Source organism: Hemicordylus capensis, chromosome 2, assembly GCF_027244095.1.
Source record: "Hemicordylus capensis ecotype Gifberg chromosome 2, rHemCap1.1.pri, whole genome shotgun sequence".
Classification (NCBI taxonomy): domain Eukaryota; kingdom Metazoa; phylum Chordata; class Lepidosauria; order Squamata; family Cordylidae; genus Hemicordylus; species Hemicordylus capensis.
This window is the reverse complement of record NC_069658.1, coordinates 291,486,148-292,639,580: the sequence shown is the minus strand read 5'-3', so window position 1 is coordinate 292,639,580 and position 1,153,433 is coordinate 291,486,148. Positions and strand designations below refer to the sequence as shown.

General features: G+C 43.6%; 2 protein-coding genes, 6 long non-coding RNA genes and 1 pseudogene across 15 annotated transcripts; 5 read left to right on the top strand and 4 right to left on the bottom strand.

Moving 5' to 3' along the window:
- Positions 1–78,752: 78,752 nt before the first annotated feature.
- LOC128342108 (uncharacterized) lies at positions 78,753–88,145 on the bottom strand. Its single transcript, XR_008314781.1, has 4 exons — positions 88,103–88,145; positions 82,401–82,544; positions 79,630–79,670; positions 78,753–79,069 (listed from the first exon to the last, which is right to left on the bottom strand). It is a non-coding gene; the product is annotated as an uncharacterized LOC128342108 (long non-coding RNA).
- A 50,565-nt stretch (positions 88,146–138,710) lies between these two features.
- LOC128342107 (uncharacterized) lies at positions 138,711–164,217 on the bottom strand. Its single transcript, XR_008314780.1, has 3 exons — positions 164,035–164,217; positions 143,137–143,209; positions 138,711–138,978 (listed from the first exon to the last, which is right to left on the bottom strand). It is a non-coding gene; the product is annotated as an uncharacterized LOC128342107 (long non-coding RNA).
- A 114,660-nt stretch (positions 164,218–278,877) lies between these two features.
- On the top strand, positions 278,878–326,573 carry LOC128341890 (uncharacterized). Of its 4 annotated transcripts, none has more exons than XR_008314638.1 (5): positions 278,878–278,977; positions 289,742–289,803; positions 302,557–302,639; positions 302,787–302,827; positions 326,165–326,573. It is a non-coding gene; the product is annotated as an uncharacterized LOC128341890 (long non-coding RNA). The 4 variants fall into 4 exon arrangements; XR_008314637.1 differs by having other exon boundaries at positions 278,914–278,977; positions 289,687–289,803; XR_008314636.1 differs by lacking the exons at positions 302,557–302,639; positions 302,787–302,827.
- Positions 326,574–346,262: 19,689 nt separating this feature from the next.
- Positions 346,263–358,886, top strand: LOC128341891 (uncharacterized). Its single transcript, XR_008314639.1, has 4 exons — positions 346,263–348,914; positions 349,636–349,749; positions 351,602–351,740; positions 358,694–358,886. It is a non-coding gene; the product is annotated as an uncharacterized LOC128341891 (long non-coding RNA).
- A 33,080-nt stretch (positions 358,887–391,966) lies between these two features.
- GRM7 (glutamate metabotropic receptor 7) lies at positions 391,967–1,107,141 on the bottom strand. Of its 4 annotated transcripts, none has more exons than XM_053296401.1 (11): positions 1,106,173–1,107,139; positions 870,607–870,823; positions 780,406–780,481; positions 731,644–731,798; positions 653,717–653,857; positions 608,299–608,499; positions 604,596–604,735; positions 550,847–551,782; positions 455,649–455,895; positions 444,961–445,053; positions 391,967–393,192 (listed from the first exon to the last, which is right to left on the bottom strand). In XM_053296401.1, exons 1-10 carry the CDS (start codon positions 1,106,710–1,106,712, stop codon positions 444,983–444,985), a joined length of 2,724 nt encoding a protein of 907 aa, XP_053152376.1. In that variant the 5' UTR covers positions 1,106,713–1,107,139; the 3' UTR covers positions 391,967–393,192; positions 444,961–444,982. The 4 variants fall into 4 exon arrangements, with proteins under 4 accessions (XP_053152376.1, XP_053152373.1, XP_053152377.1 ...); XM_053296398.1 differs by lacking the exon at positions 780,406–780,481 and adding an exon at positions 750,123–750,267 and having other exon boundaries at positions 1,106,173–1,107,137; XM_053296402.1 differs by lacking the exons at positions 550,847–551,782; positions 780,406–780,481 and adding an exon at positions 750,123–750,267 and having other exon boundaries at positions 1,106,173–1,107,141.
- Positions 443,486–449,792, top strand: LOC128345062 (uncharacterized). Its single transcript, XR_008316242.1, has 4 exons — positions 443,486–443,576; positions 445,042–445,076; positions 448,247–448,306; positions 449,447–449,792. It is a non-coding gene; the product is annotated as an uncharacterized LOC128345062 (long non-coding RNA).
- Positions 636,825–638,084, top strand: LOC128345061 (uncharacterized). Of its 2 annotated transcripts, none has more exons than XR_008316241.1 (2): positions 636,825–636,970; positions 637,692–638,084. It is a non-coding gene; the product is annotated as an uncharacterized LOC128345061 (long non-coding RNA). The 2 variants fall into 2 exon arrangements; XR_008316240.1 differs by having other exon boundaries at positions 636,825–636,977.
- Positions 912,248–912,366, top strand: LOC128348508 (uncharacterized; annotated as a pseudogene).
- Positions 1,107,142–1,123,958: 16,817 nt separating the features above from the next.
- LOC128346609 (metabotropic glutamate receptor 7-like) lies at positions 1,123,959–1,125,711 on the bottom strand. The gene is made up of 2 exons (XM_053300077.1): positions 1,124,759–1,125,711; positions 1,123,959–1,124,181 (listed from the first exon to the last, which is right to left on the bottom strand). The coding sequence occupies exons 1-2, from the start codon at positions 1,125,296–1,125,298 to the stop codon at positions 1,124,110–1,124,112; spliced, it is 612 nt and encodes a 203-aa protein (XP_053156052.1). The 5' UTR covers positions 1,125,299–1,125,711; the 3' UTR covers positions 1,123,959–1,124,109.
- Positions 1,125,712–1,153,433: the final 27,722 nt, after the last annotated feature.

The following is a 1,153,433-nucleotide window of genomic DNA, read 5'->3' as shown; positions in this document are numbered from 1 at the left end:
ATTTTTTCAGAGGAATTTGGCAAAGGGCTGATTTTTAAAGAATTAATGAAGTTATGCATCTTTCAGATTTTCCTCGTAGGGTATAATGGAGGTTCCTGCAGTCCAGTAACTCCACTTGAGGGGCACTGGGGTGGCCCAGAGCAAGTGGCAGTGTAGTGTACATAGGGTGCCAACCACCCACATGGATTGCCAACCCATGAAGTAAAGGGTTTTGTTGTTCTAGAGGTATTCCGAGAGTAGATTCTCTAGTAGCATATGAGAGTGGATTCATGGTTTTTTAAATTAAAAATCTCATTTGCTACCAGAGAATCTAAACGCAACACCTCAAAACAACAAAGCCCAGTACCCCAATGGATTAGCAATCCAGGGGAGTGGTTGGCACCTTCTGTGCACTACACCACCACTCGCTTCGGGCCATCCCAGTGCCCCCCAGGTGGAGTTATGGGGCTGCTGAAACCTCCATTATTCCCTATGAGGAAAGATCTTAAAGACGCGTAAAACTCAAAAATTCCTGAGAAATCAGCCCTTTGCCCTATTTGGAATCTGGGTGCACCCCCCTTGGGGCACTGCCACCCAACCCACTGTTTTGCCCCTGAAGCCCCACCTAAACAAGTTGAAAGAGTGAAGAGAATGATGAACAACAACATTTAATTTTTTGGCACAGTGATTCGAGAATTTTGTAGTGGGCATGAGCCTGTCCCTGTGGCACTAGCACAGCAGCACAACCCATTTGTGGATTCAAGCAATCTTTCAATTAAAAAAACTCCCTCCCCATGGAACAGTGACCACAGGTCATTTGAGATAGCAAGATAGACCAATGAACTGCCTTGCTACTATGGAACAACTTCAAATGTTCATTTAACTGAAGTGGAGTGAGCCGTAGCCCAAACAAATCAACCTACTGTTCAGAATTGTTGAGATTTATCATCACTGCATTTAAGAAGTACAAAACTATGGATCATGGTTACAAGAAAGAGAGAAGCAATTAAGATTCCTAGGGATGTCAATACATTGACAGGGGTATTCTTACTCCCCTCCTTTTGTCTCCTTTAGTCCCATGTGGATGACCTGTCCCTGCAATGGCAACAGTTGTGAACCACTGACTTAGACAGCATGTCCCACCAAATTACATTGTGGCCTAAATTACATTAGACTGCTCAACTTGGGCATCAAAACTTAGACACCACTATAACTCATAAAGATCAGAAGAAAAACAAAATAGCTCTTCAAAAGAGCCCTGAACAAGTCAAGAGATTCTTTCTAAACCTTTGGAAAGAAACACCTGTGTAATTTCAGAACTTTCCTAACCAGCTTCTCGAAAAGCTTCTCCATACAATTTATACCATGGCTTTTAGCAAGAGCTTTGGAATTGCATTGAGCTCCCAAAGATATTTGGGTATTTCTGTTTCAAAATGCTGTCTTCCAAATCCCTTCGCAAGGTCAGTTTGCATTTCAATCACACTGAATACAACACAGACTTAACTAAACCATTCATGCTTAACAGCTTTTTGCATATCTTATCTTCTGCTAATCACTCAGTGCCTCAGCTGGAGAGGAGAGAGTCAGAGAAGTCAATTTGAATTGCAATGCTTTTCTTAAGAACAAAGCATTCTGTCTGAAACACAGTCATTTTGATTTGGAAACAAAAATCTCTGTTTTTTAATTCTTGATTTTGTTTTGGTTACAAAACCTCCAAAATTGCCATTTTTGGGCACAAAACATTTTGTACCCAAATCAAAATGCACAAGCCTACTGCAGACTCCATTGACATTCATGCTTTTAAGTCAGGATGCAAGCCAGTGAAATGTATTGTTAAGGAAACCTGCTCAGGGTCAGGCTGCAAATCTGTTTCCCCTCCCTTGAAAATGAGATTCCTGTGTCCCATGTCAAAGTCCTTCTGAAACAGAGGGTTTTTCCCCATCTCAAGTTGATGATATGTACCATTCCAAGAAAAATTACTCAACAATTTCTACTGGGACTAACCTAAGTATAGACCTAAGAACTTTGGATCAGTGCCCTTAAATATCCCTGAGAAACATCTATTCATCTTTTTGCTGAATAACTCCTTGTAAAGGCCTATGGAGCTCTATGGATCATGACTTCTCTCCCTAAAGTATCTCTGACAAATACAAGCCATATCCAGATGTTATGCTAAACACTTGTCAATACTAAACATTTGTACAACACTAGGGATGTGCCGAAAAGTGCTTCGGCATCCAAATCACGGGCACATCCCTTTAAAACTAAGTGCTTAACAAGTTCCATTAACATGGAGGGGAGCTGGTCCATACCTGCTCTTCCTCACCGCCATTGCCATAATCCCGGCGCTTCCCCAAGCTATGACCACACACCAACTGGGCTTCTCCCAGCTGTCCCTGTGTGACACTGGCACACACATGGCCTCCGCACATTTGCAGCGGCTGTGTACATGCTGGCATCATGCAGGGGCAGCTTGAAGTCATCTTGCCAATGCCATGGTCATAGCTGGAGAGAGCACTGGGTTTATGGCAATGGCTGCAATCAGAGGAGGAGCAGGTACGGACCTGCTCCCCTCCATGTTAAAGGTATAAGTGCTCAGTTTTAAAGGGATGTGCCCATTATTCAGATGTCAAATCACATTTGGGGCACATCCCTGTTGAACACAGGTACAGCAGAACACTTCCAATCTGTACCATGCATTTGAGATACCTGTACCCAGGTTCACTTTTAAAATGAACACAAGTATGGTCATTCACACAAAAACATGTACAAGTGTACAGACTTCTGTACATAATGTCTCAATAGGACTATACATTCTCTTGGAAATTCCCAAGGAAGGAGATTCCATAGACTCACTGGGAAAACTTATATAATCTATCTCAAGACACAAAAACTATTACTGTTAGCGATAAGATAAAAAACCAGAGTCTCCCTATTCAAATGAGGTATCTAATTCAAAATGTTGCTGAGCTGGGGCTTCTCTCACAGCATAGCTGTTCAAAAAAGCAATACATGCCACCCTACCAATATAAGCAGCATCAAGAGAGTCTATAAAATGTTCAAATGAAATGCCATGCTCTGTATTGTAATGTAATATATGCTGCATTGGCCATCTGCAAACGTGAGATAACTGGACGTGCCTGCATATTTTTGTACTCTCTCTGTTCCAGTTCATTTAGTAATAGATGGTTTAGGGCATCTAGAAGCAGTCACTGGCCTCTATCATTGGGTGCTTGTTAAAGAAACTGAGCACCAAGGAAGATTCAAGCCAAATCACTCCATTCTATATGCCTTTGCCATATAATTAAACTACAGGAATAAATAGGAAATATAACTTGTAAAGAATGCTATCAGACAACATTGGCTTTCAATTGGATAGAGTTAGGGCTTTATCTTAACAACTCATAGGCCACTTTTGGACATAGTGAAATGTCAGGCTGACGAACCTGAGGTCAGTTCTTGAACTGGGAATTGTCCCGCAGATGATCACCCAACCTGGGTCGGGCAATCTCAGATTTCAGAGCAGAGGAGTCCCTCCCACTTCCTGGTCTGCCGAGGCCACAAGCTCCATACTATAGCACTCAACAGCACCAGACTGCAGGCAAAGTGTTAGCACATCAGAGTGATGACAGCCATTGGCCATGATCTTCAAGGGGGCCTGTCCAGTATGATTGTGCCTTTTCTGCATGGACCACCCATACGGCAGCTCTGGTTCAGCCCGTCACCAGCAGCCCCCCTGGCCATGGCCCGTGCATCTGACATTAGAGGCAGAGTCACAGCTCCATTTTTCATAAACTTAGCCAGTGTCGGATTCCCAGCCTGGCCAGGAATCTCCCTGCCTGGCCAGGAATCTCCCTGCCTTTTCAAGCAGGGAGAGCTGCTCCTGGCCACACGGCAAATGCAGCGCTGGCCAGAAGTTGCTTGCAAACAGGGCCATGCACCTGCATCTGATGTCAGATGTCCCCATGTCCCCTGTATCTGATGAAACCATGTCCCCTGCATCTGACATCAGATGCAGGCGGCATGGCTGGGGCACAAAGCGTAGCCCCTGAGCACGGCAGCCCAGGTTCTTTGAGCCCCTTTGCGCAAAGGTGGCTCTGCCCCCACCCACCATCAGCAAGGAAAGAGCATTTATACCCTTTCCCTCACACCACTTGCATCACCCCCGCTTGCAAAAGCCTTACAGACTAACAATCTCACACAAGCACAATTACTGATAACAGAGGGGCACTATTTTTGTCTTACTCTGGGAAGGGATCGTGATTACTTCCTAGGAGGGAATATGTATATGAGGGCAAACAAACGATCATGTGATCTGGGCCACTGTGATAAAGGATGCTCTTGGGATGGCAGACCCAGTCAAAGAAGTTCAGGAACCCCCAACACACTCCTGACCCCGTGTCAACTTGCCGGTTGGGGATTAGCCCTCTCATGAGAGAACCAGTTCACTGGTGAGAACCAGAGGCTCCATGAGCTTCAGCTCTCCATTGGACAGCACCCTCAGGAGTTAAGTCATCCAACTATAAGGGTCCATTATAGAGACCATTATAGAGACCCTATAGAGAGTTAGATCATCCACTACTGTGGGTCCCCTGCTATATCTATTTAAAAATAAAACTCATACTTCTTGCCTTCCTTTCTACACTCAACCCCTATATACTACCCAGGAGTCTGGGCCGCTCCATGTGTCCAGCCATTTCCACTTGGGCTCAGGCTCTCAAGATTGGTGATGGCTCCTATTACACATTCCTAATTATCAGGCTGGTACTGGTGTTGCAGCATATGCAGATTGGCCACTTCAGGGAATCATGGGTGAGGGGAGCCCGTATTTTCAGCAGTCCCTGCCAAGCCAGGTGGCTGTACTGGGCAAAAATCAACATGCATCTGTGCCAAGTCACGACCAGACTGCCCGAGTGAACACTTTCACTCCTGCTGTCCACTAGTCACTGCGACCTGGAAAGCTGTTGGTGTGGCACCTTTCCCCAGGGCCTACATGGATCTAGCAATGGGGCTTGGCTGCAAAAGTTCTCTGGCCTGCATGCACGTATCTATGGCCTGACACTCTCAAGAGAGAGTGATCCTTGGGAGATGGGGCATTGTCACTCATTATTAGCAATTCAGCCCCCAAAACTTCATCCTGGCGTAAGGAGGTTGGGCTGGGTCCCCCTTCCCCTTCTAATTTGTACAAAAGATAGAGCAGAGCGACTCCAGTATTCTACAGAGATGTGTTCTCTTTGTTGGGAAACAACCAGGCTGCCCGGTTCTCAGTGCCACAGGGATTCAACGTGCTTGTGCAAATACTTCTTTATAGGGATGTGCGTTTCGTTTCAGATACAAAATGTTTTGTGCACAAAACAGGCCATTTCGGCTATTTTGTAGCCAAAACAAAACACCTAATGCTCAAAACAGAAAATTTTGTAGCCAAAACAAAACGTCCCTGTTTCGGATACAAAATGTTTTGTTGTTTCGGCTGTTTTGGAACACCATTTTGCAATCGCAAAAAGTCTTTCTCCTTCAGTCTCTATTTTGAGTTTTGACATCTGTTTGAATTTTCAGCCCTTCCAGCCCGCAGATTGGCCAGCAAAAGCATGGGCTGATCTGCTGGCAATTGCCTCCTTATTCCTTTTAAGGAAATTTAAGGGTAAAATTTACCCTCATTGGCTAGTGAGGCGGTATGCATTTACCCTCATTGCCCAGTGGGGCAGTGTGCATTTCATTGTTGTTGTTTCACACTGTTGTGTGTAGATCAATTGCATTTTGGGTGGGGGGGATGTGCATGTGCATGACCTTTGGAAATCTGCCTGATTTTTTCCAAAGCTCTACTGTTGTTGATGTGTGATGTTGATGTTATTTGGGGTGGATTCAGGGCAGAAAAAGAGGGCTTTGGGGGCAGAAGAGTGGTTCAGGTAGTAGTGCCCCAATGGGTGCCAGCTGCCACCCAGATTCCAAAAGAATTGGGAAAAGGGCTGATTTTTAAAGAATTTCTGAAGTTGACATCAGAAATGTCTTTGGGGCAGATTTGGGGCAGAAAGGGGGCCTGAGGGGCAAAACAGTGGGTTGGGTGGCAGTGCCCCAAGGGGTGCCTGCCACTTGCCCTATTCCAAAGGAATAGGGCAAAGGGCTGATTTCTTAGGAATTGTTGAAGTTTATGCTTCTTTAAGGTCCCCCCCAGGGAATAAAGGAGGTTTCAGAAGACCCATAACTCCACCTGGGGGGCATTGGGGTAGCCGGGAGTGAGTGGTGGTGTAGAGCACACAGGGTGCCAACCACCCCCATGGGTTGCTAACCCATGGGGTGCTGGGTTCTGTTGTTTCTGAGGTGTTCTGAGTATAGATTCAGATTCTCTGGTAGCATATGAGATTTTCAATGACAAACCATGAATCCACTCTCATATGCTACCAGAGAATCTGAATCTACACTCAAACATCTCAGAAACAACAGAGCCCAGTACCCCATGGGTAAGCAACCCATAGGGGTGGTTTGCACCCTATGTGCTCTACACCACCACTCGCTGTGGGCCACCCTGGTGCCCCCCAAGTGCAGTTATGGGGCAGGAATTATGTAGGTCCATCATTTCCTATGGGGAAGAACTTTACAGACGCTCAAACTCCATTACATCTTTAAAAATCAGCCCTCTGTCCAATTCCTTTGAAATAATTCTGGCAGCTTCCTTGCCCCCACTTCCTTGCCCCCACCACCCACCCTACTCTGCTCTGGGCCACCCCGTCCCCCCCAATATGAAGCTATACTTTTGCTGAAACCTCCATTCTTCCCTATGGGAAAAATCCTATACTTCAAAAATTCATCAAAAATCAGCCCTTTGCCCAATTCCTCTGAAATCTGGGTGGTAGTTTTCACCCATTGGGCACTACCACCCCCACCCACTAGTTTTCCCCCAGGGCCATTTTTTAAAATCCAAAACATTTCAGATTTGGATTTTGCAATTTCGAACAAAGAACAAAATTGGGGTGTTTTGGATTGGCTGATTTCAAACAAAGAACAAAACGGGAGTGTTTCGGATTCGGGCCAAAAACAAAACAGAAAATAAAACAAAACAAAACGCACAACCCTACTTCTTTATCACTTGATTTGTGGAGACTTCTCCAAAAAGTGCCCATCTTGTCATCCTGTACCCCTTTTCTTCCAAACGGGGGACATGAGACACAGTAAAAAGTGGGTATCGCCCAATATGGGTTTTCCCTTTTATGTTTTGAAGCTTGGGATGTGGCAAAGCAGCTTCCCTGTTGCCAGCCAATGGCTGGAAGAGTGCAGTGATAGTGGAGGGCAGGGCAAATGCTCAGAGAGGTGGCCAGCAAGACGTACAACAGGCATAGAAGTACAGCAGGCATTGTCTGAGCTACCTTCTCTACAGCAGCCACAGCACAAAACACATGTTATGGTGGCGGCAGAATTCAGATGACTTGATGCCACCTCCAGACCTCACATTTGAGTAGTGAAATTCACTACAAACCGAAGGTTCAGATTATGCTTTCAGCTTGAAAACCAGGTCATTTTTATGAAAAATCTTCGTTCATGCATTCTGATGACCATGAAATGGAACCTCCGGTTCATTCATCTCCGGTTTGTCATTATGTGCAAAGGCAGCCATACTAGTATGAACAGAACATGCTAATAGTAGCTTAACTGACTCTCTCTCTCTCTCTCTCACTTGACTTTGGGTCTGGCTATAACTAAATGTAACCCATTTATGCAGCGTACAAAAATACATTATTTAAGTGGTGGAAACACCACTCACTTTCATTTTCAGTAAGCATTCCTATTCCTTTCAAGTACAAACTTGGAGAAATTTTTTTTAAAAGTTCTGCCAATTTGCAGAAGAAGCTGGCAGTACATATTTGTTTGTTTGTTTGTTTGTTTACATTTATAAACTGCCCCATCCAAAGGCTCTGGGTAAATTTGTACAACAAATTTAAATAGACATAAAAAGTCACACCATTTAAGATACCGTGCTTAAAAACAATGTAAAACAATTAAAAACCAATTTAAAACCATTTAAAACTAATTAAAATACTTTTTAAATTTTTTTTTACAAACCTTGGAAGGCCAGGCCATACCCAGTGCTGATTGACTGGTGGCTGTGACATAATGATCCCTCTCTCCTTCCTTATCTCCTCCTCCATCAGTTGTGCCATTGGCCCTTTTCCCATATGTAATGAGAACACTTGATGCATTCTCTCCAAGTATTTGGCAGGGAAGCCAAACCCGAGTGTCCAAGAAGGCAAGAGGCTCCCCCAGATTCAGGCAGTCCCATTGAATTCAATGGAGCTTACTCCCAAGGTATAGGATTGCAGCCTTTTTTTCCCCTCCTGGAAAAGGTCCTGTGGGTGCACATGCTGGCTTGCTCCACTGCCTGACCTTCATGCACGGTGAGAATTATATTTGCACACAGAAGCCTAATTCTCAATGTACAAATTTCAATGTACAAAGATTGGGAGTGGCCATTGGAGGAGAAGGAGGGCAGGGGTGAGACCAGCTGGCATGAACAAACTCCTCCTCCACACAAAGAACAAAGCTGCGGAACATTAAGGAGAAGAGGGTTAATTATTTTCCTTTTTAAAAAGTAAGTGGATCAGATAATGTTTAATTGATTAAACATATATATGACATTTAAAATAATAATTTAAAAAAAACCAGACAGTCCACTTGAAGCACAAGACCCAATTATCAACAGAATCAGCTGACATCCTAATGCTGTGTGCATGCAACCAAAGGAGACAACCAAAGCAGCAGCACCACTCTGCTTCTGAAGCGTGGATGATGGTGCACGTTCTGGAGGTTCTAATTTTCACCAATCTCCCATCCCCCTGAAATGCTCTGGCTAATGCACAATTATCTATGTCCTTGAGGGCTGCCCTTGGGGGGGGGAGGGAGAGAGTGGTCCATGGGTAGGAGCACAATGTTGCCTTCAAAACCTCGTGCCTAGACTTGGAGCACACTAACAGATTTCTTCCCTTGCCCCCCAAACATGCATGGTGTTTTAACCAGCGAAAACCTTAAGCAAGTCATCTACTGTTGTTCAAAAATGTCAGCTTGAGCAAACACAGAGGTTTTACTTTTGTAACTGGAACATAAAGAATTTGCTTTCTGCAGCTAGGCAAGCCTGCTTGATTTGCATTTCTAAAGAGCTATATCTGCATTCCTAAAGAGTGTTTCCCTCTTATCATGTTAATGATTCTACATCAGTGCCTCTTAAAACCTGGAAATAAATTGAGATATGCTAGAAATGGGAAGACAAAGCCCGATTTGTGTGTGAAGTGCTTCCAAGGATCTCAAATGGACTTTGGGGTGTGTTTGGCTGGTGTGTGAACTCACTCTCTTCCAAAGCAGATTCGTGGTAGCAGCCCTGTGTGGAAACACTCCAACTGAAGACCAGAGTCACAGACTGTGAACTGGGGCTGAAACAGAATGCAGAACCCTTTTCTTTCCTCTCCCTCTTCTGTCTTACTTACCCATTTGTTCAGTCTGGTGCTGCACATCTAATTCTCCTGTAATCTTCCAATGAGTGCTGACTTTTTGACTTCTCTCTAAAGCATTCTGTGCCCTGCTGGCAAAAACGTCTGCAGCACTAATAATAACAATCCTGACAATACAAAGAAGTTCCATAGAACACCTTGAACCCAATGGGATATCTTGCATAAGAAAGGCAAGCGAGTTTGTCTCCAAGATTTTGCCCTGCATAAAATAAATGGATTTTGTTCTTCTGAATAAAGGATTAGTATTGCTTGCATAGCTTCAGCTTTCGTGGAGGGAGAGATTTGCTGAGCAGTTAATCAAATGAAGCTGGCAAAAACTTTCATGCTTTGCATTTTGATCTGTAGATGCAATGTAGCTCATGATGTTAGCTTGTAATTTTGGTGGCTGGATCAGATTCATCAAGAGAATAGCTTGTCGGAATTTGCTGTTGTGCTGTCCATCCTCCCCCCACATTGTAAATCTCTTTTGTGACTGATGTAGGTCTTCACACTAAAAAATGCCAATTAAAATAGAGAGGTACACAACTGTTGTTTGCTCAAAAAATGATTAAAAGGATTACTGCAAATATGAATCAAGGTTCTATTGCCTAATGTTTATTTTTGCTTGTGTTTGGGTTTTTAAAATACAACTCTTCATAAAAGAGTACCTTAGGGAATAGAGATTCAGCTGGCACAAGTCTTCTCTTGTAGATACACTTTATTTACACTCTGTTTGTATTGGATTTTTTAGAGTGCGATATTATAAAAATATACCGGTGGTAAAATCCCCATTAAAGGAGAGACAGATGCAGCTGATACAGCATGTGATTGCAAAATTGCACAATTATTATGCATACTGCCTTTTTAGACTGCACTTTATGCTTTTTTGTAACATTCAAAAGAATAAGGAAAGAAGCAAACTTCAAGCTGACAAATGTAATCATGTTTCTCAAGTGATTTGTAGCCTGTGCTTCTGGCTTAAACATCCCCCTTTCCTTTTATTTAAGACAGGATTCTGATCTTTGTAACCAGAGAGTTACTTAAATAGCTCCTGATATGAGCTGTCAGGAAGGTTCAATCAACCACTGTTTGTGTTAAATCCAACCTAGCATTCTTAGTCCCAGGACACAGATATGTCTTGGGTGGACCATGTGTGGGGACCTCAAGTAACCCCAGGGACAGTTGTCCCCCTTGTTCTATTGTAGCTACACTCCTGAATAAAAGATGTTCTCCCTCTGCATCATTCCATTTATGCTGCCAGGATGCTGCCAACTGAGATGCAATGTGAGAGTCTCTGAGAGTAGTTTTCTCCTCCCTAGTCAGCACAGGAGGAATTCTTGTGGAAGATGGATGAAATCTGTGAAATGTTAGTTGGTCCTTCCTGTAAAAAGTTAAAACTGAGTGTCACATGTAACGTCTTCAGCCAATGACAATGCTGCTGTGAAGTAAAGCAATATTAAGTATTTACTAACATTTCATAGTAAAGGCGTCAGCTAACCGTGCAAATTCTGTGAGGGCATTTAAAGGTAATGTTGGGTGAGAGAAACAAAGGGAATGAAAGTGCTAACATAATAGGAAGTAGGAAGAAACTCAGGAAGAGGGAGCTCCAAAGCATCATGGGTGGGGTGCAGAGTAAGGATTGAGCTAAGAAACATAATGGAAGGATGGAAGGAAGCAGCAACAGCACCTCGAGAGAAAGTAGGTGGGAGGGACATGGAGTTGAAAAGAGAAGCCAAAAAAAGAAAAGAATCCCCCTCCCCTTGGCCTCGTGCAGAGGGGAGGGAGTTTGTCCCAGTCCTGCTCTGCACGAGGCCCAATAGCGGGCCGATTGGCCCTTTGGGTTTGGGGGCGGGGTTTCAGCCGTGATCGGCCGATCCCCACCCCATTCTCTGCAGTTTGGGCTGGGCATTCCCCTCCCTCCCTTCCCTGGTGCAGAGCGGGTCTAGTGATTGGTCGCCCGAGGGGGCCGAGAGGGAATTTTTTGCTCCCAACGCATTAGCCACTGTTGGGGTTTTTTTCGCCTACTCCGTTCTGTGTTCCAGGTGTTTAGTTAGAGTTAGGCTGGTCACAATGGCAGTAACAGTGCGGGCGGGGTGGTAATTTGAGGGATAGAACATCGGTGAGCACCCTTGGATATTTAAACGGGTGATTGGTCAATTGCTCCTTTGTGGCCTGTGCGGCACGGGGAGAATGGATTGCCATGAAACCTGCTTCAGGACTTCACCAACCTTTGGACTGTGCGGTCCGGGGTGGGTGAAGACCTTGAAGTATCCAGATCCTCTCTTCTAAAGGGGGGGGTTGGCTTTGAAGGAATTGGGCGGGCCCATTTCCTGAGCCAGGGTGTGTTGCCCAGTAAGGCGCTGGGTAGGATGGCAGATTCATAACCCGGGCCTAGTGGCCCGCACTGTTCTCTAAGGGTGATTAATCACCTGGTGTTCCAGTCCGCCATGTCTTTTGTTCCTGTTAATAAAGTTGTGGCCCTTTCACCCACAATAAGTCTACGTGTCTTCTTGGGCTGGGGGCTGGGGACAAAAAGAGGGAGCTGGTAAAAACACACACCATACAATAATATGCTTAGCATTTGTACAGAACTTTGAAGTGTTCAAAGCACTCCACATATATCATCTTGTTATCCTGTCAACAATGCTGTCAAGTAAGCAAGTATTACTATTCTGGCAGCCGGGGCCAAGAGTAGTGACTTGCATAAAGGACACCTAGTGAATTCACAGCAGAGGAGAGATGCAAACTGTGGAAGTCCTGATCCAGAGTACATTCTCTTAGCCTCTAGGCTGCAACAGTCAGTTTAAACATTCGGTGGGGGGCACAAAAAGGGGTGCAGACTTGTGGCAGCTGGAGCACTTATATTTATCTGTAAAAAAATTAGGGGGGCAGAGAAAAAAGTAGGTGAGACGGGCTTGCTCTACACCCCCATCTATGGACCTGGGCCTTGAATCAGGAAGGTGTATGGAACTGGCAATAATGGAGTGGGCAAGGGCTCTTTGGAGACTGGAGGAGGGTTGTTAGGAAGGCAATGTATCAGCAAAGGCAGTGGGGAATGAATTAGCATATATGTTTGATAACATACCAGAAATATTTATAGAGTGCTCAGGCCTTGCTATGCTTCCTAATTACATGGGATGACAGAACCATACACATTTATTACAGCTTATTCTTAAAAATGTGCCTGAGATTGAAATTTAGCATACAGAGCTGCAATTCAGAAGTTAATTTTTGCTTATGTTTAGGATGACTAAGACATCCCTTTTCAGTTAAGGTTAGGGAACAAACTAAGTATACTGGCTAAACCCCCTTTTTGCTGTTACCATAGCTCAAAACAAGATGGTTTCTCAGTGAGAGCCATAATAGGCTGAGCTGTTCTATATTGAAGGCTAAATTGTGCCCTTTAGGCCGCTGTATTGACCTAGGAATGCAGCCTTAAAGGCAGGGAGAGCAGTTCCAACCATGTTGCCAATGCAGCACAGGCTGATCTCTCTCCTAAATGGGACCACACAGCCCTGTTTGAAAGGGAGATTGATCGGCCCCACTGCATTGGTAGCAAGACCAGGAGTGGCTCTCCCTGCCTTTAAGGAAGGGAGAGTCACTCCAGCTGAGCTGCCAATGCAGTGTGGGCTGATTTTGGCTCCAAACAGGGCCACACAGCCCCGTTTGGGACCAAAATAACACCCCTAGCGGCTGACATCAGATGTGGGGGGCGTCTGGGGCCTCACTTGCAGCCCCTGATTGGTGGTGGCCCAGGTTCTTTGAACTCATTTGCCCAATGGTGGCACTGCCCCTGGAAAGAAGCAAGCTGCAGCTGCCGGGCCCACCTCTCTGTGTTCCTGCATCATGTGGCTCTGCAACCTGCCCCTGAAGCAGAACCTCCACTCGGGCTTTCCCATTGGATAGATGGTCAGTAGCATTCTGGCAGGGGAAGGAGACCAAGGAAGAGAAGCTGCTCATGAGAGCAAAGTGTTCTGAGTGAACAAGATGTCCCAGCTGCTCCCTAGAACTTTGCACAACACAACAAATGCAACGGTTGTTTGGTCCCCCCAATAGTTGCATGTCCTCTATAATAGTTCCTAGTTGGATGCCAACCCTAGCCCTAACCCTAGCATGGTCTGAAGGGACAGAATGTAGCAGCCTTCCAGAAGCTAAGTGAATCCAGGTCTGGGCAGTGCCAGGATGAGAGACTGCTGACGAATCCTATGTATGCTGCCTTGGATTGCAACATAAAAGAGAGGCAGGATATAAATGTAATAAATCAATCAAACCTGTGTGGTGGTGTGATATTGTGCCTGTCTCTTGCTAATCTGGTACATATCTTTCCTGGACCTCACAATGTGAGCTGGAATTCTCTGTTGAGGAAAGAGCTCACCACATTCCCCTGCAAGCACATTGTTGTGCAATCATGCATTCTATTGGGAAACGATAGTAAAATAGCATAGGTAATCCAACAAATACCCAGAAATCCAGGGGAGATGGCAATTTTAGGATAACATCACTTTGTTTCCCACCACCTTGTTTTGCCTATGGAAAACAGCAGCAAAATTCCATTAATTTTAACAGTTGTGAATTATATCCTGAATAGCAATAGCATGCATTTACAGTATTATCCGGTAATCTACAGATTAGTGGTGTGGAGGTGGGACCAATTCAAAAGGAACAGATTGTAGAAGTTCTTGATAAATACCAAGCTAATCTCAAAGAATTTATGGAATGGTTAATTAATTACTTCCACTTTAATTACTTTTTAAATTGTGAAATGGCCTCAGACCAACCATAGTGAGGCTGTACAAATGGGCTGGACCTGGGTTTGCACAGCCTTACCAGGTTAGTTCTTCTTGTGTGAAGCACTGGGATTGTAGCGAACCACAGCGCTGCCTTGCCTGGGTAGAAGGGCTTTTACCTGGGTAAAAGGGTGCAAGTGCACCCTTTGACACAGGTCCATGGTCATGTGTCTGCTTGGGATGCAGGCAGCCTGAGCAGACGCAGAGCTGGGCGCCTAGAAAGCCCGGCTCACAGGGGAATCTCAATGCACCACACTCATTGCATGGTGCATTGTCGGATTTATGGAGGCTGGGCACCATTTCCCTGGTCTTAGAATGCCTTAGAATGCCATGCAGCTCGCAACAGTGCTGGTCATGTGTAGGGGTGTGCATGGAACTGATTCCAGTTGTTCAGTTTGAATTTGAGCCACATTCGAACTGGTCCACTGGCCTGTGAGCCAGTATGAGTCGAACCAGCCCTTGGTTGGGTCCAAGGGTTGAACTGAGATGAACCAGTTAGGAACTGGTTCAACTTGGCTTGAGGGGGCATGCTTGTAAAAGGGAATGTGGTGAGGATTCCCCTCTACAAGCAAAGGGGAGAATCCTACCTGCCTTTAAAAAAACCTCTTAATGGGTGTGACAAGAGGACACATCATCATCATCTGCTCCTCCAAATTGCGGACCCTCCAGCACAGCCCGGTTATGGTCTTGGTGCATTCACAGAGCTGGAACTGGGCCACGCTGGAGTGCTTGACCCAGTCGTCAGTTTGGCAGAGCTGTGCCACCTCCTCCTCCACCGCCACCAACAATGAGTTGCCCTCTCCCTGCCTCCTTTAGGAGGTGTTTTATTTGTTTGTTTTTTAATGCAGGCAGGGTTCCCCTTTGCTTATAAAGGGGAATCCTCACCGGATTCCAGGGTCGTGGTGGACAGATCATTGAAAGTGTCGACTCAATGAGTGGCAGCTTTGAAAAAGGCCAATTCCATGCTTGGAATCATTAAGAAGGGGATTGAAAATAAAGCTGCTAATATTATAATGCCCTTATACAAATCTATGGTGCGGCCACATTTGGAGTACAGCGTTCAGTTCTGGTCACCATACTTTAAAGAAAGACATTGTAGAACTAGAAAGGGTGAAGAAGAGGGCAACCAAGAAGGGGCCTGGAGCACCTTCCTTATGAGGCAAGTCTATAACACCTGGGGCTTTTGAGTTTAGAAAAAAGATGACTGATGGGAGACATGATAGAGATCTAGAAAATCATGCACGGTGTGGGGAAAGTTGTTAGAGAGAGATTTTTCTCCCTCTCACATAACACTAAAACCATGGGGGGTCATCCTGTGAAACTGATTGCCAAGAAATTTAGGCCTGACAAATGGAAGTACTTTTTCACACAATGCATAATTAACTTATGGAATTCTCTACCACAAGACGTGGTGACAGCCAACAGCCTGGGTGGCTTTAAGAGGGACTTAGATAAATTCATGGAGGAGAGATGTATCAACAGCTATTCGTCTGAGGGCTATAGGCCACCTCCAGCCTCAGAGGCAACCTGCCTCTAAATACCAGTTGCAGGGCAGTAACAGCATGCCTCAGCTCTTGTCTGTGGGCTTCTCAGAAGCATCTGATAGGCCTCTGGGTGAATCCGGATTCTGGACAAGATGGGCCTTGGGCCTGATACAGCAGGGCTGTTCTTATAGAACTGAGCTGCGCAGGACTGCTGGACCTGGTCTGCAGTTTGGAGGAGCCACACTGCCACCACCTCCACCTCTGACAATGATGTGCCCTCTCGCTGGAGGAGGTTATTTTTTAAGGCAGGCAGGTTTCCCCTCTGCTTGTAAAGGGGAATCTTCATCGGATTCCCTTTTGCAAGCATCTCCCTGGAACCACCAAACTGGTTTCCAACCGGTTCAATTAGAACTGGGGCCATTTCTATCTATCTATCTATCTGACACATTTGTATATCACCCCAAACGCAAGTCTCTGGGTGGTTTACAACAAAACATTTTGTTGTACTTTTTGTACAACAAATTTTTTTGGCTCAAACTTGAACTGGCGCTGCTTTCTGGGGGCCTGGCCTTGTTCAAGTCTGTACTGGTCACTCCGGGCTGGTTCTATTCAAACCAGGTTTGAATAGAACTGGTTCCGCACACCCTTAGTCATATGAGTGTGCAAGCCACATGGCCACAGGACCATGCTGGATTGTCTGGGGTGGGCGAATAGGTGCTATCCTGCTTTCCCCCTCCTACTCTCCCTGGAGCATGTTCTCTTGTTGTGTATAAACATGTGTCAACCTCAGTCAAACAGGATGTGGTGGTCCTGACCAATACCAACAGCTCAATAGAAAAAGTTTTTCTAAGATAATGACAAGGACCAAGAAAGTCACACTTCCTCTGTCCATTCCCAGTTGGAGATCATCCATCAGACCAAGGCAGTCTCCAACCCATAGCCAGCCCGGAAGCCAGTTTGAAATGGGTCTAGATAATCAGTTTTCTCCAAGACTGTCTGGATCAGTGAGGTGGAGTTGTGTTGTTCGGCTACATAAATGGCAGAAGAGAAGAGAAGAATGGCTTTATTACTAACAAAATCAATCAACGCTTTTATTTCCCTTAAGAGATATTTCACTGCACAAGAGCATGGATGGAGATATCAGATGGAGGGAGTGAACAAGGACTGGAGATGAGATGGGTGTAGTTCATCTGGAAGGTTGGCAAATCTATCAAGAGTTGAGCAGAGAGATGGATTGAAGGTCAAAACTGCAGAGTCTAGGCCCATTCACACATTATGTCCAACACTTGTACAATGTGTGTACAGTGTACACATGTACACATCTGTACACAGGTACCGTCATTCACATGTTATGTTGAATACAGGTACAGAAGTACATTTCCTATCCATACCATGCATGTGAAGGGTCTGTATCCGGATCACTTTTTAAATGAAATCAGGTACATTCATTCACGCAAACAAATGTAAGAGTATTCAGACATCTGTACTCTCACGCAGCATAATGTCTGAATCAGGCTAAAGAAGCAGGCAGAAATCATGAAGACAGAGGAGATGATAGTGCTTCAGAGAAAGAACTGGATCAATGGAGGCTAAAAGGGGGAGGGTGGACTGGAAGCAATGCTGAAGGAGACAAAGTGAGGGAATTCCACAGTAGAGCAAACAGACACATAGCAGTTGATGAAGACAAGATCAAGAGCATGGCCAAGGCTGCACAAGGGAGAGTCAGTCCAAAGATGGATATCAAAGAAGGAGATAAAGGAGAGAAAGAGGGAGGCAGCTGGGTCTGAGGGTTATCAACATGAATTTAGAAATTCCCAAGGAGCAAAATGGGTGTGATCAGAAAATAAGAATGTGGGCCACACATCATGGTGAAAAATGAAGGCTGAGAGGGAGCCAAGGGTGATACAGAACTGGTATGCAGAGATCCCAAGGGGAGGAGAATCTAATGAAGCTAGGCTGAGATGCAGGGGCTAGAACTTGCACAATCTAGAGAAAAGAAAGCCAACACCTCCACATCAACCTGTGGGGTGAGCTAGATGGGGAAATGATAATGCAGCAGCTGTAGTGTCAGAAGAGTGAGGGTACATTTCAATGAGGACAAGTAGCTGGAAAACCTACAGAGGACAAAATCATGGATGGTAACTTTTTTTCTGAGTGAGGGAATGGCAATGCCAAAGAGAAGCACTGGAATGAGTTTGGCAGGAGGTGGCAAATGGGTACCATAATTTTAGGGGCAGGGAAGTACTGGAGAGCTGAACATTAATATCTAAGAGGAAATAGTGATTTGGATTTCATCTTTAAACCCCTATCTGGAGATGTCTTACAATTGCTCCAACTCCACGGGATGACCCCAGCATCAGTGGTGTTTCCAGGTAATATCTTTTACAGGATGTGCTTCACAAGCCACAGGCTGGGCAGTGGCAACTTTAATTTTAAAAAAAACACACACCACTGAAATAAAACAATAAAACAAAGTAAGATATGATGCTGTTGCAGACTGAGAATTGTACTTTTACCTTTTATTGCCATATTATATTTTGTACTTTTAACTTTTATTAAAAGTACAATAATAAAAGGTAAAAGTACAAAAAATACAAAAGGTAAAAGCTATATAATTATTTGCAATACACTCTCAGATAGGAAGTTGTGGGAATGGAATATAAGGCAATTAATTTAAAGTGGTTGTGTAAAAATCTTAAGAGCAAAAGAACATTATCAGAATAACCAATTTTCCCCAAGTAACTTGTCTGATATCTTACACTTGCTTGGTGTGAGAATTTGTCCTGCCAAACTGAATAGTCTTTCTACAGCTGCACTTGTACTTGACAAATTGTACTTGACAAAACATTGTTTGATGCATAGATTGTTGTTCAGACTTGAAGGAGCACTGGAATGTAGGAACCTTTCAGGCACTCCCACAGAGTAATCAAAGGAAGCCTGTAAACAGAAAACTCCATGCAGGTTTTTCTCCCTTTCTGGTGCAGCTGTTCTCTTCCTGGGCTAGGCTGATCTCCTAGAATATTCTGAGGGCAGCCAGCCTTCTTAGACAAGTGCTACACACTGAGACCACCTTTACACATAACACCAAACCTCAGGTTGATGTACCTGAGGTTAAACCTTGAAACCGGGAATCGTCCCACAGCCAATCTTACAAACTGAGTTGGGCAACCTCCGGTTTTAGGGCAGAGGAGCCACTCCTCTCCCTGGTCTGCTGCAGCTTCATGCCAGTAAGCTCCGTAATGCTCATGTCACCAGACGGCAGGCAAGGCTTCAGTATGTCAATGGGGAGGTGGCCACTAGCTGCTATCTTTAAGGGAGTGGGCCCAGCATGATCGTGCCTTTTCAGCATGGACCGACTGGGGATTAGCCTTCTCATGAGAGGGCCAGTCCATGGGGCGGACCAGAGGCCCCATGAGCTTCAAGTCTCCATCAGATTGTGCCCTCATGAGCTAGAGCATCCAACTATAGGGGGCTCCGCTGATGTGGGGCCCCAAGTAGATATGTTTTAAAAAGAATATGCCTCACCTTCCCAACAACCCTCAACCCCTACAAACTCCCAAGGAGTTCGGGCCGCTCCATGTGTTAGACCATTTCCCTGTGGGCTCGATCTGGCAAGATCGGTGATGGCTTCTAGTACACATTCAAAATCCCCAGGCTGGGACCGGCATTGCAGCATATGCAGATTGACCACTGTGGGGAATTGCAGGTGATCTGGCCATACTGGGCAAAAATCAACATGCATATGTGCCCAGGGATGACCGGACTGCTGGAGTGAGTGCTTGCACTCCTGCTGTCTGCCAGTCGCTGTAATCTGGAAAGCTGTTGGTGTGGTACCCTTCCCTGGGGCTTGTGTGGATATAGCAACTGAGTGTGGGGGCAAAAGCCCTCTGTCCCACATGCACGTATCTATGGCCTGCCACTCTCATGAGAGAGCAGGCCTTGGGAGAAGGGGCATCATCACATGTTATTAACAATTCAGCCCTTGAATATCATCCCAGTATACCTCAAGGTGGTTCCTCTCATGAGAAATAATATAGTGTCTGCGCTTGCACCCAAATAGAAGGGACTGGGCCCCCTTCCCCTACTAATTTGTACCAGAAATGGAGGGAAGACACTCAAGAATCCCAGGGGCTGCCTTTCAACTCACACCCCACATATCACTCCCCTGGCATGTGTTATCTTTGTCAGGAAACAACCGGGTTGCCCAGTACATGGTGCCACCAAAACTCAATGTACTTGTGCAAATACTTTTGATCCCTTGATTTGTGGAGACCTCTCCACAAAGTGTCCATCCTGTCATCTCATCCCTCCCCCATTGCATATTGCCAAAGGAGGAAACATGGCACATAGTGGAAAGTGGGCATCCCCCAATGCGGCTTTCCCCCTTTACATGCTTTGAAGCTTGGGACACAGGAATGTGGTGTCCCTGTTGCCAGGCAATGGCTGGAGGAGTGTGGTGGGTGGCAGGGCAAGTGCTTAGAGTGGGTGGGTGGCAGCCAGTGAGAAGCACAGCAGGCATATTGCTGCTGTGTTTCTGGGCTGATCTGAGCCACCTTCTCTATGGTGTTAGCAGTAGTCACAACACAAAATCCAAGTTATGGTGGCAGCAGAATTAGGATGCCACGATGCCACCTTCAGACCTCAGGTTGGAGCAGTGAAACTCACTACAAACTGAAGGTTCAAATTATGGTTTGCGGAGAGAAACCTTGAGTAGGGATGTTCACAAAACACGATTCAGATGCTGAATCATAGCACATTGCTTTAACATGGAGGGATTATACATTTCCTTTAGCATGGAGGAGAGCAGGTCCATATCTGCTCCTCTGCTGCTCACTGCCACTTCTTTAATTATGGTGCCTCCTCCGAGCTATCATCGTGTGCTGCTGCCACTCTCCCCCAGCTGCCCCTGTGCGACACTGGCAGTCACATGGTTGCTGCACATGTGCAGGGGCCATGTGCATGCCAGGGCAGTGGGGGGAAAGTGCTGCTGGCATGCAGTGGTAGTTGGGGTGTGTGTGTCATAATTAAGGAAGTGGCAGTGAGCGGTTACAGAGCAGATATAGACCTGCTATTCTCCATGTTAAAGGGGATGTGTAATCCCCTCCATGTTAAAGGGATGTGCTGTGATTCAGCATACGAATCACATTTCATGCAAATCCCTAACCTCAGGTAGCTTTTGTAACTAAACTGCGGTTTCACGCATTCTAATGAATATGAAATGGAACCTCTGACTCACTCACTCCAGTTTGGCATTATGTGTGAAGGCATCCTGAGGATGCTTCTGGCAACAAGCTATAAGAAGGGGGGGGGGGCTGTTGCTACAACCTCTACTGGTAATTGCAGGCATGCCTTCATTCTCCTTAATGTCTTAGTACTTGGCATTTCCATTGGTATTTCTATGGAGCTTTCAGTATGATAACTAATCATGAATTATTTAAATAAATAAAAATTCCTAATGGGTGAAAGTAATTATTATTGTTATTAGTTAAGCTCCAGTAGTTAACTGCCAACAATGTAATTGAAATAATTTGAACTGCTTTTAATAAAATAGTTATAATTACTTTTCAACTACATGGGAAATAGTTCAAATAGCAGTATAACTACTTGCAGTTTAGCTGCCACCCACCAGTAAATGAAGTTAGCACTTGAGCAACTGAAAGGACAAAGTATAAGACCCGGTGCCAACATTACATTTATGAAGATCTTCCATTTCTTTATTGGTGTTTCAATTAACCTCTGAAGTTGGGAATTGTGAAAGATTGCAATGTCTACTTTTGTGTTAGTAAAACTACATTTTATAATTTTACTATCATGGAAGTAGCGATTGCTACTTTTGTATCTTTTTGGTGCTGTAATAATTTCAGAGGATTTTTCCAAATATTTAAGACCCTGTGGGTGCCGAAAAGCTCTACTTACTTAGGGATTTGTTCAGCTGGAAGCCCCTTTGCCCTGTGAACATACAAAATTATGATAATCCTATCCAGTTGTTTAATGAAGCACAGACTTTTTGCAAAATCAATAGTTGCTGTCAACATTTCCTGCATCAAGTGGCATGCACCTTGAGGTTACATTCTTTCCTGTTGATTTGTAAGCACAGTTGACAGGTCGCTGTACTACAATGGAAAATATAAATCACTTGAGGCAACAGGATTAAAACCTTACTGAAAAACAGGTCACCGTTACAAAACGAAACCTCCCGCTTTGTAAAATATTCAAATGGGGATTATAAACAGAAAGAAATTACATGCCACTAGCAACAGATATGCAGTTGTAGAGAACGCACTTTGTATAAATATTATGCAAGATTCATTTCCCCTTTTTTGTTTGAAATATAGTTCTTTTTGGAGAAGCTTTTGTACCAAATCAAAGACACAATGAACAAGGCTAAACTAGAATTTGTGCTTGTGTAGATGCCATTTCTGTCATACACAGAAGCTGACAGAACAATAATTAGTAAACACTACAGAAAACTTAAAACATTTTCAGGATGAGACTTAAACCAGTTCCTACTTTAATAAGGTTAGTATTGTGAGTGTAAAATCTACATTTAGCCACAAATCCAGAATGCTCACTTGTATTACAAATAGTTTCCTTCTTTTTCTCTTCTGCATGAACATTGAACTAGGCATTCATGAAAGACTTAAAAGACAACTTAGGCCTCACATGTGGAAAATGGCCCTCCATATTTACTTAAGGGAGCTTCCTATGTGAAGAGAATTTGCATCATCTTCAAGGACAGAATGGATCGGTTATAGGACATTTGAAGAAACATACATTTGCAGTTATTGTTAAGGCACTGTGGGATTACCCTATGGGCAAAGAGGCTCCTTTGAAAGCGCTGTCTGTCTTATCTTTAGCAGGGCAAGAGCAACTGCCCCTATTCAGCCCAGGAAAGTATCTCCCCATTGCTGGGCTGAATAGGTGTTGCTTGTGTCTCCTTTGTGTGTGCATGCACACATCCATTTTAGAATGGGAGACCTGTTGGAATAGTGAACATACCTATCACTATGTAAAGCACTTTAAGAACTCTTATTGAATATAGTAGTGATTATTCTTATTTTTATTAATGTCATTTTATAGGGCTCTTCACTTGTCCCCTTGCCACCATGTGCTCATTGAATGGGTGGGGAAAATGGGACTGCTGGCCACTCTAATGTCAAGGCACGCATGCATTCAGTGTTTGTATGCAAGGGACTCTGGGTGCATACAGTTACATGTACAATAGCTCCTGCTTGCAACTGGTTACCCAGGTTTCAGTTTCTATGTGCTGTAATCTCTGTACAGACCCTATACAGCGATAATTGTTGCATCACAGTGAATACCATTAGGCATTCGTGGTCAAGATAATCTGCTGTTTATAATAAAATCAAATTATTTAAATGTAATACAATCTACAGGATCCATCATATGGAGCATCTCTTTCCTTTCTCAACATCCTTTAATTTCATTCCCCCCCTTTTCTACATTCTCTTCAAGGTTCTCCAAATTATCAAAATCCCTGGTGGCTAGGGTGGGTAGGTGGTGCGGGGGAGGCAGGGTTGGTCCTACCTTCCCCCAGATAATCGTTGCTGTGTTCTTTGGCATGCCGCTGCACGCCCACACAATCCCGCTGCTCTCGGAAGTGTGGATCATTGGAGGCCAGGAAAACAAGTCCTGGTCTCCAGGAATCCCATAATGCACCACACAATGAATGCACACTGCATTGGGGGATTCCCCTGAGAGTGAGGTGCTCTAGGTGCCCAACTCTGTGTGTGCTCAGGCTGTGTACAGCCTGAGCACACACATGACAATTGAGCTGGGTAGAAGGGCCCACTCGCATCCTTCTACTCAGGTAAAACGCCATGTAAAAAACCTGGGCTACCTGGAAGGGTGGAGTCAGGATCAAGGCCAATTCTGGTGCTCCACATGAGCAGCCCAACCGTAGTCTGGATCGGGCTCCTTGTGTGCATAACCTTAACCTGTGGTTCAGCTTAATACTTATCTGTGGCAAAAATTCTAGCATATGACCCTGCCCGCCCCATCCCCTTTGTTTGCCTTTTGATTGTATTGGAACCAGTTGACCATGATCTGGACACTTGTTCATTCATAAATAGTGGCTGGATACTGGGAAGTTCAAGCAAAAGAGATCTTGTACAAGAGAACTTCCCCCATCTTTTCCTGCTCAAAGTGCCCCTTCCATCCTCTATATATTATACTAAGGACTGGGGGACTTTTCAGAATGATGTGGGATGTGGCATGTGCAGGAGGAGGGTGAATCACACAAGGCTCCTCCATATAATTTTGGTTGGTTCTCTCTCCTACTGCAGATCCCTACAACATGACATCTTGGGGGGGCCCTGACTCTCAGGAGCAGCTTCTGAGGAGGTGCCAAGTGCTGAAATGAGAAAAAGACAACTGCAGCTTCCCCTTGTGCAAACCTCCTTCAAATGATGATCTAACCTACTTAATGATCAATGATAGCCTACTTAATGATTAATTGTTTTAAACTGTTTTAAATTGTTGCCCTGATTTTCAGGGCTTTTAGCTGTTTTATTGGTTTTATTGTGTTTTAATAGTTTGATTTTAATTGTTAATTTGTTTTAAATTGTTTTTATCATGTTGTGAACTGCCCTGAGCCGTTTTGGAAGGGTGGTATATAAATCTAAGAAACAAACAAAACAAACAAACCTACTTTGATTATAAGTCATCATAATCTTTAAATAAAATATCATTTTGTATCTATCTATCTATCTATCTATCTATCTATCTATCTATCTATCTATCTATTAAAGGTGTATGCTGCCCCAAACTTCCATCTCTGGGCGGTTCACAACAAAATAGTAATTGAGTATTAGTAATTGAAATGGTAAGAAAAAGTGTAGTAGGGATGGATGGATCTGTTTCATTCTGTCTGAACCTAGTACAGATCCTTTCTCTCTGTCCTCCACCCACCCCCATCACTGGGAAAAACGTTATTGATTTTTTAAAAAATATATTACATTTTTATACCGCCACATCCAAAGGCTATGGTGGTGCACAACATGTAAAATACAAAAAACAAACACCATTTAAAACCAACAAATTAAAACAATTTAAAAAAACATTTAAAACAGTTCAGAAGTATTTAAAACCAATTTTAAATGATTAAAAACAATTTAAAAACCTTGGAAAGCCAGGCCAAACAAGTAAATCTTTAGGGCTCTCTTGAAGGCCAACAATGAGTCCAAACTATGGAAACATAGGAAACTGCCATATATTGAGTCAGACCATTGGTCTATCTAGCTCAGTATTGTCTTCACAGACTGGCGGCAGTTTCTCCAAGGTTGCAGGCAGGAATCTCTATCAGCCCTATCTTGGAGAAGCCAGGGAGGGAACTTGAAACCTTCTGCTCTTCCCAGAACAACTTCATCCCCTGAGGGGAATATCTTGCAGTACTCACACATCAAGGCTCCCATTCAGAAGCAACCAGGGCAGACCCTGCTTAGCTATGGGGACAAGTCATGCTTGCTACCACAAGACCAGCTCTCCTCTCCATATGGATATCTGCTGGGAGTGCATTCCACAAGCCAGGAGCTGCTACAGAGAAGGCCTAGTTCTGGATCGCCACCAGATGTGCCAGTGATAACTGGAGACAGACCTCTTTGCTCCGGACAACCTCAACTGCATTTATATACTCATTTTTCTAGTATTTTCACATTTCCCCTGCCCAAACAGCTGGTATGAAGATATGTTGCAAAGTTCAAATTTAAATACACATTTCGCACAAATGTTCAGAATGCATGGACCATATTTCTATCTTATAAAATATGTATGAAAAGCAGAGCTCTCATGACTCAAGGCAGTCATATGGGATACCTCACTTCAGTGTATATGTTCTGCTTTCCTCCTCCTTCTACCTGTCTCTTCCAATTCCTGTATCTCGGAAACTCATCCTTTATTCCTTACTTGAGACATGTGAAATTCAGAACTCTTAGTTGGTTCTAAGAGATGAATGAAAAAGATAGTGGGTGGGAGAGGTGGATTAATTGAGAGAGAAAAACACAAACACAAAGGGATGTTGTTGTTCTTTGTTGTTTAATGGAGCATAGAGCCACCCAAATATTTCCAAATCTAAACTAAACATGAAGTCTTGTTGCCCAGGCCTTAGATACCTATCTGCAAGTGGCAATTCATATGGAATATGTTGAGAAGGTGTTCCTCCTCTTTTTGCCTACCCTTTCCTCTTCTTTTTCTTCCCCTCCTGCTTCCCTTCCAAATTTTTCCCTTTCGGTGAATTGTACCTCTCCTCATTTCCCCATCCTTCTCAGGTCAGGATCCTCTGTCCATTCATTCTTAAAGCTGCACAAAAAAGATGTTTATTTCTGTATTCAGCATTGCAGCCTCATTTGCATTATCATTCATTTGTTCAAATTTTTTTAGGCTCATTATTCAATCTATCCAGTTCTTTCATTCTTTTGGTTCCATTGATTTCAACGGGAAAACTAGGTGCAATTCTCTTGCTTCTACCTTTTCTGTTTTCCAGCTATTTGTTGTATCCTGGGGATTGAGACTGCTTTAGGGAAGTGTCACCTTGTCCAGGTTTCTCATCCTCTAAAATCAATTTATGTAGGATATTCTGTGCTGTCATTTTGTACCAACCAGCAGGAGGCAGAAGTAGGATTCCACTTCCTTTGGGAAAGAAGATGAGGCTATTCTCATGATTGCTCAAAAGCGGGCTAAGGGAGACAGCCTGCTTTGGGGCAATCGTGTGCCGCAACTAGGGGTGTGCACAAAACTGGCTGGCCCATTTGGGTTCGAGGCTGAACCAGCCTCAAACCCAACTGGGCCAGTTTGGTCCAGCACCCCCTCGGAACCCCCCGCCCTTTGGTTCAGGTTCGGGGGGTTCGCAGACCAAAAAATGTCTTAATTTTTTGTTATCTTCTACTCCCCCCAGAGGAGGTCCTGGAGGGGGGGTCTGAGGAGGTTTCCCCTCCCCCCACTGGCCTTCTAAATCACCCCCTCACCCCGTTCACACTCTTCATTCACCCCCTCGCCCCGTTTGGGCGCTCTTTGTCCTTCACACGGTGGCAGGGCAGCAGGGCGGCCATGTTGGGGGCTGGGTGTCTGAGCACATGGCTTCTGCATAGCCCGGGCCATGCAGAGGCCATTTGCACAGGCACCCAGCCCACAACATAGCCGCTGGGCTGCTGGGTGAAGGCCAAAAACTGGCCGAACAGCACTCCAATGGGGAGAGGGGGGTGAACAAAGAGCACTCAAATGGGGTGAGGGGGTGATTTAGAAGGCCAGCGGTGGGAGGGGGAACCTCCGCAGACAGCCCCGCCACCTCCAGGAACTCCCCTGAGGGGAGTAGAAAGTAATTTTTAAAAAACAAATTTCAGTCTGCGAACCCCCAAAGTTTGGGGGAGGTTTGGTCCAGGTACGGACCAAACCGGGGGGGGAGGGGGTTGGTTCGACCCTCGAACCATTGAATCCCAGAACCAAAACCACAAACTGAAAACCGCAAACCCCCAGACCTGTTTACACATCCCTAGCTGCAAAGGGAGCTGCGCAGCTTCCGGCAGCAAACCTCGCTATTTACCTCTCCCCTTAGATAACGTTAATGGAGCAAGTGCTCCATTAACCTCATCTTTTTGCTCGTGTGTTGCTTGCAAGCAGCCGCCTGGGCTTGGGAGTCATTCCAGAATGCCCCATGTGCTTGTCTGGGCATCCTGGAACTTCTGGGGGCTGCACAGCCCCTGATCCCCACAGTCCCCACTGGCTCTGTGATGGAGCTTGACGGCCTTGATAGGCTCTGGCCAGCCTGAGAAGTGAGTCATTGATGTTAGAGGAGGCTGATGAAGCTATGGCGAAATGGCTTGTTTGAATATCCGGAAAGAGCCATATACCCAATTGGATATACATATCGCAACATATGAAGTTGGATTTATCTACAATGGCATGTGGAGGCTGAGGCTGAGATTTATGGAACTTACATTCTACTGAAGCAACGCTCATAGCTGGACTTCGCTTTGGAACCTGCACTTCTTAACTCCTGCATGGACGTTACTGAGACTACGCTACTGACAGTATCTATATCATCCGGCAGCTGTGCTCAGACATTATTTTCTTTTTGTCCCTCAGTACCGGCTGTTATTGGTTACTAATTGTTATTTGTAATTCTGTTTTTGCTTTTTCTTGGTTACTGGTCATTGTTTTATGTTCAGGTTTTTCATCTTTTCATGTTTTTTTGTTTTTTGAGGTTTATAGATGTTCACAGGTTAGAGGCTATACCCCTGTTTTTGACTCTATGAATTTTTGGGGTTTTCCCCCAGCCAATTTTTGATGGTAGCCAGATAGGGACAGTCAGCTTAGAGCCCTGCCTGCCTCATTCAGTTCTTTAGCAGCCCCACATTTGCCTTGTTTAGGAGTACCTCCACTAGATGACTCTGACCATTATCATTCATGTTTCATTATGTGATGTTATTTATGGTTCAGTCATTGATGTTCTTATCATTGTCTCATTGGTCATTAGCACATATTTTCAGTTGTTTTATTGTAATATATGATCTCTTAACACATTTTTGTCTTAGTCACATGTGGGGTCTTTTCCCTCTGTTTTTGCTCAGTTGTATCCTCGTGACTGCCCTTGCTTTTGTCTGTGATGGAGCCAGCAGTCATATGGGCAGCTGATTCAGCCACCCAGGGCTGCCTTTGGATCATCTGTGAAGAGAGCGGGCTAAGCCTGCTCTTTCCTCAAACCCCCTTATGGCTCTGCACACTAACTGTGTGAAGAGCCTCGATATGAAGTAACAAGAAGATAATGCTGAGATGAAGATATGAAAAATTGGAAGTAGCTATAGTGTGTTTATAACTACTGGGACAATTCCAGCAGCATATTGTTGATGTTACATAGGCACTAAAGCCTACATAATGGCTCAATTCACATGTAATGGGGAACCACGGGCCCAATGGACCTGCGATTCTGCACCCCTGCTCTCTGTCTGTATTTCGGCGTTCAGGAGAGCATCTTCTCTGCAATCAGAAAGACTGCAGAGAGGTGGGGGAGCTGGTTGTGCTGGCTTTCTTCTTGCTTGAAGGGCAGTTCACACAGCCAATCAGAGTGTGGGGGAAGAGTTTCCTTCCTCAACTCTAGTCTGGTTGAATGTAGCCTCCAGTGCTGCATTCAGATGGCAGAGAGGCTCCCTTGATCCTTGGTTTGGAGCAGCTAAACCTCTCTACAAACTGAGGGTTCAAATTGGAGTCTTGTCAGCATGACCTCGGGTTGCACTTTGGATGGGACCCAAGTTGGTTGGGTTCAGACATAATGATAAGGAAACCGTCAGTCCCTCCAACTCCAGTCCGCTGTTACATGCAAGTGTGGCCACTGTGTCTTCTCATGGTTTTATCCTATGAGAAAGTACAACAGTGCCAAACCTAAACTAATAAACTCCTCTGTCCCTGAGCTTCCTCTCTAGCCCAGTTCAATGAAGTGATTCAGGAGGAGAAGGCAAACAGATGGACTTACAAATGTGGAACATTTATCTACAGGGATATTATCTACCTAAACTTCTTAACAGAATGAGAAATTGAAATGTTGAGGTACTGACTGAGTTAACGAACCAATAGCTTTCTCAGACAGGATAGGAGGAAAACTTTTAAACAGTTCATTTTCCTGGTACTGTTCACTAGCTTGGGAATGTAATGGTTTTCTTGGAAACCAAGTATTTCCAAACTATTACTTTTAGAAGTAAAGGCGGGGAAAAATAGATCTATTTAAGCAGCAATTTGGGGACCATCAGTGCATGACACTTTGTTGAATTGAGAGCATGCGCCTGTGAAAAAGATGCAATGCAAATAAGTATCTCGTTAGTACGTGAAATCCTCCAAAATAAAGATGTCACTCTGGTAGATCACCCACTGAAAAATGATTACTATGACAGAACATTCATTTGAAAGCATTCCGTGCTCTCCAGCATACCTCATATCTTTGCAGGTTTTTCTTGTTTGCTCATGCACACATTTGGAGTGAAGCTGTCAAAATTGTCAAACTGTGAGAGCTGTGTGGAGGGTAAGCCTTTTTAGTGCTTGGCGAAGCGTACAATCGGAATTATACAATGTGAACACATTCGTTTGGGGGGATGTGTAAATAGATGTGAAAAGAAGAAAAAATTCTATGTAATTCAGTCATTCCTAATAAAACTTGTTTGTAGGGAAGATAATAAAATGTAATGATTATTAAGCACATAAACGGTGCTAATCCCATGATATCTGTCATAAATATGGAAAGCTTTTAAACCCAAAGACTGTTGGCACAATTAGGTGGTCTTGCCTGAATATGTAAGTTAGCAATTATTCTAGGCTGGAGTGAGTAGTTAGGGTCAATCCTGATTAAAAAGAAGTCCTTAAAGCTGCAAAATAAATCTAAAACAGATGTAGCATTGACTTAAAATGGAATTCTTAACCCAGCTTCTGTGGCCTAGACATTGGGTTCAATTGAGAGAATGTTAGTCATGCTTACGTCCTGCTGAAGTCAATGAGACAAGTTAGTGCTAATATAAGTCTGACTGATTCCACTGGGAATTAATTGCAGCAAAGACCTATATCACATTGAGTTGGTACACCGGCACCTGTGTTGTGTGACTAAATGCTCCCTTGGGGGCCGGTGCGGGGGGAAGGGAATCATACACATAGAAAACAAGCATGCCAGGCAAAAAGCTAGGCTAGGATTTTTTTTCTTCTGGATATGCTTATTTTCTATTGGCCAGTTCACATGATGACTCTAATACCAGTTTGACAAGAACTGGAGATCCCCACCATGTGCACACTCTCTTGAAGTATGTTGTGTAAATTTAGAGGTTGTTGGGTTTTTTTGTAATCTTCAGTTGACAATTCACCAACCTGACATGGAGCTGACATGGGCACAACTTCAGATCCTGATTATGGATCTTGGCTTCATGTTGGTTCAATGTTGGCACATTGCCAGGATTTTTTGGAGATCATGAAAAAATCCTGAGTTCACATGGCACACTCTGTGGGTGTTCACACACGGAGTGAGCTTTGATTCCTGTCCAACTGATATTAGTTTCATCATGTGAACATTGTGTGGGTGTGAGATATTTGTAGGAGGAATATTTAGTCATGTGACTCCCCACCTGTAGTCTGAAGTGGTGCAGCCAAGACCTAGGTTTACCAGCTCAGGGAGAATAAGGCTTCACTTTTTATTTTATTTTTCTGATTCAATGACCAGCTTGCCATAGGGTGCCACAACTCTGATCCACTGAAGTATTCTCCAGCTTCTAAAATAATCATCCTGATCAACTTGCAATCATACAAGATGACTGAGCTGAAACAAACTTTTGAAATGTCTTTTTAATTGAAATTTGGATTTTGAACCTGTTCTCATGACCACAGATTCCTGGGTAGGACAGGGTTAACCGAGGAAACCATGGTCATCTGGGTAACTGGGAGACCTCTTGATTCAGCAGCTCCAAAAGTGAGTATCCCAGACTCTTTTTGGTCGACTGCACTGCCATTCTGCTTTAAACTGTTCCTGGGCCATGTTTACCATAGATTCCTTTGGCTTGTGGGGCCAGGGAGAGGAGAACTGCTGTGTTACTGAGGGCTGCCTATCTGCTGTTTGCAAAATGCATTGTGGTGTACCCACCTTGGGTTTTTCTTCCTCCATAGAGTTTGCAGCAGTCTGATCAGGTGGACACTCAGACACATGGACACAGACACAGACACAGACACACACACACACGGAGTGCCAGATGATCTCATAAGCCTACTGGAAAGTAGGCTTAAAAACAGTACTGTGCTGCTGTGGAGGCAGGTCTGTTCCATCTCTACTGGTTCTTGCACAATTGTACTATCCCTACAGGTCCTTTATAGCTGAGGCCAACACTTCCATTATTCCCAATAGCATTTCCTCCATAGATACTGCAGCACAAATGGCTTATTACATTTTAATTGCACCTTCCAAAATGTAAACCATTTCCTGACAGAAAAGGAGGCATGGCAGTTGCCTACACCATCTCACAGTGTAAACAGTTACACAAGGAGAACTGAAGAAGGAGGTATAAATCACTGAATCTGAGTTGAAAGAAATAGGGCTTGTCATATCAAAATAATTTCTCAAAATTGAAAGTTACCCCTTCAAGAATGTGTGTTTCTTTTAATGCATTAAATTGATTTGTTTGAAAGACTTGGGCTTTGATTAATTCATTGAAAATATAAATGGAAGTTTGACTTCATTAAGAAGTCAAAGAGCAACACCAAGTCAAAGCAGATATTTTTAACCTAGTAGCAGTTCTAGTACAAATGTCTAATCCAGACAACAGCTGGAGTTAAGGCCTGCTTTCTAAGCTCAAACAAGAGTCAACAAGTTTGTTTAAATGAGCTCAAAGAGGTCGAGTTCAATAATAATAATTTAGAAGTTATTTAATCCCTAAAAAGAGAGTTTAGTAAGTTAAATCTGCCTGTAAGTCATGCCCTCTTACTGCTAGGTATGTGAGGGCTAGTGTTTTTTTATGTGGTGAGGAAGATGCACTTTTTAATATGTGCATTTTATGATTGTTTCTGATGATCTAGGCTTAAGTCTTTGTAATGGAAAACAGATTCTAGTGCTGAGTTTGTTCAAATTAAACCACACTGCATACACAAACAAGGAACTCTAGGATGGACAGGCAATAGGCACATTCACATAACCATTTGGGGTGGGTGGGTAAGAGGGGAGGGAGGCTCCTACCCCATCTGTAGCATGCAAGCAGAACCTCCATTCAAGTTCTTAAACCCAGGAATCACACAAGCCAGCCAGCCAGCCAAGGCATCCATTAATTAAAATGGCAGCTGCAAGCCCTAAGAAGGAAGGTCCTGCAAGAATGCCTCTGCCTTTCCAGCATGCTTTGGAATTCCAGTCAAATGGAAAATCTTTCAGGACATCAATGACTGCCCTCCCATTGGACATAAAGGAGCAGGAGGTGGACCTAACCCTGCCAAAGCTGCTTGGGCTTCAGGATCATGAAGTGTGTGTCCAGTAAGGCTGGTTGTCCTTACTTCTGAAGACAGAGTGGTAAGATGGCCCAAGGTGACAGGGATGGGTGGCAGCCAGGGAGAGACAGAGAAAAGACTGCCAATGGGCAGGGACTCAGCTCCAGTGAAGGAGGAGCTAAGCCCTGATAAGGCCAAAGGGGAGGCATGTGAGGATAACATCAGCAGCATGCCTCCTGAAGGGAGGGGGTCTGAGCAGGAGGAGGGAGAAGGGGGAGAGGCATTGGCAACAGGTGTAGCCAATTACATGTAATAAAGAGCAGTGTTGGCCCTGTAATTGGGGGCTGGTGAAGCATAGCCTATGCAGATTTCTCAGTTATATTTTCCTTCAGGAATAACTCATTTGAAGAACAACATGGAATTTCTGGCTGATATGGGGCGGGGGGGAGGTCAATAGCATCTCAACAAAAGAGGATAATAAGAGTCCAGAGCATCCTCTTTAGATTCTTTGAATGAGTAAACCACAGAGATTTCTTGCACAGTTCTCATGTGATAATATAGTGGGGAAGGACGAAGATAAAAGCATGAATTATTGTTTCTCAATATGGTGGACTCTATATCAAGGGTGATTTTGCAGTCTTATACTCTAGAACTGGGAAAGCAGCAAGGCTGCATAGAAAGGTATGTGGCTTCTTTAAACTCCCTCCTTCTGGAGCGACCATGCATAGACCTCTATATCACCTCCAGCTGATAGATGTATATCCCATCTGGTGATGTATATGCCCAGTACAGGGATGTCACCAAGTTTTGTAATCCCTTGGCTCAGAACACAAACCTCAGCAACATATAATGGTCACCTTGTGGGTGAGGTAAGCATTATGAGCCCTGTGGGCTTTATCTGATTCACATTTTAATCCTAACAAGAGCTGGTCTTGTGGTAGCAAGCATAAATTTCCCCCTTTACTAAGCAAGGTCTGCCCTGGTTTGCATTTGAATGGAAGACATGTGTAAGCACTGTAATATATTCCCCTCAGGGGATGGGGCTGCTCTGGGAAGGCAATGCTTGCATGCAGAAGGTTCCCGGTTCCTTCTCTGGCTTCTCCAAGATAGGGCTGAGAGCTGCCTGTAACCCTGGGGTGGCAGTCTGTGTAGACAATAGTAAGCTAGATGGAGCAACGGTCTGACTTGGTACAAGGTAGTGTCCGGCGAGTGGAGGAAAGATTGCCAGCGGAGGAGGAGCAGAGCCCTGAAAGGGCCGACCGGGAGACACGCGCGGATAACATCAGCAGCATGTCTCCCGAAGGGAGGGGGTCTGAGCAGGAGGAGGGAGAAGCGGGAGAGGCATTGGCAGCAGCTGTAAAGAGTAGACAATTGCAAGGAATAAAGAGGGGCATTGGACCCATAATTGGGGGCAGGTGATGCATAGTCTGTGAGGAGGCATATAAGGAGCCAGCCAGGGATGAGAAGCTGGCTGGTGGTGAGTGTCAGGGGCCCCTGGAGAGGGGCAGGCACAAGGACCAAGCAGCCTAGGATGGAGGAGGCACAGGGTGACACTCAACCCCCTCCCTGTCCCTGCTCTTAGTCTGGACCTGATAAGCCTAGCCAGAATGGGTAAAGGAGACAGGGACATGTAGCCAGACAGTGTGCTTTGCAGGGGAATGTGTCCTTCACTGATGGCTGTTCTGGCTACAGAACTCTATGGTTGCTGTGCAGAGGAGTGTGGGCAGGATGCTGTCCATCTGCTAAGAAAAGCTATGTGAGTTCTCACAACCAGAGAATCAAGGTAGGAGGCATTTCCTCCTCCACCCTTAGTTAAAAGCTGGGTAGAAAATCTGGGTTATCCTGCTATGAGCAACGTAGGCAAGAGGGATTTGCATTGATTCTGACAATCATGCAAATGTGGGTAGAACAGCTCCTACCCTAATTTCATGTGAACCAGCCTATCAGGTACCTCAGCTATAAAGGACCTGTAGGGATAGTGCTAAGGAATGCTTGTGTTCAGTGTGTATAGTAAAAAACAAACAAACCTTTGAAAATGTTGAAGGCGCTTTTAAAAAGAGGTGCTGAAGGAACAGTGATGGTGGTTCTCCATGAAGGGGTTCCCAAAAGAATAAATCAGTGGAGTTAATGGGATTAGTACCTGTATTGCTGAAAGCAAACATGAGTCATACAAAGTATAATTTCAGTAGCAACCAAGAACTGGGAAGCAACACTTGAGAGATAATACCTTGGGAAAGGTGAATTAATAAACCTTGCTAGTGAAGTTTAATAAACAGTAAATCCTATTTGACAAAATCTGGTAGAGATGGTATGGAGAGGATGAAATTAGCAAACTCCCTGCACAGGGAATTTTTAGTTCATTCAAGACGTATTGTCTGGTGCTGCAAAAGTGTATATTTGTGCTGAACAGAGGACATATAAAAGATAAATACATTGCACTGTTTTGTTCTGTCGTTTTCTTGGGAGTTACACCTGATCAGAAATTCCATTCCCATCTTGCCTGCTTCTTAAGCTGGCCTGAGTGTAAACTGATATGCTTTTTTTAGAAAAGCAAAGAAGTGAGTGGGTGATGTCCTTTATTTTTTATTTTTTAATGCTTGTACACAATTCAGCCTTGTTGCCAGATCAGAAACATACTTTTTGGCTCTTTTATTCAATGTGACTGAGGAGCAAACTTCATATTACTTCATAGCTCTTTTGAAAAGGGGGAAATCACTTCTAGAGGTGTTGCTTAGGAGTAAAGAAGCAGTGGGTAGGGATGTAGTGCTTAACCCTATCTATGTCTGCTGTTTTCCCTTTCCAGATTACCACCACCACCCCGCCACCACCAAAGCAATTTATCCTCTTCAGAAGTGGGGCATTGGAATTCCAATACATGATGAGAAAGAGGGGCATTGGAATTCCAATACATAATGTGCAAGCCCAGCCCTACGTGGGCTTGCACAGCCCTACTGGGGTAGGGCTGCTCCTATGAAGTGCCAGGAATGGGGCCAATCCCAGCACTGCTGCTCTGAGTAGCCCAGGGTTTTTACCCAGACTTTTACCCAGGTAGAAGGCTGCAAGCACTCTTTTCCCTGGGTCCCTGGCCATGTGTGTGCTCGGGCTGCAAGCAGAGCCAGGTGGCAAAAGTGCCAGGCTGATGGGGAATCCCTCAATGTACTGCGTTCCTCTATACAGTGGCAGATTAGCAGAGGAGGCATCTTCCTATGGAGGCAAAATTTGAGGAGCAACTCCTTAAATCTTGCCACACCTCTCTGCCTCTCAGGGCAGTGGCAGGGGGCAAGAGGAAAGTCTCCCCCCCCTTACTTCAATTTTTTTTAAAGCCACAGCAGTGGTGGCAGTAGCTGCTGAGGAGAGGGGAGGTGACCAGGCAAGGGGAAAGTCCCCCCTTTTGCCGCCTAAAAGATTGCCACTGCCAGCGGCTGGATGGGGCATGGTGGTGTCTGGCTGCAGGGAGGGCGGGGAGTGAGGAGGAAAGAATGCCCCCCTTTTTACCTCTATAAGCCCGCCACTGACTGCGGAGAGCTCAGCTCCTTCCTCCGCCCCGCCTCCTCCCAAGTGAATGCACTCAGGCTGAGGCTCTGCTATAGAATGCAGCCTGTTCCCGGCTGCACTGTCTATAGTCTATAGCAGAGCTATAGCAGAGCTAAGTTCAGATAATGTAAAAGTATCTTCCTCCTTTAAGACAGATTAGATAACAAAATAACTCAGTACAAATAATCTTTAAAAATTAATCTCCAGTCTATCTAAATTTATCACCCATATAATATGTCAACAACCTGGATGTTGTTGGATGTTGGCCTGGGTGTTGGCCAACAACCTGGATGGCTTTAAGAGGGGTTTGGATGACTTCATGGAGGAGAGGTCTATCAATGGCTACTAGTCAGAGGGCTGTGGGCCACCTCCAGCCTCAAGGGTGTGCCTCTGAGTACCAGTTGCAGGGGAGCAATGGCAGGAGAGAGGGCACGCCCTCAACTCCTGCCTGTGGCTTCCAGCGGCATCTGGTGGGCCACTGTGCGAAACAGGATGCTGGACTAGATGGGCCTTGAGCCTGATCCAGCAGGGCTGTTCTTATGTTCTTATGTCCACTTTTGAAACAGACACAAGGTTAGACTTTTTAAGAGGGGGTGAAATCAAAGCAAGATCATGATGCTCAAGACCTTTGAAAACCAAACCTTTTGATTAGTATTATAGGTTAGCACTAACGCTAACATGCTTTACTATTAGCTTTACAGTCTCAAAATTTGCTTGTTAGAAGGAGCTTTGCAGAGAACACAGGAGATCATCTTTGAAGTACTACACTTTTTGACAGGCTTCTCTTGGAAGATTCTATCACGTTAACTGCTCAATGTCTAGCAGTCTATGGCAGTCAATAGCAGAGCCTCAGCGGTCCTATAATTCATTTATTGTGCATTCACTTGGGAGGTGAGGGGGAGGTGGAAGGAGCTGAGTTTGCCACAGTCAGAGGAGGGCATTTAGAGGTAAAAAGAGGGACACTCTCCCTTCCTCACCCCCTCCCTGCATCCAGCCACCACCAGCAGTGGCGATATTTTGGGGGGCAAAAGGAGGACCTTTCCCCTCCCCTGGTCATTCCCCTCCCCACAGCAGCTACTGCTGGTGCTGCTGTAAGGGGGGGGGGCTTTCCTCTTGCCCCACCCTCACCCTACAGATACTGCCACTGCCATGGCTTTAAGAAAAAATTGAAATAAAGGGGGGGGAATTTCCTCTTGCCCTCCTCCCCACAGTACCTATAGGCAGCAAAAAGGTTAATCTGCCCCTGCCTCCATAGATATGCATCTATGGTGTGTCCACAGTTGGAGTACTGCATGCAGTTCTGGTCACCATATCTTAAGAAGGACATTGTGCAAAAGAGGACAGCCAAGATGATCAAGGGCAAGGAGCACCTTCCTTATGAGGCAAGAGTATAGCATCTGGGGTTAAAAAGCCCCAGATGCTGTAGCCTTGCCTTAAAAGGAAGGAGATGAATACAGGGGGACATAATCAAGGTTTACAAAATTATTCATGGAGTAAAGAGAGTGGAAAGAAAGAAATTTTTCTCCTTCTTTCACAGTACTAGAACCAGGGGTCATCCTATGAAACTGAAGGTCGGAAATTTAGGACCGACAAAAGGAAATACTTCTTCACACTGGTGGTCATGCCAGGCCACGCAGAGGCCCATTGCATAGGTGCGGCAGCCTTCAAAATAGCCACCACGTCGGAGGGGAAGGCCCAAAAATGGGCTGAAGAATTTTGGAACTAATGGATGCCGGAAGGGGGAAGGGAAAACTTTGAAGAACCACCACCCCCGCCGCCTTGGATAACTCCCCCAGAGCGGATAAGTTTGACATTTTCATGAATCCCCTGAACTGGCTGGGGTGGGGGTGGGGGTTTGGTCCAGGGTCAGACCGAACTGGGGGTGGTTTGATTCGACCCTGAACAGTTGAACCAAACCAGTTTGATGAACACATTCAACATCAAACTTGTTTGCACATTCCTACTTCACACAATGCATAATTAATATATGGAATTATCTGCCACAAGATGTAGTCTGGATGGCTTTAAGAGGGGTTTAGACAAATTCATGGAGGACAAGTCTATCAAAGGCTATAGGCCATTGTCTGGTGGCTATAGGCCACCTCCAGCCTCAGAGGCAAGATGCCTCTAAATACCAGTTGCAGGAGAGCAACAGCAGGAGAGAGGGCGTGCCCTCACATCTTTCCTGTGGGCTTCACAGAGGCATCTGCTGGACCACTGTTGGAAACAGGATGCTGGACTTTATAGGCCTTGGGTCTGATCCAGCAGGGCTGTTCTTATGTTCTCATGTACTATACATTATGGAAAGGTAAGGGGAGCCAAATACATGGTTCTAGTTTTCTGTGACATCATGATTTTAGCATAACATTCAAGCCTTATTAACATGTTAGGTTCTAAACATGTAAAATTTAAGTATCATGTACACATGTGCCAGTCTGTATGCTGTACAGTTATTCACAGATTATTTATTTATTTATTTATTATTTATTTATTTATCAATCAATCATATTTTTATACCAATTGATATGTATATCTCTAGGTGGTGTACAAAATTTAAAATATTTAAAAGTCACAAATTAAAATACATGAAAATAAAAACAATAGAATAAAATTATTAAAACAAGTTTTTTAAATTATTAAAATTAATTATAATTAAAAGCCTTAGAGAACAGGAGGGTCTTGAGGTTCTTCCTGAAAACAAAGAGAGAAGGAGATGCTCTTAATTCAGTAGGGAGCATATTCCAAAGCCCTGGGGCAACCACAGAGAAAGTCCAGTTCTGGATCACCACCAGAGAAGCTGGTGACAACTGCAACTGGACCTCTCCAGAAGATCGTAACAGGTGGCAGGGATTGTGACAAAGGAGGCCCTCTCTCAAATAGCCTGGACCCAAGCCATTAAGGCCTTTATAGGTAATAACCAGGACTTTGTATTTCACCTGGAAACATATCAGCAGTCAGTGCAGTTCTTTTAGAACCTGTGTTATGTAGTCCCTTTGAGACCAATCCCAGAGACCAATCTGGCTGCTGCATTCTGTACCAATTGTCGTTTCCATACTACATACAAAGGCAACCCCACATAGAGTGCATTACAGTAGTCAAGCCTGGAGGTTACCAGCATATGTCCCACTGTTTTAAGGTCATTCACCTCTACAAATGGATGTAACTGACATATCAGCCAAAACTGATAAAAAGCGCTCCTGGCCACTGCCGCAACCTGAGAAACCAGGGAGAGCTTTGGGTCCTGGAGCACTCCCAAGCTACATACCTGATCTTTCAGGGGGAGTGTAACCCCATCCAGAACAGGCAGATCTAAACCATCTCTCAAGTCCTGGCCCCACAACAGTCAGTACCTCCGTCTTATTTGGATTCAACTTCAGTTTGTAATCCCTCATCTAGCCCATTACTGCCTCCAGGCAGGCATTCAGGGGAGATATGCCATTTCCTAATGAGGTCAGCATGGAGAAGTAAAACTGGGTGTCATCAGCATATTGATAACACCTTGCACCAAACCTCCTGATGATTTCTCCCAGCAGTTTCATGTAGATGTTAAAGAGCATTGGAGACAGTATGAAGCCTTATGGGACTCCACACTTCAGTTCTCGCTTAACCGAACAGTCTCCAAGTGACAGCATCTGGAATCTGCCAGAGAGGTATGAGTGGAACCACTGTAAAACAGTGCCACCCAATCCCACCTCTCTCAGGCGGTCCAGAAGGATACCATGGTTGATAGTATCGAAAGCCACAGAGAGATCCAAAAGGATCAGCAGAGTCACACCCCTTCTGTCGATAACTAGTTTGAGATAATCCATCAGGCTGACCAAGGCAGTCTCAACCCCATAGCCCACATGCAAGCCAGTTTGAAATGAGTCTAGATAATCTGCATCATCCAAAACTGCCTAGAGCTGAGTGGCCACCACCCTCCACACCAGACTCTGCAGTAACTGTGGAATCCAGCTCAGCCCGAATCAGAGAGATTTTATCCACAAAAAAGTCGTTAAAGACATCACAGCATGTGACCAATGGTTACAAGTCTAAATTCATGGAGGATGGGGTGCATACTAGCCCCCTTACAACAGCTAGATGTAAATTTGTGGAAGCAATGTGGGCAGAAAAGTACTGCTTCTTTGCTGCCTGTACTGCCAGAGCATAGGTCTTCAAATGTGCTCTGTGTTGTGCCCAATCAGACTCACACCGAGTCTTCTTCCACTTGTGCTCTAATCATCTTCCTCGCCGCTTCTGCTCCCGTAACTCATCCGGATACCACAGGACTGTATTTAAAGCAAGTTGGAGAGGACACTTAGGAACTATTGTGTCTAATGCTCTAGTAAGTTCATTATTCCATCTTTGTATCAGAGCATCGACAGAATCATTAGCAGAGCCAACCCCAAACCCCTCTAAAGCTTCTTGGAATCCTATTGGATCCAATAACCACCTCAGACAGACCAATCTAATAGGTCCTTCACCCCTGCAGAGGTGGGTCATGGCTGTAAGTTCTACCTTAACCAGATGGTGATCCGTCCATGACAATGGGGAGATGACAGGAGTCCCCACCCATGGAACAACTCCCTGATCAGAGCAAAAGACCAAATCAAGTGTGTGACCAGCATCATGTATTGGACCAGAGACCAAATGAGATAGTCGTCATGCTGACTATTGTCATGTTTGCTATGGACTCTTGAAGCACCCCGACAACCTGCTCCCCAAATGAACATTAAAGTCCCCCACCACCAACAACCTGGGTGACTCCAATGCCAACTCAGCAACCAGATCTGTTAGCTCAGTTAGGGACTCCACTGGACAGTGGGGTAATTGGTGCACCAGCAGAAGTCCCAGTCTATCCTTGGTCCCTAGGCTCCAGTTCCTATACATTCAGTATAGGCCAAATCCCTGACAGGGATCCTGGTAAGATAGATGGTTTTCTTATAGACCACAGCCACACCACCTCCCCGCCCACATCCTCTCACCTCCACTACCATGGAGTAACTCTCTGGGAGAAGCAGGGACCAAACTGGACCACTATCCCCTCCCAACCAGGTCTCTGTAATACATACCAGGTCAGCTCCTTCATCCTTAATCAAGTCATGGACTACCTCAGATTTATTTTAAACTGACCTAGCATTACAGAATAATAAGGTGAGGTTCTGCAGGTGGGTGGCATTGCTCTCCAGAATCAAAGCAGTGGTAGGCCTGCTGGAAAGGGAAACAGCAATTAAATTTCTGAATTCCCTTTCCCTATAATGGCCCGTTGGCCTACCAACGCCATATCTTCGTCAATTCCCCACCACCACTGGTATAGCTGCACCAGGGGTATTCCCCACCTCTCCATCTCTGTTCAGCCCAAAACACATACCTATTATACTCAGCACATGTACAGTAGAACATTTCCTATCTATACCCTGCATTAAAGGACTTGTACTCAGGTTCCTGTGTACATGCCACTATATTTGAGCAATAGTTTAGGCACAGAAATGAGTTTTAATGATAAACTCATTAAAACCTCACATCTGGAGTATTTGCAGTAACAGTAAATAGTAACACTTGCTAACTGTGCAAAGTACCTTTTAAAGTAGTGGTTTTCTATAAAAGGACAGGAGAGCAACTGTCCCTACACTAACCTGCATAACATTCCTCTGGTATCTCCTCTGTGAGGCAGTTCCCATGATCAGTGGCTTAGCCCGCTCTCCCCGCAGATGACCCAGCAGTCTACTCCAGGCAGCTGAACCGGCCACCCACATGACCGCCGGCTCCGTTATGGAGCCAGTGGGGGCTGGGGGGATCGAGGCCGCGTGGCCCCCAGAAGCTCCAGCATGCCCTGCGTGAGTGCACTGGGCATGCTGGAGAGATCCCTGAGCCGGGAGGCTGCTTTTAAGCCTCTCAGTTGGGGGTCTACTCATGAGTAGCCGCAGCGTGGAGCCACACCGCAGCAACTCACAATCGTAGAGCCCAAGTTAGCGGAGCAATGAGCAGCCGGGCCCGGTGGTTCTCACGATGGGAGAAAATCAAGCTAGCCTCCACCAGCCTGATTTTCTCCCATCGTGTGAATGACCTCTGTGTTTCATTTTCGATTGTGACCCCTTAAGAATAGGGAACTACTTTCTTATTACTTTCGTTACAAAAAGTGCTTTGAAAACTTCTTTGTTGTTGAAAAGAGTTATATAAAATAGTTATCATCAACAACAACATCAATAAAGTAGCATGCTTTTCCATAGTACTGAGCAAATTCTGCTTTCCCCCCACACTGCTGGGTTGTGGTTAGGGGGTGGTGCTGTACTTCAACGGAAGAGAGAGTATCTGTTTTATATATAGAATGTCCCAGCTTCCATCTCTGGTATCTCCAAGTAGGACTGGGGAAGACCCCATCTGAAACACTGAAGAGGCCCTGCCAATCAGAGTAGACAATAGAGAGCTAAATGGACCAATAGTTTGACTCAGTAGAAGTCAACTTCCTATCTGGGTGGTGGGTAGGAATGGCTGCTGAAGTCAAGGGCAGACAAAATCTCTGGTTTTTTTCACAAAGCATAGTGTCAGGGAACAGTGGTTGTGAGGTGGGAGAAAGCAGAGGAACTTACCCTGATGATGGGAAAAACCAAACTATCGTGCTGTGTGCCCCACCCGCCACCTCGACTTGAAGGTGACATTGAGCATGAGTTTAGCCCAGGATGGCCCCAACAGGGAGAAGCACCCAGGCATGATGACAGGGTTGAGTTCTCATGTGGTCTGCAGTGGATCTCATGAGATTTTGGGACGAGATCTCGTTCAGGTCCAAGGTCTCACAAGATTTGCTGAGACTTCTGGGAACTACATAAGACTGGAATAGCCAAGGATGAGAAGCCAGTAACCAATGATGGCCTGTCCTGGGGGGAGCCCTGTGAGTTGGATTGAGAGCACCATCAAAGGCAGGTTGTCTGAACATAACCAGCCCTGCTATAGGTGGTGCTCTGAAAACCTCTGGGGTCTGTCCTGACAACAAAGGGAGCCCTTCTGTGTTATTTCAAGCTTGGGTGCTTTAAATGTCCACACATAGCTTGGGTGCAAAGGGCATGATACAGATCTGGAGGTGTGTTTCATCACCATTGTGTCTGTGCATGTGAATATTTAGGCCAAATGCTAAGTTGAAAACATGCTAACATAGGGCTGAAGCTCTATCCATATTAGTGTTGAATCTCTATGAACTATTAATTATTATTGAGGTGCTCCAAGTATTGCAGCTCCCTAGCTCATGTACTCACTCAGCTTTCTCAGAGAAATTCATGCAAGACTCATGAACTTGCCTAAGGAAGCTCTTCATCATCTTGATTGACACTAATGTTGGCAACTCATCTCCACAGTTGTTCCCCCCCACCACCACATGAACACCAGCCTCCTAAGAAAAGGAGTTAGGCATTTGAGCACTAGGGCCCATTGAGTTATAGAAACTATTACTCTTTTAATCAGCTTATTGCCTTAGATTACTCTGTGGTTGCTTGTGAATTCTACTAGGGAAGCACAACCGAAAAGAATCAATTTCATACAGCCAAGGAAATGTGAGGTTGAAAGGAGGGTTTCTTTCCAGAAGGAGGTAAGTCAGTAGAATTCCATTTAAAAATGTGTCATACACTTTAACATCCTCAAACTGAATTGCTAGAGGAGGTTATTCATAAGGCCAAATGAAACTTAAACTGTGGCAAGAATATGCAGATAATAAGGGGATCATTCAGAATAAATTTAACTGTCAGTGAAAATGACAGGACTGGCTTCCTGTTTAAAAATAAAATGGAAACAGAATGCTCGGGTAATTAAGGGTGCTTCCACAAAACCAAAATCAGCCCCTCTAAATATCTTGTTTATCATAAGAACACTTTGTGTCATCTGAAATGACCCAATAGAGGTGCCAACTTTATTGCTTATCTACATATATTGGCAGGAGCCCGCCAATCTTGTTTTGGCTTACCAGTCATTAGCCAGCCATTATTTATGCTCACAGCTGACCCCTTCTCTCTCAGCATGAAGGCAGAACAACGAACCCTCCTTCTTCTGAGTTTTCTGCAATTTGGGAAAGAGAAGGAGTGATTCCTCTGCCTTCACATTGTGCTTTTGCAGAAGCAGCGGGGAAAGAAAGAAAACACCCCTTCTGTCTCCTTAATTTGTGGTGTCTGTAGAGAACTCAAAATAAAAAAAGGTGTTTTCTTTCCCTCCTGCTGGACACATGCAGACAGCAAAAACAGCAATGGACTGCCCCAGTGGTTCCCAACCAGGGTTTCTCCAGATGTTGCTGAACTACAAAATCATAATAAATTGTAGATGGGGATGCTGGGAGTTGTAGTTTAGCAGCATCTGGAGGAACCCTGGTTGCTTTAGACTTTCTGCAAAAGCTCACTGGGAAGGAAGAGAACTACTGTACCCTTCCCCTATGCACAGAAAATGCGACTTACTCCTCCCCCAGAGTGCTCTAGTGGTACTGGAGAACTTGGCAGGGAGAGTTTTGTGCTGGGCAGATTCAATGTGGCAGAGGCCTTCACTAGATGGGGGAGGGAGATTGTCATGGGTAATCAAGTGAGTGGTTATGTGGGAACCAGGAAACGGGGTAGAGCTGCCATGCCTGCATAGCTGATGACCCACCAAACTGAGCACACCAACCATTATGCTGTGGTCTGCCAAGTATTTGTCACCATCTTCCAATCCTCCAATTTTTCCATCCCACACAGGCAGGGGAAAAGAAAAAAAAGATCAGAGAGGAGATTCTCAAGCAACTGGCAAACCATAAGACCATTATGAACTTTTGAAGTGACACTAGTCACTTGTGGGGGCGGGGAGAGCACAAGTTGTCTTGCACTAGTTTATTAATGGCCTGCTATCATGCAATGTGCCCCACTCACTGCCCTGATTTGAGAATGAAAATGAGGGGGGTGAGTTTAGCCCAGGATGGCCCCAAGAGGGAGAAGCACCTGTGCATGCCAACGGGGCTGAGTTCTCGTGCCTCTGATGTTGTTTTCATTTCAGATTTGGAGATCTTTGCCTCCAAGTGTGTGATATTCACTATGTGGGCAATTGTAGTAAATTAATCAGGTTATCCTAGATTAATCTAGAATAATTGGCAAAGGAAAAGGAATCTTGAGGAGCCTTGCTAAAAAGGGGGGCATATCCCCCCCGGTTCTAAAGTCGTGTATCTGAAAATTGTATCTTGACAGCCAAGCTGTGGACCATGGAATACGAATGACTTGTTGAACCCCGAAAGTTAAAAATACCATAATTTTTGGCAGAAATGCCACATTGGTGTAAAAGGTGCACTAATGAAAAAGGCTGATTAAAATAAATAAATAAATAAAAATAAAGAAGCAGCAGAAATGCCACATTGCCATAAATGCTGCAGCTCAACAGAACTTCATGAGCGCTTCAGTACAGGGACTCCAATTCTTATATATAGTTTCTTACTATATATAAGAGATTACCTGCCAATAGGCTTCTGGGCAAAATACAAAGTGCTAGTTATAACTTAAAAAGCCCTAAATGGCTTAGGCCCTGGGTATCTAAGAGAACGTCTTCTTCATTATGAGCCCCACTGCCCATTGAGGTCGTCCGGAGAGATCTGTCTCCAGTTGCTGCCAGCTCGGCTGGTGGCCACCTGGGGACGGGCTTTCTCAGTTGCTGCCCCGAGACTGTGGAATGCGCTTCCAACTGAGATACGATCCTCCCCATCTCTGACAATTTTTAGAAAGCATTTGAAAACTCACCTCTTCCCCCAAGCTTTTTCAGTTCTTTAAAATGTTAAAGTTTTAATCTGCAGGTGATTTTTAAATAGTTAAACAAAATTTTAAGTTTTTGTATATGATTTAACTTGTTTTATGCTATTGTTAACTGCCCAGCGATCAAAGTTTGGGGCAGTGTACAAATTTGAGAAATAAATAAATAAATATACACCTATGAATGTGAATTCCATGAGAGGAGGGGGGGAAACCCGTATGTAAGTGCCACATCACCATAAGCGCTGCAGACATTAAAAAAACAACTTTTGGACATGTATGTGCTGTGGCATTTCTGCTGAAAATTATGGTAGTTATACTAACCACTCAGTTCTTGCATAACTTATACACACTTTCGAAAAGGTCTGGCCATGGCACCCAGCTAAGAAACAGATGCCATTATATTGACATAAAGTCCCATAGTGACAAATATAAGTGCATGAGCCAAATCCGTAACAAATGCCATTAATAATGGGGGTAGTTCTTTTGACACAATTGCATAAAAGGGAGGATATAACATAATGTTGGCTACAACCCAGATAGCTATGTGTTCACAGCTGGAGGTGCCTTTAAAGGTGAACCTGGCTGCTCACAGAACTTAAAGAATAAGACATTTGTTTTTTTTTTAAGCAGCTTGACTGTGCATATATGCAAGGAGTTGTATTATTTTATTTATTTATTTAGCACATTTTTATATCGCCCCAACCCAAGATAGTGCGGTTCACAACAAACAAAAACAACATTAAAATCAATGAAATACTAAAAACAGTTTAAAACAAATAATAAACAATCCAAAGTTTTAGAAGTTACAAAGTTAAAAAGCTAAAAGGCCTGGGTAAAAAGATAAGTCTTTAGACACTTTTAAAAAGCTGCTAGAGATGGGGAGACTCTTATTCCCACGGGAAGCATGTTCCAAAGTCTCGGGGCGACAACAGAGAAGGCCTGTCCCTGGGTGGCCACCAGACGACATGAAGTTAGCCACAGACGAGCCTCCCCTCATGTATGCAGTGGACAATGGGGATCATGCAGAAGAAGACACTCTCTTAAGTACCGTGGGCCTAATTAGAATAGAAGTAACCAGGCACCACTCAGCCGTGGAGCCAGCTGAACAGGGCCTGGGTCCGCCTCCACTTGGAGGCCCCCTCCACATATGCCCGTGCGTGTGCTGTCACTCACACGGGGGCATGGCTCGGGTTTTGGAGGAGCCCAGAATGAACTCCCCCCTTCCACTCCCAGTCTGCCGAGAGCCCGGGCAAACTCTCCACCCTTGCTCTGGGGCACCCCCCAAGTGCAGTTATGGGGCTGCTGAAACCTCCATTCTTCCCTATGGAGAAAAACCTTAAAGCCACTTGTGGGGTGCTGGGATGGCCCAGAGTTAGTGGTGGTCTAGTGCAAAGAGGGTGCCAACCACCCCCATGGGTTGCTAACCCATGGAGTACTGGGTTTTGTTGTTTCTGAAGTGTTCTGAGTATAGATTCTTTGGTAGCATATTAGATATTCAATGACAAACCATGAATCCACTCTCATCTGCTAACCTTGAAGACACATAAACTTCAAAAATCACTTAAAAATCAGCCCTTTGCCCAATTCCTTTCAAATAATTCTGATAGCTTCCTGGGCCCCCTTGGTCACTACCACCCACCACACTCTGCTCTAGGTCACCCCTTTGTCACTGATGTGAAGTTATGCATTTGCTGACACCTCCATGCTTCTTTATGGAGAAAAACCTTAAAGACGCATAAACTTCAAAAATCACTAAAAAACCAGTCTTTTGCCCAATTCCTTTCAAATAATTCTGATAGCTTCCTTGCCCACCTTGGGAACTACCACCCACCACACTCTGCTCTAGGACACCCCTTTCCCCCGACGTGAAGCTATACATTTGCTGCAATCCTCATTATTTGCTGAGGAATTCAAAAATATTTTTAAAATTCGCCAATAATTGGGGGAGTGTCCGATTGCCTTGGGTTTTTTGGGGTGGCAGGCACCCCTGAGTGCCTACCACCCACACCAATTTTGTGCCCCTAGGTGCTCCACAATAGGGAATAATATGCCAGTTTGGGTCCCATTAAATCCTATGAGAAAAATAATTAAAAATATTTCAAATATTCATAAAAAATCGTAGGAGTGTCTGATTGCTTTGGGGTTTGGGTGGTTGTTGGCACCCATGGGTGCTCCACAATAGGGAATAATGGTCTGGTTCAAGTACTATTATACACTATGAGGAAAAAATAAAAATAAATTTCAAAAATTCATTTTAAAAATCGTATGAATGTCCGATTGCTGTGGGGTTTGGGTGGTAGGTACTCACAGGTGCCAGCTACCACCCCACCCACTTTTGGAGGTTTGAACCAGTTCAAACCAGTTCAAATTGAACCACCCCATGTTTGGTTTGAATTCGAACCTGCAACTTGAACCTGATGGTTGGACTGGTTTGAATTCGAACCTTAGAACCATCCTGGTTTGAATTCAAACCAGTTCGCACATCCCTACCAGAGACCAACCTGGCTGCCGCATTTTGTACTAATTGTAGTTTCCAGACTACATACAAAGGCAGCCCCACATAGAGCGCATTGCATTAATCACGTCTGGAGGTGACAAGTGTACTACTGTTTTGAGATGATGAACCTCAAGAAACAGACGCAGCTGGCGTATCAACTGAAGCTGATAGAAAGCGCTTGTGGCCACTGCCTCAACCTGGGGAACAAGGGAAAGGTGTGGATCCAGAAGCACTCCCAGACTGCGTACCTGTTCCTTCTGAGGAAGTGTGACCCCATCTAGAACAGGTAGATCAATATCACTTCCCGAGTGACGACCCCACACAATAAGTACCTCCGTCTTGTCTGGATTCAGTCTCAGTTTGTTATCCCTCATCCAGCGCATTACTGATTCCAAGGATCCGGATGAACTCTCCCAATGGTTTCATGTAGATATTAAAAAGCATTGGAGACAGTAAGGAGCCCTGAGGGACCCCATACAAAAGCTCAGATTTTGAAAAGCAATGATTTCCAAGCGACACCATCTGGAATCTTCCAGAAAGGTAGGAGCGGAACCACTGCAAAGCAGTGCCTCCCACCCCCAACACTCTCAGACGTTCCAGAAGGATACTATGGTAGATAGTATCAAAAACCGCCGAGAGATCCAAAAGGACCAACAGAGTCACACTTCCTCTGTCAAGTCCCAATTGGAGATCATCCACTAGGCCGACCAAGGCAGTCTCCACCCCATAGCCCATCCGAAAACCAGTGTGAAATGGGTCTAGATAGTCAGTTTACTCCAAGACTGCCTGGAGCTGGGAGGACACCTCCCTCTCAATCACTTTGCCCAACCATAGGAGGTTGGAGACAGGCCTGTAGCTATTAAACTCTGAGGGGTCCAAGGCAGGCTTCTTAAGAATAGGTCTAATAATTGCCTCATTTAAACAAGGAGGCATCCTGCCCTCCCTCAGAGAGGTATTTATAATTGCCACCAGGCTCTCCACAACAACCCCCTTGCCAAATAGTATATGCCACGTCGGGCAAGGATCAAGCAGACAGGTGGTAGGACGCACCGTTCCGAGCAGCTTATCCACATCCTCAGGAGACACAAACTGAAATTGATCCAGTCTAACCACACAAGAGGCGTTGCTGGAAAGCTCTGCATCTGACACTGTGATAACTGTGGAGTCTAAATCTAGATCTAGATCAACCCGAATACGAGAGACTTAACCATAAAAAACTCATTAAAAGCATCACAGCGGGCAACTGATGGTTCCAAATTCAGATTCAGGGGGGTAGGGGGCCCTACTAGCCCCCTCACAACCCTGAATAGCTCCGCTGGACAAGAGCCTGTGGAAGCAATACGGGCAGAAAAGAAGCACTTCTTTGCTGCACATATAGCCAGAGCATAGATCTTTAAATGTTCCCCTGCTAACTGGGCAAAGAGGCACCTTTTACCTTGGTGATTCTCTTTATTTAGCAGGGGGAGAGTAACTGGCCCTATCCACCCCCAGCACAGAACCTCCAGTAACTGTTGCTGATGTCTATCTTGTGTTTCTTTTTAGAATGTGAGCCCTTTGGGGACAGAGAGCCATCTTATTTATTTATTATTTCTCTGTGTAAACTGCCCTGAGCCATTTTTGGAAGGGTGGTATAGAAATTGAATTGATGATGATGATGATGATGATGATGATGATGATGATGATGGCTTTTGGCTTAAACACCTAACAAGCCTTCATAAACAACTATCAAAACAGTTCAATCACATTTTGCAAGGAGGTGATATTGAACAATGGCTAACAACTGGGAAAACTCATCTCATCATGAAAGACCCAGCAAAAGGTGCAGTTCCAAGTAATTATAGACCGATAACCTGTCTGCCAACCATGTTCAAATTATTAACTGGAATAATAGCAGATGAAGTGATGCAACACTTATTAACTAACAAACAGCTTCCAGTTGAACAGAAAGGAAGTTGCCCGAACACCAGAGGCAGAAAAGACCAGCTGCTGATTGACAAAATGATTTTAGAAAATTGCAAGAGAAGAAAAACCAATCTAAGTGTTGCATGGATTGACTATAAGAAAGCCTTCAATTCATTGCCTCACACATGGATACTAAAATGTTTAGAAACAACTGGTGTCAGCAAAAACATTCAGATATTTATTTAAAAAGCAATGAGCAGGTGGAGTACACAGTTAACAATCAATGGCGAGACACTTGGACAGGTTAGCATTAGAAGAGGCATTTTCCAAGGGGACTCACTATCCCTTCTGTTGTTTGCAATCGCCATGACCCCACTTTCACAAATACTAAACAAAACAGGCCTCGGATACCAAATAGCTAAAACATCAAGTAAAATCAACCATCTGCTGTACATGGACGATCTGAAGTTGTATGGAAAGTCCCAGTCAGAAATCAAATCACTGCTAAACACTGTCCGTATATTCAGTAGCGAAATAGCAATGGAGTTTGGACTAGACAAGTGTGCTGCATTAATAATGAACAGAGGGAAAATAACAAAAACAGAAGGAATCGAACTGCGCAATGGAAGCAAGATCAAGAACCTGGAAGAGAAAGAACATTACAAATACTGGGGCATTTTCCAGGCTGATAACATTGCACACACTGAAGTTAAAAGAAAAATTGGAAGTGAATACATCAGGAGAGTTAGAAAAATCCTCAAGTCCAAACTCAATGGCGGGAACACCATACAAGCCATAAACACCTGGGCTATACCTGTTATCAGATACACTGCAGGAATAATACACTGGACCCAGGCAGAGCTAGAGATGCTAGATCGTAAGACCAGGAAAATCATGACGATCAATCATGCTCTGCACCCCCGCAGTGATGTAGATAGGCTATATCTCCCTCACAGCTCAGGTGGAAGAGGAATGCCGCAAGTCCATCAAACAGTAGAGGAGGAGAAAAGAGGCCTTGAAGAATATATCAAGGACAGTGAAGAAGATGCACTTCAAATGGTCAATAATGCGAAACTATTCAAAACCAATGAAACAAAGCAGAAAAAGAAAACAAGAAAAAACAAGTCAGGAACCGAGCAGAAAAATGGAGAAATAAGCCCCTGCATGGTCAATATTTGCCCAATATAAGTGGAAAATCAGACATCACCAAGACCTGGCAATGGCTTAAGAATGGCAACTTGAAGAAAGAAACAGAGGGTTTAATACTGGCTGCACAAGAACAGGCACTAAGAACAAATGCAATAAGAGCAAAAGTCGAAAAATCCACCACAAACAGCAAGTGCCGCCTTTGTAAAGAAGCAGATGAAACCGTGGACCACCTAATCAGCTGTTGTAAAAAGATGGCACAGACTGACTACAAACAAAGGCATGACAAAGTAGCAGGGATGACACACTGGAACATCTGCAAAAAATACAAGCTACCTGTAGCCAAAAATTGTTGGGACCATAAAACTGAAAAAGTTGAAGAAAATGAAGATGTAAAAATATTATGGGACTTCCGACTACAAACAGACAAACATCTGCCACACAATACACCAGATATAACTGTAGTCAAGAAGAAAGAAAAACAAGTGAAAATAATCAACATAGCAATACCAGGGGATAGCAGAATAGAAGAAAAAGAAATAGAAAAAATCACCAAATACAAAGATCTACAAATGGAAATTGAAAGGCTGTGGCAGAAAAAGACCAAAATAACCCCAGTGGTAATTGGCACCCTGGGTGCAGTTCCAAAAGACCATGAAGAGCACCTCAACACCATAGGGGCCACAGAAATCACCATCAGCCAATTACAAAAAGCAGCTTTACTGGGAACAGCCTATATTCTGCGACGATATCTATAACAACAGCAACAACATTGACAATAAAATTCTGGCATCCCAGGTCCTTGGGAAGGACTCGATGTCTGGATAAAACAAACCAGTCAATAACACCTGTCTGACTGTGTAAAATAATAATAATAATAATAAGAAATAAATAATGTGCTCTATCGAGCACATCTGTTGGATTCGAGTCGAGTCTCCCTCCACTAGCGCTCCAGTTGTCTACCTTGCCGCTTCAGCTCCTGCAGCAATTCTGTGTACCAAGGAGCCATTGTTGAAGCGGGTTGGAAAGGATGCTTAGGAGCGATCATGTCTACTGCCCTGGTGAGCTGATTGTTCCAATTCTCCACCAGGGCATCAACCAGATCGCCAGCAGGGCCAACATTAAATCCTTCCAAGGCTTCTTGGAATCCTATTGGATCCAATAATCTTTTTGGATGGACCATTCTAATAGTCCCTAACCCCTGCAGAGGTGGGATGCAACTGTGAGTCCGACCTTAACCAGATGGTGGTCCGTCCATGACAATGGGGAGATCACTGTAGTCCCCACCCATGGAACACCACCCTGAACAGAATGAAAGATCAGATCAAGAGTATGACCAGCAACATATGTCGGTCCAGAGACCACTTGGGATAGTCCCATAGTTGTCATGGCCGCTATGAAGCACTGAGCTGCACCAGACAACCCGGTAGTAGACCTTCCATGAGATCTCCAGCAGCCTGAAAGCTCTCCTCATATAAATGCATAGTTACATAGATTTCTAGACAAAATGATTTGCCTAGGATTTAAGGTCAAATGACATTTTCACCTAAATACATTTTGAAAAGAAAGCACCTCTCCTTCACAAAAAGCAGTGGTGGGAAGCCCAATCCTGATCAAGAGGGGAAGGTCAACTCTTTTCATGCTGAATGATTGACCTCTGAAGTCATTTGCCCCCAAAGTGACTATTTGCTACCAATTGCTGCTTTGTGGATAAATAACAGCCTTATAGGGAGGATTTTCAAGGGGGCAATGTTTTGAAGGGTGATGGAAAACCATTGTCTCCCATAAGCTGCAGTCCTGATCTGGATTGTGTAAGAATGTGCACAAAACCGGAAAAGCTGGTTCAGCTCGAATCCTGGCCAAACCTGGTTCCATGCACACTTGAACTGGACCCGGTTCAAGTTTGAATTGAGAAGATGTGAAAGGCTCAGAGACCTGCTGGTAAAGGGGAATCAGGTAAGGATTCCCCTTTACCAGTAAAGAGCAAGGAGGGCAGGAGTGCTTCCATAAAAGTAGAGTGGATGGGAGGGGAGTAAAAAGGTACATTAGAAGTGCCATCTGTTGTGGCTGCAGCAGTGGACACAGGGGGGTAATTGTGGGGGCATCAGCAGCTCCCCACTCCTGCCATTCCCCCCATGAGTAGCCTGGACCAGTTCAGGCCTGGTTCAGGCCTGGTTTGGGCCTCTGCGCAGGTATGAAGGTCACTAAAACCACCTCCACCACGCATATGCAGAGGCCCTTTGCATGGTCAATGGCAGCACTTCTAAGATACCTTTTTGCTCCCATCCCACATGCTCTACTTTTATGAAAGCCATCCCATCCCCACCCCTTTTACCGGTAAAGGGGAATCTTCACCAGATTCCCTGTTACTAGTAGATTTCCGAGCTGGCTTAGTTCAAACCCGGCCCAGTTTGGTTTGGACTTGGACTTATCCAGGCCTGGTTCGGGTCGACCCGAACCCTTCGAACTGAGCTGGTTTGAACTTAAGCCTGGCTTGATCCAAGTCAGCTTGCACACGCCTAGCCAGCTCATACATGCTTAGGATTGTTAGTGTTTGTTAATTCATGAATGCCTGAAGACTGGAGAAGGGAAGAGAGCAAGAGACATTATGACAGTAACAGATGAATGACTTACAACAGTCACAGGATGTTAACTTGACACTCAGCAAAGACGGATGGGGACAATAGAACTGTGCAAGACAACTTGTGCTCTTCCCCACCTCACTTATGTAAGTACTATATGTGGCTTAAATCAAAGCTTTATTGACTGGTGTCACTTCAAAAGTTCACAGTGGTCTCATCTAGACTTTTGAATGTGCTGCACTTTAAATAGGCTGCACATGTTGACCAGTGAATTGTGAAACATGAGGAAGGATCAGCAAACAGCAGAGACAGGGTGAATTTACTTTTCACAATGAACATTTCTGCATCAACTTGGGTCAACCTTTTGGTGGAACTGAGTCATGGCAAGGTTCAAAATGTAATGGGAGCAAAGGGGGCATGGCTCAGTGATGGGGGGTGGAGTTTTGGATTGCACAGTGATGCGGGGAGGTGAGTTTTGGATTGCATCTGCGTGGGGAGAGGGCTTTTACTCCTGTACCAGGGTCCAGTATCCACTGAATTTAAGTGCTTGAACAGGACTGACATGGATCATCAAGGCAATTACAAACAGCCATTTGGCAGTTTGAAAAACAATTGTATAAATCCAGGCATAGTAGGAATGAGAGGATTTGTACAGGGGCAAAACTATAATAGGGCAAGGGGAGACAATTGTCTGGGGGCCCACTGCCTTGGGGGGCCCCCCTGGATTTGTACTCCTCACCCTCAATTTAGTACAGCAGAACACAGAACAGCATGCAGTTCGTGGATGAAAGCCTGTCCTTACCACTCGCAGTTAGAAGAACATTATGGCACAGGAGGACAATATGAATGGCCCAGCCCTTCTCTGTTGCTTCAGATCCAGATGTCTGCTGCTGTGACCACTAGAGCAGTGACTGGGTGGAGAAGTGCAATTCTCCAGTTCCGACAGTTTTCCACCTAAGCTTAACAGGCTGATCTAATACTAGAAAATGAAACATGAGACATCACTTTCTACACTTCCTATCTTGCTGTTAATTGAAAGTAACTGACAGATTAAGAGAGTGAGTCTGGCCTTTAAACCCTAGTGTGTCTTTATGGCACATTTAGTATTGGCAGTGTCCCCATGGGTACTGAAGAACTGAAATGGGACTCTGAAGCTAGACTGATTTCCCCACAAGCTAGCTACAGATATTCATTTCATATGACAAATTCAGAGCCAGGTTTTGGCAGACACAGAAGCCCACCCCCCTCCCCCCAATATTGAGGTCCATCCACATCAAAGACTGTAGATACTAGAGATATGTAAACTGAATCGGGTTGAATCAATTCAAGCTCAAATTGGGGTGATCTCAGTGATTAAAACTCAAATAGAATTGCCCTTAGAATAAAGGGTCTGATTTGAGTTCGAATCAAATTGACCCGGAATCAATTCAAGTGATTCAAGCGCCATTTTGTCCCAGTGTTTTCCCCTTGCTAATTGGTTTTCTGGCACTGGCTTCTGATTGGCTTGAGATTTCCTTGCTTCTTGGTTGCTTATTATTATACAAATAAAATGATTTCATGGACACACACACACACCCATTGGCTGGGTGGGGGCAAGAGGGAGTGCGGAGCCAAATGAGGGATTTTCAATATATATTTAAGGGATTACTTGGAGTCAGTGAGACAGAGAGCCATTTTGCGCCTCAGGAGAGAAGGATCAGAGAGAGAATGCAGAAGCTCAGCACTGGTGGTGGCCTGTGCTGGCTTATCTGTTTGTTTGTTTGTTTGGTCTGTGGCTTTAATTTTTTTTTCTTTCCTTAACCCAACTGCTTATTTTATTTATTTATTTATTTTAATTGCACCAGCAGCAGCCCCAATGGCTTCAACTGGGTGTTGCTGCTTTGTTTTTTGGGGGTTGGTTTTTTTTGGGGGGGTCTTATTTGGATTTCTTTTTGTTGCTGTTTGTAGTCAGCCCTCAGTGGCTTTAATAACGGGCACTGTGCTGTTTTTTGTTTTTTGTTTTTAAATATTTTGAATCCTGCCCCCCCCCAGCTGCACCTCTGCTACTTCTGTGTGCCTACCTATATTCATTTTTTTGTTTTTGTAAGCTGGTGTGATGAGTTCTGTCTGGTGCCCTACCTACTAGGCTCTCTCTGTTTCCCTTTTTTCTGGGTATTTTTTGTTTCAATTTTTGGGGTGGGTGGGTACCTGACTGATGCCCATCTGCCCTCCCTCCAGCTGTTGAGTCCTGGTGTCTGCTCAGCCCAAGAATGCCTCCAAGAGAAACACCTGGTAGACTTCAGCCAAAGACACCAGAAGCTCCAAGCTAAAGAAGATGCCAAAAGGTGAGCCCCCACAACCCCCGGTCTGGTTATATAACTTAGAGTTCTTTAAACAGGGCCTAGTTCAGGAAAGGGAGGGATTAGGTACAAGTAGGACTGTAGGACAGGAGAGGTGGGTTTGGGTTAGAGAGACCACAGTAATCCCCTGCACTTTGCTTTCCCTTCCCTTTGCCTTGCCCCATTGTTACTTGTAGTTGCTCCCCTCCAAACCCTCACCAATAAAGGGGGATTTAATTTTTCTAGCTTTTTTATGTGCAATGAAGTTCTATAGATAGCTCTGTATGTGGTACTCTACAGCATAAATAGACTTCCCCAGTCCCCGTGCCCCATTTTTAAATACTCCATGCATTCTGGAGCAAAGTGACGCTCCTGATTTTCTCTTTCAGTTTTCTTTCTATTGATTTTCTTTTCACCACACTCCTCATTTTAGAGATGTTTCCTCTTCTGAAATTCATAGTGTCTGTGTTAGACTTCCTTGGCATGTATGCTGAATTCGATCAAATTATGGTCACTGTTCCCCAATGGTTCTACAACTCTGACATCTCTCACGAGGTTCTGGGCACCACTCATGATTAAGTGCAAGGTCACCTTCTCTCTGGTTGGTTCCATGACCAACTGTTCTAGGGCGCAGTCATTCAGCGTATCTAGAAATCTAGCCTCTGTCATTATCTGACTGTGAATTTACCCAGTCTATGTTAATTGAAGTCACCCATTGTTATAGCTCTGTCTCTCTTTGACACCTCCCTGGTTTCCTTCTGCAACTTCCAGTCACTGTCAGAATTTTGATTTGGAGGATGACAGCACATCTCCAGTACCCCACTTCTTTTCAGGTCTTGTATTGTCACCCACAGTATATTGTCACCCACAGTATATCTGTGGGCATAATACTGTGTGTTCCTAGGTCTTCTAGCTTGTTAGATTCTATCCCTTCTTTAACATACTCCACCCCCAAACCTCCCCTCCCTGTCCTTTCTATAGAGTGAATAACAGTGTCCCACTGGTTCTCACCATCCCACCAGGTTTCTGTTACACCCACTATATTTATGTTTTCATTAGCAACCAAGCACTCCAGCTTACCCATCTTGGCTCAGAGGCTTCTGGCATTGGCAGAATCTCTTACCTGTTGTGTGTTCCTACTTCACAAGAGCATTTTATAGAAACAGCAGAAGAGGTGGTACAATATTGAGTATTTCTTCAGCTCAAGTCTCTTTGAGACAAGAATGTTTCTACTACTTTTGGCAATATAACCAGTCTATTAAGATCAAGAAATCTGAGTATATTGATTTATGTCAGCTCACAAGATCCATGTCCATCAGCACTTGATAAAGAGCCATTTTGAAATTGAAGTTACTGGGTCACTGTAGTATGTGGACATCTTTACCATCAATTTCATCATAGACTCTATTGCTCTGTTTTGATATATAGTCTGTGGTCTCTATTGTTCATATGGTCCTTTCTACTGTGGATTCTCTTCTTTGTTGTTATAGATATCATTCTTCCATTTACATCCAATTGATCCATATTGAATATACTTTACAATATAGTAATTTTCCATCATATGGTGGTTATTTGTTTCTTTCTATTGGCTAGTTTGATGGGGGATCTTTTTGGTTCTTTTTGTGGTACATGTATAGAGAGTCTAGTACACTCTATATTTTTGCTTTTTGCTGTAGCCTACGATGTCTTTACTATTAAGACATCCCATCTCTTTACTATTCATGTTTATTAAAGTGTACAGTGGTGTTACTGCATTAACCTGGTATAAAAGTGTTTTGATATGTGTGATATACAGTAGGAGCTGAATAGTGCAGTAGAACTTAATGGTGCAGCAGGGAAGCCTAGGGAGCAAGAGGTTGCTGGTTTGAGTCCCCACTGGTATGTTTCCCAGACTATGGGAAACACCTATATTGGGCACATACCTCATACTGTGTGGTATATGGCAATGGTAAACCTATCCCTTCTGTATTCTACCAAATAAAACCACATGACTCTGTGGTTACCAGGAATCAACACCAACTCAATGACACAACTTTACTTTAGCTAAACACAGATTAATAATAGACATCTAGCATGTTGATCATCTTTACTGTAGAGGAAAGGGAGACTTTTTCATAAATTTACAACCCAATAGTCTGTAAATTTGTTATCTTGGTAGAAGCCATAAAATATTTTAGTGTGTTTCTTATCTATGATGTGAAACATAAAGTATATTCATCTGAGAACAATTTATTAATCATTAGCATACTAGAAGGGATGTTTAATTTTGCTCAGCAGCATTTCCTCCCACTGCTCATTTACCCCTTTTATCTCTAATGCTACAGTGTGAGACCTCTTTCTATAGTTTTCATGAAAAATAAAGTTAAATCCCTTTCTCCTCAATCTAGGAAGGAAGGTAGAATGTTGGTAACCTGGAAACCTAGAAGCCATGAAATATTTCTACTGGTAGAAGGACATGAATCATGAGCCTAGCTATTCAGAATCTGGTTGCATTTCCCCAAACATACCTTTTGGTGGTCCAAGGGGTGTTGTCTTGATGAGTCACATGGAAAATATTGGGGCCGGGCAGCGATTGCAATTGAGCTGGGGGTTGGGGGGAGATAAAACAATCTGCAGGTGTGTTGTTTGTTCACCCTTCCTGCCCTGTCCGGGCTGCCTTTCTCTACCTCTCTGCTTACCTCGCCCTAAATGGCACAAACTGTCCTTTGTCTAGTTTCAATAGAAATCCCATGGGTGTTTTTCACACAGGGCTTTTAGCTTGCATCTCCTCCGGGTATGCATTCACATATCGGCCAGATTTACCCTAAAGTCCCTGAGAACTACTTTACACACGATTTGCCCCGTCCTGCAGCCTCTTGCTGGGGATGGGTCTTTACCCTACCCTCTCAGCAACAGCTGCAGGGAGAGCCCTGATTGGTCAGGACTGGAGGGGAGGTGGGGCTTACATGCCATTGAGGCTGTCCCTCCCCTCCCCTCTTCAGTTTGTTTTTACTGGCTTCAGGAAGGGAGCTATTTTCGCAGCTCCTTCCCAGCCATGTGGCCTTTTGGGCCAATGATGAACTACAGAGATGGGTGAGGGAGCATGCTGTGGGGGCTGTGTGAGGCCAGGATCCCAGTGGCTTTCACTATGATGGGGCAGTGGCTTAGGTCAGTGGTGGTGCAGTGGCTTGGGGCAGTGATGGGCAGTGGCTTGGGGCAGTGATGGGGCAGTGGCACACAGGAGCACGTTTGGGCCCATTGGGGTGGGTGGGGAGCAGCCAGGAGGCCGCCCCGGTTGGGGGCGGCCAGGCTCTCAGCAGTCCATGCTGCAGTGGCTCAGTTGTGTGGGGCTCCTGCCCCTGCATTGAGCGGCAGTGTTTTCAGCCTGTTTTTGGCCTCTGCTTCTGCTGCAGCGAATTTGCCTCCTCACCTTGAGTGGGGGGCAGCTCCATCTGAAGCTCTGGTGAGCTGCTGCTCCTGGACATTCTGCCTGGGAAGCCAGAAGTTGTGATTTTGATCCCCCATCGGGGAACTTGAAATAAATTAATTTTAGGAGAGGGGGCAGTTGTAATTACACTGAATCTCTAGATGTTTTAATATGCTTTGATTAAGCCTTAGGTGGTGCTACTGAGCTCAAGTTCAATTCTGCAATAGTGTCTTACGGGAAAAGTCATTTACCAAAGTTCTCTTTTTATATCTATTTATTAAAGGCAAAAGGGCACCTTTGGACTCTTCAGAGACAAAGGAGAAGTGAAATTTCATTGTGAACTGTGAAAATGTATTGCATTCATTTGACATTGATTCAGAAGACTGCAATTTCTGTTGACTTCTGCACTACTTTGATATAAGTCCACCAGGTGGCAAATTGTTTTTAAAAGGTCATACAATGTGCCCCCCGACTTTTATGATCCCCCCCAAGACTTCTAGGTGGGCTATGAGCCTAGACAGCCCCATAGGCCCTCTTTGTTACTCTCTCCCCTGCTTCAGGGGTTGGGGCCATGGCTCTGTGGTAGAGTGTCTGCTTTGAAGGCAAAAGGTCCCAGGTCTTAATCCCTGGCAGCATTCCAGGTGGAGCTGAGGAGAGAATCCTGCCTGGACCCTTGGAAAGTCTCTACCAGTCTTTGTAGGCAATGCTAAGCTAATAATGGTGGGCTGGCTGGCTATATAAGTTACTGAGACTCTTGCCTGAATCCTTGCGGGAGCTGCTGCCGGTCAGCAGTATTGAGCTGGATGGTCCAATAGTCTGACTCTGTATAAGGCAGCTTCCTATATGCAGAGATGTGATCTGTGTAAAGAAAGGTAACTTCTATGATAAAGGCAGATAATACTAGCAGCGCTTTTTTTTTTTTTTGTATGGGGCTGTAGCTCAGTGGTAGAACATCTTACTACTATATTCATAGTAGTAGCTACTCTTGTAGCACATCTGCCTTATATGTGGAAGGTCCTAGGTTCGGGTGCAGAGCCAGCCAAGCAGTGGCCTCAGTCTAGCCCCGCCCAGTGGCCCCTCCAACAATGTCCCGTGCATGTGACATCACCGGCACGGGGTGTGCCTGAGCCACGAGGAAATCCCCTCACCGCCCACGAGCAAGCAGTTGCCCATCTTTTCACATCACATGCAAGGGAGGCATGACCTCGAGCTCTGAAGAGCCTGAGTGAGCCTTTCCCTGTAATTTCAGGCAGTGCTTGCTGCATGAAAACATCTATTCTCCCTTTCTCTCCCTGCCTGGCAAATGCTCCCTGAAAAGGATGGGTAAGCGCTCACTCGAGATTCCCAGTAGGCTGGGAATGGGTGGGGTGTGTGTTCATTTGGGGCTCTTCTGGAGCCCGAGCCACGCCCCCCTGGGGCTTCAGCAACCCCTACCATTGGCGGCCCGGGTTCTTTGAACCCGTTTGCACAACAGTGGCTACGCCCCTGCCCAGGTTCAATCCTTGGCATCTCTGAGAGAGATTCATGTTGTTAACTTTGGAGACCTGTTCCCAGGGTGGACAATAGTGAGCTGGATGAACCTTGGGTTTGATTCAGTATCAGGTAGCTTCCTCTGTTTTGAGGAGAGCTGGTCTTGTGGTAGCAAGGGTGGATTGCCCACTTTGCTGAGCAGAGTCTGCCCTTGCTTGCATTGGAATGGGAGACTACTGTTAGTGAAACTGCTCCAGGGTGTTGGTGAACACCCCAAGAAAAACTACCTTTTGTGCGTTGTTTCTCACCTTAGCTTTGCAGAGGGGTCTGGGCATATTGTAACACATGCCTTCTTCAGGTCCACCCAGATCATTGGCAGGACCCATAGCTCAGTGGCCAGGCATCAGCTTTGCATGCAGAAGGTCCCAAGTTCTGTCCCTGGTTCCCAGTTTAAAAGGGGAAATGCCATGTGATGGCTGGTGAGGAGAAACGTGCGAAGCAGCTGCTGGTCAGAGAGAACAATTGTATTGGGGCCCCTTTGGGCTGGGTTACCCGGCCATCTGTTTTTATGGTTGCCAATTTGTTTACATTTGGGCCCTGGAGAAGCTTGGTGTTGATAGCTACATCATCGGGATTAGATTCTGGGCTCTTGCCATGCCTCCTAAAAAAGCCTTAGGTGGAGGGGGGTCACCCCATTAGAAACCTCACTAGGCCCCTCCAACCGCCCTGAGCCATTTTTGGAAGGGTGGTATAGAAATTGAATATAAATAAATAAATAACTCCAAAGAGTACTGCGGGGAATGAGGGTTTAGCTTACCTTCCCCACAGAAGATTGTCTCTTAGTCCCTGGGTGGGCAAATTGCCCACCCAGACGAGCAGCATCTCCCATTGCAGCTCCCGGGGTCAGGGTGCCAGGATGCACTGCCACGTGTCGCTCCACCCACCAAAGCCACAATAATGCACCACGCAATTCCCCCTCCACCCTGTGTGCCAGCCATGCCTGCAAGCAACCGCGGCTGACACACGATCAGAAAAATGAGGGTAAGGGAGCATTCCCTCCCTTAACCTCATTTAACTGGGAGGCTAAGGTGGGTTTGCTGTTGTTTAGCTGCCGGGATCAGGCCCAATCATGGCAATTCACATGAGCATGCAAAACCAGGCTGGGCTCCCTTAGCCCAGTTTTGCATGCTTGTGTGAAAAGCCTCTGTGGATCCTTCCATTCAAGGTAGGGGCCAAATATTAAAGATGAATATACACATACAATAAGACTGAATAGAAGTTCCACAGGACTGCAACAGAAGTGTACACAGTATCACAGTCTTATCCAGTCAAATGAACTGGATAATATACAGTCACCATTGCCAATGTATCTTGTTTCAAAAAGGTGTCAACAAGATTATCAGAAATAATTTGATGTTCAGGTCTTTAAAAACTCTTGAGAACAAAGCTAGAATGAGAATACACAATGCTGTTTGCTATGGATCTTGAAAAAAGAGTGCTTCCCGGATAAACATGCAGACAGTGAATTTGATTAAAGTAATATTGATTATGATAAGCGCCAATAACTTCAGAGTACTGGTCTATTCGGACTAAATCACACATTTCAATTCAACTTCCGTTTTTAACAAATTTTTGGCAGGAGTTCTGTTATTTCCCACTTACATATATATTTTCCTGTACTTGAAAATATTTTTTTTAACTACCATTTTATTGTAAAATCACTCAATTTCATGAGATCCTTCCATAATTTGTCACAGTCACTTCTCAGCTGGAGAGTATTGCTTTCTCTTTAAAGCAATAACAGTAAGTACTGGGGAGCACTACATCCTACTCTTATAAAAGCCAGAAACATTTTACCTGGAGAAGAAAATCCATACTGCAAATAGTTCAGTAGACAGACTTATGGAGAGAGATCTTTCTGAGTTACATTAATTCTTCTGGGAAGGTCTTTCAAGATCGACTTTCTATTTCTTAGCTGAACTACAAACAAATATTCTGAACCTAGACATCTGCTTTTGAATCGAGTACAATACACTGAGGCTGGACCACTACTAATAAATTGGCATCTTATGTTTATTAATTTGCAAGAGATTGACAACTCTGTTTCTTCAATTCCAAACCATTCCTCTCCCTCAGCAGTTCTTGGAATGCTAGCTATCAAGCATTCAAAAGGGCTATAGGATGTTATACAAAGGGATACTGGTGATTTCCAGAGCCCTCTTCAAGTGCTCAAAAAAGAAGAAGACACTGAACCCAAGTGGAGCATCCAAAGTGGGTCCAGGAGCCCTGCCCTGGTATGCCACTCAGCTCCTCTCCATGCTGCTCATGGCTATGGTGGTGTTTGTAGCACCCTTCAGATGTTTTAGGAAGGATGCTGTGCTTGCCTGCAGTACCTAAAACAGAGCTGGAAGACACAACCACCAGAACACCACTCACGGTCAGAGTGACATTCATTTGAACAGGCCAATGCCACATCTGTGATTGCAGGCCCTTCCAAAACTGGGAAGTACCTGTCCAGTCGAACTGTGCTCTAATCATGAGTGGCGTGCTGCCGGGGATGACTGATGGAGCCCAGATTCCAGCCCCATTTACTAAAACCTCTGAATGGGGTTTCTCTGAAGAGGTGAATGTTGTTTCTGTGATCCACACACTGGGGCTCCTTAATAAGTGTAAAGTAATGCACCCTGGGGTGAAAATAAATAAATCCCAACTTCACATATATGCTGATAGGGATTTTTGCTGTCCAATTTTTGCTGACTAACCAGGAAAGAGGACTTGGGTGTATGGTAGACAGATCAATGAAAATGTCAACTCCATGTGTGGCAGCTGTGGGAAAGGCAAATTCCACACAAAGAGTAATTAAGGAGGGGATTGAAAAGTAAACTGCTAATATTTTAATGCTATTATACAATTCTATGGCACGGGTAGGAGAGAGGACATCTCCTACTTGTAGCCTTCCCAAAGGTATCTGATAGGTCACGGTGGGAAATAAGGTGCTGGGATATGTAGGACTTGGGCCTGATCTGGGGTGGGTGTGAGGTTTAACACTCCCTCCACACCAGCCCTACTGATCCAATATAAATATTTCTGTATCTGTTTTAAAGTTTTAAAAAATGGGAAATACAATCATTGAGCTGCCACATCCTGTCTATTTTGACTATAATTCACAGATATTCCTGTTGAACCTGTGCTTAAGTTTCAATATACCTCTGAGATTGTACAATCTTTCTGGGTCTTAGGTAATAATTTCCAGAGCCAGGTTATGTCTTCCAACTTAATTAAACCTGATTCAAAGCTTGAGGCTCACTGTGGAATAGTACTCTCTCATGTTAATGAACTACTTCTGAATGCAAATGTGAGATCTGAAAGTGATTCCACATCTCTCTCTCCACATATAATGCTGACACATCATTGAGAACCAAGCTATCTTTTTGCCCATGTCAAGGGGCTTCCTGATCATGAGTATGTGCCCTGCCTAGAAACGTGCATATATGTGCCCTAGAGATCCTAGCAGTGTTCACCAGAGTCAGGCCCCAGAAGCGAGCTTCATAACCTTTGTAGGGGTGTGCATGGAACAGCCTACGGCCTCGCAGAGGGCATTTGCGCATGCGTGGCAGGGGCCAAAATGGCAGCTACTCGCCTTTACGGAGGCCTGAAAGGGCCAAAAAGGCTACATTGACCCAGCTGTGGCGGTGATTAGGGAGGCCAGCGGGGGGAGAGGGAACCCACGCGGACCCCCCCCCCAGCTACAAAAAGCCCCCCGAAGTGGCTACAGGTACTTACTTTTAATTTAATTTTTTTAAAAAAAGTTCACAGACCTGCCAGACCGGACCGGCGGTTCGGTTCTGGTCTGGACGGAACTGGGGTGTGTGTGTGTGTGTGTGTCAGTTCAATCACAAACCCACAAACCCCCGGACCGAACCGTTGGACCACGGACCGCTGGACCGGTTCCGCACATCCCTTGAACTGAAGAAGCCTAAGACCTCTTCAGGTGTTCAAAGATAGGACAGCAGTGGGAGGATAGGCATGTGGGGGCAGAGACAGAAAGCCAACCCCGCCACCCATGCTAGCATGGTTTGTGGTCGTGCCCACTCCTTTTCCTGTCTTCCGACCTTGTCTGCAAAGGCAAGCACTCCTCAGCTGGACTTCTGAATGGTCAAGGGTCCAGCTTAGGAGGGGGGGAATTCTCCATGTTCAGTGTTTGCCTCTGAAGATAAACACTGACTGCAGGGACTCCTGGGAAAGAACGGGTAGCCTGCATGTCAGTGTAGAGGTGTGTCTTGCTGGTGTGGTTCCATGGTCCCCTCATGTGATTGTTGTCCCCAGATCTTTGTTTTCCACATTTGAAGAGGGCTCTAGTGCTCAGCAGAGGGAAGGGAGACTGGGGTTGGGCACATGTAATGGTCTTACACAAGGGCAGCATTCAAGCCACATCATGCAAAAAATGTGGTCCACCAAACTGTCATCTTTGAAATCAACAGAATATTTGACAGCTCAGTTCAGTTCTGCATTTGTCAGTGGAAAGGGGACACATGACACCAGGAGCAGCAGCTATACAGCACACATGGCTGTCCAACAGGTCAGTGTAGGATGGGTTTGGCACAGCCAACAAATCCATTGCCTTCATTTTCCACAAATATGTTTTCAAGCACATAGTTTCTAGCATTTAAGGCTCACTATAAAAAGATGATCCTGTGTGTGTTTGTGTGTGTGTGCGTGCGCGCACACACACACTTTATGCTGCACATTTAAACGAAAAATATCTTGAACTCCTATACAGTTCCCTGAAGGAGTATTGAACTGTGAGACTGAACAAACAAACCAGGATGTTTACTGTCACAGCCATCGGCATGTAGCACCAATTATAACTATGTCATGTAACTAAGGAGAAATGTAGGCATGGAATAAAGAGTGCATGGACTAAACCTACAAGGTAATATCCAATGCACAGACATTCCTGAATAGAAGGGTGGTCTCATTTTAACTTGGAGGTTCAGGAGGAAAAATTTGCCGCTAAAAATGTAGCCCGCATTTTCACCTTCAGAGTGGGCAGTGGAAATGAAGGGCCATTTTCACACCAGCATTTAACAGAATAGCACCATGTGGGTCCCATTGTGCAGTGCTCAAAAACCAGGGCATTTTTTAAAGTTAAAAATGGTAGCTGACAGGAGCAGGTCACTGGCAACACCTTCAGAGATCCAGTGCTGCTGACAGGCACTGCATTGAAGGAAAAATGTGGCACCCATGTTGCCATCACTGACAAGCCCACCCCAAAAGTTTTAAATGAAGACTGGCATAATATGCTCTGTTTCACCCATTCCCATGCCCCCCTCCCACTAAACACTTTTACTGAAATGAACATCAGCAAAAATGTTAGCCCCATTCTTCTCAGCCCAGGCTAGATCAATCAATCTACCTACCTACCTATCTAGAGCTGTTTTGAAGATCATTCCCACAAACACTCTTTAAAAGAATGGTGGGATACAAGATGATTATTAGAATAAATTTTGTTGTAAAGCATATGACTTACATTTAAAAGTCTACCTAAGCCATAGCCAAACATGTTTATGCCACATCTGCCCTAATGAAAGAGCAGTGTCCTGATTCTGTGGCTCCAATGGAATGTCCCATTATGCACATGTCTTAAAACTGAAGTGCACAAATTCACCATTATGCACTGTTAATGGAACTGTTCTGGAATGCTGGTGGAACATCCCGAGAGTACTTTTGGGCTTGTGAGGGTAATTAGCAAGGTTAGAGCAAACAGTCCATTACAGTATCCATTTTGCAAGGCTTTGGTCTGGAAATAAAGATGAGATAGGGATATATTACAATCAGATTTATTTGAGGAGTATTGGTGTACAGGAAATGAAAAACAGGTAGTTGGTAAAAGGCAATAAAAACCTGACTAGCAATATCAATTAGAGACACACGTTGTAGCTTAAAGTTCTGAATTGTAATTAAATTAGCTTAAGGGGACATGGAGTACAGATTTAGACTTAGGAGGAAGAGGAGAGGGGGGAAGGAGATAGGGAGAGGGAGAGAGGAGAGGGAGAGGGAGAGAGGAGAGGGAGAGAGATATATATATCTCCCATCCTTAACTGATGCATCTCTTGGTGTGCATCTCTTAACTGTTTTCCCCCCATTCCCAAACCCTTGGTGTAAGTTGTTCTAGTAAGAACTTACTAGTTGTTCTAGTACTTACTAGTTGTTCTAGTAAGAAGAACTAATCAGCCTACTTTCCTTTCACTGTCTCTACATCTGGACTACATTTGGTGCAAATCGAGGTCCACAAGTTAGATCTCTTGCACTTCAAATGTTCATGTGTCTGCCATCTTGGATTGGGGTGAATGTCATCATTACAGACTGCACCATTGAGGTGTCCCTGTCCTTAGGTTATTGCACTTGCACCTCAAAAGTTTATGCATCCACCATCTTGGATGGGGGTGTGTGACATTACAAACTACACCATTGAAGTATCCCTATGTGTCCATTCAGCTGCAGCATTTGGTTCAAATTGGTTAAGTGGTTAACCAATCTGGCTGAACCAGACTTGAACCAGACTGAGCCAGTTCAGTCTGGCACCCCTTCGAAACCCCACCCCCAGTTCAGTTAGGTCCAAGGGGGTTCACAGCCTTTCCCCCTTTTTTTCTTTTTTTTTAATAAGGCCATGCAGAGGCCAATTGTGCAGGTGCAGCAGCCTCCCAAATGGCCACTGTGCTGGAGGGGGAAGGCCCAAACAGGCTGAAAAGCTGACCAAATGGTCCTGTTTGGGTTGCAAGGGAAGCCGGAGGGGGGACCTCCGTGGACACACACACACCCCACCGCCTCCATCGACTCCCCTGAAGGGGGTAAGGTAAGGTTAAAAAATGTTTTTTAAAGTCTACGAACCTCCGAACAGTCGGGGGTGTTTGGTCCGGGGTTGGACCGAACAGGGGATGGCTAGGTTCGACCCCAAACCTTTGAACCAAACAGATTTGACGTTGAACACGTTGAACATGTCGAACATCTAACCTGCTTGCACATCCTGAGCCCACATGCACCTCAAAAGTTTACACATCCACCATCTTGAATGGGTGTGGATGACATCATCCCAAACTATGCCATTGAGGTGTCCCTGTGTGTCACTCACTGCAGCTGTACCCAATTTGGTTCAAATCGTTTAAAGCGGCCACAAATAGCCCACTTGCTCCTCATAAGTTCCCATGTCTGCCATCTTTAATTGAAGTGGATGACATCATCTCACACCACACCATTTGGGAATCCCTATGTAGTCAAGATTGACTTGGCACACTTTACTTTACCTTTATGTGTCTCTACAGCTGTAACAAATTTGGTTCAAATCAGTTAGGCAGTTTACAAGTTAGCCCACTCTCACCTCACAAGTTTATGCATTCACCATCTTGGTTTGGGATGGATGATATCATCACAAACTACACCGTTGAGGTGTCCCTACAACTGTACCCAATTTGGTTCGTATTGGTCCAGGCATTACAAAGTTGATCGGCCGGGGGGGGGGGGGGGGGAGAGACACACACAGGGACATGCACACAGAATGCCAGGTGATCTCATAAGCCGAGATTTCATTTCATTTAAAATGATTTAAAATGATTGGGTTCTTCCCAATAAGTCCTGATGCATGTGATCTTCCCCTCAGAACTTCCAATGTGTTGTTTTCCTGTATGGGATAGGGTAAATGGGCGAGCTCAAAGCTTATCTCATGGATCAGAAAGATTTTGCAGGTGTGGAGATTGGCATTCTTTTTACATTAATGATCCTCTTCCTCTGGTCTGTTCCAGGCCATTAATACTTTGATAGTGAGGTGGGAGTGTTACAGCCTTATCTGAGCTCCTGTTGAATTGATTAGTAAGACTAATCCTTTGTGCCGACAAAAAGAAGCATTTTACTGTTCTCTTGAGAAATTGTTCTCCTTAACTCATGTCTGCTCTGCCAGCATCCTTCTCTGTGTTGTGAATAGAGAGGAGCAGGGGGGGAATTACCTTGCAGTCATATGTCATGCTTGACCGGGGGTACCTGCTCCATGTGGCTTGTGCTAAGCAACTAACTTGAGAGTTTGCCAAATATGGGCATGTGGAGGGCTCACGATCCTGTGAGTCCAGGTAGTCAAGATGGAGACTGCAAGCCTACAGTTCCAAACCATATAGAGGGGTGCTGCATGTAGCCTCCAAACAGGCTGTTCTCATAACAGTTCATATCTTAAAACTGAAGTGAATGGGGAAGCCTGCATGTGGGATCTCTGTATGTTCAATGCAACTTCTACAGATCCTTGCATTAAAGTTAGACTGTGGGCCTGTTAAAAAATAGTGTGAAACATTGGGTAGACAAACCTGTGGTTAATCCGTGAAGCCAGGAATCATCCAGCAGATTATCATTCAACCATGGTTTTCAAATCCCTGGCTTCTGGGCAGAGAGAGCCGTCCGTCTTCCTGGTCCACCAAGGTTGTGTCCCAGCAAGCTCTGTACCGCTCGACTTGTGTGGATGGACAATGGATGGACAAGGGGGGTCCAGGAGATTCAGTGGAAAGTGAGCATTCTCCAGTGTGGTTATTTCCCCTTTAAAGAATAAACTCCAGGGATGTGGCATCTCTGTTCCCAGCACCAGTGAGAGGAGTGCGGAGACAGCATAGAGTAGGGCAACAATTACGAGAGTCGGCCATCAAGAAGGGCAGCCAGCATTGAGCTGACCCATTTCTGGGCTGCTCTGAGCCACCCTCTCTATGGTTTCGGGAGGAGCTACAGCACAAAACCTAGATTTCAGTGGTGGCAGAATTCAGACAAAACAATGGCCCCTTGGAGCCTGAGGTTGCAGTGGAAAAACTCACTAAAAAACTAAAGGAGCTGTGGTTGGGTTCTGAAAGCATGGCTTTACACATTCAGACACCACAAACTCAAACCTTTGCCACATTTAACTCTGGTTTCATGTTATGTCTGAAGGAAGCCAATGTTTTAACTGTTAAATTGGAAGCAGTTTCTAAATTTCTCAACTTCATATTGAGGATAAATAATCATGGATAAGAAATAACTTTTTTCCTACCATTAGCCCTTTAAAAAATAAAACAAATACTTCACTAGCAAATCCATGTGGAATTTGATCATAATGTGGGTCCAACACATGGGTTCATCATCCTGAGTACAACTAATTTATCAAGTTCTGCAAAACTGCACTGGGGTTGGATTTCCATGTGGCCATAATCCATCTAGTTTCCATCAAATGACTGACTCCATGTTGGGGCACAATTTAAAGACTGCATCCCAGCTATCTCTCTCTGTTCACTGTCTTATTTTATTGTCCATGATACTGTCTGAGGCTCCTTTTTATTTGTAAATATTGGAAGTTCTGGAAATGCTGTTTATATCGAGATGTAGCAGGTCTGCACTAACTGTGAGCTATGAAGCCAAATGCAGGTTACCTGTCCTGTATTATTCTCTGAGATGCTTGATGTCCCCCATCCCATTTTGGCAGTCCCAGGTAAGCAGAGGAAACAGGATGTTTATCAAGGCTCTGGAATGTCAGAACACATGGCTGTGTTTGGTTCAGTGGGTCAGCGGAGCATACTTGAGACAATTAATTATCCTATCACTCCCCCCCCCCCAGTAGTTAAAAATGGTTCACTCCCCATGGTCCAGGTATGAGTGTAACCAGCTGACAGAACAAAGAGATGACGAATCTTCCTGGTTGGGTTGATTGTAGCTAGAGACAAATCTTTCAAGCAGCACAATGAGTTAAAAAATTATTGTTATCTGTGGATGAGAGTGAGGCTAATGCCTGTGTTTATGGGAAATGGGTTGGATGTTTCCATTCTCCAAAATGCTGCAATCACAATTAAAGTAACTATTTTTTTCTGATGCATCCATTTGCTAGAGCTTTAAGTAGCAAATACCTAAATAAATGGCATGATTAGTGATGATCAATATTGTATTATTACAGTTTCAGTGTAAGTACCAAGTAGATTGCAGAGCGATTACCCAGTGCCCTTTCAATCAAATTTAAAAGACCAGAAGGAGAGTGCCAATGATTTGGGATGCAGTTGTAACCAGGCTGCCTGCAGAGCCTGGGGCTCCTAGTTTGCCACTAGAGGGCCTCATGGCCCAGCAAATAATAGACAACTTTATTTTGATACATCAGTACAATACAATCTGTATTAGTAGGATTTGTGGCTTTACAGAGTAAATAGAAAACTCGGCTTCATTTAGAACGGAGGGAAATTTATTTGCCAGCATTTCACAAATGAAAATACACTCTTGAGTAGATGGAACACCCCTGTTCCTAGACCAAGATTCACTGCCTGACACCAACCTGCTATTATACATCATTAAAGGTTATTTTCTGCCGGCTATATCCTATATTCATTCACTATTATGTAGCTTTCACTGCACTAATCTAAAAGCAAAGAGAGGGTTTGTTTGTTTTCCATTAAGGATGTGCTCCAGAAATATAAATGCCCTGTAATATGTTACAGACATGATGCTACTGTTGCAATTTCTAGAGACTTTGGGAATGAAACTGGAACCTGAAATATGGCAACTCTAGCAACTTACACTAATGTCATTTTAATGAAATAAAATGAAAGATGGTTCCATCAAGTCAGTGTAGATTCCTGGCAACCACAGAGCCATGTGGTTTTCTTGGTAGAGTACAGGAGGGGTTTAGCGTTGCCTTCTTCCATGCAGTATGAGATTATGGACCGGGTCTCACGATGCATGAGACCCGGTTTGTTGCAGTGAGTGGGAAGAGCAGGCTAAGCCCGCTCTCCCCGCTCATGATTGGGGAGGGAGCCCTCCCCAATTGCTGGCTCCGAGACGGAGCTGGCGGGGGCTGGGGAGCTTGGGGGCCGTGAGCCCCCCAGAAGCCCCATTATGCCCTGTGCGAGCATGCAGGGCATACTGGGGACACCCCCGGAGTCGGGAGGCAGCTTTTCACCTCCCCTCCTGGGGTCTACTCATGAGTAGGCATGGCACGAAGCCGCACCGCGGCTACTCACGATTTTGAAAACCAGGTTAGCTCTGCCCCTGCATCCTCACATTCAGTGTTTTCAGAGGCAGAGCTCGTCCCGATGACTGGGAACCTGGGAAGTCCATCATCATGGGGCGTGGCTAGCTTGTCCAGATGCCTCTGTGTACTGAGGCTAAAGAGGGCTAATATTAGAAGCTCTATAAGTCTGGAGTTCAAGTCAGGCTTTGATAACTTTCAACAGTATTTAAAAGAATTCCTCCCTACACTTTGTAACCAAAACAGGGCAGATTTCATTCCTATCCACAGCAAAGACGTTGTTAAAGCATATTGAATAAAAACAAATCCTGACTTTGATTTACCATGTCTCCTTTCTTGGATTATATTTAAGTCATAAAAACAGACTAACTTGCATTCCCATTTGGAATTTTTTCATGCTATTCAAATTTCCTAATAAAAAGCAACATGTTACCATGAGATGAATTGTATTCTATGTGAGATGACTCAGGTATGTTGGCATGTGCTCTGTGAAGAAACCTTGCATCCCAGTTTGATTCACGCAGAAGTTTCTCATTGAAAGCATGGTAATTTGTTGTGATGGACTTGGTTTTGCAAGGTCTGGGGGTTGACTGTAGAGTGCCAACAGCCCATATCTAAAGAATGGCCCATGGCAGTTGGTTTGCTGTAGAGTGCTGTTGTAATGGACAACAGAGAACCCTGCATGCAGAGGGGTCTGGATACCCAAAATCTTAGTTAGAGCTGTGAACTAGAACAGGCTTCTCTATTGGCTTTATGTATACAATATTGACACATGGAGCAGAATGAGGTGATAGAATGCTAAGAATGGACTGTACCACTTCCTACTACAGGTGAGGGATGCCACTATCAGACATTCCACTATGACATAAGCTCTCTGCAGACAAACAACTGGCGCATCACAGAGAAAGGTTCAAGCTCAATCCTTTGCTTGTTGTGCTGGGTCCCCCCTCCCCTCCATTAAGGTTTTAACATAGGAGAACAATGACAAATGGTAAAGCCCACCTGCATTCTTAAGTGGTGCAGCCCACTCTACCACCCAGGACGACAACATTTTGCTGTGCGCATAGACTCCAGTGTACTGCTAGAATTACTGGGATGGTATTATGTAACACACTAAACACTCTGGCTGACATCCTGACTAATGAAGCATGGGTAATCAGCGCCCACACAGCTATAGCCCCCATGTTAGTCTCCATGTTTTCTGAAGCACAGGTGCTTTTGCCTCTCAGTTTCCACTGTAATAGAGCAGTCTGGGAGTGCAGGCAAGCTCCAAAAATATTTGCACTTTTGTACAGGATTGCAAGACTACCTGCACTGCAGATCCTATGGAGACCAGTGAGGGACTAGCGCTGCATGCATGCTGTTAGCCAGTAAAGATGTGTGGAACCAGTTCTATCAGAACTGGTCCAGTTTGACTGGTTCAAACTCGAACCAGACCAGGATCCCAAAAAGGGGTGCTGGTCTAAGTTCAAACTGAACTGACAAATAGAGCAAGTTTGGAACCACGAGGATCCCCCTTAACAAGCAAAGGAGAACCCTGCCTTTAAAATACTTCTAATGGCAACTGGGGTAGGGCAGTGAGAGAGAACCTTACTACTGGCGGCAGTGGCAATGGTGCCTCCTTAAAACTCAGGACCGTGTCCGGTGCTCCCAACAGTATGGCCCGGTTCTGGCCTCCGCACATCCGTAAAGGCCATTTGTGTTACCTCTGTGCATGCATGGAGGCCATTTTCATGGAGCACTGGACTCAGCGTGGAGTCAGGCCATTTGCGTGGGGGTCATTTGCCTCCACACATAGGTGGAGGCTGGAACTGGGCCATGCTTCTGGAAGTCCCAGACCTGGTCCAAAATTTAGAGCCGCCACCATTTCCACCAATGTTAAGGTGCCCTCTCACCACCACCCCGGCCCTCATTAAAGTATTTTAAAGTCAGGGCTTTAAATATATCCCATTTGCTTCTAAATGGGAATCCTCACCAGATTCCCCTTTACAAGCATACCCTTCAAACAGAATCAAACCAGTTCTGAAATGGTTCAACCTTCAAATGAAACTGGGGGCCAGTTTGACTCGAACTGGTTAGGATTCAGTTCCAATTCGAACCCAACCACCGGAATCGGTTGCATGCACACCCCATTAGCCAGGATATCAACCTCTGAGGCTGCAGTTCTATACATCCTAACTAATGCTGCACACATGCTTCAAGCAACAGCACACATGGAGCACCAGTCCCTGGACTAGTTCCCACACTTCTGAAGCATCCTTGCACAAGAGCACTATTGCTTAAGAGCTCTTTTGGCGCTCCAGAAGCACTATTTTAGAACAGAAACCCATAGTACAGCATAGCACAGGGGCTAGTGCTGCATACACACTGTTGTTTGAAGCACACACACATTATGTTAGAATGCTAGTCAGTGGGATTTACACTTGAGAAAACATATATAGGACTGGGCTAACAATCTGATAAGGTGTTACATGAATACCAATTATTATTATTTCATGTCTTCCTGCGCTTCCCTTTGTGTTCCTTGTCCTCTACAGTACATGCCTTCAGAATGAGTGTTTTTAAGCCTGTGCGTGTTTACGAAAATTTGATTTCGGATTAGACCGATCGAACTTCGACAATGTCAGATTTGGATTCTATGGACTCTGGCAATGTCAAATATTGGATCAGATTAGAAATACGAATTCTGACTTAAATTCAGATCCTCCCCATAGTGTTCAATGGGGAAGTTGGGAAGGGTGGAAATCACCAAAAATCAGGGTATCCCTAGGGATGATATATTGGGTACACATGTGGCAAATTAGATTTTGGCCACACAGGAGGGAAAGTATGCAATTTGAAACAGGCTGGGCTATCCTGTAATTTTTTGTGAATTTTTAATTTTTAAAAAAATCCAAAAACTGCCAGAACTGGTTTGTTTCAAGGCAGAGAATTACAAAACCTCTCTCTTTAGATTTTTTTTAAAGAACAAGCTAAAAGCATTTAATTTTTAAACTTTTGCATTTTTCTCAAGCACCCCCCCCCAAAAAAAACCCACATGAAAAATACACTAGAGAACATGATTTTAACCACTTTATTAAATCCTGGGTGACAATACCACCAAAATGCGTCACAGGCATCATTTTGCCAATTCCCAAATTTGGATGTATTTCTGAAATTAATCTTGATATTTTGAAATTAATTCCAACTTTACTGATCTGATTTTTTAAAAAGAAAATCGGATTTGATTTTACCGGTTTTTACTGATTTTGTGCAATTTTGGATAAAATTCAAATTTTTGAATCTGAATTTGCTCAGGCCTAAGTGTTTTTTATCTTGCCTGAACCCTTAGAATAGATACAGGTTGTGGTCCAACTATATGGTCCTGTGCATTGTACAAAGCTATGGCAAGGGAGCACAGCAAACTCTCCTGAGCTCTATCATCTGTTATCTCTGGCAATGGAAGGACCATGAATTGAGAGGGCTCTGGATGCCAGTCCTAAATCACAAAAGTAATATAAATACATACAATTCCATTTAGGAAAGAAAAAAAATGGAGGTAAGTATTCACTTACCATGTATATGACCAGTAATTAGGTGGTTAACAATGTTGGATGTTTAACAACACACCCATAATTAGATGATTAACAACAAACACCCAACAATTAGTTCAAGACAACATTTTCCTATTTGCCTCCTGCTTTATGTGTGTATATATGTATGTGTGTGTCTCCATTCTCTCTCTCTCTAATGTATCCCCACAACTGGTTTATGATGCTCTTAAGGGTTCCTGTATATGAAGAGCCAAAATATTACTTAGCTGCCCATTTATACCAATTTTTAAATTCTATTTTATTGAACAGCGTGCAGACACAACATCATAGACAGACTGTGGTAATGATTTTTTAAAAAAAAAAATCTTCAGAGAAGTGTACTATTTAATCCTTCCCAGGGAGAAAAAAAAATTATCTTAGCCTATCAGCTGTATTTCATGTTTAGCCGCTGAAATGCTTGCAAATAAATCCACAGGAGTATTTATGAATGTTTTTGTTTCAGTTATGTCAAAGGCACCAGTCATTGTGGCACCAGACCATGCAGACAGACCACATGAAAGAAACATTACAGTGGAGCTTGGGAGGGGGAGAGAATGGAGAAAAGTAGGTATTAGATATGATGAGCTCCCCTTTTCTCTCCATGCGCTGTCTATGTGATTTGCAGGTCTCTCTTGGTCGGGAGCTTGGATATTTTCCATGGCAAAAATACAGGGCTGTTCCAGAACTAATTTCATGCCACACATATTTTGAAGTCATGCAGAAATACAGTAATCAGGTAGTAGATGGTCGAGAGCTATCATTTCACTGTGACCTGCCTTTGCCAGCATGGCTATGTCTCTTGATCCTTTCTGCAAAACTTTGATGATGAATTTCTGTCCTCAGGTAAAAATGAAACTTGGACTATTTGAAAAAGATAAGAACAGAATACACCTATCTCCAATCCAATGTAGTGAGGTTTTGAGTTTGTGCTGCTGCTGCTATTTAAGCCTTTCCCCCTCATGATGCTTGCTAATTGCATTTGTGCAAGATATCAGTTGGAAGTAAGGCATCATATCATTTTACTGTCAGAATCTGGGAAAGGGAATAGGCCTTTGACCTCATTTACTGTTTAAACCTGGATCACTCGATCTGTATTAACTGTGATACATAGTGAGAGCTGGGCAAGGGGGCAGAGCTGGGCATTTGTTACAGCCTTTTTGGACTGGAGCGGAAAGATAAAAGAAAAGCATGCTGTTTAGATGATAAAAGTCAGAAATTCTGACTGGCGTTTCATTTTGGATGGAGCTATAATGTTTGCATATCTAATATCCTGATCTCTTTTAAAAAGGGAAGCTGCAAATCATTAGCAAGACTGATCTACTGGAGAGATTTACTCAACCATTCTCATGGGTTGCATTGTCACAGTCTAATTTTGGGCACAGAACAATCTTATGAGCTATTACTTCAAAACCTGCCTTTATTGGTTAGCCTCAGCTTTCAGGTGAACGATTGGAGACCTTTATACATCTAATCAATGAATGCACTATAGTGAATTAGAGGTTGTGATTATGTAAGCTAAGTGGCCAACTCTCACTTACATCCTAATTATTGAGGCACTGGTGCTCCACATGTTGTGTTGGTTTTGTAGATGAGTTTCAGACTAACGCAGCTCCAGTGCTCGCATGGGGGAAGGGAAGAATTACAGAGACCTTTACCTCCCTTGAAAGTCCTCTGTAGCCCTCGAAAATCTGTCCAGAGGGCTGTGAAACCATTAGAGACATATCTTCATGTGACAGAGGGAGAGTCTGGGGAGAAGGGAAGGTCATCAAAGTTTGCCTCCCATGCAAGTGTTGGAGACAAGTTAGCTGATCCTGCCTGCAGTACCAATGCATCTCACAGAGCACTGGTGCTTTGTTAATTAGGATGTTGGCCTGCGTTCTTAGGCAGATCACTGGCTAATAGTCAAGGAAGCCAGAGGATGTTTCTGCATGCAGTATTAATGGCTGTTAAGTACTTTGAAGGTGGAAGACATCAAGAGTCATGTAATCTGGCAAGTATCATTTAACTGATGGGAGGGGTTGGTACAGGAGTGTAAGGTACCTAATCCTCTTCCCCCTCAACACCACAGCCAGATGTGCTTGAGTGTTCAGTGAAAAGAAACAGTAGTTCCAGATAGGGATGTGCAAATAGGTTCAACGTCAAACGTGTTTGACGTTGAACCAGTTCCGTTCGACCGTTCGAGGTCAAATCGAACCATACCCTGTTTGGTCCGACCCTGGACCGAACACCCCCCAAATATTCAGGGGGTTCGCGGACATTTGTTTTTTAAAAATAATATTTTAACTTATCCCTCCAGGGGAGTTGTTGGAGGTGGTGGTGGGGTCCACGGAGGTTCCTCCTCCCCTGCCAGCCTCTCTTGATGCTCATACCAGTCGGCCAGCTGACTCTTTGGCCATTCACACCTTTCCTCCTCTGGTGAGGTGGCCATTTTGGAGGCTGCCGCACCTGCGCAATTTTAAAAATAAAAAAAATGTTCGCAACCCCCCCTGCCCCAGACCAAACCAAACCGGAGGTGGGGGATAAGGGGGTGCCAGACCGAACTGGTCCAGTCCAGCCCATGTCCGATCCAGTCTCGAACCAAACCAGCCGGTTCTGTGCACACACCTAGTTCCAGGCAGCTTCTGGATGAAACTGTGTCTGCTATGGAGAGGCTGGGATGGAGAAGCTGGGCAGGGACGTGATGCATCTTTGGGTGCAGGATTTGCTTTCTGGGAACTGATGTAATCTGTTGCTTATTTGTAGGAGTGCGCTGCTATTTCAGTTCCCCCTAATACTCAACTTGTATATTTGCAAATAAGCCAAAGACGCCACACGCCTCCAATGACGGTCAGAATCTGAATAGTCCTGAACCTTTCCAGAGCAGTGAGAAGCTCCAGAGGTCCCTGGTTGTTCTGCATTGAAATCATAAAGGTCAAGACAATATATGGCAATATGTTTTATTAAAAGCAATATAGGGTATAATCTGGTTTTATTATTTCAAATAGTTGGTACTGTCATGACTTATACCAGAACATGTTAATATCATTCTGGTTGATAAATATACAAGAACGGGAGGTAACTAAGAATTTCTTCTCAATAACGGAGACAATAGACTATGACTTAGAAGTGATTTTCCACTTCACAATATAAAGGATGGCATCTAGGGTCACATCTGAAGCAGAATGAATACTTGAATTCACTGGCGGCAGGTCAATACCTGTTCCTTTCCCATAAGTGTAGCTTCCAAGTATGGCTATACCCTAGCAAATAATAACATGGATAAGAATGAACCTTTGGCAACTCTCAAAGACAAAAATTTGACCTGATTTTGCTTGTATAACCCCCCCACACACTCCATTGTTGCTGAATCCAGTTGAAATAACTGGGACCTAAGCATTTAAGTGTGTGTTTCAGTTCCATTGATTTCAATGGCACTTAGTCACAATGACTAACTTTTGCTGTATTACACTCATTCTATATTTGCTTGGGGACATGAGACCAATATTGTCCTGCAACTGTATATATACTTAACTCCAGTTCAATGTGTAATTCCATCAAACTCCTTAGGATTTACTTTCAAATAAACATGCATTAGACTGGGCTAAAAGAGAGGAAAAGGAGCCTGAATTGGATATCAGCCTTTATCAATAGTTGACAAGAATATAGAAGACACTGGGCCACACTAGTTTCAACAGATGACTTCTACAAAGTCTGCAGGAGGCATGCCAGCTACCACCTTCCATGATTATGTTTTGGCTCAAATGGGGGGAAATAGCAGCAAATGGTCACCGGCAGACTCATGAACAGCAATTAAAAATACCTTAAGAGTTGTGCAGGAGAGGCAGCCATGATGTGGACACACTAGAAAGAAAGAGGGTGGAAATGTGAGTTTTAAAACAGGGGGGCTATTCCTATGATCAGCAAAAACTGGGCTGATGGAGGCTAGCCTGATTTTTGCTGACAGTGAGAACCACCAGGCTCGGCTGCGAACCCGGTGGTTCTTGAGCAGCTAACTCGCTCAAGTACCTCTCCCCTTAGCCTGGGTTTGTGGAGCAAGTGCTCTGCAAACCCAGGCTACCTGATTGTGAGTAGCTGCGGTGCAGCTACTCACGAGTAGACCCCCGGAGGGGAAGCGAAAAGCCATCTCCCAGCTCCAGGGGTCTCCCCAGTATGCCCTGCGTGCTCGTGTAGGGCATACTGGGGCTTCCGGGGGCCGCATGGCTCCCCAGCTCCCCAGCTCTGCTGGCTCCATCACAGAGCTGGCAATCGTGTGGGTGGCCGATCCGGCCACCCAGGGCTCTCTCCCCACTCACCGCCCCAAATCAGGTCTCACGGATCATGAGACCCAGCTCAAAGAGTTAATTTATTGAGGGATAATAAGGGTACAAGGAATGAAAGTGGTTGGTTAGGCACGTCACCAAGTTGCTATACTAGGAAGGGAGGTAGAGGTTTGAGAGAGAGAGAGAGAGAGAGAGAGAGAGAGAGAGAGAGAGAGAGCGCCATCTTTCATTGCTACTGATTGATTGATTGATTGAATTTCTATACCACCTCATCCAAAGGCTGAAGTAACCAAAATTAACAAGATATTATGGAGACCGGGGGGGAAAAATCCCATACGTGAGACAGGTTGAGCCTTTCTGTTTGATTGGGCCTCCCACTTTTCTCTTGGTAACATGGAATGGAATTACGCAGGCCTGAAGGCAGGGGGAAAGGCCTAGAGCTCACTGGTGGGAATCCTTCTCGCCTGGTTGCTCAAGCACAGAGCAAGCTCATGGGACTACCTGGACAGCATGCAATGGCAAGGTGCTTGCAGGTGTACAGGTAGCAAGTGTGGCGGATGTGATGGCAGCAGCAAAATTGTGATCCCAAAAGCAAAAGTGTGATCCCATATTCTTATAAGCACAAAACATATCTGGAGGATAGGGGGAGACTGACTGATTGTCTCCTTTGGCAGTTTTCTGATGACTTCAAGAATTACTGCTCCTGCTAAGGCGTGAATATTAGTTATGATTAGTTTATGTCTGTGTGGTGCTTTCCTGTATGCTCCATGTCAAAGAATCACCTGGACAAAAGAGGAGGGAAAATCACACGGACACGTTCAATTCTAATAATTATGGGGAGGAAGGGTTGAGTAGAGCTTGGCTCAACCTTGGGAATTCATACCAAAGTACAGAGGGAAGAGAGCTGGCATTCCTTTCTCTTTTGCTCCTTAGCGTTCAAGCAGCTCTGTTCTGTATTTCACCTGCTTATGCCATGATGCAATCAGCGAGGGTATTTCCTTGGGTTTGTGGCAGGTCTTTTGCAAATGGTCTCGAGATTTGCCTTTTTAGGAAAACCCCTTGTCAGAATTACTGTTTACCTGGAATGCAGTCAGTGAAGTGATCCTCACGATCGCTGCAGGAGGCTCTTGCCATCTGCGGGGAAACCCGTAAGCACTTACCTCCCCGCAGACAATCGCTGCCTCTTCGGTGGACTGGCTGCCCACATGATTGCCGGCTTGGTCATGGATCCGGCAGGGAAGGTGGGGATCGGGGGCTGCACAGCCCCCAGAAGTCCCAGGATGCCCTGCGTGAGTGTGCAGGGCATCCTGGAGAGACCCCCAAGCCTGGGAGGCGGGGGTCTCCTCGTGTGTTGCCAAGGTGTGGAGCCGCACCACGGCAGCACACAATCCACCAAATGGGGTTAGCAGAAAGTTTGCTCCGCTAACCTCGTTTAAGGGGAGGGGTGGTTTTGCAGGTTTGCTGCCAAGAGCCGCGCAGCTCCCATGGCAGCAGACGATCAGGGGAAATTGGGCTAGGCTCCCTTAGCCTCATTTCCCCTGGTTGTGAGAACAGCTTCAGTGTTTCTCTACCAAACAATCATGGAGACAGAAGATGGGTCTGATAAGACTGATAAGAAGAGTGGGTCTGGTAAGATCACCCTCAAATGTGTAAACATTAGAAGCCTCCTAAATCAGCACTTACAATTCTGCCTTTGAATAATAGGGTGCACACATTTCTCTCTCTTAAAAAAATATAAAAGCTTATGGATAGACATTCTATGCATCTATAGCATTCTATGTATCCAGCACATCTTTACCAGCCCATTTCCTTAAGATGTAAATGAAGGGCCCAGAGTTTATCCTCAAGTGATAAGATTGCTGAGCCCAATAATGCAGCATCCTTATTTGCCATTAGAATGATACTCTATCATAAGATAGGCTTCAGACCCTTAAATATGTGCTGAGCAAGATGGGTCATTAGGTCTCTTTGAATAAGGGTACTTGTGGAAGGGATGTGCAAGCTGGTCTGAGTTTGAACTAGACTTCAGGGTTTGAACTGGACCATCCCTGGTTCTAAGAACCCCCTTGCAGACCAGCTCGGGGGTCATAAAGGGGAATCTCCCTAGCCTGATCCTGGTGGGCAGCGAAAAGGAAATCTTTACTGTTAGTTTCCTGATGGTGGGGAAGGCAGCAGTGATGACACTGGAGGTGGTGATGGCTCCTCCAAGTCCCCTGCTGGCCTCCCAAATCACAGGCCGGGCCAACTGAGGCCCAGTTTGGGCCTCTGCGCCATACAGCTGGCGCACACACCCCTAATTTGTAGCACTCACATTTTATCTTGTTCTGCAATTCCCTTTTCTTCTCCTTTCCTTTCCTCTTTTAGGTGGTTGTTTGTTATTATTATTATTATTGCTTTGAATGTGGTATATATGCTTTTCAAGATCAAACGAATGGTGTCCTCTCCATGAAGCTTACTATTTAGAAGCCAGACAAAGGAAGAATAATGAGACGGAAGAGAAATGACAAAGAGAAGACATGATGAAAGCTGCAAAACCTAATTCACAGAATACAGCCTATAATAATCCCAATTTGCAGTTTGTTGGAAACAGATGGAAGGGTGCATTACAGAAGGTTAAAGGCAGATATTTCCGGACAATATATGTAGCTCCAGGCCCTGTCACACATTGGAAAGGGGGGGACGGGACCCAATTCCAATTAATGAGTGCTATTTCATCATTTAAAACTTGATATGACTTCCAGAATTCTCTGCTGAGTTTCTGTGTCTAGTGATAGGTAACACTGCCCTGTAAGTAGATCCATCTTTCAGAACATTCCTGGAAAACTTATTGAGAAAGCTCAGATAGGTTCCCAAAATTCTCTAAGAGCTCGCACTGACTAGGCCCAGGGGATCTTCTCACTGGCCATCATTAGCCTTCACTAGCCATCTATCTTCAATTCCTTCCACCCCTTGTAAGGGAAGCAAACCAGTGGCAATGAGGAATAGCAATGGTAAATGCATAAATTCTCAGGATTCCCAGCAGCAATGGAGTCTCCTGATCATGCTCAGAAGCAGAGGCAGTGCTGAGATGGTGTCAAGAAGTACCTTTAAAAGACATTACTGATGATACTGATGACACCTGGAGCAGTGGCATCCTCACTGGAATCCCACATGCCGCCACACATGTGCAGAGGCCAGATGAGTATAGTAGACAGGGCAGCCACCCATCAGGATGCTGGGCAGGGCTCTGCAGCACCCAGCGACTTCCAGGTGCTGCTGTTTATATCAACAGTAATGTCTTTTAAAGGTACCTCTCACCGCCCTTCCCCCACCCCAGCACTGCCTTCACTGGCCACCTCTACTCAGAAGTATCTATTGCTAGTGGAAAATCTGTTTCCAGTTCCCTAATTTCCAATTCCCCAGGAGGAATTGAAACCTATGGTCCACAGATTTCTGTCTGCAATGCCTTCCTTTTGCTGCCCCCACCGCCCTGGCCAAGGGCAAGTTGGGTTAATGCCAATATGAGCCCATAATGAACCAAGTCAAAGCCATCCTTGCCCTCCATGCCACAATCTCAATAAATGTCAGCCATCTCCCCTACAGCTACCATTTAGTCAGTAAAAAACAGCCTGACATTCCTAGAAATGGCTGACATATCACATGGTCTGCATTGTATAAACATCACTGTATAAACACCATCTGTATGAACAATACTAACCATACTGCAAAATAGGAATGTTCCGTTTCATCGTAAAGTTGCACCAAGAGAACAGCACATGAAGCCCACTATTTTCAATGAGTGTTGCATCCTGCAACTACGTAAGAACATAAGAACAGCCCTGCTGGGTCAGGCTCAAGGCCCATCTAGTCCAGCACCCTGTTTCACACATTGGCCCACCAGATGCCGCTGGAAGCCTACAGGCAGGAGTTAAGGGCATGCCCTCTCTCCTGCTGTTACTCCCCTGCAACTGGTACTCAGAGGCATCCTGCCTCTGAAGCTGGAAGTGGCAACTACATTTCTGCAACTTTACAATGGAGAAGAATAGTCCCATTCCACAACACCATCAGCAGTAATTACACAGCAGTGTGGGTAGTGTTGCAACCTCTTGTGTTTCCTTCTGCGGTATGTCAGCCAAGATCCTTAAAATAATATATACTTTGGACACGAGAGACCAAATGTAGATAAATTATTTGTAGGCCTCTTGAATAATAACACCACCATGGTAGGAGCCTCCCTAGGGCATTTTCTAATTCAACATTTGTTGGATGAGTCTTTGTTGATATATTAGTACTTTCTGCTTTCTTTTCTTCCTCATTATTTTGTCTCTTTTTCTTAATTCCTTATCTTCTCTGTCTGTAAAGGGAAAGGGATATAGGAGGCTATGTCCTGGCATGTTGGCATAGCCTCCACATAGCCAGGAGTGCTCACTCATCTACTGGAGAGGTGCCAGCAAGGTTGTGTGGCTGAGGCTGCTGGGATAGGTCACCGGCCTGGGCTGAGTGGCGGCTCAGTCAGAAACCCCAAAGGAAGCAGCAGCAAAGTCTGGAGAGCAGCATTCAGTGGAGTCAACAGTGGGGCTGCAGGAGATGACAGGGAGCCCGAGCTTGGGGGCTTGGAGTTTGTGGATACTGTCTGGGTTCAATCACAAGGAGACAAAGAGGCTATTCACATGTGTGTGCAAAACCAGGCTAAGGAAGCCTAGCCCCATTTTGCATGCACATGTGTACTGCCAGGATCGGGCCCAATCCTGGTGGCACCTCAGTGGCAAATCACTGGATGTGGAGCATCCCTCTAACATGAGGTCAAGGGAGCAAGCACTCCCTTAACCTCATTTTTTCAATCATCTGGCAGCCGCAGCTGCAAGCACTCGTGCGGTACATTATTGGAGCTCTGAGTGGCGACGCATCCCAGCACCCCAACCTTTGGAGCTACCGGCAACAGCTGGCACTCATCTGGACAGGTGATCAACCCACCCAAGGAAAGGGAACTGCTCGTGTGCATGAAGGGAAGCTCTTCAGGGCTCCCTCCCTGCTAACCCTATTGCCCTTTCTCACTGGCCATGAGAAAGGGCTCAAAGGCAGTGAGAGCTGTTTCCACAACAAGCCGGCTGGATGGAGCAGCTTATAAAGTGAGGCTTGGAGAGCAGAGCCTCAACGAGTCATGGGTTGACTCTTCCTCACAAGGAATCCTTTTTTCTTACTCATGAGTAGCCCTTGACTCAAGTTCCTCTCTTGCAGCTAAGTGGGCACATCACCTGTATTCACCGAGGGCTTCACAGGCCTCCAGTGCTGTTCAATTGGAGAGGGAGGTTGCTCTTGATCAGAGTCCACAGGGGGTCTCTGGTGGCTCCCTCTCCAGCAGCTGCCAGGGGCTCTCTCCCCCAGCTGCCCCTGCACAACACCAGCATGCGCATGGCCACTGCACGTGCACAGTGGCACATGTGTGGAGGCCAAATGCATTCCAGAGTCACTCAGGGGCAGCTGGGGGAGAGTGCCGTGGCTCTGTCCCCAAGCTGCCCCTGCATGATGCCAGCATGCACATGGCCACTGCGCATGCACAGGAGCCATTTGCATGGTCAGCATGGTTGCTGATCAAGCAAATAGCCTCCGCACATGCACAGAAGCTGTGTGTGTTCCAGAGTCACTCAGGGCAGCTTGGGGAGAGCGCCGCTGACACACAATGATAGCTGGGGCACACCACAATTAACAAGTGCTGGTGAGTGGTGGAGGTGCAGGTACAGACCTGCTCTTCTCCATATTAAAGGGGATGTGTAATCCCCCCTCCCCCCATGTTAAAGCGATGTGCTGGGATTTTGCATCCAAACTGTGTTTCGTGCACATCCTTATTGCTGAAATATAAGTTTGCTCTGTTTCCTGTATTAGGGATATTAGCAAAAAGACTGCATCACAGCAATTACATCACTGCTCCTACATCACTGATCCTCCTTCAGTATGTTCCAAAGTTTGAGAGCAGCTACATGGAAGGCTTTATCACATGTTGAAGCCAACCAAACTTTAGGTGGCAGCAGGACACACGAAGAGGCCTCTTCAGATGATCTCATGGCAGTCAGCTTCTTTAGCTGTCCTGATCCTGAGCAGTCAGCTACAGCTGGCTTCACTCCATCGTATCTAGTCTGTTGCTAATTTCCTTTCAGACCCTTACGCTCAAGAATGACCCAGGGTAGGAGAAACATGTCGTTGCTATTTTGTATTGATCTAAAAACTTTCAATAAAATGGTTAACCCCAACAATAACAAATAAACAGGTCACTACCTGAAGTTTAACAATCTAAATAGAACCATGAAAACAGACAGGCTGCTTAGAGGCAAAGAGAAACTGTCTAGATTAAGTTAAAAAGAACATAGAAATGAAATAAAAGAAAGAAAAATCTGTATAAAAGTTGAAGGTAAAGAAAGAAAAAAAGAAAGGATAAGAAAAGAGCAACATTTTGGAGAATACATGTCCTGGGGCTTTGCATATCCTGAACTCATGTGAATGAAGCAGGGTATAAGCAGTGGTAGTAACAATAATATGGTGTTTTATTCCCACGCTACAGAGAAATTATGCCCAGTTGGTTCCTTCAAAGGGTTACAAGGTATTTGATATGGTATTGCCTCTTGTATCTTTCTGCTGATTAGCCGGTAATGTTGTTTCATAATAATAAACCAAGCTGAGCCAGACAATCTGAGGTGATTATTATTAATAACCGAAGAACCTAATTACCAGCCAAACTCTCCTGGGGGAAAATTCCTTTTAAACCCATAATATGGCAATCAATTATACCCTGAGCATCCAAGAAAAATCTGGCAGCTGACTCAGTGAGAAATATTAGCATTTCTGTGTTGCATTTAGTGCTCAGACCATCTCTTTCAACTGAGGCCACTTTGCAGGGCCAAACTGTTGCACACAGAGTTCTGTGTAGCTTCCCCCTGCTGTAATGAAAAGCAGCCTCCCGAGAGTGCAGTTGGGAGAAAGGGAACAGTATTTGGGGAGTACTTAACCCTTTTCCTGCTAGTTTCCTTTTTTTAAAGTCAAAACTGACCCCCGGTTGCATTTTTCCTTTCATGAAATAAGATACAGGGAGGGACCCATATCCTTCCCCTGAGAGGAGAAAAGCAGGTTAGGGGGTCAATTGATTGCAACAGGAAAAGAGCTCTCTCTAAGCACCCTCTCTTCACCTGTTCTTGCCCCCACACACCCCAGCCCTGGTGCTAGGAAATACAAGACAAGTTCTTTGGGTGAAAAGGGTCACAACTTCATTAATGATTACAATAACTGGATGGTGGCAATAAGCAAAGCTCCACCCCCCAGCAATGCAGGCCTAAAACTGGAGTCAGACTCTCATCTTTCTCGAACCTTTTGGGCAGCGCATCCTGGCTCAGAGCCTAGAATCAGTTCAAACTGATTCCTGCTCATCTTTACCAACCCAATGGATCTGGGCCTTTCGTGGACATCACCCCAAACAAGCCACATCATGCAGCCCCATGTAGAGCGCATTGCAATAGTCAAACCAGGAGGTTACCAGCTGCTGCACCACTGTTTTGAGGTCATCTTCTCCAAGGAATGGACGCAGCTGTCGAATCAGCCGAAGCTGATAGAAAGCACTCCTGGCCGTGGCCTCCACCTGAGATACCAGGGTGAGGCCTGGGTCCAGGAGTACTCCCAAGCTGCGCACCTGCTCCTTCCGGGGGAGTGTAACCCCATCCAGCACAGAAAGATCTAAGTCACACCTCAGATTCTGAGCCTGATGTTCTGAGCCATATTGTTATGTGAACAATGCCCACTGTTGTTGGATTCCCAATGTATAAGATAGGGTTGAACTACTACTACTGATATTTATATACCACACTTCAACCAGAGTTCACAAAGCATTAGGGGTGTGCAAATTGATTCGGTTACGAAATGATTTGTACCCAAATCTACCTGTTTTGAGTGATTTGTGGACAAAACAAATTGCCCCTGTACTAGCTGGCCAGACTGGGGCCCTAAACAAATCACCCAGATTTTGGACCTGAAAAATTTGTAGATTCAGACCTCCATTTTGTGGCAATCTCTCTTCTTGTCTCCATTTTGTTTCAGGATTTTTTAAAAAATTTTTAAATCCCGCCCTCTCAGGCTTCAGATTGGTGATTTATGGTGTGCAACGATTGGCTGGTGATTCCCCCCTGGTTCCAGATTGGCTCATTTCCATTCAAATCTTGTGTTGCCAGGGTTGACTGACCTTGCATTGGCTAGGAGAAGGGTCAAAGAAGGGACAAGGGTGGGGGGAGTTTGAAGGAGAGATTTTCAAATGTACTTAAGGAGGCAGACAGCCACCGTTCTGCCTTTCTGACTAGTGGGAGGAGAGAGCGAGAGAGCCAGAGGAGCTTTGCTTTGCCTGCTGCCTGGTCCTGCTTTCTTGACTGAGGAAAAGAAAAGAGAATTTTTTTGCACCCCATTCCTGCTGCTGAGAGAACCACTGCCTGCACCTGCTCTCTGTCCAAGTCGATTTGAGTACAAAACAAATCTACCTGTTTCAGGAGATTTGTGGACAAAACAAACCACCCCTGTGCTAGCTGGCCAGATTCTAGCCCAAAGCAAATCGGGGGGTGATTCGATTTGGGTACAAATCGAATTGGGGAAAAACCAATTCATGCACATTCATGTGAACCTACAAAGTGGTTTACCTAGAAACATAAATAATACATAAATAAGATGGGTCACACATGTCCAGAAGAAGAGAGGGACTGCACAAAGAAGGAGGACATGCACACTGGCCATTTGCATGACCTGGGTCATACAAATGGCTATTGTGCATGCGTGGTGCCCCTCAAACGGCTGCCACATATGCGCAGATGGTTGAAACAGCCCTAAAATGGTCCAAATTAGTTCAAGGAGACTTGGGGGGAGGTCGATGGGGGAGCTGCTGGAAAGCCCCTCTTGCAGCCGCCGCCGCAGCACCCCCCAAGGCTGCCAGAGCCCTCGGCAGTAGCAAGTCATAACTGTTTAAACCCAGTTATATTGCCCCCAGCCACCTTCAAACTGGGCCCAAACTGGCTCAGCTGGTTCAGCTCGACCTTGAACCAGGCTCACCTTGGCTCGACATTGAGATTTTGAGCTGAGCTGGTTCAAACGAGCAGGCTCAATTGTGAGCCGGCTCGCACACCCCTACCCTCTGGCCCAGACCTGTGGGTTTGTGGTGAAATGTATATATATGGAGAAGATGCTTATTAATCATATAATTTTGAACAAATCATTGTTCTTTTAATGCAAATTCTAACTGACTTTGTAGAAAGGGTGTGGTTTAGTGGTATGTAATGCCTGACATACAGAATGTCTCAGGCCCAAACTCTGACACCCCCAGAAAGACCCTGCCTGAAACATGGAAAACCCTGTAGACAATACTGGACTATATGGACCAATAGTCGGAATCAGTATATAAGCTTCCTGTGTCTATGACAGTGCTGTAAAGGACATTTTTTGATGACACTCCTAGCTGACTTACTGTTGCTGCAAAAGACAGTTCATCTCAGCCTTCTTTTAACGGTGACATTTGGTGCAGAAACAAAGTCTTTTTTTAAAAAGTCACCTTTGCAAATGCAAGCACTAAGAACTTAATTTTGAAATGCAAACAAGATAAGCTGCCAAGTTGCCAACATAGTCATTTAATTTGTTGACTCAGAGATTGCAGGCAAAATTCTTATTTAGTCCCATACACTTGCACTTGTTTGCCATCTGATCAAAACTCTCAGTACAGCAACTGCACTAGCAGAGAAGATTGCTTTGTATCCTTCCAAAGTTGGTACTGATAATTTGGAGCATTACAGTGCTTAGGTTTTTGGATGCCTCAGACTCTTGGTCGTCAAGCATCATTTCCCCATCTCTCAGATCTCTTAACCCACCCACTCCCTCCTTCAGCTATACAGGTATTCTTTCCATGTCAAAAGGAACAGTTTCCAGATAGAAATGTCAGGAAAAGGATCTTGGGTGCATTTCTCATGTTATTTACTCCACTGAGAAAACAGCATTGATTTACTAAGAAACAAACCTGTATGTTTTCAACAGTTAAGAAGAGACTTTTGCCTTGTGTGTTCCCCCAGGTATTCAACAGAATGACTATGGTGGTAGGCTAGGTATCCTTTCTCCTTGGGCATCCAGTGTGTCTTGCACCAGATTTTTTTTAGAAATTCCCCAGAAAGGCAGTCATTTTTCCTACTGTAACACAAGTCTGGACTCATTCATTATTTTTCCTAAATACCATCAATTTATCATCCCTTCATTTTTAGATAAATACACCTTAAAAGCATTTCCAAATTAAATGTCAAATAAAAATTGCCGCAGAGACTATTTGGTAGTAAAGCAAATTGCAAACATAAATGCATATCTGAGGGAGCACTTCTGTACTGAAAGGTATTAATTTGCTGTAGAGAGTCCAAGTTTTCTTGTTTTCTAGGGGCAGGATGCTCAGTTTGAATGGTTTCCTAGCATTATATTATCTCTGCCCTGTGGCAGAGTTCCAAATTTCAATAGAATGCATGGCATATTTTTCTGCTATGAAGAGAGGCTTCATTCTAATGTACAAATAGAAAAAATATAGGTTTGAAAGCATTTGGAAAGCATCTTGGAATTAAGAAAAGATGGAGAGAGCATAGGGCTTAGTGCTATTATACTGAGTGAACAGTATACTCGAGAACACAGAATCAAATGATGAAAATCAGGCTCAAAGGGCCAGGTTGCCTTGATTACCCCATACCTAGACCTAGACCTAAAACCCCACAGCTGACAGCAGGACACCCAGGGGTGTAGCAAGGTTGGAGTAGGCCCAGAGACAAGATTTTAAAATGTACCCCCTTACTGAAGCTCAAATCATGAAGTAAAGAAATCTTAAATGAGGCTGAATAGTGTTAACAAAAAGCATAGTTTATATATATATACACACACACACACACCTATGTGCCACCTAAATTGTTTTTTTTAAAGGTTTTGTAAACTGTGGACGAAGCAAGTCATTGAATACTACTAGAAAATGACATGCTGTTCTGGTAGCTCCAGGTCTTAACACTCACATCAATTTCGGAGGATGAATACAACTGAAGGAAGCCCGGGCAGGTGTGCGGCTGGGGGAGTCAGTCATGTGACTTGCCTCTGGGGGGGGCCCAAGGCAGTGGGCCCCCAGGCAACTGTCTCCCCTTGCCCTATTATAGATACGCCCCTTATGTACCCCAGTTCATAACACATCCCACAAGTAGAAAATCAGCTGCTCCTTGTAGAAAGGTAGTCCTACAGCCAAAGGTAGGACTGATAATTGTCAGAAGATAATTCTCAGAAGATAATTCTCAGAAGACAGCCAAGATAATTCTCAGAAGACAGCCAAGTCACACAGAGCATGGAATGTTCCTTTTTTTGTTCCTATTTAATTAATTAATTCATTAATTCATTCAATTTATATACCACCCTTCCAAAAAAGACTCAGGGTGGTTTGCATCAAAATAAAACAATTAAAATCAATTAACAATTAAAAGCAGAACTATAAAACTAGAATAAAACTAATTAACAATTAACACATCTAAACAGTTAAAAACCCTGGAGAACTAGGCTGAACATTTACAGTAGTTAAAAACAATTTACAACAAATTAAAAACCCTGGAAGACCAGGCCAAACAGATAGGTTCTAAGGGCTCTCCTGAAGGCCAGCAATGAATTCAGGTTACAGATTTCTACTGGGAGTGCAATTTCACAGCCCTGGGGCAGCTACAGAGAAGGCCCACCTCTGAGTTGCCACTAGACAAAACGGTGGTAACTGGAGACGGACCTTGGTGGGGATCATGTAGAAGAAAGTGCTCCTTTTCTATATTTTTAAAAAAACCTTCTGCCATTTTTTTCATCTCCAGGAACCTAACCTTCCAGTTCCCATTACCTCAATGCCTCATTATGCATGGTTTTGCTATCCACACTTTCAGCCAAGAACAGAACCCCTGCAGATAACGAGATCCGCCTGTATGCATATGTTTGTATAGGTTTATATTTATTTATTATGTTTGTTTTGTAGTTTATGTGGATGCAATTAATTTGATGTCTGAGCTGGAGGTGCCCAACGACTCCTCTTATGTGATTCGACTGGATTGGTTTCAGTTTGTGACTCCTGAGGATGTGAATAAGCTGCTTGGAGCGGTGAGGCCTACCACTTGTTCTCTTGACCCTTGTCCAACATGGCTTGTTCGATCTAGCAGGGAGGTGGTTGTAAACAGCCTGGTGGGAATCATAAATGCTTCTCTGAGGGAGGGCAGGCTGCCTCCTTGTCTTAAGCAGGCAATCATTAGACCTCTTCTAAAGAAGCCTGCATTAGATCCCTCAGAGTTGAGCAATTATAGGCCAGTTTCCAACCTCCCATGGCTGGGCAAGGTAATTGAGAGGGTGGTAGCCTTCCAGCTCCAGGCGGTCTTGGAGGAAACTGATTATCTAGACCCATTTCAAACTGGTTTTCGGGCGGGCTATGGGGTGGAGACTGCTTTGGTCGGCCTGATGGATGATCTCCAACTGGCAATTGACAGAGGAAGTGTGACTGTTGGTCATTCTGGATCTGTCAGCAGCTTTCGATACTATCGACCATAGTATACTTCTGGAATGTCTGAGGGGGTTGGGAGTGGGAGGTACAGTTTTACAGTGGTTCCGCTCCTATCTCTCAGATAGATTCCAGATGGTATTGACTGGAGATTGTTGCTCTTCAAAATCTGAGCTTAAGTATGGTGTCCCTCAAGGCTCCGTACTTTCTCCAATGCTTTTTAACATCTACATGAAACCGCTGGGAGAGATCATCAGGGGATTTGGAGCTGGGTGTTACCAGTACGCTGATGACACCCAGATCTACTTCTCCATGTCAACTTCTTCAGGAGCTGGCATATCCTCCCTAAATACCTGCCTGGAAGCGTAATGGGCTGGATGAGGGAGAATAAACTAAAGTTGAATCCAGATAAGACGGAGGTACTTATTGTGCGGGGTCAGAACTCTAGAGACTATTTTGATCTGCCTGTTCTAGATGGGGTCACACTTCCCCAAAAGGAATAGGTTCGCAGTCTGGGAGTACTTCTGGATTCACACCTCTCCCTGGTTTCTCAGGTTGAGGCGGTGGCCAGGGGTGCTTTCTATCAGCTTCGGCTGATATGCCAGCTGCGCCCGTTTCTCGAGATCAATGACCTCAAAACAGTGGTACATCTGTTGGTAACCTCCAGACTTGACTTCTGTAATGCGCTCTACATGGGGGTGCCTTTGTACATCATCTGGAAACTTCAGTTGGTTCAGAACGCGGCGGCCAGGTTGGTCTCTGGGTCATCTCAGAGAGACCATGTTACTCCTTTACTGATGGAGTTACACTGGCTGCCAATAGGTTTCCAGACAAAATACAAAGTGCTAGTTATAAATTAGGAAGCCCAGATGGCTTAGGCCCCGGGTATCTAAGAGAGCGTCTTCTTCATTATGAGCCCCACCACCCACTGAGGTCATCTGAGGAAGTCCGTCTCCAGTTACCGCCAACTCGTTTGGTGGCTACACAGAGATGGGCCTTCTCGGCTGCTGCCCCAAGATTGTGGAATGTGCACAAAATCACAAAATACAAAGATCTACAAATTGAAATTGAAAGGCTGTGGCAGAAAAAGACCCAAATAATCCCAGTGGTAATTGGCACCCTGGGTCCAGTTCCCAAAGACCTTGAAGAGCACCTCAACACTATAGGGGCCACAGAAATCACCATCAGCCAATTACAAAAAGCAACTTTACTGGGAACAGCTTATATTCTGCGACGATATCTATAACAGCAACAACATTGACAATAAAATTCAGCCATCCCAGGTCCTTGGGAAGGACTCGATGTCTAGATAAAACAAACCAGTCAATATCACCTGTCTGACTGTGTAAATAAATAATAATAATTGTATTAATGTTATACAGTAATATTTATTTTGCTTGTATTGGAAAATAAAATAGTTTTTTTTAAAATAAAAATAAAATGAACAAGAAGTTGCAATCTACAGTCAATTTATCCCAAATAACCCACTAAAGTTAGCTAAATTTGCTCCACAGTATGTGGGCCACAGCTTCTGTGACTGATATCTAGCCATATAAAATCTAAATTCATGTTTTATGTTTCTCACATCCATGGAATCCCTTGAAGTAAATAATTTTCATAAGCACAGTAAAGTTGTTTAGCTAACCCTAAATACATTGTTTTCATGTCTTTTGAAGTGAGTTTTGCAATATATGGAACCCTAAGGCAACCTTGCATCAACAAGGAAAAGTATGCTGTTGAAAAATAGAAATAAAAATTCCTGTGAATTGAAGTTGATGAAAGTAAGCTATTTTGCTTACCTCTGTTGCCAAGTTACTAAACAGATTCATTATATTAACTATCACTTACATTGATAGTACTGATTAATCTGAGTAATTTTCATCAATAAAATACAACCAATGTCTTGACTGAAGCTGCATATATATGTGTATGTAGCAAAAAATATGATAAATAAGAAAAAGGATGCACAGTCACAGCAGTAGTGTCTCCCCTTTTGAAGCACAGATGTATGTATGGGGGGGAAATATTCACTTATCTCCCCTTCCCCCAAAAGCACTCTGAGCAGCGGAGTACCTATAATGGAACATGGAGGGACAAATGTCCATGGCATTTTTGTTGATATTTTTGTTGACAATCCCCTGAGAGAGTAGGGACCAGTGTTCTCTCTAATTGTTTTCAACTGTGTGAATGTTGTTTTGGGAAGCAGTATCAGGGCAGTGAGCACGTACATGCATTCAGAGTGAGACCTTCATGGTTAAACCTGAGAAAGATCTAAAATTAACTGAGTGGACATCAAAAACTGTGTGAGTGCACTCACATGTGCATGCTTTAGAGGGAACATTGTCGGGGACTCTGCCAGCTAAGCAACAGCATGCTCTTCATTATCTCACTCTTGCCTCTCCAAAGAATCTTCATTTTCATCTTCATTTTTTGTCCCAGTAGAACACTCCAACCTTGCTATACCCCTCAATCTGAACAAAGAGCAACATCCCTAATCATGTCTTGCTCAGAGTGCTTTTAGGGGAGGACCTGATTAGCAGAAATCTCCCCTACATGCTCAAGCACCCACACTTCAAAAATGGAGATGCTACCATAGCGGCCATGAATCTTTTTGCTGCATGCATGCAGCTTTAGTTAAGATGTCAGACACTAACCCCTGCTAATTTGGCAAAGAGGCACCTTTTAATGTGGTGATTCTCTTTATTTAGCAGGGGGAGAGTAACTGGCCCTATTCACCCCCAGCACAGTACCTCCAGTGACTGTTGCTGGTGTCTATCTTATGTTTCTTTTAGATGGTGAACCCTTTGGGAACAGGGATCCATCTTATTTATTTGTTATTTCTCTGTGTAAAACGCCCTGAGCCATTTTTGGAAGGGCGGTATAGAAATTGAATAAATAAATAAACAACAACAATATTAATAACAACAACAATAGAAGGCAGACTAATTGGTATGCTTAACTGGTCAGGAAAATGAAATTGATGTAGCAAACTTTCAGGTGTCACACAATTCTACTTCAGGTCTAGAAAACAGAAAGCCACCTAAGCCCACTTTAACATCTGGTTATTATTATCCTTACCTAGTTATTCAAAACACTTGCCTGTCTTTCATTAACTCTGTTCATGAGACTGTCTGTTGCTTAATAAAACAGTGCTGCCACATTGTTTGTGATACAAAGATGGTGCTCATGGTAGAGGCTATAATTCAATGAGGCTATTCACACGATGCGGCAAAATCAGGCTAGTGGAGGCTAGCCCAATTTTGCCCCATCATGTGAACCACCGGGCTCGGCTGCGAGCCCGGTGGTTTCTAGGCAGGTAACCCACCTAAGTACTCCTCCCCTTAGCCCGGGTTTGCAGAGCGAGTGCTCCGCAAAACCAGGCTATCTGGTTGTGAGTAGCCGCGGTGCAGCTCCGCACTGTGACTACTCATGAGTAGACCCCCAGAGGGGAGGCGAAAAGCCGGCCCCCGGCTCCAGGGGTCTCCCCAGTATGCCCTGCACGCTCACGCAGGGCATACTGGGGCTTCCGGGAGCTGCGTGGCCCCCACTCCCCCCAGCCCCCGCCGGCTCCGTCACGGAGCCGGCAATCGTGTGAGCGGCCAATCTGGCCGCCCAGGGCTCCCTCCCCGCTTGTGAGCGGGGAGAGCAGGCTTAGCCCACTCTCCCTGCTCACCGCCCCAAACTGGGTCTCACGGATCGTGAGACCTGGCTCTATGTTGATTTAGAGCCAGTTCAGTCAAGATACCAGCTTGCCAAGATGCCATGCAATAATGTTGCATATTGCATAATGTTGCATATTGCCAAGATGCCATGCAATAATGATGGAGTTCCACCAGGAGTATCTTTAAACAGGTATGGAAGAATGTGTAGAGGGACAATTCAGATGATCAGACTATTAACAGATGCTATGTAAACATGTCATGATGTCCTCCAGTGACATCAGTGTAGGTGCACTCAGGGATGTAGTTGCAAACTCAAGTGCAGGTGCTCTCCATGACAGCTCCCATGGCCATGCCCACCACAACAGCCAGAAAAGCTGAGAAGTACCAGAGCTCCGTCCCTGCGCGTTCGCCCTCCACTACACCCCTGGGTGTGCTCTTAGCACGGCTCTGTCTCTAATATGTCTGCAGACTGTGTCTTGTCCAACTGGCTGCCTGCCATTCCCAGGATGGTCGCTAGAAACAGCAAGGAAAATGAAATGAAATAATAAACCCCACTTCAAAAGAATTAAAAAGTAGAGCGATAAAAAAGCAGTAGTATTGTAAAAACCAGTTCAAGCAATACTGAAAAAGGTCTGTATAGGAAGGTCTTCACTGATGCCAGAGATATGAGAGTGCCCCACCACCGCCCTCAAACAAGCAAGTTTCCATGGGAAGAGAATTCCATAAGCCACGACTGAAAAGACCATTCCTCCGGATGCTTCCTATCTATCTATCTATCTATCTATCTATCTATCTATCTATCTATCTATCTATCTATCTATCTATCTATGGCACCTTTCTCCAATCCAAAGCAGCTTATCTGTTCATTTTTAAAAAATCAACTCACAAAGCACTAAAACAAAATTTAAAATGAATAATTGGGCAATACAACAGAAGAAACAAAACCACACCAACCAGTCGAAAACAACCCACAACAGCCTCTTCTGTGTTGGAGACACCACTCTAGTTGCATCATCTGTTTCCAACTTCTAGCCTAGTGACTACTAGGGGTATTAGGAGTAGAGATGGTGAGACAGGGTCTTCTTCATTATTCCACATACTGTCATCTCTCACTCTGATCCGGCTTTCCATGACTCAGGGTCTATCACTCCACCTTCTTGCTCTCAGACTGCTCTTGAGGATCTCTGCTACAGACTTCTTAAAGGATTCCCCTTTACAAGCAAAGGGGGGTCCCCTACATAAAAAGGGGTTTGAGGTGAGCTACCATCTGTGGTGGCAGCTGTAGCAGCAGCTCCACGGTGCCAGTGGGCAGAACTATGGTGGCAGCCTCACCGGTGTTCCCCCCCTGCACCGTGGGTTGGCTGGCAGCTCACTTCTGGCCTCCGTGCATGCCTGTCGCCACACACATTTATTTTATTTTATTTTATTTTATTTTTTATTTATTTAACTAACTAACTAACTAACTAACTAACTAACTAACTAACATATTTTTATACTGCCCAAAAGTACGTCTCTTGGCGGTTTACAAGATTTAAAAAGTAAAACATTAATTAAAAACAAAAACAAAAAATTTAAAGCAAGAAATTTAAAACATAATTTAAAATTTTAAAACAATATTCTAAAAACAACATTAAAACAATCAAAACAATATCAGTTAATAGCTTGGGTGAACAGATGTGTCTTTAAAGACTTTTTAAAAGTTGTCAGAGATGGGGAGGCTCATTTCACTAGGGAGCGCATTCCAAAGCCTCAGGGCAGCAACAGAGAAGGTCTGTCCCTGAGTGGCCGCCAGACGAGCCGGTAGCAAACGCAGACGGACCTCTCCAGATGATCTCAATGGGCGGTGGGGTTCATGACGAAGAAGACGTTCTCTTAAATACCCAGGGCCCAAGCTGTTTAGGGCTTTATAGGTTATAACCAACACCTTGTATTTTACCCAGAAACATATCGGCAGCCTGTGTAACTCCTTCAATACAGGAGTAATATGGTCTCTCCTAGATGACCCAGAGACCACCGTGGCTGCTGCATTCTGGATCAACTGTAGTTTCCGGACTACATACAAGGGCAGCCCCACATAGAGCACATTGCACTAATTCAGTCTGGAGGTTACTAGCAGATGTACCACTGTTTTGAGGTCGTCTTTCTCAAGAAACGGACACAGCTGGCATATCAGCTGAAGCTGATAGAAGGCACTTTTGGCCACTGCCTCAACCTGGGACACCAAGGATCCAAGGAGACTTGGATCCAGAAGCATCCCTAGACTGCATACCTGTTCTTTCTGGGGAAGTGTGACCCCATCCAGAACAGACAGATCAAAATCGTCTCTTGAGTTCCGACCCCGCACAATGAGTACCTCCGTCTTATCTGGATTCCGTCTCACTTTGTTATCCCATCATCCAGCCCCGGGCAGGCATTTAGGGAGGTTATGCCCTCTCCTGATGATGCTGACATGGAGAAATAGATTTAGGTGTCATCAGCATACTGATAGCACCCTGCACCAAATCTCCTGATGATCTCTCCCAGCAGTTTCATGTAGATGTTAAACAACATCAGAAACAATACAGAGCCCTGAGGGACACCATACAAGAGTTCAGATTTTGAAGAATAACAGTCTCCAAGGGACACCATCTGGAACCTGCCCAAGAGGTAGGAGCGGAACCACTGCAGAGCAGTGCCTCCCACCCGCAACCCCCTCAGACTCTCTAGAAGGATACTATGGTCAATAGTTTCAAAAGCTGTCAAGAGGTCCAAAAGGACCAACAGAGTCACACTTCCTGTGTCAATTCCCAGTTGGAGCTCATCCATCAGGCCGACCAAGGCAGTCTCCACCCCATAGCCAGGCTGAAAGCCAGTTTGAAATGGGTCAAGATAATCAGTTTCCTCCAAGACTGTCTGGAGCTGGAAGGCTACCACCCTCTCAATTACCTTGCTCAGCCACGGAAGGTTGGAGACAGGCCAGTAGTTACTCAGCTCTGAGGGATCCAAGGTAGGCTTCTTTAGAAGCGGTCTAATAATTGCCTCCTTAAGACTAGGAGGCATCCTACCTTCCCTCACAGATGCATTTATGATCTCTACCAGGCCTTCTACAACCCCCCGCCGCCGCCAGATAGTATAAGCCATGTTGGCCAAGGGTCAAGAGAACAGGTGGTAGGCTGCACCATTCCAATCAGCTTGTCCACATCCTCAGGAGTCCCAAACTAGAACTGATCCAACCTAACCATGTAAGAGGAGTCGCTGGATACCTCCACATCAGAGACTGAAGTAAGTGTGGAGATGAAATCCAAGTTGGCCCGAATACGAGTGATTTTCCCCACAAAGAATTCATTAATCACATCACAGTGGGTAATCGATGGTTCCAGATTCTGATTCAAGGGAGGAGGGGCACTCACTAGCCCTCTCACAGCCCTGAACAACTCCACTGGACGTGAACTTGCGGATGCAATACAGGCAGAAAAGAATCACTTCTTTGCTGCACGTATTGTCTGAGCATAGGTCTTCAAATGAGCTCTATGTTGCAATCTGTCGGATTTAAGCCAAGTCTTTCTCCACCTGTGCTCCAATAATCTACCTCACCACTTCAGCCCCCGTAGTTCTTCCATATACCAAGGGGCCAGTTTTCAAGAAGGTCGGACAGGACACTTAGGAGCGATCATGTCTACTGCCCCAGTGAGTTTGCTGTTCCAATTCTCCACCAGGACATCAACAGGATTGCCAGCAGAGCCAACACTGAATCCCTCCAAGGCTTCTTGAAATCCTATGGGATCCAATAACCTTATTGGGCGGACCATCCTAATAGGTCCCTCGCTCCTGCACACATGCGTGGAGGCTGGAACTGGGCCACCCACTGGCCTGCAGAGCACCAGCGGGGGCCAAGAGGTGCCACCACTGTGGGGCCAAGTGGGGCCTCTGCTGGGGGGCAAGAGAGGGGTCACCATTAGGGTGCCGAGAGAGGATGCCGCTACAGGACTGAGAGGGGAGGTTGATGGAGAGCCTCCTTTGCCACAGCCACAGCCAGTAAGGTACCCTCTCGCCCACCCGCCAAACCCTTTTTATGTAGGGAATCCCCCTTTGCTTGTAAAGGGGAATCCTTACTGGATTCTCCTTTACAAGCAAGGCACTCAAACTGGGCCAAACCAAATCAAGCTGGTTCAGCCTGGTTTGATAGCATGAACTGAACTCTTGGCCAGTTTATTTGATTCATTCATTTATTCATCAAATTTGTACACCACCCCAAACTGTCATCTATGGGCGGTTAACAAAGTTAACAATCTTTTGTCTCTGGGTGACCAGTGCAAATAAACTGGTTCATGAACCAGCAGGTTTGGTTCGAATTCAGTTCCAATTCAAACCAAACCACCGCAGTTAGTTCCATACACACCCCTACCAAGTTCTAACCATAAAAACTGTACCTTAATCTGGTGCCTAACCTCCAGCAGCACCTGGAGGAGTACCTCAGTAGAAGACCTCAGAAGATGGGCAGTCTTTGGGAGTTAGCTGTCTTCCAGATACCTGAGACTCAAGCCATATAGGGCTTTACAGATAAGCACCAGCACTTTGAGTTTTGCTCAGGAACAGAACAGTTCGTGAAGCTGTTAACCACTGGAATGATATGCTTCCTTCAGCCAATCCCAATCAATAGTCTAGCAGCAGTGTTTTTGACAAACATAGACATTTCTAAGTCATTTTCAAAGGCAGCCCCATGTCAACTCATTGAAGTAGTCTAATCTGGATTTTATCAGAACATGCCTAACAGTGGCTTAGCTCTCTGTCCAGGAGGAGTTGCAGCTGGTGCACCAATCTACTGGAATGTGCTTCATGCCACATATGCTGTTTGAGGTCAGGATATTGGGCTGGATCTAAAGCATCCAGAAGTTGCAAAGTTTTAGTGTAAGTACAGCCCAATCATACATGGTGATCATGCAGTCTTCATTCAAATAGATAAATTGCACCAGAAGGAGTGATTATATGAGTGGTGTATAGCACTTTAAGTGTTTCATATATGAAATATCATTTTCAGCAGCATCACCACCACACCACCATCAGTGCCGCCAGGAACAATCACCCCACAGTTGGAACTTTGAAAAATAGTCTTGAGGAATAATTGCTGAAAAAAGAGAAGCTAATTGTTGTATAAACTATAAGATCATCTCCCTCAGCTTTGGTAATACAAACCACTATTCAGGTTTCATGATCTGTCCTTTATACAGGAACATGCATGTTTATTTATATGCATTTATTGTTCAGTTTCTATACTGCTTTTCATTAAAATCATCTCTAAGCAGTTTACAATATAAGTAAAACAATGCACAATTAAAATACAAAAAGTATAGAAATTAAGTAAATATAAGTAATCTCTATTTAAAAGTTCAAAAACCTATATAAAACAGTAATACACAAAACACAGAGAAGCAGCAGTAAAAACTATATTCTCATTTAAAAGCATGGGTGAAGAGCCACTTCTTTACTTGCTGGAGTAAAGATGCAAAACAATGATGGAGACTGAGGAGTAGATGCCTTTATGCTAATCCAAACTGAGTGGAACATAGGAACATAGGAAACTGCCATATACTGAGTCAGACCATTGGTCAGTATTGTCTTCACAGACTGGCAGCGGCTTCTCCAGTGTTGCAGACAGGAATCTCTCTCAGCCCTATCTTGGAGAAGCCAGAGAGGGAACTTGAAACCTTCCGCTCTTCCCAGAGCGGTTTCATCCCCTAAGGGGAATATCTTACAGTGCTCACACATCAAGTCTCCCATTCATATGCAACCAGGGCAGACCCTGCTTAGCTATGGGGACAAATCATGCTTGCTACCACAAGACCAGCTCTCCTCTCCCAAGGAGAGAAGAGTGAGTAGTATGTCTGCTAAGGTGGACTTCAGAATAGATTAAAATGATTTGTGTAGTTTCTTGGCCATTTAAATAAATAATCACTGGTCAACACCCAGAGTAGTGCTGCATTTGTGCAATGAACAAAGTTGTGCTAGTGCAAGAAAATCACATAGCTGCACAAAATTGCAGCTGATTGATGATTATTAATCATAATGATTGATGTTGTGCTCTTGCAGAAAAGTCCCCCGATGCTTCACAGCACACCTTGTTGCACAAGCAGAACCATGTCTATGCTAGTGCACTATGCTAGCCAGGCATTCAAGTTCCTGACTAGGCACAACTGGCTAGCACAACATCCTTGTGCCAGCACAACATTAGCCTGGATGTCAGCCACAGTAATCCAATTTGGCATTGTGGAGAATCTGTTTTAGCTGGGGATGTGGTGCTTATTTGTGGCTTATTCGAGTTACTAGTTAACCTAGGAACTCTTGCTAAGGGAGTCACTGGGGGTGTGGCTTTGTGGGAGGAGAGCTGGTTTTGTGGTAGCAAGCATGAATGGCCTCCCTTGCTAAGCAGGGTCCACCCTGGTTTGCATTTGAATGGGAGACTACGTGTGAGCACTGTAAGATATTCCCCTTTGGAGATGGGAGGGGGCTACTCTGAGAAGAGCACCGGCATGCCTGTGTGCAGAAGGTTCCAAGTTCCCTCTCTGGCATTTCCAAGATAGGACTGAGAGAGACTCCTGCCTGTAACTTCAGAAAAGCTGCTGTCAGTCTATGTTGACAATGAGGTAGTTCCCACAATCAGTGGGAGCTGCCTGGGGAGAGTTTGCGGGGAGAGCGGGCTCAGCCCACTCTCCCCACAGATGAGCAGTCAGTCAGCTCCAGGCGGCCCGCACGACTGCCGTAAAACAGGGCTGGACTGGGGGCAATGAGAGGGCGGTGGAATGTATGTGGGGAGGGCGCTGGGTTTTGAGCAGAATGGGTACTTAAGGGTGGGAGTATTCATTGCTGCAGAGTGCGGCAGGGCGCAAGGGCTCCCCATGGGTGGGGCGCACCGGGAACATGCCCTGTTGCCCTGTGGGCCAGTCCAAGCCTGCCGTAAAAACGCGACTTTCTACCATCCTATGAATAGCCTCAGTGTTGAGCTAGATGGACCAAAGGTCTCTAACTCGGTAGAAGGCAGCTTCCTATGTTCCTATGACAGAGATAGAGCTGGTTGGATTGCTGAGGGGACGGAATCCTGAAAGGGGAAAAATGGATGTTCAAGTCACCAAGAGGAAAGCCCAGATAATGGAGAGAGATAACTCCCAAGACAACATCAGTAGGAGCTTTCTGAGGTGAGAGCATGATATCTTGCTGATATAGCAATAGTTTGAGAAGTCACAGTCCAACTTCCTGCTGTCAGAAAAAATGAAAATGAACAAACCAAATTGGGCACTAATGACAGAGAGTTGTTAAGGGAAGGAATTCTGAATTAAAAGGGAAATTTGGCAGTTGAATTATGACAAGGGGAGTGAGTGACTGAAGCCACAGTCTTAACAATTCACCAAGAAGCCAGCTGGAGCACCATGCAAATTTATTTTTATTATTCAGCAACTAAGTGGGGGGACTTCAATTCTGCTTTGTTGAAATAAAAGAAAAAGTAGTGACTTTTTTTTAAAGAGCAGTGACATCTTTTGTGGTTCTATCTCATGCCCAAAGTTCAAATCAGCCATGGTGGAAGAAGTTTTATTTTTAAAGAAGAAATTTTAGGTCATGAGTATTTCGGTAGCAGCAAAGATCAGGTGAATTCATCATGGGTGTAATGGGGCATTTTAATGATTGTTTTAGATATTTCCATCTCACCTTTCCATCATGAATCATCATGCCCAAGGTGGTAATTTTTGACTTGTTATATCACCTAAAACAACACAGTTTACATGGCTTTTTTCAGCAATTTGTTTCTCACCCAGGTTGTTCATACAACCATTTCTGGGGTGGGTAGTGGGGTGGGCAGAGGCCTGAAGCCTGTGCAGACACATAAACCTGGACCTGGGTAAAATTGCACACTCTGACCCTTTTACCCAAGTAAAAGCTTCAGTAAAAAACTTGGTCTACCCAGGGAGGCAGTGCTGGGATTGGCCCCAATCCCAGTGCTTCACATGAGCAGCTCTACCCAGGTAGGGCTGCCGAAGCCTAGGTAAGGCTGCTCATGTGAACAGCCTCACAGTCTCTTTCAGTAATATGTCACTTTGGAGTCTATAGATAAACAATAAAAGTTGCTCGGCCTGTAGGTAATTGCTACTAATTTGTGATCAAAATAATTGGTGCTGTTTCCTTTCCTGGAAAGAGAGTGGCAGGAAGAAACTTTCAAATTACATATTTTTAAGCAAAAGGAATTAGAAAATCAAGGTTCAAAGAGCCTCTGTAAACACACACACACACACACACACACACACACACCCCAAACCTCATGGCTCATTCAATTTCTGTATATTTTCTTTTCCATTACTCTTGATTAGCAAGATACTTGGGAATAAATAGAAGAGCTCTCATTTATAATTAGCCTGCCTGTCCTGTCTGATTAGTTCATTCATCTAGAATGGCACTGAATCTTGATATCCTGGAGGGGGGCGGGGGAAAGTGGTAATTGTTACACTAGCAGAAAAGAAAACACACTTGAGAAAGGAAAAGTTTTTACAGAGCTCAAAACCATTGTAACAAAGGGTACTTCTTTGATCTTAGTGCTGCTAGATGAAGCCATGAAGGAAAATTGCTTGATTATTACCTGTGAATGCACGCAAATCCTTACTGGAAGGAGAACAGTCTCTAAGCTGAAAATCGGAGTATGCAGTGCAGGTGTTATAACTCCTCCCTTCTCCCCAGTTGCTCTGGTTCAGGCACAGGAGCTGGGATGAGCAGACTTCACTTGTACCATTCTGTTGTTGTTCTGTGGGTTCCCTGTGTCTTGCAACCTCCTCACGGGCCTTCTACTTTAACCTAGAGCAGGGGTAGGCAACCTTGGCTCTCCAGCTCTAGTTGAAACACCACTCCCATCTTTCCCAGCCACAATTTTGTGGCTGGGGGTGATGGGAGTTGTAGTTCAACAATAGCTGGAGAGCCAAGGTTGCCAACCCCTGACTGAATCTCCAGAATTAATTTAAGAATTGGCAGACTCACAGAGCCCATTCTCACAATCATTTGAGAGGGCTTGAGGGTGGGCAGTGGGGAATGCAGCAGAAGTTCACCTTCCCCACAGACGATCCGGCTGCTGGATGGTGTGTGTGTGTGTGGGGGGGTGGTCAAGGTTGCCAACCCCTGACTGAATCTCCAGAATTAATTTAAGAATTGGCAGACTCACAGAGCCCATTCTCACAATCATTTGAGAGGGCTTGAGGGTGGGCAGCGGGGAATGCAACAGGAGCTCACCTTCCCCACAGACGATCCGGCTGCTGGATGGTGTGTGTGTGTGTGGGGGGTCAAGGCCTGCAGCTTGTGCACCCAGATGTTCCATTGCTGCTGCAGGCAGCATGGAGGTGTGGGGGTCAGGACATGTGGTCCCAGCTCCCGGAAATCCCACAATGCACCATGCAAGTGCATGGTGCATTGTGGGCATCCCCCTGGTGATGTCCGGGAGCCGGGAGCAGCCGGTACTCACAACAAGCAGTTAACCTCAGTTAAGGTTGTATTTGCACCCTTAACCTCGGCTAACTGCTGGGCTCTGAACGGAGGTTTGCCGCTGTGGCACTGGTGGGAGCTAGGGATGTGCATAAAACCGGTTCTCCCGGTTCGGTTCGGGTCCGAACCGGGTCCGGACCGGACCGGGGTGGTTCGGTTTTGGTTTTGCCAGACCACCCCCCCGGTCCGGTTCGGTTCCGAACCGGTTCGGATCCGAACCGAACCGGTTCGGATCACAAAAAGTGGCTGGTTTTGAAGGGGACATTGTGTTCTACCTGCCACCCAAATTTCAAGTCGATTGGACCTTCCTCTGATTTTTTACAAATTTTTTTCAAAAAATAAATTTTTGCCCATAACTCACAATGTGGAGCCCTTAGGGGCAAAAAAGCTGGGGTGGGTGGTAGCCACCCATGGGTGTCCTCCACCCCAAAAATCCCAAGGCAATTGGTGGCTCCTAGTATTATTGGTGAATTTCTGAAGAAAATTTTTTTTCCCATTGGCTAGAATGGGGGTTCGGGGCTGCCCCAGACCCACCTCTGTGGGGTGGCAGCACCCCCAAAGTGGGTCCGGGGCCATGGCAAAAATGCCCTCAGTCCCTCCCAGCAATCCCCGTAGAGATAGGAGTGATGGTTCTGTTGTTTTTCTGAGGTATTCTGAGTGTAGATTCTATGATAGCTTATGAGATTTCCAATGAGACACCATGAATCCACTCTCATTTGCTATCACAGAATCCACACTCACTCAGAACACCTCAGAAAAACAACAGAACCATCACTCCTATCTCTACGGGGATTGCTGGGAGGGACTGAGGGCATTTTTGCCATGGCCCCGGACCCACTTTGGCGGTGCTGCCACCCCACAGAGGCGGGTCTGGGGCAGCCCCGAACCCCCATTCTAGCCAATGGAAAAAAATTTTTTCTTCAGAAATTCACCAATAATACTAGGAGCAACCCAACAATTGCCACCCCATCTTTTTGGCCCCTCTCTCTGGGCGCCCTAACACGTAACACCTAGTCAGTCCATCTTAATGCCTACCTACTACCACCACTCCTATCCAAGCAAGTAAGAGGAGGACACTCAGAGAGACAACACCCACTCTCTGATCTAACAAAAAGGCCACTGCTGTGCTGCCTGCCAGCACAGCAGCAGCAGCGGAGCAGCACACTAAGCACAAGAGCAGCACACACAGAGAAGAAGCAGGAGGCGGAGCAGCAGAGCAGCAGACCTGCCGCTCTGCATGATGGGTGACGTGATGCCCAAAGGAACCACCGCCTCACTCAGTGCCTGCCACTGACTAGGCCCGACAGACAGAAGCCAGCCAACCTGCTCTGCTCTGCTCTGATGCTCCCCATGGATGATGCACACACACCCTACATCTGCATCCCAATGACCAGACCAGACCAGACCAAGTGCGCAGAGTCAGCACAGGCCAGCAGCCACCAGCCCAGCAACAACAACAGCTACTACTGCTACCACCACAACCAGTGTTGCCGCTACAATAACATTCCCAGTCCAGTCACGCGCGCCACAGCCTGAGCCTAGCACACAGCCAACAGCTGCTGCCAGCCAGTGCCTGGCAAGCCCAGCCAACATGAGGAGGAGAGAGCTAACAAGTAGACGGCGCACGCACATCACCAACCCATCACGACGGCGCAACTGCAAGGGGAGAGGGCACAATTACAGGCAGGAGGAGGAGGAGGAGGAGGAGGAGGAGGCGGCGGGCGAGGCAATCCTAGCACAGATTTGAAAGTTTAAAATCCACCAGGACATCTTCTAGAATCTAGACTTCTGTTTTTTCTACCACCAGCTGTAGTGTCTAGTTAGTCAGTGTGCTGTGCAGCTGAGCTGAGCTGAGCTGAGCTGCATGTGAGGAAGGGTGATTGTAGCTAGTTCTTTAGTTTCAGCAGACTGAGCATTGAGCATGGGCAGTGGCCTTGGGAAGCAACACAATTACACGACACTCACCTGCTGCTGCTGGTTCTAGAAGTTGCCTCTTCTCGTCTTCACCTCTTCGTGTGTGTGTGTGTGTGTGTGCAGTGAGTGCATGCCTTTTGCCTTGCTGGAAAGAAATGCTTCTCTGGTCCACCACCACATATCTGCTCAAGGACACAGAGGCCCAAGGCAGAGGTGGTGGCACCAGTGTGAGTGCATGTGTGCTGGTGGTGTTTGCCACCACAGGTGTTTTGTGTGTGTATGTGTGCGCTGCTAGCTAGGAGGGGGGAGGGAGGCAGGGAGGGAGGCTGGGAGGCAGGGGGGAGGAAAGGGGAGGGGGAGAGGGATGTAGAGGGGATTGAAGGGGGGAGGGTCCGGCTCAGAGTTGGTCAGCCACATATTTGTGCACACACGTGCTCACGTGTGTGCTTCGGTGGGAGAGACCAGACTCTCATCATCTGCCAGACCGGGGTTGGGGGCAGGTGAGGCGGTGGTGGGCTGGAAGGGAGGGAGGATGGAAGGTGGTGAAGAGGAAGGGGAGAGGATGAGAGGGGAAGGATGGAGGGAGGCATGGGGGGGAGGAAAAAAAACATGTAGACAGACACACACCACACTACACACAGAAAGCATCCACACACAGAGACAGTGCTAGGCATCCATTCACACAGACAGACAGACAGACAGACACACAACAGGAAGAGACAGACTGAGCCTGCACCACACACACACACACAGACCCAATTCCCCCCCTGCACAGTTATCAATCAATATGTTGTGTTGGCAGCCAGTTCATTGCTATTCTGATGGTTTTGGGTTTTTTGCCATCAGCCAACATCAACAGTGACCACAATCAAGATGAACATAAGATGATAATAATTCATTCGTTTCATTTCAAAAAATCACCCAATCATCTTCTCCATGTAAACCAAGCCCCCCACACATGATTTCTGGTGACATTTTCAATAAAATCAATTCATTTGGCATTCATCATTTTGTTCTCCCTTTGTCACCTTTTTTTCTTTCTTTTGCATAATTTTGAGGCTTGATTTTGACATGGGGTTTTTAAAGAAAAAATTATTTACATGTTTATTTACATACAGTATTTACATATCTACACTGCATTTTTGAACGTATACCCGCCGCTGCCGCTAAGTCTAGTACTCCGTGGGCTGTGCTACTTTGGGGGGGTGTGCCGTGCCCACGCCAGGTCCCCAAATGCTGACAGGTGGATAGATAAAGGGCCTGTGCTGGTCAGCATTGGGTTTCTTTTTAGGTGGGCGTGGGCATTGTAAACATCTGGCCAGTCGCAGCACTACAACTACTACTACAACTGCATCTCTGTGTGGGCACACTACACGCTGCGACTGGCTGGCACGGCTCAGCATCTGTCACGTCAGCTCAGCTAGAGGTGGAAGGGGGGAGGGTAGGGATAAGCACAGAGTTCGAGCCAGGCAGGTGACCAACCATGGGGCAACCCACGGTAATCACTCGCCCGTCTCAAACTGCAGCTTGGGGTAGCCCAACAGGGGGAGGTTCACCTTAAGGAAGACCAGCTGCTCCACCAGACCAGGGTCCAAGCGGGAGCGAGAGGGTGTCACCACGTCCCCGGCACGTGAAAACACCCACTCGCTCTGGACACTGGTTGGGGGGCAGGAGAGGAGGCGCACAGCCACCACCGCCAGGTCCGGCCAGACTTGGCGGCGGCTCGCCCAGAACTGTGCGCAGTCCACGCCGTCTCCCTCCACAGGCTCCTCCAAGTACTGCGCAACGCATTGCTCAGCACTGGAGGGGGGCCTGGCAGGTCGAGCCTCCCGCATACCAGGCATGGCGCCATAGCAGAACCGCTGAAACCACTGGGCGGATCTCGAGTCGGTAGCAAATGGCTGCTGCGATGGCGCCGCCTGGGATGCCGCGCTGCTGGACTGGGAAGAGGGAGGGGAAGGGGAAGCTGACGCCGGCTGGCCGCCCATGCTGCTGCTGGGTGCGGGTTGGGCCGCGAGGGCTGCCCCCGCACCACTACCAACACCCTGGTCTCTGCGGGCCCTAGCGGCCTCCTCCTCCCTAACCTTCTCGACCAGGATGCCCTTCCACCTGGGCAAGTCGTCGGCACTCACGGCATTGCCCTTGAGGGCTGGGTGACAGAGACAAGCGAGGACATACTCCTCCCTGTCTCCCAGCACATCAACGAGCCGCTTGTCAACCCCAGACCTCAGCCTCCCAGCCAGAGCACGACCCTCTGGCGTGGTCAGAGAGATATGGAGTCCACCCATCAGCTTCTCGAGACCAACAGCTGTGGGCAGCGCCTGGCTCAAGGGAGTGGTGTCGCCACACAAGCCCTTCGTGGCAAGCTGGAAGGGCTCGAGTGCCGACACCGCCTCGGACATCTGCTTCCACTCTGCGTTCGAGAAGTCGCAGACATCCAAGGACTCGTCCCTCGCCAGGGCGACAAGGGCTCTCTCCTGCTCCAACAGGCGCTGGAACAGGAGGAAGGTGGAGTTCCACCGCGTCTCCACATCCGTAGGGATGAGATGGCGAGGAAGGCCAAGGTCATCCTGCTTCTGGCGAAGCAGTCTCCTGGACTTCTCGCTGCGGTGGAAGTGGGCGGCCAGCTTGCGGGACTTATCCACAAGCGTAGCCGTGGCAGCAACAGCACCTGCGATGGGGCAGGCCCCCTTCTCCTGGGACGCCCTCAGCTCCTTAAGGCCAAGGGCGTCCCTGACGGTCAGATGGAGCGTGTGTGCCATACACCGTATGTTCACACAGTCCATGACTGTCTCGACAGCGGCGGTAACGTTGGCTCCATTGTCGGTGACAATGAAGCCGCGGGAGAGGTGTGGACACCCGCCAATCCACTCCTCTATCTGGCGGTCGAGTACGGCCGCCACCTCCTCCGCGGTGTGCCTCGTGTCCATCGTCTCCACGTGCAGGACGGCCCACCTGTGCCGTAGTGCATCGGGAGCCGCGCCGGACCCGGAAGCATCGCCCGCGGAGGTCCCCTCACTCTCCGGTCCCCACCAGTGGGCAGTGAGGGCCAGGAAAGAAGCGTGCATCCCACTGACACTGGTCCAGAGGTCAGTCGTGAAATGCACGCTTGTCCCGGCCGGAGCTGCACGCAGCTCGGCCGACACGAGCTCCCTGCACCGGCGGTACAGGGAGGGGACCACGTTCCGGCTGAACGTCGTCCTTGAGGGGATGACGTATTCGGGAGCCAGGTATTGGAGAATACGGCGGAAGCCGTTGTTCTCGACCACCTGAAACAGCTGGTCATCGGTGGAAATCATCTCCCCTATGAGGCGGGTGAGGTGATGATGGTCCACGCGAACAATACGCTGGCTGCCCGAGGACTGCGTCCACCGCTGGACGGGCAGTGTAGCCTGCCTGCTGGCTGGCACACTGCCGCTGCCCGCCCTAGTGGCAGATGCACAAGGCGCACTAGCGCTGCCAGCCTGTCCCCTGAGACCTGGGTGGTGACGCTCTAGGTGTCTCCACATAGGCGTCGTACCCAGGTGCGCAGGGTCCCTTCCACGGCTGACAAGCATCCTGCAGTGGACACAGCGGGCGTGGAATGGGGCATCTTGAGGGACCTCAAAATGCACCCATGCACCACTGCCCTTGGCCTCCTGCGCCCTGGGCGCCGTCCTAGGCCGTTTCTCGCAGGGTGGCTGCAGTCCTGGGGGGGGGCGGCCGCCGCTGCCTGCCCACTGCTGCCACCCAACCCGCCCCTTCCGCCCTCCACAGCAGAGGAAGGGCCCGGCTCAACTGGCATCGGAGAGGCAGGCCTCTCCTCCACCACCTCGCCAGACCGCTCCCCACCAGAGTGTCGGGCTTCACGAGGGGGGGCCCCACTGAGCGGCGAAAGGATAGGGGGAAGGGGCCCCAGAGGGAGGGAGAACCTGGCTGCATCGCTGCCAGCCGCATGGTCCTCACCGCCCTCTACCTGCTCTTCCAACTCCACAGTCTCCTCCACCTCAACAACTGGCGGTAGCTCAGCAGCACCTGGTGCCGCCGGCGAGGAGGGACCCGCCACAGCCCTAACAGTGCCTCTGCCTCTGCCGCGATTGGCGGCAGCAGGCGTGGGGAACTGAATCCTGCGCACCAAAGATGGGGCCGGAGCAAAGAATTCTCCAATGGGGAGAACTGGGGTGTCCTCAGGCTCCCCGCGTCCTCTCCCTCCCCGTGCCGCAGGCGCACCCCGCACCTGGCCTCTCCCACCTCTGCCTGCCAGCCTTGAGCGAGCCCTGCCCGCCACACGGCGCTCAGACATGCTGCTAGGTCAGAAGGAGGGAGACTTTAGGAGGAAGGCCAGACAGGGTCAAAAAAATAATTTGGAGGGGCTTAGGGGCCAAAAAAAAGGCAGCTGATTTGGAGGCGGCGGGGGGGAAGTTTGTTTTCAAAAAAGGAAGCCAATTGGGGGGAAAGGAAGACTTTTTGATATGGGGGGGGAAGCCAATCGAAGTGAGGGGGAGGGTGTCCTTTTTGAATTTGGGAGTCAACCACCAAGCCAATTGGGGAGATGGGTCTGGGAGGGTTTTTTTTTAGAAAAATAGGGGGTTAAAGGGTGGAACCCCGGTGTGGGAGGGTGGCACGGGCAGTTGGGTGGAGTAGTTGTGGTGTGGGTGGCAAGTTTTTAGCTTTTTGGGGGGGGGAGAGTGGATGGGGGGAGGGCACAGCACCTACCGGGGGTGGGGGAGGGATGCAGTCAACGCTTGGGAACCTGCAGATCAAAGGAGGAAACCCTTATTTAGTGAACTGGAACACAAAGTGTGGGTTCTGGGGGGTGGTTCTCAAGTAATGCTCCTGTGGGGGGAGCATCAAACTCAATGCAGCCTATTTAGTGACTCTAAATTGCACACAACCAAAACCAGAACCCAGTCACACCAACACAGAGGTTGAACCCACCCACTCTGTGACTCTGCCTGCCCAATGCCATGGCAAGCAAGCAGCAGCAAACACTTGATGGCAGCCTCATGGATTGAACATCATGATCATCATCATACGTGTGTATTGGCCCAGCATGTAGTGGCAGCATCAGAGCCCAGCCAGGACCCCACTCAGACTGCCCCAGAGGCAAGGAAGCACTCTGGCATGGCATGGGCCCAGCATGTAGTGGCAGCATCAGAGCCCAGCCAGGACCCCACTCAGACTGCCCCAGAGGCAAGGAAGCACTCTGGCATGGCATGGGCCCAGCATGTAGTGGCAGCATCGCATCAGAACCCTGGACCCCACTCAGACTGCCCCAGAGGCAAGGAAGCACTCTGGAAGGCACCTGTTCAAAAACCACCTGCAAGACGCATGCAATGCAACGCAACACACAGCAGCAATTTCTTTACTGGGCATGGGCATGAAGACACAAGTTTTACAACAGTACATCTCCTCTCCAAGGTTCCCTCCCTCCTCCCCACACCCAAATGCATTTCAGAATAGGGGTGTCCCTATTTAAAACCGCCAGCTAGGGAGAGAAAGGGGCAACAAAAGGTGCACAATCGCACACGCACTAACCCCTCTTCTTCCGGTCCTTCTCCTGCCACTCACTGCTGGTCACGGATTCGCCGCCGCCAGCCAGCCACCCTGGGCTGAGACACAGCAGGGCGGCCGCACGAGGCACACAGGCAACCGGGGTAGTTCAACAACGATGGAGGGGCAGAAGTGAGGAGACAACACTATTTGTGTCGCTCAACTCACCCCCAAGCAGAGACAAAATCAACCAAAAACTATAAAAAGAAAAAAAAAAACCGATGGCAGCCGCCAGGTGGGTAGGCTACTGTGTGCGGCTGCAGCTGTGGGAGAGGAGGTGGAAAGTGAAGGGGAGCAGAGAGAGAAAAGACTAAGAGAGAGAGAAAAGAGAGGGGGGGCAGGGACAAAGAGAAAGAGAGGAGAGAGAGAGAAAAGAAAGAGAGAGAGAGGAGAAAGAGAGATGATAGAGAGAAAGAGGAGAGAGGAGAAGCGCAGCGCAGCAGGGAGGGGGGATTCAGGTGTGGGGGGAGGACACAGCAGTAGCAGCGGTCCAAAGAGGTGGGGGGAGCAGAGAGGGTGTGTGTGGTTGGGGGCTAGTGTGTGGCAGGGGGCCTGGGGTAAGTGGAGAGAGTCGGGGGCAAGGAGGAAAAGAGGTGGGGTGGGGGGAGCAGAGAGGGTGTGTGTGGTTGGGGGCTAGTGTGTGGCAGGGGGCCTGGGGTAAGTGGAGAGAGTCGGGGGCAAGGAGAAAAAGAGGTGGGGTGGGGGGAGCAGAGAGGGTGTGTGTGGTTGGGGGCTAGTGTGTGGCAGGGGGCCTGGGGTAAGTGGAGAGAGTCGGGGGCAAGGAGAAAAAGAGGTGGGGTGGGGGGAGCAGAGAGGGTGTGTGTGGTTGGGGCTAGTGTGTGGCAGGGGGCCTGGGGTAAGTGGAGAGAGTCGGGGGCAAGGAGGAAAAGAGGTGGGGTGGGGGGAGCAGAGAGGCTGTGTGTGGTTGGGGGCTAGTGTGTGGCAGGGGGCCTGGGGTAAGTGGAGAGAGTCGGGGGCAAGGAGAAAAAGAGGTGGGGTGGGGGGAGCAGAGAGGGTGTGTGTGGTTGGGGGCTAGTGTGTGGCAGGGGGCCTGGGGTAAGTGGAGAGAGTCGGGGGCAAGGAGAAAAAGAGGTGGGGTGGGGGGAGCAGAGAGGGTGTGTGTGGTTGGGGCTAGTGTGTGGCAGGGGGCCTGGGGTAAGTGGAGAGAGTCGGGGGCAAGGAGGAAAAGAGGTGGGGTGGGGGGAGCAGAGAGGCTGTGTGTGGTTGGGGGCTAGTGTGTGGCAGGGGGCCTGGGGTAAGTGGAGAGAGTCGGGGGCAAGGAGAAAAAGAGGTGGGGTGGGGGGAGCAGAGAGGGTGTGTGTGGTTGGGGCTAGTGTGTGGCAGGGGGCCTGGGGTAAGTGGAGAGAGTCAGGGGCAAGGAGGAAAAGAGGTGGGGTGGGGGGAGCAGAGAGGGTGTGTGTGGTTGGGGGCTAGTGTGTGGCAGGGGGCCTGGGGTGAGTGGAGAGAGTCAGGGGCAAGGAGAAAAAGAGGTGGGGTGGGGGGAGCAGAGAGGGTGTGTGTGGTTGGGGGCTAGTGTGTGGCAGAGGGGTGTTGGGGGGAAGGGGAGGGGGCAACAACAAACAGCAAAGGAGAAACTGGAACAACTCGGGCAGCAGCAGCGATTAGGCTGGATGGGGTGGTTGGGGGAGGAGCTGGGCCTGGGCTAGGGTAGGGTCTGGGAGGAGGGAGGGGGGGGCAGGCAGGGGGGGGAGGAGGAGGAGGAGGGTAGCAAAATATATAAAGCAATATATATCAAGAGAACACAAGCCAGAAGTTTAAAAAAAAAATTAAAAGAAAGACTATAACCAGCAGAAAAAACTTGGGGGTGGGGGTGTGGGGAGGGGGAACCAAACACAGACTCTGAGGGGGGCCACTAAGTGAACAGAGACAATGAAACCACAATTGCTGCAAATTAATAATAGCAAATGAATAAGTGGAACCAAGCAAAGAAAACTGGACTCGGTTTGGCAGCAGCAAACTTGGGAGAAGGCTGGATGGGGTGGGGTTGGGGTGGGGTGTGGTTGGACTTGGAGGGGCAAGTTTGGAGCAGGGAACCAAAACTGATTATATGGGACAACAAGAAACAACAACAGAATCCTCTGGGGGTGGGGGGGAGGGATTCAGGGAACCAACTCGCAGGGCAGCAGCAGTCAGCAGAAACAAACAAAATGGTACAATTTAAGCAAAACCAGCAAGCAATATATAACTGAAACCAATGGAATGCAATGTGAAAATCAAAAAGTTGGACAACAACAAGGCAGGACAAAGAGCAATAATTAATGGAAGAAGATTTAAAGCAATGAGGATGCAGTGGGTGGGAGTGGGGGAGGGGGAGGGTAGGCCCAAAGGATGAGAAGGGAAAGGGGGGGGGGAGGGGGGGGAGAAAAGCAGACAGACAAGGAACAGGGAAAATTGGGGGAAATTAAGAAGAAAGTAAAGTGAAGTAACACACAGTATACAGACAAGAGACAGACAGAGAGAGGAGACACACAGAGAGTCACAAAGGGCAGGTGGACAAAGGATTAGACAGAGCACACACAGAGAGACACAGGACACAGTCAGGACTCACAGAGACACCAGAGCAGCCAGCAAAGGGCAAGCAGGTCTCAGAGATGATCCCACAACTGCAGCCAAGAGAAGTTTCCAGAGAAGAGGCTTGGGTTTATATAGGTTTGAAATTCCCTCCTTTGGGAGCCCCCACCTTTGCACTCCCCCCACGGCCAACAGGGTGCCAGCTCTCAACAGTGCAACAGCCAAGCAGCCTACCAGACCAAAGGACTCATTCTGGCCAATCAAGGATCAATAGCGCAGCCAATACAATGCCTGGAAATAGCATCACAAAATGGATGCAAGGAGGAGCAAAAGTTTCGGGAAGGAGACACAAAATGGAGGACACACTTTAAAGAGACACTGAGTGAGACTCAATTTCATTCCCGAACCGGTTCGGGAAACCCGAGCCGGTTCGGTACCGAACCGGCTCGAATTCGGTCCGGCTCGGTCCCCGGGAGGGCCCGATTCGGTCCGGGATCGAGCCGCCGGATCCGGACCGGTTCGGACGAACCGGTCCGGATCCGAACCGAACCGCACATCCCTAGTGGGAGCTGCTTGGGTCCCGCTGGTTCACACAGGCAGCCAAGCCTGGGCTTAGCTGACCTAGTCCAGTCTTAGATGCTCGTGAGAAAAGCCGCCCAGTTTGCTATATTTTCCAGGTTATGGTCCTTAAATCAGTCCATAATATGTCTTCATAGAATGATAGCCATAGAATGATAGCTCATTTCATGATCAGTGAGAAAAGCTTCTGGCGGATCTGCAGGGGAGCGAGTTTAACCAAGCCTGGTGGAGGCTTCAGAAATTGGGGGCCACCCGGTCCCCAGAAGTTCCAGGATGCCCCACACGAGCGCGTGCGACATTCTGGAGAGACCTCCGAGGCTGGGAGGCTGGTTGCAGCCTCCCGGTCAGGGTTCTACTCATGTGTCTGTGCGATGAGCAAAAAAATGAGGTTAACGGAGCGCTTGCTCCATTAACCTCAGTAAAGGGAGGGGGAATTAGGCGGGCTAGCCACCTTGGAACCACCGAGCTCATCCACAAGCCCAGTGGTTCCAACGATCAGTAGAAAGCACGCTAAGTTCCCTTAGTCCACTTTCTACTGATCGTGGGAATAGCTTCATAGTCTTCATAGAAGGCTGCAGCCTCAGGCTGCATCCTACCAATCCCATACGTTTTTGCATCACTTAAGAACCTAGAAGAGCCACATCCGAGATTTGGATTTCCTCTGTAAATAAGGCCACAAGTTTTATATTTTTAATTTTGATGTTTGTATGGATGAGTAGATATGTTATTCAGCTGTCATTGGGTTACAACGAAATGATAGGAGGAGACAAGATGGGGGAGTAGAATCCATGTTGATGTATTAGATAACCATGAGATGTCATATGTTTGGGTTTTTTTTTAACTCTTTCTTTTTTGTTCTTGTTTCTGGCTGTTCTTTAATATTATTTTAAATAATTTTTTTTAAAGAACCTAGAAGGACAGTTTTAAAAGATTGCTTTTAAACTCAAGCTGTGGATTAGATCCATTTTAATCTCAAGCTGTGGAATAGATGTGTGTGTGTGTGTATGTGTGTGTGTTTTCCTTCTGGAGTGAAGATCAAGCAATGTCCAGCCCGCCCACCCACTGCTTCTGTCCAGTCAAAACTAAGGTGGGGGGGGGGACAAGTGTGGGTTCCTACAGACATGTTGGCTCTCCAATGAAGTTCTATGATGCCAGCAGGGAGCCTCCAGATAGTTTTGACTGTTGGAGCCTCCCTGCTTTCATGGCAGAACTCTCTCCAACAGTTCCTGACTTAGGGCATGTTGGGTCTGATGTGTCTTTTGGACAGGTGTATGCCGCTGAACTATTTCTGTGAGCAGACAGTTGAAAGCAATTTGCAGTGGGTTGGGAAGGAAAGACTCTGCGAAGAATAAGCCATTATTAATTATTTTATTATGATTTATAAAGCACCATGCAAAAATAAACTCTTAGAATATTATGCTTTATGTATGTAAATGTTTAATTAAAAATACAAAAGCTTTAATTAACATGTAAAATGTTATGCTGAGATCAGACAGAAGCTTCCAAATGTTTCATGGAAAAAAATTACATTGCTTTCATTACCCTAAAACCATATGCATCAGGGTTTTTTATTTTAACACGAATAGTCAATTCATTGCCTGATTTTATCCACAGCCTTAATTAATATATCTCTACTACTAATTACTGTAAACAAGAGCTGACACACACTCTCCAACCATTTAAACAAGGAACAGGATTTCTAATTTAAGATTACCCAAAGAATATTTTATGCTGTTCTGAGTTTAAAGAGTTCAGGGAAATATATACAACATACCATCCAGTGAACAAAATCGACATGCAAAACCCACTAGCTTTGCACTTGCAAATCCTGCTTTAAATAGATGGAAAGTGTTCTTTATGACCAGACATCTCACTACTCCCATCAGTACAATGATGAAGTCAGGAGAAGCACATTTTCCAGAAATGCTTTGGAAATCCCCCCAAAGTATCAATTAATTCCAGACTAAAATTGGTTTTCTGATTTCAGGTCCAGATTATCTCGACCAGAATGGCCGACGTTGAGCACTTCCAGAATTCCAGACTCAGTATTGCACAGCCATAGTAAGTATTCTGGAGGGCAGACTACGATTGAGGATTGATGTTCTGTGAGCATACTCAGACATGGCTACAACCTACTTTCCTGCTGAAGAATTGAATGTAGGCACTTTTTGACATACACATTCTCTCTAAATGCAATAAAATGTTTTCTTGGAAGAGAAAACAAGTATTCCTTACAAGAACTCTGTGGAATAGAATCATCCTCACTAGGAGCAAGCATGAGCATTCCTTTTAGTATAGGACTTAAACTGGGCCAGGCTGATACATCATTTTTGCCATGGTTACATAGTGGTAGTTGCTTAGTTTGAAACAGTTTTAAGGGCTTCACAGTTGTCAAGACTATTCCAGATTTACTGATTACAAAAATCAGACTTTGACATTCTTACTAAGATATTCACGAACAAGCATCTTCTATGAGTAGGAAATTGAGTCTAGCAGTACTTAAGCCAAGCAGCCTTGGGAAATTATGATTAGAAGTGAAATACTGGAAACTAGAAAGTGGGGGGGGATCCCCATAGCAACCTAAGAAGGAGGAATTTGTAAGAAAGTTTAAAGGGATTTTTAAAAAGTGTGATAGTAGATCAGTGAAGACGTTAGCCATTCTGTTTTCAGAAGGCAGAATTTTAAAGTGAAAATATGAAAGTGAAAATAGTTTCCCCTGAAATTGGGATGGATGTCCTAAATGTACACTGGGGAGAAAAGACTGAAAGTATAATGACAATTCACAAAACTGGTGTTTATGTACAGCCAAATATTTTGGAAACCTGAACTATCACTGATCCTTTCCCTACAAACCAAGCTTGCACCCCCCCCCCCCCGGCATGTATGCACACAGAACATACATGCACACTGTATGCTCCAGAAAGAGCTTCTTATACATTGTTTTGCCCCATTCCTTGAATGCCCATGGCATGGCCTGGAATTTTTCAGCCTGAGTAGCTACTGTTGCTATTATTATTGCTTTTCAACAAAATGTTGGGGAAAAATGTTGAATGTTTTCAAAGCGGTATACATAGCAAAAAGAATGAGATTCTGAGTTGGAAGCTTGGGTTGGAAAGTAAGTCTTGAGAAGAAAACGGGAAACTCACTAGCTACACTTTCCGTGTAATGCCTGGCATGCTGCAGTGCACACTAGGGCTGTGCATGAAACTGGTATGTCCAGTTTGGTTTGGGTCCAAACTGGACTCAAATGGAACTGGGCATGTTTGGTTTTGCCCCTCCCCGCCAAAAAAACAACATACCCCCTGTTTCGGCTTTAGTTTGAACCAGTCCGGGGGTTCTAACAAAAAGATTTTTTTAAGAAGGACTCACCACCTCTGGGGGTGCTGCCATGGCCATGGGAGTGGGGGCAGGGTGGTCCTCTTGGGGTCCCCCTCCTCCTGCTGCACTTCCCTCATGTCTTGATCCAGCCTGGTTTGGGTGGTTTATGGGCCATTTTCAGCCGTTTTCAGTCTGTTCTGGGCTGAAAAGCATTCAAAAACAAATACAAATCAAACCACTGTTGTTTAATGCTAGACTGACTCTAGATATTTGCAGATAGATCCTGGGCACAAGAAACCTCTGATCAAATTTCTTTGGAGAGACCTCTTGGATTTATTTCATCCCTCTGATCCCTCCACAGGCCTATCTGCTTTTTATGCCTTTGTTAGCGCGGTCCCCCTTAACAAGTGCTTGTGTGTGCAGTCCTCCTCCACTGGCATTCTCAAATAGTAAAGAGTCTCTTTGAAATTCAAAGCCACATCGTATTCTTTGAAGATAAAATCCTGGGTGTGACAAATGCTCATTAGTATAAAGATAAAATATCTATTTCCCCACCAGTTGGCCTCAACAGACTATCAACATGTAAATTAGCATGCCACAGTCATTATTCCATATGATTCTTCAGAGAGAGATACACAGCACTGGCTAAAAACTTCTTCAGGCACACCACTCCTTAATGACAAAGTATAGCCTGTCTAAAAAGCACCACCATATACCTATAATTTACAAAGTATATAACTTGGCAAAATCTTTAACAGTTTAATGCAGCATTTTGTTCTATAAAGGATTATCATCCATGCATTTTGCCAGTACAACTCATGAAATTATTGACTCTTTAAAAAAACAAAAAACCTAATCTTTTAATTAGGAAGAAGGAAACCAATATGGGACACTCCTTTGTAATAGCAATCCATAGATGTTACTACATTGGTATCTTAGGGCCAGTTCGGACAATAGCTTGATCAGCCCCTTTTAAATCCACAGGTATATACTTCTTACTCCCCCAAGCTCAGTGCCCGAGATGCCAACATGATCTTATGGTCTCAGGACATCATATATGGACTGGGTCTGCCACCTGCAATCTGCTGGCAAGACGTATATATGCTTATGTGTCCATATCCATATAACATATTTACATATATTATGTCCATACATGGAATCGCTGGGAGAGATTGTCAGGAAGTTTGGTCTAGCATGTTATCAATATGCTGATGGCACCAGGTTTATTTCTCCATACCAACTTCATCAGGAAATGGCATAACCCCTGGACTGTCTGGAGGCGATATTGGGCTGGATGAGGGGTAACAGGCTGAATTTGAATCTAAACAAGATGGAGGTACTGACTATAGGGGGCTAGGATCCGAGAGATGGTTTAGGTCTGTCTGTGCTGGATGAGGTTCCACTCCCCCTAAAATATCAGGTTTGTAGACTGGGAGTGCTCCTGGATCCCAAACTCTCCCTGGTTTCTCAGGTTCAGGCTGTGGCCAGGAGTGTCGTGTCCCCCCCCCCCCGCTTTGGCTGATATGCCAGATACATCCATTTCTGGAGACAAATGACCTTAAAGCGGTGGTACATATGCTGGTAACCTCTAGGCTTGACTACTGTAATGCGCTCTACATATGGCTGCCTTTGTAGGTAATTCAAAGCCCTAAACCTCTTGGGCCCCGGGTATTTAAGAGAACGTCTTCTTTGCTATGAACCACACCACCCACTGAGATAATCTGGAGAGGTTTGTCTGCAGTTGCCTGACTACTTAAGGACGGTCCTTCTCCTTTGCTGCCCCAAGGCTTTGGAACACACTTCCTGCTGAAATAAGAGCCTCCCCATCTCTTACAACTTTTAAAAAGGCAGACAAGATGCATTTGTTCACCCAGGCTTTTAATTAAATATTGTTTTAATTGTGTTTGTAATAGTTCTAACATTGTTTTAAATTTTAAATTGTTATGTTTTAACCTTTTTATTTGTTGTTATTGTTTTGTTGTAAACCGCCCAGACTTGCATTTTGGGCAGTATACAAATGTGTTAAAAATGAATGAATGAATGAATGAATGAATGAATGAATGAATAGTTCGGAAACTACAGTTGGTACAGAATGCAGCAAGCAGGTTGGTCTCTGGGTCTACCCAAAGGGACCATATAACACCGCTTCTAAAATAACTGCACGGGCTGCCGATATGTTTCTGAACGAAATACAAAGTACTGGTTATTACCTATAAAGCCCTTAATGGCTTAGGTCCAGGGTAGTTAAGAGAGTGCCTTCTCTGTCGTGGATCCTGTCACATATTAAGTTCATCTGGAGAGGTCCAGTAACGGTTGCCGCTAACTTGTTTGGTGGCAACTCGGGACTGAGCCTTCTCTGTGGCTGCCCCAGGGCTTTGGAACCACCCCCTGATGAAATAAGAGCATCTCTTTCTCTGTTTGGTTTTAGGAGGACCCTGAAGACATACCTATTTCCCCAGTCTTTTAACTGAAACCAATATTTTTAAATTTTAATGTGTTTTTATCTATTTTTATCTTTTTATGAATTTTAACTGTTTTATGTTTTAATTCTGTACAGCGCCTAGAGATTTCTATATTATACATTATTCAATAAATAAATAAATAAATCATAGTTGTTGAACTGCAAATTACCAGTATGGATGAGGGGAAGTGTGCATGCATGTGCATTCACACACATAGTCCTCGGTCTGGTATGAGTAGCTCCTGGCTGGTTGCTAAGCACAGAGCCTGTGGTCCAGCACTAGCTCCAGGGAAAAGGAGTTGTCACTTCACATTGTTCCAACATTCTCAGTCTGTTCTTTAGCATGTTTAATTTAGTTAGCTTTGACCAGTTCACCAACTGTGGCCCTACCTAGAGATGGTGAGATTAGTCTCAGCAAGCCATATTACTATAATGATTTTGATGTGTGGCTGTCTTTAAAGATCATTTCTAAGTACAGTTTGTTAGAGATGTGCAATCAGGTTTGAAGGTGAACAGGTGTGACATTGAACCAGTTCAGTTTGCTGAATGGATATCGAACCGAAATCCTCCCCCCCCCCCCCCAAGTTCAGTTCACTATTGGACTGATCCCCCTTAGCTGTTCAGGGGGTTCTCGATGTATGTATGTATGTATTTTTAAAAACCTTATAAATATAAGTAAAACTTACAGCCACCCTAGATTTGGCCGGGGAGGGGGTGCTGTCTAAAGAAGTTCCCCTTCCTCCCACCAGCCTTCATTTATGTCCAAATAGACTGGTTCGGGTGGTCTCCATTGCGGCAGCCATTTTGGAGGCTGCTGAGCATGCCCAATGGGTCTCTGTGTGACCCAGGAAGAACAGGTCTTACCTGTTCTCCAAAGCAACAGAACTCATTTGGGTGGCCTCCTCCTGGCAGTCGCCACTGGGTGTCCAGCTGCGGTCCTCCAACTGTTGTTGGTCTACAAGTCCCATCATCCCTGGCTATTGGCCAGGGATGATGGGAGTTGCAGGCTAATAGCTGGAGATTTGGAATTTGACACCCCTGCAGTTGGACATCCACCAGCAGTTGGACAGCCAGTGCTAGTGCATTCACCAAAACCCAGCAGCCATCATTAGGGATGCCATTTTTTTAAGATGGCCACTCTTTTACCTGGAATGTCCAAGGAAAATGCATTATTCAGGCCATTCTGGATTCAAAAAATGCAGCTGCCAGGACCTGGCTGCCAGAAAAATGAACATGAGTTGAAGTAACAAAAACAAAAGAAATATTGCTTAAAACAAATGTAAGTGCACAAATGAATAACTAAACAAAGTCCTCTTTTAATAAATGGAATTGCAAAATGAACATTGCTTCTTGGGTTTTGGGAGAAAATACAATAGTGGTGGCCATTTATTCTCTGCAATGCCACAGAACCTGATCATGTCTGGAGACTTCTACTGACCACCAGACAAGATAAGCACTCCACCTCCAATGATGGTACTGAATGGGTAAAAAGTGCGGTTTCAAAAATGAACCCCATGTGTATCAATTCATTGCATATTACTTTATTTCAGACTGAATAAAAAACAAATCTAATGAGCAATATTAATTTGTTTTCCATTCATTCTAAAAAAGAATGATCACCCCAAATACATACCAGCAATCAAATCTTTTGATACTTTAAGTTGCCAGTAATATGCAGAGAAGGCCTGTTTTTCAGAAACATATTACTGCAAAGTTATTTATGGATGGAATGCTGAATGCTGTTTTTAAATTCAGCAGGGGGAAATGCTTTAATGGTGCTGACACTGGTGGTGAAAATGTGGCAATACTAGATTTCCAAAGTAGGTTATATTCACCTAGTAATGCTGCATATTTCCAAATAACTAAACCTAAGGGACTTCATAAGCTGCATTTTCATAAATAATTGAGTTCATTAATATAACCAGAAATATACAGTACCTTCTTTGGTTCTGTTTAGTAGTTCGATTTGTTTGATACTGGAGGAGGAACGAATTAAGGGTAATTTTTTAACATCAGTATTAGGATTCATGCAAGATTTTGGTTTTGCTCATTCTGGTTATCATCTGTCCTCCTTTGTGAGCAATAGGACAATCACTTACATCTATCTCTGAACATGTTGCACATGCTTCATGTTGAACATGTTGCACATACATATATTTATACGATGTATTAGAAGAATAGTGTAATACACTGTGCATGTTTACTTTGCTAAATTTCTGTATGGCTTCATTCTAGAAACACATTCAGCAACCATTATTTAAAAACTAGTTAAAGCCAGACCAATCACACTAATTAAAACTCAGTAAAAATCTTTCCTCAAGAAATTTATTTTACATTTAAAAATAACCTTGATAGAAAATCATGGTCCAAGTATCTAGCCCAGTTTGAGCACTTTAAAACTCTGTTAATGATTTCAATAGGAGGGATATGGGGTGTGCTTAACTTTCCAGTTTATATAAATAAAACTTAAATATCCTAAACTTTGGCTAGATACTGAGGAGATTCTCATGATCGGGCAAAAGCGGGCTAAGGAAGCCTAGCCCGCTTTTACACGATCATCTGCTGCCATGGGAGCTGCACGGCTCCCATCAGCAAACCCTCCTAATTCCCCCTCCCCTTAGACGAGGTTAGTGGATCGAGCGCTCAACTAACCCCATCTTTTTTATCGTGTGTTGCCGTGGCGCCGCTCTGCGCCATGGAAAAACACGAAGAGACCCCCACCAGGAGGCTGAAACAAGCCTCCCCGCCCTGGGGGTCTCTCCAGGATGCCCCACATGCTTGTGCGGGGCATCCTGGAACTTCCGGGGGTCTCGTGGCCCCCGATCCCCACAGCCCCCGCCGGCTCCGTGACGGAGCTGGCAGTCGTGTGGGCGGTCGATCCGGCCACCCAGGGCTGCTTTCCTGCTCATCTGCAGGGAGAGCAGACTCCCTTCCCGGCGAGTCTCACTGATCGTGAGACTCGCCTCACTATCTCAGGATTTTAAAAAACCATTAGCTTTAAGGTGAGTTTCCATCAAGCTCTGATCTAGCATTGCTGTAAGGCGAGATCTTAATGATAGACCCATTGAAATGCATAACAATGAGCCTTTTCTCATGAGCAGTGAGAGAAGGGTTCATGGGGAGGAAGCCCTAAAGAGGTGGAAGCCCCTGCAGGCGATCATGCTGCCCTGGGTGGTCTGATCACCTGCCCAGACTAGCACCAGCTGGGTTAACTGTGTTGTGGTGCTCCACCCCCTGGAGCTCCAATAATGCACTATGCGAATGTGTGGTGCATTATGGGGACTCCCTCGAGTCTGATAGCTATGGCTGCTTTCAGCCATGGCTGACAGATGATTCAGAAAACGGGGCTAAGGAGGCGCTCGGTCCCTTAATCTCATTTTCAAGGGAGGCTCTGTAAGTGGATTTGCCACCGTACAAAAACGGGCTGGACTCCCTTAGCCTGGTTTGGCATGCACGTGTGAATAGCCTCAATATGTTTTCAGAGGATACAGGTTATAACACAGAAACAGATGTAATCCCAAACATTGCTACTAACAGATATCTATATAATCTCTAGATATTATTGAGATAGATATAGGAGCTATTCACACGATTAGCAAAAATTGGGCTAGGAGAGCCTAGCCCGATTTTTGCTAATCGTAAGAAGCACCAGGCTCGGCTGCAAGCCCAGTGGTCCTTGAGCGGCTAACCCACTCAAGTAGCCCACCCCTTAGCCAGAGTTTGTGGAGCGAGCACTCCGCAAACCCGGGCTATTGGATTGTGAGTAGCTGCGGTGCAGCTCCGCACCGCGGCTACTCATGAGGAGACCCCCGGAGGGGAGGCAAAAAGCTGCCTCTGAGCTCCTGGGTCTCGCTAGCATGTCCTGCGCGATTGCGAAGAGCATGTTGGAGCTTGCGGGGGACGGTTGGCCCCCACGCCCCAAGACCCCACCTGCTCCATCATGGAGCCGGCAATCATGTGGGTGGCCGATCCAGCCACCCAGGGCTGCCGGCCTGATAGTGTGCGAGGAAAGCGGGCTTGGCCCGCTTTCCCCGCAGTTTGGGAAAAAGCTGGTCTCACGGATCATGAGACCTGCCTCATAATATATCTCAATCTGTTTGTTAGGCAGGTAGATGCTTCCTAATTAAAGAGAATCCCAAAATACACAGAGAAAATATTAATGAACTGAAACAAAGAGATGTTTGATTGATAGTGGCATCAACTCAATCTCAGAAGGCAGCATAAATAATCATGAAACATTTTGAAGGAATGTATGTCACTCAAACATTGTTGCTTCTTACAAAACTAATTTACCTTGTACATAAAGCCACAGAAGAAACATGAAGTAGGACTGAGTTAGTTGGAGTTTTGTGATTAATTGTTTTTAAATTAGAATAAATGCATCTGGTAGGCTTGTACAAGGGTATACAGTGGCCATTAGGTGATACTCAGATGCATGTGGGTAGGATCCCAGTTTGATTCTCGAAACCAGGGAAAGCTCAGTTTACATAAAATTTTTGACTCCCCTGTTCCCATTAGTAATGCATTGTAATATGCTTTCCTGAAATTCTAACTTTATAAGCAATTAGAAGACATCTATAATATCCAATAGCAATATTCCAAATGGTTGTAGTAGACAACATGATGTTTTATGAAATGAATGCCTGTGATGAATAAATCTCATAGTGCTCATGCAATATAAAACATGTATTGTTTGGTATTGTTATAGACCTATGTTCTGTTTTTCATAGACTTTTTTGTGTTGGCGTGGCTTGATCTCTAAGAGTGAATGCTAATTATGGACAATCAGGACAGCAAACCATCTGGACCATTTGGTAGTTTATAGCCACATACAGGATGGGAAGAAGCAGTGAAACTGGTTTGGCCGGTCTAAGTATGTGTGGGGGAGGGGCGATTCTAACAAACCTGGAAAGGGGACAGTTTAAATTTGGCCAGAGAATGGGCAAATTTATATTTTTATGTTTTTAAGGGCTACCTGTCAGAAGGTAGAGAGGTTCTGCTAATACTTCGGAGTTTATGCTGCTGTATATCTGGTACTATCAATTGCTTTCTTCCACACTTGGATACTTATTCAATTCACATCTGTAAGTCAAATGTGACATTAGAAAACAAGTTCTGTTTCTAGAATGAAGCTAATCCTGTGTGTAGAGTGAGCCCCTCACCCCCCAAACAGATATGGAATAGTGTTTCAGAATGACCCCCTCCCAAAAAAGCATCTCAGAAAATAGCTATTTTCCACTCAAACTGCATTCTAAGCCTATTTTGGTATCATTGGTTGTTAGTTTGGCTCAGTTTCTTCAGAGGCCAGGGTGAAGACAAGAATCTTGGGAGGCAAATGGACCTCATATAGCTCTGAGAGAGCAGAAGTCAGGCAAGAAGCTAAGAATTTTGGGCAGCAGGATAGCTTGAACTGGAGAAGGCAATAGATTAGGTTACATTATGGCTGCCTTCACACATAACATGAAACTGCAGTTAAACAGGGCAGAGGTTGGAACTTCATTACATCCGAATGTGTGCAATGGCAGTTTTGTTGCAGAAGCACCTGGAGGTTTTCCTCACCAAATTCCAGTTTGAACCTTTGGTTTATAGTGAGTTTTGCGGCCATAACCTAAGGTTTTTCGGTGGCAGCGTTACATCCGAATGTGGACCACATGACCACAGTTTTGTTGTTTCTGGAACTGTAATCATAGAGACAGTGGTGGTGCAGACCCACCTGGTATTTCACCTGCTCCATGCCTGCAATACTTCTTGCTGGCCGCCTCTCTAAGCACTCGCCCACCCCGTCTCCAATCCAACAAAGCAGTTGCTCAGCACCAGGGATGCCACGACGTCCCATCCTAAGCTTGTCCCAAGCTGCTGCTGTTTCTTCTTCTTCTTCTTCTTCCAATTCTTCCTCCTCCTCCACCACCACCATTATTATTTAGAGTGTGAGCCCTTTGGGGACAGGGGACCCTATTTATATATTACTATTTTTATGTAAGCTACTTTGAGACCTTTGGTTGAAGAGTGATATATAAATATTTGTGGCAGTAATTTCATTGATTAGATTTTTCTTTAAGTAGAGTGTAGGGAAATTTCAATTTTACCTCTTTTTGATCCAATGGCCATAATACACCTTTTTTTGTTTTTACTGTTCATCATAATTCTCAGTTCAAAGCACTGATCAGCTATTTCCTCATCACTTCCCTATTTAAAACACAGATAGACCCAGCTGGTTACTGCTTATCACTTTCCTATAAGGAGAGGAGACCTGGTCTTGTGTAGCAAGTATGACTTGTCCCCTTAGCTAAGCAGGGTCCGCCCTGGTTGCATATGAATAGGAGACTAGAAGTGTAAGCATTGTAAGATATTCCTCTCAGGGGATGGAGCCGCTCTGGGAAGAGCAGAAGGTTTCAAGTTCCCTCCCTGGCTTCTCCAACATAGGGCTGAGAGAGATTCTTGCCTGCAACTTTGGGGAAGCCACTGTCAGTCTGTGTAGATGATACTGAGCCAGATAGACCAATGGTCTGACTCAGTATATGGCAACTTTCTATGTTCAGGAACATAGGAAGGAACAGGACAGGAACAGTTTGCTATTTCACAAGATGATGTGACATTTTTCATAATTTTTTCTTGTAGATATTATAATATTTTTGCAAATCTCTTTGTTTTGGTACTTATTTAAGATAATGAATATGCCATTTTGCCCAAGGATATGGAAAATTACAAATATTAAAGGCATCTTCATGAAGACTTTATCCTTATACATTAATTGCTTATTCACACATGTGCACATGTAAAGGCACAGTGCTTATGTTTTTAAAATTAAAAAGGCTGACAAAAGAATCTAATTTTGCTTTGTGTAACAAAGCAATAAGCAATAATGTATGTATGTATGTATGTATGTATGTATGTATGTATGTATCAGTGGCGGCCCGTGAACGCGCCTCGGGGGGGGGGGACAGTGGGAGGCACCTTTAAGAGTAAATTAATTCAGTGCTCAACTCCACGGCGGTGGCACCTGAATGCTGTTCGGAGCCGCAACATGCCCCCCAGCAACCCCTATGGCATGGAAGCACCTCCACCACTCACCTGGCTTCCACAGAGCCGAGCCCCCGCCGGCGGCCAGGTGAGTGGAGGAGGGGCTTCCCCACCATAGGGGCTGGTGGGCAGCACATTGCGGCTCCGAACAGTGTCCAGGTGCTGTCATGGTAGAGGTGAGCACCAAATTAATTTACTCTTAAAAGTTCCTCCCGCCATCACGGGCCACCACTTGTGAGCCCTTCAGGGATAGGGATCCATCTTATTTATTTGTCATTTCTCTGTGTGAACTGCCGTGTGCCATTTTTGGAAGGGCGGTATAGAAATTGAATAAATAAACAAATAATAATATAAATGTATGTATGTGTATGTGTACACACACACACCAGCCACATTAAAGTTTGAGCAGGAAAACCTAGGTAGAGATCATGTAAAGCCTTAGGATCTATCCTGCTGCATCTAGCTTGCTGCTTCAGAGCAGGGCTACCCTGATCTTTTTCCTTGATTTTTACCAAGGTAAGAGTGATCAGGGCTGTCTGCAGCAGCTCCTGGCAGCCTGGTTCACTTTCAGCAATAGAGAGACACTAATAGAGCAGCCAGGAAGCCAAAAGATGCTGCATTGATCCAGCCAGCCTCTCCACTACCTGTGCAATGCATTGTGGGACACTGGAGGACTTCTTCCTCCAGATCCCTGTAAAGAGATTTCCGTTGCACCCATTGTGTGGGTGCATGGTGTGGCAGAACACTTGCAAGTCCGTAGTCATGTGGGCGAAGGTAGGTATAATCCTGCATTCCCCCCAGCCCTCCCTAGCCTCAGGGATTTTAGTCATAAGAACATAAGAAAAGCCCTGCTGGATCAGGCCCAAGGCCTATCTAGTCCAGCATCCTGTTTCACACAGTGGCCCACCAAATGCCTCTGGGGAGCCCACAGACAAGAGGTTAGGGCATCCCCTCTCTCCGCTGTTATTCCTCTGCAACTGGCATTTAGAGGCATCTTGCCTATGAGGCTGGAGGTGGCCTATAGCCCTCAGGCTCAGATAGACCTGTCCTCCATGAATGTATCTAAACCTCTCTTAAAGCCATCCCGGCTGTTGCTTGTGGCAGGGAATTCCATAGGTTGATTATGCGTTGTGTGAAAAAGTACTTCCTTTTGTCGGTCCTAAAGTTCTGGGCAATCAGTTTCACGGGATGACCCCAGTTGTGCTATGGGGGGGGGGATTCTTTCATCAACTTTCTCCACACCATGCATGATTTTATAAACCTCTTATCATATTTCCCCTCATTCATCTTTTTACTAAACTAAAAAGCCCCAGGTGTTGTAGCCTTGCCTTGTAAGGAAGGAGCTCTAGGCCCCTGATCATCTTGGTTGCCCTCTTCTGCACCTTTTCTAGTTCTACAATGTCCTTAAGACATGATGACCAGAACTGTATGCAGTGTTTCAAACATGGCCGCACCAAAGTGACCAATTACAGACCGAGGTGCTTGTCCGTACCTGTCTCCTCAGTGAAACTGGGGATGAGCCCTTTGAGTACAAGAACTAAGTGGCCTTTGTCCCACAGACACCCTCTCTCCTTTCCCTGCTGTATTTTTCTCTTTTTAGATGTTAATTCTGAGGGCATGAGATACCATGTTTGTGCCCCCTCCCTCTGAACTCACCCTCTTTTCTTGTGGGAAAGGAAAGTTTAGTCTTTGTGTGTGTGTGTTTATTCTGTAATTTGAGGGGCAAGGAAGAGGAGGAGTGCTCATTAGAGGAAAACAAAATTAACCACTGATCCCAGTACAGATTCCTGGGGGACCAGACTTGCCTCCATTGTGAATACTGTAAATTTATTCCTACCCTCTGTTTCCTGTCCTTCAATCAATTACCAATCAACAACTGAACCTGTCCCCTTATCACATGACTGCTAAGTTTTCTCAAGAGTCTTTGATGAGAAACTTTGTCAAAAGCTTTTTGGAAGTTCCGTTATACTATTCTGTGAACTGGATCACCTATATCCACACACCTGCTGATATGTCATGAGAACAACCCTACAGAATAAAATAGCAAAACACATATACTGTGGCAGATTAAACACACAGCAAAACATAGCCAATTTAAAAGCTATGGGGAAAAAATAATTAACAGTCTGGTCTGGCAAAGAGCCTGCTGGAATACAGGAATTCTCATTAGGTATCTAAACACAATTAAGGGAGCATTGAGATAGCTTTCTCAGAACAATGCCCCACAGCCAGCTGCTTCAATGGAAAAGGTTGTCTCCCATTCTTCCCACTGACCAGGTATCTGATGTTATAGAAGCAGAATCTCTTCTGTTGATCTGAATAGGTCCGACTCAAATGGAAATGTATGGTTATTTAAACTGGACCCTAGATTTTTGGTAAGATTTGGAAGTTACCAGAGTATATATTTACTATATATGTGTAGGCATGTATGTATGTTTGTTTATTTGACGTATTTTTATACCGCTTGAAACTCACGTCTCTGGTTTGCAAGGCATTACCTGGAAGATTACATTCTTCCTGGTAATTAATTGCCTGATGGACTAATCACAGCTGAAGTAATTTTGGAGTTTGAAGTAGATCAGTGCTGAAGCTGATATATTATTATCATTATTATTTCTTGTTTAACCAGTCAAACAGGTGTTATTGACTGGTTTGTTTTATCCAGACATCGAGTCCTTCCCAAGGACCTGGGATGCCAGAATTTTATTGTGAATTGTTATAGATATTGTTGCAGAATATAGGCTGTTCCCAGTAAAGCTGCTTTTTGTAATTGGCTAATGGTGATTTCTGTGGCCCCTATGGTGTTGAGGTGCTCTTCAAGGTCTTTTGGAACTGCACCCAGGGCGCCAATTACCATTGGGGTTATTTTGGTCCTTTACTGCCACAGCCATTCAATTTCAATTTGTAGATCTTTGTATTTTGTGATTTTTTCTATTTCTTTTTCTTCTATTCTGCTATCCCCTGGTATTGCTATGTCGATTATTTTGACTTGTTTTTCTTTCTTCTCGACTACAGTTATATCTGGTGTATTGTGTGGCAGATGTTTGTCTGTTTGTAGTCGGAAGTCCCATAATATTTTTACATCTTCATTTTCTTCAACTTTTTCAGTTTTATGGTCCCACCAATTCTTGGCTACAGGTAGCTCGTATTTTTTGCAGATGTTCCAGTGTATCATCCCTGCTATGTTGTCATGCCTTTGTTTGTAGTCAGTCTGTGCGATCTTTTCTCAACAGCTGATTAGGTGGTCCATGGTTTCATCTGCTTCCTTACAAAGGCGGCACTTGCTGTTTGTGGTGGATTTTTCGACTTTGGCTCTTATTGCATTTGTTCTTAGTGCCTGTTCTTGTGCAGCCAGTATTAAACCCTCTGTTTCTTTCTTCAAGTTGCCATTCTTAAGCCATTGCCAGGTCTTGGTGATGTCTGGTTTTCCACTTATATTGTGCAAATATTGACCATGCAGTGGCTTATTTTTCCATTTTTCTGCTCGGTTCTTGACTTGTTCTTTCTTGTAGGCCTGTTTTGTTTCATTGGTGTTGAATAGTTTCACGTTATTGACCATTTGAAGTGCATCTTCTTCACTGTCCTTGATATATTCTTCAAGGCCTCTTTTCTCCTCCTCTACTGTTTGATGGACTTGCAGCATTCCTCTTCCACCTGAGCTGCGAGGGAGGTAGAGCCTATCTACATCACTGCGGGGGTGCAGAGCATGATTGATGGTCATGATTTTCCTGGTCTTACAATCCAGCGTCTCTAGCTCTGCCTGGGTCCAGTCTATTATTCCTGCAGTGTATCTAATAACAGGTATAGCCCAGGTATTTATGGCTTGTATGATGTTCCCGCCATTGAGTTTGGACTTGAGGATTTTTCTAACTCTCCTGATGTATTCACTTCCCATTTTTCTTTTAACTTCAGTGTGTGAGATGTTATCAGCCTGGAGAATGCCCAAGTATTTGTAATGTTTTTTCTCTGACAGGTTCTTGATGTTGCTTCCATTGGGCAGTTCTATTCCTTCTGTTTTTCTTATTTTCCCTCCGTTCATTATTAATGCAGCACACTTGTCTAGTCCAAACTCCATTGCTATATCGCTACTGAATATACAGACAGTGTTTAGCAGTGATTCGATTTCTGACTGGGACTTTCCATACAACTTCAGATCGTCCATGTACAGCAGATGGTTGATTTGACTTGATGTTTTAGATGTTTGGTATCCGAGGCCTGTTTTGTTTAGTATTTGTGAAAGTGGGGTCATGGCGATTACAAACAACAGAGGGGATAGTGAGTCCCCTTGGAAAATGCCTCTTCTAATGCTAAACTGTCCAATTGTCTCGCCATTGATTGTTAACTGTGTACTCCACATGCTCATTGCTTTTTAAATAAATATCTGAATGTTCTTGCTGACACCAGTTGTTTCTAAACATTTTAGTATCCATGTGTGAGGCAATGAATCGAAGGCTTTTTTGTAGTCAATCCATGCAACACTTAGATTGGTTTTTCTTCTCTTGCAGTTTTCTAAAATCATTTTGTCAATCAGCAGCTGGTCTTTTGTGCCTCTGGTGTTCGGGCAATTTCCTTTCTGTTCAACTGGAAGCTATTTGTTAGTTAATAAGTGTTGCATCACTTCATCTGCTATTATTCCAGTTAATAATTTGAACATGGTTGGCAGACAGGTTATCGGTCTATAATTACTTGGGACTGCACCTTTTGCTGGGTCTTTCATGATGAGATGAGTTTTCCCAGTTGTTAGCCATTGTTCAATATCACCTCCTTGCAAAATGTGATTGAACTGTTTTGATAGTTGTTTATGAAGGCTTGTTAGGTGTTTAAGCCAAAAGCCATGCAGTTCATCGTCACCTGGAGCAGTCCAATTTTTAATTTTCTTTGCTCTTTCACTTATTAATTCTGGAGTTATTATTAGATCTTGCATTTGTTGGTTATATTTTTTGACCTCTTTCATCCAGCCTGCTTTTTTATTATAATCTATTGGATTGTCCCATAATTTCCCCCAGAATTGCACTGTTTCTTCTTTATTTGGTGTTTCTATGTTTCTTACAGTTTCTCCTTCTATGCTTTGGTAGAAACGTTTCTGATTCAACTGGAAATGGAGATTCTGCCTGTGTTGTGTAATTCTGGCTTTGTATCTGCTAATCTTCTTTGACACTGCTGTTATTTGCTGCTTTATTATTTCCAGGACTTCTCTAATTTTCCTTGAATCTAGATGGTATTTTTGGATCAGATACTGTTTGGTGTTTTCATTCCTCAGCTTCTTGTCTTTCATATCTTTCAATTTACTAGCATCTGATCTAAGCCTGGAGATTTTATTTTCTAATCTAATCTTCCATTTAGGTGATGTATAGGGGTGTGCAATTCAGGTTTTCGGTGATTCGGTTCTGGACCCGAACCTAATCACCCCCGTTCTGTTCTGTGCCCGAATCTGGGCTACCCGAATCACCCCTGATTCGGTTCGGATTTGGATTAAATCTGAATCCGAATCGATTCGGGTATGAAAAAACGGGTCCCAGGGGCAAAATAGTGGGGTGGGTGGTAGTGCCCAATGGTTGGAGGCTACCACCCAAATTTCAGGGGGATTGGGCTAAGGGCTGATTTTTGGGGAATTTTTGAAGTTTTAGTGTCTTTGGGGCAGATCGGGGGCATAGCGTGGGATCTGGGCCAAAAGAGTGGGGTGGGGTGGTAGTGCCTAATGGGTGGAGGCTACCACCCCAATTTCAGAGTGATTGAGCAGAGCGCTAATTTTGGGGGAATTGTTGAAGTTTACGCGTCTTTAAGGTTTTTCCCCATAGAGAAGCATTGAGGTGTCAGCAAATGTATAGCTTCACGCGGGGGGCAAAGGGGTGGCCTAGAGCAGTGTGGGGTTGGTGGTAGTGCCAGGTAGGGTCAAGGAAGCGACCTGAATTTTTTCAAAGGATTTGGGCAGAGGGCTGATTTTGGGGGAATTGTTAAAGTTTACACGTCTTTAAGGTTTTTCCTCATAGAGTATGCATGGAGCTTTCAGCAGCCCCATAAGTGCACTTGGGGGGTGCTGGGGTGGCCCAGAGCGAGTGGTAGTGTAGTGCACATAGGGTGCCAACCACCCCCATGGGTTTCTAACCCATGAGGTACAGGGTTCTGTTGTTTCAGAGGTATTCAGAAGTACCCAGGATGTTGGGGGCAATATGCTAAAATCATTGTAAACCGCTTAGAGAGCTCCGGCTATAGAGCAGTATATAAATGTAAGTGCTATTGCTATTGCTATTCTGAGTGTGGATTCTATGATAGCTAATGAGATTTTCAATGAAACACCATGAATCCACTCTAATTTGCTTTCATAGAATCCACACTCAGAATACCTCTGAAACAACAGCACCCTGTACCCCATGCGTTAGAAACCCATGGGGGTGGTTGGCACCCTATGTGCACTACACTACCACTCGCTCTGGGCCACCCCAGCACCCCCCAAGTGCACTTATGGGGCTGCTGAAAGCTCCATGCATACCCTATTTGGAAAAACCTTAAAGACGCGTAAACTTTAACAATTCCCCAAAAATCAGTCCTCTGCCCAAATCCTTTGAAAAAATTCAGTTAGCTTCCTTGACCCTACCTGGCACTACCACCAACCCCACACTGCTCTAGGCCACCCCTTTTCCCACCGCGTGAAGCTATACATTTGCTGACACCTCAATGCTTCTCTATGGGGGAAACCTTAAAGACACGTAAACTTCAACAATTCCCCAAAAATCAGCCCTCTGCCCAATCACTCTGAAATTGGGGTGGTAGCCTCCACCCATTAGGCACTACCACCCCACCCCACTCTTTTGGCCCAGATCCCACGCTATGCCCCCGAACTGCCCCACAGACACTAAAATTCAAAAATTCCCCAAAAATCAGCCCTTATTTTAATTCCCCTGAAATTTGGGTGATAGCCTCCATCCATTAGGCACTACCACCCCACCCCACTATTTTGCCCCTGGGACCCAAAATTCGAGCTGACATCACATCAGACCTTTTTGCATTCAAATCAATGGAGGCAAAAAGGCGGGAAATTTAAAGAGATGTCAGCCCGAATCACCCGAATTTTTCATGCCCGAATCAGGGGTCAGCCACGCTCGGCCCCGAAAAATATCGGGGGACATCGGGGGTGATTCAGTTCAGACCCGAATCACCCGAAATTGCTCGTTTCAGGCACAGATCGATCTGTGCCCGAAATTTTTTGCACATCCCTAGTGATGTACTACTTTCTTTTTTTACAGATCCATTGATCTTATATCCGAGCTCTTGTGTTGTTATTGTTGCTGCACTGCACATTAGTTGGTTTGTTTCTTGCAAATTATTGGTTGTTATTTCTGCAAGTGCAGCACTGACATCTTTTAATACCTGAGCAAGTTGTCTTTTGGCAACTGTTTTTAGAGCTGGAAGTCGAACCCTGGTGGTTGTTTGGTTCATGTGCTCAGTTATTTTTTGCTTTAGTTCTTGTTGCTTTTCTGTTAAATGGCATTCGGGTTTTTGAGGTGAAGGCAAAGGGGCGGTTGCCTGGTTTTGATTTTGAAACAGTTCAGTAACAGTGGCATCCTCTATTTCCAACACCTCCTCCACCTGCGCCAGAGCAACTGCTTCAGTTGGTGGTAGTTCTTCTTCCATGTCTTGAGCCTGTGTTGCTCTTTGCAGTTATTAATTAATAATTAATTAATAATTAATAATTAATTATTATTATTTAAAACATGTCTATACCACCCAAAACTTGCATTTCTGTGTGGTTTACAATTAAAATCATTTAAAACATCAAATCAATTAATAATTGAAATCATTTAAAACATTAAAAACAAATAAAACCCAGTATTAAGATTTTTTTAAACTATAAATCTAATTAAAAGCCTGGGTGAATAAATGTGTCTTCAGTGTCTTTTTAAAAGTTGCCAGAGATGAGGAGGTTCTTATTTCAACAGAGAGCACATCCCAAAGTCCAGGGGCATCAACGGAGAAGGATATGCCCCCTTCTCCCATCTAATATGGTTTTAGATGATGCTACTGAGATGTGATACTACTGAGAACAAAGTGGGTACTGAAGCCCTTTGTATAGCCCCCTTACCATCTGTCACAATGTCTGCCTAGCATTGATATCAAATAGAAAATTTTCCCTTTAACATATTTCAGCCCTTTGCCACTGTAGCAGAGTTTTGATTATCTGCATTCAGTGAAGTAAATTATCTCTGAACACTTCTAACTGTGCTAAAACTACAGGAACCAACATGCCTCATTAGACTCCCATTGAGCAGAAACGTTAAAGTGGCTTTTCTTTTAATTTTAATTAAAATAAATTGGACAGACTTTTATTTTAAAAAATCAAAATTGCTTAAAGCTCACATGCTTTGAAGTGGGACCCAAAGTAATTATTGTAAATTAGGGGTGTGGATACCTTTTTACCATTTTTGGCCTAAGCTGTACACGTGGCCATGAAGCACTTCTGGACTATGGCTTCTCAAGCAGGAAGCATCCTTCTATAGTTTCCTTGGCACTCCTTTTCAGAGCTGCATTCTCCCTCCATGCTCCCAGCCACTTCCTCCAACCCCATTATCTCGAATGCATGGGGCTCCTAATAATCTGTGTTCCCAAGTCCCATCCCTGCTTCCAGCTACCTGCCTCTTTCTCTCAATTGGTTTTTCCTTCTATAAGCAGAATTATTTCTATTCCACGAGTTGTATTTCTGTCTCCTTGTTAAGTTTCACTAGGTTTCCCCTTGTGTACACATTTATTGGAGCAGAGGGAAACTTTTGCAATGAGGAAGTCAAAGTGGCAGGGCAGGTATCCTTTTCACAATAGACATTTGCATTGCAAGGCCAGCTCAGAACTTCAAGGGACCCATGGCAAGTTTTCCACCTGAATGGAGCCCAAGGGAATTGCCCTACAACCACCACGTGAAGGCTATTTACACAGAGTCGGTCTCAAGAATCAGCCCTTGGAAGCTACTCAATAATTCCTGATGCTGACTCTGTTCATGGGGCACAAAAGTAGCACATTTTAGCCTCACTAATTTCACTGGGATATGTGCTTAATTCTCTACGATTATGCATGTGCTTATCGCTTTCAAACTTTATATCAATGGAACTTAAGCACACATTTCTTTGATTGGCTTGTGACCTTAAATTTTTGTATCAGTACCTCATTGAGATTATGCATATATCAATGTGGGGAAACCCAGAGTTGCACTTGTAAGAGATAAATTCACTGAGATTCACATTACTTTCAGCAATCTTTCTGATAAATTCATTTTCTGAATTGTATCTTTAGGATCTGTAGGAACCTCACAAGGAAGTATTAAATAGGAGGCAGCTGGGTAAATCATAATGAGATTGTTTGGAACATTTGAGCATAATGAGCCAGGTGTGAGCCTAAAGGGCAAACACATGGATAATCATGCATTTTCCATGGAAGGCATCTGCAAGGATGTCCTTGCAAGAGTACAAAACCCTGGGAATTGGCTCATGAAAACCCTATGAGACAAGCACTGTCACAATCAAAAGAGACTACATAAATGTTTCCATTAGCCATCTTTCTCTGACTTCCAGCTGCCTTTGTGTTTGGCTGTTTGCAGGTACTGCTCTCCAGAGGTGGACAACAAATAAGCAGTAATGGTCATGTTTTGTTTTCCCCCTCACGTCTAGTTAAATAAGACATTCTCGCTTAACTAATAAGGACTTATTTATGTGCACCTGGCTGAGATTCTGCTTCTTAATAATAGCAACATAAAGGTTGTCATGTAGCATGCACTAATTGACAAGCCAAAATGCTTCTGTAGTAAGTTCAGATTTGGCCAATAGCCATGGCCAACAGATGTCTCTCTGTATCACTTGTAATCCATGAGGAATAATGCCTGGAGGAAAAGAACAGATTGGGGTTTTTTAGATAGAGTAGATGTGGTGCATTTCAGTCACTTGAGGCATTTAAACAATCTAGTCTCCAACTGGTATATCTCCATACCAGTCTCCAACTGGTATAAGAGCCCCTGGTGGCGCAGTGGTAAAACTGCTGCCCTGTAACCAGAAGGTTACAAGTTCGATCCTGACCAGGGGCTCAAGGTTGACTCAGCCTTCCATCCTTCCGAGGTCAGTAAAATGAGTACCCAGAATGTTGGGGGCAATATGCTAAATCATTGTAAACCGCTTAGAGAGCTTCCAGCTATAGAGCGGTATATAAATGTAAGTGCTATTGCTATTGCTATTGCTATCTCAGCTGAGTACCAGTTCACAACAATTCTGTCTGTATTTCACCCACATCCTCTCCCCCCGCCCAAATAAAATAGTATACAAGTACTTAGGACCTTGGATTTATGAACTGGAAGACAGCCTCTGCCCATTTCCACAAGCACTGAGTCACAATTCATTAGGTTTAAACCACATCCCTAACAAATGCTTATCTAATCTTTTCAAAGGTTCCAGTAATGGGAAATTATCTTGTCAGTCTTACTTCTTCTAATATGCTTAAGAGATACAATTATATATTTCCTTGAGCCAGCATCTTCTGCCAAGAAAAGTATTTAGGCTTTTCTGTTAGCAGTATGCAAGGCATTCTCTAGTAAACTCTTGAGCAAAACTTAACCCCAGGCTCACACTCACTAGCCCCAATAACTCCTCAAAACCAAAACAATATTGCCTCTCCAAAGCAAACCCCAGTTACATCCAGGCATAATAACAAAATCCAGCAAGACCCTGCTCCTTAACAGCTGAACACTGTCTGCTCCCAGTCCCCAGGCAAGCATGCTTAACCTGCACTTGGAGGTTAAGCAATGCCAACAGGCACTGCCACTCAGGCAATGCCAACAAGCCCAAAATAGTCCAGCTGGGGAGCCTAAAGCTTCCATCATTCAACAAACTGCCCATCATGCCAGAAGAGAATCTTAGACAATTCAGCATTTATCTTCTTGTGAATCTTATTAACAGCCCACACATCTCATGCCCACGGTAGTGGTTAGAGTGCTGGACTAGGACCGGGGAGACCCGAGTTCAAATCCCCATTCAGCCATGATACTTGCTGGGTGACTCTGGGCCAGTCACTTCTCTCTCAGCCTAACCTACTTCACAGGGTTGTTGTGAAAGAGAAACTCAAGTATGTAGTACACCGCTCTGGGCTCCTTGGAGGAAGAGCGGGATATAAATGTAATAAATAAATAAATAAATAAATAGATAAATAAATAAAATAAGGGGCAAAAGCTCCACAAGCCTAATGATGGTCTTAGGGCAGAGCTGCAGAAATATGTTCAAGTCCCTCGCAACTTTGGACAGGAACTGCAAGCTGGGAACATGTACAAGATCATTTCCCATGAGCTAGATTATAAGGAAGATGGTTTCCTCTTTCCATGATAACAGGGCCTCTAATACCAAGAGCAGGTCATGCCATTTCACCCGCTGCCTGACATGCCCAGTGGATATTGGCTCCCGGACAAAGGTTGACGCATGTGCTGACTCAATTTACGTGCCGACACCATGCAAGGGATGCCGGGGAAACATCCCGTCACCGTGGTGTGGCGGCATTTTAAAGGGGAAAGTGGCACAAGCTGCTGCTTTCACGCAGGTATTTCGGTTTGAACAGTGCCATGGAGGCGGGGATTTGGAGGGTGGGCAGGTAGGACCTGCCCACCTCCTCTTAAGGGAACCCCTCATCCTGCAGGGTTCTCTCCCTTAGTGTTTATTTTAAAAACCCAATTAAATTACAAGAGACTTTTAAATGTTTTATCAGAGACTTATATCTGGTAGGGTTTTTTTTTTTTTAGTTTTTTAGCTCTCAGTTTTTTATCTTTTTATTAATAACTTTTAATCTGAATATTTTAAAATTCATAGTTTTATTTATTTATTCATTTTTTCGATTTATATACCACCCTTTCAAAACGGCTCAGGGTGGCTCACAACATGATAAAAACAATTAAAAACAAATTAACAATTAAAATCAAACTATTAAAACACAATAAAACCAATAAAACAGCTAAAAGCCCTGAAAATCACGGCAACAATTTAAAACAGTTTAAAACAACTAATCATTTAAAACTCTGGAAGGCCAGGCCAAATAAGTACGTTTTAAGGGCTCTCTTGAAGGAGGTTCTGAATGTGGTTTATCCTGGTCTTTAACTTTATTAGTCTTTTACTTTACATTGCATCTGTTTTGTGGATTTTGAGAGCTGCCTCAAGCAGTAGTGTACTGTATGGTGGAGTATAAATATTTTAAATACATACATGTTGAAAAGGGATGCTTATCAAATATTGTTAGTGACTGCAAGTATATTTAGGATTAGTTGATATTAATTAATTAATATTCAGGGTTAATTAATCTCAAATAAAAAGAAAGATTAACAGATTCTTAGAGCATACTGTTCACATGAACCAAAGGGTGGATAATGTGTTAAAAGGTTACTCATTTGCAACAGCTTGATATAGTCCATTTGTCTCTTTTTGAAACTGCTTGCTGAACAGCTTGAAGCCACATTAACATGCCTATTAATCATTTTCACAAGAATTGGGCAGGTGCCACAACTCTTATTGCTTAGTAATGAAGTAAGTGGAGTGCAAAATAGGGCAAGTATTGTAATTTATTGATGATTTAGCTTAATTTTATTGATTATTTCTCTTAATTTGTGCATGGGATATTGGTAGAAAATTGGTTTTGTACATATCACTTTGCCCAGAACCACCACCATTCAGAGGATGTTTCAGCTTCAAAATGGTAGCCAAAGAAAACCATCACCAGATAGTGTTGTGCTTAGAATGTTAGGTCTGGATATGGTAGACTATCCTCTGTTCAGCAGAGAGCTTCATCCTAGAGTTTAATGGAATTGCTCTCCCATAAGTTTGTGTAGAATTGCAACCTTTGTTTCTTACTCAGTTCTTCCAAGTATCTCACGCAATCTTGCCAAAACCGCCCTGAGCCATTTTGAAAGGGCGGTATACAAATCAAATAAATAAATAATAATAATAAAATAAATAAATTGGGTTACTATGAAACAAACTACAGTGAGGTGAGGATTATTGTTGCTTGTGCCAAGCATTGGAATAAGGCCGAAAAGATTTCTCATTGAACAGTGCAGAAAAAGAAAGCTGTATGCGTAATAACAAAATGTTTGGAATGCAGATATTATTAAAGCAACCTACTGAAATATACTTGATTAACTAAAAAAAGAACAAAGAATAAATGTGTGGATGAACACGGCATCGGGGTTTAGCTATAATTGAATAAAGGAGGACAAATGTTCCTGGTTACCTGAAGGAGGGTGGAACCAGCTGGGTGTCAGCTTGCTCTTCTACTCCCACTTCCCCAATTCATGGGCATACAGCTGGCTTTTGACCAGGGCACTCATCCCAACTTCAAGCAAGAGAAGTCCTCTCCAGTGGTGGGGGCCGGAAAATGTCAGGTAGAGTACCCTTCCACTTTAACTCCTTACTGGTTGTCTAGTGCTCAGTCCATTTCTCCCCCAGCCTGATTGGCAGGTTCAACAGTAAGGAAAATGTTGCTAGGGAATCAGCGAGACAGTCACAAGTAGAAGAGGAGGGACGGATGCTGCCTGACATTCTTCCCCCTCCCCTCCTGAAGCTGAGATATTGCTGAAAAGATCTTCACTGAAAAAAAATCTTAGGGACCCTTTAAAAAACCAATCCTGCTATCATTAAAAAGAACAGAGTAAAACCATAATCCTTTTTTCTCTGCTCCCCCTGCCCTGTCACAAACATTCCTTAGCAACTGGGTTCAGTAAAGTTCACCATTAAATCCTGGGGTGGAATCAGTATTCAGTTTCCAGTGGAAAACTGGCTGGTGTGTGTGTGTGTGTGTGTGTGTGTGTGTGTGTGTGTGTGTGTGTGAGAGTGAGAGAGAGAGAGAGAGAGAGAGAGAGAGAGAGAGAGAGAGAGAGAGAGAGAGAGAGAATGTATATCTGCAAGTGTGGGGAATATGTGATATGATTTGCATGGAATGAAAAAACAGGTCTGCCAAGAATACCCATTTAACTTCCTCAAAACATGTTTCACATCCACCATTATTGTCAACATACCTGTACTTTAGTGGGCTGGTGAGGATGAAGCAGAGCAGCTTGCTTAACTTCACCTGATGAGTTCATTGTTGAGCTGAGATTTTAAGAAAAGACTTCAAGCTCAAGGCTTACACTCTCTGCATGACAAGCTACAGGCTTAAAAGTAAGTAACACTACAGACAACATTACAAACATTGCATTCCTTCCCCTACGCACAATAACAATTTTTATCAAGTTTCTGTCTGTTCTACAAGCTACCAATGGAAACCTATCAATATAGATATCACATTTTGGTTTTACCCATTTATCTTCTCCGGAGTGTTCCTTTGATAAATTACATGAAAATCTGTTCCGCAGCATTTTACCAAATGATTGTTTTCCCCCTCATGAACTTCTAGGTCACAAGACAAATGTTTTTTAAGCACACACTTATGGGTTTAATATAGTTTTCTTACTTTTCAGGGGGAAATGCTGTATCTTCTTGGAACAAGAGAGGATCATACATTCATCTTCAAGAAATGCATTTCAGAAACTTATTTCTTTAAATTTCCCTTGTGCAAAAATATTTATGATGTTCAATATCAGAGCAATGTCACCCCTTTTCAAGATCACTAACAGTTAAGCCCTGGAGTGCAACAACAGTTGCATAAAATTGGTTCTGCTGCCCATGTAGACCCAATGAAGGGGGATATAATTCATTGTCCACAGGTCTCAAAGAGTGCTTTATTAACTCACCCTCTGAGACTTCTTAATGGGGATAATCATTTAGCAACCTTAATTTACAATAGATCTCTGTCTTTTGCTTGGGGCAACAGCAGTCTAAAACATCTCCTGAAAAGTGAACTGCAAGAAACTGTGTTAGTTTAATCAGGGGGGTACCAAGGAAGTTTGCTTTGTTGTAGGATTCTGGATTCAAACCTTCTGTGAATTGTGGATAAGTAATATGGACTACTTCTTAAATCCCTCTTGAAACAGTAGTCCTCAGACTGCTTTAATCCCCACTGTTAGAAGTGAAATACAAATTCAGATTGATGCTCTCTATTTTGCTGATTGTCATCACTGCTTTGTGACCATGACATAAGCGAAGTGGTAATCATAGGGCTGTAAACTGGCCTGAGACAAATGAAAATGAAACTCAGGCTTATGGGATAACTCAGTTCAGGTGCAGGAAGAGGTTGGAAGCTGCAATCAGTAACTGATTGTTGATAAATGGAGATCATTACAAAAAACTGAGGCTGAAATGTCAACCATGAAATGGATGCTAGCTTTTTCCCTAGTTGCCGTTAATTCAGCAGGATCACTGGGTAACAAAGAGCAATTGCTCTGCCAGGAAATAAATAAAGTATCATTATCTCACCTAAGGGCAGAGAGCTAAGCATTAATACTTGCTTTCTTGAAAGCAGAAAATCTTAGCAGTGTGGATGCTTCCTTCGACTCTGTCTCAACAACAGCTTAGTAACCCAAAGCTCACAGACTAGCCAGATATAACTAGAGATGTGAAAGCGGGTCCGGAACTGAGCCAGATCAAAGTCAAACCAGTTCGGTTTGAAGGCTCGGGGCAGAGCTGAACCACCCCTGTTTGAGTGTTCTTTGGCCCATTTGGGCCTTTCCCCCAGCACAGTGTCCATTTTGGAGGCTGCCACGCCTGCGCAATGGGCCTCTGCATGGCCTGGGTCAACCCAGAATCCAGAACAGAACCAAGAGGGTGCTTGTGACAACATGATGGAGAATGAAGATCCAGAGGATGAGGAGCTAGACGAAGATGAAGTGCAAAAAACAACAACACACAAAATTAATTATGAGTATTTTTCATATGCTGTAATATTAATTAGGCTTAAGGTAGTTCATTTTGGTCAAAATACTTATGCAAAACTTATAGTAAAAGTCATTTATGCAAAACTTTTATTATCTATTGTTTAATTATTCATTAACAACTTTCACAGATCAGCGCGACAGATGCCAGCATGTTTCTTCTTATTCTTGGAGGTATTTGAAGAGAACTGTGTAGGTGGTTTGTTTTCATGGCAAAAATCCGAGCTTGCCTAGTTGATATGATTAATATCTCACTTAGGGAGGGCTGGATGCCACCTTGTTTGATAGAGGCAGTGGTAAGACCCCTTCTTAAGAAGCCCACTCTGGATGCCCTGGTGATGGATAATTATAGCTCCATCTCCAACCTCCTATGGTTGGGAAAGATGACTGAGAAAGTGGTGGCTGACCAGCTCCAAGCAGTCTTGGGGGGAAATAATTATATAGATCCATTTCAAACTGGCTTTAGGGCGGGCTATGGGGCTGAGACAGTCTTGGTTGGCCTGATAGATGACCTTCACCATGGAAACGAGAGAAGGAGTTTGACTCTGCTGATTCTTTTGGATCTGTCAGTGGCTTTGATCCCATCAACCATGGCATCCTTCTGGATCACCTGAGGGATTTGTGGATAAAAGGCACAGTTTTACAGTGGTTCCTCTCCTATGTCTCAGGTAGATTTCAGATGGTAGCCAAATGAGTGAAACCGTGCAAAAATAATGATAATAGTAGCAATTGGAATTGATAACTCTTCTAGAACTTACATTACTTTCAAAGCTCTTGTTCATGAGAAGAACCCAACATATACATTGTTGTGACAAAATCAAAACACTTCCAATGTTGTGAACATATCCATTATTATTTTTTTGAATATATGCGGAAAAAAAGACCACAAAGGGTTTTTGATATACAGATCACTTAAACTTTAACTGCATAAATGCAATAAGTGTAAATAGTACATGGTAAACGTAGGTCCTGAACATCCAGATGATCAATTGGTACAGGAAAGTCTTGTTATTCATGAAAAAAAACTGCAAGAGTTCCAATTGCAGAAGTACTAGTGCAATAGCTAGTCAGCAAGTCTGTACACAATTGTCTGTCTGAAGCAGAGCTGTCTTGTTATTCATGAAAATAATCTGCAAAAGTTCCAATTGCAGAAATAACAATCACAATAGCTAGTCAGCAAATCTGTACACAATTGTCTATCTGAGGCAGAGCTAGCAGAGCTGATGGGCGAACCCGGGAAATTCTCCAGCCCATTTCAAACATTCTTCATCAGAGCTGCAAAGCTTCTGGAAGTGTGAGCACAAGAACAGTTCTGCAACTGATTACATCATCCAACAAACATCATAATGTCATCCAAAACCTCCCCTCTATATGCCCATTAGCACATACACATTTCCTCCAAAAGTATTTTTTTGGAGAGCTCTATCCTCCTACATCTCACTTCGGGAAGACAAATCATTCAATGGCTAATCAGCTCATGGGGCTCTATATTATCTCTGTATCTGCTATAGCCCACTAATTAAAGGTGTGGTGATTAGCATTATATAGCCCGCTACTTGAAGGTGTGGTGATTAGCATTTCCCTGCTAATCACCACACCTTCAAGTAGCGGGCTATATAAAACGAGCCCCATGAGCTGATTAGCCATTGAATGATATGTCTTCCCGAAGTGAGATGTAGGAGGATAGAGCTCTCCAAAAAAATACTTTCAGAGGAAATGGGTATGTGCTAATGGGCATATAGAGGGGAGGTTTTGGATGACATTATGATGTTTGCTGGATGATGTAATCAGCTGCGGAACTGTTCTTGTGCTCACACTTCCAGAAGCTTTGCAGCTCTGATGAAGAATGTTTGAAATGGGCTGGAGAATTTCCCGGGTTCGCCCATCAGCTCTGCCTCAGATAGACAATTGTGTACAGATTTGCTGACTAGCTATTGTGATTGTTATTTCTGCAATTGGAACTTTTGCAGATTATTTTCATGAATAACAAGACAGCTCTGCTTCAGACAGACAATTGTGTACAGACTTGCTGACTAGTTATTGCACTAGTATTTCTGCAATTGGAACTCTTGCAGTTTTTTTTCATGAATAACAAGACTTTCCTGTACCAATTGATCATCTGGATGTTCAGGACCTACGTTTACCATGTACTATTTACACTTATTGCATTTATGCAGTTAAAGTTTAAGTGATCTGTATATCAAAAACCCTTTGTGGTCTTTTTTTCCGCATATATTCAAAAAAATAATAATGGATATGTTCACAACACTGGAAGTGTTTTGATTTTGTCACAACAATGTATATGTTGGGTTCTTCTCATGAACAAGAGCTTTGAAAGTAATGTAAGTTCTAGAAGAGTTATCAATTCCAATTGCTACTATTATCATTATTTTTGCACGGTTTCACTCATTTGGCTGCTGTCTTGTCGTGCAATCCCTTAGATTTCAGATGATGGCACTTTGTGACAGTTTGCTTTTCTAAATGGGAGCTGCTGTATGGAGTCTCTCAGGGCTCCATTCTGTCACCAATGCTTTGTAACATCTACATGAAATCATCAGGGGATTTGGAGCTGGGTGTTATCAATATGCCGATGACACCCAAATCTATTTATCCTTGTCATCAACATCAGGAAATGGCATTAGCCCCTTAAATGCCTGCCTACACGCAATAATGGGCTGGGTGAAGGATAATAAACTGAAGCTGAATCCAAGCAGGACAGAGGTGCTCATTGTTGGGGATTGTAATCTGTATGATGGGTTAGAACTCCCTGTTCTGTAAGAGATTACACTCCCCCAGGTTACACTACTGCTGATATGTTTCCGGACAACATACAAAGTGCTCTTTATTACCTTTAAAGTCCTGAATGGCTTAGGTCCAGGTTACCTAAAAGAGCGCCTTTCTCAACAAGATCCCCACCACTCATTCAAGTAATCAGGAAGAGTCCGTCTTCGGGTGCCACAAGTTTATCTGCTGGCAACCTGGGATCAGGCCTTCTCAGTTGTTGTTGTTGTATGGTTATAAGAGGATTGTCTTCCTTGGAGGCCTTCAGGAGAGTCTTAAAGACCCATCTTTTTAGTCTGTCTTTTAATGATATCCAGTTTTAATTTTAATCTGGTTTAAATGGTTTTTTTTAAAACCAACTAATTGTTTTATTGTGTGCTTTTGATTCTAATGTATTTTTATGTATGTAGGTATTTATTTATTTAAAATATTTCTATACTGCCCAAAACTTGCCATCTCTGGATATGTAAATTACCCTGTCACTTTACCAAGGGTGGTGTATCAATCAAACAAACATATTAAAAAGTGGGTCCACTGTCAGATGGTAAAGTCACCACAGGACATTATTGTTCAGGCTTCTAGGGAATGAGAAAGGGGGTCATTGTTGGCAGGCATAATAACATGTCAAACATGCAACCCAGCACTGAATAATATCAATATCTTTGGCCATGAGCCCTGTCAATTTGAGGTCCCCCTCCCCTAATCTGCATGGTGGTTGATTAATTCTGTACTGCAGCTGTAAAACCAAGCTGGATACAGCATGCCCAACAGGGGTACTTACGCTGCAGCATAGACTTTCTGAAAAATATGTGCTGACACATGGTAACCTGCTTTGGGATTAAACAACTTTGGGATTACTTTAATGAATAGCAGTACTGAAATCAAACAATAAATAAACTCACCATCCCTTTCTGCCACACGCAATGCCAAACTGTCAGTTGTTGAGTTCACACTGTCTTTTCAAAATATGCAACACTGCCCTTTAGAGCAAATTAGCCCAGGCTGTATATCCCACCCTCCATAAATATAAAAAAAGATTAGTTGCCAAGTCCTGCTACAAATGCAATGCAAATAAAGATAAAGTAAAGCCCAGTGAAAATGATTAACATTTGAAAAGGGCAGCAGTTCTCCGATCCAAATGAATCCCCAAAGTCCAGAAAAATTACAGTCTTATACAAAATGAATTGTTATGTCCTGAAAATAAATACATGCCAAAGAATTATGTTAACAAACACAACATTTACTAGAAGTTAGTTCTTGAATGCCAGTATCAGCAGATGCTTCTATGTCTTTGACCAGCTTCCTAATATATTTTAGATCCTAGCATCATAATAAGAGTCCAGAACCAGGAAAGAAAGAGCAAGAGCTGAAAGCCATTCTATACCCAACAGTGGTGGGTGGGGTTCATCAAGAAGCAAACAAAAGGAACACTAGCTGTTACTCACCAAACCTGACAAACAGCTAGAGTTAAGATAATTTGTAGAGTATATATTACTAATATAAACACTGTCAAAGCAATTTGGTTGTAACTTAAGAATCTTTTCCATTTGCAAATGGGAGAAGGGATGATCTCTCTTAATGAACACTGACCTTTCCCGCCTTGTGTGAATGGGAAAAATTCTTAAGAAACATGACAACCCCTTGAGGACAGCAACTTGCCCAATACTGTTCTAGTATATATATTTAACACTTTTTTTTTTTTTAAAGATAGCTTCTGCAACTACCCTATTCACTGCCTGCACATTTTTGAACTTGCTCTTCAGTGAGCCCTTTCTCACAATCGGACAAAGGGCCCTAAAGGGGCGATGGGAGGAAGCCATGAAATGGTTACCTCCTAGCAGGTGATCAGTTCCTTCTGGCTGGGTGAATGGAGCGCTTGCCCAGATAGTCACTGGCTGCTACTGGCAGCTGGGAGGTTTGGGATGTCGGGAGGCTCCTAGAACTCCTGTAATTCACTGCATGATTATGCATTATGGGGAGCCTCCCAACACAGGCCAGGAGGCTACTTGTGTGTAGGTGCTGCATGAAGCCACCTGTCACTGACACTTGATCACTTAGCCCACTTTCTGGGTGCCCTGACACCCAAAACAGAGGCGAATCATCTGGCTCCCTATGTAGGTTTGCCGCCATGTCACCACCACTGGGAGCCATGTGGTTCCTGATGGTACACATTGTTGGAAATTCTCTGTGGTGAGAGAATCCCTTTCTCATTATAGCAGAGTGCACAGAGGCACAACACAGCGGATTAGTTAAGCATGCGTGTGTGCTGAGAGTAAAGTAACTTGGAGCCAATTCATAGTTTCAAATCAATATATAAGGCATTTATTAAGGAACTCCATTCTAGATAGGAAAGTGAGGAGTTAGGATCTCTAATCTATCTATCTAGCTGGATGCAGATGGATTCTGCATCCTCTCTGCACACATGGTGCAGGGAGAGGAGCTTGCCATGTTGCAAGGTAGAAGGACAGGTAGGGAAGAGAGAGAGGAAGGAGGAAGTTGAATCCCCTAAGATTAGCAATCTACATATCAAAAGGGATAGCATCAGAGCAGTGGAGAAGGGATGACCAATGTCTTGACCCTCTAGCCCTCTGACTTACTAGTCTGTCCTCCACTGTCTGAGGCAAAGAGACAGCGCAAAGTCCTTTAACTTCCAACACACATGAGCAACCAAAATCAGGCTGGGCTTCCTCAGCATGTTTTTGGTTGCACATGTGAATAGGTTCAGTGACTCATACAGCATACAGTGCCAATCTTGCTTAGCAAGTAAAAATGTTCTGTTACTCTAAAGTCTCCAGAAAATTTCTGTCACTATAGTGGCAGCATCCTCCTCCTGTATAATTCTTTTTTTTAAAGAGTGTATTCTTTTGGGGAGGGAAATGTGCAGCATCCAGACCAGTTACCACTGACTAAGTGTTAGACACCCTTGGAGGTCTGCCCCCTTCTAGGCATGCTCAAGGTCTATGGACCAGTATAGGGAAGACAATCAGGGCTGTATCATGTTCCCTGCATTAACCGTGGAGCATAAACAGACCAGACCGGAGAGAGAGAAAGAGTAAACCTCCAAAGCGATAGATATTAGATAACTATAAACTTTATAAAAGGAAAACACAATTGAAATGGGAGTGTCTAAGTAATACAGTCATATCCTAGGCAAAATCGTTCTAATCTAATGTTGCGTGTATGTGAGTGTTTCCTAGCCTAACAAATCTTGAAATCCTTAATGTCAACAGCTGGCTCAAACAGACCAACTGAAAACTGAAGGAATGGAAGGTGGTGGGGAGGGGGCAATGGAACACAGAAGGAGAGAGCTGGTGGGAGGGAGTGAAGATTAAGCCACTCAAGGAACATGGCATCTGCCAGCAACTGGCAATTCAGAAAAGGGAGGGGACGAGGGGGAAAGTAGAGAGAAATAGTGAGCAGAAGTGCTAGAATAAGCAGGTTCAGTCACACAGTGACTGTCTGCCAGTTTAAGGTTGGGGGGAGTGTGAGTGGGGGGCGGATGAGAAGTTAGCAAAGTCAGAGCTGGACTCCAGAAGACAAAAGAGTGCATAATTACCCCATCGAAGTGCATGGAGGCAGACATGAAACGTCCTCGTAGGCAGACCTATGAGTCCGACTGGCAAACAGTCATTTCGGATCCTGTTTGGATCAAGGTGCCATAGGGATCTTGTTTTGTATGCCTGACTACACAGTAGCATTCACTAACAAGCATCTCCTATGTAACTGACCTCTGCACAAGGCTCAGGAGCTAGGCAGTCTGTCAGGTGGAACAGAATTTGCTTGCTTTTTCCTAGCCTGTGGCCCACTTCTTCGAGAGTTTGATTCATGGATTTGCCCCTATACCTCTTTGGTGGAATTTTCCATGCCTGCTCATCCCTGCAGCATAAACATCTTCTCTAGACCCAATACATGCACTCTTCAGTCAACCTGTCCCTTATATATGTAGATCTCATATCATTCTCTCAGAAAACACATAACCTGCGTAAGCAACTTCAGTCTGGGTCAGAACAGGAGGAGTATCACAGACAAAGTCAGGGGAAGGGTGAGGAACACAGATGGGTTCATGATCACAGTTATTTTAAAAATTCAGTACATTTTCTCTATTTTGGATTACATATTATCTTGGCAAACTTCCTACTAGCATGGTATAATTCAGACTGCTCCCAGACAGACTGAAAACAATTAGTACTCTCAGCAGTACATTTGAATTACAAACATTTGGCACGAAAGTGCAAAAACAAACAACGTTCAAGGCCACTTAGCAGTTCTCTAAAGAAGAGCTCAGCTGCTCCCTTTATCCTACATATTGGATCACCTTGCTAGCAACATAATTCTGAACAAAGTATTGTCTTCCCAAAAAAGCTTTGAGATTGACACAGGCTGTGATAGAGCCACTTGGACCATTCGGGTCAGTTCCAAATTGGACAAACTGCTCCCAATATAAGCAGCACTGAAATCAATGAGCCAAGTTAGTCATGACCTTGTCCCATTAATTTCAATGGGACTTAGTCATTACTAACTTAGTTTAGACGTTGCCCAGTTTCTTTAAATATAGGTACAGGACTGGTAATGTTCTGTCCATTTTGAGTTAATACTAAAGGTATTACATGTAATGAGAAGCAGGTGCTTAGTAATTCTATATTTTATTTTTTTTAAATGTAGATAACAGCTACAGGTGAAGGCAGGGCCATCTCACCCACTAGGCCAATTAGGCATCTGCCTAGGGTGGCAGCCTGTTGGGAGGGTGCCGTTTCACCCACCCTCATGGTTGGGTGTCCCATGCCACATTCCTCACCACCCCATCCCCATTACCACTGCACCACCCCATCTTCATTCCCATCCCCATCCCCATCACTACCACTGTGCCCGCCACTCCATCTCCTCTCAGCACATGCACTCACCACTGTGCTGGGTGCTGCTTCCTCTTCTGACTGAAAGAGGCCTCGAATCGCCAGTGTTGTAGCAACCTCACTACAGTGTGATGTGGCAATTCAAGACCTCTTCCACCACCCCATCCCCATCATGCCCCATTCCCAGCAGCAACATCTGTTGCACCACCATCACAACCCCAATGTACCCACCAATCTCCATTCTCCCCATTGCAGTGTCCATGCATTCCTGCACCATGTTATGGTGATGTCACTACAATGTACTGCGGGAATTCGAGACCTCTTCCTGAGCCATTTTGGGAGGGTGGTATATAAATCAAATTAATGATAATAATAATAATAATTAATAAATAAGAAGAGGAGGAGGCATCCGGTGTGGTGAGTGTGGGTGCTGGGATGGGGAGCATGGGGATGTGTGGATGCCATGGGGATGGGGGGGTGGGCACAACAGCATGTGACGTCCTGGCAGGAGTGGTGATGATGGGGATGGGGCAGTGAGCGCAGCAGTGGTCAGGTGAGTGGGGTGAGGGCAGCAGACAAAGACCTTGAGCTGGCTCTGGTTGTGGGACTGTGGAAGAAGGATGTCTGGAGCATGCATGCAAGGCCTTAGCTTTCTAGCCTGGACTCCAAGAACACACAAGGGATGGTCCAGCATGTTAATACAGGAATTCCCCTTGCAACCAAAAAGGGGGAAACCCTACAAAATCCCAGAACCTTTCAGTAGCAAAATGACCAAAGCAGGCATAGGTAGGGCTGACCATAGTTTTAAACTCAGCACAGAGCAGAGTTATAGTAAGAACAAATAAAGAAAAATATTGTGTATTAAATAAAAATTAAAGGAACCATTTACAGGCAATCAAAATAGAAATAAAATGTTCAAAAGCCAAAAGCACTATTACCGTATTTTACGGACTATAGGACGCTACAGACTATAAGACGCACCTTAATTTTAATCCAGTTTTTCAGAGTTTTAACATATTAAACTGTTAAAACATATAAGACGCTCCTGAATTTTGGCAGATATTTTTCGAGGAAAAAAGTGAGTCTTATAGTCCATAAAATACGGTATATCCTAGACTTAGATCAAATAATCTAGGAGGTGATTTGCCTTAGTTACAGCATGTTGTGATTTAGTGTCTTAGACTTCAAGCATGGTTGAAAGCAGTCCTTTGTCTCAGCCAGAACAAATAGAACAACTCTGCACCATCTCTGGAAGACATCGGAGCCCTCCACTGAAACACATTCTATTTCTTGCCTCTTACTTTTATAGGCAAATATTTTAAAAAGGAGCCCTGTCTCCAGTTGTTTGCCACAGGGGCTCAGAGATATAGGTGCTAATTAAAGTTTAAGTCCTCAAACTATGCAGCCATCAATTTACACAAAAGGTGTGTGATTGTTTTCTTATTGCATTACATTACACAGGATGAGCAACCGGTGACAAACAGGAGTGTGCATGGAACAGGCTGGTCCAGTCCAGTTTGAGTCTGAACTGCACCGAGCTGAACTGCAGCAGGCTGAATTGCACCCTCGAACCTCACCCCCACCGGTTCAGTCTCGTCTAAGAGGGGTTATGGATTTTTAAAAAATATATATTTTTTTTTACACTTACCCTACCTACCCCCCCCCCCCGTGTGAGTTGCACGAGGTGACGTGGGGGGTGTCCACGGAGGTTCCCCCTCCCCTCTCTGGCCTCCCTTATTCCATTAATAATGGAAGGCCATGCAGAGGCCTATTGCACAGGTGCGGCAGCCTCCAAAATGGCCACTGCACTGAGGAAGGAAGGCCAAAAACTGGCCAAAGAGCAGCCGAATGGCTGATTAATGGAATAAGGGAGGTTGGTGAGGGGAGGGCCTCCATGGACACACACCCCTGCCACCTTGGGCAACTCCCCCAGAGGGGATAAGTATATTTTAAAAAAATTAAATTAAAATCTGCAAACCCCCAGGGGCATTCAGTCTGCAGTCAGACCGAATAGGGGGTGATTCGGTTCAACTACAAACAGTCGAACTGAACCGGTTTGACGTTGAACACGTTCAACGTCAAACCTGTTTGCACATCCCTAGTGACAAACAGGAAAACACACATATCTGGCTTTTCAGAACCAGGATGGAGATTTTACTGTCAGGTTAAATAGGGAACATTTCTGTTGAGTGAGGGAGGTTTACATTATTTGCCCCACCACAGTACTGATTCTGGATTGGGTCTCTGCATGGCTGCTGTTTTCCCTGGAAGCAAAGTTCCTGTTGTTACCAACAGGAGCTTCATTTCTGAGGTAATTGCAACTGCTAGGAGTGTGATCTGGATTGGGATTGTAGCATGGAAAAAGGCCCCCTCCCCTCATACCATGTTATCAATCCAGATCTCCCTCACCATTGGTAGCTGCTATTTATAGAGCTGGTTGTCATTATCAGGATGCTATGAGTTGAAGAAGGCATCTGGGAGCAGTGAGGTGCATGAACCCCAGCAGCCCATGTCATGAGAACCTAGAGTTTTACTGTAGGGATGTGCACAAAACTGGTTTTCCTGGCTCAGTTTTGCCCCCCTCCAAACTGGGACCCAGTTTGGTTTGAATTCAAACTGGTTCAGGCCTGGTTCGGAGCCATGCCAGGTGAATCCGGTGAGGATTCACCTTTGCCAGTAAAGGAGCAGTGGGAGCAGGAGGGCTTCTAAAAGTGTATTTAAAGTAGAAAAAGTTAACGGAGATTACTCACCAAGCATGCCGGCAGTGCCAGTGGTGGTGGCTCCTCCGACCCCCACTGGCCTCCACCTAGTTTCTAGGGCCAGTTTGGGGTCCAGTTCAAGCCTCTGCATGTATGTAGAGGCCATTTCTTTGACCTCCGTGCATGTGCACTGGCCATTTTCATGACCTTGTTCACACAAATGGCCAGTGTGCATGCACGGTCAAAGAAATGACCCCCATGCATGCACAGAAGGTCTGAATCAGGCCCAAGCTGGCCCTCGACTTTGGTGGGGGGAGGCTGGTGGGGGTTGGGAGAGTCACCGCTGGTGCCTCTGGCATGCTTAGTGTGTAATTTCTGTTGGGCTTTTTAAAACTTTTAAAACACTTTTAGAAGCCCCCCTGCTCCTGCTTCCCCTTTAACGGTAAAGGGAAATCCTTGCTGGATTCCCCTTTGCTGGTAGGGCTCTGAACTGGGCCCAAACTGGCCTGATAGATTCAAATTTGAGCTGGTTCAGACATCCATACCTTAGTGGGAATCCAGATCTGCCACTGTGGTGAACCTGGACTGATCCTGGAATGGTAAACTAGGATCTCCTGATCTGAGGTGGCTGATCCAGGCTCAGTCTGGGTTCCCATGGCAGTGGATTCAGATTCCCAGTAAAACTCCAGGTTCTCATGACATGGGTTCTCATGACATGCACCATGGAAGCACATGTGGTTTCGGGATCCCAGATTCCCGCTTTGACTCACATAATCCTAATTGTGAGGACTGGCCCACAGTAACAAACAAACATGGAGGAGTTAAGCACACCTTTCTTCTGATGTGTAATTTGATCCTGAGATCTGGAAGCTATAGGAGAAACCTGAATTTTCCAATGCTGTGTTTGCCTTGGAAAAGTAATATAAGTGTAAGATATTTTCAGCACAAAATGGGAGGTTAAGAAAACATTTCTCAGCTCTTGTTGAGAAATCAACCCTCCTGTAAATCCCTAAGCCAGTTGTTTCAAAATGTTTTGTTTTCCCCAAGCTGGGCTCCAAAACCAGAAGTAAACCAGATGTAGGAAAACAGATTGGAGAGACATTTGCAGGGAAGATTCAGCTAGAATGGGGAGACTGAAAACACCCTTCCATCCATGGATCTTCCCTTGCAAGTGAGTTCTTCAAGTGGGTTTGAGACCATGAGCTGGGTCTCACGATCAGTGAGACCTGGTTTGGGGTGGTGAGCAGGGAGAGCGGGCCAAGCCCATTCTCCCTGCACACGAGCAGGGAGGGAGCCCTGGGCGGCTGGATTGGCCGCCCACATGATTGCTGGCTCCATGATGGAGCCGGTGGGGGCTGGGGGGAGCAGGGGCCGATAGGTGGCTTTTTGCCTCCCCTCCGGGGGTCTCCTCATGAGTAGCCGCAGCACAGAGCCATGCTGCAGCTACTCACGATCAGAAAGCCTGGTTTGCAGAGCGCTCACTCCGCAAACCCGGGCTTTAGCGAGGGCTACCAAAGCAGGTGACCCGCTTGTAAGCTACCGGGCTCACCTGCCAGCCCGGTGGTTTACACAATCAACAAAAATCGGGCTAGGCTCTCCTAGCCCAATTTTTGTTGATCGTTAGAAAAGCCCCCATGTGTCTGCCCATATAGTACAGTAATTATGTTCCCCCCCCCCCCCCGCCCAAGCATTCTTAGAAAAATGTCATGGTCTATCTGGTTTGTCCAAGAAAGCCTGGGAACGCTTGCCTTCAGCCCTCCCTGTTGGTCTTCCCCCTCTTGCAAATGTACCCTGATGGAGAGGAGTGAGAGAGCTTAAGTGGAGGGTTTCAGCAACTGCATCTTTAAAGCCTAATGCATAGCCCTAATATATATGAAGCATCAAGTAGTCAGTGTTCCCTCTAAGGTGTGCACACATTTGTGCACTCACAAGATTTTTGACATCCACTCAATTAATTTTAGATCCTGCTCAGGTTGAATCAGGAAGACCTCATTCTGAATGCATGTGCGCACACACTGCCTTAATACTGATGCCCAGAACAAAACTCATTCTGCACACTGTTAGTAAGGACTACCTGCTGCAGAGTAATTACTTATCTCGTATAAGTGATTATACAGGAAGCTTACTTTAACTGAAAAACAAGAGTTTTAGATTTCTTACTAATTAAACAGAGGCAAGGAAAAGAATAAACTAACTGTTTAAGCAGTGAGAAAGGGCAAGAGGGTTAGTGGGGAGGAAGCCTCAAAAGCTTACCTCCCCACAGACAAGCAGGTCCTTCCCTGCCCACCCAGACAGTTACTGGCTGCTGCCAGTTGCTCCAAGTTTCGGGGTGCTAGACTCTTCGCCCTATGTTTCCCCCCCCCCCAGGAGCTCCCATAATGAGCCACATGGGTGCATGGTGCATTATGGGGATTCCCCCTCCCCAGAGCTGACCAGGAGTCCTGCAGTCGGCCCGCCATGGCTAGAAGCAGCCACGGCTGGCAGACAAATGGAAAAACGGGGTTAGGAGAGTGCTCACTCTCCTAACCTCGTTTCAGAGGGAGGTTTCATAGGTGGGCTTGCTGCTGTGGTGCTGCCAGGATTGGGCCCAATCCCGGTGGTACACGTGTGCGTGCAAAGCCCAGCTGGGCTTCCTTAGCCCAGTTTTGCATACACATGTGAATATCTTCAGAATATATGGGAAAATCCCAACACTACTTACTAGGTAAGAATTGGACAAGAATATTCAAAAATTTGATTTCCCCTTCCTAAATATTCTTCATGTACAGCAGAGGAGAATTGTTAAGAGAATATATCTGTCATTACGTAACTCTCACCTGTCAAATTTTTGACCATCAGGAAAAATTCACATTTGTATTCCTTCAGGGCTCAAAGCTGGTTCTGTTCTGTACCTATATGAACTTCATTTGCAATTTTAAAAGATTATCCTTCTCCTGCCAGCTCAATTTGCAAAGCAATATAAGGTTGGTTAGCACCTATTAGCACTTACATTATCATTATCATGCCCTCAGCATTAGCACCTATTAGCACCTGCATAGCACCTAATAGTACCTCAGCAGCAACAGAGAAAGAAGTATGTTCTTTCCTCAGTGACAGCCCCCCAGACAGTTGTAGCACTGATAGTCTGGGCTATTGATTGGGTATATTACTTATACCTCCTATGTTTTTGAAGAAAAATTAAAAAGTTGCTCAAACACCATGAAATAGAGAACAGGTTGTTTTTTGTTTGTTTGTTTTTTAAATGTTTTGTTATGGGGAAGATAACTAGGCATCATGGAAATGTTCTCTTCCCCCAATCCCTAAAAAAAAGCACTCACCTTTTTCTATTTAATGTGTACCATTAAACTGGCAGATAGAGAGGGGGGCATATTGAGAGAGGGAGAGGGAGGGAGGAACAGAGGGAGAGAGAGAACGATACATTCCAATAGCTCTGTATTTTCTGTTCCACAATAGTTGTGTTGCTGTTTACTTACAAAAGATGAACCTCTCTTCCTAATAATAATGTATTTGTATATGTGGCCTTACTAGGTAAGACTTGGACAAGAATATTCAAAAATGTGATTTCCCCTCCCCAAATAGTCTTCATGTACAGCAGGGGAGAATTGTTAAGAGAATATATCTGTCATTATCATTCGTCTGCCAGCCATGCCCTCTGAAACATATCTCTCATTTGGGAAATTATTCCTAATGTCTAGCAAGCATTATAGGCACTCAGGACTAGAGCCACAGGGCTGCAAGAGTCTAGGGAGAGCCTAGCCCAATTTTTGCTGCTTGTGTAAGCCACTGGGCTCGCAGGTGAGCACAGTGGCTCACAAGCGGCTAGCCCACTTAGGTAACCCGCCCCTTAAACCCGTTTATTAAAATTGTGAATAGCCATGCCACGGCTCCGCACCATGGCTACTCATGAGTAGACCCCCGACCAGGAGGCTGAAAAGCAGCCTCCTGGCTCGGGGGTCTCTCTAGCATGCCCTGCGCGCTTGTGCAGAGCATGCTGGAGCTTCTGGGGGCCATGTGGCCCCCAATCCCCCCAGCCAGCTCCATAATGGAGCCAACAGTCGTGTGGGCAGCCGATCTGGCCGCCCAGGGCTGCCACCCTGTTCGTCTGCAGGGACTAAGCCCGCTCTCCCCGCTAACCCCCTCATGGCTCTTCTCACTAATCGTGTGAAGAGCCTCGTAGGCTAGAGAATAGGAATAATTTCCCAAATTCATTTATTTAATAAATGAGAGAGGTGTTGCAGAGTGGCAGTGTACTCTGCACATCATGGAGTAATGGGCTCTCCTTTGCTGATGATTTTCAGACAGAGGCCAGATGACTACCTGTCAGGAATGCTGGGTTCAGCTAGATGGTCTTCCAATAGTAAAATTCTATGATTCCATTTTGATCCTCACAATGACCCTGCAAAGGGTCAGTGAAGAATTCATATTGTTGCCATAACTGAATATTACCCCAAGGATATTTACTTTCAAGCTCCTTATTATAACAGAAAACAGAGGGGATAGTCCTGGACTAAACTCAACTCTATCACATAGGTAGGAAAGGCAATGCTAAATAACTCCTAAAGACCTATTGAAGCTATTCTCATGATCACCCAAAAGCAGGCTAAGGGAGCCTAGCCCACTTTGGGGTGATCATGTACTGCAATGGGAGCCATGTGGCTCCCGACAGCTAACCTGCATAAATACCCCTCCCCTTAGACAAGGTTAATGGAGTGAGTGCGCCGTTAACCTCAACTTTTTGCTCATGTGTTGCTGCGGCGCGTAGCGACACACAAATAGACCCCTGACCGGGAGGCTGCAAACAGCCTCCTGGGCTAAGGGGTCTCTCCAGGATGCCCCGCGCACTTGCACGAGGCATCCTGGAACTTCTGGGGGCTGCATGGCCCCCAATCCCCGCAGCCCCTGCTGGCGCTGTGACGGAGCCGGCAGTTGTGTGGGTGGCTGATCCAGCCACCCAAGGCTGCCTTTGGATCGTCTGCAGGGAGAACGGGCTAAGCCCACTCTCCCCACAAACCCCTTACAGCTCTTCACACTAATAGCGTGTGTTTTGCTAAAAGCAAAATTGAGCAGCTGTTAGCTGGCTGCTTGGCACACCATTGAAATGTAAGTTAACGCATTACAGGTGAAACTCGGAAAATTAGAATATCGTGCAAAAGTCCATTAATTTCAGTAATGCAAATTAAAAGGTGAAACTGATATATGAGACAGACACATTATATGCAAAGCGAGATAAGTCAAGCCTTAATTTGTTATAATTGTGATCATCATGGCGTACAGCTCATGAAAACCCCAAATCCACAATCTCAGAAAATTCGAATATTACATGGAACCAAGAAGTCAAGGATTGAAGAATAGAACAATATCGGACCTCTGAAAAGTATAAGCATGCATATGTATTCAGTACTTGGTTTGGGCCCCTTTTGCAGCAATTAGTGCCTCAGTGCGGTGTGGCATGGATGCTATCAGCCTGTGGCACTGATGAGGTATTATGGAAGACCAGGATGCTTCATTAGCGGCCTTCAGCAATTCTGCATTGTTTGGTCTCATGTCTCTCATCCTTCTCTTGGCAATGCCCCATAGATTCTCTATGGGGTCAGGTCAGGCGGGTTTGCTGACCAATCAAGCACAGTACACTGTATACTTTTCGGAGGTCCGATATTGTTCTATTCTTCAATCCTTGTCTTCTTGGTTCCATGTAATATTCTAATTTTCTGAGATTGTGGATTTGGGGTTTTCATGAGCTGTACGCCATGATCATCACAATTATAACAAATTAAGGCTTGACTTATCTCGCTTTGCATGTAATGCGTCTGTCTCATATCAGTTTCACCTTTTAATTTGCATTACTGAAATTAATGGACTTTTGCACGATATTCTAATTTTCTGAGTTTCACCTGTACATAACATATTACTGTCTGGGCTTCTAGACTCTGAAACTGCAGACTTTTTGCTTTTCACAAAATGTTATTTTGTTCATAAACTTGATTATATCATTAAATTCAATATATCAGCCACTTGCTCTTTTATAGAAAGAAAACCCCAAAGTCTCGTTTATTTATTTCTTTGTCACTTATTTTTCAGTGGTGAATATTTTTCATTTTCTTCTGCTGAATGTGGATGGTGCTGGGTGTGTGTGGATAATTTCTGGAAATGATGGTATGAGCACATTTAGAAGAATATTTGAAATCTCAGAAGAATTGTCTCAGAATCCACCCCCCTCATATTCTCCCCCTGAGAAATTTTGGAGACTATTTTGAGGGCATATTCACCTCAGATCTAGTAGACAGAGGGCCAGGAACTCTTAGGAACAATGAAGTGGGATGCAGAATAGGTATAACACATGCAGGGTTCAGTGCTCCAATTCTATATAGCAACAAACAGTCTGCTATTCTTCCTTCTAGAACTTTCCTTGCCCTTCCCATCCAGTTTATATCTTTGGTTGGATTAGCTTGGATAACCTAAGGCATTCTAAAATACGGCTTTATACTCTACCAAGAAATTGATTAATCACAGGCTGATAGTAGTGTAAGCTATGCTGTCTTTGATTCTTGGCAGAAAACCAACATATTAAAATTAAGGAATAATGATACCAATCAGAGGCATATCTAGGGAAAATAGCGCCTAGGGCAAGCACTGAAATTGCGCCCCTGTCCAAACAGAGATGATGGGACTTGTAGTCAACAAAATCTGGAAATCCCTGTTAAAAGGAACACTGTACCATCTAGACATGGTTGTTGATCAAAACCTGAAAACATGAGCCATTTCTATTAAAGACTTAGAACAACAGTCAGGAATTATGTGAGGATTCCAGTGTAATTTTCTGTCTCATCTCATGCTTTTTAAAAAACATGACTTTGTCCTAGAGGATCACCTGCCCAAATTCCTGACAGCCTTTATCTTGTGATGTCTGTTGGCTCATGATGGGGTATATGTGCATTCACCACACTAGTGCTTACTTTGACACCAAGAGGGAGGAGGATACATTAGTTTGCAACACTAGACCAAGGAATTTGCAACAGGAGCAGACAGCCAAGTTCTGCCAGGGCCAAAACCAGCCCTTGCCAGACTAAGAAATCATTGTAATTTGCCCCTTCCTGTCACAAGCAGTGTGCTGTTCTTTTATTATTGACTCTAACCTCAGATATCCCAGTCATGGATGGAAAATATAGGGTCAATTTACAAGAGACACATTTTCTACATTGAAGTTTCTTCTGTGCAGGTGTTGTGCAGAAACCCATGTGTAGTGATCAATATATATGTAACTATTCCGCACAGTTGTTTCTTACAAAAATGACATTCCCACAGGAAATTTTGCTTCACATTAACTAGTTCTGAGTGATAGGCAGTGGACAAGAATTTGGCAAAAGAATATGGGCGGTATAAAAATATGTTAAATAAATAAAATATTTGTTTTTATCTTCTTGTAAACCTCCCAGAGACATAAGTTTTGGGTTGTATAAAATATGTTAAATAAATAAAATAAAATGATGTTCCATTTACCAAGAAACGCAGACCATGTAAGCATAAAGCTGGATACAACAAAGCAGGAAGTACATCAGAGACCCTGGGCAACAGCACGGTCTTTTATATGTTGTTCTATATGCAAGGAACTGTCATATATGCAAGGAAATTCCTGTCTCTAAAAGTCATTTCACTTTATGATATACACATATGTTTAATTAAAGGATAAGCAAAGTACAGAAGAGCCCCATACACTCAGTTCTTTTCCCTATGACCAGAATAGGGTCATGTTCTACTGGAATATCTTCTGTGTTTATGGATAACTTTCTGCTGAACTTTACTCTTAGTGGAAGCAAGCTAGGTGTGTTATTTATGTTTGAAAATCTAAATCTAGATCAGTTTGCTTGGATTAATATTGAACACACCAAATTTGAATCTAGATTAATTTTAACTCGCTCCTTTGAAATGAAATTACATTAATATAAATGTAAAGCTGGCTTTATTTAATTGAATGACTATTTACATTTCAATTATTTTTTAAATCATATGAAGTTCAGAATAATATCTAATTCAGCAAAGGAAATTAGTTAATTTTAATTCTGTTTCACTGAATATAAATTTTTGGCAGTTTGAGGGAAGCAAATGTTTACATCAATTGCAAACATCTTGTATTTTTAAGATTTAGTACAATGTGTTGGATGCAAAGAATTTTGAATTCATAAAGATGAAAATGTAAATCAGCTTTCTCAGTTTAAAAGCTGCACCTACCAAAATTCCCTTCTTCCATATACAACTAAAAGGAAGGCTCCCTCTCCTCCTTTGCAGCTGAGCACTCCATCTGCAGCCCTGTTCCTTCCTTTTCCCCAGCAATGGGTTTTCCCTTCTTCTATACAGTCAAGGCTTCTCTTCTCTTCTCTTCCTTGAACTCACCCTCTTCTTGCAGGCTTTTCATTGAAAAACCTCCTGCCTTGCAAACTGCAAGCCACAACTGCTGGCAGGTTGGAAAATGCAAACACAAGGGTTTTTTTTAACGAGGAGGAGGCGGGACAGGAACCTGGAGAGCATTCACATTTCTGGACCTCTCTAGGCACGAACTCTCTGTTCATTTAACCCTTTCAGCCTCTCCTGAAAAACTAGTTTGTTGTTACAGTTCCCTTTCAAATTATTTCTTTCATTGTATACATTTTAAAAAAGAAACAAATATCCTCGGTGGGAGCAGGGAGGGCAGGGGGGAAGCATCCGACTGAGAAAGCACCAGTCAGAAATAATTTCTTTGAGACTTCACTTGAGAGCAGGCGGGGCACAGGCAATTTACTTACTTTGGACTCTGGGGTGAGTCGGGACTTGCAGCAACAACAGGAGATGAGCCAGCAGGGCAGGCAGCCACAGTGGTTGCAAATGCAAACACCACCCCGCCCAGGCTACTAGGATTCCCCACCCCCAACGAGCACTTGCCAGTGCTTGCTGCCTGAAAGCAAACCCTGAAACGACTCTGGAGAGGAGCTTGCATGTTGCAAGGTAGGAGGAAGGGAAGAAGAGGGGAAGAGGAAGTGGCAGGAAGGAAGGAAGTTCCTGAGGTTAGCAATCTACATATCAAAGGGATAGTGTCAGAGCAGTAGAGAAGGGAAGACCAATGTCTTGACCCTCTAGCCCTCTGACTCACTAGTCTGTCCTCTGATGTCATTGAGACAAGAGACAGCGCATAGTCCTTCACTTCCAACAATATGACCACCTGGAACAGGACTAATCAAATGAAATTATTTTCCATATAAATTTATTTATTTTATTTATTGTTGAATTTATATACCGCCTTTCATTAGAAAGAACCCCAAGGCGGTTTACAAAAGTTAAAAAACATACAATAAAAATGACAATTAAAATATTAAGCTAAAAATATAAAACAAATCTAGTTTAAAAACTATAAAATACAAGCATAAAAACTATAAATGGGTAAAAACACATAGAAGCAGCAATAGAAATAGTCATGTAAAAACCTGGGTAAAAAGCCAAGATTTAAGAAGCTTTCTAAAAATTGTGATGGAGTCCGAGGAGCGAATGGCCACTGGGAGAGCATTCCAAAGTCCAGGGGCAGAAACAGAGAAGGCCCTGTCCCGAGTGCATGACAGCTGAGCCTCCTTAATTGTAGGCACCCGGAGCAGAGCCCCCTCAGATGACCTTGTCAAGCGGGCAGCAACCCTTGGGAGCAGAAGGTCCCTCAGATACACTGGGCCCAAACTGTTAAAGGCTTTAAAGGTCAAAACCAGCACCTTGAATTGGACCCGGAAACAAACTGGCAGCCAGTGCAGCTCTTTCAGGATGGGTGTGATGTGCTCCCACCCAGCAGCTCTGGATAAAACCCTGGCTGCCGCCTTTTGCACTAGCTGCAGTTTCTGGATCATTTCATTTCTGGATATTCTTCAAGGGCAGCCCCACATAGAGCATGTTACAGTAATCCAGCCGCGACATGACTAAGGCATGGATAACCGTGGCCAGATCTGCCTTCTCGAGAAAGGTAGAAAACTAGCTGAAGGAGAAAGGAGAAAAACTAGCTGAAGCCGTGCAAAGGCACCCATGTCCACCGCCTCCACCTGAGCTTCCAAAAGCAGAGCCGGGTTCAGTAGTACCCCCAAGCTGCGTACTTGCTCCTTCAAGGGGATTGCAACCCCATCCAGAACCAGTAAAATCTCCTCATCCCGATTGGCTCTCCTACTGACCAACAGTACCTCTGTCTTGTCTGGATTCAATTTCAGTTTATTAGCCCACATCCAACCCATCACGGCCTCCAGCCCCCGATTCAGGACATCCACCGCCTCCCTAGGATCAGATGACAAGGAGAGATAGAGCTGAGTGTCATCCGCATATTGCTGACAACTCAGTCCAAGTCCCCGGATGACCTCTCCCAGTGGTTTCATGTAGATGTTAAACAGCATGGGGGACAAGACCGATCCCTGCGGGACCCCACAGGCCAATGGCCATGGAGCCAAGCAGTAGTTCCCCAGAACCACCTTCTGGACCCTCCCCCCCAAGAAAGGACCAGAACCACTGCAACACAGTACCTCCGATTCCCATACTCGAGAGGCGGCCCAGAAGAATACCATGGTTGATGGTATCGAAAGCCGCCGAGAGGTCCAGCAGAACCAACAGGGACGCACTACCCCGTCTAGTTCCCGGCGTAGGTCATCCACCAGAGTGACCAAGGCAGTCTCAGTCCCATATCCAGGGCAGAAGCCAGATTGAAAAGGGCCCAGATAATCAGTATAATCCAAGACCCTCTGCAGCTGGGACGCCACCACACACTCTATCACTTTGCCCAAAAAGGGTAGGTTAGAGACTGGTCTATAGTTGTCCAGGTTGGAGGGATCAAGGGAGGGCTTTTTTAATAGTGGTCTTAGCACCGCCTCCTTAAGGCCCTCCCTTAATGAGGCATTAATAGTCACCTCCAATCATCTACCTGCACCCTCCCTGGCAGCTTTTATTAGCCATGAAGGGCAAGGGTCAAAAGCACACGATGTCACTCGCACATTGCCCAGGATCTTATCCACATCCTCAGGCCATAAAGAGGCCGTCCACATGACTAGTACTGTGTAGGGGATGGCGGGCGGTGGAGGGAAGGCAGAATTCAACCTAACTTCCCCCAGATGATCAGTCATTGTGTCTTTGGCATGTGAGCCATGCCTCTACAGGATCCACGCTGCCGGCAGAAGCACAGATCAACAAGAGTCCGGGACCCATTTTCCCAGCCTCTGGATATCCCACAAGGTACCATGTAACAAGCACAGAGCTGCAGGAGATTCTCCTGTCAGACAGGCACTCTAGGCAACCATCTCTGTGTCTTCTTGGGTTATGTGTAGCCCCAGCAGCTGGGTTAAAGAGCGCTTGCTCCCTTAAACTTAGCTAAGACCCCTGCTGACCAAAGAGACACTTTTAAAAGTGGTGATGCTCTTATATTTAGCATTTGCTGCTCAAATGACCGTAACAATAAAGATTTGGTTTATGTTTAGCAGGGGGAGAGCAACTGGCTCTATCCAACCCCAGCACAGCATCCCTTCAGTGGCTGTTGCTGACATCTGCCTTATGTTTCTTTTTAGATTGTGAGCCCTTTGGGAACATGAGACCATATTATTCAAATGTTTATTTATTTTTGAGAACTTTGGTTTAAGAGTGGTACATGAATACTAATAGTAATAGCAGTAGTAGTAGTAGTAGTGAGCTGAGTTAGGCTGGGTGAGAGTGCCAGGATCCACGCGAAAGCTGGATCTCTACACTAGGAGCTTAGCTAGGCTTCTCGTGAGAACAGCCTCAGAGAATTGAATAAAATTGGATTAATTAAAGAAGGATTCTACTTCACAAACATTACAGACTTTTGAACACTGACAAATTTTATTGTTTGTGTTTTGCTTTGTATAAAATTGTTTTCCCCCAGAAAAAGGATATAATGAAAAATCCATTAAGCACTTGACAATGTTAGCAAATTATATATCCTTTTTGTTGTTGTTTTACTCATTTTTAAACTAGTAATGCCATTTTTAAAAGACAAACATAGAGTGGAATATAAAATGGATATATTTTAATTAGCAAGTTAGCCACACCTTATAGAACTAGGGATATGCACGGAACTGGCTGGCCCGGTTTGGTTCGAGTCCGGACCAGACCAGGCCAGTTCGGTCTGGCACACCCTCAAACCCCACCCACCCTGGTTCGGTTTGGTCTGGGGGGGGGTTGCGGACTTTTTTTAAATTAAAAAATATTTTTATGTCACTTACCACCTCTGGGGGAGTTATTGGTGTGTGTGGGGGGGGGGGGGGTAGTGGAGGTTCCCCTCCCCCCACTGGCCTTCCTTGCAGCAAAAAACTGGCTGTTAGATCAGCTCTTCAGCCTGTTTGGGCCTTCCCCCTCCAACGTAGTGGCCATTTTGGAGGCTGTTGCAGCTGCAATAGGCCTCTGTGTGACCTAGGCCACAGAGAGGCCAGTTGCGCAGGCGTGGTGGCCTCCAACATGGCCGCCAAGCCAGAGGGGGGAGGCTCAAACAGGCCAAAGAGCCAGCCGAACGGCGGTTTGGGCTGCAAAGAAGGCTGGCAGGGGGAGGGGGAACCCACACTGAAACCCCCCTGCCTCCAACAACTCCCCCGGAGGGGGTAAGTGACATTAAAATATTTTTTTAAATTTTAAAAATGTCCATGAACCCCCCCCCAAAGCCAGAGGGTGTTCAGTCCGGGGTCCGACCAAACCAGGGGTGGTTCAGTTTGACCCCAGACCGTCAAACCAAACCGGCTCAATGAACTGGCTTGATGTTGAGCTGGTTTGCACATCCCTATCTAGAATCAGACACATTTGACCAGATAAATATCCCACCATTTTTGGCCTAGAACCAGCTTGCCAATTTGATTTTGATTCAATAAAAATGAGTAAAACAACAACAAAAAAGATATATGATTAGCTAATATTGTCAAGTGCTTAATGGATTTTTCATTCCATAGTTTCTCTGGGGAGGGAACCATTTTATTCAAAGCAAAACACAAACAATAAAATGTGTCAGTTTTCAAAAGTACACAATATTTGTGAAGCAAAGCCCTACCTCTATCTGTATAACACTTTCAGCTTTAATCATTTTTCTCCCATACCAAGTGTTGAGAGTCTTTCGAATTCGTAAGGCCAGACATGACTATGTTTTTGCCAAGGTATAAAATTTAATTTTCACTTGTCAAAGAGGTGTTAGGTGACTTTGGACAGTGTTTTCCAATGACATATTTACTGGACCACTTGTGTTTCTATACATTTCTTTCTACAGCTAATGAAAAGCCTCATTTGTTGTCCCTGCAATGACTTGTTCTTGAATTATACATTTGTACCCAGAGACCCAAAGAAAGATGACGACACAAATGACTGGTTGAAATAGGGCCACTTAACTCCATCATAATTGCAACAAGGCAACAAATTAATACCCCTAACTAAGTGCAGGCAACTCCTCCCTGTGAAATCAATCTTCCAAGTGACAGCTGTAGTCCCACCAGAGGGCAAAACAGCCAGGCTCAATGATTGCCAGCAGCCCTCCAGCCACTGACTTCCACCTTACTGCACACGTATTGTGTTGAGGGAGGATTGTCCGAGTCACCACCACATAAGCCACAAAGCTCTGAGTGAGTGAGGCAAGCAAATCCCCAAAGAGGATCCATTCCCAGTGTCCCCGAGCCACAACACCCTGAGGGGCTGTTCCGTGGAGTCACCCTTCACCACAAAGTGCCTCCAGCTGTACACCAATATACAGAACACTACCTACCCTAGCCTGCACTTCCTTGTCATATAGTGACCAACTATAACTTAAATGGCAACCTGCCTAAAACATGCTCCAATCAAGCTACCAGGAGAAAGTAGGCAAAACAAACAAACAAACAAACAAACAAACAAAAACCCACCAAAAAACCAAACTCCCCACTTAGAGCCAATCAAGTGGGAAGTAAATAATTCCTGCTCTCCTCCCCTGGGCAAGGGGAGGTGGGTGGGTGCAGTGCTGCCATGAATGATCAGAGCACAGGCAGGGAAGCGCTTATAAGGCAGCTCCCTGCCCAATCCTAATTGGCCACAAAACACATAGAAGCTCCAAGAGACAGCATGACTGCCCATGCCTCGTCCTTCTTGGGCCATGGGCGCAACCCTGCCCACCACCAACCATTCATCATCCTGTGTTCACTGAGCTGCAATTCAGGTTCAGTCCAGCTACAGTCCAAGCCTGCTCCTTCTTAGGCAGGCCACTCCTAATTCAGGAAGGATTACTGCACCTCCCAAAGGGTTGCCCAAGGAGGACTTCAGAAAGAAGAAGTCCCAGATAAACCCATATTTGGGATGAGCTGGATTCCACAGTTACTGCTGTGTCTACTGTGGAGGTGTCCAGCAACTCCTCTTATGGGATTAGATTCCGGACCTGGACCAGTCAGCAAACCCTTTTTAAAAAACAATTTTAAATTAAAAGTGAGTACTTGTAGCCCCTTTGGGGCACTTGTTGTAGCCACGGGTGAGGGCGGTGTCCGCGAGTGTTCCCTCTCCCCCTGCCGGCCTCCCTCATCACCGCCGTGGCCGGGTCAATGTAGCCTTTTTAGCCCTTCTGGGCCTCCATAAAGGCGAGCGGCCGCCATTTTGGCTGCCGCTGCCACACATGCGCAAATGCCCTATGCGAGAAGGGTTCAATCATGAACCCACGAACCCCCGGACTGAGCCGTCAGACCGCGGACCACCAGACCAGTTCTGCACATCCCTACTTCAGACTGTGCGCCCTATATCCTGCTCTCTTGAACCTTGCCCAACTTGGCTTATCTCATCTGATAATTATATTATCAGAGAGGGTCTGGTAAATATTATAAATGCTTCTCTGAGGGAGAGCAGGATGCCTCCTTGTCTTAAGGAGGCTATTATTAGACCACTTTTGAAGAAAGCTGTACTGGATCCCTCAGAGTTAGCTAACAGCAGACCTGTTCCATGCTCTAGGCAGTTTTGGATGATGCAGATTATCTAGACCTATTTCAAACTGGCTTTTGTGTGGGCTATGGGGTCGAGACTGTCTTGGTCATCCTAATGGATGATCTCCAACAGGCTATTGACAGAGAGAGTGTGACACTGCTGATCCTTTTGGATCTCTCTGTGGCTGCCTGAGGGAGGTGGGATTGGGTGGCTCTGTTTGACAGTGGTTCTGCTCCTACCTCTCTGGTAGATTCCAGATGGTGTCACTTGGAGACTATTCTGCAAAGCGAGAACTAAAGTGTGGAGTTCCACAAGGCTCCATTCTGTCTCCAGTGCTCTTTAACATCTACATGAAACTGCTGGGAGAGATCATCAAGACGTTGGTGCAGGGTGTTATCAATATGCTGATGACACCCAGATCTACTTCTACATGTCGTAGGGATGTGCACAGAACTGGCTGGCCCGATTTGGTTTGAGTCTGGACTGGACTCAGACCTGATTGAACCAGTTCGGTCCTTCACCCCTTACCCCCACCCCCGGTTCAGTTCAGTCCTGGGGGGTTTGTTAATTTTAAAAAAACAAAACATTTTTTTAAACCTTTGGTCTCTTTGGGGGGCTTCCTCTAGGCCGTGGGGGGGAGGTCCATGAATCTTCCCCCTCCCCACAGCAGCCTCAGTCATCACTGCTTCAGTCCATTCAGCCGCTTTATTCAGCCTGTTCAGGCCTCCATATTTTTGCGCGCTGGCCATTTTGCCTGCTGCCGCATATGTGCAAATGGCCTCTGCGAGGCCTGGCATGGCCCAGGGCCTCGCAGAGACCATTTGCACATGCACAGTGGCCTTATAAAAAAAATGGCCACTGCGCATGTGCAAATGTCCTCTGTGAAGGGACCATATAACACCGATTTTGAAAGAACAGCATTGGCTGCTGATATGTTTCTTGGTAAAATACAAAGTATTGGTTATTACCTATAAATCCCTTAATTGCTTGGGTCCAGGCTATTTAAGAGAGTGCTTCCTTTGTCATAAACCCTGCCACCTGTTACTATCTTCTAGAGAGATCTGCTTACAGTTGACTACAGCTCGTTTGGTGGCAACCCAGGACCGAGCTTTCTCTTTGGCTGCCCCAGGGCTTTGGAATATGCTCCCTGCTGAAATAAGAGCACCATCTTCTCCATCTTCTCTGTCATCCCCCCCCCCGCCCGCCAGGAAGACTCTCAAGACTCCTCAGTTCTGGCAAGCTTTTAATTAGAATTGATCTTAATAATTTGTGTTAATTACTGTTTTATACTATTGTTTTTATTGTGTCTCGTGTTTTAATCTGTGTTGACTTTTAAATATTTTTTAAAAATTTTGTACACTGCCTAGTGATGTACATATCAGGTGGTATAAAAATATGAAAAGAAAAAAGACAGAGGTGAGCATCAAAAAGTACCCCTCTCCACTCACACAATAGCCACTGTGGCACCACTACAGTGCTAGTCTTAATATCACCATTGACTCCAGTTAACATATATGCTGCTTTGATGTAAGACAGATATGCACATAAGCAGAAAATATGTAGAGTGAATTGTTCATTTGTAATAATAATTTGTTCTCTATGGGAAACACCCTTGCTGATAATCAGAATTTTCTCTGAAAAGAAGAGGGCTTTTCTCTTGTTTTCTGGCCTATTTTTCATAAATTACCAGTGGTGTCAGACCTAGGAAGTCTTGTTATATTTGATTCATTTTTTGTTACGGGATCAAGCTTTCAATTAAAGCCACAGGACACTTATATATTTATTCCTACTCAGCATAATTATTTAATTCTGAGTACCACCATAAAGTTCTGAAGCAAAGCTTAAATTAAAAAGAATGCAATCTCTGTATTCCAAATTAATCAGGGAGAGAGAGCATTAGGCTAGGCAGGAATGCATATTGACCATATATATTAATGCAGTGAAGACCTCCGAGGAATGACTTTGCTCCTATATCTGTTTATAGGAAGAAGCAGAATAATGCAAACAACATAAATAATTTAGAGATATTCACTGCATGCTGTGGCAATAATTAGAAGTCTCTGCCACTAATATATCCCACCATGTTCTCAGAACTGAGTATGGAGCTTAACTACACAAATCAGACACTTTGTAATCCCATTAACATTTTATATAGTGCAGATATAAAGTCTTCCCTGGTGGTGAAATGTATATTATCTGTATGTTATCTTCCAGTTGTCATGGGCAGAGACATGTTGTAAAGATTACTTTATTAACTTGTGGCTTATGAGTGCCTTATTCTACACAGATCGCTGCTCTCTGTTAGGCCTTCTCTTTCCTCTTCCAGTGTGAAAGGCTGCCTGAAGAAGTATAGTTGTGTGTTTATTTAGATTTTGCCATAAGGTTCAAACTGATAATTCAGTCAAACTAATGGTTAATTCATAATTCAGTCAAACTCATGGTTACATCTGTGTATCTCTGGGTGGGACTGTGTATGAGTATGAGACCAAATAAATGTTCATGCACTGCAAAGCCCATGATACAGTTTAACAAAAAGTTAAGGACACTTAAGCAAATTGAAATCAATAGGCTTATGTGCAGTGTTGGACTGTGGCCTACATGTTCAAACAGCTTCAGAAATAGAAATCCCATGACACATTGCGCCTATTAAGAAAAATACATATGTAGAAACCTGTGGTTCTTGAATCAAAGTGGATAATTAATAAACAACAATATATAATTTAATTAAGTATTTAAAATATAATTAATAAAGTATTAAAATTATGGAATGTCATCTAGCACTGGCAGAAATTGGCTTGTCCAGTAGTCTTAGTTCTTCCTGATTTCTTAGAGAATAATTCAGATCATTCCCAGATTAATCCAAGGTGAGCTCTTAGGAGTTTGCCCATCTCTATCCACAGAATCTATAATATCTGTGTATCTCAGTTACCAACCACTATGCTAAACCTGCATGAGTCCCCTAGCAATTATTCAGGGAAAGTGCAAATTGGCATTCATTAGCATCACACATGCATGGATGTCAAAACGTAACCAATTCTCCTTTCCCACATCTTAAGGACATGCAAGAACTATGTTGCCTAGTCTTAAGTAGTAACTGTGATACTAGGGTATGTTATCTATCTGTGATACTATTGTGTGGTATCTGATTTTATTTATTTATTTATTTTGAAATATTTCTGTACCACCCAAAACTTGCATCTCTGGGCGGTTTACATTGAAAATCAATTAAAAACTTCAAATCAATTAACAATCAACAATATATAAACTTGGGTAATGGATTTAATGACTTCATCAGGAAACTCATTAATGTGGCTGACATCCTAATGAACACTGCATGTGTACTTCACTAACAACAACAGTGTGTGCACAACTCTGGACTCCGAGCTAGTCCTTGAACTTCTCAAACATGGCTGCTCTTGCTCAAGTGTGTGACTATTTTCAGAGTTCTCCCTGGCACTCCGGAAAGCACTCCGGAAGCACTGCAGGAACATATCCCCGAGGGTTCGGGGAGTGTTTTCACTGTAACAGAGTGCTTCTAGAGCATGGGGAAAGCATTGGAAATAGTTGCCCTTTTGCATAAGAGCACTCATGCTTTGGAAGCATGGGGGCTTGCACACTGTTAGAAATATGCACTCAGAGCTGGTTAGGATAGCAGCCTATATTGTTAATGAAACTGCTCTGGAGTGTTGGCTATACAGCCCCAACTAAACTTTTGGGTTTGTGTGAGGAATCAGTGGCTCTAGAGTGAACAGCTCATTACAACAGAATAAATGTGTGCAAAGTTTCAGTCTTGGGGATTATTGACAGAGAGCTGAAGTCTAATATCAGGTTTATTTTGGGTTTTAGGGGTACCGAAAGGAAATCTTGGTTAATAAGCAACACAACATTAACTAATAAAACTGACAAAACTAATAATACCATACTGATAATAATACTAAACTGAAGCTCACAAAGAGGTGTTTTAGCTTGAGGTCCAAATTAAAATCCACTTAAAGCTGGCCAGAGGAACGGGTTTAGCAAACAGCTTTAGATATTAAAGGGATCAAGGAGGGAATAGAAGAGTTAGTATACCTGGATCCTTTCTGATAGTGTGCCAGACACTTGTTGTTCAGCTGGTCCTGAGGGACGTCTCTCTCCAGGAACAAACAGCAAAACAGGATGCAAGAGTGGGGATCTGTGTGCCACTTGTGGGTCTGGAAGCCAGTAAAAGTCCAAAGGTGGTCTGATCTGATCCCAAGGGTGCTGCACAGATTTGGCCTGTAGACAGGGCCAACCTGGAGGCAGAAAGCATGAAGGGCATGAGGGCCAAGGCACAGCCGGATGGTATAGCTTGTGCCCAGATCAATGAGACACACTGCTTGGTGGTCTCTCTGACAGAAATAGGCAGAAGTCTGCCCTGGGGCCAAATGCTGATCACACCTGTCTGCTGAAAACGGGACATCCATGATGGACAAAAGAATACATTTTGACCTGTTCAGTTCTAGGTGGGTGTGCTCTGGAGAACAATGAAGTGAAAAGGTTTGGTCAACCTGTATGTAAAAATACTGAATAGGTGGACTCAGAGCTTATCTTGGATCATGATGACCTTTGGGGTGGGGGGGAAGAAAACTGATTTCTTTACCATAATGAGCATGCTTCCCATACTTTATGCCAGCCATTAACACTTGCATCAAAGAGATGAGCCTGTTGCAATCTTATTGGTTCCTTCCTGGGAAGGTGATTAGCACAGAAGGCTAATCTTTTGTGCCAATGTAGAGGGGAGTTTTCGGCTACTCCTTTTAGAGGAATAACTTCTACACTGGCTACCAATAGGACAAAATACAAAGTGCTAGCTAAAGCCCTAAATGGCTTAGGCCCTGGGTATTTAAGAGAGCGTCTTCTTCACTATGAGCCCCACCCCCATTGAGGTCATCTGAGGAGGTCTGTCTCCAGTTACCACCAAGTCGTTTAATGGCTACACAGAGATGGGCCTTCTCGGTCGCTGCCCCGAGATTGTGGAATGCGCTCCCTGCTGAGATATAATCCTCCCCATCTCTGAAAATTTTTTAAAAACCCATCTTTACGCCCAAGCTTTCTCAGCTTCCTAAATTTTTAGGTTTTAATTTCTGGTTTATTTTTAAATGGTTAAATTGTTTTAAGTTTTTGTATATGTTTTTAACTTGTTTTATGCTATTGTTAACCGCCCAGAGACGAAGGTTTGAGCGGTGTAGAAATTTCATAAATAAACAAACAAAAAATAAAATAAAATAAAATAAAACTTCTAGTTAACTCATGTCTACTTCAGCATCCTCATTTGTGCTTAACAGAGAGGAGAGCACAAGGAATAGCCTCTTTCAGTCCCAGGTTAGGTTTGACCTGTAGTTACTTTCCCCTGCTATCTGCTAAGTGACTTACCCTAGTGAGTTAGCCCATGTAAGCAGAAGATGCGCCCGTGGTCCTGTGAGGCAAAATGGAAACTACAAGCCTGTAGTTCTAAGTCACATGTAGGGGTAATTCTGGGAGCCCCAAACAGGCTATTCTCTTAACAATATTTACTTTAAAAGTTAACATTCTGTTCTGAAAACTCTCCGACCACCCTTGCATAATTTGGGAATAACTTTATATCATTTCCTTTTTAAAGGAAAAAAAATATTGTCTGCTGTAAAGAAACAGATATTTAATAAGCCATTTTTGACTGACCTTGACAGAAACTATAAATATATCAATTCCAAATATTCAAAAATATGCACATCCTAGTTTTAGATGGGTAAGATATCCTGAATCAATTAATTTACATTTAGGGCTTTGACAATTTTCATTGTTAGTTATTTTTATTTTTACAAATGCATATTACCGTACTTATCTGTACAGATGTATCTCCTGCTGAGAACAATGCTACACCTAATTTGCTCCAGTAAATTAGACCAATTAAAAATAACTCAACAAAACTAATACAGAATCCTCAATTACATCTGTATCTGAAAGATGGAGCACAGTGCATGCAGAAATTGACCCGTTCATTGATTTTGTCCTCCAAAACTCTGTTAGCTGTGGGTTCGTTCTTAAACTGTTTACAGGGGTGGGTTGTTATTTGTTAGTTGCACAGTGTGACAGACCTTATGAATCACATATTACTGTTTCATATCCTCTTGGAGGGTGACACACTTTATATTCAGGCACAATCTGTTATTCTTGTCACACATTGCCCACAGGCATTGCAGAAAAACATAGGTGAATACAAGAACCATTTTCAGATACTATCGACTGTTGTATCCTTCTGGAGGGTCTGAGGAGTTTGGGAGTGGGAGGCACAGCTTTGCGGTGGTTCTGCTCCTAACTCTTGGGCAGGTTCCAGATGGTGTCCCTTGGAGACTGTTGTTCTTCCAAATCTGAACTTATGTATGGTGTCCCTCAGGGCTCTGTATTGTCTCCGATGTTGTTTAATATCTACGTGAAACCACTGGGAGAAATCATCAGGAGATTTGGTGTAGGGTGCTATCAGTATGATGATGGCCCTGGGTGTTTAAGAGAATGTCTTCTTCATTATGAACCCCACTGCCCATTGAGATAATCAGGAGAGGTCCGTCTGCAGTGCCATCAGCTTGTCTGGTGGCTACTCGGGGACAGGCCTTCTCTGCTGCTGCCCCAAAGCTTTGGAATGCACTCCTTGCTGAAATAAGAGCCTCCCCATCTCTGACAACTTTTAAAAAGTCTTTAAAGACACACCTATTCACCCAGGCTTTTAATTAAATATTGTTTTAACAGCTTTAACAGATTTAAAATGTTTTGAAATTTAAATTGTTGTAATGTTTTAACTTTTACTATATCATTTATTTTGTTCTGACTAATGTTTTAAGTTTTCTGTTGTCATTTACTCATGTACTATGAGTTAGGGAATGCTCTCCATGCAAGATCTCTACATTTCGTGCATAGGACATTCCCTGATGCATATGACAAGCCATGGCAGTTGTGTGTAAATATGGAGCCATTTGATTGTGGTACTAGTGTACAATGCAATAAAGTCCGCACTCAGTAATCTAAATACAATGAGACATCAGCTAAGTGTGTAACGACCAAAGTAACAGAATTGCTACAAGAACACAAAAGTGTATTAATGGAAACCCCATCCAAGAGTCAGTTCTATTGTCTAGGAAAAAAGGCATCGACTTATAAAATAATTGTGGGACAGGGAGGCGGAATGGGTGTAGTCTGTAGGAATAATATCTGCCTTACCAGGGTCCCTGTCAAAACATCGGCCTATACTAAATGTATGTACTTATGTTTTGGGATTAGGGATAGCCTGGACTTCTGTTGGTTGTAAACGAGATAGCTTGTTCGGAGGCTCTGAGGAACACTCCTACACCTGGATTGCAGCTACAGTCCTGTAGTTTCCATTTTTGCCTCTCAGAATTCATGGGAATGTGGGCTCATCATTTGATTTGAATGATCTAACTCATGGGGTATGTAACTTTGCATGTAGCCTGGGGAAAGGTGGCTCTAGGTCCAAGTTAACCTGAGACTGCTGGAGGACTATTCCTGTGCTTGCCTCCCTGATTGCTTTTCAGGTGGGAAACTAGAGTTGAAATGAGTTAATTAAGCATTATTCTTCTACAGAACTAGTCATATACTCTCCACCTAAGTTGGCACACCAGACCTGTTCGACAATCACCTTCACAGGAAGGGACAAATAAGAGGTAACAAGCTCATCTCCTTCTCTAACAAAGTGTTAATGATGGGCTCCGCATGGGAAGCTAGCTTGTTACAACATTCCTAATCACTCCCAAGGTTTTCTAAAAGCACGAGATAAGCTCTGATGTGCACATTTCACTTCACCCTACACAGGTTTCTCAAACCTAATCATCTATTGTGCTGAAAGAGCACACCAACAAAGTTGTACCAGACAAAGATAGGCTTCCTTGTCTATCCCTATTTGTCAACAGAAAGGTTTGGTCAGCATTCCGCCTCAAGGCAAGATGCTGTCTATTTCTAGTCATGACACAGTCATGTCTTTTCCTCAGAACCTAGTCATGTCTTTTTCTCAGATTCACCAGTTGCGTGTTCATGCATTTGGGCACTGGGCACTCCATCTCGCCTTGCCTGGGATTTTGCTCCTATCCCGCTTGTTGCCTTGCCTCCAGATCTCCCCTTTCCCCAAGCCCAACCCACACAGCACACTTGGCTGTGAGATACTGGTCTCCTGAGATCAGATCCCCTTTGGATTTTGCCTAGTTCCTGGACCCTTGCTTGACTCTGGGGTCCCCATTCCTTCCTTCTGCCTTCTTGCCTGCCCTGGAGAAGAGAGGTCCCTCAGCATTGGCTGAGCTACAAGGGTCCAAAGACCCCACCAGACAGAATCAGGTAGTATAAATCATCTCTGTCCTCAAGCCTCTCACTCCCCTCTTCTCTATCTCCCCCTATAATCCAAAGTTGTTCTCGAAGACTGTTTCTCTAATCAGCCTTGAGTGAATTCAATTTGAATCTCAAGCCAAATTGCCCCTTCATGAGCCATAACTTAGTACTATTGATTTGTTAGTCATTCTCTGTCAGTTCTTTCCATGACCGAAGCTTTGCACAAATATATTATGAGGTGGACTTCTCCATTCATGCTTGCTAGTTCCCCACATTAGCCCAAAAAGTAGTCAGAGGTGTTTGCCTTTCCCCCAGGAGCAGTACCATTAACATGGTATAATGATCACCCTGCTTTCCAACAGAGTTCTTAACTGAGCTTACATGGCATTGGTGTTGGAGCCATCCAAGTTAATGCTTGTGGGAGAACTCAGTGTTTCCTTTCGGACAAAGTTGTACAGGGTAGCTCAGGAATTCATAGCGGTCATGACAGTTATGGACTTATCCCAAATGATCTTGGGGCCAATGCATGTTGCCAGTCACATGCTTGATTTTGTCTTTTGCTATTATAATTATTTATTTACACAGTCAGACAGGTGTTATTGACTGGTTTGTTTTATCCAGACACCGAGTCCTTCCCAAGGACCTAGGATGGCTGAATTTTATTGTCAATGTTGTTGCTGTTGTTATAGATATCGTCGCAGAATATATGCTGTTCCCAGTAAAGCTGCTTTTTGTAATTGGCTGATGGTGATTTCTGTGGCCCCTATGGTGTTGAGGAGCTCTTCAAGGTCTTTTGGAACTGCACCCAGGGCGCCAATTACCACTGGGATTATTTGGGTCTTTTTCTGCCACAGCCTTTCAATTTCAATTTGTAGATCTTTGTATTTGGTGATTTTTTCTATTTCTTTTTCTTCTATTCTGCTATCCCCTGGTATTGCTATGTCGATTATTTTGACTTGTTTTTCTTTCTTCTGACTACAGTTATATCTGGTGTATTGTGTGGCAGATGTTTGTCTGTTTGTAGTCGGAAGTCCCATAATATTTTTACATCTTCATTTTCTTCAACTTTTTCAATTTGATGGTCCCACCAAAGTTTGGCTACAGGTAGCTTGTATTTTTTGCAGATGTTCCAGTGTATCATCCCTGCTACCTTGTCATGCCTTTGTTTGTAGTCAGTCTGTGCGATCTTTTTGCAACAGCTGATTAGGTGGTCCACTGTTTCATCTGCTTCTTTAGAAAGGCGGCACTTGCTGTTTGTTGTGGATTTTTTGACTTTGGCTCTTATTGCATTTGTTCTTAGTGCCTGTTCTTGTGCAGCCAGTATTAAACCCTCTGTTTCTTTCTTCAAATAACCATTCTTAAGCCATTGCCAGGTCTTGGTGATGTCTGGTTTTCCACTTATATTGTGCAAATATTGACCATGCAGGGGCTTCTTTTTCCATTTTGCTGCTCGGTTCTTGACTTGTTCTTTCTTGTAGGCCTGCTTTGTTTCATTGGTGTTGAATAGTCTCGCATTATTGACCATTTGAAGTGCATCTTCTTCACTGTCCTTGATATATTCTTCAAGGCCTCTTTTCTCCTCCTCTACTGTTTGATGAACTTGCAGCAATCCTCTTCCACCTGAGCTGCGAGGGAGGTATAGCCTATCTACATCACTGCGGGGATGCAGAGCATGATTGATGGTCATGATTTTCCTGGTCTTACGATCTAGCATCTCTAGCTCTGCCTGGGTCCAGTCTATTATTCCTGCACAGTATCTGATAACAGGTATAGCCCAGGTGTTGATGGCTTGTATGGTGTTCCTGACATTGAGTTTGGACTTGAGGATTTTTCTAACTCTCCTGATGTATTCACTTCCCATTTTTCTTTTAACTTCAGTGTGTGCGATGTTATCAGCCTGGAGAATGCCCAAGTATTTGTAATGTTCTTTCTCTTCCAGGTTCTTGATGTTGCTTCCATTGGGTAGTTCTATTCCTTCTGTTTTTGTTATTTTCCCTCTGTTCATTATTAATGCAGCACACTTGTCTAGTCCAAACTCCATTGCTATATCGCTACTGAATCTACAGACAGTGTTTAGCAGTGATTCAATTTCTGACTGGGACTTTCCATATAACTTCAGATCGTCCATGTACAGCAGATGGTTGATTTGACTTGATGTTTTAGATGTTTGGTATCAGAGGCTTGTTTTGTTTAGTATATGTGAAAGTGGTGTGATGGCGATTACAAACAACAGAGGGGATAGTGAGTCCCCTTGGAAAATGCCTCTTCTAATGCTAACCTGTCCAAGTGTCTCACCATTGATTGTTAACTGTGTACTCCACATGCTCATTGCTTTTTAAAGAAATATCTGAATGTTCTTGCTGACACCAGTTGTTTCTAAACATTTTAGTATCCATGTGTGAGGCAATGAGTCGAAGGCTTTTTTGTAGTCAATCCATGCAACACCTAGATTTGTTTTTCTTCTCTTGCAATTTTCTAAAATCATTTTGTCAATCAGCAGCTGGTCTTTTGTGCCTCTGGTGTTCAGGCAATTTCCTTTCTGTTCAACTGGAAGCTGTTTGTTAGTTAATAAGTGTTGCATCACTTCATCTGCTATTATTCCAGTTAATAATTTGAACATGGTTGGCAGGTAGGTTATCGGTCTATAATTACTTGGAACTGCACCTTTTGCTGGTTCTTTCATGATGAGATGAGTTTTCCCAGTTGTTAGCCATTGTTCAATATCACCTCCTTGCAAAATGTGATTGAACTGTTTTGATAGTTGTTTATGAAGGCTTGTTAGGTGTTTAAGCCAAAAGCCATGCAATTCATTGTCACCTGGAGCAGTCCAATTTTAATTTTCTTTGCTCTTTCACTTATTAATTCTGGTGTTATTATTAGATCTTGCATTTGTTGCTTACATTTTTTGACCTCTTTCATCCAGCCTGCTTTTCTATTATAATCTACTGCTGTTATTTGCTGCTTTACTATTTCCAGGACTTCTCTAATTTTCCTTGAGTCTAGGTGGTATTTTTGAATCAGATACTGCTTGGTGTTTTCATTCTTCAGCTTCTTGTCTTTCATATCTTTCAGTTTACTAGCAACTGATCTAAGCCTGGAGATTTTATTTTCTAATCTAATCTTCCATTTAGGTGATGTACTACTTTCTTTTTTTACAGGTCCATTGATCTTATATCCGAGCTCTTGTGTTGTTATTGTTGCTGCACTGTACATTAGTTGGTTTGTTTCTTGCAAATTATTGGTTGTTATTTCTGCAAGTGCAGCATTGACATCTTTTAATACCTGAGCAAGTTGTTTTTTGGCAACTGTTTTTAGAGCTGGATGTCGAACCCTGGTGGTTGTTTGGTTCATGTGCTCAGTTATTTTTTGCTTTAGTTCTTGTTGCTTTTCTGTTAAACGGCATTTGGGTTTTTGAGGTGAAGGCAAAGGGGAGGTTGCCTGGTTTTGAATTTGAAACAGTTCAGCAACAGTGGTATCCTCGATTTCCAACACCTTCTCCACCTGCGCCTGAGCAACTGCTTCAGTTGGTGGTAATTCTTCTTCCATATCTTGAGCCTGTTTTGCTTTTTGCAGTTCTTCCAGCTCAACTCCTGTGAATACTTTATTTCTTATTATGAATCGTCTCTGGTCTGCTAGCCTTTGTTCTGTTATTTCTGTATCTGGATGCTTCTCTTTCCAAATTTGGTACATTCTTTTTAAATAACCTCTTCTAGTTGGACTAGACTTGTAATAGCAGATCATTATTTCCTTGTTGGCATTTTTCGTATATTTTTTTCGGTTAAGCAATGTTTCTTCCAGTAACTTTGCTGTCTTCAGCCCTGGTTGCTCAACTGAAAATCCTGAGTCCTGTTGCCCACTTGCCACCAGATGTCCAGGGACTCCAGCACCTGGCGCGGTCCTGGTTGACCCGGGTGACGACCAATCTGGTATAGATTTATTAAAGTTACGTCTCACCATATTGTTGATGGGAGAGGCACTCTTTGTCTGGCTCCTCGGTGAGACCTGTCCAGTATGGTTGGACCTCTGGCATAGCTCTCACCTGCCTCAGAGCACGCAAGCCCCACAACCATGCCAAGGTAGTGCCTCAGTGGGGGATTATTATTATTACTATTATTATTTATTCAGTTTCTATATTGCCCTTCCAAAAATGGCTCAGGGCAGTTTACATAGAGGAATAATAAATAAATAAGATGGCTCCCTGTCCCCAAAGGGCTCACAATCTAAAAAGAAACATAAGACAGACACCAGCAACAGTCACTGGAAGTACTGTGCTGGGGGTGGATAGGGCCAGTTACTCTCCCCCTGCTAAACAAAGAGAATCAGCACGGTAAAAGGTGCCTCTTTGCCAAGTTAGCATTATGGAAGTGTTCCATGGGCAGGGAATCCTTAGATTTTCCAGTTGTGCTGGATGGATCACCAGCTATTTAATGTTTGATTCCCCAGTCACAACCTACCTCTACAGGGGTGAAGAACATGTTAGGATAGTCTGCCTGAGAAGACTATTGAATTCAATAAGATTCCTTGGAAGGTTTTGCTGGTGATTCTGTCGATTCCTAGCAGAGGCGTGGAGAAACAAACTCATAAGTATATAATAACAGCCCTGCTGGATCAGGCCCAAGGCCTATCAAGTCCAAGAACTTGTATCACACAGTGAGGCTCTTCTCACAATCAGTAAGCCTGCTCTCCCAACAGATGAGCAGTCAGTCTGCTCTGGGCAGCCACAGCAGCCGCCCACATGACTGCCAGCTCAGCCCCCGGAAGCTCCAATATTCCCTGCACGAGCTCACAGGGCATGCTGGAGAGACCCCCAAGCTGGGAGGCTGTTTTTCAGTCTCCCGGTCAGGGGTCTCCTCATGACTTGCGGAGTGGCAGAGCCACGCCCTGGCAACTCACAATCAAAAACAGTTTAAGGCGAGGGGTAGTTTGGTGGGTTAAACGCCTGGAGGACACCGGGCTCACCTTCGAGTCTGGTGGTTCTCACGGTCAACCAAAATCGGGCTAAGCTCCCCTAGCCCAATTTCGGTGGACCGTATGAATAGCCTCAGTGTATCACACAATGGTCCACTCTGGGACGCCCATAGGCAAGAGAACGTAACCTCCTCTCTTTCTGTTGCTTCCCTGAAAATGGTATTTAGAGGCATCTTGCCTCTTAGGCTAGAGGTGGTCTATAGCCCTCAGACTAGTAGTCATTGATAAATCTGTCCTCCAACTCACTAGGGCAGTATAAATGATTGCTCATTAGCATCCTCTTCTTTTTGTATTGAGACTTCTATTCCAAGCATATGATGATGTATAAATCTTCCCCCAACACCAGAACTGCATGACTTCCCAGGGACTATTATGAGAAGGAGAAAACAAAAACCTGATTTTATAAAAATGGATTTAAGATCCTGAAGCACACTTTCATTTTATCGATTTAAGAGTGCATTCCTATACACACTGAAGCACCAATGCATTGAAAGGATAAGCTTAACAGCACTTCCCAACTAATTGCATCAGTGCAGCAGGGAAGTAGCAATTCCCCACCTGAATATTTGCGCAGTTCTGGGACATCTTTTTGAGAGGCACAAAGATTTCCCTTGGTATTGGGAAGTGCTTCCCAGCAGTGGTGTAGTTGAGCTGGGTTTCGCCAGGTTGATCACTTGGCAACTTCTCACAGGGCTGGGATGCTGCTGGGTCGCACCCCCTCCACACCCGATGCTACACCCTCCAAGCCTTCCCCGGCTTCCCTACAGTCTGCTGCTCCCGGCCAGCTGGCATTTCCTGCTGACTGCCCCACCCACAGGGCTCGGGTGGCCTCCATGAATCTGTGAACTCTGCACATGCGCGGAGGTCATCTGAGCTTTGGGAGCGGAGCAGCGAGCAGGGAATGCCGGCTGGCTAGGAGCATTGGCAGACATCAGGGAAGTTGGGCACCACACTACATGGTAGGGAGATGAAGAACTGCAACTGCGGCGGTGTCTGCTCTGCAAAAGTTTACCTTCCTCCCCTCCCCCAGCCTGGCCAACCTGTATAGCTCAATTTGCTGAGCCAGTCTTGCCTGCAACTACAGCTCTGTCTTGGCGGACTCTCAGCTATTCCAGAGGCCTTTCTTCCAGAACAGGCCTCCCTGAAGCTCTGCCCAGTTCTCTGAAGCTCTCTCCATTCCCTAATCCTGAGCTCTCCAGGAGCCAGAGTGGCTAGAGCTGACCGCTCACCAAAGCTCGGTGGACCCCTTCTGCTCTCCCTGCCTTGCAGCCCTGGGCTGTAACACCTTGCTTCTCAGAGAGCAATGGAAGGTATGGGATTTCCCTTTTTTCATTATCCTCCCATTTATGGAATGGCTTGCTATAGGGCATTGATATTGGGCACAGATGTAGGGCAGGGTTGAAGGACTCAACATATAATTTGAAACGGATTGGACAAATATTTCATTATTAATAATTTTTTTCTGAAAACATAAAAAAAAGTCATATCAGTGGCTTGTTTCATGTTAGAAAATTACAAAAATGCCTGGAACTGAAGCCCACCCCGCCCCACAGACTATCATGCAAGTCTCATGTGGAGGAATCTGCCCTTTGCCTTCATAAAAAAGGGTATAGCACCCCATTTTTTTGCCCCAGCCTTTAGATCACCTGGAATGACTTCACATAGGGCTTCAATATTGAGCACAGATGTAGGGCAGAATGGGAGGGCTCTGTATCTCTAATTTGAAGTGGTCAATCTCCTGTTTGTTTAAATATATTTAATTTTTAAAAAATCAAACAAGTCCTATAAGTGGCTGTACGGAATAGCAAGGTCCATACTAAATGAACATGTTCCACACCATCTTGCAATTCCATCCATCTTGGGTACATTTTAGTTTTCTATTTTGATAAATGTGCCATCCATAAATAAGAACAGTGAGGGAAATCCATTGAGGAGCCAATTACACACCAGGGTTGTTGTTTTTTAATGCTGCCATGTTGTTGCTCTTCCACTGACTGCTAGAATCACAATTATAATTGTGATCCACAGAGCACATAATATAACGCTTTAACAGTGCCCATGAGCCAATGGGGTTTCCACCAGTGATCCCTCTAATTTTTTTTCCAGCTGTGCACAGAATGAATTTTGTTCTGGGTGGCAGTATCAAGGCAGTGTGTGCGGATGTGCATTCAGAGTGAGGCCTTCCTGATTCAACCTGAGCAGGATCTAAAATTAATTGAGGGGATATTTAAAAACTTGAGAGCGCACACACCTTAGAGGGCACACTGGTCCCCCCTCCCGCCGCCCAGCCATCTCAGTGGAGGACCTTTTAATGGGTGGAACCACCACACATGTACCTGAGCTCCAGCAGTATGATGAAAGTCAAAGAGGTGGCTGCTAACAGCAATGTGCTTCTTCCACCTAATCATCTGGCCGTGGCCGCTTAGCCTGGTTCCCATTTCCTTTGCATGACATGGCATAGTTTCTGTTGCGGTGCTATTCATTACTGTTACTTGAAGGGAAATAGTATGGTTGCATATGTTTACCATCCTGCCCAGCTTATTCAGTTTGTTTGTTTTAAAAGATTTATACCCTACACTTTCACAAAAAGTCCCATCGTAGCTCAGAAAAGTTAACACTAACAATAAAACCACCAATATATCTATATAAAAGCCTGCTTGAATAAAATGGTCTTCACCAGCCATTTAAAACAAGGGAAAGAGGGAGCCAACTGAGTCTCCTTTGGGAAAGCATTCCAGAGGAAGGGGCCCACAGCAGAGAAAGCCATACCCAGTGTGGCCGCTAAACAAACCTCAACTGAAGATGGCACATGCAGGAGGCCTTCTCTGTCAGATTTTATAACACAGAAGATTCACATGGGATGAATCCATGGTACCCTGGTTCCAAACCAGGGGCGGTTGGTGCTATTTGAGACTGGGAGGGGAGTGCTCAGCAGGGCAGGTGATGGACAAAACCAAAAATAGTTGTAGACAGAGCCAAGTGTGGGATGGTACATTCCTGACTCAATAGAAGGCAACTTCCTATGTACTCAGGAGTAAAATTAAGGTAAGATTGTGCTGTCGAGTCGGTGTCAACTCCTGGCAACCACATAGCCCTGTGGTTTTCTTTAGTAGAATACAGGAGAGGTTTACCATTGCCATCTGCTGCACAGTATGAGATTATGCCTTTCAGCATTTTCCTATATTGCTGCTGCCTGATATAGGTGTTTCCTGTGGTCTGGGAAACATGAGGGGGGATTCAAACCAGCAACCTCTGGCTCCCTAGGCAAGTTACTTCCCCGCTGTTCGGTGGAAGTGGTAGTGCTATTGAAACTAGTTGGTAGTGCTATTGACATTAGTCCAAGTTTACTTGTCCTATTAATTTCAATGGATTTGACAGACTTAGAGCCCATTTTCATGATCTGAGAATAGGCTTGGAAGGAGTGAGGGGAGGAAGCCACGAAAAGCTTACCTTCCCTGTAGACGATCCCATCCATGTTGCTGGGTGGCTGCATCGGCCACCCAGACAATTGCCAGCTTCTGCTGGTAGCAGGGAGGGAGGAGGGAGGTTTGGGGGCCAGGAGGCCCACAGAGCTTCCATAGAGTGTGTGGTGCATTATGGGGAGCCTCACGGCGCCGGTTGGGAGGTTACTTGTGTGTTGATGCTGCGCGAAGCCATGTGACACTGAAATGCAAGCATTTAAACCACTGTTGGGGGTGCCCTCGCACCCCAAACCTGGACTAAGCAGTGGGCTCCATAAGTGGGCTTGCCACCATGCCACCACCAGGAGCTGCATGGCTTCTGGAGGTACACACAGATACTGAAAACCTGGCTGGGCTTCCTTAGCCCAGTTTTTGGTGCATGTGTGAAGAGCTTCTTAGAGTCATTAAGTCATTTTCATAAAACTGAAAATCTAAGAATGCAGCATGGTTTAGTGGTTAGACTATTGGACTAGGACTGAGGACACCTTAGTTCAAATCCCCATTCAGCCATGAAACTCACTGGGTTATTCTGGACCAGTGACTTATCCCTCAGCCTAACTTACCTCACAGGTTGTTGTTGTAAACATAACCATGTATACTGCTCTGGACACCTTGTAGGAAGAATAGGATATAAATGTATAAATAAATAAACAAACAAATAAAAAAAAATGCAATTCTTAATCTAAAACCACTAGCTAATGAGAAGGAAGCAAGCAATGATGCAAGGACCACCATGCACACCACCACACTCGACCTACCCACCCTATCCCTTCCTCTGCCCCCTTTTCAACTGCATAGGGCCAAAACCTGAGGGTCCCATACACTAAGACTTAAAAGGGAAGCAAGGAATGAAACAAAGATCGCCATATGGAGCATCCCACTGCTCACTAGGAGCAATAGTTGAGCACTGGCTGTAATATGCTGGTGAACAATTCATACCACAAAACTCCAGTACACAGCACCAAAGTGAGGGGGATAATTCAAGAGTCAATGAAGGAGAACGAAACTAAGGATGGAAAGAAAGGAAAAAGTGATACTTTGGCTTTCTGCTGTTAAAAAGAATTTGACACACATAGTTTTCTCTCTCTTAAAATAACACAAAACAAAAATAATCTCACAATATACATGCAATTCTTCCTTTTGAACCGCTAGCAATGCTACAGCTGATATTTGTGGCATATTTTGACCAAGACTGATTTGTTCTCCAAAATTCCAATAGCGAAACATGTAGTACCCTTTCTAAACTTAAAAGTGGGGGAAGCAAGATAGGATACAGAGAACAACTCAAACATTACCCCACTCCACCTTCCCAGTCCCACCCCAATACCCTCCCCTGGGAGTGGGAGTCTGTTACAAGGATAGTCTCCTTATCATAGAGAGCTTGACTATTATGCCATTCCTAAACCATAAGAGGAATATCAATTTTCCAAAATCCTACACCCCTCCCCAATCACCCATGCATTTCTTCCTCCACCCTTTGTCATGGCAAGCCTCACTCCACAGCCTCAAACCACAGCCCAGTGGGGCTGCAGGATCTAGGAAGTGCCCAATCTACCACTGAGCAGCCCAGCAGGTTATGGCTGCACCTTCATACCCAGACAGGCAAAGTTCCTCTTGCAAGTGGTGTGGTGGCAACAGTTCCTCTACGTCTTGTGGTGGGGCTGGGCAGTTAAATCCTTCATGTTATCTTGCAGCTGCCTGAGAAGCTATTGATCAGCCACAGGCAGAGATAACTGCTGTGATACTCTCTTTCTCAAGACTCAGTTGATGCAGTGGAAAATGGGGAGATATCACTTCAGGGGAGTTTTAAACAAGGAAGCAATCTCAGCCTATGACAGCTTAACAAACTCAGTTCCTCTCTGCTCTGTGCTCTACCACTGTAGCTTCCACACACATTCCAGTGGGATGCGAGCCCATTGAAAAAAAACAACCTAGCAACACCACTTACCTGGCCACCAAGCTAAACTCCCAGACATCCTACTGGGATAGGCATTACCGTGGCATTCAGACCTTTGTAGTTCAGGGCTTTTTTGTTTCATGCGTGATTGCATGAATCTCATTACCACAGTTTCATCCATTCTTCTTGTAGGAGTACGGCAACCTGTTCACTTGTCAATCATGAGAAAATCTAAAAGAGAGTTTTGGGGAATAATAGAGATAACTCTATGGTGAGTGAACATATACCTATGTACACACAGATGATGTAATATATCAATATGGGGAATGTATGCAATTTATTGAAATATCTAAAAATAAAGTGCCATGACCCACTTCTCAAAAATACCTGCATTTTCCATGTAATTAAACCTCTAGATCAAATCTGCCAATTCTCTCTGCTGAATTCATTTCTGCCAATTAAATTAGTAACCCTCATGTCACTAATTACCAGGATTTTACAGAGGATGCACATTTCTAATTAGTTCTGTATAGCACATGCTACATATTCAGAGTCAAATTCTTTGTGATGAATAGTGAACAGCTGTTAGTGTTAATACCAGGATATTGATCTTCTTCCTTTTAATTTCAGGAGACATTTTTAGTTGGGTTGCTGATGGGTTTCTGCATTAAGATGGAAGTAGGCAGTCATCAACTGGTCAGAGACACTCTACCAGGAATTATTTAGGCATTTTATTTTTATCTATCTATCTTACATTCAGAGTATGGAATGGAAAACTCTACCCATTTAGAAGAGTAGAATGCAACCCAAAGAACAGGAGATTAGGAGTTAGTTATCCTATGCTGTATTTTTAACTGTTCAAGGGGTATGTATACCATTGAGCTATTTATTAATTTAGAGAAACCACAATAAATAATGAAGTCAAGCATGAATATGGCAACAATATTGAGCAATGAATTGTTCTGTGAACAATGAGGAGAAGGTGAAAGTGGTGGTGGTGGTATGTTCCTCATTTTCTGCTGGAACTCTTGTTTAAGCAGCAAAATAAAGAGGAGATATACTTATTAGGATGTATAAACAGGTTTGAATTTGAACCGGTTCAAAGGTTCAAACTCAGACCAAACAGGGCATTGAATTGGCAATGCCAGTCTGAATTCGAACCAAACAGAGCCTGTTTCTGTTTGAAACGTTTCGAAAAGGCTTGAAGGCTCGAGCCTCCATTTTAGGTTCTGCTGGCCATTTTGTGACACTTGAATTACTTGCTGTGATTTGCCGAGTTCCTGCTTCCCTGATTGGCCAGATGTGTCTGACTCTCTGGCAGGCTTTTAAGTGCTGCCAGTCCTGGAGAATTGGCATCCTATTGCTGCCATGGCTACACTTGTGGACAAGACCCACAAGATTGCAGCTCACTTCCACCGGAGTGAGAAGTCCAGGTGCTTGCTCTGTGGGTTGCAGCGTGAGCATGGTCCTCCTCACTATCTAATCCCCACAGATGTAGATACCTGGTAGAACTCCATCTTCCTCTTGTTCCAGTGCCTGTTGGAGCAGGAGCTGGCCCAGGACGACCTGGCAAGGAATGAGGCCTGGGCATTTGCAACATATCCAACTCTGAGTGGAAGCTTATGTCCGAGATGGTGTCGACACTCGAGCCCTTCCTGTTTGTCACGAAGAGCTTGTGTGCTGATGCCACTCCTCTGAGCCAGGTCCTGCCCACAGCTATTCTCCTGAAAAAGCTGATGGGTGAACTCCAGACCTCTCTGACCATGCCACAGGGCCATGCTGTGGCCAGATGGCTGAGGACCGGGGTTGTAAACAGGCTGATTGGTGTGTTGGGTGACAGAGAGGAGTACGTCCTGGCTTGTCTCTGTGACCTGCCCATCAAGGGCAATGTTGTTTGCGCGGATGATGTGCCCAGGTGGAGAGACCTCTTGATCGATAGAGTTAGAAGAGGAGGTCAGGAGGACCAGAGACTGGAAGGGAGGTGATAGTGTGTGCCCTGAGCATGCACGACCCATACCCAGCAGCAGTATGGGCAGCCCTTCATCTCCCACCCCTTCCTCTTCGCAGTCAAGCAGTGCAGCATCCCAGGCAGTGGCGCTAATGCAGCAGGCAGTTCCTCCTGCTAAATCAGCCCAGTGGTTTAAGTGAGTATGCCTTGGTGTCTTGCACAGTATGCAGGAGGCTTGGCCTACCAGGCCCCCCTCAGGTGCTGCGCGATGCGTTGCCCAGTACTTGGAGGAGCCTGTGGAGGATGACCCACATAGATGGACTGCACACAGTTCTGGCAACCCACCGCCAAGTCTGGCTGCACCTGGCAGTGGTTGCTGTGCATGTCCTCTCCTGCCTGTCAACCAGCATCCAGAGGCAGCAAGTGTTTTCATGTATTAGCGATGTGGTAACACCTGCTTGGTCCTGTTTGGACCCTGGCTTAGTTGAGCAGCTGGTTTTCCTCAAGGTTAACTTCCCCCTGCTGGGCTACCCAGAGCTGGAAGTTGAGCTGGATGAGTGATTGGACCATGGTGCTGGTTACCTGCCCGGCAGCTACTTCCGCTCATCCCTACCCTCCCCCCTTGCTCCTTCAGCCATGCCAAGTCGCAGTGTGCCCGCAAGTGCTGTGACTTGGCAACTAGATACACACCCCCACTGGCACAGCACTCAGGGGGCCGTGGGCACACATACAATCACTAGGCAGGGGGTTGAGTCGGTGGGGCACTGTGTATATTTGTAAATGTGTAGATTGGTAAATATATAAATTTGCAAATATGTAATTTTTTGAATGTGTGCATAGGTGACCGGTGAGGCAGGGAGAGGCAGTGGGGACTGTAAAAATATGGATTTGTGAAAGTGTGGATTTGTGAAAATGCCAAACTGCAAATGTATAAAAGTATAAATATGTGAATATGTGCTGTAAATGTGTGGAAGTGTGGTGTGTGTGCGTGTGCATGTTTCCGTGCACATTTGTGAAGGGTTTTGTTGTGTGGGTGGGTGTGGTGAAGATTAGAGGTTTCAGTGAATGTCCTATTGAGAAAAAGCAAGCATCCACATACAATTCAATGGTCACAGCAAGTTCACAGTGTGTAGATTTTCTCTCAATGGGACATTCATTGAGAGACCTCAAACAGGCTAAAAACTTTAAAAATTCCTTTTAAAAACAACCCCATGAACCCCAGCAGCTTGAGTTGTGGCCTTCCGGTCGGAGTTGTGGCCCAACATTCCTTGTCCCAAACCCACTGTGGGGTGCCCAGGCATCCCCCACAGAGGGTACAGATGGAGCATCTTCAAATCTCCAATATTCCTTATGGGAGAAAGCAAAAAATTGAAAAATCTTCCCAAAAAAATCATTAAATATCGCAGGAGTGTCTGACTGCTTTGGGGGTTGGCTGGTAGTTGGCACTCATGGGTTCCTACCACCCACCCGGGCTTTGTGACCCTAGCTGCTCTGCATTGGGAATAATGGGCTGGTTTGAGTCCCCATTATACCCTATGCAGAACCTTTTAGAACTGTTTCAATTTGGGTTCAAATTCAAACTGAACCAGGGGGGGGGGCGGGTTGAGCATAAACAAAACTGAGAACACCCACACTGTTTTGAGGCTTGTTCAAATTTGAACCAAACCATCCATACTGGTTTTGTGCACCCCTACTATTTACATTGTGAGTAGTAGTCTTTTGTACAGTACCCATGCATGGAGGTTCTCACAACAGAATAGACTCAACAGAGCCTTATGCAAATTATCTGTGCATGGGTGTTGCTCCTGTGGTATGAGTGGATCATACTGCAATATATTCATGAAGATTATACAGTTGGGCAATAAATTATAAGGTAATATAATTTATTGCTAATAAATTAATTGGATTGCTAATAATGTAGACACATTTTCTTTGGATTTAGAAGCCTGCCCTCAAATTTAGGAGCTCGACAATGGAAACTTGACAAAATCACTGGATTTATTGACAGACCTTTTGAGGGGAGGGTAAATTAGCTTTTCTTTGCCCCCCTTACATGTCTTTAGCTTTTCTTTGTCCCCTTTACTTTGTAAACCGCCCTGAGCCATTTTTGGAAGGGCGGTATAGAAATCGAATTATGATGATGATGATGATGATGATGATGATGTAACACCTGCAGGAGAGACAAGAGGAGAGACAACATCTGCTCCCAGGTAGACCCCAGGGTGTGAGACTGGGTGCCTGCCTGTTTGCTTGTCCTGCTGCCCTCCTGTCTGTTATCTGCCCCCCAGGACTGGCTGCTGTGCTGAGGTGAGGCCTTGCAGGATTGGGGCCGGGGAGGAGGGTGACTTGGCAGTTTCCTGCATTCCAGCTGCCTAGAGCTGCCTGCTCAGGGCTTTATAGGCTTCTGCCAGTGGCAGTGGGGTCGCCACTGAAGGGGGTCGCCCCTTTGGGGGAGCCACTTTGGGGGATAGCAAGGGCGAGGGCCAGGTCTCTTGGCCTAGGTATTTGTATGGGGGGGCATTTAATAGTGGAGCTTCTGTTTTAATTTGTCCTGGGTGAGACATTCTTAGAATGTGTCTGGGCTTAACTGGAGATGGAGAGACAGGGGGCATGTCCACTGACTGTGGGGCGGCCATTCCGGTCATGGTGGGGAACAGAAGAAGTAACGTTGGCACGTCAGTGGGCCATTACAGGGGAAGGGGACTAGGAAATCTAATAGCTGTTTCCCCTTCCGGCTCTCCTGCCAGCTCTTTGACCTTGGGGAGCAGTGCAGGTCATCCTTGGAACCTCACCTTGCTCCTCTACAATGCCAGGTCGGCCCAGAATAAATCAGAAACCATCCATGATTTGATTCTGGATGAAGGTGCCGACCTGGTATGTATTACAGATACCTGGCTGGGGGAGGCTGGGGGCCCAGTGTGGTCCCGGCTTTTTCCTCCCGGCTACTCTGTTGAGGAGTGGGTGAGGGACCATGGGCGGGGAGGTGGAGTGGCTGTGGTCTATAAGCATAACCTTTCCCTTACCAGGATCCCTGTTAGAGTGTCGGACCATATCGAATGTGTGTACTTAAGTCTGGGGACCAGGGATAGACTGGGACTTCTGTTGGTGTACCGATCGCCCCGCTGCTCAACAGAGTCCCTAACCGAGCTGACGGACCTGGTCTCAGACTTGGTGTTGGAGTCCCCCAGGCTTGTGGTGCTGGGTGACTTCAATGTTCACTTTGGGACCAATTTGTCCGGGGCTGCTCGGGAGTTCATAGCAGCCATGACGACTATGGACCTATCCCAAGTGGTCTCAGGGCCGATGCACATTGCTGGTCACACGCTTGATTTGGTCTTTCACTCTGATCAGGGTGGTGTTCCGTGGGTGGGGAATCCTGTGATTTCCCCATTGCCATAGACAGACTGCCATCTGGTTAAGGTCAGACTCACAATCACTTCCCACCTTCACAGGGGCGAGGGTCCTATTAGGATGATCCGCTCGAGAAGGTTATTGGATCCAATAGGATTTCAAGAAGCCTTGGAGGGATTTAGTGTTGGCTCTGCTGGTGATCCTGTTGATGCCCTAGTGGAGAACTGGAACAGCAAACTCACTGGGGAAGTAGACATGATTGCTCCTAAGCGTCCTCTCCGACCTGTTTAAAATTGGTCCCTTGGTATACAGAAGAACTATGAGGGCTGAAGCGGCAAGTTAGACGACTGGAGCGCAAGTGGAGAAAGACTCTGCTTGAATCTGACAGATTGTAACATAGAGCTCATTTGAAGACCTATGCTCAGGCCATACATGCGGCAAAGAAGCAATTCTTTTCTGCCCGTATTGCATCCGCAAGTTCACGTCCGGCGGAGTTGTTCAGGGTTGTGAGAGGGCTAGTGAGTGCCCCTCCTCCCTTGAATCAGAATCTGGAACCATCGATTACCCGCTGTGATGTGATTAATGAATTCTTTGTGGAAAAAATCACTCGTATTCGGGCCGACTTAGACTCCGGCTCCACAATTACCTCAGTGTCTGATGAGGAGGTGTCCAGAGACTCCTCTTGTGTGATTAGGTTGGATCAATTCCAGTTTGGGACTCCTGAGGATGTGGACAAGCTGATTGGAATGGTGCAGCCTACCACCTGTTCTCTTGACCCTTGTCCAGCATGGCTTATATTATCTGGCAGGAGGGTTGTTGTAGAAGGCCTGGTAGAGATTATAAATGCATCTCTGAGGGAAGGTAGGATGCCTCCTTGTCTTATGGAGGCAATTATTAGACCGCTTCTGAAGAAGCCTACCCTGGATCCCTCGGACTTGAACAACTACAGGCCTGTCTCCAACCTTCCGTGGCTCGGCAAAGTAATTGAGAGGGTGGTGGCCTCCCAGCTTCAGACAGTCTTGGAGGAAACTGATTATCTTGACCCATTTCAAACTGGCTTCTGGGTTGGCTATGGGGAGGAGACTGCCTTGGTCAGCCTGATAGATGATCTCCAATTGGCAATTGACAGAGGAAGTGTGACTCTGTTGGTCCTTCTGGACCTCTTGGTGGCTTTCGATACTATTGACCATAGTATCTTTCTGGAGCGTCTGAGGAGGCTGGGAGTTGGAGGCACTGCTTTGCAGTGGTTCCGCTCCTACCTCTCGGGCAGGTTCCAGATGGTGTCTCTTGGAGACTGCTGTTCTTCAAAATCTAACCTTTTGTATGATGTTCCCCAGGGCTCCATATTGTCTCCAGTGTTGCTTAATATCTACATGAAACCGCTGGGAGAGATCATCAGGAGATTGGTGCAGGGTGCTATCAGTATGCTGATGACACCCAAATCTATTTCTCCATGTCAGCATCATCGGGAGAGGGCATAACTTCCCTAATTGCCTGTCTGGAGTTTGTGATGGGCTGGACGAGGGATAACAAACTGAGACTGAATCCGGCTAAGATGGAGGTACTCATTGTGCGGGGTCGGAACTCGAGAGATGATTTTGATCTGCCTGTTCTGGATGGGGTCACACTTCCCCAGAAGGAACAGGTACGCAGTCTTGGGGTGCTTCTGGATCCGAGCCTCTCCCTGGTGTCCCAGGTTGAGGTGGTGGCCAAAAGTGCCTTCTATCAGCTTTGGCTGATACGCCGCGTCCGTTTCTTGAGGTGAACGACCTCAAAACAGTGGTACATCTGCTGGTAACCTCCAGACTAGATTACTGTAATGCGCTCTATGTGGGGCTGCCCTTGTACACAGTCCGGAAATGACAGCTGGTCCAGAATGCGGCAGCCAGACTGGTCTCTGGGTAATCTCAGAGAGACCATATAACTCCTGTATTGAAGGAGCAACACTGGCTGCCAACACATTTCCAGGCAAAATACAAGGTGCTGGTTATAACCTATAAAGCCCTAAACAGTTTGTGCCCTGGGTATTTAAGGGAATGCCTTCTTTGCTATGAACCCCACCGCCCACTGAGATCTGCTGAAGAGGTCCATCTGCAGCTGCCACTGGCTTGTCTGGTGGCCACTCAGGGACAGGTCTTCTCCGCTGCTGCCCCGAGGCTTTGGAATGCGCTCCCTAGTGAAATAAGAGCCTCTCCATCTCTGAGAGCTTTTAAAAAGTCTTTAAAAACACATCTCTTCACCCAGGCTTTTAATTAATGTTGTTTTAATTGGTTTTAATACTGTTTTAAAATATTATTGTAAAAAAATTTAAATTGTTGTAATGTGTGTGTTTCCCCCTCCCCACTTTTTTCTTAACGAATGTTTTACTTTGTTTTTATCCTGTTGTAAAACGCCCAGAGACGCAAGTTTTGGGCGGTAAAAAATGTTTTAATAAATAAATAAATAAACAAACAAACACGGAAGAGTAACAGGGCTGCCTGCGATAAATAAAGATTTTATTAAGTAGTTCTGCCTCTGAATATCCTAGTCTAGGCAACACAGTTACATTTCCAGGTGTCATGGCTCCCTGGAACATGGGATTTTTCAAGTCCTGTGATAATATATCTTGTGACTATGTATGGCAGATAATGGAAAACCCAAATGCAACCATTTGATATGATCATGTTAATCATCCTGAGAGTTTCAGACTAGGACAAGCCAAAACATGTTGGATAGTGTTTACCTGTTGACTACTACAATTATGGTCATCAAAATGTGAGGAGGCTCTTATATTCTTGTTTGCTGAGTAGGGATGTGCTAATTGGTTTGGGTACAAATCAATTTGTACCCGAATCAAGCTGATTCAGTTGATTTGGAAACAAAACAAATCACCCCTGTGGTACATTGGCTAGATTCGGATACAAATTGAATCACGCCTGATTCAATTCAAATCTATTTGATATTCAGATCCCTCCTATTAATTCCCCCAGATTCCCAGCTTTCATTTAAAAAAAAAAGCTAAGCATTAGCCCTTGTAGAAGTGGAGTTATGGAGCAAAATGTACTAAAGTAAACTTTAGCGAGCGGGCAGCGGGAGAACTCCCTGCTGTCCGCTCGCTTCCCCGGCTGCACTGCAAATGGCTTCTAGGAAGCCTTTTGCGCAGGCGCACAAAAGGCTTCCTAGAAGCCATTTGCAGCCCAGCCGGCGAAGGGGACGGGGTTGGCAGGGGAGTTCTCCTGCCGACCCCTTGAAATGGGAAGGGAAGGGGCGGCAGGGGTCTTGGGGGTGCACAGGGGGAAGCCGAGCGGGGGCATTGATGAAGAGCCGGGCGGCAGGGACTGGAAGATACCCTGCCACCCGATGAATTTAAAGGAGAAGAGCCGCGCTAGAGGGGGAATGAAGCGGGCGGCAGGGAGGTATGCCGCCCGCTTACTCAAAAGAATTCGGTCACGTTCTTTGGGGGGTAAATAAAGCCCCCCCGTACTTTGTTAGAACCTCCCACCCCAGTGCCGGACCGCAGCTCCGCGGTTCCGTGCACACCTCTAATTCATTATGAGAAAATGTCATTATACACCAAAGAATCTAAACACTTGAGAAATAATGACTGCACATTTTGCTCCATAACTCCACTTGTACAAGGGCTGGAGCTGCCTGCTCTCTCATTGCCAGAGCAAAGATATAGGAAAGCAGTCTGTCTGCTGCCCTTGCCTTGTCCTTTAAGCACTTCTTGAGAGGAGAGGCTGAAAGATTTGTTCCAGTATGTTTTGGTTCAGCACCAGTACAGTCCAAATCAGAGAACGGTGCAGATTGAATCAAAGCAGGCTGAAACTGAATAGGTCCTGGAAGCTTTGCACAGCCCTAGTGGCCAGGATGTGAGCAATCTAGAGCACGTTATTAATATATATTTTCTCGCAAAACATGCAAAAATACAAATGCACTCAATATAAAAATATAAACAATATCACTACCTGATAGCAAGTTTTGAGCACATTAGTTTGGACGATGAGTTGAGGTTGTGGGACCCAATAATTGTTCTGCTTCTCTAAGCCACTCCCTTATTGAAGTTAGAACACATTATGGGCCATATACCCTTGATGCCTGCCTTTTCTTTTGGTCTGCTGACTCCCAGATCTAAGCAGTCAAGCAAGAGCCAGTTGATCTCTCCGTATTTCCATTGTCCTGTTGACCTTGGGAAGGATCAAACTATTTTTGCTTCAGCTGATATTTCTTTGCAGTGTAAAACTTGATAACCCTAGGGATGTAGTTTCCTTATACTCTCTTAGAAGAAGCTCCAAGTCATTGAAATCACCAAAGCCTTTAAACTCATTCATCTATTACTACATTTATAAAATGATGGTAGTATTGCATGCCTGATTCCCTAGCATAACTTAGATCTTTTTGGAATGCTGAAAGGCAAATAACTTTAAAAAAAACAAAAACGTAATTCTCACATTAGAAAAGCTAATTTTCGAAGAGCCACATTAGTAGGCATGAATGAATTGAAGCAAAATAGAATGTTTTCCTAAATAATGGATGACTTGTTATTGACAAGGATCTTGAGTTTGAGAAAGAGCTTAATGCGTTATCTGGACTGGTTGTGCTCAAACCTCAGAGTCCTATAGGGACAGGGCTGCCAAAGTAGCCCCTCTGATTGGCAAGTAGCATGAATCATCTGGATTAGTTTAGCCTTCTTGCTGGGTCAGTTTCAAAGTACCTGCAGGATCCACACCCTCCAGGTCAAGAATTGAATATAGCTGCCTCTGGCTTTGGTTAGGTCTTAATTAGTATTGTGTCACCCTACATTGAAGTCTTATGTCTTGAACATCTCCACCAGGGGCTTAACAATATGAGTACACATCTATATAGAAAGTGGGACATACATTATAACAATAACGCATTCAGAAATATTTTGTTTTACATGTGTGATCTCCTGACTTAGAAGTCACAATGTTCACATAATACCCAAGCACTCTCGTTTGTGTGAGATGCATACTATACACACATTTAACAAATCATATTCCATTCTTGTTCTCATTCTGTCTCTTCTAACACCAACTGTGAGATTTTCCATCTGTAAAATATTGTATGACTTAAAATACAACTTGGGTATTTTTAAAACTTTTTGTAGAAGAGAAATGTCTGGAGTTCAAATACTTTTTATCAAGGGCAGAGCCACTTAAAAGAAGAAAGGGGATCTTTAAACAATCATATTGCCGGGGGAAGATTTTTTTTTTTAAACAAACCTGTGGCTCTGGTTGGAATTAATAAATTGTTGCAGCTAGTTCATTTCCAGTCTCCCCAGCAGATTAGCTGCTTGTCTGAGCTTCTGAAATGGGAATGATGAGGCTCTGAAGAGAATAAGGTACTTCCTGATTAGCTCATTTTTTCTAGTCTACTATGGCTTAATGAGAACTTACTACTCAGATCAGAGAGGCAATGTTTCTTTGTAGGTAACACTGCCCCTGCACTTTCACACTAGATGCCAAGCGGGATAGAAGAAGTCTGTTGACATATACATATACACATACCATATTAGACACTGTGTGTACACTACTATAATTGATGTGACAGAAAAATTCCTTATGGAAAGGCAGACACCCCCATAACATTTTGGCCAGAGACTTGTGAAATGGAAGACTGGAGCATGGAAAGCTATATTTGAATTAAAACAAGCTGGCAGTTTTATCACTTTATAAGCAAGAAGTTATATAGTCAGAATCAGGATTGGGAGAAATTGTAATGATGAATGTACATACTCACAGTTGACAGGAAACAAGTCACAGTGGGCCAATCCTTCCATGACAATCTCCCACCAAATTTTCTTGGGACACTTTCCTCCTTAGTCCTTAGATTTATACTTAAATATTGAACTATATTCAGCATTCACAGTTGTTTGAACATGAGCATACAAATATGCACCGCATCCAGGGCAAGTTTTGCTTTAGAATTAATTGAAATTAATCCAGACTCTTTGTGTGCAAGGATTCCAGTCCTTAATTCTTAAAAAAAATTTAATAAAGCAAAATTAATCTTTTTGTTAAAAACATCTTGCTGACTATGGCCCCAATCCAATTAAAGTTAGTTGTGTTTAAGTTCAGCTCCACCACTCCAGATTCATAGAACACTCAGAGAAATATACATGCATGCCAACTCACAGTATACCGCATGGGCATGATTCTACCAAGCACCTATACATCCCATCAGTTTAAATGGAAGGGATTTAAGCACATGTTTAACAATTCAGTTAAAATGAACGGGAATGTTGGCTAGATCATGGTCCATGTATTTAAGCAAGATTATTTTGTCCTACTTATCGCCCTCCAACTGAGAATAACACCTTGTGACTGATAGGGGCACATCTAATTTACAATTGAACTCCCCTTGAAGGAACAAGTACGCAGCTTGGGGGTACTACTGGACCCGGCTCTGCTCTTGGAAGCTCAGGTGGAGGCGGTGGCCAGGGGTGCCTTTGCACGGCTTCGGCTGGTGCGCCAGCTGCGTCCCTTTCTCGAGAAGGCAGATCTGGCCACGGTTACCCACGCCTTAGTCACGTTGCGGCTGGATTACTGTAACGCGCTCTACGTGGGGCTGCCCTTGAAGAATATCCGGAAACTGCAGCTAGTGCAAAACGCGGCAGCGAGGGTGTTATCCAGAGCTGCCCGTTGGGAACATATCACCCCCATTTTGAAAGAGCTGCACTGGCTACCGGTTCGTTTCCGGGTCCAATTCAAGGTGCTGGTTTTGACCTTTAAAGCCCTAAACGGTTTGGGCCCAGGGTATTTGAGGGACCGCCTGCTCCCAAGGGTTGCTGCCCGCTTGACGAGGACATCTGAGGGGACCCTGCTCCGGGTGCCGACAATGAGAGAGGCCCGGCTGTCGTGCACTTGGGACAGGGCCTTCTCTGTTGCTGCCCCCAGACTCTGGAATGCTCTCCCAGTGGTCATTCGCTCCTCGGACTCCATCATGGCTTTTAGAAAGCTTGTAAAGACTTGGCTTTTTACCCAGGCTTTTACATAATCGTTTTTACTGCTGCTTCTGGGTGTTTTTATTTCTTGTATTGTTTTATGCCTGTTTTTATATGTTTTTATACTCTTGCGTGTTATTTTATTGTGTTTTTATTGTATGTTTTTAACTTTTGTAAACCGCCTTGGGGCTATATTTTAACGAAAGGCGGTATAAAAATGCATAAATAAATAAATAAATAAATAAATAAATAAATAAATAAAGGTTTAAGCCACAATGAATCTGTTAAGTCTGTCAGGTGCTGCAAGATTCTCTGCCCCTGCACTTCATAATAAAGATACAAAACACAAGTATGGTGGAAACTAAGGCCACAACTTGTATTTATAACAGATCCATGACATACACCATCTTTCACTGAAAATCCTGTTCATCCCTATCTCCTGCTACCTCATCCTAGTTTAGGTCAAGGCCAGCCAAAACTGCTATCTTGGCTCTTGTCTGTACACATAAAGGTATGCCAAGGGGAGCCTGGCGTTTTGTGAGCTAGTGTAGACACCAGATGTATTCCCTATTTAAAGTCTCCTCATGAGGAGGTGGTTTGAGGAAGATCTTTAAATTCTCAATGTCTTGGGATACTCACTAAAAACAATTTTTTGTTTCCATACTGGGTCCACCAAGTGTAGCCCAAGTTAGGGCCAAATCATCCAGAGCCAGTGTGGTGTAGTGGTTAGAGTGCTGGACCAGGACTGGAGAGTCTGGAGTTCAAATCCCCATTCAGCCATGAAGCTCACTGGGTGACTCTGGGCCAGTCATGTCTCTCTCAGCCTCACCTACTTCACAGGGTGGTTGTGAGGATAAACATAACCATGTACACCGCTCTGGGCTCCTTGGAGGAAGTTCAGGATATAAATATTGGTCAACTTGAGAGGGGGGGAAAAACCCTTTATTCCAGACAGTGCAGCATAGACACAAAATCTCCCCTGTGCCCAAGCCAATCCATAAATGTGTATCTCAAAATGTCCTATCAGCCCCTGAAGCTCTTCCCACAATCTGTGTGAAGAGCTTCAGGTGGGTCTGCCGGGAGAGCAAGTTAACTTACCCCTCCCCGCATATGATCAGCCATCCAGACCATTACTGGCTCCATCTCAGAGCTGGTTGGGAGCCAGGAGGTTTTGGGGCCTTCCCAGAAGCTCCTGGGAGCAAGTGCATGGTGCATTATGGGAAGCCTCCCAATGCTGGTTGGGAAGCTACTTGTGTGTCGGTGCTGCACGAAACCGCACGATCAGTTAGCCTGCTTTTGGGGTGCACTCATGCCCAAAACCCTGGCTAAGCAGTGGGCTAAGTAAGAGGGCTTGCTGCTGCGCTGCCGCCTGGAGCCTGGTGGCTCCTGGCAGTACACACATGCAACACAAATGGGGCTGGGCTCCCTTAGCCTGGTTTGTGCTGCGCATGTGAATAGCCTCCCTGTATAGCAATAGCAATAACACTTACATTTATATACCGCTTTCAAGCCGGAGCTCTCTAAGCGGTTTACAATGATTTAGCATATTGCCCCCAACATTCTGGGTACTCATTTTACCGACCTCGGAAGGATGGAAGGCTGAGTCAACCTTGAGCCCCTGGTCAGGATCGAACTTGTAACCTTCTGGTTACAGGGCGACAGTTTTACCACTGCGCCACCAGGGTATAGAGACCTTTCATAGAGGGACAAAGGTTGGGGTACCCATGGCTTCAACTGCTGCCAGGAACCATACCTCTTTTGAAGAAAGCGTTGCTGCTCCCTCTTTATTGACCAGACCACAGAGAGTCCCTGAAAGCACTCCTCCATCTCCTCCTCCTTGTGGTTTTCTCAAAGGAGAGGACAGAGGCAAATATATTCACAACCAAATGTTGCAGATGGGAAACTGCTGTTGTTACCTACAAAGGGAAAACTCTTGGGTCTGATGCTGGTATAATGCCTTCGCAATACTTTGCCTTCGCAGAGGAAGCTCACACAACTGTTTTACCCAACCGAATTCAGCAACTAACACAAAGCATTTCCAACTCACTTGCTAAGCAGTCACCCCTTCAACAATATTCATATATTTGTAAATCACTCCTGTTTGTCTGCTGTGTCGCAACAATGTTTCAGGAGAATCAAGCATTTTTCACATGTTATTTTTATATCTGCTGTGTGAACTATTTCCCGTACTTGCCATCTTATTCTATGTCCCCCAGTGATTGTTAATGAGGTATACTAGCACTATGAGCCGCAGGCAGAAATAGCTTAACACTCATGTGTTAACAGCAATTAATTTATTGCAAATTGTTGCTGGCTAGAGAAAGGGTGAGCTTCTTTGCCTGACAAGTAGCAATTTGGTTCATAAGTGTAAAAATGGACCCAATGAAATGTGAACAATACTGAAGGCAGCATTTCCTACAGTCTCACCTGGGAGTAATGACTTTTTCTTGCCCTGTAGGCCCCTCAGCAATAGTTCATCTTACTTCCTCCTGCTCCCTCCTTCCAGCAAAATACCCTTGGGCTGTATTTTTCTGTTGCACAGGCTACAGCCTAATAATATAGGAGTATTTGGATAAAAAGAATTTCTGTTTGAGTGTAGGGGGTTGAAGGAGCTCACCTTGATATAACTTCTAGCCCTAACATTCTGTAATTCTCTTTAGCCCTCATCTGGATTTCGTTGCAGAGAAATTACATGTCCTCTATAAGTAATTGAACAGGAAGCGCCTTTGACTGAGAAACAAGAGTTTGATATGTACTACTAACAAAATATAGGGGCGATTCTCACGACCAACAAAAATCGGGCTAGGAGAGCCTAGCCTGATTTTTGTTGGTTGTAAGAACTACCGGGCTCGCAGCCGAGCCCAGTAGTTCTCGAGCTGGTAACCCGCTCTAGAACCCCTGCTAAAAAGCAGGTTTGCTGAGTGAGCACTCTAGCAAACCTGCTTTTTAGGCTCGTGAGTAGCTGTGGCGCAGCTTTGCGTCGTGCCTACTCATGAGTAGACCCCCAGTTGGGAGGCAAAAAGCCGCCTCCTGGCTCCAGGGGTCTCCCCAGTATGCCCTGCGTGCTCGCGGGGGGTGCGCGGCCCCCACTCCCCCCACCCCCCACCGGCTCCGTCACGGAGCCGGACATCATGTGGGTGGTCAATCTGGCCACCCAGGGCTCCCTGCCCACTCACCAATAAAAACCAGGTCTCACTGATCGTGAGACCTGGTGCATAGGCTAAGAAAACACTAAACCAATTAACCATGCAGAGAGAGGGAGAACCTCTCAGTTTGAATTCAAGACAAGAAGTGAAGGAGCAGACAAAAAAACCATGACTCCACCCCCAAGCCAGTACATAGAGACAGTCCCATAGAGAACCATGCCCCATGCAAAGAACTGAGACAATATCTATGGCAACTTCCCAACATACTTTGGGGTAGATTCCCACCCCCAGTTGCGTAAAGCTGCATAAACAAGCACATTACTGCACTCCCAGCTATGCTCCGGTTGTCAAACTCTAACCTGCACTCTTGTACATGATATACCAACAAGTATGGCCCCCACCAGTTATGATATTTATGTTATTAATAAAAATATACCACGGGGTAGTAAGCACCCCAGAAATGAATGGAATACCTATAGTAGAATGGTTTCTATCCCATGGAAGAAAAACCACCCCAGAAATGAATGGAATCCCTATGGTGGGGTGGTTTCTATCCCATGCCCATGTTAAGCAATTTTGGATGGGGGAAGAACAGCCCAGTTCGCTGTTGTGTGCTGCAACGGGAGCCGTGCAGCTCCTGGCAGCTAGGCGTGTAAAATCCCCCTGCCTTTAAATGAGGTTACTGGAGCGATCACGAGGCAACACACGGGAGCCGGGTGGGGGGCTGATCTGGCCGCAGAGCTATGAGTGGCTGCTCATCTGTGTAGAGAGTGGGCTAAGCCCACTCTTCCCACAGAACCCCATCAGGCACTTAGTGTCTCGAAACCATCTCAGTGTTTCCCCTAATGATGATAGTGTCTCTGAGGCACTGCATAGTTCTGTGCTCCCAAGTTAGGGCAGATGAAACCAGCCCCTCCCACAATGTCAGACCTGGAGGCTATTCACATGCTCTGCAAAAATCAGGCTAAGGGAGCCTAGACCGATTTTTGCAGACCATGTGAACCACCAGGCTCAGCTGCAAGCCCGGTGGTTCCTGAGTGGGTAACCTGCTCAAGTAACCCTCCCCTTAAACCGGAGCGAGCGCTCCACAAACCTTTTTTTTTTTTTGCTTGTGAGTTGCTGTGGCATGGCTCCGCACTGCAGCTACTCTGGAGTAGACCCCCTGCCGGGAGGCTCAAAACCAGCCTCCCAAATTGAGGGCCTCTCCTGCATGCCCTGCGCACTCGCTCAGGGCATGCTGGAGCTTCCGGGGGCCGCGCAGCCCCTGATCCCCTCAGCCTCCGTCAACTCCATAACGGAGCCGGCAGCCGTGTGGGCAGCTGCTTCGGCCACCCAGAGCAGACTGCCTGCTCGTGTGTGGGGAGAGCGGACTAAGCTAAGCCCACTCTCCCCGCTAACCCTCCCTAGGCTCTGCTCACGGATCGTGAGAAGAGCCTCCTAGTGTTTTGAACAATTAAAGCATTCAGAAGCATCTGACCTCGCTGAAGCAGGGATTTTAGCTAGCAAAACAAAGCCAAAATGATCACAACAGTAGCAATCACAACATGCCAGCTTCAGTAAGCCTGGCATTAATGGGTTGTTCTGGGGGCATGGTTCTTTCCTTGGGTCCAAATGGAGAGAGAGAGACACACACAGGTGAATATATGTCATTTTAATCTGAAAAAGATAAAGGGGTAAAAGGATTACATCCCTCAAAATTGCAGTATGGGATGTAGCTGATTGCAGTGCTCCGAGGCACTTGTGTGCTAGCCCCTTGGTGAGATCCAATTAGCACTCTAAAGGGTCAAATAAGCTTTACTTGCTGGCAAATAGACACTCACAAGCAAAGCATGGTGAACACAGGTACACAGAGAGACAGTATTATGAGCAAGGTTCTCACACAGAACACTGATAAGGCAGTGCAGTTAATTATATCACAGATCACACAAGGGACGCAACAGAGATGGAGAGTGCTTTATACAAACCACTAACACTGAAGCAAAATGTCTGTCCTGTGCCTTTACAGGGACTGGCACATGCGTTACACTACATTTCACGGCTGAGGTCCTGACACAGACAATGGTCTTGCATAAGGAGATCTTTCCCTACCATGTCACTACAACTATCTGCAGAACATCTCTGGTCTATTTCCATTTCTCTCATTGGGCTATAGCCCAGAAATAGGGTGAGTTGGAGCTTGTTTGCAGGTGAAGACAGCAAGAAGATGTAGAGGTGGGAAGTGTGGCACTGAACAGTCTGTTATACCTCACTCAACTGCCACTGGAGGTACTGAGAAATGGCAAAAGGTGGTCTTCAACCAGTCTATCACTTGCCCAATGCACAGTGCTGAGGTGGGGTCTGGGTTCTCCAGTGAGAGGCCAGACCAAGGTAAGTTAAAGTGAATCTCCCCGCCCCATGCGATCAAAGAGAGAGGGGGGCGACCATTATGAGACCTGAGGGAGGAATCCAAATACAGACTGTAGCAGTGGTGTAGGGAGGGCATAGGTGGCCTGTGTTCGGGCTGCCCCTCCCACCCAGTGGTAGCCCCCCCTGCACCTTTTCTTCTCCCCTCCCGTACCATCAGGGCCACCACTTCTCTCCCCACCATGCTATTAGCAGCAGTGGTAGCTGAGCAGAGAGATCAGGAGAAAAGGGGCACCCTGCAGGTGGTGGAGAGAAAAGGGGCACCAGGAGGGCCACCACTGGGTGCCTGTCACAGCAAGCATGGTGGCCCTGACGGCAGTTGCACAAGGGTCTTTTGAGCCTATCCACACAATTACAGCTCCGCCCCTGGACTGAAGTCCTGGAATCTTGAGAGTCTCTGCCAATCAAAGTAGACAATGCTGTTCTAGGTGGACCAATGGCCTGACTCAGTAAGCAGCAGCTTCCTACCTTGACCTAGCAGAACTGAAAGCATATCTTGGCCTGTTAGTCCTTTCTAGTGTATTTCATGCCAGTCATGAAGGGACTCTGGGCAATATATTTGGGACCTTCTTACTTCTGTGCCATGATTCAAGGGAGTTGGTTTGACTTGAGAGGACATCACAAGTAATTTAAGGCTCAATGACAAAGTCACAGTTCATGACAAATTCAGACAACTGGAGAGATCAGTGATTGTCAAGCTGGCAACCATTAGAAGTATCTGGACCTTGTTTGTGCAGCAGCTGCAGCACAGATACGTTCCTAGGTCTGATCTAGCAGTTGAAGAGCAGCTGTTAGGTTTGCTTTGGAGAAGGAAGCCCTACTCATGTGTAAAAAATCATGACTCTCAAACAGCAAAAAAAACCATTGGTTTAAGATGAGAGCAAAAGTGCTCACAATGATATCTCATGCTCTAAAAAGCAGGGAGATTACAAGTTAAGGGGGTCGCCTTAAGTTGCGTGCCATACAAGCAGCACCAAAGGCACTCATATAATACGCTAGCTAAGAAAAAATTTGGCTTCATGTTCCCTTGGCCTTGCAGTTCAATGTTGAGCAGGGGAAGGATGCATTTAGAGACAGAAGGCCACTCTCCCCAACTATTGGCCAATATTCTGCACATGCTGGGGCTGCTGCACATGTAAAAGCAGACCCCTGGGGCTGTTTTGGGGGCCGGCTCTTGTGAAACTCCTTGAAATGGTGCAAGGGCACCTCTGCAGCATTACTTCCAAGTAACACTGGAGAAATGCCCCTGCACAGTTTCAAGGAGTTTTGCAACAGTCCCAGGCTGCCTTTTATGTGCCGGGCAGCCCCAGGAGCTTGCTAGCACCATGGTTTCCTTGCACAGATTGTCAGCCACTGTTTAGCGATGCATCGGATGCTTTTCTGTCTGATGCATCACTAAAAACACAAATGCTTCCCTAAAATGCCACCTACTATAGTTAACCTACAGGCAGAAATTCAACAGGTGCAGCAGCATCACCCACCACTCCTCCATTATCCTCTTCTCATTTTTTTTTAAAAAAGGTTTCCCCATTATTCCCTCCCCCGCACCCCGCATTTTACAGCAATCTTCCCAATAACCAAGATACAACAATTGGGAAATGGACCTGTATCAATCAGATTTTCATATGGAAGCAACCTGTGTTTGACCAAAAGCATTCTTTCTTTCTCTTTCTCTCTTTCTCATGTTTTTAAATGTATCCAAAAATTCAGGTCTGTAGGTTAGTATCCACTTTTATTGTTTGGTGGGGGGGAGTTAAGGATTAAGTGATTTATCAGGCCTTTAAAGGTCCTATTATAACAGGGTAAGGAAGCCTTGACACACATCACAGAGCATGTCATGTCCTTCTGTCCTGTGGGGCAGGGATGGAGGCAGGGGCGTAACTATAATAGGGCAAGGGGAGACAGTTGTCTGGGGGCCCACTGCCTTGGGGGGCCCCCAGAGGCAAGTCACATGACTGACTCCCCCAGCCACGCACCCGCCCAGGCTTCCTTCAGTTGTATTCATCCTCCAAAATTTATGTGAGTGTTAAGACCTGGAGCTACCAGAACAGCATGTCTTTCTCTGGTACCATTAAATGACTTGCATCATCCACAATTTACAAAACCTTTTAAAAATTAATTTAGGATGATGTTCTATTGTGGCACATAGTTTATATATATATTTAAAAATACTATTTTTTTTTTTGTTACTACTATTCAGCCTCATTTAAGATTTCTTTACTTCATGTGCTGAGCTTCAGTGAGGGGGTCCCATTTTAAAATCTTGTCTCTGGGCCCACTCCAACCTTGCTACGCCCCTGGATGGAGGATATATGACATGCCCACATAGACAATCAGTGGCATACTGTTATATTATTTTCCCTTTGTGGGCAAAGCAAGCCTTCAGCACTGCAAACACGCTATTTGTGGAACCAGTGATTAACCTTATTCTTTAAGCCTGAATTTCTGCTAGTATTATTTCCCAAAATTCCACTTGCCCCCTACACAGCACTGAAGTGTGTGTTCCATTAGCCTGTTAAATAGATCCCCATCCCCAAATTAAAACCACTGGCTGGGGGTACTCCACTCCAAAGTTTACCTCCTTTACACAAACCTATCTGCTGTACTTCAGCGATTTCAGTCTGTGAGCAACTCTGCTTGTTTGACAAGTTAGTTCATGTCCATAAGGATGCAGCTTTGTCTTTGCAACTGCTTTCCCAGGTAAACAGTGAAGCAGATAAAACATTGGCTGCCTCCACACATAATAGGGAACAGTGGGTCCAGCAGACCTGTGGCTTGCCCCCATTCCTCTTGCTGTGCTCCCAGATAATCCAATCTGGAGTCTGGGGGACTGGGCGGGGAGGTGGACTGACTGAGCAGTTATCATGAAGGACAACTGCTGCAGCCAACTGGAGATGGAGAGAGAGAGGAGCTTCCTACCCTCAACTCTGGTTAGAAACAGCAACAGCCTTTGGATGACATGACACCAGTTTTTTTACTAGAGTTATCGCCTGCAACACTGAAAAGGAACTGAAGGTGGCAATTAAGGTATCGGCAGGAACCTTGGGTTGCTATTCATATGGAACCAAGGTTTCCTGCCTTCAGCTTACCACAAAGCCAAACCTCTGGCATGGTTACCTACGGTTTGGCATCATGTCCGAAGGTGGCCATTGTCATCATACTTACATGATGGCTTTTTGTTTTATGAAAACAATGTGTCACATTTTCTTTGGGGAAATGAATGCAGTCTTTATTACTTGGAAATTTTTATCTATCACAGTAGTTGAGTTAAGATTTAGGACATCAATATGTCTCTTTTCCACTACACTAAAATATTCTGGAAGTGCTAAAGTAATTAATGCAAAAACATAATTAATACTTGACAATTGTCAGTGGGGTTTTATATACTTCTTATACCTCATGGGATTTCTGACTTTAATTCCTTTTGTACAATGTTCAAAATAAAAACTAAATTACTAAATGTTTTCATACTCATAGGATAAACATTCTTCATTTTTATTCTACCATTTTATTGCTACCATTAAATCATCTGACTTTCTTTCTATAAAAGCCAGCTTGTTGTGATCTCTGCCTCTTCCTTCCTGTTAAATGAAAGGTATAACTGGCAGTTGCACTTCTTACAACCTTTTGTTTTGTTGAGGATATGAACATTATGTTGCTATAAGTAACATAATAAGGACTGAGCTGCTTTCAGTTCATTTCATGGCATTTCACTAAAACTTATGGCCTCCACAGTCCTGCTGTGTGGAAAATGTGAGTGTGTGTATGCGCACATGTTCCTGGGTTTTTAGTAGTGGACTGGGAGTGAAAAGACCTGTGTTCGAATCTATGAAGTTTACTGAATCACCTTGAGCCAGTCACATCTCTCAGGCTGACCTATGTCACAGGGTTATCCTCATCCTATGTGAGGATAATATGAAGGTGAAGGACCTGATAAACTGATCTCAGCTTCTTGGAACAGAAATGTAAATGCTGCTGCTGCTGCTGCTGCTACTACTACTCACTTGAAAAAATGAAAGATTTAGGGGGAGAAGAAATATAGCACACAAATACATTTCTGTTCTGATCAGAAACATTTCTAAACTGATTATTATGGGAAAATCTTTTCTAGCTTGACACATATCTGACCTAGACTCTTCAATGACACTTAAAGCTGTTTGGTTTTCATAGCATAGTTCATTCCTTAGCATAACTTATAAGGGAAAAAGTACTAATGAACTAAAGTACTAATGTACTTTAGTACTTTAGTACTAATTAGTACTAATTAGTACTAAAGTACTAATGCAATGACAACTGATCAACTAAGACCACGTCCACACAACCATGTTAATCCTGGTTAAATGGGGTTGACCTGTGATTGTGTGAACACCCACATGTAGCATCACAGCAAAGTTCTGTGGAGTTAACCAGGATATTTAATCTAGGATAAGATCTGGAATAGTCATCTGCCTGGATGCCCTGGGTGGGATGAGAACTCTCACTGGTCATGTGATTTTCACCAATCCTGGTTCATCAATCTATGCACCACCTATAGATGCTTGCACCCAGTGTGGAGCATGCTCACTAACAGTTCTCTGCTCACACTCCATGGCCACACATCAGAACATCTTCGACTGCACTCTGCCTGGGGAACACACCACATCAACCATACCCACATGCCCCACCTACACCTACTCAACTCCACCACCATCTCTTAAAGGGACACCAACATAACACAGACACCCAACACATGAATTGAGAGCACACCTCTGTTTGGGCCACCTTTGCTCCTTGTGCTCTTCTGCCTATCTGTCTATCTATCTATCATGTGTATGTACTGCCTGATATGTGCATATCTAGATGGTATACACAGTTTAAAACAACAAATAGAAAACAGAGTAAAAATAATTAAAGCAATTCACAAAATAAAAATTTAAAACAATTTAATGGGATAAAAACTATTATGTAGTTTGAAATTAATTTCAGTTAAAAGCCTGAGAAAACAGGTGTGTCTTGAGGGTCTTTGTCAGCGATCGAAATGCTCTTATGGAGATGCTCTTATTTTGACAGGGAGCATATTCCAAAACCCCAGGGCAGTTACAGAGAAGGCCTAGTCTTGAGTTGCCACCAAATGAGCTGGTGGCAACCATGCAGCACTTACTGCACACCTGCAATATTTATTTATTTATTTATTTATTTATTTATTTATTTATTTATTTATTTATTATAAAGTCTTGAGGGAAAGTCTTGCCTCACTAACCTTTTGGAGTTCTTTGAGAGTGTTAACAGGCATATGGACAAAACTGACATAGTATACTTGGACTTCCAAAAAGCTTTTGACAAAGTTCCCCACCAAAGGCTCTTCAGTAAACTTAGTAGTCGTGGAATAAGGGGACAGGTTCATGTGTGGATCAGTATCTGGTTGAAGGACAGGAAATAGAGAGTAGGAATAAATGGACAGTTTTCATGGAGGGATGTAGGAAGTGGGGTCCCCCACGGATTGGTACAGGGACCAGTGCTCTTTAACTTGTTCATAAAGTTGGGGTGACCAGCAAAGTGGCCAAATTTGCAGATGACACTAAACTAATAAGGGAAGTGAAATCCACATCAGATTGTGAAGAACTCCAAATAGATCTCTCCAAACCGGGGGACCAAATAGATCTCTCCAAACCGGGGGACTGGGCGACAAAATGGAAAATGCTGCTCAATGTACGCAAGTGTAAAGTGATGCACATTGAGGCAAAAAACACCAACTTCACATATACACTGATGGAATCTGAGCTGTCGGTGACCGACCAGGAGACAGATCTTGGGGTTATGGTGGACAGCTCACTGAAGGTGTCATCTCAGTGCACAGCAGCTGTGAAAAAAGCTAATTCCATGCTAGGAATCATTAGGAGGGGAAATTGAAAATAACAATGCTAATATTATAATGCCCTTATACAAATCTATGGTGCGGCCACATCTGGAGTACTGTGTACAGCTTTGGTCACTGTATCTTAAGAAGGATACTGTAGAACTGGAAAAGGTGCAGAAGAGGGCAACCAAAATGATCAGTGGCCTAGAACATCTTCCTTATGAGGCTAGGCTACAGCATCTGAGGCTCTTTACCTTGGAAAAGAGGTGAATAAGGGGAGACATGATCAAGGTGTATAAAACTATGGAGAGTGGAGTGGAGAGGGTAGACAGAGACTCTCTCACAACACTAGAACCAGGGGTCATGCCATGAAACTGAAGGTTGGGAAATTTAGGACCAACAAGCTGAAGTACTTTTTTACACAGCACATAATTAATCTATGGAATTCCTTGCCATGGGATGTGGTGATGGGCACCAGCTTGGAAAGCTTTAAAGGGGGTTTAGACAGATTCATGGAGAACAGGTCTAACAATGGCTGATAGTCTGGTGGCTTTGGGCCATCTCCAGCCTCAGAGGCAGGATGCCTCTCAATACCAGTTGCAGGGGAGCAACAGCCGGAGAGACAGCATACCCTAACCTCTTGCCTGTGGGCTCCCCAGGGGCATCTGGTGGCTCACTGTGTGAAACAGGATGCTGGACTAGATGGGCCTTGGGCCTGATCCAGCAGGGCTGTTCTTATGTTCTTATGCAACTAGATTGGTGAACACTGTGACATTGGTCCAGAATAAGAGTGGGGATTAATAGTCCCCATATCTTGACACAAGTGCATTCCAGATTTTTATCTTACATCCTATGTGCTGTCAACAGTAAATGTATTTGACTTATGCTATCACAAAATTGCCACCAGACTAAGAAAACATTGGAAGACGTGTAAAAAATTCATGACATTATTCAAAGTAGGTACAGTGGCATACAACTATCTCTGGTCCCTATACAGGCACACCCCTTAACCACACCCTAGCTCTCCCTTCATACAACATTTGTGCACAAGGGCTAACACTGTGCCCAGTGAGAGTTTCTCTTTGTGATCTGGAATACAGGGAAACACTCGGTGACATGCTAGCAGCACTCTACTGGATGCATGCAGGGGAGTGCTGTCACAGGGCAATGTTTGCCAATCTCTCCTGCCCACATAAGTGCCCCTTTCAACCTGAAAGTGGGTCCCTGAGGGCTGTGTAGCTCACAAGGATCCACTTCTGGGTCACAGGGACTGCTTCCATGTGTTCTCGCTGCCTTAGACTGGAAGTTAGTAGCAGTGCAGTCCCAATCTCTACCAAACAGAACATAGAGATTTGCCCCAAGAAGAAAAATGTTTGGTATGATTATCAGGGTGTGCGAGCTTGTCACAAAACAGCAGTTTGGGCAGGAAGGAACTACATGCCACCTGGCTTCTTAGCAATGGAGACAGTCAAGCCCATGCAGACCCAATCCTTACTGAGAATTAAGTTCAGACATAGATTACTTAATACAGTGAAGCTATTCCCACAATCAGTAAAAAACAGGCTATGGGAGCCTAGTCTCCTTTCTACTGATCGTGGTAACCACTGTGCGGCATGCAGTGACACACAATTAGACCCCTGACCAGCTGCAGCCAGTCTCCCGGTCTTGGGGGGTCCCCCCAGAATGCGCTGCGCACTTGTGCAGGGCATCTTGGGACTTCCAGGGACTCTGCGGCCCCCAGTCCCCGCAGCCCACACCAGCTCCGTGACGGAGCCGGTAGTCATGTGGGCGGCCCCCCAGGGTTGCAGGCATGGTCATCTGTGGGAAGAGTGGGCTAAGCCTGCTCTCCCCACAGACCCGCCAAAAGCTCTTCTCATTGTTCATGAGAAGAGCTTCAGTGTTTTGCTCTTAACATGGTACCTGACTTCGGAAATTAGGAGATGTTATCCTCCCTATTCTTCCATGGTACTATTTATACCTAGACTTGCTACCTGTCCATAGATCCTACCACTGAGAGTCTCAAGACAAAAGGCCCAGATCTCAATGATCAAGATCTGACAATAATATTGGCAATGACTAGTTCTTTCATGACTAGTTCTTTCTTTCTTTCTTTCTTTCTTTCTTTCTTTCTTTCTTTCTTTCTTTCTTTCTTTCTTTCTTTCTTTCTTTCTTCCTGTTCGGGTTACCTTAAAATTCAGAGCAATCCGATATTTATTTATTTTATTTGACATATTTCTATACCGCCCAAAATTTGCATCTCTGGGAGGTTTACAATTAAAACCATTTAAAGAAACATAAAAATAGTTTTAAACCCAACATTAAAAGTATTAAAACTATAAACTTAATTAAAAGCCTGGGTGAACAAATATGTCTTCAGTGCATTTTTAAAAGTTGTCAGAGATGGGGTGGCTCTTATTTCAACAGGGAGTGCTTTCCAAACCCCAGGGGCAGCAACAGAGACAAGAAGGTGGCAACCACAGACAAACCTCTCCAGATTATCTTAAGGGACGATGGGGCTCATGGTGAAGAAGATGTTTTCTTAAATACCCAGTGCCTAAGCAATTTATTTATTTATTACATTTATATCCCGCTCTTCCTCCAAGGAACTCAGAGTTCATGTGTACATGCTTATTTTTATCCTAACAACAACCCTGTGAGGTACGTTACCAGCTGAGCTTATTCTTCTTGCTCCCAGAAGCCTCCCTGGTTGCAACTGCATCTCCAGGCTTGCACTTTTGCTATGCTCGGGAGCTGCACCACAATGTGAACTCCCAGTCTCTGTTATACATGGGGACAAGTCGCTTAGTTGGCAGTGGATTGGTCACCCCTAGATTTGACTAGAAGCCTCACAAATTGGAAAGGGGATTAGCTTCACACTCTCTATGAGGGGTGCCCAGCTAAGCAGACTCCCAGGATTAGCTACTGCAAGTGTCTGGCATCTAAGATCATTTCAGCCTTGGAATGAAATCTAAACTCCCTCTTCCTCTTGCAAGAGAGATAACACCTGTTAATGAAGCACTCAGGCCAGGAAGGCAAGGAAGATAAGACAACACACTCCATTAAAATAGAGATGAGTTGGTGATGTAACTTTGAAGAGCTGCCCATTGAAACTCTTGATAGAATTATTGGGAAGCCTTTCCCAGCACAGGATATTCTTTAAACACACCTGCACACTCCAATTGTCCTCATAATCAGCCTTGAATGTCATAGGCGATTCACACACATTCCTATCCAGGAAGGACTAAGACACAATGCATTTTTTTTAAAAAGGGGTTGTCTGGGCTCCCCTATTCAGCAGAGCAGGACAAAAGACAAGTGCCCCCAGGGCACATTTTGGGATATAAGTATCCCTAATTCCATGACCCAGTATGCTTCCTCGCATATATTACACCTGGGACTTCCACTGTGAAACATCTCACTGCCCCATCAGACTGCAACAAGAAACTCCAGCAGACCACCTTGGTGTCCCTCACCATATAGCCTCTTGCCCAGCTTCTTCAGGAGTCCAGGGTGGCCAGAACCTCAGGGGTATACTCGTGAGTCAAATGGGCCGCAACTCAAAATTTGGCTTTAAAAAAGCCAAATCTGGCAGCAGAGTTCAGAACTGAACCTATCCCTTTCTCTTATTTCTGAAATATTGCCCTTCTGTCTTAATGTACCTCTCTAGCCGCCTGGGAATTTATAACTTTAAGCTAAATGTGCCTTAATATAGTCTGTTTCTTAGCATATTTGTAGTGCCTTTAAACTAGGGCCACGTAGTAATTTAGTGTGATTTTATTTTTTAATAAACTCCTTTTTGATTTAATTAAAACCTCTCTCAAGTCATTTTTTTTTTTTAGTTCATATGCTTGCATAAATTAAGGCTGGTTGGAACTATCTCTGCTTTTGAGCTAAATCCCCCACATTTGCCCAAACTAGGGTGTGCAGGCCAATCACCCTCAAGGCAGTTTCATTAACAGGTAGGTTAGGCTGAGAGATACATGACTGGCCCAGAGTCACCCGGAATGAGGTGACACGAGGAAGTTTCATGGTTGAATGGGGATTCAAACTCGGGTCTTCCCGGTCCTAGTCCAACACTCTAACCACTATGCTATGCCAGCTCTTTAGGGCTTTATAGGTAACAAGTGAATTTTAGCCCGTTGAAAAATGGGCGCTAGTAATGCTTTCGGCCCCCGCCGCCGAACCACCCTCCCAGCTGCCCGATCCCACCATTTTTACAGGAAAGAGGAGCTCGCCAGCAGAGCTCCTCTTTCTGCAAAGGCTCTTCTCAAACTGGCGCTTTGAGCGGAAAGGACGCCCTTTCCGCTCAAAGCGCCAGTTTGAGAAGAGCCTTTGCAGAAAGAGGAGCTCTGCTAGCGAGCTCCTCTTTCCTGTACAAATGGTGGGATCGGGCAGCTGGGAGGGCGGTTCGGCGGCGGCATTTTTCAGGGCCAATTTGGCCCTTAGTAATTTGGCGGGGGGACGGGAATGGTGGGATCGGGCCCCAAGGTTCCCCCCCCCGCCCGGCTTTACTGGCGGCGCCAGGCCTCGGCGGCGGCTCTGCCGCCACCTCGGCCAGCTTCCCCGCCGCCTCTTCCCCCGGCGCCTCTCTCCTTTATTTGCGGCGGCCGCTTCTGGCCCCGCCGCCGCCTCACCCGCACTCCCGCCGCCAGTTGCCCCGTCACGGCCACCGCCACCTCTGGCCGTGGCCACGGCTGCGCCGCTGCCTCTCCCGCACTCTCCTCCTGGCGTAGGCGGCGGCCACTTCTCCTTCTCCCGGCCCCAACATGGCCGCCGGGTCCTGCCGTTCGTGCCTCCCTTGCCCTGTTCTGGGCATGCCCAGAACAGGCCAGGCACGAACGCACGCTTGGTGTCCGTCCACGGACGGACACCAAGCGTTTTATTAGAGAGGATAATTAGCATCTTGTATTTTGTCCGGCAACTCATCAGATGCACCTGTTGATCTTGGATACCCTCTGGAGGCAGATAAGTGATAGAACACAGTCTAAGAAATTCCCTAGTGGGAGAGGGCTTATAGCAGATGGAGTTTTCTGTTAGATATGTTACAGGTATCACATCTGCAGCCTTTAGATAACCTTGCCAACTTATTTCTTTTGTCAAGCCTACATTTTATGCAAGTAGATAATCGGAGCCATTTTTTAATAATGCCCAGTGCCCGATTGTAGAAATGAACATAATCTATATTCATTTCCTACTTGCAGCTTTTTTAGGGTTATTAGGTTGCTAAGAGATAGGAAAATAAGGGGGCATTGAGATTCTTTCAGATACCTATGGATGTCCAATTATTTAATCATTTCCTTCCAAGTACAGTTCTTATGAATCTCTAATTGAAATTGGAATAAACACGACAGAAAGAAATAAAAGGATAGATGGTGAGAGTGAATGATTGCCCTTCATCAGCCTCTAGGAGCTAGATTAAAGAGTTGGAAGTTTTAAAATTGGCATCAGTTACATGGGATCCAGTCTAGATTTTTCAAAGAAAGATGATCCCATCATACTATATGGAGATTGAAGGTATAGAATGAAAGATTGTAATAAACATTTTATGATCTTGTAAAAAAACTTATTAACTTTTGGGAACAACCAGCTGAAGTCTGGACTAATCAGAAGTAGCTGTGGTAGGCAGGTGCTACTGCAAAGTAATGCTATTAATTTACCCCCAAAGCTTGACACTTTGTTTACAACAAAGCAAACAAAAAGAAAAGGTTAAAACATTCATTAAAATAAATGACAACAAAAATTAAAACATTAGTTAAATCAAAATAAATGATACAGTAAAAGTTAAAATAGTACAACAGTTTAAAATTTAAAACAATGTTTTAAAGCCATGTTAAAACTATTAAAACATATTTAATTAAAAGCCTGGGTGAATAGATCCTTCTTTAAAGACTTTTTAAAAGTTGTCAGAGATCGTAGTGAGTTTCTAGGCGGGGTGGAGAAACAATCCCCATTTGTTGCTTGTTTAATAAAAAGGTGGTCCTTTTCTCCACTTATGCCTTGTGTCTTTATTGGTGCAAATTCTCATGCTTCTTTAGGTCAGCCTTTTAAACATTTAATTTTGAATACATTCCTTTTTATATTCTTTTTCCTCCCTTAAATATGGCACACCTACCAAAACTCTTTCTTTATTGTATTTATCTGAGTCTTCTCTAGTTTGCTGGTATGTTTATAATGTATTGATCCAAATTGATCATGATATGATAGCAAAAGTCTAACCATTGCTGAATAAAGTTGTGCTCTTTCATTTCATATTTTTTGCAATCATTTTCTTAATATTAATGCAATTGAAGCTAGGCTTAAATTCATTTGTATTAACAATGGTCCATAATGTGAACATAAAACCTATTTTGGCTAAAATCTGGAATGTGAAAAATACCTGTAAGAAATTGAGCTAGTCTTATCAAAATTCATAGGAACATAGGAAGCTGCTATATACTGCATCAGACCATTGGCCCATCTAGCTCAGTATTGTCTACACAGACTGGCAGCGGCTTCTCCAAGGTTTCAGGCAGGAATCTCTCTCAGAATATCTCTCAGAATCTCGCGAATATCTGTGCATAGTAGCACTACATACAGACCCCATAACGAGGACAATACAGCACCTTCCAAAATATTTATTCCTGGGCTCTGACAGAGCAAGCCTCCGTTACAGCAGACAACTGCCAGCATGCTACCACTGCAGGGCCTATGATCACATTCGCAGGGAATGCAACACATCACTCTGCTCCAAATGTGGAATGAGAGGTCATAGTATTATGAGTTTCTATAAAAGCATTCGCTGCAACCTATGCATGGAAGTAGGTCACACATACTTCTGGTGCCCCAAAGCACATTATAATAAAAGTAATAGAGAAAGGGCAACGAAAGCGGCGAAAGTAGCTGAATCAGGGAAACGGAGAGCACAAAAACAAACAGAAGGACCACCTGAAAGATAAGAAAGACAACAACAACAACAACAACAACAACAGGATCGCCCTGGGGCGGGAGAGAAGATGGACATGCATCCTCCCCCACTGGCTGATCACACAAGCTTGGAGGGTGCAGCTAGGGAGATGCAAGATCAACTTTCATCCCCATGGATGCAGGCATCTTCTAAGAAAACCAAATAAAAAAAGCAATGGGAGGATGAAATAAACAGATTGACCAATCTAAATAGACACCCCAAGGACACGGGGATGGGTCTAACACAACAAAATAGATTCAAGGTGCTAGCAACCATGGCAGAGTTTCCAGATGCCAATGATGAATTGATCCCTCCTTCAGACTCGGCAGCTGTCCAACAGGCAGATGATTTGATCAAAGAACAGAGACAACTCAGAAAGCCCACAAAAAACAAATGGATATCCTTGAAGCACTCAAGGGCCCCAAAGAAAACTGGACTAAACACACCCAAAACCGTAACTGACCTGGAGGAAGAGTTGAGGGTAGAACAAAACAAAGCAGCAGAAATATGGAACCTAAAGAAAGAATACAAGAGCATTCTAAAACAACATGAAGAGGAAAAGTCAGCCCTATGCCAAGCCATACAAACAAAAGACCCATCAATCCAAACTTCAGGGGAGAAAGACCCTGATGTGGAAAAACTGGACCGAGTCCAAGCCCAGATTAGAGAAGATACTGCAGAACTTAAGTCCATAGACTCGAGTTACAGTTATCAGTTTGCAAAGATAAGAAACATACAGGAGGAAATGGAAGAAATTAAAAGCACCCTAGAGGACTCCCAACAGGGACACAAAGTAACTACCTTGGCCAAAAATGGTGTTACTGATTATTGTATCATGACAGAAGAGAATATGTTAGTGGAAGAAGGGACAGATCCTTAAAAGAGCTGGGACGATAATGTAGAAAAAGAAGAGGCCTCCCAGGAACCTGGGAGCAAAAATGCATCTATTCTCATCCCAAACCACCCCACCTACCTTACCTCCCATCTCTGAACCCAGAACCCCCTCCTCCTTACCAACCCTCCACGGGGCCCATTGCCTCAAAGTAGGTCTACACTTTCACGTGAAGTAAACGTGGAAGGGGTAGGAGGTAATACTGTAATCATGGAAGACATGGAGGTAAGGGTTGAATTAACCCAATAAGCCCCTTTGAACAATACTTGACACGATCTGAGATCTGAGGAACAAATGCCTACCACTCTATTGCCTCGCTTCTACGTGAACAGTGACTCTTTGTCTGAATGGGTCCTTGCCTTATACATAACACCCTCCTATCATGGGTTGTATGGCCAATTCCTATAATATACTTACATGGGATGTTAATGGATTAAGGTCACCAAATCTAGGCAAGAGATCCTACACTATTTTAACAAAATGGAACTATCACATCTATGTTCTGCAAGAGACCCATTTCGAAAATGAGAGACACCGCTTTTCGGCACAACAGCAATGGACAGTGGGCCCATCCTTCTGGTCCTACAATGGGAGCAGCAATGCAGGGGTAGCGATATTGTTTAAAGACAGACCTGATCTCAAAATCGAGAGGGTATTAGAAATTGATCAGGGCAGACTAATGTATGTAGATTTTACTGTCAGGGGTGACCCAAGCTCGGCAACCGCTCAAAGGCTTGACCGAGCCTTCAGACACTGCGCCATATACGCCCCGGTACAATCACACCTTAGGAAGGCTCTTTGGGCTAAACTAAAAGATATATGTGACACTAAGCGCCACCTCCTGATCGCGGGGGATTTTAATAACAGAGCCCAACTGAGTGACAGGAAAGCCTTTTCGGGAGGCCTCCCAGTCTCTCCCTCAAATCCCTCTCTAACGAATGAGGGAAAAGCTCTCCAACGTTTTCTGAGTGAGACTCTGTGTTTAGATAATAAGGCCTTGGGGGTATATAATGATTTTGATTTTTTTCCAATCTGTCATGAAGAGAATTTTAAATCGCAGTATAGACATAAATTTAAATCTGGAGTCAAATTTACATATTACCACCCGAGATCAGCTAGCCGGCTAGATAGACTCTGGGCTCCCCCTTCTTTTGAAGTCTACAGGTGTAAACTAGTACTTACCCCATGGTCAGACCATGCGGCTGTGGGATTTATTTGTAATCTCTCTGAGGTAATTCCACATGGTAAGCCCTTGTGGCGATTACACCCCAAAATTTTAAGTGATGAATATCTCAAAGGTATCCTTTTATCAGAACTGAGGCGACATATCCCTCAGCTATTAGAGGCAGAAGGTGATCTTTTGGGAGCCTGGGAGACATTTAAAAAGAGGGTGGGCTGCAGTACTAGGGCAGTGACCAGCCGGACATATAAGATAGGGGTCAAAAATGATCAGAAAGCGATCACGCAACACCTGAGGATTGTCGATAGGATGAACAGGGGAGACGTCTTCGACGTGGAATCATACCACTGCTACAAAGAGACAATCAGGACATTTCAAAATGAGCTGCGGCACAGGCATTTAGAAAATAAGCTGTATCACTTCAAAGGGTCTGTAGTTGAAAAAGGGGAGAGGGCAAAGGACAAGATGCATGCATCTAGTTTGACATTCCAAGGCCTGCGATCGGATGGAAGTAGCCCACTAAAGGCCGACCCCCACGATATGTTAAAGATCATGGCCCAGTTTTGTACAAACTTGTATGCATTGTAGGATATTTCTGTAAAGGACATTCAATCTTATCTAGATAGGTTCTGCAGTCTGAATGAATATGGTCTTGGCTATTCCCTCACTGAGGTGGTGGGGGAAGCTCTTTGACCCATCCTGTAACGTTAGAAGAGGTCAGAGCAGTTATCTCAGTGGGAAAGAACACATCGGCCTCGGGGCCTGATGTTCTGACATGGCCTTTCTATGAGTTTTATGCAGACCAGCTACTACCAGTCTTAGTAAATTTAATTTTGTCCTAGACAATGGGAGTTTAAACAGGTCTTTTGGGAACGGCCTCTTAATCCCCCCCCCCAAGAAAGGTGACACCACTGATAACTTTCACAAATATCGATTACAGAATCTTTGCCAAAATCCTAAATCATAGATTGGCAAAAGTGGCCCCTAAATTGGCCCACAGCTTGCAGACAAGCGCCATCTCGGGAAGAAAGATGACAGACTCATTGTGTCTGCTGAGAGAACTTTTTTACTCTATACAGAATGAAAGTTGGAAAGGTCACCTCCTCTTATTGGATCAAATTAAGGCCTTTGACAAAGTAAACCACAATTACCTATAGACATTGTTGAAAGCTAAAGGAATACCACCCCTCTTCGTTACTTGGATACAGCTGCTCTATGCAAATGCAAAGGTGACACCACAGATTAATGGATGGCGAGGCGACCCGATCACTTTGCATTCAGGTGTCTGCCAAGGATGCCCACTGAGCCCATTACTTTATGTTTTTGCCCTGGATCCGATCCTGATCAGGATTCAGAGAGAACCCCATCTGCAAGGACTCTCGGTCTCTATCCCTCCGCCCTGCGAGATCTTCCCGGGAGGGAGGAGGAGGGAGAGAGATGGGATAGCCGAACCACCTGTCCACTCAGAACCGCATTCTGAGTTTAGGGTAAAATTTGTAGCTCATACTGATGATGTTACATTACTGCTATCGGATGAAAATGAAATCTCTGTAATATTAGACCTCTTCTGGGAATATGGCAAGATCTCGGGCTCAGAATTAAATGCTCACAAAAGTGTATTTGTTAAAATGGATCCCGGACGCCAGCAACTCTCGTGCCTACCCATCTCTGAATGTAAAAGCGAAGGGGCCCCAGAGTCCAAACTGAAGTGGGTAGATACAGTAAACATTTTGGGGATCGAATATGGGATTAAGGAAAAAGTCTGGGGGGGAAATTGGACAGATTGGGAAGAAAAAGTAATGCTTAACATCACCATGTGGAAAAAATGGAGCCTTGCCATGTACTAGAAAGCGGTTTACATCCAGCCTTACCTGATACCCCCGGTGCATAACCTGGCAGTATTCTATCCTCCCCTGCTCGATCTCCTTTGGAGAGTTGAAAGCCAGATCTTCCATCTAGTATGGCACACAGTGTCCTTCCCTTTGGTCCGTGCGGTAGCATTTAAGGAGGTTGAGCGGGGAGGCCTAGCCCTACCTGCCCTGCAATCCTATTTTGTAACTGAATTCATGTCCTACAATTTTGGAAACTGGATTTTCGTGAATGTCCATAATGTGTCCAACCTCCTGCAAAAAACCTGGGTCTCGCTTTTCGCTCTGCGTTGGCGCAAGTCAGCATGGGGCATAGCATGGTGGGGGAAAGGATCTTTCAACGGTAATATCACACAAGTATTAAAAAGAGAACACCCGGACTACTTGAGAGATTTGTTATTCACACTTTAAAAATGGAAGGTTGAACCGGATCTATTTAAAGGATCCTCCTCAGTTAAGCAGCTAAGGAAAACAATTTATGGAGAGATTCTAGAAGTGGGTTTCTTAAAACCTGATTTAGAATGTAAATGCTACAAACACTGCACTTCATAGTACTTGTTGCAACCCGATCACCCTATCGCTCTCTTTAAGGAGAAAAGGGTCCCTTTCCATTTATGGGAAATGAGGTGGTGTTAATACCACCAAGTACTACCGCTTAATGTGGCTAAGCCATGGCTCCCAGAGGACCAGCAGGAGTGTCCTAAAATTACCTGCAAACAGAAAGCTAGTGAGCTAGGCAAAAAATTCAGGGAAACCCATTCACATTTCTTAAAAGAGTGTGTGGTAGCCAAAAGAGTATGGCAGGGAGTAAGCAAGTTGTTAGGGTGGCCTGATTTGGAAAAACAGACTTGGGAAGAACTAACCTTGGGTTTGAGTAATAGAACCTCTTTTTGAGGTCCCAGAAAGAAACCTTCAAGGAAACAGGACGCAACAGGTGCCCTCATACTAGGGAATTGGAACGTTCCCCTTGTAATCAGGTTAGTAAACCTGTATGTCATTTATGCAATGCTCCTGCATAGGAATAGGGAGGGAAGACGTGACCAAGAGGTTCACGTGGATGAGACAGTAAATCTCTTCTGGGAAGGATTATATGGTTATGTGCAAAAAGACAAGAGTATCTCTTCTAAACAGCAATGGGACAAATTATGGAAATGGACGTTGGACATAACGCCCCCCCCCCCCCCCCGATTACCTGATGTGCCTTGTAATTCACCATCCCCGAGTTACAGTACTGCCTGCATATACTCTATAACCCTGTGGGTTTCCAAATCCTAGTGTGTAAATCTTTGTAGATATATGATGTACAAACAACCACTTTGTATATAATTGTGCTTTGGCAACGTACTGTATGCTTTGGTAGTTTGTTGGTTCAATAAAAAAATCTTGTCCTATTAAAAAAAAAAAATCTTGTCCTATCTTGGAGATGCCAGGGAGGGAAATTAGAACCTAGATGCTCTTCCCAAAGTGGCTCCATCCCCTGAGGGAAATATCTTACAGTGCTCACACATGTAGTCTCCCATTCATATGCAACCAGGGTGGACCCTGCTTAGCTAAGGGGGCAAGTCATACTTGCTACTACAAGACCAGATCTCCTCCCTTTTCTCCTTTTCTCTCTCTCCTGTAGTCTATACCTCGTTTACTGCATTCACACTCAACATACCATGTGGTTTAAAGTCATGTGTGACAGATAATGTCTTGGATTAACTAAATTCAAGATGTGATTCCACACATTTAGATTAGAAAATACTCTCAAATATAATTTTTATTCTTAGAAGAAACTGGACGCTTTCCACAATGATATGTGAAAACAAACAAAAATGTGGGAATCTGACCCTGGTATTTGTAGCTTCAGGTAGATAGATTGTTTCCTTCCCATATGTCTTAAAAAGTCAGCAGAACCTTTCTATCTAAATACCAGTCTTGACAAGGTGATTCAAAAGCAGAAAGATTGTTCAATTGGTAATAAAAAGGAATAATATTATCTGTTTACTGAAAGCAAACAACCGTAATCTGAGCTAGATTATTAGCTTCCCAGAGAATGCTACACAAATTTATATCAAAAAGGAAACAAAAAACTGAAAGCAGTTCTACAGATGATAACCTGAAGAGTATTCAAGGGCTCATCAAGTTCCTCAATTTTTACCACAAGTCTAAGCATTTTTAAAAGTATAAAAAGCAGGAAGCTTCAGGTGCTACCATTTACTCTACTGTAATCTCACACAAGACAGCAAAATTATAAGGCATATGGAACCCCCCCCAAAATGTCTAGGAGAAGTGAACCAGAAGACTTTAATACTTAGCCTTGAACCCTGGAGAACTGTCACATCCTAAAGGAGAAAGATAAAATTTTAATTGACCACAGATTCCAGATAACAGTTGTGGTATCTTGCCAGCACTTGTCTATGTGACTATTTGCAAATAGGCTAGCATTTGACAAGTTTGACAGTATCAATATGTCATTTAGGGGAAGCTGTCAACCTGTCTTTCTTTTATGGTATTTCAGATAATCTGAAGCATCAACAGGGTCTATAATTTCTTGTCTTTTTGACAAGTCTAGAGAGCTGGGAGTCCAGTCCATAGATAAAAATTCTTTCTAACTATAGATTCTCAGGTAAATGAACTGTTTGAAATTCACCAAGGTAACTGGTGTGGGCAAGCTCCTCAGTTTGTTTAAATGAGTATACCTCTACCAACGGCATAAAGTCAAAAGAACCACCACTGCTAAAAAATATTGCTCCACATTTTTAGATAAATGAGCAAGTTCTACTGGTAAGGAGCATAAGTGTTGGAAGTGAAGGACTTTGCGCTGTCTCTTGTCTCAAAGACAGTGGAGGACAGACTAGTGAGTCAGAGTGCTAGAGGGTCAAGACATTGGTCATCCCTTCTCTACTGCTCTGACACTGTCCCTTTGGAATGTAGATTGCTATTCTCAAGGACTAACTTACTTTCTTCCTGCTTTGCACTTCCTCTCCCCCTTCTCTTCCTTTTCCTTCTACCTTGCAACATGCAAGCTCCTCTCCCCTGCACCATGTGTGCAGAGATGCAGAATCCATGCATCTGCATCCAGATAGATAGGTAGATTAGAGAGCCTAACTCCTCACTTTCCTTTCTAGAATGGAGTTCTCTAATAAATACAATTTTATTGATTTGAAACTATGAACTGGCTCCAAGTTACTTAACTCTTACCATACATGCATGGCTAACCAAATTCCGCTGTGTTGTGCCTCTGTGCACTCTGCTATAATGAAAAAGGGGTTTTCCTCCCAGAGAGAATTCCCAACAATAAGATTATTTTTTTCATATTAAATGGAGCACTGGTGCCTCTGAATGGTTCAACTAACTCAGCTGCTAGCTCAGCTGTGGAACAAATTGCAGTGGCTTCTCCTTCCCCAGGAAAAGCTCAGTGCCACCTTAAAATATGTCTCAGAGGGTCACACAGCCCTCAAGGCTTTATTTTCAAGTGACACAGAAAGCTTTTGGGGGAAGGGGAGGTATCTCCGGAACCCTGGTTATGAGCAGCAAAATTCACTACAAACTGAGGGTTCAAATTGGAGGCTGTTGAGGAAAACCTTGGGTCGCTGAAGGAATACAACTGGAGTTGTACGCATTTAGATGAAATGATAGGTGAATGTGGCTACTCATTTACGAGAGTCATCATGGTGCAGTGGTTAGAGTGCCGGACTAGGACCGGGGAGACCCGAGTTCAAATCCCCATTCAGCCATGATACTAGCTGAGTGACTCTGGGCCAGTCACTTCTCTCTCAGCCCAACCTACTTCACAGGGTTGTTGTGAAAGAGAAACTCAAGTATGTAGTACACCGCTCTGGGCTCCTTGGAGGAAGAGCGGGATATAAATGTAATAATAATAATTTATGGTGGAGATAGGAAACTTTGCATTTATGCTGAATTGTAATTTTGTCATAAAGTCAAAGCTGACTAATGCTGTGGCATATAATAATAGATCATATCTCCAACAGGAATCAAGAGGCTTTGGAAAATTTATCTATCTATCTATCTATCTATTTATTATTTTTAATACTGCCCAAAACTTAAGTCTCTGGGCGGTTTACAACAAAATAAAAACAGAAAAAGTAAAACATTAGTTAAAACAAAAAGAAAAAGTTTAAAACATTACAATTGAAAAAAATTTAATACGATATTTTAAAGATGGTTCTGATGATACCAAACCAGCAGCTGCGATGGGAGCCACATTGATGTGGAAAAATAATGAAAAAGGTGATTATTTGGGGACAAACTGTGGAACATTTTGCCCTCTCCCATTTCCCTTTTACACTGAAAATGTTCCCTAGCAAAACATGAGCCAAGCAATAGTTATCTGCTTTTCAAAGAAATAAAACCAAAGCATGTTACAGACCCATGAATCTCATCAGCTACTAAACAGAATATACTTCCATTTTAGCTGAAGACTGGTTAGGTTTATAGATATGGAGTATTCTTGAAAAGAACCTGATTAGTGCTGGTTGGAATTAATTTCTTTTTATTATAAAATTCAACATAACTGGTATTTAACATTTACCAGCTTAAAACATATTTAAAACCTGCAACTTTAACTGTGTTGGGAATGTCATAGCCCATGCGCCAAAATCCTCCACATTTTTTTTTTGGACATGTAATTATGCTTCTAGCTTTTGGAATCAAAGATGACATAATGCTATAAGAGTACTTTTGGGATTAACTGGAAACCACCCCTCCTGTTTTAGATGAAGACCTTTAACTGATTATCAGCTTTCTGACCACAGCTACAATCAATATTGCCTCTAAGTGGAGATCACCATGCTTTCTGCCAATAAATAAGTAATATATAAGCCCATATGGATATTCCCCCCCCCTAATTAAACAGGTGTATTGCAGGAGATGAAAATAAAGACTCAGGATAATTTTGTTAGAAGTTGGTATTTATTTATTACTCACTGGAATTATACATTCTGAACCAGGATATAACCTTATGCTTTGTTCCCACACTTGTAGACTCCAGTTCATTGATCTTGTAAAATTTGTATTTTATAGCAATTTTTCTTAAAAGTATTCTTAAAGGAGTATAGTTTCCTTTAAAAGATATATTTTCAGTTAAAAGCACTGATTTATGTTCCAAACATTTCCATTTCAAGAGCAAGAACAAAATTTTTCAAGGCAAATACAGCATAGCATGCTGTGATACATTTGCACAGCACTTTGAGGGTAAAGTCTCTCACATTCCCCATGAGTTGGACTCTACAGGTGATGGAGGGTGATTGGGAGAGGCGTCCAGAGTAACACTTGGTTCAGTTTTGCTGGAGGGGTTTCAACTGCTAACTTGGCAAAGAGGCACCTTTTTAACGTGGTGATTCTCTTTATTTAGCAGGTTGAGAGTAACTGGCCCTATCCACCCCCAGCACAGTACCTCCAGTGACTGTTGCTGGTGTCTATTTTGTTTCTTTTTAGATTGTGAGCCCTTTGGGGACAGGGAGCCATCTTATTTATTTATTATTTCACTGTATAAACCGGCCTGAGCTATTTTTGGAAGGGCGGTATAGAAATCGAATAAATAAATCAATACATTATTGATCCCCAAGGATAGGGACAATGTGTTTAGTCAAGTTCAGCCAACCATGTGCTTGCTTGACCCTTGCTGGACCCAGCTGAAAATTCCCTCCCTACTAGATTTAATAAACTATGGAAGCATTAAGTCTAGTAGGGAGGGAATTTTCAGCTGGATCCAGCAGGTTCTAAATGCCTCAGTGAGAGAGGGTGGACCCAGCTCTACTGAAGGAAGCCATTATTCAACCACTCCTAAAGAAACCCAGTCTGGACTCAGAGGATGTAAACAACTATAGGCCTGTGGCCAATATTCCCTTCTTGAGCAAGGTGTTTGAGCATGTAGTGGCTGACCAGCTTCATACACTCTTAGAGGAAATGAATTATCTAGAGCCATTTCAATCAGGCTTCAGGCCTGGCTTTGGTACAGAAACAGAAACAAGCCCTGTGGGATGACTTGTTGGGTGGCTGGAGAAACTAGGGAGACTAGGACCTGTTAATTCTCTTAGATCTTTCAGCAACTTTAAGTACCATTGACCATGTTATCCTTTTGAATAAGCTGGCTGAGTTGGGTGTGTGGGAGGTACTGTCTGGAGGTGGTTCCACTCCTACCTCAAGGCCCATTTTCAAAAGGTTGTGCTGGGGGATTACTGCTCAATCCCTTGGCAGTTATACCTTGAGGTTTTGCAGGGTTCAATTCTTTCATGGAAGTCTTTCCGTAACAATAGTGCTGCAGCGGGCCAGTGGGGGCTTAGGGGATGGGCAGGTAGGACCTGCCCGCCTCCTCTTAAGAGAACCTCACACCTAAACATTTCGGCACCAGGGAGCCAAAGTGTTTTGGCGCCTCTCCAAAGAGGCGCCAGAACCCTTCGGGCTCTTCCCTACTGTTTAACATCTGCATGAAACCACGGGGAGAGGTCATCTGGAGATTTGGCCAGAGGTGTCATCAGTATGTGGATGACGCTCAATCGTATCTTTCTTTTTTGCATCAAATGCAGGTGAGGCGGTGACTGTCCTTAATCAGTGCTTGAATGCAGTATTGGCCTGGATGAGAACTGAGATTCAATCCAGACAAGACAGAAAGTGGTTCCTCTGCCTGGATATATGACACTCAGCCTGTTTTAGATGGGGCTGCAATCCCCCTGAAGGACCAGATTCACCGACTGGGTGATGCTCATCAATCCAGCACTGTCACTAGAGGCTCAAGTAGCCTTAGAGCACCTTTTATCAGCTTTGGCTGATATGACATCTGTGACTTTACCTGGATAGAGATAGCTTGACCACAGTTATTCACACTATGGTAAACACTTGCTTAGATTACTGCAATGTATTGTATGTGGTGCTACCTTTGAAAAGGTCCAGAAACTGCAGCTGGTACAGAATAGGGCTGCAGATGATGATGATGATGATGATGATGATGATGATGATTAAGATTTTAAAACTGGGACTGGATGTTTTGTGCCTATTACACCAGTACTTCATCAGCGGCGCTGGCTCTCAGTAGGTTTCCGGGCCCAATTCAAAGTGCTGGTTTTAACCTTTGGAGCTCTAATATCTTGGGACCGGGTTACCTGAGAGAGCACCTTGCCCCATATGTCCCAACCTGGACCTTAAGATCTTCTTCGCAGCCCTTCTTCAGAGTGCCCCCGCCAAAGGAGATGAGGCAAAGGGCTAGCAGGGAGAGGGCTTTTTCAGTGGTTGCAGCACGTTATGGACTAGCCTCCCCGGTGAGGTTCACCTGGCTTCATCATACTGTTCTTTTAGACATCAGGTAAAGAGCTTTTTGTTCACTCAGGCCTTTAAAATGTTGATTTTAAAATATGATTTTAAATTGATTTTTAAAGAGTTTTAAAATTGTTGTATTTTGTATTTGGTCCCTTATGATTTTATGTGTTGTGTGTTTTTATTTCATGTTTTAATGATATATTGTGAATAAGCCACCCAGAGAACAATGTTATGTGGCAGTTAACAAATAAAGATGGTGATGGTTCCCGTATTTCCTTTTTTAATGCCAATGTGAAGGTGGGGGGATTGGGGAATTCTCAGAGAACTGGCAATCAGAAAAAAAGAGAGCACCACCATTCCACCACCCATTGATTCTCCTGTGCAGGTGTACATTCCAAGTCATATAAAACACTTCTTCCCTGGATGGTCTTCAAAACCAAAGTAAACCCAACTGGTGAGAATACAGACTGTGAACATTTGCAAGTGATAGTTAAGCAGCCCTCCTTCTCACTAACTGGTTCTCCTTTGCAAATGCTTCTGTTCCTTCATTATTTTGAAAACGCAGATTTGGTAACAAGTATGTGCCAAGAAAACAGAGGTTGATCTCACAACCAAAATGGGAAGGGTGGATGGAGAGTTAGGCTCCTGCCTGCCTCCCCACACACCATCAGCTCTCCTCATTAGGCTCTGCTGCTTGCACTCGCATACTTCTACCTCAGTAAAAGTCCAGGGATAAAACTCAGGCTACCCAGAGGAGCAGTACTGGGATAGGGCCTGATCCCAGTACTGCACATGAGCAGCCTTACCCGGGTATGGCTGTGCAGGCTTAGGTTGGGCTGCTTCTGTGAACAGCCCCATTTAGTTCTATCTTTAGGGTACCACTTGCACAGTACTAATTGATAGTGTACCCATTAGCCTAAGTACAATTAAGTGCATGCATTACCAATCATGGTGTTTAAGCTTTGCTCCTAACTTTATATTTAATTTATCAACTTCACTTTTACACTTTGTTTAGTCTTCTTATTAAACTCCAATACTCCTGAAATTCTGAAATAAATTCTGCATAGAAGAAGGGAATTCCAAGGCTGGGTGCAACAATGGAGAAGACCCTTTCTCAAGTTCCTACTGAGCACCTTTTTGGTTGCACAAATGTCTGAGAGGAAGTTGGTAGGGGTTTTTTCAAGATAAGGTGTTCAGGCTCTAGATTGCCTTCCCTGGTCAGCCCAATTGGCTCCTTCACCGCCGTTTTTTTTAGGAAGCTTGCAAAAACTGTGCTATTCTGGTTGATCTTTAATATAAAATGTTTGCTTCCTTAAGTGGATTATTTCATTGCTGCTGCTATTTAATTTTAATAGAATTGCATTGTATTGTTTGCACTCAGCAAACAATATATATGTTTTGTTTTTATTTCTTGAATTTGTAGACTGCCCCAGACTTCTGTCTCTGGGCAGTTTACCACATAAAACAAATGGGAAATGGGGGGGGGAGAGACACACCTTTAAACCATTTTAAACCACAGTCAAGTTAAAAAGCTTGGGTGAAAAAATAAGTCTTTAGGAATGTTTAAAAAGTTGTCAGAGCTGCTCCCCTCCCCCATTTCAGCAGAGAATGCATTCCAGAGTATCGAGGCAGCAACAGAGAAGGCCCATCCCTGCGTGGCCATCAGAAGAGCTTTATGTCAAAAAGTCACCAAATACAGTACATATTAAATAAAACAAACATTAAAAACCTAGTGGATTGTGCTTTTATTTCCCAGAATGCATTTCACAAGGACTCAAAATGTAAACATACTATATTAGCCCTAAGCAATAGAAAGAAGATGAAAATTTGAACAATATCAAAACTTGGCAAGAATTCAGAGTTTGATTTTTGAATTTCAAACATGATCACATTTTACTTTAATATACAAGAAGGTATAAAAGAGGCATCATTCATCCAGAAAATATAAATTAGACATTTTTGAATCAAGCTGAAATCAGGAAACTTGTTTAAGAATCCTGCTGCTTCCCATAATATAATTAATGTTTTTAAAGAACAAGACATATCAGTATGGCATGTTAATATTGGCGAAGAGCAGACATATCAGCCTATAAACCTAATCAACAAAAGAAGTAGTTTCTAATCTGTGCCTTATCGTATTATAGCATTTTTAAGTAATAATATTCTCCTTAAGGCTGGCACTGGGATAGGCTGGCACACAGACTCTATCATTTTTGAGACTGCCACTGAACTGAAAAGGAGAGAAAATAGCTTTTGATTTTTACCCCTGCTTTTTCTTTAGAATTCCTACATAAGAATCAGGTTATGGATTCCTTGTATCTCTCATCTGCCCTCTAAACTGAATCTTACCAACAAAGAGTGATTTTAGAAACATTTCCAGTCAGACATTTCCTGAGCCTTTACTAGCTGAAAAATTACTTTGCCAAGTCCATTGCTACTACAGATTCATTTAATTAAGTGGAACCCTCCTAGTTTACACCAACATGTCTTTGAAGTTTTTCTTAACGGAATGTTCAATACCAAACCAGCATTTTATTTTTCTGTTTATTTGCTGTTCCATCTCTTCAATTTTTGAATACAAATATTTACAAATGGATAAATCTATATTTGAAGTGATAGCAGTGAGCTATTTCAAAGCTTTCACTTAATTTATCAGCTCAGGGCAATTTATTCTCCCTATATAATCATTTTGTGGATATCAAAAAAATGGTTTTAGGTCTGAGCACATGCATGCACACATATCTTTATACTATAGCTTGATTCAGATGTTATCCCAAAGCCGCTACCATGGTACATGTACAGTGGGGCAAAGGGAGAGGAAGTCCCACCCCTGCCCTGTCACCACTCTCCACCTCTCAGGGTTATGACAGGGCTTATCTGAAGAGGGAAAAGCCCTCCCAGAGATGACAGGCACATCCATGATTGTGAAGGTGGATCAATCCACCCTCACAATCATGGATGTGCCTGCCATCATGGGGAGGGCTCTTCCCTCTTCAGATAAGCCCCATCATAGCCATGAACGGTGGGCCGCACAGGTGAGTGACATGGCAGAACCGTGACTTCTTCCCTCGGCCTCAGCTACAGCAGGGCATTTTAATAACATCTGAAGGAGGCTCAAATCTTGGTCACATTCTAGTGCAGCTACAGTCCAGGGCTATGCAGACTGGCGAGGCCAGCAGGCTCTCCAGACCTGCTGCTGTCACTGCAATAAAACTGCCTGCCTCCTTGTTCAGCAGAATGACTAGCTCTATCTGCAGTAGTCTTGGGTAAATAGCAGACAAATTGCTTTATGTGATACAGTGGTCCCTCTACTTACGAAATTAATCCGTTCCGAATGCACATTTGTAAGTCGAAAAATTCGTAAGTCGAAAAGCGGTTTCCCATAGGAATGCATTGGGAACGGATTAATGCGTTCCGGAGCCTAGAAAAAAGACCCAGACCCCCAGTAAGGCTTGCAAACTGCACAGGAACATTTCTTTTCAAGAATAAACAGGCAGTAAACAGGCAGGCAAGTCAAGGAAACCGCATGTAAAATTTGTAAGTCGAGGAAACCCCATCTAAAAATTTGTAAGTCGAGGAAACCCCATCTAAAAATTTGTAAGTCGAAAAAAACGCATCTAAAACCGGATCTAAAACTGCCATTTGTAACTCGAAAAATACTTATGTCGAGTAGTTTGTAAGTCGAGGGACCACTGTACAGGGAGTTCTGGCGACTGCTGGCTTGAGTCACACCCCTTCTCCACAACAAGAGCAGTCCCTGTATGCTACTTCCATGAAGGCAGAGAGGTGAGCAGAAGTAGTGATTGCACTGATCTTTAAAATTGGAGGCTCACAGTGGCAAACTTAAGAGATCCCCCCTCCACCCTGATGGCCTCCTCCAGAGTGGTTTGGGTCTTCTCCAGCCCATTCTAGTGACCACCACACATGCACGTAGGTCACCAGAATGGGCAAGTGAAGGCCCAAACTGGGCCTCTGGCTACTCTGGGGGAGGCAGGCAAGGGTGGGGAGAGCCGTCCACACTGTCACCCCTGCTCCTGCCGCTGAAAATTAAGTTAAGTACCCTTGACTCCCCTCACACCCCCTCTCTAGCATCAGGGAAGTCCCCCTTCCACTTACTGGTAAAGGAAAATCATCTCTTGATTCCCCTTTACCAGTAGAGCCCCGAACCGGTCTGAACCAGTCTGGTTCAAACTGGGGTCAATCCAGTTGGAACTCAGACTGCCCAAACTCAGCAGGTTCAGTTCAAACTGTGATTTGAAATGAGCTGATTTGCACATCCCTCGTCAGGAGCAAGGAAATGTCATTTTTCAAAATATCAGAGAACATCCAGTGGATGTCATGCACTGTGTGAACTACATATTCCAAGACCCCCTGTGATGCTGTCAGTGTCAGACTCAAGGAATTTGGGATATTCCCCCCCCCAAATTGGAACCTGGGATATTTGGTTTTCTAGGGTTCCTGATGCCTAGGGTGGTGCTATTTTGGTATCAGAGATGATGTCAGACAAGGATTAATGAAGGCCTCATATAAAGGCTTCCCACAGTGCCCTTTGATAGGGGTGTTCATGGAACCAGCTGGTCCAGTTCAGTTTGAGCCTGAACAGGACCGAAACTGGACCAGACCAGTTCAGTCCAGCACCCCCTTGAACCCGCCCCCCAGTTTGGTTTGGAGAGTCACAAATTATTATTTTTAAAAATATTTTTTTATATACTTAACCCCTCTGAGGAAGTTGTCTGAAGTGGGGGGGGGGCATGGAGGATCCCCCACCCCCTGCTGGCCTCCCTTATTTCAGAAATCTTTGGCTGGTTTTTGGCCTCCCCCCCCCTTAGCATGGTAGCCATTTTGGAGGCTGCCGCACCTGCACAATGGGCCTCTGCATTACCTCCAAAATGGCCACCGTACAGATTTCTAAAATAAGGGAGGCATGTGTGTGTGTGTGGGATCCTCCGCAGAGCCCCTACCCTGCCGCCTCAGACAACTCCCCCAGAGGGAATAAGTGTAAAAAACCCCGAACAACTTGCGAACCTCCAGCGGGGAGGGGGTCAGTCCAGGGTCTAACCAAACAGCGAGCTGGTTTGATTCAACCCCAAACAGTCAAACCTGATATCCTTTGTTGCCATCTTTGTTAAGCACATTTTGTTAACTCTAGATAAATGTAAATTTTTATACCTCTCTTGATTGCTCTTGCATTTCCTGAGACTTTTGGAATATCCACCTACCCTAATTTTGCCTATTTTAGAATAAGAATATGAATCGCAGATTAATGCTAGGCAGCCAGGGATCATATAGCAGATTGCAAAGCATAGTTTCCCCTTATCAGCTCTTTTTATCACTCTCCAGTTTGGTGTTCATGCCGTCTTTTTATATATGGGTGGTTGACATAGGCATGAATGGTGGTTCTGTCTTATGATATGTTAGGATGTCCTTAATACAGAAAAAGAAAAACCTAGATTTTCCCCCAGCTATGACTGTGCACTGGCAGGGCATTTCCCAGCTACTCCTGCATGATCAGCCAGAGCATGGTCACAGCTGGGGGAGCGCTGCCATTAGGGAGGTGGTGGCAAACAGAGGAGGAGCAGGTATGGACCTTCTCTCCTCCATGTTAAAGGGGATGTGTAAGCTCTCAGTTTTAAAGGGATATGCCCACAATTCAGATATTGAATTATGTTTCGAGCACATCCCTAATAATCTAATCTGGGATTATATAAAGAGTAGAATATGAGCAAAATAGATAAAAGCAAGACAAAATAGCTGATGCAGGCATTAGGAGTTAGATATATAATACTGAGGCCTGGTTCTGTTCATATAATATACTGCTGAAACCTGTACTCCACATCCTGTGAACTGTCACAGTAGTCGTTAGGGTCATGAAGGTTAGTACAAATGTGCAATGATCAACTGAACTCATACTAACATAGAGAGAGGCTGTGTTGGCTCAAGCTGAATGATGGACAGCTGACCAGTTCTGCTGTCGAGAAGTCTGATTATCATGCCACTAAAGCCAATCCATAAGATCAGACTGCTGGGCCCATAAGTACCAACAGAGGAAAAAAAGGATTTTTACATTGTTTAAAAATAGCTCAGGTCTCTAGATACATTAATGCTGAAATCCATGTTATATTTAAAGCATAATTAGCCCTAATTGTTTTAGTTTTTCTTTTGTAAATAGCAGCTGGACCAGGGCCCCTGATGGATCAGGACTATGGTAGGGGAGTAGGAGAATTTTAACCCCACCAAGTCCTGATCTGCAGAAACCCCAATCTGGCTGCGATTTACCTAGAAAACAACTGGCATTGCTGCAAAAGGGAGCATTTTTCCCAGGGTGATGGCCAGATTGGTGCCTCCATTAATCAGCATCATGGTGGGGGGAGTAGCATTAAAAGCCCCTATTACTCCATTGCTCTTCTGATCTATGGAAACCCTGATCCATTCGCTATTAACTAGCCTCTCCCCCTCCCCCAATATCCATCAGGGCTAAAACTGCTTTAAGTATCACATGGGGTTTGATTCTGCTGTGTGTGTATAGGAAGATATCTGCATAGTCTTCACTATTCTGTTGTATTCTCTCTGGTAATCTTTTGTGTTTTACTGTTTGACAGTTTGTCCCAGTGGGAATTCTGTAGCAAGTGTGTGGGGTTGTGTCAGAAATGAAAGGGAGGGAAAGCAGAAGGAATAAGATGGAGTTGTTTCTGAATAAAGCTTAGTTAAACATACATAAGTTTGCTTTGTGTTTATGAGAGAAGCAGCTGTAAAACATATCCTAAATATATTTGTGTTGCCAGAACCTTCTGAATAGAAGAGCCCACTCAGAGGGGAAGACCATGCTGGCAGCTGTGATCAAGGCTGTTCAGCGTCACTTGGGAGAGGATTGTCTTGTTGTCAAATGCTGTTGCGGGACACCACATGCCCATCACTATAGCATGGGCAATTATTTCAGCACAGTGTGGAGGGATAGCCCTTCCCTTTCCACTCTTTGTACACTGTCATAGCTCCTACCAGAGCCAGGAGGATGATGGGGGAGTTCACTGGGGTGAATCCTTGACTGTTACTATCTACTTGACTGCCACTATCTACTTTATTTTAATGTGGGACAAACCACTCTTTCCACATAAGACAGACTCTCTCTCTCTCTCTCTCTCTCTCTCTTTCTCTGTAGCAAAACTCTCCCTAGAAGGACTGGGAAATCCTAGGTCTCGAAAGGCATGTGGCTGACAGACCCCAAATGAAGAGTAGCACACCTCACCAACAAGAATTTATTATTATTAGATTAAAAAGAAAAGGTATGCAAGAGAAACAATCACCTTTTCATAAAGCAGATTGTAAGATAGAGTTTTACATTAAACTAAAAAACCCACCCTGAGCCACCTTTCGAAGGGCGCTACATAAAACAAACATTCACTGAATAATTCTTACATTGTCATTTCCAGAAATGTTTTCTGGAATAAGAAATAAGCCCCAAACAGGCTTAATTTCAAGTTCATTAGAAAAAAGGAAAATAGAAGACAGGTAGAAGGGATAGTCCAGGACTAATTGGATCTAAACATTTCAATCAATTAAACTAGAAAGCCTTAGATTAGCCTTGATAATTTATAAATCTTTCTCTGTATACTACCAAAGCATATCCTTCGAACAAGTTCAAAGATCCAGCTGCTCTAATAATATGTCTGTCTCCACAGCACCAGCACAGAAGCTCCCAAGGACCCCTTTTCTTTTGCTATAAGCAGGCATTATAGGTGCTTGGGAGGAAAAAATTGGATTTACAAACTAACCAAGTCCTGAGTCTAGGCCTCTAGACTCAGGCAGTCCAGACTTTCTCTGCTATTCCCAAAATGTTATTTCCTTCATTAAGCAGAAACTATCAACTGCTTATGCAGCTTTTATTACTATTTTACAAAAATAAGTATCTGTTCCCCCCAAGTCTTGCTATAGTGCCTCATCATGGAATGGGGGGTATTCCTGGAAGGGATGAGCAAATTACGCCAGGAGGTATACTCCTGGTAGGTTCACCCAAAGTGCAAAGGTCATCAACAGTGATATAGGAAGGTGCTGGAGGTGGACAATCACTTCAGTGACAATGACAAAGGCATCATTTCATATTGTGCAGGAAGAGGCAATGGTAAACTTCTCCTGTATTATGCCAAGAAAACCACATGGATCGACAAAATAGAATGTAGTGCAGGATGATGGGCCCCTCAGTCAGAGCTGAGGATCTCTCAGAGTACCAATGGTGCTTATGATGCGGTTAGATTAAAGCCTTTGGGACGTCTAGCAGCTGATTTTGCCGTGCGGGGAAAGAAAATCCAAAGCTGCAAAGACAAAATTACAATGGGAACATGGAACATAAATAGCATGAATATGGGAAAGCTCAACACAGTGTAAGATGAGATGAATCGACTACAGATTGAAATCTTGGGCATCAGTGAATTAAAATGGACTGGAATAGGACAAATTCAATCAGAAAATCATACCGTTTATTACTCAGGACACAAAATACAAAAAAGGAATGGTGTTGCTTTCATAGTCAGGAAGGATATAGCAATGGCAGTACTTGGGTACAATGCAGTCAGTAACCGACTAATATCAATTAGAATTTCATGGACAACCCTTTAACAAGACAGTTTTTCAAGTTTATACCCCAACGACTGATGCAGAAGAGGAAGCTGATCAGTTTTATGCTCAAGTTCAGTCTGAAATTGACAGAACATGCAAGCAAGATGTGATGCTGGTGGTTGGAGAATGGAATGGCAAAGTTGGAAAAGGAAAGGAGGAAAACACAGTTAGACTGTATGGCCTAGGGAACAGAAATGAGGCAGGGGAACAACTTATTACTTTCTGCCAAGCCAATGATCTCTTCATTGCTAACACATTCTTCAAACAACCAAAGCGGTGCCTATACACATGGACATCACCAGATGGAGTACACAGAAATCAGATTGATTACATTATTGGTGCAAGGAGGTAAAAGAGCTCAGTTATAACAGCAGAAACATGGTCAGGAGCTAATTGTGGAACAGATCATGACCTGCTCATGTAAAAGTTCCAAGTCAAGCTAAAGCAGAAAAGCAAAGTAATCCAGTTTCCATGATATGATCTAGAGAGCCAGCGTGGTGTAGTGGTTAGAGTGCTGGACTAGGACCGGGGAGACTCAAGTTCAAATCCCCATTCAGCCATGATACTAGCTGAGTGACTCTGGACCATTCACTTCTCTCTCAGCCCAACCTACTTCACAGGGTTGTTGTGAGAGAAACTCAAGTATGTAGTACACCGCTCTGGGCTCCTTGGAGGAAGAGCGGGATATAAATGTAATAATAATAATAATGTTCCCACCATTTTCAAGGAGAACATCAGGAACCACTTTGAAGTTCTGAACCTCATTGATAGGGAACCAGAGGAACTGTGGAATGAAATCAAAGAAGTTAAGGATGAATGTGAAAAGAGACTGCCAAAGACCAAGAAACAGAAGAAAGCAAAATGGATGTCAGAACGGATGGTGGAGAATGCCAAGAAGAAGAGAGAAGCCAAAGTCAAGAAAGATAAAGAACTCAGGAAGGAACTTAATAGGGAATTTTAGAAGGCTGTTAGAAGAGGCAAGGAGCAGTACTACAATGACAGCTGTAAAGACCTTGAGGATGGAAATAGACATGCAATAACAAGTAAAGTTTTCCAAAAGATCTCTGAACAAAGAAGGAGGTTCCAACCTTGAATTGGTATGTTTAGGGATGCCCAAGGACAGATAGTAACTGATTCAAAGAAGATCAAACAGAGATGGATGGAGTATACTGAAAATCTGTACAACAGGGATGTCAATATCCAAGATACTCTAGAAGATATCTCCTACTTGCAAGAACCTCTAGTACGGGAAGATGAAGTTAGATCAACACTCTGGTCATTGCCAAGTTGGAAGGCTACAAGAATTTATTGAATAGCTACAGAAATATGGCAGGCAACAGAAGAAGAATCAGTCAAGGTTCTAATCCAAACTGTGCCAACAAATGTGGAGAATGACACAGTAGCCAACAGACTGGAAGAAGTCAGTCTACATACCCATACCAAAGAAGAGAGACATAACAGATTGCACAAACCATCACACAGTATTTTTAATTTCACATGCTAACAAAATAATGCTCAGGATCATCCAACGCAGATTAGAGCCCTATGTGGAAAGGGAAATGCTGGATGTTCAAGCTGGTTTCAGAAAATTGTGAAGAATAAGAGACATCATTGCTGATGCACGCTGGATAATTGAGAAAGCCAAAGAATACCAAAAAAGAAGTCAATATGTGCTTTATTGACTACAGAAAAGCCTTCGATTGCATCGACCATGTCAAGTTGTGGAATATCCTTAGGAAAATGGGTGTCCTAGAACATCTCATTGTTTTTGTGAGAAACCTACACACAGGACAGGAAGCCACTGTCCAGACAGAACATGGTGAAGCACACTGGTTCCAGTTCGGCAAAGGAGTAAGACAAGGTTGTATACTTTCTCCTTATTTATTCCACTTTTTGCTGAACATATCCTGAGAGAAGCTAGATTGGAAGAATATGTGCATGGTTTTAAAGTTGGAGGAAGAAACATCAATAACCTGTGCTACCCTGATGACACCACTCTGAAAGTTGAGAATGCAGATGATCTGCAATATCTAATAATGAAAGTCAAGGAGCACAGTGAAAAAACAGGACTACAACTAAATGTAAAGATGACTAAACTAATGACAACGGGTACAGAAACCAGCTTCAGAACTGTTAATGAAGACACTCAGGTGGTGGATAGTTTCTGCCTTTTAGGATCAACAATCAACAGTAAAGGATCCAGCAGTCAAGAAATACATTGCAGACTAGCACTTGGTAGGGTTGCAGTGAAAGCCTTGGAAAGGATATTTAGATGCAGTGACGTGTCTATACCTACAAAGATTAGAGTCGTTTCGACAATGGTTTTTTCCAGTGACACTCTATGGATGCAAAAGCTGGACTTTGAAGAAGTAAGATAGAAAAAGCATTGATGCTTTTGAACTTTGGTGCTGGAGAAGACTTTTGAGGATACCATGGACAGCCAGGAAAACAAACCAATGTATCATAGAACAAAGCAATCCAGAATTTGCACTCCAGGCACAAATGACCAGGCTCAAACTATCATACGTGGATCATCCACTATGCGAAGACCTAGCTCCTTTCAGAAGTCCATAATGCTGGGAAAGGTTTAAGGAGAGAAGGAGAGGATGGCCAGCAGCAAGGTGGATGGAACTGATTATGACAGCAATGAATGCACCACTGAGATACCTTAAAGGCCGAGTTGAGGATAGATCATCCTGGAGAGAATCTATCTATGTAGTCGCTAAGAGTCGACACTGACTTCACAGCATTTAATCTAGTCTTGTGGTAGCAAGCATGACTTGTCCCCTTAGCTAAGCAGGGTCCGCCCTGGTTGTATATGAAAGGGAGACTAGAAGTGTGAGCACTGTAAGATATTCCTCTCAGGGGATGGAGCTGCTCTGGGAAGAGCAAAAGGTTTCAAGTTCCTTCCCTGGCTTCTCCAAGACAGAGCTGAGAGAGCCTACAACCTTGGAGAAGCCGCTGTCAATCTGTGAAGACAATACTGAGCTAGATAGACCAATGGTCTGACTCAGTATATGGCAGCTTCCTATGTTCTATGTAATCAAGTATCTGCTGATTGTGCAACTCCCGCCCCTCAAGGTATGCTCTTTAAATATTCTGGAGCTCTGAATTCTTTAGCGAGGTCCTCCATGCTCCCATCCACTACCTGCCTTTGTTGCAAAGGAAACAGTACTCACCATATGCTCAGAGAGACATGTTACCAAATTCTTCTTAAACATTACTGTGACACTAATCCACAAATTTTTCTGTTGCCATCAGCCTACACAGGTAGTGGATTGGAGCATGGAGGACCTAGACAAAGGGGTTTGCATGGTTATGATTTTGTAAACCGGTACATAGACTGGACATCAAGTCTCATTGCCCCAAAGAACAGACATCAGGGGACATTGACTCATCTCATTTTTAGAGCTCCTTTGAAGCTGCCACACTCATAATTATACTGTAAGCCAAAGGTTTTTTGCTTTAATTGAATAAATCATACTGCAATTTTTAATCTTTTAGTGGGCCACAAGTGCTTCTTTTAGCTGTCTCTAAGTTTTTAGTTTCAAGCAGTCCTCCAACACCCTTTCTCTTTTCCCAGATGGAAAATGGCAATTATGCACAATAGATAGTGAAACAATCCTTTCATTTTCATTTTCTTTTTGCAGAGAGGGGCTGTTTACATGACTGCATATGCGGCCAGGCAGCCGGGTGCAGGGAGTCAGGGTTCAACCTACCTTGCCCCAGACGACTGCTCATGTCTGGGGGAAGCCACACTTGCAATCTACACACCCAACTTGCGCAAGCCACACAGAGCAGCGCAGATGAATTGCTCCTGGCAACGCAGGTAAAAGCTCATCCCGGCATCTGGGAATCCCACAATATACTGCGTGACATGTGTGTTGCATTGGGGTGTTCTCCCAAGAGATGGATGTTCTAGGCACCCGTCTCTGTGTATGGCCGGGCTGGAAGCAGGTTCACACATGAGCAAGTAGCCCAGATTAAGGGAGCACTTGCTCCCTTAGCCTTGGCTAGCAGCTGGGATAAGCAGCACTGGTCCACCACTGATCCTGTTGGTTCTCATGCACAGCCTAACCCAGGCTAGGCATGCCTAGACTGTGTTAGTCTGCACATGAGAAAAGCTGCAGCAATTATCCCAAAGTGCTTCACATTCTGTTCTTTAAACTGGGGAGGATTGTATCCGTATGTGCAACCCAGTCTGTATCACAATAGTTATCCATTGAACTGCAAAGTTGCATCAGAAACATTCATTGCTCTTGAGCAGTTGCCCATGACTGAAGTTGGACTGGAGCCGTTATCTGTGGGCTGCTCTGCCTCAGGTCTCAGCCCTCTGCAGCCAGGTGAAATGGCTGCTCACCGAGAGAAATTGCATGGAGAATACTGCAAGGTAGAGTGCAGGACAGATTTTAGGAAAAGGGATCTATGACATCTCTGGGACCTTGGCAAAGTAAAGCAATGATTAAATATATTATGTGGGGAAATAAATGCCACCACCAGTAACTGCAGTCTCCCTAGTTTTCTGAGATTCACTGGTGCTTCTTTAGCCACTGGTAAGATATTAGTTTCAGGCCTACTACCCCCTTCCTCTTTCTCTCAGTGGCAGACCATGAACACAACCATAACAAGCACATTGTTATTGCTCTTTTATGAGTGAGCAAAATTCCCTGCAAAGAACAGTTTCCCCATCATTTGTACTTGCTCTTTATGAGCACCCAGAACCAGCTAATAGAACTGCGGTGATAGATATATTCTTTCCCTATGCTAGCTCTTGCATGCACCGTTCCTCTTCATTACTGAAGGGTGTAGTAAACCCATCACTTCTTTCATGGCTGCTGTGTTTCAGAGCAAGCAATTCTTCTCATTAAACAGGGCACTAAGGCAGTGTACACATACATGTTGCCCAGTCTGCTCAATGGCAAAAGTGCTAACAAGATGGAGAGATGCCTCCTATCAAAGTAATGTAGCTGCAGCAGGCAAATCAATCAATGGCACTGTTGCTGTTATTTATAATTTATACAGAATTGGCAGGGTGCTAGGCAGTTTCCAGGCAAGCCAGAAGACAAGGTCTCTGACCCAGAGAACATAGGAAATAAATCAAATATTTTCCAAGCTCTTTATTGTTCCAGGCATATTGCTGATTGTTTCAAAGGCTTTGGGTATGTATGCTGAAACAGGGAAATATGTTACATATTCCCTCTAATAGTGAAATGGAATTGCCAAGTGCCCATCAGCATGGGGGGAAAAATAGGCCACACAAAAATAGGGGAGTGGTTTATGCTAGGACTCTGTATCATATCACATCCAAAAGACTTGTTGAATATGCCCTGCGCTGTGTCGGGAAGTGTCAATGTTTCACCACAACAGCACAAAGCCTCCAACAGTCACACTGGCATGCTGGCATGACAGAACTTTGTTTGAGTCCCAGCAGCCCTGTTGGAACCTCCTCTCCACTGCTTCCCCCTTCTTCTGTCTCTCCTTCATTCTGGAAGGAGCATACTCTTGCAGGGAGTTACACACATCCTTCTGCACCTTGGGCTTTAAAATAATTTTCCTCCTTTTAATTTCTAGGTCCTGTGAGTGGAAAAGGTGCTTCTGGGAAACTGAGTCTTTTTGAGGCTGCAACCATGACTGCAGTGTTGGGGAGAGGTGTTGGAAACAGAGTCCTCTCTAACAGGGATTCCCAGATATTGTTGACTACAACACTCATAATCCCCAAGCAAAAGCCACTGCAGCTAGAGATTCTGGGCACTGTAGTCAACAACATCTGGAAATCCCTGTTAGAGGGAACACTGGTTGGAAACTACCAGTCCCAGAAGTTCCTTTGCCACTCACAGGCAAATCCCCACGGCACCATGGAGTTCACTCTCCCAATGAACTTCATAGCAAAGTGGGGATTGGCAGCTGGCTTTTCCCTTCCAATAGCCACTTAAAAGTGCAGTGGGGAAGTAATCTGCCTAGAGAACAGCAGGCTGTTGGTTTGAATCCACGCTGGTGTGTTTTCCAGAATATGGGAAACTACTATATCAGGCAGCAGTGATATAGGAAGGTGCTGAAAGGCATCATCTCATACTCCATGGGAGATGGCAATGGTAACCCTCTCCTGTATTTTACCAAGAAAACCACATGGTTCTGTGGTCGCCAGGAGTCAACACCGTTGGCACAACCTTTCCCTTCCCAATCCAACACACCAATGCACCACATTGTCTCTATATGACTACAATGGGAATTCCTTAATTTACAAATGCATTTCAATTCAAGAATTTCCCAGCTTGATCACCACTAATTTGTGGCTTACTTAAATAATCTATATCAGTAATGAATGCATTTTCACCATGCTAAATCTACTTCTTATGGTACAATGTATTGAAATAATGCAAATTAGTGCTGCCTTGATTTGCAAACAAGAAGTGATGCATAGTCAAATTCCATTGAGGATTATGAGAATGCTCTTCAAGAAGTGATTATGATTCAGTGTGAGTGATTTGACACAGTGCTGAGCTAGTATCCCAGCAGGTGACAAGAAACTGCCAGAGATGTCAACAAAACACTAAGTCCTGACAACATCTTATAATCAGTTTCTTAGCATACTTCATATAACTAAATAAGTTGTTCATCTTGATATCCTGGCTAAATTACAAGCCAGTGAAACATATTCCACCTGATTAAATGTCCAGAAATTCTGTTCAGAGTGGGAAGGAGAAAATAGCACTTTGTGTGTATTTTTGGTGCCCCTTTTGTGGAGTTGCCATATGGCTGGCTTAGCCAGTTTGAAGTCATTCCACAGAAGCCTCATTGCTACACTGTCAGGGCTGCCCCAGGGGGTTCTTACCATCAATGGAGGGCTGCCTGTCATATTGGCCACTGTTTGATTTGGTAGCAGGGTTAAAACCTATACATTCCTTGCTGGCAGCCAGCTAGGCACAATCCTCACATCCAGGAGTCCTATCGATTGAGGAACTGACCTTATCTTAATACACTTTTTAGATTCATCTCATTTCAAGACAAAATAAAAAGAGAGATATAATTAAAGGTAATTATAGATTTTGTTTTGTGTGAATAAGATTATTGTACTTCAATGGAAAATAACATTTTTTGACCACAAATGGATGATTAACATATTTAGAAAGGGTAATGATTTCACAAAATGAGTAACTGCTGAAAGATTAGTGAAACATTGCTCATAAGACCTATTGCCACATTATTTAATAGATCAATGTGAAGTATTTTTCAGATCCAAGCATTCAAAAACCTTGCAGAAGGTCAGAAAATAATTGGTTTAATGAAAATGCATTTCTAAAACAACAAATAAGCCCTGTGTAACTTAAAATAATGAGATTTAAGCAGCTTGCTTGCAGGATTCTAGCTAAAATTAATACATGTCTTTGATTTATATAGTAATTGTGTTATCATTCTTGATTTTTCTCATACCTATATATGATTTATATCATATACAGGGCACCAATACAGTACATACAGATCCACACATGGCCATTTTGGATGTATGTCAGCCTTTGCGCACATGATAAGGTTGTGCATGCACCATGAGCATGCAGGTCCTTCCCCCTTATCAATATGTTGGGGTGTCTGTCCCTAACCCCACTCCCACTTCTGTACATGTGCTACAAGTATTTGTAGGGTGTGCAGAGAGACTATTTGGAAAGCACCCCTATGTGCTGGGTGTGGGGAGGAAGTGTGTGCTCATTGTACACACACATATCTTTATCATGTGTGCAAAGGCTTGCAGACAAAGTATTGTCCGAGCCAGCCCAAAGATTACTCACAAATATAGCTAAAATTGGCTATGTTTTTAAAAAGACATTAAACAGATCTAAGGAGTATCCTTCAGTTCTTCATTCTTGGTTTTAGTAATACAAGAATTCCTATTTACAGCTCCATTTGTTTCCACAAAGAAGTGACATGCAAAAGCCCGCCTGAGAATTTTTGCTAATCTGTAGTATCAAAACTCTTCTTACTTTCTTTAAATTTCCTGCAATAGTTTGCCCAAGCACTGACTCCTTCCTCTCCTTCTACTCTATATCTTTACACTTCTTCCCCTCAGCTTCTCCAAGAACTGGGATTATTTCCAGTCTTCAGTCTGTGACTAAAAAACTGGCCTTTCTGTAGTTATCTAGACCAGAGATTCTCAAAGTTGGGTCCCCAGATGTTATTGGACTTCAGCTCCCATAATCCCCAGCCACAGTGGCCTTTGGTTGTGGGCTGTGGGATTTGAAGTCCAATAACACCTGGGGACCCAACGTTGAGAATCCCTGATCTATTCTAGACCATCTAGAATACAACTCTAATGGTAAAGGATAACTATTCTCTATCATCTTCTCTCAGGTCAAACTAACTTTGCTAGCTTTAGTTTTTGATACCATAACTTGTTAGTATTCTGCTTCTCCCAGGCATAATACTCTTTAAAAAATTATGTTCAGCCATTGATCTTTAAGACTGTGTGACACGCAACTGAAAAATGTGGTGGCCAGGGAAGGCTGGGGGGTGGGGAGCAGGAGTATATCTACCTCCCCCCACATGATCTTCTTACTCCCATTGCTGTGCTGCCACACACACAATGACTGCTGTGCCAAGCAGTGTGGCATTCTAAAGGCTGGGGAGAAACCCTGCCAGCCTCCAGAAACCCCGCACCACACCACATCACCACACAAGGAGTGTGGTGCATTGGGGGGATTCCTCCAAGAGTCAGTCGCTCTAGGAGCCTGGCTCTGTGTCTGCTCAGGCTGTGTGCCTCCCAAGAATTCACACTACCTTGTACTTGGGTAGAAGGGTGTGCTTTCACCCTTCTACCCAAGTGAGCAGTCAGGTTAAAAAAACCCAGGCTACCAGGGAGGATCGAGACCAATCCCAGGTTTGGGATCAAGACCAATCCCAGGGCTTGGGATTGGGATCAAGACCAATCCCAGGGCTATGTAGGGCTGCTTATGTGAACAGCCTTTTTGTCTTCTGTGAGACCTTTGGGCAATACAAGGATCATATCAAGTGTAGGATTAGGGCCTTCCAACTAGTAGCCATTGATAGATCCCTCCTCCAGCTTAACTCTCCCAGTGATTTTTCAGCTCTAAGTTCAGCAGCTCTTCTCAGCTCTTCTCTCCTGGCTCTCCCAGATTCCAACTTGAACTGACTTCAACTCTTCAGCTCTCTCACTTCTCAGCTTACTTTCTAATGCAAGCAAGCTGCTTTTTATTCTCCCTCGCCCCACGTTTCTCTAAAGCAGCCAATTAGGGAGTAAGGAAATACATAGGCAGTATTGAAATAGGGGCAAGATGCCTCTAAATACCAGTCTCTGATGTCTCATAACTTTCTCATGCAACATAAAAGAGTCTAAACCCAGAGTAGATTCTTTGTTGCTACATAACTTCTTCATTTGATTATCTGATGTTAACTAAGTTTTTCTCACAATGAATCCAACATCAGAGAGTCCCAACAGTGTGTGAATTATTGGTAACTTCATAAGTTTGTCATAATAATTACCCATAGTAAGAACCAAGAATCCACAAAGTAAGAACCAAGACCTTCATGACACAGCCAGCAGGCATGCAGCAGCTCTCTCCAGTCTCAGCTCAGAGTGATTCTCTAGACCAGGGATCCTCAACGTTGGGCCCCCAGATGTTCTTGGACTTCAACTCCCATAATCCCCAGCCAAAGGCCACTGGGCCTGGGGATTATGGGAGTTGAAGTCCAAGAACATCTGGGAGCCCCAACGTTGAGGATACCTGCTCTAGACCACAGAGTGGCCTTTTAATACCAGTTGCAGGAGAGCAACAACAGGAGAGAGGGCATGCCCTCACCTCTTGCCTGTGGGCTTCTCAGAGGCATCTGGTGGACCACTGTGTGAAACAGGGTGCTGGACTGGATGGGCCTTGGACCTGATCCAATATGCCATTTCCATACACAGATATGCACCACCTGTTGGAGATGCAGCTCCTGATGATATCAACTCTTAGCACCACCAACCCTATTGACCACTAGGGGCATTAGGGGTAGACTTAGCCAGTAAGGACATTCCCTCTCTGACTGCACTTTGATAGTCTCAGGTTTCATTCTCTCATAGGAGAGAGAGAGAGAGAGAGAGAGAGAGAGAGAGAGAGAGAGAGAGAGAGAGAGAGATATCCTTCTTCTCCCTTCCCCACTTCCTGTATGAAGCTAGCTAGCAAGTAAGCATCTCTCCCTGATGGATTTCCTAAATAAACTATTTTATTTGGAATCCAGAAAACATTAATTAGCAGGGAGAACCTCTCAGTTTGAATCCAGGACATCAAGAGAAGAGTATTACTCTGCCTCCAAGCCAGTACATAGATACATTTTAATAGAGAAGCATGCCCCATACAAATAACTGAGACAATGCCCCTCCCCTTGGCCTCGTGCAGAGGGGAGGGCGATTTGTGCCAGCTGCCCCTGCACGAGGCCAAAAAAGCGGCCTCATTGGCTGGGCCGATTTGGGGGCGAGGCTTGCGCTGCTTTTCGGTGGAGCCCGCCCCAAACAATCAGTTCGGGCCAGGCTTTCCCCACCCTCCCTATCCCTGGGGCAGAATGGGTCTAGCGACCGGTCGCCTTGTGGGACGAGCAGGAATTTTTTACCCTTAACGCATTGGCCACTGTTGGGGTTTTTTTCGCCTACTCCATTCTGTCTGCAGGTATATAGCTTAGTTAGGCAGGTCACGACAGGGCAGGAACAGTGCGGGTTGGGGAGTAATTTGAGGAATTAATCTTTGGTGAGCACCTCTGAATAGTTAACGGGTCGATTGGTCAATCACTCCCTTGTGGTTTGTGCGGCCCAGGGAGATTGATTCACCATGACACCAGCTTCAGGAATTCACCGGCCCTTGGGCTGCATGGTCCGGGACTGGTGAAGGCCTAGAAGTATTCAGGCCCCCTCAGGTGACCTTGAAAGCAGAAGGTAGGTTGTACCTGCTTCTTGCCTGAGCCTAGGTGTGTCGCCCATAAAGGTTTAGGGAAAGGATGATGGAATCCTAACCCGACCTTAGCAGACGCGCACTGTTAATTTTGGGTGATTAATCACCTTTTCGATTGTCAGTCCGCTATGCTGTGCATCAGCTAATTAAAGTCGTGGCCCTTTACCCAAACAAAATGGTGTCTATGTCTTTTTTGGGCTGGGGTCTTGGCACAATGTCTCCCTGTTTCTCAGTTAAGGTTGCTTCCTGTACAATTACTTATAGAGGATAAGTCATTTATCTGCAACACAACATGCTAGATTACCAACATTCAACCACCCACTGCAACTCTCATTCCAGATGATGCTTTTTCTCACCCTTGTATTTCAGCATTTTGTCAAATGTTGACAAAAATATGCTTTCCAAAGTGCCAAGAGCAAAAGAGAGAGATTGAGGAAGGGTGGAGAGAGGGAAAGAGAAAGAGGCAGGGGTGGGTGGAGAATGCAGCTTCTATAAGGCATTTATTTATGAGAAAGCCTCTTTATCTCTTAAAAGAAAGCTCACAAACAGAGCATTATTTCATCTTTGAAGAAGCCTGTGATTTTTTGCTTCATGCATCAACACCTCCCATGGCAAGTTAAAAATAGAAGAGCCTCTTAAATAGAAAATATGCATTCAGCCCCTCCTGAAATATGCAGGTTCCTTTGTTTCCCTTTCTGTTCTGCAAATGCTAACATAAACAGTTTTTAACAAAGCAGCTAAGCATCAGCCATAATTGCAGTCATTTCAGTTCCATCAAAGGGATGCATCTTTATTATTTTATAGGTAGGTGATGAATCTGTGACAAAGATTAAAGAGTGCATCTCAGCAGGTAGGCCTATTATATGTTCTGTCATTTGCCTGATTACAAATGCATACAAATGACATAAACAGAAGAAATGATTTTCTTTTATGCTAATACTGGCCTGGCCACCTGCACATTTACTAATGTTGGATTAATTGCTCAGAGATGGATTATGACAAGCTACAGAAAGTGAATGTCTGCCATTATTTTATGCCACTCTACTTGATCTAGCCATTTATTGCAGATATGGGGGCACCTGAGAACTCCCCTGTCCATTAGGGCTGTCCCATTTCCTTCTGTGCAAGAGGTAGCTATGCACACATAACTGGACCCCCGTTAATGCAAGAGATGATCCTTTTTCAGACATCACTAGAGTGTACAACAAATGTGGAGTGTAGCAATGTGGGCAGGTCTGCACCCCAACCTACAACAGAACTTCCCTGTAAGTTCTGAAAAGACCCTGCACTGTACTTGCAGAGACCTCTCTCTATGCTTTTGATAATTCTGGAAAAGCTGGATAACTCATTTCATTGAAAACAGCTTTGAAAACATATCCTGTTTTATGTACAGATTGCCCACAATTTTGATTAAACAGAGATCTTGTGGAAAGGCAACAAAAAATCAAAATCAAAACCTATTCTCATCAGTCTTACAACGAATACAAAAAAAACCACAACCATGTTATGTCAGAAAAAACAGAGGACAGGTTGGACTTTAGGCCTGTGCATGCTGAAAAATGTCAGATCCAATCTAATCTGACCTGACAGGAAAATTGTCAAGAGGGGCTGACATGGCCTCCCCAAACTGTTGGGTCGGATCAGATTGGGTTGGAGGTCCCTGAGAATTTTTTGAACATTCTGTCAGACTCCCTCTCCCACCTTAAAAGCAAACTGCTTGACAGCTTGCTCTTGTGCTTCAGGAGCAAAGAGGACCATTTGCTTACCATATCCGTTCTTCTATATGATCCTAGGTAATGGAGGGGAATGATCAGGAGACAAGTGGGTGGTCCCCACCTGCTGGCATGTTGGAAGTCCAGCAGAGTTCCAAAACATCAGGAGAGAATCTCGTTGGATTGCCAGCAGTTAGTTGTCCTTCTTGTCATTGTAGGACTCATTCCAATAATATCCTATAGAAGGCATATGAGCTCCAACATGCCTGTTGGACGCAACATGTCACAGAGCCCTATTAGACGCAGACCTCTACTTTTAATTGCAGTGGTGTACAAAAACATCCTTCCACTTTGGTTATACATACTCACTATGGGCAAAGGCTGATAATAGTCTGGGACATGTAGAGATATGTAGGATTGTTATTTCAACTGCATATTTGCACTTTGATTCATTATGCATTTCCATTTTTTATTAAAATGGCTTTCATAAATGTCAACTAAGAAACCTTCCCATCCAGTGACTTTAGAGCAAGAGGTTAGATAAGTTAAATAATACATTCATGTTACTGTTGTATTAGTTAGGGGAAGTTTACAAATGTATTGCACTATTATAAGACCTGAACCTTCATTTAGTCATAAAATCCAAACCATCCGACGGCTCCACTTGAAATTTGGTGGCAGCTAGGTGACACTTGCCACCACCTCTCCAAATTTCATGCAGGTCCATTGAGAAATTATTGAGAGATAGCAGTTTGAAAATTGACCCCTTAAACACCAATTTCACACATGCTGGAGTTTTATATTCAGCCAGAGTTAACCTAACATTCATTTCCTTTTCCTTTTAAATGTATCCAAAAATCCAGTTTCGTGAGGGAATGCATCCTTTTTTCATTGAGGATTTCCACTGATGATTTCAGGACATATGAGCTTTACTGTCCTCACTGTTACAGGGTAATCAATGGAAGTACACATCACAGCACATGTCAAAGGTCCTGATGAATTCTTCCCAGGTGCAATCTTTTCCCTCATTGAAGATGACTGCTGCTTGTCTGTCTCCTTAGCTATGAGGACCAAATGAGCCATCATAGCAAGCTGACCTGTGTGTCTAACTTTACCCATATTCAGAGCAGAGACTGCTGCTTGCTGAGCCTCTGTGTGTCTGCAACAACTGCCTAACAATACTGTCCTTTGCATGTTTAGTCCAAAGTCCTATTGGCTGACATGATGAGGAAAATTACTCAAAGAAGTCCTACTGAAATTAAAAGGATATGTTCACCATTGCCTAACATTAATTTCAAAGGGACGGGTATATATAGTCTGCGGGCTATAAGCCACCTCCAACCTAAGAGGCAAGATGCCTCTAAACTTCAGTTGCAGGAGAGCAACATCAGGAGAAAGGGCATGCCCTCACCACTTGCTTGTGAGCTTCCCAGAGGCATCTGGTGGGCCACGAAAACAGGATGCTGGACTAGAAAGGCCTGTGGCTTAGTTTTGCTACTGTTTTCCTTAATAGCTTTCATGTCTGTGTTGTTTTATTTTATATGTTTTATGATTGTAAGCTACTTTGGGAGTCATGTTCTTGTCCAGGAGGCAAGCTATCACTGCAAATAATGAATAAATGAATAAGATAAAGAGGAAACATAAAATGCAGCCTCACCACAAAACTTTTATTGCTTTTAAGATGATTGTAAAAAGACAGAAGTTGTTTGTGGTGGCCAAATGCCTGCTGGATTCCTGTCAGCACCTTAAAGCACACAGTCTGAAAAATGATCCCAGATATCCACTTGACTAGCAAGCCAGAGGTTGCCGGTTCAAATCCCCGCTGGTATGTTTCCAAGAAGATGCTGAAAGGCATCATCTCATACTGCATGGGAGATGGCAATGGTAAACCCCTCCTGTATTCTACCAAAGACAACCACAGGGCTCTGTGGTCGCCAGGAGTCAACACCAACTCAACAACATACTTTACCTTAACCCAGAGTAACTTCACCCACAACACAAGAAAACATGAACCCTCTTCAGTCAGTCCAGAAAAAGGTTGCACTTAGGGTAGGGGTAAGTTCATATGAGGAGGTATTTGCAGCACCTTCAGTTTGGTGCTGCACATGTAGCCAGTGGTATTATGCAGAGAAGGAGGCTGGAGGAAAAGGGCAGAGGAGAAACAGAATTAAAGGAAGAAGGAACTGATTAGGGAGCGGGCTCTGAGGAAACTTCACAGTGCTTAAAATGAGGAGTGGCTCTGTGGCTGGATGGCATGAGAATGTTGCATGAGGAACAGCACTGCTGTGGTCTCCAATATGTTTTGTAATGGTTTGTATATTTTATTGTTTTTACTTATGTGTAAGCTAAGCTGGGAGCCCTTTGGCTAATGTAAGGTAAAGTGTACCGTCAATCTGATTCCAACTCCTGGCGCCCACAGAGCCCTGTGGTTTTCTTTGGTAGAACACAGGAGGGGTTTGTTTAATAATTAATCTATCTATCTATCATATTTTTATACCGCCTGATATGTATATGTTTACCATTGCCTCCTCCTGCATAGTATGAGATGATGCCTTTCAGCATCTTCCTATATTTCTGCTGCCCGATATAGTACCAGTGGGATTCAAACCGGCAACCTTCTGCTTGTTAGTCAAGCATTTATCTGCTGTGCCACTTAAAGTGGCTTTGGCTGATATAGCAGGACATATATGTCAAAAACCAGGCAGTCAATGAAACACAGGGGACCATTGAGGGCCAACAAGTATCCAGGAAGGCCTGAATCTCCAATATTGATTTGAATCCAGCCAGTTCTTTGGTTATAAGCATCTCACCCAAGTTAATTAGGACCTAAATGGATTATCTTCTTTTTTTAAAAAATGCAATTAATCCCTGTCTATGATGGTTCTGTAATCTTCATTTTCTGAGCATGGGATGGATGAATTTAAGATGTTTGGTTTTTTATGGATAACTGAGGAATACTCAAAGATCCTTCGCTTCTTAGACTCTTTGAGGGATAGTGGGAATGACACTGACATCAGTTCCAAAAGAGGCTGATCCTCTGCATGCCCAGGCAGAACAGAAGCCATTCACTTGTACATTTCCAAAGCTGAATCGGCTTCCATATAGAAGAAGAGAAAGGCAAGAAAGAGCACAATTTGGTCACATAGTATCTCGCCTGAACTTGCCCCTGAAAAACTAAGCACAGCTGCAGAGAAAATGTTCATAAAGAAAGCACCCCCCTAGAGTCTGAACAAATTGATTCAACAAGGTAGTTTCAAATTCTTTCTTCACCCAAGAGACATGCTTCCAATAAGCACTGAATCCTGGGCAGATTTTTCATTTTGTATCACCAATAAATATGTCCTCTCTAGGTTACTGTACCAATAATCTATGAAATGTTTTTTCTCCCATTGCAATGAGCTTTTCAAGAAAGTTGTGTGCCCTTTAACATTTGCATTCCTTTCTTACAAGACCTCCAAACTATAACACAATAAACATATTGTGTTTATTGCATATATTGCATATAAACAGAATATAAGCATATTGGAATTGACGTTCCAATATTTCTTGAAATCCTTTGACATTGTGCCTTTTTTCAGCTAATGCTTAACAGATAAAAATGCATGAGCACATTCCACTGATTTCTTACTTGATTTGTACAGCCACTCCTGCAGGAACAGTCTCTTCTTTTACCTGAATACTCAGTAGAAACTCAAAGTAGAATCATCAGCCCTTAAAGTTTGACTGCTACAGTCTGCTCTGCACAGAATGTCCCCTAGATTGGGGACCAACTTAACCCATCACGGTGTGACACAAAGAACAATCCAGGAAATGAAGCAGTCATGCTTGCTTCGACTGGATTAAAAGCTTCTAAAGTTTTGAAACCACCTTAAGTGGCACAGTGGGGAAGTGCTTGACTAACAAGCAGAAGGTTACCGGTTCGAATCCCCACTGGTATGTTTCCCAGACTGTGGGAAACACCTATATTGGGCAGTAGTGATATAGGAAGATGCTGAAAGGCATCATCTCATACTGCGTGGGAGATTGCAATGGTAAACCACTCCTGTATTCTACCAAAGAAAACCACAGGGCTCCGTGGGCACCAGGAGTCAAAATCAACTTGATGGCACACTTAACCTTTACCTTTAAAGTTTTAAAAGCCATCTTTTCCCTCACAACGGCCTGTACAGTTGGTCACATTGAGACAGAATAAATTCTGCAGAAAAAAGCCTGCAGAGAATGGATAAACACAACAAACATAGCAAAAAGAAACAGGGTATTATGATATTTTGGAATTATTGATCTGATTGAGTGTTTTAAAAGCTGTAAATACTCCAGTTTTTGCATAACAAATCCACACACATTAGTATGTCAGATGGATATCCCATTGTCCGATTGGCTTTTTTTTTTTTAAGCAGTATATAAATAGTTGTTCTTGTTGGTGGTGGAAAGACATATACACATCAGAGGTATTCAAAGTATTGCATATTTTAGCATCTCTTGCTCCATCAAACCTCAGCACATTCTGATGGGTATGCTCAGGGTGAGGCAATGTGTTTGCTTTAGCAAAAACAGGCGTTTTTCATCCTACTGTGGACTCCATTTTGATGGAGCGTCTCTTTATGACACTTGTCTGCCCTGCAAATGAGTGAGAGAAGATGGAAAGAAAATACCTCAGGATGCAATTGAAATGAAAAATGCTACTTTGAGTTCTGTATTACTGCCTCATTCCAAATCCCAGGCTGAAAAGGGGGGGAAGCATTTACCAGAAATACAGAGAACCTGGGCTAACCATCCTTCATTAATATTTGATTTTTCTGCTTCTCCTATCGATTAAGGGAAGAGTGCTGTCACCAAACTGAATCTCACAACTGCCATGGGAAGCTATTTTCTTTCAGAGCTGTATTCCAGCAAAGGTTAACATCTTAGAGTTGGCCTGTCAGGCTGTTCACATATAATAGCCTACTGATCGTAACTGCTCAATAATTAAATTTTAAGGTACAGACCAAAATTGTGCAATGTACTGTTTTCAGTTTTTTAAAACAATATTTTGCCATGAGTGCCCAAAGGAAGATAAATCACAGCAATTTAATATATTTTATTTGCAGAAAAACTAAGTATAGATTCATCAGAGTACTTGGGTGATTGCTATACCTTCATAGGTATAGGAGTTGACTTATATTGAGTGTGTCTTTCTGAGGCTGATGATTAGATATAGATTGGGGATTCTGTTGGTGTACCAACCACCCCGCTGCCCAACTGACTCCCTAACTGAGCTGACGGAGCTGGTCTCGGAGTTGGTGTTGGAGTCGCCCAGACTTTTAGTTCTGGGGGACTTCAATATCCATTGTGAGGCTGACTTGTCTGGTGCGGCTCAGGAGTTCATAGAGGCCATGGCAAATATGGGCCTATCTCAACTAGTTTCAAGACCAACTCATATTGTTGGCCACACACTCAATTTGGTCTTTTATTCAGATCAGGGGATGTTCCGTGGGTGCGGGATCCTTTGGTTCCCTGATTGTCATGGATAGACCACTGCCTGGTTAAGGTTGGTTTTACAGCCACAACCCAGCCCTGCTGTCATGCCCTTACATTCGGATAGTGAAGAGGAGGAGGAAGTTGGCAACCCTCCAACAGAGCAACAGGAGGAGAGTTCATCTGTCGGGCCACAGGGAGAAACTGAGGCAGGCCAAGTTGAGCCTGCAGCTCCCAGGGGGCTGTCAGAGCTGCACAGGAGAAGCGGCATGCAGAGCCAAGCCCAGACCCAGGGAGCGTGCAAACAATAACACCCCAACAACGAAGATATAAGCATCGCTGGCGACAGCTGGAAACACTCAAACGGAGCAAGCAGCTGCTTAACAAACAAGATAAATGCTGAATCATTGGCAGCTGATCGGAGGAGGAACCCAATTACTCAAAGCACTATAAATCAAGGCCAGCGGGCAGTGAATGCTGCTGGAAGCAACAAGTCTCTTTGAGCCTGCTACAGCCGAGCCTCCGACAGAGACCGGGGAGGACTTCAAGGAGCTGCCTCTGACCTTGACAGCGACATTGATTTGGACACCAGATGGACAGGCTTCTGACACTTGCAGGAGTGGAGGACCTATTAAGATGGTCTGCCCAAGATGGCTGCTGGACCCAGTAGAATTCCAAAAAACCTTGGAGGGTTTTAATGTTGGTCCTGCCAGTGATTCTGTCGATGCCCTGGTGTGAACCTGGAATAGGGAACTCACCAGGGCAGTAGACACTATCGCTCCTGAGCGCCCCTTCCGACCTGCTTTAAAAGTGACCCTGTAGTATATAGAGGAGTTGTGGGGTCTGAAGAAGCAAGGCAGGTGACAGAAGCACAAGTGAAGGAGAACTTGGCTTGAATGTGACAGGACACCACAGCACAGGAATAAAAACCCCCCAATAATTTAAAACCAATTACTTTAAAAGCACCCAGCACCAATGTGTGGTCAGGTAGAGACCCCAATCACAGAGAGAGGTGCCTATGCACATACAAGCATAAGCATGTGGACAGCTTCCGGATATGTCAATAAAAATGCTTACTCTGGGGTGATTATAGCAGAGCCCATTGTTTTCCTCCAGACATTCCTTGACAAGGACAAGCCTGAATTTCTGCAGATGGTTCTGGAGTAGCTACAAAAGTTTCCACTGGGATTCTGTCAGTTTTTCAAACCTCACTTGTTAGAATCTCAGAAAGTTCTCTTCATGGGACTGGATGGTGGAGATTAGCATCTACCACTCAAGGTAGTCTGGCTGTCAGACAGACTACATTATTCCTGAGCAGTCCTATTGAAATTAAGTGGTCATTTAGAGTAACTCTGGAATAGTACTATTAAGTTAGTCTGGATGTCAGCCACTGACTTTCATGCACCACGTTAAACTATTTTATATTTCTGGGCATTTGCTTCTCCTTGCTGTTACTTTACACTTAAATTGAATTTTATATTAGATTTTTAGTAATGATGGAGAGGAAATTCATATTGAGGAAGTTGGGAATAGGAACTCTCCCTATTTCTAAATGCCTTACTCCAGAGAGGAGATTAGCCCAAGCCTTTCCAACATTGGATTTGGACTAGTCCGCTGCCACCACAGCTGCCTTCCCTTTCTAGCCACCCTTTCCCCCCCTCCCAAACTTAGCTGGCAGTGGGGTAAAGTTGACACAGATCGAGCAAAGTCTCCCTGTCCCTCCCTTCCTTCTGGAAAGATCTGCTTCCCTCCCTCCCCTTCTCTTTCCTTCTGTCTGGCACCTAGAATACTGCAACACCAGTATCGCAGGCACAAGGAACACTGAGGAACATCATTCTCAAAAAAGTAAAGGAGGTACAATGGCGATGATATAACCCATTCTCCCCTTTTCCAGCCAAGATTTTAAGACCTCTTTAATGCATAGGTAAAACAAATAAAAACAAAGATCTTACAACCTTGAGCAAACATATTTCCATTGTTAAAACACCATTGTCAATGCTTTATCTTGAACAGCTGGAAACTCAAGGGTTTGCAAGGGGGGCAAATAGGTGGAGGTAAGATGAGCAAAGAATAGTTCACTAATCACCATTTCTGCTCAGTACAGCTCATTCAAACTTTATTGTTAATTGGTTTTTAACGTTGCCAGAAATGCTTGGTAGCAGGAAGGTGTGATATATATTCTTAAATGTAAGCAAACTCATGTAAAGGTCATTCAAATGACTGAAGCCATTGGACATAACCTGCCTTCCCCTACATGAGTGATGGCTCTCACCTGGGCTCCACTGTGCTGCATGCCCACATGATCAGCATGGCAGAGATGTCCTCAGCAGGGATCAGGAGGAGAAAATCCTCCAGTTTCTCATAATGCATTGCATGGACAGTGGAAAGGCTGCCTGCATCAATTCAGCAGCTCCCAGCTTCATGGCTACTCTATAGGCAGTACTCACGGGTGGAGAGTGAGCCAGACTGCTGGGAGTTGCTGCAAACAGCCCAAATCATGCACATGATCAGGGCTGTGAGGTAGGATGGGGCTTTCCCTGTTAGGGGTGGGTCTGGACCGGTCCGGAGGCCATTGTAAAGGCCTCCGGACCGTCCGGACCGGTTCAGACCTGGCCGGTCCGGTCTGGGTGGAGGGGGAGACCGCCGGAGGCCCGGTCTACCCGCCGGGATGAGGCCGGGTAGACCGGGCCTCCGATCGCCGGAGGCCCGGTCTACCTGGCCTCGTCCTGGTGGGTAGACCGGGCCTCCGATCGCCGGAGGCCCGGTCTACCCAGCCTCGTCCCAGCGGGAAGACCGGGCCTCCGGCGGTCGGAGGCCCGGTCTACCCGTCGCATCGGGTAGATGTGAAGCTTTTGTGCCGCGCTGCGTGCACGTGCGCAGAAGGCTTCTTTCAGCCTTTGCATTGCAGAGCAAGAAGGGGCGGCGGGGAGGTATCCTGCCGCCCCAATTCCTACAAGAACTACGGGCGCTGGAGGGGGCAAAGTGGCGGGAGGGGTAAGTAAACCCTCCCCACCCTTAAAGGGACCCCCTCCACAGTGCCGGACCGCAGCTGTGCAGTTCCGTGCACACCCCTATTCCCTGTAACGTGGTAAAGACTAAGGTAAAACAATCAGGTAGCCCTGGTCTTCAGCAGCAGGGAAGATGTGAATGCTTAGATAAATTCATGGAGGACAGGTCTATCAATGGCTACTCATCTCATGGCTATAGGCCACCTTGAGCCTCAAAGGCAAGATGCCTCTAAGTACCAGTTGCAGGGGAGCAACAACAGGAGGGAGGGCATGCCCTTACCTCTTGCCTTTGAGCTTCTCAGAGGCATCTGGTAGGCCACTGTGTGAAACAGGGTGTTTGACTGGATGGGCCTTGGGCCTGATAACAGCAGGGCTGTTCTTATGAGCATGTCCTGTGGCTCCACATGAGCCTTTCTACCCTGTTTTGAGTGATAAAAGTCAACTGGATGAGTTGTGGCACTTCAACCAACCAGCATTATCTCTGGGAGTGCGATTGGAGACCTCTATGCATTCTGAATATATGAGTTCTTAACACCATAATTTAGAATTTAAATCAGTACAAGTCAGATACATGCCAGAAGGATGATATGAAGCACACTTTAAAAATAGCACAAGCTCATTCAACATATTGACTTATTGCATGTCTTCTGGGTCTCCTCTGCTTACCTTAATAGTGACTAAAATAGACTCAGTGAACAAGATTCCTTTCAGACTTGTTCATTATCAACAGAATTTGATAATTAAATTATTGACCTTGAATCTTTAGAGATGGTTAGTGAGAGAATAAACTAGGAACTGAACAGAGAAGCAAAAAAGTCCTTTCAGGTTTTAAGCTGCCTACAGTGCTATAATTCATGTACCAATCTCCCGTTTCAGACTTTGGGCTCTTCAACTAAATGTCTTGACTCTGGTGATAAATGTAACATCCTATTAAGCTATATCTGTTATTAAGACCTGTGCTGAATCTGGACAATTAGTACATTTGAAAACTCTGGACCTATTTAGAGAATATATTTGGAGCCACCTGTATTGAACTGTGGTGGTGCAGTTTCCAAGACAATGAACTGTGAGCTCAATCATGAACTCATTCTGGAAGACTTGGGGGTGTCGCTAGCTATCAGCCTAAGCTCTTTTTATAGTACTGGGATAAATAATAGTGGCCAACTTTCCAATGCTGTTCTAAGGAATCCTGAGGAATTAATATGCAGCGAAAGTTGTGCATACTTTTGAAACAGAGATTCTGTGGTGAATTTGCAGTCAGCTGTCTGGCTTATGCCCCTGTTAATCAGATTCTGGTGAATGGTTCTGAGGGCCAATTTGATGTCAAGGGATATCAAAGTCTCATGTCAAGAGACATCAAAGAACCATCAAAGTGGTTCCTTGATTAGTCTTGAGTATCTTGAATGGGACAAGCCATGAATCATCCATGTATCTTCCATCTGATGAGGAGGGATGATGTTTGATTCACCATCCTTTCCCCTCCCCTCAGAGGGGTGTTTGTGTGGTTAGTGTAAAGAAACAGCACTTTCGGGATTGGTGTTAGACAGAGAAAAACATTATTTTTGGAGAGAATGCATAAGCTAGCTGGAAAAAAGTAGTAGAATATGCTGTCTGGGAATTGATGTAATCTGTTGTGATGGTTTGTAGGAGTCTTCTGCTACTTTCAGAGGTGGCATGAGACCTCTAAGCACAGACTGCCTCTCCCAAGCTCTACGTCCATGCTTGGATAGGAGAGAGATTTAAAGGGGCAGTCCTATGACCTGGAGCCTAGCACTTGTCTGCTTCATCAAGTCCTTCCTGACCCATTTTAGAACTCTTGTGCAGACTCTGGGGGGAGCCAAAGGTACTTGTCCCATTGATGGTAGGCTTTCCTTTGCTGATGCGCATGGTGATGCACCAGTCTGGGGTACCCGCAAGGGGCCAAGGCTGAATATTTTCACACACACACACACACACACGGTTTGGTTCACGTCCAAACAGGACCAGGCCAATTTTGTTTTGCCCCCCATCAAACCCCCCAGTTTGGTTTAGTTCAGGGGGTTCACAAGTCATTTTTATTATTATTATTATTATTATTATTTTATTTTATTTTTACATTTATATCCCGCTCTTCCTCCAAGGAGCCCAGAGCGGTTTACTACATACTTGAGTTTCTCTTTCACAACAACCCTGTGAAGTAGGTTAGGCTGAGAGAGAAGTGACTGGCCCAGAGTCACCCAGCTAGTTTTATGGCTGAATGGGGATTTGAACTCGGGTCTCCCCGGTCCTAGAGAGGGGGGTTAACCCCTCCAGGAAGCTTCTCCAAGGCCGTGGGAAGGGGAGGTCTGCGGAGCTTCCCCTCCCCCCGCCAGCATTCCTCATGTCAAAATTTGCCCGATTCGGGCATTCTTCAGCCCTTTCTGGGCTTTCTCCCTTCATGGTGGCTATTTTGGAGGCTGCCCCACATGCACAATGTGACTCTATGTGGCCTGGGTCATGACCCAGCCAAAGAGCAACTGAACCAGGTGATTTTTGGCATAAGGAAGGCCGGCAGGGGGAGAGGGAATATCTGCTGATACTTCCAACCATCTCCAACTGCATAGATAGGTGCTGTGTGTGTGTGTGTGTGTGTGTGTGTGTGTGTGTGTGTGTGAGCGACGTGGTGTCACTCCCCTGGCATGTGTGCCCTTTGTTGGGAAACAACAAAATTTCCATATTTCTGGTAGGTTTGGTACTGAACCGGTTCAGTCTGGAGGCTCAGGGTCAAGCCGAACCACCCCCGGTTGGCCTCAACCCCAGACCAAACCCCTTCCCCAGACTGCCCATGGGGGTTGCAAATGTTTTATTTTAAAATTTAATTTTTTAACTAACCCCTTCTGGTGGGTTCTCTGAGGTGGTGGTGGGTCCACGGAGGTTCCCCCTCCTCCCGCCAGCCTTCTATCTTTCAAAAATCGGGCCCCTGGTTCATTTGTCAGCTTATTGGGGCCTTTCCCCCTGATGGGGTAGCCATTTGGGGGGGTGCTGTGCCTGCGCAATGGGCCTCTGAGTGGCCTGGCATGACCTGGAGGGGGTAAGTTAAAACTTTTTTAAAAAGTAAGATATTTGTGAAACACACACACACCTGGACCAGACCAAACTGAACGGTGGGGGGCGGGGCATTGAGAGGGTGCTGTTGGGGACGCCTGGCCCATACCCCAACATTAGACCCAGAGGTACCAACCTAGAAGTATATGGAACCCAGCCCTGTGTCTGATTCCATTTTCTTATGAATTAATGCCTGGATTCAAATAACCTAACCAGTACCTGGCACCCAGATCTCATGACTACCTGGTAAATGATTTGTGAATGAAGAGGCAATCCAGCATTGTATTGTGAAATGGGTACTCAAAGAAGCACAAAAGCCAGGCCAGAACAATCCAAATGTTAAAATCTAACCCATTATCAGACAATGGAATCAAACCCATTATCAGACAATGGCTCTAGGAAGATTTAACACACACACATATGTTAGAAACACTGGGTGAATGTTGTTGCTGGCTAGGGTTGAAATATTGTTAGTAATACTGATAGATTGTTCTGCTTTCTGCTCAGTTAGATTGATGTTGTTATTCTTTTATACTCAATAAAGCCCATTTAATCATTTAGGATTGCTTTGATCTCCTTTCTTCCTTGTGCCCAGATCCTACATGGTCACTATATAAAAGAACTGGTCACTTGGTGACACTGATGAAACAGGCCTAATTTTGTATGCTGGCTAATGAGCATATTTAGTATACAAATCAGGCCGGGTTCACAACAGTGCTGGACCAAACTGGCCTGGTCCATTTCGGGTCTGGTTCAGACTTGAACTCTACCGGACCACCCGGTCCCATGCACACCCCTAATTTCTGGTGTCACCAGGGCTCCATGTTTTTGTGCACATATTTCTGCAGTCCTGAATTGCTGCAGACCTCTCTTGCTGTGCCCATCTTATCATCTCATCCCTTTTGTGCGGATTGATGGGGTGGGGGGCATAAGACATAGTGGAAAGTGGGCTTTCTCCAATGTGGTTCTCTCTCTTTCAATGCATTGAAGCCAGGGATGCAATGTCTCTGTTTCCAGGCAATGGCAGGAGGAGTGCAGAGACAGCAGAAGGCGAGGCATTAGTTCTGAGAGGTTGCCAGCAAGAACCATGGCTGACCAGAACTGGCACATTTCTGGGCTGCTCTGAGCCAGCCTCTTGATGGTAGCAGGAGGAGCTGGTTACAGCAGCAGCAGAATTCGGATGACACAATGCTGCCTTCAAACCTGAGATTTCCGCAGTGGAACTCATTACAAACCAAAGTTTCAGATTCAGGTTTGGTCAAAAAACAACCCATGGTTTGGTGAGGAAACCATGGTTTCATGCATTCAGACAACCACAAAATCGAACCTCTAACACATTTGCCTCCAGTTTGGCATTATATCTGAAGGCTGCCCTGGTATTATCCAACTCCAAGGCTCAAGATCCAGCCTGGTTTCAGGGATTCGGGATAGTCCTGTGGCCTGATGGCTTCCCCCTGCTCAGGAGGATCCCTCTGCACGACTCTCTCTGCACTACTACACAGGGCCATGACAAACTGCAGTTCTCAATCCTAGAACATGGAAGTGTATGCCTGTGTGAATCATGTTAGCAATTGCACTGACAAGACAATGAGGGACATCTAGAAATAATGGTCTTAGCAAACAACACTGATACAGTCATATCCTTAAAGTGACAAAAATCAGATGTAGCAGAATATAACTTTTATTTTTGTACATTTAAAAATGTGTATTTGTGCATTCACAGGTTTATCTGAAAAGAATGAATGGATTTGCACTGTCTTCTTGTCTTTGGTTAAGCACATCCAATGACATTATTTAGGTCTCTTCAAATAATAAAACAATAAAAAGAGAACAATAGAAGTGAAAGTCTTTTTAAATATTGTCACTCCTGTTCTCAGCAATAACTTTTATGAGACAAAAGAGTTACAATAGTACATGACAACGAAGATAGGGGGAATTCTATTTATAAAGTGGGTGTGGGAAATAGCTGCTTTAATCAGATAGAGTAAAAGTACATTTTGGGAAGGCAGTCTCTAATCTGTGTGCATGGTATTTAAGGATTTTTGTTGATCAGACAAGATGTAAGTATAGTTTTTTTTCCTGTTGCATTTGCATAATCAGAATTATATTAGCAATGAAACATAAACTAAGAGTGTCCCTCAGGTACGTCATTCTATAACAGCATGTGTATTTGTTTGTAACTATTGAGTGTTGTTTCAGAAGCATGCTGACAGAAGATAACCATTTGTATTGTCTCCTTCCAAGTCTTAAAATCATAAGTAACTACACACAGATTGCAAAGACCTAGAAAGCCTTTCCAGGCCCTTAAGGGAGCATCAAGCCATGTATAAACATTGTTTTAAAGATCACAGCTCATTTTCATTACATTATGTGGGCCTCAGGAGAGAGGTAGATTTTTATGAAGTTCAAATGGCCTTGCCAACATCCACATATGCTCATTCTATTGCTAGAGTTCCTTTGGATTTTGCATTTATATGTGTGGCATTCTCCTTTTTTATTACACAAACCCCACAATTACTTCCGTTAAATAATCCGCAGATCTTTATCTGGAGCAAGTGGAATGAATATCTGACATTGAGATGTGACAGTTATCAGAAAATGAATATGCTTTGCTGTGCATAGAGTATACTGAGTAGGAACGAGAGAGCTAGGGCTCACAAGTATGTAAAGTCAACTGATAAGATGATATTTTTCAGACCATTTGCGAAAGACTAATCACATATTTTCTGATACAGCTTGTCAGAATTAGATGTGCACACAAAACCAGTTTTGCCAGATCCAGACCAGATCCAAATTGACCCACCCTGGCTCAGTTTTGGCTACGGTCAAACTGGATGCAGTCAAACTGGTCATGCAGATGGTCTCTGTGCATGTGTGGAGGTCATTAAAATGGCCTCCATGCATGTGCAGAGGCCTGAACCTGGACAGAGAAGTCTTAAACCAGCTGGCCCGGGCTACTCTGTGGGAAACAGGGTGTGGGGTGGGGGAGCGGCCCCCATCAGCCTCCGCTGCCACTGCCGCTAGTACTTGTAAGTACTAAATGACTCCCCTCCAGCCCCCTCTTGGTTTAGATAACCACCCTGCCCCTTTTACTGGTAAAAGGGAATCCTCGATGGATTCCCCTTACTGGATTCTCCTTTACCAGTAGAACTCCGAACTGGCTCAGTTCAAACCGGGCCTGGTTGGGTTTGAACTCAGGCTGGCTAAGGCTGGTCCAGTTTGATCCTGAACCTGTCAAGCTGAGCCAGTATGACACGGAGCTCAGCTCAAACCCCTGTAGTCTGAATGCCTCTCAGAACTAATGTAAAGGACCAGAGGAAAGAGGATGTTGATGGCCTGAAGGAACAGTCTTCATGTGCATTGATGGTGGGTTCTTTAGATATGTATGATTGTGCTTATCTTGAAATATTGTCCCTCAGAAACTAATGTTATATAACAAAATTATAAATTAATGCTGTCATAAGCAGGTTAGTATATTTTCTTTACCAGTATCCATCTCTAAGAATAGGATTCCAAGGCCAAACCACAATAGATAGAAACATGCCATTTTGCTGGTAGGTTCCAGATCTCAATCACACTAACAGAAAATTCCCCATAATATGTGAAAAAAAACTCTCCCATTGGAAAATTATGGGAAATGATGCCTTCCAACAAACTTGGGCCATTCTCCCAAAAACTTTTGCAGACAGGAAGCCTGGACTTTCATAGAATGAAGAAGAAACAAACAAACTGTATTGTTTTAGTTCAATGGGTTTTATCCCTTTCTGATTTTCATGAAGCTCACTGAAAAAAATTGAAAAACATGAAAAAGTGCAAGTGCTGGAGATATAAATACATTTTATGAGTGTGCGCGCGTATCTATATCTATATCTATAGGCTTTTCAACCTATAAAGGCCTTCAAAGTGCCTTATGTTACAAATATAACAATAACATCCTGACTAACAATGTGCTTGTGGAAGGAAATTGTGCAAGCAAGTTCTGCTATGATGAGAGCTTGTTTTCCAGAATAGTCCTGCACTAGGATAATGCTGCTGTGCTAGCCTAATGAAATAGCTCAAGATTGTTGTTCAAAGAAAGGAAATTATGTTCAAGACTAGTCCTTGAAGTAGCAGAAGATGCTGACAAGTTGCACAACACCCATTGCACTACACTGTTGTGGTGAACAACTGTTCCACAATCAGGGGCGTAGCTATAATTGAGTGAAAGGGCTCAAAGAACACGGGCCCCCAGCTCCTGAGGGCCCTCCAGCTCCATCCCTCCCTATTTTCTTCATTATCTCCCTCACTCTGGGGGGCCGCCAGAGAGGGATGAACATGGGCCCCCTCTCCCCTAGCTACGCCCCTGTCCACAATGTTATTGCACAAATGACTGTTGGACAACACTACTACCACTACTACTACTACTACTATTTATATACCATGTTTCAACCAAACTTCTCAAAGCAGTTTACACAGAATACTGTAATAATAATAGTCCTCAGAGACTTCAGTCTAAGCAACAGCCACTGGATGGATGCTGTGCTGTAGGGGTTTGCAAACAGGTTCGAAACCGAACCAGTTCAATGTCGAGCCGGTTCAGTTCAAAGGACAGTGGTCGAGCTGACCCCCCACAGTTCATCTCAACCCCGAACCGAACAGTTTGGGGGTTCAATGAACAACAGATCCCCTCCCGGGCCCCTGGAGCTTTAAAAATAATAATTGTTCATTGAACCCCCACCCCCGGACCAAACCAAACAGGGGTGGGGTCAAAGGGGGCCAAAACCGAACTGGCCAAGTTTGGTTCGAACTCAAACTGAACCGGGCCAGCTGGTTTTGTGCACATCCCAACTGTGCTGGAGCCTAAGAGGGCTAACTAATATCTCCTTGCTAAATATAAGAGAATCACCACTTTGAAAGGTGCCTTTTTGCTTATTTAGCACTCATTGCACAACACTGTAGTGCAGCCTTGTATATGTCCTGAAGAAGGTCTTCCATGAGTGGCTGTGCAACATCATGGAGCACCACAACTTTGTGCATTTCCGCAGCCTTCTTGCATAAGCACAACTTTGTCCATTGCATAAGTGCTGACTAATTCTAACATTAGTCAGAATATCAACCATAAAAAGAAATACAGTAACTAAAAAGAAAAAAACAAACAGAAGAACAGAAAAACATAGTTTACACACTTGCTTTTTCTTGGCTGCATTTTTCTATCAACTTCCTCTCCGCCACCCTGCAATACATTTTAATAATCATTTTATTCATTCATTCATTCATTCAGTTTCTATACTGCCCTTCAAAAAATGGCTCAGAGTGGTTTACACAGAGAAATAACAAACAAATAAGATGGAACACTGTCCCCAAAGGGCTCACATTCTAAAGAGAAACATAAGACAGACACCTGCAACAGTCACTGGAGGTACTGTACTGGGGGTGGATAGGGCCAGTTACTCTCCCCCTGCTAAATAAAAGAGAATCACCACGTTAAAAGGTGCCTCTTTGCCAAGTTAGCAGGGGTTAATGAAAGGCTTCTTTTCACGCAAACTTCCCAGATTTAAAACTGGAGAGAAACCACAAGCCCTATGATCTTGTGTTGAAATTATGATCCAAGAAGAAGCCCCAGAAAAGTGTCTCCTGGCTGGTCATAATGAGCTATCCCCATTATGCCCACGAGGCTTTCTTTGCTAGGAAAAGGGGGGATTTGCAGGGAGGGACTCGTAGTGGCATGGGTGGGTTGCAAAGTGCATTTTGGGTTGGACCCAGCTTGAAGGAGTCTAGGCCTGACTTTAAATGGGGCCAAACCTTTTGAAAGAAAGAGATGAGTTTACATTTCATCTCCCTCCATTCAAAGTCTTGCACCATTACTAGTTTTTGAGTTTTCTTAAAGGACAACCCACACACTGTGCATTACAACAGTCAAACAGCGAAGTCACTAAACCATGTACAACAGCTACTGTAGGTGGTCCTTTCTCTCCCCAAAGGGACACAGCTGATAGATCAACCGACACACTCCTGACCATGACAGTCACCTGGATGTTTAAAAGCAGTGCGGGAACCAGGCACATTTCCACAATGCAAGCCTGCACCTACTCTTTTCTAACTGGAGCAAACTGGGAAAGAGACAAATAGAGAAGAAAAGAGGATGCATCATATGATATTAAGGGCAAAAATATGTACAACTGAGGTTGTGTGGACTGGTGAACAAGAGGAAGGACAAATAGTTTTGTAGAGTGCAGCCATAATCATTGAAAGCCCTCAGAACTATTCAGCTGCTTCCATTCATGTAAGCTTTCCCTCACAGCCATTAGGCTAGAACATGGTCTTTCTCTGAATAAAATAAAATAAAATAAAATAAAATAAAATAAATGCTGAGATTTTCACTCGGTCGTCGGGTGGATGCAAATATTCCACAGCATATAGTCATGAGGCAAATCATTAAGCTGTTATTGGCTTACATCGGTTCTGAAAAATAATTTATCTAGCAAAATATGTTATATTAAACTGCATTGGCATCTGAAGAACATACCATAGCAACATGTAAAAAGAACTTTATATATACAACGTTGTGGAAATAATCACTGCTGTAAAACTATCATTTTACTCTCAGTCAGGTTTCTCTTTTCATTGAAATATATATAACCTCAGGAAGGTGGACCATTCAGCCCATACAAAACTATTTCATTTACAGTCTGTCATTGCCCATCTAGACTTGTGTTATTCAAAGGGGTAGAATATGACCAGAGGGTTAAATCTAAAAGTAAAAACAGGGGAGCACAGGTAATTTTGGAACCTGGAGATGAAGGCTTATGGGGAGGGGGTGTGTGCAAAGAGCCCCGAAATGGACCAAAAATGGCCCGAACTCTCATTTGGGAAGCAGGCGGGCTCAAGGAAGGAGCTCTTGCTGCTGCCTCCCCCGTCTTGGTCTCCCCTCAAGCAAGTACCCGCACAACCTGCCGGCTGCCATCATCCCTGCTGTGCAGTGGCAGATGAAAAAAGAAAAGAAGAAAAATTTTACTTGCGTGGCAGGGCAGCAGGTGCAGGGCAGCGGTGGGGCGGGCACGAGTCCCCCCAGAACATTTGGAGGCCCCCCGGAGACAGGAGGCCATGGACCAAATCCCCAAGGTCTGTGGCTAAGTCCACCTCTGAGTAAAAGGTACATCCATGAGAGGAGGCTGTCTTACCCGGCTACATATTTCTCTCCAGGAGAGAATCCAGTGGTGATATCAAAATGGATTATATTTTTTTACACATTAGCTCCGGTCTTTCAGCCACAGTCCATCAAATGCAATCATGCAATAAGGTGATAATGGCCCAGATGTGACTAAAAGGGGACTCTAATACATTCTTAATGTGATTTTTTTTTCTGTCTTGAAAGAAGTGTAGTAATAGCTGCTTTCATAGCTTTAAGCAAATTATTGTTCTTGGTATTTCTTGCAAAATCTTGCAAAGGAACACTTTGTGCCTGAGAATGATGCCTCATCATTGATCTTTGATATTTAAGATGTCCTATAACTGAATTCTAACCTAGCCTTGGCAAATAAGGAAGGCATTTAACAGGACACTTTGCTCCTTGGCATTTGAATCCAGTGGTACTATGTAATGCAGACTGACTTCTTTCTTGAAACTCCTTAGTGGGATTCTATTAGTCAATGCTAAACAGGAGAGAAAACATAAAGTGCTATCATATGCCCTGATATTTATTTTTTTTAGAAAGCTTAGTATGCTGAGAAAGAGGCGGGGAGGGGGGAGAAAACGAACAGATAAACTGTTACATCACAAAACTGTACAGGAGAACCTTATTCATTACATCCATGGTTTTGCATATCCGTGGCAGGAAATTGCCACCTAACCTAATACATGGAAGAAGAAAAAAGGCATTTAAGGAGAAGACTCACATATCTACAGGTCGGGGATGGCCAGAAATCACCTCTGAGGCCCACTATTTTGAGGGCAGGAACCATTTTGTGGCTCCTTTTTGTAAAACAAAAAAGGTGAAAAACATGATGGGGGGGCATTGCTGAACAGCTGGGGACACACAGAGCATGGTAGGGCACTTCCCCCTGAATTTCTCCCATTTTCTCCCATTTTCTTCCTGTTTTCACCAGCCCCTTTGCATCTTTTCCACCAGCCCTTTTGCACAGCTTTTGGCCTTTTGCCCCACTGCCTCAGGAACCTTGCACCCAAATTCCCATTGCCATAATGCCCCATTATCCACAGTTTCACTATCCACCTGCCCCCTGGGGAACAGAACCCCTGCAGATAACGGGTTCTCCCTATGAGGATTCATTGCACAGAGTCTTAACACTTTGAAAATTCCTAAAATATAAAGTGAGTACCCAGTGGCTTGCGGGTTGCGGGGTAGTTGGCACATGGAATGCTACTAATTCCCTACCCCCCACCCACAAAGCAATAGGGTCAGAAGAATGAACAGAAGAAATGAAGGTGTGTAATGAAGACACCAAAGAATCTAAACACTTCAGAAATTCCTAAAAAATAGACTGAGTACCCGTGTGTGTGTGTGTCTGCGTGCGCGCTATAGTTGGCACATGGGAGTTGACAGTTGGCACTGTCCAATGACAGGCAAAATGAACAGAAGAAATGAAGATGTGCAAAGAATCCTCATAAGAAAAAAGGAAAGGTTGTGCTGTTGAGTCGGTGTCAACTCCTGGCGACCACAGAGCCATGTGGTTTTAGTGGTAAAATTCAGGAGGGGTTTACCATTGCCTTCTCCAATGCAGTATGAGATTATGCCTTTCAGCACCTTCATTATGAGGAAAGGTTATTATACACCAAAGAATCCAAACACTTGAAAATTATTGACTGCACATTTTGCTCCGTAATTCCACTTCTACAAGGGCTAGAGCTTAGCTTTTTAAACAAACAAACAAACAAACAAACAAACAAACAAACAAACAAACAACTCATGTTAGGGTTAGCATAGGGCAACTTCGAATCCTCATTATTTCCTATAGTGGAAATATACAAAAGCAGTAAAAACCTTTTAAAAAAATTAAAAATCAACCAATCACCCCACTGCCTTGAAATTTGAGTGGTAGGTGGCACCCATGGGGACCTACCCACCACCCAAATTAGGTGCCCCTAGGGCCTTTAAAAGTGGTCAGAATCAATCCAAAGCCAAATCAAATCTGGTGTGATTCGGGGGGACAGATTGAAGCACAAAATAAATCAGGGGTGATTTGACTCAGGCACAAATCAAATTAAAAAATCTATTCATGCCCATCCCTAGTTGGAACACCAGCAGCATCTGGCAGGCAAAGTTCAGCCTAGAAAGGCAGAGGCTCCCTCTATTGTGCAGTTAACTCTTCTGTGAGGAGGGTCATCCTCTGTCCTCCCTGGAAACTGCCTCACAGTGACATCCTATGCATGTTTACTTGGAAATATGTCCCAGGATATACTCAGTAAAGCTTTCTGCCAAGTAAGTGTGCCTAGGATTACAGCGTGAAAACAACAGCAGTTTGGGCAGAAGAGAGGACTTGGCATTTGTTTATGGCTGGCATGTACTCCAGATGCCCCACTGACTGAGCAGGACAGGCCTATTTTCTGACAACTGCTTTTGGTAAAATTGTGGGTCCCCTCATGGGGAGGACAATATCCATAAGTAGCTAATAATTGCATCATTACTATTATTAATTTTAATGTAATAATTATGTGCTAAAAATTGACCTTGGCCCCCGCATGCCAAGTTATGTTTGGTTCCAGCCCACCGGGACACTTGAGTTGTGCACTCTTGTTCTATGGCCTGAATATCTGATTGGTCCTTAAATCCATCCCTCTAACCAAGCCCATTGAACTCATGCCCCTAAATGTGACTGAACTCCTCTTTGCAAAGTGAGGAGAGTCTGTTGTAATATCTAGTATAATAAAATTGATGGAAATGTTCTGCTCCCACTCATCAGTGACTCTGTGTGTCATTTTTGACCTTAAACCTAGTCTGAGGCCCTCATTGCAACGTTGTGAGAACAGAGTGGAGTACGTTGCAGAGTTATTGTAACATTTTCTGAATTGTTTCTCCCCAGAATCTGGTAATGAGAGGCATGCTACATCTGAATATGGAGGGCTGGTTTGGACAATACACCCAATCAGTCTTGCCTTCCATTGACAAGAGAAGTGAATGTGCACTTCCTGATCCCCATCTTACAGCCACATAATCATGTAAAATAATATACTTAATAGTGTATATAAGTAGTATTTAAAGTGTGTGAGAAGAGAAGGTTCAGATGATCTTAAAGGTTGTGCAAAGTGGAACAGCACCCCCAAGAGGCAGCAGGATGTGTGCATTTATGCTCATCATAATGTAGTGGCTGGACCAGTTGGACATGTCTTCCAAACTGGAACAGAGTAAGAGAACATGTAATATGTGTCTACCCAAAGCTTGATTGAGTTAAATACATTGGGAAGAAGGGGAAGGGTAGGGGTCTTAGTAGTAGTCATGCTGAATCTAGAACCTAGCATGTCTAAGGATGTTCTTTAGCAAACAACAAAATCATGCCCTCCACCTCCACTTCTGTTTTTATATTTCCTTTCCTTTATACTTCACTTAATTATCATTGTGTAAATGATGCCAAAATATGATGCCACAGACATCCAGAAACTGCCTGCTTAGATAAATGCTACTGCATTGTTTGGGAGATAGGATGTTTGTGAATTATTTTAACAGATGCCCAAAGTAAATATTTAGCCATGATCAATTATGTATCTAATATTTGCAGAGCTTTCACTAGCCTTAGTGAGTGGGTGTTTATATGAAATCCAGATTTAGTATGAATCAGGAAACATCTCACAAACTGATTTCCAGCACCATGTGTGAGACACCCCCCTCCCCAGCTAGTTTGATAAGGGGAACTGTTGAGAAAAGAATGGGCAGTCCACCGATAGAACCTCAGTCCTGTCCTCAGCTCCCACCCTCAAGAGCACATAAATGAAACTGGACAAGTGCTGGGTGAAGCACCTAGTTGGGGGTGGGGGTGGAGTTATGATAGACTACCATGAGATTCTGCCCCAAATCTAGCTTCCTGGTTTTTGGAGAACCCTGGTAGACAAAGTTGAGAAATGTCCACACCACCCACATCAACCAGCTCTTGATAATACTGCTATGTATTCATGAGTTCAGCGTGCTCATCCAGGCTGAGGAGTTGTCTTCCCATTAATCAACTTGGTATTCAGCAGTATTTTAAATCCCAGGGGGTTGCTGCAAATGCAGCTGGAACCTTCCAGGCAGACTATCTATCTATCTATCTATCTATCTATCTATCTATCTATCTATCTATCTAATTTATTGATCACATTTATATAATGCCCAAACTATCATCTCTGGACGGTTAACATAAAACAATTAAAACATATATAAAAAGTTAAAACAATTCAACAATTTAAGATCAATCACAAAATTAAAACCAACACATTTTAAAAGGCTGAGAAAGCTTGTTTGAAAAGATGGGTCTTCAATTTTTTTTAAAAAAATTGCCAGAGATGTGGAGGATTGTATCTTAGTAGGGAGTGCATTCCACAATCTCGGGGCAGCAACCGAGAAGGCCCATCCCTGGGTAGCCATCAGACAAGTGGGCGGGAACTGGAGACGGACCTCCTCAAAGGACCTCAATGGGCGGTGGGGCTCATAGTGAAGAAGACGCTCTCCTAAATACCCAGGGCCTAAGCTGTTTAGGGCTTTATAAGTTATAACTAGCACTTTGTATTTTGCCTAGAAACCTATTGGCAGCCGGTGTAGCTCCATCAGCAAAGGAGTAATGTGGTCTCTCCGAGATGACCCAGAGAACAACCTGGCTGCCGCATTCTGAACCAACTGAAGTTTCCAGACTACGTACAAAGGCAGCCCCATGTAGAGCGCATTACAGAAGTCAATTCTGGAGGTTAGCAACAAATGTACCACTATTTTAAGGTCATTGATCTCGAGAAACAGGTGCACCTGGCATCTCAGCCAGAGCTGATAGAAAGCACCCCTGGCCACTGCCTCAACCTGAGAAACCAGGGAGAGGTGTGGATCCAAAAGTACTCCCAGACTGCGATCCTGTTCCTTTCAGGGAAGTGTGACCCCATCTAGAACAGGGAGATCAAAATCATATCTGGAGTTCTAACCCCGCACAATAAGTACCTCCATCTTATCTGGCTTCAGTTTTTAGCTTCAGTTTATTCTGAGCTTCTTCTTAGCTTCAGTTTATTCTCCCTCATCCAGCCCGTTACTGCTTCCAGGCAGGCATTTAGGGAGGATAAGCCATCTCCTGAAGAAGTTGACATGGAGAAGTAGATCTGGGTGTCATCAGTGTACTGGTAACACCTGGCTCCAAATCCCCCAATGATCTCTCCCTGTGGTTTCATATAGATGTTAAAGAGCATTGGAGAGAGTATGGAGCCTTGAGGGACACCATACTTAAGCTCAGATTTTGAAGAGCAACAATCTCCAGTCAATACCATCTGGAATCTGTCCGAGAGGTAGGCACGGAACCACTGTAAAACTGTGCCTCCCCCCCCCCAACACCCTCAGATGTTCCAGAAGGATACTATGGTCAATAGTATTGAAAGCCACCGAGAGATCCAAATAGACCAACAGAGTCACACTTCCTCTGTCAATTCCCAATTGGAGATCATCCATCAGGCCGACCAAGGCAGTCTCCACCCCATAGCCTGCCCGAAAACCAGTTTGAAATGGGTCTAGATAATCAGTTTCCTCCAAGACTGCCTGGAGATGAGAGGCCACCACCCTCTCAATCACCTTGCCCAGCCACGGGAGATTGGAAACCACGGGAAATTGGAAACACAGTCAACAAAGTGCCCCCTGTCTCCCCATCTCCAGACAAACCCAGACACATTTCAAATTAACTTCAGCCAAGTCTCAATAACAAGTGGGCAAACCAGTTTCACCACCAGCTGTGCCGCTGGCATTCCCTCCGTCTTTATAAGCTCCCCCCAAAAAACTCCAAGTCGCCTCTCTCACAGGGGCACTCCAAGCTGGGGCAGATGAAAATTAGTGCTCACAGTTGGAAATAGTCGCCAGCACACAGGAAGACAAAAGGGCAAAGCGCAACTACACAGACCGGCCTCCAAGTTGTCCACGCCGAGCTGAGGGGAGGTGGGTGGCCAGGAGGCTATGAAATATCTCCAGACCAAGGTCAGGAGACAAGCTGACACAATCCAAGCCCCCGTATCTTCTTTGCCTCCCCTACACCATCCCTAGATGGTACAATGATCATAACATAGTCAGATTTTGAAAGACATGATAGTTAGGCCCTTGCTTAAGAAACCATCGCTGGACCCAGACACCCTAAACCACAACCAACTGCTCTCCAATCTGCTATATCCAGGCAAGATACTGGAGTACATGGTGGTATCTCAGCTTTACATGGTTCAAGATTATGTTGATTATTTAGAATGCTGTTTCTAGTGATGTGCACAAAACCAGTTTGCCCGGTTCAGTTCAAGTCTGAACCAGACTTGAGCCAGACTGGGCATGTTTTGGCACCCCAAACTAGAACCCCAGCTCAGCTTGAATTTGAGCCGGTTTGGGATTCTAAAGTGGGGTGCCGACGCAGTGGGCATCTCAGGCAGTTTCTCCTCCACCTGTCAGCCTTCCCTCAGTCTTCTATGGGCCAGTTCAGCCCATTTTCGGGCCATTTCGGCCCTCTCCATGGTCATGGCATCCATTTTGGAGGTTGCCATGTATGCACCATGCTCATTATCCACCCTGGTGGTAAGTGTATCTATATCTATATCTATATCTATATCTATATCTATATCTTCCTTCGTTCCTCTCTCTTCCTCTCCCTCTCCCTCTCCCTCCTGGGGTGATGGTTGTGTTCGGCTTAACCTTGAGCCAGACCGGGCCTGGTTCGGCTTGAGGGCAAGTCAAGCGAGTTCACACATCCCTACCTGTTTCCAACCTGAATTTGGGATTTCCTTGGTCACCTGGATGCATGATCTTTACTGGGAGAGAGACCTGTAGGGCCATTCCCAGAAGGTGGTGCTGGGGCCTTCAGTTGAGCTCCATAGTCATTGGTTTATGGGGTACCAGAAGCTCCCATTCTATTTAGAGCTATAGGAAACTTGGCAGCAGTGTCACCAATATGCAGATGACACACAGCTCTGTTTGCCACTTAAAGCAGATAATATCAGGGAGGCAATGGAAGTTCTGAACTGGTATTTAAAAGAAGTTCTGGTCTGGGTGAGAGCAAACAAGCTGACAAGTGATCTGGGATGGGGAAAGCACTGATCAGGCTTAGTGATGTGTAGCTTGTTCTAGAGGAGGTCACAATCTGCATGAAAGGCCATGTTTGCAGCCTGGAGGTTCTCCTGGATCCAATTCTGTTCCTGGATGCCCAGGTGACATCCATAGCCAGAATCATCTTTTACCAGCTTCAGCTGGTGTTCCCTGTTGTGACTCCCTGGAGAAAGCAGAGCTGACCGCAGGCACTTATATATTGGTTATATCAAGGTTAGATCACTGCAATGCAAACAGCTTGGAAGCTACAACTAGTGCAGACCGCTCCTGCCAGAATTCTTGTGGGCGCTCAGTGATCTTCAAGTATAACACCTATTAGACACCACTTTCACTGGTTACAACTGGTGCACTTCCAAAACCAATCCACTCTGCTGTTTGTTTTTAAGTGTAGTGTCATTTAAGTTTAAAACAGGAGGAGAAGAAACAGAACAGCTCCTGCTTGCTGATCCCACTTGCCCTGGGTGGTGCTGTAAATAGGACGGAGGGTTGCGATAGTTCAAGCATGTGGGGGCTGGCACAGATTTTTGGGGGTGGGGGGGAGGGTAATTTCCCAGAATTTCTTAAGAAATCATCCAATTTTTCTCTGATGTTGAGGGGAAGAAACTGGATGATTTCCAAGAATTCTGAGATGAGATCAGCGATGTTCACCCATCACATGTTTAACTGGGTTCCTAACTTACTATATTTGTGGGAATACTGTACGTGTAATTTATCTTTGCAGAGTTCCTCATGAAATTTTGGTTAGCAAATTGGCCAAATTCTCAACAATGGCTTCTTATAAAATTGAAGGAGGTGTCAAGTGGGGTGTCACAGGAATTGCAGTAATGGACTTAATTCACAGGAGGAGCATCATTAAAGAAGGACTCTCTGGCAGCCAGTTCCCTCTCCTCTCTGCAGTGAGCATGACTGCAGAAAGGCAGGTCTCCATTTTGTCCAAATGTGGATGGGAGAGTGAGGGGAGCGGCATGGAACTGCAGGTCCATGGGACCCACGGTTTGGTGTTACCAGGCGCGTAACAACGATAGGGCAGGGGGAGACAGTTGTCTGGGGGCCCCACTGCCTTGGGGGGCCCCCCAGAGGCACCTCACGTGACTCCCCATTGCCCCCTGCCCAGCCCCAAGGCCCCTCAGCCACTTGCCCTGTTCCCCGTCTCTCCAGCTTGTTCTCCTGGCCTGCAATGGAGCAGCAGACAAGCTGCAAAGAGCTGCTTTTCTCCCGCCTCTCAGCTGATCGGTGGGTGGGCGGGGCTTCCAGGGAGGCCTGGTGTAGGCCGCTGTGAAGCCTGAACTGCAGTAGGGCCCGAGCCAGCCAGGAAGGAGGAGGCAGCCAGACTGGCCACCACTGTTCTCTGCAGCAGAAGACCCCTTGCTGCCAGGTAGAGTGTGAACTCCTTTTTGTGGTTACCTTCCTCCCCCCCCCCCATATATAGGCATCTGCTTGCCACAGGGCTTTGATATGGGGGGGTGGGAGGGACTGAGAAGTCTCTGAATATTTATTTTTAAACAGCTTGGAAAATTTGTTGGCTTTAAAAAAACTATCTAAAAAGTCCTATAAGTGGCTTGTTTCATGGCAAAAAATTACAAAAACTTCTGGAAGAAACAGTATTATATTTATTTTATTCATTCATTCATTCATAAATGCACTTATGTTCAAGTTGTTTTGCAACCCAGAAGGTCTGAGTGAGAACTGTGAAGCATGTCTTGTGCTTTTATTTTATTTTATTTTTCTTGTGTGTGAACTGCTCCCCAATAACTTGCAGGGACTTCAGGGTAAATCTCGCCAACATGTGAATGCAGCACCTCCATTCCAGAGGAGATGTGTCTTAAAGGGCTTTAAAAGCCTTGTGTGAAAAACCTCCCGGAATCGAACTTGACTGAATTTGTTCAGAATTCTGAGAAAACAAACATAGGTTCACCCTGCATGGTTGAAAGTCTCCTTGGCTAATCTGCAGCAAGGGGCCCATTTTAATCATTCATCTTTCTAGTGTGTTCTAGGCATTAAAAGTAAAACAAATGTATAGTACTCAATGTATATCACTATATATTGTGATGTGTGCGTGTGTGTATTCAGTGAAATGTATTTCCAGGCAGCATACTTATTTTGGAATATCAGACTTAAATCCTTGGGGGCCTGGGGTGTGCGGAGGCCCTGGACTTTGAGTGGGGGGGGCCATTTTAAAATCTCGTCTCTGGGCCCACTCCAACCTTGCTACGCCCCTGGGTGTTACCCTTGCTAACTGCTAACTGGGCAAAGAGGCACCTTATTAATATGGTGATACTCTTTATTTAGCAGGTGGAGAGTAACTGGCTCTATCGATCCCCAGCACAGTACCTCCAGTGACTGTTGATGGTGTCTATCATGTTTCTTTGTAGATTGCGAGCCCTTTGGGAACAGGGATCCATCTTATTTATTTATTTATTTCTCTATGTGAACTGCTTTGGAACCTTTTGTTGAAAAATGGTATATAAGTTATAACCATTGACTTGGAAAAATGGGAAAAACTTTGGATAAAAGATATAAAATTTACTGCTTGCTCTAATTTAAAGGAAAATATTTTGAAAATGATGTACAGATGGCATCTTACGCCCAAAAAGCTGGCCGTAATCTATAAGAATATGTCAAATAAATGTTGGAAATGTAAGAAAGAAGAGGGTTCCTATATTCATTTATGGTGGACATGCAATAAATCGAGAGGTTATTGGGACAATGTAGAATGAGCTTTAAAAAAAAATTCAAAACAACTTTCCCCAAGAGTCCAGAATCAATACTATTAGGTATTGATAACAATGCTCTTCCGAGGAAATATTGGACCCTCTTCATGTACTTAACAGTGGCAGCAAGACTGACATTTGCGCGCAAATGGAAAGATGGTCAATGCCCGTCTAAAGAGGATTGGATTCCTAAAGTACTAGAATTGGCAGAAATGGCGAAATTAACATCACTACTAAGAAATAAAATTGAAGACTTTAGAAAAGAATGGGACCCTCTTCTTGTCTATTTAAAAATACATCACAAAATGGATTTTTGTCAGGCTTTTGAGGGCTAACAACAAATGTTTTAAAAACACTCCAAAGTTGTTTTCTATATGAACTACTGGGGAGAGAATATTTAATCTATAGGCAAGATCCGGTTATTGTTAACAACACTTGTTCCAACGATGAGATGGAATTCTTTATTCTGTATGTTTGTGAGTGTCTGTATCATTTGTGTTTGTCCTTTTGTGTTGTGAAAATTGAATAAAAAGTATATTAAAAGAAAAAGAAAAAAAAGAAAAAAGAAGAATGGTATCTAAGTTGTTGTTGTTGTTGTTGTTGTTGTTACGTCCAAAGACAGAGGCTATAAGAGCTCAGTTTGCAGTAAGCAGTTGATGGAGCAACCTTGTTGTCAAAGTGCCTGTCTGTTTTCCCTTCTTAATCTTGAATCATGGTTCCTGATCCTTGGTTGCCCTCTTTCTGCTCCTGTGTGCTGCTCCATATAGACTTCTGGCTTTTGACCCTTGGCTTCCCTCGACCATGCTCTCATCTTCTCCTATGGGCTTCTCCTGGCTTATGACCCTTTGCTTCCTTGACCACACTCTTTGATTGCACCTGTGTGCTCCCTTGTATAGACTCCTGGCTTCTGAAATACAGCTACCATGGACTACTCCTCATGTATCCTCCTGAGTAGCTCGCTTGGCTCCAGTCCATTACCTCAGTGTAGAACATTATACATTTACTTGAAAGAAAGAGAACTCTGAATTTAAGACAACCTCCTGATTTTGAATATCAAAGTACTGGGGCGGGGGGAACTACTCTTGGATTCAGTTAAATAAAGTAATCCTTAAAAAAAAAAAAAAGACCATGGGTTTTCTGAGAATGTTTAAAAAATACTAGTTAATTTTCCCCCTTCATTTCCAGTTAAGCAGCAAGTGAGCCCTCGCTGATATTCATTCAAATCATACCACGGTTTGAATCAAACTGGCACGGTTTGGGTGATCTGAGTTTGAACTGGATCAGGCCCTGCTCTGGTTTGAAGGCTGGTTTGGGACTATACTTGTAAAGTCCCAGGGGCTCTTCCAGCTGTTGGAAGTAAAGAACTTTGCGCTGTCTCTTGTCTCAATGACATAGGAGGACACACTAGTGAGTCAGAGGGCTAGAGGGTCAAGACATTGGTCATCCCTTCTCTACTGCTCTGACACTATCCCTTTGGAATGTAGATTGCTACGCTTAGGGACTAACTTCCTTCCTTCCTGCTTTGCACTTCCTCTCTCCATTCTCTTCCTGTTCCTTCTACCTTGCAACATGCAAGCTCCTCTCCCTGCACCATGTGTGCAGAGATGCAGAATCCATCTGCATGCAGCTAGCTAGATAGATCAGAGATCCTAACTCCTCACTTTCCTATCTAGAATGTTCTCTAATAAATACCATTTATATTGATTTGAAACTATGAACTGGCTCCAAGTTACTTTACTCTCAGCATACACTCATGCCTAACTAAATTCCGCTGTGTTGTGCCTCTGTGCACTCTGCTATAATGAAAAAGGGTTTCTCCTACCAGAGAGAATTCCCAATACCAACCTCCCTGCCAGCCTCCCAAATGACACCCCAGATTGGCTACAGCCCGGTTTGAGCCTCTGCACATGTGGAGGCCATTTTTGTGACTGAGCATGTGCAAAGGTTATTTGCATCACCACACATATCATGTGGTGATGCAAATGGCCTCTGCACATGCTCAGTCACAAAAATGGCCTCTGCACATGCACAGAGGCCTGAACCTGGCTACAGCCAGCCCAGGTTGTCATTTAGGAGGCTGACAGGGGTGTTGGAGGAGCCCCTGCCACCACTGCCAATGTCTCCGCCATCCCTGCCACTTGGAAATTAAAGATAGAAGGTACCTTTTCATTTCCCCCACCCCACATTACTATATGGAGTCCCCCTTAACTTGTAAATGGGGATCTTCACACAATTCCCCTTGACCAAGACCGGATCAAGCTGGGTCAGTTCAAATGCAGTCTGGATTTGAACTGAACTGGCATGACCAGTTCCATGCACATCCTTAGTAGGGGAACTGGCAATGATGGCTTGCTTGCAAGAGCAACAAATCCCATTATGAACCAGGCCTGAACTAACAGGACTTGGACGCAGTTTGAAATTGGATATGGTTATCTGAACTAAAAGAGTTTGCATTCTGAATTCATCCAGTGCCAAACTTGTCCTTATCATTAGGTGTGGAGTGTGAAAGTCTACCAAAGATTCACCTTTCACGTAATGCACCCAGCACACTTGACTGGAGTTCAGTATAAGCTGAGTTTTAATTTGGAGACTTTTCAAGTAGCCTCCTATACTTATCTATAAAAAAACATGGTGGTTTGCAAAAAACATGCCAACCAGAACAACAGTAATCAATATGCACATTTTCAAGTTTAAGGGTTGTTCATATTGTTCTTTCAGACTCATAGCCACTTTAGCCTGTTGCAAAAGACTGTTGCTTTTCCAAGTTATGATTGTATCCATACTCTGTTTTTGTTTTGTTTTGTTTTTTAAAAAAGAATGGTTTTATAGCATGGTATTGAACATGCTTTACTGTTTGAAATACATCTAAGGAAGAATAGAACCTTTCTGGATTCATGTTCCTGTGTAATTTAGATGCAGAGTTTGGGTAAAATATAATTTCAAGTTTCTGAAGCGTGTTCAGTTACACATTAGGAAAAAAGCAGAAATTATTACATTGCGTTTGAGTGGTCTTGGATGATGTGTTTAATACATTACATTTCTGGACCTACATTTTTCTTTTGTAAAAGCCTCTGCTTCCTCAGAGTGATATAGTCTCTGTCAGAGTTCCCATGATGAATGTGTTTCCACAGTCCATAAAATAAATGCATCCATCAGTAGTACAGGATATTGCCTACTTCAAGAAAACCTCCCACCTATGTGCTCAAAACCTGGTAATTTTTTTTATTTACTGTAGTAATGGCAATAAGCAAACATAATTTAATGCTGAAAGCCCCCTTTTTTGTCAAATGAGAGGTGAGGTGTACTCGTTGTGTAAGGTATTTATTAGACGTAATTTAATTGGCTTTTAGCTTTCCTAGATATTTGCTGAAATACAGGGCAAAAGTCCTTACTAACTTCTAGTTGGTTACTATGGTAACACTGAAGTCTGAGCTCATTAGAATTTTTCTCATGAGGCTCACAAGGGCTTGTAAAACTCAACTGCTACTTTAGGGAAAATACTAAACAAATGGCAAAGACATACATCCTTTGTGAAAGAGCTGTTCATGAGTCCTAAACTCAAATATTTGATATTCTGGAAACTGGAAAGGATACTATTCTGCCACAGTTGTACTGTGGAAAAAAACACTCCTTCCCTTTAAAAATGTGCTTGTGTTGTATTCAGGCAGAGTCAATTATAACTGTGCACTATCACCATACGTAGAGCCTTACCTCCAAATTCAGCCCTTCCTGTCTTCCCTTGGAAGAAATCCTGATGCAAGCTTGTGCTTGTTAAAGTTATTCCAGACATCTGTAAAACCTTGTTTACAGGGTTTACAAGCACTTGTGTAGAGCCTGCATTCAGTGGTTAAGATTCAACAGACAATGGAGTAAGAACCTGGGGAGGGACTATAGCTCAGTGGTAGAAACAGTGGCAGAATATGATCGGAGACTGACGGGGCCTGTGCGCAAGAAATGAACATGGGTCCCATCAGATAATTTCCCCATAGGGGTCAATGGGAGACTCAAAAAGATTAATAACTCTGAGAATCATCAGCAATCCCTTCAAACTGGAACTCCTAGAATAGGGCTGGAATAAAAGACATATAAGTTTGTAGTGTAGATAGTTGCCAACCAGCTACATCTCTCCACAGTACTGAAGAGCGACCCTTTGCCCCACCTCTGCAGGTGGCAATTACAACATCGCCAGTGGTTTCTTGGTTATGCACTCATTGTCTCCTTTGAGATGTCTAAAGCGTCAAGCTTTAGCCATCAAGCTGTGGAGGATGCAGGAGAAGAAGAAGCATCTCACAGAGGCAGCTTGGTTCTCCTTCTCCTATCCCAAGAATAGATGGGATAATCATGGCAAAGCAGTTATGCTCCATTGAAATAAACAAATGAGTGGTAAGGCATCCTCCCTGATGGAGGTGGCCTACAGCCCTCAGACTAGTAGCTGTTGATAAACAGCTCCTCCATGAAGTTATCCATACCCCTCTTAACACCATCCAGGATGTTGGCTGTCACCATACCTTGTGGCAGAGAATTCCACAAGTTGATTGTGTCTTGTGTGAAAAAGTACTTCCCTTTGTTGGTCCTAAATGTCCTGGGAATCAATTTCATGGGATGACCCCTGGTTCTCTTGTTATGCGAGAGGGATAAAATTTTATCTCCATACACTTTCTCCACACCATACATGATTTTATAGATCTCTATCGTGTCTCCCCTTTTTTCTAAACTAAATAGCCCCAGGTGTTGTAGCCTTGCCTCATAAGAAAGGTGTTCTAGGCCCCTGATCATCTTGGTTGCTCTCTTCTGCACCTTTTCCAGTTTTACAAAGTCCTTCTTTAGATGTGGTGACCAGAACTGTATGCAGTACTCCAAGAATGACCGCACCATAGTTTTGTATAAGGGCATTATAATATTAGCAGTTTTATTTCCAATCCCCTTCCTAATGATCCCGAGCATGGAATTGGCCTTTTTCATAGCTGCCACACATTGAGTCGACACTTTCAATGAGCTGTCCACCATGAACCCAAGATCCCGCTCTTGGTCAGTCACTCAGATCCCATCAGCGTATACCTGAAGTTGGGGGGGGGGCGGTTTGTCCCAATGTGCATCACTTTACACTTGCCAGCACTGAACCACATCTGCCATTTTGTTGCCCACTCACCCAGTTTGGAGAGATCCTTTTGGAGCATCTCACAAACCATTTCAGATTTCACTAATTGAAACAGTTGGTGTCATCTACAAATTTGCCCACCTCGCAGCATACCCCTGCTTCTAGATCATGTATGAATAAATTAAAAAGCATTGGTCCGAGTACTGATCCCTAGGGGACTCCAACTCCCTCCATTGTGAAAAATCTCCATTTTTACCTAACCTCTGTTTCCTATCCTTCAACCAGTTCGCAATCCACACATGTACTTGTCCCATTAACCCAGTTTTTTCAAGAGTCTTTGATGAGGAACTTTGTTGAAAGCTTTTTGGAAGTCCAGGTATACTATGTCAATTGGGTCACCTTTATCCATACACCTGTTAGTACTCTCAAAGAACTCCAAAATGTTCATAAGGCAAGATTTACCTTTGCAGAAGCCATGCTGGTTCTCCCCAAGCAGGGCCTCTTCTTCTGCGTGCTTAACAACTTTATCCTTGAGAAAGCTTTCCATCAATTCGCCTGGATGGTGAATTAAACTAACCAGCCTGTAATTTCCCGGATCGCCCCTGGATCCTTTTTTCAAAATCAGTGTTACATTGGCTACTTTCCAGTCCTCCAGCACAGAGCCTGATTGCAGGGATAAGTTATATATTTGAGCAAGGAGGTTGGCAATTTCACATTTGAGTTCTTTAAGGACTCTTGGATAGATGCCGTCTGGCCCTGGCAATTTGCTAGTCAGTTTTTTCAGACAGTTTAGAACATCTATCTGATTCAGTTATTTAGCCTCCATCCCCCAAAAGCCTGGTTCAGGAACAGGTTTATGCTCAGTATCCTCTGCCATGAAGACAGATGCAAAGAACTCATATAGCTTCACTGCAACTTCCATATCCACCTTAATAATCCCTTTCACTCCCTCATTGTCTAATGGTCCAACTGCCTCCCTGTCAGGTTTCCTGCATCTGATGTATTTAAAGAAGTTTTTGTTATTCCCCTTGATGCTTTTAGCTAAATGTTTCTCAAACTCTCTTTTCACCTCCCTTATTGTCACCTTGCATTTCTTTTGCCTGAGTTTGAGGCTATTCACACGATTGCTCAAAAGAAGGCTAGAGGAGGCCAGCCTGTTTTCAAGCAGTCATGAGAAATGCTGGGATCTGTGCGGCTCCCGGCTGTTAGCTTTCTTAATTGCCCCCCCTTCAAATGAGGTTAGTGGAGCAAGTGCTCCACTAACCCTGTTTTGGCGATCGTGAGTTGCTGAGGCGCAGCTCCATGCCATGATGACTCATGAGAAGACCCATGACTAGGAGCCCTCAACAAGCCTCCTGGCCTTGAGGGTTGCCCCAGGATGCTCCTCGCACTCGCAATGTCATCCGAATCACATGGACATAACCGGTTCCTTAGTGGTATCCCCTTAAATCTGTGATCCAAAACAGCAGAAGGTGTTGGAAGTGAAGGACTCTGCGCTGCCTCATGCCTCAATGACAGAGGGGACAGATTAGTAAATCAGAGGGCTAGGGGGTCAAGACATTGGTCATCCCTTCTCTCTACTGCTCTGACACTATCCCTTTGATATGTAGATTGCTACTTTCAGGGACTTCCTTCCTTCCTGCCTCTATCACTCTCTTCCTTCTTCTCCCAATCAAACACGCTCGCCTCCCTCTCTGCACCATGTGTGCAGAGATGCAGACAGTATCTCTCTGCGTCCAGCTAGCTAGCTATATTAGAAATTCTCTCTCCACTTTCCTATCTAGAATGGAGTTCTCCAATAAAGACTCCTTATATTGATTTGAAACTATGAACTGGCTCCAAGTTCCTTTTGCTCTCAGCAAACACACATGCCTGGGCAGACTCTGCTGTGTTTTGCCTCTGTGCACTCTGCTGTAATAGAAGGGTATCTCTTACCAGAGAGAATTCCTAACAGAAGGCAAGGCATTAAACTGAGCCAGCGAAAAAGCTCTCCTCTGATTAAAGGTGGTCAAGTGGGTGAGGTATGCAGCTGGCCGGGCGTAGTTTGAAAAACCACCTAAAGTACTGCTGGTGATAACCAGACTTAAATCCAATTGCTTTTCCATATTTGCCACATGCTGTTTAATAATTTCTTTGGCAGCATTATGACCCAAAGCCAATAAATATTGTGGCGAGAAGCCATATCTACCCAAATTGTCAGAGAGGCTCTTGCACCAGGATGAATGAAACTCATCTTTCAGAACCAAGGGGGCAAGGCCCTGGGCCAGGCATATAATTTAAGCCAGTAGTTAAATGTACAAAGCCAAGCCTGTGCCTCAACTCTGGTCAACCCTGTTTCTTAACACAATATAGCATTTGATACACATCTTGGGACCTGAAAAATGGCATGCAGAAATCCAGATTGAACCACTTCGAAGGGCTTAAAATTACAGGTGGGACAAATCTGGACCCCATACAACATTTATGCCAGTATTTTAGCCTGATACACCCTAACCGCCACAGGAATGTAATGTCCCCCATTAGTGTGAAAGAATTTGAGTACAGCAGATGCACTCCTCTGCGCACTTGCTGCTGCGTATTAACATTGAGGGCCTCACGAACCTTTTGCATGAAAAATTAGACCCAGGTACTTATAAGTCTTAACCTGTTCAACCCTTCACCCATTAATTTGCCATTTATGTTCTTTTGGTCTCTTGGCAAATACCATGACCTTGGTCTTTTGTGTATTCATAACTAGCAACTCATCTTCACAGAACTGTGTGAGTTTTCAAAGCATCCTCCTCATATCAACTAGCATTCTTGATAGTATGGCCACGTCATTGGCATAAAGTAAAATCGAGATGGGTCTACCAGCTAGCTTAGGCTGATGGGTGTCTAAGAGGGGGATGCTTCTAGTATTGTGGTTCTGAGTAAACTCCATGCAGTCTGGAGTGAAGTGACTCTCCTGATTTTTTCTTTCAGTTTTATTTTATTTATTTATTATTGTTGTTGTTGTTGTTTACACAGTCAGACAGGTGTTATTGACTGGTTTGTTTTATCCAGATTAATAATAATAATGATGATGATGATTTATTTATTTATTTATTTATTTATTTGATTTCTATACTGCCCTTCCAAAAATGGCTCAGGGCAGTTTACGCAGAAAAATAATACATAAATAAGATGGTATCCTGTCCCCAATGGGCTCACAATCTAAAAGAAACATAAGATAGACACCACCAACAGTCACTGGAGGTACAGTGCTGGGGGTGGATAGAGCCAGTTACTCTCCCCCTACTAAATAAAGAGAATCACCACATTAAAAAGTGCCTCTTTCAACTTCCTTGGTGATTGTCTCCCCACATGTATGCTGAATTTGATCGCACTATGGTCAATAAAAGGTCCATGACACTGACATCATGCACCAGGTCCTGGGTGCCACTCAGGATTAAGTCCAAGGTTGCCTTCTCTCTGGTTGGTTCCATGACCAACTGTTCTAGGACAAAGTCATTCAGTGTATCTAGAAATTTTACCTCTTTGTCATTACCTGACTGTGAATTTACCCAGTCTATGTGTGGGTAATTGAAATCACCCATTATTACAGACCTGCCTATCCTTGCTGTCTCCCTGATGTCCTTCTGCAACTCCCAGTCAGTGTTTTGATCTGGAGGGCGATAGCACGTCCCCAGTAGCACGTTCCCTTTCAGGCCTTGTATTCTCACCCACAGGGTTTCTGTGGAGGACTCCGGTCCTCCTAGGTTTTCCAGCTTGTTAGATTCTATTCCTTCTGTAACATACCGTGCTACTCCACCTCCAAGGCACCCCTCCCTGTCTTTTCTCTAGAGTTTATATCCAGGGATAACACTGGTTCTCACTGTTCCACCTTGTTTCTGTTATGCCAACTATATCTATGTCTTCATTAGCAAACAAGCACTCCAGCTTGCCCGTCTTGGCTCGGCAGCTTCTGGCATCGGCATATAAGCACCTACATGCTGAATCTCTTACCTGGTGTATGCTATCTTTCTTTTGACTCTTCGATCTCTTTGACCAGCTAGCACAGCCTTCTTTCTTCTTTTTATGTGGTTCTGCTCTGTCCCCTTCTGTTTTATGTGAATCTTTTACACCCTCGCACCTTAAGGGATGGCATTTGCCGAACCAGATACTGTCCAGCTCCCGTCGGCTATTCCCCAGGGATCATTTTAAAAGCTGCTCTGTGACCTTTTTGATTTTAAGCACCAGCAACACCATCACAATGGTTTTTTTTAACAGCCAGTGACATTGGCTTTTACAATGCAGGGTGTTCTAACTCACAACAAAAAGTCCGATGATACATACTGCTGCATTGTTTCAGGAAGGAGGGAGTGCACAAGATCACAGGTGGTCACCAGCAACATGGAAGTAAGTCCTTAAGAGGTAAGTCCATTTTTGCCAAAGCAAATGGCTACTTGGCTTTTTGTGTGTCCCACTGGCCTCTTCACACTAATAACATTCATCTGACCATTTTGATTATTGTTTTGCAGACTGAAAGGTAATTTTATATTTTACAAGAAACTACAATCTGTTCTCTCAAGAGAAAAACACACACATACAGGAATAGGAATTTGCCATATACTGGTCTATCTAGCTCAGTGTTGTCTTCACAGAAGCATAAAGCAATTCATGGTTTCCCACAAGTGATAAAAGAAATAAACTCATAACAAAAAGTCTAATGTGAAGAATGGAACATCAGAATTGTTGCTTTGCTTCAACACAGGACGTGAAATATTACCAACGTAGAAAGAGATCCTTAAGAAGCAAGTCAGTTATTGCTAATGAAAGCAGAGGCGTATCTAGGGAAAATAGCACCTAGGGCAAGCACTGAAATTGCGCCCCTTGTCCAAACATCCAACACCCATCTTTCAGATAACTTTACCATAATATCAGCTGAAAAATACAAGTCAAACTCGTTAATCTTTTAATTTTTCAAAAACAATTTAGAAAACTACAAAATTCAGTATGCTGGGGCTCATGAAATACCCCAATACTATGTGGAGGTATACTTGGAAAACTAATGTCTAATTCTCTACTATGCATTGTAGCATCACTATTACATAAGTTTTTAAAAGAAATGGAGAATTTGACTTTTCCCTATTTTCTCTGAAAATAATTAAAAGATATGCAGAGTAAACTGTGTCACTGCTTGGAATATATTTTAGTATTTCAGAAAGACAGTTAAAATGAGAGAAAGAGAGCAAGAAACTCCCAGTGGGCCTTAATACTAAGGCTAATCAATACTAATTTCACACTGATTGAAAGACAAACTCACCATTAATAACCATATTATTAAGACATCAAATTTAACTCACTTATAACAAGAAGCAAAGAGCAAATGAATACAATCCTAGCTCATAAGCTTCAGCTCATTATTCACAAGCCCTGATTCTCTGTACATAGTGCCAAACTGAATATGTGTACAGTGACTTATATTATATTAATTTTTTTAAAAAAAAAACCTGTAGCCCCTAAAGGCTGTGCCGTGAGTCTGCAAAGGTTCCTGCTCCCCTCGCTGGCCTCTAGGGCTTTGCAGGGACCATTTGAGCATGTGTGGTGGCCATCTCTCTCTCTCTCTCTCTCTCTTTCTCTCTCTGCTGAAAACAAAATGGCTGCCACACATGCTCAAATGGCCTCTGCGAGGCCTGGCATGGGGGCCTCACAGAGGCCATTTGAGCATACACAGTGGCCATTTTGTTTTCAGTGGCCATTTTTAAAAATGGCGCCCCCCTTCAAGTGGTGCCCGGGGCACGTGCCCTGCCTGCTCTACCCCTAGATATGCCCCTGAATGAAAGTGGCTGCTTGGTTCCATTTCTAGCCCACTGAATTTTTCTGACCAATCACTGAATACTAACTGTGCAGACTTTCAATGATATTGGTTTACTCATTGACTTTACTGATTTTTTGAAAAGATTCTAAAACTATTTAAAAATGTCATTACTGATTTGTTTCATGGCAGAAAGTTACAAAAAGTTCTGTAATTGAACCACACACACTCTGTCAATCAACCCTTATTTGCAGGAAGCTGCTCCTTTATATAAAAGGAGTAGTACCCTCCATTTTTGCACTCCATATTATAACTCCAGAATGGATGGACAGAAAATTCTGAAAATCCATATAGGAGAAGCACATGATGGTAGCGCTAAATATTCAATACAACATTTTCTTCACTTTGAGCCCCATCATCCATTGAGACCATCTGGAGAGGTCCATCTGCAGTTGCCACTTTTTTGTCAGGTGGAGACTCAGAGGGGGGCCTTCTCTGTTGTTGCCTGAGGCTTTGGAATGTACTGCCTGTTGAAATAAGAACCTCATCATCTCTGACAGAATTTAATAGATGCATTTATTCACCCAAGCTTTTTAATTAAAATTGTGTTTTTGAATTGTTTTAATGTTTTAAACTTTGTTTTGTTTTATGTTATTGTAAACTGTCCAGAGACATAATTTTAGGGCGGTATACAAATATAATAAATTAAAAATGTCAGTGTTCAAGGAGATCAGATCACTTGTTGTTTAAACCCTTTGTTGTTTAGCCCCCTTTTAAGGGTTTAAAAATCATCAGGTGGACTGATCAAACATTTAAATGAACACCAGCTTCTACCCAGCTATTGGGGAGCTATTAATATTATAATAATAATAATATAATAATATTAAAACAGCTATTAATATTTTTGACTTTCCCATTGATTCCTATGGGGAAAATGTGATAGAAGTCAGAAATTCAGACACAGCTGCCCCTAGTGGCAGCCCATGTTTATTGCATACATTAGCTCAGTTGTATATCCAATCTTGGGTAGAACACATCTTTTGGCTGCAGGAGGTCTGCAGAGCTTGAGAGTTGCTACCATGCTGTGTGCAGAGGGGTGGAGCTATAATTGAGGAGACATGTGCAAAGAACACCAGCCACTCATCACCAGGGCCTGCCTATCATGCTGCCTCTCCCCTGCCCATGGCCCTCTGGGCTGCCTTGCCCACTTTGGTCTCTCCCACCCATTCTTCATCATCATCATCATCATCATCTTATTATTATCATTATCATTATTTCGATTTCTATACTGCCCTTCCAAAAAATCGGTGTACTCTGCAAACAAGGGCATAGCTCTAACTGAACAAGGAGGAGGACAAATGTCCCTGGGCCTCTGAAGAAGGGGCCCTTCAGCTAGGCAGCAGTTTGCTTTCCCCCACCTGCCCCTCTAAAGAAGGGGATTAAGGGCCTATCTTCACATTTTGTCCCAGTGCCCAATCCAACCTCACTATACCCCTGACTGTACAAATCTAAAGTTATTCATATGTTAAGCACACATATGGCAATACACTTTCTCTCGGTAGCCTGCATTTGAGAGGGCCTGTACCCAGGTTCACTTTTTAAATGAATGCATGTATAGTCATCTACACAGAAAAATCTACAGGAGTGCAGACACCTGAGCACACATACAGCATAATGTCTGTATAGGACTCCAGTGTTTGCCAGGATCTGGATAATTATTATCGGATTTTCTATAAATCCCCTTCTGCTGGCTCAGTGAAGCTATTCACTACATTGTGCTCACTCAGCTACAGAGAAGCAGTCACCAGCCAGCGCAAGACATTTATGCCATGCTTTAAAGATTGCACCCCTACTTCTTTATTTTAGCTTGAGGCAGGCCTGGGTTTAAAGAGAGGAAGTCTGCTTCTGCTGACTCCAGATCAAGCCATCCAGTTTGATCCTCCTCAGGCAGCAACAAAAGCCACAGAATCCTCTTCCGGGAAAAGTTCTGGCAATTCTCTGTATTGAAGAAAGAATTATGGTTCCTAACAAAATCCTGGTTGCTCATATGTACCACTCCAATTACTTATGCTTTCAATTAATTATCACAAGTTATAGAAAGGAGCTAGATTTATTTGGGGAGGGGTTATAGCTCAATGGGAAAGCACATCCTTGGCATCCAAAGTTCAAGATAGGGCTGGGAAAGACCCCTGTCTGAAACCATGGAGAGTTGCTGCTAGTCAGTGCAGACAGTTCTGAGCGAGATGGATCGGCCCTTAATACAAGACAAAGAATACTAACTTCCCCTTTACCTAAAAACTAAGCTTCCTTTAAGATACTCTTAGTTCCTGCTACCAATATTCATAATTCTACTCCCTGAGAAGCATAAAATTAGTGCAGTCCAACTCTTTGTCTTATTCTGCATAAGCACTATGAGCTGCCTTTTGATAAGAAAATGTTCAGCAGTAAGGACAACATGTAACCCGTACCACTCAGCTGTCATACTTGGGATTTGAAAGGTGGCCTCCACGAACGTCAAAGTATTGACTGTGGCCAGGTGCTGACTTAGAGATGCCAGTTCATATTCCATTATGCTCTGTGGTAAACAACACAGGACTCTAGTTATTCATATATAATACCCCTATAAGGAAGAGATTATTTAGGGATCTTTGTGCCAAATCTACAAGGAATCAGAGTCTTGATGCTGCCATAACTGTGGACTTGAGTGGCTTCTACATTCAGATACTAAAAACGGCATATTGGAATTGGCTGAAAATCATCATGTTGTTTTTACGTTGTCATAATTGTGACCTCAAACTGGGATTGCCCTCAAATTTCCTTGCAGTCCTGTGATTAAAATAATAATAATAACAACCTTAATTTGTTAGCTGTCCCATAACAAATTGTTCTCTGGGCAGCTCATAACACAGCATTAAAACATCAAGTAAAGACACATAACACATGAAATCACAATACACCAAACACACACACACACACACACAGCAATACAAAACAATTAAAAAAACTTTTAAGGTCAGTTTTAAAAATCAAATTTACAAATCAAAATTTAAAAGGTCTGAGTAAACAAGAAGATCTTTACCTGACATCTAAAAGAACAGAGTGATGAAGCTAGCTAAACCTCACTGAGGAGGCTATTACATAAATGGAGTGCAACCACCAAAAGGGCCCTCTCCCTAGTTGCCACCCACCTACCCTTGTTTGGCAGGGGCACTTGGAGCAGGGGCTTGAAGAAGATCTCAAGGTCCAAAGCCAGGAAGATCTCAAGGTCCAAGATGCTCTCTCAGGTAACCCGGGTGGTTCCAAGCCATTTAGGGCTTTAAAGGTTAAAACCAGCACTTTGAATTGGGCCCGGAAATGGACTGGGAGCCAGTGCAGCTGATGACGCACTGGCATAATATGATCAAAACATCTAGTCCCAGTTAATAATCTTGCAGCCGTATTTTGAACCAGCTGCAGTTCTCTGACTGTTTTCAAAGGCAGCCGTACATATAACACAGTGCAATAATCTAAGTGAGAGGTTACCAGAGTTTGAGCAACTGTGGCCAAGCTACCTCTGTCCAGGTACGGCCGCAGTTGGCATATCAGATGAAGCTGATAAAAGGCACTCCGAGCCACAGAGGCCACTAGATCCTCTCGTGACAGTGCTGGATTGATGAGCATCCCCAGACTGCGAACTTGGCCCTTCAGAGGGAGTGCAACCCAGGTGAAGGCAACATCATTCACCCGGGCAGAAGAACCACTGACCACCAGTACTTCTGTCTTGTCTGGACTGAGTATATGAATCATGTGATTCACATATGATTTTCCTTTTACCTAAAAAAGAAAGAAAAGAAACTTCATTTAAACACTTTCATTTCCTGCTATAAATATTCTTAACCCTAATCCTTGAGATGCATAGAAAGAATTGACCATTCTTAAGGCACTATACAAATGGCCATCATTATTCGTGGGGGTTCCGTTCTAACCTATAGGTGCAAATACACAAACCTCAAATAAAGAAACCGTTATTTCTTTATGGGAACCTTTATTTCTTTATGGCATTCCTATGGGAATCTAGGGGTTAAGTGAAAAAAGAGGGGGGGGGAGCAGAAATAAAAGGAATAAAGCACAGTACCTTACTCTCCAGGCCTCCAGCAAGGCCCCCCAAACCCGCGAATCCTCCATATGTTTGTGAATTTTGGCAAATATTCTTGGGAGATAGATAGATAGATTAATATTAGACCAACAAAATGGCTCCTTGCTGCAAAATGGTGGCCAGAAATGACATCGGAAGTCATTTCTGGCCACCCAGGAACCATAGATAGGTGGATGTTGCCTGTTTCAAAATCTGTGAATAAAGAAACTGGGTCTCTAAGACCCAATCGTGGATACACTAAACCACAATCGAAGAGACCGCAGATAGAGAGGGCCTCCTATACATTGTTAGGGAGAAAAGATAGCTTCATTGTAGAGAATGTACTTGGCGTTCTGATGGTTCCAGTTTCAGTCTCTGGTATCTTCACGTAGGGATATGAAAGATCCCTATCTAAAAACCTGAAAAGCTGCCCTCAGTCAATGCAGACAATAAATACTGAGCTAGCTGGACTGATGGTTTGATTCGGGATAAGGTAACTTCCTATGCTCCTATTGTTGCGTAAAGCAATTAAGCTTAAGGGAATTAATTCATCTTGAAATAGCACTCATATCTTGTGAAATACAGATTGCAGAGCTTTGATCAATGGGTGTGCTATAATTGAAAATGTGTTTTTATTGTCAAAAAGCATTGTGTGCTTCTAATTCTCAGATACTTTAGTGGTTTTGATTGATGCAGAATAAAAGAAAACCAATGAACTACCATCTGCATTCAGCTATTTGATCTATGGCATTGTTTATTTACGTCCCAAAGCATCTCTCTTTAAAAACTGTTAACTCTTTATATAGATACAGAGATAGAGATAACATGTATGAAGGTGCCATATGCTGAGTGAGGCCACACTTGTAATTAGAGACATATTTCCAAATCAAATTGAAGGCAGTTTCCCACACATTAAATATCAGATGCTAGATATAGTTAAGAGGGGATGGAATCATCCCCATCACTCGTCTTGCAAGATTCATCCAATGGGCTACCTCTGCCATGAAACATCCTGAAGCAGTTCACTTAGGATGGTGACGTTTTGGGGAGTGGCACAATAGCTTGCTCACCTGCATCCCATTGCCTGCATAGATGGCCTGCAGTTGCCTGTGAGCTGAGTGAGGAATGGACTCCAACTTGCATGCAAGTTGCACTGCACCAGCTCCTGGTTTCAGGAGCTGGTGCAGTGGCCCAGGCAGAACCTCCTGCGCACACATGTCCAGAATTATGGAACAGGGCATAGGAACATAGGAAGCTGCCTTATACCATCAGTTATATAAGTTATACCTGCCTTATACCCTTGGTCCATCTAGCTCAGTGCTGTCTACACAGATGGGCAGTGGCTTCTCCAAGGCTGCAAGCAGGAGTCTCTCTCAGCCCTATCTTGGAGATGCCAGGGAGGGATCTTGGAATCTTCTGCATGCAAGCATGCAGATGGTCTTCCCAGAGTAGCCCCATCCCCTAAGGGGAATATCTTAAAGTGCTCCTACATGTCTCCCATTCATATGTAAACCAGGGCTTAGCCAAGGGCACAAGCTTCAAATGTGAGGAGGAGGAGGAGGAGGAGGAGGAGGAGGAGGAGGTGGCAGCTGCAGTGTGTGGATGTGACAAATAAATCGTGGGATGGGAAAACAGGACTACTGAGCCCCCTGCACCTGCAGTGTGACTGGATCATGCCCTTTGGGGTTTATCACAGTGTTGTTGTTTTTAAAGAAAAGCAATGCCTCTAATTTTCCCTTTAAGGAACTCTAGGATTTACACGTGTGAAAATACATCACAGTATTCAAAGTTACTGCACCCCTTATTGTGAGAAAGCTATAGGTACTTGAGTGTTGTATCCAAGGTTGCATCCTTTCCACTCTCTCTCTTCATATGAGCTACCTTTATTTTTAATCTATGGTGACAATTATTATATTTCTGTATTGTGTTGCACCTGCCTGCTTCTGTGTTTTCACAGCTAAATTCTGCTGTTCTGTCCAAAACCAGATCAGCATCTTTGGCATGTCTGTCTTTAAGGGTGTAATTTGTTCCAAGCATACCTTGACATTTTGGAATCAAATAATATTTTCAAACCTTTTTTTTGGTAGACACTGACTTAATTACATTTGAACTGCTTTTAAATGACATTTACAAATTCAGCTATCTTTTCTGATGGGGACATGCTTTTTAGATGAGCACTGAAAACTTTTAGCTGGCTGATTGTAGGTCAGAAAAACCTCAGGAAATAGAAAGATGTTTTATAAGGGCAAGATGAGTGCAAGATGAGACCGAAGAAAACATCAAAGCCAAAAAGAGAATGCAAAGCCTTACAAAATGCACCAAACAAAGCTACAGGAAATGCATTCACTAAAAAAAGTAAAAAGCTGAAAGGAATATAATAGAGGTAGGCTTGTAAAGATTTGAGCTTTTTGCAGTGCTGTGGTCAGCGCTGTAACTTTGGATACCTCCAAGGCCTATCGCCCACTTGCCACTGACCAGCCCTACTGCCGCTGGCCCCACCACTTCTCAGCACCACCCAGAGAAACAGAGTCAGAAAGCAAAGAGCAATGAGGGCAAGAAGAGCAGGCGCATCAGCCTCCACCACTGGCTTCCTTACTTGTCTGCCCTCTCCATTTGGATGAGAGGCAGTACAGATGGAGTGCATTGTCTAAAGTTGTCCAGAAGGACATAGTGAGATGAGCAGGTATACCGTGACAACTACTATTGCTTCTCCTGCTTCCTTCCACTGCAGCTTGCCCACCCACTCATTTACTCAGGAGATAGTGGGCAAGTGAGTGAGCAGTGGTGAGAGGTAGGAGGAAAAGCAGCAGTAGGCACTTGCTTCTTCACCTACCAGCTTTCTTAGTCTGGCCAGATGCTGCTAGGTCATAGTAGAGACTAGGGATGTACAAACCGGTTCAAATTCAAACTGGTTTGAAGGTTCAAACTCAGACCATTGGCAATGCCAGTCCGAGTTTGAACCGATTAAGCCAGGTTTGGTTTGAGCCAGTTCAAAGGTTCTAGATGCCATTTTAGATGTTGCCCTCCATTTTGTGTGAATTGTGTTGCTTGATTTAATTGGCTGAGTTCTTGCTTCCCTGATTGGCCAGCTGAGTCAGGCTCTCTGGTAGGCTCTGCACTGTGCCAGTCCTTGAGAACTGGCACCCTATTGGCCAGTGGGGAGGGCAAAGGTGGGGGCTCCCAAAGGAAGGAGTTTTAAATACTATTTAAAGCCAAGCTTCTAGCCTAACAAAATCACTCTTACTGCAGTGTTCCTTGACTTCCTTCTGGCCTGCTGGTGTGGTGAGAGTCTGCTTGGCAGACTGCTGTGTTGTTGTTCTCAATCTTCCTTTCTGCCTGTTTCTATCTGCCCTGCCTTCTCTTCCCTGCTTTAAACCATTTTTCCCCTGTTGTGACTTTGTATGTGTGTGTGTTCTGCTGGTTTATTTTTTTTCTGTGAGTGAGTGTCTATCTCTCTCTCTCTCCCCTCTCCTCTGGGCCAGTGGGGCCCAGGCCCTTTAGCCTGAGGCCTCTTTCTGGCCCATTTCCCTAACCCACTCCCCACTTCCCCCACCTTTTTTGCTTTTGTGGTGGCTGCTGCTTTTAAATCTGTTGGCTGATTTGAGATAGAGAGACTCCTCCTCAGCTCAGCAGCCACTGCCAGTTGTTTTTATTTTATTCTGGGTTCTTGGGCGGGGGGTTCCTTGTTTTTGCTGGAGCAGGTGCTTTTCTTTGTTAGCCCTTTTCTTGCTGTGCTTAGCATATTGCCTGCTCCAGAGTCCAGCACCTCTGCCCTCCCCTTTCCTTCCCCCCTCCCCCACCCACACCCCCATAGCCTCCCCCCCCACCAGCCTTTTTATTTATTTAATCAGTGTGTTTACTTTGTTAGTTTTGGGTGGGTGAAATAGCTGGAAAGCTTTTCATTTTGCCTTCCCCCTCCCCAACTGCCCCAGCTGTACCTGCCCGCCCATTCTGCCAGCTTGCCACTGGTCTGGAATTCTTTCTTTTTTCTCCTGACCAGTGTGTGGGGCAGAAGATCTCCAGGACAACAAAGGGATAAGTGATTACTTTTTGTTGTCCCCTCTGTCCCCTTTAGTGTTCCTTAAATAGGGTGTCCTTTCGTGTTTGGGTGTGGGGAGGTATATTTTCTGTGTTTTTTCTTTACAGGTTGTTTCTTATTTTCACAGGTTCCTCCTTAGTTGCCCCCTCCCCATTGTGTACTCTATTGCATTGTTTTGTATTGTATTGTTGTGGGTGGGTAGGCTTCTTTTTAAAATGGTTTTCTTTAAATAGGAGTGTTTTAAAGGTCCCCGCCCATTTTTAAAATCCCCCTGCTTTTTTTTTTACACTTTCCCTCAATTTTTTTAAGCCAGCAGGGTATTTAGGAATGTCTGAGTGCCATGTGGCAAGCAGAGCTTGCAGCAGGATGGCAGGCAGAGATGGGAGGGGTCCCTAAACTGGTGTGGGAGGCTGGGTTGGGGGGCAGAGAATATACCAGCCTGGGGTCCCCATCGGTGAATTCTTTGTCCCAGGTGAGGCAGTGGTGCAAAGGCTCTCTTATCCAAAGGAGCCTGCTGCTGCTGAGCCAGTTCCTAGACCAGTGGCAGGTCCATCGGGTGGTGTGCCACCACTGTTGCCACCCCAAGTAGAGCCTGGCAGTGCAGGGGGCTCTCCAGCCAGGAAAGCTTCTTCTGTGGAGGGCAGGGGCTTGAGTGCTGGCAGTGCAGCCAGATTTCCACCTCCCCCTTGCAGCTCCTCCAACAGTCCTCTTGCCACTCAGTGGGGGGCACCCTGATGATGCCCAGGTCATGGTGGAGTCCAGCGCTGGGTCCTCCCAGTCTGACTCTGAGGGGGAAGGGTCTGCTGCTGAGGTGGAGGGGTGGTCTCTCCTCCGGTGAAGCTGGGCCCTTCTTCTTCCATGCAAGGTGGAAAGGGGGAGGGTGACAGCGGTGGGTGAGCACCAGAAGCCCCCCCTAGGTCTGCCTTCACCCAAGAGGCCCAAGCTCTCCCAGCCCCTGCAAACTCTGGAGCCAGCCTTAGCTTTTTGTGAAGTTTCCTTTTCAGAGGGGAAGGAATGTTTTGAAGATGAAAGTCAGGTGTACTTAGTACTATCAAAATTCTGGAAATAATTATTCATAAGAATCAGCTAAAACCATTACTATACAGAGAGCTACTCTTAAGCATGTGTACAGTACTTAAAACCTGTGGGAGGCTCACCAAATAGTTGGAATGTGTACTAAAGCGTGACCACAAGGATAGGCTACAGCTGAGTGAGTGCCAGTCTTTATATGATTCCAGCTGGCTTAGGTCTCCCTTCTTTCCCTGGTTCCACCTTCCTCCATTTGTTGACCAGCTTCTAGTATCCTCCTATTACAAACGTACATAAGGGAAGCAAGGATCAAGCCAGAGATGGTGCTCCTTGATTTGGTTTCTGCGTTAAGCCTCCTGTCACAGATGTAGGCTAATTTTCATGTCAGGATGACTTTCATGTCTTCAACAGACCTGAAAGAGTCCTGGCAAAAGAGGACTTGAGCAGGCAGCAACGGGTTTATTGGCTGCTGATGCAAAAAAAGACAGCCTGTTTTTATTCACTGTATTGCAGTTCCAAGGGAAAGGCCTTCTCTGAAAATAAAGGGAAGCCTCTGCTTTTGGGAGGGGGGTCATTTTACTTCCCCCCTCCTCTCTCTTGGAAGCCTTGAACACTGGGACTTGTCAATCCAGTAAGAAGGTTTTTACCACCTTCTTACTGGATCAAAGATTTTCCATCATGGAATGCAGAGCAGCCTCCACATCCCATGATGCAACATTTCCAATACAGTGAGGACTCACTTAAACATTTCCAATACAGTGAGGACTCATTTTATTGTACACCTCCCAGAGCCTCTGGATGGGGCAGTTTATAAATGTAATAAATATTATTAAATGTAATATAATCTTATTAATATTATTAATATTATTATAAATGTAATAAATATTATTAATTATATTATATTATAAAAAATATAATAATATTTTTTTAAGATGGTGACATCTTCATAGGTGGATTACAGGAGAGGCAGTGGAAGCGGCTGTCTAACGGCAGCAAATTTTCCCCCAGCAGCATTTTTTAAAAGAAATAAATATATTTACATTTGTGAGTTTTTTGGTCTTGACTCTCACTTATGGCAGCACAGTGGCGGCTACGTGTTTCAGGCCTTTCACGGCCCGAAATAGAGCGATCACTGTCATTTGGGAGGTAGGTGGGCTTGAGATATGGGCTATCACCGCCCTCTCAGCTACATTGGCTATCGCTGCCTCTCTGCCTGCCTGCTCTCTCCACTGCCTGTATTGCCCCTTTACATCCTGTATGGCATGTACCCACCATAACTTGGGAGACAGGCGGGCGAGTGGACAAGGAGCTTATGCTGCTGCACCCCTGCACTGCAGCAGTTTTAAACATTAAAAAAATAGATTTAATTGAACTCCCCCCCCCCTTTCCTTCCTTGCCTCTGGGGCAGCAAATCTTTGGCCACCTATAGGTGGCAAAGAGCTTAATCCGCCCCTGGACATCCTTGGGCATATGACGTGAGGCTTAGTAATGCTAGGCCTTTTTGTATAGACCCATAGTGAATTGCATAAGTCATTCTGACTGCTGGAATTCTCCCTGGAGTTTGGCAGATCAGAAATAGTTGCATTCCATTTTCAGTTAAAACTCTGTAGAGTAGAACTGGGCAATGCCAGCCACCTCTATGTATAATAAATAAATGTGTTTAAAAATAAAACCACTGAATATGTTTCAACTGTTCTCTTGACTTATTTCTCCCAAAGCAGTATCCTTCAACAAAATTTTTGAAGAAATGACTTGTGAGATTTTAATACTCAAATGAATTATCACTGTAACTCTTTGGCATTATATTTCTCTCCAGTGTCAGACATTCAGAACTTAAGTTCAGTTTGTTGGCCCACCAAAAGGGGATCCAATTGTTTTGAAGGATTCTCCCCCCGCCCTCCTTTTTTCTTTTTTTCTTTTCAGTTACAGTTGCTGCTGAGTGCTCTAGGTAGAACTCTCTGGAGTCTAGAACTGCAAACTCAATAGATGTGATGGCTATAGATTAGATGTTAAATGCCCATTCTAAATTGGAAGCGTCCATCTAACCAAGGGTACTGAAATGTTCTTAAAGCTTATTTTCAGTTATATGTTGTTTACTTTGTTCATCAAGATTATTCTGAAAAACAAAGAACAGTATTTATTCAATAAAATGTGCATGAAAAATGTGTTTCACTCAAAACTCATTAGATTACCATCTGATGCTTGGACAATGACATCTTTTGATTTGAATACAGAATGACATTTCTCAGCTTCACAAAAGTCTTCTGCAGGTGCGCTTTTATTCCTAACTATGGGAGGAAAGATGCTAAATTATTACAGAAAATTTCAGTATTTGTATGCAAACTACATTAAAAATGCCTAAGGTGAAATAAATTGATATTCACTAATAGTAACATTATATCTCATTACTATTACAGTGTGAAAACTTTCCTGCAGCCACAGGATTTAGATAATTTAGGTACATCTCTATCTGAAATTTTATTTCACCAATATAGATAATGTCTTGAATTTTTTGCTATCATAATGAGCCCCTTTGAAAGTTCATCCAATACTGTCTTAAAGGTCCTTCATATGGGCCTACCTCATGGATAGGTGATGCAGCAATCTTGTTTAAGTTAAACAAGTACAGATTTGCTCAGTGTTTGAATGGGAAATCACCTGGAAACCCTGTATACACCATTTTGAGACTGATGATGGAAGCAAGGAAGGATAAAAGTGTACGACATTTATGTAGTGTAATATAGTTCCCACTGTGATGTCCCACCATGGGGCATTGTGAAGTTCTTAGCTGTTAACCAGCCCACTGCCACTACATGAGGATATTTGTAGCCCTTATTCTGATAGATATCTTTATGTCACTCATTTACCAGCAATAATAAACAGACAACTACCAACAGTAATCAGATGGTGAGTTCTTTGCGAATTTTACAAACTATATAACCAAACTTGGCCACATTCCAAGATACTGAGTCTTTAAAATTTGACAACAAATAATCTAAATAAAACTCATCGGTGTGTCCAGGAAATTCCATTAAAAAAAGAAAAATTAATTCAAATATCCTTGTAAAATGTACAATAGAGTAATACATGTGCAGTTGTTTCTATATCTCCCGAACCACAAGGACATAAGTGGGCTGAGTAGGGTAATTTCTTAAACTTCCCCTCTAAAACTGCAGTGGGAAGTGCATTTAGCCAAGCAAGGGTCATAGCTATTCTAAATTTTGCTGTTAGGTTGATTAGGTATTCAGCAGGTTTTACATTTGAAAACTGATTACCTATATAAATCCCTCCAGGCAGCTTGGCTGACTCTTCCTGCATTTCCATATCAAATGCACACTGTTTGATGACCCGTATTGCTTGGTCATACCCCATCCTAATAAGCTCCTCCTGGGAAAAGCCATAAGATTGTAGCTTCTGTCTGAACGTCACTTTCCACCTCGAAGTGTAACTATCTATAAAGTTTAGGAGAGCCAAGCCCACTTGGGAAAATAACAACTTCAAACAAAATACAAACATACTCAGCCCGAGTCTTACTTCTAATCTAAAAACCCCTGCCTCACGTTGGAGAGCTGTATTGGAAACACAGCATGGCACTTGAAATATTGCTCTTAAAAATTTGGTTTGGACTACTTCCAGGGGGGTAAAATTCTTGTAGGGGCCAAGTTGGGCACCATACAAGAGCTGCGGGCAAACTTTAGCTGCAAAAAGCTTTATGGCAGCTGGAATGAAGAGAGCTCCCCTGGTGAAATAATAAGACCTAATACCATTGGCTGATCGCTGGGCATTTTGTGGCAGGTAGTTAAGCTGCGCTCTTTGCCCTGCTGCGGAGTGGAAGACTACTCCCAGGTATTTAAAGGTTCTAAGTTGTTCAATTGCATGGCCATTCATAGACCATGAGTGGGACTTAGGTCGTTTAGTGAAGACCAGCACCTTTGTTTTGGAGTAGTTAACTTCCAGCGCTGCTTCAGCACTATACAAACTCAGTGAAGCAAGTGCCCACTTCAACCCAATTGGGGTCTGTGCTAACAGGACCATATCATCTGCATATGGCAGATGGTGGCGCAGTGGTAAAACTGCCGCCCTGTAACCAGAAGGTTACAAGTTCGATCCTGACCAGGGGCTCAAGGTTGACTCAGCCTTCCATCCTTCTGAGGTCGGTAAAATGAGTACCCAGAATGTTGGGGGCAATATGCTAAATCATTGTAAACCGCTTAGAGAGCTCCGGCTATAAAGCGGTATATAAATGTAAGTGCTATTGCTATTGCTATAAAGCAGGATTGGCAGATGTTTATTTGGCATTTGGGGTGGGTGAATGTCTGGTTTATTCAGGTGGGACACCAAGGGATTTATATAGAAATTAAACAATCAGGGCCAGGATATGTCCCTGCCTAACACCCCTTTGAGTTGGAATTTCTGCTGATAAATGTCCTCTAGTGCTGCAGCGCACCCTCCGATATAATTTATAAATAAGTAACAATAATTGTTTATCTATGGTAGAGTCACTGAGTTTTGACCACAATTTCTCTCTCGAAATTAGATCAAAAGCTGCTTTAAGATCTATAAAAGCCTCATACAAAGCAGCTTTTGGGCCGCTAGTGTGCTTCTCTACTAGATGTTGCAAAATGTGAGCCGGGTCAATAGGAGAGTGCCCTTCTCGGAAACCAGCCTGCTCAGCCACCAGGATATTATTAGTTTCAAGCCAGTCCAGGAGTTTCCCGTTTCGGTGTTTGGCATATAATTTACTGATGACATTCATAAGACTTATTGGGTGATAATTGCCAGGTGCATCCCTTTCCCCTTTTTATATATAAGGACTATGATAGCAACTCCGCAGTCTTTGGATACTTTAGCAGTGCAATCTATATAAGTAAAAAGAGAGGCTAATCCTGGGGCCCACCATTCCAAATTATTACATATTACCTCAGTCGTTATAAAATCATTCCCTGGGGCTTTATCAGGCTTAAATTGCTTCACCAGCCCCTCAATTTCAGAGCAGATGACAGGAGCCCATTGTGGCAGAAGTTCAACATCTTGTTCTAGTCTAAACACGCTAGGTCCTTCCCATGTATACAATGTGTAGAAGTGATGTTCCCATATCCCAGCTGGTATAACTGAAGATGAACTGATGGGTACCCTCCCCATAGGTTGTGATACAAGGAGCACAAACACTGCTGTGTTCTTCATTTTGGTAGCAGTGATCAACTGAGCCCAGGTCTCCCTAGGCCCTCATTCTGATTCATCAAGTGTATCAGGGTGTCTGTGTTATCTCTGCTTGTCCATCACTTCCCATTTTGTGAGAACTGACAGTTATGGAGTCACACAGGATTTCCAACAACAAGGATTTATTTTTGTTTAAAATAAATGTAACACTTCCCACCCCCCAGTAATTTGAGCTAAATAAAACACAACTTCCACCAAGATGTCTCACTCTAACTTTGTCATTGATTCTGCATATTTAATCCCCTGCTGCTCAATCAACACAGTGCTTCTGACTTTACAACATTCAACACAAAAACATCCAGGATATCTTTATATCTGTATCCACAAACAAATATTTTCTAATTGAAATTATAGAACAAAACTGTCGCCTGCCTTTCACCACACCCATTTCCATGAGCACAGCAATATGCTACGTGGTTTAGTTTCCTTTGTAATTTGTCCAGTGCTCTCTTTCTCAGCCAAAGATGCTGTAAGTCTTCAGTTACATTTGCTTATTTACAAATATAAAATCAGAGCACCTTGGGGAAAAAACAGTTAATGGCCAATAATTTCAGATCCCCATAGCAACAGCGTGGACCCCCTGTAGCCTCCATGGCTGCATTCATAATCTTGATCATCTATCTCACAGCTCTCTGGGACAAATTCAAACTTCAGTTGCAATTTCTCTTTCCCACTCACTAGCTGAAAGCTGAGAAAAGGCTTGAGAATGATCTTCTGGCCACCCATCAGTTCTCAGATGTTCAGACCACTGACATTAATCAAAACAGCCCCAATTTGTAATCACATGGTTTGTAGCAAAGGAAACATAGGCAGCATTTGCAGAGCAGGTTCCATTGACCAACCTAATGCCTCCTAACTGGGAAACAGGAACCAGGAGATTCATGAGCCATACATGCTTCTGGTTTCTGCTCATCAGAAATTTTCAGCCATGTTGGATTGGCACTATGCAAACCAGGCATTTAACTGGGATTGGCAACCTTAGATCGAATACTGGATTATTGATCCTGGTTACATGTTGGGTTGGTGCAATGCTTCAAAATTTCCAAGTCCTTAAGACTAGCAATTGGGAGTAGGGGTGTGCATGAATCGGATTTTGCTTATACCTTGGTATAATCAAATCTGATTTGATTATAACTCAAATCAAATCACAAAATCTCGAATTGTCAAATCAGTTCTTTTTCCCTACAGGGAGCTGCTCTACCCATGCAACCCAATCGTTAGATCAGCTCTCCCCAGAAAAAGAGGACAATTTGAGGTCTGTTTTATCTTGGGAGAGCTGGTCTACCAATTGGATATCAAAGGGTAGACCAGTCCTCTGAGAAAGGCAATTGGTAGACCAGATCTCCCTAGAATGAACTAGCTCAGCTCCATCTCCTGGCCTGATACTGGCTCCTGCAGGTACTACAGAATGCACTGCTCAGCACCACTGCAGGGCTCAGTGGGCTCCTCCCATATGCCTGGCAAGGTGTCAAAGAAGCATTCCACCCATAAACCTCTTGGTGGAATGCAGAGGTGGAACTGCTGGTTCCATTTGTGGCACTGCCAGTAAAGCCACACCACTGGATAAAGCCACACCACTGGATCGGGAAGTGGTGGTGATGGTGCTGCTGGGAGTGGACTGTGCACTTCAAGGTGCTCCATCCCCCTCCTCCTGGTTGCGACCCAGCCTCTTCTGCCCAGCTCATCTAATGTGTTCAGCCCGGAGATCCCTCCACCTGGGCAGCTAGACAGGACTGACAGCTTTGCCCTTCTTCCTTAGGTCAAATAGGCATGTCAGAACATGCCATGCTGATGCACCTAAGGGGTTGTGGAGCTGATCTAGCACTCCAGTCTTCAGCCGACCTGCCAGGGAGTTTGGAGCTCACCCATTGTCTTCTGGAGGAGAAGAGAAGTGGGCAATGCCTGGCTCAGCATCCCTGTCTCCGTGCACAAGCTGTTCATAGCAACAAAGAACTAGTGTCTCAAGTGTTGTGAAATGAGCTCCCAGTCCTGGTTGGACAAGTCACAAATATTCAAGCCAGGCCGTGGAAGGCCACCTCTTGCTCCTGCAGGCACTGGAGAAAGAGAAAGGTGGAATTCCACTGGGTAGGAACATCCTAGGGGATCAGGTGTTCAGGTAAGCCCAGCTCAAGCTGCCTATCCTTGAGCATATGCCTAGCCTTTTCACTCCAGTAGAATGGCCAGCTATCTTGTGGCACTTCTCCTGTATATGGGAGCCCCATTGTGGGAGCTGCAGGACCTTTGTGTGGGAGCCTCATTGAGGCCAAGTGCATCCTGCACAACCAGGTTCAAAGTGTGCTCAGCATAGCAGCTGTGAACAAATTGACTCTGACTCTGTCTTAGGTGCATTGTCAGTGACTAGAGGTGTGAACAAAACCGGAAAATCATGTTCAATACAAGTAGAACTGGACTTGAACCGGACTGGGACCAGTCTGGATCTGTGCACACTAGAACCAGACCCATTCTGGCTTGTGTCCGAACTGGTTCAGGCCCGGGTCGGGAGGGAGGGGGAACAATTTTTTTTTAAAAATGGTAGACTTGCCACCATTGCAGGGCTTCAGACAAGAGGAGTGCTTCTGGGGACAGTGCAAGCCCCCAGTCCGAGGCTGAGGAGCAGGATGAAGTAAACATGCTTCCCATTCCTGGACCGCCTCAGCCCTGGACTGGTGGTGGTGGTGCCCCCCAGAAAGATCCAGCAACCCTACCACCACCAAAGTGGCCCAGGGCCAGCAAGCATGCTGGCAGCGTGGTGTGGGATCACATCAAGCTCTGACTTGCTGCAGGGCACAGGTCAGCAGGGGAAATGAGGACCCTAAGCATCTTGGGATGATGGTGATGCTGTTGTACCTGCAACAGCATCACCTGGTGGTCTTCACTCCTGCTGACAGCAATAGGCCAAGTGTACCCTTGACTAGCACCAGCAAGGCAGCTGCTCCTGTTCCCAAGCAGGGAAAGCTGACTGTGTGGTGAGTGCAGTCACTGGGCAAGCGGTCAGATAACCTGAACCCAAATCTGGTAACCTGGGCCATTGGGGAGATGATGGCTTTAGACCAGGGATTCTCAAACTTGGGTCCTCAGGAGTTATTGGACTTCAACTCCCATAATCCCCAGCCTCAGTGGCCTTTGGTTGGGGATTATGGGAGCTGAAGTCCAATAACACCTGAGGACCCAAGTTTGAGAATCACTGCTTTAGACAAACAGCCATTTCAGATAGTTGAGAATGCCATCTTCCACCGGCTGCTTGCCCCCAATGGAACCCCCAAACTATGGAATCCTATGGTGATTTGATTAATGTTCAAATAATTGGAAACAACTCGATTGAATAGAAACCATTTGTACATCCCTTATTGTGAGCATGCACAGCTAGCAAATCTCCCAATTCTCAGTCGGGGCATTGGATGGGTCTGCTCATATGGACTGCTACTACTCTGAAAAGAGAGGTGGAGTGAACAGGCAGTGGTAACAGTTATGGCACAGAGGTAAATTTAACCCTCCACACACTCATTGAACATGTGGAGAGAGGAATGGGGTTGCTGACCCTGGTCCCAGCTTTAGCACACCTTTCTGGCCATGTCCCCCAGGATCTGGACATTCACTTGAATGTAGACACTGGAGTCCACATGCATACAGCTGTGAGGGCACAAGATCCTCCATGCCATTAGGTGCCTCGGCTGTGCAGGGATCCTGATCTTGGGTAGGAGCCTATATTCTTACAGTTGTATGTGCACAGACTTGCCTTTCACACACTCAACTGAACACACAGATGTCCTGCAGGATGGCCAGAAGGGTGTATTGATATGGTTGAGAGCTGACGTTGGAAGTGTGGTGAGCAGTTGTGGCCCTTCTCCCCACTCCACATGTTCTGAATATGTAGAGGGATACTCAATGTAGGGCTAATGCTCACCTCTTCCTCACAACTGTCAGGGCTGTGGTTGGAAGGGTGTGCCAACTTTAGGGGTATTGCCAGCAATCATGGCCAACACACACTGAGGCTCTTCACACAATTAGTGTGAAAAGCCTCTAGGGGGTTTGCTGGGAGACGAGCAGACAGTCTGCTCTGGGTGGCCGCAGCGGCTGCCCACACGACTGCCGGCTCTGTCATGGAGCCAGCCGGGGCTGGGGAGTTCAGGGGCCACATGGCCCCCGGAAGCTCCAGCATGCCGTGCGCAAGCATGCAGGGCATGCTGGAGAGACCCCCGAGCCGGGAGGCTGCTTTTCAGCCTCCCGGTCGGGGGTCTACTTGTGAGTAGCCATGGCACTCAGCTGCGCCGCAGCAACTCACAAGGAAAAAAAACAGGTTTGCAGAGTGCTCGCTCTGCAAACCCAGTTTAAGGGGAGAGTTACTTTGGCGAGTTAACTGCCTGGAGGCCACCGGGCTCGCCTGTGAGCCCGGTGGTTCCCATGATCAGGCAAAATCAGGCTAGGCTCTCATAGCCCGATTTCGCCTGATCATCGGAATAGCTTCACTGTCTTCACACATTCACTGAATGCATGAAGGAGATCATCTGGATAGAAGTTATATTGAGGAAAGGAAGCCCATTGAGTCCATCCTGTCCAAGCTCTCCCTGCCCCCCTTCTGGCAAACTCTGGAGCCAGCCTTAGCTTTTTGTTACATGAACACAGAGGGGAAGGAATGTTTGAAGGAACTTATCAAAAGGAGTGGATGGGTCAAGGGACCTCTTTGCAGACTGAGCACAATCCTTCTGATATGTCTTTGTATGGCCTGTTGATCACATAGACTGGGACAACTACCACTGTAGCCATAGCCAGATCTGATGGGGGACAGGGAATATTTTGCTAGTGAGACATTCTCCATCCTGCCACAGACAGCTCCTGGTTTTATTCCTTTTCTGTTCTTGTGGGTAATTTTTCTCAATCCACAAATAATGCTTGCTCTTTTTCTTCCTTTTTGGATGTCCTCAAATGACCCTAACCAAAGCTGGAAGCATGTGAGTGCTTTGCCTTTTCATTCTGACTCAAATGAGTTCTCAGGTATAGTTTTCCTAAAAGGCGGTTTCCCCGTTTCTTTTGTGTCTGCCTGCTACTACATCATTGCTAGTTTCACCCTGCACTTCTGCATGTTCTAACAGATTTTGCCCATATCACTTGCAAATGTACTGCTCACTCCACTGGCCTTCTTAAGTTATTTTAGGGGCCCTTTCTTTTGTGTCTGCATGTTGGAGAAGTCTTGATATTGCTTTGTCATGCAATCCCCACTTTGGCGTGCAGTCTCTCTTCCCGAGGTTCCCCCTATCATTCCTTTTTCTTTGGCAAGAGAATATTCCATCTAAATACTATTATCAAAACCTTAACAGAGCTGCCTTTCTCTTCAAATTCTTTCACAGCTCTGCAGTTGGTTGTACTTCAGCAGTAACAATGTGAAGCATTGAGCTTCCCTTGAGAGCGTTCTCTCATTTTGTATATGTGTATTCTCGCCCCCCCCTTACAGTTCTGACCAGAAAGCAAAAGGTCCTATGGTGGTGCAATCTTGGTTCAAAAGCCTTCTGGAGAAATTGGGCTTTTGAAGTGCTCATTCCTACAGTCCACTTTACAAAAGGACAGGCAGTGTAGTGTAATATTGGCTTTATCATGGGTTCAGTTCTCTACACAGCCATCAAGTCTGCCTTCCTTTCTTAAGGTATGTACTGATGAAATGAGATGAAGAAAAGATGGCCTGAGCACTTGTGAAAATGTAATCTCTCTTATTAGCAGGTATGTGAGAAATCATAGATTCTTTTCCAGTTTTTTTCATATTTTTTATTTCAATGTATTGGGAAGATGGATGAACACCCTTTCTGTTCTCAATTTCTTACAGCCTATATGTGAGCTGTAAGGGATGTTACTTCTGCTCTATCAGTCTTTTCTCTCATCATTCAGTTGCACAGAGGAAGCTTCCACATTATTATATTACAAGATTACTATTGCTAAATGGACTGGCATTCTATATAGGAGAAGTACATTATTTAAGTGAAAATGGGTGCTTTGTATTTTTCTGTGCACAAACCAGTGGAGAATCTGCACTGGGAGCCATAATGAATTGAAATGCACAAAGATGAAAGAAATAATTTGCATTGGCCTTGAATCTTCTCCTGTTCCTCAAAATGCTGACAGATTCAGCTTCTGCACATTATTATACAACAGCATTGAACAAAGTGCCTTTTTAGAGGCACTTTGAGGATCACTGTATCTTTGGCTTGTGGCCCAATGCTTTCCTCAATTTATAGAGGCATGATTTCTTTTATTCGTTTTTTAAGGTCATTGTGCACTGCCCTCAAAAAGATTATTGGACTTTGAAGTTTCAGCTCTGGAATGCAAAGCGCTTCATTCATTCACAAGAGAAGGCTTTGCCACCTGCTGCTCCCTCAGTTACAGTGACTCCAAGCAGAAAAGGCCTGTCCTCTTATCACCCACTGGAATAATTTCATTTTGAATGGTTCTGTTACCATCATACCAAGGCAGCTTCTGTTGTTGTCTCAGGAAGTCACATGATGGTGAGAAACTTAACAAATAGCAGGTGCATCCCCCCCCCCCGCCCCCGAAGCATAAGGCTCTCAGATGCAAGAGAGCAAAACTTCACATTGCTGGAAAGTGGGCCATGTTTGTTCCATGTTAGTATTCTGCATCCAGCTTCAGCACTAGAGATATGCAGATTTGAGTGATTTGACCTCAAATCAGATCACCCTTGAAATAAAAGGCCTTATCTGAGGTTGAATGGAATCACTCCCAATCCAACTTAAATAGATTTGAGTGATTCAAATAGATTCAAGTGATTTGAGTGCCATTTTGAGGCTCATTTTCCCAGAGAGATCTGGGAAAATGGGCCTCAAAATGGTTCTGTTTTTCCAGGAAAAGCTGTCTACTAATTGGGGGTGCCAGGTAGACCAACCCTCAGAGACTTAATGAATTTTCCTGCCTCAGAAGACTGGTCTACCTGCTAAAACAGAGGAAGGAAATATACTGAATGTTATTACCTGTCCTCTGGAAAACAGAGTGCTCCTTGAATTATGCGGAAGTTGGCAATCTTTGCCCTAGGCTAGTGACAAGAAGGTAGATTGGGAACTATTGGTAATTTGAGTAGATTGGCAAGGTTTTCTGGTTCCCAGTAGTCGAACAATAGCAGTTAGAATGGCAAGTTAACAAATAAATAAGCAATCTGTCCTGGCTCACTTAACTCTCAGACTCAGTATATTGTGAAACAAGAGAATGAATTCATTTGATCAGGACATTTTGCAGCTCTACTAGTCAGTTTTAAAATTTTGTATTAGAACACCTGGTCTATAGTAACTCATACCTATGTACTCATAACACATGAATCCCAGTGAATGGTTCATGGAGTGTACTAGTCCAGTGACTTCACTCCCACGGGTGGAGATACCATTGGGCAAACGGGTTCAAAGAACCTGGGCCGCCACCAATCGGGGGCCACAAGCGTGGAACCAGACACGCCCCCCGTGCCTGATGTCAGACATGGGGGGTGTTATTTTGGTCCCAAATGGGGCCGCACAGCCCCGTTTGGAGCCAAAATTAGCCTGTGCTGTGTTGGCAGTGCAGCAGGAGTCACCCTCCCTGCCTTAAAGGCAGGGAGAGCCACTTCTGGTCTCACTGCCAACGCAGTGAGGCAGGTCGATCTCCCTCCCAAACGGGATCTCCATTTAGGAGAGAGATCGGCCCACGCTGCATTGGCTGTGTGGCTGGAACAGCTCTGCCTGCCATTAAGGCAGGGAGAGTTGCTCTGGCTCACACAGCCCAATGCAGTGTGGGCCAATCTCCTTTCCAAATGGGGCCATGTGGTCCCATTTGGAAGGGACACCACACCCCCACATCTGACGTCAGATGCGGGGCGTGGCTAGCCAGGCCCCCCATGCCTGATGTCAGATGTGGGGGGCAGGGGCAGGGTACTGCAGCACAGCCGCACATGGGCCGCTGCCAACCTTGCTCCTGTTCACTCCATCATTATGCATCTGGCTCCAGCCCTCAGTTACTATTTTGCTCCCAATCTGGTTCATAGATATGAACATAAGAACAACACTGCTGCATCAGGTCCAAGGCCCATCCAGTCCAGCACCCTGTTTCTCACAGTGGCCCACCAGATGCCTCTGAGAAACCCACAGACAAGAGGTGAGGGCATGCCCTCTCTACTGTTGTTGCTTTCCTGCAACTGGTATTGAGAGGCATTTTTCCTCTGAGGCTCTAGGTGGCCTATAGCCACGGGACTAGTAGTCACTGATAGATCTGTCCTCTCTGCATTTGTCTAAGCCCCTTTTAAAGCCATCCAAGCTGGTGGCCATCACCACATCCCATAGCAGAAAAGTCCATAGATTAACTACATGCTGCGTGAAAAAGTACTTCATTTGCTTGCTGAATGAGATACCAGCCAGTTCCTGTCGGCAGTCCTCCAGGCATTATTTTAAGAGCCAGCAGTCTGGTTCCATCTTGGTTCCAGTGGAACCTATCCCTTTTGTATAGGCCTTAGTTGTCCCAAAATGTATCCCAGTGCCTAACAAATCTAAGTCCCTCCTCTTGCAACATCATCTCATCCATGCATTAAGATCCCTCAGCTCTGCCTGCTTCACTGGCCCTGAGCATGGAACAGGTAGCACTTCAGAGAATGCTACCTGTGGGGTCCTCGACTTCAATATGCTACCTAGCAGCCCAAATTTGGTTTCCAGGAGCTTCCAACTGCATTTCTCAACATTGTTGGTGCCAACGTACACCATGAGAGCTGACTCCTCTCCAGCACTGCCTAAGCCTATATAGATGTCCCATAATGTCTGCAATCTTTGCACCAGGTAGGCAGGTCACCATGAGGTCTACATGTGGGTCACAAACCCATCTCTGTATGCCACTACCAATCAAATCACCCACAACTGGGAGATTCCCAACCCTCAGAGGAGTGTCCTCTGTGCAAAAGGATATGAGCACATTACCCAATGAAGGGATCCCTTCTAAGGTAGCATACCCCTCTTCCTTAGACTGATGTCCTCCTTCCCTGGGACCCTCATTCTCCATGACAGCAGAGCTGCTGTCTAGGGATGAGCCCGGACCAGTCCGGAGGCCATTCTGAAGGCCTCAGAACCGGTCCGGACATGAGGGTGATCCGGCAGTCCAGCACTAGTGTGCGCGGGGCTCTTTAAGGGCAGGGGAGGGTGTACTTACCCCCCCCCCCCCGCTGTGTTTCCCCCGCCGGCACGTTCATTTTGTAAAGCTTTTGGGGTGGCAGGATACCTCCCTGCCGCCCCTTCCCCCAGTCATTGGCAAAAGGCTTCAAAAAGCCTTTTGTGCGTGTGCATGTCGCGCACGCACATCACGTCTCCATGTCATGTGCACACGCGCAAAAGGCTTTTTGAAGCCTTTTGCCGACGACTGGGGGAAGGGGCGGCAGGGAGGTATCCTGCCGCCCCAAAAGCTTTACAAAATGAATGTGCCAGCAGGGGAAACGTGGGGGGGGGGTAAGTACACCCTCCTCCGCCCTTAAAGAGCCCCACACACCAGTGCCAGACCGCAGCTCTGCGGTTCCTACTTCCCTACTGCTGTCAGCCTGGGAGTAGGATACTTCTATCACATCCCTGAGGGTCTCACAGACATACATCCCTGCTTCCTTGAGCTTCTCCAGGGAGTTATTCGCATATGGCTTCATGCTTTGGGGTAAATGGTTGAGCGAAGCCACTTTGAACTACACTCACGGCATTAAGGGAAGCAGCCCCTCCCCTCTGCTCTCAGGTTTTGTTTTGAAACAAGTTCACATGGCAGGTGTCTGTGTTTTCCTTCCGGCCAATGGAGGGGCTAGAGAGAGCTTCCTAACAAACGATATCTGCATTTCTAAAGTTAGCATCCCCTTTATCATGCTAATGATTCCACGTCAGTGCCTCCCACTATTTGCTCTGGTGTTTTCAGAAAAAAAGTAGCTTAAAACCAGCATATAAAAAATCTGGAAATAGGTTGGGATAAGCTAGAATTTGCATCACAAAGCCTGATTTGTGTGTGGAGTGGATCCAAGAATCTTGAAGGGAATTTGGGGTAAGAAGAGAGACACACACTCTCTCTTCTGAAGGAGATTCAGGGTAGAAGCCCTGTGTGTAAAGCCTCCAGGTCAGCCATCTTTGTTTTGAGAGAACAAACTTGTTCCCTGAGAACCAGGAGCTGTTTGCACTGAGCACACCAGCTGTCCCTCATGCAGATAGCCATACATGCAACACTCTTTGTAATATATTGGGAAGCACCCCCTCCACTGCTGGCATTTTACCTTCACAACTGGCTTCATTGGCTCTTGAGCATATATATATAGCTTGCTTAGTTGAAAGCTAGGCCTTAATTGCAGTTGTCAGCAAATTAAAAGTTATAAGCAACGTCTTCCAAGCAAAACAGAAAGGTGGGTAGTACTCACCTTCTCCTCACGCTGAGTGTCTCCTTTGTGATAAATGGAGATCACTTGTGTGCCTGCCCACAAATTTCCCCACTAACCGGCATGCCAAACTCCTTCAACAAAGCTATTCACACGATTGTAGAAAATCGGGCTAGCCTCCACTAGCCCAATTTTCTACAATCGTGAGAACCACTGGGCTCAGCTACCCACTCAAGAACCACCAGGTTTGCAGCCGAGCCCAGTGGTTCTGAGCGGTAACCCGCTCAAGTAGCCTGCCCCTTCAACCAGGTTTGCGGAGTGAGCACTCCACAAACCCAGTTTTTGGGATCGTGAGTAGCCGAGGCATGGCTCCATGCTGCAGCTACTCATGAGTAGACCCCCGGCGGGAGGCTGGAAAGCAGCCTCCCAGCTTGGGGGTCTCCCCAGTATGCCCTGCGTGCTCACGCAGGCCATACTGGAGATTCCAGGGGGCACACGACCCCCGAACTCCCTAGCCCCCGCCGGCTCCGTCATGAAGCCGGCAGTCATGTGGGTGGCCAATCCAGCTGCCTAGGGCTCCCACCCTGCTCGTCTGTGCTGACCTTCCCAAACCAGGTCTCACTGAGCGTGAGACCCGGCTCACCATCTGTTTGCAAACCCCTTTTTCCAAAGTTCCTGACAGCAAACTTCCTCTGGTCTTACCCTTGTCTTGAAGCACTTCTTTCCAAAATGAGTCACTTCAGGAATGTGGCCCCTCTCACAAGCTGTGTGACTCAGCTGGTGCTAATCCCCCACCCAAAGAAACTGCCCTATCAAATAGATAAACCTCTACCCATCCAGAAATCAAACCCTAGAAAAGTCTAACTCTAACAAACGTAGCTTGTCCTTTCCTCCTTGTTTTCTTGTTGGTTTATTTATATATTTCCTTGCTGTCTTTTAAGATAGAGAATCAAAGGTTTGCAGCCTCGCCTGCTCTGAGCCTTGATTTCAAGAGCTTCCTTGCTCTACAGCCCTTTCTTCAGAAGGTGCTCCTTGGATTCCCATTATCTGCCCAAAATTTATGAGCACACCAGGGCAATGGGAGGGTTCTGTTTACAACTTTCCAAAATTTGTGTGTGTTGGGGTGGGGACACACCCTAGGTTCCTAACTTCAGAGGTTTATAGGGTCAGATTTGTGTGCTTGCTGCTGTGCCAAGTAGTAGAAATCCATCTCCTGCCACCCTCAAGCTGAACAAAGAGCATAATGCAGCTCCTTGTGGGGACACGCTGTGGGAACACACTGTGGGGACACGGCCTCTTCTCATCTGTTATTCAAGAACTTCACAGAGCACACACTCCAACCCCCACTCCTCTATAGCATGCGAGGCAACAGACAGCAGACACGCACACTCTAATGTGTCCAAAGTGGTGATGGGCAAAACCAATTTCCATTTTGCCCTGTGAAGAAGCTTTCAGCAATAGTGGGCAGAGCACCCAACATGAGAGTGCCCATCGCCATGAAAATGGCCCTGGAAACCATGGAGGAAGAGGCCAGAATGAGACTGAAGCAGAGGGGACAATACTGCAGATTTTCAGAAGCTTTGGGAGCACAGCGGCAGCTGCTGCCCATGAGAAAGCTGCGAGGTTCAGTGCTGCCATCATCAGATGGAAGAAATTGCTTGCATGCGCATGAGCTGCTATTGCAAATGTGCAAACAAGTGCAGGAGCTATCTCATCCTTGGCATAAGTTCTACAGGAGGATGTGTCCGTAGACAGGAGGTTGGCACTGCCAAGACATGACAACACCTGGCAGTCCATGGAAGATGTGTCACAGCGGGATGACCAGCAGTTCATGGGCAAAAAAAAAAAAAAAAAAAATCCAGGCAGACCTTTGAGTTTGAGGCTGGTGATGGCCAGCCACCAAGGTGAAAACAGCGACCCAGCGAACAGCCGACCACGGGGGGGGGGGGGGACGGGATGGCGGACCGGCAAACAGCTGGCTGCTGGTGGTGGGGGGGGAGGAGAAATGGCAGCCTGGCAAACGGCCAGCTGCCGGGGCGGGAGGAAGAGAAGCGGTGGCCCGGCAAACGGCCACCCACCTGACAAGGAATAGGGATGCAGATGCTCTGCACCAGGTCAGCTAGTTATGTGTTAAAGCACATTCTACTAGGTCTCTGGGCACTTTGGCAGCATGTCTAGCAGGAATACCTATAGAGGACATTTGTAAAACTGCAACATGGTCTATGGAGATGCCATTTGTGAAACACTATGCATTAGACATTAGAACAGCACAGGATGTAACTTTTAGATTGCCAGTCCTGAAGCAAGTCTTAGCATGGCACACTAACACCCACCCCACGTTGGTAAGCTAGCTCTTCTCCAATAAGTATGAATGAACAGAGGATCACAACAAGGATAAACAGGTTACTCGCCTGTAACTAATTATCCTTGAGAGATCCTCTGGGATTCATACGGCCCACCCAACCAGCCTCAACTAGTATTTAAATGGTTGCTTTAATGTTTGTCTCCCACTTACCTTTAGCAGAACGGCTGGTACGTCATTGTCTGGATGATCCTCTGGCTCTTGGCGGTCTTCCAGGAAATGGGCATCTGTTGCTCTAACCACCCAGGAAAATTGATGCACTGCCCATTTTCTTGTGATGCAGAGCATCACAAGAAGTTAGTCCTGAGAATCTTAAAGGCTCAAGTGCACTCTGGTGGTCTCTATAGGGCGTTTCATGGATGTATACTCTGGGGTGTCTGGAAGAAGCTACAACACAGCAATCTTCTGGGTGCCCCCTCTTGCAGCTAAACTGTTTTCATTTTTGCTTCATTTCTACACCCCCAATCATAGGCAGTGGCATTCCAGTCAAGCCTGTGATATTAGGGGACCAAGGATACAACCTTCAGAAGTGGCTCATTACCCCCTACCATGCAACGCCATGGAGAGGAATGTCAAATTCCAACACAGCAGTGCAAGAATGGTTGTGGAGTGGGCTTTGGGGAGGCTGAAGTCCCATTGGTGTTCCCTCTACACATTGCTGGATGTGGAATAGGAGCTGATTCACCTGCAATTCATTGCCTGATTCATCTGCAAGTGCCCCTTGTCCTCCTGGGATATAACTAATTACGCTTGTGCATGCCTGTATAGCTTGGGAGTTCCTAGAAAGTCAGTGGTGCAGGTTGTGTGAGGAAAGGGTTAAAATGTCTTTGCCCTCTTCTGCTGAGAAGAACCGATTGCATTGAGCCTGCCACCTCTTACATCGTCGACAATAGTGGTCACTACTGACATGCTGATGCCTTGCCCATAGTCTGGCGACGTGAGTGGAATGCAGCTTGCTGGGATGCAGCCTGGGTGGCCTAGGAAGAGGGAGGGGTTCCTCTGCCCAGAAGCTGGAGGCTGCCAAACTGCAGTTGCTTGATTGTTTGTGGCATGATTCTCTACTTCGCAGATTAACCACAGGTTTGTCTACCTGCGGTTTGATGCTATGTCCGAACAGGGCCAAGGTAGATACTCCAGGACTGAAGTATGCCCAAGACTACTGGTTCAGTTTTAGAACTGCGATATTAGATGCCTCTCAGAGGGCTGACAGATTTCCTCAGATTCTTTCATCCTTGTCATATCCCCCCCGCCCCGCACCCTGTATTAAGACTGGTTTAAGGTTTGCTTCAGGTAGGAAAAACCACGACCCTTATCGGGGAAGACAATGTAGCAAATGTCATTACTCACTCTTTGGAAAACAGAGTGCCCCTCAGTTAGACAGAAGTCGGGACATCCTGACTTTGTGAATAGGTCTGTTTCCTGACAAGGGATGCAGGTGGGACATCCTAGTATGATTTATATAGAAGTCTCATATCTTTGAACCTAGCCCTACAAGCACCTTGAAGATTTTCTTACAAGATCTTATGAGTCAAAGACTATATAACCCCAATATGTCAAATGAAAGAAAACAACACTTACTCAATGTACATATTCAGGATGCAACAGGTTCAGAAAGTAAGCAGCTGCAGTAGGCATTTAGCGGAGATGGAATAATATTGGCCTAAGTGTGCTCAACATATCCACAAGCAAACAAGAGGGAGACTGTTTCTTGTAATCTTTTCTGTGTGAAACTCTGCTTTTTGCAATGTATTCCTAGATAGATGCACAGCCATGTTTTTCTTCATACCACTGAGTTTCTTCCACTAACAGTTTCTTAGCATGTGCATCTCTAACACACTCTATACTTGATCTTTGATCATATCTTGCATGTGCAAAAATATGGATGTGGAAAAAGTAATGTTATAAAATAAAATACTGCTCATGAACTTATGCAGGGCGATCAGCCTACTACTATAAAAATAAACTTCTTTTCACATAATTCTTGCCAAGATCCTTGGCACCAGAAAGTGCTTATAAACTGCCCTGTGTGGGTGTAGCATTTTCTTCGTTATTTGTAGCTGATGCAAATGTGTAGTTGGAGATCTCTGTATATTTACATGTAAAATGGGTTAGTTACATAAAGAGGTGCTGGAATATACAACAGTAAGCCTGCAAAAAGAGAAATGCTAGGTGTTCAAAAACTACTTAGCTGAAATACACCTCTATACATCAAGCACAATTAAGAGCAATTCCAAATAAAAGACTGGAAATTTGCATGGTGCACAGAGATATTATTAGCTAAGTATGCAAAGGTGAGTTCCGTTGGCCAAAATGTCCCTTAGCCCGAAAGCTGTTTTGATTAATTACATTGTAAATGAAAGTAGCAAAAAAGAGCAATGCATATTATTAACTGTGTATGCAGTATGTGTTCCTTAATCCTGTGGCCCAACAGGATTGTTAAGGGCCCAACCCTTTCCATCTCCATCATGTCTCTAGCAGCCCAGTGCTATGCTTCAGCTTTCGGGAGCACATAGGAATAGACGAAACACTTTGGCTTCACTGCTACACCACTGTTTGTGATATAGTGAGCCTCTTCTCACAGTCAGTGAGAAGGGCTCCAGAGTGGACTGCAGGGAAGGTGGGTTATACTTACCTTCCCTGCAGACGATCCTACTTGCGTTGCTGGGCGTTCTCCCAGCGCACCCACACGCCTACCTGTGCGGCCAGACAGTGGGGAGGGTCAGGGGCTGGGATGTGTTGTCCCAGACCCCGGAACTACCAGGGTGCACAGTGCATCATGGGGATTCCCCCTCCCTTCTCCGGGCTCCCTGCAGTGTGGCAGCCAGAGTTGCAAGCAGCCGCAGCTGCCACACGATTCACAAAATGAGGTAAAGGGAGCACTCGCTCCCCTAACCTCATTCTACAGGGTGGCTATTTAGGCAGGTTTAACCAATGAAGCCACCGGGATCAGCCCAATCCTGGCAGCTCACAAGCATGTGCAAAACTGGGCCTCACTGCTTTAGCATACACATGTGAATAGCCTCAGTAAATAGCAGGGCTGTGCAGTTGTGTCGGCCCAACAGCCATGTTGGATCAGATATTCCCTCTAGAGGGCACTATTGGAATGATTTCAGACATGACAGGAGGGAGTCCCAACATACAGAACCGCTGACAGAGCTCCCCATTGTTGTTTCTGAACTCTGTTGGAGTCCTGACATTCCTGTGGGTCTTGACAGGAGCTGCCTGTCCTCCACCCTCTTCCCTTCTCTCTCTTTTACTTGGGGCTGTATGTAAACTGGAACCACTTGCTGCAGCTGCTTACCTGTTTGCTGCAGCTTCCGTTTTAAAATGCCATCCCCCTCCCCACACCTTTAAGCTGTTATCATCTCTTTATGGGCTTAGAAGAACTTCACTGCCTGCTTGCCAGAGTCCTAAACAACTTAAAGGGGGAAAATGGGCATTGAAAAACTGAAGCTGCAGCCAAAGGAAATCGTGGCCAGGCAGCTCCAGTCTGCTGAAGAGGACATTGTGCTGCTCTTTTCATGTCAAGCTAAGAGAGGGTGATCTGGAGAAAGCTGGAGAAGGTAGGAAAAGGGAGGGAGGGAGGTGGGGACAGGGCAGTGGAGTAAGAGGAAGGGTCAGACTAAATACCAGAGAAATGTTGGGTCTAATCCAACCAGACTCTGACAGTATTTTGGTGGTGTGGGGTGGGGCATCAACCTTTCCAACAATTTTTCTGTCTGGATAAGTTGGATCAGATTGGACCTGACATTTTGGGGGGTGCACATGCCTAGAAAATAGCAGCTGGAACAACCCAGGCCAATTGCTGATACAACAGTTGACATTGGGGCATTGCTAGCATTGCTTCCTCTCTTGCTAGGTACAGTTCTGCTATATGATAGCCATTGATCCATATGTAATTGTAATTTGGAAATGGATCAGAACATCCTACCAATAGGGTTGTGATTGAGCTGCAGCAACACAAGTCACAGTTGCAACCCCTTCAGCTTGAGGTGTTGGAGATGAACTTCCAGTGCATCGACCTTTTGCACTAACTGTCCTAATGACCACTAGGGGCATTGGGAGTAGAGACAGTCAGTCAGGGTCTCCCTCTCTGTCCCTACTCTATGACCCCTGAACTGACTCTGCAGCACTTCCTGTGCTGAGTCACAATCCTTCCTTTCCTCCTAGAGAGCAGATGGAAACATCTCTCTCCCTATCCACTATGTAGTCCTTTAGATTAGATATAGGTCTTTCCTATCTAAGTGTATTTAACCAATACATATTTAGCGTTTAGTCATACAAGGATCTCCATGTGTTTTCTCTAAATAGCTGCAATACCCAAACCATCTGCTGCTACCTACTCTGTAAGTGGAGTGTGTGCTCATTCCTTAGTGCTCTGCTGTTTTACCTATTGTGGGTAAAAATCAACAACCTCTAACATGAGGTTGGGAAGTAGAGAAATCATCTGAGGAAAAAATTCTCTTTTTTCTCCTTGAGAAGAACCCTGCCATTCCTCTCTGAATTACAGTTTCTCCTTGGGAAGAACCCTGATTTTTCTTATGAACTTCATGCTGGACAAATGTTGGTTACAATCCTCAGTCCTCAAATGACATTAGAGCAGTTCATGTAAATATAGTGTGCCACATGCTGCCAATATATTTCACATTAAGCTCAATTATGAGTAAATATGGAAGTCTCTCAGAGGACATTTGCAGAATTATATTATACTAGCTGAACCTGCACAGCTCGTCTGTGCACTAGGACTTGCCGCCCGCCACATCCCCCACTTTATTGCTCATTGGAGTGGATTAGCCACCCACTCTCAGCTGCGCCCTTCCCACCACTCACTCGCTCCAGTCACCCCTCCCTGCTGCATGCTTGCTCACTCCCTGCTCACTTGCCCTTCCCCTGCTCACTTGCCCCTCCCCGCCTCTCGCTCACTCACTTGCCCCTCCCCACTGCTCTCTGTCTCTCTCTCCCTCCCTGCTTGCTTGCTCACTCACCTCCTCCTCACCACGCTTTTCCACACTGTGCCGTTAGTTGACACCCCCCTTTCCCCTAAAAACTGGTACATAAAGTAGAACAGAACCACTTAAAAAAGCTAGGGTCTATAACCCTAAGTTTGGGTTATCCCATTGATGGTAAACTTTCCTTTGCAGGTACCAGTCTGGGGTACCTGCAAGCTGAGGGGGCAAAGGCTGAACACACACACATACACACACACACACGCTCACATGCTCACGTGCACACACACAGAGTTGAGGGCACTCATCTATGCAATTGGAGGGAGTAGCACCATCCAAGGTGAACCTTAAACATTTCCAGGGAAATCTATGCCCTGCAGCCCAACCACACAGCATACACAACACCTTTGAAAGGATGCCTTGCTGGGCAGTCGCACCTGGTCAGGTGTGATTAATGAAAGGATTCCTTATGTGTGTGCCCCTTCTCCTTCCCTGGATGGAAGCTGTTAGAACATTTTGTATGGTAATTCTAAGTGGAGGTTCTACATGCCTGGCAATGCACCAAGATGTGTGTTAAAGGTTGCTCAAGAAATCCAATCTAATCCAGTCAGACACCAGATTTGTAGCGCTACATGTTGTCTTTTTATATGACTGGACTGCAGGAAGGTTGCCATGCCTGGCATTTCTACAGGTTTATTCCAGATGCAGCATTGATGGGAGTTCTGTTGTGCATGGGGTCAGCACACTGGTGTTGCTTTGAAGCACCATGGTATCACTCCCCCTATGGCCTGGCATGTGTGCCCTTTCTGGGTAAACAAAGTAGTTGTGCAATTTCTGGTGTTAAAGGGGCTTCATGTGTTTGTGTGCATATCTCTGCTGTCCTGAATTGCTGGAGACCTCTTTTGCTGTCCCCATCTTGTCATCTCATCCTTCTTGTGCGGATGAACAAAGCAGGGCCAGGAGACTCAGGGGAATGTGGGTTTTCTCCAGTGTGTCTCTTTTCTTTTAAATATATGAATGCTAGGGACACAGCATCTCTGTTGCTAAGCAACGGCAGGACCATGGAGATTGTTTGGCTATGCAACAGCTGCAGCCTGACTTGCCGTGTCGTTTATATGTAATCTACTGTGATGCCAGAGGGGGCACTATAGTTTTCTCTGTATGGGTTGGGCTAGCTGGGGGTTTCTACTCTCCTTCCTGTTCGTGTGTGTCTGTGTGTCAGCAAGTTCTGTACTGACACCTAAGCGTTTGTCTCACAAGTAAAGCTGTTTTAAACTTTGCACTGGTGTGTGTTCTGAAAGCCACAAAGACAGCTCACATTCTGCAACAGAAATGATGTAAAGTGGGACAACAGCTCTGAGGTGGCCAGCAAGAATTACAGCCAGCATAGAGATGACCCATTTCTGGCTTGCTCTGAGCCACACTCTCTATGGTTTTGGGTGAAGCCACAGCATAAAATCCAAAGAGCAGCAGAATTCGGATGTAACAATGGCTCTCTGGAATCTGAGGTTTCAGCAGCAAAACTCACTACAAACTGAAGGTTCAAATTCAGGTTTGGGGTAATAAACTGAGCCAAGGTTGAGTGGTGAAGCCACAGTTTCATGCATTTGGACGACCACAAATATGACACCACAGATATGACGACCATAAATCTGGCACGTTTGCCTCCAGTTTGGAATCACGTCAGAACACGGCCTTAGGTTTGGGATACCCTCAGGAACATAGTTTCGAGTGGCACAGGCAGCTACTGCAAAAAGAGGAGATCATTAAATCTGTCCCTCCCCCCCATGCTATAAAAAACCCTGGCATGTTGATGCAATGCTAGTCCAGATGTCAACCTCTGTAGTTCAGCAGATTTTTTGGGGTGTGTGTGTGTGATATAACCTATTGGCCTATCCCCCCACCCCATTTAGCCAGATAATATCGCAATTATAGCCATTAGTGCATAATCCATGCCAAATACAGAGGAGGAAGCTGGCATTCAACAAGAAAATAAATTGATTATGGCCTTTCTTTGCAGGCAATAAAATAAAGTGATTAACATTATTGATTTTTAATTTGGCATGCTTATTTTCATATTCTAAACTGTTTCCAATAATGTCATATGTAACCAGGAGAAGAAACTCCAAGCAATGTATTGTTATGCACTTGGAATAATGAGAGGAAAGCAATCTCATTATGTCTTAAGTATTTCAGTTTGTTTTATTCGATGCAGCCAAAACAACTACCCAGTATAGTCATTTTGTGGTTGGAATGAAGAGCTGAAAAATACTAAAGGTACATAAGCTTTGCAAAAATATGACCACACACATACAACCCTAAACAGTTATCTTTATTCTTGTGATATCTTCAGTCATTGTAGGAGTCTGGAGAACTTTTTATTCTATTGTATTGTACACAATATTGTGTTTTAGTACTTGGAATTGAGAGCTTTGAAAATAACAATGAACTTATGGCATCCTGGAGGACAGCAAACACTGCTTTTTACAGGAATATGGGGTGATTGTAAGAATCATTGACATAATAAAGCATGTGAAGCATTTTGAGAGCTCCAGGAAAGCATTGTCTAAATGCAAACTCTATTAGCTGCACACAGGTTTTCATGGGTGGAGAATTAGGCAAGCCTCTGGAGCAGCACTGTCTCTTTTGTGAGTTTTCTGTTTGCAAAACACCTTGAAATTTAATAATTGGTGTTAGATTTATGTATTTATCATATTTTTATACCTCCTGATATGTAAATCTCTAGGCGGTATATATAACTGTAATAAATGAATAAAATAAAACAAACTCTGCTGTAAATTGGAGAAGCAATCAAATTGTGGACTGGTTAAAGGCATGCTGTAATTGTTCTTATAACAGAGGTGTACAAGATTATGAATGGTGTTGAAAGTATAACTTGGTAACATTTTTTCACTCTCTCACCAGGTACTAGAAAGAGGAAGACCAATGGATTGAATCAGGTCTGGCTATAAAGATTAATATATGTCGAGCTGTTGGAAGCTTATTTGTAAGTCTGTGGTGACCTGTCATATCATGTGCTAAACATGGACATTAGAAAACAATTACTTTGCATTTTGTTTCTTTTTTGACTTAAAAACTACTTTTTATCAGTTTTAAAAACTCATCAGCTTTGGGTTGTTTGTTTGCTATCTGGTGCATATTTATATTAGGAGCTTGTGATTTGCATGTATATACATCTCTTTATTGTTGGCTTAAAATATATATATTAGCCAACATCCAGACTAACAAAGTGCCCATGTTGCTAACAGTGGGCTGGTGCAATGGGGAAGGGACAATTTTAAACGCACCAGGCAATATTGAATAAATCAATTAATGAAAATTTTCCCTTTCTTCTGTCTTGATTTATTACTGCTGAGTCACATTCCTCTTTCTTGGCAATTTTAATCAATCTTCTCTCTGAATCCTCAAAATATGTCTCTAGTGGTCGCACAATCATTAAGGAGATATTATCAAGGGTCTCAGTGGGAAGTGGAGATTGATGGAAATAAGCCCCTCTCTTCGAGCAGCAGCACAGCATTATCAGCATGAACATTTCATTAGCCTGGATGGCCATTGTATCTATTTTTTTGAAATCTTGGCATTATTACCTTAATTTTGCTCATTGGTTTTTGTTAAGGTTGCTAAAGGAAAGATTGTTAGGAGAGTTATTAAGGAATGGGTAGGCAGCCACCACTCTCTCAATAACCTTGTGCACCTAAGGGAGGTTGGAGACTGGCCTATAATTATCCATCACCAAGGGCTTTAGGGCAGGCTGCTTAACTAAAGTTCTCACAATTTCCTCCTTCAAACATGGAGACATCCTGCCCTTCCTCAGCGAAGCATTTATGATGTCAGCTTGGCCATCTCTAACAACCTCCCTGTTAGATGTTATAAGCCATGTTTGGCATGGATCCAAAGGACATTTGGTAGGCCATACATATTGAAGGAGTTTGCCCACATCCTCAGGAGTCACATATTGAAAGAGATCCGTTCTTGAACCAGAGAGGAGTTACTGGATACCTCTGTGATTGAACACACACACACACACACACACCCGCAATAACCATGCAAAATATTTTATCCACAAAAAAGTTGTTAAAAGCATGACAGTGAGATGATGAAAAATTCAAATCTAAGTTCAGAGAGGAGGGAACCTGAGTCAGTCTCAGGACAGGGCCTTCTCTGTTGCTGCCCCCAGACTTTGGAATGCTCTCCCAGTGGCCATTCGCTCCTCGGACTCCATCACAGTTTTTAGAAAGCTTCTTAAATCTTGACTTTTTACTCAGGCGTTTACATGACTGTTTCTATTGCTGCTTCTATGTGTTTTTATTCATTTATAGGTTTTATGTTTGTATTTAATAGTTTTTAAATTAGATTTGTTTTATATTTTTAGCTTAATATTTTAATTCTCATTTTTATTGTATGTTTTTTAACTTTTGTAAACCACCTTGGGGTTGTTTTTAATGAACAGTGGTAAATAAATCCAACAAATATAAATCAATCAATCAATCAATCAATCAATCTGAACTCTGAGTCAACCACAACTCTGAGCAAGTCCACTGGATGTGAACTTGCAGAATCAATACATGCAGAATAGTATTGCTTCTTCATTGCATGTATTGTCACAGAATTAGGCTTCAAATGGGCTTTATGCCATGTCATCAAGTCGAGTCTTCCTCCACTTATGCTCTAGTTTTCTCCCTTGCTATTTCAACTCCCATACCTTTTCAGTATATCATGGAGCCAGTTTTGAAAAAGAATGGAGAAGGTGCTTAGGGGCGATAGTGTCTACTGCCCTGGTAAGCTCCCTATTCCAAGTCTCCACAAGGGCATCAACAGAATCACTGGCAGAACCAATGTTCTGGAATCCTTGGATTCCAGCAGCCTACTTGGGTGGACCATCCTAATATGTCCTGCACCCCTGAAGAGGTGGATTGTGGCCATAAAACCAATGCTTATCAGATGGTGGTCCGTCCATGACAATGAAGACACTCTACTCCCAATGCCTCTAGTGGTCAATAGGATAGTCGATGCATTGGAACTCCATCTCCAACAAAATGAGGGCCTGTGATGGCACCCCTTAGGGTCTCAGCACATCCTCAAAGGTCTCAGAGCCGCAATGGGATTGTGTTCACTGACCACATTGGAAAGAGCTGGATTAGTGTGGATGTGGAACTCGATTTCAGGTGAGAAACGTACGGCTCTATCACAGCCAGTGTTTCAGAGTCTATTGAAGACTACCCTTTTCACTCAGGTCTTTGACTAGTAAGTAGTTGTCCTCTGACTTCTTTTTAAATTAGTATTTTGGCTGGATCTGCTGCCTTTAATTGTGTTTTTAATTACTTGTTTTAATTTGTTGGGGTGTTGATATTGAAAAATTAACTTTCCTGTGCATTCCCATTCAGCCTGCTGCTGATCAGGATTCATGTCTGACACCTGTTCCGATACCTCAGCTTCAGAGTCTGGTCTCCCTGCCAAATCCTGTTGCTGTGCCTCTGAGCCCTCACTAGCAGGCTAATCCTCCCATTCCTCCTCTGACTCTTCTGAGTCAGAAGTCTGAGCCATGACAACATCTGGACCCAAACCTCTCCCTGATCTCTCAGGTTGAGGCAATGGCCAGGAGTGCTTTTTTTTCAGCTTTGGCTGATATGCCAGCTACTACACCCATTTCTCAAGACAAAGGACCTTAAAACAGTGGTAACTTCCAGGCTTGACTATTGCAATGTACTCTATGTTGGGCTGCCTTTCTACGTAGTTCAGAAACTGCAACTGGTGTAGAATGTGGCAGCCAGGTTGGTCTCTTGGGCCACCTGTAGAGAACACATTACTCCTATTTTAAAAGAACTACACTGGCTGCAAACTAGTTTCCTGGCAAAATACAAAGTGCTGGTTATTACCTATAAAGCCCTGAAAGGCTTGGGCCCAGGGTATTTAAGATAGTCCCTTTTTCTTCATGAACCCTGTGGCCTATTAAGATAATCAGGGGAGGTCCCGTTGTGGTTGCCACTGGCTCACTTGGTGGTAACCCAAACCTGGGCCTTCTTGAGAGTTGACCTCTGTAACACACTCCCAAATGAAATTAGAAACTCCCCATCTCTGGATGTTTTTAAACATCTTTAAAAGACTCACCCGTTTCATCAGGCTTTTAAATTATGACGTTGTAAAGTTTTATTTACAGTAATTCTAACCTGTTTTATATTATTTTGAGGGGTTAGCTGCTGTTTGTTTAGATTATAAACTGCTCTGAGATGTTATATGGGGTGGTATATAAGTGCATTTAAATAAATAAATAAATAAATAAATAAATATGAAATAAAATAAAATAAAACTAATAACCGAACTCAAAGTAGGATCAAGGTATCCAGCATTCAGTAACTATTGGGAAGTCTGGACTAGAGCAGTAATATTTTATTTTAACATTAGAGAAAAATATTTTCTGCACACCTCAATACTATTTACAAATATTGGAAAATAAACTCTGTTGACTTCCTGTATATGTCCATCTTGTTGGAACTGAAGGACTATATGCTGTCTCTTGTCTTAATGACATAGGAGGACAGACTAGTGAGTCAGAGGGCTAGAGGAGCAAGACACTGGTCATCCCTTCTATACTGCTCTGATGCTATCCCTTTGGAATGTGGATTGCTACTGTCAGGGACACTTCCTTCCTTCCAGCCACTTCCTTCCTCTCCCTTCTCTTCCTGTTCTTTCTACCTGGCAACATGCAAGCTCCTCTTCCCTGCACCATGTGCATAGAGATGCAGAATCCATCTGCATCCAGCTAGCTAGCTAGATTAAAGATCCCATCTCCTCACTTTCATTTCTAGAATGGAGTTCTCTAATAAATACCACTTATATTGATTTGAAACTATGAACTGGCTCTAAGTTACTTTACTCTCAGCATATACACATGCCTACTAAATTCCGCTGTGTTGTGCCTCTGTGCACTCTGCTATAATGAAAAAGGGTTTCTCTTACCAGAGATAATTCCCAACACATCTGGCATCCAGTGTTCCCTCTAACAGGGAATCCCAGATGTTGTTGATGAAAACTCCCATAATTCTCAGCCAAAAGCCATCACAGCTGTGGATGCTGCAAGTTGTAGTCAACAACTTCTGGAATTCCCTGTTAAAGGGAATGGTGCTGGCATCTCAACTTGAGAGTGAGAGGTTTATACATCAAGGTAAAAGGAGAGAAATGCTAATTGCTAAGTAATCACAAATGTGCAGCATTATATCTCCTAACAAGCAAGTAAAAAACTCTGCAGAAATTAAAATAATTGGTTGCATTAGTGTAGCCAGTGATACAGGTTGCACTCTAAATAACATTAACTTTTTTATAAAAAGAGACTGATTTAGATTCAAAGAAGATTGATTGTGCCCCTTTAAGATGTGTGGGCCACATATTTTAAGTGCCTGCCAAGATTATTTCACTGAAAAGAGTTCTTTGCTGCTGCATGGCAGGAACAGACACAACTATCATCTGGTCTCTATTCCTAGTAGACACAAATACTTTAAAAACATGCGTATTTTTATTTTTTATGTTTTAAAGAAACTATTTGCCATACAAGTCGGGGCTCAAATAAGAGCTGGGTAGAGATCCTTCAGGGAAACACCCACTGATGGCTTCTTTGACCTGAAATCTGTTGAGGGCAGGGAACTAAAGGGGAAGCTACTACTGTGCAGAAGTACAATGTTCATAGAGCGGTGGTCCAACTCACCTGGTTGTGACAGGCCAGTCAGCCAACACTCTGAGGCTCTTCTCATGATTAGTGAGAAGAGCCTGGATGGGGTTTGCTGGAAGAGAGGGCTAAGCCCACTCTCCCAACAGACGAGCAGTCAGTCTGCTCAGGGCAGCTGAACCAGCCGACTGCCAGCTCTGTTACGGAGCCGGTGGGGGCTGGGGGGATCGGGGGTCACGCGCCCCCCAGAAACTCCAGCATGCCTTGCGCAAGCACTCAGGGCATACTGGAGAAACCCCCGAGCTGGGAGGCTGCTTTTCAGCTTCTCAGTCGGGAGTCTACTCGTGAGTTGCCGCGGTGCCATGCCACACCGTGCCACCTCACGATCGGAAAGCCCAGGTTAGTGGAACACTCGCTCCACTAACCTGGGCTTAGAGGAGGGCTACTTAAGTGGGTGACCCGCTTAAGAACCACCAGGCTCACAGCCGAACCCGGTGGTTCTCACGATGGTAGAAAATTGGGCTAGCAGAGGCTAGCCCGATTTTCTACCATTGTGTGAATGGCCTCACTGTCTCACGAAAACAAGGATCAGTTGTGAAGCCTGCATGTGGTTGTTTCACAGAGCAGAGTGGACCTAAGGAGAAGAGAGATGTGGCCAAAGTGAGAGGCATTGCTTCAGAAGAGGAGCAAGGCTGAAGGAAAGAGGCCAAGAAGGAGAATGGCTCTCCTCCTCCTCTATGAACTGGTCTTGTGGTAGCACACATGAATTGCCCCCTTTGCTAAGCAGGGCATGCCCTGGTTTGCATTTGAATGGAATACTGCATGTGAGCACTAGGGGAAGATATTCCCCTCAGGGGATGGGGGCATTCTGGGAATATCACCTGCATGATTGCATGCAGAAGGTTCCAGGTTCCCTCCCTGGCATCTCCAGATAGGGCTGAGAGAGACTCCTGCTTGCAATCTTGGAGAAGCCAATGCCAGTCTGTGTAGACAATACTGAGCTAGACGGACCAATAGTCTGACTCAGTAGAAGGCAGCTTCCTATGTTTCTATGAGGATGCTTGGAGTGACTTTAAACTCTCTCCCTTTCATTCTGAGGTGCTTGGGAATGGGAGGAAATAGACAGCTGGCCAACATCCCAAACCATGTCACTCAGAAAAATGTGGTCAACCTTTGGATCTGGTTTGTCTAGTTCAGTTATGTTAGTACAATCACCTCTCTTGTTCCCTTCAAATTTAAAGCATAATAAAACACATAAAACAGCACTGATTTGGTGACAGAAACTATGAATAAACATGGTGTGGTTGAATTTATTAATTTATTTGACATATTTTTATACGGACCTATACACAAGTCCCTGGGCAGTTCACAATCTAAAAACACAAAAATTAAAACATTAACATGATTGAAACATTTTAAAATACAGATTAAAAGCTCTAAACCTGACTTAAACCTTTAAAACTGTACACTAAAATCCTGACTCAACAGGTATGTTTTGAGGTTGTTTTTAAAAACATCCTGAGAATGCAGGTTCTAATTTGGTTAAGAGGCTGACAGAAAACCCTCCTGGCCACTGCCTCAACCTGAGAGACCAGGGAGTGGTTTGGGTCCAGAAGTACTCCTCGAGTATGTACCTGCTCTTTCAGGGGGAGTGTAACCCCATCCAGAACATGAATCGGTAGTTGAATGTCACACACATATTTTTAAAAGTGAGTGTGAGGAGTGGAGGAGGGGTTCAGAAAAGTTTATGAAATAGAGAAGGAAGAATGCATTTATCTTAGAGTAAAAGGATTGTATCATTGCAAGATTCAAATGTGATAACAAATAAGACAGTAAGGTCATTCACACAAACAAAAGAACTGTTCTACCAGGTTTGGGAGCTGTCTGTGCTCCCATTTTTTGGCTATGTGGGTGCAAAGAACTAGGTAGGAGGAGGGACAAGTGATTGTGTGGGAGGAGGAAAAGCTACACAGGTTTTCCTCCTCCCTTGCTTCCACACAATCACTTCTTCCTCCTCCTACCTATTTGTTTGCACCCACAGAACCAAAAAGTGGGAGCACACACAGCACCCAAACCTGGGTAGAATACAGTTTCTGTTTGTGTGAATGACCTCCTTATGACACATAGAGGCGATTTTCATGAGCAAGCAAAACCAGGTTGGGCTCCCTTAGCCTGGTTTTGCTCACTTGTGAGAAGCACCGGGCTTGCGGGTGAGCCCAGTGTCTCCATGGCAGCAAGCCCACCTAAACCCTCCCCCTTAAATGACGTTAATGGAGCGAGTGCTCTGCTACCCCCATTTTAACAATCGTGTGTCAGCCATGGCTGTCCACAGCCGCAGCAAGCACTCTTGGGTGGGTGGGGGGAATCCCAGGAATGCACCACACACTTGCTCAGTGCATTTCTGGGGGGAGGGGTTCCGCTTGGCAGTGCTTCCCTTTGCCTGACCCCCAGAGCTGCCGGGCGAGCCGTGGCTGGGCGCAGGAGCACTGGAGCCAAGCTGCCACCTGTTTGGCTGGGTGATCCACCCACCTGAGGAGGGGTGCGTGATTATCTGTGGAGAGAGTGGGTCAAGCCCACTCTCCCCGCCAAACCCCTTTCGGCTCCGCACACTGATCGTGTGTAGAGCCTTAAAGATTCATTTAGGGATCTATTCAGAGGAGGAACATTGCTTCAGGTATGTCGCTGTTAAAAATCATTGCATGGTTTTCCAGGGAAACATGGCTGTCATATTTCTATTAGTTGCTCCTTCAACAAAGAAGAAAGGAGGAATGGAAAGAAGGTAAAGATGAGACATGCATGTTCACTGCAACTCTTTGGAGTACACTGTGAGGCTATTCACACAAGCAGCCCAATCCAGGCGAGGGCAGCCCTTGGGTTGGGCTGCTCGAGTGGAGTTCTGGGATTGTCCCAATCCCTCGCTGTCTCTGCTGCAAGCCCAACTTTTTAACCCGGCATTTAGCCAAGCTTAAAGGAACCTGAGGTTTGTTTAAACTCGGCAGGCGATTCAAAAACCACCCTAAGAAAGGCATACCTTTTTGCTGCTTTTGCTAGATTTAGGCATTCTGATTCCATATGAGAACAAGGGATGAGCAGAATTCCCCTGAGAAATTTCACTTGTCTTATAGACTTGCTTTTTGTCCTTGAAAATTCTCAGATGTTGTGCCTCAGGAGAAACCCTGGAGTTTGCTCCGAGTTTACACTTTTGAAATTTTAGTGCCAACCCTTATTAGAAAAAAAAGAAATGATTACAAATTAGAGCTAGTTCACATGGTCAGTCCTCCTGTGTCACCAGCCACAGCCCATCTTTGGACTGCAGCTTGCATGAAGGGAATACTAATGTGAGCAGAATATAGGACTGCATAATGTTACAGTCCCATTTGCAAAACCATTTGGCAATATCTGACTGGGCATCATTTGGATAAGAATTCCTCACAGTTGGCGGCCATTTAAGGCATACAAGTATAATTTTTCATATAAAAAGAAGGGAGCTCTGGATATGTTCTTAATGTACCTGCACTTGAAAATTGTGTTTTCATGCTCTATAGAATAATAGCTATTGTATCGTAAACCACTACAGTATTAGCTAGTGAAATTTCTTTCGTATTAGCTGCCAGCAATGGTAAAAGCATCGTACTGTAGTCAATGTTATTAGTCCCAGATATTGATGGATAGTGCACACTTAAAGTAAAGCCCACTTTAGCAAATCTATTGCCGCTTTTATTATTGCACCGAGTACAACTTGAAATTAGGTGGCTGAAGATAAAGGCCTGGGTTGTGTATATTTCTGCATGAAAGTGTGAGCTTATTGTTCACTTTGCACTGCGCTGAAAATATGATTTTACCTTCATTTTATGTTTTGACTATATAACCAGGGGATGTAATTGCATTTTTCTTTCTTTATGGTGAGCAGACCAATCAATATGAACATAAAACAGCCAGACAACAAAATGCCCATAGCTGTGAGAGCAGTTTGCTTCTCTGGTAAAATGCTTTGGTTTCTCCAAAGGTTGCCTTATATAGTGTCAGCCCATTCAGCCTTAAGTGATAGTTTGCTCGTCACAGGTACACCACATTAGGAACATAGGAAGCTGCTATCTACTGAGTCGGACAGTTGATCCAGAGTATTGTCTACTCAGACTTGCAAAGACTCTCCAGGGCTTCAGGCAAGAATTTCTCTCAGTCTTACCTGGAGATGCCAGGGATAGAACTTCAGACATTGTACAGGCTAAGCAGATACTCTAGTGATGAGCTACACCCCTGTCCCATTGTATCAGGAACAAATTGATTCTTCATGATGGCATTATCATACTTACGGGCATAAAGCACAGGAAATATGGGTGGTTGAATGCAGTGCCTGTGCCCACAATGTCTGTAGTGCGGCCACACTAGGAGTACTGAATACAATTCCGTTCACCACATCTAAAGAAGGACATTGTAGAACTGGAAAAGGTGCAGAAGAGGGCAACCAAGATGATCAGGGGCCTAGAGCACCTTCCTTATGAGGCAAGGCTACAACACCTGAGGCTATTTAGTTTAGAAAAAAGATGACTACGGGGAGACATGATAGAGGTCTATAAAACTATGCATGTGTGGAGAAAGTGGATAGAGAGAAATTCTCCCCCCTCTTGCATAACACTAGAACCAGAGGTCATCCCATGAAACTGATTGCCAGGAAATTTAGGACCAGCAAACGGAAGTACTTTTTCACACAACACATAATCCACTTGTGGAATTCTCTGCCACAAGATGTGGTGACAGCCAACAACCTAGATGGCTTTAAGAGGGTTTTGGATAACTTAATGGAGGAGAGGTCTATCAACAGCTACTAGTCAAAGGGTTATATTGCACCTCCAGCCTCAAGGGCATGATGCCTCTGAATACCAGTTGCAGGGGAGTAACAGCAGGAGAGCGGGCATGCCCTCAACTCCTGCCTGTAGGCTCCCAGTGGCATCTGGTGAGCTACTGTGTGAAACAGGATGCTGGACTAGATGGGCCTTGGGCCTGATCCAGCAGGGCTTTTCTTATGTTCTTAATACCATCTACACTGTTGCAGAGCAGCCCGATTCCCCTGTGGCCTTTAACTGCAAACACAGTTCCATAAAACTGCCTCAATTGGAAATACCTCAACTGCACTTGCGCAATTCAAAGTCACAGTGGAATAGAACTGTTCTGGAACAGTGCTGGTGGTGTTGTAGGCACACACAGCAATGCGGGCAGTACTCAACCGCCTTTTGCTGCACTGAATGTCAGCAACTGATAATGGGCTGGATTGGATGATACTACTGCCCCAGTCCGGCCCATTGCATGTAGGTGGGGGGGATTAGTGTCCACGATCCCTTCCTGTTCACCTGGCATGCATTCTCACATCTGCTGTCCCTCACCTCTACACAGGGACAGAATATGTAAATGAAATCTAACATTGGAAATAGTGGGCTTACTCATGTGTAATGTTCACTGCATGCTTTTTGCAACTAGCATCCTTGCCCACCCCCACCCCCGGACCAAGATGCCAGCATCTACCACTGCTTAGGCTTTAATTTGCTACAGCACTCTTTATCAATGTGCTTTATTATTTATTTTAGTTAATGTGCTTAATCAATCATGTTTATGATTTATCTAAATTGACACTTGAACAGAAGGGGAGGGGGAAGTTATAGTAATAGAAAATGGTACAAGTGAGGTTTCAAACATTAATGGTAGAAATTCTCTGTTAAATCAGAGAAGTGGAGAGAAATGTGAGCAGGGCCAAACTATGGAAGAATTATGCATTGGACTGGGAAAAATCTAGTTACAATAGTTAGGGTTCAGGCACATAACCAGAAATTATATTCAACATAAATTATATAAAGAAAGGAGTTTGGTGCAGCATCATAGAAATCCCTCAAAACCTTTACACATAATATCACTAAATGTGATATTAAATATGCACAACAGGGTGTGATGAAGCATAAGAACAATAGACAATTCAGAATCATAGAGCTGGAAGGGACTGAGCCATCATTGTAGCCACTTTACGCTGAACCAGCACACCACAATTCGACACATATCATCCAGACAACAGTTCGCCACAAAAACAAAGCAGTTTTGTCTCAAATCACATATTACTTAAAGTGAAGATTCCAGAACTCCTTTGTGCTTCTCTCAGTTCTCTTATCCCCTCTTCTGACAGCTAGGGGAAATACCTGAGTGCTAGGAGAACCCTTTCCCTACTGCAGCCAACCCTGCTGAGCCGAGGAAGCAGTCAGTTATCCAACATCCAGAAGCATGAGCCCAAATTGGCTGGCACCAAACCAGGAGGTGTGAACCACACCTCCTGGATTGCTCAGTATCACCAGAGAGTGCCCAAGGAGTCAGGAGGCAAGGATTTTTATTTTATTTTCCCAAAGAAAGAAATTGGTTTTATTCAAAGAGCACAACACAATAACTGGCTATTGAGTAAGTATAGGTTGCAATAGCAGGATTGAAGGCTACTGCAAAAAGGAGGTGGAGGTGGGGAAGGGGTAGTCAAACCACTTGCAGGTAATATGAAAGAACAAGGTAGCATGGAGGAGAGAAGAAGAACAATCTTAGACCTCTTGTGTTCTGCTGTATTTGAGGTGTATGGGGTGGAGATCTGGAGTCCATGCTTCAGTAAGACCTTCTTTGTGGGGGAGAAGGAGGCATCTAAGAATGTTAAGGGACTTCTTTCAGGGGTCGAATGTCTGGATACCAGACTGGCACTGCATTCCAATCTAGTCTTTGCACTGTGTGTTCCACCAACCAAATCTGGTAGCAGGGTTGAGTGCACAAGCAGGAACACAGCTGGGAGTACTGGACAGACATTCTCCAGAAATTCCACATCTGATCTGTAATCAAACTGGTGTCTTGGTGATTGGGCAATGGGGTTTCTTGAGAGAGGAACTTGCAGTGTGTCCCATGGTATGAAGGCACATCTGTTAATAGCTTTCTATTGAGAGTCAGGGAAACTGCATGGGTGGTTCTCTATTATCCAGAGGAAGCAAAAGGGCAGCAGGATTGTAGCTATGCCAGTATAGTCAGTGGCTAGGAGTTGCCTTGACTGCATTAAGTTGTGATTGGATGGTCTGTTGTGATTGGATGCTCCCATGAAAGTGAAGGTGAGGAAATATTGGACTGACAAAAGGAAGTACTTTTTCGCACAGCACATAATTAATATATGGAATTCTCTGCCATGGAATGTGGTGATGGCCACTAGCTTGGATGGCTTTTAAAGGAGCTTGGTCAAATTCATGGAGGACACGTTTATCAATGGCTACTAGTCTGGTGGCTATAGGCCACCTCCAGCCTCAGGCACAATGCCTCTAAATACTACTTGCAGGCGAGCAACAGCATGAGAGAGGGCATGCCCTCTCCTCTTGTCTGTGGGTTTTCCAAAAGCATCTGGTGGGCCACTGTGTGAAACAGGATGCTGGACCTGAGAGGCTTGGGCCGGATCCAGCAGGGCTGTTCTTAACCTTGCATGCAAACACATAGACCATTCCCTCTCCCACATCATCATCAATTTTCTAGCAAAGCTCTGCATTAGGGGTGTCCCCAAATGGTTTGTTCTGAACCAGTAAAACCTGAACCTGGACCAAACTGGGGGTAGTTTGGTCAATGATCAAACTGAATCGGGCCCCGTTCTGGCAAACCGGTTGAGGACAGTAAGGGGCATTCCCAAAGTGGTGGCAGCGAGAAAGGGGGAAAAACTGCCTACTGCTGCTGCTCGCCATTCTGGTGTGGCAAGCACACTACCTCCTCCTTTACTGGCCAGTGGCTCAGTAAAGGAAGGAATAGTGTGTTTGCTGTGCTGGGACAGCAAGTGGCAGTGAGTGGCCAGGGTAAGCAGCTTTCCCCCCTCTCGCCATCACCTTGGGAATGCCCCTCTACTTGTAAAGGGGAATCCTCACTGGATTCCCCTTTACAAGTATATCCCCCAAACTAGTTCGGCCCAGTTCGGAGGTTGAACCAGATCAGACCCGATTCAGCTGGACACGGAACCAGCCAAACCAGTTCCATGCACACCCCTACTCTGCGTGTGCAGCCCCAGCAGTTCAACTGCCAGGAGGAATTTGTGCATGTTCTTCATCCAGCTAGAGATACGTGCATGGATGGCCTCTTGCTCAAGTGGGACTAATATGTTTTGGGCACCAGCATATTCTGAGACTTGTATTCTCTTATTTTGAAGTGTCTGTATTCTAGTTCAGTGATGGTAAAAGATGTGATCGACTTTTCATAACCTTCAAAAAGATGACAGAAGCTGTGGTCTTCATGTCTTAGCATTAACAGATGAGCAGATGTATTGTAACCAAGGCAGCAAACTGGGAAAGGAGCATGAAATGAAAAATACAGGAATTAATCCCCAGAGACAAAAGAGATAAGACAATTCTTAAGGTGATAGATACTCAGGTTCTCCTTCCTGATATGTGGTTAAAAAAACCAAAACCACCTCCAGACTATTATAATAATGCCATTCACAGCTGAGATGTTATATCTCAAACTACAGAACAATCTTTTTACTGAGTTGTAATTTCATGTAGTAGGATTTCCTATAGAGGCAAAAGAGGGGGAGCCCTGATTTTAAATTAAATAGAGGTAGGCAGGCTAATAAGATGGGGCAGACTAGTAATGGACCCTCCCACCATTTAATTTGTAGTTGGGTCAACAAAGGAAACTGTTTTCCAAGGCAATTGCACAATCAAGCAGTTTACAAATCAACACCAGATCTCCATCATCTTCCTTTCTAACACCACTGGAGCAGCTGCCAGGTGAATGGGTCAATAGGAAGGATGACCTCTTCTCTGGCTCAGATTAACTAATGGAAAAGTCCAGATAATATATAAACCCTATTCAAACATTACACTGTTCATGCAAAGAGGTATTTGTATATATGTACAAGTTTTTGTGTGGATGTCTGTATGTGCATTTATTTTAAAAGTGAGCCTGGGTATATACCTCCTTGAATGCAGGGTACAGAGAGAAAGTGTACTACTGTACAGATTTTGGCCATAACAGGTAAAAAAACTGTAGATGCATACAGATCTGTACATGTGTACACTGTACATAGAAAAGCCCTGTTCGGAGGTTATGTTATATGTGCATACAAGTGTCTGCACTCATATATGTGTTTCGTGTGCATGACTGTGCCTGTGTTCATTTTAAAAGTGAATCTGGGTACAGGTTCCCTCAAATGCAATACACGAATAGAAAATGTACTATAGTACTGTGCCTTTTATTTTATTATTATTTACATTTTATATCCCGCTCTTCCTCCAAGGAGCCCAGAGCAGTGTACTACATACTTAAGTTTCTCCTCACAACAACCCTGTGAAGTAGGTTAGGCTGAGAGAGAAGTGAATGGCCCAGAGTCACCCAGCAAGTCTCATGGCTGAATGGGGATTTGAACTTGGGTCTCCTCGGTCCTAGTCCAGCACTCTAACCACTACACCATGCTGTAGTGTATAATGTGTGAAGAACTGTATATGTGTACAGATTTGAACATGTATGTACAACTGTAACCTATCCTATGCTGAAGATTGGAAGGTACTGAGCAAAAATTCAGTAGTAGTATCCTGATTGCTGGTCAGGATAGATTATGCCATGAAATATGAAGATGACTGTGCACATCATACATCCTGGTCCAAATTACAAAAGACATCCAGATGGCATGAGCATATCCTGAAGAGAGACTAGGGAGCTAGAGAGCTAAGGGCACCCACTGCCCCCATGCAGGTATATGGACTGTGGAACAGCCACATAATAAGTGTACAGATATTCTGATTATCCAAATACGGTGCTTGTCAAAAAGGCTACTTAGGAGATTGCATTGAAAATGAAAGGAGGAAGGTACAAGTTTTCTGTCTAGAATAGGTTAACAGATGTATGTTGGATTTTTTTTTATAGGATAGAAGATTTCATGACTGGTCAATGTAAGCCTCTAAGGCTGATGTATTTTCAAAGCAGCTTAGAAACAGGCAGTTGGCATTTGTCACCTGAAGTTCACGCTGAGCATAGTGGATTTCCATGATAACATTTACCATTTTCAAATCCCTGCTGATCTGATTATGCACTTTGCTTGTTTGCGATATCTGTATGGCAGCTATGTTTTCATTTTTGAATCCCAGGCTAATTTGAGATATCTGTTCCTTTTTGCCAAGGGTGAGTAGGTGGAGTAGTATTGACAAATCAAAGGAATCTTCCTCCATTAGTGATATATTTGGAAGAGAAGTTCCAGTTTCAGCTCCAATGCAACTAACATCTAATGAATATCATCTTCTTGAGATGATTTTCTAAAACTTCAAATGCTGTTTGAATGTTTCAAATGAATACAGATGTTGAATCACGCTGAATACGATTTAGGGAATTAAGTCATAGTTATATGGGAAATAATTATATCACTATCATGGATCATACGTAGCTCTATGAATAATTACAATTATTCCATCAGTTGTTGTTCATCAAAGTCTGTTAGATAAGGGGAAAGTTTTAATATTCTGCAGACAATTTATTGATACTTTCTTTTTCTAAGCTATCTGTGATGTATCTCTCCATACAACTAAAAGCCTTGGCAAAATTGTGCATAGTTTGAAATATATGGCACAGCCCTTATCCATTCAAAAGGTTTTTCACAAACCAGTCAAATTACAAGCCAACCTACAGTATTTCAGTAACTGCCTAGGAAGTTGTTTTAAAAATGCTGCTCAGACTATAGCTGAATTAGTTTTCAGTCAGTCAACTTTATATAATACCATTTAATTCTATGGAAGAGTTTGAGACTGGATTGGTTGTGGGTTGAAGCCCAACCACCCCTACAATGCTATGTATGTTGGACTTGTCTGTGGAAATGGCCTTAAATGATGTGTTCAGCAAGTATTTCCTCCAAATGGCTATGGGATTCATTCTATAGTGGAAGAGAAACCTTTGTCCATGACTACAATTCATATGAACCATAGAAGTTATAAGCAGTTAATCAGACAAATCAGGATAACTACATTATTTCCAAGACAATAAAAATGTCTTCTTTCAATGATTTGTTTTCATGAATAGAGATGGCCATTAAAAAGTAGTATATCACTGTGCTGTTCATGTAATGACTTGGTGGGCTGGTCATCTGTACCACATGAGCAAGTAGTTAGGAGAATACTATCCCTGGAGAAGTGTGGGGAAATGTTCCTCACTAATTGGAAGGATGATACAGCCCACTAAGTTGTTACATCTCCACTTGAAAATAATTGTCTATGGTGTTCTCCCATTCTTTCATTTCCATTCTGTGATTTGTTGCAAAGGCTTCCTAAGTGCTATCCTACTCACATCAATGGAGGGCAGGGTGGAGACAGAGGGGAAGCTTGAAGAGCAACTCCTCACTTCTTTTTTGGAGCGAGGAGAAGAAAGACGCTTTTGGGAGGATATGGACTCTTAGGCTTAGTGGGGAGAGTTCAGTAAAATGAGGGGGAAGCTTCTCAAATGCCAAAGGAAGATCTCCATCCCTAATGGTAGGGGCTGGTTTGCATGCCCTTTCACTTCAAAATGTAGTAATGCCATCTTCAGTGAAGTGGATGGGACAATGCAAGCCCATGTGTTCTGTGTCCATCAGAACAGAAAGGGTGTGTATTCTAGCTGGGATGTTCAATTGCTGTAATTTTATCTTCTCTTGTTACAATTTAGTAGAGATGTCAGTGAAATACTCCAAGCTCAGGGCAGGAAAATGAGTTTGTGGGGTTCAGAATCAGCCCCCCTCAAGGAGTGAGCTCTGAAAGCATTCTTCCTAGCCTAAACTCCTAAGGTCCCTCCTGTCCCACAATGCTCCCTGCCAAGCAAAGACCCACAAACTTCCTTTTACTTAACAGAGTTCCTTTTACTTACTCCCAGGTTGCTCTGGTCTGTGGAATGAAATAATAAAATGTGAGGTTCACAGAGTGCTTTCCCCTCCTCGCATTCCTCTCTTGCTGTGGTGACTGGGGTGGGGGTGGGGAAGGGTGTTGCTGGAACTGATGGGAGTTGTAGTATTTGCAAGGGTTACCGCAACAGCAACAGCAAGTGTTACTGCAACAGTAACTTTTCTGTCAACACAGCAACAGGTGTGGAGAAGGAATGAAGAGAGGATAAAGAAAGCTGTCTTGCAGCCAACACTTTACACTTGGGGCAGCACATGCTAGGGGACGGGGGGAAAGGAGCCTCCCCATCTTCATTGTTAATAAAGAGTGTTTGGAGAATTGGAAGGCTGGCAGAGAGATGGTGGGGAGGACATTTGCCAAACCTTATTTTGGTTTAGAAAATCATTTGATTTCTCACCACCACCACCACCACACATACACACACTTTTTGGGGGGAAGAATTAGAATCCTATCCACACCCATATAAGGAGAGCAATAGTTGTTTCACTCACCATCAAACATTTCAGTTTTCTAGAATGAGTTAGTTTAACAGAAATATGAAGATTTTATCATCTTCTTAATAAATATTAACATTGTCAAGCTTGTTTGTCTTTGCAAAGATAATTCAGTGGAAGGGACATTTTTTGTTTAGGCTTAGAATGTACAGTTTTTTTCTGTTACAAAAATGTCTAGTTCTGATAAAGTTGAAAATATCCCAACTAACACTTCAGCACTGCTTGGATTCAAGTAATCATTTCCCAAACATGTTGGATTTGACATAACTTCGCCAGTGATTCTCGGATGTTACATCACTTTTCCATGTGATTCTTGGATGTGAGTACAATTTCTGAGTTACATTTAAAAATTCATTAAAAAGCAACAGATGGACAGATTTAATTTAGACTAAATACACAGAGTCCTGCCATTGTTACCTGCTTGTGTGCAAAATGTCAGAGCTATCTGCCTAGCCTTTTAGAAATGTATTATTTGGTAATTTTCCCCTTCCCCCCTAAACATCTATGGGTATTTTTACACACACACACCCCAAAAAAATTGGATTTCCAAAAGGAAATCTGATAATGAAAATTATACCAAAATGTAAAAGAGTCCAAAGGACCTGAAACTGAAAAATATGGTTTTGAATTGGATTCAAATCCAATCCAAAATTTGAGATCATGCAGAGGCTTACCAGTCACTATAATGATCCAGACTAAACTGAATAGCCCCTTTGAAATTAATGGGACGAGTTAGTTTAATGACTAACTCATCCTATTAATTTCAGTGGGAAGACTCATGGGTACTTTACTCTGGTTGTTAGCTGATACTGTTGAAGAATACATTGTGTATGAAATGGCAGATGTTAAATGGGATTTTTTTTTAAAAAAAAAAATCTTTTTATTCCTTTAGAGTCTGTTTTGATCCCATGAGTGTAGAAAGATTAAGAGGTGTTTGATCTTGCTCACTACTTAAGAAATACTGTTGTTGTTTAGTCCCATGAGTGATTACAAAATGACAAGGAAATGCATTGAAACATGGCAAAATTTGCTGTAAAAAGATTTCCTTTGTATTGAAAGAATCACAGTGCACTGATCTTTCCTATATGATAGACTTAAAGACAAAAGATGAAAGTAATTTATAGGAAAGGCCATTTGTCTTGTGGGTGGGGAGTTAAAGAAAATGCATTTCTTAATGGCCTCAGGTACAGGGTATTCTAAACCATGGGCAGCATCCCAACTAGTACTTCCACAAACAGAAGTTCTGCTCAGACAAGGGGTGGGTGGGTGGGTAACCTTTTCCAATCCCTCCATCCCTTTGCAGCCTTCTGTGTATCATAAACAAAATGTCCCTGAAGGTTGTGAGAGCCCAGGTGCAGGTTTTATCAGGGTTGCAGGAGACAACAGGTGGAGGATGAGTCTGGTGAAAAGCATCATTTTCTCTTTGCAGAAGCAGAACATCTTCTGTTAATGGAATTGCTAGCAGAATGCGGCCCAATTATTGAAATGTGTCCCTAAGTCAATTTTTTTAGTATGTTAATTTTTCTTAAAAAACAGAATATTCCCAGATAGCCCAAATGATCACATACCTAGCAGACAAAGATTGAATTAAGGAATAATACAAAATGCACTTCAGCTTCCTTCATGGTGTTTCACCAAATTATGTAGTGTTGTTTTTTCTTCCAAAAAATGTATACCCTTTTTAAAATGTGTTTCCCTCTTTTTTAGGCAATTGAAGAAGCCAGATACTGTATATGTTTAAAATGCATGGTTTTTATATGAAGCATGTTCTCTATATTGATCATCAGACCCATGATGAAAACTATCAAGGAATTCACCTCACAAAAATGGAACAATGTCACAGTTGCTGCTGGACCATGATTTAAGCTGACAAGCTTTTTTTTTTTAAGGTTCATGCTGTGAAATAGCCTTCACACTACAATTCTGAGTCATGAAGGAGAGCTTGGTCCAGCAATCCTCTTCTCTATGACACAGGGGTGTAGCAAGAATAAAACAGCTGTACTAGGCTCATAGCTCTGTACAGCTGACTAGAAATAGGAAAACAAGAGCTGTTCCACTACTCTGCTTTCTGTGTGGATGGGAAACAAAAGGGATCACAATGAAGGCAGTGTACTTATAGATGAATTGTTGTCTGTACAATATATTTCATATGGAGAAACAGGCACAATGGTAATGCAGTGTGTATAGTCAGTCTCCTCGTCTAGGCTGGCTATTCATATATTACTGCAGATATATGAATGAGGATTAGATCAAAGTGCCATATGATGAGGTACTAGTAAAGCACAGGCAAGGGTCTATTTGTGAACAGGTATTATTGAATCAAGAATGTAGTATTTCCCTTACTGCTTTATATCTCAGTGGTGAATGAAAATACGAGCAAGGAATGGGGCTGGAAACATTAACAAAAACACATGACAAAAGTTCCAGCGGTTTCCAGTTACTGAAATGCTCATCTGGGCGAACATGCCATTTTTGTGAATATATGGCTTTTCCCTGGAATAAAATCGTATTTTATTTTATTTTTGATATATTTTCAAGCTATTGGCCAAGATGTTCCTATGGTAACAGATACAATTTCATTTCCCTGATGTACTGCAGAAGAAAAATGGATTGGATTTCATCTGACATGGAGCCTGGCAGCCCATATCACTGGTTATGAAGCACTTCCACTCAAATTATCCTGTGATAGGAGCTACAGATTATTTAAGGAAACCCAGCCTTCTGATTCTTTTAATTTTTATTCATGTTGCTTATTTCCCCCCCCCCTCTGGAATGTTATGGGAAGCATTAAGAAACATTTTAGACTGTCTTAAAGCTGCAGTTTGAAACACACTGGCGAACATCCTGACTAATGGAGTGAGGCTGCAGCAGAAGTGTCCTGAAAATATGTCCTTAAGGGCTTTGCAACCCTCAGGGATGTATTTTTGAAAGGCACAGACATTTCTGGAGGTAGAAAATATCAGCAAGAATTGCACATGCATGTGCTGTGCAAGTGGAGAAATCCCAGGAGTGGAGAAGCCTTCAATTGAGAGGACACAGCCTCTTCTTTAGTCAGGATGTCAGCCATGTACTAAAGAGCAATTCCCACTAAATTCAGAGAGACTTCTGAGTATATAAGTGTAGGCTTGCTCTGTTAATCATACTGTTATGCTCTGCCCACTTGCCCAACAGGTAAAAAGTTCCAGAGGTAGTGCTACCAAGGTTTGGAATCTTTGGGAGGAGAGATTACTGGAGCCATATGGAGTTGTCATGGTTGTTGTTTTGTAATATTGGCTCACATAATGAGGAAAATTACTCATCATCCCATCACCTAACTTGTCCTTTTAATTTCCATGGAACTGCATTGAATAATTTTCCTCAGTGTGTCAGCCATTTTGTTTCTTTACAAATATACAAGATGAGCACCAGGAAGAGGCAAAGAGCATGCACACCCCTACAAGGCAGCAGATCTACTGCCTCACATCAGGTCTCCAGAGAGAGGCCCTGTGTCTTCCAAGCTGTGGCAGCTTTCCATATTCTATACATTCCAGAATAATCTCTGTATCCCAAGACTATCCTTAAGATGTATCTCCTGACCAGGCATGAACTAGGCATTTCTGGATGATGAGCCAGTCATCTGCCTTACAAAAGAAATACCCAGCCATTGGCCACAATGATACATACAGTATAGCTCCCCACAAGGTTTCAGTGGAGCAATAAGATCTAGGTAACACATGCCTTTGTGTATGTAGAATGTCTGTTGAAATGAACCGGTCAACAAATGTTTTAACACAAAAGCACCATGTACTGATCCTCTACATAAAACTTTTGTGTGAGATGGCTTGGTAAGAAAGTTTAAATGTAAACATATGTGTCACACACATTTACTCCATAACAGCACAATCTTATGCCTATTTACTCACAAGTAAATCCCACTGTATCCAGTGGCATTTACTTCCTGTACATGTGTGTAGAAATTTAGATTCAAGTCTTAAAACTTTCTAAAACTGATGGTTAATTCAGACGTACAAGTTTGTAATATACTCCTCATGTGAGGACGGTGCCACCTCAAATTCAAACTATACAATATGTTGGGATATCTGTGATCAATATGTGCTATGTTTTCTGAAATGCAGACTAAGGACTAGTCTGCAAATTTGATTACAGGAGCAGTGTTGGGACTGATTATTTTCATGGATATCGTTTTTGTAATCAAAATTGCCTACTCCCACCTCTTTTCTCACCAGTGGGAGAAAAACTACAGGAAGGCGCAAATGTTCCTGTCACACACAGTGTATGAGAGGCCTCATTTGCTCTTAACCCTCTTGAAAATGGGTTTGTGAGTGTTGCTCAGATTTGAATATGTCAGACTTACTGACTGACATTCAGACTAATGCTGCACTTGTGCAAAGAAGTTACACAATTGCAAAGATGCTGTGTTAGCAGATGCATTAAGTCAGGATGTGCATTCCAGACTATTGTTGCACTAGTGCACTAGGGTGCCCTTGCACAAAAAGTAGATTCCCACATCCTGTTCTGCTATTGTTGAGCAAGTGCAGCTTTAAGATCCCCACAACTTCATGCAGCTCTGCTTCTTGTGAATGCCCAACTTTGCTCATTGTGCTACTGCAGTGTTAGTCCAAATGTCATCCACTGTATTCAGAGAATGAATTGCAGCTTTTGTTCTGATACCTCCGTCTTCAAGAAAGACATCTCACTGCATTGTGCTTTACATAGTGGCTGGCCTCTTTCAAAATGGGTGTTAGGTTGACTTTGGATTCATCATTGCCACACAGAATGTTGGCTTGAAACATTAAGGGCAGTAGTGAAACACTGAAATAATGGCTGGTGTGGCAAATTCAGGACAACATTGTACAGGTGGACCTCACTATACGTGGTATTGCTATTTGTAGTTCCGCATATCCGTGGGTCCCTAATTAATACCCAAACTTGTTATCCATGGACAGAAGAGTGTTAAAAACCACATATCCGTGGTCCCTAGGTAGCCAGTAATGATGTTGGAGGTAATTTCTGGCCACAATTTTGTAAAAATGAGCCATTTTTGTGGCTCATTTGTTTAAAACAAAGCCTTTTTTCAGTGATTTTTTCATGGAAAAATGGACTTGGGGGAATTTCTGGTCAGCTGGAGAACTGTGGAACATGGTAGGACATATTTCCCACATTTTCCCCACACAAATCCATTTTCACCCATTTTCCAGCCTACAGGAATCTAACCCCCCACCAATCCCATTGACTTTAATGCCCCATTATCCACAGTTCTGTTATCCACGGGTCCCCCATAGAAAGGAATCCCCATGGATAATGGGCTTCACCTGTATTTTACATCTCTCCCCCACTTTAATACAGATATGAAACCTAAGCTGGTATTTGTATTTGAAATGCAGAAGGTTGAGCTGGATTTGCATCCTAACTTTGATTTGGATATCTTATTTCTCAAGGTGGATATCCTGAAGTGTTGTATTTTAAATCCTTCCTTGTTCCCTTGAAAACAGATATGGGGGTCAAGCAGGGGGTCACCTAACAAATATGGTGATGTACGATTGTCCATACAAATATTACCAGAATAGCATGAGACCTAGTCATACAGAACAGTCTCCCATGGAACTTAGGTAGGTACAATGAATTGTCCCTAGTGGCCTTCTATGGTTGGTGGGTGATCAGCAAAGCTGAACTGCAACTATTAATCTTAGTTTCATCGTTGCAAAACTGAAACTATTAATCTTAGTTTCATTGTTGTGATTGTCAAAAACATTTCCATATTTTGATGTATCTCTCAGCATTCCCTTGAAATTTGCTCTATTTTTCATCTAAGATCTAGCCAGCATTTCTCAGAGGTAGCTATGCAAGGGAGGACCCTAAGAGAAACACAGTTCCTTTAGTTAATAATAATAATAATAATAATTATTATTATTATTATTACATTTATATCCCACTCTTCCTCCAAGGAGCCCAGAGCAATATACTACATACTTGAGTTAATCTTTCACAACAACCCTGTGAAGTAGGTTAGGCGACTGGCCTAGAGTCACCCAGCTAGTTTCATGGCTGAATGGGGATTTGAACTCAGGTCTCCTCAGTCTTAGTCCAGCACTCTAACCACTACACCACGCTGGCTCCTGCAGTCATAATCTGCAGTCATGAGAATACCACAGTCATGCATAACCAAGAGCTTTGCACATAAAGTGTTCAGTCAGTCATACAGAAACCCAGACCTTCATATCACAGAACTGAAAGCAAGGAAATGTCTCTGTCAAGAAGATATTTTAAAAGTGATGTTTCCAAGCTGACATGCTGTAAATAACTAATTAAGCTCTTTTAATTTTAAAATAGCTTGTCATTGGATGTCATTTTTATCGGAAGAAATTAGTTCCTTGGAAGGAACAAAGGTCAAGGCTGAACTTAGAGAAATGGATTATTTACTTCTTGATATCACAGATAAATGAGGTAGACAATCTCCTTAAGAACAGATGCCTCTAATTAAAATGCTGTATTGTCTCTAACATTTAACCTTATGAAAGGGAAACTGTCTCCATTCTTCCCCCCGCCCCCTTCTTACACTCAGAGGAAGCCAAGTACTGATATTTAGCAGACAGTTCATTTGTAGTATGTTTAGCACAAGTCAAAACAATACACAAGGGCTGTTCTCACGAACAGCCAAGCCTAGGCTTGGCTGCCCATGAGAACTGCCAGGATCCACGCAGATCCTCCACTACCTTGACGCCAAAGCTGGCTCCATACCCTGGCTGTTAGCCAGGGTTAAGGGCATGAGTGCACCCTTAACCTGGCTGCCAGGATCGTGTGTCTGCTCAGGCTGCTTGCAGATGCCTAGAATGCCCAAGTCCTGGGAAACTCCCACTGAACTGCACTCATTGCACAGTGTACTGAGGGATATTAGAGACCTGGTTGCATCATCCTGGCCTCCAGAGATCCATGCTGCTTGGTGGTCTGCACTCCCAGCAACATTTACATCTTCATCTGGGGGGAAGGTGAGTTGGACCCAGCCTCCTCCCCCCCGCCCATCTGGTCATGTGAAAGGCCTCACATTCTCCCTGAATTCAAGAACGATGTGAATTTGGACTGGGTTCAAATTAATTTTAATAACAGAAGCTTATTGGTGGTCACTATAGCTCTATTCAGGTATTCAAAATTACGCTGCTGAACTTGATTACAGCTGCCTAAAGCGTGTCAGAAGCCCCATCCCTACATGTCAATTATCTCCTTCCTGTCACTGCACATGGGGGGAAAAACTGGTTCTGTGAAGAGAGATGTACCTTAACCATGATGGCAGAGGCTTCTGTGATCAGCAGCCTAGGGTGATCCTATGAGAGGGAAAAGACTTGGGTGCGGGGAAGGGAGAAGGATGAGAATCTGCCTTGCTTCTCTGCTGAGTTCCTACTTCCCACTGTGGATTTATATTGCCAATAGCATCAACCGATGACCTTTTTTAAAAAGCCCAGTTGGATAGCTGCATTCAGGAGAAGCAGGGAGAATCATATTAGCTTTAGTGGAAGAGTGGATTTGTAGTTGCCATTCTGAATGCCTGTGTGTGTGTGTGTGTGTGTTTAAAATCAGAGAGGGAATAGATTGCATCTTGGGAATTGTAGTCATTTCAGGGGCTGCTCCATGATAGGACTAATGAACTAATGTGATATGGCAAAAAGTCAGGTAGTGCACCCCACTTGCCCACATTGCCATCTCTGTTGGTATACCAGCTCTCAGGGAACTTGCAGACCTGGAGCTGAACCTGGTACAATTCTCATAGCTGAGAACCTGGTACAATTCTTGATTGTTAAGACTGTAGCATGGGGTCAGACTCAGAAGGTTGTTAGAATTGAAGTTGGGAATCAAGATGACTAGTTGAATTGGAAATAAGTACAGCTGACAAACAGTGAACATGATTAGCATCTGCTTGGCTCAATGGTAGTACAGATGAGCACAGAAATTGCTTACTATCTATGATTCACCATATTTGAAGAAAGTTCTACAGTCATCTGTTGAGGCTGGTATAATTATTCAAGTTAATATGAAGACTATACAAGAAACAATTCATTGGAAGAACATTTAAATCTCTGCTTGTGGATTGTGGTTATTTCCCTTTCAGGTGTAAATACAAAGCACTGATAAAAAATGGTAATTTTCTTTTCCCTGAAGGGATCAATATTTCCCAGCAGGAGAAACATGTCCATTTTGACTATGACTTTTTAAAATAACTTATGATTATTTTTCATTATCACAACAGCTTGATTTATCTCCTTTGTCAATATTTGTCTCCATCTTGCTGCTGCTTATCTCCCAGTTGCAGAATCTGCCATCCTGATCACAGGCAAAAGTATGTGCTTATCATGAGGCCAGAATTGATTTACAATTGAGACTTGAGGCTCCATCCCAAAGTGTTAATAAGGATTCAGATCTAAAATGTGACGAGTTTGTATAAGGTAACTGGTGTAAGCTGTCAAGCATATTTTATAGTGTCTTATAGCCTGGGAATGGGAAACAAAGACATGTAGATCAAAACAAAGCTGATATAAACCCCCCCAAACCACTTATTTTTTAATTGTACCTGAATCAGTCTTGTGTATCATTATGGAATTCATCTGCTTCTTAAAATAGCCTGCCAGCAATACCATGCTTTCTGGTTTGACTAAACCAATGATGGCCAACCATCAGCCTGCAGACCACATCTGAGGCCCCCTGCAAGCTGTTGTTCCAGCCCCTGGCACCATTTTTTCCCCTGGCCTTCTACTAGGGATGTGTGAATTTGGGCGATTTGTAGACAGAACAAATCGCCCCTGTGTTTAATTGCCCAGATTCGGGCACAAAACAAATCACCCTGATTTGGAACTGAAAAAAATAAATCAGATATTTGGACCTCCATTTTGGGGCCAAAGTGGGCTGAGTAGTAGTGCCCAATGGGTGGAAGCTGCCACCCAAATTTCAAAGAAATTGGGGAAAGGGGTGATTTTTTTTAAATTGAAGTTTGTGCACCTAAGCTTTTCCCCATAGGGAATAATGGGGATTTCAGCAGCCCCATAACTCCATGTGGGGGGCACCAGGGTGCTCCAGAATGGGTTGTTGTGTAGTGCTAAAGGGGTGCCAGCCACCCCCAAAACCACAAGCCCATGGGGTACTGGGTTAGTTGTTACAAAATCCACGATCTTGTTGATGTTCAATGAAATGACAAAGATATTCATTCATCTGTGGTGCAAAATGATGAATGAACCAAGAATCCACTATCATTGTTCATCTTTGTTTATTCATCAGCTTTGGTACAAAATGATAAATAAACAGAGACTCTGCTATCAATGAAATGGTGGATTTTGTAACAACAAAACCCATTACCCCATGGTCATGCCCATGCCACGCAGAGGCCCATCCCACAGGTGTGGAAGCCTCCCAAATGGCTGCTGCGTCGGTGGGGGGGAAGGCCCAAATGCGCCAAAGAATGGCCGAATTGGGACTTTTTTTAAGGCGCAGCCTTCAGAACAATTTGTGACCTTAATTTAACAGTTTGTGAGTGCACAGAGAATTCACAGCAATTAAGGTCAGGTCACACACTGTTCTTTTTCTGAATGAGGCAGGGATTCCTATTCATTGCATTGAAACAGGCTAAAATCTTTTTAAAAATATAAAAAATAAACTATGAACCCCACTAGCTTGGGGCTCCCATGGGGAGTTGTGGTTATATCTAGCTTGCACCCAAATCCACTTTGGTGCCCGGGGGGTGCAGTTGGGGCATTCTCATATCCCCATTATACCCTATGGGGAAAATGCAAAAAAATGGGGGGGGGGCTTTTAAAAAATCATGTAATATCACAGGAGTGTCCAATTGCTTTGGGCTTTGGTGGGTGATAGGCACCCACAGGTGCCTACCACATACCCCAGTTTTGTGCCCCTAGGTGCTCTACATAGGTAATAATGGACCAGTCCAAGTCCCCATTATACCCTATGTAGAACCTTTTAGAACTGGTTCGAGTTGGATTCAAATTCAAACTGAACCAAGGGTGGTTCAAGCAAAACCAAAACTGAACCTACCCATCCTGGTTTGAATTGGGTTCAAATTCAAACCAAACAGGCCAAACCGGTTTCATGCACGTCCCTATTGTTTGGTCCAGCCACTCAGAGCTTCAGGGCTCAGGGCGTGGTGACTCAGACTTCTCCTTCAACACAGTATACTGTGCAGTGAAGAGGATGCTAAAATGATTGACTGACTGACTGCTGGGAGAATCCAAGCTTTTTTAATATGGTTTCAACAGACCATAAATGGTTTCAACAGACCTCTCTTTGTTCCCTTGGTGGGAGGAGTTGCCCACACGTGAGTTAGATATCGCATTGTTGCAGTTCCTTATTAATAATTACTAAAGTGTGGCCCCAGTTTAATTCCATCATGTGTGTCCTGTCTTTATTGGAGTATGGACGCAAATCACACCCACTTACCTTTATTATTCCGCTCTTGGCTTTGAAAACAATTTCTGAATATTCTCTTCTCATTTGTGAAGTACAATTGAAGACTACAGAAGGGATCCAAAGAGCTACTTTAGACTCACCCAATAGCTTGTAGGCATCCAATAAAAAATACAGATGATCTCAAAAATTAAAACAATGCATAATTAAAATACAAAAGTACAGATAATATAGATATAAGAATAATCTCTATTTAAAAATTTAATGACCCATAAAAAACAAATAATAATACTACATAAAACACAAAGTAGCAACAGTGAAAACAACACTTTCATTCAAAAGCCTGGGTGAAGAGCTATGTCTTTACTTTTGTCCTAAAATTTGTCAAGAAGACTAAGAAACGGATACCAGCCGGAAAGTTATGGGCAGGGGATTGGTCTAAAGCAGTGGTTCCCAACATGGGCCGATCCAGATGTTGCTGAACTACAACTCCCAGCTCTCCCAGTGGCTGAGGATGCTGGGAGTTGTATTTCAGCAACATCTGGAGGAGCCTGGGTTGGGAACCACTGGTCTAAAGTCAACAATGCTAAAGCCCTGAAAGCTCATGGAGCTAGTTGTTGTTTGCTCACAGTCTAAAGAACCAATCTTCTGAGCTGACATATTAGGTCTATGCAATACTAAATGGTTGAATCTGAAAAGTCTGCCTATCCTCCATGCTGCCACATGAAAGCAGCTGTTCCCATCTCATCTCTACACAAAGTAGTGCTGTGTACAACACCAGGGAGGACCCTTAAAAGGAACTGCAACTGTGGTGAGTCATGGCAAGCCACGAGAAGTCGCAGCAGTGTTTATGGGAAAACTGCTAGGAAGGCCTTTTTCTTCCTTGCAGGTAACTGATGCCCACCAGCACATATGCACATTGGTTAAATCACAGCATAAAAAGTGGTGCTGATGTGATCACTAGATCACATCAAGATTCCTTTTTATTGTTAAATCATAATACAGAAAAGCAATCTTGATGCATTAGAGCGATCATATCAAGATTTCGTTTCATGCTTCGATTTAATACATATCTGCATGGGTGTGCATCAGTAAACTCCAATGAACAAGATAAAAGTTCAGGGATAAAAGAGTGGAAGAAGAGCGGCAGATTGTGAACATATTGATGCTGCTCCATAAACAAGATCAGGCAATTAAAAACCAGATCAGGTGCCCCAGCCATGTGCTGACAATTGCATTGCAGGTGACCTTTTATTTTATGTACTGCTTTTGCATGTTGAGAAAGTTACCATGGAGAAAACAGAAAATTATCTGAAATTTTAGATTAAGCTTGTTGGTTAATAACTGCCTGTTAATCCACCACCTATGGTGCCAAATGAATGGTTTGTACACTTAGATCTTCACCTGCTCAATCATTACTATTGATCTAGAATATAATTTAACTAGCCAGATATGCAATCATGGATAGATACTTTGTTGTAGGAGATATATCGGCAGATTGAAGTGAAATAATTTTATGGAGAGAAAGCATTACTCCCACCTTGAAGATGGAAATGAGGGGTCACATTTGGAGAATGCTGTTATTGCACAAGTAAAGAAAACTGCTTTGTTACTCATGGATACATCAGTTACTTTAACCATATACATGGAGAAAGCTATGTGTGGTATTTCAGGTGTATATAATTCTTCTTGAACTCCACATTATGCTTTTGACAGTGCAAATGCACTTATTATATTCCACAGACTGCAGCAATAGCTATGCCCACAAAATTGCATATAATGTTTGCAATGCCTGATGTAACAGGGAGATAATTATAGTGCTCCCAGAATGTGACAGGTGTCAGGAATGGAAATGTTCTTTCTCACTGACTTAAATCTATGGGAGATAACATATGCAGTGAAATGTGGGCACGTTCTGCCACAACCATAGTCTCAATCAGTTAAAAATTACTTTCAATTAAATTTCCTTGTTTTACCAAACACCATAACACGATCAGTCTCTATAACCTTGGGGCACGTAGATGTCTGTCTATTAAATTTATAGCAAGAACACTGAAAGTGTCTCTTCTATTAATAGACTTCTGTTTCTCTGTTTAGAACCTCTCTGTTTTCAAAGGTCCAGTATGTACCTGTTAAGCATCTCTGGCACCAAAGCATCACCATACCATTCCTACCCCATGGCTCTGGACCAGTGTCAGGGGTTATCATCATTGGACAGCTACCAAGAGCCCACCGCTGTTTCCTTAAAACACTTCTGGGCCTGTAGCCTCTTGGTGGCTGTGAATCTCTCGGGTCCACCCAGTTTGGAGATGCTCAAGGAGCACAGTTTGTCGCCAGCCCTAGTTGTTTTTATTATTAATTTATTCGATTTCTATACCGCCCTTCCACAAATGGCTCAGGGCGGTTTACGCAGAGAAATAATAAATAAATAAGATGGATCCCTGTCCCCAGATGGCTCAGAATCTAAAAAGAAACATAAGCTAGACCCCAGCAACAGTCACTGGAGTTCTTCACTCCCAATCATCCTGTCTACAAATTTGTGCTCCATGTCACATGTCTCCATGTCTAATGCCCAGCTCCACTTCTGAGCATAGCTGTGTACCACACTTCTGCCTCAAACTATCCCTAATATTAACCCATATTAAAGTGGCAATACCTTTCAGTGGTGTCAAAATAGAGTTGCCAGGTCCAGATGATTAAAAAGATATCCATCATCGAAAAAGTGGAAATAGAGGACGCTTTTCTCACACACACACACACACACACACACACACACACACACACACACACACGTCTCTAAAAAGTCTCCACTTTGCATGACGTTTGCATATGTTTAGTGGTATTTTATGTGCATATTTTGATTTAAAAATTGGATAATTCGAGAATAAATGCAGCCCACCACTGTGAAGCTGATAACCAGGTGAGCTGTATGTCTGCTTAGTCTGCTTTTTAACAGCAAATTCATGTCCTTGTTAGGTTTACCACACACTGGACCGGGTCTCACGATCCGTGAGACCTGGTTTGGGGCGGTGAGTGGGAAGAGTGGGCTAAGCCCACTCTCCCCGCTCACGAGCAGGGAGGGAGTCCTAGGTGGCCGGATTGGCTGCCCACACGATTGCAAGCTCTGAGATGGAGCCGGCGGGGTCTGGGAAGCTCGGGGGCCGCGCAGCTCCTGGAAGCCCCAGTATGCCCTGCGCAAGTGCACAGGGCATACAGGGGAGACCCCCGTAGCTAGGAGGTGGCTTTTTGCCTCCCCTCCAGGGGTCTACTCGTGAGTAGGCAAGGCACGAAGCCACGCCACAGCTACTCACGATTCTAAAAACCAGGTTTGTGGCGCTCTCTCTCCGCAAACCTGGTTTTGGGGCAGGGGTTCTTGAGTGGGTTACCCACTCCAGAACCACCGGGCTCGCAGCCGAGCCCGGTGGTTCTGACGAGCAGCAAAAATTGGGCTAGTGGAGGCTAGCCCGATTTTTGCTGATCGTCAAAATAGCCCCAGTACTAGTAGCAGATGCGCCCCCATGCATGCGTACGTTGCATGCACATGCCTGACATGCACGCTCACAAGCACGACATGTGCACGCTTGCGCATCCGCTACTTCTGGGTACTTCCGGTAAATGTAGCGAAGGGGGTGGCAGGGAGGTATGTTGCCACCCCAGGGGATGTTTAAGGAAGCGAGCACCAGTGGGGGAAATGTGGTGGGGTGGCTAGGGGGGTAAGTGCATTCTCTCCTGCCCTTAAAGCTGCACACACACACCCGCCATTGAACTGGCCCCCACCGGTTCTGTGCACACGCCCATTTGAGACACCTATTAGATAACTCTGTGACAGTAATTCAGATTCAATAATAATTATCCGTGCAGGGGTTAATTCTTATAATTTAAAAATTAACACCAGTCAGTAAATCAGTCCATTTTGTAACCGGAATTACCTATTTTTAAGTCATCAAATTCATTTACAAAAAATATAATAATTTTTAAATGTGCAGATTACCACATAGAAGGCTGCCAACCCTAACATCCCATGGTTCTAAGCCTTGCAGCTCCTAGAAATATAAGAATATAGAAATCAGCTGGGAGCAGCAGGTGTTAGTGTTGACCCCTGAGCCACTGGTATCAGTTCTTCCAACACAATTCCACCCCTCACATACATTTATTGTTTTCTCACATTAGCATGGTATGGAGCTATGGGACTTCTCAGCTACAGATATGGCCAACTTTGGGATATAAAGCTTACCTGTTTGGTTTTCCTTATGTCTCCTACCTGTGCCTCCTAAAATATGACCCAGAAGGTCCCAAAATCCCAAGGAACTACATTTGGAAGACGTGGAAGGTTGCAGAAGGAAGGAGGGGATAGGCAAATATAATCCCTTCCCCCCTCTGTGACTGCATGTCCTCTTCTGCCAGTATGACGTTAGTCTGGATGTTGATCACAAATTTTAATATTTACATTTATTCTTAAGAAAAGAGCCAACAGTATGTGTAAAACTGAACTGAACAATAGCTCTGAGACTGATTTAAGATCACCTAATCCTCTGGCAATAGTGATGGTGTAGAATTCAACAGTGTTCGAATGGGAGGCTGCTGGGACATCCACATTAGCAATCCTATGTTCCACAGGAAAAAATGGTATATGGGTATAATAAATAAATGACACTCTTTCCCATATAGTAGGAAATTGTATCCAGCCTCCTGTAAGCTATTCAGCATATTATACTTCCAGGGGGTGGGAGATCTCTCTCACACACACAATCTTTATTTTTTTTTTCTTTTTAGTTCCAACATGACTTTTCAGAAACACTTTTCAGACATTCCCATTCCTCTGTAGTTGCTATCAGCACATGCCAGATAACATATTCATCAATTTCACTTACCTCATCCTTCTAGAGCAAAAGCTCTTTTATTGGTAGATTTATATTTTATCTCTCTTCTGTCCATCTTGTATGCACAGCAGTCTCTTTGATCTCTCTGATTTCGTTTTCTGATGCAGGTATGTGAAAAGAAACACCATCTGTGAAAATGAGTCTCCTTCAGATCTGTTGACTACAAGGCTCTGTATTTCTTGATGCCTCTGCCTTCTAAGACACAGCATTTTGCTGGTGTCTGACTGTGTGTAATGTACTGCAATTCATATACAGATTAATCTAATAACTTTTTGACTTTCAGTAAAGTAGCACACATTCTATCTTCTTAAAGAAGTTTGTTTTTAAAAAAAATTCTCAAATGACTTTAGAAGAGATGAATGTGATGTTTTATTCTCAGAAATGCTACCTGTTCCACGCGCAAGTACAGTGAGACAGGCAGAGCTGAGGGGTTTCAATGCGTGGATGAGACGTTGGTGCCGGGAGGAGGGCTTTAGATTTGTTAGGCACTGGGACACATTTTGGGGCAAGCAAGGCCTGTACAAAAGGGACGGGCTGCACTTGAACCAAGATGGAACCAGACTGCTGGCGCTTAAAATCAAAAAGGTTGCAGAGCAGCTTTTAAAATGACACCTGGGGAACAGCCGATGGGAGCTGGACAGTATCCCGTTTGGCAAAAGCCATCCTTTAAAGTGTGAGGCTGCAAAGAATTCAAATAAAACAGATGGGGACGGAGCAGAACTGCATAAAGAGCAGACGAGAGGCTGTGCCAGCAGGTCAATGAGTCAAAGGAATACCATACATCAGGGGAAAGATTCAGTGTATAGGTGCTTGTATGCCAATGCCAGAAGCCTCCGAGCCAAGATGGGTGAGCTGGAGTGCTTGGTTGCTAATGCAGAAATAGACATATTGGGCATAACAGAAATATGGTGGAACAGTGAGAACCGGTGGGACACTGTTATCCCTGGGTATAAACTCTATAGAAAGGACAGGGAGGGGTGCCTTGGAGAAGGGGTAGCACTGTATGTTAAAGAAGGGATAGAATCTAACAAGCTAGAAAACCTAGGTGGACTGGAGTCCTCCACAGAAACCCTGTTGGTGACTATACAAGGCCGGAAACGAATCGTGCTACTAGGGACATGCTATCGCCCTCCGGATCAAAATGCCGACAGTGACTGGGAGTTGCAGGAGAAAATCAGGGAGGCATCAAGGAGAGGCAGGGCTGTAATTATGGGTGATTTCAACTACCCACACATAGACTGGGTAAATTCACATTCAAGTCAGGACAAAGAGGTCAAATTTCTAGATACGCTAAATGACTGTGCCTTAGAACAGTTGGTCATGGAACCGACCAGAGAGAAGGTGACCTTGGATCTAATTCTGAGTGACACCCAGGATCTGGTGCATGATGTCAGTGTCATCGACCCTTTAGGGAACAGTGACCTCAGTGCCATCAAATTCAGCATACATGTGGGGAGAGAATCACCAAGGATGTCAAACACAGACATTTTAAATTTCAAAAGAGGAAACTTCTCCAAAATGAGGAGTATGGTGAAAAGAAAGCTGAGGGGGGAAATCAGGAGAGTCACTTTGCTCCAGAGTGCATGGGGTTTACTCAAAACCACAATACTAAAAGCCCAGTTAGATTGTATACCCAAAAGGAGGAAAGGTACCACTAAGCCCAGGAGGATGCCAGCATGGCTAACAGGTACCGTCAAGGAAGCCATAAAAGGGAAGAAGACTTCCTTCCGAAATTGGAAGGCCTGTCCAAACGAAAAGAACAGAAAGGAACACAAACTCTGGCAAAATAAATGCAAGGTGACAATAAGGGAGGCAAAAAGAGAGTTTGAGGAACATTGAGCCAAAAGTATCAAGGGGAATAACAAAAACTTCTTTAAGTACATCAGAAGCAGGAAACCTGCCAGGGAGGCGGTTGGGCCATTAGACAATGAGGGAGTGAAAGGGATTATTAAGGAGGATATGGAGGTTGCAGAGAAACTGAATGAGTTCTTTGCATCTGTCTTCACGGCAGAGGATACTGAGCACATACCTGTTCCTGAACCAGGCTTTTTAGGGATGGAGGCTAGAGAGCTGAGTCTGATAGAAGTGACAAGGGATGATGTTCTAAATTGTCTGGAAAAACTGAAAGCTAACAAATCACCAGGGCCAGATGGCATCCATCCAAGAGTCCTCAAAGAACTCAAATGTGAAATTGCCGACCTCCTTGCTAAAATATTTAACTTATCCCTGAAATCGGGCTCTGTACCAGAGGACTGGAGAGTAGCAAATGTAACACCGATTTTCAAAAAGGGATCCAGGGGCGATCCGGGAAATTACAGGCCGGTTAGCCTAACGTCCGTTCCAGGCAAATTGATGGAAAGCATCCTCAAGGATAAAATTGTAAAGCACCTAGAAGAACAGGCCCTCCTGGGAGTGAACCAGCATGGGTTCCGCAAAGGTAAATCTTGCCTCACCAACCTTTTGGACTTCTTTGAGAGTGTCAACAAGTATGTGGATCAAGGTGATCCAGTTGACATAGTCTACCTGGACTTCCAAAAAGCTTTTGACAAAGTTCCTTATCAAAGACTCCTGAGGAAACTTAGCTGTCATGGAATAAAGGGACAAGTACATGTGTGGATTGCTAACTGGTTGAAAGACAGAAAACAGAGGGTAGGTATCAATGGAGAGTTTTCACAATGGAGGGAAGTAAGAAGTGGGGTCCCCCAGGGATCTGTACTGGGACCGGTGCTTTTTAATTTATTCATAAATGATCTAGAAGCAGGGGTAAGCAGCGATGTGGCCAAATTTGCAGATGATACCAAACTCTTCCGGGTAGTGAAATCCAAAACAGATTGTGAGCAGCTCCAAAAGGATCTCTCCAAACTGGGGGAGTGGGTGACAAAATGGCAAATGCGGTTCAGTGTTAGCAAGTGTAAAGTGATGCACATTGGGACGAAAAACCCCAACTTCAAGTATATGCTGATGGGATCTGAGCTGTTGGTGACGGACCAGGAAAGGGATCTTGGGGTTGTGGTTGACAGCTCGTTGAAAGTGTCTATTCAATGTGCGGCAGCTGTGAAAAAGGCAAATTCCATGCTAGGGATCATTAGGAAGGGGATTGAAAATAAAACGGCTAACATTATAATGCCCTTATACAAAACTATGGTGCGACCACACTTGGAGTACTGCGTACAATTCTGGTCACCGCATCTTTAAAAGGACATTGTTGAACTGGAGAAGGTATAGAAGAGGGCAACCAAGATGATCAGGGGCCTAGAGCACCTTTCTTACAAGGCAAGACTACAACACCTGGGGCTTTTTAGTTTAGAAAAAAGACGACTGCGGGGAGACATGATAGAGGTCTATAAAATCATGCATGGCGTGGAGAAAGTGGAGAGAGAGAGATTCTTTTCCCTCTCACACAACACTAGAACCAGGGGTCACTCCATGAAATTGATTGCCAGGAGGTCTAGGACCAACAAACGGAAGTACTTTTTCACACAACGCGTGATCCACTTGTGGAACTCTCTGCCACAGGATGTGGTGACGGCCAACAACCTGGATGGCTTTAAGAGGGGTTTGGATGACTTCATGGAGGAGAGGTCTATCAATGGCTACTAGTCAGAGGGCTGTGGGCCACCTCCAGCCTCAAGGGTGTGCCTCTGAGTACCAGTTGCAGGGGAGCAATGGCAGGAGAGACGGCACGCCCTCAACTCCTGCCTGTGGCTTCCAGCGGCATCTGGTGGGCCACTGTGTGAAACAGGATGCTGGACTAGATGGGCCTTGAGCCTGATCCAGCAGGGCTGTTCTTATGTTCTTATGTTCTTATTAGGAAAATCATTTGCAATCTGATGATATTTGGATGCCTCTGAGTACCAGTTGCAGGAGAGTGACAGCAGAAGAGAGGGCATGCCCTCAACTCCTGCCTGTAGGCTTCCAGCAGCATCTGGTGGGCCACTGTGTGAAACAGGATGCTGGATTAGATGGGCCTTGGGCCTGATCCAGCAGGGTTGTTCTTATGTTCTTAACCTGAAATCTGTGTTGTCTCAGGCCTTTCATGGCTGCCATTACATCCCTGAGCTGGTTTAAAATAACAGTGGGTCCTAAATGTGGGGTAGAACATACCCTTGATCTGGAGTTTTGTTTTCTGGTAGCTATGGAACATCAGTAGTAAAGAAGAAGGTTTAGACACCTTTGTCATGGATGGATCACAATGTCCATCTCCCATCTTTGGACATAACAGCAAACCCACAGTTTGCCTCCATTCCCCCAGCGACACTCCCAGATAACCCTGATCTGCAGTCTGGGAGACTGCAAAGTGGGAAGCACAGGCTGTGTGTGCTTCCTTCAACAAATGAAGGAAAGCTGTGGCAACCAATCAAATAAAAGAGAGGGAGGAGCTTCCTACCCTCAACTCCAGTTTGTGCAGCTTGCACAAACTGGAAAACAAGGCGGCAGGCTTCAGATGACTCAATGACGTTTTTTTGACCTGAGGTATCAGCAGTGAGACTGAAATGCAATCTGAGGTACAAATTCAGGTTTGTGGGCTAAATCCGACCGGGGTTTGGTGACAAAATACGATTTCATGCATTCAGACAGCCAAAATCTGCAGTCTTGCCTCCTGTTTAGTGTTTCTGATAACACTTATTTACTATATAGTAAAGCTTAGATTTCAGGCTTGCTGAGATGACCTTAGCAGGGGTGGGGAGCCACCCCTACAAGCTTGTGGATTCTGTTGGATTTCTGGCATCTCCGAGATTTCCCTGCTAGAATGGCAAGAAGCTCTGTTGGGCCATTGACACAGTCACTCCCAGACATCCTTTCAGGACCCCCTGAGCTCAGGCAGCACCTTGCTATCTTGTAAAACTTGGGTCAATGAACTGAGTAGGGAGATGACTAGAGCATAGATTATGAAAGATGCATGCATGCAAGCACAACCAGTTAGAGCTTATATTAGGACCTACTTTTTGATGAAGGTGGTGGCAAAAATGGCGTGATTTTCCATGGCCATTGTGGCTGCTCAGTTTTATCCAGTAGATGTTCCATTGTCTAGCAGCTCTTACAATTGGAAAATCTCTCCTAATATTTAGCCTGAATCTGCTTCCTTGTAATTTCAACCCATTTGTTCTAGACACCTGCCCTCAGGAGCAATAGAAATCAAATCTACTCCTTCTATGATGTGACAGCTCTTAGATATTTGAAGTCAGCTATCATAATTCCCCTTACTCTTCTTTTCTCCAGGCTAAACATATCCATACCCTTTAAACATTCTTTGTAGGATTTGGTACCCAGACCTCTCCTCATCTTTGTTGCCTTCCTCTGAACATCTTCCAGTTTGTCTATGTCCGTCTTAAAGTGTGGCATCTGAGAACTTAACACAGTACTCCCGATGCTGTGGAGGTAGTTGCATCTCACTACTGATACATCTCCAGCATTTGATTGATTGCAGTCCCAATATATAATTGTCAAGCCAGGTATCTTGCTGAAAAACCTCGTTATATAACATATAAACATAGGGCAGCATGCAGACTAGTTAAGCAATCAATGAGACAAATTAGTCTTGAGTAACTTAAATCAATGGGATGTAATGACTAACTTGGGATATTGCAAGATAGCACTAGTGCAAGTCAAAGGACATGGTGGATCAACAGATCTTAATGGAAGATTGAGATCTGTTGATCCATGATTTAAGGGAATGTTAATCAATAGCAATATCAGTTGATGTAGGTACAGGAGAACCTTGTTGTTCGTGGAACTGCTATCCAAGGGGTGTCTAATAGACTCCTGTTTTCAGAATCCATGGATACTAATGGGTTATAGTATAGTAAACCCATGCACCCATGGTTCCTAGAGGGCCAGAAGTGTCTGCAGAGGTCACTTCCAACCGCCATTTTGTCTGGAGGAGCCTAGGATGAGCCATTTTGTGGCTCATTTCTTGGTGTGTGTGTGGGTGGGTGTGTGTGACTTTCTTCATGATTTTTCAGTTTGGGGGGCATTTTGTCCTTGGGGAGGCAATCTTGGGCACATGGGGGACCCACGGAGCACACCACAGTAAGTGCTGGGCCATTTGGGGGCTTTTAAATTTTTCCCCTTCCACTCTGGAACCCAACCCAAATAGCCCTAATGCCTCATTACTTGTGGTTCCATTACTCATGTTAGTAGGTGAGGAATGGAATCCCCACGAGTAATGAGGTTCTCCTGCATATGAGCAATGCTGAGAAACACTGACATCTTCAACAAACACAGTGAACAATGTCATCTATAGAGTAATCATGATAGCCTATATATTTCAGTCACGTATACAGAAAAAATGACTTGTTCCAAAAAAAAACACAAAAAATCATTTTCTGTTCTGTTATTTTCCAGAACCAGGGAAGCAACACCAGTCTCTCTCTACCATACTTAGATGGGGCCAGCACATGCTGTTCTTGTTATTATAAAATGAATCTCAGATCCTCCAGGTATCTTTTAGACAGCTGCAAGGTCTATCTCTGCATCCTATCTATAAATGTATCTCTGCAGATATAGAAAGACAGCCTGACACATATAAATGTGTCGCCATTCCTGTCTGATATGCTTTTATAAGTGCTGAACATAGGCTTGCATTTGCTTTCAAGTTTCCTGAGCTATCTGCCATCTTTCAAAAAAAAAAAAAGCAAGTGAAATGGGTCTAGGCTTTGTTCTCCGTGTCCATTCACAATTGTAAAGAAGGGCAATAGGACAGAGAATGATAAGTGAAGAATTCCTCATTTTTTCATGCTTATTTGAATCATATTCATTAGCTATCACCTGGGGAACTCATGTAGTTCACCTTCAACATTGCTAGAGCCCACAGTAGCAGCCTGGTCTGCTTTCTTGGCTCTAACATGGTCCTAAATCCTACTAATTTCAGTGGAATTTGGGCTCAGTTCATACACTCACAAGGTAATGTAGCGATTGAAAAATTGCTCTCTTGTGGCATGGTACAACATAGGCCCTTGTAACACCTCCAGGATCACATTGGTTAGGCTAGTGAAATATTTCCTTCCCAGATGAATGGGGTTGGCAGTCTTGGAATGATGTCGTCAGAACAATGGAATGATGCCGTCAGAACAATCTCCTATGGCAAATGTTCCACATGATTGAGCCACATGAAGCAGTCTGGGGCAACCAGCTACCATACCAATTTGGCAGTGTGTGAATTAGGCCTAATTTTCTCATAAAGTATTTGAAGCCAAGGTTGTTTCTACACCAATTTTTATACTAGATTTGTTTTTATGTGTTTATTTCCAACAGTAGAAAGTTTTTTAATGCAACAACCTGAGCCAATTATATCACAGATGCTATAGCAATGACTCTAATGCCAAACTATAAAATAAGATATTTTCCAGTAACAGCAGCATCTGTCTGCTTAGCAGCTCAGGTAGTAGTTCAGCAGCATGCTCTGCTTGTGTGATTAAGTTGGCTCGCTCTCTGCTGCTGTCTCTCTTACTTCATGGCTCCACATGGATTTACTATCTTAATGAAGTGAGGAAATGCACTTTGGTAGAAACACTGCATTATCGAAACCCTACTTCAGGTCCCCCATGTTGCCTGTGACATTGTAACTCATCATAAGAATACCACCTGCTCATCTGATTGCTCAAATATTGTGCATGGCCCTGAAACTATTATGAGAAAGGATGTCTGATTGCTAAAACCAAACAAAGCAAAAGCAACAAAAATCCTCTATTCTTACATTACTCCTTTGCTGGGTACTTACTTTCTGATTTTGCCCTGGCATCTACAACTAGCACTAACAAATGCAGATATTATGCAAAAATAGTTTTTTGCATAGTTGGTGCATAGAAAATAAAGGCAAAGAAAAGCCAGTGTGGAGAGCCAGAGTGGTGTAGTGGTTAGAGTGCTGGACTAGGACCAGGGAGACCCGAGCTCAAATCCCCATGCAGCCATGAAACTAGCTGGGTGACTCTGGGCCAGTCATGTCTCTCTCAGCCAAACCTACTTCACAGGGATGTTGTGAAAGAGAAACTCAAGTATGTAGTACACCGCTCTGGGCTCTTTGGAGGAAGAGCGGGATATAAATGTAATAATAATAATAATAATAATAATAATAATAATAATAGAAGTTCCAGGAGGATGTATTGCAAAATGAAAAACCTGCAACACAAATGCTGCGTTTACCTTTGAAGGCACAGGCTGGCCCTTCCTTCCTACTAACTACTCCTCCTGCTTTATGCCTATTTAGATTACATATCCCAACGAGTAATACTACATGAGCTATTGATTCCAAGCCATGCCATGTTTTAGAACAGCACAGTAGACCTAAGAACAGCCCTGCTGGATGAGGCTCAAGGCCTATCTAGTCCAGTATCCTGTTTCACACAGTGGCCCACCAGATGCCTCTGGGAAGCCCACTGGCAAGTTTGATACTGCTACTCCCCTGCAACTAGCAGTAGACTGCTAGTAGTTCTTTGACTCAGAGGAAGATTAGCTGTCTTTGTGTTTTTAAGCTTCTAGACAAGGTGCAGGGACTGGTGTTCACATGTGCCTTGTGAACACAAGCTGCCACACCTCCAGGAGTGACCACTGCCTGCCATTGCTTCACCTCCTTCCTCCTCCACCTCTTGTTGCCACTGTCTCATTCTTCATTCTCCGCTGTCACCATTACTTCCTGCTGTTTTGGGGTGAGCAGGGATGACATGTGTCCTCTTTCATTGACTCCCCACTCCAAAAGCTTGGTGGGCACATGACTCCTAGTCAGCTCTTGGAAGGAAGAGTAAGGGGGTGAGATGTGTCCTCTCTTGTGCCAGATTGCCTTGAAACAGTGGGAAGCATTTAGATTTTAGGTTTTTTTAAAATAACTTTTAATTTGAAATTTTAAAATCTGTAATTCTGATGGTGGCTTTAGCTTGGCTTTTTAACTTGTTTAGCTTAATTTGATTAATTTTATTTGTCTGGTTTTACATTGTAACTATTTTATAAATGTTTTATAAAAATTGTGAGCTGTCCTGAGCAGTAGTGTCCTGGAGGGGCAGGTATAACTATTTCAAATAAATAAATAAATAAATAAATAAATAAATAAATAAATAAATAAATAAATAAATGTTATTATTATTTATCAAATTTGTACACCACCCCAAACTTTCATCTCTGGGCGGTTTACCATAACATAAAACGAGTTAAAAACATATACAAAAACTTAAGAACGATTTAACAATTTAAAATTAAACCAGAGATTAAAACCCAAAAATATTAGGAAGCTGAGAAAGCTTGGGCGAAAAGATGGGTTTTCATGTGTTTTTTGAAAATCGCCATGGGAATTTATTATTATAATAAATAATAAGCATAATGGTGGCAGTGGCAGTGAGAGGAGGAAGGAGGCAGAAGGCAGTATGGCAAGAAAAGGCAGGGTGAGGTGTGAAAGGGCTAGTACTAGCCTCCGCGAACAAATGGGGGGGGCTGGCGATGGGGGGGGGACACAGACCACTACGTGCTTGCTATACTCCTGCTTCTACCCCTCATACTCGAAGACCTTAGCAATGTTAAGCCTGCACATGCTCAAGTTTTTCATAGTTGCCTACGGAAATGGCAAGCTCTGTCCATTCACAGAAAATGGATTGATGACTTCCTTCTCCATAGCTACAGGGGAATCCAAGCTGGATTTCAAGCAGTGCAATTGAGCCAGAACTTCAGGCATGTATTAGTAAGAGAAGTTCAATGTTGCCTGCTTGCTGGCAGGAGAACTGGAGAGCCTGTTAACTCCTGCAAACCCCAAAGTAGATGGGTGGTCCTTTCTTCCTTATTTTAGGGAGAGCACATCCCTAATAATGAAGCATGGGACTCCACTCTATCTTGGAATGGGATGTTGTGCTAAAAAATATCCTAATTTCCTGCAGCATGAAAATTCTAGGTGTATTGCTTGTGAACAGTGTTTTAAAGTCAGACTTTCTGAATACTCTGTTAGATGACAAGTGTTCAGGCTGAGTCAGAATTTTTTCTCTGGTAAAAATTAATTACTCCTTCTACATAATTAAGTACTGTTCGGAGATTCCATCTAGAGTATCTAGGCACCCATGCATGTACTGATCAAATGTATTTATTAATTGCAGTTTTAATTTCTTATCTTGGTTCCTTCCATATCATTCTTAGTTTTAAGGGCCTTTATGATAGAACCACATATAAATTATTTGCTAATTGCTATTCACACTGTGCATGACATAAAAAAGTTACTTAGTGAAAAAATGTGACGGTGGGGTGTTGCTCAGTCTACCAAATTCAAAGCAATACTGCCTCAAACTGTTGAGTCTTCAACTGAGAAAAATAGTTGCTGCCATTAGCAGCATATATGGGTGTGTTACTGTTTTAGCACATGAATGCTGTGTACTGCAGTGACAGAATGCAGCCTCACCCTTTCTGTGAGTCCTCCACACCTGGAACGCTGCAGCAGTAGTGTCTCGGGTACCACAGATTCTGATAGGCATAGGCGTCCAGGATGGCTATACCTAACATGGTTACAGCTACCCTGGCAAACGACATTCCCCTGGGATTCCAGCATTCTAGGTACCACGAAAGGAGAGCAGTTTCTGCCAGAGGACTGCAGACAAACTTAGGCCACCTTCGGACATTATGCCACATCAGAGGCAAACATGCAAGAGGTTTGGGTTTATGGTTGTCCAAAGGTGGGAACCCTTGATTACAAGACCAAAGTGTCCCAAGGTTCACAGCTACAAACCTCAAAGTGAACCCTTGGTTCCTCCTCACTTTCGTGGGTGATAACTCCAGTTAGAAAGCGGCATCATGTCACCTGAAGGCTGCCACTGTTTCTAGCAGGAGTTGAAAGTAGGAAGCTCCTCCCTCTCAATGAGGCTATTCTCGCGATTGGCTAAAATTGGGCTAGGGGAGCTTAGCCCAATTTTAGCAGACTGTGAGAACCACCGGGCTCGCAGGAGAGCACAGTTGCCTCAAAACACCCACTTCATAACCCTAAGCCCTCCCCTTAGCCCAGGTTATTTATTTATTTATTTATTTAACATATTTCTATACCGCCCAAAACTTAGGTCTCTGGGCAGTTTACAACAAGACAGTCTCTGGGCAGTTTACAACAAGCTTAGCGGAGCGAGCACTCTGCTAACCCGGGTTTTTTTGTCATGTGTTTCTGTGGCACAGCTCCACGCCGCAGCAACACATGAGTAGACCCCCGCAATCAGCCTCCTGGGCTCAGGGGTTGCTCCAGGATGCCCTGTGTGCTTGAGCAGGGCATCCTGGAACTTCTGGGGGCCACAAGGCTCCTGATCCCTGCAGCCTGGGGATCTGTGAGAAAGCGGGCTAAGTCCCTTTCTCCTCACTAACCCCCTCCAGCGAGTCTCACCAATTGTGAGACTCACCTGTCTCTGGTTGGTTGCCACAGCTGTCCAACAGTAGATGGAGGAAGCCCACACAGTCAGTCCACCCCAAACCCACTGCCAGTCCCCCAGAGTGCAGATCATATTGTCTGGGAGTGCAGCAGGGAGAATGGGGGTAAACCTTTTGGTTTCCCATTATGTCTGGAGGCGGCCACTGTCCTTCACACATGCAGTTGCATGTGGAGGGGAAAAGGGCACTGAAGAGAGGCAGCATGGTGGTGGTAGCTGAGATCAGGGCTGGCACCTGAAACAACCCACAGTGCAGCCTCTCCTTGCACTGCACCTTGACATGCCAAATGCCTTATCTTCCTCTCTTTCTGGCAGTGTGTACTGTACACATGCCCGCCTTCCCTTCCCCAGGAGTGCAGGAGTGCTGCCACTTCTCAGCCTCAAGCTTCTTGATCTTTAAAAGGGCAGTGAAGAATGAATGGAGTGGGAAAGGAAATGTGACAGAGTGTAGAGTAGGGATGTTGGTGAACTTTGCCAAACCCGGCTTGGAGAAGAAGTCTTGGAGCTCAGAAATGCTCCTGTCTGAAAGGAAGGACAAACTTCTTGAGCTCCTAGAATAATTCTGGGCTTGGAAATGCTACACTTCTTGCAAGCTCTCCAACCCCTCTATGCCAGCCCTTCATTCTTTTCTTACCACTGTCAGCAGTAGTGGAGCAATTGAAAGACCATCAGAAGTAGAATTGTTTATTTAAGGCTCAGTTGGGAAGCAGGTCTTAAGAAGTCAAGGCTCAGACCAGAGGAAAGACATCTGTGTTCTTTCCTAAAGAAGCAAGCAAACAAACAATTAAGTAAGTAAATATATCATTAAGAAAGCAAGGTGGGAAAGCAAGATGAGTTTGTAAGGGCTAGTCTTTCCTAGGGTTTAATTTCTGGATGACAAGGGTTTTGTTTTTTTCCCCTGGACAGGACAGGTTCAATCTTGGTTTCAGCTGTGCCTAGAGAGAAAGTGAGTGGTAATTAGGGATGTGCACAAAACCATCTGGCCGGATTCAGTTTGAGTTTGAACTTGACTCAGACCGGGCCAGTTCAGTCCCCCCCCCCACCTTGAACCCCCCCCCCCCGATTCGGGTGTGGGGGGGTTGCAAGCATTTTTTGTGTTTTAGTTTTAGTACTTATCCTCTCTGGGGCCACACGGGGTTATCTCAGAGTTTTCCCCTCCCCCCCGCCTCCACTTTGTCAAAAACCACCCTTGGGCATTTTTTGGCCTGTTCCAGGCCTTTCCCCCCATTGTGGTGGCCATTTTGGAGGCTGCCATGCATGTGTAATCGGCCCCTGTATGGCCATGTCACCCAGCCAAAAGTACCCCACTTTTGTAATTTTCTTGGAAGGCAGAGCTTAAAACATTTGATTAGATGGCAACTGCAGCTAAGAGTAGGGATGGGCCCAGACCGGTCCAGAGGCCATTCTAAAGGCCTCCGGACTGGTCCGGACCTGGCCGGTTAGGTTCGGGTGGGGGGGTTCCTTTAAGGGTGGGGGAGGGTTTACTTACCTCTCCTGCCACTTTCCCCCCTCCAGCACCCGTATTCTATGTAGTAATTGGGGCGGCAGGATACCTCCCTGGCGCCCCTTCTCCTGCTTAAGTGCAAAAGGCTGCACTTAAAGGAACCCCCCACACAGTGCCGGACCGCAGCTCTGCAGTTCCATGCACACCCCTAGCTAAGAGCTAGCTTTCAAGTAAACAAGCTCTATATATTCTAAATAGCGAATAAAACTAGTTATGAAGATGAAGTTATGAATGCCAGCAGTGGAGGGGGTGCTTCCCACTGTATTGCATGAAGTGTTGCATTTATTAATTATTTATCCATCATATTTTTATACCACCTGATATGTACATCTTTAGGTGGTGTACAAAATTTAAAAAACTATATAAAAAGTCACAGATTAAAATCCATGAAACACGATAAAAACAATCATGTAAAACAATTATTAAAACAAATTAATAAAAGTAATTCTAACTAAAAGCCTGCAAAAACAGGTGAGTCATGAGGGTCTTCCTGAAAACAAACAGAGAAGTTGCTCTTATTTCAGCGGGGAGCATATTACAAAGGCCTGGGGCAGCCACAGAGAAAGCCCAGTCTCGGGTCACCACCAGACAAGCCGGTGGAAACTGTAACCGGACCTCTCCAGAAGATCGTAACACGCAGCTCCATTCATAAGAAAGAAGGCACTCTGTTAAAAACCCTGGGCCCAAGCCATTAAGTGCTTTATAGGTAATAACCAACACTTTGTATTCCATCAGGAAACATATTGGTAGCCAGTGCAGTTCTTTTAAAATTGGTGTTAAGTGGCCCCTTCGTGTTGTCCCAGAGACCAGTCTGACTGCTGCATTCTGTAACCAACTGTAGTTTCTGGACTACGTACAAAAGCAGCCCCACGTAGAGTGCATTGCAGTAATCAAGTCTGGAAGTTACCAGCATATGTACCAGTGTTTTAACAACATTTACCTCCAGAAATGGACGTAGCTGATGTATCAGCTGAAGATGATAAGAAGTGCTCCTGGCCACTGCCTCAACCTGAGAAACCAGGGAAAGCTATCGGTCGAGGGGCACTCCCAAGCTACATACCCGATCTTTCAGGGGGAGTGTAACTCCATCCATAACAGGCAGATCTAAACCATCTCTCAGGTTCCAACTCCCCACAGTCAGTACCTCCATCTTATTTGGATTCAATTTCAGTTTGTTATCCCTCATTCAGCCCATTACTGCCTCCAGGCAGGCATTTAGGGAAGATATGCCATTTCCTGATGAGGTCAGCATGGAAAAATAGATCTGGGTGTCATCAGGATATTGATAACACCCTGCACCAAACTTCCTGATGATCTCTCTCAGAGGTTTCATTTAGATGTTAGAGCATTGGAGACTGTATGGAGCCTTGTGGAACTCCACACTTTAGTTCTTGCTTTGCAGATCTCCAAGCAACACCATCTGGAATCTACCAGAGAGGTAGGAGCGGAGCCACTGTAAAACAGAGCCACCCAATCCCACCTCCTCTAGGCTGTAGGTTGTAGGACTCACAGTCTAAAGCCATTTGTCCATTTCCTCAGGAGTCACAAACTGAAAATGATCCAATCGAATCTCATAAGAGGATTTGCTGGATACCTCCACAGTAGACTCTGTAGTAACTGTGGAATACAGCTCAGCCCAGATTGTATTGGCAAAAAAGTTGTCAAAAACATCACAACGAGTGACCAATGGTTCCAAGTTTAAATTCAAGGGGGAAGGGTATTACCCCAATCACAACCCTAGACAACTCAGCTGGAGGTGAATTTGTGGAAGCAATGCGGGCACAAAAGAACCGCTTCTTTGCCACCCACTGCCAGAGCATAGATCTTCAAATGTGCTCTATGTTGTGTCTTATGAGATTCATGCCGAGTCTTCCTCCACTTGCGCTCTAGTCATTATATTTACTTACTTAACTTACATTTATATCCCGCTCTTCCTTCAAGGAGCCCAGAGCGGTGTACTATATACTTGAGTTTCTCCTCACAACAACCCTGTGAAGTAGGTTAGGCTGAGAGAGAAGTCATCTACCTCGCTGCTTCAGCTCCCGTAGTTCATGTATGACTACCTGCCTGAGGGGAAGAAGTCATGGTTGTGCACTCGGTGCCAAGAGCTCCTCACTCTCAGGAAACAGGTTTGTTCTCTCAGAGCCAAGATGGCTAACCTGGAGAAGCTCAGGGAGGCAGAGAGGTATGTGGACCCTCATGGATGTGATAGATGCATCCTGACCTACTCCCAGGCTGACTGTTCCTCTGCTGTCGTGTAGAATGAAGGTCTCAGAGAAGGAGGACATCAGTCTGAGGAAGAGGGGAATGCTCCCTTAGAATGGACCCCTTCCTGGGTGATGCACCCATATCCTCTTGGATATGGACAGAGGATACACCTCCAGGGGTTGGGAACCTCCTAGTAGAGGGTGATACAATCATTAGGGACTTAGAGAGATGGTTTTCTGGCTCACATGTAGGCCTCACAATGACTTGCCTGCCTGGTGCAAAAGTTGCAATGTCACTCAGCATCTAAATAGGCTGTTCAGCAGTGCTGGAGAGGAATCAGTTGTCGTGGTGCATGTCGGCACCAACAAGTTTCAGAAATGTATTTGGGAGGTCCTGGAATCCAAATTTAGGCTGCTAGGTAGCATACTGAAGTCCAGGACCCACAGGGTAGCATTCTCTGAAATGCTACCTGTTCCATGTGCAGGACCAGTGAGACAGGCAGAGCTGAGGGGGTCTCAATGTGCGGATGAGCAGCATTGTTCTTGTGTTCTTAGGAAGACGCAGGCTTTTCTCATTTTCTGCCTCCCTCCCTGCTCATCCCTTTAGCACCATGGCCACACCTTATAGCAACAGGAGAAGAGTCGCTTTGGCATAGGTAGACTAAACAGGTTTTTCTCCTCCTTTGGGAAGACTTCAAATTCCTTTGGGAAGACTTCAAATTCCAAATGCCACTTTGCAGCGCAGCTCATCAGAGCAACAAGATCGGAGAGAGCAGGAAGGGGGAAAGGCTGCCTTAGGCAGTATTGTTGCTATACTTCCCTTGACATGTTGGAGCATGCTGTGGCAGCAGTTGCAATTCTACTCCCATTGGGAATGATGAGAATAGTGCTGCAAGTGCAAGGACACACTCCTAAGTATTCATGGAGTAGCCCCACTTTTGGAAACAACATAGGCAGGCTGTGTTGTTGCTCACAAGCAGAGCACAGAGCTGGTCTTGCAAGCATGACATGTCCCCTTAGCTAAACAGGGTCCACTCTGGTTGCATATGAATGGGAGACTTGATAAGAACATAAGAACAGCCTGCTGGATCAGGCCCAAGGCCCATCTAGTCCAGCATCCTGTTTCGCACAGTGGCCCACCAGATGCTGCTGGAAGCCACAGGCAGGAGTTGAAAGGGGCATGCCCTCTCTCCTGCTGCTGTTACTCCCCTGCAACTGGTACCCAGAGGCACTCCGCCCCTGAGGCTGGAGGTGGCCTACAGCCCTCCAACTAGTAGCCGTCAATAGACCTCTCCTCCATGAAGTTATCCAAAACCCTCTTAAAGCCATCCAGGTTGTTGGCTGTCACCACATCTCTTGGCAGAGAATTCCACAAGTTGATTATGCATTGTGTGAAAAAATACTTCCGTTTGCTGGTCCTAAATTTCCCGGCAATCAATTTCATGGGATGACCGCTGGTTCTAGTGTTATGGGAGAGGGAGAAGAATTTCTCTCTATCCACTTTCTCCACACCATGCATGATTTTATACACCTCTATCATGTCTCCCCGCAGTCATCTTTTTTTCTAAACTAAATAGCCCCAGGTGTTGTAGCCTAGCCTCATGAGGCAGGTGCTCCAAGCCCCTTGGATCATCTTGGTTGCCCTCTTCTGCACCTTTTCCAGTTCTACAATGTCCTTTTTTAGATGTGGTGACCAGAATTGTCACCAATTGATGTGTGAGCACTGTAAGATACTTCCCTTAGGGGATGGAGGCGCTCTGGGTAGAGCATTTGAGGTTCCAAGTTCCCTCGCTGGCAGCATCTCTAAGATAGGGCTGAGAGAGATTCCTGCCTGCAACCTTGGAGAAGTCATTGCCAGTCTGTGTAGGCAATACTGAGCTAGATGGACCTATGGTCTGACTCAGTATATGGCAGCTTCCTATGTTCCTATGTTCTATTAAATGGATGGATATCTGCATGTTATATGAGCCAATATCTTTATTGCAAGCCATGGGATCTCACTCTGAACAACTGTCGTGGATGCTTTACTTTATTGCAGAATACTGGGGTGCATTACAGAATTGTTGGGAGGTTAGTCTCTTCTCTACAGAGTTAAATATTTTAGGGCAAAAAACTAGGGCAATCTGATTAGTCCAATACTTCTACCATCCTACATCTCAACTATTTTTAAAAACTGCTTCAGGGTTAGAGTTCAGAAAGGCAACAAGTAGACATGGCCCCTTTCCACCCATATCGGATCAGAGGAGGTATCAATCTGCATGCCAGAATCCTAGCTACTGTGCTATCATTTAACAAGACATGGGTCACACTTGTCACCTCACACTTTGTGCCTTTTTTCAAATGGAAGTTTTACAGCAGTTTCCGGGACTGTGGGATTCCCTTGTGCTACAGCCAAGGGCAAAGCCCCAGGCCTATAGTGTCAATGCAGGTGTTTCTTTTTTAAAAAAAAAAACATGCGTCTGTTGCAAAGTACACTTGAGAATTTAGTTCTAAAGACTTCAGCTTTTACATTTTACTGGCCTAAATTCTGGTGATGAAATATAAAGGAATTTTCAATGCTTAGAGTAGGGTTTTTTTAGCCTACTTTCCAGTAGGCTTGTGATATCACCTGCAGAGACAAGAAGCTATTCCATCTGCCTGCAGGGACTTACCAACTGGCAACTTACCTCTGACTCCTGTGGAGCTTCCAGCCCAGACAGGGAGCAGCCTGCTTTTCTGCTGCCAAGTTCTAGCTGGCTGGTTGCCAGCCCCCAGACTGTTGAGGAGAACCACCTGCTGCTTGTTCTGTGAGCTACATGTGAGAGGTGTGGATTTCAGGGCTTGTTGGCTTAAAAGCAGGGAGGCTCGCCAAAGGTGAAGCCATAGGGCTGCCTGTAGGCAGCCGCCAAAGAGGGCTGGGGGGTTGGGTTGGGCCTGGCCTTTTTCAGATATGTGTTTGGGCTCTCTTGAGCGGGATGGTGCTGGGAGTGCACCCAGCGTTTCTGGGGCAGCTATTACTGTTGTGGTAGGGAATAGAATAATTGGCACTGGCAGAGCAGCTGGCCATTACAGGGGAAGGGAAATTAGTAATTTAGTAACTGTTTCCACTTCTAACTGCTCTGTCAACTCTCAGGCCTCAGGGAGCCGCCCCAACAACCCGCAGAGTCTGGCCTTGTTCCGCTGTAATGCCAGGTCAGTTCAGAATAAGACCGAAATTGTCCACAATTTGATCGTGGATGAGGGAGCTGACCTGGCATGAATAACCAAGACCTGGTTGGGGGAGGCGAGTGGTCCTGTGTGGGCTCAGCTTCTCCCACCAGGTTATTCTGTTGTGGAGCAGGCTAGAGAATGTGGGCGGGTGTGTGTGTGTGGAGTGGCTGTGGTCCATAAGAATACCATTTCCCTTACCAGGGCCCCTGTGAGACAGCTGACTTCTTTCGAGTGCATATTTTTGTGGCTGGGAACTAGAAATAGATTGGGAATTCTGTTGGTGTACCATCCACCCGAATGCCCAACTGAATGCCTAACTGAGCTGACAGAGCTGGTCGCGGAGTTGGTGTTGTAGTCTCCTAGACTTTTAGTGCTGGGGGACTTCAATATCCACTTTGGGACTGGCTTGTCTGGTGCAGCTCAGGAGTTCATAGTGGCCATGACAACTATGGGCCTATCCCAATTAGTTTCTGAACCAACTCATGTTGCCAGCCACACACTTGATTTGGTCTTTTGTTCGGATCAGGGGGGTGTTCTGTGGGTGGGGGATCCAGTGGTTTCCCCATTGTCATGGACGGACCACTACCTGGTTAAGGTTGGTCTCACAGCCGAAATCCACCCTGCGGGGGGGGGGGGGGTGGACCTATAAGGATGGTCCATCCAAAAAGGCTGCTGGACCCAGTGGGATTTCAAAAGGCCTTTAGAGGATTTTGACGTTGGTGCAGCCGGTGATTCTGTCGATGCTCTGGTGGGAACCTGGAACAGGGAACTCATCAGGGCAGTAGACATGATTGCTCCTAAGTGTCTCTTCCGACCTGCTTCAAAAATGCCCCCTTGGTATACTGAGGAGCTGTGGGGGCTGAAGCGGTTGGGTAGGCAACTAGCGTGCAAGTGGAGGAGAACTTGGTTCGAGTCTGACAGGATACAGCATGTGACCCATTTGAAGAGTTATGCAGTCGTGGTGGGTGCGGCAAAAAAGAGCTTTTGGTCTGCACGCATTGCAGCTGCAGGTTCGTGCTCAGCGGAATTATCCCGGGTTGTGAGGAGTTTGATTTCTGTTCCTTCTACTTCAAATCAGTCCTCTGGGTCGTTCTGCTCTGATGCCTTTAATGGTCGGCCGGATGGATGACCTTTACCGGGGAATCAACAGAGGGAGTGTGACTCTGCTGGTTCTTCTGGATCTCTTGGTGGCGTTCGATATCATTGACCATGGGATCCTCCTGAATCCCCTGGGGGATTTGCGGACAGGGGGCACTGCTTTGCAGTGGTTCCGCTCCTATCTCTCGAGTAGATTCCAGATGGTGGAGCTTGGTGACAGTTGCTTCTCAAAACGGGAGCTGCTATATGGAGTCCCATTCTGTCACCAATGCTTTTTAATATCCACATGAAACCGCTGGGTGAGGTCATCAGGAGATTTGGTGCTGGGTGTTATCAGTATGCTGATGACACCCATATACTTTTCATCTTCAGGAAATGGCACTCATTCTCTAAATGCCTGCCTACAGGCCATAATGGGCTGGATGAGGGAGAACAAATTGAAGCTGAATCCAAGCAAGATGGAGGTGCTCATTGTGGGGGCTCAGAATCTGAGGGATGAGTTCGATCTCCCTGTGCTGGATGGGGTTACCCTCCCCCAGAAGGAGCAGGTGCGCAGCTTGGGAGTACTCCTGGACCCAGGCCTCACCCTGGTATCTCAGGTGGAGGCCATGGCCAGGAGTGCTTTCTATTAGCTTCAGCTGATTCGACAGCTGCGTCCATTCCTTGGAGAGGATGACCTCAAAACAGTGGTGCATCAGCTGGTAACCTCCTGGTTCGACTACTGCAATGTGCTCTATGTGGGGCTGCTTTAGTATGTAGTTTGGAAACTTCAGTTAGTGCAGCATGCGGCAGCCAGATTGGTCTCTGGGGCAACCCGGAGAGACCATATTATGCCTGTTTTGAAACAGCTACACTGGCTGCCCATATGTTTCTGGGCAAAATACAAAGTGCTGGTTATTACCTTTAAAGCCCTGAACAGCTTAGGTCTGAGTTATCTAAGAGAGCGCCTTCTTTTCATGATCCCCACTGCACGTTAAGATCATCTGAGGAGCTCCGTCTCCAGTTGCCACCGGTTCGTCTGGCGGCGATGCACAGGCAGGCCTTCTTTGTAGCTGCTTGTGGGCTGTGCAATGCATTCCGGGCAGAAATTTGTAATTTGAGATCATTGTTCTCCTTCAGGAGAGCCCTTAAAACCTACCTATTTGGCCTGGCCTCCCAGGGTTTTAAATGATTAACGGCTTTAAATTGTTTTAAATTGTTGCCCTGATTTTCAGGGCTTTTAGCTGTTTTATTGGTTTTATTGTGTTTTAATAGTTTGATTTTAATTGTTAATTTGTTTTAATTATCATGCTGTGAACCACCCTGAGCCATTTTGGAGGGGCGGTATATAAATCTAATAGATAAATAAATAATAAATCACCTGGCATTTCATGTGTCCATGTGTGTGTTTCACCACCCCCCATTAACTTCGCAACACCTGGACCAATATGAACCAAATTTGGTAGTTGTGGGGACACATAGGGACACCTCAACCGCATAGTTTGTGATTATGTCATCCACCCCCATTCAAGATGGTGGATGTGTAAACATTTGATGCTGAAGTGGGCTAAGCTGTGAACCACCTAACTGATTTGAATCAAATTTGCTATAGTTCTAGGGACACATAGGGCTGCCCCTAATGGCATAGTTTTTGATGATATCCACCCTAATTCACGATGGCAAACACGTAAACATTTGAGGCATAAATGGGTTAACTTGTGGAACGTCTAACAGATTTGAACCAAATTAGGTACAGTTTTAGTGAGTCACACACAGGAACACATCAATGGCATGGTTTATGTTGATGTCATCCACCCCGATTCAAGATGGTGGACACCTGCACTTTGGGAGCATGATTTACATCATAATATGCAGCATCTTGGTGAAGCTCCAAACTGTGCTGGGGCTGCTGTGGATGTATAAGGCAGCCCTGGTGCTGTGGAGGATTAGCGGTTGCACAATGGGAGCAACTGCACAATCTCTCATCCTGCCTGTTGTGTGCCTCCTAAATATATATATATATATTTTTAAAAAATTAATGCTAGTTACTGTAATCTTTTTGGGCTGTGAGCCCTATTGGGACAGGGAACCATGATTTCATTTTATTTGCTATGTAAGCTGTTATGAGAACTTTGGTGTTGAAAAGTGTTATATAAATATTTGTCGTGGTGGTGGTGGTGGTAGTAATAGTAGTACTATTTAGCTGTCAAACCAGGATATGATATTCTGGTTTGTTAATAATCTATAGCCTTCTTCAGATGTTATGAAAACAGATGTTGTGCATGAGTACAAGCATCCCGAACAGCTGCAGAAATCCCACCGTGGTGCACCTCTCACCTTCCCCTTTGAACTGCTCATGGTTATAGCATCATTCATCTGAAAAGGTGAATGCCATAACCGTGATAGTGGAAGTATCTATGATCCCAGCCTGCCAATCATGAAAATGCCTGAAATTACATGTTCAACTCTTCTTTGCCACCATAACCATGAACAAAGCAGGTATAGGAGGCGTATGTCATTCAGGGATGTTTGTACTCATATGCAGTATCTTTTTTATAATGTCTGAAGAAGGATTATTAATAATAATAATAATAATAATAATTTATTTTTACATTTATATCCCGCTCTTCCTCCAAGGAGCCCAGAGCAATGTGCTACATACTTGTGTTTCTCTTTCACAACAACCCTGTGAAGTAGGTGAGGCTGAGAGAGAAGTGACTGGCCCAGAGGCACCCAGCTAGTTTCATGGCTGAATTGGGATTTGAACTTGGGTCTCCCCAGTCCTAGTCCAGCACGCTGGCTCTCATCTACACCACGCTGGCTCTTATGACTTGAACAAATCACAGTTTCCCATATTTGGATAAATGGGCAAATATGATTTGTTTAAAACTGCAAACAAAAGTGCCTGTGCACAAAGGATAAGGGAGATGGAAGGGAAGCATCTGCCTCAAGCTCATCAGTGTATTTTCTTGTACCGCTAAACTATAGGTTAATGGTACATCTAAACCAGGCCAATGTGTAACTTCCCATAGCTTCTACATATAACAGAGAATTTATGTTATGTTATGAGGGGGGTGAGGGGTGGGATCAATTAACCCTTGGCATTTCAATGCTGTAAATGGATATATTCTGTAAAACATAACATTTTTTTTTTAACCAATCACAGTGTATCTGTACCTGAGTGCATGTCGTTTAATTTTTACAAAAGTTGTAGCAACTCTGCTAGTTTTGCAACAAGGTACCCCCTCCCATATATTTACATATAAAGTATACTGTATTTCTGTCTGTGTTGTTCGCTTAGTCTAAAATGAAATCCTTTCTAAATGCAAATGATGGTTTGCTTTTGTATTGTGCATACTGATAACATATCAATTGAGGGTCAGGGAATCTTTCTGGTTTGTTTGTTTGGCTGGAAGTGAAAGCCAGGGAGAAGTGGAGAGAATCTCTATTGTGAGTCACCTAAGCATCCTTTTATGGGGCGTGCTCTTTTCTTTAAGAATGCTTTGGGCTGGAATTTCCTTGGTGTTCTTAAGTTAACTAAAACAAACTCTGTAGTGACTTCAAAGTCAAAGCTAAGGAACCAGAAGAAAAAAGTTGGTGACATTCCTTCCTTAACAGATATGATTCTTTTGTAGTTCCACCTATGGCACTAGAGGAGCTTACTAGAGGAATGTAAGAGTCATTCTTAGGGAGTTCTGGAGACTATAGCTCTCTGAGGAAGGAAGCCAAACAGAATTCTCAGCACCCTTCCTAAACTACAGTTCCCAGACTTCTTTGAAGAAACCATGTCAGTTAAACTTGCATAAAATCAATATATATTTGCAATGCAGATAAGATTCTAGATAACTTGCTCAGCCTAATTTGGGCAAGTGGAAAAGAAAATAAGTGGCAATTTTTTGCAGATGAAATTAAATTGCTAGAATGTTGGTTCTAATATCAATAGAGCTTGAATTCAAAGTGGGGCTGAAGTTTATGATCTGCTCTCTAGTCTTGGTCTTGGAAACGGGAGAAAAGAGGAGGGAGATGGTAGACGACTTCCAAGGTTGCTTTCATCTCTAAAATTCTGCTCTGGAGAGCAGCCTAACAGAATTTTCAAACGAACTGCATTGGGGCATCAGGGAAGTGGCTTCCTCTTCTCCTGGAAGCCCTCTGTGGGACCTGAAAACAATTCCCTGAGCGTATGCAGTCCTGGGGAACCTATTTTGCACTTGGCTGGTTTCAGTAGTTGCAGATCCACAACCCTCCTTCCATTGCTGAAGGGCTGTGAATCAGTCACTGCCACTCGGATTCTGGCTTCCTCTGAAGGGAAAAACACTGGAAGTTTGGGTATGTGTAATATTTTCTTTACACCTATACACATTGAGCATTAGATGGATTTGCAATAGCAGAGCACTCCCAAAAGGTCAGCAACAGGTTATATCAAGTCCCAAGGAGTGGCCCAGCACTCATTCCAAAATGACTTATCTCTGCTCAGCTTCTCCATTCCAGCCTCTCTGAAACTCTGGCTGAATTCAGACATAACACAAAACCAGAGGTTGGTGAACCAGTGGCTTCAATTCTAAGCTGTAAATCACACCACAGACGTTCATCCAACAGCAGTCCTCCAACCGCCAGTTCCAGGAGAAGAGAGCCACTCCCTGGTGCTCAGCCAATCCCAGAAAGCTCCATGGCCAGACTGTGGGCAAAGCGTCAGCATACCAGCAATGGCTATGATTGGCCACAATCTTGAAGTGGGCATGCCAAGTGTGATGTTGCATTTTCAGAGGACTCTGTCCACCCTCAACATGAAAAGGGCATTTAAATCCCTGTAAATACCATGCCAGTGCTTCTTCTGATATTGATGGCAACCCTGCACCCACAAAGAGCCCTGCACCCAAACAGTCCTGCACAAGCATGATTGGGGTGAGGGTGGGGGTCTAGAGGGGCACTATTTCCCTGTTACTCAGGAGAGGGAAGGAAACATGACTTCCTAGGAGGCAATATGTATATAAGGGAGAGCAAATGATCCTGGAGAAATGTCCCAACATGACCTAGGATGGTGTTGTGAGGGATCACCCCGTCAAAGCAGACCATTCTGATCAAACCAAACTCCTGCTCCTCTGGCAGCTTGCTTCCGGTGGGCTCTCCTTCTCATGAGAGGGCCCTACTTGGGAGGGTCTACTGGAGAGGACCAAGGGATGTGAGTGGTAGATCTCCCTTCTGACTGCAGACTGACAAGTTGAGCTAACCCTAAGGGTTAGGGGCCCCCAAGGAGTAGGGGCTCCCTTGTGTAGGACCCCCAATTATCCGTGGTAAAAATCTATTATATTAATTCTCATAGACGTGCCTCTGTGGGGATGCGACCCGGCAACCCAGCGGATTGGCTGGGTGGTGGAGACGCCAGATTGGCTGGCCGCTTCAGAAGATGCTCGCTAGAGGGAGGGCCATGCAGGAAAGAGGTGGCTGAATGCTTGGCAGCCCGAGTCCAACACTGGGGACTGGAGGAAGGAGGAGGCAGCAACGGCCAGCGGGGAAAACATCAGCAGGCTAAAAAGCATGGGGGGGGGGAGCACGAATGAGAGAGAGAAAAAGAGAGAAAGAAAGGGGGAAACGGAGGAGGGAGCAAGCTGGGGCAGAAGGCTTGGGGGGGAGGGGACTGGGGTAGAAGGCTTGGGGGGAGGAGAGTAGGGCAGAAGGTGGGGGGAGTGTACAGAGTGAGCGAGAGAGGCGCTGTGGGAGGGGACAGAGTGAGCAAGAGAGTCGCGTAGGGGGGAGAGCGAGCGAGCGAGAGAAACACGTGGGGGGGAGACAGAGTGAGCGAGAGAGGCGCAGGGGGAGAGACAAAGCGATCGAGAGAGGCATGTGTGGGAGAGACAGAGTGAGCGAGAGAGGCGCTGTGGGGGGGACAGCGATCGAGAGAGTCACGTAGGGGGGAGAGACAGAGCGAGCGAGAGAGGCATGGGGGGAGAGACAGAGCTAGCGAGAGAGGTGTGCGGGGGAGAGACAGAGCGAGCGAGATAGGCGTGCGGGGGGAGAGACAGAGCGAGCGAGAGAGGCGTGCGGGGGGAGAGACAGAGCGAGCGAGAGAGGCGTGCGGGGGGAGAGACAGAGCGAGCGAGAGAGGCGTGCGGGGAGAGACAGAGCGAGCGAGAGAGGCGTGCGGGGAGAGACAGAGCGAGCGAGAGAGGCGCGCGGGGGAGAGACAGAGCGAGCGAGAGAGGCGCGCGGGGGAGAGACAGAGCGAGCGAGAGAGTCGCAGCGGGGGGAGACAGAGCAAGTGAGAGAGTCGCAGAGGGGGAGAGACAGAGCGAGAGAGTCGTGGAGGGGGGAGAGACAGAGCGAGTGAAAGAGACGCTGTGGGGGGGGGACAGAGTGAGCGAGAGAGCTGTTGTGTGTGTGGGGGGGGGGGACAGAGCGAGTGGGAGAGCCGTGGGAGGACCAGCCAAACGAATTCTCCCAACTAAACCCCAAAAGGAAGTGAACTACCGCACCGATGCTCTGTGCGGGTTCAGCTAGTAGAATAGAATTGCTACAACCCACCCTCCCCTTCCCTGTTAAGCCTTGCACGCATCCAAAAGGAGATTTTGGCACTCCATGTGTCAGAGCCTGGCCATGTGCATGGATGGGGGCAACAACGGGTGTGTGGCTGGATCTTTCAACCCATTCCAAATTCCCAGGTCTGCCCCAGCATTGCATTGTACACAAATATGCCTGTGCAGAGAATCATGGGAGAGGGAAGCCCTGAATTACAGTGACCCCGGGAGAGTGGGGTTGCCATTTCAGGGCACAAGCAATGGTGGCAGGGGGCACACTTTGACACCTACTTTGCAGCAATCACCAAGATGGTGTCCCCATGGCCTGGCACTCTCGTGAGCGAGCAGGGTCTGCCCTGAGTCTGCATACACCTCCATAGCTGCCATCTGTCTCCTTTGACTGGAGCACTGCTGACCCTGGTGACTGGCTCTGCTGATGAGTAAGCCTAGGGACCATGAACCTCCAAAGGGGAAAGGGGCTGGTCTCCCCTTCCCCAACTTTTTTGTGAAAAAATAGACCTTGGCTGCTTGATAATCCCTAGTTGGGGCTGGTTTTTAATCCTGGACCCCCCACACACAAGAAAATGCCCCCCCCCGTGCTGTGATGGGATACCTAACCCTAAGCCTTCTTGGAGATCAAAGCACTTAGTGCCCTCCCTGTCATTCTGTCCCCTTTCCCTCCTACTTGCTGGGTGGGGGGAGTGACAGAGTGGGAAGAGGGAATGCCCGTGTGTGACTGTGCCGCTTGAGAAGTTGAAAAGTCTGGTTTGGGACACTGGGGCATTGCTGTTGCTGGATAGGTGACAGGAAGGCTAGGGCTGGTGGTCAGAGGCAGCCAGTAAGAATGACCGCCACCATGGAGCAGCTGCGATCTCAGGCATGTCTGCGCTGACGCCTCTATGATTACAGTTTGAAAATCAGCACAAAACCATGGTTGTGGTGGCAGCAGGGATCGGACATAATGCTTTGGTGGCCAAATCGGAAGTCTCGGCAGTGAACCTTAGTGCAAACCAAAGATTCAGTTTGGAGTTTGGCAAGGTCACTTTTGTCACAAAACCACAGCTTAATGAATTGCATGTACTGGAGTTCCAACCTCTGCCACGTTTAACCTCTGCCATGTTTAAGAGATTTCTATACTAGGGGGTATATATATTCAACAAACAAACAAACAAATCCGATTTCATGTTGTGTCTAAATTTGGCCTCTGTGTCTCTCTTAAACCGAACCTTCAACGGTTCCTGGAAGTTCGGTTAGACTGCTCATTTGCGATGCTGGCACTTTCTTGCTCTGTATATCAGCCACTGATTCTAAGAGATGAGGCAGCATATTAGAAGAATAATCAACAACAATGAAGCTGTATATTAGCAGACAAGTATGAGTGCTTTCCTTCATAAGGACAGAAACATATAAGGATGCAGGGCAGATAATGATGCTGCTGGTTCTGCCTTATTTGAGACCCACCACTGGTGTAGGAAATGGCATAATGGACTACATTTCACACTCCCAGAAAAGAAGCATTTGTTGAGGCTCCTGTTCACCCAAAGCTTGCTTTTTCCTGTTGTTTCTCTTCATGTAAATATTTAAATGGCTACGGCAGGTTGTTGAGTGCATGCAATTTGAGAAGAAAATAATGAATTCTTTGGGGAATATGTGGGTAGTGTTTACTGAGGCATGACTTTATGGGGAAGAATCACCTATGGAAAAGCATAAATTTGCCAGGGGAGAAATTACTCAGTAGCTGTAGTAGCTTCTTTGACTTTTTAAAAATGTTTTCAGAGCTTTATTTAATATCCAATAATAGATTATGAAATGGAGAAAATTGGCTATAGGTCATGCAGTTTAAACATGCACGAACTGGTGGAACTGACAGACAATACTGTAATGAATTTGGGCTCATGGCTATGGATGCTAGCTGGCGATGTCTTAGGCAGATCACTGGCTAATAGTCCAGGAGGCAAGAAAGGTTAATTTCTGAAGATGGCATTAATGGCTATGAAGTAGCCTTGGAGGCAAGCCATTACATCTTGTAAGAAGCACATATCCTACCTGATGGCAGAGGCTGATGTGACGGTGTAAGATGGCTCACCACCACCCCTACTCAACCAGGATGGTGTGTATTTGGTCAGTGAACAGGAACCGTTGAAGGTTATGTGTGAGTGTGACACAGACAGTGTTTTGGAGAGGCTGGAAGGGAGGAGCTGAGCAGAGACATGTGTCATTTTAGGATGAGTGCAGGACCACTCTTTGGGACCTTATATAACCTGTTGCTGACCTTTTGGGAGTGCTCTCTGCTAGTGCAACTCCATCTAATGCTCAATGTGTATAGTTGTAAATAAAATATTACAAAGACACCCTAAACCTCCAGTGTTCTCACCTTCAGAGGAAGCCAGAATCTGAGCGGCAGTGACTGAGATTCTCCACAGCCCTCCAGCCATGGAAGGAGGGCTGCGGATCTGCAAGGAGCCTTCAGCATCCTTGGGCTGAAGGCTTCTTTGCACCACAGAACATGCAAGGAAGGGAAGAGGGGAAGCATTTTCACATCTCTCCTTCCTGAAGCCCTGTCCACATGCATAAACCACACAGCTCTCAGGGACATATTTATACAAGTGGAAATGACTTTGGGAAGGAGGGAACAGATGCAACAATTGCACTACCCTCACCCTTTCTGCCCAGTCCAATGCACAGAGAAGCCTTCAGTGTGGGGACAGAGAAGGTTCCTTGCAGACTTGCAGCCCCTCATTCCATCACTGAGGGCTGTGGAAAATGTCAGCCAATACATTTCTGCAATTGCCCATTGCTTGGAGGAGTGGAGTGGAGTGGAGTGGAGGCATGCAGCAATACATTACACACTCACAGTGAGCCACCAATCCAAGCAAGAGGCTTGCTTACTGCTTTTGAGCAGCTCTACACCCCAGACCCCCACCCATGCTCTTTGCAAAGATGCCGCTGCATCATCACACTTCCGAAGTTATTATCATTGGGAATGATAGCCACAGAGCAGCACAACCTTCTTAAAGAGTGCAGAGTGGTTCAGAAGCAGTGAGCTTTCACTTGGATCAGCAGCTCCAAATAGGGTAAAAATACTTCAGCCAGAAAAGCACATTTCCATTGAAGTTGGAAGCTAGTACAGAAGTGAACACTGTAATGGTTTTTGGTTTTTTTAAAGTTTGATTTAAATGTTCACCATGCAGGAATAATTTCATTGCACCCACCCTAATAAATGTTGAGATTGTCCCGTTTAGGTACCTGCATAGTATCTTTACCGTAATCCAGTCATCTTTGCTGGGTATGCTTACTTTCCTGCTCAGGATTCCCACATATGCAGCTATATCTGCACTTTTTATCATAGCTACATATAAAGGTTTCCCAATCGCTGTCCTGTACTCACTTTTGTCTGGCAGAAGTTCACTCTCCTCCTTCTGTTTTAGGTAACCTTTTTCCATAGGTGTACTAGGGATGTCCAAACAGGTTCAACGGTTTGGAGTTGAACCCAACCATCCCCTGTTTGGTCCAACCCCAGACTGAACACCCCGTGACTGTTTGGGGGTTCATGAACCTTTTTAAAAAACAACAACAAAACCTTACCCCCTTCAGGGGAGTTGTTGGAAGCGGTGGGTGTCCACGGAGATTCCCCCTCCCCCTGCCGGCCTCCCTTATAACCCAAACTGGCCTGTTTGGCCAGCTCTTTGGATCATTCCGGCCTTCCCCCTCTGGCATGACAGCCATTTTGGAGGCTGCCGTGCCTGCACAATTGGCCTATGCGTGGTCTGGGCTTGCAGAGCCTCCGTGGCTCCTAAGAACTGCACAATCATTTCAGCAGCAAGCCTCCCTTTATTCCCAATGGGAGGCTCATTGCTGCAGGAATTGTGCAATTCTTAGCCACAGAGGCTCTGCAAGTTTGCTAGATGTGAGGCAACGATTTGGGGATTAACAGAGATAATGTGCTGTGTTGTATGTGAGTTATAATCTTATATACACTTTGTATCTTGCTCTGTGGGACTAGTTTGGTATGAAATTAAGGTCATTGAGCTCTACTGCTATAAATGTGGTTATAGCCTTCTTCTGAATATACTAAGTCTGAATACTTCCCTTATTGCTTACAACTGCTGATATGATGAGGGATATTGCACAAAGTAGTCCCACTGAAATTAAAAGGACTGAAATTAAAGCTTCCATGCACCCTCTCGGATGAAGCGAATGGTGAACCCACTGGGCATGTTGTGTTGTGCATTATTTTCAGAGACACAGTTCCATCCATTCCTTTCCTTCTCCTTCCAATCAATCAATCAATCAATCAATATCTATATCTATATCTATATCTATATCTATATCTATATCTATATCTATATCTATATCTATACATCTTCTTCACTATGAGCCCCATTGCCCATTGAGATCATCTGAAGAGGTTCATCTGCACAGGGATGGGCCTTCTCTGTTATGACGAATACAGCAAATATTTATATACTGCTTTTCAACAAAGGTTCCCAAAGTGTTTCACATAGATAAAAACAAACAAACAAACAAACAAGATGGCTCCCTGTCCCCAAAGGGCTCACAATCAAAAAAGAAACATCAGACACTAGCAACAGCCACTGGAGGGATGCTGCGCTGGGGATGGATAAGGCCAGTTGCTCTCCCCCTGCTCAATAAAGAGAATCACCACTTTAAAAAGATGCCTCTTTGCTCAAATAGCTCCGTTGCCACCCCGAGACTCTGGAATGTGCTCCCTGATGAAACAGGAGCTGCCCCTTCTCTGACAACTTTTAAGACCTCTCTAAAGAATCATTTATTCATCCAAGCTTTTTAACTTGACTTGTGGTTTTAAATTACTTTAATTTCTGTTGGTTGTTTTTTTTTTAATGTTGCTATAAACCATCCAGAGATGGAAGTTTGGGGTGGTTAACAAATATAGTAAGTAAGTAAAATGAAGATCTGTTCCCACTCAGGTATGGTTTTTGCAAAGTACTCAAATGGCCTCTCTCCCCACTCAGGCCCTTCAAATAACAGTATCAAGAGTGAGTCAAATTTGGCATGCGGAGGCTTTCACGCATGACTCTCTGTTGTGGGCAAATGCCTCCGGGCTGTCACATTTTCTTTTGATGCTGATTACCTTCATCAGTATAATTTATCAAGTTGTCTAGACAAAATGGGATGATAAATACTTTGGAATCTAATCGTCCAATTACCTGCAAAAATCTCACTGCATTGCCTGAAGGCAGCCTGCAGGTGCACTTGTTCATCTGGTGGGAGAGGCAATCCAAATGAATTGCTGCCTTTGCCCGATACCACTTCTCCCATTCTTTTTCTTTCATACTCTAGGTGACCTGTTTGACTTTTGAGGGTTTTTTTTAAAAAAATCAGCCTCTGCTTGTTTCCCTGCAGTTGTACTGTACAGTTATTCAGATGGAACACTACATTAACAAAGAGCCAACCAGTGGTATCTTCATGGCGCACTGCCTGGACATAGGAAGCAAACTCATGAAAAAAGTAACCAATACGTGGTTTGGACATTGCCAGTTATTTTCAAAGAATTTTTAATGATATTCAGGACTACCAGGAATCCCAGGAAAGGGAAAAGCTTTTGGCAGTATAATTGGTTTAAATATATGGAATCATTAATGCTTTGTGTTGCCATGCAGAAGAGATCCTGTAACATTTGCTGTGGGAACAGGCATCAGTGTGAACCCTAAAGAAAGAAGACTCTATCTGCATACCTTTGGAGCATTTCTTCATTGTTTCACTCATTCAGCATGGATCTGCAATTATTATTTAGATAAAATTCTCACCAACTCCTTAAAGTACTACATAATACTAACCATTATTTGAACAGTAACATTCCAAAAGCTTATTCATACAACTGTGTTTTGTATGTTGAAGTCAATGTTTTGTGGGTTTTCTGTGGTTAATGCATAGCCCTAGGCTATTGCACAGCTGAAATCTTCATCTAACTAGTTCTCCATGGAACTGTCACTACTTGGATATCACCTTTGGAAACATTGTCAATATTTGGAATATTTGCGAGCAGCGACGATACTGGAAAATGGCTTTACCTTTGTTATGTATATAATCTTATGAAAGTTGCCAGTTACTAGTGTCATGTATCTGTAAATCTTCCCTTGACCACCAACAGCTCCTAATCCAGCAAGCATTTTTAAAAATGGCCACTGCGCATGCGCAAATGACCTCTGTGAGGCCATTTGCACATGTGCAGCGGCGGACAAAATGGCCACCACACCAAAATAAGGAGGCCAGAACGAGCCAGAAAAAGCAGCCGAACGGGCCGCGGCGATGATGAGCGAAGCTGGCGGGGGAGGGGAACCTTTGTGGACCCCCCTGCAGCCTAGAGGAAGCCTCCTGAAGGGGCTAAAGGTTTTTTTTTAAAAAAAAGAGAGAGAAACTTTTGAAAAATAATGAACCCCCCTGAACCATCAGGGAAGTTCGGTCTGAAGTTGGACCAAATGGGGGGGTGGGGTGTCAGTTCAACCCTGGAACCATCAAACCGGACCAGTTCGACGTAGAACCAAACCCCCAACAAACAGTTCGCACATCCCTAATTGGAGAAGCTTCATATCCTATTGTAGGAGCTGGATGCACTCCCAATTTTAGATTGTGTGTTAGATAAAGACAAGGTCAAAGGCTGGTTGCCTGACAATCAGTCAAGTCTCATCTGAGTAGGATGAGTGTGACCTACCCAGATTCCATCCCCAGCTTTTGAACAAGGTAGGTAGGAAAACTGTCCTACCTAGCCGGGGCTTGAATGATGATCAGGCTGCCTGCCTCCAACCTTGTTTTTATCTAACACATGATTGGAAATGGCGAGCATGCCCAGCCCCCTTATGAGGGTAGGAGGCTTCTCCTATCCTAATGCTGATCATGAGGACAGCCCTACTGTCTGTCTCTTCAGAACTGTGATATAAGTTAATGGAGAAGTACTTTTTTCACACAGTACATAATTAATCTATGGAATTCTTTGCCATGGGATGTGGTGATGGCCACCAGCTTGGATGGCTTTAGAAGGGGCTTAGACAGATTCATGGAGGACAAGTCTATCAATGGCTACTAGTGTGGCAGCTGTGCGCCACCTCCAGCCTCAAAGGCACGATGCCCCTCAATAACAGTTGCAGGGGAGCAACATCAGGAAAGAGGGCATGCACATACATTTTGCCTGTGGGCTTCCCAGAGGCATCTGGTGGACCACTTTGTGAAACAGGATGCTGGACTAGATGGGCCTTGTGATAGTCCTTGGACCTGATCCAGCAGGGCTGTCCTTATGTTCTTTGCATGTGGAAGGCAAAGAACATAAGGTTTAATCCCTAGCATCTCCAGGTAGGTCTAATAAATTCTAGTGCCTGAATCCTTGGAGAACTACTGTCTGTCAGGGTTGAAGTACTGAACTGAATGAAGCCACAGTTTGACTCACTATCAGGCAGCTTCATGTGTTCAGAAACTTGTCATCTTGATGCAAGGACCACAGAGGTAGAATACCAACTTTTTAAAAAAACATGGTTACAATAAATAAAGAAAAGTTAACCAAAATGTTTTATTGATACATTCTTGGACAATATCACAGGATTGAGAGTATGGAAAGAGGGGAGTTCTGCGGCAAAGATTGTTCTCACTAAATTGGCACATAAGCAGCAAGATTAACGAAATTACTTATTACAAACAGTATAAAACATACATGCTTTCCCCCCCTTTAAAAGTCTTTTTTTTTTTTTAATCACACTGGTCATTCAATAGTGGGGCATCAACAAAAAAAAAAGTTTCAAGACATGTAAAAGCCATTTTCTTTCTTCCAAATACCATAAGAATTATTGAAATTATTGCAAAATAGTTATATACCTTAATGAAAAGAACAAAATAGAAATACAAATACAAATATCCAACATAAATTGTTAACATGTACTGTAAAATACATTACTGGCATGCATTCCAAATATCAAGACAACCTCGATCAAAATTCAGCAATCCGTTCTGCTTTCTCTGTTGCCATCAGAAATATGAAAGGCAGAGAATGGAGGTGGTGGGTGAGGGGACAGAGTGAGGGGCTTGCTTCATCAGCACAGTTTTTGGTCTTAAGTATCTTTTTTCTCCCTTTTGTTTTAATTAAAAAAATAACATATATGAATTGCAGTGGTACAGTAATCATTATACAAGTCATCTACATAAATTCTTTTAAATCTCAGGGATCTTTTTTAATGTGCTAAAGTTGGAAGGAACAGGGCTTGCATGACACTGTGCATTCAAAACCAATGGTGAACCTCAGAAACAACATGGATGGCCATATGCAAAAATCCCTCACAAACTGTACAGAAAGTTCAAAAACTTGCAGTTTGGAAGTACATATAAAGACAAAATAGCCCCTTGAAAGTCACCATTGCCAATTGCAGTTCACCCAGGAGAAGCTGGGTCTACTCACGGGTCGGAGCTCATAGATCATACCGCCCATACAAAGGAAAAGGTCCAATATCACAGCCTAATGGCAGTGCCAGTGACTTATTAAGCCAAGAATAATTTAAGGATATTTTCATAGAGCAGCTGTTCAGAATACTTGGATCCTCCTTAATAACTGCCTGGCCTTCAACGCCTCCAGCAGTGCATATGCTGCAGTTTCAGGAACAGGCCTACACGAGGTTAGGTGACTGAATGGATGAAAATCTCCATCCTCCATGACTCCGTCTGATGCAGAGGACTAGATAACCAGGTTGTTATAACTGACATACTTCTTTTTTGCAGCAGGGCCTGAAAGAAAGGGGCAAAAGAAGAACTGTCACCAACACAATAATCTCTTGGACATTCTTCTATGGCTTCCTATTTTGAGCTGGGAACATATGTTGCATGATACTGAAGTCTATATAGCACTGCCATGCAAACATGACCAGAAAAACTAATCTTAGGAGAGGAGAGTCTTAGGAGAGAAGAGCTGGTCTTGTGGTAGCAAGCATGACTTGTCCCCTTAGCTAAGCAGGGTCCACCCTGGTTGTATATGAAAGGGAGACTAGAAGTGTGAGCACTGTAAGATATTCCCCTCAGGGGATGGAGCCGCTCTGGGAAGAGCAGAAGATTTCAAGTTCCCTCCCTGGCTTCTCCAAGATAGGGCTGAGAGAGATTCCTACCTGCAACCTTGGAGAAGCCGCTGCCAGTCTGTGTAGTAGACAATACTGATCTAGATGGACCAATGGCCTGACTCAGTACATGGCAGCTTCCTATGTTCCTAGTAGCCCACAAAGATGTTTACTAGTCCACTGCTCATGCATACAAATGTAAGTCATATGAAGCACATCAATATCAAGATCTAATCTGATCCAGTTTACAAAAAGCTTTCATATTTCATATTCATTTCATAAAGTTTCATATTCATACTAGATATGAAACAAATGATTGTTTACATGCCTGCTTGCAAGATTTTTTTAAGTTGTTATTGGAATCCAACAGACAGCTGACTACATCAACCGAAGTGGTGCCTCCAATCTAGACTCCAGTAGAAATTGATCAGTCTTAGTGTTTCGGTGACACACAATTATTGCAATATTCATTAAGATCCTTAGACCAGGCTAAAATATTTCACACTTCTACACTTATTTAGATAAATACCTGCTCTGCATATAATAATTTATGAACCTTTCATATTTTAGATTGTGAATCACCCAGGGACTTGCATATGGGGTATTATAAAAATGTGTTAAATAAATAGACATATAGATAAATAAATACATAAATAAGTTGTCAAAGCACATGATCCACTAGTTATATTCTTTGGCCTGACATGACACTCCTGCCTCGAGACTGATAAGAATGAGCAATTGCACAAGCAGTACTACTGCCGTTCTTCCCATTTACTCAATGGGAATATTTTCTATAGCATTGCTTGTGCAGCCACTCATTCTTAACAGCATTGGGGCTGCCCGCACATCCACAGCAATAGTGGCATGGAGCATTCCAGCACCGGAATGTTGTACGTCATGTCAGCCATTATCTTCTGGCAATTTATTGCCTTGTATCTCAGATTTCTGCACCCCCAACATGCAGAACCATTAAATAGTTTCAAGATTTGCAGCCTTGCATATAGTGCAAATACATTACATGTTCATTCTTTCAAACTGCCTTTTACTACATCTTTTAGAGAAAGATCACAAGATATTGATTGGACAAATTCAACCTGTGCTTTAATTAAATTATAACACCTACAGAAGTATTTGGAAACAAAGGCAAAAGTGCACACACACACTATGCAGCACAATCCTATGCATGTTTATACAGAATTAAGCTCCATAGTCTTCAGTGGGACTTAGACTCTAGTAAGTATGTTTAGGACTGCATCCTTAAGGTGTTACATGTGGAAATAACACCCCCCCATGAATGGGATATACATAGCTATGTGAAAAATAATGGTGATATACTAATATGTTATATTATTGAACCATTGTCTGAAAGTTGTTTAACTATTTAAATACATTAAAGCTTCCAAGTCAAGTAGATAAATGAATACAGGTGTGTGTGTGTGTGTGTGTGTGTGTTTGAAAATCAATCTTGTGGAAAACTGGAGGGTGTTTCTTTTGTATGAAGATAAAAAGGTTCCAGTCCAGTTGTGGATATATGCATATGGAAGCAAGTTAGTGCGCACATATCATTCTTGTACATGGGTGCTAGGGGTGGGTGCTGCATGTGTGATTTTTCCCTTCCCACTCCCCCTTCTCCATAAAACAGCTGATTATCAGTATTTAGCTTTTTCAATGAGTTGCACATTAATATCCCAGCTTTTCTATGAATGCTATATTGGATCAGAGCCTGTGTGCATACTCCTTTTGCAGATTACCTTGCTCAATCAAAGAGAATAGGTAAACCCTGAATTCTGTTGGACTCACTGGATCATAATACATGCTTGGTCATCAAATGGCAAATATCAGGTAGATGTTTGGAAAAATTGGAACTCATCAAAAAACCATGGTGACCAGGATCCAGGAAATAGCCAGGATCCAGGAATCTAAATTCATTCAAAAATCCAAAGTCATTCTATAAATATGCAAGGGGGTGCAGAATTATGAAAAAAGGAGAATCCCATACCTTTCATTGCTAGCTCTGAGGAGGAGGAGGAAGGCACAAGCTCTCAGCACAGCCCTGGATTGTAGGGCAGGGAGGGCAGAGGGTGTGTCCAATGCTGTGGTGGGCAGCCAGCGCTGGCCACTCTGCCTCCTGGCGGGAGAGCTTCAGAGACTGGGGAGAGTTTCAGGAAATGGAGAGGCCTTCAGGGAGGCCTGCTCGGGCAGAGAAGCCCTTGGAAGCCCTGCCCACCCACTGAACAGCTGAGAGTCAGTCGGAGGAAGGGAGCTGTAGCAGCATCTCCTCTTGTGCAGAGAGCCTTTGGATAACAGGCTAGCCTGCGTGCAGCTCCTGCAAGCTGCACCTATACAGGCTGGCTGAGCTGGGAGAGGGGAGAAAGGTCAATTTTTGCAGGGCAGGCTGCTCCCCTGTGGGGCCTGTCCCAGTGTGGGGCCTGGGGTGATCACCCTGGTCACCCCACTTTAAGGATAGCCGTTTGTGTGTGTGTGTGTATTTGAATATTACATATTGTATTGGTTATTAATATAACATTGTCACCTGGTCTCCTTCAGAATTTGCCTGTGTTTATGTGTTGCTGTGGATATGTCCTAAAGAACAAGGGATACAGACCTCACTAGATTAGCATCTATTATGAATTTTCCAAGATTATTAACACTTTGGATGCAATCCATTAAGAAAGTTTCCTTTACAGCCACATGGAAGCAAACGGATGTTCTACAAAACCGAAGATGTGTGCTCTTGCCTGAGTTATATTCATTCACTGTGTTTGTGTAGGGACAAATGCCAGTGGATTGTGTCTGCTGTTGTGGGGGCGGGGGTAGGAATCAGCTGTTACTTTCTAGGCATCTGCTGTAGCTAAATGCCATAAATCTAATCAGATAAGAACACCTGGTAAACAAGATTCAGAAAGTAATAACAGAAATGGTGTTAGATGGCATTGGATGCACACATAAAGTGTGCCAGAATGGATTGCACAGTGACTTTGGGTTTTAGAGCTTTAATGACTGATCTGAAATGAAACATACTGGTTCAAAGAATATCAGTTCTATGGCACGCACATTTTGTTGCGATTGTGCTGGGAAGCAGCTGCCCTAAACACTGCCGTGAAAAGGATGAAAGCAAAAATGATTCTTCTTAAGGAGATTAGCTGTGACATGGTCAAGTATGATCTGTGATGGAAACTTCTGATGTCTTTTTCTTTTTCAAAAAGCAGCTAAAAGGGGGCAATATGCCCTAATTTTGTGCTCCTAAGTTGCTATCCTGTGGGCTCGTGCACACGATCAAATGGGGGTGAAATGGAGGAGGGGCACATTCCTATCCTGTGACTCCCAGATGACCCCAACCCCCAGTTGGCTTACCTTCCCACGACTTCCAAAATGGCCACCGTGATGGGCGTGAGGGCCAGAACAGGCCGAAGACTGCCCAAACAGGGCAATTTACAACATAATGGAGCCGGTGAGGGCAGCGGGAACCACCAAAGAGACTCACCTGCGGCCTTGGAGAAGCCAGCCCCCAGAGGGGGTAAATTTAAAAAAATGTTTTTTAAAATATTGCAATCCAACCCCCAACCCCAACCCCGTCTGGGGTCTGGTCCAGTACCAAACCGAACCAGGGAGTTCAGTTTGATACAGGACATCAAACTGAACAGTTCAGTGTCGAACCTATTTGACATTGAACCTGTTTGCACATTCCTAGAAGGCAGTCCTCAGAAGTGTAGCAGCTCCACTCTGCCTAGCTTTTTTAGGGCTCTATGAAAAGCGTGGCCCCTGGCTCCTTGGAACAGTTTAAAATGGCATGGGAGCCCAGACGACCAAAAGAAAAGGTAGGTCAGGCTCTGCTAGCGTCTTCCTTCACTTTTACTTTAGGTAAATGATCTTGGCTACCCAGGGTCTGAGCTGCTGTGCTGGGAGGGCTCTTGCTGCTACAGATGATCAGCGCTACCTAGGTGAACTGTCTCCTACCCAGGTAGCTCTGCTCATGAGAAAGAACAGCCTCTGTGACTAATAGCAACTTTGAGAAGCTATCTAGATCAGGGCTATGGTACAGAGAGATAAAGGGTTAACCCTCACCCAGCGTCCCCATGCATCATGGCCCTGCTCCAATTTGTCTCCCCTGCCCCAGGCTGGTTTAGCATCCCCCGCTTCCTACAGTTGATAGCAGGCCTGAAATCAATGGTGTTCCATCAAGGCAAACAGCCCACTGGCCATGTATTGTGGCCTGCTAAGTGCTTGACAAAGCCCTGTATTGGTTGCCCCAAACAGCAGAAACATGACGTTTACTGAACCTCTGGCAGGCCACAGTTAGTGCAAGGCTGGTGAGCTGCATTTGGCTTGGTGGGTCACAAGCTGTGCTGGGACGGTTTACAAAGACTACTTCCTAATAACCTTGTACATTAGGCAAGTTAGTCATTTGCTCCCAAAACTTTCATTGAGAAAAACACCACACTAACCTAGACTGTACTAATAATTTCATGCTGAGCCTAGACCTGGTTGGAAATAGAGCCCAACTGCCCAGTATGTATGGGGATGTCTATTCGATGAATATAAAGACAAATGTAAAGTATTCTCATTATTTTGAAAGTTAAATTGCTAATTAAATTTAAATTTAAATTTAAATTTAATTTCAAAAGTTAAATTGCTAGTTATATCTCTAACAATGTTAATGAGTTATAATTCTCAGGTCTCCACTGGTTTGACCTCAGCCTGCAAAAGCAAACAGAAAGGCCTTGGCTCTCATAACTTCTTACTAGATTTACCACACTTCATACTTTACAGTTTTGTCTAGTACAGCCCTCAGGAACACATTCCTGTACGAGGAAAGTGCAAGACGATGACTGTTCTATTAAGATACTTTTTTCATTCATAAATATCACCACATTCAAGATATGTTATCATTATGTTTTTCTTCTTCTTTTCATGTTATGTAAGTTGCACAAAAGACATTAATTTAAAAAATGGTTTCAAGGAATGCTTTTTGCATTTTGTTTGATTATTTCATTATACCTTGTTAAATTAGATACTGTTTGATACAATTTAATTTAATTTTTCATTCTAAGACAAAAATTAGCTTTCATTTCCTTTAACATGGAGGAGAGCAGGTCCATCCCTGCTCCTCCTCTGATCACTACCATTGCCTTACTGGTGGTGCTCTCTGCCAGCTGCTCCCATGTGGCACAATGGCCATATGTGTGGTCAGCATGCACAGAGGTCATGTGCAAGCTGGCACCGCACAGGGGCAGTTGGGGGAGAGTCCCGCTGGTGTTTGGGGATAACGGGGGGGGGGGAGAACCACCACTTTGGTAATGGTGGTGAGCAGAGTATGATGGACCTGCTCTCCTCCATATTAAAGGGGCAGGATAAGCCCTTTATTTTAAAGAGATAGTGCCATGATTCGGCTTCTGGATTGCATTTTGGCATTTCCCTAGTCTAGGGGTCTTTCCCAGTTCTGCCTGGACAAGTGCTGGAAGTGGGGATGTGGTAAGGGAGTGCAGCAGCACAGGGATTAGCAGCTCCCTTTCTTCCTCTTCTTGCATTTAGTGAACATCAGAATTCTCACCATGTCAGAATAGGGTTCTAGCCTTCCATCCTTTAGTGCTTCTTCTAACACAAAAGTAGTGGCCACATTCACATATAATGTGAAACCTGAGATTGGCAAACTTGTGGTTTGGATTTTAAACTGTAAATTGCATCGCAGATGGTCATCCAACTGTGGTCCTCCAACCTTTGCATACAGGAGAGTGGAACCCCTCCCTGGGTCTTGGCCACTGGGGCTGATCCTAGCAAGTTCTATGGCCAGACTGTGGGCAAAGTGTCAGCACATCAGCAAAGTGGCCGTGATTGGCCATGATCTTGAAGTGCTGAGCATGATCGTGCATTTTTGGAGCAGTCCAACCATCCTCAGCATGGAATGGGCATTTAAATCCCTTTTAAAACCATGCCATGCCAGTGCTTCTTCTGACAGTGATGGCACCTCTGCCCTCCTAAAAGCCCTGCACCAAAATAGTTCAGCTCAAGCAAGATTTCATTGGTTGTGGGTGTGGGGGCACTATTTCCCTGTTACTCAGGAAAGGGAAGGGCAAATGATGAGTTTCTAGGAGGGGGTATGTATATGAGGAAGGGCAAAGGATCCTGGGGGGGGGGGTCTGTGCTGCCGTAACCTAGGATGCTCTTGTGAGGACTCCCCCGGCAAAGCAGTGCATGTGGACTAAACCACACTCCTGCTCCCCTGGCAGCTTGCTGCCAGTGGGCTATTCCTCCCATGAGAGGTCCAGTCTACTGAGGAGGACCATAGGGTTGCAAATTCTAGGTCTTCCAAGGACTGCTTGCTTATGGGTTGATCTAACCCAATAAAGGGGGTCCGCTTGTGTGGGGCCCCCTTTCTCTCTGGTAAAATATAAAACTTTTTGCACTGCAGCCCTCTACTCCCCTGGTGTCCCTGTTGCCGGGCTGCTGCATGGCTGAAGAGGTGACAGGAGGGGTGAGGCTGGTGCTCAGAGAGGCAACCTGCGAGAAGCTCTGAAGGATGGAGTGGGTGTGATCCCGGAAAGGTTGTTTCTATGGCCGCAGTTATGGTGGCGTCCGGGTTCAGTTGTATCACTTCGGTGGCCAAACCAGAGGTTTTGGTGGCAAACCTTAGAGCAAACCTAAGGTTCAGACTGGAGTTTGGTAAGTTAAACCACAGGTTGCTTTTGGCTTGAAACTGCAGTTGCATTAATTTGGACATAATGGTGTTCTAACCTTTTTCCCGTTTAACTCTGGTTTTGTGTTATGTATGAATTCGGCCAGAGAGTGAGCAATAACAAGAGAAGCCACAAATTGCTCAAAATCTGCTTTTATTTCTGTACACTGAACACCGCCTGTGCTTCAACGAAAACCTAATTTGTGCTACAAGATGTAATACTTCACATGGCTGTTGACGCGACTTTAAAAAGATTCATTTACAGCTTGTCTGGAACTCAGGCAAATAAAGAAACAGGAGGCCCTGCTATGGAACAAGAAGAAAATGGTCTACAAGAAGATTTGCAGTTAACTTTGGGGTAATTTGATTCCTGGTGCATTTGTTTATTGGACTGTTCCACTGCTTCCATACAGAGAAAGCTTGTAAATTACAACATCAAGGCTGCTTAATGTCGTAGTATTTATTCATTTTGCAGAGGCAGTTGTAGGACTCTTCTAATCAGATTGTTTTAAAGTGTATATTAAGTTCAGACATTTTCAAGCTCCTCTAAGGAACTCCAGGCATACCAAGTAGTCACACTAGCAAGATGATAAATATTTTGTGTTTCTGGGTAAATGACCACCAGAATAAAAGCATGTTTAATGGCGATGTTTTATAAAGAATGTATACCAGCACTGTTGATTAACAGAATGCAAGTCACAGCACAATCAAGTGCCCAAGAGAACACTGCTCTTCAGAAGCATGTCAATAAAGGATGGAATTATTAATATTTTTAGAGGCATGCTGCTGTGCAATCTTAAGATAAAATAAAAAGGCCATTACAGAGGCAATATTTCTTAATAATTCCTAAACACATACAAATACAATGCAAAAAGTGCTTCACTTTCACAGCATGGGAAATGATAACATTTTTCTAGGACAGCAGGAGAAATAGGAGTTATGTATTTGCTGTAAATGACCATTTGTCTAGTGGATGGTGCTGGAAAGAATTTTAGAAGTGATTCAGTCTGGCACACTAGTAGGGAAACACTGCTCTGAGACATAGTTTCTCAGTAGCATGTTACTAAAACAAAACGATAGAAACAAACCATAGATGGGGGTATTCATAGGAATTTGAGTGAATTCTATGTTTAGAATTCACATTACAATCTAGAACCCATTACCATTTATAGTTTCTACAGATTTAGAACCCATAACAATCTATATATTGTAATCAGTGAAAAAACAGAGTTACCCACAATGGGGCTATTCTCACGATCAGCCAAAATCGGGCTAGGAGAGCCTAGCCCGATATTGGCTGATCATGTAAACCACCAGGCTCACAGGCGAGCCTGGTGGCTTATAAGTGGCTAGCCTGCTTTTTTTTAGCCCTCTCCTTAGCCCGGGTTTGCAGAGCGAGTGCTCCGCAAACCCGGGCTTTCCAATTGTGAGTAGCTGTGCTGCGGCTCCGCGCCACGGGTACTCATGAGGAGACCCCTGGAGGGGAGGTGAAAAGCCGCCTCCCAGCCCCAGGGGTCTCCCCAGTCTGCCCTGCGCGCCCATGCAGGGCATACTGGAGCTTACGGGGGCCACGCGGCCCCCAAGTTCCCCAGCCCCCGCTGGCTCCGTCACGGAGCGGGCAATCTTGTGGGCAGCCAATCCAGCTGCCCAGGGCTTCCTCCGGGATTGTGTGCGGGGAGAGCGGGCTTAGCCCGATCTCCCCGCAAAAGCAGCAAAAGTGGGTCTCACTGATTGTGAGACCCGCCTCTATGTCTTCTTAACTAAGATTGACCTGACAGTTCTTTTAGTTCATTCTAGCGGTGATGCTCCCCAACAACTCAGTGACTGGTGGCCACTTTTTCCCCCTCCAGGGTGATGTTGCATCATCCTAAAAACAATACTTTCTGCTATCATTCTGGGAATCATGAGAGAAAAATGGTATCTACTAGCTGCCAAGAAGTTGAGGAACTGCACAGATCCTCCCAAACAGCTGTGCTGACCCATTTTGCAGCCTGCAAATGGCGGGCAGGTGAAATTGGGAGACATTTGGCTCAGGCCTACTTTTTACAACAGTATTAGAAAAGCTGTTATTCTATGCAATTGTTCATGAAACATAATCCCATTCCCAGGTTTCAGTACTCATCTTATGCATAATGCATGCAAAGACTCTGAGGTAACTGAGTGGTCATTTTTAAAATGCATATGTTAGTGTTTGGAAGGAAAATCAATTGCTTTATTTCAAACACATTCAGCTCTATATTCATGCTTCTGCTGCTTAGTGTCTCCTCTGCCTGCCTACCCCGACAAATGTTTACAGGTCATATACACTAAATGATCACATGTATTATCATGATCACATTATCTATCATGATGTCACACCAGATTGTACAATTGAAGATATTTTTACACCTATGCTACTTTGTAATGTGGCAATCCTGTTACTAGCCATGCTCGCTACACAGTTCTTGGGGGTGCTGCAGTTAACCTCTAAACCTTAGCCTTTCCACCATTTCCTGTCCTCAGCCTGTTTGGAAGAGAAACACTGGCTGCATTCCAGTCAAAAAGTCATTCTGGCAAGGAGTTTTCCTAAAAGACATTGTTTGCAAAGGACTGCAACAAGCCAGAGGAAATGCTCCTCTGATTGCATTGATGCATAGGCAGAGAGACATGGGACATACCCAATCAGAGTTGAAAAGAGACAAAAGGAAAAGGAATTCAAGCCATTTTGACATGCTCAAGGTTACATGAACTTTCCACCTTGTTACCTCCCTCCTGTTATCAAAATTAAGCAAGCATATTCCAAAATGTGTGATGTGGCCTTCTCCAAATGTCTATTCAGGTGATTGCCCAGAGCAATCACTCTTTTATAAAACTTCCTTTTGTCTAAAGGAGCATACAGGGGAGCCACCTGACACAACCCAGCCAATAACCAATAGTCATGCCTTATCAGGAGCAGGAACTCCTAAAGTCATCAGGAAATTCCTGAGGGAGACCATCTACTAGTCTGTACTAACAACACCTCAAACATGGAATAATGCTTTTGCTAGAGCTTCCCCCGCCTCCCCCCCGCTACTGCCATCACACCTTTGATGCCTACATTTGCCACTTTTACAGCTTCCCACCAGATGCTGCAACCCATGTCATCTGGGTTCATCCAGTGGGCTCACTTTGTGCTTGAGCTCTCCAGAGAGAACATAGGAACAAATAAAGCTACCGTCTACCAAGTCAGACCATTGGACCATCTAGTTCAGTATTGTCTACCCAGACTGGTAGTGGCTTCTCCAAGGCTGAAGGCAGTAGTCTCTCTTAGTCCTAACTTGGAAAGGCCAGGGAGGGAACTTGGAACCTTCTGCACATGAGCATGCAAGCAAGAATAATTCCTAAATCTATATGCAGGTAGCTATGACAAACCATTTTTCTCTTTGGCCCAGTTCATACGTAATATGGAACCATGGCTTCAAAGAACCCATCGTTTTGCAGCCCCACCCCCACTCTCACATCCATGTTCAGATGTTGAGGAGAAGAGCCTCTATGCAGTAAGTGAGACTGTAGAGAGGCAGTGGAGCTGGCTGTGCAGCTTCCTTTTTTCCTGAAAGACACCCCACTCAGCCAAAAGCAGCTGGAGCACTGGAGGAGATTCCTCCCTCAACTCTGACTTGGGAGAACGCTAACGAGGGATGTGCATGGAACCATCTGGCATGGTTCGGTTCAAGGCCAGACCGGCATTGAACCCAACTGGGCCAGTTCGGTCCGGCACCCCCTCGAACCCCCCCCCCCCGTTTGGTATGAAGGGTTCACGATCTTTAAATTCTTTTTTAAAAAAGAAAGTTCCTGGAGGTGTTTGGGGCGGGGGGTCCCGTGGAAGTTCCCCCTCCCCCAGCCAGCCTTCTAAATCACCACCTTGCCTGGTTCGGGTGCTCTTCGGCCAGTTTTTGGCCTTCACCTGGTGGCTATGTTTGGGGCTGGGTGGGGGAGGGAGAACTGCCACAGACCCCACCACCATCTCCAGGAACTCCCCTGAGGGGAGTAAAAGGTAAAATAAAATAAAAATAGTTTTTAAAAAAAGAATTTAAAGATCGTGAACCTCCCAAATTTGGAGGTGGGGTGTTCGGTCAGGATCTGGACCAAACCAGGGGGGTGTTCGGTTCGATCCTAAACCACTGAACCCCCGAACTGAACCCCCGAACTGGTTCACACATCCCTAAGGCTAATATCAGTGCCACATTCAAATGTACTGGTGCCACAGGCAAACCAGAGGTTGAGACAATGAAACCTAAAGATAACCAAAGGTGACAATTTTATTTTATTTATTTATTTAACATATTTCTATACTGCCCAAAACTTGCATCTCTGGGCGGTTTACAAGTAAAATCATTTAAACATTAAAATAATTAACATTAAAATCATTTAAACCCAACATTAAAAATATTAAAACTATTGATTGATTGATTAAGTGCCGTCAAGTCGGTGTCGACTCTTAGTGGCCACATAGATAGATTGTCTCCAGAATGATCTGTCTTCAACTTGGCCTTTAAGGTCTCTCAGTGGTGCATTCATTGCTGTCGTGATTGAGTCCATCCACCTTGCTGCTGGTCGTCCTCTTCTTCTTTTGGCTTCAATTTTTCCCAGCATTATGGATTTCTCAAGGGAGCTGGATCTTCGCATAATGTGTCCAAAGTATGATAGTTTGAGCCTGGTCATTTGCGCCTCGCGTGAAAATTCTGGATTGATTTGTTCTATGATCCATTTGTTTGCTTTCTTGGCTATTCATGGTATCCTCAAGTACCTTCTCTAGTACCAAAGTTCAAAAGCGTCAATACTTTTTCTATCTTGCTTCTTCAAAGTCCAATTAGATGTATAAAATATAATTAGATGTATAAAAGTATACATCTAATTAAAAGCCTAGGTGAATAAATGTGTCTTCAGTGCTTTTTAAAAAGTTGCCAGAGATGGGGAAGCTCTTATTTCAACAGGGAGCGTATCCCAAAGTCCAGGGGCAGCAACAGAGAAGGCCTGTTCCGCAGTAGCTGCCAGACGAGTTGGCGGCAACCACAGACAAACCTCTTCAGATGATCTTAACAGGCAATGGGGCTCATGGTGAAGAAGGCATTCTCTTAAATACCCAGTACCTAAGCTGTTAAAGGCTTTATAGGTAGTAACTAGCACCTTGTATTTTGCCTGGAAATTTATCGGCAGCCAGTGTAGTTCTTTCAACAAAGGAGTAATATGGTCTCTCCTAGATGATCCAGAGACCAACCTGGCTGCCGCATTCTGTACCAACTGCAGTAGTCCAGCCTAGCGGTTACCAGCATATGTACAATCATTTTTGTACATCAATCGTTCATCTCAAGAGGTCAATGCAGTGGGCATATCATTTAAAGCTTATACAAAGCACCTCTGGTCACCACCTCAACCTGGGACACCAGGGAGAGGTTTGGATCCAGAAGCACCCCCAGACTGTGTACCTGTTCCTTCCAGGTAAGCATGACCCCATCCAGAACTGGCAGATCAAAATCATCTCCTGAGTTCTGACCCTACGCAATAAGTACCTCCATCTTATCTGGGTTCAGCCTCAGTTTGTTATCCCTCATACAGCCCATTACTGCCTCCAGGCAGGCATTTAGGGAAGTTATGCCTTCTTCCGATGATGTTGACATGGAAAAATAGATTTTGGTGTCATCAGCATATTGGTAACACCCTGCACCAAATCTCCTGATGATCTCTCCCAGCGGTTTCATGTAGATATTCAATAACATCGGAGACAATATGGAGCCCTGAGGGACACTGTACAAAAATTAAGATTTGAACAGTCTCCAAGCGACACCATCTGGAATCTGCCTGTGAGGTAGGAGAGGAACCACTGAAAAACAGTTCCTCCCATCCCCAATCCCCTCGGATGTTCCAGAAGGATACTATGGTCAACAGTACTGGAAGCCGCTGAGAGATCCAAAAGGACCAACAGAGTCACACTCCCTCTATAAATTCCCAGTTGAAGATCATCCATCAGGTTGACCAAGGCATTCACCTCATAGCCCGCCTGAAAGCCAGTCTAAAATGGGTCTAGGTAATCAGTTTCCTCCAAGACTACTTGGAGCTGGGTCCAAAACATAGTTTGGGGAGGGAAATCACAGGTCCATTTTTTCCTTTAACTATACGTCCCTGGGTTCAGAAGTTCAGTTAGCAAAACCGGAGGTGAAAGGACCTCCAGTTTCATATGTCATATGAATTTTGACTTTCTCTCTCTTTTCACCCTCAAGCCTCTATCCCCTTTCCCAGTACTGTAACTTGGTAAACATGCTGCTAGATTAACCACCCACCTTTTCATTTCCTGTACCCCCATTAGCCCTCAATAAAATAACTTTTTGTTTTCAAAGTCACACCTCCTTCCTCTGTATTCCTGTTCCACTGCATCAATGCCATGGCCATAATCCCATAGGACTTTGAGTATGTTCTTGCTGTTCATGAGTCTGCACCCATTTGATGCTAATTCCACCCCCCACTTTAAGCAAAGCATAGAAATGGACCATGGCAGCAGACAAGTGTCCAGCAGACCCTGATAACAATCCAACAAGCATGTATGTTGCACAATATGCAATGTATTTGAGGAGGCCCCAGGCCCAGGTTAATCACTGGCATCTCTAGGCAGGGTGAATAAAGACCCCTATCTGAAACCCTGGAACACTGCTAGTGGTTATACTAGAATAAGGGTTCCCTACCAATGGTACTCCAGATGTTGCTGAACTACAACTCTCATCATCCTCAGCCACAATAAATTGTAGCTGGGGATGATGGGAGTTGTAGTTTAGCAACATCTGGACTACCACTCATTGGGAACCCCTGTACAATACTGAGCTAGATAGACCTATGGTCTGGTGAAGCAGATAGGCCAATGGTCTGATGAAGGCAGCTTCATATGTATACCTACTTGCATGCATGTGAGACATCATCACCCATTACAATCCATACAGCACGTTCACTCAAATTACTATGAAGACCACATGATATCTATCTATCTATCTGGTAACTGCCACTGAAAAGCAATGCCTCAAATAACTGTGGGTGCTGGGACTCAGCTTCATCATTTCTCTGGGAAATGTGTTGTCAACTTTTTCTTCTGCCTATTGGCTACAACTAAGGCAGGAGTTAAGGAATTAATTACATAGGAACTATATCTATTGAGTCAAAGCAACTTAAAAATGTAGTCTGTTTCACCTGGGATTATTTTGGAGAACCCTTACTGAATATTTTTGCCCACTTCCCTTGTGAGTTGGAATCAGAGGCAATGGTCAGGGTTTTGTTCTAGTGTTATATGCCCAGCCTGAACACTTTGTCAGTAGATTCTACTAAAGTGCAAGGGAGTGCATGCATCATAATAGCTATATAAATGCTTTTAGAAAGTGTTGCAAGAAAGGAACAAATTGGTTCAAAACAAGTATATTAAATTGTCCTGAGGGACTTCAAGGGAACAAAAAGACATCTTTCTTATCCCAATCTCACAAGGTACAACCCCAAAATGTGGCATAACTCTCGATATATATCTGAAGAATAGAAACCTGAGGTATAAGGGCCTAAATTGTCACTGCAAATAGGATCAAATTAAGCAGCTCTAGACACAGCCTGAAAAGCTAAAAGGAGATAAAATGGCATGAAGGGAGGAAGAGCTTCAGGTTGCTTAGCAACTATTACCATGTCTGTGCATTAGATGAAGGCAGTTCAAACTTTAAGATAGTTAATATTTGTTTCTTGGGATGTAGGAGGAGCTTTTCAATTTCACTATATCACAAAATAAGACCTCTGTCATTGTTAGGGACTAGGCTTCTGGAACTGCCAAGCAAAACGTGTTCTTTATGGCAAGTAGTATAGAAGAGAAATTAAGGGTTTCAGGACCTATCTATTAATAAGTATACAACTTTACTTTTCCCAGGGTGGCAGATCTGGTACTTTCAGGGATGAGAGTAGTCCTATTCACTCTTCCTGTCCAATACACTACTGTGTACACACATGCAGATCTGTACCAACACAGTTATTTTCATGTAATTTTGAATGTATGTAGAGCAGTATTTCATCATGTAAAGGGAGGAAGTTTTCTCCCTGCGGCTATCAAATTATTTACAGCTAAGCCACTGGTGCAGCTACTTAATGGAGTACAATCAGGTCCTTGTCCTAACTTTGAGCTCCTTGAAAGAGTCCAATCTGGCTTTTTAAGAGCACTCTTCCTTTACACCAAGATGTGTCTCCAATGTGGTATTGAGACGGAAGGCTGGGATGATCACCATCGAAGCCAAAGTGTGGATGACCACAATTATTTATTGGTTGAATGTTAACACAGCTCCTTTATGACTTATTGATAATTTCCACTCAGAACGGACAAAGAATGTCGGCAGAAAATTATCTGGCTTCTAATTAGTCTTCTCATATGGCTTATCATCAGTCTTTTTTGACATCCTTGGATTTTGAGAGGGCCAAATACATTCTTAAACAAAGAATGCTAGATGTAGAATTTCAGCGTGATTTAAGTAAGTTGCCCAGAGCCTATAGGACCCTCAGGCAGACCTTCAGTCTTCAGCCAGCACCATATCTAGTTTCATTGACTGCACCTAAATATTACTGGGCCTTTTTTCTAGGGCCACTAACACCCTCCCATTATTTATTTGATTTTTATACCGCCCTTCCAAAATGGCTCAGGGCGGTTAGAAGGCATATATAAAAATATATCTGTTTTTCAATGTCTTTGCCCTTGCGGATCAGGAGAGCTTGAATCAGTTAACCACATTCTTTTTATAGTGTTTTTTATTATCATCATTTGTGCAATAAATTAATTCCACCCATATTAAAGAATCTTCCAGGACGATCGGACAGATTTTATATTTGAGTTCTTTTTGCAGACAAAGATAGTAATATTTCATAGAATGTAGCAAAATTATGTACTTTAGTCTCTAGATAATATCAAGCAATCATAGTGTTTCCTTAAAAGGGAAGCTTTCTGGACAATTGTTAATTTATAATCGTTAATTTATTGGACTGCTGTTATCTATTGTAGGGGAGTGTACAAAAGAGGTTTTGTGTTTCTTTTTGAGCTCGAAACGAAATACAAAACGCTTGAAACGTTCAGTCAAAACAGTGGTCAAGCCAGCTGTTCTGATTAAACATTTAAAACCTTTCAAGTGTTTTTCTAATGTTTTGAGTTCCATTTTGGATGTCTGTTTTTCCGGAAAGAGCTGGTCTACCAGTTGGGGTCGGCGGGTAGACCTGCCTCATGTGGCATAGACCGGGCCTCCACTCCAGACTGAGCACATCGGCCTGCCTCAGAGGACTGGTCTACCTGCCGACCTCAATCAGTAGACCAGGTCTCCCTGGGAGAACAGCTCTCCAAAATGGCACTCAAAAAAACTCAAAACAATTCAAGCTCAAAACAGAGAAGCTTTGTTTTGTGCTCAAAACAGGCCCTTTATTTTAAGGGCATTTCGTTTTGAGCTCAAAACACTCGAAATGGCTGTTTTGAGCTTGAACCATTTCGAGCTCGAATAATTTGGCACATCTCTAATCTATTGTAGTTTCATTATTTTACTTGTTTAATATTATTTTCCTTTTTCTTTCTCCCCCCACCTAGTCTTTGATCATAATAAAGATGATGATGTTTTCATTGAGCAGTACAGTTCCTACAACTCTGAGGGACTTGTACTCAGGTTAACTTTTAAAATGAATGCATATACAGTCAATTCACACAAAATCATGTGCAAGTGTACAGACACCTGAATGCATGTATAACTGATGTTGCGACTGATGGTTTGTTCAGTGCTCATACTAGAATCAGCTAGCATGTTAGAGATCTATCTATGGCTTAAAAACTATTGTTGCATGTTTTCAAGTATATGTATGTACATATACATACAGCTGAACCCAGAACTTCTGTTTTGATTCCCTGAAGCAGTAGTAGAAGGGTTCAAAAAATTTTGTCATTTGGATGGAAAACAACACCATTACAGGCATCAGAAGAATGTCTGGGTCTCCCATTGAAATAAATGGTAAATGAAAATTAAACAATAAAAATGTAAATGAATACAATTAATAATGAACCAAATAATGTATGCAAACACAATAAACAAACATGGGTAAAACAAACAAACCAAAAACATTTTTCCTCATGTGGCACAGCAGGGAAATGCTTGACTAACAAGCAGAAGGTTGCCGGTTCGAATCCCCCTGGTACTATATCAGGCAGCAGCGATATAGGTAGATGCTGGGAGGCATCATCTCACACTGCGCAGGAGGAGGCAATGGTAAACCCCTCCTGAATTCTACCAAAGAAAACCACAGGGCTTTTGACTCTGTGGGTGCCAGGAGTCAAAATCGACTTGACGGCACACTTTGCTTTACTTTACAGACACCTAATAGGTGCTATTGCTGAAGGTGGTAAAACACACCTAACTGGATTTCCTTTTGTAAAGCAAACCACCTTGTCTGGAGCAACAACAGCACTAGAGAGAAAACCCATTCCTTCTCCAGTCATTCACATTATTGTCTGACCATATATACATAAAAGGGGTGCAGAATGCTTTGCAAATCATATGGGGATTCTTGTACCTTTGGTCACTTTGAGCTGAGCTTCTGTGATGCTGCAGAATAGTTATAAACATTCCAACTTCAAAGAAGGAATAATCAGCCATGGAAAGCTGAAAAAAGGGATAGTTGGGAGGAAAGTGGGAGATCATTTTGACTGGAAAAAATTCACAGGACCTAAAGTTGATAGGCTATGAATTGCAAAGAACTGTCCAAGCAAGAGCCTTGGGTGAAAGAGTTGAGAGCTGCGGCACCAAAGATAAAAGGGAGAGCAAGGGAGCTGAAAGATGAGGAGAAACTTCAAACATGTTTGAAAAAAAGAAGTTTTTTGACAGGAGTCGAAAAGGGATGCATGCTCATGGTGAAGAGGGAAAAAGAGTGGTGAGAAGAGCTACATTTTACAGTTTGAATGAAAAATAGACAGCCAAATCTCTAATTTCCAGCCCACAGTTTGATTGTGGCTGCTGAAAAGACGATAGCTGCTGGGGGAAAATTCACTCTGTTTGCAAATAACCTATCACCCATATCAAGGGGTAATATAGCCCTCCATTTTGGTTATCGGTTTGCTGTGAACAGAACTGCAAATCCGAGAGAAATGTTAACAGACATGACAAGTGGTGTATTGATACAAACAAGGCTTGAATTCTAAATAGAGGGCCAGTTCAAACAACATTGATAGCAGCACACATTAAGAAAGAGGGGGTGGACTGACAGTATGCCCATTGCGACATCCCCCAGAGATGTCCCAACACCCTCCAGAAACATCTCTTTTGCATGTGGGGACTGTTCATCCAAATGCTGCCTAAACACACACTCCTAATACTGGTTTAAACATTTGTATTGGTGTAGGGGACATTTGGATAGATAAAAAGAGAGCTATATTTCTTCTTGATTGGGCTTATGAAACAATTTAGATTTTTGTAGAAATCATCTGCAATATTAGTGGACAAATGTTCACATTGAGTTTTGCCTTCCAACACTAAGAGCTGCAGTGTTCATTTAGATGACAGCATTATGATAGATGGTGCTTCACACCAGCATTTTTGTGGGTGTAATACATCACTGCCATACTGGAAACTGAAACATGCTGAACTGGAGAAACCTCAACATCACTTTAAGTTGTTTACAACTCTCATGTGCTTAGGCATTAGGGTTTCTCATTGCTTTGTGATTGTACATCAAGAATCAGGGAGTTTTAGGCACATTGATTTGAAATGCTACTGCAGAAATAAAATTAAAATCTATGTATATGCTTCTGATCTTTGCCTTCTCCAGCCTAAGCTTCTCCTAGAAAATTCTAGTCTATAAGTTTGTCTCTGTGCTTCCTCAGCACTAACTGATTGTCCCTGAAGGCATGGTCCCTGCTTTATAATTCAGAATAGAATACATTTCCCTCTTTTAAAAAATCACTGAATCTTTTGTTCTGGGGATCACAAATCACATCTTCACAACCATGAATAAATGTATGGCATATGGACAGAGCTTGTTTGAAACACCTCACTGCCATTTTTGCAATCTGTTGTTTGGATGATTTAGCGGGGGCGGGGGGTGTACTGTATTCTGCCTGGCCTCTATTGGCTGTGGGGATTCCCTTTTGGCTTAGAATTACCAAGAACAATGCTAAATCACAACTATGGACATTCTGGGGAACAAATGGTAGCAGCAAGCCAAAAGGGGACAGGAGGGCTACTATTGAGTTTCACCCACACTGTCTAGCCTTCCTTTTGGAGAACTCTTGACCCAGTCCTAAAAGTAGGAGTTGTATGAAAAGTTATCATGGATCCAAGAAAAATAAAAGTATCAACTTCTTGCGCAGGATTTTGTATAACTTGTAGAATAGAAGCTGACCAATGTTTTGAATAAGGGACAAAGAGCAGCAATTGTACTTGCAGCAGAATAACAAGGCAGTATATATGTTTTTAGCACAAAAAGGATATACAGTACAGAAAAATAAAATAAATAGTGCTAGATGATCCACAAACTGCAGAAAAGGAACACAGTTAAAACAGACAGTATCTGTGCTTGGCAGTCGAGAATCGTGCTCAATTTAAACCAAGTATATGTGCCTTTAAATGGGGGGAAATACACAATAATGCTAGAATTTTGCATGCAAATAAAAATGCAAAATAATGATTTGGGAAAGTTGACTCTTGCAAAAGTTGCATACCTGCTTTTGTGCCCTGAGTATGCAGAGGTGCACCTAGGAAATTTTGGAGCCTGGACCTAAAGGCCACCCCCTGCAAATTAAGTATCATCATCATGCTCAGCTAGGTGACCACATCACTCTGGCCAGACTAAAGAAGATTTGGGGGCTCCCAGGGGTTGTGGAGACCCTGGCCTTTGGCCCGGAAGTCCAGGGGTAAGAGCATACTCAGTGAGTATGCAGTGTCACTTTTTGACAAGGTAGAAACATTTCTGGCTGTTACAGGCAAAGTGGTTCACATCCTTGTTTCTTAAGATTAGTATAATCATTGCTTTTGCCATGGTATATTAAAATGAATCATCATGTACCCATTTACCTGCCCCAGAAAAAAACACACCAGTCAGATAAATCTAAAAAAAAATGTGATTGCAAAATCCTTGCAGAGGCCTCCTCTGTTGCCAGATTTGGCTTTTTTAAAGCCAAATTTTGGGTTATGGCCCATTTGACTCATGAATATACCCCTTAGGTTCTGGCCACACTGGCCTTCTTAATATTGTCCTAAATATATCTAGTCATTTAGAATCTATATTTTAGTTTAGAATCTATATTTTAGTTTATTTATACACACTTATATGCCAGTTTGCATTTATGTGCTTCCTTCTTAGGAATATTTCTTGACTGAGCCATGGTAGTTACTCCTGAGGCTCTCTCGTTATTAGCCTTTTTAGAAATGCATATTTACCATGTCTACCATTGCACAAATCTCGAAGCAAACTCAGACTGCATAACCATGGAAGTAAATTATTGAAGAACTGTTGAGCCTTTTACCCAGGGGACTAGGAAAATAGTACCATATAAAACAGTCGCAGAACCATAAGTAACAATTACAAATTTTCAACATGACAGTTTCCTTTAACTGGGATTGCTTTGAAGTTCCCAGAGGGCTATAATATGCAGCAAAAGGATGACCTTGGCTGTTTGCCAGAGGACCTAGCCACTTGAAGTAAGAGTTTCATTTTAAACAAAGTAGCATTTCCCCAATTTATGCACTTCATGGAAGTAGATGATCATGGTGTTCAGTGTTGATTGCTGTAGGAAATTACTGCACTTTTTAATGCAATTATATAATACAGATACCACACCATTTTACTGCACTTACTGTACCATTTTAATGCAATGATAGAGGCCCTATCTAAATTTAGAATTGATAGTGGCTGCTTCAGTGATAACAACACTCTTCAGAAGCCAGAAGATAGCACTGAACAGCCATAACTATGGAGATATGAATGGTATAATGTCAGCTTATTACTGCTGTTTACTGTATTTCCCCGAATCAAAGATGACTTAAAAAGTATAACTTAAATACAGGTTACACCTACATTTAGTTGAAAGGAACAGGACTCTGAATTTAAGATGATCTCTTGATTTAAAGTCTCCAAGTGGCTCACAACACATGTATAAAACAGGTTAAAATAGTCAGCACATTAAAAATGGATAGTAGCAGGCCAAGAACACAGGAGAAGATGAAAACATTTCAAAAAGCAACATCAAAAGCCTTCTGAAGGAGGAGGGTCTTTAGCACTCATCCAAAAGTTGAGAGTGAGAGGGGGGATGCCTAGTTTCTTTAGGGAAGGAGTCTCTCTTTAGTGCCTTCCAAGCAAAACTCTCTTTATTGCCTGCCAATCAATATTGTGGCTGACCCCATGGCTGATCTCAAAGCTAAGGAAGGCTGAAATAGGCTCATATAGATACATCACTTATACACTTAATGAGTTTATTATATGCACCCAAGGAGTTCCACATCTTCAAGAAGGCTTCTGTGCATATAGTACAGCACTTGTTGATCAGGAACTGCAAGAATAATCAGATACACATCCAAACGCACAACAGAATGTACATCAGGGTATAGATTCCATATTGTCTTGCTTCCAGTCAGATGTTTTCTGGCGCAACTTGTGAAGTGTAAGTATATTTCTGTTAAATGTGCTAGAACAGCTAGATCAAGATGAGGGGAAATAGGGAGTCTGAGTTAGGGACATGCAAACTTGTGTAGAATCTGTGTTTGTTACAGACACTGGAACGGTAGAATAGCTTGCATCTGTTACTGGTCACACTGGGTTTCTGCAGTGTCTTTCCTTTGGTGGGTATGAAGGCACACACTAGAACCTTGGTATGACAGAGACACAGATACTTGCAATATAGAGACACATATTGCTTCAAAAGCAGGGTCCCAACAAGCCCACTAAAGGGACTCCATTCCCTTTAATCTCGCTTCTCTATTCACCTTGGTCATCTTATTGTACTTGGCCAAGAGTAGTCTGACCATACATCCCATCAAACCTATGATCATGTTACTAGCTTCAGGATACTGAACAATATGTGTATTTGGAACCACTTGAAATATACTTGTCATTGTGTTGAGCCCTGACCCCCAATGCAAAGAACCCCAATGCAAAGAAACTGACTGATTTATGTCACTTCAAACCTCTTAGGCAGCCTCTCTATGAAAGGGGTGCTTTAGCTGCAATGTCACAAGCATAATCATTTTATGTAAACTGTTTTGAGAACATTTTTGTTGGGAAATGATATATGAATGAAATAATGATTAAAGCTATTGATGATGATGATGATGATGATGATGTTTTGCCACATCTAGCATCTTAAGCAGAACATAGTTGCTCTATTCTTCTCTAGTTACCATTTCAAAGCCCTAAAGCACCAGTACAGTATACTGATGTATGGTATCACTGTTCTTTACCAAATGTGCCACAATAGATCCCAAATGCACGAAGATGTGCTGTGCAGGTGTGCTGACTGAAAATGTGCCCATAACTGAAAGCATGTCTTCCAGTAAGACAATGATTAGATACCGGTTTGTGTGCAAGAGGAACATTTCCCTTTGCCAATGTTGAGATCTCTGTATAAGATTCAATGAGTAACTATGGTTGTATAGCAGCCCTAAGATCAGCTAATAATTCTTAGCATTATGTGTTGTTATCAAGGAGGAATTTTACTCTAATTAGGGCTATTTGTACATTTATACCAGGGCTGCTTACCTTTGCCCCCCCCCATTTTTGGACTACAACTCCCATAATCCCCAGCCACAGTGGCCCATAGACAGGGATTTATGGGAGTTAGGAACATAGGAAGCTGCCATACACTAAGTCAGACCATAGGTGCATCTTGCTTAGTATTGACTACACAGACTGGCAGTGGCTTCTCCAAGGTTGCAGACAGGATTCTCCCTCAGCCCTATCCTGGAGATGCCAGGGAGGGAATTTGGAACTTCCTGCTCTTCCCAGAGTGGCTCCATCCCCTAAGGGGAATATCTTACAGTGCTCCCACATCAAGTTTCCCATTCATATGCGACCAGGGTAGACCCTGCTTAGCTAAGGGGACATGTCATGCTTGCCACCACAAGACCAGCTCTCCTTGTAGGCTAACATCTGCAGGAGGGCCAAAGTTGAGCAGCCCTGATTACACATACAACTTTCACTGCAAGTCTTTTAGCTCAGTTCGAGTATGTTAAGGTCATTTTAGGGTTCCCCCCTTCAGTTACCCTACTATTGACATTCCTGAGCTTAGAGGATCTCTGGAATCCTGTATTTATAATGCTGAGTTAAATGGCAAAGGCTGAGAGACCACAACCACAATAATAACTAAGTGTTCATTCACTAGAAATGGATTTGAAATGAGACATTTTAAGGACTGGGAAATATATGCTAATATAAAATGTCAGCCTGGAATGATAACTCAAAAACATCATGGAGGGCAAGCTCCTTACAGAAGAATTGTTATTCTTGAAGTAGGTACTATCTGATCTCTGAATATCACACAAAACCTCTCAAATACTGGTTCAAACAGGACAGGGAAAACAAGGAGAAAAAACAAAAATGCAACAAGTTGACAGCAACCTGCATCGCAGGAAATAATGTTCCAAAGAAAGAAAATTAGCCTTTCTAATGCAATTAACAGTAAATAAGAGATGTTAGGGTTATGAGTATTTTGACAGATCACAATCAGCAAACATTTACAGATGACTGTCTTTTCTGAAATAATAACCACTTGGCTGTTGATGCCCCTTTGATACTCTAAGCAGATTGTGTATCATTTGCAGAAAATATATACTTTTCAGCACACCATCTGGAGCATGGTAATATCTGATTGACTGTATAGACAGCTAAACAATGCAGTATAGAGAATCAGCAGGAGATCAGCATCCTCCAGATGGCATCATTAATATAGACAATTTCTAAAAATAATTTATAATATCAGATCAATTTGTACCATGAAGGAATGTACTTCAACCCAAGGATCCATCACCACATTATAGTTGGCTTAAATGTGTTTGGATTAATATTTATAATTAAACAGACAGCCACTAAAATAAGTGCACTTACAGTCATGTCAAATAGTTTAATAAATCAAATGTAGGTATAAGCCTCTGGACATGGACTCTGATCAATTGTCTCATGAAAATTCAACACGGTCCTAATTTCTAATAGCATTCCTTGCACATAATTTAAATACCTAATAATTGTAGTATTATGGGTTAATAGTATAAGTGGCCTGAAAAGTCATTACAACAAGTTATTGCCTTTGGCTTGCATACCTAATATTATATAATTGTTAAACAATAGTAACTCAGGCCACAATGCCATGCATATTTACTTGGGAGTAAGTCTCAGTGAACTCAGTGGGTGGAACTTACTTGCAAAGTTGGTAACCAACTTGTCCATGAACATTTGAACACCAAGGCAGGATCTAGAGGTGCACTTGAGGTGTCAAACTGAGATGTATAACCAGGAGTTGACGTTGGCTTGCCATATCAAGTGCTGCTTGCCCTGAAGTGTGTGCTGTGCCTGAACCCATGCTGTTCATGAACCTCTACTTCATTCCAGCTGTGCCAGCTGCCTTTGCAATAGCTGTGAAGCATAGGAAAGGCTGGTGTCGAGTGACAGGACAAGGCAGGCTGAGGTAGCATTCAGGGCTTCACTGGGAGGCCCAGACGGGGGAGTACCTCTGGCTCAATTGGGCTTTTTTCAACACGATATAATCAAGATATGAGCTCATCTGCCATGCCAGCTTCAAGTTCCCTCCATATCTCAGGCTGGGGGAATGTGATCACCAGATGCCACCAGGGCACTGGTTGTTGGGGTGGGGGGCAGGCGAGACAGATGGGAGCAAATAAAGGGAGGTTGGGAAACAGCAGACTGGGGGTAATTCTGAATAATTCTTTTATTCAAAACTAGGTTGTTGTAGCCTTGCCCTAGTATAGTTTATTTGTGATTCCCATATTAGAGTCAGTGTCTCCTTTAACAGGGATTCCCTAATGTTGCTGACTACAACTCCCAGCATCCTCAGCTGCAATGGCCTTTGGCTAGGGATTATGGAAGTTGTAGTCAACAACATCTGGGAATCCCTGTTATAGAGAACACTGATTAGGGTACAGGCTATATAGCTCAATGGTAGAGCACATGCCTTACAACATGTAGAAAGTCAATTCTTGACATCTCTGGGTAAGACTAGGAAAGACTCCTGTCTGAAATGCTGGAGAGCCGCTGCCAGTCAACTTAGACATTATTGACCAGATGTACCAATGACATGGCTCAATATAAGTCATTGGTAGCTCCATATATTCACATCTGCATTAATATTTTTCTTTCAACCATGACAAATAGAATCATCTTATTTGAAAGCTATCAAGACCCCTGAATTTTTTTGTTTAAATGAACATTATAAAGTTTTTCATTTAGGCGTGAATGCCATGGCCTAGTCATTACTGGGTTAGATTTCCAAAAGTTAAATCTTGATTATATATATTTGCACAAACTATTGCAGATACACAGAATTACAGAATATTCAAAACATTATGATAAATGCTTAATTGCATTATACATATGGCTGAGTGTGTGTGTGTGTGTGTGTGTGTGTGTGTGTGTATGATGGATCAAACTTCTCCCTGTATTTACCAATAGATTCCACTGAAAAATAATCAGTCTTGTAATTCAGTATGGAAGAACATTTAGATTTGATGAATATATTGGCTGACATTCAGACTAATGCTGAACTTGGAGAGGAGTGATTTTTGCCACTCTCCCTGTCCCTTTGAAGTCTCCCAAAAATACGTCCCTTGCAAAACTCTCAGGAACATCTTTTCAGATGTTCTGAAGATGTTCACTTTCTGAAAAATGTTCATTCTGAAAGATGTTCACTTTCTGAAGCAAAGTGGGCTTCAGAGGTAAAGGGAAACCATTTAAAATCACTTCTTAACTGTGGTGCCAATACAGCATTAGTCTGCGTGTCAACCATTATTTCTGTAGATAGTTTGGTCAACTCCATTCTTTGGCTGCAAAGGACCCAAGATCTGGCAAAATGTTTTAGGCAATGTGTAAGTGCACTGTTTAGTTGTAACAACAATGCATTATTCAGAGACAAATCCAGTTCACATAATTTACATTAAACCTTAAGTGCCTTTAATTAAAAACATAAATCACAGAGATCAATTTCATGATAAAGGCAAAGTAAAGATTCCTGAATATGTCTATTCTCATTTCTATTGACTTCAACAATAACAGAAGAATGGAAATTACTTTCACACATTTAAACACTGGCCCTGTTCAGAAATAGCTGTGGGTTGGAAGAAGCTGGGGTTAATCTGTGAAGTCAGGAATCATGCTGTGGACGACTGACTAACTGCAGTTTGGCAACTTCTGGCTTCTGGACAGAGGAACCCCCCGACCCCCTTCCTAGTCCGCCAGCTGCATCCCAGCATGCTGCGTTCCGCTTGCATCACCAGACTGTGGGCCAGGCATCAGCAGACTCATGAAGCTGGAACCACTGGCCACAATGCTAGAGGGGGCATGCTAAGTGTGATTTTTTTCAGCAGTGTTCACCCATTTCAGCAGGGCAAAGACATTTTAACCCTTTCCTTACACTGTTTGCATCACTTTCTTCTGCCGTTGGAGAGGAAAGGTCTTGTGGCTCCCCGTTTTCCCACTTATTTATTTATTTATATTTATTTTCAATATTTATACCCCACCCCTCCAGTGTACTACTGCTCGGGGTGTCTTACAACAATAAGATAGACACAAGGTACAATAAAAGTAATAAAATTAACTAAATTAAACAAACAAACCAAAACGTTGTCAGATTAAAAACCACAATCATTATTAGGTTCAAATTAAAGGTTATTTTAAAAGCTAAAAACTGAAAATTACAAGAAGCTAAAGAACCTACCAGATATAACAAGAAAAATGGAGCATTAAAAAGCCTCCTTAAAAAGGTGCATTTTAAGATTTTTAAAAAAAACAAACACTGAGGGAGAGAGCATAGTGAAGCTCTTCACGGAGGGCGTTCCAAAGCCGAGAGGCCACAACCAAAAAGGCCCTGTCTCTAGTCCCTGCCAACCGGATCTCTGTTAGTGGCGGCTCTGGTTAATGATAGACTACACAAGCAGTCCCTCTGCTTTTTCTCATATGTTCACAGAATGAGTTTGTTACTGGCAATGGCCACATGTGACACACCCACACCAGCTCATTCTGCAGCAGATACGTCAGGACACACATAGTCCCCCTCCCTCATGTCTCCAGTGGTCTTTATTATTTTCCTCCCCCAAGACCCTTTTCCCTATCCGATGCAAGAGTGGTGATATATGGATGTATAGGATTAGATGGCTAGGAATAAGTTAGGATTATAATTTGCCTTTTGGGGTTTTGGTGATTTTGATCTATTTTTGTACCAGTTGGTAGGGGAAGAGGAGCCCAGCCCCTTCCCCATGGTGAGAGCATGCTCAGTCCCAGCCAAACTTCATGAGCAGAACTGCCCATCTAGAGCAGGATTTGATCGCATGAGAGATGCTCCCAGTGTGGTGAAGATGGATCCTGCTTCTGAGTGGACCACTCTCTCATGAGAGTGCCTGGCCATAGAGACACACAAGTGAGCTGGAGGGCTTTTACATCCTAGCCCAGTTGACAATTCCACCACAGCCCAGGGACGGGTCCCTCATCAACATCCCTCCCAGTCCCAGAGACTGCCGGGAACTAAGAAGTGCTCTTTAAAAGAGCCTGGTCTCCCCCAACACATCTCCCTGCTCCATTTAGCTTTTCATTGACACTAGGGGTGTACGTTTCATTTTGGATACAAAACGTTTTGTGCCCCAAACTGGCCATTTCAGCTGCCTTGTAGCTGAAACAAACCCAGTGCTCAAAATCGAAAATTTTGTAGCCAAAACAAAACGTCCCTGTTTCGGATACAAAATGTTTTGTTGTTTCGGCTGTTTTGGAACTCCATTTTGAAATAACAAAGAGTCATTCTTCTTCAGTCTACATTTTGAGTTTTGACATCTGTTTGAATTTCCGGCCCTTCCAGCCTGCAGATTGGCCAGTGAAAGCATGGGCTGATCTCTGACCTCCTTATTCCTTTTAAGGAAATTTAAGGGTGAAATTTACCCTCATTGGCCAGTGAAGCAGTAAGCACACTGCGTGGGAGAGTGTGCATTTCATTGTTGTTGTTTCACACTGTTGTGTGTAGATCAATTGCATTTCTGGGGGGGATGTGGATGTGCATGACCTTTGGAAATCTGCCTGGTTCTTTGCAAAGCTCTGCTGCTGTTGTTGATGTGTGATGTTGATGTTATTTGGGGTGGATTTGAGGCAGAAAGGGGGCTTTGGGGGCAGAAGAGTGGGTCAGGTGGTAGAGCCTGAATGGGTGCTTGCTGCCACCCAGATTTCAAAGGAATTGGGGAAAGGGCTGATTTTATAAAAATTTCTGAAGTTTACATGTCTTTAGGGCAGATTCGGGGCAGAAAGGGGGCCTTAGGGGGGGGAAAGTGGGTCGGGGGGAAGTGCCCCAAGGGGTGCATGCCACAACCCAGATTCCATAAAAATAGGGCAAAGGGCTGATTTCTTAGGAATGGTTGAATTTTACATGTCTTTAAGGTTTTCCCTCCTAGGGAATAATGGAGGTTTTAGCAGACTCATAACTCCACCTGGGGGGCACTGGGGTGTCCAGGAGTGAGTAGTGGTGTAGTGCAAATAGGGTGCCAACCACGCCCATGGGTTGCTAACACCTCTGTTGTTTCTGAGGTGTTCTGAGTGTAGATTCTCTGGTAGCATATGTGATTTTCAACAACAAACCATGAATCCACTCCTATATGCTACCAGAGAATCTACACTCAAAACATCTCAGAAGCAACAGAACCCAGTACCCCATGGGTTAGCAACCCATGGGGGTGGTTGGCACCCTGTGTGCTCTACATCACCACTTGCTTGGGGCCACCCCAGTGCCCCCCAAATGCAGGAAATGTCCATCATTCCCTATGGGGAAGAACTTTAAAGACATGTAAACATTAAATCTTTAAAAATCAGCCCTCTGGCCAATTCCTTTGAAATTATTCTGGCAGCTTCCTTGCCCCCACTGGGAACTACCACCCACCCTACTCTCCTCTGGGCCCCTTCCCCCCATGTGGAGCTATACTTTTGCTGAAACCTCCATTATTCCCTGTGGGAAAAATCTTAAACTCCAAAAATTCACCAAAAATCAGCCCTTTGCCCAATTCCTCTGAAATTTGGGTGGTAGCTTCCACCCATTGGGCACTACCACCCCCACCCATTAGTTTTGCCCCCAGGGCCATTTTTAAAATCCAAAACATTTCAGATTTGGATTTTGCAATTTTGAACAAAGAACAAAATTGGGGTGTTTCGGATTGGCTGATTTTGAACAAAGAACACAATTGGGGTGTTTGGGCCAAAATCAAAACAGATAAAAAACAAAATGCACAACCCTAATTGACACCTGGATAGCCAGGACCATTCTAATCAATAGATGTCCCATCCCAGAGAGCCCTGTGGTGGTTGGTTTGCATTTGCCATAGTGTCAGGCCCAGCCAGTAATAATTAGCCTGAGATGTAGGATTCATCCCCGGTCTCTCCTTGTCTGCCCACCCAACCCGAAATCACTCGAACAGCCAAAACAGCAATGACTACTGTGAAGTCTGGAAGGGTTGAGTGGAAGGGGGAAGGTGCGGAATATGAGTTCTTTTGCAAACCAGTGACACTGGGAGCCCCACTATTGCAGGGTAGGCACTCTAGTTAGAACGTTTACCTCATGAGAGTGCAGTCAAATGGACTGCATGTGAGGGAGGCACCATTTTCATTGATTCCCTTCTTCAACCTGCAGTTCCCACTGCCTCCCTAAAATACATACCTGAGGGTTGTGGGACATATTTTCAGGAGGCACAAGCAGCTGCAGAGGGAAGAGGGGGGTCACCAAAAATCACTCTCCTCTCCTCACCTAATGGAAAACACTATTCTGCTGACACATCACTAGTCTGGATTTTGGCCAACAGGTTTCTTGTGAGAGGGCAGGTAGTCTTACGATTAGCCAAGGTGTCAAAGCTCAGAGATCTGACCGAAGGTTGAGAAAATAGTGCACAGTGTCATTTGTTCTATCACTTGATCTGAGTTTCCTGGTATACTGGGCAGACCCTGTAATGGACAAGCTCAACTGGATATGTGTCAAGGAGAAGGGGCAGGTGAAGTAAAATCCCAAGTTCTTGCAAGACTTTGTATTGGTGCAATGGATTGCAGGGAGACTTCCTTCAGCTTTGTTCTGCTGTATCTCTGCCCACCGCCCTAGTGATCACGAGAAGTATTTTCTAGCTATTAGAAGCTTGAGATTGCATGCATTGTCCCTACACTCCTTCCCATGCAATAGCTCACTATTAAATATGCTGGATCATGAAGCAAATCTATGGCATTAACACACTATGAAGTCATGCACATGACCAAAATCCACACGAGCAGATGGCTGCTAGAGCTCTGGCACACCATGTGCCCATATGACTAGCATTGGGGAGTAGGAAATCCTCCAGTAGTAGGAAATCCTCCAGTATCGCACAATGCATTGCACAGGAGGCTGAGAGGCTGCCTGCAGCAATGCTGCAGCTCCCCAGCTTCCTGGCCACTCTTTGCACAGCACCATGCGACCTTCAGGAAGCTGGGCTTCAGGGAGCTGGAGCACACAGCTCTGATCACACATATGATCAGGGCCTTAACAGTAGGATGGGGCTTTGCCCCTTTAACCTTGGTTACAGGGTGGGTTAATTCCCAGAGTAGCTCTGCTCATGGCTGGGCAACTTTGACCCTCCTTGCAGATGTTGCACTACAACTCCCATAATCCCTGACTATTGGTCACTGTGGTTGGGATGATGGGAGTTGCAGTTTAAAAAAACAGACTGGAGGGCCAAGGTTGTGCAGCCCTCCCAGCCATAAATCATGGCCTGCCAAATGTTTTAACACCTCTCTTTTTGCAGTCCCAGGCAGGCAACAAAACCAGAAGGCATACTGAGACTCTGATGGACCACCACACATGAGAGCATAAAGCTTGGTGAATCTTACTTTGGGTAGGGTGGAGATGGATACACGGCAAGAGGTAGTGCGATGAGAGATTGAATGTTTTGTGTTCCGGTCTATCCTTTTTGTGTGTGGCATTGTTTCCATGTCTTTTTCTTCACTACCTCTTTGCCTTCACAGCAAACCCTTTAATTTACACTAGCCAGAATCCTTTCATACTAGACAGTATATTTTCCTTGCCCTACAAAATTAATAACTTTCTTCTTCAACAAAGGCACTTTTTCTTGTATTGATGGGTGAATTCTCCTCTAGATAATATAACGAGGATGCCTATAGGGCCTGAATACCTTCCCCACCCCACGTCCTGGGGGGCCCCTGGGTATGTACTATTAAGGGTACCTAAAAGCCACCTAATGGTGCAGCGGGGAAATGACTTGACTAGCAAGCCAGAGGTTGCCGGTTCAAATCCCCGCTGGTATATTTCCCAGACTATGGGAAACACCTATATTGGGCAGCAGTGATATAGGAACATGCTGAAAGGCATCATCTCATACTCTGCGGGAGATCGCAATGGTAAATCCCTCCTGTTTTCTACCAATCACCACCACAGGGCTCTGTGGTCGCCAGGAGTTGACACCGACTCGACGGCACACTTTACCTTTAATATCTACCAAGGAGGCAAGTGCTTTAGTAGTATAACTGCATTTACCAGGAATCTTGGTGACTGGGATGGTACCAGTGCAGTGCTCAAGGTACCAAGGAGGGAGGAAAGCACAGGATCTTTGTTTCAGACTAGAAAAGAACTGTTGGGGGAAACGCCACCCACTTCATAATGCATTCAAGCAGGAAAAGTTCACATTCCAAGACAGGTAATTACAAACTTCAGTGACATCACTAATTTCCTGTCTCCTGTGAACTTGAGTATTCACATTTTCATGCTCTGTTTAGAATTTCTCATTCCACTTGCTGAGTATACAGCTTAGTTGAAACGTAGCAAGAGCCATCACTGAGACCCAATGTCATGTAGTTGTTGAGAGTACTGGCTTGAGTGGGAAGAGCTGGGATTAAAATATCTTTTCAGCCATGAAATTCATTGGGAAAGTCATTATCTCTGTCTGACCTTAACCCTCTTCACAGGAACGTCAAGGAAAAATAGGAAGATCCCAGAATGATGCCCTTAGCAACTTGAACATAGGTGTGTAATACTAATGTGATAAATAATTGTATCAGCATTAGTCCATCTCAAAACATGCAGCTTCTCTACATCCATCTATCTATTTATTTCTCCAAGACGGGCCATGCATGAGGATGTGGCAGAAAGGAGGCAATTGGCTGACAGAGGAGGTGATTGGCTGACAAAGTTCACAAGCAGAAGCACCTGACTGGGCAGTGAGGATTCCATATGCAGATAGGAAGAATGAGCCTGTGAGAGCAGAAGCACTATGGTGATTGGGCAGTGGGGATTCCATATGCAGACAGGGAGGAGGAGCCTGTGGCACCGTGGTGATTGGGCAGTGGGGATTCCATACGCAGATGAGGAGGAGCCTGTGATGGTTAAGGTCAGTTGGAATGCAACTCTTACTGGTTGGAAGGTGTTCTTGACTGTAGAAGGGGAAGGAGGCTGCCGATGTGTGAATTAGATGAGGGCACAAGATGAACAAGATCTGTTAACTCAGGGAGGGAGGGAGAGAAAGAGAGAAAAGATGAAGGGAGGGAGAAGAGGGAGTGGGGAAGAGCGAGTGGAGGAGAGAGAAAGAGAGAAAAAGAAAGGAAGGGAAGAGAGACAGAAGGAAAGCTTGTTGGCAGCCTGAGGGGAATGAGCGGCCATGACAGCAAGGAAGGGCCCAGTCAACCACTGTTGCTGCTTGCGGCTACCAAGGCCATTGGCAGAGGGAAGCAGGCAGGCAAGGGATGGCCCTGGGCCTGTCAGCTGCCTGAGGGGAACGAGCGACCATGGTGGTGGCAACAGCAAGGAATGGCCCGGTCAACCACTGCTGCTGCTTCTGTGGGGAGGAGCGGGGCTTGGGTGAGGGTGGGAAGGTCTCTGGGGATAGGGGGCTTTTGGCCAATAGGTGGCAGCAATGCTGCAGCCACAACCAAGAGGGGTGAGGGGGACTGAAGCAACCAGATGGAGGAGGAGAAGCAGGAGTGCAGCTCAGGTGAGGGTGGGAAGATCTCTGAGGTGAGGGGGGCTGTGGCAGGGGGTGAGGGGAGCCACCCTAGCCTGACGGGGGGCCAGCCTAGCCCGGGGAGACAGAGGCAGGGGGGAGCAGCCAGTTGGCCAGCCAGAAAGTCGAGCATGCCGGAGTGGGGGGGGGGAATGGCTGGGCCCAACTAGAGGCGCAGATGCTCTGCGCCCGGGCCCACTAGTATAATATTATAATCATTGTGCTAATAACTATTGCTATATGTTTTATATAAACAGAGCTGACATCCAGAGCAACAGAGTGATAATGGGAGCTGATTCCTTGCAGCCAGAGGCTTCCCTGGCTGCTGCACCCATCCACACATGAGTGGGGGTGATTTAGGGCCATTTTCTCTGTCTTTGGAAGTGCCGTATATCTTCCAAAGCTATGGAAGTTGGAAGTACCCTATGGAAGTGCCCTATGTCTTCCAGAACTATGCCTCTGAGGGATGTGCACCTTTCTGAATGTACATTTGGAAGTCAAAGGACACATCCGAAGAAAGATCACCCACACAATCATTAACAGTCATTAACAATCATTAACAATAATTCCCACTCTGTGTGCGTAGGCTCAATAGCAGTAGGGAAGCCTCTGGTAGGTTCTGGTGACTGGGGGGAGTTGTGGCTTGGGGCACACCTCATGGGAGGAGAGCTGATCTTGTGGTAGCAAGCATGACTTGTCCCATTAGCTAAGCAGGGTCTGCCCTGGTTATTTATTCATTCATTCATTCATTCATTCAGGTTTTATACCACCGTTAACAATTAAAACAAAAATTATAAAACAGTATAAAACAATTAACAATTAAAACATCATAAAACAGTAATTAAACAATCACAACAATTAAAAAAAACCCTGAAAAACAGGTTACAACATTAAAACCAATTGCAATTATTTAAAAACCCTGGAAGGCCAGGTCAAGCAGATAGGTTTTAAGGCCTATCTCCTGAAAGCCAGTAAAGAATTCAAATTATGGATTTTTGCCGGGAGTGCATTCCACAGCCCACGAGCAGCTACAGAGAACGCCCGCCTCTGAGTCACCACCAGACAAACTGGTGGTAACTGGAGATGGACCTCTTCAGATGACCTTAATGTGCAGTGGGGATCATGTAGAAGAAGGTGCTCTCTAAAATAACTCAGACCTAAGCCGTTCAGGGCTTTAAAGGTAATGACCAGCACTTTGTATTTTATTATTTATTTATTTATTTATTTGATTTATATACCGCCCTTCCAAAATGGCTCAAATTTGCCCGGAAACATATCGGCAGCCCATGTAACTGTTTCAAGACAGGCATAATATGGTCTCTCGAGGTTGCCCCAGAGACCAATCTGGCTGCCGCAATCTGAACTAACTGAAGTTTTTGAACTACGTACAAAGGCAGCCCAATGTAGAGCGCATTGCAATAGTCAAGCTGGGAGGTTACCAGCTAATGCACCACTGTTTTGAGGTCATCCTTTTCAAGGAATGGGCGCAGCTGTCGAATCAGCTGGAGCTGTTAAAAAGCACTCCTGGTCATGGCCTCCACCTGAGATACCAGTGTGAGGCCTGGGTTCAGGAGTACTCCCATGAGTACTCCCAGGAGTACTCCCAGCTGTGCACCTGCTCCTTCTGGGGGAGTGTAACCCCATCCAGCACAGGAAGACCTAACTCACCCCTCAGATTCTGAGCCCCCACAATGAGCACCTCCATCTTGCTTGGATTCAACTTCAATCTGTTCTCCCTCATCCAGTCCATTACTGCCTGTAGGCAGGCATTTAGAGAATGGGTGTGATTTCCTGAAAATGAAAAGGAGAAGTATATTTGGGTGTCATCAGCATACTGATAACACCCAGGACTAAAACTCCTGATGACCTTACCCAACGGTTTCATGTAGATATTGAAAAGCATTGGTGACATGGTTGCATGTGAATGGGAGGCTAGATGTGTGAGCACTGTAAAATATTCCCCTTAGGGGACTGAGCTGCTCTGGGAAGAGCATCTAGGTTCCAAGTTCCCTCCCTAGCATCTCCAAGATAGGGCTGAGATAGATTCCTGCCTGCAACCTTGGAGAAGCCGCTGCCAGTCTGTGTAGACAATACTGAGCAAGATGGACCTATGGTCTGACTCAGTATATGGCAGCTTCCTATGTTCCTATGTTCCTCCATTGGCTAGGATGCAGCTCCCATTGTGTCCTTTCTCTGTTGCTCTGGATGTCAGTCACTGTGTTCAGACTTCGGACAGAGTGGGACATAAGCAGCGGGGTGGGACATAAACAGTATACACACACACACACACCACATTTCAGTAAAGCTTTTGCAAGAGAACTTGCTGGGTTATCCTATTAGCTCTTTATGCATAACTGTAGTAGTATGGCCAGTGCCCAAATTCAATAAATATAGGTGTTGTGGTTCTAGCTGATTTTCTCTCTCTAGCTCATTTATCTCTTAACGAATTTAGCTGCTTAAAAACAAGAAACATACAAATTAGTAGATGTTTTTATTCTAATAACTTGTTCAAGATTCCTTTTTAATGGTGTAGGACATGGTATCATGCAATGTTGGACACAGTAGCAGTTCAGCCATTCATTTGTGCTGATGAGTGCTTTACATTGTCCCAGAGGACACATGCTTATGAACCTGTATTTAACTGTACAAATATTTTTATGGTTCCACTTGTAGTAATGGAGAATACCTTGGGATGTTTTTAGTGTTGTTTTGTGTGCTTTTACAACCTTTTTAATTGGGTGAAGGCCATAAATAAACACGTATCTGTGATTCTCTGATGCATTATAAGCACAAAGAACCATACACAACTGAGTTAGGGCTGCCAGCTTTCCCTCTTGATACAGCCTCTGTTCCTTTAACAGCTTTTAAGACAGAAATTTAACTGATGCAGCTTTCGTACTCACTACATTTCAATGGCTTGTGAAACTGCACTTAGTAAGACTATGAAAAACAAAGGCCACAGCCCTATACGTAGTGCTGTCAAAAGGAGAGCATAACCTTTAACAAAATACTGCTAAAGCCATAAATATCTACACAGATCTTACTGATTCACATTGCATATTGGCATAAGCCAGCATACAGACATAGGTAATTATTTATTAACCTGCTTGAGATGCACTGGGTGTTGTACTAAAACAGAAAAACACATGTGTGCAGGCTCAGACTCTTTAAAAAGGCATGAGACAAAAGAAGAGAGGATTTGAGGAAAAGGGGAAATTATTGCGTGAGTTAGGAAAGGGGGAGATAAAGAAGGAAAAAAGAGAATAATAGCCTATGAGAATATAGATTTTAAAAATCAGATAGAAAATCAAGAGGGGGAAACCGGGTTGTTTCAAGGTGAGAGGAAGAGGTGGCCAGCTGTATATTATTTAGAGGATGAGAGTTTCATGCATAAAAGAACATAAGAGAGAAGACACATAGATGAGACTACAGTGCAGGGTAGTGGAGTAAGCTTAATTTTTGGTGAACAGATGGAAAGAACAGATAAGAGAACGGAAAGAAAGAAAGCAATGATGGTCAACAGAACTGTGACCTTTGTAAATTTCAGATTTGATGTACTCATCTTTCTAATATGTAAGTATTGCTGTTTCCCTTATATCACTTGTGTGAATATAAGGGGCATAGCAAGTAGGGATGTGCGAAACGTTTCGGATACAAAACGTTTTGTACCCAAAACAGCCTGTTTCGGGTGTTTTGTAGACAAAACAAAACACCCATTTTCCAGATCCAAAAGTTTTGTATACAAAACAAAAGTCCCTGTTTTGGCTACAAAACGTTTTGTTGTTTCGGACCTCCATTTTGTAGTGATCTCTGAGTCAGTCTCCATTTTGTGTTTGACATCTCTTTGAATTTCCCACCCTTCTGATCAGTGACCTAAATCATGGGCTGACCTGCTGACAATTCCCTCCTTGTTCCCCACTGGCTCTTTTGCTTCTCGCCTCTCTTTACTGACTCCACATTGGCCAGGGAAAGGGTTGCTAACCCATGGGGTGCTGGGTTCTGCTGTTTCTGTCGTGTTCTTAGTGTAGATTCTCTGGTAGCATATGAGAGTGGATTCTTGTTTTTCACTGAAAATCTCATATGCTACCAGAGAATCTACAATGAACACCTCAGAAACACAAAACCCAGTACCCCAAGGGCCTGTGTGTATGGAGGTGGTTGGCACCCTATGTGCACTACACAACCCCTCACTCTGGGAAACCCCAGTGCCCCCCAAGTGGAATTATGTGGCTGCTGAAACCTCCATTATTCCCTATGGGAGAAATTTTAAAAGGCACGTAAACTTCAACAATTCACAAAAGCGCCTGGTGGCGCAGTGGTAAAACTGCCGCCCTGTAACCAGAAGGTTACAAGTTTGATCCTGACCAGGGGCTCAAGGTTGACTCAGCCTTCCATCCTTCCGAGGTCGGTAAAATGAGTACCCAGAATGTTGGGGGCAATATGCTAAATCATTGTAAACCGCTTAGAGAGCTCCGGCTATAAAGCGGTATATAAATGTAAATGCTATTGCTATTGCTAAAAAATCAGCCCTTTGCCCAATGGAGAGGAGAACTGGTCTTGTGGCTGAGCATGACTTGTCTCCCTAGCTAAGCAGGATCTGCCCTGGTTGCATATGAATGGGAGACTTGATGTGTGAGCACTGCAAGATATTCCCCTCAGGGGATGAAGCCACTCTGGGAATAGCAGAAGGTTTCAAGTTCTCTCCCTGGCTTCTCCAAGATAGGGCTGAGAGAGATTCCTGCCTGAAACCTTGGAGAAGCCGCTGCCAGTCTGTGAAGACAATACTGAGCTAGATAGACCAATGGTCTGACTCAGTATATGGCAGTTTCCTATGTTCCTAATTCTTTTGAGATAATTCTGGAAGTTTCCTTGCCCCCATTGGGCATTGGGCACCCACCATACTCCACTCTTGGTCATCCCTTTCCCCTTGATTTGAAGCGATACATTTGCTGGAATCCCCATTATTCCCATTGGGAAAATTCTTAAAGATGTGTAAACTTAAAACATTCACAAAAAATCAGCCCTTTGCCTAATTCCTTTGAAATTTGGGTGGTAGCTTCCACCCATTGGACACTACCACCACCACCCACTCTTTTTGCCCTGGGACCCTTTTAAAAAATCCAAATCGATTCAGATTTGGAAAATTTGGCTACAAAACAAAACAGGGCTGATTTGGATTCAGAAAATTTGAGTACAAAACAAAACGGGGGTGTTCCGATTCAGATACAAATCGAAACAAGAAAATTCCAAAATGCACACCCCCAATAGCAAGGTTGGAGTGGGCCCTGGGTCAGGAAGTGAAGATGACCCTCAGGCCCCCACCTTCTCTCCCTCCTCCCCTGCTCCATGTCTTTGCTGCAGAAGAACTGTAAGGTAATGGTGAAAAACAAAACATCAACATGCCCTTTCTCTCTATACAATGCAAATAATTTCATGCATTCCCCCCGATGCAGACATTTTCACTCAGACATATGTGTGTGTATACATTCTCTAAGTTCCGAAACATTTCTTAATGTACATCTCTACTACAGTCACCTCATCTATCCATACAATTTCACGAGTGAAAACTGAGCTGTCACCAGCTAGCAGCACCACTTCCCAGGGGCTCAAGGACATTTGCCCCCTCCTTGTTCAATTATAACTCCCGGGCAAAAGCCAGGTTCAAATTTAAATTCTGTATATAGCTCCCCCCCCCCACCAGTTGTGTTCATCGAAAGCACATCCATTCATAAAAAGCAGAACTGAAGAACTTTCAAGAACCTAAGAGTGGCCACTGTGAGGTTTTAAGAAGAAAACTCAATTAGTTGCTGGTTCTGAGTCCAATGGATTCCTAGGACTGGGTGTACTAGTAGGATTTAATCTGTTATGTATTCACAGGGCACTTCCACTGCACGTGGGACGGGGGAGAAGAAAGACCCAGCACCCTTACCAGAGGGCACTGTGTGAGTAGCAGTGATAAGTGCAGGCTGCTGACATAACAAACCATACCAGTGCTGGGTAGTACTGCTGTATATCATTCTCCTTCATCCAATGGTGCTCTGTGGGGGATGCTTGGGATTTTTTTTTAAAAAAACTCAAATTTTGTGCACTCAAATTTTGTGCAGAAGACACCCTCCCACACAAAAAGGAAAAAAAATCTCAAATTAATCACAATACAAATTAAATCAACAGTCTGTTAGGTTAATAGTTATTTTTAAAGAAAGTAAATATAAATTTTATTTTATTTATTAATTATTTATATTAAAAAAATAATTGTACCACCTGATATGTACATCACTAGGAGGTGTACAAAATTTAAAATATTTAAAAGTCAACTCAGATTAAAATACATGACCCAATAAAAACAATAGCATAAAATAATTATTAAAACAAATTATTTAAATTATTTAAATTAATTCCAGTTAAAAGCCTGAGAGAACAGGAGAGTCTTGAGGGTCTTCCTGAAACAAACAGAGAAGGAGATGCTCTTAGTTTAGCAGGGAACATATTCCAAAGTCCTGGCGCAGCCACAGAGAAAGCCCGGTCCTGGGTTGCCACCAAACTAGCTGGTGGCAACTGTAACTGGACCTCTCCAGAAGATCGTCAACAGGCGGCAGGGTTTATGATGAAGGAGGTGCTATCTTAAATAGCCTGGACCCAAGCCATTATGAAAAACAAATGAAAATGAAAAAAATGAAAAACAAACAAACAAAAAACTCAAAATCATTTTCCTAACAAACAATGTGTTCAATAAAAAGTATCAATTTCAGTTTCCTGCAACTAAAATACTAGAAATATTCCTTGGGATTCTGGACTAGAGGCCAGATTCTGACTTTTATCTGGAAACAAGCTTGGGAATATGGAGCCACAATACAGGGGCATGGCAAGCTTGGAGGGGGCCTTGGGACAGAAAGTGAAGATGGTCCTCCTTGCCTCCCACCGCCACCTTCTTCAGAGAGAAGAAAAGGGGGAAAGCGAAGAGCAAGCTGTCACCCAGCTGGCAGGCCTCTTCTTTCAGAGGCCCAGAGACATTTGTTCTCCCATTGTTGGATTGTAGCTATGGCTCTGGGCCTCTACAGGATTCTGTAAGCATCCCGAGAATGGGCTTCATTACCTCTGGGAATGTGAATAATTTTAGCCAATCAATCCAGCAGCTGTAGTGGAGAGAGAAACACCAATAAGCTGGATGCAATTTTTATCCCTGCTTAAATGCTGGAATGTTGTAACAGCAAAATTTGAATCTGGTATTGTTGAATGTCTTGTTTCCAGCTTTCTCTTGAAGGCCTGCATGATCTTAAAGGCATGATGACTTAACATGAGCCTTTTTATCCAAGAGATATGATAGGCATTATATCAACTGGCAGTAACTATAGCAACTATTCATTTGTGTCCTTATTCAAAAGCAAGTGAAAATAGTACACTTAGAAATGAGGTCTCTCACGTATGGACTGTGCTTCATTCTGGATTTCAATTAGTTTTTGGGGGGCAAAAGAAAGCAGAATTTCAGCCAGGTAATTGACTTGTGCTTTTCTGCTTAGTGTATTCTCTTCACAGAGCATTTAAAATAAAGATGTGGGTTGCACACAATTCAGTCACTGTATCTCACCCTCCATCACTTTCTTCTTATATTTTCAGTCCTGCCTTCCCCCACATCACATCCCAGCTATATTCATGTACCTTACCATTCTTATGGACCTGGGCTACCATTTATATAATTGAATGTGTCTTAGTGAATCTGCAGTTATGCTCCTCTCTGCATCTGGTTATGATGAATCTGCTGTGCTGTCATACTGACTACTCAGTTGCAAAATAGAAGTATTTAATAACGACACCAAATTTCCATGTGCCTAGGGCTTTTGGGGGTGGGGGCTTGTTTGTAACCAGGAAATACATTACAACTACCATTGTAACTTAAGTGATAATATAATATGACAATTATGCTTAAATAGCTTCTAGGGCTATAGTGAGTTTGATGTGGGCATGATGTTTCAATTCACATTTTTGCACAGATATTTGGGTTCCAAATTACCTGCTTTTGTTTCCAAAGTAATACGGATTGGGGATTCAGCAGTCTTCAATTTTTTATTTCTGGATTTTGTTAAGACTGATGCTTTTCAGTTTGTGTCTTTGGAACCCCAACAAGTTTGGATTCCTGGATTTTGTTAAGACTGCTGCTTTTCAGTTTATGTCATGTTTCCAAAGTAATACTTATGCATCAGGGATTCAGGAGTCTTCAGTTTTTGATTTCTGGATTTTGTTAAGACTGCCACTTTTCAGTCTGTGTCTTTTGTGTTGTACAGGTTTCTGATATGCACCAATGCTTAGAGACAGTAGTTAAATTGCAGAGCAAAAATTGTTACTGTGATTGCACAATAGAATGATTACAATAAGATTTCTTTCTGCACTGCGATTTAACCAATGCCCATAAGCACTGGTGTGCATCATATTTTTTTTAAAAGACATTAACTGAAAACTTCAATGAACTGTATTCCCAAATAATTTTATACTCCAGCTCCATACGTTCAAAACTGAACTCATCTTTCCTCCCAAGTGTTCAGATATCTCCAGACTTTCTCCTTTGAGGCATTTATTACTTGGAATTTCCTCCTGGAACACCTGTGTGATGCCTGTAGGGCTGTGTCAAAACTCACCCCCTTTTCACCAATATTTTCATGAGCTGCAAAGGGATGGGGATTCCAACACTTTTGTGGGGAAATCGATAAATGTTCTGTAAAATCCAAAGAGGTGGTGGGGGCTTACCTAAGCTGGGGGCATCAGTGCTTCTTGCTTTTTTAACACTGAAAAAAACTGAAAATACCACCAGCAGCACGCAAAGCAGCTGGTCCCCTGGCTGGCTCAATTTTTCTCCCTGAAATGCACCAGGGAAGGACGTAATATCAAAATGTTATGTCCTTCCCTTGTGCACTCCAAGAAGGAAGATGAATGTGGCCAGGAGGCAAATGGTGCTTCTTGCCCAGCTGTCAGCCCATATCAGTGGCAGTGTTAAAAGCAAGAAAACACATTAATAAAATAAATGAACAATACACACACAGACACACAATGTAAATTATATTAAAAAAAGAGAAATAATAGAAGGGGGGTAACAGTAATGAATGGGGAACAAGAAATGAACATTACATTTACGGATACTTAAATTTCACGCTTTGTTATAGACAGTTATGATCAGTTAAACAATTAGAATTGTTGTCTTAGTTGCACTTTAACATATTACATATGCTGTTGTCACCCTTGCTCCTTGTAGAAATAATAACATGGTGATTAGGGGTGTGCACGCAACTGGTTTATGTGGTTCGGTCCAAATTTGGACTGAATTTGGACCAGACCATGGTCCACAAACTGGTTCAGTCGAACTGACTGGCGGGTCCTGTTTATCTGACTGAACTGACTCGAACCGGTGCACTGTGAGCGCCTGTAAAGGGGAATCCAGTGAGGATTCCCCTTTGCTTTCAATGGTAATAAAAGGTGGTGGAGGAGCAGGGAAAGAGAGGTGCCTTTAAAACTGAAAGAGAAAGTACTTATTGGTAGGCCTGTGAGGCATTGCCCTCACCTATCAGTGGTGGTGGCATACTAATGACCTCTGTGCATGTGTGGAGACCATTTCCATGCTGCCCCCAGTGCTGAGAGGGTGGGCAGAGTGCCGCACAGGCCTGCTGAGAAGCGCCTGCTCTTTCAGTTTTAAAGGAACCCCCCTCTTGCTGCTGCCCCGCCACCATTTATTACCTTTGGAAGCAAAGGGGAATCCTCACCGGATTCCCCTTTACAGGAGTTCAAACTGGTGAACCAGTCCACTGAAGATCTGGGTTCGGTCTGGCTGGATCATGGACTGGACCCCTTTCGCCAGGGCCAGTCATGTCTGCGATCAAACCAGTTGAACTGGCCCAGCTCACTGCATATCAGTTTGGCACACCCCTAATTATGAGGCTACTCACACGAGAAGCCCAACCCACCAGAACACCTGACTTTTGGGCCACATTCACACATAATGTGAAACTGGAGGTTGCCAAACCCGTGATTTATTTTTCTAACTGAAAATGCATCACAGACATTTGTCCAGCCGCAGCCCAGCAAGCTCCATTTTCAGGGAAGGGGAGCCCCTACCTCTTCCTGGTCCACTGAGGCTGCATACCAGCAAGCTCTGTAGCGCTCTCAGTGGCAGACTGTGGGCTAGGCATCAGCATATCTCCAGGGCAGCAGCCATTGTCACTGATCCTCAAGGGGCCATGCCAAGCACAATTGTGCTTTTTCGGAATGGTCCACTCACCCTTGGCAGGGAAAGGGTGGAGCACAGGCTCACCAAACTTCAGTCTTCCATCAGACTGTGCGCTCGTAAACTGAGCTAACATTCAAGCCCTTCTTCTGACACTACTGCCCTCATAAGAGCCCCCAAACAAAACGGTCTCTCGCAAGCACAATTGCTGGTGGTGGGAGGATCTCGGAGAGCACTATTTTACTGTTAGGAAAAGAAAGGGAACATGATTACTTTCTAGGAGGTGATGTGTATATGAGGGAGGGCAAAGAATCCTGGTGTCTGGCCTGCTGTGACCAAGGATGATCTTGTGATGGCTCAGCTTGGCAAAGCAGTCCATGGAGACCAAAGCACTGCCAGGGGACTAGTCCTCTCATGAGATGGCTAATCTACTGGGGAGTAGGGATGTGCAAAACCAGTCCAGCAGTTTGGTCCAGAGGTTCGAGAGTTCAGGATCGAACTGAACCGCTCCCCGCCCCTGGGGGTTCCGTCCGGACCGGAACCAAACTGCCAGACTGGTCCGTGTATTTGGTCCGTGAATTCTTTTTTAAAGATTTAAAATTAATGATAAATACCTGTAGCCCCTTCGGGGGGCTTGCTATAGGCCATGGGTGTGTGTGTGTCTGTGAGGGTTCCCCTATCCCCCCACCAGCCTCCCTGATCACCATTTTGGCCACCACCGCGCATGCGCAGATGCCCTCTGTGAGGCCATAGGCTATGCCAGGCCTCGCAGAGGGCATTTGCGCATGCACGGCAGTGGCCAAAAGGGCAGCGACTCGCCTTTACGGAGGCCCGAAAGGGACAAAAATACTACATTTCCCCAGCCATGGTGGTGATGAGAGAGGCTGGCAGGGGGAGGGGGAACCCTCGTGGACACTCCCCCCCCCCCGTGCGGCCTATAGCAAGCCCCCCCGAAGGGGCTACAGGTATTTATCATTAATTTTATTTAAAAAAAAAAAAAAAAATTCACGGAGCCCCACTGGACCGGACCAGACTGGGGGCGGTTCGATGGGGGCCAGACCCTAACCCTATTGGGGAGGAGCACAGGCTCACCAAACTTCAGTCTTCCATCAGACTGTGCACTCATAAGCTGAGCTAACAACAAGATGGGGTCCCTGCTTGCTTGGGGCCCTCATTCCCCCCTCCACTCCAGGGAAGCCTTTCATGCACCCAAAGGAGATTTTGATGCTCCATGTGTCTGGGCATAGCTGCTGGGCTCCACTTCTCCAACATAATTGTACAGAAATAAAAGCTTAGCTATTTAAGAATGCCTGGTTGGCCTTTTTAACCTGACCCAGGGTTTTTCCGCTCTGCCATATGTTGCCATCCCAGTGCTCTAATGGGGTTGGCCTGCTTATGTCGCCTCCTCATGTGCATGTGCTTGTGAACAACATACATCTTTGTCACTTCATTTTTGGAGAGCAAAGCACATACTGTCCATTTTGCCATCTGTCCCCTTTCTCTACTGATTGTCAAGAGGCGAGAGCAAGGGAGAGAGTGGGAAGAGGCCATACCCCTGTGTGACTTTGCTGTTTGACTGGGATGAGATGTGGTGGTGCCCTTGTTGCTGGGCAAGTGCTTTGTTGGGTCAAAGATGGGGAAGGGGCAAGTGCTCGGAGAGGTGGCTACTGAGAAGCACCACAGGCATGGAGCGGGCATGATTCTGCGTGGGTCTGCACCACTGTCTCTATGATTATGATTCCAGAAAGTGAATGAAACTGCAGTTATGGCACTATCCACATTCAGAAGTAATGCAGCCACTGAAAAACCTCAGGTTACAGTGGCAAAACTCACTAGAAACTGAAGGTTCAAATTGGAGTTTGGTGAAGAAAACCACAGGTTGCTTTTGCCGCAAAACTGCAGTTTCACACTTTCAGATGCAACAGAGTTCAAACCTCTGCCCCGTTTAACCACAGTTATGTGCAGTAATAAACAACGTTATGTGCATTATATTAGTAAGCCAAGTCAAAAATATTCTTCAACAAAAAGCCCAGTTTTAAGGAAGCTGTCTGTGATGAAGTCACTTGGAAAGCCTAAGGTCCACAAGGATTTCCATAATACTTTCTAGCATTGGGAACCATTGGGAACACAAATGGTATAATGAATGGAAAAAACCTTTAGATATTCAGAGGGCTGAAATTTTCATTGGCAGCTAAATCAACAAACTACCTAATGTGAGAGGATAAGAGAGCCTGGCCTCTTAGAAACACCTTACAGATGGTAGAGGATGATGCTGTAATCAATAATTATATGGATTGTTAATGCAGGGAATGAACAGCTTTCTAACTGCCCAGATGGAGAGGCATTCCGCAGCAATGTATTAGGAAATGGTTACTGATCCTTAAAATTCTTTGCTGAAACAAGGTCTATTCACTCTGATACAGCATAATACCTGGAGGGTCATGAGCTCAGGTCCAGCCGTACAAAGACATATGCACCAGTTTCCCGATGCACTGTCAGCAGTCTTGTCAAAATCAATTGACTTATTTAGTGTACCTGAAACCAAGTATCTGTACAGAATATATATCTATGCATGCACATATGTGCGCGCACAAACACACCCCCCCCCCCAGAGATGTGAATCTTTTTCTCAATCAGGAAAGCACAAACAAAAAGCAGAGAATCCTCCCCAAGCAGCAAGCAGGCAAGGCAAAGCAAAGCTCCTCTGGCTCTCTCTCTATCTCTCCTCCCACAAGGCAGAAAGGCAGAATGGTGGCTGCCTGCCTCCTTAAGTACATTTGAAAATCCCTCCTTCAAACTCCTCTCACCCTTGTCCCTTCTTTGACTCTTCCCCTAGCCCAGGATTTCTTAACCTTTGGCCGCCAGATGTTGTTGGACTACAACTCCCAGAATCCCCAGACACGGCCTTTGTGGCTGGGGATTCTGGGAGTTGTAGTCCAACAACATCTCACGGCCAAAGGTTAAGAAACCCTGCCCTAGCCAATTCAGGGTCAGTCACCCCTGGCAACACAAGATTTGAATGGAAACGAGCCAATCTGGATTGAGGGGGGAATTGCCAGCCAATCATTGCACACTACAAGTCATCAATCCAAAGCTTGGGAGGGCAGGTGTTCTTTTAAAAAAAAAAATCCTAACACAAAATGGAGATATCAAGAGAGATCACCACAAAATGGAGGTCTGAATCTACAAATTTTACAGGTCCAGAATCTGGGTGATTTGTTGTGGACCTGAATCTGGCCAGCTAGTACAGGGGTGATTTGTTTTGTTCACAAATCGCCCAAAACAGGTAGATTTGGGTACAAATCATTTTGTACACGAATCAATTTGCACATCCCTAGTTCATAAGTGATTTGTGGTTTATATCAGCTGAATAACTTGTCATCAGTTGCATAAACAATGACTGATTTATTGCCATCAATTGCATTAACAAATTCAGATTGTGATAGCCTACGAAAGAGCCAAAAGGTTTTTAGCAAATATTTCTGCTAAAGAAATTTCAATGCCAAAAGACCCTAGGTAAAGTCGTGCTATGAATATTTGTCCTATTTTAAAAGTAGGGCAAATCATATGTGAGGCAAAGGAGAGTTTGAAATAGCTGCTGGCTTGAAACTCAAGAAACTGATGCCTTTGTGGTACAACACTTCAGAGATACAAGCATAGCATAAGGCATTTTCAGTTCTATTTCACTTATAATAATGAGATGCATTCAGAAATAAGTGTGGGTGTTTATGGTCCAGCTTTTGTTCAACTAACTCAAATAATATGGCTTCAGCATTTGAGGGAAAATTATATTGTCTGATCTTACACAGCAAAATGCTGTTTTGTAGGAATGCTTCTAATGCCAGCAATTAGTATTAGCATACAGTACTGTTTAATGAGGTAGTTTTGGAGCCAGCAAATCCCTTTCCAACAAAACCTTGGGAAGGCACCTTAGAGACCAGGAGAGAAATGTTAAACTTAGGCAGCATTTGCATGATATGCAGAACCATGGGTCCAATGAACCCACGGCACCGCTCCCCTCCCTCCCATCTGAATTCAGTCCAAATTCACAAAGAGCTCCCTCTCTACAGTCAGCGAGACTGAAGAGAGGAAGGCAAAGAGGCTTCTGGAGCTTCCATCTTGATTGAACGACAGTCCCAGCAGCCAATAGCAGCAAGAGCAAGGGAGGAGCCTCTCCCTCAACTCTGGTTGTTAGAAAAGACTGCGGTATGACATTCAAACATAACACTGGAACCACAGAAGGGGAGGTCTAGGAGTCAAACCTCACTACAAACTGAAGGTAGAAATCAGCATCTGGGGAGGAAAACCCTGGGTCCCCTTTGTGTCTAAAATGTAGTCTGCATTAGGAGAAACACAAATTGAAACAGGAGGCACCTTTATATCTGGTTTTGTGTTATGTGCGAATTCGGCCTTAGGGTTGTGCAATTGTTTCAGTCTGACAGGCATGTTGGATCCAATATGCCCCCTCTCAGGCATTATCAGAATGAGTTCAGGCATGACAACAAGCAGCCCTGACATTTGGAACCTTTGATTGAGCTCCCTGCTGTCCTGTAGGGATGTGCATGGAACTAGCTGGCCTGGTTCGGTTTGAGTCCGGACTGGACTCAAACCTGACTGGGCCAGTTCGGTCTGGCACCCCCTCGACCCCCCTGGTTCAGTTTGGTCCAGGGGCATTGCTCTCAGAGGCCAATTGCACAGGTACGGCAGCCTCCAAAATGGCCACGACGCTGATGGGGAAGGAGCTGGCCAAACGGGCCAGTTCGGGCTGCATTGAGGCTGGTGGGGGGAGGGGGGACCTCCACGGACCCCCCTCCTACCGCCTCCAACAACTCCCCTGAAGGGGGCAAGTGACATTTTAAATTTTTATAAGTAAAAAATAAAATTGTTCGTGAACCCCCAAACAGTCGGGGGGGGGGTTCATTCCGGGGTTGGAGCAGACAGGGGGTGGTTCAGTTCAACCCCAGACCATCAAACTGAACTGGCTCGATGTTGAACCTGTTCGACATTGAGCCAGTTTGCACATCCCTACCGTCTTGTCTGAACTCTGGAGTTCCAGTGTTCCTGTCATCTAACCCAAATTAAATGGCCAGCAAACTGCCTGTCAGCTAAGACACGCTGGACAAGCCATTTAACAATTAATTTTATTTGTTTATTATTTATCAAATTTCTGTACTGTATTATTTAGAAATCTAGTTCATGTTTTTGTTGCTGTTGTAACTAGTTTGTGTATGAAGCTAATCTTGGCTAAGTTTCGCAAGAAGTCCAGAGAGGAAAACTAGGCCTCTCTAGCCTGGCTATGTGTAAATGTGAATAAAGGTGTTTCTGCAAACTATTTTTAGTACTTTCTTCAGACAACAGGAAAAATCTTGATATCTCACATACAGAATCTGACCCAGATGGCCCTGATAGTGTATGTTAGTTAGTTTGCTAGTTAATTAACTTACACTATCCCAGAATGACTTTAAGAAAGTCAGGGAGACCATCACTCAACTACTAGGAGAGAACTGAGGACTGTCCCCCAAACAGTCATTGTTTTCTTTCTGGAATGAATGCATTGAATTGATACTATTTTTCACATCACAGAACAGCTTTGCTTAGAAATTCAGGAGCAGTGAAAAATCAACAAATGGAGAGGGAAGCAGAATCATGCCTGCTTTCCAAGTTCAATGCATTCAGTCAAATGTGTAAATAAAGCCTACACCCATATCTCATTCATGAACTAGTGAATAGGACTTAGTATCAAAATAGTTTTAGGAACCCCTTTCTCCTGCCACTTTTATAATCCTACTATGGAAGCTTTCCACTATTCTTCTCTTAACTGAAAGGGGGAAAACCACCCTTCTACAACTAGGATAAATGTGCAGCTTTGGCACAGTGGTAAAAAAACTGCCGCCCTGTAACCAGAAGGTTACAGGTTCGATCCTGACCAGGGGCTCAAGGTTGACTCAGCCTTCCATCCTTCCGAGGTCGGTAAAATGAGTACCCAGAATGTTTGGGGCAATATGCTAAATCATTGTAAACCGCTTAGAGAGCTCCGGCTATAGAGCGGTATATAAATGTAAGTGCTATTGCTATTGCTATTGCTAAGACCTAAATTAGATCAATTCAGATCTCAGATCTGGATCCCTGGCCTACTTCCCCAAAATGTTTCAAAATTTGGATTCTCATGCTCACTCAAATTTTGGAATTCCACATAACTATAATAATATAATTATATTATTCCAATATAATATAATATAATATAATATAATATAATATAATATAATATAATATAATATGAAAAGAATAAAAATAAACAAACTATGGCCACTATGCCATGCTCTTCCTTCTGTCTGCACTCACTGAAAAGCACAGAAGTTCTCATTATTCATATTCAGTTCTGATACAGTAAGATGTGAAGACATGCTTTTCAGTCAAATGGAATTTTAAGTTTCTACACACAACTGAGAGTATGTGATATGCTCTCATGTGTTTAGAAAGCAAACATTGCATTCTGAGCATCAGTATCTATTACAAGAAGTACAGCAACAGAGCAGTACAAGCACAGCATCCACATAGAGGGTCTTCTTCAAAAACAATGTCCACCTTTGGATATAACAGGCAATCTGAGGTGAACTCACCTCAGGTTCATCATCCAAATGATCAGAACTGTGGTTCCCAGACCCAACCATGGTTCTGATTTGGCCCCAAACTTTGAAATAAACCCTTGATCTGTGGTGATTTCCATCCTCCTCTGCATCCAGATTCTGTCTAAACTCCAAACTGAAGTTAATGGAGGAAGCTCCTCCCCCAGGCTGCAATGCTATTGGCTGCCGCAAGCTGTCCTTCCAGGGTTTGAGGAAGCCCGCACAGCCAGTCCCACCTCTTCAGCTCCCAGACGGAGACTGTGATCATCTGGGAGCATGTGAGGGTGTGTGTGGCTATTTGAGGCCCAAGAATGAGGAAAATACTACCATAAGAAAGCAATAACAGTTTAAGTAGGTGATTATCATGTAGAGAAGCTCTACTTTCCGTTTCTGACATTCCAAACTGGTATCTAACCCCAGCACAGCATCTTTTCAGTGGCTGTTGCTTGTATCTACCATATGTTTCTTTATAATGTGAGCTATTTGGGGACAAGGAATCATCTTATTTATTTATTTTTCTATGTAAACCGCTTTGAGAACTTTGGTTGGAAAGTGGTATATAAATATTTATTATGTAGTATGAACTCCAACTCTGTCCAAATTACATATTTTTTTTAAAAAAAAAACTAACAAACTCAAAATATAAAAATAATTAGCAAAGCACTTACAAATTAACTAATTGATAATTATTATTTTGTATCTTATATCATTCTTGCGACAAAAATGATTTACTCAATGTTCCCTTCAATGATTACCAAAATTTATTATAATGTCATATATATTATATATAAGGTCATTCTTCTGTACATCAACAAAAAGTTAAAGATATTTAACGATTGTTTAGGTGCTTCAAATTTTCAAAAACTGAAATTAAAAATGGTTAGTTGGGGCTTATTATTGTTTTTAAAACAAAAACAATGCATACATTTTATAACAATGCAATAATTATTTTGATAGAAACCACGCAAGAAAAATGCACAACGCTCTTTTCCAATGTGAATTATCTTCTATGAAGGAATATCTATGAACTACATATGCTAAACATTTATTTAATTAGTACCAAGATGCCTAGCAACATAGTACTTTGATATTTTTCTTTCAAAATCTTTACTAACATCCAGTTGATTAAAGGTAATATGTCATTTTACGAGAAACATTTTTTTCTGACAGAATGATCGAAGAAAACTTGGGTTTCCCTATCATTGTACCTAGGCTTGCTGTAGTTATGGGATTCTGGAATTTATCCAAGCTCTTTAAGGGGCATAAGCCCTAATTACTTTTGGAAGACTGCCACTCCATCCCAATTCTACTTCCCTAATATTTTCAAGCCTATTCACATAACTGTTCAACAGTTGTACAAGTGTATGGTGTACACAGGTACATGTCTGTACACCGAACATCAGGTCAGGCATTCTCAAAAATTTTCAAACTATATATACAGATATACAGATAAAAGAGATTTGAATCTGGAGATGGGGTGCAGAAGTTGCAATTAAATAGATCCACAGACCACTACATTCTTATGTTGTTTACATTAGTTTAACATTTCTTTCTAGCTTTCTCATTTGCATAACATTTCCTTGATTAACAAATGTTGATTAACAAAGTGTGAACAACTTCTGGTTCTTTTACTGCCTTGCTACATTAAAGTCAATGAACATTCTTAACATTTAACTCACTATGTAAATATGTAGATATTTAAAATGAAGCAGTATAAGTTAGATCATTGTCTTACCTTCTAAGAAAGCAGGCAAGAACTATACTGTAGGTGGAATAGTGTACCAAGTAACAGATTTTTGTACACTCTTTCTTACAGGTGGTATGCAGTCTATAGGAAAAGTAAATATATTGGTAGGTATAATGCACATATTATTATTTATTTGACTGTAGAGCTAGCTTTAGTCATATTATAGAGCATGTGAGATTGCCAAAGTTAAAATTATTGTGTGAATTGACAATGAACTGACAATCACAAAAGGTTCAGGTACCTCTGAACATAAGAGAAGATGTTCCATATACCAGAGGAAACACCAGATGCATTCCACACTGACCTAGAACTGTTTGCTCTAGCTAAATATTACGTCCAGAATCCAGCCTCACCTATACAGTCACTGCATGGCCTTCATTGTCTGGTCACAGTTGTTACTTTGGGGGCTTTATAAGTTATTTCTCACTGTCTTAAGGGATGAAATAGGCAACAACATGCCAAAGATGTTAGAAACCAATACAAATGAACAAACAAAGGTTATAGCACAGCACAGTAGCGTTTGTACAGCAGTGTCCACTTCATTATCTGAAGTAGAATATGGGATGTTTTCATTCCATGCATATATCACTCACAGCCCACTGATGGGATTCCACAGCCAATGTTCCACAGCCAACGCCCATATCTTAAATGAAGGGTTACAGGCTTTCCTTGCTATAAATATGCTGTCTTGAATGAGAGAGAGGGAGGCTGCATTAGCATGGAACTGTGGGTCCAATGGACTGGTGGGTTCCACTACCCTCTCCCCCGCTCTCCTGTCTGTATTCAGATGTTCAGGAGAGCATCCTCTCTGCAGTCAGTGGGACTGCAGACAGATGGGGGAGCTGACTGTGCAGGCTTCCTTCTAGCTTGAAGGATAGCCCACACAGCCAATCAGGGAGGGAGAGAGGATGGAGCTTCCTCCCTCAACTCCGGTTTGGCCAAATGCAACCACCAGTGCTGTATCTGGATGAAAAGGAGGCTGCCTGGAACCTAGGTTTGGAGCACTTAAACCCGCTACAAACAAAAGTCTCATCAGTGCAACCTCGGGTCGGACTGGAGTTAGTTGGGTTAAGACATAATGGTAAGGAAACTGTGGATCCCTCCAACACTGGTCCCCCATTATATGCTAAAGTGGCTAGAGACAATCACACACAGAGGTGTACTAAGGATTTCAGTTTTGTTCAATGATGCTTCAAAAGTCAGGTTTCCTTATGCTGATAGTGTCAGGTTTCCTCGTGACTCACAGTAAAGAAACATAAAAAAGAAAACCCTATGCATATCAAGTTTTAACTAAACACATGAGACACCAATTTCCTTTTACTATTGGAATACAAGCTATGGTGGCCAAGGAGACAGCTCCTCAAGATGACAATAAGAGCTGGGAACTTGTTGACTTACGTTTCACACTATATTTTCTACCAAGTATTATTAATAAGTATGACAGTCATACATAATTGTGTGTGTGTGTGTGTGTGTGAATTTTTAGTAACTCATGAACATGGAAAACAAAGTCAGTTGATCAGGAGTGGAGTGAAAATCTTACATTTATGCTCATTTATGAATAGGGGTGTATAGGAATCCTACATGGATAGGAAACTTCTATTTCAAATAGTTTTCATCTGGCCTATACTTGTACACACAGCTTTTACTATGAAAAGCATATGGCTTTTCAAAAATATTAGATTAACAAAATCAGAATACGTTTATGTTGATCCACTATGGCATTATAGCTGTCTAACTGTTAAATCAAATGCTGGCAGTTCACAGCATGGGGTGGATATTGACATCATCCCCAGCTTATGATCCTCCAGGGCATCTAGTTCATTGTGGCTGGAAGTATTTTATGTATTTTGAATACATAATTGAACACATTACAAAATATGTATTTCGAATACATATTTTAAATGCCAAGTTAAATGGACCATTGGTGTCATTCAGCATGGATATACATCATAAGTCACAAAGAATCTATTTTGAATACATATTTCATTTCAGTATTTAAAAAGAATCACCCTTATAAAAAGGAATTTAGAAAGGTAAGATAATATTTAAATAGCCCTTAATATTACCCCATTTTTGTCCAATATTGATAACAGACTGAAGGAAACACCTTTGCAGTAGTGTAGATCTATGGGATGGTTTTATGTTCCCATAAAAGCAAAGAAGAGACGGTTGCCCTACACAGCCCTACATTTCAATGACTGAGTGGACTGTCGTGCAACCTCCTAGTTCATTCATGACTCACACAAACCTGAAATGAGAGACGTCAGGGATGAAATTATGCTTCCTTTGGGAAATTCACCTGACACTTAGAGAACTTATGATTTTGCACCTTACGTTATAACCTGGCACCATATTTTAAGTGCTACTTGTTTGATCCTCTGATGCTTTAACCATGATCTTCCAATAGAAATAGTTCTATTTATTTATTTTTCCAAATTGATGTATTTGCGTGCACTTTGAAAGGGGTGTCTTAATATGATCATACTATGGGGGGAAATCTTTGGCTTCTCAATCGTTCTTAAGATAGTTGAGAAGTAGCTGTTCTGAAATGAGGCCTTCCAAACCTTTAAGAAAATTAAGCCTCTTATTATGAAACAATTGATATCTTGATTTCCTGTTGCTGCTGCATTTTAAAATGATATTTATCCATCTAAGCAACTAAACAAAATAAGCACGACCCTCTAAATTAAGCAGAGTATAGCTTGGAGTTGTTTGCTTTGATTGAATTTTGACCCGTGCTATCAAGAACATCAAGGAGGAGAACAGGCACTCTGCTCAGATACAAACATTATGAGATATTTAGCCAGGTACTGTGAAATCCAACCAGAGAAAAACATGACAAGACTGAACAACTTCAAGGAAGAAAGTGGCTCCACCCCTTCATTTCTGTTCATTATCATCTGCTAGAAAATATTTTTTAAATGTAAACACATATGGAAAATACTTTTAATGCAAACATGTAACAGCAAAGCAAAGCTGTTCAATGAAGAAAGCATGCACATATCAGATGATAACCACAATCGTGATAGCAGAAGTATTAGCACTAAAGACTTGCAAAGCTTTATTTTAATGCACTCCAAATCAGCCTGCACTAAAGCCTCCTTCTTTCCAGTGATAGGGTGCTCAGTTCATGCCATATATGAAGACTTGCAGAACCCATAAACATCACTCTCTGTTGTACTTGGAGAACTGCATTTGGATTGTAATTTTAACTGTCTACTTACATTACTTAATAATACTTATTAAACCTCTGTACTTGGTTTCCTAATAGTGTTGAATTGAATTGATTCCCCTGTCTCTGGAGGGTGTTCAACAGCAGGCAGAATCAAAGGTTTGGCATAATATTATTTAGGGAGCATATTATTCACAACAATCTAACCATGTTCATAATAATGATTTTTTAAAATAACAAAATAATTAATTTCTTCCTTCTTGTCCCTCTCATTTTAATGCATGATTATGAATTAATGCAGATTCAATCCATGTTAGGGTACGCTTGCACCGTCACTCTCAATCAGCTTTGCTCCAATAGTTTACTCCAGCGGTGAAGTACTTTACTGTTCAGACTGCCAACACTGAGTTGCCAGTGCAAGCAAGCAATGAGAGTTAACTCTGCAAGGTCTGTGAGGAGAGGTTGCAGGGCTCCGGGAAAGAGACAACCTATTTCAGCCTCACTTAGTGAGGCTTTGGGCCTGGATCATGTGAAGTCTCACAAGAGCTGGGACTTAGCTCCATGGTCTTGCCAGACTTTGGGCAAAAGGTGGGGAAAGGATTTAAATGACGCTTTCAAACCATGAAGCTGTTCTCATGAGCAGCCAAGCCTGGGCTTGGCTGCCTATGAGAACCACCAGGATCCACGTAAATCCCAGCATTGCTGCAGTGCCAAACCTGGCTTTCAAGCCTGGCTTTTAGCAGGGGTTAACGGAGCAAGTACTCCATTAGCCCAGGCTCAGGGATCGTGTGTCAGCATGGGTTGCTTGCAACCCACACTGACACAGAGGCAGGCGCCTAGATTACCTCTCCCCCAGCGGAATTCCCCTATGCACTGCACTCATCGCACAGTTCATTGTGGGATTCCCCGTCTCTGGAACACCACAACAATCACAGCTGCGGCAATCATGACGTGGCAGCATGGCACAGCTGGGGCATGTCCGAGATCATCTGTGGGGAAGGTAGGCTTAACCTTGCCTTCCTCCTGCCTGCATGATCGTGTGAAAGGCCCCACTGTCTAATTTTCAGTCAGGGCAACCCACCCCCCTGTTCTCTGGCTCGTTGTCCTTTATGGAGGAATTTTTTTAATGCTACCCCTGATTGGCCCTTAGACTTGTAAGGGTTGTTTTGTTTTGTTTTGTTTTTGCCTTGCTTGGGATGCTCTTTCTTCTAGATGAAGCGTCTCTTTTTTGGTCTTAATTTGGTTCAATTTGGCTTTTGCTCTTTCTTTTCCATCCCCCCCCCCATTCCTTTTCAACAGAACAACCAGTGTTGACATGGAGAAAGGCCCTAATATGGTGAGACTAGGAAAGAGAGCCACATCAATTGAGATGGGGACAGAAGCATATTCATAAAGCCTGGAGTATGGAGCTGCTGTCCAGGGTTGTGAGGGTATGGTAGATTGAGCTCATATTGAGAATCTTTTTCTGCAACAGGAATGGGTTATGACCCATTTGGTGCAGCTCAGGCTTTAGTTTATTGGTGCCAGGTGTGTGGCTGGCTATATATGTCAGTCTCTCTGAGCATCTTATTAAGAACAAAACTACCCCCTCCATGCTGGGCTTAGCTGATGAATGTATGCCATGCTCTTTTAGTAAAGCTGTGAACAATTTAATCTAGGGACATGCAGACATCTCATTAAAAATGTCAGTTTGTCTTTGCTTGGCTTTCTTTGACAACCCTCTGGCATTTATTTTTGGGTGAAACACTGAAATTTGCTTTGTTCCATATGAAACTTTGGTACCAACCCTAGGGATGTGCAGAAACACCCTGATAAATTTCACTTGTCTTATACAGTTTGACTTCTTTTGAAAATATTCCAATATTTCTCCTTGTGAAGACCCACATTTTTTTCAAAAATGTGCCAAGTCAAGTCTAATCACAGCTATTAGCGCACACCTCTTTCTTCCCCTTCCATTCAGTACTCTCTACTGAAGATGGTATGACTAAAGTAAAATATTGCTGTTTGAGGATATAAGGTTGAAATTACCAACTTAACAATGAATAGTAGAGAAGGGTGTGATCCTGAGTAGGTTTCATTGAAATCACAGCTGCTCCATTATCAGTGTTCTACTGGAAGCCTAAATATTTAAGTAAAAGAGGTTGCTGCTGTTTTTCAATGTAATGCAAGCAACAGTGAGATTTGCATGCAGCATTGATACTTTTTTAAAATCTAAAGTTGTATCAGCACAGCATAGCTGACTTGCTTTATTTTACAGTTGGAGGTACATGAATCTCCTGCTGGCAGTTCAGCATACATGTATTCCTTTATGGAAAACAGTTCCACTGTTAAATTTAAAATCTATTTTTGTGTGTGGAATGCTAGAATAAATTGCAAAATACCATCGTCCCACAAAACATTTGACAGTAATTTCTGTCAACCAAATAGGGCTCTCAAAGAAGAGACCATGTCTAAAATAAGAAGACAAATAATCAATCTTTGGTCTCATGTAAGACACATTGAGCCAGTTCAGATGTCACACAGAAACACAGTCAGAATTTTTCCAAGGAATCCTACTTCTGATTTAGCTTAGAAGCCAACCAAGATTGGTTGTGATGTCCTTATTCTGGCTTATTAAAACCAACTTCCTTGACATTAGCTAAAATATGAAAACTGCTTCAAACTGTGGTTCCATATGACATCTGAACTGGCCCATAGAAATTATTATGGCAGAGTAATTCCATATTATGGAAAATTGGTATGCTCCACCAAGGGCTTTTCCACAGGCTGCAACTAGCTTAAGGTGAGTCAACTGACCCTCAGTAAACATGCTTTGTGTTAATCATTGGATATAATAAGTTGTTAACTACTGAAATGATATGCAGACTCAAAGTCATAATTTCCAAGGAAATAAAGTCAATCAAGATAAAAGAAATTTAACCAACTCCCTACTTTTATCTTGCAACATAATAATTCATAACATTTGGTACATTTCCAACTTTATTCCATCTAAAGACACTGTAAAACAAGAATAACCTTTACTAGTAAAGTAGAAAGATCTGCCCGTGGGGAGAAATTAAGAAGTACTGTATGTTTTGAATTAAAGTTTGCATAGGTGTGACACATATTTTTTCAACACAGTGTATGTAAAGTTTCATTAATTTTGAAATTTACAATAGCAATTGATTACAACATGTATATTCAAATTGGCTCCTGGAAATTTCCTAGTGAATTAGACTCCATTAAAAAAGGGAAGAGCTGAAATGCAAAGTTGCATGTCAATCATGGTTCACCTATAAATTGGAAAATAGCAATGTAGCCTTCAGGCATCATGAGAGAGAACTCTCATTGCATTACCAGCAGTAACACAGGCAACCATAGTGATGTGTTAGCAGTGATATACAGTTGGACAGTCACCTCTTTTCCTATTTTTAATTTGGGTCTGCATTAGTCTAAAGGGGACAATGTATTAAGTAGCTCCTGAAGGAATGTATTATGGGAACTTTTCACATTAGATTTGTTCTACCAAGTATATATATAAAAATTAGAGACCCCATGGTTACACAAAAACTGTGACATAAGAGTAGTGTCCACTCAAGAGGAATATTTAAGAATTTCACAATTAAGCCTAGCTGATACGGCCACTTTACTATTTTCATCATTTTAATCAACATTGCTATTATTTTTGGTCTCTAAAGCTGTTAAAGTGGTGAGGAGACTCCATTGGTCACAACTCAAAAGGTTCAGGATTTGGCACCTTCAGCAAAAGGACACTAACCCCCAGAACTTGGGGACCCGGTCCGGTCCTCCAAGGTCTGGGGGGGCCTCCAAATGGCCAGGGCCGGGAGCCTCCAGCAGCCACCCTGCACCCACCCTGCCAAACCTACACTGTTTTCTTTAAAAATATATTCTTACCATGGCCGAGGGGTGGCTACAGGGAGGAGCAGAGCAGTCCTTCTCCTTTCTCCCCCCTCTCCCTGCCACGGAGAGACCGGAGCAATGCTGGTCCCATCCGTTTGGGCCAGCATCTTTAACAAACTGCAAGGTGTGCCTGCACAGTTTAGAGAGCGTCGTAAGCCCGTGACGTCATGGGCTTGCAACAATCTCAGCTGGGCAGGTGCGCCTTGCAGTTTGTTAAAGACGCTGGCCCAAACGGAAGGGACCAGCATCGCTCCGGTCTCTCCACGGCAGGGGGAGGGGGGAGAAGGGAGAAGGACTGCTCCACTCCCCCCAGCCACCCCTCAGCTGTGGTGGTAATAATAATAATAATAATAATAATAATAATAATAATAATAATAAAGAAAACAGCAGAGGTTTGGTGGGGTGGGCCCTCCAAAGTTGGTTTCGGGGGCTGTGCACACAGGAGGGGGGGTGCCTTGTGGCTTGGCAGTCCGGGTGCCCAAATTTCCTTGGTGTGCCCCTGACCTCCAGCCTCAGAGACAGGATGCCTCTGAATACCAGTTGCCAGGGAGTAACAGCAGGAGGAAGGGCATGCCCTCAACTCCTGCCTGTAGGCTTCCAGCATGTCATGGCTCAGTCTTCTGACTCAGAAGAGTCAGAGCAGGAGGATTCGCCTGCTAGTGAGGGCTCAGAGGCACAGCAACAGGATTTGGCAGGGAGGCCAGACTCTGGAGCTGAGGATTCGGAACAGCTGCCAGACATGATTTCTGATGTGGAGGAGCCTGGGATTTCACCTGTCTTGAGAAGACGTCTCAAGAGACAAGCTCAGTGGGAGTCATGCAGGTGCAGGAGATAACAAGAGAGGAAGCAGAAGTGCTGACTCAGGGAAGCTGGATTGGCTGCTGGTTCTCTTAAACCATATATATTTAGCAGTCTGTCAGTTGCTCAGATGCTGTTAGCAACATCACTGACCGCAGTCCGCGTGCTATTCTGAATTCCTGACTTTTCTGAATTCCAGTTTGCCCTTGTTTATGCTTTCCTGCTTTGTTCCGTTAATTCCTTGTTTCTGGTGTCCTTCGCTCTTTCATTTTTCACTCTGTGTTTTCTTTTCAGTTATTACTCAGTTATTGTTAGAGGGGGGTACCCAGTTCATTTCAGGGAGACTTAATTCATTTACTGTTTTCTTTGTGAGCCTTTTATTTTCCTTCGTGTAGCTTCACTGCTGCTTTCTGTTAACTCACAGGGGGAGTGCTGAAGGGGGTTGTAAATCCTGTTGGGTGAGCTGCGCTAACAGATTTACAACACAGCGACATCTGGTAAGCCACTGTGTGAAACAGGATGCTGGACTACATGGGCCTTGGGCCTGATCCAGCAAGACTGTTCTTATGTCACAAACCACCAATGATTGATATCTGAAATCAACACTCTAAGTGGTATTTTTTAAACTAGGTTGTCATGAGCACTCGAAACTGGTTGCCCATATGAGCAAACACATTCTTCACACTAACCATGTGTGAAAAATATCAAGTGATTTGGTTCAGGTGCGATATTGTCCATGAGTGGTTCCTTCTTACAAGTGACTTGACTACTTCACTTGAGCCCACACTTCTTCCCCTTTGTCCACCTCAAGACCAGAAATTTCTTGTGGGGGGGTTGGGCAGGAAAAGTAGGCTGTCAGTAGGGCTGCTTACTTTTCCGATCAGAGCATGGAACACTGGGATGCACATCCACCCCTAATGTTGACAATCAATGGAATATGTGAGGAAACAGTAGGTGGAGTTCAAAGGTTCTACTCTAATAAAATAAGCATCATAATCTATTATACCTTTTTCTAACATAATTTGCATCAAATCTACACATTTGCATAATATTCAAGTTAGCATGAACCTTCTGGCTTATGATTAGGGCTGTCAATCAATTTTTGTCAATCATCTGACTTTTATTCAATTAATTTAAATACATTTGAAATTTAATTTATTTTTGAGAATACTTTAGGAAGAGTATTGCTTCTCTTGAGTGCAAGTTATCTTACTGTTTTATAAAGAGATATTATATCCCATGAAGGAATAAACATATATTTAGAAGTTTGGGAATCAAATAGATAGAACACCACTGCAGAGCCAGAAAATGGCTTCAAAACAAAAAAAAATACACATTCCATCAGTATTCTATTGATACTGATTTCAAATAATGTCAGTTAATATTGATGACATGGTGATGGAAAACCAAAGATTTAACCCTAAAATGTAACATATTGAGGCTGTTCATATGAGGAGCTCTACCAAGGCTTGGGCAGCCCTACTTGGGTAGGGCTGCTCATGTGAAGTACTGGGATTGTGGCCAATCCCAGCGCTGCCTCTCTGGATAGCCCAGGAATTCCCCGCAGGGTTTTAACTGGGTGCAAAGGCATGAGCACACCCTGGCCGTGTGTCTACTCAGCTGCAGGCAGCCTGAGCAGACACAGAGATGGGCACCTAGAGTGGCCAGCTTCAGGGGAAATCCCTCAAACGTACTGAGCTCCTTCCAGGCTGCTTTTTCCCAGCCTCCAGAACACAGTGTTGCAGAGAGCTGTGTGCAAGCTGAGAAATGAAGACTGTTTGAGAGGGGGAGGTAGGAGCACTCCTGCCCCGCTCCCAGCCTTCCCCACCCAGCACAAAAAGGTCATGTGAAAGACCTTAATGAGTGCTTTGGGGTTCTAATCAAAAGAAAACATCCTTAAGGTTGTCTTTCCTAAAAGTTGGCACAGGAAGCCAGCAGCGTTGTGAGGGATGTGCAGCAGCATAGCTTCAAGTTTTGCTCCACAGATTAATCCAGTGGAAAATGTTTAATTTGTGACTACAGCTTCAGTTGGTTTAATCATCTGATTACCTTAAAAAGCTTGCATTTCTATTTATACTTTCCCAGAGCATAGGTTTGGAAACTGGAAGACTGTCCCAGTTGTGAACAGAAGTTGGTTAGAAACAGAGAGGCTATCCAGTGGGTGTCCTGCCTCTCTGTTTAATACCATATATATATATATAAAATTTACCCCTGCTAACGTGGCAGAAAGGCACCTTTTAATGTGGTGGTTCTCTTTATTTAGCAGGGGGAGAGTAACTGGCCCTATTCACCCACAGCACAGTACCTCCAGTGACTGTTGCTGGTGTCTATCTTATGCTTCTTTTTAGATTGTGAGCCCTTTGGGGACCGGGATCCAGCTTGTTTGTTTGTTTGTTTGTTTTTGTTTGTTTGTTTTCTCTCTGTGTAAACTGCCCCGAGCCATTTTTGGAAGGGCGGTATAGAAATTGGATAAACAAACAAACAAATAAAATAATATAGGGCAAATGTGTGAGAACCTGGGTCAATACTGAAGTATGCAGCTGTTTCTAAAAAAACAAGGGAAGGGAAGAAGCAGGGATTGTTCAAGAGGAGCCTGAAGGTTTGTTCCCAGTAGGAAAGAGCCAAAGAGCAGTAGAGAAAGAAAATTTGTCATTAAAATGGCCTGCCACAGAGATAAAATATCCTTAGAAATCTGAATATAAGCTTCAATACAGGAATTATGAGAGCTTAAAATATAAGGCTCTTTTCAGCCCAACCCATGCAAAGAACCAGCAGAGAAAGCAACAAGTTCAGGGCTACTTACTGTTTGGGTCTACGTTTTCACAAAGTTCTGTTTTTGCTTCCCCATTGGGTCTGTCACTAGTTTTGTGTGAAAGTCGTGATGACATGGTTGCTGCTGTCACTACTGCCTTGAAGCTACGTTTCCGCTTCTGGACATTTAGCTCAGGGTGGAAGATGATGATGTATACTTTCGGCATGTAAAGCATCCCCAGGGCTACTGAAGCACTTAAGTTCATGGATATAGTAAGTGTCGTTGTTTGTACATAGACCTATGAGACACAACAAATAAGGACACTATTACAGATAAAATAATTGAGAAGTAGGCAATAGAACATAGGATATGCCTGTTATGTTATTTGAGACAGGCTAGATAGGATGTCTTCTCAGTTTTGTGTTTTGAAGCTATATTTAAGAAGACATTGTGAATTTTACAAATATTTTATAAGAGCAAAGCAAAACAAAAATTTCTAGGCCAGACTAAAAACCCCTAAAGCAATCTGTTGTATGCTTACTCAGTACATCCTACTGAGTTCAGTGGGGCTTACTCCAAAATAGGGATTCATAGGATTGCAACCTTAATTGATTTTAAAATATATATATCCTAAGGATTTATCATGGATTGCTCCCTCGACCAAACAAATGGTTAGTGTGTAAGTTTTGAAAGTGCATATCATCTCTTGGGATGGAGGTCAGGTGTCTGATCTGGATCTGTCAGGTGCTGTGTGTGATGTCAGTCAAATAAAGAGATCTGTACACTCAACCCAAGATGCTAGATAATGATAAGTGAACTTCTCTCAGTTCAGTACAGTTCAATTCTGGTCTCTTTCCAGCAATACAAAGTAGACAGATAAAATACTTTAAACATTAATAATAATTCATCCTAAAGTATAACAATTGGATTAGGTATTAGAGTCTGTCTGATTCTGTTGGTCACCACGCAAAATTTGGCTACATTATGAGCCGGGTCTCACGATCCGTGAGACCCAGTTTGGTGGGGTGAGCTGGGAGGCAGCCCTGGGCAGCCGGATCAGCTGCCCACATACATGATTGCCAGCTCCGTGATGGAGCCGCAGGGGACTGGGGAGCTCGGGGGCGTGCAGCCCCCGGAAGCCCTAGTATGCCTTGCGCGAGCGCGCAGGGCATACTAGGGTGACCCCCGGAGCTGGGAAGTGGCTTTTCGCCTCCCCTCGGGGGGTCTACTCATGAGTAGGCATGGCGCGAAGCCGCACCGTGGCTACTCACTATCCAGAAAACCAGGTTTGCGGAGCACTCGCTCCGCAAACCTGGTTTTGGGGCAGGGGTTCTTGAGCGGGTTACCTGCTCTAGAACCACTGGGCTTGCAGCTGAGCCCAGTGGTTATGGCAATTCGGAAAAATCGGGCTAGGCTTTCCTAGCCCGATTTTTCTCAATCGTCAGAATAGCCCCTATATGTAACATCAGAGTAACAGTCAGTAAGAAAAAGACAAACAAAAAACTCATCTAAGTAGCCTGAAAATTTTCTTAGTCAAGGAGCTATTAAAAAAACAAAAAACAAGAATCTCAATAAAAAGTACAGTATAATAAAATATTGGCTTATAGATTCAACGGCTCCATCTCCATCTCACCCTCAAATGGGCATACTCATAAGGAATCTGCTTAAACCTACCTTCCAGAATTGCTGACAAGAGAGCATTAAAACATGCCAATGAGAACAGCCTTCTATACTTAGGCACCATTAATGTGCTAAGGTACCTAGCTGGTTTGAAGTTATATATTGTTATTCCAAGGTAAAACTAATTTGTAACATAACTTAGATTGTTTTGGTGTGTGATACCTAGGAGCCTTTGTTTGAGGGCTAATTTGGCAGATTCATGGTCCCACGCTGTCAATAACTCAGGAGAACATCCAAGTAAATAGAATTTTTGGGCTATTAGTAATTTTGATCACAATTGAAAGCCATCCCTCTTTTATCAAGAGTACCAAACAGGGAGAAAAATAAGCTTTAATTTTAGCTTTTGTAATTTTAAATTTTGTAAACTGTTCTCATTTTAGGCAGCTTTTTGGAGTTTTAATTGATTTTAATGTTTTATTTATTTGTATTGTTTTATTATTGTGAACCGCCCCGAGACTTTGGTTTGGGATGGTATAAAAATCCATTAAATAAATAAATAAATAAAATAAAATAAAATAAAATAAAATAATCATGAATTACATACCGCCAACCAGACCCTAGTTTCCACACTTGGTACACCTGCCTCGAAATGTAAAATCACATTACGCACACAGCAAGGCACTTGAAATAGGCTTCTCAAAAACTTGGTCTTGGCCTTGTTTCTAAGGTCGTGAAACTGGAATATAAGGAGATGGACTAACACTTTAGTTTTGTATAGTTTGATAGCAGCTGGGATAAACTGTCCACCTCTAGTTTGGAAAAAAAAATATGACAGCATCATCCACATAAAGGAGCACAGATATATGCTTAGATGCTTATTTTAGAGAGTGGTGATATACATTACTTAGCCTCATCGCCAAGGTATTTATATAAAAATTGAACAAAAGTGGGGCTAAAATGCAATCCTGCCTTACACCTTTTTGGGTAAGAAACATTTCTGAAAGCTGTCCATGTGCATTACATATAACTTGCAAGCAGTTGTTCTCATACAATCTGTAAATAATAAGAAGCAATCTCTAATCAATCAATGAGGTTTCTCCATAGAAGTTTTAAGTTTTCTCCATATTTTCTCCCACAAAATTAGATCAAAAGCGGCTTCTAAGGCTGAATGAGTATTTTGAGTATATTTTTCTACCAAATGACAAAAGACCAAGCCCTCTTTTAAGGGTGAACAACCAAACCTAAATCCAGCTTGCTCCTCCACTAGAATCTCTTCTGTCACAAACAATTTTTCATATAAATGACGAACATAACTCTTACTGATGATGTTTAATAAGCTTGTAGGGCTATAATTGACTGCATCGTCTCTCCTACCCTTTTTAAATATGGGGATTATTATGGCCAATCCCCATTCTTCAGAAATATGAGCCATCCAATCACTAAAAGTAAAAAGTGAGGCTAAAAAAGGGTCTCACCACTCTAAATTGTTTTTAATTATTCCAGATGAAATAAGATTACTCCCAGGGGCTTTGCTTGGTTCGAAATGAGTTATCAAATTGGCTATCTTTGTGGCCATACCTGGAGGCCACTCAAGGGGGAAAGCAGACACAGACTTCACCTCAAAGGAGTGGAATATAATTCCTTGGTGTATACATCACAAAAATGGGCTTCCCAGACTGCAGCTGAAATATGGCAGTCCAAACAGGTTCATATGCAGGTCTCTCTGCAACAAGGCACCAAAACTGAGCTGAATCTTTCGGCTTAGGTGCAGTGAAACGAGCAAGCGGACCAGATAATTTTAAACAATTTTTTAACCTTTCCCCAAATCCCCTTAGGATCCTATGGGGGTTGGGGGAAAAGGTTTTTTTTTTAATGGCCCACTTGTCCATTTCTTTTGTGGGTAGGTACCACCAATTATGCCCTGGAGCTACCCAGAGAAACAATGGGGTGTTTTGTGTTTCCCCATTGTTCCCTATGGCCAAAATGCTTGAAACATTCACTGTGACTTGTAATCACTGAGACTTTGTTGGGGGAGGCTGGTGTCCCAGTCTGGTCCCAGCTTCTACCTCCAGGGTATTCTGTAGAAGAGCAGGTGAGGGGACGTGGAGTGGCTATAAGGATAACATTTCCCTTACCAGGGTCCCTGTCGAGGTATCTGACCATATTGAATGTGTGTACCTAAGTTTGGGGACCAGGTATACTGATTGCCCCACTGCCCAATGGAATCCCGTACTGAGCTCACGGACTTGGTCATGGAACTTGAGTTGGAGTCTCACAGACTTTTGGTGCTGGGGGACTTCAATGTTCACTTCGGGACCAATTTGTCTGGGGCAGCTCAGGAGTTCATAGCAGCCATGACAACTATGGGCCTATCCCAAGTGGTCTCTGGACCGACACACATTGCAAGTCACATGCTTGATTTGGTCTTTTACTCTGATCAGGGTGGTGTTCCGTGGGTGGGGCCTCCTGTGATTTCCCCATTGTCATGGACGGACCACCATCTGGTTAAGGTTAGGCTTACAACCACTTTCCATCTCTGCAGGGGCGAGGGGCCTATTTGAATGGTCCGCCCAAAGAGGTTATTGGATCCAATAGGATTCCAAGAAGCCTTGGAGGGATTTAATGTTGGCTCTGCTGGTGATCCTGTTGATGCCCTGGTGCAAAACTGGAATAAAATGCTCACCAGGGTAGTAGACACGATTGCTCCTAAGCGTCCCCTCCGACCCGCTTCAAAACAGGCCCCTTGGTATACAGAAGATCTACAAAGGCAGAAGCGGCAAGGTAGGCGACTGGAGCCCAAGTGGAGAAAGACTCAACTCGAATCTGACAGATTACGACATAGAGCACATTTAAAGATCTATGCTAAGGCAATACGTGCGGCAAGGAAGCGGTTCGTTTCTGCCCGTATTGCATCTGCAAGTTCATGTCCAGCGGAGTTGTTCAGGGTTGTAAGGGGGATAGTAACTGCCCCCCCTTCCTTGAATCAGAATTTGGAGTCATCAGTGACCCGCTGTGATGTGTTTAAAGAGTTTTTTGCAGATAAAATATCTCGGATTCGGGCTGACTTAGATGGAGACTCCACAATTAATTTGATGTCTGAACTGGAGATGCCTAACAACTCCTCTTATACAATTCGACTGGATCAATTTCAGTTTGTGACTCCTGAGGATGTAGACAAGCTGCTTGGAGCGGTGAGGCCTACCACTTGTTCTCTTGACCCTTGTCCAACATGGCTTGTTCTATCTAGTAGGGAGGCTGTTGTGGGAGGCCTGGTAGAAATCATAAATGCTTCTCTGAGGGAGGGCAGGATGCCTCCTTGTCTTAAGGAGGCAATTATTAGACCTGTTCTAAAGAAGCCTGCATTAGATCCCTCAGAGTTGAGCAACTACAGGCCTGTTTCCAACCTCCCATGGCTGGGCAAGGTAACTGAGAGGGTGGTGGCCTCTCAGCTCCAAGAGGTCTTGGAGGAAACTGATTATCTAGACCCATGTCAAACTGGTTTTCAGGCGGGCTATAGAGTGGAGACTGCCTTGGTCGGCCTGATGGATGATCTCCAACTGGCAATTGACAGAGGAAGTGTGACTCTGTTGGTCCTTTTGGATCTCTCAGTGGCATTCAATTCTATCTACCATAGTATCCTTCTGGAACGTCTAAGGGTGTTGGGGGTGGGGGCACTGTTTTACAGTGGTTCTGCTCCTGCCTCTTGGACAGATTCCAGATGGTGTTGATTGGAGACTGTTGCTCTTCAAAATCTTAGCTTAATTATGGTGTCCCTAAAGGCTCCATACTTTCTCAAATGCTCTTTAACATCTACATGAAACCGCTTGGAGAGATCATCAGGGAATTTGGAGCGGGGTGTTATCAATATGCGGATGACACCTAAATCTACTTCTCCATGTCAGCTTCTTCAGGAGATAGCATAACTTCCCTAAATGCTTGCCTGGAAGCAGTAATGGGCTGGATGAGGGAGAATAAACTGAAACTGAATCCAGATAAGACGGAGGTACTTATTGTGCAGGCTAAGAACTCTCAAGATGATTTTGATCTCCCTGTTCTAGATGGGGTACACTTCCCCAAAAGGAACATGTTCGCAGCCTTGAGTACTTCTGGATCCACACCTCTCCTTGGTTTCTCAGGTTGAGGTGGTGGCCAGGGATGCTTTCTATCAGCTTTGGCTGATACGCCAGCTGCGTCCATTTCTTGAGATAAACGACATCAAAACAGTGATACATCTGTTGGTAAACTCCAGACTTGACTTCTGTAATGCACTCTATGTGGGGCTGCCTTTGTACATAGTCTGGAAGCTTCAGTTGGTACAGAACGCGGTGGCCAGGTTGGTCTCTGGGTCATCTTGGAGAGACCACATCACTCTTTTGTTGATAGAGTTACACTGGCTGCCAATAGGTTTCTGGGCAAAATACAAAGTGCTTGTCATAACTTATAAAGCCCTAGATGGCTTAGGTCCTGGGTATCTAAGAGGACATTTTCTTCATTATAATCCCCACCGCCCACTGTGGTCGTCTGGAGAGGTCCTTCTCCAGTTGCCACCAGCTCGGCTGGTGGCCACACGTGGACAGGCTTTCTCAGTTGCTGCCCCAGTCTGTGGAATGCGCTCCCTGCTGAGATACGATCCTCCCCATCTCTGACAATTTTTAGAAAGCATTTGAAAACCCACCTCTTCACCCAAGCTTTTTCTGTTCTTTCAAATTTTAAGGTTTTAATTTGTTGTGATTTTTAAATTGTTAAATTGTTTTAAGTTTTTGTATATATTTTAACTTGTTTTATACTATTGTTAACTGCCCAGAGATGAAAGTTTGCGAACCAGCCGGATTGGTTGTTTTGATGGAATGTTTCAGCCATTTACATCGCATTTCTAGCTTGAAACAGAATGCAAAATCTGTTTCATGCTGTAGTGGTCGTTGGAGTGTTCAGACCCTTCAGAACCTTCTGGGTGGGCCCTGACTGACTGCTGCCACCACCTGTACACAACCTGGGAAGGTTTTTTTCTTCCCCCTTCCCCCTGGGAGTATACCAGACTGAGTTGAACAGGATAACCAGTCCCCCTCACAGTTTCACTGAAGACCTGAAACTATAGAGTGATCACCTGGAAATTTTTTTAGAAAATTGCGGCTCCTTCGGCCTAGGGGTTGGGAGGCATGTGAATGGGGGGGCCACCTTTCCCTACTGAGCACTCATGAAACAGTATTAACAATTCAAAAAGCTTCATTATTAAAAGAAGACATACATTAGAGCAAATGGGAAAATACAGAAAGATAAGGCCTCAGCCTTATTAAGACACCCATGCAACACAGAGGGGGGTGAAATAATAAGCTAATGCAAGCTGACTACAATTACTGTCCCTACTATACCTTTATCTTGCTCCTTGGGGCTGTTATACCCCACAGGCCTCCAAGTCACCTTCTCGGCTCAAGCTGAGTAAAGCCTCAGGGAGAGAGACAGACAGGCACTTCACCACCTTCTCTTCTCTCCAAAACCTCAGAAGAAACTCCCCAAAGAAAAGAAACCCCTCCTCCCAAAAGAGAAGGCAGAACCAACTCTTAATTTAAGCTACATGCACATCCCTAAAACATACACCACAAAGCAATTCTTAAGTTCTTATTTAAGACTGTGTTCAGTGCTGCCACTGCTGTTCCAGGAAAATCAATGCAGACCTCTGAGAAGGTCAAATACACAGAATAGTGTTGTTTAATATCACACCAGACTAATTTTCTCTTTCAAGAAACTGAACATACCTAGTCTCACTAGACTTTGTATGGTTACTGCATTGCAGTCTCTACACCTGTGATCCTAAGCATTTCCTTTGACACAACTGCATGCATTTCTAGTGAAGTGTCATTGTATGGAAGGCTTACAGCTTGGATTGTTACAATAGCATGTGCCAATATGCACAAGTGTAACCTTACATAGGTTACATAGGTAGCTGATTTATACCAAGGCATACTGTTGATCCATTTAGCTCAGTATTATCGACAGCATTAAGTAGTTCAGAAGCTCCTGGTAGTTCCTGAGTTTATTTTTGGTAGCTCTCCAGGCATTTGGACCTGCTTCCCCTTTCCTTGGTGCCAGTTCTGCAAATCTGACTGGCTTGCTGATGGCTATGCCATTTTTAATCTCTCTTTTGTTGGTTGCTCAGAATTGCTTTTATTTTCTCTACCATTGATTTCTTGCTCCTCTCCCCTATCATGCAGTATAATTCTCTTAGAATTTAGAGTTTTGATGTAAAGTTATTTATTCATTTGCTGTAAATTGTTGTGCAAACTGCTATTTTGCAATCATTATTGCCTCCCCGAGCCATTTTGTGACTGCTCTGCCTTTCCAAGATGCTATTTCATGCTGATATACCATGAAATAGCATCTTGGAAATTATTTTCCAAAACTCACCAGGGCAGGGGGCGGGGGACAGTTGCTGGAAGCACAGGGCGGAGCACTGGTTTTCTGGTACTGAACATGAATTCTCCCCTTTACTAAGCAGGGTATGCCTTCATTTGCATTTGGATGGATGACTACATTTGAGCACTAGAGTTGCCAACTAGGGACTTTTATAGAGAACAGGAGACTATTTGGGGGACCAAATGACTTTTTCCCCTACTAGGAGGAATCCAGACTACTTTGGGGATCAAACAACCTTTTCTACATGTGGTGTCCGAAGTTCTGGGGAGCAGCTGGAACATTTTGTTCACTCAGAACACTTTGCTCTCATGAGCAGATTCTCTTCCTCTGTCTCCTTCCCCTTCTTACTGACCAGCTATCCAATGGGGGAGCCAGAGGGGAGCTTTTGCTTTAGTGGCAGCTTGCAGAGCCACATGATGCAGGTACATGTATAGGTGGGCCCGGCAGCTGCAGATTCATGGGTGTGACATCCACGGGACAAGCAGGGACAAATGCCACGGGGCCCAGAGAGGGTCAGGGGGCCCCCAAGCAGGCCACCCCTGCCCTACCCCGCTGCCACCCCTGCCCCTCTGCTATTTCTTATCTGTTGGCCTCTGGGGGGCGGGGTGAGCCAAGCGAGGCAGGCCATCCCCTGTGGCGGCAGCAGGCACTGTGGCTAGCAGGCCTCTCCAGCTGAACTGCGTGCCTGCGCAGTTTGACTATGGACGTTCCATGACTGTTACCTCACGGACATGCAATGGCCATATTCAAACTGTGCAGGCCAGTCAGAGAGGCCCGCCAGCCACAGCACCTGCTGCTGCAACAGGGGTGGCCTGCCCCACTTGGCTCACCCCCCAGCCCCTGGAGGCCAAGTTAAGAAGTGGGCGGGGGGGGCAGGGGCAGTGGCAGTGGCAGGAAATGAGAGTAAATTCTCTGGTAGGAAGTGAGAGAATCCACTCTCTGTCATTTCCTACCAGATAATCTGAACACCTCAGAAATTGAAAACAACAAAACCCAGTGCCGCATGGACTTGTGGTTTGCCGGGGGGGGGGGTTGCTACCTTATGTGCACTACACCCCACCCCACTCTGGGCCACCCTGTTGCTCCCATGTGGAGTTATGGAGCTGCTGAAATCCCCATTATTCCCTATGGGGAAAAGCGTAAAGACGCACAAACTTAAGAAATTCTTTAAAAATCACCCCTTTCACCAATTTATTCGAAATCTAGGTGGTAGCAAGCACCCATTGAGGCACTACCACCTGACCCACTGCTCTGCCCCCAAAACCCCTTTTCTGTCCAAAATCTGCCCCAAAGACATGCCAACTTCAAAAATTCTTTTAAAATCACCCCTTTGCCCAATTCCTTTGAAATCTGGGTGGTAGCTTCCTTGCACCATTAGGCACTACCACCCACCACAACCAACTCTGGGCCATCCTGGTGCCCCCCACATGGAGCTATAAGACAGCTGAAATCTCCATTATTCCCTATGGGAAAATGCTTAAAGATGCACAAACTTCAAAAATTCTTTAAATATCACCCCATTGCCCAATTTCTTTGAAATTTTGATTGTAGCTTCCACCATTTGGGCACTACCACCCACCCCACTCTTTAGGCCCTGGGACCCTTTTTAAATAAAATAAAATAAAATCCAAATCGATACAGATTCTGAAAATTCGGGTACTAATCAAATCTGGGGTGATTCGGGGGGCAGATTTGGACCCAAAACAAATCAAGGTGATTCAATTAGGGTACAAATCAAATCAAAAAAATCAATTCATGCACATCCCTAGTAAATAGTACACATCTAAGTAAGAGGGAAATCTGAAATAAAAAAGAGCAAAAAATTTAGTTCTCAGGTACTCTAGTGTATTAAATCCATTTATTCTCCATTCAGTTTCAACTATTCTTGTAGTGGGTGCATTTGTAAAAGAGACTGATGACTCTAGTTCTAGAAAACACATCAAGCAATAAAGCACAATTTTAGCTTCCTGCACAATTGCTTCCATCAAATAGGGTAAATCTTCTTTTATGAGAGGTAAGTGCCCGAATCAGTCATATGTCTGTCCTGATGTACCACTATTGATAATGGAAAAATAATAACATATACTGCAGAGTACAGTGGTTTTAAGAAGTTTTACAAGCCTCAATCAATGTAACTGGTACCTTAATCAATGGATGCTTTTATTGCCAGTTATACTGTGGCCTCTGGCTGTGGCTGCTCTGGAGGGAGTCTGTGCAGCTTTGAGGCCCAGGAGTGACTCAGCAGTCCCTGCATGCCATCTGCTGCCAAGAGTGGCCATCTCTGGCCTATAAAGGGATGCTGCTTGTGGAGGCAGACCCACCACCAGTGGGGTTGCCAACAAAGGGGCGACACCAAAGGGGGTCACCCCTTTGGGGAAGCCACCTCAGGGGTTAACAAGGGCAAGGGCCAGGCCTCCTGGCCCTGGGACTTTTTGTGTGGTAGTGGTGATTGAGTGGGTGGGTATAGAACACTCTGGCTTCTGTTTTAACCATCTCTTTGGTGAAACATGCTTAGTGTGTCTAGGGTTGTCTGAAGATGGGGAGACAGGGGCGTATCTGCTAATTGTGCGGCAGCAATTCCAGTGGTGGTGGGGAACAGAAGAAGTAACATTGGCAGGTCAGCAGGCTGTTCCAGGGAAAGGGGAACTGGAAATCCGCTTTCAGCTGTCCTGCCAGCTCTTTGACCTTGGGGAGGTCAACCACCACCCAACCACCCTTGGTACCTCCTTGCTCCTTTGTAATGCCATATCAGTTCTGAACAAATCAGAAACCATCCATGATCTGATTCTGGATGAAGGAGCCAAACTGGTATGTGTTACGGAGACCTGGTTGAGGGAGGCTTGGGGCCCAGTCTGGTCCCAGCTTCTCCCTCCAGGGTACTCTGTTGAGGGACCGTAGGCTGGGAGGTGAAGTGGCTGTGGTCTATAAGAATAACATCTTCCTTACCAAGATCCCTGTTGGTGTCAGACCATATTGTATCTGTGTACTTAGGTTTGGGGACCAGGGATAGATTGGGACTTCTGTGGGTATACTGATCACCCCGCTGCTCAACATAGTGGGGTGTGTTTAACTGCCTTGTGATTGTTTTAATTAAAGGTGGCATATAAATGTAACAATAACAAGAATAAAAATAAACATAGTCTGTAACTAAGCTGACGGACTTGATCTCGGGTTTGGTGTTGGAGTTCCCCAGGTTTGTGGTGGTGGTGGGACTTCATTTCGGGACCAAATATATCCAGGGCACCTCAGGAATTCATAACAGCCATGACAACTATGGGCCTATCCCAAGTGGTCTTGGGATCAATGCACATTGCTGGTCACATGCTTGATTTGGTCTCACTCTGATCAGGGTGGTGTTCCATAGGTGGGGACTCCTGTGATTTCCCCATTGTCATGGGCGGACTACAATCTGGTTAAGTTTGGACTCACAATCACTTCCAACCTCCACAGGGCAGAGGAGCTATTAGGATGTTCCATCCAAGAAGGTTATTGGATTCAATAGGATTCCAAGAAGCCTTGAAGGGATTTAGTGTTTGCTCTGCTGGCAATCCTGTTGAAGACCTGGTGGAGAACTAGAACAGCAAACTCACCAGGGAGGTAGACATGATCACTCCTAAGTGTCCTATCCAACTTGCTTAAAAACTGGGCCCTTGGTATACAGAAGAACTACAGGGGCTGAAGTGGAGAAGTAGACGACTGGAGCGCAAGTGAAGAAAGGCTCAAATCCGACAGATTGCAACATGGAACACATTCTAAGATCTATGTTCAGGCAATACATACAGCAAAGAAGCGATTCTTTTCTGCCCAAATTGCATCCACAAGTTCACATCCGGCGGAATTATTCAGGATTGTGAGAGGGCTAGTTTGTGCCCCTCCTCCCTTGAATCAGAATTTCGAACCATTGATTACCCACTATGATGTGTTTAATGAATTCCTTGTGGGGGAAATCTCTTGTATTCAGGCCAGCTTAGACTCAGTCTCCACAATCACTTCAGTGTCTGTTGTGGAGGTGTCCAGCAATAGGGGTGCCAGTTTGGTCTGGCACCTCCTCGACACCGCCCCCCATTTTTCGGTCTGAATGGGTGCATTTTTTTAAAAAAAAACCCTTCTTTAAAAATCACTTACCCCTTCAGGGGACTTCCTCTAAGTGGTGGTGGTGGTCCGTGGGGGTTCCCCCTCCCTCACCAGCCTCCTTGCCACCCTAACCGGCTGTTCAGCCAGCTCTTCAATGGGCCTCTGCATGGCCTGGGTCATCCAACAGCCAGTTAGGGTAGCAAGGAAGCTGGCGGGGGGAGAGGAAACCCCCATGGACCCCCTGTCACCTAGAGGAAGTTCCCCGGAGGGGGTAAGTGACTGGACAGGGGGTGGTTCAACATCGAACCTGTTTGCACACCTATATCCAGCAATGCCTCTTGTGTGGTTAGGTTGGGTCAGATCCGTTCCAGTTTGTTACTCCTGAGGATGTGGATGAGCTGCTTGGAGCGGTGTGGCCTACCACCTGTTCTCCTGACCCTTGCCCGACATGGCTTATAATATCTGTCAGGGGGGTTGTTGTAGAAGGCCCGGTAGACACCATAAATGCCTCTCTGAAGGAGGGCAGGATGTTTCCTTGTCTTAATGAGGCAATTATTAGATCACTTCTAAAGAAGCCTGCGTTGGATCCCTCAGAGTTGAGTAACTACAGTTGTTCCATGGCTGGGCAAGGTAATTGAGAGTGTAGTGGCCTCCCAGCTCCAGATAGTCTTGGAGGAAACTGATTATCTAGACCATTCAGAATGGACTTTGGGTGGGCTCTGGAGTGGAGACTGCCTTAGTCGGCTTGATGGATGATCTCCAATTGGGAATCAACAGAAGAAGTGTGACTGTTAGTATCAAAAGCCGCTGAGAGGTCCAAAAGTACTATCGACCATAGTAGCCTTCTGGAGTGTCTGAGGGGGTTGGGAGTGGGGGGCACTGCTTTGCAGTTGTTCTGCTCCTACCTTTTGGGCAGGTCCCATATGTTGTCCATTGGAGACTATTGTTCTTCCAAATCTGAACTATTGTATGGTGTCCCTCAGGGCTCCCTGTTGTCTCTGATGTTGCTAAATATCTACATGAAAACATTGATTTGGTGCAGGGTGCTATCAGTATGCTGATGAAACCCAAATCTATTTTTCCATGTCAACATCATCCAGAGAGGGCATAACCTCCCTAAATGCCTGCACGGAGGAGGTGATGGGCTGGATGAAGGATAACAAACTGAGACTGAATCTAGATAAGACAGAGGTATTCATTGTGCAGGGTTGAAACAAGGGAGATGAATTTGATCTGCCTGTTCTGGATGGGGTCACACTTCCCTGGAAGGAACAGGTACTCAGTCTGGGGGTAGCCCGGGTCGAGGCATAGGCCAGAGCTGCTTTCTATCAGCTTTGGCTGATACACCAGCTGTGCCCATTTCTTGAGATAAACAGCCTCAGAACAGTGGTATATAAGCTGATAGCCTCCAGACTGGATTACTGCAATGTGTTCTATGTGGGGCTGCCTTTGTATGTAGTCCAGAAACTACAGTTGGTCCAGAATGCAGCAGCCAGGTTGGTCTCTGGGTCATCTCCAAGAGACCATATTATTCCCGTATTGAAAGAGCTGCACTGGCTGGTGATAAGTTTCCAGGCAAAATACAAGGTCTTGGTTATAACCTATAAAGCCCTAAATGGCTTGGGCCCTGGGTATTTAAGAGAACATCTTCTTTGTCATGAACCCCACCACCCATTGAGAATATCAGGAGAGGTCTGTCTGCTGTCTGTCACCAGATGAGCCACTGGCTCGTCTGGTGGCTACTCAAGGTTGGGCCTTCTGTGCTGCTGCCCTGAAGTTTTGGGATGTGCTCCCTACTGAAATAAAAGCCTCCCCATTTCTGACAGTGTTTTAAAAAACTTTAAAGACTCATCTATTCAGCCAGGCTCTTAATTAAATACTACTTTAATAGTTTTAACATTGTTTTAAAATATTGTTTTAAAATTTAAAATTGTTCTAATGTGTTAACTTTTTCTACTGCCATTTATTTTTAACCAATGTTTCCATTATTCTGTTATCTTCTTTTAACTAATATTTTATCTTTTCTGTTGGCATCTATTTTGTTTTGTTGTAAATCACCCAAAGACATAAGTTTTAAGTGGTATAAAAGTAAGTTAAATAAATAAATAAATTGATAAATATATATATATCCCTCAGAAATTCTATGGAGCTTAGATAAAAGTACATACCACTGCCATTCAGGCTGCAGAGATGGATTGATTTGCTACCTGTGCCAGATATTATGAAAAAGAAACTTAAAATATGTTTTTTCTTCAAAAAATGTGTTGAACATTGACAGCTATTTTGCAAGGTACATGTGTGCCAAACCCTTATTGTCATGACACCCATATCATTTGGACTCAGGACCCTCAAAAAGTTCAACTAAAATGTGAGGGGAGTTGGTTCCATATACAGTGGGTATAGGAAAGAATCACCCCCTTTGATAGACCTTAAATTCTGGTTCCCTTACATCCTGAAATGAAAACACAAAGAAAATTCCCTTCACCAGCTGTACTTATCCAATGCAACCTATAACATCCAACTGAAAAACATCACAATTACAGTCCAGAAAAAGTGTCAGAAATAAAAAACAAGAATTACTGAGATTGAAAAATCACCCCCCCCATGTCAATATTTTGTTGAACCACCTTTTGCTTTAATAACAGCCTTGAGTCTGTTGGGATACTTCTCTATCAACCTTGCACATCTAGACGGAGCAATATTTGCCCACTTCTCCATACAGAACTGTTCAAGTTCGGTCACATTGGATGGTAGGTGTTGGTGGACTGCTATCTTCAAATCTCTCCACAGATTTTCTATGGGATTTAGGTCTGGGCTCTGACTGGGCCACATGAGGACATTCACTTTCCCCCCCTTCAGCCACTGTGTGGTCAATTTTGCTGTGTGCTTTGGATCATTGTCATGTTGAAAGGTGAATCTTCTGCCCATCCTCAACTGTCTGGCAGAGGGTAGCAGGTTTTCTTCCAGAATCTGATGGTATTTTGCCCCATCCATTTTTCTTTCTACCCTAACGAGAGCCCCAGTCCCTGAGGCAGAGAAACAGCCCCACAACAGGATGCTGCCACCTCCATGCTTCACTGTAGGTATGGTGTGTTGTGGATGGTGAGCTGCGTTGGATTTACGCCAGGTGTACTGTTTGGTGTTGAGGCCAAATAGTTCAATCTTGGTCTCATCTGACCATAAGACCTTTTTCCATTTGGCATCAGAATCTTCAAGGTGCCTTCTGGCAAAGCTCAAACGAGCTTTAATGTGGCCTTTCTTGAGAAGTGGCTTTCTCCTTGCGACCCTCCCGAACAAGCCACATCTGTGGAGCGCTCGTGAAATTGTTGTCACATGCACAGAACCACCACTCTTTGCTATGAAGTCCTTTAACTCCTTCAGAGTGGCCATTGGCCTCTTGGTAACCTCTCTTAACAGTTTCCTCCTTGCTCTTCCATCCAGTTTGGAGGGCCGACCGGATCCAGGGAGGATAGCAGTCCACCAACACCTACCATCCAATGTGACCGAACTTGAACAGTTCTGTATGGAGGAGTGGGTAAATATTGCTCCATCTAGATGTGCAAGGTTGATAGAGAAGTATCCCAACAGACTCAAGGCTGTTATTAAAGCAAAAGGTGGTTCAATAAAATATTGACATGGGGGGGTGATCCTTTTTCAATCTCAGTAATTCTTGTTTTTTATTTCTGACACTTTTTCTGGACTGTAATTGTGATGTTTTTCAGTTGGATGTTATAGGTTGCATTGGATAAGTACAGCAGGTGAAGGGAATTTTCTTTGTGTTTTCATTTCAGGATGTAAGGGAACCAGAATTTAAGGTCTATCAAAGGGGGTGATTCTTTCCTATACCCACTGTATAGCCCATATATAGTTCCATATGTATCACTCTAAAACTAAGAGAGTGATTTTGCTTGTACCAGGGTGGCTCGTCAATGAGGCAAGGTAAGGATCTCAGGTGTGGGTTCGCAAAGGGCCTGTGAGTGTGGGTACCCCTCCTCATCCTTCCCGGGGGGTGTCACCCACTTGCCTGATGCTGTCCCCAGCCCCAGCCTCCTTGCCACCCTCTGCATGATTTATATTATCACTCATATTGCCTCACCCTCCTTGCTGGTCTTCCTTATGGCAGGAGAGCTGGTCTGGTGATAGCAAGCATGAGTTTCCCACCATGCTAAAACAGGATCCACACTGCTTTGCATTTGAATGTGATACAACATGTGATCACTGTAAGATATTCCCCATAGGAGATGGAGCCTCTCTGGGAAGAGTATCTACATGCTTGCATGCAGAAGGTTCCAAGTTCCCTCCCTGGCATCTCCAAGATAGGGCTGAGAGAGACACCTGCCTGAAATCTTGGAGAAGCCACTGCCAGCCTGTGTAGGCAATACTGGGCTAGATGGATCAATAGTCTGACTTGGTAGAAGGCAGCTTCCTATGTCTACTGTTTCCTTCCCACCCCCCGCCCTGCACTTCAGCACATCCAGATTCCCCTCATCTCCCTGCGCTGGCCTCACCTTCAACATGCTGTGTCCTGGGCTGTTAACACTTCAAATGCTTCCTGCTGGCTGGCTTCATTGCTGCTAATCCCCACAAAGGAGCTGAATGGATGGATGGGGGGCCAATGACATGTGTGAAAGTCCCAGCTCCAGGTACAAGGGAAAATACACAGAGTGTGGTGGCAGGCAGGTGGGTGACACCCATGTGGATGTATGCTCCAAGCTGTCTCACTTCTACTTGTAAGATTACAAAGAAACATGCATCTAGCAATACCTGCTGCTCCTTTGCTGACCTGCCTCTTGTTGGCAGCTGCAATGCATTGCATTGCAATGAGCTCATTAGCTTTTCATCTGCCTGGGTTTAGCAAGAACCACAGCTGGTTGCTCAGCATGAGCAAAGCTTGGGGCAATGTGTCCCAACATCAAAATAGCAAAGACTGAATGGGATGCCCTCACCCCTCTCTTTCATAAGAGAAGGCAGTAGCCAGTGAGCAGACTCTATTTCAAAAGGTGAATTAACCAGGAATCCTCTGTTCCTCAAGAGATAAACATGGAGGACTCCTTGGGAATCACACAGATAAGCAGCAAATTTCTCAACCCAATCTGAATTAACTCAACTCAAGGATTCAGGGAAATGAGCACATCAAAACTAGAAATATGCAATTTTGTACACCTGGAGGCATCCTATTCTTAAGACAGTCAGCTCAGCACAGTTCTATTCAACATGTATAATACATCTATATAACTTTACACTTGCCTTTTTGGGGCAAGATCCACTCAGCAAGATTAGCTTAAAATAGCAATGAGCGTCTTTGTCTTTCACAGAATCTGCCACCCTCTTGGAGGGGAGCACAACTTGGAAATTACCTCCACACACATTTCAAGGTATAAGTACCTCCAGCCAAAGCACATGGCTGCAGAATCTGCTTGGATCACTATCCCATGGTCTCTCAAACTGGCAAGTAGTAGCCCTTTGCTCCTCGCTTCTTCCCCCCTCTTTTCTGCCAATTTAAACCAGGAAGAATAGGTAAACTAACCTTTTGCCCTTCTAAGTCTCCACGCAACCTCCTTTTAGCTCCACACTTCCACTTACTTTCTGTGGCAAGCCTTAAGCCAGGCTCTGGTCTAAGTACCTTAGCCAAAGGCAATCAATCTATAATTAGGACTAAAAGCTAAATTATTGCCAGCCATATTCTTGCCTACAATATCAGTTAAGATTTATTGCCTTGCCTAAGTAAACTTTTGCCTCTGTACCTGCATTTACCCTAAATAAAGTTTTTGAACTGCTTCTACGTCTCCTCATCTTTCGAAGGCTGCAAACTTGCTCAAATTTGATACTGGAACCAAACTGCTCCCTATAGCCAAGCTAATTTCTCCATTCTAAGCCAAAAACATATTTGAGGTGTCTTGCCAGCATCTGGGGGCAGTTCTGGTAACAAAGAGAGCATGCTGGTGCCTGGAGAGCATTGTAGTGGCTAGCAACAAGAGGCCAGCCGAAGCAGTTAGGGATGTACACACAGGTCCGGCACCCCCTCAACCCCCCCCCCAGTTTGGTTTGTTCCGGAAGAGGGGGTTCACAAATATTTTTTTTAAATTTTTTTTACTTACTCCCTTCAGGGTAGTTGTTGGAGATGGTAGGGGGATCCGCAGATGTCCCCCCTCCCTCTGCTGGCCTCCCTTGCAGCCCAAATCAGCCCATTCAGGCCTTCCCCCTCCGGTGCGGTGGCCATTTTGGAGGCTGCAGCAATTGGCCTCTTCATGGCCTGGGTCACACAGAAGTCAAATGCAGGCACGGCAGCTTCCAAAATGGCCGCTGCATCAGAGGGGGAAGGCCCGAACCAGTCAAAGAGCTGGCTGAATGGGCCAGTTTGGGCTGCAAGGGAGGCCGGCGGAGGGAGAGGGAACCTCTGCACCACCCCCCTCATTGCCTCCAACAACTACCACGAAGGGGGTAAGTAAAAAAAAAAAATGTCCTTTAAAAAAAAATGTCTGTGAATCCCCCTGAACCAAACTGAACTGGGGGTGGGGGGTTCGAGGGGGTGCTGGACCGAACTGCCCCAGTCCAGTTCGAGTCCAGTCCAGACTCAAACCAAACCAGGCCAGCTGGTTCCGTGCACACCCCTAATAGCTGCCACTGCCATTCTGTCCCTCCAAAGACCACCACTGCGTACTGCTTCCGTCAGTGCCCTTATTCATCCTCATGTCCTTTTGTGTTGCACATCAGCTCATCATCTGTAGGAATGGAGGATTTAATACTGCAAAGACTGCTTCCTGCTTATATACTAACTACTAAAGAGGACATAATGTAACTATAATAAATTGCAATGCATGGATGCTGCTTCACAACATAAATAATATAACACTTTTTGTTGCTCATAATGCCCTACTCACATGAATAAGTGTACTGTGGAATCAGGTTCTTAAAACATTTCAAAATTTGAATCTAGTTTACCTTGAAAAAAGTTATGTCAAACTGAAATCAAACTTTGCTGAAATACATTAGCGACAATAACACCCTGAGGAGATCATTCAGATGCAAAGGTACCTAGATTTGATCATTTATTTTACATAAAATATTTCAATTTGAATTTCCATGTGTGCCACAATTTCACCTTCCCCATGCAAATGACACAAAATTACCTTAAAATGCTGCAAATAGCCTTAAAAGTGCAGCTGTATTAACTTGAAACTTTGCACAGCACATATGGTGCCAAAGAGACAATTTAAATGGCTGTTGTATCATTAAAGCAGTTATGGATCTGATTCTTGTGGGTTGTACCGTGAGATACTGCATTCTATTTTCAGGCAGTCCCACTAGGGAGACAGAGAGGCTATAGAGTTGTAAATACTTTACTGAGGGGTCAATCCTGACAATTGGCTCCATCTAAGAACAAATTACTTTTTGTGCTAACACTTAAAACAGAAGTATCATTCAACAGATGACTTCTGTATCTCTCTATTAGTTGCAAGCGGATACTAAAAATGACTGTTGCTTTGTGGAGTTTTGCCACTGCATGCCGTCTAGGTGTATATTTATGGTTTGTATGATACACTGTTTAGATTACTAGTGACTTCTCATATATCAAATGTTTTTACAATCTATATACCAACTTTAAAATGTTCTAACAATCAGTGTAGAGAACCATATGCTCTTTAGGTTCCAGGTTAGACATAACATAGGAAGATGATGCGCCTGCATTTTTGGAAGGGACTGTAGCTTACCAACAGAGCACATATTTTGCACATGAAAGCTCCCAGGTTCATTTCAAAACAGGGTCTCCAGGTTGAGACCAGACCCGCCATTTTGGGGTACTTCAGTGTACTCCCTAAACTTACGCCTCAGCTATTTTCTGCCCCTATAATTCTTGGAAGAGAAACTGTCATTCTCAGAAAGTGTTTCCCCGAAAAGGCAATACCCAGATCCATTTGCAGAAGACCTGTAACAAGCTCAAGGAAATACCCTCACCGATTGCATTATGGCAGAAGCAGGTGAAATACAAAACAGACCTGCCTGAACACTGAAAAAAAGGAACAAAAGAGAAAGGAATGAAAGCTCTCTTCCTTCCTAGTTTGATAAGAAGTTCCCAAGGCTAAGTCAAATTATACACAACTCTTCCTCCCCTTCATTATCAGAATTGAGCAAGTCTGCGCCAGAGGGTGTGATGTTCCCTCCTCTTTTCCCTTTATCCAGATCTCCCTTTTTGACTCCTTTGTCATGGAGCATACAGGAAAACATCACCCAGACATAACCTAATCATAACTAATATTCACACCTTATCAAGAGCAGTAACTCCTGAAGTCATCAGGAGACTCCTAGAGGGGACCATCTGCTGGACTCCCCCTAGCCGTAGGACATATTTTTGCCTATAAGAACCCCCTTCAAACATGGGATCACACTTTTGCTTTTGGGATCATGCTGTTGCCATTGCATCTGCCACACCTGCTGTCTATGTACCTGCATGCACTTTGCCATCGGATGCAGTACCCTCAATCAGCCTGGGTGTACCAACGAGCTAGCTCTTTGCTCGAGCTCCCCAGGGAGGATTCCCACAGTGAGATCTAAATAGATATGACAAATGGCTCTCCTCTTTTTCTCTTTCATCCTCAAACCTCTGTCGCCCTTCCTAGTATGGCAACTTGGCAACGTCCCTACCCAACTACTTTTTCATTTATTGTGCCCCATAACACCTCAATAAAGCAACTTTCTGTTTTCAAAGTCACGTCTCCATCCTCTTTCGCTTTCCAGCGTGTCCACATTGCAGACGCCTCCCGCACAGCTCTTAAGGTATCTATTCCTGATAACGGATCTTCACCTGTTTGACACTAATTTCCCCCACTTGAGCCAAAACATAGTCATGAAGGGAGGTAGCTGACATACTTCCCACTGACCTTGCAACAATATCCTTGTTTGAAACCCTGGAGAGCTGTGTCCAATCAGAGTAGACAACACTGAGCTAGATGGACCAATGGTCTGACAAGCAGTTTAATGTAGTCTCTGCAATAGTTTTTGACACAGGTGTTAACTACCAGTTTTCCTCTTCCCCTCACCCCACAAAATTTTAAAATTTGGAAAATGTTGGGGGAGAAGGGAAACAAGAGAGCTGGACAAAAGAGAAAGAAATCTCCTTTTAATGTATGAAGTTTGGCAATAGTACAAATGGGATCAACATTTTAAAATTATCATTTAGTTTACAAGTTTATCAGCAGGGAACATAGGTAGAGAATAAATAAAGGGGAAAGTGATATTAAAGATTAAAAGGGTAGCCAGTGCTTTCAGTGATGTCTTGGTGCTTATTTCACTGTAGCACAAAGCACAAAGTCCCAAGGGAGAGAACCATCAGTGTCTACTTTAAGCAACATAAGATATTTTTCAAAAACTGTATGATTTCCATTGTTCTTGGCTGTGTAGAATCAGATGAAGATTACAGGTTCACCTCCACGCCCAGACTACCCTGTCATGTTTGTACCATATGTTTCATAACTGCTTTGAATTCTCCAGCCCCCCTCCTCGCCAACCTGATACACAAGACAGTGAAAAATAGAATTCAAATGAACAAATGTTCAAGGGCTGGAAAGAAAATGTGCATCTATGTACAATAAAATTTCTATTATCCTGAACTATTTTCAAGACTTCATTATTTGGAACTTGTGTGATGTCATCTACAAGTTGTTTATTTAATAAAGCTCTCGCTTTTGTGTTATATTAATGTTCAGGCAAAAACCTGAATCGCTGAAGAAAACCTGTATTGGTAGGGTAGTGTCACGTACATATGACAGAAAAAACAGCACATATCTTTAAACGTAATCGGCTCACTTAATTTTTATGGCTTTTGTTATGGTTTTGGTTTAAATTTTTAGGATATTGTTTAAGGAATGACGACGGCTAGCCAGGCACATCCTGGGTGCAATTTGTTTGCCCCATCCAGCTTCAAATGAAATATGAGGCATGTGAGGGTTCTTTCATTGGCCAGATCAGGGGTTCCAAACCTGTGCAGGACTACAACTCTATCATCTCCCAGCATCTTACCATTATGGGGACCCAAGCAACCTTGGGACCCCTAGGCTAGAGGATTTGGGAGGGGAAGGAACTTGAGTGCAGTTGGGACCAGAGGCCCCCCGCCCCTTGTTTCCCATTTGGCATTAGAGAGGCATCCCTCTCTAATGCCAATGTAAGCATCCCTACACTCACTCGAGTGTAGTCTAGCTTTGGCCCCTCTTTTAGGGGCTGAGTAGGAATTTCTGTGCTCCTCTCAGAACTGGAAAGTGATGTGTATCTTTTTTGGCCTACCTCAGACTATCCTCTTTAGTAAGTTAAGCCCCTTCTCTGGTCATAAGGGCATGTACAGTGAGGGACTGAGGATTAAATTTGCATAATCGGTGAGCACCCTAAGGATGAGCAATTAGTCACTCCATAGAAGCTCTGCAGCTCGTGAAATACTGTCTGGGTTTTCCTCAAGATTGCAGGAGCATCATCAGCATTAAAGGGCATGTGGCTTGGATTGGTGTGTGTGATACTTCCTGCATATGCCTTGACCCCTTTGGTTGGGTAAGAAGAGCAGCAATTAGATCTAGGCTGTCAGGCTGCTCTGAGCTGGGGTCTAATCGTCCAAAATGTTTTAGGTAAGCAATAATTCTTGGGTGGCAAGTTGCTAGTACCCACATTGGGGGGGGGGGTAGGGATGGAGAGCCATGCCCTTGTTGTTTGATTAGATTGGATTAAAGTTGTGGCCTTTTATCTCCAACTAAGCCTCTTCTTTTTATTGGTATGGGTGCAATTCATACAGCTGCTGCTGCTACTACTACCACCACTGCCACTACTACTACTACTACTACTTGTTTGGAACTGGACTTCCAATGTGTAGTAATATACCATTAATAATCATAACTTCTCTGCAATCCAATTCCTTTCTAAAAATTGCTAAATATTAACAACTTGAAATTCTGCAGCTGGAACACAACTGCAGAGGAGATGTCAAGATCCAACATTCTTAAGGGCAGAATTCCTGGCCCCATTGTCATGGGGCTTATGAAACTCACACCCTATTAAAACTCATAGATAAAATCTGTCAGCTAGCAGCAAAGTTTGCTTATCTCCTCACTCCCCCATAAAGCTGGGATTCAATTTTCTTTGCTACACCTATCCTTCCTACTGGCCAGAGGATTACCCTTTATATGTTACTGCAGTGGCATTGATGCTCCTGTCATTTTTAAAGCCCCACAGCTATGTGGGCAGAGACAATAGCACAGGTCTTTTATGTGCAATCATCACCCAGCTGAGATCAGGGGCAACACTTTAATTGGAAGGGTCTGCATATATTCCTGGAAACCTTCAAATGTTACACCACCAACTTTGGCTGAAGCCGTGAAAAATAAAAGCAGCTCGTGCACTGAAAGTGTAATGTATTGAGTACTTGAGAAGACAGACTCCCAATGACAGTCCTCAATACTTCATGACCCACCAAACACAACTAACAGTGATGTATTATGGCTTGCCAGATGTTTGAAAAACATTTGTTTTGTAGTTCCAAACAACTTTCAAAACTAGGAGGTGGTTGGCTTTGTTTTTCAAAACCCCGGAAGAGGGTCATATGATAACACCATCTAGGGATAAATATATCAGGTGGGATAAAAATATGATAGATAGATAGATTAGATATGTAGTCTGTGAAGGGTGCATCACGTCATGCAGCCTTATCTAAGATCCAATTGTCTCACATTTTTAATCATAACATTTCTGAGTAAGAATGTTATCAAGTGTGCTTCTGCCCTGCAATATGGTCTGTCTTAATACTGACCTGCTAATCTCCTGAATACAGTGCGTCTTTACTCTTAGAAATGAAACTTGCAGAGTGGACTTTCCAGATCCATAGATTTGGCCCCAAACCATTGCCTTTGATTTCCAAGCAGGATCCAGGTTGGAAAATAGAAACTGGCTAACTAAGGCAACATTATTATACACATTTATCTCAAAGTAAGTCCCACTGAAATCAGTGGGACTTACTTCAGAATAAATATACACAGCATTATGCTGAAAAGCATGTTAACACCTTGAGAGATGGCTTTTTTTGCTAAATCGAGAAACTTTTTTTGCTTTGAGTTCCATGTGATTTATTAAGCATACATCTGAGTACTATAATATGAACCTTCTGCACCTACATAAGTGCTTCTGTGCCATATACCATATATTACTGGCAAATTGGATTTATAGGAGAAATCTAAAGGGGGAAACTAGGAAAAACTAGAGGAGAAGGTAAACATTAAATGCTGGGGGACTTCAATGTTCATTTCGGGACCAATTTGTCCGGGGCAGCTCAGGAGTTCATAGCGGCCATGAAAACTATGGGCCTATCCCAAGTGGTCTCTGGATCAACGCATATTGCAGGTCACACACTTGATTTGGTCTTTTACTCTGATCAGAGTGGTGTTCCGTGGGTGGGGACTCCTACGATCTCCCCGTTGTCATAGAGGGACCACCATCTGGTTAAGGTTGGACTTGCAACCGCTTCCCACCTCCGCAGGGGCGAGGGGCGTATTAGAATGGTCCGCCTTAAGAGGTTACTGGATCTGGTAGGATTCCAAGAAGACTTGGAGAGATTTAATGTTGGCTGTGCTGGTGATCCTGTTGATGCCCTGGTTGAGAACTGGAACAACGTACTCTCCAGGGCAGTAGACACGATTGCTCCTAAGCAGCCCCTCCAACCTACTTCAAAATTGGCCCCTTGGTATATGGAAGATCTACGGTGGCTGAAGCTGCAAGGTAGGCGACTGGAGCGCAAGTGGAGAAAGACTCAACTCGAATCCAACAAATTACGACATAGAGCACATTTAAAGATCTATCCTCAGGCGATACATGCAGCAAAGAAGTGTTTCTTTTCTGCCCGTATTGCCTCTGTGAGTTCATGTCCAGCGGAGTTGTTCAGAGTTGTGAGGGGACTAGTATCTGCCCCCTCTCCCTTGAACCAGAATTTGGAAGCACCATTCACTCGCTGTGATGTGTTTAATGAATTTTTCACAGACAAAATCTCTCGGATTCGGGCCAACTTAGATGGAGACTCCAGAATTAATTTGATGTCTGAATTGGAAATGTCTAACAACTCCTCTTATACAATTCGACTGGATCAATTTCAGTTTGTGACTCCTGAGGATGTGGACAAGCTGCTTGGAGCGGTGAGGCCTACCACTTGTTCTCTTGACTTTTATCCAACATGGCTTGTTCGATCTAGCAGGGAGGCTGTTGTAGGTGGCCTGGTAGAAATCATAAATGCTTCTCTGAGGGAGGGCAGGATGCCTCCTTGTCTTAAGGAGGCAATTATTAGACCTGTTCTAAAGAAGCCTGCATTAGATCCCTCAGAGTTGAGCAATTATAGGCCAGTTTCCAATCTCCCATGGCTGGGCAAGGTGATTGAGAGGGTGGTGGCCTCTCAGCTCCAGGCGGTCTTGGAGGAAACTGATTATCTAGACCCATTTCAAACTGGTTTTCAGGTGGGCTATCGGGTGGAGACTGCCTTGGTCGGCCTGGTCTTCAGTTGGGAATTGACAGAGGAAGTGTGACTCTGTTTGTCCTCTTGGATCTCTCGGTGGCTTTTGATACTATCGACCATAGTATCCTTCTGGAACGTCTGAGGGTGTTGGGGGTTGGAGGCAGTGTTTTACAGTGGTTCCGCTCCTACCTCTCAGACAGATTCCAGATGGTGTTAACTGGAGATCGTTGCTCTTCAAAATCTTAGCTTAATTATGGTGTCCCTAAAGGTTCCATACTTTCTAAAATGGTCTTTAACATCTACATGAAACTGCTGGGAGAGATCATCAGGGGATTTGGAGCTGGGTGTTACCAGTATGCTGATGACACCCAGATCTACTTCTCCTTCTCCATGTCAACTTCTTCAGGAGTTGGCATATCCTCCCTATATGCCTGCCTGGAAGCAGTAACAGGCTGGATGAGGGAGAATAAACTGAAGCTGAATCCAGATAAGACAGAGCTACTTATTGTGAGGTGTCAGAACTCCAGAGACGATTTTGATCTACCTGTTCTAGATGGGGTCACACTTCCCCAAAAGGAACAGGTTCGCAGTCTGGGAGTACTTCTGGATCCACATCTCTCCTTGGTTTCTCAGGTTGAGGTGGTGGCCAGGGGTGCTTTCTATCAGCTTCGGCTGATACGCCAGCTGTGCCCATTTCTTGAGATCAGTGACCTCAAAACAGTGGTACATCTGTTGGTAACCTCCAGACCTGACTTCTGTAACGCAAGCTGCATGGGGCTGCTTTTGTACATAGTACAGAAACTTCAGTTGTTTCAGTATGCGGCAGCCAGGTTGGTCTCTGGGTCATCTCAGAGAGACCACATTACTCCTCTGTTGATGGAGCTACACTGGCTGCCAATAGGTTTCCGGGCAAAATACAAAGTGCTAATTATAACTTACAAAGATCTAAACAGCTTAGGCCCTGGGTATTTAAGTGAGTTTTTAAGTACTTAAGTATTTAAGTTGTTTTATGATGTTTGTAATTGTTAATCATTGTTTTATGCTTTTATAATTTTTGTTTTAATTATTAACTGATTTTAATGGTGTTTTAATGTAAACCGCCCTTAGCTTTTTGGAAGGGTGGTATAAAAGTTTTAATAATAAATAAAATAATGAATAAATGAATAAATGAATAAAATGCCTATTTGAAGTGATGATGAATAATTCACTTTTGGTGATCTTTAGAACATGCACAGTGAATGAAACATCCTGAAGCTGCAAGAGCAGAAGGCTGGAGAAGTCCCTAGTACTTGGTCTTGGAATACCCCAGGTGTAAGAATTCAATTTAAAAAGAAGTCATCACTTTTCTCTCCCCCCCTTATGTAAATCTCTTATAACTGTTTAATTACAATGGATTGAATTGACAATCAGGTAGTACAAATAGTACCCTAACATTCCCATAGATATGTCAGAGAGGTCATCTGTATTCTGTACAATAACAGTTGTTTTTCCTATACTTGGGACATTTATCTGCAACCATGATTGTATGATTTATATTCCTCAGATCAAAAAATCATGAATATTCTTTGCATCTGCAACTTAAATGCAGTAAAGATGACAATAGGTAGCAATTATACACATCTGCATAATTTATTTCAAACACAGAACTTTGCTTCCTCATTTGTGGGTTTTTTCTTCCATTCCATGTATTTAAGCTGAATTCGCCACCTATTGAGGGTTTTTTGAAATGGCAATTAAACTGCAAAGTAATGCTATGCTGATTGCTATGTCTGCAGTGCAGATCGCTAAGTTTTACCAATGGCTAATGATGGCACTCTGGGGACATTTGATAAACAAATGATAGTAGTTATGATGATTGCAGCTATTACTGCACAAAATAACAAGGCATGCAAATAGCCTCTCTGAAGTTTCCATGGGAATGTCAGGGTATCATTTGCACCACCTGATTTTCAATTCAGTGCTTTGTAATTAAACAAAAGGTGATATTCTCTGTAGGGACAAGAAAATGATGGGGAGTTATTTTCACTACATTTGCTGTTTAACACTTGGTAATACTGCATGTTGGATGTCAGGAATACTGATTTGCTATTAAACCAAAGGAAGTCTCACACTGGGATTGTATTAGCATGACAAGTTACATGATTAAAAATATCATAAAGTGAAAAGTATAAAAAAGTATAATAGGGCTAGATGTAAGCTTAAAAACTATTGATATTTTTTGACAGCCTGGCCTTGTACAAAAAGTCATGTTAATTAAGGAAGATATTCACATGTTGGTAGTACCATTGAGTTACAGAGCTACACAAGGGGGGAGGCACTTTGTATCTGTCTCTTTGCATGTAAAATGGTCTCATTTATGTCTATATCAGTTCATGGAAATCATGTTCCTGATGCCATAAAAATGCCCCATGTTATCTGATTTATCTATCTTATTCCCCATTAGTATTAATGGGGAAATCCGCTCCATTTCACTTGCTTGTGACTTTGATGGTTTCCAAATAGCCTATGTCAAACTTACAAGTATTTGAGGATACCCTCCAAGAGTTCAAACCTTATCTTTCAGACAAGTGGCACTAAGGAAATCTGGTTTCGGGGATATTAAAAGGGCACACATTGATAGGTTAACAGATATCTAAACTAATGTTATATAAGAATAAAGACTGGAATCGTGTGGTATTTGCTGACGTGCAGAATTACATTTTATACAATAAACAAATGGCTCCAAGGGCAGGATTTGCCATGGAACAAACAGTAATGTGCCCAAGGCATCCCAGAATGGAGGCTTGTGAGCAATAGGAACATAGGAAACTGCCATATACCGAATCAGACCATTGGTCTATCTAGCTCAGTATTGTCTTCACAGACTGGCAGCGGCTTCTCCAAGGTTGCAGGCAGGAATCTATCTCAGCCCTATCTTGGAGAAGCCTGGGAGGGAACTTGAAACCTTCTGCTCTTCCCAGAGCAGCTTCATCCCCTGAGGGGAATATCTTGCAGTGCTCACACATCAAGTCTCCCATTCAGATGCAACCAGGGCAGACTCTGCTTAGCTATGGGGATAGGTCATGCTTGCTACCACAAGACCAGCTCTCCTTTCCTAGATTGGAAAGGATCATGTTCTTGTGAGCGGAGTGGTCAGGGAGTCTAGAAAACAAGCTCTTTGGGGAAAAGTTGAAGGAAATAGGTATGCTTGTTTTCTCCAGGCAAGGGAGACCTTATAATAATATTTAAATACTTAAAGGCCTGTCTTATGGAAGAGAGAGATGCTTTGCTGTCCCAGAGGGCAGGAATAGATCAAATAGGTTTAAGTTACAGGAGGGTAGATTTTGGTTAAACATGAGGAGAAATATCTTAATGGTGATAACAGGTAGATTAATGGAAGCAATTATCTAGGGGATATGGACTCTTCCTCGCTGAAAGTCTTCAGACAAAGATTGGGCAGTCATCTGTTGGACTGCTGAAAGTATCTGGGGATGCTCTTGTAGATGGCCTACACGATGACTAACGATGGCTCTATGATTTTCTATCCTACCTGTCCCCTTTGTCCCCTTTGCAAGACACAAACTCTGTGGAATGAAGAAGACAGAGGTCACAGATTTTATGTTTCTGCACATTCGTTCCCTTATAGCTTTGAGATTGGAGGTTTCTTTGGAAAGCCTATGATATTCTTGGACATGCTGATTTCTTGACCAGCAAGTTTCATTGGCAATTTCCCCTCTGCTCACTCTCCCCTCTGTTCTATCTGCAGCTGGACACAGGAATAGAACATAAAGGAAGGAAGCAGAGTTGAGAAGACTTGAAAATCAAGATGGATTCTTGTTCCTGCTTTGAAGCTATTATATTAACCTCCAGATAACTGTTAAATAGAAAGTGTCTTGTATTTAGCAGGGGTATAAGCAATTGTCCCTGTTTATCTCAACATACATACATCCCTCTCTGTGTCTGTTACTAGCGTATCCCTTCTGTGTTCCTTTTTATATTGTGAGCCTCTTTGAGTCAAGGAACATCCTTCTCATTCCTTTTGCTAAGTAAACCATTCTCAAAACTTTTTTGTTGTTGTTAAAAAGAAATTTATAAATATTTTAAATAACAGATGGAAACAAATTCATTCTAAAACAAATGCACAACTCTACTGAGTTTTTCTGCTGTTCGATATAGAGGAGCACTTAGGTAATTTTGCAGCCTGGAATTAAAGGCCTTTGGAGCTGCCCCCGCCACTGCTGCAAGTTAAGCATTATCCCTCCCCCACCCCCACACACACACCCATGACACTCACAATATTTTTAACATGTGGATTTTTGAGGGCAAAAACAGCAGCTGAACTCACAGGAATGTAAGAATATAAAACAGGGATATTTATGCAAATATGTACTAGCAGAAATAATTCAACATGCAGCTTAACATATTCCCATCTGACATATCTCTTTCCCTACTCCCCACTCTCTAAAGAAGAGATCATGCTCGATTCCCGGCGCAGGTTACAGTCATGCTTGGCTGGTGGTGCAGCAACCGCACCACCCGGGACAGACTAAAGAGTATTGGGGGGGCCCCAGGGGGTGTGGAGGACCTGGACTTCTGCCCAGAAGTCCAGGGGTCAGAGCACCTCTGGTTAGATATTCCAGCCCCTTCTTCCCACTCTCAGTGGGGTGGTTATTACCCTTTAGCATTTTGAGGTATATCTTAAACTAACCCATAGGCAAGAGTTGGTTTTTCCTCACCTGTTAAAAAAGATGAATGTGAGCTTCAAGAGGTCACTGTTTCTGGGCAAAACAGCTCAGTTGCACTGTCAATGTGGTTATCCATCATTTTCCCATATGGGATGACACCAGATTATATGGAGTGGGAATGAAGTGATTAAAAACTTCTATCCCAATCTCATTTGTAAAAATCAGTAGCAGCTTTCCAAGGGAATGTCTACTCCAGGTATCATGCAGACATAGCAGCCTCAAGTTTGTCAGTTTTTTCTTTCAAAAATACTAGCCTCCCTTGGACAGACTTGGGGAAAGGAACCTGATTACTCAGAGCAGAGCCAGGATGGAACTTGGTAGTTCAAGGACAGAGTGAATACATGATGGGTCATGGGTAGAATCAGAACGGAATCTGGACAGAAAGTGAAGAGTCATTGGTTAGGTCAAAATGTTATTTTGGATGAGCTCCAAAATACACTAGATTTTCAGAGGCCTGTGCACAGAACATGCCAAATCTTGAGTAAAACCAGTCAAAGCAGCAATTAGATATAAAATGTCTAGAAATTTTTTATTCATTGGGGGCGGGGGAGAGTTTTCTTTTCAGGAAAACACAGAAAATTTGGGGAAAATTTAAATACTGTACATGCAATACTTATTTTTGTATCAATGAGACAGTTCAGATGAGTTTTTCATGCAATCATGTCGGGGCTGTGGTGAGAACGTTGTCCCTTTTTAAACAGGGGTTTGTAGTATGTATGTGATTCCAATGAACATCCCTTGCACACAATAAAAGAATGTGCCGAGAATGCATCAGCATATTGGAGCGAGTGAATCACATAAAGAAGCCAGTTTCATTTGCACTGGCTCATATTTAAAGTTACTTTATTGTTTTAAAGACAAAGAATGAACTATGTATAGCTTAATTAGCACATAAGATTTTCATTAAAAATAAAACTAAGACATTTATACTTTTAAATGTCATAGGTATACTAAACAACAATTACAAATATTTATAGGGCTTGAGATTGACAAGAAAGCTGCTGTAACCTGAGGTATCTGAACATGCCAGATATTTTGCCCGCTGAAAACTAAGAAGGGGGAGTTGAAAGATGCTGTAAGATGCAGTTTGTGTACATCCTTCTATGGATGTTGGTGGCAAGGTGGGATGGGACTAGGAGGAAATAGATTCTACCCACAGGCAAGAAGTATGTGCATGCCCTCTCTGTTGCTCCCCTGCAACTGGAATTGAGAGGTATGGTGCCTCTGAGGCTGGAGGTGGCCCACAGCCACCAAACTAGTAGCCATTGATAGACCAGTCCTCCATCAATTCGTCTAAGCCCCTTTTAAAGCCATCCAAGCTGGTGGCCATCACCACATCTTCAGAACAAGGAATTACATAGATTAATTATGTGCTGTGTGAAAAAGTACTTCCTTTTGTCAGTCCTAAATTTCCCGACCTTCAGTTTCATGGGATGACCCCTGGTTCTAGTGTTGTGAGAAAGGGAGAAATATTTTTCTATGTCAGCTCTCTCCACTCCATGCATACTTTTTTACACCTCAATTATGTTTCCCCTCAGTCGCCTCTTTTCCTAAGTAAATTGCCCCAGATGCTGTAGCCTAATCTCATAAGGGAGGTGCTCCAGGCCCCTGATCATCTTGGTTGGTCCCGTCAGCACCTTTCCCAGTTCTGCAATATCCTTCTTAAGATACGGTGACCAAAACTGTACACAGGACTCCAGATGTGGCTGCATCATAGATATGTACAAGGGCATTATAATACTAGCATTTTTAGTTTGAATTCCCTTCCTAATAATCCCTAGCATGGAATTGGCCTTTTCCACAGCTGCCACTCACTTTCACTGAGTTGTCCACCATGACCCCAAGATCTCTTTCTTGGTCAGTCACTGACATCTCAGATCCCATCAGCGTATATGTGAAGTTGGTTGTTGTTTTTTTACCCCAATATGCATCACTTTACACTTGCTTACATTGAACTGCATTTGTCATTATGTTGCTGTCAAGGTCTTGACCGGACTTGGCTGCACGCTGTCGACATATAGTTTGACGAATGTTGTTTTTCAGCAGTGAGTAGCCGAATGATGACGTGATTTATAGTGCAAGCTACGAGAGCTCCCAGCTGGCAGGGTTTTAAGGCTTATCAGCCCTCTGCAAGAGGCGTTTGCTTTTCCTAATAGTCTCAAATTGATCCCTGCGTTCGTGACACGCCGCTATTGGGGGGTCAGCGGGGGTTGGTTGCATAGCTCTTCTTCCGATTGGTCTTTCACGATTTCTGCTGCCTCAGGTTGTTGTGCCTGCTCAGAGTCATTATCCACAGCTGTTTCATGAATGCTGACAGCCAGACTCTGCCCCTCAGACACTCATGCATTGCCTGGAAAGTTGACAGCTTCCCCTTCCTCCTCACTGTCGGAGACCGAGGGCATGACACTTGCCCACTACCCAAGTTTGGAGAGATCTTTTGGGGCTCCTCAAAATCTGTTGTGGATTTCACTACCCTAAATAGTTTAGTATCATCTGCAAACCTGGCCACTTTGCTGCTTACCCCAATCTCTAGATCATTTATGAAAAAGTACCAATCCCTGGGGGCCCCCATTTCCTACTTCCCTCCATTATGAAAATTGTGCTTTTATTCCTACCAGCTATTTCCTGTCCTTCAACCAGTTACCAATCTACACATGAACCTGTCCTCTTATCCCATGACTGTTAGGTTTACTCAAGATTCTTTGGTGTGGAACGTTGTCAAATCTTTTTGGTGATCCAAGTATACTCTGTCAACTGAACAGGGGCGTAACTATAATAGGGCAAGGGGAGACAGTTGTCTGGGGGCCCACTGCCTTGGGGGCCCCCCAGAGGCAAGTCACAGGGGGTGCATTTTAAAATCTTGTCTCTGGGCCCACTACAACCTTTCTACGCCCCTGCAACTGAATCACATTTATCCACATGCCTGTTGACACTCTCAAAGAACTCCAAAAGCTTAGTAAGGCAAGACTTGCCCTTGCAGAAGCCATGCTGGTTTTCTTTCAGCAAGGTCTTTTCTTCTATATGTTTAACCATTTTTTCCTTAAGTGTGCTTTCCATCAATTTACCTGGCACACTTTTTGAAAATCGGAGTAACATTGGCAACTTTCCAGTCCTCTGGTACAGAGTAGGGAGAAGTTACATATTTTTGCTAGGAGATCAGCAATTTCACATCTGAGTTCCTTCAGAACTCTTAGGTGGGTGCCATTTGGCCCTGGCAATTTGTAAGTTTTTAGTTTTTCAAGACAGTTTAGAACATCTTCCCTTGTCACCTCAAATTAGCACAGTTCTTCCGTCTCTAAGTCTGAGAGCTCAATTCCTGAGAGAGTATATGGTCAGTATCCTCTGCCATGAAGACAAATGTCGTGAAGAACTCATTCAGCTTCTTTGCAATCTCCTTATCCTATTTAATAATCCCTTTCACACCCTCATAATCGAAGGGGCCAACGGTCTCCCTGGCAGGTTTTCTACTTCTGTTCTGATATATTTAAAGAGGTTTTTGTTATTCCCCTTGACAATCCTAGCTATATGCTCCTCAAACACTTTTTGCATCCCTTATTGTCTCCTTGCATTTCTTTTGCCAGAGTTTATGTTCCTTCTTGTTCTCTTCATTTGGGCAGGACTTCCATTTTCTGAAGGATGTCTTCTTCCTTTTCATTGCTCCCCTGACTCTACTTGTTAGCCATGCTGGCGACCTCCTGAACTTGATGGTACCTTTCCTCCTTCTTGGTATACATTCCAACTGAGTTTCTAGTATTGTGGTTTAAGTACGTTCCATGCTTTCTGGAACTTATTTTCTGGAGGGTCAGTGATTTGACCCTCCTGACTTTCCCTTTCAACTTCCTTTTTTGCAGTCCCCTCATTTTTGAGAAGTTTCCTCTTCTGAAGTCCAACACATCTGTGTTGGACTTCCTTGACAATTCTCCACTTGCATATATGCTGAATTAGATCACACTATGGGGCGATTCTCACGACCAACAAAAAACGGGCTAGGAAAGCCTAGCCCTATTTTTGTTGGTCGTAAGAACCACCAGGCTCGCAGCCGAGCCCGGTGGTTCTTGAGTGGGTAACCCGCTCAAGAACCCCTGCTAAAAAGCAGGTTTGCGGAGCGAGCGCTCCAGCAAACCTGCTTTTTTGGCTCGTGAGTAGCCGCGGTGCAGCTTTGTGCCATGCCTACTCATGAGTAGACCCCCGGCTGGGAGGTGAAAAGCCGGCTCCCAGCTCGGGGGTCTCCCCAGTATGCCCTGCATGCTTGCGCAGGGCATACTGCTCCCCCGCTCCCCCCACCCCCACCGGCTCCGTCACAGAGCTGGCCATCATGTGGGCGGCTGCCCAGGGCTCCCTGCCTGCTCGTCTGCGGGGAGAGCGGGCTTAGCCCGCTCTCCCCGCAGTTTTAACAAAAGCGGGTCTCACGGATCATGAGACCCGCCTCTATGTTTACTGCTCCCCAATGTTTCTGCAACTCTGACATCCCACACAATGTCGCCATCTCCCTGGTTGGTTCAGCGACTATCTGTTCTAAGGTACAGTCATTTAGGATGTCTAAAGATTTGGCCTCTCTGTCATTACCTGAATGTGAATTTACTCAGTCTATGTGTGGGTAGTTGAAGTCACCCATTATTACTGCCCTTTTTCTCTTTGATCCCTCTCTTATCTGTTTCTCCAACTCCAGGTCAATCTCAGCATTTAGATCCGGAGGCCTCATTTTTGAGCAGCTTCAGCCAGCGCTGGCTTTGCTTTACTATTTACTTCCATACAGGGCTGTGCATCCCCATTTGCAGATGCGACCATGCCCCCTGCGCATCTCACATTAGACGCAGGTGGCATGGCTTGGGAGGCAAGGAGCTGCCATCACCAGGTTGGACAGGGGCCACCAGCATTCTCCCTACGCCACTGCCAAGAAGACACTTTGCAATCAATAGGTCCTTCCAATATAGACTGCTCCTTTTATCCATTAGGGACTTGAGCACAAAATGTATTAACCATCATATTTGACAAATTCCATTGGGTAATGCTGAAATAGGAGATGCATTTATGGCTCAGGTAATTAATTAGCTGTCAAGTGGACCTAAGTAGGACTAAAAGGTGATAAAGGCAGACAGCCAATTTTTATTTTAAATACTAAAATTGAAATTCCCTTTCTCATGAATATGTATGATTTTTCAATCTGGCAAAATGTGTCTGTCATAAGATTCCTTATGGAGGATTTTTAAACATCTAACAAGAAGTCATCTGCCTAGGGCTATTTCACAAATTATGTAGAGCAGGCACCTGTTTGTCTACTTTTGACATCCTGAAAAGGCTTTGATGAAGTTTATAAGTGAATTAGTGTTCTATTAACTTCATGAGCTGATATCTTTGTATCAAATTGTTCCCTGTGGTAGAACAGCCTTGGTGTGCCATGAAATCCTGCAAGGTTTTGCATGTAATGAAATGTTTTTTTCAAGTCTCCCCGTCTTTGAGGGTTTGTCCATTTAATAATCATCAGGAAGTAGAGTCCATGGAGAATGTTCTTTTGTTTTGCAACTTTTATACCGGAGCCTGTCAGCAATTGATTACTCCTATACAGACTCCAGTGCTGCTGGGTAGATCCACTGAATTCTATGTTAAATTTCTACTGGTAGACCACATTCCAAGGGTGACTGCAGCTGTTGCTAAATTCCTGTCAGTTGCTATGAGAACAAGGAAGCAACTTGTGAACTGGTGATGATGGTATGATTGTTTCCTGGCCATAGGTTGGGGGCATTGTTCTTTCTAATTTTTTTCATCTGTGAGTGGAATGAGTTTTGTTCTGGGTGGCAGTATCAAGGCAGTGTGTGCACACATGCATTGAGAGTGGGACCTTCCTGATTCAACCTGAGCGGGATTTAAAATTAACTGAGCAGACATCAAAAAACATGTGAGCATGTACACAAGCTCACGCCTTAGAGGGAACACTGGTTGGGGTTTTTTGGGGGGTCATCCGATGTTCGTATATATGTAGTGTATTGCTGTATTCTGCTGCCATATCTTGTGTTGTAGTTTTTTTGTTTTTTGTTTGTTTTTGGTCTTTTGTCTGCAATAAATTTATTGACTGATTTTAAAAGTTGGTGTGTGGGCTAGTGATACACTTTTGTTTTAACATTTAACATTCCTTTGTGCAAATGGATTCCCTCAACCCCAAATGCTTAAGAGCAGGGCTACAAAACCTCTCCCTTCAGCAGATGTTGGACTGCAGAAGGGTGGTCCACTTCTATACACTTTTGCTTTAACATTTTCTTTAACATACACTTTTGCTTTAACATTCCCATTTAGTATTCCCAACATTTAACATTAACAGCTTTAATATTCCCCATGTGAGAGCTGGGAAATCACAATGGCTTGCTCATGCGTTCCTATGTGATTATTTCAGGATATCTTTATATATAATTCTCTTGAACGTACCCGTCACTAATCTCATTCATGTTCGCGAGCAGCTGCCGGAGAGATTGTGAGCAGCTGCAAGATAGGATAGTGACGGTGATGGGGGAGAAAATATAGATGCTGGCCGCAGTGGCAGGCCAGCCTGGCCGCTGGGAGGAGGTGGCGATGGCCTGGCCGGTGGGAGCAGGAGACTGTAGCTGGGCCCGGCTGGAGGGAGCAGGAGGTGGAGGCCCGGCTGGCGGGAGCAGGAGGCAGTGGCCCGGGCAGCAGCAGGAGGTGGCCACTGCCAGGAGTTGGTGAGCGGAAGCGGGTGGTGGGCCAGCTTTCCGGCCAGAAGAAGAAGGCCGGCACACCAGCCAGAAAGCTCAGGGCAGGGGAAGAAGCGGGTGGGTGTGCCGGACGGATGGCTAGAAAGCCGGGTGGGCCAGCGGGGGAGGGAGGAAAAGGCACTGGCGGTGAGGGGGGCGGTTGGAGGTGCAGATGCTCTGTGCCCGGCCCAGCTAATATGAAATATTTCCTGAAATGAGTTCACATGAAGGTGTCATTTCTATGAGCCAATGTTTCCATGGTGTGTGGTGTCCCGATTCTAGTGAAAATGATTACTAACAAAACAAGGTGTGCTGAACCCAGTGAGAATGATTTTAAAAACAAAACAAAACAAAACAAAACAAAACAAATACCACAGTTAAAATGGAAATTCAGGAGCCTGAATATGTAACCCATGAGGAGACATTAAGCCACAGCACTCTACATGAATTTGGCCCAGCTAGGAGCCAATGTGCTCTGGAAACAATTGCATTGGAATAGATATCATGTGGGTGAACTGGCCTATAGTTGGCTGGAATTCCCATGATGGTGGCAGCAACTGCATTCAGAAGAATTGTTGCAGACTTTGAACTATAGCTACAAGGACATGCAAGATATGCAGTGTTAAATGGCCCTAAGGCTATTTCCAGACTTTAAAAAGGCAAGGAAAGAAGCCATAGCAGCCAAGAAAAACTTATCTGCTGATATCCAAACTAATGCTGCACTAGCACAACCATCAAAGATGCACACATGAAAGAAGATTGTGGAGTTAAGCAGATGTGCAACCTCTTGCACACTCAGCTTGCTTGTGCAAACTTTTATTTATTTATTTATTTATTTGTTTGTTTGTTTGTTTGTTCGATTTTTAAACCGCCCTTACAAAATACCTCAGGGCAGTTCACAAACAGCAAAGACCCTTTAAAACAATTTAAGAGCACTGGAAGGCCAGGCCGAACAGGTAGGTCTTTAGTGCTCTCCTAAATTCCAATAAAGAATTCAAATTACGGATGTCTGCAGGGAGCTCATTCCACAGTCCAGGAGCGGCTACAGAGATACATTTGTGCAACAAGGATAGTGGGTAACTTTGCATTATTGCTTGAACATATATGGACAGCTTGTGCAAGTGCACTCTGTTGCACTAGTGCAACACTAGCCAGGAACACCAGCTCTTAACTTAGTGGAACTTACTAGTGCAATATCTTTAGTGCAACATGTTTGCACTAGCACAGTATTAGTCTGGTTGTCAGCCATCATTTCTCATGAGGAATTTTATATTACAAATTGCTAAGCAACCTGATCATGATAAATTTAAAACAAAAACTCTTGTATATAGAGCTAGATACCCAATATACCATAAAATGAAACTTGGGAATGATCTGGCTGATCTGGCTTTTTAAACGGTAAAAATCAAGGCCATCATAAGGTCTTTCAGAGTAGCTAAGCTAATTAGCTGTACGAATTGTAGCTGACTAATAAAGACCCTTCAGTAGGAACATTTCTTTTAAAGCCAGGATCCAAAGTGTGGAACTAGTTCAATAAACCAAAAGGAGCTTTAAGCTTTTCAAAGAGCAGCCTTGCATTCCACAGGACAAACTATTTTTGAAACTGAGTCAGGGAGTTTCAAAAATAGCATGTGATGTCCTCTTGGACAACTATCGAAATAAAATTTCCACTGGATTAGTAGAATCCTAAGAAACGCTTTGGATCTTTGCCTTTGCTTCTTTTTAATTTTTTTTCTATCTATCTATCTATCTAATTTTTACCCTGCCTTTCAGTGTAAAAAGACCTTGAGATGGTTTACAAGAGGCACCTTTAAGGTTAAATTAATATGTGCTTATCTATTACAATAAAAATTCAAATCAACATAATTCCAAACAGCAACAGCAGAAAATAAAGGCCTTTGTCTGGCACCTCAAACAATAACTTAGTTGGCTCCAGATGAATGTTTCTGGGGAAGAAATTCCATGGCTTGAGCACCTGTATAAAAGATGCCATTTCTACACTGGACACCCTCCCCACTCCCACCCCATAACTTCATAAAGTTGACCTCGAGAAGGGACTGAAAAAAATCTTAATTGATAGTAGGCAGGGTCACATGGGAAAAAGCAAGTTAGCTGGCCTGACTTGAACAAATGAAGTTGGTGATACACATGCATTGTATTTCAGACAGTCTTAGACTGATCTGTAGAAGCAGAGCTCACAACACTTGTAGCCAGCAGTAACAGCCAGTGCGGGCGCTACTGGGGATGCGGTGAGAGGCACCTTTAAGAGTAAATTAATGGGTGCTTACCTCCGCTCTTGCTGCAACTGAATGCTGCTTGGAGCAGCAGCGTGCTGCCCAGCAATCCCTGTGGCGGTAGATCGCTTCTGCCACTCACCTGGTCACTGGCATTCAGGTGTTGCTCTCGCCGCCACCCCCCCGCCAGCGGCACCCAAACCAGCTGCTACTGGTAGCCAGTATGTTCTCAAACCGTCTGTCATATAACCAGATTTGATCTTAGGAAGCTGTCCTTCCCCACCTCTTGGATACAAGTCATGTGCCCTCTAATCACCCACTCCCACATGGTGGGTTCCTCACCCCATCTTGCTGGGGCTAACTTGGTTGGTCTTCTAGATGAGCTCCCTTTACTGACAGGGAGAATGAAGTGATATTGCTGCCTTCTCCATTGCTAGCTCCTCTTTGAGAAAACTGAAGCTTGTTCTCCTGGAGGTTTTTCACACATGGCTCTATGCCTCTGGGTATCTGAGGAGCAAATCCGCTTCACAGCAGATTCGAGGCATTTTAATTTGAGTGGTTAGATGGACCATTTGCATCGCCATCACCTCCTTCGCATAGCCATCAGCGCCTCCTTCAACACCTTTGGAGAAAGCAGAAGCCCTGGAGTTTTTTTCAAAAGCTGCTGGAAATATAGGATTTTTTTAAAGCCCGGACATAACTTGGACTAAGCCAGAATTCGCAGCCTCCATTCAGGGAGAATCAAAGTCCTGTTTGTCCTGGTCCCTGATAGCCCACAGGGAGATGAGATTAAATCTAGTGAATATGTGGACTGGCACACTCCAATCAGGATTGGATTCATGGGGAAAGCCCTGTCTGTAAAACCTCCTGGTAACTGCCCAAGGTGCTGGTCGCTGATGCTATTGCTTGATATATTGTTTGCAATTACAGAAGAAGCTTCCTGTTACCATCTTAGCTGTTCCAGAAAAATTCTTAGTGATACCAGAGTCAACACTAAATGCTTACTTTAAAAAGCATAAAGTTCCTTTCTGCTAAAAGGAACTCAATGATATCAGATCTGACAGTTCATGCCATAATCCAGTTTGTTTTCAACAGGCACTTTAAGCCACATGAAAGCAGCAAAGTCTGGGGGGAAAGGAACATAATATGATATTACAGCTGTGAAATTTCATTTGGCACAAATGTTGCTTTTACTTGCATTGAAGATCTTATTCTTGCCTTAGAATATCATAAAACCTGACATGCAACAACACAACAGCAATAAACTTGCAGAGAAAGGAATGAGGAATACAATAATGCTGATACACTCCTAAACCCGCCTCATAAGTGCTCAGCATGAATGATTCCCAGTTTAAGTCTTGAGCTTATAAGAGCGTAGCAAGAGCAAAATTATACACTACAGTTATGCAAGTTATAGGTGTTATGATGTTTCAATATGCTCCGAGCAGCAGGAGACTGGATACCAAAGAGAAAATTGGGGTCATGTTGTGAAAGATTACCACCTGCAGAGGCCAAATGCAAAGGAAGATAGTGCTGAAATAAACAGGTCCTCCAGGACTAATTTTCAATTTCCCTTTCCAGCAATGAAAGAACTATTTTTCCAGGTGTCGCAGTGCTGCAGCCAACCTAAATCTGCTTGTCTTAAAGCATAACACCTGGCAGATGGCTTGGGTGTATTGGTTCAGAAGCTTTCATTTCACAAGCCTAAGAAACACAGAAGGGGGTGGGGGTGGGAATTGACTGCAAACACAAAGTACTTTGTATCAGAAACAAAGTTTCTGAACAGTTTCTGAAAACCTCTACAGTTAAATATTTATGCACTCGGTTCCCTAATCAGTGTTCCCTCTAACAGGGATTCCGCAGCTGCAAGGGCTTTTGCTTGGGGATTATGGGAGTTGTAGTCAACATCTGGGAATCCCTGTTAGAGGGAACACTGTCCCTAATACAGGTGAAACTCGGAAAATTAGAATATCGTGCAAAAGTCCATTAATTTCAGTAATGCAAATTAAAAGGTGAAACTAATATATGAGACAGATGCATTACATGCAAAGTGAGATAAGTCAAGCCTTAATTTGTTATAATTGTGATCATCATGGCGTACAGCTCATGAAAACCCCAAATCCACAATCTCAGAAAATAATAACAATATCGGACCTCTGAAAAGTATAAGCATGCATACGTATTCAGTACTTGGTTTGGGCCCCTTTTGCAGCAATTACTGCCTCAATGCGGCGTGGCATGGATGCTATCAGCCTGTGGCACTGATGAGGTATTATGGAAGACCAGGATGCTGCATTAGCGGCCTTCAGCAATTCTGCATTGTTTGGTCTCATGTCTCTCATCCTTCTCTTGGCAATGCCCCATAGATTCTCTATGGGGTCAGGTCAGGCGAGTTTGCTGGCCAATCAAGCACAGTACACTGTATACTTTTCGGAGGTCCGATATTGTTCTATTCTACAATCCTTGCCTTCTTGGTTCCATGTAATATTCTAATTTTCTGAGATTGTGGATTTGGGGTTTTCATGAGCTGTACGCCATGATCATCACAATTATAACAAATTAAGGCTTGACTTATCTCGCTTTGCATGTAATGCGTCTGTCTCATATATCAGTTTCACCTTTTAATTTGCATTATTGAAATTAATGGACTTTTGCACGATATTCTAATTTTCCGAGTTTCACCTGTAAGTAGTGGTGGGAGAATTCCCCTCAGCTCGATTTGGCTTTTTGAAAAGAATCTGTAAAAAGTTATTGGGTCTTCCCAAACTTTCCCCATGAGAGCTCAAAAGAACCCAACGCAGGGAAGATCACTCCCAGTCCTTCCTGCCTGTCACTCATCCAAGAGCGGGGATCAGTGGTAAGGAGGGCTAGCAGATGGAACTCTTGGTAGAGCCGGTTCTGAAGAAATTGCTTGGAATCATAATTAATACCTGTAAGAAACTTCACTTAAAATAAGAAAAAAACTTATCTGGGTTACATGTCTGGATGGAGAGAGAGAAATCTGCTGGTATACAGAGGACCCTTTACATATGAATCCTCCTCACCTCCCTTCAGGTCTAAAAGTAAGATAAACTCTTTACTAGAAATAATCCAATTGCTATTGCAATTCCAATAGGAACCACTTCTGATTAGCAGGAAATAACACTCCCAAGTCAATTCCTGGTGAAATTTTTGGGGTTTGTAATGTTCGGCAACCTTCCAAATCAATTAATTTGAATCAGGAGGCACATAAAATTATATGGCCCATGAATCCCAGCTGGGAATAACATTACTGAGCAGCATATTTAGTAGTGTCATTTTCACTTCAGCAGAGGCTTGTAAGTCCACTTGTGGCTCTCCCAGGAATCTCTCCTCACCGCCATTATTTGAAAGGGTAAATTTCATTGGAAAGCATGGCAGAACTAGCAGGGAGGGCTGGTGGGCAGTGGGGAGGCAAACACCATTATGAATTAGACCTAAATTCAGAGGGGCTTGTACATGACATGGTGAGGAGTGGGAATGTGTGAACATAAGAACAGCCCTGCAGGATCAGGCCCAATGCCCATCTAGTCCAGCATCCTGTTTTATACAGTGGCCCGGTGTGGTTTCCAGTACTGACAGAGCTTTGGAGGAGGGACTAAAAATTACTTCCAAAGGAGACTGGCCCCGGAAAAATGCTGATCCTACTCCACACCTGCACTCTCCCCTTTGCAGTAGTGAAACTAGCGTACTTTTCAGTTGTTTAATTTAATGCAAAAAAATTAGACTGAAATGTTTAAGAATGTAGTGGTAGCAATGACATGTATCATTCATCCCCCCCACAACACAAAACCATGTTAGATGTGCACAAAACTGGTTTTCCCGGTTCGGTTTGAGTCCCAACCAGACTTGAAACAGACCAGACATGTAAGGTTTTGTCACCCTGAATGAGGGGCCCGGCTCAGCTCAAATTGGAGCTGGTTCAGGGCCAGTTCGGGGTTGCTATTCATGTTTTGGGGGGTGGGGAAGATGGACTTACCACCACTATGGGCTTCCGCAGTCTCGGGGGGGCGTGCAGCTGTGGCTGCGGTGGGGTCTCTGGTGGTTCCCCCTCACCCAGCTGGCCTCTCCCTGCCAGCCTATTTTGGTCCTCTTTGAGCATGTGGTGGCCGTCCTGGAGGCCTCTGCGCATGTGCAGGGGCTTGGTTCAGCTTGTGGTTGAGCCCCTTACTGGGCCTGCAATGTTGATTGTTGAACCAGCTTGAGGTCAAGCTGGTTCACACATTCCTACACAAAACACTGTGCTTCTGTGATTGGCATGTGTAGCCATGTGAGGAACCAACAATGTATTTGTACAATTAGGTAATCTTTGAGTAACTGGAGTATTTTCTCTCATTCTATACTATCCTAAACTAAGTTTGGTTGTGTTGTTGGGGTGGATATAATTTTTTGTGTGCTGACTTCCTCTTCAAGCAGTTGACTGTAGGGAGCTTTCCACTGCATTTGTTTCATTTTTCACTTCCATAAATGTGCCATTAAATTGACTGACACACAATCTTGGCATTTTATGGTATTCAGTGCCAGGTTTCAGCTTCTGTTATAAATCATATTTCTTCACACCTATTGCATTTCATTCATTCTCTCCATGACCAGAGATTAGAGTTCAAATGAAATAGATTTTTCTTTTCCCTCAAATCACACACACATGCACAAACGCACCTCCCCAAGTGAAGGAGTCTTTAATACAAGTAACGTTGAAACCTAAAAAAATTAAGGGATGAAAAAAAGAAAATATTTAAAATATTGAGCAACATCCAAAATACTGGAACATCATAAACTGCCCTCAAATAAAATGTTTCATGAATATTATTTCCCCCAACTCCCTGTTTGATCTGCCCTGGTTCCCTAGCACTCAGAGATTGGCTTATGTCTATAATGTCCTGATGACTATAGGCTGCTTCCATGTACAGAGGCAGGATGCCTACTCCTCCACAAAATACTAGTTGTGGAGGAGTAGCAGCAGGAGAGAAGGCATACCTTCATGTCCTGGTTGTGTGGCTTTCCCAAGGCATCTGGTTTGCCACCATGTGCAACAGGATGCTGGACTAGATGGGCATAAGAATATAGTGGAGCTCTTCTAACAATCTGTGAGAAGAGCTTGTGTCTGACCTATCTTCCCCTTAGACCATCCCTTTGTCATCCCTGGGTGGGGAGATCGCTCGCCCAGACAACCAGCTGCGCTCCTGGCAGTTCCGGCGGTCTAGGTGCCAGGACACGCCACCACACATCACCCCACCCCTGGAGCTCCAATAATTCACCACATGAGTGTGCAGTGAATTATTGGGACACCCCCCCCCCACTGAGTGTGTCAACTGTGGCTGCAAGCAACCATGGCTGACACATAATTTTAAAAATGAGGTTAATGGGGCGCTCACTCCCTTAACCTCATTTTAGAGGGAGGCTACTTTGGTGGGTTTGCCGCCATGTAGCTGCCGGGATCGGGCCTGATCCTGATGGTTCACATGAACGTGCAAAACAAGCTGGGCTCCCTTAGCTCAGTTTTGCACGCTTGTGTGAATAGCCTTCTTATGCTCTTATGACAGGGTACCGAAAAATTGCTGCACAGATGAAATATTCTAGCACAAGGGCAAATTTCACTGGATGCTGCCCATTAAACGCAGGTATAACTCTTGCATTGAGTTCAGTGGGACGGGGACTTAAACTTAACTCTTTTTGGTTGGTTTACACCCCATATGATTTTCTAGATATGTTGCTGAACATATATAACTGGGGGTGTGATATCTGACTTTGTTTAAACCAGGGATTCTCAACGTGTGGGTCCCCAGATGTAATTGGACTTCAACTACCATAATTCCCAACCAAAGGCCACTGGGGCTGGGGATTATGGGAGTTGAAGTCCAATAACATCTGGGGACCCACATGTTGAGAAACCCTGGTTTAAAACAACTAGTGAGGGCCACAGAAACTCACTCAGTTGCAAAACCTTCCTTTTTCTTTCTGTTGAGATTATTATACTGACTCCTTGAAACATTAGATGTCAGTGAAGGTACCTGATACTTGATAGATCACTTTGTCCCCTCTTAGTATCATATAACAGCATCATGCTCTGATGATCTCTGATGCACTACATTAGTGTACCAGGCCTGCTCAACTTCGGTCCTCCTTCTGATGTTGGTCTACAACTCCCATAATCTCTGGCTATTGGCTACTGTGGCTGGGGATTATGGGAGTTTTAGTCCAAAAACAGATGGGGGCCCAAAGCTGAGCAGGCCTGGCTGATCATGGAACTATCAGTCTTGTCATATTAATCTAACACTCGCCAACGACACAGTTCTTGGTTTTTTCTTTTGATCACTAATGCAACAACAAAAGCTTCTGAGCTATAGGAAAAGCTTAGTGTATTTTTAAAAATTATTATCTGCACCCATCAACCATAATTTTTAACAGTGTAACACCCTTCCCATCTATGCTTGCCATTGGGATAAAATTGTCTTTCCCCAGTCACATTTTTTACTGCACAAGCTCCTATATATACTGCACAGAGACAATGGCTCTCTGCAAAGGTTGGTCCTAGACAAATAAGCAATTTGATTGAATAGACAACAACCTTTATAGCAAAGCAAGTAACCATCACAAAATATCCTGCATGCAGATTGTAAGATAGTCGAGCTTTTGAGATTCACTGTCTCACTTGCAGTCACTTTCTCCTCGCTACCTTCCATCAGTATGGACAAATGTGATAACAGCTCACAACAGAGCATGTGTAATGCAGGTGTTTTTTGTCAAGTGGCGGGTCACAACTGACAGCTCAGCCTGACAATCGACAGTAGTTCATAAATTCACACACTGTTGGAATGACAATGAAAAGACTGGAAATAAAAAATACTTGCTGCTGCTTCACATTGTTTGTGCTGAAAAATGCTGCACAAATTATTCCCAGCCTGGACAAATACAGGTTTGTTCAATATCCTATGAACCAACATGTCCAGATCTCTAGATGTTAAATGTACAGTGTCAACTATAGGTAGTTCTATTAACCTTTCACGTGTTCTTTGTGTTTTTACATGAGCTGAAGACAGGGCCGTAGTTAGGGAAGAGGGGGCCCATGTTTGCCCCTCTCCCTGGCAGCCCCTTGGAGTAAGGGAAATAATGAAGAAAATAGGAAGAGGTGGAGCTGGGGGGCCCTCAGGAGCTTGGGGGCCCGAGTTCTTTGAACCCACCCACTCAATTATAGCTACGTCCCTGGCTGAAGAAGTGTTATATAAATTATTATTAAGTATTGTGTAAATTATATGCATATGCATATTGCTGAAAATATACATATTGCTGAAAATCTCAGTATGGGTAGTATTAAGAGATATTGAAGAAAGTGAAGATAACTTACAATTATTAAAAATAAAAAGCTACTCCTCATAAGATAAGCTGGTCATATTAAATACTTTTCATTCTCTTTACAGAAACATGAAACATTAACACACAAGACCCAAAACAGTGTCACTAATTAGACTGATTAAATCCTTTAAAACTTTCATCTTTAATGTTCACAGCTTACACATGCATATAGCGTGAATTTAAATTGCCATTCGGCATGATAGCTTGTGAAATTTCACATCACTTGTACTGTATAAATGGCTCTGTGACCTCGGGGAGCATTGCCAACAACCCACATAGCCTTACCTTGCTCCTCTGCAATGCCAGGTCAGTCCAAAATAAACCTAAGCTCATCCATAATTTGATTATGGGAGAAATGATGCAGGATGTCTTTAGTGTCTTGCTTTACTGTAGAGTGGAAAATTTGGCAAATAGACACAAAAGAGTAACTCTTGCTGACTGGTCCTTGGTTGCAAGAAATATACGTAAGGAAGGAACTTTTAGAAAAGGCCTAATAGAAAGATGCAAAACATTTCTCTATAGATGCTGACTCCGATGAAGATTTGGCATTTGCCAGCAGTAAAAGACAACAGTGAACACTAGACGTTGCCAAACCTTTCCATGATATATTCCTATTGTAAGCTGTGCAAAATGTGCCAGTGAAAAACAATGAATTCATCATCTGTGATAATAGTACTGGATCCCTCATCTGGGATCACAGCAATGGATTCCTTTCAAAGAAATTCAGTACATGTAATTGGCTTGAAGCAAGGGCCACTTTTAAAAAAATCCATATAGGACATGAAGGGCTCCAAAAGACCTTCTGGGTGTACACAGATCTAGGTTGCAAAAAATAAAATTAAATTAAATTAAACGGAAATATTTTCTTACACACATAACTCACTTTCTGTTTGAGAGGTGGATCCCTCTGGGTGCTAATTGGATCCATTATCCCTTTGGCAGCATCTTAGTCTGAATCAAATTAACTAAATTCAACCATTCAATTTGTGTTGATACAAATGTATCGAATAAAACTGTGACCATGGAAACGGCTCAATCTACCATAATTCATACACTGCAGTAGGACTGAGTTTTAGCATATAGAATTCTTGCCTACCCCTGAGAAGGAGATGAGTACTTCTCAGGTTCAGGTTCTCACCTGTTCTCAGGTTCAGGTTTGCACTTCTGGATTCACACCTCTCCCTGGATTCACACCTCTCCCTGGATTCACACCTCTCCCCTGGTGGTGGCCAGGGGTGCTTTCTATCAGCTCCGGCAGATACACCAGCTGTGCCTGTTTCTCGATATCAATAACCTCAAAACCATGGTACTGGAGTGATTTGACTCTCCTGACTTTCAACTTCCTTTTTTGCAGTCCCCTCATTTTTGAGAAGTTTCCTCTTCTGAAGTCCAGTGCATCTGTGTTGGACTTCCTTGACAATTCTCCACTCGCATTTATGCTGAATTGGATCACACTATTGGTCACGGCTACCCAATGGCTCTGCAACTCTGATATCTCGCACCAGGTCCTGGGCACCACTCAAGATTAAGTCCAAGGTCGCCATCTCTCTGGTTGGTTCTGCAACTAACTGTTCTAAGGCACACTCATTTAACATGTCTAGAAATTTGGCATCTCTTTCCTTACCTGAATGTGAGTTTACCCAGTCTATGTGTGAGTAGTTGAAGTCACCAATTATTACTGCCCTTTCTCTCTTTGATGCCTCTATTATTTGTTTCTCCGACTCCAGATCACTCTCAGCGCTTTGATCAGGAAGGCAATAGCACGTTCCTAGTAACATATCTCCTTTTAGTCCTCCTGGCTGTACTCTGTCCCCTTCTGGTTTATCTGAAATATAAACCAGGTGTGCACCTTCCCACCTTAGTGGATTTTGCCGGCCAAACCAGATACTACCCAGTTCCTATCAGCAATCCCGCAAGTGTCATTTTAAAAGCTGCTCTGTGACCTTTTTGATTTTAAGCACCAGAAGTCTGGTTCCTTCTTGGTTCAAGTGGAGCCCGTCCCTTTTGTACAGGCTTTGCTTGTCCCAAAACATATCCCAGTGCCTAACAAATCTAAACCCCTCCTCCCATATCACCATCTCATCCAGGCCTTGAGATCCCTCAGCTCCGCCTGTCTCGCTGTCCCTGCATGTGGAACAGGTAGCATTTCAGAGAAAGCAACCCTGGGGATCCTGGACTTCAGTATGCTACCTAGCAGCCTAAATTTGGCTTCCAGGATTTCCCGACTGTATTTCCTAACATTGTTTGTGCCAACGTGAACCATGACAGCTGACTCCATCCCAGCACTGTCCAGCAGCCTACCTAAATGCAGCGTGACATCCACAACCTTTGCACCAGGTATGCAAGTCACCGTGCGGTCTACATGTGGGTAACAGACCCATCTCTATACGCCCTTAATGATCAAATCACCCATCCCCTGGAGGAGTATCCTCTGTGTGAGAGGATATGGTTGCATCACCCAAGGAAGGGGTTCCTACTAAGGGAGTATTTTCCTCTTCCTCAGACCGATGCTCTCCTTCCCTGAGATCTTCACTCTCCATGACAGCAGAAGGACTGTCAACCTGGGAGTGGGATGCTTCTATCACATCCCTGAGGGTCTCATCCACACACTTCTCTGCCTCCCTAAGCTTCTCTAGGCCAGCCACATTGGCTCCGAGGGAATTAACCTGTTCCCTGAGAGCCAGGAGCTCTTTGCACCAAGCACACACCCAGAACTTCTGCCCCTCGGGCAAATATTCATACATGCGACACTCTACCCGCTCCCCTGCTGGCATTCTACCTATTTAGAGTATGTCGGGCTTGTTCACTTGAAACTATGTACTGAGAGCAGTTGTCAGCTAATTAAAGAGTATTAGATATGTCCTCCAAGAAAATTACAAAAGTCAGGTAATACTCACCTTATTCTTGCACTGGATGTCTCCTCTGTGATGCAGGGGGACCAATTTGTGCCTCCCCACAGGGTTACCTGCCAATCTCCAGCTAATTTCCTGCTAAACTCCTTTGATATCTGTGTGCAAACTCCAGCTAGCAAAGTTCCTGGGAGCAAAGCTCCTCTGGTCTGAGCCTTGTATTCAAGACCAGCAGGCAAGCTGAGTCTCCTCAGGAATATGACCCCTCCCACAAGCTGAGGAACTCACCTGGAATGAATCTCCCACTCGGGCTACTCCTGCCAAACACACAAACACTTCCAGCCAGCCAGAAATCAAACCCCTGAAAATTTCCAGCCCTAACAAACTTAGCTTCTCCTCTCCCTTTGTTTTTCTTGGTGACATTTATTTATTTATTTTGTTTCCTGACTGTGTTCCCTTGTTTGACATCTTCCTTACAAGATAAATACAAGTTTTTTGCTTCCTCTTTCTTCAAGATCAGTAGGCAAGCTTGGTGATCTTGAAACATAAGACAATTTGGTTTCAGTGGGAGACATCAGTCACTTGATCCTGGTGCCCAAATTCAGTCATTGTATGATATCTCACAGTTCTGAGAGTGGAAGAGAAACAACATCTTCCATTCAAAGAATGCAGCATTCCAGTTGTAAGCTGCATTCACCAAAGATGTTCTAATGTTTCCTCCCTAACCTTCCATTTATGCATTTGTTCACTTTAAGAGATATTATAAATTCAATAATAACATTACATCATGTCATTAGTCCTGGTGTACATGATTTTTCTTGCATAAAGAGCATGCATAGTGGGTCAAGATCTGGATTTGAACTATGATGGGGATAGGTGGGGACTATGCCATTGTCCTAATTCAGATTTCCACACACATTCTATTTACACAAGAAAACAGCTGCATTTGGGTTCAGTGACCCAATCCATATCAAACTTTCCTCATGTGCTATTTACACACAAAAAAAGAAAAGCATTCAAGGGCTAATAGCACAATGTCACATCTAATTTTACTGGCTAATGGGAAAACTTCTTATGCATCTCTTTCTGGAGTGGCACATATACAGTGATATTGCTTGCCAGTCCCAATATCCTGTAACAGAAAGTGAGAGAGCTTAGAAATTCGAATCCCTGTGTACTTTCTACTTCAGCAGTGATACTAGCTGTGCTATAACAAGTAGCCATAATATGCTGATGTCTCGCAACAGATAATTAAAAGTAATACAAGATATCACATAAGCAAGTATAAGAATTCCTGATGCTAGAAGGCTAGACTTCTCAGCAGGTGGTTAATATCTAGAACTGGCTATCTGAAAGTTATGCTTGTTAAAACACCCTTGTCTTACAACTGTTAATATTGGTTTCTGCTTCAGTGGCCACCAGTCATCCCAATGCTGCCCTTGGTGTGCTTGGAGTCATCATACTCCAAGCCATAGATGGATTCCCCAGGTGAAGACCCAGGGTAAGAAACGTTTGCCCTCTGGCTTTATGTGTTACTTAGAAGGAAGGGGGGCATAAACAAACACAAGCTGGAGTCCAGAAAATGGAAGCATTCTTCCAAGCCCCCAAATAGCCACTCTCCAGCTCTCTTCCAGCAAGCGGGAGGCTTTATGTAGGCGTAGGGTAGGATTTTTTACTTTATTTAATCTTCTCCTTCAGTATCTATGTTGTTCTGAGATAATGACCTTGTAACTCACTTAAATCACTGACATTTTAAAATGTTATACACATGCTAACGAACCCAAGGTATGAATGGGAGGATGGGTAATGAAAATATGGGGGAAAGATAACACCATATCTTACTGTATCTAAATACAGTAAGGTGTTTAGAAAGTGGTTCATTAAAACATGCCATATTTTAAGAGAAGGATGAAACTAGTCCATCAGTTCAGGATGGCTTGGGTCGTTCCTAGTCTTTTTGGATAATTTGTGGGAAAAGCTTGGACTTTCCCCAATAATTTTCCAAAACACAGAAATAGTAAGCTGAAGGAAACTCTTCCCCAATCATTTTCCTACTTTCCCACTTACACACTGCAGAATCTGGGAAAGTCACTGAGAGGTCTTGCAAAAGCCAATGGCTCTTTGATTTTCTAGTTGTCTGCCACAAAGGCTTTTGAGCACGCTCAGTGTCCATTGCTCATGATAATTGAATCAGGAGGAAGAAAGAACTACTCTTCCCAGAGTCAGCAAGACAGGCTCTGAACTTGTTCAGAAATTTTAAGTGCAAAGTAAGAGAAGATTGTTCACACAAGTGTGTGTGTGTGTGTGTGGGTGTGTGTGTGGGTGTGTAGGCTGGTTGAACTCGCCTTCCCCTCAGATGACCATTTGTCTGTTCCTGGGAGTGCAGACTGCTCTCAGCAACAGACTCCCAGCATGGCACAGCGTGGAGCTCTGGAGGCTGGCGCAACATCCCACAATGCACTGTGTGACATGAGCGATGCATTGGGGGATTCCTAAAGGAGATGGGTGCTCTAGGAGTCTGTGTGTGGCCGGGTTGGAAGCAGCCCAAGCTCACAAATGAGGAGGAAGCCCAGGTTATGGGAGCACTTGCTAATAGCGTGGCTAAAAAGTTGGGCTAAGTGGCACTGTCCCACTGGGATCAGGCCCAATCTCCGTGGTTCTTACATGCAGCCAAACCCAGGCTAAGCTTCCCTAGCCTGGGTTAGGCTGCATGTGAGAACAGCTTCAGAATCTGATTTGAAGAAACAGCCTTTGACTTAATCAAGAGGTGCAGATTCTATGTTTTCTGGTCAATAATAAAAAGTACGAAAAACTACACTTCCCAATATTAAGCCAAGGCTGTTTCTTTTAAGCAATTCATCATTCACAAGAAAACTGGTAGAAATGCCTTGACCAACTAATATAGTATGAACTGCAGTGAAATTTGGCAGACCTTGGATTCCGCTTGTAATGGTTACAGAGTTTCTGCCCTGAGGGAGTTTGCTTCCTCACTGCATTCATTCTGAAATCCTTTTCCAGCTCTCATAATCCTCCCCTTAAACCAAGTTATCACAACTTTTGAAGTTGTGATTCATACCACACAAACTTCCATGCGTATATTGACAGGAATTTCTGATTCAGAAAGTCAGCTATGGCCCTCTTCAGAAATCATAAGCACCCCAGACATTAACAGCTACAGTGGGCAAAAGCTGGGAGAAAGTCCCACCGCCCCCTGTCAATCACCTCCCTGAGCTGATGATCATGGTTACAATGCTGTTTGTCTGAAGGGGGCAACACCGTAAGTGTGATCACAGTGAATCCATGAGCTGAAGCTCACAGATTCACTGTGATCATCTGTACAATGGCAGCCAGGCAGCAGCATAACCATGATTGTCAGCACAAGGGTCTATCTATCTATCTATCTATCTATCTATCTATCTATCTATCTATCACATTTCTGTACTGCCTGATATATACTCTAGACTGTGTACAAATGAGAAAATACAACAAATATAAAAACCAGTATGAAACCATTGAAACACACAAAGCAAAACAAGATCACAGATAAAAATATATTAAATGATTTTAAAATTTCCACATAAAAGCCTGAGAGAACAGGTATGTCTTGAGAGTCCTCCTCAAATCACACAGAGGAGGGGATGCACCGGGACAGCCACAGAGAAGGCCCAGTCCTGAGTTGCCAGCAAACAAGCTGGCGGCAACTGTAACCGGACCGCTACAGATCATCTTAATAGGCAATAGGGGTTGTAACAAAGAAGGCACTCTTTTACATATCCTGGATGCAAGCTGTCGAGAGCTTTATAGGTAGTAACCAGCACTTCGTACTTCTCCCAGAAACATATTGGCAGCCAGCTCATCAAAATCAGTGTTATATGGTCCCTTTGGGTTGTCCCTGAGACCAGTCTGGCTGCTGCATTCGGATGAGGTATAACAAACTAGATCAGGTCACGTACCTCCAGAAATGGGCACGTACCTCCAGAAATGGGCATTGCTGATGTATCAGCTGAAGCTGATAGAAAGTGCACCTAACCACTGCCTCAGCCTGAGGAACCACAGAGAGTTTGGGATCAAGGAGCACTCCCAAGCCACAAACCTGATCTTTTAAGGGGAGTGTAACCCCATCCAGAACAGTCAGATCTAAATAATCTCTCAGGTCCCAACCTCACACAGTCAGCATCCCCATCTTATTTGAATTCAGCATAAGTTTGTTATACCTCATCTAGCCCATTTTCACCTCCAGGCAAGCTTTTAGGGACGTTATGCAATTTCCTGATGAAGTTGAAATGGTAAAACAGATCTGGGTGCCATCAGCATACTGATAATACCCTGCACCAAATCGCCAGATGATCTCTCTTAGCTGTTTTATGTAGATGTTTAAAAGCACTGGAGACATTGCAGAGCCTTGTGAAAATCCACACTTTAGCTCTTGCTTCTCAAAGCAATAGTCTCCAAGCCACACTATCTGGTATCTGCCAGAAAGGTAGGAATGGAGCAACTGTAAAACAGTGCCACACAATCCCACCTCCCACAAGTGACCCAGAAGGATACCATGGTTGATGATATCGAAAGCCACTGAGATCCAAAAAGGATCAACCCTGATTGACAGCAGGGTGGCAGGACTTCTGTCCTGCTTTTGCCTCCTGTAGTGAGTGAGTGCCCATTGTGCTCATAATGTCTTAAGAGGGCTCATGTGTCAAAATAAAACCTTGTGACTTTTTTTTCTTTGGTCACCTTTCACCTCCTGATCTAGCAGGACACTTTTTAAAAATGCCTACTGAATGCTATGGATCTTAACATAAACATTCATGCACCTAGACCATGGTGCTCTACAAACTAAAATTTTAGCACAGTTGTGTCTGAATCTATATTTTGCCAATGACAGTGAAGATATTTCTGGCCACTCTGTAAAATGAATCTAACGTATTATGATTAGTTGGACAGTTTCAAGGCCAAGGCCATTTATTCTTTATTGTCGACATAGGATATTTTAATGGCCAAATCTAAATGAAAAATTGAAGAATAATATTGCACAATCTATGCTTGGAACTCTCTCTCTCCCCTTACGTATATATTTATCTATAAGGTAAAAAATCCAAACCCAAAACAACACACATTTGAATATTTCAACATCCTGAATTATTCAGAAGAAAATTTATCCCCATTCCTCCTCACAACCAAGCCAGATGAAACCAGAGCTTCTTGAAGTCCCCCCACCTTTTAAACCATGCTAAGCACAGGCTTTTAATGAAAAGGTGCCTCACTTTAAGGCTGCGTTTCCCACGTCACATTTCATAGCAACTGTGTGCTCAATATTATCCCCCTGTACTCAGGAGGATTCCTAGGCACGCAGCCAAGAAACAGATTTATTTTCTTCCAAACAAGTCCAGCTTGCTCACTTTCAAGTCAGATTGAATTTGTTCCTTGTAGCTTCACATGGTAGTCTGTGCTCTCTGTTCTAGCCTGTCAGTGCCTCTCCATTGACAATGCAGCTCACCTCCCAAAGGAAAAGGGACTGAGGCACATACCATTGATTGCAAGGGATGAATTTTTAAAGGGCCAGGGCCTCTAATTCTTATCCTGACTCATTATCAGTTTTCATTTTCCACTACTGAAGGAAGCTAATGAATAATATTGATTTACCAAGTACTTGTGTAGCAAAACATTTGATCCTTTCACTTAAAGCTGTCACGTTCCTACCAGGCTAGGTAGTGCTAGTGATGCATTATTTACAAGCCTGCACACCTTGGCAACAGACAGCACCCCGACTATATCCCTTCTCAAGTCTGTATTCCTATTTCTTCCATTTTATTCCATTAAGAAAACCAGACTACTGCATATTTTAACTTTTTAACTGCCAAAGCTTTAGTCCATTCCCACTGTTACTTGTGGAAATGTTCACCTGCTTCACTTGGAATTAAGTCCATTTTACACTTTCTGTTTTGTACTTCGGCACATAATACAGTTGAACATTATTGCTTTTATTATCAAAATATGTTGATGCAGAGCCCAGATCTTTTTCTAGGGCTCAGTTCCACGTCTGTGGATTTTGTTGAGAAAACTGACAATTTAAATGGGCTTGCACTATTCTCAGCATACAGGGATGAGTGGATTCCATCAGTTCTACCACTGATTATTGTTTCAATGTTCTGATATCCTTGGGTTCCATTGTGGTTGAATTCCAGCAGGAATTATAGAAGGAATTATTGAATTCCAGCAGGATTATAGAAGGAAAATTCAGCCATAAGGTCATTTTTGTGTCTGTCCTGGAAGCTGACAATGGGACTGAGTCCTTAAAATGCTTACTTTATTTTTATATGTTTTAATGCAGTGTGTGTGTGTGTGTGTGTGTGTGTGTGTCTGTGTGTGTGTGTGTGTGTGTGACCACAAATGCACTAGGATATGCTTTATCAAGGGATTTCTACAACACAAGCACACTCAATTCACATTTCCAGTGAATTATAGGGTTACATAAATTAATACCGTTCCGCTTTAACAATTAATTGAATGGGCTGGAAGCCAGAAGTAACAGTAATTATCCCATAGGTATAGAGTAAGACATTATCAAAGAGATATAACAAAGGGAATAATTATATATGACAGCAGCACAAGTGCTGATCTTCAGAGGTGCTCTCCTAAAATTCCAAATTGGTGGAATATTTCCACAAAGGTGTGCATGTTTTAGTATGTTTTTTTAATTTTTCCACAGAAGCTTAAAAATATTAGAACCAGTTATTTTTAAATATTTTTTTAAATATTTAAAGGTTGGTTAGTTTTGGTTTTGTCATGAAATGACTTTATATGAGCAAGTGGCATTATGTTAATATTCCATGTTATTTTTTAAATATGAATAGGCATTTATTATACAATTGATTGACTTTACATGCATTTTACTAAAAGCTTTAAGAGGAAAAAAATGTGCTTTTCTTTTTTGATTGTCAGTCCTTTCCGGACAGAGAACTATCTTCTTTCTTTATCATTTTTCTATGTAAATCTCTTTGAGGACTTTTGCTGAAAAACAGTATATATTCATAGTAGTCATTTTTTTATTTTTCAATTTGATTTGTCCAAAATGGTGTCATACATCATTTGTTTTTGTGTCATTTGTTTTTGTTTCATATTTATTTCAGTAAGTTACATGTAGTCTGATTAGTTAGCATTTGGATATACAGTTTTAGTTTTGGGGTGTATACAGTTGACTTATACAGAAGAAAGGTCAAGTCTGAAATGTGACAGGCACATATGTACCATTCAATAAACAAAGTTTGTTCTGAGTTTGTTCTACAGGCTTCACCTTCCTTTTCCCCCTTCCACCTGTTAATGAATTAGATACAGATACAGATATAGATATATTCACACACACACATACACATCCTCCAATCAGAATTTAAAAAGCAAATCACTTGTGCTCCTGTAAGGAAAAATTATATCAGTAAAAAAAAAAAAAAACCTTTTATGAAATCTAAAAGAGATCCCATTCCTAAAAATACTTAAAACTAAGTAGTGGGTAGTGGAATGGTGTTAGCAAAAGCCATTTTCCTTACTTTGCCCTTGATGCAGCCCTCTGAGCATCCCCCCCCCACCAATATTTCCTAAGAGTCAAGGGACCCTATGTAAACTTTGTGGAATGCAGTGTAGATCAGGGGCATATCTAGGGAAAATAGCACCTAGGGCAAGCACTGAAATTGCGCCCCCTGTCCAAACATCTGACATCCATCTTTCAGATAATATTACCATAATATCAGCTCAAAAATACAAGTCAAGCTCGTTAATCTTTTAATTAACAAATTATGGCACTACCTGAAAATTATAACTGCACCTTCCTTGCTTTCACTGATGCAAATTGGTCTATGAGCCATAAATACTAAGTGATTTTAAGTAAATATGGTTTTCCCCATGGTGTGCTGAGCTGTTAGTGTAATATCTAACAGCTTGTAAAACACATGCACACAGATACATATTTTTGCTGAAGAACCAGAAGGGGCAAAAGGAAAAATTTCCAATAAAGTAATCAAGGCTAGTTAAGCTATCTGTTCCCAGATTTAAGGTGAAGGCGAATGTGTTGTGAAAAGGTTATCTGGTTTATCCCAAAAAGGAGTAAAAACACTTCATGGCATATTTTAGTTGCAGATGGGTGATTGGGTTTATAATCAATTGAGGAAACCATAGATTACAAAGTAATTGTGATGAATAAACTCATGAGTAAGGAGAACGCCTTCAAGTCCCAAGGTTGTGGGGTCCCCCCTTTACTAACAGCTCAGGCAGACAAACCTATTTGACTACTTAAGTGTGCACACTGAGCCTAAAAGATGAGTTGCTTGAACAACTTCCTGACTTTTAAAAAAGTAGCCACTCTCTTTTGGGGAAACGTTAAAAGGCTTTTTATTCATTAAAGCAAAACCTCAAGGGAAAGAGAAAGAGATTCCTTATGTACCTTCTTCCCGACACCAACCCCCGTGTCTTTCTCTCAGCAACAGAAACTCGGTTGATTCACCACCCAGAGCAAGAGAGAAGTTCCTCTGCAGTCTGCCATTCTAGAACAATAAAAGCATCAAGCTTTGCAGGATATAACTACACTTCCCTACCAGTAAATTAGTGTGCAGTGCACATGTGCGGGCAGCCCACTACCAAAACCTGAAACAGCCTTTACATTGGGAAATCAGTGGCGCCAGTTAGCGTTTCGCTTTTACAACTGCTGTGAATAATCATGTGCGTTGTAGCGAGAGAGAGCATCTTACTCTTACCTGATAACTCCTAAGTAAATTGCCATGGGGAGACACTAGAACACGAACGCCCCCAGGCTGCTTAGTCTCTCCCAGTCCCTGACTCCCTCAGTGGAGCCGGCCGCATCAAAAGGCATCATCAAAAGGCTCCACGTGCAGCACACTGAGCACAGGGCAGGAGGCTCAAGAAAATTGCCTGGCGACAGCAGCTCTGAGAACCAGTGCGATGGTGGGCAGCCCAATCAGCTCAGGGTGCTCTCTGCCACCAGCCAATGGAGTGCCCGCCACACCGCTGCCTGGAGATCTCACGAGTCACACAAGCACTGTGTGAGTGGGAGGGGTCAGGTCCAATCGGCCAATAGCCATGGCAGCACGTGGCTGGGCGCCCAGAGCCAGAGACGCCGGCCGTGCTGGTGAGTAGCAGGGCACAGGCCTGCTCGCTGGAATTTTGTGGTGGGGCAGTCATGGCACTTGCGTCCCCTTCAAGTGGCGCCCAAGGCACATGCCATGGCTGCCCTACCCTGGATATGCCACTGGTGTCGATTGATGCAGGGGGAAAGGGCATCCCTGAAAACTGTGAAGTTTCCAAAGTGAAGCTTCACTTGCAGATGTTTCTCTTCTCTATCCAGTTTCCAAGGATCCCTCCTTCCCCTGCAGTCACCTATGCCACATCCCACACAACTGCTAAGGGTCCCTCAACCCTCAAGAATGACTTTCAGATGGAGCTTAGGGGACTGTAGCAAGGAGGAAAATGGACTGGGCAAAGGATATGGGTTGGGCGAAGGACAATGGATTGTGTTGTGCCAAATCTGCTCTGGATGCTACCTTTAAAAAAAACCTGGAAATGTTTTTGCATTGATTTTTTTCCAAAATGGCTTGTGAAATTCCATATATATAACTTAGAAAATAAACTACAGCTTCTGACATTAAGTGTTCTCCACTTCCTGGTAAATGGGGACTTCAGATCTCAAGACAAAATCTGGTAGAGGTGGGATTTGTAAGCATCCCTAGGAATTGATACTCTGCTGTCAGTAGCTAAGTAGAAAATGTATTGTGTTTTACATGCTGATATGATGAGATTGCTACTAGAATCTATTTCATTGCTTCAAAAATTAGCTTATCTTGTCTTCAAATTACATTTAATTACCTTATTAAATGTTACAGCCTATTCTAACGTTAAAAATGTAAATTACAGTCATTCAGAACGCATACCTTGGCATATATATATATATATATTTTAAATTCTAACTACCTATTCTCTCTCTAGCTCACCAAACAACTGTTTCTCCTTTGGCCTCAAGTAAAAGTAGTCCCAAAGAGATGGAAAAGTAGTCCCAAAGAGATTATTCCATGTTTCTCTGGAATTTCACATCTTTCAAGATGACCTCAAAATCTCTTTTGCTGTGGAAATCAATAGCATGGTAGTCAGCTCAAACTGTTATATGGTCAAAATATAGAATAGAATGAATCCTTTTGTATCAAATGAATAATATTGTGTATGTTTCTTTAAAGATCATTGGTCTTTACAATGTTCTTTGTAAATTTACAAATGTGTGTACTAAAAATTCAACAAAGAAAATACATTATAAAGAAGAATTAGGTGCAGGAGGCAAAAAAGGTGGAGAAACTGGACGGTGAATGCAATGGGTTTCTAATTACCTGCTGATGTCCATAGAAAGAGGCAGGGTGGATTTGATTTAAATCAAACTGATTTAAATCACAATTTAAATCATGATTTAAATCACTAGCAGGGTGGATAAAAATAAATGATTTTTTAAAAAATAAAAAAAATCAGATTTTTTTATTTAAATCGGATTTTTAAAATTTAATCTGATTTTTTTGATTTTTTTTTAAAAACATTGATTTTTATCCACCCTGCTAGTGATTTAAATCGTGATTTAAATCAGTTTGATTTAAATCAAATCCACCCTGAAAAGAGGTATAGCAAGTGAATTAAATAAGGTTCCCAGGTAAGCCTTCACTAATATATATTTCATTTCTTTTCTTGATGATAAACAAAAGCTATCAAGATTAAAATGCTATCAATCTATTTTTATGTATTTATTTCACTTTTACCCTGTTCTTTCTTGGATGAGCTCAGAGTTTACATGTGGTTTTTTTTCATGTAGTCTTTCAAAGAGTCAGTTGACAGCACCAAGTCTGCATTAGCTTATAGCATTAGCACTGAAACACGTGCCTTGCAACTGTTCTCTGAGCCTAAACATAAAGATGATGGCAAACATGAAAATGAGAGCAAAATGTCCTTGTGAGCAACCTCTTGAATGCTTCTGTTCTCCATCACATACTGTTGAAGACTCAGCACATCATCTAGCTTTCAGTAATTGGCAAATGCGTGGATTCCCTCTTGACATGTGCTGCTTTGTAATCGGTGTAACCATTACAGCGATGATTTGGAGTTATCAAAGCTGAATAACAGGCAGTCCCTGAGCAAGAGCAGGAGCTGTGGTCCAGGTGGTCAAACCAAGGGTCAAAGCCAGAGAACAAACCAAAAGTCTGAGCCAGTAAAGATCACTGTTGCCCAGGCAGTTCCCATAAAAGGGGTACAAGCAGGGAAGATTGAATTCACCTGTTTCTCTCCATCCTCCAGCCCATTCTGCCCTTGCTTGGAAGCTTTGGCACATGTTCTCTCTAGCACAGTAACATAGTAACATAGAAGGCTGTTTTCTACTGAGTCAGACCATAGGTCCATCGAGCTCAGTATTGTCTATACAGACTGGCAGCAGCTTCTCCAAGGTTGCAGGCAGGAGTCTCTCTCAGCCCTATCTTGGAGATGCCAGGGAGGGAACTTGGAACCTTCTGCATGCAAGCATGAAGGTGCTCTTCCCAGAGTGGCCCTATCCCCTAAGGTGAATTTATTACACTGTTCACATATGCAGTCTCCCATTCAAATGCAAAACTGGACAGACCCTGCTTAGCAATTGGGACAATTCATGCTTGCTACCACAAGACCAGCTCTCCTCCTCTTAACAACACCCTGAAAGTCCATGAGGAGACTATATTTCCCCTATACAAGTACAGCAGAACAATGGTTGCACCTATCTCATGTTCTTACAGGGCCATTAGACCAAATTTATTTCTGAAAACATGCTTGCAACCCCAGTAAAAAACAAAAACGAAACCCTCTGGTAAACTGAGTTTGAGGCAACACAACAATAGGGATGTGATTCGTGGGGACAGATTCAGACACAAAACAAAGCAGGGGTTATTCAATTCAGGCACAAATTGAATTTAAAAAATCAATTTGTGCACATCCCTATGCAACAATCACTTTCTAATGACCTCTGATAAGACTTCCTCTGGATACCCAAGAGGATTGACATTATTGAGTCAAATGTCACACTGATCAACTTAGGATAAGGAAGCTTTTTATTTCCTTATTTAATTTGAAGAGTATAACAACAGGGAAGTGACATGGTGATCCTTTTGGGCAGAAACTAACTGAAATTGAGGTTTCATGGGATAAAAGAAAAAGTCATGGCTTAATAAATAAAGAGTAAGAGTGAGAGGTCACCTTAAGTGGCACAGCGGGGAAATGCTTGACTAACAAGCAGAAGGTTACTGGTTCAAATCCCCGCTGGTACTATATTGGGCAGCAGCGATATAGGAAGATGCTGAAAGCCATCATCTCATACTGCATGGGAGGAGGTAATGGTAAACCCCTCCTGTATTCTACCAAAGAAAACCACAGGGCTCTGTGGTCGCCAGGAGTCGAAACTGATCGACGGCACACTTTATCTTTAAGTGTGAGAGAGGGAAAAATCATGTGGTAGCAGGCAGTGCTTAAAAGATAAAATTATGGCAATAAAGGGAAGGCTTTGTAGAGGGAGCATTTACTGTAAAAGAGGAATCAGCTTGATGGATAGAAGCAGGGTGGTCTTTCCAGGCCTAGAAGTAGCATGCTACTAAGGTGAACTGAAAAAGAAGGTAATGGGGAATTACAAGTCTTGAAGGTCTCTTCCACCCTTTAACAACATATTTCCTCTAGACAGGTCTTGCCCTCAACGTGCGAAGCAACGGGCTTCTTTACTGATTAGCTATGTTTCCGTAAAATGCTCAAAGCAACATACAATTAAATATTAAAACCAATCTATCATAAAAAATGAAGCAAACCAATATTAAACAAGAATACATAGATGCCTGAGAAAAACCAGAGTCCAATGATCAACTCACAGAAGATCAAATGCCTGTTAAAACAGGAATGTTTTAAAAGAGTAACAAAAACACAGTGGAAAGGAAAGAGTCTCCCCATATCCCAGGGGGTGGTGGAGTTTCATTACTATTAGGAACACAGGAAGCTGCCTTATACTGAGTCAGACCATAGGTCCATCTAGCTCAGTACACAGACTAGCAGAAGATTCTCCAAGGTTGCAGGCAGGAGTCTCCCTCAGCCCTATCTTGGAGATTCCAGGGAGGGAATTTGGAACCTCCTGCTCTTCCCAGAGTGGCTCCATCCCCTAAGGGGAATATCTTACAGTGCTCACACATCAAGTCTCCCATTCGTATGCAACCAGGACAGACCCTGCTTAGCTAAGGGGACAAGTCATGCTTGCTACCACAAGATCAAAAAGAGAAGGCCCCATCCCATGTCATCACCAACTGAACCTCTGAAGGAGGTGGAGCAAGGTGCAGAAGTCCTGCTGAAGTTTTTAATGGACAGGCAGGTTTCCATGGCAGAAAGATAACCTGGGACCAAACTGTGGTGATAACCGGCATCTTGACCTAAACCCCAGAAAAAATCAGAAGCCAGTTCAGATTGAACTGTGAGGGAGTAACATCAGTTCCTGCACCAATTCTCCAAAAGTAGTCCAGCCACAGCATTCTGGGCCAGAAGCAGCTTCTGAATACTTTTCAAGGACAATGTCATATAGTGAGGCTATTCACGCGATGAGAGGAAATCGGGCTAGTGGAGGCTAGCCCAATTTCCTCCCATTGTGAGAACCACCGGCTCAGTGGTTCTCAAGCAGGTCACTCGCTTAAGTAGCCCGGCAGTTAAACCAGGTTTGTGAGCGGATGCTCCACAAACCCGGTTTTTCTGCTCATGAGTTGCCGCAGCGCGGCTACTCATGAAGAAACCCCCAACCAAGGAGACTGAAAAGCAGGGTCCCAGCTCAGGGGTCTCTCCAGCATGCCCTGCACACTTGCGCAGGGCATGCTGGAGCTTCCAGGGGCTGCACAGCCCCCAATCCCCCAGCCCCCGTTGTCTCCGTAATGGAGCCAGCAGTCATGTGGGTGGCCAATCAGGTTGCCCAGGGCTACCGCCCTGCTCGTCTGTGGGGAGAGCGGGCTAAGCCCACTCTCCCCGCGAACCTCCTAGAGGTGAGTCTCACTGATCGTGAGACTTGCCTCAGTGTGTATTGCAGTAACCAAGCCAAAATTCTGCTGTCTCCAGGAGAGGTTCTCCTTGCCTCAATTGTACCTGGACCTTATTATGAAAAATCAGACTGCAAACCTGATTCCTCAACCCCATCCAGACAACATTTTACATCTAATTTGACTTTCCTTCTGACCAGAAGCACTTATTTTATCCAGGCTTAATTTCAGCTTGTTGGACCATATCTAGTTCATCATGGCCACCACACACTGGCTGCATTCGCATGTGATGTGAAATCAGAGGTTGCTGAACCCGCAGTTAATTTTTCTAACCGTGAATTGCATCGCAGATGTCCATCCAACTGCAGCCCAGCAACCTCCATTTTCAGGGCAGGGGAGCCCCTCCCTCTACCTGATCCACTGAGGCTGCATCCCAGCAAGCTCTGTAGTGCTTGAATCGCCAGACTGTGGGCAAGGCATGAGAACATCTGCAGGGTGGCAGCCATAGGCCATGATCTTAAAAGTGACATGCTGAGCACAGTTGTGCCTTTTGGGAATGGTCCACGTGCCCTCAACAGTGAAAGGGCATTAAATTCCTTTAAATGACACGCAAACCTTTCTGACAGTGATTGCACTGCTTCTCTTGTAAGAGCCCTGCAACAAAAAACCCCTCATATAAGCACAATTTTTGTGGGAGGGGGGAACGCTAGGAGGGACACTATTTTTCTGTTACTCAGGAAAGGGAAGGGAACATGAAGGGAAGGAATGATGATGACTTCCTAGAAGGGGACATGTATACGAAGGAGGGCAAAGGATCCTGAGATCTGTCCCACTGTGATCAAAGATGCTCTCACCCCGACAAAGCAGTCCATGGAGACCAAACCACATTCCTGCCCCCATGGTGGCTTGTTACCAGGGGACTAGCACTCTCATGAGAAGGCAAGTCTACTGGGGAGGACCTTAGGCTCACCAACCACTGGACTGTATGCTCATGAGTTGAGCTATCAAAAAAGGGGGGTCCCACTTGAGTTTTAATGATAGATCTTTTGCATAGCAACTCCCCTTTTCTCCAGGAAAGCCTTTCATGCACCCAAAGGAGATCTTGGCGTTCCATGTGTCCAGGCTTAGCCAGGTGGGCAGACTGGAAACAAAAGGACTAGGCATAAATCTTAACTCTCATTCAAATTTCCCAGGTTTGGACCAGCATTGCATTGCATGCAGATCTGTCACTGTGAGGAATTGCAAGAGAGGGGAGCTGCTGTTGTCTGCGACCACAGGAGAGTGAGGTTGCCATTCTGGGCAAAAATAAAGATGGACATGTTTAAATGGGCAGACGGGGGCATGCTCTGACATCTTAATGGCAACCATGAAGACAGGGAGAGGTGTTGCCAGGGTGCCCATCCCCATGAGCAACCAGGCTGGGCGGCATCTGCCATCTGGCCAGCACGCATGTCTCATGGCCTGACACTCCGTGGAGTGTCTGTGGGAGAAGGGATGTCATCACACATTATTAGTGATCCTGCCCGAAACCCCTTTTCTGCCCGAAACCCGCAGACCTTTCTTCTCATGTGTTGTGAAGGGGTATCCACATGCCCTTACAATCTCATGAGTGAGCGGTCCATCCTCATCACATAGAAATATAGAAATCGAATAAATCATCATCATCATCATCATCATCATCATCACATGTCAGGAATCTCCCCTTTCACTGGAGGCAATGCTGATGGACCTTCTAATGAATAAGCCTAGGGAACATACATATTCAACCAAGGGGAAAGGGCTGGGCCCCTTTCTCCCAACATTATTATGAAAAAAATAGACCTGAGACATTCAAGAATTCCTGGTTGGGGCTGCCCTTTATATCTGACCCCTCATATCGCCACCCTGGCATATGTTACCATCCCAGTGATCTAATGGGGTTGCCCTGTTTATGTTTCCACCATGACTGCATGTGCTTGTGAACATATATCTTTATTGCTTCATTTTCTGAGAGCAAAGCATGTAGTGCCCATCTTGCCATCCCATCCCCTTCCTCTCCTGACTGCCAGGAGGGGATAACAATGGACAGAATGGGAAGAGGGCATGGAAGAGGGTGCAACTTTCCCATTTGACAGGCTTGGAAGCTTGGGATGGCTGGGAAACTGCTTTCTTAGATCAGAGACAGCAGGCAGTGCAAGTGCACAGAGAGCAGGCCAGCAAGAAGTGCCGCAGGCATGAAGCTGGTGTGATTAAGGTTACAAGTTCGATCCTGACCAGGGGCTCAAGGTTGACTCAGCCTTCCATCCTTCCGAGGTCGGTAAAATGAGTACCCAGAATGTTGGGGGCAATATGCTAAATCATTGTAAACCGCTTAGAGAGCTCCGGCTATAAAGCGGTATATAAATGTAAGTGCTATTGCTATTGCTATTAAGGGTTGGTCTGTGCCACCCTGTGGCCTCTCTATGATTACGGTTCCAGAAACGACATGAAACCACAGTTATGGCAATGTCTGCATTCGGACTAGCACTGCCACTACAAAACCTCAGGTTGGGGTGGTAAAACTCATTCCAAACCAAAGGTTCAAATTGGAGTTTGGTGAGGCAAACCACAGGTCTCTTTTGCTGCAAAACCACAGTTCCATGCATTTGTATGTACACGAATTCCATTAATCTGCAGTTTCACGTTATGTGTGAATGTGGCCTCCTTGAAACTGTAGTGGGCACTGATAGAAACTTGAAAGAAGTACACTTGAAAAAGTCTTGACTTTTTCTACTTGCTCTACTCCTAGAAGGTGCCTCCACCTGATTTTCAGAAATCTCCATCACCTCCTTCCAGAAGCTTTTGAGGGGACTGCTGTGGAGATGAGGAGGCAGGGAAGTTGCCGTCCATGGACATCTTTGAGCTTGCAGATCTTAAGATATAACCCAGTGGTTCACAGACAGTGGGTCAAGACCCCTAAATGGATTCAGGGAGCACTGCAAACAAACTATCAGCTGAAAAGGAAATATTTTCAAAAAAGAGAGAACAGCAATAGGTAAAAGTTCCACATTGTCATGAACAGACCAAGTTCAATATAGTTCTGATGCAGCTGACCCTGCCAAAACAATACATACATTCAACTTTTTAATCTATTCATCATGAAGAGCCCTGAAGTTTAGGTTGGAGAAGATGTGCCTGTAGGATAAGGTGACAGAGAGCATTGAGCTTTGAAGCTCTTGACTCCTTCCTCCTATGACCAGGAGCCCCAAGGCATGTTTCCAGTTGCCTTTTTTAAACCCACCCACCCCCCTATGCCCTCAGGATTGATATCAAAGGAGAGGAACATGGCATCTTTCATCCTTCAAGACCTCAGTGACAGGCACATTAGCAACTGCACAGATAAACAGCTAAGAGCAAAGGGAGAAAGGATCTCAATCGAGTTTCTTTCAATTAGATACTATTTTTGTTTTCTTTAACTAAGAATTTGTAACATTAATTCCAGAAATGGAGAATTCAGTTTACTGCAGCTTACAGTTCCTTCAGTAAAACTGCATTCTTGCCTACTCCCACATTATATAGGGTGGCCCTAGCCTATAGTGATAAAGACATGTGTATGGGCCAACAATGAAAAAAGAAGGAATTGTACATCTGATTGCATCACACATTTACATAATATTAATTCTGATCTGCACATGCATACCTGCACATTGTTAAAATGCCACATAAAAAGAATCTTGATACAATCAAGTGTTCATAATCTTTTCTCACTGTTGAGCAAAGCACATGGTATTGGGAATTAGCCGTGTACTAGGGGTATGCAGGAACCAAAAAACACAGTTCAGTTTGAATTTAAATCAATTGGAACTGAACCACATTGCTCCGAACCGGTTCGGTCGAACCAACTGGCTGGTCTGGTCCATTTGACCAAACTGGTTCAGCAGGTCAGGCAGCCAATGAACTTCTAAAGGGAGATCTGGTGAGGATTCCGCTTCACATGTACAAGGGTGGGGACTCTCCTAAAGGTAAGGGGTGGCCAGGCGGGGCAGCGAGAGAGGTAATAAGCTCCTTACCCAGCCAGTGCAGCTGCTGGCTCGACAATGGCTTGTTAAAGGAGAGAGGAGCACACTTGGGGCCACAAGGCGGGCGAGCAGTGGCGAGCAGCAGCACCTGCAGCCGTGCTGGCCAGGTAAGGAGTTTATTGCCTCTCTCACTGCCCCTGCCTGGCTGCCCCATACCACTGCAAATCAGATTGCCCAAACCAGGTCTGTCTTACTCCGAACCTCCCTGCTTTGAAGTGAACTGGTTTGCAACGAACCATTTGTGTACACCCCTAGAATGCAAAGAGAAAAGACACACATGCATAAAAGAAACTGAAGGATGTGACTGGCAAACTGTGCAGGCACAACGTTCTGTACAAAATTCACTAATTTTGTTGAGCTGAACCCCCAGGCCAGTCTGGGCCCAGTTCAGGGATACCAGGTGCCAATAAATTTGGTTTTTTAAAAAAGGTTGACTTACCACTGCTAAGGGCTTCTGTGGCCTCAGGGAGTGCTGCTCTGGCTGCAGGGGGGTCTCCCAAGGTTCCCCCTCCCCCCTGCCCTGCCCCCCATCTCCCCACACAGGCTGGTTCACATCCCTAATCTGGGGCTTCTTTGTTTGGAAAAGAGGCAACTATGTGGAGACATGGTAGAAGTTTATAAAATTATGAATGAAGTAGAGAGAGTGGACAGAGGGATTTCCCCCCTGCCTCTCTCACTGTACTAGAAGCAGGGATTGCCCCACAAAACTGATGGGCAGGAAATTTAGGGTCAAGAAAAGGAAGTAGTTTTTCATACAGTGCATAATTAATCTATGGAATTCTCTGCCATGGGATGTGGTGACAGCCACTAACTGGGGTGGCTTTAAAAGGGGCTTAGACAAATTCAGGGAGGACAGGACTAACAATGGCTAGTAGTCTGATGGCCATAGGCCACCTCCAGCCTCAGAGGCAAGATGCTAGTTGCAGAGGAGTAACAGCAGGAAAGAGGGCATGCCCTCACCTCTTGCCTGTGGGCTTTTCAGAGGCATCTGGTGGGCCAGTGTGTGAAACAGGATGCTGGACTTGATAGCCCTTGGTCCTGATCCAGCAGGATTGTCCTTATGAAAATATTGCAAGACAGGGCTCAAGAGAGTTGGGGACTGCAGGGCTCAGGGAGGTGGAGGAAGCTGTTTGGGATGGATCTTGTTTCCAGTGTTGTACTCAGGAATGTGATATTTCAGAAAAACTGGCTCAGGAAAAATGCTATTTGCTCTTTTGGCCAGGAAAAGGGGAGTCCAATGGATTTGGTGAGTGTGAGTAGGGTTACACTTTTTCTTCATCATGCAGAGCAGCTGTTTCTCCTCTTCAGTCTCATCAGCCTTTGCTATTTTAAGCCCTACCAGCTTCATGGGTGTAGTCATGCGATGATGAACTTTTCTAGTCTGCAAATTGCTTCATACACCTTTGCTGCCTCCACATAACCCCAGAGCATACAGCACAGTACATTTCATTGTGAGGAATTAGCTGCTTATTGTACACAGGGTTATGAGGGCCACAGGGCAGCAGGGGAAACAATTACATCTTTCTTTCCCCAAGATGTGAGCTGCAGAACCAGAAGAGCATCAGCAAGTGCATCTATCCCTTGCTAGTTAGTTGAATAGATCAAGAACATAAAGCAAGGGTTAGTCAGCAAAAGGTCATTCAAGGTTGTTCCTGAAGTCCCAGATTGAGGGTTATCAGCCCTGAACAGGTCAGTCAAACTTGTGATTCCTAAGCTGTGCACTGCATATGAGTTTTATATCAGGCCACAATGTCTTTGATAAACTCTCTGTTTTCCTAGCCTGCTTCTTGTTGAGGAAAAAACACGATTAATCAAGTATCTGGCCAGGGCCAGCTCCAGGTTTGAGGGGACCCTTGGGTAGGAGTGAAACAAGAGAGTTGCTCCACCATCACCACCACCCAAAGGTCATGGGCACAGAGGTGGTCTCATTCTGACCCCTTCCCAATGATGCTGACCCCCTGAAGCTGGCCCTGCAACTAGCACGCTGTAGTATATAACGGATGCCATGTATGGTTGAGCATGTTACAGGTCTGTGGAATCTCTTTTTCAAATAGTTCTTCATTTCTTCGCTGTTTGGTGATGGGATGGGACACAGCAAAAGGCTACTTACACTTCTACCTTCACAAATGGTGGTCACAATATGTTACACCCACTATGGATCTCAAACTGTGGTATGCCCTTGTGTGTGTGTTTCCTGATTTATTTATGCAGTGCTTTTCTTGTGATGGTGCTTACCAGTACTGAGCACCGGCACCTTTTCCCAGTTGGGATCGCAGCACCTGACAGGGTTTGTCTTCGTTCCCTGCCTCCAAGTGCTGTGATCCCAACTGGGAAGTTAGCTCTCAGCACCATGCCAGGCACTTCTGGAACTCAGCCACACCCCCTTTGCATGCAAAAGGTCAGGAGTGGGCTAGTGGACATTGGAGCACCAAAGTTGCCTAGGAGGTTAGTGCCGCTCTGGGTGCTTACAACCAGGAAGAGTGTGCAACCATCGTAGGAAAACTGTCAATTGGGCTATGCAGCAGCTGCAAGGTGTACTGCAATTAGGGATGTGCAGGACCGGTTTAACTGGTTCAAGTTTGAACCAGAATGGCCCCCCAAAAGTGGGTGCTGGTCTGAGTTCAAGCCAAACCAGGCCTGGCTTGGATTGAACCAGTTTGGCCTGGTTCTGCCTGGTTTGCCCTGGTTCTGAATGCTTGCAAGCATATGGGGAACCCTATGGACTTGAAAAAGGGTGGGTGGGAGTAGACAATAGGTCACCATATGTGCTAAGGTGGCAGCATGGCTCTTTGGTGGCAGCAGGGCGATGTCAGCTCCCCTAGGCCCCACCGGTGCTCCCCAACCCATCAGTGTGGCCTGGTGGGAGCCCAGTTCCCTCACAGGTGACAGGTAAAAAAGCAGTAGACAGTGATTTTGAGTGAAAAAGAGACTGAGGGGGGAAATTAAGGAGCCTCTCCCTCCTGTCACTTACCCATCTTTTGCTGAAGATTGCAGCTTCCCACGATTTCCTTCAGTTTAATATAAAATGATGTGGGGAAACATAAGCACAACTTTGTGTGACATGTAATTTAAGCATTGTTTGAAGTATTGTTCTCTAAAAGAAAGAAATATGGAGTTGGCAAAGGACAATGGCTGAGGTGTCGAGTAGCTCTCCACTAGGATAAGAGAGCTTTTCTATCCAGAAATATGTCCCTGAAGGCTGTACAACACTCTGGGATATATTCCTTTATAGAAAAGAGCACTAACAGAGGCAGGGTGATCAGCAAAAATCACTTCACCCACCCCCACACCCTTTCTGCTGATCAACAAGACTGTGGCTGAGCTCAGTGTAGCCTTGCTGCTCATCGATGCAGCTCTGTTATGACAACAGATGGCTGCTCAACATCTGAGCCACTGCCTTTGTTAAGTCCATCTACTGTATAAAATATAAAAAGTCTTCAGGCCCCACAGATTACTTCCTCAAGCTGAAAATGAAAACCAATTGCGTTATTAGATCTGTATTCAACCAATCATGAGTTAAACATTTAAATATAGAGACACAGAAAATGCAGTTATTATTTTACACAAGCCATACTAATAAGGAATCAAATTATAAGAAATCCCTCCAGGTGCAGTGAATGAGTCTGTGTGTATATATTTGTGGCTGGATAGTGTGTGTGATAAACACTACCACATTTCTTCTGTGATCTTATTACATTGTACAGAGCATGTTTGGCAAACTTTCAGCTAGCGATTTCTGTTGCAGAGAAATTACAGGAAACAACTTTAACTGAGAAACAAGAGTTTGATATTTATTACTAATTAAAAATAGGCTAAGAAAACAATAAACTTATTGTCTCTTATGCAGAGAGAGAAGTTTGAAATACTGAACAAGAAGCAGACAAACTATGACTCCACCCCACCACTAGCCAGTACATAGTTACATTCAAATATAGACAAGCATGCCTCATACAAAGAAGTGAGACAATGAGTCTGTTCTCACATACAACCAAGCCTAGGCTACTCTGGACTAGGCTGCTTGTGTCCTGGATCTTAGTCAAGGTTAAGGGAGCAAGTACTCCCTTACTTAAGGGAGCAAGTACTACTAGAGCAAGCTGCTGGACTTGTGTGTCTCCTCAAATGGCATGCAGCTCGAAAAGACAAAGAGATGGGCACCTAAAGCACCCTGTAGTGACCAGCCTCCCCACCACTTGAGTTAACAGGAAGTGAACCCCTGTGCTTGACTGACAGGCTGGCAACCCCAGGTCTTGACCAATCAAGCTACCAGGTGGGTGGGACATGAGGAGAGCAGCTGGGGGAATGCTGGGAAGGAGGAAGTGGGAGAGTGCAGACCAGCAGGGAGTCTGCACCCACATGATGAATGCTATAGGACAATCTCTCAGGGTGAGAGGCTTGATCTTTTCAGGAATTTTGGTGAGTTTTCAAGGGAAATGAATCCAGGGCTTTATGACTTCGGAATCTAGCATAGGGGAAAGTATGCTTAGCCAGACTTTGTGTTAAGAATTATTTTGCTTTCTGTGTGTGTTTTGCATGGTCCTAAAAATCTGAGTAACTGAGTTCCATTATGTACCACCCAAGAAAGATCTGGGTGCTTTGAAACATTCTTGTAACCAACCTAAGCATTTCTAAGTGCCTCTAAAAAGCTAAAGCCTCAGATGGACCAGTCTGTAGCAACTGAATAAACATTCCCCACTGTTATTTTTGTTATTGTTGCTTTTTACAAGCCTATGAGAGTTGGTTATTGACTCAGGAGAAGGCAGGGAGGAAGCCGACTAGTACACAGCATCTCTGAGAGTTCTGCTCAGCTACCTTGTTTTCTCACCACATGTAGACATACATGTGGAAGGTTTTAATATTTGCCCAATAACAAGATAAAGAGAGAAGTCTAGGCCATGGCACTCCAGCCCAGGCATCCAGTCTCTGATAACAGTGTGTCTGGTGGCAGCATTTTAATCTACCAAAGGTCTAAAGTAAAAAGTTTTAAAAGGGAAGCCCACTCAAGCAGCTCATCAGGGGTGACTCAGCACTTTCTCCACTCATGTAAGCTGGCTCTGAGTCAAAGGCATAATTCCTTACATGCCCGTCTGACAGGGATCTCTTCAATACACTGTGCTCATGGCATGGTGGATTGTGGGATATCCGGAGGTTGGGACGCATTGTCCTGGCCTCTAGACGTTCATGCTGCATGTTCTATTGCTCTGCACTGCTGCTCTGCCCTGCACGCCCCTAGTTTTGAGGCACCCAATGTGTTATGGGGTGGCTAACAAATAAAGTTTATTATTAATTATCATTATTATTATTTCTCTAAATGATTAACAATATTTACATGGCCAAGTAACTGCTGTGAAATGGGGGGGATTTATTTATATGTATTAATCAGAGGCATTCACTGGGCCATAACTGGCACAATATCTGAAGTGAAATTAAATTAAATTAAATTGGGATGTGCATGAATTGCATTTCGATACACGATTCAGAGCACATCTCTAATCCTTTTAAAATGGGGTAGAGCAGGTGCATACCTGCTCTTCCTCTGCTCGCTGCCAGTTCGTGAATCAGCAGCGCTTCTCCCAGCTATTTTCATGCACCAATGGTGCTCATGCCCAGCTACCCTCATGAGATGCTGGCACACATGTGGCATGCATGGTGGTCATTTGCATGGTTAGGGTGGTGGCAATGTGTGCCAATGGCATACAAGGGCAGCTAGGGGAGAATGCCACCAATGTGCAAAAATAGCTGGGAGGAGCAGCTCCGATTCAGGAAGTGCCAGCAAGTGGAGGAGGAGCAGATATGCACCTGCTCTCCTTCATTTGAAAGCGCCGGTGATGTGTTCCAAATCATGTGTCGAATTGTGATTTGTAGACATCCCTAAAATTAAATACAAAACCTTGCACCAAAGCAATAAGGACATTCCATGAGTATGCTAATATGTCCTTTGAATTATTTATAGTTGAAATATGTTTGAAGTAAAAAATAATAATTCAAGGTGTAAGCATAGGGGAGAGTTTTAATAATCATGCTTTGGTGTTCAAAACATTGCGAATGGAATGGCAATTATTTCCTATTAAGCTGTTTTCACTTTAGCTAGTGGGTTGATGATTATGTAATGTCACAGTAAGAGCAAGGATTTGGTATTCAAACTGCTGGCAGATTTACAATTTCCAAAGAAAGACACACACACAAAAGGAGAATGTCAACATGATGCTTTCAACACCTTGCAAAATATTAGCTTTTAACATTTATCTAGAGGCAGTTAAAATATGCATCACAAAGCCCTCTGCCAATAGATGAAAATCCCAATATTTCATTACACTCGTGTCAACAAACAAGCCCAGAATGGATGAGGGCATGAAGATAGGCACAGGCTTGACTGAATCTCGATTGCTAGAATCAGTGAGGTCATCAGGGGAAGGAAACACAATCCTTCTTGTGCTCATTTGCACTCTTCTGCTTTCTCCCATGTACATGAATTGCTGCTATTCATTTCTATTGGGAAAAGTAAAGGATTGAACTCGGAGATATTGATGCAGGGAACACAGTACACAGTACATTCAATGCAAATTCTTTCTCTCTATCTATACACACACACACACACACACACACACACACACACACACACACACACACAGCGTGTATGTGCATGCACTTAATCTATAGAATTCTTTGCCATGGAATGTGGTGATGGCCACCAGCTTGGATAGCTTTAAAAGGGGCCTCCAGCTTCAGAGGCATGATGCCTCTCAATACCAGTTGCAGGGGAGCAACAGCAGGAGAGAGGGCATGCACTCTTGCGTGTGGACTCCCCAGAGGCATCTGGTGGGCAACTGTGTGAAACAGGATGCTGGACTAGATGGGTCTTGTGCCTGATCCAGCAGGGCTGTTCTTATGTTCTCTCCACTTGAGCAGTTTTGCTTGTACAGCATAGGTACTGTATTATGTTCAATGAACATACAGTACTACACTTCCATCTGTCCCCTGCATGGTTCACTTTTAAAATGAATACAGGCACAGTTATCCACACAGAAGCATGCATATATGTACCTGTTACAATGCAACTTCTGAATACTACGGTAATTCAGAAATTACAATCGTAATTCAGAAATCACAATGCAACTTCTGAATAGGGCTAAAATTTGTCCATCCTTCCTGACACTTGCTCACTTCTCACTGAGAGAGGAACACAGCCAAGTGCGTTCAATGTGCAAGCTGCTAGTTTACATTCATCCCACCCATCATAATGGTGAGCATTTTGCCAGCCTACCATAAACGATGCAATTAATAATTTTTGAAGCCTACCAGAATTGAATAATATACACACCAATGTCTCAGCATGACTGATTACTTGTAACTGCTAGTTATCTGATAATTTCTTACTGCTAGTAGGAAAAAAAAATCTTTGTGCAACAGTTGTCTCATGTAAAGCTATGATTCCTGCACAGATGAAAGAGGACTAGTAATTAGTTATAAGTATCAAGGGAATAAATTATTTCCATATGCAATTATTGATTATACGCAAGCTTGGCCCATTCCATATGACAGTTGATAGTGACTTGACTCTAGTTGCTGTTAGATTGGCTTTTTTAAAGCCATTTTTTTCCCTAATGATGTGCAGCCCCTCCTGCATCCTTTGATGGTGACTGGCCCTCCAATCCTCAAAAGAACAACAATGAAAAAGTAGTACTTTTGCAGAGGTCCCTCAGCACCTTGTCAATTATTGCAGAAGAATCTCTTCTGCAATTATTGTATCTGTGGATGTGTGTCCATCATTTTGGGGGCTGGATGGAGGGGACATTCTCCAAGAGCAATGTCTCATCATCTGTTGAACACCAGGCATGTCCTGCACAGGCCCTTCTGGGTACTGACCATGCCCCTTGCCTGTGACATCACATGCAAGGGGCATGACCAGCACACAGAAGGGCCCATGTGGACCCCCAGAGCTCATTTCTCTGCCGGCTTTGTTGCTGGCTGGGTGTTTTCCTCATTCTCTCCCTCACTCAGAGCACAGGATGCTGCTTTATACTGAGTCAGCCCATTGGTTCATCTAACTCAGTATCTGTACTGGCAGCAGCTTCTCCAAGATTTCAGGAAGAAGTCTTTCCTAGCCCTACTTGGAGATGCCAGGGAGTGAACCTGGGACCTTCTAGATGCAAGCAGATGAACTGTCACTGATCCACAGTCCCATTGTTGCTCTACCCACTTTTTGTCCTGCTCTACCACTAGAAATTCACTAGGCATTTTCATACAATAGGGGTTTGCACAACCACGGTACTAATCTTGTTTAATGATGAAGCATCCTTCATTTATGAACTTGTCACTTTCAGTGCAGTTATACTGGCACAGTCAGCATAGCATAGTGGTTAAAGTGTTGGACTAGGACCAGGAAGACCCGAGTTCGAATCCCCATTCAACCATAAAACTCACTGGGTGACTCTGGGCCAGTCATGTATCTCTCAGCCTAACCTACCTCACAGGGTTGTTGTGAGGATAAAAATAAGTACGTACACCACTCTGAGCTCCTTGAAGGAAAAGCGGGATATAAATTTTAAAAATGAAATGAAAAACAAATGAAACAAATTTCTGTTTCATTTGAGGCAGTCCTGAACACTCAGTGCAGTTTCTGAACGGTGTCTGTTGTACACAACTTTAAATATGAGATAATATGTGATCTGGGTCGTGCCTGAGTAATGGGCGCAGCCATTTGGGCGACAACCCATTCAAGGCAACCGCATTGCCTTATTAAAAAGTATTAATATTTATATTATTAGTATTAAATTAATGATATTAAAAAGTATTAACAAGTTTTAAAAAGTAGTCAACTCTCCAGTTATGAAATAGTCTTCTTTCACGAACTGTCACTTATAAATTGGAACAGGAAATTGTGTTTCATGCCGACCTTTTCATAGTTTTCCAACACCAACAGACAACTTCCAGTGTCTGTTTGAAGCCAGATATTTAGCATTTTTAGTACCTCCCCAACTTTCAGTTTCCTTGTATTGCTTTTTTCTGCATTACTAATGTATGTTGTTTGAAGGATTAACTTTATTTTTCATTTCTTTGTACAGGCAGGATTGAGCCAGCAAATGAGGCCAGAATAATCACATAGAAGAAAAAGATTCCTTACTTTCTTCGTGAAACATCAAAGCACCAGACCTTGCAGGCTTCAAAGAATTATTCAGTGCAGACCGACCTCCAGTTGCCAACTTTAAAAAAGTAATTTCTGACTAAATGAATGCATCACCATTATGATGCAGTTTCATATAAATATAATATGTCTTCATTGTGAAGACACTGATTTTAAATGAAAATTCTACAAAAGATTCTTATTGCTAATTATGCCTTAGTAGTCATTCATATAGTCTTATTAGAGATACAGGAGGTTACAGTAGCATGAATATGCTTTTCATACTATTCAAGTGGCTGGTGGCATGTTCCTCACTGGAAATGAACATTCAGCAACCTAAGTAATTTATATAGTGCATGATCATGGCCCTAGGCTCTCTTTGTTCAATATTTTAAATTAGATGCATACCTTACAAGAACAATATGTCTTAGACCTACATCCATTAGTGAAGACCTCAGTGCAACAAATATCATGGTACAGGTCACCATCAAACAGATTTGATTTTTAATTCATTTCAGGAATCACAGTCTACTGAGTTATAGTCTTCTAAAAAGAATGAGCTAAATGAGCTCTAGTTTTAACCCAAAGTTCTTTGTAGACTGATTCTGAATATAAAAGCTAAAAATGTACTTCTGCATATATAATTGTGCTTTTGGTTGATACATCAAATTAACTTCAATAAGGCTGTGGTGTGGAAGTGATACACAACTGAATATTCCTGTGAAATAAAACAGATGCACTGATTATCTAATGAGTGAACACAGAAACAACTATTGTTGAAACCTATTCTATTGAAATTAGACATTTGTTTTAAAGGAAATTTTTGGAGCTACTCCACACTTCCACTTTTAGGTATACATCAAAGATGATTGAAGATGACATCTAAAAATGTACATTTAAAATGTTTCCATCTATACTGTACACCTAAAAATGTAAAGTATAACTGTGATGAATGCATATTTACAAACTTGTATGCTATATAGGTACACTTGGCAGGAAACCTGGTTGACTGGTAGCAACTCCATTGAAGATGCATTGCCTGGAAAATCCTACTTTTTAGTTAATGTGTGAAATGACCCTCAAGCACTAGTTAGGTCTGGTGATACTTGAACAGACATTACAGAGCTATTTCACATATCACGGCAGCAAACCATATTCTTCCATCAAGGCTACACCATATCCTTCCACCAAGAATACACTCCATCTTGTCTCCCTGGTCAGTGTACCTATGTAATGCACATCATTACAAAAGAGTAGGCACATTGGTCACAACTTAGGTAGACATAGGTGGAAAATGTGGGGGAGGGGGGAAATCCTTCAAATTGCTGCAGTTTTAAATGCAGTTTTGAGGGAATCCATAGTGACTGTGAATTTTTATACTGCCTTTCATAAGACATCCCAAGGAGGCTTACAGAAGTAAAAAATATTGCACTTGTGCAATGTATTCTTCAACTAACAGAAGGTGGAAATGTGAAAACCCTATGCAAATAGAACTGGATGTGTGTACTGACAATGGATGTGTGCACTGGAGCTGCTGATTGTGGCAAAGCCTCTCAGTTCCAATCATTCACTATTTTACTGGATGGATTTCAAATGATAGAGAAATGACCCAAAATATTTTGGCTGATCTTTAATTTGGACAGTGATTGGCATTCATCACTTGAGCACTACAGCAACAACTACCTGAGTGAGTTGCATGTGTGAATGAGCAGTAATAAAGCAAATGCCACAGACAGAACTTTTGTGTCACCTTACACACAAATGTTTTGCAGTGGGATCCCTTCACAAATTCAGCTATCAGTCATTAGTTCTTAGTATCAAATGAAGTACCTGCATGTGTGAACTGACTCATAGTCTGCACTAGAATAAAAACTACCCTGTTTACAGAACTCTAGCGTCCTTCCCTTACACTCTGTTGTTCTATTTCAAAAGCAATTTAAATGACTGGTATATGTTTCGAACAACATCTTAATATTAGCTTGGGGCTTTTCTGGAGCTCTGATTTTTTAGCATTCATTTTCTAATGAATGCTCCTCACTGTATGATCTGGAAGGCATATAAATTTGTAATGGACAATAGATTTCAGGGGAATTTTTTTAAAAAAACAAAACACCTCTCTCGAACCATTGCTCATACTAGAATGAACAAGTGAAGTGAGTTTTTTTAACATACTGTACTGAAATATTCAGTTACATTTTTCACCTCCATTTTACTGACAAAATGAAACTGGGAAACATTGCTTGATTTAATATATATATATATATATATATATATATATATATATATATATATATGCGCAGTATTTATTCCATTTGCATGGTAGGTCCAGCATCCAAACCCCTTGAAATGGCTTGCTCCTATGCATAATTTCCAGGTCAATTTATATAACATGGCAGGAAAACAGAAGGAGGAACATAAGCACAGGCTTGTTCGTCTGCTCTGCTCTAATTGCATATCAGAAGATGTGTGTGTTCTGTTCAACATGAGTCCCATGGGCTCTATTCAGTGATGTGATGCATATGGCCTCACACATGCACATAGGTCATGAAAATGTCCTCCGTGCATGTGTTGAGATCCAGACTGGGCTACAGACAGCATGGACTATCATTTGGAAGGCTGGGAGGGGGTTGGAGGAGCCCCCACCACCGCCAATGATTTCTCCGCCGTCATCACCACCTCCTGGAAATTAAAGGTAGAGATTCCACTTTTGCTCCTCCTCCCCACCTTAGGCTAGGGAATCCCCCTTTACTTGCAAAGGGGAATCCTCACCAGATACCCCTTTATAAGTATACCCTCAAATCAGCCTGTGAACTGGTTATTAGAACCAGAACGCCCAAACTGGGCTGATTCGATGTCAAATCCAGCTCAAATTGAGCTGGCTTGCACATTCCTACCAGTAACTACAACGACGACAAATATTTATATACTGCTTTTCAACCAAAGTTCCCACAGCACTTTACAACGTGAGAGAGAGATAATTGCTCCCTGTCCCCGAAGGGCTCATAATCTAAAAAAGAAATATTAGGTACACACCAACATCAGCCACTAGAGGGATGCTGTGCTGGGATTGGATAGGGCTTGGGATGGGGTTGGATAAGATTATTGGTTCCACTCCCACTGAAGCTTTCTAGGCTCCAGTCCCTTGGCCTCATGTAGGTATCAGAATGTTTGAAATCAATAACTGGCAATGATGCTCCATCTGTTTTGGCACTGCAGAACAGCTCTGCACAATGCTTTGTTTGTAATCCAATTAGAATGGCAATACTAATAGCATTGGGAGTATTGCTGAACCCAACTCTGCCTTTGGATGCTCAGGTGGAGTTGGTCAGGGCTGTCCTTAGGGTATGACAAGCAGGGTGAATGCCCCAGGCCCCGCTCTTTCAACGTTCATTAGAATTAACTGGAAGGGGCCCCTGCATTGGTTGATTTGCCCTAAGCCCCACACCCTGCCAGGGCTCTCTAAGGAAAGCCCTGGAGGTGGTCGCCAGGGGTGAAGAAAAGAATGCACTCAAGCAGCAATTGAATAATATTTTTAAAAATATTTATCACAGAATTTCCAGGGGGTTATAGTAAATGACCTCATTTATCCTATTATTATTTCTTGTTTACACAGTCAGACAGGTGTTATTGACTGGTTTGTTTTATCCAGACATCGAGTCCTTCCCAAGGACCTGGGATGACTGAATTTTATTGTCAGTTGTTATAGATATCGTCGCAGAATATAGGCTGTTCCCAGTAAAGCTGCTTTTTGTAATTGCCTGATGGTGATTGCTGTGGCCCCTATGGTGTTGAGGTGCTCTTCAAGGTCTTTTGGAACTGCACCCAGGGCGCCAATTACCACTGGGATGATTTTGGTCTTTTTCTGCCACAGCCTTTCAGTTTCAATTTGTAGATCTTTGTATTTGGTGATTTTTTCTATTTCTTTTTCTTCTATTCTGCTATCCCCTGGTATTGCTATGTCGATTATTTTCACTTGTTTTTCTTTCTTCTCAACTACAGTTATATCTGGTGTATTGTGTGGCAGATGTTTGTCTGTTTGTAGTCGGAAGTCCCATAATATTTTTACATCTTCATTTTCTTCAACTTTTTCAATTTTATGGTCCCACCAATTTTTGGATACAGGTAGCTTGTATTTTTTGCAGATGTTCCAGTGTATCATCCCTGCTACTTTGTCATGCCTTTGTTTGTAGTCAGTCTGTGTGATCTTTTTACAACAGCTGATTAGGTGGTCCATGGTTTCATCTGCTTCTTTACAAAGGCTTCTTTACATAATAATAATAATAATAATAATAATAATAATAATAATAATTATTATTATTATTATTATTATTATTATTATTATTAATTTTATTCTATTTAATATACAACATACTCTGAAAACATATATTGGAGGGCTGACATCCAGACTAATACTATACTAGAGGGGTGGGAGGGGTGGTTTTCATCAGTCTCAACTTCTCTCTGAAGCCCACTATGCCTCCTGAAAAAGATGACCTGAGAGTTGTGCAACCTTTAGGAACATATTTCTGTAAGACATAAGGAGCTTCAGGGGGAAGGGGAGATCAGCAAAAACTGTCCCTTCCCTATAACCCTAGCCCAGAACTTGTATGGATGCCAGCCAAGATGTTAAAAGCGATGCACATTTCTCATAGTTATTTCATGGTTTACACATTCACAAATAGGTTTGCACCTTCATGAAGAAGTTAAATGATAGGCAGATATATGATAGAATAATATATGAAAGCAAAACCATTTAATTATTCTTGACTTGGATGTAGTTTTCTGTGTTAAATTATTGATACTATTCCATTTTATTCAGTTTAGTTAATATTTTCCATCATTTCTGAGCATTAAATGAATATTATTTTTCTCCTATGAAAAACAATGCTTAAAGTAGCGCAATTACCATCAAAATATGGGTAGTTATACAGTCATCCCTGCTAGGGTTCCATTCTGGCAAAACCTCACTGTTGGCAAATTCACAGCTGACAAGGAATTAAAGTCTATGGAAACAGGGGGTTAGGGGAACCACAGCCACAAAAAGACCTAAAAATAAAAATAAAGGAAATCATACCAAAACATTTGCTAAAAAATTACAAAAAATCCTGTAATATCACCAAGAGTCACCAAGAAGAATGATCAGATCAAACCTCTGGAAATTTTTTGAACCCCACAAAATCACTCAAAGGTATTTTAAATTGGCAAGGTACAACAAGTACCTTGTTGTACCTAACAAAATTGCCAACTGCAGATACTCTGGTCACGGTTGGCAAGCTTGTCACATGGTTGTCACAATTTACTATCCGCATATACTCAAAACCATGGTTGATAAAACCATGGTTGGCAAGGGCTGAACTGTATCACCTTTTCCTGCATGTTCCCCAGTAGCTTTCTGAGGAATTGCAATTCTCGGTAGGTTTCAGAAAAGATTGGGAAGAATGTCTTGCCATTCATTTAAGAAAGAAAAAGTGTGCTTCAGTCTAAGACATAAGTGTCAGATCATTAAATCCCGTAACACCTTGATGCTTAATAAAATTAAGAAACTACAATATTTGAGAATGTTAAACTGCTACAAAATAGCTCAGAACAATTTTGAGGGAGATTAACACAAGTATAGTGTAGTTCATTTTTTCCTAGTGCTATGATTTTTTTTTTTTAAGCATTGTGGACATCTGTGCAAATCACATTTGTGTAATGAATCTTAAAGCCCAGTGAGGCAAAATTTAATTTTACATCTTTAAACAAAGTAAGGAGAAAATGCCTAATCTGTCCTTTAAATTCCAAATGTGACTACTCTGAGTAATTTTCATCATTTTGTCAGCCAAGTTTATTGGCGGGGGGGGGGGCAGGGCTTTAGCTCTACAGAGTAACTCACTTGCTAAATCCAAGAGCACAGTCAGAGGCATCACTGCCTATATAGGATGGTTATTCAGCTTCCATCTTGCACAGGACAATTACAGCTAGAGTTTTCAGATCAGCAGTTCAAAGTTTAACAGGCATCGCTCTGTTTGTTTTGAATCTTATATGGATCTATAAAATCCATGGATAGAATATGAATGAATGAACAGTTTATTTCAGTCTGTGACCAGTAATTGAATTATAATATACTGCAGTCAAGACAGAGTACATGTTTTTGAAATCCTTTGAAGTTTGGTCCTTGCTGGGAAGATGAAGTACTGTTCGAACTGGCCCAGTATGTTTTGGGATTTCAAACAGTGGTCTATGTACTACTCAAGAGTCTTCCCATATATCAGAGCTACAGGAACAGAACATCTGCCCATGACCCAACATTTGAGAGATTATGGTGAGAATCCATAAGACTGCCTTGAAAGCTTCATATTTTTGGTTCAGGAATATAAACACTGACAAATGTTTCACTGAGAGCTTTTGGACACTGACATCTATTAATATATAGTTGTCATAGCAACTACCATATCAAACATTTCTGGGTGGTATCCCGCACTTCTTGGTGAAACCCACATTAGGCTTAAACACTCAATCATAATTATTTTGCAGCAGAACAGGATGTATCACCTTATTCCCCTAAATGTACAATATACACACACCATACTAGCACGCTAAAGCAACATTATTTAGTATAGTTTTGTATGTGCCAGCAAATTACAGCATTTTCTTTGCTTTTTCATACCTTAAGTGAATGTGTATGCTTGTAAACGAAAATGCATGCTGCCAAATGGACCTGGCACATCTTGATTACCCTATTGATTTGAACAGAAAGGCCATTTTTAAAAAAATGTCACCAGTGGAGAAGGCAGATGGATTTGGCAACAAATGGGATTAAGGGCATCAAATCTCCTGCTGGTTAGATACAATAAATGAGAGGATTTGACACAGGACTCTGTAATTGGGACATGAAAGAACAGTTTAGTCTGCAAGCCACAAATCCAGAGTTTGCATGCTTCACACCTTTCCCACTGCAAGACTGAAGAGTGCTTAAACACAAAATCAACATCAAGAGATGTCTAACACTTTTTAGATAATAATAATTGCTTATAAATCTCTACAATAGCTTACATATGAAGACTTAGTTGCTAGGTGCACTGAGACCTTTCTACTGGATATTAAGATTTTGAATGGTAGTTATGAAATCCTCATGCTCCTGGTCTCCTCCTGGTCCAATGTCTGACCTCAAGCCCAAAGAGGGAAAGTCAGACCTTTATACTAATTATCCTGTGAGGAAAGAAAGATTAATATGCAGCTCCTGAGGTCGACCATCAACAGTAAAGTATCCAGAAGTCAAGAAATATGCTGCAGACTAGCACTTGGTAGGGTTGTAATGAAGGCCTTGGAAAGGATATTTAGAAACCGTGACGTGTCTATACCTACAAAGATTTTAATCGTTCAGACAATGGTTTTTCCCATGACACTCTATGGGTGTGAAAGCTGGACTTTGAAGAAGCAAGATAGAAACAAATCAATCCAGAATATTCACTCAAGGCACAAATGATCAGGCTCAAACTATCATACTTGGGACACATTATGCAAAGACCCAGCTCCCTTGGGAAGTCTTTAATGCTGGGGAAAGTTGAAAGGAAGAGAAGAGGACAACCAGCAGCAAGGTGGATGGACTCTATTATGACAGCAATGAATGCACCACTGATTGGGATGAGTTCAAACCGTGGTTATAGATAAATATAGCAGCATATAAGTGAAAGGTGCTGAAACAAAAAACTTCAACACAACTCTTGTTACCTTTTGGCATATAACATATAATGCAGCACTGCTGAATAAGAGGCAGTGAATATGAATATGTTTATTAGTCCAATAAACAGCCACAAGGGATGGTTTGAAATTATAGCTAATCCAAAAATTACCCCGGGGACAGTTTCAATATAGTTCAAGGTTATAAGAGGGGATAAACAAAACAGGGAACTGGGCAAAAATTTATTGGAGATAGGTGATAAATTCTTGTAAAATATTGAGGTGGTGACTTCCTGCTGTTTAGTGGCAATGATGGTGGGCATTATTATTATTTTCTTTTTTTATCATTTATTTTGCACCTTTACAGGTGGGGGACTTAATTTTAAATTAACACATATTGGGCAGCAATTTGGACATTGTTGACTTGAAATCAGTGGCTTCTACATAACTGCTAGCAGCCCAGTGCCCCTGCGGTGGACATAAACAGAGACTAAAAACTGGCCCACATCCAGATACTGTATGTCATCAGTGTAAGAAACCACTGATCTCTCTCCCCATCAATTTTTTCAAGACTGTAGAATCAACTTCTGTGAAAATGAAGGGTCTCTAATTGCTAAACTGATGGGTTAAAAAAACCTATACTATAATAAACACACAAACATATTAGAGAGCAATCTGGAGCTCATTCAATTGAGAGCACTCTGTACAAGCGAAGGAAGTCCCATTACTGCTTTGAAGGAAGCTTATTCCCAGTTTAAATATGCGCAGGATTGTCGCCTGTTGATTTCAGTCCTATCGATTTCTGTGATACGATATATTGAAATCAATATAGTTTAGACATTTCTAGCTAACTGAATCAAGCTCTGGAAGTTTATCTTCATTAATGACTGAGGGAGGAGATTGCGGTGTGGACCAACCACACCAAGCCCTGAGTCAGGGTGAGCCACGCTCCGCTCCCCTATGCAAGGAGTCTCCAAGGAGTCCCTTGCTAATCCAACCACGTGTGCAGGGCTGCATGCGGACTTGTGAGAGCTCTCTCCTTGCAGGTGGGGTTTTCAATCCACAAAGGAGAGCTCTCATTCTCAGTGAAGGGGGAAAACCTACCCTCGCTCTCTCCTGAGCTCACTCAAAGGCATGGAGTGGGGAGGCTCACGAGCAATTGTGCGCACCGCTCCCGCCCCAACTTCCCGCCCGAGTAGTAGTAATAAAAGTTAAAATAAAGAGTAAACTAACTGCTGCACGCAGCAGCACTGCAGGGCCGGGCGCATTTGAGGGAGGAATGGTGCTTGCTACCGGCTGGTTTGGGTCGTTTGCAGGAGTGACAGCGGTGGGGTGGGGTAGAGTGGACACACACTGGCCTTAGGAGAGCAGGAGGAGGAGGAATTAGCGGTTGGCCCTCACCTCGGTGGTCCCTCCCCTGTTGTTATAACATTATATGGAGCCTGCCTCGCCCTTGTATATTCTGGTTGGACATATCAGCATTCCCCTCACTACAACCTGACGCCAGTGGCTAAACCTCGATTGTCAGGTCTTTAGCATTCATTCATCATGTCCCTGCGTGCAGGGATAAATATTATTTTTTTATCCAATGTTGATTAAAGCCGTGGCACTGGCAGGCTGACCACGGCAGTAAATAGCAACTCTTGAGTGATGGCAAAGTTATGTGCTCGCTGGGTTCCAGGCTCGTAAAGATGACACACAGTCGGGAGGAAGAAAGTATGGGTTTTTATACCCCCCTGTCCCCACATATCTCACATGCCCCCCACCCCGGTTAAGGCTACCACCCGCCCGAACCTCTACTCAGTGTGGCAGCGGGAATGCCAAGTACCTAAGGAGGACGAAGGCTCCATGTGTTATTTTGTGTTGTCTGTGTTGTCTCTCATGTCTCTCTCCCAGTCTCCATCTCCCGAGTAGTCTAGCAGGCTGTGGCAGCAGCAAGGCAGGGGAGGAAGAAGCAGCAAAGACTAAGAGCAGCCTCAAAAAAGTTATCTGTGTTGCTCGCCTCGCTCGCTTGTTTCCCGCCTGTGTGAGCTGAGGATGGGATCATGTGCCACTCATGTGCAGCACCTAACCAATGAGAGCGAAGGGGAAAGAGGAGGAAGAGCCTACGCCGGCAACGAATCAACAAAGCAAAAGGCTGTGGGGGGAGGAGGAGGGAGAGGGGAAGGTCGGATAGGGCGGTGCGCGGCGAAAAGAACCATTTTTTCCAAGAATTAAATAAAATCATAATGAAATGAGGCCCGGGCAGGCAGGGGAGTCACGTGACTTGTCTCTGGGGGCCCCTCAAGGCAGTGGGCCCCCAAACAACTGTCTCCCCTTGCCCTATTATAGTTACGCCCCTGAGAGCAGACCAACCCCCCCTTCATTGAGTTTTGAAAAAATGCTCAAGGGAGAAACAGAGGGGCATAACAGAAGCCCCAGAGTTTTTTTTCCAAAAGTCACTGAAACGAGATGATTTTTTTAGGCTGGACATACTTTGGGCTAAGCCAGAATGTGCAGCCTTGATGGGGGGGGGCAGGGCAGAGTCATGTCTGTACCGGTCCCTGATGGCTCGCAGGGACTTTGGGGTAAATGCAGCTAATATGTGCACTGCAACTGGCACACTCCATTCTGGAGGAGGTTAGGAGTAAAAGCCATGTGTGTAAAGCCTCCTGGTGTAGTGCAGTATTCCCATTAAGGTGTGCTCATGTCCGTAAGCAATAGATTTTTAAAATGTCCACTTAGTTAATTTTAGATTCCACTCAGGAAGACCCTATTCTGAAAGCACGTGCATGCACACTGCCTTGATACTGACACCCAGGGCATAACTCATTCTGCGCACATATGAAAAATGTAACGGGAACACTTGTGCAGTCTATCTTTAACCCAAAAGGGATCATAAACTACATGCAGTGATTGTAAACTATATGCTTCAATTCCCCCCTTCTGTTTAAGTTTGGATGCATAAAATGCAGGTAACTCCTCCTGACTTAAGGTGGAGGTCACATGGTTTCACCAGGTGCCACCTTTACAGGCAGCTAACAGCTCCCAGAAATACCAGCCGCAGTTAATTTGCATGAGATCCACCCTAGGCTTTGGGAGCAGCTACATGGATACAACACAGCATTAGTTTTTTCTGGAAGACCGTCCCCTTCCCCCACCCACCCAGACACCAACCTTCCATTCCCTCACCCCAATTTCTCAGTTGCTGTTTTGCGTCTCTCCCCACAAGAGCCTATTTCCATCTAGACATGCCCTTTGCCATCCCAGGGTACTTAGAATTGTGCTTGTACATGGCTGTGTAGCTTGGGTGTTCTTGCAAAGGCAGTGGTGTAAGTGGTTTGAGGAAAGGATTAAAACTATTTTAACTGTTTTCCCTTTCAAAGGCGTGTGATCAGTGCTGAAGCTGTACACTTGCACTGAGCACTCCCCCTCTAACACTGTAGCCAATAGTTGCCACTGTACTGTTGTGCTGACACCTTGCCCACAGTCTAGCGACGCAAGTGGAATGAAGCTTGCAGCCTGGGCAGACTAGGAAGAGGGAGGGGTTCCTCTTTCCAGAATCCAGAGATTGCAAAACCACAGTTGCTCAGTTGTCTGTGGCATGATTCTTGGCTTCAGAGCTCCATCGATCTGTGGTTTGATGCTCCGTCTGAAAGGGGCCATAGTGTTGAACTGAACTGTACCATTTGTCATTGCAGATTTGATCTCAGAGCCTTTGGAGACGTTACATTTTTTCTACACAGAGAGCAAGGCACTATCATGTCAAGATGAGCATAAAACATAAATGTAGATCACCACAGGACAATGGCACATAAGGCTGTTTTGCTGCAGGAACACGAACTGTACACTTACTGAGAAACAAGGACCAATGGGTGTTTCCTAAGAGTTGTTCACACAGTGAAACACAAACATACATGATTATCCCTCATAAGTGAGATCATGCCTTTTACTACCTACCTATAAGTACTTTCGACAGCATTTGTTTTTTGTATCCCTTGACAAACATATGCCATTTTTGCCATCTCAGAAAAAATAGAAAAAATATAATTCAACACGAGAAATGTCTTAGAAGTAAAGGGGTGAGATTCTAGAGAATAATTATGTTTATTGTCTGTCAGCCACATGAATAATTTGCTACAGAACTTGGTTGACTCACTCGCCTCCTTATCGTCTCACTTTGCTATTCTAGTATTTTGATTCAATTTGGCTTATTGATTTAGCTGTGCTTTGCTTGACCTTACGGGAACCCCTGGTGCTCTTTTCAAGTGACAGTTGTATTGATTCCAGCATAAACCTATAGCTTCTATAATTGGTCTAACACTTCTTGGAGGCTGCCTTGTTTCTGATCAAGGTATCCTCAGAGGCAGTGAGAATTTAAAATAGTTTTGTTGTCAAGGCCAATTATACTGGCAGCATTATCACCAGCCTTTCATTTGTACAACCACCATTCTCCAAATGTAGAGGTTAACAAGCTGCGCATAGCTGGGCAGCAAATAGCATGTGACGGAAGCCAGAAATCTTGAACTCCTCCATACAATGGAGGAAGACTTTGATGATTTGTCGCTACACACAATTCCACTGCAAGTGATCCATTATTCTCAGTATAAGAAAGCCAGTGCACTGTTCAATAGCATCTCTTAACTAGTAGATCTTCCTGAGAGGAATGTCTTGAGAGGAGAGGATGTACTAACTGTTGGTAAAACAGTGCCATAGACCCAAATCACTGGCTTCCTGTTTCACTGGCAGGAGAGCAGAAATGACCTAGTAGTTGTAAGATAATCATGAAAAGATTATCTATGTCCAGGTTTTAATAGCTATCTAAATAAATGCATATGTAAATGTACAATTGTGGAAATATTTGGTTATTCTAAATGCTTTAGACATTTTAACACATAAATGGGCATCACGTCTGACCATATTAGGAGAGCGTTAATCATATCAGTAACATATAAAGAAACTGAAGTGTTGATAACCTCTTCAAAAATCTAGATTCTCTAGAAACTGCAAACATGAAATCAAAAAAGTTACAATTATTGAATATATACTTTCCAATTATGCATAACGTACAAAATGTTGTGTTAAAGAAATACTAGAAAATGTGCTATTAAGCAATAGGCAAAATTAACATTTTCACTTGCTTTAAAATGATTCCAAAATATAACTATTCATATTCCAAATCTGCCATAGTGGGATTAATGTATCTAGAACTAGTACTTGTCTTGTAGCATACCAGGGGAGATGGTGATAAATTCAGCCATGTAAGATAATCTCTCTCTCTCTCTCTCTCTCTCTCTCTCTCTCTCTCTCTCTCTCTCACACACACACACACACACACACCCCTCTCTTCATGTAAGACACCAGAGGCAATGGGGGGGGGCTCCTCCACCCTCCCCTTGGGCTCCCAAATGAGAGTTCAGGCTAGCTGTGGCCCCGTTCAGGCCTCTGTGCATGCACAGAAGCCATATGCATGACCTCTGCACATGCATACCGGCCATTTGCATCACCATGCAACCATTGGCGTGCTGATGCAAATGGCCTATGCACATGCACAGAGGTCACGAAAATGGCCTCTGCACATCTGCAGAGGTCCAAACCATTTGGGAGGCTGGAGGTGGGGTTGGAGGCTATCTCTGCCTCTGATGTCTCTGCCGCTGCCACCCCTGGTGCCTGATTTTTAAAGGAAAAAGCTACCTTTTCTTTTGCCTCCCTACCTTTACTCTAGGGATTCTCTTTACTTGTAAAGGGGAATCCTAACCAGATTCCCATTTACAAGTATACTCCCTGAGCTAGCCTGTGAGCTGGTTCTTCGAATCAGGGTCAGTCCAATTCTAACTCGGACTGCCCAAGCTGGGCTGGTTTGATGTTGAGCCCAGCTCAAAGCAAGCTGACGTGCACATCCCTTCTATCTAGTCCAGCATCCTGTTTCACACAGTGACCCACCAGATGCCTCTGAAAAACCTTAAGGCAAGAGGTGAGGGCATGTCCTCTCCCTCTTGCTGTTGTTTCACTGCAACAGGTATTCAGAGGCATTGTGCATCTGAGGCTGGAGGTAGCCTAAAGCCCTCCAACTAGTAGCCACTGATAGATCTGTCCTCCATGACTTTGTCTAAGCCCCCTTAAAAGCCATCCAGGTTAGTGACTGTCACCACGTCCCATGGCACCGAATTCCATAAATTAATTATGTACTGTGCGGAAAAGTACTTCCTTTTGTCGGTTGTAAGTTGGCCCTTTGTACCACATGAAGTGGGATTTGCAATGGTTAGCATTCTGCATTATTATTATTTTAAAACATTCATACCCCACTTTTTTTTACCACAAACAACTATCCAAGTTCAAATCCTGGTTCAGCCATGAAACTCATTGGGTGACTCTGGCTCAGTCACTTATCTTTCAGCCTAACTCACCTCACAAGGTTGTTGCGATGATAAACATAATAGGGATGTGCAAAAAATTTTGGGCACAGATCGATCTGTGCCTGAAACGAGCAATTTGGGGTGATTCGGGTCCGAACTGAATCACCCCTGATGTCCCCCGATATTTTTTGGGCCCAAGCCGAATCACCCCTGATTCGGGCCTGAAAAATTCGGGTGATTCGGGCTGACGTCTCTTTGATTTTCCCGCCTTTCTGCCTCCATTGATTTGAATCAAAAAAGGTCTGATGTGACGTCAGCTCGAATTTTGGGTCCCAGGGGCAAAATAGTGGGCTGGGATGGTAGTGCCTAATGGATGGAGGCTACCACCCAAATTTCAGGAGAATTGGGAAAAGGGCTGATTTTTGGAGAATTTTTGAAGTTTTAGTGTCTTTGGGGCAGTTCGGGGGCATAGCGTGGGATCTGGGCAAAAAGAGTGGGGTGGGGTGGTAGTGCCTAATGGGTGGAGGCTACCACCCCAATTTCAGAGTGATTGGGAAGAGGGCTGATTTTGGGGGAATTGTTGAAGTTTACGCGTCTTTAAGGTTTTTCCCCATAGAGAAGCATTGAGGTGTCAGCAAATGTCTAGCTTCATGCGGGGGGCAAAGGGGTGGCCTAGAGCAATGTGGGGTTGGTGGTAGTGCCAGGTAGGGTCAAGGAAGCTACCTGGATTTTTTCAAAGGATTTGGGCAGAGGGCTGATTTTGGGGGAATTGTTAAAGTTTATGTGTCTTTAAGGTTTTTCCTCATAGGGTATGCATGGAGCTTTCAGCAGCCCCATAAGTGCACTTGGGGGGTGCTGGGTGGCCCAGAGCGAGTGGTAATGTAGTGCACATAGGGTGCCAACCACCCCCATGGGTTTCTAACCCATGGGGTACAGGGTTCTGTTGTTTCAGAGGTATTCTGAGTGTGGATTCTATGATAGCAAATTAGAGTGGATTCATGGTGTTTCATTGAAAATCTCATTAGCTATCATAGAATCCACACTCAGAATACCTCTGAAACAACAGAACCCTGTACCCCATGGGTTGTATGTAAATGTAAATAATTGTATGTAAATGTAAATAATTAAATAAATAAACATTATGCAGCCCCCAAAAACCCCAACGCACACAGCATAAAAACTGTTATTTAATTGTTTAATAATTTTATTATTATTATTATTATTATTATTATTATTATTATTATTATTATTATTAAATAATAATAGTCAAACAATTAAAAGCAGCTTAGCTATATGTTGAATTCTATTTAGTAATCCTTTATGTTTTGTTATTAAGAAGTTTGTCCCAGTGGGGGATCCTATAGAAAGTGTGTGTGTGGTTTGGAAGGGCCGGGGTGGAGGCAGAAAGAAAAAGGAAGGAAAAGAGAAGGAGAAACTGGAGTTCTGAATAAAATCCTAGTTAAATCCACATAAGATTGCCATGTGTTTATGATGGAAGCAGTTATAAAACACCGCAGTCCAAAGACCCATAATAGTACCAATCACCACAGCCATCAGCCAGGCATCACCCTCCTTGAAAGGCGCAACAAAATAACAAATTTTCACCCAGCACCTGAAAGAATACAGATTAGCGGACAACTGGGCCTCTGTAGGGACAGCATTACATATATTCCAAAAATATTTGGATGTCCAAATATGCTGCCTTGGATTAACAGAATAATTCAGAGCAAGGCCATAATGATCAAAGTGTGCATGCGGGCACACACAGCTGAAGAGGGTCCTTAAGGTATCTAGCTTCAAAACCATTCCGGTCATAAAGGTCATTACTAACATCTTGAACTGAGCCCAGAAAGAGACTGGCAGCCCATGCAGATCCTGCAAAGCTGAGGTGATATGCTCCCAAAGAGGATTCCTTGGTAATAGCCTGGCTGCTGCAACTGAAATTTCCAAACACTTTTCAAAGGCAGCAGGCATGTTCTAGGTAGCAGATAATAATTCAGTGTGGAGGTAACCAGTATACTGGTAACCACTACCAGTAACCAGCATTTCGTAATCATTCTTAGACCGTCCCAGATAAAGTCACAGCTGGTGGATCAGCTGAAGCTGATTAAAGGCACTCATCGTGTTTGTCTCCAGGAGGCGGACTGTACTGTGGAGCACCCAAACCGAGAGCCTGCTTCTTAAGGAGAAGTGCAACCCTGTTGAGAACAGGCTCAAACCCCTCTTCCAGATCAGTAGCACATCCAACTAGGACAACCTTCGGATTAGGATTCAGTTTATTCTCCTCCCTCTGCTCTAGGCCTTATCCTAGATAGGATTAGAAAGTCCCTATCTGGACATTACAGCACAGCAGAAGCGGAGCAAAGTTTCCCCCTGCTGCTTTGTAATATGTGTAATGGATCTTAGCTGCAGTACAAGCAGACATGTTTTCTCTCAATCGCAAGTTCTGTAGGCAAGAAAGATGCAGCAACAATAATGGCCAATCAGGTTTTAGGTTTTCAGAGGTCATAGCAGCTGGCTAATATAAGTTCAAAGTTAGTGAGCGAAATCTGTTCAGCTCATAAGCCTGATATGTCTACATATACTTCCCACTGTCGACATGCTATAGTTATCAACAAATCATTCTAACCAGCCTTGCTGATTTCCTCCTTTGACATGGAAAGTGATATAGAGATTACTTGATGAGAGCTGCAACACAGCCTGACAGCTGCAAGACTTTTGATATGCACCTACAAAACTAGTAGTACAACTGATTCATGCTTTACCATGTCCGTTTTTGAGAGCAACATTTCAATTGTTCCTACCATCACCTCTCTATCGGCACAGATTAGATTTCAAATGAGTATTGAGTAAACAATAAGAATTAGGGCCATTAGGTGCAGGAGAAGAAACAATCTATTCAATTTGCAGAAGAACAGATGTAAGTTTTTTATCAACAGATGCCCCCAACACTATAAATAAAATGGGGAATGCAGGGAAGCTGTGGAATCTTCTTCCACTGAAGTTGAATAAACTAGATTGGAAGTTTTAAGTCCAGTGAAACTTGCTGTTGTAGGGGATTGGATTAGATGATCCAGGAACCTTCCTTCAATTAGCTTTATGTGTTGGCCCAGGGAACTGGCGAAGGAGGGAAATAAGCAACTTACTTAAATTAGGAAAGAGATACAGGTGGCCCATTTTATTCGTGTGGGTTCCGTTCTCACCTATAATGGTGAGTACAGAAACCGTGGATAAAGAAAACGTAACCCTATGGAAATCTAGCAAAACAAAATAAAAATATGCCCAAAACGTGGGAAGGGGGAGAAATAAGAGTAGAAATGCACAGTATCTTGCTCTTCAGGGTTCCAGAAATGCCCCCCGCCAAACCCCTAAATCGGAATTTTTGTTGGCAAATATTTGCCAGCAAATGTTTTTATACCACAGATAAGGACACCAGGTGTCTAATACCTGTCCACAGATATGTGAAACCACAGGTGCTGGGACCACAGAAAACAAGGGCCATCTGTACTATTCTAGCGTCACCTAGAGAGCTGTAAGCAAGCTAGCAATCATATGAATGTGCATTTCCCAATGCTTTTTCCTCCTTCTCAGTGCCTCTCTGGGGTTCTGTCACACCCAAGAATTTCCAAGAATACCAAGTGATTGGGTTAGAGAATGTTACACAAATATATTGTAATATAGTGCATGTTCTTTTTGTAATGAGAATCTAGCATGGCACTGTAATCAATTGAAAACAGGTGGCCCATCTCTTGCAATCTGATTCTCTCTCCATTAATGGCCTGTAGACTTACTACCAGCCATTTATTTAAATGTATGCACCTCAATAAAAACATTCTAATGAAACTATTTATTCTAAATTACACAGGTTGAAACAGAGAATAATATGCTAGACTACTGATGTTTTTAATTGATCACAGCAGTCTTATATTATTGCTGATTTTTATTTGCATGGGACTTGAAACATGCTGAGTGTTTAAAAGAACTAAAAAAACCACCAAGTGATGCCATTGTATGGATCAAGTTCAGCATAATTATTAGCATGCTGAACCTTCTTGTGTTATTGAATCCAGAAACCCAGCATGTTATTTCCTTCATTAACAAAGGCTGCAGTCTTTTAAATACTTAGCACTGGGTATGCTCAATTCACATGAAGAGGCTTTAGCTAGAATACAGAGTTTGAGAAATGTGTCTCTGTTATGCTCCTCAGCTGTCAGCAGTTCTTTGATCTCCAGTGCTCTGCACTCATGAAATAGGGTTTTGTATAGAACTATTTTTGACAGATGCGAAGTTTACATCCTATAATCAAAGTGATTTAACTATGAGCTACGTCTTGTGTTAAAACGACAACCAAGTTCTGTCCATTGTCCTGAAAAAGGTACAGTTGCAACAATGGAATGATGGATCAGATGGTTCTTATTGATCACTCATGATTTTATCAAATAAATGCCCAAGCAAACTGCAATATCATTAAGAAACAGTTTTGTTAAGCTGTCTAGTTCATTGCTAAACTCATGTTTACAAGTGAATTTTGTGAATAATTTACAGCAATAATTATGTCATATGTTACTTGATTTTCACCTACCTTTTCAGCTGCTTGAGAAGTGCAAAAAAATATTGGAATGAAGGCAAGCCATACTATACAGGTAGTGTACATAGTGAATCCAATGGGTTTGGCTTCATTAAAATTCTCTGGGACACCCCGAGTTTTGATGGCATACACAGTACATGTAACCATTAGGAGAATGCTATAGCCCAAAGAACATATGATTTGTAGATCCGAAATGTCACATTTGAGAACTCCTCTGGCTTGATCTGGTTCCATAGGCTTATGTTCATCATAATCTATGATACTGTTGGGTGGGTCAACGGCAAACCAAATGAAAACCCCAAGAAGCTGTACTGATATCAAACTTGAAGTGATTGCCAGCTGTGATGTTGGACTAATAAGCCTGGGTGCTGTCACTGATTTTTTGCCCTGTTCAAATATACGGTAGATTCGGTTTGTTTTAGTCAACAGAGCAGCATAACTTATGCACATCCCCAATCCCAGGAAGAGACGCCGGAAAGAACACACTGCAACATCAGGCTTGGCAATCATTAAGAAAGTGATGATATAACACAAAAATATTCCTGTCAATAAAACATAGCTGAGTTCCCTTCCAGAAGCCCTCACGATGGGAGTGTCATTGTATCTGATGAAGGTTGCCATGACAAAAATGGTGGCAATAATTCCAAGCATGGCCAAGAAGACTGGGATGACAGCCCATGGGGAGTGCCACTCCAGCTTCACAATAGGGATCGGGCTGCATCCTGTGCGATTCTCATTTGGCCGTTGATCATAGGAGCAGAGTTGACAACTCTCTTCATCAAACTGATATTGGTATCCATTGCACAGCTCACATTGCCAACAGCATTTCATCCCTTTCATAACCTTCTTTCGTTCTCCTGGCTTACAGGGAAGACTGCAGACAGAAGTGGGGATTTTCTTCATTCCTTTGCCCCATTGCATTTCATCCATCTATGGGTAAAAAATAAATAAAGTAAATGGAACTGGTTACCTGAATGCAATTGTCAAGCAGTGCTAGAAGTTGGGAGGGAATATTGACAAAGAAATACAAAGATGTGCACAGAGATGGAATCCTTGAAATTATCAGTTTTCAACTTTAAATCTATCTGTATCTACATATAGATAGATTCCCCCCCCCCCCCAGTATATTTGATTTAAAAAAGAAAGAATGCAAGGAGGAAATAAGGATTGTTGTGGTGGTGGCAAAGAACAGATATTTATAAAGGAACAAAAATGTTATTAGTACAATTTTATACAGGATTAAATTTAAATGATTTAGTTTATCCATTTTTGGGGATCAGCATAATATCTTCTCAAACATGTTGATCTTAATGTGAGAAGATACATGCTTCTAAGTGGATTGCACTGCTCCACAATGTTGCACAACTGCTAGTGGAAGGCTTTCCCAGAGACATATTTGGGGTTGTACAAAAGATAGTGCAAGTATTGTGCAAGAGGTAGTGCAACATGCTGTGCAAAATGTTCCATACTAGTTCTTGCACAAAGGCTTGTGTGAACAAAGGTTACTTTCTTCCTGAAGCAATGTTCTTATATTTGCACAACAGTAGACTAGACTGGATACTCTTCACAATTTCTTAAAGATCTGATTCATTTTCATAGATAACTTGAAATGTGGAGACAGTTTAATGATCACCAAAGTCTGAATTTGCTGTAGGCATCCATGCTTGCAAACTTCAAAAGCAGCCTCCCAAGTTAAAACTAAACAGCTGGAACATGAACACTTCTGCATCATTCTGGCATGGAAATTGAAGGCTAAGAATTATATTTTTTCCGACATTTGTTGTTCTGTCCATTCCAAGGCTTGTTTGTTTGTGCACAAATATAAAGCATGATCTTGGCATAATCGCTAATGGACAGCAGCAATTTCCATGATTGTGGCAGGTGGAAATTGCCATCATGATGACAGAGGAAGCTGTCAGTCAGTAACTGAAACATTAGGTTCATAATAGATATATGCATTCAGTTTGTCGTAAATGAAAAACTGTCATGAATGGGGTCTATTCATTTCATTCATTACTAGTAAAGGCATTTACTATTTACTAGTAAAGGCATTTGCACTAGAGGTGCAAATGGAGTCTGAACGTGAGTGTCAGCATCACACAAAGAGTTTAATTTTAGCATTGTGGATGTACACTTATTTTGTTGCCTGTTCACATCCACAATTAGTATCAGATAGGGAGTTTGGGGGCAGGTTATGAATGAGAGCACAGTAGTCAGTGGTATTATTTTAGTTAATAACAAGTATTCATCACCAGTTGCTACAACCAAGAAAGTTGCTCCTGTTCATTAAAAATTAACACACCAATTAACCCCCACACTTAACATAACTAGTATAAAGGGCACTTAACTTTGGTGGATTCATTGTTAATGACAGCAAACTGAAGAATCAATGGCAAAAAGGGTGAGGAGAGGGCTGGGCAGCAGCCCCAGCCTGTTGGCACTAGTGGCACTGGAGAGAGGGAGAGAAGGAGCACCAGTGCAACCACCTCCCAAGTCAAAGGGCTGATGTTACAATCCAGTCGGATCATGGCATGAATAAGTAAGAGGGGACTTTGACACTCATCCATTGTTGCAAACCTGATCCAGACTGCACTCCACTGCAGTTGCTCCATTAAATGGGAGCTTTCCGTCAGGGAAAATAGCAGCCTTGGGCAGGGGATCCTGATTGGAACTGTGGCAGCAGCAATGACTTAGGTTCCTCCTCCTTTGCCCCCAGGAAGTTATTTAGAAACACACAAACAAAACTCAAGTATGCAAAAGCCAATCTTGTTTAAAATAACTTGGTCTGGCCTTCATGGCCAGAGCCTGGAATTGGAGAGGAAAAAAGAAGTCCACCAATCTTCCATTCTGGGTAGGAACCTGTACCCTTCTGTATAAATGGACTGTCTTGGGCCCTGTGCTGTTCAACAATTTCATAAATGGCTTGGAAGAAGGAGTAGAGGGGATGCTTATCAAGTTTTCAGGTGGTATGAAGTTGAGAGGATGCAGGATCACGGACACCTTAGAAGACAGAATCAAAGCTCAATCTAGTCTGGATAGGCTAAAATAGTCGGCCAACAAACAAGATGAATTTCAGCAGAGACAAGTGTACAGTCCTGCATTTGGATAAGAAAAGTCAAATGCACCAGTATAGAATAGGAGATATCTGGATTGGTAGCAGTTCACACGCATTAAAGCTGTTTGACACTGGAACCATCTGTCTTGTGAAGCAGTCAGCTCTCCTTCACTAGAAATTTTCTTAAGGAACTTAAGTCAGAGATGTTGTAGTGGTTTCTTGCACCGTATCTCGGGGCGGGGTTGGACTAGAAGTCCTTCTAGCTCTCAAATTCTATGATTCTACGATCTACAAAGGCATCTATTACTTCCAAAGAAAGCACTACAACTGCTATATCTCTGGATGATAATCTTTATTACCTGTCAACAGAAAGAAAATAAATACTCCCAGCATTCCTTTTCATTCTGTATTGATGTATGCATGTATGTGTATGTTTGTATGTATGTATGTATGTATATGTGTGTGTACACACTCTAGTTCTTAGATAATTATTGCATTATAGTGGCACAAGCAGTGGGATTTCATTGAATAAATTTAGCATTTGCAGTACAGTGCACAATACTAGATTTCTAATATAAAGAGGAAAAGAAAGTTTATGAACTATACCACCTATTAAGATCCTTGAGGGAGATCCAGTTGTGTTTATGATTGGCTCGTTTGGTGATGACACACACACAAAAGGCATCTCTAGGGTTCCCCCAGGGCTCTGGAACATGCTTCCAAATGAAAGCAGAACCTCCCCATCTCTGGCTGTTTTTAATTGACTTTTGAAAATGCACCTCTTTTATCAGACTTTTCATTTATAATGATTTAAAGTTTTATTGTTGGTTATTTTTATTTGTTTTATTTAGGGTTTTAGCTGTTTTTTTTTAATTTGTAAACCTCCCATAGATTTTATGTGGGGTGGTAAGGCAATAAATAAATAGATACATAGATGCATAGATACATACATACATGTGTGCATAAAGTGTTGCCGGACTCATAGACAGGTTGTTGGGCTTTCTATATTCTTATAATATTTGGCAAAGTTTGAAAGAGGGCTGTGAAGGGCACAGATACATTTCAAACCTTTAAAGAAGTTAACCATCCTTAAGCAAACAGCATCCAACAAGTGTTTTGAAAGGATGGCTTAGTTCCTTACAAACCTGAACTATGTAATGCCACATACTGTTTTAGCCTTTGAATATTATCCTGGTGTGCATCATATTTTCACTAGGGATGTGTGAACTGGTTCGAATCAAACCAGTTCAAATTCGAACCGGGGTGGTTCGATGGTTCAAATTCGAACCAAACCAGCCATCAGGATCGAGCTGCAGGTTTGAATTCAAACCAAACTGGGTGTGGTTTGATTCAAACTGGTTTGAACTGGTTTGAACCTCAAAAAGTGAGTGGGGTGGTAGCTGGCACCAGTGGGTACCTACCACCCAAACCCCAAAGCAATCGATGACTCGTACTATTTTTTATGAATATTTGAAATATTTTTAATTTTTTTTCCTCATAGGGTATAATGGGACCCGAACCAGCCCATTATCCCCTATTTTTGTGCACCTAGGGGCACGAAAATGGGGTGGTTAGTAGGCACTCAGGGGTGCCTACCAACAAAAAAACCCAAGGCAATCGGACACTCCTCCGATTATTGGTGAATTTTAAAAGTATTTTTGAATTCCTCATAGGGAATAATGAGGATTGCAGCAAATGTATAGCTTCATGTCGGGGGGAAAGGGGTGTCCTAGAGAGGAGCATGGTGGGTGGTAGTTCCCAAGGTGGGCAAGGAAGCTATCAGAATTATTTCAAAGGAATTGGGCAAAGGGCTGATTTTAAAGTGATTTTTGAAGTTTACGCGTCTTTAAGGTTTTTTTCCATAAAGAAGCATGGAGGTGTCAGCAAATGTATAACTTCATGTCAGTGGCAAAGGGGTGACCTAGAGCAGAGTGTGGTGAGTGGTAGTGACCAAGGGGGGCAAGGAAGCTATCACAATTATTTGAAAGGAATTGGGCAAAGGGCTGATTTTTAAGTGATTTTTGAAGTTTATGTGTCTTTAAAGTTAGCAAATGAGAGTGGATTCATGGTTTGTCATTTAAAATCTAATATGCTACCAAAGAATCTACACTCAGAACACCTCAGAAACAACAAAACACAGTACCCCATGGGTTAGCAACCCATGCGGGTTGTTGGCACTCTCTGTGCACTACACCACCATTCACTCTGGGCCAACCCAGCACCCCACAAGTGGCTTTAAGAGTTTTCTCCATAGGGAAGAATGGAAGTTTCAGTTATGCCCCATAACTGCACTTGGGGGGGCTGCTGGGATGGCCCAGAGCAAGGGTGCCAACCACCCACATGGGTTGCTAACCGGGCAAACCGGTTTTGTGCATATCCCTAATTTTCACCAACTGACAGATAATAAGAGTTAAGAAAGAATCATGTCTGACAAACAGGAAAAATAAGAGTGTTATGGTGGGTCTCTCTCACATAGGCTGGCTAGCAATATTCAGTGGGGTTGAGGGGAGAATAAACTTGAATCTCTCTCTCTCTCTCTCTCTCTCTCTCTCTTTCTCTCAGACACACACACAACAGAACACACACGTAAACACTTTTGGTTCATAAATGAGGATGCCTGACAGAAGCTTATGGTGGAATTGTGGTGAACTTGAAGAGACTCACTGAATCTTGTAGATATAAGGAGTACATGTGGTCCTAGTGACAATGACAAATCAAGTGTTTTAAATTTTAACATGTTTTTAATGTGTTTTATCTATAATTTTCATCTTTTTGTGAATTTTAAATGTGATATATTGTATGTTTTAATTCTGTACACTGCCTAGAGATTTTTATACTAGGCGGTATATAAATTAAAATAAATAAATAAATAAATAAATAAATAAATAAATATGAACAAGTTGTACATGGTACAGGATATGTCTGCTGTCAAGGAATAGTTTCATAAAGCAAGACAATGAAAACCCACTTCTCAATATCTCATCTCTAGTTTTAGTAGTCTCTCATGCTCTTCTGACATGAAAACTTTTGGTCTTGCCAAAAGGTACATTATTATAATAACCTGGTTTTGTACAGAACAATCCCATGCAATGTTTAATTAAAATAAAAAATCAGTACAGAAATAATTATGGGGGGTTAATTAACACACCATGCCTAGAAGTAACCATTTCCCCTAATGTAGCTGCAGTTGTTCCCTGTAGCTCTTTAATAATGGCTATACCATTATTTCTATGGATATCTTTGAAACAAGATTTGAGGATTGTTCTAAGATGTATTGTTATCTTACAGATTGGTTTCCAACTCCCATTACTAAGTCAGCAGTTCAAACAGTTTTTGTATATTTAGCCTCATAGATAGCAATATTTGCATGACTTAGCTCCTCGGGCTTATTCATTTAAGTCTTGTAATTAGTTTCTAAATCCTGTGCTTCAAAATGATAATAGTTTGAAGCTAAGAATATGTCAATAATACGCAGTCAATACAAACTACAGCACATTTACAAACTAATTTTTGAAAAACAAAAAGAAACTAGTATCCTAATTAGAGGCCCAAATCTGGATTTGTAAGTTCCAGATCTGCAGTGACTAACACCACTAAGCAAATCTTGCTGCATCAAACAACAAGCATGGATGGCATTGTGGTGGTCATTCTTCCAGACAAAAGGGCCTTGGTTGCTCTGCCAACTTATTATCACGTCTAGTGCTGCTGCTACCTGGACGTGATACTGGTTGAGGGTGTTGGCATAGCTTCCATCACTGAGGCTGCGGTAGGTGAGATAGGAGGGGTTTTCTTGTCCCAGATGTATCCACCTTGGTTCAACAGTGTACTAATATAGAACTGGCAGTCAGAGAAGAAACATCACTGTGGGCAATCACTCTGCTATTTTCTTTACCAGTTCACTGGTCTGGGTTCTTAGGCTATTATTCTGGGGGACCTTAACTTCCATTTTTGGGGCAGCTCAGAAGTGTATGGTCATTATGACAACCTCATGGGGCTGCCCCAAAATGTCATCAGCCAAACACATCTATTAATTTTTTTTGTTTTTTACATTTATATTCTGCTCTTCCTCCAAGGAGCCCAGATAGCTAAGTTTCTCCTCACAACAACCCCATGAAGTAGGTTAGGCTAAGAGAGGAGTGACTGGCTCAGAGTCACCCAGCAAGTATCTAGTGGGGACATACGCTCTAGATCTGGGTTTTTGTTTTTGTTTTTTGCCTGGTAGGAAGATGGTGATCTGAGCATAGAAGACTTTTCATGAACTTCTGTAAGATGGACAGAGGTGAGGTTTCCTGGTGGGGTTTAAGCTCACAGAGAGCCACTGTCCCCACAGATGCAGTAGACCAATTAAGATGGTCCACCACTACAAGTTCATAGATTCTGATGGATTCCTGACAGCCCTAAGGGAATTTCCAGCTAAGAGGGCTGATATTCTTGCCAAAGCTCTGGTCGCTCTATTGGACATGGAAATGCAATCTGGGAATTCAGGTTGAGGTCTCCTCTGTATGTCAATAGCAGCCAGCTCAGTTTCTCCTTTTCATCCGATTAAGGTGAGAATGAGGAAGTTCTGAACAGATGCCTGATTCAGTAATGACAGCTAAAAAACAAAAGTTCTATATGGATAAGTTGTTGGTGAGTGGATCATCTCATCAGGAAGGTGATGTTTATCATGTTATTTATGGACTTGCACTTTCCCTTCAGGAGCAGATTTACAGCTTGGAGGTGCATCAATTATTTTAGATGCCCTCATGTCATTTATGACATGAAGTGCCTTTCAGCATCCTAGGCTGGTGAAGCAGCTGAGGCTCTACTTAACAGAGTAGAGCCTGGCCACAGTTATCCATTCCCTGATAACATCTTCATTAGAGTCTTGCAGTATAAAAGAAAACTACTTGGAAATTTTAATTGGTAAAAAGTGCAGCAGCAAGTTGTTAAAAACAATCTATTGTTCATTTTCAGGGTACAACTGAAAGCACACTGTTTTCTCTCTCTCTCTTGGATACAACTGAAAGCACTTGGTATTTTTTAACCTTTAAAGACCCTTATAACTTGGGATCTTGGGTACCTAAATTGCCTGGCTATTAAAATAATCTCCAGGGCCCTTGTCTGGATTCCTGTGCCTTCAAAGTTTAGGTGAGTGGCAATCAGAAATATGCTTAGGTGGGTAGTGGAATATCTTCTCCAAATTTTAGGTAAAAGATTAAACTTGTTTTCTTTGCATTGACTTTTAATGAATCACAATGTTAATTTTTATTGCTGATATTAAATGTTATCACACTATACTATTTTGTATTGTGTTTTCTGTTATTTTATTGATCTTTGTTTCCTATATTTTCTAATGATTATTTTATAGTTTTATTGTTGTATATTTGACTGGAGGCCACATTTCAAAATACCATCATGATCTATTGGCCAAAATGTTGTGAGCTATCCCAGAATTTAGTCCCAGCCAATAGTGACACCATAATGCAACTACCATGGACACATGATGCTTCCTGTCAAACAGTGTGCTGTTTGGGAAGGGCTGGAAGCTGGGCATGTACATAGGGATTAATCACATATCATTCTAAAGGCGTTTTAGCAACCATGAGACCAACTATGTTTTCACACCAAACATACCTACTTAGTTACAGTAAACGGTACTGATCCTTATAAGAACATGTGACTTTTCCAGTTTCATCTTGCATGATGCTAGATTGGGAGTTTGGGCATGCCTGTAAGACTTGTCCGCTGCCCTCAGCATGTCTGAGGGGTGGGCTCTTTGCCCCAGCCTTAGAGCAAGGCATGAGGCATGTGAAGGCCAGCCATTGGCTGGCGGGCCAATAGAGGTGGGGCTTGAACTGATGAATCACCTCCAAGCTCAGTCCATTTTTGGAAGTGACCCCCTCACTTCCATCCCTGGTTATAGTGTGGGCTTTGGCTGGTTGCACTTTTGGGGGCCGGGTAGGAATTTTTTGACCACAAACAGATTGGCTTTGGTTGGGGGCCTTTTTGCCTACCTCATACTATAGGCCTTAGTTAGTTAGGTTAGTTCACTTTGGTCACAACAGCAGGCACAGTACGGTTTGATGGGGTAATTTAAATTTGATGAGCACCTTTACGTACACGTTTGGCATGGGAAAGAATCACTGCCAGTCCCTAGAGGCCTTTTGGCTCAGAAATTGCTGGTTGATAGCTTACTCCCACGAGCTATTAGATTCAACACCCTCTAAGGCTTGGCAATGTTGAATCCTAGTGCAAGTGCCTGAACATTAGGTGGGCTATGATGGGCAGCAGGTGGCCATAGGGCTGATGCTCCCTGGAGCTGAGGTGCCTCGCCCTTGGTGTTTCTTTCTGGTTGGGCTTGTGCATGAGTCTATAGTACTGCACTGTGGGGGGTGGAATGCCAATCTTCTCTCACGTTTATTATTATTAATAAAGTTGTGGCCCTATTTCATTCCACACTTGTGTCTCATGTCTTTGTTCAGTCTGGGTGCAATGGTTGTTTTTTTGTTTTGCTGACTGAAAAAAATATCCTCTTAAGATTGATAGAGTGTTAAGAAGTAACAAATCCATGGCATAGCATGATGCATCTATTCCTAAGAAATTACATTCCATTAAAGAAGTATTTTGACCACATGCATGCTTCTTCTTCCGTTCTCTTTTCTTCTTTCTCCGTGTTTTACATCAGACATCTAAATCTATCTCCTTTTAGAACTGCAGCATTCACAACAGCTAGCAGCATGACACTTTAACAAATGCTTCTTGAACCACAGAAATGAGACATAATATCTGAACGGATCACTGCTGGTTCCCATTGGGACAGTTCTGTGTTGAGATAAAATGGCTTCTAGAACTCCTTTGGGCACCACTATTATATTCCAAAAGGAATATTGATTATACCATTAGAAAAACTTGATCATGAATTCTGCAACTGACTGCTGGATTTTCTTTCTCAGCGGTTTGTCTATTTCAAATACAATTCCAAAAGAACATTTTATCTCTCTTGATTTCTTAAGTAACTTTAATACTAGGTTTTAAGCCTGCACATCTCTCCCTCCTGAATGGACCAATATTTTACACTGACTGTTGTGTAGTTATCCTGCACTGCAAAGCTTATTGTATGCCACTTTCTGATCCTGTTTCTTGACAGCTAATATGAGAATAGTCCTGATGAAAGTGTTATTCAATTCAGACTAGCCCACACCCAGAAATTCACTGAGAATTTTAAGTGGTCTCATGCATCTGCTATTGGGACTCCCACTATTGCTTTGTTTCTTTATGATACTGTTATATTTCTAGACCCATATATTGACAAGAATACCTTTAAATACATACACACATATTGTATGTGCATATTACATCCAATTACTTAAGTACATTAGTACCTACATGAAATTACCAAGAAAAATTGAATGGACATGCTGAACCTGATTCCCAGAGCTCTCTCTTTTTTTATAGATTATAAAACACTATTTCCCATGTTATTAACTAAAGAATTGCAAATTAATATGCAATCTACATGATTTCATATGTGATAATTAGAAAAAAAGAAATCTCTCTCTCTCTCTCTCTCCCACTTTTAGGGCAAGTCCTCCCAGGGTGGCTAATAATAGTGAATAAAATAATTTTAAAACCAGAATGTTTTCTAGCTACTTCCCTCATACACACAAGGAAATCTTATGTGGATTTAACCAAATGTTTATTCAGCAACAACTCATTTCCTTCTTCTTTCCCTTCCTTTTCCTTTGTGACTTATCTCCTGTACTCTCTACAGGATCCCCCTCGGGACAAATGTTCAAACAAACAAACAAACAAACACACACATAAAACTGCAAAAGATAAATGGATCAGATACAACACAGAACAATAACAGCACCATGCAAAATCACCAGCAAAAATCAGCAATTAAAGGCTTTGCAGAATAACTGTTTTAAAGTTAAAGTGTGCCATCGAGTCAATGTCAACTCCTGGCGACCACAGAACCCTGTGGTTGTCTTTGGTAGAACATAGGAGGGGTTTATCATTGCCATCTCCTGTGCAGTATGAGATGATGCCTTTCAGCATCTTCCTACATCGCTGATGACCGATATAGGTACCAGCGGGGATTCAAAACAGCAACCTCTGGCTTTCTAATCAGATCATTTCCCCACTGTGCCATTAGGTGGTTGTAGCAGTTTTACTGACCACTTATAAGCAGCAAGAAAAAGCTTGTTAGAAATCTCTGAGGAGGGATGAGGAACCACCACCAAGAAAGCACTGTCCCTGGTATTGTCATGACCCCAGATTCAAGACCCACACACACACATTTACTTGGGGGATGAGGCAGAGTGCTTAGGGGATGAGATGGGCTCAAAACAATCTAAGATCCAAACCGTAGGTGACCCCTTGCCACTGGGATCCCAAGAAGTAGAGGAACCCAATCCAGACCCCCTCATCCCAACAGAAGACACAGTCCTGCTTTTATCCTCTGACCCTGAGAGTTCTCTGAAGACCAGCCAGTGGTAACATAGTCCTCACCACCCCACCCCTCCACTGTCTCCAGAAAGAGTGCTTGAGGAATTAGGCAAGTGAAGACCCATTTAAGGAACAGAGCTTTTCCAAGGCCATTCACCCTGCCTAGGAGCAACTATAAGAACTGGGAGTCTACTGCAGACCTTAGGAACATAGGAACATAGGAAACTACCATATACTGAGTCAGACCATTGGTCTATCTAGCTCAGTATTGTCTTCACAGACTGGCAGCAGCTTCTCCAAGGTTGCAGGCAGGAATCTCTCTCAGCCCTATCTTGGAGAAACCAGGGAGGGAACTTGAAACCTTCTGCTCTTCCCAGAGCGGCTTCATCCCCTGCGGGGAATATCTTGCAGTGCTCACACATCAAGTCTCCCATTCAGATGCAACCAGGGCAGGCCCTGCTTAGCTATGGGGACAAGTCATGCTTGCTACCACAAGACCAGCTCTCCCTTCCTTGTTGGTGCAACACTATTCTATGCTATGTTACTCCACCCTGTTGCTTGGCTTCACACTGGCCCTCAGAGCTGCTCGTGGGTAAAGACCAGCACTTTAAGCTGTGTGCAGAAACAAACTGGCAATCAATGCCGCTGGCTGAGATGAAGTGTCACAAGTCTGGAAATGGGCTAATGTCCTCCTGGTCTTCAAAAAAGAGATGTAAGATCTGGAAAACTACAGAGCAACCACCTTCAACACCAGGGGAAATAATACTATAACAGATTATAAAGCAGTCAACATGTAAGCATCTTGATAACAATACTTTACTTAGTAGAGCCTAGCATGGATTTATCAAGGAAAATATCCTGCCAGATGAATCTTATCTCTGATTTTAAAAACAACAACACATATTAAGGTGCTCTAAGACAGATCCTATGAATATTTCCTATGCAAAATCTTTTTCTTACTATTTTTTTTGTTCATCTAAGGCCACTGTAATTTGTTCAAAATAAGGCCAATTTCTAGCCAATTGATAAGAATACTGTATACAAATATTAGTGGGGGAACTATTCACCAGTTATGAATGCGACATCAACTAACAGAACAGTGGATTACCAAAACAGTGACTGAAACCTGGGTAGAGCATCACTGCTTATAGTACCCACTGCTTATGGCAAACTAAAGTTGATTTACATCAGGTTCCATAGAAATTGAAAGTGCTGTATCAGTCTTTGCAAAACCAGAATTATCAAAAATACAGACAGTGGCCTTAAACTACATCTCAAATAACCCTCAAACTCCTTTCTGTCCTCTTCGTACACTCAGCACAGGCCTGAACTATTACTCCAAATCCTGAAAAAATAACAATTAGGAGGTACATATTTTTTGTCATCTTCTAGACCTAATTGGCAAAAAAAAAAAAAAAAAGGTCAAACTTTGCTGTTCCTGAAATATTCAAAGAAAGCAGGGGTTGGTGATGGGAAGTCTAGCAAGATGCACATATAATAACCCAAAATAACTACTCCATGTAATTAACAATAAACCCAAGCTTATATTTGGTACTTCAAAGAGAAAAACAACTCCATGCTCATGAACTTCCAAACTATATTTACTGATAGAAAGGTGTATAGCAGAAAGATGGCTGTATAGGTCATAATCTCAGTTCTATGTTCAGTTAATGTTTATTTTCCCCCTTTTCAATTGAAGGAGCAGCTACAGATCAACATCAAGCTAGTTCTTCCTCACAAGATAAGACAACATATTGTCCAATATCCAGCATTGCATTCATAACAACAGCCCACTCTGGAGCAGATTCTTTCTTCCATATCTCTGTGACAGAGAAGAGAAAGGATAAGGGTGTCCTTTCTCTTCTGCATTCTCCCAAGTCCTATTCAGATGTTAGTGGAGGACCAAACAACAGTGCATTGGCTAGACTTCCTAGCCATGTCCCTGGATGTCCTCATGTTCAGTGCCTTTGCTGTATATCATCAATGCGGCTGTAATAAAGTGGATGGAAAGTACATCATCGATGCAGAATCCAAGGAGAGTTCTCACCATGATTAAACCCCTCTTCAGATGTTACTCAGAGCAGCAGCGCTCATGGTTAGATTGCAGAAAGCGCATAGGAAGTCCTGCCCTGGTGCTATCATTCACCTCCTGGACCTTAGTCCTCATGGAAGTGGCAGCCATCATGTTTATAGTATGTGGCTTTTGTGAAGAGGGCTTAAGACTCTTCTCATGCTCAGCATCTCCCCCCTGCAGAACAAGCAATTAATGCAGGGACATTGGAGGGAGTATTTAGGGAGCACTTTGATGCAGGGGGTCGTGGCTAACTGATATGCTCCAATTTTCTCTTTGGTTCCCTATAAAAAAACTACTGCCTAAACAGGGCTGTACTGAATATACTTTCAATGTTAGAGAAGAAATACCCAATTCTCAGGTCTCCACTTGTATAAATAAGTAACCACAGAAGATAGTTGCAGAGTGGCCTTGGGCACAGACTCTATCATTATCTATTTATAGTTAACTTCATCCTGAAATTATAATTTCAGTCATTAAGCGACAAACTGCAACAGGTTTTACTGAGATAGAGCACAACATTTCCTAGCTTACTGAAATTCAATTTGATTTACATACTTGTTTCGATTTTTTTAAAAAAAGAACTAATATGTATTAAACATTGTTTTCATAAATGCAGTACAAAAGCATCCTGTCAAATTAAGCTAGTGGTAGGGAAGGGATGCTAAAAAGCATGATCATGTGTTCCACCCACTCGGACTCCAGCGTAAGACACAAAGTTGTACTTGGGCCTTTAATAGCATTTGAATAATTAATCTATGATTTTACTGTGTGCATCAATGCAAATCTCAAATAATAAGCATTTTCTGGGAAAATGTAGATGAAGCACTTTTGTGACAGCACAGCAGGCTAAAAATGTGCTGGACTTGAATGCCAAATGAAATGAACAGTTCCCTGAGCTCATCAGGGACAATATAAGAAGTGCTCATTGCATTCAGGCTGACTTTAGTGCTGTTATAGTTTACAAAAACAGAGGCTGCTTCTGAAATCCAAAAAATGAACAATAGCACATGCAGCAAAATGCAATAACACAGGTTAAAGGATCAAATCTGCTAAGATGTGCCCTTTCCCTTGACCAGTATGGCGGCAGCTGCCTCAAGTGCATCCATGCCAGCACAAGTACATATAATGGAGAGCTTCAACTACCATAATATCTGTTAGGAGCCAAATTCCATTAAGTGCTGAATCTTCAACAAATATCTGACATGCCCTGCTGACAACATCTGAGGCTAACTTTTTCCAGGTATGTTCAAAGTATGGGGGGAAAGAAGGAAACTGTTGGTCTATGTGGATAGTGAAGTGTTAAAAGGTGACTAAGAAAAGCAGAATTGCTCAACTCCCCAATTTTGCCTCCATCTTATCCCAAAAGGAGGGTTGGATGCAACCTCACAAAAGCAGTGTAAATCTGGGGGATCAGGATTGCACTTCAAGACTGATAAGGAATTGGTCAGGAAACAGCTTAAATGAATTCATGTCTTTAGAGTCAGTTGAATTCTACAGCATGGAAATACGACTACAACTACTATTATTTATCTACAGCTTTTTTTAAAAAAAAGGTTCTTAAAGTGGGAAGAGATGGAAGCATATTTCCTATCTCCAAAAGGATGAACGGTAAAAAAAGAAACCTAAAGTAGACACCAGCAACAGTCACTGCAGGCATGCTGTGCTGGGGTTGAATAGGACCAGTTGTTCTCCCCTTGTTAAGTATAAACGAATCACTGAGGTCATTCACACAGTAAGAAAGTGTGTTTTACCTGGGTTTGGGAGCTGTGTGTGCTCCCCATTTTCGGTTGTATGGAAGAAAGGTAAGAGAAAAACCTGGGTAGAAGTGATTATGTGGAAGCTACCCAGGTTTTCCTCCTACCTTGCTTCCACACAATCAGAGGCATACTTAGCCACGGACCTTGGGGATTTGGTCCATGGCCTCCTGTCTCCAGGGAACCTCAAAATATTTGGGGGGCCTCCCCAGAACCTTGCCACTGCCCCACGCTTGCCCCGCGCCTGCCACGCTGCTGCCCTGTTGCACAAGTTTTTAAAAAAACTTGTTTCCAACTGCCACTGTATGGCAGGGATGGTAGCAGAGACAGGGCAGGGGAGGCGGCAGTGGCAAGAGCTCCTTCTCTGAGCCCGCCTGCCTCCCAAATGACAGTTCAGGCTGTTTTGGGCCCATTTAGGGGCTCTCTGCACAGGCGTGTGTGTGCAGAGGCCCAAAAGCAGGGGGCCCAAAAGCTTAGAGCAGGGTTTGTCTGAACAGGGAAGCACCCTAACCACAATGGTAGGCGCTTCCATGAGCCACAAAAACCATTGTCATCCTTCCCAACACCCACCGAAAAAGCACCAGCAGCTTTTGTTTCATTGATGTGTACAATTAAGGCAAGCAGACTTTGATAATCCACATATCCAGACTCTGAAAGAGAAATGAATAATGATGTATCCCAATTGTTCAGTATTTTCTGTTCTGCATTGCTTGTATGACTGCTTACTTACAAAAGAAAAACCTTTATTTCTGCTTTAATACATTTTGTAAAATAATTATACTCTTAGGAACCCTTACCCAGGGTGCTTTCCAGATTAACCCTTACCACAGTGTCACTACGGATCTGCAAAGTGTGCTTCCATATTGCAATCAACATCACAGACCCTGCGCTCTCAGCAAGGTGACATTCACATTTCCGATGCCTTCTTTCAGATTTTATCCTTGCGTTTTAGTCCTACAATGTTGTTTTAAAAATAGCGGTATTTTTCTGTTTTAGGGAGTTTCAGGCAAACTAGAAAAGACTGCTTCCCCTTGCTGGTGGATTGGCGCAATACCCTTTAATTACATTGTCAATTTGATCCCACCAAGCTGAAGCATTTTACAGTGGTTGTAGCCTGTAATCTGGAAAGCGCCCAGATAAGCCAGCTGCTGTGCTGAAGAAAAAGACCCTCATGAGAATGTGGGAGAAGGTTTGAGAGTCCAGTAGAAAATCATCAGAATTTTTCCTCCTCATATTTTACCCCTGGGAAATATTGGAGAATATTGCGGCTGGGCATGTTATCCCAAGTCTATTAAATTACAGGGGGTAGATTTTAGCTCATCTTCAGGAGCAACTTAATAATGGTAAGTTCAGCTTTACCATGGAAGCAATTACCTAGAGGGCTGATGCGTTCTCCCTCATTGGAGGTCTGCAAAAAGAGGCTCAGCAGTTATCCGTTTGGAATGCTCCAGCTTTGGATTCCCTGCATTGTGAAATAAGTTGGGCTAGATAGCCTACAAGAAAGTAGTATTTGAAGATCAGCTAAGTACCTCAAGCCTTTGTACTAGTGGCATAGCCACCATTAAATGAGGGGGACAAAAACCAGGTGCTTCAGGTCTCGAAGGGCTGCCTGCTGTAGGGGCATGCATAAACCAAACAACGTGGCTCAGTTCAAATTTGAATCAGTTTGAACTGAACCACATTGCTCCAAATTAGTTTGGTCAAACTGACCAGCTGGTCTGATACATTTGATCAAACCTGTTTGGAGGTTCACACAGCCAATATATTTGTAAAGAGGAATCCAGTGAGAATTCCCCTTTACAAGTACAGGGGTAGGGGGACTCTCCTAAAGGTACAAGGCAGCCGAGGTGGTTGCAGAAAGAGAGGTAATAAGCTCCTTGACTGGTAAGCACCACCAGCTCCCAGCGTGGCCCCAAGCACACGCCTCCTTCCTTTACCAAGCCTCTGCCGAGCTGGTGGCTTGGTTAAGAGGGAGGAGCACACTTGAGGCCGCAATGGGAGGGAGAGCAGTGGCAAGCAGCAGCACTAGCAGCTGTGCCAGCCAGGAAAAAAGCTTATGATCTCTCTCGCTGCGCCTGCCTCACTTACCATTGTGGGCCACCTGTTCTTGCTGGGATGGGGCAAGAGCATCCACCCTTGTACTGGGATTTGTGACTCACTTGGGCCCGGGAATGGTCACATTGCTGAACTGGCATGCAGCTGCCCCATCCCAGCAAGAACAGGTGGCCCCTTTAAGGCAGTTTGCACCGGTGACTTTTTAAGCTGTGGGGGCCATCACAGTGCTCAGCCCCAACTCCATGTTGCATTTCTTGATGTCATCACACCAATGTGTGGGTCTCATGTAGTCACACTGGTGTGAAGTTGTGGCTGAGTACTGCAATGGCCCCCACAGCTAGACACTACCTGCCAAAGGCAGGATGGCAGCAGCTAGGCAGGTGGTGGCAACAGGAGCAGGAGAGGTGGCCATGAAGGCATGTGGCAGTGGGGGCCTCATCCTCAAATCTTGCCCCAGGGTCACCTTCAATCTTGCTATACCTTAGTACCAGTTCAGCATAGCAACACCATTATAATCTAATTAGAAATATGAGAAATGTCTTAACCTTTTTCTTTTAATGCTGTATGTGCTCTTTGATACTGACCTCCCTCTCTGTGTACTCAATAAAAATACTTTTAAGTACTCAATTGTTGTGCACTGGTTTAATAACAGAGTTCAAAATTCCTCCATGTGGCTACTGTTCTGGACAGAGGAACAAGAAGAATTCTGAAATGTCATGAGTATCATTTCAAGCTTAGCAGTTGCGAGAGCAGAGGCCTGGCCATTAAACTCTTCTTAGCCTTGTTACACCCTTCTCTTTCACAAAGTAATGATTCTTCTGCTTGTGAAGGTGAGGGAGGAACCTGGTGGGGGAAGGGACCTGTGGAAACCATACAAGGTTTTGGAAGCATTCCTGTCAAACGCTTGTTGGGTATTCAACAAGAATGCTCAGAAAACTCAATTTTGAGGAAAGGGGGTGGTATTCCCAGAGAAACGTGTTAAGAATTACAGCCTAAGACCAAGAAAACAAAGTGTTGAATTGGATTATACACTGTACATCTGACTTGCACAATATTCTGATTCTTGGCTAAGAACCATACTGTGTGCGATAAGGCAAGCTGATTGAAAAGAGACTCCTGAGAAATGAGGGCAAGCCTCATAAACCTTTAAAGAACATGAATACTAATAATCGTGTTTTTTGAGTAAGAACAATTGTGATGATTCAGACCATTTTGGTCACTTTAGTGTTAAAATGAATAGTGCATTAACATGTTTCCCCTCTGCCCGGCCTGCCCTTAGAATGGTAGATATGGTACAAATACACTTCCAGGCTAAAATTTAGTTTTAAAACTAATTTTTATCACATTGTTATTTCTTCATGTTTTCATTAACCAAATTCAAACTTTCAAAATTCAAAATATTTAAATTTACATTTTAAATGTTAACTTTTGAGGTGTGTTTTGAAGAAATACAAATTAAGGCCTGTTAACTTTAAATAGGAATCAAACAGTTTAATATGACACTAGGTAACTTAGTCACAGAGGTGCTTCACATGATCAAAGTGAAGCACCTCAAGGTGGTGTGTGGGAAGAGTGGGCTTAGCCCGCTCTCCCCACACATGAGCCGGGCGTTCTCCCTGGGCAGCCAAATCGACCACCCACACAACTACTGGCTCCATCACAAAGCCAGTTAGGGTTGTGGAGATCGGGGGCCACCCGGCCTGCTGAAGTCCCAACATGCCTCACGCAAGCACGCGGGGCATTATGTGAGACTGCGGGGCATTCCGGTGATTCTGACGCTCACTAGAAACCAGGCTGGGTTCCCTTAGCCCGGTTTCTAGTGATCATCATTATAGCTTCATAGTGTATACAAAGGGACCATGGGGAAACCCTTACACTTCTTCTCCTTTTTTGGACCAATTTCCAGGTGTCTGAAACAGATTTGAAAAACACTTCTCCCCATACACAATCTGGCAACAATTTCCAGGTGAGAGAGTTTGCTGGCTACTTTAAAATACATGCAAGTGGCAACTGGGACTGAAACAAAATGCAAAAGAGAAGCACCACACACCTTGTCTTCTTCTCTATTTGATCACTGTAGGTGTGATCCTATACATATTGTAAATGTACACCTTTGTATTCTTCTTCAACATTTTTGATAAAATAAAGTGACTGACATGAAGAAAATTACTCAGAGTAGTCCACTGGCTATGATGATGTGCAGGGTTAGAGCTCTGTGAATGCTGCTCTGGGCTTCTAAGGCAGCCTCCATGCTGTTCAGTAGTGCTGGTTGCAGAAGCAGCATTTCTACAGGCTTCCTTATTCACACCTATGGGGAAGCCTCCAGAAACGCTGCTTTTGCAACCACTCCTAAAATGCTAGAGGAACTGCCTTAGGAGTCTGTAGCAGCCCTGAGGAGCAGTGTTATGGAGCCACAACACTGCATCACAGTAGCCATGGCAATTAAAAGAACAAGTCAGGCAATAACTAATGTCTAATTTTTGTGGGACTATTTTGAGAAATTTTCCTCATGTCAGCCGGGAGAGGGAGAGGGAGAGGGAGAGGGAGAGAGTATGTTTTGTAGACTTCCTTTCTTTTTTGTTTGCTTTTCACCATTGGGATTCAAACAGTTGGTCTCCAAATGGTTTCATTTAAATGTAACTTGTGACATGTAATCTGTGCTTCGATATCACTCTGTAGCTCCTGCACGCATGCATACACAAACCTCTCACTTGAAGCAGTCTCCTGGTTGGTTTCCTTTAATGAATGAGTTACTGCTTATCTGGTAAGTAGCCAGGATAATCGTAATGAACTATCAGAATGAAATCATGGCTTGAGCCACCCCCAAGTGTTTTATGGTATTTTGGCATGATATAGCTTGTCACAGAGTGCTGTGAATCTCAATGAAATACAGCTGGTAAAATGAAAGCTGGCACCTTTGATGGATGAGAACACACTCCCTAATGAGGAATTCACTCAATCATAATGGCAACAGGTCACAGCACTTGGCTTTTACTGACCACTGCATCGCAACTTAAGAATGTGGGGGAGCTTTTATCTACACAGCACATATCATCTGTTATTCCAGAGGAACAGAAATGGATTGAGTTTTTGTCAACAAACCTGCCACACATGTCAGGTACAAAGAAAGGAACACCCAGGGCTGATCCCAAAGGAATTCATGTTCTCTCAGATAGAACCAGAACAGACCTGCCTGGTGATGTCAGAGACTGAACCAGAGATCTCTTGCATGCAAAGCAGATACTTTACTACAATTACGGATCCTCCTCAGCGGAGTGTTGGGCATTGCAAGGCAACCCCAATGAGCAGTTGTTTCAAACAGAACTGCTCACTGGGGTTGCCTTGCAATGCCCAACACTCCGCCGAGGAGGATCTGTAATTGTGGTAAAGTATCTGCTTTGCATGCAAGAGATCTCAGGTTCAGTCTCTGACATCACCAGGCAGGTCTGAAGAGGACTCCTATCTGAAACTCTGGAGAGCCATCACCATTCAGTGTAGACAACAATGAGTAAGATGGACCAGTGTTTTCTTTGTTCTTTTTTGTAATGACTCCCTCTTCCAATGCACACCTAGAGTAATTTTCACCTAGAGTTAAACATTAAAACTTTTTGCTATTGTTGCAAAATAGATCAAAAAAACCTGTTTAATGGAGTTTAGGAACTGGAATGTAGTCAAACATGTGCAAGCTGTAAAAAATATGTGAAGTGAAACCTAAGAATTAAATGAAATATGAAGCTGTTTCAGGCTGAGATTCATTGTTTACTTATCATCACACACTGCTATTTACAGTGGGCCTAGCCCGATTTTGGCTGATCATGTAAACCACGGGGCTCACAGGCGAGCCCAGTGGCTTACAAGCGGCTAGCCAACTTTTTTAGCCCTCCCCAAAGCCTGGGTTTGCGGAGCGAGCACTCTGCAAACCTGGGCTTTCCGATCGTGAGTAGCTACACCACGGCTACTCATGAGGAGACCCCTGGAGGGGAGGTGAAATGCTGCCTCCGAGGGTCTCCCTAGTATGCCCTGCGTGCTCACACAGGGCATACTGGAGCTTCCGGGGGCCACACAGCCCACGAGCTCCCCAGCCCCCGCCGGCTCTGTCACGGAGCCGGCAATTGTGTGGGCAGCTGATCCGGCCGCCCAGGGCTCCCTCCCCGCTAGTGTGCGGGGAGAGTGGGCTTAGCCCGCTCTCCCTGCACACACTCCAAAACTGGGTCTCACAGATCGTAAGACTCGGCTCAATATCTTTTCAAAAAGAGGAAGTTTGAGAAACTGAATTTTCTATAGCAGTGAATTTAAAGCCATTGGAGCTCTTCTCATGATCAGTGAGAAAAGCTCCAGGGTGGTCTGCAGGGAGAGTGGGTTTCACTTATCCTCCCTGCAGATGATTGGCCTCCCTTCCCTGGGTGGGGCAGATCACCCACCCAGACGAACAGCTGCATTCCCAGCAGCGCTGGAGGTTGGAGTGCCAGGATGCACTGCCATGTGTCACCCCACCCTCAGAGCTCCAATAATGCACCACGCGAGTGTGCAGTGAATTATTGAGATTCCGCCCTCCCTCCCTCCCCACCCGAGTGTGCTGACACTCGATCAAATAAATGAGGTTAAGGGAGCAATCGCTCCCTTAACCTCATTTTAGAGGGAGGCTACTTTGGGAGGTTTGGCACCATGTAGCGACCAGGATTGGGTCTGATCCCAGTGGCTCACATGCACGTGCAAACCCGGTCTGGGCTCCCTTGCCCAGTTTTGCACACACATGCGAATGGCCTCATAGTGTGAAAATTCTAACACCAAAACAATGTTTTCTGATTAACATTTTTCTAAACAATTTGTACAAAATCCTACACTTTCTTCATGTGAGAACGTGTCCTGCCCTTTTGTCTTTCAGATCTGCACTGGTCAACAAAGACATATTATAGTTTACAAAGCACTATTTGATTTGCAATAGTAGTTCAGACTTGAAGCAGCAATGACTTTGGAAAGGAGTACTCTTTCAGACTTGTTCACAGTTTGTGGTCAAAGCATGGTTGTGAACAGTTAACCATTCAGGACTTCCTACCCTCTAATGGAGAAGCCTGCAGGAGAGAGGAGAGGAAGGTCAACATCTGCTCCTAGGCACACCCCAGGGTGAAGGACGGGGTCCCTGCCTGTCTGCTTCTCCTCCTGCCCCTCATTTGCCATCTGCCCCACAGGACTGGCTGTCGTGCTGTGGTGAGGCTTTGCAGGACTGGGGCCCAGGGGGTGACTTGGCAGTTTCCTGGACTCCATCTGCCTAGAGCTGCCTGCTCAGGGCTATATAGGGTGCTGGCAGTGGTGGCAGGCACGCCACTTGCGGGGTTGCCACCGAAGAGGTGATACCCAAGGGGGTTGCCCCTTTGGAGGAGCCACTTCGGGGAAGAGTGAGGGCCAGGCTTCCTGGTCGAAGTACTCACATGTCGAGGGGGGTAGTATTTAATAGTGGGGCTTCTGTTTTTAATTGAGAACTGGGTGAGATTCTTTTATAATGTGTCTGGGTTGGACTGGAGATGGGGAAACAAGGGCCGTATCCACTGATTATGGGGAGGCAATTCCAGTGGCAATGGGGAACAGAAGAAGTAATGTTGGTAGGTCAGTGGGTCAGTACAGTTGGGTAGGTCAGTGGGTCAGTAATGTTGGTAGGTCAGTACAGGGGAAGGGAAATCAGAAATCTAATAGCTGTTTACCCTTCTGCCTGCACTGGCAGCTCTTTGACCTCAGGGAGCAGGGCCAACCACCCTCAGAACCTCACCTTGTTCCTCTGTAATGCCAGGTCGGTCCGGAACAAATCAGAAACCATTCATGATTTGATTCTGGATGTAGGAGCCAACCTAGTTTGTATTACGGTGACCTGGTTAGGGGAGGGTGGTGGCCCGGTTTGGTCCCAGCTTCTCCCTCCAGGGTACTCTGTTGAGGAGTGGGTGAGGGAGTTGGGCAGGGAGTTGGGGTGGCTGTTGTCTATATGAATAACATCTTCCTTACCAGGATTCCTGTTGAGGTGCGGGACCATATTGAATGTATGTATCTAAGTTTGGGGACCAAGGAGAGATTGGAACCTCTGTTGGTGTACTGATCGTCCCGCTGCTCAACAGAGTCTCTAACTCAGGGATTCTCAAACTTGGGTCCTCAGGTGTTATTGGACTTCAACTCCCATAATCCCCAGCCTCAGTGGCCTTTGGTTGGGGATTATGGGAGTTGAAGTCCAATAACACCTGAGGACCCAAGTTTGAGAATCCCTGCTCTAACTGAACTGGCGGACGTGGTCTCGGGCTTGGTGTTGGAGTCCCCCAGGCTTGTGGTGCTGGGAGACTTCAATGTTCATTTTGGGACCAATTTGTCCAGGTGGGCTCAGTAGTTCATAGTGGCTATGACAACTATGGGCCTATCCCAAGTGGTCTCGGGACCAATGCACATTGCTGGTCACACGTTTCATTTGGTCTTTCACTCTGATCAGGGTGGTGTTCCACGAGTGGGGAATCCTGAGATTTCCCCATTTTTCATGGACAGATAAGGTTGGACTCACAATCACTTCCCACCTTCGCAGGGCTGAAGGGCCTATTAAGATGGTCCACCCGAGAAAGTTATTGGATCCAATATGATTCCAAGAAGCCTTGGAAGGATTTAGTGTTGGCTCTGCCAGCAATCCTGTTGATGCTATGGTGAAGAACTGGACCAGCAAACTCACCAGGGCAGTAGACATGATTGTTCCTAAGCATCCTCTCCGACCCGCTGCAATACTGGCCCCTTGGTATACGGAAGAACTACAGGTACTGAAGCAGCAAGGTAGACAACTGGAGCACAAGTGGAGAAAGAGTCGACTCAAATCCGACAGATTGCAACATAGAGTACATTTGAAGATCTATGCTCAGGCAATACATGTGGCAAAGAAATGATTCTTTTCTGCCCATATTGCATCCGCAAGTTCACATCCGTTGGAGTTGTTCAGGGTAGTGAGAGGGCTAGTACATGCCCCTCCTCTTTTTAATCAGAATCTGGAACCATTGATTATCTGCTGTGACATGGTTAATGAATTCTTTGTGGGGGAAATATCTTGTATTCAGGCCGACCTGGAGGCAGTCTCCACAATTATTTAAGTGTCTGATGTGGAGGTGTCCAGTGACTCCTCTCGTGTGGTTAGGTTGGATCAGTTCCAGATTGTGACTGCTGAGGACGTGGACAAGCTGATTGGAACAGTGCAGCCTACTTCCTGTTCTCTTGACCCTTGCCCGACGACATGGCTTATACTATCTAGCAGGGGGATTGTTGTAGGAGGCCTGGTAAATATCATAAATGCTTCTCTGAGAGAGGAAAGGATGCTCCCTTGTCTTAAGAAGACAATTATCAGACCACTTCTAAAGAAGTCTGCCTTGGATCCCTCAGAGTTGAGTAACTACAGGCCTGTCTCCAACCTTCTGTGGTTGGGCAAGGTAATTGAGAGGGTTGTGACCTCCTAGCTCCAGACAGTCTTGGAGGAAACCAATTATCTAGACTTGTTTCAGACTGTCTTTTGGGTGGGCTATGGGGTGGAGACTGCCTTTGTCGGCCTGATGGATGATCTCCAATTGGGAATTGACAGAGGAAGTGTCTGAAAGGACCAAGGCCTTTAATCTAATTGTTGAAGTTCTACATTTCCGAGATTTTAAAATGCATTGCTACATAGTGTCATTAGTCTATCTATGAATAAAAGCGGGTATTTAAAATTGTATACTAGACTCAAGATATGACAAGGACCATATATAATTTTGCCACCCCAAAACTTCTTTTGCCAGTAATTCCAGTCTTCTGATTAAGCAAAGAGGAAATGAAACATGACTAACAGCAAATAAGCATGGATTGTTATTGAAGTTCAACCACTTAGACAACCTGACCAACATCATTTGAATCCATCCCACTTCTTTGTGATGGCATCAGCAAAAGATTGTTAAAAGATTTAGAACTGCCTACCCATAACTGTTAACAGTTTATGGCTGCACACACATTCTACACCAATTTATGTGTTATTAGGTTTGCTCAGAAGTAGGGTGGTTACCCTATAATAATTTCATGATAATGCTTTGGCTTAATGTGGGGAATTTAGCTCATTTTAGTTTAAACCTGCATACAGCTATATTATCCTGGGAAAGCTGACCATGGATAGGATACACTCATGTTAGAACACTCAGAAGGGCACCATCAAGTATAAACAAATTTCATAAAAGCAAGGTTAGCTTTTTTTGGAAAACAGAGATTTACAGGTGAAAAGCAGTGGTTAGTGCCTCAGCAGATTTGCTGACTATGATCTTCCCTTAAGGAGGTTAATGTTCTGAGAATGGAATAGAGTTCCTCCTAATACACATTTACAGGTGAGTGCTGATGGAGAGGGGATAGAGTTGGTAGGGAATCGGGGTGGGGTAGTGGTGCGTAGAATCTATAGTTACCTATCCGAAGGCAAGGACACAGATTCCAGGGGTTGCAGTTGGAGGTTCCTTCATGGAAATTGGTTGAGACTTTTTGTTACTGAAGTCTTAGCAGGAGAACCTCTGGGTGACAAGGTTCAGGCAGCATGCCTAGCAAGGACCAAGCTCTGACTACCCAGGTGGGTTCCAAAGGTATTTTTTGGTATTATTTACCAAATACCTCCTTCTGCCCAACCAGTAAAAGCTTACTTCAGTTCTCACATGATTGCTAAGTGACCCACACATGACCCACACATTTCTAAGCTGCTATGTGTAGGGTCCTGCATTTAGTTGAGACATTCCAGTAAGTTTAATGATGCAACAGGATAATACATTGCACATATTTAGCTCAAGAAATATAATTGGCTGCAACTAACAAGCAATTCAGAGCAGGCCCTCAGAAGACTTTCTATCTATAGCTCAAAACTAATACATTTTCTTGTTCATGTTATAGGCATCAATCAATCCTCCTTTGACAATGGCAGTTGGTACACAGAAAATTAGGTTTTGCTTAGTGGACTTTAATTATACTTTGTTTGGAGACATTCTCACATTAACAGTGCAGTCATGTTTGCCTGCTCAAGCATTCATAGATGGAATGGAGTAGCAGAGCAGAACACTGATCATTACAGAACACCACTAAGAAGAAAAACACCAGGACTTGGCTATATACGTTGCAGACTAGACTGTCACAGAGGTGCCTAAAATATTTGTTTGCATACATCATTTAAACAACAATTATATATTTATGGTTTATGAGTGCCACTGAATATTGAATTAATAATCCTAGAATATTAAAAGAACAATAGCTGGATTTATTCTGGGACCCAGTTTATAGGCTAGGTTATTTCATGAGATAAGCCTGGGCATGTCTCTCAAGGATAAGACAATGCCGGCCAATGTTTATGAGAAATTGCTTGGTACATGGAAAGTAGAATTCATTCTTTCAGTGTTCAGTGATCTTCTCTGTTATGAAGATCAAGGTTCCACTCTCCATTACCATCACATAAGCAGCCGGCATTAAATCTGCTTCTTTGTTGATTTTGTCCTTCAGGGCAATTCCATTAAAACACTTAAAGAAAAATATAGCAGCATAGAACATACTTCTGAAAGCGGAATCTTCAGTGAATTATAGTCGTGTGGAATTTTGAGCTATTATTCAAGTCTGGTCAAATGGCTGTATGTTTCCTCAAATTATTATATCCCCCAAAGCTATGTTTTTGAAATCCTTACAAATAGCCTATGCTATTTGCCTATATCATCCCTAAATTAGTTTCCACAAATGACCATGCTCATCACAAAATTCAAGAAGCAATCAGGTAATGGCACAAATTCAAAAAGCAGTGTGGTAATTTGGCACAAGAGATCTTTAAAGTGAAAATTGGGGGTGGGGGGAGCATAGACAGCTCCTGGTTTCATTTCTTCTTTAATAGCTCACACATCAGATCCCTAAACTGTTGTTTAAGGAAAAAATTCAGGGGAACTTAACAAGCTGTATGAGTGAGGTGACAAATAATTCAGCCAGGGTTGCTCCTGAGACAGAAATTCAGAAATTTTGGTATATGGCTCTTTGAAATTCAGTAACAGTCTGGTATCAGCCTTTCTATGGGGCACAGTAAAACTTCAGTGGGGGAACGATTTCTAACTTGAATGTCCAGCTCTGTGTATTTTTAATGAGCTCTAGCCCAGAGCAGGGGGAGAGGAAGTTGATCATTTTGATCTAGTGCAAACATTTGTAAGACAGGCACAGTTAATCACATCTACTCACAAATGTGAAGGGGGGGGGGGAAGAACTGGGGTTAAACTGCAAGGTTAATCTGATTTAACAAGAGTAAGTGGCATCATGGCCTGACCTTGTCTCAAATGGTTCTAGCACTGTTTTAAGTAGCTCAATTGGCATCACTTGTGGGTCACAATTTCCTGTTTATAAGATTATCAAGGCTTCCTGCTGTTTTCCCTGTGCTGGGTTGCTGCAGCAATCTTTTAATAACTGCTGGTGCTAACTATACACGGAGGGCCTGCTCTGAAAACATTTGCTAGGGGTGCGGCTGAGGAGAAATCTTTTCAAATCCTGGGTCTGCAGCTTTCACCCTCCAACTGTTCTGCTGATACAGCCCCTTTTCATGCCCACTGGAGGAGCTACTACTTAAAGGTAACTCTGAGGACTCAGCTGCAATTTTTATTCCTGCCTTTTCAATCTATTTCTTATGTGGTCTTTAATCTGCATTTCCAAAGGGATAATGCCCACTTTTAAGTGAAAAGGTGTCTAGTCTTCTTTCAGGCAATTAGGACAAGCACACACAAAAGGAGTTTCTCTTGCTGTTCCTTGCAAAGGTTAAAAATGGAGCCAAGGGCCTTGCTTGAGTGTATTTTCTGACCAAAACTTTCAGTCTAAGAGACGTTCAAAAAGTTCAGCATGCAGAAGAAAAAATATTGAAGCAATGTGGGCTCTCTGCTGGCACCAACACTTCTTGTTAGGCATTCCTTTATAGTACCCCTGAGCCTAGTGGTCCAAGCTACAGCTTTGTTTGAACTTGCTTTAAATGCCCAGTGGAAGGTTCTTTACTCTTTTACTCAACATGTTGCTTCTCACTGTTTGTGGATTCATGTAATCCTACCTACTTCTCTGCAAATATTTATTATATATTCATTTATTTAGGAAACTTGTATTCACAGAAAAGTCTCAAAGCGCCTAACAATATGAAATATCAATATGTATTTTTTAAAAAATCAAAAAATACTAATAAAAATACAAAGATAAACTTAAAAAAATAACCCTGAGAGGCAAACTGAAACTGTTAACCCAACAGATTAAAAGCTTGACTGAAAAGGACTGTCTTCACAAGATGACTTAAACAAAGATAGATAGGGAGTTACAGAAGGAGGGGGTCCAACCTCACCTGGAAGTGGCCCTCATCTGGGAGAAGCACATGCAGGGAACCCGCTCTATCAGATCTTACAGGTTGGGCAGACGCATGTGGAAGAAGGCAATCCTTCAGGTAGCTTGGTCCAAACCATAAATGGCTTTAAAGGCAATCCTCAGCACCATGAATTTACCCCAGAAACAACTATCAACCCATTCACTCCTGCAGGGGCGTATCCAGTGTGGGGCAGGCAGGGCATGTGCCCCAGATGCCACTTGAAGGGGGCAGCATTTTAATATATATTTTTTTAAATTAAAAATTTAAAAAAATTATGGCTACTGTGCATGCTCAAATGGCCTCCGTGAGGCCCTAGGCCATGCCAGGCATCTCAGAGGCCATTTGAGCATGCACGGTGGCCATCTTGTTTTCAGCAGCCATTTTTAAAACAAAAAATTATTTTTTAAAATGGCCACCACACATGCTCAAAAGGTCCCTGTGAGGCCCTAGAGGCCAGAGAGGGGAGGGGGAACTTTTGAAGACCGCCCCCCCAGACTTTAGGAAGCCCCCCAAAGGGGCTACAGGTAATCTTTTTTTAAAAATAATAATATAAGTCACTGTACACATATTCACATTGGCATTATGTACAGATAATCAGGGCTTGTGAATACTGAGCTGAAGCGTATGAGCTAGGATTGTATTCATTTCCTCTTACTTTGCTTCTTGTGATAAGTGAGTTAAATGTGATATCTTAATAATATGGCTATTAATGGTGAGTTTGTCTTTGAATCAGTGTGAAATCCTTAGTATTAAGGTCTACTGGGAGTTTCTTGCTCTCTTTCTCTCAATTTATCTGTCTTTCTGAAATACTAGAATATATTCCAAGCAGTGACACAGTTTACTCTGCATATCTTTTAATTATTTTCAGAGTATCTGGGAAAAGTCAATTTCTCCATTTATTTTTAAAATGTATGTAATAGTGATGCTACAATGCATAGTAGAAAATTAGACAGGCACTTCTGTTTAGTTTTCCAAGTACACCTCCACATAGTATTGAGGTATTTCATGAGCCCCAGCATACTGAAATTTGTAGTTTTACAGCATTTTTTGGTCTGGCTACATCCACTGCTAAATAGTTTTTGAAATACTAAAAGATTAACGAGCTTGACTTGTATTTTGCACCTGTTATTATGGTAAAGTTATCTGAAAGATGGGTGTCAGATGTTTGGACAGGGCGCAATTTCAGTGCTTGCTCTAGGCGCTATTTTCGCTAGATACGCCTCTGCACTCCTGTAGGACCAGTGTCATTTGATTGGTGACCCTTGTCCCAGTCAAAGCTCTTGAAGTGGCATTTTGAATCAGTTCAAGCTTCTGGGGGGTCTTCAAGGGCAGCCACATTTAGAGTGTGCTACAGGGAAGCAGCTTGCCTAGGGAGCAAGAGGCTGTTAGTTCAAATCCCCGCTGGTGTGCTTCCCTGCCTATGCCTAGTAAATTTATATTTGTAGTCACCTATATTGGGCAGCAGCAACACAGGAAGGTGCCGGAGGCAGATGCTCACTTCTGTGACAATGGCAAAGGCATAATCTCATTCTACACGGGAGAAAGGCAATGGTAAACCATTCCTGTATTCCACTAAAAATGGCTCTGTGGTCACCAGGAGTCAACACCAATGCAACAGCACAATCTTTATCTACTGTAATCCAATCAAGATATTACAAAGGCATGGGTCACTCTAGCCAGGTCTGATTGGGCACAATTGGTACACTAGCTGAAGCTGGACAAAACCTCCACAAAGCCACCACAGACATCTGGGAATCCAATTACAATACTGGTTCAAAGACTTTTCCCCTGCCACTCCACAACTGAACATAATACAAATAGAATTACACTTTAGAGAACAACATAGGATTGGACCTAAGTTCTGAGATCACATAAATATTCTTTTAGCATTTCCTTGTTTTTAAACTGAAGGCTTTTGTAACACTGTTTTATCTCTCTCGTAAATTCCTGCTTCCTTTCTAATATCCTGAAGTACAGGAAATATGAGAGTCTCCTACTGTGATTTTCATTACAATCACAATATCACATTTAAAAAAAAAAATTAAAAGTAAAGGACAGCAATGTTCAGTTGCTAACAGCTGATAAGCATAAATTTGTTCTCTCATGCCACAGGTAGCACATCTTATAATGATGTTGTGCCTTACTGTCTAGGCATACCATAACTAACTATGAAGAATGACATTTCAGGTCCTTAGTTCTGAAACTGCCTTATAGATCAATGTACCACACAGGACTTGTAGAGTTCAGGCACAGTCTGAGAAGTGCAGCGAAAACTCCTTAAGCAGCCTGTTTTTCCAGGTGGAAACTGAACTTCAAGCCTACATAAATGTGCTCTATTTCCGCTGCCAACTTTTCTACTCCAAGTGTCGGTGTCAGCTAGTGATGCTGAATGTCTGCTTTCCCGTCATCTCATTTGATATTAGCACCAAGGTTGAGCAGACTTTTGGCCCCTGTGGCCACAGACAGAACAATAATGTTTAGCAGGTAGGGGTTATGGCAGAAGTCAACACATTGAAACAGAGGCCCAATCCTAAGAATGACACAACTATTTCTATGCTTCCCAATCAGACTTGGGTGTGCTTCTAAAACAGCAAGAGTTGCTGTTGGCAAGAGTTGTTAGCTCACCAGCAGATGTCTGATAAATGAAATTCTCATGGGCTGCTGGCAATTCTAGGCTCATCCATCATCGTCAAGAAACAGAACACTCAGGAATCGTGCAACAGAGACACACAAATTAACCACTCTGAATAACAGCTAATGAAAAGAAGGGAAATTAGTATACTCAAACCTTCCATTTTGGATCCACTCTCCAGGCTTTGGGGGAGGCAGATTGTTTTGTGGCACTGCAGTTCTGCTGCCCTAGTTCTGCTGCTTCCCCACACTTAGCAGCTATCTGCCTGCTGGCCATTCAGTCCCTCCTTTGCTCTTGCACTTGTTCCAAGTAAACATAATGCTGCAGAGAGTCCAGCCATTCACAGATGGCAGATCTGGCCCAATCACCTCAAATCCAGGTAAGCCAAAATGGTCCACACACAACTTATTTGTAGGTATGTGACCATGCTATGCATATTTTTGGCATCACTTGAGTACAATGAAATAGAACATTCCTATTAATCCTCTATAATAAAAGGCTTGGGTGTCCGCCCGTGTCTCTGCGCCCGTGTCTTCCTCGGCTGTTCTGGGCATGCGCAGAGCGCATGCCCAGAACGTCCGAGGAAGATACGGCCACAGGCACCAGGCGGCCATGTTGAGGAGAGCGGCGGGCCGAGGTCTGCTGGGGGGGCAGAGGTGGCAGCGGCAGGGGGTCCGGCCCGAAGGGAAGGGAAAGCCCGGGGAGAGCAGAGGCGGGAAAGGGAAAGCCCGGGGAGAGCAGAGGCGACGGCCGCAGATGTGAGGCGGGGGTGAGGCGGTGGCGTGCCAGGCCGTGAGGCGGCGGTGGCCGGGCCCGGCCAACCAAGGCGGCCCGGCCGCAGATGTGAGGTGGGGGCGGCCCGGCCCGGCAGCTTGCCCATGGCGGCGGAGGCAAGGGGAAGGCTGGGCCTGGGCCCACTAGCGGGCAGGAGGACTGGCCCCGCTGGTGGCGGCAGCCGCAGCGGGGGGACTGGCCCCGCTTGCGGCAGCGGTGGGAAAACTAAGGCCGCTGGCGGGGGTGGCCCGGCCGGCAGCGTGGCGAAGGTGGCAGAGGCGGGGGATGGCTGGCCCCAGGCCCACTAGCGGCCCACACAACTAACTCTCCCAGTGCTGGTCTGGAGAAGGCGGTTGAGGAGGAGGCGGCATCGGGAAAAGCCAAAGAGGAGTGGGGCAGGGGGAGGGGCAAGAGAGAGTGGGGCAACCCTACTAGCGTCCATTATTTAAACGGGCTTATAAATACTAGTGACTACATAAACTCCTAAATTTTAACATTCTCTTTCTCTGCTCAGTCCTGTCTCTGTCCTTCCAATTATTCTGTTTCATAAATCCTATGCCACCTTTAGGATATCTCAACTACCCTGCTTAACTCCAATTTCAATCTAATTTCCAATCAAACAGAACTCACACGCAGTCAGTTTGCATAATTTTTCACTGAATGCAGAACTTTGGGACTTCTGCTTACTTTGTATATTGTTTTTGTTTTGCAAGAAACATACCTCAAGTTTATCTGCAGTAATTACAGAGAGGCCACATTCACATGTAATGCGGAACTGGAGTTGAAGGGGCCAGAGGTTCTCCAAGCGTTATGTGTGAATGTGGCCAACTCCAGTTCTGTGTGGTGATGTACACAAGGTTTCGTTTTTCTGACTCCAATCTGAACCCTTGGATTGAAGTGAGTTTTGTCATTGCAGCCTGAGTTTAGATGCAGCCTGCGTTGTGTCCAAACGCAGAACAGTAGGCTGTGTCCCCTTCAACTGAAGTTGAGGCAGGAAGCTCCTCCCTCAGTTTCGGCCATGATTGGCTTTGTGGGATGTCGTTCACACAAGAAGGAGGCCTACACAGCCTGTTCCCCTTACTCTCTGCGGTTTCACTGACTGCAAAGAGAGTGCTCTCCATTACGTCCAAATTTGCATGGGAGAGTGGAGGTGGGGTGGGGAGCAGAACTGAGGGTCCATTGGAGCTGCAGTTCCACATAATGTGTGAATGTGGCCACAGTTTGAACTTCAAGTTCCTTCTGCAGATGCAGGAAGCAAGCAGATATTTTGCAGCCAAGTTTTCACACACTGCTGGAGTGAGCAGTCTGGTTGAATCCTCACCAGGGGATTCCTCATCAGGGAACTAGATGTATAGCCTGTGGGTTACATGTTGGACCATATCAGCCAGAAATATGTTCTTTAAATCTATCTATCTCTGCCTGCTAGGCCTTGAATTTCTGCCACTTCATGACCTCCTCCCTTCTGTGAGATTTTGTTTCTACTAAAACTGACTTCCTTTTCAGTGTCTTCTGCCTTTTTAGTGTTCTTGGCCCAGATCCTGTTTCACATCATTCTCATACGCATGATTCTGCTTTGCTTCCTTTCCGCTGAGTCCATCCTTTTCTTGACCCTGCCCAACCCTATCATTGGCTCTGATCTTTAAAGACTCTATGTCCAGCTCCCTTATGCTGGCCCACAATCCGGATTTATTAGATCCACTGGTACATGGTTAAAATGTTCTACCTCAGCCCTACTAGATATTTATTTAAAAAGTGCCCTCATATAATTTTGTCTAAAGTTATGACATGTTTTACCATGTAATATTTGTTTATGGCACAAAGAACCTTTCAAATATTTACTTGATACAAAATGAATGCTTTAGCAAGAATTTTTCGATAGGGCTGCTGAACAGTAGTTCAATAAGCTTTTGTTATGCTCTCAGCAGGATTCATTTAAAAGTGCTACATTTTGCAATCTTAGCACCTTCACTCCTCCACAATGCACCTTGGCATAAATGGTGTTTACTATATTTGCATTGCTCAACCAAGGAGAAAGCGAAATCTATAATACACCAATTATTTATGTAATCATCTGACATTATAGGTTTGGAATTTCCTCTCACCAGCTAAATCTGTAACCACCCAATACTGCTGCCTACAGCTTTTTGGAAGTGAATGGTAGCAATGAGGACTGGGATTAGGAGTTGAGGATTTTTAAAAAACCAGAGTTCGTTTAATTGGGATAAAACCAACTCTGCTAAAGTCAATAGTGAAACTTGCAGTGGTTGAGGGATTTCAACTTTGTTCATACCGGGGAAAGATTTTTATACTATGCCAATAAGTTGTGTCTCTTTGAATATGTTAAAAGAATACTCATAGGAACTTTATGCTAAAATATAGATTACTACAAGTAATGCCTGCTACTTATCATTTCATTGTAGTGCTGGTTGAAATTTCTATTCCACTATTTTTCTTCTTAGATATGAGTAGCTTTCTCCAATTCTGTTCCTTTTATTGTTCCACGGGATCACTCTGCTCTGAGTCTCACACTTCCTGAATTCTGGTTATTTCACTCTGTTAGGAATTTCACTCTTTTCGGAAGCTGCCTTATACAGAACAACTGTGTCCTCCGCTGGGATTGCCATCAGGCTTCAGAAGAGGGCGAGGCAAGCAGCAAGGCCCCTCCATCAGGCTGATGAGAAGCAACTGCTTTCTGGACCCTTTCCTCTGAGAACCTTTTTTCCTTTTAAAAAGTTCTTAAAAAAAAAAAAGATTGTGAGTGTCTTTGGGACATAATTCATTTTAATCTTCCTACAGAGGATTTACTATCTGGTTTCCCTTCTTTGTGCCCTGTCAGATGAAATGTGGAGCCATGGAAGCTTCTAACCATGCTTCCAAAATCAAGCAGAGAATTCCCTCCACAGATGACCTGACAGCAACGTGATTTGTTTTGCTGTTGGTGGTTTCTTTGGCCCCTCCCTCCACCATTCACCCAATTCATGGCTGCTTCTTGGCTGCTCTATACCAAGCCTCTTGCAACAAGCTGAGAAAAAAGCCTGGTGGTCAGTTTGGATGTAACACGAGGCTTACAAACAAACAAACAAAAAAGATCAGCCATGCTTAAAACAAACAAGCCAACTACAAACAAGCCAATTACACACCTTGGTTTCAACGCTTGGTTTGTTTGGTGAAACTGAACCTCAGGTGAATTTGAAAGGCACATTTGGATGGAAAAAGCAAAGTGGAGATTCTCAAATACAACCGAGGATCCACATTGCAAGGATCCTTTTGTCTCCCTGGAACCAGTTGAAGAAAACAAAGAGGCTGTTCTCACACACAGCGCCTGTGTAGTTGGAAAGCGACGCCGGGCCAGACGGCAGGCCTCGGCGTTGCTCTGCTGCACTCGGCGATCCGCCGCCGCCCGCCACCACCGCGCTCACTCCCGCCGCCGCAGCCACCATCCGCCACGCAATCTGCCGCCGCCCACCACCGCCGCACTCACCGCCACAATCCCAGGGGCACACGATGACAATCCACTGCCGCCCTCCACCGCCGCGCGATCTGCTGCCGCCCACCACTGCCGCGCTCACTCTGGAGTCCAGCCAGGGCGCAGGTATGTGGGTGGGGGGTAATTTCAGGGGCAGAGCTTGCCCTGGGTGCCGTTTTCCCCAGCTACGCCTCTGCTAGATGGGCCTATAGTCTGACTCAGTATATGGCAGCTTCCTATGTTCCTATAGCAGCTGTACGCCTGCTATAGCAGTATGGGTGGCTGCACATGCGGTTGGCGATTTTTGCCAATCTCCCCTTCCCCCAGAAATACTCTGTGCAACCCACAAATATATCAGTCAGGGCTATGCAACCCTCTGGGGAAGGTGTGATTGGAAAAAAAATTGATTGCCTGTGCTGCTGTAGCCAGAGTGCACTGCTATGAGCATGTTTTCTTTGGTTGCACATGTCAGCCACTGAACATATGCAATTTACTACATTTTTGGTGAGTGTTTTGATAATTTTTCTTCCTGCTAAGTTTCATTTCAATTACTATATGTATGTAATGTATTTTCCCCACAATATTCTCTGTAAATGTCATGTGTTAAAAATAAAGCTAAAATGAAAAGCTTCACAACATTCCTCTACAAATTCATAGGGAAATATTATCTGAATATTCATTGGATATTTTCTATTTGAAATCAGTATGACTTTGTGTCAAAGATCCCCTCAACCAAGACTCAGGGAAGTCCTCAGAGCAGGAGGAGACAGCAGAATCCCAGATCCAGAGCCAGAAGTCCCTCCTTTACTAGGCCCCACCCATCACAGCTCTAGAGAATGCATGGATGAAGCTACACCAGAGGATAACCTTATTCCAGAGGCCTTGGGCCCAGTCTCCACTGTGGATCAGCCATCATCTCCACCAGACCCCTGGGAACAATGCCACCATTGAACTCAGGCTCTGTGCTGGCAATGGCATCTGAGTGTGGGGCTGACAGCCCACAGGTTGGGCCAGGAGAGGTCTCATGAGGACAAGAGAGGAGGCCACACACACACACACACACACACAAACACACACACACAGCAGAAGGACATGAGACTGAGTAGCACCAGGAAGTCGGTTGAGGCCTTCCTGAGCCCTGTTTAAGCACCTCAGTTGCAGCCAGCTGGTACACCAGTCTTTCCTTTACTGTGCTCCACTAGCTCTGCCATCCAGTGCCCTATTAGTCTTTCTTGCTCTTATGCTCTTTGCCTTTTGATACCCACCTGGACTTTGCTGGCCCTGATTTTGCCTATTTTCCCCTGCAGGGCCAGCACAGTGAGTAATATTTTACATTTGCTCCATTGCCTCCACAATTAATACAGAAAGACTGCTACGGGGCAAAATGTGATGAAATGTGACAGGTGAGAAGGACAAATGCAAGTAGCCCCAAATCCACTAGTTTTCATCATATATTCTTAACATGTCCATATGAACTTGACACACACTTTTGCATGAGTACTTGGGAGAAGGTTCTAGGGTAGAGTCCAGCAGGTGGAGCAGGTGAAGATCCACACAAACCACTCTTACATATATAAGTATGTTGGCTTACATATCCCACAGCATAACATGAGCATTGCAAAACTGTGCCACTGTGAGGCTCTTACACATGCAGCAACAATGTTGAACAAGAGGGGACATACTGGAACTACTGACCTCTTGTAGGGATGTGTGAGCTAGCTCAACCTGAGACGTGGTCATGACGCAGCCATGCAAATTACCTGTGCACATGCGCAGTGGTCTTCCAAATGGCCTCTGTGCACACTCTCAAAAGATCTAAACAACCCTGAAATGGGATGAAACTGCCATTTGGAGAGCAGGGGATGGCTGGTGGCGAAGGGGAAGCCACTGGAGGGGAAGCCAGACCGAGGTGAAGCCCTGCAACCACAGCAGCACCCCTGGGGCTGCCAAACCTGGTGGCAGAGGTGACTCCATCTCCCCCTGCCGCAAACTAATTTCAACGTGGATGGCACCCCTGGACTGGGCCCCAAGTTCGAGGGTGCCCAAACCAAACATGCCTAGTCTGGTTTAAGGACAGTTCGGACTCAAACCAAACTGGGCAAACTGGTTTTGTGCACATCCCTAACCTCTAGTGTTTTCTTATATCTTGTGCAACTTCCATTGGGAATCTTTATTTATTTATTTTCATCTTTATTTATTTTTATTTCTCTGTGTAAACCGCTTTGGGAACTTTGTTGAAAAGTTGTATATATAAATATTTATCATCGGTGAATAAGAGATGTGCCATCTCAGAAGAGCTCAGATCTTTGGTATTGCCCTTTTGCGCAACACTGTCACCAACTGTGTTAGAGCCCTGCAGTGGCACAGACAGTTCTCTAACGCTGATGTTATGCTATGGGACATTAAGCTAACATACTTACATATGTAACTTGAGCTGTGCTGTGTGCGTTTCTGTTAGTTTTCTGCACAGGAAACAGCTGCAGAGTGGTTTCATAGATCTACAGATTTGATAGATTTTTTAAAAATCTGATTTTTCAGCTGAAGAACACAGATACTGAAGAATGCCTTGTCCAAGGTAGGCAATTCATGGCAAAGATTTCTTAAGCCAAATTCATGTAAGTGTGTTCATGATGGCTTACTCTTAAAAATATCAAGACTTGAGAGTTGATTTTGTTAACTTCAACATGCTTTGACATTTGAGCAAAAGGCTTAAGCAACAAGCTACCAAAGCAAGCTGGGTTATATTTAAAGCTATTCTGCTTCACTGCCTATTAATACATAAATGGACAGACTTGTCTGACTGGAATTCATCTCCAAGTAAGCCAAGTCACACACACCTCAACACAGCCAACCAACCTCCATAGCATTCTGATCAAGGGAGAAATGCCTAACTGATCCCAGCAATGGTGACCTGTAATATCCTCAACCATATACTAAACCTATCGCAATATAAGGCTGCAATGTTTTGTCAATAAATTGTTTCTATTAATTGATTTATATCTTTCAATAAAGCAAACAAGCTCCCTCAAGTCAACAGAATATATTTTAATATTATATTTATATTTTTAAATATAATTTTAAAAAACACATACTTACACACACCATTGGTGGGAGGCACCATCTTAGTAGAGTCCTTCCTTCTTCTCTCCCATAGCAGAAGAAATGCCTCTTCTAGGATGGTGCCTTCTACAACACATTCATGCATCATCTAAAAACAAAATAATAATAATGCTTTTTTCAGAATTATAGTGCATATTCACATAGAACTATATGCAGATATAATCAATCAGTCAACATTTATAAGATATTGCAAAAAATTAATAGATTCATTAAAAGAAATTATAATTAATCTATGAGTTTTGGTAAATAGATCAATTAAATATATGTACATACACACATTTTATTTTACACATAGAGTAAGAAAAACATAGATCCTGAAAATGCTGAAATAAAAGCCATAAAAAGCAAACATCCATAAAATATTCAGTAAAATTGCCATCTGTTTGCCAAATGACTGTGAGTAGAAAATGTCACTGAGTGCATTAATTTGTTTCCATTATTTGTTGTTCCACCTATCTCCTGAAGTGTGCTGGGTTCGAAGAAGCTGCTTTTCATGAAGTCTAGGCTTTTAATTACTCTGTCCACTTCTTTATTCTTCATAACATTTATTCTGAATCAGTAGTGAGATCCTAAGAACTGCACAACCAGGGATGAAACTAGGGGAGAGGGGCCCATATTCGCCCTCCCATTGGAGTCAGGGAAATAATGAAGAAAATAGGGAGGGGTGGATCTGAGGGACCCTCAGAAGCTGTGGGTGGGGGCTGGTTCTTTGAGCTCATCCACTCAATTATAGCTATACGCCTGGGAACAACTATTTCCTTTGGCTTTGGGTTTGTGTTCCTTTAAAAAGTGTGACACTGTTTAAAGGAACATGGCACACAACTTAAAGGAGCTTTAAGAAGAAGCAGATTACGATCTGGCAGAGGTTCAAAGGGGGAGGGAGGAATCTCCTGAAAATGCCTAAGTCCTTGACTTTATCTGGAGTGGCTCTTTGGATCATGCCCAGTGAGATGTTTAGAACACTTAAATAGATTAGTCTAAGCACAAACAGTTTCAGTAGGTGTTGAAGTACATGCAATTTGCATAACACTACAGATGAGCACAAAGTTGTTTTAAATTATTGTTGTAGGATAACTGCTCTACAGTATAGTGTATGTGTTGCACATGTTCTGTTGTCAGTCACCCAAAAATTAAAATTGCATTTCTATGGCACAGACAAATGGAGACGAGTTATTCCTGATTCCATCCCTTTCTACTTCCCTTTCTTTCTGGGGAAAATATGGACCATTAAGATGTCAGTCATGTTAATTTGTTCTAAGATTTGTGAAATTTTGAAGTATATTTGTTTGTTTGTTTGTTTGATTGATTTTTAGACCGCCCTTACAAAATAGCTCAGGGCACTTCACAAACATCAAAGACCCTTTAAAACAATTTAAGAGCACTGGAAAGCCAGGCTGAACAAGTAGATCTTTAGGGCTCTCCTAAATTCCAATAAAGAATTCAAATTATGGATGTCTGCAGGGAGCGCATTCCACAGTCCAGGAGCAGCGACAGAGAGAATATGAATTTCGCTTACTGAAAGACAGATTGTAGCTTTGCAGTTGATCCATACAGTGCAAGAAAAATGCTCAAAAGAATGCAGCAACTATTTGTTGTTGGGAGTGGAGGAATAAACAGAACACTATCTTCCAGTGTTCATTCCAGTGGAGGAATAAACTGAACACTAGCTGGACAAGTGCCAGTTTGGTATGTGCAAAAATGTAACTAATTTATGTGCAAATGTAACTAATTCTGCAGTTTATCCATTAGGCTTAGAAAACATACAGGAAAAGAAACATCTAGAATAGATCTATTTTCCTTCTTCCTGAGCTGCTTTGTACCATTCTTAGTAATCCTGAGAATACACTGAAAAAGTAGATCAATACTCTCATGCCCAGAAGCACTTTCTGCAGGTATAATATTGAGCAGAAAGAATTCACTGTCTCATGATGGGGATTCCAATGCAATGAAAACAACCTGGGGGGAAATGCAAAAGATCAGAAGAGGCTAAAAGTATAAAAGAATAAGCCCCAATATAAGAGATCATAAGCGTTTTGTTCTTGATTGAAACTGATATTTTACATGTTATACTTTAGAGATAACGCCACCATGGGAGCTATGGTCATACTCCCCCATTCTGTGAGATGATGGGAATTAAGCTGGTCTTGTGGTAGTGAGCATAAAGTGTCCCCTTGCTAAGCAGAGCTTGCCTTGGTTTGCATTTGGATTGGTGACGTGAGCTATGTGCAGTATGCTGTAAGATATTCCTTTAAGGCAGGGCTGCTCAACTTCAGTCCCCCTGCAGATGTTGGCCTACAATCGCCATAATCCCTAGCTATTGGCCTCTGTGGCTGGGGAGTTGTAGTCCAAAAACAGCTGGGGGGCGTAAGTTGAGCAGGCTTGCTCTAAGGGGATGGGGCCCATAGGTCAGTGGCTGAGCATCTGCTTTGCATTCAGAAGGTGCTAGGTTCAATCCCTGGCATCTCCACGTAGAACTGGAAAGACCCCTGCTTGAAACCCTGGAGAGCTGCTGACAGTAGTGTGGACAATACTGAGTTAGATGGACCATTAGTCTGACACAGTATAAGGCAGTTTCCTATGTTCCAGTGAAAAACAACCACAGCATTGCAAACTGTGGAAAAATCTTAATGTACAGACAAGAGGAAAGCAAAACTGAGTTCACCATCTGCAAAATTTAAGGAATTTAGACTACAATATGCTTCATTGTTTGACTGGAAACCTCCCCTATCATCTAAGGCCAGGATAGGGCCTCTAGGGACATCATCTCAACTAGGCCACTGCTTTGCCCCACCTAGGGCCTGTTTGTGGGGTGGAGAAATCGCCTTTTTAAATTTTGACATGACAGCCTCCATTTAAAAAGTTGTTTTAAGGACAGAAATGATCGTAGTTAAAAATGGAGAAAAATCTATGAGGGATGGTGTTTCCTGCAAAAGTGCAGTAGTGCTCCAAACCCCACCTACCTAACTACATAGCTCTGTTCACTCAAGGTTTCTCTTGGCTCAGGATGGATTGTTCATGATCATGATCACTCTTATTTAAGTGATCCCCTAAAACACAATGAGGTGATTCTCACGATTGCCAACACATGAGGAGACGTCCAACCAGGAGGCTGCAAGCAGTCACCCAAGCTTGGGGGTCTCTCCAGGATGCTCCGCACACTCGCGTGGGGCATCCTGGAACTTCAGGGGGCCATACAGCCCCTGATCCCCGGAGCCCCCACCGGCCCCATGATGAAGCTGGCAGTCGTGTGGGCAGCCGATCGTGGCTAAGCCCACTCTCCCCGCAAACCACCTTATGGCGAGTCTCACTGATCGTGAGACTCACCTCTCCGTGTTAGCCACAACAATAGTGAGTAGAGCAAAGTGATAAAAGGGGGTATAATATAACTTCTGATCTAATTTTTTAAAAATGCCTTTATTGAACAGTCACAGATTTTCACAACTTCCACAAAGTAAATACAGTATGACACATTGCAATCTGCCCCTACAGCAAAGGAATTATTAACATTCAAAATATTAAAATACCCAATTAAAAACTAATAAGGTGATAATAAGAATTGTTTGATTAATTAACGTTGTTTTCTTTGTTTTTATTGTAGCTGCAATAAAACTAGGTACCTTTGTTTTATTGCAGCTTTATCCTGCATTATTGCAAATTATTATTATTATTATTGCAAGATTATTGCAAATCTTTATCCTCAAACAGAAAAAGATTTATTAAACTTACCCACAGGGGGGGAGGGTGTCCCTTAGTCTTTTATAAAATACACAGAAGTCGAATGGGACCAATTGATTGCACAGGGACACAAATGATCACTTAATGCTGTGCTGAATTTACCATCTAGATAGTCTGAAAGATGCATACCTTAAAGAACCATACAAATGAGAAAGCTCCCTGACCTGTTGGAGTCAGGAGACTAAACAAATATAAAACTGTATAACCTAATTGTAAAGTTTTTTTAAAAAGTCTACTGCATTGTGTTTTTAAAAAAATTCTTGGTCAATTTAACCTTCTGTTTACATTTGCATAGGTCATGGAACAACTCTTGATTTATTAAATGACTTCTTGAAAAGCATAGTAAAATAAATTTATCTACAATAACGTTTTGCCATCTACTGATAAAAGAGTCCCTCATTATTAATGAAACAAAACCTGGTGGATTATATGCAATCAGTTCCTAAAATTATTAACCAAGCGGGTGCTTAATTTTAGGAAAATGTGCTTATAATGACATACATTAGAAACATAACTAAGTAAAGCCATGAAAAGCCTTAGAAACTTTTACTGAATTACCTCTAATTCTCTTTAAAAGCCCATATTTTTGTCTTAAACAGCAACTGAGGAACAACCTTCGCCTTAAAAACTCTGAGCTGGAAGTATAAATGTGAACCATGAGAGTGGAAAAAAGGAAGAATCTCTATTACAACAGACACGTTACAGAAGTTGAGATGGACACCAGAAAGACAACATGAAGATACTTAAAAACACACACACGCTTGCTGAATAGTAGGACTGTTTATGGACATCCCTCCTATTAGTAAAAATCATAATTTTTGATGGGTGTTTTTTTCACAATTCAAAACTTTGTCCAGGCAATACTCTAAAAAGGCAGCCAAGAGTCTTTTAAAAATGTGCCTCAGTTTGGGATTTATTTATTTAATTATGTATTTCATCACAGTTATTTACTGTTACATATAAAATATCTGGGTGGTTTACAAATTAACATACAATTAAAACCTTAAATAATATGAAATAAATTAAAATAACCATCAATAAAACTTTAACACATTATGAATGAAAACCCTATAATAAAACAATAATTTACATAAGAAAGGGACAATAAATCACCTGATGAGGTCAACAGGAGCATACCTAGCAGTGTTCAAAGGTGCCATGGTGCCCCAAAAAACAACCACCGAAAACTTAGTCATGTATTGAACCCAGACTCCCCTGCTGACTTTGCTATGTCTCTGAAGGTCAACCTTGGCATCAGATTGTTCAGATACATATCTATATTCAACAACACAGGAGCCAAAAGGCTTACTCCTTTTACTCCCTTAGTTGTTACCAAGCTTTTTGTTAAAGTGTCCCTGCACATCAAATATAATTTGTATTGAGGTACTATGATACAAACTATGCATTAGGAATAGGAGATGATAGACATGGCAGATAATTTATCCCAGAGGTACTCCCTCGGCACCAGACTGAAAGATGCCTTTAAATCTATGAAAGCAGCATCTCAGCTGATTAATAGGATTTAGCAGAATAGTTTTCTTTTAAAAAGGCCAAGATGATCTTTGTTGCCTATAGTGTGTGTGTGTGTACGCGCGCGTGCGTATGTGTGTGCATGATACTTCAGTCCATTCTATTCATTTATCGTACCAATGTCAGGAATACAATTTGCTCATTATTCTAAGTATAATTATAGGTTGATAATGCTCTGATACAGACTTGTCCCCTTTGCTGGAATAATCATGGCTTAGCTCCAGTTGTTAGATATACAAATGGGGAAAGGACATCTAAGAAAGGGAGTAATAATTATCATAGTAAAATAATCTTGCTATTATCCTGTCCACTTGACAAGAACCTACAAGGTCTAGAAGACAGTGCGGTTGGCAAGACAGGCTGCAGAACCATGGACTATAGGACAGATGCTGGGATCGAACTCTCAAATTGTTTTATTTATTTATTTATTTATTTAATCACATTTTTATACCGCCCAAAACTCAAGTTCTGCGGGTGGTTTACAAAACAATAAAAATCAATAAAAAGATTAACAAATTGAAATTTAAAATGTTAAAACTATTAAAATACAATTAAAACACAGTTAAAACAATGTCTAATTAAAGGCCTGGGTGAACAAATGCATCTTGACTGCCTTTTTAAAAGTTGTAAGAGATTGGGAGGCTCTTATTTCAGCAGGAAGTCTGTTCCAAAGCCTTGGGGCAGCAATGGAGAAGGCCCGTCCCTGAGTAGCCACCAGATGAGCCAGTGGCAACTGCAGACAGACCTCTCCAGATGATCTCAGTGGTTCATAGCAAAGAAGGCGTTCTCTTAAATACCCAGGGCCCAAGCTGTTCAGGGCTTTCTAGGTTATAACCAAAACCTTGTACTTTGCCCAGTGCAAATCTTTTAAGATGGGAGTGATATGGTCTCTCCAAGATGACCCAGAGACCAATCTAGTTGCTGCATTCTGGACTAACTGCAGTTTCCGGACAATGTACAAAGGCAGCCCCACATAGAGCACATTGCAGTAGTCAAGTCTGGAGGTGACCAGCAGATGTATTACTGTTCTGTGGTCATTTATCTCAAGAAATAGACGCAGCTGGCGTATCAGTCGAAGCTAATAAAAGGCACTTCTGGCCACTGCCTCAACCTGGGACACCAGGGAGTGTTTTGTGTCCAGAAGCACCCCCAGACTGCATACCTGTTCCTTCTGTGGAAGTGTGACCCCATCCAGAACAGGCAAATCAAAATCATCTCCTGAGTTCTGACCCCACACAATAAGTACCTCCGTCTTATCTGGATTCAGCCTCAGATTGTTATCTCTCATCCAGCCCATCACTACCTCCAGGCAGGCATTTAGGGAGGTTATGCCTTCTCCTGATGATGCTGACATGGAGAAATAGATTTGGGTGTCATCATCATACTGATAACACCCTGCACCAAATCGCCTGATGATCTCTCCCAGCAGTTTCATGTAGATGTTAAACAACATTGGAGACAATACAGAGGCCTGAGGGACACCATACTGGAGTTCAGTTTTTGAAGAACAACAGTCCCTGAGGGACACCATCTGGAATCTGCCCGAGAGATAAGAGTGGAACCACTGCAAAGCAGTGCCTCCCACCCTCAACCCCCTCAGACACTCCAGAAGGACACTATGGTCGATAGTATCGAAAATCACCGAGAGGTCCAAAAGGACCAACAGAGTCACACTTCCTCTGTCAATTCCCAATTGCCTGCCTTTTGATTTCAGACTACCCCTCCTGTGCTTTGCCTCCATGCTTGGAGAGTAGAAACCTTAATAGGGCAGTCTTCTGGTCCGGAATCTGATATCCTTCCTCCTCTCTACCCAATATAGCCTAGCCTGTTGCCGGCACTGGCAATCAGACATTAAGAATGCAAGGGCATGGCAAGGATGGGATTTTCATGGGGCTCAGATTCTGAAGGTGGTCTTTTGGAGGGCAGCAGTTCTGGTGTTTTTTCAGGTTCTAGCCCTGTGTTGGGGGCCAGGGCTGTGTCTGGTCCTAACCCTGGCCCTAATCCTATGTCTGGTCCTAATCCTAGCCAGGGTAAGACTCTTACTCAAGGTAGAGGTAAAGTTACCAACACTGTAGCTGAAACAGGGAACCTGCTTCAAACATTACTGATGGAACTGGAGACAACATGCCAGAAAAATATATTGGCTGACAGAGCAATTAATCACTTGCCTAAAGGGTTTACACTAGCACAAAGTTATTGTATTAGCAAGTAGCACTAAGTCTGGTGCTTGCATCCCCGACTAGCATTCTGCTAGTTCAAGCAGGGGTATAGCTATAATTGAGTGGATGGATTCAAAGAACCCAGGCCCTCCAGCTCCTGAGGGGGGCCCCCAGCTCCACCCCCTGCCAGGAGTTGCTGGGGAGAGGGGTGAACACAGGTCCTCTCTCCCCTAGCTATGCCCCTGGGTTCAAGTATACTTAAATTTGCACAACAGTTGTGCAATTGTGGCACACCTTGTTTATTTCAATGGGAACCTTTGCACAAGCGTGCTATAGTGCTCTCACACAATCATTGTGTTAAGGGAATCTAGATAGGCTATTAGGCAGTGCTGGTGAGGAGACAGCTGTTGTGATACACATCAGCACCAACAATGTTGGGAAATGTAATTGGGAGTTCCTGGAAGCCAAATTTAGGCTGCAAGGTAGCAGATTGAAGCTCAAGACCCTCCAGGTAGCACTCTCAGAAATGCTACCTGTTCCATGCGCAGGGCCAATGAGAGAGGCAAAGCTGAGGGGACTCAATGCATGGATGAGACGGTGGTCCCAGGAGGAGACAAGCAGACTGAGGGAAGTCAATGTGTGGATGAGACGGTGGTCCCGGGAGGAGGAGTTTAGATTTATTAGTCACTAGGGACTAATATATTGGGACAAGAGGAGCCTGTACAAAAGGGAAGGGCTCAGTTTGGACCAAGATGTAACTAGACTGCTGGCACACAAAAAGGTCGCAGACGCAGAGCAACTTTTGAAATGATGCCTGGAGGCTAGCAAACAGGAGCTGGGCAGTATCCGGTTCAGCTAATGCCATTCTTTAAAGGTGTGAGGGTATAAATGATTCTGAAGGGGACAGAGCAGAACCAGACAAAAAGCAGCCAGAAGGATGTGCTAGCAGGTCAAAGAGATCAAATGGCCAAAAGAAAGTTAGCACACACCAGTAAGTGATTCAGCATATAGGTTCCTATATGCCCATGCCAGAGGTCTCCAAGCCAAGGTGGATGAAATTGAGTGCTTGGTTGCTAATGAAAACATAGATATAGTGGGCACAATGGAAACATGGTGAAACATTGAGATATGGTTATTCCTAGATATAAACTCTATAGAAAGGACAGGGAAGGGCAAATTGGCAGTGGAGTAGGACTGTATATTAAAGAAGGGATAGAATCTCACAAGCTAGGAAACCTAGGAAGACTCTAGAAACTCTGAGGGTGACAATACAAGGCCTGAAAGGAAATGTGTTAATAGGGACATGCTATTTCCCTTCTTATCAAGACCAGAGAGGGGAAGATTCTAATTTCATTTGGGAGTGTATTCCAGAGCCTCAGGGCAACCCTAGAGAAGGCGCAGTTAGAGTCGCCACCAAGCGAACCAGTGGCAACCATAACCGGACCTCCCCATATGATTTAATAGGTGGAGGAGTTAATGAAAAAGAAGGTGCTCTCTTAAATACGCTGGGCCCAAGCCATTCACAGTTTCATAAGTAATAACCAGCACTTTGTATTTTCCCCAGAAACTAAATGGCATGTAGTTCCTTTAAAATAGGAGTAATGTGGTCTTTATGAGTGACACTGGAGACCAACCTGGCTACTGCATTCTGCACTAGCTGCAGCTTCCAAATTATGTACAAAGGCAGCCCAAATTAGAGTGCACTGCAGTAGTCATGGCTGGAAGTTACCAGCATAAGCATCACTGTTTCAAGGTCGTTTGTCTGGTGAAATGGACACAGCTGGTGTATCAGCCAAAGTGATAAAAAGCACTCCTGGCCACTACTTCAGCCTGAGATATCAGGGAGAGATTTGGGTACAGAAGTACTTCCAAGCTATGCACCTATTCTTTCTGAGGGAGTGGATAGGCATCCAGGACAGGCAGATTTAAACCACTTTCTAAGTTCTGGCTAGAGAGCAAAATTATTGCAAAGCAGTGCCTTCTACCCCCAACCACCTCAGGCACACCAGAAACATAACATGCTCGATGGTGTCGAAAGCTGCCAAGAGATCCAAAAGGACCAACAGAGTCACACTCCCCCTATCGATTCCTAATTGGAGATCATCCATCAGGACAACCAAGGCAGTCTCCACCCCATAGCCTGCCTGAAAGCAAGTTTGAAATGGATCTTGATAATGGCTGACATCTTTAGTAATGATGAGAGCACAAAACCAAAAGAATCACACATTTTTTTTGGTTATGTGATCCTGCTTCTGCTGTTTTTAAATAGTTGCATTGATATGTTTCTGGATTAAACACACAAAGTGTTAGAGATTAGCTTGAAAGACTAAATGGCTTGGGCCCGGGTTACCTAAGGTAATACCTGCTTCTGTAGCCCCATTGCAACTAAGGTCATCTGTGGAGGTCCACCTGCAGTTGCTGGCAGCCTGACTACTGATGACTTGGGATCAGGCCATCTCTGTAGCTGCTCCTGAACTTACCTCTGCTGAGGTAAGAGAGATCTTTGGTAGACTTTAAGAAGGTCTTGAAAACATACTTTTCCTGTCAGGCTTTTAGGTGATATTTGTTTTAATTGTTATTAATTGGTTTTAATTGTTTATATCCCTTTGTAAACTGTCTCATCTAATAATTGGCAGTACATAAATATACTAAAAGAAATAAATATTGGTAACTGAGGTTTTTCTTTAAAATTTAAATGTTTGAAATTTTTTGATCTGATAGTAACTGCTTTTTAAAAAATGTTTTAAAAATTGTTTTTGTATTGTATTTTGTATTTTCTCCTCCCCATTTGTTTGGTCCGTTATGATTTAATGTGTGTTTTGAGCTCATGTTGTGTTGTAAGTCACCCAGAGAACAATTTGTTATGGGGCAGCTAAAGTTCAATATTATTATTATCATTATTTAATGCAGCTCATAATATTGGGCATTAAATGAAATTATTTGGATTGTAAGTAGATCAAGGAAGATACTATTTTTGTGTTATGGAATGTTTGGGTTGTTCCAGCTTAATGAAAATTATTCCTTAGGATTCTCTTTGATGAGAAAGAGTGATCAATTCAGCAATTATATGAATACTGTCAGTTTTCCATTCATTTGCACATTTCCAAACATTGGCTAAATTCAGATATAACACAAATCTGGAGTTAAATGGGGCAGAGGTTGGGACTCTTATGTCTGAATGCATGCAACAGTGGTTTCATGGTGAAAGTGACCTACGGTTTTGACTCACCAAACTCCAATTTGAACCTTTGGGTTAAAGTAAGGTTCGCCACTGAGACCTCCGCTTTGGCTGCTGAAGCATTCTGTCTGAACCCATACACCTCCATAACTGAGATTTTGTTCTGTTTTTGAAACTGCAATCATTTGCTGAATTCAGATGTAACACGAAACCAGAGTTAAGCAGGGCAGAGGTTGTAACTCTGTTACATCTGAATGCATGCAACTGCAGCTTTGCGGTGAACGTGACCTGTGGTTTGGCTCACCAAACCGCAATTTGAACCTTAGGGTTGCAGTAAGGTTCACTGCGGAGACCTCCAGTTTGGCTACTGAAGCGTTATGTCTTCATAACAGAAACACAGAAACCACCATAACTGTGGTTTTGTTCTGTTTTGAAACTGCAATCATTGGCTGAATTCAAATGTAAAACAAAACCGGAGTTAAACAGGGCAGAAGTTTTATTCATTTTACATTTTTACATTTATATCCCGCTCTTCCTCCAAGGAGCCCAGAGCAGTGTGCTACATTTGTTGTTGTGAATGTAGTTTCTCTTTCACAACAACCCTGTGAAGTAGGCTAGGCTGAGAGAGAAGTGACTGGCCCAGAGTCACCCAGCTAGTATCATGGCTGAATGGGGATTTGAACTCAGGTCTCCCCGGTCCTCGTCCAGCACTCTAACCACTACACCACGCTGTTATGTCTGAATGTATGCAATCATGGTTTCGCAGCAAAAGCAACCTGTGGTTTGGCTCACTGGACTCTAATTTGAACCTTTGGTTTGCAGTAAGGTTTGCTACTGAGACCTTCAGTTTGGCCACCAACATATTATGTCTGCAACTGGACACCACCATAACTGCAGTTTAATTCTATTTTTAATTTTGGGGCTGGGATGAGAGTGCAGACATTAAAGTGCTTTGCTCCCTGGGAATAAAGCAATAATTATGTATGTTCACAAGCGCAAACATTCCATGTGACAACATAAGTAAGACACCCCATCAGAGCATTAGGAACATATGGCTGTGTGGATACCTGGGTTTGGGTTTAAAAGGCAGCCACAAACAGGGATTATTGAGCAGCCAATTTCTATTTTTTGCACAAAAGGATTGGGGAAAGGGGCCCAGCCCCTTCCCCTTGGGGGTACCTGTGTGGTCTTTTACTAGAGAGAGGGGGGGGCATGCAAGCAGGGGCCCCTTTGTTGGGTTAGCTCAACTCGTGTGCATGAAGTCCAATGGGTTACAACCCCATGGTCCTCCCCAGAAGACTGGCACTCTCATGAGAGGAAAAGCATCCTAGTTCATGGTGGGATAGACCCCTCCACACCCAGGATCCTTTGCCCTCCCTCATATACACATCCCCTCCTAGGAAGTCATCATTTCCCCTTCACTTTCCTGTGTAACAAGGAAATAGTGCCATCCTCCTCACTCTCACCCCCAAATTGTGCTTGTAAGGGACTATTTTGGTACAAGGTTCTTGGAAGGGCAGTGGTGCCATCACTGTCAGAAGAAGCATTGGCATGGCATGCCATTTAAAGGGATTCAAATGTCATTTCCATGCCAAAGACAGGCAGAGCATTCCGAAAATGCATGATCACACTCGGCACACCCCCTTCAAGATTGTAGCCAATCATGGCCACCCTGCCGACATTCTGATGTTTTGCCCACAGTCTGGCCATGGAACTTGCTGGGATTGGCCTTGGCAGCTGAGCAAGAGGGGCTCTCCTCTCCTGTAATCAGAGGTTGCCGGACCACTGTTGGACAAATGCCTGTGATGAGATTTACAGTTTGAATTGAAACCATGGGTTCGCCAACTGCTGGTTTCATGTTACGTGTGAATGCAGCCATTCTCTCTCACACCTGGCATGTAGCAAGTTTGAAGTGTGCCCTTAGAGAAGAAGTGTAGATGGGTCCTTGCTGCCTCTTGGGCCCTCTGCCTTCTTCCCATCCCCACAACATCCTTGCTCCAGAAGAACTGTAAGGATGTGGTGAACAGTGGAATATTCTTGGCATGCCCTGTCTCTCTCTCCTCTGCAAACGGTATCACACAGATTTTCTCTCTCTCTCTCTCTCTCTCTCTCACACACACACACACACACACCTTGCATTTCCATTGCTCAGAAACATTTAAAAACATATATACTTACTACAATTACCTCATATTTATGCAACTCAAGAACACTGTTTTTCCAATGAATTGGGATGGCAGGAGAGCAAATTGTGAGCTGTTGCCCAGTCAGTGGGAAACAGGAACATCCCCCCCACCACCACTGCCGGTTCAATTACAGCTTCACCCCCTTTCATATTATCTTGAACTATATCTACATCTCAACTGAAGGGGAGAGAAACAGCTCAAAATTCTTAATCTGTGCAGTTCTATGTTAAGAAACTCATGTGTAGCACAATGCCCTGCCTTGCATGTCAATCTGAAAACTAAAGCAACATATTGGCAGAATAATTTTGCAGAACTCTGCCTATTCTAAAACAATATCCTATTGCAGTCACTCAACTGAAAAGGGAAAAAAATTGACACAGTAGAATAATTTGCCATAATACACAACACAGTATTTTCATGCTTTCTCAGAATTGCCTTATGTAACATTTCAGTGTGTTCTCAGGATCAGCTCAGTGAAAATTCAGATTGTATTTCAGGTACTATACTATATTACCAACTTATACAGGTTTTATCACCTAATTATCTTAGATATGGGATTTGAGCAATTTGGCATATATGTGAATCATGTTGTGGTCTGCAAATGGATTTGCAGCTGGACATGTTTTTAATACTCCAGTCTAGAATTAGGCAGAGAGGTGCTAGGGCATAAATATTCTTCTATTCAGTGCATGGAGTAATCAGGAGGGCTGAAATGGAGTGTTAAATGATCATCATATATCAGAAGGCAACCACATGTTGTTTCAGAATATCCTAAAGAAAGGAAGCAGCTTTCTCCAAGTCTAAATAGATTCCAAGCCTAGAGGAACCACATTTCACTGCAATATTTTGTAACTGAATGTTTCAAATAAAGCATCTGTTAATCCACAAACTTTCAAAAGCACAACCAGAATTATTACCTACAATTCAAATCCAGGGCAGCTCACGCTTAAGTGCTAGATCCACCATAAGAATATTTAATATTATAATGTCCTCTCCCCATACTATGGAGCAGACACATAATTTCAGTGTATGAGGTAGTTCTCTCTCTCTCTCTCTCTCTCTCTCTCTCTCTCTCTCTCTCTCTCTCTCTCTCTCTTTTGCAATATGGACTGGGATAAAAATATGTTCTGAGAAACCAAGGACAGGTGAATCCCACTCTGGGCTCACTCTGTGAAAAAGGATGAGGAAGGCATACAGTGGCCTGGGGGTGTCTTCAGACCATTCAAGTCCTGCCTCACATTGCTACCTCACCATGCCAGAGACGGTTAGAGATATAAGATGAAGTCTAGTGCAAGCTAGGTGCTTTCACCTAGATCAGAGCCTCCTTTAGCTATGGAATTACAATAAATTAAAAAAATACTAGGAAATTCTTAAGTCAAATGTGCTTAAAATATGCTGCCAGCTAAGGTAAGACCCCCCTTGTAGGGATGCATCATATGAATGGCTATTAACCATGATACCTGAAGAACCCATGTGGTCAGAAGTCTTCAGATGTTCTCTGACGTGTGGGAGCAAACAAGGCAGCTGGTACTACCATGCCAGTAGATGTTTAAACAGAATGTGAGTATTAGACTCCCTTATAGGTAACTTTACTGGCATGGTTAGAACTCGCCACTGACCCTGTCTCATGCCAGTCCAGGTACACATAAATACTGTCATTCTCATGTTTCAGCTTTCTAGCATGTTTGCAAACAATAGATCACACCTGTACCCAAGGGCCAGGAATCATTTATGGTGTTTGTAAACAAACCCAGAAGCAAATCATGTGAGTGGAAGTATTTATATATACTCAAACTGGCAGCCACAATGGTGCAAATACACATAAAGGGGGTCATAACACAGGCAAATTCGGTTCTGAGTAAGAAAACAATAAAGTAAGGCTTCCACTGTATTTGCATGAAACAATCTCGCGTAGAAGATATTATAAACCAAACACCATCAACAATGATAGATCAATATCCTTCCTGCCCTGAGAAACATTTGCTGCTGATATCATTTTACAAAACTGTTCCATATTTGCTACTTCTACAGGATCCAAGTCTGCAATGGGGAAATATCCTGTCATAGATTTTAATATCATCTAAGGTTTTTGTAACCTTATCAACAGGGAATTTTATATAAAATTAAAAAGGCTTACAGAACCCTTAAGTATCTGTTCAGCAGAAACATGCACCATCAGAATACAGCTCTGAGTGCCACGAAGTACAGAGTAAAATGGACTCACATTGAGCTGCAGATCATCAGTCCACTGGCCAATCAAACGGTACCCTGGGGTGCTGGTGTTTGTTGCCTGGTACTGAAAAATGTCATAACGTCCTGGTGCATCACCATTCTTATTAAACATCACTGGAGTGCCAGCACTGCCTGAGGAAGGAAGTGAAGCAAAAGGAAAGAGAGAGAAGGCCAAGAATTTACAATATTTACTTCACTTGTCCTGTGTTGGTGGAAGAGCTTTTAGGCTGGAATTACAATGTGAAAAACTACTTCTTTCACGGCAGCATTTTAAATGAGCACTAATACACCATCATACTCTGTCATTTTTATGATTAATTATCATGACCCCCATGCCTGTTGGCTGAAAAAGAAATTAAAAATAGAAACCTATAACAGTCTTGTTTGCATTCTAGCCATACAGAGAAAAGATGGAGTTGCTCCCTTCTAAATCACAAGAGAATTCTCAGTGAAAAGCAGTGCTGTGAACAGAACTTCTAAATTATTTTTTTCGCCAGAAAACATTCCATCTGCTTCAGAGAGATACTGCCATGAGAAGACAGTCCTGGTCTAGTGAATCTTGACTAGCATCCAGAAATAGCTTCCTCCTCCAAAAATATGTTCTTATTCCAGTAATCAATGTGATTTTGGGGTGGGGAAAGAAAACACACAGAAACTGGAAGAAACCTGCCACCAATCTGGCCTTATGTTCTTCCTCGCATAGGCTTGTGGATTCAATTCTTTCTCTAAAAAAACACAATGAAGGGCCAAATTTAGGAGAGTTCTTTTGTTTGTACTTCAGCCACTCCATATATCTGATTAACCATTCAGTTCTACCATAATAGCTAAAAGGTCTTAAAGGCTACAGATTTAGAGGAACAGTTTTAAAGCATTGGGTAAAAAAAATGGGATAGTGGGATTTTCCTTTATCACCTACTTTACTGGATACAACATTTGCTGTTGCTACAAATACTCTATGCTTATTTTATCTAGTAATGGGGCAGACCAGACCAGGTCACACTGGAAATGATCCAGAAGACCCAAATGATATTGTCTAATGTCTTCCAGATATTTGGTAACATATTCTGGGCCTTGAATTAGGACCAGTGAGGAGAGAATCTCTACTGCAGTACTCCAGTGTGAGCTCTTTTCATCACCCCCACTTTTGCCTAATTTAGAAGTGCTGCCAATAAGGCCCATGTTGGGTGCGGTGGCAATAGTTGCAAGCATGAATGGCATACAGACAATTGTTTCACATGCTCTAGCTAGCTCTTTCAATAGTTACTTCTCCTGAACTGGTGTTATGCTTTGGGCCACACTTTGGTCATGTGATTCAATCTTTAATGTTCTTTTAATCATACAAGCCATATTCAAGAAATGTATACAACATATTTTTCTATTTGATATGACTTGCCCTTGGGTTTTGTTTTCTACAAATGCAAGGGAAGTCACACGTATTTTTCATGGAGGCAAGTAAGATGGTGATGGTTCTGGAAGCTTTATAAAATGTTAATTCTCCTTTTTCAGAAATAAATTATACTCTTACTTGATACACGATACCAATTGTCTATTCACCGGAAGAACAAGCACGATCCAACCTATTAGAAATTATTTGTCTCTTAGCCATTTCACAAAACCCATCAAGGGAGACAGCCCATTCTGCAGAGCAGAACATGATCTTTGGATAAGTGATACTAGTGAAGGCCTCTCTTCATGATGGGGTCAAGGAGAATCACTACATCTCTGATGAAAATCTGAAACAATATAGCACAGGCTTTGCACTTGAAACAAATACTGCCACTTTATATTAGTATTCAGCAACCACACTCCCAACTTTCTGAGAGTGTGTGCTGTTGACGTTGTCAGCCAATATTGGAATTCATGCTGAGCTCCCACTATAAATGCATAGTCTCTGCCATTATAAGATTGCTCGAGCCCTTTCTATATAAGCATCATGCTCTTTATGGTGGGGAAATCCTCAAACTATGCAGAAGTATGGTGATTTTATCAGCATAGTTACAACGAGGTTCATTTCTAAACTTTCATAAAGAATAGTAACACAAGATCTGAGCTTTTAGGTGCAGAAAAATAATCTATATTTGTTTCTGATTGTAGCCACTATCACTCATCTACTGAGGAGAGCTAGTCTTGTGGTAGCAAGCATGACTTGTCCCCTTAGCTAAGCAGGGTCCACCCTGATTATGTACAGATAAGCTGAGGTTTGGCAAAGAGACTAGATGGGCCTTGGGCCTGATCCAGCAGGGCTGTTCTTATGTTCTTATGGTCTTAAACAGCAGACTGAAATGGGAGCCAGACTGCATGGTCACTGTCTATAGTATATATTTTCCTTTGGTATTGTGTACAGTGTCTGTAATAATAAGTTAAATCTCTGCACATGAATCTGATTTTTTGACTACCTGTCCCAGTGAATATCTAGCCTTTTGGAAGCTCGGGAGACTCTCGGCCAGTCAGAGTAGAAAATACTGACCTAGATGGACCAATAGTCTGACTCAGTAGATAGCAGATACTGTAGATAGTAGATAGAATTTCTATGTTCCTATGTCCTTGCTAAAGGGAAGCTATAAATAGAAATGTAACTGTATGTTTCTTTTTTTAAAAAAGTGTTAGCGTTCACATCAAAATGAGCATGCAAGTTTGACAACTTTGTCTTTCCTTGCAATACTGACTAGATATCTGTAACAGTTTGTGCCAACAAATTTTTCCAAACCAAATTCTAGGAAGCATTGGCCATAGAGCTGAAAATGTCATAGAATCTTGTTGAGCCAGGACTACAAGTGCAAAAAGAAAAAAAGGAAAAGAAAGGAAAGGAGTGGGGGTGGATTGAAAAGAAAAAAGACATTGAGGCTATTCTCACGATCAGGAAAAACTGGACTAGGAAAGCCTAGCCCGTTTTTCCCAATCTTAAGAACCACCGGGCTCGGCTGCGAGCCCAGTGGTTCAGCCATCCTCTTAGCCCAGGTTTGCAGAGCAAGCACTCCACAAACCCGGGCTATTTGGTCGTGAGTAGCCACAGAGCAGCTCCGCGCTGTGGCTACTCACAAGGAGACTCCCGGAGGGGAGGCAAAAAGCTGCCTCCTAGCTCTGCGGGTCTCGCCAGCATGCCCTGTGCACTCACACAGGGCATGCTGGAGTTTGCGGGGGCCAATTGGCCCCCGCTCCTCCCAGCCCCCGCCGGCTCCTTCACAGAGCCGACAATCATGTGAGTGGCCAATCCGGTCACCCAGGGCTACTGCCCCGATCGTCTGCGGGGAGAGCGGGCTTAGCCCGCTCTCCCCGCAGTATCATCAAAAGCGGGTCTCACTGATTGTGAGACCCGCCTCATTGTGTGTTTTCTCATACAATGAGAAAATTGGTTAATGCATTTATTAAATGTATATCCTGCCATACTGACAAGGTGTCCTGGAGGCTAACCTTTATGATAATCGAGAATTCTGATAGAAAAAGTATTACTTGGTTGCTGTCTCCACCAGTACCATATACATCCACTTACACTATATGCACACATCCTATACATCCATGTCAACAAAACGGTTCACCCATTGCTGAAAACCTAAGCACTGTTACTAAGAAATAAGTTCCATTTAAAGCAATACAACGTACATAGTAGTGAACGTTGTGGGAAGGGAAAATACATTCTTTTTTTCTGCCATTGACTCAAATCAGATCTTAGGGATGTTGAATGATTATGCACTCACCGTTAAAGTTAACGCTGCGGATGTACTTCAACAACCTCTTGCCCCCAGCATGTTCCATTTCTGGACAGACTCCAGAGTAATCAGTGCACAGATCCTTGTTCATTTGATGGAGGGCATGTGCCATGGCATAAACAGCATCAATCACAAACTGAACTTTACCCTCTTGTTCATAGTGGGAGTCTTTTCCAATTCTCTCCTGTCCTATACATTTAAACAAACATACATACAAAAAGACCAATATGTAAGGCCAGCAATATACAGAAGTATCCAAAAGCATTTTCAAGGAGCACTGATAAAACTGAGTGAGTGAGCACAGAACATTTTGAGCGAGAGGCATTGTTTCATATTTATTTCATGTATATACTGCCCATCCAAAATGGCTCAGGGCAGTTCACAGTAAAAAAACCCCAAACCATTTAAAATATCAATATGAGGGTCATGAAAACCATTTAAAAGCTATGAAAAGCCAAACTAAAAGAAACAAGTGTCTATAGCTCACTTGAATGCATCTAGGGATGCTAGATTTTTTATTCCCATGAGGAGTTTGCTCCACAACTCAGGGGTGGTTACTGAGAAGCGTCGATCCCAGGCTGCTGCCAGATGAGCAGCCAGCATGCTGAGAGCCAGCCTCTCCCAATAATCTTAATAAACAGTCAGTAGCTTGCAGGTGACCCAGACCCAAGCCATTCAGGGTTTTAAATATAATGACCACCTGCACTTATATTTTGCCCAGAAACATATCAGCAGTCAGTGCACTTGTTGAAGAATGAACATGATATGGTCTTTCTGGGTTACCATGGAGACCAATCTGACTGCTGCATTTTGAACTAACTGAAATTTTTGGACTATGTATAAAGCAGCCCTATGTAGCGTGCACTGCAGTAGTCAAGCCTGGAAGTTTCAAGCCGACACACCACCATTCTGTGGTCATTTTCCTCAAGGAACAGGTACAGCTGTCCTATCAGCTGAAGCTGATAAAAAGCACTTGGCCATAGCTTCAGCCTGAGACACCAGAGTGAGACCAGGGTCCAAGAGCACTCCCAGATGGCATAAGTGTTCTTTCTGAGGGAGCGTAACCCTATCTAGAACAGGAAGTTGTGAGCCATCTCTCTCTCTCTCTTCTAACCTGGTACTGTCTATTCAGACTTGCAGTAATGAGGTATTCAAGAGTCCCTTTATTTGGAGACATTGGAGGTTGAGTCTGAAAGCTTCTGCATTAAAAAAAGCATGTGTGTCAACACTGAGCTATGGTCCCACCCTTTGCTCCCACTCCAAAATGAAGACACCAATAGCTCCCAAATTCATAATCTTTCATTCTGTATACTTAAGTCAATGACAAATAATGCAATGCACAGCAAGTAGTATCTGTCTGAATGAGGTGAACTTTTTTAAAAGCACTGTATCTATTTTAAAATCTGATGGTGTACTTGCTTTTCAAACCCCAGACTCTAATTGAAAGATACAGCTAGACTGAAGAGGGAAAGAGTAATTTTTGATGCAAAGTGAAGCATCTCAGAAGAATTCAGTTAACCAACCTAGTGCAACCCAAGGAAGCAGGGTGTATATGCAATTCAGGAGGCATTCCTTTTGTCTCCTCCAGAATGAATAAAATAGTTCATCTGAATTCACAGAATACTATTGAAACATTGCATTAACAATGCAGATACTTAGTCAATCTCCCCCAATTTATACTGTTAATAATAATTTCTGTTTCTAACCCCTATGGAGAAAGCAGCCTTCAATTTCTTATTATGTTTGAATTCTTGTTATGATAAAATAAAACAAGGGTTATGTACACATATGTAAAATATCTTCAGTTTAAAGGTGGTAGTTGTGCATACAATTTCGGCTCATGTTCTTAAAAACATGGAAATTGGAAGATGGTGGTCATCTTAACTTTTATGCCTTGTGAGCAGTACAGACCTTGTGGAGAAAAGAAGTGCCACTTGTTAATTTTAATTAGTGATGGGCAAACTCCTTCCAGTCAGGCTCTGAATTGGGCGAAGAAAAACACCCAACTCCCAACCTTCACCCAACTCAGAAAGTATCATTTTCTTCCTACTCTAATTCACAGCCAGTTTTTGAGCTTGTTACACCGCAGATTATATCACTGGAAGTATGAAAGGATCCAATCCTTACTGCACTTCCTCCATAAATGCCCAACACTACTCCTGTCACTTATGTACCTGTCTGCCTACTTCCAAGCCTCTTCCCTACACACACACACACACCAGAGCTGCCAGAACCTAAGGGGTATACTCGTGGGTCAAATGGGCCATAAGCCAGAATTTGGCTTTTTAAAAAGCCAAATCTGGCCACCTAGACACACACATTCATTTTCCTCGTAGTTTCAGCAATGGTGGCAGAAAAGTAGACCTCTCTCTCTTCTCCCGTACTTGATGCTCAGCATATTGCAATGGTTGCATGTTAAATGCAGGGTATGCTGGGAGTTTTAGTGAGTCATTACCACTGAAAAACTACACGTTCCAGTACTCTTTGCATCTGCCACACAGCATTAAAGTGTAGGAAGTGTCAGGGAAGGGAGGGGACAGAGAGATGCAACTCCAATTTTGCTCTTGCTGTGAAGCAATGAGAAAGGGAGTTGAAGGGCTTGGAGACAGGAGATGAATGGGTGGCAGAGCTTACATTCCTTTCTGGCTCAGACTGAAAGCTGAATTGGAGAAGATATTTTGGATCATAATGCTTGTCTTGTATTGGAAGTGAGCCTTGCAAACCCACTGGATCCAACCTTTGAGCTGTGCTTGGATAATGTTCAGCAGCATCACTACTATTAACTACTATTATCCCTACTGTTTACATCTCTGCTCAGTCACAGTGAACTCTGTTTAGAAAAGTCATCTGGTTGTTGTTCCAAATGATAAGCAATCCTTTCACTGATGGGACTGTTAATGAACACAAAGCAGCTCATGTACAAAAAACCAGATTTGATTTATTTTATTACCACTGTCTCTTTAATTAAAAATTAGATTAAGCTGTATTTTTATGCTGATCTGTTTTAACGGTTAATGGAAGATTGTATCACATTTATATGTATCTATGTAAACTACTTAAAGGCAGAGGTGGATCTTATCTAGTGACAAAGTGGGTGGCGCTCACCTTAAATGCTTCTCTGTGTTGTTCCCGGCTGCTTTTGCCTGCAGCCTGCTGCTGCTTTAAGAGTTCTGAGGTGGGAAATGGTAGCACCAGCCTCAAAGAACAAATCAAAAGCCCGAGATCTCCTAAAATATTAATATTAATATTAATAAGCCAGGAGCCAATAAGCATATTCCCTTTTGTTTTGCAAAATGGGTGGTCCTAGGACTGCCATTTAGACCAATCAGAGAAGGACTGAACTGATTGACTCCTCGGGCAGCCAATCAGAGTGTCCAGAGGGTGGGGAAGTCTTATTTTTCCTACTCAGAAGAATCCAATAACAATTTTAGTTAGAGAGCAGTTAGGTAGGATAGCTGGCTGTTGGTAAGTCTGATCTTTTGATGGCTTGTGTTTGTTTGTGTGTGTGCGTGTTTGGAGGGGAGGAATGTAACCTCTGCTTTCTCTCCCTTACTCTCTGTATGCAAGGCATTATGACCCATTCTCAAAATGACATGCCATAAAACATTGAAAGGAACAGCAAACAATAAGACTGGACTAATTAGATTAGAAACTGGCATAAGAAATTCCAGGAAGTTCTTTTAGGGCATATGCATGGAATTCTGTCCAAACTGCTTTTTAAATAATCGCAGAAGCGGCTTTCCAGGTGGGTGTGGTGTGGAGAAAGAACTGATTCTGTTGGAAGGAAAATAATTTTTTTAATCCATTTGATTTTTAAGCTTACCAGATTTTTCTCTGGATTGTGGACATTATCTGAAACATTAATATTTCCATTGGAGGTTATGATTCATTGGGCAAGGATTAAGGAAGTGAACTCCATTTTAAAAAACTCAACAAAGCAAAACAAAGCATTTGTTGCTTGCTAAGACTGACACCCAGGCTAAGTCATGGGCATCCAAGGTAGGCAAAGAGTGGCACCCAGCAGTTCATCAAGCATGGAGAAAGGAGAGGGTGTCCCCATGCATCTTTGCTTACCATTGTGTCCTCTAAGTTACTAGGGATGTGTACGGAACTGGCTGGCCCGGTTCGGTTCAAGGCTGGACCGGCCTTGAACTCAACCAGGCCAGTTTGGTTCAGCACCCTCTCGAACCCCCCGGTTTGGTCCAGGGGGGTTCATGGACCTTTAAATTCTAAAAAATAATATTATTATTATTTTTCCTTTTACTCCCCTTGGGGGAGTTCCTGGAGGCAGCGGGGGGGGGATTCCGCAGAGGTTTCCCCTCCCCCACCAGCCTTCGAAATTACCCCCTCGTCTGGTTCGGGCACTCTTCAGCCGGTTTTCGGCCTTAACCCAGCCGCCATTATGCAGGCCGTGCGCACCATTATATATATAATTACATATATAAAATCTGCCATTATATATATAATTTAAAGGTCTTTGAACCTGCCGAACTTCGGGGGGAGTTCAGTCCAGGGTCAGACCAAACCGGGCGGGGGGGGGGGGGGGGTTGACCTCGAACAGGTTTGGGGCCGAACCGTTTGCACATCCCTATAAGTTACAGGAGATGGTTCATAGCTGCAGCAAGCATCACTGAAAAACCTGGTGACTTCAGAATGCATTTACTCTCCACAAAAGCAGCCTTTTGTAGCTGTTCTGTGCTTCACTTGAGGCTTGTACAGTTCTTTTTGTGTGTGTGTGCATGTGCGCTCGTGTTTTGATCCTGCCATGTTAGATACAAATCTACACACTACTGAAGTCCTGTTAAGCAAAATAAAGTAATGGATGTTTTCCATATTTCTTTGTAGCACTGCTGATGAGCAGTTGAGATTTGTGTGCTTATGTGTGTGTGTCTGCATTTTGATCCCAATCATTAACTACAAATCTACACTTTGCCAGTTCTTGTTAAGGCACCCGCCTAGTCCTATCTCCACCTCTGCAGCTGCCCACAATTGGCTCTACCTCTCACTACCTGTGGCTCCACACATCACCTGCCCTGCCTAGCACCCCACCAGTCCCAGGAACCAGTTGGGTGGTTCACAGGTGAGCCCACTTATGTCTCAAATGTTTATGCATCCACCAACTTGAATTGAGGTGGATGACATCATCACAAACTACGCCATTGTGGTGTCCCTATGTCTCCCTACAACTGTACCCGATTTGTTTCATATTGGTCCAGGCATTGTGAAGTTGATGGGGGTGGGGGTGGGGGCGGATAGACAGACAGACAGAATGTTGGGCACAAACTGGGCACTATCTGAGCCATATCTACATGTAGCCTGTCTGCCCACCTTGAATTTGCTAACAAATAAACAAAACCTCCTAGAGATGATGGAGTCGGCTCTCTGTCCCCAATATTCTTTTGATGTAATAGCTATGCTATTTTAAGGCTAAGATCTAGCTTGCTAATCTTGAGAGACACAGCAAACAAGGAATATTGTACTATTCTGCAAGTGATTTACATGCATTTACTTGCAAGCACATTTACAGGCATTTACATGCTAAAGGAATAGTCAACAAAGGCTGATTATCAAATATCATCCAATAGAATATTTTGCAGTTAAACCAAAACTAACAAGGTATATTACTGAAATAAAAGTATTCTAAAATGAATCCAACTCCAAACATACTTATCAACCCATCATATGTTATGTGTATGTCAATTATGCATCCTGACATCCTTGAAAGCAGCAAGCATATTGAACTGTCCCCTGCCCCACACATTTCTTCCAGGGATGCCTTTTATTTGCCCATAGAATTCTGTGAGGCTATCGCCAAATGATGCCAGTTGCAGAGCTCTATTTAAATAGGTGTTATGATTAAGATATTCCCTGGGTCACAGCTCCATTATAATTCACAACAGGACTAGGCATGATTAATTCCTCTCAAATAATCCAAGAGAGTGAAAAATGGCCTGGGCTTTGATAATTTACCAACTGTCTTTTTAAAGTATTATTATGTCATTCTGTGCTCATTGATTTACAGAATGTATAACATTGCCAGGCACTCAGACGATAGTAGGTCTAAAATGGCTTTTAACCAAGACCCAGAATGAAATCTGTAATGCAACAGAAGGGCCCACAGGGGCCCATGGAGACAATCTTGCAATTTAAAATGAATGTATTACATTACGAATGTATTAATCACACTAAATGAGGAGAGCATACACAGCAAATGAAAAGCACATGGTGGAAGTCAAGGTTGCAGCTGTCAAAAAGTGAACTGAGTGTGATAGAGAGAAATTGGTGGAAAGCATTGTTAAAATCAGAATTATTAAAGGCTTGGTAAGGAACAATCAGTGTAGTTTCTGCAAAAGGAGTCCTGCAGCATCAATCAAGCATAGGGGTGACCCTTCAGATATTGGGGGGAAGGACTGATGACAAAGTTCATCACTAAAAGCTGCTAAAAGTATTAATAGTAAGGGGATAAGAGGGCAAGTCTTTTTATAGAGTGGAAATTGGTTTAAAAAATAGAAAGCAGTAGTACAAATGAATGGACAGCTTTTACAATGGAAAGACATAAGCAAAGACTTAACGGGAAAAGTGCAGGGTTTCACCTGCCTTCCCTCCAGACGATCTTCTGCTGAATCTTCAGCATGCTGCAAATGTGTGCAGCACAGATCAGCGGAGGCCGGGACTTGTTCTCCAGGAATCTCACAATGCACCACACGATGAGCACAGTGCATTGGGGGATTCCCTAGTAGTCGCCTGCTCTAGGTGCTTGACTGTGAGTATGCTTTGGCTGCGTGTGTGCAGCCCCAGCACACACATGACCATTCTCCTGGGTAGAAGGGTGTGCTTGCACAGGTAAAACATTGGGTACAACCCCTCAGGCTACCTGAAAGGGGCAGCACCGGGATCAAGGCCAATCCCGATGCTGCATACAAGCAGTCCTACCAAAGCAGGGCTGCCCATGTGCATAGCCTTAGTCTCCCTCTCTCTCTCTCTCATAATACATATACTCTTAACTTTCTAAATTTGTGATGCAATTTCCTGCAGACATCTTTTTTCCCCTAGTTTCAATCAATTTCTTAATAATTTCTAATACAGTTCTTAACACTGTTCTTTTTCACCACTACTGCTCGGAGTTTACATCTTCAGTGAGCTATTAAACTTACTTGCTTCTCCCTTGGTAGTCATAGCTAATTCAGATCTCATCAGTGAGATACTTGAGTCCTGATGTGTATCACTTTACGTTAATACTGAATATTATCTGTCCATGATTTTTTAATGATTCATCCAGTTTGGAGAGATTTTTGAGTTAGTTGTTTGCTTCGGATTCAGAATAATTTGATATCTATAACCATGACCACTTCACTGTTCACTGTAACTTCAGATCACTAATGAATAAAGTTAAACAGCACTCTCCTCATTAGATCTTGGAGGTCCAGTGCTTATGTCTTTCCGTTGTAAAAGCTGTCCATTCATCTTTCAGTGGCATATGCTGGAAACAGACAACAAAGGAAAACTATTGCCTGAATGCCCTAATTTTGAGCTTTCCATAAGTATTTGGATGGTCACTGTTGGGAAAAGAATTCTGAGCTAGATAAATTTTTGATCTGAGAATCAGAAGGCTGATCCTTATGTTTGCAGCCTTTTGGTTATTAAATTGAATGTATGGCAAAGACACATGGAAAAACTGCAAGTGCATTTGAAATGCAATGGACTCATGCAATGCGGGTTTGGCACCCAATATTTTTTAAAAGTGGAATTTAAAGTGAATATCAGAGTTCCTTCCAAGGAGAAATATCTAAGCATTTTCAAGGACAGCCAAATGAATTTCCAAAAGGCAGGTGAAATTTCCCAGGGGGTTCTGCTTAGCCATAGTGCAATATCTATATATTTTAAGGTAGATAATACAATTTTAGTAATCTGTTAATAATAACACACACACACCTTACACCTCTCAAGTTATGTTGCTATTATTTTCATGCTTTGTTTTGTAAGAATTGCTCCTTTAGCTTAAAGACTGTATACATGTGTACTAACTCACAAATACTAAATCTGAACATACAAAAAAGCATTCAAATGTCCCTGAAGAATGTCCAGGCCTTCTGGCAGGCAAGATACAACAGATGAGGGCATAACACAAATCCTGAATGATGAATTGAAACAAAGTGCCCAAAAGAAGGGCATAGAGGGACAGCAGAATGAAACATTCTAGAGATCCCATTTCCACCTCTTCAACTCTTGGCTTTTAAATCACATATCTGAACGCTCGCCCCCACCCCCACACCCTAGTTAAAGTTATAGTTCTAGCCATCGTTTATCGTCATGGTTCTCTATACTTTCACAGCAGGTCATGGCTTAAGTTGAACCAAAAGCTCAAGATTAACCAAAAGCTACAGTTAAAATAAAAAGAATCGTTGTCCCATGGCAATTCTCCTGAATGTTTGATCCCATTTAGTATTCATGTGCTGTGGTGTGACAAAATGGAACCAAAGGGTGCGTTAGCAATACAGCTAGAATAATTCAACTCTTGACAGAAAAATGTACTTGATGTAAAACCTGGAATGTTGTTCGGAATTGAGGAGTCTGCTTTGCATAATCCTATATGGGAACATTCATGTCTTTTTCAATGAAAAAGTGACAAGTGACATGATTTATGATCCTGATTTCTTGCTCCTAGTCCTAAATCAAAGCCTTTGTTGTTGATGCTCCTACTCAGCCCTGCCCCAAGCTTCCCAAACCAACATATGTGTTGATTATATGCTTTCTTTGGTTAAGTAGCAATGCAAATGCGTTGAAATCTGAGTTTATTTTAAAAGTCATGTCAAACTGATTGTGCTTATCTCAACTCTCCTCTTTGCCCCCTGGCAGAAAAGCATAAATTTATCTGCCAGGCAAGAAGTGGCACTGGGCCTGGCTTCAATAACAGAAAAGGTTATTAACCTTCTTCATTATTAGAAAATGTAGCCTGAACCTACGTTTGTAGGTTCTGAATTGTTCTGTATTGAATTGTTTCTCCTTTCAAAATTGTAGGAAACTTCAATGTCACCTTCAACGTCACTTTACAAGCAAATAATCACCAATAGTTCCAGAATAGTCTTTCCATGGATAACATCAGGTTAACATTTACTTCATTGTTTATTCATACCCCTTGAAGTTTGCATTATTTACTGATCTCTCTCTCCGTGCATGCACCAAAGCTACTCAGTGTTTGAGAATCTTGGAGATCTTTGCCATAAGTCTCTCTTCTTTCATTAACACACACACAGAAACCATCTTTATATCTATTCAGGTAGGGACTGCATTTCTGTATGCAGAGAGTATCAGAACACACAGAAACTCAAATAGCCCTTCACTGCAGAGTAGAAAAATCCCCAAGTCCACCACAGCTCCCCAATGCACTGTGTGACTAAAAGTCAGCCCTTTATTCAGCATTTCTTTATCATTTCTTTAAAATGAGGGTATCTAATTAAAGGTAATAACACTTTCCATAAATTCAAGAATCAGTGAGGCTACTAGCATATCTACGCAGCTTGGGGGTACTAGTGGACCCAGCTCTGTTTTTGGAAGCTCAGGTGGAGGCGATGGCCAGGGGTGCCTTTGCACGGCTTCGGCTGGTGCGCCAGCTGCGTCCCTTTTGCAAGAAGGCAGATCTGGCACAGTTACCCACGCCTTAGTCACGTCACGGCTGGATTACTGTAACGCGCTCTATGTGGGGCTGCCCTTGAAAAATATCTGGAAACTGCAGCTAGTGCAAAACGCGGCAGCTAGAGTTTTATTTGGAGCTGCCCGGTGGGAGCACATCACACCCATTCTGAAAGAACTGCACTAGCTGCCAGTTCGTTTCTGGATCCAATTCAAGGTGCTGGTTTTGACCTTTATAGCCCTTAACAGTTTGGGCCTGGGATACTTAAGGGACCGCCTGCTCCCAAGGATTGCTGCCCGCTTGACAAGGTCATCTGAGAGGGCTCTGCTCCAGGTGCTGACAATGTGGGAGGCTAGGTTGTCGTGCACTCGGGACAGGGCCTTCTCTGTTGCTGCCCCCAGACTCTGGAATGCTTTCCCGGTGGGTATCCACTCCTCAGTCTCCATCACAGTTTTTAGAAAGCATGTCAAAACGTTACTTTTTACCCAGGCTTTTATATGATTGTCTGTGTTGCTGCTTCTTGTATTTTGTACTGTTTTTATGCTTGTGTTTTAATTTATTAATTTTTTAATCAGATTTTTTTTTTTAAAAAAAAATTAGCTTAATGTTTTAATGTGTCTTTTTTATAATCTTGTTCTTAAATTTTATTGTGAGCCACCTTGGGATTTTCTTAATGAAAGGTCGGGTATAAATTTAACAATAAAATAAATAAAATATATGGGATACCCTTTAACACAAGTAGACATGGCTACATCATTTGGATTCTGATGTTGGCATGTTAGTCCTTGAACTACTCCAGGAGTGCTGATTGTAATCATCATAAGGGAACTTTACATTCAAAATGGATATTTAAGGCTTGGTTACATTTTGGAAGCATCAACCTTAGCAATATCATAACTGAAATTTTAGGCATATTTTCCACAGTCCTATAACTCAAAAAGATTTGCCAAAACAAATATCTCACAGATCATTAGTATATTATGATGTCAAATGTATTTGGAGAATGAGTGTGCAATTCTTCCCTAGCAAGTTATTTATTATTATTATTCAATTTCTATACCGCCCTTCCAAAAATGGCTCAGGGCAGTTTACACAGAGGATAAATAAATAGATAGATAGATAGATAGATAGATAGATAGATAGATAGATAGATAGATAAATTCCTCTCTGGTTCATTGCCAGCCCCATTTCTCACATGATGACAACATCCTTATTAGTGTGTGTGCATGCGCATGCGCACATGCAATCGAGACGGGGGGCACTGTGGTGGAAGGGGACAGGGGTAAAGGCTTACAAGGTCCATTGATGTACAATTTGTCCTCTGTTAGGAAATGTCTATCTTTGCAAACAAACAAACAAAAAAAAAACACCTGTCCTTTGCTGGCATCCTTTTTTCATCTCCCTTATACAATTCTCTAGTACTAGATAATGCAAGATAATTGTGTCCTCTCTAATTCTGCGAATATGACATTCTCTTTGTTCTTATCTAAAATCAAGTTTCTTTCTTGTTGGATGCTTTTGTATTTTTTTCTTTCAGTTCAGCTGATTGTTCTGATGTTAAGAAATCTTTAAAAACCCTTCAGTGCATTCTTGAAACAGGTAGATATTAAAAGAGATTAGGTGAAAGGGGGATAAAAACTACTAAACGGTGCATGGCTTTAAATACCATCTACAAAGTAGGAGCAGCTCAGGTCCTAATCAATGGATCAATACGTACTTTGTTTACTACAGAAATTGGGTTGCCATCTAGTCTTCTCCCCCTCATCATTTCTTTTTTAACACTAGTGAGATCATCAGGGGCAGCTACCAAACAAAAAGAGGAAAGTCAGATAGTGCCCCCCCGCCCACATTTTGCACATATATTTGCTGTGTATGCCTATCAGCTGGGGGAAAGTGTGTGACTTCAGCAAAGCATATACAAAATGTAGAATATCCACTTCTCTTTTGCCTAATCATCATGAGTGACTGCAAACAAACAAACAAAAACAAAAAACAGTCTGGCTGACAAGCAGACTCATATAGTAACTCAGAGTCCATATTATAGTGTTGCTTCAAGGTGGGCTGGGGGAGAAAAAATTCTGTATTTGCTTATTACATGTATATACCTCCTTTCTACAAATGCCTTCAAAATAGTTTATGGTATAAACAATGGAGTTTGGTATGTCTGTTCAAGGTGATACAAAAGAGATAGGAAGAGACAAATGGCCAAATTCAGGTAGCCATATGTCACATAAGGGTTATAGAATGACCAGGAAGAGGGTCTGGACACTGCTGGTAGGGGAAAGAGCATGTTAGTGGGGTATGCTAAGAGCTCCATCAGGAAACTGGGGAAGGAACTCAGGGACCATCGCTCAGTGGAACAGCATCTGCTTGGCATGCAGAAGACCTAAGGTTCAATCCATGGTATTTCCAGGTAGGGATGGGTAGAGAGACTCCTGCCAGAAACCTTAGAGAACTGCTGCCAATCTGTGAAGGCAATACTGACCCAAATGGACCAATAGTTTGGCTCAGTATAAAGCAACTTCCTATGTTCCATTAATCTCCTGCTCATGGAAGTGCCCGCCTTCACGCTTACAGTCTTTGCCACTTCAGACAAAGGCTGTAAGCATGAGCCCCGTGGGAGCAGGAGTAAAGAGAATGATAGATGTGCCAGTGGGGCAGGATTCTATTCCTGCTTTGGACAGTGTACTTGAGTACATCATTCTTTTTAGATAATGTCTGAATGAGGCTCAGGTTTAATGTGGGTTACCAATATAAGCATTTTGCGTGAACTCATGCCAAGGCAGGAATCTCAGATTCATCTTGTGCCATAAACCACCTTGGGGTGGGTCCATATAATTAAGCTAAAGTCAGTAACCCACATTAAAACTAGAATTGAACGAGTGTGTCAGATCCTGCTATTAAACCAGCATCCACATCTTTGTGCAGCCTGTATGCAGCAATTCAAATTCATAGGAATATAGGAAGCTGCCATATACTGAGTCAGACCATTGGTCTATCTAGCTTAGTATTGTCTTCACAGACTGGCAGCGGCTTCTCCAAGGTTGCAGGCAGGAATCTCTCTCAGCCCTATCTTGGAGAAGCCAGGGAGGGAACTTGAAACCTTCTGCTCTTCCCAGAGCGGCTTCATACCCTGGGGGAATATCTTGCTGTGCTCATACATCGTCTCCCATTCATATGCAACCAGGGCAGACCCTGCTTAGCTATGGGGACAAGTCATGCTTGCTACCACAAGACCAGCTCTCCTCTCTTTTCTAGAATGGAAGAACAGATAACAGATAATTCAACAGATAACACTTTTTCCCCCCAGAACGCCTGTGTCTGTTCAAAATTCTTCTACAAAATGGCAACACACAGTGGCCCATACAGTTCAAAATGCCAACAGCCTTTCTACTTCCAGTTATGCTTCTCATATCAAAATCAAGAACAGATGTTTCATTTGACCTCCAGCAATTTCCACATGGTTTTGTGCAACTGATCAGCATAACAACTTTCTTTTGTAATTTTTTTTGTTATAATTATGCTTTCTGTCTGGTCTATATTGCATCAAAAAGTTGATTTTGGAAGCATCCAGCGAGTTCTATTTCAGCCCCAGTCACATGCCATGTATAAAAGATCTGTGGCATACTGGAAACCCCAAAGGCTGATTGCTCATCTACATATATATAGGACATAAAGCTCTGCCTGTAATCTGAAAGATAATTGCTGTGATCCAGTTATCACAGCACACATAAATGACTCTCTTATTGTTAACTACAGCTAAACAAAGCACTCATGTGCTCATGGAACTCCATCTGCCATAGCTGATAATGACAGGGCCTCAAATGCGTGTGGCTTTGAATGACAACCATTATTTTCAAACTATAAAAATAAAACCTACATGTTAGGGTGTGACATATGTAAAATTCAGTACTGTTAAGGCAAGTCCTGCACGACCCATGACCTACCAGATCAAACATAGCTCACTAGCTGCATAGATTATCATTGTGCTGAGGTTTTGAGACTCCCGGTTTTTTCTCCTTGAGACTGTAAAAATGGGTATTGTTAAACATCTGGGAAAACACAATATGCAGGCCTGTGTTTGGGTTGGTGGTTCACCATCATGCTGGTTGTCCCATCTGTTTTAATGTGTGTGCTCAAATCTCTATCATTGGAGCAGAGAGCTCAAAAGACCTTACACAACTAGATCAAAGAATTTATCTAACTGGATCATCCTCAAAGTGAACATAGTGCAAAGGCAAAAGTAAAGATTTCAAATCAAAATGCAAGATAGAAAGACCCTCAAAGTATTATTTTTATTTTAAAGTGTAGATGTCATGTGCTGTATTAGGGCAAGTATTAATTTTTAAGTATTTAGGGTTGGGAATATGCAGTTTGATGGGCAAGTAAATAGGTCAAATTCACTCCTTGGATTAAACACTTCAAAAAGAGAACTTCCGTGTGAAGTCCCAAGGGCTCCAGATTGTCTCCAATGCTTTTTAACATCAACATGAAACCACTGGGATAGATAATCAGATTTGGTGCAGGGTACTGTCAGTATGCTGATGATACTCAGATCTGTTTCTCAATGTCAACGTCAACATGAAATGGCATAACCTCCCTAAATGCCTGCCTGGAGGAGGTGATGAGCTGAATGAGGGATAATAAACTGAAACTGAATTCAAATAACATGAAGGCAGGGCTGTCCCTAGGGAGGCACAGGGCTGCGGGTGAATCAGCAAGTGTGGAGCCTCCTTAACATTTCGATTAATATACGTTATATGTAAAAGTGTAAACCACTGAGACTTTTGCAGGACCATCTCAGACCTAGAAGAACAAGTCTAGTAAGCCTTCAGACTTCAGATAGCGTCTATTTTTAACATTGTGCTTTGTGAAAAACTCCCCTTGCCCACTCTCTCCATGGCAGAAAAATTCATTAGCTCTAAAAAAATCCAATTTGCCCAGCTATTCCAGAATATTGTGAGAGTTATTGAGGGCCCAAACAGCAACTGAACAAAAAAGAATGCCCCATCCTGCAGCCTCATGCTGCCCCCACCCCACCCCACTCCATCAGCGGACAGCCACAGGGAGTGCCCTGATTGGGCAGGGCTGGAGGGAGGCTGGTCTTGTGGTAGCAAGCATGATTTGTCCCCATAGCTAAGCAGGGTCTGCCCTGGTTGCATATGAATGGGAGACTTGATGTGTGAGCACTGTAAGATATTCCCCTTAGGGGATGAAGCCGCTCTGGGAAGAGCAGAAGGTTTCAAGTTCCCTCTCTGGCTTCTCCAAGATAGGGCTGAGAGAGATTCCTGCCTGCAATCTTGGAGAAGCCGCTGCCAGTCTGTGAAGACAATACTGAGCTAGATAGGCCAATGGTCTGACTCTGTGTATGGCAGTTTCCTATGTTTCCTATGTTCCTATGAAGGTGGGGCTTGCATGCCACTGAGGCTGTCACTTGCCTCCCCTCTTCAGTTGCTTTTTGTTTGGCTTCAGGAAAGGAGCTCTGTTTAATTCTCCTTCCCAGTAGGGTTGCCAACACTGTGTTGGCTCAATTTAGGATGGGGGCTCGGGGGGGGGAGGGGTCTGGGGGGGTGTCCACCTTGGGGCGGGGCTTATCTGTGTGGTTTTTTAAAACTTTGAAAGCCGCTGCTGAGTAGCGGCCGCTGCATGGCGGCGGCTGCTGCATGGGATGGCAGCAAGAGCTCTCCTGGGCCACCTACAAAATGCTGAATGTCTGCTGCTGCTAGGGGCTGGGCTGGGGCGGGCACGCTGACTGAGGGGCCGGCTCAACAACTTTGAATCCAAACCACTCACCAGTGAGTGAGGGATTGCAGCTGCTGACCGAGGGAGGGAGGGAGGCTGTGGAGGAGAGAAGGTAGCTGAGCCAATGAAAGACTGCCTCCCTCCAGCCCCACCTTCCTCCAAATGAGGGAGATGGGCCAATTTTAGGCTTCTGAGCAGGCGCACCCCGTCTCCCTCATTTGGAGGAAGGCGGGGCTGGAGGGAGGCAGTCTTTCATCGGGTCTTAAGCACTTCTTAAGCTGGTGGACCTCCTCACCTCCTTAGCTTGTACTCCTTCCAGAATGGGGCTGAAACAGCTGCCTGTCCAATGGGCTTTGATGATGCTGAAAATAAGCATATGGGACGTTAGAAGTCCAAAGCGTTTATCCATTATGCGTTTATGCATTACTGCCTGGCCTGTTGCCGGGTGTAGTGATGTGCAAACAGGTTTGAATTCAAACCAGTTCAAATTTGAGCTGGTTCAGTTCGAAGGTTCGAACTCGAACCAAACAGGGCATTGAATTGGCAATGCCAGTGCGAGTTAGAACCAAACAGAGCCTGGTTCTATTCAAAGTGGTTCAAACTGGTTCGAGCCTCCAAACCTGGGTTGGGTGGTAGGCAACCATGGGTGCCAACTAACACCCAAACCCTAAAGCAATTGGAGACTCCTGCAGTTATTTGTGAATTTTTAAAATTATTTTTCTCATAAAAATGGGGTTTAACTCTGGGTAGGTGGCCTGCTAGAGGCACAAAGGTGGGGTGGGTGGTAGAAACCCAGGATTGCCTACCACCCACCAAACCTCAAGGTAATCGGAGACTCCTGAGATAATTGCTGATTTTTTTGAAGATTATTGTTCTTTAATTAGGAATTTTAAAAGAATTTTGAGTTCCATAGGAAAACATTGATAGACCTTTCACCTACTGATCTTAATTGCTGCATTCCTGAACTTTGAGTTCAGTTCACAGTAATTAAGATCATAGTACGGTGTGTTCTTCTGAATGAAAGGTTCACCATGCTGTCAATTGAGGCAAAAATAATCTTTAAAAGTTCATAAATAAAGAAAAATGAATCCTATCAACTTGGGGGTGCCTGGGGGGAGTTGAGGCCGACCCTGCCAAGCCCCCAGACCCACTTTGGGTTGCTCTGGCACCCCGAAAAAGGGGGATAGAGATGCCTCAAATCCCCATTATTCCCTATGGGAGGAATGCAAAAATTGAAGAAGAAAAAACTTCAAACATTCACAAATAATCACAGGAGTCTCAAATTGCCTTGGGGTTTTGTGGGTGGTAGGCACTTTTGTGCCCCTAGGTGCTCTACACAGGGTATAATGGGCCAGTTCAAGTCCCCATTATATCCTATTTAGAACTTTTAGAACCGATTCGAATTCGAACCAAACCAAAGGGGGGTTCAAATAAAACCAAAACCGAACCTACCCACCCTGGTTTGAACCCAGTTTGAATTCGAACCAATCCGAGCAAACCAGTTTTGTGCACAGCCCTACCCAGGTGTTTAGAACATAAGAACAGCCCTGCTGGATCAGGCACAAGGCCCATCTAGTCCAGCACCCTGTTTCACACAGTGGCCCACCAGATGCCTTTGGGGAGCCCCCAGTCAAGAGGTGTGTGCATGCCCTCTCTTCTGTTGTTGGTCACCTGCAACTGGTATTGAGAAGCATCGTGCATCTGAGGCTGGAGATGGCCCACAGCCATCTCCTTCTGTTCCTTTGGCAGGTGATAGGGGAGCAGTGGCTCCTGTGCGTGTTCTGATCTGCGGCTATTCCATTGTTTTCTGGGCCTACGAACAAGCCAGCACCTCTAAGATGGGTACCTAACTTGGTTTGGGGAAGCATGCCAGCGTGAGCTGGTTGAACAGATGAGGTATGCTGTGGAGCCAGTTGCTTCCAGCATTGTGGGAATGTAGCTGTTAGTGTCCCTCCCAAGACTGTGATATGCACCTAGGAGAATAACTTCGGTAAGCAAACTGGGCTCTCCTTGGTTCAAAAGGCCACGGCCGATTTTGCCCACAGAGGGCAGCGATTTATACATGGCTAACCTGTGGCTTGGGCTTGTTGAAACCTCGCATGGTGGTGAGGGAGGAAGACCAAGCTTAGCTGACCTCCCTCTGTGGCAGATACAGTGCAGGCTGGGTGGAGGTATAGAAGGGTTTGAGATCGGTGAGCACCCTTGGGCAGTTGGAAAGGGTGGATTGGTCAATCGGACCTTAGGGGCTTCATGGCTCAGGGACTTCTAGTCACTATGGCACCTGCTTCAGGGCTTCACAAACCTTAAAGGCTGCACAACTTGGGGTGTGTGAAGCCCTAGAAGTTGCCCTTACCCTTTTGGGTTTGCAATGATGGAGATGAAGCAGATTTGCACTACTTCTATCCTTGAGTCAGGGTGTGTCACCCTTTCAAGACATGGGCAAGGACATGGATGTCTGAACCTAGTCCATACTGTTATGGGGTGGAGTTTATTCCACAGTATGCTAAGTTGATTAATTAATCAATTTGTGGCCCTTTTACCCTAATTGAAATGTGTCTTTGTCTTCCTTGTGGCTGGGGTGTGGGGGCAATGTGAGGATGTAACAAGTATATTCATGCAGATGTGCATCAGCAGAAACATTTCAACATGTAACTTAACATATTCCCATCCCACATATTTTTTCTCTCAACTCCCCCCTTTGTTTCTAAAGGATCCAATTCTGCTGTGCCCCCTTAGTGTTCCCTCTATGTTTCTAAGCATTTAAGTATACAAAATACAAGCATTTCCAAGAGCAAGAGAAGAGAGACAAGCAGCTTGTAATCTAAGTTAGGAACATAGGAAGCTGCCTTGTACTGAGTCAGACCACTGGCCCATCTAGCTCAGTATTGTTTACACAGACTGGCAGCGGCTTCTTCAAGGTTGCAAACAAGAGTCTCTCTCAGCCCTATCTTAGAGATGCCAGAAAGGGAACCTGGAACCTAGATGCTCTTTCCAGAGTGGCCTCATCCCCTAAAAGGAATATTTTATAATGCTCACATATGTCTCCCATTCAAATGCAAACCAGAGTGGACCTGCTTAAAAAGGGGGCAATTCCTGCTTGCTACTACAAGATCAGCTCCTCATGATCCAATCTACAAAGTCTTATTTTGAAGCAAGTGTATAAAAACAGACACAGACGATAAAATAATGACGCACAGTAACATGAGAGAATCCACTCCCTGTGCGCAACTCCCCACCCCAAATTAATTTCAAATTTCATAGCACGCAGGTTTCATTGTAAGCTTCATAGCAAGGAGGATTACCCCACTTCCAGATTTAACTCCACCCCACCCCATAATACAATTCCAGCATGTCTGGTTAGAAAGCAAGTTCTCAAAAATCCAAATTTCAGTTTCACATTATGGTAGCACGATGTGTGGAATTTGAATTTAGGCAGTCCAAACAGTGATTTTAAGGGATGTTTAAAGAAATACAGTAGCACTAGAGAATCTACTCCTTCCTTGTATGTATTACTTGCCCCCTCCCTCAATATAATTGCATGTTTCACATAGCAGGGGAGTCATTGAAGCATTCCTACAGCAAGCAGGATTCCCCCAGTTTCAGATCAGCTAAGGGTCTTTATCTCCCCACTACACCCCACTGCATGCACCAAATTAACCCAAGTCATTCTACCTACCCACAACACAAATTCTAGCTTGTGTCTGGCTCTCCCAGCGTTCAGCCCAACAAGCCCCAAAGCAGGCAGCGTGAACTCCATTCTTCAGGGCTCAATCCTCAACAAATAGCCAGAAGCAAGCAAGTAAATTGAAAAATGTTTTATTTATTTATTTATTTATTTTTACATTTCTATACCGCCTTTCGTTTAAAGAAAACCCCAAGGCGGTTTACAAAAATTAAAACATACAATAAAAAGCAGTAAAAACATCAAGCTAAAAACAAGCATAAAAACAGTCAACAGATAAAAACACATAAAAGCAGCAGTAAAAAACGATTATGTAAAAGCCTGGGTAAAAAGCCAAGTCTTTTAAAGCTTTCTAAAAGCTGTGATGGAGTCCGAGGAACAAATGGCCACTGGGAGATCATTCCAGAGTCTAGGAGCAGCAACAGAGAAGGCCCTGTCCCGAGTGCACGACAGCCGGGCCTACCTCATTGTCAGCACCCGGAGCAGGGCCCCCCAGATGTCCTTGTCAAGCGGGCAGCAACCCTTGGGAGCAGGCGGTCCCTCAAATACCCCGGGCCCAAACCGTTTAGGGCTTTAAAGGTCAAAACCAGCACCTTGAATTGGACCCGGAAACAAACCGGCAGCCAGTGCAGCTCTTTCAAAATGGGGGTGATATGTTGCCAACGGGCAGCTCCGGATAAAACCCTCACTGCCGCGTTTTGCACTAGCTGCAGTTTCCGGATATTCTTCAAGGGCAGCCCCACGTAGAGCGCGTTACAGTAATCCAGCCGCGACGTGACTAAGGCGTGGGTAACCGTGGCCAGATCTGCATTCTCGAGAAAGGGACGCAGCTGGCGCACCAGCCAAAGCCGTGCAAAGGCACCCCTGGCCACCGCCTCCACCTGAGCTTCCAAAAGCAGAGCCGGGTCCAGTAGTACTCCCAAGCTGCGTACTTGCTCCTTCAAGGGGAGTGCAACCCCATCCAGAACCGGTAAAATCTCCTCATCCCGATTGGCTGACCAACAGTACCTCCGTCTTATCCGGATTCAATTTCAGTTTGTTAGCCCACATCCAACCCATCACGGCCTCCAGCCTTAAATGTGTGCTTTAAGGGCAGCCTCTCAGCAACACGATCACGTGGTCTAGCAGAGGAGTTCCAAACTCTCACGGAGCTCAACTAGAGTGCTGCAGGAGGAACTACAAATTCAATTGGGCCCCGACTCGAGGAGCATGCTGAAGCAGCACAGCCTGAAGGAAGCATAAATCTCAGGTGTGGAGCTGTTTGAGTGTTGCAGAGACAGCGAGAGCAAGCAAGCCAGTAGGAGATGTGGCTATTCATTTGGCTGTGTTTGCAGTGCAGGGCTGTCGAGTGGATGTCAGTGGAAAGAGAGTTGCTGCTCCTGCGAAGAGGGAGCAAGGGCAAGCTGCTCGACTCGTGTGTGCCAAATGTGGACAGAGAGAGTTGCTCCTTCTGCAGAGAGGGAGCAGCCAGCCAGGGCAGTGCAGCATGGTGCTTGGGGCAACTACCCTGGTTGTCCCACCCTAAGGATGGCCCTGCATGGAGGTACTTATTGTGCAAGGTTGAAAATCAGGGGAGAACCTTGATTTGCCTGTGTATGTTCCCCCAGGTTAAAGCTTTTTGCTCCACTAGAAGGAAAGGGTGCACAGTCAGGGAGTGCTTCAGGATTCAAACCTTTCCCTGGTGTCTCAGGTTGATACAATGGCCAAAAGTGCTTTTTATCAGCTTCAGCTGATATGCCAGCTGCATTCATTTCTTGATATAAATGACCTCAGAACAGTAGTGCATATGCTGGTTAGAGATGTGTAAATCAATTTGAGTTGAATCAATTCAAGCTTGAATCGGGGCAATTCGAGTGATTCAAATATGAATTGAATCACCCTTAGAATAAAGAGCCTGATTCAAGTTCGAATTGAATTGACCCTGATTCGAGCTCAAAACTATTTGAGCGATTCAAGCACCATTTTGTCTCCATGCTTCCCCCTTGCTTATTGGTTTTCTGACACTGGCTTCTGATTGGCTTGAGATCTCCTTGCTTCTTGATTGGCTTGTTATCATACAAATCAAATGTTGTCATAGGTAAATGTGCCCCCATTGGTTGCGAGGAGCCAAGGGAGGGATTTTCAAAATGTGTTTAAGGGACTGATTGGAGGCAGAGAGACAGAGAGCCATTGTGTGTCTCAGGAGAGGAGAAAGATCAGAGAGAGACTGCAGCAGCGCAGCTCTGATAGTGGCCTATGTTTTTATTTTGACCTATAGCTTATCTGGTTTTTCTTTCCTTTTTTTCTTTTCTTAATCCAACTGCTTATTTTTATTTATTTATTTATTTATTTAATTTATTTATTTATTTATTTATTTATATTGCACTAGCAGCTGCCACAATGGATTTAACTGGGTGCTACTCCTTTTCTCTAATTTGGATTTCTTCTGTGTTCCACAGTGGATACAGGCAGTGTGAGTCACCATGGCAGAGCTCAAAGTGGTCCAGCAACAGGCTTCTATCACCATTTTGCTGGTGGTAGTACTATTGGGAAGGTCCATCTGCAGTTGCCACTGGCAACTGATGGCTACTCAGGGATGGGCCTTCTCTGTAGCTGCCCCAAGACTTTGGAATGCACTCCCTGTAGAAATAAGAGCCTCCCCATCTCTGGAAACTTTCAAAAGGAACCTTAAAACACATTTATTCATCCAAATGTTTAATTTGATTTGTAGGATCTGTTGGTTATCAATTTGTTTTAATGTTTAATGCTTCAATTCTGGTTTTAATTTATGTTATTTTATTGTAAACCACCCAGAGATGTGAGTTTGGGGTGGTGTATTAATGTAAAGTAAATAATAGATATTTTAGTCATAGGTATATTCCATACTTTGATGTTCAGTATTAAAAATAGAAAACTTCAATACTTGTATAAATTTTTATCCAGAAAATGCTGCCTTTAAAGTTGTCATTCATAGAACGCACACTGAGTCAAAATCTACCCTCAGGTATATGCATGCAACTCCTACTGTGTTTGACAAGAGTTGTGCATATTTTTCAAAGGGTAGAATTGACCCATTACAAAGCTTTCTGACATGTTATACAAAAAATCCACAAGGCACAACATCTATCTCCAAGGTTCAGTGACAATATCTAAACTCAGAAAAAACACTCTGATTCTCTCTACTGCTAGTGTGAAGAGGACTACTAATGAAAATAGATTTAATGTAGAATTGGTGTTTAGATTCCTGCTATGAAGTATATCTACTGTGAAAAATCATGACACATAAAATGTAGTGATCTCAGAAATAAAGTTAATTAGAAATAGAAAGTAGGGTTGTGTAAGCCAGCTTGCACTTGAACCAGTTCAGTTTGAAGGCTCGACCTCAGACCGAACCAGGTCTGGTTCGGTCCGATGTCGAGCTGAACCACTCAGGCCAGTTTGAGAGGGTGGTGGGCTTCCCTAAGTGATATCTTAGTCAGTAAAATTGAAGTATTTAGTCCTGCTGGTGGCTGCAGTGGCTGCGGAAGGGGTCTATGAGGGCCATGGAGGACTGTGGTGGCTCCTCTCCCCCTGAGTCTCCTAGGCATGCAGATGATCCTTTGCACATGCAGAGAGGCCAAAAACATGGCCAGTGTGTAGGTGCAGAGGGACAAAACGGCCCAAAATGGTACAAACTGGGCCCGGGAGACAGGGGCATGGCAGGGTTAGGGAGAGCCACTGCAGCCCTCCCCCAGCCACTAGAGCCACTGGCAGGAGTAAGTACTTCAATTTTACTGACTAATATATCACTTAGGGAAGAACTCTGCCCCCTTGAACTGGGCCCAAAATGGCTCAGATTCGAGCTGAGCAGGGTGCTGGTCTGGATGAGGGTCAAACTGAACTGGAAAAACCGGTTTTGTGCACATGCCCAATGGAAAGCAGTGAGGAAGCGCAGACAGAGTTGGGAACTAGGAAGTCCCTAGTTCAAATCTTGCCTGTGCATGGTGGGCTTTGGCAACCTGTTATCTCTCAGCCTCATGAGAAGTTCCCTCTCCATCTACAACACGGGAACAATTATAATGACATACCATATCTACGCAAATCGAAGATTAATCTGAATTTAAGATGACACCCTTAAAAGACAGAAGTTAAAAATACAGATTGAACCTGCATTTATTCAGAAGGATCAGGACTCTGAATTTAAGACGAACTTCCAATTTCTAATATAAAAAAACTTGGGGGGAAACTAGTCTTGGGTTCAGGTAAATACAGTAACTTACAGGACAGTTGCAAGGATTACACAGAAAATATAAATGAAATGCTTTGAATAATCTCAAGTGTTATATAAACGCTAAATATTCATCATCATAATTCTAGCAACTGTCTAGCAGCTGATCTAGCAGCTGATGTTGCCGTGCAGGAAAAGAAAATCCAAAACTGCAAAGACAGAATTACAGTGGGGACATAGAACACAAGAAGCATGAACATGGGAAAGCTCGACACAGTGAAAGATGAAATGAATCAACTACAGATTGACATCTTGGGCATCAGCAAATTAAAATGGACTGGAACTGGACACACAGTCAGAAAACCATACCGTTTACTTCTCAGGACGTGAAAAAGAAAGAAGGAATGGTGTTGCTTTCATAGTCAGGAAGAATACAGCAATGACAGTGCTTGGGTACAATGCAGTCAGTGACTGACTAATATCAATTAGATTTCATGTACAACCCTTTAATATGATAGTTTCTCAAGTCTATGCCCCGACTGATGCAAAAGAAAAGGAAGCTGATAAGTTTTATACTCAAGTTCAGTCTGAAATTGACAGAACATGCAAGCAAGATGTGCTGGTGATAGTTGGAGACCAGAATGCCAAAGTTGGAAATGGTGAGGAGGAAAACACAGTCGGACTGTATGGCTTAGGAAACAGAATGAAGCGGGAGAATGAGTTATCAGTTTGTACCTATCCAATGATCTCTTCATTGCTAATACATTCTTCATACCACCAAAGTGGCAACTATACGCATGGACATCACCAGACGGAGTATACAGAAATCAAATAGATTACATTATTGGTGCAAGGAGGTGGAAGAGCTCAGTTATAACAGCAAAGACATGACTGAGGTGGATGGTGAAAAAGATCAAAAACTGCTCATGTGCAACTTCCAAGAAGCTAAAGCGGAAAAACAAAACTATCCAGCTTCCACGATATGATCTTGAGAATATACCCACCATTTTCAAGGAGAACATCAAGAACTGTTTTGAAGTTCTGAACCTCACTGATGGTTGAACCACATTAAACATCATTCCTCTGAACCAGAGGAACTGTGGAATGAAATCAAAGAAGTTGTAATGGACGAATGTGAAAAGAGACTGCCAAAGATCAAGAAACAGAATGAAGCAAAATGGATGTCAGAACAGTTGATGGAAATGGCCAATAAGAGGAGAAGCCAAAATCAAGAAAGACCCCATGAAGTAACTTAATAGGGAATTTCAGAAAGCTGTTAGACGAGACAAGGAGTAGTACTACAATGGCATCCGAAAAGACCTTGAGGATGGAGATAGACATGAAAAAACAAGGAAGGTTTTCCAAAAGATTTCTGAACTCAAAAGGAGATTCCATCATCGAATTGGTATGCTAAGGAATGCTGAAGGACAGATAGTAACTGAGGTGATTCTCACGACCACCAAAAAGCAGGCTAAGGGAGCCTAGCTCACTTTGTGGAGGTCGTGTGCTGCAATGGGAGCCGCATGGCTCCCGGCAGCTAGCCCTGTTAGTTACCCCTCCCCTTAGCCAAAGTTAGCAGAGCAAGTGCTCCGCTAACCTGGGTTTCTGGATCATGTGCCGCCACAGCGACACACAAGTAGACCCCTGCCAGGAGGCAGCAAGCAGCCTCCCGGGCTCGAGGTGTCTCTCCAGGATGCCCTGTGCACTCGCACAGGGCATCCTGGAACTTCTGGGGACAGCATGGGCCCCGATCCCCACAGCCCTTGCCGGCTCCGTGATGGAGCCAGCAGTTGTTTGGGCGGCCGATCTGGCCACCCAGGACTCCGAGGGCTATAATCTGTGGGGAGAGCGGACTAAGGCCACTGCCCCCGCAAACCTCATTTCGGCGAGTCTCACTGATCATGAGACTCGCCTCATTGACTCAGAGAAGAAAAAACAAAGATGGAAGGAGTATACTGAAAATCTGTACAGCAGGGACATCAACATCCAAGATACGCTAGAAGATATTTCCTACTTACAAGAACCTCTAGTACAGGAAGGTGAAGTTAGATCAGCACTCCAGTCATTACCAAGCTGGAAGGCTACAGGAATAAGGCAGGCAACAGAAGAAGAATCAGTCAAGGCTCTAACCAAAAAATGCCAGCAAATTTGTAGAACAACACACTGGCCAACAGACTGGAAGAGGTCAGTCTACATACTCATACCAAAGAAAGGACACTGAACAGATTGTGGAAACTATTGTACAATATCCTTAATTTCATATGCTAGCAAAATAATGCTCAGGAGCATCCAAAACAGATTAGTGCTCTACTTGGAAAGGGAAATGCTGGATGTACAAGCTGGTTTCAGAAAATGCCGAGGAATAAGAGACATTATTGCTGATGCACTCTGGATAATTGAGAAAGCCAAAGAATCCCATAAATAAGTCAATATGTGCTTTATTGACTACAGAAAAACCTTCAATTGTGTCGGCCATGTCAAATTGTGGAATATCCTTAGGAAATGGGCATCCTAGAGCACCTCACTGTTCTCAGGAGAAACCTATACACAGGACAGAAAGCCACAGTCCAGCCGGAACATAGTGAAACAGACTGGTTCCAGATCGGCAAAGGAGTAAGACAAGGCTGTCTACTTCTTTATTCAACTTATATGCTGAACATATACTGAGGGAAGCTGGATTGGAAGAAGATGAGCGTGGTTTTAAAGTTGGAGGAAGAAATATCAATAACCTGCACTACGCTGATGACACCACTCTGATAACTGAGAATGTGGATGAACTGCAAGCTTTAATAGTGAAAGTCAAGGAGCACAGTGAAAAATGGGACTATGACTAAATGTAAAGAAGACTAAACTAATGACAATGGGTAGGCAGCAACCAGCGTGAGAATTGATAATAAAGACATTGAAGTGGTGGATAGCTTCTGCTTTTTAGGATTGATCATCAATTGTAAAGGATCCAGCAGTCAAGAGATACACCGCAGACTAGCACTTGGTAGGGTTGCAATGAAGGACTTGGATAGGATATTTAGATGCTGTGACATGTTTATAACTACAAAGATTATAATCATCCAGACAATGTTTTTCCCTGTGACACTCTATGGATGCAAAGGCTGAAGAAGCAAGATAGAAAAAGGATTCACACTTTTGAACTTTGGTGCTGGAGAAAACTTTTGAGGATACCATCATGGACAGCCAGGAAACAAACAAATGGATCATAGAACAAATCAACCCAGAATTTTCACTCGAGACACAAATGACCAGGCTCAAACTCTCATACTTCGGACACATTATGCGAAAACCCAGCTCCCTTGAGAAGTCCATAATGCTGGGAAATGTTGAAGGAAAGAGAAGAGGACGACCAGCAGCAAGGTGGATGGACTCAATTACGACAGCAATGAATGCACCACTGAGAGACCTTAAAGGCCAAGTTGAAGACAGATCATCCTAAGAGGTCACTACGAGTCAACACCTACTTGACAGATCAAGCTATCCATCATAAATCCTGTTTTTGTTCCCCAACCCATGATGGGACTTACTTTGTAACTGGTAGAATTGTGGGCCATTTTTCTTTATTTCAAACAGTTTCTAAAATGCAAAATGAATGAAAGGGTTTCTTTACGCTAGTTGCCATTTCCCCCTCACAATGTATTGGGTGTTGCCCCAGTCTTGTGGTGGTGGAGGTGAGGTGTCTGCTTTGGTTTGTGTGTGCACGTGTGTGGCAGCCACCCCCCGCCACCAAAGTATCCTTTACCAATTCAACATATGGATCATGGCATGGTTGGTAGAGAATGCTGGCTGCCAAGAGGACATTCCTTTTGCACTTCAAAAAGTGTAAAGAAAAGTGAAAACCCATCTCACTGCCCCACTATAAGAAAAAGACCCCACCCACATTCATCATGACAATGAAAGGACCATTTAATTCAATCAGACCCTACAGACATTTATTTTATGAATGAAAATGGGAAGAGATGTGCCTAAACACTCAAATCTGGATTAACTGCTGACCATAAACAAAGACAATATGCTAGGGATGGAGTGGGTAGCCTGGCACTATTTCCCCCCCCAAGTAGCATGTGTGTATTTCTGCAGTCTTCATGACCAAAATAAAATGTTAAACGGTTGCAGCTCAGTTTCAAGATGGGGTTTAATTTGTGCATAGTTCCTTATTCATAGACCCACAGATCTGGCTGTGATGTGCTTCATTCAACCTTCAAAAGCACAGCCTAAGTGCTGTAGTGCAATTGTTGTTGTATAATTGCACAACATCTTTTGCACAAGCTCATACTTGTTTAGATAGTGGCTGTCATCCTGATTAATGCAGTGCTCTTAACACCAGAAGCCTGACTGCACTAGCCCACGCACTAGTCCTAAAGTACAGGCACTCGAACAAGAGTGCAAATGATGTTGGAGTCCCTTTTGCTCAGCAAGCACTCTGTTAGAGCTCAAACACACAATTGAGAATCAGATGACGTACTTCCACTCTAACGGAGTGCTTGCAGAGTGCAGGCAAGCTCCAGAAGTATTTGCGCTGTTGCACAAGAGTGCCTATGCTTAGTGCTTGATTTAGGCACAAGTTAAGTAAGCTACACCTTAGGGCCTCACCTTAAGAGCAGCCTCTGGTCTCAAAAACACAGCTAAATTTCAAGTTTTACATTATTTTCATTTAAAGGGTATTTCTAATGCAAATAGGCTTATTGCAAGGTAACTGTTTGTTAGATTATTTGGGTTTTTGTTGCATCATTGCCAAGAAAAATAAGACTTTATTATTTCTATTTTCATTGTCCTTTTTGTCAGAATAACATTTTTTTAATGCTATGCGGCTTTTAAGCTTGACATAGTTTAGGACCTCAGCATGTCACAATCCAGCCCTGCCTGTGCTTCAAGGAGGTACCCATGCTTTGTTAAGTTAGGATGTCAGTATCCGAACTGTAATGATATCTGCAAGTTCTATAACTAGCCACATTAAAAAAACCAAAACAAAAAAACAAAAAACCCACCAACCATATACCAGTGTGGTACAACCTTCCAGGATGCTTTCTGCCCTCCCACTCTTGCCCTTGCTATAGCAGGCAGCACGCATTCAGCTTCAGTCACCCATCTCTCTCTCCTCATTGCAGCTGCTCCAGCACCGGCTTGCTCTGTCCTTCTCACTGTCTCTCTGAACAGCCCCTCCTTTCCCCCTAAAGAATGAACCAGAAGTGAACCCTGTCCTGACTGACAGGCAGCGACCTCTAAGGATCAGCCTCTCAGCAGACAGTGGGTGGGACCTTGATTGCCATGTGGCAGGAAGACAAGGTTTTCCTTTGTGCAGCTGAAGCCAGGCTTGGCTTGCAACAGGATGGGTAGCCATGGAGTTGGCTACTGAAAAGGACTGCAGATCTTTGAGAGACAGGATTGCAGGATACTTGAAGCTCATCAGGTGAGGGGTGAGTTTTCAAGGAAAGGGGGATTTAGTCTAGGGAACAGTTTGCTCGTCAGTTTGCATCAGAAACTTGTTTTCCTTTATTGTGGATGAAAGCTAGAGAGAGGATCATTCAGTATTTTTCTTCCCCTTACTTGGGCTGGTTCTAAAACAAAGGCTGGGTTAAATCTTCTACACTCTCCAGCACTGAACTGGTCCACTTCAGGCCGCTTCAGTTGTCATAAAAATGACCCCCTGTCGCCATGTATAGCAGGGCAAAGGGAGAAAAGGTCCTTCCCCTGCCACGTCACACACATGCCCCACTGCTCAGACTTGCATTGAGATTCCTCTGAAGAGCTCTTTAGAATGAGGTACTGCAAAGGGGAAAAGACAGGTTCCAGAAACACTTCCAGCCTTTCATTTTTCCTGGGGACTCAGTTGCTTCAGAGATCACTCCCCCCTGCTAGAAATTTGGGCTCCTGGGAGATGGGAGAGAGAAAGCGAGGGATGCAAGGCAAGAGAAGGGCAAGCCAGTAACATGCAGGGCATGAAAGGATGTTGATGGGTTAGGACTGCTGCCTTTCCCCCAGACTACTATGCCTTCAACAGCTGTTCATCAGTTGTAGTGGGGAAGGGCAGAGCACACCCAGGGGTGTAGCTATAATTGAGCGGATGGGTTTAAGGAACCTCAGCTCCTGAGGGCCCTCCTTATCTTCTTCATGATCTCCCTTACCCCAAGGGGCTGCCGGAGAGAGAGGTGAACATGGACCCACAGAGGTGAGGTTTGTGTGGGAGAAGAGGAGCAGTGTCAGTGCTCGGCTCCAGTCCAGAGGGCATGGACAGTGAGGCAGGGCGCCAGTCACACCTCACTTCAAGCAACAAAAGGCACTGAGTCATCTCTGTCAAGAACTGTGTGCCCAAGGTTGGAGATACCCAGGCCAAGGAGCTCATGCCATTCATTTCTAAAGAGACCAGTAGCAGTCTGGAAGGATTCTTCTGTTTTATTGTTTTGGCTTTTGATCTTTTTGTTGTTGTCTTTGAGTGCATTAGTAGAAAAGTGCTATGTGGATACCGTTAAATAAATAAATAAAGGAAGCAAGCATGGGCCCATGTGGTCCGGTATGAAACTATATGTTCAGTTCAAAACTTTTCATTTCCACAGAACACTCTCATTTGTGCTATTTTAAATTCATTGTTTTACATAAGCAAATACTGGGACTAAGTTTACCTTTTCATCTTGTCCTGTCTCCTTCTACTGTTCCAGCTTCTATCAAGATTAAGAAGCCAGCTGAATAATGCCAGAGCAGCTAGAAGATCTGGACTGGATGCTTGCTTAATGTCTTATAATTTGTATGCTTGACACATTTCTGTTCCTGCTGAATCTCTATGGAAAACATACAGTGCTAGTCTTTTACAAAATAGCTGCCATTTACAGCTTCTCTACTTTAGAGGAGCTCATTCTCTATTCCATTATCTGAGCTGAACCTCCAGGCCAATTAACAGCTCAGATAATTAGAAAAGCCCTTGGAGTCACCTATAGTCCAACAAGATGACATTTAGGGCGATGTCACCCCAATATCACTTCATTATGTCTTGTTGAGCACAAGGCAGGCAACATTTAAGACTGTATTTAATGAGGGGAAACTGCTATGCTTACAGTCAAATTTTGGACTTTTCTTTTTTTTAATAGCCATGCCATATTGAAGAAGCACGGTTCATTAAATACAGTTTGTCTGTTGGTACATTAAAACAGGAAGATGCATTCAGAGCACTTGAAAATACTTTTTGTGCTTGGATGTCTTTGCAAAGTAGATATAGCAAGCAAAATAATATATAAAACAGGGAATATTTTATTTGTTCACTTGTGCACAAAGTGGAATAATCAGTGTAGTGCATAGTACAATACTATACTACCAGGGACTTTCAGAAACCAATTTTCCTTGTTTAAGTCCCATCCCCACTTCTGAAGATACTTCAGAAGCCTACAAGTGATGACAATCGTCTGTGCTTCAGGCCACTAGAGTAGCAACATTGGCCGTGACCTGTGGATAGATTTTTTGGTGGCTCCTGCTACCATTGCTTTGCCTCTGCCTGCCTGCCTCCCTCTCTGGTCTTTAGACTCACCACTGTTCAGGTCTCTGCTGGTGGCAGTGAGTCATGGCTGAGCAGGGGCCATAGAGGGAGGGAGGCAGGCAGGCGGGCGGGTGGGTGGGTGGGTGGCTGTGGGGGAAGGCGGTTTGTGGCTCCCCTTCCCTGTTTGCATTAGAAAGCCAGTGTGTGCTGTGCATGGTCACCCAATGGTAGATTGGGTAGATTGAGCCCCTGGTGGCGCAGTGGTAAAACTGCTGCCCTGTAACCAAAAGGTTACAAGTTCGATCCTGACCAGGGGCTCAAGGTTGACTCAGCCTTCCATCCTTCCGAGGTCGGTAAAATGAGTACCCAGAATGTTGGGGGCAATATGCTAAAATCATTGTAAACCGCTTAGAGAGCTCCGGCTATAGAGCGGTATATAAATGTAAGTGCTATTGCTATTGCTATTGCTAGATTCACCCCCTTCCCTCTGTGCCTTCAAATGCAGCACTGAAGCTCAATATGACCCTGAATTGAAGGGTTTTTTTTCTCATGACTCAGATGATATGAGACATCAACATAGGATGGGTAAATTAAGGCACACATTTAGAAGGAAAAGAGTGTGTGTTTTAAAAAACTGAACCAAATAAGCATTATTTGGAAAACTGAACCAAATAAGCATTTCTTCATTACTGAAACATCTGCACCTCTCAATGAATTAGTCCAAATGGGACTTGTTTCTGGATCCTCCATTCCCATTTCATGTGGTGTCTTGACTTTCCTAGTGTCTAAAGAACTCGTCTACAAAGCTACTAGCTTGCTGCCCCATTTGGATTTTCCCACAGTGTCCTGGATACATCTTTTCAGAGCACTGTGAGGGGGGAAATGTCAGCCATTGACTGGCAGCTGTGCAGAAGAGCTGCCATTGCCACAGCCACCTGTACAGCAAGAACAGAAATTGAAGATGAATTGGAGTTATGAAAACAAAACAAACTAATAAGAAATTAAACAAATGTAAGTAGAAATAACAACTGAACTAATAGGGGCTTAAATAATGAAAACAAATGGAGTAACAAAGCAGGAAAATATATTGCTTTCACATTATTAAATAACTGATCTGTAACTTCTTGATAATTTTGCTTTACAACCTCCTGAGGTCCCCAGTGTGTTTAGTTAGCTACTAATGCTTAAGCTGATACTTTAGGAAAGTGGTGTCTTCTTTGTTGCCTTCTCTGTTGCCTTCCTTATTAGGGCAACAGCCTAGCTCAAATGTATGTCCACATACATTTACTAATGTGTTGAAGATGGCCTGGCCTCATCACCTGACCTAAACCATAGTTGAAAGTGAGGCAACCTGGCCCCAAACATTGTTCACACACAGAAAAAAAATCCAAAAACTGATCTGCACCCATCACTGGCACTGTCATTCATAGCTATGAAACCTTATGCCAGGCTACTGTTATTTATTACACTTATTACAAAAATTGATGTCCTGTCCTTCAAAATATAAGTGCTCTCATTCTGTATTAGGCTCTCTCATGAATACCATACAGAAGCTTTGATCTGGTTCAGATGAACAGCCTCCTCAATACACGGAAAGTACAGGGCCACAGCAAGAATCCGCCCAGTCTGATGTCACTACAGGATATGACAACATGATCTTGGCATGTCCTTTAATTACAAGTAAGGGGTGTTCATCAGAGTCACCCCTCTACACACACTGCAAAACCCTGTTCTTACTGTGGCCCAGGATATTCCTCTGAACCGCCTCCTTAGGGGACATGATCACATAATACATTTTTTTCTGCACTCATAAGTGTGCCTATTGTCTTCAAGACACAATTAAATGTTATGGTCTTATTTAATGACCCTCTGCTTTACCCTACAAACTTTTAAAAAACACCCCTAAACCCACCTTCATGCTCTACTTTCAGGGCTGGTCATCTACAGAGTAAACATATAACATCAACCATGAAAGGTCTACACTGGATTCCTATCATCTTATGTTCTACTGAAGGTTTGAAGGTTCTAGTGATTAACTATAAAGAAATCAACCAGAATTCACCATAGGAAACATAGGAAACTGCCATATATTGAGTCAGACCATTGGTCTATCGAGCTCAGTATTGTCTTCACAGACTGGCAGCGGCTTCTCCAAGGTTGCAGGCAGGAATCTCTCAGCCTTATCTTAGAGAAGCCAGGGAGGGAACTTGAAACCTTCTGCTCTTCCCAGAGCGGCTTCTTCCCCTGAGGGGGAGATCTTGCAGTGCTCACACATCAAGTCTCCCATTCATATGCAACCAGGGCAGATCCTGCTTAGCTATGGGGACAAGTCATGCTTGCTACCACAAGACCAGCTCTCCTCTCCTCTCCTCACCATATATTGGGTAAAGCGTTCACCTACACAAGTTCACTACTAAGATATTTAGGGAATGCCTTGTTCTCAGCCTGCTCTGTTTGTGAAGACAGGCATATAAGGATGCATATTGGAAGTTTAACTTTTCTGACATCTTTCCATCTCCACTAAGGGGACCAATTTATGCAGGGCTACCAACTCTGACTAAAGCTTTTCCTAGAGTTCCCCCACCCACTCTGTATTTTATTCATTTTCTTTCACTATTAAAATCTTTAGAATTGTTTCCAATAGTCATCTGGAGTTTGATGTCAATTCCAGACTACAGGCTTGTTCTGGAAGGCTAGCAACCTTGAAGGAGGAACATAGGAAGTTGCTTTTTCCAAGTCAAACCATTGGTCCGTCTGGCTCAGTATGGCCTACACAGGCTAGCATTGGCTTCTTCAAGGGTACAGACAGGAGTCTCTCTCAGCCCTATCTGGAAATGCCAGGGAAGGAACTTGGAACTTTCTACATGCAAGCTTGCAGATGTTCTTCCAGGAGAGGCCCTATTCCTTAAGGAGAATATCTTACACTGTTCACATGTAGTATCCCATTCAAATGCAAACTTCAAATCCCATTCAAACTTCAAATCCCATTCAAATGCAAACACTGTTCACATGTAGTATCCCATTCAAATGCAAAATGTAGTATCCCATTCAAATGCAAACCAGGACAGACCCTGCTTAGCAAAGGGCACTATTCATGCTCAGTACTACAAGACCACTTCTCCACTCATAACATTATTTATATGACATTGAAGTATATGATAGAAGCACTCATGTTTAGGTTATAATTATGCTGTGGCATGGTTGTTGGTCTGGTTTTCTTTAAAAAAAATGTATGTCTGATAAATCTTGCATAATCTGATCTGTTACTGACAGTTAGGCCAGTGCAAATTAGGATTAGAAAATTCAGATTTTATCCAAAATGGCATATCAAAATTAATTTCAGAAATACGTTGAAATTACAGAATTCACAAAATGATCCCCATGACACATGTTGGCAGGATTGACAACTAGGGTTCAATAAAGTGGATAAAATCATGTTCTTTAGTGTATTTTTCATGGGTTTTTTGCGGGGGGGGGAGTTTGAGAAAAAGGCAAAAGTTTTAAAATTAAATGTTTTTAGCGTGTGTGTGTGTGTGTGTGTGTGTGTGTGTGTGTGTGAAGTTTAAAAGGTGTGAAGTCCTTTTAAGAGGTCTGTCTATTCCTGCAATGGGGAAGAAATAAATAAATAAATAATCAAAGGAATATTCTTTTTACTCCACATGGAGTTCAAATGATGGTCCAAGGAGGGGCTCCAGATCCAGAACTTTTGTAAAGAAATTCTTTTTGTACATAATTCATCATTTTAGCCTCCCCACAAACAAAATCAGCAAAACCCCCAAAAGTGATCCATAGCTTTGAAAAAAACCACAGAGGGGCACTTCTCACGATCAGCAAAAATTGGGCTAGCAGAGGCTAGCCCAATTTTTGTTGACCGTAAGAACCACCGGGCTCGCAGCCGAGCCCGGTGGTTCTTGAGTGGCTAACACGCTTGAGAACCCCTGGTAAAAAGCAGGTTTGTGGAGCAAGTGCTCCAGCAAACCTGCTTTTTACGATCATGAGTAGCTGTGGTGCGCCTTCGCGTCGCGCCTACTTACAAGTAGACCCCTGGCCAGGAGGCTTAAAAGCAGCCTCCCGGCTTGGGGGTCTCCCCAGTATGCCCTGCGCAGTCACGGAGGGCATACTGGGGCTTGCGGGGGCTGCACAGCTCCCGCTCCCCCCACCCCCCACCGGCTCTGGCTCGGTGTCAGCCATCGTGTGGGCGGCCGATCCAGCCGCCCAGGGCTCCCTGCCTGCTCGTGAGCGGGGAGAGTGGGCTTAGCCCACTCTTCCCGCTCACCAGGAGAAAACTGGTCTCACTGATCGTGAGACCCGGTCCAGAGTCTCACAATCAAGTAAGAAGGCCACCCTCTTTTGTGTAGAGGAAGCCTGGAAGTGCCTACCTCCCTGAAGACAATCTTCCCTTGGTCCCTGGGAAGGCAGATTGCCCACCCAGATGAGCATAGGCTCTCCTGCCATCTGCCTGTACCTCACCCAGCAGCTCTGGGGGTCAGGTGAAGGGAACCCCAGTAATGCACTGCACAAGTGCATGGTGCATTTCTGGGTTCCTCTCTCCTCCCTGAGTGTGTCCACTGTGGCTGCAAGCAGCAGTGGCTGACACACAATCTGAAAGATGAGGTTAACAGAGCGCTTCCTCCATTATCCTCATTTAAGAGTGTGGCTATTTAGGCGGGCTTGCTGCTGTGGAGCTACTGGGCTCGCCCTCGAGCCCGGTGGTTCTCACAAGCAAGAAAAACCAGGCTGGGCCCCCTTAGCCTGGTTTTGCTCACTTGTGAGAATAGCCTCTATGATTATCAACAATATCAACAGACTAATACAACTCATGCATCCCCAGAGTAACAATTCTGGGATTATCCTATAAGAATCACTTAAGCTTCATTGTCTAGGCGAATGTTTCTACCAATAAACCTAAATGCACAATAATTATTAATTTGCAAATGGCAAATATCAACGGGGTGTGTAGACACTGTCTAAATGGGTTTACTTGCCATGTAATTGAATATGTGTAGATTTTCTTTGCAGCAGGCACCAATCTGCAAAAAATGTTTATTTTCTGCTTATCTGAGTATAAGCTGAGCAGTTTAACTCACTGAAGCTCAACTCCGTTGAACGGACGGCACTTTATGGGGTTAATCACTTCACTAACTTATGAATATATAGGGCTTCCAATCTGAGCCCCAAAGTAATAAATGATTTTCCACTGAAGCATCTTGTGACCAAATGAGAGGTAATGAAAACATCAGGGATGTAGCTGCATCAGTAACTGATAGAGACATGCAGCAAAACAGACACGCATGCAATCTGCACACAACAGAAGGGAACAGAGCAGCTTTTAAAATGATGCCTGGGGAATAACTGCCAGGAGCTGGACAGTATCTGGTTTGGCAAATGCCATCCCTTAAGGGACAAGGGTGTAAAAGACAGAAGGCTGTGCTAGCTGGTCAAAGAGATAAAAGAGCCAAAAGAAAGATAGCATACACCAGGTAAGATATTCCGTATATAGGTGTCTATATGCCAATGCCAGAAGCCTACGAGCCAAGATGGGTGAGCTGGAGTCCTTGGTTGCTAATGAAGAAATAGATATAATGGGCATAACAGAAACATGGTGGAACAGTGAGAACCAATGGGATACTGTTATCCCTGGATATAAACTCTACAGAAAGGAAAGGGAGGGGTGCCTTGGAGGTGGAGTAGCACTGTATTTTAAAGAAGGAGTAGGGGTGTGCACTGAACTGCAGCGCTGCGGTCTGGCACTTTGTCGGGGGCTTCTTTAAGTGCGGGGGAGGGTTTACTTACCCCTCCTGCCGCTTTACCCCCTCCAGCACGCGTATTGTATGTAGTAATTGGGGTGGCAGGATACCTCCCTGCCGCCCCTTCTCCCTCTTCAGTGCAAAAGGCTTCACGGAGACTTTTGCGCACGCGCACGTCGCGCGCAAGCTTCACATCACCCCGATGTGCGCACGTTGGGGAGATGTGAAGCTTGCGTGCGACGTGCGCATGCGCAAAAGGCTCCGTGAAGCCTTTTGCACTGAAGAGGGAGAAGGGGCGGCAGGGAGGTATCCTGCCACCCCAATTACTACATACAATACGCATGCTGGAGGGGGTAAAGCAGCAGGAGGGGTAAGTAAACCTTCCCCCACCCTTAAAGGAACCCCCATCATCCGAACTGAACCGGCCAGGTCCGAACCGGTCCGGACAGTCTGGAGGCCTTTAGAATGGCCTCCGGACTGGTCCAGACCCATCCCTAAGAAGGAGTAGAATCTAACAAGCTAGAAAACCTAGAAGGACTGAAGTCCTCAACAAACCCTGTGGGTGACAATACAAGGCCTGAAAGGAAATGTGCTACTTGGGACATGCTATTGCCCTCCAGATCAAAATGCAGTGACTGGGAGTTGCAGGAGGAAATCAGGAAGGCTTCAAGGAGAGGCAGGGCAGTAATAATGGGTGACTTCAATTACCCATACATAGACAAGGTAAGTTCATAGTCCGGAAATGACAAACAGGTCATATTTCTAGAAACACTGAATGACTTTGCCCTAGAACAATTGGTCATGGAACCAACCAGAGAGAAGGCAACCTTGTACTTAATCCTGAGTGGCACCTAGGACCTGGTGCATGATGTCAGTGTCATGAACCCTTTAGGGAACAGTGACCATAGTGCCATCAAATTCAGCATACATGCAGGGAGATAATCACCAAAGAAGTCTAACACAGACACTTTGAATTTCAGAAGATGAAACTTCTCCAAAATGAGGAGTTGGGTGAAAATAAAACTGAAAGGGAAAATCAGGAGTCACTTCATTCCAGAATGCATGGAGTTTACCTAAAACCACAATACAAGAAGCCCAGTTAGAATGTATACCAAAAAGGAGGAAAGGTACCACCAAGACTGGGAGGATGCCAGCATGGCTAACAGGTAACATCAAGGAAGCCATAAAAGGGAAGAAGACTTCCTTCTGATATTGGAAGGCTGGCCCAAATGAAGAGAACAGAAAGGAACACAAACTCTGGCAAAAGAAATGCAAGGTGACAATAAGGGAGGCAAAAAGAGAGTTTGAGGAACATTTAGCTCCTTCCTTGTCGATTTTTAAATCTGTACTGAAGACTTTTATTTTTCGCCAGGCTTTTACCCTGTAGTTTATCTATTCCCCGCCCCCCCCGTTAGTTACTTTAGTTTTATTTATAATGTAATTTTAATGCTGTCTTGTTTTGCATGTTTTTGTACACCGCCCAGAGTCTTCAGAGTGGGCAGTATATCAATGTTTCAAATAAATAAATAAATAAATAAAATTTAGCTGAAAGCATCAAGAGGAACAACAAAAATTTATTTCAATACATCAGAAACAGGAAACCTGCCAGGGAAGCGATTGGACCATTAGACAATGAGGGAGTGAAAGGAATTATTAAGGAGGATATGGAGGTTGCAGAGAAGCTAAAGGAGTTTGTTTGCATCTGTCTTCACAGCAGAGGATATTAAGCATATACCTGATCATGAACCAGGCTTTTCAGGGACAGAGGCTAAAGAACTGAGAAGTGACATGTGATGATATTTTAAACTGTCTGGAAAAATTAAAAACTAGCAAATTGCCAGGGCCAGACAGCATCCATCCAAGAGTCCTTAAATAACTCAAACATGAAATTGCCAACCTCCATGCAAAAATATATAACATATCCCTACAATCAGGTTCTGTACCAGAGGACTGGAAAGTAGCAATTCGTTACACCAATTTTCAAAAAGTGATCCAGCGGCAATCTGGGAAATTACCGGCCAGTTATCTTAACATCTGTTCCAGGCAAATTGATGGAAAACATTCTCGAGGATAAAATTGTTAAGCACACAGAAGAACAGGCCCTGCTGGAGAGGAAGCAGCATGGCTTATGCAAAAGTAAGACCTGCCTCATGAAACTTTTGGAGTTCTTTGAGAGTGTCAATAAGTGTGCGGATAAAGGTTATCTGGTTGACATAGTATCAAAAAACTTCCAAAGACTTCAAAAAAGCTTTTGACAAAGTTCCTCATCAAAGACTCTTGAGAAAACTTAGCAGTCATGGGACAAGGGGACAAGTACATGTGTGGATTGGTAACTGGCTGAAGGAGAGGAAACGGGGTAGGGATAAATGGAGATTTTTCAAAATGGAGGGAAGTAAGAAGTGGGGTCCCCCCAGGGATCTGTACTGGGACCGGTTCTTTTTAATTTATTCATAAATGATCTAGAAGCAGGGGTAAGCAGTGAGTTGGCCAGATTTGCAGATGTCACCAAACCATTTAGGGTAGTGAAATCCGAAACAGATTGTGAGGCGCTCCAAAAGGATCTCTCTAAACTGGGTGAGTGGGCAACAAAATGGCAAATGCGGTTCAGTGTTGGGAAGTGTAAAGTGGTGCACATTGGGACGAAAACCCCCAACTTCACACATACACTGATGGGATCTGAGCATCTGGTGACTGACTAGGAGAGTGATCTTGTGGTCATGGTGGACAGCTCATTGAAAGTGTTGACTCAATGTGCAGCTGCTGTGAAAAAGGCCAATTCCATGCTAGGGATCATTAGGAAGGGGACTGCAAATAAAACAACTAATTTTATAATGCAATTATACAAAACTATGGTGTGGCCACACCTACAGTACTGTGAACAATTCTCATCACCACATCTAAAGGAGGACATTTTAGAACTGGAAAAGGTGCAGAAGAGGGCAACCAAGATGATCAAGGGCCTAGAGCACCTTCCTTATGAGGCAAGGCTACAACACCTGGGGCTTTTTAGTTTAGAAAAAAGATGACTTTTGGGAGACATGATAGAGGTCTATGAAATCATACATGGTGTGCAGAAAGCTGAAAGAGAGAAATTTTTCTCCCTCTCTCATAACACTAGAACCAGGTGTCATCCCATGCAATTGATTGCCAAGAAATTTAGGACCAAAACACATAATCAACTTCTGGAATTTTCTGCCACAAGATGTGACAGCCAGCAACCTGGATGGCTTTAAGAAGGGCTTGGATAGCTTAATGGAGGAGAGGTCTATCAACAGCTACGAGGGCTGTAGGCCACCTCCAGCCTCAGAGGCAGATTCCTCTGAGAACCAGTTGCAGTGGAGTAACAGCAGGAGAGAGGGAATGTCTTCAGCTCTTGCCTGTAGGCTCCCAGTGGCATCTGGTAAGCCACTGTGTGAAACAGGATGCTGGGCTAGATGGGCCTTGGGTCTGATACAGCAGGGCTCTTCTTATGTAAAAGATTGGTGCACCTTACACTTGGAAGTATTAGCTACATGAAAGACAGACTACTGAACGTCTGAGGAAGTTTTGCACTAGTTAGTGCAATTCATGCATCATCAACAGATAGTGTCATAAATGAAATATTCAAAGGTAGCACATTCCCAAAAGGTGAGGATTCTAAATAAAGAGCAGATCAAAAAATAAAATATCCATATACTTCCCATATGTTTTGAGAGCGTCTTTCAAGACATTGAGGTTTGTATTTCTTCAAACAAATAAAGCGGTGCCTATACACATGGACATCACCAGATGGAGTACACAGAAATCAGACTGATTACATTATTGGTGCAAGGAGGTGGAAGAGCTCAGTTCTAACAGCAAAGAAGTGGCAGGGGGCTGATTTGGGAACAGATCTCAAATTGCTCATGTGCAAGTTCCAAGTCAAGCTAAAGTGGAAAAACAAAGCTATCTAGTTTCCATGATATGATCTTGAGACTGTACCCACCATTTTCAAGGAGAACATCAGGAACCACTTCGAAGTTCTGAACCTCATTGATAGGGAACCTGAGGAACTGTGGAATAAAATCAAATAAGTTGTTTTAAGGACAAATGTGAAAAGAGACTGCCAAAGACCAAGAAACAGAAGAAAGTAAAATGGATGTCAGAACAGACTTTGGAAATTGCCAAGAAGAGAGAAGCCAAAGTCAAGAAAGGTAAAGTCCTCAGGAAGGAACTTAATAGAGAATCTCAGAAATCTGTTACAAGGAGCAGTACTACAATGACATCTGTAAAGACCTTGAGGATGCAAATAGATACGGGGGGGGGGGGGGAAGGAAAGTTTCCCAAATGATTTCTGAACTCAGAGGGTGGTTCCAACCTTGAATTGGTATGTTAAGGGATGCCATAAGGACAAATAGCAATTGATTCAGAGAAGATCAAACAGTGAAGGAAGGAGTATACAGTACTTACAATCTGTACAGCCATGATGTCAACATCCAAGATACTCTGGAAGATATTCCCTACCTACAAGAACCTCTAGTACCGAAAGATGAAATTAGATCAGCACTCCGGTCATTACCAAGTAGGAAGACTACAGGAATTGTACGCCCCTGCTAACTTGGCAAAGAGGCACCTTTTAATGTGGGGATTCTCTTTATTTAGCAGAGGGAGAGTAACTGGCGCTATCCACCCTCAGCACAGTACCTCCAGTGACTGTTGCTGGTATCTATCTTATCTTTCTTTTTAGATTGTGAGCTCTTTGGGGACAGGGTTCAATCTTATTGTTTGTTATTTCTCTGTGTAAACTGCCCTGAGCCATTTTTGGAAGGGTGGTACAGAAATAATAATAATAATAATTATTATTATTATTATTATTGATGGAATCACTACAAGAATATGGCAATCAACAGAAAAAGAATCAGTCAAGGCTGTAACCAAACTATGCTAGCAAATTTGGAGAATGTACTGATGTACACTGGATAATTGAGAAAGCCAAAGAATATCAGAAATAAGTCAATATGTCCTTTATTGACTACAGAAAAGCCTTCAATTCTGTCAGCCATGTCAAATTGTGGAATATCCTTAGGAAATGGGCATCCTAGAACACCTCATTGTTCTCATAAGAAACCTATACACAGGACAGAAAGCCACAGTCCAGATGGGACATGGTGAAAAAGACTGGTTCCAGATTGGCAAAAGAGTAAGACAAGGCTGTATATTTTCTACTTATTTATTCAGCATATATGCTGTACATATACTGAGAGAAGCTGGATTGGAAGAAGACAAGAGGAGCTTTAAAGTTGGAGGAAGAAACATCAATAGCCTGCGCTACGCTGATGACACCACTCTGAAAGCTGAGAATGCAGATGATCTGCAAGCTCTAATAATGAAAGTCAAGGAGCACACTGGAAAAAATAGGACTATGACTAAATGTAAAGAAGACTAAATTAATGACAATGGGCACAACAACCAGCCTCAGAATTGATAATGTAGACATTGTAGCAGTGGATACTTTCTGCCTTTTAGGATCAACCGTAAAGGATCCAGCAGTCAAGAAATATGCCACAGACTAGGATTTGGTAGGGTTGCCATGAACGCCTTGGAAAGGATATTTAGATGCCGTGACACGTCTATACCTACAAAGATTAGAATCATTTGGACAATGGTTTTTCCCGTGACACTCTATAGATGCGAAAGCTGGACTTTGAAGAAGCAAGATAGAAAAAGAATTGACGCTTTTGAACTTTGGTGCTGGAGAAGACTTTTGAGGATACCATGGACAGGCAGGAAAACAAACAAATGGATCATAGAACAGATCAATCCAGAATTTTCACTCGAGGCACAAATGACTAGGTTCAAACTATCATACTTTGGACACATTATGTGAAAACCCAGATCCCTTGAGAAATCCACAATGGTGGGAAAAGTTGAAGGAAAGAGAAGAAGGGGATGACCAGCAGCAAGGTGGATGGACTCAATTATGACAGCAGTTAATGCACCACTGAGAGACCTTAAAGGCCAAGCTGTAGACAGATCATCCTGAAGAGAATGTATCTATGTGGTCACTAAGAGTCGACACCAACTTGACGGCACTTAATCCATCAAGCAATCAATATACTATCTATATAGGGTGTCCAAGTTGTGAGATTTGCTGGACTCAAATGGAAGTACTATCAGAGCAGAACAAGCCGCATTCTGAACAGTGAGTTTTTGACTGACCCAGCGCTCTTTTGTAGAAAGGAGAGAGTATGCTTGTGTGGTTAATTCTAAAACCCATAATTTGAGATACATAGATATTTATACTTTCATATGTGACATGTTCACCCACGAACTACAAATTTATGTCCATTGTGCCTGTAGATGGAGGAGGGACCATATAATCAGGGACACCAATCTCTAAAATAATAGGATTCACAGGCCCAAAAAATCCATATAACACCCCCAGTTTGATGTGAGATCAAACCACTGAACTGGCCCGGTCGGAGGCGAAGCAGTTCAGCGCCAAGCCCTTCATGCACCAAGTTCAGCGCCAAGCCCTTCATGCAGAGAGCCTCTTCTTCATCGTGCTCGCATGTAGACAGATGTGTGTGGCTGGGTGGGGAACATAACTGTGTGTCCACTGGACCTGTGGTTACGTGTGAATGTGCCAGTGAGTTAGGGCAGGTCCACTTGTATAGATTGCATAAGTGAAAAAATGGCACAAGGATTAGGAATAGTATCTGAAAGTAAATAGGGGTGTGCATGAACCAAAACTCATGGTTTGGTTCTAATTTGGATCAAATTTGAACCAAACTGTCAAACTGGTTCAGTCTAACTGGTCAGTGGTTTGTAAGGCTATACTTTTAAAGGGGAACCTGGTGAGGATTCCCTTTTATAAATAAAGGGATGGGGGAATCTACTAAGGGGCAGCCAGAGAGTGACGAGAAAAGTAGCAGGCCGTAACTGCACAACTGCACTGCTGCTGCACACCTGGCTTGCTAAAAATGGATCAATGAACGCTTGGACTTCAGTGGTGGTGAGGCATGAGTGATGGTACTGGCAGCTACACCAGACAGTAAACTACTTTTCTCGCCACTCCCCTGACCTCCTTTCGATGCCGAAGTGGTTCTCCTTGAATCGTGATTGTTTTGGTTGAATTGTGGACCGAACCGCCCCCACCCCCTTCAGTTCATGATCAAGCTGGCAAACCAGCCCAGTTTGAGGTGAACTGAGGTGAACTGAGTCATGCACACCCCTAAAAGGAAAGGGCATTTCTACACACACACACACACACACCAACCACATCTGGCTATGCATGACCTCAAAGAGTTGAACATATATGGAGTTATTGGGGTACACAACTGTCCCAATGGATTTTCCATGTTTATAAGCTAGGTGTACCACTCCTACAAAAATATATATTATATATGCCATAACCACTTTAAATTGCTGTAATGCACTCTAAAAAGTGTTGCCCTTGTCCATATTTCAGTTTGTACAAAATGTGGTTTTCCAATTGACAAAAGCACTTCCCACAATGACCACATCATACTACTGCTCAAAGAACTGCATTGGTTTCCAGTTTATTTTCATTTGGGGGGCGAGGGTGGTGGAAATCTACTGCCTTCATCCCCTTTAGATTGTCCAGGGAGGTCTTTCTCTAGGTACAATAATACTAAAGTTAGGATTGTCCGTGTCTCAGGGTAGGACGTTCTCCATAATGGCACTAAGCTTGTAGAGCTTCTTTCAAAGCAACTTTTACTCACTCAGTCACTTGGAAGCTTCCAAAAGAATGGGAAAAAGCTGTTTATATCAGGATATTTACAGAGCACTGTAATGTCTATGTGGGGCCTCTCCTCGGCTGACCTCTCACAGCAGGGGCCAAACAGGCCTCAGAAAGGTGGGAAGGGGGTTTCAAGTACTCCTGTCCTCCTCTACCTGCCAGGGAGAGAGAATGCCCTGCTCCTTATCAGGAGCCCATGCAGGCCGCCACCCTCTGTCTCCACTGGTCTATTCATCAGTGGCCAAGGGCCCCTTATACAGCTCCTTACATCCCACACAATTAGCTGTCTCCCTTCCTTGCCCATCCCCAGCCCTCCATTTAGGCTTTCCTTTATCCCCACAATCTCATGTTTGGCTGCTCTCCAGGGCCCCACACCCTCTCCCTGCGTAATCACAGAGGGATGTCACAGAGGGGTGGGGAATACTGTTTCCTGGCTGCAGCCAGGCAATGGCCCATCAGGCCAATATGGCCAGCTACGGCCGGCGGCCAGCCTCCAGGCTTCCTCACACTCCCTGGACTCCCAGAATGGGTGCTGCCAGTGCCAGCTCCGTGCAGGGTCAGGCTTGGCCAAGTAAGTGCCCCACCATATCGGGAACTGATGGGAGGGCCTGGCAGTCTAATTTCAATATGATAGTTTCATGCAGCTTTCGGTGCTGCTGGTATTTCTAATTGATTTTGTTCTTTTATTTGAGTAGATGATATTGTGCTGAGAGGAACATTGGGTTGAAATAGAATAAGCAAATACATGTATCAGCATATATTGTACAGAGATGTACTCTTAAATTGAGATGCCTTTGATAAGTTTACTACCCAAAATAATTTTGAATTGAAACATTTTGGTTTCAGGTGTTGGAGAAAGCATAGCCATTGCCTAGGCCATCATTTATAAAGACATCCCTCTTCTTCTTCTTCTTTTTTTTAAAAAACACATATGAATAAAACATTCAAAATTAGACAACCACCTCTCTTTCCTGAGCACAAAAATCAATGAAACATGTCAGTTACTACAGGATGGACAAGCAGAAATAGAAATAGTGTATTTCCCCCTAATCTATTTCTCTTTTCCTGACAGGCTGATGCTTCCATGTTCCAATTTCTCTAAAGCCTATGAAAACTCTCTCTCTCTCTTCAATCTGTCTCCAACCAAGTTTCCTTGTCACAGCTATACAGTCATTTCAATGTAAGCCACGTACAGCATGATGAAGACAAAGAGAATGAAATTACCTGTGCATTTACGATCGGTGTCTTCCTTTTTTGACCCACTAATCGTTAACTTGCAATTGAAATTTTCTTCCCAATACTCTGCAAACCATACATTTCTTCTGTTGTTCTCCAGTGTGCGTGAAGTAAAGTAGGTATCAAATCCTAAAAGAAAGAAAGAGCTGTTATTGTTTTTTATGAACAAAAACCTGATATACAGGATGGCAAGGTCTGATGTAAAAGGGAATAAGATGTTCTAGTACATCAATCCAGCTGTCTCGTGGTCATGCACTAGGGAAAAAGGAAGAGGAAACATTAAAAAAAACCCTAACTAGTGACCACATTTTGAGATAAGAGAGTCAGGGGGTAACAACTGAATTGGAGAGAGTACAGTCTATATTCCTAAGAGCAATCTTTGCAGTGCCTAGGTGTGTGTCATATTCTGTTCTTTGCCTGGAATCTGGGTCTTTCTCTATAGCCTGTAAAGCTTGGGAGTTTACTTTTGCTAGATGGATTAAACTCTGTTTAGAGATTCGGGAATTTTCCTTCTTCCAATATTTATGGTTGGACTCTTATCCAAACCCCTGGCTATCTTATGTAAACAACAAAATAATGCAATTGGGACTTTCTCCTTCTGAACTACTTACTCTGGAGAATAATAAGGTGAAGGAAATACTGTTTCTATGGTTGCATGACACTGAATGTCAGGAACTTACGTCTTCAGCTAACAGGACCTGCTCTCCCCTACATTTGGGGATTTTTCCCACCATGGGAGATAGAGGTGCAAATTATCTAACAATGCTTCACTTTTCCAAGTTTTGGGTTGCGTTTGCTCGGGCTCACTTAAATGTGCTGCCCTCCTCTCTTTTGGAAAGGAGGTAAGCTAAGGGTTCTTCAGCTACGGTTTTCTACCCCTGTGGCTCTGGCCTCCTAGAAACTGTTACCTGTGTTCTGTTATATTGGTTTTTTTTGTATAGAGGTGTCAGAGAAGAACTTATCTCCCCCCTGTTACTTAGATTTCCTGGAAGATGTGAGCTTTTTTATATACAATATTGCCTTGCGGATACAAGCTGTGAGATCACAAAAGTGGTGGCCAATTTTTTTTATATCGCTATGAGATTAAGGTCTACATTTTAGGAGCTGTTTTACTGTTTTTAAAGTAATCTATTTTGGATGCTTGTATACTGTTTTATTGTGTGTTAATATCAGTTACTGTGTATATTAGTTATATTTGTTATTCTGATTTTTATCTGTTGGCTGGCCAATGGCTATAATAAAGAATTGATTGATTGACTGGTTGATTGACAAGAGAGTCTCTGAGATATTCCTTAAGTTCTTCTGCATTCAGCTGTACAGTACAAGTCTTATGGAAAGTATAGAGTATGTGCATGAAGCAAGGGGTTACAACATGTACAACAATTTTAAAAAACCGTGAATCCCACCAGCTTGGGGCTCCCGGTGGGAGTTGTGACCATACCTGCCTCGCACCCAAACCCACTTTGGTGCCTAGGCAACACTCAGGGGTGGGGGTAGTTGGGGCATCCTCAAATCCCCATTATTCCCTATGGGAGAAATGCAAAAAATTGAAAAATCTTCCAAACCAAACCATTTCAAATTCAAACCTGTTTGCACATCCGTAGGTGGTGAGTGGGTATGGAGGCAGTGGATGAGGAAGGGTTGCTTGGTGAAATGTTTTGGCCACACATTTGCGAGTATGTGTGGGACTGGGATTGCACAGGTAGAAGGGAAAAGAAGAACCTATAGGTCCATGTGTGAAAGTCATCTATTATGCCTCCCTAATATATCTATAATAATATTGTCATTTACCATTCCTTGGAAATGCAGCTTCTAAAGATGCTAAAATATAGCAGTTGTACATTTTACATTATTTTACCCCAGTGACAAGTAAACCACTATGCCACACACCAAAGGTGAGCTTGATTTAAGCTCAAATGATTTAAGCTCAAATGATCTTAGTTGGCCTCTAAGATCTCAGAGAGAGTTTTTGTCCAGCCCTGCTACTTAAGATTATTTTTAACTGGAGATAGCAGGGACTGAACCTTGGATCTTATCAAAAGCATGATCTCTTCCAATGAGCTAATGATCTCTTTAAGCACATATCTAGTTCTTCCACTGAACACAACAGGAGTATATAAAAGCTCAGTTTGGGCTAGATTGGAGCCAAACTTTGTATTAAAAGTACACATGGAAAACCAGCAATATATCTGAAGAAAAACCATGCAAAATATTTGAAGACTACACTTGTGACAGATTGCATAACCAGCAAAAGCTAAGTTCTGTCTATTTCAGTGGAGAATTATTTTCTTAAATCTCTCTTGTGGGGAGGAAATGTCTTAAAATACTTTGACTGGCAGAAAGTCAAAGTCCTCCCTATGGCATCCATGTATATCCTTCAATGTATCCTTTAAATTAAAAGGCATGCTGCTTTATTGTAGGTTTCCTGTTCCTGAGATGGCTATGAACTTGAGTGAGAAAATTTAAAAAGGCAAATGTATAGGTTCCCCAGAATATGATGAAGGTCAGAATGAACTTGACTATTTAATTTCAACCCAGCAGATCACTTAACGGTGCCGTTATTTGAACTATAGGACTACACATACAGAACCTTGGAACATGACCACTAAACTTTTGTAATGTAATAAGCAAATGGATTAACCATTTTCTGAACTATGTGGAATATTAATAAGGCCCAGGACAAAAAGATCAAGTCACATCCTTCATAAAAAGGTTCCCTGAAATTTAAATTTTAACAGTCCATTTTTTGGGACCCTGCATGCCAGATATTCTGTGTTGACTAACATTTGAAACATGCTAATAATTTGAATGAATTATTAATTGCGGGGGAAATGCACACAAAATACCATTATGTGCCCAGTATAAAGGTAAAGGTAAAGTGTACCGTTGAGTCGATTTCAACTCCTGGCACCCACAGAGCCCTGTGGTTTTCTTTGGTAGAATACAGGAGGGGTTTACCATTGCCTCCTCCCACGCAGTATGAGATGATGCCTTTCAGCATCTTCCTGTATTGCTGCTGCCCAATATAGTACCAGCGGGGATTCGAACTGGCAACCTTCTGCTTGTTAGTCAAGCATTTCCCTGCTACGCCACTTAAGGTGGCATGTGCCCAGTGTACAGTCAGATAAATACAAGTTCATGGACACTAGGCCTGTGCACCACCAAAAATATCAGGCCAATTCCAATATGATTCAATTAAAAAAAAAAGTCAGGAGGCCGACATAGTCTCCCCAACACCATTGGTGTTGGTAGGAATTGACCTGATATTTTTGGTAGGAATTGACCTGATGTTTTCCAATATACCTATCGGCAGTGGGGGGGGGGGGATCACACTCACCTCCTGAGGTAGTAAGGACTGCAGTCCCAAAATCTGGGGGTAGGGGCAATAGTAACCCCCTATTAAGCACCCACTGACCCAGTGAGTCCTTCCTGGGGGGCTACGTTTGACCAAATATTGGAGATGCAGTCCTTAAAAAACACCCTGGGAGCCAGCTTGCAAAGATTTTCTCTCGAAGCTGACTGCCAGTCTGGTTTTGGTCCAATTGGAATGTCAGAACTAGAAGGATTTCCAACACAACACCAGAGATTTTACTATCAGGGCTCCGTTATCTTGTTTCTGAAATATGATAATGACTGATGATGATGATGATGATGATGATAAAAATAACAACTTTATTTGTTAGCCGCCCCATAAGGTCCCAACGGGCCTTCTCCGTTGCTGCCCCGAGGCTTTGGAATGTGCTCCCTAGTGAAATAAGAGCCTCCCCATCTCTGACAGCTTTTTAAAAAAGTCTTTAAAGGCGCATCTGTTTACCCAGGCTTTTAACTAATACTGTTTTGATTGTTTTTAATGTTGTCTTAGAATATTGTTTTAAAATTTTTTAAATTGTTGTGTGTTAAATTTCTTGTTTTTGTTTCTAACTATTGTTTTCGTGTTGTTTTTATCTTGTTGTAAACTGCCCAGAGACATAGGTTTTGGGCGGTATAAAAATATGTTAAATAAATAAATAAATAAATTGTGGGCATATCAGTCCGAATCCTATTAGACAGATACAACTGTACAGCCTTAACAGCCACATTAACTAAACATTTGGCACTGTGTTAGCAGTTGCCTTACTACTGATGTAATATTCCTATGTAGTTCATGCGCAGGAATACGTACATTCCACTTCCCCCACCTCCCCTGCCTCCTATGACTTCTTTCCCATTTTCCCATTCTCATTTCCCATTCTGTCATTCTAGATATTTTTTCCCCTTTCAGCAGTGGGGCAGAGGCATTCTCAGCTGTCTGCTCTGTGATCAGTAATCCCCTGTGTGCATACATATGCACATACATTACACACACACACGACAAATGGGATACTCCGTATAATTCTGCCATGAGTTTACTTCAGACTACATTCACACCTTGCATACTATCTGTGCTGGACTACACAGAATCTTTCACATAGCCTAATCACATTTATAGTTTGTCAATTCTGAAGAGAATGTCCAATACAACTGTATGGCATTTATATGAGAACCTAAAAGGCTGTAAATATTATTTACATACAACCTTAATGAATATATATATATATATATATATATATATATATATATATATATATATACACAACAAGATTTCTACCAACAAATAAATTTATAGCCAATTTTTAAGTAAAGTATATATCTGAGGATGCATGAATGGATAGGTGGATGGATGGATGGATGTTTATTATTAGAAAACTTATTTACTGCAGTTCAACAACAAAAAAATATCTTGGCATGGTTTACATACAAATAGAAATAAAATTAGAATATATTATTTATATTATGTTGTAAGTCACCTTGATTGACATTTACACACACGTATGTTAGCCAAAGTGACATTTCTTGTTCAGAAAGGCTTTTTAATTTTTTACTTCAGTCTGATGGATTTTTAATTGGTTCTGTTTTAATTGATTTTATTCTACACCGTGTCTTTATTTGTTTTACCATTTTAAATTTTATACTGTTTTTATTGTTTTACTGTTGTGAGCCACCACAGACAATATTGTACTGGAGAGGCAGGATATAAATATTTTAAATAAAAATGAATGAATGAATGAATCTGTTTGTATTGTTATATGTTTATCTAAATCACTCCAAGAGATTTGTTGTTTTGATTTATATATAGAAAATCAAAACACAAAAATACAGCATATCAGATTTAAAAGGATAGCATAAACACTCAGATTACCAACTAATATATCTTACAGGGGGTGGGCACTATTTGGCCACTGTTTCCCCCCATTTTTGAGAACTGAAGTGAGGTGAGGGAGAGCTACTTTCTACCCGCTAGAGTCTTGGCTGAGGTTGGACTTCATTGTCTCAGAACAGATTCTTACGCAAACCAGATAACAATGTCTCCCAGCTGCTGGAATTCAAGGAGAAGTTAGTGAATACATAAATTTATTCCCTCAGTGGCTGCAGATAGTAATATAAGAATGCAATACGAGTGTTGACGTGACAAACAGCCCAGCCTGCTGCCCTTAGTATGACTGCTTTACCATGCTTGTTATTTGTACATATGTCTGAGGTTCAGGAGTTGAAGCAGCATTAGTGAAATGCAGAGAAGCCCAGTGTAAATAAGAGGTATCACAAATCAATAGACTCAAAAGCTAAGTACTAGCCTGATGTCAGAATGCTGACCTTTACATTCACAACAAATAACATCCACATGAGTGCAGGCTATGCAAACAAGGAAGGATCAGGATGTCAATGTGGCTGAAGTCTCACATAGCAGCCTCTGCTTGAGTGAGGCTACACTGACAGAAACTAATGGGGTTTCATGCTGTATGAAAGAGCAGTGGTCACTATGATCTCGACACAGGTCATGCATTACAGAATTAGACCTCTCTTGCCAAGTTCAGTACAGCAGCATAGATTGAATTGGTTGGGGTCTACATTAAAAACAACAACAACTTTGTTTCAGTTTCTCTCTTTTATCCCCCTATCACTCACTCACAAAGTAAAAGAAGCATACATGTAAAAATAGGTAACTTAGACAGAAACATATTCCAGCCCTCACAACTAACTGCTTCTTTTGCATCATATGCACTTGCAGTGCATTCATTGACTCTATTTTTGTGCCTGTGAGGTGACTTATGAACAAAATACTTTATTACTATCCTTGATCAGTTATATATACAAACAGATGATACTGCATTCAGATAAGAAGTAAATCATACAGAATGCACCAACATAGAAGCCTTATCTAGCAACATCTAAAAAGAAGGACTAGAGGTTAGCTGTTGACAGATCTTAACCGCAGCTGCACAAAATTTGGCAACCTTGTAGGTGGTAGAAGGTTTCTTATCTGCCTGGAGGAGTATGGCGTAAAATTCAGCAGTCCAGCTGGGAAAGCGTGATAGCAAGGGAGAAATAAGACTGCACCGGCTATCATTATAAAAAGGACAAAACAGCAGCATATGGTGGACAGATTTGACCTCACTTGAGCCACAGGGGCATAACCGACTGGTCAGAGGGGTTTTCAAAAACTTTCCCAATAAGACCACTGATGGTAAGGCATCATATCTTGCTCTGAGGAAAACCCTGTGATGGCTCAGTAAAGAGAGGGACAATAGCTAGCTAGCAGGTTCCTGGTTGAAGTCACCAAGGCGCCCTTTTATAGTCGCTGGGATGGAGCTTAAATTGTTCTAATGTTCAATGTCCAAGACCCTCTGATTGAGGATCTCCTTGGCCTGACTGTAATCTAATACTGACAAATGTTCAGCAGAGAGGCTGAGTGATGACAGTTTACCCATCAGTGCTCGTGTCCAGGTGGATTGAAACCTATCGGCCAACATAAGAGGGATCAGTCCCAGAGGGGAGAAATGTATCCTAAGCCAATAACTGAGGATTAAAATCCATGCTTTTGTTTCCACCCTCTGGAGGCCCATTTCCAACCTCAGTGCAGCGCTGGAGATACACCGAGGGGCCCTGAAGACTGCTCTAAACAAACTTTGGATTATTTCCAGCAGCCTATAGTTAGGGAAGGGGCCCTGTTGTGAGCCATACAAAAGTTGGGCCAATGATTTAGCAGCAAATAACTTTAGCGCTGCAGAGATAATTTCTCCACCTTTGGAACAAAAGAATCTTAATGTTGCTGAAGCACTTCTTTGTGCCTGCTGGGCAACGTAGTCCACACGGGCTTTCCATGACCCAGTGGCATGAAAAATTACACCCAGATATTTAAAACTATTGACCTGCTCTATATGATGACCTTCTATATGGCAGTTAAATCTTTTAGGCCTCTTGTCAAAGACCATGACTTTGGATTTCTGGAAGTTAATTACCAAGTGTTTGTCCTTGCAGTAAGTGGCCAAGAGCCTAAGCACTCTCCTAAGGCCCATAGGAGTTTGTGAGTTGTTAGTAGCAGCATCTGCATACAGCAGGATTGGGATAGCTGCACCCACAATAGTTGGGGAATGTAGCATTGGATCAGAGAGATTATTAGCTAGGGCAGGGTTTCTTAACCTTGGGCCCCAGATGTTGCTGTACTACAACTCCCATCATCCCCATACATGGCCTTTGTGGCTGAGGGTGATGGGAGTTGTAGTCTAACAACATCTGGGGGCCCAAGGTTAAGAAACCATGAGCTAGGGTATTTATGTAAAGATTGAACAAGGAAGGTGCCAAACTGCACCCTTGTTTAACTCCTTTACTAGTGGTTATTTAATGTGAAAGTGAGCTGTGAGGTGACTTATGGTGGACTTCCATTCCTTGCCTTGTAAATGATTCAGTTTGTCTCCAATAGAACGCCAATCATTGTAAAATTGAAAGTTTTCTTACCTGGGCTGCAATTTAGAGACTATTGGGGTTTTTAGTGTTCTACAGTAATGGGGAATTATTGCCAGAGCATTCCTCCCACTTTGGAATTCAAACTCCATCTTGATCTTTCAAACTCACATAGGTAGGGGGGTTGTGTTTTGAGACTGAGAAAGCTGGGGATGGCATGCAGTACTCTTGCATTTTTTATGAGGCTAAATTACTATCCCAGCAAATATGGGTTCTGGGACAATAGGGAGGTTTCAATGGGACAACCAACCACACTCTAACCATCCATTGAACTGGCATATTTGGGGGCCCTGCTGCCTTTGTGCTCTGCTAGATAGCACTGCCCTACCAACCTACCCATGCCACTCCCTTGACCCTCAATAACAACTTATTAGCATACCTGCCCTCATGCCTTGGTAAGCCCAGAATTTCACACTGAGGAAACCCTGTGCCTTTGTACTCTTTTGTTTCTTTTGGTCCCAAACTCCTATAATTGGCCCAAACACATAGTGTGATACGAAACCCGAGATTGCTAATGGCCACCCTGCCCAGTACTGCCCTGGAACCTCCCAGTTAATCGCCTGCCTCTGCTCTTACTTCTCTTTAGACTTGGCTTGTGGCACAAGCTCTATACAAGGCCAGATTGGAACCTGGTGCTAATGTGGTACCGAGCTGCTTTGGACCCTGGATGAAGGTACCAAATCTGGCAGTCTTGAAACTTTCTTTACTACACAGTGAAGGCCTTACTGTGATATGAAACCAGATCTTCCTGCCTGAGAGCCATCTGTTTCTTTGCCTCAGCAAATTAGGAAAAGTGTGGGGATAGTAATGGAGGAACTACAGTTCCCAGCTGCCCATGCACACCTTTTTTAAAATTATGTATTTATTTATTTATTATTTATTATTATTATTTTACACAGTCAGACAGGTGTAATTGACTGGTTTGTTTTATCCAGACATCGAGTCCTTCCCAAGGACCTGGGATGCCAGAATTTTATTGTCAATGTTGTTGTTGTTGTTATAGATATTGTCGCAGAATATAGGCTGTTCCCAGTAAAGTTGCTTTTTGTAATTGGCTGATGGTGATTTCTGTGGCCCCTATGGTGTTGAGGTGCTCTTCAAGTTCTTTTGGAACTGCACCCAGGGCGCCAATTACCACTGGGGTTATTTTGGTCTTTTTCTGCCACAGCCTTTCAATTTCAATTTGTAGATCTTTGTATTTGGTGATTTTTTTCTATTTCTTTTTCTTCTATTCTGCTATCCCCTGGTATTGCTATGTCGATTATTTTGACTTGTTTTTCTTTCTTCTTGGCTACAGTTATATCTGGTGTATTGTGTGGCAGATGTTTGTCTGTTTGTAGTCGGAAGTCCCATAATATTTTTACATCTTCATTTTCTTCAACTTTTTCAATTTTATGGTTCCACCAATTTTTGGCTACAGGTAGCTTGTATTTTTTGTAAATCCCAGTGTATGACTATCAGAAGTTTTCTTCAGCACTTTATGGCTTCTGAGTTTTTTTGTTTGCTTGTTTTTAAAATATTTTTCAAATATCTCTCCGGCCAAAAGGAATAAAAGGGCACTTCCAGACATAGTTTAGTCTGGAACTGTGATACTGTGTTTATTGGGTACATGTGTGCGCTTCACAATGTTGTTCTCCATACTTTGTCAGCCTGTACTGTTGATGGAACTGCCCTGGGGATGATTGGTCAACACCCCCAGTTTGGGCAAATGTGGGGAATTTAGCTTAAAAAGGGAGAGAGTTCCAAGCAGTTTTAATCTGTGCAAGTGTCTGAACTCAAGAAAATTGGCTTGGAAGAGAGGTTTTAATTAACAAAAGGAGTTTATTGTAAGAACAAATAAAAGTAGTTTTTGCTACAGCAAGAATGCAAACCCTAGAAGTACCTTTACTCAAAGTCTGAAGAGCTTGTGATAGGTGGATCCACTGCAGCTCTAGCCTACATATTCATTAAAATGATGTGGTATAGCCCTGAGGTGAAACATTGGACTGTACCACTTCAGGGTTGGTAAATCCCGCCTGTATTCTACCAAAAGAAAACAAAAGGCATACTTTACCTTTACCTTTTACATCAAGGTGCATGTGGGAATCATGTTTTTGAATGTTTTTTGAGTGTCCCCATTTCAAGTTTGAGACTAAAATGTGGGACACCATATCTGCCACCTGAAGTTCCTTAGAAGAAGAGTGGAATACACATGTAAAAAATAAATGTCAAAGTAATTATTTCTTTGTTTCTCAGTTGTTGAGTGCAGGGGGTTCTCAGACATGGATCCCCAGGTATTGGACTACAACATCCATCACTCACAGTGGGTTTTTTGGCTGTGGATGATGGGAGCTGTAGTCCAGCAATATCAGAGGGCACACATTTGAAAACCTTTACTGTAATGAATTATGTTCCCTGTAGGGATCAATCATGGATGGCTCAGTCAATAGGGAGGTGACAATTTTGGGGACTGTTGGAAAACCCAGTTTACTGCTAAATTCTTACAGGAACCTTGTGCTGATTTTCTGTGAGAGGTGGGCTTGTTTTTGTATTTCCCTTCTAAGTTACTTTTCCCCACCCTACTGGAACAAAGCAGTTTTTATTCTAAGTCTGTGCCAGATGTTTCGACAGGGGCACCATTTCAGTGCTTGCCCTGGGCGCTATTTTCTGTAACTACGCCTCTGCTTACCCTTTGCAGGTATTATTCTGTTGGAAACCTTAATTACTATATTTTCCTTCTACCTTCCCTATAATAGATATAAATTAGGGGAAGTTATGAGATTATACATTTTACTGAGCAATTTCTACTGGGCAAAGACTAGACAAATTTTGTTAAGCTACAGGGCACTTCTGGTATAATACTCAGGATTTAACTTTTATATGACTCAACATTCTTATGCTTGCATTCAGAATATAATGTATCCTGTTTATGGTACATTGTACTGAAGGAGAGAAGGGTGATGTCAAGAGAATTAATTTTATGCAACAAAGAGCAGGGTTACTTGCTAATGGAAAGAAAACTTTGACAACATATAGTGTACCCAAAACAAAGCACTTTATTTAGACTTCTTTTCCATACTGTCCCAGGGGTTCAAAGTAGTTGGTAATTACCATATATTATCCTAAAATAATTCTGTAATGTGCCAAGGTCATCTAAGGAGTATCATGGCTGATCAGGGATTTGAATCTGGGTGGCCCTCACATGGTCACTTCATTAATTAGAGCACTCTCTTTCAGTGACCTAGGGAGAGAAACCAATCTATTCAAATCACTCATTCTATAAAACTATAAAGTTTTAAAGTTGGAAGTGATCTTGGAGGTCTTCTAGTCCAACCTCTCAGGACAAGAAACTGCTGCAGCATCCCTTTTAATTTGATAATGTTGTGTTTATTTGCAGACTCTTCTTTTCTGAGAAGGGATCAGTGGTTAGTGTAAGGTAAAAACCCGGGCACTGCTACTTATATTATTTTTCCTATTCAGTTTTTTCGGGGTGGATTCTTGTTATTACATGTTTTACAAATACATCATAGTGTAACTACAGTAAGGATATTAGAAACATAGCAGGCTTCCTTATACCAAGTCAGACAGACCGTTGGTCCATCTAGCGCAGTATACTGACTGGAAGTGGCTCTTCAAGGTTTCAGGCTTTTCAAGTCTTTGCAAAGCATTATTTGGAGATGCCAAGGATTGAACCTGGGACCTTCTATGTGCAAGCAGTAGCTCTACCACCTAGGTATGGCCCCATCCCCTGAAAGGAAATTTTATAGCAGACAGTGCTCATATGGAATCACCCATCCAAATGTCATCAAAGGTGAACCCTGCTTAGCAAAGGGGGAAATTCATGTTTGTTACCAGAAGGCCAGCTTTCCACCTAATGCTTTAATTTTATGCATTGGCCTAATCTCAGAATTAGGCCACCCCCTACCCACATTTTTGCATTTCTACCCATCCTGACTCAGCGTAATCTCTGAACCCCACCATTCATGTAACCCTTTAATTCTGGCCACTTAGAAAACTGGCACCACAAGATATGGCATCATAAAACCCATCAATCTACTGCATATTTTCTAATGCATTTTCTGAATCGAACAAAGCATCTTTGGAGCAACTGATTCAGAGCATCTGCATCCAACATAGTCCAAATGGTTTCATATTATTATTATTTATTATTATTTTACACAGTCAGACAGAGGCCATTATATTATTATTATTTTACACAGTCAGATAGGTGTTATTGACTGGTTTGTTTTATCCAGACATCAAGTCCTTCCCAAGGAGGACATTCTAACAAGAACATTTCACTTCTAACAAGTGAAAAGAATCGACATAGCAATACCATAGCAATATAATACATAGCAATACCATAGAAATGATGATGATGATGATGATGATGATAATAATAATAATAATAATAATAATAATAATAATAATAATAATTATTAATTGTCCAGGCATTTTCCAGGCTGATAACATCGTACACATTGAAGTTAAAAGAAAAATTGGAAGTGAATACATCAGGAGAGTTAGAAAAATTCCAAAGTCCAAACTCAATGGTGGGAAATTCCAAAGTCCAAACTCAATGGTGGGAACACCATACAAGCCATAAACACCTGATGGGAATACCATACAAGCCATAAATACCTGGGCTATACCTATTATTAGATACACTGCAGGAATCATAGACTGGATCCAGACAGAGCTAGAGACGCTAGATTGTAAGACAGAGCTAGAGACGCTAGATTGTAAGACGCTAGATTGTAAGATTGTAAGACCAGGAAAATCATGACCATCAGTCATTCCCTGCACCCTCGCAGTGATGTAGATAGGTTATACCTCCCTCGCAACTCAAGTGGAAGAGGAATGCTGCAAGTCCATCAAACATTAGAGGAGGAGAAAAGAGGCCTTGAAGAATATATCAAGGACAGTGAAGATGATGCACTTAAAATGGTCAATAACGCAAAACTATTCAACACCAATGAAACAAAGCAGGACTACAGGAAAGAACAAGTAAAGTAACAAACAGAAAAATGGAAAAAGAAGCCCCTGTATGGTCAATATTTGCACAATATAACTGGAAAACCAAACATCACCAAGATCTGGCAGTGGCTTAAAAATGACAACTTGAAGAAAGAAACAGAGAGTTTAATACTGGCTGCACAAGAACAGGCACTAAGAACCAATGCAATAATAGCAAAAGTAGAAAAATCAACAACAAACAGCAAGTGCTGCCTTTGTAAAGAAGCAGATGAAACAGTGGACCATCTAATCAGCTGTTGTAAAAAGATCGCACAGACTGACTACAAACAAAGGCATGACAATGTAGCAGGGAAGATACACTGGAACATCTGCGTCCTACCACCTGTCTGCTTGATCCTTGCCTGACGTGGCTTATACTATCTGTCAAGGGGGTTGTTGTGGAGAGCCTGGTGGCAATTATAAATACCTCTCTGAGGGAGGTCAGGATGCCTCCTTGTTTAAAGGAGGCAATTATTAGACCTATTCTTATGAAGCCTGCCTTGGACCCCTCAGAGTTTAATAGCTACAGGCCTATCTCCAACCTCCCATGGTTGGGCAAGGTGATTGAGAGGGTGGTGGCCTCCCAGCTCCCTCCTGGTGGTCTTGGAGGAAACTGATTATCGAGACCCATTTCAAACTGGTTTTCGAGCGGGCTATGGGGTGGAGACTGCCTTGGTTGGCCTGATGGATGATCTCCAATTGGGAATGGACAGAGGAAGTGTGACTCTGTTTGTCCTTTTGGATCTCTCGGTGGCTTTTGATACTATCGACCCTAGTATCCTTCTGGAACGTCTGAGAGTTTTGGGGGTGGGAGGGACTGCTTTGCAGTGGTTCCGCTCCTACCTTTCTGGCAGATTCCAGATGGTGTCGCTTGGAGACTGCTGCTCTTCAAAATCTGAGCTTTTATATGGGGTCCCTCAGGGCTCCATACTGTCTCCAATGCTTTTTAATATCTACATGAAACCGTTGGGAGAGATCATCCAGAGATTTGGTGCTGGGTGTTATCAGTATGCTGATGACACCCAAATCTATTTCTTCATGTCAATATCATCAGGAGAAGGCATATCCTCCCTGAATGCCTGCTTGGAAGCAGTAATGGGATGGATGAGGGATAACAAACTGAGACTGAATCCAGACAAGACGGAGGTACTTATTGTGCGCGGTCGTCACTCGCGAAGCGATATTGATCTACCTGTTCTAGATGGGGTCACACTTCCTCAGAAGGAACAGGTATGCAGTCTGGGAGTGCTTCTGGATCCACACCTCTCCCTGGTTTCCCAGGCTGAGGCAGTGGCCAGAAGCGCTTTCTATCAGCTTCGGTTGATACACCAGCTGCATCCGTTTCTTGAAGTTCATGATCTCAAAACAATAGTACACTTGCTGGTAACCTCCAGACTTTATTACTGCAATGTGCTCTGTGTGGGGCTGCCTTTGTACGTAGTCTGGAAACAACAATTAGTACAAAATGCGGCAGCCAGGTTGGTCTCCAGGTCATCTCGAAGAGACCATATTACTCCTATATTACAGGAGTTGCACTGGCTGCCGATAGGTTTCCGGGCAAAATACAAAGTGCTGGTTATAACCTATAAAGCCCTAAACAGCTTAGGCCCACAGTACTTAAGAGAGCGTCTTCTTCTGCATGATCCCCATCGTCCACTACGTTCATCAGGGGAGGCTTGTCTGTGGCTACCTTCATGTCGTTTGGTGTCCACCCAGGGACGGGCCTTCTCTGTTGTCACCCCGAGACTTTGGAACGCGCTTCCCATGGGAATAAGAGTCTCCCCATCTCTAGTGGCTTTTACAAGGGGTCTAAAGACTTATCTTTTTACCCAAGCTTTTTAGCTTTTTAATTTTTAACTTTTTAGCTTTTTAACTTTTTAATTTTTTAAACTTTTGATTGTTTATTATTTGTTTTAAATTGTTTTTACTATTTGTTTGTTGTGAACCGCCCTGAGACCTTGGGTTAGGGTGGTATAAAAATGTGCTAAATAAATAAATAAATAAATAAATAATACAAGCTACCTGTAGCCAAAAATTGGTGGGACCATAAGATTGAAAAAGTTGTAGAAAACGAAGATGCAAAAATATTATGGGACTTTCGACTACAAACAGACAAACATCTGCCATACAATACACCAGATATAACTGTAGTCAAGAAGAAAGAAAAACAAGTCAAAACAATCAACAAAGCAATACTAGGTGATAGCAGAATAGAAGAGAAAGAAATAGAAAAAAATAACTAAATACAAAGATCTACACATTGAAATTGAAAGGCTGTGGCAGAAGACCATAATAATCCCAGTAGTAATTGGTGCCGTACATGCAATTCCAAAACATCTTGAAGAGTATCTTATGTAGCCCCACCATAGGGGCTACATAAATCACCATCAGCCAATTACAAAAAGCAACTTTACTGGGGAAAGCCTATATTTTGCGACGATATCTATAACAACAACAATATTGATAATAAAATCCAGCCATCCCAGGTCCTTGGGAAGGACTCAATGTCTGGCTAAAACAAACCAGCCAATAACACCTGTCTGACTGTGTAAATAAGAAATAATAATAATAATAATAATAATAATAATAATAATAATAATAATAATAACCATCAGCCAATTTAAAAAAGCAACTTTACTGGGAACAGCCTATATTCTGCGGCGATATCTATAACAACAGCAACAACGTTGACAATAAAATTCAGCCATCCCAGGTCCTTGGGAAGGACTCGATGTCTGCATAAAATAAACCAGTCAATAATATCTGTCTGACTGTGTGAATTAATACTACTACTACTAATAATAACAATAATAATAGCAGCATCCTGCAGTCAGAGGAGTTTTTTGCGTTTTAAAATAATTTTTTAAAAGAATCCTCTCTCACTTTCCCAAGTACTTGGAAGTTCCAGAGACAGTCACTACATTTCAATTTCCTTGTACAGAAATAGTTTTGGAGATTTATGACATTGTTGTGAAATCTATTTATTTTTGGCCTAGAGTCAAAATAATCAACCAAAGCATTTTGCCAGAAATCTGTGTCCCTCCCCCCGCCTTTTAAGCTTTTATTTCTGGCTTCTCTTTCTTCCATGCAACTTAATAAGTTCACTGCCATCTTTGCACCACCCCCGACCATCCTTCCTAACCTCCTCTTTATTCTCACCTGGAAGCAGTGACAACTGCACTCTTCTTCCAAATACCATTCTCTTCACTATTTGAAAAGGCAGAGGGTGGAACTGGAGGGGAAGAAAATGTTTGAAGGACCATATGCTTCCTTCTGCTCTTCATCAAATTAGGGTGATTGCCTAGGCAGGTACCAAACGTGGGGGGTTGCAGAGATAGCAAAATTCACCACCTGAGGAGGTTACCTCACAAGGTCTCATTAATGGGTTATTCATTTATCAGTGGCATAAAAGAAGCACCTTTAGGTATTAGCTAAACAAACCATGAGAGAAGACTACTCCTCTAAAGATTAGGGTACAGCCATCACCATTCCGATTTTCAAAAAAGGCAAAAGAGATGATCCTGCCAATCATTTACATATAAGCCTGCGGAATATAATTAGCAATTTGTATGCCAGACACTTCTGGATAGACCAAGAGGGTGTTTTAGAGGAACAGGCAGGACGCAGAACAGGCAGATCAGCTATGGACCATTGCCTTGTTCTGCAGCATTTGTTGGAGAAATATGCTGGCAGATCTAATAGATCACTTTTTGTGGCATTGGTCAACTTTAGGGCAGAATTTGATTCAATATATAGTGCCATTTAAGAACTCTTTAATCAACAAGCACCTATTATTACTTATATACAAACTCTATGAAAACACCAATTTAAGGGTTAGGTGAAATCTTGTGTGCCAACTCTCCAATCCCACCCCCATTCAGAAGGGTGTTCAAACAGTATATACTAGCCCCCTATTTATTCAACATCTATATTAACTCCCGAATTAAATGGTTGCAGGGTTTAGATCATCATGCCTCCAAGTTGGTGAATAAGTGCTTGACTGTTCTATTGTATGCGGATGATGCCGCATACAATATTGCAAATGCAGATTGGTCTTAAGGCCCTGCACTGAAGGACATCTGGTAATCAATTGCCAAATAATGAAAGTCATGGTCTTTGCCAACAGACAAAAGATGCCTAAGTTGAATAGAAACAGCCATGCTATTGAGCAAATTACTTGTTTTAAATACTTAGGCAATGTTTTCCAGGCTTCAGGAACAGTGGCGACTCAGGCTGATCAAGTCATCATTTCTTCTGCCCAAAGAAATGCTGCAGCTATTCTCAGAAGTTTTCTCCCGGCGGCTATTAAGTTATTTGCAGCTAGGCTGCTGGTGCAGTTACATTATGGAACACAATTTGGTCCTTACCCTAATTTTGAGCTCCTTGAAAGAGTCCAATCTGGCATTTTAAGAGTACTTTTCCTTACTCCAAGATGTGTCTCTAATGCGGCACTGAGATTGGAAGCTGGAATGATTAGGGTTGAAGGCAAAATCTGGATATCTATGATCATTTACTGGTTAAAGGTGAACTTTTTAACAACAGGACTGGCTCCTTTAATACTTACTAATAATTTCCCCTTGAAATGAGTTAAGACGGTCATCAGAAACTTATCTCTATGTAGCTTTTCTTCAGATTGTTAAATATCCCTGGGTTTTGAGAGGGTCAAGGAAATCTTTAAACAACAAATTTTGGACATCAACTTCAAAGTAATTTAAGCAATGTGACTTGAGCCTACAGGGCCCTTAGGCATATCCCCAGCTTTCAGCCAGCACCATATTTGGGTACACTGATTGTGCCCCAATATCAGTGGACCTTTTCTAGGGCCCATTTCAATGGCCCCTTGTCGGCCCTATTAGACGGCATACAAAAAGATCTCTGTTCAGCAATATTTCTGCCCTTGTGGATGAGGGAGATATTGAATCAGCTGGCCATGTTCTACATTACTGTGCTTTCTTATTGTTCCATAAACTAATTTTGCTCATGGTAAAGGATCTTCCAGGTTGACCTGATGAATTTTACATTTGGTTTCTTTTAGCAGATAAATATAATAATATCTACATTATCTTATAATTCTCTTAAACGTACCCATCGCTAATCCCATGTGTGGCAGCTCTTGCGAGAGTTCGCAAGCAGCTGATGGTCTAGCGATGGGGATGGGGAGAAAACAGGGATGCTGGGAGCAGGCGGCGGAGTCAGGCTGGCCTAGCTGGCAGGAGTAGGCGGCGGGCTGGCTGTCCGTCGGGAGCAGGCAGCAGTGGAGGGCCAGTCCAGCAGCTGGGAATTGGCAGGAGGGTGGTAGCAGGTGGCGGGCCGGCTTTCTGGGTGGTCTGCCAGCCATAAAGTGCCAGGCGGAGGGACGGGGGTTTGAGAAGAAGTGGGCCAGTGAGCCAGCCCACTAGCCAGAAGCTGCAGGTGGGGGGGGGGAGAAACGGGCCAGCCGGGCAGCAGAGATACAGATGCTCTGCGCCCGGCCCAGCTAGTTTCTTATAATGTAGCTAAATGTTGTATTTTAGTCCCTAGATCTTGCCACTCAATTGTAGTTCTCCCCTAAAGGGCAAATATTTTGGGGAAATGATAAATTCCTTGGGCTTCTCTATCTACTGTGTTTAAAAAACAAACCAATAGAACTGTATATATACTGGTCAATGGCTGTAATAAAGATTTGATTTGATTTGACTCCTTTTCACTTAAACAAAACTATAGAAATGGCTCTCTCTTTGCCAGATACCACACAATACCATTTGTTACAGTATTGTTTATTTTAATCAAGGGATTTCACAGGTCTTATAAAGACAAACACTGAGTCTCTATTTCTAGTGTTCATCAATTTGCTTTGAGCTGCATTTAACCTAATTTGAGTATATAGGCATTTGGAAAACAATATTCATTTACTAATTTATTTATTTTAATTCCACAGGAGGAGATATGGTCATCTTTGTCAGCAAGGTGCAATCATATTTTCAACTTTTTATATCCCAGCTTCAAATGTATGAATTGAATATGAGAACACAGGAACATAGGAAGCTGCCATATACTGAGTCAGACCATTAGTCTCTAGCTCAGTATTGTCCTCACAGACTGGCAGCAGCTTCTCCAAGGTTGCAGGCAGGAATCTCTCTCAGCTCTATCTTGGAGAAGTCAGGGAGGGAGTTCCCAGAGTGGCTCCATCCCCTCAGGGGAATATCTTACAGTGCTCACACTTCTAGTTTCCCATTCATATCCAACCAGGGCCCTGCTTAACTAAGGGGACAAGTCATGCTTGCTACCAAAAGACCAGCTCTCCTCTCAAAATAAACAAACAAACACAACTTTTTTCCACCCAGGGTAGACCTTCAGGTTGACACACTGTAGTAAAGATAAATTATATCTGGATTATGGGATAAATATTTCTGAGCATGTGATGGGTGTCAATAAAGTTAATGAATCAGAAATATATTCTAAATGCATTATTAAATTAAAGTGCATTTTTAAATCAATTGGACTAATGGTCCAATCCTTAAACTTGCTGAATATAACTCCCAGAATATAAAATTTAGATCTTTTCCCTCCACTATAGTTTTTGTAGCAGAAGCAAGGCATACTAAACCAGCTCGCTGTTGCAAGCTGTGGGGCAAACTCATGCTGATGGATCTCCCACATAGTACTTACTGTAATGGTAGTCCAGACCAGTGTTTCTCAACCACCGGTCCCTGGACCGCTGCCGGTCCCCGAAGGCTTGAGTGCCAGTCCCTGACTGGGAGTCAACCCCCCCCCCAAACTGAAATCAAGGCACTCACTTCCTCAATTTTGCACATGGCACGGAAGAGGAAGAGTATCACGGAGGCATGGGACCCTTCTTGTGCCTTGCCTCCATGTGCTGCTGAGATCTTCCTACAGCTATCTTATTCCCTATCTTTACAGCTTCAAACTGTATGCGGTGCGGGGGCATGGAGGAAAAAGTATGGCAGTGGGCGCCACTTGAAGGGCTGCTGGTTCTTGCATGCTCATTATTTGCAGCCAAAGGTTGGTTGATTGAAACCCAGCTGCCTGTTGTGGTCAAAGCGCCTTGAGAGGGAACGCTGTTTCCCTCTTGCATCAGTGGGGCTTGCTTGTATGTTGTTTTCATTGGCCCCATGTAGCTTTTGAATTTTTCTAATGGCCCAACATACCCTCTCCACTGAGTAATCAGAAGCACCTCCACCCCCACCCCGCACATACTGAAGACATACTGGAGACAAATTTGTTCACCCAGGCTTTTAGATTCAGGGATTCTCAACCTTGGGTACCCAGACATTGGTGGACTTCTACTCCCATAATCCCCAGCCATAATGGCCAAATGCCATTGTTGTTGGGGGTTATGGGAGTTTAACTGAGAGACCCAAGGTTAAGAACCCCTAATATTCCATGTTTGCAAAAGATTCCAAATTTAATTATTTTAATGCTTATATTATTTTCATTCTAAACTACCCAGAGATGCATGTTTGGGGCAGTATAGAAGTCTGATAGAGAGACAGATAGACAGACTTGAAACCCCTTTACTAACTGCTGGTCCGGGAAACTGCGCATGAAGAATGTAGCGGTCCTTGAAACTCTGCATGAAGAATTTAGCGGTCCTTGACTCCAAAAAGTTTGAGAAACACTGGTCCAGACAGCAGAAAAAGGCATTTTCTAACCAATTTACTGGTACATTGTTGCACCAATGTTAAAGGGGAATCACAGCCGGCACCATTTTCCTGTATAGCTTTCTTCCCTCTTTCCCCAAAATCTTCCATGATACTAGCCCATCCAAATAGATGCTTTCTTACTGAGCTGAACATCTATGTCAGAGCACTCTTGAGCCAAACTTATGAGAAGAAAGTATTTGGCATTCATAAGTTATCCCCATTTCAATGCTCACCCCACTGACGTTCTCAGCTTCTGTGGAAACATTGGAGTATGTTTGCTCCACTGACTGAAATGGAGGACTGGTTTTCATATATATATATATATATATATATATATATATATATATATATATTTATATTTATATTTATATTTATATTTATATTTATATTTATATTTATATTTATATTTATATTTATATATTTTATGACATTTCCAGTTTGGGCAGAATGCGAAACTGAAATACCATGACCTACATTATTTCACAAGATGGACTAGCAAAATATGGGAAGGATGTTTTGTTACCCCTGCTAACTGGGCAAAGTGGCACCTTATCAATGTGGTGATTCTCTTTATTTAGCAGGGGGAGATTCTCTTTATTTAGCAGGGCTTTATTTAGCCTATCCACCCCCATCACAGCACCTCCAGTGACTGTTGCTGGTATCTATCTTACATTTCTTTTCAGATTGTGAGCCCTCTGGGGATAGGGATCCATCTTATTTATTTATTATTTCTCTATGTAAACCGCTTTGGAAACTTTTGTTGAAAAGCGGCATATAAATATTTGTTGTTGTAGTATCATTTTTATTGACTCATACAAGCGACATGAAGCAGAATAACTGGTACTGTATCCTCTGGGTTATTTTGAATCTCCCTGTGGGCTTTATATGGATAACAAAATCAAAGAAGAAATTTATAGCATTAAAAATGAATAAAATGTCAGCTTTTCTTTTTTGTTGCTACATTTACTGCACTGAGAACCTCTTCACATGACTTTGTCATTTTGCTTGATGGTATAATCAAGATAACATTCTGAGTTGATCTTAAAGCTCACCTTTGTAAGAGAATTATGGGGTCCTGAAACCCCATGTCCTATTGCACTGATGCCCCCATTACTTTCTATTCATTTTTAAAAAATGAATTTTTCTATTATTTCATTATTTTAAAAATGCATAAAATATATATAGTTGTCAATATAAATATTATTTGCATATAGCACAGACATGTATCTTAAGATTATTTCCAGTAAGTTCAAACATACTTTAACCGAAAGTTACATGCATGTGTGCATATCTTAAAAACATCAATTTTCAGAACAAAGATTGCCAAGTCTACAGAAAGACACTGTTAGAAGCACCCTAAAGCAAAGAACTCAGGCTTTTCACTTATTAAGATCTTTACAGATTCCTTCACAGATTCCTGAGCTGCAATGCCCAGGTGAAAAAGCTTCCCAGTTCATACGGGGCAGCAGCAATATAGGAAGATGCTGAAAGGCATCATCTCATACTGCAAGGGAGATGGCAATGGTAAACTCCTCCTGAATTCTACCAAAGACAACCACAGGGCCCTGTGGTCACCAGGATTCAACACCGATTCAACAGCACACTTTACTTTACTGTGCAATTGCAGAGGCAAACCATGCTGTCCTATGCAAATATTGAGTGGATGGCTTGGACTCACTCATTATGCTCACCACAGAGCAGTGGTCCACTCACCATGGTAAGAGTAGTAAGCAACAATGTATATCAGAATATTTCCAAAGTAATCCAGCACTTCTCTTGGCATAGTGGAAGAACAAGTGAGTTCTTTCAAATATTTACAATAACATGCACTGCAGGTGCTTCAGATAAAGGCCCATGTATAAACCAGGTTCATTAAGCAATTTATTGGCTTTTGTGGGAGGGAATAACAAAATGTATTTGGAGTCTGCATACATAGGCCACAACCACATATAAGGACTTCATCACATATAACATAAGGAGTAGGCTTGAGTCTGAAACGCTATAAACCCTGCTAGGGGTTAAACTCTGTTAGCCCCTGCTAACTGGGCAAAGAGGCAGCTTTTTCATGTGGTGATTCTCTTTATTTAGCAGGGGGAGAGTAACTGGCCCTGTCCACACCCAGCACAGTACCTCCAGTGACTGTTGCTGGTGTGTGTCTTATGTTTCTTTTTAGAATGTGAGCCCTTTGGGGACAGGGAGCCATCTTATTTATTTGTTTGTTGTTTCTCTTTGTAAACTGCCCTGAGCCATTTTTGGAAGGGCGGTATAGAAATCGAATTAATAATAATAATAATAATAATAATAATAATAATAATAAAAAACAATGGCTAACAACTGGGAAAACTCATCTCATCATGAAAGACCCAGCAAAAGGTGCAGTTCCAAGTAATTATAGACCGATAACCTGCCTGCCAACCATGTTCAAATTATTAACTGGAATAATAGCAGATGAAGTAATGCAACACTTATTAACTAATAAGCAGCTTCCAGTTGAACAGAAAGGAAATTGCTCGAACACCAGAGGCACAAAAGACCAGCTGCTGAGTGACAAAATGATTTTAAAATTTGCAAGAGAAGAAAAACAAATCTAAGTGTTGCATGGATTGACTACAAGAAAGCCTTCGACTCATTGCCTCACAAATGGATACTAAAATGTTTAGAAACAACTGGTGTCAGCAAAAACATTCAGATATTTATAAAAAAAGCAATGAGCATGTGGAGTACACAGTTAACAATCAATGGCGAGACACTTGGACAGGTTAGCATTAGAAGAGGTATTTTCCAAGGGGACTCACTATCCCCTCTGTTGTTTGTAATCGCCATGACCCCACTTTCACAAATACTAAACAAAACAGGCCTCAGATACCAAACATCTAAAACATCAAGTATAATCAACTATCTGCTGTACATGGACGATCTGAAGTTGTATGGAAAGTCCCAGTCAGAAATCGAATCACTGCTAAACACTGTCCGTATATTCAGTAGCAATATAGCAATGGAGTTTGGACTAGACAAGTGTGCTGCATTAATAATGAACAGAGGGAAAATAACAAAAACAGAAGGAATAGAACTGCCCAATGGAAGCAAGATCAAGAACCTGGAAGAGAAAGAACATTACAAATACCTGGGCATTCTCCAGGCTGATAACATCGCACACACTGAAGTTAAAATAAATTGGAAGTGAATACATCAGGAGAGTTAGAAAAATCCTCAAGTCCAAACTCAATGGCGGGAACACCATACAAGCCATCAACACCTGGGCTATACCTGTTATAAGATACACTGCAGGAATAATAGACTGGACCCAGGCTGAGCTAGAGACGCTAGATCGTAAGACCAGGAAAATCATGACCATCAATCATGCTCTGCACCCCGCAGTGATGTTGATAGGCTCTACCTCCCTCGCAGCTCAGGTGGAAGAGGAATGCTGCAATTCCATCAAACAGTAGAGGAGGAGAAAAGAGGCCTTGAAGAATATATCAAGGACAGTGAAGATGATGCACTTAAAATGGTCAATAATGCAAAACTATTCAACACCAATGAAACAAAGCAGGCCTACAAGAAAGAACAAGTCAAGAACCAAGGAAAAAAATGGAAAAATAAGCCACTGCATGGTCAATATTTGCACAATATAAATGGAAAATCAGACATCACCAAGACCTGGCAATGGCTTAAGAATGGCAACTTGAAGAAAGAAACAGAGGATTTAATACTGGCTGCACAAGAACAGCCACCACAAACAGCAAGTGCCGCCTTTGTAAAGAAGCAGATGAAACCATGGACCACCTAATCAACTGTTGTAAAAAGATTGCACAGACTGACTACAAACAAAGGCATGACAAAGTAGCAGGGATGATACACTGGAACATCTGCAAAAAATACAAGCTACCTGTAGCCAAAAATTGGTGGGACCATCAAATGGAAAAAGTTGAAGAAAATGAAGATGTAAAAATATTATGGGACTTCCAACTACAAACAGACAAACATCTGCCACACAATACACCAGATATAACTGTAGCCGAGAAGAAAGAAAAACAAGTCAAAATAATCGACATAGCAATACCAGGGGATAGCAGAATAGAAGAAAAAGAAATAGAATAAAATCACCAAATACAAAGATCTACAAATTGAAATTGAAAGGCTGTGGCAGAAAAAGACCAAAATAATCCCAGTGGTAATGGGCGCCCTGGGTGCAGTTCCAAAAGACCTTGAAGAGCACTTCAACACCATAGGGGCCGCAGAAATCACCACCAGCCAATTACAAAAAGCAGCTTTACTGGGAACAGCCTATATTCTGCGACGATACCTATAACAGCAGCAACAACATTGACAATAAAATTCTGGCATCCCAGGTCCTTGGGAAGGACTCGATGTCTGGATAAAACAAACCAGTCAATAACACCTATCTGACTGTGTAAAATAATAATAATAATATAATGGCCTCTATAATGGCCTCCGAACCTCTATAATGGCCTCCTAAACATTTCGGAAGCTGAAGCCTTTTCAGCTTTTCGGCGGGTTTGTGTGTGTGTCTTTTAAAGGCGGGAGAGGGTGCACTTACCCCTCCCACAGCTTCCCCCCCCCCGCCGGTGCTCCATTTTTATCGAAACCCATGGGGCGGCAGCATACCTCCCCCTTTCGTTCCCATAAGTCGCCAGAAATAGCGGCTACACATGCACCCGTCACCCTCGTGTGTGTGTCCATCTGCCGTGCATGTGCACGCATGTGACAGGTGAACGCACAGCTGCTACTTCTGGCGACTTATGGTAACGGAAGGGGGAAGGGGTGGCAGGGAGGGAGGTACGCTGCCACACCATGGGTTTAGGTAAAAACGGAGCATGGGTGGTAGAAAAGCTGGAGGGGTAAATGCACCCTTCCCCGCCCTTAAGGAGCCACCCCCACTGCTGCCGACGTGGCTGAGCCATTTCGGGCTCAAGCCTAATAAGGAGCACCATGGAAGGAGAAAGCATGCTTCTGCTTTTTCACTACACAAGGCAAGTTTGCCAAGTGACCCTCAGGATGAGGCATATTCTACAGAGAACCAAAAGAAGAAGAAGGTCTAATTGTACAGTGCAATTGTTGACCCACTTTATTGCACTTGTGCATAGAATACAGTGCATTTCATTCTCAAGCAAAGTAGCGTGTTTCTATACGCAACACACTGACCCAATTTCATTTGGTGATTTTCCTATTGGTTATTTTATTTCACCTCTGCTCTTCTGAGAGTAACTAAAGATAGCATTACAGCCATGGACAGTAATAAAAGTACAATCCTTCCTTATGTGGCTAAGAGTATTGATTTAATAAGCAGCAAGGACTGACCTCTGATTAATTTGACTGAAGGACTCTCAGATAATTTTCTCCCTATTTGTTCAGCACTCAAACCAAAGCAGATTTATGTCTTGATCTTAAGTCTGAAAGGAAAACATTAATAAAAGGATAACTAAGGAAATCCATTTTAGAGTATTCTCCCTAGCACTTCCTCCCTCGATTTTTATTATCTTTTCTGAACAGTACACTCCATATTTTTAATGGAACTATTAAGATACTTTACAGGAGCTCTCTAGACCTCCATGACCAATAAAAAAGGAAATGCTGCTACTGAGTGATTTTAATAACTTACTGCATGGTGTCATAAAAATGGTTTAAGATTGTAAAAAAATGGGATAAAAGGTACTTTCAGGTAGAATGACAGAAAAATATTCTTGTTGACACAATGCAATGGGCACTTACTTCTGATTTACTCTGGTTGATGCTCTGTAGTAAGAGAAACAAGATTCTTGTACTCAGTGCATTCGGGCTGGGAGAACACCCCTTGTGCAAATAACTGAAAGTGTTAAACATCATTATATACACTAACATTACCTGCTTAGGATAATGGGATTGCAGTCTCTTCCCTGGCCTTAATATGGTAATGCAACATGCATGATTAATTACATTTATAGGAGAATGGAGCAAAAGCTCACAGAAAACTGTCATGGGTCATACATGCTGACAGCAAAAAGGTTGCAAAAGTGATTACAGCAATCATTTTAGGCTCCATACATAAATATCACTTTCCCCTGGATCAATTAGTTCTGTAAAGCAAACATCACCTTTTCCCTATATGTAGCAGAACTACAGATTAAAAGTACATTTGCACTAAAGAGTGAAACACATCTATTCTTCTAGAAACTGTTAACTACCTAGACTGTACATTGGAATATGCTAGGTGTTAACTGACCTGTTCTGAGTGACTTTAACTTTTCTCTTATCCTGAGTCTCAAACTTTTCTTCTTCCATCCTGACTTTTGCTAAACCAAAGGTATGGTCTTCCTCTACTCCCCACCTCTTTGGTGACATATAAACTATGCAATTGCAGGGGCTGGATCATTCAATTTGCTGTGATACTTTTCAAATCTGTGAGAGGACAGATCTGATCAGGAGATGCAAAGCCAAAGACAGTCCTCCGCCTATCACCCCTGTTCTCCCTTCAGCTTTACCAGAGTGAATTTCACATGGACATTTTAATAACACAGTGACCCATGTAGCACATGCACTGTATTGATACCATGTTGCCATCTTAATTATATACCTATCAGCAAGACTGGCAAGGGGTAATACTGCTGAAAGTTAAGAGCTACACCAAACTGGACCATCATGGATGGATGGGCAAACATGGCTGTCAGAGGCGGTGGGAGCTCTTTGCTTCAGAGGCTGCTATGTCACAGAAATATGCCCCTTCCCCAAATCATTTTACTATGATTTGCCCACAAAATTCTATGTAATGTATCCCTTGCGGGTAGTTTTCTGTAACACACCGACTACTCAAGAAAGAGATGCCGTTATCTCTTTGAGCAAAGAGAGATCTCCCTGACTCATGTTCAACAGGTGATATATAGAGCAACAACTCTCCGCCATGGTATAAATATAGGCAGCTTGAAATGGTGTCTTTGTATCTCAATTTGTTGAGAATATCACCATACCTTGTACAGCAGGTTCAGTTCCTTCTTCTAAGTGTTTCCGTTCTCTAAAAAAACAAACAACTTTCTGATCTATTGGGATCACACAGCTGCAGGTTTGTCTCTCTCTGTGCTTCTATGAAGGTTAAACCCTAGGAGGTTTAGGTCAAAAATGTGTACTTGTTGAAACATCATAGACAGAATGTTGAGGTCACCTTACATCATCGCAAACACAATGCAGACATTTCTTACAATATGAGCTAGAAGTCAGAAGAGCCAGTATTTATTGGGATTTAATTTATAATGAGCTTTAAAAAGTGTTTAAAATGACTTTTCCCAAGAGCCCAGAAACAATACTATTAGGTATTGACAACAATGCTTTGCCGAGGAAATACTGGATCCTCTTTATGTACTTGACAGCAGCAGCAAGCAAGACTGACATTTGCACGCAAATGGAAAGACAGTCATTGCCCGAGTAAAGAGGATTGGATACTTAAAGTATTAAATTAATATTAAGTATTAAAAGTATTAGAATTGGCAGAAATGGCATTATTAAGAAATAAACTTGAAGTATTTAAAAGGGATTGGGACCCTCTTCTTGTTTATCTAAAAACACATTATAAAATGGATTTTTATCAGGCCTTTGAGGTGTACTTAAGTCTGGGGACCAGGGATAGACTGGGACTTCTGTTGGTTGCAGCCCCACATAGAGCGCATTACAATAATCCAGCAGATGTATCACTGTTTTGAGGTTGTTCACCTCAAGAAACGGACGCAGCTGGTGTATCAGCTGAAGCTGATAGAAGGCACTTCTGGCCACCGCCTCAACCTGGGAGAGCAGGGAGAGTCTCGGATCCAGAAGCACCCCTAGACTGCATACCTGTTCCTTCTGGGGAAGTGTGACCCCATCCAGAACAGGCAGATCAAAATAATCTCTTGAGTTCCAACCCCGCACAATGAGTACCTTCATCTTAGCCGGATTCTTTCGCATTTTAAAATTTTATTGGTTTTTACAATATCTTAACAATCCAATTACATTTAATTAAGTAAATATTGACTTCCCGCTTACCAGTCTGCACAGTTCATATTAGCTATACAAATCTACCATTGCTATAATAATTCAAAACATATATACTCCACATTGCAAACTCGATTTTACCCTACCCAACCTGCTGTTGTTAATAAATTTCAAATCCTGCTGAAAGGTGTACATTGGAAAAATATCTCTTTAAGTAAAGTAAGAATGGTTCCCAATTTTCTTTGAAACATTCCAAGTTTATATCCCTTATGAGTGCTGTATGTTTTGCCATCTCAGCGTATTCAAAATTTTTTATCAACCAATCTTCTTTTGAGGGCATTTTATTATCTTTCCATTTCTGTGCATATACTATTCTAGCTGCTGTGTTTGCATACATAAAAAATGTTAAGTTTCTTCTGGAGAACTCTCCTTGCGTTATTCTCAGCAGGAAGGATTCTAGGCTCTTAGGAAATGTCATTTAAAAATTTTTCTTCAACTCATATATCATATCCCAAAAGGCCTTTGCCTTCCCGCATGACCACCACATATGAAAAAAGCTTTCTTCACAATGTCCACATTCACATTGTCCACATTCACGACTTAGCCGGATTCAGTCTCAGTTTATTATCCCTCATCCAGCCCATCACCGCCTCCAGGCAGGCATTTAGGGAAGTTATGCCCTCTCCCGATGATGCTGACATGGAGAAATAGATTTGGGTGTCATCAGCATACTGATAGCACCCCGCACTAAATCTTCTGATGATCTCTCCCAGCGGTTTCATGTAGATGTTAAACAACATTGGAGACAATATGGAGCCCTGGGGCACACTATACAAGAGTTCAGATTTTGAAGAACAGCAGTCTCCAAGGGACACCATCTGGAACCTGCCTGAGAGGTAGGAGCAGAACCACTGCAAAGCAGTGCCTCCAACTCCCAACCCCCTAAGACGCTCCAGAAGGATACTATGGTTGATAGTATCGAAAGCCACCGAGAGGTCCAGAAGGACCAACAGAGTCACACTTCCTCTCTCGGTTGCCAATTGGAGATCATCCATCAGGCCGACCAAGGCAGTCTCCACCCCATAGCCAGCCTGAAAGCCAGTTTGAAATGGGTCAAGATAATCTGTTTCATCCAGGACTGTCTGGAGCTGGGAGGCCACTACCCTCTCAATTACCTTGCCCAGCCACGGAAGGCTGGAGACAGACCCATAGTTGTTCAAGTCCGAGGGATCCAGGATAAGCTTCTTCAGAAGTGGTCTAATAATTGCCTCCTTAAGACAAGGAGGCATCCTACCTTCCCTCAGAGACGCATTTATAATCTCTACCAGGCCTTCTACAACAACCCCCCTGCCACATAATATAAGTCATGTTGGGCAAGGGTCAAGAGAACAGGTGGTAGGCCGCACCATTCCAATCAGCTTGTCCACATCCTCAGGAGTCCCAAACTGGAACTGATCCAACCTAATCACACAAGAAGAGTCGCTGAACACCTCCACATTAGACACTGATGTAATTGTGGAGACGGAGTCTAAGTCGGCCCAAATACAATAGATTTTCCCCAAAAAGAATTTATTAAACACATCACAGTGGGTAATCAATGGTTCAAGATTCTGATTCAAGGGAGGAGGGGCACAAACTAGCCCTCTCACAACCCTGAACAATTCCGCGGGACGTGAACTTGCAGATGCAATATGGGCAGAAAAGAATCTCTTCTTTGCTGTATGTATTGCCTGAGTATAGATCTTAGAATGTGCTCCATGTTGCAATCTGTCGGATTTGAGCCTTTCTCCACTTGCACTCCAGTCGTCTACTTCACCACTTCAGCCCCTGTAGTTCTTCTGTATACCAAGGGTCCAGTTTTTAAGCGGGTTGGATAGGACACCTAGGAGTGATCATGTCTACCTCCCTGGTGAGTTTGCTGTTCTAGTTCTCCACCAGGTCATCAACAGGATTGCCAGCAGAGCAAACACTACATCCCTCTAAGGCTTCTTGAAAACCTGTTGGATCCAATAACCTTCTTGTGTGGACCATCCTAATAGGTCCCTTGCCCCTGCGAAGGTGGGAAGTGATTGTGAGTCCAACCTTAAGCAGATGGTGGTCCGTCCATGACAATGGGTAAATCAGAGGATTCCCCACCCACAGAACACTACCCTGATCAGAGTGAAAGACCAAATCAAGCATGTAACCAGCAATGTGTGTCGGCCCTGAGACCACTTGGGATAGGCCCATAGTTGTCATGGCCGCTATGAACTCCTGAGCCTCCCCGGACAAATTGGTCCCAAAGTGAACATTGAGGCCCCCCAGCACCACAAGCCTGGGGGACTCCAACACCAAGTCCGAGACCAAGTACGTCAGCTCAGTTAGGGACTCCATTGAGCAGTGGAGCGATCGGTACACCAACAGAAGTCCCAGTCTATCCCTGGTCCCCAGACTTAAGTACACACATTCTATATGGTCCGACACTCTAACAAGGATCCTGGTAAGGGAAAGTTTATTCTTATATACCACAGACACTCCACCTCCCCGCCCACAGTCTTTCACCCGCTCCTCAACAGAGTAGCCTGGAGGAAGAAGCTGGGACCACACTGGGCCCCCAGCCTCCCCCAGCCAGGTCTCAGTAATACATACCAGGTCGGCACCTTAATCCAGAATCAAATCATGGATGGTTTCTGATTTGTTCTGGACCGACCTGGCATTACAAGGAGCAAGATGAGGTTCCATAATTTATGACATTATTATCCCATCGTTCCTCCAAGGAGCTTGGAGTGGTTCTTCATCTCCCCACTTTTATCCTCACAATAACCCTGTGAAGTAGATTAGGATGAGAATGAATGGTCCAAAGTCAACCACTGAGCTTCATGGCTAATTAGGGACTGAATTTGGGACTCCATATCCTAAAGTGTTGGACATGAAGACCTGAGTTCAAATCCCACGCATGACACTTAGAAAACATAAGATATCATCTCTCAGCTTCATAACCTTATGGAGTCCTTTGAGATCCTTAGAGGAAGGGTGGCATACAATTAAAATAGGCAGGCATATATGCCATGAGGATGTTCCTGAAAACAACTTATCTGTAACTAAACTCTATAATGGCCAGAAACACTGAAGAGGGACATAATTGTGGTGATCCATTTGGTATTTTTGCATGTTACTAGACAAGAAGGGGAACATCCACCTCAGGAATAGGTGAATAATCAGAAGTAGCTGAATAGGAATAAACCCTGACTTACTGAGTGACTTACATACATGCAAGAATCAGCTCTCATCCTCTTCCCTGCTTTTTTGTCCAAAGAAAAAGGGGTGAAATAACATGCTGAAGAAGTTGCTGATGTCTCACACGAATGGGGCAGCTTCTATTGCTTCTGCTCAAAGTCTGGCTAAAGTTGGAATTGGAGAACCATTTATTATTAATGTGGCTCATCACATCAGTCTGAATTTATTACTGGGGTGAGGAGGAGAAAGAGGCCAAATGCCTGCCCTACAGATTTCTCTCTTTCATTCACTGTATTTACTAATAAGGTTAGTCTCATTAAGCAAGTAGCACACTCCAGGTAGTCACAACTTTACAAGTATCTATGTAAGAGAATACACGTTTTGTTGTTGACATGGCAACATTTGAGCTGAATTAAAAAGCAATTTGAGAGCAAGCTGTTTTCTTAATGCAGTGTTTCTCCCCACCCTTTCCTATTGGAACACCAATTAAATAGTACACACTGAAGATTTGTGCCAGCAGGTATTGTGAATTGCATTCATGTAAAGCTAATACATAAGCAGGAACAACGATGGCAATTCATGCAGTGACTGTACTGGATCTGATCTAATTGGTTGTGGCTATACAGAAAAGTAATTTCTCTCTCTTTTTGAGGCAGCCACATCTACTTTGATTCAATCTTATTTTCAGCTGTGTTCCTCCCCCCACCCCCATTTTTGTCTTAACAAATGTTTTATTCTGTTTTTATTTTGTTGTAAACCGCCCAGAGACGTAAATTTGGGGTGGTGTATATATATAAAAATTTCCTTGTTTGGGCTATCTTTTTTTGACCAGCCTTTTTCAGTCCGTATACTTGAGCTTTTTTTTTTTTTTTTAAATGAAGTAAGGATACAACTCAAGTCTTTCTTGATTAAAGTCAGTTCAATATATAATTACTGTCCTTCACTTCATTGCAGTGCCCACAAGCTGTACTGATGCAGATTCCAGCTTTTATTTTAATTGCAATCATTTCTTTTTGAAAATATATAGAAATATAATTAAAGCATATAAAAGATCCCTTATACATAAACAAACTAATCATCAAATTTACATGCACTACAAAGTCAAGATAGTTTTAGACAACATATATATGTATACAAGCTTATGCAGTTTTTCTTTATTCCATTAGATGAAAAACTTATTTGATACATAAAGAAAACCAGATTTTAAACAGTCTCACAAATAGCATTTTGATAGCAAGATGTTACATCGAATTTGCCTTCTGCCATCACCCTGTTAATTCTGAGGACTTTAATCTGTTAAACTTTGTTTTTGAGGCTGGCTATTCTAATGAGAGGGCTTCCAATATTTATTTTTTATTTATTTAAAATATTTCTATTCCACCCAAAACTTGCATCTCTGGGATACTACGTATGTCTCCTCCATGGCCTTCATGATTCTCAGTTCTATGTTGGAGTGAGCTCTCTGGTGTCCATGTTGGAGTGAGCTCTCCGGCGTCAGACTGGTCAGCAGACCATGGCCCATTTCCTTAATTATTTTTTGTTAGGCTTCAGGCACTGTGGCCAATGTCTGGGTGGTGTTTTAGGGCTTATGCAAGAGTTTGGAATTCCTCTGGCCCATGAGAAGACAGAGGGCCCAACAACCAAATTGACATTTGCGGTACTGAATTGGACACTCTGTGGAAAGTTGTTGAAGCTGTCAGAGGACAAATAAGATGTGCTCAGACAGAAACTGCAGGAAAGCACACTGCAAAGCAGCTGCAAATATTAACTTAGCTTGTTCGGTCATTGCTCCGTGCATTTTTTAAGTGCATGGCATTTTATGGTGCCTTTGAGATACTATGCTAAGTTATGCTAGTCCCCCCCCCCCAATGACAGGTACAATGTGGGCTTGAGGGCATTTAGGACAGCTTAATGGTGAGTATCCTAAGGCATGTGGTATTGATGCGACTGTCAGGGACTCCTTTTCATTAGAAACTTCACAGCTCAGGGACATATGACCTGGGCTTCTTGTGTCATTGCATCATTGCCAGCCTTAAATGTTGTTGAAAGGCTTGTGCAGGAAGGGATGTTCTGTGTTGAGATTTTGACACCGTATGTGTTGGCTAAGAACAGGAGGGATCAGCTGGGCTGTGAAGAGCAGAGTTGTGAAGTAGACTTGGGATGAATATGCCACAAAGTATTCTCAAAAGATTCCCAAGGTGAATTTATGAGGGAAATACCAAAAATATCCTGCTGGACTTCCAATTATTCTCAGTATGTATGTATGTATGTATGTATGTATGTATTTATTTATTTGAAACACTTGCTATACCACCCACTTCGAAGACTCTGGGTGGTGTACAAAAACATGCAAAACAAAACAGCATTAAAATTACATTCTACATAAAACTAAAGTAACTAACAGAGGTGGGGGGGGGAAATCAGGTAAACTACAGGGTAAAAGCCTGGTGAAAAAGAAAAGTCTTAAATAAAGACTTAAAAATTGACAAAAAATGAATCTGCAGGGGAAGGGAATTCCAGAGAAGTGGAGCAGCAACCGAGAAGGCCCTTTCACAGGTCCTAGCACCCTGAACCTCTCAGAAATTGGGTACTGATAAAAGGGCCATCTGAGCAGATCTGACCAGATGGGATGTAACTGGATGGGAGAGGCGGGTCTGTAGGTAAACAGGTGCCAAACCCCGCAAGGCTTTGAAGGTCAAAACCAGGACTTTAAATGTTCTCTTAGAATGATCTTTGCAAATGAAAAGTTAATCTGCACCTTCAATCAGTAACAACTGGTGCGGGTGCCACTGGGGGGTGGGGACAGTGAGAGGCACCTTTAAGAATAAATCAATTTGTGTTTACCTCCGCTCTTGCCACACCTGAATGCTGCTCGGAGCAGCAGCGCCACCCAGCACCCACTGCAGATGGGGATCACCTCTACCACTCACCACGCTTCTTCAGAGTCAATCCCCCACCTGTGGCCAGGTGAGTGGCAGAGGCAATCCCCCACCACAGGGGATACTGGGTGGTACACTGCTCCTCCAAGCAGAGTTCAGGTATGACGAGAGCAGAGGTAAGCATCAATTGATTTACTCTAAAAGGTGCCTCTCACCACCACACCGGCCACTACTGCCTTCAATAACCTGCATCAATTACCAGGCAATTACCAGGTTAGCATCAAGAATTACTATCTCTCAGCAGGGAAGGTTAAGTCATGGGTTCTCTGGAAAAGGCAGTTTGTTTTAAGGCATGGAATAAGATTTTTTACAATTTGATTAATCTGAGCATAGAATTGGCACAAGGTCACCGGTTAGCTTAGTAGTTGAGAAGACAACTTGGACATGGGTTCTTTTCCCACTGCTTTATGCCTTCTCTGAAAAATACAGTTTGTTTTTAGGCATGGAAGTATGAATTTTTTTCAGTTAATCAATTTGATTTTTGATTAATCTGAGCATGGGATTGGCACATGTTATCTTAGTGGTTGAGGAGAAGGAGAATTAGACATGTGTTCTTTCCCCACTACTCTGAAGACTATGGTATGGCCATGCTCCGATTTATACAAAGTGATTGGTACCTTACAACTCTAAAATTCTATTGTTTCCCTGTGGGTCCCCAGTGGCGGCTAGACTCCAGTGTTCAACAAGTGCAGAAGGACATGATGGTAGGGATGTGCACGAACCAGTTCAGAGGGCCTTTTCTGGACCTCCAAACCAGTCCAGTGATTCAACAGTGATGTGGTTATCTTTATTTATATTTTTTATTTATTTTTACATTTCTATACCACCTTTCATTAAAAACACAACCCCAAGGCAGTTTACAAAAATTAAAACATACAATAAAAAAGCAATAAAAAACATCAAGCTAAAAACATATAAAAACAGCCATAAAAACAATACAACAGATAAAAACACAGAAGCCGCAGTAAAATTATGTAAAAGCCTGGGTAAAAAGCCAAGTCTTTACAAGCTTTCTAAAAGCCGTGATGGAGTCCGAGGAACGAATGGCCACTGGGAGAGCATTCCAGAGTCTAGGAGCAGCAACAGAGAAGGCCCTGTTCCGACTGCACGACAGCCTGGCCTCCCTCATTGTCAGCACCCGGAGCAGGGCCCCCTCAGATGTCCTCGTCAGGCGGGCAGCAACCCTTGGGAGCAGGCAGTCCCTCAAATACCCTGGGCCCAAACCATTTAGGGATTTAAAGGTCAAAACCAGCACCTTGAATTGGACCCGGAAACAAACCGGCAGCCAGTGCAGCTCTTTCAAAATGGGGGTGATATGTTCCCAATGGGCAGCTCCGGATAAAACCCTCGCTGCCGCGTTTTGCACTAGCTGCAGTTTCCGGATATTGTTCAAGGGCAGCCCCATGTAGAGCGCGTCACAGTAATCCAGCCACGACGTGACTAAGGCATGGGTAACCGTGGCCAGATCTGCCTTCTCGAGAAAGGGACACAGTTGGCGCACCAGCCGAAGCCGTGCAAAGGCACCCCTGGCCACCGCCTCCACCTGAGCTTCCAAAAGCAGAGCCGGGTCCAGTAGTACCCCCAAGCTGTGTACTTGCTCCTTCAAGGGGAGTGCAACCCCATCCAGAACTGGTAGAATCGCCTCATCCCGATTGGCTCTCCTACTGACCAACAGTACCTCCGTCTTATCCGGATTCAATTTCAGTTTGTTAGCCCACATCCAACCCATCACGGCCTCCAGCCCCCGATTCAGGACATCCACCGCCTCCCTAGGATCAGATGACAAGGAGAGATAGAGCTGAGTGTCATCCGCATATTGCTGACAACTCAGTCCAAGTCCCCGGATGACCTCTCCCAGCGGCTTCATGTAAATGTTAAACAGCATGGGGGACAAGACCGATCCCTGTGGGACCCCACAGGCCAACGGCCACGGGGCCGAGCAGTAGTCCCCCAGCACCACCTTCTGGACCCTCCCCCCAAGAAAGGACCGGAACCACTGCAACGCAGTGCCTCCGATTCCCATACTCGAGAGGCGGCCCAGGAGGATACCATGGTCAATGGTATCGAACGCCGCCGAGAGGTCCAGCAGAACCAACAGGGACGCACTCCCCCTGTCTAGTTCCCGGCGTAGGTCATCCACTAGAGCGACCAAGGCAGTCTCAGTCCCATACCCTGGGCGGAAGCCAGATTGAAAAGGGTCCAGATAATCCGTATCATCCAAGACCCTCTGCAGCTGGGACGCCACCACACGCTCCATCACCTTGCCCAGAAAGGGAAGGTTAGACACAGGTCTATAGTTGTCCAGGTTGGAGGGATCAAGGGAGGGCTTTTTTAATAGTGGTCTTACCACCGCCTCCTTGAGGCACGATGGCATCCTGCCCTCCCTCAATGAAGTATTAACGATCACCTCCAGCCATCTACCTGTCCCCTCCCTGGCAGCTTTTATTAGGCATGAAGGGCAAGGGTCAAGAGCGCACGAAGTTGCCTGCACACTGCCCAGGATCTTGTCCACATCCTCAGGCCGCACCAACTGAAAAGAATCCAACACAACGGGACCAGATGGTACCAGAGGCACGTCTGCCGGAACTGCCAAAACTCTGGAGTCCAGGTCAGCACGGATGCTAGTGACTTTATCTGCAAAGCGACAGGCAAACCGATCACAAAGAGCTGTAGATGACTCCTCCCCCATTGTCTGGGGGGATGTGTGGAGCAAGGTTTTTACCACACGAAACAGCTCTGTTTGTCTGCACTGAGCAGATGCAATGGAGGCGGAGAAAAAGCATTTCTTCGCCGCCCCCACCGCCACGGCATAGTCCCTAAAATGGGCTCTAGCCCATGTTCGGTCGGATTCGTGGCGACTCTTCCTCCAGCGTCGTTCTAGCCGTCGTCCGAGTTGCTTCATCACCCTAAGCTCCGAGGAAAACCAAGGAGCAGATCGGGCTCCACCAAGCCAGAGAGGGCGTTTAGGAGCAACCGTGTCAACAGCCCGGGCTATCTCTCCATTCCAGAGGTCAACCAGGGCCTCAACAGGTTCACCAGCTCTGGACACTGGAAACTCCCCGAGGGCCGCCTGGAATCCAAGCGGATCCATAAGCCTCAGGGGGCGGACCATCCTAATTGGCCCACCACCCCTGCAGAGGGCAGACGGAGCAGTCAAACTAAACCCCACCAGATGATGATCTGTCCATGACAAAGGAGTGATCTTAAATTCCCCCACCTCCAGATCATTTATTTCCCGGTCTGCAAAAACCAGATCCAGAGTGTGTCCCGCTACGTGGGTAGGGCCCGATACCAACTGAGACAGGCCCATGGTTGCCATGGAGGCCATGAAGTCCTGAGCCGCACCCACTAGGGGGGTCTCAGAGTGAACATTGAAATCCCCCAAAACAATAAGCCTGGGGGAACCCAAAGCCACCTCCGAGACCACCCCCGCCAGCTCAGGTAGGGAGACTGAAGTGCAGGGGGTGGTTGGTACACCAGCAGAATCCCCAGCCTATCTCGGAGGCCCACCCTCAAGGACAAACACTCGAAATTCTGAGATTGCCTGACCGGGCACCTGGAAACAGGGAGAGTCTCTCGAAAGATGACTGCAACGCCTCCTCCCCGACCCTCAAGGCGGGGCTGTTGCACGATCTGGAAACCTGGAGGGCAGAGCTGAGAGAGACCAACCCCGCCCAGCACATCCAACCAGGTCTCCATCACACATACCAGGTCAGCACGCTCATCCACAATCAAATCGTGGATAAGAGAAGTTTTTGCATTAACTGACCTGGCATTCAGCAGCAGCACCCTAATCCTTGAGGGAGTGTTCTCAGAGCTCCCTGGGATCAGAGGGTTGGGAGAAGGGCCGGAAAAAGGAACAGGCCTCAATTGCCTAGACCGATTTCCCCCGGAACAGCCTGCCCAACTCCCACCGCCATACCTGCCTCTGCCCGCTACCCGTGATATTGCCGCCCCCACTCCATACCCAGTTTTTCTCTCTCCCAGACACATCTCCCCAGACACATCAGCATTCAGACACATCAGCTTTAAGTCAGCATTGGACCAGAAGTAACCCACCCACCCACCCCTCACCACCGCCACCAACAAACTGGCTGGCTGTCAGTTCGTGCACATCCCTACATGATAGGTGACATAAAAAAAATCTGCAGGCAGACCAAAGTTTGGGGTCAAGGTGGATCCTGAGGCTCACCAGCTGTGGCTAGACTCCAACACTTATTGTCCATCACAGCAGGACATGATGGGATTTGGGATCCAATACCTGCAGGAGGGCCAAAGTGGGGCAGCCATGCGCCAGGTCAGGGGTGGGGTGGCCAACCTGAGGGATTAATCCCATGCTCATATTAATCAAACATTTCAAGGGCAATATCCCATGTTCATATTAATCAAAATCAAATTGATTAAAAATATTACTTCCATTTGTTAAAACAAACTGTCTTTTCAAGGGCATGCAAGTATTCCACATGTAGGAGGAGATTCTTCATGGATTCTAATGTCTTCTTGGGGAGAGATCGGGAAACATTCAGGACTTTTTAGGCACGGCAGTCACATTCAAGATTCTGACTAATGTGTCATATGTTTCCTTTCAACATTTGATTAGCTTGGAAACTGATCCAAAAAAATCTTGAGCAAGTCAAACAAATACTTTTCCTTTGGAAGTGAAGTCTTGGATGAACAAGAAATGATGGAGCTATCTTCAGAAGGTATTTTCAATCCAACATTACAACAAAAGCCCAGCAGATATAGTAAAGGTCTCCAAAAAGAACAATGTCAATTTTCAATTAAATCAATACAAAGAGATAAAGTGAACGCACTAGTCTGAGTGCAGTAAATACCAAACACCTGCTGGTTATTTGTACAAACTCTCTTCCTACAACTGGCAGTAGAAAGATATTTTAAAGTGGACATGCAATTTGAACAGCTTTTTGATTTCGTTTTTCTAGACAGGCATAGGGAGTTTGGGGGTGGAATCCTCATAAAAACTGCAAACTAGTGATCAACAGCCTGACTCTTACACTGATCTCTTACGCTTCCCAGAAATCCAGGCTGTTGTGAAACTCCTTCAAACTGTGCAGGAGCATTTGCTTCATGCTACTCCCATTCCCTCTGCAAAAACCTTGGGGCTGCCTTTAACAAGTGCAACAGCCCTAATGCGGAAGTTTCACCGCCACTGCAGTTTAACTTACCCAAGTTAAAAGTAGAGATTCTCTCCTCTTCTCATCTCTGCCAATATTACTGTGTTTCCTTCCCAGAAACCTTCCCTGACCCAGGATTGTCCACCTTTGCTTGGCATATCAAAGAAGAGTTGGGGACGAGACAATAATCTGGATATTTGAATCTTGTCTTTGGAGCCAAAGGAAGCTAACAATCTTAAAACCAAGTACAATAATTATAAATATACCACCCATAATAATTAATGAGGTAGCAGAACCCCAACACCACAATCAACAGAAAGAAACAGCCAATGAAACAGCCAGACAGAAGAAATCTCTTCTGCAAGTGGAGGACACACAAATGCCCTCAGCAAAGCCTTTGCCCATAGGGATGTGCACAAAACAGATTTATTTATTTGTTATTTTATTTAACATATTTTCATACCACTCAAAACTTGCATCTCTGGGCGGTTTACAATTAAAATCATTTAAAACTCTAAATCATTTAAAAATTAAAACCATGAATCTAATTAAAAGCCTGGGTGAATAAACATATTTTCAATGCCTTTTTAAAAGTTGCCAGAGATGGGGAGGCTCTTATTTCAACAGGGAGAGGATTCCAAAGTCCAGGGGCAGCAACGGAGAAGGCCCATTCCTGAGCAGCCCTCAAACGAGTTGGCGGCAACCGCAGACGGACCTCTCCAGATGATCTTAGCAGCCAGTGGGGCTCATGGTCAAGAAGACATTATCTTAAATACCCAGGGCCTACGCTGTGTACGGCTTATAGGTAATGAACCGCACCTTGTATTTTGCCCAGAAATGTATCAGCAGCCAGTGTAGTTCTTTCAACACAGGTCTCTACTAGATGACCCAGAGACCAACCTTCTGCCGCATTCTAGATCAGCTGATGTTTCCAGACTACATACAAAGGCACACAGAGCGCATTGCAGTAATCCAGCCTAGAGCTTACCAGCATATGTACCACCATTTTGTGGTCTTTCATCTCAAGAAACGGATGCAGCTAGTATATAAGCCAAAGCTGATAAAAAGCACCTCTGGCCACCGCCTCAACCTGGGACACCAGGGAGAGGTTTGGATCCAGAAGCACCCCCAGATTGCATAAACGTTCCTTCTGGAAGAGCGTGAACCCATCCATAACAGGCATATCAAAATCATCTCCCAAGTTCAGAACCCACACAATAAGAACCTCTGTCTTATCTGGATTCAGCCTCAGTTTGTTATCCCTCATCCAGCCCAGTAATGCCTCCAGGCAGGCATTTAGGGAGGTTATGCCTTCTCCTGATGATGCTGACATGGAGAAATAGATTTGAGTGTCATCAGCATATTGATAACACCCAGCACCAAATTCCCTGGTGATCTCTCCCAGTGGTTTCATATAGATGTTAAACAACATTGGAGACAATATGGAGCCCTGAGGGACACCATACAAAAGTTCAGATTTTGAAGAACAACAGTCTCCAAGAGCCATCTGGAATCTGCCCATGCCAGCGACAGGTTCATCCGTTGTTGTTGGTTTTTTGTGGGGGTTTTTTTTTGGGGGGGGGTCACACTTTTTTTTTTTTTACACAAAGTTGTACTCACCCCCTCTGGGGGGCTTCTCTGAGGCTGCCGAGTGGGGCACAACTCAATGAAGGAAGGCACCCAAGTTCTGCCTTTGTCAATCTGAGATCCAGCAAAACCAGGTAGTTAATATAGCAACAATAGCACATCATATTACACTCAGTGCTGAGAAAAGAAAACCACAAAATTAAATCTTCCTTCCTCCTGTCCTGATGTATCCTTTTCATGGGCTTGCTCTCTGTCTCCCAGGCCCTTTGAATACATTTTTAAATTCCTTTTTTCTGTTTCCCTCTCTCCAGCCAGCCAATGGGGGCACAGTTGCCCATGACAACACTTGATCTGTATGATAACAAACCAACCAAGAAGCAAGGAGTTCTCAAGCCAATCAGAAGCCAGTGCCAGAAAACCAAGCAGCAAGGGAAAAACAGCCCATGAAATGGGTGCTCAAAACTCAAACATTTTGAGCTCAAAATGGGGTGATTTTGTTTTGAGCTCAAAACAGGTCATTTATTTCAAGGGTGTTTTGTTTTGAGCTCTAAATATGCAAATAATCCATTTTGAGCTCAAAACATTTCAAGCTTGAAATATTTTGCACATCCCCCGACATTAAAACTGTAACCCTTAAGTAGAACCAATAACTGGATTCACGTAACCTTCCTTCAATTTTACTCATGCAGGGAAATTTTGATCTCTAACTCAGATGCCCAGGTGATCATCTCCCTGCCCCTCATGCATGTGTACTATGATCAAATAGCAAAATTTATTTGAATTTAACAAAGAAAACTAGTAGCACAAACATCACCAACTCACTTCTCACTTCCCTCCCACTGCACCAAGGCAAACATGTATTCTTTGGACTTGCAGGGGTACATTCTGTTTGTCAGTGTCCTCTGTTTGCTCTGCTACATTACACAAATTAAGAGCATTGCAATAAAGCAAATCCAGCAGATGGCAGTAGCAGGTCACTCTAATTTTTGGCTTTGCAGCTTCAGCCAATGGGAATCACAGAGTATCATGGATCCCAACTCCCAAGGGATCCCAAGGCCTCCCTTTCTCAACAAAGATTTCAAGCAAGCAAGGAAGACCCTGCTTGTTGTTTCATTGAACAGAAACAACATGCCAGGAATCCAGCTTCTAAGGTTGCCCAAAGGCTTCCTTTCCCAATAGAGATTTCAGCAAGGAAGTGCCCACGTATTTTATTTTAGCCAACGTTGATTTTGGCTAAATATGAATTATAGAATAGGATCCTAGCTACAATGCTCAGCAATTTAATTTTCAATTATTAAATTTGCACAATTAGACTTGTAATAGAGCTCTAAAATATCTTTTCAGCAATGGATCTTTCCGACAGGGGTACTAACTCGTATTGAAGCTATTCCTAGAGGATTCCCCCAATATTTTTCTCAGTATCAAGACATAAGATCGCCAAGATTGCTTTCACTAGTCATCTGCAGACTGATTGCTGGTTCCTAGTAGGGTTGCTAACTAGGCACTTTTATAGAGGACATGATGAGACTATTTTGGGGACAAACTTTTTTTTTTTGGCAGTAGGAGGAATAGAGTCTATTTTGGAGACCAAACAACACTTTTTGCATGTGTCATGGTATCCAAAGTTCTGGGGAGCAGATGAAGGATTTTCTTTGTTCAAAACACTTTGCTCTCATGAGCAGCTTCTCTTCCTCTGTCTCCTTCCTCTTCCTACTGACCAACCAGCCAACGGGGAAGCCAGAATGGAGGTTCTGCTTCAGTGGCAGGTTGCAGAAGCACATTATCCAGGAGCATGAACAGTTGGGCCCCGCAGGTACAGCTTGCTTGCTTCCTTCATATGGTGGTGGTGGTGATAGCAGTGATAATTTAGCTAGCTAACTCTTCTCAGTTAGCAGCTACTCCTGCTAACTGCACAAAAAGGTGCATATTACAGTGGTGAATATCTTCTGTTTATTATAGGAAGAGCAACTGGTCCTATCCAATGCCAGCAGATAGGGATGTGCATGGAACTGGTTCGGAGGCCCCTTGGCGCCTTGGGCCTCCGAACCAAATCCCTTGGGCCTCTGAACCGGTTTGAAGAACCAGCGGTTCTGCCGGTTCAAAGGCGGTGAGGGTCTCCCTTTAAGAGTGGGGGAATGGTGCCCCTCCCGTTGCTTTCCCCCCACCAGTGTGGGCTTTTTAAAAAGCCCATCGGGGTGGCAGCGTACCTCCCTGTACTCTGTTGCCCTCGTCTTCCAGATATGACTGGAAGTTGCTGACGTGCCTGCACCAGTGCACGTAGGTGCATCAGCAACTTCCAGTCATATCCGGAAGACGAGGGCAACGGGGTGGCAGGGAGGTATGCTGCCACCCCCATGGGCTGTTTAAAAAGCCCATGCAGGCGGAGGAAAAGTGGTGGGAGGGGTAAGTGCACCCTCCCCCCACTCTTAAAGGGAGACCCCTGCCCCCTTCGAACCACCCCTCCATGGTTCCATGCACATCCCTGCCAGCAGAGCCTTCCTTCAGTGGCTGATGCTGGTGTTACCTTGTGTTTCTTTTTAGACTGTGATCCTTTTGAGGAAAGGGGGAGCATCTTATTTATTTTACTTTGAAAACCACTTTGAAACCTAGACCATTGTGATGCACTCTTTATGTGGCTCAGTTTCCTAATCGCTTCAGCTGCAGCCAGTGCCATACATAGCAGCTCACCTTGCCATGGCAAGAAGAGAGAAAATCTTTGTAAATATTTCCATTTTTTTCTACATCTCAGCTACTAAACTTTTGCCTTCCCTTTGCAAAAAGAAAAAAAGATTAGCCTGGGCAATGGCAGAAAGGAATAAAGCAAAGCTTGTCAATGTTCAAGCATAATAGACTCTATCTATCTATATGGGATAAAGCACAAGGGGGAAAAATCAATCTTTTGGGGAAAAAATCATTGCTTAACTTTACAGTTGTTATCCCCCCCTCAAAATATGCAAGGCATTTAGCAGCATAATCCAGTCTCTAGCTTTAAATCAGCCAGCATGTAAAGTTATTTTGAAGTAAAGATCACTCCAGGTTGCTATCCTAAATAGGTTCCCAGAAACCTAAAAATAATTTATCACATTTTCAAATAATTTTCTAAAGGTGAACAGATAATTCACAAACCAACTTTTTAAAGTAGCACTCTCATGATTCACAGATTTAAATGTCACAATCTTTAATAAGCAAACACCTGCCACCCCTCATCATTCCCAACAGGTGTGTACTTGTTTTAAGGATTAAATTCATTTGTGTCAGAAATGATGTTATATTTGAGTGACCCACTCTGGAATGACTCAGATTCCCACTCTTTCTCAAGAGCCAACTTCCACAAACTTATATGTAGTCATGCACTCAGATGAGCACATGTGTGCACACATATGACTAATGAACTTTGCCAAGGGGATTTTAAACAAGGCCTGGCTCTCTTATTATTCTGTAGCAAGTACTGAAGAGGAATACTGCTTATTTTCATTTTTGAAACACCAATTATAAAATGATAAATGGAAACACTAGGAACAGCTTTTGAATTCCTCAGATCTGAAAGACAAGTGCTATACTCTGAACTGTCCTTCACAAACATGTGCAGGTGCACACATCTCCCACCCAACACATCTGGTGTGATAGCACTTAATTGCATGGAGGAGGAGATACTTCATCCAAAAGGCCCCTCTATGCATGGCACACACACTATTTTTAAGTAGTATTTCAACCACACACAGAGTTCAGATGAGCCGTTCCCAGAAGATTAGATGATGGTGCATCTGGTGGGAGAGGTACAGTATATGTGCTCATGCTTCTGCTCTCACATTGGGCCAGTTACAGTATCATCTAAGCAGAACCTACATGAAATTAGAAAGCCACACTGATTAAGCTTTCAGTGGCTTCTTTCCACTGGTTTTGTTGTTGCTTTTGTTTTGTTTTCACAGTAACACCACTCGGAAGTAGGGGTGTGCACAGAACCGATCTGGAAGTTTTGTTCTAATTTAAACCAAATTCAAACCGGATTGCCATCCGCAAACCAGCCCCCGGTTTGGTTCAAGGATTGAACTGGGCTAAACTGGCTGAAAAGTAGTTCAATTTGGTTCGAGGAGTATGCTTGTAAAGGGGAATCCAGTGAGGATTCCCCTTTAAAAGCAAAAAATACTCCTTCTAATGGCAGCTGGGGTGGGGGGCAACAAGAGGGCACCTTAACAGCAGTGTCCATGGCTCCTTTAAAGTCCAGACTGGGTCTGCTTCTCCAGTGCAGCCCAGGTCCAACCTCCATGGATGTGTGGAGGCTATTTGCATTTCAATGCAAATGTCATCAGATGCACAATATAATGTGATTTGTGCAGAGGCCATTGCATGGTCCCGTGTTCTTAGCCTCAGTGGAAACATACTACCATGAATAATACAGTCATTACACAGTCTAGTAATCATGCCAGCATAGTAGCATTATTCTGTCTCATATCCCTTACCACAACTCAGCAATGAATGCTGCCCTCAGGTTGTGCATGTATGACTTTTCTAGTATGGAGTAGCACTTCCTTCCCTTCTCCTGAAAAAGCAGGTCTGCAACTTTAGGTTACTCCAAAACCCAGACTTGCTACCTGAAGCTCTAGTAGGTCCTTTTCATGTTTCACTTGGTGTATCCATTGTGCCTCATCCTGGTGACAGACACTGTTCCCCCCAGGAGGAAAAAGCCCCACAAAAGGCTCAAGTAGCAAGACTGGATTCAGAAGTAATGTGAAGCTGAAGGCCTGCTTTTTCAAGAGAAGGGGAAGGAGTGCGACTCCATCCTGGATAGGAAACCCAGGCTTATCAATTAACCTGAGGAAAAAAGCCAGCAAGGGGCAAGACTGGTTTTCTCCTTCAGCATTTTTGTTGAATTAATTGTCTGTGATTAATTGACTATGCATGAAGGTGATCTCCTTTGGTATCCTTTCCAGTCAAATACAAATACGACAAGTATTTATATACCACTTTTCAACAAAAGTCCCCAAGTGGTTTATATAGATAAATAAAATGTTGCTATGTCCCCAAAGGGCTCACAATCTAATATAGAAACATAAGATAGACACCAGCAACAGCCACTGGAGGGATGCTGTGCTGGGGATGGATAGGGCCAGTTGCTCTCCTCCTGCTAAATAAAGAGAATTACCACTTTAAAAAGGTGCCTCTTTGCTCATTTAGCAAGAGACAGACCTCTGGAGATGCAGCTTATCTGCCCAATTTCAGCATATCACTGATCAGACTAATTATGATATTGATATTACCATTACAAGCTGTTCTTATGATTGATATTTCTTTAGCTATACCTATCTGAAGAAAGGTATATTAACCTGGGGTGTCCAGCTAAATGGGGTTTCCCCCCAAAAAAATTATGTTCATTTTTTGCTCAGTTTAGAACTGAAGGGGCATGAAGTATTTGTCAATTTTTAATGAGAATCAGACAGTGCTGTGGTATGATTTAAAATCATAGCCTGGTCTTGCAACCTTAAAACTCAGAGTTCAGTCTCCCAGGTTTGTCATGGAGGTACTGGTGGTGCAGATGGTCAGGTACCAGAGTCTTGGAAAATTTATTTCAGACCCACCTAGCAGCATCGTACATATTCTCAAAGTGACTAAAAATGCAACACTTAATGCAACTAGCTGATGATGATGACTGCGTATAGAGTTCTATCTGCTAAGGGATTCTAAGCAGTTTACTGAAAAGTCTAAATGAATTATTCAACATCCTAATATTTAAAGAGGGACAGACATATACACATTTATAACCTGCAAAACTCAATCTGATCTTTAGCAATGCATTTCATAAGTAATTTTACATTTCTCTCTTCTCTTTTTCTAAATTTTATTTACATGATGCATTGTTTTTTGTTTTTTTTGTATATTGGTCTATGACCGTAATAAAGTTCTGTTCTGTTCACACATACACATCACAACATAATAAAATGCAACACACTTATTTGTAGACATTCCAGTTGTATGTTCAGGAACCATACATATTGATCCTGGTCCTAGAAACCACATAAAAAAGCACATTCACAACCGATCGGCACAAGCCCTTCCATAGGTGACAATGGGAGAAAGTCCAACTGTGCTCATGGAATTCAGCAACTGCCATTAAACTGAAGATTGGCTTACTGCACCCAGGTTACCCCCCACCCCCCACGCCCCATGCAGCAATACTGGACATAAGCTTGGACTGGAGACTTCTCCATGACCATAACTGAGCAAGTTGAAGGAGGTTGCATAAAAGAAGAAAAAGCCGCAGTGCTTTCAACAAGTTAAAGAGGAAGAAATAAACTATATTAACTTGATAACACAATCTTGCTCCAGTAAAATTGTATTTGCTCGCCTCCTGGGAGCTGCATATTAAACAGTAATACTTCCCTTCAGCTAGTGGCTTCCTGGGATTACTGAAACTCTCCCCAAAGCCTTATCTTTAACTTTACAAGTATAAAACTTGGGAATAGACCCCTGGACCGCCACAGGATTGCTAGACTTCCCCATTTCAAAAAGACTGTGCCTCACTACAGCTAATCCAATATTTGATTGCACACTGTTCTTCATGACAAGCCTGCAAACTGGCAAACCGTGAACAAAATGCAAATGAATAAAATAGTGCATGATGCCTGGAACTGATACTATCACTCATTAAAAGAGTACTGTACAGTTTTCCCAAGCACTTAGATCCACCTTCCATCTGGCTTGCTTTTAACACTGACACAGACAAATATAGAAAGCTTACAGTGTAATAATAATCAATCAGTACTAGCCCTGGCAAGAGAGGCAAGAGTCAGCACTAAACGAAGAAGCACTGAAATAGATCTCGGCTCCTCTCAGGGAGTTTTCAAGATGTCAACATCGTTATGTGATTTTGGACACTTTCAAGTCTATCTCTGATGCCCAGGTAGCAGCAGTATTAATTAAATGAATCAATTAACTGATTACTCAGTCTAGAAAAAGATCTATCCCTATGCCATTCTCAAGCCCAGCCACTTAAATGGCACGCTGACTGAAACAGAAAGAGCCTCTTACCAATATTCCACATGCATTTGCTCCTATAATGATAAAGTTTAAATATGAGAGACAGAGGTGCAAATCAAAAATGTGTTGTTTATACAAGGAGGCATGCACTGGGTCACAGGTGAGATTTCAACCTATGCATCTCAAATGTCCAACACCCATTGTGAAGGTTGAACATTCCTACACTAATCCATGCTTTCCCTCAAAGGTGGATGGTGACACAGTTTGTCACCAAAAAATGCCACCTTCTTGATTATTGGCTTAAAAGTTCATCTACATTAGCCCATTGTGACCTGGAAAACTAGACAATTCTTTTAGTTGCTAGGGTCCCATGTAGGCATGGAGGGAGGCTAGTGGCAGCCTGGGTTCAGTCTGCTGCCGCAGTCCCCCCCCAGCCCCGCCCCCTGCATCAGCAATCAGCGTCTGATGTCAGATGCACGGAGTGAATGTTAGCCTCACCCCCTGCGTCTGACATGAGATGCAGGGTGAGTAGTTTAGCTAGCAAACGGGGCTGGGTGGCCCCGTTTGGGAGCACAATCAGCCTGTGCCTCATTCGCAGAGCAGCTGGAGCAGCTCTCCCTGCCTTTACTGCTCCAGCCATGCTGCAAATGTGGCGCTGGCCAATTTTTCCCATTTGCAAGCTAAACCACGCCCCCTCGTCTGACATCAGACATGAGGGGGCATGGCTGGGGTGCGAGGTGTGGCCCCTGAAGGGTGGTGGCCTGGCTTCTTTGAACCCATTCACACAATGGTGGCTCCGCCCCTGGTCCTATGTGAATCTCATTTCACACACATTATACCAAAGGTCCTCATTCAATCTATACACTATTTCCAAAAGAGCTGGAAACAGTATAGTCTTTATGGATGGAGAACTGGAGTGCTTGTTGGTATGTGGGAGGTATTGGTAGACTCAGGGTGGCCCACAGATATATCAATTTCACAAAAACCTGAAGAAAAAAACTAAGGAGACCAAACCTCCCCCCAACTGTCCCCCTGTTTGTCAATGAGACAGACTGTTCATGAGCTCAGACTGTTAACAAAAGCAGGTGGGTCGAGCTAATGGAACACAGTGGTGAGCATGGTGGGTGGGGAGGGGAAGACTTCAGCAAGAAGAGTGGGGAATTTCTCAACTTGAACAACCCCTTCTGCTTCTGAGGGGGAAAGCTCTCCAATAGTCTCCACAGAAGAAAATGCAGAAACGGTGGCTCTCACAGCAGCCAGATAACCCTGTTCTGTTTCTGAAGGGCATTTTCCAGATTACATGCTGCAACATGTTTTGCAACATGTCTGCTAAGTATGCTTCCATATTGCCTTTGTTCCAACATTGTAGTCCCTGTGCTATCTGTAAGGTGCCATCCACATTTCTGATGCCCTCTTTCGGGTTTTATTGTTGTGCTTCAGCATAACAACATTGCATGTGCATTGCAGGAAAGTAGCAGCATTTCTCCATTGTATGAGGGTTGCAACAATATTTCCGTGGTGTAAGTGGCGTGGTGTGGAGGGCTCATTCAGTGGCGAGGGGGGGGATCTGTTGATATTGCCCCTCCCCGCTTTATTTTTGTATTTCATCTTTTATTTCTTATTTTTCTTACTTCTTATTGTGCAAAGGGGGATTTTATTATTATAGCGAGTGGGCAGTCACCCCTCCTTGCTGCCCTCTGGAGAGCTCTGCTGCCTCCTTGCCTCTTGCCCCTTCCTCTCCTGGATGAGGTAAGAGTCCTGTTCATTTCAGAGCAACCCCCCTGCCCAGTTGAGATACTTTTGCCTGGCCACAGCTGCAGCTGCCTCCACAGGAGCAGCAAGGTCCAAGCACTTGGGATGATGTGTGTCTCAGGAGCGAAACAGGGGAGCTGCTCAGTTGGCTGCACACGTATCGGAGGCTGGTGGTGGTGGCAGCACAGAAGAGATGTGATGCTGCAAGTAGAGCCACCGCTCCCCCACCCCAATTATCAGGCAGCTGGAGAGCCCAGGGTCCCAACCCCAACAGATTTTGGCAGCTCACTCTCACTGGCTGCTGCTGCCGCCACTGCTACCTACGGGCCCCCAGCTCTCTCCCTCTGACCCCTCAGTGGCCTCTCACTCCTCCTTCTCTGGTACAACTCTGAACACCTCTTTGGCTATATTGGCAGAGCTTACGCAGTGGTCATGAAGGAGTGCTCCCCTCCCCTCTGCCTCCTCCCTCTTCTTATTACAGCCCTCTCCACCATTGCATTGTTTTGTTTGTTTGTTTCACTGGAGCGCTTGCGCAAGGCTGCAACAGTGCAAGGCTTCAATTAGATTTTTGTTTTGGAATGGCGATTCCCCCTGCTGGTGGCTTTGCGCAAGGCAGCCCAGAATTTTTTTAAAGGTCATCACGTCACCCCCCCCCCATCATCCCATTGGCCCAAAATGGAGCAGGAGGAGAGGGCAAATAATGTGAGGATATGGGCACCCCCTGGAAAACATGTTGCAGTGGATGGCAATATGAACGGCCGGCAGCCTACCATGAAGCATTGGACAAACCCCTACTCATGGTTTGAAACCATTGTACCATTCTGTCACACCTTTCAACACTTTCTACCACCACAAAGCTCATAATCAGGAAAGCACCAAGGGGAAAGAGTTGACACAGTTAATTTCTTGGTGTTTTGAAGTATTGCCCTTCCCCAGGTGCTGGTAGGTAAGGTTTAAGGGAATTTCCTCACAACTCCCCAGCTTTATGGGAACAATCTGGAAGTTCAGATAACTATAATAAAGCTTAACAGAAGACATGTGCCTTAGCCTACCCTGTAGCCTTTCTTTCTTTCTTTCTTTCTTTCTTTCTTTCTTTCTTTCTTTCTTTCTTTCTTTCTTTCTTTCTTTCAGTTACACAAAACTGAAGAGCCCTGCATCTTCACATTAGCTGTTGAAGCTTTCTTTCTTTCTTTCTTTCTTTCTTTCTTTCTTTCTTTCTTTCTTTCTTTCTTTCTTTCTTTCTTTCTTTCTTTCTTCATTTGTTCATTCATTCATTTGATTTCTATACCGCCCTTCCAAAAATGGCTCAGGGCAGTTTACACAGAGAAATAACAAATAAATAAGATGGACCCCTGTCCCCAAAGGGTTCACAATCCAAAAAGAAACATAAGATAGACACCAGCAACAGTCACTGGAGATACTGTCCTGGGATTGGATAGGGCCAGTTACTCTCCCCCTGTTCAATAAAGAGAATAACTACGTTAAAAGGTGCCTCTTTGCCAAGTTAGCAGGAGTTAACTTTAGGGCTGGATGAAAAGGAGCTGGGGCTCAGAACGAGTGCCCCCGCATCCCCTCCCCCAGAAAACAGAAAAAATAAAATTTGCACATGTAGTAAGACCCAGGTTAGAGAAGGGATATCTGTTTTGGTTGCTATTCCCCCCCACCCCCCCACCATGCTCAGTCACACCAGAGATATACAGTTTGTTGTCCATACTTGTTACTACTTGTTTCTTAAATATCTCATTTTCAAACACGGTGCATTCATCAACTTCAGAGGTACACATTATTCAGAGTTGACATCTTAATTATTATGACTTACTGTGGAGCAGCTGTTTTTGGCTGACTGCTGTCCCGTCACTACAGGGTTAATGAGATGACTAGAGAGCCTGAAAATAGCACAACACACTGAGGAGATCTCCAGCCAACCAGCCTAGGAGAGGCAAAATGAGAAAAAGAACATGGTTGGATGAAGCACCTCCAGAGATCAGGGCAGGACTGTGTAGGAGAGGTGAAACAGGAGTCTCTGAAAGGAGAGGTTGAAGCGGGGGTGGGGGTGGATGACAGCAATCAGGCAGCAACAAAAGTGGGAAGCTAAATGGTTTAGGCAGAAATAGCTCCCCATCTGAGGGAAACAGGATGGCACTTTCACCTGAAGAACCTAGGAAGAAGAGTCTCCTGCTGAAGAAGCTAGAGGCCAGATAGAAGAGGGAGATTGCAGAATAGCATTTGCCCCCCTTTCCAGTGGAAAGCACCTATGGTGTCAATCTATGGTGCCTTCCATCTCTACTTGGGGATGTGCACTGAACTGGTTCAGAGGCCCTTTATGGGCTGGTTCGAAGGACCGGCGGTTCTGCCGATTCGAAGGTGGAGTGGGGGGTGCACCTACCTCCCTTCACTTTCCCCTCACCAGCGCTCAGTTAGCAAAAGGTCCATCGGGGTGGCAGTGTACCTCCCTGCTGCCCCGTTGCCTCATCAGACCCTACATCACCGGAAGTACCCTACACGTACTTCCGGTGGTGTAGGGTCCGACGAGGCAACAGGGTGGCACGGAGGTACACTGCCACCCCAACAGACTCTTTGCTAATGGAGTGTAGATGGGAGGAAAGCCGAGGGAGGGGTAAGTGCACCCTCCTCTGCCCTTAAAGTCAACCCCCCACCTTTGAACTCCCCCCACCTGGTTCCGTGCACATCCCTATCTCTACTTAGTCTTCCTGCTACTCCGACTAAAGAGCAAGGAAGGGAAGATTAGGGTATTAGCACATTCTTTGGTGATGGAGACAGCAGAGCCTTTTGGTGTGGTGCTGTCACTCCAGACCTGAAAAACTCATCGAGAAAAAGATGAGAACTTAGGACTCATCACATGAACTAGATATGGTGGAGACGGCCACATTTGCTGCTTATATGTCTGCCATGTTGACATGTAAAGCATGGAGAGAAAGTGTGTGTTGTGCACTGGTTGGGGGTGGGGGTGGAGAACAAAAATAAATATAAATAAGGAAGTTGCCAATGTTGAGATGGTAAGAAAATGGCAGATACAAGAGAACTAAAATATTAGAGAATTGTTCTTTGTATATTTGAAAGTTACATGTCTCCTTTGGCAATCTGAAGCAAAAGGAGGAAGAGGACCATGAGCTTAAGCCACATCCTTGCTGTCATATTATAGGTTACAGTTGATTAACTTCTTTCCCTTCCCACAATCTCTCATGTTTAGCAGTCTGTACATTTCTATTATCAGTATCTTCTGGCTCTCACTTCTTGTCGTCATTTTGCGATAACTAGGTATCCTTTTAAAACACATCATACAGAAGCAAGGACAATGATAAGAAAGATAGAGAAGAATGGTAAGAATAAGATTGGCTCTCAGTACCAATAGCCTTTGCTGATAAAAGACATGAAGAAAATTGTTTAGTAAAGGCCAAATCAGAGAGTTTTAGGACGGAAAAGCCAGTGGAAAAGGAGTGATCCTTCTAATGCTTTCCTTTGGAGACTTCGTAAAGCCAGGATATGAGCAATCACCAGAGGCAAGACTTTTCTACTTTGGCTGATGTATTTTTGAAAAGAACGTAAAGTATGCCTCTGCACGTTCTCTGCATGCAGAGAAAGGTCCAAAATGGGCTGCAGACGGGGGTGTACAGCAGTCATTTGGGAGGGAGGATGAGGGGAAATGGAAGGAGCTCTCCCTTGCAACCCTTTATTTGATTAATAAAGTTGTGGCCCTTTATACACACTATTTGGTTGTCAGTGTCTTCTTGGGGCTGGGGGCTGGGGACAATGCCCCTCCCAAGGCCTTGTGCTGTAGGGAGAGTGATTTGCCCCAGCCCCATCCCTAGCACAGGCCCTAGAAGATGCCATATTGGCCAGGGGCTTTGATGGGGGCGGGGCTAGCATGGCTGCTCCAGCAGCTCCCCGCCCCAAGCTTTCAGTCCTGCGTTTGCTTTCCCCTCCTCCCTTCCCTAGGGGCAGAATGGGTCTATGGGCTGGTCATCCTTTTGGGGGCTGAGTAGGAATTTTTGGCTTCCAACACATTGGCCTTGTTGGGGTTTTTCCCCCCGCCTACTCTGTTCTGCTATCCTAGCCCTATCCTAGGTCACAGCTCGGCAGGGACAGTGCCGGCTGGGTGGTAAGGGAAAAGGGATGTGACATTGGTGAGCATCCTTGGACAGTTAAATGGGTAAATTGGGCAATCGATCCCTTGTGGTTTGTGTGCAGCCCAAGGATGATGATTTGCCATGAAACCTTCTTCAGGACATCACAAATCCTAGGTCTGAGCAGTCCGGGGTGTGTGAAGGCCTAGAAGTGTACAGACCCCTGCTGGGGTTGACTATGAAGGGAAAGGAGCAGGGTTTTTACCTGCTTACTTCCGGAGTCAGGGTGTGTCGCCCATGCAAGGCATGGGGAAGGACTGTGAAGTCTGAACCCAGTCTTTTCAGGCCCGCACTGTCTGGGGGGTGGAGTGTTTACCCTCCTACAGTCCACTAACTCAAATTAATTTGATTAATAAAGTTGTGGCCCTTTTATACCCACTATTTGGTTGTCAGTGTCTTCTTGGGGCTGGGGGCTGGGGACAAAGCACAAGCCACGCCGGCTGGTGAAGGAAACTGGTGGCGGCAGGTAGGGAAAGGAAAGCCAAGTGTAGAACAGAAGGATGGAGAACGGAGTAGGGCCTGAAGGGAGGGGGGAAATGACAGGGAGAACTAGGGGCGTAGATGGTCTGCACCGGATCAGCAAGTATGTAATAAAGCATAAAGCACCACCAATCCCTTGTCATTGTTGAGATACGAAAACATAATTAAATAGCAGCCTGGAATATCCCTCCTGACTATGCTTTATATACATATCTAAAGGAAGTACTAGCATGACATTAGAATTAAAAATGACAACAGTAGTGGACAGATCAAACATTTCAGATCAAACATTTCAGGACATTTACTGCCCAAATGTTAGTAATATATTTAAAATGGTTATTTTAATGTAAATAATAAAATAAGAACGAAACGGAATTGATTAGGAAGGTGTGGGTATGTGTTATCCTCAGTGCTACATACAGGTCATAATGATAGGTTTTCATACTTCACATATTTCCTTTTCTCATGACAGCAGGCATGAAAGGAGAATCTGGAACATCAAATTCATTCTTATAACAGAGAAAACTCAGAAAAACATGAGTTCGATTCCAGACAGGTATGACCCCTTAACTACTTCTCTCACTGGCGGCCACCCATTTGACGCTAAACCAGTGCGCCTGAACTGGACTTGTTCTGGTTTGATTGTGGACTGAACCACCTCCCCCGCCCCCCGGTTTGGTTCGTGATCGAGCCGGCAAACTGACTGTTTAACTACCTCTCTCACTGCCGCCCAAGTCATCCCTTTGAGATTCCATGGACCCCCCCACCCCTTTACATGTAATGGGGAATCCTCACCAGATTTCCCTTTGCAAGTATAGCCATGCTCAAACCACCGGACCGGCCGGTTTGACCAAACCAGTTCAGCAATATGTGGTTTGGTTCAAATTCAACCCAAATTGAAACCAAACCACTTTTTTTTGTTTGCATACTCCCCTACTTTTAGTTCCAGAGTGTGGTCTAAAGATACATTATGTAGTTGCATCTAGAGCATGGTCTAAGGGCACACAATAGAGCCAACTTGACATGGGCATAACTATGATTAGACAAGGAGAGACAGTCATCTGGGGGCCCACTGCCTCGAAGGGCCCCCCAGAGACATGTCACATGACTCCCCATGCCCAGCCACCCAGCCCCAAGGCCCCTCAGCCAGCCCTCCTGGCCAGCAATCTAAGCAGCCAGCCTGCAAGCTGCTATAGAGCTCCTTCTCTCTCTGCCTCTCAGCTGATCGGCGGGCTTCCAGAGAGGCCTCCATGCAGGCCTTCCTGAAGCCTGAACTCGAGTGCCCCAGCAGGTAGGCAGCAAGGAAGAAAGGAGGCAGGCAGAGTGGCCATCGCTGGCTGCCTTTTACCCACCACAGTTCTCTGCAGACCCTCTGCCCAGCACAGACCAGCCTTTGCCTGCCTAGTAATGGAGGTATGATGTGAATTCCTTTTTGTGGTTCACTTCCCCCCCCCAATATATAAGGATTATACTTGCTTGCCATAGGGCTTTGATATGGGGTGGGGGGAGAGACTGAGAAGTCTCTGAATATTTGAAACAGATTGGAAAATTTGCTGGCTTTTTAAAAACATTATCTAAAAAGTCCTATAAGTGGCTTGTTTCATGGCAGAAACTTACAAAAACTTCTGGAACAAACAATATTTCATTCATTCATTCATTCATAAATGCACTTATGTTCAAGTTGTTTTGCAATCCAAAATTGTCTGAGTGAGAACTGTGAAGCATGTGTTGTGCTTTTTATTTTATTTTATTTTTCTTTAGAAATGCCAAGCTGGTTGGGCATGTCCAAAAACCTCACTCACACTATTTACACTGTATGTCATCAGTCAGTATGATTCTGTAATGATATGAAATGTTAAGGAGCCCCCCCAGCCCCACACCCCACTAGGGATGACCCTGCTTCTGAGCTCCTGCAGAGAGTGGTTTTTATCTCAGTACAGTGAGAGACCACAACCAGCCTTACTTCCACATTGGGGAGCAGGGAGAATGACGTTTAGGACAGACTAGGGTGTAACTTCAGGAGCTCTTTGAGCCCTGGCATGTCTCATCTATCTTAAAATTTTACCAAAGAAGAGGCAGATTCCTCATTCCCCCCCGCCACCGCTTCTTCTCCTGAGGAATGGTGCTAATTCTTGCTCTTTTCTCTATTTCTCCCCACCTATCTTCCTTGCTTCAGTGGGACTTACTGGTCTCTTATAGGGAGCAAAATATGCTGGGAGCACAAATTAGTTTGGTTTGCTTTACATTCCTGAACATGTGCAATCAATCCTATATGCACTTACCAGGGAAGGATCATTGTGACCCCATTGCAAGGCCTAATCAGGAAAGCGTCCCGCTTTGCATTCAGAAGTTCTCAGGGTCAATCCCCGGTATCACCAGATAGGGCTGGGAAGACTCCTGCCTAAAAACTTGTAATACCTGCTGCCAGCCAGTGTAGAGACAATATTCAGCTATGATCTGAGTCAGTAGAAAGCAATTTCCTCAGTAGAAGGCAACTTCCTAAGCAGTTTTGGTTCTGAGAAAATATAGCAGCCTCAACTGCTCTTTCTGGCTTCATGTATTTTGCAAACGCTTTCCACACATCAAAATAGTTCTCGATCCCTGTTTACCTATGGTGGCCCTTCTGACCATGACAAGACAAATGAGGCCATCTGTATTGAGCTAATGAGCTGAAACATCTTGCTGATATGCTGCCTTCCTCACAAGAAAAACCAAATGCCTAGGACATTTACAGCTTGTGGGGCGGGGGGAGGTGTATGAGGGCCACATGACTATCTCAGTGGCTCATGGTCCCTAGGAGTCACAGTGTGAACTGTGTCTGTCCTTGACAAAATGGGTGTGATCACTTAAAAAAACACAACAACCAATCTTCAACACAGGTCCAAAAACAATGCTTTCTGCCAATATCTCAGAGCCTCCAAACTCATGAGGTGCTGGAGAATGGGAAGACAGGAGACTCCACCAAAAAGAAAAGCAATGTGAATAAGTAGGTGGGAAGAAGACAAGTTGGAGTCTAATGGGTAATTAGAAAACCTGGCATTCTCAGAAGAAGAGCTTGAGCGGGGTGGTGGTCACATTATTCTTGCCTTGTATTTGAGGTGAGCACTACAAGTTCCTGAGATCCATATTTTAAGCCAAGAAATTACAAAACTGAGGGTCATCACCAGTGTTCCCTCTAAAAGGGATTCCAAGATGTTGTTGACTACAACCTCCATAATCCCCAAGCAGAAGTCATTGCAGCTGGGGATTCTGAGAGTTGTAATCAACAACATCTGGGAAGCCAAGCTAGAGGGAACATTGATTTGCACCACACAAGTTTAAAGTGGGAAGAAATCTTCCCACCACCCCCTGTTTGCACAGTTGGATGTAATGATGTACTTCCTTCTGTTTTCTCTGGGAAAATTGCACTATCTCTTTTGTTCCCATCATTCTTCTACATTCTCCCCTCCCCCAAAGCAAAGTGCTCCTCACTTCCTACACGTCTGACATTTGCAATAGAGGAACTGTTGTGCCAATACTAAATTTCCCCATGACCTTGGATTTCCTATCCAACGCAGATCATCAAGCAAAGTCTACATGTAACATAACTTACTATTTTTTCAGCATGTGTTTCATATTAATATGCATGCATCACAAGTGAGATTGAAGGAAAATGTGTGTTTTATCAGAGAGTTCACAGGATGATTTCAACCACTTTATTTTTCTCTGAATATGCTTTGAAACAGCTGTCTGGAGAAAATGTAGTTCTGTGTTATTGATTTTTGTTTGTTAAACATGGGTACTGTTTATTGCTTATCAATACCAAGCAGCGCTGATTAAACACCTTTTAGATGCAACCTTTTATAAAGTGATTATTATATAAAGTACACACTCCTTGTATATTGCAAATCAGATCTGGTTTTATCCTTCACTGTAATCACATCAAACAGGACCAGACTATATTAAGAATGATGTAAGCTAACAGAATTAATTCACAGAATCTGTAGTCAACCCTTTGGGATAGTAGCCTACAAGATTCAGTTTAATAATTGCTTCCTTGGGGGCCTCTGCCGACAAGCACTGAACACTTGGATGGATGGATGGCATAGCTAACCTGGTGCATCGGCATAGGGGTGTGGCTACTTTTATATCTTATACATATGTATGAATAACAGTCTAGAAGGTTACCTAATGAAAATTAATTGTTACAACAACTGGAACAGCTGCAGTGGAAACTGAACCATAATTTTACTGGCACTATAGATGAAGTAAATTCCCAGTCTTTCTAAAACTTTTATAAAAATTTGATGACTTGTGGAAAAGTGGTGCACAGACACATTCAAAATAAGTGAGATATCAAGTCTCCTCAGTATTCTAATTTTTCCTTTTAAAGTGTCAGTAAAGAATGTCGTTAATATCACACATTCAACAATGACACGTTATCTCACATTATCAGCAACAAACACCTTCAGAAAAAGATATTGCACAGATACAAGTTCCTAAACTGAACTTTGTTGGAGATCTTCTCCTATGAGTTTCAACCTACTTTCCTCAATTTTTATTCTTATTTGTTGACTGAATAGCATATTGATAACATTAGGACTGGTATGAATGAGGTCCACACACTATTTATTTTATCCTGATTTGTCTGTTAAGAGTTCTGAACTCAAACAATTAAAAAAAAACCCTATAAATGTTGGTATATCTAATACTAAGCACTAGAACAACTTCTAGAGCATTAGATAATGTTGTGTTGTTCAAAATGGAAACACACACCTAGGTCAGGACCCAATATTTTGGATGCTGCCATTTCTTTATTACATTTATATCCCATTCTTCATCCAAGGAGTCTAGAGCAGTGTACATGGTTATGTCTATCCTCAAAACAATTGTGTGAGGTAGGTTAGGCTGATTTATGTGGTACATCTATGTGCAAACCAGTTGTGTTTAAGGTGAAACAGCCATGACATCTATCAAAACTGCTCTTGAGATGGCCTTGGGAAGTACAAGGTAAATTCTGAAGTGTTTCTTGTGGCCCAGATGCAGGAACAAATTTTGTTGTATGATTATTATATCTCATCTGCTTCACCAATTAGTCACTTCCAAAGCCCATGATGTTGTTTCACTTGAACTACTTTCCCTGACCAACAAGAACTTCATGGAATCAGTTTGCTCTCCACTGGTAGAGCTTTTTCAGTCTCATATGCAAGCAGCTAATACCTCTTCTTATAAATGATCTTAGTTCAGGATCCCAGTTATACCTAGCCCATAGCCTCTATTCTCCTTCTTTGCACCCTGCTTTGAAGGAGCAAACAGATGCCTTGCGCAGCTTGATTTTTAAAAAGGGTTTTCCCTTCTCTATGGAGTTCAGAGAAGGCTGCTGGAATTTGTAGCTTAAAGCAAAGCGGATCTCCTCTAAGTGGGGCCAAAGTGGACTGAGTTGAATAGAAGTTCCGAAGTTCTGAGTTCCTTTAGAAGCTCTAAAGGGGTCCCCGAAGTGAAGCGGGGCTGCTTTGCACAGGCTTATTAACTGGTACAAACAAGCCTCAGTGTTGATCCAGCTCATTATGGGCACCCACGTTTCTGTCTGTCTTGCTAGACTGCCTACCCTGCTTGGCATCTTCCATTCTGTAAGTGTGGATGACATTATTCTCCTTTTGGAGTTTGAACATTGTGACAGTGTCCTTATGGGACCAGGGATGCAGGTACTAGAGAGAATCTGCTCTTATGTGGTTAGGGCAATACATGACAGCCTCTATGATAACTTGAAGTTGTGGCTGCAATTTTACTCTGGGTTTTGGGATGTGAGGAGTAGAGATGTGCAAAACAATTTGAGGTTGAATCAATTCAAGCTCAAATTGGCCGCTTCATGATTCAAACTCAAAATGAAACACCATCAATATAAAGGGCCTGTTTCAATTTTGAATTGAAATGAACCCAATTCATGCTCAAATTCATGGTTTCTAGCACTGGCTTCCAATTGGCTTGAGATCACCATGCTTCTTGGTTGGCTTGCTGTCATTCAAATTGTGTTGTCATGGGTAACTATGCCCCCATTGGCTGGGAGAGAGGAGGCCAAAGGAGGAAGTTTCAAAATGTATTTAAGGGGGCCAGAGAGAGAGTTTTTATGGTGTCTGTCTCTTGAAGAGGATAGGATTGGATCAGAGACTGCAGCAGTACTGAGAGCAGCAGAGTGGGGGTGGTGTCTAGTCTGAGCCTGCCTGCCTAGCCCAGTGGAGAGATCTTGAGCCCAGTGGAGAGATCTGCCTGCTAAGCTTATCTGTCTCTCTATTTGTATTTGCAGTATATTTGCACTCCCCCCACCCCAATTTATTTTTAATTGTGCCAGCAGCCCCAGTGGCTTTAACTGGGTGCTGCTTTGAATTCTTCTTCTTCTTCTCCTTCTTCTTCTCCTTCTCCTTCTTCTCGCTTGTAGCCAGGCCCCAGTGGCTTTAATAACTGGGGTGCTGTGCTGATTGTTTTAAATTTTTATTTTGCAGCTTCAAACTGCACCTTTGCTGCTGCTTTGTGCCTGGATTCATTTTTTTATTTTTGTAGGTTGGTGTGTTCTGCCTGCCAGGCTGTGTGTGTGTGTGTGTATGTGTGTGTGTTTGTGTGTGTGTTGCTTTTAAATATATATATTTTTGGATGGGTGGGTGCATGACTGATGCCCACCTGCCTTCCCCCCCAACTGTTGAGTCCTGGTGTCTGCTCGGCCCAAGAGTGCCTCCAACAGCAACACCTGGCAGACTCTAGCTGAAGATGCCAGAAGTCCCCAGCCCAAGACAGCAGAAGGTGAAACCCTTTCCCTCCCCACCCCCCCACCCCCGCCACTCTTGATCAGATTATTAGAACTTATTCTTTAAATGCAGCCTAGTTTGGGGAAGGGATTAGGTGGGTAGTGGCAAGACAGTAGTGTGGGAGGAGGGGGCTTGGGTTAGAGAGGCCACATCATCATCATCATCATCATCATCATCACATTTATATCCCGCTCTTCCTCCAAGGAGCCCAGAGTGGTGTACTATATACTTACGTTTCTCTTTCACAACAACCCTGTGAAGTAGGCTAGGCTGAGAGAAAAGTGACTGGCCCAGAGTCATCCAGCTAATATCATGGCTGAATGGGGATTTGAACTCGGGTCTCCCCGGTCCTAGTCCAGCACTCTAACCACTACACCATGCTGGGTGTCATTAATCAGGAGCCCTTTGCCTTCACTTCCCTTAGACTTGTCCCATTGTTGCTCACTCCACTCCAAAAAAGCCCCCTCTCAGTAAAGGCTGCTTCTTTATTTCAGGGGATTTAATTTTTCTAGCTTCTGTATGGTGGCACAGGAAGCATAATAAATAGACCACCCTTGACCCCACATCTCTTTTTAAAATACCTGCCTTAAAGTGGTTATTATGTATTTATTTAATGTTGTTAATTAATTTAATTAATGATAAAGGCACTTCTTCTTGCCCTCCCCATCAGAGTTAGTGCTTCAATTAAAAATAAAAATAAAATCCAAGATGTCCAGAAAGGTGCAAGGTAGAGCCAGGAGCAGATTATCAGGCAGAGGGAGTGGTGATGGTGGGTGACAGTGAGATGGTCCTAGTCCTCGAGTTGTCCCCACTGATGTGGTTGTGCACAGGATCTCCTTTCTTAAGGAGCCTGGTCCCACAGTGCAGCCCCCAGCTGAAGTAGAATTAGCGGGGAAGTACTCCTCTGTCAGGGGAAAAGCTCTTCCTGTGGCAGTGGAGGAGGTGTCATTGGCTGCTAGCCCAGCCAGCTTGCTCTCTCCCCATCCTCCCCAATCCCCATTGGCAGTGTGACCCCCTGCAACCCATCTGAGACTGAGGAGGAGCAGGAAGTACTTCTCAGCCCCAGACTGAGGGCAGTGGTGGTAGTGATGGTGGTTGTCCCCAGAAGGAATCATCAGCTCCCAAACCACCAACACCAAAACAGTCCCAGACCAATAGCAGCATGGTGTGGGACCACTTTGAGCTCCACCCTGGTGACCCACACCATGCTGCCTGCATCCACTGCAGCACACAAGTCAGTAAGGGTAAGGATCCCAAGTGTCTTATGATGATGGAGATGCTGCTTCACCTGTTAGGGCACCACCCAGGGGTCCAGGCTCCTGCTTCAGCAATAGGCCTGGTGTGTCCTCGAGTAGTGGCAAGGCACCTGCTCCCAATCAGGGGAAGTTGTTTGTGCAGTGGGTGCAGTTGGTGGGCAAGCGGTCTGGTTGCCCAGAGCCTCATCTCATCACCTGGGTCATTGATGAGTTAATCATTTTGGACAACCAGCCATTTCAGGTGGCGGCGAATGCCAGCTTCCACTGGCTGCTTTGACTGCTTGCCCTGACTACAAGATCCCCTCAGGCACCACTTTCAGCAGGTTGTTGGTACCCTCCTGGTACCTGGTGTGCAGGGAGGCTGTGTTGGGATTGCTGAGTCCAGCAGCCCCTGACACAAGTCAAGTCAATCTTTATTAAGGTCAGTGATCAGCAGGACAATGCAATAAAGGCATTTATACAAGCGTATGTATGGTTGTATAAATCCCTTTATTGCATTTATCACTGATTATTTCATTGTTCCTCATATTGACTAGACAATCATGCTACGTGCCCTACATGCTAAAAAACAAAGTGTAGTTACTTTATATGTGACATAGGAATCTCTACGCTCTAAAAGAAACTTAACATAAAAACCTTCCAAATGTCCTGGGAATTTCACTAGTAATGGTAAAATCAAACCAAATGTTAGATCTTGATAGAAACAGCAGTACAAAAGAACACGGGCTACTGTTTCAATCTCACCAGTGCCATAAGGGCATTGCCACTGTGAAACAGGTATAAACTGAAATCTACCCTCCAGTAATGCTAAAGGAAGGGCATTTACGTGATCCCTAGAAAATGCCCAGCAATATTTGGAATATGTCAGAGAAGAAAGATTGGGCACTGGTGCAATTACAGAGGATTGCCTCCGTATTGTATAGGAGCTGGGCAGCAGATGTATATCATTCTGCTGATCAATGTCCTTTATTCACTGTTGAATAATTTCTTTTGACTGTTCATGACCCAAGGAAAGTAGGAGAGCAGAGGAGAGACCATAGAAGAAAACCCTATAGCCCTCTGCCAAGCAAACTGGAAATTATTCATCAATATCGAGGGTGTCAGTCCCACAGGGGTAAAATTAAGCTTAAGCCAGAAAATAATAATGGCCATTCAAATTCTGGCTTCTACTCTAATCAAACTGCTTCCAACCTTAGTGCAGCATTGGCAACACATCTCGGCATTTTAAAGAGAGCTCTTAAAAATCCAGATTGAACTCTCTCAAGTAGGTCAAAGTTATCATGAGGGCCCAGTTGCGCTCTGTACAAAAGTTTTGCTAAAGATCTTGACAAAAACAATTTAAGAGCTGCAGAGAGGAAATGTCTACCCTGGGCACAATGAAATCGCAAAATAGCAATAGCACCTTGCTGAGCTGACAAAGCAGCATACTGTGCAGTCCCCCCACCCACCCACATTAGCCTGAAAAACAATGCCTAAATATTTGAAGCATCTTACCTACTCAATAGGTTGGTTATTAATATTTATGTATTTACGTATTTATTTTATTATCATATTTTTATACTGCCTGATATGTACATCTCTAGGTGGTGTACAGAATTTAAAATATTTAAAAATCACAAATTAAAATACATGGAAATAAAAACAATAGAATAAAATTATTAAAACAAGTTTTTTAAAATAATTAAAATTAATGCTAATTAAAAGCCTACAAAACCAGGAGAGTCTTGAGGTTTTTCTTGAAAACAGACAGAGAAGGAGATGCTCTTATTTCAGTAGGGAGCATATTCCAAAGCCCTGGGGCAGCTACAGGGAAAGCCTGGCCATGGGTTGCCACCAAACGAGCCAATAGCATCTGTAACCAGACCTCTCTAACAGGCGGCAGGGATTATGACAAAAGAGGCACTCTCTCATATAGCCTGGATCCAAGCCATTAAGGCCTTTATAGGTAATAACCAGCACTTTGTATTTCACCTGGAAACCTATCAGCAGTCAGTGCAGTTCTTTTAGAACCGGTGTTATGTAGTACCTTTGTGTTGTCCCAGAGACCAATCTGGCTGCTGCATTCTGTACCAATTGTAGTTTCTGGACTACGTACAAAGGCAGTCCCACATAGAGTGCATTACAGTAGTCAAGCCTGGAGGTTACCAGCATATGTACCACTGTTTTAAGGTCATTCACCTCTAGAAATGGTGATATGTAATATGCCAATTAAAAAATCGTGACCTGGAAGAAAAGACCATGATATTTGTTTTAGAGCCATTTATAGCCAGTTGGTCTTCTTACAATATTGTGCAAGAGCCTTAAGAGCTTGTTTTAGGCCAATTTGAGTCTGCCACAGAATAACCGCATCATCAGCATACAATAAAATAGGCAGACGTCTCTCTGCTAACTTAGGGGCATGGAGATCAAGTCCTTGCATTTGCTTGATTAGAGAATTGATATAAATATTAAACAAAAAATGTGCCAGGATACGGCCCTTTCTGACACCCTTCTAAGTGGGAATGGGGTTATACAATTCACACATTAAATTCCATTGGATTCTAAGGGTAGTTTTATCAGAAAGTTTATACATTACTTAAAAAAAAATTTAAAAAAATCAATTTCTATGCTGCCCTTCCAAAAATGGCTCAGGGTGGTTTACACAGAGAAATAATAAATAAATATGATGGATCCCTATCTCCAAAGGGCTTGCAATCTAAAAAGAAACATAAGATAGACACCAGCAACAGTCACTGGAGGTACTAGTAATAGTATATTACCTAGTAATAGTATATTACATATTACTAGGTAATAGTTGCAAATGTTTATCAATTGCTGTATTTTTTAGCTTTGTCCAGAAAGAATATCTGGCAATTGAGTCAAAGGCTGCCCAAAAATCAACAAATGCTGCAAAGCAGGACTTTTTAGAACTACTGGCATATTTTTCTATTTAATGTTGCAAAACCAAACTAGGGTCCATGGTTGACCTACCAGGCCTAAAAACAGCCTGTGCCTCCTCTAAGATATTATCCTGGTCTGTCTAATCACATAGCTTCCAGCAAAGATGTTTTGCATATAATTTGCTGGTTATGTTTAAAAGACTAATTGGTCTGTAGTTAGCAGGGTGCATTCTGTTACCTTTTTAAAATATAGGAACAATAATAGCCACACCTCTCAATCACAGGGATGTGGGCAGTTTGATCTATAAAAGGGAACAGTGAACCTAATATAGGAGCCCACCATTCCACACTGGATTTTATTAGTTCACCAGGGAATACAATCATACCTTGGTGCCTTAGCAAACTTCAACTGATCAATCAGACTTTTAATCTCTGAAACAGACCCTGGGGGCCAATGTTGGACATCCTCAGGGACTAAATCCCTTGTGGAACTGTGTGTGTTTTGTGCTCCATATTATTAACAAAAATAGGACTCCCAGCTCTCTGCTGTTATAGAATAAGCCAAACGATTCAAACCTGGGTTGGATCAGCCGGCAGTGATCCACCAAAGAATAACAGAATATTTCTTCTTGACAGCCATGATCAGCTGCTGCCATAATTCCAGCTCTGCACCCCTTCCCCCCCTCTTCAATAGAACTTTCTTTTCATTTCCAACATCTTTTGGTTGGAATTAACAGAAGTGTTATTTTTATAGCAAATAAAAGTGGACATTAGAGCTTTCTTGCAGTCACACATTCATGATCAAACCATCTCTGAGATGGATAAGGTTTAGATTTGAAAGTCCTCTTATTAGGTTTGGCCACAAATTTCTGCAAGGACTGAATAAACAAATTGTTATTTTCCATGATGAAGAGAGATGGATTTCTTGCCTTCCTCCATTAGGTCAAAAGGTAATGAAGTACTCTCTGGTTTATCATACCAGTTAGTAACTGCATTGCTAACCTGATCATTCCATTTAACTCTACAAAGACCAGCCTCCAACACTGTATCAATAGGATGATAGCATTGTCCCTTCACAGAATCATTAAATAAATTACAAGATACAATCAATGCCAAATGGTCACTCTCAGGCCTTGGAACAATTTCAAAATAAGCAACATTACTAATCAAATCCCAAGATGTCAGTATATAATTGATGGTTGAAAGTCTGTGTCCAAACCAAAATGTAAATTGACTGGGACGATCACCATCCGCACCATTTGCAATAATTAAATCTCGGCTATTTGATATCTGAGTTAGACATAGGCCTGCTAGATTACTTATAAGAACATAAGAAGAGCCCTGCTAGATCAGGCCCAAGGCCCATCTAGTCCAGCATCCTGTTTCACACAGTGGCCCACCAGATGCCGCTGGGAGCCTATAGGCATCTTTTATTGTTACTCCCCTGTAACTGGTATTCAGAAGCATCCTGCCTCTGAGGCTGAAGGTGGCTATTAGTAGCCATTGATAGACCTCTCCTCCATGAAGTTATCCAAACCCGTCTTAAAGTCATCCAGGTTGTTGGCTGTCACCACATCTTGTGGCAGAGAATTACACAAGTTGATTATGCGTTGTGTAAAAAAAAGTACTTCTGTTTGTATGTCCTAAATTTCCTGGCAATCAATTTCATGGGATGACCCCTGGTTCTAGCATTATGTGAGAGGGAGAAGAATATTTCTCTAACCACCTTCTCCAAACCATGCATGATTTTATAGACCTCTATCATGTCTCCCCGCAGTCTTTTTTCTAAACTAAAAAGCCCCAGGTGTTGTAGCCTTGCCTCATATGAAACGTGTTCTAGGCCCCTGATTGTCTTGGTTGCTTTCTTCTGCACCTTTTCCAGTTCTATAATGTCCTTTTTGAGATGTGGTGACCAGAACTGAATGCAGTACTCCAGGTGTGGCCGCACCATAGTTTTGTATAAGGGCATTATAATATTAGCAGTTTTATTTTCAATCCCTTTCCTAATGATCCCTAGCATGGAATTGGCCTTTTTCACAGCTGCCACACATTGAGTCAACACTTTCAACAAGCCATCCACCAAGACTTCAAGTTCCCTTTCCTGGTCAGTCACTGACAGCTCAGATCCCATCAGCGTATATTTATATTGTCAATAGAAACACATGAAGGTGAAGGGGATGCCTCATCAAAATTTGGAGAACAGCAATGAAATTGAGCACAAAGGGGAATATTACTAGGGTCCATTCTAGCATTTAAATCTCCCATAAGCAGAGGGGCATAATGACATGCAGTGAACAATATAAAGTTGCAACTCCTTGCATACTCACTGCTCTGGTCTGCCCTGCAATCTGTGTTTGGCAGATTTCAAAACCATTGCAAGGCTGATCTGCCATGTACTCAGTCAAAATGTGGCTGAAGAAATTGCTCTAGTTGAGCTTATGGCTATGGTTGCTGCTAAGGGTGCTCCTGTGGTATCTGCAATGCTGAAGGAGTCATAATTGTCTGTGAGAGAGCAACTTGTGCCAATGATGTTACTAAAGCAGAGGCACTGTGCTGTCAATTCTTCATCAGTGATTATCTTTTTTGGCCATTTTTGGACTACATGTTTGTTCAGTGATTCATTTTTCGTCATTTTTGGTCTATGTGTTTGGCAAGATGCGTTTTTCTTTGTTGGGAGGGACTATGTGCTTCTGTTCTACAGTGTTTTTCAAGGCTACCTAACACTGAACACCATAAAAGAAAGGGCAAGCGGGCAATTAAAAGAAAATTAACTTTCCCCCCCAAAGCCCCATGGGATCCTATGGGGTGGGGGGGGGGTTAGAAAGGTTTTTTAAAAATAAAAATTGCCCACTTGCCCATTTCTTTTGTAGCTTGAATGGTAGGTAGGACATCATGTCCTACCACCCAACTCACTTTGGTGTCCCTAAGACTACCCATGGGGAACATTGGGTGTTTCATGCAGGGGCATAGCTAGGGGAGAGGGGGCCTGTGTTCACCTCTCTCCCCGGTGGCCCCTTGGAGTGAGGGAGGTAATGAGGAAAATAGGAAGGGGTGGAGCTGGGGCCCCAGGTTCTTTGAACCCATCTGCTCAATTATAGCTATACCCCTGATTTTATATTCCCCATTGTTCCCTATATCCGAATCACTCTAATCTTTTTGAGGTGGGGCATCAAAACAGTCAGCTATTGCCAACTGTTTCAATGCCTCATTTCAAGGATTTTGCTATACATTTCAAGCTTGAAACAAATAGCAAAATCCGTTTTGTACACATCCCTAGTGAGCCGTCCTGGTTTTGAGCTTCTGTGACATGTGACATTGGGATGAACAACGCCCTTCTCAATTGTGTTGTCTAGCCATTTCATTCACTGCTATGTCCCCTCTGTTTATTTATAGAAATGCTTATGCGCACCTTTCTAGAATAATAAGCCTTGCTGATTGGAATTCATATTCTTGTCTGAAGAAGATGCTATGCAAAGAGAAAGTGTCCTCAGTTGGTAGATGGCTTTATGTTCCTTGTCTGTTAAGGCAGGTCTCCAGAGACCCTGGGAGATTTGTTTCACACATTAACATGTGATCCAGTGTCTTCTTTCATTCAGAGGGAAATCAAATATTTGCATTCCTTTTTACTTAAGCTACTCTGCAATTGTTCTAGTTCTTTTTCTCAGAATTATAAGGAACCCTGTTGTTTTACTTTCTTTTTTCCTTTAGCCTAGTTAATTTTTCCAGATTCTTTGTTTTCATCTAAATAAGACTGAAAGGTAGCAATTTTATTCATGAAAAACCATCAATTTCTCACTCCTTTCCTATGCTTAGGGCATTTTTATACAGTTATTGCTAATTTGCCTACAATATGAACTGTGCCATGAACTTTGCTGTCCCCGTTACATATCCTCACAACTTTTCTGTGAAGTCACTATTATAATTGCATTCAGGCATGTTGAAGTAACAGTAGAGTGTCCCTCTAAGTATCTCCCAGAAGCTAGACTCTGCCTATCCACTCTCTCCTTGGACTAAGAGAAAGCTGTTAATTGCAGGAAGAATCCTGCCATGGAGAGGAATATAATCCTGTTTAATATGTTCCAAGCACTTCTGGGGCATCAGCTACACAGGTGCACCCCTCTGTAACCTGTTTACAGACTGGATACTGAGGTTTTAACATGGAGCTGATACAGATAAGTGCTCCTTCCCTCTTAACTGGTATTTACCCGATTGGGTTACAATGTTGGACTAGGAACAGGAAGACCTGAGTTCAAATCTCCATTCAGCCATGAAATTCACTGGGTGACTCTGGACCAGCAATTGCTCTCTCAGCCTAACCTACCCTGCAAGTTTGTTTGGGGGATGTATTTACAGGGCTCCTGGAGGAAGAGTGGGATATAAATGTAAAAATAATTTAAAATGTGTTTCCCCTCTCCTATTCCCTATCCTTAGCCAGGCTGCACCAGTCTGTAGTGACTGATCCACTCATCAAGCTTATTTGTCAGTGCTAACCAAGTAAGCAAAAGAATATGCTTTTAATCAAGTAAGCTGTTATCTATGGGGAGTAGGGCAATTGAGAAGTGTGTGGCCATTCAGCACACAGCTTTCATCAAACTCCTTTTTCATCTCATTTCTCAACAAGTGCCAATCTTCTGAACTAAAGGGGCCTTTACAATCTTTAGGATCAGCATCTAGAGTCGGCCCAGGACCCATATAGGGCAGTGAGCTTCACTATTTTTTCAAGCAGGAGTCACTTTGGCGAAACATCTTCATGTGAGAGACATTCCCCACCATGCTGACCTTTCCACTGTACTGCACTTTTCCCAGTCTGGAATGGCCCTTTAGAAGAGACAGAGCCCTCTCTTAAAAGCTCTGTGGGGAAGCACTGGGAAGGGCTACTCTTCCCAGCACTTTGTACACACCTTCCAAGATGGTGCAGGGGTTCAAGAGGTCTCAGTTTCTCTTGAAGGATCCACCACATCTACAGGAAGGATGAAGGTGTGCTACCCTGCTCTATATGTTCTGTATAGGTCCTAATACAAACCTAAGCCTAGGGACCAGGGATAGACTGGGACTTCTGCTAGAATGAAGATCACCCTGCTGCCCAGTGGAGTCCCTAACTGAGCTGATGGACCTGGTTGCTGAGTTGGCATTGGAGTCACCCAGGTTGTTGTTGGTGAACTTTAATATTAATTTTGGGATTGGGTTGTCAGGGGCGGCTCAAATGTTCATAGAGACCATGACGACTGTGGGCCTATCCCAGTTGGTCTCTGGTCCGACACATGATGCTGGTCACACATTCGATTTGGTCTTTTGCTCTGATCAGAGCAGGGTGGTGTTTCATGGGTGGGGACTCCTATCATCTCCCTAATGTCATGGACGGATCACCATATGGTTAAGGTAGAACTTACAGCCACGACCCACCTCTGTAGGGGTGAAGGACCTATTAGATCAGTCCACCTGAGGAGGTATATTAGATCCAACAGGATTCCAAGAAGCCTTGGGAGGGTTTAGGGTTGGCTCTACTAATGATTCTGTTGATGCTCTGGTACAAAGATGGAATAATGAACTCACTAGAGCAGTAGACACAATAGCTCCTAAGCGTCCTCTCCAACTTGCCCCAAAGACAGCCCCGTGGTATTCAGATAAGTTATGGGAGCTGAAGCAGCAAGGTAGATGATTTGAGCACAGGTGGAGGAAGACTCAGTGTGAGTCTGATTGGGCACAACTCAGACCTATGCTCTGGCAGTGCGGGCAGTAAGAAAGTGGTTATTTTGTGCCTGCATTACTTCCTCAAATTCATGTCCAGCTGAGTAGTCTAGGGTTGTGAGGGGGCTAGGGTTGTGAGGGGCCACCCCATTGAATTTAAATTAGTAACCATTGGTCACTCGCTGTGACATTTTTAATGACTTTTTTGCGGATAAAATCTCTCAGATTTGGGCTGAGCTGTAATCCACAGTTATTGCAGAGTCTACAGTGGAGGTGTCCAGCAACTCCTCTCATGGGGTTAGATTGAATCATTTTCAGTTTGTGACTCCTGAGGAAGTGAACACACTACTTCAGTACAACAACCTGATCTCTTCCTTGCCCAACTTGGCTTATCACATCGGATAATCATATTATCAGAGAGGGTCTGGTTAACATTATAAATGCTCTCTGAGGGAGGGCAGGATGCCTCCTTGTCTTAAGGAGGCTATTATTAGACCACTTTTGGAGAAAACTAAACTGGATCATTCAAAGTTAGCTAATTACAGTCTTGTTTCTAATCTTCCATGTTTGGGCAAGGTGGTTGAACGGGTGATGGCCTCTCAGCTCCAGACAGTTTTGGATGATGCAGGTTATCTAGACCCATTTCAAACTGTCTTTTGTGTGGGCTATGAGGTCGAGACTGCCTTGGTTGGCCTGATGGATGAACTTCAACTGGCTATCGACTAAGGGAGTATGACTCTGCTGGTCCTTTTGGATCTCTCTGTGGCTTTGGATAACATTGACCATGGTATCCTTCTGGACAGCCTTGGGGAGGTGGGATTGGGTGGCACTGTTTTACAGTGGTTCTGCTCTTACTTCTCTGGAAGATTCCAGATGGTGTCACTTGGAGAGAATGTTGCTCCGCTAAGCGAGAACTGAAGTGTGGAGTCCCACAAGACTTCATACTGTCTCCAATGCTCTTTCACATCTACATGAAACTGCTGGGAGAGATCATCAGGAGGTTTGGTGAAGGGTGTTATCAATATCCTGATGACACCCAGATCTATTTCTCCATGTTGACCTCATCAGGAAATGGCATATCTTCCTTAAATGCCTGCCTGAAGGCAGTAATGGGATGAATGAGGGATAACCAACTGAAGCTGAATCCAAATAAGACAGAGGTACTGACTGTGGGGACAGGACCCAAGAGATGGTTTAGATCTGCCTGTTCTGGATGGGGATACACTACCTCTGAAAGATCAGGTATGTAGCTTGGGAGTGCTCCAGGACCCAAAGCTCTCCCTGATTTCTCTGGTTGAGGCAGTGGCCAGGAGTGCTTTTTATCAGCTTCAGTTGATACGTCAGCTATGTCCATTTCTAGAGGTGAATGACCTTAAAACAGTGGTACATATGCTGGTAACCTCCAGGCTTGACTACTGTAATGCACTCTATGTGGGACTGCCTTTGTACGTAGTCCAGAAACTACAATTGGTACAGAATGCAGCAGCCAGATTGGTCTCTGGGACAACAGGAAGGGACCACATTACACTGGTTCTAAAAGAACTGCACTCGCTGCCAATATGTTTCCAGGCGAAATACAAAGTGCTGGTTATTACTAGGGATGTGCAAACTGGCTCGACATCAAACAGGTTCGACTTCGAGCTGGTTTGGTTCAACAGTCCGGGGTCAAACCAAACAACCCCCTGTTTGGTCCGACCCTGGATCGAACATCCCCAGACTGTTAGAGAGTTCACGAACATTCATTCATTCATTCATTCATTCATTCATTCATTTTTAATATCCCCCCCTTTACTTCCTTCAGGGGAGTTCCTGGAAGCGAAGTGGGGGGGGGAATCCACGGAGGTTCCCCTTCCCCCCGCCAGCCTCAATGCAGCCCAGACCGGCCCTTTTAGCCAGGCCTCTCAGGTCATGCCATGCCTCTCAGAGGCCAATTGAGCAGGCGTGGCGGCCTCCAAAATGGCCACCATACCGAGGGGGAAGGCCCAAACGTGCTGTGTAGCCTGCCAAATGGGCTGGTTCGGGCTGCATTGATGCTGGTGGGGGGAGGGGGAATCTCCACAGACCTTCCCCTCCACCGCCTCAAGGAACTCCCCTGAAGGGAATAAAGTTTCCAAAAAAACCCTTTTAAATTTAAAAAAAAAAAGGTCCGTGAACCCACCCGGACTGAACTGTGGGGGGGGGGGGTGAGGGGGTGCCGGACCACTTGAACCAAACCAGGCCATCCAGTTATGTGCATATACTTAGTTATTCCCTATAAAGCCCTTAATGGCTTGGGTCCAGGCTATTTGAGAGAGCGCCTCTTTTGTCATAATCCCTGCCGCCTGTTACGATCTTCTGGTGAGGTCCAGTTAAGGATGCCATCTGCTCATTTGGTGGCATCGAATGACCAGGCTTTCCCTGTAGCTGCCCCAGGGCTTTGGAATATGATCTCTACTGAAATAAGAACATCTCCTTCTCTGTTTTCAGGAAGAACCTCAAGACTCTCCTGTTTTTGCAGGATTTTAATTAGAATTAATTTTAATAATTTAAAAACCTTTTTGATATCTATTATTTTATTGTTTTTATTGTCATGTATTTTAATTTTTAACTTTTAAATATTTTAAATTTTGTACACCGCCTAGAGATGTACATATCAGGCGCTATAGAAATATTTATTTATTTATTTATTTATTTATTTATTTATATCCCGCTCTTCCCCCAAGGAGCCCAGAGCGGTGTACTACATACTTGAGTTTCTCTTTCACAACAACCCTGTGAAGTAGGTTAGGCTGAGAGAGAAGTGACTGGCCCAGAGTCACCCAGCTAGTTTCATGGCTGAATGGGGATTTGAACTCGGGTCTCCCTGGTCCTAGTCCAGCACTCTAACCACTACACCACGCTGGCTCACACAATATGATTGATTGATTGATTGATAAATAAATAAATACATACATACATAAATATTTTTTAAAAACCCACACTTGGGGTGTGCACAAAACTGGCTGGGCCAGTTCAATTTTGCCCCCTATCGAACGCCATGCCCCTGTTTGGTTTGGGTGGAGTTGGTGGGGGTGTGTGTGTGTTCATGAACATTTCCTTAATTTTATTTATTTGTTAATACTTACCCCTCTGGAGGACTTCTTCAAGGCTGTGTGTGTGTGTGTGTGTGTGTGTGTGTGTGTGTGTGTGTGTCGGGGAAAGTTCTGCAGAGGTTCCCTCTTCCCCCACCAGCCTTCCTCATGACAAAAATTGCCCAGTTTGGGCATTCTTTGGTCCTTTCCAGAAATTTCCACCTCATGGTGGCCATTTTAGTGGCCACCACACATGACCAATGGGCCTCTGAATGACCTGAGTCATGACCCAGCCATGCAGGGACCCATTGCGCATGTGTGGTGGCCTCCAAAATGGCCACAACAACATGAGAAAGGCCCAGAAAGGACCAAAGAATGCCCAAACTGGGCAATTTTTTGCATGACAAAGGTCTGGTGGATCTCCCGCCCATATTCTCAGAGAAGCACCCTGGAAGGGGTTAAGTACTAACATTTAAAAAAACAATAACAAAACACGCTTGCAAACCCCCCTATAGACAGGGGTCTCGATCCAGTGTCGGATCAAACAGTGGGTGGTTCTGTTCAACCCCGAACTGTTGAACCAAACCAGTTCCATGTTGAGCCAGTTTGATTGACATCAGATTGGTTTGCACATCCATATCCCACACGCTGCTCTTCTTTATATGGTATCTGACTCTTGTAATTGGTTGGATATTGAAGATCTGGCATCAGCAGTTTATCAGTGATTTGTGGCCTATTGTGGATTCATATTTGAGAATATGCTGTGTGACATTAGTGGATAGTGTGTTAATTAGAGGGTGCCAATCACATTTATGCAGGACAGTTTATTTGGTAAGATGGTTAACACTATTCTCCCCTTATCATGAAAGCTTTTCAGATTCATAAATTAGACAGCCATATTTTCTCCCTTATCATTAGATTATACATCAAACTGAAATGAGAAGAGACATTTTAATGTCATCTTTGTTATCTCTTTGTGTGGAACTACAGGCTCTGAAAGACTGGTAGTGCATTTGTATACACCAAAAGGCTGGGAGTCATGACAGGGTGTTTTAATAAAAATTGATGGGTTTTCCTTGTTTTATAGAAAAAGGTTGTTGTTTGAACACAGTTGCAGTTTAAAAGCAATTGCTTTTTAAAATCTTCCTTTGCTGTTGGCACAGTAGGCTGATCTGATATGTTTGGATAATTCCGTGTTGCCTAAGCTAAATAATGAAACATATACTTTAGTTTGTCTGTGTTTGCATATGTGTATTTTAAATATGCAAATATGCATTGCTATAATGAACTTGGGTACTGAGCAGGTAGGAGTTGAGTTGAGGAACCAGCTGTTGTGGTGCACGTTGGCACCAATGATGTGGGGAAATCAAATGTAGTTGTGAGGTCCTGGAAGCCAAATTTAGGATGATAGGTAGCACATTGAAGTCCAGGACCCCAGAAGTAGCATTCTCTGGTTTCGCGTCATGCATACATAAGAGTATACAAGGGGGGGATACTGGTGATGGCAACTAACAATAAAGAAAGGGAACTTTGCACAAATGACTGAGTGCTTTCAGAAATATACCGGAAAGAGCATGTCATTAACACTTGTCTCCTCAGAACCGTTACAGGTGCTCTGCCTCAGGACCCCAAACCTAACTGGGACTTCTACTCCACTGGCCCAGACAGATGATGCACAGCAATAGGTGAGCAGAACAACTAGTTCATGCATATAGGGCACAACTCATCACAGGAGAAGAACATAAGAACAGCCCTGCTGGATCAGGCCCAAGGCCCATCTAGTCCAGCATCCTATTTCACAAAGTAGCCCACCAGATGCTGCTGGAAGGCTACAGGCAGGAGTTGAGGGCATGCCCTCTCTCCTGCTGTTACTCCCCTGCAACTGGAAATGTATTACTTTAGTCATTACACCCTTCCTCCAGCAGTGGGCAGTGTGGCTTGGACTAGATAGAGCAAGGGCCCTGCACACTCTTGTGTAATCACTGGCTTCAAAACTAATTGTGCATCTGGGTTCATAAATCATGTGCTGCAGCTGTTGGCTATTGCTCATTTTTCTCTCTGTGCTCTCCAACAGATGAAGATAACAGAACCTTCCCTTAGGGGTGTGCACAAAACTGGCTGGCCCGGATTTATTAGGGGCCCATTGAGCATGTGCAGCGGCCTCCAAAATGGCTGTCATGATGGGGGAAAGGCCTGGAAAGCACCCAAGATAGCCTGAACCAAGTGATTTTTAGTGGAGGGAGGAGGAACATCCATTGACACATACAGCCCACGGCCTCGGAGAAGCCCCCCCCCCGAAGGAGTAAGTAAAAATTTTATTTTGCAAACAAAAAACAAAAAAAAACCCCAATGGCCAGCGGGGTTCAGCCCGATGTTGAGCTGAACCAGGGGGTGGGGGTTTGGCTCAGCATCAAGCCATTGGACTGAACCGGTTCGGATTCGAACCTGTTAGCACATCCCTACCTTCCATATCCCCATGCAATGGAGAGAAGCAGCTGCAAAGGGTTTTGGTCTGGTTTACTCTTGAGCCCCCACCAGACTTTGGGCCTAACTAGGTTCCTAAGCTTTCATCTCACATTTAATGCAGGGCTGAAAACATAGTTGATGGGAACTCCGGGGGGGAAGTAGGACATGGATTGAATATTTTTGTGTAGTATGTTTCACGTCTTCTGCTTAGTTTAACCTTTCAACCAACCAACATCAGTGGCCTATTTCCAAGACTCCCAGTAGGCGAGGGCTCCCTTTATATGTCCCCTTCCCAGCAGGGCTGCTATTGCTTCTTCAGCTGCTCCCACGCCTGTCTGGCAATGTGCTTTCTCCCATGTGGTTGCTTCGAAGCGCATGTTTACATACCACACAAGCAGCACACTTCCCAAGGGAGTTGGGCATCGCTTGCAGAGTCTGTGAACAAGCTGCTGGGAACAACCATTGGAGTAGAAGACGCTACATGATTCCAGGCTGGCGGAATAGAAAGCTGCTGCTGGAAAGCATGGCAGCCATGTCAGTAAGGGAATGCAGGAGGAGGAGTATAATGCAACAAGATTATCTGCCAGTCATTGATGACTGGCTCGGGATTTGGAAAGAGCCTACTTTTGTTCTGTACATTTTGCTATTGTCTTATTTTGTATTTTTCATAGATAGATTGTATTTCATAGATAGATAGATAGATAGATAGATAGATAGATAGATAATTTTAGTTGGTTTGGTGATGAGGAAGGTCTAAATACTATAATTTAATTCATTAAATTAATTCCACAAGAAGCATTTTTATGGTGTCCAAAACGTCTCTGAGGTGGTTGTGTATCTCTGGCTACTAACTACTGCTTGTTTCTGATAAATAGAGGTGATTCAGGGTGCAGTCTAAAAGCATCTGAAGTCCTTTTCAAATGCTGGCAAATTTCCAGCTGCAGAAATAACAGGTTTTGATATCAGCAGCATACCCAGTCAGAAAGATGATTTTGCTCAAATTATGTTGCACTGATGTTATGCCTCTGAAGCACACAACATATGGTATATGCTTACACAAAGTCAAGCTCATAGGCTGCATGTGTCTTAAGCATCAGCAACAAGGAGGACAATTAAACGATACCAGTTAAAATGATAGAAGGAAAGTCCTTACCTTCTATCATTGCACGCTTTGGCAGAATGGTGATAGCTCCCTCCGCAACGTCCTCTTGCTGAATGACAGGGCTCATTTTGGAGCCCCAAGTGTCTGATGCCACCCACAGAAAATGGCCAACTTGATCTGCTCTTTTTGCTGCTGCAAGGATTTGCCTGTAGAGAGAAACATTTCATTCACACAAATATAAAAAGGAAAAGGAAAGAGGAAAGTGGTACTTATTCACTTGGGAACAATGGCAGGCAGAGAAAGGTTGTTTAATGAGCTGGAACAATACATCCACATGACTGGAAGTTCAGAGATAAAATATCTGCTTCATCAGGATGCTTTCAGACTTGCCCTCATTGTTTCTTGGCTTGAAGTTAGCCGTGTACAATCAGCAGTGCAATTTGGCATACTTATGGAGCAGTTATGTCATTTAGAAATCAATAGTGCTTTTGAAATCTTCTGGCCATTTAAAATTAACACCACATGGGACATTTAAAAATACCATCAATGATTTGAAATAATCCATGGCCAAATGTATACTTTATTCCTAATGATTCCTGAGCAAGTTGATACTATCTATTAGTTTTCTTGGTATATTTGGGCCTCCCAGTATTGCTCATGTATTATGTTTTGCAAAATAGGAGGTTGGTCACCCTAGGGAAACATATTCAGTTGCTAGAGACCTCCCAGTGCCCAAGCCTTTGTGTGGTGATCCTGAGTAGTCCAAGGGCTGGAGTACACCTACTCACCCTCTGAACAGCCCAAGAACTGTGACCATATCTATAAACAGCAGTATAGGACTTGGGCTGTGGGTGGGGTAAGGGACAATGGTGAGGGCTTCTGGGCTTCCAAGAAGCTAGCCACTACTGGAAACATGACCAGAACTAGATGGAGTCTTGGCCAGATTACGTAGGATTTTATATTTGATCTTCCTTTTGTGAGCTGTGTGAGCCACCTTTGATGTTAATGGGGTGGTGCAGTGTGGTGTAGGCCATGTCTCAAGTGATGTAGTGTGATGTGGTGTAGTGGTTAAAATGTCTAACTTGTGGTGTAGTGGTTAAAATGTGGAAACCCAGGTTCAAATTCTCACTAAACTCTAAAGCTCATTAGCTGACCCTGGTCAAGTCATTCCTGTCTCATATATATGAGAAATATATATACTGCCCTGGGCATATTGGCAGATATAAAGGTAATAAATTGATTTGGGTGGGGTTCATATACTGAACCCACAGGATCAATTCTTCTTTCTTGGTGGACCCATGAATATGCTAAGCAATGTTGTGGTTCGATGTCCCTTTCCCCCACCACTCTACCTTTTGTCTCTCACTCCATGGGTATTGGGTAGAGATGTGTGAGCCAGGTCAATTCATACCATGGTTTGAATTGAAGCAGACTGTTTCAGATGGTCCAAGTTCAAACTGTATTGCCACCCCAATGTGGGGAGCCAGCCTGGTTCTACGAACCGGTTTGCAGGTCAGTTCAGGAGTATACATGTAAAGAAAAATCTGGTGAGGATTCCCCTTTACAATAGAGGTCTATAAAATCATGCATGGTGTGGAGAAAGTGGATAGAAAGAAATCCTTCTCCCTCTCACGTAACACTAGAACCAGGGGTCATCCCATGAAATTGATGGCCAGGAAATTTATGATCAATAATCGGAAGTACTTTTTCACACAACACATAATCAACTTGTGGAATTCTGTGCCACAAGATGTGGTGACAGCCAACAACCTGGAAGGCTTTAAGAGGGGTTTGGATAACTTCATGGAGTAGAGGACTATCAACGGTTACTAATTGGAGGGCTATAGGCCACCCCCAGCCTCAGAGGAAGGATGCTTCTGAATACCAGTTGCAGGGCAGTAACAGTAACAGATGCCTGTAGGCTTCAAGCGGCATCTGGTGGGCCACTGTGTGATACAGGACTAGATGGTCCTCGGGCCTGATCCAGCAGGGCTTTTCTCATATTATGTTCTTATGTTATAACCACTCAGGATTCAATCCAAGGTTGCCCTTTCTCTGGTTGGTTCCACAACCAACTGTTCTAAGGCACAATCATTTAGGATTTCTAGAAATTTGGCCTCTCTGTCAATACCTGGACAAGAATTTGTCCAGTCTTTGTGAGGGTAATTGAAGTCACCCATTATTACAGCTCCATCTCTCTTTGACGCCTCTATTTGCTTTTCCAACTCCGGGTCACACTCAGCATTTTGATCTGGAGGGCGATAGGACATCCCTAGTAATACATTTCATTTCAGTCCTCTTAATGATTCAGTCCACTTAATGATTCTTCCAGGACCTCCTAAATACATTTCCCAACATCGTTGGTGCTGATGTGCATCATGACAACTGACTCCTCCCCAGCACTGCCTAACAGCTTACCTAGATATAGTGTGGCATCTGCAACCTTTACACCAGGCAGGCAAGTCACCATGTGGTCTACACGTTTGTCACAACCCCTCTCTCTATGCCCATCTATCAGAAGCAGAAAACCTGCCAGGCAGGCAATTGGACCCATAGGTGATGATGACATGAAAGAGATTATTAAGAAGGATAAGGACATTGCAGAGAAGTTGAATGAGTTCTTTGCATCTGTCTTCACCATATCCCCAATCCAGAACTGAGCTTCTCAGGCTTGGAGGCTGAATAACTGGATCAATTTGAGGCAATGACAGAGGTTGTTCTAATCTGTCTTGAAAAACTAAAAATTAACAAATTGCCAGGGCCAGATGGCATCCACCCAAGAGTTCTGAAGGAACTCAAATTTGAAATTGCTGATCTCCTAGCAAAAATATGTAATTTCTCCCTACAATCAGGCTCTGTACCAGAGGAATGGAAAGTAGCTAATGTAACTCCCATTTTCAAAAATGGATCCAGGGGATCCAAGAAATTACAGGCCAGTTAGCTTAACTTCTGTGCCAGGTAAATAGATGGAAAACATACTACAAAATTGTTAAACATATAGAAGAACGGGCCTTGCTAAAGGAAAACCAGGATGGCTTCTGCAAGGGAAAGTCTTGCCTCACTAATATTTTGTTGTATTTTGAGAGCGTCAACTGGTGTGTGGATAAAGGTGATCCGGTTGACATAGTATACTTGGACTTTCAAAAAGCTTTTGACAAATTTCCCCAGCAAAGGCTCTTGAGTAAACTTAGCAGTCATGGGACAGGTTCATGTGTGGATTGGTGGACAGGAAACAGAGGGTAGGAATGAAGAGTTTTCACAATGGAGTAAAGTAAGAAGTGAGGTCCTGCAGGGATCTGTACTGGGACCAGTGCTTTCTGGCTTGTTCATGCAAAGTGGCCAAATTTGTAAATGACACTAAACTATTTAGGGTGGTGAAAACCAAAACAGATTGTGAGGAGCTCCAAAAGGATCTCTCCAAACTGGGGAAGTAGGTGACAAAATGGCAAATGTGGTTCAATGTAAGCAAGTATAAAGTGATACATATTGAGACAAAAAGTCCCAACAACATATAAACTGATGTGTCTGAGCTGTTGGTGACTGATTTGGAGAGAGACCTTGAGGTCATGGTGGACAGCTTGTTGAAAGTGTCAACTCAGTGCTTGGCAGATGTGAAAATGGCCAATTCCATTCTAGGGATTATTAGAAAGGGGGTTGGAAATAAAAATGCTAATATTATAATGCCCTTATACAAATCTTTGGTGTGGCCACATTTGGAGTACAGTTCTGGTCTTAAGAAGTACATGTAGAGCTGGAAAAGGTACAGAAGAGGGCAACCAAGATGATCAGGACCCTGGAGGACCTTCCTTATGAGGCAAGGATACAGCATCTGGGGCTTTTTAGTCTGGAAAAGAAGTGACTATGGGGAGACATGATAGAGGTCTATAAAATTCTGCATGGGGTGGAGAGAGTGGACAGAGAGAAATTTTCTCCCTTTCTGACAACACTAGAACCAGGTGTCATCCCATGAAACTGAAGGGTAAGAATTTCAGGACCAACAAAAGGAAATATTTCTTCACACATCATGTAATTAATCTATAGAATTCTCTGCCATGGGATATTGTGATGGTCACTAGCTTGGCTGGCTTTAAAAGGGGTTTAGACAAATTCATGGAGGACAGGCCTATCAAGGTCTACTACTCTGGTGGCTATAAGCCACCTCCAGTATTAGAGGCTAGATGCCTCTAAATACCAGATGCAGGAGAGTGACAGCAAGATAGTGGCCATGCCCTCAGCTCTTGCCTGTGGACTTCTCAGAGGCATCTGGTGGGCCACTGTGTGAAACAGTATGATGGAGTGGATGGGCCTTGGGCCTGATCCAACAGGGCTGTTCTTATGTTTTTATCTTAATAGGCCACAGGGTTCATGACAAAGAAGGCTATTTCTTAAGTACTCTGGGTCCAAGCTTTTGAGGGCTTTATAGGTAATAACCAGCGTTTGTTTACCTTGTTTACACTTGGGAAGTATTAAAAACATTTTCCCCCAACATGTCTATTTTTCATCTTAGGGCAATTCATTTTTATCATATTTAATTAACTCCTGCAGAAATGAAAACAATAAAATCTCACCCAAGTTACTTAAAATGACAGCCTAGAGTCAAAGGAAACAAACAATTAGTCTTGGTAAATAAGGTGCTCAAGACATATGCATTTTGGTGTCATACACTAGGATTATTGTACTGATGTTCAACATCTATAGAGCAAGGCACAAAATATCCACAGAATATCCCTACACCAGTAGCAACAAGAACACATTTTTAGCTTACTTTCCTTAAGCTTGCCGTATGAGCTCACCCAGCATTCTCTATGTGCCCATATGTCTATGTGTGTCCAGCGCCATCAACTTTGCAATGCCTGGGCCAATATCAACTAAATTTGGTATGGTCGTAGGGACACCTCTACAGCATAGTCTGTGCTGATGTCAACCACCCCAATTCAAGATGGTGGACACATGAACGTTTGAGGTGCGAGAAGGCTAACTTGTGAACCGCCTAACTGATTTGAACCGAATTTGTTACAGCTGTAGGGACACATAGGGACACTTCAATGATGTAGTTTGTGATGATGTCACCCACCCCAATTCAAGATGGCGGACACATGAAATTTGAGGCACAAATGGGCTAAACTGTGAACTGCCTAACCAAATTGAAACAAATTTTGAATCAATTCAGTTTGAATCAATTGTTCTAGGGACACATAGGGATACCTCATTGGCATAGTTTGTAATGATGTCATCCATCCCAATTCAAGATGGCGGATGTGTGAATGTTTGAGGTGCAAGTGGGCTAACTGTTTACCGCCTAATCGATTTGAACCAAATTTGCTACAGTTGTAGTGACACAATGGCATAGTTTGTAATGCTGTTATCCATCCTCATTCAAAATGGCAAGTGCATGACCACCATGACGCTTGAGGCGCAAGTGGGCTAACTTATTAACCGCCTAACATACTTGAATCAAATTTGCTAAGGTTCAAGGGCACATAGGGACTGCTGAATGGCACAATATTTGATGGTGTCCTCCATCTCAATTCAAGATGGCAGATGTGTGAACATTTAAGGCTGAACATTTAAAGCTAGCTGAAGTGGGCTAGCTTGTGAGGATGGTAATTATCAATTAAGATTATAGTGAATGGAATGTAGGCAGACTATTTTTTTACCAGAACCTCTTATATTTTATGTTACCAATAGGTAACGGCTCTTAATCCCTTAGCATGTTAGACAGCCAAGTGCAGCAACACATCTCAAGTTTCAATGAGTTTGAAAGATAGGGTTGTGTATAGCCTCTTTAAGAGCCAAGCACAGAAGATCTCGGGATGAAAAAAGTCATCCTGGTGACCTAAAAGGTGAACTAATAGAACAGTTGCAGTTTTGTAGCTGGATTCTGTGTGATTGGTTAGGCCTGTATGATCTCCTTGGGTCCAAAACACCCCTAGGCCCAAATGGACAAGAAAATAAAGACAATCCTCAGATACATTGTGCTTGGTTTTTCATGAGTCTAATTTTTGTGAACTGGGCTTTTCCAGTGAGTTGTAAGTAATAAATAGTTGTTAGTAAAGGTCTGGTATGTTTCTCTTTCCAAAAGTAAGTTCTTTCTCCTTGTGATTTACCTTTGTTTTACGCCACATTCTGCTCCTCATTCTATCCCTATGGTATTTTCTGTGCTAATTCCTTCACTGCACTTCACTGTAGATTCTGTGTACAGAATCGGTGAACCACTTTTGGAAGGGCAGTATAGAAATAAAATAAATAAATACATAAATAAAATACAGGTACTATGGAGACTACAAGTGGTTTCAAACCAGTGAAAACATAGCTATCCCATTTTGCTTCGTAATGATTAGGCAAGTACTTTATTATTTATTATTTATTAGATTTATATACCACCCTTCCAAAATGGCTCAGGGTGGTTCACAGCATGATAAAAAAAATTAAAACAAATTAACAATTAAAAACTATTAAAACACAATAAAACCAATAAAACAGCTAAAAGCCCTGAAAATCAGGGCAACAATTTAAAACAGTTAATCATTTAAAACCCTGGAAGGCCAGGCCAAATAGGTAGGTTTTAACGGCTCTCCTGAAGGACAGCAATAATCTCAAATTACGAATTTCTGCTGGGAGTGCATTCCACAGCCCACGAGCAGCTACAGAGAAGGCCCACCTCTGCATCGCCACCAGACGAACCGGTGGCAACTAGAGACAGACCTCCTCAGATGATCTTAAGGTGTGGTGCGGATCATGTAAAAGAAGGTGCTCTCTTAGATAACTCAGACCTAAGCTGTTCAGGGCTTTAAAGGTAATAACCAGCACTTTGTAGTTTGCCCGGAAATATATTGGCAGCCAGTGTAGCTGTTTCAAAACAGGCATAATATGGTCTCTCCAGGTTGCCCCAGAGACCAATCTGGCTGCCGCATTCTGAACTAACTGATGTTTCTGGACTACGGACAAAGGCAGCCCCACGTAGAGCGTTTTATGAATAAAACTACATCTTAAAGGCCCCTCCAACTCAGTTATATTAGATATGCAATTGATATCTACCCTGTTTCCCCGAAAGTAAGACCTACCCTGAAAGTAAGACCTAGCAGTAATTTCTGATGTACCGCTAATTGCCCTAGTGCATTTTCTGGGGCTAAAATTAATATAAGACACTGTCTTATTTTCGGGGAAACACGGTATTATTTTTATGTCTAAACCAAAACTTACATATTTCAATCAATCACATATCTATTACAGTCAATAGACTATATCTGCAGTATCAGATTAGTAGCCAACATCCAGATTAACTTTGCAATGGTGCACCAGATTTTTCCATCACAAAGGAGAAGTGGCAATTTTCAATTATTCCCCCTTACTTTCGCAGTAGCCTATGCCTCTTGAAACTATGCCCTCAGGGATCCCTCCACTCTCCAGGGATATCATTTTGGGAGGCACAGGCATTTGCAGAGAAAAGGGGAGAATTGCTGAAAATCACCCCTCTCCCTCATGCAATGGTGCAGGATTAGTCCGGATGCCAGCCAGTGTTTCTAGCAACAGGTTTCTCAGCAACTATTGTGAATCCAATAGTGGGGGAGGGGAACAAAAATAGTGACTCAAGCATTTGAGCACCAACATAGCAATGTAGCCTTGTACCCCTGGTAAATGAGCAAAGAGGCACCTTTTTTAAAGTGGTGATTCTCTTTATTTAGCAGGAGGAGAGCAACTGGCCCTATCCAACCCCAGCTCAGGATTCCTCCAGTGGCTGTTGCTGGTGTCTACCTTTATGTTCCTTTTTACATTGTGAGCCCTTTGGGGACAGGATACCATCTCATTTATTTATTTTTCATTATACTTAATTATCTTAGCCAGCCGCCAACCATGCGTGGAGATGTGGCAAGGCTATGCGTGCCGGTGAGGGAGGCACCTGATTTGCTGGATGCCGGTTGGCTGAAAACTAATGGCACCGAGGAGAGGCAAGTTATGGCGAGCCCGGCCGCATTGGGGAGGCAGAGGCGGCGGGCCCAGTCGTGTTGGGGAGGCTGAGGAGGTGCGCCCAGCCGCAGCAGGGAGACAGAGGCAGTGGTCCCAGCGGCGGCGGGGAGGTGATGGCAGTGGCTGGCAATGGCTGCTGTGAGGACGCGGCGCAGAGGAGGTGGAGGTGGCGTTGGGCCCAGGCGAGGCGGTGGCTGGCAGCCGCAGTGAGGAGGTGGGCGTCAGGAGATGGCGGCAGAAACCGTGGGTGGGGAGTGAGGGGGAAAGTGGCCTGGGGAATGGGGGGGAGAAGCAGGCGGGCGGGCATTGGGACCAGAGATGGGCAGAATCTGGGGGGGAGGGCTTGGGGGAAGGGAGTGGGGCTGAATGTGCGATGCCCGTTGGAAGCTGGGGTGGAAGGGAAACAGGTGGCAGGGCTTCCCTGTTCGCCGCCCGGGAGGAGGAACGGCAGTGGCGGGGCCCTTTTTGGCTGCCCGCTCGGAGATGCTCTGTGCAGGTGGTGGTGGGGAGGGAGGAGAGGAATGGAAGCGGGGGAGGGCAAGAGAGACCGGGGCAGGAGGGAGGGTGAGGGGGGAACAGACGACCCCAAAGAGTGCACAGATGCTCTGTGCGGGGTTGGCTAGTATCTATGTAAACAGCTTTGAGAACTTTGGCTGAAGAGTGGTATATAAATATTTGTAGTAGTAGTAGTACTCTTCCTAATCACCAATAGGATAGCCTATTAGGAATAACCACTGATTCCTAACCAATAGGAATAGCCTTGTACTCTTCCTAACCCCCAGCTAAAAATTATACTCAGTTTTCTTATGCTATGTTAAGAACAGGTGTGTACACACACAAATGCTTTTGTAAAACAACAAATAGTAACCTTAAGCCTAGTTTCTTGAAATAATCAGTGAAGTCAAGAGATTTGCACCCTACTGCTGTTCTTGCTGCGGTGGGGTGATTTGATGCAAGTCATGATGGGGCAGCAAGGGGTTGTTTGTCCCCACCCTTTACATTGTTTCAAGGCGTGGAGAATTAGTCTTATTGTTCTTTCATCTTGTTAGGGAGTGGTCACACATTGGTTACTCTTTGGCCTATTTTTCCCACCATGTCTTTTCGAAGCCTAGCATGGCTCCATCCACCATCCACTCCATCCTCGCTGGAGTGGGATTCTGAGGAGATATGACTTCAGACCTTGGGTGACACTTTGGATCTCATTTGGACACCCTGGAAAGGCATTCATCTGGAAGCCAAACTTTATCATTTATGCCCATTAATTTATTGCTTGGGGGAACTGCTTCCACCATACCACATGAACCTTGCTGGAAAGCAGTTGGTTCCTAGGTGATTACATCTTCAGTAATCATTAATGCTTAAACGTGCATTGTGAGTTTACATCAGACCAAAAGCTCATTATGTCAGACTAAAGCTCATTGTCCTTACAGTCCCAGGGCAGAGTCTTATTGACTGCACTGCACATGTGGAAAAGCTTATCATATGCTAATTACGAGGTGCCCGCATAAGCCTTATAAGCTCTGTGGATAAAATCCAGATATTTTACTAAAGAAGGGGCCCTCCAAGGTTGTGCTTGAAGAACAACCACCATGAATATGGAGTACCCATATTATGGAGTACCCAATTATTCTCAACTTTGGGTTGCTTGATCTGTTTGTTTTCCTTGGGGAGATTGACCAGCACATTGTCCTTTACCAGAAGCTTCAGTTCAGGACCCCAAAACAGCAAGGAAAAGAAGTCAACATATTCTGCCCACCAAATCTTCTCTCTCATGGCCTGTTGCAGGTGACTCCACAAAGGAGTGGCCACATCTATGTAAGGGTTGCATAAGCAAGACCAACTATCCCAGCTAACCTCCACACCCCCACCCTGCAAGTTGCAACACATTGATAGGAAAATGCACCCAGTGGCCTGAAACTGGATCTATGCCTCACCCCCTGTTCCTGAGAGTAGATGGAGAAGTTGTGTTACCTTGAGGAGGCTTTGGCATCACCGTCCACTGGGCCAGGAAGAGGAGGTGCAGATTCTGCATCATTTGTGATATGCCCTGTGGCCCCCAGTGGGCCTGAGCTTCACTGCTCTGTTTCCTTCTATCAACAGCTACTAGTTGGGGGACTATAGGCCACCTCCAGCCTTAAAGGCAGGATGCCTCTGAGTACCAGTTGCAGGGGAGTAACAGCAGGAGAGAGGGCATGCCTTCAACTCCTGCCTGTGGCTTCCAGCGGCATCTGGTGGGCCACCGTGTGAAACAGGATGCTTGACTAGATGGGCCTTGGGCCTGATCCAGCAAGGCTGTTCTTATGTTCTTATCAGCTATTATGAAGGACTTAATGAAATTCACCACATAATCTGCTTGAATCATTCATACAGCCTGGCTGCAAATGGCACCAATGATTGCTCAATGAGCCAAAACGCTAGCACTAGCCCTGCTGGACTCCTTATGCTTGTGTTGTGGCATTCCCCTCCACAAATCATTCTTCTGTAACTACTCTTCATTGATCCATGTACTAACACATGCTGAATAGGCACTGCTGACAGTATAAAGGCATGTCAGCACAGTGACATCCTTTGTTTCCACTTTTGAGTTGTGGTTCTAAGATGAGAACACAAGAAACACTTCTTGAAATAACAGGAAAAATATCTTGTGTAGGAGAACTTTGGATTAACAGTGATGCTCTGGGTATTCACATTGTGTACACAAGCTTAGCGATACAGATGTCCAGAAACCCAGACCAGGTTGAATATGAATGCTGTGAACGGAAAAAAAATAAAATTGTGCATTGGATATTGGTCCCTGATGAAATATCACCCATGTAGAATTGCCCATGGGTTCAGGTGCATGAAGTAAGGATGCTAACAAAAGCCTAAATACCTCAATATTTTGTACTGAACTTTGCTATACTGTATGATGTTTCATAGAAAAAGAGATGCATCTTTAGTATCACAGCATTCAACATCCTTGGTTCTCTGTTTAGGTGTCCTTGCAATAAAGGAGGTATTCTGTGATGACTGGCTCCACAGAGTATTAAAAACAACCAGGACATCATTGAGTACCAAAAAGTACTATAACATATCTATAGAGTATCAACAACTACAAAAAACAAAAACAAAACCCTTATAAAGTTTGCAAAGTAATATAAAGAGTCACATAGAGGAATAAAAAGTAACCTTGCAAAGGTTATATTGCCTAATGTTTGTTTTATTTTATATTATTTTATCACATTTATATAAAGTAAAGTGTGCTGTCAAGTCAGTATCGACTCCTGGCAACCACAGAGTCCTGTCGTTCTCTTTGCTAGAATACAGGAAGGGTTTACCATTGCCACCTCCTCCCTAGTATGAGATGATGCTTTCAACATCTTCCTATATTGTTGCCGCCCGATACAGGTGTTTCCCATAGTCTGGGAAACATGACAGTGGGGATTCGAACTGGCAACCTCATGCTTGCTAGGCAAATCATTTCCCAATGTGCCATTAGGTGGCTCACATTTATATATTCCCTGCTATGTGCATTTCTAGGCGGTATTATGGCAATAGTTCATAAGAACAACCCTGCTGGATCAGGTCCAAGGCCCATCTAGTCCAGCATCCTGTTTCACACAGTGGCCCACCAGATGCCGCTGGAAGCCACAGGCAGGAGTTGAGGGCATGCCCTCTCTCCTGCTGTTAATCCCCTGCAACTGGTACTCAGAAGCATCCTGACTTTGAGGCTGGAGGTGGCCTATAGTCCTCCGACTAGTAGCCGTTGATAGACTTCTCCTCCATGAAGTTAACCAAACTCATTTTAAAGCCATCCAGGTTGTTGGCTGTCACCACATCTAGTGGCAGAGAATTCCACAAGTTGATTATGCGATGTGTGAAAAAGTACCTCCGTTTGCTGGTTCTAAATTTCCTGGCCATCAATTTCATGGGATGACCCCTGGTTCTAGTGTTCTGTGAGAGGGAGAAGATTTTCTCTCTCTCCACTTTCTCCACACCATGCATGATTTTATAGACCTCAATTAAGTCTCCATGCAGTCGTCTTTTTTCTAAACTAAATAGCCCCAGGTGTTGTAGCCTTGCTTCTGTGGTGACCAGAACTGTACGCAGTACTCCAGGTGTGGCCACACCATAATTTTGTATAAGGGCATTATAATATTAGCAGTTTTATTTTCAATCCCCTTCCTGATGATCCTTAGCATGGAATTGGCCTTTTTCACAGCTGCCACACATTGAGTCGACACTTTCAACGAGCTGTCCACCACTACCCCAAGATCCTTCTCCTGGTCAGTCACAGACGTATACTTGAAGTTGGGGTTTTTCATCCCAATGTGCATCACTTTACACTTACCAACAATGAACCGCATTTGCCATTTTATTGCACACTCACCCAGTTTGGAGAGATCCTTTTGGAGCTCCTCACAATCCATTTTGGATTTCACTACCCAAATGAGTTTGGTATCATCTGCAAATTTGGCCACCTCATTCCTTTCCCCTACTTCTAGAGGACCCCATGTCTTACTTCCCTCCGTTGTGAAAATCTCCATTTATCCCTACCCTCTGTTTTCTGTCCTTCAACCAGTTAGCAATCCACACATGTACTTGTCCCCTTATCCCATGACTGCTAAGTTTTCTCAAGAGTCTTTGATGAGGAACTCTGTCAAAAGTTTTTTGGAAGTCCAGGTATACTATGTCAACTGGATCACCTTGATCTACACACTTGTTTACACTCTCAAAGAACTCCAAAAGTTCGTGAGGCAAGATTTACTTTTGCAGAAGCCATGCTGGTTCTCTCCAAGCAGGGCCTGTTCTTCTTTGTGCTTAACAATTTTATCCTTGAGAATGCTTTCCATCAATTTGCCTGGAACAGATGTTAAGCAAACTAGCCTGTAATTTCCTGGATCGCCCCTGGATCCCGTTTTTAAAATTGGTGTTACTTTGCTACTTTTCAGTCATCCAGTATAGAGCCTGATTGCAGGGATAAGTTATATATTTTATCAAGGAGATCAACAATTTCACATTTGAGTTCTTTGAGGACTCTTGAATGAATGCCACCCGGCTTTAGCAATTTGCTAGTTTTCATTTTTTCCAGGCAGTTTTGAACATCAAGTCTTCACTTCTATCTGACTTAGTTATTTAGCCTCCATCCCCGAAAAGCCTGGTTCAGGAACAGGTTTATGCTCAGTATCCTCCACTGTTCTCCTACTCATACTTAACTGATCTGGGAAGGGTGTAAAATTTGGCTGTCATTATTTATTTTTAATACACAAAAGCAAAGAAAGAAGTCATAAAGAACCAGAAACGTTGCATAAAATCGGACATGCTTAATTTGTTTTCCCTGTACCAATTGGCAATGGAGGGTTTTGGACCTAAGGACCAAACTATAGTTTGGCCAGACAGCCAATCCAAGCTCACATAATTCCTCTTCCCTTGTGTGCTCCTGCTCCTTCCCGACTACTGGTTTCAAACAAATCATAGTTTACTGTTGCATTCAAATCAGCAAATGATATTTTATGTTTGCTTTCCTACCCAGAATTGGAAACTAATTTCAAATCATGTTTTCAATTTCTGGTATGGGGGAGACACACAAGTCATACTTTGCAGAAAGCAATACAATGGCAAACCATGGCTTGTCTGAACAAATGTTTGAAGTAACAGAGATAATGCAGGTATGTGAGGGAAGAAGGAGGCGTGGGAGTGGGTGTGTGGAGCCCAACCATGGCTGTACCATGGTGTGGGGGTTACTTGTAATCAGCCCAATATGTTAAAAATAAATGATAAACTACATTTGGAACTTAAACTTGGCAATAAATTGTGAATGAATGTCCTTTTTACAAAAGGTTTATGGCGGAGACTAAATCATTTCTCCTCTTTTGATTTAGTACAAATATTTCCTTTTTCTTTAGAAAAAGATTATTAGCACTTCTAAGATCTTGGCTTTCCAGATTACTCATATTTATGGCAATGTAAATTTTGTAAAATATGTCTCGTCTCCACCAGTTTGGCAGATTATTGACAACTATGCTATGTTATGAATAATTATTTTACAATTTTCAAAGGATGAATAGTCTTCTTTGACTCTGTCTAGACTTACTTCTATCAGTATCATCACATTTTCTCAGAGCTTTAAATAGTTCAGACAGTATCAGGTTTTGTAACTGCTTGTATTTTATTGTTTCATTGTGTTTGTATTACAAAGCAAAATCCAGAAGGCAATAGTCAAAACATATTATTGAATAACAGTATCTATCACTTGTAATGCTATCATCCTGGGGGAAATGTCCAAGAATTAAGTTGTAGCCTTTCCTCTATGAAATTGGCTACACTTTAGATTATTTCATCTCCCTTTTCTATGAATTTCCCTTTAGAATCTCCACAGCCTAACCATTCACAAATTGGATATCACAGTTCCTCTGGTTCTGGCAGTCAAACCTACTGAAATGAACAGGGCTTCGCAGAGGCGTAACTATAGGGGGGGCAGGGGGGGCACGTGCCCCGGGCGCCATCTTTTCTGGTCACATGGGGGGCACCGCCATGACAAAAAAATTTTTTTAAATTTTTTGTTAATACAAATGTTTCCTGCTCAGTGCAGCAGCGCTGCAGCAGTCAAGGGAGCGGTCCCTTCCACGCTGCCCGTGCCCCCCCCCCCATTGCTTTGCTGGCACCTGGCGGCCAGTCAGTGGCCTGGCTTGGCGGCGGCGGGCGCTTCTGAGGAAAAACCTAAGTATAATGTAGTATGTGGGGGGGGCGGGGGGCACGGGGGGCGCCATTTCAGTGCTTGCCCCGGGCGCCGTTTTCCCTAGTTACGCCTCTGGGGCTTCGTCTAAGTTTGCTTGGCCAGAAGCCACAGCTGGAACTGTGAGAGCTTCTTTGCAGGGTAAGAAAATATGGAACAGACTTGATGAATGGATCCCGACACATTGTTCTTGCCTCTGACTCCATTAGTGATTTCTGAGTTGAAGGAGCAAATGTGCAGAAGATTTGTGATGAAATAATAATAATTGCTTCATACAACACAGATTAGAATATATTCTTAGGTCCATCTAGCCATGCTATCTGCTTTTTCAGACCATATTTTACTGTTCTCATATGTTTTGCTGAAAAGCAGGAAATGATGATGATGATTGTTTTATATTTCCAAAACCACACAATGTTTAGGCCCCTCATGAAGTCTGTGCAAATTGTCCATTTAATGATTATTCACTGGATGCAATTCAAAGTAATTGTACCACCTTATGAAATGTTAAGGTAAAAATGGTAAAGATGATTATTATACCTATATTTCTGAATCTTGCTCACTAGGAAGTGGCACTTACTAAACAATGACTCTTTCTGCCTAGACCAGCAGTATGCAACTTCTCCTATTTCTACCAGACCGTTCATACCATTATGAAATTGGTGGGAAATTATAAACTATGCTGTCTATTTCCCATTTGAATTGGGAAGAACAGGTTTGCTCAACTGTTCAAAACAAGCTGACATCAGGTACAGTACATCAATGTTCTTGAGATGTCAGATCAATTTTTGCCTAAACCAAGAACTTATCCAAAACCTTCATTGACAAGGACTATTACTATATCTCACAATTTGGCCTATTCAGAATCAGTACGCGAGTCCTCCCCTCTGCAGGTCTTGGCCATAAGCACATGTCCTTTCTACTTAATCTCTCAACCAATTCAAGAACTTCTTCTGCCACCACTTCTCCCTAACTTTGCTACAACATTTATTCCCTCAAATAGTTTCAAATACAATATGGCTCCAAAAGCAAACCATAAAATCTAACAGCATCTTAGAGCATTTCATTCCAAAACATAACTAAGACATGTTTAAGACATGACTAAAACATCATTCTATGAAGCCATTCTCAACTGACATCAGCATTTTTAAAACACACATACACACACGCACACACACACACACAAAAACACACCTGAATAATCCCAAATCCTATAATTCTGGATTCAGCTAGAATTTTGTCATTTCTGCCCTAATGTACCTTGATTGTATATACCTTGCATTTAGTTTTCTTCAAATCATTCAGTAAAGCTTTTGAATCCTTCTAAGCCTCATAGGTGTAATTGGGTCTTTATAAGATCACCAAACATAAATATGTTTGTTACACTGGTCAAACTTTAGAGGCCAAATCCTAAAATTAACAAATGTTGGTGGCCAGTACTGCTTAAGATTTGCTATTGGCTTAGGTTATTCTGTGCAGACAGCATTGTTGCCAAGTTTTGAAAATAAAAAAGATTTGGGGTCCTCTCCCTGACTTCAAATGCCCACTTCCACCATAATTATTTGACCGCTAGTTAAGATAAAATCAGTAAGACTAAGATATATTTTTAGCATTGGTAGACATTTGGGTCACATCAGGGTTGGCTCTAGGCTTGCAGGGCCCCTCAAGAAGTGCCCTTTTGTGTGCGTCCCCAAAGGGGGAAAACGACAGCCCACAGTGGTGGCTGCTATTTTTTAATTGTCATTTTTTTGGTGGGGGGGTGAACCGTTTCCCCCCAACACAGTGCCCCGGGGTGGTTCCATGAGGAGGGTTTGTGAGAGTAAAAATCAAGGCTCAGCCAATGCTCCCTGTATGTACGTGTGTATACACACACACACACACACACACACACACACGGCCAGTCACTTCTCTCTGAGCTTCACAGGTTGAGAGGAGAAGCATAACTCCTTCACAGGAGAAACATAACTATAACTATGCACACCACTCTGGGTTTCCTGAAGGAAGAGCAGGATATAAATGTATAAACAAACAAATAAATAAAAATGTTAAAATGGCAGAAACTGGGTGTCAGCAGTAGATCCTGTTAGGGTCCCAGCAACTGCCTGAGTTTGACTCATGCTGACATGAGATTTGGGTAACACTCCTAAATACGGGGTGAATTCAACACTATTTAGTTGCTTTATATGTTACGATGTTTTCAACCAGAAAAATAAACAATCTATAGTTCTATTGTTTGCTGTTTTAGCAACACATTTTCTCCAAGAAGTGTTTTCAAGACCTGATCTATCAAAAAGCTCAGATTCAGTAAAATCAGTTGATGTAAATTTGCAGAGCTGTTGTGCTCTCAGCGATTTCTGCCTTGATCTTGCACCTCAGGTACTGTAAGACTCAATTTCAGAGGTTTCTAAATCAAAGCAAAGCACATTGCATTGTAGGTCAGCTCCTTTGCAGGTGACTCCCAAAGAAGCTGGTTGCAAAGTGCAAGATAATTAGCTTTTAGAGGAACTGAATTCAGTTAGAAAGTGCAACTAATTAGCTACAAAGGAGCTGTGTTGTGAAGTATAACTTATTCAGCTTGAAAGCAGCTGATCCACGATGCCAATTATACTGACCCATTAATGAATTGTTTTCTTTAGTTCTTGCCATGCTTTTGGTTGTCTTCAAAAGCAGCAAAAGCCCAATGCACCCAAACAGCAGACGATGTGGTCACATGGTTTCAGGATTGTACAACTTCAGATTAATGTGGGTAAAGGATCATGATTGTATGGCTCCCCATTTGTTTCTTGTTTGTTTGTTCTTTTAAAAAACATGCACATAGGAATCTAGATGTGGTAGAAAGGAGGTCCAGCTATTATTTTCCATGATATGCTAATGTTATATGTGGAGGGGATTTTTTTTTTATTGTTTATGGGAAACCATTCAACCATGCAGTCTCCCTTCTCCAACATAATACTGTACAGCCCAGGAACAATTTTACCAACTACTCTGTTGTTCATATGAATAACTAAGCCTGGCCCACATGTGGAGTCGAATGAGGCAGCAATGATGTGAAAGACTATTGAAGGGACAGAATGGACTATCCCATTTCAGTCTACAAGGTACCGGTTATTTTATTTTATTTTGTTAATGCTCACATGCATTAAAAAGGTCCCCATTATATGCTGTGCATGCATAAGCTCCAGGGTTCAGTCTCTGATATCTACAGGTAGGGTGGGGAAAGTCCCTGCCTGTAACCCTGGAAAGCCATTGCCAGTCAGTGTAGACCAGGGTTGCACAACTTTGGCCCTCCAGCTGTTGTTGGACTACAATATTCAACAGCCCTGACTACAACTTTGCATCATCCCAACATCCTTGATTAATGGCCACTATAGTTGAGGATGATGGGTAGTCCAATAATTGGGGGGGGAGGGTCAAGGTTGTGTAGACAACACTGACCTACATGAACCAATGAGCTGACTTACTATATGGCAGCTTTCTGTCTTCCCTGTTAAATTCTTAGTTAAGAACTTTAACATTAAGTTCTTAGCTAGAAGACTCTCTAGTTTTCTTTTGTCCTGATGCAAGGAAACATTTTAAAAAACTCCATCCCCCCATCAGTAATATGAAGTGGTACAGTTCATTCCACTTTATTAGGCTAGCACCTCGTTTTGTTGCATGTGTAGACCAGGCCTGTGAGTCGATGAATACACAATATAGGTGGATGCTGCCCCAAAATGGTCCTTTTCAGTCTCAGCTGTGCATTCCTGGACTATTTAAACAGCACTGCTCTTTATTTTGTAAATTTCTGCTTGACCTAGTCCATAAAGTCATTACATGGAAATAAATTCATTTCTCCAGTCATCCTTACTTTATATCCTCATCGTTGGCAAAGACAATGATAGCCCTGGCTCTGGGAGTATCTAGGAGCTGCTTGATAATTTTATCAAATTCCAAGTTCTTGTCTTTGCGATCCTGTGGGATTCTCAATGACTGGGCAATGCAGAGGCCACCACCTGTTAACAGAAAGAAAGAAAGACAAGATGCTAAAATCTGTAAATTAAAGCAAGGAAGAAAATGGGGAAGGGGGGAAATAGAGGTTAAAGGGAGTGGCAGGAGTGAAAAATGAAGGCTTCATTGGTCTAGTGTAGTATGACAGAAGAGGTGTTGGATTTGGATAGGGGAAACTGGATCCAAATCCCCAGTCTCCAATGATGATTTTTGGGTGTACACATGCAAGTTGTCCTTCACCAAACCTACCACACTATCTGTCCCTCAGCTAACTTAGTCTACTGTTGCAAAAATTACTACATCAAGCATTTTAGTGTGGCTTGTCAACTAAAATGCACAATTTGAATTATCAGAATGAACAAAATCTGAAAGAGAAATTCTACATATCTCACTCCATAATTAGATTCCAATGGGATTTACTGAACTGTATCCAGATTCAGCTCTAAACTGGGCACTTAACAAAATCTGGAAGGTTTGCGAAGCCTTTATAGAAGACTCTAGTCTTTGGCTTGAACCATTGCCAAAGATTACTTTTCTTTGGCTTCCATGTCATGGAATGGGTATTTTTCTTTCACACCCTCACAGTACCTGGAGGATCCAGGTGCACTGAAGGGAGCCTGCTGTGTACAGTGCTAATCAAAGCATTTGCATGAGGTTCCATTCACTAGAAGAATGCTCTGCATTAAGGCAAGCCCCATGACCAGTTCTGGCAGAATTCTCACCCCACAGAAATTCATAGTGGGTTCTGATTGAGTGGAACTCCAGCATCCAGCCAGAATTCCACCTAATGTAGAATTTGTATCGCCCTCTAGAAAACCTCCTACGATTGTGAGAGACTGCAAAATCAGAAACATCATGTTTGCCAATGCATTTAAGAAAGAAAGGGGACAGGGAGATGTCAAAGAGCATTATAGAGTCATAGCTGTAGCTGGTGCATGTACAATTGCACCCCACACTGCACCACATGGAAGCTGCTTTGATTTGCTGTCACCACTGTGAAAGCTGCTTCAAGAAATACAACTGATTTCTGTGGAATAGTGTATTTACTCCTTGCTATCAAATGTTACTTCCCCCCGCCCACCGTATTGAAAGAGATATCAGAGAAAAAACAGCATGTGAATATTGGTGGTATTTTAAAATATCTCATGTCCAGTATCCCTCTAATAGTGATTCCCAGATGTTGTTGACTACAGCTCCCATAATCCCCAAGGAAAAGCCATTGCAGCTGGGGATTCTGGTAGCTGTAGTCAACAACATCTGGGAATCCCTGTTAGAGGAAATACTGCTCATGTCCAGTTCTCACACTGCCTTTTACTCAGAGGGGTTTAATATCCAGTTGAGAGTTGGGGATGTGCACAAACCAACGTTTGAGAACTTTAAGAAAGAGGAGAGCAGATCCTCACCTGCTCTCCACTGCCCCATGCAGCTTCCTGCTGGCGTGGCACATTTCCCTAGAAGCCCCACACAGCATCAGCACATACACTGCATCTGCTGATGCCATATGGGCTTCTAGGGACGCATGCTGCCCCAGCAGGAAGCTGCATGTTCGAACTGCGGTTCGTGCACATCTCCATTGAGTGTTTATTTGAATTAAGATCTCTGGAATAACATCTTTTTAAAAAATCAGGTCCATTTGCCTTCAGGATTCTGCTTGTTAATGACAAATTATTATGAATTCTTAATTATGAATTGCCTCTGGCCTTACTGTTATAAAACAAGGCTTGCTTTCCTGAATACTAAACCAGTAGAATTCTATATATGCTTCATATTTTCTGGATTTCCCAGAATTGTGCAACAATTGTGTATTTTCCCTTCAGAAATATATTCTTTGTTTTGGGAAAAGGTGGCATCTGATAAACCTTCCAACTATTTCCCGTTTCTCTGCTACACTCTGTTAGAACCTGTTTTAAATACCTGTCGTTCCATTGCTATCAGCTAACATTTGGGCAATAACTTCAGGCTTATTAACAGCATAGCAAAGATGTGAGTTATAGCAGTGTCTTCCTGGTGAGCTTTGATCAACAGGAATGGTGTTAAAGCATCACAGTGTTCCATTAAAAGGGTGGTGGTGGGAGATGAAAACCTATTTCCCCAAACAATATTGTGAAAATTGCCTGACTTTATCGTTCCTACTTTCCTGTGTAACTCAAGTCTCTTTGGCAGTCTATCAGAAAGATCCAATTGCTTCTGAATTGCCCTAGTCATTTACATTGCTAGCACTATCTGACCCTGGATGTACTAAACACTACAACATTTAGCCTAAGCTATCCCCAAAGAATATCCTACCAGACAAAACATAACTAAGGTGGGACTTTCTTTCTCCCATGAGCTGTCAGGAAAGGGAGAAAGTTCTAATGAGCATTATCGGGGAATTTGCAAAATGGCAGGAGTTGATATTGCTGAGGGAAGGGGCAAATGCAGGAGGAGGAGAATCATGTGACAACAATCTTGAGAGGCTTCTATCCTAAGTGGCACCCTGTTTACTTGGGGGGGGGGGCGAAGCCCAGCTGATTTCAATAGGCCTCATTTCTGGGTAACTGTGCTTAGGATGGAAGACCATCTGGAAGCAAGTTATAAATATCAATATCCATCCCAGTCCTTAAGACATGAACTAAGAACATAAGAAAAGCAATGATGGATCAGAACAAGGGTCCATTCAAGTCCAGCATTCTGACCCCAAAATTCACAAGCAGGGCACCATGGCAATAATTTCTCAAAAGAGAGGTGGGGTATAAAAGTTTTTAAAAATGTACACAAGTATTCTAGTGTCTGGTCTCAGCCTTAAGAAGAGCCCTGCTGGATCCATCTAGTCCATCATCCTGTTTCTAACCATAGCAACCCAAATGCTTTGGGGAAGTCCATAAACAAGGCATGAAGGCAACAATCCTCATCCGCAGCAACTGGTATTCAGATATACTGTCTCCAACTAGTTCCATAAATCCATGCTTACAGCCAGTGATATCCTTAATGAATTGGTCTAATTCCTGTTTTAAGTTCTCTAAGTTAGTAGCCATCACCATGTCCCACAGCAGTTCCAAAAACTGCTTGTGTGATATTTGATGCTCTGTTTTAATCAGACCTATAAAATGTCAGTTCTATCAACAGGGGTGTGTTGTGTTTATGCTGTTTTAAGCAGTAAAAATATTTTTTCAAATTTCTGGCCTGACACTTTTGGATAAATTTGCATCTTGTTGGAGATGCACTCTGGAGAGGAAATTATGTTGCTATGGCTTGTCTCCTGATTTTTTTAGGTTCAATGGGATATGTAAAAGCCAGATTAGTGATTAGACAATGAATGCACAGTATGGAAAGGCAAACCGATGTAAATCATGTACCAAGAACTGTTATCCTAGGAAATCAAACCACAAATATCAAGTCTGCTAGGTATCTCAGCATGATAACTGCACCAAAATATCATAGAGCGTTATCACTAGCTGGTCTTGATGCATCACATACAGCAGTGCTCGAGGGAAGATATAAGAAAATGCCATATGTTGAGTGCCTTTGCCCCTCTTACACAGAAAGCATCGAGACAACTGCCCATATACTGCTCTGTAGTAATTACTATAGAGATATTCACAATTATTTCCACCTCCTTTTTACAAAAGATTAACTAGGGCAGCTGGATTGATTGATTGATTGATCAATTTCTACACTTTTTCATTAAAATAATCCTAAAGCCATTTACAATATAATTTTTAAAATGCACAATTAAAAACAAATTAAAAGTACAAATATTGTGTGTATGTGTTTTAAAAACCTATATAAAACGGTAACACAAAAAACACTAAGTAGCAATAGTAAAAACTGTACTTTCATATAAAAGCCTGGGTGAAGAGCCATGTCTTTACTTGGGAGAGCATTCCAAAGCCTGGAGGCAATGACTAGGAAGGCCCTGTCCCACGTGCTCGACAGCTGAGCCTCTCTCACTATCAGCACACAAAGCAGAGCCCCTTCTGATGCTCTTGGCAAGTGGGCAGAAACTCTTGGGAGCAGGTGGTCCTTCAACTATCCAGGACCCAGAGTGTTAAGGGCTTTCAAGGTCAAAACCAGTACCCTGAATTGGACCCACAAACAAATTTGTAGCCATCGCAGTTCTTTCAGAATGGGTGTGATATGATCCCAGCAGGCAGCTCCGGATAAAATTCTAGCTGTTGCATTTTGCACTAGCTGCAGTTTCAAGATATTCTTCAAGCACAGCCCTATGCAGGGTATGTTACAGTGTCAGTAATCAGCCATGATGTGACTAAGGCATGGGTAACTGGCCAGATCTGCCTTCTCGAGAAAGGGACACAGCTGGCGCACAAATCAAAGTTGTGCAAAAGTATGACTGGCCACTTCCTCCATCTGAGTATCCAAAAGCAGAGTTGGGTCCAGCAGTACTCCCAAGCTGTACACTTGCTCTTTCAAGGAAGTGCAACCCCATCCAGAGCTAGTCAAATCCCTTCATCCAGACTGGCTCTCCTACTGACCAACAGTACCTCCGTTTTGTATGGAGACGATCACAGCCTCCAGCTCCCAATTCAGAATATCCTCTCCAGGAGAGGAGAGCTGGTCTTGTAGTAGCAACATGACTTGTCCCCATAGCTAAGCAGGGTCTGCCCTGGTTGCATCTGAATGGGAGACTTGATGTGTGAGCACTGCAAGATATTCCCCTCAGGGGATGAAGCTGCTTTGGGAAGAGCAGAAGGTTTCAAGTTCCCTCCCTGGCTTCTCCAAGATAGGGCTCAGAGAGATTTCTGCCTGCAACCTTGGAGAAGCCACTGCTAGTTTGTGAAGACAATACTGAGCTAGATAGACCAATGGTCTGACTCAGTATATGGCAGTTTCCTATGTTCCTATGTTCCACTGCCTCCCTAAGATAAGGTGATAAGGAGAGATAGAGCTGAGTGTCATTTTCATATTGCTGATTAATTTTAATGTGATTATACTTTTACCTGAATAAGGTAAAGTCTGCCGTCAAGCCGATTTCGGCTCCTGGTGCCCACAGAGCCCTGTGGGTTTTTTTTGGTAGAATACAGGAGGGGTTTACCATTGCCTCCACCCACAAAGTATGAGATGATACCTTTCAGCATCTTCCTATATTGCTACTACCCAATATAGTACCAGTGGGGATTCGAACCGGCAAGCTTCTGCTTCTTAGCCAAGCATTTCCCCACTGCGCCACTAAAGGTGAATACAATAATTTAATATCCTTAAATGCTGTTATGTTTTGTACAATGGCAAGCAAAGTGTGCCATAAGATGACCATCTCTTGCCCTCTGCAGTTTTCGAGGGGAGATACAAGAGGGTCCCTCTGAGCAATCGTTTGTGCCCATGTGGCACATGTGAGATTGAGACAATTCCTCATGTTTTGCTTTATTGTCCTTTTTATTAAGTTATTCACTCTACCTGGATTGAGCCTTATTTTAAAAAGTGCCCGGGTCATTCAGACTACTTTTATGTGGCTTCTTTCTTAATGGACTGCCATGTTGAGATTACTGGTAGAATGGCAAGATTTTGTGCAGCGGCTTGCAAAATACGATGTGGACAGATTAGCTTGAATTTTCTTCTTTAACATGATACTCCATTGTTTTAACAACTTTATTCTGTATTTAACTGTTTGTGTGCTGTGTTTTGGTCATGGACTGTAAATAAACTATCTGTCTATCTAGATGGTCAACTTACTTGATTAGCAAGCATTATGTAAGATAGTTTTATTTAAGTATAGGGTGTGGTAGTTGTTGGGTTTGTTATTTTTTTTAACACCTTTGGTAGTTTTTCTTTGTTTAGATTCAATTTTCTGTGGGTTTATTAATTAATTGGTGGTAAATTGTTTTATTTATTCTTCTTGTTGACTCATTCTGACCATGGATTCATTCATTCATTCATTCAAGCAGTAAAAGATGACAAGAAAGAGAACCAGTGGTTGATAAAATGGTGCCAAATAAAATGAGGATGACTTCCATATGAGAGTTAGAAATCATAGCTTAGAAATGTCATCTGAAATCAAATAAAGCAGGGTTTCTTAAACTTTGGCCCCCAGATGTTTTTGGACAGCAACTCCCATGATGAAATTTCCTCCTCACCTGCCAGCATTAAACTTATCCTGATCTGGGCTGAGTAATAGTCTACTCTAATGCTGAGGGAAAGATCCAGGAGCACCACTGACTTTGGACAGCTCTGAGAACCAGGAGATAAAACCTCAGTTAGTGTCAAGAAAGACTGCAGGAGCTGCACATGACAACATTAGTGGAATAGTTGCTCTAGGGGCTTCTTAGAGCAGACTGCTAACTTTTAAGGCTGCTGCCCAAGCAAAATGATTTCGCCCTACTCCGTCCCCAAGGGAAGCTTAAAGTATTCCAGTCAGTTGACATGCATATTAAGAAGAGCAGTTCTAGGAGATGGCACCAGATTAACACATTTTCAGTCTAATTCAGGGCAGAGGACTCAATGATTAAAATAAATGCAGGCCTCCTAGGATGAGGACACTTGGTCTGGAGAAAGATTAGCTGGAGAGTTATGCAGTGCTATGGGGCATAAAAGCAAGCAATAGTTTACTTTTACTGGATGAACAAAACTTTAAGGTCCCCTGAATCTAGATAAGATGGTGGTCAAGTGGATATGAACTTTTACTAAGATTTTTTCATTGGTTAACACTCCTTCTTAGTTCAAGCAGCTTTATGCCTTCACTTTTATTTGTTAAAAAATGAACCAAGGGAAATTTCTATACTGAATTTTTAGGAAAGGGTATCGACAGACACACCTAAGGATCCATGGTTGGAAGCCAAAGAGTATGGAATGGATTGTTCCTGACTGCAGCTTGATCTAGTGGTTATTTATGAGCATGACCCATGAGTCAGGAAGTCTAATTTTCAATACTGAGTTCAGCTCTGAACTCAACTGGTAGCCTTGAAAAGCCTCCTGCCGCTCAGCCTTTCATCTGTATCACTGGGATAATAATACATTACATGGGTGTTGTAAGAGTTATTGAGATAACGTATGTGAAGCTCTTTCCATATTCAGGAAAAATCTAAAAGAATTAATACTACTCATCCATCGTTTATGTTCCTTTTCCTTGCCAGATCAAGAAGTGAATAAGACATCACATGGTTCAATTATGTATTATTGCTTTCTCTTCAGAAAGGTTGGCATGAGTTGGTCAAGACACTGTCATTGTGTCTGGCAACACCATCTGCAAACTGGAATGCGTCTCAAAGGCCCCTGCATCATCACAGGGCCTAGTAAGGGACACTCCCACTTGTCTGTGGAAGTAGGAGAAGAAGGGGGAGTTGCTGTAGAAGAAGGAGGAGTTGCTGTACAAGTCTTTTGGCCAATTGACTTGTGTGATAGTTCTTTTCTTCCATCTTTCCCATCAGCAATGAACTTGCTCCCAAAGATCCTTTCAAGGATGCAAGGGCCTTTGAAGGAAAGCCCACTGGTTGGTGGGAATGAAAAGGAAAAACTGCCACCACCACTGATGTGGTGTAGCAGTGGTGGCAATGACTTTTTCTGTGCTCTGTCCCCATTGGCAAATGGGTGTGTGACAGAGGAGTGGCTCCTTTCCCTTCTATCCTCCAGGGATGGAAAGGAATGAGCTAATGTTTCTGAAGATTCCCCACAATCACCAGTGGGAATGTTGGTAGAAACCATTTTCTGTTCTCCATCATCATCATCTGAAAGGTATGCAGGGGCAAGGGGTAAGGCTATGTTCCAAGACCTTCAGCAACCTTGTTCTACATTGCCCTAGATATTTGCAGTCCTGCCACAATCCTGGGAGACTCTCATGAAACTGGCATAGAGCTGTACTTAATCACCAGTTACTACATTTACTGCTATTTATTTGTTTATATTCTGCCTTTCTACAAAGCATTTATTATTCTTCCAGACTTGACTTTATATTTCCTTGAGACATTGCTCTTGGAAAAAATTCAAAGTAGAGAGCACAGAATTAAAGAGCAAAATCTCTTAAATTGTAAGTGTGACACTTATCTATTCAGAAAGTTAGTTCTCAGAAAATTCAAGTAATACATCACTAATCTGTGTATGAAACATACTGAATGTGTTTTTCATTTTGCCATGATAAATAATGCTTTTAAAAGTGCCCTTTTAGATAACCAGAATTGTCCCAATACAAATCTTCCACCTAAATTCTCACATTTATACCACATAGATTTTGAACATAATGATATCTTAAATCAGAAAGGCCCAAAATAAATGTCTTGAAAACCCAGAATCAGCATTTCTTAAAAGCCTCATGTCTGCAGGATGTTTAGGTGGCTTAGTTTATGAAACTCAACAAGGTCAAAGTCCAAAGCTGCAATGGGTTTAGGCCTTAACAGCTGGCATTGAACAGCTATCCCCTACAGCAAGTGATTCCAAGATGGCTGCTTCAGCATTAGGAGGAAGAAACGAAGTAGCTAAACATGCAACAAGCCACACAACAGCCAAAATTCCAAGAGTTACTTTACTCATGTAAGGTGATAGCACTAGCCTTCTGGACTTCTTCACTCCCCCCACCCCCTGGCCCAACATCTGTTCCTTACCATATACCATTTCTTAAACTATTTCTGAAACTTCCTAATCTCAAACACAGCTTAACATGCGGAATGGGAAATGGTCAGTATGTCTTGCAGCTGTTCTCAACAAATGTCAAGAAGGTCATTATTATTACTTATCCAATACCAGCAGACATAAAAATCTACATGGGAAAATGGAACAGTAAGGAAACAACAGAAGTTTCACATAGGTTAAAAAAAGAACAAAGGTACAATCGACAGGGAAATATTTCTACAGAAGTCTTAATGGAATGCATGAAAGCTGTGTGAATACTGCTGCACTCTTGTACAGCTCTAATTCATTTCAATGTAATTTGTGTAGGAGAACTTCCTGACAAATTGGTCACTAAAAGCTCAAATGCTAAACGAATACATTTTAACAAGAACAACAAAAGTTCAGAAAGGCTAGAAGCTTAAACCAAAAGTTCAGAAAGGCTAGAAGCTTAAACCAAGTATCTGACAACAGAGTAGACTACAGAAAAGTTTAGCTTTGACTGTGAGGATTAAAAACCAACAGAAATTAGGAAAGCAAAATTACTTTAGATTTACAGTTTTGTAACACCTTCTACTCCCATTATTTCCTTCCTCTATGCCATATTTTCCTGAGCCAGTGTCACTTGTTAAGTATACAAGTCAAGTTAAATGTAGCACAAGGACAAATATTATACAACAAAAATCATTCTGTGAGGACCAACATTACCACCAGATCACCACCACTTAGGGTGAGGCAGTGTGGACTTCACTTTCATCCTCGGAATTGAATGGCTTTGATGTTGCAGGACCTCTAACTGACAAAACAACAAATATATAAACAGAGATAAAAAGGCTGGTGACACAGAAGTAAATGAATGGCTGGAATGTGGACACTTAGGTTTCTATGAAAGGAAACAAAATGAGAAATAAGACAAGACCCAAATAAGCTTTTTACTGGAATGAGCTTAAGTTTTCCCATTTTACCTCTCTGTGTCTGCAGGGGTTTTGACGATATTTGGCGGTGGTGTGTGTGGATGATGTGATAGAATGTACAGACATATGAAGCTGCCTTATACCAAAACAGAGCATTGGTCCATCTATAGCTCAGTATTGCCTACACTGACCAGCAGTAATCTCCAAGATTTCAGGCAGGAGTCTCACCCTAGGAAATTCCAGGAACTGAACTGGGACCTTCTGAATGCAACTGCTCCATCACATTCTTTGACATGCATACAACCTGGTTATGGCAAAAGAGGTCAAAGGAAAACCAATGTAGTTTTCCATAGGAAGTCAGCAGTACTGGGTTCTCTCTCTCTTTTCCATGGGGTTCCTGGGTTCTCTCTCTCTCTCTTAGAGGAGAGCTGATCTTGTGGTAGCAATCATGACTTGTCCCCATAGCTAAGCAAGGTCTGCCCTGGTTGTCTATGAATGGGAGACTAGAAGTGTGAGCACCGTAAGAGATTCCCCTTATGGGATGGAGCCGCTCTGGGAAGAGTATCTAGGTTCCAGGTTCCCTCCCTAGCTTCTCCAAGATAGGGCTGAGAGAGATTCCTGCCTGCAACTTTGGAGAAGCCGCTGCCAGTCTGTGAAGACAATACTGAGCTAGATGGACCAATGCTCTGACTCAGTATATGACAGTTTCCTATGTCCTATGTCCCCAGGTCCTGTACCCGCTGCCTGTGATTCATGTACCTTGAGGGGTATATATACAATAGGTTGAGCAACTATGGTATAATAGATTAGCAGGGGGAAAGCCTGAATTAAAATCTCCTCTCAGCCAAGCAGTGAAAGCACCAATTAAAAATGAGGTGGGGTGCAGGCACAGAAGGTTCATTTCAGGCTGGGCGAGCTATGTCCCACATGCTATAAATTTCTGAAACAAAAAATGGGGGAGCTGCTTTTAGGAGGTAGTTTTTTTCTGGGGAGCCACTTGCCCCCATAATCCCCCTTTTGGGGCCACTCCTGATGCCATGAAGTTTACTGGATGACCTTGGGCCAGTAATTGTTTTTCAACCGAAACACGCAGGGTTGTTGCAATGGGAAATCAGGAAGGAAGAGCATTTTATGGTGCCCTGAGCTTCCTGGATGAAGGATTGGAGAGAAACGTACTTAATAGGGATTGGCACCAAACAGATTTTGCAATTTGTTTCGAGCTTAAAATGAATAGCAAAATCCTCGAATAGATTTGTCGTAACAGCAGTCAAGCTGGCTGTTTTGATGAATTAACCTCAAAAAGATTCAAGTGATTCCAGTGTATCAGCCATAGGGAACAATTGGGAACTTGAAACCCCTATTGTTCCTCATGCGTAGGTCCTAGGGACACCAAAGTGGGTTGGGAGATAGGGTACCCAACCCACAAAAGAAATGGACAAGCAGGTGATTTTAAACAAATTTTTAACATTTCCCAAACGCCCCCATAGGATCCGGGGTGTGTGTGTGAGAAAGTTTTTTAAAAATAAAAATTACCCCCTTGCCAATTTCCTTTGGGAGTTGGTTGGTAGGTAGCATCATCCACGCCCTACCACACAACCCACTTTGGTGTCTCTAGGAGCTACCCAAGGGGAACAATGGGATGTTTTGAATTCCCCATTGTTTCCTATGGCCAAAACAAGCTGCACTCACAGAGTGCACATGAAAAGTTTTGCATTGCAACTTGCAATGCATTTTATGTCCCTGCCTTGCAAAACACTGCAGACTAGAAGCACACAGTAAAAGAGAATCTGTCCCTCACAACACAGAACACATTGTTTTTCAAATACTCTCCAAAAATATTCAAAAAAAGAATCACTGACCCAGAATCCACTGCCAGCCACAATGCCCACGCTGCAATAACATCACTGGCACAAGTTGTTCTCTCACACACAATTATGACCCTTTCAGCATTGCAACAACTGTCACAGCAGCACACTTAGCAGCAAGCATAGCCATAAGCTCAAATATAGCAACTTCAGCCACATTTTGACTGAGTACACTTTTCAATGCAGATTGCAGAACAGAACAGAGCAGTGTGTGAAGCAGTACGTAGTCTCAAGACCTGACATGGAGCAAATCCCACAGCAATCACCAAGAAAATGTTACACCTTCATAAAGAGCTGAACTTCCACTGTCCCTTTCTTGCTACAACAAAACAAACCACAACTCAAGAAAGGCAGACACCCAAATTCTGCCTTTGTCAGTCAGAGATCCAGCAAAACCAGACAGTTAATAATATAGCAGCAAAAGCACAGCATATTATACTCAGTGCTGGGAAAATACAACCACAAAATCAAACTTTCCTTGATTCTTTCCTTTCTTCCTCCTCCCCTGATGTATCATCTTCAAGGACACACTAATGGTTCTCTCTGCCTCCCCTCTCCAGGCCCTTTGAAAACAAGCTGAAAGAACCTCCTTTTTGGTCCCCCCCTCTCCCTCCCCCCAACCAATAGGGGCACAATTGCCCATGAAAACACTTGATCTGTATGATAACCAGCGAACCAAGAAGCAAGGCAGACTCAAGCCAGACAGAAAACCAATCAGCCAGTGGGATGGGGGGAAGCCTGCCAAAATGGATCTCGAAACACTTGAATCAATTCGTTCATTTTGATGTGAACCCAAAACAGGCCCATTATTTTGAGTTCTAATCATTCAGAATGACCCATTTCAAGCTTGAATCCATGTGATCTCAAATTGATTGGCATGTCTCTAGTACTTAACAACTATAGGGACAAAAAGTTAACAGCAGCAGCTCAAGAGCAGAGTTAATGACACATATGGAAGAATGATCTAGAGGATGGATGTTTTTATTTGTACTTGGGAGAAATGGAATCACTGAGCTCCCTTGGGCAACTTACTCTCATTCTGTCAACAACATTTTATTTTATTTTGTATTAATTGAAATACCTATTTCCCACCTTTCTATAAAATGTTCTAGGTTGTTTACAATATCATGAATTTAAAATCATGAAGATATAAAAATGACAATATTTTATCATTCACAACAGCCACTCTAGATCACCTCAAAGGCTATTCGAAGGATCCAGGTTTGAAACAGACATCAACAGGAGAGCAAGGAGGGTGATATGCATTGTGGACCTCTTTGGCGAAGGCATTCTGTAATCTAGATGTTGCTATTGAATAGTGTTGCTTCCAAAATTCTCTTCGGCTGAATTTCTTCCTGGATTGTGGAGTTCAATATTACCTAGTCCTATGGATGCTTTAGGAATCCTTCATTGTTCATCTTTTGTTTCTGAATTTTGTATAGAGCACTGCACACACATACACAAAGCTTATCACAGGGATGGAGCCACCATTTTGCAGACAGGTCCAAAGAACCGAACCACCACTCCCTGTGGAGCCAACCCCATCCTCCCCCTGCATCTGACATCCGACACATGCCGCATTGTCCCATTTGTGGGAAGCTTCAGCCGGTGCTAGGTTCCCAGCCTGGCTGGGAACATGTCTCTCTGCCTTTCGAGGAAGGGAAAGACACTCCCAGCCAGGTTGGATACCTAGCAGTGGCTGAAGCGCCTTGCAAATGAGGCTGCATGGCCCCATTTCTGCATTAGGCCATGCCCCCTGCATTGGACGTCAGATGCAGGGGGTGTGGCTAGGGGGCCTAAGGAATGCCAGAAATGGGTTGTACCTACTCCGCCTCCTGCTTCCTATATGCCTGGCTTACCACAACTTTCATTTGCCTCAGTTAATTGTCTCTCTTTATATAACCAATGTGCACATGTACACATATCAAAACACTGCAACAACAACAAAAGCAATTTTGATGTGTTGTGTATGAAAGCCTTCTCCATGATGGTTTGCCAATGTTGCATAGCAATCCACATGCACATCTATAAAACACAGCACAACAAATCCTGATGCATGTGGGCAATGAGATCAAGATGGAAAAAATATTGCAAAACAAGTAGGGGGCACGTAGATGCAAATGAACGGAAGGATGGAAAGCTCATGTTACAATTTCAGAATTAAAGTTTAGAATTTTTTCTGAGTTTCACTCTGGGCAGTCGATCAATGGAAGAAAGGAAAGAAACACACAAACTCTACTTTTCCTTAAGCTACAACAGTGATGGCTCTCAAGGGATTTTTGTGAAGATGAAGGGAATCCAACTCCTAACTGTTCTGTAATAAACATAAAAAATGGGGATTTATTTTACTGTTTCCTAATAAATATGGATACAATATGGATACAATGTGCATCTGAAGCTTTGTTTTTGTGTACACAGGAAATTTCTGTGTGGAATGAGAATCCAAATTGGAACATCTTCATATGGATTCTTTATTTTGTAATTATTTTAAATGCATCTCTATTTATTCCCCGCCCCCCAGCAAACCTAATCTAAACCAAAATTAAACAGAAGCTATAGTGCATAAATTGGCAGAAAAACTAAAAATGTCTAACACAGATGAGTTAATTAAGAACTTTATTCTATTAAAGTTGTCACTGTAATTTTTGGTGCATTTTAATGCAGTTCCCTAGTGCATTTATCACCTCAAAGACTGGCTTTTATTATGACAGTTAAATCAAGCTTCTTTAATATACCAAAATCAAGGCAGTCACTGGAAAACTAAATTGAATGCTATGAATGGTATAAATGATAATTATGGAAGTGATGGAAAAGATAGACTAGCTTTTCTCGATGGGCTGATTCTGATCTAAAAATAGGGGATTACAAAACCTCAGAACGGGTTAGTTCTGCAGTGCCCCGTGGTTATGCATTTCCAATACTTATTTTTTCAAGGTTTCTTGAAAAGATACCCTTTATGGATCTCAGGCCTTCAGTGTAAGGGATGTATTACACTCTCTTTCCAATTGTATTACTCTTTTTGTTTTACCCCAGCATTAACAATGTGGGAGAGGGCTTGGGCATCGGGCAGGGAGGAAGGGGGTAGTGGTGGTGGGGAGCCAGAGGGCTCTCCCCCGACCAGGTGCTAAACCAACAGGCAGCCAGGGTGCCAAGAGGCTCATGCAGAGAGGGCCATGGACATCTAATGTTATGAGGTGAATTAAAATCCAAAAACGACAGTATGTTGCCTCATGGTCACAGAAGCTATTCTATCTTCTGCAATCCATTTGAAGTTTTGGTACTGTGGAATGAAATAATTCTCTGCTTAGAGTCAATGGAGTGGAACTCAGAGGTTACAAACAAATCTAAGCACCAGAAAGCCAACCTCCCTTATTTTTTCCTAACCCTATCCTTTTGTGTTAGATCATTGTACACCTTGGAGTTTTGGTTATGGTTGCCAAAAATGGGGCTGCAATCTGATACCATTTCAGAGAGGTGGAATCATCAATCATTCACATTATTCTTGTGCTGTTATTACCTGAGTTAGGCTGCACATGAGAACCATGGGGATCAGGCCCGATCCTGTCTGGGCAGTGCTGGTTAGCCTGGCTTTTAAGCCTGGGTTAACAGCATCACTGTGCCGTTTGCCCAGGCTGCAGGATCATGAGTCTCCTCGGGTTTGTTTGCTTGCTTATTTGTTTGTTTGTTTGTTTGTTTGTTTTATATACCTGATTTATTTAGCCAGTGGAGACACAGAGATTGATGCCTAGAGCGCCCATTGCTTGGGGGAATTCCCCAATGCACTGTGCTCAGCGTGCAGTGCATTATGGCGTAGCCGGAGGCCAGGATGCATTGGCCCAGCCTCCGGAGCTCTGCACTGTCTAGTGCAGTGGAGGATCATCTGGGAGTGTGATGTGTACTCCCAGCAATGATAGATGGATTGGGGGGAGGAGGGGAGGGAAGTAAGCTTCATGCAGTAAAGTGAGGTTTTCATACTGATTATGGAACTGTATGGCAACACTATGTGTCCACAATGAATACATAACACACAGAACTGCATAAGATTATATAATTATGTTGTTTTAAGTGAAATGGTAATAACAACAACAATTCATATAGCAGCAAAATAGTGTTTGCAAAAAGATCTGTTATTTACAAAAGAGGGTAGAGGGGGAGATAAACCTTGTTTGCCCGTAATCCTTGAGTGCCATTTCTTTGCAGGCAGCAGGCATTCATGCTTGCCCATTTCTGATTTGCAGTCATTTGTTTGCTACCTGGAATTATTGGTTGCAACATTGCTCGCAAACAATATCTTCCAACACTAATTTGGCTCCATTGCCCAAAGCAATTTCCTGCGAACTCCATGTGCCCAGGAGAATGTCATGCTCTGTGACATTGTTTTATTTTTCTGAACTGCCTCTTGGAATGGCACACTGTAATTTTAGAGATTGCTCAGTGCTGTGCCATTCTTAACAAGGATTTTTCTCCAACCCAAGTATTAATGCTACCACCTCTAGATAGGGAAGCATTTTACAAGTTGCACGCACAAAGCCTGCCCCCCACCTGCCCCCTTTTGTTTTAAATGTTGAGCAGTAAGAGCTTTTTCTGATTAATTTACTTTTTCTTAGACAGATGCATAGTGTTTCAGACTATTTCAGATGACAGTGCATCCTTCGAGGCAAGCAAAGACATTGCCAACCAACAAGAAATTCAGTGAACAATAAAGGCATAATGAGTAATCGGTGGGTAGCACTTGTACATTCTCTAGGAAGCCAGTTTGAAGCCAGTTCTCCACATTTTAATAGATTACTGACTTTATAGCACAGCATGGATTTAGGTCTATAAAGCAGCAGATACCAGAAGGGTGGGGATGAAATGCAATGCTTTATAAGAGCTAACATCATATGATACTCCACTGGCTTCTTGCAGCTCCTTGGGGTGTTTGACCTATTCCACTTCTCCAGTGCTTGGATAAGGCTATGCTGGGTTGCACTGCCCTCTTGCACTCCATTATTTACCTTTCTGGAATTCCAGTTCTTTCAATGTGGGATCTCGAAGGCACAATAATTTAGAATCCCTCAATGCTCATTTGGAATCCTATGTCTCTGACCGCCTTCAGACATAACAACAAACCAGAGGCAACTATGCCAGAGCTTTAGGTTTCTGGTTGTCCCAATGCATGAACCCATGGCTTCATCAGCAAACCACGGGTTGGTCTTCTACTAGGGGTGTGCACAAAACCGGGTAGCCTGGTTCAGTTCCAGTCCAGGGCTTGTAAGTTAAAAAAATTACTCATCCCCTCTGGGGGGCACTGCCGTGGCCACGGAGGGATCTCCGGAGGTACCCCCATCCCCTGCCAGCCTCTGTATATGCCCAAATCACCCATTTTGGGCAGTCTTTGGCACATTCCGGGCCTGGACAGCCATTTTGGAGGCCACCAAGCATGCCCAATGGAGCATGAACAGCCACACAGGTACCTGGCCACACAGAGGCCCACTGGGCATATGCAGCAGCCTCCAAAATGGTGGTCGCAATGGAGAGTAGGCCTGGAATGGTCCGAATACTGCCTGAAATGGGTGATTTGGGCATATACAGAGGCTGGTGGGGTGGGGTACATCCCACGATCCTCCACAGCCACGGCAGCACTCCCCAGAGGGGTGTGTGTGAGTAAATATTTAGATTGTTTTTTACTTAGAACCCCCTGAACAGCTGTGTGTGTGTGTGGGGGGGTGTTCAGTCTGGTATAAAACCAAACCGGGTGGGGGTCAGTCTGATATTGAACAGTCTAACTGAACCTGTTTGCACATCCCTATCTTCTATCCCAAACCGAAATTGGTACCTTTGGTTCCACTTGAGTTTTGCTGCCAAAACCTGGGGTCCAGAAGCATCATCGTGTCATCCAGATTCTGCTGCTGTTAGAGTTGAGGGTAGGAAGTCAGAGTTGAGAGTAGAAACCTCCTTCCTCTCTCTTTCTCTGATTGGCTGCTGTGGTTTTCCTTCATGCAGAGGAGGAAGCTTTGCAGACAGTCCCTCCCCCTTGCAGTCTCCCAGACTGCAGATTGGCATTGTCTGGGAGTGCAGCAGTGGGAATGGGGTAAACTTTGGGTCCATTGGACCCATGGTTTGCCATTATGTGTGAAGGCGGCCAATATCTTCCAGTAAATATTGAACTTGAAAGACAGATGAGTGACCAGACTGTGTTGCACATTCTGTAGGAAGCCACTCTGTCTAGGATTAAACTAGACTTTATATTAAGCATGTACTTTGGTCTGTATGTATGTCTGAGTTGTCCCCACCACCAATATAAAACAGTAGCCATGGTGGGGGCACTGATCAGGACTGGGATGGCAGGACAGGAGGAGAATTTTTATTCTTTATCACTGTGCTGTGATTCCAAAGATCATGCTCCCCACCCCAAGGGAAGCTGCTATTGGCACCAATGGAAGTTTCTCTTCAGAAACTAATGGCAGTTTCAATGGTACATCACAACAGTAGCATGAGGGGAAAGGGTCAAATAAGTCAGTCCTGATGCCATTCCCCCTTGGCTGTTTCACACACACACACACACACACACACACACACACACACACACACACGGCCACATTATGTATTTACTGCAACATGCGGTTTGCTTTGCAACCCTAACCTTGAAGCCAAATGAAAACTAATGATTGAAGTATTCCCAGACATTTCTCCAGTGAAACTCAAGCACCTAAAATACAATGGCACTTTAGAAATAGTGTTGAGCTGAAATGGAGTACTGGTGGCCCTTGTTATCCATGGTTCTGGCACCCGCAGTTACATTTTTCCATGGTTTTCACAGAAAATGGGACCCAGTTTCTTTATTCATGGGGTGAAATGGGTGTTATTTTAACCTATCCACGGTTCTTGATTGGGCAGTAATGACTTCTGATGTCATTTCCTGCCGCCATTTGGTAGTGCTGAGCCATTTTGTGGCTCTTTGGGGCGGGAACCAAAAAATAATAAGCATCAGAGGATTTGGAAGTTTTAGGTGTATTGCTAGAGAGGAAGGGACTGTGCTTATTTTTGCTTGTGATGATGTCATCTACCCCAATCCAAGATGGCGACGGGGTGAACATCTGAGGAGCAAGTGGGCTAACTTGTGGATTTGAACCAAATTGGATAAAGTTGTAGTGAGTGACACACAGGGACACCTCAGTGGTGTAGTTTGTGTTGATGGCATCCACCCTGATTCAAGATGGCAGAGCCATAAACATTTGAGACATAAGTTAGTTAACTTGTGAACTGCTTAACTGATTTGAACCAAATTTGCTACAGCTGTAGGGACACCTAGGGACACCTCAACAGTGAAGAAGAAGAAGAAGAAGAAGAAGAAGAAGAAGAAGAAGAAGAAGAAGAAGAAGAAGAAGAAGAAGAAGAAGAAGAAGAAGAAGAAAGGAAGGACTCAATGTCTGGATAAAACAAACCAGTCAATAACACTTGTCTGACTGTGTAAACAATAATAATAAATAAAATTGTGATGTTGTCCATTCTAATTCAAGATGGCGCACACGTAAACTTTTGAGGCGCAAGTGAACTACGTTTTGGGCAGTCTAACCAATTTTAACCTAACTTGTGAACCACTTAACTAATTTAAACCAAATTTGCTACAGCTCAATGAACACATAGGGATGCCCCAATGGTCTAGTTTTTGATGATGTCACCTACCCCAATCCAAGATGGTGGATGCATAAACTTTTGAGGTGCAAGTGCACTAACTTGAGGACTGACTAACCGCTTTGAACCAAATTTGGAACAGCTGTAGTGAGTGACACACAGGAATACCCCAATGGTGCAGTTTGTAATGATGACATACACCCCTATCCAAGATGGCAGACACCTTAACATTAGAGGTGAAAGAGATCTAACTGGTGGACTTTGATTTGCACCAGATTTAGTCCAGATGTAGAGACAGTGAAAGGAAAGTAGGCTGATTAGTTCTTACTAGAACAATTTGTTTTTAAATTAAAAAGTCCCACGTGTTATATCTTTGCCTGGTAAGGAAGGTGCTCTAGGCCTCTGATTGTCTTGGATGACCTCTTCTGTACCTTCTCCAGTTCTATAATTACTGCTAACCTTTTTTCAGGAGTGTTTGATGAGGAACTTCATTAAAAGCTTTTTGTAAGTCCAAGTATAATACTATGTCGACTGGATCACACATCCCAGCCCTCAAGACAACTGGGCCAATGCGTTCTCATCCTCATGCAGACACACATTTGTGACTGTGTACTTGAAAGTGGATTGCCAAGTACATCCTACAGCCCAAACTAGACATACATGTGACTAGAGCTAGACCAGATGACAATTCTGCTGTGTAGTGCTGGTGGGCAATGAAGAATCCACTAATTCAGAGTGGCAAGAGAGAAAATGTCTACCTGGTTGCTGGGGCTATAGGGATGTACAGCCATGCAGAAAGAGTTCAATGGGAGAGCTTTACTTGACCTCAGTAACATAATATTCTGATGGTGTTGATTGGTTACACAGCACCAGGACTTCACGTTTACTACACAATCCTTGCATCATGATTTGGATCACAGAAGTAAACAAGATGTTTTGCATTAACAATGCTACCGAAGAAACAGCAGGTTGGGGAAACAAGATGAAATACCTTAAGTTCAGAGGCAAACCACAAGCTCAATATGCAGAAGAATGATGATCCAACCCTTAACTCTCCACTTAAAAGTTTTAGGAAATACCTCTGACTGAGACCTTGGAGATCAACTGCAGGTGGAGTTCACCTACTAGATGAACCAAAGATCTGACAAGGCAGTTTCATATAGCTGTGAAAATGTTCAAAAAGAGTGAAATCAGAATGGGAGTAAAGGATTTTTATGAGAATTTATACCTTTTCAAAATTAAGAAAAAAATCATAACTTGAAAAAATTTGGTACAGCAATGCTTTAAAAGATCCAGGAGTTTGTCAGCGGCTAGAGTTATAGCCACATCTTTGTCTGTGGCAGCCATGCTTTTAAGAGATCAACATGTTCTTTCAGCAAATGCAAGGACAGAGAAGGACTGAAGATTTGTGTGATAAAATGTCACATAGACTCGCACAAAACAAATGTGTTAGCCTTTGCAGAAATCAGTCAGGTAGCTCAAAAGGTATAAAATCTTTTAAAATGTTAGATATCCAGCTAGAGAGAGCTCTGCTGACACACAGAAAAGATATAGGAACCTTGCAGACAAAATGCTTTGTACTTTTTCATCTTGATGAATCAGAGTAGTGTACGTCACTGAGTCAAAATGGGCAGGAACAGCCAGAAAGGACAGAGTGACAAGGCCTGGTGATGATCTTTGAAAACATGTGGTTAAAGTTATAACATGAAATGTATCCATGTGAATCACTTCTGGGATAAATGTAAGAACAAGTATTTTCAAAATGTTTTCTGTCATTAGGCTGCCACACTGTTTTTTAACCAAGACTAAAATATCCAAGTTGTTTTAAAGTGAGGGTGAGCTATCAAGTCAGCAGCTGATCATGAGTCATTCTTCACTTTCCTGGTTTTAAAGGTGATATGAAAATAGGAGTATTACAACTCTGTTCACTTGAATATGCACAATGCTTCACCATCAAGCATTTTTAAGAGAAGTCAATTCAGCATGTTAATATGAGCCTAAGTCCCTTCCTTCTGACCCAGATTATACATGTAACTTTGTTCATTTTAAGGGAAGCAAACAGTGTCATTATAATTGGTGGTAGGAGGGGAAGAAAGAGAAGGAAACCAGGACCAGCACTTGTGGTTTTTCCCTTCCCTATCAGAAGCCCTAAAGTTTGGCTTCAGTTCTTCCTGGTTTCTGTTTACAGTACTTTGAAACAAACAATTTAACCTTGGAAAGTGTAATGGAAAATAGTATAACTCTGGAAACCATTAATAGCTGGTGAAGTGAGAAAATTATCATCACTAATGTTCATTGTAGTCTGACAAAAAATTTCTTGCTTCTTTTCTAGAGACTAGCTATCAAACAGGGCTGTAGGGTACATTGGACAAGCGGGGGGGGGGGATGCCCAGAGGGTCAAGGGGCCAACAAGTTTCTCCAGACCCATGGCCAGGGTGTGACATCCCCCCACAATGTTTCTCTACCCCCCCCCCGCCCGCCCAGCACATCCAGCGAGCTGTTTCTCTTTTTTCAGGCAGGAGGATGGTGTACTCCATGGAAAGGAAAGCAGAAAGTAAGAGAGAGAGAGTGAAGGGGGTGGAGTTTATTGGCTGGTCTGTGGTGGTGGTGGTGGTGGTGGTGGTGGTGGTGGTGGGTGTTAAATATATATTCAATTGTTTTTCAACCAAACAAGTTCTCAAAATTGTATACATAGCAGAGAGAGAGATATTTTAAAACTTTTTTTAAAAATCATTTTCAAAGAAGCACAACAAGGTGCCAAGTGTAAGCCTCTGTGTTCACTTTCAAATCATAACACCCACTTCAAAAAAACTTTAAACTTTAAACTCAGGCCTATCATTACTGCAGTACACGTTTAATTTTCCATCAGTGTATCTATAGTTGTACCATGCTTTCTAGTGCAAGCTGCCATGTGAATACATGTGAGAAACCTCCCAGAAGTTTTATTGAGTTATTTTCAGTGCTCCTCATTTCCTATGTCTGGAAGCTTAGGGCTACTTCTGGTGTTGTTGTCCGTGGTGTACATATTTTGCCAGCCCTCAAAAGTCAAGTTCTTTCTTACTTCTCCTCATGTTGTATCTAGAGTCCTTGGAGCAACTTTGAGAAGTTTCAGACCCCTTTTCTGTGGTGTGGTAGCTCTAAACTAGAATTCTTGAGATTGCATGCTTGGGAAGAGAGAGAGAGAGAGAGAGAGAGAGAGAGAGAGAGAGCACAAATGGGTGAATAGGGATAGGAACATTGCTAGGGGTTTATGCATGCATATATCAAGTCACAGTAGTAGGCAATAGGCATATATGTTTAAAATGTGTCTGAGCTAACAAAATATGTGTGCACTACTCCAACCTTGCTACACCCCTACTACCAAATACATTCATTGTTTATTATAAGCCACTTTGAGAGCTTAGACAGCTGAAAAGCAATACATACATACATAAATTGTCAACTATGGCTGTGTACCTGAATTCATTTGAAAAGTGAACTTGGGGACAGGCCCCCTAAAATGCAGGATATCAACAGCAAGTGTATGCTGTACATGTGTTGAGCACTAGGGGCTGTTTCTAGAAATGGCATCCTGGTCCATGTTCATCTGAATGGCTCCTTTACACATGCTCCAAATATTTGTTGAAAATATTCCAAAATAAAGTATTCCACTTTGTTCCAAAGTGTTTAGAAGACATGTAGAGAGGCCATTGGAATGAACACCTCCCCTACAGGGAGGCCATCAGGATGACCACAGAAGAAGTCCTGATGGGTGTGCTCTCAGTGCGTCCCCTTCCTAATCACATGGGCAGGGACAGTATCATCTGTCCCAATGTGTGAAAAACTATATGAACACTGATATCACAAGGAGGCTCCTATATGTTCTGGTGAACCAATACCTACTGTATACTCTCTAGGATTATTTTATACAATCTGAAATATTTGATTAAAAAAACATATTTTATACAATCTGGGAGTGCACATGCATGCATCACAATTATAGCAAACTATTAAGGCAACAGCAAGTGCCTTCTTTCTCCTGCTGCGGGCTGCGGCTGAAGCAAGAAGGCAGGGGCAATTCTAGCAGCAACAGTAGTAGGTAAGGGCAGGGGATACAGTCAACGACAGGGACCAGTGGTTGGGTCCAGGGATCTAAACCCAATGGAGAAGCTTAATGCTACCACACTATCCAAAAATCACCCACTGTGGGTTTGCAGTGGCAATGTTATAGTAAATATTTGTATACATCTTCGATTACTCCAGTGAACAGTCTGCCATGTAGAGGCAGCCTCTATGCAGCCAGCACCATTTTAAAAGTGTATAGATGCTGTACATTCCTTCCCCTTACCTGAAAAAATGGAAGCAGCTGTCAACCAGTTTGAAATTAATAGTTCAGGAAGGATTGTATTCTAGGGATGTGCACAGAGTTGGATTACTTGGTTCAGCTCAAATCTGGACCGGATTTGAGCCATCCTGGGTGGCTCAGGCTTGGGCTCAACCAAGCCCGGGACTGGTCCAGTTGGGCCATTGAGCAGGCTCGAGGGGCTCAACAGGTATACTAAGATTCTGCTTTACAAGTAAAGGGCAAAATGTGGTGGTGGGAGGAGGCAGCCTTGCCCTTTACATTTTTTTACCTTTAAAATAAAGCCTCTGCCACAGCCAGGATGGCGGCGGTGGCCGCGGGGACAGCGTAGGCGGCTACTTATACCCCACTAGCAGCTTCCCAAATGACAGGACAGCCACGCTGCGGCCCATTTTGGGCCTCTGTGGGCTTGGCTCAACTCACCCTCGGACCGGCACCCATTAGCTCAGTTCAAGGGCGAGCCTTCGAGCTGAGCTGGCTTGAGTGTGAGCCAGCTGGATTCCGAGCTGGCTCTGATATCTCTACTGTATTCCAATCAGAGTACATTTTATTTGTTAAATAATTAAAGTCACAAACCATATATCACTGTGAACTGTTACAGATGACTCTGGAAGGCTATGCTAATGTTCATAATGTTGGAGCTAGGATCCTGGCGGCATCAGCTCTCAGCTGCAATCTCTCATAGTGACCACTGGGGGGAGGGAGGGTTAGGGTCATGGATCTTCCCCTCTTTGTTCTTCCAGTGTTATTCTCCATTTTATCTCTCCAGAGACACAATGTTTATTTTTGTCTCTCTCTTCATCCATGACCTACAGCTGAAATTAAGCTGCAGGCTCTTTCACATTTGTTTGTAACCTTTTCTTTAAATAAATCATTGTAGTTCTTCAATACTAAAGAACTGTCTCAAGACCTTTTGCTTTGCTGCTTTCTCACAAAACTGGTTTTGCTTTGGTATTTGGGGACTGAACTGCCATTCTTCCCCTACATATAACAAGTTGATTTTATAAAAGTTCAAAGAGGATTGCATCCTTGTCACAACTATTGTGTGGATCATTGTCCATTTTACCATTCAGCACAAGATACATCATTCTGGGGCACTAGAGTCTTCAAAGAAATAATTTAACCAAAAGGGTTCAGACTCAGCTGCTTTTTGCTAGCCCCATCACACCTGCACAAGTGCTGTCAGAGATAAATTTAATTATACCTCCCAAAATAAGCTTGAAAGTATTTTCCCTGCTCTTTTAAAAGCACAGTCTAGCATTTTCATGTATTCATAAAGCTAGTTTGTCACCAGTCTAGACTGATTCTATTCATCTCTCTCAAATTAATGTGATCACAGAACAACAAAATCCTGTTATTCTGTAAAATAAAGTGTCCAATGACTATGACACATGAAATATTGTACACTAGACTGGGCTAGGCAGAAGGTGGATCAGGGCCTACTGGGTGATGTGTACTAGGAAACTGTTGTTGATGCCAATCTATTAGAATATCAATACTATTAGAATTAATAATAACTCAAACGTAGATGTGTACTTGTATATGCTGGTTATCCCAGTAGATGGCTCAAAAGGTACAGTAAGCAACTAGCAGTGTCCCCTGAGCTACAGTTTTGCACCTAGTTCCACTTCTACTCTGAGCCATTATTTGATATCTGGCTCCAGTTATTGGACTTGGAGTTCTAGTTAAAAAAACAAAAAACAAAAACCCAAGCAGCATCTGCTTACACCAGTAGGAGACCTACAGGATCAATTTGTTGAGACACCAGTTTACATTGAGGTGTGACTGTGGTACAAAGGATCCAGTTGTGTGTGGTGAGCTGCTCACAAAATCAAAACCACACATGTACAGACTCCATATTCATCAAACCAGTGAAAGTGGTGGAAAGCTTGAGGAAAGTGACCACATTATCTTGGAATTCGTGATAGCAAGGGGAGGGAAAATTAAGGGTAATCCAATGGGTACCCAGGATTTGAGAAATGCTGATTTCAATAAGCGCAGGGCGGGTGGGTGGGGTTAGACAGGATCTCATGACTAGAAATCTTAAAGGACAAAAACATTCCCAGAGGGATTAGAAGATGCTGAAAAGTGAGATTTTGAAAAAGGCACAATCACAAAGAATTCCCATGAGAAGGAATAATAGGAGACAACAAATAAGCCAATGTGGCTGCCAAACGAGCATGCATCGGAAATAGAAGGAGGGACATGTAACAATGAAATAGTACAAGAGAACAATCGGGAAGGCTAAAGCTCAGGATGAACTGAGGACTCTGTGAGGGATGCCAGAGGGATGCAAAAACAGAATTGTTTGACAGATTTGAAACCAGAGAATAGTCAAGAAAGTAGCAGGTCAGTTCCATGGAAATGGTGGGATAGGTGACCAATAGGGGTGTGCAATTCGGATTTTTGGTGTTTCGGCTCAGACCTGAGCCGAAACACCCCCGTTCTGTTCTGTGGCCGAATATGGCCCTCCCAAATCACCCCCCCCGATTTGGTTCGGACCCAAATTTATTCAGGTCTGAATCTGAATTGATTTGGGGCAATAAAGTGGGTCCCAGGGGCAAAATAGTGGGGTGGGGTGGTAGTGCCCAATGGGTGGAGGCTACCACCCAAATTTCAGGGGGATTGGTCAAAGGACTGATTTTTGGTGAATTTTTGAAGTTTTAGTGTCTTTGGGGCAGATAGGGGGCATAACGTGGGATCTGTGCCAAAAGGGTGGGGTGGGGTGGTAGTGCCTAATGGGTGGAGGGTACCACCCCAATTGCAGAGGGATTGGGCAAAGGGGTTATTTTTGGCGAATTGTTGAAGTTCACGCGTCTTTAAGGTTTTCCCTCATAAGTTATAATGGAGCATTCAGCAGCCCCATAAGTGCACTTGGGGGGTGCTGGGGTAGCCCAGAGAGAGTGGTGGTGTAGTGCACATAGGGTGCCAACCACCCCCATGGGTTTCTAACCCATGGTGTACAGGGTTCTGTTGTTTCAGAGGTTTTCTGAGTGTGGATTCTATGATAGCAAATTAGAGTGGATTCATGGTGTCTCATTGAAAATCTCATTTGCTATCATAGAATCCACACTCAGAAAACCTCAGAAACAACAGAACCCTGTACCCCATGGGTTAGAAACCCATGGGGGTGGTTGGCACCCTATGTGCACTACACCACCACTCGCTCTGGGCCACCCCAGCACCCCCTAAGTGCACTTATGGGGCTGATGAAAGCTCCATTATAACTTATTATGAGGAAAAACCTTAAAGACGCGAAAACTTCAACAATTAACCAAAAATCAGCCCTCTGCCCAAATCCTTTGAAAAAATTCAGGTAGCTTCCTTGCCCCAACCCGGCATTACCACCAACCCCACCCCACTCTAGGACACCCCTTTCCCCCCGACGTGAAGCAATACACCCTTCACGGGGAAAACCTTAAAGACGCGTAAACTTCAGAAATTCACCAAAAATCAGCCCTCTGCCCAATCACTCTGCAATTGGGGTGGTAGCCTCCACCCATTAGGCACTACCACCCCACCCCACCCCACCCTACCCTTTGGGCACAGATCCCACGTTATGCCCCTATCTGCCCCAAAGACACTAAAACTTCAGAAATTCACCAAAAATCAGCCCTTTGCCCAATCCCTCTGCAATTGGGGTGGTAACCTCCACCCATTAGGCACTACCACCCCACCCCACAATTTTGCCACTGGCACCCAAAATTCGAGCAGACATCACATCCAACCTTTTTGCATTGAAGTCAATAGGATGCAAAAAGGCGGTAAATTCAAATAGACGTCATAGCTCAAAACGGAGGGGGGAAAAGAAGGCCAAAAAATGGAGGTCCGAATCACCCGAATTTTCGAGCCCGAAATTCGGGTGATTCGGCTTGTGCCCAAAATTTCTCGGACATTTTCGTGGGTGATTTGGTTCGGCCCCGAATCACCCGAAATTCGCTGTTTCGGGCACAGATCCCAAAACGTTTTGCACATCCCTAGACCAAGAGAAAAGGTGACCAAGAGAAAGCACAGCTGCTTAACTCCTATTTTGTATGTTTCTTCTCCCATCAAGGAAAAGTGGCCAACCTGGACAGAAGCTGCACTAATAGTGAAGTGAGAAACGTGACTCAAAGTAGGTAAAGTGATGGTAAGAGACCACCTAGCAATCTTTATAATTAATTCTCTTAGCCAGCATGGAGATGTGGCAAGGCAATGCGTGCTGGCCAGGGAGGCACCTGATTGGCTGAGCTCTGTTTGGCTGGCGGAGGCACCTGATTGGCTGAGCTCTGTTTGGCCGGCGGAGGCAACTGATTGGCTGGGCATTGGCCCAGAGCACCGAAAGGGGGCATAGACAATGAAGGACTGGTCTATCAATAGCTTCTGAATACCAGTTGCAGGGAAACAACAGCAGGGCACGTTCCAGATTAACCCTTACCACACTGTCACAACGAACCTGCAAAGTGTGCTTCCATTTTGCTTGTGTATCAACACTGCAGCAGCAAGGTGCCATTCACATTTCCGACGCCTTGTTTCGGATTTTATCCTTGCGTTTTAGTCCTACAATGTTGTTTAAAAAATAGGTGTATCTTTCCATTTTAGGGCGTTTTGGGCAAACTAGAAAAGACTGCTCCCCCTGCTGATGTATTTGCATAACACCCTTTAATTACATTGTAAATTCAATTGCGCCAAGCTGAAGCATTTTACGGCGGTTGTGGCTGTAATCTGGAATGTGCCCAGGAGACAAGCAATGCCTTCATCTCCTGCTTGTACACTTCACAGAGGCCTCTGGTGATCCACTTGGGAAACAGGATGCTGGATTAGATAGGCCTTGGACCTGATCCAGCAAGGCTGTTCTTATGTTCTTGTGACTGAAGTGAAGATTGAACCAAGGTCTCTCTGGTCCTCGTCAGACAAACTAACTGCTACACTACACTGACTCTCATGAATAACCGGTGCTGATAGACCTCTCCTGCATGAATGTACATGTTCCACCGTTAAAATCATCTAAGCCAGGGCCCATTACCACATCTTGAAGCAGCAATAGTCCATACATAAAATCCCATACGTTAGTGGCTACTCCAGGCAGGAGCATCCAACAGCTACCTCATCTCCCAATGTATTGATGTGTTAAAGGCAAATGCATATCTGCAAGGTGCAAAGTGGAAGGCCTAGGTATGTATCATATTAAGTCTGTGTGCTCTTCTTCAAAGCATATTATTGATAGCTGTTTCTGCTACAAATCTTGGAGTCCAACCAAATTATGCATGCTTATTTAGAAGTTAGTCTGCTTGGGGGCTTGCTTGCTTCCATATGAGCATATGGAGGTATCTTATACAGAGTAAGGCCATTGTCCCATCTTGCCATTCTCTACACTGACTGGCAACAGCTCTCCATGGTATCTGGCAGGAGTCTTTTCCAGTGCCACTGAGCTACAGACCTCTCTCTTTCCAAGTAAGCATTAACAGGATTGCAGTCTCAAGCCTTTATTTAGTGTTTAAAGTGTGCATAGACACAAGCCATGCCCATCCTTTGCAGTCCAGCATTTTTCTAGTTTGATCCAATGGCAAAGTCACAACACTGAAACCCTGACTTAATAAAAGCATTTCCAAAGTGACAGCAATGATACCATAAACAACAGATTAATTTTCTCAGTAAAAACCAGAGCAGAGGGCAAAAGCAAGGCTTAAAAAAATCCCTCTACCACACATCTGAAACAAAAAGTGCAAAACAAAATTGAAATGGTAGAGATCAACTCTCTTAGAAATGGGTCTTCCTTTTTCCTCTTGCAACTTTGCTCTAAAGAGAGAGCTTTCTTTTAAAAGATGAAACTATTTTTCTTCATGAAGTCAGCATGGCTTTGGGTAGAAAAATTGCAGCAGCAACAGATCATCACAGAAGCTAAGCCACTTTAGTTCCCATGAGGGGAAAAAATAGATCTGGGGGGTTTGTGCCTCCCAAAACAAACTGCCAAATTAGCGTTGTGTTTTGTTTTTTTTAAAGGACTTTGAGCTTAACTTTACAGTACAGCATATTTTTCATTATCGGAGAACAATAAAAGTGTGTATATGTACATCACCAACTCGTCTAGTTAAGTTAATAGAATAGGTCATACTTGCACTCTGATCCTGAACACACTGACATATTCCTTGTACAACTGGTCCTCACATATAGGGCCTCTGCCATTGACTATACACTGTATCCAGCAAAGGGATTCCCCATTTTCTGACACAGAAAACAATGGGGCAGAGTTGTACATGCACAATAAAATAACAGTACATACAGCATGGGAGGGCCCATAGCTCCCTTATTTCCATCCATATGGTTCCAAATTCAGTACCCACTGTCGTGAGTTAAAGAAACTCAGGAAGCAAAATTGGCGGAAACCTCCGTCTGGAATCTCAAAGAGTTGCTGCCATTTAGAGGAGACAGTACAGGACTAAATGGGTCAACTATCCAATTAAATATTGGACATAGTCACATTTTCATTGTATGGAAGGAAATCTCAGTGATTTAAATAGAAGTAGAAATCCATTCCACAGAATGACCACAATCAAAGCACTCAGAGGTGGCGGCTGCTGCCCCATTGGGGCTGGTGGGTGGAGGGCAGGGAGCTAATGGTAGGCCGAGACAGGGATAACAACAGGCGGATCCATGGCTGAGGACTCAGAAACAAACACAAGCTCCTCGTTATCATAATGAGGACACAAGCCTACACATTTGGGCTGTGCATTCCATCAGCCCCGATAATCGTGCCTGAGGCAATGCCAGCCCTTTCAAGGCATTTTTCATCAGAAACAATTCCGATGAAAAACGTCTTCGGTACCACCAATTTGATACAATACCAACTTGTATTGGTATTGTATTGAATATTATCAGATGTGGAGTGGGGCTTACCTTTTAACGAAGAGCCAGCTTCTCTGAAGAAATCGGCTTCCTTTCAGATCGCCGTCTTTCCTTTCCTGGTCGTGCCCTACAATGCACCAGGAAAGGAAGCAACATCATGACATTGCATCCTCTTCCTGATGCATTACTGGGGGGTGAGGGGGGTGGTGGCTGTGCCTGATAGGTACATCTTTCAGGAAGGACACCCTGCCTATGACAATTTAACATCAGAAATAAGCAAAGGTGATTCCCCCCCTCACTAGAGAGGTGATAGGCACGGGGGGGGCAGAGGAAGAAGTCTCTTGTAGCCTGATGGAGAGCATTGCAGGTGTCCATCACTTCAGCAAAATGGGGGAAGAAGATGGGGAAAAGTGAGGGACACCTCAAAGGTGGGAGGGCCACACTCCACCTGCTCTTAGTGAGGAGCCTCCCCTATAATCACAGATTAAACAAATCTATGCTTAATTGCAAATAGATAAACACAGTGCTGGATGTGACAGAATATAGATTCCAGATGGCTGCATCTTCCTGCCTTCAGGACTCCAGCCTCCATATCTGCGCATCATTTTTCTAATATTAATTCTGGTCCAGGGATGACGGATGGGTCCCACTCACCACCCACCCACCCCAGTTCAGAGCAAAGATCTCTAAGACCCAATTTAAATATGAAGCCAGGTGGGCTAAAAACATGTGCAGCTGCATGACATTCCATGCAGTCAGCTTGAAGTTTGAATTGGGCCGTACATGACGTTCACATGGAGCAGCCTGTCTGATAGAACAGTAGATTCCTGGTGTGCTAAGGCACAGTGGCTGATGTGAGACGTTCTAGGATGCCACATACTAGGGGTGTGCATTTTGGAATTTTCTTGTTTCGATTTGTATCTGAATTGAAACATCCCCGTTTTGTTTTGTACCCAGATTTTCTGAATCCGAATCAGCCCTGTTTTGTTTTGTAGCCAAATTTTCCAAATCCGAATCCGAATCGATTTGGATTTTTAAAAAGGGTCCCAGGGCAAAAAGAATGGGTGGTGGTGATAGTGTCCAATGGGTGTAAGCTACCACCCAAATTTCAAAGGAATTAGGCAAAGGACTGATTTTCTTTGTGAATTTTATTTAAGTTTACACATCTTTAAGAATTTTCCCATAGGGAATAATGGGGATTCCAGCAAATGTATCGCTTCAAATCAAGGGGAAAGGGATGACCCAGAGCAGAGTGTGGTGGGTGGTAGTGCCCAATGGGGGCAAGGAAACTTCCAGAATTATTTCAAAGGAATTGGGCAAAGGGCTGATCTTTTGTGATTTGTTGAAGTTTACGTGTCTTTAAGATTTCTCCCATGGGGAATAATGGAGGTTTCAGCAGCCCAATAATTCCACTTAGGGGTCACTGGGGTCGCCCAGATCGAGGAGTTGTGTAGTGCACATAGGGTGCCAAACACCCCCACACCCACAAGCCTGTGGGGTACTGGGTTTTGTTGTTTCTGAGGTGTTCATTGTAGATTCTCTGGTAGCATATGAGATTTTCAGTGAAAAACAAGAATCCACTCTCATATGCTACCAGAGAATCTACACTCAGAACACCACAGAAACAGCAGAACCCAGCACCCCATGGGTTAGCAACCCTTCCTCTGGCCAATGTGGGGTCAGTAAAGAGTGGGAAGAAGCAAAAGATCCAATGGGGAACAAGGAGGGAATTGTCAGCAGGTCAGCCCATGATTTAGGTCACTGATCAGAAGGCTGGAAGGGTGGGAAATTCAAAGAGATGTCAAACACAAAATGGAGACTGACTCCAAGATCACCATAAAATGGAGGTCCGAAACAACAAAACGTTTTGTAGCCGAAACAGGGATGTTTTGTTTTGTATACAAAACTTTTGGATCTGGAAAATGGGTGTTTTGTTTTGTCTACAAGACACCCGAAACAGGCTGTTTTGGGTACAAAACGTTTTGTATCCAAAACGTTTCGCACATCCCTACCACATACGTAAGCAAGGTTAACCTGATCAGCAACATGTTCAAAGCGGTCCTAAGGCCAGGGCTGTCAAGACCCACCTTGTGCCCCTAAAACTGGCAATATGGAAATACAGCTGCCTTATTTAACATGCTAGGGTGGGGGGAAGCTATTTGGTTTGCCATTCTCTTTTTTTATTCATGCTTTTAATTCCCTAGATGGTGTCAGTTCTCAATTTGTTAATCCATATTTAATTCTCTTTTTTAAAAAAATCACAAAACACCATGGTTTCAAAGATAAGCTCTCTCAAATAGCTTCCTACGCAGTCTTTCTTGCTTTCTCTTGGGATAGGACTGATAACACATGAAAAATAAAATGCTTGAGATATTAAGAGGGAAACTGATGCAGTAAACCTGGATAATCAGGGCTAGGTGAATGTGGCATGCAGATGTGATTTGAAGGGACTGTGTGTGTCCTTGAATATTTTTTAAGTCTCAGAGAAACAGAATGAGAGATCAACAATTTAACAAGAAAGTCAACAGTTTCAGATACAGAAATGCCTGCCCAAATCAAGGACAATCAATGGACTTGCCATATGCCTATTTTTTTTTTCCCCTGGAAGGCAGGAAACGTACACACATTCCAAAGCAGAGACACAGATTCAAACAACTCTCTGCCAATTGGGTTGAAATGTTCACAACTTCACAGCTTTACAAGCTATTTGTAGGATACCAAAAAAAAGGGGGGGGGGATTTCTGTTACTAATTTTAGCTACTTTCCCAAGTTTTGAAACAGAACACAGATTATCTTCTGTACGTCAGCCTTTCAAACCTGGTTCTGTTTAAAAGCAATGATTACAACTGATCACAAAATAGAACCCCCTTTTTGTAATACCTTACTAGTGTGGGAAGCTGGGTTCACAGAAATTATCTCTCCATGATTTCCTACTACTCCAGTTGCAGCTCTTATCTTAACACTGTGTTCTTGCCTCATAGCCCAAACATGGCAAATTGAAGGAAAGGAGCAGAAAATGGATGGATTTCAAAGAATATAACATTTTATATTTATAAAATATATCTCTATATATTTTAGAGAGCCAGAGTGGTGTAGTGGTTAGATTGTTGGACTAGGACCGAGGAGCCCCGTGTTCAAATCCCCATTCAGCCATGAAACTAGCTGGGTGACTCTGGGCCAGTCACTTCTCTCTCACCCTAACCTACTTCACAGGGTTGTTGTCAGGAGAAACTTAAGTATGTAGTACACCGCCCTGGGCTCCTTGGAGGAAGAGCGGAATATAAAATGTAAAATAATAATAATAATAATTTTTACCTGTCTGACTTTAAACTGAAAACATGGCATATTGAAAGGACAAAATAATTCCCATTTTTAAATACTGATATTACAATTTGATAGCTGTGTCAGACTGGTGAGGGGCTCTATCTCATTTCAAAACCAGGATTGTGAATATTTCTCAGCATCTTCTGTTACAATTAACTTTTTGGGAATGAGTAGGACAGATCTGTTTGGCAGTCTTTAATCTATATTGCTGCCTTTAGAAGGAAGGGAGGAAAGGCATTTATGAAAAGGAATCTCAGCTCATCTCACATTGCATTAAAATAAAACCAGACTTAATTTAAAGCATGGAGCTCATTTTCTTTTCTAAGGATTAATTCCAAGTAACATTGAAAAATGAACAGGGCATCTGTGCAGATGAAAATAATCTCCAAAGGAGGAGGGTTTTAAGCCACAAGTCTTGGTTTCTTTGTTTGCATGTGTTGGGAGAAAAGGGTTACAAAATCCCACACATCCGAGGAAAGGCCTCTCTCTAACTACTAGGGATTAGGGTGATGTGGGGAATAGATTATCCTACAGCTGTCTACTGAAGCAAGCATGTCTTTTCCTCTAAAACATCAGCTGCTGCTGGACAAGGTCAGAAGCAAACACAGCAAGTACTTCCTGTATGTGTTTTTTTCAGCTAGAGGAATACTGCTTACTTGCACTAATATACCACACTACAACAATCTCCTAAATCAAACAAAGGACAAGACTCACATTTTAATAAACCAACTATTTCATCAACAAATGAGTGCCTTCTCCCATTATCCTCTCAGAAAAAGAACTACACCTTTAAGGTTCTCCTTAATCTATGGCGAATAATCATAGATGGGGCTGTGTATTCACTACCCTAAATCAGGGCTGCACAATTTCAGCCCTCCAGCTGTTTTTGGACCACACAGCTCCCATCATTCCTAGCCACAGTGGCCAATAGCCAGAGATGATGGGCGCTGCAGTCCAAGATCTACAGGAGGGCCAAAGTTGTGCAGCCCTACCTGAATTAAACCAAATGTCAAAAGCATTTTTTAATCTGCACAGGAGCTACAGCTTCCAAGAGAGGTGGAATTATTCCTGGAGAGGGCTCAGGACCCATTGCTTTGCAGCCAGTTGCAGACCTACCCTGGATGTAAAGGGAGACTTGCAGGCAGAAGGTGGTGTATTGGCCCTCTCTCCCTACTGCAGAGGTCTTAGAGCATGTGAGATGGCGGTTCAGTAAACCCCAATGGGAACCCTGCACTGGACCCTCTTCCACACATGAATGACTCTGAACCTGCAATTGGCATGTTTTTATTTCTCTGTTGCTCGATTGGAAAGCTTCTGCCATGGGAAGCAGGAGCACCTCGCTTGCTTTTAAATATGTCCTTCAAACCTGGAGGTATTCTTATTAGCAGAGAGGCTCTGCAGTCTGCTACAGAGCACTGGGTCCTTCTCCTCAGTGAGTTAGTGAGGTCATTCTCAGAACTGGGTGGGTGGGGCGGTAGGCAAGGCTTCATAAACTTACCTCCACCACCACCCCCAGATGACCAAGTACTCCTGTTGGGAGCATGAAATGTGCTTCCAGATGAGCAGTGCTGCATGTCTGCAGCGCAGAGGTGTGGTGATCCCCCCAGCGATGGGTGGGTGCCTGTCAGTGTGTCAGCACCAGTGCTGATACACAGTCAAGTAACCACAGCTAAGGGAACACTAGCTCCCTAAGCCCTGTTTAAGGGGCAGGCTCGCTTGGCGGGTTTGCTGCTGAGGTGCCACCAGTCGCTGGTCAGCTCCCGCAAGTTCTTATGGGCAGCCAAGCCCGGTCTGCTCGTGAGAAGAGCCTCATTGTGTGTTACAAAAGGCACTCCAGCTTTCATAATCTGCTCTGGAATTTTAGCAGAGCAGAATAAAATAATCCCATTACCTCATCTGAATAGAATTCGGCATGTCTACTCATCCTTATAATCTATAAAGCACCTTGTAAATCAGTGACAATATATAAATTAATACCAAAAAATTACTATAATAATTAGTGTTCCATATCACTGTATGTGATTCCATAGAGAAGCCATTGTAAATGTCTGGATATAAAAAGAGTAGTTCAAAATACTGGTGACAATAAAAGTTAAGGCCAAAAGAAGATACTTGAGAAGACTTCAACTATTTTGCAAGAAGTTTGGATCCAAGACTGAAATCAAGACTGAGATCTGGGCTTATCTGGACCATTTCCGCAAGTCCTCACCAAACAGGCCTAACTTATCCTATTGATTGATTCTGGATATTTGTAAATATTGCAAACAACATACATTTAGCATTTGCAAAATCATTTTGTACTTTGCAAATGGAAAGTAAACATGAAAATAAGATATACTTCTAGATATTACTAACATCCAACTGTTTCCCTCTCACTTGCTTAGCAGAAAATAAGCTTTAAATAAAGATACTTGGTGGATTAAAACATGCTGTTCTTTTATTTTGTGTAGCTTGAATATAGATCGTTCAAAGCTTTCCATGTTATTTGGCTGGATATTAAAGCAACTTCTGCTGTATAGTGGAGGACACTGCAGTAAAAAGGTGAAAACTTTTACTTCAACTGTATTATGATTGTTCCCACAGGCTTTATAATAATAATAAGAAGAACAGTGTTACATTCAAGGCTCCTTTCTATCAGGGAAGCATGGACACACAATGGAACATGTTTCAGCAAGCACCTTCTCAGCCGAAACCCAAACAAATGCCTCAGAAAATGAAAGAAGAAGAAAATAAAGCAAGTGAGTAGATAAAACACTGCTTCTTGGATTAAACTATACTAACCCCACAATCCATCCTGTTTTAAGGACAGGGTGTTCTCATGAATTTGATGTAGGGCATTGTCAGAGAAATCACACACACCCCCAAAAGAGGAGATCGCACTTTCTCTTGCTCATTCGCAAACCCCATGCTTCTTTATCAGTAATGTTAGAAACATCAGCTTCCCTGGAAACAATGCACAATGGGAATATGTGTTTCCCTGTCATGACACTGGCCTCTCCACATCTGTTATCTTGTTTACTTCTCCTTCTCACCTCTCCCAGGCAGGGCCTCAGAGTTTTTGAGGGGAGGGGGTTTGGTTCACCCGAGTCTGAGTCCTCCTCCAGGCTCCGTGGGGTCAGTCTCTCTCCGGAGACCTCCACCACTCACCCTCCAACTGCCCCTCATCACTGGCCGAACCTACCTCCAATCCCTCCTGACATCCCATGCCCCCGTTGCTTGGACCTCTGCCCTGCCATATTAGGCTGCTCTCACCCTTATCCTCCTCAGCTGTGCCTCTGTCTGCTGCTGCCTCCTCCCTCACTCACCCCTGCCCTTCCCCTGGTCCCTCTAGCCTGGCTCTGCCTGGCCGCCCACCCCACCCACGGCATCTCTGGCTTCGACCATCGAGGGAATGTTGGAACCAGTAAGACCAGCTGCTCCCTGCCCCCACCGGACACTGCCTTAAGACAAATGGGATTTGTTTAAGATGGAAGTTTACAGGATTCACTACAGGAAAATAAGGCAGTGTATTAGAGGAAATAATCTTGCAAGGCTTCAGCCCTGTATTCTTAATGCCAGATAATAAAACTGTTTTAAAACCTCATCAAATCTAACTTTTCAAATGTGTCCTTAATATCTCAGTTCAAGTTTATGGAAATTATGAAGGTTGCGCTTCATGATAGCATTCACATTTTTAAAAAAGCACAAGCTGCTTAAGCCCTCGCTTACATGTACACTGACACGGCTGGAGATATACTTCAAGAAGATAAACAATATCTTTGTTCACACACAATCTATAATGCTGTTGCCATTTGTGCTGCTTCAGTTAGCATAAGTCAGCATTTCAAATGTGGTCCTCTTTTAAGCAAGCTGTTTAAAACTCAACCTTTAAAATTCAATCTGGACTGAAGGATGTTGCAAAGTTTCATGGACCTCCTCTGGCAAGCGTGATGAGTCCCCTGCCTCAGGGCCGGCTCTAGGGGATCTGGCGCCCAGATGCAACATTCTGTTGAGCGCCCTTAGTTATCGTGAAAACTGAAAATTCAAAATACAATTAGTGTGTATTCAAAATTTAATACACAAAGATTTTATGTAATTATGTACATAACATTGTATATAACATAATTATGTATATAATATATGTGGACTTTGAAGAAGCAAGATAGAAAAAGCATCGACACTTTTGAACTTTGGTCCTGGAGAAGACTTTTGAGGATACCATGGACAGCCAGGAAAACAAACAAATGGATCAGGTTGGGATAATTATACTAAGGTTTCAACCTTAGCTGAAGTAAACTTAGTTGAGTAAATGTCAGACTGCTAATTGTTTACGCTGATATAATATGCTGAGGCAGGCAGCTCCTCCCTCAAGAGCAGGGAAAGGGGAACCTGTTTTCCACTCCTTTCAGGGCGCAGCTCCTCCACAGCTTTTCACCCTGTCTGATATCATATGCTCAGGCGGCTCCGTCCTCCCTCAAGAGCAGGGAAAGGGGAACGGTCGGACCCACATGCAGGAAAACAACATAGGCTAGAGAATTGGTTTGGCTGGTTGCTGCTGCTTGTTGTTTAAACCTTTCCCCCAAAATGCCCGCAACAAGCTCAGAGGGGAGTCACAGCAAGCACAGCGTCTGGAGCGCAGGAAGACGAAGAAGGCGTCAACGGGAGATGGTTGGGATGCTGCACGCAGGAGCCAGGCAGGTCCACGTGATGCACAGTAACAGCGGCGCCAACAGCAGCGCCAGCAGCAGCGCGCGATTAGGTTGGAGCGGAGGGACCAGGGCCGGACTGGGGGCACTGAGAGGGCGGGCGAATGTATGTGGGGAGGGCGCCAGGTTTTCAGCAGAATGAGTGGGTTTCACAGTACTTTTTTTGTTTCGTTTAATAATTAATTTTTTTCTGTTAATTGTTGATATCTAAACTCTGTTTTCTGTTGTTGTTGTTGTTGTTATTATTATTATTATTATTTACATTTTATATCCCACTCTTCCTCCAAGGAGCCCAGGGCGGTGTACTACATACTTAAGTTTCTCCTGACAACAACCCTGTGAAGTAGGTTAAGCTGAGAGAGAAGTGACTGGCCCAGAGTCACCCAGCTAGTATCATGGCTGAAGGGGATTTGAACTCGGATCTCCCCGGTCCTAGTCCAGCACTCTAACCACTACACCACACTGGCTCTGTTACTTATAGGTTACTATAAATACTTCAAATGAAGTATCACTTGTAACTTATTAAGAAAACACAATTCTATACTAATAAAATAGTCTGGATATATGTGTTCCTATGTAGCCCAGTTCCTGCAGGATAGTTAGAAACTGAAGTGGATGGCATCGTAATTTACTCTATAAGTCACTTGATAATCTTCCCTTCAGTCCTACAACAGCACTGTTTTCTCTCCCCACCAGCTTCTACGAGATGCCTGCCCTCCCACCAGTGTTCCCTCTAATTCTTACCATCAGTGAGCAGAAAGAGTTTTGTTCTGGGCAGCACTATCAAGGCAGTGTGCACACATCACTCTCTTTCTCTCTCACACACGCAGACACATTTAAGGGCCTATGATGGGGGTTTCAGGCAGATTGGGTGGAAGATACTGCATGGGACAGAAGTCTTAGGAAGAAGGCTGAAGATGGAGTCAGAGCTGAAGGAGGAAGGGCAGGCAAAGAGCTAAGGTGCCTGTTCCCTTTCAGGAAGTCAGTTTACCAGGGAAGAGAGTCATTGCTGGCTAGATACTGATGACCTGGGGAATGGCTACCCAGTTTCAATAGTTTGATTTTAATTGTTAATTTGTTTTAATTGTTGATCATGTGAACTGCCCTGAGCCATTTTGGAAGGGCGGTATATAAATCTAATAATAAAATAAAATAAAATAAAATAAAAGAGAGAGACCAGATTGAGGACTGCAAGAATTCAAGCAAGCCATCACAGAACAGCAGCCAAGCCTGTTTAAAAAATTCAAGGCTGAAGAATCCATCCCATCTGTCAGAAGGCAGGCCTGGCTTAGAACCATCCAAGGCCTGTGGCATTTAAAGGGATAGCACACCTTTGTCATCAGCTTCTGTGATTGCCGCTTGAAAGGACAATTAGGGGGAAATGATGGAAATGTCAGTTACAGATCCAAACTGATACAATAGGAGGAGAGCTGGTCTTGTGCTGGCAAGCATGACTTGTCCCCTTAGCTAAGCAGGCTCCATCCTGGTTGCATATGAATGGGACACTTGATGTGTGAGCACTGGAACAGATTCCCCTCAGGGGATGAAGCTGCTCTGAGAAGAGAAGAAGGTTTCAAGTTCTCTCCCTGGCAGCATCTCCAAAGATAAGACAAGTGTGTGTTTTTTATAGGACAAGTTTTTTTTAATTGAACCAACAAAGCACAATTATATACAAAGCAGTTGTTTGTACATCATATATCTACAAAGATTTACACACAAGGATTTGGAAACCCACAAGATAGGGCCGAGAGAGATTCCTGCCTGCAACCTTGGAGGAGCTGCTGCCAGTCTGTGAAGACAATACTGAGCTAGATAGACCAATGGTCTGACTCAGTATATGGCAGCTTCCTATCTCCCTATGTTCCTACACGCAAATAATGCGCCATGCACATCGTGGCACGCAAAAACATTATATCTCACCTCCAGCCCCCCACCTCTGGCTCTGACTTTACAAGAAGTAAGGTCTCCAGGATAGCTGAGAAAGGATAAGTATCTGCCTCTCAAGCTATATTATTTATGGCATATACTGTAGAAGAAAAGGTTCCTTTGTCATGGGGTTATGAAATCTCATGGCTCCTCTTTCCCTTACAGATTATTATTACATTTATATCCTGCTCTTCCTCCAAGGAGCCCAGAGCGGTGTACTACATACTTAAGTTTCTCTTTCACAACAACCCTGTGAAGTAGGTTAGGCTGAAAGAGAAGTGACTGGCCCAGAGTCACCCAGCTAGTTTTATGGCTGAATGGGGATTTGAACTCGGGTCTCCCCAGTCCTAGTCCAGCACTCTAACCACTACACCACATTTATACACATGCTACATGGAAGATGCTGAAAGGCATCATCTCATACTGCGCGGGAGGTGGCAATGGTAAACCCCTCCTGTATTCTACCTAAGACAACCACATGGCTCTGTGGTCACCAGGAGTAAACACCAACTCAATAGCACACTTTACCTTTACATGTCTAGAACTGAATGAGGAGTGTGTGTGTGTGTGTGTGTGTGTGTGTGTGTGTGTGTGAGAGAGAGAGAGAGAGAGAGAGAGAGAGATATCCATATGTATATTCCTTAAACTAAGGTGTAACATATAAGTAAGGTATTCATTTCACAGCAATTCACTGGCCAGCATGAACAACCACCTTCACAAAATCCTTCTTGCTCCCCTCTATCTCATCATTGAAACTTACACAAGATCACACACAGGCTTTTTTCTTTGTGCCAATTAATCTCAATTTTGTGCATACATTCATGATTAAGCAGGCAAAACACTCAAGTAGTCCTTGTTCCTTATTTTCACCCTTTAAAAATAGTCCCTACCTATGCCTGTAAATTCTACTCAATTAACTAAAAATAATCATATTGAAAATTAAATTGAACATTATACTGTATTAAGCAACTAAAACATACTGCATTTTTGCATTTTTGCCCTGGATTCTACAGGCACTGCATGTTTTGCATTCAATACTCTGCCATCCCCAGAATCACAGACACAGAGCGAATTTCATGCCTGATATCTCCCCATTTCACAAAACATCCCCCATGTGCACCCCTCCATTTTTGCTCACTGTTTTTGAAATATGAATGATAAAGGATGCTTCCTCTTTGAAATGAGACTGTGCCTGTGGTCTTGCTCCCCGTGTCTCCTTTCTCCTCACTCTGATCTGAAGAGCCTCACACATGAGAAGAGGAGTGACTATGTGCATGTACAGAGAGTCTAGCCCAGAGAGCAAGCGAGGGGAGGAGGAGAGCCTCTTTCTATGTGGCTCTGGTCAAGTTTGTTTGAGAGTCCCTTTGCAAAACAAAGAGAGTCCCTTTGTTTTGACTTGATGACTTGTTGACTCAGACTGAGCAGAGGGCACTGGCAGCTGGAAGAACAATGGGAAGCCCGAGTCCACCCCCCACCTCTGCGAGTCTGTCTGTCTTTGCACTTGCAATCCACTTCGGAATCCACTTGGCTGCAGATTCCCTGCCCTGAAAGAGATAGAAAAGCCTGTTGCTTTTCTTCAAGTGCCATCGCTCTGCACCTCCCACAGCAAGCTGCGCCCCGATGCAACGCACCTCTTGCTTACTCGCAAGAGCCAACCCTGCCTGCCTTTCTCCAGAGCTTGGAGCATCATTATGGCATGCTTGTGAATTCCTCTGGGCTGGTACAGATGTCATAGGGAATAAAGCTGGGCTCTGTGCAATATCCCTAGGCTTCAGGGGCAGGCACTTCCCCTTCTATCCCTGCATCAGCGTCTGCTTCCTAGGTTAATTTAGGTTAATATAAGCAGAGACTGGTTGCATCGTCTGAACCGACCAATCTTGGCTTATTCTGAGTTACTTTCTTCAGATAACCGAGATCTATTCCCTGTGATTGTAGGCCAAAACTTGTAGATGCTGGGACAAAACTCAAATGCTAATAAGGACAGAGTCTGCACACACAAATGAGAGATAGCTTTGAAAAGAAATATGTGGAGCACTTTAAAAGTAAAATCCCACATGACTTAAGCTTCTGTTTCTTCTGTGACACTGTTCCATTTAAGATATTAGGAGAGAAGAGACATATACTAGTTTAACTGCGGAGGAAGTGGTCTGAACACACTTTTGGCACACGGAAAACAAATGCTTTGGAATGCAATGAATGTGTGCTCACCACAATCAAAATGTCACATTCTTAATTAGGCCAGCAAAGAAGGTCTTGCGAAGTCATCCTTTTTGATAACAGTTTTAATCAGTGCTAAAAGAGCAAGAATGTCTTACGCTGAACTGTCTTCTGGGACTTAAGCTTTTCTTACTTACCCAAGACATTCACTCCTCTGCATGAATTGCCGGATAAGCCCTGCTCAGGGGTTCACAGCCCATGAAAACTGTACCTGGGTGCAGCATTACTGGAAGGTGCTACCAGTAGATCCTGCATGTTGGCATACTCCTTAACCATATTCATACTCCCCACAGACACAGCATTTGCCTGCAGAGACAAGTGCTTTGTATGTTTGTGTGGCGGGGGGTATTCTCCTTATGATTGAGAATGCTGGATACCTAGCAATTTCAATCATGGTGAGGATCTCTTCCCAGATACAATGTTTGTCTCTGCAGACCAACTCTGTACCGATGGAGAGTGAGGGGACATGGTTAAGGAGTATCCTGGCATGGGTGCAGGGCTTGCTGGCACACTCAGAGGAGTTACAGAATACATGGATTGCTAAACAGCACTAGAGATTCAAATGGAAAGTTAAGATGTGGGAAAGAGCATCATTCTGTGATAGCGCACCTACTTTGGATGCCGCATATCCAACATTCATCACTGCTTTCCATAAAAAGAAACTGAAGTAGCAAGGCTGGAAAAGACCTTTGTCTGAGGCCATGAACGCAACTGCCAATCAGAGCAGAGAGCATTCTGGTATATGGAGTAATAACCGAAGTTTGTTTTACATGAACTGAGGTAGCAAAGCCAATATAAAGTATATTTTTGGTATGCGGACTTTAAAAAAAAGGAAAGTCTCAGACAGAACGGTCAGATGCCAAGCATCTCTGCGCTGACACGTAATTCCAGGGAATTGATGGGATGCTATACCACCTCTTCTGATATGGATCACAACAATCATATATCATTTCTAAGTCAGTATACTAACAACAATGAAAGAATCACCAAATGATTCTTGTGAGTGAAGTTACAACTTCAGTCACAGTTAGTAAATTCTTGCAAGCAACTTTTCCTGGCCGCCATGAAAACTGCAGTATGTACTGTTGGTAATCATGCTCTTTATACTGGACAGTTTGCCAGCATTTATAGTTCCCATATCCCATCCCAAATGGGAACAGGGCCATATAATGCCATTGCTGTTGCTATTAAGGAATCCATTGCCATCATTCATGGAAGCATTCATTGTCATTCCCTCTTCTAAACAGGAATGCTGGTTCTGACCTTTATAGCCCTTAATGGTTTGGGCCCTGGATATCTGAGAGTATCTGAGGGCTCTGGATATCTGCCTTCTCCCTAGGGTTTCAGCCTGCCTGATAAGGTCATTGGAGGGGGCTCTGCTCCATGTGCTGCCAATGGGATGATTAGCGGTCATGAACGTAGGACAGGGCCTTTTCAGTTATTGCTGCCAGAATTTGGAATGCTCTCCTAGTGGACATCCACTCCTCAGTCTCCATCACAGTTTTTAGAAAGTAATTGAAATCTTGGGTTTTTACCCAGGCTTTTATATGAGTGTTGTTTTTGTTGTTGTTGCTCTGCATTTTATGGTCTCATTGTGTATGTTTTCTAAACGTTTAATTCAATTTGTATTTTTATATTCCAATTTAATATTTTTGTTGTGTAACTGTTTTATAGTTTTATATAGTTTTATTGCTTTTGTAAACCACCTTGAGATTGTTTTAATGAAAGATGGTATAAAAAATCTAACAATAAATAAATGCATGAAAACAATCCAACATGTTATGAATTGTCAGGAATTGGTGAATCAACCCTGCAGTTGTTCTGCTAATGGTGAGAGGGACATGGCCTCCCAGCTCCAGTCAGCCTTGGAGGAAACTGATTATCTAGACCCATTTCAAACTGGCTTTCCGGCAGGCTATGTGGGGGAGACTGCCTTGGTTGGCCTGATGCATGATCTCCAATGGGGAATTGACAGAGGGAATGTGACTTTGTTGTTTCTTTTGTTGGCAGCTTTCATCACTATTGACCATAGTATCCTTCTGGACCATCTGAGAGGTCTGGGAGTGGGTGACACTGGTTTGCAGTGGTTCCACTCCTACCTCTTGGGCAGATTCCAGATGGTGTCTCTTAGAGACTGCTGTTCTTCAAAATTAGGGATGTGTGAAACGTTTTGGGTACAAAATGTTTTGTACTTGAAATGGGCCATTTTGGGTGTTTTGTAGAAAAAACAAAATGCCCATTTTTCAAATCTGAAAGTTTTGTACACAAAACAAAATGTCCCCGTTTTGGCTACAAAACATTTTGTTGTGATCTCTGAGTCAGTCTCCATTCTGTGTTAATCCATCTCTTTGAATTTCCTGCCCTTCCAGCCTTCCGCTTGGTGACCTAAAGCATGGGCCGACCTGCTGACCTAAAGCATGGGCCGACCTGTTGACGATTCCCTCCTTGTTCCCCATTGGCTCTTTTGCCTCTTGTCACTCTTTACTGACCCCACATTGGCCAGGGGAAGAGTCAAAGAAGGGGCAAGGGTGGGGGGAGTTCAAGGAGGGGTTTTCAATTCATTCAGCAAGTTAGTTACTCATTCGCCATTTTGCCTTTCTGCCTCATTGAAGAGAGAGAGAACTAGTTTGCATGGCATGGCATGCCTCAAGTTGCCATGATGATGCCATGCCATTGCCTATGGGTTTGGGCCAAATACAAAAGAGGGGAAAAAAACCCCGTACAACCCTATTCAACATGTGAAACTTTAAATGGTGTCCCCCAGGGCTCAATACTGACTCCAGTGCTATTTAACATCTTGTGTTTGGGGTGGTATACAAATTAGATAGATAGATAGATAGATAGATAGATAGATAGATAGATAGATAGATAGATAGATAGATAGATAGAACATGAGATCACTAGGAGATTTGGTGCAGGGTGTTATCAGTGTGCTGATGACATTCAAATCTATTTCTCCATGTCAATATCACTGGGAGAAGGCTTAACCTCCCGAAATGCCTGCCTGGAGACAGTGATGGGCTAGATGAGGGATAACAAACTGAGACTGAATCCAAATAAGATGGAGGCATATATTATGCAGCATCAAATCAGGAGACAATTTTGATCTGCCATTTGTGGATGGGGTCAGAATTCCTCAGAAGGAACAGGTACACAGTCTGGGAGTGCTTCTGGATCCAAACCTCTCCCCAGGTTGAGGTGGTGGGCAGAGGTGCTTTCTATCAGCTTTGGCTGATATGTCAGCTGTGTCTGTTTCTTGAGAAAAATGACTTCAGAACAGTGGTACATGTGCTGGTAACCTCCAGGCTTGACTATAACAATGTGCTGTATGTGGGGCTGCCTTTGTACAGAGTACAGAAGCTGCAGTTGGTACAGAATGCAGCAGCCAGGTTGGTCTCTGGGTCATCTTGAAGAAACCATATTACTCCTATATTAAAAGAACTACACTGTTTGCCAATAGTGTATATATAGCACCTTATATTTTGTTTCCGGGCAAAATATAAGGTGCTGGTAATAACTTATAAAGCCCTAAACACCCTAGGCCCAGGGCATTTAAGAGTATGAGGTCATTCACACATTTGAAAACTATGTTCTACCTGGGTTTGGGAACTGTGTGTACTCCCAATTTTTGATTGTGTGGAAGCAAGTTTAGAGGAAAATCTGGGTAGAAGTGATTTTGTGGAAGCAAGGTAGGAGGAAAACCTGGGTAGTTTTTTCTCCTACCTTGCTTCCACACAATCACTTCTTCCCAGGTTTTCCTCTAATCTTGCTTCCACACAATCAAAAACTGGGAGTACACACAGTTCCCAAACCTGGGCAGAACACAGTTTTTGATTGTGTGAATGACCTCATAGTCTGCTTAATTATGAGCCCCATTGCCCATTGAGATCACCCAGAGAGGTTTATCTTCAGTTGCCACCAGCTTGTCCGGTGGCTACACAGGAATGGCCTTTCTCTGTTGCCGTCCTAAGACTCTGCAATGAGCTACCTGCTGAAAGAATAGCCTCCCCATCTCTGACAACCTTTAGTACATCTCTAAATATACATTTAGTCACCCTAGTTTTTTTAACTAGACTTGTGATTTTACATTGTTTTAAGGTTTTAATCTGTTTTATGATGCTGTAAATTGCACTGAGATTGAAGTTTGGAGTAGTGTACAAATATGATAGACAAACAGACAGATAATACAATTTCCACATGTCAAGAAGCAAATGACTAGCTTGCCTTGCAAAACAATAATGTTTTACCATCATTTCTTGATCCTAGTTTGATGTAAACATCTGTCAATTCACATAGGAACATAGGAAGCTGCCATATACTGAGTCAGACCATAGGTACATCTTGCTCAGTATTGTCTACACAGACTGGTAGTGGCTTCTCCAAGGTTGCAGGCATGAATCTCTCTCAGCCCTATCTTGGAGATGCCAGGGAAGGAGCTTGGAACTTAAATGCTCTTCCCAGAGTGGCTCCATATCCTAAGGGAAATATCTTACAGTGCTCACACTTCTAGTCGCCCTTTCATATGCAACCAGGGTGGACCCTGCTTAGCTAAGGGGACAACTCATGCTTGCTACCACAAGACCAGTTTCTGCACAACACACTGCTAAAAATGAGGTACTGATAAAATAGCTTCACTTCTATGGTGTGGAGATGTTGTTTTGCTAGAGTTATGTGTAAAATTCAGTCGGAACTGGGAGGCATGAGATACAACACGTCAGATAAGTCAGAAAGTAAAGCACAGGGTGTATGGTAAAAGAAGAAAGGAATCTTTTTTCCTCATTTTTTTGTAAGGATGCTTCTGTAACAGAACAGCTCACAATCTGAAAAACAGATCTCAGAAAAACTATGTCTGTAGATGGCTACACTGATGCACAAAGCTATCTTCTTCTGTGAAGCTTTGAAAGCGCCAAAAGAATCTTAATCTTCCCTTATTTCGAGTCCTGGGCTTCATAATCATTTTGTACTAATCTCAATTTAATCCCGGCATGTATATTTTCCTTGTAATAATCTTCTGCTCTGTTTCTTCAAGCTGAGATCCTTTTCTTTTCAGAAGCACTGCTACTTAAGCTCCTCCTCTGCAGTTGAGCTGTATGAATAGCTGGCAGTCAATGACATTCTATCAACTCTACAACAAAAGGAAAAACATTTTCCTGACAATGGTAGTTAGAAAAGACAGAGCAAAACTGGGGATACAGCAGTAAATCCTGCAAAAGACATGGCTAATAATTATAGCACTACTGTCATTCCCCCACTCAAGGACATTGGAGAGGAGTGGGAGGCAGGGATGCGCCTGAGGAGGAGCAGGCCGGTAATGTGAATGGGGAGGCCATTGAGACAGGCCAGGGCAAGTGTTTGGCGCAGGAGGGGCCAGCAGGGCTGGGTGGAGAGAAGGGTCAGGATCTGAGCCAGAGTTTGAACGGCCACTATCTCCTCGAGAAAGCAGATGGGGAAAACGTCAGCAGCAGTTGAGGGAATTATGAAGGAGTAGTCGGCTTGGGTGGCGAGAAGACAGAAGCCGGATTGAATCTATGGCAGCTGGCGGGGGTGGAGTGTTGATTAAGTGCACGTGGCTGCTGACTATAAATCGGGCAGCCTGGGCCTTGAACAAACTGCTGGAAACAACACGTCAAATCAGCTTGTAGCTTTTGGGAAGAGCACCTAAGTTCCAAGCTCCTTCCCTGGCATCTCCAAGATAGGGCTGAGAGAGATTCCTGCCTGCAACCTTGGAGAAGCTGCTGCCAGTCTGTGTAGACAATACTGAGCAAGCTGTACCTATGGTCTGACTCAGTATATGGCAGCTTCCTATGTTCCTATGTGAACTGACAGATGTTTACATCAAACTAGGATCAAGAAATGATGGTAACACATTATTGTTTTGCAAGGCAAGCTTCTCACTCCTCACTTCTGTATTGTTGGTGATACTGTTAAACCTGACTGTTTAGCAGTAAAACTGAAACTTGAGCTACTGGCTATTGCGTCATATATTTCTGGCCAGCGTCTTCCATCGTATGAGCTTGTGACATCTACAGCCTAAGGAAGACTTTTGAGATGTTCACCAGGTCAAACTCTATGTGACAGGGGAAAATTATGAACATGACATTATGCTGTACATTCTGGAAGATGCTAGCAAGCCTTTGTTTATCATTTAATGCCTTTATCGTTTGGTTCCTATGGATGTTTTTTTTAAAAAAATCAATACAGCAATTACCCTGCTCTTAGACAAGCAAGATAAATTTAAAGTGAAAGTTTAGACAGACATGATCTATGGGTGGCAGTAACGGAGAAAACAAATGTTGGCACATTCACAGCACTGCAAAATCCAGGGTTTATCATCACTTTGCATGTTGACTATGGTGAGGTATGGTGTTAATCCACTGGTTCTATAGACTGAGCTCTTCATTTTTTCACTAGGGTTTAGACACAAGGCAAAATTATGGGCTAGTTCTCATAGCCAACAGTTGGGCAGGAGGAGCATCCAGCAGGCTCCAAGCCCTATTCATGCTCCCCAAAAATGGCCGTGTGTTGGCAAAAATCAAGGTAGGTGGAGGGAGAAGTGACTGTGTGCTAGTTGCAGGCAGCTATCCATCTGACAGAGGCATTCCAATGTAACTAACACCAAACCAGATCTAGACAGTGAGCATCACTTTAAAGTACCCCAAAGTGACAAACAGAGCTGAGAGACAAGGAAGCTATTCGCACAATCACCCAAAAGTGTGCTAAGGGAGCCCAGCCCACTTTTGGACAATTGTGTGCTGCAACGGGAGTCACGCGGCTCCTGGCAGCAAGCGAAGTTAAATCCCCCTCCCCTCCCCTTAAACATGTTTAACGAAGCGATCGCTCCATTAACCTTGTTTTTGTGCTTGTGCATCGCTGAAGCGTGCAGCGACACATGAGCAGACCCCTGACCTGGCCCGGGGGTCTCTCCAGGATGCCCTGCATGCACACATGGGGCATCCTGGAACTTCGGGGGGGGCACGACCCCCAATCCCCACAGCTCCCCACCGGCTCTGCAATGGAGCCGATTCAGCCGCCCAACTACGAGTGTCTGCTCATCTGCGGGGAGAGCAGGCTAAGCCGGCTCTCCCCACAGAATCCCATCAGGAGCTTTGCACATGTCGTGTGAAGGACCTCAAGGGACACAACCATCAGGCTTGAATATTGGCTGCATTAGCAAGAATGGCAGAGGGGACATTAGAGAGGGGAGGGAGAAGGGAAGAGGGAGGGGGAGCTGTTCCCTCCATCAGTGTTTTTAAAAAACAACTTAAAACACACCTTTTTAGGGAGGTGCTTTAATGCTCCATTTTTGGTTTAAAAATGGTAGTTTCTTTAACTTTTTATAATTTTCAGTTTTTAGCTTTTAAAATAATTTGAACTTAATAATGTGTGTGATTTTAACCTGACTTTTAACTTGTTTGTTCAATTTGGTTAATTTTATTACTTTTATCATGTCTTGTATCTATTTTATTGTTGCGAGCCACCCTGAGCAGTAATGCACTGGAGAAGCAGAATATAAATATTTCAAATACAAACATACCTACCTACCTACCTACCTACCTACCTACAAAATGAGTCTATACTGCTCCTTAGCCTGCTGATTTCAGAGAAAAGAAGGGAGCTGGATCTTCTTCAGGATCCCATAGTCTACACTGCAGTAAGGCTTTCAATGCTTTGTCAAGGAGGCTCCTTGAGACTTCTCAGATAGCAGCTCAGTCCAAGAGTCCAAGTCAATTGCATGCTGTATACTAGCCATGCCTACAACCTAGGCATGGCTAGTATACAGCATGTGCCACAAGCTAGTTCCAGAAGTGAGGAGGAAGCACAGATGTAGCATTCCTCCAAGGTCCCTGGGTTGTCTTGGATAGGTTGTCCACCAAGCTCACATCTGGAAGCATCCATTCTAATCCAGCGGCTTCAATCTTATTGTTCAGAGTCAGGGATTGTACACCACATATAGCACAAACCAGGGGAAAGAGATTGAAAGCAAAAGGCAGTGCTTGGTTAGAAAGGCTCCAGGGCAGTAATGGGCAGAGAGTCTATCAGGAGTCCCACACCTAGAAAACACACAAATCCATCCATCCTACTTTCCTTTGGTGCACGAGAAGGGAATTATAGGATATTAATACTGGGGAGTCCTGATATGGAAAATAAAAACAAATATTTATATACCACTTTCTGGCAAAAGTTCCAAAGCAGTTTACATAGAGAAAAGAGTACTAAATTAATAAGATGGATCCCTATCCCCAAAGGGCTCACAGTCTAAAAAGAAACATAAGAAAGACACCAGCAACAGCCACTGGAAGAATGCTGTGCTGGGGCTGGATAGGGCCTGCTAAATATAAGAGAATCACCACTTTAAAAGGCTCCTCTTTGCTGGGGGGGGGGGACATATACAAAGATGTTTAGTGGCAGGTCATCAGGGGAACTAGCGTACCAAATTCATTTAGTGGCTAACAGTTGCTCCGATTGTATGTCCCAAGACTTTTGCTTGCTGAGAGGAGCAATTCATCTCAAATGGAAGAGCACAACAAGCATTCTCCTCTTTACCAGGCTCAGGATATAACACCCCTGTAGCGAATAGCAGATTTAAGACCAGCCTTTGTCTCAGAGCAAGCCCACATGGGAGAAAAAAATGCTGATTCATTCCCTCCATGTTTGCTCAACAAAGGCTGTTCCTTTAAAATTTAAACTATTTCTTTTGTACTTGCTGCCACCACACCCACTTTTTAACAGAGTTTAATAACTCCCTGGTGTGGGCAAAATTCCAGGGAAATTCTCCTTCTTTTACCAATGATAAAATACAGAAAACTTTCCATGTCTATATGTGAAGAGCAAACTTGGTAGTGTGAGTTGCTGAGCAATCAACCTTGAGGCATATTTGCACCAGAGTAAAACCCCCTTTCCTGAGTTAAAAATCCACTCAGAGACAGGTAAAATTCAAAGAATAAAAAGAGAAAATCTTTATTCAAAATGCTACAGATTGCTTCAGACTGAGGCTCTTTCAGCTTCTAGTTACAGGTAAAAAGAAATACTCAGTACTTGACATGATTACTTCCTAAGATCACTCCAGTGGGTGTTTGGAGTGGTGCACTTTAAAATCATGCTTACCTAGTTGCAAGGACAATTCATAAAGCACCCACAGTTGCAAGGAACCTTTAAAAGCACCTTTATAGTGTACAGAGACTTCTACAGAGCCCTGGTTGGATAAAAAGGCTTAGGTTCAGTTCCTCTTAGTCACGTTACAAATAAAAACACTATAGACCAAATGTAAGGATTTGCAAAAGCACAAATTAAAAAGTAATCTAACACAGGCTACCTAATATATGGTTCCCTGGCTAAACCTTTCCCTGAAGCCAAAGCCCTTGGATTCCTTTTCCCTTGAACTCACACCAAACTCCAGGAGATAATTCAAGTTTCCTGCAATCCTATCTCTCAAGGATCTGCAGATGTCCTTCCATGAGAGAAGCCTCCAGGCTGGCTGTTGGCCATGAGGCAGCTAGACTTCATGGCTGGTGCTCACGAAGCCTGCTCCCCATCTTCCTTCATCATTCTGGTTCCTTCTGAGAATAAAGACCCCCTTCACTTCCTGCCGCCAGACCCTTTAGGTCCTGGTCACCATGTGCTGAGTGGCTGATCCCTAGAGGTTACTGCCTGGCAGACAGGACAGGGTTCACTTCCGGTTCACTCTTTAGGGGAGGAGAGGGCTTATCACCACAACCCCTGCTGGAAGCCTGCTGGGGAAGAAGAGAAGAGGATACCATCTTCCCCAGGGTGTGAGACTGGGGTGCCTGCCTCTTCTCTTCTGCCCTCCCTGGTTGCCATCTGCCTGCCCCCCAGGACTGCTTGTGGAGAGGCTTTGCAGGACTGGGGCTGTAAGGGTGACTGGGCAGTTTTTCCTGGTTCCACCTGCTGAGCTTGCTGCTCAGCCTATATAGGAAGACTGCCGTTGGTGGCGGGCCCACCATTGGTGGGGTTGCCACCAAAGGGGTGACACCAAAGGGGGTCGCCCCTTTGGGGGAGCCACTTCGGGGGAGAAACGAGGGCTGGACACTTTGTCCAACCATTTGTATAGAGGGAGGCATTCAATAGTGGGGCTTCTGTTTAATCAGTTTTAAGTTGTGCTGAGGTTGGGTTGAAGTTGTAATGTGTGTGAGTTTGTCTGGAGATGGGAAGCCAGGGAGTGCCTTCATTGAAGGTGGGGCAGCTATTCCGGTGGTGGTGGGGAATAGAAGAAGAAACGCTGGCAGGTCAGCAGGCTGTTCCAGGGGAAAGGTTGTAAGAAATCTAATAGCTGTCCCCCTTTATGGCTGTCCTGCCAGATCTTTGACCTTGGGGAGTACTGCCAACATCCCACATAACCTTACCTTGCTCCTCTGCAATGCCAGGTCAGTCCAAAATAAATCAGAACTCATCCATGATTTGATCATGGATGAAGGGGCCGACCTGATGTGTATTACTGAGACTTGGTTGGGGGAAGCTAGTGGTCCAGTTTGGTCCCAGCTTCTCCCGCCAGGATATTCTGTAGAGGAGCAGGTGAGGGGACGTGGGCGGGGAGGTGGAGTGGCTGCGGTCTATAAGGATAACATCTCCCTTACCAGGGTCCCTGTTAGGGTATCAGACCATATCAAATGTGTTGTACTTGAGTTTGGGGACCAGGGATAGATTGGAACTTCTGTTGGTGTACCGATCACCCCGCTGCCCAACAGAATCTCTTACTGAGCTCACGGACTTGGTTGCAGAACTTGCGTTGGAGTCCCCAGACTTTTGGTGCTGGGGGACTTCAATGTTCATTTTGGGACAAATTTGTCTGGGGCAGCTCAGGAGTTCATAGCGGCCATGACGACTATGGGCCTATCCCAAGTGGTCACTGGATCGACACATATTGCAGGTCACACGCTTGATTTGGTCTTTTATTCTGATCAGGGTGGTGTTCCGTGGGTGGGGACTCCTCCCTGTTGTCATGAACAGACCACCATCTGGTTAAGGTTGGACATACAACCGCTTTCCACTTTCGCAGGGGCAAGGGGCCTATTAGTATGGTCTGCCCGAAGAGGTTACTGGATCCGGTAGGATTCCAAGAAGCCTTGGAGGGATTTAATGTTGGCTGTTCTGGTGATCCTGTTGATGCCCTGGTTGAGAAGTGGAACAACTTGCTCACCAGGGCAGTAGACACGATTGCTCCTAAGCGTCCCCTCCGACCTGCTTCAAAATTGGCCCCTTGGTATACGGAAGATCTACGGGGGCTGAAGTGGCAAGGTAGGTGACTGGAGCACAAGTGGAGAAAAACTCGACTTGAATCCGACAGATTACAACATGGAGCACATTTAAAGATCTATGCTCAGGCGATACGTGCGGCAAAGAAGCGGTTCTTTTCTGCCCGTATTGCCTCTGCGAGTTCACGTCCGGCAGAGTTGTTCAGGGTTGTGAGGGAACTAGTATCTGCTCCCTCTCCGTTGAACCAGAATTTGGAAGCATCAGTTACCCGCTGTGGTGTGTTTAATGAATTTTTTTCAGACAAAATCTCTCGGATTCAGGCCAACCTAGATGGAGACTCCACAATTAATTTTATGTCTGAACTGGAGGTGTCCGACAACTCCTCTTATACGATTTGACTGGATCGATTTCAGTTTGTGACTCCTGAGGATGTGGACAAGCTGCTTGGAACGGTGAGGCCTACTACTTGTCCTCTTGACCCTTGTTCAACATGGCTTGTTCTAACTAGCAGGGAGGCTGTTGTAGGCGGCCTGGTAGAAATCATAAATGCTTCTCTGAGGGAGGGCAGGATGCCTCATTGTCTCAAGCAGACAATTATTAGACCTCTTCTAAAGAAGCCTGCGTTAGATCCCTCAGAGTTGAGCAATTATAGGCCAGTTTCCAATCTCCCATGGCTGGGCAAGGTAATTGAGAGGGTGGTGGCCTCTCAGCTCCAGGCAGTCTTGGAGGAAACTGATTATCTAGACCCATTTCAAACTGGTTTTCGGGTGGGCAATGGGGTGGAGACTGCCTTGGTTGGCCTGATGGATGATCTCCAATTGGCAATTGACAGAGGAAGTGTGACTCTGTTCATCCTCTTGGATCTCTCGGCGGCTTTCGATACTATTGACCATAGTATCCTTCTGGAACGTCTGAGGGTGTTGTGGGTGGGAGGCACTGTTTTACAGTGGTTCCGCTCCTACCTCTCGGACAGATTCCAGATGGTGTCGATTGGAGACTGTTGCTCATCGAGATCTGAGCTTAAGTATGGTGTTCCTCAAGGCTCCATACACTCTCCAATGCTTTTTAACATCAACATGAAACCGCTGGGAGAGATCATCAGGGGATTTGGAGCTGGGTGTGACCAGTATGCTGATGACACCCAGATCTACTTCTCCATGTCAACTTCTTCAGGAGCTGGCATATCCTCCCTAAATACCTGCCTGGAAGCAGTAATGGGCTGGATGAGGGAGAATAAACTGAGGCTGATTCCAGATAAGATGGAGGTACTTGTTGTGCGGGGTTGGAACTCTAGAGAAGATTTTGATTTGCCTGTTCTAGACAGGGTCACACTTCCCCAAAAGGAACAGGTTCGCAGTCTGGGAGTACTTCTGGATCCACACCTCTCCCTGGTTTCTCAGATTGAGGTGGTGGCCAGGGGTGCTTTCTATCAGCTTTGGCTGATACGCCAGCTGCGCCCGTTTCTCAATATCAATGACCTCAAAACAGTGGTACATTTGTTGGTAACCTCCAGACTTTACTTCTGTAATGCGCTCTACGTGGGGCTGCCTTTGTACATAGTCCGGAAATGTCAGTTGGTTCAGAATGCGGCAGCCAGGTTGGTCTCTGGGTCATCTCGGAGAGACCACATTACTCCTTTGTTGATGGAGTTACACTGGCTGCCAATAGGTTTCCGGGCAAAATACAAAATGCTAGTTATAACTTATAAAGCCCTAAACGCCTTAGGCCCCGGGTATCTAAGAGAGCGTCTTCTTCGCTATGAGCCCCACCGGACGCTGAGGTCACTTGAGGAGGTCCGTCTCCAGTTGCCGCCAACCCGTTTGGTGGCTACACAAAGACGGGCCTTCTTGGCTGCTGCCCCAAGATTGTGGAATGCGCTCCCTGCTGAGATACGATCCTCCGCATCTCTGGCAATTTTCAGAGAACACCTGAAAACACATCTCTTCAACCAGGCTTTCTCAGCTTTTTAAAACTTGTTTTTAAATTGTTCTGATTATTTAACTGTTGTTTTATGATGTTTTTAATTGTTAATCATTGTTTTGTGCTTTATAATTTTTCTTTTAATTATTAACTGATTTTAATGGTGTTTTAATGTAAACCGCCCTGAGCCTTTTGGAAGGGCGGTATAAAAGTTTTAATAATAAATAATAAATAAAATAATAAACCCCTACAGTAATGTGACTGTCTCGCTTGTCTGAAATGAAGATCATCCACCAAAAGCACAAGCTTCATTCATGCATCCGTTTGCTTGGGCACAAATTGAAGCTAAGTTCTCAAAATGAATTGGAGCTGCTTGACAACAATAGCACTAGGTCCAAATAGGTGATCCAGTGACTGACATCCTGTCTACCACCACACTTGCGTAACCAACAAAACTGCACTAGTGCAAGAAGATTGAACTAATCTGTCCTAAATCATGGGGCTTTTAGGAACCATGCTCTTCAGCAAAGGTTCCCTATAAAACATATGCTGCTGTGTGTCACAGGTTGTACATCTATTTGAGCAAGCACAAACATGTGTCCACTAGGGTGACACTAGTCCGGAATGCAAGTTCCAGACTTAGCGCAACAGCTTTCTGAAAGCGCAGCATTAGTCAAGATGCTGGCCACAGTATTGTTCATCCTGATTCCATTTGGATTCAGTTGTGAACATTATGCACAGGACATTGTCTACAATATTTTTACACTGTGCTATATCTTATTTATTATTGTTGTTATTGTTGTTTACACAGTCAGACAGGGTTATTGACTGGTTTGTTTTATCCAGACATTGAGTCCTTCCCAAGAACCTGGGATGGCTGAATTTTATTATCAATATTGTTGCTGCTGTTATTATAAATACTGTTGCAGAATATAGGCTGTTCCCAGTAAAGTTGCTTTTTGTAATAGGCTCGTGGTGATATTAACATTATTATTATTTAACATATTTATATTAGGGATGTGCGTTTCGTTTCGGACACAAAATGTTTTGTGCAAAAAACAGGCAGTTTCAGCTATTTTGTAGCCAAAACAAAACACCCAATGCTTAAAACAGAAAATTTTGTAGCCAAAACAAAACGTCCCTGTTTCGGATACAAAACATTTTGTTGTTTCAGCTGTTTTGGAACTCCATTTTGCAATCACAAAAAATCTTTCTCCTTCAGTCTCCATTTTGAGTTTTGACATCAGTTTGAATTTCCGGCCCTTCCAGCCTGAAGATTGGCCAGCAGGGGAGTGCGGGGGTCTGGGGTGGCAGCAGGGGAGCACGGGGCTTTGGGGTGGCAGCAGGGGAGCGCGGGGCTTTGGGGTTGCAGCAATTAAATTTAAAAAGCTATGTGTGGTGTTTGTTGTTGTTGTTTCACACTCTTGTGTGTGGATAAATTGCATTTCTGGGGGGGATGTCAATGTGCGTGGCCAAAACTTGTTCTTTGCAAAGCTCTGCGGGTGTTGTAGAAGTGTGATGTTGATGTTATTTTGGAGGGGGAAGAGTGGGTTGGGTGCTAGTGCCCCAGTGGGTGCCTGCTACCACCTAGGTTTCAGAGTGATTGGGCAAAGGGCTCAATATTATTTGATTTTTGAAGTGAAGTTTACTCTTTTCCCCCATAGTGAAGAATGGAGGTTTCAGCAGCCCCAGAATTGCACATGTGGGGAACTTGGGTGGCCCAGAGAGAGTGGTGGCATAGTGAACATAGGGTGCCAACCACCCCCATGGCTTGATAAGCCATGGTGTACTGGGTTCTGTTTTGAAAGTGTTCTGAGTGTAGATTCTCTGCTTGCATATGAGATTTTCAATGAGAAACGATGAATCCACTCTCATTTGCTACTGCTAATAGCAAAAAAAAAAAAAAAAAATCTTAAAGACACATAGACTTTAAAAAAAATTTAAATCAACCCTTTGCCCATTTTTGTTTTGGAAATTGGGGTGGTAGCCTCCACCCATTAGGCACTACCACCCCACCCCACTCTTTTGACCCCACGACCCATTTTTCCGATCCAAATCGATTCGGATTTGGATTTGGATAAATTTGGATCCAAATCGAATCTGGGCTGATTCGGATGGGTCAAATTCAGACACAAATCGAAATGGGGGTGTTTCGACTTGGGTACAAATCGAATCACAAAAAATCATTTCATGCACACCCCTAATTTATATACTGCCCCAAACCAAAGTCTCGGGGCAGTTCACAACAAAGCAATAAACAAAACATTAAAATCAATTAAAATTCTAAAAACAGTTTAAATCAAATCAGTAAACAGTCTAAAATTTAAAAGTTAAAAAGTCTAGGTAAAATGATGAGTCTTCAGACACTTTTTAAAAGCCGCTAGAGATGGTAAACACAAAATGCAGTTTTGATGGAAAACCCAAGACTCCTATGAATTTTTCTGTTGTGCAGAGGAACCTCTGTCACTGCTACGGCTGTTGGCAAAAAGTAGCAAAAAGGGAATTAACTTAATTCACACATGCAGCTTAACAGCTTTTACTTCACTCCGCAACATACTCTTCCTTATCCATTTCCTCTAGTAGCACTTTGGATAAAGCAAGGCACTATCCATAGTACCTCCTTTGCAGCTGCTAAATCCAATAAATTCTTTTGCAAACTGCAGTGGTAAAGCTATTTCTGAAACCCCAACAGATGAATTTCTCAGAGTTTTAGTAATCTCCAGTGGGAAAGCTTCTACAGATTATCTAGCCCATTCTCAAATTTGTTAGCGTCTCATCATCTGTCTCCCATGATGTGAAGCAATGCTGCCATGCTAGAGATTCAAAATTATTCCAAACAAGCCATTTCCATGTGCAGACGGTTTTCATTTAGCTGCACCTGCACAATACAAAAGTTATCAGGGAAAAAAGCTATCAGTACACATTGATTCAGAAGGACTTCTCAACATAGCCCTCAAGCTGGTAATGATAAAGACGTCCAAAAGAACATCTTCTTAATTTCTGCCAATTATAGGTAATAGCTACACTGAAGCAATTTGTCATTCATTCTGTAACTCTATCAGATGTATCATCAATGAAAAACAAGGAACAATTTCAGTAGGCTGATGTAATGTAATGAGGGGGGGAGTCATTTTCTAGCCCACAGATTTGCAAGTTCCACCCTTGTGACTCATGTTGCTTCCAGGGAAAATATTATCTAGATCTGAAAATATAAAATTGATTGTCTATGAAATATACAATTAAATCGATATTGAACTTGCTTCAGTATTATTAGCAGTATTTTTTTTAATAGTTGACTGCCATGGAGTTTTCACACATACACCTAACAAGCAAGCAAAGAAGATGTCTAGGGCATTGCAAACTATCCTTTTGGTTGTAAAAAAGAATTTCTGTCAAGTCTGGGCCACGGGCAACAACAGTAAGAGAGTCAGGACTAGGGAAAATGAGATTCGCCTGTCCGAATTGCAGGCACCTCTCTTGAAAATCAAGGCCTTACTTACTCTTTAAAATGGAGGAAAGCAGGTCCTCACCGCCATTGCTGCCATCCCAGCACTCCTCCCAGTTATGCTGATGTGCCCTGGGCGGGGGCATAGGTGAGGGGAGCACCGGGATGGTGGCAATGGCAGCGAGCAGAGAAAGAGCGGGTACAGACCTGCTTTCCTCCACTTGAAAGGAAGGGGCTGTGTAAGGCCTCAATTTTAAAGGGAGGTGCCTTCGATTCAGACAGCCAAATTGCACAACTAGGATGGCACATCCCTAGTTGACTGGGAGCCAAGTGAGATATCAGAATCAAGGAGTCAGACGAGGGATCAGGACTGGGAAGCAAGTCAGAAGTCAGAGCCAAGTAGTCAAAGCTGAGTAAGGAATATTTTTTAATTACATTTATATGCCGCTCTTCCTCCCAGGAGCTCAGGGTGGTATACATGGTTATGTTTGTCCTTCCAACAACCCTGTGAGGTAGGTTAGGCTGAGAGATCCATGACTTGCCTAGAGTCACCCAGGGAGTATCATGATTGAATGGGAATTTGAATCTGAGTCTTCCTGGTCCTTGTCCAACACTCTAACCACTATGCCAACCACTATAAGTCAAGAGTCAGACCCAAAGCCAAGGATCAGATCAGATCTCAGACTTGGAATCAGGATCAGGAAGCAAGAAAGAAGGATAAGAATCAAAACTGAGGAATCCCTTCAATTACAGACAACACCAGACTCAAGCAGAACTGGTTACTGAGGCAAACTAATACCCCAAACAGGAATTCCTTATAGTCCTTCCCAGGGGTGGAGCTATAATAGGGAGAATGGGTTCAAAGAACCTTGGCTGCCCAGCTCTCCTCTGAGCTCCAGCCAGTATTCATTTCCCAGATATGTTAATTACTGGCTGCACATGTTGTTTATTCCCTCTGCGAGGGAGACAATGAACAAAACACTTAGCCAGCAACCAACACAGCTGGGAAATGAGCTCAGGAGGGTTCACGCGGCCCTTCTGAGGCTCTAGCTACACACCCTTCGTGTGACATCATGTGCAAGGGGCAGGGCTGGAGGGTCCACATAAGCCCTCTACAGCTCATTCCCATTCAGTGTTTTCTGGCTGGGTGTATCTATTTTCATTTCTGTCCCTTGAGTGAGGGAGAGAAAGGAAAATTGATGCATCCAGCCATCAAATGCTGAATGGGAATGAGCTGTAGGGGGCTTGTGAGACCCTCAGGGACTCTGGCCATGCCCCTTGTGCATGACTTAATGCACAAGGGGTGTCTTTGGTGCGTGCACACAGGCGTGTTCGGTAGGGCTGCCAGGGACTGAGACAAACATGGTACACCATTCCCCAATCTATGCCTCTGGTCCTTCCGTTTCCAGAAGAATCTACTAATGGCCAGCCTGGCTAGATGGAATCAGTCCAGACATTGAAAGCCATTTACTCGACAAAGCTGTTGCTAGTCAGCAGTCTGCCACACAAGGCAGCTGTTTATAGACTACAGTACCTGGCTCCTAGCTTCAGCCCATGCAGTTCCTAACAATTTCACACATACATCAATTCTCAGGAGGGTCTGCCAAGAATGAATGGTGGACTGTCTGAACAGGTAGACAGTTTGTCACATCTCAAATCATAGATCCTTGAAGGGGCACGGCCCATAGAATAATAAGAGATACCTACCTGCTGCAAAATCTGCTTTTAGTTTTGACTGTTTCGACAATTTAGTTACTTTGGATGGCTCTTTTGATAAAATTACTATTTATGTATCCAGCCAGCAGAACCCACCCTCATTAGCCTTTTCCTCACTATTGCCAGCAAACATTTGCCGCAGAATTTCCAAGTAGGGATTGTACCATATTTCAAGTAGTTCTATATCAGAATCTTGATTTTATTGTTGGATTTATATACTGCCTTTCATTAAAAACAACCCCATGGCGGTTTACAAAAGTTAAAAAACATACAATAAAAATGACAATTAAAATATTAAGCTAAAAATATAAAACAAATCTAATTTAAAAACTATAAAATACATAGATTGAAAGTTAAAATGAGTAAAGTTTTAGAAATGATCCTGGTGTCCTTGGTAAGAATTAGGAAACATTTCCCAATCTCAATGGAAAATTCCGGATGTCTTACAATGGAATCTCAATGGAAAATTCCGGATGTCTTACAACCACAGCTCTACAGAAAGCCATAACAATAAAACAGAAGATAAAAATAAACTTTTTTGTACCAAGGCCAATGCAATTTCTGGTATGACTTTCAGTTACCTTTTTGCACACTGTTAACAGACTTGGCAGAAACTCACATTTCCCCCCTTACTTATTTCAGGAGAATTTATGAGGTTACAAAAATCTAGCTGTGGTCAGTGCATTTGTGCAGCAGGTAGGCATTTAGAAATGTGATCAATGGAGCTAAACTGGTCTCGGAGACTTGCATCCCCACAACACAAAACAGTATTCACAACACAGTGAGAAACTGTAGAGCTGAGTAAGAATTACACAACTGTAATCAGGAAGATCCCATGAAATGTCACACTGCCCCACAGGCAACCACAGCTGAAATTTAGCAAGTATATCACCTAGAAGTATGGACTGATTAACTGGGAAGTCTTTTAGACTTAATGATAACCTTGGACATGAAGTTTATTTCAATATGACATTCATTTTATAATAAAGGCTAATATTCCAGCCCACAAGACAAGTCACAGGTGGCATGGAATGTTAATATATATGAATATGATGCATATTTATATACCACTTTTCAACACAAGTTCCCAAAGTGGTTTACAGTAGCTTATGCATATATGTGCATTTTCATTGTTCCTCTGTGTATCTTGGCATACCACTCTGCACCCACTGAATAATTGCAGCCACCTCCCCACACAGTACAAGAATCACATTGACCATGTAACTAACTGTATTAGCATAACAGACAATTTCCTGCCTGTAAAGCCCTATCCTGGCTTTACAGGCAGGAAAGTGTCTCTGCACACATGCAGAGTACATTTTCCTCTCTACCAAATAACCAAGCCAGGTGCCCTCCACTCCACTTCAGGGTGTTATGATCAGGGCTAATAACTATCAACACACATATTAATACTCCTATACAGCTTCTCTGAAAGGTAGGATAATCCACTTTTACTAATGTGGTCCATTAGTTGTTTCTGAATAGGTAGACTACTGCATTACAGTGGCCTGGTTCACACAATCATTTGAATCTAGGTTTCATGTGCGTTACTGACATTAGCGTGATCATGTTAAGGTAGTTTATGGCCCAAGATGAATCTTTGATTCCCATCTCAGTGTGGGTTCACACAAGCGTGCTAAGGCTAGGAACTCACATTAAACCTAAATTTAAACAACTGTGTAAACCAAGCCTTAATAGTCAATATTTTGGAACTAATCTGTAACTACCAGCTTAACATTTGTCAATTTCTCAGCAATTCAGTAAGACACTGGACATATGGGCAACTTGCGATGGGTGTGCGCGCACCGCCACGCGCGCATGCGTGCTACTATTACAGAGACTAACAAGCAACGACGGGGGCAGGGGCGGCAGCGAGGAACGCTGCCGCCCCAAAAACTTCGCTTTCAACTACAGCGCCAGAGGGGGAAGAGCAGCGGGAGGGGTAAGTTCTACTCCCCCGCCCTTAAAGGGAGACCCCCCCTCGGTGCCGGTCCAGACTAGTCCGGACCATGCACATCCCTAACTGTGGCATCTCTATTTGAAGGGGCATACCAACTTTAAAGGCTGCATGGCATGGGTGAAGTGATGCTTCCTGCAGAAACGTTGACCTTATTGGTTAGGAAGAGTATCCATCAGCCTCAGGGCTGTGATGCTCCTCTAAACCAGGGTGTAATCACACACCAGAATGTACAGTAGTATTTGCATCTTGGGCATTCAGTTATTGTTAGTTCCCAAATGCATGTGTGAGAGGGGTGGAGCACCTATCCTCTTGCTGTCTTCTTTAATTGGCTTTAATTGTATTGCAGGGCTGTCCTTAGAGATCCTGGTGAAGTGCAGGGCCCGGGGCAAATCAGCCAGTACAGGGCCCCCTTCCAGTTAATTCTAATGGAGGTTAAAAGAATGGTGCCTGGGGAAGTCGCCCAGCTTGCCATGCCCTAAGGACAGCCCTGTTTGATTTGATAGTGGACCATTTCTTCTATAATTTCAGTCCCACCACTATGGCTTTTTCCTGAAAACCTAATGAATGATTAGGTTCAGACTTAACAAAAGCATCAAATGTTCCTTGGCTCCAGTTTTTGCAATGTGAGACCATAATGGGGATGACTAAAAATAGTTCGTTATACTTTGACTCTGGGAAAAGGTAAAGCACCGGGCAGAGAGCAGCAAACTTACAGTGGAGGCAGGGTGTCCATCATGTGGTTCCGTATATTAGTATTTGCAATTTAACTCTATGCTAGCATGGTCACTGATGTGTCTGCTGCGTACCTAATACTGATTTACACCAAGATACTCAGCTAGCTACTGAACAGCCAGGACCAAATTGGATTTTCAGATTTGATTTTGGGACAAACTATGGTTTGCACTAGGGATGTGCATGAAACAGATTTTGTGTTTCTTTTCAAGCTTGAAATGAAACGCAAAATGCTCGAAATGTTTCTTTGAAACAGCAATCAAACTGGCTGTTTTGATGACACAAACTTGAAACATTTTGAGTGTTTCGAGCACCATTTGGGAGGGAAGTTTTTCCAGAGATTGCTGGTCTACCTATTGGAGTCAACAGGTAGACCAAGTCCTCTGCTCTGGACTTAGCATGTTGACCCACCTCAGAGGACTGGTCCACCTGTAGTGTGAGGCAGATAGCCCAGTCCTCCAAGGCAGGTCAATGTGCGGGCCAACGTGCTAAGTCCAGAGCAGAGAATTCATCTACCCTCTGACCCCAATCAGTAGACTAGCTCTCCCTGGGAAAACATCCTTCCAAAATGGCACTCGAAACCAGGAGTGTAAGTATAATAGGGCAAGGGGAGACAGTTATCTGGGGGCCCCCCAGAGGCAAGTCACATGACTGACTCCCCCAGCCACGCACCCACCCGGGCTTCCTTCAGTTGCATGCATCCTCCGAGATTGATGTGAGTGTGAAGAGCTGGAGCTACCAGAACAGCATGTCTTTCTCTAGTACCATGAAATGACTTGCATTGTCCACAATGTACAAAACCTTTAAAAAAATAATTTAGGAAGATGTATTGTCGCACATAGGAGATACACACACACACACACACACACACACACACACACACTTCACTGTGCTTTTTGTTACCACTATTCAGCCTCATTTAAGATTTCTGTACTTCATGAGCTGAGCTTCGGGGGGGGGGGATTTTAAAATCTTGTCTCTGGGTCCACTCCAACCTTGCTACGCCCCTGCTCGAAACACTTGCAACATTTTGACTCAAAACCGGGTCATTTTGTTTCGAGATCGCAACAGGCCCTTTATTTTAAACATGCTTTGTTTCTAATTTGGAAGATTAGAAATGGCCTGTTTCAAGTAGGGAGGTGCATCAACCATTATGGAGGCCCTTTTATGGGCCTCCGAACCAGTTTGATGTTCTGCCAGTTTAAAGGTGGGGGGATAGCTTTAAGGATGGGGGAGGGTGCACTTACCCGCCCTCTCCCGCTGTGCTTCCCCCTCCAGCACTCTGTGTAAAAATAGTCTGGTGGGGCAGCAGTGTACCTCCTTGCCACCACGTTGATCCCCTAACCAGAAGTGACCAGCACACGTGCACATGTTGCGGACATGCACCCACAATGTTTGCATGTGTGCTGGTCACTTCCAGCCAGGTCAATGGGGCAGCAAGGAGTTGTTATGCTGCTGCCCCGCTGGTCTATTTTTACACAGAGCGCCAGAGGTGGAAGCGCAGCGGGAAGTGGGGGGTATGTGCACCCTCCCCCATCCTTAAAGCTATCCCCCTCCACCATCAGCTTGAAGGGTGCCGGTTCCGTGCACATCCCTAGTTTGCACAAACCACACTTTGCTACATTTGGACAAAATGGCAGACTACTATTTGCTGCATACCACAAGCAGAAAGTTCTGAATTCTTCCTCTTACCTATAAAGGAAAGGGGAAGCAGGAAGAAGTAAACTCACCAATCACTGCAGTTTGTCATAATGACAAACCATGGTTTGTTATATGTGGATTGAGCTATTTTCAGTGAGCATCATAGGGATCCTCATGGAAACTTCCAGGAACCTTAATTTATTTCAGCATGGGGATTTGATCTGTCTTTCTCCAATATCAGCTGACTCCCTTTATTTTTGTTTTGGTTAAAATTTGATCACATTTATTTCCCTCATTTAGGGCAAATGATTATGACTTCATTAGGGTTGCCCTTTTAAAAACTCTGTTCAGTATTTCTTTCCCTATATCCATTCATTTTTTTTCTACAGCAAAAATCAGTGTGCATAAAAACAAAGCAACAGGACTTTTTGATCTTCTGAGTATCACTACCTTTTTTTCATTCTTCCTGGATGCTTAATAATCAGTATGAAGGAAGACTCATCTGTCTAGCACTTTAAGAACTCCTGGGAATTTGCTTTATGTTTCAATGCTTTTAAATCACTGTCTACAAGGAATACAGAAAATGCCTACAGCTTAGTTGGATTACCTCTGGCACATTTAAGTGTAAAAATGCTGGTCTGATTCCATTGGCAGGATTGCAAAGTGCCTTAACAACGCACATGACTAAAAATTGGCTGACACCTTTGAACCATTACTCCAAGAGAGGCTGTGTTCCAACACCATCATTATCAAATTGTCATTCTTATTTGAACATTTTGCAGTCTACCCATTTATCTTAAACTGAGTGAATAAATAAGAGACCCAACACTGATACAAAATTAGCATATGCTAAGTGACATAGAACTGTTTCATCACTGCATATGATGCAAATAACCAACAAACTGTCCTATCTCAACTGCAGTGGGAATACAGATCCTTGGAAGTCTTCTGTCCAGAAGAATACACAATCATTAGTATGACTTCCAAATCTTAAAACAAAACAAAACAAAACAAAACATTTCCCAGATTAATTCAAAGTACTGTATGCATACATATTAACATATCAAAAATGCTGAAGAGTCACAATATTAAACTGTGCTCAGGAAGACTTCTCATTTTGTTGATAACTCTCGGTGGGGCACTAGAAACCAAATCCTTGTCTGAAACCCCAGCAGCCAGTGTATATGTGTGTGTGTGTGTGTGTGTGTGTGTGTGTGTGTGTGTGTGTGTGTAGATTGGCTGTTGGCATGAACTTATAGCTGAGTGACCATAGCCCCTTCCGGATGTACATTCCAAGAGCCAATAAGAACAAAAGAAAGAAAATAACAGGATAAATAATATTATGAAATGATGTCAACACTACTAAATGTAGCATTTTGTATCTAATTCATATATTTTGCTAGAACATGATTCAGCTGAATGCCAAGATAAACATCACTTGACAGTTTCCTCATGTTTACTGTTATTTAACTTTTAAAAACGTGAGATATAAATGTGGTTTTGGACCAAGCAGTTTAGTAACCAGTATCACCAGAGAGAGGATGTCATATATCAAAATGCTGTGTAAATGACACATATCAAACTGTTATTGCAGTCTTCAGACCAATCAAGCATGCCAGTCACTCTGGATGGCTGCACAGGCCTTGGCAAGTTTGCCCCAGATGTGGAATAGATGGGAGAGACACAATAACCAGCCTGTGATAGGCTCAGAACTGGTAGTCATATTACCATCCTGACCACCCTCTGATAGCAGAAAAATGACCCACTGAACTGAAGAGCTGATCAGAGAATTCTTCCTTGCTGCTTTTCCCTCATGCTACCTAGTTAGGTACAACTGATCTGCTAGACTGGCCATATGCTTTCTTGAGAGTCAGGCAAGGGCCCATATGGATTTTTTGATTCCTTATGGGAAGTGACCCTTGTTCATCTTCCTCTGTCCTTAAGAGTTGTTAGGAGTGCATCAGGATCCAGTCATCCATGGGTCAAACCTATTTTGAGTCCTCTCTGGGTCAGACCTCTCATCCTTCATACAGCAGAATCTTAAGCATGTGTAGGTAAAACATTCCATAGAGTACAACTTACACCAAATTAAATGTGCATAGCCTTACAAAAATGCTAAATAAATAAAACTATGTAGCAATAAAGGACTAACTATTAGTCCCTCAAGCCCAATACTGAAGCTATTCAGACAAGCAGAAAATTTATTTTTATTTATTGTTGAATTTATATACCACCTTTCATTAAAAACAATCCCAAGGCGGTTTATAAAATTTAAAAAACATACAATATAAAGACAATAAAAATATTAAGCTAAAAATATAAAACAAATCTAATTTAAAATCTATAAAATACAAGCATATAAACTATACACAGGTAAAAGCACATAGAAGCAGCAACTGGGCCTTTCTCCTTCAGAACTTCTTACTTGGGAATATAATAAGGTGAAGGAAACATTATTTCTCCAGTTGCATGATATTGAACGGCAGGAACTGATGTCTTCGGCCAATAGGAGTTGCTCCTCTTTACATTTTGGGATTCTGCCACTTTGGAGAGATAAAGGTGCTAACTATTTAACAACACTGCATTTTTCTAAATTTCGGGTTTCATTTGCTCGGGCCCGGTTAAATGTGTTGCCCTCTTCTCTATTGGAACAGAGGTTTGCTAAAGATCATCCTGTAATGGTTTTTTGCCCTTGTGGCGCTGGCCTCTTGGAAACTGTCACCCATGTTTTGTTATATTGTTCTCTGTATCGGGACGCCAGAGAATAACTTATTTTCCCTCTGTTACTTAAATTTCTTGGAAGGTGGGAGCCTTTTTACACATATTATTGCCTCGCGGATTTAAGCTCTGAGACTACAAAAACTGTAGCTAAATTTTTTTATATAGCCATTAGGTTAGGGTCTCAATTAAGCACTTAATTGTGGGAGCTGCTTATTGTTTTTAAGTAACTTATTATGAATGATTGTATTTTGTTTTATTGTGTTTTAGCATTGATTATTGATCGTTGTATTGGACGTATTTGCTACCGCTATTCAGCAAGAATAGCGGTAGCAAATACGTCCAATGGCTGGCCAATGGCTGGCCAATGGCTGTAATAAAATTGATGATGACATAGAAGCAGCAATAGAAACAATCATGTAAAAGCCTAGATAAAAAGTCAAGATTTAACAAGCTTTCTAAAAACTGTGATGGAGTCTGAGGAGCGAATGGCCACTGGGAGAGCATTCCAAAGTCTTTATGCAAAGCAGATGCTCTGCCACTGAGCTATGGGCCCATCCTCCCAAGTATTACTATTCAGTATGTTTGTCTGGATGTCACCCAGGGACTTTAATCTGTTTGATTAAAAACTAAAAGACAGACTTGAATCTGTGCATTTTCAGGATCTACAGTATTTAGAAATTGAATCCTGTCTCTCTTGACATTACAAGGATATTGGTGCAAGAAATGCCTTAACCCAGACCGCCTCTGTGGTTCTGATGCACTATGTCAAGGGCAGGGGAGGCCCACTGATACAGGATACAAATGATTTTATCATTCAACATACTTTATTTCCAGCAGAGCCAGTTGGCCTCAGTAGAGAGAAAGGAGGCTGCTATCAACCGATTGTTTCCTCCTCTTCCTCCAGAATTCAGTCCAGACTGAACCTGGCACCTCTTCTCAGATTCCTTCACAGTCAGCCACCTCTCTCTTCCTTTTGATTGATAACCCATTGGAGGTGGAAGCGAAACTGCTAGCAGACCAGAACTGCCCTTTCTGTGTGTTACCCTTACAATCATGGAATTCACACCTGATTCTCAGGTAAAAACATCAAGTCCAGTAAGTCCTATTACTTTCAATGGGATTTAAGCACATTTTAAGCACCAAGATTTATTTTCTAGCCAATAGTTGTAAAATACATTCGTGACTACATTTCAAAGCTCTGACATAAGTCTGTTTAAGACCTTTAGACTTAGACCTGTAGACTGAACACATGGGGGTATGGAGACTGTGGGTGGCACCCCACCCATACTGATCCTAGGTCAGGGATCCCCCCCAAATGACATGGAAAGTGGTGCAGGGGGCTGCAGAGGGAGGGGGGAATCCCTGGAAACTGGCACTTATGGAAGGTGCCTCCACCTAGTTTTCAGAGAATCTTTGTGGTGAATTCCACAACATTGCCTCAACTGTCAGGAACAGTTTTCTGGAGGGCAGAGCTCAGGGAGCTACAGATGCAAAACTGAAATGAGGGGAAATTGCCTGCACAAGGGAGAGGAGGGGTGGGGAAACTACTTGAATTAGCATCCTTGCTCAGTGCCACTGTGAATGTGACCTGATGCTTTTTAATCTCACCTCTTCTCATTTTACATTACTGACCATTCTGTTTCTACCTGCCAAGTTAGTTTCTATTTCCCATATTTTCCTCTGCTTTCCCTTTTTATGCTCAAGTTTCTCTAAAAGTCCATTTTATTCCAGTTTAGGGTTTGTTTGTTTTTTAAAAAAATTCAGTTCAGTTTATTTTAATTCACAATTTAAAATATATAGAAAGAGGCTTTGCACTTTATATGCCTATTATGTATTTACTTGTTTAACTGGGCAAAGAGGCACCTTTTTAATGTGGTGATTCTCTGTGTTGAGCAGGGGGAGAGTAACTGGCCCTATCCATTCCCAGCACAGAATCTCCAATGAATGTTGCTGGTGTCTATCTTACTTTTTTTTTCTTTTCTTTTTTTTTTTAAGATTGTGAGCCCTTTGGGAACAGGGATCCATTTGTTATTTCTCTATGTAAACTGCTTTGGAAACTTTGTTGAAAAGCAGTATATACACATTATATATATACCAGACTGAGCACTGTGGAATTATTTTGCATGGCTTTGTTCCCTTTCTAGCCATTAACTGCCCTATTATGTATGTATGTATGTCTCTCAAAATGTAAAAGGTTGCAGCAGGGAGATTTTTTATATGAAGCACTTTTGTACAGTGCTTCATATTCTGAGTGGCAAAATATGAGTGGTCCAATTAAAAAAAAGAGTCATCCAGTAAAATAGAATAATGATATAATATATAGTCTTAACAAAGAGCAGCAAAGCACATACTTTATGTCATGTGATCATTGGTGCATCTGTAAATTCAGAAGTCCAGGCACTCTCCATGACAGCCCCCCATAGCCATAGCCACCCCCCAACAGCCATGCCCCATAGTCATGCCCACTCCTATGGCCCCATCCCCTCTTAGATAGATTCAGTAATGTGGGGGGTGGGTTCTTTACAAATCGTCAAGAATAGTTTTCAAATTCTACAGAGCTTGAACCTCATGTGGTTATTTCAGACTGCCCAGACTGACAATTCAGAAGAAGAACAGTCTGAATTGTCAACCACACAGGGTTGAGGGTGATCCTTATAATAGGAGACAGGAAAAATGGCAATAAACCAATTTTTATTCAATATTCAGTTATATAACAAACTACTGGAATAGCAAGAGCAGTGTATTATCTCCATTTAGAAAGCAAGGGGCTTATACACCCCTGCTGAGACACTGGAAGGAAAAAAGTACCAAGACTGCATCTCTGCCTGCAGTGGCAGAGTCAAACCGTGAGTGGCCCGTGGCCAGCCGTCAAGGTGGCCCCGCTCACCACCACCCCCATGTCTGACATCAGACGTGGGGGGCTAGCCACACCCCTGCATTGGATGTCAGATGCGGAGGGGGCGTGGTCTGGCTCCCGATGGGGCTGTGCAGCCCACTTTGGGAGTTAGCACCAGGCTAGCACTGCGTTCGCAGCATGGCCAGGAGTGGCTATTCCCTACCTTAAAGGCAGGAGAGAGCCGCTTCTGGCTACACCGTGAATGCAGCGTAGGCCATTTAACTCCCAAAGGAGGCCTCATGGCCCCACTCGGGAGCTAAACCAGCACCCCCCCCTACGTCTGATGACAGACATGGGGGGGTGTTGGGGCCGTGAAGCGTGGCCCCTGAGGGGCAGTAGCCCAGGTTCTTTGAACCTGTTTGCCCAATAGTGTCTCCGCCCCTGTCTGCCTGTCTCTGCAGTGCTACACCTCTGCAGGTAATCCCAAAATGCAAAGTACACAGGACACGATCCAATGAAAGTTAAACATTAAAATCCTATGAGTTAAATATCAGAAATTTAAGCACATGCTGCCCAGCTTCTCCACTGAAATCAAAGGAACTTCAATATATTTAACTTTGGCTGGATTGTGCTCACATTATTTATTTGGTGACTAGTACCTATAATCCCTTAAGAACATATGAATATTAGAAAATGAGTTGGCAGGAGCACACCCACCCTTCTCTCTCACTCTCTCTCCCTGTTCTTTTTCCTACCACAATACTGCCTGCCATCTTTCTCTTTAGTCTTGGTGCCCCAAGAGTTAATTGTGGATTTAAGAGGTGTCTCATGGAGGTGCTTGTCAATACTGATGTTTTACTCAACAGTTGAACATTTGATCACAGAATACGAAATGCCAAGAGGGTAATTAGCTCTTCCCACACATAAAGATATAGCTACTCAGAAGTTGTCCTCTGGAGGCTGTTCTAAATATGGGCCTTTGTTAAAATAATATGGTTGCGTCTGATCATGTCATTGTCATATATTTTGCCTTTGAATACTTGAGATTCTGCACTTTTTTTTAAATCCATGATCTTTTTTTCCTCCTTCTTTGGTGTGATGGCATTATTTGCATACTTTGAGCTGTCAACTGGGTTTTCTACTACATTAATTCCCTCCTGATGTTCTTGTCTCTAACTCAGCATATAATGAAATCGAACCAATAAGCAAACTCAGAAAAAGCAAATAGCCTAGTTAGCAATGATCATTCCTCTTTCAATCTATTTTTTATAATGGGTAGCCTCCTTGTTCCAGTTTTGCAAGTAGAGGAAAATGGAGTTTGTCTTTCTGTTTGACAGTATTACTAGATTGTTAAAATGTTAAGAGACATTTGATTTAAGATGAGAATTAAGGTGCTTACAATGTTCACCCATGCTCCAAAAAACATAGAAATTGCAAGTTAAATGTCAACTTAATTTCCACACCATCTATGCAGTAACGATCTACAGTCTGGTATAATATGCTTTGCAGTAGGCACATAAATCCTAAAAAGCATAGGACTGCAGTCTGCCACAAGCTGAACAGGAGTCAGTGTGACATGGCTGTAAAAAAAAACCCAATGCCATTTTAGACTGCATTAACAGAATCAAGTCACAGATAGTAATAGTTTCTCTTTATTCTGTGCTAGTAAGACTTCTTCTGGAGTACTGTGTCCAGTTCTGGGCACTGCACTTTAAAAAGGACATAGATAAATTGGCATGGGTTCAAAGGAGGGCAACAGAGATGGTTATGGATCCAGAAAATAGGCCCTAGAATGAAACATTGAAGGAAGTGGGCATGTTTAGAAGGGGTGGCTGGGTGGGGGGAGGTACAGAATCTATATGTATATATTTCTCCTAGGTGTGCCCAGGGAAAATGCGTCCCGGCAGCCCAGCTGATTGGCTGGGCTGTAGAGGCGCCTGATTGGCTGGCACACCCAGGAGGAGGAGAATTGGCCGGCCCGGGCCTGGCCTGGCGACCAGTGGTGGCCAAAGACTCTAGCGAGAGAGCCCTGGGTGGGGGAGGGAAGAGACGGAGCGAGCGAGAGGGGCAAGGGGAAGGGGAGAGAGACAGAGCGAGAAAGGCGCACGGGGGAAGAGACAAAGCACGAGCGAGAGAGGTGCAGGGGGAGAGAGAGCACAAGCGAGAGAGGCGCGGGGGAAGAGAGAGCACAAGCGAGAGAGGCGCGGGGGAAGAGAGAGCACAAGCGAGAGAGGCGCGGGGGAAGAGAGAGCACAAGCGAGAGAGGCGCGGGGGAAGAGAGAGCACAAGCGAGAGAGGCGCGGGGGAGAGACAGCGCGAGCGAGAGAGGCGTGGGGGGAGAGACAGCACAAGCGAGAGAGGCATGAGGGGGGAGAGACAGCGCGAACGAGAGAGGAACGAGGGGGAGAGACAGCGCGAGCGAGAGAGGAACAAGGGGGGAGAGATAGCGCGAGCGAGAGAGGCACGCGGGGGGGAGAGACAGCGCAAGCAAGAGAGGTGCACGGGGGGGGAGACAGAGCGAGCGAGAGAGGCATGGGGGAGGAAACAGAGCAAACGAGAAAGGCGCTGGGGGGGGGACAGAGCGAGCAAGAGAGCTGTTGTGTGTGGGGGGGGGGGACAGAGCGAGTGAGAGAGCTGTGGGAGGACCAGCCAAACGAATTCTCCCAACTAAACCCAAAAAGGAAGTGAACTACCGCACAGATGCTCTGTGCAGGTTCAGCTAGTATGATTATATTCTCCAAATACCTGAAGGAGTATCACACAGAAGAGAGCAAGGAATTGTTCTCTATTGCTCCAGAGGACAGGACTAGATCTAATGTGCTTAAGTTAAAGAAGAGTAGATTTTGATTGAACACTAGGAGAAACTTCTAATAGTAAAATAAGTCATTAGAGGCAATTACCAATGTGGTGGGTTCTCCCTAACTGGAGGCCTTCAGACAGATAATGGGGAGCGACTTGTTGGAGATACTTTAGCTCTGGATATCTTACATTGAGCAGATGGCCTGTAAGGCCCTCACCAACTCTATGATTCTAGTTTTACAAATTGGACTCCAAGCATCCACACTTTCCCTCGGTCTTTCCATATTTACTACATTGTTGGTCAACCCATATTTACTACATTGTTGCAGAGTATGTCCAAAGTATCTTGGATTATAACCCTATTCACATTATTGTTCAGAACTGGTACAATCTATGTACAGATCATTCAAGTAGAGATCTGCATGCAGGTACCGTTATTCAAATATTATGCTGAACACAGTTACAGCACTACACTTCTGTCTATACCATGAATTTTAGGGACCTGTGCACTTCTAAAATGAATGCAGGTACAGTCATTCACACAAAAATATGTGCCTGTGTACAGACATCTGAACACAGGGTTCTTGTGAACAGGATCTTGTGTCAGTTGTTCACCTCCTGAGGCGGGATCTGCAGATGCAACAGAATGAGCAGAGTAAATTCTGCTGTGGTAAAATAGAATGTACCACTTTAGACTGTTTGTTGCAGATGCTATTTTTGAATGTTCCTCCTACATATATAAAAAATATATGTTCAGGGAGGAATTTTATGTTCCTCCCTGAACATAAAAAATTAGCACATCAGGGAGACATGAATCTCTCCCTGATGTGCTAGCTTTCTATTTACATGGACTAATTGGACTAATGTTGTTACATATACAAGCTGCTGGTGTGAGCTGTCCTTTTCCAAGCAACACAGCCCAAATGCATAATTTTGTAGAATGAAAAGTTTGAGCAGTAATGGATGGATGTATAATTTACACATGGAAGCACTGTAAACGAACTTTTAAATTTACTGCACTATTAATGGTAGGACTTTATTTTATTGAAGCAAGCAAAGAAAAGAATACTGCATCAAAAAGATCTTCAGTGCAAACACATCATTTGAAAGCACCTCAAGAGGCATTGAACTAATAACATTTTTGCAAAGCACTCAAAAGTGTTAATTGCTTTTTAGTGTGTATTATGGAAAACTAGTACAATAGGCTATCTAATTGTGAGAAACCCAATAATGACTCTCTTTTAAGTGTTTGTTGTGTATATTTCCCCCAAAAAGATGTTTGTTTTAAGTCGCTTCAATTGGAATATTATTACCTTCTTTGAGATAATTTGCATGTTAAGCATTAAACTTCTCAAGGTTTCAAGCAGCAAGGGGCTATTTGATTAAAATCACTCTCAAGTTTATGAAGCACATGATCACATTGTCATCTTCTTCATAAGCAAACTTGGACAAGCTAAAAGCTTTGGGAATTGTTTTGCCAATTGTTGAGTGATCAGTGAAATGTTGCAGGTGAAACTTAACTAAGTTATGTGGAAAACCTGCTGTATGTTCTTCAGGTTTATCTCCCAATCTCAAACAGCATATTTCTATGGATAATTCAGCTACAAATTAGAATTCCATCTGATACCAGTTGCCCATTGATTCATCAAATACAACTATTTGCTTTAATTAGTAGCAAACATTAGCATAAATGAATATTATTGCTCACAGCCATATTGAATCATGGGATTTGTGGTTTAATTAAGGCTGCATGAATAGTTAGATCGATCAATACAGTGTTTGCTAAAACAGTGCACTGGGAAAAGTTAAAATGCTGCTCAAACCAAGATTAGCCTGTGTACAGCCCAATGTGTCAAATTCCTCCAAGACAAGACAGGACAGTGACACTGCTGTGAGAGACCATGTCACCGTCCCAACTGTTATGTCATGTGTCATTGTCACATATTGTCACAGAACCTCTGCCCCTGCCACATCACTGTCCACTCAACTTCACCTTTTACTAAGGGCCCCATGTTGCTTGATCTTTGCTTGGCAGGGGAGTATCTAGGGTAGGGCAGGCAGGGCACGTGCCCCCGGTGCCACTTAAAGGGGGGTGCCATTTTTTAAAATTAAAAATTAAAAAAAATAGCCGCAGAAAACAAAATGGCCACCGTGCATGCTCATATGGCCTCTATGAAGCCTTAGGCCATGCCAGGTCTCACAGGGGCCATTTGAACATGCACGGCAGCCATTTTGTTTTCAGCAGCCATTTTAAAAAAAAATTTAAGGGCCACCGCACATGCTCAAAATGCTCCACTAGAGGCCAGTGGGGGGAGTGGGAACCTTTGCAGACCCACCCCACCCCACAGCCTTTAGGAAGCCCCCCAAAGGGGCTACAGGTAAAATTTTTTAAAAATAATAATAATAATAATAATATAAGTCACTGTACAAATATTCAGATTGGTACTATGTACAGAGAATCAGGGCTTGTGAATATTGAGCTGAAGCTTATAAGCTAAGATTGTATTCATTTGCTCTTACGTTGCTTCTTGTGATAAGTGAGTTAAAGGTGATGTCTTAATAATATGGCTATTAATGGTAAGTTTGTCTTTGAACCAGTGTGAAATCCTTAGTATTAAGGCCCACTGGGAGTTCCTTGCTCTCTTTCTCTCATTTTAACTGTCTTTCTGAAATACTAGAATATATTCCAAGCAGTGACACAGTTTACTCTGCATATCCTTTTATTATGTTCAGAATATCTGGGAAAAGCCAAATTCTCCATTTATGTTTAAAACTTATGTAATAGTGATGCTACAATGCATAGTAGAGAATTAGACAGGCACTTCCATTTAGTTTTCTAAGTACACCTCCACATAATATTTGGGTATTTCATGAGCCCCAGCATACTGAAATTTGTAGTTTCCCAGCATTTTTTGGTCTGGCTACGTCCACTGCTAAATAGTTTTTGAAAGATTAAAAGATTAACGAGCTTGACTTGTATTTTTCAGCTGATATTATGGTAAAGTTATCTGAAAGATGGGTGTCAGATGTTTGGACGGGAGCACAATTTCAGTGCTTGCCCTAGGCGCTCTTTTCCCTAGATACGCCTCTGTTGCTTGGAGAGAGCACACTCAACTCTTCCGAGACTTGTGAACACTTGTGAATTGATTGAATTGGCAATCAATTCCCAAAGCTTTTTAGCTTTTTCCAAGTTTGCTTACTGAGAAGATGAAAACACGCCAGTGTGTTTCATAAAGTATTTCCTCCTGAGTCCTTAAACATTTCTTCTAGGGGCCCTTTACTGGTGCAAGGACATTTGGGACTGGTCATTTTTTCTTAAGGCTGCAACCATTTCAAACACACACACCTCTCCAGGAAAGGAGACAAGGCGCTCTCCTTTGGGTCCTTGAGAGATGTGGGTCCTGATGGGAAATAAGAGGTGTTTTTTTTTTAATTGAGACTTCAGCCATGACTGAAGCCTTAGAAAAAACTATCAGTCCCAGATGCTCTTGCACCACTAAAGGACCCATAGAACAAATGTTTAAGGGGCAAAGCATGTCTTTTAAACACAGAAGGGGTGTGTGTGCTCCCTTCAAGAAAAGATCAAGCCACATGGAGCCCTGTACCAATCAGTAAAAGTTGAGGAGGTGGCGAGGGCAGTGAATTGAGGGAAGCAGTCCAGCAAACGGGTCAGAATTCTGATGGAGTTCCACTATGACAGCAGGGAGCTTTCTGTCCATTCCAAACGTCAAAGGCTTCCTGCTGTTGTTGTGGAACTCCCTCTGACAATCACTGGCAGAGAACATATTGGGTCTGATGTGTGTCTGACCTGACACAACGCAGAGCCTTACCAAATAGGGATGTGCATGAGACATTTTGGCGGCTCCTCTGGGAAGTGCTGAACCGGTTTGGGCGCTGGCATTTGAACTGCTTCAGTGGGGCAGGGAGTGGTTCCCTTAAAAAGCAGGTAGGCAGCTTTTTACCTCCCCTCCTACAGTATGAGTGCCGCCAATTGGAGAGTGGTACTGCCGCCAGAAAAGTGGCAGTGTGGTGGGTGAGCAGGTGAGGAGCTGCTTATCTGCTTTTTCAGTGAACTGCTCCCAGCCCAACTGGTGGTTGTCCGTGCTATTCATGCACATCCCTACTAACAAAGATACTTCAGCATAAATTGGATTAAAATACTGTGTTATTTGGATCATTTGGCACAAAAGTTTGCCAAACACAGTCTCTATATTCAAAATGGCTAGAATACATTGAACGCTTGAAGTTCAAGGTTGAATGTGCATGAGTGACTTGTAATCAAAAAGTTTAGCAAGATAATCATGTTATTAAAAATGTGAGATAGGCTTCTATAGGTTACATAAGGAGTCTTTTAGTCATTATTCTGCCTGGGGGAATTAAAAAAACCCCTCTTTATAGCATGAAACTGGATCCTCCTCTTGGTGGGTCCAAACCCCCCCCCCACAAAACCTCTCTTACTCTTTCTTAAAAATGCTGGTGAAGTTTGTTAGCCTTGAGGCCTGGAACTGAGCTTCAGGCACTCATAAAGTTCACTGATAAAAGGTAAAAATTGTGAGTGCCAGAATTCTTCCAGAGAAATTCCAGAGAAAATATAATTCCCATCTTACCACACATCCTGGTCCCCAACATCCCTCCCCCACTTCTAACCCCTCAAGCAAAACTTACCCATCTGGGGTAGGTTTGGTGTGGCTGCTTCAGCTATGGGAAGGAGGGAGATGTGATCTCTCCCTCCCTTCTTCTGTGGCACATTCCAGAAACGGGCCGCAGTGACTCTTGTGTAATGATGTTTTCTTGAGGGCATGTTCCAGCTGCATGATGGAGAGGAGAAGGAGGGAGAAATCAGATCTCCCTCCTCTCTGCCAGCACCACCCCTGCCCTGAACAGGTAAGCCTTGCTTCAAGGCAAAAGAGAGGAGAGCATTCTAGAGATATGAGATGGGTCAGAAGGAGGGACTTTGAGGAAGGTAAATTTTGGTTTGTCTTCAAAATAAGCCAGTTGATGTTATGAACTTTTAAAACATCACTCAATTCAGTTTGAATTTCTCAGTAAAGAAAAACAGTTTGTTCAAATGGAATAACAAAGGCAAAAAAGATGGCATGTGTGGGACATATATTTACTGTTACAGTTTCCAGCTGCCATTTTACAGATTCCAAGCCTTGCAGACCCTAGTAAGGATTAGGATGAACAAATGAGTACCAGAATGTAAGATTCTGCTGGGGACTTAGTCACCATCTTGCTTTCCTTATTCAGCATCAGAAGTCAGACAGGTTGGGCACCAGCTGGGGGTATTGGGGCAAACCCATTATAGAGTCCACCCAGCATTGACTAGGAGAAGGGTCAAAGAAGGGACGGGGTGGAGGGAGTTCAAAGGAAGGATTTTCAAATGTACCTAAGGAGGCAGCCAGTCACCATTCTGTCTTTCTGCCTCAAAGGAGAAGACAGAGAGAGCGAGCCAGAGGAGGTTTGCTTTGCCTTGCCTGCTTGCGGAGGATTCTCTGCTTTTTGATCCTGCTTTCCTGATTGAAAAAAAGAGAGAAGAGAATTTTTTCCACCCCCTTCCTGATGCTGAGAGAATCACTGCCTCCGCCTGCTGTCATTGTGAATCGATTTGGGTACAAAACAATTGGTACCTGAATCTACCTGTTTCAGGAGATTTGTGGACAAAACAAATCACCCCTGTGCTAGCTGGCCAGGTTCAGACCCAAAACAAATCAGGGTGATTCAACTTGGGTACAAATCTAATAAAAAAAATTGATCTGTGCACATCCCTACTTTATACCATCAGAATTTCATGCAGAAGTGCCAGAGCTTCTGGCAAACACAAGAAACAAATCTAGTACAGAGAGAAGCTAAAGACAAGAATCAAATCAGATCATACATACACAACCACCCACATACCCACCCCACAAGCTTGTTCTCTTTTGTTCTGTAGGAAGCAGCAGCACCTTCCCAATGATCCTCTAAAGACTAGAGTCGCTTGCAAGAAGGGCAGAATTTTGGCTCGACATCTTGTAATATACCAACTGATGTCCCTCCCTTATGCACTGTGACTAGTAGGTAAATCAGTTGCAGCATGCTTGAAATCAAGATGTCAACAATATCATTGCTCTCTTCTCCACCCCGGACAGTGTTTTCCATAAATGACACATCACCAGATTTGATAACAAGCAAATTTTGTGACATCATAGAGTTCAATACAGCCCTATACAAAACAAAAACTATTGTATTTGGCAGTGTCACTATCAGTGATTTTGCACTGTGATTAGGGCAAATCACTAATATTAGTGATTAGTGCTAAGATGCAAAATGCTACCCAAAGGGGTTGTATCTAATCAAATCCGATTGTTATTCCAATTGATGCACAGCTCTAGTTTCTGGTAACACAGTATACTTGATAAGTCAGGAACATATTAGCCTGCAGCTTCTGTGGATTCAGTAAAAGCTGCTGCTGTTGAATTCATTATGTTTATTATTTTGGGTATCAAATACAAATTGCTGGATCCTGGCACTCAGGTTTCCTGGTTTCTCAACTCAGCTCTAAAAGAATAGGGAATACAATGGACAGAAAACTGTGCTTATACAACAATCACATTAATTACCAAATTATGACAATAACATGTAAAAACTGAAAAGGCAATTGCATAGCAACCATCCAAGTAGCTGAGAAACGCCAACAATGTAAATTTAATTAGCTAATAAATGTGTTTAGACACTCTGTCTAGACTTTCTTTTTTTCTTGATATAAACTTGGCTTTAAAGAAACTGAACAATAAGTGTTTTTCACTTTGGCTGTCAAGAAGCTCCTGTTTATGTCCAATATCACTGTGCTTTTTCCCCTTCAGAAACAAAATTTAATAAAAGTGTCATTATTTACTGCATAATTACAACTCAAATATACAAGTGCTGCATTGTCATTCCTCATTTTATTATTTTCACGCCTTCATGGGCATTTGTAAAACTTTAAATGCTCAACATAATGGGAAACCAGCATGATCATAAAGCTTGCTTGCCTGCAACTCTACATTCAAATGGCCAACTGTACAGACACACATATGGGAGATCTGTTTCTCCACAAAGCAGTATATGGAAGCTTCAGCAGCTTGTAGAACACAAGCCATTTTGAATCATTTGCCAGAACTGTGAAATAATGGGAATATGTTTGTACAGGTAATACACAGGACATAAAATTACAGGTAAGCAAACTATCTTTCTTCTTCATGCCAGCGTGGTGTAGTGGCTTGAGTGCCGGACTAGGACCGGGGAGACCCGAGTTCAAATCCCCATTCAGCCATGAAACTAACTGGGTGCCTCTGGGCCAGTCACTCTCTCTCTCAGCCTAACCTACTTCACAGGGTTGTTGTTGTGAGGAGAAATCTAAGTATGTAGTACACCGCTCTGGGCTCCTTGGAGGAAAAGCGGGATATAAAATGTAAAAATAAATAAAAAAATAAAAATGATCTCTACGCAGTCACACATAAAAATAGGGGAAATTGGGTACAAAGATTATGTACCACCTTCTTGGTACAGAAACAGAGGAAAGGTTCGTTGCAGCATAGGGCACATAGTTCACATGTCTCATGGAACATGTCACCATTACAGAGTCAGTACTGAACCTTAAGAATCCCAGATCTGTCATGAGTAGAGATGAGTGAGTTTACCTTGGACAGAATCGGGGGAGGGGCTGTCCCTCCTCCTCCTCACCCTCCTTACACTTTCCAAGGTGTCCCCTTAAAAAAACCCTATTTAATATAAATGTTCCCCAATAAGGAGTAAAGAAACCAGCACAATTCTTTTTAGCCCATCACTTGGAGAAGAAATAAGGGGCTTTTGAAGCCCATTTCTCCTTGGAGGATGGATTTAACGAGCCCTTAAAATTGTCTCTCAGGCCTGATTTGGGGTAATTCTGCCAACATCCCTAGTTGAGGCTATTAACTCAAAAGGCTTGTCCTTGAGCTGGGTCAGACCAGAGACAGGGTCCAAGATGCCACTGGAATTGTCATTGGTGGATATAGATTTACAAGGCCTTTTCAGCATCAGATAAAAGAATACTAAAGCATTATCCACCAAGGATGAAAATCTGAATATGGTCAAGAGGTGTACTCTTATGGAAGATTGTGCCAGTTCCTTTATATTTTAGGTGGCTTCATAGTGGAAGAAGTTATATATTCAACACATGGAAGGTTGAACATTCTTTTCGAAGCATATGTGTAGAACCTAATTCCTGTGGTCCTATAGAATTTTATGGTGGAAAGTTCTCTTGAGCTTGCTAAGATCTCCTTCTACTCAAATTCAATTCCATCTACTGTTGGAAACTCCAGACTGTGAGTTGCATTATCTTGAAGTGATGGTGAAAAATTCACCACTGAGTCTGGATTAAAAGATTTCAATGGGACAGAAAGTTGAAATGGTTGGCCCATGGAAGCTTCAGGAGTAGGTCAAACCACACCTGCTATGGCAACAGGGGGTGGGGTGAGAATGCAATCCGTCTGGACCATGTATTTTGTTAGTGGTCAATGGGCATCTCCATAGTCTGGAAATAGTGAGTGACCCACTCTGCTGCAGGGGTTTTTGCGGGGTGGGGGGATGGGATTTACATTTTTGTCCTGTTTTGTTGTATGCAAATAGATTCACTGCTGGGCAAGCCCAAAGGTGTGGCTGGCATAGACAGGGCTGAGGTTCCATTTGTAGGATACTTTCCTGTTCCCTGCCCTGTTGAGGGAATTTGCCAACAGAATTGGTGTTCCTGCATTGTGGAAGGCAACTGGTGGGATCTAGAGTCCGATACACTACTTGCAATTTGTGAGTGTATAGAGACTGTGAACCTGTACCTCCTTGGTCGTTTATAAAGTATATTAATGTGGTGTTGCTAGTCATAACCTATACTGTGTGAGTCTCTAACAATTGGAGAAAAGATTTCAAAGTCTGAAAAATAGCTATAAACAGTGGCATAGGGAGGAGTGATGAACAAGCCCAGGGTAGGCTGTCCTGCACCTGTACTGAGTAGTGGGGGCAGGGAAGCCTACCCAGGGCTGCTTCATCAGAGAGGCCTCTGGCACCATACAGGGGAGGGGGAACCGTTGGGTGCACATCACAGGGAGTGCAGCGGTCCCAGAAAGAACTGACGGTGGCCCCAGCAGCAGCAGCCGCTCACAGGTTCTTTGAGCCCATGAGCACAATTACAGCTCCACCCCTGGCTATAAGCTCTAAAATGTTGATCTGTGTGTCCCATTCTTGGGCAGCTCATGCTCCCTGTATTCTGGGCAAACAGCACTGAACTCCCCAGCTTCACATGGAGGCATCATTGTTATTGCTTGGCATAGTTCTGGAGAGTGAAATGAATGCCACCCCTTGAAACAGATGCTTTGTGAACTTCACCGTGGGTGAGATCGGAGGACGGTGAACTCTACTTGGAGATTTTTGTCGCTTTGCAGTCAGAAGGCGGATGCCGCATCCGCAGTGGCTGCATGTGCAAATATGAACATTTAAAATTGTGTATGGGATTTCTATCCCACCCTTTCTAACACAGCTGTGAGGTGGCCTACAATAAAAGTTACATTATAATAATATAAATTTTAAAAACACAGATCAAAAAGCAGCTGATAAAACAATAAAACCTGAGTTAGAAGTTAAGTAAAAAGGGGATGTGAGGCCACTTTAAAGGATCTCCAATACAATGAAAAGAAATTTAAAAGGCACAAAGAGAATAGGATAGATTTTGCATTAAAATGAATGTGAATGTGTCCAGGTTCCATAGTTTGAAGATCCTGACTGAAGACAGCCCTCTCTCCAGTACCCATCCCTCTAGCCTCCAACAATGTGGGGACCTGGAGGAAGATCTCAAAGGATCTTCATTGGGATGTGGTGATAGTCTCAGCCTGTTTAGAGCTTATCAGCATTTTGAAATGAATACTTTGAATTAATATGTTTCACTATATAACCTTCCACACTTTCATATTCAAGAAAGTCAAATCCAGTTCTTGATAATTTATTCAACCATTAGGGAAAAAAAAACTATTCTAAAAGTCTCTGACAAGCACAACGTCAGATTTTGTATGATGTACAAAATCAGACCAGCAATCACCATGCATGATGTCCATCTCCCAGGCCAAGCCCTCGCCAAAGTACCATCATGAATGCACTGTCATGTACGTATTAAGAGCCAAATATTGCTTCTGTGTTTCAGTAATGTCAAAAGCAAGGCTGACTTACCCCTATGAACCTAACAGCTTGACTTCAGCTGAAATATTTTACAGAGAATACAAATAAGAACTCCGTTAACAAAATACTTCTTACAGGTACTTTGTCTGATTCCACCTCTAACAGGTCACCATTTTAGGAATAAAGGAAAATAGGAAGCTGCCATATACTGGGTCAAACCATAGGTCTATCTAGCTCCATACTGTCTACACAGACTGGCAGTGGCTTCCTCCATGGTTGTAGGCAGGAATCTCTCTCAGCCCTATCTTGGAGATGCCAGGGACGGAACTTGGAACCTGATGCTCTTCCCAGAGTGGCTCCACCACCTAAGGGAAATATCTTACAATGCTCACACACATCAAGTCTCCCATTCAAATGCAACCAGGGCAGACCCTGCTTAGCTAAGGGGACAGTTCATGCTTGCTACCAAAATAACAGCTTTCCTAAGCTCTTATGACACAGACACCTGGAGAACCCTACAGACACCTGGAGAAAACACACACACACACACACACACACACACACACACACTTCCCTATTCTCAACACCCTCTAGAGATTAAGCCATATCCCTGAGATTAGAATGCGAAAGATATCAGCAGAGAACAAGGAATGTTTTGCCAGAATAATAAAATAATCCACAAAGCCAAATGATTTACATACACAGAATTACATGCCCATCTGCTCCAGCGGCGGCGGCGGGGGAGGCAGGGGCCTTTAAAATCTCGTGGTGGCTGACATACCACAGAGGAGTACACCTAGTAACTCAGACTAGACTCAGACTAGTAACATTTCATTTAAACAATTTGTATAAGTTATGCAAGTCATGTCACACAAGAGTAAGTCCATTGGAAGTAATGGGCTTCCTCTTGTGTAATGATATTTATGCATTTTTTGCATTTGTGCAACATATGAAAATTGTGCAAACACAGCGTTACTAGGCTGATGTATTCTTGCACAGTATGCCAGCTGATGTCAGATTCCAGCTACGACAAAACCAATTCTAGTAAGTATTCCCAGACTAAATTTACATTATCCCTATAGTGGTGGTTCATCATGCTAAATGCATTTCTAGTCATTAGAATTGGAACTGAAATTTCCCCAAAGTGAAATTCAGAATACAATTGAGCATTTTCTTAGTTTCTTCACACTCCGTCTGATGCCCCAGATGAAAATAAAAGCTCTGAAATCTTAAGGGTGAGAAAACCTTTCCCCTGCAAGTCAGATTTGGGGCTGATTTAAACTTTACTTTCATCATAACAAAGAAACTGAAAGTGTAATCTGCATGATGGATTCTCAGTGCCAGCAAGATGACATATAGCATCAACATATATCATCTTCCTTATGGCATAGACATTACCCATGTCAATTTTAAAAATGTTAATTTAAATTGACATTACCCATGTCAATTAAAAAAATTTGTTTGATGGCTGCACGATACATTCTGCAAATGGTATATACCACCTATCATCTGGAGATCATTTCAAGATTCTAATATGTGGTTTAGGCAACATGTAGCAGAGTGGGTCATCTTCCACTTTGATGTGAGGCACAACTTGTTTCCCTGTTTTTCTTTGTTCCGCTGAAAAATTCATTAAACTAATTGCCTCAATAAAGCCTGCAGAAATGAAATAAGGCTCAGATTATCCTAGAGAGTAGGGAAGGAGCAAAAGAATAGAAACAAGTCAGAAACATCAGCCTAGAGAAGGAAGGAAATGCAGATATATTATAAAACTTGTTAATTAAAAATGGTATTAAGCATGAGGATTATGGAAATTAGGGGGAGGAACAAAACTCATTTAGGGAATTAAGTATAAAATAGGGGCTCAGAAGAATTAATGTTGAAGGAAGTAGTGTCCTTTAATTTATTTGGACAAGCCGCTCTAGCACTTTGAAGCTGGACAGCAGCTCATTAGAGCTGCCTATCGGATCAGAGCAAATAAATTTGTTTTCCATTGTGAGCACTTGCAGGGTCCTTGCTAGTCCACAAATGGATGTTTTAAAAAAATAAATTAAAAGGTGTGTCTTCAAGAAATAAATTAAAAGGTGTGTCTTCAAGAAATTGAGAGGCTTAGCACCATATTTTCCACAAAGCTAACCTCTCTTTTTATCATCACAGGAAGAAGATTCTTTGAGCGGTCTCATTATCAGCAAGCACTGTTAAAATCCAGTTAAAGATTATCTCTCTTGATTTCAATGAGTCTCTATAAAAGTGGTTGAGCCCTCATAAAAAAAAATCATTTTACTGAGAATTCCTAGGTCAGTATCTATGTTCCCCACTGACTCATCCATTCCGCCGTCACAGCAAGAATTTAAAAGATGGTCATAATAGTATATCTCCTCGAATGCATCTAAGCCATTGTGTGGCTTGCTGTTTTATAGCTGCTTCCCTCATACACACAAAGAAATCTTAAGTGGATTTAACTAAAGCTTTATTCAGCAACAACTCCATTTTCACTTTCCCCTTTCCCTCCCTTTTCCTTTGTTTTATTTATTTATCATATATATACCACCTGATATGTACATCTCTAGGTGGTGTACAAAAATTAAAATAATATTTAAACATCAGCTCAGATTATAATACATGAAACACAATAAAACAATAGTATAAAACAGTTATTAAAACAAATACAATTACTAAAATGAATGCTAATTAAAAGCTTGTGAGAATAGGAGAGTCTTGAGGGTCTTCCTGAAACAGGGAGACCTTTCTGACTCCTCCCCCAGACTCTCTACAGGATCCCTCTTGGGACAAATGTCCAAGCAAACAAACAAACAAATTGCAAAAGATAACAGAATAGGATAGAACACTTGCCTTTTAGATTATGATGCATAACAGGAGGAAATGACTAAATATTTAACAGCTAAATAGCTTGGCAGTTCTCTGAGGGAATATTCTTGAATCTAAGATGTCTGGAATCAAGGCTGAAGTTCTCCTGAAGCTCTTGCTGCAAGTGACATTAGGCACAGGCAATTGGAACAAGGGGAGCAGTGGGATGTTAGACAGCAGTAGGATGTCTTAACATATAGCATAAATAATTTGCCTTTGTATGTCAGTCAGAAATGTCAATTCGTTCAAAATGTAGCAGCCAGATTGGTCTCCAGGGCTTCATGAAGAGACCATTCTCACGATTAGCAAGAAGAGCCTCTAGGGTGTTTGCAGGGAGAGTGGGCTAAGCCTCACATGAGCAGCAGTCTGCTCTGGGCAGCTGCAGCGGCTGCCCGCACAACTGCCGGTTCCATCACAGAGCCAGCGGGGGCTGGAGAGTTCGGGGGTCCCGGAAGCTCCAGCATGCCCTGTGTGAATGCGCAGGGCATGCAGGAGAGACCCCCGAGCTGGGAGGCTGCTTTTGAACATCCCGGTCAGGGGTCTACTTGTGAGTTGCCATGGTGCAAATAAATGGTAAAAATTTTACATCTGTGGGGATAGATAGTAGCACATGTCAGAATCAAGCAAGAGCTCTTATCTGAGACATCCATCACAGAAAGTCTGGCAGAGGAAGGTGATTCACAGAAGAATAATAGCATCAAGAGCCCGAAGAACAGCAAACTCTTGGCAATTGCTCTGTCTTCCTGGCTGGTGATTCAGGTTCAACCTTTTGCTTTCTAAGTCCTTATACTGTGGAAAATCTTTCTCAGATGTGTATCTTAATACAGCAATGGATTCCAAGGCATCCGTAGGCCAACAGGGCCTGAGCCTATTAGGGAAACCCAAGGGTGATACTAAACCACTTACCAATAGGGATGCATGCCTGCTATTAGGGAATGCATGCTTACCAATAGAGAACAATAGAAAACCTAGGAAGGCCAATAAAAAACAAAAGGAAAATCACTACTTGCCTATAGGGAATAATAGGAGATCACTGCTTGCCAATAGGGAATAATATGGGATCACTGCTTCCATTGTTCCCTATTGGCAAGCAGCGATCTTCCATTGTTCTCTATTGGCAAGCAGTGGTCTCTTATTATTCCCTATTGGCAAATAGTGATGTTCCTTTTGTTTCCTATTGGCCTTCCTAGGTTTTCTATTGTTCCCTATTGGTAAGCATGCATTCCCTATTGGTATGTAGTTTAGTATCAACCAACCTGCCAAAATGCCTGTAATACTGTCAAGGTCTTACCCAGTACTGTTTCCAAGTATGACTACCCCTTATTCTCATCCCAAGTGCCTCAGTCATAGAGGGGAGTGGCTTATCCAACAGCCATTTCCTTCTTCTCCAGGGCTTACTGTCAGCATAGGATGAACTTCTCCCCAGGATCTCCAGCCTTTAATCTAGACTCTGTGTCTTCCTTGGTGCTAGCCCCTCTCATTTGAAGAGCTTGGCACACTGGTGCAAAGCAATCTCTTCTAGGAGGTTGCTTGAACTCCTTGAGATCCCATCAAGTTTATTCCACCAGTGTTGTGCCCACCCAGCTGCAGAGTTACTATCTTTGCTGCCTGTTGCAGCCTTGCCCTGTGACTTCCTGGCTTCTGCACCTCAACTTTATTTATGGGTGAGGGTGGGGCTTTCATCTGCATTTCTCCTGCTTAGCAGTAGCTATGATCTAGCTCTAGTTGTGAGTGGCTCAGAACATAGTGGATGTATCCGTGTCACTTTTAAGCCTTGCATGTTGAACAATGCAGTATTTCCTTCTCTGGACTCCTACAGAAGGCTTTCAAAGTGGTTACTATGGAGTACTCCAAGTTACTCTTAGGCTAGGCCATGGAGTAGAAAGAAACATTCTTAGTCTGAGCTCCCTTTCATCAGTCAAGGTCATATTTTATGCTTGAGGACACTAAATAATAGTTTAAATAGATAAATCAGATTATCAAGCTAATTATTGGGCAAGCAAGGCCTGTACAAAACGGACGGGCTGCACTTGAACCAAGATGGAACCAGACTGCTGGTGCTTAAAATAAAAAAGGTCACAGAGCAGCTTTTAAAATGACGTCAGGGGAACAGTCGACGGGAGCTGGGTAGTATACAGATCAGCAAATGCCATCCTTTAAAGTGCGAGGGTGCAAAGAATTCAGATAAAACAGAAGGTGACAGAGCAGAACCACATAAAGAGCAGACAGAAGCCTGTGCCAGCTCGTCAAAGAGTCAAAAGAAAGATAGCATACACCAGGGAAGAGATTCAGAGTATAGGTGCTTATATGCCAATGCCAGAAGCCTCCGAACCAAGATGGGTGAGCTGGAGTGCTTGGTTGCTAACACAGAAATAGATAGAGTGGGCATAACAGAAACATGGTGGAACAGTGAGAACCAGTGGGACACTGTTATCCCTGGATATAAACTCTATAGAAAGGACAGGGAGGGGAGCCTTGGAGGTGGAGTAGCACTGTATGTTAAAGAAGGGATAGAATCTAAGAAGCTAGATCACATAGGTGGACTGGAGTCCTCCACAGAAACCCTGTGGGTGACAATACAGGGCCTGAAAGGGAACGTGCTACTGGGAACATGCTATCGCCCTCCGGATCAAAATGCTGACAGTGACTGGGAGTTGCAGCACGAAATCAGGGAGGCGTCAAGGAGAGACAGGGCTGTAATAATGGGTGACTTCAACTACCCACACACAGACTGGGAAAATTCACAGTCAGGTACTGACAAAGAGGTCAAATTTCTAGATACGCCAAATAACTGTGCCCTAGAACAGCTGGTCTTGGAACCAACCATAGAGAAGGCAATCTTGGACTTAATTCTGAGTGGCACCCAGGACCTGGTGCGTGATGTCAGTGTCATCAGCCCTTTAGGGAACAGTGACCATAGTGTGATCAAATTCAGCATACATGTGGGGAGAGAATCACCAAGGAAGTCTAACACAGACATTTTGTATTTCAGAAGAGGAAACTTCTCCAAAATAAGGATTATGTTGAAAAGAAAATTGAAAGGGAAAATCAGAAGAGTCACTTTGCTCCAGAGTGCATGGAGTTTATTAAAAACCGCAATACTAGAAGCCCAGTTAGTTTGTATATCCAAAAGGAGGAAAGGTACCACTAAGTCCAGGAGGATGCCAGCATGGCTAACGGGTACCGTCAAGGAAGCCATAAAAGGAAAGAAGAATTCATTCCGAAATTGGAAGGCCTGTCCAAATGAAGAGAACAGAAAGGAACAAAAACTCTAGCAAAAGAATTGCAAGGTGGCAATAAGAGAGGCAAACAGAGTTTGAGGAACATTTAGCCAAAAGTATCAAGGGGGATAACAAAAACTTCTTTAAATACATCAGAAGCAGGAAATCTGCCAGGGAGGGGGTTGGACCATTAGACAATGAGGGAGTGAAAGGGATTATTAAGGAGGATATGGAGGTTGCAGAGAAGCTAAATGAGTTCTTTGCATCCGTCTTCACGGCAGAGGATACTGAGCATATACCTGTTCTTGAGCCAGGCTTTTCCAGGATGGAGGCTAAAGAACTGAGTCAGATAGAAGTGACAAGAGATGATGTTCTAAACTGAACATCAAGGAGCAAGTACACAGCTTGAGAGTACTACTGGACCTGGCTCTGCTTTTGGAAGCTCAGGTGGAGGCGGTGGCCAGGGGTGCCTTTGCACAGCTTCGGCTAGTGCGCCAGCTGCGTCCCTTTCTCGAGAAGGCAGATCTGGCCACGGTTACCCATGCCTTAGTCACGTCGCAGCTGGATTACTGTAACACGCTCTACTTGGGGCTGCCCTTGAAGAATATCCAGAAACTGCAGCTAGTGCAAAACACGGCAGTAGGGTTTTATCCAGAGCTGCCCATTGGGAGCACATCACACCCTTTCTTAAAGAGTTGTACTGGCTGCCAGTTCATTTCGGGGTCCAATTCAAAGTGCTGTTTTTGACCTTTAAAGCCCTTAACGGTTTGGGCCCGGTGTACCTGAGGGACTGCCTGCTCCAAAGGGTTGCTTCCCACTTGATGAGGACATCTGAGGGGGCTCTGCTCCGGGTGCCAACAATGAGGGAGGCTAGGTTGTCATGCACTCGGGACAGGGCCTTCTCTGTTGCTGCCCCCAGACTTTGGAATGCTCTCCCAGTGGCCATTCACTCCTCGGACTCCATCACAGCTTTTAGAAAGCTTCTTAAATCTTTGCTTTTTATCCAGGCTTTTAAAATTTTGTTTCTATTGCTGCTTCTATGTATTTTTACCTATTGTATCGTTTTTATGCTTGTATTTTATAGATATTAAATTTGGTTTGTTTTTATATTTTTAGCTTAAATACAACAAAATATTGTCATTTTATTGTATGTTTTTAAACTTCTGTAAACCGCCTTGAGATTGTTTTTAATGAAAGGCATTTTAAATGCAACAATAAAATAAAATAAATAAAAATAAATAAACTGTCTGGAAAAACTGAAAGCTAACAAATCACCAGGGCCGGATGGCATCCATCCAAGAGTCTTCAAATAACTCAAATGTGAAATTGCCAACCTCCTTGCTAAAATATATAACTTATCCCTGCAATCAGGCTCTGTACCAGAGGACTAGAGAGTAGCAAATGTAACACCGATTTTCAAAAAGGGAGAGTTTTCACAATGGAGGGAAGTAAGAAGTGGGGTCCCCCAGGGATCTGTACTGGGACCGGTGCTTTTTAAATTATTCATAAATGATCTAGAAGCAGGGGTAAGCAGCGAGGTGGCCAAATTTGCAGATGATGCAGAACTCTTTCGGGTAGTAAAATCCAAAACTGATTGTGAGGAGCTTCAAAAGGATCTCTGCAAACTGGGTGAGTGGACAACAAAAAACACTGAGACAAAAAACCCAAATTCAAGTATATGCTGATGGGATCTGAGCTGTCGGTGACTGACCAGGAGAGGGATCTTGGGGTCATGGTGGACAGCTCGTTGAAAGTGTCGACTCAATGTGTGGCAACTGTGAAAAAGGCCAATTCCATGCTAGCGATCATTAGGAAGGGGACTGAAAATAAAATGGCTAAAATTATAATACCGTTATACAAAACTATGGTGCGGCTACACTTGGAGTCCTGCATACAATTCTGGTAACCACATCTAAAAAAGGACATTGTAGAACTGGAAAAGGTGCAGAAGAGGGCAACCAAGATGATCAGGGGCCTAGAGCACCTTTCTTATGAGGCAAGGCTACAACACCTGGGCTATTTAGTTTAGAAAAAAGACAACTGCAGGGAGACATGATAGAGGTTTATAAAATCATGCATGGTGCGGAGAAAGTGGATAGAGAGAAATTCTTCTCCCTCTCCCATAACACTAGAACCAGGGGTAATCCCATTATGAGAGGAGAGCTGGTCTTGTGGTAGCAAGCATGACTTGTCCCCATAGCTAAGCAGGGTCTGCCCTGGTTGCATATGAATGGGAGACTTGATGTGTGAGCACTGCAAGATATTCCCCTCAGTTGATGAAGCCACTCTGGGAAGAGCAGAAGGTTTCAAGTTCCCTCCCTGGTTTCTCCAATATAGGGCTGAGAGAGATTCCTGCCTGCAACCTTGGAGAAGCCGCTGCCAGTCTATGAAGACAATACTGAGCTAGATAGACCAATGTTCTGACTCAATATATGGCAGTTTCTTATGTTCCTATGTTCCATGAAATTGATTGCTGGAAAATCTAGGACCAGCAAATGGAAGTACTTTTTCAAACGACGCATAATCAACTTGTGTAATTCTCTGCCACAAGATGTGGTGACAACCAACAACCTAGATGGCTTTACGAAGGGTTTGGATAACTTCATGGAGGAGAGGTCTATCAATGGCTACTAGTTGGTGGGCTATAGTCCACCTCCAGCCTCAAAAGCAGGGTGCCTCTGAGTACCAGTTACAGCGGAGTAACAGCAGGAGAGAGGGCATGCCCTCAACTTCTGCCTGTGGCTTCCAGTGGCATCTGGTGGGCCACTGTGTGAAACAGGATGCTGGACTAGATGGGCCTTGGGCCTGATCCAGCAGGGCTGTTCTTATGCTTTTATGTTCTTATCAACAATAAAGTGTGCTATCAATGGAGGGAAAGGCTTATAATTATTTTTAAAGTAATTAAAGGGTTCCAAACTATATACCCCAGCACTGCAATATGCAAAATACTTGCTGTTCAGTTATTTATAAGGCTCTAGTGCTTAAAGAAAGCATGTAGCATTTGTCATAATATATGACATCTCTGCCATTATGAATGATTCCATGGGTCAGTGTAGGACCATTCAAGTGTAGATGAACATCTGAAAACAGTAGCTGACATCCAGGCTATGTTACTCATGAGTCAACAGAAATAAATGCAACAAATCAGTTATGACTAGTTTGTCCCATTAATTTCAATGGCACTACTCAATGAGAAATTTCATCTGCATGTCAGTCATTGTTTACCAAGTGGACAATCTGCTCCTAGTTAGGCTAGAAGTTTCAGGAATCAGCAGATGCTAGATTCAATTTTCCAATGGTTCTGTCATTTAGCCCAGTTTTTAATTCTGATCTAATTTGGAGAACTTATAAAATTAAATGTTAGTATTGGCACATGTACAGTTTGCCACTGTACTTCTGTGCTCTACAGATCACCAGTTCACACAGACACATATGTGTAATGACTAAACAATGCACACAAAGGAGGACCGATATCAAGATTTTGCTTTCCACTTGAGATTTAATCAATGCCCAGATGTGCACACATGTAAGGTATATCACAAAAAGGAAAGTTGATGTGATTATATAATACAAGTAACAAGGCTAAATGGTTGTGCATGCAAGACAGGGCCCCTTCTCTGTTGTTGCTCCCAGGCCCTGGAATGCTGTTTGACATCTGTGACTGCTTTAAAAAAAAAAATCTTTTTATTTGTCTGGGGTTCTACCCCTTAGGGGGCGCAAGGTTTCTCAGCTCTTTGCTAGTTGTCTGGTTTTAGGGTGGTGGTGTTATTTTTGTTGTTGTATGGTTTTTATTGTTTTAACTGGTTTTAATATTTTAATGTGATCTGTATGGAATTTTATTGTATTTTAACTTTTGTAAACCACATTGGGATAAATTTTATGCAATAGAAATTGAACTATATATAAAAATAAAATTAAACCTTGTAAAGTTTTCATGCTATGATTTAATCAGCATGCACAAGCACACAGGCATATTAGGAGGAAAATATCAGAAATCCTTGCAAAGTACACATTTCCTGTAGTCTGAACCACACACTGACATCAAACATGGAAGAATAAAGGATAGTTAATACAATGCAGCTGCAAACAAGTTCAGGTAATTTGAAACCCTTAATCTTAAAGCCTCCTTGGAAAAAGGAACCACCCATTCACTTAGGTAGATGTCTACCTTTAATTTCTGTACTGTTTTTACTTACCTTGAACCTCCCTGTTCTCTGGGATATGGAGAAAGCCATTTAAGAAAATTATCTGTTCCTCCTTGGGGAAAAAAAAAATCAAACCCTACTTTATAGAAATCTCATTTACAAACACAGGAACATAATAAGTAGCTGCTTTATCCCAGGTCAGACCATTGGACCATCTAGCGCAGTCTATGCTCTCCAAGGTTTCAGGCGGGCTTCTTTTTCTGTCCCTCCTGAAGATGCCAGGGATTGAACTTTAGACTTTCTGTATGCAAAGCAGATGCTGTGTCACTGAGCTATGGTTCCATCCCAACTATGCCTTTGCAACAATGCATGTTTAATTTCATGGTCAAGAATCTCCAGAAATCTCACTTCCATGCACACAGGTGTGGATTAGTCCTGTCCTTTCCCCAAAGCTTTAGGATAGGCGTACTGCTCTACAAACCCTGTTAAAGAGAGCTGAGCTAAAAGTACACTTCCCAAGATAAGTGAAGGGATTCCACTTGGCTATGCACCTGGTTGTGTTTGCCTCTCCTAATCCGTCTGCTACATTTTAAAACTGTTAAGAACATTCAAGAACAATTAAAAAACTTTGGAAGGCCAGACCAAACAAATAGGTTATAAGTTTTGGCAGCTTCACTAACTAATGTTATGGCCCTTGATTCCCCACCAACAACAACAACTGGGGGATGAAGGCAGCATTTCAAGGGATAAGTAACATTCAATCAAGGCCTCAGATTACCCCATATCACTGGAATCCCCCACACCAGGAGATCCAAAGCCAGTACCTTCACCACAACCCAAGGACACAGATCTCCTTTAACCCTCTGACTCTGTGGAGTCCCCTGATTACCTGTTAGCCCTAATATAGGCTTCCCAGAACCACTGGAGCACCCCTTAGAAAACTGGACTTGGCTCCTTTAAGCAAGCCTTCCTTAGAGAAGGGGAAGAGCTAATTCATTCTACTTGGGCAACAGCCATAAAAACTAGCAGTCTGCTCAGAGGTGCTCTTGCACTTGGACTTCTGGGCCCAAGTCCAGGGCCTCCACACCCCTTGAGGTGCCCCCAAATCCTCTCTACTCTGTTCCAGGTGTTGTTGCTGCTGTGCCGTGGTTGTGACACTGGCCTGTGCTGCACTGGATGGCTGAGCATGACCTCTGCTTTAGAGACACAGTGGGGAGTGGGGAAAGAAATATGTGGGATAGGAATATGTTAAGTTGTGTGTTGAAATGTTTCTGCTAATACATATTTACATGAATATACCTGTTTCATATTCTTACCTTCTTGTGAGTTCAGTTGCTGTTTGTGCCCTCAAGAACCCATGTGTTAAAAATACTGTGAGCCGGGTCTCATGATCAGTGAGACCCAGTTCTTGAGAGTGCGCGGGGAAAGCGTGCTAAGCCCACACAAGAGCAGGGAGGGAGCCCTGGGTGGCCGAATCGGCTGCCCACACGATTGCTGGCTCTGTGACGGAGCCGGCTGGGGCTGGGGAGCTCGGGGCCGTGGGGCCCCCGGAAGCTCCAGTATGCCCTGCACGTGCATGCAGGGCATACTGGGGAGACCCCTGGAGCTGGGAGGTGGCTTTTCGCCTCTCCTCCGGGGGTCTACTCGTGAGTAGCCGTGGCACTGAGCTGCACCATGTCTACTCACGATCGGAAAGCCTGAGTTTGCAGAGCGCTTGATCCGCAAACTCAGGCTTTGGAGAGGGCTAAAAAATGGGCTAGCCGCTTGTAAGCCACCAGGCTCGGTTTACACGATCAGCCAAAATCGGGCTAGGCTCTCCTAGTCCGATTTTGGCTGATCATGAGAATAGCCCCTGTGTGTGTCACTGTGTGTGTGTATGGTTATAATGCTTAACTTGCGGTTGGAGTCGGGGGCTCCAAAGGCCTTTAGGTCCAGGCTCCAAAATTACCTAGGTGCACCTTTGAGTTGCTGCTGATGCAGCTACTCTTATGTTGCTAAATCCAGCTCTTGTGGGTTCCTGCTCAGAGATAGCAGAGGTCCTGACCACCTTTCCATCTCTGATGCCTAAAGTCTCTGTTTCTCCTGGATTCCTGCCTTGATGGTGACCACCAGAACAGGAAAACTAGAGCAATGGAAGTTGAACTTGGCCACCTTGCAACGCAGTTTTGACTGTTCAGCCACATATCTCTTTTTAGAATTATAACACGTATACTTCACTTTTTTACAATTTATGATCATGCATAGCATCCAGCAGCAACTCTCACTTCCACTCAAATGCTTTAAGAAGAGCCAGGTCTTTAAACGGCATCCAAAGGATAATATGGTGGAGGATAATCACAATTCTAGTGGTAGGCACTTCCAATGCATCCGGTCCCCTAGATAAAGGGCCCTGTTTCTAGTGAATGCTGGGTTTAATTCAGTTAGTAATAACAGCCACAGCAGGAACTCAAAACTAGAATGAAGTTTTAGCAAGAAGGTACATATGGGCAACACCACCACAACCCCGCCAAAAAATAAAAGTCCTTTAAGCAACCAAGTTCCATTTAGGACTTTAAAACCAGCACCTTGATTTGGGTCCTATCTTGCCCCTCACAGTAAAGCCACAGGCTTCCATGCACTGAAGGAGGCCTTGTAGCATTTCCATCTAAACTTTGCCCATCGCTAGTCAGGTCTAGTCACTGGAGTTTCCTTTCTAGCGCTAGCCAGCCAAACCTCCATGAGGGCCAGAGACTAGGCAATGGCATAGATCAGTCTATTCACAGTTGTTCATTCAAAGGTCTGATTTAGTCCATATAAAGATATTTCATTTGTATAAACAATCAATGGCCATCTCTGAGTCAAGCATCATTACTGTGCTCGCAGTAATATTTGACTGGGATTATTTCATTTTTATTAAATATCCTCAATGTATCAGGTTGTTGTTGTGGTGGTTGTTTTTCTAAAAAAAATAGTTTAATATTTAGCTTAATCCTTCGATTGATTATGCAGTTAAAACAAAGACATTAATACATTTAAAAATTGTTTGCAGGTGACAGTCCAATGCTCAACTCATAACACAGTAGGAGTCATTTCTGTGCTGGGTCACAATCTGCTGTAAAGACTGAAATAAATATTGAATCTTACCATTGTACAAAGGAATAATGGTTGCTATATGGATAAGCTATTTTGGCATATCCCCCTGCCGCCCCAGGACCAGCCTGTTCAGTTTGCAACCACCACTGATGCTTCCAGAAAAAGAACTCTGCCGGCTGCTCCATGTGGTTAGTGGCAGGTGGAGAAAGATATATTAAGAAAAGTGTAGCATATGTAAATATCTAACAATAGGCAATTCAAAGGGTGTTTCCTACTGTCCATATATGTTCTCTTTTTTTAACTACAAATGGTTTGGCCCTAACTGTAGTCCCCTGGGGCATAAATAAATTGAATAGGGAGAGGGGGAAGCAAACGTCCCGGGGTCTCTGAGGAAATGGGCACCCATTGGCTAAGTGACAACTAGCTCTTTGCTCTTCCTTCATCTATCTGAAGAAGATAGCAGGGAAACAGGCCTTCTTCACATTTTGTCCCAGGTTCCACTCCAACCTTGCTACACCTTTGTAGTTCTGCTGAATGCACAGCCACCCACAGAAATAAGAGCACGAACATTTCAAGTTATTGTCATTCCCTCACCTTAGACGGTTAGGAAAATAATATATTCTCTCCTTCAGCATTTAGGGGCAGTTCATTGGAACCTGAAATTGTGCCTTCATTCCTTTGATTGCAGGTCTTTATAAACCCATTTGAGATATTTAAAGCCAGGACTCAGCATGCCCATTAAATGCATCATGAATTTGAAATGTATGTTTAATTTGGTCGTACCAGAATTTCTGAATAGATTAAGGTGAACAATACACATTCTATATTTCAGTACCATGTCATGGTACTATTTAGGATCTCGTCCAGCAAATCTGTGATGATCCAACTTCATTACATTTTGCAGTTATTTAACCATTGTTTGAAAAACATTGGCACAATTTATATAGAATTCTGGAAGCAGCTACAGGATATCATGTGCTAGGGTCAGCTAATTTCTTCTACCTAGGGGATTCTCCAAGATCTTCCAATTCCTATAGCCCAGATATCTCAACAGCTACAAATACATAGTGAAATTGCAGCCAAGTTTAAATCAGCATGTAATGTTTAACCAAGTGGTCAGGACTTGGACTAAGAGAACGATTTCAGAGTCAGGCTCTACACAGCCTACCAGTTCACTCATACAGTTTGTTGTGAAGCAGAGGGTTTAATCCAATTCAATTTAATTAGACTGCACAAACAAGTTTCTTATATAAAAAGCTAGTTAGTTTATTTAACACATTTGTATACCACCCAAAACATATGTCTCTGGTTGGTTTACAATAAAACTAACACAATTTGTTTAAATTTTTAAAACAAAATTAAAATGTTAACACATTAAAATAATTTAAAATTTAATACAACCTTAAAAACTATTGGTGTTTTATGGATATTTTAATCTGGTTTTTATCTGTTTTAACTGTTAAATTCTTGATTTGTTTTATGCTGTAAACCACCTATAGACTTCAGTAGTGGGCGGTTGTCAAATTTATTAAACAAACAAACAAACTCCATTAGAGAAGTTGGTGGCAACTGCTGACGACCTCTCCAGATGATCTCAGTGGGTGGTGGGGTTCATGGCAAGGAAGACATTCTCTTAAATACCCAGGCCTGAGCTGTTAAGGGCTTTATAGTTTATAACCAGCACTTTGTATTTTGCCTGGACACTTATTGGCAGCCAGTGTAGCTCTTTCAATACAATACAGGAGTAATATGGTCTCCGAGATGACCCAGAGACCAACCTGGCTACCGCATTCTGTACCAACTGCAGTTTCCAGACTACTTGCAAAGGTAATCCCATGTAGAGCACACTGCAATAGCCAAGTCTGGAGTTTACCAGCAGATTTACCACTGTTCTGAGGTAGTTATCTCAAGAAAACAGATGGAGCCTGCGTATTAGGCAAAGCTGATGGCAGCTCTCAGCTGCAAAGTGACCACTGGGGGTGGTTGGGTTTGTGGTCATGGATAAAAAGTGCTGGACTCCTCCTCTCTTTGTTCTTCCAGTCTTAGTCTCCATTTTGTCTCTCCAGAGATGGCTGTTTCTTTTGGTCTCTCTTTTCAGCACCTCTGGCCACCACCTCAGCCTAGGACACCAGGGAATGGTTGGGATTCAGAAGCACCCCCAGCTATGTAGCTGTTACTTCTGGGGAAGTGTGACCCCATCCAGAACAGACAGACCAAAAACATTTCCTGATATCCGAACCTGTACAATAAGTACCTCTGTCTTATCTGGATTCAATCTCAGTTTTTTATCCCTCATCCAGCACATCACCACCAGGCATTAAGGGAAGCTATGCTATTTTCTGATGATGATGTCATGGAAAAAGAGATTTGGGTATCATCAGTATATGGATAACACCCTGCACCAAATCTCCTGATGATCTCTTCCGGTGGGTTCATGTAAACAACACTGGAAACAATATGGAGCCCTGAGGAACAGCATACGAAAGTTCAGATTTTGAAGATGCATCTTGTTTTAGCTGCATCTTGTTAGAAGAAAACGGAACCAAATATTAGAGATTTGTTTTTCTCTTTTTTAGCAGCATAGTTCTATTGGAGGTAGAACTCAATAAACTCAATAATTACTACTACGATGCTGCAGTTATAACAGAGGATACTTTTAACATATGCATCAACCATTAAATCAACATTTATTAAAAACAAGGAATAAAACCCTTTAAAGTATTGTTTAAAGGTTTAATAGTTGTTTAATAGTTCTAGTAACAATTTACCTAACACACACTGTTGTAAGCTCTATGATCAGTCAGGGACAGATAAAAACATGTCAATATGTCAGTAAACATAAATAAATAAACAGTAAACATGTCAGTAAAAATAAATGTAAAATGTAAAAAATGTAAAATAAATAAATAAATATCAGCTTCAAAACAAGTAGCCTCATTAAGATTTTCCATGAAAGTAACAAAATTTCATTGGAGAATACAAAATGTCTTACAACTGTTCTTGTAGATGCTGTCAGCAAAAATAAAAAAATCTTGTTAAATGTTTCTCCATAGCTTTGCTATGCCAAATGAGAAAACAAAATCTAGACAACTGCTTATATTGTAGAGATGGAATAGGAAAATGTTGGTGATGATATTTAGTAAAGGTTTCAGCAGTGCCAACTTAAAAGCCAATTAAAAAGGAACACAGTATTAATTAGGAAGCTCCTCAGTTAATATTGCAATATGCAAAAAGCACTAATATAAATGAATATAGAACTGAATGATTAAAAAGAAAAATACATTCTGCAAATTGCATATGCAGCTATACATAAATGATTCTGATCATTAACATTTGATTTCCTACTATGCACTATATTTAACCCATGAGAGAAATGAAGTACAGTCCATTAGAATGTACTCAACCAGAAAAGAATCACTAAATATAGGGAAAACAGCAGATGCATAAATTATGTCACTCATTAGAGAGGTTTAGCGTGCCGTATACCAAGCTTTCACCCTCCTGCTTCATTTGTGCTGGTTTTCAGCTTTTAAACATGGTGGCTCCCTCTGTGGAGATATTTATGTTAATGACATTAGCCAAGGGACTACTTCATTATGTTCACTTCTTTAGCACATGATTGATAGATGTTTGCGATGTGCTGAGAAGAGACTGCATCTTTATTTCCCTCTTTTTCTCCCACACAGGAGAGGTCTTCGTTGGCAGGAGGTTCCATGTGAATTCATAAGATTCAGCAAGTTAAGAAGCAGCAGTTACCAAGGTTGAAGCCAATCATTATATATACATGTTATGTATCAACTCTTAAGCTCTCTTCTGATGTTATCCAAAACCTACTCTGCATGAGTAAAGCATCTAAAAAAGAGCCAGAATCCGCAACCCTGGTCTGTCAGGAACGTTTCCCAGTGCCATGCTCATGGTTAGAGCAGAGGTCCTAGGTAATTTTGGAGTGTGGACCTAAAGGCCTCCCCCCACCACACACACACACCACTACAAGATAAACACAGAGCCGGGTCTCACGATCAATGAGACCCAGTTTGTGAAACTAAGCGGGGAGAGCGGACTAAACTGCAACTAAATCCAGCAACTCCTCTTGTGTGGTTAATCTGGATCAGTTCCAGTTTGTGACTCCTGAGGATGTGGACAAGCTGCTTGGAACGGTGCGTCCTACCACCTGTCTACTTGATCCTTGCCCGACGTGGCTTACACTATCTGGCAGGGAGGTTGTTGTGGAGGGCCTGGTGGCAATTATTAATACCTCTCTGAGGGAGGGCAGGATGCCCCCTTGTTTAAAGGAGGCAATTATTAGACCTATTCTTAAGAAGCCTACTTTGGATCCCTCAGAGTTTAATAACTACAGGCCTGTCTCCAACCTCCCATGGTTGTGTAAGGTGATTGAGAAGGTGGTGATCTCCCAGCTCCTGGCGGTCTTGGAAGAAACTGATTATCTAGACCAGACCTGCTCAACTGAGGCCCCCCAGCTGTTTTTGGACTACAACTCCCATAATTCTCAGCCACAGCAGCCAATAGCCATGAATTATGGGAATTGTAGGCCAACATCTGCAGGAGGGCCGAAGTTGAGCAGGCCTGATCTAGACCCATTTCAAACTGGTTTTCGGGCGGGCTATAGAGTGGAGACTGCCTTGGTCAGCCTGATGGATGATCTCCGATTGGGACTTGACAGAGGAAGTGTGACACTGTTGGTCCTTTTGGATCTCTTGGCAGCTTTCGATACTATTGACCATAGTATCCTTTGGGAACATCTGAGGGAGTTGGGTGTAGGAGGCATTGCTTTGCAATGGTTCCGCTCCTATCTCTTGGGCAGATTCCAGATGGTGTCACTTAGAGACTGTTGCTCTTCAAAACTTGATCTTTTATATGGGGTCCCTCAGGGCTCCATATTGTCTCCAATGCTTTTAAACATCTACATGAAACCACTGGGAGAGATCATCCAGGGATTTGGTGCTGGGTGCTATCAGTATGCTGATAACACCCAAATCTATTTCTCCATGTCAACTTCATCAGGAGAAGGCGTATCCTCCCTGAATGCCTGCCTGGAGGCGGTAATGGGCTGGATGAGGGATAACAAACTGAGACTGAATCCAGACAAGATGAAAGTACTTGTTGTGCGGGGTCATTACTCAGGAAACGATATTGACCTGCCTGTTCTAGATGGGGTCACACTTCCTCAGAAGGAACAGGTACGCAGTTTGGGAGTGCTTCTGGATTCACGCCTCTCCCTGGTTTCTCAGGTTGAGGCAGTGGGCAGAAGTGCTTTTTATCAGCTTCGGTTGATACGCCAGCTGCGTCCGTTTCTTGAGATTCATGACCTCAGAACAGTAATACATTTGCTGGTAACCTCCAGACTTGATGACTGCAATGCACTCTATGTGGGGCTGCCTTTGTACATAGTCCGGAAACTACAATTAGTACAGAATACAGCAGCCAGATTGCTCTCCGGGTCATCTCGAAGAGACCATATTACTCCTATATTACAGGAGTTACACTGGCTGCCGATAGGTTTCCGGTTGAAATACAAAGTGCTGGTTATAACCTATAAAGCCCTAAACAGCTTAGGCCCACGGTATTTAAGAGAGCGACTTCTTCTGCACGATCCCCATCGTCCACTGTGTTCTTGTCTCTGGCTACCTTCAAGTCGTTTGGTGGCCACTCAGGGACAGGCCTTCTCAATTGTTGCTCTGAGACTCTGGAATGCGCTTCCCATTGACATAAGACTCTCCCCATCTCTAGCAGTTTTTAAAAGAGCTTTGAAGACTCATCTTTTTAACCAGGCTTTTAAACTTTTGTAATATTGTAAATTGTCTTTGTTTTTAGGCAGCTTTTTGGCATTTTAATTGATTTTAATGTTTTGCACTTTTATATTGTTCTATTATTGTGCACCGCCCCGAGACTTTGGTTTGGGGTGGTATAGAAATGTATTACATAAATAAATAAATAAATAAATAAATAAATAAATAAATAATAAACCCACTTTCCCCGCAGACAAGCTGGGCGGGATCCCTGGGCGGCCGGATTGTGATTGAGCCAGCGGGGACTGGGGAATTTGGGGGCCATGCCACCCCTGGAAGCTCCAATATGCCTTGCGCAAGCACATAGGGCATACTGGTGAGACTCCCGAGCTGGGAGGCTGCTTTTTAGCCTCCCACCGGGCATCTACTCATGAGTAGCCGTGGCACAGAGCCGCACCGCGGCTACTCATGATTCTAAAAAACGGGTTTGCAGAGCGCTCGCTCCGGAAACCTGATTTAAGGGGAGGGTTACTTTGGTGGGTTAACCGCTGGGAGGCAACCAGGATCACCTGCGAGCCCAGTGGCTCCCACGACCAGCCAAAATCTGGCTAGGCTCCCCTAGCCCGATTTCGGCTGATTGTGGGAATAGCCTCATTATTTCCTTAAACACACACACACTCAAATGCAGAGGCTATTCTCATGATCGGCCAAAATCGGGCTAAGGTAGCTTAGCCCAATTTTGGCAGAACGTGAGAACCACTGGGATCGCAGGCAATCCCAGTTTCTCCAAAGCAGGTAACCCGCTAATTTACCCCTCCCCTTAGACAAGGTTAGCAGAGCAACCCTGTCTTTTTGATCGTGTATTGCTGTGCCGCGGCGCTGCGCTGCAGCAACACGTGGGGATACCCCTGCCGAGAGGCTGAAACAAGCCTCCCAGCCCTGGGGGTCTCTCCAGGATGCCCCATGCACTCACGCAGGGCATCCTGGAATTTCCGGGGGCTGTGCAGCCCCCAATCCCTGCAGCCCCTGCCGGCTCCATGGTGGAGCCGTCAATTGTGTGGGTGGCCTATCTAGCTGCCCAGGACTCCAGCCTGGATTGTCTGCAGGGAGATCAGTCCAAGCCCGCTCTCCCCGCTGACCTCATTTCGGCGAGTATCACCAATTATGAGATTTGCCTCACAGTGTTATTAACATGTGGATTCTTGAGAGCCCAAAACGGCAGCTGAACACACAAGAATCTAAGGATATAAAATGTGCATTAGCAGAAACATTTCAACACACAACTTAACATATTCCCATCCCACAAAGGTAGAACCCTACCTGTGATGGTGGGAACTCCCATAACTGCACAACTGGATTGTCCAACCTCGCATGAGAACCCATCATTCCAGCATGAAAACCCCTCATTCAAAGATTTTCAGAGGTTTGCTCATGCTGCGACTGAAATAAATTTTCTTCAAGATTTTGTCTGTAATCATGATAACTAGAATCTTATAAAGTGATAGTTAAGATTAAAGTACATGTGTCCATTCCTAATTGATGCACATTATTTGAGAATGTAGGTTCTAGAAGTCGATTCTGCTATTCTGGGAAACACTGGGGTTACTCTCACGATCAACAAAAATTGGGCTAGGAGAGCCTAGCCTGATTTTTGTTGATCGTAGGAACCACTGGGCTCGCAGGCGAGCCCGGTGGTTTACGAGCGGGTAACCCGCTCAAGTAGCCCTCCCTAAAGCCCAGGTTTCCAGAGCAAGTGCTCCACAAACCCGGGCTTTCTGATCGTGAGTAGCTGTGGCATGGCTCCGTGTCATGCCTACTCATGAGGAGACCCCCAGAAGGGAAGCGAAAAGCTGCCTGCTGGCTCTGGGGGTCTCGCCAGCATGCCCTGCATGCTCGCACAGGGCATGCTGGAGCTTGCGGGGACCTATCAGCCCCCGCTCCCCCCAGCCCTTGCCGGGTCCATCACACCGGCTCTGTCACGCCGGAGAGGGAGCCCCTGCTGGCTCCCTCTCCGCTCATGAGCTGGGAGGGCAGGCTTAGCCCGCTCTTCCCGCTCACCTTGCAAAACCGGGTCTCACGGATCGTGAGACCCAGCTCACTGTATTTTATGCTCCTTGCTGTATCTACAATTCTTCTGAAACAGTTGGTTATGCACATCCCAGGCTCCAATCCAATTATACAACGAACAAGAAATCAACAGTGAAGGTGAACTGCACATTTAGATACTTATTGAGACTCAACATTTCCCCTACCTTTTGGCCTGTTACTCACCATGCAAGGCCTGAATCTCAGTGGGAAAGAGAGTTCAAACCTGGTTTGTAGCAGAAGTATCAGGACTGAGCAAGGAACTAGCAATGTAGATAAAGGTATTTACTGTATATCTGTATTTTTATTCTGATGTAGGCAGCTTCATGCATGATTTTTTATGGGAAAGTAAGCTACAACAATGATGTTGTTTACAAGCTGAGAAACCTGGACAGCAACAGTGAGATAAAGCAAGTCCCTGTACTAAGAGTGGAATAATTACGGTTTGCATATAAAAGGTGAAAAGTTGGGTTTTGATATCCAGTTTAAAAGGAAGCAGTCAGAGAACCTGAAATAGCTGATCTCTCTCAAAAAAAATCAATTGAATAAGGCTCCAATACTACATAAACTTACCTGAAAGCTAGTCCCATTGTATATAGTGAGACTTACTTTATAGGATTGCACTGTATGGCTGCAATCCTATGTACATGTATTTTTTGATCAGATTATGGCAATTGCATTTATAAACACTTAAGAACTAATCTGCCTACTTTCCTTTCTCTGGAATCTTAATTGATAATTACCATCCTTACAAGTTAGCCCACTTCAGCCTTAAATGTTCATGTGTCCAACATATTTAATTGGTTTGGATGGCATCATCACAAACTACGCTGTTGAGCTGTCCCTATGTGTCCCTACAACTGTACCAAATTTGGTTCAAATTGGTTAGGCAGCGGTGGGGGGTGGCGGCGGGGAGGGGGGAATGGACACATACACATGGATGGACAGACAGACAGAATCACACACACATAAAATGCCTGGTGATTTCATATGGTTTCCTTAAGGAAAGTAGACTAACAACAACTAAATTGTTGCTGTGAAGGAGGAAATTGTTCATGTCAGGAGGAGTCAGGACTCTGGTGGTAGGGGGCAATGTTCCCTGTAACAGGGATTCCCAGATGTTGACTACAATTCCCAACATCCTCAGCTGCAATGGCCTTTGGCTGGGGATTATGGGAATTGTAGTCAACAACATCTGGGAATCCCTGTTACAGGGAACTTTGGGTGGGTGGGTAAGGAAAATGTAAAACTATGCCAACCCAGACTGGTCTGGAACTATGGCAGTGGGACTCCCTACAGCTGCTATTTGCCCCAGCTGCTATTTGCCCCATAATGTCCAACAGGAGCTTCCCTCTTGCAGCAAGTAGCAGTTACAAAAACTCTTGATCAGGATCAAGTCTATAATAGTAAGATAGGATTAAATTTTTCTCCAGCCATGCTGTAGTTCTTGTACCAAAGGAACTCATAATCTTAACACACACACACACACACACACACACACACACACACACACACACACCAGGAAGAAAAGATCCTACACTTGGATGAACAAGGACAATTGCCACCCACTGCTAAATATACAAGAACCACCACCAATTGAAAAAAGTGCCAGTTTTTTCAGACCCAGCTCCCCTGGTAGTTAGCAGAGGTAGTATTATCAGCCCTATGGAATTTAATGCAAAATGAAAGAAAATTAAGTTTTATAGATCACTTTATAAATCAACTATACATTACACTTAACAGCATCCTAGAGTTGTATATTCCCAACTAAGTAGGCTTTTGTTTTGTATAATACATGGCAAGGAAGGGAAATCCAAGTCTGAAAGGAAAGAAACACTCAAATCCTTTCCCCTGAAGCTTCCCTACATGGTCAATTGAAAACAGTTCGTACTAGCCAAGAGCAACCCAGTTATTGGCTATTGTAATGAATAGTCTCCCTGCCCTCTAAAGAGTTAACAGGAAGTGACACCCTGTCTTGACTGGCCGGCTGGTGATGTCCAGTGCTCCACCAATCAGTCGACCAGGTGGGTGGGACAGGAGAGGTGTTGCTGGGATTGCTGGGAACAAGAAAGGAAGTGTGGACAGAGAGACTAGCATGACACTGGATACCTCATGGCAGAGTGAGAGAGTTTGGTGAGTCAAGGAAGGGGAAGCCAGGACTTTGCTGGCTTCAGGAACCCAGAATAGGGGTTTGTTTAGTCAGACTGTGCATCAGAAATTTATTTTGCTTTTGTGTGTATGTTTTGCATTTTCCTAAATATCTGTTCTTTGCAACTTAGTTACTAGGTTTTTACTGTATGCTGCCCCAACATCATTCAGGGTGCTTTTGAAGTATTCTTGTAACCAATTAAGTATTCTTAAGTGTATCTAAAAAGCTAAAAGCCTCAGATGAAACCAATCTGAAGTAACTGAATAAAAGTTTTTCTTTCTGTTCTTCTTAGAAGCCTCAGAGGATTGGTTATTAACCCAGCAGGAGGGAGCAATAAGGGGGATTTCTCTGGTGCAGAACACATCTCAAAGACAGCTTGGCCAAATTAATAACTAACTCCATGTGCAGGCAGATGCACAGAGGGAGGTTTTGTTCTTGCCTACTGGCAAGGGGAAGCAAAGTGAAACAGGAATTGATAGTCACCCCAAACCCCATTGGGAAATACTTTCTAAATTGGTGACTTGGTGGCAGTGAGATTTACCCTACCAGAATATTTTCTTAGCTTTTCTGGGTTTGGAAAGTTAAGGATTTTGAATAGTTCATAGGCAGCTTCGCTGAGCATGTTGTGGAAAGGATTCATTTCTGATAGGAGTCATTCCTGAACTAGAGGAGGATGACCTCAAAACAGTGGTGCACCAGCTGGTAACCTCCAGGCGTGACTACTGTAATGAGCTCTACGTGGGGCTGCCTTTGTACGTAGTTCGGAAACTTCAGTTAGTTCAAAATGCAGCAGCCAGGCTGGTCTCCTGGGCAACTCGGAGAGACCTTATTATGCCTGTTTTGAAACAGCTGCACTGGCTGCCGATATGTTTCCAGGCAAAATACAAAGTGCTGGTTACTACCTTTAAAGCCCTGAATGGCTTAGTTCCTGGTTACCGTAGAGAGTGCCTTCTTTGGTCTGATCCCCACCGCACGCTAAGATCATCTGAGGAGGTCCAGCTCCAGTTGCCACCGGCTCATCTGATGGCGACCCAGAGGCGGGCCTTCTCTGTGGCCACTCCTGGGCTGTGGAATGCACTCCCTGCAGTCATCCGTAATTTGAATTCTGTATTGGAATTTAGGAGAGTCCTAAAGACCTACCTGTTCAGCCTGGCCTTCCAGTGTCCTTAAATTGTTTTAAAGGGTCTTTAATGTATCAGGTTTTTATAAGGTTTTGAATTGTTTTACTTTTTAGCTGTTTTATTGTATTTTTTAAATTTTTATGCCCGGTCATTGATTGATTTTAACTGTTTTATGATGTTTGTGAACTGCCCTGAGCTATTTTGTAAGGGTGGTCTAAAAATCGAACAAATAAATAAATAATAAATAAATAGTTGACAGAGAAGGCTGCTAAACTGGTTAAAATGGGTTTAGTCAGTTTATTCATTGACTGACCTGAGTCAGGAAAGTAAGAATGTTTCACTAACCACAATCTGCTACAGCTATTTTCAACTTGTCTTGCTTCCTCAATTGCCATAATACATATGCATGCTCAAGACCCAATTCAGCTAGAGTTGGTAACTATTGAAAGCAATGGAACAAATTGATTGATTGATTAAGTCACCGCCCATTGAGATCATCAGGAGAGGTCTGTCTGCATTTGCCACCGGCTCGTCTGGTGGCTACTCAGGGATGGGCCTTCTCCGTTGCTAACCCAAGGCTTTAGAATGTGCTCCCTAGAGAAATAAGAGCCTCCCCATCTCTGACAGTTTTTTAAAAGTCTTTAATGAAGCATCTGTTCACCCAGGCTTTTAACTGATACTGTTTTGATTGTTTTTAATGTTGTTTTAGAATATTGTTGTTTTTTTTTTAAAATGTTGTGTTTTAAATTTCTTGTTTTTGTTTTTAACTAATGTTTTAATGTTTTATGTTGTTGTAAACTGCCCAGAGATGTAAGTTTTAGGTGGTATAAAAATATGTTAAATAAATAAATAAAATGAATAAATAAAATAAGTGCCATCAAGTCGGTGTCGACTCTTAGCGACGACATAGATAGATTCTCTCCAGGATGATCTGTCTTCAGCTTGGTCTTTAAGGTCTCTCAATGATGCATTCATTGCTTTCATAATTGAGTCCATCCACCTTGCTGCTGATCATCCTCTTCTTCTCTTTTCTTCAACTTCCCCCACCATTATGGACTTCGCAAGGGAGCTGGGTCTTCAAATAATGTTTCCAAGTATGATAATTTGAGCCTGGTCATTTTTACGTCAAGTGAAAATTCTGGGTGGATTTGTTCCATGATCCATTTGTTTGTTTTCCTGGCTGTCCATGGTATCCTCAAAAGTCTTCTCCAGCAGCAAAGTTCAAAAGCATCAATACTTTTTCTGTCCTGCTTCTTCAAATTCCAGTTTCGCATCCATAGAATGTCACGTCACAGCATCTAAATATCCTTTCCAAGGCCTTCATTGCAGCCCTACCAAGTGCTAGTCTGTGGTGTATTTCTTGACTGCTGGATCCTTTACCGTTGATGGTCGACCCTAAAAAGTAGAAGCTATCTACCATTAAGAATGTAAGAACAGCCTTGCTGGATCAAGCGAAGGCCCATCTAGTCCAGCATCCTGTTTTGCACAGTAGCCCACCAGATGCCGCTGGAAGTCACAGGCAGATGTTGAGGGCGTGCTCTCTCTCCTGCTGTTACTCCGGTGCAACTGGTACTCAGAGGCATCCTGCCTTTGAGGCTGGAGGTGGCTGATAGACCTTTCCTCCATGAAGTTATCCAAACCTCTCTTAAAGCCATCCAGGTTGTTGGCTCTTACCACATCTCGTGGCAGAGAATTCCACAAGTGGATTATGCATGGTGTGGTGTTAAGTCAGACTGGTCTCACATCAAAACTGGTGCAACTCAAAAATAATTTGCTGAATAAGGAGGAGTAGCTGGGTGGCTTTCAGTTCTTCTCTTCTCCCTAATACTCAGCTTTGTTTGGCAAGGAGTTGTATTATAGATGATAAAATGTTTATTATTCTCAGTCTTAAAACTCTGCCAGATTACCTGAAATGTTGGGTGGTTTCCCAGAAGGGCTGCCAACATGCAAAGTTCATAAGGCTTGCAACAGTAACTGCAGAGCATTATTTTTCTTGTCATCTTTAAGATATGCTTCCAGAGTCAAAAGACTTCTCATACTTTTAGAGTTCATTATTCTTCACAAAGTGCCTTTTATTATGGGTACTTCAAGTTAGTTAAATCTGTCTACGTAACAGGATATAGAGTTTTGAACTGCACCCTGCCATCAGTGGAATTAATAAATTGAAGATTTCTAGTTATTGAAAGCTAAAGGATAATTTGGAGTTATTAACTGGCTGACTGGAGCGGATAGAGTGCTTTAATTTTTACTTTATTTTCTGAACTAATAAGGTTAATTGAAAGCTAAAAAGGTTAAAATGTCATGAGTGAGACAGAGGGAGAGAGAGAGAGACTGTGCCCCCGTCAAACTAAAATTATGACTAAGTCCTATTGGAGGAATTAATTGTTCCTAATTTGCTGCCCCCCAAGTCCTGCTATGCTGCCTCATCATGGTGGTGATGGGGTGTTCCTCGGAGGGATGAGCAAAGTACGCCAGGACGTATACTCCCATTAGGGTCAACCAAAGCGCAAAGGACATCCCAGCTAAAGCAAACAGGCACCCATATTGGGCAGCAGTGATATAGGAAGGTGCTGGTGGCTGATGGTCACTTTAGTGGCAACGACAAAGGCATCATTCCATACTACATGGGAGAAGGCAATGGTTAACCAATCCTGTATTTTACCAGGAAAACCACATGGATAGACAAGATAGAATGATTGTTGATGTAGTGCCAGAGGTTGGGCCCCTCAGATTGTATGGTACTCAACGAGGCGGTTCCTATGATCAGTGGGAGCCGCCTGGGGAAGGTTAGTGGGGAGAGCGGGCTTAGCCCGCTCTCCTCGCACATGGCTACCAGCTCCGTTATGGAGCTGGGGGGGGGTCTGGGAGGATCAGGGGCCGTGTTGCCCCCGGAAGTTCCAGCATGCCCTGCGCAAGCGTGCAGAGCATGATGGAGAGACCCCCTAGCCGGGAGGCTGCTTTTCAGCCTCCCGGTCGCGGGTCTACTCGTGAGTTGCCGCAGCGTGGAGCCGCGGCGCAGCAACACACAATTTAAAAAACCGGATTTGCAGAGCACTTGCTCTGCAAACCTGGTTTTAGGGCAGGGGTAGTTTAGCGGGTTACCCGCTGAAGAAGCACCGGGATTGCAGCCTCCACTAGCCCGCTTTTCTCCCATCATGTGAATAGCCTCAACATGTTACTGAGGAACATCTGAGGATCTTTCAGGGTACCAATGGTGTTTATGACACAGGTTAGCCTTTGGGACATCTAGCTGCTGATGTTGCCAAATGAGGGAAGAAAAATCAGAAGCTGCAAAGACAAAATTACAGTGGGTACTTGGAATGTAAGAAGCATGAATATGGGAAAGCTCGACATAGTGAAAGATGAAATGAACAGATGACAGATTGACAACTTGGGCATCAGCGAATTAAAATGGACTGAAATTGGAAACTTTCAGTCAGAAAATGATAGTGTATGGCAGGCATGTGCAAGCCAGCTCAATTTGAGCCGGGCTTGACAACAAACCAGCCTGGTTCAGGTGGTCTCAGTTCAAACCAGGCCAGCATGCCCCCCCCCCAAGGGGGGATGCTGGTTCCAGTTTGAACCAGACTGGCTCCTGGTTCTAAGAACTGGTTCATAGACTGGTTTGGGTATATTGGAAAGGGGAATCAGATGAGGATTCCCTTTACAAGCAAGGGAGATTCCCTAACATATGGCAGCGGGTGGAGGGAGCAAAAGTACCTTTAATTTAAAGCCCATGACAGCAGCAGAGAGTCTCCAGAGGCAGTGTCGGGGACTCCTCCAAGCCCCCCACCAGCCTCATGAATGACAACTTGGGCCAGCTGCAGCCCACTGTATACTTCCACACATCATCACACAATTCATGTGGTGACAGAAATGACCTCTGTGCATGTGCGGTCATGAGAGTGGTCTCCGCATGTGCACAGAAGCCTGAACTGGGCCACAGCCTGGTTCATTCACAGCCAGGCTTTCATTCAGGAGGCTGGCCGGAGGGATGGAGGAGCTCCCACCACCTCCAGATACTCTCCACTGCTGCTGCTATAGGCTTTAAATTAAAGGTACTTTTGCTCGCTCCCCCACCTTCTTTTAAGGAATCTCCTTTAGTTTTAAATGGGAATCTTTGCTGGATTCCCCTTTACAAGTACACCCCCGAACCAGCCCACTAAATGGTTTGGCCTGGTCTGATGGCCAAACAGGACCAGACGTTGTTAATCTGAGCTGGAAGCCAGACTGGGCTGGGTTAGTTTGAATGCACTCTGGATTCGAACCAAGCAAACCATTCTGTGCAGATCCCTAGTGAATGGAGAACCAGAATCAGCCATCATCTGCACTTCATGGCATTAAGTTTAATGTGACAATGTAGAGAAGCAGGCTCTGACTCTATCACACTTAAAACACTGTCAGGAAGCTGGAGAAAAAATTCAGAAGGGGCAAGAGTAGAATGCAGCAGTTCAGGAATGTAGGCCCAGTAATGCAATGGAATGAAGATGCACAAACCTTCACAAGCTTTCCCAGATCACACACATAGCTGGTTCAAAATCTCATTGCCAAATATTTTATAGCTGCTTCACTCATAAACACAAGGCAATCTTATGTTTGTTAAAATAAGCTCTATTCAGAATCAGCTCCATTTTTCACCTTCTACTTTCCCTCCCTGTCCATCCTGACCCTCTCTACAGGATCCCCATAGGGACAAACTTCTAACCCCTGCTAACTTGGCAAAGAGGCACCTTTTAATGTGGTGATTCTCTTTATTTAGCAGGGGGAGAGTAACTGGCCCTATTCACCCCCAGCACAGTACTTCCAGTGACTGTTGCTGGTGTGTGTCTTATGTTTCTTTTTAGATTGTGAGTCCTTTGGGGACAGGGATCCATCTTATTTATTTATTATTAATTATTATTTATCTGTGTAAACCACCCTGAGCCATTTTTGGAAAGGCAGTATAGAGATCAAATCAAATAAATAAATATAAAATAAATAATTAACAAAACATAATTAACAATAATTAACAATTAAAATAATTAACAAAACATAGAATGCAACAGACACTTAAAAAATGACAAAAGGCTGAAAGCCTTTTTGCAGATGCATAAGTCTGTGGCAAAGAAATCTATTCAGAGTATACCTCTCATGAAACCTATGGACTCTGCCTTATTGATTGATTGATTGATTGGATTTGATTTGATTTGATTTGATTTGATTTGATTTCTATACCATCATTCCAAAAATGGCTCAGGGCCGTTTACACAGAGAAATAACAAATAAATAAGACGGATCCCTGTCCCCAAAGTGCTCATAATCTAAAAAGAAACATAAGATAGACACTAGCAACAGTCACTGGAAGTACTGTGCTGGGGGTGGATAGGGCCAGTTACTCTCCCCCTGCTAAATAAAGAGAATCACTACGTTAAAAGGTGCCTCTTTGCCAAATTAGCAGGTTATGCAGGTAGAACAATTATGGTATCCGGTATATGGGTCAGTGTTGCATTTGACATAAGAGACCCCAATTCTTATGTTACTCTGGCAGTATGAGAGCTATTCAGAGTGGTCCTGTCCTGCAACCACAAGATAAGGTGAGAACATCTAGGCCGTGTCAATGTTTCTTCTCCCAGAAACTCAAGTCTTATTCAGATATTACATTGTATGTACAGTATATGACATTACATTGTATGTGTCTGTACACATATATACATTGTCCTCAAATGCAGTGTACAGTTAGGAAATGTACTGTTGTACATAATAAATATAAATGTATAATAAATGTGCATTTATTAACTATATGTGCCTACAGTTCTTTATGGGCATGCACTGTACACTGATTGTACATACAGGAAACATAATATGCAGTTCACATAAAACATAAAATAAAAGCAGTTAACACATTAATATAAAACTCATTTTTTGCCATGATAACCAAGTATAGAAGCACCTTTTAAAAGTGTTGAGTCTCTTTATTTAGTAGGGGGAGAGCAACTGGCCCTATCCATCCACAGCACAGCATCCTTCCAATGGTTGTTACTGACGTCTATCTTGTGTTTCTTTTTTAGATTGTGAGCCCTTTGAGGACAGGGAGCCATTTTATTTATTTATATCTATATAAACTGCTTTGGGAACTTTTGTTGAAAAGTGGTATATAAATATTCATCATATCTGTATTCATTTTAAAACCATTTAAATGAAATTAAATAATATTAAATGCCAGGCTGGAAAGATAGGTCTTTAGGACTCTCATCGATGGCCTCCAAATATGGTTAGCCCTCTTGGTTGTCAGTTCCCAACTCATACCTTACATTATTCTTATTTAGACTTGGTTGGTAAAATTGACATCCATTTTGTGATGTGTGGGAAATCATCAAAAATATTGCAATAATGAAAAAACATACAGCCCATTTTCCCCAGCTAATTATGCTGCATGCATAGAGTAGGCCTGTCTAAGGTTTAAAGATGGCTAGGATTACTACAAGGGCCATTTGAGTGCAACAGTTTTTTAAAGCAGAATTTACAGATTGGGCAACCTCTATCATGCAAAAGAACTTATATTCTACAACTAAGAACATAAGAACAGCCCTGCTGGATCAGGCCCAAGGCCCATCTAGTCCAGCATCCTGTTTCGCACAGTGGCCCACCAGATGTCACTGGAAGCCTACAGGCAGGAGTTGAGGGCATGCCCTCTCTCCTGCTGTTACTCTCCTGCAACTGGTACTCAGAGGCACCCTGCCTTTGAGGCTGGAGGTGGCCTTTAGCTCTCCAACTAGTAGCCAATATTAGACCTCTCCTCCATGAAGTTATCCAAACCCCTCTGAAAGCCATCCAGGTTGTTGGCTATCACCACATCTCGTGGCAGAGAACTCCACTAGTTGATTATGTGTTGTGTGAAAAAGTACTTCTGTTTGTTGGTCCTAGATTTCCTGGCAATCAATTTCATGGGATGGCCCCTGGTTCTAGTGTTATGTGAGGGGGAGAAGAATTATTCTCTATCCACTTTCTCCACACCATGCATGGTTTTATAAACCTCTATCATGTCTTCCCGCAGTCGTCTTTTTTCTAAACTAAAAAGCCCCAAGTGTTGTAGCCTTGCCTCATAAGAAAGGTGCTCTAGGTGCCTGATCATCTTGGTTGCCCTCTTCTGCACCTTTTCCAGTTCTACAATGTCCTTTTTAAAGATGTGGTGACCAGAATTGTACACAGTACTCCAGGTGTGGCCGCACCATCGTTTTGTATAAGGGCATTATAATATTAACTGTTTTATTTCCAATTCCCTTCCTAATGATCCCTAGCATGGAATTGGCCTTTTTCACAGCTGTCGCACATTGAGTTGACACTTTCAATGAGCTGTCCAGCATGACCCCAAGTTCCCTCTCCTGGTCAGTAACCTACAGCTCAGATCCCATCAACGTATACTTGAAGTTGGGGTTTTTCATCCCAATGTGCATCACCTTACACTTGCCAACTATGAACCGCACTTGCCATTTTGTCACCCACTCACCCAGTTTGGAGAGATCTTTTTGGAGCAATCTGTTTTGGATTTCACTACCCGAAGGAGTTTGGTATCATCTGCAAATTTGGCCAGCTCGCTGTTTACCCCGGTTGTCTGTTGTCTATATGGAACAAACTTAAGTCTAAGCATCCAGTCTAGAGGAATCAATGTCACCTATGTTATAAGGATCCTTTTAACCATACAGCAAAGAGCCAGATTTTTGCCTCAGTGTAGTTTCATGGCTATACAGCTGTGGAAGTGCTACACAGCAGAAGAAACAAAGTTGGAGACTGGATCACTGCAGTAACTGTGAAAGCATAAACATAAAGAATGTCTGAAAATGTGGTTAAGACAACAGAATTGGTCTACTTGGGAGAGAATGAACTATTCATATGAACACTGCAACACTGGAGAAGAAACAGTACTCAAGGAAGATCACCGTAGCTACATCTATGCAAACTGGTTTCATTAAAAATATATTAATAAGAGAACTTTGTCCACGTTAGACTCTGTGATTTTCTTTGAGTACCTCTTCTAACACTACAGTCCTCATGTGAGCAGTTATTTGTTTTCTATAGCCTGTTCATGCAAAGTACAAGCTGCTCTGACCCATATGAAACCAAAAGCCCAAATATTGGATTACAATTGGTTTTTCCCAGTTTGCAGCTTCAGAGGGCAGAGAACATGATTCTATCCTGCTTGTGAAATAAAGTTTCCAGGGGTTGGCTGAAAGGAAAGGCAGAAGCCCAGCTCTCATATTCAGCCATCACCACCCCATAGTGGGTGGGTTGTTGTTTGTTTGTTTGTTTGTTTGTTTGTTTGGGTGAGCTGCCTTATGAGGCTTACTGGTTTGAAAGGCTGGATATAAATAATAATACTGATGATAATTATAGCAGCAGTACAATTTGGAATATAAAAAGCTGCAACTTGTCCTCAGTATGGAAAATATAACACCACACCTGCTTTGCAACATAGGATATTGTGGCTAGTTTGTGTTTTTCATTATAATCCAAACTTACAGTTTGTCACCTCCTATGACATTAATTCCAGATCGTTTTTCTTAATACTACAAATCTGCATCATCAAGACAACCAGGGAGAATTCATGCAAATACTAGTGTCTGTTGGAACGTCAACATTCTGAAATGTTTTTAGTCTAAAATGCTGCTGCTTCTGTCTAAAATGCTCTTTTTTCAAAATGCAGCATCATCACTGCTGCCATTCTTAGATGGATTATGCTGAAGAATACAGTTCTTTTAATTACTGAATGACAATTTGGGGTATCAGCGATCAGACAGATGCTCTTCAACCTATGGATAATGCAAGCAATCTGCAAAAGACACAGTCGCTACTGCTGCCATTGAACTAGTTAAGTAATCTGCTAATACACACAGGCTCCATGTGACTGCTTGAGATCACTGCAAATTCTTAACATGACCTAGTTTAGATTGGAATCTAATGAGAAATTTGGAGATCTAATGAGAAATTTGGAGATCTAACATACTAAGGTAAAACTACCTCAAGTTCATGGGAAAATATTTTAAAGTTGTAATCAGTTTCACGAATCTGTTCCGTCAAGTTGCCTTTTAAACTTTTGTCCAGAGCTGGACATCTTGAAGTTGGATACACATCACTAAAGGAGGTTTTCATCTTCTCATTTAAGAAGAACTTGATGCATACAGTCAACAATTCATCTAGCCAGTGGTGTCCAAATATTTATAGCAAATGTGTCACAAGTCAAAACCACAGAATGAGAGGGTGCCTCTCTAGGGTACATTGGACCACATATGTAGTTTCCTGTGCTTTGAGACAACTTTGAGGCAAAATGAGGGCAGGGAGCAGGTAACAGATAAAACTGAAGGACTGGAGAGTCAGGCACGAGTGCCGGCTGACTATGGCATTAGGGATGTGTACAAACTGAGGTCTGTGCACTGGTTAAGTTCCAAACTGGTTCGAATGAGGTCCAAACCAGTTTGGCACCACGGGGAGGGGAGAAGCAAGCGGGGTCTTTGAAAAAGAGGAAAGTAGTCCCTTACCTGCTCTTCACAACTGCATTCAGCTTCCTGCTGTGGTGGCACTTGTCCCAAGAACCCATGTGCAGTGCAGGCATGCACATGGTGTCTGCGCATGCGCGGGCATCATTTTTGTCATTAGCAACACCATGCAAACGGTGCCCACACATGTGCAGATGCCATGTGTTTGCCAGAACTGCACATGGATTCTTGGGACATGCATCACCACTGCAAGAAGCTGCATGCAGCTGTGGAGAGCAGGTGAGGGGCTGCTCTACTCTTTTTCAAAGATCCTGGTTGCTGCTCCCCTCCCCATGGCATTGAACCAGTGCATGAACCTCAGTTCATCCAGATCCTTATATGGTATAGCCAGGCCTATGGTGATCCATGCTTCTGGCATGGCATACCACAGCTCGCCATTGCCAACCCACCCCTTTTAGTACCATCGCCTCAACTCCTGTACACCCCTCAAAGCTGGTTAGAGTTTAAAGCTCAAAAATCAGCTCTTTTTCTGTTTTGAGAAGGAAACAATAGGAAGAAGGAGGCTATCACATATGCCATTGGCATTCTCCCTTCTTTCTTGACACCATCCAAGAAACAAGCACAAACAAAGAGACTTGTGGCATCCTAAAGCCTAAGAAACATATTTGTGACATCAGCTTCATTAAACACCTGCAGTGTGGCAGCTGTTTCAAAACATGACAAGAGAGGCTCATTGAATGTATACTACAATCAAAACAAAACAAAACAGAAATACGTATCCCCAGATACGAAATCTGGCACAGGTACAGAGACTCACTGCCGAGGTGGCCTTCTGCATGGAAAACCAATGAAAATACTGCCTTGTTTGCTCCACTGAAATGAAAGGGGGGATGTCAAACATTCAGGAGCTTACAGCCTAATTGTTCCTCTGGACTGGGTAATGGTGAAAGATACATCAAGATGATGAAGTCCATAAGGGGAAAGGGCTGTACAAAGTAGCACAGTAACAGTTCTTTAAATACACCAGAAGGTGGAAACCTAATCCGGAAGCTGTAGGGTCACTGCCATCGAATTCGCAAAGAATTTACAAACAACTTCAGAGGAAATGCTGACAAACTAAATGCATTCTTTTCTTCAGCACATTAGATCTGTTAAAGGGAGGTGAGAAACATGGGGTTTTTAGAAATAGGAAGTACATTGTAACAAGGCACCTGCACCAGATGGCAGCTTCCACACATGCTTATAGAAGTCATAAGTGATACTTTGGAACAAAAATATGTAACTCATTAAAATCAGCCTCCACACCAGATGACTGGAATATTGCCAACATAAGAACATATTTTTTGGGGGGGAGGAAAAGGATCCAAGGAATCTAAACAAATTTGAAGTTGCAAACCAATATTTGTACCTCTATCTTTTTGTATGCAAAATGAATCACATACCCCTTAACCATAATCATTTGCTTCACAACCCCTTCACTTCATCTATTCCATTTCAGTTACAACCATAAATTGGGGTACAAGAACTGAGCAATTAATTTAAGATGTAGATGGACCATTTATTTACATATGAGAAGCATTATAATGTTTCATTATTTTCCCTTCCTAATGGTTACTAAGTTTATATCTCATTTGTCTAGGTTGGCAACACTTATACTACACTAGCTATGATAAAAAAGAAACAGCAGAACACTTTAATCTAACTGGTACATTTTGAATGCTCAAATGATTAAACCGGTACTGAATAGCAGCATCAAAACAGTCTCATACAGAACATTTATCTGTCCATACCTGTTCAACCAGCATTAGTTTTTTCCTACTTTATAGAATGTTCTATAATGCTATACAAGTATCTATTTGCAGATGTATTGAGAAACAATATTAAATAATAAATTTCTGCTAGGACAAATCAGATTCTGTATATTTATGTCAGTAGCTTCCAAAGTGTGTTTCGGGGAATCCTAGGATTCTTTGGAAATTTATCACAAGTTCCTCAGTGAGCAGATAAATAATAGCAGACAAATTTAAGGAAGAACAAAAGAAGAGTCCTGCTGGATCAGGCCCAAGGCCTATCTAGTCCAACATCATGTTTCACACAGTGGCCCACCGCTGGGAAGCCCGCAGGCAAAACTTATGGATATGCCATCTCTCTTGGTGTTGCTCCCCTGAAACTGGTATTTAGAGTGATCATGCTTCTTAGGCTGGAGGAGGCCTATAGCCCTCAGACTAGTAGCGATTGAAAGATAAATTCATGGAGGACAAGTCTAACCCCTTGAATAGAACTTGCCCACAATTACCAGTCTATCTCTGTAATAAGCAGCTGCAGGAGACTGCTGAATACTCTCAGCACATGCTAGGCAATGATGAAGTCCAGCCAGTCTACTTGGGTATCCCACAATAAGTCCCTGGATTTTCTACTCACTCACTCGATGACAGACTTGCACAGGCTCCTCAGCATACCAGTCAAGGTCAATGTTTGAAAACCACTCATTAGTGCAAATGTTAGGATGAGGAGGGACAAATCTGGGCAGTCATTCAAACAGATTTGGGCAGCCATGGCATGTAAAATATCAAAAGACTGCATGCATCAAGGTTTCCAAACACATTATGTGAAAAATGACATTCAGTCTTGGATTGGTCTGGTGGCTCTTCATAGTTAACAAATTTTGATCCTTTAGAACTGAGGACAAGGTTTCCTCCCTGCACTGGTCCAATAGATTGAAAAAATATAAAACTACTGGAAAGAGCATGCAAGAATTGCCCAACACAAATTTATATCTAAGAAATCACTAGCTTCAAAAGGATTCCTGTCTGTAAAGCGATAAGGACTCCATATGTTAAAACTTTTGTTGTACTTTGTACAATCAATTTTATAAGATTTTAACAGTGGGGCACCAAAAACTTGATACAATTTACTCACGAGTGTTTTGAAAAACCGCAGTATACGTTGAAAAGAGGAACATGAGCAATCCAGGAAGGAGAAATTATAAAAGATGTAAAACAATTCTTTAAAAAAACCCCACTTGTTCAGAGAATTACAATATTTAATTAGCTACTCATATGTCAGTATAGTTCCTCACCTACCTGACTCTCTGGAAATTTGCATAAAAGATTCCACGCCTTTTTCTCCATAATTTCCTTCAGAAGCCAATGTGGAGACATAATTCCATCCCAAAGCTTTCACTATGTCCACCATTGCCTGTGCTTGGAAGGAATCTGGAGGAACAACCCGTGAGAAGAAATCATAGCGTCTGTCGTCACTTAATTCTGGTGCAGTTGAAGCATAACTGATTTGGGGTATCTGTAGGGAAAAGAATAGTTATTTGGAGTTACAAATTGATAAACTCAACACACACACAACAATTAGCTTGAGCTGTAATACAATTAGCCCTCCCAGTGCCCATCTGTTACTTTCTCTCTCCATCAGTGCCTAAATGAAAAAGTCAATGAAGCCATCTTTCAAATGACTTTCATTATGTGAATACTAATTGGCCAATTAAAGTATTAACAGTCATGCCCCCCAAACTTCCATGAACCTCTTTGAAGAAGAATAAGTTAGCATGCCTGGATTTAGTGAGTCCTAAATAATATTATTTTTTTAATTTATTTAACTTATTTTTATACCACCCAAAACTTACATCTCTGGGCGGTTTACAACAAAGTAAAAAAGATGAAAACAGAAAAGGCTGAAACAAAACAAAATAAATGACAAAAGGAAAGTTAAAAAATTATAATTTAAATGTTCAAAACAATATTTTTAAACAATGTTAAAACTATTAAAACAATAACTAAAAGCCTGGGTGAACATATGCATCTTTAAAGACTTTTTAAAAGTTGTCAGGGATGGGGAGCTTCTTATTTCAGCAGGGAACATGTTCCAAAGCTTCGGGGCAGCAGCGGAGAAGGCCCGTCCCCAAGTAGCCACTAGATGAGCTGGTGGCAACTGAGGACGGACCTCTCCTGATGATCTCAATGGGTGGTGGGGTTCATGACAAAGAAGACATTCTCTTAAACACACAGGGCCCAAGCCTTTAAGGGCTTTAGAGGTTATAACGAGCACCTTCTATTTTGCCTGCCAACTTATCCGTAGCCAATATAGCTCTTTCAATGAGGGGGTAACATGGTCTCTCTGAGATGACCCAGAAACCAACCTGGCTGCCACATTCTGGACAAGTTGTAGGTTCTGGACTACATACAAGGGCAGCCCCACATAGAGCGTATTGCAGTAATCCAGTCTGGAGGTGACCAGCATATGTACCACTGTTCTGAGGTCATTTATCTCAAGAAACTGACACAGCTGGCATATCAGACAAAGCTGACAGAAGGCACTTCTGGCCAATAACTCAACCTGGGACAACAGGGAGAGGTTTGTGTCCAGAAGCACCCCCAGACTGCGGTCCTGTTCCTTCCGGGAAAATGTGATCCCCTCCAGAACAGGCACATCAAATTCATCTCCCGAGTTTCAACCCCGCACAATGAGTACCTCCGTCTTATCTGGATTCAGTCTCAGTTTGTTATCCCTCATCCAGGGAGGCATTTAGGGAGGTTATCCCCTCTTCTGATGATGGGGAAATAGATTTGGGTGTCATCAGCATACTGATAGCATTCTGCACCAAATCTCCTGATGATCTCTCCCAGTGGTTTCATGTAGATGTTAAACAATATGGGAGACAATAGGGAGCCCCGAGGGACACCTTACAAAAGTTCAGATTTTAAAGAACAATAGTCTCCAAGGGACATCATCTGGAACCTGCCCAAGAGGTAGGAGTGGAGCAACTGCAAAGCAGAGCTTCCCACAACCAACCCCCTCAGACGCTCCAGAAGGATACTATGGCTGATAGTATTGAAAGCTGCCAAGATGTCCAAAAGGACCAAGAGACCCACACTTCCTCTGTCGATTCCCAATTAGAGATCATCCATCAGGCCGACCAAGCAGTCTCCACCCAATAGTCTGACCAAAAGCCAGCCTGAAATGGGTCTAGATAATCAGTTTCCTCCAAGACTGTCTGGAACGGGGAGCCCCCCACCCTTTCAATTACCCTGCCTAGCCATGGAAGATTGGAGACAGGCCAGTAGTTGCTCAACTTTGAGGGGGAAATATTGCCCCTTGAGTCAGTGATGTGATGTGTAAATTGTCACCAATATTTATGCATCTGTGGGGTTCTGGGATATTTATTCCTGGCATGCCAAGTCTTGAGGCTATGCCACTCCCCTGACTTCCAGCCACACCCCTCATTCCAACATCAGGGATGGGGCCAGTCTGTCTCCTTCCCACGTTCTTCCAAACCTATCCCAGCCAGCTTGCAGCTGGTCTCCTAGCTTTCTAGAAAAAAACAAGCCTTCCAGTTAGTGAACTGGCTACAAACCAACCTGGAGAGCCCAAGGAGAGCACACAAAGGAGGTGGAGTGGTTTCCCTCCCTCACACCAGCATCAGGGATAAGACTGCTCTACATCCTTCTTACATGCTTCCATCCTCAGCCTCTCTCAATGCCATGAAAAATCACCTTGCATGCCAACGTTTGCAAACTCTTGCTCTAGATCATGGTTACTGCAACCTCTGTTTTAAACTTGAAATCAGCTTTGTTTGGGCTGCCGCTATCTCAGCCATAACCTTTGCTTGCCTATGAACTATTTCAGTTAATAAGCCACAGCTTTCTTAAGTATGATGAAACCACCTTAAAGCCCCATACATTGTGAACATAAGTTGTTCAGTGGAACAGGACAGATGAGGAACAATACAGAGCAGAAAAATCTCAGCGACCAACCAGTAGAATCCTGATGAGACCATTAAGGCTTCTGAACAGGACCGGCCACATTTGTCCACATTCAGCTCTGAAGACGTATAACTAACCTCTTGATTTTTGAAAATACAAAATTTTATATATGTCCATGAAGCTCATAACACATGATAACTCTCTACTGAACTTTTTTAATGAATATCATTGAGTTATATTCAGTTTAATAAGCCTGATATATATATATATATATATATATATATATATATATATATATATATATATCTCAGGCTTATTAAACTGAATATATCTATATATCTATATCTCCAGCCTTCAAAGAAGTCTCTTGGATACCAGTGAGGACACCAGAAAGGAAGAACTTGCTGAGTCAGGCCCCTGCTGTAATCTCAATTCAATGTTGCTGTAAATTATTCACCAAAAATAAATGCTTAAACTTCCAGTCAAGGTTATAGAAGTAGTTCTACATGTTAAGAGAAATCCACCCCTCATTACCTCTCTCATTCTGCCTTGCATTTCTGCTAGGGGTTGCATTTTTAGAAATTGTTATACATTTTGACAGGCCCATGTCAAGTTAGTAAGGCTCTCAAACTGGGAACGGAAATACTTCAGGGTCTCATTCTCTCAGAGTGAAGCTTTCTCCAAAGATCTGAAGAGTGCCTTCTCCAACAAAAAGTTGTATTACCCCTGTTTCAGAACAAAACTACATATGCTTTACTCTTTCATATTTGATACACATTCTAAATCAGGGTGTAATTTTTTGCCTAAGGTGTGCAAAGGCAGTGGCTTTACCTGTAAGAAACCATATAAGGTTGCTTGGGTTAGGAGCTCACAATTCTGCGACATTAACTGATATGTTGGGCAAGACAACATGGTTAGTTCTAAACTGCCTATGCTGCTAAAGGCAACATCCACTGTGTTGCAGAACAGGGCTCATCCACTACTACTTAAAATTGTGCAACAATGCTTCTATGGTGCTACATACATTATTTCCAATGTACCTACCACCATGGAAGTGAATTGCACCATTTTAAGCAATAGCAGACAGGCCCTATTTTGCAGCCCTGCAGACATTGCTTTAGATGGCTACAAGGGCATGGGGTGGTTGCCTTGTGCAACATGTCAGCCATTATTTGCATTTCAGGAAGGTCAACAGTATGATGAAGTGAGAACAATGCTGTGTGTGGTTTGGAGTTGCAAGAAGTTTTCAACTGTAGCCGGTGGGATTATTAATTTAAGGTTATAAATTTTTCTAAGATTATTAATCTAAATTATTAATGTTATTAACTTAATGCCAGTAAAACATAAAGGTGCCATCAAAGGATGACAGGGTCTAGATAAGCAATCTTCTTGATATATGACTTGTGCCAATTTGGCCTTATGCAGGTTTCCACACAGAGGTGTATCTAGAGAAAATAGTGACTAGGGCAAGCACTGAAATTGCACCCCCTGTCCAAACATCTGACACACATCTTTCAGAAAGCTTTACCATATTAGCTCAAAAATACAAGTCAAGCTCGTTAATCTTTTAATATTTCAAAAACTATTTAGCAGTGGTTGTAGCAAGACCAAAAAATGTTGGAAAACGACAAATTTCAGTATGCTGGTGCTCATGAAATACCCAAATACTATGTGGAAGTGTACTTGGAAAACTAAACAGAAGTGCCTGTCTAATTCTCTACTATGCATCGTAGCATCACTATTACATAAGTTTTAAAAATAAATGGAGAATTTGACTTTTCCCAGATAATAAATAATTATTTGAAAATAATTAAAGGATATGCAGAGTAAACTGTGTCACTGCTTGGAATATATTCTAGTATTTCAGAAAGACAGTTAAAATGAGAGAAAGAGAGCAAGAAACTCCCAGTGGGCCTTAATACGAAGGATTTCACACTGATTCAAAGACAAACTCACCATTAATAGCCATATTAGGAAGACATCACATTTAAATCACTTATCACAAGAAACAAAGTAAGAGCAAATGAACACAATCCTAGCTCATAAGCTTCAGCTCAGTATTCACAAGCCCTGATTCTCTGTACATAGTGCCAAATGGAATATGTGTACAGTGACTTATATTATATTAATTTTTTAAAAAAAACCTGTAGCCCCTTTGGGGGGCTTCCTAAAGGCCGTGGGGGGCGGTCTACAAAGGTTTTCCCACCCCCCGCCGGCCTCTTAATTCACTGCCGCAGCCCGTCCCAGGCTGATTTTCGGGCCTGTTCAGGCCTGCAAAGATCAGCATAGTGGCCATTTTGGAGGCCATCACACATGCTCAAATGGCCTCTGTGAGGCCTGGCAAGGCCTAGGACCTCACAGGGACCATTTGAGCATGTGCGGTGGCCATTTTTAAAATTTTTTTTTTAAAAAAAAATTGGCCGCCAAAAAAAAAAGGCCACTGTGCCTGCTCAAATGGCCTCTGTGAGGCCTGGTATGGCCTAGGGCCTCACAGAGGCCATTTGAGCATGTGTGGTAGCCATTTTGTTTTCAGCAGCCTTTTTAAAAAATTTTAAATTTTAAAAAATTGCGCTTCCCCTTCAAGTGGCGCCCAGGGCATGTGCCCTGCCTGCCCTACCCTAGATATGCCCCTGTTTCCACAACTATCTTAAGGTATTTAGAGTGTGTGTAAAGGGGAAAAGAAGATGAGCATCCCCCTCTATGTGATAAAGGGACACACTGAGAGCACACTGGGTCATCCTCCACAAATGTCATGATGGGCATGCTCTTGGTGCCCCCTTTCCTAATAACATGTTCTGGGACAACATTGTTCATACTAGCTCATTTTGAAAAATTTGTTTGTGCAAAATAAAGTCATATTGCCCAATGATCTACATTTACCATTTTTTGCATACATAATCCTGCCACTTAAATCAGCGGAATACAGTACTTTTTACACCAGGATATGTTGTGAGGGAAAGGTTTAAATTTTTTTTTTTGGTAATTATGGTAAAAGAAATTCTGAATATCATCATCATATTTTAACTGTTACTGTTCTCATCAGATTCTTCACACTCAATAATCAGATCAATAATAATTCAAAAACAACATCATGTCCAAGAGAAGTAGAAGATCTCTCTGATTCAAATTTACTGTGATTCAAATTTACTATGTGTGGCAATTATTCAATGAAATTAATGATGTTTGAAGCAGAAACCCTACAAAATTAAAACTGTACATTTAGGCCCCTTTTGTAAGCACATTGAGTAAAAAGCCATTACCTATATTTAGTTTCTTGAACTTTCCTATAAGTGTAATCTACACAAAATGACTTTGCCTGATCAATGACAAGCCTCACCTCCTAGTATTGTATAAAAATGAGGCTATACACCATACATCAACCAAGTGTCTGCACTTAACACTCAAACATGTTTACAGCACATTTAACCTGAAGTACTTGAATTGATGTATGTACCCTCTGCACACGTACTGAAAGTAAATTCTATTGAACTAATGGAGTTTAGTCCTGAGTAAACATCAGTAGGATCAGGTTAGCTGTATTAAAATTAAAACACAAACACATCAAATATGCTGAAGTAATTAGATTTTAAAATGGATAAAAGTATAAGTACCTTTGCCTTTAATGAGACTAGACAAGCCAGTTATGAGTATACCGGATTAAGTGGTTGCTAAATTGAACACAGGGCTTAAGTTTTTACTCTTTAGGACGCATAAATAATATGTCAGCTTCATTTCGCATTTTGTTTCCTATATTCAGAATTCTTTTAATATGCATATAAATATTGTGCAGTTTGAGAATCTTTCATATCATCTATCTGTCTATCTATCTATCTAATTTCTTTTTCTTTTTTTAGCAGTGTAACAAATTTGGTCTAAAATTTCCTGCAAACACTGCAGGAAAATTTTGTGAGGTATATCAAATGCCTTTTTCCTGGATCTCAGTTCTTTGAAGCATGGTTGCCACAGTCACCATCTCAGATGGACAAAATAAGAATCTGCTTGAATCAGCTTGGGGGGGAAATCTACTCAGTATTCTGCTTCTTGTTCAGGTCATCATCAAGATCCATTCTAGAGCAATTGGGTCACAGACAAACAAAACACTCTAATGTGTTTCCAAGGGAGAGTTGCACTCCTCTTAGGGATGTGCATGGAACCAGTGGGGGCAGGATAAATTTAAGGGTGGGCGAGTATGCACTTACCCCTCCCTCTGCTTCCCCTCCACCAGCGCTTGCTGGAAAACAGGTCTGGTGGGGCAGCAGTGTACCTCCCTGCTGCCCTATCCATTCTTTGGACCGGAAGTAGGCAGACATAGATCACACGCATGTGCACACTGCATGTATGCCCGACGTGCACAAGCGCAAGTGTGATCTGTGCACACGCCCGACATGTATACACACGTGAGCTACTTCCACCTACTTCCAGTCCAAAGAGCAGACAGGGCAGCAGGAAGGTATGCTGCTGCCCTGTGGATGGGTTTTCCAGTGAGCACCTGCAGGAGAAAAGCGGAGGGAGAGGTAAGTGCACCTCCCCCGCCTTTAAAGTTATCCCATTCCCACCGTCGAACTGTTCGAGCTGGCCAGTGTTCAAACCTGCTTGGTGGCCCATAAAAGGGCCTCCGAACAGGTTTATGCACATCCTTAATTCCTGTAAATAAAGCAGTTTAGAAGCTTCAGTCATATAAGAAACAAATAGCAGGGAATGTGCAGCACTGCAAATCAGTCGGGGACCCTGCAAAATGAACCACTGTGGACTGTGTGTGCACATGCAGGAGCGCACCTAGGTAGTTTTGGTGCTCAGACCTGAAGGGCTTCGGAGCCCCCACACCCTGCGTTTTTTGAAGGCCTCCTGTGCAGGGCCTCCCCAGAAGCATGCCACTGCTGCCCCGCTGCACTGAAACCTTCAATAATTCTAGCCACCATGTGTGCGGCTGGGGTGCGTGTGGAGTGAGCCAATCAGGCCTCCCCCACCCCCATGGTGGTGGTGGTGGTGGCAGCGGTGGGTGGAGCAGGAGCAGCTGTTGGGCCTGACCATTCGGCCCAGCAGCCCTTGAGAACTTCGAGGTGCTCCAGCATGCATGCAGTTGGAATAGAGTGTCGCAAGCCCCAACATCATGGTTTTGATTACAAATATAGGCAAAATACTGTTGGCTTAATTGCCAAATGGCATACATAGAAACTCTTAAGCAGTTTTTGGACCAAAAATGTCTGGAACCCCTTTGAAATAATGCCAGTCTAAGGTCACAAGTTGCTGCTCAAATGCTACATGCGATTAGTGCCAACTTTCTGCTCTTAGTTGGAGGCTGTTCTCATGTGCATCCAAGAGCGAGCTAAGGAACCCAATCCCAATCTTGGCTGCTCCTAAGAACTACCAGGATCGTGCCCGATCCCAGCAGCACTTTGGCAGCAAACCTGTCTATGGAGAGCCTCCGAAACAAGATTAAGAGAGTGAGCACTCCCTTAGCCCCATTTTTCCGATTGTCTGCAGTGCTTGCTGCTTTTAGCCGGTGCTCTAGCAGTGATGAGTGTCCCTGTGTCATTGCTGGGATCCCCACAATGAAATTCCATTATGGGATTTCCAGGTGCTGGGACAACATGTCCTGACCTCCGTCCCTCTGCACTGCCTGGGCCAGTGGAAGATCACCTGGGAGTGCAGGAAGCTTAAGCAGCAAGGGGTGACCAATTGTCTGTGGGGACGGTAAGTTTGAGCAGCCTTCTCCGCTGCCCGCCCTGAAGCCCTTTTCACTGATCCCATAGGCCTTTGCCTGCTAGACTGAAGAAATGTCCACAAAAGAACAGCTTCTGAGGCTTCACTAACTCTTTTCTTACAGTATCCATCACTTTTGATGATGATTTGTGATGCACACACGTTGACATTAAGGCTGAAATCCACAAACCACATTTTGAGAATAATTTCTCTGAATCCCCCCCCCCAAGTGCTTTAAACACATATCAACCATTGCTTTTAATTGCTACATTTAAAATTTCTTCACACCGTGCACCAAAGAAAAGAGAAGCTTGGTTTCCAAATTGCTTATAGAATGATTATAGCAGCTACTTTAAAATATCAGTATTTAGCATTGGGTCCCAAACCTGCATTCCTAATACTCTTTCCTCTGTGTCTGATCTTGCAGGGACCCTGGATTTAAGACATCAGATGCTGATGCCATGAGAATGACAGGTATGTCAACAAATTCTGCATTACTGTGGCTTTGCTGAAGGATTAAAGAAGAAAAATAGAGGCTGACAAGGATATGGAATTTGTTTATGCAAGAGGGGAGGAAAGAATCTTAATGAATTCACACACTTAAAAAAAGTCTGAGAAAGCCATGGACCACAAATCCATTATATAAGCACTGTAGGATTGGTATGCATTACTATCTAAGCATGAGTGTTCAGATTTAAGAACTGCTAAGATGATGTCTCAAGAGTAGAAAATAATTCTTACCAATAACTCCCTAAAGGACCAAGATGCTTTTTATATTAAACTTAGCCCTGCATGTATTTTGCAAGTTAGCCATGGGCAAGCTATTAGGATTGGGACCATGGTGCACAGAGAGGAGGTATTTAACTTGTTGCTTTCACATCAATGGTGCCAAAAAAATGTGCCTCCCTTCTGAAGGTGCTACTAATTCTGGCATGGAAACCATTGAGTTTGAGTCCAGTGCTTGGGGAAAGAACTTATTACCTCAAAAAAGATATAATAGACCAGGAAAAAGTGCAGAAGAGGGCAATCAAAATGAACAGAGAACCAGAACGCCTTCCTTACAATAAAAGGCTCCAGCATTTGAGGATTTTTAGTTTAGAAAAAAGGTGATGAAGGGGAGAATATAATTGAGGTTTATAAAATTATGCATGATATAGAGAAAGTGGATAGAAAAAAAGCTTCTTTCATAACACTAGAACCAGGGGTCATCCAATTAAACTTATTGGCAGGAGAGAAAAGACACAAAAGAAAGTACTTCTTCACGAATAATCAATCAATGGAATTTACTGCCACAAGATGTGGTAATGGCCATTAACTTAAAGTTGTGCCATTGACTCAGTATCAACTCCTGGCGACCACAGAGCCATGTGGTTTTCTTTGGTGAAATACAGGAGGGGTTTACCTTTGGCATCTCTCATGCAGTATGAGATGATGCCTTTCAGCATCTTCCTATATTGATAACTTTAAAAGAAGATTAGACAAATTCTTGGAGGGCAAGTACATCAATAACTACAAGTCTTGATTATAGGCTACCTCCAGGTTCAGAGACAGGATGCCCCTGTATACCAGTTGCAGGAAAGCAATGGGGGATGAGAGAGTCCATGCCTTCAGTAACTTGTGAACTTGTGTGAAACAGGATGCTAGTCAAGATAGGTCATGACAAGATTCAGCAGCATTCTTATATCTGAGACGATTCAATGCATTCTATGGTTGGTTCACCCAACTCCAACCACTAATCACAAGCCTGTCAAGGCTTTATCCTCAGCTTTTCGGGGGGGGGGGAGAAATGTTTGACAGGAAATTTACATATCATTCTCTTCCTTTAGGGGTGAGGGGAAACAGCCACCATAAAATATGTGATATGCAACATGAATGGAAAGCATGAAATGATGTGTGTGGAGGTTGGGAGATGAAAGTTACACCCCCCTCCATAAAAGAATGCCTGGGTGGCAATCAGAACTTGCCACTTAGATCAAATTAAACTGGCTTGAGTTGTTTAGCAATGCTCACTATTTATAATCACAAGCTAATAGTCAAATGCCAAGAATAAGGTAGGAATGAAATTTAAGTTAGTTATGCAAAATGGATAGGGGTAGAGACAAGGTGTGTGTAGTAAGATGTGTAGTAAGATAGTAGTGCATTTTGTTTTCCTAATGTATTGCTCAGCTACACTCGAGAAGGAGGACACTAAGCCTCTAATGCAATGCCAGATTTTAAAAAGTAATTTATTATAACATGCATCATTGGCAAGATCAATGATATATTCTTTGTTTCAAGGGCATTATGCATAAAATAAGAATAAATCATTGCAATCAAAGGAAATGCATCCATCAGTGATTAATTCTGATCTTTTCATTTTTACATTACTCTTCATCATAATCATTTATCTATTATCTCTTTGTACAGAACTCTGCTCTTCAGATCTTTTGGGAAGAAAACTTTTTCTTGTGGAATTTCTTTTGAAAGTCAGGGTTTACTGAATGTGACTGAGTGCCAGAGCATATTTTATAACAGATGCAGTGAAAATATCCCTGTATTGAGGAATAAAACTTTGGCCAAAAAATGGAAGAAAACAGATGTTTTCCATAGCAAGATTGAGGCAGACTCTACATACGGATTTACCAGTGAGACATATGCTTGGCACAGAATTTATAGCCCTTCTGAGAAAACACAAGAAGACCATGGGGGTAAATCTCCCTTCTTCACCATAAACAGACATAAGCTGTTCAAACAATGTTATACAATGTGACCGGATTTGGGCAATATATTTTACTGAATGACACATATCACCTTGGTGATCAATTGCCTTGCCTCTCACTGGACATATTTGAGCACAATTCAAATGATCCATCACCCAGTTGGTGATGAAGTTGCCAAAGGCTCTTTTTCTTTTAATATAAGCTTTACTAATCACATTTTATTTTTCCAAAAACAAAATACAATTTTATATTTTTATCTATAAACAAAAACTTAAAAATACACCACACAATTACAAAAATATATAATTAAAAACAACATATAGAAACAATACAGATACAAAAATGGCTGAATCCTGGTGAGCCCATGCACTGCTCCATCTCATTCTAAACTATGATCACAGTTGTACTAGAATGCTAACGTTTGTGAAAACAGAACATATACCTTTTAAGGGTCATGTGTCTGCTTTCAGAGTGTGAGTGCCCCAAAATATTAGTGTTCTGGCACTTTATTATTCCTCTGTGTAAATCTCTTTGAAAACTTTTGTTGAAAAGCGGTATATAAATGTTGTTGTTATGAACAATTGTGCTCATAGTTCAGAGTGTGGTGGTGTTGTGTGTGGGTCTCCCTGTGTGGGAGTTGGTCAGTTATTACATAGTAAGAAACAGTACTTTTTGATTTGAAGTATCACCATCAGGTTAGATCCATAGGCTGGGGAACAAAGCAAAGTGTAGGAGAAATAACTAACCAGGGTGTAGCCACCATTGTGCTAATGGGTTCAAAGAACCCGGGGCACCAATGGAAAAAGGCCGCTGAGCCCTGTGGCTTGGGCTCCATTGGAGCCCAGAGTGAACTCCCCCTTCCCATGCCCAGGCCGCCAAGAGCCCGGGCAAACTGTCTGCTAGTTACTTCAGGCAGCTCCCACTGCCCGATAGAAGGTTTTTCCTTTTCTCTCCCTCTCTCTCTCTCTGGAGGGAGAGAAAGGGGCAAACATCCTATCAGGCAGCCGATACTGCCTGAAATGACAAGGGGAGAGATTGCTCGGTCTCTCGGCAGCCTTTGCATGTGCTAGCGGACAGTTCGCCCGTGCTCTCGGCAGCCCAGGTGTGGGAGGGGGAGTTCACTCTGGGCTCAAGCCATGCCCCGTGTACGTGACATCACACAAACAGGAGTACCTGGAGGGGGCATTGAGTGGGGCTGGACCCAGGCCGCTGTTCAGCTGGCTCCGCGCCTGAACCTAACCATAAGAGGGCAGAACAGATTCATTTGCATTTAGGAGGTAATGAGGAAGAGCTTCAGTTTAAGATAAAAAAGAGAACCAGATTGCCATTGCACTGTATTGGTATTCAGAGTTGTGTCCCTAGCCTGCTTATCCTGCATGTAATCATAAATTCCAAATCACCCATTGATTTTGGTGGGTTGTTGGACTGTTTTACCTTGCCTAGCAATACGAATCTTGGCATCTGTACAAAGGTGTTACAATAGTGATCTATGACAACAGCAAGGATCATTTTTAGCAAAAGAGATGTAGAAGCACAGACTTCAGATCAATATTGGGTCTTGCATGCAATATCTGATGACAGCAATCATCCACAACCATTCTCTTGGGGACGCAGGAAGCAGAGAAAAGGCTAAATAGTGCAAAAGAAATATTTCCTAACATCCAAATACTGCAGATTCCTTTCAGAGTCAAAACAAATACAGTAAGAAATCATTAACCCCCAACCCTTCCTCCTGTTGAAAAATCAAACCCTTACTTCTGCCTCACAACCACCAGCTAATATGAAAATCAAGGTGTTAAGTACTCTTAGCTAAACTTGGTATATGTGAAACGACATGTATATGTGAAATGACTTGTATACGTGAAACGACTTCTATTGATGTCATGAGCTGGCAACAATCTCTCAATTGCGCAGGCATGCCCCACAGTTGGTAAAAAATGCTGGGCTGATTGGACGGGCCCAGCATCACTCTGGCCACCGCCGGGGGATGGAGGACTGTTCTGCTCACCCCCAGTAACCACCCCTCAGCTGCACAGCAGCTGTAATTTTAAAAACCCACAAAGGTTAAGTGGGGTGGGGGCGGGGTGGCTTCTGGAGGGCCCCCCCAGCCATTTGGAGGGCCCCCCAAGGCCTTGGAGGCCATGGACTGGGTCCCCAAAGTCTGGGGATTAGAGCACCTCTGCCAACATCTAGTTCATTTATGAATGAATTAAAAAGCACTGGTCTCAATACAGATCCCTGGGGGACCCCACTCCTTACTTCCCTCCATTGTGAAAACTGTCCATTTATTCCCACCATCTGTTTTCTGTCCTTCGACCTTTCACCAATTAGGGATGTGCATGAACTGAGGTTCGTGCACAGGTTTGGTGCTGCTGGGTGCGGGGGCAAGCAGAATCTTTTAAGAGGAGGAGAGCAGGTCCTCACCTGCTCTCTGCCACCCCAGGCAGCTGCTTGCTATGGTTGTGCTTGTCCCAAGAACCTGCCTGCAGCACCAGCACTTATTCAGCTTCTCTGAAATCTCCATATTCTCCTTAATAAACCATTTCACACCCTTATCATCCAATCACCTCCCTGGCAGGTTTCCTGCTTCTGATGTATTTAAAGATGTGGGTTTTTTTTTTAATTCCCCTTGATGCTTTTGACTAGATGGTCCTCAAACTCTCTTTTCAAATTTCTTATTGTTTCTTTGCATGTCTTTTGCCAGAGTTTGTGTTTCTTTCTGCCCCCAACATGAAGCTATACATTTGCTGACACCTCCATGCTTCTTTATGGAGAAAAACCTTAAAGACGCGTAAACTTCAAAAATCACTTAAAAATCATCTCTTTTCCAAATTCTTTCAAATAATTCAGATAGCTTCCTTGTACCCCTTGAGAACTACCACCCACCACACTCCACTCTAGGACACCCCTTTCCCCGCCAACATGAAGCTATACATTTTCTGCAATCCTCATTATTCCCTATGAGGAATTCCAAAATACTTGTAAAATTCATCAGAGGAGTGTCGAATTGCCTTGGAGTTTTGTGGGTGGTTGGCACCCCTGGGTGCCTACTACCCACACCAATTTTGTGCCCCTAGGTGCTCCACAATAGGGGATAATGGGCTGGTTCGGGTCCCATTATACCCTATGAGAAAAATAATTAAAAATATTTCAAATATTCATAAAAAATTATAGGAGTGTCTGATTGCTTCAGGGTTTGGTTGGTTGTTGGCATCCATGTGTGCTCCATAATAGGGAATAATGGGCTGGTTCAAATCCCATTATATACTATGAGAGAAAAATAATAATAAATTTCAAAAATTTATAAAAAATCATACGAGTGTCCGATTGCTTTGGGGTTTGGTTGGTAGGTACCCATGGGTGCCAGCTACCACCCCACCCACGTTTGGAGGTTTGAACCAGTTCAAACAGGTTTGAACCAGTTTGAATTGAACCACCCCCAGTTTGGTTCGAATTCGAACCTGCAGCTCGCACCTAATCGCTGGTTTGGTTTGAATTTGAACCATCGAACCACCCTGGTTTGAATTTGAACTGGTTCAAGTTCGAACCGGTTCGCACGTCCCTATCTACAATCTAACATCAAGTTCAGTCAAATTGATCTATTGTAACTGCTGAGTCTTTCTTGGAAATTCAAAAGAGAGTAATCAACAGAAAGGAGCTCGCCAACCTGTGTTACTGTGACATTTGTCTTTTCCCCTGCTGACCAGTTTCCTCACCAGAGCAATCTCATTCTAATGATATCTTCTGCTACTCTGCCCTCCTGTTTTTTTGCTTCTTCATTTATTCAACTTCTCCCAATATGTAAATAGTCATACACATTAATAGTAATATAAATGCAGTGTCTAATGCCTTCTTACTCCAAAATTACTAAGCAAAGTTTGCAGTTCATCTCTTTTCTTATCCAGGCAGATTTTAATAAAATGAGATCAACCTGAAACTTCTTTCCAAATGACTGTTGTTAGAAACCTTTCTATAAAATAAAAAAGGCAATTTCTTTAGGGATCATATGCGATTAAGATAATGCATGAGTGTACCTGTTGAGATATTAATGAGCTCCCACTGGGGTATTATTAAGTGCACAGTTTGCTGTAATTTCACTTCCAGCCTCCTATTAAGTTTTATTGATATGGGTTCCAGACAACAGAAAAAAATGCTTCAGAAAAAAGATTTGCAACCTTTTGAACCAAAGTTCTATGGAAACACAAGCTTTGCATCAGTTTCCTTATACACTGTGCATACAAAATAAGGCAACCAGGAAGAATTTGCACTTTGCCACAAAACAATTCAACGTGATTGATGGATGATTAGCAGCTCTGAGTATGTTTAGGTCTTCAGTTGTAGAGATGTAGAAATTTTCTTCTGTCAAGTCTTAAAAGATCAATTCTTACAGCTGTTCTTTGTTCACAATTTACTTCACTAATTACATAACAAAGGGCTCTGTCATTCCACGCCTGGTGCATAGAAATATAGGAAGCTGCTATATACTGAGTCAGACCATAGGTACATCTTGCTCAGTATTGTCTACACAGACTGGCAGCGGCTTCTCAAAGGTTGCAAGCAGGAATCTCTCTCAGCCCTATCTTGGAGATGCCAGTGAAGGAACTCGGAACATTCTGCTCTTCCTAGAGCAGCTCCATCCCCTAAGAGGACTATCTTATAGTGCACACACTTCTAGTCACCCTTTCATATGCAACCAGGGTGGACCCTGCTTAGCTAAGGGGATAAGTCATGCTTGCTACCACAAGACCAGCTCTCTTCTTGACAAGGGCTCTTATGAAAGGTACATAATCATATTGCATTAAAATCATGTGAAATTTAGAAGATGCTTTTCTCTCTAGGCCAAACATAGAAAGTCTCTCTCCCCGGCTCCCAGTTCTTACTTCATCCATTAGCAAGAAAATGGAAAGCAGTCTTACACCACTAATGCCCCAGATGCTCAATAAGACAATCACATTCCATTCAACAACACTACAACAACTATTTATATACCACTTTTCAACAAAGGTTTCCAAAACAGTTTACATAGAGAAATAATAAATAAATAAATAAGATGCCCCCCTATCCCCAAAGGGCTCACAATCTAAAAAGAAACATAAGACAGACACCAGCAACAGTCACTGGAAGTATGTGCTGGGGGTGGATAGGGCCAGTTACTCTCCCCCTGCTAAATAAAGAGAATCACCACATTAATCATCACTGCTAACTGGCCTCTTTGCCCAGTTAGCAGGGGTTCAGGTCCTTCTGTGCATTACTCATCTACCATTTTGTTTCTCTGCCACTTATTTTAGGTCTTTTTGAATCTCTTCAGACTCTTACAATACTACGACAGGAAAATTGAAGCAAGATGTCCACAAATTAAAAATGGTCCAATCCCTGGTTCCTAAAAAATGGCCACTGGTGAATTCATTCCACAAAAGAACATACAAAATGCTAACTAAACCATATCACAATTATATTTAAGGTATAAGGTTAAGGTATGTGATGGCAGGATGGCTTCATCAGTAACTATTTCAAAGTATTTGAAAAGAAATAAACTTATATTAAGATCAACAGAGATGCCAAGACACACTTTTAAACAATGGAAGTTTTTCAAAAACTGCTTATAGTTCATGTATATTCCCCTTACTTTATCTATATTTGCCAGTTACTGAAGCTATTTGCTTTAGAACATAATCCTGTTTGCTCACATCATAGCTCTCTTCTATGTGATTGTGCAGTGAACTCCAAATGAAAAAAAATCAGCCCCTCCTGATTGCCAGGGTAGGAAATGTAGACAGATGTTTGTAATGTGCAAGTACACAGATGTAAACAAGAACAAAGTGAAAAGCTAAGCTTCATAGTGGTAAGAATCATAAATATTTTCAGCAGCAAATGATGCTAAGTACATAAGCCAACCAAATTACTTATGCTAAGACTATATTCTAGTGCCTTCCCTGTTCAATGCCAGCTCTGTTCCTTTAAGTAGACAAATAATCTTCATGAGCAAGGTCAGTAGTTGACAGAGTCATAAAAAAGTAAAGTCATAAATCATGAACAGTCACAGGTTTTCCATATTTTCATTACCTTCTGGCATAGTTAAAAAGCAGCTCCACTGCTAGCAACCTCTCCCCTCATGTGAAGTGGATACAATTATTCAGGAATTTATATTCTACCTGCTTCCCTAAGAAATTAAGGTACCTTACAAAAGTAAAGTACAAAAGAAAGAAACCAAATAAAAGCATTTATCTAAGAGCAGCAGGAAACAAACATGTTAAAAATAGCAAGCAGGCCTATAGCCATCTGAGAGAAGTTGCAAGAATATCTTCAGGAAAACCTGCTAGAAGAAAAGCACCCTTAGTTATTCTTTAAAGACAGACGAGAGGGGAGAGCCCAAATCTCAAGGGGAGTGGAGTTCCAGAGGGCACTTGAAACTATTTTACCACTTTTACTTTTATTCTCTCTCTCTCTTAAAATACTTTCAAAAATACTGATGCCCAGATGATCTAAAATATCTAGGTTTGGAATGTGTGTACTACTGTATGTACTTTCATGATTTTAGTTTAAAACTTGAATCATAATGTCTCAGCAGACTGAAGAGTTTTGAGAATGCCTGGTACCTTCAGCCCACAGATTACAGGGTTATGAAAGAAGCCCTGTAGTTAAGGTAGAGCCACTTCCCAGCATTCCATCTGTATACCATCAAAATATTATATTATAAAATAAAAATGATAAAACTGAGCAATGATAATCTACCTGGGGAGGGGTATAAATTGTCCACATTTCAGAGAAATCCACTGAAGAACAATAGAGCTACAGCAGTTTTAAAAGTTGGCTTTAGATGAGAGGTTTCTCTCTATGTGATGCCAGGTTTGCCATGGCATCACATGGTTTTCTCTTCTTACCTGTTTAGATTATGTGGAAAAAAATATTCAAAGAAATTGCAGAAGTCTGTCCCTCCACTGGTCTGGTGTTCTTGAAGTTATAGGGTTTCGAAGTCCACATTTCAAATTGTTGTTTGTCTGCAGGCAAGACATTGCAGCATGCCCCCCTGGATATTATGAACCAAAACAGGCTGATGCTCAAGTACTGGCAGATCCAGGAAACCATTGACTAGTTAATCCTAAAGTGGAGGTTATGTCATGTGGCTCCCCAAGCACTATCAATGAAGTAGGCACGAGCTGTGAATGTGCCTCCGGGGGGGGGGGAGGTGGCGGCTTCTTTAAGTGTAAACGGAGCCGGTGCTCCATGCCGCCCAGCAGCCTCCACGGCAGGGAATTGCCTCCACCACTCACCTGGCCGCTGGCTCTGTGGGAGCCAGGTGAGCAGCGGAGGCGATTCCCCGCTGCAGGGGCTGCTGGGCGGCATGGAGCACCGGCTCTGTTTACACTTAAAGAAGCCACCTGCTGCCCACCCCCTCTGGAGGTGCATTCACGGCCCACGCCTGCAATGAAGGAAGAGGCCTGAGGGGGAAAGCTCAGGGGTTTTTGTTGTGGGTGGAAAGGAAAGCTGCTGCTCTGCAGTGTGCAGGCGGTTGGGGGAGGGAAACACAAGGGAAAATGATAGGAATGAGGTGTGTGCGCGCACACACACACACAAGTCAAGAGAGAATATTCATATTGAATATTATCTTCAATAACTTATCTATCTTTGTATGTCCTATCCATAAAATGCACAGTTTTTGTGTATCCTTAATTCTTTAATTTATCATCCATACTGTGCCTTCGGTGTTAAGGTGTGGCATCATTCACTTCCTTGAGTTATCTCTGCATGTCTAACTTCTAACAGAGCAAAGAGGCACCTTTTAAAAGTGGTGATTCTCTTTACTGAGCAGTGGGAAAGCAACTGGCCCTATCCAATCCCAGCACAGCATCCCTCCAATGGCTGTTGCTGGTGTCCATCTTATATTTTCTTGTTTAGATTGTGAGCCCTTTGGAGACTGGGAGACATTTTATTTCTATCTATCTATCTATCTAGACCGCTTTGGGAACTTTTGTTGAAAAGCTATATATAAATATTTGTCATATTCACAGCATTGCAACCAGGGGCATAGCTAGGTAAAAGGGGGCCCGTGTTCACCCCTTTCCCAGTGGCCCTTCAAAGTGAGAGAGATAAGAAGATATAGAGGGGTGGAGCTAGGGTCCCTCGGGAGCTGGGGGGCCCGGGTTCTTTGAATCCATCTGCTCAATTATAGCTACACCCCTGGTTGCAACTCACTATGTCAGCTCCCACCACTGTCTCTAGTAATATGAAACCAGCAATTAACACCAGCCAGCATGGTATAGTGGTTAGAGTGTTGGACTGGGACTGGGGCGACTCAAGTTCAAATCCCCATTAACCCATGAAACTCACTAGGTGACTTTGGGCCAGTCACTTACCACTCAACGTAACCTACCTCAAAGGGTAGGTTGTGAGGATAAACCTAAGTGTGTGCACCACTCTGGGGTTCTTGGAGGAAGAGCAGAATATAAACATACACACAAATAAATAGATAAATAAATACTGGGCATGTGCATAATACACTTTACTGGACAAGCTGAACAAAATGAAAACAGAAATAATACTCAAAAGGCCAACCTTGCAGGTTTGGTGTAAAGAAAATATAAGTTTGTGTCCACTGATATTAACACCTTAAAATTGTACTCTGGTACATCTGCAAATGAATATAGACTTTCACGAAAGTTAAGTTTTGACTTCCTTCCTTCCTTCCTTCCTTCCTTCCTTCCTTCCTTCCTTCCTTCCTTCCTTCCTTCCTTCCTTCACTATAACTCAGTGCAGCTCTTCTCACGATCAGGAAAAATCAGGCTAGGAAAGCCTAGCTGATTTTTCCTGATCATGAGAACCACCGGGCTCACTTGCGAGCCCGGTGGTTCTTGAGTGGGTAACCCACTCAAGAACCCCTCCTCTTAGCCCAGGTTTGCGGAGCGAGCGCTCCGCAAACCTGGGCTATCTGGTCATGAGTAGCCGTGCCGCGGCTCTGCGCCATGGCTACTTGTGAGTAGACCCCCAGAGGGGAGGCGAAAAGCCGCATCCCGGGTCCAGGGATCTCCCCAGTATGCCCTGTGCACTCGCGCAGGGCATACTGGGCCTTCTGGGGGCCACACAGCCCCCAAGCTCCCCAACCCCCACCAGCTCCGTCACAGCGCCAGCAATCATGTCGGCAGCTGACACGGCCGCCCAGGGCTTCTGCAGAGATTGTCTGCAGGGAACATAGGAACATAGGAAGCTGCCATATACTGAGTCAGACCATTGGTCCATCTAGCTCAGTATTGTCTTCACAGACTGGCAGCGGCTTCTCCAAGGTTGCAGGCAGGAATCTCTCTCAGCCCTATCTTGGAGAAGCCAGGGGGGGAACTTGGAACCTTCTGCTCTTCCCAGAGCAGCTGCTTACAGTGCTCACAAATCAAGTCTCCCATTCAAGTGCAACCAGGGTAGACCCTGCTTAGCTAAGGGGACAAGTCATGCTTGCTACTACAAGACCAGCTCTCCTCCTTTAAGAGAGGGGAGGCTTAGCCCGCTCTCCCCGCAGTTTCGGCAAAAGCGGGTCTCACTGATCAGGAGACATGCCTCAGTAATTTCCTTTAAAAAACAAATGTAATAATAGAAAAACTTAAGAGTCAAGGTGCTTAGAAATTCACTCATGCATGAACAAGCATGGAAATTGTAAATTAAATCCACTGCCTTGATTTCCATGCTGTATAAGCAGTAAACACATTCTACATCTATATACTGTGCTCACTTACAAGTCCCATTGGTATGGCACTCTGTAGTCGACTTCAGCTACAATGTTGCCTTTATGTCCTCTTTCGTTTATTTTTATACAGATGCTCTCTGTGGGGTTATCGCATTCACTCTTGTATTTCTCTGCAGGTGTGACATTGTTGACATAGATTGCTACTTCCCTTCCCTTTCTGTTGCATCTATTCTTTTTGAACAAGTTATACCCTCTGTTGCTTCATTCCAGTCCTGGGAGTCATCCAACCAAGCTTCAGTTATACTTATGTGGTTCAGGAGTATGGTAGGGGTGCCACGAACTGCATTGGGAACCCCAGAAAGCCCAATATTGCCCCCAGGCCTTAGGTGAACAGCCCTGTTTTATACAATGGCTATACAAAGTTACCTTTATTCTTTCCTTTGCTTCAGTACTGCTCTTTTGCTTCTCTACTGCCATATTAGCCTGAATTGGGGTTGCCAGTTCCTAGCTCCACTTTGCATAATATTTACATATGTTTATTGGTATTATATATGCATATTTTGATTTTTTAAAAATTAGAGAATAAATGCAGTTCACCACTGTGAAGCTGGTGACCAGGTGAGCTGTATGTCTGCTTAGCCCGCTGTCTAGGTGCAGAGTGCTCAAGGCTCCTGCTTCTTAACCATAAATTCATCTCCTGGTTAGGGTTACCACACACATAGCCCTCTGTCTTCCTCCCCCAGGGGTCACCCAGCCTGCTCTCCCCAGCCAGGTCAGCAACTTCACCTCTTAGCTTGAGGCAGGGAAGCCAGCTAGCTACTGAACCAGCCTCTTTGCATGCTGGCACAGTGATCTCCCACTCACTTGCTGTTCTCTACGACTACAAATATTTACATACAGCTTTTCAACAGAAGTTTTCACCACGGTTTTCAAAGAAAACTGCTCCTTTGTCCCCAAAGGGCTCACAATCTAAAAAGAAACACAAGGTAACACTGGCATCAGCCACTGAAGGAATGCTGTGATGGGGATGGATAGGGCCAGTTGATCTCCCCATAATAAATAGAAGAGATTCAACTGAGTAAAGTTAGTTAGTAACCTGCTAAATTCTTACTACTGCCGCCACCACCACTGTATGAAGGAAGCAAGCTGCACGCACTGGGCCCACCAATCCGTGCTCCTGCATCACAAGGCTCTGCAACCTGCCACTGAAGCAGAACCTCAATTCTGGCTTCCCCATTGGATGGATGGTCCGTAGGAAGGGGAAGGAGACAGAGAAAGAGAAGCTGCTCATGAGAGTAAAATGTTCTGAGTGAGCAAAATGTCCAAGCTGCTCCCCAGATCATCTGGCTCCACAACACATGCAAAGAAAGTCATTTGGTCCCCTCAATAGTCACAGGTCCTCTTAAAAGTCCCTAACTGGCAATCCTAACCTGAATCCACAGACTTCCATACCATGTCCATCCATTTACTTTCAATGGCAGGCACTTTATCATCTATTCCAGGGCCGCACAAGTTTTGGTTTTGGACTACCCTCTTCCCCAGCCACAGTGGCCAGTAGGCAGGGATTATAGGAGTTGTAGTCCCCTTCCCACCTATAGCCTAAGAGGCATGATGCCTCGAAATGCCAGTTGCAGGGGAGCAATAGCAGGAGAGAGGGCATGCCCCTCACCTCTTGCCTGTAGCATCTGGTGGGTCACTGTGTGAAACAGGTTGTTGGACTAGATAGGCCTTGGGTCTGATCCAGCAGTGCTGTTCTTATGTTCTTATGTAATCCAACATCTGCAGGAGGGCCGAAATTGTACAGCCCTGATTCTTTTTGTCTGAGGAACCTAAGAAATATTCTCTATTCTCTCTTTTAATGCAAATCCTGCATGCTCACATTCAATACAACTATGTGAGCATTCACCAAAACAGCTGAGCCCTGGCCCATCCTTTGAGCAATGGGATTACACTGGAAATACAGGGTTGTCATGGATTGATCTATTTCAGCATCAGTCCCGCCCCCATGCACTCCCTACAGCCACACCCACACCATGGGGAATGACACATGACTAAATTACAAGTTTGTTATAATAAGCTTATTTCTGTCTTAACATTTTCACCCCCACAGAACATCATTATTTGCCAGGCTTAATCTGTCTGCCAAGTTTTCAATTTTTCTTAAAAGTGTCTCCATTAAGATTAATTAGAAGTATGCCAGTAACCATGATGGTTACATTTAATATTGTCTCAACAATGTTAACTTAAGATATAGAGATAAAAACAGAACAAATCTAACTGAAGCTGATGACAAAAGCTTGCGATTCAAAATTTAAGGGTTCTGTTGTTGTTTAAATGGATTAGAGATAGGCCCTGTTCGGATATGATGCCAAACCAGAGGTAAACGTGCCAGAGACTGGAGTTTGTGATCGTCCAAATGCATGAAGCTACAGTTTTGCCACCCAACCAAAGCTTCATTTTTGCTCCCAAACCTGAATTTGAACCCTCAGTTTCTAGTGAATTTAACTGTTGAAACCTGAGATTAGAAGGCACCATTGTACCATCCAGATTCTGCTGCTGCTATAACCTGGGTTTTGTGCACAAGCTCCTCCTGCACCCATAGAAAGGTTGGCTCAGAACAGCCCAGGAATGCATCAGTTCTAATGCAGCTGCATTTTCTTACTGGCCACCTCTCGGAGCTGATGCTTTGCCCTCTGCCATCTCCTTAATCCTCCTGCCACTGCTTGGCAACAGGGATGTCACATCCCTAGAGTTCATGCATTTAAAGGGACAAAATCACTTTGGAGCAAGACTGCTTTCGCCTGTGTATTTTGGATGTCACATAAACTACGTGCATAAATCCCTCCCCCTTCTCTTTAGGTTTGGATGCTTAAAACACAGGTCACTCCTCCCGATCAAAAGTGGCAGTCACATGGTTTTGCCAGGCACCACCTTTCTGGGCAGGTAACAAATCCCAGAAACACCAGCCATGATGAATGTGCATGAGATCTGCCCTAGGCTCTGGGAACAACTGCACAGAGATGGCACAGCATCAGTTTTTCTGGTGGACCATCCCTTCTCCAGTCCACCAATCCACTGAACTCTTGCCCCAATTTCTCTGCCCAGAAGCCTGAGGTTGCCAAACCACAGTTGATCAATCATCTCCATCATGATTCTTTGCTTCACACATTAACCACCGCTTCATCTACCGATGGTTTGATGCTATGTCGGAATGAGGCCACAGCAACAACACATACAAACACAATGAGGCTATTCACACATGCAGTGGAAACCAGGCTGAGGGAGCCCAGCCTAGTTCCCACTGTGCGTGTGAACCGGTGCAAGCCATATGGCTCCCACTTAGTTCCCAAGCAGCAAGCCCACTTAGTTCCCCCACTTAAATGAGGTTAGTGAAGTGAATACTCTGCTAACCCCATTTACCTAATCATGTACCACTGCAGCACAGCATGGCTCCACTCCATGGAGACTCATGAAGAGATCTCCGGCCAGGAGGCTACAATGAGCCTCCTGGCATCAATGGGCTCCCCAGAATGCCCTGTGCACTTGTGTGGGTCATCCTGAGACTTCTGGGGGCCAGGAGGCCCCCAATCCCCACTGCACCTACCAGCTTTGTAATGTGGGTCGCTGAATCTGCTGCCCAGGGTGAGCTGCATGCTTGTGTGCAAGGAGAGTGGGTCAAGTCAGCTCTCCCCACAAACCCACTGCAGGCTCTCCACACTGCTCATGTGGAGAGCCCCAATAAGGCTGTTCTCACAAGCAGCCTAACCCAGGCTAGGGCAGCCCAACCTTGCCTGCGGCAGGGGATCTGGGATACTGGAGCACCGGGATCTGCATGGATCCCAGTGCTCCTGCCCAGCCAAACCCTCTTGCTAAGGCCAGATCTTAGCCGACATTGAAGGCACGAGTGCACCCTTAACCTGGTGGCCAGGATCGTGTGTCTCCCACCAGACACTAGTTGTGCCTCGTGGTAGATTTGTACCCAAATGCAGGTTGAGTTGCAACTTGCACCCCATTGTCATGTTTCTACGAAATCCTTTCCTTGATCCAGGACAGCTTGTGAAGAATGCTTTGTTGCAGCCTAGACCTGCACTAATCTAGGGGGTGGAGCAAAGAGAGAACAAGCAGGAAAACAGGGAAGCAGGATGTATTGTTTGATATGCAAGAAGCTAAAGGATATTATTTATTAAATTCCCAATATGTTGATTTTACCTTACTGCTTTGTCCTTCTGTACTACAGTCCTTAATTCACTAGATTCTACACCCAACAAAATAGCTATATAGTTAGGTTATAGACTCCCAAAAATCTGCTATGGTAGATGGTCAGGAGGGTACTCTAACTGTAACTGTCACTTTTGTCTACTTCCCAGATCTGTTTCCACATTTGTAAAAATATGAGACTCAAGACAATTGATTTCCCAAAAGGTATGCTTAAATCTAATGCACACCCATCAAGCCCCCTATGAAAATCGGTTCATGCTTCTGATGTGTTAGTCTTAGATATTTTCATTTATTTAATTCTATGTATTACAAACTCTCTATAAATTATTTGCAGCATTCTGTTAAAAGTCATCATATGCAATCATAATGACAGCCTTACAAGCCCAAAACAGACCCTGCTAGTAAACTGTTTACAAGACAAGTTTCATGCATAAGACATCTTTGAATAGATCAACAAGCCATGGAAAATGTAAGCATGAACAATTTTGATTTATGAGACATATGCAAGGATTTAGAACAAGGCAAACAGTCATCACTTATCCTGAATACATGTAAACGTAAGACACAAGCATAAACACTTTGTAAATGAGGGATAAATTGGAATGTAAAATAGATTAGGTGCAGTTGATCCAGCAGGGTTCTAAGAAGGTGCATCTTATCCAGAACAGCAATGCAAGGGCCTAGGCAGAACTTTGGTCTATCAGTGGCTGCTAGTCTGATGCCTATAGGCCACCTCCAGCCTCAGAGGCATGATGCCTCTCAATACCAGTTACAGGGGAGCAGCCGCAGGAGAGAGGGCATGCCCTCACCACTTGTCTATGGGCTCCCCAGAAGCATTTGGTGGGCCACTGTGTGAAACAGGTTGCTGGACTAGATAGACCTTGGGCCTGATCCAGCAGCACCGTTCTTATGTTCCTATTTATGTTATTCAAGGCTGCCTTCACATGTGGCATTTTTACATGCCCCATTTTTCTATGGCTTGGTTGACAGCTGTGGTGGACAACAAGGGTATATACCATCACTGCTAATGAACAATTTTGGGCAGGGGGAGGAAATGCTCAAGTTACTTGCAACTATTGGAGGGTGGCAGTGGAGGAAGGATATGTATGTATGATACATATTCATGCTAGGCAGTATGAAGATAGAAGGTCAGCAGGGGGAGGGGCACTTCCCAGTGTATTGCACAGAGTGCCACATGTATGACTATTTGCCCCATGGGCAGAAGTCATGGGTGTGTGCTTGGTGCAAGGAGCTCCTGGCTCTCACGAAAAAAATCCGTTCCCTTGAGACCGAGGTGGCAGATCTGGAGAAGCTCAGAGAGACAGAGAGGCATGTGGACAAGACCTTCAGGGATGTGATAGAGGCATCCCACTCCAGGGCTGGTAGCTCCTCTGCTGTCAGGGAGAATAAAGGTCTTGGGCAAGGAGGACATCTGTCTGAGGAAGAGGGAAATGCTCCTTTAGAAGGGACCCCTTCCATGGATGATGAGCCCATATCCTCTTGCACAGGGGATACTCCTCTGGGGGGTGGGGCCTCCTTGTAGTTGGTGATTCGATCATTAGAGGGATAGAGAGATGGGTTTGTGACCCGCATGTTGACCGCACGGTGACTTGCCTGCCTGGTGCGAAGGTTGCGTACATTACGCAGCATCTAGACAGGCTCCTAGGCAGTGCTGGGGAGGAGACAGCTGTCGTGGTGCACATTGGCACGAATGATGTGGGGAAATGCAGTCGGGAGGTCCTGGAAGCCAAATTTAGGCTGATAGGTAGCATTTTGAAGCACAGGACCCCCAAGGTAGCATTCTCAGAAATGCTACCTGTTCCACGCGCAAGTACAGTGAGACAGGCAGAGCTGAGGGGTTTCAATGAGTGGATGAGTCGTTGGTGCGGGGAGGAGGGGTTTTGATTTGTTAGGCACTGGGACACATTTTGGGGCAAGCAAGGCCTGTACAAAAGGGACTGCACTTGAACCAAGATGGAACCAGACTGCTGGCGCTTAAAATCAAAAAGGTTGCAGAGCAGCTTTTAAAATGACACCTGGGGAACAGCCGATGGGAGCTGGGCAGTATCCCGTTTGGCAAAAGCCATCCTTTAAAGTGTGAAGCTGCAAAGAATTCAGATAAAACAGAAGGGGACAGAGCAGAACCGCATAAAGAGCAGGCGAGAGCCTGTGCCAGCAGGCCAAAAGAGTCAAAAGAATAGCATACATCCGAGGAGAGATTCAGCATATAAGTGCTTATATGCCAATGCCAGAAGCCTCCAAGCCAAGAAGGGTGAGCTGAAGTGCTTGGTTGCTAACGCAGAAATAGATATAGTGGGCATAACAGAAACATGGTGGAACAGTGAGAACCAGTGGGACACTGTTATCCCTGGATATAAACTCTATAGAAAGGACAGGGTGGGATGCCTTGGCGGAGGGGTAGCACTGTATGTTAAAGAAGGGATAGAATCTAACAAGCTGGAAAACCTAGGTGGACTGGAGTCCTCCACAGAAACCCTGTGGGTGATTATACAAGGCCGGAAAGGGAATGTGCTACTGGGGATGTCCTATTGCCCTCCAGATCATAATGCCTACAGTGACTGGGAGTTGCAGGAGGAAATCAGGGAGGCATCAAGGAGAGGCAGGGCTGTAATTATGGGTGATTTCAACTACCCACACATAGACTGGGTAAATTCACATTCAAGTCAGGACAAAGAGGTAAAATTTCTAGATACGCTAAATGACTGTGCCCTAGAACAGTTGGTCATGGAACCAACCAGAGAGAAGGCGACCTTGGATCTAATTCTGAGTGACACCCAGGACCTGGTGCGTGATGTCAGTGTCATTGACCCTTTAGGGAACAGTGACCACAGTGCCATCAAATTCAGCATGCATGCGGGGAGAGAATCACCAAGGATGACTAACACAGACATTTTGAATTTCAGAAGAGGAAACTTCTCCAAAATGAGGAGTATGGTGAAAAGAAAGCTGAGGGGGGAAATCAGGAGAGTCACTTTGCTCCAGAGTGCTTGGAGTTTACTCAAAACCACAATACTAGAAGCCCAGTTAGATTGTATACCCAAAAGGAGGAAAGGTACCACTAAGTACAGGAGGATGCCAGCATGGCTAACGGGTACCGTCAAGGAAGCCATAAAAGGAAAGAAGAGTTCCTTCTCTAATTGAAAGGCCTGTCCAAATGAAGAGAACAGAAAGGAACACAAACTCTGGCAAAAGAAATGCAAGGTGACAATAAGGGAGGCAAAAAGAGAGTTTGAGGAACATTTAGCCAAAAGTATCACGGGGAATAACAAAAACTTCTTTAAATACATCAAAGCTGGAAAACTGCCAGGGAGGCAGTTGGACCATTAGACAATGAGGGAGTGAAAGGGATTATTAAGGAGGAGATGGAGGTTGCAGAGAAGCTGAATGAGTTCTTTGCATCTGTCTTCACGGCAGAGGATACTGAGCATATACCTGTCCCTGAACCAGGCTTTTTAGGGATGGAGGCTAGAGAGCTGAGTCAGATAGAAGTGCCAAGTGATGATGTTCTAAACTGTCTGGAAAAACGGAAAGCTAACAAATCACCAGGGCCAGATGGCATCCATCCAAGAGTCCTCAAATGTGAAATTGCCGACCTCCTTGCTAAAATATTTAACTTATCCCTGAAATCAGGCTCTGTACCAGAGGACTGGAGAGTAGCAAATGTAACACCGATTTTCAAGAAGGGATCCAGGGGCGATCCGGGAAATTACAGGCCGGTTAACCTAACGTCCGTTCCAGGCAAATTGATGGAAAGCATCCTCAAGGATAAAATTGTAAAGCACCTAGAAGAACAGGCCCTGCTGGGAGTGAGCCAGCATGGCTTCCGAAAAGGTAAATCTTGCCTCACCAACCTTTTGGACTTCTTTGAGAGTGTCAACAAGTGTGTGGATCAAGGTGATCCAGTTGACATAGTCTACCTGGACTTCCAAAAAGCTTTTGACAAAGTTCCTCATCAAAGACTCCTGAGGAAACCTAGCGGTCATGGGATAAGGGGACAAGTACATGTGTGGATTGCTAACTGGTTGAAAGACAGGAAACAGAGGGTAGGTATAAATGGAGAGTTTTCACAATGGAGGGAAGTAAGAAGTGGGGTCCCCCAGGGATCTGTACTGGGACCGGTGCTTTTTAATTTATTCATAAATGATCTAGAAGCAGGGGTAAGCAGCAATGTGGCCAAATTTGCAGATGATACCAAACTCTTTCAGGTAGTGAAATCTAAAACGGATTGTGAGCAGCTCCAAAAGGATCTCCCCAAACTGGGGGAGTGGGTGACAAAATGGCAAATGCGGTTCAATGTTAGCAAGTGTAAAGTGATGCACATTGGGACGAAAACCCCCAACTTCAAGTATATGCTGATGGGATCCGAGCTGTCCAGGAGAGGGATCTTGGGGTTGTGGTGGACAGGTCACTGAAAGTGTCGACTCAATTTGCGGCAGCTGTGAAAAAGGCAAATTCCATGCTAGGGATCATTAGAAAGGGGATTGAAAATAAAACGGCTAACATTATAATGCCCTTATACAAAACTATGGTGCAACCACACTTGGAGTACTGCATACAATTCTGGTCACCACATCTTTAAAAAGGACATTGTTGAACTGGAGAAGGTACAAAAGAGGGCAACCAAGATGATCAGGGGCCTAGAACACCTTTTTTATGAGGCAAGGCTACAACACCTGGGGCTTTTTAGTTTAGAAAAAAGACGACTACGGGGAGACATGATAGAGGTCTATAAAATCATGCATGGTGTGGAGAAAGCGGAGAGAGAGAAATTCTTTTCCCTCTCACACAACACTAGAACCAGGGGTCACTCCATGAAATTGATTGTCAGGAGGTCTAGGACCAACAAATGGAAGTACATTTTCACACAACGCATGATCCACTTGTGGAACTCTCTGCCACAGGATGTGGTGACAGCCAACAACCTGTATGGCTTTAAGAGGGGTTTGGATGACTTCATGGAGTAGAGGTCTATCAATGGCTACTAGTAGGAGGGCTGTGGGCCACCTCCAGCCTCAAAGGCAATATGCCTCTGAGTACCAGTTGCAGGGGAGGAATGGCAGGTGAGAGGGCATGCCCTCAACTCCTGTCTGTGGCTTCCAGTGGCGTCTGGTGGGCCACTGTGCGGAACAGGATGCTGGACTAGATGGGCCTTGGGCCTGATCCAGCAGGGCTGTTCTTATGTTCTTATGTTATGTTCTTATATGGCTCATCTACCACTGACTGAGCATGCACCTGCTTAGAGAGAGAGAGAGAGATCAGCATCCCTTGCACTATAGATCAAATCATAAACTATAGATCAAATCAACTGCCACACGACTACTTATTTATTTATCTATTCATTTAAACTACTTACAGGCTGCTTTTCTATTAAAGGCACTCAAAGAACCTTTCAAAACTGAAAGAGAAAATTAGACACTAAAAAGAGCAAAACAGCACCGCAAGATAAACTATCAGAGACCACACATGGCTGGTGGAAAAGAATAGATACATAAACAAGCCTAGAGCTGACTGAGCTGCCATCTACTAACATTAGTCACCCCTCAGCAGCAGTGGAGTCTAACTGTCAGGAAACTGCCTCTCTCACTGCTACTGTTAGTAGCTGATCAGCATTAGTTGCTTTCTGAAATTCTGCAGGATTTCTCTAATGCTTTCAACAGAGTTCTACTAAGCACTTCTGAATAGTAAGACAGGGTAAATGCTCCATAGGCCATAGGGAAGTGCACCCTGAACATCTGGTCAACTTTAGTATGGCACCATTAAAACTAAGAGAGTTGAGCCATAGATCCAGCGAGCTCTAAAATCAGCTGTAGGCATACTGGCAGAACTTAAGCATGTTTTTCTCAGTTCTCCATAGGGGTGTGCACGGAACAGAACCCGCCGTTTGGTTATATTTCAATTTGTGTTGCGGCTGAGGCAATACAAATGGCCTCTAGGCATGTGCAGAGGCCATAACTGCACTGCTGCTGGAGGCTTGGTAAATACGGACACCCGCGCACTTGGGCAGCACTGGGGATGGGCCAAGTGCTGGCACCAGAAGCCACCCCAACTAGCCAGGAGTACTTCACATTACTTTTTCTAGCCCACTTAACTGGCCCAGTTTGATATGAACAGGTTCTACATCGAACAGTTTATGTACACCCTTAATTTTTCACCTAAGAATAGCAGTCTACCTTACAAAGTTGTATTAATGGAATAAAAATGGGAGAATTTGCACACTTTAAAAATAAAAAACCTTAACCATTGTTACTGAAGACTAGAGGGTGAAGGAAAATGTCAATGAACTCTAGTGCATGGACATTTTTAGAAGTACACATCTGAGATACCAGGGATTTGTGGGGGAGGTTGTGGAATTTCAGTCCCATACATCTAAAATTTATTTTGGGCTGTATTTTTGGGACAAACACACTTTCATAAAGCACTTCTGGGGCATTACCATCAAATTGTCAAGACAATTTTTTTCTACACCGCTATTTTGGTACTATAATTCGCTACACACACACACAAAAATAATCTTAAACTATTCCAGAGAAAAATAGGTTCATTTCCTCTGGACATTCCCACAATGAACAAGAAAAGCCAGCTGTATGAATTACACAATCTATTTTGGCCCTGTTCTTGTCCTCCTACATAGTGGACACCAGCTTCAGACTGAAGCACCATGCACATTTGGACAACAGAACTGGGGGTGTTCAGTGTGGAAATAATGCTCCCGACCACCTGTATGAGAAACACCTGGAATGAGTACCACGGCTGCTGCCAACAAAAACTGTTTCTTATACTGAGGGGCAAAATGATTTGCACACACACAGCCATTGTAAGAATACCGCAGAACATTTATCTGTTTATAAAACACACACACTCTCTCTCTCTCTCGCCTTTCAATATGAAACTACAGATTCAATTTTTTTCTGTGGCAAATGAAGACAGCAAGAAAATAATTATTATGAGGCCATATTATATGCAATTTAAAATTGGATCATGAGCTGACTGGCACCACAGATTTTCACAGTATTTGATTTGAGCTAAAATAAACTGAGAGGTTGTGAAATTGTTCATGAGGGAGTTTATGGTTAATTGGCCTACATATAGTTCACTCAAATCTGTGGTTTTTCTATCCACTTTATTTCTATGAGACCTTTTTGTACATTGATTTTTAATATTTTTTTTAAATTATCATATATGCTATAGTTTATAAAAAATTAAGTTGCTTCTGTCATCTTCTAAAATACTACTGCTCTGTTGTTTAAGAAAAAAAATAGAGGTGTGCACAAAATGGATTTTGCATTATGTTTCAAGCTTGAAATGAAACACAAATCCCCAGAATGTTTAGTCACAACAATTGGTCAAGCAGGAAAAGGCTTGGAACATTTTAAGTGTTCTTGAATTTCAAGTGTTCTTGAAGTCCTGCCCAAATGAAGAGAACAGGAAGGAACATAAACTCTGGCAAAAAAAAATTGCAAGGAGACAATAAGGGATGCAAAGACAGTGTATGAGGAGCATATAGCTAGAAATGTCAAGGGACGTAAGAAAAAACTTCTTTAAATATATCAGAAAACCTGCCAGGGAGGTGGTTGGACCCTTAGATGATGAGGATGTGAAAGAGATTATTAAGTTATTAAGGAGGATAAAGAGATTGCATGGAAGCTGAATGAGTTCTTTGCATCTGTCTTCATGGCACAGGATACTGACCATATACCCTCTCTAGAACTGAGCTTTTCAGGTTTAGCGGCAGAGGAACTGGACTAATTTGAGGTGACAAGGGAAGATGTTCAAACAGCCTTGAAAAACTTAACATCAACAAATCGCTAGGGCCAGATGGCACCCATCCAAAAGTTCTGAAGGAACTCAGATGTGAAATTGCTGATATCCTAGCAAAAATATATAACCTGTCACTACAATCAGGCTCTGTACAAGAGGACTGGAAAGTAGCCAATGTAACTCCGATTTTCAAAAAAGGATCCATGGGGGATCCAGGAAATTACAGGCAGGTCAGCTTAACTTTGGTGCTGGGTAAATTGATGAAAAACATACTTAAGCACAAAATTGTTAAGCATAAAGAAGAAAAGGCCTTGTTAAAAGAGAACCAGCATGGCATCTGAAAGGGAAAGTCTTTCCTCACAAACTTTTTGGAGTTCTTTGAGAGTCTCAACAGGCATGTGGATAAAGGTGACCCTGTTGACAAAGTATACTTGGAGTTCCAAAAGGTTTTTGATAAAGTTCCCCACCAAAGGCTCTTGAGTAAACTTAGCAGTCATGGAATAAGGGGATACATTCATGTGTGGATTGGTAACTGGTTGAAGGACAGGAAACGGAGAGTAGGAATAAATGGACAGTTTTCACAATGAAGGTAGGTAGGAAGTGAACCGAAAAAAAATATAGCTTGATTGTTGCTTCATAATTCATTACAAGTCCAGACTTTTTGTCTCAAATAGTACCCAAGAAAACTGCCAAAGTTTGCTGGAAGGTATCGTTCCTCTTTGGTTCCCAATAGGAGCATTTCCCCACATTTTCTGATAAATTAATATTTTCCCTCAAGATTTTCAATTTTTCTGGTAGTCTGGGCAAGGTCTGAAACCTACCTGTGAAAAATGGCATGTTTCTCTCTTTTGTGGTTTGGTCTGGGAGTTTCGTGTCATTCATTGATGCCCAAGCAGCAATAGATAGATAGATGAGATAGAGGAGATTCTCACTATCAGTGGAAAGCAAGCTAAGGGAGCTTAGCCCACTTTCCACGGACTGTGGGAACCACCTGGCTCTCAGGCGAGCCCAGTTTCCCCAAAGAGGGTAACCTGCTTAAATACCCCTCCTCTTAGCCCAGGTGAGCGGAGCAAGAGCTCCGCTAATCCATGTTTTCTGATTGTGTATTGCCACGGCTCCACGCCACACTGCGTCAACACATGAGGAGACCTCTGTCGGGAGGCTGCAAGCAGCCTCCCGGGCTCAGGGGTCTCTCCAGCATGCCCCGTGCACTCACTTAAGGCACCCTAGAACTTCTGGGGGACATGTGGCCCCTGATCCCTGCAGCCCCTGCCGGCTCCATGACGAATCTGGCAGTGGTATGGGTGGCCGATCCAGCCACCCAGGGCCACAGCCTCGATTGTCTGTGGGGAGAGTGGGCTAAGCTCGCTCTCCCCACAAACCCCCTTATGGTGTGTCTCACCAATCGTGAGACTCGCCTCACAGAGACAGAGAGATAGATTATGTGTTTTCAAATTTTATTATATGTATTATTTCAGTAATTATCTTATAAGTACTGTACTTAAAACTCAATTTGTTGATCTAGATCAGGGCTGCACAACTCTGTCCTCTCCACTTATGGACTGCAGCTCCCATCGTCCTCTGCCACAGTGGCCAAGTGTCCCATAGGAGGCCCTAAGTTGAGCAGCCCTGATCTGGATGGAAGATGGGGCTGCAAGCAGCTTTTTGAAGTTTCCCCAGAGAAACTGTGTGAGTTAGTCAGGCTTTCTCAAAGGTAGCCCATCAGTTAGAAGGAAAACTTTGAACCTCAAAGATTATTCACAGTTGAACCACAGTTTGAGCGGAGAGCTGGTCTTGTGGTAGCAAGCATGACTTGTCCCCTTAGCTAAGAAGGGTGCACCCTAGTTGCATTTGAATGGGAGACTAGAAGTATGAGCACTGTAAGTTATTCCCCTCGGGGGATGGAATCACTCTGGGAAGAGCATCTAGGTCCCAAGTTCCCTCTCTGGCTTCTCCAAGATAAGGCTGAGAGAGATTCCTGCCATAACCTTGGAGAAGCTGCGGTCAGTCTGTGAACACAATACTGAGCTGGATAGACCAATGGTTTGACTCAGTATATGGCAGCTTCCTATGTTCCTGTGTTCCTAACCTCAAAGTTTATTCACAGCTCATATTCAACCACTGTGCCATATCAACTCCCCCCCACCCATCTTTTCCACTCTATTAGAAGTCAAATGTTGAGAGCTTGAGCAGTAAATTCCTGAAGACAAATAGAGAGTTGAGCAAAAATTGAGATGAATGACCTGTAGAATAGCGGATGAGCAGAAGATGGTATTGCTGAAACTGGGATAACAGAAAGGTTAACCCTATGGCGTTGCCATGCTTGTATTGGCTTTTCATAGTAATTGCATTGTTGTTTCTGCTGTTGGTTGAGTCTTGCCTGATTGCATTCTTCCAATTCAAGGAAGAAGAGATGTGCTGTTTTGACAAGGAATTCTGGGAGCCCACAGGTCATTAGTGTAATAGTAAAGGACTAGGAAATACCATTCTGTCAGTCACGGCCACTGAATATACACAGAGTAATTCAGAATTTAATTTACACTAATTAAAACAGAGCTCAGTCATATTAAGATTGGAATGCAGCCTATTTCTCTTAATGAGAAAGCACACAGATAAGCCAAAATACCAACGTCAAGCATTATCCCACCTATAAGAACTTAAAGTTGATCAGTGTGAATCATACTAGGGATGTGTGAACAGGTTCGAATCCAAATCTGTTCAAAGTTGAACCAGCTTGGTTCGACGGCTTGATGTTGAGCTGAACACACACACACACACACACACACACACACACACACACACACACACACACGGTTCGGCTTCACATTGGACCAAACCTGCCCCCCACACACACCAAGCCATGGGGGGGGGGAATATTATTTTTTTATATATATATAAACTGACTCCCTCTGGGGGGCTTCTCTGAGACTGTGGGAGGGAGTCCACAGATGTTGCCCTCCTCCCACTGGCCTAAATTTTGCTAAAAGGCACCCAGTTCGGGTGATCTTTGGCCCTTTCAAGGCCTTTCCCCTGTCACGGTGGCCATTTTGGAGGGGCCCACTGCATATCTGTAACATCTTCCTAAATGGCTGTCATGATAAGGGAAAGGCCTGGAAAAGACCAAAGACTGCCCAAACTGGGTGCTTTTTAGCAAAATGGAGGCTGGTGGGGGGAGGGGGGACATCCACAGACCTCCCCAAGGCCTCAAAGAAGCTCCCTAGAGGTAGTTAGTACAATAACAACAACAACATTTTTTTTAAAAAAATTGTGAACTCCCTGAGCTGAACCGAACGAAAGTGGGGAGTTCGGGGGGCGGGGCAAAACCGAACTGGCCCAGTCCGGTTCGAGGCCGATTAAGTCTCGAAACAAACTGGGCCAGCCAGTTTTGTGCACACCCCTCAATCATACTGGAAGTTGTGCCTCCCGCCATATTTCCTAAATTGCTCTTGCATTTCTTTGTTTTTGGAGAAATGTCTAGATAAGCTTGAAAGGCAATATAAGGACCCTCTCTTTCCACCCCATGCTGGAGGGAACAGGTACATGTGACTTCGAGGAGATAGGTATACCGAAGATTTTTGGGAAACCACACACTGCTTGTTTAGCTTTTCCCATTGTCCTCAAAGCATCTGATCTTTTGCTAGTGCACATAGAGGTACGTTCTTTTGCACCGGGGCATTTTTTTGCTTTTCCTGTTCCTGTGGAACACCCCCCTCCCCCAGGCAACCAGAGCTTGGTTCTCGCTGGGTATATAAAAGGAAAGTTTCTATGCTTTAGCTCAGTCAGGTCAGGGAGCTGTCCTGAGATTGATTTGACCAACTAAGGGATTCCACCACTCCAAAGGCTCAAGAGCTTTCTTGAGCTGTGTCCTGTGAGATAGATGAAGGACTGGACAGGTCCTGAAGACTGAAAAATCAGCCTTTAAAGCCTTTTGTACAGCTCTGTTTGAGCTCTGCTTAGTGTCAGTATTTTATCTTTTCAACAATGATGACTGAATTCAAATTCCACCAAGGCTTGAGGAACATAGAAAATTTAATGTCGCAGAGAAGGGTTCTAGCCTCGCCTGCTCCTAAGCAACTAAATTTTCTATGAATAAGATTTTTTCCTTAAAGATGCATTCAAACATGCGGCCCCATTTGCAGCCCATTGTGATATAGCCCAAGATATTTTACCATATAATGAGTATATTTGGTCTTAGACTTACTTACAAAGTACAGCATCAAGGTGTCCTGAAGAGTTATGCATTAATTTTTCTGAATGAATGTAACTCATACTGAAACAGGACCATTCAACCCTGGTTTCACTGATTCCCAAAGAAATGGGACTAGGAATGAATGGGAGTCTGTTTTCACCGAGGATCCCTAGTTGCTGCTGATGTTGTTATTACTATCATTATTTATTGTTGTTGTTATTATTATTAAAAATATTCAGTAGTTTTTCTGCCTTCTGTTAGGGGTGTACAAACCGGTTTGGATTTGAACAGGTTTGCACTCAAACCGAGGCGGTTCAGACGCTCAAGCTTGGAGCAAACTGAGTCTTTATTATTTATTTACACAGTCAGACAGGTGTTACTGACTGTTTGTTTTATCCAGACATCGAGTCTTTCCCAAGGACCTGGGATGGCTGAATTTTATTATCAATGTTGTTGCTGTTGTTATAGATATTGTTGCAGAATATAGGGTGTTCCCAGTAAAGTTGCTTTTTGTAATTGACTGATGGTGATTTCTGTGGCCCCTATGGTGTTGAGGTGCTCTTCAAGGTCTTTTGGAACTGCACCCAGGGCGCCAGTTACCACTGGGAATATTTTGGTCTTTTTCTGCCACAGCCTTTCAATTTCAGTTGGTAGATCTTAGTATTTGGTTATTTTTTTCTATTTCTTTTTCTTCTATTCTGCTATCCCCTGGTATTGCTATGCCGATTATTTTGACTTGTTTTTCTTTCTTCTCGACGACAGTTATATCTGGTGTATTGTGTGGCAGAAGTTTGTCTGTTTGTAGTCGGAAGTCCCATAATATTTTTACATCTTCATTTTCTTCAACTTTTTCAATTTTATGGTCCCACCAATTTTTGGCTACAGGTAGCTTGTATTTTTTGCAGATGTTCCAGTGTATCATCCCTGCTACCTTGTCATGCCTTGGTTTGTAGTCAGTCTGTGTGATCTTTTTACAAAAGCTGATTAGGTGGTCCACGGTTTCACCTGCTTCTTTACAAAGGCGGCACTTGCTGTTTGTTGAATTTTATACTTTTGCTCTTATTGCATTTGTTCTTAGTGCCTGTTCTTGCGCAGCCAGTATTAAGCCCTCTGTTTCTTTCTTCAAGTTGCCATTCTTAAGCCATTGCCAGGTCTTGGTGATGTCTGATTATTATTGGTGATGTCTTTATTATTGTTGTTGTTGTTGTTGTTACATTTATATCCCGCTCTTCCTCCAAGGATCCCAGAGCGGGGTACTACATACTTGAGTTTCTCTTTCACAACAACCCTGTGAAGTACTGTAGGTTAGGCTGAGAGAGAAGTGACTGGCCCAGAGTCACCCAGCTAGTTTCATGGCTGAATGGGGATTTGAACTTGGGTCTCCCCGGTCCTAGTCCAGCACTCTAACCACTACACCATGCTGGTTAGGTCCAGGGTTGAACCAAACCTCTTGGGCAGGTTTTGGCCTCGTTTGAGGGTGATGGCTGGGAATTAACATGGGTTTTTAAAAAATTAAGTAAGTAATTAAGTAATCAAGTAAAAGTAAGGGCTGCGGCAGCCTCTGGGGATGCTGCTGCTGCTGCAGGGGGTCTCTGGCAGCTCCCTCTACCGGCCTCCCGCTGAGTCTCCCTGGGCCGGTTCAGCCTGTTTTGTGGCCATTTCTGCCCTCTGTGTGTGCAGTGGCCACTTTGAGGGCCACTGCACATACATGCAGGCCATTTGCATGACTACAAATGGCTGTGCATCTTGCTTCATGCACATCCCTACAAAAATATTTTAGCACACACTATAGTTGTGTGTTTTGGTATTCATTCCATGAGAAACTTGTAGACATGACACTTCAAATTACAGATTCCATTGTTTTGAATCTTTTGAAACTTTATGGTTTAAATATTAAACGGAATTTAAATTCAATATTTTTAGAAGTGTTTGTTCTAATTTAAAGCACATGTATAACCAAGAGGAAAATTATTCCTTCTCTTAAAGTGACCTCAGGCCAAACATACTCTGTTCTTCCTCTCCCACTCCCTTTCAGTTATCTCTGTACTATTTGGTAGCAGAACAAAATGACAGCCCTTACATCCTCAGGACCTTGATGAAACATTTTATTTTTTTCCCCTGCAAGTGACATCTGGTGCTATCATTGGCTTCTCCCTTGGTATCTGGGCTGTTGTTTTTGGCTGGCTCTCTATTGCATCTGCAAGTAGTTTCTCAAAACTTCAGGGATCAATTCACTAACAAGCTAACACATACTTCTAGAATACATTTTCTTGCTTGTCTCATCAGAAATTTACTGCTTATTATGAAGTGTCATTTTATATCATATTTATCATCTCAGTAGTATCCACAGTGATGTTAATGGAAGGATTCTGTGGTTGCAGTGCTCTACAATGTTGTACTTCCACTGCTAGAAAAGAAACCTCCTTTCTTTTTAGAAAAGAAACCATATACAAGCTTTTGAAAGAACTAGTGCAACACTTTGCACAACAGTTTGCTAGTGCACAGTGTTGTGCCACCACTAGCACACCACTGCTAGTGCAAGAACTAGACTGGAACAGAGATTGCTTTCTTCACACAATGACCTTGCACTAAAAATGGAAGTACTTTTTCACACAATGCATAATCAACTTGTGGAATTCTCTGCCCCAAGATGTGGTGACAGCCAACAACCTGGATGGCTTTAAGAGGTGTTTGGATAACTTCATGGAGGAGAGGTCTATCAATGGCTACTAGTTGGAGGGCTATAGGCCACCTGCAGTCTCAGAGGCATCCTGCCTCTGAGTACCAGTTGCAGGGGAGTAACAGTAAAAATTCAGGTTTGTTGTCACTCTCATGGACCCACCGATTCCTGCAGTTGAACAACCACAAACCTGAACCTCTGGAATGGTTTCCTCTGGTGTAGTATGATGGCCAGTGTGTCTTCTCCCAACAAAATCGAGGAGAAAACAGAAGTTAATATTCTTTCTGATTGTGGTCTTATTTAAGGTGAAAGCCATATATATTTACATTTTTTTAAAAATAGCCCTTTCAAAGCAAATAGTGCCCATTAGTCTCATATTGCAGGCTGGGGATGCTGTAGCTGGGAATGGATAGCAATATAGTCTAGTATAAATGCTGCAGGTTAAAAGTGGAGCTGTGGCTGGTTTGGATTCCCAGCCAAAATTCTCCCAGCAGACACACCTGTCAGGTGGCAACAAAATATTTTAACATTCTTCCCTCAGACTTTCTCCCAGCCCAAATCCTTTGCTCAGTTATTTGCAGAAGCCTCACATGCCCATTGACTTGATTGCTAACACACTGTGCTTTAAAATATTTAAAAACTGAACACAAAATACATTTAACCCCCACCCACTGCAAAGTCTAGTTAAAAGAACATGAGCATCTCTTGTACATACTACTTTTTAAAGGGACCACTGCTGCTCAATTAGAACCAAGCTAAAACCCTGAGTTTTTTCCTTGTTTTCTATGGGCAGTTTTCATTTCTACCTTGAGGGGAAGAAATGTCTACTGAGACTGAAGTTAAGTATTTTTCTGCCTCTAAGACTGTAACTTAGAATTACCTATTAAGGAAAGTGAAGAAGGAAGAAAACCTGGAAAAGATAAGGAAACAGGCAGAGGTAGATAGGGTCTGGAAGCTGTTCTGTGAGGGTTGTTGTTTTTTTTGGAAAATCATTTTTAGCTGACTGAAAGCAAAGGTAATTTTGGGGTGGTTATAAAAAATTGTCTGTGATAGGGAACCCTGGAACAGAAAGCCTGTATCTGTATAATTCTGCTGAACTGGCTGGCTGTCACAGAAGTCTGGTTACAGAATCATTACATTTTGAATTTTGTATTATGTGATGCTCCCTGTGTAGCTGCTCCTGTTTTACTTACCCCATTATGAACCAACTGCTTGTTAGCTACTTGTCAGTGTGGTTCCTGGAACCCAACAGAGGGAATACAGTGGTTGCCAAAACTGAAGTGTCTTCACCGCTTTCCTGCTTGCACAGCTACACTTCTGGTTCATACTCTCTTTTCCCAATGAAAGATTCATGCATCTGAGAGAGTGACTTGTAGCCCACAAAGTTTATACTACAATGCAGCCTAGTCTTTAAGGTATCTCAGTTAACACTTTGTTGCTTTCTATTTACACAATATCAAAGAAAATATTAAGCTTATTTTATTATACTATTTTCTGTATGTAGGCTAAATGTGTTACACAGCTCAACTATCTAGTGTACCTGGATTTCCCCCCAAGTTATTAAATTTCACAGGTGGGAATGTTCACTTGGCTATCCCTGTTCTGAAAGCCCCTTTCCATCTATGCCACTTAGTGGTCATTCTAAACTAATGATCTCAACTAATGATCTACCTACAAACTCAGTTTTTGAATGGCTTAAGAAAATAATTGTTGAAGACTGTTAAATTCCTTCCATATCGACAGTCTGTTCTTCCCTGTATCTCTTTTCTGCAATGCAATCCAGAATGTCTCTGCTGAAAAGTATCTCTTGCATCACTTCAGTTGTGTCATCCTTCTATTAAATCTTTTCAGTGGCTTGCTTTAGAGCTTTATGTCAGCTTCAGACGTCCATCCTCATATTTAAAGATTTCCACTTCTCCTTCCATGACTAGAATCAGACTCCCATCTCTACACAAGCTCATCTGCTCTTAGCCTCCCCTGTAGCATGCCTAAGAAGCATCTGCACCATTTTTCTTGCCCTTCAATTCCTTCCATCAAAACTATTCCTTTAGAAAAGGAATAATTAGAAAATTATCTACGGCCACACTACCCTGAACGCACCCAATCTTGTCTGATCTTGGAAGCTAAGGAGGGTCAGGCCTTGTTAGTACTTGGATGGGAGACCACCTGGGAATACCGGGTGCTGTAGGCTTTGGAGAGGAGACCTGGTCTTGTGGTAGCAAGCATGACTTGTCCCCATAGCTAAGCAGGGTCTGCCCTGGTTGCATATGAATGGGAGACTTTGATGTGTGAGCACTACAAGATATTTCCCTCAGGGGATGAAGCTGCTCTGGGAAGAGCAGAAGGTTTCAAGTTCCCTCCCTGGCTTCTCCAAGATAGGGCTGAGAGAGATTCCTGCCAGCAACCTTGGAGAAGTTGCTGCCAGTCTATGAAGATAATACTGAGCTAGATAGACCAATGGTCTGACTCAGTAAATGGCAGTTTCCTATGTCCCTATGTCCCTAAAATGTCTCTCCTGATCATCCGCTGTATCTTGAATTTCCCCTACCTGGTCCTCTACCCCCACCCCCTTCTTGTCCATTTGACATGGTCCAATACTAGCTTTTACATGTATGGACATCACTTGAGACCCTTTCAGATCTTCATATGTGGATAGAACAATTATGTAGGAGGGGGCAAGATTGTGGCAGCTTGCTGTTCCTCCAACCTATGTATATTACAGTAATTTGGAAAGATGTTTATTTAAAGGCTCTGCATCTACATGAACAGAGATCTTTCTGTGCAATTGGAAATCCTGCCTTTTGTGGAGTTCTTGAGCACACGGAGAGACCCTACATGCATACATTTCTACTTGTAAAGGCTCTCTTTTGACCTCCAAATGATTGCATATAAGTTGGAAACAGAGCCTGCTGACAACACCACACCCATCATGTCAACAATAATTCATTCTACCCACACTTAAAGTTTGAAGGTGATGTGTTTAGAAAACCAAAGCAACTCCATTTTACTTAGAAAACCTCATTCTAACTTAAAGTAACCCCAGCCAGCTCAGGGACATCACTACCTCTCATGACTGGAGTCATTATCTCTCTCCACTAAATTGTATCTATGAAACTTGGTTCTCACAAGGTTCTCACTGTTTTTCGCTGACAGTTAAGAAAACAGGATTTAACCAAATAAGGAGTAATCACCCGATGAACAATGAATCATTCGCATGCGTACTAGATACTCAGACCACCATTTTATTGCCACGTAAACTGTGTCTAGGGTGTCAGCATCATTCAGATTGTTTTTATAAATGTAAGATGTACCTGTAACCAAACTGTAATCGGTTGAGAGCGTTAGCCTATTGATTACCTATTGCTAAACTGCAGTAGCAATAAAGCCTCTAAATGATTCCCACTGAGTCTGTTTGATTGACTAAGAGGCGGACCCAGGGATGAACCATGTTCACATCAAAGGGAGCTTTGCTAAGTGTATGAACAGAATCCACTGAGAATCATTGGAGTTGGAGGAGATACAAAAGATCTCAATGGCGTTTTCATCCTGTTATAGTGTATTTAGATATCAAAGTTACAACCTGATGCAGCAGTTCACAGAACTAGCCCACAGACAGGTCCTCCAGGTAGAAGCCATGTTCCTTTCACATTGGGTGCAGTGCAGCTTTAGCATCACATTGTTGTTGCTAAATCTACAGTTAGTAGTTGGATCAGTGGTTTTTATAATATACAGCATGGTCTTAAGTTGCTTCTAAATACAGAATGGTGTCACAATATAAAATGTTCTTAACAGACAGTTATTTCTTAGTAAATACTATGAGACCTGTTAGTAAAGACATTCTCTAAATGCCAGTTAAAGCCTCTTCTCCAGATACTCGTCAGAGCATTAAAATGGAGAGAAACTCTTTCACCTTGAGTCCTCCAAGTGTATCCTTCTGAGAACATTCTGTCATATCCATCAGGTTTCAAGAAGTGACACAGCTAAAAAGCAGCACAGTTCTGAGAACTGGTGAACAAACCTCCTCAGTGCAAGTAGTCTATTTCTGGTCTTTCCCTCCTCTGCTTTATCATCCACAGGAGAACAACTGTGCAACTGCCTGTCTCTATAGTCATATTAGCATATGCCTATGTTAAACAGCATGGCTGTTAATGAGAATATCTTACAGCACTGGCATATTAAAATGGTGTCACCAGACACTGTATCAACCCTGGGAGATCCTATTCCTGACGGCCTCTCTCTCAGCCATTTTGTCTGCCTATGTGGCTATGATGTGTTCTGTCACTTCATCCCATGAATGAAAGGATACCTTTATATGGGAAAGAAAACTAACGGAATCTGAATAAATCAGCTCACTGTCAAAGTATGATGATTATGGATGTGCTCTCTCTCTCTCTCTCTCTCTCTCTCTTTTTAAAAAAAGTTTATTTCTGTAGCTTTGGCCATTTCCAGGGTTTTCATTTGATTTCTTTTGAGTCTATTTAGGATCTATCTGAAGAGTTTTAGTTTGCATTGGACTCAATTGCTTCCAAAAATGAATTGGCAATCAAAGCTTTGCACAGCCTTAGTAAACCCAGAACTGCAAGATGTTCAGTAAAAACACTAAGGATATTATTGAATTATACCCCAAGATATATCAAAAGCTACCAACAGAACTATGAAATTTAGAGGCTGATGCTAGATTGTGCTGCATGTGCCATCTGCCATCCCTTTCCAGGCCTCACTGTATCTAGTCTAATCTAGGCTTCTAGATTACATAATGAGGTTGATGCAATCATGAATCCCATGACATGATGGAGATTCCTAGGTCATGCTAGGCCTCAACACATATGCAGAAAGTCTCAGATGCATTGTGAAATCAATGACTCAAACCTCTTCTCTAGCAATTCCAAGCTTAAGTCCAGAGGATGGCTATTTAGAAATCTTTCAGACTCTAGTAATCAACCTGGAAATTTTGGTGGAATCAGTGAAAAAGGTTAGTTTTACAGGAACATTTCTGGGAAGTAAATCAGCTCCACCCATCTCTAGTACTGTGTACTATTTGCATAGTAGTCACAACTGCAACCGCCACAAAATCTGCATGCCTATTCCAGCTCTTCAACAGCCTCCTGAACCAGCACGCCTTCTTCAACCTTTCCTGAAAGTCCAGGCTCATAGTTCAATACTGTCAATACAAAATCAAGAATGGCCACATCATCATCGAAAATATTAGTTTTTCAGTTCTTTCCAACCTAAGCTATTTTGCCTAGTTCTCTTTCTTCTAGTTAAATATTTCCTCAGAAGCTTCAAACAGTCTGCCAAGGAACAAGCATCATGCTTTAGCAAGATTTGTAGACTCCCCCGCTAATGATTCAAGTCACAATTATCAACTGTACAAGCAGTTCAAACTGGGCATCAAGCTAGATACCCTCCACAGAAACATGGCAAGGGTTGTAAACATGCTTTTTATTTAGACTTTGATTTATTTTCCCCCTCAAAAGCACAGGGCTTTCCAAGATACTACATTCTTCTATCACAATGTCGTCATCATCATCATCATCATCACTACAACTTGAAGAAAGAAACAGAGGGTTTAATACTGGCTGCACAAGAACAGGCACTAAGAACAAATGCACTAAGAGCAAAAGTAGAAAACCAACAACAAACAGCAAGTGCTGCCTTTGTAAAGAAGCAGATGAAACCGTGGACCACCTAATCAGCTGTTGTCAAAAGATCACACAGACTGACTACAAACAAAGGCATGACAAGGTAGCAGGGATGATACACGGGAACATCTGCAAAAAATACAATCTACCTGTAGCCAAAAATTGGTGGGACCATAAAATTGAAAAACTGGTAAAAATGAAGATGCAAAAATATTATGGGACGTCCGACTACAAACAGACAAATATCTGCCATGCAATACACCAGATATAACTGTAGTCGAGAAGAAAGAAAAACAAGTCAAAATAATCGGCATAGCAATAACAGGGGGTAGCAGAATAGAAGAAAAAGAAATAGAAAAAATCACCAAATACAAAGATCTACAAATTGAAATTGAAAGGCTGTGGCAGAAAAAGAACAAAATAATCCCAGTAGTAATTGGTGCCCTAGGTGCAATTCCAAAACAACCTGAAGAGCACCTCAACACCATAGGGGCCACAGAAATCACCATCAGCCAACTACAAAAACCAACTTTACTGGGAATAACCTATATTTTGTGACAATATCTATAATAATAACAGCAACAATACTGCCATCGCAGGTCCTTGCGAAGGACTCCATGTCTGGATAAAACAAACCAGTCAATAACACCTGTCTGACTGTGTAAACAAGAAATAATAGTCACCATCATCATATTTAGTTGTTAGATGCCCCATAACAAATTGTTCTCTGGGTGGCTCACAGAGAATTGAAACATTCAATAAAAACACATAACACATTATATCATAACAGATAAAAAAGGTGAACAGAAAATACAAAATATAATATAAGGCAGCTAAAAAACTCATTTTAAAATTAGTTTAAAAATCAGATCAAATCTGAAAACCAAAATTTAAAAGATCTGGGTGAACAAAAAGGTTTTTACCTGGTATCTAAAAAAAACCCAAAGTGATGAAGCCAAGAGAACCTCACTAGGGAGGCTATTCCATAAATGAGGTGCAACCACCAAAAAGGCCCTCTCCCTGGTTGTGACCCACCTCACCTCATTTGGCAGGGGAACCCAGAGGAGCCCTCCGTAGAAGATATAATGGTTCGAGTAGGGACATATGGGGCAAGATGCTCTCTCAGGTAACCTGGTCCCAAGCCACTTAAGGCTTTAAAGCAACCAACAGGAAAAGTTTGACTCCAAATGGCAGCCTCCTTCATATAAACACTATGTGAAATCTACTAATCTGTACACACAGTCATTATATGATCACAAGTGCATGATTCAAGTTAATTTATATCTCTCTCCTCCTCTCTTTCCCCACCCCTAGTAATACTTTTTTTGATAGTTATACATTGAAGTTTGAGGCACAGCAATGACAGTTCAATGACAGATCTACTGAAGTGGCAGGGACATTATTACTAATTAACTAACATAGCTGTCAGTCTGATAGTGGGAGTGTGGATGTCTGATAGATATAATCTATTGCTACCAAGCTATAAATAAGCAAATTATTTTGAGCAACTTTGTTTAGGTTTTTTTAATTTACTTTTTTTAAAGCAAGTGTCAATTCATTGTTTGGGTTGCTTTCTCACACTGTATGGTAGTTGCTGTACTATCCTTGTATTGAGATCCATAGAAAATTTGGTTTTGTAAGAGTTCAACAGGATCAGCTCGCAGGCACCATACCTTGTATAGGCTCAGTTTTTGATAGTTGCCAATACTGCGGTATCTGGAAAGCCAATCCCAGTGGTCCTCTCTGAAGATGGAGGGTAGCCCTATACTATGCTAAAACAGGAAGACAAAGTGGATCTACCAGAATGCAACCTTTATTCAGGCAAGGTCAATATATCCAGGTATTAAGGTACAGGTGTCTACTAGGTAGCCATATGCCTCAGTAAGATATGCTCTGCTCTCCTTATGTTCATCTCTTGTCTTTAGAGGCAAGCACTGAACTCAGTGAGACTTTCTCCCCATGATGTGAAATGCTGGGCAGGGAGTTAAGGGGGCATGACTATGGAGTGTAGCAAGCCAGGGATATCACTAGCAAACATGCTCCCATTCTTTCTGTATCTGAGTATACTGTAGCCATGCAAATAACATCTGGATAGGGCTTCATACTTCCACTTGTCATGCTTCTGTTGTTACATACATTGTATTTGCACCCTGCTAACTCACCAAAAGACATACTTATTACAGTTGAGGTTCTCTTAGAACAACTGTCCCTCTTCATCCCAACATAGCATCCATTCCTGTGGGTCACCTGGCCACACAGAGGCCCACTGGGTATGCGTGGCAGCCCCCCAAATGGCCACTGAGATGGGGGTGAGGCCCAGAATGGGCCCAAGACCACCTAAACAGGGCAGTTGGCAGCATAATGGAGGCCAGCCAGGGGAGGGGGAACCTCTGGAAACCCCCCTGTGGCTTCGGAGAAGCCCCCCACCAAGGAGGTAAGTACATTTTTTAAAAAATGTTTGCAACCCCCCATTCCAAACCAGGGGGGTTCAAGGGGATGCCGAACTGAACTGGCCTGGTCCAGTTTGGGTCCAGTTTGGACCCCAACTGAATTAGGCCAGCCGGTTTTGTGCACACCTCTACAATCTAGCACAAGATTGCAATTATTAATCTAGGGTTCATATCACAGCAACATGGGGAATGGAATCTTGAGGCAGTCAATGACTGAGAAATAATACTTGATACTTGAAATAATATCTTCTGGCCTTCTAGTCTAAGCCAGTTTAAGAGCAGAACCTTCTTCCATTCTGGAGTGAGAACAGTAGTCTCAATACCTTGCACATAATTATTTAAAACATGCCTGCCATTATTCCCATGGGAGAATGGGGTTCCCAGGAGTAGGCAGGAAGAAAAAGGTAGTGATTAAAGTATCTCAGGCATTCAAGCCATTCAGGCATTCAAGCTATTCAGAGCTGTGTTTGCTGGAGAAGCACGTCAGAGAAAAGGAAGCACAATGCAGTTGGCCAGTAACAATAGCAGGCAGAGATAGCAGTGAGTAAAAAGTGCTTGGAAACTCACAGGTTCTGAAGATTCATTCCTATCGTTTTTAAAAAATCTTGTAGGACCTGGAAGGCAAAACGTGGACACCAACAAGTTGTTTATTTTTGAGTACAGAAGGTATAAAAGGTATTCCGACTCAGGTTCTCAAACAAATTTCAGGGGCTCATTAAAGACCGCTTCCAGAAAAAAGCATCCCCAAATTCTTCTCTAACTCAGATTAAAATGCTAAAGAAAAAATTGTCCATTCCTTTGATATTATTTAATCTAATAGAGCTCCATTATTTTAAACTGGGGTAGAATGGGTGCTTTTTGAACTCCTGCAATATTGGGGCAGAGGGCAAAGGCCAGCTGCCGGGGGGGGGGGATACCCTAACCGGAGAGTTCCCTGTGTGCATTGTTCTTCCTCTCCTTAACCTATTATCTGTGGTGCACTCCTTTAAAATAAGACTCTTAGCTAAGCAAGAGAAATTTTTCCCTTGCTTTGCCAGGAGAATGCCTTTTTGAGCTCAGACTGGCTAAAATAAAAACTGAGTTATTTTGGAGGGAAATAATTTCATTTCTGAATCTGAGATGAATCTAGGTAGACTTGTTTATCCCTACATTTGCCCTCTTTAAAATTATGGAATCCAATAGTCTTTTGTCTTTGTCTAGACTGTGTCATGAGAAGACACAGGCATTGAGTGATATTCTAACCAACCTCAGCTCAAAACTCAATACTTCTGGTTAAATTGTTAACTCATATGACCAACCAATTATAGGGAGAGGGGGATGTTTCACATATATGCTCATATTAAATATGAACCTCTTCTTCAATTTTATTTTCTGCATACTGTGCTAATGCATTTTAAAAATATTCCCATTAATCTGAAGAAATTACTTTCTGTCCTGTGTTTCCACAAGGGAGATGGAGGGAAAAATTGAGAATAAAAATTACATTCTTGCAGATAACATGGATATTAGTACAACAAGCCAAACTAATTTTGCCAATCATTACTCTACTTACTATACTTTTATTATGATATGTAAATTGTACAGAGTTAACTGGGTAATGGTAAGATAATCATTTTAAGGAATTATTAGTACCAAATATGATCACAACTCCACAAGCAAAAGTAGAAAGCTAAAATGAAAGTCAGAGTGGACTCATTAGAGCTAGTGCTAACTAGCATATCTTCGGACAAAAATACGTTGGTACAATTGGGGTAAAGCCACACAGCCACAATAGGAATTACAACCTGGAGTCTGAAGTTTTTATCATAGATAGTTCTCCACAACATATCCACATGCAAAAAGTAACTATGTATGGAAGAAAAGCTGCCACAGATGCACACATCCAATACATGGATTTTTAGTGAGAAATCTAAACCCAGAGTACTTTACAAAAGTCATTTGTTTCTCAAAACCTTATGAGATAGACTCTCATTCTGTATGTGCTGTATTCGAACACAGGTAAAGCTGTGCACTGTCCCCTTAAGTATGGCCACAAACTTTCTTCCCTAGGAGAAAATCTGCTAAAGATTTGTATTAAATGCCTTGGGAGGGAGCTGTAGATCAACTGTTTAATAAACCTGCTACATTATCCTCCTGCGTGGAGCCTGACTGAGTATTCAAGGTTCAGACAACTGAAAAATGAGGTGAAATTATTCCCCGAAGTCGACCTAGAGAGTTCATGCCTAAAGGAGGCTTAGAACAAAGGCTTCTATTGTCCACTTTGGACACACTTCCCTTTGCTCTATTCCCAAGCTGATTCCCAATGCTGACAATGATAGATAGCACCAAAACACATAAGAGCTCTCTCTAAAAAGGTTTTCTCATTAGTTCATCTCATATCTATTTACAAATGAGCTGGAAAAATTTTGATCCTTATAAATGCACAACTGGAGCACCTGCTGGTGAGATGGAGGTACCAGCAGACTCATGGTAACCCACAGTTATGTCACGTTCACAAAAACCTGAAGAAAAAAATCCTAAGAGGACCACACACATCCCAAACTGCCCCAGTGTAACTCTATAAAGCATGAAGATGTTGAGAGCATTTAACAGACAACCAGGTGGACAGAACTAATTGAACTTAGTGCTAGGATGGGGGGAGGAGCTTGAAACAAGAAGAGCAGGAAATTCCTCAGCTTGAAGAATACTCGCTGAGACCATCAACCCCCATTGTTTCCGAAGATACTCTTTACTTTTCTAACCAGCAATTGCACAGGTTTGTGTTTCTCAGAGGGAGGGGTTTGACACAGTGGCGATCGATGAGGGCGCCACCAGGGGGGCGGTAAGAGGCACTTTTAAGCATAAATAATAAGTGCTTACCTCCAGTACCGCCACACCTGAAAGCTGCTCCAAGCGGCAGCACACCACCCAGCACCACCTGCAGCAGGGTCTGCCAATCATCTGATGCAATCCTTAGGGACATAGGAAACTGTCATATACCAAGTCAGACTATTGGTCCATCTCGCTTAGTACAAAGACTGGCAATGGCTTCGCCAAGGATGCAAGCAAGAGTGTCTGTCAGACCTATCTTGGAGATGCCAGGGAGAGAATTTGGAACCTCAGCTGCTCTTCCCAGAGTGGCCCCATCCCTTAAGGGGAGTATCTTACAGTGCTCAAACATTGACGAGGTCATCTGAGGGGCTCTGCTTTGGGTGCAAACAATGTGGGAGGCTCGGCTATCATGCACGTGGAACAGGGCCTTCTTTATTGTTGGCCCCAGACTTTGGAATGCAATCCCAGTGGCTATATGCTCCTCGGTCTCCATCACAGTTTTAAGAAAGCATGTTAAATCTGGGCTTTTTACCCAGGCTTTTATATGATTGTCTCTACTGCTGCTTCTTGGTATTTTGTATGGTTATTTTATGCTTGTATTTTAAACCTTTTTAGTCAGATTTATGTTTTTATATTTTAGCTTAATATTTTAATTGTTTATTTTTATAGTCTTGTTTTAATTTTTCTGTATGAACCACCTTGGGATTGTTTTAATGAAAGGTGGTATATAAATTTAACGATAGATAGATAGATAGATAGATAGATAGATAGATAGATAGATAACTTAAATATATAACTTTCTCTCTCCTTCCTCAATAGGTTTATTAGTTCATAGTTTTCGTTCATTAATAGTTTTGTGTGTCAATTACTCTTGTGTGCAATTGTGGTTTCCAGCTGGTCATGCTTCCCACTTCATGTGCTGCTGGACTCAACATCAGCAATGCCCTCTGCTTCATGGGGGAGGGAGGCTGCTTGTTTCCTCTTCCTCCTAGCTGTATCCATCCATCATCTGACATCATCAGGTAGAGGACAGACATGACCAGGAAGGGAGTAGAGCAACACTTTGCCTTGTTTGCTCCCTCTTCCTTGTTGTGTCCATCCATCATCTGTCTCCAGCAGGAGATGGATGGACATGAACAGGAGGTGGTGGTAGCAGGAAGCATGGTGGCAGCACATTGCTCCTTCCTCCTCCTGGTTACATACATCCATTGTCTGCCTGAGCCAAACAGGCAGGGTGGGTGTGAAACCGAGGGTAGGTATAAATGGAGAGTGTACATAATGGAGGGAAGTAAGAAGTGGGGTCCCTCAAGCATCTGTACTGGGACCAGTGCTTTTTAATTTATTAATACATTATCTAGAAGTTGGAGTAAGCAGCAAGGTGGCCAAATTTGCAGATGACACCAAACTATTTAGGGTAGTAAAATCCAAAACAGATTGTCAGAAGCTCCAAAAGGATCTCTCCAAACTGGGTGAGTGGGCGAAAAAATGGCAAATGCTCTTCAGTACTGGCAAGTGTAAAGTGATGCACATTGGGATGTAAAATCCCAACTTCACATATACGATGATGAGATCTGAACTCTCAGTGACTGACATGGAGAGGGATCTTGGGGTCGTGGTGCATTTTTGCTGCTGGTTTTTCTGCTGCTCGCAGGTGAGCCCAGTGGCTTACAAGCAGCTAGCCTGCTTGATCAGCCGACCCTTAGCCCAGGTTAGCGGAGCGAGCACTCCACTAACCGGGTTAACAGATTGTGAGTTGCCATGGTGCGACTCATCACCACAGCAACTCACGAGGAGACCCCCAACCGGGAACCTAAAAAGCAGCCTCCTGGCTCGAGGGTCCCTCCAGCATGCCCTGCACACTTGCGCAGGGCATGCTGGAACTACCGGGGGCCATGTGGCCCCCAAACACCCCAGCCCTGCTGACTCCGTGACGGAGACTGCTGTCATGTGGGTGGCCACAGCGGCCACGTAGGCAGGGCTTCCTACTCATCTGCGGGGAGGGCGGGCTTAGCCCTCACTACTCGCAAACCCTCCCCAGTTTCTTCTCACCGATCATGAGAAGAGCCTCAATTTCTGGCAGCTGTGAAAAAGGCCAATTCCATGCTATGGATCATTAAGAAGGGTATTTGAAATAAAACTGTGAATATTATAATGCCCTTATACAAAACTATGGTGCAGCCACACTTGGAGTATTGCATACAATTGTAGTCACCACATCTAAAGAAGAACATTGTAGAACTAGAAAAGGTGCGGAAGAGGGCAACCAAGATGATCAAGCGCCTAGAGCACCTTCCTTAGGAGGCAAGGCTACAACACCTGGGGCTATTTAGTTTAGAAAAAAGGCAACTGCAGGGAGATATGATAGAGGCCTATAAAATCAAGCATGGTGCGAAGAAAGTGGATATAGACAAAATTTTCTTCCTCTCACATAACACTAGGTCATCCCATGAAATTGATCGCCAGGAAATCTAGGACCACCAATTGGAAGTACTTTTTCATACAACACATAATCAACTTGTTGAATTCTCTGCCACAAGATATGGTGACAGCCAACAACCTGGATGGCTTTCAGAGGGGTTTGGATAACTTCATGGAGGAGAGGTCTATCAATGGCTACTTGTCTGAGATCTATAAGCCACCTCCAGCCTCACAAGAAGGATGCTTCTGAATACCAGTTGCAGGGGAGTAAGAGCAGGAGAGAGGGCATGCCCTCAACTCCTGCCTGTAGGCTTCCAGTGGCATCTGGTGGGCCACTGTGTGAAACAGGATGCTGGACTGGATGGGCCTTGGGCCTGATCCAGCAGGGCTGTTTCTTACGACATTCTTATGTTCTTATCACCAGACCATGTATTCTGGAGGCTTTAACGAGATTGTTACAGGGTTAGATTCAGTGTGCAAGAAACACATTTAGATCCTGCCACTGTGAACTATTTTCTGGACATAGGTAAGGTAAGTCACTGTTTAACAACAAACTCATCTCAGTTTCAGCTTCTTCAAAGTATTGTGAATGTCACCTGGTAAGGCTGAAATGCTTACCATCCTGCGGGAAAGTGCAGACAGTATGAATGAATGCTAATAAAGAATAGCATGTGACACCTTTACATCATCTACAAAAGCCCAAAGCACTGGCTGAACAAATGTGATGAACCTGCCAAAAAGCTGTCCAATGAGAGATGAGAATTCATTTGAATGAAAATTGACTGGTCGATAAAAACACATGGTTTAGATACTTTACTATAGTACATTTGCCTAGAATCTAATCACAGCAAACCATACAAAACAAATCAAGCAGACATTCTCTAGAGGGCCAGCCTCAACCTTAAACATTTTCCAAAGATGTTGAGAAATATAACTATTTATTCATGAGCTCAAAAAGCTTTATTTGTCTCAGCTCTAATTTTTCAAAAGCATTTCATCTGCTACACATATTTCCACATATGGAGCAGCTGATTTACGTGCAAAGCCCAAATGATCTTTCATTATTCATGCAGCAATATGCCTCTACATTTCCTTTTAGAGTATTTGCGCCCTAACTAATGGCAGTTACAGGGCTTGAGTTTACCGAAAGGAGAGAAAATCAATCAATTTCACAGAAAAACTACAAAAAACCTCCATTTAGCTATTGCTACCAAAATATGATTCAGAGAAAGTTGTGACTTACAGCTATTCCAGGTGGCACTGAGGAGTAGGACAGAGTTTTCAGGTTATCCATGTGTACATATATTAATTACTCAGCATGAAGTAGTCAGTGCTTCAGTAAATTCCAAATTTTATTAATGCAATCCCACCAAATTGTAATCTTAATATGCTATGCCACAAAACTCAAAGCAGTTTGAGACCATTCAAATCCTACTCAAGAGCTTGGTAAAACAACCTTTTGGGAAAGCATTTTCTTCACATCCTTTTGGGAAAGATGGCAATATCATTGCCTTCCTAAATCTTCTCCAGGTGGTGTGGCCCTCAAAGATGACCAAAAAACTTCAACTGGTACAGAACGTTGCTGATGGATGTTGGGAGGTAGGCACGAATTCATCCTGGATTGTGCAATCTACACGGATTGCCAGTTTGCTTCCCCACCTAATTCAAGAGGCCAATCTTAACTAAGCTTTAAAGGTATGCATAGCCTGGAACAAGCATAACTTTAAGGCTGTCCCTCCCCATATGAGCCCACCTGCCACCAGAGGTCCATTCAGTTGATCTTGCCCAGGGGTCAGGTTTTTTCACTGATTGACCCCAACCTTGGAACCTCTTCTCAAAAAGATTTAGGAAGGCAATGATATTGCCATCTTTAAAAAAAGTGTGTGTGTGAAAAAATGCTTTCCTAAAAGGCTGTTTTACAAAGCTTTTGAGTAGGATTTGAATGGTCTCTTGCTGCTTTGTCAATAAAATGTGTGATTTTGTTGTGGTTTTATAATGGCTTATTTTTTGGAATATTTTAATGTAAACTGCTTGGATAGTTAGATTAAGATATTGAAACAATACAAATAGTTGAAATGAGAATATTACTTTTTGAAGGAGGTAAACAGTTCACAAACAAGTTTCAGCCTTTAATATTCTTTAAAGCAAATATCTAGTATATTTTATATTTCCGAATAGAATAGAGATGAGTTACACACAAATGCAAGTTTTACTGTTCTAGATATGCACTACAAAAAAGGTAATTTCAATGTGCTTTTAAAATTGATCACATCAACATTCTTTTTGTGCAGTGATTTTCATCATTGTAGAGGAGTACAGAGAGCACTCCTTTACAATGATGAAACACCAAATCAAAAAGATACAATTGTATGCAGAGTTACATCAACTTTGCTTTTTGTAATGTTTTATCAACACGTAAGTGCACACGCACAAAAGAATCTTGACTCAATCATTCATACAGTCACATCAAAATGGCCTTTTGTAAGGTTTCATCAATGCACACACATGCACCATGGTAATATAAAAGCAGGGGGAGGAAAGACTTAGATGAATTGAAAGCAGTGGTGAACTGCACATTCGCAGTGCTCTGTACTCAAATTTAGAAATAAAAAGAGAAGTGAAGAATTCCCAGTGCATCGATTCCACTTTGGAAATAAGACGAACTAATTCAGAACTCTCGATTCTGGAGATAAAACTGAGTGATGAGAATTCTGGAAGCATCACTCAGTTTAGTACCTGCCACAGGTCAGTATCAGAAGTAGAAGACTGAATATTGTTGTTATATATAACAGGGATGTTGCAAGCATCGAGTAGGAGGCCTTAGAAATGCTCATGAGCAGAACTGGGGTGAACACAGCCTTGATCACAGCCTGATGTGAAAATCCCATGAGCCATGACAGTGTGCACTAGAGGTCCTAGTGGAGTGCCTTTGCTCACCGCTGCCTGGTGAGACTACATGTCCCAGCATCTTTGGTGGGAAATCATGCTGTGCATGTCAGTCCCACTGAAGAGAAGGTCCCTTTCTCCTCAGCCTAAGGAAAGTTTCAGGAGAACTTGGGGGCTGGCAGATGCTGAGGATTTTCTCTTAGCTACCAAGGACATCTTTCCCTGTTAGAGACCTATGAGAAATTTGTAGTCAAGTCCTATATCTCCAAAGAGAAGAAACACTCCACTCATCTATGGGAGGGCCCACTACTACCTCTCTGCTCCTGAAAATAAGGCTTTTTGTCTCAAAAAAAGGAAAAAGTGGAGGTTGGAACAGCAGAGATTGTCAATGGCAGCCAAATGAGGACTCATGGAAAACTTGAAAAGACTCAAGGGGACTTTCAAGTTCCTTGGCCTAGAGGACTTTCAAGGTGAACATCCTTAGCTATGAAATCAAGCCAGATGAGATATCATTCAGTCAGATACAACTACATTCCTATTACCAGACTAACTTGTTTCTTCGGTTCTGGCCATCAAATACCTGAAGTACAGGCACAGTATAGGTGTTGTTTGCACCCTCATATGCAAATCAAAGTTGCACCTGTTAAGTTTCGTCCTGTGTGATGGGGGGGGGGGAGGTTTTGTGTGCATTTACTAAGGTTTATTAAATCATTTGACGTTCTAATCTTCTCAACAGGATCTTGTTTCACTTCCACCATATGATCTCTCTATAATCAGAACTTTCTTTATAGGGGTCTTCAGGTTTGGTTATGCAGGGATGTTTGGGGGATACAGACAGAAACATTCTCATTTGCTATTTCATAAGACAAACATTTATTAATTTACCATTTCTGAGGTTTTCTTGTTTCACTAATTAATAAGTAGGGTAGTTATCTTGCTTGGTTACAGAAAGGAATGTATACTAGCTAGAAAGGTAGGTGGGTAGGTAGGCAGGCAGGCAGTATATCAGACACCCTCATTCCAGCTGAACTCTCCCTACTCTTCCAATGGTTTTTTCAACGGTTATTTCAGTCCCAGGTCCAGGGCTGCTCTCTGCAGGGTGCTTTCCAGATTAAACCCTACAAGAGCGTCACTATGGGTCCGCTAAGTGTGCTTCTGTACTTCCTGTGTTGTGACACCACACTCCATATGCTAACAGCAAGATGCTGTTCACATTTCTTTCAGATTTTTTCCCTTTCTACAATGTTGCATGTGCGTCACAAAACAGTAGCTGTATTTCTCCGTTGTAGGAGTTTAAGATTCTGGGGATCATCTTCAATACGATCCTGACAAGCCAAAGCATTTTGCCCCCGTACTACTGTCTAATCTGGAAAGTGCCCAGACTGTCCTTAGAAAAGCTGTTAACCCTTTCATGACCAGACTCGTTAACATGTTTACATTCTAACTCATTTCATCACAGCCTGTCCATGCAACTGTTACATGTCCTGATCCCTCTGGTCCCTCCCCTTTATGAGGAACAAGGTTGGATGGTGGTAAAAACCATACAGGAGCACTGAGGCCTACCAGATTTCAGGTAAAATGAACAAAACAGAAGCAGACTGAGATAAGCGAGTTTTGTTCTCCAGTTTACCGAGACATGAGTTAAACCATTCAACATAATGGTGATCTTTTCAAGAGATTTCTCCTTCTTTGGAAGTGCAGAAATATTTCCTCAGCCAGCCCCTTCAGAGGACCCTTTCACAGCTGCATCAAGAGCAACAAGGGCAGAAGCCATTTATTCCCTCCTCCCTTCTCTGCCCACTCACTCCCTTCCCTTTCTGGCTGTTCTGAGCATAACTTGATGCTACAGGGCCCTCTTTGTTCCTAACTTGTAGAAATTAATAAAGAATTTTTTCAAGTAATCCTTAAAGGTGTGTTGTATGGCAGACAGACCATCTAAAGAATCAGTCTAAGCTTCCCTATTTGGATTCAAACAATTGCATTAACAAGACAGGGGGAGACTCAACTGTAGTCTTGAAGTTTCTTAGAAAACTTAGCCATTTCCTCACAGATTCAATAAAAATAGTTGAGCAGGCAATTCTGCCCCTTCTAGCACAAATAGTGCAAGCGGAAAGCTTTGAGAGGCCACAGAAGCTTGGCATGGGGGTCAGGTAAAACAACATGATGGAATGCTGCTTTATCTCTCCACCCATAATACACAGGCACTCCCAGACCTGTGTAATAAAAGGTGAGAAGACACTGTGGCAGGGAATGGTGCATTATGTGTAATTTACACAGAGTTCTTGCTTCTCTGCACAAATTATGTAATGCCATAAGAGCCTTTCAGATGCCAAAACAGTCACAGTATATTATGCATATTAAAAAAAAATAGGAACACTTTTTCAAAAAGATCTACAGCCCTATTAGGGAACAATTTTACTTTGTTTTGAGGTGGAATTCATTACAAAGTGATTTATGCATGGCAACAGATATGGAGCGATCCCATCCAACACATCTTTATTATACATAATGCATTGTTAACCCCTATGAGGAAAAAACAGGGAGATCATCTTTATGTCCTTGTTTTCTTGCTACTTACATGAGCCTGGACATTTGCTCAAACCAGAGGAATTTTTGTGTCATACAAAAATAGCACACAATATGCATGTGGGAAGTGATCCCTAGGGCTCCAATTTAGTCGATTCCTTCCCATTTGTGTGCTCGAAGCCTCACATGAACAAGAAAAGAGTGGAGGATTTGGCAGAGAAACTGCAATTTCCCCAAGAGATTAAGAATAGACTAGATGCATCAAACCATGGGTCCACCTTCTCTAGCATTACAACAGTGTCAGCCAGATGGTTCTGGGAAACCCACAGACAGTTGCCCAATTCAGACATTATGCTTTATGAGTGTATAGATGTGTGGATACAGGACCTTCAAATGCCTAGTACAGTTAGGAGGGGTACTCCTGTAACTGCATTCAACATTACATGTGAATGACAGAGAGGAGAGCTGGTCTACGAGAGGAGAGCTGGTCTTGTGGTAGCAAGCATGACTTGTCTCCTTAGCTAAGCAGGGTCTACCCTGGTTGCATATGAATGGGAGACTAGAAGTGTGAGCACTGCAAGATATTCCCCTCAGGGGATGGAGCCGCTCTGGGAAGAGCAGAAGGTTTCAAGTTCCCTTCCTGGTTTCTCCAATATAGGGCTGAGAGAGATTCCTGCCTGCAACCTTGGAGAAGTCGCTGCCAGTCTGTGAAGACAATGAGCTAGATAGACCAATGGTGTGACTCAGTATATGGCAGCTTCCTATGTTCCTATGACTGTTCCTGTGTACACTGTACACTCATACGAGTGTTGAACATGAAGTGTGAATGGACTTATCCTAGGGCATAAAGCCCTTCCCTGTTTGTCTCTCAGGTAGTAGTATTCAGAGGTACACTGCCGCTAAACTAGAAATGCCAACTGTGTTTTCCAGGTTCAGGTTCATATTTGGGGAGTTCAAAATTGCCCCCCTCAGGAGGGGAGAATCCCAAAAACTGTTCTTCCAAGCTGGAGGTTGGAGAAGTCCAGTCCTGCCTCACCAATCCTCCCAGCAGCTCTCTGCCTCTCCTTTTACTTACTCCAGTGACTTTAGGGAGACAGGCCCCTTCCCCAATTGCTCTGGTTTGCAGCACACCAAGAATAAAGTGGACAAGGGGTTGTTCTCCCTTGTCCTCGCAGCTCTGCTGATCAGGGAAAGGCATTTAGCTAGGATTTGTATGCTCCGAAAGGGCTACTGCCATTGTGGTAATCCTTGCAAGAATTACCACTCCCACAAGTCCCTGGACTGTTCTTTCTTTCTTTCTTTCTTTCTTTCTTTCTTTCTTTCTTTCTTTCTTTCTTTCTTTCTTTCTCAGCAGCAGAGCTGAAGAAGGGCCACATGCCAGAGTAACATAGGGAGGAGGAAGCCCTGTCTCTACTGCCACTGTGGAAACTGCATTTGTGGGGTTTGTACGGTTTGCAGGAAGACTTGCAGGGAGGGAGAGGACATTTGTCCCCTGCTAACTTGGCAACGAGGCACCTTTTAACATGGTGATTCTCTTTATTTAGCAGGGGGAGAGTAACTGGGCCTAACCATCCCCAGCACAGTACCTCCAGTGACTGTTACTGGTATCTATCCTGTGTTTCTTTTTAGACTGTGAGCCCTTTGGGGACAGGGAGCCATCTTATTTATTTATTATTCCTCTGTGTAAACTGCCCTGAGCCATTTTTGGAAGGGTGGTATAGAAATCGAAATAATAATAATAATAATAATAATAATAATAATAATAATATGGTGTGGTTGTGGGGCTTGCATGCTATGAGGAAGGTGAGAACTATGCCAGAGGTCCAACGATACTGGACAGGTCTCACCAGAGGAGCCAGACAAAGAGTGCCTCTCCCATCAACCATATGGTGAGATACAACTTTAATAAATCTATACCAGATCAGTCGTCGCCCGGGTCAACAAGGACCGCACCAGGTGCTGGAGTCCCTGGACATCTGGTGGCAAGTGGGCAACAGGACTCAGGATCTTCAGTTGAGCAACCAGGGCTGGAGACTGCAAGGTTACTGGAAGAAACGTCGCTTAACCAGAAAAAATATACAAAAAATGCCAACAAGGAAATAATGATCTGCTATTACAAGTCTAGTCCAACTAGAAGAGGTTATTTAAAAAGAATGTACCATATTTGGAAAGAGAAGCATCCAGAAACAGAAATAACAGAACAAAGGCTAACAGACCAGAGAAGATTCATAACAAGAAATAAAGTATTCACAGGAGTTGATCTGGAAGAACTGCAAAGAGCAACACAGACTCAAGATATGGAAGAAGAAATACCACCAACTGAAGAAGTTGCTCAGGTGCAGGTGGAGGAGGTATTGGAAATAGAGGATGCCACTGTTGCTAAACTGTTCCAAAATCAAAACCAGGCAACCTCCCCTTTGCCTTCACCTCAAAAACCCAAATGCCGTTTAACAGAAAAGCAACAAGAACTAAAGCAAAAAAAAACACTGAGCACATGAACCAAACAACCACCAAGGTTCGACTTCCAGCTCTAAAAACAGTTGCCAAAAAACAACTTGCTCAGGCATTAAAAGATGTAAATGCTGCACTTGCAGAAATAACGACCAATAACTTGCAAGAAACAAACCAACTAATGTACAGTGCAGCAACTATAACAACACAAAAGCTCGGATATAAGATCAGTGGACCTGTAACAAACAAAAGCTCGGATATAAGATCAGTGGACCTGTAACAAAAGAAAGTAGTACATCACCTAAATGGAAGATTAGATTAGAAAATAAAATCTCCAGGCTGTGATCAGATACTAGTAAATTGAAAGATATGAAAGACAAGAAGCTGAAGAATGAAAACAATATCTGATCCAAAAATATCATCTAGATTTCAAGGAAAATTAGAGAAGTCCTGGAAATAATAAAGCAGCAAATAACAGCAGTGTCAAAGAAGATTAGCAGATACAAAGCCAGAATTACACAACACAGGCAGAATTTCCAATTCCATTCGAATCAGAGATGTTTCTACCAAAGCACAGAAGGAGAAACTACAAGAAACATAGAAACACCAAATAAAGAAGAAACAGTGCAATTCTGGGGGAAATTATGGGACAATCCAATAGATTATAATAAAAAAGCAGGCTGGGTGAAAGAGGTCGAAAAATGTAACCAACAAATGTAAGATCTAATAATAACACCAGAATTAATAAGTGAAAGAACAAAGAAAATTAAAAATTGGACAGCACCAGGCGACGATGAACTGCATGGCTTTTGGCTTAAACACCTATGTTCAAATTATTAACTGGAATAATAGGGGATGAAGTAATGCAAAATACAAAGATCTACTAGTCTGCTAGTCTGCTTGATATATTTGTGATGCAACAAAGTGGTGTTATTTTTTTAAGGTTGGTCTCCTGAGTCCTTGTTTTATAATATTATTATTTGCATGTAGAGTTTCTGTGGTTTAAGCCAAGTTGTATTTTGTTTATTGGCCCACATTCTCCACAATTTTAAGAGGGCAGAGCAAGGGATCCAGGAGGTAGGGTTGTCTCAGCACAGCACATGTGGAGAGGTAGCAGGACATGATTTTTTGCTTCTCTCCCCTCCTGCAAAAGTCTGGTTTGCTGCTAGTAATATATCCTTGAGGGATGCACCTCCCCACATGCTGTGAGGCAAGCTTACAATGCAGCTGTGTCCCAGCTCTCTGCAAGGACAGAGCTCTTACTCTGTAATAAAGCTATGGAGAATGTGAGCTATTAGATAGATAGATAGATAGATAGATAGATAGATAGATAGATAGATAGATAGATAGATAGATGAGCAGTGAAATATTGGGTTGGAATTCCAGAAATGGCCTGATATGAGCCATCTGCAGGGAATCTGAGATAATCCAGATCCAAAATAGGGAAGCCTATTTCGGTCCAGATTTATCCAACATCATTTTGGGAATTCCAGATCATTCTGAAGTTCTAAATGACAGTGGAAGTCCATGTTTCCCACACCCCTGATCTCAGCTTGAGTGGGGTAGGGGCATTTTCTGCCATCTATCTGCCTACATGCCCATGTAATTATTTCTTATTTTTTTAAAAAAATAGCCAGTGACTTTACTTGCAGTTTAAAAAAAGAAGAAAGAAGTAGATTCTTGGATGTTTCATCACTTCCTGTGAGATTCTCGGATATTAAATCACTTTTCTTCCATGATTCTCTGTGAGGTTCCTGGGTTACTTTTTAAAATTATTTTTAAAAAAAAACACAGACGGTTGGATTCACTTGTAATTGAATACACAGAATCCGATCATCCTTACTTGTGCTCCAACTTTCAGAGCTCCATTTCTAGCCATTTTAAAACAATTTTTGGGATCTTCCTCAGTTTTTCTTTCCCCCTCCCCCCACTTCCCAACCCCCAAATCTGAGCTTTCCTCCCCAAGCCAGCCTTTACATGCTGTACTGGTTGGGGGGAGGTGAGAAAAGAAAGGAGAGAAAGAAGGAAAAAGAAAGAGGGAGAAGGTGAACAGAATAAGAGGAAGGAGAGAAGATAAGGAATACACACTTTCCCACCAAAAGTGTGGATTTTCACTGATAAGAAATCAGATTCCAAATCTGATACCAGAATTCTGAAGGGTCCAAAGAACCTGGAACTGACATCTGTGGTTCTGGATCAGATCTCATCTGGGATATCCCATCAAGCATATGTATTGATGGCATATCCTCTGTGTATTAGGGCTGTGTATGTCTTATAAAATCCCAAGAGAACTGTCATGCCCCCATCCTCAGATAGCGAGGAGGAAGAGGAAGCTGGCAGTCCTCCAGCAGCTGCAGGGGTACTTGAAGGGCAGAGCCCAGCTTTCAGCCCACAGGAGATACCTGAGGCAGGTCCAGTCAAAGCTGCAGAACAAGCGGGGCTATCAGAGGCAGCAGAGACAGGGAGTGGAGAGCAGAACACTGAGGTAAACGACGAACCTCCACTATTGCCTCCTCGCGAGAGTGATGAAGTGCTGACAACAGGTGGCAGAACTCAGGAAAAGTAGAAGGCTGTTCAACAAGCCAGTTAAACCCTGAATCTGTACCAGCTGGCCGAAGGCAGAGAGCAATTAAGCCTGGCTATAAATTAAGTCTGAAGGCCGAAGCCAAACACTGAATAGCAATGCATCTCTTTGAGCCTGCTACAGCTGAGCCTCAGACTCAGAGTAACCCCAGCTTCGTGTTGGTCTCTAGAGACCCAGGCTTTTCCTGCTTCAGCTGTGCTACTGGACTGGGTCCTGATAACTGCTTTAAGTGCAATGGCCCCCCTGGGAGCACCTTGCACCCCTTTTGCTCTGGACCTATGCTATCTGGTGAGCAGACTGAATTTATGGGGAAGGCTGTCTGAACTTGATACTGTAGTAAATTGTTCTTTTGTGTTTTCCTTGCAGACTGAAGAGGATACCAAGGACCTTCCAGCAACCTTGATGAAGACTGTGACTTTGATACTGGACAGACAGGCTCCTGACAAGAACTAACAATATATACAACTAGCTTAACACATGCAGAGCATGGGATCAAGTGTGCTAGTACTTGATTGCTCCCCTCACCCCCTGCCACAGCTCCCCACACCTCAGATATTTCTCCACCTTCACCTGAGCCACACTCCTGTTCCTCCTCCTCCTCCATCTGGTTGCCTCCATCCCCCTTACCACACTTGTTCACTCCTCCATCCCTTTACTCCATTCCTCTCATCCCTCTTGGTTACGGCTGCAGCATTGCTTGCACCTATTGGCCAAGCTGCAGCCCCCTATCCCCAGAGAACTCCCCACCCTCACCCAAGCCCTGTTCATGTTCCTCCCCACAGAAGCAGCAGCAGCAGTGGTTGACCAGGCCCTTTCTTGCTGCCATCACTGCCATGGCTGCTCATTCCCATCAGGCCACTGACAGACCCTGTCCCATCCCTTGCATGCCTGCCTCCCTCCACCAATGGCCTCGGTAGCCCCAAACAGCAGCAGTGGTTGACTTGGCCCTTCTGTGCTACCAATAGGCACCACCATGGCCTCTCATTCCCCTCATGCAGCTAAGAGGCTCGGGCCCATCCCTCACCCTTTCTTTCTCTCTTCCCCTCCCTTCTTTTTCCCTCTTTCTCTCTCCTCCACTTGCTTCCCCCGCTTCCTGAGTTAGCAGATCTTGTTCATCTTGTTTCCTCATCTAATTAACACAGCAGCAGCGCAGCCTCCTGCTAGCTTAACCCACACAGAGCATCTGTGCGCTAGTACATGATTGCTCCCCTCACCCCCTGCCACAGCCCCCCCACACCTCAGAGATCTCTCCATCCTAACCTGAGCCGCACTCTTGCTCCTCCTCCTCCATCCAGTTTCTCCTCCATCCCCCTCACCCCTCTTGGTCACTCCTCCATCCCTTTACTCCACCCCCTCACACTTCTTGGTTGCGGCTGTAGCGTTGCTGATGCCTATTGGCCAAGCTGCAGCCCGCTATACCAAGAGACCTGCCCAATCTCACTGGAGCCCAGCTCCTGCTCCGAGGAGCAGCAGCAGTGGTTAATCAGGCCCTTCCTTGCTGGTTATGAATCACAATTCATTACACGTATAATTAGTAAAATACATCAGTTCATTATTCTTTGAGGTTTCATGTTTTCAGTATCCTCTGCATTCACATGGTTTGGGGTTGTTTTTGGTTCTTTATTACATGTGTGGCCCCCTTTTTTCCTTTGTATCACTGCCATGGCTGCTCATTCCTCTCAGGCCACTGACAGGCCCAGGCCCATCCCTTGCCTGCCTGCCTCCCTCCGCCAATGGCCTCAGTAGCCCCAAACAGCAGCAGTGGTTGACCTTGCTGCCAATAGGTGCCGCTATGGCCACTTATTCCCCTCAGGCCACTGACAGGCTCAGGCCCATCCCTTGCCCTTCCTTCTTTCTCTCTTCACCTCCTTTCTTTTTCTCTCTTTCTCTCTCCTCCACTTGCTTTCCCCCTCTTTCTTCCCCTCCCTTTTTACCTTTCTTTCTCCCTTTCTCTACCTTTCTGAGTTAACAGATCTTGTTCATCTTGTTTCCTCATCTAATTCACACAATGGCACCCTCCTTCTCCTGAAGGAGCTCTTTCCTCCTTCATGACCCCTCTCTTCGCAGTCCCCTGCCCACTATCCTTTTATATATAGACTCCTCTCCTGTACAATCAACATCTTCAAACCAGTAACAGTTGCTCCCAACTGACCTTAATCATCACAGGCTCCTCCTCCCTATCTGGAATCCCCACTGCCCAATCACCATGGTGCCACAGGCTCCTCCTCCCTATCTGCTTATGGAATCTCCACTGCCCAATCACCATTGTGCTTCTGCTCACAAACTCTCATGAAAGCTGCCATGCATGGGATTAGCCACGGGTACACCTTAGAGAATTATAGATATTGATATACGAAATATAATTTTAACCATTAAAGCAGCATATCACAAACAAATAAAAGATTAATTTTAAACATCACACATCAGATTAGCACAGCATTTGGAGATCAAAGGCTCAGGACATCAAAGGTAGAGACAAAAGTCAGAAAGGTTTGGGAGGAAGTGAACAGTCACAGAGAGAGCATGTCACATTCTGGGGGCAGTGACAGGGAAGGCTATGACCCATGTGCATGATAACCAAGCCTCTTTTTGTGTGAGCACTCAGAGCAGAGCCCTTTCTGCTGAACTTGTGTGGTGGGCAATCACCTGAGGAAAAAAGCAGTCATTCAGATACCCTGTCTTTGAAAGCTGAGCATAGAGTTTTACTTTCCTCACTATATAATTTCTACATTGCCATCTTCTTGGTTACTGAAATCAGCTGCACAATCTGATATTTCAATTTCAGTTTGGGCTATGCAAAATCGTAACTTATTGGAAATGGTCCAATTTTACCCAGATCAGAAGGGATTTGGAGAGGCTGGACTTGAACTTGCACAGCCCAGTTCGAATCGCACTTTTTCGATCCTGTTCAGAAAAAAAATCAGAGCTTTCCAGATCTCCAAATGGTGAGAGTTTGTTCCTTTAAAAAAAGTGATTGCGGCTGGGGGAAAAACCCATCTCCTATCCTCTATTTGCCTGCCTGCCTGCCTGCACACATTTCCTTTTTTAAAAAAAATGTTTTGCCCATTTTGACTCACAATTGGTGATTTCCAGGTTTCCCCCCCTGCAAATCTCTGATGTTACATCAGTTCCCCTTAGATTATCTCATCTAACATTGCTTGCCCTATGACTCTTTGCTGCTAGGTTACTTTTCTTCCGGGTTCATAATGAGTATCCCAGTTACTTTTAAAAAGTGTTTTAAGGTTGGTCTAATCCTGACCCTGATCCTGACTACAATCCCAACATTCAGAGGGTCCAAAGGACCCTGAACCAACATTTTGTGGGGTCAGGTTAGATCAGGCCAGACCCAATCCTGACTTTTGTGTTTGTGCACAGGCCTGGTTTCAGTAATGTTCATTACAGCAGACTGTCCATGATAATCTAATTCTCTCTGCTCAGCACTAGGGATGTGCAAAATGTTCCAATGTCATCAAAAACACTTAAAGCTTCAAAAAGCTTCTGGTCTGGAAGTCAGTTGCAAGTATGTTCCAAGTAATCCTTGTGACGCATTTAGAGGTCATTCACACAGTCAAAAACTATATGCTACCCAGGTTTGGGAGCTGTGTGTGCTCCCAATTTTTGGTTGTGTGGAAGCAAGGTAGGAAGAAAACCTGGGTAGAAGTGATTGTGTGGAAGCAAAGTAGAAGGAAAAGCTATCCAGGTTTTCCTCCTATCTTGCTTCCACACAACCAAATATTGGGAGCAAACACAGCTCCTAAACCTCGGTAGGACACAGTTTTCGCTTGTGTGAATGACCTCTTAGATTACACTGCCCAATGCAAAACTCTCTGATGTGCCAATTAAAAACTTCATCCTCTCATTGCATCAGAGAGATTTGTGTTGATAACATATCTAATTGTGCCCCCAAAATGGGACATTCAAAAATGGGTCAAACACCCTATCCCATTCACTGCATGGAAGGACAATCTGGATCTGAAGGGAGGATCTAGCATGGCAGAGCCAGATCAAGCAGAGCCAAATAATCCAGAATTAATTTGGAAATATACATGCAAGGGACAGCAGTACTGCATCAGAGAGATTACAAATCAGGACCTTTGTTACTGCAGCTGACATTATGCTCTTCTTTTTCCATCAGGGAAGCAGCTAGTACAATAGTTTGGGATTCTCCCTCTAGTGCAGGCCTGCAGAACGTGAGGTCTGGGGGCCAGATCTAGCCCGCATGGACTTTTTTGCTGGCCCCCAGGTAGGAATATACTGCAGCAACAGCAGGAGCCATGAAGAACTCATGGCTTATCCTGCTGATGAGCAGCAGCAGCTCAATGCAGTTGGGCACTTGTGTTACCAGAACTGCTCCCAGGTGCTGGCTGGACACCTCGGCTATGCTTTTGGCTTAGCCAAAAAGTGGGGAAATTAGCTTGGCTTGTGGAGCAGTTCGGCTTCAGTAATAATTTAAGCAGGCTTGGTGTGTTTGGGAAAATGAGGAGATGTAGTTACAGTTCAAAGCTTTATTAAAGGTTAAAAATTGGGATACAGAAGGCAAAAAGAGAGCTTGATTAGGCAAGGCAATATAAACACTTTAGCTAAAGTTCTAAATGAGAGTCTTAGTATAGGCTTGCAGCAATTTGTCTTCCAAATGTGAGTTCAAATTTAGAGCCTGCTTAGAGGCTAGCAATGCAAAAGTGCCTTCAGAGCGGGGAAGAGAGTCAGAAAGAGAAGTGAAGGGAGAGATTAGAGGAGTTAGTTATTGCTAATCCTTTTTAGGCTTGCTTGAATGCATGTTGGCGGGGCAAATGCACTTCTTTCTGGCATGAAGCATGGGATAGAAGCAGGGGAAAAGAATGAGGTGGGCAGCAGCAACCATGACTCGCATGTGGGACTCAGTAGAGTCCATGTAAAGTTACAGCAGCATCTTCCAGCATCCAGTAGTTCTGAGTTCTGAAGTCTCCATTCTTAGCTCTAAGCTTAGCCATTGTGATTTGGCTAGGGTATTTGTATCCAAAAACATGTCCTGAGGAGAGTATTCACTCACTCAACAGACTTCTCCTGCCCTGGAGAGCAAGGAGTTCATGCACATAACAAACGTGTCTATTGCTGGCTGGATACCATCACTCTAAGAGTATCTTGCCCAACAGAGCCAAGAGTAGATATGTAAATGTGGACATGAACATGTGAGGTGGGCTAGTGTTTGTTTACCGATCTTGAAACACTGATGTCTTCCATGTACAAAGATATGCTCCTATAGTTTGCTAAAGATCAACCTTTCCTGGTCTTCAACAGTCAATTTAACATAGAACGGATGGACAATGTGCTGCATATCTTGCTTTTGCTTGAGAGCTGTTCAGGTTATTGCTTAAGTGGGATGCTTAAGTGGGACATTTTAACCATCCTTGGTTAAAATTATATGTTCTTTGATGTGGAGAAAAAGTCTATAAGTAGCTAATGATTGCTTTCATTAATATTGTTAATTAATTTTAATTTATAATGCACTGTAAACTGACCTCTGCCACCACACACCAAATTATGCCTTTGGTGTAACTAAATTGTGCACCCCTGCTCTAGTGGTATTGCAATTTCTCCTTGAAATTCCATCATGCATTTCTGCTGTCCCACTCAACATGTATAAAGCAGAGAAACTATTTGTTAGAACTGTTATTTGAAGGATTCATGAACCTACATGCTCCTGAGTTTAATGTTATGAAGTGGTTTAAGAATTGTAGCCTACACTCTTATGATGGTTGATTACGTGCCTTTCAAAAATATGGCTCTCATTGATCACTTAGATTGCTGGCTAACCCAAATCACATATTTACATAAAATCATCATCTTCTTTATTTTCTCCTCCTTCCATCTTTCTCATCTTTGTAATTATTGCATTTTATGTCCATCACACATCTTTTATTCAGTAAGCCTTTACATCCATAATTCAGAACAAAGTTCATTCTTTATTACAGAGTACTAGCAGCCAAGTGTTTGTTAGTGCAGTAATAAATGTATCACCAGCTAAGCCCAGTTTACTTAAAATGGAGTGTATTCATTTTTTCCCTTCTGCATAGAGAAATGAATCTTTCTCCCTTTCCCCTCTTTCTCAGAAAAACAAAGCTTAAAGCTCAGCTTCATTTGCGACTGCCTTCAGGATGCCAAATGAACCATAAAAAGGATGGAATTACACACAACTCCAAAAAGCTTAAGTGCAAGACTGGGGTACCTCACAATTACAGTGATTGGAGCAAATTAGAGCATAGAGACCATGAAAAGGTCTGATGTGGAAGAGATTTCAGACAATTAGAATCTTCATGACATTTTTCCATAAATAAGTTGCTCTCTACAGATCTCTAACACAACTGGCACACTACTAAGAGTTATTCAAGCTGATGAACAATCAGGGGATATAAGATGTGCATCACTTGTGTCCTTTTCAGTGTGAATGGTGCGGTTTTTAATTGCCCAAACCATTACATTTCATTTGTCTTTTTCACACACACACACACACACACACACACACACACACACACACACACAATGAGATGATCAAATGAGACACAAACAAAAAGTAAAATGTTGTGGGGAAATATATTTAAGGTTTCTTCCTGTATTAATATTTAATGGGAACTTTATGATAGGTGCCCGATTCTGAGAAACAGCTTCAAGTATTTTGTTTCATAGAAACTGAAACACAAATCTGAAACAAATAGCAATCTAAAGGTTGTATGAAGATGTGTCCAAAGTGGGCTTTAAATTTAAATAGTTGGCTTATCTGATCTCAGAGCTGTATGATCCTTTCAGTTTCTGCACTACAACACAAATTAAACAAAAACAACTTGATTCATGTATTCTGTTCTCTCTCCTAGCAAAAAGATGCTTCGTATTATGACAGTAGTGTGTAATACCTGGTCTAAAAATATTAACAAGTTGTTCTAGTAAGTATTAATCTGCCTACTTTCTTTTCATTATCCCTACAATTGGACTAAATTTGGTCCAAATAGGTTAGGCAGTTCACAAGTTAGCCCACTTGTTCCTCAAATGTCCATGCATCTGCAATCTTGAATTGGGGTGGATGACATCATCACAAACTAGGCATTTGAGGTGTCCCTTTGTGTCCCTACACCTGTAGCAAATTTGGTTCAAACTGGTTAGGAAGTTCACAAGTTAGCCCAAATGTGCCTCAAATATTCACGTGTTCGCCATCTTGAATTGGGGTGGATGACATCATGGCAAACCATGCCGTTGAAGTGTCCCTGTGTGTTTAATTTGGTTTGTATTGGTCAGGGCATTGCCAAGTTGATGTGGGACACACACACACACACACACACACACACACACACACACACACACACTCATAGAATGCCAGGTGATCTAAAAACAAACACACACCACCACCCACTTTGGAAAAAGAGGTTAATTTAGTCCTCTCTTTTCTTTACTCTTGTCTGCTGATACTGAATATTTGGAAAGAGGATATCAGTGGTCTTCTCTAAGCACAAAACAACTTTGGACATTTGAGAAGCTTGTTTACCCATTAAACTCATCTTTGACAAGCTTCTAAAGTTCTTCTCTGAATGTAAGAATGGAGAAATTTGAAGGTATCTCTAATTCTGTGGCTAACAAAAGCAGAAGATGGGGTTTGGGAAGTCACATGGGAAGACTCAACATACCCTTTCCCACAGCTGCTTAATCTTTCCCACCCATAGAGCTGGTAGATTTGATCATAGATCTGTTGATCACTTCTGCTTTGGCCCTTACATACATTTTAAGGGTATTCACCAGCCCAGCCTGGGCTAAGCTGTGCATGTGAAGTGCCCCGAACAAGCCCAGTCCTGGTACTGCCCTGAGTTTAATCCTGAGTTTTAAAACCTGAGTTTTTAACCTGGCATTAAGCGATTGCAACCAGGGTGGCAATAGTCACCAGGTTAACCTGGGTGACTGCTGTCTTATGCCAGGTTAAATGGCATCCCCTCAGCCCGCTGTCATTTCTGGCAGCAAGCGAGGGGCAAGAAGCTCAGCAGTCATGCCAAGTGTGGCTTGGGCTGCTCTAATGAGAACAACCACAGCACTCGTGCCCTGGGGCGCCCTGGGATGTGGGAGGAGGGAAGTCCTTCTGCTCCCGGGATCTCCTTCTGCTGCACCAATGCTCATAGGGGTGTGCGTTACAGTGGAGGGGAGGACAACAGCTGCTCGTCTTTCAGGAAAGGCAGGCGAGCTCCTGCCTTCCTCGCAGCCTGTAATAAATTAGAGAGAAGATATCTACTTAGTGGTTAATGCTAATGGGCACTGTTCCAATCCTTTTGGACAAATTTTCTGTGTTTTATGTTCTTATGTTCCAAGGACTGTTCTACTCTACTTTATTTAGCACTCTCTCTTTCAGTCTGATGGAAGCCGTATCTTCCATTTTCACTATTCGTGTAAACAATTTGGCTTGGCTTGAAGGGTTCGGAGTCAAACCAGACTGGCCTCGGCCAGTCCAAGTCCGAACTGAACCAGGTCTGGTTCGACTGGCTAGGAACTTTACTGGTAAATGGAATCTGGTGTGGTCATACAAATGGCCTCTATGCATGTGTAAAGATCACTGAAATGGTCTCTATGCATGAGCAGAGGCCCGAACCAGGCCACTGCCAGCCCTGCGTACTCTGGGGGAGGCCAGCAGTGGTGATGGGGAGCTGCTCCCGCTGCTTGCCTCCCCTGCCATCAGTGGCAGCACATGTAAGTAATTGTCAGGGTCTGGCCAACTGCCAGGGAAGATCACGGGACAAAACGGAGCTGCTGCAACAGGATACGGCTCGGAAAGTTCATCTTGACCAGACTTGGCTGCACGCTGTCGACACGGAGGTTCACAAATGTTGCTTTTCAGCAGTGAGTAGAAAGCTGGTGATGTAATTTATAGTGCAAGCCAAGAGCTCCCAGCTGGCAGGAATTCAAGGCTTATCAGCCCTCTGCAAGAGGCATTTGCTCCTCCTAATAGTCTCTAATTGAGTCCTATGTCTCGTAAGACACCGCTGTTGTGGAGTCTGTGGAGGTTGATTGCATAGCTCCTCTTCGGATTGGTCCTTCACGATTTCTGCTGTCTCAGGTTGTTGTGCCTGCTCTGAATCATTAGCTGGATCTACCGCAGCCGTTTCATGAACACTGACAGCCGGGATCTGCCCCTCAGACACTCCTGCATTGGCTGGAAAGTTGACAGCTTCCCCTTCCTCCTGGCTGTCTGAGATCGAGGGCATGATAGTAGCTATTTACTTCCCTCCCACCTCCTCTATCCTTAGGATAGCCCCCCCCCGCCCATTTACTGATTAAAGGGAATCCTCACCTTTACCCATAGAGCTTCGAGCCAGTTTAACCGTCTCACTTCGAACTCAAACCGGGTCTGGTTCAACCGGGGGCAAAACCAAACTGGGCCGTGTTGGCTTGAATCCAGTCCGGATTTGAGCCAAACCAGCAAAACTGGTTTTGTGCACATCCTTATTAGGGTTGTGCGTTTTGTTTGTTCTTCTGTTTTGTTTTTGGCCCGAATCTAAAATACCCCCGTTTTGTTCTTTGTTCAAAACCAGTCAATCCGAAACACCCCAATTTTGTTCTTTGTTCGAAATTGCAAAATCCGAATCCGAAACCTTTTGGATTTTAAAAAATGGCCCCAGGGAAAAACTAGTGGGTGGGGGTAGTAGTGCCCAATGGGTGGAAACTACCACCCAAATTTCAGAGGAATTGGGCAAAGGGCTGGGTTTTGGTGAATTTTTGAAGTATAGGATTTTTCCCTTAGGGAAGAATTGAGGTTTTAGCAAAAGTATAGCTTCATGTTGGGGGGAAAGGGGTGGCCCAGAGCAGAGTAGGGTGGGTGGTAGTGCCCAGTGGGGGCAAGGAAGCTGCCAGAATTATTTCAAAGGAATTGGGCAGAAGGCTGATTTTTAAAGATGTAATGGAGTTTGCGTGTCTGTAAAGTTCTTCCCCATAGGGAATGATGGACCTCCATAATTCCTGCCCCATAACTGCACTTGGGGGGCACCAGGGTGCCCCATAGCGAGTGGTGGTGTAGACCACATAGGGTGCCAACCACCCCCATGGGTTTCTAACCCATGGGGTACTGGGTTCTGTTGTTTCTGAGATGTTTTGAATGTAGATTCAGATTCTCTGGTAGCATATGAGAGTGGATTCATGGTTTGTCATTGAAAATCTCATATGCAACAAGAGAATGTACACTCAGAACACTTCAGAAACAACAAAACCCAGCACCCCATGGGTTAGCAACCCATGGGGGAGGTTGGCACCCTATGTGCACTACACCATCACTCACTCCCGGCCCAGTGCCCCCCAGGTGGAGTTATGGGTCTGCTGAAACCTCCATTATTCCCTGGGGGGGGACGTTAAAGAAGTGTAAACTTCCAACGATTCCCAAGAAATCAGCCCTTTGCCCTATTCCTTTGGAATCTGGGTTGTGGTAGGCACCCCTTGGGGCACTGCCACCCAACCCACTGTTTTGCCCCTCAGGCCCCCTTTCTATACCAAATCTGCCCCAAAGACATTTCAACTTCAGAAATTCTTTAAAAACCAGCCCTTTCCCAATTCCTTTGGAATCTGGGTGGCAGCAGGCACCCATTGGGGCACTACCACCTGAACCACACTTCTGCTCCTAAAGCCCCCCTTTTGCCCCCAATCCACCCCAAATAACATCAACATCACACATCAACAACAGCCGAGCTTTGCAAAGAACCAGGCAGATTTCCAAAGGTCATGCACATCCACATCCCCCCTGCCCGAAATGCAATTGATCTACACACAACAGTGTGAAACAACAACAATGAAATGCACACTGCCCCACTGGCCAATGAGGGTAAAATTTACCCTTAAATTTCCTTAAAAGGAATAAGGAGGCAATTGCCAGCAGATCAGCCCATGCTTTTGCTGGCCAATCTGCGGGCTGGAAGGGCTGGAAATTCGAACAGATGTCAAAACTAAAAATGGAGACTGAAGGAGAAAGACTTTCTGCGATTGCAAAACGGAGTTCCAAAACAGCCGAAACAACAAAACATTTTGTAACCGAAAACAGGGACGTTTTGTTTTGGCTACAAATTTTTCTGCTTTTTGCATTGGGTGTTTTGTTTTGGCTACAAAACAGCCGAAATGGCCTGTTTTGTTCACAAAACATTTTGTATCCGAAATGAAACACACATCCCTAATCCTTATTACAAACCACTTTTCAAATATGAATTCCTTCTCATTTTGCACATTCCTATCTTATGCAGATATATCTTTATATGTCCTCTAGCGTGCCCCACTTTCCAATTTCACAAAATATGTTTGTGCGTGACTGACAGTTCACAAATTTGCTTGCCAATATATATTGCTGCAGAAAAGCATTTCATGAACTAATGAGCATTTCATGAACTACTGTTGCATTTCATGAATTAATGCAACAGTAGTCAGTCCATAGAATCTGGTGGCCGTTTACAAGGAAATCTGTAGTACTATAAGTTTTAGTAGTGCTTCAATTTCAATGGATTTTGTAGCAGACTCTCAGGTCTGCTAACTGAGAAATGTTGCTTTCCCCCCATTTGATTTACACCGTATTGGCTCAGAAACTATTATAAAAGAGCACATTTTGACTGGTATACTAGAGAAAATAAATTTACATTTTTCAGATCAGATGCTGCAAGAAAGCAATCATTCAATATATTACAAGTTGGGGGGAAAATAAATCAAGAGTCTGCAAATTCTGCCAAAAGGCACATACAGAGTCCATTTCAAGGACAGATCTGATTCATAAAAAATTAATTGGTCAAAGGTAGCATATGCCTGTCTGATAGCAATGTTATCTTATTGTGTAGCATTTCCAAAGTTATCTGCTAGAGTCACAGGTTAAGCACATATAGGATTTGCAATAGTGCCTGAAATGGCTTCCAATTCAGGTTTAGAAGGGGAAATGGAAATCAGATGACATTTATCATGAAATGTAATGCTAGGCATATAAAAATGGAATAGTAAGGGTTCAGCTATGGACAAAGATTGTGCTATAATCAAATCACAATCTGATGCAAGTCAGTAAAGTCGCTCCAAATTGGCACAGGCTGTATCAATAAAGGTGCATTTGGTTGCCTGGCTGTCCTTTAAACAAAAAAGAATTGCACAGTGAGTGAGTGTGGCCCTACTACTACTACTAACAACAACTACTACTACATTAATAAACCCTAATCCACCTGCTGCTTATTGCCCAGCCAACGAGTTGGGCTTCAGGCCTCTGGCCCATTTCTGCCCCCCCCCCATTTTAGCCCATTTTCTGGCTGCCTTTTTGATGGGTTTTATTATTTTTATTTTATTTCCTATTTTTCTGTCCCCCACCACACAGTATTCCCCACATTATTTGCAGCCGGAGCCAGGTTGAGCTCTCCAGCTTGACTGTCTAGGCCAGTGGACTATTTTGGGGGTTTTGTGTGGTGGGTTTTGGATTTTAAATTTATTTTAGATTATTGAAGTAGCTGCTCCCTTTCCTCCACCTCTTCATTTGGAAGCATGTTGCCTGTCTGTGGCCAGCACAGCAGCTGTGTCTCTGAGGGTCCACAGGGGCCAGGGGCCTGGTCTTAGTCCCTAGCCCTTTGCTAAGGCAGTTCCTCTTTTCATTTTTTAGTTTTGAGAGAACTGCAGTGTGGTGGGCCTTCCTCCCCAATCTCCCTGTTTCTTTGGTTTTTCTTGCCATTCTCTTGTTGACCTTTTCATGGGGTTTTACCTTTTTCATGGGGTTTTTTGGTGGCCCACCTGCAGGCAACCCATCTGCCCCCCCCCCACCGCCCAAGTGACTGGGTGCTTCTACTGCCAGGCGCTGCCCCCTGGCCTGTAAAACACCAGCTGCCGGGGAAGAAGAAGCCTCCAGGACAGGGTAAGTTTCCCTTTTTAAAGTTGCCCCTTTACCTCTTAGCTTGGGTTTAAATAGGGCCTCCTGGTTTGGGGGAAGTATTTACTGCTTGCTTGTCATTTGCATTTCTGTGTTGTTTTGTTTCTTCTTTTGTATTTTGATTGTCTTTTGTGTAGCTGGGTGGTGTGAGAAGTTTTTTGTTTCGCTTAGTGTAGTGTAGAGAGGTTAGGGTTTTAAAAAATTATTTTTGAAAAAGGCCCCAGAGGGAAGGAAGGGAGGATGTCTGACTCTCGGCATGTGGCCAGCAGGGCTCATACCCAAGTGGGCAGGCAGAGGAAGGGGTAGCTCCAATGCTGCTGGTAGGAGTAGGAGTGGCGGGGAGTAGGCAGGAGAGGCTGCCGTGGTTGCCTCCTCCCCAATTCTTTGCCCTCAGTGAAGTGGTGTGCAGACTGTCCTATTTGGAGGAGCCTGCTGGTCCTGCCCAGCCACAGGAGGTGCCGCCACCCATGGCACCTGGCAGTGCTGGGGGTGGAGATTCCATGGCAGGCATGGCAGAAGAAGGCCCAACAGCTGGATCAGCCAGACTGTCCCCTCCTTCTCATGCCCCCCACAACACTCATCTCACCACTCAGTAGGGATGCTGCTGTGCACACTGTCAAGTCTTCTTCTCAGTGCTCTGGGAGGAGGAGGGGTCTGCTGTGGAGGAGAAGCCTCCTCAGTCTGGCCCTTCCCAGATGGTGGGCAGTGGGGCATATGGTGGTGGTGGTGGGCAGCCAGCAGCCCCAGTAGGTCCGGCACCATCCAAGCACCATCCACCATCACACCCAAAACAATTGACATCAGAAAATCCATATGTTTTGGATTCTCTGATGTCACATAGATTCTGCATAGGGATTCATTATGTAAAATCTATTTGACAGCAGAGAATTCAACACAATTGATATCAGAGACTCCAACACAGTGGTTTCTTAGGAATTCATTGAAACTAACTTATCTAGCATCAAATAATCTAATCCCCATTATTCCCTATGGGAAAAAATAATAAAACTTAAAAAGATCTTTTAAAAATCATTAAATATTTCCCCTTTGACTGATTGCTTTGGGGCTTGGGTGGTAGTTGGCATCCATGGGGGCCTGCCACACACCCCACTTTGGTACCCCTAGGTGCTACCCTCAGGGAATAATGGGGTGGTCTGAGCCCCATTATTCCCCATCGAGAACTTTTTAGAACCAGTCCTGGGGGGTTTGAATTTGAACTGAACCATGGGCCAGTTCTAACAGTTTAGAACTTGAACTGAACAAACTGGTTCAAAATCAGTTTGAATTTAACCACAAAATTTGGTTTTGCACACACCCCTACCATATGTAGGGTGTACATATGTACCACCTCACCAACCAAGCTGATGGCAACTACAACCAGACTCCCCTGATGATCTTAATAGGTAGTGGGGTTCGGGAAGAAGACATTCTCTTAAATACCTTGGACCCATGTATAAAGCTTTATAGGTAAAATAACAAGCACTTTGTAATTCACCTAGAAACATATTGGTGCCAGTGTAGTTCTCTTCAAATGGGTGTGATATGGTCTCTTCAGGGAGACCCAGAGACCAACCTGGCTGCTGCATTCTGTACCAGCTGCTGTTTCTGGACTACATACAAAGGCAGTCCTATGTCATATGTGAAAAGGGGAAAAGGGACTGCAGTGCAGTGGTAGAGCATGTGCTTTGTATACAGAAGGCATCTCCAAGTAGAACAGGGAAAGATCCCTGTCTGAAACCCTGGAGGACCTCTGCCAGTCAGTATAGGCAATACTGAGGGGAACCAATGATCTGACATTGTAAAAGGGCATGTACCTAAGAGATCTGAAATGCAACACACCAGTAAACACTATGTCCCAAATCAAGTTGAATCTAGGTCTGTAATAAAATATAATTAAAACCACTAAGGGTGTTTAATTCGATTTGCCTTTGAAGCAATTCTGGTCAAATCGGGGGTGATTTGCAAATTTGACCCCAAATCGAATCACCCTCAAAAGAGAGGACCCAATTCGGGGTTGAGAATAACCCACAATTTTACCTATATTGATTCAAATCAAGTGATTTGAACATTTTGAGGTCCGTTTTTGCTGGGAAAATGGGCCTCAAAATGGTGCTTTCTAGGGAGAGCTGGTCTACCAATTGGAGTTAGTGGGTAGACCAGCCCTCCGCTCTGGACTTGGTGCGTCAGCCCACCATGGAGGATTGGTCTACCAGGTTAGTCCAGTCCTCCAAAGTGGACAACCAAAGAAACTGGGGATCACGAATAAAGAAACAAAAAAAGCAAAAAGAAACCATGATCAACAAAGGCCAATCACAAAGGAACTAAACTAAAAAACTGTATGAAGGTCAAATCAATCTGAAAAGATGTGTGTGATGATCTAATATCACTGTTGCAATTAGATCATCACACACATCTTTTCAGATTGATTTGACCTTCATACAGTTTTTTAGTTTAGTTCCTTTGTGATTAGCCTTTGTCGATCACAGTTTCTTTTTGCTTTTTTGCTCCAAAGTGGACAGACATGCCAAGTCTGGAGCAAAGAGCTGGTCTACCCACCAACCTCAAGTGGTAGACCAGCTCTCCCCAGGAAAATGGCAGTTGAATAACTCAAATCGATTTACTAACTTTGCTAAATGATCAAAGAGACACACCTTTTAAAGTGGTGGGAGCAGCTGGCCCTGTCCAACCCTAGCACAGCATCCCTCCAGTGGCTGTTGTGGGTATCTGCCTTATGTTTCTCTTTAGAATGTGAGCCCTTTGGGAACAGGGAACCATTTTATTTATGTATTATTTATTTATGTATTATTTATTTTTCTATGTAAACTACTTTGAGAATTTTGCTTGAAGAGCAGTATATAAATATCCATAGCCACATAATTATTAAAGGTTGATTGTAGAAGCAGCCAATCAAGCTGGCTGTTCTCGATGAATCAAGGTTTGGGGGATGCGATTTGAGCTTGAACCGAATCACAAACCTGAATCGTGCACACCCCTAAAAACCACCATATCAATCCTGACATGATAAACATGCAAAGTTCTTTACAGATCTTGTCACATTTATCCTCCAACTCTTACTGTGAGGTAGGCTTAAAGTGGGGAAACACATATTGAGGTTGTACTTCCCCCTTGTTCAGATTAGCTCAATGAATCTAAAATTTCTTAAGCATGCTGTGCCCAAAGCTCAACCTACACCTAAACACTAAGGCACAATGCCAGTAGTTTCATCCAGAGGACCATCTAATCTAGCACCCTGGTCCCCACAGTGGCATGGGAAGCCCACAAGCAGAATATGGAGATAATAGCTCTCCCCTGCTTTTGCTTTCCCCAGCAACTCTTATTCAGAAATATACTGCTTCTCAACATGGAGGTTCCACATAGCCATCATAACTAACAGCCAGTGACAGACCCATCCTTCATGAATTTGTCCAAATCACTTTTATGAAACTATCTAAGCCAAAATCTATCACTCCAAATCAAGTGGCACTGAATTCAATCAATTAACTCACATGAAGATGATTCTAAACCTCCTGAGGTTTACAATCTTAGCAGCTACACCACACTTCAATGGTGGAGGACCTATAAACATGGTTCACACCCAGAGACCAGTAGACTCTGATGGATTCCTGAGGCTCTAGGGGATTTTCCAGCTAGTAGGGCAGGCGCTCCTGTCGAAGCTCTAGTTGATCTCTGGAATGCATCTTTTAAAAGAGGCTTTTTAATGTTTCATCTCTGTTTATATCTGGTCGGTTCTTTAGTTTTTATAGTTCTTAGTTTTTAGCTTTAACAATAACTTTTCATTTGAAACATTTTTAAAAAATGTAATTTTAAATGTGGTTTTAGCTTGGTCTTTTAACTTGTTTAACTTAAATTTGGGTAACTTAGATTGGTATTATTTTACATTGTATCTTTTGATTATGTTGAGAGCTGCCCCAAGCAGCAGTGTGCTGGAGGGGCGGGGTATAAATACTTCAAATAGATAAATGGAGAAATGGCTTGGGTGATTGACATAATTGCTCCCAATTGCTCCCTCTCCCACAAAGCAGAGCCCATGCTTCACCTTGAGATACACCTGAGCTGAGGGTGATGGAGCAAGCTGGGAGACGGCTGGAACATAAGTAGAGGAAGACTCGGAGTGTGTCTGAGCAAACACAGGTTGGAGCTAATTATCGAGCCTATTCTGTGGCAGTGATGGAACAGGAGAAAAGTTTTTTTCATCCACCATTGCATCCTCTCAGTGCTGTCCAGCAGGGTTTTTCTGGGTGGTGCAGGGCCTTTTGAAATCTGGCCCCAGGCAAGATGTACTAGAATTCTCGGTAGCAAGCTGTGACATATTTGCACAGCACTTTGAGGGGGTAAAGGTGCTCACATTCACCATGAGTTGGACTCTACAGCAGATGCAAGGTCATTTGGAGTGTTGCCCAGAGTAACACCTAGTCTAGTCTTGCTAGAGGAATTTCAATTATTGTTCCTGAAGACTATGCCGAATTAACCTATTAGCAAAGGTATCAAATGCTATAGGCCCCGCATTTTCGAGGGCCCCCCACAGCTTGGCACCAGCCTCTCTCTCTTGCAGAGCAGCCTGGATGAATCTCTGCAGCCAGGCACTGTCTGCAGGCTGCTGCTGTTAGCTTATCTGGCTCTGCAAGAGCTCTCATACAGCAAGCTAATCATTAGTGGAGGGGCAGGGACACTGGGCTTCCTGAGCAGGCATTGAAACAATGCTACTTTGCAGAAGCTGGAAATCAGTGAGTTTATGCAGGAGGCTCCCTTCCCTTTCAGGTTTCCTCCTTGCTCTCTGTCTGCCATGGACGCTGCTGCTCTCTCAGTCTGCTGAGCAAACAGTCTCATTTCAAAGAGGACTAAGCATCATTTTTCAATCATTCATTCATATTTCAAGAAGTAAGCAAAAATGGAGGGGGATGTTTTGTGAAATGGGGCGATATCTGGCATAAAATAACTCTGTGTGTTATTCTGCTGGGGGCTGTGACTGATGTTTGCTTTGCTTATATTATTAAATCCTAGTAAGACGTTGGGATGACTACATATATACCGTCCTGTTGTCTAGTTTGAAATGGCATTAGTGGTTGTATATATATTAGCTAAGGCTAGTAGGCAACTTCTCTTTATGTTTGGCATAAATGGCACTGAATGGGATGCATTTATTGGAGACATGTGGCTAAATGTCAGCATAAATATGAATATGTTGTATGCACATCATGCATATTTGTGTTTTGTCATGATACTTGTATCCTGCCCTTCCTTTAAGAGACTCAGTGTGCATGATTCAGTCTTCCTACTTTTATTCTTACTACGATCATGTGTGGTGGGTTAGGATAAAAACTTCTGCTGTAAACTGTAGTTGTGGCTCCTTAATTGGCTAAAAGCCTGCCAATAAACAGTAAATTTGGCCTAATAATTAACAACCTATAACTACATAGCCACCCGCAGTGTTCCCTCTAACAGGGATTCCCAGATGTTGGGTCAAAACAGATTGAACAACCTCACTCTAATGAGCATTGAACATGAACTTCTGCATGAAATAGACATTTCCAGTATCAAGAAATTTGCTCATGCTAAATCTAGAAAATGTAACTTTTAAACAGTAGTTTTCTTACTTTTGACATTTGAAATTGACACCTACATGTAAATAATAGTCTTACTGAAGTGTTAGAAATTTGTCGTATTATCTGGCTGTATAGCAAATGAAAAAAATGAATCACTTTACTATGCAAGTAAATAATTTGTTTTAATATTTATGTGCATTTTTTTAAAAAAAATTGAGGCCCCTTCATAACATATGCTACAGGCCCTGGACTAGCTTAATCCGGCCCTGCCTGAGGATGTGGACAAGGTGTTTAGTCAAGTTTGGCTGATCACATGCATGCTCGACCCTTGCCCTTCCTGGCTTATTATATCTAATAGGGAGGGAATTTTTATCTGGGTCCAGTAGGTTCTAAATGTCTCACTGAGAGAGGGAGAGGTCCCAGCTCCACTGAAGGCAGTTATCATTCGACCACTCCTAAAGAAACCCAATCTGTCCCCAAAGGATGTAAACAACTATAGGCCTATGGCCAATATTCCCTTCCTCAGCAAGGTGCTTGAGCGTGTAGTGGCTCACCAGCTTCAGACACTCTTGTAGGAAACAGACCATCTATAGCAATTTCAGTCAGGCTTCAGACCTGGCTTTAGAACAGAAACTGCGTTGGTTGCCCTGTGGGATGACCTGTGCAGAGAGAGAGACAGGGGGAGTGCAACCCTGTTAATTCTCTTGGATCTCTCAGTGGCTTTGGATACTATTGACCATGGTATCCTTTTGGATAGGCTGGCCAAGTAAGGAGTAACAGACACTACTTGGCGGTGTTCCACTCCTACCTCAAGGCCCCTTCTCAAAAGGTGGTGCTGGGGGATTACTGTTCAATCCCTTGGCAATTATGCTTTGGGGTTCTGTAGGATTCTATACTTTCCCCAATGCTGTTTAACATCTACATGAAACTGCTGGGAGAGGTCATCAGGAGATTTGGCTTGAGGTGTCATCAATATACAAATGACACTCAGTTGTATCTCTCTTTTTCATCACACACAGGTGAGGTGGTGTCTGTCCTGAATCAGTGCCTGGATGAGGGTGAACAAGTTGAGACTCGGTCCAGACAACACAGAAGTACTGTTGGCTGGTAGCTCCTCTGCCCAGGTGAATGATGTCCAGGCTGTTCTAGATGGGGTTGCAGTGCCCCTAAAGGAAAAGCTGCACAGTTTGGGGATGTTCATTGATCCAGCACTGGCAAAAGAGGTCCAAGTGTCCTCTGTGGCTCGGTGCCTTTTATCAGCTTTCGCTGGTATGCCAACTGCGACCTTATCTGGCCAGAGATAGCTTGGCCACAGTTACTGATGCTCTGGTAACCTCTCGCTTGGATTACTGCAATACATTGCAGTAGGGCTGCCTTTGAAAATGGTCCAGAAACTGCAGGAGCTTTCCCACACAGGATTTCCAGCTCTCGGAGTATCTGATGAGGGAAGCCACTTGGAATGAAACTTGCAGCATTAGGGAAGCAGCCCCTCCCCTCTCTGCTGTGAGTTTTCTTTTGTGTAAATTCACAAGCTTATTTCCATGTTTTCCTTGTGGCCAATGGCTTCCTACAGAAGGCGGGATGCCGCACCCTCTCTGATCAGGTTCTGTTGAAGTCCACACCCACTCACATCTGCTTAATTGGTTTGTGGATCAGACTGTCTGTTAGCCATCAGCCCACCCAGCCCGCCACAACCTCTACACACACATACACACACACATCCCCAGCTTGTGTCAGCCCTCTTGCAGCATTGCTTCTGCTTTTGCAGCCCCATCCCAGCTTGGATTGCATGCAAGGAAATGCTCTTTTTCTGCAAAAGTCTGCAAATCCTCCTCCCAGATCTTCCCCCTCCAAAAACTTTCAAGGAGCACAAAGCCTAAAAACTGGGTTTTCAACTCTTTGCCTCGGGGTCGAAGGCAAGGCAGCTTGGTGGCTTTGTTTTTGCATCACATAGGCATGACTTGCACTTATCGTGTAAATGTAAAGACTGAAATCAGCACCTTGCAGTGGATTTTCCAGGAAACTTTGCTGAAAAACAGGAGTTTAAAATCTCGGTTATAAACCGGGATGAGGTGAAATCCAGAAAGAAAAGCCCAATTCATGTGTCTGGGGCTTCCAAAGGTATTGAACTGACCTCAGCGGGAATCTGACTTTAGTGAGAATACACACCCTCCCTTCCAGAGGAGATTTGAGGTAAAGCCCCTATGTGGGAAGTCCCAGCTGGTAAAAAAAACACAGGGCTGCAAGATGATTAACTGGGACTGGACATTTTGAGCACATTACGCCAGTGCTTCGTCAGCTGCATTGGCTCCCAGACTGTTTTTGGGCCCAATCCACAGTGCTGGTTTTAACCTTTGAAGCTCTAAATGGCTTGGGACCAGGTTACCTGAGAGTGCCTTGCTTCATATGTTCCGACTCGGACCTTAATATCTTCTTTGGAGGCCCTGCCCTGAGTGCCCCTGCCAAAAAAAACCAAAGGAGGTGAGCCGAGTGGCTACTAGTGGGAGGGCCTTTTCAGTGGTTTCACACCGTTTATGGAATAGCCTACCCAGTGAGGTTTACTTGGCTTCATTACTTTGTTCTTTTAGACACCAGGTATAGGTGTTTTTGTTTACTCAGGCCTTTAAAAATTTGATTATTAAATTTTATTTTAAACTAATTTTTGAATAGCTTTGTATTATATTTTGTATTTTCTTTTTCCCCTTTTGATCTGTTATGATTTAATGTGTTGTGTGTTTTTATTTCATGTTTTAATATTGTGTTGTGAGCCACCCAGAGGACAATTTGTTATGGGGTGGCTATCAAAGTTGTTGTTGTTGATTTGAGTTATATACTACCCTTCCAAAAATGGCTCAGGGTGGTTTACACAGAAAAATAATAAATAAATAAGATGGATCCCTGTCCCCAAAGGTCTCACAATCTAAAAAAAATTAATTAATTATTTTTATTATTGTCCAATCTGTTGCCAGTCAGTTTCATTCGATGGCACCAAGTTCTACAGCAGGACCTGCTTGAATGTCTTTACCATAAGAAATTAAAAGAATTCTGTAGCACCACCTCCCACACAGAGAAATGCAAAGTTCTTCCAATGATTTTATTTATTTATTTATTATCAAATTTGTACACCCCCCAAACTTTCATCTCTGGGCAGTTAACAATAGCATAAAACAAGTTAAAATATATAAAAACTTAAAACAATTTAACAATTTAAAAATCACCTACAAATTAAAACCTTAATTTTTAAAAAATTGGAAATCCTTTGTAAATATTAGCCAATCAAATTTTATTTTCTCATCTCTCAAAAAAAATAGATCAATATACTGTATAATGCTGGGGCATTCTTCCTTAATTAACTTAAATTTGTAAAATTCTTTTGTGAGAATTATTAATAATCAATGAGTTAATAATCAGAACCTCTAATGGTAATATTCTCTTGAGGTTCTGAAATGGTTGCTTTGCTCCACATTTGTGTAAATGTACATAAACAGCACTTCTAATTTATCTGTATATCTGAGTATCTTAACATTCTAGCTGCTCCCATAGGACTTTTGGAGAAGAGGGAATGTATTAAAGTAATTTTTATTCTGGTTCAGCCTGATGTAATGTTTCTTAAGCAGGACATTCTGGCAAATTGTATCACCTGAACTATACTGGGCAGCGTAGATGAGAAATATCTCTACACTTTAAAATCTATGCATTAAGCTAATTCATTGTACAACTGCATAACTTACATACTCAGGAATCGTTTTACAAGCCACTGAGCTATTCTCAACTCCCCAAGATGATACATTCAATGTATATTTCAAGTCCTTAACACACAAGTAGAATACTGATGCACTGCTTAAGGAGAGCAGAGTCCTGTTACACTATACTTTCTTGAGCCAGTTAAGATCTGCAATGGCCTCACAATCTCCACACTAGGCTACCAAAAAGCTCTTTAATTTCATAACTATCTTTAGATGTATATTTAATTGCCTCTTCTGAGCACAAGGTAGTGTACAATCTTTTATTAAATTTTAATTTTTATAAACCCCACAAAAACAAACCTGCCATGGCACCCCAAAATCTCATAAACCAATCCCTCCCTTTGTCTTTGTTGAAGAATGTCCCACAACACTTCCAGAAAAGCCATGAGATACATGCTAATCAGCCATATTCAAAGGCCCTGCCTCTTACTGAAGGCATTTTTTCTACCTCAGTGAAAAAAGATGGCAAATGAAGCAGCGTCCTTGATGATGATCACAACTGGCGAGGGAGCTCATATGGCTACATTGTACATGGCCTGAATACATCTAGGTTGGATTATTGCAATATGCTTTACAACAATGCAACAATACAACCTTATAGATTCATAGTCATAGCAAAAGCACAAACTACAATTGGTACAAAACGCAGCAGCAATGAGGCTGCTAACTGATACATATAATAGGAAACGTTTCTTGCCAATTTTAAGAGAACTATACTGGCACAAATCAAGCTGTGGTTTTTAACCTTAAAAGCCTTAAACAGCTTGGAATCTGGGTACCTAAAGGATGGCTAATCACATCCAAGTCTGCCTGACCAATAAGAACTTCAACAGAAACACTGCATGGTGCATGGTAACTAGAAACAGGGACTTTTTCATGATGATGCCTTACCTGTAGAATGTCCTCCTTCGGTTTCTCCATCAATCCTTTGTTTGTTTGTTTGTTTTAAGAAAGAACTTGACAGGGTTGTGTGGGGTTTTTTTTCCCCACCCCACCCCCCGCTGCTTTTAACATGCTTAATTCAGCCGGTAGTCTGGGTTTTATTTGATATTGCTGATTACGGTTCTATCATGGGTTTAATGGTTGGTTCCTATTTCTATTTTTAATGACAAGATCTACCATTTTGTTTAAGAGTGAATAAAAATATGGGGAGCAAATAGGTATGGGGAGATTTTTTTGAAGGGGGGGGAACCTTAAAGTATGTGGTTTCCCCACAGTTTATACAGTATTACCATTAATGGTGTATATAAAACTAGGGGAAAACAAGGATTACACTAACCACATAGAATACTATGATGAGATTTTTAAAGACCTTCATAGCAGGGCTAGATTAGCCCTAAGACTTCACATTCATCCCCAGCAGCAAACCAGGCAGATATCATCCACAATACCAACAATATTTATAATGAAATTTCTGTCCACGTAAAAATATTATGAATCATAAAGAATATTCTGGCAATGGCAGATCAATCATCTGCTCTATCAACATAGCAGATCTATCTCATTACCATGGATTATTAGTCACATCATATAAATGTTTACAAGTTTTAAAATTTCACATGCTAGGAATACCAAGGAATGAGTTTAGCATGGTAAAGCAACATGCCAAGTATACTCTAACAAGGCTCTAGAAAGATCAAACAAGCCAGAACGAAACATAAAGCAAAACAAGGCTAAAAATAAAGAAAAATTGTTAAGACTTTGGGGCATTCACCATGTCTACAATGTTTCTGTTTGTGTCACAGCCTGGTATTAACTATCCCTGTAATAAGGCTTTACCTAAGAACATAAGAACAGCCCTGCTAGATCAAGTCCAAGGCTACTGAATCCAGCATCTACGGATGTGCACAGAAACAATCCGGCCTGGTCTAGTTTGATCATTGGACCAGTTCGGACCAGTTCACAGACCAGTTTGAGAGTATACTTGTAAAGGGAAATCCAGTGAAGATTCCCCTTTATGAGTAAAGGGGCAGAGGGGTTTCCTAGAGCTAGAGGATGTGGGAAAAGAGTCAGGGCTACTTACTTTAATCATTGGCGGTGGCTCACCTCCATCAGCTTCCTTCAGAGTAGCATGGGCCAGCTGCCACCTATTTTGGACCTTTGCGCATTCTAGGCCACTAAAATGGCCTCTGTGCATGTGCAGAGAACCAAACCAGGCCACAGCTGCCCCACACTACTGTGGGGAAAGCCGTGAGGGTGGCACTGCCAATTATTAAAGTAAGTAGCCCTGACTCCCCTCCCACAATCTCTAGCTCTAGAAAGCCCCCCTGCCCCTTTACTACTAAAGGGGAAACATCACGGAATTCCCCTTTAGGAGAAGATCCCCAAACCAGTCCGAACTGGTCTAGTTCAAGAAGAAGAAGAATTTATTTTACAATCAAGGATCAAATACATCGGATACGATTATTTTAAAAATACAGTCAATAACCTGACAATAATAACAGCAATAGATGCCAAACAATCATCTAAAACTTTAAGAAAGTTTAAAATAACGACAGTCCCGCTAACTCAGGCTGTAGCTTGCAGACAGCAAAACAATATTTTGCAGCATTTAAAGAAATGGCATCATTATTATCAGAAAATAAAATTTGCAAATAGAAAGCATCTGAGTGCCCTGGATATTTTGATGGCAATGGTAAGATTAATCGAGCCTGAGCATCTCTGTAATATGGGCAGTACAACAGAACATGAGCAGAACCCCAGCTCCACACGGGCAAACCCTGGCCCCATAAGGAACCTTCTTGAATTTGCCTTCAAGAACAGCTGTAGGTAAAATATTAAATCTAATGTCAAGCCTCTTCTTAGCTTGGGGACTGTTGTGGAATATAAATATCTAGCAGGTCTCAGCAGAGGAGAACCACTGCTAAGAAAAACATCTCTTTGTAAACTGGCTATATCCTCTTAGCGGTCTAAATCTATCAGATGTTGCACCAATATTCTCTTGGCTTTTTCATAGCCCACTAAAAATAAAGCTTCGCTTGAAAAATATTTATTTAAAATATTTATACCCCGCCGCTCAAGTACATTACTGCTTGGGACGGCTCACAACATTTATAAAACAGTCACAATATAAAATCAGACTAATAAAATTAACCAAATTACACAAATTAAAAATCCAAGCTAAAACCACAATCAGAATTCGCTTTTAAAATTCCAGATTAAAATCTTAAAGCGAAAAACTTTATAATTATAAAAACTAAAGAACCTACCGGATATATACAAGTGAAACATTTAAAAGCCTTTTTAAAAAGATGTGTTTTTAGTTGTTTTTTAAAAAACACATAGAGGGAGCATGGCGAAGCTCTTGAAAACCCAATATAGGGCAGCTTAAGTTCCAATGTTTTTTCCTAATTTGACTTAAAATTATCAATTAATATCAGTGGAGCTAGGTCAGCTGAAGAAAAGTGCAATTTAAACCAATACACAAATGTGCATTTCCAAATCTTAGTCTCCATTTTAAGAAATCCTGCCTCTCTGTGTAACACTGAAGAGGGGACACATTGCGTAGTCCAGTTCAAACTGGGGCCAGTCTGGTTCAAATTTGGACCAGCACTGAATTGGGGGAGGGCTGGTCTGGTTTGAAGCTAGACCACTCAAGCCATCCCGGTTTGAGTTGAACTGGTTCACACAACCCTACCAGCATCCTTTTTCACACAGTGGCCCTCCAGGTTGCTCTGAGAATCCCACAGGCAAGAAGCGACGGCATGCCCTTGCTTTTTCTCTTACTCCACCACAACTGCTATTTAGAGACTAGTAGCCATTGATAGACCTGTCCTTCATGAATTTGTCTAAGCACCATTTAAAGCCATCTAAGCTAGTGGCCATCACTACATCCCATGGCAGAGAATTCCAGTTAGGAGGGTAAGTTTTATTTTGACTGTTTCTCTGCTTTAACTACTTGTTTTGGGCCTTAACAATCCTTAAACTAAAATTCTGACCTTTCCCTGGTTTTTGGCTTAGTCATCAAAACTTAGCCATTTGAAATTTTAACCTTTGTATAAGCAACCAAAGAAAGAAAAACAATCCTGATCTTTGTACAGACAAGGGCCACAAGAAAATTAACCCACTGTTTCCCCCCGTTCAACCATTTTACAATGCAACACAAAATGGGGGATTTAGCTAAATCAACCACAGTTTATTACATTTGTTTCTCATGATTTCTCCAAGGAACTTGGGGCAAAATACAAGGTTTTCCTCTTCCCACTTTGGGACAAAAACATGAAGTTCTTGTGACTGCTCCATATCTACCCATACACTCACCATGATATTACATAGACTGCTGCTGATTTTTTTTTTTTAAAAATCCTGCTAATCATTATTTTGCCAGGTCACCCATCATGGCAACCATGTTTTGATATTTACAGCAAATGCAAATAAATGACTCTTTAAAAGCAAAATGGCCACAACCTGTAGCAAATGGTGTCCTGATAAAGGAAAAAAAGGTGGGGGAAATGTGGGTAATATGGACTGGAGATTTCAGGAAAGGAACTAGAAGAGCTCATCCACTTCACCTCTTTGCAACTGAACATCAAGAATAGTACTATACATGGGGGGAAATTCTCAGTCTAGTGTGTGTGCATAGGCAGCCCACCATAGTTAGAGGCTTCATGAACTAGGAATGAGTTGATATACTTTCAACACCTCCGATTTAGGTACTCCATTCACAGAAAGCAGTCAAATTGGCATTTTGGCAATTTTCATGTGGGACCTAAACTGAGGAGTGGGGAACCTGGGTGTGCTCCACTGGGTGGCTGGTGGACCCATAGGTCCTCTGGGGACAATGCAACATTATCAGTGCTCTAAGGGGACTTATGGAAATAGGAATAACAGCTACCCAGAAGAGTGCTGCTGCAAAACTGGGGGTGATAAGAAAAAAAGTGCTGGTAATGGTGGCACTTCGTGGGCAAGTCTCCCCTCCTCAATTGTGTGCCAGAGTTATCACAAAAGTTATCACAGAACTTTCAGGTCAGATCTGTGACCTGGGAATTGCTGAGGGGTGACTAAGTGAAAAAGCTGAAAGATTAGGGAGGCTAGGAATAAAGAAATAGCAAGGTACATGCAAAAGATATTGAAAAATATGCAATAACTTGGAAGATACACAGAGTGCAAGCGGGCTAGAGAAAGAAAGAAAGAGAGACGCTATGCAAAAATGTACCACTCCTCAAATATGGTGAGAAATGTGCACCAAAAGAACAGAATGAATCAGGAGGAAAGATTTAGAAAGACGGTTGGTGTCTCATGATTAGAAACCTGGTCTAGACTGATAGCAGGGAAACAGAGAAGGAAATGCCACCCTCGAAAAGCTGCCACATACAACCGAGCAACAGCTTACGGGAGATTGCAATCATAGCTCAGTAGTGGATTAACTGCAAATCTAACAGATCACAACATAAACTAAAACACTCCAACACCGCCAAAGCAGACTAGATTTATTAATTCAAAGGCTTTTCCATGTCCTCTTTGCTTCTTTCTGACCCACAATGCAAAACACTAACTTGAAGGGAAAAAAATCTGTGTACAGTGTATTATTTCTGCTTAGTTAACCCATAGAGAACCTCCCAACTTAAATGATAAAAGAAGCACAAAAGAGGATGCACAGACAAGTTTTCCCTCTCATCATTGCATGTAATGTCTGAAGCTACCCACAGCAACAAGATGACTACTACTTATTCCTAGCAGAGACTTACACCATGATAGAGGCATGATCTACAACTAAGCTCAGGCTAAGTACTGATAAAGGTAAAAGGTAAAGTGTGCCGTCAGGTTGATTTCGACTCCTGGCACCCACAGAGCCCTGTGGTTTTCTTTTGGTGGAATACAGGAGGGGTTTACCATTGCCTCCTCCCACGCAGTATGAGATGATACCTTTCAGCATCTTCCTATATCGCTGCTGGCCGATATAGATGCTTCCCATAGTCTGGGAAAATAAAAAATAAAATAAAACCGGCAACCTTCTGCTTAATAGTCAAGCATTTCCCCACTGCGCCACTTAAGGAGACTCTAAGTACTGATACTATTAGCCATTTTTGTGTTCTGAATATCAACAGAAATCAAACTGCTTAACTCTTATTGTTATAAGTTTGAATGGATTTTGTAGATTGGAATGAAAGTTTATCTATTTGCCATACTCAGAAACAAGTTTTCATACATCCATTTGCTGTTTACCACCAGGAAATGCACCTCCAGTCAGCAGGCTTTTGGTGGAGCTTGAGCATCCAGAATTAAGGAGGGAAAGTCTGAAATATCAGGAACATATAGATTATCCATATCAGGAGCAGACTGCCGACCAACCTGAAGCTGAGCAGATGAATATGATGAAAACAAAAAGATAATATGAAATAATATCTTCGTTTTATCTGCTGCTTTTTTCCTAACTTAGCAGGGGAGACATATTATCATGTCTTTATATCTTGTTGCATCTTGGAGATCAAGGGATGAAAATTATAGGTCCAAAAACTGTTCCACCCAGGTTTGGAAGATGTGTGTGCTCCCGATTTTAGGTTGTTTAAAGGGTAAGGGTGCGAAGCAGGTTCGAGCATTAGTTTGGCACCACGGGGAGGGGAGCTTAAAGAAAGAGGAGAGCAGGTTCTTCCCTGCTCATTACAAGTACCTGCATGTGGCACCAGCATGCACATGGTGTTTACACATCCGCAGATGCCATGGGTGTGCTGGTGCCATGAGTTGGTATGGGATGATGGAGAGCTGGTAAGGAACTGCTCTCCTCTTTCTTAAAACTCCTGCTTCCCACTCCCCTCCCTGTGGCGCTGAACCAGTGTTCAAGCCTCAGTTCGTGCACATCCTTAGAGGAGGGGAAGTGACTGTATGGAAGCAAGGTAGAAGGTTTTCCTCCTACCTTGCTTCCACACGATCACTTCTCCCAAACCTGAGCTCCCAAACCTGAGTAGACTACAGTTTTTGCTTGTGTGAATGACCTCTATAATTTTGATCCCTTGATCTCCAAAATTCAACAAGATACGAAGACATGCTAATATGGCTGCCCAGTTATTAGCAGTTATCTTCCTAACTCCCTAAGTAGATAAAAACAAAGATATTAAGCCCTTTCTCACAATCACTGAGATAGGGCAAGAGGGCTAGTGGGCTAGTAAACTTTAAAAAGATTACCTCCTCGCAGACAATCCTTCTTGTGTGCTCCTTCTTGTGTGGGTGAATCACCTGCCCAGATGATTGCTGGCTACTGCCAGAAGTGTGGAGGGTTGGAGTGCCGGGAGGCATCACCCCACAAGTGTGCAGTGCATTGTGGCGATCCTCCCTCCCCTCCCCAAAGCCGACCTGGAGCCCCACAGTCTGCTAACACCGACTGCTTGCGCCAGGGCTAGCAGACAATCAAGAAAAGGGGATTAGTAGAGTGCTTGCTCTCCTAACCTCATTTATGAGGGTGGCTCCAGAGGTGTGTTTGCCACCAAGGAACTGCTGGAATTGGGCCCGATCCCAGTGGTACACATGTGCAGGCAAAACCTGGCTGGGCTTCCATTACCTGGTTTTGCCTGTGTGTTTGAATAGCTTCATTTTTTTCAGGGGGGGGGGAATATATCAATCATACAAAGTTAACAGAAATGCAAATATGTATTAATAATTTTATTGCAAATTGCAGTGCAGCTAGAGTTATTTAAAAGATTACACAAAGAACTGTGGAAAGTGGTGGATTAACATTGTCTAATTTCAATCAATATATTATAAAGCTACATTATTAATATCAACAAATGTATGGTGGAATAAGATGTGATGGAGTAAGACATGAATCATAGCAACAATGTATAGAGTTTCCAATAAGTAAGTGGATGTTGTTCCCTAAATAAAATGATTATGTAGACAAATCAATAAGATTAGATTAGCTGCAGCAAAAGTTTGGGACAAGCTTTCATATATACCGGCTCCAGGTAATTCTCAGGAGAGGAGAGCTGGTCTTGTGGAAACAAGCATGACTTGTCCCCTTAGCTAAGTAGGGTCCGCCCTGGTTGCATACGAATGGGAGACTAGAAGTGTGAGTACTGTAAGATATTCCCCTGAGCCGCTCTGGGAAGAGCGTCTAGGTTCCAAGCTGGCATCTCCAAGGGCTGAGAGAGATTCTTGCCTGCAACCTTGGAGAAGCTGCTGCCAGTCTGTGAAGACAATACTGAGCTAGATAGACCAATGGTCTGACTCAGTATATGGCAGCTTCCTATCTTCCTGTGTTCCTTTACTGACAACACTTATCAATTATGAACAGTTTAGAGAAGCCAGAAGAATAAGTAATTTTATTGGATGAAACATCATATCTTGAAAGCTTGTGATCTTATTAAAAGTGGGGCAATTGTAATCAGTCAAGGTCAGAACTTGTCTGTGAGAAGTGGGGTTAAGAGTTCAAGTATCAAATAACACTATGTGACTCCCGGTGGTGGCTGGAGCAACACTGGGCCTGTCCATTCAGCCCAGCATCTCTTGTTAACTGCTAGCAAGAGATGCTGGGCCAAACGGAAAGGCCCAGCATTGCTCCAGCCGCCACCAGGGAGGGGAAGGACTGCTTGTCTCACCCCCATGAAATGGCTGAAATGTTTGTGTTTTTTTAAAAAAAATGAAGGTTCAGTGCAGCAGGAGGCCCCCCCAAAGTAGGTTTTGGGGGCCTCATGCTGGGGGGGCTCATGCCCGGGCAGTCCAGGCGCCAAAATTACCTAGGTGCTCCCCTGCAACTAAGGTGGTAGTTGGACAAGTTTAGCATGGCAGATCTCCCCTGTTAGGCCAATGGCTTTTAATGGTCCTTAATGACCAATGAATACCTGGAATGTGGGATTCAAGCATTCTGTGCAAAAAATTCAGCACAGTCTGAGAAAGGCAAAGTGAGGTATTTTTAGAGTTCTGGAAGCAGCATCTAAATATCTAATGGGAAGCAATGAATGTTGAGACATTTGTTGAGGTGTTTAATGCTATTTGGAGGGATGATATTTAGAGAGCCAGCGTGGTGTAGTGGTTAGAGTGCGGGACAAGGACTGGGGAGACCCGAGTTCAAATCCCCATTCAGCCATGATACTAGCTGGGTGACTCTGGGCCAGTCACTTCTCTCTCAGCCTAACCTGCTTCACAGAGTTGTTGTGAGGAGAAAACACAAGTATGTAGTATACCACTCTGGGCTCCTTGGAGGAAAAGCGGGATATACATGTAATAATAAAATAATAATAATAATAATAATAATAATAATAATAATAATAATAATAAAATAACCTCAGTCCACAAAAGTGTGTGTAAATGCACGTAGTGTATATTTACACTAAATTTACATCCCCTCCCCCCCCCAATAAAACCTACTACAAATTATTTTAAGACTACATTCCTATATGTACATATATAGTGTTTTTCTATGTCACATTTTGACCCAAAGGTGCCCAGAGTAGGGACGTGCAAACATGTTTGGGGTTCGCGGTTCACGGTTTTAGTTCAGGGGTTCGATGGTTCAACCCCCAATCCGTGCCCCCCCCAGTTTGGTCTGGACCCAGACCAAACCTCCCCTTAAGTTCGGGGGTACGCGGACCGAAAAATTGTGGGGTTTTTTAAATTACCTTCGACTCCCCTTGGGGGAGTTCCTGGAGGTGCGGGAGTCTACAGAGGTCCCCCTTCTCCCTATCGGCCTTCTAAATGCCCTATTCACCCAGTTCAGGCACTCTTCAGCCACAGTATGGCCTTCACCTGGCAGCCCGGTGGCCATATTGGGGGTTGTGTGCCTGTACAATAGGCCTCTGCATGGCTCGGGTCTGACCTGGTATTCAGCAGTTTCCTATGTTCCTAGTTAGAAAGAAGCTCAAGCATTGCCCTTTTTAACACAAAACCTAATTTTGTTTCAAAAGCAATTTGACAAGGCTGCAGCTGATGCAAAAAAATAACCCCAACACATAACACAAGCTAACACCATGACAACACAATTCAGGATTTTAAAGAGACAGTTGAATTTCTGAAAGATAACACATTGAAGATGCTTAAACACATAATAACATTGATATGTTTGACCACCCACACTCAAATTCAAACAAATCCAATCAAATATCCAACAGCAATATTTGATATCCAAATATCCAATTATGTATTTGATATCCAAATAGCCAATCATATCACAGGTAGTTGGTTACATGAGGTGGCAATCTGATATACATTTACTGAAGAACTCCATGAGTTTTACTTCCAAGTAAGAGGAGGAAGATTGTGTAGCTCATGTAGGAAACCAAATGTACAGAAGCAGGCATTCTTGGGTCCCAAACTAAAGGAGCTTATTACTTACCAGATAATACTGCACTAAAAATAGATCTTACAAAACTTCATTATATCCAGTAGAAGAGGGATTCAAATCATGTTTCGTAGCCAGCACAATGGCTACCAATGTTTAAGTTTGACTGACTTGCTAGTTGGTTGGCCCAATGCTGATGCAGATCAATGATGTAATTAACTCATGTCAGTGCTCCAGCCTTAGCCCAAACAATGAGTGAGGAGGAGGGGAGAAAAGGGGATGGAAGGAAACTGTGGAAAGAAAGGTGCAATATATAAAATTCAGTGTTTAGGGTACACTTCATTCTATATTGGGGAATCCAGTAGATCTTGGAAAGATAGATATAAAGAACATCTAGCAGATATGAGGCATTGTGCACAGAGAATGAAATCCTGGTCATTGCATATGAGGATTAAGCTTGAAGGCCAAATAGTGCCTACTAAAATATGTATTTTGGGGATTGACAGGAACCAACATAGAAGGAAAATCAGGGAAGCATTATTTATAGAGAAACTAAAACCTGACATAAACGCTCAGGAGGCGTTGGCCAATGTCATAAAGTTTATTAGCCTCTGAGAAGAATCAGGTGATTCCTCTTTTCTCTCCCCCACTCCCACCTTGCTTATTATCTCTCCACCAGACACAGAACAGAGTGTTATCACATCTAAGGAATTTAACAGCTGGGGAATGGATGAAGTTTTCATCTCTGCTCATTTTTTTATTTAACAGACGATGGTGTGTTACACCGAAACATCTTATGTTTACCAGTGTTTAGTTTTTCTTTTCTTTTCTTTTCTGCACAATAAAAGGTCTTTTTGTTGAGAGTTGGATTTAATAAGATATATCATAAACAAGAATATTGCTTTCTTTGATGCTGCACTCCTGTGGAATCAATGAATTTGTGTGGTCATGAGAACATAAAATATGAATATAAACATTTTGAAACCTTTTCATGTTCCAGTTAAAAACTAGAATTGCTATCAAAATTTTACTTAATTCGAGATTTGGCAAATGTGGATGTCCTCAGACAAACTTCTGAAGAGTTCCATGAGAAATCAGATGAGTTTTGGCTGAGACATAGCAAGGCTGGTGTGGACCCTGGGACAAGAAGTGAAGATGAGCCCCAGACTTCTTCTTTGCCCTCCCCCGTGGCCCCATCTTTGCAAAAGAAGAACTGTAAGGACATGTCAGGGTGTCTCTAGCTTTTGCGGAGGCCAGGGTGAGAATAGTTTGTAGGAGCTCCTATAATGAAACAATATTGTGGGGGTTTTTTTGGTTTATGCCAGTCAATCTTAACAATGTTTAGTCATCCCACTAGTTTGTTTCATAGCTAAAATGTGGGATTTTAGTCTTGTTTGAGGCTGCAGGATTGGTTGAAGACTCAGAAAAGATGGAACACCATTCCCTGCATTTCATGGGGAAAGTGGGGGGGGGGATCTTTTCAAAATTCAAACTGCAGAAGACAACTCCTTGTTCTCCTGCAGTGGGGAGCAAAGAGGAAGAATACAGGCCCTGATGGCCCCAGAACATAGTTTGGTGGGTTGGGAAGGCCAAAGCCAAGGTTCAAGAGGCCAAAGGAGGAGGGGCTCAAAACAGGACCAGAGTGAATAGAGGATGCTTTGGAAACTTCCTGAAGTGAAGATCCGCAGATACTCCATCTTGAGTCCCGTAATGGAAGAAAACCGGGATGTAAATGAAACAAATTTACACAAAGAGAGAACTACAACTACAGCTGCTACTGAGTGAAATTTAAGGAACCCAGAAGGTTATCAAGATAAACTTATTCACATACAGTACTTATTTACAACTCACATCTATCTGTGTTAATTGTTTATGAAGTCACAGAGGATGCCAAACATTATTCTAATGGCACTAGATTTGGTACTGAATACCTTAATCTCAGGTACAAGCAGACATCCGGCATTCTTTACACTAACTTGGCAAAGAGGCACCTTTTAACATGGTGATTCTCTTTTATTTAGCAGAGAGAGAGTAACTGGCCCTATCCACCCCCAGCACAGTACCTCCAGTGACTGTTGTGGGTCTCTGTCTTATGTTTCTTTTTAGATTGTGAGCCCTTTGGAGACAGGGATCCATCTTATTTGTTTATTTATTATTTTCTCTGGGTAAACCACCCTGAGCCATTTTTGGAAGGGCAGGATAGAAATCGAATAAATAAATAAATACATACATACATAAATCAATAAATAAATAAGTTGTAGTGTGGATGACATGCCCGGACTCAAATGCATTTTTAAAAATGTTGCAAAGGTTATATTGAGGCTTGTCAGACCTCAAGGCCTCTGACTGGTTCTAGTATGTTTAGTAGAGTTTTCATGGATTTGAATATATTTCCCCAAATTAAAAAAATAATAATTGTACAAACACACACACACTGTGGTGAGAAGGTTTAAGGACTTAAACATTTGAGGTGAAGTGGTAACATACTCCTTGATAGTGACACTAAAAGAAGAAGATAAATGCAAACTGGTGCTTCTCACATTTCATCCTGTATATCCCTCCCATCTTGCTTGATTGCACTAGAATAAGGGAACAGGAGAACAGATCTCTGCTTCGGAAAGGAAAGCAGCTGTCTTGCTTCTAGCACAAGTATTAAAAATTAATTCACATAAATATCTTTCACACTTAAAAGAGTTAATTAGATTGCACCCATTTAGTTTCCAAATCATTAAATAAAGTTTTTGCATCGATTTACAGATTACAGCTTGGTGCATTCAGCAGCATCATTTCTTCCTGTTTCCATTTTCCTCGCCAAACACAGTTCCGTCTTAGAAATCAATGATGACCTTTGTAAAGCAAGAAATAAATATTAAGAGTTCCAAAGGCCAAGCTTTAAAATGTTTAAATTTTTAAATACTTGTGGTGAATACTACTAGAAAAACAGAAAGGATGAAGAAGCCAATATTTTGTCCTTCTGCAACTACCAAAAAATCAGCTATTCATATTTGTGTATGCTGCCTGTGTCCCTAGGACTCTGACATAAAATCCATCATATTAGACTAAATCTAGAGGGGCAATAAGATTAGTGGGGGAGATGTCAACAATTCAGCCACTCAAGAACTATTACACTGTGGAACTGTAAACTAAGGTGAGATTTAAAATGAGATTCTGACCACAGGCAAGGCAATTAGCTGTAGAGGCAATCCATGCAACTGGCGTCTCCATTTTAAAGTTATTTACTGAATGCACCAGCCTATTACCTGTGCAGCACCTGAACACCAATGCAATGTCCATCAGGACTGCAGATCACTAACATGAAGATACTGCAGCTACTAAGGCTCACACAAAGGCATAGGAGAACATGGGTAGAACAAATCCATACTATGAATTTTAAAAAACAACAAGAAGAAGAATTTTTAACCAATAAGAACAATGAAAAAGACCACACAAACTTGGTGCAGTTAGTGGCTGAACTTTCTATAATACTGAGTTTCACACTGGGCAACAATATTGATGGCAGCAAAAGCGGAGAAGAAGGGGGCATGCCAAGAGCGTGCCTGCTGGGATATCCTCCATGGCAATCCCAACTTTCTGCTGGTGCATTCCTTGTTCATGTGAGGGGCCTGTTCATCCAAAGGGCCACTAAACACATGTCCAAGTACCTGTTCAAACAAGTACTTGGAGCACATGTTTAGGGGGCCTTTGGATGAACAGCTTCCACGCCGTCCATGGAGGACATCCTGACAGCACACTCTCAACATGCCCCCTTCTTTTTCACATATGTTGACAGCTATATCATTTAAACTGGCACACAGATGATACACCCCACCCACACTGAGAGGTTTAGGTGCATTTTCCTGGGCTAATGGCAGGAAATTCTGTGTTTGATGTTAAAGTTCATTAAGTAGGCTTTGGTGACAGAAATAATGGCAAGGAGGCATTTGACAGGAGAGATAAATTGATCTGGCAAGCTCCCAGGATTGGGGGGAAAGACAGCGGGAGTATAGCTATCTTCAGAATGACTATGGAGCCTGGACCTACGAAAAGACATGAGGCATTCAAAGTGATAAGGAGACATTGTCAGCATTCCCTACTAGGGATGTACTTGAACCAGCTCGGACAGCCGTGGGCGGGGTGGGCATGTGCAGTGGCCATGTGCATGCCAATGCCACATGCAGGCTGCTAAGAGAACCGCCACAGCCACACGTGGCCTTTTGTAAAAGTGATGGGGTGGTGGACAAGCAGGTCAGGACCGACTTACCTGGTTTTTAAAGGAACTGATCCCGGCCCTGCTGAACTGGTGCCTGAGCCAGTTTGGAGCTTCCCTAAGGAGCCACCGTACTGCTTCAGGCACACCCTATTCCCTATCTTCTAGGATGCCACATTACTTTTGAGAGCATACACCACATACTTTTCACAAATGGTGAAGTCCTGTATTTATTCTGTTTCTCAGTTCAGATTTTCAGTGCCAACAATGATCAAAGCAGTCCAGCTGTCTTCTGTACTCTTCTCTAAAAGTACTGCCATCACATTTCTGGCTAGTCCGTTGCTTGCTAGCCAGACTTTCTACCTGCTTTGTACCCTTATGCAGAAAGAATCTTGGAGTTCCTCACACGATTATGGACATCCACACAGGAGATCAAACATCCAGATCCATGTTTTGTACTGTAACTAACAGCATCCTCTATAATAAAATGGTTAGGTGTGCGCCCATGTCTCTGTGCCCGTGTCTTTCTTGGCCGTTCTGGGCATGCGCGGAGCGCATGCCCAGAACGTCCGAGAAAGATATGGCTGCAGAGACACAGCGGCCATGTTGGCCGCAGGAAGGCCGGAGGCAACAGCCGCGGGACAGGTTGGACTGTGGGGAGGGCGAAGGTGGCCGAAACGGCCCTGCCGCGGGGAGATCCGAGCCAGCAGCGGCAAGAATGACCACAGGGAGGGGAGAGGCGGTGGCGGCGGATCCAGCCCGGCCGCGGGGAAGGGAACGACGGTGGCGGCGGGTCCAGCGGCCCTGCCGTGGGGACATCCAAGGCAGCAGCGGCAAGACCAGCCACGGGGAGGGGAGAGGTGGTGGCGGCGGCTCCAGCCAAGCCGTGGGGAAGGGAACAGCAGCTGTGGCAGGTCCGGCCCGGCCGCAGGGAGGGGAGAGGCGGCGGCGGCGGGACCGGGCCCAACCCGGGAAGAAGAGAAACGACACCGGCAGGACCAGCCAGATGGGACCGGACCGGGACGGGGGCGGGACCGGCCCGGCCAAGGGGGAAAAAAAAAACACGGCGGCAAGACCGGACCGGACCCGCAAACGAAAGAAACGGCAGCAGCAGATCATATCCCTACTAGCGCCCGTTATTTTAACGGGCTTAAAAACACTAGTGCTCATATAAAAGGGAAGTATCTTCACTTCAAAAGAAAAGGAAACAAAATAAGCAGCACTTTAGTGAGAGCTAATTCTCCTGTTAATAAAGGTTTCAAATTCTACTGAAGAATGAAATCAGAAATGGTGCCTTTCATTCAAATACTATCTTCTCAGAAGGCATATATGAATGGAAATCCTTCGAAAAACTGTTCACTTAGAACTAAATCAATTTGCTTTCAACTGTCCTCCTTGAGGCACTAGTTTCTTTAGAGTACCATCCAGCATGAAATCTGCATTGCAAAAATTGTCTTACAAGGCTTATACATCCAGGGCACCTTGAACTGATTTTACAATGCATTTCTAAAGCCATGCCATTGTGTCTGGCCTGGTTCACACATGCATGTTCATAAACCTGACAGCAGATTCAAGTAAGGACATCTGTGTGAATGGGTCCTTACTTGAAACTGCAGTCATCAGATTCACAGATGACTAGGGGTGTGCACAAAATGATTTTTTGTGATTCGATTTGTACCCCAGTCAAAACACCCCCATTTCTATTTGTGTCCGAATCTGACCCATCCGAATCAGCCCAGATTAGATTTGGATCCAAATTTATCCAAATCCGAATCAATTTGGATCAGAAAAATGGGTCATGGGGTCAAAAGAGTGGGGTGGGGTGGTAGTGCCTAATGGGTGGAGGCTACCACCCCAATTTCCAAAAAAAATGGGCAAAGGGTTGATTTAAAAAATTTTTTGAAGTCTATGTGTCTTTAAGATTTTTATTATTATTATTATTATTTTGCTATTAGCAGTAGCAAATGAGAGTGGATTCATGGTTTCTCATTGAAAATCTCATATGCAAGCAGAGAATCTACACTCAGAACACTTTCAAAACAACAGATCCCAGTACACCATGGCTTATCAAGCCATGGGGGTGGTTGGCACCCTATGTTCACTATTCCACCACTCTCTCTGTGCCACCCAAGTTCCCCACATGTGCAATTCTGGGGCTGCTGAAACCTCCATTCTTCACTATGGGGGAAAAGAGTAAACTTCACTTCAAAAATCAAATAATATTGAGCCCTTTGCCCAATCACTCTGAAACCTAGGTGGTAGCAGGCACCCATTGGGGCACTACCACCCAACCCACTCTTCCCCCTCCAAAATAACATCAACATCACACATCTACAACACCTGCAGAGCTTTGCAAAGAACAAGTTTTGGCCACGCACATTCACATCCCCCCCAGAAATGCAATTTATCCACACACAAGAGTGTGAAACAACAACAAACACCACACATAGCTTTTTAAATTTAATTGCTGCAACCCCAAAGCCCTGCGCTCCCCTGCTGCCACCCCAAAGCCCCGCGCTCCCCTGCTGCCACCCCAGACCCCCGCGCTCCCCTGCTGGCCAATCTTCAGGCTGGAAGGGCCGGAAATTCAAACTGATGTCAAAACTCAAAATGGAGACTGAAGGAGAAAGATTTTTTGTGATTGCAAAATGGAGTTCCAAAACAGCTGAAACAACAAACGTTTTGTATCCGAAACAGGGACGTTTTGTTTTGGCTACAAAATTTTCTGTTTTAAGCATTGGGTGTTTTGTTTTGGCTACAAAACAGCTAAAACGGCCTGTTTTGTGCACAAAACGTTTTGTATCCAAAATGAAATGAACATCCCTACAGATGACACTACAGAAAGAGTATTCATTACTTTACATCACCTCAAATGCAATGATTTTCAAAACAGAGCCAGTTTAAGTCTTCAGTTACCAGTCCTCAAGGGATTGTTGGACACACACCCATTGCTCAAGAGAAGTGAACATGTGTAATGGCTGGTATGGCACCATAGTCAGAACTCTCACTTCATTTCAAACACAATGCTTTTCCATTTCAGTCAGCTGACTCATTCAGCTGCCAGTCATCAAGTGGCACCTTAAGCACGTACGGAGATGTCAAACAATGTAGGTGCATGTATCAAGTAGCCCTAAAAATAAAACTTTTGTGGAATGTGGAGCAGGGGCGCTAATTATTCGCTTTAAGATGGAAAGGCATTACCCTTCTGATTATAGATTCCATAGAACTGCTTGAAAAGGATCCACTGAGTCATCAAGCAAAGTATATCCCAAAGGCAGAGTCATGCACAGATTCTAAAAACTCATTCCATGGAAACAAATTAAACAGATTTCAGTGAGTAGGTTTGCAAGCAACACTTCTAATGATCCCAGGGGAAAGAGAACTCTACTGCTAGTTCTATATTTGAAAGTGTTAATTTATGTAGATGTAGATTATGAAATGTAATTCCATACACAATGTTTAGGGTTGAAGGGCAAAGCATAGCTGGATGTCTGCTTGCTACCCTTTTTAAGCCTTCAAAATCAGTTTTTGGAAACTTCATTACTACTTCCTATGTGCCCAACCATAAAGATATTGGCCATATTCGGACATGATAGGAAACCGGAGGTCTCTTCACCTCTGGTTTCTGAAGCTGTATGTCCAAATGCAGGGAACCACAGTTTTGACTCAAAATTGACCCGTGGTTTCCCTCCACAAACTGTGAAATGAACCTTCAGTTTTCACTTAGTTTCACTTTGTCCAACTGCAGTTACACAGTGCCAATGTTTCATCTGAACACTGGCACCACAGTTTCACCCCTCTGAAACCAAAAAGGGATGAAGCTCCTCCTTCACTCCTATTGACTGTGTGGACTGTTCTTCATGAAAGAAGGAAGCCTGCACAGCCAGTTTTCCCTCCTCACTACGGTCAGCAAGACTGCAGAGAAGTAGCTCTCCATTTTGTCCATTTTGTGGATGGGAGAGTGGGGGCAGAGGGGGTATGGATCCGCAGGTCCATTGGATCCACAGTTCTGCATTACATCCAAAGACAGAGATGGTCTTTTTTTTTTTTTTGGATAGAGATATTCTTAATGCCAGCTACCTAGTTCTGTGAAGTAACATGCATGGATGGACTGGAGGTATGCATCTCTGAGGTCTGATCTACCTAGACATTTTAACATTTGATCACTTTTGGAAATTACAGTGAGAAGATAATGACTAATAACACTTCAAACTAAACATCTTTAGTAACAATCCAGATTAGAAATTCGCATGCAGCTACATAAATTAACACTTCAAATATAGAAAAACTAGCAGTAGAGTTCTCATTCCCCTGGGATCATTAGAAGTGTTGCTTGCAAACTTACTCACTGACATCCTAACATGGTGAACACATAAATAACAGCTCCGAGCATGCAGTGGGACCACCCCCACAGCTCCAGCAGTTCTCTGAAGTACAGATTTTTTCCACAATAGAGCCAGTGGACACTTTCCCCAGAGTACTTTTCTGCACTCCCAAAGCCCTCTGTCACAGCAGAAACCAGTTACTGAGAGCGGTGATAGGTTTCTTCTGCAAAAGAGGGTTTTGGGAGCAGTGTTTGGTGGCTCCATTGCACAAAAAAGTAAGGGAACTGACAGAACGGCAGGGGTGGTCTTGCTACATGTGCAGGAGATGCTATTTATGTATACACTTCATAGCCAGGATGTCAGCCACAGAGATAGCAGTTCCTCAGTGGTCTGGATACCAAAATTGTAACAAAACTGGAAAAGTTAACTGAACATTTGTCTGGGGGAAAACAGCAACTGATACCCAAGGAGGACTTTTTTGCTGCCTATTTGTCTTGCTTAACCTATCCTATAGAAAGATCGAATGTTCCCTACATTGAAGAATCTAGTGGTCAATGTACTTTGCACATTTTCTATCAGTAACAACTTCGTAGGGACACACAAACATGAGTGCTCTGTTTCTTATGTCTGATTTCCAGCAAACAGCAAAGAGACATCAGATCACAGAGTTGCTGAACCACCATTAGACAAGATAATTACCACCTATTTGTGTTCAGAAAATTCTCTCTAGTTATCATAAACAGTATTTTCCTCTCACTGTGTACAAGCCCTGTGTTTATCTCTTAATAATGGGAGACTTTGAAATCCCCTTAGGGGATAATTACCTTTGGAGGTTTCTTTGACTCTTCCTTTTTTATTATGGTGAATGTATTACCGCCCAAAGTTACTGATGCTACAGTAGGGGGTCCCCCCCATTTCTGTGGGAAGAACTGCAAATATTCTATAACCCAGAGTCTTACACATGCTTAAAAAGGAAGAGACTGTTGTAGAAATAGGGAAGGGTAGTCTGGGAAAAATGATGTCATTTCCCCTAGTATTTCACCATCTTTCTTTACTTGCACAACTTAATGCAAATCTACTTTTACACTGCTTTTTTATCCAGGGAGCCCTAAGGGGGTGGCTTCTCTTAAGTACATATATTGTCATCTGCCCCAAGCACCAGTGTGCTGGAGGGGTGGGATATAATATTTTACATAAATAGGAGACAATAACTATTTTAAAACAATGTATATCAATGAATGCTCAGATTATGCAGACACAAAAGCTGGCTCAAACAGCTTTATGTCACCTTCTGAAAGGCAAAGAGTAGGGGAGCCAATGAGGCTTCACCTGAGAGGCCATTTCATAATTTAGGTGCTACAGCTAAAAAGGCTGCATCTCTGGTACACATCTGTCAGACTTCTGGAAATGAAGAAGAGAAAAGCCGGCCACAGATGTTGACCGGAGTGTGGAAAAAAGTTCACATGTGTGGTGGCAGCAATAGTGGATTATTGTAGAGGCAGAGGAGGCATCTGCGTACGACGGCAAAATTTGAGGAGCCGCCCATCTCTGGGTATGGCGACAGCGGCTGCAGTGAGGATGGGGGAAGGAGTGAGGAGAAAGCCACCCCCCTTTAAAAAAACAAAACCCTCCCTCCTCTCAACTGACTGCATGGGCCTCCTGAGTCCCACCTCTCTGCTTCCTCCATGTGGAGGAAAGCAGGAAATGGGCTGCTCAGCAGAGAGGCAAGAGGCCCATGCAGTCAGTTGGAAGGAGGAAGGGCAGCTGGAAGGAGCTCACAGCCTCCCATCCTGGTAAAAGGGGGAACTCTCCACTCCTAACCCCCCCCCGCAGACTCCACCACCAGAACCTTGCCCCATCCCACTCTCCCTCCCTGGGTAAAAGATAAAGAGTTTGTTAAGGGGACCTCTCCCTTCCTTGTCCCCCCACTCTCCCCACAGCTACTGCTGCCGCAGTGCAGCAGCATATTAAAAAAAAAAATGCCATGGGGAAGCTTTCTCCTTGCCCTCCACCTGAAAAGTTTTCCCTAGATCCCCCTCCTGCAGCCTCCTGCCACTGCACAGCACCTTTTCTTCTTCTTCTTTTCCTTCAAAAATCTACCCCTGGGTGGCAGAGCTTCCAATATTCTGATCCCAGACTCTTCAGATCTTCCAAGTATTTTAGCAAAACAGAGCACTTGGGGGCATAGAATGGAAGCACATTTTCTACTGTGCTCAGGGCACAGTATCCTAACAAGGGGAACAGATTCCAACTGAGCTGTGGCAGCTCAAGCTACTGTTTGCACAATGGCACCTAAAGTAGCTTCTCGGGGTTGTGATGCTCATGATCAAAGTGAATCTCCAGATATTCATGGCTACTGATATGCTCTATGCAGATGTATTATGTGTATTTCCCACTCTTTCTTGAGGTGTTATTAATAGGATTATCTTATTTTAGCTTCACAACCATCTTGTGAGATGGGTTAAACAGAGCTATCAGGTGGGCTGAGCTAAGCTAATGAATCTTAGCTAAATGACTTTAAGGATCAGCAGAGTCTGAAACTGTGTTCCGGGCCACATTGAATGTTCAGTTGTCTACACTACAGTGACTCTCTAATACCAAATGTTGCCACCCAGGAAGAGAAAGGGAAAGAAAGAAACCAGATGTATTCTCAAAACGCTGACAATTTTGAGGGATGGGGTTTTATCCCAAGACAGCATACCAATAGCATATCATTAGAACACCTTTGTTCTAAACAAGATGAACCAGAACATGGAACAAATTCTATTCCCACGGCACACACACAAATATCAAGTCTGATTAAAAATGGCAATGTGAACACACTCTTCCAGTAGTTTGGACACTAGCTGGTCCAATAAAAGAAAACGGCTCACTTGCGTCTCATAATTGTTAGCTCAGCTGTTCCCCTTCTGCTCTCATTTTTGTTGTTGTTGATCTCAAAACCACTATAGTAAAATACTAAACTGCCAGTAGGTGAACCTAGGGCAGTATCCATGTATACTATCATGCTGCGTACTCTGAGCAGGTGTTCAGTATAAATAATTTGAGAGCAACACATAAAATTCTGGAGTTAACCAGAAAATTATGACACCAGTTCACAGTGTAATGTGTGCTGTCCATGGTACATAAGAACACACAAAAAGCGCAAGTGGGCTAACTTGTAATCCTGCTTCATGTTGTGGCCAATCAGGTACATCAGGGGAGCCAGCAAAACTGGGAAAAGAGGGGGTGTTTGCCCTCATTTCCCCACTTGCAGACTTTCCTGGTTGGCCACTGCATGAAGCAGGATCATGGACTAGATCAGTCTTTGTCCTGATTCAGCAGGGCTTTTCTTCTGTTCTTTAGTATCATGGACAGCATGCATTACATGGTGAACTGATGCCATATTTATCCTGTTAATGAGAGAGAGGGAGGGGGAGGGGGAGAGAGAGATGCTTGGGCTTCACTGACTGATTGACACAAAACTCCCAGACCAAACCACAAAAGATAGAAACATGCTTTTTTCACAGGTAGGTTCCAGACCTCGCCCAGATCCCACCCCCCTCAAAAAAGGAAAGCCACAGAAAAACTCATTAAGTTTCCAGAAAATGTGGGAGGGACACTCCCATTTGAAAAGCATAGATTAGGGCTAGCATTAATGTGAGGGTTACAGTTCAAACAAGCTTTGGTAGTTTTCTTGGGTCCTTTTACACACAGAAAGTCTAGACTTTGCGGCACAGGACACATTCTTGCAAACTGCAAGCTGTTTTACTTGTGTGTACATGTATCAGCCATCCATGTTTGGGCTTTCAGCTGATTCTCTGAGTAGCAGCACAGCCCTGAGAGTCCACTGCTCTTCCTAGTCAAGGTATCACCAGGAAGCATCACCATGCCATGCAAACTTTAAGGTTGGCAATGCTGCCCCTCGCCCCCGCAAGTAGAAAAACCCTAGCTGTTGCTCGCTGAGCCTTGAAGCCTCTAGAGAATGACCAGAGCTTCCTGCCATACCAGACATGTGCCTGTAGATGCACACCATCAAGCTGATAAAGGCAGCTGAAGATCCACATTGCATCTGCCATTGTGACCAGAAAAAAGCCAACAAATAATGGAGAACAGTAGATGTTATGGTCTGCTGGTAACCAGCCCTGTGAATTAGGGGGAGGGGAAAACAAGGAAACCAACCTCTTGCTTCTCCCACATTTTGGACACCACTGCCGCAAAGTGGAAGTTTTTATTCCCTGGCTGCCTCCCCCAAACAGTCCACAATATCTCTCAGTCCCCAACAACAACTCAGATAGAGTAGAATGGCAAGTGCAGTGTTGGGTGGGAAACAAAACTTGGAAGTCACAAGAGATCTGAGCAAAGTGTTGTCTTTATTAACTTCCACCCGAGGAGGACACCGGGGCGGCAGGGAGGTACGCTGCCATCCTGACAGGGACTTAGTCAATGGAGCACTGGCGGGGGAACCATGATGGGAGGGGTAAGGGCACACTCCCCCACCTTTAAATATATGCCCCCTCCCCTTTAAACCACCCCCGCTGGTTCTGTGCACATCCCTACCAAGTACCTTGCAGCACTAGACAGTAAATAAGTTTAAATACACAAAAATGTATACAGATAGAGAAATAATCTCAAAATTGAAATCATAATACTATGGAGTCTATTTCTATATGCACACAGAGGTCCAGCTCCTGAAAGTGCTCAATAGAGATGCACTGAATACATTAAGGAGAGATTAGACCAGCTTGGCATTTTTCTCTTCCAAAGTGAATCCCTGGGAGCTCCAGAATGAAGGGAGATCAAACTCTGTCACATACCTTTTTCCCCACTTGCACTAAATTATAGATGGTAGTCAAGGTTGCAATTAGACTGTTAATTATTAATTGGAAATATTCTGAATTGATTTTCAATTGCATGTTTTTTTCCTAATACATTCCAATAAGGCCATAGGAATCGCATTAAACCCAAAATGTTCATCATTAATTTCTACTAACACACACATCCCAAATCTCTCTGTTCCCTGGCAGCAGTGAATTCCATTACCCATTTCCATTCATTTCAGGCAATTCCATTTCAATTCTGCTATAACAACTACCTGGCTTATCAGTATTCTCAGCCTTCCAGTTTGACAGGGGCACAACCTAGCTGTCAACACCCGTTGCCGAATATTTGCAAGTTTAAAACCTCAATTGGTCTTCCTGATGAGCTGAATAAGGCAACCAATTTATTTAGACAGTTGTCTTTAGACAAGGGTGACTCCTAGCCCTGTATTAAAAGCTGCTCTTCAGAATCCTGGTATCTTAAAATGGAGCAGATTTTTTCCCCCTGCTTAGAGAGATAAAAATAACTTTTGTTTGTCCTCTCAAAATAGTCCTATAAATAACTTACAATTGTCTTCCTAAAACAATTGTTTACTCAGTGAATAGCTCCCTTAAACTTGCTTTCTCAAATGTTCATTCATGTGAGTTTACAAAATGATATGGTGCATGCAAAAGATCACACACCCTTTCTCTTGGTTAATAAACCCAGATACTGTAACTGATATTGCGAAGTCCCTTGATAACTTTCATTAATATGAATTAAAATAAGCCACTCAAGGCACACACTAAAAATGCTATTCTTTCATCACACTGCCACTCCAGATTGTGACACACAGGGTGGTCTATGTATATTGAGTGATTAACAAGTAAGCAATAAATGATCTGATTTGGTGCCTTTTATAACTCAACAGTGGCAGAGTGTGCTTCTATTTCTGGAATCAAAACTCAGCACACCCTACCCGAGCACCTCACATTATATGCAGTGGGTATACAATCAGATCAATGCTACAAGGTGATCCCCCTCTAATTATTCGCTGATTCATTCATATAAATATGTCCCATATAGAAGACGAAACAGAAACTTCCTTGAGAAATATATCATTCATTGCCTGAGACTGAATTTATCTCTACTTCAGCTTAATTTCATGACTTGGATGAACATTTACACACAAGCCACCACAGAAGAAAAGAAATTGATTCTGTGGATAAACTATAAACAGGATGGTTCCCATGAATGACTTAAGAAAATACTCAATGAGGCTCTCCACATGAGAGCTGTAAGGGGTTTCGCAGGGAGAGCGGGCTTGACTCGCTTTCCTCGGAGATGATCAGGCAGCTAGCCCTGGGTGGCCAGATCAGCCGCCCACATGATTATTGGCTCTGTCATGGTGCACAGGGCATTCTGGGGAGACCCCCGATGCCAGAAGGCTTGTTATTGCCTCCCCGTCAGGGTTCTCCTTGTGAGTCGCCGCGGTGCAGAGCCACATCAGGAGCCACATCAGCACACAATCAGGTAAACAGGGTTAGTGGAGCGCGCACTCTGCTAATCTCCATTTAAGGGGGGCAATAATGCAAGCTTGCTGCTGGGAGCCACATGGCTCCTGTTACAGCACAGGTCCCGCACAAACCAGGCTGGGATCCCTTAGCCCGGTTTCTGCGGGTCGTGAGAATAGTCTCTCTAAGCATTAACATTTTCTCCAAGACTAGCTGATCCAGCGCAGAGCATCTCAGCCCCTAGTTCATCGCCACTGACACTTTCTCCCCCATGCCACCCTACCACAGCTATTTTGCCTGCCCAGCCCTGCAGCATTCTTTGCCCCTGCCCATCTTCTTCCCTGCCCAGTCCCTGCCCCCTGTCTTCTTCCTTCCCCACCCACCAGGAGTCTGTTTCCCTGCCTGACCCCTGCGCACCATCTTCCCTTTCTGCCCCCTGCCTGCCGTCTTCATCCTTCCCCACATACCCCCTGCCTGCCATCTTTGTCCTTTCCCACCCCCACCACCATCCCGGCCTGCTGTCTTCATCCTTCCCAGCCACCTCTGCCCGCCATCATTCTCCTTCCCCACCTGTCCCCTGCCAGCCATCTTCATCCTTCCCCATCCCCCCTGCCCTCTGACTTCTTGTTTCCCTGCCCACCCCCCACCTGCCATCTTCTTCCTTTCCTGCCCGCCCAACTGCCATCTGTCTGTTTCCCTGCTGCTGTTGCCACTGACCACTGTTTTCTTCTGCCGGCTGGCTGGCACCATTTACCCGCTGACCGGCCAGCAGCCACCACCATTTTCTTCCCTCCACCCAACCCATGGCTATCTGGCAGCTCTCCAAAATTTTGTGAGAGCTGCCACACATGGGATTAGCCACGGGCATGCCTTAGATAAATATATATAAATAAGAGAGTATCTTACACCAAATATGTGTAAAGTTACCAATCTAACTGGTGATAATCATCTAAGTGTTAACTTGTTCAGTACACAACTTAATATTAATCATCAGTACTGCAGAGATTGAAGCTAAGTGGAAGAGCACAAGCCTTGTATGCAGAAGGTCCCAAGTTCAATTTCTGGCAAGGTAGGATGGGGCAGATCCCTGCCTGAAACCCTGGAGAACTGCTGCTAATCAGAATTGACAATGGACCTAGAAGAAATAACGATCTAACTCCGTATCCAGTTGTTTCATATGGATGAGCCAAAAGTCAAGTGTGGTCCAGCACCCCAATTTCCATTTCCAAGGGTACTAAAAATGAAACCCTTAGTTGTTCATAGTGAATGGGAAGTGTTTTGAACAAAACTATAATCCCATGAAAATTCTGACATCTCAACTAAAAAATCATACACACTTGGGGATGTTGTGGGGGTGTGGCAGGAGCCCTCACACAACTCCTTATGTTGTGTGAGAGTCCTTAGAGGCCAAAGCACACCCCATACTCTGAAGGGATCTGCAACATAGGAAACATGTTTCTGAACTTCTAGAACTCTTCAGGAGCATGGGAAGTGCTCCGACCTCTAAGGGATCTTCTTGAGCATAAGAGAAAAGAAAGGTTGCAAAAGGGCTCCTGTTGCATCCTGCAATCCCTTAAAATGTACACTCATTGTTAGTCAGGATGTCAGCCACTGTCTGTACACATTGTCCTTGTCAACTTAACTTGCCACTCCTACAGATCTCATGCAAAATTACTTCCTCATGTCTTCAAATCTGATACTACCAGAATGCTATGCTGTTTTGCCCCCACAGAGTTTGTGGGGGGGGGGAGAAGAAGAAGCAGAAGAAGCAGAAGAAGAAGAAGAAGAAGAACCCTGCAGTCTCCAACCAGGGCTAGAGACTGCAGGGTTACTGGAAGAAATGTTGCTTAACCGGAAAAAATATACGAAAAACACCAACAAGGAAATAATGATTTGCTATAACAAGTCTAGTCCAACTAGAAGAGGTTATTTTAAAAGAATGTACCAAATTTGGAAAGAGAAGCATCCAGATACAGAAATAACAGAACAAAGGCTAGCAGACCAGAGAAGATTCCTAATACGAAATAAAGTATTCACAGAAGTTGAGCTGGAAGAACTGCAAAGAGCAACACAGGCTCAAGATATGGAAGAAGAATTACCACCAACTGAAGCAGTTGCTCAGGCGCAGGTGGAGGAGGTGTTGGAAATAGAGGATGCCACTGTTGCTGAACTGTTTCAAAATCAAAACCAGGCAACCTCCCCTTTGCCTTCACCTCAAAAACCCAAATGCCGTTTAACAGAAAAGCAACAAGAACTAAAGCAAAAAATAACTGAGCACATGAACCAAACAACCACCAGAGTTCGACTTCCAGCTCTAAAAACAGTTGCCAAAAAACAACTTGCTCAGGCATTAAAAGATGTCAATGCTGCACTTGCAGAAATAACAACCAAGAATTTGCAAGAAACAAACCAACTAATGTACAGTGCAGCAACAATAACAACACAAGAGCTTGGATATAAGATCAGTGGACCTGTCAAAAAAGAAAGCAGTACATCACCTAAATGGAAGATTAGATTAGAAAATAAAATCTCCAGGCTTAGATCAGATGCTAGTAAATTGCAAGATATGAAAGACAAGAAGCTGAAGAATGAAAACACCAAGCAGTATCTGATCCAAAAATACCACCTACTGTAGATTCAAGGAAAATTAGAGAAGTCCTGGAAATAATAAAGCAGCAAATAACAGCAGTGTCAAAGAAGATTAGCAGATACGAAGCCAGAACTATACAACACAGGCAGAATCTCCAATTCCAGTCGAATCAGAAATGTTTCTACCAAAGCATAGAAGGAGAAACCACAAGAAACTTCAAAACACCAAATAAAGAAGAAACAGTGCAATTCTGGGGGAAATTATGGGACAATCCAATAGATTATAATAAAAAAGCAGGCTGGATGAAAGAGGTCGAAAAATGTAACCAACAAATGTAAGATCAAATAATAACTCCAGGATTAATAAGTGAAAGAGCAAAGAAAATTAAAAATTGGACTGCACCAGGCGACGATGAATTGCATGGCTTTTGGCTTAAACGCCTAACAAGCCTTCATAAACAACTATCAAAACAGTTCAGTCACATTTTGCAAGGAGGTGATATTGAACAATGGCTAACAACTGGGAAAACTCATCTCATAATGAAAGACCCAGCAAAAGGTGCAGTTCCAAGTAATTATAGACCGATAACCTGCCTGCCTACCATGTTCAAATTATTAACTGGAATAATAGCAGATGAAGTAATGCAACACTTATTAACTAATAAGCAGCTTCCAGTTCGATTGGCTGATAAAAATTTTGGAATATGTGGAGATGGCAAAATTTACAGTACTGATAAGAGATCAAAATTTGGAAGGTTTTAAAGAAGATTGGAAATCATTCTTACTGTACCTAAAGAACTATTTTCCTAATATCGATTTTTTAACAGGGTTTGAAATTTAGTAATTTTAGCAGGCTGAGTAGACTAAAATCGAGTTTGGTAAGATATAGGATATATGTTTTGAATTATTATAGCAAGGGTTAATTGTATAGTTAGTGATTCATGCTGATTGGTGAGCTGGAAGTCAATTTTTGTTTAATTAGATGTAATGAGATGTTTAAGACATTGTTAAAATCAATAAAAATTTAAAGCAATAAATAAATAAATAAACAAATAAATAAACAAACAAGCAGCTTCCAGTTGAACAGAAAGGAAATTGCCCAAACACCAGGGGCACAAAAGACAAGCTGCTGATTGACAAAATGATTTTAGAAAATTGTAAGAGAAGAAAAACAAATCTAAGCATTGCATGGATTGACTACAAGAAAGCCTTCGACTCACTGCCTCTTACATAGATAGTAAAATGTTTAGAAACTAATGGTGTCAGCAAGAACATTCAGATATTTATAAAAAAAAGCAATGAGCATGTGGAGTACACAGTTAACAATCAATGGCGAGACACTTGGACAGGTTAGCATTAGAAGAGGCATTTTCCAAGGGGACTCACTATCCCCTCTGTTGTTTGTAATTGCCATGATTCCACTTTCACAAATACTAAACAAATCAGGCCTCAGATACCAAACATCTAAAACATCAAGTAAAATAAACCATCTGCTCCACATGGACCATTTGAAGTTGTATGGAAAGTTCCAATCAGAAATTGAATCACTGCTAAACACGGTCCATATATTCAGTAGCGATATAGCAATGGAGTTTGGACTAGACAAGTGTGCTACATTATTAATGAACAGAGGAAAAATATCAAAAACAGAAGGAATAGAACTGCCCAACGGAAGCAAGATCAAGAACCTGGAAGAGAAAGAACATTACAAATACTTGAGCATTCTCCAGGCGGATAACATCACCCAAAGAAAAATGAGAAGTGAATACATCAGGAGAGTTAGAAAAATCCTAAGATCCAAACTCAATGGTGGGAACTCCATACAAGCCATAAACATCTGGGCTATACCTATTATCAGATACACTGCAGGAATAATAGACTGGACCCAGGCAGAGCTAGAGACGCTAGATCGTAAGACCAGGAAAATAATCACCATCAATCATGCTCTGTACCCCCGCAGTGATGTAGATAGGCTATCCCTCCCTCACAGCTCAGGTGGAAGAGAAATGTTGCAAGTCCATCAAACAGTAGAGGATGAGAAAAGAGGCCTTGAAAAATATATAAAGGATGGCGAAGAAGATGCACTTAAAATGGTCAATAACGAGAAACTATTCAACACCAATGAAACAAAGCAGGCCTACAAGAAAGAACAAGTAAGGAACCAAGCAGGAAAATGGAAAAATAAGCCCCTGCATGGTCAATATTTGCACAATATAAGTGGAAAATCAGACATCACCAAGACCTGGCAATGGCTTAAGAACGACAACTTGAAGAAAGAAACAGAGGGTTTAATACTGGCTGCACAAGACCAGGCACTAAGAACAAATGCAATAAGAGCAAAAGTAGATAAAAATCAACAACAAACAGCAAGTGCCGCCTTTGTAAAGAAGCAAATGAAACAATGGACCACCTAATCAGCTGTTGTAAAAAAAAACTGGTGGGACCATAAAATTGAAAAGATTGTAGAAAATGAAGATGCAAAAATATTATGGGACTTCCGACTACAAACAGACAAACATCTGCCACACAATACACCAGATATAAATGTAGTCAAGAAGAAGAAAAAACAAGTCAAAAATAATCGACATAGCAATACCAGGGGATAGCAGAATAGAAGAAAAAGAAATAGAAAAAATCACCAAATACAAAGATCTACAAATTGAAATTGAAAGGCTGTGGCAGAAGAAGACCAAAATAATCCCAGTAGTAATTGGCGCCCTAGGTTCAATTCCAAAACAACTTGAAGAGCACCTCAACACCATAGGGGCCACAGAAATCACCATCAGCCAATTACAAAAAGCAACTTTCCTGGGAACAGCCTATATTTTGCAACGATATCTATAATAATAGCAACAACATTGATAATAAAATTCAGCCATCCCAGGTCCTAGGGAAGGACTCAGTGTCTGGATAAAACATACCAGTCAATAACACCTGTCTGAGTGTGTAAAAAAGAAATAATAAACAATTTTATTAACCACCGCATAATACACTGTTTTCTGGTTGGCTCACAACACAGCATTAGAACACTGAATAAAAACACATCAAATCACAACACACACACACACACAAATACAAAATAAGTAGAAAGCAATTTAAAAACTTGTCTTTAAGTCAGTTTTAAAAATCAATTTTTAAAAGTCTGAGTGAACAGAAAGGTCTTTACCTGGTATCTAAAAGAACTAAGTGATGGTGCCAGGCGAATGTCACTGGGGAGGCTATTCCATGAACGGGGTCTAAGCACCAAAGAGGCCCTCTCCTGGTAGCCATCCGTCTCACCTTGTTTGGCAAGGGCACTTAGAGCTGGGCCTCCCAAGAAGATCAGGACATATGGAGCATATGAATTCGGAATATATGGAGTAAGGTGCTCTCAGGTAACCCAGTACCAAACTATTTAGGGTTTTAAAGGTTAAAACCAGCACAGATTTGGGTCTGGAAAAGGAATAGGAGCCATCGCAGCTGGCGAAGCACTGGCATAATAGGCTCAAAATGTCCAGTCCCAGCAAATAACCTTGCAGTGCTATTTTGCTACAGTTTCCGACCATTTTCAAAGGCAGCCCAAGGTACAATGCATTGCAGTAATCTAAGCGAGAGGTCACCAGAGCATGAGTATCTGTGGCCAAACTATCTCTATCCAGGTAAGGTGGCAGTTGGTGCTCTATACTGAAAAATACTTTGGTGCGATAAAAGGTGCTCTCTGTTAAAAAATATTTATTCAACATAGGCCTTGTTCTTTCACCATTCTATATGAGAACTCCCCACCCTACCCCACATACACCCCTTGCGGGGACTGCTTCTTGTTCATTGTTTTTATAGACTGTCCATACAAAGATTAGTCCATAAAAAGTAGAAAAGTAATCATAATTGTGAAATTGTGCATCCAAACACACTTGAAATCAGACCTGTCTTGAAATGTGCACGTGAAGGGCAACAGGAGGCTACTGAAAGCAGCCAAGAGCTACAGCTAGAATGCCAACAATAATAATTTCCTAGCTACTAATAAGGGAAAGGAAATTTACTCTATTTTTTAAAATTACATCCTACCTTTCTGACCTCAAACTGGCTCACAAAACTGATAAATATGATCAAAATAGGACACAAATAGCTTACTAGGCAAGCAACCAGCAAACAATAAAAGCCAACACATAAACAAATAGCAGAAGTAATCTATCAAAGAACCAGTAGGAGAAAACCTTCAACCACCTCCCAGGTCAAATCCTTGCTTAAATGCATCTACATCTGGTACCTTTATGAAAGAAAGAAAAAAAGAAAGGAAGGAAGGAAGGAAGGCCAGGCCTTTCAGGGAAAGGACTTACACAGCCTGGGTGCCTGGACCAAAAGGCACCCACCCAATATATTTCAAAGTTAGTAAAGCCATGAATGGCTCAAGATATATGGGGCACTGAGAAGACTCAACCCCCTACCTGGCTGCTCTGCTGGGCCATGGTGACACCAGTTAGCAAGGAGATAGAAAGGTAGTAGCAGCAGATGATGGGAAATGAAAGTGTTGCTGCCCATATAACTGGGCAGTGTCTCCTTTGGGATGCCAGGTAGTAGCAGAATCAAGGTGACAGAGCAAATGAGTGGGCAGGGCAGATATCTCACCTGCCCAGCCACCCAAATTGACATCTGACACAGTTGGCTTCAGATGACTACACTATAGTCAACCCTCAATAAGTCACCAAATAAGCTTCACTCAAGAACTTTCAAATGCTGGTAGTTTCATGAGGAAGGAAGTGGTCCCAGGTCATTCCAGAAAGTCTTGTTTTGTTTGTCACACTTACCCCATAATCCAAGGGTATTATGACAGACACTCAAAGTCTGTGGCCACTCAACATTAGTGAATAGCCAAGTAGCCTCAAAGGGAGGGCAGGTAAGCCAGCCAACTGGATCTGCCTTCAATTTCTTTGTCCTCACATCTCCAGATTCCTAATTGCAGGGGCTGAAACACTGTAATTGTCTCATAATTAGTAATGTCCTTTTCTGACCTTATTTTCTACCATGTCCTCTTGCAGACAGAACAAACCTGTGCATTAACCCTTTGATTTTCCATTCTATTTTATGAAACCTGCAATTCTGCTTTTCTGCAATTCTGCATTTCTGCTGAGAAATGTAGCAGGAGTCGGAATTAAGTGTCCATTGAAGCACAGTTCTATACCTAGATGGGTCTCCTAGTCTCTGCTGAAAAATGGCCATGCCAGCTCAAATGCTGGAGATAGCATATATTCAACAGCCACAGAAGAACTAACACACACCGGATGAATTGGCAACAGACATATCCAAAGATATTTCATCATAATTCACTGGCTATAACAGATTAGAATCAGAATTGCATCAATCACTTAGAACAGCCCTGCTGGATCAGGCCCAAGGCCCATCTAGTCCAGCATCCTCTTTTGCACAGTGGCCCACCAGATGTTTGCTTTAGGTTTTGTATATTTTCAAACAGTTGGCCTTTAAAAAAGAACTTGATTTCAACAAATGTGACATTATTCTGAAGAGAACACATTTTGGACATATGGGGCTGGGGGACTAGACGTCTTCCAGTTTCCAGCTATGGGCAACTGTGGATGGAACTGATTATTTTACTGCATTTGTCTTTACAAAAAGAAAATAAGTAGAAACTTATTAGAAAACTAGAACCATGAGTTTTATGCTCATTGATCCCAGAGATTATTTCTGAGTTGCAAGGATTGTTGCTGTTTTACTCACTCAACTGTTGCCTACCTGCGAAGTCTCTGTATATATTTGACAGAAAGTGACTGATACACCTATAGGCATCAGCTTGTGTCAGTTCAGATCATGCAAGACCATGTGACAGACTCAGCTGCCATGGCCTAGATGAGCCTTCATGGTCTGATATGGAACTGGCAGTAAGATATGAAAGCAGACCTCTGAAGGCCCAGTCTGGTATTTCTCAAGACTGATGTAATTCACAGTCATTCCAGGCATTTATCTGAAAAGGTAACTCCCAGATTCACTTCAAGTGACATTTAAGACAATGAGCCTATTCCCACAACCAGCAGAAAGTGGACTAAGGGAGCCTAGTGATTGATTCCCGGTGGTTCCATGGCAGCTAGCCCGTCTAATTCTGCCGCCTCTTAAACGAGGTTAATGGAGTGAGCACTCTGTTAACCTTGTTTTTTGTGTGCCACTACGGCGCATGGCAACGCATGAGTAGACCCCCAACCAGGAGGCAACAACAAGCCTCCCGGCCTTGGGGAGTCCCCCACAGAATGCCCTGTGCACTTGTACGGGGCATCCTGGGATTTCCGGGGGCCAGACAGCCCCCAACTCCTGCAGCCCCCTCAGGCTCTGTGACAGAGCTGGTAGTCATGTGGGTGGCCGATTCAGCCTCCAAAGGCTTCATGACTGATCATCTATGAGGAGAGTGGACTAAGCCCGCTCAGCCCCTACCAAACCCTTCCAGGCTGTACACACCACTCGTGTGAAGAGCCTCAACATGTTGATAAGTCTTACATATTAACACAGGGTGTATTTTTAACAGTTGTGATTGTAAACAGCTGTGGAGAATGGCAGAAGAAATTTATTTATTTATTTATTTATTTGTATGCCACCCTTTCAAAATGGCTCAGGGCGGTTTATTTAAGAGGTCACTAGCAACTTGACAATTTTATTTATGTTTTAAAGGCATTGGTCATCACATAATGAAGAAATACAGTGGCAAACAGAGAAGCACATTTTTTAAAAAAATGAGCCCCATGGCTATTATGAGTAATGAGTAGAAGTAAGAGGCTTAGGCTGTACCAAAATATTTTAAACGAGTGGACATGTTACCTAAGTGTAAAAAGCTAGACAAACAAGCTTAATAATTTTCTATGGAAAATTGATGACTAACAATATGGCAGACAACAGCAGCATGAGCATGTTTTCCCTACAGCTCAACATGAACTGTTGAGCCAACTGGTGCTTATTTCACACCCAATTGTCCATGTACACTACTCAGGGATTACTCCAAGGGGTAGCAAGTGCTACTGGGTACTCTCCCCAAAATATTTCCTGTTTCCCCTTTTGCTTCTCCATCCACCACGCTGGAACTTTACTATGATTGTATTGTCTAACACTTTGCTGTAGAACATGGTATTATAGCTCGAATTAATTATTTTAAGTAGCAGCTCTGGCTACTTACTCTACTTTCACTATCCCTACAACTAGACTAAATTTGATCCAAATCGGTTAGGCAGTTCATAAGTTAGCACACTTACACCTCAAACATTCATCTGTCCGCCATCTTGCATTGGAGTGGATGACATCATCACAAACTGTACCACTGAGGTGTCCCTATGTGTCCCTACAACTGTACCCAATTTGATTTATATTTTCCGAGGCATTGCAAAGTTGATGTGGGGGGGGGGGAGAAACACACACACAGAGATGGGCATGGGCGGACACACACACACACACACACACACACACACACACACACTATTCCGGGTGATCTCATAAGCTTATTTTTCTTAAGGAAAGTAGGCTAAAAACGTCGTCACTGTTTAAAAATGCCTCATTCACACTATCCCAGAACAAGCAGCAGATGCCAGTATAGCCATGGATTTAAGAGACTCCAAAAGACTAGACCACCAATCCCTTAGCTTCCTTCTTGGTCAAAAATTGAGATGGGTGAGACCATGTTGCACGGTTATCTCCCTGCAGATTTCATTGGCTCTGGTCTTTGCTGCTGCTTGCTGTTTGGACAGGAAGAGAACGTTAGCTTGGAAAGCAGACTGGAAAGCTTAGCCTATTCTAATAACAACAACAATATACATAAACTTTATTTCTTAGCCGCCCCATAAAAGCTGTTCTCTCAATAGACAGAATTTTCTAAGGAATCTGGTTCATTTTCTGAATAGGTTTGAAAATGTCAAGCAAGCTTAATTAATAAGCTAAATAAACATTAATTGTTGCACAGAAATTACTTATCCTTTATAAGTAATTAAACAGGAAGCCAACTTTAACTGAGAAACAAGAGTTTGATATTTATTACTTTTTAACATTGGTCCCATTTGAACATAACACCAAACCGGAGTCAAATGGGGCAGAGGTTGGAATCTGTGTACATCTGAATGCATGAAATTACAAGTGACCTGAGGTTTCCCTCTCATCAAATTCTGATTTGAACCTTGGGTTGTAGCGAGTTGCACTGCTCCAACCTGAGGTTTTAAGGCAGAAGCATTATGTCTGAATGCAGATACCACCCTAACCAGGATTGGGTTTTTTGTTTGTTTGTTTGTTGTTTTTGCTGGTTCTGGAATTGAAGTCCTAAAGAGGGTGCCCAGACCCAACCAGGAATGTGCCTGCTCCATGCCAGCCATGCTTCTTGCAGTCCACCTCTCAGAGCACTTGCCCTGCCTCCCTGTCTCTGCACTCGTCAAGCCATTGCCCATCAACAGGGATGGCATCTTGTTCCATCCCAAGCTTCTAAGCCTGTCAAGACACATTGAGGAATGCCCGCTTTGCAATGTGTCTCCTGTTTCTCCCAGTCTGGCAACCAAAACAGAAAGGGGGATGGAATGGTGAAATGGGCACTAGGGCACTATGTGTTTCAGTAAACAAAAACAGATGAACTATCTTCACAAGCACATGCAATCACAGTGGCACCATAAATTGGGCAACCTGATTAGGTCACTGCAGATAACGTATGGCAAGGCAGCGATACCCAGAGTTGGCTTTACAAGGCAGCCCCACCCAGGAATTATTGAATGTCTCTACTCCATTTTTTGTACAGTAAAGTTGGGGAAGGGGAGCCCAGCCCCTTCTCTTTGGGTAGAAGAATGTAGTCTCCAGCATTGCTCGTAAGAAGAATAATCAAGCAGGAGCAGTATTGCCTCTAGTCACACAACAGATTCCTCCTTTGTGATTATGATGGACGCTGCTCTGGAGCGGACTGCTCTCTCATGAAAGTGAAAGGCCATGGAGAGACCCATGCACTACTCATGTGAAGAATGGTCCTTGGGTACAAGGGGATGGGTCTGAATTGCTAATGTGTGATAGTGCCCCTTCTCCCAAAGACTGCTCTCTCATAAGACTGAGAGGCCATGGAGACATGCATGAGGGATGGACGGCAGCTGCCGCCAAGCCTTGTCACTCAACACAAGCAAGCCACGGGAACAGGTACCTCAGCAACTCCTTTCTCTGTCCTGGCGACTGCTGCAAAGAAGCAGTCCCTCTGCCAGTCCAGTTGTCCATTAGCACATATCCATGTTTGTTCTTGCCCAGTACAGCGACCCTGCTTTCCTGGGATCACTGATAATTGAGACTCCTCTCTCTTGTGATTCCCTGCAGTGGCCATTGCCAATCTGCATACGCCACAATGCTGGTCCAAACCTGGGAAATTTGAATATGAATAAAGATCTATCCTGAATCCCGGCATGGGAGTATAAAAGGGTTGCCTGGAGAGGAGGGGGTCACAGTATACAAGTTCTAGTATTATGTACCAGAGATAAAGTGGGCCCCACACAAATGGGGGGCCCTTGATTTGGATGACCTACTTCATGAGAGTGCAGTCCAGTGATGGACTGGAGCTTACTGAGCCTCTGGTCCTCCCCAGTGGACTGGCCCTCTCATGAGAGGCCTATTCCCTGGGCATCAAGCCAGCACGGGGGCAGAAGTGTGCTTGGGTGTTCCTGGACTGCTTTGCTGGGATCTGCCATTGCAAGAGCATCCTTGGTCACAGTGAACCAGACTCCAGGATTATTTGCCCTCCCTTATATACATATTCACTCCTAGGAAATCATCATGATCCTTTCCCAGACTCACAGAAAAATATTGCCCCTCTGCATCCTCTCAATTGCCAGTAATTCTACTTGTGTGAGACTGTTTTGCTGCAGAGCTCTTATGAAGGTGGTTGTGCAAATGCTGTCAGGAAAATGGCTTAAATGCCATTTAAAGGGATTTAACTGTCCTTTCCTTGCTACAGAGTTTGTCCCTAGGTTCAGCACTTGTCTCTGCAGACAAACACCGAACCTGGAGAGAACTGGGGATGTGGCTAGCTGTGCATTCCCTTCCCTGCTGCTATTTAAATGTCCTTTCGCTGGACGGGTGGTCCATTTAGAAAAGGCACGATCATGATCGGCACACCCCCTTGAAGATCGTGGCCAATGGCTGCAGATGTTCCGAAGCCTTGCCAACAGTCTGGCCATGTGAGCACTACAGAGCTTGCTGGGATGTAGCCTCAACAGACCAGGAAGAGGGAGTGGCTCCCCCACCCTGAAACTGAAGGTTGCCGGGCTATGTTTTGATGAACGTCTGCGGTGAAATTCATGGTTACAAAAATTAACCTCAGGTTCGACCACCTGTGGTTTGCCATTACATGCAAATGGAGCCATCGGCTCAGAAAACAAATAGGCTAACAGTATCTTATGCAGAGAGAGGGAGAACCTCTCAGTTTGAATTTAAGTCAACAAGCGAGGAGCAGACAAACACAGTGACTCCACCCCCAAGTTAGTACACAGACACATTCAAACACAGAGAATCATGCCCCACACAAATGACTGAAAATGTCCATGGCAAAATACCAACATTAATACCTCCCTCTGTAAATATTTAATGCATAGCAAAATCATCACTCCTGCAATAGTGTTCTCTGCTACCCCTTGCTCTAGAACAAACTAATTGTTTGAGTTGCCTCTCACACCACCCAACCCAGGCAGGCAGGCAGGCAGGCAAGCAAGCAAAAGGGGGGGGGTGTCTCAGTAATTTGTAAACCAAGCCTAGCCTCACCACACACACACACACACACACACACACACACACACACCCACCCCAAGTCTAGGAAATCAGGAGACTGTGATGGTTGAAACAGAGACATTGTGGAATTACTATGAGGCTTCCAGTTCTGCCATAACAACTGAAAGTAAATACTGGCCATGAGTTCACTTGATGGAAAATTTCACATCTTCTAAGGAATTCCGTCTGTTTTGATTTTTTTTTTAAATTATTCTCACCAGAAAGATGCTGGATGTTGTAAAACTGCATATTTAAAAGATGTACAGTGTTTCAAGAGTAAATATAAAAGATGCCCTGCTAACGGGGCAAAGAGGCACCTTTTACCGTGGTGATCCTCTTTATTTAGCAGGGGGAGAGTAACTGGCCCTATCCACCCCCAGCACGCTACCTCCAGTGACTGTTGCTGGTGTCTATCTTATGTTTCTTTTTAGATTGTGAGCCCTTTGGGGACAGGGAGCCATCTTATTTGTTATTTCTCTTTGTAAACCGCCCTGAGCCATTTTTGGAAGGGCGGTATAGAAATATTATTTATTATTATTATTATTATTATTATTATTATTATTATTATTATTATGTAGAGTCCTAAGAGGCATACCATAAAATTGACATCTGATTTAGACAAATGTACATGAAGGATTATCTTTAATAGTACTTTTAAAAAGAAGAAGAAAATGCTTTTAACAAGCATGTCATAGAAGATTGTGCTCAGATGACCACCTCAATATGGCATGATTTATCTCAGTATAAGGCACATAGTAAAATCCAGTTTTAGGAAGTTAATAACAATATTAGTAGGGAAATTAAGTTTCCAAAACACAATATAAGAGATTTTCAGTCAAAACGTGTTTTCTAAAACCTTTACAAATTTATTTATTTATTTATTTTACATTTTATATCCCGCTCTTCCTCCAAGGAGCCCAGAGTACTACATACTTAGGTTTCTCCTCACAACAACCCTGTGAAGTAGGTTAGGCTGAGAGTGAAGTGACTGGCCCAGAGTCACCCAGCTAGTATCATGGCTAAATGGGGATTTGAACTCGGGTCTCCCCGGTCCTAGTCCAGCACTCTAGCCACACACCACGCTGGCAGATATCAAGCTGTGGCCCTCCAGTTGTTCGTCTACAACTCCCAACCTCCCCAGTCACAGTAGCCAGTAGCCAGGGATAATGGGAATTGTAGGCCAACAACACTACAATTGTTGTGTTGGAGGGCCTCCGTTTGACACCCATGGGCTAGAGTACGTGGTAGAATGTAACTGATCTGGAGAAATGATGCAGTTTATGGCTGGAGTCATTTGACCTAAGGTTTACTCATAATCTTGTTATGCACATGCTAACTGAAGCAATCATGGGATAACTTGCTTGTCTGAATCCATTATCACATGATAAGCACATGATAGTTACATGATAGGCGGGTCTCTATTGATAGCCTTTTCGTCACACATGGGCAGTAGAGAAAAGAGTTTCTCCTTGTTATTTGGATGACTGGCTGCCCAGTATGTCAAATCACAGGGTGTTTGTCCCTGTGTTCAGCACTTGTCTCTGCAGACAAGCACTGAACCTGGAGCGAACTGGGGGTGTGGCTAGCTGTGCACTCCCTTCTGTGCTGCACCCAAGTACAGCAAAAACCCTTGGAGAATACCTGAATCAGAGCCAGATATGTGAATAAGCCCCCAGGCCCTTCAAAAGGAAAGGAGAAACAGTATTTAATAAGGGAATACTTTACACTGTGCATGTCTTCGAAGTAGATTCCCGTGGCCCTCATCATTCCTACATTTAACTACTAGCATCCATATGCGAAAAGGACGAATGAAAAGCTGCCATTTATGCTGGTTTCATAAGGCTTTTGCTGAAGTCATGACTTCTTGATGAAGCAAGATAATATGGCTTGCTGTCTCTGCTGAAAGTTTTCTAGCTTTGCAACCTGGCACATTATTTCCACATTGCTGTATCCTTTTAAAGTGTTTGTATTTTGTATTCCCTGGTGGTAGCATTATGGGAGAATTTCTCATGGGAGAATACTGTATAACTTTTCCTCTGTAATGAAATAGACGTCTCTGTGTGGATTCCCATCTGTCAATCAGTTTTCCCCTAGAAGGTTTCAGTGTCAGCAACATAAACCAACTGCTCTCTTTGTTACTGTTAACAAGTATAACAGCACATGAGAAACTGTTTCAGGGAGGCCTGCACCACAAGGGCATAGGCCAAAATCTGACGATCCCTAATTAAATCTTTTTTTCCAAAAGGGTGAGCACATCCATACGGGCCCTAGTGATACCTATCCTAAACTTTAAAAAGTGTAGGGAAGCTAAATATTTAGCACCTCTATTCCCCGAAGGGGGCATGATACCAAAAAATAGAGGAGAGCAGGTCCTATTTCCCCTAGAAACAAGATTCTGGTGCTCAATGTTATGAAGGCGTTGTATAAGTGTAACCTTCGCCTTCTCATTTCCCATGAGTAAAATTTCAGAAGGAGATAGACCCATTTGCCACATTTTGTTGTTGACATATGACAGCCAAGGGCTAGGAAAGGAGTCTCTCCATAGAAACCAAAAACAGGAGGGCTCCTGAATATCGAAGCAAAGTTTAAGCCATCTGGTGAAAGTAAGTTCCCATTCTTTAAAAACAATAGTAAGTGATCCAGATTCCAAACCTAATGCTGAATAAGGTACACATCTGGGTACCCCAAAGATAGACCTAAGGAATAATGACTGAACCGTTTCCATCTCTGATGTTACTCCCTGAATCCAAAGTGGGATGCCATAAAGTTGTTGTTGTTGTTGTTGTTAATAATAATATTACATTTATATCCTGCTCTTCCTCCAAGGAGCCCAGAGTGGTGTACTACATACTTAGGTTTCTCCTCACAACAACCCTGTGAAGTAGGTTAGGCTGAGAGAGAAGTGACTGGCCCAGAGTCACCCAGCTAGTATCATGGCTGAATGGGAATTTGAACTCGGGTCTCCCCGGTACAATCTTTGCTCGAAAAACTTGGAGAGCCATAGGTATATACTGGCCTCCTTTGGAGTAGTAGAATCGCAGAAGGGCATTGAGAGTTTTACGAGCAATAGTGATAGAATACAATCTTTGAGATTTCCAGTTAAGATTATATTGGAAATGTATACCAAGGTATTTAAATTTATAAACCTGCTTGATATTTTCCTTATTTACCACCCACTTATAAAGTTTCCTAGCTTTAGTGAAAACCAGGACCTTAGATTTCTCATAGTTAATACATAAGTTATTGTCATTACAATAATGGGCAAAGGCTGCCAGCAATCTAAGCAGACCAAGATGGGTCTGGGACAATAACACCGCATCATTCGCATATAGCAACACTGGCACACGAATGTCAGCCAATTTGGGGGCGTGTGAATCTACCATTTCTAAACACTAAGCTAAATCATTGATTAGAAGATTAAACAATGAAGGGGCCAGAACACAACCCTGCCTGACCCCATGAGTGGCAGGAATTGAATCAGTTAGAGCCCCATTGGGAGCATATCTGACTTGGATAGAAGGTCAGCAACATAAACCAGCTGCTCTCTTTGTTACTGTTAACAAGTAGAAACTATGCTGTTTGTTTATATAACCAGTGGTCACACTTCTTTAATAAAAGATGTGCACCTATTCTGCACATTTTCATAAGTGATGCAATAGAGCTCTACCCAATATTAAAAAGTTCTCTCTGGAGAAATGTGCTGTTGTGACAAAGCCTTGGGGCCACACACAAGTATGAGGATGGAAGGCTTGCACTACAGATGCCTACCATGTGCACTCAGGTGTACAAAGCAGGCTCAGGTGGCCCAAGGGGAAAAGAAAGCTATTTGTTGGTTTATGGTGGCTAATTCTGAGTGTGTTGATTACAACAAACATTGCAAATATTTTATTTATTTATTTAAAATATTTAGATCCCGCCCTCTAGCATAATGCTGCTTGGGGCAGTTCACAAAAATAGTAAAATCACAACAAAACAGCATTAAAAATCACAAATAATAAAGAACAAGACAGGCCACAGATAGTGATGTGCACGGTCCGGAGAAGTCCGGACCGGCACCGAAGGGGGGCCTTGTTTTTAGGGCGGGGAGGGCTTGCTTAGCCCTCCCGCCTCCTTGCCCCCGCCAGCGCCCGTATTTTCTATTATAGGGGCGCTGGAAACCAGCCGCCCACCGCCGCCGCCGCGGCGAAAGAACTCCCCATGCCAGCCCTCCCTCCCAGCTAGCTGGCCGCCCGCCCTCCCGCCCGCTGCTCACCCGCTCACCGGATAGTAAACGAGAGGAGCTCCGGCACAGAGCTCCTCTCGTTTGGAAGGCCTCCGGCAGAATGGTGTTTTGCGCGCGCGCAAGCCCTCCCGCCCTTAAAGGCATACCCCCCACCCGGACCCGAACCAGGCAGGGCCGGACCGGTCTGGCAGTTCGGCCATTCTTTGGAATGGCCGCCGGACCGGTTCGGGCACACCACTAGCCACAGAGCAGTATAAAAGTAGACTAAAAACTGGGGCACAATTAAACCAAGTTTAAAACCCAGCAGATGTAGACAACCAATAAATACACTAACACTAAAGTCTCTCTAAAAAGCAGGGTCTTCAAATCCATTTTTAAAAACCCTAGAGGAGGAAGCCTGGTGAAGTTCCACTGGGGGGACATACTGAAGTAATAAAGGCCCTGTCTCTACTCCCCTTGAATCTCAGTCTGCAGTGGGGCTGCAAGCAATAAGCATGTGCAGGCCATCTCGCTTTGAGCTGGGCTCAACATCGAGCTGGCTGGGTTTGGGAGGCCCAAGTTCAGACTGGACCTTCCCCCAAAGTAGGGTGCTGGTCTGAGTTCAAACTGGATCGACCCCTGGTTCAAAGAAACAGTTCGTAAAGGGAAATCCAGCAAAGATTCCCCTTTACAGTAAATAGGGGGCGGGGCAGAGAAAGGCTTCTGTTTAAAAATGGAGGTGACAGAGGCAGCTTGCCTCTCAAATGACAGCCCGGGCTGGCTGCAGCCCGGTTTGGGCCTCCACACACATGGAGGCCATTAGAGTGACCTCCGCACGCATGCACAGGCCATTTGTATCACCACACAAATTGCTTCCTGCATTTTAAAGGTAAAGAGAAGGCTTTCTTATGCCCTCCCAGCCCGCATTCAGTCATTCAGTGGGTATGCCCTTGACTTGTAAAGGGGAATCCTCACTGGATTCCTCTTTAAAAGTATCTCCCCATGAGCCAGCATGTGAGCCAGCTCAAATGAGCCCAAACCAGGTCGGTTCAAATCTGGTCCTGATTTGAACTGAACTGGCTATGCCAAACAGCCTCTCACACACCCCTAGCAAGCAAGGCCTGTGATGCAGAATGGAGGGCCCTGGCAGATTCGTTTGGGTGAATGTGGCTCAACAAATACCCTGGAGCCAAGCCATGTATGGCCTGAAAGCTCAAAATCAACACTTGTTGCAAAAGAAAAGTGATACAAAATCCAAAGATGTGTGTGTAAGATTTTGTTCATGAAACCTCTTACACAAGCAGAATAATAAACTGCTCTAGAACCTACTTGCTGCAGCTTTGCATGAATGCATGTGGAAGTCCTTTTGTGGAACAGTGCTAATAGCTATTTCCATTATGCTTCTCTGAATCAAACCCCATTATTCCACATTTTAAGCAAATTGACTTTCTTTTCATTTCCCATTTAAATCCATTGACATTTCTAACCATGGGCTCTTATCTTGGCAAATTACTTAAGAAAGTCCTATCACTTTAGATGGCAGATTGAATTCCTCCCACTTGCATTTCTGCATGTATGATCTGTCCTAATCCTAATGATTATATTACATCAAAGGCATGTTTTAAAATCTTGTTGGGTGCTTCTTCTAGGAAAAGCAGCTTTGGGTGTGGTACTTAATCTTGTCACACACACAACTATCCACCTGGTGAAGTTCAAATTTGTTTAAATGTCTCTACCACTCTATCTATCAGCTCTTGAGGTTCACAACAACAAAACAAAGACATAATCAATAAAAGCAAAACAATTTAACAGTTTAAAACAATTCACACTAACCCTGGTAGGCCAGAACAAAGTAGTAAGTTTAAGGGGTTTCTGTTAACCTTGTTATTTTGACCGTGTGTCAGCTGTGGCTGCTAGCCGCACACTTGTGCGGTGCCTTCCTGGAACTTTGAGGGCCGGGGCACCGTGCGGCGGTGCTCCCCTTCCCCCAACCCCTAGAGTTCCCTAGCGAACTGGCCTCCCAGCAATGAGTGACTGCCCACTCTCCCCACCAGACCTCTTGAAGCTCTACACCTTGATCGTGTGTAGAGTCTCTTTGAATTTTGCTCAGAAACGTATTGGCAGCCAGTGTGATTGTTTAAGCAGGGCATAATGTGGTCTCTCTAGATTACCCCAGAGACCAATCCTGCCGCTCCATTTTGAATGGAAGTTTTCAGACTATGCACAAAGGCAGCCCTATGTAGAGGACATTGCAGAAGTTGAGCCTGGCAGTTACCAGCGGGTGCACCACTGTTTTGAGGTTGCTCTCCAAGGAATTTCATGTTTATCCTTGTAAATTTGTCTGGAATCCAATGGGAGGAGAAACAGCAGAGAGTTGTAATTGAAGACGTGTGTGTGTGTGTGTGTGTGTGTGTGTGTGCATACGACACCCCCTATGCACACTACAAATCAGCCCTTCATCAAAAGAAGAAGGAGTTCTAATACGCATGTTTATATGAAACACATTTTGCCCCAAGGCATTAAGCCTAGTGAAGAGTTTTTGTGGCTTTTCGCCTCCCCTCCAGGGGTCTACTCATGAGTAACTGTGGTGCAGAGCCACACCGTGGCTACTCACGATCTTCAAAACTAGCTTTGTGGAGCGCTCACTCTGCAAACCTGGTTTTGGGGCAGGGGTAGTTAGGCGGGTTACTCGCCTAGGAACCACCGGACTCGCAGCCGAGCCCGGTAGTTCACATGATGGGGCAAAATCAGGCTAGCCTCCGCTAGCCTGATTTCGCCCCATCATGTGCATAGCCTCATTATTTACATTAAATCAGAAACATTTTTCAGGGAAAATTTTTTCTTCTGGCATTTATTTATGAGACAATATATTTAATTTCATGGAGCCAAACACACATACTCATTACCCAATACCTATTTCTGAAACCACACAAACAGAATGCCTTTTCAAAAAAAGCAGATATAGCTTTTTCTCATTTGCTTCCTAAGACATTGACTTCTTTCTTTATTGTCCATACACATTAGGTTTTCTTCTATTAATATCCTGAAGCACGACTTTTCTTGCCAACAGTAAATATATCCCTTTTAGAATGCAGATGTCCCTTGAATTCTGAAAACGATCTTCTAATGGCTATGTGGGGGCTAATTAACTGCTCCTTTGTGGAGATAATGGGGCTTGCAGTGAGGAGTGCGCTGGTATTACCTTTCACAAGACCTCAGTAAATGGAACATACCCAATAATTGGTATTGCTGTATGCTTACCCATTTTGCCCAAAATTACAACAGAGAAATCTACCTCAAATTACTCTTTCATGTTCTTATTACATTTTGTCTTTAAAATAGATCACTGTTCACTGATACAGATAGAACAATGCCTAGCTCTTTCTTCAGCTGCGAAGACAACTATTAACAGGTTGAAAATTAGTTTCTTTCCTGCACACAGGACAGATGGAAAAGCTGGACAAAATATACTTGTAAAATTAAGCAACCTAGAAGTTAGTTTTAAGGAAGGCCATTAAAACCTATTTGGGCATATTTAAACATTTTTTTTAAAAGATTTTTTAAAATCCATATACAGGTATATGGATTAAAATGTTTAAGGAGTTGGTTTCCCATTCCCCATCCAAGAGTTCTCAGTCAAGGTATGTGCAAGTGACATAGCCAGTAGGGCTGTGCACAACCACAAATATCAGGATCAGGTCCGACCTGATCTCACCTGGTCCCACCAATGTCGGGTTCAAGGTCTTTTGTACCCTTCAGAATGTCAGGGTCAGGTATTTTCCTTACTAACCTTAAAATAATGTTTAAAAGTAAGCAGGATACTCACTGTGAAACCCAGAAGAAAAATAACCTGACATGAATGCAGGAGGGAACTCAAAAATAGACCGCTTTATTAAACAGTATGTTTAAAAAGAGTTAAACTTTTTAAAAGAGACAAATAAATGTATGAGCAGGCAGGATGATATTGGGCAGAATATATTCCCTCCCACCCCACCAGCTGCAATCTCAGAAAAAAGAGCAAACTCCCGCTGCCATTTGGAGCTCTTGCAAGCTCTAATTTGTCCCAAATGGGGTCAGAAATCTGACCTGAACTTGGCAGGAATGCCTCCAATGCCCTCCAAAATGGTATATGTTGGGCCATTCCTGACCCAACATTGCACAGACCTAATAGCCAGCAAATAAGAAACAGAATAGGTGGAAACAGCTTGCAAATATAAGTAATTTAGATTGTACTTCATCAGTTATACAGAAAATTCCCAAATGTGCACCATGTTGGGTATTCAAAACGATTCTTGAAACATGCTTATCTAATGCCAGCCCAATTCACACTCCTAGGCTAGGCAGATACAGATTATACTGATATAAAAACTATTGCATTAATTAAGTGCTAAGAGATAGGCAAGAGAGCATGTGGTGCCCTTTAAATGGTCCCTTACCTTCATGAGTACAGGAGACCCTCTTTATTTGCAGGGGTTCCGTTCCTGCCAATTAGCACAGTTTCAGAAACTGCAAATAAAGAAACCTTAACCCAAAGGTAAGGTAACCCCTATGAATCCCAGGGGTTAGCTTCCTTACTCGGGGGGGGGCAAAAAAGCAGGGAGTGGAAACAAACAAACAAACAAACAAACATTTACTGTATAAATAAGATCAGTAAAGCACAGTACCTTGTGTTGGAAGTGAAGGACTTTGCGCTGTCTCTTGTCTCAGTGATTGTAGAGGACAGACTAGTGAGTCAGAGGGCTAGAGGGTCAAGACATTGGTCATCCCTTCTCTACTGCTCTGACACTATCCCTTTAGAATGTAGATTGCTACTCTCAGGGACACTTCCTGCCTGCCTGCCTTGTCACCTCCTCTCCCTTCCTTCTACCTTGCAACATGCAAGCTCCTCTCCCCTGCACCATGTGTGCAGAGATGCAGAATCCATCTGCATCCAGCTAGCTAGCTAGATTAGAGATCCTATCTCCTCACTTTCCTATCTAGAATGGAGTTCTCTAATAAATAGCACTTATATTGATTTGAAACTATGAACTGGCTCCAAGTTACTTTACTTTCAGCCTACGCGCATGCCTAACTAAATCCTGCTGTGTTGTGGCTCTGTGTACTCTGCTATAATGGAAAAGGTTTCTCTTACCAGAGAGAATTCCCAACAGGTTATGGGGGCCCCGTATTTTGAGCTGCGTGTACTGCAACTAAAGAGTTAAGTCTGTTCCAGGAGATCCAGTGAGATCTAGCCGGGGACAATTTGAATTGCTGAACTACAGCTGCCCTTTTACAGAGCTCAGTGAGGATGGCTACTTACCTAGAGGGAAAGCTCAGGCTGACTATCTTGAACCCAGACAATTACTTAGAATGGAAAACTTGACTGAAGATTGCATTGCGAGCTGAAGGACTACAGAAAGTCACTGAAGAAGATTCTCCCGCAGATGGAACCACAGCTGCTGAGAAAACTGCTAAAGAGGCGTGGCAACTCAAGGATGCAAAGGCTCAAAATTATCTTTCTACCATATGTGGTCTTGAAACCTCAAAGGAAATGCTAAGCAAGCTAGATTCCTTGCATATCAAAAAGGGGTGGGCATACACCTTTAACTTGAGAAAGAAAATGCACAATCTCCAGTATAAAGATGGAGGCTGTTTTGCCACACATGTGGGACTGCTATGGGACTATTTTGCTGAATTTAAAGCTGCAAGAGAGGAATTTACAGAGAATCAGAAATTGGAAGCTCTGTTCCTAAGCATTGTCCCCCAGCTATAGCAATATAATCAGCCAATTGGAAACCCACACCCCTCTAATCTTTGAGAGAGCTGTGGAAACTATCTCTGCTGAAGCAAGCAGAAGACAAGTTTTGAATTCTTGATATGAAGGTGAATTGGCAAATAACTTTGCTCTTAAGGCAACAATTGGCCATTCCAGAGGAAACCCAAGGTGGGGAGGGAATGCTGCAAGAGGAAACTGCATGGGACCCCCATATTTGCATACAAAGAGATCTGGCTCCATTGTCAAAGGAACTCAGTCCAGAGAGAGAGGTCACATGACTGCCAGCAGGGAGACCTGGAATGAGGCCAACTGTGACTAATGCCTTTAGATGTTTTCTGTGTAACCAATTTGGCCACAAGGTGGCAAACTGTCCCAAGAATCAGGCAAGGAAAGCTGACTTTACAGAAGGAGGTTCAAATAAGAATTTCAGTGTGTGCCTGATGCAAGGCGATGCAAATTTATTCTGGACACAGGTTCCATGGTTCATATTTTGAATCGTTTAGATTTCTATACTGAACTGTTTGATATTCCTGAAGAGATTGTTCATTTGGGCAATAATACTACAATTAAGGCAAAGATTAAAGGCGGAGGAATTTTATATTGTGAGTTACCAGGTGGATCAATTAAATAATTTTTTGTAAAGGATGTTTTGTATATCCCTGACTTCTCAAGCTCCTTGCTTTCAATATCCAAGCTAGAAAAACAAGGCTGTGAACTGTATATCAGAAATGGACAATGTGTTGTTACCCAGAATGGAGAAGTTTGCCTTGTAGGCTCTGAATGCAAAGGCCTGTACAGCGTGCAGGAGCAACCTGTGTCAAAGACAGAGAGAGAAGGACCAGCCTGGTCCAAACCTGAAGCATGCCAGCCCAATGAAGTGAATCTTGCTCAGTCATGCTCGCATGAAAACTGCTTGCAACTGTGGCATAGACGCCTAGGACACAGGAGATATAAGTCAATCCAGAACATGAAGGAACATGAAGGATTAGCTGATGGCATTGATTTTGTACCATGTGACATTGTGACTAACTGTGTTTGTTGTCTTGAGTCCAAAGCAGTTAACACGCCATTTCCTAAGCAGAGTGAAAGGAAGACCAGAAGACCCCTGGAGCTGATCCACAGTGATATATCTGGACCACTACCAGCAACCATAGGTAATTTCAGATATTTTCTCACATTCATCAATGATTACTAACGATACACGGTTGTCTTTCTACTAAAGGAGAAATCACAGATGCTCGAGAAACTCCAAGACTACGTGGCCATGGCAAGCAACAAATTTGAGCTGAAGCCGAAGATCCTGCGCACAGACAATGGAGGAGAGTACTATATGTCCAGGGCCACACAACAGTTCCTAAGAGAACATAGAATTGTGCATCAAACCACGGTAGCTTACAATCAGTCACAAAATGGAGTCTCAGAAAGGAAAAATAGAAGCCTCCTGGATATGGTAAGATGCATGCTTGCTGCTGACTCACACCTCCCACAGAAACTCTGGGGAGAAGGCATCATGACAGCTACATACATACAAAACAGAATGCACACAAAGCTTGTAGGAACAACACCATATGAACTTTGGCATGGTCATAAGCCCTCCATGATGCATTTGCATGTCTTTGGAAGCACGGCTCACTCATACATCTCAAAGGAAAAAAGGACTAAGTTAGGGGCTAGGGCCACAAAAGGGATTTTTGTAGGCTACTCAGCACAATCCAAAGGCTACAGAATTCTGGATCCTGACACCAGCAAGATAACCATAAGCAGATTGGTGTATTTTGATGAGACTGAAAGAGCTACGTCTTCAGAGGGGGCCTACACCAAAGCAAGCAACCAGACCAAACACCCCGACAACTGGATTATGTTTCTTGATGTCAGAGGAATTGAGGAGGAGGAGGAGACAGCAGATCCAGATCCAACCACGCTCAACACAGAGACCCCCAGCAATCCACCAGATGCACCTGAGATACTGGAAGGGACCACAGAGGGTGAGGTGAGGTGATCAACGTGCTCAACCAGAGGTGTTCCAGCCCTGAGACTGTCCTACCTCACAAGAACGGCAGAACAACCAGAACCCTCATCATGGGAGGAAACATCCCAGCTACCACAACCAGAAGCCCAGAAGTGGAAAGAAGCTGCAATTGAAGAGCTTGAGGCTCTACAGAAAAACAAAACCTGGACTCTTACTAAGTTACTTCAAGGAAGGAAAGTTATAGGCTGCAAATGGGTTTTCAAATGGCTGGGATGATGGGAGTTGTAGTTCAGCAATGTTTGGAGTGCCACAGGTTGGGAACCCCTGAACGGCATCTGAAAGGTGTAAAGGTATCTGAAAGATGGGTGTCAGATTGGGGTGGGGGCGCAAATTCAGTGCTAGCCCTAGGTGCTATTTTCCCTAGATACGCCGCTGCTGCCGCTTGGGAGCTAAACCAGCACACCCGCATATAATGTCAGAGGCGGGGGGGTGTTGGGGCCATGAGTCGCTACCCCTGATTGGTGGCAGCCCGGGTTCTTTGTACCCGTTCGCCCAATGGTGGCTCCACCCCTGAGTATGGTGGATATAGGGTTAGATTGAAAAACATATATTCAGGGGCTTATCATTTGGGCCTTTCCATTCAGCCTAAGAGTCTCACAAGGGTGCTGATTTTAGAGCCAGGAGCTTAACAATCTGTCCCTGCCTTCTTGGCTGGATCATTTAAGTGTTACCCCACCTGTGCAAGAACCATTCATAGAAAAGCGAATTCTATGTGGCTATGTGTAGAAGGCCCCTCCTCCCAGTGCTAGCCAAGGAACTGAAGGAGAGTGGTTTGTAAAATAGTGTATATGTCATGGTTCTCTACATACTACAGCATCTGCATAAATATTAAACAGACAGCCGGATTGTAGGAAAGGTGAATATACACCCTAAAGCTGAATACACACCTTAAATATACAGTCTCTCTCTCACTCTTTCTCTCTCTCTCTCTCCCCCCCACACACACAACCTTTCCAGAGCTTACAATTGTTCTCACATCAGGCTAAATTTGGGCTCATCTGGCTAAACAATGTCCCATTTTCCCTTCCTGTCCCATGTCCCAGAGAAATACATTCACATAGAACAGGAATTCACCATTTCCATGTTCTCTCATTATATATAGCATCATAAATGCCCATTATTTCATTTGACTAAGCTCCTGGTATTTGAGGCTTGAGTTTGAAACGTTTATTTGAAATGCATATCCTACCACAAACTAAGAGGTTCTCTGTGGCAATGCTTAAGAGGATTGGACTGAATTTAGTTCCTTTTGATTTGACATAACTAGCTTTATACAAACCACATGTTATACAAACTGTCCACCCCTATTTTATACTTCTCTGCTGCCAGGTTCTAGGGCTATTATGGTATATGCATTAAATCTGCTGGCATTCCTTGGTTGTTCTCTTCCCTGTGTCTTTCAGCAGTCAGCAGTTGTGTGGGCGGCCGATTCAGCTGCCCAGGGCTGCAGCCTTGATCATCTGCGGGGAGAGCGGGCTAAGCCCGCTCTCCCTGCAAACCCCCTTACGGCTCAGGGACACCCCAGACAAAGCCTGGCTCTAGCATCCCCCCATCCCCTTCATCCATGCAGTTGGGTACCTCTTGTCAGGTGGGCAGGCAATCACTTTTGCCTGCCCTGGCTGGTTGGTTGGCTCCAATGGTGCATGCCTGTAGTCACCTGTCTGGCTGGCTGTGGTGACAGGAGCTATCCCCATCACCCAGATGGCCAGCTGTGGTGACCAAGCAATCTCCATTACCTGGCTGGCACATGTAACCCAGGCTGTCAGAACTCCTCCCTGCTTAGCACCCTAGGCAGCCGCCTAGTTTGCCTAGTGGGCGGGCTGGTTCTGTCTGCACCTGGGTCAGGCGAAGGAACAAGATAACCAGCTGGAGACACAATTGCACAGGGCAGCTGCTGAACCAGACAAGGTGCAGATAAGGATGAAGGCTTATTCATACTCAGTGTCTATGGTTAGCAGGAACCTCACACCTTCCTGGCCTCCTAGGGCACCTGTCCTCTCAACGACACACGAGTCCATTAGCAGGAGTCTGTAGGTCTATTTACATTTGATAAGAAAACAATTAGCAACTTGCAAGATGTAAATAAAACCAGGCAATTGCTCCTGAAAAGTTGCTGAGCAACTGGGGCTTCTTTTGTGAACTTGGTTGTTTCTTTTACATTATAATATGGACTTCACCCAGATTTCAAAGGGCTCTATGCAAATGCATTGAGGGATGAGGGAGAGCCCCAGGCTTTGTCAGTAATATGAGGAAAACAGCATCCCTTTCAGGCCAAGAGGAACACTATCTGAGAGTTCAGAGGAACTCTTTGTCAGACTTCAAATGCTGTTTGGTGGTAGTGGAGGCTGGTGTCATGGGACCCCATTATGAGCCACACCTGAATTTGGGGAGAATTTGGGCTCATTTTATGATGGCACTGTTTCAGAACTGGGGGAATTTGCATGTAACCTGGTCTGAATTTGATGCTACAGTACCTCTAATCCCACTTCATTTGTATATTTGTTCTTCTTCTTTTTTAATTTCCATATAACTATTTCTTTTTTTCTTTAAAAGGAAATTTCTGTTTTCAGAGGATAATCATTCATATTAGTTTAGCAAAAGGAATTGTTTGGATAAGAAAATGTTTATTAAGTGTTAACTGATATAGGCTCCCTCATCAAACAATAGGGATTACAAAAGAGAAAATTAGCATTGAGAGAGCCTTTCCCCCTAATTAAAAACAAACTCTATGCAAATGTGCTCAGCAAATATCTAAGAAAGGTGTCTTCAGGGAAATTCCTTGTTATCAAGGAAATTCACCTTTGAATATGCCTGCTTAGTTGCAACAACTTAAAAACACAAAGCTATCTATCAGATATGTAAACAAATTTGAAAACCACTCTAGGTGTCTCAGAAGAAAGAAGAAAATAAAATTAGTTCAGTTAAAGATATTTATCTAATTTTCTATATGGATACATATCTCTCTGGAGAATTAATTATGCCTTTATCATGCTTTACTTGAAGTCAGTAGTAACGTTGCCTCTTATCCAATTGCCTCTTATCCAATTATTGCATACACACACTCTCAGCAATGCAGTAATTTCTTTCTTTCTTCTGCCTAAAGTTTTCTAGGCACTGCATACACACACATTCACCACAGCACCTGAATGCAGACTTATCTTATAGTATCATTATGCAGTTTTTCTGGGACCGTACATATATAATCATGCAGGTAGGAGACCTGCGTATTTCACTGTTCCATCCTATCAAAAAACATCTTCACCATAATAAGCATATCATCTTTATATGTGCAGAAGTGTTTTTTGTTGTTGTTTGTTTTTTAAAGGAATGGTGAGCTAAACCATGATGTCAATCAACACCTCCATTCTGAAAATGGTACAGTACAAGAATGGCTGTACCACATAATATTTATTGACCTATGCATTGGCCGTATCCTGTTAAACAGGAACTGGGAGAAGAAGGTAACTTCAGTATAAGAGAAGGTGTAGCACAGCAGTTTAGCATCATGGTAGCTGAATTAGACATAGGCAGTACCAAGCGGGGATGCAAACGGAACTGTACGGCACTCATTCGAGAAGTGCCAACCCGGTTTGAGCCAGTTTTGAGGGTGGAGGGGTTCTTTAAAGGGCAGGGGAGGCGCTGCCTACCTGCCAGCCCCTGCCCCACCTCTTTCCCCCCACCAGCACTCTCACTAAAAGCAGGCATGCAGGGCTGCAGTCTGCCTCCCTGTAGACCCGGGTCAGCATCAGCATGGAAGCGGCCAACATGCATGAGCACCATGCCTATGCTGACTGGAGCTGCAGGGAGGCACACTGCAGCCCCCACACCTGCTTTTTGCAAGAGTGCCAGTGGGGGGGAAAGGTGGCGGGGCACGGGCTGAAAGGACGGCAGTGCCTCCCCTGTCCCTTTAAAAAAAACACCACCCACTCTCCCAAGAGTGCACGGAAGCAGCTCTGTACACATCCCTAGTACCAACCATGCTGATCTTGCCAGTGCACACCGCAGACTAAAATTAAAAGTGGAGGGAAGACCCCCAAAGGTGCTGGTAGATTTCAATGAATTTATTTACTATATATTTTCACTGTTGCATTTCATGTGAATAAGTTCAATATTGCCTAACTTGTTTCAAGCTGAAATTCTGTTCTTCAGAGGCAGTTCTTGCAGGGGAAGCATGGCAGTTCAGTCCCCAAATAACAAAGCAAAACCACTTTGGTACAAAAGCAGCAAAGCAAGAGGTCTTGAGACAATTCCTTAGTATTGATGAATTACAAGGATTTATTTAAAGAAAAGGTTACAAACAAATGTGGAAAAGCCTGCAGATTAATTTCAGCAGTAGCTCATGGCTGAAGAGAGAGATGAAAGCAAACATTGTGTCTCTGGAGAGACAAAATGGAGAGTAACACTGGAAGAACAAAGAAGGGGAGATCCATAACCCTAACTCTCCCCCTCCCAGTGATCACTATGAGACATTGCAGCTGAGAGCTGATGCTGCCAGGGTCCTGGCTCCAACAGTTCTTAAGTAAATCAAGTTAATCACAATAGGTTGTGTTTGTTGCCAGAGAAACAAACTCAAAATGCATTAGGCAATACTGAACTTATTCATATGAAATGCATCAATAAAAAGATATATTAAATAAATTCATTGAAATCTACCAGCACTTTGGGGAATCCCCCCCTTCCCCCCCCCCCATTTCCGATTGCTGGTGCTTGCGCCATTTTTCTCCCCTTCCCTCTTTGCTCTGTATCACCACTGCAATGAAATCAGCACTCAGCACACCCTCCACCTGGTGAAAAATGCATATAACCTTAGTAAAAAGATACATTTCTGTGCTCACATTCTCAAACGTTTGTCTGCGTTTTCTGTTGCACATCAGGGGATGGGCTATTTCTGATTATCTTCACTCCCAGCTGCCTGTAGTTCTCAAACTATGTCCCTGGGGGCTGTGAGATCCCCAAGAACATAATTTCAGGAAGCACAAGCAGCTGCAATGGAAAGGGAAATTGTAGAAAATTTCCCCTCCTCCATTGTGTTGCAGAACACACTACCATATTGGGTTTAGTCTGAAAGTCAGCCAATGAATTTCTCCCCCTTCTCATCAACCTTGGCTTCAGACCAATTGGCTGTTTTCATTCCGCCCCCTTCATATGACTTGCCTTCTGTTCTTTCTATTCCTTCTTCTAGTTTGTCTTCTGAATCCCATCTCATCTATTAATACCCTTTTTGAATTGTAACATTGTGGCAGTAGAATGCATGGAGCATGATTGGCACCAATGCAGTTCAGTTTCCAGTTGGTTTCCATCCCTCTAGGAGTGCTGGTAGCCTGGAATCAGGGCTCCCTGACCCTAAGCATCCCATGACCTGATCTATCAATTTCTAACTTGTCCACAGTGATTTTTAAATGACCTAAGACCAAACTACATGTGAGATGGGTTGGAGAGAAGCTGCTTATATTTTTACCATCAAGCTATAGTTGTAGTCAAGGCCTGATCAACTTAGCCCCCCCCAGCTGTTTTTGGACTACAACTCCCATAATCCTGAGCCATAGTGGCCAATAGCCACGGATTGTGAGAGTTTTAGGCCAAAATCTGCTGAAGGGACAAAGTTGAGCAGCCCTGTTGTCAAAACCATTCCCCAAGCTTATTTCTTCCTGAATGGGAAGAAGGTTAAGCATCCCTTCCACCCTATCATTTCTCCTGAAACTTGTAGCATTCCAAGACAATTTTTAAAAAAGTTTGGCAAAAGATGCATTTCATTGAACTTGATGTCTGACTTCGACAGTAGTGACCACAAAGGCAAAGAGTCCTGTAAGCAAGCACCCATGCAAGCAAGGCAAACACAATATTGTAACACTCAACATTCCTCTGTGACTACAGCTGATGGCAGCAGTGCCAGTACAGCAGAAAAACAAATACAGCATTTTAAGATGATGAAAAATGTTCCTCTAGCACTTCTTTAGCAGCTGGCCTGTGGGCGACTGCAACCAGGTAGCTGCAGAAAAAGAAAAGCGGCTCCCAAGAGGTTGTGATGCACTGCTGAGCATTCTGAGGTTGATCTGAAGCCAGCTTCTATTTTGCTCATCCATTGGCAGATGGCAAAACGTTGCATTTCAGTGATATCCTGAGGAGTGGAGCAAGGCAATCTCTAGGTTTTATGGGGCCCAGGGCAAAAACACATTGTAGGGGCCCCTATGATGAATCACTGTTGTATTTTTTAAGCTTATGCCACCCAATCTTGACCATTTATTTTATTTATGTTTGCCAGATTTATATACTGCCTTTAATTAAAAATTCCCAAAGTGCTTTACAGTATCTTAAATAATACAAATAGCCTACACTTAATATAAATATTAAATTTCAATCTTAAAAATAGTACAACTCTATCAAAAACATACTCAGTCTGATCCAACAAAACACAACACAGCAGCAGCACAGAATACAACATTAATCTAAAAGCCTGGGTGGAAAAAAATTTTTTAACTTGCTTTCTAAAAGCAGTCATGGAAGCTGAGGAGTGTATGCCAGCCAGGAGAGCATTCTGAAGCGATGGTGCGGGGTGGTAGTGGAGGCAATGACTGAGAAGGCCCTGTCCCATGTGCAAGACAGCCAAGCCTCCCTCATCATCAGCACAAGGAGAAGAATCACCTCCAACGATCTTGTCATCTCCCAAGAAACCCTGGGGAGCAGCGGAATGGGTTAGCACTGGAATCACTATGGGGTGGGAGAGAGTCCCCATGACAGCCCTTTTAAATGCAGCACTCACAGACTACAAGCAGAACCCCGCCCCTTGTCTCCAAGCTGGGATGCATACAGCGCAGGTAATTCCTCCTGTCCAAAGATGGTGGTTACAATGGCTTCACCGGGCACCACCTTTCCAGGCAGATAACAGTAATTAATTCCCAGCAGTAACTAATTTTCATCAGATTCTCCTTTGGGTCCAGGAGCAGCTGCGCGGACACCACATGACATCTATTTCCAGGGGGTACTGTCCCTTGTTGTGCACACCAAGCCAAGAGCCTACTGCCCACTCCCATTTCTGAGGTACTGTTCAGTGCCCCCCCCCTCAAGTCCCATAACAATTTGAAAGTGTCCATTGTCAGTTATTGTACTTGTGCATGACCGTCTGGTTTCATAGTCCTCACAAAGGCAGCGGTGCAAGGAAAGGGTTAAATGTCTTTGCCCTGCTGAGGGTGCGTGATCGGTGCTGAAAAGGCACAATCACACTGGGCACACCCCTCTAACACCAAAGCCTATGGTTTCAGCTTCATGCTGTTGCTAAGGTGCCAGCACACTAGCGGCAATGTGAGAGTAACAGAGCTTGCTGGGATGCACACTTGGTGGACTAGGATGAGGGAGAGGTTCTTCTGCCCAGAAGCCCAGGTATAAAAACCATAGTTGAACAAGCATCTGAAGCATCTGAAGCATGATTCCTCATTTCACAGATTAACCAAAGCTTCGTCTAACAGAGGTTTCACGCTATGTACAAAAATGGGGCCTAAGCTTCCATTCATTTTAGATGCACCCACCAATATCCATGAATCTGCATTCATGTCTATTCTCCTCCTGAAGCACTTTGCCAGTACAGGTAGGAATGACAGATAAATTGACAAAATATAAGGTAATGGTTAGAATCCCTTCTATTTGCACATACATAATTTTTCAGGTTTGAAGCAAATTTCTCTTAAAACTTGAGTGGGATTTCTTAATCCAGTTCTCATCAATTCCTCCAATTTGATACCACTTTGGACTGATCCAGTGCAACCAAAGGTTTTTTGATATTTGAATTTTATGAGTATTACAAAGGCAGTAAATTACGTCAACATTCTATAATTAAAGTTGCATTAAAGTTCTACTTCTGTAATTTAATGGCACTTTGAATGCTGAAAGCCATTTATATTACCTTGTTAACCATGCACAGGATTGTGCTCAGCAGGTTAATACAAATTTAGCAGGCCATTTTTTGTCAGAATTAAAGAAAGTGGGCCTTTTCTATTTATCTACTACATGCAGAGACTAATCTTTTAGTGAAATTCAGGAAACACCAAGGGTCATTAGCCACATTAGCTAGATGGAACCTCCATGTTCAAAGGCAGCATACCTTATTTTAAGCCAAATTTTGGGTTACGGCCCATGCTGGGCACATAGAATGGAAATTCTGTAGTATACTGTAAATGAATGTTCACTGTAAATTAAGTGATAACTGGTTCAAGGTGGGGGAAAGGGTATGAGCACCATAAGGATTAGTGTAATAATTCACAACAGCCATACAATGCTTTCCCTAAGTATCAACCATTTCTACTTCATTCATACTAAAATACTACTTTGTGTATTCCTACCCTAGAAGGAAAATAGATTCAAATTCAAAAGGAGTAATACCAGGTGTACTGCAGATAGTTATCAATGCCAGCAGATATTTGGGTACCTCATGTAGGGGAAGAATGGCAGTTCAGTCCACAAACAGCAGAGCAGAACCAGTTTGGTGAGAAAGCAGCAAAGCAAGAGGTCTTGAGACAGTTCTTTAGGATTGAAGAACTACAAGGATTTATTTAAAGAAAAGGTTACAAACTAATGTGAAAAAGCCTGCAGCTTAATTTCAGCTGTAGCTCATGGCTGAAGAGAGAGACCAAAACCAACAGCCATCTCTGGAGAGACAAAATGGAGACTAACACTGGAAGAACAGCGAGGGGAGGAGTCCAGCACTTTTATCCATGAACCTAAATCCCCGCCTGCCCCCGCCCAGTGGTCACTATGAGACATTGCAGCTGAGAGCTAATGCTGCCAGGGTCCTAGCTCCCACACCTCCTCCACGCTGGTATTAGATTAAGTTTAATTTTTTAATGTTCATTTGTTTCATCTATAGTATACTTCTTTCTGCCAAAACACCCAAGGCACTTTAGTTATTTAAATACTAAAAACTAAATGAAATGCTACAACAGGTAAAAGAGAATGGTCATGTCTAAGGTCAGAAGCCAATAATGAAATATGATGAGACTATACTTTATACAAAATAAGTACAATACTTCTGTAATCGCAAATACTATATATCATTACATTTGGATGAGCCATCCACATATGAATGATTAAAACTAGAATGGTGCTCCAGGAGGTGCACCATACCTAAATCTGTGTGGACAGGACAGACATGGATGTGTCCTCCAAACCAGCACACAGAGTTTTGTGATAGTTCCAGCCAGAAGCACATCTATAAGTGCAGAATGCAAGCTACATTTACCAATATTGCATATAAAGGGAGGAATTGTGGTAAGGCAATATTCTCCAGTTGGGAACTTGTCGCAGCATTTCTATTATATTTCAAAAAACCCACAGCTCCTCCAATCTCATTACAGAAGTTTATTTCCTAACACTGGTACCTCAAACCCCCGGAGAGCCTGCAAAATCATTTCGAGCACAGAGCAAGTAACACAGGAAGTCCCAAATTAAATATTAGCAGAGGTTAATGCAATGTGAGGGTTCTTTTGCCACTCACAAGAAACTCAAGCTGTGTTATTGCCCTTCCAGATATCAGCAAATCCTCTAATTGCCTTGCAATTCATTTAGAAATCATCCCCTCTTCCATGCATACAACAGTAAGCTAATTACAGATTTTTCCTACAGGTGGATGAGGATCAACATATTTCAATCCCAGATCGGCACATCCTGCTGCCAAAAAGAGCTATATCACAAAAAAAAAAACCCATGACTTCAAAAGCCAGACAGTATAATCCCATTGCATTAGACTGCTTACCAAAAGCATACAGTTGCTTTAAGGACTAGACATAACTCTTTGGCCTTTGGCAGTACTTGCACAGGTACTTCTCATGCAATCTGGGATATACCCCTGGGAAGAAGTCAAGGTTGAGATGTTCCCACAGTTACAATGAGCTCTAATCACAGGGATGAGATTACAGACTGATCCAGATTTTGTCACAATGATGACGATAAAAACTTGGTGACTGTTCTATAGTATAGACCCTCAAAGCAATGAACCAAACCAAACAAAAATAAAGGCAACATAATTAAAACAGTTTGGAATGCAGTTTCTAAGAGGACTGAAACCACCTCAGCTCAACCAAGATTCAAGAACAGTCAGTACCGAAAATGATTTCTGATATAAAAATAGAACTGAAACAAAATTTACTTCCAACAAATCACAAATCCTTCTTTGGGATTTTTCATGCTGAATATTCTCCAGATGCATGCTGTATGCTCAAATATTTTCTGAACATGCTTCAATTATTTGATACCAGCATTCAACACCCATTGCTATCTGACAGATTTTGTTTGACAAAATGTAATAACATTAAATTGTAGGGATATTTGACAGTATTGATAACTGATACATCATTATCACACTGACTTTCAAACTTGCAGTGGGGAAAAAAATCATATCAATTTCTTCCAGGGAACTTCTGTATGCCTGCCACAGAATCCTTGCGTATTGCGGAGTGTTGCATAGTGTGAACTCAGTTCACACAGTGTGGCGTGGGTCTCCCTACCACCCCTGTCAGCAGAGAATTGCCCTGGAATGCAGTCTGCATTCCAGGGCTTCTGCTTGTGTTCCCCAGAAGACTGCTTTTAAAAGTTGTTCAATATATGCAACCATATTTGATGGGCATTAGATATTAGACCACCTGTTGGGCTGCATCAATAATTTAATATCAATAAAGAAGTTAGAATTCTTGTGTTCATGCTTGCAGGGCTGGATTATAACATGTTGAGGCCCTAAACTATATCACACATAAAAGACTCCATAGCATTACAAAATGGGTTGGAAGTCCTGCCCTGGTACACCACTCATCTTCCTTGCCACGCTGCTTATGGTTGAGCAGGATTTGTCTGAAAAAGTGAACACTGCCTGTAACCCTGAATTGATTGATTGATTGATTGATAGGTTTATTTATTGCCTATCATTAAAACAATCTCAAGGCATTTTGCAAAACATTTTAAAACACAACTATTAAACAGTTAATTGACTGATTGATTGATTGAGTGCTGTCAAGTCAGTGTCGACTCTTAGCAACCACATAGAGAGATTCCTTCCAGGATGATCTGTCTTCAACTTGGCTTTTAAAGTCTCTCAGTGGTGCATTCATTGCTGTTGCAATCAAGTCCATCCACCTTGCTGCTGGTCATCCACTTCTTCTCTTTCCTTCAACTTTCCCCAGCATTTTGGACTTCTCAAACAGTTAATACAAATCTTAAATTGAAATATAAAAATACAAATCTAATTGAAAGTGTAAAACACACACACACACGAGGCCATAAAATACAGCTCAGCAGCATCAACAACACTCATATAAAAGCCTGGGTAAAAAGCCACGATTTCATCACTCCCTTTCTAACAATTGTGATGGAACCTCCACCTGAACTTCCAAAAGAAGAGCTGAGTCCTGCCATACCCCCAAGCTGTGCACTTGCTCTTTCAAGGGGAGGATAACTGCATCCAGAACTGATCAAATCCCCTCATCCCAATTGGCACTTCTACTGACCAAGAGCACCTCTGTCTTGCCCAGATTCAGTCTCAATTTATTAGCCCACATCCAATCCATCACTGCCTCCGATCCCCCTGATTCAGGCCATCCTCTGCGTCGCTAGTATCAGGTGACAAGGAGAGACAGAGCTGAATAAGCTGAGACTCAATCCAGACAAGTCAGAAGTACTGTTTGGAGGTAGTTCCTCTGCATGGATGAATGATATTCAGCCTGTTCTAGATGGGGTTGCATTCCCGCTGAAGGATTAGATTCGCAGGTGCTCATCAATCCAGCATTGTCACTAGACACTCAAGTGTCCGTTGTGGCTCAGAACACTTTTTATCAGCTTCAACTGATACACCAGCTTTTATCAGCTTCAACTGATACACCAACTGTGACCCCACGCTCTGGTAACCTCTCACTTAGATTACTGCAATGCATTGTATGTGGGGCTGCCTTTGAAAATGGTCCAGAAATTGCAGCTGGTACAAAATAGGGATTCAAGTTTACTAACTGGGACTGGATGTTTTGATCATATTGTGCCAGTGCTTCGTCAGCTACACTGGCTCCCATTCCGTTTCTGGGCCCAATTCGAGGTGCTGGTTTCAACCTTTAAAAACTCTAAATGGCTTGGAACTGGGATACCTGAAAGAACACTTTGCCCCATATGTCCCAACACAGACCTTCTTTGGAGGCCCTCTTCCTTGTTCCCCTGCTGAACGAGGTGAGGTGAGGAGCTATTAGAGTGAGGGCCTTTTCAGTGGTCGCACTCCATTTATGGAATAGCCTCCCCTATGAGGTTCACCTGGCTTCATAACTTTGTTCTTTTAAGACCTTTTTGTTCACTCAGGCCTTTCAAATTACATATTTTGATCTGATTTTAAGTGATTTTTAAAATATGTCTTTTAAATGGTTTTGTATTGTATTTTGTATTTTCTCCCCCATTTTTAGTCTGTTATGATTTAATGTGCTGTGTGTTTTTATGTCATGTTTTAATGTTGCATTGTAAGCCACTAGAGAACAATTTGTGTTTTTTTAATTTATTATTATTATTTATTTATTTATTTATTTACTTACTTACTTACTTACTTACTTACTTACACCGTCAGACAGGTGTTATTGACTGGTTTGTTTTATCCAGACATCAAGTCCTTCCCAAGGACCTGGGATGGCTGAATTTTATTATCAATGTTGTTGCTATTATTACAGATATCGTCGCAAAATATAGGCCGTTCCCAATAAAGTTGCTTTTTGTAATTGGCTGATGGTGATTTCTGTGGCCCCTATGGTATTGAGGTGCTCTTCAAGTTGTTTTGGAATTGCACCTAGGGCACCAGTTACCACTGGGATTATTTTGGTCTTCTTCTGCCACAGCCTTTCAATTTCAATTTGTAGATCTTTGTATTTGGTGATTTTTTCTATTTCTTTTTCTTCTATTCTGCTATCCTCTGGTATTGCTATGTCGATTATTTTGACTTGTTTCTCTTTCTTCTTGACTACAGTTATATCTGGTGTATTGTGTGGCAGATGTTTGTCTGTTTGTAGTCGGAAGTCCCATAATATTTTTGCATCTTCATTTTCTACCACTTTTTCAATTTTATGGTCCCACCAATTTTTGGCTACAGGTAGCTTGTATTTTTTGCAGATGTTCCAGTGTATCATCCCTGCTACCTTGTCATGCCTTTGTTTGTAGTCAGTCTGTGCGATCTTTTTACAACAGCTGATTAGGTGGTCCACTGTTTCATCTGCTTCTTGACAAAGGCGGCACTTGCTGTTTGTTGTTGATTTTTCGACTTTTGCTCTTATTGCATTTGTTCTTAGTGCCTGTTCTTGTGCAGCCAGCATTGAACCCTCCGTTTCTTTCTTCAAGTTGCCATTACTTATCATCATCATCATCATCATCATCATCATCATCATGATATTGTATATTGGGGTTCTTTTCATCCTCAGAAGCAGTTTTAGATCTGCCAAGTCATGCTGCAGCCACTGAAGAATATACCAGTATGTGGGAATTCACCTTTACTCACTAGAACATCGTTGGTAGTAATTTTTTAGAGGATGATCACCTGACTCATGCTTCCCTCCTCCACATCTCTGGCTGCTGGAACTTGCTCCACCTCAAGTTCTACCTCTCCGCGGGAGGCTTGGAGAAGGAGAAATAAACTAAGCAAAATTCCCAGCCCTTGGCCTGCACATCCAGTTTTCTATCTAAAGAGTTAGCACTAAGGAGAAAGGAGAGAATCACCAGCTTCCCTTCTTGTCCGAACCCTGGCTTGGGCTGGCTTGTTCTCTGAAAGTTGTATACCAAGTAAAAAGGGGAGGAACAGGCTCTTCCCCTCATGCTTTTGGTGTATCCCTCATGCTTTGGGTGTATTATCTACTATTTTTAGTTTTTTAAAGTCATTTTAGTATTAATATGTACCATTTTATATGTAATCACTTTTCCCCTGCTCTCAATTTTAACATGTAACCTCCCTTATACTTTATGCTGGTCTATGACCGTAATAAAGATTAATTGGTTGAGCTGCCATCTTGCCTGGTTTGTTCCCTGCAGAGTGCACACTAAACAGAGAGATGTGCAGTGTGGTGCAATCTTATGCAAATTTACTCATAAGAGGGGAAAACTACAGGTGATGGAGAACTATTCACGCATTGTCACTGGATTTTTTAATTCAAATTTTAGCAGTTGTGGGGAGTAGGGATGTGCACAAAACCGGTTTGCCCGGTTTGGTTCAAATTTGAACTGGGTTTGAACTGGGGTGGGGAAGTTCAGTTTTGGTTTTGCTCGAACCCCCATTTGATTCAGTTCTAATTCGAACTTGTTTTGAACTATTTCAAACTGCTTTGAACTGGTTTGAGCCTCCAAAACTGGATTGGGTGGTAGGCACCCATGGTTGCCAACTACCACCCAAAGCCCAATGCAATCAGACACGCCTACGATTTTAAAAGAATTTTTGAAATTTTTTTATTATTGCCCATTATTCCCTATGTGGAGTACCTAAGGGCAAAAAGCTGGAGTGGGTGGTAGGCACCCAGGAGTGCCTACCACCCACCAAACAGTAAAGCAATCAGACACTCCTGTGATAATTAATGATTTCCTGAAATTTTTTTCAATTTTTGTGTTCATCCCATAGGGAATAATGGGGATTTGAGGATGTTTTAAATTTGTTATTATTGTTTTAAGCTGCTTGTTTTAAATGATTGTTTGTCAGTTTTTGATTTGTTGTGCACCGCCCAGAACCTCTGGATGGGGTGGCATAAAAATGTAATAAATAACACTCCATCATTGTTTCCAATTGCTTCCAAGTTAGTCCCACTGGATTCTGTGATGCTTACTTCTAAGTAAGTGTGTCCATGATGATTGACATAGCTCTAAGCTAGTCTAGAAGAGAAGAACATAGAACTTGACACACATGCTGCCCTATTTTAAACCATGCTGGCATCTTCTTGGATCCACTTTTACCCCTCCCTACTTTGTGTGTCATATTGTTCTTAAGCCAACTGAAAACATTTGATTCTCTTCACTGAGAGGGGAATTCTCTAGGCACCTAGAAGAAGCAAGCGGAGTCTGAGACAATCAGACGAGGACACAAAGGAGAAGGAAAACAAGATATACTTCTTGAAGTGAGCGCTGTCTTGTCTTGTGAACAAAAATGCCCAAATGTTGTACTTGAGGTTACTTCCTTAACATTTTATCTTTATTAATGCAAAATACAGCTCATATAACTCAAATTTCCCCTCCAAGAATATCCATATTTTTCTTGTTGCGCAGGTAATAGGCATTTGAGTAAAGGGTGGAATTTTATGTTTCCTTATCATCTGGAAACTATGATGCTCTCTAATGGCTTTATGAACCTTCTTCCTCTTGCTGAACTTTCTTCCTCGTTTTTGTCCAGGTGGCCCTTTTCCAATATAGCAAGAAGCATTCAATCACGATGCCAGACAGCTCAATGGCCATCAATTCATATGTCTGAAATAAATCCCCTCTCTCTTTTCAAGTCTGATGTCTTTCATTCAAGTCTCTTATTGACGATCATTTTATTACTGTGCCATTAATTTTACCTGGATCATTAATATAGAGAGATTTTGCCCTTCCTGCCAATGTTTGGAGATTAGATATTTGAAGAATGGCTCTATTCAAGGAGGAAAACCAGGATTATGCTGTCCTTTCTCTATTTCTTGACCTCTCATTCCCCCTTGCCCATCTTTCTTTTTCTTTACTTTTTTAAACATAGTTTATCATTTTTATATTGCATACATGTTCAGAGAGACCATATATTAGGGAGGGCAAAGGATCCTGGGGTCATATTTGGTCAGAGAGACCATATTACTCCTATACTAAAAGAACTACACTGGCTGCCAATAAGTTTCTGAGCAAAATACAAAGTGCTGGGTATTGAAGAGAATGTTTTCTTCACCAGGAGCCCCATTGTCCATTGAGATAATCCAGAGAGGGCTGTCTGCAGTTGCCACCAATTTGTCTGAGGCTGCACAATGAAGGGCCTTCTCGCTGCCCCAAAACTCTGGAATGTGCTCCCTGTTAAAATAAGAGCCTCCTCATCTCTGACAACTTTTTAACATCACTAATCATGACATCTTTTTCCTGATTAGTACTTCAAGTTCAGGCAGAGCTAGATTCAGCCAGAAAGTGTCCCAACTTTGGCCAGGAAGTTGGTTTTCAGAAGGGTTTGCCACCAAATTCCACCCAAACCAGAATTTATAAACACATTTGGGGTTCATGCTGAGGCAGAATATTGCCTGGGTCATCATGATGTGCTCCCTATAGATATTTGTGGCTTACCATATTTATCAGCATTTGAAAGAGTCCTTAAGATGCTTTTTTTTTTTAGTCTGGCTTTTAGTAATCTCTGAATGTTTGTTTTAACATTTTGATTTTAACCAGGGCACTTGGCTGATTTTTTAATGGATTTTAAATATATTTTTTAGTGATTTTCTGTATTTCTGCCACAGGGAATAATGGGGATTTGAGGCAGCCCTATTACTTCCCATCAGTTGCACCAAAGTGGTCAAAGGTGGGTTGTGGGGTAGGGCACATTGGGTGCTAACTACCCCCCAATCAGTAATGCAGTGGGCTACTCAGTTAATTTTTTTAGGAATTTTTGAAGCATTCAGACTCTTTGGTGTGTAATGAATCCTCATAGGGATCCATTATGAGGAAAAGTCATACCACACCAAAGAATCTAAACACTTCAAAAAATCTTTTTTTTAAAAGCTGAGTACGCAACTGGCTTGCAGGTTGGGTGGGGAGTGGCAGTCAATGTGCCCTACCCTCAAACCCACTTTGGACCACCTTGGTGCTACCCACGATGGCTTTGTATCCCCATTATTCCCTATGGTGAAGATAAAGGCGCAGTGCTGATTGAGTGCATTTTCATTGCCACTAAATTCCACAATAGACCCTAAAAACTGGCATTAGGGATTAAGTCTGTCATGCTTAAGTCTTGTTACGGTCACCGTTTACACCTGTTATGGTTAAGTCTTGTTACGGTCACCTGAAATAAATACATAAAATGTAACACCAAAATGACTATAAGCTTTTTAAAAAGCCAGGGGCAGGGAGAATTCATGGTGGCTTAAAGCAAAATTTAAACACAACCAAAAACATAACAATATCTTTAGAAAATAAATGAAGACTGCACTAAGTTTTACATATTAACAGCAGCAATAGAACAAAAAAAATGCACAGCTTTTCAGTTAAGGCTGCAATTCTGTACACACTTACATGAGAGAAGATCTGATTGAAACCAAGGGTACTTATATCTAAGTAGGCATGCATAGAATGGATTGCACTATACAGCTAAAGACCTTAAACATTACAATACACAGCCTGGTAGGCAGTGATTTACATCAGAATCAAACTATCCTTTCAACTGCCCTAATCAAGATCCCCGTGGATAAAAAGCAAAGGTGACATTCCTCACGGAATTACTTATTGTGACTCTCCCCCGCCAATGCTTTAATTCTCCTGTGCTTTATTTATTTTTTTAGAACAAATTGACTTTTATTAGAAAATGTTTAGCATATGATTTACAAAAGCAATATAGCAGTGAATAGAATTCCCCAATAAAACATGGCCGCGAACAAAAGAATGTGTGGTTGCAATGGCAGAGAGACTAAAGCGCTGTATGAGAGTTCCTACGGGTTTGGGTAGAGTCCGGTTAGAAGAGTTCAGTGAATCACTACATATAGACTACCATGTCAGGAAGAAGACTAGGTTACTTCCAGTCTTCCCAATATCTAGCTTTTGAAGTGCAATTTTTTTTTTTTTAAAAAAAAGAGGGCATTCGATCATTCAGCCTTACACCTACATTCTGAAAAGGTACAGCCCTGAAGCAAATTTACTGCTTCATTAATTTGTCTGTGTACAGCAGGCCTCAGAGTTGAACAGTAAGCAAGCAACAGCTACTATGCACTCGTAAACCAGCTTTCATGATATTGCATTTGCACATTTGTCCTTTCTTTTGAATATCTTTACTTTCAGCATAGTAAACAACTGAGATGATTGAACAAATGTACATGATGGTGTTCCACATAATATACTAGTAAGCAGTGTTTAAAGGCTCTCAATTTCTCCCCCCCCCTTAAAAAACAGTGCAATCAACAGACTGGATTACTGTCCAGCTACCCGTCCCTGTCTCCTCTACCCAGTCTGGCTAGTGTTTTAACTGCCGTCAACAGCCCAGAGGTTGAGCAGAATAGTGACTGCACGTTTTACTCCATAACTCCACTTCTACAAGGGTTAGAGCTTAGCTTCTTTTAAAAAGAAAAAAAAAGCTGGGACTCAGGTGTGGGGTGGATGACTAAAGGATACATGAATCTTGAATCGATTGGAATAGAATCTTGGGAGATTAGATTCGAACTCAGATTTGGCCAGGGGTGACTGAGCAGATTTGTTTTGAAGTCAAATCACTCAAATCAACCAGATTAGAGTCGATTTGATTCAACCTCGAAATGATTTGCACATCCCTGTGGATAGCCTTCAGATGTGGAAAGAAAAGTGATTCAAGAAAAATCCAAGTCAAGGTTTGACAACAAGATTTCTTTACCTCCACCACCTCCCCAGACATCCTTAATACTGCTTCTAAGTTAGTTCCTGCTGCTGTTTCTAGATGCTGGATTCCTTCTCAAAGTTATGAAATTTCTTCTATACCTCAAAGGTTTAGAAGCAACAAAGCAGTAAATTCCTGGCTTGACATTAGGATTACAACTATTTCAATGTAACGGTATAGTACATTAGTCTTGTCACTAGAACTCGCTTACCCAAAATGCCAGCATTTGGGACAAATGTTGGGGCTTCTGTCACCTCCAAAAGCCCAATTCAAAAAAATTCTCAGTCATTCTAAAACCTGTCATGATAAACCTGCTTATGAGACATGCTTACACAAACAAATGTCTTCTGATATGTGAATACCTGTAGCATAACATTTTTATTCTAGCCATCTTTATTATTTCAAGCAAAACATAAAAGCACTAGCATTCACAACTTAGTTTTCAACCTCAAGATTACAAAACATATGAAGCTGCCCAATAGAGTCAGAAAATTGGTCCATCTGGTTCAGTATTGTCTGTCTGTCTGACAGCAGCAACCGGATTCTTTCCCAGCCCTACCTGGGGATTGAATCTGGGACCTTCTGCATCAAAGTATGTGTTCTACCACTGAGTTACGGCCCCATCTTTGAAACACAGGATGCAGAGTAGCTGCAAGTGAAACAGAAGTGACAGTGACCATCTTGAAAGATAGCAATTGAAATTGTGTAAGTTCGGGCATATGATTCCCACCATCCAGATATCTACTCATTTAGAGTGATACTGTGGTAAATCCCAAGAAGGTGAAAAGCCATATTGTTGGAATCTCAGCCTCTTGCCATCACTTGAGATTAATGTTCTCTCTCTCCCTCTCCTTTATACTCCCTATAAAAGGGCCCTCCATAGCCCCTATAAGGGGTGTGTGTGCGCGCACACACACACACACGCCATGTTCAGATATAACACAAAAACAGAGTTGAAGGGGCCTCTGTTTAAAATCTGTTTACGTGCAACTGCTGTTTGAATTAAAAAATGGACCCGCGGTTTCCCTCCCCAGACTCCGATTTGTACCTTTGGTTTGTAGTGGGTTTCACCGCCTGTACCTCTGGTTTAGCAATACCAACATAGCAGGACCAACCATTACATCCAAATGTGGCACTACAGTCTCCATGTTTGACAATTGGCGCTGAGGGAGGAAGCTCCTCCCTTTCTCTGGCTGCTATTGGCGGTCGGGGCTGTCCTTCAGTAAAGAAGGAGGCCCATGCAGCTAATTTCCCCCTCCTCTCTGCAGTCTCACTGACTACAGAGAGGGAGCTCTCCGTGACATCTGAATTCGGACAGGAGAGCAGGGGAGAGGGGAGCATAACCATGGGTCCATTCCACGTTAAATGCAAATGTGGCCTCTCTCTCTCTCTCTCTCTCTCCCCCCCCCCATACAGGGCTATTTCATTACTACTTCTGTACAAGGACTGACTGTCCAGACTATACTGGTAAGGCAACACTTGAACTTTATTTGTAATGGTATAACTACACCAAGTGCGTAAGTGTCAAGAAAAATTGGTGCATTAACTTAGGAGTTACACTTTTATCAGTCAGGCCCCCTCAGAGATCCAGAGAGGCCTGGGCCACCTCCAGCTTTGAGGCCCTTAGCCATAATAAAAATGAAAATAAAAATAAAAATGATGACACATGTAAACAGAATAAGGCACCAAAAAAGGAGTAAGACATAATTTGAAGATTTTGTTATTTAAAAAATATCTTTCTAGTCTTTTCCTGTGCAAATGTGCTAATTCATGAGGAAAAATCTAGCCAAACAGTTAACAATCTAAATTTGAGGTCCCCTTTGAGCTTGAGACCCAAGCCAAATGTCCCCCCTACTCTGCCCTCCCCCCCCATTGGCCCTGTTACCAGCTTATTATTCAGGCAGCCCTGCAGTTATTCACAGGTAACCCTCCTTTCTAACTCCCAAACAATCACATCCCTCTTCTGCTCTATAAGCCAATCATATTTGACATCATTCCTTATGCAATGGGGATAAAGAGTCCTTAATTCCCTCTTAGCTCCCAAACTTTACACCAAATTGTGTATTTGTTTTTGCTTACATAATATTTATTTTTATAACCATAAACATACAATATAAAACTCCTAGCAACAGATTCTGCCACAGAGACAATTAAAAACAATCTTACCTTCAGATTTCACACATTTGAGGCAATAAATTTCCAATAAATAGAACAAAAATCAAGTCGGCAGAATAATCACTGAATATATGATAGCAAAAATGTGTCATCCCAGCTGGACTGCAGTCACCAGATGGTGTACTGAACCCTGCTGGATCTGCAGGGGAAAAGGAATTCCTGTGCTGGGCAGTCACAAAGGTGGCCTCCATTTGAGCACACAGATGGAGTTAAGAAGGTTACATGCAGCAGATCTAGGAGACTTCAAGACAGCATGAAGGCCATGTCACAATTGATCCTAGCACTTTTATCACAGTCCACAAAAATAATGGAATCAGTTCAGAGCTTGGAAGCTGGTGCCCTAAATAGGCTAACTCACCTACAGCGACTACAGCAGCAGGCCACAGCAAGGCAATAGACATAAGAACAGCCCTGCTAGATCAGGCCCAAGGCCTTTCTAGTCCAGAATGCTGTCTCACACAGTGACTCACAGAAACCTCTTGGAAGCCCATAGGCAATTGTTGAGGCATGCCTTCTCTCCTGCTATTGCTCCCCTGCAACTGGTATTTAGAGACATCTTATTTATTTTTATTTGATTTCTATACTGCCCAATGGCTCAGGGCGGTTTACATTAAAACAAACTAAAATCAATTAACTATTAAAATCAAAAACTGTAAACAACATAAAACCATTATTAAAACAGTTTGTAAAACCCTGGAAAGCCAGGCTGAACATTTACAGTAGTTAAAAACAATTTATAACAAATTAAAAACCCTGGAAGGCCAGGCCAAACAGATAGGTCTTAAGGGCTCTCTGAAGGTCAATAATGAATTCGGATTACAGATTTCAACCAGGAGTGTATCCCACAGCACAGGAGCAGCTAGAGAAAAGCTTGACTTCTCAGGAATATCTTATCTCTGAGGCTGGAGGTGGCCTATAGCCCCCAGACTAGTAGCCATTAAAAGACCTGTCCTCCATGAATTTGTCCAAGCCACTCTTAAAGCCATCCAAGCTAATGGCCATCACCACATTTTGTGGCAGAGAATTCCATAGATTAATTATGTGCAGTGTGAAAAAGTATTTCCTTTTCTTGGTCCTCTATTTCCCAACCTTCAGTTTCATGGGATGACCCCTGATTATAATGTTATGAATACAATGAATATGTATATACCACTTTTCAACACAAGTTCCCAAAGCAGTTTACATCGATATAAATAAACAAGCAAAATGGCTCCCTGTCCCCAAAGGCTCACAATCTCAAAAAGAAACATAAGAGAGACACCAGCAACACTCCCTGGAGGGATGCTGTGCTGGGGATGGATATGACCCGTTGCTCTCCCCCTGCTCAATAAAGAGAATCACCATTTTTAAAGGTGCCTTTTTTGTTCAGTTAGCAGGGCTTGCAAGAGATGGAAAAGCTGTGGGAGAGGGAGAAAATTTTTTCTCTGTCTACTCTCTCTACTCCATGCATAATTTTATACACCTCTATCATGTCTCCCTGTAGCATCCGTAATGGCATTTTATCACCATGTTCATGCTGCTCTTAACTTACTAAAGTGCAGTGAAGGAGAATGGCAAGGCGTCTTTGCTTGGTTGAACAATATGGATATTCTTATCTACATACATTTATCGATATCTACATGCATTTAGATGTATATCCTATAGGTAATTATACCAAATACTCATTAAGGCTCTACACATGATATGTTTGTGGAGCCAAAATGGGGTCTGCGAGGAGCGCAGATGGCCACCCAGATGATTACTGGCTCCGTCACAGAACGGCTAGGGCTGCTGGTGTTTGGGGGCCTCCTGGCCCCCGGGAGTTCCATAAGGCACAGGGCGAGTGCACAGTGCCTTGTGGGGAGCCTCCCGAGGCAGGGGAGGCTTGTTATAGCCTCCCAGTCAGGAGGCTACACGTGAGACACACCATCTTTTCACCCAGTTTTGGGGTGCTCTCGCACCCAAAACCCAGGTTAAGCACCCGGCTTCGTAAGTGGGCATGCCGCTGAGCTGCTGCCGGGAGTTGTGCAGCTCCCGTTGTGGCACACAAGCATCAGGAACTGGGCAGGGCTCCCTGAGCCCAGTTCCTGCTGCTCGTGAGAATAGCCCCACTGTCTTTTATTGTATCATATTGTTTTAATGGAATCGGCCTGACTTTGATCAAATCTTCGGTTCATGTCTGACCCAGACATTGCTTTCTGCTTGACTTTTGGAATGTATACTTGCCGATGCAATACTTGTAGTCAGCATGATGAAAATAACATACATAAAGGCTATTCCTAGGATTGCCTAAAAGTGGGCTAAGGGAGCCCAGCCCACTTCTGGGCGATCGTGTGCTGCAATGGGAGCCATGCGGCTCCCGGCACCCAGCCACAATAAATCCTCTTCCCCTTAAATGAGGTTAACTGAGTGATGGCTCCATTAACCTTGTTGTTGTGCTCATGTGTTGCCGCAGCGTGTTGAGGCAGGGCAACTCTATCCCGGGGAGCACAGATGGAGTAGCCAAGCAGCTTGTCCAAACCAAGGGAGTGGCAGGTCGTCTTAAATGGAGTGGGATGGACTTGTCAGGATCACCCCGTTGTCTCCCAAGCGCAGGAGGGCGGCAGCCCACAGGGCAGCAGTGGCTTGTCCTAAATGAGCTTGGTGGGCACCAAAGGATGCACTGCCGCGCCTACTTCCTGGCAGGAGCTCAGATTGCTCCTCTCTGTCCTGTGCTGCCTGCAGGCTGCCCATTTGTCAGGTAGAGCTGTGCTGTTTGTTTTGCTTTTATATTATATTTAATATAATATATTACATTGGTATATTCAAATGATTCACCGGAATCCCCTGCTAACTGGGCAAAGAGGCACCTGTTAATGTGGTGATTCTCTTTATTTAGCAGAGAGAGAGTAACTGGCCCTATCCACCCCCAGCACAGTACTTCCAGTGACTGTTGCTGGTGTCTATTTTGTTTCTTTTTAGATTGTGAGCCCTTTGGGGACAGGGAGCCATCTTTCTTATTTATTTATTTATTTATTTATTACTCTATGTAAACTGCCCTGAGCCATTTTTGGAAGGGCGGTATAGAAATTGAATTATTAATAATAATAATAATAATAATAATAATCGGAGACGGAGCACTTCATTTAAAGTCCTACACAGCTTGGACTCTCCCCAAAGTGTTCCCCAAGCAGGCTTCACTCTTTACACAATGCCCCCATATCTGTGCTCCACGGTTAGGATGGAAGAGGCCCTTCCAACACGACAGCACCCCCTCCCGCAACATGGGAGTGCCAGAGCAGCTGGTTTGTGGCTCTTTGGGTGCAGAGAGAAAGAGAGCATGCCTCAATAGGCGGTGGGGTTCATGATGAAGAAGTTCTCTTAAATACCCAGGATCCAAGCCATTTAGGGCTTTATAGGTTATAACCAGCACCTTGTATTTTGCCCAGAAACCTATCAGCAGCCAGTGTAGCTCTTTCAATATAGGAGTAATACGGTCTCTCCAAGATGATCTGGAGATCAACCTGGCTGCTGCATTCTGAACTAGATGTAGTTTCTGGACTACATAGAAAGGCAGCCTCACATAGACCGCATTACAGTAATCCAGTCTGGAAGATACCACTTATTTATTTATTATTTCTCTGTGTAAACTGCTCTGAGCCATTTTTAGAAGGGCGATATAGATATCAAATTAATAATAATAATAATAAGTACTACTGTTCTGAGGTCGTTTATCTCAAGAAACAGACGCAGCTGGCATATCAGCCAAAGCTGATGAAAGGCACCTCTGGCCACCACCTCAACCTGGGACACCAGAGAGAGGCTCAGATCCAGAAGCACCCCCAGACTGTGCACCTGTTCCTTCCGGGGAAGCATGACCCCATCCAGAACAGGCAGATCAAACTCATCTTCCAAGTTTTGACCCCACACAATAAGTATCTTTGTCTTATATGGATTTAGTCTCAGTTTGTTATCCCTCATCCAGCCCATCACTGCCTCCAGGCAGGCATTTAGGGAGGTTATGTCTTCTCCCGATGAGGTTGACATGGAGAAATAGATTTGGGTGTCATCAGCATACTGATAGCACCCTGCACCAAATCTTCTGATGATCTCTCCCAGCGGTTTCATGTAGATGTTAAACACTGGAGACAATATGGAGCCCTGAGGGACACCATACGGAAGTTCAGATTTTGAAGAACAGCAGTCTCCAGAGGAAACCATCTGGACCTGCCTGAAAGGTAGGAGCGGAACCACTGCAGAGCAGTGCCTTCCACTCCCAACCCCCTCAGATGCTCCAGAAGGATACTATGGTCGATAGTATCAAAAGCCACTGAGAGGTCCAAAAGGACCAACGGAGTCATACTCCTCTCTCAATTTCCAATTGGAAATCATCCATCAGGCTGACCAAGGCAGTTTCCACTCCATAGCCTGCCTGAAAGCCAGTTTGAAATAGGTCTAGATAATCAGTTTCCTCCAGGACTGTCTGGAGCTGGGAGGCCAGGACCCTCTCAATTACCATGCCAGGCCATGGAAGGTTGGAGACAGGCCTGTAGTTACTCAACTCCGAGGGATCCAAATCAGGCTTCTTCAGAAGTGGTCTAATAATTGCCAAGGAGGCATCCTTCCCTCCCTCGAAGAAGCATTTATGATATCTACTAGGTCTCCTACAACAATCCCCCTGCTAGATAGTATAAGCCATGTTGGGCAAGGGTCAAGAGAACAGGTAGTAGCCCGCACCACTCCAAGCAGCCTGTCCACATCCTCAGGAGTCACAAACTGGAACTGATCAAACCTAACCACACAAGAGGAATCATAGGCAAAAGTATGGGGGCAGCCAGGGCATGTGCCCTAGGTGCCACTGGGGGGGGGGCTGCCAGTGCTGTGCTGACCCCCCCCATTCAAAGATTTTTTTTAAAAAATAAATTTACCTGTAGCCCCTTTGGGGCGGGGGGTGGGGGCTTCCTAAAGGCCGGGTTTTTTTTTCCAAAGGTTGCCCCTCCCCCATCGGCCTCTTAGATCACCGCCGCAGCCCATTCCGGGCTGATTTTCAGGCCTGTTCGGGCCTACAAAGATCAGAGTGGTGGCCATTTTGGAGATTGCTGCACCTGCTCAAAAGGCCTCTGCGTGGCCTGGCAAGGCATAGGACCTCACAGGGACCATTTGAGCATGTGTAGCAGCCATTTTTTAAATAAAAAAGGCTGCTGAAAACAAAAATGGCCACCGCACACGCTCAAATGGCCTCTGTGAGACCAAGATTTTTCCCTGTTCTAGGGAGTCAGAAGAATGCAAAGTTGTTGGCAAGGGACCCAAGCATTTAAAAAACAGATATAAGTGGCACAAAAGTAAGTGGACAGAACATCCCTTAAAAGAGGATGTTGGTTTAATACCTTGTAAGCTGGCAAAACTGAAGCGGGGGGGAGAGGCAAGGAATAAAATGGAAATATTCACTTGCATGCTGTTTAATTCTCTATACAGAGCTCTATATTTATCTGCATATTTGTCAAGCGATCTGATTATAAGGTTTGTGGGATTTCAAACTTGGAAAGTGCCTGCCTTTAACTTGTGTGGTGCTTAAAAACAACAACACTGTTGTAAGGATTTACACTCAGAAATGTTGCATTTGCAATGTATTGCCATCCCTGTGTTGTGCAGTCTTACCATAATGAGAAATGGCTTATCTTTTGAAATAAGTGGTTAATGTGCTGCAGATTATTTCCTTCAATTTAGTGAGTTGTACTCAGGTTTGTATTGCCTGTGCACATCCCAAGTAGATTTGCTCAAGTTTCCTTACCTTCTAAAAAAGTTATATTTTAGAATGTCTTTTTCAAAAAATCAATGCAACTCCCTTTTTACTTTGAACACAATCATTTTTAAAAGACACATTGAAAAGTCATGCTGTGATTCTGATTGACTAGTGCATTTGATAAATTAAAGTTTACTGTCCAGTCTGCCTGTTGCCTGCCTCTGTATTGAACAAGGGAGGTGTAACTTATCCAAGACACCATATTTGTGTGCCTACTTGATTCATTTATGGCAGAGCTCACTTCTGAAAGAGTTGTAATGCTATGAAGGTGGCTGGTGTCCTCCATCCAATACACACTATCACAGGCCATATGCTCTTACTACCTTAGTATCTGTCACAGTGACAGATAGGAAATGGAATATGTGTGCAATAGAATTGGGGTTTTTGTTTTAATTTTACCTTTAGACCCAAGAACTCGAGGGGATGGGGCAGGGGCAACCTTTTACCAAACCTTTGCAGTGTGGCAGAGACAGAAAATTGGTAGATTATTGTTATAAATTCTCTGTCACACACATACACACCATTTTTCTGATATGGATATCACACTGTTTTGTTGTTCTGTGGCTAGTTGCAACTTCCACTTTCTTCCTGATCAGGCTGCCAGATCCAAGCCTATTGTAAGCTGCTGGGTAATTTCAGATTGTTTGGGGCCCCTAGGATTTCCCATTGCAACCATCTCCTTTTAAGACAAAGGCTGTTTGGAAAGAAAAAACCCATCCTTGAATTTCTTGGAGGCAGCAACCTGTAGTGAGGTGTGCTGAGGTGGCAGAGCATTTGCTAAAGAGAGCTTTCACTGATTAGCTTTATGGAGGCATGCCCAGCACATGGATGTGCTGCGTTTCCTTGGGAAGGCCAGTGGCACATATGTGCCACATGCGTGGTTGTATGTGTGTATGCACATGTATGTGTGGTTGTATGTGTGTGTGCACAACAACATGTGTGGTTGTATGTGTGTATGTGTGTATGCAAGTGTGTTGCTTATAACCTGTTTCTCCTGAAAGTGTCTGAACTTGTATTTTTGAGCTGATATTATGGTAAAGTTATCCGAAAGATAGATGTCTGATGTTTGAACAGGGGCGCAATTTCAGTGCTTGCCATAGGCGCTATTTTCCCTAGATACACCCTTGAGAGGAGTCGCTGGACACCTCCACATCAGACACTGAAGTAATTGTGGAGACTGAGTCTAAGTTGGCCCGAATACAAGAGATTTTCCCCACGAAGAATTCATTAAATTAAATTAATTTAAGTGGGTAATTGATGGTTCCAGATTCTGATTCAAAGGAGGAGGGACATGTCCTAGTCCTCTCAGAACCCTGAACAACTCTGCCAGATGTGAACTTGCGCAATGAATGTTTTCAAAACATTTATGCAGTCCCTAGCCTTAAAATCCAGACATGATCTATCTGACACTGTTCATCTGATGATGATATCTTATAGTCCCAATTTAAATTTGCCAAGTGTTGTGATTCATAATTATTATATATGGCATCTTCCTGATTAATAATGAGAGGCCTTTTGTTGTTTAAAGTAACCTATTAAAAATTGACAAGTACCCCCAGACCACTCTTTTGGGAGGGGAAGACACTCCTCTAACATAGGGGATATAAAAGTTTAGACCATGGATTAGTTTCTAGCTTTTTTGTTTTGTCTCCCCTTTTGGGGGAAAACATTTTCTATTCCTTTTATCCTGTCTTCCCTTTTAGGAGAGAAACTTTCCCTTTATGAGGGACCCTTTCTCCCTCAAAGACCCCTTTTTAAGAGAGACTCCCCTTTTGGAAGATTGTTCCTCTCCTTATTGCATTCCCCACCCCCTTTTCCTCAGTTATTCTTAGCTCTGAGCTTCAAGATCTGTGACTGAAACAACAGGAGTAGTAAGATATCTTGTTTATGTTTAAGAGACATTAATCTTTTCATATTAATCTTTTCATATTATGTTTATAGTCTTGTTTTATTCACTTCTGCTGAAATGTGCTCTGCTAATTTGTTATTAATGTGAGTCAAAATAAAAGATTTATCCTAAATTCTGGCTATTGTGTTTCCTTTTGGACAGTGAGCAAACAACCTGGTCATGATCCAACAACCCATACTCAAATTCTGGTTATTGGGAAAACTGGGAACAAACAAATTCCTACAGCAGGAACAATTTTTCATTTTTCTGCTTAGGAACAATGGACATCTTTTGGTGAAAAAAGCATGTCTAGCTGCTGAACATATCCTGGTTAGCACATGCAGTCTTCCAACCCACTTAAGTGTAATACCCTTGCATGCAGTACGTACTTGCAGCAAGCATGGTACTGTCACAATTGTTTTGGTTACCCACACCTTGTTTTGCTAGCTGTCAAGGCTCGGAGTTCCTATTAAAGAGTCTGAGGTAAGGAAGTCTGCATAGGAACCACTGCTAAGAAGTTATGCTGCCACAGTTTGAATCAGTTGAGCCACTGCAAGAAAAAAAAATCTTCTGGTATTGCCAACTAGGGAACATGCCCATCCTTAACCAGGCCTTTCAAGTCTGGATCTTTTGGCCCTCACTTGTCTTTATTGGCAGCAGATAAGGTGTACAACTAAGATAAAAGTCTTTACTCCTGTTGGGAGGATAAGTGATGCTCATGTTATTCCACATGGACCCCCTGTTGGATTATAATAGGCAAGTGCTCACATCTTGAGATTGAAGCTCTTTATAGTCAGGAACTGTATGCCTTTTTTTATTAATATAAGCAGTTTATTGTAAGAATGAAAGCGCATAAAGTCTGAAATTAGCCCAGCTGGAATATTGGAGTCCCCGGTATGAAAGCCAATAGCAGCCTTTTCTTGGAAATAATTGTCAAAAGATAAGAGACAAAATCTATGCCTTTCTGCCTTCTTAATTGAATTCAGTCCAAATGATGCTAACTGCTACCTTTCTTCCTACTGTGTTTCGTGATCGTCAAAAATTAGTCTCTGGTCCTCAAGTCATATAAGATCATTCTAGATGTGACCACGATTGTGTGAAAAGATAGACATAAAAGATGTTTCTATGGAACTAGCTCTGTCAGAGGCTGTTCTTCCAACTGGTTTGACAGGACCATAGGAAAAAAGAACAGCCGTCAGATTGCAATGTTCACTTTCATGAAGTATCAAGTACAATATGGGCACAAATGGACTGGTGTGTAGCTGCAGATATGTATATTACCAAACATAGCTGTAGTCAACAACTTGGGAGGGCGGTGGCGGTGAGAGAAGTGGTGGAAGTAAAGTCTAGCAGACGGATTCTTTTTTTTTCTCGAACAAGCAAATCCAGCAAACCTGCTTCTTCTACCAGCAGCTGCCTGTGAGCTGGAAGACTGGCTAGAAACAACAGGAAACTGGCTAGATAAGGGCAGACAAAGGCCCTGAAGACAGCAAACACCTAAGAAAGCTAACAAGCAGTTCCTCACAGGTATCAGGATTAAAGGGCTAGTAGCAATAGGGCATGGTCAGGTCTTCTATCCCTGCAATACAAGAAGTACAAGGAAGCAGGGCAGCCAAGAGAAAGAAAGCAAGGAAGGTACAAACTTGGTACAAAGAAGAAGGTACAAAGACTTCTTAAGAGGCCAACATCCAACTGAGTTGGGAGGCTCCACCCTTGCCCTGCTATTGGCTGTCGGGAGGCATTCTGTGTGAAGAACCTGAGAAGGTTGGCAGGAAGGTGTCCCCCAAAGGAGAGCTATAACAGCCATTATTTTTGTTTGGTGAAATATTCTTTATTTGTATTAGTGGAACTTTAGGGATATCATACATAGAGGGCAAACAAAGACCAAGAACAGAACAGAACTTTAAAGAGAAGAACTTGAAAATGGCAAATAGCCTGACTGAACGGTGGATATTGTCGAAGGGTCATAGAATAAACCTGCATTGCTAACCTACTGAACGTAACTGTCTAGGAATGTGTACAAGATGCAAGCTTAGCCAAATCCCAGCCCCTTCAATGTGGGCTTTTCCCTCCAGGGGGTAGGGGGATAACCCACCCTGACTTCCATGGTTTAGCCTACTCTACAGCATTCCACCTGTCTGAGGCCTTCATCCTGGGGCAGGGGTTCCCAACCTGTGGAATTCCAGATGTTGCTGGACTACGACTCCCAGCACACCCAGCTACAATTTACAACCAAACACAATCTGGACCTGTTCATCCATTTATTGGATATGTCGGCCTCCAAATAGCATACTTCCCCAAAAAATCATGTTTTGGGGGAAAGTATGCTAAGGCGTTTGCTGCCTTAATATCAGTCTTGAACCACTATTTAAAAATAACAAAACAAAATTGTGAGCATATATAAATTAAGCACGTTGAGTAAGCAAAATCTGAGTAGTAAAAAGAAAAAAACAAGGGAAAAATAAGTGTATGAAATGCAAAGCCCAATTTGTACATTTATGCTGTGTGAAAACAGTCACTGAAAATAAATGAAAGTGACACATGGAGGTTTGACATATATGGGATCAGAACATGTTACACAACAGATACTGCTGGCTTTCCCAAATAATCAGTAGCATTGTCCCACACTGTTCATTTTATTAGCCTATCTTCAGCTTAATAAGTAATGATTATGTCCTTACAAAAATATGAAGAGAGATCTTGCTAACCACTTTCTTAAATTCATTCACATTAATATTTAGATTCATAATTTATTCTTGCTAATAAAAAAGCCCTATACGCCTTCTTCCTAATAGGCAAGAGTAGGAATGGCTAAGTAAAGGTTATACACCCTAAAGGGTAACATAACCATCACATACAGGAGTACAAAGATATTGTAGATAAGTGACTAGAGAACAGAACTTTAGATTAATAGAAATTTTACAAGGTTGGTAAACTGACATCTCTAGAGGATCCAGAGATAAGGCTGTTAATCAGCACAACACCAAATTCTGCTTGACACAACTCACTTTTTTTTTCCCCAGTCCCAGACTTCACACTATACATTCTGGTAATTTATATGCAGATTGCTGGATCAGGGATTGATCATTTTCATTTCTGGGTTTTGATGGATGGATCAGACAATTTCCCCCTGCATCACTTGGTTTTGTAATCACCTCAGCAGTTCAGGATTCATTCAAATCAAGGTTTTAAAAATCAAGCCTACCTAATGTGAGGTTACCTGCAATTGGAGGTGGGCAGAATCAGGTGAATCTCGGGAATCCAGCACAGGTTCCAGATTTGAGCAGGTCCAGATGCCATGCCTGTTGGGAGCTTGCACTCTTAAGTTCCCAACATTTTCCCAACATGTTCACACATGTGAAGCCACCCTAAAAGGAAAAACAGGCTAATCCATTGGCTGAAAGTTGGAAGAGCCACTGTGGCCAGATAGAATTCCTTCAGGGACTAGATCCAAGCTAAAGCTACAAGGTTGATTGTAGTGGGATATGTCCACTAACCTATAAAGATGTCCTGAAATAAGATAGATTGTTACAAAGTAAATGGATGCAAAACTATCTCATATGATAAAGCATTCATTTCTGTGTATTGAAAGAAGAAGCCTTGTTTCCTTGAAGAAATGAAAAATATTCCTTTCTTAAAAAGAAAGAATCAAAGTGTCCAATCCAACTTGTTTATAAAGTAGTTTTCCTGTGATCTAACACAACTGGATTCCTGCTGCAATCCATACATTTCCAAGAGTTCAGACTCAAAATAGCAGAATCCTTAGAAAAATGACCCACTTTCATTTCATAAAGCTAATAAATTCATCCCTAAAATAGCATTATTAATCGAAGGACTTTTTCCCCACCAGGCAGAAAATCATATGCTGCAGCGACAGACTACCCTTACAGTAAATGCAAATCTAATTTAATATTACCATAAAATCCTCTGAGACTGCAATAAAATATTTGGCCTGGCGACATCATTGCTCCAACTAATCTACACACAGGGCATATGTTTCCTTTGCTAAAGTAGCAAATATATAAATGATATTATACTGAAGATCTACAGCTTCTTCAAACACAATCATAAGTGCTTTACAGCTACTAAATACAGTGGTCATGGCCCTCAGCTGATGCTATTCCAAGACTTTTTTTCCTTAACATTTAAGCATTTATTTAGGAAACCCTGACTTTCTCCAAGTATCCTAATACAGAATGGATTTTTTTTTAAAGAGAAGCTGCTGCTGAGGCATGTGAAAATCCCTCTCAGATGTTTGTTTTGTTTTCAGCACCTTCCAATCTTCCCCTCAAATTAACATTTTCAACCCTGTCTTGCTCCCCTGTTCCATAATGTTTATAATCTTCAGACAGGTCAAAGTGACCTCAGTATACTGAGCTGGACATGGTTGGATGATATAGCAGATGGCAAAGTGATGGAGCAATGGAGCTTGCAACTGCCAACTGCTGAAGATGTAAACACACATTAGCACAAAAGGTCCAGAAAAGGTACAATCCAGAGTTCCTTTCTCCACGTTCATAAGAGATCATTTCAGACTTCCTGCAGAGTATTTTTGAAACACAGGTAATGCAGGTGAGCAAACGAACTCCACCCCACTGGTTTTAGCATGATTGAGAGCACAGAATTATACTAGATTAATGGGGGCCCTTCCTCAATTGCTGGGAGGGGGTTGTGTTGGGGAGGAGACCTGGAGAAAGGACATATCTGGGGTGATATACATTTAATTTGATGGGCTGTAGGTTAGGGGGACAAAGGGTAGGAGAGGTAGAAAGCTGGCCTGTTTAAGGGCTGCCTGTTGCGTAGTGCTGGTGTGAGGACTGAACAGCACACTCATCCCATCCTCCACTCTAATGAGGTTTATGAGAAATATCTTGGGCATTGGCCAATGCCTTTCATGGGGGCCAGGATAGAATTTTTTGCCCTGCTGTTTGACACTTGGGTGGGGATATTTTTGCCTCCTGGGAGTGGGCGGGGGAGCGGTCATCTTTATGTTGTGCGACTGGAAGATATTCCCCTCAGAGGATGGAGCCACTCCGGGAAGAACATCTAGGTTCCAAGTTTCCTCCCTGGCGGCATCTCCAAGATAGGGCTGAGAGAGACTCAGCCTTGGAGAAGCTGCTGCCAGTTTGTGTAGACTATACTGAGCTAGATGGACCTATGGTTTGACTCAGTATATGGCAGCTTCCTATGTTCCTGTGTCCACTGCTTGTCACAATTGCTAGGAGGACACTATGGTGGCATCTCTACGCAAAGTTTAAGTAGGGGGTTTTTGTGGGGGGAGCTCAGGAGTCTCAGGTGTGGCAGGCATATTGTTAAGATGGGGAATGTTTGTGGGTTTGGGAAGGTCCACAAGCAAACCTCCAATCTTAGTGGGAGAATAGGATTCACCTAGCAGGCTGCTGCTTTTGAGTCAGCTTCACCAGCAGCCTGCTTAACTCCAACTTAAGAAACTTGTTTAGCAGTGGGTGACAAATGCAACAGAAGGAATCCAGCCAATCCCCTACTAAGTGGCTTTTGTAGCTAGGTATTGAGCATGCCACCCTAAGACAGCCACTGATAGGTAGGAGAAGAAAGAGACTTGTGTCCTGGGTCCCAAAGGTAGCAAGAACCGTGTCACATTGCTTGGCCCCGGACACTGGCTGCAACACCAGGGTCCTGACCACAGACACATAAAACAAAAACCAAGCAGAGGATGGGCAGCATCTGATGTGTGCTTGCTGCTAAGTCACAGAAAACAGACTCCAGGCACGACTCATCCTCTGTTCCATGTTCTTTTCTCTGTAGTTGGGACTCTGGTGCTGCTGTCAGGAGATGGGGCCAAGCTCTTCTTCCTGACCACAGCCACTCAACCCAAGTTGTTTGTCTGTGAGCCAGGTTGTGGTCAGTATTCCCCCAACTCTTCATTAGTTTTCTTCTGCAATTGCCATTGCTTCTTCCTAAGAAACTTTGAGAACTGCAGCTTTGCAAGAGAGCTACAGACTGAACAGATCAATCACAGCACTCTTAAACCACAATCCCCAAATGTCTGTAGGGAAAATCACTAGTGCCTAAGTCCCTGTATCAAAATCTTAATAGTGGGGTGGGGGGTGGGGGTGGGGGGGTATGAAGCTAGTTCATGCTGATTGCCTGAATCACTTGCTTCAACAATCCCAACCACAGATTTCAGGCCATTACTTTACACCAAGAGGGTGTAATGGGTGTAATGCTGTAATGGGTGTAATGGATACAGCAGCATCCATGCTGCTGTTTGCAGACACATGAGCATAACAGCCTCTCTTCACTTGGTTCCTCTGCATTATTTGTTTCTACACAGCCGCCAGTAAAAGTGGAGTCAAATTATTTCTTGATCGCATAGGTCACTAGACTGTGTGGACCATTGCACCAAGATGCAGTAAAGAGGCAAGGCATTAGATCCTGGATACTGTAAGGCCACAACTTTATTGAACAAATGGAAGGATCTGCAACAATTAAACCAGTTAATGCAGTGCAGATAAATGTTCTGCAGTGGCAAATGTCTGCCTGCTATCACAAGCCATTCTTCGACAGCGCTGTGCCTATGACCAGTGTATCTCCAAGCCAGGAACTTCCTTGCCACACCTTTTAAGGTTAGGGATGTGCACAAAGCATTTCATGCACATCCTGAGGGGCAGATAGCGCGTGCTTTAGGGGAAGGAAAGCAGGTCTTACTGATCCTCCATGGTCCCTCCGCTTCCCAGCATGGCACCGTCTGGATTAAATGCCCCACTGAAGCTGCAGGACTGCTCCCAGCAGCATGCAGGGCAGCATCCGCATGGAAATGGCATCTGAGCTTGTGTGAACACCATCTTGAGTGGTAAGCACTGCTCCCTCTAAGGCGTGCGCACATGCGAGTACTCACAAGTTTTCTGATGTCCGCTCAGTTAATTTTAGATCCTGCTCAGGTTGAATTAGGAAGGCCCCACTCTGATACTGCCACCCAAAACAAAACTCATTCCGCACAGAGATGAAAAAAATTAGAGGGACCACTGGTGGTAAGTAACACCAGGGAGCAGCCCTGCAGCTGGGTGGCAGGGCATTTAATTCCAACAGTGCCGTGCTGGGGCAGTGGCGGAGGGGCCATGGAGGAGCAGGTAGGACCTGCTGTCTTCTTCTTAATTAGCATGCTTGCCCTCACCGAAATGTTTTGGTGGGGGAAGCTTGAAGTATTTTGGCGCCTTGAAATAGAAGCTCGGAAACACTTCATGCACATCCCTAATTAAGGTGTATGAAGGGATTCTGAGCCTCTTCACCACCATCTAAGCCCTGTGGCCCTGAGCATGAAACTCAACTCCTCCTTAAGTGTCTTCATTCCCTTTCCTCCAAGTCTTATGGCCCTAGAGGTCAAAAGGGAAGACTAAGGGGGGCAGGGAAACCCTCACCTGATAATGGCTCAGAATAACTGATAATTCCTTTAGTCCTTTAAAACTGCTAGCTCTTGTTGTCTCTAACACATGCAACATATGTTCACTAACTGAAACAGTTGAGTTCTAAGAACCTCTGCCCACCCTGCCCTATGCAAATTAGAGCAAGGAGCAACAATTCCTGTTTGGCTCGTCCTCAACAGTGACCACGCAGACTCTTAGTTCTCTAGGGGGAGGTGGTTGCAGAAGTGCCATAAATGTGCAATAGAGGAAGACACTTAGCTGGCATGAGATACTTGAAAACTCAAGGCTCACTCTTTGTTGACACCATCAACCATCTCCCCTACTCAGGACATGGATGTAGCCTTGTAATTTCAGTTATTTTGGTATTGATATATTAACATTTCTCTTCTGTTTCTTAAACGTATTTGTAAAAGTCACGGTTGACAAATAAGTCATTCTCCCAATTTTTATCACAATCAAACCTTTAGAAGTTCCATATTCATGTAATGTAAATGGAACTGTGTTTTTTAAAAAAATGACATGTTACTAGGTTTGACATCTATCGCCCAGAGTTACACAGATAGATGGGAAAGCAATCTGTTCTACACGTTGCATATATTCCTGAAGAAGTTTCTGGCCTTGTAGATTCTAGGGAATGATGCAGGAGATGAATGATGCTTATTGTGCCGCAAAGCAAATAAATGTGCAATTCTTTATCATCAATGAGGATGTTTGCTGTGCAAACATTTCAGTGGGGAAAAGTTATTAATCAGCTTCTATTGCAAGAATCAACTGAAGCAGAAATAATGCATTTTGTTTTTGTTGCAACAACCCCTTAATGGTTGGGATGGGGGAAATTCTTATTCATATATGTTTTAATCTCTTTTCCCTACAGTCTTGAAATTTTGGAATAATTTTCTAGCAAGTTCTCCATACAATCTTACCTCCCTGCATCACCTTTCAATTCTCTCTCTCTCTCTCTCTTTCTCTCTCTAGGCCAAGCACTACAAGCAATCCTTCTACCAGCACTTTTCTGGCCGAAGCAGGAGAGTATTTCATGTAATCCACAGGATATCCAGAAGTTAGTCATGCCTGAACACTATTGAAACAAATAAGATATTCCATTAATTTCAGTGCCAGGATGTTGATCTTTTATGTGCTGGATGTTCATTGGTTATAATGTTCTCATGTTCAGAACTTTCAATGAACTCTGTTCCCAACTGCAGCATTTGCACTATTGAACACATAGGAAACTGCCTTGTACAGAGTCAGACCATTGGTCCATCTAAGTCAGTATTGTCTACCAGGGGTGAAGCTATAAGTGGGTAGATGAGTTCAAATAGTCCAGGTTGCCAAGCTCCTGGGAGCCACCTAATCAGTGCTCCCTGCCCCTCCATAGCTAGAGCCTCGGAAGGAGTATGAGAGTCCTCCAGAGCTCATACTCAGCTGGGGTTTGCTGGTTCTGGATGCAGGTTTTGTTCTTTCTCGCTGAAAGAACGAACAAAATGTTGACTGGGAGTGAGCCCCAGAGAGCTCATGGGGCCCTTCCAAGGTCTAGCCACACCCCTTAGACATGGTTTTGCATGGAAGGAGTGTGGTCTGAGCTCTGGAAAGCCTGCATAAGCCATCCGGAGTGCATCCCCAGCCGATATTTGCTGGCTGGATGCATTTGCTTCACTTTCTTTCCTTTGCTGAAGAGAGAAAAGGGTAAATAAATGCCCCCAGCCAGAAAATGCTCCAGAAAGCTCACACTGCTTTCATGCACTAGACATGCCCCCTTGTGTGTGTGACATTACAAGCTCCAGATGGCCTGTGCAATCCCTCTGGGGCTCATTCCCAGCTGGCATTTGTTGGGAGACAAGGGAGAGCAAGGGAAAATACGCAAGAGAAAGGGAAAGAAATGCACCCAGCCAGAAAACACCAGCTGGGAATGCGTTTTGGAGGGATTGTGCAGGCCATCTGGAGCTCAGGCCATGCGCCCTGGAGCTCAGGCCATGCCCCTTGCACATGATGTCATGTACAAGGGGCATTACTAGCATGCACACTGAGCATCCCTGGCAAGACTACCGGGGTTGGGGGAGAAGCCAGGCCTCTGTCCCCCTGGCTCTGCCACTGTTGTCTACAATGACTGGCTGTGGCTCCCCAGGTTTCCAGGCAGGAGTCTTTCATCTCCCTATCTGGAGATGCCAGAGATTGAAACTGGAGCCTTCTGCATGCAAAGCAGATGCTCTACCACTGAGCTATAGCCCCATCCCCATATGGATGACTAGGATCCATTGAGCCGGATCTCATGATCACTGTGACCCGGTTCTTGAGAGTGTGCGGGGAGAGCGGCTAAGCCCGCTATCCCTGCACACAAGCAGGGAGGGAACCCTGCGTGGCTGGATTGGTCGCCCACACGATTGCTGGCTCTGTGATGGAGCCGGTGGGGGCTGGGGAGCTTGGGGGCCACGTGGCCCCCAGAAGCTCCAGTATGCCCTGCGTGAGCACACAGGGCATACTGGGGAGACCCCCGGAGCTGGGAGACAGATTTTCACCTCCCCTCTGAGGGTCTACTCATGAGTAGCCATGGTGCAGAGCTGCGCCATGGCTATTCACCATCAGGAAGCCCGGGTTTGCGGAGCGCCCGTTGCACAAACACGGGCTTTGGGGAGGGCGACAAAAGCCAACTAGCCGCTTGTAAGCCACCGGGCTTGCCTGTGAGCCCGGTGGTTTACACGACCAGCAAAAAATTGGGCTAGGCTCTCCTTTGCTGATCGTGAGAATAGCCCCATTGACTTCTAGGGATGCCACTTTATATACAAACAAACAAAAAACCAACCACCTGCCAAACAGCTAACATAATGTCTATGTAAAAGCTTCCCCTGCAAACTCTTATTCTATTGCAGGCACTAAAATAAAATATACCAAGAACGCTTTTTAGTCTGGAGTGAGTCATTAAGGCTCTACACACGATCTGTGTGTAGAGCCAAAATGGGGTCTGTGAGGAGAATGGGTTTGGCTCGCTCTCCCCGCAGATGAGCAGGCAGCATTCCCTGGGTGGCCAGATCAGCCGCCCAGATGATTACCAGCTCCACATGGGGCAGTGGTGGTTCGGGGGCCTCCTGGCCCCCCAAAGTTCCATAAGGCACCATGCAAGTGCCCAGTGCCTTGTGGGGAGCCCCCCAATGCAGAGAGGCTTGTGGTAGCCTCCCAGTCAGGAGGCTACTTGTGAGTCGCTGCAGCACAGTGCTGTGTCGTGGCCACACACCATCTTTTAACCCATGTTTTCAGGTGCTCTTGTGCCTGAAACCCGAGTTACCGGCGGGGTTCATAAGCAGGCTTGCTGCCAAGCCGCTGCTGGGAGCCACGTGACTCCCGTTGCTGCACACAAGCAGCAGGAACAAGGCTGGGCTCCCTTAGCCCAGTTCATGAGAATAGCCTCATTGCCGCTCATGAGAATAGCCTCATTGGCTAACCCTAATGCTTTACATGAAGCATCAGTGGTCATTTTTAAAAGAAAGCTTACATTTTAACCAATGCAGATTTTTCATTCACTTTACAGACACACCAAGAGCAAATGTTTGTGTTGTTTGAACGTGGCTGGCTCTGGAGATGGGGAGTGATCCCTTTTACTTGGGTATACAGAATGTAGTCACAAGCAAGCTTAGCTGCAGCCAGAGACTTTGCATTATGGTGCCTGCATAATCTGGAAGCATGTACAACCCTGCCTGTCAAGATTAGATGTCAAGATGTGTAGAGAGGCAAAAACAGAGCTTTAGTACAATTCCCATTGAATGTAAGAGACATTACCTTAATTGGGAACATTTTTAAATCGGAGCTACATGAAATTTCTAAACTGGAGATTGAATACAGGAATTCTTAATCTGGAAGATTAAATGAACCATCTCTGCAACTGGGCATGGCTCCTCCATGTATAAATTCAGTTCAAAATAGGTTCAGTGAGTAAAGCATATAGTGGACACGGCTCAAGGACACCAGTCCTGCAAGGCAGAGATTCATGCACTGATTCCAGAGTGGCCAATTGGCCGGCTCCCCACACAAACTGAATAGGCATGCCAGGATCCCCTGTGATGTTGCAAAGGATTCCTAGGCACATTCAGAGTTGGCACAGAGAGCTGGCCATTTCAGAAGCAGCAAGAGAAGCCAGGTTTGCCTGCTGGATCAATCATGGAATCTGCCACCTCAGAGAGCTGCCTAGTTGGCCTGTATGCTTAAGAGGACTTTATACTAGAATTTCAAAAAGCCCAGTCCTATAGTACAATTTGCACTGCAGCAGCTGAAGAGTAATCCTATTTCTGGCAAGTGGAGCAGAACAAACAGGCTCTAATCTGCTTGCCAAGAAACCTCCATGCTTCCCTTACCAGCAACTCTGGCTCTGGTGGGTGCCTGCTAGTCTCAGAATATCGGGATGCTGGCACAGATGTAGCACAGCCTTCTGAAGAGGTCCACTACTACCAAACAACAGCTAAGAGTGGGGACAGAGTACCAGTCTGCACTGTGTGTGCAACCATCCCCCCCAACTAAGACTTGCCACAGTCTGCATTCTGAACACAGTTTTTTGCCCCTGGACCCCCAAATGAAGACAGGGAACATGTGTATGGGATGAAATAGTTAATAAAGTGTGGCCCTATCTATAAAAGATATGCAACAAGCTTAGCGACAATTGACTAGAGTGCAGGCAACTCCAACATCTCACAGGGGCATTCAGCCTCCTAGTGAGAACTGCCTACCCCCATAACTTTTGGGCAAATAAACTGGGTCTGAAAGATGCCAGCTTCAATTAACGCCTAGCTTCAATTAACGCCTAGCTTCAATTAACCACCAGTGCAGAGAGTGGGTCTTTAGTAGAATTCACCTGATAACACCCTTAAAATGTCCAGCTAATTCAAAGCAAAGTAGACATTACTCACTTAATATTCAGTGGAACTTCCTTGAATTATGACCGATCTGTCACCTTAGCATTTCCAAATGCAGGATGCATCTGGAAATGCAAGGATTGGGTTGATCTTGCTTTTTCTATCCTTTTTGCACATTTCCCACTATATTTATTTTTTTTTTTTCATCCTCTGGGAAAATCTGGTGCCTACTGCCAATTAAGCTGTTCTATATTTCCTGAGGGAAATGCAGCTGTTTTCTTACATTTACAGTAAGTGCTAGATGTCTGGCAGCCCCTTCAGAGATTCTGCTGCAGCCAAGACTTTAACTAGGGCTGGCTCAGGAAGGATTGAGCAACATTTACATATTACAACACTGGTGGTCTTTTCTGCAGCAAATGTAACAAGGAAGTCAAAGGTACACATTATTGCAAAATTTTAAAATTGCCATGCTTTAGGGATAAACAAAATTGAAAACATTCCTGAGAATGGATATAAAATTAAAAAGTTATTTCTAAACAGCTTTACGTTAACTATTTTACAGGCTGGCAATGCTATACAATACAAATAGGATTGTGAATAATGTTTTCTGGTCACATTTCTCTCTCTTCAGAAATCTTTTTCATCAAGTAATGAGGAGAAAAATCTACACGACGTGACTTTTTTTCCTTTTTAAACAAATCAATTGAATTACTTGGCTGATTCCAATCCCCAAGATGATCCCCATGATGCCAGCAAACTGGGAGATTCCCGAGGCATGCACATTCACAACTTCTGGTCATAAGAACCAAGAAATTTTCAGCAATGTCAGGTTGGCACCCTGACAACTCAACCTTTAATGGAGATCAACAACTGTTTATACCAAATCCTAGATTACTCATCTCTGTCAAAATGTCAGGTTGGAATGGTGCCAACCTGACATTGCTATAAATTCCCAGGTTCTTGCAACTGGAAATCAGGAGTGTACACGCTTTGGACATCTCCAATTTCCTGGTTTGCTGGCATCACAGGGTTTGCAAAAACCAGGGCACTGTTTACTATTACAGAATCAGACAGGTGAAATGAACCAAATGGCTATATAAACTAGCCTTTCATAAATAGGCTGGATCACTCTGCCACATGTAGAGCAACCTACAAAATCCAGAACAAATTATGATGCAAGCAAGCAAAGAGAAGACCTACTGCAGAAAAGGTGGAAAGAAAATAGGTACACATGATTCAAGCAACACGCTACAAGGAAGATTTGCAATTCAGAGTTATGGCATCAGTTTTCAAGGACCACATTACATTCCAGAGAGCAAGCCGGAAACCATTTTTTTGGGGGGGGGGGCGGGGGGGAGGTAAACCGCCTAGAGCCTTTGCAATCTGGCGGTATATGAAATAAATAAATAAATATCTTTGCATTTTATGACTGAGACATTAGCCCTATGCAGACATTGTGGAAAAGAGATGATGTACTTGGTTACAGCATCTCAAATGGCAGTCCCACCCCATCCCTGTCACTCATTTCCTCAACCCATCACTCATGCTTACAGTTGCGTTCATCTGAAGTAGTAAACACTGTTTCCATGACTGCAAGCACTTCCGTGATCAGGAGGTACAGGAACCTGCACCTCCCGAACATGGAAGCCGTGCTCACTTCTTCAGATGAATGCCACTCTAAGCATGAATGGAGGATGGAGATGGTGAGTCACAAGGCTGGGGAGAGACTTCCAGTCCCATTTGAGATGCTGTACCAGAGTACAGCATCTCTATTCCACAATGTTTGAATTAGGCTATTGTTGTACACTACTTCAGGAAGCAGTGCGCATGAAAAGCAGGATAGCAACTTTGTTAAATAAAAGTATTGCTTATTTCTATACTTCCATATATTTTCATGATATTTTCATGATGTATTTACTTGGGCCCTGGGATGAAATCTGAAGGCACAGGACACAGCCACCTTGCAGAACCTAAACAGGTCTAGATCTGATTAGTGCTTGGATGGGTGATCACCTGGGAACCCCAAATATACTGTCTTGAATTTCATGATGGCAGGTTGCTGAGGAAATAGTTTCTAGAAGATAAAGTCTGAAAAAATATTGCATCATATTAATAAAGAACTAAAATTATTACTGTGAAATCTCTCTTCTATATTGGCTTCAGTGTTCCCTGTAAGTGGGATACCCAGATGCTGTTGATTACAACACCCAGAATCCCCAGCTGCAATGGCCTTTGGCTGGGGATTATGGGAGTTGTAGTCAACATCTGGGAATCCCTCTTACAGGGAATAGTGATTGGCTTGCTAATTCTTAAATAGGAAAAATGCTTCCTTCAGACACTAAATATGACCTGAGGGCTGCCATCTGACCATTTCTGATATAGACTATTACAATGACATATGGGTTTCAACTCTAAAGTAAAGAGACATCAAGTTAAAAACTTAAGTCCCTCTGAAATATTACTTTATTACAGAATAAACTGATTAGCAAAATGAGCAGATGATTTGGGGCTTAACTTTTAAAATTGTATCTAGCAACTAAAAATTTTATGAGCTTCTCTAATTAACTAATGCAGTATAATATATTAAACAGAGTTAACATTGCACTCCTAGCATTTTAATTTTTAAACATCAATACTCACTAGAGTCTTCATGAGTTTCAGTTTTCGTATTGAAAATGTTCTCTGGGGAAGGACCTTTCATTGAACAGCTAAGAAGCTGCACAAAAAATAGAAAACTCTCTGCACCTTCCTTTTCCCCACTCCGTGCCTACCCTCCTGGCCAACAATTACAGCTTAGACATCTGTGCAAAATCCCCCAAATTGATGTTCAATCCTCCAGGGAACTGTGTATCACCCCAGGTCTTGGTACAGGCCATAGCTGCACAAAGCTCCCAGGACATCTTTAGTTCATCCTTAATTAGCTAATTGTGTTAATTTAGCTAATACGACATGTTAACATACTTTGGTTTCCCCCCCTTCATTCATACGTACTGGGGCTTTTTCTAGCCTGCAATGCATAGCAAATATGCTTTTGGCTATAGTACAATAGCACCCTGCCCCAGATGATAATTCTTTGTTTTCCTGCCTCCCCCCCACCCCAAACCACCGCCAGTTTGGTGGGAGTGTGAAGGATGTTCCCACACAATCCTCACTGCTCCATGCGGCAAGGAACAGGGTAGATCACTCTGAGGCTGACACTAGTTGTCTTGGCCTCCAGGTATCCCACCGCGCACCGAGCGCAGTACACTAGGGAATTCCTCCAGGGGATGGGCGCTCTAGGCACCCATCTCTGTGTCAGCACAAGCTGCAAGTAGCTTGCATTGGCACATGATCTTGGCTGCTGAGTTAAGCACGGGTTTGAGCCCTTAACCTCAGCTAAGAGCCAGGCCTTGGCTAAAAGCCAGGCCTCAGGGTTTTGCAGCAAGGCACCACCAGGATCTCTGTGGCTCCCAGTGGGCTCATGGGCAGCCAAGCTGCCTAAGCCCGGGCTTGGCTGCTCATGAGAGCAGACTCTGTGTCTCTTTATGCCATAGTGTATACAGTATACATTAAGTCTGGCAGGCAGGCAAAACTGACCACCTTAAATTTGTAAGGACCAAAGTGTCTCTAAGTGTTGTGGCCACCCTGGCTACCACACTGGGCCCAGAGTTATAAATCCAAAATTATGTGAAATCAAGGCCTGTGCCTGATTCTACTTTATTATGAAATCAATTGATGCCTGAATTCTGAGTGAAATGATTGACTCCTAAGAAACCAGCCCAATGGTTTGTATGTTGTTTCTTTGGCGATTACCTTGGGAAGGCAGGAGATAATCCTGCCTTTCCTATGGAAGGATATTGGCAATGTTAACTCTGTTTGCCGTAATCAGATGCATGGATTACTAGTCTCACACATATATCCTCTTGCTGTTATTTTGGAATGTTTTTAGAATTACACACTAGGCAGATTTACACAAGAAGTGATTTAATGGCTGTCTCTCACACACAGCTTAGGTTCTTCCTTCTTAACACCTTTGACTTTTAACACTCTTTGAGGCAGAGATACCAGAAGTCTGTGGACAAGAGAGAATGCCCATCTGCAAAGCTCAGAAATGCAGATTATTTTGAGAGCACCAAGAGACAATTTCCTCAGGCAAATAGACATTGAAGCTCTTCTCACGATCCATGAGAAGCACTTCTGTCAGGTTCCCAAAAACGATCTTGCCCAGAGCGCTGGGCGGCTGGATAGGCCGCCTACACGATTGCTGGCTCTGTCACAGAGCCAGCAGGGGTGGCAGGGATCAGGGGCTGGCTGGCCCCTGGAAGTCCCAGCATGCCCCACACAGTAGGCCCGGGATTCTACTTGTGTGTTGCCACGCAGCACAGCGACACACGAGGGTGTTTTAGGCGGGCTAGCCACCTTGGGAGCACAGTGGTTCCCAAAAGCACTGGAAAGAGGGCTAAGCTCCCTTAGCCCACTTTCCAGTGCTTGTGGGAATAGCCTCATTGTCGTGAGCAATTAACACTTTGAGATTCGGGAAGGATGCTGATATCTTGAGAAAACTCTACATCTAGATCAAAGGATCAAACAACTATAACCCAGCTCTCTGGGTTTAGCTTCAGTAAGCCTTGCCCAACAAGCAGAGCTACTCATTCCTGAACTTGTTGATAAACCGCTGAAGCAAAAGTTCTTCCTGATATAGACAAGAAGTTACTGGTAATCCTACCGCGGGGCTAGATATCATAGTAATTTCTTCTACTTCCAGCAATATCCAGTAGGGATGTGTAAACTGGTTTGACTTCAAATGGGTTTGAATTCAAACTGAACCAGCCATCAGGTTTGAGCTGCAGGTTTGAATTTGAACCAAACTGTGGGTGGTTTGTTTTGAACCGGTTTGAACCAGTTTGAACTGGTTTGAGCCTCCAAAAGTGGGTGCAGTGGTAACTGGCACCCATTGTTACCCACCACCCAAACCCCAAAGCAATCGCACACACGTACGATTTTTTATGAATTTTTGGAATTTTTTATTTTTTTCTCATAGGGTATAATGGGACTTGAACCAGCCCATTATTCCAGCCCATGGGTGCCAACAACCCATTGAACCAGCCCATGGGTGCCAACAACCCCCCAAACCCTGAAGAAATTGGGCACTCCTAAGATTTTTTATTAATATTTGAAATATTTTTAATTATTTTTCTCATAGGGTATAATGGGACACGAACCAGCCCATTATCCCATATTGTGCAGCAGCTAGGGGCACAAAAGTGGGGTGGGTGGTAGGCACTCAGGGGTTCCTACCACCCACAAAACCCCAAGGCAATCGGACACTCCTCTGATTATTGGTGAATTTTAAAATTATCTTTGAATTCCTCGTAGGGAATAATGAGGATTCTAGCAAATGTCTTGCTTCATGGTGGGGGGAAAGGGGTGGCCTTGAACAGAGTGTGGTGGGTGGTAGTGCCCAAGGGGGGGCAAGGAACCTACCAGAATTATTTCAAAGGAATTGGGCAAAGGGCTGATTTTTAAGTGATTTTTGAATTTTAAGGTTTTTCTCCATAGGGATTTTTAAAGTTTAAGGTGTTTCTCCATAGGAGGTTTCAGCAGCCCCATAACTGCACTTGGGGGGTGCTGGGGTGGCCCAGAGCGAGTGGTGATGTAGTGCACAGAGGGTGCCAACCACACCCATGGGTTGCGAACCCATGGGGTACTGGGTTTTGTTGTTTCTGAGGTGTTCTGAGTGTAGATTCTCTGGTAGCATATGAGATTTTCAATTACAAACCATGAATCCACTCTCATTTAAAGACCACTCTAGGCCACCCCTCCCCCACCCCCACCGTGAAGCTATACATTTGCTGGAATCCTCATTATTCCCTATGAGGAATTCAAAAATACTTTTAAAATGCACCAGTTATCGGAAGAGTGCCCAATTGCCTTGGGGTTTGATGGGTAGTAGGCACTCCTGGGTGCCTGCCACCCACCCCATGTTTGTGCCCCTAGGTACTCCACAATATGGTTTAATGGCTGGTTTGAGTCCCATTATACCCTATGAGAAAAATAATTAAAAATATTTCAAATATTCATAAAATATCATAGGAGTGTCCGATTGCTTCGAGGTTTAGGTGGTAGTTGGCACCCATGGGTACTCCACAATAGGGAATAATGGGCTGGTTCAAGTCTCATTATACCCTATGAAAAAAATCAAAGATTCATAAAATATCATATCAGTGTGCGATTGCTTTGGGGTTTGGGTGGTAGGCACCCATGGGTGCCAACTACCACCCCACCCACTTTTGGAGGTTCTAACCAGTTCTAACTGGTTCTAACCAGTTTGAATTTGAACCGAACTGGGGAGGCTTGACTAAAACCTAAACCTAACCTCCCCCTCCCAGTTCGAACCTGGTTTGAATCTGAATCAAACCAGGCAAATTGGTTTTGTGCACATCCCTAATATCCAGCATGAATGCCTGACGCCTGCCTGAACTCCACTCTCAAGCATCAGACCCAAGCTATGCACACTTGCTGTTCCACGCCAGGACCTGGTAAATATGCTACTTCTACAACCTTGGTCCCTGCTCCCCTTCCTCCTACATGAATACTTCAGTGTCTTCATTCATTCATTCGATTTCTATACTGCCCTTCCCAAAATGGCTCAAGGCGGTTTACACAGAGAAATAATAAATAAGGTGGAACCCTGTCCCCAAAGGACTCACAATCTAAAAAGAAACATAAGATAGACTCCAGCAACAGTCACTGGAGGTACTGTGCTGAGGTGGATAGGGCCAATTACTCTCCCCCTGCTACATAGAGAGAATCATCACCACGTTAAAAGGTGCCTCTTTGCCCAGTTAGCAGGGGTTGTCTTGGAGACTGTCTGAATCTTTAATCTTAAAGAGCTGTCATTTCATAATGGCTAGAGTCACCATGACCACAAAATCAGTGTACAGGGCTCAGCTGAAATTGCAAGAAAGTACAAACGCTTTGTAGAGAACACCAAAAGAAATATTCAGTGGGCCTGTGAGCATCACAGAACAGACTGCTTCAACTTTTAAGAGACAGATCGACTTGTAATGCAATGATCTCTTCCCTTCTTTACCAGCATTCCACTCTAATATGTGTCTGCAAGTGTGAATATCATCTTAAAGGAACAAGCAAGAGAAAACAGTGAGATGCAGGTGAACCATTCATGATCAAAAGAGTAAGGCATGAGCAACATTTATGTATCTGAGACCTCTGTCAGAAAATTAAAATGTGAGAAATTTACAAACCAAGTCATGCTTTAAGATGTAAAAGACAATAAATATTCATTACAGGAGGAGGAGGGAGGTGCATTGAGAGGGCAGCTCTGCATATTCCCAATTTGATTGTGCTGTCAAAGAGAGAAAACAGAAGACAAGGAGAGAGATGAGAAGACTATTTGGTGGATTCATGGTGGTGGTGAAGATGCATGTAACCTTTTAAGAGCAGTGAGGCGGCTATGGTAGTGCATACACTTTGAATATACATAGTTTCCATAAAGGTTCAAGTTCTGAATGGAGGGGTGGGAAGGAGCAAGTGTTGATTGGCTGCTCATCAGGAGATGTTTCCCAAGCTATGCAGTGATCTCAGATTTTTTAAAACACAAGTTTATTTCATAATTAATACAGCAATAAATGGAGTAGTCAGGCACATTGGTATTCATGTAGTACTTTTTCTAATTAAAAAAAGAGGAATCGCTCACTTGAGGCATGGGCAAGACTGAGAGCTTGGCCACATTCAACTCACTGATCTGCATGTCTCATTTCAGTTGTGAAGCTGGAAGGAAGCCAGACTTAAACTGCAGCTCATGCAGTCACTGTAAATTCCATTTTCATATTATATAGGAAACTCCCTTATACCATGCCAGATCCTTGGTCCATCTTGATCATTATTGTCTACATAGAAGACACAGAGAACTTGCGTTTTGGGTGGTATAAAAATACACTAAATAAATAAATAAAATAAATGCATACATTACCAGCCGCTCTCCAGTGTTTCAGCAAGAGGGGCATTTGCCTTTGCCCTAAATGTAATACATACACACAGATCCTAAGCTGTGATTTGTTGAAGTCCTTTTATTACCATAGTGCATAATGCCTCTCACACAAGAAGAAAATTAGGTGTATCACAAAATTAAACAGAGGTATCTCTGTTGGTAAGCCAGTAGAAGGAGGAGACTGAGACCATTATACTTGTGATAAGTTAGATGAATTCTACTGTTAAAGACATATCTAGTGATATGTTTGATGATTCAACCACAAATCAATTCAGATAAAATTAGGGGTGATTCAATGATTCTACCCCAAATTGAATGACCCTGGGGGGAAAAGGGGGCCAGATTCGGAGGAGAATAGAATCACCCCAATTTGACCCAAATTGATTTGGGCAATTCAAGCGCCATTTTGAGGCCTATTTTGTTTGAAAAAAGGGCCTCAAAATGGTGGGGAGAGCTAGTCTATCAATTGGGATCAGTGAGTAGACCAGTTCTCTGAGGCAGGCTGACACGCTAAGTCTGGAACAGAGTCTTGGTCTGGTCCTGGTCCAGCATGGTGCTGTATGTAGATCTGCGGGTGCGGGGAATAGTGGAGGAGTGGAGTCCCCATTCTCAGACCACCCTGGGACAGTGAAGTAGGCATTCTGGGGCACTGGCAAGGGGCACATATCCACAGGAGCTTGGACCCAGTCCCCAAGACAAGGAAAGCAGTCTCTGGGGTACCCCTCCCCATGGCTTCCCTCCACACAGAAACCTTGCTCTACTTAGAGCCCCCATGGCCAGACACTTTTATGAGGAAGGAGTCCATGGGATAAGGGAATGTTTTGCCTGTAGAGAAGAATGGCAGTTCAGTCCCCAAATAGCAAAGCAAAACCAGTTTGGTGAGAAAGCAGCAAAGAAAGAGGTCTTGAAACAGTTCTTTAGTACTGAAGAACTACAAGGATTTGGTTACAAACAAATGTGAAAATGTCTGCAGCTTAATTTAAGCTGTAGCTCATGGCTGAAGAGAGAGACCAAAACAAAGAGCCATCACTGGGGAGACAAAATGGAGACTACACTGGAAGAACAAAGAGGGGAGGAATCCAGCATGGGGAGGAATCTCCCCATGACAGGGGCGTAGCAAGGTTGGAGTGGGCCCAGAGACAAGATTTTAAAATGGGCCCCTCCTGATATACACACACAAACACACTTCACAATATATTGTGCACTCACACTCACATCCCCATTATGAATACGGTGAATATCTAGTTCACATTGAATCTGGGTTTTTTTACTCTCTGCTACTGCTGATCTCCAAGCGACTCAACATAATTCATAGGCGGTGCCACACGGGCAGGTGGGAAGTCATGTGACATGCCTCTGGGGGGCCCCTTGAGGCAGTGGGGCCCCAAGACAACTGTCTCCCCTTGCCTAATGGTAGTTACGCCCTGATCCATGACCCTAACTCCCCCCCAACAATGGTCTCTATGAGACATTGCAGCTGAGAGCCGATGCTGCAAGGGTCCTAGTTCCAACGCTGCTGTCAGGCATCATGTCTGAATTTGCTCAGCAATTCTCTACCCTGCCCTCCGATGGTCCTTCTCATGAGTTGTATGGGGGTGTCCTCCAGTTTCATGCCTTAGCAGTGTGCCCCTTGTCAGGTGGCTGTGTCTTTGAAGGAGGGTTCAGCTTACCCATACCAACCCCAGTGACCAGCCTTGATCATGAGTAAACCTGGGGAGCAATAATCCCAAAGAGGGGAGGAGGCTGGGCCCCAGTTCCCCATCCTTGTGTGAGAAAATTAGAAATTGGCTGCTCAGGAATCCCTGCTGGGGTCTGCCTTTTAAACCATTCCTAGAGCACACCCCCACCCCCACACAAAAACCCCCTAACCATTTATGCAGATGAGGAGACAGCAGGTTCAGACATAGACCTTTAAACATTCAGGGAACATTCAGAGTTCCTGGTTCTGGCCTGGCATAGCAATGCATGCAGATCTATAGGCACAGGGATTCCCAGGAGAGAGGAGCCCCAATTTCCAGCTGCCCAAGGATGGCAGCATCAACCATGGGGGATGTGGGCGGGGGTGCACATGTCCATGTAGGTGGGTGGGCTGGCAGGGCCCACGGTTTTGCAGAAACCTGGCCATGGACCGCAAGACAAGGAAAACAGTCTCCAGGGTAATCCTCCCTATGGCTTCCTTCCACACAACAACCTGGCTCTATGTAGATCCCCCATGGAATGTCATTCTCTTGAGTGGTTGCTGTCTGCCCTGGGTTATCCCACCCATAGTTATCCCAAAGGAAGAATCTCTGTGTTCACTGGAGCAATGCTGATCCAGGTGCCTGGCCTGCTCATAAGTCAGCCTAGTGAGCAAACATCCCTTTCAGGGAAGGGGCTGGACCCCACTTCCCCAACCTTTCTGAGAAAAAAAATAGAACTTGGCAGCTCCAGAAACCCTGCTTGTGGCAGCCTCTTAAACCAGGACAGAAGTGCCCACCCCCATTATTTTCTCCCCACCCGGAGAGGGGATGCCCTGCTCATGCTGGCTATTGAGGGGGGGGCAGGCATTTGTATACCTATTTGCATGGACAGTGTAGACACAGGGGTCAGGCACGGACCTTTGAACACATTCATAGTTCCCAGGCTCGATCTGGCATTGTGCCATATGCAGATCAGCAGGCACAGGGATTCCTGCGAGAGGAGAGCCCTGATTTCCTGTGGCCCCGGGACAGTGGGCTCACCCTTCAGGGCTGCAGGCAACGTCTCCGCATGGGCAGGAGAGTTGGCAGGGTGCAGGGTTAGACAGAAGCTTGGTGGCAGTTGCCGAGACTGGGATAACACTCAGCCAGGTACCCCTCCCCATGGCTTTGCTGCTGGAGCATCCTGGTTTGGTATCGAGTCCCCATAGGCTGCCACTCTCTTGAGAGAGCTAACTTTGCAGCAAGCAACAGGAGTATCACCTAGTGTTATTGTTATTGTTATTTGTTTATTTTGGCCCAAGGCCAGCATACACCTAGTGCAACTAGAGTACCACTTTGTGAATTTGCAGTTTGTCCTCCCAGATGGCTCTTCTTATGAGTAAGCCTAGGGACCAATAACCCCCAAGGGGACAGGGCTGCCCCTTCCCCAACATTTATTTTATTTTATGTATTTATTAAATTTCTATACTTCCTAACATAGAAATCTCTAGGCAGTGTACAAATTAAAACATACTATAAAATATAAAACATTTAAAATTCATAAAAAGAGATGAAAATCATAATAGATAAAAACACATTAAAATTTAAATTTCGGTTAAAACCCTGGGGAAACAGGTACATCTTCAGGGTCCTCCTAAAAGCAAACAGAGAAGGGGAAGCTAGTGGTGTGCACGAACCGATCTGGAGGTCATGTTAGAGGCCTCCGAACCGGTTCAGAACCTGGCCGGTCCGGCGGTCCGGCACTGGGGGGGGGTCTACCTTTAAGGGCGGGGGGGTAGTACTTACCCCTCCCGCCGCTCTTCCCCCTCTGGCGCTGCAGTTAAAAGTGAAGTTTGGGGGGCAGCAGCGTTCCTCCCTGCTGCCCCTGCCCCCATCGTTGCCTGGAAAAAGAGAACAGTACCAGCACGCGTGCGGTGCGCATGTGCACAGCAGTGATGGGCACGCGCACGCCGCGACGGGCACATGCATGCTGGTACTGTACTCTACTTCCAGGCAACGACGGGCGCAGGGGCCGCAGGTAGGAACGCTGCCGCTCCAAAACTTCACTTTTAACTGCAGTGCCGGGGGGGGAAGAGTGACGGAAGGGGTAAGTACTACCCCCCACCCTTAAAGGTAGAACCCCCCCCCCAGTGCCAGACCACACCTCCATGGTTCCGTGCACACCAATAGGGGAAGCTTGGGTATGCCTTTTATACCCAACCTGGTTCCCCCTCTCCCCCTGCACCTGGCATTTGCTCCCCTCCGAGTGCAGTGACGGGGTGCTCTACTTATGTTGTCACTTGGAGTGTTTGTGCTTGTGAACATACACCATTGTTTCTCCCTTCTCAGGGAGAAAAGCACTTAACGACCACCCAGTCATCCCGTGCCCTTTCCCTACTGCATGCCAGGTGGGGGGAACAAGGGACAGAGTGGCAGGAGGGGATGCCCTGGAGTGATGGTGTAGCTTGACAGGCTGACAAGTCCTGGATGGGACATGGGGCATCCCTGTAGCCTGGCAACTCCGTAACTGCAAAGTTGATAGAAGGAGTAGAGCTGGTTCTCCCAAAAGCTACCAGTGAGAAGTGCTGAAGGCTTAAAGCAGCCACATCCTCAGGTATGTCTGCACCACTGCCTCTATGATTGCAGTTTGAAAATTGGCAGGAAATGGTGGTTATAGCTGTGCAGGAGTCGGATGTAATGCTTTGGCGGCCAAACCTCAGTTCTCAGCGACAAACCCTAGAAATGACTGAAAGTTCAATCTGGAATTTGCCGAGGCAAACTGGAGGTCATTTTTGGCCAGTGACCATAGTTTTGCGCATTCGAGTGTACTTGAATTCCAACCATGGCCACATGTAACTCCAGGTTGGAGTTATGTCTGACTGTGACTATGGTTTAGAAGTTAAAAAATATGTAGCTTCTGGACGGGGTCTCACGATCCGTGAGACCCGGTTTGGGGCGGTGAGTGGGAAGAGCGGGCTAAGCACACTCTCCCTGCTCACGAGCGGGGAGGGAGCCCTGGGTGGCCGGATCGGCTGCCCACATGATTGCCGGCTTTGTAATGGAGCCTGCAGGGGCTGGGGAGCTTGGGGGCTGCGTGGCCCCCCGGAAGCTCCGATATGTCCTGCGTGAGCGTGCAGGGCATACTGGGGAGACCCCCGGAGCTGGGAGGCAGCTTTTTGCCTTCCCTCCGGGGGTCTGCTCATGAGTAGGTGCGGTGCAAAGCCGCGCTGCAGCTACTCACAATTTTTAAAAAACAGGTTTGCGGAGCGCTCGCAACTAGTTTTGGGGCAGGGGTTCTCGAGCGGATTACCTGCTCCAGAACCACCAGGCTCGCAGCCAAGCCCAGTGGTTCTGACGATTGGGAAAAATCGGGCTAGGCTTTCCTAGCCCGATTTTTACTGATCGTGGGAATAGCCCCTCTGTCTGTTTCCCCACCCCATGCTTAGAAGCCTTTCAACCCTACATAACCTTGAATGAGACAGAGTTTGGAAGGCTGTTTTAGTAGACACAGCCAGCCAGACATTTTTATTTATTTTTAAAGTCTGCTTGGTGAACCAGCAGTGAAGCTTAAGATTACAGGGCTGGTTGAGACCAGGCCTAGACACATGGTGGCAGCATGGTGGGAACCATGACACAAGCCAGTCAGAAGCCAGTGCCAGAAAACCAGTCTGCAAGGGGAAAATGGGCCTCCAAAATGGCACTCAAAATGTCAAAACGGTCCAAATTAAAATGGAGTTGTTTTGTTCCAAGCTCAAAACATGACCTTTATTTTAAGGGGGTTTTGTTTCGAGCTCAAATCATGCAAAAAGGCTCATCTTGAGTCGAAACATTTTTGCACATCCCTAGAAATAAAACTAGGCGCCTGAAAATTCCCCTTTATATGAAGCACTCTGTAATCAATTCTGTTTTGAAACAGGAGCTGAGCAATAACTGGGCAGACGGGCTCAAAGAACACAAGCTGCCTAGCACCTGGAAGCTGCCTGCTCTTCCTTCCCTTGAGCTCTGGTCGGCCTTATTCCAAGCTGGCTTCATTGTTGCCTGAACGTTTTCTTTGTTCTCTCCAACACTTAGAATGAGGGAGAGAATGAGTAAAACACCCAGCCAACAACGAAGCTGGCTGGAAAATGAGCTCCAGAGAGCTGCATGGGCCCTTCCCTTCATGGCCATCATCCACTGTATGTGATGTCACACAAAAGGGTTGTTGCTGGCACACATGAGGGGCTGCCAGGGAGAGGGCTGAACACGAGCCCACTCTCCTCTCACTCTGTGCCTAATCTGAAGACTTATGTTTTGTTCATACCGTCTGTTGTACTAGACCAGGCCTGCTCAACTTACGTCCTCCAGCTGTTTTTGGACTACAACTCCCATAATCCCCAAACACAGTGACCAATAGCCATGGATTATGGGAATTGTAGGCCAACATCTGCAGGAGGGCCAAAGTTGAGCAGCCCTGTACTAGACATACACTTTTATAGCTTCTAGCAGAAACATTTTATCCCAAGTTCATATATTTTTATATTTTCAGTATTATACTCTAGTGAACATGAACTCATGCAATGGTGTATTCTCTACATTGGATCTTTCCTTGCCTACACTGCAGTTTTCTCATATAACTGAAGGGTAATTTAAAGTTAGGGCAACAGAATAATTCTGTGATTTGGGCATTAGGATACCAACTGTACACAGCAATCTTCTGTTAGTGTTTTCCACTGACATCCCAATGAGTCTTCGGTAACCACTCCTTCAGCAAGTTCCAACTGTCAGACATGCAAGCACAGAGAAGCTACCAGAACAGGTTGCTTTAGTTACATTAGCAGCTGAAAATGCTATCACCGCTGCTAAACGTTTCTTTTTAATTTACTTAAAATCACCAGACACCATTACAACACATTTATAAAAACCATCATTAAAAAGAAACTGCGGCTAAAAGTTTTTCTTTCAACAAGAGGGTCCCTTACTCTCTGTGCACTGTCACCTCCGCCACATATTAATGCAACATTTTTCATTTAGTGAGAATTGGCTAAAAGTAAATATTGCAGAAGAGCACACTTATGAGCATTAAGCAGTGGCAATTTTCACAAAAGCCATTTAGCAAGAGAATATATTTTTATAGGAGAGGAAGCAGGGTATTTAACTAGAGCCATTAAATGATTAGGCATTTGGGTAAAATTAGAATAGACATGCTCTTCCCAAGCCAAGATAATCAACATTTTGAAATAGTGTGTGTACCTGTAATGGTCAGAATTCAGCATCATATGAATGCCTTCATTATGTCAATTGGGAATGCTCCCAGCCAAACAAAACTCTGCTTATTATAAAATTGGTGGGGCCAGTGGCTGTCACATGCAAGCTAATCATTCCAGTGCAACTGCTGGGCTTGAACAAGGCATCTTGAGAGTCGAGCCTTGGCCTCTGGTACTAGGGTTGCCAATTAGGGACTTTTATAGAGGACACGTCATTGGGAATCAAATGACCTTTTTTTTTTTGCATTAGGAGGAACAGAGACTATGTTGGAGAACAAAGAACTTTTTTTTTTTTTGCATGTGTTGTGGTGTCCAAAGTTCTGGGGAGCAGCTGGAACATTTTGTTCATTCAGAACATTTTGCTCTCATGAGCAGCTTCTCTTCCTTGGTCTCTTTCCCCTTCCTACTGACCATCCAGGGATGAGGTTCTGCTTCAATGGCAGATTACAGAACCAAGTGATGCAGGAGCATGGATAGGTGGCCCCGGCAGGTGCAGCATACTTCCTCCATGTGGCAGTGGCAGAATTTACCTTACTCAGTTAGCAGCTTCCCTTGCTAACTGAGCAAAAAGACACCTTTTAAAGTGGCAAATTTCTTCTACTTATCATGGGGAGAGCAACTGGCCCTTTCCAAGCCCCGGCATAACATTCCTTCAGTGGCTGATGCTGCTGTTGCTTTGTGTTTCTTATTGTGAGTCCTTTGGGGACAGGGGAGTGCCTTAATGTTTATTTTTCTTTGAAAACCACTGTGAAACCTTCTGTTGAAAAGCAGCCTATAAATGTTTGTAGTCTTAGAGAACAGCAAGTGAGTGGGACAGTGTGAATGGTCCACTGTGTCAGCATGCAAAGAGGCTGCCTAAGGCCTCAGCTAGAGTGCTGGACTAGGACCAGGGAGACCTGAGTTCAAATCCCCATTCAGCCATGATACTTGCTGGGTGACTCTGGGCCAGTCACTTCTCTCTCAGCCTAACCCAAACACAGGGTTGTTGTGAGGAGAAACTCAAGTATGTAGTACACTGCTCTGGGCTCCTTGGAGGAAGAGTGGATATAAAAATGTAATGATGATGATGATGATGATGATGATGATGATGATGCTAGCTGCCTGCCCTGCCTCAAGCCAAGAGGTTGAGGCTGTTCTCATGAGCAGCCAAGACTGGGTTAGGGCAGCTAAGCCTGAACCTGGCAGCCTGTGGGAACTGGTGGGAGCTGACTGGCTCCCTGCAGTGCCTCAGAAGCAAAGCTGCTTAGGGAGCCTGCCTCTTGAATGAGTTTAAGGGAGTGAATGCTCCCTTAACCCCTTTTACCTGACTGTATGTAAATACCCGCTGCTTCCATCCAGCACTGAAACATTGACAGGCACCCACCCATCTCTGGGAGGATCCCCACAATGCACCATGCACTGGCATGGTGCATTGTGGGATTTCTGGGGGCCAGGACAATGCATCCCGGCCCCACACTGCCAGGGTCAGTGGCAGAGCACCTGAGCACGCAATCTGCGCACCTAGCACCAACAGGATGATCATCTGTGGGGGAGAGAAGTTTTCCAAGGTGTCCTCCCTGCCCAACCACCCTGCATGTGTGGTAAACTAACCTAACGAGGGGAAGAATTTACAGTTAAGAAGCAGAGGCCTTGAGAACTCTACACCTAGACAAGAGACTGAGCAGACATACAGTTCACCTGGCCATCTGCTTCACAGTGGGTGGACACTATTTATTCTCAAGTTAGCCAGTTGTTATCAAAATATGCATATATGCCACTAAACATATGCACATTTTATGCAAAGTGCAGACATTTTTGTGGGAAAAGCATCCTCTATTTCAATATTTTTTGGTGATAAGATAGCAACCTTTTTCATGATCTGGACCTAGCAACCCTATCAAATACTGAGCTACTCAAGTCTGCATGTGCTCAGGCTTCAGGACCTTATTCAGGGGAAAGAGGTTTGCAATATCAGCCCCTGCAATTAAAAAGCAGAATAAAGCCTTTGGACTGGCTTAAAGTGTGTGCTGTCAAGTCGATTTCAACTCCTGGCGCCCACAGAGCCCTGTGCTTTTCTTTGGCAGAATACAGGAGCAGAATACATTGCATCCTCCCGCACAGTATGAGATTATGCCTTTCAGCATCTTCCTATATTGCTGCTGCCCGATATAGGTGTTTCCCATAGTCTGGGAAACACACCAGTGGGGATTCGAACCGGCAACCTCCTGCTTGTTAGCCAAGCATTTCCCCGCTGTGCCATTTGGTGACCATTTGGACTGGCTTAGTCTGGAATAAATATCAGGAATATGGCTTTCCATCTTTGCTTGCAGTTGCCCCTGCCTGGTGGAAGCTCAGACTTCTACCTCAAGTGTCCAGCTTCAGTAACTGAGACCAGGTACCCTATTCTAAGTCTGGAGTATGGTTGCCTGCACAAATCTGAGAAGAATAGGGAATATCTTGAGAACTCCTGCCCTAAGAGACTTTTATCAACTCTTCTGGGTACACTAAGCTCCTTAGACAATGTGTAACCCAAGGCAACAGTAACAAGATGCAAGAGAAAAATCTTCAAGGACCATCTAATTCTGGACATCTGAATTAAAAATGGTGTCACTCACATGCCAGCCCAAGGGTGGAATTTGGTGGTGCTTAGTAAATCCTTGAGAAGATATGTCCACAACCAGATTCCACCCACCCACCCCCCATGATAATATACTTTATTTAGAAGACATGACTTGAACCATGGATATGCTAAAGCCTGGGCACCTGACAGACCTTGACCATTTCACTAATACAGTCAGTATGGATGATACTAGTATGGAGTATATATTTGGAGCATGTGCAGAGGAGCTGTTCAGATAAAGAGCTCCCCATGTGTGATAAAAGGACATGACAGGACATCATGCCAGCTGTCATGATGGATAATGGAATTTGTGGCCCCTTTCCACAAACAGTAAAAAGTTTCATGGTAAATGTACCATACTCAGAAAGGAGAGATGGATCGAAATAGATGCTTAAATGCTTTTTAAAAGTATGAAATAAAATGGGGAGTCCTTGTTTCATAAAATATCCACCTTTTGTGAAAAGGGGCCCCAAATTGCAGAAATCTTTCAAAGCATTAGGTTAAAAGATTCACTTCCTTTTAAGTATCAACTGCCACATTAAAGGAAATGATACAGCACAATTGTCATTCAATCCTCTTTTGGAAGAGTGCTTGCCAAAAGAGGTGTGTGTGTGGGGGGGGGGAGGACAAAGTTATATTGTGCATTCTGGGGCATGAAACCATTCTTTGCAAGAGCTGTACAATTTGGAGCTTCACTCCACTCCAAAATGGTAGCTTTCACCCTGAAAGTTGAATCATGAACATTCAACACAGCATAAAAGGAAAATGAATAAAACCCTAGCATTGCGTTAAACACTTAAAAAAAACAACAAACACATGGAGTTCCCCAATCCTTTTCTATGTAAGAAAAGTAAGCTATTATTGCAAATACAATGGGGCGAGTGGAGGGCACAGGGGGAAGGCTGCTTTCACCTTACCTTCCTGCCAGTTGACCAAGCAGGTCCTCTTTGGCGCACCTCCCATTTCCCAACATGGTCAGCCCTGCTCCATGCAGCTCCGTGAAGCACAGAGAAGGGTGGAGGGATCTGGGGCCGGAACTTGTCCTGGCTTCCGGGCATCCCTCAATTGAACATGTGGCATATGCATTGCATTAGGAATTCCCCCCTCAGATGGGTGCTCTGTGCTCACATCTCTGTGACTCCTTGGGCAGCATGCAGTCCAAGGAGTCACATGATACCCAGTAGCCAGGTTAAGGTATGAGAGCACCCTTGAGAACCTTTGACCTTGGCTAAAAGCTGGTCTCGTTAAGGGGGTTAAGCAGACAGGGAGTGGAGATCCGCGAGGATCCTGCCACTTCTCACGACTTCCGAACTCTGTCTAGGGCAGCCCAGGCAGGGTTAGGCTGGTCGTGAGGACAGCCTCAGTAAGTTGATAATTCAGTAACCCTTTCATTAAATACCCTCTTTAATTAAGCCTCTGTGTTTCCAGGAATCCAAGGTCCTGCCCCTTTTGACAGATGTGCGATTGCAAACACACAACATTTCTCTCAGTGGCAACAGATCTTGTCAGCATGCTTGTAGCATGGACCATAATCAACGGAGAACCTTGGCTCAATTATTTGCACATGTTTTTACTACCAGTTGACTAGAGATTAAACTGGGGACATCATGTTCTGTTTTCCCTGAGCTGTATTCCTTTGTATTGCACATCATGTACAGAAAGAGCCACAGCCAAGCCTTCATGCATGTCTTTTGATATATGCAAATCTCCCTGGATTGGTACACTTTCAAGAAGGCTGGCTGTGCTGAAAAAATATATAACGTCTCTCCATCAGGGGGATTCCTCAGGTACACAAATCCTCTTCATCTGACATTAATCTGCAGCATAATAGATTTAGGCCTAAGTATAATAATGGATACCATTGAATTCCACATTTACCACTGTTGCTGGCCTTCAGGAAGGCTGGATTTTCCCAGTAGTTCTTTTCCCACTACCAAATAAGACCAGGATAAGCAGGACATCACAGCTACAACTTTGGTGTTGTTTTTTTTTAAGCAAGTCCATCTGTAATGGCTGTCAGGTAGACATCCCAATATGCATATATCAGTGGAGTAAGCAAGGTGCTCCTCCAAGATACTTTCTGTATTCCTGTCACCACAATAAGCCCTTGATGGGGATGCCATGGGGACACACAATATGACCGCATCCAATATGCCCCAATACTAGACCAACTTAAAATCAAATTTCACTTAAAATCTGTCCCACCATTTGCATTTAGCAGATGCAATTAGCAACGAGTTACATAATACTGTAGAACAAAGTCAACTGGGGTACAAGTCCAGCGGAGATATAAGAATGAAGCTGCAATCTTACACACACTTACCAGAAGTAATGAAAGTCCCCCAGAAGCTGGTGGGATTTCAAAGTAAATGTGCATAGGATCATTCTGTTAAAAAGAGTCGCATCACAACTATATGCTATTGGGTACACCTGACCTTCACGGAAGTGACATAGCAAGGTTGGAGGCACCCCTGGAACAAGATTAAAAGTGAGCAGACCTCTGACCACTTCTGCCAGCCTGCCCAGCAGCCTTCACCCCTACTGGTCCCTGTCCAGCTGTCATGCCTACCTTTTTTGCATGCCTACCTATGTGTGCCATCAGACTCTGTTCTGAAGTGGTTCACTTGAACGATGCAGGCAGAGATTCCAAAGAGTGAATCAACACCCAAACATATTGCTTTCAGGCTGGCATCATTCCCGTTTGAGGCTAGAACTACGTTTTACCAAACAGCTAAAAAGTAGGATTTAGGGTGCTGGTGTTAAAGCTAATCCCAAATCAATCATGTCATAGACACACAGCTGCCTTTTCACCACGTAGGGATTTAGTGCTGGTTTTATCTCATGTCATGCATGCCATTTATTCCTTCAATTCATTCATTCATTCATTCATTCATTCGATTTCAATACCACCCTTCCAAAAATGGCTCAGGGAGGTTTACACAGAGAAATAACAAACAAACAAACAAACAAGCAAACAAACAAACAAGATGGAACCCTGTCCCTGAAGGGCTCACAATCTATATTTCAATTGCATATGGAATTTTTCTTCTGCCAGCATGGTGTAGTGGTTAGAGTGCTGGACTCGGACCGGGGAGACCCGAGTTCAAATCCCCATTCAGCCATGATACTTGGTGGGTGACTCTGGGCCAGTCACTTCTCTCTCAGCCTAACCTACTTCACAGGATTGTTGTGAGGAGAAATTTAAGTATGTAGTATTAAGTATGTAGTATTAAGTATGTACGCTCTGGGCTCCTTGGAGGAAGAGTGGGATATAAAATGTAAATAATAATAATAATATGCAATTCCTTCAATTGCATATGGAATAAGAGAATGCCTTCTTCACTATTAATGACACCGCCCATTGAAATCATGAGAGGTTCATCTGCAGTTGCCGTGGGCTCGTCTGGTGGCTACCCAGGGACAGGCCTTCTCCATTACTGCCCCGAGGCTTTGGAACACACTCCCTGCTGAAATAAGAGCCTCCCCATCTATTACAACTCTTAAAAAGGCAGCCAAGACACATTTATTCAACCAGCCTTTTAATTAGGTACTGTTTTAATAAAGTTGCGCCGTCGAGTCGGTGTTGACTCCTGGCAACCACAGAGCCCTGTGGTTGTCTATGGTAGAATATAGGAGGGATTTACCATTGCCTCCTCCCGCAAACTATGAGCTGATGCCTTTCAGAATCTTCCTATATCACTGCTGTCTGATATACAGTAGGTGATTCCCATAGTCTGGGAAACATACCAGCAGGGATTCGAACCAGCAAGCTCTTGCTCTCTAGGCAAGATATTTCCCCGCTAATAGTTTGATGATTTTTAATAGTTTTGATGTTGTTTTAAGTTTTAAGTTGTTGTAATGTTTTAACCTAGAGTTTCTTAACCTTGGGCCCCCAGATGTTGTTGGACTACAACTCCCATAACTCCCATACATGGCCTTTGTGGCTGGGAATTCTGGGAGTTGTAGTCCAACAACATCTAGGAGGCCAAGGTTAAGAAACCCTGTTTTAACCTTTTTACTTGTGTTTATTGTTTTGTTGTAAATTGCCCAGAGAGTTGCATTTTGGGCAGTAGACAAATATGTTAAATAAATAAATATAAATAAGTATGGACACATCAGGAAAGTCCCATTTCAGTCACCATAATTATTTGGATACAATGAGTCAGCAGGGTCCATTGACCACAAGAGGTGGCATACTGGATGGTTATGCCGACTCTGAATAGAGCCTCTTAAAACTACATGTGTGGGGCAAGTGGAATTGTGACCTCTCTCCTTTCCTTTATACTCCTATGTTGCTAGCTATGTCTCTGATACTTGAGCTCAGAAGTCATGTGTGAAAGTTTATTGCTATTATTTATATAATAACATCTGTGTGCATGACACTACACACAGAATAAGATGATGGTGCCCTATCCCAGAAGAGGTTCATGACCTAAAAGGACACACAAGAGAGACAACAGAGTAAGGAGGGTGAAGCAAGGGAAATAATGTAGTTATTTGATGCACACATAAGCCCTATTCCCACATTATGTTTAATGCATATACAGTCTGAACAGTGTGAAGTTCTGTATTCATACGCAGTAATTTATACATTATGTTCAATGCAAGTACAGTTAGCCTCATTATTTATGGGGGTTCCGTTCCCAATTTCCCTGGATAACGAAACCGTGGATAAAGAAACCTTAACCCAATGGGGATTGGGGAGTTAGGTTTCTAAGCACACTGAAGTGTGCTGAAAATCACAAGACAAAGCAGGGGGGAGCAGAAATAAGCACAGTATCTTGCTCTCCAGCTATGCCACCCAAACTTCCACATCCTCCATTTTTTGTTACCTTTTGAGTGGTTCTTCTTTTGCAGAAAAGAGTCACAAAATGGCTCAGCACGACAAAATGGCAGCAGGAAATGATGTCATTTCCAGCCACTCAAGAACTGCAGATAGGCAAAAATAACCCTATTTTCACCCCACAAATAAAGAAACTGGGTCTGTATGACCCAACCACAGATACATGAAACCACAGGTGCTGGTACTGTGGGTAATGAGGGCCACCCTATAGTAATAAATTTCTTGTCTGTAAGCTGAATTTGATGGGGCCTGTACCCAGATTCACTTTTCAAAATGAACTCATGTACAGCGATTCACACAAAATCATGTACCTGCGCACAGATATCCATTTGCATGTTCAACATGTTTCAACAGGGCTATGGTAAGGCTTAATTGCAGTACAATGCTGGTCTTTTCCAGGCCCATGGATGGGGTCTTGGTATCTCCTTCTGCTGCAGCACGGAGGAATATCACAAGTTAAGATATTTACAAGCATAGCCACAGTTGCAATGAAGGATAAATGTGCAACTCTGCCTGGGTAACCATGTTTTTGCAACTTCCAGACTTCTAGCAGTTTGAGGATGTGTACACAAACTGCAAAAAGGGAACAAATGCTCGAATCAGTTTTGATCTCCTTCCAAATCCTTGTTTTGACAGCTGTTCAAGACACTTCAGCCTCTCACACCAAGCCTAACAGATCTTTCCATTCATGCTTGATATTAACTGGAGCATGTGCAATAGTCCTCTATTGTATGCCACCTTAAAACACATGCAGAACTCCTTCTGTCTTTTGAGCATCTCTCTGTGCAAAGAAGAGACTAGTTTCTCAGCACAGAGATCTCAAGTCTTCAGTCGGAGCTGCTTATCCTTGCTTGCTGAAGATGTTGGATATTTATTACAAATCAGGGCCAATTCATTTTTATTTCACTCCATAAAGTTCAGATTTGTTTGAAGTATTGCCTCATTTGTAGAGCGCAGAGGCATTATGATGAAATGTCGTCTTGAACGAGAGAGACTTTTTTCAGTGGTTGAGTTAGAAATTCATGATTTGATAGAAACCGATTTCAGTGGCCTTGTTGGAGACATAAATGCAATGCATCATTTTGACTGACAGTGGGCTAAGGCCATTTAATCATGTTTATGGACCATTGTCCTCGTGGCACTTGAGCTAGTAAAACATTTCACATTTTCTTAATCGCTCAATTGGAATATTTAATCATAACCATTTCCTTCCACATCCTCAAATAAACTTCATTACAAATGAAGAGTGCAGTTTAGGCAGTTCTAGTTGGTGAAATTAGACATTATAATTTATACATCATGCAAATATGCAGTAGACAACACTGAGCCTTGACAAACAGCAACAACAAAAATCAATTTATTGCATGTGAAAGATGCAGTACTACTAAACACATTCCAGACTCTCTTTTCTCAGCGAGATCTGACACAAGAGGCTTGATTGATTCCTCTGTGGTCACAGTGGATGATGCGAGGAAATCCCTATAGAATATAACAGAGCCCTGTTTATCTACTCCCCCCACCCGACATGATCATATAGGTCCCATACTAGGCTGATCTGAAAAATGAAAAGTCTGTGAATTAATTTATCACATATTGCCTTCAGCCTGCTCCTTTACTGAACACAGCAGGGAGGGCTGGACAGGCAAGCCTTCCCATTTCCTGTCATTTTATTTATTTATTTGTTTGTTTGTTTGTTTATTTACAATTTCTTGTATACTGCCTGCTCCAAAGACCCTAGGTGGTGAACAAAAACAATAGCAATAATTTTAAAAAATTTAAAGAGCAAAGCCTGGCAAAAAAAAAGGTAGGTCTTAAGAAGGCCTTAAAAGCCACAAAGTAGGGGGCTTAATGAATCGGCAGGAGGGAGGTGTTCCAAAGAAGAGGGACGGCCACAGAGATGGCCCTCCGATGGGCTCAGGCACCATGCACTTCACCAGGGCCCGGGACACTGAGGGCCAACTGAGATGACCTCACAGTACGGGATACAACTGGCCAAGAGAGGCGATCCTGGAGACATGCAGGTGCTACGTCCATAAGAGTATTTTATATGCACACTAAAGGGTGGGGAGAGGTCCAGCATTAGTGGTTGGCCTATTCTGGCACTGGCCTGTGGGCTGAGGGCCAGAGGGTCTATGTTCAACTCACAGTGCTTATCTGCAAGCAGCATCACAGCTCTCTGCTGAGCAAGTTGCTCAAACATTGCCTTATCCTGGCTAACCCATCTTTAAATGGAAGCATCCTCAAAGGCTCCTGCAGTGAATAGACCAGTAACTGATTCCTCTCTCCCATACATTTTGCATAGAATGGGGGGAAATGCTGGCAGAGCAACTCCCAGGTCTATTTCTGCCTCCTCTGGGTATCCCCCTCTGCAAACGAGAGCTCTGTAGAAATGTAGGAAGCTCTGGGAGAAAGCCCATAGCCCATGGGAAAGGCAAAAGAGGAGGAAGCACCATGGCTGAGGCAGTCAGAGGCAGTAGCTGCTCACCCTCCTGCTCCAATGCTGGTAGCAGGAGCCGTCACTGCCACCAATCCACCTCCCCGCCCCACCCACCCCAACACATGCCAATTCATCAATTGGTGGTGGAGGAGCTATCAATCCACCAATGGGAAGGGTGGCAAGAAGAGCTACTGATATAGTAAAAAAGAACTTCCTCTCCGTGGAAGAGAAGCAGCCTCCAGCACCCACATATCGAGGTCTGCAGCCAGCCCTAAGAGGGGAACAGAGTCAGTTACGCCCTAAACCTTACAGGAATCTCTCAAATTAACTGAAATCCAGCTACAGTTATCTTACAGTTATTAAAATCTACATGCCAACTTCATCACACCTATAAGAAAAACTCCAGCAGCACACAGCAATGCTATACAACAGTTTAAAATAGGAAATAAGTGCTCATTCAAAAGGTTGTATAATATATAACATTGCTCAAGTTCTTGATGGACTAGATGGCACTGCAATGGGTCTCTGGTGCTTTACAGAAATTGGTGGGTGCTTCTTCTCCTTCCTGCAAGTGCCCATAGTTTCCCATCAACTCAAATTGCATCATGTTCTTATTTCATCTCTCTGAAGCAGGGCTGTTTATACACCAATGAAGCACTCCTATAAAAGGAGAATGGTCTCAGAGAAACTTTCAACCTTTCTTTTCAAGAAGATTTAAGAAATCATTCTGCAAGAAATGAAGTATGATTCTCTTTCCCCTTCTTTTGAGTTTTCTTTGGAGAAATAAAAGACTTTCAGCATCGCCACTGTGAATATTCATCTTCTCTTTGTAGCAGTAGCAATTATATGTCCAAATGCATTATCGATCATCTGATAAATGCATGTTTCATCAGCTGCGAGGTTTCATTTATTTTCCACTTTGTCATTACCATCAGTCTATCCAACCCTTACACTTGTCAGCTATTTTTGGATTCCCACCCTCACACCCACCACAATTTGATATTTCCCTTTCCATAGAGTTTCTGCACTCATGTGTGCTTTATTCATTTTATATATTTTCTAGCCAAGACCCAAATATTAGGTGACATACTGACTGACATCCCATGTATGGACATGCTTGATGTATGCAGGAGGGAAGTGGCAGTTTTCACTGCTCCTTCTCCCCCTCTGCTGACCTCAGTGTCCTGAAAATGTCCTTGAGGACTGGGGGGACAGCAGAGGGAGTAACGAAACATCACCCCTCCCCCTTGTGCAAAACATTCTTCCCCATGTGCAATGTTACAATCAGTGATTTAGACACCCAAGAGGTTGTCCCATACTCCATGACTCCCCCACTGAACAAAAACAACAACAACCGCAGCCATTTCATCTTGCCATGTTACATGAAAGATGGTTCAAAAAAAGAGTAGGCCCAAGCTCTCTTGGGCATGCAGGACTGGCTCCAAGGTTCTTTGGATCATGGCCACTGACTTTTAGATACATTGCTTTCATAGGAAAGAAATGCCTATGAAGTTTAATTAATAATTAATTGTGTGTAATTATTATTAAATACTTGCCATGATAGAATTTAGATCATTTTTAGTCCAAAATGACAATAAACCAAGAGGAGTTAAAGGAAATGATCTCTCCTAATGCAGATATTAGGTTCTGACATAACTAGGCTGTGATCCATCCTATTCTATCTGGGTGCATCAGACGGAGAGATGAGACAATGAGGTGAGACAGTGCCATCAGCCTGGGCAGAGACCAGCTGTTGTTTGGCTCCTCCCTTTCTAAAGATGGCTCATGCAGTGAACCATGATACCTAAATTTGCTTACTTCACATCTCCCTGAACTTTGCACCATTTCCTTTAAATTGCAGGATATTTTCAACTTGGAACCACCTTTAGTGTGCTGACAGAAAAGTGGCATACAGTACAAGTTTAACAAACAAATCTTGTCAACCTGAGTATCAGAACTCAAGCCAGACTAAGCACTGGGGCAAACCAATCTTAAACTCTACTTAGCCCAATTTAACTTTATTGGTGCTTGCACACAGTGCCAGTTAATAAGGTTTAAGGTAACCTGGAAGTCACTTCCATAACCCCAGACAAGACTATGTACTGGGAACTAAGTTTTTGTGTAGTTGGGCCTATGGAGTTTAATTAATCTATGGAATTCTCTGCCATGGGATATGGTGATGGCCACTAGCTTGGATGGCTTTAAAAGGGGCTTTGAAAAAATCATAGATGACTGGTCTATCAATGGCTACTAGTCTAGTGACTATAGGCTACCTCCAGGTAAGATGCCTCTAAATACCAGCTGCAAGGGAGCAACAGGAAGAGAGAGGGCATGCCCTCAGCCTGTGGGCTTCTCAGAGGCATCTAGTGGGCCACTGTGTGAAACAAGATGCTGGACTCGATAGGCCTCTCTTGGGCCTGATCCAGCAGGGCTGTTCTGTTCTTAAGAAAATAGGTTGTTTCTTAAAAAGTAATAGAGAAGAAAAATACTGAATATTGATACGTTTCAATCTGCAACATCTTCTACCAAAAACGTGTATAGAGTCTTCCCTTACCCTTTCCCATTCATGAGTGTTGCTTCACTTGTGCCTCATAGTACATATGCACTACCAGCTTAAACCTCTTACTTATTGTGCACTACAAATGTTGGGAGCTGCACTACACTCCCTCTTCCTTCCTCTTGTTTGGCATAAACAAAAAAGTCATGCATCTAATCAGACATTTTGCTTTCCCCCTCCCCCCACCTTTCAGTCTATCAGCATTAGTTACCAGAGTCACTAAGTTTTAACCTTTAGGTCCTTTTGCTTGAGGATCAAAGCAGGAGACTCTGAGACCCCAGGCCCCTGTCCATCAATTATGCTATCAATAGGAATGATTCCCCCAACTATGGCTGCATCCATAAAGAAAACTACACATCCCACAATGCACCATTCCAGGTCCTGAAGAACTTAAAGGGGAAAAGAGTGCCATTTGAACAGAAGCTGCAGCAAGGGGCAAGCACCAGATGTTTGGATGCAGTGCTCTCCATGGGATGATTCCATTGTGCCTGCTATCCCTGGCCCCCACAAACTCCCAGGTAAAAGACAGAGACTGGGAGAGAGTGGAGTAAGGCAGGGGAAGAGATGGGGACAGAAACAGCGAAGAAGGAGGAGGTGGAGGGTCTGGAAAAATGTTAGTGCCAATCTTACCTCATTGCAACCATGACAGTTATGTGGGTGGGGGTGCAAGTTGGCCCTTCTGACAATTTTCCTGTCTGGGTGGGTTGGATCCAATTCCACCCCCACCCCCGTACACAGGCTTGGTATCATTCATTCATTCGACTTATATATCGCCCTTCCAAAAAATGGCTCAGGTTGGTTTACATTAAAACAAAAACAATTAAAATCAATTAACAGTTAAAAACAAAAACTATGAAAACATAAAAACAATTAACAATTAAAACATTTAAAACAGTTTAAAAGCTCTGGAGGACCACGCCGAACAGATAGGTTTTAAGAACTCTCCTGAAAAGCAATAATGAATTGAAATTATGGATTTCTTCTGGAAGTGCATTCTACAGCCCAAGAGCAGCTACAGAGAAGGCCTGCCTCAGAGTCGCCACCAGACGTGCTGGTGGTAACTGAAGAAGGACCTCCTCAGATGACCTTAATGTGTGGTGTTGATCACGCAGAAGAAGGTACTCTCTCAGATAGCTCAGGCCTAAGCCGTTCAGGGCTTTAAAAGTAATAAACCAGCACTTTGTATTTTGCCCGGAAACATATCGGCAGCCAGTGCAACTGTTTCAAGACAGGCATAATATGGTCCCTCTGGGTTGCTCCAGAAACCAATCTGGCTGCCACATTTTGAACTAACTGAAGTTTCCGAACTATGTACAAAGGCAGCCCCACAGAGAGCACATTGCAATAGTCAAGCCTGGAGGTTACCAGCTGATGCACCACTGTTTTGAAGTCATCCTCTTCGAGGAATGGGTGCAGCTGTTGAATCAGCCGAAGCTGATAGAAAGCACTCCTGGCCATGGTCTCCACCTAAGATACCAGGGTGAGGCCTGGGTCCAGGAGTACTCCCAAGCTGTGCACCTGCTCCTTCCAGGGGAGTGTAACCCCATCCAGCACAGGAAGCTCTAATCCTCCTCGAATTCTGAGCCCCTACAATGAGCACCTCCATCTTGCTTGGATTCAGTTTCAATTTGTTATCCCTCATCCAGCCCATTACTGCCTATAGGCTGGCATTTAGAGAATGTGCCATTTCCTGATGGTGAGGGTGAAAAGGAGAAGTCGATTTGGGTGTCATCAGCATACTGATAACACCCAGCACCAAACCTCCCGATGACCTCACCCAGTAGTTTCATGTAGATATTAAAAAGCATTGGTGACAAAATGGAGCCCTGAGGGACTCCATATAACAGCTTCCGTTCTGAGGAGCAACTGTCACTAAGTTCCACCATCTGGAATCTACCCGAGAGATAGGAGCAGAACCACTGCAAAGCAGCGCCCCCTATACCCAACTCCCCCAGGCGATCCAGAAGGATCTCAAACAATGTACAAAACATTTTGGTATATTTTTCCAATCAATCAATAGCTTTATTACAGTCTTTGACCAGCATAAGGCAAATATAAAACAATCAATGTTTTGAGGGCTGTGAAGACAATGACTATAGCATACTAAAATCACATTGCTATACAACTGAGAACTATGAAATACAAATTTAAAGTGTGATAAAGTAAACCATAGCAGCTAAGAGATTGACATCTATATTATTAAAAACAGCCCATGTCTATGATAACATAAAATACAAAGTATTGCTGTAAACTAAGATCCATTTAAAAAAACCTATAAAACTAGTTAAGATTAGGATTAAATCTTTAAGTTAAAATTAAGATAGGAACTGTCGGACTGGGGAGCAGAAAATTAGAGGCATCTGTACAGGCATGAGCTGTGTGGGGCCCAAATAACTCTTGTCAGCAGGCAGGTCCCCGCGAATTTTGCATGCTGCCATGCTGGCCATAGCAATAGTATGCATTATCAGGAGAATGCAGGCAGAGAGTAGTAATGATACACAGAACTGGCCTGTGCATCCTGGCAACTTTGTAAGTAGTGGGAGGATGAAAGTATTACAGATGTCTCTTATTAAAAAGGCAGTGAAGGAGGGCATGTTCAATGGTTTCAACCTGCCCAGCATTGCAGGGGCACAAGCAATATTTTTAGGGCCTCCACAGGTGAGGAACAGGGAAAGTTAGTGAAAATAAATGGCTTCAAAGCACATTTTGAGGATTTTATTTTAAAGTAATCTCAGAAGATGCAGATGCTTCATCAGACCACCAGTGTTCTCAGTTTGAAGAGCAGAAATTTCAGGTACCAAGTATGGAATATCTCAAAATGATTATTTTTGAGCCACATGATGAGCAGTTTTCTGGTGCATCACCAACTTAAGCTGTCACCCTATGTATGTCCCTGCTCCTATTCCTGGCCAGGCACTTCAGTTTTTCTTACTTCTTCATCTTTCACATTTGGTTCCTTTGCTATTCTCCTCTGCCCTTATCTCTCTTTCTTATTCTATTCATTCTTCTTTCTCCTTCCATCTTTCTTTCTGTTATAAAATTCAGGAGTAAAAGGATGCTCCTGGATGGGGTCCACCTGTCTCTTGGTGCAGGAATAAAACCCTGATCCCACATACATAGCTGGCCTAGAAGTAAAAGCATCCCGCTCCTTCTCCATGGCCCCAGACCTAGCACTAAAAATGGGGTCCAGCTCTGGCTCAGCTGTAGCCCTGCATATTTACTTCAGTGGAAATGGCTGCCAAATAAGCCTGCGGTGGACTGAAGCCTTTTATTATTATTTACGGTATTATTATAGATGTGACAAAATTGTAGAAGTTTTCATTCCATTCTCACCCACCCCACATATTCAGAGAGCTTGAAGATTAGAAATAAAATATAATCAGCCTGTAAAGTAGATAAATATTAATATATTTAGTCTTTTATATTTTGTACGTTGTCAGAATTTAATTTTGCCCTGAAGTGTTCATGGGGTGCTTTCCTCCCCTTAATCCTTTTTCAAAGTCCTAATTTGAAATTCATTTGAATATATTTGTGCACCTTTAGACCAAGCTCATTCAAGCATTTATACCCCCTCTAATGAATTGTAAGGCATCAATGTATACATAGTCAGAAGTCCCTGACTTTTGTAGGACATATATTAGCACTGATTTATAAATTCAATAATCAGGTTCATTGGCATGCATAGAGTCAAGGGACCTTTGTTAAACTAGGACATTTGATGATGGCGGTTTGAGTGGATGTGTATTCAGAAAAGTCCTGCCTATTTTCATGTCAGGAAACTAAAAATATTTTAATGAATTCTACTTGCTAGCATCTATCAGAGCTTTGGGGAAAGGTCAGTATTTAAAACATTCTATTTAATGTACTGCTGCCATTTGCCCTGCTGCCTGCAATTACCAGGAAAGCTTCTCCATATAATAAAACCAAACTAGCCATAATTGTCAACAAATTCCATTGACCAAAGAAAATAATCACAATATGCCAAAGGTGTTGTGAGTACAGTGTTCATAGGGTAATTGCCCACACCAGCTGCATCACCAGTACTTCCTCGTAATGAGAAAAGGCCCTGTGTGGTGTAGTAGCTAGTGGATCAGACCACAACTGAGGAGACCTGGGTTCAAATCAATGAAACTCAGCCATGAAATTCCCTAGATGATCTTGGATGAATCACTTCGTAAGCCTAACCTACTTCATAGGGATGAAAGGAGAACCTTTAGCTCGCTGGAAGAATGGGAGGATACTGATATAGTAACACTCCACATCCCCATATTATCTATCTCCTCAGAACTTCATGGGAACATGCACATCTACACAACATGTGCTGCTGTATACCTCTTCTAAAATTCGCACAAACATTTCATGCATGGTTCTGAAGGGATATCACCAGACTCAAGAGTTTCCCTTTTCCTTATTTATATGCAGTGGTGGCTAGTCTAATCACACTCACACAGAAGGACTGATCATCACTGCTTATGCAAATGGCTTAATGTGTACAATCATTACCATGACAGACAGGATTCCCTGTCTGCAGAAATCATGAGGATTTACAATAGTGTTTTAAAAAAAGAAGAGTTGAGTTGCTAGGCTGAAACCTGGAGATCCATGCTTTGCCTTCAAATACCACAACAGTTGGAGGAGAGACATCTACAGCTTCACTAGTTTCTGTTGTCTTCTCCTGTCTTCAGCCTGTGTCAGGATGCCAAATTACTTGATTGCCTGTGTTGCCTGTGGAGTCTGGAGAAGGTTGTGGCATCCCTCCTATGGTGCTTTCTTTCTCTTCAGGGGGTGGCACGGATGAGAAGAGTCCAGGTTGGTCAGAACCCAGTGGGGTAGAGAGGGCAAGGCAGGGAGAGCTGCAGGAAACAGCTCCAGGGAGACAGCTAGGATGGGTGTGGCAGGAAACTGGAAGCAAGCTCAGGAGGGCAGGGTTGGGGCTGGAAGTAGGCTTTAAGCCCTGTCAGCTCTGCACCGGGGCATTTAAAGACAAGGCAGCCAATGATGAGGGGCTGCTTCTGAGTATGGGAGCCGGGAGTTCTCCAGGAGAGGGAACTGGCTGAATGCAGCAAGCCAGAAGGAGAACGACTCAGGTCCTCCTAGCCTCCTTCCTTTGTTGTTCCCGAGGATGCCTTTTTTTGTATGTGTGCTTACCTAGTCATTCAGGAGTTCAAGAAAGGCCAGGAGCCCACCTTGTCCCCTGGGAGTCTGACAGCCTGGTATGAGAGCCAGCGTGGTGTAGTGGTTAGACTGCTGGACTAGGACTGGGGAGACCTGAGTTCAAATCCCCATTCAGCCATGAAACTAGCTGGGTGACTCTGGGCCAGTCAATTCTCTCTCAGCCTAGCCTACTTCACAGGGTTGTTGTGAAAGAGAAACTCAAGTATGTAGTACACCGCTCTGGGCTCCTTGGAAGAAGAGTGGGATATAAATGTAAAATAAATAAATAAATAAATAAATAAATAAATAAGAAGTAGTACTTCATATTGCACAGTGGTGTGGGGAAGAGATAGGCAGAAGAAATGGGTGCTGCCTCATCTTCCAATACATCTAATAATGTAAAGGTGGCATGGATCTCCAGTTGCTTGTGCAACAATGGTAAAGGGCAATTCATTTGATAATGGAAACTGCCATTCATTAGTTTCACACAAACATGCTTTAGCTTGGTGAGACCCCACTTCAAGAGCAGGCATGTGAACAGTGTGACTGCATGGGTGGGGCCAGGATGGTCAACATACCTCTCACACAAAAGCTTTGCAAGGACTGTACCATGCTTAAGGATGTGTGGTCTGCTACATATACAGTATATCTATAGTTTAAGATGTATTCTATGCAATGGTAAGTCAAATTCTATGACAGAAAAGATCAATTCTGCAGCTGTAAAGTACACAAATGATGGAAATGAAACTCATCTGCTTCTTATGTGCTATTCTATCTTTGTAAACTGCTGCTATCCCCCACCAAGTCTTTGGACAGTTTGCCTCATCTCCCCTCTGGATTATGAGGAAGATTTCATTAAACATTTCCAGTGTATTCACAGCCTTATTTTCTCAGCTGTAATGGACCAGAAACATTTTTTTCACTCCAGCTTTCCTTTTACTTCTTCCCTAATGCATCTCGTCCCTTGGTGGTAAACCAGCATGCAAAGCCTACCTTACAAGCAGTGCGGAGAGCTTAACTGGGCTCTGCAGGGAAAGCGGGCTTAGCCTGCTTTTCCCGCAGACGAGCAGGAAGTCATCCCTGGGCGGCCGGATCAGCCACCCACACGATGACCAGTTCCGTCACAGAGCCGGTAGGGGCGGTGGGGATTGAGGGCCGCCTGGCCCTGGAAGTGTGTGGGACATCCTGGGGAGACCCCCAAGGTCAGGAGACATGTTTTAGCCTCCCAGCAGGGGTCTCCTCTTGAGTTGCCATGGCATGGATCTGCACTGCAGCATCTCTCAATTGGGTAAATGGGGTTAGCAGAGCACACACTCCGCTAACCTCATTTAAGGGGAGGGGTATTTTTGGATGCTTGCTGCTGGGAGCTGCATGGCTCCCATTGCAGCATATGACTGCAGCAGTTAACAGAGTGCTCGCTCTGTTAACTTTGTTTTCGGTGAGGACTACTTCAGCGGGTTATCTGCTTTGAGGAAACTGGGCTCAACTGCAAGCCCGGTAGTTCTCACGCTCGCCCCAAAGCAGGCTAGGTTCCCTTAGCCCGCTTTTGGCCTATCGTGAGAATAGCCTCACAGTTTTCACTTCTGCAGTTGTTAGATGCTCCAGCAACCCTCTCAGGATCTGGACCAAAGACCCAAAGACCCAATGCTGATCCATAGGCCTGGTCTTCCACTTGGAAATGAATGCAGTCACTAAATTTCCTTTCTAGGTTAGGGTGCTCTTAGCATATCTTCACTAAGAGCTCTGGAACTTCAGGAGAAGTAACACCATGTGCACAGAGTCCTGCTTAGCAGCTAGTTTTGCCAGAGGGTTGCTTTGCTATATGAGTGTGGGGCAACAGGTCAAGGCTCCTGTCGCCCCACAACATGGTCCACTGGCAAGCCTTATAGCTGCAGCTGCTGTTCTCTCAACACCCCTTTTCTAAGTTAGTAACTAGGAAAGTCAGTTGGTAGGACTCTCTAGGAATCAGATCTGACTCAAGAGCTGCCAGTTGTTGTGACTTGGTGAAAAGAGACAGCAAAGAGTATCTTAGGCTGATTGCTCAGAAATACTACAAATGATATTAGTAGATAGATTTTCTGTGTGATCCCCTTGCTATATCTGTTGGAGTTTATGCAAGGAGGCTAAAGATGAAACTTCAAAAGCATGCCTTTAATTACAGCAACTTAATATGATTCCTTCAGCAGCCACAATGTCAAAAGAAGCTGTGTGTGAATGCTGCATAGGAAGATTTTGAATTTTGCAAAAACACTTCAGAACAGCATTCCCCATTTTAATAAAATGCCCAGCTGTAGCCAGATGTCTGTGATATGCTTGAAGCTTTTTTTGAGAAAGAGCGCCTACAACATGCCTATTTAAAGTGTAATATTTTGGGAAAACTGAAAAAGTGTTGCTGTTACAGATCTGCAAAGCCAAGCTTTGATGACAATTTCCAAGAGAATGACTGGAGAAATGCAAATAGAACAATTCACTAGAACAATTACAAGAGTCAATACAAATTGGCAAAATGGAGAAAAAGATTCAATAAGCTGTTAGGGTCACTTGCAGCTTATTCAAGACAGATAGGTCAACATGAGCCTGTTATCATTCCACTCAACTCCTGCAGTGCAGTGGGCTGAATGTTCTCGGCAACTGCCTTCTCTGCCATCTGTCTATACAGCTTGTTGAGTCAAAGAAGAGACACGGAAATATTTCTGTTCTATGTACACAAAACATGCACCCAAAGGTCATCTATACATCCTTCAGTGTATTAATATAGTCAACGAAGAAGGATAGAAATGTAAGAGTCAACACAGGAGGTGTGCAACATCGCATTGCCCAAGTGACCAGCTATCTTTAAATCATTGGAAGAACTCTGGCCTTTCTTCAGGGCTCCCCAATACAGCTATCCTTAAACATCATCCTGGCACACCTGCCAAAGCTGTGACAACAACAAAGCATCCAAAAACATTTGGATCTGATAACAAACAGCAAGCCAATTAAATCAAATCACAGTGTCCCAAGTGAACTAGAGATGTCCCAAGGCCAGCAAAAATATACTCCATCTAAGACCAATTCAGACAAGTACCAACAATCCTTCCCAGTCCTCAAAGAGTGACCAGCCAAAGTCCAGTGGATAGGAGGGCTGCATTGCCTACTACCCACATTTTCCCAGCCTAAGATAGAAAAAAGGCATACCATTCCCATAGTGAGGTCAGGCAATATTCCACTCTCCCCATATCCAGTTTATCTGTCCCACACAATAGACCTCTGAGTGGCTCAGAATATCCATTTGTTTCCTTATAGCCAGCCAGCCACTCCTCATAGCTGTCATTGCAGAGAAGAGGGCCTCTTGAGAGAACAAATGTGAAAAAGCCTTCACACTTATTCTTTTACTATATTTTGCTTTTCAGTCTCAATATGTGGCTCATCTCAGTCAAACAAGTGGTTTGACTTTGTGGGATTAGTACACAATCTGAGCTGATTTTGGAATGAAGTTTATGCAGCAGGGTGGAACACCTGTGTGTTTAAGTAGAAATAATGGTGTCTGCTTTCCACTTCTTTTGGTGTTTGGTTTCCACTCTTATGGAAATAATGGTGTCTGCTTTCCACTCTTAGTTTGGATTCCCTCCCATGTGTCTCAATCTGAGGACACAAGCCTGACATAATGGTCTATCTAGGCTTCTTAGCTTTGGAAAGTCAATGAAAAATTAGAAATGTACACACATGCCTTTTTCATCACCTGAAACTTTTATTGCTCTTTTCTCTTCCACAATGAGTCACTGAACAAAAAACTCATCACATTCTGATATCATAAAATGATGAACCTCTAAGTGGCTGAGCGTAGCCAGGGACTGGATATATGTACTCCAACCAAAGATGTATCCAAGAAGACAAAAAAGGACCTAATAGAGCCAGAAGAAGCACCAACCCACCAGAACAATCATCTGTAGTTTGCAGGCAAGTTGCAGGATAGAATATGTATAGCCCCAACGATATACTCAATTTATAATACATAAAACAAGAAATATCAGCAAAGAGACATATAAGGGCAACCCAAATTGCCCTCTTTCCAGTTTATAAAGCCAGTAATCATACCTGATCTACAAAACCAGCTGTTTCTCAGTGGAATAAGCAATTTCAATACAAAACCTTTTAATGTAGGGTATCCATTATCAACATGCTTAAAAACATTCTTTCTCCTAATTGTTACTTCTACATTACCTCATTATTATCTATGAAAAGGAACAAAATAACTCTTGTATGCAATCAACAAGCCTTTGTTCTGTGAAAACACAAGAATTTAAATTGTACTCACAATACAATTCCAACCATGCAGAAACAGCTTCTGCTCTTAGAACTCCAAAGTTTGAACCTGATCTTGAAGGTCTGGTGTTCTGTATAATGATTTGATTCTAGAAACACCTGGAGTAAACCAAGGTAGAAATTGACAGCCCAAATGCTGTGTTCATGTACATTTCTGTTTTTAACCCTGGACGTGCCAAACAATTTAGCCTCCATATCCACAAAGTGATACATTGATGAGGGCACCAGCAGAAAATCCAACAAATTGTATTGACATTTGTAACAAACAAGTAACATTCTTTGTCATTCCTCAGCTGCACAGCATTTATCTATGACTTTCACTGCAAAGAAAGCAGAATACAATCAATCCTGATTAGGGCTCTCACCTTTTTAAATGGACAGAGGCTCTGTGCTTTTGTCATGTGCATGACAGAGAGATAATAATAGGTGAAGCTTTTGCCAGCCTGAATGGTGGAGAATGCTAGCTTTTCCCTCTGGTGTATTGCCATGCTGGCAAAAGCTTCACCTATTGGCTTCACCATATCACTGCTATGCAACTGTCAAAGGTATGGAGCATCTATTTATAAAAAGAATGGCAAGCATTGTACTGACTAAAAAGGAGATTCAATGATATAGGAGAGTAGACGAAAGAAGAAGAAATGAATTTTTCATTTTCTTGTATTAAAATGCAACAAAATGAAATTCTGTGCTAACTAACCTGTGCGAACTGACCAAAGAGACACCTTTTAAAGTGGCGATTCTCTCATATTTAGCAAGGGGAGAGCAACTGGCCCTATCCAGCCTCAGCACAGCATCCCTCCAGTGGCTGTTGCTGGTATCTGCCTTATGTTTCTTTTTAGACTGTGAGCCCTTAGGGGACAGGTGACCATTTTATTTATGTATTTTTCTTTGTAAACCGCTTTGTGAACTTTGGTTGAAGAGCGGTATATTAATATTCATAGTAGTAGTACTAGAATGAAATTGTCGGGCCCCTGGATTACTTTGGATAGTGATCTTGTGTGACAGCCATTGATCTGCAGAAGTTCAGCTGTAAAACTTGTGATGGCATAGAAATAAATCAATTATGAAACTCAACATTGTGAGATCAAAGAATTGAGTTAAGTTAGCTCAGTCTTAGATGCATTTAGCTGTGCTTCCTCTTCACTTCCAAACCTCTGGCTGACCTTCTGGTGCCAACTCACTAGTAATGGAAAATCAGAACTTGCTGTAGTTTCTCCTGCAGTTCAGACCTGGCTTTCCATAGACTTAGGAGACTGTCTTGCTGTTCCTTCACGTTCCAGGTAGGCTATCCATTTTTTAATTATTATTTCCAAAGCAGCATTTCTACATTTAATTAAATTATATTTGTCTTCTTTTAAACAGATTTTTAAAGCAGGGGTGAAAAACATTACAGTTCTATAGATGTCATAGATTTTATAGCATCATAGTCCAATGATATCATAGATTCCCAGACAATCAGTGCTGTGCACAGCTTGCTTCTGCTGTAAACACAGCACTGGTTTTCTCTATGCTTCATCCAAGGGAGAAGATTGTATAACCAAACCTTACATGGTGAGTGGGCAATTTATGTTCCTGAAATAAGCCTGGAATTCCCTTGAGCATCCCTGCACTCCTTATTTCTCATCCCAAACCGTAGGCAAGGACAAAACTTGAATAATTCAAAATTGATGTTGAGTGTGAGCCTAGCAAATCTGTGACAAAGAGATAGGTTAGGGTAAGTGCAAGTGGTACAGCTAGTATGATTTCGCAAAGTGTCCATCTTGTAGTATTGGCTGATCAGTCATATTCTTTAAAAGTGTGTGTAATAGGGGAATAGAACAGACAGATACACAAGCTACCATCAAGAAATCTTGGCCATAGCTCTCTGCCCTGCTGCTAGCATTCCTGTATCTCTATCATTCCTGATTTCTTCTTTCAGTGCTTCCAGGGTCTCTTGCTTCCGAGGAAAAGTAAAGAGCCGCAAGTCCTGCATTCGATTTGATTCAAGATTTGAATCGAATCTGCATTTGACATAGACAGGGCAATGCAACATGTGCATGCAGCAGCAAATATAGGGTCACAATGATGTGGTTCTACCATTTGGCTAACTCATGGAATGGGCAGTATCCAGACTAACCTTCTGCTCACATAGAGGAAGAGTGGTTTTCACTGATCCCCTCCCTCTGGAAATATGTCCTGAAAATATGTACTGAAAATTCCTGAGGAAACCTTGGGTACCAAGGCATTGGGGCAGCAGAATGCAGGGGATGGGGATCAGTGAAAAATGCTCCACTTTCTATTGTGTGAATAGAAAGTTAGTTATGAATGCTGCACTATATTTATATACTGTAGTGGCTCTACATAAACCACCTAACGGCGAAGCGGGGAAGTGACTTGATTAGCAAGCCAGAGGTTGCTGGTTCGAATCCCAGCTGGTATGTTTCCCAGACTATGAGAAACGCCTGTATCGGGCAGCAGCCATATACTAAGGATACTGAAAGGCATCATCTCATACTGTGTGGGAGATGGCCACTCCTGTGTTCTACCAAAGACATCCCAAGGTCTCTGTGGTTGCCAGGAGTTGATATCGACTCAACGGCACACTTTACCTTTTCTTTTAGTGGCTCTACATACATGCATTCTACCGAGGCTCTTACTACTAACAACATCTCAGTTCATACATTTGCCTCTTAATAAGGCATCCCATGGGAAGAAGCCTCAGTGGCTGTACTGACCACTGGCCCCTAAAGCAGTTCCAGGAATCTGTGCTTCAAGACCCCGCTTCCATCCCTTTTCTCTCTTGTGTATTTGACAAGAAGAATGCCTCCACTCAGTCATCTTTGTGGCAATGCAGTGTCTCATTATTATTATTTTTCTCAAAGGAATGATAAATCAAGCTAGGTATTAGCTTCTCCCTATAGAAAAATATATCAAGTTATTATTTTGCCATAAAATTGATTAGTTGTGGAAGCTGCCTCCAAAGCATCAAGCAAGCGGACGTCTGGAACTCAAAGAAAGGCTCTGTCTCTGCAGCTGCTTTGGGGACACGCAGCCATTGCAGTCACTTGGAGGCTGATTTCCACCTATTACCTTATCAGAAGGCAAACATATTAACTGTGTCAGAATTCCCATAGACTTTAGGATGAGTTAATAAAAGAACATTAGAACATAATGAGTTAATAAAAGAACATTAGAACCCTAAGGACCTACAGTTGTTTAGGACACCAGTAGGAAGACCTTTTGGCACTTTGAGAGTTTTTGGAGTGGGGACATCCGGAGAGGAGAGAAGGGTTACAGAGGGCTTTCCTTGCAGAAAATGAGCATGCAAACCAAGCCGGGAAGGGGCCTCTGCAAAAGCAGAGGCGACACTGCAGGACCGCGGCATGGAGGCAGGCGGCTTCCCCTTCCTCACTCCCTTGGCTGGCTTCAGAAATCACATTGCATGCTGGCAGGAAGGCTGATACATGCTTGAGATGTGTGTGTGTGTGTGTGTGTGTTGGGGTCGTGGAAATGGGAGGATAGAAAGCCAAGGCAAGCTTGGAGGGCACAGGGTTGGCATTTGGCTCACATCTGCTTTGGATGCAATATGGCTGGTAGATTTCAACACCTCCCCACCACACACACACACACACACACAAGGCTGATGGATAACAAGCAGTCCAATCCACAGACCAATTAAGGTTTTTGGGGAAAGGGGTGTGTGTGTGTGTGTGTGTGTGTGTGCTTGTAAGAAGGAGACGTCCTGCCTCCTCTAGGCAGCCATTGGCCACAAGGAAAACCCGGAAGCAAGCTATGTGAACATTCACCAAAAAAAAAAAACTCAGAGAAGAGAGGGGAGGGGCTGCTTCCCTCATACTGGGAGTCTCATTTGAAGTGGCTTTGCTCATTGGATATTCCAGCTGAAAGCCTTGTGTGAAAAATCTCCTGGGGTTTCTTTCTGCCCTCTAGAGGGCACTTATTGTCCTTTAGAGAAACACATGCAAAGTGTCACAGTTTTTTTACCAGCATATTTCCATTAGAGCACTTGCAAAATCCAAAGTGTGCTTGTAAGAAGAGACATGATATTTTGCTCAGTGTATGTTCCTCTGAGGTTTAATTAAATGTTATAGCACTTCCAATGTGCACAATGTTTTAATCTATATCTCTTTATAGTGTTTCAAGCCACAAGAACACCACGGAGTAGGATGTTTTAAAGGTTAGGAACCAAGGACCAATTACTGTGAATTGCTCAAGATTTTCCACTTCCTTCAGGACTTGGGGCTGTTCATAAAAGACTTTTCATACTCAGGAGTGAATACTCTAGTTCAAAATACATTGTTGCATGTATCATTTTGAAGAGGAATGGAGATAATCATACATAAAGGTTCCATTCACATTTTATGCAGTGCTTGCATGTTTTGTATTTAGATGCTCGCATTCAAGAACAAAAATTATCTCAGGCAGTCAACCTGAGGGGGAAATCCGATCTTCGTTTCTGCCCAGAGTATCATCCGCTAGACCCTGCTGCATTCCATACTGACTGGGTGTGGAATGCTGGGATCCAGCAGAAGTAGTTTTTAGGATGTCCACCTAAGGACAAAAGGAAACCAAATATTTGTAGTTCCAGATCTTTCAAATCACAGGGGCTTGGTTCAGGATACCATCCTAGTTGATTTCCCATTACTAACGGGATACCGTGAGTTCCCATTACAAGACTGAACTAGAAGAGCTGTTAAGTTCACCCTTCTCTCTTTCTTATCCACACCCAAGAGTGTGAGGAGGAAAAACTTTGGCTTTTGGTTTGAAGTAAATCACAGCTCTGTGTTACATATCAACTTGGGAAACTGTGATTTACACTTAGGGAAACCAAAGAAGGGTCAGATGCTGGTTTTACATCCTGTTTGTTTTCTTTCTTTTTTTTAACCTGACCATGGTCTGATTCAAACCACAGTTCCCCAAGTTTGTATATAACATGGAGCTGTGGTTTACTTCAGGCCACAATTCCCCTCCCCCCACTTCCTCTCGCATGTGAAGCCAGGAGGAACTTCAAGCCCATGGCACTCTTGGATTCTTGGTTGGAAAACTATTTTCATTATATCTGAATTGCACCAATATAACACTTCAGCACTGCTAGGTTATGATCATGATTATAAATTTTTGCTAGTACATGCTGGATGCTATACATATGTATTTTTTGAACTAAAAAACAAATTTCCTCTGCAGGGAGGCAGACTAGTTTTCTGGTCCTAGTGGCTTTTTCTCTAAACTAGAGCTTCCAACTTATCACCTGCTTGTCCGACAGAGTTCTTCCACATTTTTCCCCCAAGTGAAAATTCAACAGATGTAGCTTTTCTCATGTTGGAGGTGATGGAACATGCTGAATTCTTATGGAATTATGCAGTGGTTGATGGTATAGGAGCTCTGCCTCCCCCATAACAAAACCCAGCAGCAGCCCTACTGTACAATGGCAGAAAATTTATTTCTTCTGTGAATTACCCATTCTGGTACCTAAAGATTCACCTACAGACTTGGATCAGACCCATCCAGTTGGATTTCCATTCTGCTTCAAAAGTATGTAAGCAATAAAAAAAGGGGGGGGGATTTTACTGCAAAAATTAGATCTGGACACAGAAAAAGGGTAAAGTAGAAATTTCTTTATACTGTGAAGTATTGGAAAGGGAATGAAACAACATGCACACACATCAAATTTTAGTCCTAACAAATAATTTAGGCTCCCCAAACACGCCTCTTCACACTGCAGGGAAACTGATGCTAATGATATCAAAACACTTTTCACAGCCTAAAAAATGATTTTCAGCTGAATTACTGCTGCAGACTTTAGCCGCTTCATTGAACTTACAGGGAAATCTATGCATGCTTTGAAGAAGAACAAGAAGAAAAGGGGGGATGTAAAAAATGAAAGATCTCTCATTCTTCCTGGCATAATTAATTGAACAGCATATTACACTGTAGCCAAATACAAATTGTATACATATATAGATCTGGAAATTTCAGGCAGTAGATGAAAGAATATTAGGGCAGGCATGCTTTCCTACTGACTGAAATGCATACAATCCAGATACTTTCATAGAGGTAGTACCTGTGCCATACTTCCCTGCTTTACCTGAACCAAACTGATCTGATACTGGGTATTTCACTTCAAGGAAGATAATGAAATACTAGAGTGGCAAAAGATTTTTAAAAATGAAAATGTTAACAGAATGAACAAGTGTGAGAGAGGGGGGGGAGAGGGAGGGAGAGGGAGAGGGTTTTATCCACAAGGAAGTGGATTTTGGTGAAACCTTAGGAGGGGGAAAAATATTTTGTCGTGTAAATGCAGCCAGTTTATCAACTAACCTGACTACAGAACTAACCTGACTACAGAAGCCACAAATCTCCATAGAATAATTTTTAAGAAACAGCTGGAACTGCATATATTAGAGATGCTTTAAGTGCTGGACATTCTGCCTTGGAGCAGTCATTTGGATTGTTTGATCCATTAAGTACCATCCAGCAGCATGATTTTAACTACTACAGCAATTAGTATCTCTGCTTCCATCTCCTAGAAAGAGTGCAACTGTGTTTCACCCTGTGCAACCTCATCCTATGCATGCTACTTGCTCAAGGGGCAGCACCACTGTGTTCAGTAGGAATTGCTCCCATGTGCCCAGGCTTGCCATCTACCACTGGGGACAAACTCCGACAGACATGGTAAGGCATTCATAGGTTCCAGCTACATGGCTTCCTAATCTGAAATTTTAAAAGACTGTTCAAAATGTGCAGGCTTGTGCTATGATATATTTATTATTTCTTGTTTACACAGTCAGACAGGTGTTATTGACTGGTTTGTTTTATCCAGACACTGAGTCCTTCCCAAGGATCTGGGATGGCGGAATTTTATCATCAATACTGTTGGTTATTATAGATATCGTCGCAAAATATAGGCTGTTACAAGTAAAGCTGCTTTTTGTAATTGGCTGATGGTGATTTCTGTGGCCCCTATGGTGTTGAGGTGCTCTTCAAGGTCTTTTGGGACTGCACCCAGGGCGCCAATTACCACTGGGATTATTTTGGTCTTTTTCTGCCACAGCCTTTCAATTTCAATTTGTAGATCTTTGTATTTGGTGATTTTTTTTTCTATTTCTTTTTCTTCTATTCTGCTATCCCCTGGTATTGCTATGTCGATTATTTTTACTTGTTTTTCTTTCTTCTCCACTACAGTTATATCTGGTGTATTGTGTGGCAGACGTTTGTCTGTTTGTAGTCAGAAGTCCCATAATATTTTTGCATCTTCATTTTCTACAACTTTTTCAGTTTTATGGTCCCACCAGTTTTTGGCTACAGGTAGCTTGTATTTTTTGCAGATGTTCCAGTGTATAATCCCTGCTACCTTGTCATGCCTTTGTTTGTAGTAAGTCTGTGCAATTCTTTTGCAACAGCTGATTAGGTGGTCCACTGTTTCATCTGCTTCTTTACAAAGGCGGCACTTGCTGTTTGTGGTGGATTTTTCTACTTTTGCTCTTATTGCATTTGTTCTTAGTGCCTGTTCTTGTGCAGCCGGTATTAAACCCTCTGTTTCTTTCTTCAAGTTGCCATTCTTAAGCCATTGCCAGGTCTTGGTGATGTCTGATTTTCCAGTGATATTGTGCAAATATTATTATTATTGATTGATTTGATTTGATTTGTATACCGCCCTTCCAAAATGGCTCAGGGTGGTTTGCAATTAAAACACACCACTAAAACAGTAAAGAGCTAAAACAAATTAAAAAACAATATAACAATTAACAATTTAAAAACATTTTAAAACAACAATTAAACAATTACAGTGATTAAAACCCCCGAATTCAGGTTTTGAATTTAAAAATAAACCAGAATTTTAAAACCCCCACAATCTAGGAAGCTGAGTAAGCTTGGGTGAAAAGAAGGGTTTTCAGGTGTTTTTTGAAAATTGCCAGAGATGGGGAGGATTGTGGGAAGTCCACGTTTGTTTATTTGTTAATTATTATATTACTATTGTTAAAATCAATAAAAATTGAATTTGGAAAAAAAAAAAGACATGGGGAGGATCGTATCTCAGCAGGGAGTGCATTCCACAATATCCACAACAATTTAAATGAAAACCAGTTATTTTGGCTATGAGATAGAGGCTGTGCCATCCAAGTGTACCAATATAAAGCATATGTGCAATTTGATCCCTCCTTGATAAATGGCTGATTTTGCTAAGATGACTCAAACATAATATTGTCATAGCAAACTGTACTTATATTAAGCTTCTGTTTGGGGTAATAACAGTGCATAAGGTATTTATTTCCACTGCACATTTCAGCTAAGAAGTGCTTATTTTTTGTAGAACATCACTAAACCACATGTAAGAAAATGGGGGCAAAGTTTCTTTATGCAACATGAAGAATTATTATTGTGCTGTGAAATGATACCTTTCATAGACAAAAATAGTGTAATTGCATCTCTTGTTGATCCACTTGTTTCTTAATGGACTAATGTCCTCTGGGAAATGTTTTATATTAAGAAGAAGAGCATTGAGTTTGATCACTGCTTTTGATAATGGATTGGGTTTCTACAGAATCATAGTCATGCCATATTTACTATTATGGGCCACTTGAGATGCAAACCAATGCCTGGGGCAGCCCCCCACAGCCATTTCAAGCAATTAATTGAGGGGGCACCATGGGCCCCTTGCTTCTCTTTCTTGACTTTCAGAAGCCAATGCCGCCTCCTCATTGCTTGGCATGCACCCTCCTACCTCTGTCACTAGTAATGCAAAGCAGGAAGCAGGAGAGGAAATAATGGAAGAGCAGTAGAGCACAGGAGGCACTCTGTGGAGCATCTACTCTACTAGTCTATTGCCCTTTCATGATTTCCTCTTCTGCTTCCTCCTTTGCATTATGGTAGCAGTGCAGAAACGGATACAAGAGTGTGCACCAAGACAGGCAGCAATAGTAACTGACATTGCGAAGAAGGAGGTTGTGGATGTTGACCTTTGTGCACACAACTAGAAAAGTAGTTGCAATTGCAGCCACTCCAAACGAACAAAAAGTAGGCTGGAATTTGTCACCCTTCCTCAGGTACACCAAGCTTGAACTGACTGACTAAGACTGAACTGAGAGAGCTGTTAGGTAAGAACTTTCAGCTTTATTTTGGAGGTTGGAAGTGGAATTGCATCACTGCTTCACTCTCTTTCTTGGTGCCCCTACCATTTTCACAGGAGGAGCACTCTCAGTACCCTATGGCCACATTCACACATAACATGAAACCGGAGGTGAATGCACCTCCAGTTTCAAAAACTGTATGTCTGAATGTGGGCAATTTCACCATAAAATGGTTTCCCTCCCTAGACAGAGATTTGTACCTTTGGACCTGTAGTGCAGTCCGCCGCCTGGACCTCAATTTCCATGGTGCCAGGGTTATGTCTGAATGCTGGCACTGCAGTCTGGTTGCTTTGCAATTGGAGTTGAGGGAAGAAGCTCCTCCCTTGTTCCAGCTGCTATTGGCTGCCGGGGCTGTCCTTCAGTAAAGAAGGAAGCCCATGCAACCAGTTCTACCTCCTCTCTGCAGTCAGCGAGACTGCAGAGAGGGAGCTCTCCTGAACATCCAAATTCAAACAGGAGAATGGAGGCATCAGGGGGAGTGGGGGAATCAGAACCGCAGGTACATTGGACCTGCGGTTCCGCATTATGTCTGAAGGCAGCCCTTGTCATGATATAGTAGTACCATTCTGAGGAAGCTTCTGAGGAAAAGATGGAGGCCAACAGTGGAGGTTGCCTGTAAAAAATACCAAAAAACCCCACAAAAAAACCAGAAATCCCCTAGGAAAGAAGCTTACTACCCATGAGAAGTTCTGCCACTGTAAATTTGGAGGAGGAGAAAAGGGACTAAAAGACTGCTGCCAGCCTGGTAATCTCCCAAAACATGCCAACCAGCCCCCAAATTGCCTTCTGTTCCCAAGGGCCCTGAAATTCACCTGCTTCTGCCCAATTTGAGCCAAAAAACTTTAATCCCAGCCTTAGTTACAGGTGAACCCCAACTGTCCATCCCCATTTCTTCACTCCATTAGGAGGTTGAAAAGTGGGAGTGCCTTTCAGCAAATGTTGGAGCGTGGTGCCAAAATGGGAAAGCATACTTGTGGCAGGGGCAGTCCTTTGAGTGGTAGTCCTTTTAGTGATAGCTTGCAACTTGGGGCTACCATTTTTATTTCCAGATGACACAAATGTCATTTCCAAGGGACTTCTGGGGAATAAAAACAGTCGTGTTCAGCTACCCAGGTGTTGTGAAGTGGGCAGTGGCAGCCAAAAAAAGTGGCAGGAGCATCTGGCAGTGGCCAGTACCCCTCCCAAAAAATAGAGCTTAAAATTCTCAACTAAAAATGTTCAGCCTTGCTTTAATTTATAAGCCACTTGAACATTAAAGAACAACAGATTGTGCTCTTTGTCAAAGGCATTCTAAAAATGTATTGACTTTCAGTTAAAAGAGCCTTTGAGTGTAAGTCATTCAGTATCTTCTCTATATGAAGTCATTCCAGCCGGTTCCCTTTCAGTGGTGATGATTACAAAACATTGCCATACCCAACATTTACCCAGTTTTTGCAATCCTTCCCCACAATCTATAGTGTTACTCGATGAACTTAAGGCAAGGGACAAAAATAAATGCCAAGGGTGGGGTTGGAGAGACAGTTGGGGAAAGAAATGACCCCTGCTAGCTTGGCAAAGAGGCTCCTTTTAACGTGGTGATTCTCTTTATTTAGCAGGGGGAGAATAACTGGCCCTATCTACTCCCAACACAAAACCTCCAGTGACTGTTGCTGGTATCTGTCTTATGTTTCTTTTTAGATTGTGAGCCCTCTGGGGACCGGGAGCCGTCTTATTTATCTTATTTATTTGTTATTTCTCTGTGTAAACCACCCTGAGCCATTTTTGGAAGGGCAGTATAGAAATTGAATGAATGAATGCATGAAATTATTTTATTTGGAGTGCTTACAAACTGTGTTTTAAAATATAATGTATAATTGCAGCAACAACAACAATAAATTTAAAACAGTAGATACTACATTTGCCGCCTCTCATATAACAAATATTTCAGGCAGAAAATTGCCAAGGAGACTTGCCCTCTGTAATTCATATTTTAATATAAGTGTGGGGTTAATATAAGTCTGTGGGGGGAGTGTTCCTCCCCAATGAAGATGGTTGAGAAGAAGGGATGGCAGGATGCATTCATTTCTAGGAGGCACACATAGGCACCCATTAAAAGTAATGGGTTAGTTGGTCTGTGCACGCTCAGCTTAGGACTAGTCAGGGAGTGGCGAAAGGGAGTATGAGTGGGGAAGGAGGAGAGCTGATCTTGTGGTAGAAAGCATAAATTGTCCCCTTTGCTAAGCAGGATCTGCCCTGGTTACATTTGAATGGGAGACCATATGTGAGCACTGTAAGAGGGAATGGGGCCGCTCTGGGAAGAGCATCTAAGGTTCCAAGTTCTCTCCCTGGAATTTCCAAGATACGGCTGAGAGAGACTCCTGCCTGCAACCCTGAAGAAGCCACTGCCAGTCTGTGTAGACAATACGGAGCTAGATAGACCAATGGTCTAACTCACTATATGGCAGCTGCCTATGTTCCTATTGAGTCTGAAGCTTGGTTGTTGGTTTCCCCCTGAACATGCTGCTGCACTCACACTATGGTAGATTACACCCTTGCTTGGAAAAAACAAAATGAAAATGTCGATTGTCAGGATAGTGAATTCTACATCAGATCATCCCTGCACTTGCATGATGCAGTCATAGATTCCCTGCAGATGCTCATAGTCTGAACAACCAGAGCTGACTAAAGAGTCATTCTTTAGCAGCAACAGCAACAATAAAATAAAGCCAGTGACTGTGACTTCTGGCTTCGTTGAATACACCATCATTTCCCCATCTTATGAAGGGTCATTTCCCCAGAAAGGTGAGGCACCAATGCCCTTGATCGTTGTGTATTTATTCAATATATTTTTAGCCCACATTTCATTCAAGGCAGTGCCTCCAGCCACTGCTGATTTAAGAAGCCTGAGCAGGTGCACATTGGTAGCTCTCTCTCGCTCTGTTTTCTTTTTCCAACAATTCTATTGCGTAGACGGAGATGACTGCCCAAGGTCACCCAGTGAGCTTCATGGCTGAGCAGTGACTTGAACCCAGGTCTCCCAAGTCTTCATTTTACAGCACACTGCACTAGCTCTCAATTATGTAGAAGGAAAGGTTTCAGCAGGTGCAGCTAGCGCTGCAATGGTGAAGAAAGCACTACTTGCCGACATTATTAAAGTTCTCGCTTGCCTCTGGTCATCTGAAACCAGAGGGAGACAATCTCATATTAAGTGCTGCCCCTGGGACTTTTTGGCTTCTGGTACACGCAGGTGAAGCACACCAAGGGCTGGGAATTCTATTTTAGCAAATATATTCTGCAAATAGTATTTGCATATTCTTTTTCTAAAGCCAGATCCAGGGTATTGCCTCGTGATGTCATGTGAATGGGAATTGCCCATGCTCACTGTAGCTAGCCATTGCCCTGACTCCTGCCTGTCACTTTCAGCTCATGCTTGCAGATGCTGATGACTGGCCTGCCTTTGACAGGAAGACTGCCTGTAGTTGGGGTCTTGCATCATTCCCAAGGAAGTGGGCATGATGCAAGGAGAGCTGGTTCTTGTGGTAGCAAGCCTGACTTGTCCCCTTAGCTAAGCAGGGTCCATCCTGGTTGCAGACTAGAAGTGTGAGCGCTGTAAGACATTCCCCTCAGGGGATGGAGCCCCTCTGGGAGGAGGAGAAGGTTCCAAGTTCCCTCCCTGGTTTCTCCAAGATAGGGCTGCGCCTGAGAGAGATTCTTGCCTGCAACCTTGGAGAAGCTGCTGCCAGACTGTGAAGACAATCCTGAGCTAGATAGACCAATGGTCTGACTCAGTATATGGCAGCTTCCTATGTTCCAATATTCCTATGAAGTGGTAGTCTGCTTGGGGGTGTAGATCCTTTCCTAAGCATTTGAGGATTTCCCCCCTAATTTTACTCAACTCCTTCCCTGCCTCTCTCTCTCTCTAGGACTAGGACCGGGGAGACCTGAGTTCAAATCCCCATTCAGCCATGAAACTAGCTGGGTGACTCTGGGCCAGTCACTTCTCTCTCAGCCTAACCTACTTCACAGGGTTGTTGTGAGGAGAAACTCAAGTATGTAGTACACCGCTCTGGGCTCCTTGGAGGAAGAGCGGGATATAAATGTAATAATAATAATAACAACAACCCCAAATATAATCAACATACCTCCACAACATTCAATATCCTTCAAAAGATACCTTCACTTATATGATTCCATTGTACAAAACTTTGCATCCGCCTAGAGCCTTTGGAGTCAGGCAGGGTATAATTTGAATTAATCAATCAATCAATCAATCAATCATGATGATGTCATCAGTGGACTCCCTGTTTGGTAAGTATGACAATCTGTGTTCTCCATAGATGCTCGCTCTCTCTCTCTCTCTCTCTCTCTCTCTCTCTCTCTCTCTCTCTCTGCCTCTGCATGCTAGCAGTGTTCCATGGTAATAAACATTCATTTACTGGCAATCTCCATTAAAGTGAACTGTTTCCATTCCACTTTAACTGTGCCACAGAGAGCATCCAAACAGCTCCATCAGCCTGGTTTAAAGTCATCTTGGGGGTATGTTGTCTGAGCACTGAGTATATCCCTGGCCCAGCACTTCCCGAGTTCTCAAAGGGTTGCTTCTTGGTCCTCTAACAAACTGGGCTTTACTGCTCACTATGACTCTCATGGAGAATATATTGCCCAGGCCCAAGAGGAAAACTGGGGTGCATGATCGGAAGGAAAAGAAACATCCCAGGCCTTGGAGTTCCTCAAGTTGCCTCCAAAAGTGGAGCACAGCTACTACAGCATAAACAGGGACCTCAAGAGAGGAAATACAGGGCAGCAAAACCTGGGATGGCTTCATGGCAGACATGGATGAGACATCTCTGACCAGGAAAGCAATCTAGGGCAACTGCGATGTTCAACAGCTAAGTAAGTTAACCTCTGCTAACTGGGCAAAGAGGCACCTTTTTAACATGGTGATTCTCTTTATTTAGCAGGGGGAGAGTAACTGGTCCTATCCACTCCCAGCACAGTACCTCCAGTGACTGCTGCTGGTGTCTATCTTATGCTTCTTTTTAGAATGTGAGCCCTTTGAGGACAGGGATCAATCTTACTTATTTATTTGTTATTTCTCTATGTAAACTGCTTTGGAAACTTTTGTTGAAAAGTGGTATATACATATTTGTTATTGTTGTAGTAGTAGTAATGGGGAAAGCTCCTTCAAGCTGCACAGGAAGGAAGGAACCTGCACTCCACTCTCTGAAGTCCAGTCCTAGAAAAGGTCCAGGCCTCTGAAAAGCTCATTGTCACTTCATTATCAGCTCTTGCTCCACATCCTGAAAGTATTGAGGTCTTCCCAAGGCCTTAGTACCTTCAGAGAGGAGAAGCCTAAGCCTTGGGAGCCACTGATTGCTCCATCCACTCTGAGAACTGCTAACTGAGCAAAGAGGCATCTTTTAAAAGTGGTGATTTTCTATTTAGCAGGGGGAGAACAGCTGGCCCTATCCATCCCCAGCACAGCATCCCTCCAGTGGCTGTTGCTGGTGTTTATCATGTTTCTTTTTTAGATTGTAAGCCCTTTGGGGATAGGAAGCAATTTCATTTATTTATTTATATCTATGTAAATCGCTTTGGGAACTTTTGTTGAATAGTGATATATAAATATTTGCCATATTCGTATTTATATTGGTATTCAAGAGAATGCATCGTATATTGCAACTTTATAAACCTGATCAAAGCTGTGTGTGTTCCAGTAATGTTAAGATGATAATAATATATTTCTTATATATTTTCATCCTAATTCTTACAAATCACAATTCTCTTGTGCCTTGCACGCTAACATATACACACAAACACACCATATTGACTAGCTTTCATTTTCTGGAGCAAACTGTGTTGTGAACCTTTTTTAAAAAGTAGTATATACATAGCCTTCTTCATCACCACCACCATCATCATCATCTTAGTAGAATTCACTGGAGAAGTCAATTTTTAAGAAATCATACAAGGATGAGACCATAGAGATAAAAGGCTATGGAAGACAACCTAGAGATGCTGTGAAACTAGTTTTGAGCTCCTGGGAGACTTTTGTATAAGGCAAAATGCCAAGTCCAAGCAAGGCTCCTTCATTTCCAGATACTCTGTTACTGTACATGCTCACAGTTATGAACAGAGAAACCCATTCATTTCTCTTTGTCACTATCTAGTGTGACCAAAAATGGAGACCAAGTGGACTGCAGATAAGTCCAGTGTCAGTTCTCAGCAGCTCCTGGGTCAAAGGAAATGGGTTGCAATCTGAAACATAATTGCAGAGGAGTGGGGAACTTGTCTTCCACTCCACATATTGCTGTAATGAATAATAACGGTTCTTTGGATATAATTTCTTTATCTATTTACCCAGAGTTCTTCCCCCCCCCCACACACACACATTGTTCTGGGTTTTTCCTCCTTGTTATCAGCAAATGTGTAGCTGGAAAGCAGGCTGGTTCTGTTTCTGCATGCAAATCAAGGAAAGCAACATGTTTGTTTTTTTCCTATGGCATTAAAGAGGAAATTTGGTTTTAAAAGATTTTTTTAAGTCTGAACATAACATATATATCTTCTTTCCAAAACTTTGTGTCCAGGGTAATATCCAAGAAGGAATTCCCTATCAAGGCTCTGTAGCCACAACTAAGAATCAGGCTTAGAATCAGTTTCCATTTTCCTTCTCTTGCGTTCTGGTGATGGTAGGGGAAAATTAAGATCTTCATTATTTCACACCTCTTCAGCTGCTGAGGAACACTGGAGTAAGACTCCCACAGACAGATTGACTTAGCATACTAAACTGCTGATTTTGCCTGCTTGTCCCATCAGTCTCTTAAATGCTGAGATTTATCCAGTTTTGGATAAGACTTCTTCCCCTCCTTTGTGAAATGCAACTACCTGGCACAATCTAGTTCAACTCTCTTCAAATATACCATACAGAGCAATACACCCATATCAAGTGCAGTAGATAGACATGCAAATAATTCTGCAGATGTTAAAAATACACAGAAACTGCCCTGGTCACTTTGGACTGATCACCCTGCTACTTCTCTACCTTTGATATCCAGATTGAAGAACTGTTGGGCAGGAGAATAAAAGAGCTTCTCTTCCTCCCCCCACCTTCATGTTAAAATGAAAAACTTATGGGAAATGTATGTTGTATTAATCCCAGAGATGTTGTTCCACAGAGAATGTTTGTTGAAAAGAAGTATATAAATATCTGTCTTTGTTGTCTTAAATATTCTATCTTCTGTTTATGCATATCAGCTTTCCTGATTTTTTAAAAAACATATTAACAGTGGGTGGAAAATGGAAAATATCCTTTTAAAAATGTGGAGAGAATAAAAAAAAATTCTACTAAAAAAAAAAAGATGCAAAAAACCCACTCCACATGTACCCAGAACACCTACTGCTCACAGAATTTTGAATTTAACATATTTTTATACCGCCCAAAATGCAAGTTCTCTGACTATTATCCACAGTCATATATAAGGGATGAGATCTGTTAGTATATATTTAAAACCAATGCCAAGAATCTGCCCCCTTCTATCTTGTAGACCGATATTAACCATTTAATGGTGAGATATTAAGCTTTGAGTGAAAGGGTTTAAAGGAGATCCATGTTCTTGACTACGCACAGAGGGTGTGCTCCCCCGTTGACAGGTTTTACAAATGGCCACAGCCATTTATTTTGCTCATTGATCTAAGGAACGCAGTGGCATTGGATAAACTGATGTTACATCTTTTAGTTATGTTCAAGAACAAAGCAAACTGAGGTTGTATTTCTGACTGAATATAGAAGACCCAGAGGGAGTATTAAGCAAAAAAGCCAGCTGGGCAGCAGGGGAAACATGACCCACAACTTTTTCAGGATCATTCCAGAATTTTTGCTGTGTGGGGGAGGGAATGTGTCAGCATGTCCTGAGCCAACCAGGCAGTGCTTCCCATCGTCTTGTTCTGCTCTGGCAGGCAAGGAAATGCAATGAAGTACAGGCAGAGAGCCAGGAAGAGTTGCAACCTGGTGATTCTTCCTCCCTCTTCCATTCAGATTGTAAGTCCCCACAAAAGCCCTTGTTTGGGGGTGGGTGGGAGGATGAATTTCCTAAAGAAATGACAGGTGACACTGTAACACCTGTTGAATTTCAGTCTGGACATTTACTATAGTGGGTGTAATGTTGGAGATGCACTAGAGATGCATGGACAGAAATTAATAATCTCTGGTAAGTGATGGGGGAGCTGCATCTGTTGGATGTCTGCCAGGACACCACCCTCCCCAGCCCAAGTATGGTTACATGGACCCTAATTTGTGAAACCAGCATAATATAAGAGGCTGTTCAAAGTCTTTACTGCTTACTCAGAATGGAAGCTAAGGTGATCACTTTAACTTGCAATGGCCCGTGCTTTTTAAAGGGCAGGTAGAAATGGTGAGCACATTAACTCTCATCTGAAGCTGAAGGTGCTTGATATTTTAGCATGTACCAGAAAGTGTAGCAAATCCAGAGTGGTGATCTTTGGTACACATAAAAACAGCATTAGGAAACTTTCAGCACTATCCAAGTTAGCCCCAGTGTATTCAGTAGGGCTTATTTCTACATAAATATGCCTAGGTTTGCAGCCTTAATTTATATAAGTTTATATCATCCCTTTTCACCACCTACCTGACCCTCCTTCACTGCCAACCTTCATTACTGTAATAGTGGTGCTAGATTCTTCTCTTACTTTGTCAATCTCTTGCCATTTTTGTCTATGAACATGAGGTGGGGGATGGAAGTGACAGGTAGAGTATGAACAATAGTAAAAGGATGTAAAACTCAAATGAAAGCAATGCACTCTTGATTTCTAAAATATTCAGAGCCACAAAGGGAAAATAAACAGGAAATAGCTTCTAGGTTTTTGGCAGGGTGGTGACATGATATGATATGAGATTTTAATCAGAACAGAGCCCATTTTCAACAAGAATATGTTTAATTATTGTATTAAGAATCTGCATTAAAACAGACTTGTTTCTCCCTTTGAAACTGGGCCACATTATGTAAGATCAACAATGCTGGAGACAAAACAGACATAGTTTCATGACTTCATGGATGAAGAAGAAGATTGGAGGAGGGCCTGGGAATGAGGTTCCTCAGTAAAAGAAGGTTGGAATATTTTTATTTTTGAGCATGTGAAAGAAAGAGCCTAAACTAGAAATTCCTCATCTCTTTAATACTCTTCCTCTTCAGATGAAATGATACAAAGCAGGAAAGTTTGCACTCTGAGTGCCCATGATGCACTCCTCACCATTCAACAAGGAAAGAGATCTTGCACTTGCACCATTTCACCCATTGGATCTCAATTATTTAATAAAAAAACACTAACCATAGAGAAGGAGAAAGTTTAGGTCTCTGCCATGGTGGGACTATTCTTTCCTAGAGCACTAGCTTTATATTGTGAGTGTATTGTCCATGATCAGAACAAGATACCTGTCCATTTAAGAGGGACAAAACTTACAGGCACAAGTTTTGTCCCTCCTTTGGTGCTTAAGGCAACCACCTAATGGCACAATGGGGAAGCAACCTGCCTAGAAAGCAGGAGGCTGTTGGTTCAAATCCCTGCTGGTGTGTTTCCCAGAATTTGGGAAACTCCTATATCGGGCAGCAGCAATATAGGAAGGTGCTGAAAGGCATCATCTCATACTGCACGGGAGATGGCAATGGAAAACCACTCCTGTATTCTACCAAGAAAACCACATGGCTCTGTGGTCGTCAGGAGTCGACACTGACTCGCTGGCACAACCTTTCCTCCCCCCCCCCCCCGCCCCACTTTGGTGCTTAAGAGAGATTATTTCAAGTGGCCAGAAGAAGGAAGCCTAAAAGTCTACTGCATCTGGGGAGTGAGCATGAGAAGAACACAGAGAGGAAGCCACAGCTAGATGTCTCAGTATGTGATAGCTCTCTTTAAGGTTGCTTTCTAGATGACAATGTCCAGCTTTAAAGACTCTATGTGGACTGTGAAATTGGGAATGAAGCTGTTGATGCCAAGAAGAAGGGAAAGGATGGTGATGAATTCACCTTGTCTGCAGAAGATGAGAATAGAAGCAATGGATTTAAAACTCAGTGTGGTCAAGGCATTAGGAAAAACTTCCTTACTATGATTGTATTTCAGCAATGTAATCCAACTGCATAGGGAAACAGCTATGGAATTCTCTTCTGTGGAGAGTCTCCATAGAACAGAGCAGCAGAACTTTGGCCCTCCAGCTGTTGGACTACAAACCCCATCATCCCTGACTATTGACCACTGTGGCTGAGGATGATGAGAGTTGTAGTCCAACAGCTGGAGGGCCAAGGTTGGGCAGTCCTGCCATAGAGGGATGAAGAGGAATCTGTCTGGACTGTTTTAGGTATGTAAATACAGCAGATCCCAGACTTTGCTAGGGCAAGTCCTGTATTTTGCCAGACCAGAATCTCCACTGGTAAATCCCTTCATTCTGAATCTCTGATCCCCTTGTCCTCCTGTTAGAAACAAGATGAGAAAGGAAGATCGGCAGAAATCCTTCCAGAAGGGAACGACTGCAGCTGGTGGCAGTTCTGTCACTTACTCCATCTGTGATAATTGGTTAGCAGCATTTTGCGCTTAATCCCAAGGCGTCCTGCACTCTGGAGCCGTAAAGCACCACATTGTTGTTTGTTTTTTTAAAAAAAGACAACAACCAAAAAGCAAGCTTTTCTGGAGAGCTGCCTCCAAGACCCAGCCAGATGAAGCAACGTGAAAGCCAGTTTAGCCTGCAGATGCTTGGCTTTGAGGGAGCGAGGCAGGATCCCGGTCACCAACCAGCCGCCCCCTTGCAAAGCCAGCACTAAAAAAAGACAGCTCCTCCCAGCCTTGCTGCCTCCCGCCAAGTATCTTGTCGCTATCTCCCTTGTGTTTGTCCTTCCGCCTGCCTGGCTGCCTGTCCCCGCCTGGAAGACCCAGAGCGGCTATCGCAAGAGGAGGATTGCCTGGATTCCGCCTCAGATGAAAGGAAGGGTGCTCTCTTTTCAGACTGGTGCTGAAAAGGCAAAGAGACACACCGCTCGGTGTGGACTGCAAGGGGGACAGGGCCTCATGAGACCCACGGGTGGCGGTACCCACGTCAAGCTACAGGTTGCTGCCCCTCTGCACCCTGAGTTGGCTTCAACCCCGAAATCTCCCTCCTCTCGCGCTCTCTCCAGCACCGAGTCTCCCACGTCCGCTGCAGTTTGCAAATGAGACGCAACATTTCCAAAGCAGCACTCAGGAGCTGAGCTCGACCCCCACTCTCAATTCTTTGCAGCTCTTCTGCCTCGCCTCCCCTCCTCCACGCTGCCACAGACTCAAATTCTCTCCCCGCCTGAATTACAAAACCTCCATCTGTCTGTATGTGTTGTCCTGCCCCCTCGGAGTTGCAAGCTATAAATCGGCGTGCGTTTCTTTACAAGAGGCTCCCACTGTGGAGAACATCCCCCTTCTCGACCTGCAAAAAGCCCAAAGGATAATTAAATCCCGGCTCTTTTTCTTTCTCCTGGATGGAAAGGCCATCCTCCCGCTCTTCAAGAGAGAGTCAGGATCTTGGGGAATTCATTGTTTCCTGAATCCTTTCATCCAAAGAGATGATAAGCATTTTTAAAAAGGACTGTAATGGGGCGGTGTGTGAATTTTAATCCAGATACTGAAGTACAAAGTGGATTCGAAGAAAGACGTGCCCAGCTGGAGCTTGGGGTATTGACTCAGCTGCTGTGTGCACAGAACCACGAAAGCCCGTTTTAGCACGAAGCTAACCGGGTGACTGGGAAGGAACCGGCGATGTAGCTCCAGGTTACGCCTGTTTTAGCAGCGGAGGGGGAGCAGCTGGGGAAAGGCTGGGGAAAGGGACCAGTCAAGAGAGAAGAAGGGGGAATAGGGAATATTCAACGAATCAAAGCATCGCAGAAACCACACACAGAGAGACACACACACCAGCACCCCTACCAACCATCCCGTTTCCTTCGCCCAGCGAAGGTGGCTTGAGCCTCCAGACCGTGTCCCTGCCTGCACTGGAGCTTGATGGCTCCCTGATGCCCCTGCTGTGACATTCTGCTGCCCACGAAACTGGCCAGGTTCCTGGCAGCTGGAGGTGGGGATGGCTGGGGATGGTTTCCCATACCCAGCAATCCCTTGGATTTCCCTTTGAAGCTGCGCTCTTACTTGCACGATAATGGAGCATCCCAGCCCTAATCAGACCACTCAGATCTGGTCTGCATCCTACCTCACTTGGTGAAAAAGAGCTTGTTGCCCAAATTGAAAGTTTCGAGAGAGCACGCGCTTAGTCTATTTACCCCTGAAGTCACGCGCACACAAAGGCACACACAGGCGACTTTAGCCATAAAGGGGGAAAGCATATAGATGGCACGTGTAGGGGAAGCCGCGTTTCAGTCCCCGCCCCACGGTGCCCCCTGCTTCTTCCCCAAAGCAAGCGATAGGAAACTGATCAGAGTGAGGCGACTGCTAGGTAGAAGTTGCGGGTGGAAGGCATGCATCAGTGCGCCCTCCTCAAATGTGACGGTGCGAACCTAAGACTGGCGGTGCCCCCTGCCGCCTTTGGCGAATCACACTGAAATCGTCGCTTCGTATCCCGCATACTCCCCACCCCACCTGCCTTGATTCACAGATTGCTTCTTGAAAATGGGATGATAAATCCAGAGAGTTGCCTGGCTGGGAGGATGAGGAAACATGTTCTCCATATGGAGCCGAAGGGGGCGGGGACACTGATGGGGAGGGGAGGCAAGAGAGAAGAGGGGGGAGGGATGCGGGGAGGCATTGGCAGCACTGCTCAAGTGTCTGCCTCTTTGGACCCCTGTGGAGATGGGGACCCTCATTCTGCGATGAAGATAGAGGGGAAACACTGTATAACGTCCCCTATATAGCTTTGTGCTATATACAGTATATAGAAGATATTATATATGGCATGCACATTATAGCACTATGCAACTGAGAGATCTATCTATCTATCTATCTATCAATCTATCAATCAGTATCTCTCTCTCTCTCTCCACACAACAGAGCTGCTGCTCTCTCCAAGTGTCCCTGCCTCGCTCACACTCCCTATCTCTGTATGCCAAGGCGGGCAGCAGAGGCGGCACGCAAGGATCCCGTGGCGGCGGCGGCAGCACCTGGCCATCCAGGCAGCAGCTCAGCCAACAACAACCTGATGCTTTTGGCGGCGGCGTCGGAGCGCCCTACCTGGAAGAGCCTGAGGATGTTGGCGACCATGATGGAGACGGAGCTGCCCGAGGCGCCGATGACCCCCACCACTTTCTCGGGCTTGACGAAGACGGGCGGCTCGCCGTTGGTGCAGCGCACGTCGGAGGTGTCCTTCTGGATGAGCGCCTGGACGAAGGTGAGCGACTGCTCCAGCGCGTAGGTGTCCCTGGAGCAGGTGTCCAGGATGCGGGCACCGAGGGTGACGTTGGGCAGCAGCTCGGGGTCGCTGTTGATCTGGTCGAGGGCGTAGAGCATGGCTTCCAGGCGGTGGATGCCGTTCTCCTTCTTGATGTCGCCGCACGGCAGGCCGGCGGGCCCCTTGGCGTGCACCGGGAAGAGCCCCCCCAGCGTCAGGTCCCCCTCCAGGCGGATGGAGTGCGGCGCCGCGTACATCTCCTGGCCCTGCGCGGCCGCCGCCGCCCCCGCCGCCGCCAGCAGAAACTCCACCAGCAGGCACCACCAGCCGGGCAACTTCACCCAAGTCAGCAGCTGCCGGAGCCTCCTGGGATGGAGGAGCATGATCGGGACCAGCGGGACGAGGAGCAGGAAGGAGGAGGAGGAGCAGGAGGGAGAGCAGCAGCAGCAGCGCCAGGAGCCGGGGAGGATGTTGCTGCCGCCGCCGCCGCCCCTCGTCGGCTCAGCCCAGCCCAGCCCGCCGCAAGCAGTGCCAGGCGGCAGGGGTCCCGCCGGGCGCCTCCGCGCTCCCTCCTTGCCTGCAGGCTGCTCGAGGATTCCCCCGAGGGGCGGGGGAAGTCCAGCTCCAGAGGCGCGCCTGCCTGCCCGCCCGCCCGCTTCCCTGCTTGCTTCCCGGTGGCCCGCGATGGCTTTGCCTTCCTCCCGCGGCTCAGCACTGGGCGAGGGGGAGGCTGGGCTGTCGCTTTAAATGCTCGGTCGGCTCCTCTCCGCCTCCCGCCTGCTCGCTCGCTCGCGCTCTCTGCCCACCTCCTACTCTCTCTCCTCTCCCTGCGCGTCATTACGCAGAGATGCGGGCTGAGGTAACCGGGGAAGGCGAGCTTGAGACGGCCAGGCTGCGCCGATCGGGAGCGCCTCGCCGGCGGCGGGCATGCCTGGATGGGTGGACGGCGAATGGGATGGAGCCTGCCTGGCCGGAGGCAGCGTCTCCCTCTTGGCTACCCCGCGCCCTCTTCCCGGCGTATCTTGGCTGCCAACAGGGAGCCTGCGCGCGGCTTTCTGTGGGCTTTTCTTTTTCTTACGCTTCATAAAGACCATCCACCTGTTCTCCTGCCCTCAATGCCTCCAGGTAGAGCTGGCTGGCAAAGGGTCCTTTTTGCCCGCCTGCCTCCCTCAAAATACGCGATTGCATTCCTGCGCTAAGCAGACGTAAACCTCTTCCACAGGGAAACTCGCCCTGTCATTTCTGGCCACTTCTAGGACAGATTTCTCCCCAGACATGAATTCCGTGCGGTGTGGAAGCATCATCATAACTCAAGAGTCAGAAACAGTGAGAACTTACTCGCGTAAGACTATTCAGTGAGAAGCGACCAATAGTGCATTCTTACTAGGAAGTAAATCCAACTGTTCAATGGGGCTTACCCCTACGTGGTTATGCACAGGACTGCAGCCTTGCTATGTAGGTTTACTCAGAAGTCCTTCCCTCTCCAGCAAGTCAGTCTGAATGGTTTATTCCCAGGTGCACATGTGCCTCACTTCCAGGACTGCAACCTGAACTGAATGGGAGCCCCGGTACTCCTCTAAGTCCTGGATTCTAGAGTGAGCACTGTGATTCCATTCAGAACAAAGCCGGTGTCACAGCTTCTGACATCTTCTTTCTTTCTCTCCCACCCCCCAATGTAAAAACACAGCCTCTTTAATGGCAGTAATAATGTTTTATCCAAGAATGTGGTGGGAGAATGAGAGGCCTCTGAACAGCTAGAAGGGCAATAACACAGAAGGGAAAGTGTGTGGTTCTGAATTCCTGCCCCAAAGCAGCTTCTGAGAACATTTCAGAGTTTCTGTTCATGGAAGGAAAGAGGGAGGATGGCAGAGAGAGCAATGGGTGTAGTGCTAGAGCACAACATCCAGGTATACTGTCTTCCAGGGCAGCCAACCAGAGGCTCTTCAGCCACTGTTGGACTACAACTCCCATCACCCCCAGTCACAATATAGTGATAATAAACCCCGTCTTGATTCACTCTGCAAAATGCTGCATGTTCCCTGGCAGCTGTTTATGAGGCCAGGATTCAAAGTTGTGTTGGGAAATGCAGGGTGGATATGAGGGGATGTCAGGTGGACATCCAGCACACCTCTTAACCAGTACATGGATTACTAAAATGAGAACTCTGCATGGCATACCCGCTAACCTAGAAAGCATTCTGCACGTGCACAAAGGTGCTCATTTCACCTGTTTGGTATTAAGATTGAGTCTTATCCTTGCCTCGGGTGTATTTATATTGCACCAAATGCATTGTCTATCTATACAAGAGGAGGAGGGCTTGTGACTCCCTAGAGATTATGCCCCCTCATTTCTTTGGACCTAGAATGCAGTGCTTCCTTCTCTGTAGCAATAATTTCTGTGGCTAAAGCCTGCTTAAGTGTACTGCCCTCTTCAGTCATAGGAAGCTGCCTTCTACTGAGTCAGACCATTGGTCCATCTAGTTCAGTATTGTCCACACAGACCGGCAACAACTTCTCCAAGGTTTCAGGCAGGTGTCTCTCTCAACCCTGTCTTGGAGATGGCAGGGAGGGAACTTGGAACCTTCCATATGCAAGCATGGAGGTTCTCTTCCCAGAGCAGCCCCATCCCCTGAGGGGAATATCTTCCAGTGCTCACACATGTCTCTCATTCAAATGTAAACCAAGGCAGCCCCTGCTTAGCATAGGGGACAATTCATGCATTGCTTGCTACCACAAGACCAGCTTTCCTCCCATAGATCAGCTCTCCTAACCCTAATCCCATAGACCAGTCCCTAACCCCCAGATGCCTGAGGAGGTGAGAACAAGAAGGATTTGACAGTTGTCAGTCATTGGTGATGGAGAAGGCATCTCACATGCACTCAGAAGCATACATTCCTTCAGAGCAGCATGCTGCAGCCATTGTTGCAATGAAACAGGGCTGGATGGGCACCCATTTTCCTCCTCCTAGCTCCCTGCCATCCCAATTCTGGAACCTCCAATCAAATGTCTTTCTGGCTGCAGATGCTAGGAAGGACTTCTGTATAAAACTTGAGGGAGCTGCTGCCAGCCAGCCTTACTTATGCGATGAACCAGCAACCCGATTCAGTGCTATCAGGCTGCTCCCTGTGTTCATTGACTCTCACTCAGTGTTCAATAAGTAGGTCAAGCTGAGTCTCAGTTATCTTGTCTTTTCCCTGCACCATGAAGAACTACATTTTAATGGTTGTCCAACTGATCACTACAGAATGGGTCTGCTCCCAAATAGCAATAGCACTTAGCAATAGCACTTACATTTATATACCGTTCTATAGCCGGAGCTCTCTAAGCGGTTTACAATGATTTAGCATATTGCCCCCAACATTCTGGGTACTCATTTTACCGACCTCGGAAGGATGGAAGGCTGAGTCAACCTTGAGCCCCTGGTCAGGATCGAACTTGTAACCTTCTGGTTACAGGGCGGCAGTTTTACCACTGCACCACCAGGGGCTCATTTTTGAAAGGATCATCTGAACCAACTGTATTTTGGAGTTGGCTGAGCCAACTTGATTATGTAGAATTCAGTAGCATAAGCCTTCATGTGGCACATAGGTCATAGGGACATAGGACATAGGAAGCTGCTGCCATATACCGAGTCAGACCATTAGAACATAAGAACAGCCCTACTGGATCAGGCCCATCTAGTCCAGCATCCTGTTTCATTCACACAGTAGCCCACCAGATGCCTCTGGAAGCCTACAGGCAGGAGTTGAGGGCATGCCCTCTCTCCTGCTATTATTCCCTTGCAAGTGGTACTCAGAGGCATCCTGCCTTTGAGGCTGGAGGTGGCCTGTATCCCTCCAACATTGTTCCATCTAGCTCAGTATTGTCTACACAGACTGGCAGCGGCTTCTCCAAGGTTGCAGGCAGGAATTTCTCTCTGCCCTATCTTGGAGGTCCCTGGGAGGGAACTTGTAGCTCTCCCCTGAGTGGTTCCATCCCTGCAGGGGAATATCTTGCAGTGCTCACACATGTAGTCTCCTATTCATATGCAACCAGGGTGGACCCTACTTAGGAATGGGGACACAAAAGTAGCCTTGTCCTCTCCATGCTTGCTTTCCTCATGAATCTATCTCATCTCCCAGTTCAATGGGACTTCTTTCCCAGTTAGCAACATGCATAAGATTGGGGGAAGTCTTCCTGTTCTGCCAGAGAAAACTTGGGGAGGGGGAAGCAGAAATGAAGGCCCTTGACCTGAATTGCCCCCCTCCCCTTTTTAAAGGAGGACATTGGCTCCCTTTTGAAATTGCTTAATTCATCTTCTTCCTCCAGAAGCAATGTTGTTGAATCAACTAAAAGTGTCAATCTGAACCATTCTCAAAACCTAATTTAATGATACTTTCCTAGCAGCTGGGAATCTTTGTCTAGCTTTTGGAATGTAGGATGCATTAGAGTTTGAGAAGGTGCTCCCCACCCCCCACCCCAACAAGATTGTCTGATGAGGCTGGTGATCAGATAAACTGTTTGAAGATGGTTTGCATTTCTAATCTGGGAGTTTGAAGCAGTAGCTTGACAAAAGGGGACAGAGACATCCAGGAATTTAAAAATACCATTTGCATTTGCAGGATGCAGTCATGGAGTACACATGGACCCCAGAAGTAGGGTGGCAGAGAGAGTCGTGGGGTGGGGGTGATAAGCAGCATTCCATTCCCCCCTCCAAGAGATGATCAGGCAAGAAAGACTGATATATAAAAGAGAGAGAGTTGTACAGTCCATTCTCTAGGACCCAGTGGCTGACTGCAGAGCCTCATTTGCTGTGCCTTTGGTAGCACAGCTTAGCTGTAGAAGAAGAAGGTGAAGTGGGCTGAAGAGAGCTAATGTATGGAGAGGGCAAGGGTGAGGACAAGGGAGGGAGAGAGAGAGAGAGAGAGAGAGAGAGAGAGAGAGAGAGAGAGAGAGAGAGAGAGACTGTGGATAAGAGAGAATCAGTTGAGGTTCAGAGTAGAAAGGCCAAGACCTGAACAGTGTACGTCTAGTTGATCACCATTATATTATATGCATAAACTATGTCTTTTCAGTACAGTTGGGATCCCTCTGGAATTTAATTTTTGATATAATATCGGACCCATTTAATATTGGCCCTCACCATTTGAAACAGAGCTTGCATGTAATCTATTTGCTAGTCCTGTGCACTCAGAAATAAGCACCCTGGCTGACATCCAGACTAAGTTACTCAATAATGCTACCCAAGAGTTACACCAAAGGACTAATTAATTTCAATAGGACTGCCATAATTTAGTCAAGCTCTCAGCCATTGACTTCAATGGGACCTACTCCCAGGTAAGTGTGCATAGGCTATCAGCTAAGTCAATAAATAGCTATGCTGGACTCTGTCAGTGCTGGGTAAATTGTGCTGGCTGAAGACTAGAGGGAAACCAGGTATGTCCCAACGGGGGGGGGGGCAATGCAAAAGAGCGAGAGTGAGAGAGAGAGAGAGAGAGAGAGAGAGAATCCAGATTGGGTAAATGGCCTCTTTCAAAAACCAACCATTAGAGGAGCTCTGTCTCTAAAAGCAAAGGCAGGGATGGGTATAAATTGAAAACAGACATACAGTTTGATTCCCCCTCTTCCTTCCTCCTGCTGTCCGCTTTCCTAATGATCAGAGTTGTTTTTTGCCCTGTTTGCTGTCTCTCTCCCCCCACCCCCATAATGAAAGTTTGTTGTGGACACTAATGGACACTAATGTATGGGAAATTTCTATTAATTCACAAAATGTAAGTAAACCCCAGAACTGTGCCTATAGTTTTTTAATGGCTGGTTGGTATTTTCTTTGGGTAGGGTGGAAGAATGTCCTTGTTATAGCTTGTTGGCTGAGTGACTCCTGCTGGTCTTTGTAAGTGAGAGGAGAAAGACTTTTTCTCTTACTTGCTCTTTTCAAAGAGGGAACATGTAAAAACATATTATTACAAAAAGCTAATATGTAAAATATCTCACTATATGCTTTGATTATATGTGATGTTCAAGTAAATGACAAGCTTCTAGCTATATTCAAAAGACCTTATTTTGTTGCATTTGCCCTTCCTTCTCTGAAGCAAATAATATGGTTGAGCTTTAATCATACTAAGAATGTTCCAAAATTGAATTCCATGAGTGTTCTTGAATTTTTATTTGATCAGTTACGACTTTTTGGATTTATTTCTTTTTTTCAGTCAACTGAATGTATAACTGAAAAAATTCATGTTAGAATATTGAATGTAACAGATTATAAATGTATTATTTGTCCATTAAAGAAGCAAATGTAAAAATGCAGCTGAAAAATAAGTAACATTCATCACATAATAACTGCTACCTTAAAAACATTTCTGGGGTCTCTGAGAAGATTTGCAGTTGCGGTCATAGTTTCATAGTCAGAGCCAATGTGACATCAGCTCTGTGATCCACTGGGTTGTCTCCAAGGGCACTGGGATGATTATCAATAACAGACACAGGCCCAATTCAGATGTACAAGTTAACTGGAGTTAAGTATGACTGAGGTTTCAGTTCTTAACTCCAAATTGTGCCACAGACGTTCCTGTTCCTGAACCAGGCTTTTCGGGGATGGTGGCTAAAGAACTGAGTCAGACATAAGTGGCAAGAGATGATGTTCTAAACTGAATGGAAAAACTGAAAACTAGCAAATCACCAGGGCCGGATGGCATCCATCCAACAGTCCTCAAAGAACTCAAATGTGAAATTGCCGACCTCCTTGCTAAAATATATAACTTATCCCTGCAAACAGGCTCTGTACCGGAGGACTGAAAAGTAGCCAATGTAACACTGATTTTCAAAAAGGGATCCAGGGGTGATACAGGAAATTACAGGCTGGTAAGCTTCACGTCCATTCCAGGCAAATTGATGGAAAGCATCCTCAAGGATAAAATTGTAAAGCACATAGAACAACAGGCCCTGCTGGCGTAGAACCAGCATGGCTTCTGCAAAGGTTATCTTGCCTCACAAACCTTTTGGAGTTCTCTGAGAGTGTCAACAAGTGTGTGGATCAAGGTGATCCAGTTGACATAGTATACCTGGACTTCCAAAAGGTTTCAACAAAGTTCCTCATCAAAGACTCATGAGAAAACTTAGTAGTCATGGGATAAGAGAACAAGTACATGTGTGGATTGCTAACTGGTTGAGGAACAGGAAACATTGGGTAGGTATAAATGGAGAGTTTTCACAGTGGAGGGAAGTAAGAAGTGGGGTCCCCCAGCATTCTGTACTGGGGCCGGTGCTTTTTAATTTATTCATAAATGATCTAAAAGTAGGGGTAAGCAGCGAGGTGGCCAGGTTTGCAGATGATACCAAACTCTTTCGGGTAGTGAAATCCAAAACGGATTGTGAGGAGCTGCAAAATGATCTCTCCAAACTGGGTGAGAGGGTGACAAAATGGCAAATGTGGTTCAGTGTCGGGAAGTGTAAAGTGATGCACACAGGGATGAAAAACTTCAACTTCAAGTATACATTGATGGGATCTGAGCTGTCGGTGACTGACCAGGAGAGGGATATTGGGTTTGTGGTGGACAGCTCATTGAACGTGTCGACCCAATGTGCGGCTGCTGTGAAAAAGGCCAATTCCATGCTATGGATCATTAGGAAGGAGAGTTAAAATAAAACTGCTACTATTATAATGCCCTTATACAAAACTATGGTGCAGCCATACCTGGAGTACTGTGTACAATTCTGGTCACCACATCTAAAGAAGGACATTGTAGAACTGGAAAAGGTGCAGAAGAGGGCAACCAAGATGATCAGGGGCCTGGAGCACCTTTCTTATGAGGCAAGGCTACAACACCTGGGGCTTTTTAGTTTATTAAAAAGACAAACGTGAGGAGACATGATAGTGGTCTATAAAATCATGAATGGTGTAGAGAAAGTGGATAGAGAGAAATTCTTCTCCCTCTCACATAACACTAGAACCAGGGGTCATCCCATGAAATTGATTGCCAGGAAATTTAGGACCAGCAGAGATAGGTACTTTTTCACAGAACACATAATCAACTTGTGGAATACTCTGCCACAAGATGTGGTGACAGCCAACAACCTGGATGGCTTTAAGAGGGGTTTGGATAACTTCATGGAGGAGAGGTCTATCAACAACTACTAGTCAGAGGGCTATAGGCCACCTCCAGGCCCCAAAGCAGGATGCCTCTGAGTACAAGTTGCAGGTGAGTAACAGGAGGAGGGAGGGCATGCCCTGAACTCCTGCTTGTAGGCTTCCCGCGGCATCTGGTGGGCTGCTGTGTCAAACAGGATGCTGGACTAGATGGGGCTTGGGCCTGATCCAGCAGGGCTGTTCTTATGCTGTTCACCAAACCTTTGCCAGCCAAACTCCAGTTGAAGGAGAGGGGAGTCCCTCTCTGCTGCCCAGCTGCCAAGGCACATCCCCACCACCTCTATGTTTGGCATGAAACTGCAGTTATAGCGGACTATAGTGGCAAAACCTCAGTTGTCAGTGATGAAACTTAGAAATAAGCAAAGGTTCCAATTGGAATTTGGCAAGGTAAACTGGAGTTAGCTTTTGGCCTGTAACTGCAGTTTCACACATTCAGGCATACTGCAATTGCAACCTCAGCCAGCTATAACTGTGGTTATCCTGTACATCTGAACTCAGCCAAGGTGCAATGGTGTTTAAAGGCCAGTGAAGACTGGATTGTTCTGTTGTCTTTGGCTACATAGGAAGCTGCCATATACTGAGTGAGACTGTTGATCTCAGTATTGTCTTCACAGACTGGCAGCAGCTTCTCCAAGGTTGCAGGCAGGAATCTCTCTCAGCCCTATCTTGGAGATGCCAAGGAGGGAACTTGAAACCTTCTGCTCTTCCCAGAGCGGCTTCATCCCTGGAGGGGAATATCTTACAGTGCTCACACTTCTAGTCCCCCTTTCATATGCAGCCAGGGCAGACCCTGCTTAGCTAAGGCAACTAGACATGCTTGCTACCACAAGACCAACTCTTCTCTCCAATTAGGAGAATTAGGAGTCAGACCACTTCCTGGTTAGCTGGTCTTGTGGTAGCAAGCATGACTTGTCCCCATAGCTAAGCAGAGTCTGCCCTGGTTGCATCTGAATGGGAGACTTGATGTGTGAGCACTGCAAGATATTCCCCTCAGGGGATGAAGCCGCTCTGGGAAGAGCAGAAGGTTTCAAGTTCCCTCTCTGGCTTCTCCAGGATAGGGCTGAGAGAGATTCCTGCCTGCAACCTTGGAGAAGCTGCTGCCAGTCTGTGAAGACAATACTGAGCTAGACAGACCAATGCTCTGACTCAGTATATGGCATTTTCCTATGTTCCTATGTTCATTCCAGAGTGTCCTCTGCCCTAATAGTCTAGCAGAAAACCCAGGATTGGGCAAGTTGGTATCAGGCTCTTCTGAAATCCTGGCTAGGATCAAGGAATGGATGCATATAAATGCTATATGATTGGAAAAGACAGTGATTGGGGATGGTAGCTCTCAGGTTCAGCTATACCTTTCCTGCACCCATCTCTGCCACTCCTCCCCACTAAGGGAAACACATTCAGGTCTGCAATGTTTGAAAAAAGTCAAGTGTAGTGTTGCTTAAATACACAACACACCTGGCCCTGGATATTCCAAACCTGTTACTATGCTGAACTTGGATATTCCAAATCCAAGAGTTACTGTGCTGAACTACGCTGGAGTCTGAAAATAATAATAATAAAATAGGTCAGGGCAGGCCAGCCTCAGCGAACGCTGACTGTGCCATCTGTGCAAAGATTCTACATTTCTCCCCCCGCTCTGGAGTGTAGTACAAATTAAGCTGTGCCCTCCTCCACAAAGATCCACGAGAAAGGGGGAAGAGAGGGAGCAAGGAAAAAGGAGTGTCTACCCAAGCCTATTATATTTGATATCCTTGTCAATTTGAATATATCTTCCCTAGCCAAATACTGCTGCAAAGACACCTTTCCCCTCTCTCTCAGAGCAGAGTGCGTCTTGCACTTCACTGAAAGACAGTGACAGGCATGTGGAATGAGATAATGACATTGCAGTTGAACAACTATGCCATACCGCTAGGGCTAGAGTGTTCAGAAATAGCACACAATGTAGCATAGAGAGGAGATGGTTCAAATGTTTTGTACCTATGGAACCGATCAGATACTGTGAGCCTTTAACTCTTTAGCAAGACCAAAGACCAAGGCCTTTCCCCCACGTTACACAGTCAGCCAATGTTCTCTGTCCCCTGCAGGGGCATAGCAAGGTGGGAGGGGGCCCAGAGACAAGATTTTAAAATGCTCCCCCCACCCTCACTGAAGCTCAGCTCATGGAGTAAAGAAATCTTAAATGAGGCTGAATAGTGGTAACAAAAAGCATATTGAAATTTACACACACACACACACACACACACACACACACACACACACACCCCTATGTGTCACAATAGAACATCATCCTAAATTATTTTTTTAAAGGTTTTGTAAATTGTGGACAATGCAAGTCATTTAATGGTACTAGAGAAAGACATTACAAAAGAAAGAAAGAAAGAAAGAAAGACTGTTCTGTTAGCTCCAGGTCTTAACAAGCACATCAATTTCAGAGGATGAATACAACTGAAGGAAGCCCGGGCAGATGCGCAGCTGGGGGAGTCATGTGACTTGCTTCTGGGGGCCCCCAAGGCAGTGGGTCCCCAGGCAACGGTCAGCCCTTGCCCTATTATAGTTACGCCCCTGATCTCCCAGTTAAACATGAAGCTGTTTTATCTGGGTTGTACCTTGATGTCATTCACTCCAAGTACACAAGGAGAAGAAGAAGAAGAGCAAACGCTTAGGGCCAAGGGAGCAGCAATCTGCACATCGCAAAGCAAGAGCATTCACATACAACACAATCAGCCCAGAGATAATCTGTGCTTAGCTGGAAGACAACTGACTAGGGCGACTTCTGTGATCTCTGATGGTGGCACTAGGCATGCCATTAGCAGCAGCATAAAGCAAGCACAGAATGGATAGCACCTATCCCTGCTGTAGCGATTCTTTTCTTGTTCAGTATCAGTGAGAGAAAGGGACTAGAAAATGGCTTGAGGCAGGGTAGGTACCAAACATATACTTGTGTATTAGTCCCCAGGCCAGATGAATCACAAAGATTTGACCTTTAGAAATGAATTTGTAAGATGGTGATGAAGGATGAGAGCAGGTTACTAAGCCTTTGCCAGAAGCACTACAATAAGATCATGATTTCTGCTCAAACAAACTATTGTCGCAACGTCTAATGACCAAAATGGCTGAAGCTTTTATGCTTATTAATTGTATGCCTCTGATGAAGTGGGCTGTAGTGCCTGGAAGCTTATGCTAAAAAAAATTGGTTGGTCTTGAAGGTGTTACAATACTCTCTTTTTTTGCTGCAAAATACGACCACTTCTGTAACTTAATAAAGGTGTAGAAGAAAACATTGGAGGAAGGGCAGGTTACTATGCAATAATGTTGCAATGATGAGAAAAGCTCCCCTACAGAAAAGATAGAAATTCTCCCTTGCCTCTGGTCATCCGAGTCCTGAGGGAGACCATCTCATATCAAGTCCTGCCATCTGGGACTCTTTGGCTTCTTGTACCTGCAGGTGGAGCATACTGAGAGCTGGCAGTTCTCTTCTTGCAAATGTACTCCACTGTATGCTTTCTGAAGCCCAATTTGTGAATGGGCATTCCCCACGCTTACTACAGCTAGGGTTAAAGAACATGACTGTGCCCTTTACCTCATGTATGGGGTTGTGTGTATGCTCATGTTGCACACAGCTTGAGCATACACAGAGTCAGGTGCCTAGAGTGCCCAACTCCCAGGAGAATACACCAAGCTCGTCATGCCAGCTCCCACCCCAATGCCCCATGTTCATCATGCTGTGCATTGTGGGATATCCAGAGGCCGAGATGCATCATCCTGGCCTCTGGAGATCTGTGCTGCTTGGAGGAGTGTGGATCTGTCTGGGAGCATGAGTCACCCTCCTCACCGCATGTTCTTGATTGTCTGGGGGGAAGGTGAGTTGGACCCTGTCTTCCCCCACCCCCACCTGCCTGCTCACCCAGTCATGTGAATAGCCTTTAAATTTAATCAATATGCATGCTAACAAAATCTACTTGCTTTCTCTCATATTATTCCTGTATTCCCAGGATATCCACCACACCTTCATTGTTCTGAATATATTGAATATTATGCTTCTCAAAGCTTTTCATTGCTTTAATTACATCTCTCTTTGTATCTCTACATATTGTGACAAAATTCATCATATTCCTATCTCCAGGGCACTCCATTTTGTCTCTCATTGAGATTAATCTGCATATTGCTATAAATAGAAAACATAGCATCTGAAACTATCTGATCATGGCATCTGATATCAAAATCATAGCATCTGATACTACAATACAGTGCATTTGGTTGGATGGATCAATGGCTCCAAGCAAAACTGATTTGTATAGAAGGAAAACAGAAAATGTGGCATGCGCATGTTTATCTTATTAGCCTTCTGCAACCCCAAATGTGATCAATATTACCTTAATAAAAATGAATATCTTTCAAAAGATATCTTTGTTCTACACCATACAATAATTGCATAAATCTTTATATTCCTACAAATGCAGAATGTGAACTGGTACTGACCACCAGGAATAAAAGTTGTTCAAGTGCTAAAAGATCTTTTCTAACTTCTAGCTTGGTTCCATGCTGAGTTCAGTTTTTGACCTTGTAAATAACTTGGGCCCTGGATAACGAAAGGAGTGCCTTGTGAATAACTAAAGGAGTACCTTGAGAACCTGCAAACTACATCCAGAAGCTATTCTTTGTTGGTTTCTGTGGCCAGGTGAGTCAATATTACTTGATGCGGGGCCTATTTTGTGGTGGGCCCAAACTGTGGAACTCTTTAGACATGTTCACCTGTTATCTTTTAGGTACAATATGTAGAGTATTTAAGATCACAGGAATACTGAGTCAGACCATTAGGTGATCTAGCTCAGGATGTTGATGGGCAGCAACTCTTCAGGGTTTCAGACAGCCTTCCAATGAAGGAGGAATAATTTAGGATATGGTATGGATTACAGTTCTATGGACATCAGGTCTGAAAGGAACTATTCCAAATAAATTCAGAGCAAGCTGCCCTACGCACAAGCTCCTAGTATGCTGGGAAAGAATAAATAAAAAGGCTGGAGTGGTAGAACAATATCAGAAAGAATTTCAAATGTACAGCTTCACTGAGAGACAAGGCAAACCTTTCTGAACTCAAGCACTTCAAGACAAACACAATCTCACCACTCAGTGTAATATGAACCAACTGAACTTTCTTTGAGATTCAAAAACTGTGTGTGTGTGGGGGGGATCCCCTAACTTCCCCCAACTACCTCTTAAAAGCAAATGCAGTTTCTAAGACTTTCTGCCACTCCTTTATGAGGTGTTACCATCTGTCACAGTACAATAAGTCTTGCTATGCACAAGAAAGCATAGTTTCCCATTTTAAAAAACCATTAAATTATCCCAAATCCACAAGCCAGTGCTTGTATAGCTTACAGTGAAATGTATCAGAAGGACATTAAAAATCCACATGTTAAGAAAAAGCTTTCCTTCCCAAGTGCTTCAAAACCAGCTTCCTTGAAACATACAGTAGAAAGATATGGGATCCCTCTTTAGTGATGTGGAGAAATTTATCTAATGTGGAAATTCTTTAGAATTTAGAGTTTTGGATAAATTTCTCAGAGTTTCTTCACATCACAGGGATGTGAAGAAGCAGCAAGGTAGCATATATACACACACAGGTAAAGTTGTGCCATTGAGTTGGTGTCAACTCCTGGTGACCACAGAGCCATGCAGTTTTATTTGGTAGAATACAGCAGTGTTTCTTAACCTTGGGCCCCAAGATGTTGTTGGATACAACTTCCATAATCCTCAGCCACAAAGGCCATGTCTTGGGATGATGGGAGTTGTAGTCCAACAACATCTGGGGGCACAAGGTTAAGAAACCCTGGAATACAGGAAGGGTTTACCATTGCCTCCTCCTGCACAGTATGAGATGATGCCTTTCAGCATTTTTCTGTATCACTGCTGCCCAGTATAGGTGTTTCCTATACTTTGAGAAACATACCAGCGGGGATTTGAACCAGAAACCTCTGGCTCCCTAGGCAAGTTTCCCATTGCACCATTAGGTGGCTTAAACAGACACAGGGGCACAGGAATAAATATGGGCTACTTGTGTAAATATAGCAGAATCCAAACTTTTCTTCTTTCTCCTAAGTGAGTCTTTGGGAAGTGTAAATATCAATGAGATTTTACTTGATATGGCCTTAAGAAATGATGGATGGAGAGAGAGAATGATTTGCTTGGTGTTGAACAACAGCATGTTTATGCCTGTTGCAAGGGGGGCGGTCTTCACTAAACTATTTTTGGAAATCCAAATACATTTAGTAGTAGTCGTGGTGGCGACGGTAGCAGCAGTGGCAGTAGAGGTGATAGTGGTGGTGGTAGTGGTAGTAGTAAATGGTGGTGAAATCTCAGTAATTGCAAAACCTGCGTAAGATAGATAAGTCTTTAATATTCCCACATTGCAGGTGGTGTAGCAAACCTGAAAGAGTTAGGAACCTTTAACATATTCAAGTTGATAACCGTGTTCCCATCACATCCCCAAATCTGTCCTTCATCCACTACCAGCACTAAATTCTGTAGTAGTAGTAATAGTAGTAGTAGTAGTAGTAGTAGTAGTAGTATGGTGCTAGATTTCTTTTCTTCTTGTGAATCTCTTAAATATTAAATAATAAAATATGAAAATATAGTGGGGAGTGTGCATCAAAAGTAAGGTGTAATGGTAGTAAAAGGATATAATATGCAAATGAAAGGAATGCGCTCTTGATTTCTGAAAGATAAGGAACCAATGAGAAAAAGCAGGTAGCAGCTTCTGGACTTTTGGCAGGGTGATTAATTATATGACATGCCATGGCGTGGAATTCCAATCAGAAGATAGGAATTGGAATTCCTATCAGAAGATAGCCCATTTTCAGTGTGTGTGTGTGTGTGTGTGTGTGTGTGTGTGTGTGTGTGTGAATTTATTGCAGTAAGAAGCAGGGGTGCAGATCCCCTCTAAGCTTTTGAGGAGTTTCCCCCACATTTCACTGAACTCCCCCCTCCCCCCGCCATGTGCAATCATCCATATTTCACCTCCCCTCCAAGCGAGGCGTTACTCTTCAAGCTTCTCCTCTGTCCACACTCTTGGAAGAATCTGCTCTTAAAAAAAGGTTTATGCCTACATTTGAAACTGGTCACATTATGTAAGTGCAATAATGCTGGAGACAAAACAGATATTATTTCGTGACTACATGCTTTAAAAAGAAGACTGGAGGAGGGACTGGGAACGAGATTCCTCAGTAAAAGAAGGCTGTGGTTGCTTTTCTAAAGCCCCGTCCCCGACTCAGTCTTCAAAAGTGACTTATCCAATACATGCTGCTTTCCAGCTAATTCAGCTAATAATATAGTTAATATAGCACCTGTTGGTGGATATGTGTGTGCATGCACACGTGGGAGATAGCTGGATTTTATAAAAATTAGGATGAGTGGCACATATACATGAGTATCCTACAAAGAATAATTGCTATTCATGGATTTAATATTCTCAGGATGGTTGATACAGGCAATGGATTAGGGAGAATTTCCTAACTAGAACTGCGGTTCAGCAGTGTAATCCAACTGCATAGTATTAGCAGCCCTACGAAATCCTCTTTTAAGGTCTCGGTAAAAAGATGGAAGGACTCTGAGGTGGTTGAGAGATGCAGAGGAGACCCTGTCCTTTTGCTATAGAGCTTCTCCCGTGGTCCCTTAGTTCCTTTCAAATCCGATGCTGCAGGATCTCGTGGTTCTCAAAGTACTAGAAAGGGAGAGGAGGAATCTCGCCGGCCGGAAAGAAATCAGACTCAGAAGGCCACCTTCTGTGGCCACCTTCTGTGGCGGGAAAGGAGATGGGCTAAATCAAGACATGCATCCGCCCCTACTGCGAATGAAGAAGCTGTGGCGGCTTCTGGTGTGTCACTTACTCCATCTGTGGCCGTTGGTTAGCAACTCTGCCACTAGGCGCTTCCCATGGCAATCTGCACTCATGGACCACATGGGGGAAAAAGCCAGCGTTTCTGGAGAGAGATGCTTGCCTGCCTGCCTGCTGTGAGGAGCAACGTGAAAGCGCACTGCAGCCCTCTCCTCTTGTGGCGAGCAAGGAAGGATGCGGGATCGTCGCCGGCGGCATCTGCTCACCTCACCTTTGGAAAGTCACGACGAGGCACCAAGAGGCAGAGGCAGGCAGCCTACCAACCCGTCCACTCTCTTCGCCTCTCCTTCTTCTCTTTCCAGCGCACCCCAGGCAGAAAGTACCGTCGCTATTGCCAGGCGATCGTAAAAGCTTAAGAAGGGCCCTGCTGGATCAGGCCCAACCAAGGCCCCTCTAGTCCCGCACCCTGTTCCCCACAGTGGTGGCCCACTAGCTGCCTCTGGGGAGCCCACAGGCGAGAGGTGAGGACAGGAGCTGAGCGACAGGTGGGGATCTCAACTGGACAGCGGAGGCGGAGCAAGGAGGCGGCGGAGGACCACTCTCGAAGGAGCCCAACTTTGCAACGCCAGCTACAAGTGCATCTCCCAACTCTCGCTTAGCCGCCGGCGGCATAGCCTCCTGCTCCCCGCGTTCTCAGAGCCAGCCGCGAAACCTGCCTCCCTCTCCTCCCAATGCACTCCCTCTTCCCTTCGCTCCCTTGCTTCCCATCGTCGACTCCTCCACCCTTAAAAAAAAAAACAAAAACAGCAGCAATTTGCAAATTAGAGGCGAAATTACAGTGTGCTGTAAAGCCTAGCCTGGAAGGAGAGAGCTCCCCGCCCGCCGCTCTCAGCTCGGTCTCTCTCCTCCAGATTCCACGACAAACGCTCGCACCAGCCTCCAGCAGCCTTTAGCCCGGGTGGCACCGCCTCCGCCTCTGTGTGTCCTCCTTGGAACCTTCTCAGAGAGTTCAAGGCTATCAATCAACGTGTTTAAAAACACACAAGCAGCTCCCCCTGCGGAGAACCTCCCCGTTCTTGACCCGTAAGAAGATTTTGCTTTGGGTTAATTAAATCCTTGCTCTTTTTCTTTCTCCTGGGTGGATAGCAAACGTCCTACCGGGGAGGGGGGGGATTGTTCTTTCGCCATTCCACTTACAGAAATGGTATAGATTTCTAAGGGGCGGGGCGGGGTCACATGGGGTGAGGGGCAGGATAACTTTAATCCAGATACTGGTCACAAAAGTGGGCTCCCGAAGAAAGACTTGCTTGAATATGGATTTAACGACTGGGCATAGAACCACGAAACTGCGTTTTCGCAGCACCCAAAGAACAGGGTTATGGGAAACAACTGGAGACGCGAACTATCCTGGTTATGACTGTTTCAGCATCCTGAGGGAAAGTCAATTTGGGAAGGGAGGAGCCAAGAGGAAAAAAGATAAGTCAAACAAAACATTGCAGCAGCACCACCACACGTATAGGAGTGGCTTCCTCTTCAATCCTATAATCCAGTTTTCTCCGCCCATCTTTCGCTGCTTGAGGGAGGCGTTTAGAACCTCTAAAGCATCTCCTTGCATCTGGTACTTGATCGCTCGCTCGCTGATCCGCCTGCTGCAGTTGACATTCTGGTGACTGAGAAAATGACCAGGCGCCCTGATCTTTGGTCCTAATCAGGAAACTTTTGTTCTCGTTTATATATCATCCCATTAGGATGGGGAAAGCTTGCATTCAGATTGGAAGTTGCTCAGAAACGGGTACAAGACGTCCTAAAGGTTTTGTGAAATCTAGGTGAATTCGTGGTTCTGTCCTCCTCGCCCCACGGTCCCCCCTGCTTCTTTTCCCCAGGCTGGAGTCCCCTGCAAGTGTATGAAAATGGGATCATAAATCCAGAGAGTTGCCAAGCAGGAAGGGTGGGGAAACATGTTCTCCCTATGGAGGCCGAAGAGGGCGGGTACACTGATGGGAAGGGAGAGAGAAGGTGGGGGGATGTGGGGAGGCATTGGCAGCACTGTTCACAAGAGTCTGCCTCTTTGGACGCCTGTGGGGGTGGGCACCCGCAGAAGAGGGAGTGAAATGCACCATGAAGGTAGAGGGGAGGTTAGAAAGTAAGTATTACATAACATAAAACCATATATAATATAGGGAATATGATATGGAGCACGAACATTACACACCAATAGTACTATGCCCTGATTTGCTTTGAAACGAGATCTATCTATCTATCTATCAGTCCCTCTCTCTCTCTCCACACAACAGACCTGCTGCTCTCTCCAAGTGTCCCTGCCTCGCTCACACTCCCTATCTCTGTATGCCAAGGCGGGCAGCAGAGGAAGCACGCAAGGATCCCGCGGCGGCGGCAGCACCTGGCCATCCAGGCAGCAGCTCAGCCAACAACAACCTGATGCTTTTGGCGGCGGCGTCGGAGCGCCCTACCTGGAAGAGCCTGAGGATGTTGGCGACCATGATGGAGACGGAGCTGCCCGAGGCGCCGATGACCCCCACCACTTTCTCGGGCTTGACGAAGACGGGCGGCTCGCCGTTGGTGCAGCGCACGTCGGAGGTGTCCTTCTGGATGAGCGCCTGGACGAAGGTGAGCGACTGCTCCAGCGCGTAGGTGTCCCTGGAGCAGGTGTCCAGGATGCGGGCGCCGAGGGTGACGTTGGGCAGCAGCTCGGGGTCGCTGTTGATCTGGTCGAGGGCGTAGAGCATGGCTTCCAGGCGGTGGATGCCGTTCTCCTTCTTGATGTCGCCGCACGGCAGGCCGGCGGGCCCCTTGGCGTGCACCGGGAAGAGCCCCCCCAGCGTCAGGTCCCCCTCCAGGCGGATGGAGTGCGGCGCCGCGTACATCTCCTGGCCCTGCGCGGCCGCCGCCGCCCCCGCCGCCGCCAGCAGAAACTCCACCAGCAGGCACCACCAGCCGGGCAACTTCACCCAAGTCAGCAGCTGCCGGAGCCTCCTGGGATGGAGGAGCATGATCGGGACTCAGCGGGACGAGGAGCAGGAAGGAGGAGGAGGAGCAGGAGGGAGAGCAGCAGCAGCAGCGCCAGGAGCCGGGGAGGATGTTGCTGCCGCCGCCGCCCCTCGTCGGCTCAGCCCAGCCCAGCCCGCCGCAAGCAGTGCCAGGCGGCAGGGGTCCCGCCGGGCGCCTCCGCGCTCCCTCCTTGCCTGCAGGCTGCTCGAGGATTCCCCCAGGGGCGGGGGAAGTCCAGCTCCAGAGGCGCGCCTGCCTGCCCGCCCGCCCGCTTCCCTGCTTGCTTCCCGGTCGCCCGCGATGGCTTTGCCTTCCTCCCGCGGCTCAGCACTGGGCGAGGGGGAGGCTGGGCTGTCGCTTTAAATGCTCGGTCGGCTCCTCTCCGCCTCCCGCCTGCTCGCTCGCTCGCGCTCTCTGCCCACCTCCTACTCTCTCTCTCTCTCTCTCTCTCTCTGCTCTCCCTGCGCGTCATTACGCAGAGATGCGGGCTGAGGTAACCGGGGAAGGCGAGCTTGAGACGGCCAGGCTGCGCCGATCGGGAGCGCCTCGCCGGCGGCGGGCATGCCTGGATGGGTGGACGGCGAATGGGATGGAGCCTGCCTGGCCGGAGGCAGCGTCTCCCTCTTGGCTACCCCGCGCCCTCCTCCCGGCGTATCTTGGCTGCCAATGGGTCTTTCCATGGCTTTCTTCTTGGCTTTTTAAGGAGAAGCGACGAAAGCCACCTGCTATCCTGCCTGAGTCCTGAATCGCTCCTGAACCACGGGAAGTGCTGGGAGATTTTGTCATGTGTACACTTGTGTCAAAACACGCATACCTAGGGTATACAGCTTGTCATCCCCCTGGGGAAGGAAACCTCACCTTTTCACCCTTTCAATTCTGGGTCGTGTTTCGTTCACAACTGCGCCAATTCAAGAGGGTTCATTCGTCAAAAATGGATTCAGCTGTCCCAAATTGTAAGTCCCTGACAGTTCTATGCGTCCAACACATCAATGAGTTTAATTTCGTTTTAAGCAGTATAAAATCTAGCCTGTTATCTATTTGTTCTGCAGTCCTTGGAAGAAATTCGTTTTCTTGGTTGACCAGTTAATAACCAAAGGACAGATGTTCCCAAATGAATCCAATTAACCTTTTCCTTATTTTACCAACTTTATTAGGCAGAAGAAGGCAGAATACAGGATAGGTATTCCTCCGCTACCAACACATTTGGTCCAAGCCAAGGCACCAAACTGACCCATTCTAGGTCTGGAATCTTAAACTTTATGTAGTGGTGCTCTGGATACTTGCCACATTAATCCAGTAGGGTGGAATTCACCACCCTGACAGTAACAAAATCCACCTAACCTCTTAGGCAACTGGGACAGGATCAAGGATTCCTCACTAGATTGTTGTTCTGTGCTCAGTAGTGCTTAACTACACATGGCAGATTGGGAGCTTGAGTAGAGACTATCTTTCCAAATCTCCATGTATGGTTTTTCCCCCAGTATAGTCTCCAGATTTAATTTACCATATTGTCTATTTGGCTAGATATTATAAATTCTAAAAATCTGATGCAATTAAATTCCTATTTAAATTCCCATAGTACCAGCATGTGCTTTGGTGAAGCTAAACCTGGGAGAAGTGCTTTATCCTATTCCAGGTCCAACCAGGGTCTCTGGAAGGGACACACACCTTGGACAGCTCCAAGTGAAAACTTGTCAGGACCACGGATAGCTCCAAAAGGAAATCAAGAGAGCTTGGTATAAGATGAATGTTGCACCATCAGCAGCTTGGAGATGACTGCTAGTTTTTATGGCTTCTGCCCAGGTAGAGTGGATTGGCCCTGTCTTTTCTCTGGGGAAGGCCCCATTATTTAAAGAGACCTTACCCATTTTTCTAAGTACTGGCTCCAGTGCCACTGGAATGTGACCTTGACTTGGGCTAGCAGGAGGACCTCAAGGAACTGCTTCATCTCAGAGGATGGACAAGACCATGTTCTTGTATCATGGTAGGGTGCTGACCCCTGGTTCATCTGGGGGTCATAAGAACAGCCCTGCTGGATCAGGCCCCTGGCCCATCTAGTCCAGCATCCTGTTTCACACAGTGGCCTACCACGTCCTGGTGCTGCAAGTCAGCTGGGATCTGGGTTGTAGGGTTTCCCACCATATTTTATCCCCTGAACTGTCTGCCTTGTCTCCCAATCGGGAGGGTTTAATGAATCCAGGGTCATGATGTTCCTGTGACTTGGACCAATTGATTAGGGCTGCTCATGGGCTGAATTATCAGCCTAGTTCCAGTCCTGGCCATTCTCACAATGTGCTAACAATGCACAGGGTGACCAGGATCACATCAGGCCAATAATAGTTATCTACTTGATGCACTGGGGGGAAAGGTGTGGGGCTGTCTTTAAAGGGAGAGCCATCTCCTCTAAAGAAAGCAGCTGCCTTCCAGCGGCCTCAGCAGTGCCATTTCAAAATGCCACCTTTCCCTCCATCATACCACCCTGTAATGCATTGGGACATGAAGCAACATTATGACATTACATACTTTCCCTGATTATTACTGTGCATATGTGCATCCTAACTATATGGCATGACCATTTCCCTCCCACCCCCAGTAATACACCAGGAAAAGGATGCAATGTCATGACATTGGTTCCTGCCCAGGTTCATTATAGGAGTCCAGTGGTGGAAAAGTCAGCATTTTGAATCATTGCAGCTTCTGGAAGACAGTATCTTTCTTCACAAAAGCTGGCTCTTCTTTAAGTCAGGGCTGCTCAACTTTGGTCGTCCTGCAGATGTTGGCCTCCAGCTCCCATAATCCCTGGCTATTAGCTACTGTGGCTGGAAATTATGGGATTTGTAGTCCAAAAACAGCTGGGGGAGGGGCAAAGTTGAGCAGGATTGCTTTAAGTTAAGCCTCTCTGATTCTTTTTGATATCATGCTGATACAATTTGCTAACTGAGCAAAGAGGCACCTTTTGTGATGATTGTTTTATATTTAGCAGGGGAAGAGCAACTGGTTCTATCCAACTCCAGCACACCACCCCTCCAGTGGCTGCTGTTGGTGTCTACTATATGTTTTGTTTTGGACCGTGAGCCTTTTGGGGACAGGGGACCATCTTATTAGGGGGAGGCAGAGGGTAGGCTCTTGAGCTGGCTGTGTTCCATCTTGCTGCTATGGCTTACCTGTGATGAGACCTTGCTGCAAGGACTTTTCGCTATTCCTGTTCTTTTGTTCCAGGTATCTGTGTTGCCTTGCATCTAGGAAGTTGCTGCTGCTGCTAACTTCAACTTGTTTCTGCCAGAAGGGTTGTATGGTGTCCCTCAGGGCTCCATTTTGTCTCCAATGCTTTTTCGCATCTACATGAAACAGCTGGGAGAGACCATCAGGGGATTTGGTGTAGGGTGTTATCAGTATGCTGATGACACCAAAACCTACTTCTCCATGTCAGCTTCAGCAGACAATGGCATAATTTCCCTAAATGCCTGCCATCCTCGGATGGATGAGTGATAACAAACTGAATCCAAACAAATGGAAGTGCTCACTGAAGGAGGCCACAGTTTTGGAAATGGGACAGATCTGCCTGTTCTGCATGGGTTTACACCACCCCCCTTCACCCACCCCAGAAGAAAGAAGTCCACAGTTTGGGAGTACTTCTGGACCAAAGCCTCTCCCTGATACCTCAGGTGGAGGTGGTGGACAGGAGTGCTTTTTTCAGCTTTGACTGGTTCACCAATTGTGCCCTTTTCCTGGAAGTGAGTGACCTTAAGACAGTGGTGCACATTGCTGATAACCTCCAGGCTCAACAACTGTATTGCATTCTATGTGGGGCTGCCTTTGTACATAGTCTAGAAGCTGCAATTGGTGCAGAATGCTGCTGCCAGATTGGTCTCCAGGACGTCCCATAGAGACTATATTACTTCAATTCTAAAAGATCTACACTGGCTACCAATAGGTTTTCAAGTAAAATACAAAGTGCTGGTTATTCCTTATAAAGCCCTTAATGGCTTGGGCCCACAGTATTTAAGATAATGCCTTCTTCATTATGAACCCCACTGCCTTTTAAAATCTCCCAGGGAGGTTCATCTGAGGGTGCCACCACCTCCTTTGGTAGAGACTCAAGGGTGTGCCTTCTCTACAGTTGCCCCAAGGCTGTGTAAAGCACCTCCTGCTGAGATTAGAGCTGTTCCATCCTTGTTGGTTTTTAGGAAACAACTGAAGACACATCTCTTCAGCCAAGCTTTGTAGTTAGATGGTATTTTATGAATATTTTAATCTGGTTTTAAAGTATGTGTATATATATATATATAAATTGTTAAATTCTTGGTTTGTTTTATTCTTGGTTTGCTTTATTCTGTAAACTGCCTAGAGACTTTGGTTGTGGGTGGTATACAAATTTATTATCTATCTATCTATCTATCTATCTATCTATCTATCTATCTATCTATCTATGTAAACTGCTTTGGAAACTTTTGTTGAAAAGCAGCATATAATAGTAGTAGTAGCAGGAGGAGGAAGAGGAGGAGGAGGCAGCATCAGAGCAGGAGTATTAGGAACAGGAGTAGTAGAATTTGCTATGGTCTTGAATAGGCTCCTGATATCAGAAGATCTCAAGAATAGTTTCTGGATAAAAATGCTCTGATAGGGCTTGCATTGCCTTGGACCCAATTAATGCAATGCACAGCTTTACAAATTTATGATTTGAAATTTTTTTGGATGAGGTCCAACATTAGCTTCATCCCTTACCTTTTTGTGACAGTCCTCTTAGCTATTGTTTTTAGAAGGTTATGGGGGAGGACACAGTGTGGCTAAAGGTGTGTGTGTGTGTGTGTGTGTGTGTGTGTGTGTGTGTGTGTGTGTGTTCAGGGGCCTGTGTTTTTCATAATGGTTCCTGTAGCTTTCCTCCTAAAAAGTAAGCATTTTGAGGGAGCCAATAAATGTTTCAAGGCAAAATGTTTGTCTGTGCAAGGATATAAATATGTGCAGGGCCATTAAGGATGATAGCAAATATTTCATCTGTGTAGTGTTCTGTGTTCAGATCTGGCACCATAATTTTATCTATAACAACATTCTAAGCAAATTTGGAGGTTCTACTTCAGGTGAAACAGCTGAGAAATGTTGAGATAACAGAAAAGACTAGCAAAATTTCTCAGGAGGTTTATCCAAAATTAAAATTGAAGCATACGTGGAGGCTTCTCCTCAGGTGAAATATTTTGAAGCCCAAAGACTTTTGATAAGTCTAGTAAAATTTGCCAGGTGTAAGGAGGCTGACATATCTATATAAGAGGCTCATATATCCATGTAGCCACCAACAAAATACAGACAGTTTGCTCTGGAAACGGGGTGGTGGTGGGGCTCAAAATCCTTTTGGAAAGGATAATTCAGGTCCATCAGAAACTACATATGTCCTCTCTGCAAATAAATTAGCAGGGGAAAACATTCCATATATCTGACAAGAACAATCTGTGTACCAATTAACCCAAGTTTCACAGCAACAAAAATTATATCTCTGACACCTGGGCCATGTCAAATGCAATGACTATTTGGATGTGAATTTCTAGATTCAAGATGACAAAATGATTCTTTATCAGTATGCTAGAGTCTACTAGGAGATGTGGGGAGGGGAGGAAAGAGTTGGACTAAGTGTATTTCCCATAGTTATTTTCCCATTGAAATTCTTGTGTTTGTTCTGGGATAGGAGATATAGCAGCATGTTGGATGCAGTGGGATGCAACATTGACAGTGTGTCCAACAGTGGATAGCCAGGTGTCTCTGGGAAGCCCACATGTAGGGCATAAGGCAAGGTTGTCTTCAGGTCTGAGGGGGCCCTCAGGATACACCCCTCCACAATTCCCTCCTATAAAAGTGTCTCAGGTTGAGGCAATGGCCAAAGGTACTTTCTATGAATTTTGGCTGATACGTCTCCTGAGTCAGTTTCTTGAGATACATGCCCTCAGAACAGTAGTACATCTGTTGGTAACCTCCAGAGTTGACTACTGCAATGTGCTCTATGTGGGGCTGCCTTTGTATGTAGTCCAGAAACTGCAGTTGGTACATAATGCGGTGGCCAGCTTGGCATCTTGGAGAGACCATATTACTCCTATAGTAAAAGAGTAATATAGGCTACCAATCAGTTTCCGGGCAAAATACAAGGTGCTTGTTATAACCTATAAAGCCCTAAACAGCTTAGGCCCAGGGTATTTAAGAGAATGGCCTGGTTCCTATGTAACACAAAACTGGAGTTAAACCAGGCAGAGGTTGGAACTCCATTATGTCTGAACATGTGAAATTGTGGTTTTGTGGCAAATTCAGCCTCTGGTTTACCTTGCCAAACTCCTAATTGAAAGTTTGGTTTGCACAAAGGTTTTCCAGGTTTGCCTCTGGTTTGGCCGGCAAAGCATTATGCCCGACTCCAGGCACCACCATAACTGCAGTTTTGTGCAGATTTTCAAACTGCAATCATAGCAGCAGTGCAGACCCGCCCAGCAGTGTTCTCTCTAACAGGGATTCTCAGATGCTGCTGACTACAATTCCCATAATCCCCAAGCAAAAGCCATTGCAGCTGGGGATTCTGGGAGGTAGTCAACAACATCTGGGAATCCCGGTTAGAGGGAACATTGCCTGCTCTATGACAGTGGTGCTGCTCGCTGGCTGCCTCTCAGAGAACCAGCCCCACCCCTCCTGTCACCTATGCAGTTATGTAGTTGCCTGGCAACAGGGGTGCTGTAACATCCCATTCTGGACTTTTCAGTCTGTCAAGCTGTGCAGCCACTCAGGGGCCTTCCCTCTTCCCATTCTGTCCCCTGCTCCCCCCACTAGCAAGCAGGAGAGAAAGGGGATGGGATGACAGGATGGGAACTAGGTGCTTTGCTCCTGAGAAGGGAGCGACAGTGATGTATGTTCACAAACACTAATGTTCAAGGTGGCAACATCAGCAAGACACCCCATCAGAGAACTGGGAGGGGAAGATTTGGCAGCAGTGGGTGCCCATGGTTGGGTTTAAATGACAGTCCCAAGTAGAGCACCCAAGTTCTATTTTTAGAACAGAAAGGTTGGGGGAGGCCCAGCCCCTTCCCTGGGGGCTGGATTTTGCTCCTTAGGCTGACTCATGAAAAGGACTGTCTGTGAGGACTAATTGCAAATTTACTAGGTGGTACTCTCATACGTGCCACCCATTATCCCACAGCCTGATTTCTTATTAGAGTGCCAGCCATTGGGGCTCAAAATCAAGAAAGGATACACTATGGAGGAAAGTGGTGGAGATGGGTACCTTAGCAACTGTTTTCTAAGTCCTGGTGACTGCCTCCGAGTACCTGTCAAATTATGTGTCCTGTCAACCTGTCCACCCATGTGGACTCCAACATGAGTCTTCTCCACTATGAGGCCCATCACACATTGAGATCATCTGGAGAGGTTCGTCTGCTATTGCCACCAGCTTATCTGGTGGCTACACAGGGATGGGCCTTCTCTGTTGCTGCCCCAAGACTCTGGAATGCACTCCCTGCTGAAATAAGAGCCTCGCCATCTCCAGCTATTTTTTAAAAAAGTCTCTAAAGATGCATTTATTCACCCAAGCTTTTAAACCTGACTTGTGGTTTTATATTGTTTTAAGGTTATAATTTCTGTTTTGATTTGTTTTATGTTGATGTAAACTGCCAAGAGATGGAAGTTTGAGCTGGTCTTGTGGTAGCAAGCATGACTTGTCCCCTTAGCTAAGCAGGGTCTGCCCTGGTTGCATATGAAAGGGAGACTAGAAGTGTGAGCACTGTAAGATATTCCCCCCAGGGGATAGAACTGCTTTGAGAAGAGCATCTAGGTTCCAAGTTCCCTCCCTGGCTTCTCCAAGATAGGGCTGAGAGAGATTCCTGCCTGCAACCTTGGAGAAGCCGCTGCCAGTCTGTGAAGACAATACTGAGCTAGATGGACCAATGGTCTGACTCAGTATATGGCAGCTTCCTATGTTCCAAAACAGGTGGGGCAACTCTAAGAGTCATGGTGAGACCCACCTCAATTGTTGTAGGTTGTGTGTTTTTTCAGGCTGCTAGAGGTGTCAGCAGTAAAACACCTTCCGTGTAACCTTCTCCCCATCCCCATTCCCTCTGTGGGCTCACATCCCCTTCAGAAGCACTCCATCACGATGTTTTTTCCTTCCATTAGTCCTATCTGGAACTGGAAGCTTTTTTAAAAAGAGGGCTCATAGCATTTTAGGGGCCTCTGGGGGCAACCTCCCATTTGTGGCTAGAATGGATGAGAAGGTTAAGCTGGAGTGATTCTCTTAGCCAAGAGAATTGTTCTGGCACTCAATGAAAATGAGCACTTGAGGGATCAGCTGTGTGTGTGTGTGTGTGTTTGTGTGGCAGCTAATGTACATAATAAGCAGACTTAGTGGACTTTCACCAAACCTCTTAGAGACTGTGTACATAATCCCTGCATGAAATGGGATTCATGCACATTCACTGGTCAAGATTCATAATATCTAAGAGGCTTGAGGACTATTCATATCTTAATGGAATTTGGCACATTCTTTGGTCAAAATATATAATTTCCAGGAAGCATCGGGGAATGTACAAAAATTGACAGTTTTGTGCATTTCCCAGGCAATATGCATAATCTCCAAGATGTAATGGAGATTGTGCACATCTTGACAGAATCCTGAACACTGCCCAATAAGTATGTACATTATCCAGTCAATATGTACCTTCTCCAACATACAGTACCTGCTCTCAGTTTGTATCCCTAGCTGTTGGTTGTAAGCCACTGAGAAATCTGCTGTGTAAATGCGTTTCCATTTTGTGTGCCATATGGGCATCCAATGGGCATCCACTCCTTCTGCACATGGTACAGTGGAGGGTTGATCAGCAGCCCTTCCACATGCCTATCCACACCCAGAGGCTTATTCTGCTCATTCAAGGCTCTGTCTGCACATAAGGGCCCCCTACAGGTTGGCTGTACTGATGGCAGTGTATGTGAATTCACTATACAGTCAATATGAGAACATTTCTAAAATTCCACAAACTTCCCTTCCACATCAGGAAGGGAAGGCAACAGTGAGCCAAAGCCTGCAGGGATGGTGCTGTAGACACTGCCCAGAATAGTGACTCACAAATAAATATGTAGAAGGTAGACCTCACTCTAGAGCAGTGTTTCCTTTTAAAAAAATTCCAAGGCACATGTACATGAAAAAGAAATTGGGGTACACTGTCCCCTCAACATATACGCAGTGCTGTAGTTGCAAATTCAGAAGTGCAGGTGCTCTCCAAGGTAGCCCCCATGGCTATGTCCACTCTGACAACCTGAGAAGCTGAGAAGCACCAGTGCTCCATTCCTGCATGTTTCCCCTCCACTAGATCTCTGCATAATAACCCCCTTTCTGGGTGGTAAAGCCTCCATGAAATTTGTATATAACTAGCTGAACCCGCACAGTAGTTTACTTACTTTTTGGAGTTGTGTTGTGAGAATTTGGCTGTTTGTTCAGTTGCTTCTTTATTTTCCCATGTGTCTTCATTGTCTTTTTGCAGTTCTTTCTGAGCATCAGTGCACTTTGTTTTTGGATTCTTTGGGGGAGGTTGGTGTTTCAAGTATTTGGTTAGGGTTTTTTTCTTGTCCCTACTGTTTTGTGGGTTTTTTTTTTTCTCCCCCTCTTAGCAGGGTCAGGTAGTAGCTAGATATTATTTGTTTTTGTGGGGAGTGTGGCTACTGTAGACCCTCTAATTTTGATTTTTTTAAATTATTTTTAATTTTGGTGGTGGTGGTAAGACTGGCTACCCTTGTCCCTCACAGTCCAGTGTTTTGGTTTCCATCCACCTTGCCTCTTGCCCCAGTGTTGTCCTTAAAAGCCCGCCCCCCGTTTGTCTTTTTTTTTTTTGTCTCGCCTTCCATCCACCTTCTGCCCCAGTGTCTCACCTTCCATCCCCACAATGTCTGCCCCATTGTCTTCCCTTCTATCCCCCTGCTGTCTGCTCCAGTGTCTCACCTTCCATCCTCCCCGCCTTCTGCCCCATTGTCTTCCCTTCAACCCCCCCGCCATCTGCCCCAGGGTCTAGCCTGCCATCCCCCAACTTCTGCCCCAGGGTCTCGCCTGCCATCCCCCCACCTTCTGCCCCAGTGTCTCGCCTGCCACCACCACCCCGCCTTCTGCCCCAGAGTATCTGTGCAGTAGTTTACTTACTTTTTGGAGTTTTGTTGTGAGAATTTGTTTGGTTGTTATCCCACGCTCCCTCACGCTCTCTCCATCCCTCCTTTTTGTGTGTGTGGGCAGAGTGGCTGCTGTTGGCTCTCACAGTCCCCCCCTTGTCTATTTTGTAGGGGAGGGGATTCTGGCAGCTGGCCTTTTCAGTGGCCTTTTTTGAGGGGAGGGGAGAATCTGGCTGCAGTTGGCCCTCGTAGTCTCAAGGTTTTTATCATTTTTATTTTGGTGGGCAAACTGGCTGCTGTTAGCCCTTGCAGTCCCCCCCCCTTTTTAAGGGAAGGGGTGTCTGTCAGAGAGTCTCCATCTCTCCTTTTGTGTGTGTGGGCAGAGTGGCTGCTGTTGGCCCTCACAGTCCCCCCTTTTTTGTAGGGGAGGGGATTCTGGCAGCTGTTGGACCTCACCGTTTGTTGTTGTTTTTGGAGGGGAGAGTCTTGCAGTTATTGGCCCTCAGAGTCTCTAAGGGTTTCCCCCTAGTTTTTGGTGTGAGTTCTTGCATTCCCAAGCTTTGTCCCCCCCACCCCACCCCTCACTGCTTTGTGCACTCTGAAAGCACATCCATCTGTCCATCAGTCTCCATCTCTCCTGCATCAGGTACAGTGGGCAACCAACTGCAAAATAAGTGTCACCTCCTGTCTCGGGCCTTGCCGCCCTCGTCTGCCCTCGTCTGCCCAACCGCCACCATTCCTGAAGTGGGCAATTGCCACTTTTGTTTGCAAGCCATGACTCTCACTCCCCACTGCATAACTCCTTACTGCTTGTCCACTCTGCTTGCTTTACTCTCCGCCAAACTTGCCCAAGCAGCCCACCCGTAGCTGTTTTCTGGCTCCTTGCCACCGGTGTCCATTTGCAGCCGCCTTGCCCCCACACCTTCCCCAAGCGACCCGCCACCAGCCGCCCACTTCCCAAAGCGCCTAGCCGCCTTGGCACCTAACCCAAGCACACCACCGGCAGCCATGCGTTTCCCCCAGCGGCAACCTCGTGAGTGGTGACTGCTGATCATTGGCCAGCCAATCCGGAGAGCCTGCTCTGCCCATCCAATCCGCTGGGTAGCCGGGACGCATCCCCACAGAGGCACGTCTACAGGGATTAAATATATAGATAGATTATTTTTGCTTCCTTCTTCCTCCAGCCAAGCAGCATGCATTGCTGCTGGGCACACAGAGCATAGGATCCCCCACATGTGACCACAACAATTAGCAAGTAGCTCTGCACTGCATTGACCTGCAGTGAGTTTAAACTCCCTGCAGTAGGAGCTAGCTCGCTCCCGTATGTACTTGAAGGAATGCATCCTTCCCAGTGCATTATGGGGTGATCACTGCGACACACCAACCACTGCCTCACAGCACACAAGAGTGCCACGGCACACCACTTGGTAAATGCTGCTCTAGAGAATGGGTATATAGTGAACACATACAAATGTGTGTGGTTGTGTAAGAGAGAGAAATGATACCCAAATCCTATCTATGTGAATTAATTTTACCATGTGTACATTTCGCACAAAAATATAATGTGACCCACAATAATATACAGTGATTATGCTCGTTAATAGCAGTCAGTTTCAGATTCATGTATTATTGCTTAAATTGGAGTTGTAAAAACCACATATTTCCACCAGTAGACACATCCCTTAAAAGATCCTTCATTGAAGGTTTTTCCACTTTAAAAAACAAGCAAGGAGATGTACATGGTTTTGTTTCTGCTTCTCTGACCCCTTCCCTTTCTGTTTGGATGCACTTTTAGTAGTCCTCCTCATCATGTTGACACAATTGGGACAAGGTGTCAAGTTAAGTAGAGGCAGTAGAGGAACCTGGGAAAGTGGTGTAAACAGAGCTGTCCGGGTCTGGAGGAAATGGAGGGAGGATGTGGCCAGAAATGTCATGGGAAATTTCTTATGTGTTCAACTGACTGCTGCCCACCTGAAACCTACTGGTTCCTAAACATACCTGCATTCTGGCCTGTTGCAGTCAACCTGCAAGCTCCTGATGCTCATTTATCATCCCTCTGATTACAGCCCATTCAACTGCTGCTCAGCTGAATGTGATTCTTCCTCAATGCCTGTCACAAAAACATCCAGATAATTCATTCTTGTTGACCGTTACCTCTCTGTGTTTATTTAAATGTAGCAGTAATGGGATAAGGGATTGGTAAGGGATTGATAAGGGATTGTGTGGATTGGTTGAAACAGAGGGTAGATATAAATGGACAATGCTCTAAATGGAGGGAAGTAAGAAGGATCTTACTTCTCCCAGGGATCTGTTCTGGGGTCCCCAAGGGGACCAGTGCTCTTTAACTTGTTCATAAGTGATCTAGAAGTTGGGATAACCAGCAAAGTGGCCGATGCCCGATGGCACTAAACGTTTTAGGGTAGTGAAATCCAAAACAGATTGCGAGGCGCTCCAAAAGGATTTATCCAAACTGGGGGAGTGGTCAACAAAATGGCAGATGTGATTCAATGTTAGCAAGTGTAAAGTGATGCATATTGGGGCAAAAAACCCAACTTCACATATACACTGATGGGATCTGAGCTGTCAGTGACTGACTGATCTTGGGTTCGTGGTGGGCAGCTCATAGAAAGTGTTGAATCAGTGCACAGCAGCTGTGAACAAGGCCAGTTCCATGCTAGGGATCGCACACTGAGGTCATCTGGAGAGGTCTGTCTCCAGTTACCACCAGTATGTCTGGTGGCAACTCAGAACCTGGAGTTCTCTGGAGCTGCTCCTCGTCTATAAAATGCACTCCTGGCAGATATCAATCAATCAATCAATCAATCAATCAATCAATCAATCAATCAATCAATCAATCAAGCTTTATTATGGTCAAAGACCAGCATAAAATCACACATTAAATTAAGGTAATACTGGAGAAAGGTTACATGTTAACAGAGGTGATTGCAAATATGATGATAGCTATTATAAAAAGGCTAAAATTTAAAATAATTACAATTTTTGTAAAAGGAGACAAGCAGATATCCACAGTTTAGGCTCACTGTTGGACTTTAAGAGAGCCCGAAAAACTTACTTGTTTGGCCTGGCCTTCCAAGGTTTTTAAATTGTTTTTAAGTGTTTTAATTGGTTTTAAATGGTTTTTAAATTGTTTTATATTGTTTTAAGTAGTGTGTGTTAAATGGTGTTTGTTTTTATGTCTTTTTAAACTTGTGCACCACCCAGAGCCTTTAGATGGGGCGGTCTAAAAATGTAATTCATAACAACAATAACAATAACAATAATAATTACCACCTAGGTCCTACATTCCTATGACGTGAGCAGGACTTCCTGACCTTAGGGCAGGCTTCCCCAAACTGCGGTCCTTCAGATGTTGCTGAACTACAATTCCCATCATCCCAGCCACAAGACATTGTAGCTGGGGGTGATGGGAATTGTAGTTAGGCAACATCTGGAGGGCCGCAGTTTGGGGAAGCCTGCCTTAGGGTAATTAATCATTCTTCTTTTATTTATTTATTTATTTTCTAGAAGGAGTGTACTGTTCTCTTACTACTGACATGTCCCTCAGAATGACACGACTGCACAGCCCTAGTAAACACGTTCTGTTTGTCACACATTCGACTGGTTTGGATGATATTCAAAATTGGCTGCCATAATCACATGAGCACACATCTCCCTCCCACCCATTGAGTTAGTGTACTATTGCACCAGGTGGTAGTAGTTTGTATCACGCAAAGAGGTTAGTTCATCTGAACATACTTTGAAAAGTAGCTTTTGGTTTGACTGATGAGATGACAGTGTACCAGCTAGTGGGGAGATGTGCATGCTCACACCCTTCTCCCATGCATTCAATTGGGCCACTAGAGTATTGTCAAGAAGAACTGAAGACCAGGAATGGAAATTAATAAGGTGGATGTCTATTAGACATGTGAGAAAACCCACTTGAGAACTTTTGCAAAATTTGGTAAAATTCTTTTAACTTCCTTCACATGTTTGGTTTAAATGAGAATCATCTCAGGTTTTGCTTGCAATAAAGTCTGTTGACAACTTGAGTTGCTGGTTTGGTAAGTGCCCTCATATTGCTGAGGTAGTTTTGGGAATTTGATGACAAAAAGTGCAAAGGGATTCAAAACAAAGAAGTAGATAAAATGAAGTCCAGATTTCTATTGTGCTTTTAAAATTCTTATATGTTTAAGAATATATTTGTGTATCAGATCCCAATCCATAAATAAGGGATGTATGCTGTCTGTAAATGGAGAATGCCATGGTACTGTATAGTGGTCAGCTTGATGTATGAAAAATATAGCCTTGGAAAGCTCATTCCTGAAATGTGCACAACTGAATGTGAAATGTGCACAACTGAAATGTGCACAACACATTTGAATTTAACATTTAGAGCTGCATTGAAAATTGAATAAAATATTCCCATGATATATTCTAATAGACAGTGAAGCAGTTCTTATGATCAGCCCAACACAGGCTAAAATGTGCAGCTGCTGCTGGTGCTTCAGTGGCAAACCCACTTATGCAGCCACCCTCTTAAATGAGGTTACAGGAGTGCTTGCTCCCTTAACCCACTTTTCCTGCTCATGTGCAGTGCCGACTGTTTTTAGCCAGCACTGCAACATGGACGGGCACCTGCCCATCGCTGTGGGGATCCTCATAGTAAACCATGCCCTTGCATGGCGCATTATGGGATTTCCGGGGGCGAGGATGGCATGTCTTAAGCCCGACCGACAATCATCTGGGTGGGTGATCTGCCCATCCAGGAATGACAGAGGTTTTGAAGGAATTGTTTTTGAGGAAGGTAAGTTTGAGCTGCCTTCCCCATCTTCTGCTGCCAAGCCCTTCTCACTGATAATGAGAAAGGGCTTATAGGCTCACATTTGCACAACTATGCCTATTTTAAAAACAAAATATATAGTTGGTGGTTTGTTAAAAGGTCTTTTCTCTTTTGCTTTGTTTTTCACCCTGATACACACTCTAGGAAATGGATGTAGGGTTCCTACATCCTGTGGACATGGATTTAAATCCATCTAAGACCATTTTTCACAGGATGATCTTGAGCAAATTATGTACAAAGCTCTTGGGCTTGCTCATATGCATTTGGACTTCCTCCTTCACTTAAACATAGGTAGCAAGTCTGTGAACACAATCCTTTAGAGAAAACCTCGTGGTTCTGCATGCAGTCTGGAGCACACACTTGCAAGCTGTTATATTTTAGGCTCACAATGTTACTCCAGGTACTCCTTGTAAAATTAAAATAATAATGCCTACTTACAGCAGGCAACACATATAAGATTTCTGCTGGAACCTTCTCCTGCACATTCACAAGATATTATAAGAGTGGAGTGGAAATTGCTCCTTTCTGCTCAAATTTTCTTCACATAATGGTTGATATTTGTGGTTGTAGTGATTGCTCCCACCCAATCATTTTCTGTATATGTCTATTTTCTTCCCTCTCAAATCCTAACCAAAGGAAAATGCAGAGTTACCACATTCATATGGCAGTTCTGTGTACCAGTAAATAAACACAATGCTATCATCTGTTACAATGTCATTGCATTATGTCTCTGATCTCTTAATTTCTCTACAAATGTAACTTTATTAAAAGCCATGAAGTTGTGAGCAAGATGTGTGCGTGGACACTGTTAACATGGTAACATCGCTCCCATTCATATGTTCAGTATGTTACAGGTTTACTGCTTCTATGTGGGCATATCTTACATGGCCGTGGTGTGTGTATGTGTGTGTGCACACACACACTTCAGTGACATAGGTCGCTTATAGAGTTCAAGAAAAATAAAATGGATGTGTACATAATCAGGGACCCCACACATATACAGTTGTGCACATTGCTGAACATGCATAGTTCAGGGTAGAGTCTACCATTGAAACTCTGCTCTCCCCTGCCCACATGCATGTCCTTTCATACATCTTTAAAGGAATTTAAGGTGAACTAAGTCACCTGGGGCTCTCTCACCTGTCCTGTTTCAAAGTACAAGGTTCCATGACATCTGAAAGGAGGTGAGGAAAGGCAGGTTTCAGCACCACAGACAGCTCCACAGGACAAGTTGTTCTGACATTAGTCTGAGCTCTTAAATACAGCAGAACCCAGACTACCTCCTTCTGGGTTCCATAGAAGCCTTAAATGCAGCCTTCTGGTCTGGTGTCTGTCACTCTTCCACTGCTCTGCCATATTCTGCCAAGTCTCTTGCTAGTGCTGGTGTGCAGATATGATATGAGGTTGTGAAATTGTGTAGAGGGGCCAGCTGCTCAGGGGACTCAGGTTCAAAGGCTGCCGTATTGCAAGGCTCAAGCTCCGAGGTTGGTGTTTGGAGGGCTCCAACCAAGAGCTCTCTTGGGTTCTGGCTTGGTATTAGAGCCTAGGACTGGGTCCAGTGCTGGTCCTGCCTTCTCAGGATCAGATTCAAAGCCACTATGCAAGTCATAACATCACACCACCAAACTGGCATCAGTTGGCTGTGATCAGGATGCTGATTGTGAGAGAAAGTCCCACACCACCAGTTCACCACATATTGTTGAGGTGTCCACACACACACAGTATAGTCAAGTGGGGCAGAATGATAGAAACGCAGCTCCCATGTAGCTTGATGAATGAGTGAAAGGGATCTTGGAACATCACAATGAAGGAGCAGCTACTGGTAGTAGGGAGGGGTGACTTGGCTTCCTTCAGTGTTCTTAGCTCTACTGCAGACACTTAACCCAGCTGAAACGTAATACCTGTACTTGGAAATTCCCATTCTTCACTGCCAAATATGGAAAGATCCAACCTTTATCATAATCCAAAGAAGTAATGAGAAATAACTGAAGGGGAAGCCCCCCCCCCCCCCCCGCAAAAAGAGTACAATCCCTATGCAGGCAAAGGGAATTAAATGGTGGACAAACGTTTAAATGCCTCACAATCTGCAAATCATGGCTGTTACTCCACCTATGGGGGATGCTGTCAGGAGAGAATGGCAGGAAATTATTACCTCTGTTTAAAAAAATTGCATCTGTCAGGAACTCCCGAGGATGTCAAATTGGACATTGATATGGTGTAAAAAGGAATCTAGGCTCTCTAGACTGTTGTTTTCTGTAGCAATAATGTTGAGTCAAACATTTATTTGAAAAGATGCAGAGTTCAAGAAAAGTTAGCAGAAATATCTGATATTTCAATAATGTCATATTGGCATTTTCGCTTAAAAAAACCAAACAGGGTAAGTGACTTTCCCCTTTCAGAGAGCTTGGTTGCATAACCATTAGCTGGCTTGACAAGTAAATTGTTGCACTGGTGTTGTACTTGTTCCTTAAAAAGGAAACATTTGCATGATCACAATTTTCTTAACTAATTAGAGGAATTCACAAAAACCCAACAGAGAATATGTAAAATCATTATTTATTTATTTATTGTTGCATTTATATACCGCCTTTCATTAAAAACAATCACAAAGTGGTTTACAAAAGTTAAAAAACATACAATAAAATGACAATAAAAGTATTAAGCTAAAAATATAAAAAACAAACCAAATTTAAAATCTATAAAATACAAGCATAAAAACGATACAACAGGTAAAAACACATAGCAGCAACAATAAAAACAATTATGTAAAAGCCTGGAACATTAGGCAACATCCAGACTAACACTCAGAATGTTTCACTTGCGCAAGAATTTCTGCTGACCAGCCCTTTCCTCTGCTGTCCTTAATGCCCTTTGAAATATGTCCTCAGGCCTGGGGGCATACATTGGGGGCAGCAGGAGGAAGGAGGAGGAGTGACAAAACTAACTGAAGTTGTTCTCATGACCAGCCCTACCCAGATACGCATTACTTATTATAATGCCCTTATACAAAACTATGGTGCAACCACACTTGGAGTACCACATGAAATTCTGGTCACCACATCTAAAGAACAATGCTGTAGAACTGGGAAAGGTACAGAAGAGGTAACCAAGAGGATCAGGGGCCTAGAGCACCTTCCTTATGAAGCAAGGCTACAACCCCTGGGGCTTTTTAGTTTAGATAAAAGATGACTGAGGGGAGATAGGATAGAGGTCTATAAAATCATTCATGGTGTAGAGAAATTGGATAGAGAGAAATTTTCTTCCCTCTCACATCACACTAGAACCCAGGGGTCATTCCATGAAATTGATTGCCAAGAAATTTAGATAGGTAAACTCGCCCACTCCCCACCCACATTTAAAAAAGCTCAATTCCAGGGAACATATGCCCAGACAGGTTCCACTATCAGCTAGGAAGGAAAAGATCCATGAGTGGAAGATAACTGACAACAGACAATAGGTTAATTGGCTACAGACTTGTAGAACTCAATTAATGGATAACAGTCTATAGATTTCAGAGTACTATTTATCCATTCTATTCTAGAATAATTTAAAATAAAAAGGCTCCACCCAAGTGGGCTGAATCCAGAATCTAGGTCCACTGTGGTTTAGTCTTGCATTTAGAAATGGGGAATCCAAGTTCAATTAGAAACTTTACCCAGTAGGAGGAGAAAGAGGCCTATTTTGAATCTCAAGAAAATGGTGGTGGTGGCTTAGGACAAGGCTTACACAGACAGAGAGGCAGAAAAGATGAGAATCGTATCTTCCTGATGGGATGTGCAGTAATTGTCGAGTAAAAGCAAGGTACATAGCATTGAAGTGCCAGGATCTAGATGGTTTTGGCTGGTCACAATTAAAAATGTATGGCACAGTTTAAGGTCATTTTTATTCTACACTAATGGATGAGGTAGAAGCAATTAATTTGTTGGAATAAGTCAATGGTAGGTCTTGAGCCAGAGCTTCTGCTTATCTGGCACTGAGTAAATAATGACATTTTGTTATCTGTTCAGAAGCCAGGGAGAAATACTGTGATCCTTAAACCATAAGGTTTTACAGGCACTCTTTCTAAAAGAAGAGCAGATATTATAGCCCCTGGAGTCAGAAAAATCAGAAAATGTTCTCTGAGGAAGCAGTGGCTTGCCAGACCTCTTGTTGCTGGCTCAATTTAATATACTACATGATGCAAATACTAAATAGCTGTCAAATACCAAGAGCATGTTTAAAACCTACAGGCATTGTATCGCTGCTGCTGTTTTTAGTATTCCTCATAATTTTCCATCCTGAGGGCACACTTTTCTCCTGGTTTTCCAAACAAAACTTTGACTCAAATTTTGAAGCATGTGGGCTTCTCTGTGTGATCCCTGTTTCAAATCTCTGATTATTCAAGTGTGTTGATATTCCATAAGTCATTCAGCTGTAAGACATTTCTGTAAGACATTATATCCAACACTTTAGACCCACGGCTGCTCCTGAGGCTCAGTTATAGCCTGAAGGGAATGAAGCGCTGTTTGGGCTGGTCCAAGGACATTCCTGACTTTGACTGCCTTCCTCAGCAACTATGGGTAGATGTACCTCTCAAGATGCTCTGCTTGCCCTGCCCTGCAGCTTTGGAGCCCTTGCACAAGCCATACAGTACCTTTAATAGCATTATGCCATCTGAGTTTCTGCTGAACAATTTGTCTCTTTGCCTATTTCCCCCACAATGGCTGTAACCCACTTGAAAAATTGTTGAAATAATTAAAGACAGTGGTGGGAAAACTTAACAGTTTGTTTTACATGTACATTTTTGTTACATCCCACCCCATCACATATTTTACAAGCACACACAATTCTTAAAACTGCAAACAGAACTCCATACAATTCGTTCATATGTTCTGGATCTCATACATTCTAGATCCATAACATTTTGGATCCCAGAACGATGCTGCTAATTAAAAAATAGTATACATTTATTATTAATTAACAAAACAGAATGTAATGGGCAGGATGTTTTGGCATCTGTTTTCTTCAATGGCTCTGATGTTATAGGAAAGGTACAGTAACTGCAACTACTGCATCTTGCCTATAACATCAGAGCAACTTGAGAAGGTGGAAGCGAAATGTCTTGCCCATTATATTTTTGTTTTGTTAATCAACAATATGTTTTAATATCTATCTATCTATCTATCTATCTATCTATCTATCTATCTATCTATCTATCTATCATGGAGGAGAGGACTATCATCGGCTACTAGTTGGAGGTCTAAAGGCCACCTCCAGCATCAAAGGCAGGATGCCTCTGAGTACCAGTTGCAGGGGAGTAACAGCAGGAGAGAGGGCATGCCCTCAATTCCTGCCTGTGGCTTCCAGCAGCATCTGGTGGACCACTGTGCGAAACAGGATGCTGGACTAGATGGGCCTTGGGCCTGATCCAGCAGGGCAGTTCTTGTGTTATCTATCTATCTATCTATCTATCTATCTATCTATCTATCTATCTATCTATCTATCTACAGACCTTCATAGAAGATTGTTCTATCATGATACCCTATTCCCTGTATTTAAAAAAAGACTGTACAATCAAGTGATCCCTACAGATATGAACAGAAGTGCCCAGTTATATAGCCTGTTATATAGCCAGTGAGTACTGTGAATGAAAAAAACTGTTTGTCTGTTATGAGGTTTTGTAAAAAATCTTGGACACTCTACTGAAGGGACAGTGATCTTTCCACTGAGACAACATACTATGCAATGATCACCAGTTTTCTAACACCTGAAATGCTTGGCTGAGCGGTTTTGACACATACGTAACAAACTGCCAATGTCAAAATTGATGAAGTGTCTGGAACTCTGGCAGGCTCTGAGTTCTAAAAAAATGTGCAAAAAAGAATATTGTGTGTTCCAGCAACAGTCTTCATACATGTTGTTGCACTGCTGTTTTCTCCATTTTTGTTTCTTTTTTCTGTTTGATGGACATGAATCTATTTAAAGATTTTCTTTGTTGCTTTATTTTCTATTTTACCTATTTTGCCATGCTTACTGTTTGCTAATGTGCATATGTATATGCATTCTGGATGCCCTCTTGGCTTCTTAGCTTTTGGCAATGTCCACAGTTTAAAAAAATAATTCTTCTCTCTGAATGGAATCAGCCTAGCTCCCTCGGTCACTTTCAGTCCGTTGCAGCATGTTACTGTATAATTATTTATATGTACTGTCTGCATGACAACAATTTCCATTACAAAAAAATATGAGTTTGAAATATTCCTTTTATTTCCTCCAGTCTAATATGAGCCCACCCACATCTTTGTGTCATTCTGTTTTAGAGTGCAGTTAATGCCTGGTGTCCTACTTTGAAAGTAAGTTATTATTTCTTTTTCCTTTTCAATAGTAATGGGCAAAACACACCATTCTTCTATCCATTATTCCCAGAGCATGATCTGAGGAAGCTAAGTAGTCCTAAGTCTAGTCAAGTGCCTGTATGGGTGACTATTTGGGGATCCTATGTACACCACCTTGAGTTCCATGATGTCAATGCAACAATGAGCCACTATGTGAAACAGGACGTCGGACTAGATGGGTCTTCAGCCTGATCCAGCAGGGCTGTTCTTATGAATGAATGAATGAATGCATTCATAATTGTTTTGGATGACAGAGCTGTTTTTCTAAAAAAAAAACAAAAACAACAACCCCAAAAAACCAGGCATGGGGCATGCCAGGCCACACAGAGGCCTATTGCCGATTTATGGCATAAGGGAGACCTGCGGAGGGAGGGGGAACCATATGATCCATGCTGCTCCTGGCAGCGCAGATCACAGAAGGCCAGGAAAATGAGCCCAGCCTCCAGGTATCCCAGAATGCACTGTATGACGAGCACAGTGCATTGGGGGAATCCCTGTGAGTCAGGTGCTCTAGGCACCCAACTCTGGGTGCACTTGGGCTCCGGGCAGCTTGAGCATACATATGACCATGGCCCTGTGGTTGAGGATGCGCTCGTACCCTCTAACCCTGGTTAAGGGCCAGGGCAAAAAGTTGGGCTAGTGGGGGTGGAGGTGCCAGGAATGGGAATGATCCTGGCGATCCACACAAACAGCCCACCCAGGCTCGGCTGTCCTAGCCTGCACAGCCTTTGTATGTCGTATTTTCACCATGCAATTAGGCACAATTTGGACAATTTGGTGTGCTTTTACGATTCCTTCTTCCTGAAGCATCCCTGTATAGTGCTGGCAGGAGAGTTTTTCAACCCCATGGCACTCCTCCCTCCCAACCCCAATTCCTCCCTCCAGGATACTTAAACCTTATCCAGAGTCGTGATTTTTACACATGAGTAGAACTGCCTACTCCTTAGTAGTCCTATAGGGTACTTTGGACAACCACCGCCACCGCCCCCACAACCTTTTCAGGCCACAGAACCCACAATAATTTAGCATTTCACATGAGCTTTTAGCAAAGAAAAATGAACACTTCAAACCCCTCACTAAAAAGGATCCAGAATTCAACAGCAAATTCAACACACTGTGAATTACCTAATGGCAATCTGGGAACTCCAAAGTGCATTCTACAGACCAGTCACCCACAATCATCATATTTTTTGCTTGGTTTCTTGTCAGCTGTCCTAGGCACAAGCTTCCTGGATACACACAGTACCAATGTCTTCTGTCCATCCAAGCCAAACATAGATGACAGTGATTCCCTTTGTGAATGTGGTTGGATCTCTGAGGTTATATATGGCTTCTTGTGTTTCATAATGCTTACACAAGTAGGCATTTCCTTGCAAGGGTTACCCTTGCACAGGAAAGCCTCTGCCAGCTATACACTGGAGGAAAAAGTTATCCTTCACCACAATTCTTTGAGGGCAGTTTCAGATAAACATTGCCCTGCACACACAAGAACATCACATCTGTGGCAAGAACACACTTGTCCTAAAGTCACTACTGGACTTGCTGATGCACTCTTGGCACATTGTTTAATCATGTGAAAGGCTGCTCATCTGAATCATCCCTCCACACACTATTCAGCAAGGGGCCCCAAGTGTTGTTCTATGGCTGTATGCATTGCTGCACAACTTGCAGGCCTACTTGTAATTGTTTTTGTTGCAGTCCTCCAGCTTGCTTCCCAAGATAAACATCTCCTGACAGTGGGTAGGATGTTTCTTCATCACAGCACCATCATAATTTCAAACTTTACTTCTTTGACTTGCTTGGAATGTGCTGGCAGAAGGGACAGCATCTCGGAAGCCTAACAGCTGCTCATCAGCTGCCTGCCAGATCCAGGAATGTAGCTGTGCTGCACAGCTGCTGCACAGGTCCAAATACCTGTAATCAGTAGCGGCCAGTGTGGGCATCGCCGGGAGGGAGTGGTGAGAGGCACATTTGAGCATATATTAGTAGGTGATTACCTCTGCTCCAGCTGCACCTGCAAGCTGCTCCAAGCAGCGGCATGCCACCCAGCACTCCCTGAGGCAGAGGAATGGCTCTGCCACTCACCTGGCCATTGGCAGGGGATAAGCTCCGTGGAACCCAAGTGAGTGGTGGAGCCAATCCCTCACTGCAGGAAGTGCTGGGGAGTGCACTGCTGCTTGCAGGTGTGGCTGGAGCAGAGGTAAGCACCTACTAATTTATGCTTAAGGGTGCCTCTCGCTGCTGCCACCCCCCGTGACAGCGCCCACACCAGCCATTACTGCCTGTAATAGTTGCCAGCTTGGCAATCTCTCATCCCTCCTTTCATCCGACTTTGTCATTGAATCTTAAAATTACTTGTGATCTCCTCAAAGCATCTCAGCTGCATTGTGACACAGTAGTAGGAAGGCCCCAAATGTACTGCCCACAGTCCCTGCAGTGCTTCCTGATTGGCATGAACCAGCCAGGACTAGCAGGCAAAGATACGTTTTCAGTTCTGTTAGGTCAAGATGCTTCCGTCAGAACATAGGAAACTGCTGCCTGCTGAGTCAGACAGTAGGTCCATCTAGAGTAGCACTCTGACTGGTGGTGGCTCTTCAAGACGTCAGGCAGTATTTGGATTCCCTTTTCAGGGTTCACAATGGTCTTCCCTCTCTCTGCTTGCAGGGGAGGGAGTTATTACACTCACGGCCTTCTCCTGCTGGACTAAACTTCTTTTGGTCTGGTCTCTCAGCAGAAGACACTGACCCCACCTCAGTGCTGTGCAGTGGGTGAGTAATATAAATATTATAAATAAGTAAGTAAGTAAGTAAGTAAGTAAGTAAGTAAATAACTGGTTGTAGACCACCTTTTGCCATTCCTGCTTGTCATGTAACCCATTATCCTGGTACCTTCACTGGCAGATGAATGAGGTTCAGCAAACTGTTGAGTGCCACACATCCCACCTCTACATGTTCTTGCTCTCTCCACCTGGAACCAAGCTCCAACACACACACACACACACACACACACACACACACACACACACACACACACACACCATTCTGGGCTGTATCCCAGTAGGAGAAATGGGAAAAGACCAGCAATGTACTTCATATGGTTGATCCACTGATGCCAGGCTTACTGAAGCTGACATATTGTGGTTGCTGCTGTTGTGATCGCTTTGGCTTTGTTCTGTGTGCTAAAATCCCTGCTTCTATTAAGTCAGATGATTCTGAATGCTTTACTTGTTCCAAATACTAGGTCTGGCATTCTGGGAGGGGCTGGTTTCATCTGCCCTAACTCAGGAGCACAGAACTATACAATGGCTCAGACTAGTTGTAAGACACTTGTTGCATTCACATGTAACACGGAACCATGAGTCCAGTGGACCCATGGTTCTGCACCCCATCCCCTCTGACCATGTTCGGACATACTGGAGAGCAGCCTCTCTACAGTCAGCAAGACTGAAGAGAGGTGGGAGAGCTGGCTGTGTGGCCTTCCTTATTGTTTGAAGGACAGCCCGCAAAGCCAATCAGGGAGAAAGAGAGTGAGGAGCTTCCTCTCTCAACTCCAGTCCTGCTGAATGTAGCCTCCTGTGCTGCATTTGGATGAAAAGGAGGCTCCCTGGACCCTCAGTTTGGAGCAGGAAAACTCACTACAAATCGAGGGTTCAAACTGGAGTCTCATCAGTGCATCCTTGGGTCATACTATGAATGGGATGGCAGTGGCCAGGGGTCTCTCCAACTCCAGTCCCCCGTTACATGCAAATGTGACCTCTATCATCATCTGGAGAAACAAAACTGAAGTTTCCAAAAGGAAACAGGGTTTCCTCTCCCATCCCAAATGGCTTAACACGGGCATGGGATAGAGATCACCCTACCATGGAAAGGCCATTCATTTCTGGGGTGGTTTTTCTCTCAATTGACTTATGGGAATGGGATAGAAATTATCCCACCATCGGGACTGCGTTAATTTCTTGGGTGTCCCCCCACCCCCCCGCAATTGACTTATAGTGGGAATCTGATAGAATCTACCCCATCACATAAAGCCTATTCATTTTGGGGTAGTTTTCTACCTTGTGTCATATTTTTATCAGTAACATAAATATCATAACTGGTGAGGAGCCATAATTGTGGCTATATCATGTACCAGTGTGCAGGTAAGTGTTTGACAACAAGAACGTGGTTGGGAGTGCAGTGGTTTGCTTGTTTATGCAGCTAGGGGTGAAAATCTCCCCCAAGATCCTGATGATGTTTAACATAAGTTGCTAGTAGCTTGAGCAGGCCAATTCCCTCACTTTCCTTGCCTTGAATCCCCCTCTCCACTTTTTCTTGTACAGCTGACATACAGCTGTTCAGCATTCCATATCTCAACTTCTCTCAACCATAGATTTAACTGATAAAACACTCATTTCCTTGAGACACTATATTGAACTCACAATCCTGCAACTAGTGATGAGTGTCCACCCACCACTCCAGTTCTCCCTAAATTGACTGAACTATTTTCCTCTCCCTTTTGGAAAAAAACTGGACTTATTCAAAGCCAATACAAGCTGAACTTGACCCCATCACTTTCCCAACTGGCAGTATGATCCTTCACTGAACTCAAATGAACTTCCAAATTTCTTCCTAACTTTCATTCATGAGCATGCCCTTCCACCCAAGAGACACTAATCTCCTACTTTTATAGCAGCTGCCTTTGTAGCTCCAGAAGCAGTGGAAGAGGTCCTCCACCTCACTTCTTCTGGCAGCAAGCCAGATGCCAGAGAAGGGAGGAGAAAAAGAAACATAATATCACATCCTCATTCCCGCTTCCAGAATCTCAACAGCAGCAAGGTAATGGGGGAGAGGTTGGAGGTGAGAGGGATGGAAGAACTGAAGTTTTAGGAAGATCGGAACATAGGAAGCTACTTGTCCGGCTACATGTGCCTGTCCTCTTTAGCAAGCCTAACTAGGCTTACCAGGTCTGGCTTCAGAGCAGGGACAGGGAGGGGATTGAGCATCACCCTGTGCCTCCTCCATCCTAGGCTGCTTGGTCCTTGTGCCTGTGCCTGCCCCTCTCCAGGGGCCCCTGACACTCACCACCAGCCAGCTTCTCATCCCTGGCCTGCTCCTTATATGCCTCCTCACAGACTATGCATCACCTGCCCCCAATTACGGGTCCAATGCCCCTCTTTATTCCTTGCAATTGTCTACGCTTTACAGCTGCTGCCAATGCCTCTCCCGCTTCTCCCTCCTCCTGCTCAGACCCCCTCCCTTCGGGAGACATGCTGCTGATGTTATCCGCGCGTGTCTCCCGGTCGGCCCTTTCAGGGCTCTGCTCCTCCTCCGCTGGAGTGAAGTCCCTGACCTTTGGCAATCTTTCCTCCACTCGCCGGACACTACCTTGTACCAAGTCAGACCATTGCTCCATCTAGCTTACTATTGTCTACACAGACTGCCACCCCAGGGTTACAGGCAGCTCTCAGCCCTATCTTGGAGAAGCCAGAGAGGAAACCTGGAACCTTCTGCATGCAATCATTGCCTTCCCAGAGCAGCCCCATCCCCTGAGGGGAATATATTACAGTGCTTACACATGTCTTCCATTCAAATGCAAACCAGGGCAGACCTTGCTTAGTAAAGGGGGAAATTTATGCTTGCTACCACAAGACCAGCTCTTGTTAGGATTAAAATGTGAATCAGATAAAGCCCACAGGGCTCATAATGCTTACCTCATCCACAAGGTGACCATTATATGTTGCTGAGGTTTGTGTTCTGAGCCAAGGGATTACAAAACTTGGTGACATCCCTGTACTGGGCATATAAATCACCAGATGGGATATACATCTATCAGCTGGAGATGATATAGAGGTCTATGCATGGTGGCTCCAGAAGGAGGGAGTTTAAAGAAGCCACATACGTTTATATGCAGCCTTGCTGTTTTCCCAGAAGTTCTAGAGTATAAGACTGCAAAATTACCCTTGATATAGAGTCCGCCATATTGAGAAACAATAATTCATGCTTTTATCTTCTTCCTTCCCCACTATATTATCACATGAGAACTGTGCAAGGAATCTCTGTGGTTTACTCATTCAAAGAATCTAAAGAGGATGCTCCGGACTCTTATTATCCTCTTTTGTTGAGATGCTATTTACCTCCCCCCCCCCCACATCAGCCAGAAATTCCATGTTGTTCTTCAAATGAGTTATGCCTGAAGGAAATTATAACTGAGAAATCTTCTACCTGGCTTCCAGACTCACAGATCTCTATGGCAACTTTATCTGATATAAAGCAGCTCCAAGTATATGTTGGTGGGTTTGCAATCAATGATCACTCTGGTCTTGATCCAATAAGGGCAGTGTCTGTGGAAGCAAATGAACACATCTCACAACAGTATGGAATTTGTCAGGGAATCTGGAGGTATTTCAAAGTCAATTCCTGTTCCTAAAAGTAGTTTTGTTGTAGCCAAGTTTGAATAATGCCATGTTTCTTCATGGACAGTCTGCACGGACTACATGATCAGGTAGCTTCTTATTCATCTTGTGAGAAACACTTCCAGCCTTCTGTCACACAATTCATGTCCCTCCCAAAGTCACATCAATACATGCCCCATCTCACTTTGAAAGCTGTCCAGGCATTTAAAAAGAAGGGATCAATCAATTATGCTGAAGCAAAAGGAACAATAAAATGGTTCCTTTGAGAGCTCCGATATTTCAAATAGGCAGATATATGAGATGAGTGCTTGAACCAAATCATCAAAGACACTGCAACCCAAGGGGGACACTTTTTCTTTCTCTATAAGAATGGTTCATTAGTGCTGCATGAGGCTGAATGTGGGTTACATTGGACAAGTGAA

Bases quoted from the DNA above. Each gene is read 5' to 3' on its own strand.
- GRM7 (XM_053296398.1), bottom strand. From the start codon at position 1,106,712: ATGCTCCTCCATCCCAGGAGGCTCCGGCAGCTGCTGACTTGGGTGAAG. The intron at 653,858-731,643 runs GTAAGGACTTTC...TCTTTCTTTTAG, and splicing joins AAAGCGTGCAATGATAGAAG to GATTTGATACCTACTTTACT. The intron at 445,054-455,648 runs GTAAGTAGCCCT...CTTTTCCTATAG, and splicing joins TGAAAACGTAGACCCAAACA to ACTGCATACCACCTGTAAGA.
- LOC128346609 (XM_053300077.1), bottom strand. From the start codon at position 1,125,298: ATGCTCCTCCATCCCAGGAGGCTCCGGCAGCTGCTGACTTGGGTGAAG. The intron at 1,124,182-1,124,758 runs GTAGGGCGCTCC...ATACACTTGCAG, and splicing joins ACATCCTCAGGCTCTTCCAG to GGGACTCCAGCCTGGGGAAA.